Source organism: Canis aureus, chromosome 27, assembly GCF_053574225.1.
Source record: "Canis aureus isolate CA01 chromosome 27, VMU_Caureus_v.1.0, whole genome shotgun sequence".
In the NCBI taxonomy this organism is placed as follows: Eukaryota; Metazoa; Chordata; class Mammalia; order Carnivora; family Canidae; genus Canis; species Canis aureus.
This window is the reverse complement of record NC_135637.1, coordinates 17326227-18479659: the sequence shown is the minus strand read 5'-3', so window position 1 is coordinate 18479659 and position 1153433 is coordinate 17326227. Positions and strand designations below refer to the sequence as shown.

Here is a 1153433-nt window from a genome sequence, read left to right as displayed (position 1 = left end):
TTAGAACAGTGCCTGACACACAGTAAGCACTAAATACATATTAGAAGGGCCTATGAAATTCATGGTGAATCACAAAGGGGACAAGAAAAATATTTTCCCCATTGAATGGTTATACATCTGTTAAGAATAGGTTTATCTCTGATCTTACCTCTGATTCTTGATCTCTGGTTAAGAATGAATTAGTTCATTAGTTCAGGGTTCAAATGTGAGCTCTATGATATGCTGGCTTCACGACCATGGAAGAGACTAAAACTCTCCAGACACCAGTTTCCTCAGCTGTGAAATGATGACAGTAATATTCCCCACCTCACAGGGAGGTATAAGGAATTAGTTTAAAGTCCTTAGTTCAGAGTCTGGCGTATAGCAAGTGCTCAGTAAGTGGCAATTATTAAGAGTTGGCAATTGTTAAGAGTTGCGGTATCCCCCTTGCTCTGCAGCCAATGACCTCCCCTTGCCCATTCGCAACCCTCTTCTCTATTTGGCTTTTAACCCTTTTCACTCCCCATTCACACACAAAACTAGGGAAGTTCATAAGAGCATCTATTCAATGCTGTATCTGTCATTTGTTGCTGTCTAACAAAACATCCCAAACCTGAGTGCCTAAAACAACCACAACCATTTATTTTGCTCACAAATCTGAAATTTGGATAGGGCTTGGCAGAAATGATTATTCTCTGCTCCAAGCAGCATTAGGTAAGACAGCTCTACTGGGAGCTGGACGATCTATTTTCAAGATGGCTCTTTCACAGGTGGGCTCATGGTGCTGGTTTTAAGTAGGGAATTCAGCTAAACCTATGGACTGAAGAGTTTGGTTCCCCTCCATAGGCTCCTTGAGCTTCCTCACAATATGGCGCCCACATCCCAAAAGTGCACATCCTAAGAGAACAAGGAGGAGGAGCATAGCATTTTTGTGAACTAGCCTGGGACGTCATAAAACACCATTTCCATGATATTCTATTGATCAAAGTTGGAGGGGAAGTGACATGGACTCTTGATGGGGAGTAACAAGGCTCTAAACCATGTGGGATCAGAGATAGTGTTGTGGCCACTTTTGGAAAATACAATCTGCCATACTTAGGTACTTTATACATCACACCCCACCCCCAGCTTCCACCCTTCAAGGAAAACTTTCTAACCTTAGTTATCTTCCTTTCAGCAGATTAGAGCTAAAGAAAGCCAAGCCAAGGACCCCATATTAAGACATTGAACTGATTTCATCTCCACTTTGAACTTATTTGGATTTTCTGTGTGAATCTGCTGGCTTGGGCAGCATTGACTGTTTTCTTCATGTGGTCATTCACAGGAGGTGGTTCTGAGAGAGGAGAGGTGGGTGGGGGCAGCAGCATAGAATACCACAAACACTGTGGTCAAATTCAACCACTCATTCAAAACTGTAAAAATTCCTTAGGCAATAAGTTTCTATGTGATGCAATATGAGCCCACCCTTTCAAGGACAGCTGATTGGCTTAGGTTTAATCACCTGACCTAAAGGCAGCCATCCCAAGTCCTAGGACATAAAGATAAGCTGAACCAAACAGATCCTGTCTCACAGGAATGCGAACGAATTAAAAGGAGGCATCTGTTCATGGGAATGGAAGGTGAAAGTTCATAAGGCAGAGTAAGTATGGAGCCACCTTAAAAAGTCTTGTATCAGCTGATATATTGGTAAGCAGAAACTGAATTACAGATAAGGTAGGTGTATGGAAAGGAGAGTAGAACAGTCTCAAAGTAAAGATAGAGACCGCTGAATTAGTAAAAAAAAGAGATCATTAGAGATTTTTTTTTTATTTTAATTTTTTTTTATTTTTTATACTTTATTTAAATTCAATTTGCCAACACACAGTCTAACACCCAGAACTATTTTAGATTCTGGTGACTTTCCATTCTAGTTCCAGGGACTTTATGATTAAGTCCCTTTCATTCCCAGAGTAGGAATGCCAAATCATATATGATTATTTTATTTATTTTATTTTATTTTATTTTATTTTATTTTATTTTATTTTATTTTATTTTATTTTATTTTTTGAGGAACCTCCATACTGTTTTCCAGAGTAGCTATACCATTTTACATTTCCATCAACAACACACAAGGGTTTCCTTTTCTCCACATCCTTATCAACATCTGGTATCTTTTGTCTTTCTGATAGTAGCCATCCTGACAGGTGTGAGGTGAAATGTCACTGTGGTTTTGTTTTGCTTTTCCCTGGTGATTAGTGATGATGAGAATCTTTTAATATTCTGGATGGCCATTTATATGTTTTCTTTGGAGAAATGTCTATCTAAGTCCTTTGCCCATCTTTCAATCAGGGTTTTTTGGTTTTGGTTTGAGGTTTTTGTTTTGTTTTGTTTGCTATGAATAAAAAAAAATGTGAGATAGATATAGATATAGATAGATAGATATAGATATAGATATAGATATAGATATAGATATAGATATAGATATAGATATAGATATAGAGAGAGTATTATTCAGCCTTTTAAAGGAAGGAAATCTTGCTATATGCAAGAACATGGAGAACCCATAGGACGTTATGCTAAGTGAAAGAAGCCAGTCACAGAGGACAAATACTGCATGATGTCACTTATATGAAGTATGAAAATAGTCAAACTAATAGAAACAAAAAGTCGAATGGTAGTTGCCATGGCCTGGGGGAGTGGGAAAGAAATTAGGAGTTGCTGCTGTTCACTGAGGATAAAGTTTCAGTTATGCAAGATAAGAACAAGCTCGAGAAATCTGCTGTACACTATTCCTACAGTGAATGATACTGTAGTGTGCACATAAGAACTTATGAGAGTATCTCTCATGTTAAGTGTTCTTATCACAATTTTGTTAAAGTCTCTTTTTATTTACACTGGCCTGTGTTCACTCCCAGTTCTCCCACTGCCTTATCTCACTAAAACATGTAGAATGTATTCACCCATTTCAGGGATATGGAAACTGAGGCTCAGAGAGGTAGCCAACTTACCCAAGGTGGCACAACCTTTGAGCAACAGGGGGGCCTGGAGTGTGAGCATCTGGGATGGCAAGTCCTTTCTTTCAAGTATTTTTGAAAGGTCATCTCTCTCGGACCTGGCCCTTTCGTTAACCCTACCCTCTCTGAAACCTGTTCCTTGGAGGCTGCTATGAAGAGATTTCTGCAATAACCCTGCCCTTGAAAGATGAGTTTTGCCTTGAGATTCCATCTTCCTGATGGAATTCTTTGATTCTATCCCTTCCTCGAGCTAATTGCCAAGACTGGGGAAATCTCACCAGCTCCTCAGTTCAGCCAGCAGGACCCCCATCCTTAACAATGCAACTTTCTGACAAGGTATGATAGATGGCCTCAGACAAAACTTTCCTAGCAGGGGATTAGAAAGGAAAAATAATTAAAAGCACAATGGAAGGGAGGGGGGAGAGATTTCTTTCCATTGATTTCTTTGCCAATGAGAAGTCTTTAAAAATCACTTTTTAGCTGTAGCCCTTAGATGCGTGAGCTGTTATGCTGAGAGGGAGAGAGAGAAAAATCAAACTCTGAACCAGATCAAACTGTGATCTTTCATTCTCCTGAACAGATGGCCATCTTGGTAAAGAGCAAATTAGAAATCCAAACAAAAGAAAGAGGGAATGTCTGGGGTAGGCTCAGCTTTGGGCAAAATGCGAGTTGGCAAAGTCTGACCTTAGAACCATGCGGTGCCCCCATTCTTCCTGTGATACCCGCCAGAGACAGAATCTGCCTTGAGCTAGGTGAGAAGAGGACGAATTTGGCTTTGCCTTCCCCTTCTACTTCCTGTAGACCTCCTGTCACTGGTTCCACCCACTATAGGTGTGACCTGTCCCTTCAGTGTTCTCTGATGCTAGTAACAGACCCCCAGGAGGGGATGCTAGTTAAGCCAACTGTTGATTCTGTTGATTAGTTCATAATAAAATCTAAACTGTAGCTACCCCCTCCCCACCAATCTCAAAGGATATTTGAGATTTGATACAGTGAGCTCTTCAAGGCACACTCTCTGATGAAGGAATAGCAGGCAGTGTATTGACTGAGGAACGCAGTGGATGCTGCCAAGATCCCCCTTCAGAAACGAAGGATGTAACAGCTCAACTCCTGAAGTGCTCTTAGGAGAGCCCTTTGCAATCAGCCCCTTTCAGGGATTGCCTCAGCTGGAGAGAGCTACCTCATCTAAGGTCATGCCCAAGGTCATGCTGCCTTTCCCAGGCAACCTGCACCAAATTACTAATTAATAGAGGGTATACAGGCCCAGACTTCTTGCTGAGACAATCTCAGAGACAAATTGGGAAGATCACCCCCTCTTCAGAACTCTCCCTTAGGTTTTCTGAGGTTTCTGTTGAATTACAGCTCGATTTCCTACTCTTTTCAATCCTGCTTCCTTCTCTCCCATAAGTATTGATCCCAAGAGCTCTCCCTAACAAACCCCCTGCATGCCGATACCCATCTTGAAGTCTGCTTGCCTAAGGAATCTAACCCATGACAGTGCAGTAGAAGGACCTTTCTGGCAGAGCCAACATGTTGCCTAACTCCAGGGTACCACATTTCCAATTGTACTGTTTGGAAATGGTATTCCCTAGAGTTCAGTGATCCTAAAACGTGCTTCCTGTCAGTGCCTCAAATCACACTGTCCAATCATAAGCATGAATTCATGTGCACCCAGCTAGTCACTTGACCAGCCTCTATGACTGGCTCTTCCAAGTACCTGAGTCTTTCACTGTGGCCTGTTTTTGCCACTCTGTAGTGTGCTTTCTCTGGACCACTACCTCACCTGCTAAGCTATTTCCTCACACCCTGACACTTCTCCCACATCTAGCCTTCCTCAAAATGTGCACTCTCTGTTTTTGCCACTGTGTGGTACTGGGCAAATATTTACCCTTCCGAGCCTCCACTTCCTCACTTATACTGTGACACAGACTGCCAGTTGGCCCCCAATTTCCATATTCCCTTCTTCCCCTCCCTGAGCATATGGCCACCCATCTAGATGCTTCCCAGCCTGCCTTGCAGCTAATGACATGCAACCACATTCTGACCAATGAAATGTAAGTAGGAGAAACTGCATGGTATGTGGAAGCTCTATATTGCACCCCTAAAAGCAAGCTGTTTTCCCTCCACATCCCCTTTCTTTTTTCTTATGGCTAAGAAATTACACGTGGAACAGTTACCTTGAATCCAATAATGGAAGCCAGCTTCAAACCACCAAACTCCACCAGTACATAAGGGAGAATAAACTTCTATCATGTTTAAACCACTCTATATGGGGGCCTCTTGGATATAGCATTTGAGCATGTAACATAACCAATACACGTGAAACGAGGTAATGACCCTTACCTCACAGACTACCTAACATCTGGCCACCCTCAATGAGTTTTCCTCATCCTGTTTTTGTTGAATCTCACCTCTAGAATGAGGAATTTAAAAAGACTGATCTTAGAGTGCCTGAGTGGCACAATCGGTTAAGCATCCAACTCGGTTTCAGTTCAAAGTGTGATCTCGGGGTCTTGAGATTGAGCCCTACGTTGGGCTCCATGCTCATCATGGAGTCAGCTTAGAACTCTCTCTTCCTCTCCCTCTGCCCCTCCCCCCCACCTCTCTCTCTCTCAAATAAATAAATGAATCTTAAAAAGACTGATCTCAAGAAATAGAGATCAACACAAGCAAAGATCCTGAGTTCAGGGCCCAGATAAACTGGAGTTCACACTATACAAACTAATCCAGAGCCAACTCACTTAACCATTCCATGCTTTGTTTCTTTCACTGTAAAATGAGGATAAGAATTATAGTTAAATCACTGGGTTGTTGTGAAAGTCAAATGAGAAAGCATATGTAACATGCTTACATAAATGTATGCTATATCATAGATGCAAAAAACAGACTCTCAACCAAGGACAGCTATTATTACCAGAGAGGCCACTCTGTCCAAGGAATATGAGCAAATGCTCTGGAGTTTATTTATAAACTTCACTGGGGTACTAAATCTCTCTGGGTCATAATCCCTCTATGAACTAGGGATTGTAATAGTATCTACCTCATAGGTTCATCACAAGGATGAAATGAATTGATAATTTTAAAGTCCCAGTAGAGTGCCTAGCAGGTGGTGAGTATTCAAAAATTCTACCTATTGGTTATCATTATCAAGACTTCCTCCAGGGCTGATATATTAGGACTCTCCTCACAAAACTGAAAGGCAGCAAAAGTCCTAACCAAGCACACTCCAATGCTCTATGAAAATGAGATTTGCCCTTGCTGACCTGCTCTTAGCTGAAATTCTCATTATTAGAATCACATCTTCAAATTGTGGTGTGTTTTCATAAAAATCCTAGCCCCAAACCAAAATATATTAACAGAAAATGAGACTACTTGGCCTGTTTTATAATTCAGCAGAAATATACTAGTCATTTATCCATTTAAACATTTTCTAAGAAGCTATAAGCACAGTTCAAGATTCTTAAGGTATAAAAACATAATAGAAATCAGTTTCCCGGGATCCCTGGGTGGTGCAGCGGTTTAGCGCCTGCCTTTGGCCCAGGGCGCGATCCTGGAGACCCGGGATCGAATCCCACATCGGGCTCCCAGTGCATGGAGCCTGCTTCTCCCTCTGCCTGTGTCTCTGCCTCTGTGTGTGTGTGTGTGTGTGTGACTATCATAAATAAGTAAAAATTAAAAAAAAAAGAAATCAGTTTCCCTGGACCACTAGCTCAAATTGTAAAGAAAAGGGACAATGGAAGACACTGTTCATTGCCTCAGCAATATCTACTCCCCTCTTTGATAATGAAACCAAATTTCATTTGGAAAAATAAAGCACTAAGTTCAGGCAATGGGTTGTCATTGGTCTACACTGATTATGACCATCTTGTTCCCTCTTCCCAGCCTCTCTTGCAGCTAAGGATGGTTAGTTAGGTGACCCAGGTACAGGAAACAAATGGGAATAAAATCTACTAATGGAGCAGTTCTGAGAAAGCATTTGCTTTCTACAAATGGAAGCAAAATCTACTGACAGAAGTAATAGTGTAGTGCCTTTGCCTTTTCAACCTTTCCCATCTTCTTCCTATCTTGAACACATATGTGATGTCTGAAACTAAAGCAGCTATCACATGGTTTTAAGATAACGAGCATAAAAAAAAAAAAAGATAATGAGCATAAAGGAAAGGCTGAAGGAAGAACAGATACACTGGCCCTGGCATTCCCAAGCCACTCCCTGAACCAACACCAGTAACCACTTACTTCCTAACCTCTTGTTATACACTACTGCAGGTGAGTTTCACCTGCAGCTAAATATATTCTTATTTATACAGGTCCTTCCACGGAATATGGAGCTATAGCAGGCAGGTCCAGATAGCAGTTTCCAGGGCATGGGGATATGTTCTTGTATCTAAGTCATGGGGATGATATGAAGGATGTGAAGAAGGTACTAAAACTAAACCATTCAAACTTCATTATTTTACCTGTAATTATCATCTAATTCAACCCAGTCCTTGGTGAATTTCCCAAGCACAGATACAAGTAGCTTACTAATAATACTAAGGGGGCACAATTCACCCAACAGCATACAGAATATGTGGTCTGCTGTCCTCAATAGCGCAGCTCAGTTTGGGCAGCCACCCTTCCCAGCCCACAGCATCTTTCCTTTCCTAACATTTCTCTTCTAGCACATAGCAATTCTGTCTCAAAGGCTTCCTGTGCCTTTTTGACTCTGCAATCACCCAGCAGTTGGTAAGACCTATTAATATTTCAGTTCATTTTTCAATTGCAGGGCCATTATACTCATTGAACACAGACCATCTATTCATCTGCCACAAAACACACCCAAGTGTCTCAAAATGCCCTTCTGGTTACAAATGAGATAGTTAACAAATACCCTTCAGGACCTCAGAGAGCACCCTTCCAATGACATTCCAGGTCAATGCAAGGTCAATTTTTCCAGGACTTCTTCCACAATCCAAGGCATGACATTGTCTTTTCTTGGCATTATTAACCAGGAAAAACAAAAACAAAACACTGGGTGGAGTAAGACAGCCATTTCTTTAAAACAAAATGTGGCAATCTGCCTCACGATGACCCTCATTATGGGTAATAATAAATGCAGCTAAAATATATGGAGTACATACTATGTTTCATGTGGCAATCCTCATGATGACCCTCATTATGGGTAATAATAAATGCAGCTAAAATATATGGAGTACATACTTTGTTTCAGGAATGGGGATAAATGTTTTAAATCCATTATTTAATTTTATTATTTCATTGAGATCCATATAGCTAGAGTGACCATATATTCTGGTTTACACAGGTCCACCCTGATATACACTTGCTATTCTAGCCTTATTATTAATAGCACCCATTTCACCCACAAAAGAATGATACTTTACAGTTATAAAATAAATTAAGTCACAGGGATGTCATGTACAGCCTGGGGAATATAGTCAATAATATTGTATTAACTTTATAAGGTGACAGATGGTAACTAGACTTATCATGGTGGTCAGTCCACAGCGTATAGCAAATGTCAAATCACTATGTTGTACACACGAAACTGATTCCTCAATAAAAGCAGCTTTTTAGACAGTAAATTATATGGCCATCTTTTTTTTTTTTAATTTTTATTTATTTATGATAGTCACAGAGAGAGAGAGAGGCAGAGACACAGGCAGAGGGAGAAGCAGGCTCCATGCACCGGGAGCCCGACGTGGGATTCGATCCCGGGTCTCCAGGATTGCGCCCTGGGCCAAAGGCAGGCGCCAAACCGCTGCGCCACCCAGGGATCCCTTATATGGCCATCTTAAGTATGGTCAGACCACCTGGGTTAAAGTCTAGTACTCTATTAAGAGCTATGTACTACTTGCCTCAGTTTCATCACATAAAATGAGACTAATAATAGAAGTATCTCTCACTATCTAAATTATTTTAATCCAAACTCAAGAACATGGGGTGCCTGGGTGGCTCAGTTAAGTGTCTGCCTTTGGCTCAGGTCATGATCCTAGGGTCCTGGGATTGTTGCCCTGCATTGGGTTCCCTGCTCCATGGGGAGCGTGCTTCTTCCTCTCCCTCTGCCTGCAGCTTCCCCACGTGTGTTCTCACTCTCCTTGTCAAATAAATAAATACAAATCTTTAAAAATTTTAATTTAATTTAAAAATCCAAATTCAAGAGCATACAACATAGTAAAATATATCAGTAGGAATTATACGATTGTGTGTGTGTGTGTGTGTGTGTGTGTGTGTTTGGGAAACATATATTTAAGGTACATATAAGCTTAGTAGACTATTGACATTTAGTAAGTGTTCCACAGTGTGGTAGCTGTTTACTCCTGTTTCTCCATCTGTAAAATGGCAATAACATCTTATGTTTCTGGCACATATCTGGCATTTGGTGAATGGTTCATATTATTATCTTAATCTTGGTCAATAGCTCCCTCTGAGATGGAAGGCATAAAGTGATCTAGAGATACATAGTGGGGATCCCTGGGTGGCGCAGCGGTTTGGCACCTGCCTTTGGCCCAGGGCGCAATCCTGGAGACCCAGGATCAAGTCCCACATCGGGCTCCCGGTGCATGGAGCCTGCTTCTCCCTTTGCCTATGTTTCTGCCTCTCTCTCTCTCTCTCTCTCTCTGTGACTATCATAATTAAAAAAAAAAATTAAAAAAAAATAGAGATACATAGTATTATTAAGGGTTTGCTTAACAGGCCTCTTCCATCCTGCCATCTTCCTTTGGAAGGAAGCATCAATTCTGGCACATGACATCTGTCCTATGTAAGCAGTGCAGGGCCAGAACACGAGATGACTCAAAGCCCACCTGCCACAGGTTGATGGATGGCAAACCAGTGAACTGCTGAGACTGGCTCAAACTCCCATCTGCCGCATGCCAGGAAAGAAGCTAGGGCTTCTAGCACAATCATTGATGTCTGTCCAGGTATCTGATATTTTAGTTAAATTTAGACTGGCAATCAATAGAGACCTCTCCGGAGGCCTCATTTTCACAGGTTCTTACTCACCTCACCAGCGTGTCATTTTGCAGTGGTGAAACCTGCATTCAGGGCTGCTGCCTCTGTTCTTAAGCAATTGTCTGAAGTTCCCCAGTCCTATCTCCACTTTCCTCCATATCTTAAATCACTTCATCTTGCAACAAGGAAACCGTGTGACTGATGGCCACTCTCCTCTAGGTAAATTTACAGATTATCAAATCGCACAATCATGGAAAATCTACATAGAGCCAGATTGCTTTCAAAGTCTCTAGTCTGATGCACTCAATTTACAGATCAAGAAACTGAGATTCAACTAAGAGAAGAGACTTGCCCAATGTAATATACAAATTATTTTAGCATTAGAAATAGGTTGGGGGCAGGACACTGGAGTCAGATTGCCTGGCTTCAGATTTTATCTCCACCGTATTCAAGTTACTTATCTCTCTGTGACTCAGTTTTCTCAGCTATAAGATGAGACTAATCATACCTACCTCCTTTATTGTGGTGAAGATTAAACGAGACATAAATCCCTTAGCACAGCTTCCTCGGGCTTAAAATTAGCATTAGATCACATTGCTTTTTATTATTTTTAATATTGATGGAGCTGGTACAGGATTCCACATCTCTTAGTAGGAAAAACTGAACTTGTCGGATTTTGGGTGCATCCTCATAAAAAGGAATTTTTTTAAGGTTTTAGTTTTTTAATGTTTTTCCTTTATAGTATTTAATGTCCCCAAGGCTAATAAACTTGACTAGTATTTCTTAAACTGCATTCCTCAAATGACTAGTCTTCTTCAAAGCTAGGAATTCCTTGAAATTCCTAGTTTGGTGGTCAGACAAGTTTAAGAAATATTGGATCTTTGGCTTCCTCCTCCCCTGCAGATTAAGAATGCACACGAACATATTAAAGATCTAGGAAGTCCTGCAGGAAAAAAGTTCCAATGTTGCTATTTAAGCTGTTACTTCCCAAATATACTTGACCATAAAATCCTTTTGAATATCCCCACTGACACCGGTTATCACACAAACACAAATTGAGAAATTTTGAATTAGATCAAAGCTTCTTGAAGTCTCCCACTCAAAATCAGAAGCCAAGCCACATCACCTGACATTCCACAGCTTCCTAACCTGAACAAAATCTTCCTAGCAAATAACCTATACTTGACACCTACTCCTGAGCCCAAGACTCCCACAAGGCATAAAGTCGTGACAATCATGTTTGTAGAACTTTGCCACCCCACCCTTAACCACAGCTGATTGGCCCAGAGGTGGACATCTGACTGAGGATGAACCAATAAGACCCTCTCCGTATAGAGTCTAGTGTAAGGAGGTGTCCCTGCCCTTAGGTTAAAGACTCCTTTACAGACCAAACTCCTACTGCTAGAGATCCAGCTGCTATTCTACTGATAGTTTCTTTCCCAACTCTCCCCATATACTGGTAGAGATAATGAGTAGCATCTTCAGCCCACATCCTATTCTTCCTTCTCCACAATTAACTGAGTTTTGTTGGCCCTGACTGGCCCTACATAGGTCACTGACTCATCCTGAACCAATCACAAGGGACGTGGGCTTCTGATTGGCGGGGCCTGAATCACATGACCATTTCTGGAGCTAAGATTGACAAAATTCATCTGATACTCACAGGTGGGAGAATATGGGAGGAGTAGTTTCCCACAGGAAAACTAAGGTTCTGTGACCAGAAGAGGAGGGACTAGATGGTGAGCAGATAAAATAAAGATGTTCACGATACCCAGGGCCACATAATGAGTTTTAAGGATTTCAGGCACTTTTAACTTTAGAATCCCTTCCTCCATAAAAATATATAGATTTATATTTTATGACTATCTCGGTATAAAGACAAATAAATGCTGGCTAGATTATATTCATGGGTTTTTTTTTCTGATTTTAAAAGAAATTAAAATATTTTGGCGCATCTGGGTGCCTCAGTAGGTTAAGGGTCTGCCATTGGCTCTGGTCAAGATCTCAGGGTCCTGGGATCAAGCCCCACATTGGGCTTTCTGCTCAGCAGAGTCTGCTTCTCCCCTCCACTCTCCCTCTGTGCTCTTGCTCTCTCTCTCTCTCTCTCTCTCACATAAATAAATGAAATCTTTTTAAAAGAGAAATTAAAACATTTGTGTAGACTCTACACACTGCACCTACTGTGCCAATGGATTAATGAGCCCTGACTGCACCTGCTCTCAGATGCACCCTTTTCAGCAGAAACTTGTGCCCACTGATGAGCAAGTATTCTTATGCCTGCCTTCCACACCACCCTCCAAGCTCAACCTGAGAGCTCATGAGTAGAGGCAGCCAATTTTCCTGAAGAGCCAACCTGGAGAAAAGAGAAGCCAAGAAAATTATGGGCTTCTTAATCAGTATAATCTCCCTGCTAAAAGGCTTATCTGCCAGAGCACCTTAATCTGCTTCCAAAGTTCACATTAACTGCCCAGTCTTGGAAAGGTGCTGATAGGCTCCTTCACAAATCTCTCACTTGCCATAACTGACATTATATTCATGGCTATTATTTTTAGGATTATGTGAAGTCAGTGACCTTCTACTTTCTTCCACCACAGTTTGAAGAAAGATGAACTAAGAGAATATTTTCATGGAGAGGAAACCAAAGAACAGAACAAGGTGAAAAGAAGCCCTAAGTACTTTGGAACCAGAAGTCCTGAAAGGGACTTTCTGAGGTTAATTGGAGTATCTCTTGTCCCTAACTAATTTACCCTAAAGAATTCTGAGCAGCATGGTGTGGTGCATGCATTTCCATCTGTCATTCACTTTCTCAATGTTGGTGGGTTTTTGCCATACTTGTGTATCAACTATAGTATTATTAAATCTTTGTTTAAACCAACTCACTTTTCCCCCACATAACCTCATTCTAAACAATACCATCCAGGAGATCAAAAGTTTGATGAACCACTTATATTTTTCCTGATACATTTAATTAAATGTTAAGTATTCAAATAAAAACTATTCGTAGATGTACCTCCTAAAACCTTCATGAATACCCCCAATGACATGCACACTGCAGGTAGGATACCTGCCACTAATTAGCTGTGTGCCTTTAGCAAGTCACTTACCCTTTCTGATCTTCAGTGTCTGGGCCCAGCTGACCTCTAGAGGTCTATGATTCTGCAGTTCCAGAGAGGGAGTTAGGCAGTTGAATTCTGTGTGATTGTGTTCCACTTTCCACCCTCCCCTTAACCTTACTATCTTTTAATTTTCTGAATAGTAATTTTTAAATGAGGAAAAGCCTATATAAGCTTTAAAAATAAAATATATCTTATTTATAAAAAATACATATATTCTAAATCCACTGGATTTTTTTCCCTTCAGATGTCTTTCACTTGATGTCTGTCCATCAAGTGCCTTCAAAATTTCAGAGGTTTTGTACATGCTTTTCTCTCTGGAAACAATCCTCTTCCTATAAGCTTTTGTATCTACTCATCCCTCATATCTCAGCTCAAATGTTCCTTGCTCAGGGGAGCCTTTCCAACCTATTACCACCATTTCCACTATAAGTCACATTCCTCCTATTAAATGCCTCCATATTATTGTTTCTCCAGATATAATTTTATTTAAATTTGGGGGGTCATTTCATTAATGTCTGACCTCCTCTCTAGACTATACATTTCATGAGGGTAGGAAGAGTGTTTGATTTCCTTGCCACTGTGTTTCCAGAAATTTCTTTTTAAAAAAAAAAGATTTTATTTATTTATTTTTTTAAAATATATTTTTTTAAAGATTTTATTTATTTATTCATAGAGACACAGAGAGAGAGAGAGAGGCAGAGACACAGGCAGGGGGAGAAACAGGCTCCATGCAGGGAGCCCGACGTGACACTTGATCCTGGGTCTCCAGGATCAGGCCGTGGGCTGAAGGTGGTGCTAAACCGCTGAGCCACCCCGGCTGCCCTATTTCCAGAAATTTCTATAGCGACTGGCACACAGTGGGTGCCCAATTTGTTGAACAAATGACATTTCCAAGAGGAGGTGGTTTTGAAATTTCATAGCAACTAACATTTCTTTTGGTAACTTGTTCTAGGGTGCCTCAACCTCTTCAGTCACAAAATCATCCCTAATGTCTAGCCTAAGTTCCTCCTCACTCTTGGCAGAGAAAACATTTTACAAATGGAGTTATACCTGAATGCAGTAATCTTTTGAGGACCAAGGAGACAAATTACAAGCTACTTCTCTGACGGAGCCCTGGGAATTTCCTCCCACTCCCCAGCCAAAGCAAAATCCAAATGTTCTTGATGTGTGTTAATTGCGAATGAAGCCTACTGTTACCTGGTTCAACGCAATTATCTACAAAGCTGGTCAGAAATGCTCAGATGGAGGTGGTTTAAGAACAAAGACGAAGGGAGAACATTATTTGAGCAGCAAGTAGGCAAGCAAAATCCATCATGGTTAATTATTTGCTCTTAATTGTCAGGAAATGAAGGATGGATGGAAGAGGGTTTAAATGGAATAATACTAAAAGTGTTCTTCTACCCAAATGCTGTAGCCAAATTTGCAAGTGAGACTTTTCATAATCCACGGGTTGTTAATTATCTAAACACGGGTCCCTTGGAGCTGCCTGAGTGAAGATTAATTAGTTTTTGAAATAATAGCTAAATTGATGCGTGGAAGGCGTTCAGACTCCAAAATAATGGCTGAAAATTAGCCATCCTATTTCTTCATTTCTCTTTGCTGGGTTCCTGGAGGACATTTATCTCTGTTGCTTTTGCAGAGAGCGCTCATTAATCAAACAGGCAGATGGGCCTTCCCAAATTTGTGACGTGGGATGAAAAAGCAGCCCCACAAAGTGCACAGGAAAAGAAAAGCTGATGATTTTCTGTACAGACTTCCTTCCAAACTCAGTCATGGCTAGATACTTCCTTGTCAATATAAGCAAGACAAGGCATAAACTTCAAAACTCAATTCTTTTCTCCTGGACTGGAAAATGGGTCTGTGGACAGAAGAAGGTTTTCATGGTCCCAAATGTCCAATCCGAAGACTGAACTTCTAACTCAGAGAAGGACTTAGTTTCATATAGTCTTTTTTTTTTAATCTATATAAGTAAAATTAAGAGGGTTTTTTTCCTATTTACTTACCACATTATATTTAAAAAAAAGCAGAGCAGGTTTTCACTAAATTTGGAAAGTATGTTTAGGTTGATCAACTAAAAAACAGAAATTAGTTAGAGGTGCCTGGGTGATGCAGTCAGTTGAGCATCTGACCTCAGGGTGGTGAGATCAAGCCCCATGTTGGGCTCTGAACTCAGCATGGAGTCTGCTTAAGTTTCTCTCTCCCCCCTCCCTCTCTGCCCTTTCCCCCACCACACATTCTCTCTCTTTCTCTAAAATAAATAAATCTTTTTTAAAAATTGAGATTATGTGAGGTTGATGAATTTACACATAAGCAGTTGTCTGACTTTAGGTTCCCCCAAAATCAGATGGTGGACCTGGATGCAGGTAGTTTAAATGGGAGATGAACCCAGGAGGCACAAGTGAGGAAGTGTGAAATGTGAGCCAGAGAAGGGTAAGAGCTAACAAAGCATGCTGATGAACTGAATACCACCATGGGCAATAAGGACTCATTCTCTTTAGAAGTCTCATGAGGGGTGCCGGGGTGGCTCAGTTGGTTAAGTGTCTGACTTTGGCTCAGGTCGTGGTCTCAAGGTCCTGGGATTGAGCCCCATGTCTGGCTTCCCACTCAATGGGGAGTCTGCTTCTCCCTCTCCCTCTGCCATTCCCCCTGCTCATGCTCTCTCTCTCTCAAATAAGTAAGTAAAATCTTTAATAGAAAAAAAGAGGGACACCTGTGTGGGTCAGTGTTAGAGTGCCTGCCTTTGGCCCAGGGCATGATCCTGGAGTCCCAGGATCGAGTCCCACATCAGGCTCCCTGCATGGAGCCAGCTTCTCTCTCTGCCTCTCTCTGTGTGTCTCTCATGAATAAATAAGTAAAATCTTAAAAAAAAAAAAGTCATATGAAAAATCATGTGAAATACAGCTCTACATGGTCTCTCTGGAGGATGAGGACGATGGACTATTCAATGATTATCATGCCCCAGTATACTGTTGAGGGTTTCACCTACGGCATTAAGATCTGACACCATTCTCCCTGGTACCAAGGAAACCCAAGGGCAGAAGATGGAGATGCAGGTGGAAACTGTCCATTGCTGCATATGAGTCCAGATGGATTGAGGGGGATAAGTAGTGGGGCATCAGGAGCCATTGCAGTAGCCTTGCCCCAGAGTAGGTGACACTGGAGTGCAAGAAGTTAGTGACTATCCAGATATGCTATATTACAAAACTGTGGACAGAGAAAACATACAGTGGTTTCAAAGATGAACCCCTAAATGAAAGTCTTAAGTGTAGATACTACAAAACACAGCATTATAGCTTCCCACAGGGGTAACTCTACATACTTTAGTGTACTTTAGAGAAGATGCAGAGAGGTTTATTTATGTACAAATGGTGAGAGATTCCAACAACCAAGTCTAGGGGGAAATAGTTGATACAAAGTTTGTGTTGATATCCAAAGAAATACCCCCTGTCCTTACTCATTTTCTTCCAAAACCACTGGGGTTTCATGTCTTTTCCCTTCTGCCCTGGAACTCAGACTGAACCAACTTTATTTACCCAGCTTATTAGCAAGATCTAGTATTGTCTTGGGTTTGGTTCTCCCAGAAAAAGCCAGAAGGACAATTATTCAAGGAGTCTGGGAGGTGATTCCAGGAAAGTTGGTGTCACTGGTTGAGTTCCCCAGAAAGTGGACTTGGTGAAGGAGTTAGCATGTAGGATGTTTATTAAAGAATGCCCTTAAAATCAACACCTATAAAAGTAAGGGGAAATAATCAGGGATGGAAAGCAGGGGGAGATGAGCCAGCATGCAGGCCCAGCCATACCTGACCCGACATTACAGAGAGCTCTGAAACTCAAATGACCCTGTAAGTAGTTCAAAACTTGGCTAGGATTGATAAGCCTTATAACCATACACACACAAGTTGTTAGGTGTGGGCTTCCCCCAGAATGAGATTTGTCTTTGGGCAAGGCATTTGTCTGCAGCTAGATGATCCCTAGAGGGCTGACAGTTGAAAATCATCTGCCAACAGCACTCCCAGCATCTGGGGCAACAAGTCATTCAATGAAGGGACATCTGCATGTTGTATCCCACTATACAGTAGGGGGTGGAGTAAGTGAGACAATGAAAGGAAGGAAGTCAATCAACAGTATGTTATTGGAGAGGTTACCACTGAGCAATCAGATTATCCCACCTAGGGTGGCAAGGGAGCTCAGGTATTTCTCTACCAACCCATGTCAGTCATGGGTTGAGAGCTAATCCTGTGGACCATTAATGTCCTGGACACAGGCTCATGGGGTTCCAGTTACCAGAGAGAGCCATCAAGCAGAGTCACTGTGAAGCTCCCTAGGAGCCTTGAGCTGAGTATGTATAAAGTGGTGCCACAGGTATATGAGCAGACACCAAGATTATCTGCCAAAGTACCAAATTGTTAACCAAGAGCAATCCAAAGAGGGTTTTTCTATCACAAAAAACAGCTCTGACTCCTCTTCTCAACTGCCCAATTATCACAGAATCATCCTTTTGCCAAACTGCAATTAGAGTGATCTCCTTAAAGTACAAAATCAAATATGTCACTCCCTCTGCTTAAAAGCCCATCCTGCCTCCCTCTCTGTTACAAGAAAAAGTCCAAATTTCTCATTCTGGCTTAAAAGGTCCACCTCTAAAGCATGACCTTACCTCACTTTATCTTCCACGACCTCCCCAGTTAAACTACACTTATTTATGTCCCTCAAATTCATCATGTTCTCTCCCTTTCAGGCCTTTGCATGTGGTGTTTCCCTTGCTTTTAATATTCTTCTTCATTTTTCTCCACTCCTGTAGCTCAGGTCTGAGCTTCAGGTCTCAGTCTGGTGGTGCTTCCTCCAGGAAGCCTTCCTTCCACCACAAAGTGGGTAGATGCTCCCTCCTTACCATCCCCTAGCATGCTGAACTTCTCCATTGGTAATGTTTTATATACTGCTTTGTATTTTTTGGTTGATGGATCTGTCTCCCTCACTAGGCTAAGCTTTGTAAGGGTGGAGACCATGATTTGCTCACCAATATGCTGTCAGTACCCAGCACAAATGCATGGGACAAGGCAGTTACTCAATAAATTGTGGGGGAATAAATGTGGAGACAAATTTACCCCAAATCCACAATGTATGATGCTCTATATCTTTTCCAATGTGGTCCAGCTCCAACAACAACTTTTTTGTTTGTTTGTTTGTTTTAATTTTTTTGAGAGAGCATGAGGAGGGGGAAGAGTAGAGGGAGGGTTAGAGAAAGAGAATCTTAAGCAGGCTTCACACTCAGCATGGAGCACCACATGGGGCTGGATCTCACAACCCTGAGATAATGACTTGAGCCAAAATCAAGAGGTGGACACTTAACTGAGAAACCCAGGCACTCCCCAGTAATCACTTTGAAGCAATACAGACAACGTCTTCACCAAGGAAATCTTTGCTGTCTGATCTACTCTTTTGTCGATGGGATGATGACTTTTCATGCCTCAGTGTTGTGAGAAAACTGACATTTAGCATCAGAAGAAGAAGGACTCAATGATTCAAGTAAGGAAAGGCTTTTAAAACTTCCAATTATGAAGTGTGGTGTGTGAAGGAACAGAAGTTCCTACAAATAAGAATGGTTTGGTTAATCAACAGGAGAAATATGGATTTAATGAGGACTCTTCTGTGGCTGAGGTACAGACCTAATCTTTTACAACTGCCCTCAGTAAGAAAAAAGCAGATGATAAATCAGAAATCCAGAATCATTTCCAAGCTGCAAATATCCAGTCCCCACACTAATTGACCTCCAGAAATGACACTGGAGTTTTGGAATCTAAATACATCTAGATGTTGGGCAGCCCAGGTGGCTCAGCGGTTTAGTGCCACCTTCAGCCCAGGGTGTGATCCTGGAGACCAGGGATCGAGTCCCACGTCAGGCTCCCTGCATGGAGCCTGCTTCTCCCTCTGCCTGTGTCTCTGCCTCTTTCTCTCTCTCCATGTCTCTCATGAATGAATAAACAAAATCAAAAATAAATAAATAAATAAATAAATAAATAAATAAATAAATAAATAAATCTAGATGTCCAAGCAATCAATAATCCCCAGGGAAGGTTCCTGGCCTAAGCTTGAGTCCTGGCCTCCCGAGTCACCCTCTTGCTCTCCGAACAGCATGAGCTTCACCACCTGCTCCACCTTCTCTTCCAACTACCAGTCCCTGGGCTCCATGCAGTCGCCCAGTCACCAGGACCGGCCGATCAGCAGCAGCGCGGCCAGCATCTATACAGGCATGGGGAGCTCGGGCTCCCGGATCTCTGGATTTCTGTATCCCACTCCACCAGCTTCCGGGGCAGCTGGGGGTCCGGGGGCCCAGCCACGGGGATGGCCGGGGCTCTGGCAAGCATAGAGCACATCCAGAGCGAGAAGGAGACTATGCAAGACCTGAATGACCACCTGGCCTCCTACCTGGAGAAGGTGAGGAGCCTGGAGGCTGATAATCAGAGACTAGAGATGAAAATCCGGGAACACCTGGAGAAGAAGGGACCCCAGGTCAGAGACTGGGGGCATTACTTCAAGACCATCGAGGACCTGAGGGCTCAGATCTTTGCAAGTGCTGTGGACAATGCCTGAATCGTTCTGCAGATTGACAATGCCTGGCTTGCTGCTGACGACTTCTAAGTCAAGTATGAGATGGAGCTGGCCATGCGCCAGTCTGTGGAGAGTGACATCCATGGGCTCCGCAAGGTCATTGATGATACCAATGTCACTCGACTGCAGCTAGAGACAGAGATTGAGGCTCTCAAGGAGGAGCTGCTCTTCATGAAGAAGAACCATGAGGAGGAAGTAAAGGGTCTACAAAACCAAATTGCCAACTCTGGGGTGATGGTGGAGTTAGATATGCCCCCAAATCTCAGGACCTGAGCAAAATCATGGCAGATATCCAGGTCCAGTATGACAAGCTGGCTCAGAAGAACTAGGAGAAGCTGGACAAGTACTGGTCCCAGCAGATCAAGGAGAGCACCACAGTGGTCACCACACAGACCGCTGAGATAGGAGAAGCTGAGATGACCCTCATGGAGCTGAGATGTACTGCCCAGTCCTTGGAGATCAACCTGGACTCAATGAGAAACCTGAAGGCCAGCTTGGAGAACAGGCTGAGGGAGGTCGAGACCCACTACACGATGCAGATGGAGCAGCTCAACAGGGTCCTGCTGCACCTGGAGTCAGAGCTGTCCCAAATCCAGGCAGAGGGGCAGCACCAGGCCCAGGAGTATGAGGCCCTGCTGAATGTCAAGGTCAAGCTAGAGGCTAAGATTGCCACCTACCATCACCTATTGGAAGACAGGGAGGACTTCAGTGTTACTGATGCTCTGGACAACAGCAACTCCTTGCAGACCATCCAGAAGACCACCACCCACAAGATTGTAGACAGCAAGGTGGTGTCTGACACTAACGACACCAAAATTCTGAGGTGTTGAGGCACCAAAACAGGCCAATAAAATGTTCAGACGTCAAATAATCATCATCGCCATTATCATCATCATCATCATCATCATCATCATCATCATCCCCAGGGAAGCTAATCGAGTTAGCTGGGGCCCAGCAGACATGGCCTGAAAGAAATTGGACAGAACCTAAAGGAAATCCATCTGTAGGCCAGAAATGGAACTGAAACTGGAAAATAAGGAATTGGTACTACAATTCTGACAATGGATGCTTCTTCTTCCAATACATGATAAACTCCATGAAGACAGGAATTCTATCCATCCTTTTATAGATGTCCATCCTTTTATAGAGTCTAGCATAGCACCAGATATGTAGCAAGTCTTCATCACATATTTGTTGAAAGAGGGAATGAATAAATAATGAAATGCTCTAACACTTTCTCTTAAAATCTTGCAAAATCATATTCCTGACAATTTCTCCAGTTGTATGTCTCTCCATTCTCCACAATGCAAATGAGTCTCTAGCCAAGGCAAAAATGTGGAGGAGCTGAAGCTCTCATCCATTGATGGTAGAAATATAAATTTGTACAAGTGCTTTGAAAAACTATTTGGTGGTGTCTACTAACATTGAATGCATACTACATGACAACCTAAAAATCCCATTCCTAGGTATATGCTCAGTAGAAATATGCACATATATTCACTAAAAGACATACATTAAAGGTTCATAGCATCACTATTCACAATGGCCCCAAACTGGAAACTCTTGAGATGCCCATCAATGCTAGAATGGATAGAATGAATAAATATGTTGGGGTATGATCACACAATGGAGTGTGGTAATGAGAATGAAGAAACTATAGACAGCAATGTGGATGAATATGGTAAATACAGTGCTGAGCTAAATAAACCAGACACAGGATACTAGTGTATGATTCAATCTATATAAAATTCAAAAACAAGCAAAATAATGTATTCGGTTAGAATACAGGAAGTAGATAACCTTGGGGATGATAGTGATCAAAAGGGGTTATGGTGGATATTGACAAGCGCTTGCAATAATCCATCTCTTGATCTAGGTTCTGGTTACATAGATAAGTTCAGATCACAACGATTCATTGCACTGCATGTTCTTATGATTTGTGATTTTGCTATATTTGGGTTATATTTAAATTTTTAATTTTAATTAAAAATAATTCAAATAAATAAACAAACAATTCTAGCCAATGACTTGCAAACCCAAATACCTGTGTATTTAATGTATGTGAGAGACATGGGTCATAGGGCCAGCTATGAGGATAGTAAGGAAATGGTAAGGACTAAGTGAATAGGGAGTCAAGCCCCTCTAAAGACACTTAAATTCAGATTTTGAAAAATCTGTGCTCACTCAACCAAACATGACCAGTGGCCCAGTTCAGCCCATGGTGTGACCAATTATTAGTCTTTTCAGGTCTGCCCATGCTCAACCACCCACAGTCTGTAGATACACCTGACAACCTGCCTCTAAGCCTTTGCTCCCACCCTGTCTTCTGCCACCTTCTCCCATGGCAATGCCTTCATCATTGTCGAAGATCTAGCTCAAATGTTTACCTGGTGGAAAGCCTTGCTGACCCCTCCTCTCTCAAGCACTAACAATCACTTTCACCTTTGTGCTGCCATAAAATTATGGTCACCCCATAGAGTATAAGCTCCAAGAGGCCCGGATTCGTCTTGTTCCCAGCTTTACTGCCAACACCTAGGACAGCACCCTGAACATGGGAAATGCCCAATATAGATGTTGAAATATAGCTGGGGAAAAATATTTACTATAGCTCTGTAACTATGCTCTTTATCCAGAAGGGTGTGGTTACAAAGCTCATAAACAAACATGCATAGCCTGTCAGTCCTCCATATCAAATCCAGAAGACTATAAACAGTTCCTTATTGGGATTTGGGTGGTATATTCCAATCCCTATAGACTCCAAAGAGGATTAAGATTTTGAAACTGTTCCCCTGTTCTAACACTCTGCCAATGCCAACAAGTCAATTTCTTCCCCCTCAGGAATTATACCCCATGAGGAATTATCCATTTGGAAGCCTCCTCCACTCGGACTCTCATTCTCTACCTCCCCTTTCTCCCAGACCCTTAGCTTATTCAAGCCATTGCTCAATCTTCTTACGCTTAGTTTCTAGTGCAATTTTTCAGCCATGTGAATCCTCCTTTTGTTTAATGATTGGGCTGGAGATTGTGGCATGAAGAAGGAGCCCAGATCCTTTAAGGAGAAGAGGAAGTGTACTCAGCCTGGCTTCCCTCACAGTGGATTATCAAAAAGTAATCAGACTTATACTGCCAAGATTAAAATCTTCCACTACCTCATCCTCTAGTCATTATTAGGCTTAAAATTATCTATCTCCTTGGTATTTACCACAGAAAGATGGGAGTGGAGGGAGAAAAATATGTTCCCTCCACTCTGCTGTCATAATAATCATCACACTGTATTTTGACTAGATGTATATAATCTGCTTCCTTTAGGAGACTAAGCTCCCTGAGGGCGTGAACTATGTTTTATTTTTCTATACATCCTCAGGGCACTCACAGAGGGATGGAAGTGGGTGCCATATGGTGATATGCTCCATTGGGTAGCAGTTGAAAGAAAAGCTGCTGCCACTGGCGAAAAAGGAGCATTTTAAACCAAATTCATGTTTGCCTCCAACAGATTGCATCTGTCCAAAGTTCTGTACTTATGCTACAGAAGACAAAAGGCATCAAGTGGGAGTTTGGGCAACTGAAAGCTTGGCCATTCAGAATGATGCGTCTACATATAGCTCTCTCTACTGGAAGCTTCGGGTGCCTGCCTTGACTTCAGTGTTCAGAATACTGCATGCAGGGTAGAGGATTTAAGATGCTATAAATACATTCTCTAGACTGTAAGAGCATTCACTGGCACCATAAGGTGCCAGGACCATACACATGGTGGAGATGGGGCGAGGGAGATTCTTGTTTAATTAAAAATAACTTTTTTCTTAATATAAGCATCATATATGTGAATTGTGGAAGATTTCAAAAGTACAGGGAAGCATGATTTTTTAAATACATGTGATACAAGTACCTAGGAATAAACATCATAACTCCTTCCAGGCTTTTATATACCAATCCTGGCACTGGTCTCAGAGAGTGCTTGGCTCTATCTTCATGTGAATTCAACTCTGCTACACATGGTTTCTGCCAGGTGTAATCCTTTCCTCTGTGCCTCATCTATGCCCACTGCCATGTCCAGTTCCCTCCAGCATGGTAACTCTCATCTCTGGTGGACACTATGCATCCTTTGCAGCTCATTCTCCATTCTATGTCACATGTGCAGTTATGACATAAACTCTGTGCCCTGCTCCTCTCTTCCCTCTGGACTATCAAAAGCCTATTTGTAAACCAAAAAAAAAAAAAAAGTGTGATTATGTTCCTCCTATATCCACCCTAATTCCTGTCAAAGTGAGATAGATGCCTTGGACTAATTAAAAAAGCATACATACTAGGAAAATGAGAAAATACTATACACACACCCCAACATTTCTGCATTTCATCAAATCCAAGATGCTAGAAATTATAAGACACCATTTTTAAAAATCTTATTGAAGCATAGCAAACAGAGAGAAAAGTGTATAGACGCAAATGCATAGCTCAATGAATAATCACAAAGCAAACACCTGTGTGACCACCAGCTGGGTCAAGAAATAGGAGGATGCCAGCCTTTCAGAAGTCCTCCCTTCACCCCCGCCCCCACACTGTTATGTTCCCTGTATCCTCTCAAAGGTAACAACTGCCTTGACTTATAACACTATATCTTGGTTTTGCCTGGTTTTTTTGAACTTTATGTAAGTAGTATCATACATTATATATTCTTTTGTTTATGACTTCTATCATTCAACATTATATTTGTGAGACTCATCCTTGACTCACCACTATTTTATGTAGCCCTAAGAAAGAAAAAACACTACCAATTAAACTAGGGCACAAAGCTTTCTTATCACTTAAAATTTTTATTTCATACCTACTTAAAGAGCTATTTTAGATTTATTTGTTCAGACTTTTATCACATATTATTTTTATGCATTCATAAAAAAGGGAAAATATAAGCAAAAGATATTGGTAGGGTGTTCCTAAAATTCCTATGTGTTCAGAATCCAATTCTTCTGGGGGTCTGGGGGCACCTGGGTGGCTGAGTTGGTTAAGTGTCCAATTCTTGGTTTTGGCTCAGGTCATGATCTCAGGGTCCTGGCATTGAGCCCCACATCAAGCCCCCAATTGGCTTCATGCTCAGTAGGGAGTCTGCTTGAGGATTTTCTCCCTCTCTCCCTGCCCCTGCCTCTGTGCTTGCTCATACTCTCTCTCTCTCTCAAATAAATAAATAAATCTTTTTTTTTAAATAAATAAATCTTTAAAAAAAAAGAATCCAGTTCTTCTGAATCACTTTTGACTAACAATCAAAAATGTCCATTTCTTTTTTCACACAATGACATTCATCATATTATTGCATTGGTGATTTGTTTTTTCTTCAGAGTATACCACTATGGTCTCCAGAGTTTTCTCCAAGCTGATGACCCCAGGCTGAAGAGTTGGATGCTGGAAGTTTCTTAACAGAAGCAGCAATAGAAGGTTTTTAGACAATAACCAGAATTCACAGTCCTTCCTTCAATGGTCCTTAATGGCTGGGCGACTAAAAGCATTCTGGAGCCAAGTGATCCATTTAGGCCACCAGGAATATGAGCCTAGTGTGCAAATACTCAAGACAATGACAACCACATAAAAATGGCTGTCCAGCTGGCAGGGATTGTAAGATGCCACTGATGCCTAGATGCATACAATTTCTGAGCTGACACAATGCTATTTAATGTGTATTTTAGAAACGGCAAAATGCAATAATATTTTAATGTATTTATCTTGCTTTTTCATACAGTAAAAATGGCCATGTGGTAGGACTATACTTTCTTAAGACTAGGAAGAGAAAAGCATACAACCAGAGAGGAACAATCCAAAATGTAAAGAACATATTTTGGTGGGAAAAAAAACTGAGAGGCTTATTCCAGTTTAAATATAAAATGAAGTATAAGATGGATTGGGCTGAATTTATTTAAATTTTCACTAAAGAAATTATTTGATGCTTATGTTTTATTTCTCTAATGATTTCACAGTAGCTAGGTTCACCATCACACAGAATACCACCACCATCTTCCACCCAACTTCCCAAGCCATAAACTTAAGAGATATCTCCCTTGCTCATGACCCTTACAACCAATCTGTGTCTAAATGGCATCTCTCTACTCACCTGAAAATCTCTCTGATCTGCCTACCCCCCTTCCCTTCATCACAAACATTCCAGCTCAAACCACCATGACCACTCACTTTGATGACTATAAATGTATCCTTACAGGTCTATCCCAGTCTCTTCTAGACCCATGGCCATCCATCTTCCACCTAGCAAAGAAAGGATCCTTCTCAAATGTAAGTCGGGTCAGGCCATCCCATCGCTCTAACAAATAATGTCGTTACCACAGCTCCTAAGTTCCTGTGTTTTCTGGTGGGGAAATACTATATAGAGCCATCCTGAATGACTATAGGGCACATGATTCTCTAGATTCTGATCTACTGTGCTGCGGAGATGTGTCCTATACAATTTATCTAACCACACACAGCAGCCATCATCTCTCAACCTCTCCAGCCTCATTTGTACCACATTACCTTTGCTCCCCACATTGGACCCACATGGACCTTCTTTTAGCCCCCAAACATGCCAAATTCCTTCCCAACCTTGTCTATGCTATTCTTTCAGGCACACTTACCCTCAATTCTCACTCAAGTAATACTACTAATCTCCCATGTCTGTTTGAATAATACTTCTTCAAGAAAGCCTTCCCTGAGTGTCCAGGCTTTCTGTACAACCTGTCATAGACTTGGTTAAAACTGTTAACAGATACTTTTTCATGTGCTTTATGACTGAAAACTCTGTATTCTCATCTGGCATATAAACTGCCCAAGAGAAGAAACTATCTCCTCATTAATATATTCCCAATGCCCAACATAATACCAGGCACAGAGAGGGTGTTCAGTAAGTAGGGGATAAATGAATGAAGGATGGATGCAGGAAGGATGGATAGAAAGACAACTGAATTAAAAAACGGAATGGATCCCTTTAACACAAGCAGAAGCAGCATTACTCCATTGATTTGGTATCTTCACATTCTTCTCTCCCTCTTCTTCCTAACCTGTCACCTACTTCATTTGGTCTGAGAACCAGGACCCTCCAGTGGGTACAAAATTACCTTTAACCTAGGATAATCAAACGCAGTGCATAAAACACAAGATAACCTAGGGTAACAAAATGCAGTAAATAAAACACAAAAATAAAACCACATTGCTCAATGGTTAAGCATATGCCTTTGGCTCAGGTCATGATCCTGGGGTTCTGGGATCGAGTCCTGCATCAGGCTCCCCACAGGGAGCCTGCTTCTCTCCTTCTTCCTGTGTCTCTGCCTCTCTCTGTGGGTCTCTCACAAATAAATAAATAAAATCTTTAAAAAAAGATATACAGTTACATATGAAATCAGATAAGCAATGAAATTTTTTAGTATGTCAAAATGAACAATAACAATTTCATTTTGGCATACTTATTCTAAAAAAAAATCACTGTCAATTTGAAATTCAAATTTAACTGGGAATCTTGTGTTTTATCTCGTAACCATACTTCAACCTCTTCAAACCTGGGTCTATTTGTCCCAGCCCCAGCCCCTGCCTTTTGCTCACCTCTCTATCACTGGTGGCTGACATCTGTGGACTACATTTCCCAGGGACCATTGCTAGCTGGCTTCTAGGACTGGCCAGTGAAAGGCCCAGGTAAGATAGTGGTGGGGGACAGTAAGAGAGGAGTCAATCTTTCCCCCTCTTCTTATTAGCCTCAGGCAGCATCTCTAGTAGCAGACATGTCACTTCTGTAAGTCCAGCTCCTGTTAAAAGATTCTCTGTGGTTCCAGCTTCCATAGGGTGACCTCGGCTCCTGTTCACACCATCCTATCTTTGTCTCTTGGGCCTGAGCCAGAAGGAGCTTCCTGCAATTGCCAATCACTGAGCTACCTCACCATTTCACTTTCTTAAGCTTCTCTGTTCTTTGCTCATCTGTGTAATCTATTCCCCACATTAAACTCCTTTGGTACCAACACCTCAGAAGGTTTCTGTTCTCCTGTTTTGAACTCTGACTCATACACCTAAGTCTCTAACTTCTTGCATGGCCTGCTGACCTGGTTGTTGAGCATAACTCTTCCTCCAAGATTATAAGCCAAGGGTACCATCTACAGTCCATCCTCAATTTCAATGCTTCCCTTGGTCTACTTTTGGGGAAATGGTTTCATCATTATTTTTATGAGTAATAATAATAGAGCTAATATTTATTGAGTAGTTACTATGTGCAAAGCACTACATCCATTTCATCTCATTTACTTTCCAATGCAACTTTATGACTTGATACTATTATCCCTATTTGCCAGATAAGGAATTTGAGGCTCAGAGACCAAGGTGATACATTTAGGAAAAGCAAACCCTCAGCATGTGTGACTCCATGCTCTTAATCATCCCCCTCTGCCTGGGACTCCAGTCCCATCCCCCTCTCACACCTTCTATAGGGCATACTCTTAGAGCCAATGTCAGTTCTCTTGGGAGGTTTGGGTATCTTTAGAAGCTGTTGTGTAGGCTATTTCTGGAGGGGCCTTTTGAGTTTTTCAGCCAGCAGGCTGTATCTTGAGGCTGCTTCAAATGAACCATTCTCAGTGGTATATGTATGTGTGTGGCGGGGGTGTGGGTAGGTAGGGGTAACCAAGAGGGAGTGACCTTGAATTTTGAAATGAAGTCATTCTGTGTCAGCTGTCAAAGTGGTGAGAAGCCAGCCAGGCAGCTCCACAGGGGACCCAGGGAGACATGAAAGGCACACAGAGTCAGGTTGAAGGAGATGTTAAAAATCAGGCAGAGGGACTTTTGGCACCAAGAGAGTATCTGCTCAACAAAATATGAAGTGTCACCCAAGCAGCAGTGTGATAAGGCCACTTGATGTATGTTACCTGAGAATGGCCCATTTTATAGCAAAAATAAATAATGAAATGAGATTGACACCTATCCCTCCATCACTCTTTCATGTTTCTGGAGAAATTGCAGCTAATAGAGCACTGCATGGCTCTGTGCTTCACAATGAGGAGCCCACAGAATTACCCCCAAAGGGATTCAAGTCCCCAGGGGCAACTCAAATGCTACAGACCTCAGCCCTGTTAGCCACCAGCTGCCAGCCTCACACAGAGCCAGCTGTTTAACGTTTACCAACCGATATCTATTTTTAACATGGCACAGGTGTCAGAAAGTGGGCAGAAAACCAGGCAGGGATGAAGTTAGCACATTTTGATTTGGCCAAGTTCTCTGATCTGGAGAGTGGTGCAGTAGAAAAGGCAAGGTATGGTCTGGTAGAAATGGGAAGCAGACTATTTGTCTGGCAGTTTCCTTCCAAAGATTCCCCACATGAAACACCCAGTGCTCTCCAAAATCATATTCATTCAGTGTTTAACAAGTAATTATTGAGCATCTACTATGCCCTTGGCATTGTGCAGGGGGCCCTTCCAGACTCCCTCCATTAGGGAGGACTTTTCCCATCTTCTGCCCCATTTGCAGCAAGGTCTTGCTTTCAGGTTCTTTGTTTCATTCTATTCACAAAGTATTAATTAAGCACCTACTTCATGTTAGGCACTATAGTTAAATATACAGCCGTGAATAAGCCAGACCTAGCCAGTTACATATGATAGCAAGAGTAACAGATCTGAAGGCAAAAGATAGACTTGGGGCGGGGGGAGATTGAGTTTGGACAAGTTGGTTAACCCCTTAGAACATCAGTCTTCTTGTTGATAAAATGAGGATGATCCTACCCATTTCAGAACCTCAGAAATAAAAGATGTAAAAATTACTAATTATATCTAAAAGACCCTATTTCTAAATAAGGTCACATTATGAGGCTCTGAGTAGACATAATTCTGGGGGAACACTAACTCACTACAATTATATTAGGTTATCAACTAATTCATATTTTTTTAGGATTGACTCTATGTTTATGTCCCTTAATACCCACCCCATACTCTCTCTCCTTGAGATCAGGAAATGTGCATAGTATTTTTTTGGATCCCCATTTTCACTAACATCTAAATATATATTGAATGAACAAATGGACTAAGGGATAATAATAGGAGAATGAAAACTCAAGGGCCAGGCTGGTAACAAAAATGAGGGCAAGAGTGGGTCTGCTAGAGTGACCTGGAGGAGGGCATTGCCACTCAATTCCAGCCAACTCCCTTCATGCCAGAAGCAAGCCCAGAGTTGTGTGACCTTATGTTTTTTTCAATAGAAGCAGAAAATGTAGCTTTTTATATGAAATCTCCCCAGTTTAAAATGTTGGTCATAAATTAAACTTTTAAAACACAGCACAGAATAAACAAAATACATTGATGAGCTGGATTTGGTACAGGGACCACCACCTTATCACTTCTACTCACAACTCAAGGAGTGACTCTGAAATTATCATTTCAGACAGGCCAGTGCTAAAGACATCTTTGAGATGGTTGGCCTTGTGGTGTTTCTTCTCTGCCTACCTGTGCGTGTTTATGGAGCCCTGCAAAGATTTACAAGTAGAGGATTCATATCCTTATCAATTCATGCATTCAAGTATTTACTGAACCATCATTATTTGTGATGCTTTGTGCTAAGCTGGGCACACAGACAAAAATCAAACATCACACCTACCTTCAAGGAGCATGGAAAGGGAAAGAGAGACCAAATCGATCATTATTCCAAATAACTATTTAATCACAACTATGGCGAACTAAAAACAAGACAGGAGCAAATTTTTCCTCGCTCAGGTTTTTGGTATTTTTTTGTTTAGTTTACTTGAAGAGAGAGCTAGAAGGGGGTCACTATTTTGGGGAACCCAATGTGGAACCTGAATATTCTCATCTGGATTCTCAGCCTCAGTGCAACTTGGTCAGTACTTTCCTCTTCTCTTCCTTTACTTTCATTTCAGGGACTTTTCAAGGAATACAGTCTTATTGGAACATTCTGATGCCAACTGCTCAGGCTGCAATTCCCTAGCCCATGGCTACTCTACAGGGAGGAATAAAAGCCTGCCTTTGGCTGGAAACTTGTACCCTGGCTGGAATGGTAATAAGACCCTGGAGTGCCTGGGTGGCTCAGATGGTTGGGCATCTACCTTTGGCTCAGGTCATGGTCCCAGGGCCCTATGGTCGAGTCCCATGTTGGGTTCCCCACTCAGTGGGGAGTCAGCTTCTCTCTCTCCCTGTGCCCCTCCCTGGTCCCCACACTCATGCTCGCTCTCTCGCTCTCTCTCAAATCAATAAAATCTAAAAAGAAAAAAAAAGACCCAGAAATTCTTTTTAAAAGATTTTATTTATTTATTCATGAGAGACACGGGGGGGGGGGGGGCGGGGGGAAGTCAGAGACACAAGCAAAGGGAGAAGCAGCCTCCATGCAGGGAGCCCAACGTGGGATTTGATCCCAGGACTCCAGGATCATGCCCTGAGCCAAAGGCAGACACTCAACTGCTGAGCCACCCAGGTGTCCCAAAGACACAGAAACTTGATGCCCTTTCTTCATTTTTGTCCTTATACAAAGCTGGCTATCCTAGACATGGGACACCCACCTAAGTTACCAGGACAGCTGTCAATCTTAAGACTCCTGTGTTAGGTTTCTTTGTCATTGGTCTAATGTGATCTCCTCCATATCTCTGGTCTAGCCACTTCTAGCCATAAAGCCTCTGCTTGGAGCTAGTGGAAACCAGTACCCGACTGAATTAAAACCCAACAGGGACCCTTTCCTAGGGAAGGCAGCTGTAAAAGACTACATGTGTTAGAATGTCACTTAGACCAGGATGGATTTCTAAGTTTACTACTCTTTGTCAACATCTCCTACTACTTAAATTACAACATGGAGTAATTTCCCCTTGTAAAACTTTTCTAGTGTTTTCCCTGGATTAAAAATGGCATGTTCGGCATGGCATGGTATATCAGTCCATTCACTGGCACCCATTTGTAGTCTAGAATGCAATGGAGAAGCAGGGCAGGAGGGGAACGGGGGGCAATCCCTACTACAGGGCAAGGTAGTGTTCACAGCAATTTCATTTGAGGGACACCTCCATTTGTTTGGACACTAGGAACTTCTGACACATCCTACGAGGGACACCACTCAATAGTTGGGGGGGGGGCGGATTTTTTTTGTAATGGACCTTCTCTACTTTTCTAGGAGCATGGGATCTCCTTCTCTCAGCCCCCAAGGAATGTCCCTTGGATGCCTTTTAACCTACTGTAAATGATTTGGATTGCAAGATTTAAGAAAAGGCTGATCTTCTGTAACACTGAATGGCCTCAGTACTCTTAGGAGTTGAGGAAAAATGACCCATTAATGGGACATTAAGCTTCAATATGTTTTATCAGATCTCTTCTGCAGGGCAAATGGATGGAGGTACCTGTGTTCAGGCATTCAGGACCCTAAATTAGGCCCAACCTAAGGGCCTCTTGCAGAATGTGTCTGGCCACTAACCAGGCTAGTGAGCCCCCCTCCTGATATACTGGATGATAATTGTCTAAACAGGTGTCCTCCTAATAAACTCAGGTTGCTGGAGGAAACACAGGTCATCCCTGATGAAGGGGGTGCTGACTCTCTCTCACTGTTACTTCTCCTAATAGACCCAGGTTATCCTCATTGTCTGTGGGGGCTTCTTCATTCATTTCCTCGGTTAATGGCTATGCTAAGGAAAGCCAATTGTCTCTGGTTAGTCTGCCTCAGGACAGGGACTTTAAGGAATGTTTCCGAGCAGCTGCCGGAACACCTTCTGTTTCCAGGAAGTTCCCAGTCTTCTCTGGCCCAACATGGACCTGCCTATTTTTATTTGTTGATGCAAAAAAAAAAAAAGCAAAACATGCATCTGTTCATCTGTCCAAGCTGATGAGCTTTAGAACTGGGAGTCCTCTTTCTCTGCCCTCTGTACTTTTATCCACCCTCCAGTCTTGCTGGTGGCACCTCACCTTTTCTGCCTTCCCCCTCTCCCTAGTCCTGTTTCTGCACCACCTCAAGTGTGGCCTGCATAACTGGCTCCTATACCATCCTGGATGCCTTCAGCACCATTGGCTCCTGCTCCTCCTATCCTCACTATCATTGAGCCCATCCAGGAGAATAGAATTCTTTAAAAAGTGATTGGAGGGGCACCTGGTGGCTCAGTCAGTTAAGTGTCCAACTCTTGATTTCAGCTCAGGTCATGATCTTATAGTCCTGGGATTGAGCCGTGTGTCGGGCTCAGCTTGTCTCCCTCTCCCACTGCCCCTCGCCCTGCTCATACTCTCTCTTTCCCTCTCTCTCTCTCTCTCTTAAATAAAAATAAATAAATATATATTTTTAAAGTGATTGGAAAAGTCAATAACAACAGCTTCCACTGAATCAGCACCTACTATGTGCCCATCGCTGTGCCAGACACCTTAAATATGATTTCTTTAACTTCCAAACCAAGCCTGCAGGGGAAATATTATTGTAATTTGCTAAAGGCAAAACACTAAGTTGATAGAGATTGAGCTGCCCAAGGTCAAACAACTGAGTGAATGGCAGAGGCAAAGCTTTATGCCACATGTGTCTCATTTTACAGCTTATAGTCTTTCAGCGACCCAATGCTATCTCACAGCAACACTAGAACCAATCACTACCAAGTGAAAACTCCCTATCCAGACTTCCAGCCATGACAGCAAACTACACCCAACAGGTGTGTTGACTCAAAAGTGATAGAAATTTATGTTTTTCACATGTGTGACATTCCAAAGCAGTTTTCCCAAACAGCAGGGTAGCTCTTACCAAACAGTAACTCAAGAACCCAGAACTTTATATCTTCTGGTTTCACCATCTTCAAAAACGGAATGGCCTCCAAGATTAACAAGGTGGGAAAAGAACAAGGAGGATTGTGGGTGGGAGGTTTTTATGGGCAGCATAGGGGGCAGGCCACATCATTTCTGTTTACATTCCATTGGCTACACCTCAGTCACATGGTGATGCCTAGTGCAAGGGAGGCTGGGAAATGTGGTCTGTGAGCCTAGAAAGAAAGGAAACAAATTTGGTGATCAGCCAATACTCCTGCCATACTGCTTCCCAATAAATCCAATAATTCTGGCTGTATCTTTTGAGTACTTGCAAAAGTTCACTGAAGCTTACCTTCCCTTCTGGAGCATTCAAAGAGCTTTTATTCATGTGCCTTACAGTTTTATATTTACATTGATAGCTATTTAAAGTCTGTATAAGTGTTTGACACTATCATTATCTTGCATGCTTCACAGAGGTTGGAGTCTCAGGGAGAGACCTGCTTTCTTTTCCATGGATTAGAAATGAATACAGCCCCCTATGCAATCTTGCCAAGGACTAAGAAAACGATATAAAGAATGAAAAGCTTTCAAAAGGAAGATATTACTCATGTAGTCATCCAGGACTAGGTCTGCAAAGGAGATATGAAAATACCATAAGCCAATTTCAAGCAAATGTCATCCAAGACTCTTAAGAGGTTCCCTCTTGTCAAGTTTCCCTTTATGACACATTGAAAATTTTAGGGTACATTAATAAATCATGATTTGCCATTTCCTTCCAAAGGCCTCCCTATTGTGAAATTCCAAGTAGCTAATCCCTAGAACAATATCTTTTAGAAGATTTTCCTAAGTATGTCTGCATTTATTTTATGTTGCCCTTTATTTAAAGAAAGAACTTTTGCCCTATTCCTTACCAGCAAAGGATGCACGATGAAATGGGGTAGTTCAGGGTTTTTTGGTTTTGGTTTTTTAGGGTTGTTGGGGTTTTTTTTTTTTACTCATTTGGGGAATAAATTACACACAGACTTAAATGCTTCTCCTACAAGGGGAATTACTCCAACTGTGTTTCATGGAATACTCTTCCTATGGATGTTAATGTATGTTCTGAAAGAAAATAGGAAGCAAAGAAAGGATTCTGGAGAAAAAAATAGGGCAGGACAAACTGGGTTAAAGAAAGATAAAGAGGTTTCTTTACTGCAGGACTTGTAGAACCTTTTGTATGATAATGGTGGACTGAATATTGAAGAGAGGGCACAGGTTGACTCTGAAGATGGAAACAGTTGTTATCCTTTCAAATAGAAGATACCTCTAAATGCTTTGCATTTATCTTTATATCATCCTTCTGAGTTTGAAAAACAAAGGTCTCAGCTCTGCTCAAAATACTCCCAGATGGGATATTGGATACATTTCCTGATCACCGACTATAAGTCATGGATCAGAAAAAAAAACTCTTCATTCTATTAAGTTAAGAACAGCAACTTTGGAGTTGAAAGACCTGGGTTCAAAGCCTTGTTCTTCCACTTGCCTTTTTTGTAAAACTAGTCTTAGTATCACTTCTCCATGCTTCATTTCCTCACAGGTGAAATGGGGATTATAATAGTACCTACTTTATGAAGACATAGAAAGAATTAAGTGAGACAAACTCTGTAAAATATTTAGTAGGGTTCCTGGCATACATGAGTTACCTCCTCTCCAGATATATAAGCCATTTGTCATCACCACTATAGCATGTATTTCCCAGATTTATATGGCACAGGTACCTTTTAACACAAAATGTGCATTAGCATCTCAAGGAACTCTGCAGATCCAAGTCTGGGGAATGGCTAAGTAAGAGGGCATCCTATGAAAATGACATCCTGTGATGTCATCCTGTGATGATGACAGACCACAGGGGAGTCTGAGGGATCCAGAGGAGATGCACCCAAGACCTCAACATCATGCATGTGAGCTCTCTATCCACCTTTCAGAATCCAAAATGGTACATCTGGAGATGGTGCCAACTTCACGGGTCCACCTGCAAAGTCCTGGTGTTGGGGGCCTTCTGCTCACCACATTCCAATCCCATCCAGGAACTACAAAGTTTGGAAATGACCGTTCTTTGTTCAAAATGAGGATCTTCTGGCTGAAGATCACATGGGACTGTCAGAGCCCACAAACCACCATTATATCTAGCACTGAAGTCAATGCTTCTCTGTCAACTCCTAGAGCTTACTCTGCTCCAGTGGTGGAGGGCACTCTTCCCCTTTGAGCCTGATCCAGTTTGTCTGCTCCAGGTTCTCTGAGTGATGAACTCCCACCAAAGGCAGTTATAGCAATTTGAGTTTCAATGCATGTCCAGAGTAAAATTATAGTCATCTCACTCTTGAACACTTCTGATATGCCAGGCAGTGTACAAAGCACCTGAAATGCACCAATCTCATTTAATCCTTACAAGAACTCTATAAGATAGGGTCTATTATTGTGTCCATGTCACAGATAAAGAGAGAGGTTTGAGTTTTTTTAAGATTCTTAATTTATTTATTCATGAGAGACACAGACAGAGAAGCAGAGACATAGGCAGAGGGGGAAGTAGGCTTCCTGCAGGGAGCCCAATGTGGGACTCAATCCCAGGACCCTGGGATCATGACCTGAGCTGAAGGCAGACACTCAACCACTGAGCCATCCAGGCACCCCAAGAGAGAGAGGTTCTAAGAGATAAAACGACTTCCTCAAGTTCTCAGGGTAAGTTATGATCTGAACTCAGGCTAGGTCTCCTGAATTTGGTTCATCTACTTCCCACCATCGCCTTTGTCTCATAGTTTCCCTCTGTCTCCTGCCTGTTCTCTGCCGTGATCTCCAAGAAAGAATTGGATGGATTTAGGCAAGCAGAAAGAATGCCAATTGGACATACTGGATTTCAGAAAAATAGCTTTCTGTTCACTGATGTTCAACAAACTGGCTTACTTCCAGCATCAGAAATGGTACTTGGTGGGTTATTCAAGAAAGCCAAAGTTAAGAATCATAAAACATAATGCATTCATAGCTTATGTGTTTTAGTTTAACCTCAAACAAAGCAATGTCATTTGTTCGCCAATCTTTTGAAGTAGGAGAGGTCTTGTCTTGGAGCGCTGGAGTCTTAATGGAATTCCCTTCCCTTTTTTTGCCATAAATCACAACTGTAATATATTACTTCTGATAGCCAATTTCAATCTGTTTGGAGTGGTGGACTTTAAAGAAGGCACATGTGAAAAGTAAACTGCTGCATGCTTCTAGATTTTTGTGATTTTCTTTTTTTTTTCTTTCTTTTTTTTTTTTAGTTTTCCTAATCTCTTAGTTTTCATCCCCTGGTTTCACAGCATTTCTTTGCAACTCAACTTTTCAAGCCTTTTCAAAGCATTTAACATAATGTTCATGGAAACAACTCCTCTCTTTTAACTCCTGTATTCATCTGTGATTTGTAATATTTAATCAAACTACACTTAGAACAGAACAAAATGTAGGAACAACGATTTTCCCCCAGATATCTGCCCAGTTCATTCCCTTGCTCAAATGTTATCTTCTCAGTAAAATAAAATTGCAACACTCCCTTCCCTGTTTACTTTTCCCTCTGGCACTCATAATCATCCAAGATACAGAACAGCTTATTTCTTGTGTTTATTGTTGTCTAACCTTATTAGAAAGTAAGTGCCATGAAGACAAAGATTTCAGTCTATTTTGTTTGCTAATGTGTGTCTAGGGCCTCGCACATAGTAGGTCCTCCATAAATATATACTGAATGAATAAATGAATGAACAAAATGGCAGCCATGATTTCAGCAGATACCAAAGAAATCTTGAGAACCTCATGTTTTAAGACGAGCCACTGAACTCTGAGGTCAGACACCCACCTCAGAGGCTCACTGAGAGAAGTACAACCTGACCCCACAACCCCCCAACTCTCCCAGTCTATAAAAGAAGACAGACCTACAGCATGGTGAGTAATGACAGGTGACCCCTAACCCTCCCTACAGTGTGAGATGATGGGGGGGTACTTTTTGCCCATCCTGAGGTCAGAGATTTTCTCTGTGCTTTGGTTTCCTATAAATTTTCTAGAATGTGCCTCGGTATTGATTTTTTTTTTTTTTATATTTATCCTGCGTAGGGTCTGTAGGGCATCTTATGATGGCTTGATACCTTTCATCAGTTTTGGGGAAGGTCTTTGTCACTATCTCAACAAATATCTCCTTCTGCCACATTCTCTTTCTCTGTCCTTGGGACTCCAGTTCGATCTTCTCATCTTCCTTCTCTCCCGAACACACCATCCTTTTGTCTTCCTATTCTTGATTCACAGTATTTTCTTCTGACTCGTCACATGCATAGTAAGCAGAGCTATTCTCAAGTGTGTCTGATAACTTCAATATTTGGAGGTTCTGGGGGTCTGTTTCATTTGCTGTTTCCGCTAGTTGTTATTTAGTTTGCTCATCTCTTCATGTGCCTGATTATGGTTTTATTGGATGCCAGAAACTGCATTTGTAAACCTGTTTGTGAAAATAATCTGAGGCCTTAGGATGATGTTATTTTTCTCCAAGGATAATTTATATTTGCTTCTTCCAGTTTTCCGTAGGAACCAGCAGTCTGGGGTCACCTCGATACAAATGCAGGGATTGAGATGAGCAGTTGCTGAACTACCATCCCTGCAAGAGCCTGTCTATTTTCATTTCACCTTTACTACTAGGGTGCAGCCCTTTGGGATTCTGTTCAAAATTAAGGAGGGTTCACCAAGGCTCTCTTCCCCGGACAAGTACAGAATTCCAATCCCTGTGCCCTGACCCTACGAGGCTGCTAAAATTCACACAGAGCCTCTTTGCTGCTTATCACACCTGGAATTGCCAGATACTGGTCATCTCCCTAGAACTCCAGCCTCCCCAGATTCTGGTCTATTTTTACTATGTCTTAGCCCTATAATGTCTTGAAGCACTGTGTGTGTGTATGTATACATATATATATTATACATATATAAATTATATATTTATCTGCCTAGTGGGGGGACTGGTCTAAATTACCTTGTCTGCCATTATCAGAAGCAGAAATGTCCTCCTTACCTATGTCAGGGTCTGGCTAGGGTGAGGCAAGTGAGGCACTAGAGTGTGCCATTTGAGGATACACTCACTCTCAGGTCCATGAAATGCAGACCTGAGAGTGAGCACATCCTTATACTGTGCACCCCAATACCTTGCTTGCCTTAGCCTCAACCCAGTCCTGATCTACGTATGTCTGCAGAGGTTTAAATACCTAGACAGACACTGCTAGGTGAATTTACATCTGGAAAGTGGGCTGGGAGATACAGACTTGACTTGCTCTTTATTCACTTCTAAATTGTTTGGCTGTTGGGGATGACTGGGTGGCTCAGTGGTTTACCGTCTGCCTTTGGCCCAGTGCTTGATCCTGGAATCCCGGGATCAATTCGCACATCAGGCTCGCTGCATGGAGCTTGCCTGTGTCTCTGCCTCTCTCTCTCTGTGTCTCTCATGAATAAATAAATAAAATCTTAAAATTGTTTGGCTGTTCTTACAAACCCAGACATTACTGTTTACTGTATGCTAAGTGCCTGACATGCCTCGTGCCATCTTTATCCCTGGTTTGCCTATGAGGAAACAAAAGCACACAGAGATTAAATGACTTGTCCATGTTCTCCAAACTGAATGACGATGGAGTCAGGTTTTGAACCCAGCCAAGTTCCTAAGTCTCTATGTCCAATACACACATAGCTACCCATTATGGGTCCTGTTAAAAGTGCCAAATTACTTTTGCAATTTAAAAATATAGTGTAATATAAAATAGTATCTTAATTAATAGTATATAAATATATTTTATACATCAAAATATATATTAAAAGGCATTCTTATGTCCAAAATTGCAGGACTTCCAGCCCATCCTGCAACAGTGAAAATCGGGAGTCCACAGCCCCTCTACACTTCCCATCCCTGGCCTTTTCACGCTCCCCAGCACAGAGGAAAAATGGCCCAGGGCCTGTTCTCAGACATGTCCAGGGCCCCGACTACTGCCCAGGCCACATCGGTCTGCCTGTTGTTACCATGTCAACTCAGGCCTTTGTCCACGACACGGTGCCCGACTCCCATTACTCACTCTGTCCTTTCCTGTCCAGCTGTGCCAATAAAATGATTTATCAGCAGGAGCTCAGGACAGGCTGCCAGGTTCTGGGCAGAGGAAGGAGGCATGGGAACTGCTTTATGAAATAAAGGGCTGGCACCCAAAGGACACACTTCACAATTTCAAATCCTTTCCCACAAGTACTGAAAGTTGTATTCATTCATTCATTCACCCATTCATTCAACAAGTATTTACTGAGGACCTAGAGCTGACCTAGGCCTGTGGAATAGGGTGGTATGTGAGGAGGTGAGCTCTCTGCCCTCTTGGGAGTTCACAGACCTATGGGAAGGCAGGCGAAGATCAAGTCACTTATGGGTACATTCAAATAAGCAAGTGGTGTTACTAAGGCAAGAAGCAGAGCCTCCACTAGCCCAGGAGTCAAGAAGGCCTCTCTAAGGAGGTGATTATTCTTGAGCTGTGATCTGAAGGCAGAATAGGAGTCAACTCCACCAAGACAGAGGGGAAAGCGTGCCAGGTGGATGAACATAGCACAAGCAAAGTCCCTGAGGTCAGAAGGAGCTTGGAATTCATGAGATCTATAAAAGGAAGCATGGCCAGCAAGCAGAGAAGGGTGTGGGAGCAGAGAGGAGGAGGCTAGGGAGGCAAGCAGGGATCCAGTGATGCACAGCTTCACAGGCTTTGTAAAGAAGCTGGTCTTTATGCAAAAGAGCTTGCAAAAAATCATTGGAAGATTGTAGACAAAGGCACGTCAGGATCCTGTTTGCATTCTAGGAAGAACACTGAGGAAAACAGATTAGGAAGGGACCTATGTGAAATGAGAAAAGCCATTTAGGAACCTCGAACAGTGCTTTGCAGATGATCTGCAGGGAACAACTACTTTTCCTTCAATCCATCATAAATCTATGCTTTTGTAAAATACAACAAAAATTCGCTTGGATGTCACAGCAGCATCAAATTGCTATAGAAGTCATAAACCACTTCTGATTTCTTGACTTATTGTGAACCAGTAAGAGTTTGCTGACTGTCACTAGTACCTAGATGACAGTTTTGAGTGGCACTGGTGTAGCATGAACGAGGTCCCCAAAACAGGCTCAATTGTCCACCGAGAGAACAACTCTATTTTCTAGAACCTGGCTCAGTTTGACACCTGGTCTCTGTTCAACCTCATGTAGGAAACAGTCTCAGGCCTTCCGAGTAAACCTGCAGGTTACTACTCCTACATAGTTGAGTGTTTACTCTCCTCCCTCCCTCCTCACCCTCCTCCATCCTGGCACATGTCAGGGAGCTCATACACACTGCAGCCCTGGTGGTCTTGGTAAAGAAGAGGCTGCTCCATTTGATCTGTATTTGCCTCTGCCCAGTACCCATTTCTGTCCTAGATATAACTTGCCACTTCTGTTCTTGAACTCGTCTTCCCTCCTGCACTGACCTTTGGTCTTGCAGCCTCTTCTGGTCCTCAGCTATTTAGTTCATCAATGCATCCTCTGCTGCACAAGTTACATCATCTTGGGCCCAGCCCTTCCTCCCTCCATCCCTCCTCTGGGCTGACTCCCTTACCATCCCCCTTTCCTGGGGCCACACACAATCCCCTGCTTTTGTCAAGCTTCCCTCTGCCCAGCACTCCTCCCAGCCACCCCTGACCTTTAGCTCTCTTGCCACTGAACAAAACACAGCTGCTGATTATCAGAGTCGCAGCAGGCACAAACAAGACACAGGTGTCTCTTCACCCTCAGATCCCTGTACTTAGAGTGTTACCCCAAGAATTCAACCCAAGGAGGTAGAGTGAGCACACTTATGTAAAATTCTCTCTCTTCCTCCTCTTCAAACTCACCCTTAGATAGAAGGAGGGGAACTGGATCTGGTTAACGCTGATTTCCTGAATCCTTCTGCCTCACAGCTAGGTCCAAATTTGGATTCAAGAGGTGATAAACCATCACCCTTATTATCAGCTCCGATTCCACAACCCACTCCCTGGGGTAAGGATGGGAGTGCTGCTTGCAGATATTTCCAGTTCTGCTTCTTTCATTGTTCCTTTGCTCCTGTGAATTAAATGTGACTCTACAACTACCTAGGGCCGGTAAGATGGGAGCGGGAGTGACACCTGGCACTCCTGAGAAAGCATGTTTTTGCTACAGAGGAATCTCCTCCTGCAGCAGTTATAGAAGCATGTTTTCTTGTGCTTGATATGAAAGATTCATAAGATCAAAGCCGCCAGGAGGACAGCAGCCCCAGAGCATCACCATGACTGCAGCCAACTTTGCATGAGTGCAAAGTAGGTCTCTGTTTTGAACCCACTGGTCTTCTGTTATAGCAGCAGAGCATTGCCTATCTTGACTAACACACCACAGTTCTGGTTCAAACAGAGGATGGCAAAGTTGAATAGAAAAGTAGTCCCTAGCTAATGTCTCAGCAAGTCACCCACCTTGTGGTAGTTGTGGCCATTCCCCAGGCTAAAATAATGGTGGCCCGGCTTGTAAAAGTGGCGGCAGCAAAGATGACAGAAGTGAATAGATTGGACAAGTCCTGTCAGGTCAGACTGAGGGGGATGACAAGAGGGATATGTCAGGTCATATCTTGGGTTCTGGCTTGGGAAATTGGGGAAGTGGCAGAGCCATTAAGTGACATATGAAACATTGAAAAATGAGCTGACTGCATGTCTCTGTCCCAGAGTTCTGAACATGGCAGGTCACAACAGTTGGGATGAATAGTCTTTATTGGGGTGCTCTCCTGACCCCAGTTTGCAAGCTTGAGCATGAGTTTTCTCAATTATGTGGCAGACAGACGCTCAGTGGAACAGCCAACAGGACTCTGCTGTAATCAATCCCATTTATAATCATCAGGAAAATAGCAAACTACAAGGAAGAATGCTGTACTCCAGAAACCACTGGCATTTGAGCACCTGACAGAGCTGCCTGTGCTGAGGGTTTGATGGATGAAGAAGACTGAGAAGAATGTCTGATTTAATTGTTTATTGTATCAACTAATTACATGGTATTCATTCATCAACACAGGATGGTGAGAGGGTCCCCTAAGCTTGAGACCCAGACAACTAGGTCTTGGTTCCAACTCTATCATTCATGATCCCCGGCAAGGTAATTCCTTGCCCTGGGTCTCCCTAACCCTATAACCCCAAGGTCCTTCACAGGGGTCCTATGCATGCCTTAGAGACTCATTAATGGGATGGAAGGATCCCCAGAAATTATAGTCAGCATATTGTTTGAATGTGCAGATGTCTACATACTAGAGAAGTGGGTCTATGACCTTCATCAGGGCTTGCAAAAAATTAAAAACCACTGAAAGTGGAAATGGACACACCCGAGGATTGTGAGGAATGAGGGAGAATACGCAGGAGGAGATTTGCTTCTAGTTCTCTTTTCCAAGGTGTCTTTAGGCCAGCCCAAATGCCAAATACCAAAATACTCAGGAACGGGGTAAGAAGAGAATAATGGAATCATTTGTGCACTATTCATCCAACAGCCATTTGTTGCAGGACCAGAAACTAGGGGTGTTGCAACAAAGAAACAATGAATGGAAGCATGGCAGAGGGGTGTGTGTGTCTGTGTGTGTGTGTGTGTGTGTGTGTGTGCCTGCATGTGTTTGTGCATGTGTGTATGCCCTGGTGTGTGTGTGAATGTATGTCTGTGTGTGTGTGTCTCTGTGTCTGTATGAATATATGTATGTGTCTATGTGTGTCTCTGAATAGGCCTGTGTGAATGTGCCTGGTGTGTATCCATGTTGTGTCTCTGTGTATGTCTCTGTGTGTTGGCGTATATGTACATCTGTGAAGGTATATCTCTGTGTGTCTGGGTCTGTCTGTATGTGTGTGTCTGTGAAGGTATATCTCCGTGTGTGTCTGCAAATGTGTGCCTCTGAAGGTGTCTCTGTGTGTCTATGTGTATGGATCTCTGTATGTGTGTGCTGGCCCTCGGGGCAGCTGTGGGCTGGGAGCCCATCACATGCTCTTCTCCACAAGAGTCCAAATCTGAAAAGCTTGGGGGCATCATGCATGTCACCGTTAAGAACAACTCACCCTGGAGCTGCAGGGCAGAGAAAGGGAGGCCAGGGAGTCAGAAAAGCCTTCAGGGTCTTCAGATGCAAACCTGGTTTACTGGGAGGGGCTGTCCCACCCCCTCCTCAGGAGGCTCCTCCCTCCACTCCTGCAGGGAGCCAGTGCTGCATTCCCAGGACCTGAAAGCCTGCTAGAAGTGGAATGCCACCATTTTTCCACACCTGCCCCGACCCTCTGTGACTACCTAAAATCTGACCTGCAGAAATTCAGAGTGATTGGTACATCTATTCACTGCAAACTGAAAAGACCAAATACGATCTTCCTGGACATACTATGGGATTACATCCTAATAAACCATCATAAGTTGAAACTATTTTCAGCCAGAAATTTAATATTCTTAACCTACTGAGCATCACAGCTTAGCCTCGCCTCCCTTACACATGCTCAGAATGCTCACATTAGTCTGTAGTTGGGCAAAATCATCTAACACAAACCCTGTTTTACAATAAAGTGTTGACTAGCTCATGTAATTTACTGAACACTGTACTGAAAGCGAGACACAGAATAGCTTTAAGTGTCATGGGCCGTTTGCCCTCCTGATCATGTGGCTGCCTGGGAGCCGTGGCTGCCTGCTGCTGCCCCACAGCACAAGAGTATACAGTCCCACAGATCGCCAGCCTGGGAAAAGATCCAAGTCCAAAATTCAAAGTACAATTTCAACTGAATGTGTATCGCTTTTGTGCCATCATAAAGTTGAAAAATCCTAAGTTGAGCCATGGAAAGTGAGGGAGTGTCTGTACTAGGGGCTTTCCCCAGTGCAAAGAACCATGACACTGCCTCTATTTGAGACTTGCGAGGCTGGCTTGGCACAGCACACAGAAATGGTGGGAGTGGTCAGAAGCAAGGCTCTGAAGTCAGAATGGACAAGTCTGAACCAGTGACCAGTGTGTGCCTCAGTCCCCTCATCTGTCCAATGGGATGAATGCAAGTACCTACCTCCTTGGGGTGTGTTAAGAGTCAAATGAGTTAAGACCTATAAGGGTTTGCAGTACTACTGGCACATAGAATTAAATAAATACCTATTATTATTACTGTTATTCATGAAAAATAGTTTCCTCATAGTCATTTGAAACTGTGCACTGCTGGAAGAGAAAGAGAGAGAGATGGCAAGAAAATAAGATGTTACACATCTACCCATTAATGATACCAGGCAAGAGAGGGTGAATCAATTTTTATGACACATTAGTATAAATATTTTATCATATTAAACTAGCTTGGACTTTTTCTCAACTGAAAGGCATTTCTTTCTCTCTTCTAAATTAACTATGCCATGTTTCACTTGAAAGGAAGAAAGGAAGGAGGGAGGGAGGAGGAGGTGAGAAAGGAGGGAAGGAGGGAAGGGAGGAAGGAGGGACAGACAAGGGAGGGAGGAAGGGAGGAGCTTTGCAGAAACTGCTCCCCCACAGTGACTGCTGTGTCAGTGCATCACCTGTATAGTGTCTTATAGGTTCCTAAGAATCTGCAGTTTACTAGCTTCCTCTGGCTGCCCGCAAACAGCCCCATGAAGCTTATATTCTCAGCTCCACTTTCCAGATGACAAGACTAAAGTTTAGACAGGCTGAGTAAAGTAGCTCATGGTTACCCTTAGGCAACCAAACCCCCAGCTCCTCTGATCCCTTGCCCAGGAGCACTGGGTCCTCCTCCCACTGCCTCTAGAAGTTCTTTACTTATTCATTCCACAGTCCTCAGAGTCTGTCCCTGTGAGCTGTGCTGCAGATACCAACATGAATGCACTGCTGTGGCTTCATGGAGGCAGCGTACAGTCCGGTTACAGGAGGCATTTCACGGGGCTATCCTCTGGAGTGGCCTTCTCCAATGTGAGGAATCCCAGAGCCATGGGAACGTGCACTCCCCTGGTCAAGTCCTGACTCCTCCACATACTGTTGTATGATTTTATGACCCAAATGACCTCTCTGGGAGCCACTTTCCCCAGATGACAAATGATGATAGTACCTACTTCCCAGGGTGGTGGTGCATCTTCCACAAAGCAATTCCTGCAGAAACACTCAGCCTGATCTGGGAGAGACTCCTTCTGAAAGGGAAACTTGAGATAGCCTCCCTGATGGGTCTGAATACCTTGAAAGGAGATTTAGACAACTGGCAAAGAGCTGGGGATTGAGTCTGGGGCAAGCGCGCAGATCACAAAGCCAAGGGGAAAACAGGCAATTATTAACTTGAGGGAAAAGGGAAGGTGTTGCAAAAGGGGAAAGCAATCTGAATCAACTGCAGAGTCAGCAATGCACCCCATTTACAGTTAGGGTAATACAAACACTGAATATTGATCCAACAGAAATTACAAAGGATCTGGGGGAGGGGGAGGGTGTCATGTTTAAAGGCAGAAGCCGTGGGGATGCAGAAAGGAAAGAAAGCTAAGTCCTCACTTTCCCGTGGAGAGAGGCCAAGGGATAGAGTCTGGAATGGAGTCATCAAAAAGGTACAATATCACCAGGCTATTTCGAGACCTGTAGGTAAACAAAATAACCCACCCTAAGGGCAAAGGTGGTGGCTTCCGGGGAGGGAGAGAGGGAGAGAGGGGCAGAGGAACTACTGTTTTGTATTACATGCTTTGCAAAACTAATTGAATCTAAACCAGGTATTCTCAACCTCAGCACCACTGACATTTAGGACCAGATAATGCTTTGTGCTAGGAGGTGTTTCGTGTACTGTAGGATATTTTAGCAGCATCCCTGGCCCCTACCTACCAGATGTCAGTAGCAAACTTATCACCCCCACTACTAACACCAATTGTGACAACCAAAAATGTCTCCAGACACTTCCAAATATTTGCTTGGGGCCAAATCACCTCCCTTCTTTCACTGAGAAACACTGACCTAAATTAAGTACATGTATAGCTTTAATTTTTTTAAAAAAATATTTTATGAAATGCTTACATAGTGACCAGTGCATGGTTAGCATTTTATAAATGCTAGCAAGGACTGTTATTTCCCTGACCTTGCCAGGACTGCTTTCTCAACCCACCCGTAGATATTTCCTGCCATACCCCAGTGAGCTCCTAGTCCTTCATATTTGAAGACAATACCACTGCTACTAATCATGTTAACAGAGATAGCAATAACAGTATACCATGTCTGGGATTAGCACAGTGGGGATCCCAGAAGAGAATAAGTACATTCACAGTAATACCTTGTTGCCAGGTTATTGTACATGATTAGTGGTAATTTCATCCTCATAAAAACCCAGAGAGGGAGGAGAGAGGATTCTTCCTCTCATGTTACAATGAAGAAACTGAGAATCAGAGAAGTTAAGCAACCTGCCTGAGGTCACACCTAGGAAGTGGAAAGGCCTTAGTTTCAAACTTAATTCTGTCTAATTCCAAAGCAAGTCATCCCCCACCACACTAGGGAGTCCCAACTTTTGCTATGTATGCATTAGAGTCAACTGAGAGATTTTTAAAAATAATGATGCCATGGGACATCTGGGTGGCTCAGTTGGTTAAGCACTAGTTCCTGGTTTGGGCTCAGGTCATGATCTGGCAGTTATGGGACTGAGCTCCAGATCAGGCTCCACACTCAGCAGGGAGTCTGTGTCAAATTCTCTCCCTCCCCTGCTGCTTCTATCCCTGCTCATGCGCTCTCTCTCTCTCTTTCTCTCTCTCTCTCTCAAATAAAGAAATAAAATCTTTAAAATATAAAATAACTAAAATAAAATAAAATAATGATGCCCAAAGGAGATAAAGAGGTCTAAACTTCCAGTTACAAAATAGGCAGCCTGGGTGGCTCAGCAGTTTAGTGCCGCCCTCAGCCCAGGGCATGATCCTGGAGACCCGGGATCGAGTCCCACGTCGGGCTTCCTGCATGGAGCCTGCTTCTCCCTTTGCCTGTGTCTCTGCCTCTCTCTCTGTCTCTCATGAAAAAATAAATAAAATCTTTAAAATAAATAAATAAATAAGTCACGGAGATGAAAAGTACAATATAGGGAATATAGTAAGTAAGATTGCAATAACATTGTTTGGTGACAGATGGTACCTACACTTACTGTGGTGAACACTGAGTAATGTATAGAACTGTTGAATCATTATATTGTACACCTGAAACTAATATAACACCGTATGTTAATTATACTTCAATAAAAGAAAAAAAGGCTTCATATTCCTCCCACTGAGATGATACAATTAATATCTTGCCATATGGCAAATATATAAGTTTTTGTACCATTTGACAGAAAGTTGCAGAATGAGTACTTTATTTTCAAATAACATGTTTTTCTGATCATATAAATAATATATGCTCAGTATGTAACTCTTGTAAACTAGAAAAAGAAAATGATCCTTCTCCAAAAGAAAAAAAAAGAAAAAGAAAACAAAGTTCACTCCCAACCCTGTCCCCAGCCAAAAAGGGATACCCAGACTCTAGACCAAACCAATGAACCAAAATCTGTGGGGGAGGGGCCCACACATCTCAATTTTTTGAAAACTCCCCCAGGTGACCCTGATGCATAGGGCAAGTTGAGAAGACCAGCTCTAGATCTAGATATGCACGTAAGGCACACATGGTTCCTCAAGGTATCTTTTTAAGATGTGGGTTCTAGTTCAGCAGGTCTGGGGAGGACCTGGGACTGCATTTCTAAAAAGCTCCCAGTAGTGGTTTGCAGACCACACTTGGAGCACCAAGAAATGAACCTGTTGCTTGTCCTGTCTTGTTAACCCTACCTGCCAAACTTACCTTAGACATTTCCTAAGGTAAGAGGAAAACTAGATTTTTTTCTCCAGGGAAAAGAAATAGTAACAACCCCACTTACTGAACAGCTACCATGTGCCAAAGTCTGTGCTGAATATGCTTTCAAAATATCAGCTCTTTTAATCTCCATAATAATCCTGTGTCATAGCAACTTCTGTTTCTCTTATTTCATGGATGATGCAAGAGGTGCAAAAAAATTAAGTCCTTTTTTCAAGAGTAATACTTAGTAGTTAGCAAAGTAATCAAAATTCATACCCGAATCTCTCTTGGAACTCTTGATCCCTGCTTATCCTGCCCACCTTAATTCAAAGCCCATGCTCCATCTATAACTTTAGACATGTCACTTGACCTCTCTGAGCTTCATATTTCCCAACTGAAATCTGAGCATAAAGATTGTCCCTAGATACCTCACATTGAGAGAATACATTTTGACATCCAACAAGACCATATCCCTATAGACACAGCACATTACAAATGCCTACTCAAAGGGTGGTGGGGTACTGGTTTTTTTTTTATCTCAAGTAGGTGGGTGGAATCGTGGCCTCCAGAGAACACAGCTGTGCAAGGGGCTGGGAAGCAGGTAGGCACATCTGCAGAAGGAGATAAGGTTTGCTCCATCTCCAATGACTAGAAGCTTATTACGGAGAAATAGCTAGAGAGATGATATCTCCCCAAATGAAATATCGGCCGGCTTATCTCTGACAGTAACTCAGCCTGGGCAGGGGAGCAAAGGCAACAGGGTGATCACTTACAATGCTTCCTGCTCTCCAAGGATGCTAGAGGCACCCCCAGCCCATGACTGGTGGGGCTGAGCACCTGCTCAGGTGTGGATGAGCAGTCCAGCCCCTCAGAAAAATGAGGTGAGTTGCAGGTTCAAATTCTTTCTCAGGGTACAATATATATCCAATTTGGAAAATGATGGAAGCTAGAGATAGAACCAGAAGACTTATTCCAGCATGTTCTGGCTGTGGGAGCCTGGGCTCTGAGACTGAGAGAAGACCACAGTGATGGAAGCCCAGGGAGAGGAAGAATGGTTCCAGAAAAATCAGGAATAACAAGTAGGAGCAGATCATGTAGCATTTTTACATGCCAGAATAGAGAGCCTGGGGTTTGTTCTAAGTGCACTGGAAGCCTTTGGAGGCTTAACTAGTTGGGTTACACAATCTTATTTAAGATCACTCTGTTCTATAGAGTATAGATTAAACAGGGGAACAGTGGAAGCTGGGTTATTAGTAATGAGACTCCTGTAGTTTTTAATTAAAGAAATGATTGTAGACATAAGGGCTCATGTCCACCAAAAGAGGTATATAGGAATGCCCATAGCAGCATTACCCATAATAGCCACAAACTGGACACAAGCCACATGCCCAACCACAGAAGAACATATGAAAAATGTGGGACATTTATACAGTGGAGTACTACACAGTAATGAAAAAGGAGGACCTAGTGCTACCCACAAGAACATGCATGAACCTCTCAAATGTGCTGGGAAGCCCACAGAATTGTACATTCTGTTTTATTTCATTTATAGGAAGTCAATACAGGCAGAATTAACCTGTAGTAAAGGTGACTGGGGAGGGGTCAACCCTGGGGTGATACTGACTGGGAGGGAGCATGAGACAGCCAGCTGGGGTGGCTATATAAATACACATTTATTCCTATGTAAAATCCATCAAGCTGTGCACTTTGATCTATGCTCCCTATTGTGTAGGTGTTATATCTCAATTTTAAAAGAAGACATTTAGGGGCACTCAGGTGGCACTGCCAGTTAAGTGTTCCACTCTTGGTTTCTGCTCAGGTTCTGATCTCAGAGTCATGGGATCAAGCCCACACATCAGGCTCAGCAATGAGTCTGCTTGGGACTCTTTCTCCCTCTCCCTCTGTCTCTCCCCTACACCCCACCACCACTTCGTGCTCTCTCTCACTCATGCTCTCTCTAAAATGGATAAATAAGTCTCAAAAAAAAAAAAAGCATTTAAAAGTAAAAACAAAACAAACCAAAATGTTCCTCAACTATACAGAGCAGAATCCAGGTCTCCTAACTCCCAGTTCTGTTCTATTCTCTCCAAGCCACAAAACCACATGAAATATTTCAGTAATGCCCTCAATTTAGCCTTAATCAATATATATCCCCCCCCCCCCCCATACACACACACAAAGGAAAAACTGAGAATGGCTCATCCCGGCAGCAGAGAATGAACACAACAGGTATTCTAGAAGTGAAACTGGCCTCTTGGGGCCACTGACAGCTCTGTCTCATGACTTGTGAGCAGCCCTCTCTCCCGGAGCAGAAGCTGTCTGCCAAACCAGGGGTGACTCTGCGGCACCCACAGCCCCAAGGGACAGGATTCCCCGAAGAATACTGGAAATGTCTGGCAAGAGGTCCAGAATGGTGAGCTCCAGCTCCCCTACGCCTGCCAGCTGAACCGAGAAGTCTCAAGCTGCTGGAGGAATAAAAGCCCTGCCTGGTTTTAAGCAACATTTGATCTCTGTCAACCACAGAGCTGCATCAGAACTGTTAGAGCTGGAGCAGCAGAGGCAGACTCAACTCCTTCTGCCTATTTTTAGACCCAGCAGCCTGCACTGCGCTCCTTCTGTGTCACAGCAAAAGGACTTCAGGTTGGAGCCCTGCTGCTTGGGGAAGCCTCCAGAAAGGGTTCCCACGTGCTGGTGGATGATGGGCTGGGAGGTGCTTTGCTTTCTTGCAGTCAGACATGTGACTTTGATGTCTCTTTCAAAACTTTAGGAAACCTCATAAAAGCAACAAGAAAAAATATAGAGATATCTTTATAAATAAATAAATTATACACATACACACACAGTACAAATGGAGTCTCTTCCTAATGGCTTCTTCACTCAATAACTGATCTTAACTATCTTCCAGTGTCATTTACTAGACCTCAAGTACATCTGTTTTATTAGCTCCATAATAACATAATAATCGATAACACTAGAATTCATTCACTGCACACCGTCCTAAGTGCTTCTCATGTTTTTGAGCCTTTAATCCTCCTCTAAGAGGTAAGTTCTATTATCATCACCCCCATTTTACACACAAGGAAACCGAAGCTTAGGCCAAGGTTGGGATACAGCCTTGGCTTCAATGCAGTTGCATCTGACATCCAGGGGGTCTGCCCTTTACCAGCACATCTGCCGGCCTTGGGATCCCACCTGATGAAAGTGCTGTTGTGTCTTGAGTTGAGGGCTCCCTCATCATAAATCCAGATTGATTCTGTGTTTTGCCATTTGTTATACAGCGGGGCTGAAGAACATCCCTGTGAATAGCTAGCTAAGTGGGGGTCACCATGACCATTTCTTGGGATAAATGCCTGGTTGTGAGACAGCTGGGTGGAAAGGTAATGCCCCTTACCAAGTTAACTGTCCCCTGAAAAGGCTGTAGCATTTACTATCCCAACAGCAGTGTGAAAACTGCCTTTTACAACTTCTCCTGCTTTCAAAATCTCAGCCAGGAGTGACTCTCCAGCCACCTTTTGAACATATGGATGCACCACTGATTGAGAGTGACCTGGGAGAATGGGTGTATGTGTTTTATCCTCTCTGCCAGAACACAAGCTCCTGGAAAGCACAGACCAAAACTTATTCATCTTTAGGACACTCCCTGCCCCAGGGGCAGCCATCTGTGCAGGAAGAGGTCATATCCCCAAAGTAAAGGACAGTCTTACCTCCCAGGTTTTGCATGTGCTACTTCCTCTGCCTGGGTCACTCTCATTCCACTTCCCTATCTATCCTCACAGGCTTGGCACTGGCACTGCCACCATCACCACCTGCAGGAGGCCTTCCCTGGTCCCCAGGCTGGAGCCAGCTGTACATCCACAGCCCCATCTTTACCCCTGACATAATACTGATCACATTACTTTATACCAAATTTCTTCAAATTCAAGCCACCACCACAATTGTGTGCAACCCTAAGAAAGACTCTGGCACAATGCTTCTCCCTTTTTAACTAAACATCTTTACGAAGATATAATTCACAAACCATACAAGTTGCCCACTGAAAGCATGCATTTCAATGCATTTTAGTATATTTACAGACTTGTGCAACCATCACCACCACTGTCCATTTTAGATGGGTCTCATCACCTCTAAAGGAAACCCTATATCTGTTAGCTAGCAACCCCTTGCCCCTACCCCTTCATCCCTACCCAGTCGTAAGCGACCACTCATCTACTTTCTTTCTCCAGATTTCTCTACTCCAGATTTTTTGATATGAGAAGAATCGTAGAATATGTGAGCTTATGTGGCTAGTTTCTTTCACTTAGCATAACATTTTTGAGGTTCACCCACATTGTAGTATGTATCAGTACTTTATGCTTTCTTATGGGTGAAATAACATTCCACTGTAGGGAGAGAACACATTTTCTTTACCTATTCATCAGTGGATGGACATCTGGGTTGTTTCCATCTTTGAGCAATTGAGAATAATGCTGCTATAAGCATTTGTGTACGTGTTTCTATGAAGACATAGTTTTTCATTTCTCTTGGGTATATGCCTAGGAGTCATGGTGCTTCCTTATCACTGAGAATGTTTATTTCTACTTATTTAAAAAGTGCTTTTAGACTTAATTTAGACATCAATGTTTTATCACATATCATGCTGACACATACTTTAAAAAAAAGAAGCAAAATATATTGGCTAAGATATTCCAAAAAAACATCTACACTGCAAAGTCCAGGCCTTCTAAATCATTTTTAAAGTCATGAGTGCCCACTGTCCAGGTTTTTGTACAAGAGGTCATCCTCTATGCCATTTAGAGCATTAGAGATATAAGAATTCTTAAAAGATATAGGCCCACTCCAAGCAAGGCGCACCTCACCCTGACTGTTGCTGGTCAATGGTGATTTTACACCATTGATTAGAAGATCCATCCAGATCTCAGAGAGGCTCATATGAGGGGAAATGTGCATCTTAGAATTCATGAAATAAAGTCATCTCCTGTCTACTTGCCTATACCTCACACAAAAGATTTTAAGTGTCTCAAGGACAGGAACCAAGCTTACCCACCCTTGCATTCATTCATTCATGCTCATAAGTCAACAGAAATATATGAAGTGCCTAGCCCACACACGATGCACTAATGAATGAACGCTGACCTCCTTTGGAAAATAAAACTCACTCACCTCCTACTTGGGGACCACTGTCAATTAGTTCATCTCTCTGAGCTGTTTCTCCAACTGTGAGATGAGGGTAGGGTAGTGCTGAGATTGAAAATAAGCTCATGTGTGCAGGGTACCTAGGAGAGTTCCCACATACAGTGGGCTACTTAAAAATACTTGTGGAACGAAAGGAGTGAATGACAAAAGAGTTACCATCACAGCTAAAATTTGTTGCACATTTGTCTGTTGGCCAGACCCTGCTCTATGCACTTTATGTGTGACAACTCGTTTTGCTCATCCCTCATTTAATCTTTACAATGACACCACAAGGTAAGTATTAATATTCTCCCCAGCTGACAAATGAGGTACAGAGAGGTGAATGAATGAATGAACACAGGAATGAATGAATGAATGCTGACTTATGTTAAAATCCCAGACATCCAATTTCTAGAGGGTAAACCTAGTCAGTCCAATGAGAAAGTAAAATGGAGAAGTAGATCACTTGTATCTCACAGGTGGGTGCTGCAGAGGGTGTGAATCTATGTGTGTGCAGTACCTGATGCAAACAGACAAAATGAAGGCTGACCCATTTGCTATGAGGAGGCTTTCACTGCTTGAACAGGTGACCTTGGGCAAGTCTCATAACTTCTCTGACTTCATTTTCTCATCTGTAAAGCACCCTACATCCCCAAGGTGGAGGTGAGGAGGCTTGAGATTGCCTCCGACAAAGCCCCTAACTCAGCCAGCCATTGCCTTAGAGGAAGCTTCACACTGATTAGTGGTCCTTACCCAGCCAGGTCTGCTTTCTGGGAAAGCCAAACAGCCCACAACAGCTCCTCTTTCTCAAGCCAAATCTAACATGTGCCTGTAGCGCCAACCCTTCGAGCTGTCAGACAGGCTGGGCAGAACCCAGTGGGTGCACTCTGCTTCCCCCAGATGAATAAATCATTACAGGAGAGCGCTATGCATCCCACCAGCATCCATAAAGACCTGAATTATATATAACGAAGCAGCAAAAGCAATTTATCCCAGGCACGTGCAAGTCATAAAATGGGAGTTCTCGGGTGCCGGAGACAATTTTCAGATATTGCGGTTTTTATCAAAGCAATAAGGCCCACCAAAGGAGCACCCTGCCCCACGGGTGTGGGGATGCCTTAATCGGGTTTATTTATTATCAGAGGAGAGAAATCTAACTCTCTCTCTCTCTCTCCCTCTCTGCCACCTCCCCCACTCACCGCCCCGGTGTGGCTGTTTCTCAGCTCAGGGGTTCTGAGATCTAGGGATGAGCTGCCAAGAGCAGTCGCCCATCTAGTAGGAACCATCTGTTGAGAAGCTGGAGGTGGGACCAGGTGTGCTCCAAATCCCTAGAGGAAGAGGGGAGAGGGAGATTGGGATCAAAAGAAGAGAAGATGGTATGGTAACAAAATCTCTAAATCAGAGCTCAAGGGCCCCACCTTTGCCACTGATTACAGGCAGGGAAACTGAGGCACTGAAAGGTTAAATAACTACTTGTCTAAGGCCACACGTGGAGAGAGGAGAGGAGCTAGAATAACAAGGAAGTTAGTTTAATAGACATTCAGGCTACTACATGCCGGCAGTTGGGATTTGAAGGAGAGCTGTCCTGGCATGTGGGACAGCTGACTCCTCTCCATCTGCATTCAGCCCACAAGCCTGCCTTGCTGATGATGCTCGAATGTGCCAAGTACACTCCTATCTCAGGGCTTTTGTACCTGCTATTCCTTCTGCCTGTGAACACTGTTCCTCCAGATCTTTACATAGCTGACCCCTCACCTCCTGGCCTCTGCTCAAATGTCACCTTCCCAGGCAGGACTTCCCCAACCACCTCATCCAAATTTGCAAGCGTCTCCATGCCACGATGCTCCATCACCTTGCCACGTGTTGGATTTTCCTAAAGCAAACACAGAGATGGCGTGTGGTGTGTTGAGGGGAAAGCAAGTGTGGACAAAAGATGGATGATAAACTATGACATCCGTTCAACATAGCTCCATCCACCCCAGCAACAAGCTCTTCAAGCAAGTATACACCACAGGCATGTCCGGAGTCAGGCTGAAATGGCCAGGCTTTCATACCCAGCCTCACGTTGGCACTGGATACAGGTTGCCCCGGGAAAGGTGTGAGCTTGGGCAAGGTGGCTCTCTGCCACTCAAGCAAACCCTGAGGAGGAACAGGGGGGCTATCTGCTGACCACCCTCCCCGCAGCTGAACAGCAAATCCTACTTTGAAGGGGGATGTGGGTGGCACATCTTCATACCTACTTACACCCTTTATCCTGCTCTATATTTTCTCCCAGTGCTTTACCACCACTCAACATTGTATGTAGCTACGTATTTCCTTGTTTGTTGTCTTTCATGCAACTTCCCATGAGGTTCTCAAGGATATAGGTAATAGCTGTCTTGTTCTCATTTCTTGGAGCAGTAGTTGGTGCATAGCAGATACCCAATAAATATTTGCTCAATTAATTAATAAATGAATGAATGCCCTCCATTGCTCCCAATTTAACAGAAGAGACTGACAAGTGAACAATTACATTTCAGTGGTGAGCACAGCTGGAATCCCAGGGCAGTGGGTGTTCTCTAACCCAGCCTGGGATGGGGAGTGTCCAGGAAGGGCTGTCTAACTTCAAGTCCAATGCTATTCCCACTATACCAGGACAGGATGCACGAGACAGAGTCAGCCCTTACTGCACTCGGGGCTACCCCTCATCTTGATATGCTGCTTGCAGTTCCTTAACCATTTCATGATTTTATATATTGCCTCTCCAACCACAATAGAACTTCTCTGAGCCTAAGGAGCACATCTTGCATTTCTTCTCTTTATCGTACTCAATGCAATGGTGGTGGTTTGGGCACCACTGTCATTCCCTGAACCACTACTGGGTATATGAAAAGGGCCTTTAGAGATGTAGACAGCACAGGTGCAGGTGACCAGGTTTTCTAACCTCCAGTTCAGACATAAGGTCTATAGAGATAAAAACAGCCACTGTTCAGTGAGTACCATGTCCAGCCAGATACTCTGCCAAGCACTATGCATACATCACACCTGTCAATTCTTATAGCCACCTTGCAAGGCTGAATGTTGTCTCCATTTTACAAATGAATAAACTGAGGCTCACAGAGGAGAAAACATCTGCCCAAGGTCACACAGTCAGTATGCAGTAGAGCCAACAGGCACATGTGAGCTGATGTTGCTCTTAACCATTACACTGACTTTCAAGGTTAATGAGACAGACTGTTTTAGCTCACGATAGAATCATAAAGTCTGAGTGGTGAGCTCAACATCTCCATCAACCTGAAATCACCATGGTTTCTGAATTCCTTCAGGGAACAGAACAAATGGCCACTCAGCCTTATTCAATCTCATCTCTGTAGTAATTCCAGATGTCTTTGCTCAGCTGTCAGTTGTGTCTCCATCAGAAGAAGGAACCAGCAAGCTGTCTCCCAAAGAGATTCATATGATAGTATGAAGGTTGGGTGATTATACCCAGATCCTTACAAACAATGGAAACCTGGCTCTCTCAACACACTGACAGGGGTATCATCCCTCAGGGTTAGACTCACATTAGCCACACTTTGAGACTGATGTATAAACCAGATGGCTACTTTACTTATTTGCAAAGAGAGATTACTATCACAGAGATTGATTCAGAAAATCTATACAACCAGTACTTTATCTCCTGGTAAGAAGACTAGCCTGATAAAATGAATAATAATATTGTTTCTTGATGTATAAAATTGGGACAAGAAATGGATGCATTCATTTAATGTCTAGTGGCAACAGACAGAAATGGTTGGGAATGAGCTTTTTTTTTTCCAGATGGAATTATAACTATCATAAGTCAACTGGCAACTGGCAATATCTGCATCTATCTTGTGGCAGATATTTTTTTGTTGCTGCCAAAAGGCCACTGTCAACCTCCTTTCTCATGGCCACTTCATACTGTAGCGATTAGATAAGCATATATTCACTCTCCTTGGAAAGAAGGGTGGTCATCTCTGGCCAATGAGACCTAATGGAAGTCACCTGAGGGGCTTCCAGCAAAAGGTACAGGAGGCAAGAGAACAGCTCACAGGTACTCTTTTCCTTTCTTTTTGCTTTAAAAGTTGATGTGATACTTGAAGCAGCAGCAGCCATCTTGCAACCATGAGGAAAATGAAAAGCCAATTTCCTAAGAACTATGGAATAGAAAGGAAGAAAGAACATGGGATCACTGATAACATTGTTGACATACTGCTCCAGAACTGGACCTTCCTACATCCAGAATTTCCATCTGAGAAGTTCATTAAATGCTTTTATTGCTTAAACCATTACTGTTTCAGTTATCTGTTGCACTATTACAAATGACCCCCAAAACTTAGTGACTTAAAACAAACACCATTTAACACCTCTCATGAGTCTGTGAGTTGACCGGGCTCAGTGGGATGGTTATTCTGCCCATTTGGGGTTGGGTGGGACTGCAATCATCTGGAGGTTCAACTGGCAGGAATGCTCAAAGCAGTGCATCTGCATGACTGGCAGCTGGCTGACAGCTCAGCCTTTCTCCAAATGGCCTGGATTTCTCACAGCAGCTGGGTTCCAAAAGGAAATCTTCCAGGCATGCAACAGTAGAAGTTGCAGACTTTTTGCAGCTTGGAAATGACACAGCCCCACTTCTTCATTCTCTTTATTTGAGATGAGTCACAGGGTGAGCCTTGATTCAGGAGGAAGGGAAAGAGATCCTGCCTTTTAATGGGAGGATGGCAAGAAAGTCTCAGCCACCTTTAATTGACCATAGTTATCAATCTGCTTTTCCATGGCTTGTAGTTGAAAGCAGTTCTCTACATCGAGCCTTGCTGCTAGAACAAGAAATATTCAAAAATCAAGACCCCTTCTCCATTGAAACAAACTGTAGTGGCTGCAGTCAAGGTTGGCATTTGCAACTCTCTGTCCTCCAGGCTTCTGTGGCAGATCGTGATGGATACAGTATTTCTTTAAATATGTTAATAAGTTCAATCACATGACAGACAAGTCTTGCAGGGCTCGCCATCCTGTCTCTTTAAGGTGACTTTGCATTGCTCTGCTTTGATCTATAATATATTGACTTCATGGTGTAACTCTCAGAAGGCAATCTTCACTCCCTGTGCTTTCCAAGGACTTGATAAAACACTGCTGTAGCTCCCTGGACCTGGCAGCAACCTTCATGAAGATCCTTACCCTGTGCATCATAGGGCTGTTGAAAGCATCTGATGAGATGACAGCTACAAAAGTGCCTCAAAATGGTTAAGAGGGATTATTGTTATCCTAATCAAATAAGCATTTGTGTCAGGTACGGCTCTTTTGGTAACAAGTGACATAAAACCCAATTTGAACTAACTTAGCAAACAGGAGAAATGCTGGCCGGGAGTCTGAGACTCCTTCCAGTTTCAGGCATGGCAGGATCCAGCATCATCATCAGCAGGACCTATTTTCTCTCTGCCTCTTGGTCCTGATCTCCTGCAGGTTGCTTCATTTCTCAACAAGATGGCTGCAAGCAGCTTCAGGTGTACCCCCTGCTGGGTTTGCTCTTCCTAACTCTTGAAACAAAGGTCCTTCTCCTGATTGTTACTGGCCCAAGTTGAGCAATATGTCCATCCTTTAACCAATTCTTATGGCCAAGGGGATAATGAGCTGACTGGCTGGGCCTGGGTCACATAATGACTTTGGATCTGATAGGGTTGGCTTCACTCAAATCTTATGGATTGAGAAAATCTAGGGTACTATCAAGGATGAGTATGTGGCCACTGTACATGACACAGTAGAAAAGGATTAGGTAAAGGACTCTGGAGCCTGTGACTATCTTGGTCCTACTGGATTACTGACTCTTGCTCCCAAAGCTTTCATTTGGCCCAACATGACCTCAGGGACTCTCTATGTTGTGTTGATTTACTATCAGGTCATCATGGTATCCTACTAAATCTAACTCTAGTCCTTAGAGACTCTTGAGAGTGAATGCAATTAGTGCATCTCGTGTCCTTTTTATAAAGTCTAGGCCTTGGCCAGGCTATAGAATAGCTGCTATTGTATCATGGGCTACCACTGGTCTAAGAAGGTATGGCTGGGGAGGAAAGACACATGGTATACAACATGGGTAACTTACCAGGTACACCATGAGTGAGGAGGCACACAGATGTGACGACAAGCAGGGAAATGGAACCAGTGTAGCAAGAAGTAGAAGGGAACACTATGCAGCCCCATGAGAAAAGGCAGGAAGGACTCCCCCATCCTCACCTCCCCGAGAGAAAAATCCATTCAGTAGAAAACATTTAGAATGACTCACATAATACTGAGCCCAAATTTTCAGAGCAAATCATGGAAGAGAAAAGGGGTTTGATTTGGAACTTTATCTTGAAAAATGAAACTGAGCTTATCAACATAACAAAATTCAGGTTACCATTTCAACTATGCATGAGTTCTTACGAAGAACGAAAAATGAATTAAGCAGTGAATTTTTTTTTTTTTGGTGTAATTTTTGTGACAAAATCCTTCACTTCAGGTTTGGTTTTCACAGCATGATAGCAAAAAGGTCATTTAAAAAATATTCAAGGGCTTCACCAATTTTTCCTAAGGCCGGTTAGAATCTTTTGATATTTAAATCTTTCTCTTTTGATGTGTTCACCATGTCACTTTCCTTGTCATTTTTTTCTTCAACTGTTAACTCTTTTTTGCATTGATATGATATTCAAAATATTTAATAATCAGTGTGAGACAAGTATCAATTGACCAGAGCAATGACCACAACAGCCAGTGTGGCTGACCCTGTGATGTTGTTCAAAGGCCACCTGATTCTCTTGGATTGTCTGTGATTTTTCTGTTCTTTAGGCATGTTTCAACACCACTTTCATCAGCTTCATGGAACCTTACATCTTGGGCAAGATTTTCTTTTCTTTTTTTTAAGATCTTATTTATTTTCATGAGAGACAGAGAGAAGCAGAGACACAGGTAGAGGGAGAAGCAGGCTCCATGCAGGGAGCCAGACGTGGGACTCGATCCTAGGTCTCCAGGATCACGCCCTAGGCTGAAGGCAGAGCAAGATTTTCTTTCTTTCTTTTTTAAAGATGTTATTTATTTATTCACGAGAGACACAGAGAGAGAGGCAGAGACACAGGCAGAGGGAGAAACAGGCTCCATGCAAGGAGCCCGCGGGACTCCATACCAGGTCTCCAGGATCACGCCCTGGGCTGAAGGCGGCGCTAAAACGCTGAGCCACCCGGGCTGCCCTGGGCAAGATTTTCAATTGACCATTTGCAGTTGGATTACATTGCATAAGCACCAGGGTCAGACAGTGAAAGACTGATTTTCTTTGACAGGATTTGTTGGTTGGAAGAACCAGCAATCCATTCCAGGACATATGATAGGCATTCACAATTCAGGGGGTCCTTCAGAGAAATTGAGCTACAAGAGAGTGAACACGGCAGAAAAGGATTCATGCTAGGGGTGCCTGGGTGGTTTAGTTGATTAATCATCTGCCTTCAGCTCAGGTCATGATCTCAGGGTCCTGGAATAGAGCCCCACATCCAGCCCCCTGTTCAGTGCGAGTCTGCTTCTCCCTCTCCATGGGCCCCTCCCCCATCACTGGTGTGTATGCTCTCTCTCTCTTTCTCTCTCTCTCTCTCTTTCTCAAATAAATAAATAAATAAATTCTTTTTTAAAAAAGGATTCATGCTAGGGAACATAATATAATCAGTAAAAGCTTTAATAACTGAAGTTGTATAATTATTGAAAAAAAAATTTAATGACAAATTTTTGCTTTTCTGTACAACTTCACCAGGTCATGGACTCAGATGATAAATACTCAGTAACAAAGACCCTGAATCCTGTTTGTGAACTGGCTTGCATGGATTGGCCTTTCTTGCTACCACTGAGTCCTAACAAAGACCAGCTGGATTTACAAGTTAGGGTCACCAGATGATTTCAACAGAAGTATCAGAACAACTTGGAAAAAGTACGATGACCATGTATCAGTCTGACAGCCTCTGAATTTGTTTCCTAGTAAAACATTCAAATATCAGCCTGCATTTCAAACTAGAAATCCTATTTATAAAATTCAGGACAGATCTCTTTCTTAGCTGTAGACTTTACGCCCCCAGTTCAGACAGGGACGGGGCTTGCCTAGCTAATCACAGAACAGAACACACTGTAAACACACAGGACTGGAAGGAGCAGATGAACTGAGGAGTTTCTCCATTGGGTCTTCTTGCTGAGGCTTTGGTGTTCCAATCCTTAGCCTCAGGAGTCAGGGTTGGGGTGGGTTGGGCTACTGGGTATTTTCCTGCCCCCAGTTTTGAGGAACAACAGCAATTACTTCATGTTCTGCAATGTTCATTAACTTGACTGGGTCAAAGGCTCTCCCAGATCAGAAATAGTTCTGAAAATGGACTCACGAATTCTGCAGACTGTGAATTTTCCCTAATTAACATATTAACATACTTCCTTCCCCTGCCTCAAGTCAGAGCTTTTCAATCTTGGAGTAGGAAAGCAGCAGAATCTAGCTGTCACTGGCTCTCCAAAGAGCACAGTGATAAAAAGCTAAGGTTTTGCAGCCAGACAGGTGTGGATATCAATCTTGATTCTACTACTTGCTGATTGCACGTTCCTGAGTAATTCACTTAATCTGTGTGAGACTCAGTTTCCTCATCTGTAAAATTAGGACAATAATTGTATCTACCTCATGGGGTTGTTAAGCATTTCAATAAGGTGTTTCTAAGCCTAATGCATCACGAATGTCCAAAAATTATGATGAATCTGACCAGTGGTAGATGATCCATCTCTTTTTTTTTTCCTACCAAGAGTTCATTATTCTTCCCTATGGTAACAGCTCCTTGGGTTTCCTTTGACTAATTACTCCTGCTCTCTAGGGTGGTTCAAGGGGTACTAAATAAATCCACCCCAATTTAAAGGAAGGAAACTGTGTACTATTTTGCTAAGGCTGCATAGAGTGGGTGGCTTAAACAACAGAAATTTTCTCACAGTTCTGGAGGCCAGAAGTCTGAGGACGAGGCATTGGCAGAGCTCATTTCTCCTGACACCTCTCTCCCTGACACAGATATCCTTCCTCTCCCTGTGTCTTCACATGGTCTTCCCTCTCTGTGTCTGTCTCCTAATTTCCTCTTCTTATGAGGATGCCAGTCGTGCTGGATTAAGGTCCACCCCTATGACCTCACTGAACCTTAATTACCTCTGTAAAGGCCCTATCTCCAAATACACTCACATTATGAGGTCCTACGGGTTAGGATTTCCACAAAGGAATCTGAGGAAGTCACAATTCAGCCCATAACAACCTGACCTAGATTTGGCCAAAACACTCCCTTCCCCCTAGTCAGAGTGATTGATTCAATGCTAGACTTTTTTAAAGTTAAGTACAGGGAATTTCTTCATCTGTAAGATGTGTGTTGCAAAGGTAACATGGAATGGAGCTGTTGTTGTCACCATGTGGGAAAGGTCAATACATAAGACAATATAAAAGAGAAATGGAAAAAGAAAGACTTAGTCCTGAAATCATCAGCTGAGCCCCTGGATCCATCTGAGCCTGAAGCTCCATTTGACAGTTCACTCAGAGAATCCACTAAAATCCCCTTTGGTGGCTTATGCCAGTTGGGAGTTTCTGTCACTTGCAACCAAACAAGTCTTGACAGAGATAGCCCCTATTTAATTATTAAGGAGCTTGTAGATCCCAAGGAATAGAAAGGGAAAGGATTGAGAAACAGAGCTGGAAAGTGGAAGAACCATTTACAAAACAAATTAGGCAGGTAACCTAAACCATACTATGCAGGAATCAGGGTGGATTCAATAACAGATGTGTATTCCTTTAACTGAACCTAATGTAAGACAGTTTGACTCTGCACAGTAGTGAAGGCAAGGAGTTCTTCACTAAACCATAGGCTTCTCGAAGGCAGCAATATTGTTTTGTTAGGTGCAATGTAGCCCTAGTGCCCAGCATGAAATAGGCACTCAAAAGATATTTGTGGACTTGGACAGGCTTACTAAGGAATCTTTTGCATTTTATGGTTCAATATAGATATCTTTTGCCATAGTATTATATTTGCACTCACTGTTAAAGAGTTACATTGATAATCATATAGCAGCCAAGTATTAATGTTAACAATGTTTGATAACTCAAAGAAAAAACCTTCAAGTGTATCCTCTCACCATTAGTGGACCTGTGACTTCCTTTAGTCATCAACTGCATTATGATTCTCTGCTGGAATGTGGAACTGCTCTGCTTGGCACCCATTACAGCCCCCTGTAAAAGTGGTTTGGATGGGGAAACAGAAGAATGTGTATATACGAAACTGGATAATGGCATGGAGTGAGCAGAGCGTGACCTTGCTCTACATGGATTACTGCACCACTGGAGAACCCTGAACTTAGAGGAGACTCTGAGTTTCTACCAAGCTACTGGTTACCTGCCTGTCCTTCCCTCTGGAGAGAGAGAACTCCTTACCCTGGAAAGGAAGTACATGTCTCTGGGATATGGGGGTTATCTCTAGGTTTACTGCCTCTGAACATAAGCCAATATCCTCTAGGAAGAGAAAAGAACTTCATCACCCTGGAATGTCTCCAGGGAGAGAGAGGGTCTCTACCTTCAGTCTGCTATTCAATCATCCCTAAACAAAGACCATACAAGAACCCATGAAATCCAGGGAATATGGTCTCCAAAAAAAACCTCTGTTGAGATGACAAATGGAAGGAATCTAGATTCCTGAGTCAACAAATAGAGGAGAGCCTTTGACAACCTTTGCATAGCCACGAAATATACTTTTGAGATGCTCAACTCCTGAGATTTCAGGTCTTGTCTACCACGGTAGCTAGCATCAACTATCCTGATCAATAAAGAGAATTGTAATGTGCACCAGACAAATCATACTTGCATGAGAAATAAGAGAACTACACAACATGTAGTGAGTGCCAAATGATAAGGATCAGGATGAGATTTGGGAGTGGGCAAAAGATTATGAAGAAGTCATCACCTTACTAGTGACAGAGTAAAAGGACACAGAATTTGAGAGACCAGCTGCAGCTGTCCAGGGACACATCCCCCGAGGTTCAGCACATCCAAGTGTCATCAGTACCCCACACCCACTCTCGTTCACAAATATTACAGTGAGCCAAAGCTGTGAATGACTTTCACACAGTTTAGAGATTTTCAGATCATCTTAAGCTCAATTACTGCTAAACCAATAATATACCCCAAACATCATTATTGGAAAATCACCAACCAGGCCCACTAATTGTATTTGCAGCTTCTTCATCATATTAGTAAAGTCATAAGTGCAGCATGCTCTTCCCAGGGGAGAGCTGTTCACAAGGCCAATTTCCTTAGGATGAGACTTTCATATCACATCAGTTTGAACTAATGCGTCTCGGGAAATAAACTGTCAGATCAATAACATTTGCAACCAGAAAATATTTGGAGCAAATAGCAGAATACAGCCTGTGGTTGAGACTAATATAATCCTTACCTGACACTTGGAAGCTGTCATGACTCCAAACCTTTGGAGCTTTCCATGGGGTCAATTTGGAGATACTGTAGAAACACAAAGAGCCTTCGTTCAATACATTGTGACCTTTTTCTAGGAAGCTCATCATACCATCACTAATCTGGAAAAAGCAAACAACAATTATTAAGCTCCTTCTATTGGCTTGATGCCTTGATCAGTATATGTAATGATAAGCAGCAGTCTTTATAGTAGTCCATAAAGGAGTTCAAATTCTAGATCTAGGGATGCCTGGGTCGCTCAGTGGTTGAGCATCCACCTTTGGCTCAGGTCATGATCCCAGGGTCCTGGGACCAAGTTCCACATAAGGCTCCCTGAGAGGGGCCTGCTTCTCCCTCTGCCGATGTGCCTGCCTTTCTCTGTGTGTCTCTCATGAGTAAATAAATAAAACCTTAAAAAAAAAATTCTAGATCTAAAACTTCCTAAGGCAAGTTTCTTTACTTCTCTGAGTCTTAGTTTCCAAATCTGTTCAATGGAAATAATAATGGATACTCTCCAGGGGCATTTGGTGACTGAAGAGAAGGTACGGATCCTGCCTATTTTAGTGCCTGGCACACTGTAGGTGCTCAATAAATAATAGTTATTGCTATGATTCTAGGTACCTCTGTAACTGAAGTTAAACAAATTAATGTTTCCCCCTCAACTAGGCCATTTGAGGGGAGTAAGTTTACGTGCCAATCTGGGTTAACCCCCTTAATCTTTCTGTGGAAGTATAAAAGGCACACCATCTGTTTTTGAAGTAACAGAAAGAAATTGTCTGCATCTCTGCTTTAATTTTTCCTATATTCTCAAGTAAAGCCCTTGACCATAACCTAGTATTCTAGGAGTACCAGATAAAGATTGAAAAGCCAGTAAAGAAATACAAAAAGGATGGAATGCTGAGAAGTATTTAACAACCCAGAGTTGAGGTTCCCTTTGAACTGGTGAGGCCTGGGACTGATTTCTAGATCAGGCACTTAGCAAAGATGTGACCTTAGGAAAATAACAGGATTTCTCTGAGCCATGGTTTACTCTATGCAAAACAGCAACACTGTCTGCCTCCAGGAGGTAAGGTCAAACTAAATAAGATAAATAGCAAAATTGTAACAAATGTTAGTTCCCCCAACCTGGTTCTCATCTCCTATCATTATAAGCCTCAAATTAATTCAGTAAACATGTATTGGGCACTGTGGTGGATACTGGGGATATCAATAAATGAGACTGACAAGGTCACTGTTTTCATGGCCCAGATGACATTCTGGAGGGAAAAAGATAAATTACTGAGCCAATTCCACAAATAAGTCGCAAATTACATTTGTGAAAAGAGCTAGAAAGAAATGATGCAGGGCGTTAATGAGAGTTCGCTAAAACCACCAAGCTGAGGCGTTAAGAAAGGCCTCCATGAAGATCCAACTCACCTACCCATTCTGGGTTGTAAGCTTACTTCTTAATGGTGAAAGGATAGGAAGTGGCACTGGGAGAGTAAGCCAGGGCCCATATCATGCTGGGCTTCACAGGGTGGACTGTGGGGCCACCACGTTCCACAACCACAGGAGACGTCAATTATGCTAAAGCACAGCCTGTGTTGCAGAACCAGCAGCCCTGGGAGACAACAAGCAGAAAACAGAAGTCGCAAGGGACCAGAAACATAAATAAAAGGCAAAGTGTGTCAGAGAAAGCATTCAGAAGCAGAAACAAATGATGGAACTTCCAAGTATGGCTATGATAGAGTAATTGAGGCAGACCAACGTTCTTACCACGTGTAACTAGAAAAACCAGACAGGACACAAGCACAAAAAAAATTGTGTGTGAAATCCCTGGGGTGCCTCAAGTATTTGCAGGACAAAAATCCTGCAAAAAAGGTAAGTTTCAGGAGCCCCTGAGTGGGCCAGTCAATTAAGCATCTGGCTTCAGCTAAGGTCATGATCCCTGGGATCAAGCCCGGTGACAGGTTCCCCGCTCAGCGGAGAGTCTGCCTCTCCCTCTCCTTCTGCCTCTGCCTGCTGCTCCCCCTACTGTGATTTCTCTTTCTCTCTCTCTGTCTCAAATAAATAAAATCTTTTTTTTTAATGTGCATGCATTAAAAAAAAAAAAAGGAAGAAGGAATTTCAGTGAGATGAGCCTGACATTGTGCACATCACTTTTTCCCTTAGGACATTGATGACTCTCAAGCATCATGGGGGGAGGCTCTGAGGCAGGGCAGAGGGTCACTGTTCAAAGGCAGAGAAGCTGGGGAGCCTGGGTGGCTCACTCAGCTAAGTGCCCAACTCTTGATTTTGGCTTAAGTCATGATCTCAGGTTGTGAGATCAAGTCCCACATCAGGCTCAGTGCTGGCTGTAGAGTCTGCTTAAGATTCTCTTTCCTTCCTTCTGCCCACCCACCCAGGTCACACACATGTATGCATACACACGTGTGTGTTCTCTCTCACTCAAAAAAAATAAAATAAAAGTAAAATGCAGAGAAGCTATCAAAGTGGTTAGGATGCTTCATGAGGGCGAGAGACAAAAATTAGTATTTGGGAATGTCAAAACAGGTAGGAGTTGAAGGCCCAAATTATTCTTCCCAAGGCAAGGATGTAATGAGAAGTGATCCAAAAACACTGTAGCTATTTCCCCCCATTTGTGCTGTATAAGGCAGGCAGTTTAGAATCAAAGCAACTATGTGAGAGCTGACCTCTCACCAGATGTGATGGGAGTGAAAAGGCAATGAAAGGAGATGATGTCCAAGTTAGAATTCTACACATACTGAAAATAACCTTCAAGGATGAAAGTAAAATAAAGTTATTTTTCAAACAAATTAAAACTGAGAGAATCTGTCACCAGCAGATCCAACTAAAATAAATACTAAAGGGGGTTCTAAAGGCAAAAGGAAATGATCCCAGACAGAAATGCAGGAAAGACTTGAAGAGCAATAGAAAAAAAAAAGTATGACTAAATCTAAATGAATATTGAAAACATGAGCAATGATTTCCTGTGGGGTTTTAAATACATGTACATTTAAGTAAATACAATTAAAAGCATAAAAGGCATAAGGAAAATAAAGTGTAACAGGCCCTAGAATTGTCTGGAAAGTGGTATAAATACTGATTTATATCAGACTCTAATAAACAAAGGAGGTATGTCTTAATTTCCAGGGGAACTACAAAAAGAAGGCATAAGTAACAAGTTAATAAAAGAAAAACTGGTTCAATTAAAAATTTTTTTTGATTGGCCCACATTAAGGCAAGAAAGGAGAGGAGGGGAATAGAACAAATAGAAAGAATAGCAATATTATGGATATAAAACCAAACATATCAGTAATTACATGTAAATAGACCAAATACTCTAATTAACAGACCTAGCTTGTCAGATTATATCAGAATCAGTCATATGCTGCTCATATGAGATACACCCTAAACATAAGGACACAAAAAGGTTGAAAGTAAAAGGAAGGAAAAAAATAAAACAATAACCAAAAGAAAGGTAATAGTTATACTAATATCAAACCAAGCAAACTTGAAGACAAGACATATAACTTGATATAAAGAGAAAAATTCTAATAAAAAGGTTAATCCACCAGGAAGATACAACAATTTTATATTCATAAGCACATAATGTCATACTTTTAAAATATACAAATTAAAAATCCAAAAAGAAAAGTAGACAAATCCATAATGGTAGTGGAATATTTTAACAGCCTCTCTCAGGAGCTAATAAAAGGAGACAAAAAAGTGGTAGGAGTATAAAGATCTAAACAACATGATTAATGAATTTGACTTGTTTGACATTGGACTCTAGCAAGAGATTGGACACAGCTTAAAAAAAAAAAAGAAAGATTAATGAAACGGAATAAATCAGTGGGAAACATCCACAGCACCCAATGATACCAGAATACACATATTTTCAAGTGTACATGGAGCACTGACCCAAAATGATTGGAACACTGGGTCATAAAATAAATGTTAACAAAGTGCAAAGATGAATATTACGTAGAATATATATTCTTACTACAGTGCAATTATGGCAGGAATCAATAATAACAACTTAAAAATCTCTTAAAACCTGATTGGAAATTAGGGAAAAAAAGTCACAGGGGTGCCTGGGTGGCTCAGTTGGTTAAGCATCTGACTCTTGATTTTGGCTTAAGTCATGATCTCAGGGTCGTGACATTAAGACCCAAGCTGAGCTCCATGCTCAGCAGGGAGTATGTTGGAGGTTCTCTCCCTCTCTCTGCTCCTCCCCTCAGCTCATGCTCCCTCTCTCTCTTTCTCTCTCTAAAATAAATAAATAACCTTTTTTTCTAATCACCAAAAAAGAAAAAATCACAAAGGATATTAGGAATATTTTAAACTGAATGATAATACAAATAAGACAGGAGAAAGTATGGTAAGTAGCTACCACTCTTGTTAAACAAAAAGTTACAGCTCTAAATGGATATGCCTGAGAAGAAACGAAGATGGGAATCAATAATATAAGTATCCATCTCAAGAAGTTAATAAAAGAACAACAAATCAAACTCAAAGAAACTAGAAGGAAGGAAACAACAGACATAAAAACAAAAATCAATGAAATAAAAAGGAAACTTATAATAGAGATAATCAACAAAACTCAAAACTGGTTCTCTGAAAAGGCTAATAAAAATTGGTAAGTGCCACGCAAGATCCTACAGGCATAGTAAAAAATAATATTATCCTAAACAGTGAGACAGAATATTATAAACAAGGTTATGCCAAAAGAACTTGACGATGTATTTATTTTTTAAAAGATTTATTTATTTATTTATTTATTTATTTATTTATTTATTTATTTATTTATTTTAGAAAGAGAGACCACAAGTACAAGTGGGTGGGAGGGGAAGAAGGAAAGGGAGTGAGAGAATCCACAAGCAGACTCCCCACTGAGTGCTGAGCTCAAAGGAGGGTTCAATCCCAGGACCCCGAGATCATGACCTGAGCTGAAACCAAGAGTTGGCTGCTTAACCAACTGAACCACCCAGGTGCCCCAGAATTCAATAATTTATATAAAACTATACAATCTAGAAGAACACTCCTTACCAAAATTGACACAAGGAGAAATAAAACATCTGAATACTTCTGTATCTATTAAAGAAATTGAATCTGTAATTAACATTCCCTCAGAGAAATCTCCAAGCCCAGATACCTTCACTGGTAAATTCTTCCAAGCATTTTAAAAAGATGTAATACTGACCTCACCAAACCACTACTAGAAAATATAAAAAGATGAAACATTTCTCAACTCATTTTTTGAGGTCAGCATGACCTTGATACAATCACCCAGATACCAAAACTTGACAAGTAAATTGCAAAAAAAGAAAATTACAGTCCAATCTCCTTCATAGACCCAGATACAAAACTCCCAAACAAAATATTATGAAATCAAATGCAGTACTTCCATAAAAAGGATGCTATATCATGACCAACTCTGGTTTATTCTAAGAGTACAAAGTTTCAGGTCTGCAAAGAAATCACTAAAAAATTCTCCATATTAAACAAAGGACCAAAAAAAAAAAAAAAAAAAAAAGGATTCATCTCAATGATGAGGAAAAGCATTTGAGAAGAGTTAAATACTCTTAATCTTAGCACACTAAGACAGTTTTGATAAAGGGTAGCTAAAATAACTAGAGCCATCATACATAGTGGTGACATATTGAACATTTCCTCTCAGGCTGGGAATGAGTTAAGAATGTCCATTATCACCACTTCTACCTCTACATCAGAAGTCCTGTAGACCAGCTGTTCAGCCCATGTCCTCCTTCCTCCTCCTTCCTTCTATCCAGTAAGACCAGTCCTGCAGGTCAGTTGTCACCCACACCTTCCTGTTCTCCATCACTAGTGGACTGGATGTTTCTATGGCAGCCACACCTCCAATCAGGTCTGAATCTCAGTCTAGCAATGAGGAGAGGGTCCTTCTAAGTATCTTCACTTATTCACTGCTTTCTCCAGTTACTCCTCTGCACCCCTTAGAATCATGTTCTACCCTTTGAAATAACTATCCACCTTTTTACTAGTTGTACTAGCTAACACACTTTCATGTGAAATTATCCTTGTTCAAGTAACTGGTCTGGTTTCTGTCTCTTCACTGAACCCTGACTGGTACAAGACCTAAAGAAATGCAGTAATAAATAATGTTCATGGACTGAAAGACTCAATATTGTAAAGTCATTTTCCCTAAATTAAGATACAGATTTAACAAAACCCCAATCAAAATCCCAACGGGTTTCTCTTTTTTGTTGGAATTGATATGCTAATTCTATAATTTATATGGAAATAACAAGGGCCAAGAATATCCATGACAATCTTGATGATGTCAAGATTGGAAGATTCACACTTCCAGATGTTAAGAATTATGATAGGGGCACCTGGCCAGCTCAGCTGGAAGAGCATTTGACTCTTGATCTCGGGGTTGTGAGTTTGAGCCCCATAGTGGGTATAGAGAGTAGTTAAATAAATAAAAACTTAGAAAAAAAGAATTACGATAAAGCTACAATAATTAAGACAGTGGGGTAATGGTTCAAAGTGAGACAAATGGATCAGTGGAAGAGAATACAAGAGTCCAGAAACAAGCCTACAATATATTGTTACTTGATTTATGACAGACACTATTGGAAGTAAGGTAAGACAATATTTTTGAAACCTGGGGCTTAGTCCCCAGTTCTACTTGGTGAAAGTTCACATGGAAAAAAAAGGAACTTTCTTCACACTATAAACAAAATAATAAAAATAAGTTCCAGGTGGATGATAGACTTAAATGTAGATGTACAACAATAAAGCTTCTGAAAGACAAACCTAGAATGGGCCAAGATTTTTTTCCCTCAGACCTATAAAGCACTTTCCAATTTAAATGATTTATACATTGGACTTGTGGCTCAGTCGGTTAAGCATCCAACTCAATTCTGGCTCAGGTCATGATCTCAGGGTCCTGAGATCAAGCTCTGCATTGGGCTCCATGCTCACTGGGGAGCCTGCTGGTCTTTCTCCTTCTGCTCCTTCACACAGACACACACACACACACACACTCTCTCTCTCTCTCTCTCTCTCTCTCTCTCTCTCGTTCAAATAAATAAATAAATAAATGAGAATCTTTTTAAAAAATTAAATAAATTAGAACTTATTAAAATTAAGAACTTCTGTTCATTAAACTCATCAACAAGATAGTAAGGAACTGCCAAACTGGTTTCCACAGTGGCTGTACCATATTACTTTCCCACCAGCAGTGTATAAAGTCTCCAATCTCTCCACATCCTTGCCAGCACTTGTTTTTTCATTGCATTTTTGTTTTTCTTTCTTTCTATTATGGTCATCCAAGTGGATGTGATATGGTATCTCCTTATGGCTTTGATTTGCATTTCCCCAATGACTCACAAAAGAATTGAGTATTGATCCATGCTACAACTTAGATAAACCTAAAAAACAGTATGTGAAGTAAAAGAAGCCAGACACAGTAGGCCACATATTATATGATTCTATTTATAGGAAATGTCCGGAATAGACTAATCTATGCAGACAGAAAGTAGATTAGTGATTGCCAGGGGCTGGGGGAGAAAAGAATGGGGAGTGAGTGCTTAGTCAGTTTCCTCCTTGGAGTGATGAAAAAGTTCTGGAACCTGACAGGGGGGATGTGCTTATACAACATTGTAAATGTACACAAAGCCACTGAATTGTACTATAAAAAGGTAAAAATAATAAGTTGTATGTGTTTATATTTTACTACAATTTAAAAATAAAAAACCAAACACCTCATAAGAGGTGAAAGGGCAAACCACAGGGTAGAGAAAGATATTTGCAATACACATAACTAAGAAAAGCCTCATAGCTGGAATATACACCATCAAATATACAAATCAATAGAAAAGAGATAGACCATTCATTTTTTATTTTTTTATTTTTTTAAGATTTTATTTATTGATTGATGAGAGACACAGAGACAGAGAAAGAGGCAGAGACACAGGCAGAGGGAGAAGCAGGCTCCATGCAGGGAGCCCGATGTGGGACTGGATCCCAGGTCTCCAGGATCACGCCCCTGGCTGAAGATAGCGCTAAACCCCTGAGCCACTGGGGCTGCCCGACGATTCATTTTTTAAATGGGCAAAAGACTTGAACAGGCACCTCACAAAGAATATATAAATAATCAGGAAACATAAAATATTCAATATCATTCATCATTAGGGAAATGCAAACTAAAATTTCAGTGAGACACCACTGTACACATGCCAAAAGAGCTTAATCCTTTTAAAATGACAATACCAAGTGTCGTTAAAGAAACAGAGTGACTAGAACTCTCACTAGTGGCTAGTACAATGAAAATTGATACATTCACTTTGGAAAAGGTGTTTGGCATTATCTAATATAGTTGAACATACATACACCCTATCATCCAGCAACTCCACTCCTGAAAACAGCCCCAAACCAGAAACAACTCAAATGTCCATCAGCAGCAACATGAAGAAATACATTGTGATATATTTTTAAATGGAATATTATAGGGCAATAAGAATAAATTACAGCTACATGAATATATTTGCAACCATAATATTGGCCAAAAGAACCCAGATAGAAGAACAAATTTCATATGAGCCCATATCTATAAAGTTCAAAAATAGGCCACAGTAGCCTATGGAGAGAGAAGTAAAAACAGAAGTAAGGTTACCTGGAAGAGGGCATAAAGGCACTGGCAAGATTCTAGTTATTAGTCTGGGAGGTGCTTACATGGTTTGTTCATGAACTCACCAGTCGGTGTCCATATATTTGTGCACTTTCTGCTTGAAATGTTATGCCTCAATTAACATGTCTTTCTTATTTAAGTGGCTGGATAAACTAATTGTAGCACAGCCATACAATTGAATCCTACTCAGCAATCAAAAGGAATGAACTATTATCATCTGTAACAACTTGCACCAATCTAAAAGCCATTTTGTTGGGCAGCCTGGGTGGCTCAGTGGTTTAGCGCTGCCTTCAGCCCAGGGCGTGATCCTGGAGACCAGGGATTGAGTCCCATGTCGGGCGCCCTGCATGGAGCCTGCTTCTCCTTCTGCCTCTCTCTCTCTCTCTCTCTTGAATAAATAAATAAATAATTTTTTAAAAGGCATTATGTTGCCTGAAATAAGCCAGTCTCAATAGTTACCTACTACATGATTCCATTCACATGACAGTCTCTGTAAAAAAAAAAAAAAAAAAAAAACCACAAAACTATAGGATGGAGAATAGGTCAGTGGTCACCAATGGGGTTAGTTTGGGCTTGCAAACTGGTCCTTGGACTCTTGGGGCAAGGGGAAGTTGAAGAAAGGTGGGTCACTCCAGATTGGTAGGTGGCAGATTTAATAAACAAGGGAACTTACTTAAGAGGCTTGTTTCAGGTGGCCAAAAGCCAAGTAGATTCCTACACAACCCACCAAAACCTTAAAAGTTTATCTAGGAGCCTTAACTATAAGATTCCATGACAGACCTGGTCTACATAGTCTTAACATCTTAAGTGGGTAAGATCTACATTCCAAGGATGGAGGAAGAGTAGTGAACTTCCAATTGCCCAGATCTAGTTCCCCGGTTAACTGGTGGTGTCATCATCCAAAAGTTAAGATGGGTCAAGATGGGACACAAAAGAGTATTTTGGGATTATGGAAGAGTTCTGTATCTGATGGTGGTGGTAGTGGTTATACAAATATATATGTGTTAACATTCATAGAACTGTATGCTTCTCTTTCCCCAAAAGTCAGTTCTTTATTTTTTTTATTTTATTATTTTTTTTATATTATTTATTTATGATAGTCACACAGAGAGAGAGAAAGAGGCAGAGACACAGGTAGAGGGAGAAGCAGGCTCCATGCACCGGGAGCCCCATGTGGGATTTGATCCCGGGTCTCCAGGATCGCGCCCTGGGCCAAAGGCAGGCGCCAAACCGCTGCGCCACCCAGGGATCCCAAGTCAGTTCTTTATATTATAATTTTGTAAATGAAAAATAAAGTGCAGGCTTTGCAGTCAGTCTTCCTCGGTTTGAATAACATACTAGCTATTTATCTTGTGATAAGTAACTTAATATTCCCATTTCCCAGTTTCCCCATAAGAATAAGAATTATTTCCCCAAAAGAATAACAGGGCACCTAGGTGGCTCAGGGGTTGAGTGCCTTTGGCTCAGGTGGTGATCCCAGGATCCTAGGATCAAGTCCCAAATCAGGCTCCCCGCAAGGTGCCTGCTTCTCCCTCTGCCTATGTCTCTGCCTCTCTCTGTGTCTCTCATAAATAAATAAATAAATAAAATCTTAAAAAAAAAAAAAAAAGAAGGATGGAGGTCATGGTGACCACCCCCCCCCATAGGGTTGTGAATATTATAAATATGCTAAAACATACAAGCATTTAGAATACCTAGTAAGAAATAAGTGCTCAACAAATATTCATGGTCATTATTAGAACACATATACATCATGTGAAATTTGTTATAAAGCATGTAATTTTTATAATGTATTACTTTTCCGTAACCCAAATGTTCATTAGCTGATGAGCAGATAAACAAATGTGATATATCCACACAATGAAATATTATTCAGAAATAAAAAGGGGTGCCTGAGTGACTCAGTCAGTTAAGCCTCGGACTCTTGATTTTGCCTCAAGTTATGTCTTTGGGGTCCTGGGATCCAGCCCTGTATCAGGCTCTGCACTGAGCATGGAGCCTGCTTAAGATTCTTTCTCTCTCTGTCTCTTTCTCTCTCTCCCTGTACTCCTTTCTCTTTGCCCCTTCCCCCACCCCCACACAGCTCTATTTAAAAAAAAAAAAAGGAAATACTGACCCATGCTACAACATTATACATTATGCCAGGTAAAGAAGCCAAATAGTCACATATTGTCTACTGCCACCTATATGAAATGTCCAGAATAGGCAAATCCATAGGCACAGAAAGTCAACTAGTGGTTGCTGGGGCATGGAGAGATATGAGAATTAGGACTTTCTGCTAATAAGTAAGGGATTTCCTGTTTGGAATGAAAGAAATGTTCTAGAATTTAAAATGGTAATCTTTGCATAACTCTGTAATATACCAAAAACCACTGAATTAATATTGGCTCAGGTCATGATCTCATAGGTTATGAGATCCAGCCCCACATTGGGCTTCAAGCTTACTGCAGAGTTGGCTTGGGATTCTCTGCCTCTCTCTCTGCCTCTGTCCCTCCCACACCTGTCCCCTCTCTCTCTAATAAATAAACAAATAATCTTTTTTAAAAAGGGTGCTCAAGAAAACTATTATTTAAAAAATACTAATACTTAAATATGAGCTCACTGCCCAGTCAACTCTGTCAACTTCCTGGTCACCTTATATTGTCTAGAGAAGCTTCACATGTATTTTAGTTAATTTTGCTTCTTAGTAAATTATATCTTCTACATTCTTCTATAATAAATCGGGTTACAAATGACCAGAGAGATTTTTTAAAAAAAAACAGATCATCTTGACTTTAAAAGATTTAAGTGTCCATGGATGTGAAATGATGTTTTAAATAACTGCAAATAGTTTTAAATAGTATTAACTAAAAAGAGGTGTGATAAAAACCATTTAATGGTTGTTAATCTGAATAAATAGGTTTTAAATCATAAAGTGGCACTTAATTGACCTGCAATAACTGGCTTGTTAAATCTAAATTAAATCATTATCTGAGGCACTTTAAAAAAAAAGTAGAATTCTTAAAGATTTGCAGAAAAAAATTAGTTAAGTGTGAAAAATAGCAATGCTAGTTGTATACTGAAGCAATTGTTGAAGCAGCTTCTATGTCTTTTAACTAGGACTCTTGGTATCAATTCCATTGTGTGTCTAGGGAGGCATCCCTCCCCCCCCCTCACAAATCCAACAACACATCCAATAATTCAACTCAATTCTGACACTATCTACCTGGAGATAATAATTGGTTTCACAGGTTAAGGGTTCACTGCCCCCAACCACTTCTGACACCAGTCGCTAGTGTAGATTGTTACCTGTACTTCCCACCCACTGGCTATAAATCAGAAGTTCAACTAATTTGCCATAGCAGCTCACAGAACTCAGAGAAAAATTTTACTTACTGGATCACTAGCTTATTATAAAAGGCTATAACTCGGGAAGAGCCAGATGGAAGAAATGCATAGGGCAAGGTATGGGAAGAGGCCTCAGAGCTCCCATGCCCTCTCAAAGGGCACCGTTCTCCACAAATATCCATGTTGTTCACCAACCCAGAAATTCTCTGAGCCCTGTCCTTTTGAGTCTTTAAAGGAGGCTTAATTACATAGGCATGATTGATTAAATCATTGCTATTGGCAATTGATTCAACCTCTGGCCCCTCTCCTCTCCCAAGCCCAGAGGTGGAGGTGGGAGGGGGGCTGGTATTGAAAGTTCTGACCCTCTAAATCATCTGGTTGGTTCTCCAGGCAACCAGCCCCTATCTTGAGGTTGAGTCCAAAAGTCACTTATTAAGATAACAAAAGAAAACCTTAATGGCTCTCCTCACTTAGGAACTAAGGGTTTTTAGGAGCTCAGTGCTGGGAACAGGACTAAGGCGGAGCATATATTTGCTATTATAAATCACAATATCACACCACTGCATCACTCACATGTGGTTTAATAAAAGCTTACTGACCACTTGCTATGTCCAAGTATTGTGCTAGATGCTGGAAACACAGTGGTAAAACAAGAAGACAAGCTATCTATCCTTTGGGGCCCTACAGTCTAGCTATTAGTACTGTTCAATAGAAAGAAAATGTGAGCCACATCCATAATTTTAAATTTTCTCCTGGCCATGTTAAAGAAGTAAAAAATAAATAGTTGAGAGTCATTTTAATATTATATTTCATTTACCCCAATACATACCATATATAATAATTATAACATGTTACAATACAGAGAAGTATAAACAAGATATCTTAGATCTTTTATTCATACTGCCTTTAAAAACCAGTATGCAATATACATTCAGGGCACATCTCCATTAAGACTAGTTGTATTTCATGTGTTCAACTGCCACATGCAACTAGTGGCTACCATATTGGACAGTATAGGCCTAGCTGTACCACCATTTCATTTTTTGTTTGTCTTTCTTTTTTCTTTCTATTTCCCCTAACATTCTCAATATGTCACTTGGACCCTGGCTTTACGGTTAGAATTAATATGGACAACAGAGTCTGCACAGGAAAAGGTACACATTACCATACAAGTTTTATAATAAAATATATAAGCACCATCACACAACATACTTGTTAAATTGCCCAATATTTGGCATCTTGTTTGGCTATGACATTCTTGATACCAGGCACACTGTAGGTATCCAAAAAATGCTTACTGAATGAGTGCTAGCCCAGTAAGTGCTGTGAGTTTCCAGATGGGAGGAGTCCCTATAATTGAAAGGGGCTGAGATGAGTCCTTCAAGAAGGACTCATTTATTCATTCAACAAATATTTACTGAACAACTACTATAATGGGTTTGGAGTGGGCCTAGAAACATCAACAGGACTAGAACAATGAAAGTAATATCACTTGGTTGGTTCCTCATGTTGATCCAACCATTGCTTCACAAAGTTCAGTTTTTTTATCACCTTAACAGTTTTCTTCAAAACCATAGGCACTATTATAGTATTTCTTTAAATTGACTCATATCTTTTTAGTAAAATTCTAACTTACAAATTCTAGCATATCAACATTAAAAAAAAAACACTATTCCTTGCCATTCTTAGAAGTTAACTGCAAAAAAATAAATAGAATGCACCCAATTCTACTAAATTCTCTATAGCTACAGTTGCCCCTGGAGACTCTCAGGCTATGCCCTGCTTTCTTTTCTTGTTCAAAGGTAGACTAGTCAATGTTAGAGAGGTGTTAGAAACATATTAGCACTGTGTTAATACTTTTTCACCTCTATAATCAGTAGGCAAATCATTTGAAAGGAAAATATGTTATTCAACTGTATGTAGTGTTCAGTGATATCAAGTTACCCTGTGCATACCCAGTGGTACACATATCATACTTTGTTCAAAGAACCTGAGTGGACTCCCAGGAAACAAAACAGGGGGCCTGTTTTATAAGTGAGCAAGAACACCACACTTGCCTCTAAACCAGATTCTCAAAGACATTATGAACCTCAAGTTCAAGGCACATGCTGTTTCCAAAGCAAGCACACTCTCTTCTCTTCCTCTGCAGTGGGAGGGTACCCCAATGTTCATGCCTCAGAATGTCCATAAACTATATTCCTAATGTGAAATCTGGCTAGAATTGGTTTTTAAGGGAAGTAGTATAGTTCGATGGTTTAAAGCCCAGGCTTTGGAGTCAGACAAACCCAGATTAACATCAGGCTCTGCCACTCTGTAGCTCTATGATGGCAGTTAAGTACTTAACTTTGCTAAATCCATGCTATTTGCATGTAAAATGGGAATGATAGCCCTCGCTTCTAGAATTACTGTGAGGATTAAATAAAACAATATACATAAAGTACCCTGCACAGTCTTGACACTTAAAAAACACTCCATTAGTGTTTCTTGTTGTAGTTCCTGTTGTTATTCTGATGGAAATACTTCTGTATCAACCAGGGTTCAACCAGAAAAGCAAAACCACTATGAGATGATAGATAAATTTTCACATGTTAAAAAAATATGTAGATATACACATACGTTTTAAATATACATAATGATATAGATTTTGTATGTGTAGATATTATATATAAATATATGTAAAACAAAAGGGATTTGTTGCAAGGAATTAGCTTCATGCAATTGTGAGGGCTGATTAGGCAGTTGCTGTAAGGCTATTGTCTTCGTATCTCATGCTGGACCTTGAAGTCCTCAGGCAGGCAGTCAGAAAGAGAAGAGGGATCTAAGAACATGCTGGAACACCATGAAGGCAGATTGAAACCAGGCTCCTGGTGCCTCTGGTATTAGTGGTGTGAGTATCCTGAGGAAGCAGAGCCCTTAGTCATAGAGCTGAACACACACACACCTGCACACCTAAACACACACACCTGGCCCAGGAGTGGCAGGTGCTGAAGGTAAAGCAGTTTGCAGGCCCAGATGCTGCTCATCATGCCCCGCCCCCCCGCCGCCCCCGCATGATTAAGCAGATCAGCAGGAACAAGTATGAGCTCCCCTATATCCTCCCCCAAGAATCTACCTGAAGGCTCACCCGATTTTGAAACAAACAGGAAAAGGATTCTGGGGCAAGTAGTTCATATTAACCAAGTTGACGGACAAAGCCACCACCCCATCTAAAAACAAAAGAATTCCCATGAAGGGATTTTCACACTGGAGGGCCAAGGAATGTTCCTTTCATGGCTGTGGTAAGGATCAGCATTTTCATTCTCTCTTTTTTAAAGATTTTATGTATTTATTTGAGAGAGAGACAGTGAGAGAGAGATCATGAGCAGGGGGAAGGCAGAGGGAGAAGCAGACTCGATCCCAAGACCCTGGGATCATGATCTGAGCCAAACAAAGGCAGATGCTCAGACCATGTTTTCTAAACAGTCATACTTGACATGAATCTTTCTCTCTCTCATGTATCATTCACAAATCTATGCACTCACATGGAAGGATCTCTAAGACCTCTTGTTAAGTGAAAAGAGTTTGCCTTAAAGCAATATACATAATAAAATCCCCTTGAGGTTAAACATATGTGCACCACACACATACCAAAAACTGTATACATGTACAGAGAGAGACAGAGAGAACACAAGCAGGGGGAGCAGTAGACAGAGGAAGATGCAGACTCTCCACTGAGCCCAACAGGGGGCTTGATCCCAGGACCCCTGGCTAAAAGCAGATGCTTAACTCACTGAGCCACCCAAGCCCCCCTAAAAAAAATTTTTTTTAATTAAAAAAAAAAAAAAGAAAGATCCAGAATGATACATACAATGCTAACAGTGTTCATTTCTGGAGACAGGGAGAAAATTGGCATGATGAAGGAGATCTTTCCCTTTAGAATCTGTACATGTCTGACCCATAAACATTTTATTTGAATGAAAGTTTTTTTTTAATTTAAATTAGTTGCCAACATTTAGAAATCCTAAGATTTCACATAAAATATCCTAGGGGCACCTGGCTGGCTTAATCTGTTAAGGTCCAACTCTTGATTTCAGCTCAGGTCATGATCTTGGAGTCCTGGGATCAAGCCCTGAATCAGGCTCCACACTCAGCAGGGAGTCTGCTTGAGGATTCTCTCCCTCTCCCTCTGCCTTTCCTCCCTGCCAAAATAAATCATCTTTTTTTAAAAAATCTCGAGTTCTGGATTTTTTTTTTAATTATAATGTCTGGCAACACTAGGTCCTCACCCTTATGGCAACATTGGGCTGGACCCAGTGGTAGCAGAGACCCTGGACAGAGCACAGGTGCTCCAGGTCTCCATGGTGGCCAAAAATTGGCTGCCTGACCCACTGCCCTCCCATTCTTGTTAAAGACCTTGATTTTGCTCCTTAATTGAGCAGTTGCATGTCCCTCCTCAGTCCTGGGTGCAGATGTAAGTCTTGCTTGACCTAAGTCAGTTATGGTGGGCACTTGTCCCTTTCCAGGAACTTGCTTAGGCTTAGACATGTGACACAGGCCTAGCCAATGGGACTTGGGACAGGCCTTCTGGAAAATATTTCCCTCACTGATTAAAAACAGAGATTCAAATCAACAGAGAAGAACATAGCCTCAAATTCATTCACTGGAATGACAATGTAGGAATGTGGGAATATAGGAAAAGTGACTCCTTGGTGACACTGAGCTGCCAAATTAGTCATCTGGAATCACTTCCCTCCTAACTTCTTGAGATGCAACACAATTTTTTCCTGATATTTGAACCACTTCTGGTAGGGCTTTATTTTACTCAAAGGTCAAAGCATCCCAACTAATACAGACTTAGGCTCAACCCTGTATGCATACAAATCACTGGTCCCCAAATGTGCCACCCACATTCTCATCTTCATGTTTTTATTCTGCCCTGGGATCCTCCCTCAACTCCCCCATCCTTAGATTCCTGGCAGGCAAATTCTTAGTCACCTCTGAAAGTCCAGGTTAAGTATCAGTTATTTTCCTATAGTTTCTTTAATCTCTAGCTCTGGGCTAACTTAATTGCTCTCTCTTCCATGTTCCCATAAAATCTCCATTCCAGCACTCTCTTTCTTGAACTTTATGAGTCTATCCCATGCAAGAGCAATGCTCCTGGTTTTTAGTTCTAGATTCTTGGGAATCTTTGAATTCCCAGCATTTTGCAGAACTGAATCAACATCTTAGGCATTGTCCATGACCTCCAGGCTCACTCAGCTATTCATTCATCTCAATAAAGATTTCTTGTGCATTTAGTACTCAATGTCATAAGGGTTATAATGGGAAACAAGACAACTGGCCAAGGCTTCATGAAACTCAACCCTTACTGGGAAAGAGACACAAATAAAAATATCATGTGATAAATGCTATGAAAAGCTAGAGTCATACCCAGAAGTGGGACTCCTGGGTGGTAAAATAGTTCTATTTTTTATTTTTTGAGGAATCTCCATACTGTTTCCCATAGTGGCTGCACCAATGTGCATTCCATACCAACACTATACCAAAAAAAGATTCCTTTTTCTCCACATGCTCCCCAACACCTTGTCATCTTTGGTCTTTTTTTTTTAAGATTTTATTTATTTATTCATGAGAGACACACAGAGAAGCAGAGACATAGGCAGAGAGAGAAGCAGGCTCTCTGTAGGGAGCCTGATGTGGTACTCGATCTCAGGACCCGAGGATCATGACCTGACCCAAAGGCAGACACTCAACCAATGAGCCACCCAGATGTCCCATCTTTGGTCTTCATTTAAGAAATATCTATCAAGATCCTCTGCCCATTTTTTAATCAGGTTACTTGGTTGTTTGCTACTGAGTTGTAGGAGTTCCTCATATATGTTGGAATATGAAACCCTTACCAGACATATGGTTTGCAAATATTTTCTCCTATTCCATAGGCTGGCTTTTCATGCTGCTGTGTTCTTTGCCATTCAGGTGCTTTCTAGCTTGATGCAATCCCACTTGTCTATTTTGGCTCTTGTTGCCTGTGCTTTTCTGCATTGTGCCTTTGTTTCAGTGACATCCAAAATATCAGTGGCTAGACATTGAGCTTCATTGTACTGATTATTTCACAACATATATGTATACCAAAACATCAAGTTGTACATCTTAAATATATAAAATTTCTCTTCGTCGATTATGCCTCAATAAAGCTCAAGAGGGGGACCTAGGGGGGACAATGAGCAAAAAGAAGAAATGTTGAACCCAAGCATGAGAAGGCAGGAGATAGCTCCTAGAGGGGTGCTATCCAAGATAATACCCAAAGGTTGAGTAAAAGGAGCTTGGAGAGTATTCCAGATAGATGCAAGAGCATGTGTAAAAGCACAGAGATGAGAGACAGCAAGGAAGCGTTTAAAAGTTCAGCTTAGCTAAAGTAAAAAGGCAGCTGGGAAGATAAGCAGAAGGTCCTATTACAAAGCATGAGGAAAAACCATAGTAAAGGATTTGGTACAGAGTAACATTCAAATGCCTTATCATGGCTACAGGGCATTGCGTGATCTGGCCCCTGTCTACCTCATGCCTTCTCCCCCTCTTTATCCACTCTGAGCCACATTCTGTCCTATACTGTTCCTTAAACCCACCAAACTCATTCAGATGTCAGGGTTCCATACTTACTGTTCCCTCTCTCACCACCTCTATTTCTCAAGATCTACACACGACTTGCTTTTTCTCATCATTCAGGTCATCATGGATCAAGGGACTTTACCAAGGGACACCTGTGTGGCTCAGTGGTTGAGCCTCCTCTGCCTTTGGCTCTAGTAGTGATCCTGGGGTCCAGAATTGAGTTCTGCATCGGGCTCCCTACGGGGAGACTGCTTCTCCCTCTGCCTATGTCTCTGCCTCTGTGTGTGTGTGTGTCTCTCATGAATAAATAAATAAAATCTTTAAAAAATAAAATTAAGGGGCAGCTGGGTGGCTCAGCAGTTTAGCACCGCCTTTAGTCCAGGGCCTGATCCTGGAGACCCGGGATCGAGTCCCATGTTGGCCTCCCTACATGGAGCCTGTTTCTCCCTCTCCCTCTGCCTGTGTCTCTGCCTCTCTCTTTCTGTGTCTCTCACTGAATAAATAAATAAAATTAAAAATAAATAAATAAATAAAATTAAGGGACTTTACTTCATTTTATAATATATCTCTATCACCTAGAACAGTGCCAGGCACATGGCAGGAGCTCAAAAAGCACTGAATGAGTGAACTTATGTTTGAATAGCATGACACCAAATGACTCACTAGTCTGGAGCACACTGGGCTGGATGAATGTGATAATATTTCTTTCCTCTTACCACTTTCCAGATGAGGGAGAAAAAAAAAACCTCCAAATAAATAAATAAATAAACCAGTCACCATTCTTCCCTTTGGTGTGCTGAAACTATTTTCTCACATCAGCTTCAGTTCATTTTACAGGGAGAAAAAAAGCAAAACCCACCTTCTGCTGGTTAATTCAAAGCTCCAACATTGGCTGACAAATGATAGATGCTACATAACAGCCCTTGTCTGTCTTATGTCTTCAGCACAGACCTCAAAAAATATTGGAGAGAAGGAAGGAAGAACTGATCAGGTCAAAAAGTCTTGCTTCTTAATGCCTGGGAAGTCCACTCCTTAGCCCTATTTGCTCCATAACTTTAAATATTCTGCAGGTACCTTCAAGAGTCCAGCACTGTGCTAAGCTCAGAGAAACACAGAAGACAGAGACAGGATCTTCAAAGAACAAACAAGTTGGATCCTGCATAAGCCAGAGGTTGGAATAAAAATTCAAATCCTGACAGAGTCTAATCCTAATCTAAGCACACTCACATTTCCTCTGTGGATGATCTCTTGCCAGTTCAGAAGACTTGAGAAGATTACATACTTTTTGAGACTCAGTTTGTTCATCTATAAAAGAAAGATATTATTAATCCCTGCTTCAAAGAGCCATTGCAAGAATTTAAAAAGACACATACACATCAATGTGCTCATCACAGAGTCTGGAACATCCTAAGTACCAAAATGGTCAGCTATGAACATTATTATTACGAATGGCCTTCCCCTAATGCCCCAAGCCTCAGTTTCCACACCTTTAACGTGGTGGTGGTGGGGCTGGGGAAACGGGTGGTTCATGTTTTGTGTGTGTGTGTTTGTGTGTGTTTAATGAAAATTAGACAAATAGTTCTGTCTTTTCAGCATCTTAGAATCACCTGGGGGGATTCAAAATCTGTCCCCTCAACAGTTACTCCCAATTACATCATAATCTATGAGGATGGGGACTAGGCATAAGTATTTTTTAGTTCCTTAGGTGATTCCAATGAATAAATGAATTTGTAGGCACATAGTAGATGTTCAATAAATGTCCCTACCTTCTACCTCTCAAAGGACTCAGGGGAAATGAGTTCCTTGTAGGGTCTGAAATCTTTGCCACTTTTAAGATCTCATGAATAGAAATGACGAAGCTTTTAGAAATCAAATAAGATATAACTTCACAGACCCGAGAGGTTATTCAAGTTGTATGCAAATCATCAATTAGTAATGCAAATGCTCTTGTGGCCCTTTAACTATTTTATAGGGCCCAGATGAGGCCCCGAGAAGACTTCATTTGGACATACCCGCATGAAATGATAGCCACAAGAGAGAAAGTTACTATCTCAACAACAGATGTTCCCCAAACAAGGCAGCTCACCTGAGTATGACAAAAAATGGAGAGACTCTGCAAAGAGGAAAAAGGGCTTGTTTTGGCTCTAATAAAAGAGTAGCTAATCTTTATCTAGGGTTTAATCATCCCCAAACTAGGCCCTACCTCTTCCTGTCTCAAGAAAAATATCGAAAAGGCCTGGTGCAGGGGGACAGTAAATTATTAATACCAATCGCACAAGGTGTTTTTACCTTGCTTTTATCTGTGGCGTTGGAGGCAGTTTATAAATATTAGCTAATTAAGCCACCCAACAGCTTTGCAAGGAATATATTATTATCCTGATCCTTCAGATGGATGAAATCACCTTTATTAGAAGACAGTACTAATCCATTATCCCAGAATTAGCCATGGCAGTTGTAGTGGAATCGATGACTGTATTAAGAAGGCAGGACTCCCTTGCTCTCTGCATTCATTCATTCATGTAGTCATTCATTCATTCATGTAGTCATTCATTCAGCAGCCATTTCTTGAGGGCCTACTAGAGGCTCTGGGCTTGGTAGGGAAATGCTTAACCCTAAGGATTATGACTTAGTCTTAGCTGCATGCTCAGAGCCTAGAACAGTGCCTGGCAAGTAGTAAGTTCTCACTGCAAATTGATTTTAAAATGAAATGAACATTAATGAGTGAGACCCCATCCCTGCTAAACCCACCGAGCCTGCTTCAGGCTTCATACCCCTGCCTGAATAACAATCACTGCTAGTTACTGTGTGCCAGACCCGATACTACAGGCTTTAGGCACACTAACTCATTTCACCCTAAAATCAACCCTAAGAGGCTGGGGATGGGACTTCCATTGGAGAGAGGAGAAGCTGAGCCTGCTGGAGTCCACATGCCCTGGTAGAAATCCCAGCGCTGCCCCTTACTAGCTCATGACATGGCGCATGCTTCTTAATCTGTCTTAAGCCTCCAGCAACCTCATGTGTGAGGAGACCTACCCCATGAGAGTCATTTTCAGGGTTAAATGAGATCATGGCCCAGCACTAGCAGCAGTACCCAACATACATCAAGTGCAGAATAAATGTCACTACAGCATCTACTCAAGGCCATGCCTGGTGGTGAAACTGGCATTGAAGCCCAGTCTGCTAGCTACTATGATCGTCCTGCCGCAGCCTGCTACTCAGCTGCTTCTCTTCTTGTCAAATGATCCCATATCCCAGGATTGTCCATGTTAGCCCATTGTCCTGTAGCCTGCCATCCTTCCTTCTGGCCATCCTGTTCTGCAGGTCTTGTTCTCACACCATGATGGTCTAGACATCAGCACCATTTTCCCCTAAGCACATGGGGCATTCACAATCTGCCAGGCTGCCACTCTCCTACCCAACTCACACTGTCCATGAAAATGTGGATCTGGGTTCAAAACCAAATCCCTCTACTTATTTGCTGGGGGCAATTATAACACCTATTTCTCAGGGTTGTTTCGAGGAGTAAATGTAACGTATGAACATGGCTTAGCACAGTGGTGGGCATAGAGAAGCACTCAGTGAATGTGAATTTGTAATGCCAGTCCTCAATTCATTGTTCTAAACCAGGGGTAATTTTTCTCCCTAGGTAGGGTTACCTGACTTGGTGGTGGGGTTGGAGGGTATGGGTAGAACAGGATGCCCAGTGTAAACAATAATAATTTTTTTTTCTTTTTTAGAGAGGGAGTGGGGAGGGGCAGAGGGAGAAAGAGAATGGTAAACAAGCTCCTGAGCACAGAACCTGATGAGGGATTTGATTTCATGACCCTGAAATCAGGACCTGAACCAAAATCAAGAGTTAGACGTTTAACCAACTGAGCCCCCCAGGCGTTCTAACAATAATACTCTTTTATTTATTTTTAAAGATTTTATTTATTTATTCATGAGAGACACAAAGAGAGAGAGAGAGGCAGAGACACAGGCAGAGGAGGAAGCAGGCTCCATGTAGGGAGCCCAATGTGGGACTCGATCCCAGGACTCCAGGACGCCCTGGGCTGAAGGCAGGCACCAAGCCACTGAGCCACCCAGGGATCCCCTCTTTTAATATAAGTATGTCCCATGAAATATTTGGGATATGCTTATACTAAACTTTATTGTTTATCTGAAATTCATATTTAACTGGGGCCCTGAGTTTTATTTTACAATGTTTACACCCAGGAAACATTTAGCAATGAATGTCTAGAGCTACAATTGGCACCTAATGGGTAGAGGAAAAGGATGCTACTGAACATCCCTCAAGGCACAGAACCACCACCACCACCCCACGGCTTTTCTAACCCAAATGTTAACAGTGCTCAGATTGAAATAAGCAATATCATAATAATAATATTCAAGGGGAAAGGATTGAATGGGCAGGGCTTTACACCCCTATAATGGGTTGAATTTGTCCCCCCAAAAGATATGCCCAAGTCCTAGTCCCTGATACCTGTGAATTTATTTCGAGGTAGGGTCTCTGCAGAACTGAGTTAACGTTCTCCAGATGAGATCATCCTGCATTTACAGTGAGCCCTAAATCCAATGACTGATATTCTGCATCTGGCACTCTTGGTTTCAGCTCAGGTCATGACCTCATGGTCCTGGGATCAAGCCTCCTGTCTGGCTCCCATGCTCAGCAGGGAATCTGCTTGAGACTCTCTTTCTCTCCTTCTGCTCCTCCTCTGCACACATATGTGTGCACATGCTCACTTACTGTCTCTTTTTAAAATAAATAAATAAATCTTTTAAAAAGAGAAAAGAGAAGGAAATATGAGATATACAGAGAAGGCCATATGAAGTCAGAGACAAACAGTATAGAAAGGAGGCCCCACACCAAAGGCATGCCAAGAGTTGCCAGTGGTTATCAAGAGCTAGAACAGGGGCACGGAACATATTCTCCCTTAGAGCCCCCAGAGAGAACAAACCCTATGTTGGTTTCAGACTTCTGGTCTTCAGAACTGTGCAAGAATAAATTTCTGTGGTTTGGGGCCACCGACTTTTAAATAATTTGTTATGGAAGCTCTAGGAAACTAATACAAGCCCCTATGAATGAATTTAAACTCAAGCACCCCCCTCTTTTCTTTTTCTTTCTTTTTAAAAATTTTAATTATTATGGAATGCCTCAAGCCTGTAAAAAAAAAAAAAAAAAAAAAAAAGGAGAGACTAATATAATGAGCACCATAGACTCATCACCCATCTTGGGAAATGAAGCTTTACATATACTAATGAAGCCCCAAAGGCACCCCATCCCTGCCCGCTCTCTCCCCCAAGAGGCAATCACTCTCTGCTGAATTTGGTGTTAATCATTCCCTTATGAGCTTTTATACCTTTATTACATATGTATGAATTCCTAAATAACAAATAGAATTATTTTGCCTGTTTCTAAACTACATAAAAAAATGGCATCCTAGAACATGTGTCTGCCTTCAGCTTGTATTTTTACTGGACTTTTGGTTTTGAGATACATGCTAATGCACGTGATTCAAATTCACTTATTTTTCACGGTTCCACTATGTGCATATTATCACAAATGTCCTGATAAATTCTCTTGTGGATAGAACTTTCAGGTTGTTGGGTTTTTTTTTCTTTTCTTTTCTTTTGTTTTTTCCCCCAATTTTTTGTGATTGTTATTATAGACAATGCATCAGCAAGCCTTCCTGTTTCCTGGTCTGCATGTGTAAGAATTTCTCTAGGGTTCTGTTTCTCAAAATGTGGCATGAGACCAGCTGGTGAATAATGAAATCATTTCAGTGGCTCTGTGGTCAATGCGGTGGGTTTTTTTGTTTTTGTTTTTGACAAAAGAGAAGAGAAAAGACTAAGGGTGCATCATATAGCAAGGGTAAGTATTGCTTCATAAAACTTTTGTTTCAATTATAGATAAGTGCATTGTAGGTTGCCATCTAGAATTTATTTCTTACTGGCAGTCAGAACCCAAAGAAGTTTAAGAAACAGTTCCCTTGGGCCTTGCTAGTCAAACTGTGGTCCAAGCATCACTGGGGAGCTAACCAGAAATACAAATCTCAGGCCCCCATAGGACCTACTGCATCAGAATCTGCATTTTAATAAGGTTCCCAGTGCTTTGTCTGCCCACTAAAGTTTGCAGACTGGTTCTCTAGGGATACCAACAAGTGGATTGCTGGGTCACAGAATGTGCCCATGCTTATGGAGCTTTACTAAATATTGCAAAAAATGCTATCCAGAGTGTTTACACTAAGGGTCTCCTTGACACACCTACTCTCCATGTTAGAGGTCACAGTAAGATTCCATTAGACCAAAGCATCCTGCAGCCCCCAATTTTTATTTTCATTTTTTAAATGAAAAATGGGTGGGTAGCTCAGTGGGTTAAGCTCAGTGGGTTAAGCGCCTGCCTTTGGCTCAGGTCATGATCTCAGGGTCCTGAGACTGAGCTTCTAGTCAGGCTCCCTGCTCAGCGGGGAATTTGCTTCTCCCTCTCCCTCTGCCTCTGCTCCTCCTCCGCCCTGCTCATGTTTTCTCTCTCTCTCAAATAAATAAATAAAATCTTAAAAAAAAAATCACAACCCTTCTTTGCCGCTTTCCTGAGACTCCCTCCTCCTCCATCCCTCCTGGCTTTCTCTGGGGAGTGAGAGAAGCCTGGTATAAACAAAGCCCCCTTCTGGGAGAAGGGGCTTCACCCAGAGAGGAAACAGGGACAGCTGCTCTCAGGGAACCACCTGAGATGTTGAAACACCTCGTCCTGGAGAGAGACCAACCCCAGGAGAATGTAACAGGCTGGCTCTCTGGCAGCTCCTGGCTTTCCTCAGGCTAAAAGAGCCACAGTCCTTTTCAGCAAAGCTGACATTGTTTCCTGGCTACAGCAGCCCTACTCCCGGATGCAAAGTTTAATTTGATTTTTTCACTTGAGTAACCAAAGCATTTCTGATGCATTGCTTTTCATGAGGTCCTGGCACTGCACCAGCTGAGCCATTTCCTCGAGCCTCCCCTCTCTGCTCTGGTTTGAATTTTCTTTTCCTGGTGCCTGACTTACTTCCTTATGCAGTATCCACTTCCTTATGCAGAATCAATGCAATAATACACCCTTGCCCTGAGAGCCAACACCTACTGACAGTCTACAGTGGGCCTGGCGCTGCCCTGGGGACTTCCACACACCACAGATACACACCATTATCCTCATTTTGTGGCTGAGGTCATCATTCCAAGTTGCACATCAACACATTGATTAAATGGGAATAGGTCGATCAGAATATTCCACCCCCAACCACAGTGATTGGTTCAGAAATTAATATAAGATCCAACTTGGTCTAATGACACACCATTATGGTATGAACCACTGGAAAAGAGACCCACTCTTCCCACTAGGTTTGCTGAGCTGGTTACTGGCACCCCTATTACTGCGAGAGGCCAACTTGCCATCACAGAACAGAGGGGCTGCCTGAGAGTGAAGCCAGCATGGAAGAAGGCACAGTGGCATGATGGAAAGAGACTGGTGATACTATTTAAACTCCTGAATCCAGCTGTGCCTAATTCCCCTCAACTCTGCCATTTTGCAAGCCAAAAGGTTTTTCTCCCCTCGAGCCAGATTAGCCTGGGTTTCTATCACTCATAACCAGGAGAGTCCCTATATGACAGTTCCTATGGCTATTGGGTGTGATGACATGAGATCATGCTGTGGGGCACTTAGCACAGAACCTGGCACATAGGAAGTGCTCAGTAAATGACTCACTTTGTCATCCCCAGCCTGAACCACCTCATCAGCTTCAAAATAATTAGCAGAGCAGTGGCCACGACCCTGAGGATGAAGCTGCTGACTTGGCCTGGCACACCCACTTACTTCTCCCTCACTGCCTCTCGGCTCCCTCTGCAGAAAGCTCCAGTGCCAGATGGCTTGGGGAGGAAGGTGACAGCTGAAAGCTGGTACAGTGAGGGTGGTATCTGCTCCCGATATACAGAGAGGACTTTGGAGGGGTGAGAGGAGACAGTTAAAGGCTAAATGAGCCCAAAGGACTTCTGGACCTCCAGACCTCCAGCTGCCGGAGGTTCAGGCCTTGGCATGGGCAGGTACCCCAGGCTCCCTGGGCCCAACGACCTCATGCCAACCTCATCCATCTAGCAGGGGACTGAGACAACCCCTCTGGCTTCTCAGCTGCCTGCATCCTTTGCTGAATCACATCCTCGCTTATTTCTGCACTGTGAGTTCTCGGCACTTTGCTGAGGACGGTCAGGGACACTGTGAGGATGGCTATTGCCAGTGATGGTGTGCCAGAAAGACAGAGGAGCCAGGAGGCTGCTTTTTGGTTTCTCTTCGACTCAGAAGAGGATGAGAGACCTTCTCATATTCCCCATCACCTCACTGATGCCCATTCCTCCCCTTGCCTCCCCTCCTTCGCTCCTCCTTCATCTCCCTCCATTGCAGACAGCTGTGGATTGTCCCCACCATCGTGGACACCAGACCCCCTTTTATAACTTCAAGCTTCTGTATACATTGCTGCCAAAGCCTTGCACCTGTGACCTTCTTCAAAGCAGTGTCTTTGAAGTCCTGGAGCCGCGTCCCCCACTGGGAGAGACCCAGGAGTCCCTGTGAATTCATACACCCAAGGAAGCCCATTGCTAATTACTGGTTCATGGGTACATTTGGCCAGCTGTGCCTTAAAGTGAGACATATTCTTGAGGCATAAATTACATTCCAGAGCTCCTGATAGGATCTGGCCAAGGCTGGGACTTTACCTGAAGTCACACCCTACCTAGACTCCCTCGCCTTTTGTTAGCCTGCTTCCCCCACTCACCAGTTTCTCCCATATGCATTTCCTAATCATTTACATGCACACAAATCTCTGGTCTTCTCCTGAGAGAACCCAACTGAACACACCTGTTCAGCACCCATTCCCTTAGAAGAACTGTCCTCTCCCACTCTTAGTCCCTGTGGTTTGTTTAAAGCTGATGACCCTACCTGCCAGTGTGATCAAGGGACATGCCCCAGACGTAACATTCAACTTACTTTGTCCACCATAACCTCAGTGATTGGTTCAGAATGGGACATGACCCAAGATGATCCAATAGGACTCAAGGCCATAGACTTTGCTATAGCTATATGGAAAAAGATCTTGTTCTGCTGGGTTTATGGGTAGCACATAAATCTTGAGCTACTGGGGATCAACTTGCCACCAGGAGGAGAGGAACTTCCTGGGAGCAAGGCCAACACGAATGAAAGCAGAGCTGAGGGTGTATGGAATGGGACCAGGGCATGACATCATAAGAGTACCTGGATCCAGCTATACCTGAAGATCTAATCCACAGATTTTAAGTTCTTTGATACTGCAGAAACTCAATCAGCACCTACAAATATTAGTAATAACATCTATTTACTGGGCACCAATAGGTGCCAGGCACTATGCTAACTGCTTTCTACAAATCATTTCTTTTTTAAAAACTTTTTAAAAGATTTTTATTTATTTATTTGAGAGAGAAAAGGTGAGCAAGAGCATGAGCAGGGAAGGGGCAGAGGGAGAAGCAGACTCCCTGATGAGCAGGGAGCCCGAGTGGGACTCGATCCCAGGACTCCAGGATCAGGACCTGAGCCGAAGCCAGATGCTTAACTGACTGAGCCACCCAGGCACCCTCTACAAATCATTTCTAATCCTCACAAGAAACCTGCATACATTATCATTTCCCATTTATAGAAGCAGAAACTAAAGTCCAGAGAGATGCATCAGCTGTCCCAAAATCATACAACTGTCATATGGCAGAGCTGGGGACTTGAATCCAATTCCTCACAGCCCCTCTACCAAGTAAGTATTCAATCAATGCTTTTTGGTTTGAATAAACTTGGCTTTCCAGCCTCCCCCGAACAGCCAATGTGTGGCACCTAGATATACTAAGTTTGGGCTGCCTAACAGTGGAGGTCACCATACTCATAAGTTCATGCCCACAACATCTTTCTGTCCCAAAAACAACTCCCCAAATACTCTACTCTGGGCCCACATGTCCACCCAGGAGGCTAAGCCACTCCTTGACTCTCAAATGCTACTGGCTCCCTACACAGCCCCTATGAAATAAGAACCATTATATCCCCATTCTTCAGATGAGGGGCTCAGGGAGATGCAGTCACTTGTTCCAGATCACACAGGGGCTTTAGCAGAAATCAAGACCTTTGGGAAAAGAGACTCCATGGGACTGTATCTCATCCTATCCATGGTCAAACAAAAGGAAATAGCAAATGCTTGCTGCATGCATGAATGAATGAGTGAATGAATGAGGATGGAAGGAGAAACAAACATGTACTTTTCTACTTTCAATATTTTTAAGAAGGTGAGAGATGGTTGTGACTGATAAGAAATAATCCTTCCAACCTATAATTTCCTCACTTGAAACTCTGAGGAAAGGGCCAGGGGTTAGCTTGGTGTAGGAGCCAAGAGAATTAAGATCTGACTGTGCTTTTATTTCCACAGCATCAGTGATGCAGTGGAAAAGCCAAACACCTTGGAGGTAAATCTGGGGTTAAATCCATCATCTGCCAATTATTAGCTGTGTGACCTTGAGCAAGTCACTCGCCTCTCTGAGCCATTTTTCTCATCCATAAAAATAGGCAATTCAAAGATGCATCTCCCAGGGTTGATAAGATAAATCGCATACAGGAGGCATTCATTAAACAGCAGCCTCCTTTAGCATTTTCCTTACTCCCCCGGGAATTTAAGACAGCGATGACTAGAACCCTTTCCAGACGAAAAGAACTGAGCATTGCCAAAGCTGTTTCACGTAATAGCCTCCAGCTGCCTCACTGGGGAACTGGCGGCTTAAATGGGACACTACCTATGAAACGCTTTGAGGGACTTGGAAGAAAAGGGGTGAGAGATCCGGAGGGTTATTATTACACACGGAAACGAGAGAGCCGGAGCCCACACACGCCTCTCATATAATCAAACTGACATTGAGGTTTACAGTGCATTGAACACTGCGTTCCAGTCCAGGGAGCTAAAAATGGAAATCTGTGAAAACAGCAGCTGGGTTAAAAAGAGAGCAGGCCTGGTTTGCGATGAGCGGGCTCCTTCAGGCTGAGAGCAGAAAGGACGTCAGGCCCTCGCCTCCTGAGCTGGGGTGGCCCCGGGTCTCCTGCAAGCTGGGACACACGCTCCACGTGCCACAGAGCCCCAGATGGGCCTGAGAGCCTGTGGCCTTGCAGGACTCTTGTAAACAAACAAGCCAGGGCCACAGCCTATTCTTGTGCAAAATACTTCACCAGTCTGGGCCTCAGTTTCCCCATCTGCAAAGTGGAGATATTCTGAGGACTGTTATTAGGATTTAATTAGCTCATAAATGAAAGTGCCTCGCTTGAGTGTCTCACGTATAGTAAGCTTTAATAGATGTGAGGTTATGCTGCTGTGGGCCTTGCTCATCCTCCTAGACCCACCTGGATCATTCCCTCCCTCCAGTTTCACTTATTTCTTCCTAACTAAATCCTATCCATCCTATAAGCCAAAGTTCAAATTCCATGTTCTGATAAAACCATACATGTGCTGGGAGAGTCATTCATTCATTCATTAGGTACCAACTATGTGCCGAAGCTGTCCCAGATCCTGAGTCTACAGCTATGAACAAACTAGACAAAAGTCTCTGCCCTCTTGAACTTCTATTTTAGTGCCTTGTTATATTTTTCTAATTATATTAATATAATTACATAACAATGAACATTTTTCAGCGTGTCCTCCTACCTCTTAGAATCAGCTCATACACTGAGAATCCCTGCGTTGATGCTTCAGATATGCAAATCTTCCTGCAAAACAGGCTGCTGAACTGCTGCAGGGCAGGAGGGGCCCTATCCCTCTTCCCAAAAGACTCAACTGGTCCCTGTTCTGGAGGGAGAAGAAATCTGACTGCCTTGAGTTGAGAAACCAGGCCATTTGTATCTCACAGTTCTCTCCCCACTTACCCTAAGAACACCACCTTCTGCTAAAACAATCCTTCCTACAGCTTGCCTCTCTGCTTGCATGTCCCTCATCACTCTGCACCTCAGATGACATTTCGGCAGCCTGATCAGCCCTGCCTAGATCTCTCCCCAGAGGAAAGAGGCTGATTTCGGTGTCTGGCAGTGCCTGGCACAGGTGTATATCCTTTGATAGACTTGGCCTTGGGGACCTGAGGGCAGATGTTCTAAATGAACAGCACCCAACTGCCAGTAATCATGTTGGCCTTTTTGCTTGCAGCTCCCAAAGCCCCCTGGGAAATGGAGTCTACACTCTGCTCACACAGGATAAGAGGCTGGGAGGCCCAAAATCTGCTGACAGATGCAAAGGAGTGTCAGAGCCAATGAACCTCAAGCCTCTAAAAAGGGGGTATTCTTCATCCTCACATGCATCACAGAAGCCATGCAACAGACTGGGGATCAGAAGATCAGACCTCCCATCTAACATCTAACCTGTGGAGTGTCATTACCCTCCGTGAAACTCATTTTCTCTGTCTGCAAAGTGGAACCAAATAGCTTGTCCTGAGAAGAAGTGAAATACTGGTCAGGGTGGTATTTTGTAGCCATCATCCGCTAACTATATGACGAATACTCTCTGTGCCTCAGTATCTTCATCTGTAACATGGGTTTAACAGTAGAACTTTCCTCAGAGATTTGTTGTGAAGTAAGTGAATGAGGTCAGTAAGAAATGTGGGTTTTGAGAAGGATTAAATAGGGTGACCAAGCCTCCTGGTTTGCTCACATCCTATGGGTAGGGGCTCTTGGGATGGAAAATCACCAGCAAATCAGGACGAGCTGATCACTCAAGGCTTCAATGAGTGAGTACAGTGGCTGGCACCTAGTAAGATCTGATAGGCATTAATTAGCTCAGTGAGTCATGCTCAAACCAATGGGCTCAGACTCTAGAAGCTTCCAGATGATTCTACTGTGCAGCCGAGGTTCAGAATCATGCGTGGAGGAAGATGAAATCCCTCTACTCCATGCTTCTCAACCTTACCTGCAGATTGGAATCTCAACTCTACCTGTAGAGAACTTCAAAAATTCCCCATGCAGGGCCCCCAGCCCACACTAAAGAAATGAGAAGCCCTGGTGTGGAGCTGAGCATCATCATTTCTCACAAGTTCCCTGCCTGAACCCATCTCAGCCATTGAAAAGAATGAAATCTCGCCATTTACAATGATGTGAATGGAGCTAGAGTGTATTATGCTAAGTGAAGTCAGAGAAAGACAGATACCATATGATTTCACTCATATGTGGAACTTAAGAAACAAAACCAGATGAACAGAAGGGAAAGGAAGGAAAAATAAGATAAAAACAGAGAGGGAGACAAACCATAAGAAACCATTGTTTCTCAACTATAGGAAACAAACTGAGGGTGGCTGCAGGGAAGGTAGGGAGAATGGGGTAATTGGGTGATGGGCATTATAGAAGGCACTTGATGTAATGAATGCTGGGTGTTATATGCAACTGATGAATCACTAAATTCTACACCTGAAACTAATAATACACTATTTATTAACTAAATTGAATTTAAATAAAAATTATTTTAAAAAATCCTTCCTTCATGGAGTTATGAGTTTTAAAGGCATGAAGGTGGATGGACACCAAATAAGAACCAAATCGGTACCTGGGGCACCTGGGTGGCTCACTCAGTTAAAGGTCTGACTCTTGATTTTAGCTCAGGTTGTGATCTCAGGGTCCTTGGATTGAGCCCCACATCAGGCTTCATGCTCAGTGTGAGTCTGCTTGGGATTCTCTCCCTTTCTCCCTCTGCCCCAATCCCTGCTTGCATTCACTCTCTCTCTCTCTCTCTCTCTCTCTAAATAAAATCTTAAAAAAAAAGAACTGAATCAGTGAGATAAGGTGTGTTATTATTCTTTATCACACATAAATGAACCCATTTTGCAGATGAGAAAAGTTGAGGCTTAACTAGCTTGCCCAAATCCACCCATCTATGAAGCACTGGAGCCAGCAGCTGTCAGGTCTAGATGGCTTGCTTCTTCTCACCGTGTTCCAACCCCTGGCCTCACACCTTCCCTCTCCCTGGTCCCGTGTCTGTCCCCCATGCTCTTCCCACCAATCTCAAAATTTCAAGTTCTGGGCCCTGCAGTGATAAGGAGACACACCATGTCAATCACAAAAATAAATTCTAAGTTGAAGATGCAAATGAAAACAGGGTCCCTGCAGCCAGGTGGGTTTTCCAGGTGAGAGGCTCAGAGCCTATCTCACCACCTTGCCCTTCTCTGTGGAGAATCCAGACCCTGTGGATACCTGAGGACCATACATGCCAGGCCTGGTGTAAGGGCTTCACGCATATTATTCATTTAATCCCCACAGCAACCCAATAAGGTAGGTTGCAGTAGTAGCCACATTTCACAGGTGAGCATACTGAGACTCACGGAGAATTAAGAAGCCTGCTTCAAGAGTTCACGAGCTCTGACTCTGGAGCTGTGTTCTTAACCTTATCCTGCCTCCAAAGGCAGGCAAGGATCAGTCCTCGATGGAGAGGGAGGCAAGGATGCAAGTCAGAGAGTGGATGTCAGGTCAGTGGACTGTTTGGGTTTTTGTTTATTTGTTTTTGTTTTGTCTTTTTGTTTCTTTTGTTTGGCTTTTACTAGCTCCATAGAAAAATCCCTGAGGCCAAGAGTGAAAGGGACAAGAAGCAGTTTTCAACAGAAAACAGAGAAGAGCTTTCCAATCTTTAGGACAGCCCTTAAAAAGAAAGGTTGCCTTGGCCTTTAGAAAGCATGTTGGAATAATTACGTGTAGTTAGCCCCAGGGAGGTGGTGGCAGAGCTGGGAGCAATAGCCTTAAAAGCCAGCTTAAAACTTCTAAAAACCCTGAGCTCTGGTAAAATTATATAATTCTATTTCTAAAAATCCAGAAAACAAGCATAAAGAAGGCCAACACATGCTTTCTTTGAAATATCAAATTATCTGTGTCTCAACAACAAGAAAAATGAGAGGACCTCCCACACCTACCCCTTTATACTACTATTTGGATAATCCAATTGGAGGAAGTGGAGACACCTTTATTTCCTATTCCGCAGACTTCCCCACTGGTTGACTTTTGGACAATGAACATGTGCTACTTTTACAGATAAAATAATGTAAAAATGATCTTAAATGGTTCTAAAGGGTATTTATGATAGGGGAATATTTATGATGTCATGGTAAGTGAAAAATGGCAAATCACAATGTAACCTTTTTTCTTTATTTTTACTTTTATATACCTAAACATTAATAGTAGTTGGTCGGTGATGCTATTATGGGTGGTTTTTATTTCTTTTATGCTTTCCAATATTATTTTCCCCTATAATCCACATGTATCAGCTGTGTAATAAAAAATTAGGGTGATGGGCAGCCTGGGTGGCTCAGCAGTTTAGCGCCGCCTTCAGCCCAGGTTGTGATCCTGGAGACCTGGGATCATCAAGTCCCGCGTCGGGCTCCCTGTATGGAGCCTGCTTCTCCCTCTGCCTGTGTCTCTGCCTCTCTCTCTTTCTCTCTCTCTCTCTCTCTCAGTGTCTCAGTGTCTCTCATGAATAAATAAATAAAATCTTAAAAAAAAATTAGGGTGTTTTTGAAAAGGTGATGATCCTAGCCAAAGACTGAGCTCCCTCCCATGACCAGAGAGAGTCACACAGAGGCAGGGAGAGAGAGTGAGGGAGATCTGCCTGGGGAGAGGTTAGAGATTTGAACTCACAGAATCTCTGTTACTGAGGTTTATAGAACCCAAACAGCCACACCAATGGTGGGTGTGCCAATCAAAAAATGGAATGACAGAAGAGGAATCTGGAAAATGAAAAAGATACTGAGTTTGAGATGATCTAACACATCCATATAATTGGAGGCTATAGACCTAGGAATCAGGGGGCACGTGGGTGGCTCAGTCGGTGAAGCATCTGCCTTCAGCTCCACTCATGATCCCAGGGTCCTGAGATCAAGTCCCACATTGGGACTTGTGAGCAGTGAAGAGTCTGCTTCTCCCTCTGCCTCTGCCCCTCCCCCCTGCTCATGTGTGCTCTCTCTCTCTCAAATAAAATCTTGAAAAAAAAAAAAAGATCTAGGAATCAGGGAAAAGAGCAGGAGTTGGAAAGTTAGATTTGGACATTTCCTTAAAGTGATCAGTAAAGCTATATAGAAAAATCCTCAGGAAGAGAATCCTGCCTGGCATTTCTCAACCTTGCATCTTAGCATGGATTGTGTCAAGTAATTAAAAATTTCTGGTCATAGGGCCTGTGCATCAGCATTTTTAAAATAATAGACTTTTTCAAAGAAGTTTCAGTTCAAGTGAAATTGAGCAAAAAGTACAGAGAGTTTCCACTTACCTCCCGGCCACACACACACACACACACACAGACCCATCATTATCATCCCCCACCAGAGTGGTACATTTGTGACAGTTGATGAAGCAACACTGACATATCATTATCACCCAAAGTACACAGTTTCCATTAGGGTTCACTCTTGGTATTGCACATTCTATGGTTTTGACAAATGTAAAGACATGTACCTCAGATTCAGTGTAATCCCTATGGAAATACCAATAGCATTTTTCAAAGAACTAAAACAAATAATACTAAAATTTGTATGGAACCACAAAGGGCCCCAGTTAGCCAAAGCAATCCTGAGAAAGAACAAAGCTGAAGGTATCACACTCCCAGATTTCAAACTATACTACAAAACTATGATAATCAAAATAGTATGGTCCTAAACAAAAATACAAACAAAAAACCAGTACGATACTGGCACAATAGCTGACATACAGATCAATGGAACAGGAGAGAGAGCCCAGAAATAAACCCAGGCATATATGGTCAATTAATCTACAACTAGGGAGACAAGAACATACAGTGGGGAAAAGACAATCTAGTCTCTTCAACAAATGGTGTTGGGAAAACTGGTCAGCTACATGCAAAAGAATGAAACTGACCACTTTCTGACACCATACACAGAAATAAACCCAAAATGGATTAAAGACCTAAATGTGAGACCTGAAAGTACAAAATTCCTAGAAGAAAACATAGGCAGTAAGCTCTTTGACATCAGTCTTAGTAATATTTTTTTAGATCTAATTCTGCACGCAAGACAACAAAAGTAAAAATTGTTTATTTTTTTAATTTTAAAATTTTTTTTTCAAAAGTAAAAATTTTTTTAAATGGGACTACATCAGGGCAACTGGCTGGCTCACTCCATAAAGCGCTTGATTCTTAGTCTCTAAGTTGTGAGTTCAAGCCCCACATCAGGTGTGGAGTGTACTTTTAAAAATTAATTAATTAATAACTAAGAAGAAGAAATGGGACTACATCAAACTAAAATGTTTTTGCACAAAAAAGGAAACCATAAACAAAATGGAAAAGCAACCTACTGAAATCAGAGAAGATATTTGTAAATGAGATATCCAGTAAAGGGTTAACATCCAAAATATATAAAGAAGTCATACAACTCAATATCAGAAAACAAAAACCAAAAAAATCCAATTAAAAATGGGCAGAGGACCTCAACAGATATTTTTTCAAAGACAACATATAGATGGCCAACACAAACACATGAAAAGATGCTCATCATAACTTACCATCAGGGAAATACAAACCAAACCCACAATGAGATATCACCTCACACATGTCAGCATGGCTATTATTAAAAGGTAAGAAATAGCGAGTATTGGCGAGGATGTGGGGAAAAGGGAACCCTCATGCACTGTCTGTAAGAATGTGAATTGGTGCAGCCACTATGGAAAACAGTATGGAGTTTCCTTTAAAAATTAAAAATAGAATTTCCGTATAACCCAGCAATTTTGCTTCTTGGGATTCATCTGAAGAAAAAGAAAACACCAACTTGAAAAGACATATGCACCCCTATGTTCATCACAGCATTATTCACAATAGCCAAGATATGAAAGTAATTTAAGTGTCCCATTGATAGATGAATGGATAAAGAAGATGCAGTATGTATATACATATATACACACAGTGGAATATTACTGAGCCATAAAATGAGTGATATGGATGGATATGGCTGGTATTACGCTAAGTGAAATCAGACAGAAAAAGACAATTACTGTATGATTTCACTTACATGTGGAATCTAAAAAAGCAAAACAAAGGAACAAACAAAACAAAACATAAACAGATTCACAGATACAGAGAACAAAGTGATGGCTGCCAGAGGGGAGCAGGGATGGAAGGGTGGACAAATAGTTGAAAGAAATTAGAAGTACGACCTTCCAGTTATAAAGTAAATAAGACACGGGGATGTAATGTGTAGTGTAGGGAACAAAGCAATGTTGTAAAAACTTTATTAAGGTGACAGATGGCAACTGCTCTTATAATTGTGATCTTTTCATAATGCATATAAATATCAAATCACTATGTTGTACACCTGAAACTAATATAATATTATATGTCAATTATACTTCAATAAAAAAAAGAAAGATGTGTATCCACATCGCAGTATCACACAGAATAGTTGCTCTGCCCTAAAACTATGGGGATTGGTATTTTTTGAAAAAAGGTGATTCTAAGGTACAGCTAGGCTTGGGAAGCACAGGTGTAGCCATCAAGAAGAACAATAAGCATGAAACCTTGAAGAGCACTTGCTCTTGGCAGAGAGGAAGAAGTGAATTTTGAAGGAGAAAGATGAGTAAAAGGTTACAGAGACGGCAGAACAGCATCATGAAAACCAGGGAAAGAATTTTGCAAAGGAAAAACAGAACGAGGGATCCCTGGGTGGCGCAGCGGTTTGGCGCCTGCCTTTGGCCCAGGGCGCGATCCTGGAGACCAGGGATCGAATCCCACGTTGGGCTCCCGGTGCATGGAGCCTGCTTCTCCCTCTGCCTGTGTCTCTGCCTCTCTCTCTCTCTCTCTCTCTCTCTGTGTGACTATCATAAATAAATAAAAAAAATAAAAAAGAAAAAGAAAAACAGAACGAGCTATAGGAGTGAAGAAAATTGCGAAACAAAGAGAAGGAGAATGGAGAGTGGAGCGTTTCATTTCCAAGATCTCCGGTGGCCTCTGAAAGTTTGGAAGCAACAGAATATGTGGGTGAGGTGGGGTGTAGGTGCAAATTTACCTGGGGGTGGGGTTGAGTGGGCAGTGAAATGGAGGCTGCAAATATTTTTTAAGAAGAAGAAAAGAAATATGGGAATAAAGTAGCCAAAAAGAAAAGCAAATTTCACGAAAAAGATCTTTCTTTTTTAAAGGATATTCATTATATATATCCCTTAAATATTTCACACACACACACACACACACACACACACACACACACATGAACAAGATTGTAGGCAAAGAATCTGTGAACAGGAGCCAGAGCACAGGATAGATTCCGGGATGAGACCTTGGAAGGCAGTGCCTAGAGGTGTGTTGAAGAACACAGGTGGGTTCACTTGTAGGAAAAAACCCTATTCATCTACAAATGAAAAAGACCTTCATCTAGATGGTTAGGAGAGCCTGGGACCAAATGTCCCTACAAACCCCATCGCCCAGCACAGCTACCCATAATCAGGAGGGAACTCAAAACCCAGAGCTGCTCCAGGAGAAGAGAAGGGTTTCAAGCCCATGTTGGGCACCCCAACTTTGTAGACCTGCAGTTGAGAGACAAGCCCCCCAAACATCTAGCTTTGAAAGCTGACATCTCTTAGACCCACAGGACTACAGGGATCTGAGAACAGGCTGGTGGACCCACTGCCCCAGGTCCAGCACACAGGAAGCCAAGACTTTTGTGAATGAGGCTCATTTGTGAATGAGGCTCATTTGCTCATCTCAAAGTGGTGGCCTGAGGGGCAGGCATCTAATTTTGCACATACCTAGGGGCCTGCTGGCTGGCGGGTGCCATCTTTGGCTCTGCCTCTGCCACACTCCAGAGCACCAATAGCTCCCAGAAGGAGCTTTTATGTGCATACAGTGCTTTGGTATTTGTGCCTGCCCAAGGGACACCCCTTTATCACTTGACTCTGGAGGCCAAAGAAGCTTGCCAGCCTACCTCCCACAGGATTGTAACAATCAGAGACACTCCTTGACAGGCTACCTCCCCCAGAATACTGCAGAGAAAGCAGACAAGCATACCCCCATCTTCCTGAGGAAGAAGCCTATGCTTGTGCAGAAGTTTCTGCCTGATGGGTGGGCTACTGGTCTAGCACACAGCTAGGAGCCTATGGAGAGGCTCTCAGGAAACAGAAGCTGATGGGCACAAACTTTGTGCTCTCACTCTCTGTCTGCCTCTCTCCACTAGCTGGTTATCTCCTGGAAAGGCATTTTATACCCTTGTCTGGTATCCCAATTTTCCCATCTATTGTTAGAGAACACCTCTACATCACCTGGTTCTGGTGGCTCATGGGGTTTACCAGGACTGTATATATTTATATACCTTAAGAGCTGCTGCCTGTAGGTCTGACTTCTTGTCATCAGCCTGATTCTAGGTGCAGAGACTGAGATCCTGTCCTTTGGGACAATGACATGTCTTGGCACACCCTTGACTACTGGGAGCCATAAAAATAAAACAGGCTACTTGGACAATCACAAAAGTTTGAGAGATAACCAAGAGCTAAGGCAGGGTTGAATGAGAAGGCTCATACCCTACAGAAGGCCACTCCTTCAAGACTGGGAGAGGTGGCTGTTTTAGGATATGGATATCCTTGGGTGGGGGTGAGGGTGGGGGTGGGGGTGGAAGGTCATTATTCTACCTACCACAAGGGACAAGTAAGGAGTCTGCTGTTATAAACAGATAGCCACAGCTAATCATAATACTGGGAACACTCAGCAGACTTGAGGGCTAGAAGTAACTTTAGATGGTCCAGCAGTATACTGAGCAATTACCACATGCCAGCCCCTCAAGTGGGGCCCTAGAGATGGCTAAAGAAGATGGAAAGATGTAGAGGTGAGGTTTAGGGATCCTTCCCAGGTTAGCAACCTCTCCTACTTGTTTTACATATTGGATTGTATTTTTTTTTAATATTCTACTACATTAAAATATTTTTTTGAAAAGCTCTGATCTAGTCAAATGTTCTCATTTCCATGATGAACTGAGGTCTGAGAGCTTCTGATAATTTATACCCCTGAAGTCACTGAGAACTGAGCTCAATTGGTCAGTCACCAGGCAATCCTTCTGGAGGGAGTGGCACATAGTGGTAAAGAGCATGAACTTCAGGTGAGTTCAAGTCCCACCCAGACACTTGCTGTGCAGTGTGTTTCTAAACCTATTGTAAGGGTGGATTAAGAGAGATAGTACACAGAAAGCACTTAACACAGCACATGCCCAACCATGTAGGCTACCATTGGTGGCTGGTATTATCATCATTTCTAAATATCTCTTATCTCCAAACTATACTGCAAGTTCTTTGAGAGTAGAACCTGAAGGGATCTGTCTTTGTGAGACGGCTGGGTGCCTCACTCCCTCTGACTGGCTCCTACTCACCTTTCAGGTCTCAGCTGAAACATCCCTTCCCTGGGGGAAGTCATCCCAGACCACCTAGAAGGCATGAGGTCTCCTATTTTATACTCTTGTAGCATCCCAAATTCTCCTTTGTAGCTTTCACCCCACCTACTGTTAAACAATTATTTATGCAATAATTTGTTTCTCCGACAATGCAAGCTACAACACAAGCTCTCTAAGGAAAGTTAAGCACACCAAATATTCCATGTGCTCCCTCCACATTTCCCAGCCTCCTTTACAGTAAACTGGGGCCATGTGACTAATTTTGGCTCATGGGTTGAGTACAGAAGTGATACATGTCACTTCTGAGCTGACATAAAGAAAAACTGGCACAGTAACTCTCCAGCTGTCAATTTCCCTAGGCAGTGATTGGCAAGATTCCAACAGCCTGGGTCCCTGAGTGACTACATGGAGGATTGTCTTCTGTTGATCCACACTGGATGATATGTAGCATGAATGAGGAAAAAACATCTTTGTCATTTTAAGCTTCTGGTATTTCAAAGTTAACTTGTTACAAGAGTACAACCTCATCTATCCTGACCAACACACCACTATATTCCCAGCATTTACACATAGTGTGGGGCACACAGAAAGTGCTCCACAAATACATATTTGTTGAATGAATAAGTGAGCCTCTGAAACAACAGATAGAAGTTAGAATACATGATATTTCTTAAGTGGAAAAGGATAGCTTTACACCATGAAACACACACCCATACACACACATGCATATACATGTGCACAAAAGATTAGACTACTAAAAATTCAAATACCAGGATCCCTGTCACTTAGGACAGAAGCTAGAAAAGCAATCTCTTTGACCTTGGAGCTGCTGGACTCTGAGTCATTGTCGTGTTACAGCAGGTCACAAAAACATTCAGTGATGCTGAGGACAATTAGGTACCCAACAAAGTGATAAAATCCACTACAACCAGAGCCATTAGTCACAGGGCATTATTTAGAAATTGTTGCAATTTATAATATTTATGAATTGATTTGCAGGAACCCATAAACATTGCTCATCAATGTAACTAATTGGCATTTATGAGCTCGTTTGGTTGGCTGATACATTCCGGCTGGTGTCATCATGGTCTTGAAGAAAAAAGGAACCCACACATGCTGGGGCCTTCGGCTGTGGTGTCAGCATTCTGACGATTCCATTGGATTGGACAAGGAATTGAGTGAAAGTGGTACATTTATGAATTGGAGGAAGCACCAGTAGAGAAGTGAGGAAACAGCAGCTACCACAGAGGACAAGAGGAACCTAATCCCATTGTTTCCCCATGAGGACAGGTGCAAAACATATCTTTTCCCTCCTACTCATCATTCAGGTCTCAGATGAAATAATCCACCCAAGGAGAGAGAGAGCTGGGATATTTATATATCAACTCCCAAGAGTCACTGGTCAAAGACTGCTCTTGAAGCAGAAGGTGTTAATTTCTTGACAGTCTGGCCTGCCTCTCATGGGCAGTTTGAATTCTGGAAGTTCCAGCACATACATGGATCCTGGCAGTCGACAACTGGCTAGAATACACTGAAAGGTAGGAGGCCTATGGATCTCTGCTGCATCCTCTTCTCTTCCTTTGATCAAAACAAAGAAACTCACATAAGCCCATGGTTGCTGAGTGCCTTCACTGTACCAAGCACTGTGTGGGGGGTTGGGGATAAAGTCTTGAGTTTGAAAGGCATGACCCTATCACTGCAGACTCAGAGTCTACAATATAGAGGAGACCCAGTCAATCTCAGTAGAGTGATAGGGTTATAACAGGAGTGATCATATGCAGTGGAGAGGTTTCTTGCTCAGTCTGGCTGGAAGAGCATAGTTGGGAAGTCTTCCTAAAAGTATAGAAGGCCACACGGGTTATAAAATGAGTCTGAGTTGGCCACATAGAAAAGGTGGTTATGGGAAGAGTGTTCCAGATGGAAGGAACAGCATGGGCAAAGGTACAGAGGCATGAGGGAACATCTAGTGCTCAAGGAACTGTAAGTTCCTCGGGAGGGTGGAAAGGTGTGCTGGGAAGTGATGGGAGAGGTGGTTGGAGGGGTATGGAAATTGTGAGGGGTATGGAAATTGTGCCCAATTTGAAAAGTTTGAGATTCTGATTTGCTAACTGGCTTAGGCAAAAGTAGTCCAAAGTAGAAGTACCTGGGATTACCATAAACTACCCAGCATCCAAATATCTGAGAGAAGGGCAGTTTAGAAGAGCAAATGCAGGACTGGAATTGGGAGAGCAAATTAACCATGTAAACTTGGCCGGGCCCTTCCCCAAACTGGGCCTCAGTTTCTCATGTGTCATCTGCAAGGTTCCATCTTTTCATTCATTCATTCATTCATTCATTCATTTATATTTCAACAAATATTGGTTGAGTTCCTAGTATGTGCCAAGTACAGAGGATACAGCAGTGAAAAAAATTCCACCTATCACAGAATTTACCTTCTAGAAAGAAAAAAAAAACAAGAAGAGGCAAACACATAAGTAATACAACATGACTTATGGAAAATCCTATGAAGAAGAATACAGCAAGGTCAGGAGTAAAGGATAAGCAGGACTCTCTGAGGAAGTGATATCTTATTAGAGATATCAGCAAAGTAAAGGAGAGAGTCCTGGGAATACCTGGGGAGAGAAGATTCCCATCTTGGTGTGTCCAAGGAATAGCAAAGAGAAGAGAGGAGTCAGAGAGGGAGGTATGAGCCAGATGAGGTAGAACCCCCAGCTCATGGTGAGAGTTTGTGAGTTTATTCTGAGCTTAGAAGACATGAAGGAGTCAGCATAGGAGTGACATGCTCTGACCTACTATATAAGTGTCCATAGCAGCACTAGTCACAATAACCAAAAAGTAGAGGCAACTCAGACGTCCATCATCTTATGAATGGATAAACAAAACGTGGTCTACCTATTCAATGGAGTAATACTCAGCCATAAATGGAACAAAGCACTGACATGTGCTCTAACAGAGATAAACCTTGAACATATGATGCTAAGGGAAAGAAGGCAGGCACACAAGGCTACATAGTGTACAATTCCATTTATAAATACCCAGAGTAGGCAAATCTACACATGTAGGGAGTAGATGAGTGGTTACCAGAGCCTGGGGCGGGCATGTTCCAGGGAGGAGTGGGGAATAGCTGCTCATGGGCACAGGGTCTCTTTCCAGGGTGAATAAAAATTTCCAGGATCAGGAGTTAAGACAAAATTCCTCTTTAACCCTTTAAAGGGGTCCAAAATGTTGCCAGTCTGTGGGCAGAGATATTTTCTCCCCCTCTCATCCACATAAAAGACACTCGTCTTAACCAAGCATAAGTAAAAAGGGCAAGTTTATTATAAGAATATTGGCGAATTTCATGGAGCTGAAAGAATAGGAAATACCTGGACTAGGAAGAATCAGCAATCTGTCGGTCTCCTCTCTCTCTTCCTCTCCCCCTCTTCCTACACCTCCCCTGGAAACAGATTTCTCTCTTTCCCAGTCTTCTGGGGCAAAAAACAAAACAACCATCCACCATTTTCCATTCATTACAGTTTCAGGTAAGAAGGACTGCCTTTCCTTTAGTCTCAGACCAGACCCCAGGGGACTATTCTAACAGGTCCAGGGCCCAGCATGGGTCTGGGGTCTATTCATCTAAGGCCAAAGGTGAGGCTCATTGCAGTAACAACAGCTCTCTTGGTGCTCTTGTGATTAGAGTACTAAATTGGGGTGGGGGGGGGCTTTACTTGGAAGAAAAGAGAAATTTTCCAGAAATAAAGACTTGTTAAATGAATGACCCTTAAGATCCCTTTAAATCAGAAAAATCTTAAGATAAAGTGTTTATGGTCAAATGGTATGGTAATCAAGTGATTTTTAATGAGGCTATGTTTGGCCAGGGCTGGCACCATTCTAGAGCTGCAAGAACAACAGTATGGCAGCATTTTGTGCCCAGCAAGGCCTGCGGAGAGGAGCTTGGGTTTGGGCACAAAGCAGATCTCTATACCCCTCATCCCAGCCCCACACTCCGAGAACACAGTGACCCCACAGGATACCCACATGAGCCTAGAGATGATGTCCCCTTGCCAACTCAGCTGAAATGCATTTCTCCAGATCACACAGAGATGGTCCTGGATCTCATCGATATGGCTCTCACTTGAGCCACAGATGGCAAATGGAATGCTCATCCCCGCCCCTTGCTCCCTGGCCCGGCTGCTTCCACATTCCTTGACAATAATGCTGGTTCAGAAGCTGGCACTGGAGCCAATCCTTACTAGGCACAGCAGGGTGGGAGAGGCAGAAGGAAAGCTGGCAAGGTGGGAAATAGGGGCTTTTGATTTTATGCTGGCCCTAGCAGCCTGGAAAGTGCTGTGAAAAGTGGGCAGCAGGACTGCAGCAGATGACAAAGCTTTATCAGGTAAGGGGTGGAGCTGGGGGTGGGGGGCAGGGGGCAGGCACGGAGAAATTATAGCCCCACTTGCCAAGTCTCAGAGACACCTGTGTCTAATTTAGCATAAGGAAGATATTATGGAAAAGGGGCTGCCACCTTCCTCAGATGACTCTCACTCAATCTGGTCTATTCCAGCTCCTAAATCTCTCTAGCCCCACCCCACCTGCTCTAAGCCATCACCATCTCTTGCATAGAGAGCTGTGACTGCTGCCTAAATTCTCTATTTGCTCCTTGGCCACAACAGCTCATTCTCCACCCAAGGACCAGAGTGATCTAAGTTGCAGGTCTGATTAAGCCTCACTTCAGCTTAAAAGCCAACAGTGGCTCCCCAGAGGATAGAGTCCAAAATCTTTCACAGCAGTTCAAAAGGGCCTTCGCGTGCTGTTCCTGGCTGACTCCAAAGCTTCAAGCATCAAAGGGGCTTGAGGTATGTAGCAGAGGCTCTGGTTCCCTGCTGGGTCGTCTCGCCTTTACCATACTGGCCCAACTTCCAATATAGCCAGCACCTGCTCTCATTTGCTTGACAGCTTTCTCTGGTGCCTAGAAGCCACTTTTGCTCACATGCATGACAGGAGAGAAGTGCCAGGGAATTAACATCTTCCCCTGCCCCAACTGACTGCAGCCCTCCAACAATGACTAATGGAAGATGGTGTATAAATACCCCAGCTCCATCATCCATTGGGTGGAATAACTGAGATACATGTCTGACTCAAGCCCCCACAGTTCCCCACTTGCCCATAGTAGTAACTTGTTTGATTATGCATCCTTTCCCAGCTTCTTCCTTCCCCCGTCTCACCTCCCCATTCCTCAACTGGTATTCAGAATCACCTCCCAGATGAAGCTCTTATGTTCAAATCTTTATCTCTGGGTGTTCTTTGGGGAAGATCCCTGAAAAAAAAAAAATTGTTTTCCATAACCAGGTTTTCCAGCTATGTACTTATTTGCACATGTTGGTAATGAATGTTCCATGTCTCTGCAGCCTCAGGACCTTTGCATAAGCTGTTCCCTCTACTTAGCATACTCTCTTCTTGCCCCGCCCCACCCCTACAGTGCCTTCTATCTCCCGGGTGGATCTTTAGCTCTATCTTCAGCTTAGATCTACATTCCTGGGTAGAACTTCTTTGACCCAAGCTCCCACACAGACAGGGAAGTTTTCATTCACCTGGAATTTATTCTCCCCGCACACTATTTCTATTTCATTTCACTCATCTCACCTATAATTATTTGTTCAAAGCCTGTATTCCCTGCTGATATGTAAGCCCTATGAGAACAGGTACTGTATATGTGGGATCATTTCTGGATGCTCAGAATCAAACATGATATAGATGCTCAAAGTGGAGTCAAAGAAATAGTGCTTTGACTTCAAAAAAATTGGAAGAGAAGGTGTAAAACTCACTCAGAAAGGGAAATGTCAACACATATGTATTGGATAATCACAGCCACCATGGCTCAGCACATAGTTGGCCAGACACTTACCAATTGTTTCACAAACATCACTTTTTAAATTTGTTTAATTCAATTTGCCAACATACAGTCTAACACCCAGTGCTCAACTCATCATGTGCCCTCCTTAATGCTCATCACCCAGTTACCCATCCCCCAGCCCACCTCCCCTTCTGCAACCCTTTGTTTGTTTCCCAGAGTCAAGAATCTCTCATGCTTTGTCTTCTCTCTAATTTTTCCTCACTTAGTTTACCTTGCTTCCCTTATGGACTTTTTCACTATTTCTTATATTCCACATGTGAGTGAAACTATATGATAATTGTATTTCTCCAATTGACTTATTTCACTTAGCATAATACCCTCCAGTTCCATCCACGTCGATATAAATGGTAGGTATTTATCCTTTCTGATGGCTGAGTAATATTCCATTGTGTGTGTGTGTGTGTGTGTGTGTGTGTGTGTGTGTGTACCGAATCTTTATCCATTCATCTGTCGAAGGACATCTGGGCTTTTTCTGCACTTTGGCTATTGTGGGCATTGACACTATGAACATTTGCCTTTTTGGATCACTATATTTGTGTCTTTGGGGTAAATATCTAGTGGTGCAATTGTTGGATTGTAGGATAGCTCTATTTTTAACTTCTTGAGAAACCTCCACGCTGTTTTCCCGAGTGGCTATACTAGCTTGCATTCCTACCAACAGTGTACAAGAGTTCCCCTTGCTCCACATCCTTGCCAAAACTTGTTGTTTCCTGTCTTAATTTTAGCCATTCTCACTGGTTCACAAACACCACCTTAGATTATAATATTATTCCTATTTGCCAAAGGGGGAAGCTGAGTCAAAGAGAGGCCAAGTAACTTGCTAAAGGGTACACAGGTAATAGGAGGCAGAGCTGGAATTTGAACCCAGAAGATATGGCATCAGAGTGCACATATTTAACCACTAAGCTCTCCTGCCTCTTACCACATGGAGTGAGATGCCAATTATTAAGCAGTCCACAGCATCTATATACAGAGCTTCTTCCCCTCAGAAGGCGTGACCTGAAGAAAGACAAACAGAATCACTGGCCTGATGGCATTCATTCACCAGACCAGATATTATAAAGTACCTACTATGTGTGAAGTACAAGGACAGAGTGGTAAACAAGACAGACACAGTCCTTGCACTCTCTACAGTACAGTAGGAAGGACAGTGCTGCATGAATAAACACACAAATGGTTTTGTCATTACCAGTTGTAAACACTGTAGAGACAAAGGGGATGAGAAGCACCTAACTTAAACAGGTCAGAGACAACGCTGAAATGAAGACCGGAAAATGAGAAAAATTCAGCCACCCTAAGGGGGTGGGTAGAGAACATTTTCCACCAGACCGTGGGAAATGTTGGCTGTTATTCTAGGTGCAGTGGGAGGCCACTGGAGGGTATTAAGGATTGGAGATGTGTTCTGATTTACATTTTCAAACCTCCCCTCCAGCTGCTGCGGGGAGAGTGGGTGGCAGGGAGACAGGAGCGGGAGCAGAGACCAGCAAAGAAAGCTGCTACCAGGTTTTAGGTAAGAGAGCATGGTGGCTCCAGCAGGGCTGAGAACAGGGGAGATGGAGAAACAGGCTCCATTCAGGATACATTTGGGGGAAAACCAACAGCAGAACTTAGTGATGGCCTGAGTGTAAAGGCCAAGGAGGTGGAAGGAACTGAGTTGGTTTTCAGGAGTGGGTGATGAAATGTGGTAAGCCTGGCCCAAACCTGGCAGCTTTCACAGTTTTATCCAGAGAGTGTCCTCAAGGTGACATCTTTTCCAGTCCCTCCCCTCTTCACTCTACAACCACATTCCATAATAAGTCCTTGAGGCATTTTAGGAAAGCTGGAAGAAGCAAACCTCCAAATAATAAAAGTAAAAACCAAAGCAGGTGAATTTTGCACACTCCTCATGGACTAGGCATATATTTCGTGCAATTATCTCAAATACACTATGATGAAAGGCCTATTATTATCACCATTCTACTGATGTAGCTTAGAGAGGTTAACTAATTTTCCCAAGGCTTACACAGTGGATCAAACTCAGGACTGGCAGATGATAAAGACAAATCCCACCCCTTTGCTCCCCATTTGGAGGACCAGTTGGTAATATTTTCTCCTTCTTCTCTTTCTTCTCCTTCTGATCCCCTGAGGACCCCAGGACTACCAGTAGCTGTTTGTGAAGCCTGGAAAGATGCCTAGAGATGTTGGCTCTCAACCATTGCCTAAAGCCTTGTCTTCACCAATATCCTGCGAACACCCCCCACTTCCATACCTTCCACTAATCTCAATCCAGACTAAGGAAACTTCAACCACAATCAAACAATGGATAGATACCACCAAAGAGAAGGGGAGAAGAATGTGGGCCTGAAGTATCCACTGATCACACCCCTATTCTGTTCAAGCAGCTCTCCTCTGATCTCCTGCCTCATTAAACTCTTTCACGAACATTATCTCATTCAATCAATGGGTACATACCACTCTACCCATTCCCACAGGTGAGTAAACTGAGGATCAGCAAAATGAAATGACTTGCAAGCTCAGAGCCAAATTCTGAAACCAGGGCCTCTCAGCCTAAGTCCACTAGCCTTTCCAACATCACTCAATAGCTTACCATGAAAACCTTCTTGGAAGTGTTCTTTTTATGGATTTTGTTCTATGTGCATTTTTACCACCTCAGGAGCAGCCAAGAATTGGAGAGGGAGGAGGGGAAATGGGGTGTGGAGAGGAAACAAGGGAGGCTTGAAAGCAGTAAGGGCGTGATCTCAAGAGGAACTGTGATTTGAATTGAGTAGAAATTGGTTTCCTGTTATCTTTGTAGCCACTATGTTTGCAATTCGGGACCTGATGCCCATGTATACAGGCCAAACACTGCCACCGTTTTCTGATCAAATCGCCTTCCTAGGAAGACACCGTTAAAAAATTCTCTGTAACCTATCAGGCAGCCTAAGCTCCTCTAAAAGACTCATATTGCTGAACAAGTTCACAGAGGACTCCCTCTGCAATAGAGCCAGAAAAGAAGCCATGTACTGCCACATTGCAAGGGGCCAGGTGGTAAAAGATAAATTCTCCCAGGCCTGTAAGGAGCCAAAAGGAAACATGGCGATACTAAGATACCAGTGACAGCCCCTGCTGTCCTGTGTGCCATATGACTGATATCCAGCCATCACACACAAATACAGGCATACTAAAGGTTATCATGTTGAAATCCTGTGCACCCTGACAAATTACCCTTTTGCATATCCCTGACAAAGTCTATCTAAAACAATAAGGAAACGTGTCATCTTATGCAACAGGAAGTCCATATGTAAGGAGGGTTTCAGGTCTGGTTGATTTGACTGCTCAAAGAAGTATTGGATTCTTGCTGTCCCTAAGCTCTGCCAAACACAGACTCCATCCAGAGTGTAATGCCTGCCATGGTTGTAAGACGGTTGTGGGTAGCACTTGATGCTGATGCTTTCTTGTGTAAGTCTAAGGGGAGGGACAGAGCCTCTCTCCAAATCATGGACTATAACCCCTTTACCATTAGTCCATTTGGACTAGCTCAAATTCATATGACTACCCTAGACCAATAACAGTCACCAGAGAAATGACCCCAGTGACATTTGATAATGGTCTGAAACATTTTTAGCTGTCACACTGGGGATGAGTTGCTGCTGGCATCTACTGGGTAGAGGCTGGGGTGCTATTAAACATACTATAATGCACAAAACAGTCCCCCACAACAAAGAATTATCTGGTCCAAAATGTCAATGGTGCTGAGATTGAGAAACCCTGCCTTAGAGTAATCTAGATCAGGGTTGGCAAACTACCACCTGCAGGCCACAATTTGGCTCATTGACTGATTTTATAAATAAAGTTTTATTGGAGCACAGCCACATTCATTAATTTACATATTATGGTTGCTTTTACACTACAACAGAGAGTTGTCACACAACTAGTTGTGCCAGAGCCCATATTCAAACCCCCTCACCACTAAAAGCTTAAAGTATTTACTCTCTGGCCTTTTTCTGGAAAAGTTTGCTGATCCCTGATCTAGGTCTATCCATAAAGCTGTCATTGGAAGACTATATAATAAGATTAGGGTTCTATTAAGGAGAAACATTCATATTGAGAAGAAATAAATAGTAACCACTACCAAGATAAGTCTGTTCTCAGAGGACACGCCATAGGGCATAGCTCTCAGCAGGGGCTTTCCCAACAAAAATTTATTTCCACATACAAGATTGATTATAAAAACTAGGAATTTAGGTCTTAAATAATCTTTAAGTTGGTGAGAGGTGGTGAAATATCCAATTCTCATCACCCCCACCAAAAAAAAAAAAAAAATCAAGATTTTCCTTCATTCAACTCCTACCACAAAAAGAACTGATCTTCAAAGGCTGGTATGTTCTGAGTCCATAAAACCTGAGTCAGGCCTGGTGTGGGCTCTATGGCAGGCCAAGGCCACACTGAAATCGAGGGAGAAGAAAATGCAGGAGAGGAAATTACTGAGTTAAACAGACCACTCCTGGGAGAGGAAATTACTCAGCAGGAAGGATCATAGGACAGATGAAAGAATCATCTCCAGCAAAATGGTGACCTGACAACAATCCTGCCCCATAATGCCCTGGGGTCCTACAAGATTTCTCAGTGTCCAATAACTCCTTTTCCTTCAACAAATCTAGTTGGGTTTCTGATCCTTGGAAACAAAGGATTCCTGAAAATACAAGACTCCTTGAGTCACTGGATACTGTTTCCAGGGCCTGCCCCTCATTGCCTCAGGGGGAGGGTAAATATTTGCCCATTGGGTTGACTGGTTTCTCCTCTCTCCTTCCAGTCCAGTTACCCAGAGACTCCTGACCCACTTAGCAGGAAATTGGGTAGACCCAGAGGGCTGCCAGAGAGTTAGGAATTAAAAACTATGAGACCCAGGAGGGAAAATGGTATCTGACTTTTCATAGTTATTTTATTATTTTTAAAAAAGATTTTATTTATTTATTCATGAGAGACACAAAGAGAGAGAGGCAGAGACATAGGCAGAGGGAGAAGCAAGCTCCCTCCAGGGAGCCTGATGCAGGACCCGATCCCAGGACCATGCCATGGGCCAAAGGCAGATGCCCACGGTTGAGCCACCCAGAGATCCCTTCATAGTTATTTTAAAGGTTTCTTATTTTAATAGCAACTATGAATAGTTACTAGACTTGTCAAATAAAAGTCAATATCAACTCCTACAAAAGACAAAGAAGGGAAAAAAACTTTTTTAAGTGGGAAAAAAAATTCATGGCCATGTCTTTCCCACATGAGATAATAATGTTACTTTGATCTTCTGCTCAGTCTGGTCCTTATCTGAAGCCCACCACTACACACCCTGTTCCTATTACTTTCCCATTTGATATTTTAATTGAATGAGAACCGTCATATCATTTCCCATCTGCTGCTTCTCCAGTTTCTCCTGGGAGCGCCTGGGGCAACACTTCTCCCTGGAACAAATTCTACTCTCTGAGTTTCTTTGGAATAGATTATTTCTCCTGAAGCCAGACCACTCACCTTTGGGATGCAGATCTGTCCTGGAGGTGTCCCTCTGGGGACCACCATCTTGGTTTTTGGACTGCCCTTATTGGGTGGAGGGTGGTGGTGCCAAATTTTTGCCTCTGCTGTTTCCAACCCACTCTCCCCAAGCTGAGGCTCGGGAAAAGGAGTCCCCCCATTTGAACCGCAATCAAGACAAAAATCAATCAAATCGTGATTCTGAGTTAAACAAACTGCAAGCAAGATAGCAGTGAAGTCAAACATTTCATCAAGAACATATTCAGCACACATGTCCCACCTAAGTGCTAGATTGTTCAGAGATGAGGAAAGTACAGTTTGTATGCTCAAAGCAACCAGTCTTGAACAACACTGTCCAGTGTAACTGGAGGAAAAGCCACACTTGCAATTTGGAAGTTTCTAGTAGCCACATTAAAATAAGTACAAAGAAACAAGTACTACCAGGCACTTCAGACACATTATTTTCTAATTTAATCTTCACAGTGAGCATATGAACCAAGAACTTTTATTTCCTCATTTTACAGATAGCAACACTGAGGAACACAGAGTAGTTAAAACCGTGCTCAGGGTCTCACACTGGTAAGCAGCACAAAGGGAATTTAAACTAGACAATTTAGTTACAAAAGCTATACTCTCGCTTGTTGTAGGGAAGTGGTTATTTAGAAAGGTCAAGAAGCCTTTTTCCTTTCATCCTCTAATCTATTCCAGGCTTCCAAATTCAGATTCTGAAAAAATCTGGGTTTTTTTCCTGTGGCAAACATATCAAGCCAGGACATTAAATTCAGACCTAAATAAATATGCTTTTATCAATGCTACAAACAGGTTCTTTGTTTGGCCTTGTTTGTCTGCAAAATACTTCCCTACCAACCTTGTATCTGTTTGTACCATCCAGCAGGGGCAAATGGAGGTTAAGTAGCTGAATCACCCTTTCCTGGGGTTTCTGATCCATATACGGGGTCCCAGACGATTCTTGTCCGAGATATACAACCTCTCAGAAAGGGAGCCTTTCCCCCAGAGAGACAAGGGATTAAAATGGGGGTTCATACCTATCATGTGCCCACCATTGAACTGGATGCTGGGGTTAAAGAGAAAAAGTCAAGACCTCTCTGCCCCTCGTAGAACTCACATTCTCTCATAGGCTACAGACACAGAATGAGTGGCTACAGTGCCATGTGATAAGAACTATAGGAGAAGGGTGGCACCACATGGACGGCTCCAGGGAATGGGGAAAATCATGGTCAGTGCAAACTTCCCAAACTGATGCCTGAATTGAGCTTTGAAGAATGAGTGTAAAAAGGCAGAAAGACAACAAGGTCAGCCAGACATGAGGCCCGAGAGACAGGTAGGGCCAGATCACAAAAGGCCTTGAGTATCCAAATGAGGAGTTTGGACATTTCCTTGAAAACAACAAGAAATTGTGCCTCAATTTCCACATCTAATATAAGAAAAATAATCATATTTACCTCATAGGCTTGTTGTGAGATTAAAGTGCTTAGCATAATAGTTCATATTAAATGCTTGATGATCATAGTTCGTATTGAAAAGTTTTGGAGAGGGACACCTTCATGGCTCAGTTGGTTAAGCATCTGCCTTTGGTTCAGGTCATGACCTCAGGATCCTGGGATCGAGCCCCATATCAGGCTCCTGCTCAGTGGAGAGTCTGCTTCTTCCTCTCCATCTGCAGCTCCCCCTGTTCATCTCACTCTCTCTCTCTGTCAAATAAATGAATGGGGTCTTTTTAAAAAAAAAAAAAAAAAAAGGCTTTAGAGAGACTAATAATATTAATAACTGGTGATATGATGACTACCATTAACATCAATATGTGCTAGACAGTGTACTAAGCCCTTCATGTACATCACTGTTTTTCTTCTAAACATGTGTCACTAACTGAAATCGCATCATGCATTATGTGGTTACCACCTGTCTCTCTCCTGCTAGAATGAAAGCTCCATGGGAGCAAGACCTGTTTGTCTGTTTGCTGCTATCTCCCCAGTGACTATCATGGAGACTGATGCATGAAGTAGAAGCTCAATACATCATTGTTGGATGAGTAAATGATGATCTCATGTATGATAATCCAGAGAAACAAATATTATCTCCTTGATTTTACAAATGAGGAAAATGAAGGGTAGAGAAATCATTCAAGCTGCAATGTGGACAAAAGATGCAAGATGGGAAAGGCTAGAGGAAAGGAGACCAGGGAGGAGGCTACTGCAGACATGCAGGGAAGGAAACTGGGATGGAAAGAAGTTACTAGATCAGAAAAATATTAGAAGGTGGGTGGATATGTGGCTGATGGATGGACAGATGGGCATGTGGATGGACAGGCAAGTGGGTAGATGGGTAGATGAGTAGATATGTGGGTGAATGGACGGGTGGGTGAATTGATGGATTGATGGGCTGGTTATGAATGGGAAGATAAACAGATCTTCAGAGGTTTCTAATATACTTGCATGAAGCATTTTACACATAGAACAAAAATTTTCACTAAGAGTAACCAGAATGAATATTAAAATATTTTCCAGGTAGGAGCACCTAAGTGGCTCAGTCGCTTAAGTGTCAGACTCTTGATTTCGGCTAAGGTCATGATCTCAGGGTTGGTGAGATTGAGCCCCATGTCTGGCTCTCTGCTGGGCATGGAGCCTGCTTGGGATGTTCTCTTTCCCTCTCCCTGTGCCCCTCGCTCATCCTTACTCTCCCTCTCTTAAAAAAAATAAATAAATAAAAAGTAAAAGTAAATAAATAAAATATTGTCCAGGTAATGAAGGCACAGTCTGTAACATCATGAGATTCATGAGATTCAGGAAATATAGCAATCCTCTCCAATATGCCTTTATACCAATTTTGTCCAAGACTCATGTGCTCAATTATTCTTTCCTTTACCCCTTTCAAGACAAATAAGGCATAAATCAGCCCTTAACCTGTCATTCCTTCAGCTGATTTCCAAATCCAGAATGCTGAGGCTTAAATTATTCTGTATCTAACTTGGTTAGCAGTACCTGGGTCTTCATAGGATGATCTTATTGTCAAGGAAACAGAGTTGGTCTGACCTGCAAAAGCTCCTGCTGATGTGGTTGCTATTCCAGAGAGAGAGTTAAAGTCAACTCAGAATGGCTTTGAAAGATGATTCCTGTCCAGTTGAGTTCAAACAGACATTCAGTCATAAAAAATCCCAGTTGGGTCACTCTTCCTTATGAAAGGCAACTGTGGACAGAAGAGTCTGGTCTGTTCTTTCTCTTTCTTCAGCCCCTCCTTTCCCTGTGTCTTGAAAATACACACACACACACACATACACCCACACACACACAGACTCATATATGCATGACAATGTTCAGGGCCAGAGTAGGTGAAATATGGTAATATAATTTAAAAGAAAGCCCTACCTAAATCAGTACCTTCCTGATCTTTCCTTGAAATTCTCCCATGAGCAACATACTCTTTTGGGATAAATATTACCCACTTGAGACCTGATGATCTCTTTTTAAATAATATTCAAGAATTCTACAGGCTTGACTAGGAAGAGTCAGTATGTCCCTACAGAAGCTTCCTTTAGCCTGTAAATTATTTAAGTTACTCAGCATATTGGTTTGCTAGGGTTACTGTCACAAAGCACCACAGACTGGGTGGCTTAAACAATGGAAATTTATTTTTTCACAGTTCTAGAGGCTAAAAGTCAAAAATCAAGGTCTTCCCTTTATGCCTGTGTCCTAATCTCTTCTTATAAACAAACACACGAATCACTTTGGCTTAGGGCCCACCCCAATGACCTCACTTAACCTCAATTATCTCCTGAAAGATCCTATCTCTAAACACAGTCATATTCTGAAAGACTGGGAGTTACAACTTCAACCTATAAATTTGGAGACATGGGGGGGAGGTCATAATTCAGCCCATAACACCCAGACATAAAGCAGCCCAGGAAAGCATCTTGTCTAACATTCACATCTCAATGTGGGGGTAGTGGTAGGAGAGGAGGCTGTTCTTCAGTAGGATGGGTGTTGGTTGACTCTGTTGCTTGACATCCCAAGGAGAAAATGGAATATCATGCTATGACTGGCAATATTGGGTCACTCTGCAATGGTCTCTTGTTGGGCCAGATCCTGGACATGGCTACTATCTCTCTTATAAGGAAAATAGCATCATTCCATCATGCCAATCTGGCTGATCATACTGCTCTTAGGTTCCCTCTTTACTTACTCACCTAATCTCAAACCAGTATTTTCTAGAGATAGTAAGATATGTAAGTCAAGAGCAAATTTTTTTTTTATCATGGTAAAATATATATATCACAAAATTTGACATTTTAACCATTTTCATTTACCATTTTAACCATGGTAAAATATATATATCACAAAATTTGACATTTTAACCATACCCCTTTACTGTACAGTTAGGTGGCATTCGGTGCACTCACAGGCTGTGTAACTAATTCCACTGTCTTAATTCATTCAGGCTGCTGCTATAACAAGATAAGGTGGCTTATAAACAACATAAAGTTATTTCGCACAGTTCTAAGGCTGGGAAGTCCATGATCAAGGCACAGGCATAGTTATGTTCTGGTAAGTAAATCTCTTCCAGGTTTCAGCCTCATCATGGTGTCCTCACTTGGTGAAGGAGGCTAGCAAGATCTCTGGGATGTCTTTTTTAAGGCCATTAATCCCAGTCAGAAAGCTCAACCCTCATGACCCAGTTACCTCCCAAAGGCCCCACCTCCTCATACCATCACACTGGGCATTAGGATTTTAACATATGGATTTGGGGGAATGGGTAAACACAAGCATACCATCCATCTCGAAAACTAGTAATTTATTAGCCCAAACAGAAACTCTGTATTTGGGGATCCCTGGGTGGCTCAGCGGTTTAGCGACTGCCTTTAGCCCAGGGCGCGATCCTGGAGACCTGGGATCGAGTCCCACGTCGGGCTCCCGGTGCATGGAGCCTGCTTCTCCCTCTGCCTGTGTCTCTGCCTCTCTCTCTCTCTCTCTCTGTGTGTGTGACTATCATAAATAATAAATAAAAATTAAAAAAACAAAAAACAAAACCATAATCCTGCACAAGTAAGCCACCAAACAAATATTTATTGAACAGCTATAGAACAGGATATTAAAATAATTTCCACTCTTGGAGTTGAACCAACACCCTGACATCCTAAATTAAGGTACCATCCTACTTGCATAGGACATGCCAAGGGCCTATTAAACTGGATTGGCAGGCATTCACCCTGCCACATTTCCAGGCTACAACTATGAGGTTGAGGTTTGAAGGAGCTGGAATGGGGATTTTGTGATGGGTATTTGTTGGAGGGCTATACTTCTTCCTGCCCCTTGGCCACTTCACAACAAGGGCTAAGGAGTATGTCCTCTCATCTCATCTCAAGCCAAACATTGGAGGCCTGAGAGAGCTGGTATGTACTTCCTGGAGTCTGGTGAACTCAGGGTGTTGGGTCCTCAACAAAAGTGCAACAAGACAAAAGGCTGTGTCTGGAGTTTTCCATGCTAGGGAGTGGAATAAAGCTTCCCCACCACTGGCAGGATGGGGAAGCTCAAAGGAATGAGCTTCCTGGACATTAATATGGTTCCCACAGAAGGAAGCTGGTTGGCATCAGTCTAAAGTGTATCCTGCCCAAGAGAACCATTTGGAGATACTCAGGGACCAATGCACAGCTAGAGGGTTGAAAACAGAGTCTATAGTCAGAGACCCAGGGAACAGGCTTTCCTGGGAACCCACAAAAGCACCTCATAGGAGAATCAGCTTTGACTTCCATTCTGCCCAGGTATAGCAATCTCAGATTGCAACAGCATCAGCTGCATGATCAGCTGCAACTTTTTCTCTGCCATCCCATCCCCTAAACCAATCTCTCCTTCCACCCACTCTCCTCCAACTGGGGGTGAGGGAAGCAGAAATCACAGACTGCCAAAGAGAAGAAAAGAAACTATAGAACCAGTGAAGTCAGCCCATGTGCCCTCCCCCAGCTCTGCTCTTTCAAAGGGAGGAGGAGGAGGAAGAGATTTAAATTAGAAAAGAGAGAAGGCTTTGGAGTCACTACAAGGAGCCTGTCCTTGTAACTGAATGGTTCCCCAAAGCTGTGAGCCCTGCCGGAGGTTTCTTCCAAGGTCAAGAAAGAACGAGTCCACCGGCAATGTACTTCTTTCCTCTACGTACACCCTACCACGTCAAACTCATCTAAGGAACTCATAATACCCGCTATATGCACTTTGCAAGGCACTAGGGATTCAGAACTAAAAAGACATAAAGTCTTGCCTCAGAGAAATCTTTATATAATCCTTAATTTATTATTGGAGGATTGTTTCTTGCAGACAGGAGCTCTGTGTAAAGAAGGGATCAGGTGCTTGCTGGAGAAGGAAAGACTACATATATAAAGGATAACTCAGATTCTAGGAAGGTGACAAAGACAGTGACATGGTTTTAGAACTGCCCCAAGTGCCCCCATAAAAACAAAGACTAGCTGGGAGAGTGTAGTGGATGCTAATGGTACCCGCCCCCCATACCCCTTTACTGGGATGATGTACCCATCTCCCACTTTAACAGCTCACAGCTGCGCCCTTCTCTGGAGAATTGCTCTCAATCCAATGGGAGCCCTTTGTCCAGGAATTTACACCTTTCGAGGCAACCCACAGCCAATAACTGGGTGACAAGGGGGGTAGAAATGTGACCCCCTCCTTAAGGCAGCACAATTCTGTTGTGTAAGTCATACCCCAGAACATCCTGTGGGATCAGGCTAATGCTCTTCTTCATCTGAGATCCCATCTTCACTTAACTCCTTTTTATGCTGCCTCATGCTTTTCTCCTTACTTTTCTTGGAGAGCACTTCCCCCAATTAACCAATCACATGTACTAGAGTCCCTATCTCAGGCTCTGCCTCTAGGGATGATCCAAAATAGCAAAACAAGACAAGATCTACAGCAAAACTAGGTGATAGTTATCCCCACAAATCCCAAAATATGAGTGGGTAGGGACAATACATCAGTAGCTATTGGACCCACATGATTTCAGCATCTTTGCAAGATGGGACAGAGGGAAGAAAAAGGGGTCTTCTGAGACCCCAAAACCAACTGATGATCACAGCGAAGCAAGGCAGGCTGACCTGAGAACAACAGCTGGAACTGGGAAGGAGTCTGCAGGTTCTACTTCAAGTGAGTGCAAGGATCAACATAAGATTAAGAAGGTCTAGATACTGGTCTCAAAGCAAACTAACACCCTTCCAGGACAAAGCCCTGGAAATCACTAAAAGTAGATTCCAAAAAGGGCAGGGACAACAGGAGCAAAGGAAAGACAATGCCCAGTATAAGCAGAAATGGAGGGTAGAAAAAGCACACAGCTGAAAGTATGGGGCCACATTTTTATCACATAGTGAAAACAACTAAAGATGGGAACTCTAGAAACAGGAAGCTTGAAAAGCTATCTTAGCTTAATTTTCTAAATAGAAATATCGGAAAACTTACTTCACTTAAAAAGTGAGTAACAAACTCTGGGAAACAAACTAGGGGTGGTGGGTAGGGGTGGGGGTGACTGGATGACTGGCACTGAGGGGGGCACTTGATGGGATGAGCACTGGGTGTTATTCTGTATGTTGGCAAATTGAACACCAATAAAAATAAATTTATATATATATAAAAAAAAGTGAGTAACAAAAAAGGATCACTGTCAAATACCATTAAAAATTATAAAAAAAACAGAGACAAGGAAAACATGGCAGAAATATATGCCCACCAAAAATGGAAGAAAGAAAACTACATTATAACCTGATGCGGCAAAATGGGCTAAAAGAAATTAAGAAAGTAATAGCTATAGAATATTCATACAGGGGCAGCCCTTGTGGCCCAGCGGTTTAGCACCGCCTTCAGCCCAAGGCGTGATCCTGGAGATCCAGGTTCGAGTCCCATGTCAGGCTCCCTGCATGGAGCCTGCTTCTCCCTCTGCCTATGTCTCTGCCTCTCTCTCTCTCTCTCTCTCTCTCTGTCTCTCATGAATAAAAAAAATTAAAAAAAAGAATATTCATACAAGTCCCTTGAAAGAAATCCAAAACAACAAAACAGAAAAAACAGAATCATAATTCAAGAAAATCAACCCAAAATGCCTAACACTGAAACAGATCCAAGAAAATTACTGGACTTAAAAGAGAAAGGGGGGAAAAAAAGATTATACTCTGGGCACCAAGCCTAAAAGATCAAGTCACTTATAGGATAAATAAAATCAGATTATCATTAGTCTTTTTAATAGCACTTTATGCTAAAAGAAACATAGAATCATATTTAAAATCTTCAAGTAAAAAAAAAGTGGGCCGAGAATTTCTATCCTGAACTGACCTTCAAACAAAATTAAATTTAAAAGTAATTCCTAAAAATTCAAAGTAAAATAAAATAAATGAAACTAAATATGTATTCACTCAGTATTATATAACCACACAGGGAAGAATTTTTTCAAGTAACTTTAAAATATAAAATCTGACTAGATACCCCTCATGGAGTATATCCCAAGAATAAAAAAAGGAATGCAAAAAGCAACATACCCACAAGAATTGAAGACAAAATATTCAAACAAAACATGTACAAGAATGTTCATAGGATGGGATGCCTGGGTGGCTCAGTGGTTAAGCATCTGCCTTTGGCTCAGGTCGTGATCCTGGGGTCCTGGGATTGAGTCCTGCATCGGGGTCCCCTTGAGGAGCCTGCTTCTCTGTCTATGTCTCTGCCTCTCTCTCTCTCTGTGTGTCTCTCATGAATAAAATCTTTTAAAAAATGTTCACAGCAGCATCATTCATAATAGCCAAATATGGAAACAACCCAAGTGTCCATCAATGAATGAGCAGATAAACAAATGTAATCTGTCCATGCAATGGAATATTACTCAGCCATTAAAATGAATCCAGTACTGATATATCCTACAACATAAATGAGCTTGAAAATACACTAAAAGAAAGAAGCTTGGCACAAAAGACCACATAATGCATGATTCCTTTTATAGGAAATGTCCAGAAGAGGCAATTCCATAGAGACAGGAAGTGGATTAGTGATTGCTGGAGGAGGGGAGGGGGCCTGGGGATGGGCAGAGGAGAGAATAGGGAGTCCCTGCTGAATAGGTACTCGATTTCTTACTGGGATGATGAAGGTGCTTTGCAATTAAATAGTGATGATAGTTGTACCACATTGTGAGTATACTTAAATCCACTGAATCACATATTTTAAAGTGGGTAAAAAAGAAATGCAAAAAAATTTTTAAATGCATAAAAACGTGATTTTTTATGTTATGTGTTTCACTTCAATTTTAAAAAGTCCTCAACTATTTGTATTAATCAAATTGATGGTATAAATGATGATATTGCTATTTCTAGACTGGTGTGTGTATTGAGGGATTTTTGAAGCAAAAAAATAATTATCATAATATCTTTGGGAATCAAGATTCTCACCACTAGGGGAAGGAAATACAGAGTTCAGAGTGTTGAAGTTAAATAAAAAGCCCTATTTCTTACAAAACTAAACATGCTCTTACCATACAATTCAGCAATCACAGTCCTTGGTATTTACCCAAAGGAGCCACCATTACCCCATGTAGCCACTCTCCATCATCCCATGTAGCCACTCTGAATCATCCCATGTAGCCATCCTCCAAATGTACAAAACCCACTCACTTTTTCCCTATCCTACACAAGTCTGAATTTTCCACACTAAGGCTCAAGGTTATGTGCCTAGGTAAGACCAAAGTGTCAGAATTCTGTAGTTTTTGCCAACTTGAATCCATTCACTCTTCTCTTGACAAAGTATCCTGAATTGTCTCTGGGGAATGCCACCTTTCCAGTCTCATCCAATGTGCTACAGGTGGGGCTCCATCCCCAGCCCACGGTCAGAACACAGGACCCAGGTCCAACTGAATTAGCGCATTAAACATTAAATCCTGGGGCACCTGGGTGGCTCAGTTGGTTAAACATCTGACTTCAACTCAGGTCATGGTCTCAGGGTCCTGGGATCGAGGCCTGTGTGGGGCTCTGTTCTCAGCAGAGTCTGCTTATCCCTCTTCCTCTCCCTTTGCTCCTCCCCCGGCTCATGCGTGTACTCTCTCTCTCAAATAAATAAATAAAGTCTTTAAAAAATAAAAATAAATTTAAAAATGAACATTAAATCCTCTGGTTAAAATGACTGGTTCAGGGATAATCATGAGAGCCTATGAGATTTAATAGGACGTTTGCTGGAAAGGTGGCACAAAGACTGTCTTATTTTTCCCATTGTGTGTACATAGGGAAGGATGTATTCCTGGAGCTTCTGGCAGACATTATAAGACCATAAAGGGAAAACTTGCCTATGAATGGAATCAACTCAAAGAAAGCAGAGATGGAGAAAAAGAAGAGACGCACCCTGCTATCATTTAGGCTCCAGATCCTGACTTGCCCTGACCTACCTCTGGACTTTTCAGTTACTTGAGGTGATAAAGTCCCTTCTTTTCTTAAGAACTTTTTAAAAGAACAATGGGAAGCCCTCAACAGGCACTAATAAGGAGAATAATTTGTTTCGAAAAAAAAAAATCACTTTGGTGGTTGTGTAGAGAACAACATAATAGTTGGAGAGAACAACACAACAGTTGGAGGAGATTTGGAAGAAGACAAGAGTAAAAGCAGAGAGGTCTGTTAGGAGGGGCTTTAGAAGTCTACGGAGATGATGGTGGCTTGAACTGTAATAACATTTATCCAATGTCAACTACCAAACACCAGTGGCAACATGGCAATTGCCAAAATTGCCAAAATCCCCATATACTATCTCTGACTTTTTGCTCTGTTATTTTCACATAAATGAATTTTGTCCTTAAATAAATTCTTCCTGACCTTTAAACAATAATATTCATGAAATCACAAGGTTGATTTACAAGATATATGATATAATACATATCACATATTGGTATATTATGTATTATATGTTATATATGTTTCTAAGCCACATTAAAATAAGTACATAACTATTAATCTTTTAAATGTTCACATACAAGTCCCTGAAGCTCAACTTGAATACCACCAATAGGAGACAATAAACCATCCAAAAGACTGTAGGAGGTACAGGGAACAGAAAGAAGTATTTCTTTTTGTAATGCAGAGGAAAAGTGCTACTTGGGATGAAATAAGGTAGTTTAAGGTTAGTAGGGAAATTTTTACCTGTAGATGGACTTTAAGAGAGAACCCAATTTAAAAAAAAATAAAAATAAAAACTCAGCTGAACAGAGAAATAAGAGGGTGGTTATTTGAATGACATCCTTCCCTTTTACAAAATGGCTCACCACAGAGACCCTTTAAACTGAGAGCTCCCCTACCTAGTACCATCATTAACTACTTGACAGAGAACCTGGGGGCAGCTAGGGGAGGAAGGAGGAGGTGGAGAGGAATTTTAAAGCCAAGCTCTGGCCCATTTAAGACCAATTTGAAACGAAGATTTCAGAAAGTCTGAAAGTATAATTTAAGTGAATGCACTAAGTAGGCTTCTGTGAATAACTCTTCGGGGGGGGGGGGTGGGAGTGAATGGGTGACGGGCACTGGGTATTATTCTGTATGTTAGTAAATTGAACACCAATAAAAAAAAATAAAAAAAAAATAAAAAAAAAAAAAAAAAAAAAGAACACCCTACTCTGTAGCCATTAAACAGTGTGTTTTAGGAGAATATTTAATGACATTGGAAACATCTCAAAAGCAGGTGGCAAATCAGCATGTACAGCATGATTCCAATTTCAGATTTAAAAAAGAAATTCTATACATGGGTGAAAAAAAAAAAGACTAGGAGTCTACATTAAAATGTTAACAGTGGTTATATTTAGATGGTGGGTTAGGTGGAAGATATATATTTTCTTCTTTGTTCTTGCCTGTATTTACCCAAGTTTCTGATAATTTTATAAGCAGGGAAGGACAAATAAAGGGTGTTTTTAAAAATAAGAATCCATTGATGGGATACTACAAATTGTATCAATGCTTATTGACTGAAAACATAAAACAGGAAATCTCTTTCTAGAAGGGCCAAATCTCTTATTTCATCTATGATGATAAAATGATAGCTAACATTGGTAACCACTTATTATGTGTCAGGCTCTGTGTTCATGACCTTATATAATCATGTCTTTGACAATGACTCTTCACAACCACCTATGAGATGGGTATTTTTATGCATGCCCCCCACCTCAGTTTTCCAAATGAAGAAACTGGAGCTCAGAGCAATGCCATAAACTGTTCAAGGTCACTAACTGGCAGGTGGCAGAGGATCCAGGTCTCCTGATTTTTAATTCAGGGCCCTTTCTCCTCCATAGTATTGGGTTTCTACAGATGCCCTAGTTTATGGGCTGAAAATATCTCATAATTACCCCATAAATAAGCCATCGAACTTATTTATTCCTTGCATTTAAGTTATTATTTAGCATTTAAAGGACACATTACATTGAGCAAGAACCATCAATCTTTCACATAATGCTCTGGTTAATAACTTGGTAATTATAATCCACAGTCACAAACCTGAGCATGCTTGTCATTTCCATGGTGCCAGATTCTCTTTTAAAGAAGAGAACTCATCAATTATCTCTGACCTGCTTGCTCTGTGAATTTACATCCTTCCAAAGAACCAGCATTTACCCTGGTAGTCGGAGTGTTTAAGAGTTAACCACAGAGCTTCTAAACCTAAGGATTTGAAAACTGTGTGTTTATAATCCCCTCTAACATGGTATCAGAGTATCATTTAGCCATCCTTTGATGCTAATAGAGCTCCTAGTTATAAAGCATTCACAGGTGTATGCAAAGACCTGAACTAACTGCTTTGCTTACAGAAGGAATATCAGAATGCACTGCTTACCAATCTTATCAGAACCAACATCTCCTTGTATCAGTCAGTTTCTGCTGTGTAACATACAATTTCAAAATCTCAGTGGGTTACAAGAAAAAGAATACTTATTATTTTATTTATGAGTCTGTGGTTATATATTTTACTTATTCACTCTGTGGTTTTGCTGAGCTCATCTGGGATTCCATGAGCCTGGGTCCAGGCTTTAGGTTAGGGTCATACCCATTCTAAAGGTCTCCCCACTCTCTGTGGAGCAGTGGCCATCCAAAGCATGATTTTCTCATAGAAAATAGCAGGAAAACAAGAGAACAACTGAAAACAGATGATGTCTTTGAGGACCAGACTCAACACTTACACATTTGCATTTCTGTTCACATTTCATTGGTCAAAGCAAGTCTCATGGCTAAGCCTCAAATTAATGAGGCACAGAATATTCTCCATTTACACTAGTGGGAGGTACTACAAAGTCACATGGTAAAAGGTACTGATGTGTAATGCCATTTAGAAAGAGAATGAAGTGGGAGCAATGATCCATTCTACCCACCCTTTTGTAACAAATATATTGTAATGTGCCCTTTATCATCCTGAAATGAAATTCTGAGATAATGCAACCTATACATGTATAATTTTCAAAAATCAATTTCATGTGTGAATTCTAGAAGACACAGTAAGGTAGTCCGATGTTGGCACATAAACCAAGAACCACTGTATGCATAAGTGCTACAAATGCAAGCTGAATCAGAGGTGTGGTGTGAGCACCTCAAATAATTTGAACAGCTTTTCCATTGTTTATATGATTTTTCTGAACTGCTGTACAACTATGAATAAAGTTTTCGGCAAAATAAACTACAACCATCCCTTGATGCACACTGTAAACTACATTCCTAGAAGAATCAGAGTGTGCTAAAACCATGCAAAATAGGGGTGGCTCAGTTGGTGGAGCATGTGACTCTTCATCTCAGGGTCATGAGTTTGAGTCCCATGTGTGGTACAGAGGTTACTTAAAATTTTTTTAAGATGCAAAATATATTCTATGTTCATATGTAAAACAGGCTCAGATGACAACATATTTTAGTATATGTGCTGCTGAAGCGAGCACTCAGATGACAATATATGAGTTTTTCACCCACAAGAAGATCTGGCAGGACAAAGGACAGGTCCTCTACATTGTTGAACATCTGCTCACCTGGTCCCCTAAAGCAAATCATGTCTTCATGATTTTGTAACTCCCCATAAGTGTAACTACCAAAAGTGAGCCCACTAACTTCTGGAGAGAGTTCTAGAGGGTAGTATTGCCTCTGTGAGAACCACTGATGTTGTATTAGAGTTAAATCTTTAATATTCTACAGCCTGACTTTGAATCCAGGCTCTACTTCCTACTCATTAGCTTTGTAACTCTGGACAAGTTACTGAACTGCTCTGGGCCTGCCCCATTCATAATGTGGCTTTAAGGATTAAATGAGCATGCCGGCACCTGGGTGGCTCAGTGGTTGAGCATCTGCCTTTGGCTCAGGTCATGATCCCAGGGTCCTGGGATCAAGTCCCACATTGGGTTCCCCTCAGGGAGTCTGCTTTTTCCCGCCAACTATGCCTCTGCATCTCTCTCTGCGTCTCTCATGAATAAATAAAATCTTTTTTTAAAAATTAATTAAAATTAAAAATAAATGAGTGTGCAAATGGCAAAGCATTTAGCACAATGTTTATACATACTAAGTGTTCAATAAAAGTCAGAGCCTAATGTCACACTATTCATTTAACTTATTTCCATTTCACAGATGAAGAGATTGAGGCTTAAATGAGTTGCCTTTCTTCCTCCTCTCCCTGCTGTCTTCTATTCTGAAGATAGGCACTAACTGATGTTCTGCTGAAGGTCAGTTTGAGACGAAAGGTTGGACTGGAAAGATCGTGGGATTGATAGATGAGTCTAAGAATGGAGGGGATCTGGATTCACATTGTAGGCTGAAATATATAGGATGTTCACTCTGAAAGAAGCACTGTCTCACATCTCTACTGGCATCACTATTTGGCATGTTCAAGAATGGTGGCACTGCAAACCCACCCAATAGTGGTCCAGAGGAGGATACACCCTTCAGTGGTAATGCCAGTAGAGGTTTTAGAGAGGCAATATGGAAGACAGACTCTGGATCTAGAGGTCAGAGCTCTGTCACTTACCATTCATGCATCCAGGTAAACATCCCCACCCCGTGCCTCAGTTTAATCATCTATAAAAGAAGAATACCAGTGCATACCTTACAGGGTTGTTGTGGAGACCAAACAAATATAGAAAGTATTTAGAACTATGTTAACATATAAGAAGCTCTATGTAATTGTGCACCACTGTACAACTGATGTCCACCCATAGGTTCAGTTCAGTCATATAGAGCCTGACCTGGTGGTTGATAAAAAAAAAATGGCAAAAAGAATGGATGAATGGATGGACAATGGTTGGAAATAACTATCAGCTTCAGAAACATGTCATTTCTGGCTTCCAATTGGGGGGATCTGGAAAGCTGCAATGGAGTATTTGTGCTTATCAGCATGCTCTCAACCACTATACTGCATGGACTTTCAAAACCACAAAATAAAACAAAACAAAACTGAGGTATGTCAAGGAGTGCTCACAGCAGTTAACACTTCAACTGAACTAAAGCCAACAGCATCAATCTTATACACACTTGCCCTAATAAGTAAGGCATTTTTTATCCATTGTCGTCAACATTTATAGAGGAGAATGAATGAAGAGGCACTGATGAGAAAAAGAATGGGACAAAGGGAGAAAGGAAAGCAGATGGAAGCAGAGTGCTTAGTACAGTGTCTGATGTACAGAAGGCCCTCAAGAGTTATTTGTTGAATGAGTGGATGGATGGATGGATGGATGGACAGACGGACAGATGGGAGGGTGGAGGTATATATGGATAGATGGGTAAATGGATGGATAGGTTGATGTCTAATCTTTTCTGCCCCAACTTCAAGCTTCAAATCAAGACAGAAGCTTTCCAGAGATAAAGTCATCATCACTGTTCATTTTTTAAAGCCAACAGTTTCCTCAGGAGGAAATATGAAAATGCCATGTTATCCCATGTTAGGCAAATCATAAATATCTCAAATTCTGGTGAAAGTTCTGCCACTAACTAGCTATGTGACCTGGATTAAGTCATTTTGATTCTCTAAGCCTCATTTTTCTCAGAGGTGGTCTCTAAGAATTCACTCAGAGCAGACATCATATAATATCATGAATGATTTATGTGCATAAGTATGTACTCATATTTGTAGTTTATACTCAGCACCCAATTTGTTAGCTTTATTCATTCCAAACCTCTTATCACTATTATTACACAGCATGTTATTGTATATTGGTAATTCTTTACTTCCACATAATACTTAAGAGTTTGTAAAGCACTATAATACCTTGGCTACAAGTCATTTAGCACTATGTACTTTCTCATAGGTCCTCACAACTCAGTAAGTAGATGTTACTAATTCTGTATCAGTCATATATTCTCCCACTATTGCTACATAACAACCAACCAAAAAAACTCCAGGGCACCTATGGCACCTATAATAAACATTTATATGCAGTTCAGGTGACCTGGGCTGGGCTCATCTGATTTTTCTGCCTTGCTCACATGTCTATAGTTAATTGCTGGTTACCTAAGTGCCCTGTTGATTTTGGCAGGACTTACTCACATGTCTGGGATTTGGCTGGCTGTTATCTGATCTAATACGGCCTCAGCTGAAATGCCTGCTCCATGACACAGCAGGCTAGCTTAGAAATTTTCTCATGGTAGTCGTAGAAAAACTAGCTCTGCTTGTGTCACCTCTGATAATATCCCATTAGCCAGTTTAAGGCATGTGGCTAGCATAGATTCAAAGGACAGGTAAATGGACCCCACCTCTTTTATGAGAGGACCAGGTAAGGCTGTGGTATTTTGAGTTGAACTACCTGCCCAAGATATGTATGTTGAAGTCCTAATCCCCACTATCTCAGAATGTGATGCTATTTAGAGATAGGGTGTTTATAAAGGTAATCAAGTTAAAACGAGGTCATTAGAGTGGGTCCTAATCCAATCTGACTAGTGTCTTCCTAAGAAGAAGAAATCTGGACACAGAAAACCAGAGGGAAGACAATGTGAAGACACGGGAAAAACAGCCATCTACAAGCCAAGGAGAGAAGCATGGAATACATTCCCCAGCCCCCTACTCCCCGCTACCCACTAGCCCTCAGAAAAAGCCAATACTACCGACACCTTGATCTTGGACTTCTAGCTTCCAGATCTAAAGACAGTAGATTGCAGCTGTTTAAGCTGCCCAGTGTGTGGCATTTTGTTAAGGCAGCCCTAGGAACCTAACAGAAGGGGTGAAGAATTAAGGTGTTAATGAAATCAGTCCTTAATACTCTATTTTACAGGAAAGGAAACAGAGGCTCTCAGAATTCAATTTATGTATCACCCAAGGAGCATCAGAGTTGTGAGTAGAACCTGGGTCTTCCTTATCAGATTTCCTTATACCTCTAAGACATTTCTGTTCACAATCTTTTGTCTTTTCCTAGGTGGCTTCCAAAAGGGAGGCACTGGCATGTGCAGGACTCTGTTCATGCCCAACTAGGCAATTCTGTGCATGTTGCTTCAAAGCTTCTGTTTTACAATCCTTAATGATCTAGTAATTGTGTTTATGCCTTTCCAATGAAGTGTGCAGAGCTCTGATAGCCATGACTGGTTTCTTGAGGGCCTTTATTTGATCTGAGACTGTGTAGAGCTTCTGATAGACTAAAAAAGGTGTGAGAGGGAAAGAGGAGAAAATTTGGGTCAAATATTTTACAGAATGGTTTTCAGCTAACCACTCCACACATTTGAGCCACCAACTACATTTTCATCAAACATACTCAATTATTTGGGAAAACTCTGAAGCCACTGGAATGATTTCTCCCACAGAATGAAATAAATGGAAAAGAATTAGGCCTTTAACCCATATTTTAGTCAGGGTTCTCCAGACAAACAGAACCAATAAGACATACAAATCTCTTCTACATAAAGAGATTTATTATAAGCTATTGGCTCCTGTAATTATCAAGGCTGAGGAGTCCCACAACCTGGCTTCTATAAAGTGGAGACCCAGGAAAGTCTTCCATGTAGTTCAAGACCCCAGAGCCAAAGAGTTAATGGTGTCAATTCCAGTCTAGGTCTGAAGGCTGGAAACCAGGAGTGCTGAGGGCAGAAGCAGCTCAGTCAGACAGAGTTCATTTAAACTTCTTCCACCTTTTTGTTCTATTTAGGTCCTCAACAAATTAGGGCCATCTGCTTTACTGAGTTCACCAATTCAAATGCTAACCTCTTCCAGAAACATCCTCACAGATATACCCAGAAATAATATTTAATCAATTATCTGGGCAAGCTGACAAAAATTTATTGAGTGCCTACTACTTGCCAAGCACTGTTATAGGCTTTGGGATACAGAGATGGGTGAGGTACAATACACACACACACACAAGAAGCTCACTGTCTCATATTTATCCAATATTCACTCATCAAATACTAGTTTTGAGTACCTACTGAGTGTAGTCGCTCTCTGAGTCACTGAGGTTACTGAGATAAACAAGATAGACATGATCTCTACTCTTGGCAGTGTCCAGAGGTGAGCTCGTGACACTGTTATTGAATAATTCGTGGCACAATTAAGCAGTGACATTTGTGAGGAGTGCTGCAAAGGAGAAGCATACATTGCTGAGGCTAGTATAACAAGAAGACCTGATCTATTCACTTTCAGGAGGTGAATCAGAAAAGACTATCCTTAGGAAATGAGTTCTAAGCTGAGATCTGAAGGATGAGGAGGGATTAGCCAAGCAAAGAGAGCAGAAACTTCCTCCTGACAGAAAAAAAAAAAAAAAAGAAGCCACCCTGACCATCGATAAACTGGCCTGGTACGACTCTGGTACTCACTATCAGCATGGCCTTGGTCTTGCTGTGAGCTGATCTCCTGGCACTCACAACTAGGGCTTGGTGTTCTTCTTTTTTCTTTTTTAAAAGGTTTTATTTATTTGAGTGAGGGTGAGTGAAAGAGAGAGAGCACAAGCAAGGGGAGGGGCAGAGGAAGAAGCAGACTCCCTGCTGAGCAGGAAGCCCAATACTCCCGCATCCCAGGACTCTGGGATCATGACCTGAGCTGAAGGCAGATGGTCAATGGACTGAACTACCCAGGCGGCCCCTTGGTTTTCTCCTTTAAAAAGAAACAACTGCACAGGACACCAACAGCAGACAAAGCCACTCTGAGACCACAATAGAGCAAGACTATGTAACTGAGACCAAACACAAAGAAAAATCACCAAAATTCCCCCATCCTGTCTAACACGAGGGACTGCTATCTCTTTACCAATTTATCAAGTTGCCTGGAATGTCACTGTAGTCTTTTCTCCTTTCTGACTTATTAACATGCCCAAACACAGAATCACTCTCACTTCGGGTCAGTACCCAACCCAGAGCAAAGCCCCATTTTCTTAAACACTCCCTAAATTGTCCAACCTGGGTCCACATCCTAGACTAAGTCTCTCCTAACTCCCTCCTACCAAGATACCCACAGGTCCCACTGTACATTTCTCCCCAGTGCTACAATGAAGGATAATCCCAGCTTGTTCAACTTTGAGTATGTTTCTAGTGGTCTTTAGCTGAAGGGCATTGACATTTGGTGAATGTTTTTTTTTAATATTTTATTTATTTATTCATGAAAGACACACACACAGAGAGAGAGAGAGAGAGAGAGAGAGAGAGAGGCAGAGACACAGGCAGAGGGAGAAGAAGGCTCCATGCAGGGAGCCTGATGTGGGACTCGATCCTGGGACTCAATCCTGGGACTCGATCCTGGGACTCGATCCTGGGACTCCAGGATCATGCCCTGGGCTGAAGGCAGGCACTAAACCACTGAGCCACCCGGGGATCCCCCTGGTGAATGTCTTTTAAGAGATCTGAGGGATCCAAACCATCCTCTTCCAAAAGAACTGCTAATTTATATAAAGGAGCAAGAAAGATCATCATTTGGATGTTTAATTAACATTTACCATAGCTAATGTCTTAGTTTTATGGTGAATTTAAGATGGAATCATGTTTTCTTATGCTGTATATACACTTTGACAATACATTGAGAACCTTTTTATAATTAATGTGTCTAGTATATACTTAGATTTGAAGCACAGTTTTTTTTTTATTTTTATTTATTTATGATAGTCATACAGAAAGAGAGAGAGGCAGAGACATAGGCAGAGGGAGAAGCAGGCTCCATGCACCGGGAGCCCGACGTGGGATTCGATCCCGGGTCTCCAGGATCGCGCCCTGGGCCAAAGGCAGGCACCAAACCGCTGCGCCACCCAGGGATCCCTGAAGCACAGTTTATTATCTTATATCACTAGGAGGGCTTAGAATTCTCATAGCTCTGCCTTTGGCCTATCTCTAGTTGTCGGTTTTGTTCAGAGTCCTAACCTGGATTACTAATGATTTGGGGGCATCCACGGTGCTTTTGGCCAAAAAACTTGACCAAACCAAAACTCATTAACTTTTCCTAAAAGCCTGGATACCTGGCAATTTAAAATAATTTATCAAAATTTTAAATGTGCTCAACTTCTGACCCAGCAATTCTGTGAAAAATGTATTGTATAAATCCACTGGACAAAAATTCAAAGATATACAAAGACATCCATTGCTTTGTTGGTAATAGCAAACATATGAATAAACAGAAAATTGGAAATTACCCAAATTTCCCATCAATAGTCAGTTGGCTAAATGAATCTTAATATACCCAGGGAGTGGAATATTATGTAGCCATTAATAATAGTGTTATAAGCATATATGAACTGGTTTGGAAAGAAGCACATAATATATTGTAGGGAAAAATGCAGAATAATGTAATCCAGGATTAATACACACACATATGCACAAACATAACAACATATTTTATACCATAATAAAAGTGAATTATATCTAGGGGTTAGGATTAGAGAATTTTACTCTTTATACCATGTTCAAAAATCACATTATGTGATGCCTGGGTGGCTCAGTGGTTAAGTATCTACCTTTGGCTCAGGGCATGATCCCAGGATCTGGAATTAAGTCCTGCATCAGGCTCCCTGCAGAAGCCTGCTTCTCCCTTTGCCTGTGTCTCTGCCTCTCTCTGTGTGTGTGTGTGTGTGTGTCTTTCATGAATAAATAAATAAAATCTTTTTTAAAAAGTCACATTCTATTGCTTTTACTTTTTCTTTTAAGATTTTATTTTTAAGTAATCTCTATGCCCAACATGAGACTCAAACTCATAACCCTGAGATCAAGAATCACATGCTCTATCAACTGAGCCAGCCAGGTGCCCAGTATTGCTTTTACTTTTAAAAAATACATTTTTGGGTCCCATTTGCTATATTCCTTTTCCAGATTCACCAACCACCAAATCCCCACCTAGGATCTTACTGTCATTTTTACCTCCTCTCTCTCTCAGCCCTATATTCAGCCATATGCTGAGTCAAACCTTTCTACCCCTGAACTGTTTCTCATATCCTCACCATGCCCTTCCTGTGGTGAAGGTCAGTCTCATGTCGCAGGCCTCCCTGATTCTACTTCCTTACTGTTCCAGTGTATGCTCTGTACTGCCACAGGGGACTCTTTCTAATTTATCTAATCATAATCATTCCTTTGCCCCAAACCTTTGGCTCTTCTGGACTAACTGACTAAGCCTCAAACTTTCACCATAGACTTCAATTCACTTTAGGGGGATCCCTGGGTGGCGCAGCGGTTTAGCGCCTGCCTTTGGCCCAGGGCGCGATCCTGAAGATCCAGGATCAAATCCCACATCGGGCTCCCGGTGCATGGAGCCTGCTTCTTCCTCTGCCTGTGTCTCTGCCTCTCTCTCTCTCTCTGTGTGACTATCATAAATAAATAAAAATTTTTAAAAAATTCACTTTAGGTTCATTTTGCATCAGTCTTAAGTCAAGCCTCTGAAGCATCCATGCCAGTCCCCCATCGCAGTCAAGGCAGCATTAAGGCCCCCTTGAATGTCAATCTGCATTTTCATACCTACAAATCTCAACTCACATTGTTCTCTCCTTCCCTATGCCCCTCCTTTTAATTTGCATCTTTAAAAATACAAAGGCCTTGACTTATGTTTGATACTGTAAATGTTTCTTTTTGCTTGTACTGAAAAATAGCCTTGTATGTTGGAAAATGCGCAGATTTTTGAGCCAGATCATCTGGGATGGAATTTTAGCTGCTATTTATTAGCTCTGTGACATTTACTTCACTACACCATACCATGGTTTCCTCATCTGTAAAATAATAATAAAAGCAGCCTCATAAGCCAATATTTGCAAAGCAGAGAAGTACTGAACACAGTAAACACTTGAAAATGTTCATTATTATGATTACTGGACTCCCAAATGGTATTCTCTTCTGTTGCTATTGAGCATGTTGGATTTTTGCTCCTAAATTAAATGCTCCCCTCTCAAAGCTCCTGAGCCTTTTGAGTTCCTGTGGCTGCTTTTTATAGCTTTTTGGCCTTAGTCTCTATGCATAATAATTAAGAGCCTAAGTCCTGAAGACAAGTTTTCTGGATTCATGACCTTGACTCTTGTCTTGGGCAAGTTAACTGAGTTAAGCCTCAGTTTCTCCATCTATAAAATGAATTAATAATGAGTTTCTGCCTCATAAGGTTGGTTTGGGAGACTGAATGAGTGAAACTCTAGAAAGTGCTTAACCTGAGACTAGCACATATTAAGCACTCAAACATTAGCTAGCATTATTATCAGTGAGACAGAAGTGAGGGAGGAAAAAAATATATTCGAAGAGTTTAAATAAGGTGGAATTTATTTTAAGGGCCCAGAAAAAAAAAGATACTACCACCAAAGGGCATTATTGACATTTGGGGTTAGATCATTCTTTGTTGTGGGGGCTGTTGTGGGCATTACAGAATATTTAAGCAGTATCCCTGTAGCCCCTACCCACTAAATGCCAACCACATTCCACTCACCCATTCGTGTCTATTAAAAATGTCTCCAAATAAAAGGTAAATAAATAAAATAAAAATAAAAATGTCTCCAGGCACTGCTTAATACCCCCGTGGAGGAGAGGGATGCTGGGTACAAAAATCACTTTCTGTTGAGAACCACTGTGCTACCCTTACATGACCCAGAAAGTTGCTGGCCCACAGGACTCTAGCCTCTTGGCTTCTTTCTACTTCTTAAATTGCTCTACAAATCTGCTTCCTCTCTCAGTTTCACCTTCCTGCTCCTCTAACTTAAGTCTAGCTGGTCTTTAGCTTGCCATGACCCAGCCCTGGCTCTCATGCATACCCACACCATTTAACAGCTCCACCACCCAACATGGTTGATATCTAGTTCTCTTTATGCAAATTCTCAAGAAACAAAGATTCCGATTGGTTGAACTACAGTCAAGTGACCACCTTCAGTCTAATCAGCTGTGACCACGAGAGAAGAGGCAACCTGGAGAATGACCACATCTTGTGCAGGTGCCTTGGGATGCCTCCAAAGAGGTGGGTGTGGTCAAGTCAGGTGTAGTCTGTCTCTGTAGCATCTGTATTCTCCCTTTACCTCAGACGGTCCTCAAACTTGTCTCCCACTGCCAGGGAGACTGCCGCCACCAGTTTTTGCTTCTGGTCAGTCAGAGGCTTTTTAGCACAGCTTTCAAAGGATGAACAGGCTTCAGTTATGGGTCCCAGGCAGTGTCCAGACATTTATTTTGCATCTTCAGAGACTTTTCTGAACTCCCTTTGGATTCCCAGGATTGATTCAGATAATTAAGATTGCAAGATGAGTGAGCTATCTCTATATGTATTGAAGGGGATCAGAATATGCTACCCCACAATATGCTACTTTCTCATGAGGCTTGTTTGGAGGTAAAAGTAATTAAGGAGGAGCAAATACAAAGCGCTCTTTTTTTTTCTCCCTCTTTCTACCTCAGAATAGGACATACATTTCCCCATGTGAGGGTCTTCCCCTCCCTTCTGCACCAGGAGAGAAAACAACCATTAACACTGGAGACAGAGTGTGAGCACCAAAATGGGCCTTCAGTACAAACTTCACTAAAATAAGTCCTATCTTCCCTTAGTTTCCCCCATATATTTGCCTTTCCACAATTTACTATACCTAAAAGACCAACCCCTTCTCCTATGCCTTGTAGCTTCTCCACAAATGTACTTTCTTTTGTTATGATAGTATATAAGCCCCTCAAGTCTAATCACCTCTTTGGATCTACATTTCTTTTCTAAGAAGGCCTCAGGCCTCTGTGCATGCTTAAAATATATAAATAATATAATATAAAAATGTATTAATTCACCTCTTCTCCTGGTAATCTGCTTTTTGTCTAATTTGCAGGCCCCATCTGCAGAACCTAGAAGGTAGAGGAAAGTCTACCTCACATTATTATAAGCACACTAGACCAATGTGTTTTCTTAGGTTTTGTTGGAACAAAGACCCTTTGCAAGACAAGATGCAACATTTCTAAGTTGCATAGAGTTTCAGGGTGGTTCATGGTCCTCATCCCAAGGCCATTTCTTGGATCCTAGAAGACTTTACTTTATATAGGAGAATAAGATATATGTAAATCAATTGAACATCTATTGTATCCAGGGTGTTGGCAACACACACATTTACCTTATCTGAATTCAATTATGAGAAAGAGAGAAAAATTTATCCTGCGGCTCTTAAAACCAATCACACTAGAATTTGGCTCCAGTGCCCCAGAGAAAGGAAGGTCACAATCAAAATGCAAAGAGAAACAAGATAAGTTAATTCTTGCCTTTTGCCCTTGTAAAGACCCAGGGCAATTTAAGGTAATTTGGGCCACACAAGATTTTTGCCTTCAGCACTAACACTAGAACCTACACCTTTAACCTCCATTCAATTCGTAACCCCACATGCTTTCCATATCAGTGGTTTTCAAACTGCAGGCCTCCACCCACAGGTGGTCATAAAATCGATTTAGTGGGTCATGACCAGCAGTTTTTAAAAAATTGAATAGAATGGAATAAAAAATAGAGTGCTAGTTTCATAGTGTGATTGAGTATTATTTCATAAAAGTTTTGCTTCATTTGTGTGTGTGTATGTGTGTGTTTCTTCATCTGGTCAAAAACATTTGAAAGTCATTGTTCTATATTCTGTGCTGCCCAGTACTGGTAGCCATTACCACATGTGGCTATTGAGCATTTGAAATGTGGTTGGTCGGGATCCCTGGGTGGCGCAGCGGTTTGGCGCCTGCCTTTGGCCCAGGGTGCGATCCTGGAGACCCGGGATCAAATCCCACATCGGGCTCCCGGTGCATGGAGCCTGCTTCTCCTTCTGCCTGTGTCTCTGCCTCTCTCTCTTTCTCTCTGTGTGACTATCATAAATAAATAAAAATTAAAAAAAAAAAAAGAAATGTGGTTGGTCAAAACAGATACGTGCTATTAAGTATAAAATGCACACTGAATTTCAAATTAAAGATGAAAAAAGAATGTAGAATATCTAACAGATAATTGTTATATTGATTACATGTTGAAATAATAACATTTGCCTTTGGATATAGTATGTTAAATAAGATACTAAAATTAATTTCACATGTTTCTTTTTACCGGCTTACTAGAAAAATGTTAATCATATATTTGGTTGTTATTATATGCCTGTTGGACAGTGCTACACTGTATGTTTTAGCAAAATATACAAGTACATACATATGACATGCTTATAACCTGGCTTATAATATAGCATCTTTAAAAAAATGTTTACATTTATTTATTTCTCAGAAAGAGAGAGAGTGGGGGCGGGGGCAGAGGGAGAAGGAAAGAGAGACTCTTAAGCAGACTCCATGCTGAGCGTGGTCCCAGTGAGGGGCTTGATTTCACAATCCTGAGATTAGGACCTGAGCCGAAATCAAGAGATGGAGGCTTAATTGACTGAGCCACCCAGGTGCCCCAAAATAGCACCTTTATTTTTTAAATTTTTTAAATATTTATTTATTTATTTACTCATGAGAGACAGAGAGAGAGAGAGAGGCAGAGACACAAGCAGAGGGAGAAACAGGCTCCATGCAGGGAGCCAGATGTGGGACTTGATCCCCGGTCTCCAGGATCATGCCCTGGGCTGAAGGTGGCGGCTAAACTGTTGAGCCACCTGGGCTGCCCAAAATAGCACCTTTAAATAGCATCTATCACCTATTATTACATAGCACTTAGAAAGATTCATTCAGTGTCAAAATGGCTGCCCCATTATCTAACACCCTTACTTCCAATGCAGAGAGTGCCTTTTGACTCAGTCTTAGCCTGACTTAGTTTAATGTTGCAGGGCCTTAGTAGAGGTGACAGATGCCTTGGAAATGTTCTATTTATTCTCTTAATTTATTCAGAAAGGATTATGGTCATCCTGTCAATGGTTATGCATTCCAAATGACCACACATCCTGAATTAGGCAGGAAATGATTGCATATCTATTTCCTGTGTTCTCTATAAATCTCTCTGTGCATCAGCTTTACCTCTCAACCTCATTCCCCATATTCTCCTTTCCTCTCCTAACTCAGGGAAGGTTCTATTACCAATCATAATCTGAATATTCTACTTGTCAAAGGCATGCTACAATGACCCTCCCAACATGCATGCACAGGCAGGCATATGTATATGCACACACAAGCATGCACACACAAACACACACACACACACACACCTGCCCATCCTAATTAGTTCTAGCCTCTCTGGAGCCACTCATTTTTCTCTGGCTGACCCCTCTACATCCAATACCTCTCATCATATTGATCTTAGGAATTCTTCCCTTCCTTGAGGTAAGTAATAATAAGAATAGTAATAACAGTAAGGAGCTGTCTTTTATAGACCACTTGTCTTCCAGACATTATGCTAAGCACTTTCTCTCATGTAAAAATCATTAACAATCTTGTTGTGATGCAAATACTTTCCCATTTTAGAAAAAAAGAAACTTTGCTATATGAGGTTATCTAAACTGTAAGATCCATAATGCCTTGCTCACTATACACCCAATGTGTACAAAAAGTGCCTGGCACATATATGTGTAAGGGCTCAGTAGATGTCTGTTGAATAAATAAGTAAATGGATGGATGATGACATACCGCTGTCTACTTTTTTTTTTTAAGATTTTATTTATTTATTCATAGAGACACAGAGAGAGAGAGAGGGGCAGAGGCACAGGCAGAGGGAGAAGCAGGCTCCATGCAGGGAGCCTGACTTTGGACTTCATCCAGGGTCCCCAGGATCACACCCTGGGCTGCAGGCAGCGCTAAACCGCTGCGCCACCAGGGCTGCCCCCACTGTCTACTTTTACTTATAGTTATGTCTATGTATCATCAATCTTATTAAGTTAAGCTAATTGATGATTAAATGATTTAAAAAATAAGTGATTGGGATGCCTGGGTGGGTCAGTGGCTAACTGTCTGCCTTTGGCTCAGGGCATGATCCTGGGGTCCTGGGATCGAGTCCCACATTGAACTCCTTACATGGAGCCTGCTTAACCCTCTGGCTATGTCTCTGCCTCTCTCTGTGTCTCTCAGGAATAAATAAAATCTCTAAAAAAAAAAAAAAACAAAAATAAAATAAAATAAATGATTAAATGTCACTTTCCCACAACTTCAAAATATGACCATATCTTACCAAGAATCATTCAATGGCTTCCTATTACCTTTGGGCTAAAGCCCAAATTATTCTTTATGGTCTATAAAGATTCCCTCACCACTTGAGCCTCATGTCTTGCTACTGAGAGCTCCAGCTATACTGAAATTCTTTCAGCTCCTCAACTTAGTTGGGGTTAGGGTCAGAGTTCTACTTCCCTACTTGGAGCCTTTCACCTGACCATTCTCACCTGTTCCTAGCCCCAGTGCTATGCCCTTGACCTAGCCAAGTTTTTCTCACCTCTTAGTGAAGCCTTTCCTGACCCTCGTCTAGATTAATTCCCCTCAGAGAGTTCTCACTTTACCTCATACTTCTCCTTTAGTGCTTATCACAAGGACCACTCAATAATTATTTTTACTTTTTTTTTTTTTTTTTGGCTAGCATTTAAGCCCTATAAGGTAAGGAGCATGTCTGCTTTGTATACCATGATGTACCTTATGTCTTGCCTAGAGGTTGGAAACCAATGGTCCACACATGTTTTTTGGCCCACCTTCTGAATGTTGTCTATATAGAGAGAGACAAATTATATATATATATAATTATATATAATATTATATAGTTATTAATATACAGCTATATAATATATGTGTATATATTAACTATATAACTATATATAACTATACTATATATAATTATATATAATAACTATATTATACAGTTATATATAGCTATATATTATATATAATTATATATATAGTTGCCATATATATGGCATATATGTATATATGTTATATATGTTATGTTATATATAATTATAAAATTTTAAATATACATATTTCACACACAAAATATCTGGATTTATGGCTACTCTCAGTTGTGGGGGGAAGCATCTGAAGGTCTGGAATACTACATATATAGTCAGGATAAGCGAGCAATGCTATAGATAACAAGGCCAAAATCTCAGACTGGTTTCTCACTCACTACATGTCCATTGTGGGTAGTCGTGGCTCTGCTCCCCATCTCTCTGAGTTCCATGTGGAACACTGACAGTCACCATGGTGGAAGGAAAAAGAAACACAACAAACCAAGTTTACTGTTTTCACCCAGAAATGACACAAGCCTCTTCCACCCACATTTCATTGGCCAAAGCCAGTCAACGGTGAGGGGATATAATCCCTTTACAGAAAGTCCACTGCAAGGAGGGAAATGGGATGCCTAGAAAGCACTATTACAAATCTATCCCAGGGAAACAACCTGCCTCCTTTAGATGGGAGGACATACATTTCTCTTCATTCATAACTCATCATACATCACATTCATTCTTTGTTGGAAGTTAGCCTTGCAATCACTATAGTAAAGAGTAAATATGTGAATAAATGAACAAAACTTTCTATATATTATGGCACAAATGAAAACTAGCTCCTTGGAAAGCAAACTTTCATGCCAAGCTCTGGCTACTCAGTCACTGCCTTTCTTGGGACACCTTGCATGGACTAGCTCCACCTCCTATGACTACTTCATTGGCTGGCTGGAGGTGAATAACACCTCCATGCAGACTCCCCATCATTGCAACACAAATGGAACATCTGTCCCCTAAATGACTGAGCAGCCATTACTCATGGCAGGCTGGCCAACATTTATGAAACAGATGGGACTTGGTAGGGTGAGAAGCTAGGGTCTATGGCAGGTAGGAAGCACTGACAGGTGGAAAAACACTTTGGGGTGCAGCCTCATTATTATGTTTCTAATGATAGGACTGAACATTAATCTTGAATGCCTTGCTTCCCAATAGTGACAAGAAAGGATTCTCTTTGCTCTGTTAATGGGCTTATGGGCATAGAGGGCAGATTTCCCACACTTAATTTCTTTCACACTGTAACGGTAAAGGCGATCCAAGTTTTCTCTAGACTTTCATTTTTTTGTTTTAAAGATCATTTATTTATTTTTAAATTTTTTTATTATTTATTTATGATAGTCACAGAGAGAGAGAGAGAGAGGCAGAGACACAGGCAGAGGGAGAAGCAGGCTCCATGCACCAGGAGCCCGACATGGGATTCGATCCCAGGTCTCCAGGATCGCGCCCCAGGCCAAAGGCAGGCGCTAAACCGCTGCGCCACCCAGGGATCCCGATTTATTTTTAAAGAGAGCAGAGAGAGCAAGCATGCAGGCGGGGGGGGGGGGGGGGGGTGGGCAGAGGGAGAAGGAGAGAGAGAATCTCAAGCAGATTCCCTGCTGAGCACACAGCCCACGGGGCTCCATCTTACGACCCTGAGGCCATGACCTGAGCCAAAACCAAGAGTTGGACCCTGAACCAACTGAGCCACCCAGACACCCCACTGGATTTTTATTTCTAAGAGGCCTTAAGATGCCATGATAATACCACCTGCAATATGAATTATTATTAAAACAATCTCCTGCCCCAATCTGTATCAGCTCTGTTAACTTCCTTTCACCAGGCTACTAGATTTTGAGTTATCTACACACAAGCACCAGTGTTCCTATTTGCACACTTATGGTGACATCATTACATTTTTAGCCATATTCCAAATTGTCCCCTGATTCCCATCTGTTCCCTCTCTCATACTTGCATGTGTGAGCAAACATATATACACATACACATTTATGAATGTATATGTAAACTTTATTATTTCTTCCAATGTACATTTAGTACCAGGCTAGGCAGTTGGGGTAAAATGTGAGCAATACAAGCAGGGATGCTAACTCTTCTGGAACTCAGAGTCCTAGCAGAAAAATAGAAATAATAAGAAATTGTTATAAGTTCTACCATAAAAGAAGTTCAAAGAACTACAGGAAGCCTAGACCAGGAAGGTTCATGGACCACTTCCCAGAAGAAATGACATTTTAACCTAAGACCTAAAGGTTGGCAGTAATTAGTGAGGCAACTCCAGACAGAGGGAACTATGAGAAGACCCAGAAGCTAAAAAGATGGGATCTTTAAAGAACAAGTGGGTTCATTTGAGCTAGGATGTGAGGAGCAGGAGACAGAACAGGAAACAGGTGGGGAAACCCTAAGAGCAGCAGCTAATGAGGAAAGCCAGGGCCAGACCTTATAATGCCTGCATGCCCTGTGAAGCAGCTAGAATTTAATTTCCAGTGAAACGGGGAGTCAATGAAGGGTTTTTTTTTTTTTAAAGGTTTTATTTTATTTTTTTATGATAGTCACACAGAGAGAGAGAGAGAGAGAGAGAGAGAGGCAGAAGGAGAAGCAGGCTCCATGCACCGGGAGCCCAACGTGGGATTCGATCCCGGGTCTCCAGGATCGCGACCTGGGCCAAAGGCAGGCGCTAAACCGCTGCGCCACCCAGGGATCCCTCAATGAAGGGTTTTAAGTAGGAAGGTGATATGATCCAATTTGTATTTTCTCCATGGGAATATTCAAAACAGGCTGGAAGTCTTGGTACTGAACCCATCACAATGGATTTAGTCAGGGTCCTGAAGGTGCCCTGCTCTTCTGGGCATTCACTCACTGACTACTGAAGGTCTTAAGTGTTCTGGGGGAGGGGCTGGACTGCCTGGGGGCCAGGGGACTCAGGTAAGTGGCTATTTATCACTGTATGGTATTAATTTATCACCACATTAATTCATAAAGATCTAAAAGTATACATAGGAGAAACATGAAGAAAATATACACCAGCAAAACTTGTCTTGTAGGATGATGGGATTAGTGGTATAGGTCAGAAGTATCTTAATGTTTCAACCACCAGTATGGCCCTCCTGGGGCATAACAGCTAAATACACATGCTAATGTCTGCACAGAACAAATATACCAGGATAATATTTTGAAAGATTAACTGATGTTCTTTTCTCCTACTACCAGTATGTCTTGTTATCCCATGACCATTCTCTATTCAAGGGGTCAGACCATGGTTAGATCATGAAAACAGAAAAAAAAAAGCTTTAAAATTTCAAAAGCCTGAATTTTGAAGGGACTTGGACCAATGGAAAAATAAACTCAAAGAGGCAGACTAGGATTTCCTGCCTCTAAGACAAGATAAAAAGAGAAAGCAGAGGAGTTTGGGCACTGGGGAGCACTTGCCCCCCAGTCCACTAGCGAGCCCTATAAGAGAGACCACAGTAGGAATCAGAGTACTAGGGATATGTGCTCTTAGTGGTTCGCCCAAGAAACCAGCGAGAGCCCAAAAGGGGAAATGGCTAGGATCCAGGTACATGAAACAGTCTTACTGAGTTCCTCCCAGAGGACTGCATGCCTCAGCCCCTGATAACCTCCAATACTCAGATATTATTTAAGTCTCCAGAAACTTAAGAAAGAAAGATGATCTCAGAACCCAGCTATGTGAGACATTCTTGGGACAACTGGGGATTTATGAATATGGACTAGATTTTAGATATTATGAAATTATTTTTATTTTCTTAACTGTGATGATGGTATTCCAATTACATCACAAAAGTCCTTTTACTTAGGAAAATGCATGCTGAACTACTAAGAGATGGAATACTCGAACTTCTGCAACTTATTTTCAAATAATTCAACTGACAAAACATACAGGTACACGAGAGAGAAAGCAAATCCAGCAAAATGTTAACAATCCAGAAAGGGGGGAGGGGATATGGGTGTTTAAGATACTGTTATTTCATTTTGTCTATAGCTTTAATTTTTTAATAATGTATAAACATTTAAAATACTTTTTTATAATAGAACTCATAAATGCTAGAAATCATGAGGAAAAATGTTGATCTGATAATATTCATTTAAAATGTTTTAAGCAGGGGATCCCTGGGTGGCGCAGCGGTTTGGCGCCTGCCTTTGGCCTGGGGCGCGATCCTGGAGACCTGGGATCGAATCCCACGTCAGGCTCCCGGTGCATGGAGCCTGCTTCTCCCTCTGCCTGTGTCTCTGCCTCTCTCTCTCTCTCTGTGACTATCATAAATAAAAAAAAAAAAAAAAATTAAAAAAAAAATGTTTTAAGCAGCATAGAGAATGGTTTGTATTATTACACATAAAGAAGATGAAAGTGCAAGTAACAGTTGTTGAATAGAGTAGTTGGGATTATCTGTGGCATTTTTCTCTATTTTTCATCTTTCTGTGCTTTTATAATATTAAAAATCACTTTTAGATGTTATCTTAAAGAAAGATGGGTGGGGAGAAGAGATCCTGAATTAACTAAGATTAAGTATCTGCCACCCAAGATAATGGGGAGTTCAGAATAAAAATTAGAGTGAATTATGGAGAAGTGAGGAAGTTACTGCTGCTTCTGGGTTAGTGGACAAGTCAAGTTTCCTAGGTGTAAGCAACAGAAACCAACTCTGGCTCCTTAAAGCATTCTGGGGATAGTGGGGAGCTCACAGAACCACCAAGAAGGCTGGAGAGCCAGGCCTGGGAAGTGGACAAAAAGAAAGAGAGGCTGGCCAACAGCCACAGTCACTGCCAGATCTAGGTGACAAGAGCCAATCAGAAAGGACAGGACAGTAGCAGCCACTGAACTGGGGTGGGCTACAGCTCAGACCTCTGCTCCTCCTGTCCTGAGCACTGAGTGTGGACACTGGCACCATCACTGGCCTCTAGAAGCCTACTGCTGCTCCTACAAAATCCTCTACTGGCCCTTTTTTTGCATAACACTGCTCCCATTTCTAAGTCTTGCATGTATGCATCTGATGGGCCAAGTCTGAGTCACATCTCATACGTGAGCTGCAAAGGACACTGGGACAGCCATGACCTCATCTTCGGAGCTCCTCTAGTGGGAGGAGGGCCCTGCCTCCCACTAAGACTCATATAATGGGAAATTTTCCAGAAAGGTTGGAGATTCTGACACTGGGCACCAAAAAATGACAAACGTCACCATGTAGTGAACCAGGCATCCCATAAGAGAAAACAAGACCAAGATTTGGCCCTTGCCCTCAAGGAGCAACTTTGAGAGTGGATATTATATCTTATTATTCTTTGTTAACCCACAGTGCTTAGTGCAGAGTAAACACTCAATGCACAATTACTAAATAAGTAAAAATAAATGAACAGTCTGCCCTGGACAAATCAAAAGACCTTTTGTCGGCAGAAGACTGAATAAAAGAATTTTCTAGAACCTTCTAGCAAGATGATTCTTAGAATTTATGGCCTTACCTGAGAATGCCTGAGAGTCTTAGTGATGTGACATTCCAGAGACTGGGAACCAGATGCTAGAGGAAAACTGTACTGATGCACTAAACCTTACCAAATATTAAAATTTTTAAATGGATCCACCTGGAAAACCAATTCAAATATAGTCTAAATCCAAATAGCTGAAACAATTGAACAAGAAAGAAATTTGTTCTGAGTCCTTCCTCAAGACTGAATTTTCTTATCTTTTAAGCAAAAAGCCCAATGTCATTAGTTTTGGTCATATGTTGGTCTGTGGTGTCATGCTAGGCTTTGTCACAGCACACATCAGCAATAATTTTATAAATGTGTTCTCCCCAACTGCCTACCTCTGAGCTTGAATCGATTTCCAGCCACAGTTTGCACATTTCATGCCAAAAGGCTGCAGTGGGGGGTGGCAAGGGCTGGTGTGAAATCACTTGTTCTGCACATCTTTAAACATGGATAAGAATCATCTCTCTTTTCAATGGTTTTGGTCTCGGTTTAACTAAACACAAACTTGCTACATCCTGTGCAGTCTCTAGACTTATCATTAATTCACTCATTTAGCAAATTCACACTGACTGCTCACTATGAGCCAAGAACTGTGCTAGACACTGGGGATATAGCAGTGGCCAGAAAAGATATGGACCTTGAATTCATGGCACCTAAATTCTAGGTGAAGACCCATATGTGAATATGCAATTACAAAATGGAATGATTAAAGGAGAAAAACAATCAAACTGGGTGCTTTATACAAGAATAATAAGATACCTAATTTGGATTGGAGTTCCTCAGGAAGTGACATTTAACCTCCAACCTAAACACTGAGAATAGTTATGGGCTGAATTGTGTCTCCAAAACTCACATTTTGAAGCCCTAACCCCCAGGACTTCAGAATGTGACTGCAGGGTCTTAAAAGAGGTAGTTAAGTTAAAAAGAGGTCATTAGGATGGCCCCTAATCCAACAGGGCTGGTGTCCTTATAATAGGAAATTTAGATACAGACACACCAACACAGAGAAACCCACACCAGGACACTTGGAGAAAACCATCTACAAGCCAAGGATAGAGGCCTCAAAAGAAACCAACCCTGATGCAACCTTGATCTCAGACTTCTAGAACTGTAAGAAAATTGTTTTTTAAGTCACCCAAGCTGTGGTACTTTGTCATGGCAGCCCTAACAAACTAATACAAGGGTTAACCAGGTAAAGGATCAAGGTAAAGAAGAGAGAGGTCCAGGCAGAGGGATCAGAAAGAGCAAAGACCAGAAGCAGAAAAGAGTCTTGCCCCATCAAAGAATTGAAAACCCAAAGACTTAAGTGTTTGGAGCTGAATAAAGGCAAGGAAGGATGGGACAAAGTAGGACCAGAGAGAGAGAGAGGCAGAAGCCAGAACATATAGGACCCAACAGGCCATGTTAAGGATCTTGACATTTAATAATTTTGGAGAAGGGGGAGGAGGCAGTGATATGGTTTGTTTGACACATGGTTAAATATTGTATTGTCCGATGAATGGAAGGGCACTGCAGCAGGGGAGTCAGCTAGGCCAGTGATGATGGTCTTTGGACAGGTGGTAGCAGTAGAGAACTAGTAACAGACACATATTTAGAAGGTAGAACTGATAGGCTTTGCTATCCTTTGGGTGTGGGGGCTGAAGGAGGTGGATGGCAAGAAAGGTACACTGCTTTCTGGCTTGAGTACCTGGGAGTGTTAAATAAAACACATTTTCCTATGTGTAGAGAAGCTTTGGAAGCCATCTTTTGGCTGAGACACTAGACAAAGAGGTACAATCTCTTTAGGCAAAGGTCAAGGCACTCAGCCTGAAAAACAAGGTTCTTCTAAATCGACCCCCTCTCTGCCTTCTCAGCTGCCTCTTCCATTACCTGCCCTCCTCCCCCACATTTCATGCTCTAGACACACCAGATTTCTCAGTGACCATCCTTGCTCCCCCTACATAGAACATACATACTCTACACCCCTGGGAACCCCTACCCATCATTCCATATTCTGTGCAAATAACCTCTCCCAAACCTTCCTTGATTCCTGTGTCCACCTGGACCTCACCTCTCCCTCTAGTGATGGTTCTTTATATCTCAGTTTGACCAAAGCACTAATTATATGCATGCTATTCCCTCACATCGCACTTTTCTTTTTTTTCCAATCCCTATTCCAATTTGTAAATATATATTCATTTATGAATTTCCTTCTAGAATTTAAATGCCATGAATGCAAGGTTACGTCCATGTGGTTAAATTCAAGGGGTACTTTTCCCTTTTTATGTTTCCTGACCACTCCACAAAACTCATTATGTATTCTACTTCTTTCTTTTTTTACATTTTAATTTGAAATGTTTCTATAGAAAAGTTGTAAAAATAATATATTGAATACCCATGTCATACTCTAATCTTCACCCAGATTCTCCAATTAATCTTTTTTGCATTATGTGTTTATCTGTTTTTGTTTGTTTTCTGGGCCATGGAAATGTAAGTTGCAGGTATCACAATGCTTTACTCCTAAATACTTCAAGTTTCCTAAGAACAAAGATCTGTTACATCATCATAGCACAATTATCAGATTCTACAAAAATAACATTGATGCAATACTACTGTCTTAGTCTGTTCAGGCTGTTCTAACAGAATACCATAGACCAGGTGGCTTGTAAACAATAGAAATGTATTCCTCATAGTTCTGGATGCTGGGAAGTACAAGATAACGGTGCCTGCAAATCCAGTGTCTGGAAAGAGCCACTTCCTGGTTCTTAGATTGCTGTCTTTTTACCATGTCCTCACATGAGGGATGGGGGCAAGGGAGGTCTCTGGAGTCTCTTTCATAAGGACACAAATCTCATTCATGAGGGCTCCACTTTCATGACCTAATCACCTCCCCAAGGCCCTGCCTCCAAATACCATCACACTGGGTGTTAGGACTTAACATGTAAATTTAGGAGGGACACATTCAGTCCACAGAAACTCCTATCTAAAAGCCCATTTTAAATTTTGTAAATTGGGGCACCAAGGTAGCTCAGTCGGTTAACCATCTGACTCTTGGTTTCGGCCCAGGTCATCATCTCATGGGTCATGAGACTGAGCCCCACATCAGGTTCTGTGCTCAGTGGGGTGTCTGCTTGAAGATTCTCTCCCTCTGCCCCTCCCCCAACATGTGTCTTCATGCATGCTCTCACTCTAAAATAAATAAATCTTTAAAAATGCAATTAAATTTTATAAGTTGTTCCTATAATTTCTTTTATAGTGACTTTTCTGATCTAAGATCAAATCTAAAACCACATATTGCATTTAGTTGTCTTGTCTTTTAGTCTCCTTTTATCTGGAACAATTCCTTAGTCTGCCTTCATCTTCCAAGATGCAAATATTTGTGTGTAAAGTACAGCTCAGTTTTGTAGAATGGCCCTCAATCTGGGTTTGTCTGGTGTTTCCTCATGACTGGATTCTGGATATGCATTTTGGGGTAGGAATATCACAGAAGAGATGTTGTGTCCTCCTCAGTACATGACATCAGGACACACATGATACTGGCTCATCCCATCATCAGTGACAAACCACTTCCTTGAAGGTCTCTCTCTTCCCTTGGCTTCTGTGCCTTCCTCCTACCTCCCTGGTAGATGCTTCTTGTCTTTTTCATGGGCTCCTCTTCCTCTGCCAACCCATAACTGCTGGCCAGACAGATTCCTAGGCTAGGAGCCTGTTCTAGACTCTTCACTCTAAATTCTTCTCCATCACATTCTTCTGTATCCTGACTCTAATCTTCTGTAACTTCAATTACCACCTTTGTCCTGCCAGCTCTCCAACTTTCAACTCTCCTCACTCTGGATATCCCTCCTAAACTCCAGACCCAGAAGTGCCTACCAGACAGCTACACCAGGATAGCACAATGTCCAAGAAAGAATACATCATCTTCCCCTGCCCCTAGACTATTTCTCCTCCTCCTGTGATAAATGACAACACCCAGAGCTCAAGTCATTCATCCATCTTACAAACATTCATTGAGGACTCAGAACTTTTCAAATTTAATTATGCAGTCAGTCTTCCTTCATGGAGTTTCAATTTCTTTAAATAAGAGCTGTATCTGTTTTCTTTGTTACTGTTTCCCTAGAAATGTCTCACCTTTGAAAATGGTAGCTGTTTCTAATCAAACTCTCAGTTTCCTCATCTCAAAGGTAGAAATAATGATGGATACCTCACAGGGCTTGGGTTAGGAGCAAATTAGATTGCATATGAGCAAGTCTTTTATAAATCTAACATTGTATCTATCCCTTGGCTACTCAAAATGTCCAAGATCAGCAGCAGCAAGCAACACCTGGGAACTGGTTAGAAATATGAGTGTGGGCTCCATCCTGGCTTCACCCAACTGCTGAATCAGAATACCTATTTTAACAAGATTCCTAATGATTTATGTATACACAGTGAAGTTTGAGAAGGACTGCTCAATCCCAAGTGAATTACAGATAGACACATCCACTAAATATATCACCCCATTTGTTAACATTCAGTTCATGGTGTTTCTCACACAACAAGTCTTTCCTGGTCAAATGAAGAAACGCTAGGTTCACATGAAGGGCACAGCATCAGAGAAAAAGCAGGCTTTGACATCCTAACTTCTCAGTTCTCTCACAGAACTATGTTCTCTTAACAGTTTTGAGAGTACAAAGGTCCGGGATCACTGTGATGCCTAGTGAAGATAATATACATGAAGGATCACATACAGAACATGGAATGTGATACTCAGAAAATTATATTTGGTTTTGTTTTTAAGTATGGAAACTCACATTCAGATGGCTTCCCATTTGCCACGCATGTGTAATCTTTGAGCTTGTCCATGGGCTCTACCTAGGTTATAAGAGAACAGGAATCTCTCCTTATTCTATGTCTCAAACAAATTACCATTTCACAGAGATCTGGATGGGTGTGTGTTTTTTAAGCTACCATTTGCTGAATTCCTACTGTGTGCCAGACACAAGCTGAATAAAGTGAAAATGTCTGTTCTTTCCATTCTCCATGTTGGTTCCAGGCCTATAGCACATAAGGTGGGCAGGGGCTAGAGCAGCAGAACAGAAGGTGGGGAAGGAACAGGAAGGAGGAATTGATGGTTAAAAGAGTAGATTGGTGTCCTTAGGCTCCTTTTGCCAAAGTTTATTTCAATCTGGCTGGGTGTTTTTTTTCAAGCTTCAAATTTAACAAGCTCAAGATAATCCCCACTGCTGCTTTCTGCATCTAGTCCCTTACCTAAATAAAGGTGCTTCTTAAATATCAAGTACCACTCATACCTAAGATGATTGTGGCTCTTCAAAAAGAAAGATGTGCCAGGCTCAGACATCGCAAAATTACAAACTGACATTTTCCAAAACCCCCAATGAGATTCTAATGAATGCTATATTGTGCACCCTGCAAAAAGATAATCATACCACAGACACAAAGTTTTGCATACAATGTCAGGGAAAGAAGGGTTGCAAGCTTTAAAGGAGACTCAAAAATTTTCCACTTAAAATCTCCAGATTTGTGCAGCCCTGGTGGCTCAGCAGTTTAGCACCTGCCTTCAGCCCAGTGCGTGATCCCGAAGACCCAGGATCAAGTCCCACATCAAGCTCCCTGCATGGAGCCTGCTTCTCCCTCTGCCTGTGTCTCTGCCTCTCTTTCTCTCTCTGTCTCTCATGAATTAATAAATAAAAAATCTTAAAAACAATCTCCAGATTTAAGGTTCACTTGCTTCTCTTCACACAAATCTTTTTGTACCAACACACATGTGCTTCCAGACATACACACAGAGTGCATTTTCACTTACTTCATTTACCTCTCTAGATCCAGAAGCAGAATAAATTAATATTTTCCTGGCAGGCAAGTGGAGACATGTTTTGTCTAGAGATTACATAGATTAAGCCATCAAGTGCCATAATCTACCCTCAATAAGGCAGAAAGACAGTAAGACAGGAAAATGTAGACGTAGCCATCTAAAGTCCAGGAGGAAACAGTAACTTCGCAGCTCATGAGTGCCCCAGCCCACTCACTGGAAAGCCCACATAAAAAAAAAAAAGAAAAGAAAAAAGAAAGCCCACATGTTTGGGCATCCCACCTGGTCTAACAGACATTGCTCAGAGGAAAACACATCTCTGTAGAACATGATTCAAAAAATAAATAAAACAAAACCATGAAGTCAGAAAGACCACAGTTGCTTGGAAGCCACTAACAGATTCATTATACTCAAAATGGGCTTTTAAATCCAAAGGAGACATTTGGGCAGCAGAAAGGACAGTCCAGTGGCTAAATGCATGGGACTCATATGGTCCCAACTCCCTGGTTTTGTGTAAATACTTGCTCCACCCCTTCTTCTGAGCCTCAGTTTATTCGCACAGAGAATGGGGCAATATTAACATCTACTTTGTGGAGCCATCCCAAGAGTTCAATAAGGTGAGCTGTGTGAAGACCTTTGTATGGCACCTGGTATGTAGCAAGTTCTTGACAGAGCCTCCAAACTATGGCATGGATGTCTCGGAAGTCCACAGAGTCTAGTCTTAATGGCCAGAACATGGCAGGAGCCCTCAAGTCCCAGCTACTCCTTCCCCTCAAATGTTCTATCATGTACCAGGGCATTTTGGTGATGCACTACACCAACCACTACAGGACTTAACAAAAGTTGATGACTTTAACGCACTGGGTTTTTTTGTTAAAAGATTTTATTTATTTATTTGAGAGAGAGAGAGATAGAGAGTATGAGCAGAGAGAAGGAGAGGCAGACTTCCCAGTGAGCGGGGGAGCAGGATCGGGGTGGGGGAGTGGGGTGGGCGGCTCTATCCAGGATCCCAGGATCCCAGCCTGGGCCGAAGGCAGATGCCCAACCGAGCTACCCAGGGTCCCCATCATTTTTTTTTTAAATTTTATTGTAGGAATGCATTATAATTGTATTTATTAAATAAAAACAAATTTTAATAGATATTTATATTTATATATGTGTATTTTATAAAACACATACATATAGAAAACATAAAATTTGCTATTGTAACCAGATTTAAGCATGAAATCTGATGGCATTAATTAAATTCACAATGTTGTGCAACCAACACCATTACCTATTTTCAAAATTTTTCATCACCCCAAATAGAATCTCTGTACTTATTAAGCAATAACTCCATATTCTCCTTTCTCCCAGCCCCTGGTAACCCTTTTTTTTTTTTTAATTTATTCATGAGAGACAGAGAGAGAGACAGAGAGAGAGAGGCAGAGACACAGGCAGGGGGAGAAGCAGGCTCTATGCAGGGAGCCCGATGAATGACTTGATCCCAGACCCGGGGATCACACCCTGAGCCAAAGGCAGACGCCCAACTGCTGAGCCACCCAGGCATCCCCCACCCCACCCCCGCCGGTAACCTTTACATCACTTTGTTTCCATGAACTTGCCTGTTCTAGATATTTTATGTACTGTAAATCTCCCTTTATCCATGCAGAATATGTTCCAAGAGCCCCAGCAGATGCCTGAAACCACAGAGATTACCAGACCCTAGTTATGTTTTTTCCTATATGTACATACCTGTGATAAAGTTTAATTTATAAATTTGACATAGTGAGAGATTAACAACAATAACTGATAAAATAGAATTATAACAATATGCTGTAATAAAGAGTTATGTGAATGTGATCTCTATCTCTTGAAATATGTGACTATACTGAACTCATCCTTCTTCCTGGAGTGGTGTGAGAGGATAACATGCCTGCATGACAAGATGGAGTAGGTGTATGACGTAGATGTGATGACTTAGCATCAGACTACACTGACCTTCTGACAATATATGAGGAGGATCACCGGCTTCCAGGCCGCAGTTGGCCACAGGTAACTGAAACCACAGAAAGCAAAACGGCAGATGAGGGGAGGCTGCTGTAAGTGGAATCATGTAATATTCGTCCTTTTGTGTCTGGCTTCTTTCACTTAGCGTCATGTTTTCAAGGTTCATATTGAAATTCACATATTGTATATAGCCTGTACCAGAACTTCAGCCCTTTTTATACCTGAGTAATATTCTATTGTATGAATATGCCACATTTTGCTTATCCATTCATCTGTCCCTGGACACTTGGGTACCTTCCACGTTTTACTTACAGCAAGGAATGCTATGAACATTAGAACAGAAGGATCTGTTTGAGTCTCTGCTTTCATCTCTTTGGGGGACATACCTAGGAATGGAAATGCTGAATCATAGGGTAATTCTATGTTTAACTTTATTTTTTTAAAGAATTTTAGGAACACCTGGGTGGCTCAGCGGTTGAGCGTCTGCCTTTGGCTCAGAGAGTGATCCCAGGATCCAGGATCAAGTCCCACATCACATTCCTTGCAAGGAGCCTGCTTCTCCTTCTGCCCGTGTCTCTGCCTCTCTCTCTCTCTCACATGAATAAAATAAAATCTTTAAAAAAAAGTTTTTTTTAAATTTGAGAATGAGAGAGAGAGAGAGAGAAAATGCACAGAGGGAGAAGCAGCAGACTCCCCACTGAGCAGGGAGTCCGATGTGGGGCTTGATCCTAGGACCCTAAGATCATGACCTGAGCTGAAGGCAGACACTTAATTAACCAACTGAGCCACCCAGGCACCCTTCTATGTTTAACTTCGTAAAGAAATATCATACTGTCTTCCACAGTGGCTGCAATATGTTTTACTCCCAGCAGCTGCTGACAACAGCTCCAGTTTCTCCACATCCTGTTATCTTCCATAACTCTTTATTTTTAAGAACATCTCAAGACTATCCCAACAAGATAGCAAACTTACTGTTCTAAAATAGCTAAGAAGCGGGATCCCTGGGTGGCGCAGCGGTTTAGCGCCTGCCTTTGGCCCAGGGCGCGATCCTGGAGACCCGGGATCAAATCCCACATCGGGCTCCCGGTGTTTGGAGCTTGCTTCTCCCTCTGCCTATGTCTCTGCCTCTCTCTCTCTCTGTGACTATCATAAATAAATAAAAATTAAAAAAAATAAAATAAAATAGCTAAGAAGCAAGTAACTCTAGCAGTTCTCACTCATTTCACTAGGGACAGCTTTGCCAGTCTAAGGAACATTTGACAATGTCTAGAAACATATTTAGTTGTCATAACTCCCCATAAAATTATTTTACATACTGGTCTTCCCTGTAAGATTTCATTCAAAGTTCTCACTTCTCTTTTATACTTAAAAATATATTTTAAAAACTCTTATTTCCATCAAATTGGTTTGGCTCCAAGTAACAATGGCAAATGGAGAGTAGCTAAAAAATAAAACATCTCAAGCTTTTTTTTTTTTTTAAGATTTTATTTATTTATTCATGAGAGAGACACAGAGAGAGAGAGAGAGAGAGAGAGAGAGAGGCAGACACAGGCAGAGGGAGAAGCAGGCTCCATGCAGGGAGCCTGACGTGGGACTCAACCCTGGGTCTCCAGGATCACACCCTGGGCTGAAGGGAGCACTAAACCACTGAGCCACCCGGGCTGCCCACATCTCAAGCTTTTAAAAGTCTGGAACTATTGAAGTTTAGTAGTTCAATAATACCACCAAGGACGCAGGCTTTTTTCATCTCTCTGCTTTACCACCCTTGACATTCCAGCTCCTATCCTCAGATTTGTCTCCTCGTGGCTTCAAGCTGATTGCTGCAGATCCAGGCATCACTTCCCCACACAGCCATGTACAAAGGCAAGAAACAGACATTTATTTACCTCTTTGCACCCTAGAGGAAAACCTATCTCAGCATCCAGATAGCAAACTTCCCCCTGGGTCTCATTCACCAGTGTTTCAATCACTTGTTCATGCCTAAAATGGTCACTGGCCAAAAACTAAAATCACTATATTAATTTTAGGCTAATCAAAGTTTATCCCATAAAGCTGGAGAGAGATCACCTCCCTGAGCTTATTATAGGAGAGTGAAGGCCCAAACACTAGGAGATATTGAAAGTATTAACCAATCTATAGGTTGTTTCTTTTTTTTTTTTTTTTTAATTTTTTTTATTTATTTATGATAGGCACACAGTGAGAGAGAGAGGCAGAGACACAGGCAGAGGGAGAAGCAGGCTCCATGCACCGGGAGCCCGATGTGGGATTCGATCCCGGGTCTCCAGGATCGCGCCCTGGGCCAAAGGCAGGCGCCAAACCGCTGCGCCACCCAGGGATCCCCAGGTTGTTTCATTAGTACTTCAAAACTACTTTACTTGTCATTTGGTTTCAGATGCAAAAGACAAAAACTTGTTTGTTTGTTTGTTTGTTTGTTTGTTTGTTTGTTTGTTTTTTAAAGAAGGGATGGACCCTGGCTTCAGATACACATGGATACTGGTGGTTAAATGCCATCACCAAAACTTAAGTGTTGCTCTCTCCAGCTCCCAATTTCCTCTGTATGGGCTTCATGCTCAAGCTGGCTTTCCCCTCTTAATGAAAGGCCAAAACAAAGTCCCAGAACTGAGTTCTAATCAGCTATGATTGGTCTGGCTTGGATCACACGGCTCCACCAGCACAGCGGACAGAGGTACTATAAGCAGGATGGGTAATGGATGCTAGTTTTGTGAACATCAGCAAATATGCACTACACAGATACATGGGGAAACAAATGTATATATTTTTGGCCTCCAGTAATCTGGATATTATAAAAATGCACTAATTCATTCCACAAACATTTGTTGCACTGGAGAGGTAAATAAGACACAGTGTCTTCACAAGGAAGCTAATCCTCTGCTATTTAACCTGTATGACCCTGAGGAAGCTTCTCAACTTCTCAGTTTCTCCTATTCATCATCTGTAACAGGAAATGGCTGGAATGCATGACTTTTCCAATTCTGTATTCAATCAATTCCATGACTTCCTTCCTGCAAATTGCTTTGACTTTTTTTTTTTCCTAAATGCTACCAATCAGATCAACTGGACTCTGTTTGCATGGCTTGTTGCCCACAGAGGAACAAATGAAAGAGGACTGAAATCAACCCAGCGCCCCTCTGTGACTGAGCAACTGATTTTGGCATCTAGAATTCACGGACTTTTGCAGCCAGACAACTTGTGGGTGACCAAAGTGAGGAAGCCCAACAGAAGGGAGGTCTGGGCAAGAGGGAGTGGAGAAGCCTACCACTGGGAAGGAAGCTTCAGGCCACAGACTTTGCTCTTTACCACCTCCCATACCCAGTCTGGGCTATTTACTTCCAAATCGTATCTGTAAAGGTGCTTGGCAAAGAGACTCATTGGTACCTCTGCAGACTGCATGCTAAAATTAGCAGTGGGTGTGAAGCTGACTCCTTCAGAGTGATTGCAGGGCTCTGGGGGTTCTGGCTTCTGCTGATTAGTCATGATGCTCGCTTGTAAGGAAATAGTGTCAGGTGCTTGAAATGTTTAGTGACCCTTAAATGACAGAATATTGTAGCTAAGCTCAAGTGAATATGTCTGCTCTAAGAATTGTAAATTCTTTTCCCCAAAGTGATGAGCATACTAATGGTCAAGAGGTAACAGGCTCGGGCAGCCCAGGTGGCTCAGTGGTTTAGCCTTCAGCTCAGGGTGTGGTCCTTGAGTCCTGGGATGGAATCCCATATCAGGCTCCTTGCATGGGCCCTGCTTCTCCTTCTGTCTGTGTCTCTGCCCCCCCACCTCATGAATAAAAATTTTAAAAATCATATAAAATAAAGAGGTAACAGGCTGACAGCCCTCACATGAGGAGTTATACAAATTGGGCACTGCACAACTTTAGGGGTGCCACTGCAGTCTATGGAAGCCTAGGTGAGTGGTGCCCCCTAGAGTTATGCAGTGCTCAATCTATACAACCACATGACTGTCCTTAGTGCCAACAGCAAAGCCAAGGTGAAAAGGCTGCCATGGTCAGAATCCAGAGATTTTCAATCAGTCAACACATAATATTTTGCACTGATGATAAACTGAAATGCTATTTTGGACACACTGGGTTAAGTGAAATGTATTAATTTCATCAGTTTCTCTTTTTAACATGTCTGCTAGAAAATTAAAAGTTATACATGTGGCTGGCATTTGTGGCTTGCATTATATTTCTACTGGACCATACTATCTTAGAAGCTCCACAGAGGGATGGTGTAATTGCCCAGTGGGGTAACCCATTCTCTGCCACACCCTTTTGCCTTTCTTCCTTGCCTATCTCATTTTCCTATTCTTTCACCTACTTACAACGGATCACCTCACAAATAAACTAGACCCAAATTTGTCTCAAAGCATGCTTCAGGGGTAAAGTAAGAAACAGATTTGCTATGCACAGGGAACCACACTAATATGTACATTTCGTTATACCTGATTTGCATATGATCAGAAAAGAGGTAAAGAAACCAACACAAGAAAGGTTAAATACAGATTTTAAATAACAGAATACCTGCCAAGTGAGTAGTAGAGAGTAAGTGCTAAGAGCTTGAAGGAGGAATGATATTAATATGGAGTATTGTGGTTGGGAAGATTTCTGCTTGGCCCCAGAAGATCTAAGTACTGCCAGTTTACTGCCAAAGAATGAGTTGTGAAATGTGAAGTCTCAGCAAGGACCTAGACTCAAGGAATGGCTTTGGTGCTGATGACATGTGCCACCTATTTTGTGGGAAGTACACTTTGAACTGCAGTACGTGCGTGTGTGTGTTGGGAGTGAGACAGGATGCTACGATTTGATTCTCTTCTATCACTCATTCTTGTGAACAAAGCTGGCAGGGGGAAGTAATGCAGTCTATTTCAGAAAGCACAAACAAAACATGCTTTCCAGAAAGGGATCAAACACTCTACCTCTTTCCCATTAGCGCCATGCTTTTTGTGACTGAGATGAGCAACTATAAATGTCACCATAGGAGAAGGACACATTCATTCTATGAGCACTATTGACCACTCACTATGTTCCAGGCACTACTGAAAGAGCAGTGCAGAAAGCAAAAGCAAATGCTTTATAACTTTCAAGATGGAAGAAAAAAAAACCTGCCACCATTCAGTCCTTTAAGCAGTGAATAAGTCAAAAAAGTACAGAAAGGAAATAATTAAACTGTCCTGAAGAATAGATGTTTTGGTAGTTACCCATTCTCTTATTTATTGTTTTCTTTTATAGAAGTAACAAGCATTTAAAAAGTAAGAGCCCAGAGTTAGTCGGAATTTAAGAGTGAGCTAAGTACAGTGTTTCCTCTGCAGAATGAACTTGTGCCAAAGAAGCAGAATGGTGCTGCCCAAGGTACTGGTGGCTTCTCAGTACACCTCACTGGGATGTGAACACAATTATGATTCTCCCATAACTTTACAAAGATAATATTTTGCCCTTAATAAGTAGGTGGACATCATAATCTATAGTTACATGTATAGATTAAAAATAGCTTTCCTTTCATCTATTATTTTAAATGTCCCATTCAGATTTAAAGATAAATTCCATCAAAATACATAGAGTCAGAGTGAAGGTTTTCTATTGATTCAGTTCAGTCGAGGTTCTAAAACACATTTCCCCTTGTAGTCGATATTCTTGCCTATACCCAGCTGAAATCTCTTCTGCTTGATTGAATGAAGTTACAAATTCAACAGTCTACAAAGATCGGAAGGCAAAGCAAATGATTAAAATGGGACTTTTTAAAAAAAGATTTTTAATTTATTAATTTATTTTAGAGAGAGAAAGAAAGTGCATAAACAGGGAGAAAGGGGGAGAGCGGTAGGGAGAGGGACAAGCAGACTCTACACTGAGCCCGACATGGGGCTTGATCTAACAACCCTGAGATCATGACCTGATCTGAAGTCAAGAGTTGGATGCTTAACTGAGCCACCCAGGTGTCCCTAAAATGTGACATTTTAAATAATAACTGACATGCCTTCAGTGTTGGGAGAACAATAGTATGATGGGACTGTTTACTAGGACAGCATGTGTTCTGTCTAAAGGGAGAAGCTTCTACTCAGCTCCAGCCATGTATCCATGTGGGACAACAAACTCTGTCTTGCAGTTATCTCATTATTTAGAAAAGCTCAAAAATCTCTTAATCTAATCTAAAAATGTCTTAATTGACTCAATTTCTTACAATTCACTGGGTGAAAGCCAAAAGGCTGGATTCTATCTTTGCCATCTCTTTTCTTTTTTTTTTTTAATTTTATTTATTTATTCATCAGAGACACAGAAAGAGAGAAATGCAGAGACACAGATAAGAGGGAGAAGCAGGCTCCATGCAGGAAGCCCGACATGGGACTCGATCCCAGGTCTTCAGGATCATGCCCTGGGCCGAAGGTGGCACTAAACCGCTGAGCCACCCAGGCTGTCCTGCCATCTCTCTTTTTTTTTTTTTTTTTAAATTTTTATTTATTTATGATAGTCACAGAGAGAGAGGCAGAGACATAGGCAGAGGGAGAAGCAGGCTCCATGCACCGAGAGCCCGACGTGGGATTCGATCCCGGGTCTCCAGGATCGTGCCCTGGGCCAAAGGCAGGCGCCAAACCGCTGCGCCACCCAGGGATCCCTCTTTTTTTCTTTTTTTAAGATTTTATTTATTTATTCATGAGAGACACACGGGGAGAGAGAGAGAGAGAGAGAGAGAGGCAGAGAGACACAGGCAGAGGGAGAAGCAGGCTCCACACAGGGACTCCACACAGACGTGGGACTCGATCCCAGGTCTCCAGGATCAGGCCCTGGGCTGAAGGCGGCGCTAAACTGCTGAGCCCCCAGGGCTGCCCTGCCATCTCTTTTCAATGCCAACTCTCTTGCTGGCAATGTTAGAGACTTGAAATCATAAGATGTAAAAAAACAGATATTTTCTTTCCCATTTCACAGATGGGGAAATCAAAGTACAAAAAAAATATCTCAGATTTCAATTCATTTTAGAAGAGTTGAGAATGCAACCCCAAATACGTTCAAGTACTCTAAATTAAAAACAAACATTAGACAATTAGTTTGTGAGCAGTTAGAAGAATTCACTGCAGAAAAAAAAAATATACTATTGGTTGAGCACAATACCCAGTTTGGAGTGAGTGCTCTATAAATATGTTTTGTAGAGACTGCCCCATACGTCAGCTTAGCCCCATACCGTGGTTGTGTATCACAGCAGTGTGGTGTAAAAGATCTTGATTCATACTAATTTAGAACTGTACCAACAGACAGCTTACTATCTGTAGGACATTCTCTCAGACTCAGCTTCTGTAAAATAGGAATAATATCCAATTTGCCTATTAGGAGGATCTGAGATAATACACTACATCATCCATGTCTACACATTTTATATACATAGTGCCCATTATTCCAATTGCTTGACAGATTACCAGACTGGCAAGTCAGGAAAATGTAGTAGAAAGGGATAACAAGGTTTAGTGGAAAGGTCAATCAGTCCAAATTGAGTTGGATTCTAGGGTCTGCCACTTGCCAGCCTGGCTACCCTGAGTAATCTACTCTTTAGTAATACCTTCACTGGGCTGTTGTAAAAAAATTAAAAATAATTGAGCACCTATCCTATGCAATGCAATTGATATGGAATGCTTAGCACTGCCTGGGCTATAGTAAGTGCTCAACTAAGAGTAGGAAGTGTTATTATCAGCATATCTGAATAGCAGTGAGCACTTAACACCATTCAGGAGAGCCTTGGGAGCATAATGATAAATGTGGGCTGGATGGAACCATAATTAAGTGGGTTTGTGAAAGAGGTGAATACACCACAGAGAAAATATTAGATAATAGTTGAGAGCCAAAAGAAGCCCGCATGATCATTTAGAACCAGGTCAGGGAAGTTTCTTTGTAAAAGGCAAGGTAGTAAATATTTTTGGCTTTGTGGGTCAGTCACTGCAGCAACTACTCAAATTTGCCCTTTTAGTGTGAAAGGAGTCATGGATAGGACTTAAACCTACAAGTGTGGCTGTGTTCCAAACAAAATTTATTTACAAAAATAGGTAGCAGGCTGGATTTGGCCTATTGGTCGTGGTTTGCTAACTTTTGGTTTAAAGTAAAAACATGACGGCATGTGATAAGATAAAGTGCGCTGTTCAGATGAAGAAATCAAGTGCATAAGCACTTAAACCTTTGGAATTTAAATCAAAACTCAGGATGATCATGGTAGGTGAGATCCCAAAAAACAAAAATGAAATTGCTAACATGATTTTAGCCCACAAAAGAGAAAATTCTATCCCAGTCTGCTCTGGAGGGACCATGCCCATGTTGATTCTGGATAAAGTAAGGTGAACTACAGCATGTTCAACTGAGATTGGTGATAAAAAACCAGCCAGAAATGGCTTACATGTTTCATCTGGCGAGCCCACCACTACACCTCATTCCCAGTCAATTGCTAGTAGCTGTAAGGAGCACTGTGTAGACAGATTTCTGAATCCTCACATCTGGGCCTAAGGAGAATGAGAGCCAAGACTGATTAGTAAGGTCTTCCCTGGGTACAAGGGGAAAGCCATGATACGTATGCTATGTAAATGCCACCTTGAAAACCCTATCTTATGAGGAATGACCCAAATAAGTTATATAACCCAAAATATAATCATCTTCAAGCTGGCAAGATAGTACTACACTCTAAATATTAATCTGATCTTGCTAATAATGGACATATTCAAGAGTTTTTATTACAGTGGGCAGCAGGGGACTGGACTAGTCACCTGAATATTCTTCCCAGCCCTGCATGACACTATGTGATTTTTCAAGATGCCTTATTGTACTATCACAGCTGTGTTCCAGGTGGCTTAGTCTTTCCTAACAGCTTTGCTTTGAAGACGTCATGAATATTTAAATATACTTTAGGCTAAACATTTTTCATGCTTCTCAAATCACCCAGAGTCTGAAGGTGGGTTTTGGATGGCAAGGAGGCTCATTTTCAAGATGTGTTGTTTATGCACATATATGCATATAAACCCAGAGGCATTATTTTATATACACACATTCAGACCTTCAAGGTGCATGTTATGTAAATTCTTCTTCTTAAATCTGGACACTCAGTTTTGAAGTCAAAGTCTGCAGTAAAAGGCTACTGACAGGTCTTCAGACACAAACTAGCAACTCTGCAATAAATAAGAATGTTCTGATTATTTGGAAATGACCTACTAAAGTTCTCACTGCAGTTGTTCATCGATTGTGACCTAAGAACCACAGTGACTGTGAGCTAGCCAGTATCCCCTTCACTGTTTCGAGGATGCTGAATAAATCACAGAAGGTCCTGGAGACAGGGAGGTTAGGTAGGTGGGCAAGGCATGAGGGCTGAGGTAAAGAGAATTGGAGATAGATAGATAGATAGATAGATAGATAGATAGATAGATAGATCTGTTCTTTTTTCCATGAAATCCCACTGAAACAACTATAAAAGTGTTTTGTTTTACTCTGTTTTAAGGACTTAAATCCACCAGAATGGAGACAATAGGTGAGGGGAAAAAAAACATATTGTAGAATCTGAATGTAGATTTAAAAAAAAGCACAACAAAATCTTAAGTTAACAGTGGAGAAAGCTGAGACTCCTAGATTAGCAGCACCCAATCAGAATTGAAGAACTCTCTAGAAATGAGGGTTAAGGCAGTGAGAACTGAAATTCAGTTTAAGAAGCTGTCAGTTTCCAGCAAATGCACTACTAGGTATTTACCCAAAGAAGACGGAAATACCAATCCAAAGGGAATGTGCACCTGGATGTTTAGAGCAGCATTATCTACAATAGCCAAACTATGGAAACAGCCCAAGTGTCCACCGACTGACAAATAAAAAAGATATAGTATACAGATACAATGGCATATTACTCAGCCATCAAAAGATTGAAATCGTGCCATCTGCAATGACATGGATAGAGGTAGAGCATATTATGCTAAGCAAAGTAAGTCAGAGAGAGACAAATACCATATGGTTTCACTCATATGTGGAATTTAAGAAACAAAACAAATGAGCATGGGGAAGAATGGGGGACAACCAAGAAACAGAGTCTCAACTATAGAGAACAAACTGATGGTTACCAGAGGGGAGTTGAGTAATGGGATGGAGGAACTAGGCAACGGAGATGAAGGGGGGGCAGTTGCTGCAATAAGCACTGGGAGATATAAGAAGTGCTGAATTACTAAATTGTACACCTGAAACTAATATTATACTGTATGAACTAACTAGAATTTAAGTGAACACTTAAAAAAAAGCAGCTGTCAGTTCCTGAGCTCTGCTTCCCTACTTCATGCAGCAAGATTGCCGAGAGACTAACCTGGCCACAGACCCAAGGTTTCTTCTCTAAAGAAGATAAAACAAAAGGTCTCTGGATGAAAGGACTCTGAAATGGGTACCACTCTTTAAAAAGAAGAGAGGATTTAAAATCAGAAAACTAAAATAGTTTTTAGAATTTTTTTTTAATGAAAAAGCAAAGTCAAACTCAATGTAAAGTTCTGAAAATAAGGTGAAGGAAATCTCCCAGAACAGAAAATAAAAAGATGAAGAGAAAACAAGAAACACTAGGAAATAAAAGCTGAAGACTATTATAGAAGTCTATTATCCAAGTAACAGGAATCCCTGACTGTAAGACTAGAGAAAATGGAGGGGGGAAAAAGCATCCATTATATTAGTTATCTGTTACTATATAACAAATTACCCCAAATACTCAGTAGCTTCTGACATTTATTCTCTCACCTGGTTTCTGAAGGCCAGGAATCCCTGGGAGCCGCTTAGTTGGGTGGTTCTGGGTCAGGGTCTCCCATGAGGTTGCAGTCTCATTTGAAGGCTAGACTGGGGCTGGAAGATTTCTTCCAAAGTGATTCACTCACATGGCTATTGGCAGAAGTCTCAGTGCCTACCTGGCTGTTGGCAGGAGGCCTCAGATCCTTGCCACATGGACCTTCCCATATGGCTGTTTACATGGTAGTTGGCTTGCCCCAAAGCAAGTGATCCAAGAGAAAGAGAGAGGCACAACCAAACACAAGTCACCGTGTCTTTTATACTTCAATCTCAGAACTGAATTGCTGTCACTTCTGCTGTATGCTACTGGTCATGGAGACTAACCTTGGTCCAATAATGACAGTGAACTCTACAGGGGCTATGACTATCAAGAGGCAAGGATCAGGGCACCATCTCAGAGGCTGGTTGCTATATCCATGAACTCTGTGTGTGTGTGTGTGTGTGTGTGTGTGTGTGTTAAAAAGTGTGTTAAAAAGTGTTAAAAAAACACCTCCCAAATCCTGCAGGAAAATGATTTCCAAGCTAGAATTAAACCCACCAGAATGGAAAACACTGGAGAGGAAAACAACCAAACTTTAGAAGCTGCAAAGCAAATTAAAACAAAACCTGAATCTTAAAACTGACAGCAGAGAAACCTGAGAATAATGAATTTAGCAGCACATGGAAGCTCTCAAAACGAAGGTTGAGGGAGGAAGGGGCTGGCTGAAATATAGGTAAGTGCTAAGTGCTTTGTGGGCCTTTTCAATTCTGGAAATGGTCTTAAATTCTGGGAATTAAAAATGTAGTTATACCAGCCAAACCATCAATGAAGAGAGCAGAATGAAAGTGTTTTTAATCATGCTTGGTAAGTTATTGCAAGATGCATTCTGCCAAAATGGGAGGAGTGAAGCAGAGAAAAAAAGAAGACAAAGGAAATGAGTGAGAGATCCAAACCCAAAGAATGACAAAGGGGGGACCCAGGATGGTGGTAAAGGAAGACTCCAGAGGGATAGCTATGTGCCAGATGGGGTGGAGGGGACCAGTCCAGAATGGGCAACCAGGTCAGAAATCCTCAGGGCGGGGGAGGAGCTTTTTCAGGGTAGATGAAATCTACCTAGCGCATCTGAGTGTCTTAAAGGGAATGTAAACACTTGGTGAAGGCTTTGAGATTGAATTCCTAATAAGCACCTAGGAAACCAAGCATACAACAAAATACAAGACAATTATTAACTCCTGGGGGGGAACGCTGTCAAGGAAAAAAAAAAAGGCAATCATACTTTACAACAGGGCTCAGCTGTGACTAGCGTTTACATAGTCATAATGTAAACACTGAATATTGACCTAATCAAAATTATGAAGTAACTATATTGGGGGAGGACTGCCATGGCCAGAATTTAGTAGAGAATGCATAGAACTGAAATATCTAGCATTAGTAATAAGCAGAGATAGAAGTGAAATACCAAAAAAATCAGCTGAAAGGTGCAATGGTTGCTTCTGAGAGGGGAAATGAGGCAGAAAATAAGAGACTATTGTATTTTATGGCCAACTTTGTAGAATCCTTTAATTTCTAACTGCATATGTCATTAGTTTGATCTTAGAGATTAATATGCTACACTAAGAAATGAGGAGACAACAGCCAATCATTCATTCAGTAAGCATTTAAAGAGTGCCTACAGCGAGCAAATCCCTGAGGATTAAGGGGCTAGAAGACCCAGTCCCTGTCCTCCCTCACAGGTCAGTAGGTTTCTCAAACAGCCTGTGGGGTGGGGGTGCGGGGCAGAATTTCAAACTCTTCTCTAGTGAGGCGTTAATAAGGTGGAGAACAGATCCCTGGACATCTGCTTATCTTGAATTTCAAGGTTCCTGGCTAGTGGCAGGGGTACCCTTGGAAGGTTGCTGTAGGCTTAGCTTCAAAGCATGCTGGGACAAGGAACAGGTGGGACTGACAACTCCTGAAATTACAACAGCCCCTAACATGGGCAGCTGGCAACAGAGGATGTATTCTCTAAAGCGCTAGAGTGACCCAGGCTAGTTTCAAGCAGGAGGGTTATTGTCGTGGCTGCTTAGCTTGCAGGACCTCATTTAATCCCCACAATGAACTGCTGAGGTGGCTGTCATTAACATCCCCACTTTCTAGATGGGAGCTCAGACAGGTTATGTGACTTGCCTAAGATCACAAAGCTTGTAAAACCACGGAGCTAAAATTCAAACCCAAATCTTAAGTCCATAGCCTTCAGGCTCAGCCTGGGTCTTCCCTCAACTGTTGTGATAAGGGGTTGCCAAGACCTGAATTTAGTTTCTCCCCTACCATTAATCACGGTGTGATCTTAGGCAAGTTGCTTCCCTTCTCAGTGTCTGTTTCCAGGTGTGGAACATAGAGGGGGTTGGCTCAGATGATGACTAAGCGTCCTTTACACATGGGCAGTTTATGGTAGGAGGGGGTAAGTTAAAAGAAGAAATGTATAAATATGGTGCAGAGGTGAAGCTTTTTCTCCTCCAAGCCTCAATTTCCTCATCTGTTAAAATAGGAATCAAGACATACCTCACATGGGTGTTGCGTGTGTTAAAAAAGATAACGTAGGGGATCCGTGGGTGGCTCAGTGGTTTAGCACCTGCCTTTGGCTCAGGGCCTGATCCTGGAGTCCCAGGATCAAGTCCCACATCAGGTTCCCTGCAGGGAGCCTGCTTCTCCCTCTGCCTGTGTCTCTGCCTCTCCTTCTCTCTCTCTCTCTCTCTCTCTCTTTCATGAATAAATAAAAATCTTTAAAAAAAAAAAGATAATGTAAAGTACTTGGCACTTGTGCAGGCAGGCACACAGTAAGTGCTCAATAAGCACAAGTTCTTATGTATTCCTATCACTCATGTACTGACAGGTGCTCCACCATGCTTGGATTCCTGAAACTTCCACCTGTGGTAAGGTCAAAGCACCATGTTTGCAGGAAGATGAGTGATCAAAACAGAAGAAAGGGAGTCAAACAAAATTACTGTCTAACAGGAATGTGTGCTGTTGCCCTTTATTGGTTTTACATACGAGTTAGTTTACGAATACTTTCAGGAGCATGTAAGTGTGAAATTGGAAAGCGTCACTCCAAGACTGCCACGAGCCACCGCACTGGCGATATATAAGGGGGAGGAGGGGGGGAACAAGGTGGGCCAGGGAAGGGAGAAAAGGAGACACACAGGAAAGGAAGGTGAACCCAAAGTGTGGAAGGACAAAGAGATATAGAGCAAACGGATTTTAAAGTTCAAAGCTCATTCATCCAGATTTATTGTTGAGCACACACACTCTTATTTAACTTTTTAGACACATTCCACCCCCCACCTCTGCTTTTACTCCAGCCTTTTCCTCCCTGTGCAATTCCTGCTCCCAGCCATGGACCCTGCTCCAACCTGCCTCGGCATTCAGGCCAAGTTTGAATTTTATTTTCTTTCAGAAGACACTGTAAAGCACTCTTGGTTCAGGAGAATGTAGACTTTGGATCAGCATCAACCTGCTCTGGAATCAAACTGGGAGAACTTGAGACAAGTTTAATTGTTTCAAACCTCAGTGTCCCAGGCTGTAAATCCCAGATGTATAACAACAAATTCAGAGGGCACAACAAACTATTAATGAGATAATGCATATGAAGCACTTAACCACCTGCTCCATAACTTTCTCTATGCCTCAAGTGTATCCCCTATTCGGTGGAACTAGGAACACTGACAAGCATGGCTGTCCATCCTCAGTGTCCCAGAGAAAAGGAACCATGCTTTTACTTCTGAATCCTCCATAAGAACCTAGACTTCTACTCAATAAATGTCACATGGATTGACTGCAGGAACTATGTCAATCCTCAGGCTTGTGATTATTTACTATTTCAAGTAGAAGATGAAACATCCCAAATAATTGACTCCACGTGACCAGATGATCATGCTGAGGTCTCCTGTCTTGCTTGGGATGACACTGTAGTTCCCCAGGAATCCATTCCATGGCAGGAATCCTTTGTTCCAATGATAATGAAAACAAGAATAATAAACCAACTTATATTAAGGATTTACTGTCCCAAACACTCCTTGCGAGTACTTTAGCTGTTAAGAAATCAGTTAATCCATGGAATCAGCAACTCCATGGCAAAAGGCCAATTCTCATCCCCACTTTACAAAGAAGGAAACTGAGGGGGGGTGACCAAATATCTCAGTTTGCCTGGGTCTAAGACACTTGCTGGGATGCAAGACTATCAAAGCTAAAACCAGAAAAGTCCCAGGTACATTGGGATGTGTGCGCCCAAACACTGACGCACATAGGCATTAAGTAAATATCCCTAAGTTAAGGAGCAGCCAGGCCAGGCTTATGAATAGAGGACACCCATCGCCTCTCTACCTACAGCTAGCCATATTAACTTAGGCACATCATTTACCATCTTTGGGTCTCAGCTGTTTTCATGTTCAAAACTAAGGGGTCAAGCTAAATCAACAATGGCAAATCAATGGGCTCCCTTGCCCATGGCAGACAAAGTTAATTGACTAAGCCACTCCTCCATTTTACCCAACTTGGGCTTCAGAATCCTTCTCAACTCAATGCACTGGGCACTCCCATTTGTAGGAACGGATGCTTAGCATGGTCTCCAAAGCTGGCAGGTTTACCTTCACAGTTTGTTGGCACTAAATCAGCTTCCTGAAATCATTCTAGTCTTGTAGAATTTGGGAGATTAGCATCCAAAGACAGAGAACAGATAGATGGCAGCAGCACTAACAACAGAAGGGACAGTCTCCAGAGATGGGGCACTCCCTCAGTGTTACATATCCCTCAAAGCACAGTATGGTGAATGAGAGCAGGGACTCTAGAGAAACTGGGCTCAGAATCCTGGCTCACCATTTACCTGCTGTGAGATTTGGGACAAGTTATTTAACCTGTTTCTCGATTCCCTCAACTACAAAGTGAGAATTATAATAGGAGCTACCTAGCAAGGTCATTATAAGGATTCATTAAATTAATATGGGTAAAATGCGTAAGTGTTCTATGCGTTAATATCAGAATTCTCAAAATCATGCTCTGGGGTGGATATTAGTATCTAACAGATGAGGGAACTGAGGTTGAGAGATTAAAGTCACATAGCAGCTAGTTAATTTAAGTAGCAAAGCTGGATTCAAATACTGATTCCAAAGCCTCTGCTTTGCCACACTGCTACTACGCTTCACTGCATCTCAGGAAAAACTCAAAAACTTATTAAAAGAATGCTGGAAAAAAAAATGTTGAAATAAAAGTGATTCTTGACTATCTGTAGGGACTTGCCAACCTAGCCACTGTCGTCCTACCTTCAGTACCTGTTTATCCCCCATTGGTAGTGCTTTCCTAGAAGGCTCCGAAATATTGCCTACTATGACCCCACACCCATTCACACCATCAGCAGGCAGAGATGGTGCCAACAGATGGGCAGCATCTGCTGAGTCTCCAACTTCTGAGAAACACGTATCAGTAAAGTGAATTTTGTTATTTTATAGATCTGTATTTTTTAGGGAATTGAACAAACACAGATTAGGGAAAATGGATAAAGGGATTAAGTATCTAGGTACCTATGCTGTATCTTATCTTCCTTGCTCCCATAGAGATCTTCCTAAACATGTATATTTTGGTCTTAATAATCATATTCACAAAAATATCTACTCTGGTAAAAACTAAAATTCCTAAAGCTAATATATTTCTCACCATGTCATTATGTCCAAAGAGAGTAAGCTGGTACCCACATTTCTAGTGCATTCCATCTACTATATTCCTTTTAAAAGCAGGAAAGGTGCTCAGCTTTACAGAAGATGGATTTGGGCCATCTCTAACACTAGTCAAAGAGACCAGAAATTGCATTCGTTCCTGCCTCTCTCCAAATACTCAAACCCTGGGTTTGGTTGTTATGCGGTTTGTTGGTTGAGCTGAGCAGGCAGTTTAAAGCAGGTGACATTGAACTGGTGTGCTCTTTCATTCAGTGACTCTACTAGCAGGACATGACATGACAACGTCCACTAACATCCAGAGAGCAGCCAGATGTAGGATGTCCTGCTGTCTACATTTTTAGAAATCAGTTCAACGGCTCCTCCTCCTCTTACTTCAGAGGTGACAAGAAAGGCAAGCAGGGGACACCTGGGTGGCTCAGTGGTTGGGCAGCTGCCTTTGGCTCAGGGTATGATCCTGGGTCTGGGGATCAAGTCCCACATCAGGCTTCCTGTGGGAAGCCTGCTTCTCCCTCTGCCTATGTCTCTCCTCCTCTCCATGTCTCTCATGAATAAATAAAATCTTTTAAAAAAATAAAAAGGACAAGCAGGAAGAAAGTGATCTGGTGGGGAGTGGGGGAGGGGAAGACACATGTTTTCCTCCAAAGGCTCTCATGTTGCTTATTAGATAAAGTCGGCTCCATCAAGACTACTCAGTCTTTACATTCTAAATGGTTCCTTGTTTTTAGAACTCTGACACTCCTACCCATGCTGTTAACAGAGGAAAGCAACCTCTTGGCTAGTAACTGTGGCTCTCTCAGCTCGATTACCAAGGGAGAAGCCTGGAGTTATTCCGCAGGGGAAAGGGTCCTAGAAAATAATAGTGTTTCTGCCTCTAAAATCTGCTAACTCTTGTGTGTAAGAGGTGAGAGCAGATAAAAACAAATTCCCAGGGAAGGGCTGGAGAAAGGTGGAAATGCTGAATGTAATTTTAACAAAGGGAACTAGGAACAGACTGACTGCACAGTGCAGTGGTTAGGAACCCTGGCTTGGAATCTGAAAGATCTGGGACTCTGCAACTCAGCGTGTGACCTTGAAGAAATTACTGAACCATCTCCTGGGACTAAAGGAATGTGTTTCCTCCTCTGAAAACTGGTAGTAACAACAGTGTCTTTTCTCCGGGGTTGTTATGACGCTTCGATGAGACACAGTGAAGGGCACAGCACCTAGGGCTGGCGTTCTTATTATTCACCAGTCTGCCTGTCTCTGCACATCATTTTACACTAACGTTATTGGACAACATTTACTGAGCGCTTACTACGAAAAGGGACAGTGCTGAGCTCTGGGTTTGACAGGAGAATTAAGTCTCAGACTGACTAGGTTAATGAATATATCAACAATGTAGCATATATAAACAAATTACATTAAAAAATATGTTGTGAGTATTAGTACTCAGATCATTACAAGGGCTAAGTGAGAGAACACCTGCCCTGAAGGGGTTTAGTATAGTGCCTGACATATACAAAGAACTCAAGTGAAGGTGGATATTCACATCAAGGGCAAGTCCCACTGGCCTTGGCGACAAGTGGGAGGGAACAGGAGTAACCTGGAGGGTTTTCACCTCCCCCATTTCGCCACATCCCCATCCTCTAACATCCTTGGCTGGACCCTAGCCTCCACCAGGCACTTGGCTCTTCAAAACAACTATGAAGAACCCAGCAGCTCAAGAGCTTGAAGATTAAGGTGATTAAAATACAGAAAACCGGTCAGGCTAACCATTACCCTTTGAGTAGCAGCAAGCTGAAGAAAGTCTGCTCAGGGCTGTGAGTGCTGGCTGTACTCTTTTCTAGTCTATGTGGACTAGGTTATGTGGACGCATTCACTTTGAAGAAACTCAACTGCTACAATGAAGATTTGCGCTCTTTTCTGTACAAACGGTATGTTACAATAAAAAATGTTAAAAATAGCCACTGCCTTTTTCCAATACCCAAAGCACAGAGCAGCCCTTCCTGATGGCATGCCACACTTGGGTCGTGAGCACTCCAGGTCAATCACCTGTGGCAGCCAGCAGCCACCTCGATCTAGTCACCAGGGAGCTGTAGAAATACCAGTAAAATTGAGAAATATTGCACTAGAGTACCAAATGACAACATCCTCCTCAATCACAAGAGTCTACCTGAAGGTTTTCCCTATCTAAGGTCAATTTTATTGACTCAGTTTTTAATGAGATTGTTTTATCATCTCCAACAAGGAGAGAATACACCACATTTATGGGTCAACACTCCTAGACTGCTCTTTACAAAACTGAGAGCTTGTCTTTGACATCATTCCATATCTTACTCTTCATAACAAACAAATATCTAGCATATCCCTCCCTCTTTCCCGATTTCCTTTCTCCACAATCACTGGGGGGAGGGGCGGAGGAGGAACATAAAATAAATTTCAATCATTTATCAAGTCAATGGATATAACACAGACTACATGCTGGTTTTCTCTTTGAAAGTTTATTGTTATTAAAAAAAAAAAAAACAACCCTATACTTTTTACATTTTACATTCACCTCTCAGAACATTTAATGATACCAGTTAATGATGATATATAAAAAGCCCACCAGCTGCTTGAAATGGCTGCAAATTTTTACCATGTACTGGTATTAAAGTGGTTTGAACTCTTTGGAAAAATTGGTGTAACATTAAGTACCGAGATTTCAACTTCCCAGATTAGAAGATTTTTAAGTCAGGAGGAAATTTAGTAAAAATTCAAGGCCTTAAAAGGAAATGTTAATAGAAAAACAAAAACAAAAAAACTGTAAAAAATAGGATTTCCCCCCACCCCCAAGTTAGGTTAAGAAAAAAAAAATGCAACCAACCCCAACCCATCCCCAATATTTCTCTTAGAAAAGTCACCCAATCCTGAACACAGGGTCTCACACACAAATACAAGTAGCTTCATTTGCAGATCAGCCTCTGGGATCTTACACTGGCCCCAGTTCAAAGTTTAAAAAAAAATTAAGTTAGGTAGTTAGATATCCATAAATACTGGTATTCAAATGAATGAAAACATCCTAGCTTTGGTATGGCTACGAAAATCTGGAAATTGTTCAAGAGGACACTGGCTTTGGAAGAGGAGTCAGAGGGTGGGGAAGGCAACACAAACCCCCAAGCAGAGGTAAAATAAATATTGGGATACATCCACAGCAAACACAGTGTGTAATACTGAGGCAAGTGCCTCAAACAAAACACACATAGAGGTTCTTGATCAAAATAACACAAGTGCAGGTTCTTGACCAGATTCACACATATACAGGTTCTTCCTAAAAGCTGTCTAGACCAACCTTTATCAAAGTATTATTTGCAAGAAACAGTTTGAATCTGGGAATGCAGGTGGTATCAGGAATTCAGTCTGGTTTTGCCCATCACAAAAGCACCTCCAACTCCTAACAAGGGGGCTCGACCACCCCTGATCACCACAGGGGCCTGTCCAAGGGGCTGAACTGCTCAGCTCATCTCTGCAGTGATGAAAAAACTCAACCTTCTGGGATTAAGAGTACAATTTACTATGCTGTGTCACAAGTCTACTTCCCACTTGCCCTCATTCCCACAGTCTTGATTACGGATTGTGAGGATATTGAGAAGCAGAAGGCAGTGATGTGGCTGAGGCCGGAGCATGACCTCATCACCCTAAAATTTATAGAAGAGTCCAACTTGCCCATACCCTGGTCTTCAGATGAATAGTTACTTCACAAGAGCACAAAGGTGCTACCAGAGAAGGCGAGAAAAAAAGGCAACTTGTTGCTTTGATGCTTAAATCCCCAGTAGTTATCAACACAAGCCTTTCTAAAAATAATAACAACAACAAACTTTGGTGTACTGCTAGGAAGCCAGTAAGACAATCATCCAAAAAACAACTTAGATGACCACACATGCTGTATCTAAATAAATTTCCATTGCAGGGCACTAGTAGAGAACAGACAGACAGCCACCTATGATGGGATGTTACACACACCACAGTGACAATTCAAGTGACAGAGGCCCTCTCTTGGAGCAAAGGCTATCAAGAAGAAATGAAAGATGAAGGCCCTGTTTACTGTGGACTTGGTTCACTCCAGTAATCATAATGGGGGCTGCGGGCAGAGGAGAAGCACAGAACATCCAGGCAACTCTAAATAAACAAGCATCATTTACCCTGTTCTCTAAAGGAGACTCCAACACCAGAAAAAAGAGAGAGAGGAAAAAACAACAAATGGGTTATAAATTAAAAACCAATCTGTACAAGTCTTTACTCTGAGTCAGTAAGGTTTGGTCTCTGTTGAAGCCAGGACTTAGAGGAAGGTGATTCGCTTCTCATCATGTACCCCCCAACTTGCTTTGGGGTGTATACATTAAGAGACAACACGGAGAGAATCACCGGAGTCCGAGGGTACGGCATACAAATATTTCCTAGAAAGTGTAAGGTCTACTGACTACCCACAGAAGTGCTAACAGTTGCTCTAACCCCAAATTCTCTAAATATCCTAAGGTGGCAGCTACAATACAGAAAACTCCATCTGCCAGCAAATCATTTCTCCAGTGCTGGGAATGAGGGGCAGGAGGCAGGGAGAGTGGGGAAGCTGTTTCACCAGGACTCCTTCGGTTAGTGGCAGCCACAGCAGAGCTTTCCTTTGTCTTCAGCCTGGGCCAGACTCCTGGGAGGCTGGGGGCACTGACAACCAGGCTCCACGGGCTCAAGACAGTCCGTGTGCAGTAACAGCATCAGCAACAAGAATGTGAGTGGAGTTATGAGAGTCTCTAGATCACTGACAACTGCCCTATCATCCTCCCTCCCCACCTACAAGAGACAACCCAGGCAATGCACCCACGCCACCAGGTACCACTTCATCTCCTTAGGAGCAAAGAACGGAAGTGAATTAGAAATAAAAACTTCTGAAATGACTATTTGTTCTGGTTCAGGCTAGATCAAATGTGCCTGAATCAAATACTCACATTAAGTAACATTTACACTGCAGTACCTTCAGTACTTGAGGAGCATGAGACACCCCCTCCCCCAACCCCATTACTTCAGCACACGTAGCCACCCAGGCAAATTTTTCTGTCACTCAGCCAGTGGAATGGATGGCATACGCCAGATGTTACACAAGGCATTTATTTCTCAGAGAAAGCTGAGAGCCAGGAGAATTAATCTCCTTCTGCTAGGACCTCTGCCCCAAGCTTCTGGAGAAACAGTGAATTGGGCTCGACAAGGGAAAGAGCTACGTGATCCACTAATCAGATTCAAACCATGAAAATGCAATGCAAAGTATATCCCTTCCTGGTAGAAAGACCTAAAGACCAAAAAAAAAAAAAAAAAAAAGATGTCCCTTTAAACTCAAAGGAGGCTTTAAAAAAAATAAAATAAAAAGGCAAAGTATAAGCAAAAAAACAAAGAAATTAGTAAATCGAACTCGCAACACTCCCAAAAATAAAAGTTCGTGGTGACTGCCGGCTGGAAGAGGTCGAGGCAGGAAGGAGTAATGCAAACACTGGAGTGGCTGCCACCAAAAGCGCCTTGCAGAATCCACAACAGCTCTCCCTGTTTTCCAAGGCCAAGGAGCAATTCCCGAGTTAAAAACTTTCTATTTGGAAGAAAACAAAACCAAAAACCACTCCAGAAAAATGGTCAAGGGAAGAAGAACACTGTAGAAAGTCAAGCCGCTGACCTCCGGCGGATCACAAAGAGCCCGCGCTGAAGCTGGCCCAAGTAGATCCTCATCTTGGTGCTGTCACTGGTCTTCCTCACCCAGATCTGCAGGGGAGAAGGAGAGGGAACAAGATGAGAGGGTCCAAGAGTGAATTCTGAGTAGTGAATCTTTCAGAGCATCAAAATATCTGCACGAGTGAGGTGTGGGCGGAAAACTGGCAACCTCTTCCCAGCAGGTTTCCCCCTCCAGGAAACCTCTAGCGCAGAGTCAAACATCACCCTAGGACCTCCTTTCTCCTTTTTTCTCCCTTGCTCACACCTCTCATTAAGAAAATGTAAAGCACAGTGATCTCAGGTTCTATTTTTGCCTTGATCTTAAGGACTTTTTTTTGATTTGGTTTGATTACAGCATTATCAACATTCAAAATACATATATTCATGAATATAAACTTTCAATCAAATTTGGAAATATTTTCCTTGCCCCAAGGGACTTCTATATTACAGTTTTTCACTCCTCTGGGTTCCTGGCAATCAAGGCTACCAGTCATGGCAGAAAAACTAAAAAATAACAAGGAAAAAAAGAAAAACCCCATGAGTTGAGTTAAGGCCCAATTAGGATCATCAGAAGGCTAAATTAGCTTAAGACAGCCCTTCCCTCCTAACCATATCCTTTTCCCACAGATAGTATCAGAGGTCTGACATTTCACAGGGCAGATGCATTCGTGCATAGAATGGAAAATGAACTCTTGGCAGCAGGGTGACCGCCAGAGCAGACAAGGGCACTGTCATCCCTGTGGCCAGGACTGGGAAGAAAGCCACCTCCTCAGTCACCTGATACACCTGAGCTTTTTCATCTTCAGAAGAACCCTATAAAAGTAAGATCCTCACCCCATTTTATAGAAAAGGAAGGGCAGGTCAAACCCATCCAGTGTGAATCCTGGTGTCTGCTCTCAAAACCCTTTGCTTTCTCTTGTCTACTAATCAGCTGACTCTTCTTCTCACCTGTTCCTCATCCCTTTGGTTAAAATGCCATCAGATGGGGCCAAAAGCTGGATTAAGTTCCACGTCTCGCCCACATATGCAAGTACAAGTCTACAGAACAAACTATCTTCTCCCTCCCCCGTTCAGCTCTCAGGTTTTAAGCGTGTCCTCAGTCTCATTTCCTTTGATGTGATTATTTGGCAAGAGACTTTAAAGTCAAATACACCGGTTTGAAAATAAAGTTAAAGGCCTCACAGGAAGCTGAGCCTCTAAGGACCTTGCAGAAGCACTTTACGTCAAAAAATGACCCCACAAAGGGCTGATGTGTGTTTGCAGGGGCTCACCACCAAGCACAGATCCACTCAACAAATGTGCCTGGAGTCAAGTTATGCCTAGGCCAACTAGCTCCAGGGTCACTTAGGAAGTGACCTGAATAATCAGCCAGAATACTTCCGAGAAGTGAGAAATGTTTCCCTCTGTTGCAAGCCTCTGATGCACTGAGGCTTCCTCCCTCCAGGTGACAGGGCTCAGTGTCATCATTTTCTTGTCAGACCTCTTTGACACTCTATTATGTCAAAGGATGACAATCTTCAACAGAGAGAGAAAAAAATGTAACTTGCATTTTCTCTTTTCCTGAAAAATCTTGAGGTGTCATGGGGAAGATGAGACACTGGTTCTGATGTTAGGCTTGGGTCCTAGGAGGGCCACATAGCCGGGCACAAGGACTCTGCTGTGAAGTCACAACACCTCTTGCTGACAAACAGCAGGTCTCTCCATCAGATCCCATGTTCTGACTTGGATGACTCACAGACACCCCCTACCCCCAAGCCCAGAGAGAAAAGATGTTCATTCATCTGGGAGGCTCTCCCTAACTTCTGAGGAAACAATCATTTTGCAAACTAGTCACATTTGAGGGCATTTTCAATTCCGGAAGCTAGGAGAATGGAAGAAGCTTAAGTTATTTCATAATCCAGTTTCATTAGATTTCCTGTGCACTGACACGAATAAGTTATAGAGGGTAGGCACATAAAAATCAATTTCTTTGCAGACATTTTGTGGACTGATAAAAGATCAAGCCAATTGAGCTATTAAAGTTTTAAAAACTTTTAAAAAACTACTAACAATACAAGTTACACATTGCTGACATCCCCCTAATGAAGGGCCAGAGAACTCACTCGCCAGTCATCCCATCCTTGAGCATAACCCCTCTGAACTGACTTAGAACCAGTCTCTAGCCTACAGGAGAGACCCAAGGAAACCAATACCAGGGGAGCAAGAGCCTGGCAGCTCACCGTTGAGAGGCACAACAGGACGTGTCAGATCATAAAGACAGCAGGCAAGGAGGAGTGTGTAGCTCAGATCAGGCCAACATCCATTTACTGAGCACTTACTATGTGCCAGACCCTGTGCCAGGTTAAAACCTCAAAGCATAAAACAAATCTCTTAATAGACATGAAAGCTCTAGAGAAAGAACATAGATGGAGTACGCTCCACAAGCAAGTTCCATTGTTGGTACACAGTTACCTTACAAAGCAGCAGGACTTGGAACACATAGAGATCGCACAGACTCGCGTTCTATTCTTTCCTGTAGTCTAAGTGGCTCCCAACTCAATTACTGTATGTGGAGCTCACCAGTACCATTAGGAATATACAAATCCACGTTATGTTGGTAATCAAGGAAAGTAAGGGATTTTCAGGGATCCTTTTATCTACATGCAATTTCTGCCAGGAAGTGCTTACTTAGATCCTAACCCACATATAACACACAATTCCTGTACTTCTGTGGTGGCACCTGCACTGCAGGTTGGTCACACTGTGCTCTCCTGAGGGGGGAGGGAGTTCAGTCCCTACCTCATTGGCTCCAACAGAGCTGATCACACAGCTCAGTTTCTGGTTGTCCTTTGACTCTAAATAGATGGCCTGGCTCTTGTGGTACCTGTCAAAAACAAGAAACAGTTTATTTATATTTTTAGCCATTTTATCAAGGTAAGACTGACATGTAAAAAAAAAAAAAAAAAAAAGCCATACAGATTTACTGTTTATAACTCAACGAGTCTGGGAATAAGTATACACACCCGTGAAATCATCACTACCACGAACATATCCAACTGCTCCCAAAGTCTTCTCCTTCCCACTTCATCATTATATATATATATAATATATATATAATATATTATATATATATATATATATTTTTTTTTTGGTAAAAAGAACACTTCACATTCACATAAGGGCTATACTTTTAACAAACTTTAAGTCAGTAGTACAGTACCGTTGAAGGCACAAATTTTAAAGAAGAAAGAAAAACACCCAAAATATAATTAAAAGAATCTCGGGGCAGCTGGGTGGCTCAGTTGGTTAAGCATCTGCCTTTGACTCAGGTCATGCTCCTGGAGTCTGGAATTGAGTCCTGCATGGCTTTGCACTCAGCAGGGAGTCTGCTTCTCCCTCTCTCTCTCTCAAATAAATAAAATCTTTTTTTAAAAAAGATAAATAAAACAAGAGTCTTAGTTTACATTTGAGGAAAATTCTGGATTTCAGGTTTAATTTGAAGGCCTCCATCCTTTGATTAGATCACATGGCCTCCTAATCTTCTCCTAAATCTAAAACATATTCCCTGGTCCTTCTGCAGAGGGGAAAAAGGAAGTGGAGGAAAGTCTGGAAAGCTAACTTATATTTACTTTCTACTTGGACTATATACCCAATTTAATCAAAAAGTATATTATAATTTTTCAAATAAAACCTGTTGCTGCTTTCCGCCCATTCCCAAAACACTAAAGACAGCTGGATGGACAAAATAAATAGAAGGGTCTGAACAACTGATTATTTATTTTCAATGCATCCAAATAGGTCATCCACAAGAAGGTAGGCCAAATTCAATTCTTACTATGGTCACTCATTCAACAAATGCTCATTCATCACTTATTGTGTACCACACCACTGAGTATGTTGGAGGTTGGTGGTGGATAGTGAACAGGTCCCTGCTATCACACAGCTTCAAATCCAGTAGCTGTGAAGAATACGGAGTAATCCCACCTGGTAAGTACTAACCAGGCGAAGTTCTGAGTGTCAGGGTGTACCACAGGGATCTGATTTGGCCCGGTTAGTCAGGAGAGCTGCCTTGCATGGAGCAGACCAGACAGACACTCCATTTCAGCTCTGGTAGCTATCCCTCTTGGCCTGTAGCACAGGATCACCTTCAACTTCTACAAGTTCATGGATAAGGCCAAGGATGAAAGTGAGGAAGCCAGGGCCAAAGCCCAAATGAGATAGCAGCTGCCACAGGATGAAGGAGCAGCTGCTGGATTGCAAAAGTTGGAAATATCAGCTGAGCTATGGCTGGCAGCCCTGGCCGGGGCCAACCCCAGTCAGTCAAGAACATAACCTCTGGTTAATTCTGGCTGCACAGATCTGGCTCAACAGACTCACTAACTCACGTAAATTCTACCAAAATGCATCTCCCAGGAAAGCACGGCATTTTATCATTATTTCTGTTGGGGAAAAAGGCACACTGTTTTGCTGGTTTAATGAAATAATCTATTGCCCGGATATCACGGTAAGAGATATACTTCACTTCCAAAATGAGCTTTTTCCAATCTAGGTTCTAAGTACTCTTCAACTTGTTACTTAGGAGCTGAAAACTCAGGTTTCCAACTCAATTTACTTCCTGAAAACACTGTTAAAAGAAATCGAATCATAAATGCAATTAGAACAGCAAGATTGGTTTAGACTCAGCTTTAAAGTTGCTTTTGGCCAGAGATCAGTTGGTAAACTGGGTCAGGGGACCTTCATTATGCTAAATATGTAATATCCACAAGGCCTGAAGTATACAGTGCGTGAGACAAGGCTGAATTAGTTCACAGCATGACTCAAAACCTCCAGTTTCCCTCCTCCATCTAAGCCAACTCTCCTATGTAAATAGTAACATCTCGAGTGATGGTTAAAATAAAAATACAGAGCGGGAGAGCATTCACAGTTATTCTATGGGGATTGTGAGTTATTAAAGAAATAAACACAAAACAACATGCACCTGGCCTCAAGTCATTCTGATACTGTTTTCTAAATACTTTAATAAAGAAAGGTCACAGTGAAGTGAAGGAGTATGTTACTAGTGTGGAAACATGCTCAATATACTGCTATGTGGAGGGGGAGAGGAATCTATGTCCATTACCTTCCTGTGCTTATTAAAAAAAAAAAAAAGAAAAGAAAAGAAAAATGCATGTCACCTGTGTATCATACATACAAAAAACTGGGTAAAGTTATATAGCTAAGATGCATAATAAAACGTGTATTACAACTTTATAGAAATAAAAAGTGTATATTAAGAATGGTGTTCTTTTTATTCCATGGCTTTCTTTTTACTGAAATAAACAGATACTACTCATATTAAAAATTAAATAAGTCATGGTTCTAGAAAATACCTAAATAACAAAGACGGGTAAAAACAAAACTTGATGATACAATTAACATCTTAATGTCTGTTAAGGACAACAGCTAACTCTGGGAGGCTAGTCAAACAATTCTCATGAGATGTGCTTCATTTTCCTTCAGATGTGTGTAGAACCCAAACCCCAACACCTATGATTGGCTTTTATATGAATACCGGAAGTAAACAATGAGATCGATCTATTACCCTCACACTACCCCCCCAAGAAGTGGTCTGGGACTTGAGTATCTGGCCACCTCCCAAATCTGCCTGCTTTGGGGTCACCAAATGGTGGCGACTTGAATGTCCACCATTGGTCACCATCTGCTCCACAGCAGAGCTGTGGAGTTCCCAAAGCAACCCACTTCCAAGACTTCCAAGCCAACAGATTCCCAGATCTTCCTGAACCAGAGTCTCACACTATACAACAGTCTTGGAGAACCATTATCCCTAGATATCAAATCTATTCAATTATCCGAATTCCCTAGAAGAAAAAAACCTTTAGCAATTAGCATTCATATTTTCAAGATGAAACTAAAAATTCTATGACAACCTTACCATACAAATTTACTTTTTAATTTCTAAAGACTAATAAAAGAGAGGGAAAGAATTCAAAATAAATAGACATAAAAACTGTTAAAAAGCAGCAACAATGGAGCTAATTAATAAAAATGTACATTATCACCTTTTTGCCAATTAACCCATTTTACAAGCTGCAACTTATCTGAGATGAAAAAAAATATTTTCAATAGCCTCAGAGAACAAGCCCCAAAAGTCAAATCGATTTTATTGCTTTATTACTAATGGAAATCCTGACCTGGGAATCCCAACAAATGAGCTCTTAGAGCTTTGCTTCTACTATTAAATCCAATGAACTAGAATCAACACTACTATTATAGAAGAAAGCAATTTCTCCAAAAGGTGGGTCAAAAAGGAGGGGGGTAGAATTAATTTAATTTTATATCCTACTGGGAATCCTGATATTAACGTTTCATTTCCCCAAAAAAATGAATACTATGTTACAACTCTGGAACCTGAGTCCCAATGCCAGTTGTAAATATTCACCGCCTTAATAGTCTGTCAGTTGATGGCTGGAGGAAGCAGGGGACTTCATCCCTGATTCACATTAGCTGCCCCACATTTAAAGTGAGAAATAAACCAGTCCACCAGCACCATCAGTTAGTTATTTTAAAATATCAGCTACTTTCATGGTACTTTCTAAGAAGGGTCATCAGTCCAAATCAAAATGTGAGGAAAACTTACAGCAGGACATAAAATGCCTTAAAAGCACTACCAGAACAAGGCAAAGTGAAGATGCTTATCTTTCAAAATGAAATGTAGCTTGATAAGTGTTCGTGCCAAGATGGGAAGCCTGAATCATACTCAGTTTGCTGAAGTCATTTAAAACTCAATGAAACATGTTTTGCCAGAAATAACATTGCACCAAAATACTCCATACCCCTGGAACGAGCATAAATCGGTTCACTTGCCTGTTTAGCCACAGGCCATGACTAGTGAAAAAAGAGGAAGAATGAAAGCCTCCCAACTGAAAGGGCACAAAGGCCAAATATCAGGTTCAGCCTGCTGAGAGATGAGGCCAGCTATGCACTAGTCAGTGCTCACCGAGACCCCCATGAACACCTTCCAAATGTAGCAGGGAAAGGAGACCCAGCTTCCCACAAATATGTCATCAACTCTGACTGCCAAGGCCAAAAGAAAAAACACAGAACAGATGAAAAATCAAGAGTCTCCATATTCAACAATAAGCAACTTTAAATTCACTGAAAAAGGAAAACGCTCCGAGAGACCTTCTTTTAAAAATTTCAAAAAAAAAAAAAAAATTCTGCAGCCCCTATGAGAAAGACAGTGAAATTCATTCAAAATGCTTAGGAGGTCTAGCACAACAAATGCAACCACTCTGTTTATGTTATGAAACATCAGGCACCATGTATCCCTTCTTTAGAAAAACAAGAACTTTACCTTACTGCATTTTCACCCTCACGTCTCATAAAGTCTGAAAATTAAGCCTTAGAAAGATCTGAAGCAACGCAATTACAAAATGAACATCATTTGAAATATCACATAGCTTTAAGACTCATAGATCCGTAAAAATGTTAGTGATAAATCTCATCATTTTTGAAGACGGCTGTTATGTGCGGGCTTGATCTTTAAAGGTTATTTGGTTTTCATTATTAGAAACATTTTTCATCTTACTGTGCCCCTCAGTGTGATGAGCTGTTAGGGCCTGCCACCCAGTGGCGATACGTTCTGATAAGCAATTTTAGGATACACTAACTGGCCTCTTTGAAGAAAACCAAATAGAGGGGCAGAAGTCACTCAGATCAGGCTCCCAGAACAGAGGCGGCCTTCAGCATTTACCAGGTAAAAAATTCACTGTAACCTAATATTTTGGGAGATAGATTTAGTTCAGGCATGACTAGAGGACTAGATTTCTAAGCACTTCTGCCAACTTCAGAAGTGTATTATTTTAAGGTAATCAACTAACAATCTTGGGGTTTTTCTTCTTTAACAAAGCTCAAACAACTCAAAATAATCATTACTCTAAGTTTAGAACTTTGGGTTAACATACTGAAACTCAAAAGATCATTATAAATGATAGCCGTCATAAATGATCATTACAGAGCATAAAATAACACCAGATAAACATTTTCCAAACAAACAAGTGGAAATTCAGAATGCAAATATGTGTCTACCATGACTTAAAGTGAGTATATCTGCATATGGACAATGAATAAAGTGATATATCAGAATTAAAGAGCTGTGACAAGGTAGTAAGACCTGGAGTGGCTTAACACCTAGCACAATCCCTAGCTACAGAGCCGATAGTAATGTTTGTTGAATAAGTGAATGAGTTTGTAAACCCTCTCATATTGCTTTACAATTTCCTCCTGATGGAAACACTGGTGGTCTCAAGCTTTTAAACTGTCTTTATTCACAAGTATTTCTGGCATATTAAAAAAAGTAATGTAACATACCTTATATTCACATGTAGCTATGAAATAATAATACACAAAAAGCAGTTAAAAAAACTATTTTTAATATAAACTGGTAACATTTTAGGATTCAATTCCCCCAAGTATGTTTCTCATAACACTCCTATAATAGGATGATGCATACAAAAAGGGTAACCTGGATCAAATCAGTAATACCTGTTAACATCTCAGAAATTCACGGCGCGCACAAGTGTATCAGAGAACCCAAAGGGCACCTACAGTGAAGAAACGCATTTAATTTAATTAACATGGTCATCCCCCAGACTCACATGACCACAAAATCTTTTTTTCCACAGAACAGCTATTAATTTTAGTGCACAAGGGCAGAGTTAAGAAAAGGCAGAGAGGGACATAAACCCTGGCCTCCGTCTACAGGGCACCACTAAAGAATGGATGCCAGCAAATTCTAGTCTGATGCCAGTGGCACAGAGAAAAAGGACAGCTCCCATCAGAACACATTTTTGGGAAGCACTGCCTTCAGAGATCAAATGAGCAGTATCAATCAAATGACTCCTGAAAAAAAAAAAAATTTTTTTTGAGCCCCAACATGGGGCTCAAACTCATGACTCTGAGATCAACAGTCACTTGCTCCACTGCCTAAGCCAGCCAGCCTCCCCAGTCCTGATGTACTTTTAAATGTTATTCTGCTTCAGTACTACATAAGCTATGCGGCAGCCATGCTCAGAAACAATGAGAACAAGCCGCAGCCCTCTTTCCAAGGGGTTCTTTTGAGACTCTTAACGAATAATCTTGTGTTTATAACATACCATCTTTTATCATAGTACAGCTTCCCGTCTTCTATCCGAGCTTCAAATCTCTGGGCTGGAGACTCTGCCGGTGTGGCAGGCAAGTGTTCAGGAGAGGATGGGGATGCTGGAGGAACCAAAGATATTTCAATGACTAAGCATGTAACAAGAATGTGGTCCAACTGCTAACATGCTTTAACTGCAATGCCATTAAAAAGTGGTAATAATCAGGATTGCTAAGTCCTCAGGGGTATAAAAATGAGAATTCAACAAAATTCTTGTATATTATATCTAACTTGCTCCTCAAAGCAACCCTGTGAGGTAGGCAAGGCAAAGATTAACCTCACTGCACAGAGAAGAAACCGGGGATGCAGGCAGGCTGTGATTTACCCAAGTGTCCATCAGAAGCCCAAAGAGGCAGCAATTAGGAATATCTTTTTAAAATTTTAAAACACCTGGGTGGCTCAGCAGTTCAGCATCTGCCTTCGGCCCAGGGCATAATCCTGGGGTCTAGGATCAAGTCCCACTTCGGGGTCCCTGCATGCAGCCTGCTTCTCCCTCTGCCTGTGTCTCTGCCCCTCTCTCTCTCTCTCTCTCTCTGGCTTTCATGAATAAATAAGTAAAATCCAAAATAAATAAATTAAAATAAAATAAAATAAATAAAATAAAACTAAATAAACAAAATACAATACAATAAAATACAATAAAAATTTAAAACTAAAGTCATTTCTAGATCTATTTATTACTAGACAGAGCAGGCTTGTAGTTATGAGCTAATACAGTGTCAAAGGATCTAAATTCACAGTCACATAATCCCCTCCCCATCATGCCTTCAGAAACACAGAACCTCTCTGTGGACCACAGTGGCTCTCAGAAGCAAACTGCTTAGAGAAGAAGAAAAAAAAAATCTTGTTTCCTTCCACAAGACTTGGTGAGTGGATAGACATGTGAGTAATCATGGTGCTTAAACCATAACAATGCCTTGCCTCCAGAATTCTATTTTGCAGCCTAGCACTTGAGTGCCACTCTGGAAGGAACCACCTCGAATACTGGGCTGGCCCCTTCTGTAAGCTAGGACTGTCAGTCCCTCAGCAGACTCAGGACATGAAAAGCCACTGAACAGCAGTGCTTAGCACTCAAGTCCACAAAGCAAGTAATACTGAAAAATCCTTCAGGTTTCATTTCCACAAACGGGGGTGTACTTAAATCTTATGCCTGATGCCTACACAGAAGGAAACTTTTACCAAAACGGGGGGTGGGGGGGCACATAAGGTTCCCTTCAGTTTTCACAATGACTACTCTGAGGCAAACGATGAACATTTTATTTTTGAAAACTGCAACAATTCCCTGTCAGGTATAAGCATGCTTCCCCCACAACATGATAAAAGAGACTGCACAAATGCCAGCAACACTGTGCACTTACCTGGTCTCTTGGGTGACTTAAGCTGTAGGAAAAACAACAAGAAATCTTAGAGCAGATCATTTCAGATGCAACGAAAGGTATCAATAGGTATCAAAACGATTTAACAAGTAACACGTGAATGACAGCGCAGAGACCTATCAATCAAACCTAAGCTGTCAAATAAATCAGAAAATCAGACTGTACCTTATTCAATGTTCTCAGATCCTCCATGATCTGTTCATCTGTTAACAAATAGTTTAGCTGGGGTGTTGAGAGTTAAAGGAATGTGTCCAAGAAGCATGGGTTTTGAGCAAGCAGAAATCAACAGCACAGTACCAGGATTTTAGGATTTACGGAGTGACTCTGCCAGATGCTGCTTCTACAACCTTTTGCCCCTCACAAGTTGCTGGTTCTACTCAATGTAGAAGCACATGCTTGTAGTGCCCAGGTACGTAAAAGAACTCACAAATTTCTTTCAAAGGCCTCTAAGTTGTTTGTAACTTCAAGAATGAGAGCACAGGACACAATACAAGGAGAACTTCCTTCTTGATTTATGAAGTGCTTTTGTTTCAAAGATCTGAAGACTTGCACATATGTGTGCAAGCCACACAGATGTGGGCTTATTCTTCCTCCAATAACTTAAACCCTCAGTTGTGAAGACAAAGGAATCTGAAGTTAAGCCCTTTTTCGGCGGCAGACAACTGAATCATTTTATATAAATGTCCTCTTCTCAAGAGAACAGAAACAGACCTTTGCCGTGTGTGCCCTCTTCCCACTCCTCTATTTTTATGATTAAAGGGCTTTTTTATGTGACTGAAATCTCATTTGCTTTAACATAACAACTTGAGTTCTACTGTTTACAGGATATAGATAATAGAGGTACAAAATCTTTGACCTCATTTTACAGGTAGAAAAATTAAAGCATGTGAAATCTGAGGTCGCCCTTGAATCTCCAGATGTTAAAAACAGGTTGAATTTTCAACACAAAGTACCTTTCCAAATAACTGCTCTCTACAAATTCCTTCCACTAGAAATAGTAACAATTGGGGACTCGATAATAAAATGGCCATTCCCAGGTGCTTGGGTGGCTCAGGGGGTTAAGAGCTTGACTCTTGGTTCAGACTCAGGTCTGATCTCAGATCTCTCAGAGTCATGAGTTTGAGCCCCACACTGGGCTCTGTGCTTAGCATGGAGCCTACTTGGGATTCTCTCTCCCTTACTCTCTTTCCCTCCTGTGTGTGCACACCCTAATAAATAAATCTTTGAAAGAAAAAAAGGCTATTCCCTAGCCCAGGGATAAATACACATGCTTGCCAATCACATTCAATTTCTGTAGGACAATGGCCATGTATATTCTAGCAAACAGATAAGCAAAGGATTCAATAATCTCAAGAAAAAAAAAACGATTAAAGTTTGATGCAAATGGATATCAGGAGCAGGTTTTCTCCTCTTGTCTGGGATGGGGACAGGATCATTTGGTCGCCTCCGCAACTTTCTGGTCATGATGGGTTTCACTTCCATAGAATCTGTGGCAAGAATTGAATGGGTAAATCTATCCAACTCCCACTTGAAGTCAGTAAGAATCACTGTGCTATAAGAACATCTGCCCCACAGCCACCCAATCAGAACTATTTTACTGGGGACATTTGGTTCACACATGGCCCAAGCCAGACACCTGTATCAAACTTGAGAAAGAGTGCTGTGTTAGAAGTTTCAGACTAGCTGGCCTCAGCACACGCCCCTCTCAAAAATGTAGCCCAGCCATGCAATCTTACTTGGGGAAACATCTCTCCAGCATCCCAAAAACTAGGATTTTCCTCCTCTTCCCTCAAATTAAGAAGCCACAGAGTGGTAGGCTCCTGGGATCAGAAATCCTTGGATCACCTAGGTCAACTAATTCCTGCTGTTCCCACCAAGGGAGGAAGGAGAGCTGAAGTGTGCTTGTGCACAAGGCTCCATGAGAGGCCATGGCCTCAGTGCCACCATCTTTATAGTACATGTTCATTTACAAACTGGGCCACTATTTAATTTAAAAACCTCTTACAGCTATTTGACTATCAAGAATGATCTAATGAAGGCTTATAATAAAAGCTCTTGACTTCTCTCTGCAGTCAGACTTTGTTGCTGACTCTTCCCCTTGCCTTAAAATCTCTCCTCCCCTACCCACCGTTGCACAGATCTCTCCTCTCCTGATCTGCCTCCTTAGCTCCTTTCTGCTGGTGACCACTGGAGTCCAGTCAGTTCTCAGCCTGTGTCCCAGTGAGCCTCCATCGCCAATGCCAGCTCCCTCAACCTTGTGAATGGCAACCTATGCCCACCGACACCATCCACTCTCATCCCCTTGTCCCATCCTCATTGCCCTCAGAGCAATCTTCCAAAGACACCGATCAGGTCATTTTACACATCCCCCTTCTTATTCAATACTTGCATGGCTCACCACGCTTTACCAAAAAAAGGCCAAGTCTCTTTTCTGGTCTTGCTTTTTTCATTTACACACACCATGTGAGAACTTCTGGCTAAATCTCTTACCCAAGGGCGCATGCCTTACCACACCCTAAAGCCTTTACACACTCTCCCCTCTGCCTGGTCTTCTCTTTTCTGTTCAGGATACTCCTATCCAACATCCCTTAAGAACCAGCTCAAGGCTCCCCGTTTCAAGATAGCTTCCAGAATCACACATCTTCTAAGTAACCAGAGCAAACCTCTGTACCAAGCACCAAACTGTAGGGGACATTTTCCCCAGAGACACCTGAATTCCGATCCAGCACCTAGCAATAGTTTGGGCATGCAGTAGGCACTTCACAGAAGAGTTTCCTGCAGAATGACTAGATGAGGTCAAGCCTGGTAAGATCATCCATTCATGACCATGCAAACTTATCAGCAGAGCAGACAGGACAGCCTTTCAAAATTCTAGTGTAGCCCTTCCACCACAGCAATGCACAGGATCTGCAAGTATATAATAATATGTAGAAAAATACTTCAAAAAATACTTCTGTGTGTTGCTCTTAAGGAGGAAAATGAGCAAAACTGATCTCTCCCCCAAATATGGAGGGAAAACAATGAGAGCCACAGACCTAATGAGGATTTGTAAAGATGTGCATGAGAGTGGGGGCAGGAGGGAGGAAGACAAACATACTCGCCCCTGAGAAAAAGTGAGGAGAGAAATTGTCCTCTCTACGAGAACTCTCTACCTTCTCCTGAGCTGGCAATCCTAATCCAGTTATTTACTGGCCAGTGGGTGTAAATCCCTGCTGCAGCTGTGTGACTCAAGGTGCACTATGTAAGCACTGTCTCAACTTTCTTCATCTATAAAATGGAATCATCAGTAATATTTCCCCCATAGGATGCTGTGAGGGTTATAGGAAAAGATACCAGTAAGGCCCTAAACACAGTGCGTGGCACAGCAACGCTAATTCGATACTAGTTTTTGTTATTGTATCTGCATCCAGGAGAACACTATACAAAATCTTAAAAAAAAAAAAAAAAAAAAAGTCAAGATGCCAAAGAGCTGAATGAAATTACTTGAAGACAACTGATGTCAGCTGCAACGCTTTGCAACATTCACGCCTTATTAGGAAAATAAGGTGTAAAGGGAGCTTACCCAACCCAAAGCCACTAGAGAAAAAGCACCTAGTACATGAACAGCATGGAATGTTCTGTCCACTGAAGACAATGGCCCAGTGTACCCTGCCCTCTGGGCTGCCGAGTCTTGGGGGGTGGGGAGGGTAGGCAAAACACGGACAGAAGTAAGCCAAGTAAAGGCATAGCTGAGAGAATACAGGAATAACCCAGTCCAATCATGGCCAATAAGCTCAGAAAGTTGTAACTGCATCACTCACAGATCAGAAAACATAATCAAATTCTTCTTATGGAATAATGAAAATCATCCATTTTATTAGCCTAGCCACCACAATAACCTAATCAGTTGTCATCCAAAAGACAACTTCAGCAGAAGGAAGGTGCTCTGAAAACACCTCTGAAATGTACTGGCCTGTCCCCACCACCATCTAGGAAAGAGGGAGTGGGGGAGCAGATCCTGCCAGTGGTCCAGGTGAAAGATGGGATTCACAGGAAGACCAACATATAAGTATCACAGCCCCAAAACTACACAGCAGATTACCTACTCCACCCTCTTTGCTCCAGACTGCCTTAGATTTTTCACGGAGGTAAGGGACAGCTGACTACCTGGAACTTCTATTTCTCAAGGGAAGCAAGAGGCTGGCATTCTGAGTCTATGACATCAGGATCCTTGGAGTTTTGCCAGCAAGAGTCCCAAGGAGTTCACTCTGAATCCACCACAAAAATCAAACCTCTGGAAGTGACACTCAGACCCTGGAGGGTGGCCCCCCTGGAGATAGCAGTTGAGCAGAGTATCAGTCTTCCTCGCAGACAAGCCCAACACAACTCTAACTGGCTTAAATCAGAAAGCCTCCCAGAAAACCTAGGGCCCTTCATGATTTTGTTCTCTTGGGGATACTCTCTGTGATCTTACTGAACACCACACACACCAGAGATGGGGGGGGGGGGAGGGTGCCGGTGTGCGGGGCAGACAAGAGACAGAGACACTGAGCAAGTGCTCCCCGCAAACCACCTTGTCTATGTGATATTTAATAGCGCAAATTCTTCTGCTCTGTTTACCAGCAAGGACAGAAGGAATGGTCACACCCGAGAGAGGCACACTGGGCATCCTGGCTAAGAAATGGGAATGCAGGCTGAATCAGTGCTGGGCAGAGCCATTACAGCACCATCCCTAGGGAGATATATTCCCAGTAACATTAATTACCTGCAATTACTATACAATTAGCACTTCCCTGCTGGCCTTGGGTTCCACACTTCTCTGGGCCTTGTCTTTCACTCCAACAGCTCACCTATCTATAGCTCATGTGTGCAGTAAAAGCTTGATGTTATTAAAACAAACCCATGCTGGTTCAGCTACTGAAAAATAACAGTTGCAGTGATTCAAAGCAGCAGCCTTAAGGAAAAGAATGTAGGGGCACTTGGGTGGCTCAATCAGTTGAGCATCTGACTCTTAGTTTCAGCTTAGGTCATGATCTATGGGTTGTGAGATCAGAGCCCTGCACTCTGGCTCTGCACTCAGCAGGGAGTCTGAGTTTCTTTCCCTCTGCTCCCCCCCTCCTCCCCTCTCCTTCCCCCACCACGCTGGCTCATGCTCTCTCACAAATACAAAATTAAAAACAAATCAAAACAAAAGCCACTGTGGAGTAACCACTGTAGCAGATCGTCAATTACCCTCAAAGCAGGAGCAGTGCAACATGGCATGGGCCTAGAGGCCCAGAGCAAAACCCAGCACATCCAGGCCCCTCTCTAAGAGGTTGGCAGACTCATTAGCATCACAAATGGATGCTGTGCCTGTGGGAAGTGAGAGAAGAATCAAGGTTAGTTGTTTAGTGACCAACCAGGTTAAGAAGGAAGGGCCCAATCTCCCTCAGGCCAAAGCTGTCCAGAGAACAGGAATGGTGTTAAGAGAGTGAACCAGTCAAGCCTTCTCACGTCTGCACCCTGAGACACCTAGATTCCACGATGGCAGCACCAGCAAAGAGTATCTTGGTGACAAGCCTGCTCTGCCCAAAATCCAGTCATCTCTTCCATTCTCCCCGCCTAGATATCTGTGTGGGGCTTCTTCTCACCTGGACTTCCAAGGTCCCCCCTCTCTCTGGCATCTGTTCCTCATTGTGTGAAACTGTGCCTGCATCAGTACAACCAGAGAGACCTCTACAAGGTTTTACAATCAGTAAAAACAAGCCCGAGAGATCTTCACCTTCATTAGGAGCATGCTTTCTGGACACTGCCTTATGCTGGGCAAGACAAACAAGCTATGTCAGCCTTGTAACTATCAGAACCCAGGCTCCTTGAGGACACAGACCTCACCTATTAGCCTCATTTTATGAATCACTCAGCACCACATGAAGCCACAATACTTCCGTGGTAGAAAGTCAGTATACTGTGGTGGTTAAAGACCAATTCTGGGGATCCCTGGGTGGCGCAGCGGTTTAGCGCCTGCCTTTGTTCGGCCCAGAGCGCGATCCTGGAGACCCGGGATCGAATCCCACGTCGGGCTCCTGGTGCATGGAGCCTGCTTCTCCCTCTGCCTATGTCTCTGCCTCTCTCTCTCTGTGTGTGACTATCATAAATAAATAAAAATTAAAAAAAAAAAAAAAGACCAATTCTGGCTTAAGCCCTCTCACATTGGGGCACTTTGAGCCAACACTCTGTTCCTTTGAGGTTGCTCTGTCATGTCAAGTCAAAGGGAGTGGCAGGAACCGAGGGATAGTACAACTTTCCAAAACTTGTGTGATTATTACTAACTGCACCAGCTGCTCTTGGAAGCACTTTATAGGTACCATCTCACCCGATCTGCACACACTAAACCTCCGAGGTAGATCTGACCATCGCCTTCCTAAATGAGAAAACCCCACCACAAAAGCAAGCTCAAGACAGGCTGGGATTCATCCACATGTCAGCCTAATGATAATGAGGCAGTGCTAACATTTTTATGTAACACCTGGCTCAATGTAAGTACTTTTAGCGTTATGTTTTGATATTATAATTTTGATTTTAATATTATCAATACTCATAACTCTAGCTAGAAATCCAGTTATCTCCTAAAGGAAACTCACAGGCTAAATGAGGTCATGAGTAGCTTCCACAGGGGCCAGAGGGTTGAACGATGCCCCAGTGAGGCAAAAATTTACAAAGGAAAATGATGTAGTGGTTGCTGGGCTCGTGAGAGAAAGAAGAAAAGGCAACCATCCTCAAGACAGGAAGAGGATAACTTGACAAAAAATAATAAGACTCCCCACACTTGAAAAATCACTGAGTTCTCACTGATTATTTGGGTTACTTATAACCTTCGCCTGAATTGCAGGGAAAACTCACACTCAAGTAATTCCACCTACACCCTGACTACTCAAAGCATGGTCCAGCCAACAGCATCAGCAGCCCCTGGGATGTGGTTAGAAATGCAGGATTATAGGCTCCACCCCAGGCCAGCTGAAGCAGCAACTGCACATCATCAAGACCCCCAGCTGACTCATGCACACACCCAAGCGGGGGGAGCATGAATAATTCATCCCAGTCTCCTCACCGACAGTACACCTTTCCACCAGCACAACCTGTTGTCCTTAAGTTCTTCTCAAGCAGTGTGCACAGTGAGAGAACCTCCCACTAATTCCCACAGAGTCTGCAAATGCTTTTGGTCCTGTCTGAACAAAGCAGGTCACTTGATCTCCCTGTTCTCAATGGCTTAATTTGGTCTAAGTTTCCCATCAGTCTATAATTCAAACTTTGTTTTTCGAGAGATCTTCATATTGAACCAGAAGAGGAGATTTTAAGAGGTATCTTTCCTGGGCAGAGCTGGGCAACGCTGATATTGGGCATCAATCCACAAAGGTGAAATAAGTCACTCAATGAGAGGAATGAAATCAGGCCTTTAATCCAGCACCATAGCAGCACCATCTGTGGAAATGCTAATTATCCTTCTAGCTCCACTGCCTTTTCTTCTGACACTCTATCATTACCTTGGCAGAGCTTTCCATACCAAGGGTACCAAATGGCTTGAGGAAGGACATCAGTACCTTTAATGCCCATGGCTAGCTTTAAGCACTTGTGTAATCTATTTTACTGCGTTACAAATGACTTCCCTGCATTTATTTGTCTTTTCTACCCTGGCAGGATCAGCCTCAAGTCACTGGGGATGCCTCCTATCCCAGTTAAGATTCTGGCTGCAAATGGCCTGGCCAAACAATGTCTATTGCTTGTCAATAATCAGTATGCCAAATCACAGGTAAGTTGATGATATCCTTCCCTGCAGATGGAAAGGGAGCAGCTATAAACTGACAGTATTTCCCACTAGCCTAATGAAGACTCCTGAACATCTGGTGGCTCTAGCAGAGAGCGATGAGGCATCAGTGCCAGAAACAGCCACCGTCAAAGAAAATGGTGTACAGTTCAGAAAACAGGCAGAGAGACTGGTATCAAACAAGGTAGCACAGTGCTAATGGTCTAGTCAACAAAGCATGGCCACAAGAACAAGACAGTGCTGTCTAAAGATGCTATTTTTAGCGTCCATTCCTTCCCCCCCCAAAAAAAATTTCTGAGCCTCTTTCAGAGGCCTTCAAGGAATTCCTTCTGCCAAGTCTTTCAAGGAGAAAGCTACCAGAAGAGACTTTCAAAAATGAGACCTCCCACTTCAGACACACCACATTCTCATAGGTGTATCTTGGGGGTTGGGGCCAAAAGTTTATGTCAACTGAATGGCCATGCTGGGTCACAGCAACAGAAATACAGAAAAGGAAGTACTACTTAACTGTTACTTTTAAAGTCCGTCCCCAAGGACTTAACATGAAAACAAAGCATTTCTTATGGACCCCTACCAAAATCACACATGCCAGACCACCTTCAGTACATGATAAGAGTCAAATCTGGGCTGTGCAGAAGGCCTACACTTACATGTCCAGGTGACAAACTTCGTCACTGTCTTGCAGTATTCACTGATAGAAATGTTGCCAAGTTCCAAAATATCCAGTTCAAGCCACTTCCTGCCCTGTATCCTTCTAGGATTCATCAGTCTACATATAGCAACAGAACAATCAAACCCATATTGCTTCTCCCTTAAACTTGCCTACAACCTGCTGAGTTCTGTATGCAGATGACTAAAACCTAGAAGGCAAGGGAGGGATTGGCACAGAGTCTAATGTAACTTTACTACCTTTACAGGAAGCTAGTTCAGTTTAGCTACTCCTGCCAAATTTGTACCAACTCTGTCTGAAATGTTCACAGTAACACCTGGGGAAGGGATCTAAGAGCATAGATGATATAGTCAAACGCCTTTGTTCTCACATCTAGGTCAAAGGAAGACAATGCTTTTTCTGTAATTAAGGCAGACTGGAAAAAAAAAAAACAAACAAACAAAGCAGATTCCCACCACCACAGAGGGACTTGGATAAAGAATCTGTGAATATAAGCAAGATGAGAGTGGCAGCTGACCTGGAATTAAATAAAGCACAAGCCAGAAGTTGCAGCCACTCCTAAGGGTCTCCCATTTCCCGAACACCTGGTACGCATAGGGCACTATGCTAGGCACTCACATTTCTAAGCACAATCCTGTGAGATGAGGTCTGATCAGCCCCATTTTGTAGAGAGGGAAATAAGCTCAGAGACATTCAGTGGCTTGACCAAAGTCACACAGCCAATACCCAACAGAGTTGGAACTCTGAGCTGTCATATCAAAGTCCTATCAAAGCCCTCCTTTGGGCTCCCTCCACTCGGAGGAGGAACTAAGACAGAGGAGTGATTGTCACACCCCTCTGGGCTCTACCCAGGGCTCCTGGGACCCTGCTCTGGGGTGCTTTCATACCTCCAGTCAGCTCCATCGTCAGCTTTTCATTTTCAATCATTTTCTTCTTCTCTTCTAGCTCAGCAATCAAGTTCTCTTTCAGCTCCACCTTCTTGTCTTCAAATTCTTTCACCGCTGCTTTCTTTTCTTTAATGTAGTTTCTCTCCACCTGTTCTGTCTGAGCAAAAGATAAAGCACAGGCTAGGCTTCCATGGGGCCCTCACAGCCAGGGCTCCAAGTCTGGCTCTGCACTCCGGAGCCCAGAAAACACTTTGACGAGAAACACAGGAAAGCTGAACTCACACGTGCACTGGCAGAACAGGATGTCTGGGAGCAAGTTTTCCAAGAATGCATAAAATGAACCCTATGACTTCTACTTGCCTTTACGAGTATCCCCTGCTTGCTACTCATATTTCCCCTCCTCCACATCTTACATTGCACAGCAATGTTGAAATAAAACTTAAGATTCTCAAAAACAATAATCTCTTTTATAGACAATAATTTTAAAGGAAAATAGTACATCCTGGATGAAATACCTACATTCAAAATTATGATTACAAAATACTGAATCAGGGCAGCAGGGGTGGCTCAGCAGTTTAGCCGTCACCTTCGGCCAGAGCATGATCCTGGAGACCCAGGATCAAGTCCCGCATCAGGCTCCCTGCATGGAGCCTGCTTCTCCCTCTGCCTGTGTCTCTGCCTCTCTTTCTGTCTCTCTCTACGTCTCTCATGAATTAAAAAAAAAAAAAAAACCTGAATTAAGATGGCCCAAGTTACTATAATTGTTGACATTTATGCCAAGATAAAGATCAACTAGAGTAGATCTGTTAGATACCTGAACACTCAAGTACACAAACACTGAAATAATACTAAATAAAAAAGTTTTCATTTTTTAAATCTCACCATTGTATTAAGTGAAGAACAAGGGAGCTTATGGTGGGCTATGGCTGCAGATCACACAATCTTGCTTACAGTGATTATGTGTGTTGCGCTGACTTCAGTAGTAAAATGGTTTCCGATTATGTGCTCTATTAAAATGTGACCTCCTCATACTTGTGTGTGGTTCTGATAAAGTCAGGACTCCCCCCACACATACATTCTAGCACCCCAGGAACAGATCATCATTCAAGATTCAGGCTCTCATCTCTGTACTACCACTGTGCCTCCAAAGAACCAACATTCAGATGTCTGCTGTAGGAAAGGAAAAATGTTAAATCCGTCCTTCCTACTGACCCAGACTGCTTCAGCTGTAAAACCACTGAGCCAATTCAGAGACTGGGCTACATCAAGGACTAATATTTATTAGACCATTAGAATTCAGACATACTCCTAGGTGGCTTTAACATGAGATAAAAGTTAACAAGAAAGCAGTGAGGGGGGTGTATCCCCTAGCCCCCCTGTGATAAGCAGAGGCTGCCCACCCTATAAATGAATAGATGGTAATTTCAAATTGAGACCCAAAATATCCCTTAGTGAAACAGAACACTGATGAAGGCTTTGCAGCTGGGGGCTTCTTAACTGTCCCTTTGGTGACAGAAGGAAAGGTTCTCCGGATTAGGAGAGCAAGATTCCTGTCTCTGAAAGAGACTGCAAAACCAGAAGATCCAAGGTACTTACCTCCAGCTGGAGGAAGAGTTCTGAAAGAGATAAAACGTGCAATTAGACTCGCTAGGCTGTGTCACCTTTCTAGACAGTGATGGTACGATTCATTTAGAAGCAGTAATTGCTTTCTGAAAGCACAGTTACACAGAGCAAATGTTTCCATCAGTAGAGCGTTGATATACACGAAGGGGAAGGATGCAAGAAGCACTCATGTCTAGTTAAAATTTGGCCCTGAACAGAATCACTTCTGGCAGTTCTGCCCAAGGGCAAAAACAAGCAACAGGAAACAAACTACCCTGGCAAAATAAAAGCGAAAGGCATCCCTTCTTTCACTCAGTACATGCCGTCCAACAGTCCTACAGGGTAGGGTGGGTCAGGAAGGAACAATGCAATTACTCCAGGAGCAGAGTCAACAGGGATGTTTTTAAAGCATGTATGAAGGGCTATGTGTAGCAAGGATGAATACTGCTGGAGAACTCAGAGCACAGAAGCTCTGAGCCCTCCTGGGGCTTTCTTTACAGGCCACCAAGCCTCTGCATACGGCTGCACGTGTACAGCCACGCCCTCACGGTCCGAGTGTAATTCCAAGCTTCAGATCTAACGTAGCCCTTCCTGAGGAAGATTCTCATTCACAAATGTGGTAAATCCTATGATTCTACTGTCTCCTACAAAAGCATATATATGCACATCCACATGTAATTTCATAGAATTTTGAGTTTCAGGACTCCAGATTAAGAACTTAGATCTCAATTAATAGATGTTGAATAAGAAACTTAACTGAGGAACAGCACTTGACTGGCTCAGTGAAGCATACAACTCTTCTTTGGGACTGTGAGTTCAAGCCCCACTCTAGGCGTAGAGCCTACTTAGAAAAAAAGATGCCTCAGGAACTGACTGCAGTGGGGGTGACCTCAGGGGCAAGCAGGATGCGGGTAGGCAGAAGGCTATATTTCCATTTCCCCAGCACCTCCCACGCCCTCCAGCTCCCCTTCTCTCTGTTGGTATACACAGGACATCTACACCCTGGAGGAAAGGAAGCTGGGGAAACACTGGATCAGAAAGCAAGAGGACAGCAGCCTGAGGAACGGCACCCAGACCTCATCTGAAAACCCAGCGTTACTTTTACCACTACAGGAGCAAGCACCACGCTTGCACTCAAAATGCTGGCTGACAACGAGCTCCCAAATGGGACCATTGTGTTCCTGTGAGCCCGGGAACCTGTGTTTATACCCTGAATGGTCATCACATTTACTTTTTGCGTGATTATTTACCTCAGAATGTCCCTTAACTTTTCCCACGTTGTATGTCTTGTCAATAAAATCCCACACTTCCTCGAGTCAAGGACAATGTACCCCACCCATTTCATTTTGTTCAAAGCTTGGATGTAGCAGGTGCTCAAATTCTTACTGAATGAATACATTTACTATGTACAACAAACCAAAGCATACTCTTCCCCTAATGCTTATAATGCTTGAGAGAAAAAACAACAGAGCACCCCTTCCTCCCAGAGCAGAGAATACTAGAAGAAACAAACTTCCAGTTAAGAGTGAAAAAAGCTCCAGTTCTTTCCCATGTAGCTCCTCTGATAGTCCATTTAGCCAGCCATGGGTAAATGTGGGAACATAATAGCATGGAGACATCAATAGCATGGTTAAAATAAGCTCAACCACAGGCCATTCATTAGCCACTGGAAAAAAGATGAACCAGTTTTACACAACTGCAGCTTTGAAGTCTTTCTGCATCAAACTCTCCCCTCCACCTCTCTGAGAACATATGCCATGCATTCTCAACAACAGCTTTTATGGCCATGCTATATCGCTGATTAGCAAAAAGCAAGAACACCTGAAGATGATTTACTTCCACCTAAGAGCCTCACCTGCATTTCGGATCCTCTCTTTATACTGCTGATCTAGTTTTTTCATCCTCTTCTGATATTCCTGTAAGGTACCTGATTTAGAGATTTATAAAATAAAATGTTACTTACTTTAGGATCAATCTGCTCTATATTTCAGTTCCTAAAATTATCTAACACCAGCAGTGATTGTTTTAATAATGTCAGAGTAAATAAAACACAAACCAAAGAAACGCACGTGCAAACAAAGCTAACTGGACTCTGGTTCTCAACCAAGGCCCAGAGCAGAAATCACCCCACCTAGTGGATTAAGACTCTCTAGCAAGTGATGGGGAGTAGAAAGGCACAGGCTTTCTCAAGTGATTGGGATCACCTGCTGCTACAATTTGAGCCAATGGGCCTCCTTTCCCAATTTCCTTCAGTAAGGCCCAGATTAGTGCAAGTAGAACTCTCTTTGTAATGGCAGAAATGTCCTATGTTGCACTGTCCAATATGGGAGCCACTAGTTATACGTAGCTGCTGAGCACCTGAAACAGCAAGTGCAACTGAGGAACTAAATTATTAATTTTATTCAATTAAATAGCTACACACGGCCAGTTACAATTCTGGCCAGCTCAGGTACAGACCTTCACCAAATGTCTACACATGTCATTGTTTTACCCAAAAGCAGCGAATGACAAGGGTCACAATTAGTGCGGGAAGTGTTTTCTGATCATAATGTAGTAGGGTATCTTTTTCAAAATCTGTCACTCAACCGTGCCAGGTATGCCTCACAGACTTGCTGGAGTGGAATGTATTTCTTTCTCTGGTAGTAGTTCTATTATCGTGGAAAGGTTAAAACAAAAAAACCCACAAAGATGTGTAAATGCAACTCATGGGAACATTTTTTCACTATTAAGCAAAAATCAATGTCCAATGGGCTAGTCCAAGCAATGTAAGTACCTACTGGAAAGTTGCTTCACTGATGTGAGGGTTCCACAGAAATAAGCCAAAGAGCTGCTGTCCACAGCTGTCCCTGAATTCCCAGTGCACCACCCCACAGTGCTAAACACCTGTCATAGGTAGTCACATCTGCTTCTGCTTTCCGAAGTTCAAAGGTCAGAAAACAAATTTAAGCAAAAGTAAGTGATGTGCCCAAGGTCAAATTTCCAGAAAGTGGTAAAGTTAGAATTCAAGCCTATGATGGCTCTTAACCTGATGCTGAACTGTCTTTAGCAGGAAATAGCATTGGATAAGACAAATTCACTTTTAACTTACCAAGCAAACGACACAGAACATCATGAGGATAACCCAGAGTTCATCAGTATTTAGTTTAGAAAGAATGGTAAAATTTCATGTATTCTTTGAAAACAAGATCCTTCCTAAAAAGGTCAAGCTTTAGGCTCACAGTTGTTTTCAGCTCATGCTTTTCAGAAGGCCCTAGGTTAGAGTTCAAAAATGTTTGAAAGCCACCACTTTACTGACAGCAGAGGATAGCAAAATGCATACTGGACAACTAAAAACAGCCGCTCAAATTTCCCACAGGGGAGTGAAATACATAGATTTCAAAGGCTTGCAATACTATGTATATTTAGAAATGAAGGGTTAAACCACACACCAACCTTCCTGCAGTTGTTGCAACTGCCTCTTGAGAGAAGCCAGTTTATCCTGATACATCCTGAAAAGAAAAAAAAACGAAAACCATGTTGAAAGACAAAAACGTTCAATACTCAATTCCAAAATAATCTACACACAGGAATTACCTCGGTTGTTACAGGAATGTCATTGATGTCCTTTAGGAGACAGGGAAAACTGAAATCTGCCAGCTGGTTTAAAATGTACCAGCAGCTAAAGGGATCAGAAAGGGACAAGGATTCTGTGTTCTTGAATCATATCCCAATTCTGTAGATTCTCCTGTGTTATCCCACCTTTAGAGAATCAGTCTGAAATCTACAAATATGAAGACACGCAGATTTTAATAAATAAATGACAATGATAAACAGGCAAGAAGATACAAAGAAAAACTGAAAGCGTGATGCCATTTTCTTAGGGGTTTAAAAGTATAAACAATGCACACGAAAATGTAACAAAGGCATTAAGCTCATATCAACTCTACAATTAGATTATAAATTCCAAAGGAATAAGATTATGTCTTTGGCATGTTTTTCTATATAGACAGCATAGCTGTGTAAGCATCAAATTAATAAACCTTTATGTCATTTTTAAAAGCATTATTCTTTTAGGATCAGAGAAATAATAGTAATTCAGTACCAAAAGTTAAAATGCAGGATTTATTTGCAGCCCCAGCTGGATAAGAACACATAGCACACACAAAGCACAAGAGCCTAGCGTGTTATTCTCCACCCCCCACCCCGCCCCAACCTCGAATGGATTATAAGCAATTATATACTCTGGCAAGTCTGTTTGAATGGCGGATTCCACAAGCAAATCTTATTTCAACAATATTTTTGCTTCTACCTGAAAAACACCCTCAATTTTACAGTGACAAAAACAAGATTTGCAACCTGAATGCGCACTGCCCAACAGGTAACAAGCAGGATAGCTTTCTGACTGCTCAACTAAGGGCTGTAAATACAACCCAACTATCTACACAGACAGGAAACACTGGGCAGAATCTGGGGGTCACATAGGAGCTCTGATCAAGACATCAGTGACAACTGAGATGTGCTCTCAATACCCACCGTGAGTCACACAAGGCATTCAATTTTGATCAAAAGTTTTTCTGTATCCAACATTAAGAGGCACATTCAATTAAAATATGGTCTCAAGAGAAGGCTTAAATATGTCGAGTAAGAGGAGGGGAAACAATGTGTAAACTACACAGTTAAGTATTTGGAGCCCAGCATGTTCAGTTTTCTGCCACATCGAGTGCAGGAAACAACACCTTTGACTTCTGAGTCTGTCTCTGAAAGGGAATATTAACAGAAGAAAAAAAGAAACAAGCGAAACAAATTTAGATTTGGGGAAAGGAAAGGTATGTGGAAATGGTTCAAGGTAAATCAGTAAAAAACCTGAAGAGAATAAAAAGCAAGCACAGTTTCAGGAATGAAGCTATGAGAAAAATCACATGAATTATTAAAGTAATCCTTTATTCAGCACTGGTGGATTTTAGGTGAATTGCCCTTTTGGGTTCCAAGCCTGAAAAGAATAACAGAATCCAGAGGATGTTCACGAACCATTTGCAAATAGGACCTATAAAAAAAAGGAATGTGGATCATCTAGTTTAAAGTAAAAGAATTTAAAGTTAAATCAAGATCCTCAAAATACATTAATCAAATACTTATGGAATATGTTTTATAAAGTCTTCCATCTGTGTTTATTACAAAAGTGAGTGGTTTTCGTTTCTCTGGGCGCATTTAGAGAAGGCTTGAGCCTGGATGTGTGACAAGTGGAAAGAGTACTGGAGCAGGAGTCGGGAGTCTTGCTCTCCAGTCCAGGACTCCCTGAGCTCTCCGGGCATCCTGCACACCGTCAGCTCTCAGCAGGGTCACCCCCATCTGAGAACCAAATAGCTATGACACATCCTTTACTCTGAGTAATGGTTTTCACATATAGAAAAGAAAAGAAAAAAAAAAAAAAAACCTCAAAGGAGTGGGAAACAGTTCTCTCCTGATGGTTTTATTTCCCTGGGGTCATCTCCCTCAAGGTTCTTCCTAGCCAACCCTCAAAAGATTGTTTTAACAGGAAGATCGATTAAACAGGACAAATTTAAGGGGGAAACTGTACACATACACATGATCTCTGGAAGCTCTATGGTCAAAATCATAAATACAAGGTCACTGTCATGACTTCCCTGTCAACTGTAGATTCCAAACAAGAAATTTAAGACTCATACTCACTGTTCCTTCATTTCTACATAGTCCTCTTCATCATGCTTTGCCAGGTCAGTTTCACTAGCATCTTCTGTGTCTAAAAAATCAGGGAAGAAAGGTTAAAATCATAATTCATAAAGTTGGTATCACCTGACACAGTGACACTTAAACTTCTGTCAAATGAATGCAGGCCTGCATGAAGCCATCAGTGAAAAATATTACAGTTACTTCAGGAAAGAAAATGCCCTTTCCAGTTTAGACATGACCAGATTTATGCAACGAGCTGCCTTCACCTGAAGTGCAGCCAGAGCACAGGGTGCGGTGCCTCAGAGGTAGGCAGTCATGGTCAAGGCTGCAACTTCACGAGAGAAGTCATGCTGGCAGTTCAGTATCTGGAGCTGCGAATGTCAGGACAACTACAGGCGGACAGGCCTTGCTTGTTACTCCAAAATGACCTAATGAGTCCATTCTCTTCTGGTCTACCCCCAGTTTGGAACTTTCAGCAGATTTGACAACCCTATATACACAAAGAAGAATCCAAACCAATGAACCCTAACAAACTAAAATGTTTTCAAAGTTACAATAAGGGGATTCCTGGGTGGCTCAGCGGTTTAGCGCCTGCTTTTGACCCAGGGCGTGATCCTGGAGTCCTGGGATGGAGCCTGCTTCTCCCTCTGCCTGTGTCTCTGCCTCCGTGTGTCTATCATGAATAAATAAAACTTAAAAAAAAAAAAAGTTACAATGAAAGGGGGAAGATGATCGAAGAGAAAGTGTTTCAGAACTTTTCAAACGCTGTTCTTAGACTATGTCAATAGTGAAGGGTCTACATTATTTCAACAGCCCTACTCCAGGCCGGGAATAAAAATCAATTTCGGCTTCTCGGCTCCCCCTAGTGGGCATTTAGAGCGGTCCCAAGTGTTTCACTTTCAAAACCCCTAGTGAAGCCCCGTCCTCGAATGTAATTCAATCAAACGCAATTAGTTCCTTGGACTTGGATCATGTGCACACGTCTCTGCCTCCTTAAAGGCTGCTGCAGCTCCGAGTCTCCACAGAGCCCTGGCCTCTCTCTCAGTCAGGAGGCCTTCGCTGAACTCCTGTCATCGGCCGGCCACCGTGGGGAACTGAGAGGAACCAAGCATGTTCCTTGTTCCAGGCAGCTAGCCCAACCTTTTGCTCCACAGCCAGAATATTCTACCCACATGCTGGTCTCTATCTCCTCTCTTCTCCCGTCTTTTTTTTTTTTTTTTCCCCTCACCTTTCTCCGTCTCCAGTAAGCTCCTTCCTCAATCCCTCCAAAACAGTCTTCCTCACACTTGCCAAACCGAAAAGCCCAGTCTGAAGAGCCAGGCTCTGAGAAGGCAGCAATGATAACACGAAGAACGTGGGGCTGAAGACACAACACCCGGGCACCATTAGGCAAATCCCGATCTTCGCCTGGGCCTGCTTCCCCGGCGCGGTGGAGACCTCCTCGGCCGACCGGGCCCAGCGCGGCCCGCACGCCCCCTCTAACCCCCACACGCCTGCGCTAGGAAGCCCCGCTCCGGGCTGAGGAAACTGAGGCTCGCAAGCTCAAGTAATAAGCGGCCTAAGGTCACGAAGCTGGGTTCGGCGGGGCAAACCGAGACCCTGACCTGGCTGGTCCCAGCGCCTTCTCAGCAACCCGAACTCTCCACCTGCACCGGGCTGGCCGCACGGTCGGGGCGAGCAAGCTGGGGACCTGGAGGCCAAACTGGCCTTCACCCGGAGCCTCTCCGGACCTAAAAGGGGGAGGGGGCGGGGGCGGGGGCGGGTCCTCAAGGTACTCTGAGGAAAGCTTCCTCATCCCGACCAGCAAAGCCCGGAGCGCAGGCTCGCCAGAGGCGCTTGCGGGGGAAAGGAGCCTTAAAGGGCCCTCCGGCTCCGACAGCAGCTCCCCCAGGCCCTCCTTCCCGCGACCGTGAGGGCACGACGTCCCCCCCGGACCCCCCGCGGCCCCGGCCCCAGAGCCCGTGGGGGTCACTTCCTGCAGCCGCGCTCCTCCCAGCGGCCCCGTCAGCTTCCCCCGGGCCCGGACTGCGCTCCGGGCAGCGCCCTCACTCCCGCGGCGGCGGCGGCGGCCCCGGCCCCGCCCCCGCCCCCGGCGGCCGCAGGACGCACCTTCGTCCGACTCGCGGCCCCGGCAGCTGCGCTCGTCGTCCTCGGCGCTCTCCAGCTCCTCGTCCTCCTCTGGGTAGAACTCCGGAGCCGGCGGCGCTCCAGCCGGGGCCGGGGCCGGGGCCAACAGCCCTGCAGCGCTCATGTCGCCTCTGGCCGCGGCTGAGCGTCCCACCCAGCGGCCGCGGCCGCGCGCCCTGCGGACTCGACGCCCGCCTCGCAGCCCCCGGGGGAGCCGCCGAGCCGACGAGCGGGAGCCGCGGCCGCCGCGGGAACCCCTTCCCCGTCTCCGCCAAGCCCCGCCCCGCGCGCCCGCGCTCGGCAACGGGGGCCTCGCGCCGGCGGCGACTTCCGGGTCGTGGGCTGCCCGGGGACCGCCCGACTCCGTCATCCCTGGGGAGGAGACGCCGCCCGACGCCCCCTTCGTTTTAACCTCAGCGACTTCATCGCAGTCTTAAAAGTCCTCGACGGGCGGTGGGAGGGGCAGAGACAACGTTCTCTAGAGTTAGGCAAATCCTTGGACGTCCCTGGCCGCGGCTAGGACCCCCGAAGCTCGCTGGCCACTTCTGGAAATGGCCGCCAGGCGGCGCAAGGAGCCAGAACTAAAGCGAGGAGCCTTAGCGACCTGAGAGGCAGAGGGGTTGAAGGGTCCTGGGAGGTGGAGGTGACCTCCTTCCATTGAAACGGCTGAACGGCTTGAACCACCCCCTTTATAGGTTGGGAAACGCTGACATCTAGAGTTTTTGTGATCATCTCCCAGAGCCTGGCTCCTCCCCTAATTGGAGCTTTATTGAAAACGAAAAGGCAAAGATGCTGATATTCCATCCGTGGGTCAGCAAAAGGATGTTTTTCCCCGTCCGTGGGAGTCCTTTCTGTTTGTCTAGGTGAACTCAATAAGGTATTTCTCCAATTTTACAGATGAAAACGTTTACCTAAAAAATGGTAGCGTCCCGGCTGCCTTGTTTACATGATCACACCCAAGCGCCGTACATTACTGCCGCCTCTTATTTCTTAGAATATTAATTTTTTAAAAGGTGCTCTTCCCCACCCAATAACTTGCTAACAACTCCGAACTGAGCAAGCAGAACATTTTGCCTGCAGGAAGTTAATTACGCCGACATAAGGAAGGTGCTGTGTGGAAACTTAGAAAGGGAGAGAACTGGGGGAACTTGGGTGGTTCAGCGGTTGAGTGTCTGCCTTTGGCTCAGAGTGTGATCCTGGGGTCCTGGGATCGAGTCCCACATCCGGCTCCCCATAGCGAACCTGTTTCTCCCTCCACCTATGTCTCTGCTTCTCTCTGTGTCTCTCATGAATAAATAAAATCTTAAAAAAAAAGAGAGAGAGAGAACTGAATACCCACATAAATTAATGCATATGATTCCATCTGAGTAGGAGACACTGTTATTAATGAACAAATTTAGGATGTCCCTTGTCTAGCTGTGGGTAACAAGAAAAGGGATGTTTATTTGTTTAAAGTACCCCTGCCCCCTTCATGTTGCTCCCAAGACTCCATAAAATAAGTAATTTATGAGTAGTAAGGCTGAACACAGATGTAAAAGCTAGGGTGGACCCCAGTATCCTGATTCTCAGATCCTTTGTGCTCAAATTCGTCTCTGAAGGGGACCCTGCAGAGTCTTCTCAAAGTGAAAAAAATTTATTCTCATCCCATTTATTTCAACATTTATTTTCTACCTTGTCTTAATGAAAATCTTGGTTCTGTTTGTGGGAGATTTTTTTTCCTCCCAGCAAAACAACAATTTGCAAACTGGACTGCTGCAATATCTTTCCATGAGTTCTGAGGTCTTCTGAAGCTCCTTCTAAGTAAGAGTCATTCTTCAGGCTCACTGTAGAGCCACCGTCTGTATTGAAACTAGGATTTTAGAACTGCCTCTTGCCCGAAGGATGAAGTCATTTCTATTTTTATATTAGATCACAGCTAACTTATTTGGAATCAGCTATATTGAGCAACTTGGGTTTCCATCAGAAGCAATAATCATAGACCAGAAAAAGCACCATTTTAGAAATTAGAGTTCATTGATATAATGAATCCAAAAAAAAAAATTTGGCTTCGTTGCTAATTGGTTTCTTCAAGATATGGAATTTTCATCTTGCTTATGTTTTCTTTCTATCTTCTGATTGCAAATAACATCTGTTAATGGTCATGCATTTTTTTATATGAATAGACACAACTGAACACTGGTAGTGAAAACTTACATTTCTTCAACCCATATTCCCAACTGCAGAATTGCTAGGATGAGCTCTTAATATATGTTCTTTAAAAGAAGGAGGACCTAGTCAAAAAAGTTCTGTCATGACTTCAGCCTTACCTGACCTTTATAATTGTTGAATATAATAATTTTCAGGGCTCCTGGGTGGCTCAGTCGGTTGAGCATCCAACTCTTGTTTTCAGCTCAGGTCGTGATATGGGCTGATAGGCTCTGACCCAGCCTCGGGTTCCACACACAATGGGGAGTCTGCTTGGGATTCTCTCTCTCCCTCTGCCCCTTCCCCACCTCCTCTAAAATAAATAAAATCTTAAAATATATATATACGTACATATATAAAATAATCTTGGATAGTCTCCCTGGACCTATAAAAAAATCAAGTTCCCCTAGAACTACCTTGAAATCTCTCCTCATCCCTTTCCAAAATGCCAGTCAACACTGCCCTGGGGCACCTGGGTGGCTCAGTGGTTGAGCATCTGGCTTGGGCTCAGGTCATGATCACCACAGTGTCCTGGGATCCAGTCCCACCTCAGGTCCCCTGCAGGGAGCCTGCTTCTCTCTCTGCCTGTGTCTCTGCCTCTTAGTGTCTCTCGTGAATAAATAATAAAATCTTTAAAATAACTAACACTGCTCTGGAAGCATCCACTTCAGAACTCACCCCAAATGAAGTCCTGCCAGCTTCATTTCCACAGGCTCTCTCTGCATACCCTATACCCAAATTCAAAGGGGAGCATTGTAATTTTAAAACACTAGGGAAAACACGTAGTGTTTAGAAAACAAATTTTGCCAGCAGGAGTTACACACAGGAGTTCATGATGGGAGAGTTTCCAGAGAGCAAATCTAACAAAGGCTTAGGATCGAATAGTGTGCCTGAAAGGAAACAATTTCTTCAAAAAATGCTGAATTGTCGAAGTCCATAAACTTTGGGGCTTATGAATAAGGACAGCAGATTTCGATTTTTGGTATTGACTTAACATATCCAGTTTCAAAAAAAAAAAATATATATATATATATATATATATATATGTATAAAAGGGCTGAGTGACCCATGCCCTTTTACCCCTGGCAGACGAGTCTCTCTGATCATCACAGGTTGCCCTTTGGCCATCAGTTCACACAGAATCATGACAACATTAGCCCTAAAAACGAATACGCTGACTAATCTCGCTGAAGCCTACCACACAGTTCCTGTTCCTACGGTCGAAATGATTATCAAAACCCACAAACTGATCATTTCTCAAGTTTGGTCCTTGTTCCTCCCCAAAATGAGCCCCAACGGTGCTGAAGGCTTTCCTGGCGCAGAGTACAGACCTCGTATAAAGATCTTCCCCTCCTCCAACAGCATTAAACTGACGTGTGTCCAACGCAATGCAAGGGCACCTCCCTTGCCAAAGATCTACAAGAACTGAAATCCAGGAACTATTTACAAGGCCGGAGTAAATGCACGCTGTATTAGTTGACGGCGCAACTACTTAGGGGACTAAGCCAGGACGGAAGAATGGAGACCCCCTCCAAGACTCCCCACACGGTGGGGGGGCCCCGCCCCCGCCCCCACCCCACCCCGGAGTCCCAGGGCTCGGCCTCTGGGAGGCTCCCAAGAAAAGTGAAGGCTCAGAGGAGTGCCATGAACTTTGACCCCAGCGCCGCGCAAACAAGGCGGACCGCACCCCAGGCGGGCCCGCGGGGTAACTGAAGCTGCCAGATCTTCCGCGTCTGAGAAAACCCCGCCCCGTCTCGTCCCGCCCACCGTCAACTCCGCCAATCCTCAGGCGCCATCGGCGGCTCGGCTTCCCAGGCGCTTCCAATCGAGTACCTATGCCAGGCCCCAGGCCCGTGCCCCGCGGTCAGGGGAGGTCAGTAGAGAGCCTATTGGAGCCGAGCTGGGGGCGTGGTCGGGGGCAGGGGGCGGGCGAACTGAGACCGTGGGGCGGAGCGCGCTCGGCGCAGTCGGGTGCGATTGGCCACCCCTGGCAGGAGCCGCACCTCGGACAGCAGCAGCGGCGGCTGCGGGAGGGTCCGTGTGGCGCCCGGCGGCGACGGCGGCGGGGTCCTGCCTGAAAGAGTGGGACCCGACCCCGAGACCGCGGGCGGAGGCTCTGCGTGGCCGGACCCGGCACTCAACGACCCGACCCGGGCATCCTCCGGGGGACCAGCGGCAGAAGAGCGACTCGGGAACAAGTGTGGGAGAGGAAGCGGCGGAGGCGGCGGCGACGCCGGGCCCGGGGGTGGTGACAGCAGGTCTGAGGTGAGAGCACTGGGGCGCGGGACGGTGACAGAGTGAGCCGAGGCAAGGGGACCCTGGGCGGAGTGAGGTCCGGGAGGACTCGAGCGGCGGGAGTTCGGGAGAGGGTTTGTCGGGACTGGGGAGAGGAGACCCCGAGAGCTGCTGAGGTAGCGGGTCTGAGCGGGAAACGCGAGAGGGCTCGGGACGCGCTCTGAGGAGGGGGGACCCCAGAGGGCTCGGGACAGCGCCCTGAGGGGAGGGGACCCCAGAGGGTTGGGGCAGGGGGTCTGAAGAGAGGGGACCCCGAGAGGGCTTGGGACAGCGCTCTGAGGAGAGGGGACCCCAGAGGGCTCGGGACGCGCTCTGAGGAAGGGGGACCCCAGAGGGTTGGGGCAGGGGGTCTGAAGAGAGGGGACCCCGAGAGGGCTTGGGACAGCGCTCTGAGGAGAGGGGACCCCAGAGGGCTCGGGACGCGCTCTGAGGAGGGGGGACCCCAGAGGGTTGGGGCAGGGGGTCTGAAGAGAGGGGACCCCGAGAGGGCTTGGGACAGCGCTCTGAGGAGAGGGGACCCCAGAGGGCTCGGGACGCGCTCTGAGGAGGGGGGACCCCAGAGGGTTGGGGCAGGGGGTCTGAAGAGAGGGGACCCCGAGAGGGCTTGGGACAGCGCTCTGAGGAGAGGGGACCCCAGAGGGCTCGGGACGCGCTCTGAGGAAGGGGGACCCCAGAGGGCTGGGGCAGAGGGTCTGAAGGGAGGGGACCCAGAGGGTTGGGCAGGGGGTCTGAAGGGAGGGAACCCCAGAGGGGCCGGGACAGCAGATCTGATAGGGGGACGCCAAGAGGAGCCAGAACGGAGGGTTTAGGAGTCGCAGAGAGCACTTGGGACAGGGGGTCTGGAGAGAGAGGACCCCGAGAGGGCTCGGGACAGCAGGTCTGACGGGGAGGACTCCCCTCCTCGAGAGGGGTCTGACAGCGAGTGTGAGGGGGACCCAGAGACCGGGTCAGAGCGCGCGAGCGGAAGTGGAAGAGGGGAGCATGCCTGGATTGGGGTCGCTGCGCCGGGCGATCCGAAGGCTGGCGGCGCGCAGTGAGGGGACGCGTGCTGCCCCCAGGGTCCGCAGCCAGCGGATCTCCCCGACCGTGCTGCGTGAGACGCGGGACAGCCCGAGCGCCGGTGACTCTGTGGGCGAGTCTGGAGCAGGGATTATGTAATGAAACCTCCCCTGAGTAGAACTCAAGGGCTGGAGGGTCTGGCAGAAGCGCCGAGGTCTCGGCAAGAGCGAGAGACGCACTGCCCGACCTCTCTCCTCACTGGCCCCCTGGCTTCCGAGGTGTTCCTCAGAGTTTGGCGCGGATGCCTTGAAAGTGAGGGGCTTCGTCGACCTTGATACCTTCTCCAGAACCTGAAAACTTGGACAGGGCTTCTCCAGGCCACCACAAGCCAGTTGAAAGGGAAGGACCCATGTTTGGGATTTATTGGGATGTTGGTGGTGATAGACTCAGGTATTTTTTATTCCAGCTCAAGGAACTAAGATAGGTTTTAGGATTTGGCAGCGCTTTGGTATCAGTATTTACAATGCAGATTCAAAGGAGCTATATACACTAAGTTTGACTGTTTAACTTTGATGTGTTGGAGATACTTGGGAGGTCAAACTAAATTTTGAAAGGAGGTATTGGAGTGCCTAAACTGACAGCTCTTTCCAATTAAATTTCCCATCCTAAACGCTACCAGGATTGAGCTTTAGGCGTAATTCCAGGACAAGTGAAGGAGAGAGATAAGCCTGTTTAAACCAGACATTGTGCCCTGGTAGGAGGCAAGTGTGCATCTATTAAAATGCTGAAACAAAATAGTGGAAAGCCAGAGGGGGTGGGAATTGGGGGGCAGCTTCCTACTTTGATGGATGTGAAAATTAAACTAATGACCAGGCTAGTTGTTCATAGTAGTTAGGATATGTTAATACTGCCCTGACTACCTCCCAGATGTTCTCTTGACTGCACAAGCTTTGTCACAGTTGTACCAAGCAGTTTTGCACTTGAATCTTTTTACCTTTTTCTCTATGTGTTGCTCCTCCTCACCCCTTCTCTTTGTGACTGGTTTCTTTTCTATAGAAGCAGACTTAGAAAATGATGGTTTGGGGAAAATAAAGAGGAATGTCATTATCATTTCACAGTTACTTAGATATCTTCTTTGTTTCCGGTTTAGAATGTGTCTTATTAGAAGCTTTTTACCCTTATGTAGTAATGGGCAGCTTTAACGAAGGGAAAGAAAGAAATGCTGCTTTATTTCCCCAAGACATAATGGAGAAAGCTTACATAGAACTGCCTATTTAAATCCAAGACAAACATTACTGAAGTCATTTTCATCAGGGTGATAATAAGTAGAGGACATGTGTCATTTGGGGATTTTATTTGATATTACCTGATACAGAGCAGTTCTTATATGACTGCAGAGAGTGTGTAGCTGGATATGGTTATGAAAATTCCACCAACTAGAAGTCCTCCCCTAAGAAATAACAGGGACATAAGAAGAGCAACAACAACAAATACAAATTTAAAATATGACACTATGATTTATTTAAGATGTATTATGATTTTTTACAGTAAATATATTTTTCCAGAACTCTAGGTCAAATTCAAGTAAAAAAAATAAAGTTGGTTCATTCAAGGGGTTATTTACACAGTGCATAGATTCATTATGTAGTGCTTATAACTTATGAAACGGTCTGTGGAAGGATTGGGAATCTCAGTACCAGTAATTCTGCAAAGTAATAGAAATGTTTGAGCAGATGAGCTTTTTGATCATACTTGTTAGATCATTTCTGACTGGTACAGTGGTAGTTTCTTAAGACAGAACTAAATTAATTCCTTTTAAGAAAAGAAAATGTTCTGGTACTCCCTAGAGTGATGACTAAAGCAGTCATTTCAACCACATTACATTATGGTATTGATCCAGAGATGATGAAGAGAGATTCTTCATAATAGAATTTTTAGTGATAGAAAAGGCCTATAGTGACTTTTTTTATTCCTTGGGGTGATGAGTGGGTAAATAGGAGGGTAGGAATTGTATGGGAATTTATTTTCATTTATTTCACAAAATAGAAGGACACCATGAGAAACTATAAATATGTGAAGTCATTGAACCTGTGCTCATTTAAACGCTTTCTTTTCAATTAAAAAAATATACTGAAAAGAAATTAAGAAGGAGCTTCCCACTTCTAAGGGAATGATTGTAGCAACCACAGAATGCAAGTCCTTTTGATTTGTTGGAGTTCTTAAACTATTCTTACTCTTGGTTTAGCGGGATGCAAGTACTACCCAGTAGATACAATAACCCATTTTACACTTTCTTTACCACTTGAGTCATACACAATCAAACCATTGTCATCACAGAATCTACCTTTTGATAGCTGCTTTGGTTCAATATTTAAGGAACCAGAATAAATGTTCTCATTGCTTGACAGTATGCATATTTGTTGTTTTCAGTAGTATAGAGATGAATGAAAACTATTGATACTTTCATTTTAGAGTTTCCTTTGAAAGCATCTTTCTTTAATAATCTTTTCTTCTAGCCTTTGTTTCCTCCCTGCCCCCCAAAAGAAAATACACTGACAGACAGACAGAAAGCTTCTACCCAAAAGTGTTTTATGACTCTGCTAGGGGAAGACTTCTTTTCAGTCTTCAATGAGATTCAATGAGCTCATCTTCAATGATTCTGTCAACCAGTGAGTTTTGAATAAATAGTTTTGAGTTGTGAGATATTATGCAGTTGTAGTTCAGAATAGGAGCTTTAGATTGTGATTATTTAGCTTTATCATTCATTTAATTGGTTGCTTTGTTATTTATGAGGATATATTAAAAGTTTCTTACTGTTTCTTAAACTCAGACTGAGTAAAAACGAAACATAAGTGGCATCTATCAGTCTAGCTGTCCTTATAGATAGGTATATTGAGTTTATGGACCAAAATGTGATCTAATTCATTTCTAAACTACAGACATCAAATTAAAAACAACAACTATTTAGAATTTTTAGGATAACTAGCAGGAATTAACTTGATCATTACAGCTATATGTTATATTAAATCTACCTAAATATTTTATAAATCAACCTAATGCGATTTTTTTTTTCTGTCTGACCTGAGATTTGTTAGAGACATTGAATCTAAATTATTTCTATTTTGTAATAGAATGACTTAGGGGTCAGTTTCTTGGTTTGTTTACACAGATCAGCCTCCTAACCATTGTCAGCTATCCCATACATACACATTTTTCATGTAGAATGAGTGAGAAAGAGAATTGGCCTTGGAATACTTTATATCTAGGAAGAATATTTTATGCCTAGGAAAACCACTCCCATTAAACAAAGAGGTGTGGCCCATGTGGCTTTAGGTACTAACATGAGAATTTACATGCTGGAGCCTAGTCTTTGGGGCCCTTCCACTTAGCCTCAGTGAAATGATGGATAGCAAATTCAACCCCACAATATACATTTTGTTATTCTTAATATTTTAGTCAATTATTGAAGTACCAATTAGAAGACTTCAGTTTTACTTCCATCCACTATTTCTGATGGACAATGGGATAACCCTTTATTTCCAGATTAAGCAAGGACTCTGGGCACCATGTTTATTTTTATGTTTCAGCTCTGTCTCATGACATACATAGGCTTATGTCCACGACAATCAAGGCTTATGACAATTCAAATAGATTTTATTTACCCGTTACAATAGATGGCACTAATTAAGGCAGAATGCTTTCTTACATAAACTAATAACCTAATAAGTGTTGGCAGTAGACACACAGAACAAAGTCGTAGTTTGTGTCCAATTTTCCATTCTGTTGTGGACATTAGCCTTTCTTTTTTTTTTTTTTTTAAGATTTTATTTATTCATGACAGAGAGAAAGGCAGACACAGGCAGAGAGAGAAGCAGGCTCCATGCCGGGAGCCTGACATGGGACTCGATCCCGGGACTCCAGGATCACACCCCGGGCCGAAGGTGGCGCTAAACCACTGGGCCACTGGGGCTGCCCTAGCCTTTATTTCTTGAAGAGAGTGTGTGTGTAAATATACAAATATTTCCAAAAAACACATACAGTTTTTAAATGATTTAGGTCAAGAATTAATGGCAGAGATAAAAAATTAACAATATTATGTTTCATTACCTTTATGTTTCTATTGTCTCTTGTGCAAAACTTCTCTTCTGTCATTGTATACCAGTTCCTTTTTTGCATGCATTTGTCTTTTACTAGCCTGTGAGCACTTCAAGGCAGAGCTGAGTAGTATTCATCTTTGCATCCCCCATGCCAAGTTTAATACCAGGCAGAAAGTATGAAGGATGCTCCATAAATGTGAATTGAATGAGTGAATTAATTAATGATGAGCAAATTATTAGATCATATTTACATTCACACTTTGTTTCTTATACACGAAAGAGACAGGGATTCTGTTGGAGCACATGAGTGAATGTTAGCATTATTCATCTGTTGTCTAAGAAACAGCATGATACGTTGGAAGGAGAAAGGACCTTTCACTCAGAGAGACCTAGGCATCTACTTTGGCTTTGTCATTATGCCAGCTGGCTTTCCCTGGGTAAATAACTTAAGTCTTAAGGCTCTCCATTAAAAACGACAAATACCCACCATTTGCTTCGACGTGGATGGAACTGGAGGGTATTATACTGAGTGAAATAAGTCAATCGGAGAAGGACAAACATTATATGGTCTCATTCATTTGGGGCATATGAAAAATAGTGACAGGGAATAAAGGGGAAAGGAGGAAAAAATGAGTGGGAAATATCAGAAAGGGAGACAGAACATGAGAGACTCCTAACTCTGGGAAACGAACTAGAGGTGGGGGAATGGGGGGGGGGACAACTGGGTGACGGGCACTGAGGTGGGCACTTGATGGGATGAGCACTGGGTGTTATTCTATATGTTGGCAAATTGAACACCAATAAAAAATAAATTTACAAAAAAAAAGTCTTAAGGCTCTCCATTCTCTCATCCATCAAATATGAATACATACTTCACAGGATTCTTATAAGGAATAAATGAAGTTTATATAAAGTGCTGAGCACAATGACAAGCACATGAAAGTGTTTAATAAATGGTAGCTGCTTATTATTTTAATCACTTGAAACAACTTTTTATTGTTGTTTTCTATTGTTTTTGCTCTATTCCCATTATCTAATCAGTTGATAAATCCCATGGCCCCTGACTCCAAAAAGAATAATTAATAGATTCACATATGAGGAAATAGAGACAGTAAGAGTAAGTGACTTCCCAAGATCAGACAGTGGTAAACTTGACCCCTGTGACATAGATTTGGTTTTCCAACTCACTACAGTTTCCACTTCATACCTCTCAGTGGTCTAAGAAGGAGCTAAAGGACTACTGTGATGATCTTGCAGTCTCTTTTATACGGTTGCTCTTACTCTACCTAAAGTACAGCTCTGATTTTGTCACTCACATGTTCAAAACTTTAATAATTCCCTATGGTCTACTGAATTTGTCCAGATTTATCAGATCTGTTTCTATTGCTCCTAATCTCTGTGTGTGTGTGTGTGTGTCCTGCACCCCAACCAGATGGGCCTACATACTGGTTGATTGCTTACTGATTTACCATCTCCAGGTCTTTGTTCCTGCCATTTCTTTTCCCTAGCATGCCTTCTGTTTCTTCTTTTTCAGACCTACTTTCATGCCGTCTTCCCTGAAGCCTTTTTTGATCATCCTCCTTGCTTCTCTTGCCTTGAATTCCTTAAGTACTTTGTATGTTTTCTTATTACATTAGTATTCCCTCTGATTTTACATTATAAGGTTTGTACTTGTCTTTCCTAGATGTCCGTCTTCTTGGTTTTAAAAGGATGGTGTCATACACATCTAACTAAGTATCTTGCACCTATTATCTGCTCAGTAAATATTTGTTGAATTGTATTAAATTTAAATACTTATTTTAGGTTCAAAAATAATATTTAAATATAACTGTTGCTCCCAGTGAAGATAACAGAGAGAATTCTTAAATGAAACATTCCCTCCTGACCCTGGCAGTTGGTAAATTCAATGCCAATGCTACCAAGGACTGGAAAGTTGTATGCTCATATTTGGCTTGATAATATTCCCGAAAGTGAATTTTGACTCTTGAGTGTTTGGGATTTGTTATTTTTGTTTCCTTACGTGTTGTTTTTATCTGTAAGGAATAGGTTCTAGCTTCAGGTCTTCGGAAGTTTCCAAACTTTCTCTGGGTATTAGCAACAAATAAAATAAGATTTCCTTTCATTTGCAACAGAAGATGGTCACTTGAGTCAAAGGTAGAGTCTGGGAGAGATCTAACAGTTTGCTCTTCCAGAGAAAATTCCTTACTTTGTGACATAAACAATTTGCAACTATTAACAGATAAAATTATTATTATCTCTAACTTCCATATTGTATTCTTCTCCACAGTGCTTACTACCTTCTAACATACCAAATATTTTATTTATTTATCTTATATATTTACACTAGAATGTAAGTATGAAAGCAGAGAGTTTTGTTCTATTCATTGCTGTATCCCAATTCATAAAACAGTGCCTACCATGTAGAAGGTATTCAATAAACACTGAATGACTAACTAGCTCAATTTGTCTTTGGGAATTCCTCCAATTTGTTGGCTAAAAAGACGGTTTTGTTATTTTAAACATGCAAAGTAAAATCCTAAGGAAGTAAGATATAGCTTAGAAGAGTAGTTTATCTGTATATCTTACTCTCTCTGGATTTTACATTTATCTTTGAGCTGCCTTGAATTTACTATATTTTTGTTTTATTGATTTCAAACAAATGCCATTCTTGCTACCACACCATACATCCAAGACGACTGTGTCTCAGTCTGGCTAAAATCGAAGAAAACTGTTCATTGTAACAAAACCCACTGGACACTTGCTAGCACAGCTCTTAGGCATTAAAGAATAGTAAAACCAAAATTATAATAAAATTCAGTATAGAGGCATTATCCCCTTAAAATCACTTCAGCTGTTTTTCTTAGGTGGTAATATTAACCCTGAAAATTGGTCAGTCAAGCTTCTGATATTATCAGTTATCAGTTTTCTGCATATATAAGTGATTGGGGTTGAAATGTGCTTTAAGCCTGAATTAAAAGAACTTAGTCACTGGTGACTCATGATGAGTTTTCCCTTTTCCCTGCTGGAACATATGCTATTGCCTCCAACTTGGCTTTTTTGAAACATTGAAAACATAAAGAATCCTGCTTTTGTGTACTATGTTCTGGAAAAGTTCTTTTAGGTTTAAGGTGAGGGCCTTAATTACGATGTTGTATAGTAATGAGCTCTACATTTGACTTTTCAAATTCCCATACAATTTTTTTTAGTCACTGACTTTATGGAAGTTTTCTCATCATATATGAAATAATCAAAAGTCTACTAGATAGTGTGTGAATGACCACAAGGACTTTGTCTGTTTTGTTCATTACTATATTCCTGGTGCCTAGAACAGTGCTTTGTACAGAGAGAGGATTTTCATTTTTGAGTGAAGTCACATACATTCTTAAAAACAGTGCATCTTAAAAAAGTAATGAAAGTCTGTTGAAATGAATTTTCTCCAGCCCTGTTGAATTAAATAATCGTCAATTCAAAATCAAGCTATTGGGGGAAGCTCTGGAATTAGCCCAATGTAGTTCTACCCTAATAGTTCTTAGCATTGATTGTGCCAACCTGAAATCTTCAGTGGTTCACTTAGAAAAGGAAGAGTTAAATCGGCAACACCCAAAGGCACTTGCACCTGTGGGAACCAATGGGCGTCCTAACAGGAAATACTTTTAGCTTGCAATACCCATAGTAGTGTGCAGCGCCCAGGACATGCTGTTTTATCTGCAGTTCCTTATTAGGATTGTACATTTCTTCAAGGTTTACATATATATGTATATATGTTTAAAAGAGAATGCACTTTAAATTTGAAAACTAAATTGTGGATGGTTATTTCCATTTTCTTCATTGTCAAGGAATTGGTGAGTTGTCTTCCTTTAAGTAAGTTCTTTCTTTACCTTCTAATGTTCTGTCCCCTGAAACTTGACGGTAGCATACAGGGAGGGGGGGAAATGGAGGGTACGTCAGTGTAAAATAATTAAAACTTAAACTGATATTATTGTCAATAGGAATAAGCAGTTCTAATATTTACATGATACCGTGTCAGTAGCTATTGGTAGAATTTCATAGATCTTTACATAAGATGTGTTTAGCTCGACCAAGTTTTTCTCTTTTGTAAGGACCGGGGGCGGGGGGGGGGGGGGCGGAATTCAGTGAAAGTTTTTAGAAAGTTCTTTCCAAAATGTCAAAATGTAAAGCTGTATACGTTAATGTAGAGCTGTTAACGTTAACTCTCTGACCAGGAAGTACTCTCTTGAAGCCTCATTTATAAAACTGTGTCTATAATAACTTCCTTTCTCGGAATGAAGGTGCTGATAGCGTGGTGTTGTTCTTACAACTTAAGCTGAGCTTAGTTTTATCTTTCCTAATGAACAAGAGGCGGCTTTTTAAAGAAAGTCATCTCTGGGGCAATCTTACTTATTGCTGGAGCTAAATAAAGAATTTTTAAGGTTTTTAGTATGTTGGATTGGAGATGTAGGACATGCATTTGAGAAGATCTGTGAGTAAGCTTACTTTTTGTTTTACATTTAGCATTTTATTATAAATATGGTTTGTGTCTAAGCATTGCTAATAAACTTTGTTGAATTTCATGTGAATATTTATGGCTTTAGCTCAAAGTCCAGCTGAGAGTAATCAACCTCAAAAATCACTGGATTCCTATGTTCTATTTATTTTAGTTTGTAGTTTCATATTATACAAATAAATATGAGTGAGAACTTTTTTCAGAAATTGATTTTTTCCCTTTTTCTGCATAAGTAAGGTAAATACTCAGCTGCAAATAAAATATTAAAATCTTGTCAGAAGAGTCTCTTAAACAAAAATTTTAGATATACTGAAGGCTATTTTTATTAAATGAATAGTTTGTGTTTATGATTGATATTCCTGTAAAACAGTATTTCAAAATGAATCTGCTCAAAATGGCACACTATTCATCCTAGAGATCTTAAATAATATCAAGGCCACGTCCTATTTTTCTTCTTTTCCAGAAGGGAAATAGAATAGAACACAGAGCAGTTTCTTGAACATAATGCCAAATTTAGAGACAGAAAAGTCAGAAGATAGGATCATGTTTATCTTGTTCTGTAACTTTTTTGTTTTAATACATAAGATTAGTTACTTATTAAAATATAAAAATAAGATATCTTAGCCATGAGGTAATAATTTATGGCACTACTCTAGTCCATAAAATGAAATTAGATGAAGTAGAAAAGTAAATAATTTAACAGTTTGTATGTTGAAAAAGTAATGCAAAATATTTCATTAGCAAAGAAAGCTGCCTTAATAGTTTCTTTACTAATTTCTCTAGGCTCTTTAAAACAAGGTTGAAATGAAATGTATATAATCCTGACTTCCAAACTCCTGATACTTTACGTGTTAGATGTGTAAATCAAAGCCTTACAACCGTAGGTAGGATGAATTTTCATTTCAGAACATCGCAGTAGGGATACCTGGGTGGCTCAGTGGTTGAGCGTATGCCTTCGGCTTAGGCCATGATCCCAGGATCCGGTATCCAGTCCTGTGTCAGGCTCCCTGCGTGGAGCCTGCTTCTCCCTCTGCTTATGTCTCTGCTTCTCTCTCTGTGTGTATCTCTCATGAATAAATAGAATTAAAAAAAAAAAAGAACATTGCAGTAGATATTACTGATTTGGGAACTATTCCTCTGATATGTAAGAAAATTAAAACTTTCAAATAATCTTTGAAATGTGATATTTTACAATGTGTTTTTTAAGATTTATGAATATAAAACACTTAACATAAGTTGTACTTTAACTTCAATTTTCATGGTTCAGGAGGCCTTTTTTGATTGTTCTATCAGCACCACAAGTAACCCAATCATAGCTGGGGTGAGGGTGGGGCAGAGGAAGTAGATGGAGCTTCACAGCAGTGACAAGATTATTGCAGATTATATGGCTGCCTGCCAAAAGGCCACTAGTTGGAAAAGTGGAAGTTACTAACTGCATCCTATTAATTTGTACATATTTATTTGTAACCATTTTTAACTGTTTGCTGGTTTCACACTGATGATGAGTATTAAACTTCTGACTCACTTAATATGTGCTTAATGTTCTGTTCTTTAGTTGGTCATATTCCTTGCGTACTCTGCAAAGATCACACTATTTTGTGGAAGACTGTGTGTTAGCAGAAAAAAAGGGGGGGAGGGGTGCACAGAACTTTAAACCTTAACTGTTTTGCTTTCTAGTTAAAAGTGTTACAGAGTTAGGGATGCTTGAGTAGCTCAGTGATTGAGCATCTGCCTGCGGCTCAGGGTGTGATCCCGGGTTCCTAGGATCAAGTCCCACATTAGGCTCCCCTATAGGGAGCCTACTTCTCCCTCTGCCTGTGTCTATACCTCTCTCTCTGTGTCTCTCATGAATAAATAAAAATCATTAAAAAAAAGTGTTAGAATTAAAATGTAAGGCATCCCATCAGATTTGGCAATTTCTGTAAAAATACAAATAAAAATAATGTCTTGTGAAGGAAATTGTAGTTCTCAATTATATTGGTTCAGTTTGAAATTGAGATTCCTACTGTTTTCAACATACAAGAAAGCTTTGTAGAGGAAATATGACATCTCTGCCCTGATGCATAAAGAGGGAATTACAGTGGAGAGTTATTTTTAGAGGTGTCTTCTTATGAATATATTTTATGTGATGAGAAGTATCTCAAAGTTTAGTTTCTGTTTCAGGGTCGCTGGCAGAAGTTAAAAAGGCTGTTCAGGTCACTGGATATTCTATTAAGAAAATACTTTTAAAAGCATTCTGATGTCACCAGCAAGCAGCCTAGTTAGTCTTGAGCTGGCTGATCTCAGTGATAGCATTTTTCAAAAATGTAACCAAACTGAGAAGATATTGAGATGCTATCAGTACCATCAAGTAGTAATATAAGTGTCCTACTAAAAGAGGGGACAATTAATTTCCATTTCATAGCAGTGTCCTACTCCTTCAAGAAAAGAGTGCACTGTTTTTAGTATAAAGAAAGATTATAAGTGATTCGAGAAATCTGTTCATTGGTCTCTGACAGCTCTTAGATGTCCCTCCCTAATTCTTGTACAGTGAATAACATGTCCAGGTTTTATTACTTTTGGTCCCATATGTTTTGAGGCTGGCAGTTAATTTTTTTTAATTTTTTTAATTTATGATAGTCACAGAGAGAGAGAGAGAGAGGGGCAGAGAGAGAAGCAGGCTCCATGCACCGGGAGCCCGTCGTGGGACTCGATCCCGGGTCTCCAGGATCGCGCCCTGGGCCAAAGGCAGGCGCCAAACCGCTGCGCCACCCAGGGATCCCCGAGGCTGGCAGTTAATTAACAGAGCATATCAGCTGAACATGTCTGCCTCTTACACCTCACCAGCTTTGTGACCTTATACAAATCCTTTAACTCTTGAAGCCTTGGTTTCTTCAACTCTAAAATGGACACAATCATAGCACCTACCTTATGGATTATTGTGAGGATCAAGTGAGATTACATATTAAAGGAACAAGTTTGGCTGCACATTATAAAGGGAGATCTCAGTGAGTGATAGTAGCTATGGTTATTTTTGCTGTTTTTTTGGACATTTCAGTTCTTATTCACAGTCTACCCGAAGATGATTCATGGGAAGAGATATAAAACAATACATGCAATCATGTATAGATAATAGAATCAGCCTTACTGGGATCCCTGGGTGGCGCAGCGGTTTGGCTCCTGCCTTTGGCCCAGGGTGCGATCCTGGAGACCGGGGATCGAATCCCATGTCGGGCTCCCAGTGCATGGAGCCTGCTTCTCCCACTGCCTATGTCTCTGCCAATCTCTCTCTCTCTGTGTGACTATCATAAATAAATAAAAATTAAAAAAAAAAAAGAATCAGTCTTATTATGGTAGAAGTATGTAAAAATACCATGGGAGGGGGCACCTGGGTGGCTCAGTCAGTTCAGTGTCTGCCTTTGGCTCTGGTCATGATCTCAGGGTTCTGGGATGGAGCCTCTGCATTGGGTTCCCTGCTCAGTGGGAAGATGGCTTCTCCTTCTGCCCCTCCACCCCAAATAAATAAATAAATCTTTAAAAAAAAATAAAAAGCACCATGGGAGCACTTGAATGAAATCTATAGGTCTTATTTATTTATTTCACTCTTACCACATTATATACTTCCTATCCTCAGGGGAGAGGGGAAACAAGGGAAGAGTCAACTGTAGATTTAATTCATTAGTATAAAAAGTTAATGTGCCAAATTCAGCTTTAGCAACATTTTGTTGCTGTTTTTCACTTCAGAGAAATTTCCTCCCAATAGGATATAGCACAGCTTAGGAAAGCAACATGGCTAAGTGTTGATTTTGTCATTAATTTTCTCAACAGTTTGTTTTCTTCTAACTGGATCACCATCAGATAAAGTTAGGACCATGTCTAAAGATTCTAGGTCAGCTCAAAAAAAAAAAAAAAAGGTTGGGTTTTTTTAGGAATGTTGTTCTAGTTTGGTTTGGTTTTACTTGGGTAAAACCACACAATAAAGAATATGCATTTGAGTATAAAGAAGAGTGTTTTCTGGTTTTGTCTTAACATCAGGGGTTGATACCAATAGTGGGTCAGTTAACTTTATGTATTGAAAAACAACGAATTTTTACATTAGCAGATTTTCATGGGGGCTGTGTTAACAAAGCAGATGTGAGATTGGGGTGGGCACCTGCAGTAAAGAAAGCAATGAAACTACTTATAGGGTATTTGAAAAACATTTAAGGTTTGTGAGTATATTTTTAGTGTTGGAAATTTCCAGATTTTTTTTTAAAGATTTATTTATTTATTCATGAGAGAGAGAGAGAGAGAGAGGCAGAGGCACAGGCAGAGGGAGAAGCAGGCTCCATGCAGGGAGCCCGATGTGGGACTCCATGACCACGCCCTGGGCCGAAGGCAGGTGCTAAACCACTAAGCCACCCAGGGATCCCCATCCAGATTTTAATCTATAGCGCAACCCCTTTACCTGGTTGGCAGCCTTTGCATTAGTCTGTATCTCATTCTTGTTTCTGATACCCCCTAATTTTATAGTCTGAAGGCCCAGCATGTTGCTGCTAGAAAACACAGTTTCTCTGTGCAACTGTCTTACTTAGACCGTTAGGCCCTCATCTCTGGATTACCACAGTTGCCTTCCTCAATTTCTGTCTGTTTTTTTCCAATTCATCCTGATTAACCTTCTTTAAATGCTACTCCTCCCCTTTTCAGAAAGCTTCACTGGTTCTATGTTTCTGCTACATTAAATCTAACCTCTTCTGCTTGACTTTCAGCGTCCTTTCTAATCTGTCCCACACTACTCATCCAGCTTTATTTCCTATGTTCTTTGGCCTCTTCTTTCTGCTCTATTGAAGTCAGTCTGTTTCTGCAACACACCATACAAGTTTAAATCTGCACCTCTGGTTCTCTCCTTCATTCAAAAAGCCCTCCTTCCTGGGGGGACACCTCGGTGGTTCAGTCAGTAAAATATACAACTCTTGATTTTGGCTTAGGTTATGATCTCAGGGTTGTGAGATCGTGCCCTGCATTGGACTCTATGCTCGGTGTGGAACCTGCTTAAGATTCTTGGTCACCCTCTGCCACTCCCTGACTCAAAAAAAAAAAAAAAAAAAAAAAAGGCCCTCCTCTGCTCTCTCTGCCTATTCAAATTTTACCTTTTCTTCAAGATCCTGTGTAAAGTTCACTTCCTGTTTGAAGTAAAATCAATTTTGCTGCAAAATCCCAGATTTTTAAATTAGCAAACCATCGAACACAAATGTGCATAGTATCTTAAATCATCCAGTTTTATCTTCACTAATGATGTGAACACTTTGAGTACAAGGACCATGTCTTACACTTAAATCTTTCAGAGTTCCTAGCAGAATGCTGAGGTACCTGACCTTCATTTGAAGAAAAAGAAAAGAAAGTAAATCTATTTCATCCTGCCTATCTAAAGTCGAGTCAACAATCCTAGTATTGAAGAGACCTGAATGTTTCTCCAATTTGAGTCAGGTCTGTCACTTCATTGACAAAAAAATGTGAGGCAAATGAAGACAATTTTGTAACTGATTATAGATTGACATGTTTGCTTTTCTTTATAAGAAATTATGTGTATATATAGATATTCATATATATGTGTGATTTTGTTTCCTTTATTAAGGAATGAGATAGCCAGCTACTCTCAGAGAAGTTTAGTTTTGGTATTAACAACTTTCCATGCTGTCACTATAGATTAAATATGATCAATAAATTTTATGTAATCAAGGAGTATTCCTACCCAATTCTTTAAGTGACATAAGTGTAAATGTCTAATTTTAGGCTGTGTGAAGGGATGTTGAAGTTAATTACATATGATCCCTTCCCTCATAAAACTGTTAATTCTATTAGGGAAAAATATATATATACTCAAAAGCTTAAACATAAGAATACTTGTTAGTTCAAGTGGATGCCTATTGCTTTAATTTTTAGTCAGTCTCTTGTCTTTTGAAATGATACATGCTGGGCATCCCCAGTGGCGCAGCGGTTTAGCGCCGCCTGCAGCCCGGGGTCTGATCCTGGAGACCTAAGATCAAGTTCCGCGTCGGGCTCCCTGCATGGAGCCCGCTTCTCCCTCTGCCTGTGTCTCTGCCTCTCAGTCTCTCTCTCACTCTCTCTGAATAAATAAATTTTTTAAAAAAGCTTAAAAAAAAAAAAAGAAATGATACATGCCTTCTTGTATTGATGCCAGAGACCATATAGGACGAAGAAATGAAAGAAAATTTTAAGAAATTCCCCCATCATTATTTTTCCAGTTTATTGAGGTATAATTGACATGTTAGTTCAAGGTGTACAACATAACTTATGTATGTATAGTGAAATGATCACAATAAATTTAGTTGACACCAATCACCTCACATAGTTACAAATTTTTTCCATCACGAGAATTTTTAAAATTTACTCTCTTAGCATCTTTCAAATATACAATACAATGTTAATTATTATCACCATGCTGTACATTACATCCCTAGAACTTATTTATCCTATAACTGTAAGTTTTTACCTTTTGATCACCTTCACTTAATTTCCCCCTATCTTCCACTCACTGCCTCTGACAACTACCAATCTGTCTCCAGTATCTATGAGTTCAGTTTTTTTAGATTCCACATACATACAGTATTTTGTTTCTCCTTCTGACTTATTTCACTTATCATACTGCACTAAAAGTTCATCCATGTTACACAAATAGCAGGATTTCCTTTTTTTTTTTTTTTGGCTAATAATCCATTGTATACAGATACTACCTTTTCTTTATCCATTCATTCATTGATGAACACATATTATTTCCATGTCTTGGCTATTATAAATAATGCTGCAGTGAACATGGGAATACAGATATCTTTTCAAGATAGTGATTTCATTTCCTTTGAGTATATATCCAGGGGTGGAATTGCTGAGTCATATGGTGGCTCTGTCTTTAATCTTTTGAGGAGCCTCCATGTTTCCATAATGGCTGCACCAATTTACATTCCCACTTGTTTTTAATGTATGCTTTCCTTTGTATTGATGCTAAAGAGCATAAGGGACACCCAAATGAAAACTTTTAAAATACAAAATGTTTTACATATGTAAAAGTATGGATATTTGGAAATGTCTAGTTAATGCTTTATTTTTTAAAATACTTTATTTAAATATTTTACTTATTTATTCATGAGAGAGGCAGAGATATAGGCAGAGGGAGAAGCAGGGTCCTTGCAGGGAGTCCGATGCAGGACTCATCCCAGACTAGGATCACACCCTGTGCCAAAGGCAGACACTCAACCACTGAGCCACCCAGGTGTCCCAAGTTGATGCTTTAGAATTTGTTTTGATGCTTGGTTTTAGATACTACCTTTCATTTCAAAGATTAAGGTTCAATAACTCTGTGAAGTATTGTACTGTTAGTGCCCACAGAATAAGTGCTATAAGTCCAAGATGCCATTCAAATATAACAATAAAAGCTGGTTATCTAACTTACCAATGATAAAAAGCTAAAATTATGGGCTATTCAATACAGTTTATTATTTTAAAAAACTATTTTACAAAATAACAAGGTTTTTCATTTATAAAGGGCTTTAGAATTTATATAATGATTTCACATTATTTCATGAGTCTCACAACTTTGTGAGGTATTATTCTCACTTTATAGATGAGGATTGAGGCTGAAAAAAGTGATGTACTTAAGATCACACAGCTAGTCAGCTAGTAAGTAAGTGGCAGAGTTAACTTAAACCCAGATTTGCTGATTTAAAGGTTAGACTTCTTTTCCTTTAAACCACAAATCCAAATTGAGTTATTTGGGAGATAAAACTCAGTTTTTTCCTTTTTCTAGTTAAGATAAAGTTCACATAACATAAAATTTGTCATTTTAAAGTTTATAATTCAAGTTTTTAGCATATCCACAATGTTATGCAACCATCACCACTGTCTAATTCCAGAACATTTCCATCACTCCAAAAAGAACCCCTGTACCTGTTAGCATCCCATCTCAATTACCCCCATCCCTTGGCAACCACTGATTTTCTATCTCAATGGATTTTCCTACTCTGGATACCTAATATAAATGGAATCATAAAATATGTGAATTGTCTGACTTCTCCACTTAGCATGATGTTTTCAAGGGTCATCTGTGCTATGGCATGTGTCAGTGCCTCATTCCTTTTTATGGATGAATAATACTCCATTAGATGGATAGGTCACAGTGTATTCATTCATCAGTTGATGGACATTTGAGTTATTTCCATTTTTTAGCTATTATGAATAATGCTACTCTGAACATTCATATGCAAGTTTTTGTGTTAATATGTTTCAGTTCTTTTGGATATATACCTGGGAGTAGAATTTCTCATAATTATTCTTGTAAAATAATTCAAATGGAAGTGCTTTGAAGTTATTTCTTTTGAGTTCTTTATTCACAATTGTCACACACATATGCACAGAATGGTTTATTTCGCTAATTTGTTTCCCACATCTGTTCTTCAGAAGTAAGGCAGAGGCAAACTCTAGCTTAGATTTTGGACAAGAAGTCTCTAATTCTAAGTGAGTGTAGCCTGAGTTCAACACTGCCTGCTACATTCAAGATACTGTGGAGTTCAAATAATTCAATAGTATTTCTTTTGCTAGTCATATTCAATTAATGGAATTAAGAAATGTCCGTGTTCTTTCAAAGTAAGGCAGAATGGCATCAATGCCACAAGAAGTACTTTCTATATATGAGAAACAAAGAGATTACTTCCGCACTAGGGTGATGGAGTAACTTGGAGATAGAATTTGAGCTGAGTCTTTAACATTGGGTAGTTTTTCAGCAGGTGCAGTAGAGCATAATCTGTGTATTTCTTAGCCTAGTTCAGACATTGTGAATAAAATATAGGATACTTAGGGACGGTGGCAAATCAAAGGCCCTTGAATCCTGTACAAAGAGATTTGAACTTTGAACATTCAGTAGTGGAGAGCCATTTAAGGTGCTTGAATAGAAGATACTGATGCAATCAGAGCCTCTGAAAGATGACTCCTTCAATAGTTGGTAAAGCAACCAAAAGATAGAAAGGGATTTGGGATGAGGACTTGGACTGGTAATGAGGTTCTGGAATTAGGACAGCCTCAATGCAAAGAAGAAAAGCAGCTTGTGAGAGATTTAGTGAGGACATTGGCAGCTTGAGTGAGATAGCTGAAAGCATAAGAGTGAATCAGATCAATAAGAGAAAGTGCAGTGAGAAGAGAAGGGGCCCAGTATAGACCTTTGTGTTAAGATGTGAGCAAAAGAGGACAAGCCAAGAAGGTGGGTTGGAAAGAAACTTCTAAGAGGAAAGTGCCACACAAGCCAAGAAATAAGATATTTTTCATAAAGGTTATGAAAGGGTACGACCTGAGAAGGATCCTGTTGGAGACTAGGAAGTTAGAGCTAGTGAGTCCTAGGGAAATAAATAATAAATAGAATCTTCAAAAAAGAGAAATAGAAAATATCTTGAATTACCTCAAGCTTATGTAGAAAGATCAAATTCTGTCTTTCCATCTTATATTAATATTCACTTTTTTATCTGTGTACTGAACATCTTTGCCAATTCTTTTAAATGTGCTTTCCTCTCCAAAACATAGGAGACCCAATATATAGACTACCAGTTATGCTTGTTGAGTCCATTTTTCTACTAATTTTTCAAGATGTGTATTTTAGTGTTAATATTGGCAACTCAAGTACAGTATTTAAAAGTTCATAGTCCTCAGTTTGAATTTTTTTTACATATTTTTTTCTAAAAAATGCCCCAAACTAATATTATTGTGCTTTCTGTAGAATAGAAACTTGTTAGTGATCCATTATAGTGTAGCAAGCACTGTGGAAACATTGTAATCTGTACAATATTTTTTTGGTTAACAGTAATATTGATGAAAAAAACAGTAATAATCATGAATAGTCATTCCTATTGTAAGATGTTGCAGAATTAGTTCCTTATGAGTCCTGAAGTTTGGAGTTCCCAGCAAGAACACTTGTTGGTAAATGAGTAGAAATGGAAGCAGGTATCTATCTCCCTTGTTCCCATTAATATTTTCTCCTATTCTCTACAAAATGGTGGGAAGTCCTTGACCCAAGATAGCTCTTAGGTAATTTTTAACAACTATATAAATAACATATGCTTTTCATTTTAACAAATAGAAAATATAGATGAGTAATTAGAAAGTAAAAGTTATCTTCTATACTCAAATATATTTTGACATATAACTTCCCAGACTTATTTTAAAATATACTTTTTTTAATGTAGTGATTAAGGGGACACCTGGCTGGCTCAGTTAGAAGAACATGTGACTTTGAACGTGTGAGTTCGAGCCCCACATTGGGTATAGAGATTACTCCAAAATAAAATCATTTAAAAAATAATGATTAAGAAGGTTATATTGCATTATTTTATGGTTTTATAAGCTGTTTTTTAACTTCAACAGCAGTATATCATTATACCACATAAATAATCATATTTCTATGCCCAAATGTATTGTTTCCATATAATTTCCTTTTTTTTTAAGATTTTATTTATTTATTCATGAGAGACAGAGAGAGAAAGAGAGAGAGAGAGACATAGAGGAAGAAGCAGACTCCCTGCCAGGATCCTGATGTGGGACTCCATTCCAGGATCCTGGGATCACAACTTGAGCTGAAGGCAGAGGCTTAACCACTGAGCCACCCAGGCATCCTGCTTCCATATTTTTATTTATTTATTTTAAATTTTTTATTTATTTATGATAGTCACACAGAAAGAGAGAGAGAGAGGCAGAGACATAGGCAGAGGGAGAAGCAGGCTCCATGCACTGGGAGCCCGACATGGGATTCGATCCCGGGTCTCCAGGATTGCATCCTGGGCCAAAGGCAGGCGCTAAACCGCTGCGCCACCCAGGGATTCCCCATATTTTTTTTTAAACCAGTATTACTTTATGGATATTCAAGGTGAATTTTTTTGGTTAGTTTTTATTCTTAGAATTTATCCTAAATAGCTCCTTAGTTTTTCATCTCCATTAAAACTCTAGATTTCTTTACAGTCATAGAAGATTCTACAGCAGATGGACCATAAGAACCTGATTTCCAAGATCATGGTTTTTGTTTTGTTTTTTTTAGAGTTTCTTAAGATTTTATTTTATTCATGAGAGACACACAGAGAGAGGTAGAGACACAGGCAGAGGGAGAAGCAGGCTCCATGCAGGGAGCCTGATGTGGGACTCGATCCTAGGACCCCGGGATCACACCCTGACTCAACCACTGAGCCACCCAGGCGTCCCTCAAGATGATGTTTTATTTTGTTTTCTAAAAAGGGGAATAGCATTATTATACTGTGTGTTCCAACAAAGGCTCCCAATGCTTAAGAACTGTCCTCTTTCCCCACCTGCTAGAAGCACAAGCTAATAGCGTATAACAGTTCTGTCGACCAAAAAGGGTTTGAAAGGATGCATACTTATCTCCCTAAACACATGGCTTTTTCCTTGGCCTTCATCTCCTCCAGAGGAACTCCAGCTCCCCTTCTTCCTTTAGACTATCACCAGCCTTCCTTCCTCTTATATTCCTGCCTATTCAGGATTTTTTTGTTTAATTTTTGCATTCAAACTTCTTGGTTAAAAGCCAAGATCATCATTAAGAGGGGGAGGGGAGACTTTGGATTTGTATAAAGTAACCAATTACTACAGTTATTTAATTAGTGAATATTTTATGCCCATTATTATAAAGGCTATATTTCAGCCTCCTTAATTTATTCTATTTTGTATTTTTTTAAAAAACTGTTTCCTGAGCTGACTGTAAAATATAGATATTTTCATTCTCATCATACTAAAACTTTTACTTTAAATTTATATTACTACAGTAAATATGAATATAAGTGTAGAAGGTGTTCAGTAGGTTCAGTAGGCTTAGTTTTTAACATTTTATTTAATGGCTAGGTGATTGAGTAGACTAAGCTTATAAAATTTGCTAAGTGATCCTTAACTGGCTAGCATCGTAGGAAAACAAATTAAAGTTGTAATTGTCCTTGACAAGGTGAAGGGGTACCTCAGTATTAACAAGAAGTTAACTAGAGGACTTGAAGTTAACCAAGCGATTCAATGAATGACTTAAAAAAAAAAAAAAAAGAACTGCAGCAGGGGACATCAGACTTTCAAAAAGCATGGCAGAAAAAGAAATAGTCTTGCTAGTTAGAGTCCTGTTAATTATGGGAGAGTAAACTACCATTGTCATTTAAAAAGCTGTAATACTGTAAATAGTATTTTTTTTTAATTTATTTTATTTTTTTTTAATTTTTATTTATTTATGATAGTCACACAGGGAGAGAGAGAGAGAGAGGCAGAGACACAGGCAGAGGGAGAAGCAGGCTCCATGCACCGGGAGCCCGATGTGGGATTCGATCCCGGATCTCCAGGATCACGCCCTGGGCCAAAGACAGGCGCCAAACCGCTGTGCCACCCAGGGATCCCTGTAAATAGTATTATTAATAGAGCTTGATTTCTGTTGCAGTTAAGGAGACTTCAGCTGAATTCCACTAGTTTCTAATATGTATTGACAGAGAAGAGATGTATGCAAGTGATTAAAAAAAAAAAAAAAACAGAGGTGAGATCAAAACATTCTAATTGCCACATATCTTTCATTTTACTGAACGTATCATAAAGCGATAGTTGCTGATACCACATTTCTTAGATGGAAGTTCCATCACTGTCAGTGTATGAATAGGTATTGTTGATGTGAAAGCTCTTCTTGTGAGCCAGGTAAGATGAATGGTTCGGTCAGAATGTGGCGTTCTGTGTGCTGTATATATCAACAGAAATTTACACCTGCACTTTTATCTAACAGAACAAATCAGCTCTGTAATTGCCTTATTTGAACCTAGTGGATTATATGTACTGTGACACCTGCTTTCACTTTGCTTTAAAAGAATCAAGACCGGGATCCCTGGGTGGCGCAGCAGTTTGGCGCCTGCCTTTTTGGCCCAGGGCGCGATCCTGGAGACCCGGAATCGAGTCCCACATCGGGCTCCCGGTGCGTGGAGCCTGCTTCTCCCTCTGCCTGTGTCTCTGCCTCTCTCTCTCTCTCTCTCTCTCTCTGTTGACTATCATAAAAAAAAAAAAAAAGAATCAAGACCTTGAGTTTTAGTATTTTGCCAAATCAGAAAAAAAAATTAAAGATGTATGCAGGATAAAGGGCAATTAGTACATTAGAGACTCTGGGGGGAAATGAGTGAAGTCAATATAAAAAACAAAAATGAACAGGATCAGAAGTCAGTCCATTGTCACTGTTCTAAATTTGTAAGTGTATACAGGATTTCTTATGTTGCAGAACTTGGAAAAATTAAGTTCTAGGGAATTTTTAAAGAATCTCTAGGTTTTGGGTTTTTTTTTTTTTTTAATTTATTTATTCATGAGACACAGAGAGAGAGAAGCAGGTTCCCTGTGGGGAGCCCAATGCGGGATTGGATCACGCCCTGAGCCAAAGGCAGATGCTCAACCACTGGGCCACCCAGGTATCCCAAAGAATCTCTAGGTTTAAAAGAAAACCTAGTCTCCAAAATTCCCATCTCTGAATTGCTGTCTTTAAGTACTTCTTTAAGTTTAAATGTATTGATGGTTTAATTTGGTATCATTCTGACACTTTATTTTACAGTTTGCTAATGCACCTAATGCAGTTCCTTGTACATATCAAACACTCAGTATTTCAAATTTTTTTACTGGGTATTATAAGTCCTAGGTTTAATATAAAGTGTCACATATATGGAATGTACAGAGACTCCTGAAATTCCATGACAAATTTTTGCTGTTAATTAATGAATTTACCCCACAATGTAGTGCTATCTAGATTCTACCAACATATGTGGAAGGGACCTGTGTGTGTGTGTGTGTGTGTGTGTGTATAACCTGAGAGATATGAATAGAACCTGACGTGTGTGTATATATATAGATATATATATTTATTATATATGTACATAACCTGAGAAATATGAATAGAACCTGATATCCAAATTTTTGAAGACTTTAATAGGTCTTTTAGTTAAGGGTTACAATGGGTTTGTAAACTCTACAAAGTAGGGTTTACAATTTTTAGTTAGGGTTTACAATGTCTCACAACCAACCGAGTATCATCCATTTATATTGTATTATATATTTTATTTATTGATAGCACACGAGTTTATAACTCTTTGTTATTTTACCTGGGTGAAGAGTCTGACATTTACTTGTTGATTTCTTCAGGCTTCTGGGGATGATAAGTTTCTAACCATTATTTTTGTTTGTTTCTAACCATTATTATTTCAAATCTTGAACTAAATGTACTTCCTTCCTACTTGTATAACAAGATCTTTTAAACATGTTGGAGAAAATATTCTTTACCAAGCTTTTAAAAAGGGTAAAATTCAAAGTTAGTTTATTTTGTACTAATAAAACTTTTACTGATCATATTTACATAGTAGGCTCTGTTAACATAGTCTATAGCTATCAGCAAATTGATTTCTTAACCTAGCTTTTCACTGGAAGCACCAATAATATAATAACATCAAAGCTGACTGATACGAGGAAGCCACATGGTCCCTCCCAACTCTGAAATCCTGTGATTTCAAGCTAATTTCAAATAAAGAAGGAAGCTTTGGCTAAAGTAAGACAGTGAAAATATTAAAACAAGCAAGTGAGGGATTATAAGTTTTTTAGCAGGGTTTAGTGAACTTCCTTGATAAAAATCTTATTAAAACTATTATAATAGGCAGTTTTATAGTTAAAACTGTGAACAAAGAAGGAAATGTTTTGAAAACAGGCAAAAATGAAATCAGCGCTTCCCCTTACTTTTCTTCTAAGTTTGCTTAGTTTAACTACACACCCATACATTTGTAGCACGCATGTTAACAGAGTGACAATCTGGTTACTCCTTTTATATTAGATTTAATTATTTAAATTAGTTAAAACTTCTGGTTAATTAAAAATTTTAAGATGTATTATTGCTATTAAAATAAAATTTGGCCAGATCAACTAACCAAAATATTTATACCTAATTTAGACTCATATAAAGACAGTAAGATAAAAAAAAAAAGAGAGAGAGACAATCTGGGAAATTTAAAAATTTGACCTTATATTTGATGACATTAAAATTTTGTTAAATTTTAGGTATACTGATGGAATAGTTATTATGTTTTTTAAAGTAGGTTTTTTTATTTTAAGATTTTATTTGAGAGAGAAATAGATATATAGTGAGAGAGAGCACAAGCAGGGAGGAGAGGGAGAAGCAGACATCCCAATGAGCAGGGAGCCTGACATGGGGCTCAATCTCAGGACCCTGATATCATGACCTGAGCCAAAGGCAGATGCTTAGCTGATTGAGCCATCCAGGAATCCCAAAAGTAGAGTTTTTTAGATGTGCAGTCTGAAATGTTTATGGTTGAAATGGCGTATCCAGGGTTTGTTTCAAATAATGCGAGTAGATACAGTGGCGAAGTCATGAGTTGATAATTTAAAGCTGGGCATGACACAGTTCAACTTTTCTTTACATTTGACATTTTCTATAATAAAAAAATTTCAAAAAATAACATTTAATACCCATTCTATGAAGTTTTACTACAAAACTATTTGAAATGCCTTTTTATTCCTTGTACAACGGAAGAAAAGCAGTACCTACAATAAATTCAACACCTTGCCATTTTCTCCTCATAGTCCATGTTCCTGATCCACTCTTTGGTGTTGACAAAGAGCTGTTAAAATTGCCACATGGTAGAAAAAGAGCAGGGGGGAGAAAGTCACTTCATTGTGCCCAGAAGGAATTATATTTAGCTCCTTTGCTTTTCTTCCCTCTCCAACCTAGTGGAGAGTTTTCTCCTTTTTTGGGAGTAGGGATGGAGGCAGCCAAGTTATCATTAGGTAATAATAACAAATATATATATGCACAGAAATGTATGGAAAATACTTATAGTTATCTCCACAATTCAAATTTATAATTTATTCTCTACAAAGATCAATATTTTAGTTATCAAAGCTCTAACTTGTTGCTAAAATAGTCACTTTGTGTTTTAAGAGAAATAAGTGTCATTTCTCACTAGCATGAATAGTTGTAGAAATGGTCATTTTTGATGATCAAAATAAGCTAACCACAATATGCAAGATTTTGTGAAATATGAAGAATAGCTTATTATTTCAAAATTTTAGAAATTGAGAAAAAGGAGAATTTCAAATAAACTAAACAGCATGTTTGTATTAGAAGAATCTGTAGAAAAGAACAACTAAAATTCTCAATAAATGTCTCCACTTCACAGCCCTATGATATGATTCATTACACAGATTTAGAGATAACAATGTTAGATTCAGGCCAATAATTTACAAAGAATTAACTTCACAAATGCAGTACAATTGACTTTTGGTAAATTGAATATTATGAAGAACTGAGACTTCATTCACTTCAAGCCCTTGTCTTGGTTTCTCAGCCTCTCTCTCTCCTCTTGCTGCTGTGTGCATCCTGCTCACTGCCATCAGAGTTAACTTTCTAAAAGGCAAATCTGACCATCATTCACTGGCTTCAGAAACTCTACTGTCACCCACATTGTTCATGCAAAAGTCCATATTGCCTTAGTGTAGCATCCAGAGTCAGGCCACTAACTTCATCCTTTTTTTGGCCTCTCCTAGGAGAGAACGCTAAGCTCAAGCACAACAAAGTCTTTGTTGCTGCTAGGGAATCCTATGCTTTTCTGATATGATTGTGCTTTTGAATGCCCTGTTCCCTCAGCTTAAAATGGTTTCAACACTTCTTACTGCCTCCTCTGTTTTCATAAGCACTTTTCATTATGTCACTATTTTTTTGTACTATATTCTAACCACTTGGTGGTGTTTATCACCCTTTCTATTGATTTATTATTTCATTCAGTCATTTGTTCAAGTATTAAGTGAGAAGTTACTATGTTCCAGACACTGTTGTAGCATTGGAGGTAGAGTGGTAATTAAAATTGTCATGGTCTCGGGGATCCCTGGGTGGCTCAGCGGTTTAGCGCCTGCCTTCGGCCCAGGGCGTGATCCTGGAAACTCAAGATCGAGTCCCACGTCGGGCTCCCTGTGTGGAGTCTGCTTCTCCCTCTGCCTGGGTCTCTGCCCACCCCCCTTTCTCTCTCTTTCTCTCTCTCTTTCTCTGTGTGTGTGTGTGTCTCATGAATAAATAAAATATTTTTTTAAAAATTGTCATGGTCTCTAGTGGAGGACGCATATATTTGTAGATTGCCCACTCTGTCTTCCCACCTCCACCCACCAGCACAGAAGCTAACCCCTCACACTAAAGAATTGGCTCAGTAAATGCTTAATAAAATGAGTGATGTGGGCAGCCCAAGCGCTGCCTTCAGCCCAGGGTGTGATCCTGGAGACCCAGGATCAAGTACGGCACCCGGCTCCTTGCATGGAGCCTGCTTCTCCCTCTGCCTGTGTCTCTGCCTCTCTCTCTCTCCCTCTCTCTCTGAGAATTAAAAAAAAAAAATGAGTGATGCATGTATAACTATACGGATTTGTTAGGTTAAAGTTTATTTTGAGATTTTTGTGGATTGACACAGTTGTAAAAAATAAAGATATTTCACATACTCTTTACTTATTAGTCTCCTGCAAAGATAATGTCTTACAAAACTGTAGTATAGTACCACAACTAGGATATTGATGTTGTCCCAAGATTTCCCTGTACACTGGTACATGTCTACCTATATATATTTGTGTGTGTGTCTTTAGATCTGTGCAACTTTTCACATGTGTAGGTTTGTGTATTACACCACCACAGTCAAGATAAAAAAAACAGTTCTACCACCACAAGGCTACATCACCACTCCATCCCCATCTCTCCAGCCCCTATCCTTAAACCCTGGCAACCACTAATCTGTTTTGCATCATTTCAAGAAAGTACACAAATGAAATCCTATAGTAGGTAACCTTTGTTGATTGGGCCTTTTTTCCCCACTCAGTATATTTCTCCAGGGATTCTTGAAGTTGTTGCATGTATCACTGGTTCATCCCTTTTATTGCTAAATAGTATTCCATGGTATGGATGTATAACAGTTTATCATTTATCTGTTGAAGGACAACTGCATTGTTTCCAGTTTTGGGCTATTACAAATAATGCTGCTGTGAACATTTGTGTATAAATCCCACTCAAATTTCCATTTCTCTTGGATAAATACCCAGGAATACAATTAATTGCTGGGTCATCTGGTAATGTTTAGTTTTATAAGAAAGTGCCACAGTTTTCCAGAGGATTGTAACATTGTATATGTAAGAGAGCAATATAGGGGAGATTCAGTTTCTCCGTATTCTCACTAGCATTTGGTTATATCACTTTTTTTTAATTTTAGTCATTATGGTAGGTATGTAATAAAACCTCATTGTGGTTTTATTTGCATTTCCCTAATAGCTGATAAAGTTGAATATCTTTTCATTTGCTTGTTTGCCATTTGTATATTCTCTTCAGTGGAATTTCTTTTTCTTTTGCCCATTTTCTAATTGCATTTTTGGCTTTTTTTTTTTAAACTGTTGAGTTTTGAGTTTTCCATATATTCTACATATTACTCTTGTTGGATATGTGGTTTGCAAATATTTTCTCTCACTCTATAGCTTGTCTTTTCATCCTTTTAATGAGATCTTTTGCAAAAGAAAGGTTTTAAATTTTGAGTAGGTACAATTTATCAAATTTTCTATTTATGGGTCATGCTTTTGGGGTAAAATCTATGAACTCTGTCTATTGCTAGATCCCAGAGATTTTCACCTATGCTTTATATCTAAACATTTTATAGTTTAATGTTTACATTTAAGTCTGTAATCCATTTTGAGTTAACTTTATATAAGGTATGAGATTTAGCCTATGGATGTCCAGTTGCTTCAGCACCATTTGTTGAAAAAGGTATTCCTCCTCCATTGAATTACTTTTGCACCTTTGCCAAAAATCAGTTGACCATATTTGTATGTGTATTTTTCTGGGTTTTCTAATTCTGCTCAATTGATGGATGTATCTATCTCCCCACCAGTACCAAATTGTCTTGATTACTATAGTTATATACTAAGCTGTAATATTGGAGAAAGTGATATTTATTCTTCCAGGTTGTTTAGCTATTCTAGTTCTTTTCCCTTTTCATAAACGTTTTAGAGTAAGTTTGCATATGCCTACAAAAAAAACTGCTGGAGTTCTGATAGAAGTTGCTTTAAAACTATACATCGGTTTGGAAAGAATTGACATCTTTTCTATGTTGTCTTCTGATCTGTGAACACATTACATCTCCTTTTTTATTTAGATCTTTGATTTCTTTTATCAGCATTTTGTAATTGTGAGCATGCAGATTCTGTCCATGTTGTGCCAAGTTTTTTCTCAAGTATTTCATTTTCTTTGGAGTGATTATAAATGATGCTGGTTTTAATGTCAGTTTCCCCATGTTTAATGTTAGTATATAGAAATTTATTTTTATGGTATGATCTCATATTCATATCTTTGTGACCTGGCTCAACTTACTTATTAGTTTTTTATTTTTGAGATTCCTTGGGATTTTCCATATTGACAAGCATGTTTCTGCAGTTACACTGTTATTTCTTCCTTTCCAATCTGTAGGCCTTTCTAGTATATGTGCTGCCGAAGCAAGCACTCTGTAGGCCTTTCTTTTTCTTGTCTAGCCACCTTAGCTAGAACCTACAGTACAATGTTGAATAGAAGTGGCAAGAGCAGACATCCTTGTCTTGTTCCTGATCCTAGGGAGAGGACATCCAGTCTTTTACCATTAAGTATAATGAGATATATGTATGTATGTATGTTTTGGTAGATGTTCTTTACCAAGTTAAAGTAGTTCTCTATTCCTAACTTTCTAAGTGTTGGGTTTTTTGAAAAAGTCATAAATAGGGACGCCTGGTTGGCTAAGTGATTAAGCTTCTGCCTTCAGCTCAGGGCATGATCCTGGAGTCCCAGGATCGAGTCCCACATTGAGCTCCCTGCATGGAGCCTGCTTCTCCCTCTGCTTATGTCTCTGCCTCTCTCTCTGTGTGTGTCTCTCATGAATAAATAAATTTTAAAAAAATAAAAAAACATTAAAAAAATAAAGTCATAAATAAGTGTTGGGTATTGACACATGCTTTTTCTTTTTCTTCAGCAATTGATATGATCATAGGATTTTTCTTTTTTTTTTTCATAGGATTCTTCTTTAGCTTGTTGATGAGGTAGAGTATATTCAAATGTTGCATCAGCTTTGAATATCTTAAATGTCTTTTTTTTTAATTTTTATTTATTTTATGATAGTCACAGATTGAGAGAGAGAGAGGCAGAGACACAGGCAGAGGGAGAAGCAGGCTCATGCAGGGAGCCCGACGTGGGACTCGATCCCGGGTCTCCAGGATCGCGCCCTGGGCCAAAGGCAGGCGCCAAACCGCTGCGCCACCCAGGGATCCCAGCTTTGAATATCTTAAATAAATTATGCTTGTTTATAGTCTATAATTCTTTTTATACATTGTTAGACTTAATTTGATAATATTTTGTTGAGGATTTTAAAAATTTTATGAATATATTTAATAATTTTATTAGACCTTTTTTTAAAGTAATCTCTGCACTGAGCATGGGGCTTAAATTTACAACCCCACAACTCTTACCGACTGAACCAGCCGGGTGCCCCTGCTTTGCTGAGAGTTTTTGTGTCTAAGTTCATAAGAGATACTGGCTTGTAGTTTCTTTTTTTGTACTGCCTTTGTCTGGTTTTGGTGATATGATGACAATGCCTCGTAAAATGAGTTGGGAAGAATTCTCTCTTCTACTTTCTGGAAGAGATTATATAAAATGTGGTAATTCCTCTTTAAATATTTGGCAAATTGAGATCCCTGGGTGGCACAGCAGTTTGGCGCCTGCCTTTGGCCCAGGGCGCGATCCTGGAGACCCAGGATCGAATCCCACGTTGGGCTCCCGGTGCATGGAGCCTGCTTCTCCCTCTGCCTATCTCTCTCTCTCTCTCTCTCTCTCTCTCTCTATGTGACTATCATAAATAAATAAAAATTTAAAAAATTATATTTGGCAAATTTTTCCAATTCAGCCATCTGCGGGCCAGGGATTTCTTTTTCAGGAGGCTTGACATTACAAAGTCCTTTTTTTTTTTTTTTTTTCATGGTTATAGGACTATTCAAATTATAGTTTAATGTTGGTGGATTTTTAGTGGTTTGTGGTTTTGGAGAAATTGGTCCATTTCTTCTAAGTTGTCAATTTGTGAATATAAAGTTGTTCAGAGTATTCCCTTATTATCCTTTTAATGACTGTAGTGATCTGTTGTAATAGCTCCTGTCTCATGGATAATTATTAGTAATTTATCTGTCCTCTCTTTTTATTTTTATTAGTCTTGCTGGAGATTTATCAGTCTTACTGATTTTTTCCAAAAATTCATCTTTAAATTTCATTGATTTTTATTTTTCCCATTTTCAGTTTCACAGATTTCTGCTCTTATTTCCTTCTTTCTGCCTACTTAAGGTTTATTTTACTAATATTTTCTTAAGTTCTTAAGGTAGAAACTTGGATCACTACTTCCAGACCTTTCGTCTCTGCTAATATAAGCATTAATATTATAAGTTTCTGTCAAGGACACATGGATGGCTCAGTTGGTTAAGTGTCTGATTGTTGATCACAGCTCAGGTTTTGATCTCTGGGTCCTGAGTTCAAGCCCTGCATTGGGCTCCATGCTGGATATGGAGCCTACTTCTAAAAAAAGTTTCCCACAAAGTACTCCTTTAGTTGCAGCCCACAAATTTTGATATGCTGTGTTTTTATTTTCATTCAGGTCTATGTATTTTTCATTTCCTTTGAGAAATAAAAAGCCATGCATGGTTTAGAATGTGGTGTTGATTTCTAAATGTTTGAAGATTTCCCTGTTGTGTTCCCATTATTAATTTCTAGTTTGATTTCATTATGGTCAATAAACATACTCTATATGATTTCAGTTATTTTAGATTTATTACAGTTTGTTTTGTTGTCCCAGGATATGGTGAATGCTCCATGAGCACTTAAAAAGAATGTGTATTCTGCTATTGTTGGGTAGAGTGTTCTATAAATGTCAATTACGTTGGTTAATGGTATTCTCCAATTCTTTTATATCTTTGCTAATTTTCTGTTCAGTAGTTTTATCAATTGCTGAGAGTAAAGGTGTTAAAGTCCTCAATTATAACTGTAGGTTTATCTGTTTCTTCTTGTAGCTTTTATAGCTTTGTCAGTTTTTGTTTTGTATATTTTAAAGCTGTTGTTTGGTGAAGCACATTTAGGATTGTTGTCTTTTTGGTGGATTCATCCTTGTATTCCTGTGTAATGTCCTTCTTTGTCCCTAGTAATTTTCTTTTCTCTGAAGTCTGCATTATCTGATGTTACTATAACTACTTCTGCCTTTTTTGATTCAAGATAGTATATCTTTTTCTGCGCTTTTACTTTCATCCTACCTATGATGTGATATTTGAATTGAGTTTCTTATAATCATCATATTGTTAGGTCATGTGTTTTTATCCATTCTGTCAATCTCTGTCTTTTATGGTGGCTACTTTAAAATCTTTGTCAAATAATTCCAACTTCTGATTCATCTTAGTATTGGCATTAGTTGATTGTCTTTTCCCATTGAAGTTGTGATTTTCATGGCTCTTGGTATAACAAGTGATTTTTTTTTTTTTTTTTTTTGGTATGCTGAACATTGTAAGTATTATGTTTGGAACTACAGATCCTATTTAAATCTTCTATTTCACCAGGCAGTTGCCCTGTTTAGATTCAATGTGTAGGTTCTATCCTACTTTTGTGGGTGGTAGTTTCTTTTTTTAATTTTAATTCCACTGTAGGGGCGCCTGGGTAGCTCAGTCAGTTAATCATCTGACTCTTGATTTTGGCTCAGGCCATGATCTTAGGGTCGTGAGATTGAGCACTGTATGGAGCTCCATGCTCAGCTTAGAGTCTGCTTGAGATTCTCTCTCTGCCTCTGCCCCTCCTCATGCTTACTTACATGAGCACATGTACTCTCTCTCTAAAAATATAAATAAAATTTGATTCCAGTGTAGTTAACATACAGTGTTATATTTATCTCAGGTGTGCAATATAGTGTTTCAACAATTCTATATGTAACTCAGTGCTCATCAAGATAAATATATTCTTAATCTCCTTCACCTATTTCACCCATTCCCCCTACCATGTGGGTGGTAGTTTCAGTGATAATTTACTTGTTGTCCTTTCAGTGCTATCTTGGTCTTACTTCCTTCTTCTGGTTCCACTTGAGCTCCCCACTGGGATCCCTGCTGGTACCACCTATGAGGATTGATGACACTTCCCTGGACCTCCCTGGGCTTCCCATTGTCATTAGGTAGGGGGTGTAAGATGCTGGATTTCCCCCTTTTACTTCCACTCTGTCTCTGATGGTGCTTCTGGGAGAAGAAAGCATCTACCCTGGGCCACCTGCTGCTGCTGATGGAAGGTCAGGAGCCAAGGGATTTAGGTGGCTCTCTGCTACTTGATACAGTATATGAGACCAGGCCTGGTTCGCTTTGGGCTGTTGGGTAAAGGGCTGGGAGACACCTGGCCTGAATTGGCTTTTGCCACTGAGTGACTGGCCAGGAGCCACCAGTGTTGGGTGGTTCTCTGCCAATGGGTAGAGGCGGAGAGACATCAGCCCTCTTGGGGTCACTAGAGTGGATAGAGGTGCACACCTGCTGCCATCTGTTGTGAGACAAGAATTGATCAGCCTGCTTGAGTTCCACTGTTGCCACTAATGTGGCAAAATGGGTCCCACTGCTGCCACTAGATATGAACCTTCCTGTGAAGTCCCTGATATGCTTCCTCTTTCCCAATCCTTTGGCCAGTGAGAACAGGGGTTTTTGTTTGGTTTGTTTGGTTTTGATTTTATATGTCTGTTGCTGGTTCAGTGTAGACATTTCCCAGGCTCAGATTGGGATATAAGGGAGATAAAACGTAACCTCAGGGAAACAGTCAAGGTGCTCTTTAAGTCCTGAAATCCCTAGCCAGTCTGCACTCTTGTTTCTACTGTTTAGGGTCCTTTATGATCGTGTCTACTGAATCATTTCCAGATTGTATAGTTGTATTTAGAGGGGGAAGAATAGGGAGAAATGCATCATCTCTTGTCCCAGATTCAGAAACCTACATGGATTTTTAAAGAGAAATACTGTACAAACAGCACTAAAACAATACTGGACATAACTGAATTTTTGATGATGTATCTGTTGCAAAGTATAAGTTGTGTGTGTGTGTGTGTGTGTGTGCGTGTGTGTGTGTTTAAACAGCATAGAAGATGGTGAGTTTACTAAACATTTCCTTATCCTAAGAGAACCACGATTTTCCAGTTTTTATTATGACAAACCTGAGGTTCTTCAGGTCTTTCTCTTCTTTCTCCTTAAGCTGGAGTGGAGCAAGCTGGCCAGCATCATGAGTGTCACAAAAGTTGGAGATGTTTCCTGGACACAGGCATGAAGCTCCTGAATATCATTTTTAATGCACAGTAAAGAATAGGATCTTGAGTTAAATTTGTGGTGATTAAGTGACATAATCTGTAAGTGTGTAATATTAGTTTATTTAGTATTTGTCTCTATTTTATAAAAGTAGAGTTCAATTTTTAAAAAATCTTATTTTGGGTGAGGATAAATGAGAATTTAATCTACTTTTACATGATTTCAAATGTTTAATTTAAATTTAAAAACTGCTTGGTGATTGCATGATCTAATTCTACCACCTACCCACACCACTGTGTTAGAGACTGTGCAGTTCTCCTTATGGAAAATGATATCACCAAGCAGTGGAGAATGACTAACTGATTTAATGACAGGACAACAGCATAGCTTCTTTCTGTGTATTCTAAGGAAGGAATGCAGTAAAAAAAAAAAAACAAAAAAAAAAGTGAAGGCACTTCTTTATTCTGATCTAAACTGTAGACTTATACTGGAAAAGAAGTACAAGATATATAGGTGCTGCTGAGATGTTAGTTGGCTTGCAAATAGAGGAGAAACATTTCTGTAGTGGTATTTTTTAAAAATAATTAATTTCAAGAAAACAAGGAGAAGAGAATCCTACAAGATAGGTCTACTAATAGAGAAAAAAGGGGGGAGCAAAGGAAGAATACCTTAGAAAAAATAGCTTTGTATATAACCCAAGTGTGAGAAAATAAAGTCATATGATAGAAACCGAAGACTGGATAGTAGGGGGAAGGGGCAGTAGATGACAAGAAGAAAATACATAAGGAAAGACTATCCTTAGTTCCTAAAAGTAATTAGTGTAAACACATATTTTTCCCTAATTTTTTATCCTATTCACGGTATCAAAGGTGTTAAAAATAAATTTATTTGTAATGTGATAATAATCATACTTTACTTTCTTAAGTTTTAAAAGGTTTTTGCTTACTAGTAGTATATAATATTTATAGCAATTTATAATATACCTTTACATGCATTATTTTATTTGACCCCCAAGACTGTCATAAGATTTGAGGTTATTATACTTATTTTGGAGTGAACCACTGACCCAAAGTCACAAAGCAAGCAAATGGTGTGGCCAGGACAAAACTAAGCTCTTTGCTTTCTAATTTAATGAGGTACAATGTATCTTCATTCCCTCTTTACATCAATTCAAAACTCAAAGGTTAAATGTTATTATAGACTTTGTTCTAGAGAAAATGGAACTGAATTCCAAGTCACATTTCTATTCTTTAATAACTACTCCCTCATAAAAAATACTAATTATCTGTATGCATGTTTCAAGAAATCTTCCCCCTCAATAAAACATGAGACTATGACCTGTGTGTACCATAACTACAGTTTTATATTGCTTATTTGACTTTTGATTGTTTTTGGTAGGTGGCAGTTAGTCACAGATAAGTTCCATATTCTTGTTCTTCACACCAAAGGAAACAGATGTCTCACATTTTCATGAGGTTTATGGCAGTTTCAGACTTATGAACCTCATAAAGACAAATGAGTACTGTCAAACCAAAGGCTCTTTGTTCACCCAGATTGCCTTCTGCACCTTTCTACCCATTTCTGGGTCTTTCTTACTTACTTTTCCCTATGTTTTTCTCTCTCTTCTTTTTCTACCTTCTTCTTTCCTTTCCTTATTCCCTCTTTGCTTGTTTTGACCTCCTATCCCCCCCCCTTGATTTCTTTTTCTTTTTTTGCTTATTATCAATGAACACATTTAAAGTTTAATTAGCAACTGCCTTCTTTTGTAATCATAAGGAGCTGCAGTGCAGTATACTTCCTCTTTGTGATAGGTTCCTCTTTGCCCTACTATCAACCGGGACCAGATATACACAAACATGGTATCTTAACTATCTGGAGGGTGCCTAGGGCCTGAGTTATGATAATTGAGTTGGGTCAAGAATGTGAACAATACCTAAAATTACACAGAGCTACTTTGGCATAATTTAAAATTCATTCAGCAATGGAACTTTTTTCTCTACCACCAATAGATACGTTTATATTGGCTTTGTAAAAATACGTATAGCTATTCTTTGCCCACAAGGGAAGTTGATAAAGACTTATCAGACCTCACTATTCTACTATAACTCAAGCAATCCACTTTGAAACAATTTCATTCATAGACTTGAATATAATCTTTACATTTACTTTCTCAACTTTCATTTTTACTTTTTATAGTGAGGGCTTTGTTTTTTGTTTCCCATCCTGACGTCTCTAGACATAATTCTCTTAAAAGAAAAAAGACAGGAAATGAGAGTTCAGGTTTTATTTTAGGACTTCTGTCATTTTGTAGGAAGCACATGCCATTGAATCCCCTAATGTATTTTTCCCACTAAATATTGACAATCTCCAAATATTTTTTTGTGCTGTTGAGAACAAACAGTTCTAACTTAATGGCAAACATTGACAGTGTCTTACTATTCTTCTGTCATTGCTTAAAGAATTAAAAAGCTCATAATCTATTGTTCTGTCTTTCTGATCAGCTACATACCAGAGTTGCATTTTCAAGTCACAGCAGCAGTAGCTTTATATAGCCACTTCATTCAAATTCTGATTGTTTTTACCAATATCATGTCAGAGAAGTCATCTTGGATTCATATGGAAGACATCAAAATTGAGGAGATATTTGTGTTTACATGTCCTTTGGTTTTTATTTAGTTCTACAGTGGTGGCTAAGTGAACACTACTCACATTTAAAATGGGAAGAGAGGGGTGCCTGGGTGGCTCAGTTGGTTAAGCATACCCCTTTGGCTCAGGTCATGATCTCAGATTCCTGGGATAGAGCCCTGTATCAGGGCTCCCTGTTCAATGCTTCTCCCTCTCTCTCGTCCCTCTGTCCCCCACTTGTGTGCTCTCTCTCTCTTAAATAAATAAAATCATTAAAAATTATAATAATAAAAGAAAATGGGTAGAGAATGATCTTTTTCCTAGTGTAAGCCGAAGTCATGGGATATAGCTAGCTTTTTATCTTGATATAAAAGTCTTGTTCCTCCAATCCCTGTAAGTATGGAACATACAGAAAAATAACTCATGGTATAGAATATAGTCTTTTTGCTACTTATGGTTCTGGCCAATATTTATTCTTAGTACATTATCTTCTTTTTCTCCATTTTACTTTTCCTAATTATACTCTGAAAGAAATGATGTATAGTATTTTTGGTATTTTGCTGGGTTTTATTTTTTTTATTTATTTATTTTTTTTTTTTTTTTGCTGGGTTTTAAAACATTGAAAGTTTTGAGTTGCTCTGGAATTCAAGTCTTTCAGGACACAGAGTCCTGGTGTATTCCCATGTTCTTCTGGAGAAAATAATCCAAATCCCAAGAAACAAACCAACCTTCTTAGTAGAAGGGACTACCACATAATTTCTTTTAGGAAATATCACGTAGTGTTTAAAGGAGGTTTAAAGGCCCAAACATCTATATTCTGTTATCCAATCTATTGATTGTGTTCATTAGTTATTAACTCTGTCATGCTGTCTTGCCTCCAGGCTTTTGTGTTAACTACTCCCACCTCAAACACTTTTTGGTTTCTCTGGGACTCCTTTACCCCCTTTCTCAAGAGACTAGATTAGATATCCTTTATCTGTGCTACACTATTCTGTTACTGTCTATACTTCAGGCCTTGCTTTTCATCAAATGTCATCTCCTTGAGGACAGAGATTTTTAACATGTTCATGATTATATCTTTGCTACCTGGCATGAAAACTGGCATATAATAGATATTAAATAAGTATTAGCTGAATAAATGAATAAAATTACAGGAAAAAAATAATTTTCATATTTTCTTTCATATTTAAAAACCTTTACAAATCCCTTATACCAAGGTGTTTGTTATCTTGATTAGTACTACACTTCATTATACAAATGGAAAGTTTTGATTATTTGGTTACATTTTATTTATTTTTTAAAGATTTTCTTTATTTTGGGGGGCACTTGGCGGGATGAGCACTGGGTGTTATGCTATATGTTGGAAAATTGAACTCCAATAAAAAAAATTTTTTTAAACCCTCTAAACACTTAAAAAAAAGATTTTCTTTATTTTTTATTTGAGAGAGAGAGTGGTAGGGGAGGAGCGGGCAGGAGTTGAACAAGCACATGCCATGCTGAGCTTGGAACCCAATGCAGGGCTTAATCTCACCATCCTGAAATTGTGACCTGAGTCAAAATCCAGAATTGGATGCTTAATGCACTGAGCCATCCAGGTATCCCTATTTCGTTACATTTTAAATTAGGGACTGGCAAAACGGATTCCTTGGTAAGAGATCTTCAGTTTTCCTTGAAGAAAAAAACGTTTTAGGTCATCTACCCAGAGGAAATAATTAATATAACCTGTTACCCCTTAATGTGATTTTTCTGAAATAGCTAGATTTTGTGTTTGTTTTATTTTATTTTTTGTGTGTGTGTTTGTTTTAAATAGCCTGCTTCTCCCTCTGCCTGTGTCTCTGCTTCTCTCTCTGGTCTCTTATGAATAAATAAATGAAATCTTAAAAAAAAGATAAATAAATCATTTAAAATTCATCTTAGTTCTTTGTGTGAACTCTGTGATAGAGTGTAAATGGCCAATATATAGAGTAAACTCACTGTTTAAATATAATATACTTTCTGAAAATAATCCAAATCTGTTTAGATTATGAAAATCACAAATTTGCAGTCAGTTTTATATAATATGGTCACTCTATCAGGAAAAGTCGGTCTAAAATTAATCCAAAAAGAGCAAATGGACTTTTCAAATTTTATCTAGCAATAGAAGTTGAGAAGGATAGTGTTTGTGGTCACTAAGTAGATCTTTATTCAGGGAGACATAAAATGGAAACTCTAAATGCCAATAATCCTGAGGTTTATTTGTGAACATTATGGTTTAGGGTTTTTATAAAAGTTCATCTTCTGCCAGAAAGGAAACTGGAGTTTAAGAACTAGTCTCCAAGGAGTTGATAATATTGAATGAACTTAACTCTTTGTCTGACACAGATTGATTTTATTATTTTTGGCACAAAGTCAAAATAGCTTCAACATAGCTTTTATATGAATGTTTGGAACATATTCCTTTGGTATTTCTCAACATACGTGAGTGCTTTTCTTTCCAAGTGTTATATGCTCACCTTCTATGAACAAGTGCCTCAAACTTGTTTAGACTTGAGCTTTCGTGCTGTGATTAGAAAATCATCAAATGAACTTTCTCTAGTTCTGGTTCTTAACCTTTCCAGAACTTCAGCTTCCTCATCTGTGAAATTGAGTTAATAGTGCCTACCAATTAGGATTCTTCTGGGAATTAATTAATATAATATACATAAAACCTCTTGCACTAAATATGCATGTTGTAGATAGATGAGTGATAAGGTAGAATCAATACTTTGCGTCATTAAAGCCAGATGTTGGGATCGAGTTAGGTATTATGCTTGCCTGTTTGTGTTTGATCATTGTGTCTTTTAAATATGAAATACCAGTAAGGAATACTTTGCAGTTACCATGTAGTAATTTAGGCTGATATGTGAAGATGTACATCAGCAAGTTGCAGTTGGTATTATAGTATGACTCCATTTGTGTAATAAAAAGGGTATGATCACTATATGTCCTTACAGATAAATTTTTAAAGAATACACAAGGGGCACCTGGGTGGTTCAGTCAGTTAAGTGTCTGACTCTTGGTTTCAGCGTAGGTCATGATCTCAGAATCATGAGATCCAGCCCCACATTGGGCTCTGTGCTCAGCATGCAGTCTAGTTGAGACTCTCCCTCCCTTTCCCTCTGTCCCTCGTGCTCTCTCTCTCCAAAATGAATAAATCAGGGCACCTGGGTGGTTCAGTGGTTGAGCATCTGCCTTTGGCTCAGGTTGTGATCCCAGGGTCCTAGAATCGAGTTCTGCATCGGGCTCCATGCAAGAAGCCTGCTTCTCCCTCTGCCTGTGTCTCTGCTTCTCTCTCTGTGTCTCTCATGAATAAATAAATGAAATCTTAAAAAAAAGATAAAATAAATAAATCATTAAAGAAATACACAATAGTTTCTTAGGAGTAATTACCTTTGGGAAGTGAGAATAGGGAGGCTATCCCTTCTCCACCCCTTTGTACTTCTGGAATGTTGTTGGAGATATATTACTCTTATAATAAAGACTGTTAAATGTTTTGGCAGCAGTTGGTGGAATGAAGACTGTAAGTAGAACCAATAAACTGCCTAAGTGAAACCTAGTGAAATCTAAGTGTGATTTTTTTATCATAACTAATAATTTTGGTAGTTATATCCATAATTATGAAAATGAAGTGATATGGATAGTTTGCTGCTCAAATTATAATGAATCCAAACTGACAGTGCTGTATGTTCTGTTAAAAATGAGCACAACAAAAAAAAAATGAGCACAACAAAAATTGAAAATGAAATTCCTCCCTAATGACACCACCATTGACATTTACTTATTGATAGTGATCTGGTATATTTTTCTGGAATTTTTCCTGTGGACATTCATAAGCACTCACATAATTATAAGCATGTATTTCTTTTTTTTTTAAAGATTTATTTATTCATGAGAGACACAGACTGAGAGAGAGAGGCAGAGACACAGGCAGAGGAAGAAGCAGGCTCCTCGCAGGGAGCCTGATGTGGGACTCGATCCCAGATCCCGGGACCACGACCTGAGCCGAAGGCAGGCGCCCAACCGCTGAGCCACCCAGGCGTCCCATAAGCATGTATTTCTTAAAGTGGGATTTTATTATACGTACCATTATGTAACATGCTTTTCTCACTTAATATATTTATATAAGATCAGTACATATGTACTTATCTTCTTTCAATCACTAACCTGTAGTACCTTCATTTATCTAATGTTACTGATGAAAGTAAAAGTTGTTTGCATTACTTTACTACATTGAACATTACTATTTCTCTTGTGTATTTCAGTAGAGCAAATGTCTAGAAGCAGAATTGCTGGGATGACAAGCTATCCCTGTTCTAAAATTTGGTAGACATTGCCAGCTTGGCCACCAGTGAAGCTCTCTTGTTATACAGACTTGCACAACCGCCCACCCACAGGGTCTGATACGTTGCCTCTTTACCCCTTCTAACACAGTACTGCCCTGGTATGAATAAATTAATATGATATAATTTAATTTACATTTATTTGATTATCAATGTGATTAAAAAAAACTCTTCACATGTTCATTAGCTATCTATAGTTCTGTAAATTAGCTAGTCACCTTCTTTTGCCCATTCCCCCTTTATATTGGTAGTTGCTCTTTATACATTTTGGAAAATGGTTATCTCTGTAGTATATGAGACAAGTATTTTCCCCATTTATTGTCTATCTCTTACTAGTATTTTATGCCAAAGGAGCATCAATTTTTATTTTTACTTTTATTTTTATCAATATTATACATTTATACAGTTTAAAAAGTAAAAATTTTCTTCAGATTGAAATGAAAAATTATTGTGTCCTGCCTCATATCTCTACTCCCATTTCTAAATCCTGCACTTCTTTAAAGCAACCACTTTGAGGGTTCATAGGGGTTTTCTCTGATTTTCTTCTCCATATTTCTGAAGACTATATTTATTCTGCCATCTCAGAATTTTAGTTTTAGGTGAACGGTGAGAATTTCACTTTCTTACACATAGGTTTTGCCCTCATCTTCTAGATATAGTTATATCATAATTTTTGGTTAGCTCAATATATGATATTTCCATTACCGTGTATATTATTCATGGCTATGATTTTTTTTAAGTAATCTTTCTGCCCAACTTGAAGCTCAAACTCATGACCCCGAGATAAAAAAATCTCATGCTCTACTGATTGAACCAGCCAGGTGCCCCTGCTGCTGTTTTTTTTAATGTATTCTGAATAAATTTACCTTTTTTGCATAACATTTTGTTTTCCCTAGGGTAAATAATTGTTTTACTTTCTTTTGTTAATATGGATTAATTAATTCCCATATTTTATGCCAAATGATAAATAACCCCTCAATATATCCATTCAATATATTTGGTAACTATCTATTTCATCTTTTTCTTAAAGATTTCCATACAGGATCCCTGTATCCTTTCACTCCAGTCTGGCCTTGTGGTTCCTAGAACACAATTATCCTGAAATTTCCCTTCAGCATCATCTTAGAGATTTACATTTTTATTTAGCAAAAATAATTAGTGTTTCTCTGAGTTTCTATATTTTGTGTCACACTTAAAATCTGAGATCATACAAATATTCATCCATATTTTAGCTGTTTAATGGTTTTATTTTTTCCATGTATGTTCCTAAATTATCTTGGTGTAATGAATGAGGTAGAGGTTTATTTTTATTTTTATTTTTATTTTTTTACACTTTGAATGATTAGTCACTTTTCCTTACATCATTTTATTGAATTAGTAATTCATCTTTACACACTGATTTGAAATGCTACCTGTATCACATATTATTAAAAACCCATTTGTATTTGGTTCTATTTTTGCGGCCTTCCTTCAGTTACATTGACCTTTCTGTTCTATTCCAATGCCGGATCTCAATATTTGATTTGTTGTAGTTTTATAATTTGTTTTAATATCTGATAGAATAAGTCTTCCTTCATTACTCTTTTTTCTTCCTAAATTTCCCTGGCAATTTGTTAGATGTTTATTTTCTAGATTAGAAGTTTGCAAATGATAGCCCATAGACTGTATCTGTCCTGCTGCTTGTTTTTGTATAAACTGAGAACTAAGAATGGTTTTTAAATTTTTTAATGGTTAGGGGGAAAATGAAAATAAAATTTCTTGACATGAAATTAAAATCTCAGTGTCCAGTAAAGTTTTATTGGAACATGTGCTCATTTATTACTTATTATCCATGGTTGCTTTCACACTACAACACAGAATTGAGTAATTATATCAGAGACGGTATGATCCACAAAACCTAAATTATTACAGATACTTTATAGAAAAAGTTGGCTGACCTCTGTTCTAGATCAAATTTTAAACCATTAAAAGGAAATCTATTAGAATTTCATGTAATATATAGATTAATTTAAGGAGAAATAATCTCTTCAATGCTAAATTTTACCATCAAAGAAAAAAACACTTCTTTCATTTATTTAGATTTATTATTATATCTCTTAGTAGGAATTTATGATATTTGTTCCATCTGGTTCCTGTACATTATTTACAACTGGATTCCTTTTTAAAGATTTTATGTATTTATTCATGAAAGACACAGAGAGAGAGAGAGGCAGAGACACAGACAGAGGGAGAAGCAGGCTCCATGCCGGGAGGCTGATGTGGGACTCAATCCCAGGTCTCCAGGATCACGCCCTGGACCAAAGGAAGGCCCCAAACTGCTGAGCCACACAGGGATCCCCCTTGGATTTTTTTTTTAAGATTTTATTTATTTATTCATGAGAGACACAGAGAAAGAGAGGCGAGAGAGAAGCAGGCTCCATGCTGGGAGCCTGATGTGGGACTCAATTCCAGGACTCCAGGACCACGCCCCGGGCCGAAGGCAGACACTAAACCATTGAGCCACCCAGGGATCCCATATAACTGGATTTTTTTGGATTGCTGTAAATACAATTGTGAATGAGATATTTTCTTCCATTCTATTTTCTTTATAAAAAATTAGAAACATATACTCATTATAAAATTGTGAAGATGTATCATAAGGTCATCACTGAGTAGGAGCAATCTTGCTGGGCGCATGGGTGGCTCAGTCAGTTAAACATCTGCTTTCAACTTGGGGCATGATAGCAGGGTCCTAGGATTGAGCCCCTCATCAGCTTTCCTACTCAGTGAGAAGCCTGCTTCTCCCTCTTCCTCTGCCACTACCCCTGCTTGTGCTCTTTCGTGTTTTCTGTCAAATAAATAAAATATTAATTTAAAAAAAGCAATCTTGCTATCTCAATCAGGTAAGTGAAACAACAAAGAAGAAAGAAATTGGTACAAATATAGGTATTGGTAAAAAATTATTTACCTGGAATTTTACATTATCATTTTTTGGAAATGTCTTGTGATCTTAGTTTTTTTTTTAAAATAAGATTTATTTATTTATTTTAGAAAGAGAACGCAAGAGCATGGGAGGGAAGGGGCAGAGGAAGAAGGAGAGAAAGTCCTCAAGCAGACTCCCCATTGAGCATTGAGCCCCACTTGGGGCTGGATCTCAGGACCCTGAGATCATGACCTGAGCCAAAATTAAGAGGCAGATACTTAACCACCTGAGCCACCTAGGCACCCCCTTAGTTTCTGTAGTACATGTTTTAATTGTGAGTCAAAGACAAAATTACTCTAAAATTATTATTTAGTTTAAAATTATAATTTATAGTTGAAATTATTTTAAATTAAAAATATACTTCTATTTTATTGTTTTAAGATTTTAGTTATTTATTCACAAGAGACACACAGAGAAGCAGGCAGAGACATAGGCAGAGAGAGAAGCAGGCTCCATGTGGGGAGCCTGATGTGGGACTTGATCCCAGGACTCCAGGATCACACCCTGGGCCAAAGGCAGATAGATGCTCAATGGCTGAGCCACCCAGGCATCCCAATATACTCCTATTTTAAATACCATAATGCACAATATATAAAGTAGATGACCCCAGTCAAGTAAAAATCCCCAATCATACCAGCCTTTCCCACAACAGATAGTCACTATAGACAGTTTGAGAATATTCTTCTATATTTCTCCTTTATGCTTCTTAACATTGTTCATATTATTAATGCTACTTTTAAAAACATATCATATTACTATTTACTTGATATTTTAGTATATAAATCTGCTTCTGGTTTTATTAGCTACATAGTAGTCAAGTGTGTAATTGTTCCAGTTCCTCTTTGATGGGCATTTGGGTTTTTCCAAATGTTTTCTATTACAAACCATGCTGTAATTATCATTATAAATAGCAGCATGATTCATTTTCAGTTCATCTACTCTGACTTCAGAATATTCCAGTTTAGGGACCCTCTTTCTTCATGAACTCCCATTAGGATAAGGGCCCCTTTACTTTAAAGCAGTGTGCTAACCAGCAGTCCTTTCTGTCTTTTGTTTCTTTAAGAATAAAATAGCCCTTTTAACAGTGAACTTACAGTCTAGTATGGTTGGCCAGGGATACCCAGTTGATCATAACTATGACTAATTAATGTTGTTTGTAAAATGTCAATCATTACTATGAGCCAATAAACTTAACTTGCTTTGGGCTTCCAACAGATTGTGGGAGAGTGGGTTGATTAATCCAGTATAGGAAACAGTATATATGAAATGGTAGCAAAATGCTGTTTATTGACGGGCTTGTGCCAAAACGTATCTCTCATCTAGTAGGCTAAAACTACATATTTTAACAAGGGGGGAAGAAAAGGGGGAAAAGAAAAAAAGGATGTAAATCCTATCCTGGCATTCCAGGATATGCTATCGTGTTTCATTATTCAATATGTGCTAGCAGCATCAGCTTCAAGAAGTAATGGTTGGGGACGCCTGGGTGGCTCAGCCATTGAAAGTCTGCCTTTGGTTCAGGGCATGATCCTAGTCAAATCCCGCATCCGGCTCCCCGCATGGAGCCTACTTCTGTCTCTGCCTCTCTCTCTCTCTCTCTCTCGAATAAAACCTTAAAAGAAAAAAAAAGAAGTAATGGTTGAAATACATGTAAACCTATTTTTCAAAATATAATTAAGTCACTTAACCTTTATTAAATCTCAAAATTTCACTAGACCTCTAATCCTATGTTTACTAGGACATGTGATTATAAGAGTACAAATGATTCATATGAAGTGAAAAAAATTATTAACTTTATTAATAATATAGAAATGTAAATTAGAGGGGCATCTGAGTGTCTCAGTTGGTTAAGCATCTACCTTCAGCTCATGTCATGATCTCGAGGTCCTTGGATCTAGCCCCATATCTGGGTCTGGCTCGGCAGGGAGTCCGCTATGCCCTCCCCTTCGGCCCCTCCCTCCTGTTCATGTTCTCTCTCTCTCTCAAATAAATAAATCTTAAAAAAAGAAATGTAAATTAGAGTTAATGTTAAGTGTCTTAATTATTATATGCCTTTTGACAAATCAATTGCATTTGTAGAAATTTATCCTAAGGAAATAATCATGGGTACATCACCACATGTATTTCCAGAACTTTTTTGTTATCCCGGACAGAAACTCCGTACCTGTTAAGCACTAATCTCCATTCCGCTGTCTTTGCCCAGCACCTAGTGACCTCTTACCTACTTTGTCTCTATGAATTTGCCTATTCTAGATATTTTATACAAGTGGAACATATAAAATTTGTCCTATTTTGTCTGGCTTATTTCAATTAACATAAGATCTTCTTATCATGCTGTAGCATATACCAGAACTTCATTCCTTTTTATGGCTGAATAATGTTCCATTGTATGTATACCATCATATTTTGTTTATCCACTCATCTCTTGATAGACACTTAGATTGTTTCCACGTTTTGGCTATTATCAATAATACTGTTATAAACATTGGTATACAAGTATCTCTTTGGTCCTTGTTTTTGATTCTTTTGGTTCACCCAACTCTACTTATGCATAGAGTTGCTGGAATAAATGGTGATTCTGTTTAACTTTATAAGGAACCACCAAATTGTTTTCCATGTTCCTGTACCATTTAACATTACCACCAGCAATGTAAGGGAGTTCCAAAGTCTTCACGGTTTCAACAACACTTGTTATTTCCCATTTTTAAAGTAATGGTTATCCTAATGGTTGTGAAGTGGTATCTTAATTATCAGGGAAACGTGATTGTTAATAATTAAGAGTGTGGAGCATTTTTTTCAAGTGTTTATTGGCCATTTTTATGTCATTTTTGGACAATTGTCTCTTCTAGTCCTTTGCCCATTTTTAAATTAGGTTGTTTTATTGTGTTGTTCAGATGTAGGGATTATTTATATTCTAGACGTTAAACCTTTATCAGATATATAACTATAAATTATATAATTTTCTTCCATTCTCTGGATCATCTTTTCAATATTGTATCCTTTGCACATACATTTTTAATTTTAATAAAGTCCATTTTATTTGTTTTTACATTTCATTGCATGTGCTTTGAATGTTATATTTAAGAAAACTTTGCCAAATCCAAGGTAATACAGATTGCCCCTATATTTTCTTTAAGAGTATTATAGTTTTAGCTCTTAAATTTAAAGCTTGGATCTATTTTGGGTTCATCTTTGTATGTGGTATAAGATAAGGGTCCAGCTTCATTCTTTAGCAAATGGATATACAGCTATTTAACAAAAACAAAAACAAAAATTGCCTTTCCTCCATTGTATTGTTTTGGTACTTTTGTTGAAAATCAGGGATAGATAGATCGATCGATCAATGTAAGAGGCTTTATTTCCATGCTCTCAAATCTGTAGCGTTGGCTTGTATATGTCTGTCATTAGGCCAGTAACACACTAGTTTCATTACTGTAGCTTTGTAGTAAATTTTAAAGTCAGGAAATGTAAGTCTTCCAACTATGTTCTTTTTCTTCAAGGAAATGCTATTCTGTCTGGGTCCCTTGAAATTCCATAGAAGTTTTACAATGGGCTTTCCCACTTTTGCACAAAATACCATTGGGATTTTGGTAGGAATTGCATTGAATTTGTGTATTGCTTTGGATAGCATGGTCATCTTGACAATATTAAACCTTCCGGTTCTTGAACACAGGGTGCTTTTCCATTTATTTAGGCCTCCTTAAATTTCTTTCAACGCTGTTTTGTAGCTTTCGGTATACAAGTCTTCCATCTACTCAATCAAATTTATTCCTAAGTATTTTAGTCTTTTTGATGGTACTGTAAATGTAATTGCTTTCTTAATTTCCTTTTCATATTATCCATTGCTAGTTCATAGAAATAACAACTGATTTTGTGTGTTTATTTGTATCCTCCAGATTTGCTGCATCTGTTTATTAGCACTAACAGATTTTTTCGTGTTCCTTGGGGTTTTCTAGAATGAAAATCATGTCATCAAGGCAGAATGGGTTGATGCATGGGTTGCAACCAAGAGTCAGACGCTTAACTAACTGAGCCACTCAGGTACCCTGAAGCAGAATTTTTTTAACATCATATCTTCTCTGAGTAAGAAAAAAAAACAAAAACAAACAAACAAAAAAAACAAGAAACAATTTATGTCAAATAAGTAGAAGCTCTTCAGTTTTATGGTTTTTGTTTTTTTTTTGTTTTTTTTTGGTTTTGTTTTTTCAGTTGGGGAACCATTTCTAAATGGTTTCTAAAAAGGAACACTTGTAATAAACATAAAATTTCTGAAGGAAAACTAGTGCATTTAACCCAATTCTTTCGAATAATAGGTATGCCATAGTTAAAGGGGAAATTATAAGAGAAGTTGAAATGATAAGATTTATATAGACAGATTCATGATCAGCCTTTGTTCAGACTCCTTTAATTGAACATTTTAATTTAAAACATTATACTGCATATAAATATATTAAGAAGGCAGAATCATCTGCAGATCACCCATGTAGAATGCCTATTCTGTAATAGGCAAAAGTGGAAACAACCTGAATGTCTACATGTCTACTGTTGGATGAATGGATAAAGAAAATGTTAGACAGACACACACATACACACAGATGTTAGCTGTAAAAAAAAGAAAGAAAGAAATCCTGCCATTTGCAACAACACGGATGGACCTTGAGGGCATTATTCTTAGTGAAAAGAGAAAGACAAACACTCATCTCACTGTGGAATCTAAAAAAAAGCGAAACTCATAGAAACAGTAAAATGATGCTAAGCAGGCACTAGGAAATAAGGGAGATTGGGAGATGTTCGTCAAAGGGTACAAACTTGTAGTTATAAGATGAATAAATTCTGGGACTCTAATATTCAACATGGCAACTATAGTCAATAATCCTGAATTATATACTTGAAAATTGTGAAGAGAATAAATCTTAAATGTTCATAACACACACAGGTGAGGTGATGGATCTATGATTAACTAATCTTATTGTGGTAATTCTTTTGCAACCTATACATGTATCAAATCATCACGATGTACACCTTAAACTTTTACAATGTTATGTCAGTTATGTTTCAAGGAGGAAAAAAGGAAAGCAGAGTCAGTCATCCATTAGCATTAGGAATAATTTGAGGAGATATCTAAGAAGTCAAATAAGATTAAGTTTCTAAGTTATATATATGTGATATCCCATCCCCTGTGCAATCTTTCTTGATATCAAAACCTCATAATAACCTGCCTTTCACTGCACCATCCTGAAAATATCCTAGCAGCAACCTGTTTTTATCAATACCACCAGCTCATGGTGAACTTGGAGAATTATCTAGTCCAGAATTCACAATCTCCTTTTATTTACTTAATTTCTTCTATCAATTTTGCGTTGTGATTTACACTTAAAATTTAGTTCAATTTTACCCCAAACAAGTTTTTTCTCTTACATGTATATGCATATTACAAGTCACTCTTTCCCCAGACTCTCAAATAAACTATTCAATCTAGTTTCCTCCCTGTTTAGATCTGCACTGGGGGAGGAAGGCAGGGGAGGAGGATTATTTTCTTTTTTAAAAAGGTGAAATATTTCAAAAATGGAAAATGTAATATCTATGAACCTCTCAATTTTTTAAAGAAATACAGTGTTATATAATTGAATTATCCTTTGTACCACTTCCTAGTCCCATTCCTACAATCTGTCCCAGATCCATTTACTCTTCTGAGGTTAGTGTTTATTCCTGCCCTTCCATTTGTACTTATATGTGTGCTTCTACAAATAATATGAATGTTTTTGTGTTGAAATTCGAAATAAATTTCAATATATCCTACATGTGATTCTTCAGTTTGCTTTTTCCTCCATTATGTGTTTGACATTTATCTATATTAACCAATTTAGATTAAGCTCATTGCCTTAAACTATGATATGGCATTTATACGAGGTGATTATACCACAACTATCTTTTTCCCTATTGATAGATGTTTAAGTTGTCATTTTTTACCATTACAATGCCTTAATGAATATTTATGTGCCTATGTGGGGGTTATGTAGTGTACATGTCTCCAAACTTACTAGATATTGCTAAATTTCATTGATAAAATGATTATGGTAATTTTTTAAATTTTATTTGTGAGCAAAATATGGTGTTGATCATGACTGATAAGCCTTGTTATAATGGAAAAGACACTGGATGAGAATTAGGATGGGGTTTCAGCTCCAGAACTAATTGGTTGGATACCTTGTATTTTTTCCATCTGTCTGAGTCTCAGTTTCTCCATCTCCAAATTAAGATCAGATTGAATATGATCTCTGAAGTCTTTTCCAACTAGATGTTCTGTGGTTTTCGTGCTGATGATATATTGTATGTCGAAAGACAGAAGAGCCATACATTTTTAAACGAAAGTGGATCCAATAAAGAACTAATGTCAGCAGTCCCTAACATCCTTATTAAATAATCCAAAAGTTCAATTCAGAATGTCTTCAAGTCTGTCATTTTTATGTACTCATTCTTTTTGTTTTGTTTTGTTTTTTGTTTTGTTTTTTAAGATTTATTTATTTATTTATTCATGATAGAGAATGAGAGAGAGAGAGAGAGAGAGAGAGAGGCAGAGAGAGAAGCAGGCTCCATGCCGGGAGCCCGACACGGGACTTGATCCCGGGACTCGGATCCCTGGACTCCAGGATCGTGCCCTGGGCCAAAGGCAGGTGCCAAACTGCTGAGCCACCCAGGGATCCCCTATGTACTCATTCTTAATTCAAGATATAATTTTTAAATTACTCAATTAAATGTTTTCTGATTTGCATAATTAGTTGTATTTCAGCAGTACTTTTTTGCTGTTGTTGTTGATCTCATTAACTTTATTGTAGGGTAACATTGAACATGTTACAGAGGCAGGATGTTTGACTTGCGACATAGGTAACCCTAATTTTAATCTGTGCTCTTAGCAGTACTTTTTAAAGGTATTTTAAGTGCAAAATAAATTACTAGGTTTGATTATAGTTAATATACTCTGTGGACTAACCTCAAAACCTAAATTCTATATGAAACATTGATTTGTGGATAAAAACATACACAGTTATAGATAGATAACTAACTTGGAAGTGCACATTTGGAACCCAACCCTTTTGCAAGTTGGAGACTTCCTGTAACATTAATCTCAGGAAATCCTAGGCAAATATACAATTATTACTCCAGAAGATATATAGATGATATGTACTGTGATGGAAATTAAAATGTCACTGCTAAAAGATTTGCATTTTGTGGGCTTGGAAGGCTCTGGACTTCCATGTTAGGCTTTGTTTTCTCTACTAGCAATATCATTCATTTTACTACTCCATGAAAAAGCAGGCAAACATAAAGGCATGGAAAGGAGAAAGTTTTATCAAATAGTTTGCAAAAGGCCAAAGAGACAGATTTAAGGGCAATGATAGTAAATAACTTTTTTAACTTAGTCACCAAATAAGATAGATAAGATAGAGCTGCAATTACTTATTCCAGTTTGAGTTCTTCATAAGAAGTTTTTCTGGATTTCCTTTAATGTAAAAGGTTTGGTTTTCATTTCTCTAAATTTTAAGCATCAGATTACTGGGCAGTTTAGACATTGCTGTTATGTATAAGTTTACTATTGAAATATCAGAGGGATGCCTGCATGGCTTAGCAGTTAAGAGTCTGCCTTCAGCTCAGGGCGTAATCCTGGAGTCCTGGGAACGAATGAGTCCCACGTCCCCACATCGGGCTCCCCGCGTGGAGCCTGCTTCTCCCTCTGCCTGTGTCTCTGCCTCTTGTCTCTCATGAATAAATAAATAAAATTAAAACAAAAAGAAATATCTGACACAACCTTATGGGTTACTATTGACAATAATCTTTGAAATATTAGAGTGCCTAAGTCTTATGTGAAGTTCTAAGAGACGGCCTTTTGTTCTTTGTAATACAGCTGAAAACACCTTTTTTGCATAATGTCTTGCCTAATCTTTCTGCTGGGATCCAGTATTACCTAGAGTTGGTCGGCTATCTTTTTATATAGTTTTTAAGCTCATTTTTTACAGATTTCATTTTGTTTGCTTTTAATTCTTTTTCAATAGCTGTTCAGCCTCTTTTCTGCATTTTTTCCTCTCTTTAATGATAGGGATTTTTTTTTTGTCAGTTTCATTTTCATTCCAGTTTTTAATACAAGGCTCAGCAGAAAAGAGCCTCAGCAGATAAGCACTTTTGATTGACGGAATTCACATCTGTTGTGTTTCCCCAAATGTATTTTTTTCCTCCACAGTCTTTCAACACTCTCATTATGATTTTGTTGTGCTAGATCATGATACTACAGGCCTCTGGTTAAGATCAGTGTTACTCAGTAGCCAAAAATAATGTGAGAGTGCAAGGTTGTAACAAAAGCTGTGAGAGAAAAACAAAAAATCCGAGCAGAGTGATACTCTTCTTCTGTTGACTCAATATGCAACTTTGGGCAATTCATTTCCCTTAGCTTTGCTTTCATTTCTTCATCTGTAAAATGACACAGAAGTTGTCTTGTGGATTTCTTAAATAATTTGATTATCAAACATTTATAAATTGTGATGCCTACAAATTGGCTAATAATAACCTATAACAAATAAATTATTTTAAGAAGCTAGTCCTTCAGTACTGTCCAATTTCCTACTCCCAAGAAAAATACCTTTATTTATCTGCCCATGGAACACCTGGGTGGCTCAGTGGTTGAGCATCTTGGCTTGGGTCGCGATCCCAGGGTCCAAGGATCAAGTCCCGCATCAGGCTCCCCGCAGGGAGACTGCTTCTCCTTCTGCCTATGTCTCTGCCTTTCTCTGTGTGTCTCTCATAAATAAACAAATAAAGTCTTAAAAAAAAGAAAAGAAAGAAAGAAAAAGAAACTGTCCAAGGCATGACTAGTTGCAGATTCTGGAAACATGGGCAATTTTATCAACCATAATCCATAATTATGGTTGGTGGTGGTGTTTATTTTAAAAGTCACAGTTGTTTATATATTTCTTCAATGGATTTTTAATTATTCCTAATAAATGTTAAATTACAAACTAGATACTAGATTTTCTTAAAATTTTAATCCTTAAAGGGATTAAAATCTGTCTTAAATTTTCATAGCTATGATTTTTGTCTTTCTGGTATAAAATAATTAATACACACAAAACCTGTTTTGTTGATTACTTAATTTTTAAGTCAGTAACTCAAGTAGAAGAATATTGGAGTGACAGTAGTCTCCAGGTAGAAAATATTCTCAGATTTGTTCTTGAGCCTTTTTTGCCTGATTGCCCGAAGACTATTTTTAATTTTTGGAATTTAGTAGCTTAATTATGACTTGTCTTGGTATTTAATTATTCTATGATCATTTTCTCTGGTATACTGTGTGTCCTTTCAAACTGTAGCTTTTTTTAATTCCTAGAAAGTTTATCATATTAATTTTCAAATTTTATATTTCCATTCTCTTCTTCAAGGATGCTTATCATGAATATGTTCGTTTGTATCTATAATTTTCCCTAATTTTTTTTTTATTGGTGTTCAATTTACTAACATACAGAATAACACCCAGTGCCCGTCACCCATTCACTCCCACCCCCTGCCCTCCTCCCCTTCTACCACCCCTAGTTCGTTTCCCAGAGTTAGCAGTCTTTACGTTCTGTCTCCCTTTCTGATATTTCCCACACATTTCTTCTCCCTTCCCTTATTAATTTTCCCTAATTTTTAAAAAACTTATTTACAGCCCTTTTGTTATTTTTCTCAATTCTGTATTCCATGTCTGTGACCGTGCTTTCTTCAACACTACAGGTTCTTCTTTGTCCTGCTTCCAGTGGAGGCTTTATTTTGGTAGTGGTTTGATCTTTACCCACATCTCTCTTGACTTCTGCCAACTCATGTTTCATTCCCTTTTGGCTCATGATATCTTCCATTAACTCTTCTATCCCTGCTATGAGCTCCTGCTTCACATATCAACTACTTCATCGAGGTTTTTTTTTCTTTTTCTAATTCATTGTCAGTATGTTCTGACATAACTTCCATCCAATGTATGACTTTTTTTTTTTCTTTTTTTTTTCTGAAGAGAGTTCTTCACCTTCCATTTCTTTTCCCTATTTCCCTTTGGTTTTCTTTTTGTTTTCGTTTTCACAAATCTTTAGGTAGACCCGATACAGTTTCCTTTTTATAATTATTCATCTCTAAATGAGATGAATTCTCCTTGGTCTTGTGGTATTCCCATGGGGAAGAGTCCAAAGCCATGTTTTAGGCCAGCAAGTGTTTTCCCTATTTAATGATGAAATCCTTATAACAAACTTATTTGTGAGTTTTTCAGTCTTTACTTTTACTGAGACCATGGATTTGCAGTTTCATTGCATTAATTTGAAGAAAGGGCCAATACAAATCTCTTCTGGACACAGTTCATTTATTGTACTTAAAAAGTTCTGCATAAATATCCATGAAACATTTATAAGAAAAAGTAAGGTTATAGACTGTGAATATCTATACACATTTTGTGGATATAGCCATTAGCTATTATTTACAGATGGACCAAGGAAATAATGTAGCTGTGAAATGTCCTATGAATGCAATTAGTTTTCCCACTGCCCTACAACTCTAGATTCAGCACATATTAAGATGATACTCATTGTAAAGTTTACACATTCTTGACTCCTTTCTGTCCCATACTTTAAATCCCTCCTCCATACTCTCCTATAATAGAAGAAAAGACCTACCAACTTCACTAAGCAGATGTGGTAAATCTATTTATATGACTAGTAACAATTCAATAGAAAGGTGATTATAAACATTGAACAAATTATATCAAATGGATATATGTTAAATATACAATAGAAATCCGAGCAAAACAATGGATAACTTTCATATTTCTATTTTAAAACAATATACAAAGAAAGGAAAGGAAAAGTTTCAGGAATTAAATTTGAGAGCTCAATTAATAACGTGAATATCATAAGGAAGTAGATTATAGGCATTTTTTACAGTGTGCACTTTTCCCAGAGCCATTTTTTGGGTAGCATTCTTGCCTTGTAGAGGTATTGGTATACTAGAAAACATGAAAAATCAGATACTAATAAAAAAATCAGAATAATAACAATTGATCTTTCTATACTACTAGGATGTTAACATTATTAAATGTGATTAGGTATGCTTTATACAAATGTAAGCTTTTAATGTTGTTTGTTAAAATATAGAGGAGACCGAACTTGATTCTAGCAGTCTCTTTTAGTCTCTCCTGTAGTGACAAACTCTTTTATACTATGACCTGTAAAGATGGTAACAAGTCTTAAAACTACTCACTGGAGCAATACGCAACCTAACATTTGTAGTATTTGAGTAATAAGGTATCGTTTCCTTGGGTAGAGAGTTCAGCATTTTGGAAATCCTTTAAGGCAAGAACTCCCTGAACTTCGTTAACAGTTTAGGGAGGACACCATTACCTCTAGCTATTGGTGAGACTATACTATCAAGTACTTGGAAACTTCTCTAACAGGAAGAAGGAAGGAGAAGCTATAGCTGCTCTTCTAGACCGTGAAAACACGTATTCATACATACTCTCATCCTTCCAATTGCTATGTGATAACTAAATGCCATAGTTCCTGTTTCCTATTGTGGTTCTCTTTCATTCCTGTTTAAAACAAAGACAGCTGGTCTCAGAGCTAACTAAATGTAAGCAGCCTGAGAAGATATTAGAGAAAGACAAGGCATCAGTGGCAATATCTCCATCCCTCAGAGGTTAGGCCACCAAAAACAACTAAATTCCCTTAGGAGCCTCCTTAGAGTTAGACTACTGGTTAGAATTTTAGATCTTAGCTTTTTGTTTTACAAATGATTTCAATGAAAGCGTATGAGGCCACTAATGAAAGCAGGAAGGGGGAGGGAGAGGCTGGTAAAAGGTTGATTCTTAAAGTGGTAAAACAGTGTGAAACCTCAGTACTCTGGGAAACGAACTAGGGGTGGTGGAAGGGGAGGAGGAGCGCGAGGGGTGGGGGTGAATGGGTGACGGGCACTGAGGGGGGCACTTGACGGGATGAGCACTGGGTGTTATTCTGTATGTTGGCAAATTGAACACCAATAAAAATTAATTTATTATTAAAAAAATAAAAACCTCAGTACTTCTTGCTCAATTAGTCAAGAGCTGTGTCAACAATTCCTGAGGCAATGATACAACTTTTATAGCTAGTTATAAGAATCATTATTATTCATTTTCATCATAATTACCAATGTTTTTAAAAACTATCTAGAACTGTGCTTTCCAACATAGTAGTTGTTAGGCATATACTACTTAAAACTTAACAAAATTGGAAATTCAGTTCCTCAATCACACTAGTCACATTTCAAATGCTTAATAGCCACATGTGGTTAGTGGCTACCCTGTTGGACAAATGCAAAGATACACTATTTCCATCATGATGAAACATTCTATTTGAAAGCACTGATCTAGAACAAACTGAGAACAAACGTATAATGTTAAGCATATCTAGTTTACAAGCAAATGACTGAAGTCCAAAGTACAGTATGTAAAATGATGACCTTTTAGAGATGGAGTCTACCATTGTGGCTTGGTTATTCTAGGCATAAATAATACTTCTAAAATGAATCAGTGTCCACTAAAAAGGACAAATAGATGTTAATTTTAGGCTTGAGGGAAACATGTAAGATAATGAAAAATGTCTTTCTATTCACAATCCTTCAGGATAAGTCAAAATGAAGAATTTAGAGAAAGTATTCATATAATTAAAGTTATTGGTAGAAAATAAAACATGAAAAATCTAATTCAAACAATGACACAGGGTACTTATAAAGTATGCAATATTATTTTATGAAAATATGTCCTCTTGAATATATCTTAAAAGTGGTTTCTATAATAAAATTTAAGCATCAGTAAAGAAAGAAGGTTTATCTAATTCTTAGTTCTAATACAGTAATGAATGTTATTACTGTATCCAGAGCAATAGGGGAGAATAATTGAATGCCAATTGAGCTCATTTTTTGAGCTATTTACTATTCATAAATAGAATAGTAAAAAAATAACAGCCAAATACTTTGTAATTTATAGATAGGCACTATACAGATTTCACATTTAAGTATTTCATTTATTAATAGTAATAGATGAAATTTACTGAATGTGTGCTCTGTGCCAACCACCCTATCACTTCACATGCACTATCTTATTAAATTCCCCCAGGAAACAATTCTATAAGTTAAATACATTGGTTGTATTCATTTTACAGATGAGGAAACTAAACCTTGGAGTTTTGATACTTGCCCATGCTACTTAGGGACAGACTGGAACTTGAATGTAGTTCTGCTCCAGTCCAATTCCCATAATCTTAACTGTGATTGCCTTTCTAAGTAGCAGGCTAAAGATCATAGTAGTAAGCAGAAGAGTCGTATTTAACAAGAGAGCTTTGAGGGTTCTAGTGTTCAGTATGAGAAATATCACAAAACGTGAAATATCTAGAGAGTAAAAATCAGAAGTTCTCTTTAGTAGAATATCCCCTGAAGTGAATGAAATGTAATTCAGCCAGTTGAATCACTGAACTATTTTATTGCATTGGAACTCATAAAAGAATTTTGTTTGAAAAACACTGCTTGCTGTTTCAACAACTTAAAACAGCAGTCTATTCAATCATCTCATAACAAAGTAGTGTGGAGAATGACTTCACTGAAATAGGGCCAAACTCTCTTGAGCAAAGTGGAGTTGGTATGAGGCACAAAAAAGGAAGGGCCAGGGATGTAAAGAAGAGTTAACAATACTTTTTTATTATTAGCTAGCGTTAAAATATGAAAGCAATAAAGAAATAATATGTGGAACATCTTCCAGAAAGTTATTCTAATTGAGAGAAACCAATTCATATGAAACAATATGAGATTTGTAAAGTGACTAACATAGGAAAATGATACATCGTTAAAAGTCAGTGCAAAAATATTTTACATCATTTTGTAATAGAATTGATTGATTCAGTCTTTCATCAACTATTTTTTGCAGAATTATCAATTATAGTCAAATATTGTTTCAAGCATTGGAAATGCAGTAGTTAACAAAACAAACTAGAAAACCTGCCCTTAATAGAGTTTACATTCTAGATGGGGAGACAGAAAATATACATATTATGCAAAGTACATAGTATTTTAGAAGCTGATAAGTGCTATGGAAGAAAAAGCAGAGAAGATGGACAGGCAACAGGATGGGGGAGGAGGTTGCCATTTTAAGAAAGGTAGGTAGGGGCTGTGATATATCTTTTATTAAACTTGTATTAGTCTGTAGAAACTGAAGTTGAAGCAGAGCCAACGCTCTTCTCCTTAGTGAAGTAAGAAGTGAAAGGAATTTAGTGAAGGGAATGAGAATGGTGTCAGGTACTTTGTTGATCCCTTTCCTGATTCTGGATGTGTTCTTTTATTTGTTTGGGTGGGGTTTGAGAAGTACATACGGCTTTTTGGTGGGTCAGTTGGCCATTTAGATAAAATTGGGTGATGGTTGTAAGATATTATCCCTGATAGTACAGCACAGTTCCACTCATCTTCCCCTGAACTCTGCAAACAGTTACATTCCATTACTATGGAATGATATTTCTGATAATGGCATTTTCACTTTTTTTGCTCTGTCCACTTAAAATCTTGAGAAGTAATCATAGTTAAGAAAACTCTGCCTACCTCTTACCAAACCCCTCTAAAACAAAGTTGATCAAGGGTTTGGCATTGAATTATTGGCATTGTCCATTCATTGAGTGACTAATGTGCAGATGTTTGCTTTTTCAAGTGTATTTAAACATTTCCTACTTTGCCATGTTTTTTTTTTTAAAGATTTTATTTATTTATTCATGAGATACAGAGAGAGAGAGAGAGAGAGAGAGAGGCAGAACATAGAGGGAGAAGCAGGCTCCATGCAGAGAGCCTGAGTGGGACTCCATCCCCAGACTCTGGGATCACGCACCCTGAGCCAAAGGCAGACCCTCAACCACTGAGCCACCCAGGCATCCCTGCCATGATTTTTTTTTAAAAAAATTTTTAAATGACTAAGTATTAGCTGTCCTTGTCTCTTCCTCTCCACCGACCCCTTCCCTCTTATCTGTAGGCAAGCATAGATCTCTACTTATCTATAAAAACCTGTTCTTGACCCTGCTACTTTATTTTGTTTTACTCTGGTGTGCCTATAAAAATATTCCCCCTGCCTTCATTTCCTTCACTTTCTACCACAGTCCCAACCCAACCCCATTCCAGCTAACTGAAACAGTTTTCTCAAAGATCATCAGGAGTTCCATTTTGCCAGCTTTAATGATCTTTTCTAAATCTTTATTTAACACTTAATCCTTTTTCCCAGTTGTATGCTAATGGCATTGAAATGGATGCCTGTAAGAATTGGTGTTCTATCCTATTTCTCTGGACTTTCTTACTGTCTTACAATTCAAACTGTTTAAAACATATTTCATCAATATAACTTCAGATGGTACTGCCTTCTAGTGATTTAGTCAATGACATTCTCATCATCCTAATCACTCAGACTTGAAACCATCCTTAACTTCTCTTTTCCATTTCCCTATCCTAATTCACATCAGCTGATACCGTGTTATTCCCAAGGGCTACACAAATACATGACTAATCCTTATGTGTCTGATACAGATAGTAAAGTCAATCTGAGAAGTGTCTTCATTACTTCCCTTTGGTTAAAAACTTATTATTGTTCTCTGTCATTTTAGAAACATACAGTGAAAAAAACTAAGAGCTGTTGGAAATTTTATATTTATTGGAAACTTTTTTTCCAGTATCTTACATAACTGGAAAAATGACACATGTCACTCTAGATTGTTTCCTTGATCTGTACAGAAAGCCATGTTTTCTTTTTTTGTATTTTCCCCACTTAGATATGAGTAAATTGAGACATAGTGACCAAAGACATCCACTAGAAAAACATCAGAAAGCACACAAAAATTCTAAAAGAAGCACTTTGTCCATATATAATGTAATTCTATGAAAGTTAAAGGGAATTAGTCTGAGAAGAAATAAATATCCATTCTTTCTCACTTTTGATGCACTCATTCTTGTCATGCTTTGAACTCTAACATAATTCTGACCACAGCTTCAGGCTTTAATAACTGTAAATCAAAGTGAAAAAGAAAGCATTTTTGCTGAATCATGAAGAATTTCATGAATTCTTGCTTTGGGGAGGAGTCTTAGTTACAAAGTACAAGATTAGTTGTGATGAGAAAGTTCTTTAAAACTTCAAGAAAACACTTAAGCAAATGTATTACTGAGTTCCTTCTATACCAGGCAGTCAGCTAAGTGCTAGGATATTTTTTCAGCTTCTATCAGCTATTTTGCTTTGATGTCTCCACCTCTTTGCTATTGTAATCAAGCCTTCCGGATGATGACATCTGCTTCTACCTGTGCATTATACTATGTATCTAACTTTGTCAAGTGCCAAGAGAACCCAGGCCCAGGATAGGAGTACTACTGAAGAAGAAACAAAAATGTGAAACTCACTAAAATATCCATACTGGAAGGAGAACTGGATTTGGTCATTTTTGGCTGTAGGAAGGAGGTAAAAAAGAGGATGGGAGAGATCCTTAAAAAGGCATAAAATGATCAGAGAATGAGAACACATATAATTGTTGAGGAACAAAGAATAACAGAAATTTAGAAAGAAAAAGCACTTGGCAAAATATCCTTCAGTATACTAAAGATTTTTCTTTTTTCTTTTCTTTCTTTCTTTTCTTTCTTTTTTTTTTTTTTACTAAAGATTTTTCAGTGTGTGTACATTTAATATAATGAGGTTGTTTAGAAAACCGGCTCTGGGCTCATCTTTACTTAGAGTGAATCTTAGGTTTGAAAGCTGGCTTCTCTATGATTAATCCTTGCCTCTTTGGTACTCAGTCCCCACCCGACACACAAACGCAGAGTCTCTGAGAATTATCTCTTTTATCACTTGAAATTCAGCTCGCATTTACTTACTCAGACTTTTGGAAGTTACCACTCAGACAGATGCAAATTCAGTATTATGCCTGCCAAAATGTGCAGAAAAGAGACTTTCTTTTACACCTTCCATCTTTTGAGCTTTTGGTCCTGCTCTTTCAATCCTTGCTAAATAGTAAATGGGGAGATTGTTGTTCAGATGAACACGAGTGCATTTGCATTACTGAGCTTGCTGTTTCTAGTTCTAAAGAGATTCTTTACAATTTCCTTATCAGCAAAGGAATCGCCTTGATTTCCTTTGATGATGTTTCCCGGCTGATATTCTAGAACTAACTAGCAGTTCATACTCTCGTGAAATAGCTCTTGCTGGGTAATCCTGCTTAAATTGTACATATTAGGTTTTAATTTACAAGGTTAAGAGGATGGATAGAGAAGAAAGTAAAAAATACCCACTGCCCCCAAACAGAGCTCTATCAAATCAGCTTGACTCCCTCAACAGAGACTTGCAGAAAGAATACATTTATATCATAACTGTTTTTAGCCCTAGTTGCCAGCCATGAAGAATAAACACTTAAGACTAGTAATTCAACCTGAACACAGATTGTGTTAATAATAGTTCACAAAATTGTGAGAAACCCTGAATACCTTAGACTTATAAAAAGCATCTCAAAACACATTTGTGCCTTTTTTGATATGCTATTAAGAGCTATTTTTTTTCATGGGTACCATATTCTGATCTCAAGATAGCTGTGAAGGTCATATGAGTCTAAGTGTTTGTATTAAGTTGAGAGAAGTTTACCTATGGGAAGTAGAAAACCAGTGCTGAAATAAATGAATATTCTTCAAAGGTTTTGGAAGATTTTAATATTTTATATATTTGAGGAACTCTATTTTTTTCTTTTTAAAGCATAATTATCCTTTTAATTTATTCTTACATTTCTAACTACTTAGTCTTTTTCTTTTTTTTTTTTTTAAGATTTTATTTATTTATGAGAGACACACAGAGAGAGGCAGAGACACAAGGAGAGGGAGAACCAGTCTCTTTGCAGGGAGCCTGATGCCAGGCTGCATCCCAGGACCCCAAGATCAGGACCTGAGCCAAAGGCAGATGCTCAACCACTGAGCCACCCAGGTGCCCCTAACTACTTGGTCTTTAAAACAAAAGCTAGGGCCAGTGTAACTGAAGTATTTAAAAGTTGTCATATGGGTTAATGACCTACTGAGAAATGGCAAGGTTTTAAAACAAGAGAAAACCATTTTTGACTAGTAAAATTATCCAAATTAAACTACCAAAATTAATGCTCCCTTTCTAACTTTAACACTTCCATAAATACTGATTAAAATGAAATTTTTTAGAGCATTGGAAAGTAGAAAAAAATGGAGCTTTTAAATGTACTTTTCCTTTTTTATTTAATTAAGTTTAAATAGTTGATTAGTTGAATAATTCTGATTAAAGGGCTTGCCTTGAAAAAAATAATCCAGTTTTGTAAAAATGGGCTTGCGTTTATGGGGACATGGAGTGGGTGAAGGGAAATTAATAGGCACAGCTGTATGGAAAACTGACATCCCCTTTGTAGCTTTCAGCTGCCTAGCATGGTCTTCTCCTTTCCAGTGAATAGAAATATACATTTTTAAATCATAAAAATATAATGACAGAAGAGCATTGTTTTTACAACTTTATTTTGTGCCTTATAATTCAAAGGTTAGTCCATGGACCAGCTATAAGGGCCTGGAGCTTGTTAGAAATACAGATTCTTTGGCCTCAATCCTACTGATACTCAGAATCTGCATTTTAACAAGATACTCAGATGGTGGATGTCCATCAAAGTTTGAGAAATACTGATCCAAGACTTGCAGTTTGAGACTAAAAATCTTAGGAATAGTAGCTAAATTTCCCTTTTATTTTTAGTGACCTCTGTAAGCATGTAAAAGTAGCATTAATTGAGTCATTTCAGACTAATATGTCTTTCCCAATTAATATCTTACTGTGAAAAAGAAATTGTGAGAGTACTTTGGAATTTGAGAGGCTTGTAAGGATGGATTGAAATATGGAGTTATTCCCAGTTTCTGAGAAATAGTTTGGGTTAAAATAAAAACTACCTTATATTTGGGCATATACCCTGGCATTACCAACTGTGTTATCCACATTCCCAAATATTATTATATTTTTGTTATACTTTAAACAGTATGCTATATCTGAATAAACACTAGTTCTTTTGGATTTTCAGTAGGATTTAACAGATCACTTTTTACCATGTGATTGATTCCAGTATAAAAATATAATTTGAAGGTCACCTGGGTTCCTATATGGAACTCAGTCGGTTAAGCCACTGACTCTTAATTTCAGCTCAGGTCATAATCATGGAGTCGTTAGATCGAGCCCCACATGTGGGACTCTGCTCAGTGAGGAGAGATTGTCTCTCTCTCCCTCTGTCCCTTCCCCATTCTCTCTCTCTCTCTCTCTCTCAATAAAAAAATCTTTAAAAAAAAAAAGGATATACTTTGGGTATCTCCTTTTATTCTTCTAACAAACATTTGTTGAGTGTCTATTATGTGTAAGAAAGTATGAGAGAATGTAGCAGTGAACCGAACAGACAGCAAAGAAACAATAACAATGTAAACAAAATAATTTCAGATAAGTTTAAGTGCTATGATGTAAAGAAAACAGAATGATGATAATCACTGAGAGGTAGAAAAAGCACTTTAATAAGGGTGCTTTGGGAGAGGGCCCTCTGAAGTGGCCACATCTGAGCAGAGATCTTAAAGCCATACCCCTGCCTGGCCTTCCTGATTCCCATCCTGCTCTACTTTTTTCTTCCAAAGCACTCATCATTTTTTTTTAAGATTTTATTTATTTATTCATGAGAGAGAGAGGCAGAGAAAAGGGAGAAGCAGGCTCCCCTCAGAGCAGGGAGTCCAATATGGAACTCAATCTCAGGACCCTGAGGCAGACACTTAACTGACTGAGCCACCCAGGTGCCCTCATCATTCTTTAATACATAATTTACTTTATTATGTTTATGGTTAATTATCTGTTTCTCTCCACTAACATTTAAGCTCCACAAGTTAGGAAGCTTTGTTTTGTTTCTCGAAGTACTTAGACTGGCACATGGTCAGGCATTAAATAAATATTGTTTAGTGGATTATGAATTAAATTGAAAGTGCTGCTCAAGTCAGCCTATCTAAATCACATATTTAAAAATGACACTGTGCTCCAAAAGAGCACAGGAAGAGAAGAATCACTTTTATGTGGAGGAAAAGATCAAGGATCCTACTTTCTAGTTGAGAAAACAAGTATGTTCACAGTAAACTGTTCTTTTAATATCAGCTGTAGATGATATATATTATAATAAGGTTACAAATAAAGTACCATGGTAATTTTGAATTTTAGCTGTCAGAGGTAAGGAAGAGGTGTGGAATTTAACTAGGTCGGATTAGCAGTAGGATTTTTTGACTTGTAAAGAAACAAGATATTCCACTCTAAGTAAAAGGTGCAAGCAGTGAAAAGTATGTAGCACATTTAAGGAATAACTAGATAGCTGGTAAACCTGGATTGGAACCATATCTTAGCAGCCTTGAGTATCTTTCTGTGGAGTTTGGATGTCTTCATCAAAGATATTTGAATAGCCGAGTGATACTATTAGAGCTCACTGTCTCAGGAAAATGACATTTCAGACCAGGTATGGGAGAGGTTGAAAGCAAGAAAACTTAGGAGACAATTGAATTTACTATAGTAAATAGTGTCATTCTTTGCTTATGTGACTCATCTCTTCTTCTTCATATAAAATAGCTAAAGGATAAAACTTGACTGTGTAACATTCTTCTGCATATTAAGTCCGGTTCCTGTTACACTTTACCCCTTCAAAGTTAAGGACTTTGGAATACCCCAAGTCTTAAGGACTTAAGGACTTTGAGAATACCCCAAGTCAGTTGTTGTAGGAATGTTTACTTTTAAAAAGCAATTTAATATTGGATTTCAGTGTTTGCTTGAAGAGATAGTCGTACTTTTTTGAAGGCAGTCCTATAGGAGAGAACTGCTGAAGCAGGATAAGGCAACTCTCAACAGGAGCAAACTGCTCTAACATGTATTCTGCCAACATGTATGGGTGCTTGCCCTACCTGCCAGTGGCAAAGCAAAATTAAAAGTGACTAAGAACACTGAGCTACCCTTTCAACATGGGAAATTAGGCAAGAGTTTCAAGTTTTAAATGCTTTTAGCATATAAGTGCATCTCTGAAAGTCCCAGGACAGAATTACCTTAGAAGATTTTAGATACTCGGGCTTCTTTTGCCTTTAAAAGGCACATTACTTTTTACTGAACAGAAATTCTCAGGGATGACTTTAACTTTTTTAAAAGCACAAAGTGAAAAGAAAGTTTTAGATGGAAGGATCTTAATCTTCTGGTTTGGCCTTAGGTAAAGCAAATCACAATAATTAAGCAGTTAACATTCAGGAATATTTTAGACTAGATGGAATCCTTTTTATTTATCAAGGCATTAATTTCTGAAATCTCTGATACAGTGATTTAACCGAAAACTGCTGTAGTGTTAACAAGAGTAGCCTTGAGATTAAACAGGCTAGCTTTGAATCCCAGCTCTACCACAGAGGAGGTCTGTGAAGTTTGACCTCAGATTTTTATCTGTGAAATGAGATAAATAATAGTAACTCTTTTGTAGTGTTGTATTAAAGCTTAAATGAGGTAATGTACAGTGCCTGGCATATACTGAGCATTGAATAAATGTTACTATGTTGATGATGCTGTTGATTACATTAAACTACGCCCTACTAACAAAAGTAACTCCTCTTTCGGATCCCTGGGTGGCTCAGCGGTGTAACACCTGCCTTCAGCCCAGGGCGTGATCCTGGAGTCCCGAGATCAAGTCCCACATTGGGCTCCCTACATGGAGCCTGCTTCTCTCTCTCTGCCTTTCTCTCTCTCTCTCTCTCCTGTCTTTCATGAATAAATAAATAAAATCTTTAAAAAAAAAAAAAGTAACTCCTTTCTACCTTTAGTGCCTGTGGTAGTCTAAAATAAATGACTTCTTTCTATTAGTTCTAAAATTAATTCATTTATCAAAGGTAACAATGAAGGAATATTAAAAAATCCTAATAAAATACTGAATGATGTCCTATAAACCAATATAACTGATATTTTGGACTTGGTGACTAAAAGCAGGCCTAAGTAATGGATTCTAAACTACTTGGGTAAGAATATCATGTATTATAACTGTGCATAAGGAAAAAATATTACATAGCAGGATTGAGTTTTTGTTTAATGTTAGTTTAACTTTTTTAAAATGAATACATATAGACTTGAACTCCAAAGGTTTTTCTAGATGTTAAAATAGGATAATATCAACTGCCAGTTTTTTAAGATAACCACTAAAACAGATCGGTTCTTAATAATTCTGATATTAATATTTGGGTACCATGTGGTTCAATAAAATACCAAATTTCCATAATAAAGATCAGGTTCATTTTAGGTAAAGCAAGCTGTAGATATATTAATTTAAAAGACACATTAAGGGGTGATGGTTACTTGCTTAACAAAAATGTTTGCTCTAGTAGTCCTTAAAATCAAAATGTTTTAATATATTTGATATATGAATTACTATAATTCAAGAGCATATTTTGGCCACATTTAGTAGGACAGCCAGCATGTTAGATACTGGTGATATAAATGTGATCCAGGCCCTCTAACAGTTTATGGTTCTGATCAGAGACATTTACCTAAGATAATCTAAATCTTGTGTCTATATGATGTATATGAGAAATGTTGCAACATTCTTCTCTGGGGAAAAAAACCCACCCCAACTTAGGGGAGAATCAGGAAAGTTTCCCTGAAGTGATAGTATCTGAACAGATTCTTGGATGAATTCTAATTATCTAGAAAAAAGGAAAAGAAACAGAATGCCAACAGGTACTTCTTGATATTCCAAGGTAGTGGTTTGAAGTCTCCAGGGCATCCAGGGTGAGGCCCTGGCATTACTAAGGACAAGGTTCAAGAACAGACAAGGAACAGATCACAGAGGGTTTTGTTTGCCATCTACCTACGGACAGCTTGAATTTTATATCCTGTACGTGATGGGATTCAAGGCTTTTAAAACATGGAGAAATGGCATTGTCATATTGTCCTTTCAGGTTGATGATGCCTGGCAAGTAGTTTAGGAGATGAATTCCATTCACAAACAGCTTTAAAGAGTTTTTAAGATCAGGTGGTATATAGAGAACTGATAGAGTTCATTCAGTTTCCAAATTTCAAGTAAATCACTCAATCATGAAGAAATTGTTTTAAATACCTAAACAAGAAAGTACTTGTAATCACTTCTATCTTGTAGAAATTACACATTTGACATTCATATTCAGAGGCAGTATTGTTGAAAGATCAAATAAATGTGAAGAGTCTTTGGAAACAGATTTTAGGTCAGGATTTTATACTTAATCAAGCATATGTATTCTGCATTTGTGTTTTTATGTTATTATTATTATTATTATTATTAAATCATCATAAACTTTTTCTTGTAATTCAGAGTATTTCCCCTCAGTTCTTTGAAGTATCAAGATATATATTTTTTAAAGAAATGTTTTTATCTTTTCCCTCTGCTTTTAGGCAGCTTTAAAAAAAAAAGATTTTACTTATTTATTTGAGAGAGAGAGAATGCACGTGCACAAGCAGGGGGAGCAGCAGAGAGAGGGAGAAGCAGGATCCCCCCTGAACAGGGAGCCAGATGTGCTGCGAGCTCCATCCAGGACCCTGGGATCATGACTCAAGCCAAAGGCAGATGCTTAATGGACTGAGCCACTCCCAAGGTGCCCCAAGATACATTTTTGAAAGGAAAAGGATTATCAAAGGATCAGTTTGTCTAGCTACCTGAGAAAGAATATATTTTCACTCTTAATTTAGTAACTATTCAAATATTGCCCAAATCTTAGTCCAGAAATTCCCTGAGGAGGCTCAGGCTGCTATAACAAAATACCACAGACTGAGTAGCTTAAACAATAGAAATTAATTTTCTCTCAGTTCTGGGAAGTCTAAGATCAAGGTGCCAACAGATTAAGTTTCTGGTGAAATCTCTCTTCCTGATTGCAGAATGACCACCTTCTGGAGTTGTATTCAAATGGCCTTTTCTCTTTGTCAGTGTAAGAGAGGAAGAGAAAGTGGAGGGAGTGAGAGACAGAGAAAGAGAGGAATGGAGAGAGGGAGAGGAGGAGGAGGAGGGGGAAAAAAGAGAGACAGAGAAATGAGATCAAAATCTTTCTTGTTTCTTTAAAAGCCACCAGTCCTGTCGAATTAGGGTCTCACCCTTCTAACTTCATCTAACCTTAATTACCTCCCAAAAGCCCTATCTCCATATACAGTCATTTTAGAGGTTGGAATTTCAAAATATGAATTTGGGGGTGGGAGAAAGATACAATTTAGTTGATAGCAGAGGCTAAATAGACCTTTTCCAAAAAAGTAAATATAAATATATACAATTTAATTTTGGAGTTTTGGGGTCCCTAAATCTGATTGTGCTAATGAAAACTTTTATTTTCAGGGCAATGAAGTGGAGATAGGAGAAAAATAGTTCCAAACAAACACAAAAAGAACTTGCTAATAGCTGTGACATTTTAGAGAAATTGCATGCTAGATAATCCTTCATTAGTTGTAAGAAGGTTTATTTTCAAAGCTCTTATTTCTACATGTTCTATTATCTCCAGTGTCTGGCATTGTAATCCTGTAGCAGGGAGTCAAAAGTTATAAATACAGGACTCTCACTGTGCCTTCATGTATTTGGTGATCAGTGGCAGGTAAAATTTGCAGAGACTAAAGGTGTTTACATCTTGGGTTTTTCTTTTGTTTGACTTGGGAACAATTAAAGATTGCTGGGAATTTTGGTTATAGAGAACTCAGGGCATTTGTGTGTATGTGAATCTGAATACAAGATTTTAAATCGAGCAACTTGCCAAAAATCATAGAATTTTAGGGTTGGAATAGAACTTAGAAATTGTCTCAGCCCCAAGACCAGGAAACTGAGGTTTAGAGAAATTAAATAACTTGATCAATGCCACAAAGCCATTTAGGGACCAATATGGGACTAGGATCTATGATTTCTGTCTTCCAGTTCAGAGTCCTTCCACTGCACCATAATGGTGTTCCCCATTATGATTGGCAAGTATTCTTTGATCATGAATTCAATCTAGACTATAGTACTAAGTCATTAATATTAAACTACTTAAAAGAGAGCCTCCTTGAGCCCATCTTCAATACATTCTAAATCTGAAATTCTGATTACAAGATGAATGTAAAAAACATTTTAAAATATATTAATAATGAAAAGATCAGTTGGTTCACTTTATTGCTATACTGCACATATTTTCTTTTTTAAAAAATACATTTTTTCCATAATTGATATGAAGTAAAAATTTAGATTCATATAAAAATCTAAATTTTATTTCTTATAGTATTCTTTTGACTATTCATCTCAATTTGTTAGACTTAGGGAAGTAATTTTGAACCTTTTGATTGAATGGAGTAAAATGAAGAGAATGCCTAATTATAGAAATATAATATTAGTTTAGCATTTGTGTAGCATTCACTAAGAATTCAACTACAAGATATTTCCCCAAGATTTTATTCTCAGCCTTCTCTTTTCTCTCTATTCTTTACCTGAATTACTATAGTTCCTTCTTGAATTTCTTATCTACCTTATACAAATAATTCCACATCTGAATGTCTAGCTGCCATTTCCCCTGAATTCCAACTTCATTTCTTACTACTTGCTGTATATCTCTCCCTGGATGCCTATCTAGCGCTTAAAAGTCAATTTGGCAAGAAAGCACTCATCATTCTTCTACCATTGAACTTGTTCCTTCTACTAAATTCCCTATTTTTGTTCACAGAACAATGATCTCTTTTGTCACTTGTTCTTACAGCTTCAGAGCTAACTTTGACTCCCATGTCTTTTCCAGGCTATTCAGCGTCAGTTGCTGACTTTAAGCTGTGTTATTGTGTTATTCTTGCATCCAGAGTCATGGTATCTGCCTCCTGATTTCAGTTTTATTGCCAACGTTCTAGGATATGACTATTATTCTTTCTAGTTCCGTAGCCTTAACCTGACCTCCCTGATCTAGTCTCCTTTAATTCCAATTCAGTCTTTTAAAAATATTTTTTTACTTACTTTTTTCACTGGAGAAAATATAGAAAATACATAAAGATAAAAAGAAAACAAAATGCCTATGTTCCCAATACTCAAAGATAACCACTATTAACATTTTGGCCTATAGTCTATCAGTTTTTTCCTATAGTATTTTTAAACAAAATCTTCCCAATTCAGCCTGTATATTACTGCCAGAGAATTAGAGTATTATTCTTGAAGCCTGATTCTAATTTAAAATATTTTTTCATCATTTTCAAAAAAAGCTTAAAATTATTTGCGTGATATTCAAGATCCTTGAAAATCTAGACCCAATAGACTCTTCTATGTCTTTTTCCAAAGGATTCTTGTCCCTAATCTGCAGAACGAAGTTACTTGCCATTTCTTAAAATGCTGCAACCTCCCATCATATGCTCAGAGCATTTCCTAAAAATTCTACCTGTTCTCTGCAGAGCAATCTAAATGTCATCTCTTCCATGAACCCATCAATCACCTGCCCATCCCCATCCCCTATTCTTTATAGAGTTGGAAGTTCTCTTTCCCTAATTTGGACTTCCATAGTACTTACAACATTCGCTGGTTCTAAGTAATTAGTTTCTGTGTTACATATTTTTCTTAACACTTAGCACAATGTCTTAAGCATAATGGATATCTAGTAAATGTTGAATGAATAAGTGAATGAATGAATAGTTGAGCACTACTTCAAGGTCACTTTACCTCTTACTAAACTCATGAAAATAAGATTTTATAGATACAGAAGAAGCTTAAACAAATAAAACTTAGGTTAGAAGGAATTGATTAAAGAGACAGAATTAGATAGTGGAATGCTACAAATCCAAGTTTATCACTTAGCTTCTGGGTTGTGATATGGCTTTTGATCATTAATGAGTAGATACTTATAGTATGGGTTGCCCACTGCTTAATTATCCTGTTTTGAATAGAAGGGAAGCCATGTTACTCCTTCTGCTATGGATATGGAAGAAGAACAGGTAGATATTTCTATCTCAGTTGCCTGGCAGCTGACATGTGGACATGTGACCTTGGTAAATCAGATGTTCCCACCCAGGGCTATGAATCTTGATAGCTCAGGGCACAACAGAGACAGGTTTTGGCAGTTGTGAAGGGGTTAAGAGTTCAGTAGAACAAAAGCAAGTAGCAGTGGCAGCTCAGACATTTACTGTAGAATGATCTTGAATGTGCATTCGCCCTTTTAGGGCTCATTTTCTGAGCTTTCTGGTTCATTCTGTGAGATAGCGTATTCTAATGTGTGTTTTCGAAAACCAACAAACAATTCAATTCTGACACTATGTGTCTGGAGCTCATGTCAGACCCCATAGGTTAAGGGCTCTGTCCCACAGAACTACCCCCCAGACCCCCCACTTAAGATGCCTGCCAAGTCCAGGTTGTTACCTTTGCTTCAGACTGACCAGCTACATATTGGAGGTTCTCATAACACTGTCTTCGGGTTCAGTTAATTTGCTAGAGTAGCTCACAGAACTCATAGAAACATTTACTCGTTTACCAATTTATTGTAAAGAATATTATAAAAGATACAGATGAAGAGGTACAATGGGTGAGGTCTGGAAGAGTCCCCTGCGCAGGAACTTCTGTCCCTGTGGAAATGGAATATGTCACTCCCTTAGATGCAGATGCATTCACCAACCTAGAAGCCCTCCAGACGCCATCCTTTTAGGCTTTTATGGAGGCTTCATTATATAAGCATGATTGATTAAATCACATGCCATTGGTGATTGAATTCTTTATCTCCAGCCTCCCTCTCCTCCCAGAGGTCAGGAGGTATGGCTGAACATTTCCACCCTCTAATCAGGGTTGGTTCCCCTAGTAATCAGCCCTCCATCTATAGGGGCTTTCCAAAAGTCACCTCATTAACAGAAACTCTGGAGTAAAAAAAAAAAAAAAAAAAGAAACTCTGGAGTAATTGAAAAAGGACTTCTTATGAATAGCAAGACTCTCTACGTTATTGCTCTTATCACTTAGGAAATTCTAAGGTTCTTAGAGTTTCTCTACCAGATGAAGACCAAATATATATTTCTTATTCCAAATCACAAATTCACACCTATAAAAAAAGTCTGGCCTTGGTTAGCCAGAGTTGGTGTCTATCACTTGCAACCAAGGACATCATAACAACTGTTATCTTTGGTATATGCAATGGAGCAACATCATACATGGATTTCACCTATTTCCCAAAACAAAAGGTGAAATTCTACAGAAATGAGACCACCAAAGCCAAAAGGTATAGGAGTGAGAGCTATTCAGTGGAACCACAGTGGAAAATGCTAAGTTATTCTCTACAATTTTTAAAATAACAGTGTATGCTATATGAATGTGATCAAGGAAGAATTACATTCACATCTAGCAAATCTTCCTGAATCTACTAACATGCGTGGCATGTTATTTAATCCTCACAATATTCTATTAATTTCTATTAATAGAACTTATAGAAGCTTGACAGGAAACAGAATGAATTAAACTCTATAAACAGGCAGGAACTCTTTAGAATTCCTCACTAATATCCACTTATACTGGTTATCTTGAAGAGAGAATGGTTTGAATGCCCAAATTTCTGTAGATGAAGAAAGGTGTTAGAAAACATTGTTTTGTTTTTAGTAATTCTAATATATTAACGTTGGCAACAAACCACACAAGTATAACAATATCTGAGACTTTGTCACCAGTCACCAATAGATATTTTACAATATAGTTATAGAAATCTCAAAATATTATTTATGTTCATTGCTCTTTGAAATTATTGTAGTTATTAGACTCCCTACTAGCTCTCATTACTAAATGAATAAAGCAGCATATATATTACTATATCACAAATTTTAAAAAATATTTTGGGGATCCCTGGGTGGCTCAGTGGTTTAGCACCTGCCTTTGGCCCAGGGCGTGATCCTGGAGACCCAGGATCGAGTCCCATGTCAGGCTCCCTGCATGGAGCCTGCTTCTGCCTCTGCCTGTGTCTCTGCTTCTCTCTCTCTCTGTATCTCTCATGAATAAATAAATAAAATCTTCAAAAAAAATAAAATAAAATAAAAAATATTTTGGTAACTTTATTTCAGCATAACTGCTTTCCTTTGTAATTCCAAATGGTTAATTTTTTTCTGTTAAAACATTATCGAAGAAGGACGTGGACTTCACTAGGCTGCCAAAGAGATCAATGTCCTGGAAAAGGTTAAGAATTATTTTTATACTGAAATTAATATAACACCATATGTTAACTATACCGGAATTAAATTAAAAATCAAACATTTAGAAAAAATTGAAAACGTTTTTTAAGAATTACTTTTATAGTTTTCTTTTTCTCCATTAGACTAGCTCAATGGCTTCAACACTTAACTATGCATGAGAATTAATTTAAAGGATTTCACAAACAGAGCCATGTATAGTTGACCCTCGAACAACATAGGGTTTGAACTGCATGGATCTATTTATATGCATGTTTTTTTCAATAAATGTAGCAGAATATGATAAATGTCTTTTCTCCTTATGATTTTCCTAATATTTTCTTTTAACTTTATTGTAAGAATACAGTATATAGTACATATACATACAAAATTGACTGTTTTGTTATCAGTAAAGCTTCCACTCAACAGTAGACTATCAGTAGAAGTTTTGGGGGAGTCAAATCTATATGCAGATTTTTTACTACACTGGGTGTCAGTGCCTCTAACTCCTGTGTTGTTCAAGAGTCAACTGTATACTGGATTCCCAAAGATAATCTGCACTGTATGAAGTTTTGGCCTTAAGTGTCGACCTTTGTACCTAACCACCTTGGGTAATATATGATTACAGTCTAAAGTGTTTTCAAGTAGATCCACAGACTCCCGGAAATTTAAATACATGAAAATAGCTCTAAAAGTTCTCTGTGAGATTTTTTACATGTCATATCTATTTTGATGATTATCTCCTTAAAAAATGCATAGTGAGTCATGTGGATAACCACTTTATTACCATACTTCTGTGATTTGCTATTATTTCAGGGCAGGAGTTTGTGTTTGCCGTAGCCCCAGTGCCAAGTGGTACTACTCTGTCTCAGAGTAATAAGACAAGTATAGAAGTGATATTAATGCACAGATGTTGGGTTCTTGCCTTGTGAAGACCAGATGATGTCAAGTCAGGCTGTATAAATGAATTTTCTCCAGCAGTACAGTTAGAGAAAAGTGGTGGGAGAATTAAGCCATCACATGGTGAGTAAACATAGGGCCATGTTTGTTTTGGGGTTACTATATCAACATAATAATACATCTATTATATTAAATCAGTGTTGTTAACTTGGATTTGAGGAGGTTTGTAAATTTGTTATATGTTGTATAAAAGCTTAAATAAGAAATTTATCATAGTTTTATAAATAGGTAGTTTTAGTAGTTCAGGCCACAGACTTTTGAGTCCTCTCTTCTTTACTCCCCTCTTTCTTACTCAGTAAAAGCAGCAAAGCCCATTGTCTGTTCCTTCTCAGTCATTCCAGAATTAATCCATTTCTCACTAGCTCCACCACTACCTTCACCTTGGTATTGACTACCATCATTTCTTGCCTGGACTTTTGTAACAGCTCTTTACAGGTCTCCCTGTTTTTGGTTTTTAAGATTTGTCTATTTATTTTAGAGAGAGTGAGAGTGAAAGAACATGCCAGAACACACAGGGGGAGAGGCAGAGAATCTTAAGCAGAATCAGTGCTCAGTGTGAGCCTGAGCCTGAGCCTGAGGCAGGCTCAGTCTTACAACCCTGAGCTTACAACTTGAGCCAAAACCAAGAGTCAGGCACTTAACCAACTGCACCACCCAGGCACCCCAGGTCTCTTTGTTTTTAACTGTGTTCCCATATAAACTGCACACAGTTGTCAGAGTGGTCCTTCATTTATTTTTTTTTTTTGAGTGGTCCTTTAAAATATATGTCACCGCTCTCCTAAAATGCTTCATTGGCTTCCCATCTCACCATAAAATCCAAGGTCTTAATCATGTTATGAATACCTTATCTCTTCCCCTGCCACACTCCCCATTGCTCACTCTGTTTTAGCCATACTGGCCTGAATTTTCTTTTTTTTTTTTTTTTTTTTTTTTTTTAATTTTTATTTATTTATGATAGTCACAGAGCGAGAAAGAGAGGCAGAGACACAGGCAGAGAGAAGCAGGCTCCATGCACCGGGAGCCCGACGTGGGAATCGATCCCGGGTCTCCAGGATCGCGCCCTAGGCCAAAGGCAGGCGCCAAACCGCTGCGCCACCCAGGGATCCCGGCCTGAATTTTCTTGAAATACATCAGGCAATCTTGCTAGGCTCTCTGCCTGGATTGCTCTTCCTGGCTAGGTATCTTTAGAACTTCTACTTTACTTCCTTTAGCCTTTAAGCCTCTGTCAGTTTTTATCAGAGAGATCTATCCTGACCACTAACTTTGTTTTATTTTATTTTTCTTTATAATATTTATTAGTACTTGACATGTCCATATTCACATGTTTCTCTCCACTAAAATATAAGCTCTATGAGAAGAGGGAAGAACCTAAAGCCTTGTTCAGTACTGGACATATGTTAGGCCCTTAATAAATATTTGCTGAATGAATGAATAAGTAAATAAAGTGAATAACTAAAAATAAGAAAATTTTGGGATCTGTGAGAATTTTTCATGAGGGATTTGAATATTAATCAAGTTTAAGAAACTGAAAGAGTAAATTATCATTATGTATTACAGTTATTTAAAGTTTTCATACCATACACATGGCTAAGTGCAAAGTGAAGACTTCAAAGCCTGGTCAAATCTTTTAGAATAGTTTAGGATTTATGTAGACATGCCAGCACCATTTTTGTACTGGTTTTGACTTACATTAACTATCACTTTTTCCCCAACTTGATTCATCATAGATTTTAAGTTGCTAGCTTCATATCAAGATATCAGAACAAAAATTTCAGTGTTAAATTTATGAAATCCAAAGGAGCTTCTCCTTTCCCATCTTTCTCTCAATCTAAATGTATTTTTTTATGGAGGGGGAAAATGATATTCATTAATAAAACAATATATTTACTTTTTAGCACACATAAAGGTTTTTTTTAAGATTTTATTTATTTTGAGAGAGAGTATGCACATGAGTTGGGGGGAGAGGTAGAGGCAGAGAGAGAGGGAGAGAGAGAGAATCTCAAGCAGACTCCACACTGAGCGGGAAGCCTGACATGGGGCTCAGTCTCACGACACTGAGATCATGACCTGAGCAGAAATCAGGAGCCAAATGATTAACCTTGAGCCACCCAGGCAGGTGCTCCACACATAAAGTCTTAAAGGGTGACTCATAAGAGTCCTCTTCAAAATATTTAACATCAGTTGACCCAGAAGTAGACTAACAGTTATCATTGTTATGATAATCAATAAACCCCAGCCACTTCTGCATTATTTGCTGAGTAGAAATCAGATGACTTTAAGGTCCCTTTCCAGTTATCAAGTGCTATGACATATCATCACAGTGGGCTACATGATCATAATGGCGTAAAAAGCAACTAGCATCTAGTTTTATTTTCAAAGTGAAAGTACCATGAAAATGGTTTACTTCAGAATAACGATTACATATTAGTGGCAGAGAGTAGCAGCAACAGTTTTCTTTCTTTAAAAACAATTCTCTTCAAGTCTGTGTGGGTAGTTTATTATAGGAGGGAGAATAGCGGGACTAGTTTTGACTTTGAAAAAGTCCTATCACCTGTTTGTACTTCATTTTTCATTGCTGTAAAATGAAGATTTTACCTGCTTCTACCCTCTGGGAGCAAGATAGTGAATAAAATAATAGGAATTTACAAGCTAATTTAGAGTAAGGTTTAAGTTTCAGAGCCCCTTGTTTGTACCAGCCCCTTCTGAGGCCCTAACGCTTATTTTTGTGTGGGAATTAAAAAAAAAATTATCTTAAATAGATACCCGAATTTTTTTATACTTCAGCCTACATAACTGAATCTACACTACTTACTCAAGTGTTATGAAATATTTTGGAGCAAAAAAAAAAAAAGAAAAAAGAAAAATATTTTGGAGCAATAATAACACAGAAGGCCGATTTTATGTTTAATTAAACTTTTCTTGACCACCCTCTCCAATCTATAGCAAAATAAAAAACTTTTAACTGTTTTGAAGTCTGACTTAGACAGCTTGATTCAGAAGGAGGTTTTCTGGAGTGGGGATCAGAAGACCTAGATTTTAATTTGAGGTAACTCCACTACATAGGTGTGATTTGACACTTAAGTTTCCTGAGATTCAGTTTAAAAAAAAAAGAGTTGAAATGTCTGATCTCTCAAATCTTTCCAATATGAAACATTCATTCTTACTTCCTAATGCTGAAGTGTTGTGGGTTTTTCAAACTAGTTGGCTTCAGGTTTATTATTGAAGTAGTTGTGACTACAACATTGAAAGTCGACTAAGATCTTCCATGAATCATCTTTCTTGAAAGTTTCTGGGAAAAGGGAAATAATGAAAATTATTTATATTTTACTCTGTATCAAGTAGTCTTCCTTATATTAAATTAGGATATCTGTGAAAAATAATGTACTTGATTATCATTGTTGAAAGATTTCCATTTCTTAGAATAAAGAGTGAAGAAAATTATTCCAGTTACACTTCTCTGATGAAATCCACTACTCTAAGCTGGCTGGGTTGTTCAGTTGGCCCAAGGGCCTAAGACCAGAAATACTGCATTCTTGGCAGAGTTCTCAGTTCTCACTATAAATGCAGTATCTGAGGTTGCAGAGGTCAAGGAAGAGGGAAAAAATAATTCCATGCATGTCATTTCATCTTCAGTTAATTCTTAAAATGCACTCAATCCTCTTAAAGGAAAAATGTCCTTGTTCATATTTTGAGGAAAGGATGAATTTATAGATCACTTTGAGAGTAAGATTGGAATAGAAACAGGAAAGAGATTTCAGCAGATTTTTATAGAGTACCTGCTATGTAAAGATGTCACAGGGCCCAGCAATTCAACTCTTAGGTATATAATCAAGAGAAATGAAAATATATGTCCACACAAAAAAATTGTGCACAAGCAATTATAACAGCATTATTCATAGTAGCCGAAAGGTCGAAACAGCCCCAAATGTTCATCAGCTTATAAGTGGATATACAACATGTGATATATTTATATAAGGAAATATTATTCAGCAATAAAAGAAATTAAATACTGATTCATGCTACCACATGGACAAATCTTCAAAACAGCATGCCAAATGAAAGAAGCCAGTCACAAAAGACCATTCAAAGGAAATGTCCAGAACAGGGATATCTATAAAGACAGAAAGTAGACCAGAGATTGCTTAGGAATCAAGGGGTGGTAGGGTAAGAGCTAAAGAGTATAGGGTATCTTTTTTTGTGGTGATTAAAATATTCTAGAATTGACCATGATGATGATTGCAAGTACCAGTGAATATGCTAAAAACCATTGAACTGTACCCTTTAAATAAATAGGTGAGTTGTATGGTATGTGAATTAGATCCCTCCCAAAAAAATGGCTTTTTAGAAAAGATGTCATGGGAAACAATGATTAACCAAAACATAGGTTTAGAAATGTATCCTCCTCTAAAGAAGCCCTTGTCATCCAGTTAAAGTATTAATATATATGTATTTAAACTAAAGGGAGAAAATGGCAGGTCTCTTACCAGAGGTTATGTTCACCTGGACTGTGAGAGTGGTTGGGATTTGGATATTCTAGTCAGAGGGAACAGCATAAACAAAGACAAAGCTATGAAAATGTAGCTTCATTTTTTTTCCTGATTATAGAGTTGAAGAGTTTTAGTTAAAGTAGTGGTTTAAGGCCAGTTTTGAATGTTAATTAGGTAAAGTTATGCTTTATACCATAGACCATAGGGAGACACTGAAGGATTTTGAGCAGAGATGTGATATTATCTGACCTTTGCTTCAGGAAGATGATTATGATAATAGTGTTTTCAAGATGAATTCCAGAAAAGATAGACTAGAGTTTGACCAAGTAGAAGCAGAGGAAAGAGATAACAGAACTGGAAAGCAAAGATACAGATACAAAGAAATACTTAAAACAGAATTGTGAATTAACAGAGACAAGGGCAAGGGAAAGGTTAAAGTTAACTTAAGGTATATATGAGAGGAAAAACCAAAAAGATATCTGAAAATATAGGTCTGGGGCTTGAAAAGGAGGTCCGCACCATGTAATGCCATAATATTACTGGAAACCGTTGAATGGACAAAAATTAGGATAGCAGCTCACAGTCCCAGAGCTTCTGGCAAATACTTGGAGGAACTTTCATTTAGAGATCAGAGAGAAGAGAAATTGTAGAAGGAACAATTTGGAAAAACAAGAAAGAATAGTTTTATGGAACTCAAGAGACCTTTATAAAGAAAGAAGGGAGCTTGTAGAATGAAAGAAAGCTGAGAACATCCCTTAGGTGTAATGGGCAAACTTCACAGTATAGCTTTCAGTATCAATGGCATGTGCAGTCTTCCAACAGAGAAAAAGAAAGATAAAACCAAGAAAGTGTAATTCCTAGAAGTTGTAGGCTTTATTTTAGAATATTTAAAGAGCTATGCAACTGAAGATAGAGAATACATGTTAAGAAAATTATGTAAGAATGAGGAAGTATTTAGAGAAAGAAAAATACTGAGCGTATGTGTCCATAGCATGTCCAAATGAAGTGAATAGTTCATCCTGCATTTGAAATTAGGAAATGAGAATGTTAGTAAATGCCTTATTTTAAGTTGCTTTCTTAGAAATCTTCCAACTAGTGTTCCTCTAATAACCTAAGGAATATTTTATTGAAGCTATAGTCAGATTAGATTAGCAGGATAGATATGCAGACATGGCAATTATCAATTGGTTTGATGGTTAGTTAAAATGTGGTACAGAATTCAGTTTTTAGCTGCCACTTAATCTAACATTCCACAGCCAGAGAATCAGAGTGAATAATAAAAATAATGAGAAAGATTAGTTTATAAGTATAAACTTGAGAGGAGTTTGGGATATTCCTCATTCCTCAACAGGAAAAATGTGAAAGTGGAAGTCATTATCTTTTTTCTAGTTTTCCCCCCCTCTATAAGGCCTTCATCTCCAAAGCCAGTCAGATTACTTAAAAAGTATTTCAATATGCATATTATATGTTTTAAATTGTTATATTCTTTGACTGAATAACTCTAGTTCTAGAAATCCATTCCAAAGAAAACCCTAAAACGTAAATAATGTACACAAAGATCTTCAAAACACAGTAATGTTTAATAGTTCAACAAAGAGTTGAATATAGCCTTGGTTTCTAATTGTGGAGAAGGAGCTGTTGAAGGAACCCCCAAGATATACGTTGGGAGATACACACTGAGCAGTCATTAAAAATGAGCTTAGTAAATAGTGATAACATGGCAAAAATGTTTGTAATCTAGAATTAGATAAAAGAGGTAGATTGTGGAATTATATGTACAAATGATCTCAACTGTATATAACAAAATAAGTATGAACATGAAGAAATAAATATGAGCATAGAGAAAAGTATGCCAAATTGTTGATGGATTTTGTCCTCGGTAGGATTATAGATTTTTCTTCATAACAATATTTAGTTCCCAGATTTTCTATATTGGGCATATACTTCTTTAATAGATAATAAAGAATAAACATTATGCCCCAAATGAAGAAGACTAGTTACAGGGGAGCCTATGAACAGGGAGATAGATGAACCGATGTAAATCATCATGCTGATTGGAAAAGCAATTCAGAATATAAGCTTTACTGACAATCAGCAGCATCACTACATGCTATCAGATTAGTCCTGTCTACTGGTAGACTCTATTGAGTTTCCCTGGACCCAAACAAACCAAAGGAAGTCTTAATGTAGATTCTGAAATATAAGGACACTTTCAGTTTCCTGATATTTCCTGTGAAAATGTAGCCCAAGTCGTTGATATGAAAATCTTATATTTTGCATTTGTCATTCACAAACATATGAAGATAAAAGTTTTAAGTTTGTAATATTACATGTGTAAATTTGTAAAGCTACCATATGATCAATTATTGCTTCTTTAATTTTGGTATTATAATTATGTTTTATTCTTCTTTTTCCATAGGTACACCATAAATACAAAAGACTAAAGTTTTAAAAGAGGACAAAGAGTTTGCTGCTAAGATGAATCTGAGCAATACAGTGTATTTTGTGCCATTCACAAAAAGGTATTGTCCATAGATTAATGACATAGCTTTCTCCTATAAAGTGGAAAGATATAGTATCTTCTAGTTTTTCAATAATTAATTTTTACTGTATTTGTAAGAAAAAATAGGAAGTAAAATATTAATAAAATCAGGATAAAATATTCTTTTATAAAAATATTTTAGTTTTAAATTCTTTCCTTACAGATTTTCATTATTCTCAGTCATAGCTTACAATTTAGAGAAATACTTGGTTAAAAGAAATGAGCTTACCTCAGGTTTTTTGTTTTGTTTTGTTTTGTTTTTTAAAGATTTCATTTATTTGAGAGAGAGAGAATAAGCAGGAGTGGCAGGGATGGAGTAGAGGGAGAGGGAGAAGCAGACTCCCTCCTGAGCAGGGAGCTCAACACCAGGCTTGATTCCAAGGGCCTGGGATCATAACCTGAGCCAAAGGCAGATGCTTAACTCACTGAGCCACCCAGGTGCTCCTTACCTAAAGTTTCTTGCCTCCTATTATCAAATTATTTTCTGGAAATATATATTGGCTTTTTTGTTGTAGTGCTTTATAATTAGACTTTGAAGTAACAAAATTTTTCACATCACTTTTCCTCTGATTATAGAAGTAATAGACTTTGCAGAAAATATAGAAAATATATATAAGCAAAAAAGAAAGAAATATAAAATTACCTGAAATCACAACACCTATTTCAGATAAAACAAGCCTGTAAAGAAATCCAAAGTTGGAGATGAAAGAAGCCATTATTTCCCATCTTCATGGTCTCATCCTTCTTTATGCTCTTTTTACTTATATCCTAACTTTTTTGCTAAAACAAAACAAAAAAGACATTGCCTTATATAAATTCCTAGAAGAATATTACCTGGTCAAAAAATGTATCCATTTGGGCAGCCCGGGTGGCTCAGCGGTTTAGCACTGCTTTTGGCCCAGGGTCTGATCCTGGAGACCCTGGATCAAGTCCCACGTCAGGCTCCCTGCGTGGAGCCTGCTTCTCCTCCCACCCCCCACCCCGCCGTCGCTCATGAATAAATAAGTAAAATCTTTTAAAAAATGTATCCATTCTGTTCTTCCAATAATATATAAAAATGACTGTTTCCTTATGCCCTCACCAAAAACAGTATCTTTTCTCTATACTTAGTCAGTTTGGTAGGTGAAATGAGGTGTCTTATTATTTTAGTTTTTTACTTCTTTGATTGCCAGTGAAACTGTGTATGTTTCATATCATTAATAGCCACTGCTATTTCTTTTTAAAATTTCTTATATATGACCTTTGTGTAGGTATATGTATATGTAGGGGTTCACCTGTCTGACATGTTTCTATTGAAGTATAATACAGTATTAGTTTCATGGGTATGATATAATGATTCAACAATTCTATATATCACTCAGTGTTTTTCAAGATAACTGTACTCTCAAACCCCTCCCATTATCTACTTCACCCCTGCACCCACCCACCTCCCCTATCACAACAACTACTGGTTTGTTCTTTGTATTTAAGAATTTTTTTGTCTCTTTTTTTCTTTATTTGTTCATTTTTCCTAAATTCTACATATGAGCAAAATCATATGGTATTTTTTGTCTTTCTCTGACTTACTTCATTTAGCATTATACCCCTTAGGTCCGTCCATCCATGTTGTTGGGAATGGCAAGATCTCATTCTTTTTTATGGCTGAGTTAACATTCCATCATGTGTCTGTGCATGGGCATGGGTTTGTATACCACATCTCCTCTATTCATTCGTCCATGAATGGACCCTTCAGTTGCTTTCCTATCTTGGCTATCGTAAATAACATTACAATAAACATAAAAGTGCCTATATCTTTTCAAATTAGTGTTTTCATTTTCCCTGGGTAATGGAGAATATACTGAATAATGGAATTGCTGGCATATATGGTAATTCTATTTTTAGTTTCTTGAGGAACCTCTGTACTGTTTTCCACAGTGGCTGCACCAATTTGCTTTCTTACCAACAGTGCATGAGTGTTCCTTTCTATCTGCATCCTCACCAATACTTATTATTTCTCATGTTTCTTATTTTAGCCATTCTGACAGGTGTAAGGTGATATCTTCTTGTGTTTTTGATTTGTGTTTCTCTGATGATGAATGATATTGAGCATCTTTTCATATATCTGTTGGCCATCTACATGTCTTCTTTGGAAAAATGTTGATTCAGGTTCTCTGCTCATTTTTAATCAGATTGGGCTTTAGGGGTGTTGAATCCTGTAAGTTCTTTATATATTTTGGATATTATCCCCTTATCAGATGTATCATTCCCAAATATCTTCTCCCATCCAATAGGCTGCCTTGTTGTTTTGTTGTTGGTTTCCTTCTCTATGCAAAGCTTTTTATTTTGGTATAGTCCCAATAGTTTAATTTTGCTTTTGTTTTTCTTATCTGTGGAGACATATTTAGAAAAATGTTTTTATGGCCAATGTCAAAGGAAGTATTGCATGTGTTTCCTTCTTAGGAGTTTTATGGTTTGGGGTCTTAAATTTAGGCCTTTAATCCATTTTGAGTTTATTTCTATGTATGATATAAGAAAGTGATCCAGTTTCATTCTTTTGCATGTAGCTGTCCAGTTTTCCCAGCACCATTTGTTAAAGAGACTGTCTTTTCCCCATTGCATATTCTTGCCTCTTTTGTTGTAGGTTAGTTGGCCCTATAAGCATGGGTTTATTCCTGGGTTCTCTATCATGTTTTTTGATCTATGTGTCTCTTTTCATGCCAGTACTATTCTGTTTTGCTTACTAAAGCTTTGTCGTGTATCTGGAAATCTGAGATTTTGATACCTCCAGATTTGTTCTTTCTCAAGATTGCTTTGGCTACTCAGGGTTTTTTTGGTTCCCCAGAAATTTTAGTATTCTTAGTTCTGGTTCTGTAAAAAATGTTGGTATTTTGATAGGGATTGCATTAAATCTGTAGATTGCTTTGGGTAGTATGGACTTTTAACAATATTGATTCTTTCAACCCATGAGCATGGAATGTCTTTCCATTTTTTTTTGTGTCATCTTCAGTATGTTTCATCAGTCTTTTATAGTCACCTGTCTGATATTAAGAATAACTTTTAACCAGCACATATTTTGCAACATTCCTACTTTATTTGCCTTTCAGTTTTGTTTATTGCATTGTTTTAAAACAACCTTCTTGGCTTATAACTAACATACAATAACCTGAACATATTGAATGAATATGTTATGCCATCATATATATCTGTGAAGATAGTAAATATATCCAACACTCCCAAAAGCTCCTTTTTAATCCCTCCATCCCACCTCTTCTCACTCAGCCAATTCCTAGGCAACCACTGATGTGCTTTCTGTTACTTTGGATTAGTTTGCATTTTCTAAAATTTTATAGAAATGCAATCATAAAGTACATACTTTTTTTGGTGGGGGTCTATCTTCTTTTCACTCAACATAATTATTTTAAGATTCATCCATGTTGTAGCATGTGTCAATAGTTCATTTTATTGCTAAGATGCATTCCATTGTCTGCATGTATGACAGATTGTTTATCTCTTCCTTTGTTTTTGTTTTTTTTTTTTAAAGATTTTATTTATTTATTCATGAGAGACACACAGAAAGAGGCAGAGACACAGGCAGAGGGAGAAGCAGGCTCCATGCAGGGAGCCTGATGTGGGACTCAATCCCAGGACTCCAGGATCACGTGCTGAGCTGAAGGCAGACACTTAACCACTGAGCCACCCAGGCGTCCTGCATCTGTTCCTTTGTTGATGGGGTTTTGGGTTGCTTCCAGTTTGGGCTATTAAAAATAAAGCTGCCACAAACATTTGTGTACAGGGCTTTGAATGGACATATGCTTTCATTTTTCTTCCATAAATACTTAGGACTAGAAGGGCTACATCATATGATAGATACATGTTTAACTTTTTAAGAAACTGCCAAACTGTTTCCAAACTACCATTTTTACATTCCCACCAGTAGTATATGTAAAATACAGTTACTTCACATCCTTGCCAACATCTGGTATGCTCAGTCTTTTTAAGGTTAACCATTCTAATAGGTGTGTGTAGAATTTTAGTAAGATTTTAGTTTGTTTCTCCCTAGTGAATAGTGATATTAAGCATCTTTTGTTTAGTTGCCATCCACATATCTTCCTTGGTGAAGTGTCTGTTCTAATCTTTTTTCCATTTTTATTATTTTTTTTAAGATTTTGTTTATTTATTCATGAGAGACACACACAGAGAGAAAGAGGCAGAGATACAGGCAGAGGGAGAAGCCGGCTTCATGCAGGAAGCCCTATGTGGGACTTGATCCCGGGACTCCAGGATCACACCCTGGGGCCAAAGGCAGGCACTAAACTGCTGAGCCACCCAGGGTTCCCCTCTTTTTTTCCATTTTTAAAATTGGGTTATTTTCTTTTATTGAATTTTGAGGATTCTTTATGTTTTCTGGATACAAAAGTGAGATTATGAGATATATTTTGCAAACATTTCTTCCAATCTGCGGTTTGGCTTTTCATTCTCTGAACAGTCTTTCAAAAAGTGTATATTTTTCATCTTGATAAGCCTAATTTATCAATTACTTCCTTTATAGATAATGCTTCTGTTCTTTTATCTAAGAAATCTTTGTCTAACCCAACCTCAGAAAGATTTTTTTTTCTTGGATTTTTTTCAAGGATTTTTTTTAATTGTATGTTTTATATTTAGTTCCATGATCCATTTGAAGTTAATTTTTGTATATGGTGTACTTAGGTATGGATCAAAAAAGATCCTTTTTTTTTGTATATATTTATACAGTTATTCTAGTACCATTCATTGAAGACTTTTTTCACTGAATTACCTTTGCACCTTTATCCAAGTTCAGTTGTCCACAAATGTGAGGGTCTCCTCTGGACTTCCTATTTTGTTGCATTTATTTGTTTGCCTATATATGCTAGTTTCACACTATCTTGATAACTGTAGCCCTATGATAAATCTTGCAATTAGATTATGTCAGCCTCTCAACTTTGTCTTCCTTTTCTCAAAGTTGTTTTGGTTATTTTAGGTCCTTTAGCATTTTCATATGCATTTTAGAATCAGCTTCTCAATTTCTTTTTCTTTCTTTTTTTTTAAGATTTTTATTTATTTATTCATGAGAGACAGAGGGTGAGAGAGGCAGAGACATAGGCAGAGGGAGAAGTAGGTTCCCTGCAGGGAGCCCGATGTGGGACTTGATCCTAGATCTGGGATCACATCCTGAGCCAAAGGCAGATAGATGCTCAACCGCTGAGCCCCCCAGGCATCGCCCAATTTATTTTTCTAAAGAAAAATCAATATTGATTCTTCTGACCTATAGCCACAGTTACCTCTCTTCATTCTGTCTTTAAGTCCTTTCACCATTATTTTATAATTTTCAATATATAGGTCTTGCACATTCTTTGTCAGATTTATCCCTAGGTATTTCATATTTTTATGCTATTATGATGTTTTAAAGTTTTGATTTCCATTTGTTCATACATAAAAGTATAATTAAGGTTTATATATTGATCTTGAGCTTGTATTTTGCCACTTTGGTTAACTCAGTTATTAATTCTAGTAGCTTTTGGTAGATTGCATTGAATTTTCTACTTAGGTGGGTTTGTTCTTTGTCAGTAAAAGTATAACTCCTTCCTTTCCAATCTTGATGTCTTTCATTTCATTTTTTTCTTGCCATATTGCACTTTATAGACCATCCAGCACAATGTTGAAGAGAAATGCTAAGAGCAGACTTCATTGCCTCATTCCTGATCTTAGGAGGAAATAATTAGGTATTTGACCATTACATTTGATATTAGCTATAAATGCTTCCTATATTTCCTTTATCAGGTAGGGGATATTACCTTCTATTCTGAGTTGGCTCAGAGTTTTTTATCAGGTTTGAATTTTGGATTTTGTCAAATGATTTTTTTTGAAATCTTTAGAGATGGTCATTTGGCTTTTTATCAAATTGTTGATTGGGGGAATTACATTGCTTAATTTTTGAGTATTAAACCAACATTGCATTCCTGAGATAAATCCCATCTACTTATGATATATTATCCATTTTAAATATTATTGAGTTTTATTTGCTATAATTTTGTTATCAGTTTTTGCATCTGTATTTATAAAGAATTTTGGTCTGTTTTCTTTCTTGTAATGTTAGTTGTTTCTGGTGGCAGATAATAAATCCAGTCACTGTTACTCCATCTTGGCTGGAAACAGAAGTCCATTCATTATATTTTTCAAGATAAAGAAGTTATAATTGTATATAATCAAACTTACTGATTTTAGTTTATGACTTTTGCCTCTGGTGTCTTGCTTAGTGATTAAAGATTCACCTGAAATTTATTTTAGAAGTTTTTGTGGTCTCTTTTTTATATTTAAATATCTGTCTCTTTTGAGAATCATTTTAGTCTAGAGTATGACATCTGTGTGTTTCCTCCTAATGATTATCCATAGTACTTAGCTTTATTCACACTAAAGCCAAAATATTTAAAAGTTTGGAATACATTTTGATGATTGGAAAGGTCACAGATTTTTTTTGTTTTTCCTAAAGACAAGCTCATAATTTGCTTTTTTTTTTTTTTTTTGGCATAGTTTCCAAAAGGCATATCTTTGATTTAATGCATAGTTTCCCTTTTCTGTTCTCAAACATAAGCAATAAAAGCAATAGCACTTTTTGAATGTTAGTTGTGTACTTTTCGTCACTTGACTGACTAGATTTTTGTTACTTTTTCAAGAGTATCGATATATTGACTTTACGTTTGGTTATGTCGGCACTTATGGATTGTCAGGATTAGTGCCCAGGATTATAGGTGTAGTATTGCAGGGGAATCCTTTTTTCCTATTTAAAATCTTTTATGGGGAAGCCCCGGTGGCGCAGCGGTTTAGCGCCGCCTGCAGCCCAGGGCGTGATCCTGGAGACCCTGGATCGAGTCCCACATCAGGCTCTCTCTCTGTATGATGCCTGCTTCTCCCTCTGCCTGTGTCTCTGCCTCTCTCTCTCTCTGTCTCTATGAATAAATAAATAAAATATTTAAAAAAATATTTAATGGTTCCCCACTACCCTCAGGATAAAGTCCAAATTTCTTAATATGGTCTAAAAGGCCTGTTGTGATTTTCCTTGGCTTAACACCAGCTTTATATTTTCTCCTTCCACCTGTTACATACGTCCATATTGAATGATCTACTTTGATTTTTCCTAAAAAGGCATGCTTTTTTATATCCAAGAAAAAATAGACTGGGTCACCCTATTATATCTTCTATTAAATTTTTTGCCCTTTCATCATAATAATCATTTATAACCATTTTGTTATTTGTATCATGATATTGTACTGTTTATTCCTCCATAAGACTCTAAACCCTTTAAGGACAGGGACCATATCCCATTGTACATGGGACCAACATCCAGTACATGCCTGGAGAATAGTAGGGACTCAATAAATATTTGTTGAGTCAGGGAAAGAGTTGCCTGGCTAGATGGATAATTAGGTTGATGACCTGCATATGCTAATTATTTAAATAGACTAACCATATGAAGTAATGTACATGGTCACCTAAGGCTTTCATGCATGTCACAAGAGAAAAATGCTTCTTAGCACTGACTACTGATACTTCTGTATTAACGACACTCATTTTCTCCTCTCCTTGAATGAAGCTTGTTGGCTCACATTTTTAAAAATGTAATTTTATTGACCAATAACTAAATGTCTAGCGTATTTATCTAGTGGGTCAAGGAAGAAACACAAACTGTCTGGTGATAAGTTCTGTGTTGGAGTGATTGATTGATGGTGGCAAAGTATTTATGATAACAGAGGAAAGTTAATATTTCAGTTTTTTTTCCAAAAATAAAAAAGGATCTATACCAACTAAATGTAACTATTAACAACTAATATATGTCAAAATATGTCATTTTATAAAAATGTTTTTATGTATTTTTTTCATGAGAGACACAGAGAGAGGCAGAGACCTAGGCAGAGGAAGAAGCAGGCTCCCTGCAGGGAAGCTGATGTAAGACTCAATCCTAGGACCCTGAAATCATGACCTGAGCTGAAGGCAGACACTCAACCACTGAGTTACCCAGGCATCCCAAAATATGACCTTTTTTTAATATAAACTATAAAATCAGAATATTTTGTGTAGCAGCAGAATAACCTTCTTCTTTAAGTGAATATTTAGCATAATCTTCAAATTAGAGCAGTTTGTTACTTAATTACCTATTCTATATGTCTGTATTGTATATTAATTAAGATCCTGGGCTTTACAGTTAGATCTGGGGTTGGGCCCCAGTTCTGACAAATACTAGCTGCCTGATTATGGGGGAGTAGTTTTGCCTCTCAGTTGTAGTTTGTTGTATAAAATCAAAGTAATGAAGTCCTACATTATGAAGCTGCAGTAGGGATTAAAGAAGATAATATATACATATATGGAATTTAGTGTTGCCTGACATGTGCTTAATAAATCTTAGCTTTTATTATTTCAATATTAATTAGACCAAAATACTTTTAAAAACAGATTTATTGAGGGATGCCTGGGTGACTCAGTGGTTGAGTGTTTGCCTTTGGCCCAGGGCTTGATCCTGGAGTCCCGGAACCAAGGCCTACATTGAGATTCCTGCATGGAGCCTGCTTCTTCCTCTGCCTGTGTCTCTGCCTCTGTGTGTGTGTGTCTGTGTGTCTTTCATGAATAAATAAATAAAATCTTAAAAAAAAAAACAGATTTCTTGAGATATAGCTCATTTAAAGTATACAATTCAGTGGATTTTGGTATATTAACCATTGAGCAACCATCACCACAATCAATTTTAGAACATTTTCATCACTCTAAAAAGAAAGCCCATACATTTTAGCTATCACTCCCAAACTCTACTTCCTCTAGCCGTAGGCAACCAATAATCTGCTTTCTGTGTCTATATATTTAGTTATTTTGGGTATATTCTATAAATGGAGTTATTTACTATGTCATCTTTTGTGACTGGCTTCTTTAACTTCACATTATGTTTACAAGTTTTATGCATCTTGTAGCATATATTGCCGGAATAATATTCCATTGTACAGATGTACCACATTTTGTTTGTTCATTCATCAAATGGACATTTGGGTTGTATCTAGCTCTGGCTACTATGAATCATGCTGTGGTCAATATCCGCCCATATAAGTATTTATGTGGACATATGTTTTTATTCCTCTTGGGCCTATACCAACGAGTAGAATTTCTGATTCAAATGGTAACTTAATTTTTAAGTTTTTGACGAACTGCCAATCTGTTTCCCACAATGATACACAATTTACATTCCCACCAGCAGGTTTAGAGGGTTCCAATTTCTCCACGTCCTTACCAATATTTATTTGACTTTTTGATAGTAGTATTCCTAGTGGATTTAAATGGTATATTACTATGACTTTAATTTTTATTTCTCTAATGACTAATAATGTGGAGCATCTTTTCATGTGTATCTTTGGATAAATGTCTATTCAGATCCTTTGCCCATTTTTCTTTCGAGTTGTTTTTTTATTATGAAGTTGTAAGACCAAGGTATTTTTTAATGTTAATTTATATTGCCACCAACCAAGATGTTTTAGAAATAAGTGAATGTCAAACCTTATTTTTCTACAGGTACTAAAAACTTACCTCCCCCTCCAAATATTTATAAATGAGAGATAAGGCTGACTGGGATATCAAAAGCAAGACGTTTGCAGATATTGGTCATCATGCGTAAAGGGGTGCCAAAGGACCCAGAGATTGCTGATCTCTTCTACAAAGACGACCCTGAAGAACTTTTTATTGATTTGCATGAAATTGGACATGGAAGTTTTGGAGCAGTTTATTTTGTAAGTAATTTTAGAATTGTTTAGAGAGATTAAGTTAGAGAAGTTTGAATTCTGTACATTCCATTACTTGTAAAATATTGGTTTTAATGTTTATTCTGCAAATTAAATGTCTACACTAGAGGCAAATACTCATTGCTGAAAAAAACAGTCCTAGAGTTCTAGGCATTATTAAAGTCAGTGGTATCTCTATCACCACCTGACTCTGCTATCAAGGAAGTCCAAAAAATGTTATAAGCCTGAATTTTGGCCCTATGCATTTCTTCTATATGCCAAGCTATTTTTCTGCCTCAGGGCCTTTATACATTCTCTTCCTCTCACCTGGAAAACTCTGCACATTGCATCCCCATCCCTACCTAACTCCTGCTTATCCTACAGATTTCAGCTTAAGTACATCCACAAAATTGCCTTTCCTGTTCAACTGTCCAGCACTAAATTAAGACTTTCTTTATGATCTCATAGTAGACTGTGCTTGCATATTGTTGCATTTATCATGGTTATAATTAAATAATTATGTGTAAGACTTTTTGACTCATGTATGTCCCTCCTCCTACATAAGTGCCATGAGGGTAAGGATTATGTCTATCTTATCATTGCTATATCCCCAGTAACCTATATAGTGTCTGATAATAGTAGGAACTCAATAAATGATGGATGGATGGATGGATGGATGGATGGATAGATGGCTACTCAGAAAGATGGACCAACAAAGATTTTTAGTAATATCCATGTCAAGTCATAATTTTAAGTTAAAGGATATAAGGTTTATACCCTAAAGTCAATTTGAATTCTAAGACTGTGATTATCTTCTGATGAGGAGAATGGGAAGTGACTGAAATGTTAGCATATCTCATTCACTTGAAATTCATTACAGAAAATGTACTTTTTAATTTATTTATATAACCTTAGAAGTTTGCCTCATCAAAGTCATAAATATTTTTAAGAGGCCTAGTCCATTAAAGCAAGTAATGTTTAAATACTACTTATTACTTATTTCTCCTCTAAACCTGTTATAGAATAGGTTTTTTTCTTAAATGGTATTTGACTTTTAGGTGATCCTTTATGTTTTGGCATCTGGGTAGGGCTTATCTTCAGTTGTCCTTACAGATAAGATTTTATTAATTGCTTTTTTAGCTCATCTTTTTGTTTCTAGCCAAATCTTCAGCCTGGATTTTCCCTGAACTTTCTCATGCTTTTGTGTCTGTGCTCAGCATTACCATCACTTCTCCTTTGCCCCCATCTAATATTTGACTTCTATTCAAGTATATTTTATCATTAAGTGGCCTTCCAGGGCTGAAAAGAGTGCTGATTTTCTAGTCAACAGTGCTATATTAGTCTTTGAGTTTAGAATCCTATTTAAGGCCCAACCGAAGTCCTGTCTTCTTCATTCAAAGGGATGCTTTTTTTTTCCCCTTAAGTTTATTTGTTTGTTTGTTTATAGTAATCTCTGCCCCCAACATGGAGCTCAAACTCACAACCTTGAGATCAAGAGTCACATGCTCTGCCAATTGAGTCAGCCAGGTACCCTAGGGATGCTTTTTTAAAAAGAGGATTTTTAAATTATAAATATACATACAGAAGTGTGCACAAATACATACCCATATATTTTATTTTATTTATTTATTTGTTTGTTTGTTTATGATAGACAGAGGGGGGGGGCGCAGAAACATAGGAGGAGGGAGAAGCAGGCTCCATGCGGGGAGCCTGACGCGGGACTTGATCCCGGGACTCCAGGATCACGTCCTGGGCCAAAGGCAGGCGCCAAACCACTGAGCCACCCAGGGATCCCCCCCATATATTTTAATATGTAACTTAAAGAACAATTAAAAGGTAAATCCCTTTATAAACACCTGCCAGGCCAAGAAATAGAATATTGCCAGCACCTTGGAAGCCCCTCTTAAGTTTTGTCTATTTTGAATTTTATGGTGATGATTTTCTAGCCTTTCTTTGTATGGAGCCCACTTTCTTCTGCATCTTAACAATATAATTTGGTTTTGCCTGGTTTCGAACTTTTAAAAAATAGAAATATCCTGTATGTATTTATTTATGACCTATTTGTTTTGCTCCAAGATACTTTCCTCAGTCATATTTTCTTACTTTCCTTATATTTACAACTCCATTCATCCTCTCAGAATCTTTCTTGGCCAGAGTCAGAGTAGTTCCAATCTCTATTTGACTTTAATATTTTACAAAGCAGCTAGATGTAATGAGCACTGGATGTTATATGCAACTAATGAATCACTAAATTCTACCCTTGCAACCAAAAAGACCCAATACATTAACTAACTTGAATTTAAATTTTTAAAAAGTAAATTTTTTAAAAAAGCAGCTAGAGCCCTCTCAAAATTCACCTTTGACTACAAAAAAACCAAGCATGTTTTGAAACTTACCTGCAAGCCTTTGTACTAAGGACTAAATGAGACCTACTTTGTAGTAGGCTGCAGAAGACCTAGTGATCTATTTGCTGTTTGGGCTAAGTCCTGTCTATTTAGCGAGAGTATATGCCTTTTGAAAATGAGGACTGTTTCTTTTTTTTTTAATTTTTTATTTATTTATGATAGTCACAGAGAGAGAGAGGGAGAGGCAGAGACACAGGCAGAGGGAGAAGCAGGCTCCATGCACCAGGAGCCCGACGTGGGACTTGATCCCGGGTCTCCAGGATTGCGCCCTGGGCCAAAGGCAGGTGCCAAACCACTGCGCCACCCAGGGATCCCATGAGGACCGTTTCTAATATTTCTTTATAACTCTAAAGGCTAGCCCAGTGCCTTGTTTACAGCAGACACTAAATATATGTTATTTGTTGATATGATAGACTAGAGAAATCATAAGCATAACTGAGTGGTTTTGAAAATGTAATCATTAACTATATAGTATCACCCGTATGCAAAATGAATAATACAGGCTCATAGAAACCCATAAAGCTGTAAAAAACAGATTAAAGAAGAATTAACTTATACTTTACAGTAAGACTTAGAAAAGCTTAAACCTTTCATTCATAAGGGTCACATAGGTAATACCTTAAAAATGGAGTTCTCACTGGCCACAGTAATATTTATGTATAATTCCTCCCTCAGGATTAATAGATTCTTCCTCTAGTTACTCATACCATGAGAACCCAGAAGACTATCGTCTTTTCCTTGGACAACTGCAATATCCTCCCATCTTTGTGTGTCCATTCTAGGTCTGTCTTTAGTCTGTTGTCTGCACTACAGTGAGCTTGGGAGAAAAAGAAGTAAATCCGATCACATCACCTTTATCTATAAAGCCTTCAGGAGCTCTCCGTTCTTAGGCTGAGATCAAAACCCTTACTGTACCCAGCCTAAAAGGTCTTCCACGATGTGTCCCTGTTTGTACTGAAGCTATATCTTGTTCTCATTGCCTTAGCTATATAATATTATAGCTTTCTTTTGACCATCATCATAGGATCTTTGCATAAACCATTCTCTCTGGAATGTGTTTCCCCTTTTACCTCACCTTCTTAACTCCTGTTTCTCTTTAAGCTCTCAGCTGAAGCCTCATTTCCTCAAGGACCTCTTGTCTGACATGCCCAAGTCACATCCCCCGGTTTTTTTTCTCAGAGTAACACATACTCTTGTTTACAGCACCTGTCACAATTGCAATTTTATATTTGTTGGTTATAATGTTTTTGTTACTGTCTATGCTGCTACATGAGAGATAGATAGTAGACACATTTACTCATAATTCTTAGCCCAATACCTGACAATTTTTGAATACCTAATAAGTATTTGTTGAATGAAGGAATGAATTATAGAGAGCTCAGAGAAATTGGGAGCACTGCTAATTAGTACTTTTCATGAATCCTGGTCGTGCTAGCAAGCCATTAAGACCAGATTCTAGCAACCAACATTTTTATACCTAAACACTATAATTCTGTTAGATTTTTGTAGTTTATAGCTTTTACACAGAATGATGCCAGGAAGTATGTTCAACGTGAATTATAAGCTAGCTCAGCTCTTATAGGATCAATCAGCTGAGAGTATATTTAGAAAAAATGGAAGCTGTTAACTTGATGAAATATCACTGTGTGTCTGGATTTACATAATTCAGAAATTAGCAGCATGAACAGATGAGATAGTAAGAAATCATATTAAAGGAAAATAGAAAAGGGCCAAGCATGCTCATTTTTGTATTCACTTAACACGACTATGTAGGTTCTTCATTTCTAGTGTTGCTTTGTTGAACTTAGTGTATCTTCTATAATCCATCTAAGGCTAATAATTTAGTTCTGTTCTTCTGGATATAATTACCTTTTAGTTTTAGTTGAGACTTAATAACAGCAAAAAGAAAAGCTTATTTTTAATTTTTTAATTTTTTTTATAAATCAGCAACAAGTGGATGAGAATCAAATATAGCTGGAAATGGTTAAGAAAATATCAAACACATAGGAATCTAAATATTTTTTGAGTTAATGATCTTGCTTAAAGTTACTGAGATCAGTGAGACTATTGGAAGTGTTAAGTATGAATGTAAGCTTCAACACAACACTTGAAACGTGTAGAGGTTGTAATCATAATATTGTTTGAAGTACTGGAAAGCTGAGACCCCACTGATAGTTAGCTTTCTCTGTATTAAAACATTGATTTTTTTTTTAAGTTTCTGAATTTTAACCACTATAAAATTATATTAAAAATTTCAGGGCAGCCCGGTGGCTCAGCGGTTTAGCGCCGCCTTCAGCCCAGGGTGTGATCCTGGAGACCTGGGATTGAGTCCCATCTCAGGCTTCCTGCATGGAGCCTGCTTCTCCCTCTGCCTCTGTCTCTGCCTCTCTCTCTCTCTCTCTCTCTGTGTGTGTCGCTCATGAATAAATAAATAAAATCTTTTTTTAAAATTCATATCTAAATAGACTCTTTAGAGAACACACTAATGGTTAGCAGAGGGGAGAAGAAGGGGATGGGTGAAACAGGTGATAGAGATTAAGGAATGCACTTGTGACAAGCAGTGGATGATGTATGCAAGTGTTGAATCACTAAATTCTACACCTGAAACTAATATTACACTGTATGTTAACTAACTGGAATTTAAAAACTTAAAAAAATAAATTTCACATCTAAGAAAAATCAACATGGAAATGTTTTTCAAATATTGAGTCAGTGCTCCAGTAGACAGGTTCTGTAAGCAAGTGTACTTACCAAGTCCTAAGTAATGATTACTCTGTAAATGTAAGGAAAAATATATATGCTTTTTAAAGATTTATTTATTTATTTTTGGAGAGAGTGTATCCGAAGGAGTGGGCAGAGGAAGAGGGGGAGAGAGAATCTTAAGCAAACTTCCCTCCCTGAGTACAGAGTCAGATTGGGGATTATATCTCACAACCCTAAGCCAAAAATCAAGAGTCAGATGCTTAACCGACTGAGTCACCCAGGCACCCCAAGAAATATCTTTTTATTCTAGGGTGATTTATTTTCAAGTCTCTGGTACCAAACAAGCACTGATTATAAATAACCTTAATAAGCAATTAGATAATACCTTCTGATTCCATTTGTGTGGGTCTTTTCTTTTCTTTTCTTTTTATAAAGGTTAAGGATTTGTTTTTTAAAACCCCATTACAGGTTAAAATTCCTCATTGCTTGAGCATTTCCTTACGCACCTTTCCCAGGGTGCGTAAGCTGCACAGTACATAGATTCATCCCCCAAAAATCTACTTTTCAGATATAATCACTCTAACCTTGCTTGATTGTAATACTGAATTCACATCAGCTTGTCTTTGCTGCTGTCATATAAGCAGTCTTAGCATTAAATTTTAAAAGCCAGCAAAATGTGAGAGACTTTTGTTGTTAGCAAAAATCTATCTGTACCTTCTAAATGAGCAATATACCTAAAAAATGCCTTTGTATAGACCTACTGATTTGAAAACTCTTAACTAGGAGATACTTTATTTTTATAATAGGTACTTTTTCTTTAGTGCTTGTAGAAAAATTTTTTTTCATTAAGGGTTCATTTGCTCAGTATTTTATCAGTAAGAGTCTGGGGTTGAATTTTTTATATCAAGTTATTGTTCATTTTTAATTTTAAAATATTTGAGGCAGACTGGGTGGCTCAAAGGTTTAGCACCGCCTTCAACTCAGGGCCTCATCCCAAAGACCTGGGATCGAGTCCCATGTCAGGCTCCCTGCATGGAGCCTGCTTCTCCCTCTGCCTATGTCTCTGCTTTTCTCTGTATGTGTCTCTCATGAATAAATAAAGAAAATCTTTAAAAATGTATATATTTTTTAAGTTAGAAATAAAAATTTTTAAATTAGAAATTCATAGTTTTACCTGAGGAGCTTCTTTAAGAGTATTTAAGAAAGTGATTATGCATTTTTCTCTAAAATCAGTGACCTGATAGAATTTTATCAGTGAGTGAATTCCAGTCTTTTACCTCAGAACCATTGCTATAGCTTTACTAGTTTACAATAATAATATCTTAGAACCAAAATAGCTTACTGACATCAGGAGTGTGGCACTGATACAGAACCCTGTTATTAAAAGAAAGCCAAAATTAGATAATCTTTTAATGTCTTATATTTATTTTTCTGAAATTTTTTAGAAAAATATCTAGTTTTAAATCTCTTATGTAAATTTGGAGGAAGACTGTTATTTGAGTTATTTGTTATTTTCATGTGTGCTCTCAGTGAACTATTATATTTTGGGTAGCAAAAGATATAGAGATAATTATGAAAGAAGGCAGTCTTTGTAGATGACTACACACATGTATGTATATATGCAACACATTCTTATTTAAAACATAAGTACTTTTGGAAGTGAAAGCCCCTCTTAAAATTTTACCTTCTGCTGCATTGTTCAGTGCAGTAGCCACTATTTAGGTTTAAATTAATTAAAATATAAACTCCATTTCCTCAGTCACTGTAACCACGTTTCACATGTTATCATATATAATGTAGATATAAAAAATGTCCCTCAAGACAGAAAGTTCTGTTGGACAGCACTGCTCTAGGAATTATCACTGATAGATACTCTGGTATAAATTCTTTCACATTGTTTCCACACATACACTCACATTAGTGCTGTTTTGCAAAAGTAAGATAATATGCAGCTTGTTTTTGTCATATTTTTATATCTTTCCATAATACTGTATATTCATATAGGTTACTTCATTCTTCAACTATTTATTTCATCATATGATTGTACTACATTACCTAACTGGTTCTCCAATGATGGACATTTTACATGGTGAAGCCAATATGGATATTTTGGAAATTTGACTTATTTTTGTTTGATTGGGTGTATTTTTTTAAACTCCAGTCCTTTGTAGTATTATAGTCTTTGCACATATATGGATAGGGATCAAGAGAAGCTATACATTACAGTGGGGTAGAAATGTCTATCTAGCCTATGAGAAGTTTCAGCATCTTTAAACTGTGATAATGAAGTGTGAGAATATTATTTAAAGTCTCTAGTCAAATATTTACATTAAAGTGGCTGAAACATCATTCATTCTTTTTATTTTTTTTCTTCTGCTCTCTCAACACAGGCCACAAATGCTCACACCAATGAAGTGGTGGCAGTTAAAAAAATGTCCTATAGTGGGAAACAGACACATGAGGTATGTTAAAGACAGTTGTATACCTAAACTGACATGAGCCAGTTAGTATGAAACTGACAGTAGAAACAAAGTTCTTTAAACATTTCTTTATCATAGTTCTTTTTATTCTTTTTTGTGAAGTGTATAATAAATATTCTTAATATTCTATCTCAATCATATGGATTTCTGTGGAATAGAACATAAGGTAGTATGATAGATTTGCTAAATATTTGGTAATAGATTTACATTTACATATACTAAAATTAAAGAAATAACACAAATTTAAACAGCTTCTTCACTTAATTAAACCTTTACCTTGTCCATTTAAAATAATGAAAAGGATACTATATATGTATACTTGATAATAAAATACTATTTCCAGCCTAAAAATCATACCAGTTTCTTTATTACTTCAATAGAAATGGCAAGATATTCTCAAGGAAGTCAAGTTTTTACAACAATTAAAGCATCCTAATACCATTGAGTATAAAGGTTGTTACTTGAAAGAGCACACTGCTTGGGTAAGTCAAAGGACCTGTATTATCACTTATTTCCTATTAAAATTTTTTCTGTTTTTTGTTATCTCTTTGATCTGCAGAATTATCAGTCCCATTTCTGTCCCATTTGACTTTTGTTATCAGTATCTAACATTTGTTAGTGTGTGATATGGTAAACATTCTATAAGATTAAATATGATATCTAGCCTATCAGAAATTTTATTCTATAAACAATCAACAAACAGTAAAAAGTTAATATTGTTTTATAATGATTTATTTGCAGAAGTAAAAGGCAGAGTCTTTTATTCTCATCCTAGAATTTTCATCATTGCCATTTCTCATTCCTCATTCCAATTCCCCCCAAATTTAGAATTATGTTTAGTATTACTGTCATGGTCCAAGTTTTATCAGAAGGGCCTAGCATATGATTAAAATGACAGTCTTGGGTGCCTGGGTGGCTCAGTCAGGTAAGCATCTGACTCTTGATTTCAGCTCAGGTCATGAGATCAAGCCCTGCATTATGCTCTGCACTGGCTGTGGAGCCTGCTTGGGATTCTCTCTCTACCTCTCCTTCTGCCCCCTCCCCCACTCCCCAAAAAGTCTTTTGTTTCACTCTATCTTTTTTTAGTATGTTTTCACATGATTGTATTTTTTAGGTTAGCACCTTAGGCACTATTTAGTACATGAAAATGCTATACTTTGTGCTGTATCAAATCTTAAATTCCAGTTTAAAGTCCAATCTATCATTTATTGAAATTCATTTATTGAGAATTACCAGTATAAGTGCTTTCCTATACATGATCTCCAGTTAGGGAATATAATTTTTGTTCCCAGATAGACAACCAAACAATATACTTAAACATTTCTTTTCAAGCATCTTTTAAGATATCTAGAGCCATCACTTCTGTTCTGAGCCAAAGTAATTAATCAGAGGAGTATCTCATTATCCGGCAGTCAGTTCTCCTGAGGAGAGTCAGCCACCTTAAAGGAGTCAAGAAAGGGATTTTAAGCAGGCAGGATAAATGTTACACAATCAAGTGCTAAATATCGTGTTTGGAGTCTTCAGAAATTCCTCTGAGCTCTTATTTAAAGCTTATTTACTCTTAGGTTACATAGAGTGCTAATAAGCTTGGTTAACGGGTCTCTGCCCACAACAGATTTGATAGGCTAAATAGAAGATGCTCATAGGAACTAAACTGCCAGAGACATGCATACAAATAGCCACAAGACTGATTTGACCAGAAAGAAGAAACCAGGGAAGTTAAAAAGCAGACTTCTAATTTAGAAATAGAGGGATGCCTGGGTGGCACAGTCAGTTGAAAGTCTAACTCTTGATTATGACTCAGGTCATGATCTCAGGGTTGTGAGACTGAGCCCCATGTCAGGCTCCACCCTTAGTATGGAATCTGCATGAGTTTCTCTCTCCCTCCCCCTGCTGGCTCAGTCTCTCTCTCTCTCTCTCTCTCTCTCTCTCTCTCTCAAATAAATAAATATTAAAAAAAAAAAAAGGTAGAGCAACTAGAGCTATTAACAACTGGCCTCAGCTCAGGTGTCCATATGTTATGGAATAATAAGAAAAAATATCCATGACAAAAATATACATTAACATATAATTTTTAAAAATATAACCATAACTGTAAACATATTCTCTCCATTTGGTTTTAAAGTTCTATGTTCATATTCCATATACTCAGTTAAAGGAAGTTATATGTGCATATTAATTTACTTACTTTAGGAAATCTTTCCATCAAAATTGGTTAAACAAAGAAATAGTGTATGTCAATTATACCTCAATAAAGAAGAAACAAAATAGTGCGCCTAAAAAGCTAATGTTTATTATAATATTGATTTAATGTGGAATCTTTCATTTCACAATAAGAAATAAAATTATACTTCACATCAATTAGAATGGCTAGTATCAAAAAGACAAGAAAAAAACAATTATTGGCAAGGATATGGAGAAAAGGAACCCTTGTGCATTGTTGGTATGAATGTAAATTGGTACAGCCACTGTGGAAAACAGTATGGAAGTTCCTCAGAAAATTAAGAATAGAAATACCATACAATCTAGTAATTCTACTACTTGGTATTTACTCAAAGAGAACAAATGGCACATTTGAAAAGCTGTATGTACCCCTATGTTTATTGTAGCATATTTATAATAGTCAAGGTATGGAAGCAACCTAAGTGATACTGACAGATGAATGGATAAAGATGTGGTGTACATATACAACGTAATATTACTTAGTCATAAGAAAGAATGAAATCTTGCCATTTGTGACAACATGGATGGACCTAGCAGGTATTATGCTGAGTGAAATAAGTTGGACAGAGAAAGACAAAAGCTATATGATGCCACTTATATGTGGAATCTAAAAAAACAAATGAACAAACAAAAAACCAGGAACAAACTCATATACACAGAGAACAAACTGTTAGTTGCCAGACAAGAGAGGTGGGGGAATGGGTGAAATAGGTAAAGGAGATTAAGAAGTGCAAACTTCCAGTTAAAATAAAGAAGGTGAAAAAAGTACATGGGGAATATAGTCAGTAATATTTTAATAACTTCCTACAGTGACAGATGGTAACTACAATTAGGGTAGTGAGCATTTCATAACAGATAATTGTTGAATCACTATGAAGTATACCTGAAACTAACATAATATTGTATGTCAACCATACTTCTATTAATAAATAAATAAAATTAATGTTTCTGAATCTGCTTATTTTAATGTCAAGCAGAAAACTATAATAAAATTTCAAAACTTTAAACTTCTATGTTTCTCATGTTTTAAATTATTCTGGTAATGAAATAATTTTAACATATATAGTTATATATTTAGTTACCTATATAAATACGTAACAAATTTAATAGTTTAGATGTAAATATGTCTCTATTATACATAATAATATGATATATAATATGTATTATGTACCTGGCATTATTAGATTTATATAGAAGAATATGATACTATAAATTAATCTTATATAATGCATTATTATGTATAATAATATATAATATTATGATCATAACATTATGTATCATGTATTATATAATTTTATCTCATATTCTTCTAAATTATTCCAGTAATACAACATACATAATACATAAACATCTATTTTTGCATCAATTATTTTAAATGAAAAGAGCTAATATGTTAATAGTGATTATGTGTAGATGATGTTAGGAAATTTATATTTCAAAAGGAACATAATGATGTTTTTTAGAATAAGAAAATAGTATGTAGAGTGTATGTGTGTGGAGATTGGTCACTGAGAACTCGTGGTTCTGACCTTGTCTATAAATCAGTAGTCTGGGATACCTAAAAAAAAAAATCTAAGATGAGAGTAAAAGAATTTTCTCCTTTTTGCTTTTGAAAAGCTTCCCAAGATTGCAAACCCAGGAAATAACAATAGTATGTTAATAAGATTGTTCTAGAAATATTTTAATATAAAAATTTAAATATCCCATTTCAGAGATGCAAGATAATGTAAGGCTACATAGCAAGGTACATCTTCAGATTGAGTTCCAAATAATATTTTCTTGTTTGGAAGTGTTTTAAATGTGAAAATAAGGGATTTACTACTTACTGGTTTATTTTATTTAGTTTTCCCAGTATAGATTATATTAGTATTGTATTTGGTTGCCACTTTCCAAGGTACAAAATTTAACTTAAAGTGTAACCTAACTACCTTAAATCTTTTTGAAACAAGATGGTGTAGAACCTAGTAAATAAGTAGCAATCTCAGCTTGACCATTTCATATCAGTACCCTTATAGTCTTAGAACATTCCAGTTCCAAGGAGGAAATGGCAAAACCATATGATAAGTTATAAAAATCAATTAGTGTCGGATGACCAAAATTTAATCCAGATTCAAGTAGGTCAGAATACTTACTCTCCTAGCGTCCTTAGTTCCTTGGTTACTTGGTTGGTTTTAGCAGTTTCTTATTAACTGTGATTATTTTGGTTATTATTTTAATCTATTACAGTTGGTGATGGAATATTGCTTAGGCTCAGCCTCCGATTTGTTAGAAGGTAAGAATAAAAGCACTATCCCCTCCTTTCTGTTATGCCTTGACCAGAATATTATCTACTCCTATATTAAAATGAAGTTTATTTGTTTATTTATTTATTTGGGCAAAGCAAATGGATGATGACTTAGACCTAATGGTTGTGTGGATGAGCTGTGCAAACTTTATCTCTACAGTGGCTGAAAGTGAATTAGTAGCCTTCCTGTTGTTGAATACATGGCCCATCCAGGGCAAGTACTTACAAAAATGTTTGGCTAATGTGATCTAATGTATGTAGCCAAAAACGTCAAATTCACGTGTATGTATGAAAGAGAGGTAGACGGTATCAAATTATATTGATATTTAACTCTTTCAAATATCTTGACTGACCCAGTTCTCTTCTCCAAATGCTATTATAAACAGAGATTGAGTTAAAAATTTACATTAAAAAAAAACCTTTTTTATATCATCCTTGATCTCTGAATAGAAATTGCTTATTAGCTGCTTTCACAAATAATGAAAACCTGTAGTTAGAAGAGGTAATTATAGATGCGCTGTGGAGAGGAGAATAATACAACCTAAAACACTCTAGGCATTTAAAATGTCACAAAGGACTGGTAAATTTGGGCCTGGCCAATTGGAATCAGTGGAGGCATTGACTTGCAACTGACAAGTCAATTAACAATTCATTACAGTGAATATCAGGCTTCGTTTTATTTTGTTTTAAGGAATTTGTTTGTTTTTGTACTTGGGTTTCCTGTTAACTGATTATTTATTGCAATTCTATAGGAAATATGATGAATCTATTCTCAAATTGTCATTTGAGAGTATGTAATTCAGTATGATACAATTGTATAAGATATTAAAAAGAATGCAATTGATTACTATTTCTGAATTTTTTTTCCCTTTCTCAGTTCACAAGAAACCACTTCAAGAAGTGGAAATTGCTGCCATTACTCACGGTGCCTTGCAGGGGCTGGCCTACCTGCATTCTCATGCACTGATTCATAGGTAAGATTAGAGACCAGTTACATATTAGTAACAGGGCTCTCCAAGGAATCTTGAAAATTAGTGCATGCTCCACTTTTTAGGGTGCCTGTAGATTTATAGGGAGCAAAGAGATTGCTGCTCCTGCTGCTGCTGCAGCTGGATATAAGAAATAAGGTTGTCAGAATGTAGCTCCTGTCTCTTGGTCTGTCCCAGATGTACACAAAGATTTTCTACACCTCTGTTCTGTCAGGAACTGTTCTCCAAGCTGGCTGTTGCAGGGAATTTTGAGGAAGGGCCCAACAGCCTTTTGATACAATGCCAAGAAGAAAAAAATTAGCCTTCCTTGCATATGTTTATTTTCTAGCTGAGTTTCTTCTCCTTTTCCTATTTCGAATAACAAGTCAATCCTCTATAAATATATGCTGTTTTATCACTTTAAAACATTGTGCATTTCTATAGTCTACATAGATATTTAGGAAGATATTATTGTATTTATCTTGGCAGATGAAGAAACTGGGACTCTGAAAGATTTAAATAATTGCCCGTAGTTTCACGGGTTTTACAGAATAAAGATTGAAGATCAGATTTCTTAACTCCTAATCCAAGGTTTTCCTCTACCTTTTATTTTCTCTACCACAACTCCACTGTCCTTCCTCCAATCTACTTCCTACCACTAACTTGTCTTAAATAAAAATGTTGTTCTTAATCTTTCCTTCTCTCAGTAAAGAACTTCTAGCATAGTTACCTTAATGAATGGGGGTAGAAGTAGTGGAATATGAGGTAGATATAAAGGATCTCAGATGACTCAAAAACAAAAGAAAAAACTTTTATATTTACTAGGAAGAAATGAAACTATTACATTGTAGGTTCCCCTTTTGCTTCTGCTTTAATCACCATAGAATAGCCATTACCAGTTACTGGTATGACAAAAACAGAACTTCCTCAAGATAGGCAGACCAAAATTCCTGCCATGAATTTGGCTTACTTATAAATACATAGAATGAACCTAACCATATCTAATAAATGTTGATAAAATGGATTTAACCATAATGTCTATGGATTTGACAAAAAATATTTTAGTACATATTTTTGATACCAAAATGTCATTACCAAATGCCAACTTGTTTATATGTGATTTTGCCAGTTCCTATTTAATTCCATGGTTCATTTTTTTGTGGCTTTGTTACCAAAATCTGCACATTAATTTAATGTTTTATATTCTCTATTATACTTTATCTTCTTTGCTATATAAAAGAAGTTGGAAAAAAAACTTTTAAAATTTGCTCCCTATTTAAAAATAAACACCACATCTCAGATTCATTATTTTGATATGACAAGTCAATGTTCTAATTGAAGGTAATAGAGAAAAGATATTTTTCTGTTATTAGAGAAATGAATGTTTTTTTAGTTCTCTCTGACAATACCTAATGTCATCTTGAGTAAAGAAACTGAATTTTCAAGAGAAGATTTTTGGAGACTTTGTTTTGGAAGCATTTGAACCTTCTCATCTTCAATTTAAATTTTCCTCATTCTCTCTTTGTCTTTCCACGGCCCATCAATTTATAAATCTTGATTCCTAGTATTCATTACATCTCATGCTTTTTTGGAAGAGAATCAAGAGTACATCCACATCTTTTCATTCTAAATTATCATCCTTAACAACGAGTATTTTTAAATCATTTTAAAAACTTTCTGCTGCATACAATATCTAATAGCTTTAGTAGTAACCACTTGCGATTCTTTGTCTATACAATAGAAATGCAATTTCCTAATCCCTAATCCTTGTTTGTTTTGATCTTTCAGGGTCTTCTTTTTACTGTACAGTGTTATTTTTAAAATAACACCTTCTATATAACATGTGCCCTCAAATGCCTTAGAGTTGGCAGTTACAATTAAAGCAGAGAGAAAGGGTCACAGGCAAGAAAGAAAAGGTATGTGTGTAGTTGAGGTTTATTGGTAGGTAGACAATATAGAGTTATTGAAAGTTGGTTTAGACTCCAAAAATGTTTTGTAATTTTGGGGGAAAAAAAAAAGGCAATTACAAATGGCACCGGTTTTCCCAGCATAAAGAATACTGTTGATGACTGGATTTAGCATCTGAGAATATGCTTTTTTAAGTGTAGCAACTGAATAGGGTTTCCTGTCTGCCATGTCTGCCTTTTTTCTCATTGCATTCTCTCCCTCTAAAGAAAGCTCTACCTTTTAGTAATTACTTTGACCTACCTGTAAGTATACCCAGGAATCCGGGCCCCCTTATAACATGCAGTAATTACTAAATCCCCTTCTGGCTAACTGAACAAGATTCTTTTTAATAAACTTTTTGTCTTATTAATTGCATGCTCTGACCTATTCCATAATCAAAGATGAAAAGTAATTTTCTAACCCTCTTATTTTGTCCTATAGGGATATTAAAGCAGGAAATATTCTTCTAACAGAGCCAGGTCAGGTGAAACTAGCTGATTTTGGATCTGCCTCAATGGCTTCTCCTGCCAACTCCTTCGTGGGCACACCTTACTGGTATGTAGAATTTAAAAACTAGAATTTTAAATGAGCATACATGAACAAGATGAGCTCATGGCACCGCTTTTGTTTTGTTTTTTGACAGTGTCTCACCATGTTCCTCAAATGAGATTTCATTAAAGGATAAAATCTTACTCCAAAAAAAAGAAACAGTATAAAATTTCCAGTGACTTTAAATTGTTCAAATAAGGTTGATGTCACTGCGTGTAAACCGAATAGGATTATCAACTCACTGACCAAGCTCAGGTTTTAGATTTCATTTGAAGTTTCTTTTGAAACTTTCTCTTGATGCAGGATCTCTAGGCAAAGACAAGGCAGTTTCTTTAACCTTCTCTAACTAGTCAAAAGCATAAATATTACCTTTCAATGAAAGAAATCCAGGTTCCCATGTTTGTTGAGTTCTCTGTTACTATAGTTTGTCACTAACTTAAAATTTCACCCCATCTATTTAAGATGCCTTTCCTTCTTTTCATAGATAAACTGGAATTTCATTGTACCTTGGAGAATGACTTATATCCCTGGTTAATTACTTACCTACAAAAAAATATATATATCAGCTACTATATTGAATTTTTTTGTTCACGATCATCAGAAAGTATTTACTAAGCAGTCACACATAGTAACAGGAAAAAAAAACATATTAAACTGATAAGGCCCCTTCTCTCCTATGGAAAGCCATTCTGGACAAACAATATCAATTACCGTAGTCTGTTTGTTTGTTTGTTTGTTTTACGTTGTAATATTTTTTAATATCTTTGAAATATCTGATTATATTGTTTTTAAAAATTCCGTAAGTATGGCAGCCCGGGTGGCTCAGCGGTTTAGCGCCACGTTCAGCCCAGGATGTGGTCCTGTGGACCCGAGATCAAGTCCCACATCCGGCTCCCTGCATGGAGCCTGCTTCTGCCTCTACCTGTGTCTCTGCCTCTCTCTCTCTTTCTGTGTCTCTCATGAATGAATAAATAAAATCCTTTAAAAAAAAATCCGTAAGTATTTTTCATGTTGTCTATAGTTACTTGTTTAAGTGTTTCATACATATTCATCCTTTAGAAATCTCTTGGAGGTATCTACTAGAATTCTCTCCACATTACAGTTGGAAAAACTGATGTACACAGAGGTTAAATAATTTATTCAAGGTAAAACTGATAGATAATGATGGAACTAGGACTTATTGAAAATAATGTGTTTCATATAAATACTTGAATATCATATTGCAGTGTCTCTCCAAATTACTTGGATAAGGGAATAATATCTTTATTAGACAAAATTTCAGACTGTGCACAAAAAGCTATTTCACTGAATTGCTTTATGAGATGAATTTTAATTTGCAACTCAAGTTTTGCCCATTATGTTTGGCAGGATGGCTCCAGAGGTGATCTTAGCTATGGACGAAGGACAGTATGATGGGAAAGTTGATATTTGGTCACTTGGAATCACCTGTATTGAAATGGGTGCGTAAAAGAGTTGTTTTTATTATACTTTTGAGAATCACTCCTTACTATGATTGTTAATTCATTCATCCTGCTATTATTTAATGGGTCACTGCTATATGTGAGCCAGGCAGCATGAATTTATTATATTTTTTTCTATGCTTTTGTATAACATCAGAAGATTACTTTCTCTTTGCTACATTTTCATGTCATTAGTTTAAAAGAGTTTGAGCAGGGACACCTGGGTGGCTCAGTGGTTAAGCATCTGCCTTTGTCTCAGGTCATGATCCCAGGATCCTGGGATTGAGTCCTGCATCAGGCTCCCCGCATCAGGCTCTTCCCTCTGCCTACGTCTTTGCCTCTTTCTGTGTCTCTCATGAATAAATAAATAAAATCTTTTAAAAAACTTTTTTTGAGCAGATAGAGCAAATATCAAATGTGGGAATACATAATAGTAAATATTAATATTTGAAAAATACCCATTCTCCATATCATGAATGATAACTTATGTCCTTCCTTCCCAGTATTAATTTAATTTCCACATGTACAAGGAAAATCTGAAAAAGTAACAGCAGGCTTATCTAAGATTTGACTGTAAAAACTGTATTTGACCCATTTACAGAGCAACCTTCAAGAAAACTTTGTGTTAGAAGATACCCTCTGCTTTAAAGTTGTTCCCCAAGTGTTGTTGTATTTACGTAAAATTGTCTAAAACACCGCAGATTCTTGATTCTGGTTGTATATTTGGAACTTTAATGTATCTGAAAGTTACCTTTATCCAGGGCTATCTTGACAGATTTAACCAATAATTCTTAGGTGGTGGAGAGATAGGATTACTATGGAGTTGAAGAAAGGGATGCACAATTGACCTTTCAAAGCCACTGAGAGCCGGCTTTGGCACAACACTGCCTTTATCTAGATTTGTTATTTAAAATTTATATAAATATATTTAATTTTCTAAAACAGTTTTAAAAAATTTCTTCATCTAGTTTTTTTGGCTAATGTCCTCTATTCTGGTATCCAAATTTATCCTATAAGAATTTCTGAGCTTCAGTTTGATTCTAAGACTATAGTTTTCTTTTTTCTAAAACTAAACAGGTAAACTTTACCAGTTTACCTGTTTAACTGGTAAAGACAACTTGGTATACTTTGTATTGCATTTCCAATTGCTTCACTTGAACTAAGTGAATTTCCAATTCCCCTTCCTTGAACTAAGAAACACATGATATACATGACTTCTTTTTTGTTTTGTTTTTTTTTAACTTGAAGAGATACTAATTTTTTAAAAAACTGAGTTCAGGGAGGAGAGTTAGAATATTTAAATATTTGATTTTTAAAAATAAGTAATATTCATATGGTTTATAAATCAAAAAGCTAAAAAGACATGCAGCAAAAGAACTTCTTAGACCTCTGGCCCTATTTATCCATTTCCTTTCCCACCCCTGCCAGTACACACAGGGCACCACTGTTACTAATTTCTTGTATATCCTTCCAGAGTTTCTTTGCAAATATATAAACAAATATGAGTATACATGTATTATATTCCTTTTCTCACCCACGTTAACATATACAAGTGGTTCTGTTCATTGATTTTTCACTTAACAACATCTTAGAGATCTGTTTTATATTGGTAGCTTAGACCTCTTTATCATTATTTTTTACTGGCATCTTCTTACTCCTCCAGTATTATGGATATACCATAATTTATTTGGTCCTCTGTTAAAGGATATTGAAGCGGTAGATTTCTTTTTTACAGTCTAATATTGTGTTATTCTCTCACTGCAAAGGAAATTAATCTAATTTATTCATACTGATTGGGATGGGGAGACCCAGCAGAAATAATGGCATACTTTTCAAAGGACATATGAGGGGTGGCTCAGTGGTTGAGCATCTGCCTTTAGCTCAGGTTGTGATCCCAGATTCCTGGGATCCAGTCTCACATTAGGCTCCTGAGGGAAGCCTGCTTCTTCTGCCTATGTCTCTGCCCCTCTCTGTGTCTCTCTCATTAATAAAATCTTAAAAAATAAATATATAAAAATAAAATAAAAAGGACATATGATGCACTTCCAACAATACCATATAGAACTTGACAGGGTAGTTTTAAAAGTCAGAGGGCCAAAACTACTCCAGACAATTTTGAAGAAGTAGAATTTGAACAGAAAACTCATGGTAAAAAAAAAACAAAAATTCATGGTACCAAAACCCATACCATCATAATTAAATCAATACACAATTGATATAGGGAAAAACTAATATCCAATAGAACAAACTATAAAACCTAGAAATGGGGGGCGCCTGGGTGGCTGAGTGGTTGAGTGTCTACCTTTAGCTCAGGGCACGATCCCGGGGTCCTAGGACTGAGTCCCACATCAAGCTCCTCACATGGAGCCTGCTTCTCCCTCTGCCTATGTCTCTGCCTCCCTCTCACTGTGTCTCTCATGAATAAATAAATAAAATATTTTTTTAAAAAACCACACTAGAAATGGACTCATGTGTACGTCAGATTTTGGTGTAAGACAGGAAAACAGTACAAATCAGTGGGGGAAGGATCGCCCATTTGATAAGTAATAGGCAACTTGTTAATTATATGAGAAAAACTATAATTAGACCCAAGCTTATGCCATGCACAAAAATAAAATTCCAGATTGGCTAAATACCCACAAGTGAAAAGTAAAACTTTAAAACTTTTAGGAGAAGTCCTCTTGTGACTCAGTTTCCTCATCAGCAAAGAAGAGATAATAATGCTACAAAGTAGGTGCTATTATTATGAAAATTGATGAATAATATATAAAAAAATTATTGATGGGTAGTCAGGCTGCTTCTGTATCTTGGCTATTGTAAATAATGCTTCAATAAACATGGGAGTGTGTATGTCTTTTTGAATTAGTGTTTTCATTTTCTTCGGGTAAATACCAATAGTGGAATTATTGGATCATATGGTCTTGTCTATCTATTTTTAATTTTTTGAGGAACCTCTATATTCTTTTCCACAGTGGCTATACCAGTTTACATTCCCACCAAAAGTAATGAGTAGAGAAGATGTGGTATGTGCGTGCGCACGCACACACACACACACACACACACATACACACAAAGAGAAATATTACTTAGCCATAAAAAAGAAATCTTGCCATTTGTGACAACATGGATGCACCTAGTGGGTATTATTCTACGTGAAATTAGTGAGACAGAGAAAGATAAATACTATATGATTTCACTTATATGTGGAATCTAAAAAATAAAATAAATTAATAAACAAATGGCAGAATCAGACCCATAAATACAACGAACAAACTGATGATTGCCAGACGGGACGGAGTAGGGGATGGGCAAAATGAGTGAAGGGGAGTGGGAGTTATAGGCTTTCAGTTATGGAATGACTAAGTCACAGGAATAAAAGTCAGAGGCATGAGGAATATAGTCAATGGTATTGTAATAGCATTGCATGGGGACAGATAGTAGCTACACTTACAGTGAGCATATCATAATGTATAGAGTTGTTGAATCATTGTGTTGTACTCCTGAAACTAATGTAAAATCCTATATCAACTATACTTCATATATATATAATTATATTATATATATATGACTTCATATATAATATATAATAATAGCATAATATAATTATATATATATGAAGTATAGTTGATATAGTTGATATATGAAGTCATATATGTATATAATTATATATATGAAATAAAATATGGTAGCCATATAATAGGCACTAAATAAATGTAATTATTGTTACTGTTATTACTATAGGAGTACATACCTTTATGGATATTGGAAGAATTTTCCTAAAAATATTTTGAAAGCATTGACAAATGTAATTTTTTGTACTTTAAAATATAAAGCTATGTAAAATGCAAAAATTAAAAGATGAGCCAGAGGCTAACAGAAAGTAGTTGCAACATATCTAACCAACAGAGTATTGGCCCAGAATTTTGAAAGGCCTCGTATGTATCACATTTCTTTATTAAAAATAAAAAGACAAACAGCCATTAGAAAAATGAGTCAAGAATGATCAACAAGGGATCCCTGGGTGGCGCAGCGGTTTGGCGCCTGCCTTTGGCCCAGGGCGCGATCCTGGAGATCCGGGATCGAATCCCACGTTGGGCTCCCGGTGCATGGAGTTTGCTTCTCCCTCTGCCTATGTCTCTGCCTCTCTCTCTCTCTCTCTCTCTCTCTGTGACTATCATAAATAAATAAAATTAAAAAAAAAAAAAGAATGATCAACAAGTTCATTGAGAAAGAAACCTAAATGGACATCAAACATTCATAGATACTAGGCTCATTAGTAATAAAGGAAGTGCAAGTTAAAACTTTTTCACATTGGGGCACCTGGGTACCTCAGTCAGTCAAACATCTGACTCTTGATCCCAGCTCAGGTCTTGATCTAAGGGTCATGAGTTCAAGCCCTGAATTGGGTTCCATGCTGGGCTTGAAGCCTACTTTAAAAAACAACAATAAAAACAGAAACCTTTCACATTTATCAGACAGCAAAAGTTCTTCAGTCTGAGGATAATAAATAAATTTTGGGAGGCTACTAAAGAAACAGGAACTCATTGACTATAGGTAGAAATGTAAATTGACCTAACAACTTTGGAGTATAAATTGGAAATATCTAGTAAAGTTGATGACGAGTAGTCTCAGTGACCCAAAATTTCACTTCAAAATATATTCCTTAAATAAATATTTATGCATGTACACTGGAAATGTGTACAAGAATGCAACCTTGTGTAGAAGCTAGAAAAAAATTGAAAAAAACTAAATTCTTATCCAAGGAGGAATGACTAAATCAATTATGGAATACTGTATCTCTGTTAACTGCATGTATCATCATGGACAAATCTCAAAAATTGTAACATTGATGAAGAAAAAGCATTTAACAAAATACAACATACTTTCTTGATTAAGAAACTTCAACAAAGTAGGAATAGATGGAACATACCTCAACGTCATAAAGGCTATATATGGAAGACCTACAGTTGATATCCTTCTCAATAGGGAAAAACTGACAGCCTATCCCCTACACTCAGGAACAAGACAGGGATGTCCATTACTATTTAACATATGATGCACTATTTAACATAGTACTGGAAATCTTAACCTTAGCAGTCAAACAACAAAAAGAAACAAAAGGCATCCAAATCAGCAAAGAAGAAGTCAAACTTTCACTATTTGCAGACGAATAATAATCTATGTAGGAAACCTGAAAGACTCCACCAAATACTTGCTAGAACTAATTCATGAATTCAGCAAAGTTGTGGGATATAAAATCAACATGCAAAAATCTGTTTCATTTCTATACACCAATAATGAATCAGTGGGAAAAAAAAATCAAGGAATAGATCCCATTTGCAGTTGCACCAAAAAGAGTAAGATACCTAGGAATAAACCTAACTGAAGAAGTAAAATATCTGTACTCTGAAAACTATAGAACACTTATGAAAGAATCTGAAGATGACACAAAGAAATGTAAAAGCATTCCATGCTCATGGATTTGAGGAACAAACATCTTTAAAATGTCTGTGCTACCAAAGCTTTCTACACATTTAATGCAATCCCTATCAAAATAAAACCAGCATTCTTCACAGAGCTAGAACAAACAATCTTAAAATTTGTATGGAACCACAAAAGACCCCGAATAGCCAAAGAAATCCTGAAAGAAAAAAAACTAGAAGCATCACAAGTCTAGATTTCAAGCTATATTACAAAGCTGTAGTCATCAATACAGTATGGTACTGGCTCAAAAATAGACACAGAGATCAATGGGACAGAATAGGGAATCCAGAATTGGGCTCACAACTATATGGTCAACTAATCTTCACCAAAGCAGAAAAGACTACCAATGGAAAAAAGACCATCTCTTCAACAAGTGGTATTGGGAAAACTGGACAGCAACACACAAAAGAAAGAAACTAGACCACTTGCTTATACCATACACAAAAATAAATTCAAAAGAATGAAAGACTTAAATGTGAGACTGGAAACCATCAAAATCGTAGAGAAGAACACAGGAAGTAACCTCTTTGATCTTGGCTATAGCATCTTCTTACTAGATACATCACTGGAGACAAGGGAAACAAAAGCAAAAATGAACTCTTGGTACTTCATCAAGATGAAAAACTTCTGCACAGTGAAGGAAACAACCAACAAAACTACGGAATGGGAGAAGGTATTTGCAAACCTCATATCAGATAAAAGGTTAATATCCAAAATCTAGAAAGCTTATTAGCTTATCAGACTCAACACCCCAAAAATAAATCAGTTAAGAAATGGGCAGAAGACATGAGCACTTTTCCAAAGAAGACATCCAGATGGCCAACAGATACATGCAAAGATGTTCAACATCACTCATTCTCAGGGAAATACAAATCAAAACCACAATGAGATACCACCTTATACCTATCAGAATGACTAAAATTAATAACACAAGAAACAACTGGTGTTAGTAGGGATATGGAAAAAGAGAAACCCTCTTGCATTGTTGGTGGGAATGAAAACTGGTGTAGCCACTCTGACAAATAATATGGAGGTTCCTCAAAAAGTTAAAAATAAAACTACCCTATGACCTAGCAATTGCACTACTAGGTATTTACCCAAAGGATACAAAAGTACAGATTTGAAAGAGTATGTGCACCCCGATGTTTATAGTAGCATTATCAACAATAACCAATCTATGGAGAGAGCCCAAATGTCCATTGACTAATGAATGGACAAAGAAGAGTGATCTATATATACAATGGAATATTACTCAGCCATCAAAAGAATGGTATCTTGCCATTTACAATGATGTAGATGGAGCTAGAGTGTACTATGCTAAGTGAAATAAGTCAGAGAAGGACAAATACCATATATCTCAGTCAAGTGGTATTTAAGAAAGAAAACAGATGAGCATATGGGAAGGGGAGGGTGGAAAGAGGGAGAGAGGGAAATAAACCATAAGAGATTCTTAACTTTTTTTTTTTTAAGATTTTATTTATTTATTTATGAGAGACCCCAGAAAGAGAGGCAGAGACACAGGCAGAGGGAGGAGAAGCAGGCTCCATGCAAGGAGCCTGACGTGGGACTTGATCCCGGGTCTTCAGGATCACGCCCTGAGCCAAAGGCAGACACACCCAACCACTGAGCCACCCAGGCATCCTGAGATTCTTAATGATACAGAACAAACTGAGGTTTGATGGAGTTGGGTGGATGAGGGCATGGACTACATGGATGAAGGGATTTGAGGAGGGCACTTTTTGTGATGAGCACTAGGTGTTGTATGTAAGTGATAAATCACTGAATTCTACGGAAATCAATATTTCATTGTATGTTGACTAATTTAACATTAAATTTAAATTTAAATTAAAAAATCATAATGTTGAGTATTTAATAAAGAAAGTTGTAAAAGTATAGGTGCTTTTAAATTATGAAAGTTTTATAAACACTTCTCTATATTTGAGTGTATGTTAATATATATATTAGTACATACATATGTATTAATAAAGCATAAGAACAGAGATGTAAAAGATGTAATTTCAGAATAGAACACTCTCTGCAGGGAGGAAGAATAAAGTTATACCTACTTTATTACTTTGGGAAGAAAAAACTTCTGAAACAAATATCACAAAATACTGATTAAATGGTAGGTATCATCTGCAAATTTTTACATATGAAATATTGAAGAATTTAACTTTTTTCAAATATTTTATTTATTTATTTGAGAGGGGGAGGGGCAATGGAAGAGGGAAAGGCAAAGAATTTCAAGTAGACTCTGCACCTAGCGTGGAGCCCATCATGGGGCTCAATCCCATGACCACTAAGATCATGACTCCAGCCAAAACCAAGAGTTAGATGCTTAACCAGCTGAGCCACCCAGGTACCACAAAGAATTTAACTTTTTAAAAATGAGAAATAAATGTACATTCCTGAGGTTTAAAAAAAAAAAAAAAACACTGTCCTCTGCCTAACATAGAGTTAGCAATTTATTTTTTTTAATTTATTTTTTATTGGTGTTTAATTTGCCAACATACAGAATAACACCCAGTGCTCATCCCATCAAGTGCCCCCCTCAGTGCCCATCACCCATTCACCCCCACCCCCCGCCCTCCTCCCCTTCTACCACCCCTAGTTCGTTTCCCAGAGTTAGGAGTCTTTTAGAATAAATTTTAAAATGAGTTACCCTGGATTTGAATTTTGGCTTTACCAACACTTAGCTGGCAGGACATCGTATTCACATAGTCTAGGATGTGAATGACACCTTTCAGAGTTGTGTAGCATGTTCATCCTGACTGTGAGAGTTTGGACAACTCTCTCAAATTGCTTGAGCCTCAGTTCTCTCACCTAGGTCAAAATAACAATACACATGCCCTAGATATTGTCAGACTTCAATAAGATAACATATGTATTTAACATAATGCCTAGCACATAGCAAAGGCTCAATAACAGCTAATTGCATTTATATGTAGGATTATTCCTTATGTTTGCCATTTATATTCTAAAAAGAACAAAAATTATACTTGTAACACTGAAGCCGTAGCAACTCGTCTGTTATGAAAATTTAAGAGGATGTACTACCTAAGTTGAACTTTATAGCTAATTAGTGTCCACCCATTGTTTTAACAAATTTTTTTCTTACCATACATAGTCTTTCTAAATGTAATATGAATTCTACCCTTTCCAACCTTCTTAAATAGAGCAAACAACATGTATCTTATGATGATTCATATAGATATCATATCACTTTTTGAACTGTGTAGATGTAGTAATGACTGAAGTTTCAAATAGCAGTTCACACTGGGTGAAATATAGGTACTTATCCCAGAGATATTTTTAAAACTTCCTTTCTTGAGAGATCCCCTGCTATGTGCTTAATTTCTGATTTTATTTTTTACAAAAATGAATTAAAGTATGTATGAAAACATGATGTCAGTATCAGACTTTGATTGCCTTTTGTAAAATTTTTGAAATAAAGAACAAAGTAGCCACCTCCTGAATTGCCTTATCCTCCACAATGGCTATTCCTGCAAATTGATAGATGATACTATTGAATTATACTTGAAAACATAAACTCTGTGGTCAAACTTGAGTTCTAATACCAGCTCTGCCATTTCTCTCTGTCTCTCTCTCTTTTTTTTTTTTTAAGATTTTATTTATTTATTCATGAGAGACACAGAGAGAGAGGCAGAGACACAGAAGGAGAAGAAGGCTCCTTGCAGGGAGCCCAATGCAGGACATGATCCCCAGACCCTGGGATCACGCCCTGAAACCAAAGGCAGACACTCAACCACTGAGCCAACCAGGCGTCCCTCTGACATTTCTTAGTTGCGTGACTTTCATCAAATTATTTGAATTCTATAAAATTTGCATAATAAGAACCCCTAGTTTACCAAGATTGTCTGGATTAAATGAAAATATGGATTTAAAGTGCTTATCATTACAATCCCTACATAGTATACTTAATAAATGTTAGCCACTAACAACACAATCCTGATATATATCATATTATATCCAAATTTTTATTTTATTTACTTATTTTTTAAGATTTTATTTATTTATTCATGAGAGACAGAGAGAGAGAGAGAGAGAGAGAGAGGTAGAGACACAGGCAAAGGGAGAAGCAGGCTCCACGCAGGGAGCCTGATATGGGATTCGATCCCGGGACTCTAGGACCACGCCCTGGGCCGAAGGCAGGCGCTAAACCGCTGAGCCACCCAGGGATCCCCTATCCAAAATGTTAATTTACCTTTTAACATCTCTTCCAAACTGGGAGATATTTGACAGGCAACAGCATTTTATCATTGGTAGCATTTTCCCCCCAAGTTATACATAAAATAGTAGTGCATTTTAATAGTGGAATATTTTATAGTCAGTGGCATCTTAGAATCAGAGAAAGATGGTAGTAGATGCTCAGTTAATATTCATTAAGTAAAATTGTTTACCAAGGACATTTAACTTATCAAGAATTTTTTAAAATGTACTATATTGCTAATGCAATAGACCATACAAGTATCTTTTTGACAGCTTTTCTTCTATATCTATATATCTATATATTTTCTATATCTATATCTGTCTCCCTAGCATTAGTCTTGTTAATGGACATATAAAAGAAGGGTATTTTTTTACATGAAAAAAGAATAAACTGTTGCATATAAAACCCTAAACAATGATTTTTCTAAGTTTTCTATATGTTTGAAATACTTGAAGTTGTTGTACTTTTAATGTTGAAATTACTTTGAAAGTTGCTTTCCTTGTGACATTTCTTCTATAATACTGTATATTTTTTTAAAAGCTCCCTAATCTGTAATTTAAATTGCTAAAGTCATATCACAAAGGAGGAAGATGATAATGTTACTGGCACTGTGCTTCTTTCCTGCAGGAATCTCTATAGTTCCTAAGTGGTGAAGCCTGTTCCACAAATTATCTTTTGCTAAATTAATTTTCCGCTGAAAGAACTAGTTAAATGCAAGAATCCTCAAATCTTTGAACGCTAAAACTGTCCAGTCAGCAAATATTTTATTTTTCAAGATTATTTCAAAAGAAGTTAATATGATGTTCATTTGTTTAACCTGCAGACACTTAGTTCACCTGCAAAGGTCACTAAAGAAGCTACAAATGGTCCATTAGCATTGAATTTACTGTGCTCAAAAATGAATTCTCCAGGGAAAAAAAAAGAAATCTCACACACACACACACACACACACACACACACACACACATTGTCATGTAGGTTTTTTGCCTGGTATTTTCATCTTCCACATTAGCCACTCATTGTTTATTGTTAATAAATGAATGTTGTGATGGCTGTTGGGGAGAGGCAGGCATATTTACTCTTCTTAAAGCTGCTGATGCTGCTGATGCTGCTGCTTTTTTTTTTTTTTTAAGTTTATTTAGTTTTTTAGTGATCTCCACACACAGTGTGGGGCTCAAACCACCCTGAGATGAAGTGTCACACCCTCTACCAATTGAGCCGGCCAGGCATCCTCCCCCCTTTTATTTTAAATACCTGTACAATCTCTCATAAAATGGCACAGGGTTGTTGAAGATGCACTGAGACCTTGTGAAAAGAACACATTTCTTGAATTCTTACATGATGGGTTGAGATCCCAGTTTAGCTACTTACCATGTGACTTAGTTCCATTATTTAGGCTAGCTGAACCTCCGTTTCTTCAGCTGGGCAATAATGCTTATAATAATTACACTTATCCTGTCAAGCTAGTCTGAGAATCGTGAATGACATGTAACATGTGGTGAGTGCCTAACCTACGGTAGGAATTCAGTACATGGTTCTAATTATTGTTATTGCTAATTATTATGGTTTTCAGCCACATTTGTTCATAAGAAATCTGTTGCCACAAAAACTTGGTCATTGTCTTTATTTTTTTTTTTTTTAAATTTTATTTATTTATTTGTGATAGTCACAGAGAGAGAGAGGCAGAGACACAGGCAGAGGGAGAAGCAGGCTCCATGCACCGGGAGCCCGACGTGGGATTCGATCCCGGGTCTCCAGGATCGCGCCCTGGGCCAAAGGCAGGCGCCAAACCGCTGCGCCACCCAGGGATCCCGGTCATTGTCTTTAAAGAGAAATCTTTATTTTCTTTTACTTAACTCAGCTTTTTTATGCTCCCACCCTTTTCCTTTATTTTGAGAAATTATGAATTATATATCATAAGGTAGCTCCTAGTTCCTATTTTGCTGCTTCTGTGGAAGATTGTATGCAGACTATTACATTCCAAAGTAAGGGTTGACAAACTTCCTGTAAAGGACCAGATAAGTGTTTCAGGCCATACATTCTCTGTCATAACTACTCAACTCTGCTGTTCGACCATGAAAACAGCCATAGAAAATATGTTAATAAATAAATGTGGCTGTAATTCAACAAAACTTAACAAAAACGGGTTTCTAGGTAAATTTGGCCTACAGACCATAGTTTCCCAACCCTTGCTCTATGGTGTTCTGGCTTAGCAATGAGTCCTGTCCCCATGACTCAGAGGATTATGTAGCACATCTAGCAAAGGATTTGAACGTAGCTGAAGCCATCTGAAACTAATATTTAGCAAATGCTGCCGAGACCATAAAGCTGTTTAGAATACCTTTAGTCGTGTACTTCTCTGCTATAGCTCTTCTATCATCATGTGGCTGGTTGTAATCTTGTCTCGTTCACAGCAGAATGTTGGCTACTTACAACCTCACCATTCCTGTTTCAAATCTGAGCTATTGCCTTTCTTGTCACTACTGAATTGAGTTTTGTTGTTGCCTTTTTTTCCTTCATCCTCATACCAAATTTGTTTTTCTTCTTCCTTTAGTCCTCCTTCCTGGCTGTTTCTCTCAGGCAATTCAGTGTTCTTCTGAGCAGTTTGAATTTTTTACCTTTTGCCAGTGAGGGTTCCTGTCCTTCTGGCAAGGAATGAAGCCGTCACATAGCATCTGATGTAAGCCCCAAGACTTAGTCCCTCCTTAGTCATTTTTGTGACTTCTTGCTGCACAAGATTCTTTGTTGACAAAGTTTCTTCTTTCCTTTAATTTGCCTTACCTTAATTTATTTATTTTATAGTTATTTTTGGACCACCAAAAATATATACCAGGTGCTATGCTTAGCAGTGGGAATGCAAAGATGAACATAATAGACACTGTCTTTGCCCTCATGAAGTTTAGCAAAGAGGACACACATTAGACACACATAATGTAAAGAATTACACAAATAATTATGGTTGCAATAGATAGTGGAAAGGGAAAACATAATTTGCAGTCACAAAATCTTTTTTTTTAAGATTTTATTTATTTATTTATTTATTTATTTATTTATTCATTCATTCATTCATTCATTCATGAAAGACACAGAGAGAGGCAGAGACACAGGCAGAGGGAGAAGCAGGCTCCATGCAGGGAGCCCGATGTGGGACTCCATCCCGGGTCCCCAGGATCACGCCCTGGGCTGAAGGCAGGCGCTGAACTGCTGGGCCACCCCGGGATCCCATGCAGTGACAAAAATCTAATAGGACCTAGTAAGTGTATAATAAGCCTTGAATAAATATTTATGAAATGAATGCAAAAATGCAATTATATTTAAGGTGAAACCTGAAAGGTTTGCAAGAATTAACCAGATAAAGTTTAGGGAATCAGAGTGAGAGGCAAGTCCAGACAGAAGAAGCAGTATATGTGAAAGGCTCTGAAGCTGGTTCTCTCGGTGAAGCAAAAGATGATTTGAGAAGACAGGGGAAGCATTGCTTCTCAGAATGAAATGCTAGAGGTCACCAGGATCATGTTAATAAAGGCAAATAGGCTATGTGTAAGGATCTGGACTTGGTCCTAATAATGGGAAATTGTTGATGGTGACATGAGTTCCTAGTTCCACATGTCAGAAGGCCAAGCTCTAGAAACTCTCCAGAGTGTACCTCATGAAAAATAAACTTGAACCTAAACTTGAACTCTTCTACATTTGAAATAGATATAAATCCATTTGTCTACACTACAACTTTCAAATTTCTACTTGTGGACAGTCCATGCCCCTATAATAGTGGTAACTATTACATGAGTTTATAGTATCCTGTTGAGAGGCTAATAAAAAATATTTGTAGAATGGTAGACTATGTGTTTTAAAAGTATCAGGGAACGTTTAGTCAGGACTATAAGAGGCCCCTCCAAAGTATCATGGAAAAATAACCATTGTTGTCTTCTGCTGGGATACTGCCAGTGCCTTAAAGTTCACTACTTTTAAAATTATTCATTCCAAGTGTTTTTTTTTGGGGGGGGGGTTCTTTTGTTTTCTCACCCTGGCTTTTCACAAGTTCATCCTTCTGTGAATGAAAATGTGTTTTGTGTTACTTCTGCTCTTAGTTCTTATTTCTTAGAATTGCATAGAATAAGCCCATTTTACCATTTTAAAAGTGCTTAAAAACCAAAATGTTTTGATAAAATCTGAGAATTAAATTATAAATTACAAGATGGAAGTGTGTAAAGAATCCATTAAGATAAGCATGGTAGAATGAGATAGTGATTAATCTTCTAAGGCATACTAACTAGTAAATAATATAAAATTAACTGTATTCAGAACTAAAACCTGTTTCTTTCCTTTGGTCAACAAATTGAGCACTTAATATGTGAATAATATTATATATTGCTTGAGGAATAAAAGCATAAGAGTATTAAGGTTGTAAGTCTTACTCATAGAGCTAATGATTTCTTTTGAGAGAAAAGATTTGTATGTTTATGTAAGTGCAGTAGGAGAGCACATGCCAAATAAACAGTATACTAAAATAGAGCTATAGAATTTCCAAAAAAAGAGACAATGATGGGCTGAGATGGAATAAATCTATTAAAAAGTACCTAATTTCACTGAGTTTCTCCTTAAAGATTTTATTTATTTGTGAGAGACACACAGAGACATAGGCAGAGGGAGAAGCAGGCTCCCCCCTGGGAGCCAGATGCAGGACTCAATCCTAGGATCATGCCTTGAGTGTAAAGTAGACGCTCAACCACTAAGCCACCCAGGCATCCCTGAGTTTCCCTTAAAAAGGGGCTGGATCAAGTCTTGATTATGATTTATCCTCCACTTCCACCCATTTCCCCTCCACTATCACCTGTACCATTTATTTGGCCTGAATGAGCCTTCAGACAGTGTTTATTCAATTGAGTACTTAATCTTCCTTGCTATATTAGTAATGTTGAAGATGTTCCATTCTATAATAATTTTTCTTATTCTATTCTGTACCTTATGGATTTTTTTCAATGAATACAATACATAGGTTTAAATTAAAACACATACACTTATTGTGTGAACACAAGACCAGCCATTTGAAGATATGTGGAAAAAAATAATTTTTTCTGAATCTTTTGAAATGGTTCTGTTAGGAGCTTTGCCAATGTACATTAAGATGACCAGCAGCTTCTTCTGAATGGCTATCCTGGGCTGACCTTAGAGATTAAAATAAGTGGATTATGTGGCATGAGGACAGTAACGAGCCATGATTTAGCAGCAAAGCTTTGATCACAGATCCTTATTTCTCTATCTGCCTGATTTCTTTCAAGAACACTTAATCATGTTTCTTTTCCTTCAGCGGAACGGAAGCCACCCCTTTTCAACATGAATGCAATGAGTGCCTTATACCACATTGCCCAGAATGACTCCCCAACGCTACAGTCTAATGAATGGTAAGACTCTGCTCTCATTTTAAATCTCTTAAGGGAATCACCATATGGTTTTAGGCACTTTCATTAAATCACATTTTAAATATCTGACCTAGAAACCATACATTCTTTCATTGCATGTTATAGTGACAGTGGTGCTTTATAGGTGTGAACTGGCTATGCACACACACACATTTTTATTTCTGCCCTCACTGTCATTTGTACTGTGTTCTTAATGTGTGTGTAGGAACTGAAATTCTACAGGGAACACACCCTGCTATCTTCCTAATAAGTCTCTTCTCTTATATCCTGACAGTCTTGTATTGATCATCTCAGCTTTTATCACTTCTTGGCAGAGATAAAGTACCTTCTCTGATGTCATTATTTTTCCAGTTGTCATTTCTTTTATTACATGTATATTTAAATATGTTGACACAGAACATACACTATCTATTTAGAAGACATATCATTCCTTACAGAGAATTATGACATTTTGATAACTGTTTGGGCCACATGAGTAATAGAAGAAGGGCAATTTTAAAGAAGAGTGGACAAAATGGAATTCTTAAGAGAAAGACATTTTTTCATCCAGAAACCGTATTCCTAAATTCTCTTCCCTTATGCTTCAGATTTTACTACCTGGTTATGGTGGTAGGTGATGGAGAAGTTACCAACTGGCAGTGAAGAATATAGGCTTGAGACTTATAAGAGTTGTTATCTTTGGAAAGAAAAATATATATAAAACTATTACATATATAAATATAGTATTTTTCATTTTCTGACATAAATTATGATTTAACCGTGCTTGTATGTTAAGATATGTTTAGGTGTTGACCAATTTGAAACTCTCTACATTCATTATCCAAATATTAATTTTTAGCAACACCTGGGTGGCTCAGCAGTTGAGCGTCTACCTTCGGCTCGGGGCGTGATCCCAGAGTCCGGGGATCAAGTCCCACATCAGGCTCCTTGCATGGAGCCTGCTTCTCCCTCTACCTATGTCTCTGCCACTCTCTCTCTGTGTCTCTCATGAAGAAATAAATAAGGTCTTTTAAAAAACAAATATTAATTTTTAGATACCATAAACTTGAAAATTGTCCACTTCTAATATTCCATATATTTTATTAAAAATCTCTTAAAATGTAAAACTTTCCCATGAATGAGAATTATTTTAAGTACTCAGTGTATTCCAGAGACCTGATTTTATTTTCTTTCGATGTATTTGCACATACAGGACAGACTCCTTTCGGAGATTTGTAGATTACTGCTTGCAGAAAATACCTCAGGAAAGGCCAACGTCAGCGGAGCTATTACGGGTAATTTTTCAAATTTATATTTGAGGAGGGGGATTTAAAGTCATGTTGTAGTAGAGTATAGTAAATCATTTCTGTGGCAGCTTATCATAACAAACTGGATTAGAATGTGTTGCCTTGTCATTTATCCAGAGATAATAGCTAGGCATAAAAATAGCAAGATTATCACAATGGATGGTGCTATATATTCCATTTGGACAGTTTTTTCCTCATCTTTTCTATCTTTTCTTTTTTCTCTACCCTCTTTTCTGCCTTATGACAACAAGTATTTCTCTTTGCTCTGGTCAGGGTGTTCCATTGACTAATATCTGCATGAACTTCAATACAGTGCTTTCAGGACAGTCTGCCAATGGTTCACATGCCAACTCAGGGATTTTCAGTTAGGTTGTTGCCAAATCATCAAGCAGTGAAGATGTACCATAAATATACAAAACATGCGTCTACATGACATTACATCATACATGTTGGTGACAAGAGTATCATGTTAACTTCATTTATTTAAACATCTTATTTTGGGGCATCCCTTCATGTAACATTTTATTATAAACTTTATATGTAGGCTCCATCAATATCAATGAGGTATGTGGAGACTTCTACAATGTAAATGTCTTTTATTTGGCACAAACTAATCCAGATTTATTTAACCTCTTTCTATATATATTTTTTCAACTCTTTTTTGTTGGTTGGTTGGTTTTAAGAAAAACTCAGAAAGATTATATTGCCTAAATTTGAAAGCTTAAAACTGTCAGCTACCTTTATAATTGAAGAACACCTTGTCTAGGCTGCACATTTTTGGTTTACATTTTCTTTTCCTGAGAACTCTGTAAATATTATTCTATTTTCTGGAAGAGAGAGCTAGGTCTGAAGCCAACTAGTTTTTCCTTGGAAAATTAAGTTATTTCTTCTTGTAGAGAGCAGCCCACAGGAATATGGTGGCAGAAGCAACAGGGCAAAGGACTCTGTTTAATATCCTTTTGGCATAGGGCTATCGTATGTTCTAAACATGAACTCTACTCTGTATGCCTTAGCAACAGCTCTACATATCTGCAGGGAAAATGACAACCAGAACAAAAGCACCAGGTAACCCAAGATAAAATAATATCTTTATTACTTTGAAGTAGGTGAAGATTTTTTTTTTAATTAGAAAGTACTACCATAAAGGGAAAGAAAGATAATTTGGGGGATGGTATTAAAATCAAACGGGAAAAGCATTTCAAAGAAAAAGGTACTACAAGGATTCAGAAATGAATTTTTGGGCACAGACACCAAAGAGGTATGAAAAGCAAGTGGGCAGAGGTAAGAAAAGAAATGGAAGAGAAAAATTTAAACACAGAATCATAGACAACAAACTAATGTAGTAAACTAACCCATGTAGAGTATTTCCAGTGACAGAAAGTTGTAGGGAAATAAAGTTAATTGCAAGAGGAAAAATTGTAAAGATGATCATAATGAAGATGACACATAGGGAAGACAGGAGTTCTCATATACCCCACCTATTATTCCCGAAGAAGAAAACAAAGCACATCTAGCAGAAGATATTTAAAGATGTAACTGAAGAAAACTTTATTGGAAATAAATGTTGATTTTTATTTGACTTGATTTAGTCTTAATTTGATTTGATGGACAAAATCACCTGAGACTACCATTTACTCAACAAATATTTACTGTCTACAGTGTGCCAAACATTGTTCCAAGCACTAAACACACAAGTAAATATTTATCAGTTCATAGTAAATTCTTTGCAGAAAAATAAAGCAGGGACAGGGATGAAGAGTGACAGGATCTGGCATCCTTTTTTAAAGTAAACTCTGCCCCCAACATGGGGCTCAAATTCACGATCCTGAGATCAAAAGTTGCACATTCTCCTGACTAAGCCAGCCGGGTGCCCCAGGATCTGATGTTTTAAGTGAGGAGTTAGGGAAGGCCTTTCTTGGGAGATGACTTTTAAGCAGAGCCCTGAAGAGAGATACCATGGAACCAGTCATCAGTAACTCTCTTTCAGTGTTCTTTCTGCTGGGCTTCCTTTGAGAGGTCATGCAAAAAATTGTTATAAAGGAAGCTAACTTGTTTCTTCCCAGTTGGCTATCTTGTTCCCAAATATTTTTAGTTAATTCATCTTTTCTTCACATTTCCTTCCTGACATTTTAAAATGTCACCTTCACATTGAATCCATTTAAATATAAAGCCAAAGTAAAATAATGTATATGGCTAAAGAGCAGAATGTAAATGCTGTAAACATTGACGATGTAAAAATACTAATGTAGAACAAGTTATGGGTAGGAAAGAAAGATAAGTGTACTAATTTTCCTATTTTTCAGAGTAGATGGTCAATAATAATTCCTAAGTTGAAATGGCATAGTTTAAAAAAAAAGTAACTCTAATCTCTGTCATTTTTTGTTGTTGTTCATTTTAGAGGGTCTTTTAAGAACTGGTATCTCTTGGTGAAGAAATTATAATTAAAGTTAAGCTTAACTTCATTGTCTTCTAATTCCGCTGTATTTAAGTATACCCTGATTTAACAGATTTTCTTAAATTTAGCATGTATAATCTTTCCACGTAAAATTGTTTCTAGATATCTATTATCCTGAAAGAGAACGTCTGAAATGATATTCTTTAATTTAACAATATTTATTTCTGGATGGTGAAATTTGGAATAATTTACTTTCTTTTATGCATTTTTCTGTATTATTTAAACATTTCAAAGAAATATACTTTCAAGAACAATAAAACCATTATTTTATAAGGATCTGGGGACATTTTAGTTGTAGGGGTTTCGAGAATAATGAGCTTTGGAGAAGAGAGAGGAGATGGGACTGAATCTTTCTGCAGGCATAAAGAACATAAGCAAAGGCATGTAGGTGTGAAACACATGGCATGAGTCCAAAACTATATAGAATGTACTATATGTATTAGATGGGAAAAAGGACTAGGAGTGACTAGGTTTGAACCTAGAAATAGAACCATGAACCTGGCTGTAAAAGGCCAGATTTCATCATGGAAGCATGTGTTTAAGATGTTGAGTGTATCAGTTTTAAAAGGCTTAAACAGGGAAGGGTTTAATTATCTTGTGAAATAAGTCGAGGGCATTGAGAAAGGAGATGTCATAAACAGTCCAGAACTATAAGCAGCTCAACAGTGTCATCATGGATCCAAGCTCCTTCCATTTTCCTACTTTATTATTTTTGGTATGTGGCTTTTATCTTCTTAGTCACAAAATGGCTCCTGCATCTCCAGGATTCGCGTCTTTATCCCAAGAGGGAAAAAGGAGGAAAGGCAGAGTGGAAAACCTCTTATCTTCAGATGCTTTGCCTTTTTTATTCTAGAAAACAAAACTTTCCTCAGGGACTTTTCTGCCTCTACAGTACAGCTTAATTTACAGTATCTCATTCACCAGATTTTAGTCATATTGTTATCTCTAACTACAAAAAAGGCTGGAGTTCAACTCTTTTTACTTTCTAGTGCTTACAATAAATGAAGGCAAGGAAAAGAGTTGGAATGGGGGACACCAGTGTCTGTCACAATGAGTGACACAATCAAATCTATGTCTTAGAAAGATAACAGCAGTGGTAGACCACCAGAAACAAACACCAAATGAGGAAATGTAAGTTGCATGCCTAACTCTTAGTTGTGTAAATCATTTAACCCCTCCATGGCTGAATTTCCACACCTTGAAAACAAAAGAATTTCTAAGAGCTATTCCTGCTCTAAATTTCACTGATCCTGTTATAGCTTGAAATTCACTGTAAACCAGTTTGCTCTTATATAATCACAAGCACTAGAGGAGCAAAATAATTTACTTTCTTCTTTTCATGCTCATCTGGAAATATGCAGGCTGTACTCACTTCCGGGAATAGTGTTTCATTTTCAGAAAGGATTCTTTGCAGAGGAAGAGATATTTTATAAAAGCAGGAGCAAAAGCCACAATTCCCCTGATAGCAAAGTCAGGGTGAAGAACCACAAGACATGTACATATTTTTCTCACAGTGGCCCTACTCTTCTTTTATGGCTATTTAACTTATGAAGAGATGAAATCTATTGTATCATCTAAGGCTTACCACATTATATCCCATTTTCCCAATGTCTTAAAATTATAATTTCACAGAAGTGAATTTTCCACATAACAAACTTTTCCTTTAAAAAAACAAGACTTCTTCCTCCCACTTTTGATCATTTTCTGCGTAATCTTGTCAAAATACACGATGTACTTCTCTGCCTTCTTAAAGAAAGCATAATGAACATAATTTCACTTCTTGATGGCTCAGAAGCAGTAGTATTTCATCAACTCTTGGAGTATAAAAGGACTACATGAGGAGTATCTTCCTCTTTGCAAAATAGTCCACAAACCTTTGTTCATTTTTATGTGATTGGTTAGTAGATGTCTTAGTCATGGATTTTTCTCTCTTTTTCTTTACTGTCAGGCTGCCTAAGAACTTTCAAAAGATAGTTCTTTTTACAACAAATAACCTTAGTTCTAATAGCTCTCAGTCCTCTATTCTCCCACTTTTATTCCTTTCTTCTAAACTGATAGAGGCTGAGAAACCAAGAAACCAGAATATGTGTAAAGATCACTGATAATGTTGAAAGTAAGAGCCGTTTGTACCATAAAAGTTTATGAACTTTGGGGCAGTTACTTTCACTCCTCAAAGTCCCTTGACCCTTATTTCTGGTTGTACAGCTCTGTAGAGGCAAATGGAGTTATCCAAATTATGATCTCTATATAAATTGATTAGTTGCCATATTTTCAAGTGTACACTAGATATGACCCCAAGAAAACAAAATATTCAGAAGTCTGTTTCAACAGGGTAGTGTAGGGTAGGTAGGAGGATTGAAGCAGATTATAACAATAGTACCTATGACTCTACATTACTTCTACTTATATATATTCAAATCTTTCAGATTTGAAAGTAACAAGCCTCTAAGGTGCTAGTCATTATTACTTATGTGTTAAAGTAAACCTCAAGAATTCTCAAGTAAACTCTGGACAAAGTCCACAAAATGGGGTTTAAGGAAGAAGAGAAGAGCGTAGTTATCTCTTTATAAGATTTATACAAAATGAAAGGCTATATGAAATGAATCATATCTTACTATTTCTTAAAATCAATAGACTTACTTTATATCTATTTACTTTTATAATGTAAATCTTGCCCCCCAAAATCTGTTTTCTCATTTTCAATTTCTGTTTTTTCTCTTCCCTCAACTAGCACGATTTTGTTCGACGAGACCGGCCACTACGTGTCCTAATTGACCTCATACAGAGGACAAAAGATGCTGTTCGTGAATTAGATAACCTACAGTACCGAAAAATGAAAAAAATCCTTTTCCAAGAGACACGAAATGGACCCTTAAATGAATCACAGGAGGATGAAGAAGTAGGTTCAGTTTATTTGAGTAGGCACTGATAGAATGCCTACTACATGGGAAGGTTCTGGATAGGGCACTATGAAAACCACTTTTGGTGATAAAAATGTAATTGGTGCTCTGTGCTTCAACATGTAGAGTTGCAAAAGAGACATTCATAAAATTACTCTTATATAAGACAAAATATAAAAAATACTATCGAGATATGTCACCATGCAGCGGTCCATAGTGTGGATAAAATTAGCCTGCTGGGGGGCATTAGTAAGTTTGTGTAGAGGACATGATGTGGGTGGTTTCTAAGAGACAGGCATAGGGCATTTTAGACTCAGGAAAGTATTGTGCTTTAGGAAGATTATTCTGGCAACAGAATGTATTACAGCAGACTTGAATGTGTCACATTCTGTATAATAGTCCATGCAAGAGGTAATAAGGGCAATGTCAATGGAGATGGGGGGGGAAGGAACACTTTTGAGAAACACTGTAGAGGTAGATGTGATAATACAGTGCTTCTCATTAAAAGTGGTAGTGACAGATGAGGAGGAATTTAAAATGATTCTGAGCATTTTAGCCCAGGTGACTGTACAATACCAAGAACAGAGAAAAAGAACCAAGGAGAAAGAGTAGGTTTAGGATGATTTCAGTTTGGTGCCTGTTGAGTTTAAAGTCCTGGCATCCTATGCTGCTGACATAGTATGCAGATGGAGTTTTCAAAGGAGAGGTGACTTTCTGGTTTCTCATTCAAATAACTTAAGAAGGATTGGTTGAGACAAGGGTAATGACAGTCAAGACACCTGACTGGTGATGTCTGGCAGTTGGTTAGGAAATTCAAACCCAGAACATAAGAAAGAGGTCTGGGTAGATGGTTGGCTGGGGGTCAAGAGCATTAAAATGATTATAAATCAGGAGTTGAATGTAGTATGGGAAGAGGGCAGTGCCATATGAGGGACCCTAGGAAACAAACATCAGAGGTGTTTGAGAGTCCACGACTTCAAGGATGGAACAACCAGTATCATCAGATGCCATAGACAAGTCAAGTTACACAAAGACCAAAAAAAGAAAAAAAAAAAAACAGAAGTTTTTTTTGTAGAATTTAAACTGGGTTTTACAAGCAGGGCATTCTTGATGACCTTCGTAAAAGCAGTTTTACAGGAGTAGTTACAATAAATAATAGATAACTGTGGGTTTATAGAATAAATGAAAAGTGAAAAAATAGAGACAGTGAAAGTTAGTTATTTTAAGATTCATAAATTTAGCTAAGAAGGAAAAGGGACAAAGGGCAGTATGTAGAGAGGTATGTAAGTATGGGGGAGGTCTCTTCATATTCATAGGCAGAGTGGCAGAAGCTGAGACAAAAGCTTTGAATTTAGAGACAAGACAGATGTAGCTAAAGAAGTAGGATCTCTGGAAGTACATGAGCTAGGAGTAAGAGTACTAGAACCTTGAACGAGAGAAAAGACTCCACTTCCTCTGAAACTAGATTAAAAAAGAGGAAAAGAATGAACAATGAATTTTATTTTACCTTTTTAACATAAAAGAAAAATTATCAATAATTATAAAAATGAAATTCAGAAAACTGAATTGGACTTTAAAATCTCTTGATTGCAAATATACAAATGATCCCCTTTAATTGGGAAAACAAATCTGTTAAAAATATTAATGTATTATCTACCATTTAATTTTTTTTTTTATGATAGTCACACAGAGAGAGAGAGAGAGAGAGAGGCAGAGACATAGGCAGAGGGAGAAGCAGGCTCCATGCACCAGGAGCCCGACGTGGGATTCGATCCCAGGTCTCCAGGATCGCGCCCTGGGCCAAAGGCAGGCGCTAAACCGCTGTGCCACCCAGGGATCCCAATTTTTTATTTTTTTAAAAGATTTATTTATTCATGAGAGACACAGAGAGAGAGAGAGAGAGAGAGAGAGGCAGAGACATGGGCAGACGGAGAAGCGGGCTCCATGCAGGGAACCTGATGCAGGACTCGATCCTGGAACTCCAGGATCATGCCTAGGCCAAAAGCAGGCGCTCAATCACTGAGCCCCCCAGACATCCCTATCTACCATTTTAAATTACCCAAATTATCTATGTCAGTGATTCCTTATAGTGCCATGACTAAGTAACAATTCATAAAGTTATATACATACAGTATAGTTCTCTGAAAATAGGATTTTGGGGGAACTAAGTTGCTTTAATTATATTATTTAATCTTATATCAAAAGATATCCCACTGTGATGGGTAAATTACATATTCTGATTATTTTACCACTTCTCAAATAGTAGTCTTTGGACTAGCAGTGATGAATACCAGTATTATTTAACAGATACATTTAATAAGATTACAGAGGTAAGCATGATAGAATTGCTTGAGGGAGGCAGAATTTAATTACCTGTCCAGGACAGTAGAATTAATATCCCTGCTTAGACATGAAGTTACTCAATAATGATTTGTGAAGGAACACATTGCTTGTCAAATCTCTGAATACTCTTTTCACTCTATTTTAGTTTCAAAGACAACTGCCCTATTTGTAAATATACCAGAAGTTACCTGTTCAGTTGCCTACAGTCTTTCTTTAGCACCTTGATGTTCCTGAAAGTCTCTTACACACCTGGCCTGATTTCTGCTTACTGAATAGCAAAACAATAATATGATAGTTGCATATGACAGAGGAAAGCCCTGGGATAGCCGCATTTGGAGCCTTATGACCCATATCCAGAATGGCCCCAGAGGAAGGCAGAGAAGTGAATTTGAGATGTCTGAAAATGATGAGGGAGTATTGGAGTCACTACATAAAAAGTTTATCTTTGCAGATTTGGCAGAAAAGCAACTTGGCACTGCAGAATTGAGTGTGCTTAATAGCTCAGTCAATGGATTGGCACTTTATCTCCAGTCATTTTTTTTTTAACCCCCATGCCCCATTTTTATAGGACACTGAACATGGAACCAGCCTGATCAGGGAAATGGACAGCCTGGGCAGCAACCATTCCATCCCAAGCATGTCTGTGAGCACAGGCAGCCAGAGCAGCAGTGTGAACAGCATGCAGGAGGTCATGGATGAGAATAGCTCTGAACCTGTCCTGATGCACGATGATGAAAGCACTCTAAATTCCAGTTCCTCTGTTGTGCCCAAGAAGGTAGGTTCCATTGTCCCCTTTGTAGCTCTAGGTTTTGTCAATTGTCGTGAAATCACCTCAGGCCACTTGGTATCCAGACATTTCAGTGTGCCTTTCTACAACTGAAATATGGGACTAAACTTAGCACTTGATAGTTCTCTTACAGTATAAAGATAGTAAAATACTGTGTAAAGCTATAGCTGGACCTATTTCTTCATCTTCCTCTCCTGCTACTCTGATGTCTTCCATCATCAGTAAATAAAAATAAATCCATAAATCTCCAAGTCAAAGAAATTAATAAAATCCTCTCTAAACCAATAACTTTAATACCATAAATCTTAACAGCTTCCCTAGTATAGGCTGTTGGTTGTGCCCTTTTAGAAGTATGCCCTCAGAAGTATGTTTCTTTTTTTTCAGAAGTATGTTTCTTAATGTATATTCCCAAGATACCATTTGTTTTATAAACAGTTTCTACTCTTTTCTATTGCTCTTATATTTATTTCTAATTCTAAAACTAGCTCTGTCTTGTTAAATATTCTGACTTTTGAATAAATGATTCTGTTTTTTATTTTTAATTTACTTTTCCAATTAAAGATCCACCTGGGGGTGGCTCTGTCAGTTAAGAGTATGACTCTTGGTTTTGGCTCAGGTTGTAATCCCAGGGTCATGGGATCAAACCCTGCATCCAGCTCTGTGCTCAATGCAGCATCTGCTTAAGACTCTCTCTTCCCCTCCCTCTGCCCCTCCCCTGTTCTCTCACTCTCTCTCTCCCTCCCTCTCTCTAATAAACAAATCTTAAAAAAAAAAAAAAAAGATCTTCCTTTCATACAGGCCTACCATGGTTCATAAGTTGAAGTACTTCATGAAAAAAATGAAAAAAAGTTTTAAGGATTCTTCAGAGTATTTTTCTATGAGTATTTTACAGGATTACCAATAATTCTTTGGAATAAGTCCCAAAAATGTTTTGAGTGACTTTAGGTACGCAGTCTACAGTGTAGAATTATATGAAAAAATCCCTTTTTCTTTTTCCTTATAAGGTAAATATGTACTTATTTTGATAAATGCCAATGATTGCATTCTAATTTCAGTGACAGAGCATGTTTAAGAATTTTTTTTCACTTAGACTTCAACTGGTGCATTTTCCTTTGGGCAAAAAGGAAATTGAACAGATAAGGATGAAGGGCAGGAGAAAATATATTGGTCCCTGGTCATAAGTAGTGGAAGTATACACATTTATCTTCTGAATGAATTAACTTATTCATTTATTCAACAAAAATTGGTGAGGACTTCTACTACATACCAGAAACTATGGTTAGGCCCTGTGGATGCGTAGGAAACAAAACAGACATACTGCTTCATGAAACTTATTATCTGTGGGGGAAATCAGGAAAATAATTGTACAAATAATAATATAATCATGTAATTATATCATGTAATTATGAAACTTCTGCTCTGGGTAAAAGGATTTAATCTATCAGGGACTAGTGGAAAACATACTCAATGAAGTGACATTTAAGCTAAAACTACAAAGATATGTTGAAGTTAGCTAAGTTGGAGTGAGAGATGGGGATGAGTCAGAAAGCAACAAGCACAAAGGCCCTGAGACAAAAAGAACTTTGTATGTTCAAGGAAGAGGTGAAAGGTCAGAGAGGTTAGAGCTTGGTGAGCAGTATGAAAAGTGAATGAAGTCTAGAGAGACAGCAAGGACCAGGTTATCAGAAAGCCATGTAAGCATTTTGAGTAAAGGAGTGATATCAGAGAGATGCAGAAATCTGCTAAGAACTCAGCATTGGCAGCCAGGCTTCTCTAAACATGGGCAAGTGATCTTATATATAAAGAGTAGAAAAGAAGGTTTTTGCTGGGCTCTTTTTTTGGAAGGAGCTATCATGGATCCTGACGAATGTGGCTCTTTCCTTTCTGTTACCTCTGAGCCTACATGGGAATAGAGACCAAAAGAAAAGGAATTCCACTGGATCTTTTTACTCCAGGACTCCTCAAATGAGAACAGAATTAGAAGAAAGATACTACTGGCATATCAACAAGAAAGAAAAGCCTAGTCTTGAACTCATTGGAGATTTTAGTTCTAATTTTGCTATGTGATAGTACAGACCTATCTTGTGATAATATAGATTTTTCAATACTTTTTTCTCTTGCATGGTGTAATTACTTAAGAATAGATAGTAATTTATGGGGCACCTGGGTGGCACAGTTGGTTAAGTGGTTGATTCTTGGTTTTGGCTCAAGTTGTGATCTCAGGGTCATGGGATTGAACCCCACATCAGGCTCCCTGCTTAGTGATGAAGTTTCTCTCTCCCTCTGCCCCTCCCCACCCACATTGAGTCTCTCTCTCTTCCTATCCCTCTCTCAAGTAAAATAAACAAATCTTTAAAAAAGGATATTAATTTATATTCTGAAATAGAAGGTAATTGTATTTGATCCGTGCAAAATGTTTGTTAAGAAGAACGTAAATTAAAAAAAAAGAACTTAAATTATGTAATGTATTTCTGTTTTATTATGAAATAAATATATAGAGAAAATGAGATTAAAAAATTGAAAAACATATGCAAATGAAACTAAATAAATTAACTGAAAATATAAGCAGGCTAACCAAAAGACAGTTTCAACAGAGCAAAAAAGCAGCCTACAGAATGGGACAAAATATTTGCAGATCATACTTTGCATATCTAATATTTGCATATCTAAGAAGGGACCAATATCCAGTTAGAGAAAGAGCTCCTAAAACTCAACAACCAAAAAACAACCCAAATAAAAAATGGGCAAAGGATTGAATAGGCATTTTTTTTGAATAGACTTTTTTTTAAAGATAAATAACCAATAGGCACATAAAAAGAGGCTCAATATCATTAATCATTAGGGAAATGCAAATCAGAACTACAATAAGAAAATGTCAATGTTACCCAGGGCAATATACACGTTTAATGCAATCCCTATCAAAATACCATGGACTTTCTTCAGAGAGTTAGAACAAATTATTTTAAGATTTGTGTGGAATCAGAAAAGACCCGAATAGCCAGGGGAATTTTAAAAAAGAAAACCATATCTGGGGGCATCACAATGCCAGATTTCAGGTTGTACTACAAAGCTGTGGTCATCAAGACAGTGTGGTACTGGCACAAAAACAGACACATAGATCAGTGGAACAGAATAGAGAATCCAGAAGTGGACCCTGAACTTTATGGGCAACTAATATTCGATAAAGGAGGAAAGACTATCCATTGGAAGAAAGACAGTCTCTTCAATAAATGGTGCTGGGAAAATTGGACATCCACATGCAGAAGAATGAAACTAGACCACTCTCTTTCACCATACACAAAGATAAACTCAAAATGGATGAAAGATCTAAATGTGAGACAAGATTCCATCAAAATCCTAGAGAAGAACACAGGCAACACCCTTTTTGAACTCGGCCATAGTAACTTCTTGCAAGATACATCCACGAAGGCAAAAGAAACAAAAGCAAAAATGAACTATTGGGACTTCATCAAGATAAGAAGCTTTTGCACAGCAAAGGATACAGTCAACAAAACTCAAAGACAACCTACAGAATGGGAGAAGATATTTGCAAATGACATATCAGATAAAGGGCTAGTTTCCAAGATCTATAAAGAACTTATTAAACTCAACACCAAAGAAACAAACAATCCAATCATGAAATGGGCAAAAGACATGAACAGAAATCTCACAGAGGAAGACATAGACATGGCCAACATGCATATGAGAAAATGCTCTGCATCACTTGCCATCAGGGAAATACAAATCAAAACTACAATGAGATACCACCTCACACCAGTGAGAATGGGGAAAATTAACAAGGCAGGAAACAACAAATGTTGGAGAGGATGCGGAGAAAAGGGAACCCTCTTACACTGTTGGTGGGAATGTGAACTGGTGCAGCCACTCTGGAAAACTGTGTGGAGGTTCCTCAAACAGTTAAAAATATACCTGCCCTACGACCCAGCAATTGCACTGTTGGGGATTTACCCCAAAGATACAGATGCAATGAAACGCCGGGACACCTGCACCCCGATGTTTCTAGCAGCAATGGCCACGATAGCCAAACTGTGGAAGGAGCCTCGGTGTCCAACGAAAGATGAATGGATAAAGAAGATGTGGTTTATGTATACAATGGAATATTACTCAGCTATTAGAAATGACAAATACCCACCATTTGCTTCAACGTGGATGGAACTGGAGGGTATTATGCTGAGTGAAGTAAGTCAGTCGGAGAAGGACAAACATTATATGTTCTCATTCATTTGGGGAATATAAATAATAGTGAAAGGGAAAATAAGGGAAGGGAGAAGAAATGTGTGGGAAATATCAGAAAGGGAGACAGAACGTAAAGACTGCTAACTCTGGGAAACGAACTAGGGGTGGTAGAAGGGGAGGAGGGCGGGGGGTGGGAGTGAATGGGTGACGGGCACTGGGTGTTACTCTGTATGTTAGTAAATTGAACACCAATAAAAAAAAAAAAAAAAAAAGAACTACAATAAGATACCACCTTATGCCCAGTAGGATGGCTACTTTCAAAAAATACAGAAAATGACAAGAATTGGAAAGGATGTGGAAAAACTGGAATCCTTGTGTGTTGTTGGTAGGAATGTAAAATGGTATATAGATGCTGTGGAAAACAGTGTGGTGACTCCTCAAAAAGTTAAAAATAGCATTACCAAATGATCCATCAATTCTGCTTCTGGACATATACCCCAGAAATCAAAAATAGGGTCTCAAAGAAATATTTGTACAACCATGTTCATAATAGCATTATTCATAATAGCTAAAATGTGGAACCAACCGAAATGTCCATTGATGGATGAATGGATAAGCAAAATATTTAATTTTTTTTAAGATTTTATTTATTTATTCATAGAGATGCAGAGAGAGAGAGAGAGAGAGGCAGAGACACAGGCAGAGGGAGAAGGAGGCTCCATGCAGAGAGCCTGACGTGGGACTCGATCCCAGGACTCCAGGATCATGCCCTGGGCTGCAGGCGGTGCTAAACCGCTATGCCACCGGGGTTGCCCATGGATAAGCAAAATACTGTATTTACAAACAATGGAATGTTTATTCAGCCGTAAAAAGGAAAAGAAATTCTGATATACACTATGACATGGATGAACCATGAGGACATTATACTAAGTGAAATATGCCAGTAACCAAAAGACAAGTAGTGTATGATTCCACTTAAATGAGGAATTTAGAGTAGCTAAAATCATAAAGTAGAATGGTGGTTGCCAGAGGGTGGGGAGAAGAAAGAAATGAAGAGTTGTTTAATGGGCACAAGTTTCAGTTTTATAAGATGAAAGAGTTATGGGGATAGATGGGGGTGATGGTTGCACAACATAGTGTATTTAATAGTACTGAACTGTATACTTAAAAATAATTAAGATGGTTAATTTATATATTAAATTATATATATTTTCCTTCCACAATAAAAAGGGGGAAAATTTAAGCAGGCAGGAAAAGTAGAATATGTTATCTATGAAAACTGGAATGTTAAATATGATATATCTTCATGAGACCCGTTTAAATCCTATACCTGGGCTTAAAAATGTATCATTTTAAACACAACAGAAAATTTTTAAAAATTATTCAAGAACTTTATATTTGTTGGGGTACTTGACTTCCCAAAAGTTTTCCACTTGGGAACATAAATGAAATAAGATCTTAAGCTCTCAATAGAAAATTTTATATAATCATAGGAATGAGGAAACTAGTTTATAGTTCTGTCTGCCACACTGTTGTGTTCATTTACTTTAGACAAGTCACAAACCTCTCTGGGCCTCAGTTTTTCTATCTGTAAAATTAGGAGTTGTTCTGTATGGTTTCAGAGATCCCTTCCAGCTCAAATTCTGCCTTTCTATTCCTGTAATCTTTGAGCAGCAGATCTTTGTGACTTTCAAACTGTTTTGTAGAGAGGTACCTCAGGAACAGGCCTCATCCATACCTCCTCCAGGATAAGACTGGCTTTTATCTCTTAGGTTATATGATTGGATTTCACTTAAGATTTCACTTAAAAAGGGCATTTTTCTAAAAGCCACTGTTCTGATCAGTCCCTCCTTTTTCACACAGATGGCATAGCAGTGACACTGTATTAAATGTAGGAACAGCTAACTTTTACGTCATGGGTTGGATTCTCTGGGAAGCAAAGCTGAGACGGTTTCAAGCAGCAATTTGCTTATTAGGAGTTTCCTTTGGGATCAACCCCTGTGGAAGAGAGAAGGAAGCAGCACTGAGCAGAGGGCAAAGTTGAAGTGAGATGCAGACCTAACAGCAGCCTCAGCCTTAGCAGTCTAAGGGAGCTGTGGGGCTCTAATGACACTTCAGAGTTGTCCAGACTGAGTCAGAATGGCTGGGCCTTGTTACCCTCACCCAGACCAGTCATTGAATATGAATAACCTGGGAAGAGTGTGAACTTGCTCACAGCTGCTCCCTGCAGCCAAGGCAGCCCCTAAATGGACCAACAGCCCCTTCTGACTGCCAGGATTCTGGCAGCAATCTTTTCTTAGAGGCGGATCTAGGTGGAGCATTTCTGAGCCTACCATAATTTGTGACCACAAAGATTATTTTTGAAAGAAAGCAATCAGTATTATTTTTTAAAACATTTACTAGTTTTGCATGGGTTTGTGACCAAAATCTTAGAAAAGCCTATATATCACTAAATTATCATATTACAACCTATATTCTACTCATTATCCTATTTTATTTTCTTTTTAATACTTGTCACTATCTAATATTATATATTAATTAGTTTATTATTTCATTAGTAGAATGTAAATGTTATTAAGGCAAAGATTATGCCTACCTTGTTCCACACTGTATCTCAACACCTAGAACGGTGCCTGGCATAGCACAGGCATTCAGTAAATAAGTATGCAATGAGTGAATGAACGAACAAACAAAAAACACAAGGACTGAATTAATGGCCAGATAGAAAACATCATTGCTATTTTGGTTCATTAAACATATAGATTAAAAGAATTAAATAATCTTATCTTTATGGTTTGAAAGACTTAAATAGCATTTCTCCAACAATTACACCCAGACAGTAAGAACATGCTTAATAAATATCAAAATATAAGAATAAGGGTGGGGGATCTTTTTGCCCCCACACACACATCTTGATTATTACAATCAAGCAGACATTATCTTAAATTAGTCAAATCATAGATATGAAACAGATGACCATTTTATATAAGAAGTAAAGGCCATGTGTAACCAGTAAGAATGTGACTTGCAATTAACTGCTCTGCGTCCAGAATAAAGATGCCCTGATTTTAGCAGGACAGTTCTATCACAGATCAAGCCCCCAAAAATGTAAAGTGGGACACAGAAAATTTTCCTTTGACATCAGAATTTCAGGTTATTTCTTTTTCTCCAGTCCTGACCTCTGCTCTGAATGGACCCTAATCTAATCTTCCTTGTGAGCAAAAATGACTTGATAAGTCTAAAAGTATATTCTGACAAACTTTAAGTACTTTTCCACTTCCTAATGTTGCCACACTGCTTTTTCGAGTAACAAGAATATCTCTAGACTGTTACCTCCTCAAAGACATCTCTCTTCTGCTACCACCCAGCACAGTGTCTGTCACATTGTAAGCACCCAATAAATGTTTTGTGAACTAAAATGAAGGTGAACTTTTATAGGACACAATTCTACATGTGCCTCAATTCTCATTTTTTTCCAAATGACTCCAGAGCAAACTCCAAATCCAGATTAGGTCTTTTGCCACTACCTAGCCTCCTTCTGAGCCTCCACCCTACTACTTAAAATCACTGTGGATGTAGCAGCAGCAAACAGATTTTTTTTTTTAATTTTTATTTATTTATGATAGTCACAGAGAGAGAGAGAGAGGCAGAGACACAGGCAGAGGGAGAAGCAGACTCCATGCACCAGGAGCCTGACGTGGGATTCGATCCCGGGTCTCCAGGATCGCGCCCTGGGCCAAAGGCAGGCGCTAAACCGCTGCGCCACCCAGGGATCCCAGCAAACAGATTTTAATAGCATTGTAACCAACAAAATCTATTCTTTTAATTTGCCAATTAAAAGGTACACTTTTATCTTGTTTAAGTCTAAAATCAGTTATCTTTGCCTGCTACTGCCTTATATTAATATAGATCATAAGACTTTAATATATTAAAGCGTTTGGTCATTAATCACTGTTATTTTAGGTATGCCTAATGAACTTTAGTCATCGTGACCCCTTTTTAGAGATTATTTTTGAAAATCACTCTATCCTAACTTCTAAAACTTTATTTGGCCTTTTTCTTATTCATCAATGTTCTTTTCCACCCTCTTCTTTGAAAAAAGAATGTCTTTCACCATTTTTGTGGGGAAAAAAAAAAGAGAGATGTCCTTGAGGGGATAGGATGTTCTACTTTAATTTTAGCTTTCTTTCAGGGGCCTTTCCTATCATTTTTTGCTGAAGAGAGGGGTGGGTTCTTTGACTCTTCAACTCACATTGGCCAAAGTAAAAGTAAATTAACATATGAATGTAATGTCTTTTAAACAGAGCAGTCATACAAGCCACCTCTCTATAGTAGCATCATTATCCTCTGCATTCTAGTCATTTTTTTCTCCCTAGTAGCTATCCTACCCTGTAAAGATAGCCTATCCATCTTCTTCCCTTCCTCTAGCCCTAGCTTTTGATAGCTATAATGGCTTATACAATAATTTAATACTTCTAAAATGAGGAAAAACAAAGGAGAGATGGTGGGTTTGTTGATCCTTTCTCTACACCATAAAAAGTGTAGGAGTAATAAAAAGACTTCTCATCATCCAATAAAAGCCGTTTTTAGATCCTCTTCCTGCCCCCAAGTAAAAGTGTGCTTGTCACTATTTTACAACTTTCTTAGAGTACAGATTGGCAGGTTTTTTATGAAATACAAATTTGAATTCTGTTAAATAATATAAGAGAAAATGTCATTGTCTCAATCTTCTCACACCTATATTCTTTTTTTAAGATTTATTTATTTATTTATTTATTTATTTATTTATTTATTTATTTATTGTTTATGATAGACACAGAGAGAGAGAGAGGCAGAGACACAGGAGGAGGGAGAAGCAGGCTCCATGTCAGGAGCCGGACACGGGACTTGATCCCAGGATCGCGCCCTGGGCCAAAGGCAGGTGCCAAACCGCCGAGCCACCCAGGGATCCCCCTCAGACCTATATTCTTGAACTTATTTATTCAGGAAACATTTACTGAATGCCTACTAAGTATCAAGCACTAGATGGGGGTCCTAGGGAGACAGATTTTTCAAGCCACATTTACTCTATTTTCGGAAAGCTCACAGTCTCATGGACAGACACATAAGGAAATATGTGATAGTATGGTAAAGGTAAACCCAAAGTATAACAGGGTCCAGAGAAGTAGTTTCTAGGGTTAATTTCAAGTTAATCTGGAAACTAAACAAGCAGCTATACCATGAATCTTAATTTGAGAATCTTAATAGATACTTAGAGAAAAACTTTTTAATAAAAGTAAAGCTTCCTGTTCAGGGTATAAATAGTAAAGTTGGTGCTTCATGTTTCATGTACTTCAGTATATTATATAAAAGTTCAATTATTTTTTGCTAAAATCTGAACAAAATTTACAACAGCTTTTTTTAATCTGAAGAAGTTTTATTTTTTTACAATGAAAGAACATTATAAATTTACCTGCTTAACATAGAATTACTTAAAACTGGTCCTCAACCATATTGGTGTTTCAAAGAGCTATTTTGTTTATTCCCAGATGATAATGTTTTAAAGATAAATTAAAACAAGACCTATATTTTGTCTTGGTAAAGTAGAACATGATATTTGTTCTTTAAAAAAAAATTGTTTTTGTAGGTATTCTCTACCTTCAACATAGGTTCAAACTTAGAACCCCAAGATCAAGAATCACATGCTCTACCAACTAAGTCAGCCAGGCACCCCAATATTCTTCATCTTCTAAAATCATTCTTTAACATCAAATATGCTGACCCTCACATCATTTGTAAATAATCTGCATCAATGCCTAACTGCATAAAATAGCAAATTGACTCTTTCCACTATTAGTCTTAAAATGTGTTCAGTTCAGAAAGTCTGGGAGCCAAATATGGTGGTCATTTTCAAAAGGACTGCTATTTTGAAGGGGCAGTATAACCAACAGACAATATACCCAGTAAAGTCAATAGTTTCATTTGTTTGTACTTCTCAAGTCAACTTTCCCTCATTTTAAAATTGCTTCATTGTTTAAGTTGTCTTCAGAGTTTTAAACTTGCTTTATGCAATGGAATTGAATATTTTAAAATTCATTTTCCTATGCATTTGAAATGGATATTCACTGTTTTTTACCTCATTTTGTGATCTCTTGCATAATGTTTGAAGACTTTTAGTGTAGGGATAGGTTATGAAGCTGTTGTGGAAAACTAAGAATTCTTTTGTAAAATGAAAAAATTTTTAAGCTGAAATAAAGAATTATACTGTTAACATTATTTACTGTATTTGAAGTAGATTAAAATCTTGGGCCTATTCTTCAGATTAACTTTTAAAAAATAGCATTATTTTAGGGGGATGGCAAAAAATAATAAAATAGCATTATTTTAAATATATACCTTAGTGGATTATTGAATTAGCTATGTGTTAACTAAAATCACTGTGATTTCGAATTTTAACTTTCCCAGTGTATTCCAATATCCTTGGTTTAAAAACTTAGCAAATAAATGTGACTTTTAATTTGCTAAGCAAGGTCCTAGCCCATAATTTTTATCTGAGAGAGAACACACTAATAATATTAAAATTATACATATTTGTACATGAATATGTTTCACTTTATTCTGTTAATAGATTCTAGTGTCACTAGTTATCTTTGTAAATCAAGTTATTACAATTTAAAACTGAGCTGCTACCTCTCAGTGTCAATGTACTTAATGTTAGCTAATTAATAATCACCAAACTGACTTCTTAAGGCCTTCAATGAAACCACAGGGCTCTACTTAGTCTGTCTCATCTGATTGTTGGCATTTAGAAGCTTCTTCTTTTTCTGGAACTGTAATATTAGGTAAGATCAATTTTTTAGGTAAGGTCAATAAATGTGACTTATTAATAAATACTCAGCAATGTGAATGGCAGTAGATCCCAGTGCCTTCCTCTCAGAACCTTAAACCTAGTGCATAAATTCTAGTCCCATACTTGATCTCTCTTTGCCCTAAAAAATAAGAGGTTAGATTTCCTGGGAAATAGTATAGAAGTTTTAATTGGCCTATCAAGGTTTTTTTAAAATAAATCTCAAAAATATGGGTTGAGGCACATTTTTAACCTGTAGTACTGTCTAATGGAACTGCTTGCAGTGATGGAAAGGATCTTATCTGCAGTGTTCGGTATGGTAGCCATAGTTAGTGGCTACCTTAAACATAGCTGGTGTGACTTAGGAACTGAATTTTATATTGCATTTAATTTAAATATCCATGTGGCTATGGTTGTCATATAGGACAGCACAGTAATAGAACATCCTTGAATTTGATGTATATGTCCTCAGTGGCATTAAAGGTCCCTTCATTATTTAAAAACAAAATAGACCTCAATACAGTATATTGAAAAAAATCTCTAAATATAGATGTAATGGTAGATACCTTCCCAACATTCTAGAGCATTCTAAATTTATAAATGGAAAAAGAAAATCAGCCCAATGGTAAATTTAATCTTGCCTCTTGGCTTTTACCTAAAAACCTGGATATAAAATTTAATTTCCCTCAAGAATATATGTGTCTTGAGTTTTCAAAATTTTAGACTATGTAATAAAATTTTGTGTTTTCTGAACCTCGACAATTTTTGTTTTCTGCTAAAAGAAAGAGCAATTTTTTAAAAAAATTTTCAAATAGTCATAGACAAAATGCAAAACTGACTTCTCACAAATGGTTTCTCCTAAAACCCAAGAGCAATTAGGAAATTAATTCCTTCTTCCCCATCCTGAACATGTACTGTTTAAAAATCCCCCATGGTTGTACATGTTTTTGAGCTATTATTATAGTGTCTTTTTTTCCTGAAGGGTTAGAGCTACTTACTGACTGACCACTCCATCTTTTATAGAGAAAAGCATCACCCTTTGAAAGCATTTTCCCCTTTAAAACTCATTTAAATTGCATTTAAGAAACATCCATTATTACCCTTCCAGGGAGTGTTATTTTTCACTGGGCATTACAACAAGATTAATCATCTCTGCCTATCAAGAAGCACAGATTTGATTAAATCAGCCAAAGACATTAAATCCCAGCCTTACTCACTCTAGTGACCATATCGAGACTGAGTTGAGGGAGAATTTGTGAAAGTATCATTTGGTTAAAAATTGTATGCCTGTCTCTTTAAATCTAAAAAAAAATCCTTTCAGAAGCTGTAGAGAGAAGGTGCTAGAACTGTGTACGATCATGACTGGAAAGCAGGATCCCTCAGTGACTGCCGAATCTTCCCAGCACAAGACAGAGAGGCAGCTCAGCACAAGCCTACACTGGTTCTAGGCAGAACGATGATCCTACCGAACAGATCTCAAATAAAATTAAATTGAGAAAGCAGATCTTTCAAGGGAATGAGGCGGAGGCTCGCTTTTATGTTAAAAGCAACCAGCATCCTCCTTGCTAGACATGGACATGACATTTTTAAAGGAATTATTTGGTTACAGCGTTTTAAGCAAACTGTTCTAAGGAGTCTGTACATTGCATTGTTTTTTCTATTCTTTTTTTCTTTTGCATATATGTAATTCTGGAGGTAAAGAAAAAGCCTGCCAGGGATTCAGAAGGCATCCCACTAGCGATCAGCTGACATTCCTAACTGAAGGCTGCAATGTGTTGCTTATTCATTTTGTACCGTGGGAGCTGCGGGGACTAGCAGAGAGCTAAACTATGCATTTCAAACAGCAGTGCTTGTGCAGAAAGAGGGGTGAGAGAGAGGCAGCCGGCGAGGAAAGAGCACAGCTGGACTTTCTCCTTGTTTTTATCCATTTCTGCAGGATCATGTATTCATAAGGGATGAGGCGGGCCACGGCGATCCCAGGCCTGAGCCGCGGCCTACCCAGTCAGTTCAGAGCCAGGCCCTCCACTACCGGAACAGAGAGCGCTTTGCCACGATCAAATCAGCATCTTTGGTAAGCAAACACCCCTCTACCCACCTTCCCTTCCTTCCCCTCCTCCCCATCTGGCAGCCTCTCGCCCTCCCTGAGCCTCTCTCGGCTTCATGGATGGGAGGAAAGGAGTCAAGAATGTTTTCTCCCTCCTAATAATTTTATTCATTTTAGAAAAAAATCTGTTGGCATGGCAACCTGATTCTCAGATATTTTAGCATTGTCTTCGGCATGGAAAAAAACCTTGTGTGTGTGTGTGTGTGTGTGTGTGTATTTATATATGCTATATGTGCAAAATAAAAGGCCTTTAAGATGAAGTTGCTAACCTATCCAATATTTTAAAAGCTATGTGTCTTTTCATTGAAATAATAATGCTAAAAAAATTTTAAAGGTATTTGATGTATGTGTATGCAGGGCACTAGGCTTCTTTTTGTATAGATGCATGTGTATTTGTAATGTATACACACATATCAAAAGATAAAAGAATTTTTTAAAATGTATCACTGCTGGCTAATGTATATAATTGTAGAAAATAAGATACTAGCTTCCTAGGGATGAATTGCTGGTTCGTTCTGGTTCATTCATTTATTTATTGCAACAATGGTAGTGGCTGCACTTCCCCATTTAACCCCTGAAGAATTTCCTGGCACCAATAAAGCAAGAAGAAGGGCTTTGTAGGAGAGGATAGGGATGGTTGTGGAAGAAAAGATACTGTAGGATCCTTCAGCATTTTTACTATTGCAAATGTGATTGCTGGATGCCCTTGTAGTAGCAAAAGGGGTGTGTGCTGGAAGAGTTAGTTTTCATGCCTCCTCCCCTTGGCCCCCCACGCGTGCGCGTGCGCGCTCACATACTCACACACACACACACTCACATCGTTTCATCCTTGGTACTCTAAACTCTCTTTAATCTTTTGCTTCTGAATCTCACTTCTCAGCCAAAAAATTATTGAAATATTCATTGTTTTGCCCAGATTGATGTTAGAGGTCACATGGGCAGGAAGAGTTAGTGTACACTGCCTGGCTATTACATTTAGATCCTATGATGACATCATCCAAGGCCGACCCAGAAATTATTTTTCTTGTCCTATTTTTTAAACCTGATTTCCACTTTTATCTCTCAAGTCTTTGAAAGGCTTCAATTATCTTTGGAATCAATAATGGATTATGATCCTTAAAAACCCAAATATAAGGAAAATGGAAGTTAAAGCACCTACATATATTGCTATACCTGCTGCTATATAAAAGCAAGCAATTTAATTGAAACTGCTTATCAGTAAGCCTACCTTTAAGTTCCTTTGTATAGAAGTTTCTTGTTATCTCTTTAATGTACAATTTTTCACTTTACATGAATGTTATACTGTGTAATGGAGATATAAAAATGTCCACTATGTATTTGCTAATGATTGCTAAGCAAGTAAAAAAAAAAAATGCTTTGAGTCTAAATAAAGCATCATGAAATTATTAATAAATATTTTCATGTCATGATACCTGACCAAAAAAATATGGTATTTATGTAATATGATTACTTACCACCGACTCTTGTGAGACTTGTATCTTTATCCAGACATGTTCATGTTGAAATGAGAGGAAAAATAGTGAGCAGCCACTGAGACTCAGAGCACCAGAAGCAGGTTTTGAATGTGAAACAAACATTATACCCAAGTGGATTTTCCCCATCTGGAACAGGTTTCCTTCTTTTGTCACTTGCCACACCCTCATTCCCACATCATATATTCATGACCTCTCCTACCTCCTAGTAAGATGTTACTACTGCTATACCACAATGATCTCATGCTCACGTTTATATACTCACCCAGGGCTACTCTGTGCGCCTATCAGCCATCACAATCCTCTCTGTGGTTGATGAAAGCTGATTCCCTACTAGGCCACCTCAGGACTATAGGCAAAGTCCTTAGGAGCCCCTCTGAATCATATAGGCTTTCTAGTGCCCAGCCAGAGAATAGCTGAGATCAGTCTCTGATGGACGGTTGATTTGCTAAAAAGGCTCCCTGTCCCTATACTAAGTTAAAAACTGAGTAGCTAATAGGCTGTTGCAGTAGCCACTATAAAGTAAGTTGTTTAATGTGGATAACCTTCTCTCCAAATGTAATGCTTTGGGAGTCATGGTGGGATTGATGGAAGTTTATCAAAGGTCAGTGGTTTTTAAAGAAGAAAAAAGAATTAATAGAAGGGAAAAGTGATATGATTCTATATGGTCTCATTTTGGACAATCTAATTATTAGTGTGAATATTTTAAAGTACTACAGTTCTACTGCCTATGCTGTTTTAAAGGCTAACTCCAATTTATAAATCAGGACACTGGAATATCAAAAAGAAGTATCTAAATTTTAAAAGTATATCATGAATCTTACTGCTTTTCATGGATCTCTGCTCAAAGGAAAAGGACTAAGTTACTTAAATGACATAAAAGTAGGAGCAAGATCATGGGAAAATGAAAGTCTAGTATAAAGAAAAATCAAGTCATTGTTGAAACCTCTCTTCACTTCCTATAGGTGGTAATAATACTGTATTGATTTCTTTAGTTTAGTTTTAGTCTTTACAATCCTCAAATAGAAATGCTAAGAAGCCACAGAGTGATTCAAAGTGAACAGTGAAAAGAAAAAAGAATGTAGAAATTATTTTTAAATTATTAGATAAATAAGTAATGAGTGTATATTTTTTAAATGAGTGTACATTTTAAATAGACTTGCAAACTGACAAAAAAAAACTTATAGTTTCTTAAATATGTTTTATCAGCCTACCTCTTCTACATAAACCTAAAAGAGGCCTAAATCTGTGGGATTTGCCCTTGGCATTTTTTCTACATTGTGCTTTTGAATGGGTCATTGACCAGTGTATGTATGTAGCCCATGGGCTACAGGCTTTTACTGCTCGATGTTTTTACCATTTTGACACCTTAAAACTGAGATTTTTATGTTACTATGGACTACTGCACAATTACATTTGTAACAAAGGAAAAGCAAGGACTATGAACCTTGATATCAGAGTTAACTCCGAGGAAACTTTAGAATTATGTATTTTTTTATTATAATTATTGAAGGCAGCAATTATTGACCATATTTTGAAAAACTAGGAAAAGGAAGGGCATTTTATAGAACTTTCTTTGTTTTATCCTTTCTTTTTCTTCTTCTGTAAGAAAATTCATAATGGACTGATTCATGATCTGGAGAAAGGAGTTGTTTATATAATTCTTCAGAATTACTCATCTGCCTTATTGGGCCTTTGAGATGTCCTGCCTTAAGTTTTTATTGTTGGTAAATGGAAATCCTAATATTTTAATTGGATTAGTGACCCATGAGAGTGTTTTCAGCTGTTGTTACATCTGATATCATTTCTTAAAATTTCATAATGTTCTGGATCATATGGTAGTTCTCATAGTAGATGTTACTATAAAGAGCACAAGTCCATATCTGTCCGACAATTCAGCTTTTGGTCTTATGAAGGAATTCTCACTGGAATGAGTGGTCTTACTATAACAAGTGAATTTATGTTAAAATACATATTGGTCCAGGGAGCAGGAAGCACGTGGAAGGCTGAGTTGGTAGAGCATGCAACTCTTGATCTTAGGGTTGTGAATTCAAGAGCCATGTTGAGTATAGGGCCTACTTAAAAAAAAAAAAAAAAAAAAAAAAAAAAAAAAAAACACACACACATTAGGAACAGGGGCATAAAACTCTTAGTTTCTAATCTCTAGTAAAGCATGTAGACAAAAATGATGTTCTTTCCATACAAATACGGATTTTTAAAATTTTTTTTTTACATTCAGTAGGAAATGTAAAGACTCTATAAAAATGGAGTCTTCATTTCAGTTTTAAAAATGCAACCTAAGTTTCAGCTAATCGTGAAATTGGATATCTGAAGAGTTTGATAGACAAGCATAAAAATATTAGAGCCTCTGTAGTAAATGCTGTTTCACCCCTCATGAGCCCCTCTGTTCTATTTCTAAAGGCTTAAAGATGTGTTCTCTTCCTGGATAGTGTACCAAAGGATGCTTGTCAGAATATTTTATAGCTCTTCTTTCCTTTTCCTTGGCTTCTTAATCTCACTAAGATCATTACTGAGAGCATTTTTCATTTATGCTGCCCAGTCAATCTGCCCCAACCCGCATGACCGAACTCTCTCCATAAACATGTTGAATCAGTGAATGAACAAATGAATGAGTGAAGTCTCTTCTAGCCCTGCTAGCACATGAGAATTTGGATTTGCAAGTATACATTTCTAAGTGCTTTGTTCAGTGTTTCTGTATGAGACAGAATTGCCTGTTATCCATCATTACTTTTGCTATGAACTTAAAACATTTTTCCCTAGGTGTTCTAAAGAGTGGAATATGAAATTTCTAATGTCAAACTGTGACCCAGTGTATTCTTTTTAAGAACTTGCTATAAATTTCATTTATTCTAAGAGCCGAGGTAGGCAGTTTTATCATATGCATTATTTTGATTCTTACTCATAATTAATCTTGTAAGTTGGCTTTGATCTCTTAAGAGGGTAACATTATCAGCTGCTATGCTCCTCTTTTATGTTCAGTAAGTTGCTTATTAGCCCTCTAGTGCAGTGTTCTTCACTTGGTAGGCAGATAGTACACTTTGGATGTAGTAGTGTTTTAGGTCCAAATTTTTGCCAAAATTAAATAAGATGAGATGAAATAGCTATAGAAACTTTTTGGGAAAAAAAAAAAAAAAGAAACTTTTTGGGAAAAGTTCAGTCCCTTATGGCTCTTAACTTTTATATATTACTCCAGGTATGTGAAATGGTTAATAATTCAGAGTCAGAGATTATGCATACTTATTTTATAAGCCATGACCTGGGTACAATTAAGTTTTATTTTTAAACTTGCCCTTTTTCTTGGATCCACTCCTTCTGATCTATGTCCGTATCACTAGAAATGCTTGGTGGAGGGAAAAAGAGACATACTACTCAGACCCTGGCAGGACAAGGAAGGAAATCAACATATATCAAACATCTCTTATGTGTCAGACATCTTGCTGGACATAAGTGTTATCCATCAGTGATCTCATTGTAGCAGTGGCTCCTCTTTGAGAACCTTCAAGAAGTTAAGTAATTTGCCCAAGGTCAGTAATACAGTAAGGGACAGAATGGTATTGTGTTCAAGCAACCTACTAGGTGTGGCAAGATGCTACTGCCCACTTTCAACTAATCACATTTTTGAGACTACCATTGTGAATACTACAGTCACTACATTTCTGTAACTTCCTTTCATTTTTAGACTTATTCGGTTTGTAGTTTAGACTTGCCATTCTGTCCAGCTTTGACTTTTTGGGGTGTTGATTCCTTCCATTACTTAATAATAGAAAGTTTCACTCTGCCTTAATGGGGTAAATTTCCTCAGGCAATTCAAGAACCATAGGACCTCAGTTCAAATCCCAGGGTTTATAAAAATTAGAGGTAAATTGCATGTGAAAGTATATTGTAAACCATAAAACATGGTAAAATTTAAAATTATGAGCTATTTTTTAATTCTGTTGACCAAATAGTGTATTTGGAAGACATGCAGTATAAACTTAAAACCTGCAGGTGTACATAACTGTAGATAATAATTTTATATGTTTCTAGTTAGACTTCATACATGAAGCATCTGGCCAGACTTGTATTTAAATTTGTCTACTTTGCTTGAGTATGGGATTGTAAAACTCAGTATCTCCATTTGTGTCCAACAAGGTAATTAATGTTGAAACATAGAAAGTTTCATTGCAACATATTGAAGGTGATATTAGGAGTTTAAGAAGGTGATTATCCAAATTATGGAAAGCATTAGAAGCAAAGTGTTTCTCCTAGAATTCAGTGATAAACAATGATAGCACATTGAGCTTTGTAAATTTGTCTTAGCCACACAGTTGTGTGATCTGGTATGCAGTAGGACCACCCTTTTCACAGGGACTCACCCACCAGTTAGGATAGAAAATGTTCTTGAGGGACGCCTGGGTGGCTCAATGGTTGAGCATCTGTCTTTGGCTCAGGGCATGATCCTGGAGTCCCAGGATCAAGTCCCACATCGGGCTCCCTGTATGGAGCCTGTTTATCCCTCTGTCTATGTCTCTGCCCTCTGTCTGCCTCTCTCTCTCTCTCATAAATAAATAAAATCTTTTAAAAAAATGTTCTTGACACAATTCATTTTCACTTTAGATTTAGGTACGTAGTTTAGGGAAATGGCCATCCTGAGAATATTGACCACAAGCTAGTCAGACCTTCTGTTGTCACATTTTAAATGTGTCATGATAGCTTTAAGGTGTACCATATCTCAGTTTGGGGAATTTGATTAAAGAAGGAATACTAACATAAGAAAAAATAAGTTTAGAGATAAAACATATCTCAAATGCATTACCCTAGAATGGACACTTTACTGACATATTTGTATGAAAAACAAGTGAATTTAGTAAGGACTAGATGGTAGTCCCCTATAGTTGAACTTTAGAAAGGTGTAAGCATGAGGAAGGTGTAAGCATGAGGAAGTAAAATATACAAATATATTTCAAATGACTTCTTTCTTTCCTTTTGTCATGAAGTAAGTCCATTAAAAAGAAACATGATATTGTGATGACAAAATAGATTTCCTTTAGAGTGTTAGGTGCCCCTTTGGTGATGCTGTCCTTCTTTTGGTCTTGAAATATCTTCTGCTCTTATTCTTCACACTTTAAAGAGGATTGTCCTTTAGAAAAGAGAAATGAATATGAAACCTAGTGTTAGTTTCAGTTGGAAAGGTTTCAAAGTTCGGCTAATGTTTAATGGTGTACTTTGATAATACTATCCAGTTACAGAACAGCACTCTCTTGATAGTAAGGACTCAGTCTGGTATGCAGGGACACCTTCTAAAAGGAGCAAAGAAACAAACTGTTCTTTGTACAAAATGCACTTTGACCCATAAACTGAAAATAGTAAAGAGAATTAATAGCAGCATGGAAATTTCTAGTAAAACTTGTTTGAGGGTGAGGTTAGGGAGAATTGGCTTATGGTAGATAGTAATGACTAAATTGCTTAGCGATAAACAAAGCTGAAGTTATAATTTTGTAATTTTTTTTCTAAAAAAGGAAAGATGAAAATGAAGTGAGCAGAGAAAATAAAGGGAAAATAAAAAGAGGGGTGATAAACTGAAGGAAGGAGTAGAAAATCAGAAAAGGCGTAATAGAAAGAAACAAGAGATGCCAGAATTCATATTTGCAATCTTGAATTTGTTGGATATTCACCTGAGAATGGGTTAAGGAAAAATTACTAAGAAAAGCCATCTAAAAATCATAGAAATGCTTTCTCTTTAGGAGAGCAAGTAAATGTATTATAATTTGTTGACATCTCTTCTGTGGGGAAGGGGAGGTGGGAGAGGGAGATTTTAAAGAAGAGAATGCTGTTTCTCCTCTCTCCCTCTTCCTCCTTTCACCCCCACAGCCCCCACCTTTCATATTAAGAATCAGAAATAAATCTTGTTCAAACAACTTTAGGAATATAATCAAAATTCCTGTGACTGTTAGAAATATCTTTAAAAACAAGCGGTGTAATATAATGCAGTGGTTCTCAACCAGAGGGATTTTGCCCCCCAAGGGACATTTGCCAATGTCTAAAGACATTTTTGATTGCCTTGACTTGAGAGGTATACTGGCATCTAGTGGGTAGGCCAGGGATGCTGCTAAATATCCTGCAATGCAAGGACAGCCCTTCAAAACAAAGAATTACCTGGTTCATTGTCAATAGTGTTGACATTGAGAAATCCTGGTGTAAGGGAAATAGCATGGCTCTGGAACCAGACAGAAATGGGTCTGAATCTCAGCTCTACCATTTATTAGCTATGTGACCTTGAAGAGAGATGCAATAATATGTCAAAAATATGTAAATTCAATTTGGCTGAATGAATAAGTTAATTGCCTCAAGTCTCAGTTTCTTCATCTATAAAATGGAGGTGGTAACAACTAACCTCATTAATGACTAAAATGAATGAGTGAATGAGTTGGTTTTTAGGATTAGAGATAAAGAATATAAAGAGGACAAAGCATAGTGCCTGATACAGGTGAGCATTCAACAAATAGGTAAATTGATGGTGGCAGTGATAGATAGAATTCTGCCAGAGGGCTCCTCTACTTTCCTTGAAAGTTTGTCTTCCATGAATCTGGTTACCTGAGTTCTGTTCACCACCCCAAATCAGGTTACACGACAGATCCATGAGCATGAGCAGGAGAACGAGTTGCGGGAACAGATGTCAGGTTATAAGCGGATGCGGCGCCAGCACCAGAAGCAGCTGATCGCCCTGGAGAACAAGCTGAAGGCTGAGATGGACGAGCACCGCCTCAAGCTACAGAAGGAGGTGGAGACGCATGCCAACAACTCGTCCATAGAGCTGGAGAAGCTGGCCAAGAAGCAAGTGGCTATCATAGAGAAGGAGGTCAGTGTGCACACACATGCCTTTGTGTTGTAACCAAGCCAGGACTAATCGCTTCTCGGCCTTTTGGCTAAGATCAAGTGAAGCCAGGACTATTTCAGTCAGTGGCATCACATGAGCAAAAGGCAGGATGGGTGTGCTTTTTGGTGATAGAGGAACAATGTTGCCTTGGTGGTGGTAGTTGAGAGGAGTTAGATTTTGTGGGGCTACTTAAAATTGCCATTAAAATAGTTACTGCAGGCGTATATTACATTCTTGTCTATTCAAATATATTCTGAGAGTCAGTTCCTTGAGGGGGTCTGGTGCATATAAAAAGAAACAAGACGCTTCTATCCTGTGGAAACTTGCACAGTTCAGACCTGTTATCATGCCTGCCACACCCACAGTCCTCTTCAAAAGAATACTGCTCTACAGATTGTCCCTTTCAGTGGTGATAATCCCTGCCTACACCTATTGGACTAGGAATGGGCACCTGACCAGTGGCAACAAGTAATTAATCCTCTATTGCTTGGGTCTTCTAGAAGACATCTCTCTTCCCTATCTATGTTCTAAACAAAGAAGAGGCTAAGGCAGACAGTGAGTCAAAATATTACCTTTATTACTAATAAGTGTTAGATGGGAGAAGTGATTTATGTCTGAAGGGAAATGCACTAATAATACCGTACAAAACTGAACAGACTTGCCTATCTAGGCACTGGCCCTGTGCTAAACCAGTCACCTTCCCTGCTGCCCTGCCTCACCCATAAGACTTACATAGCGTGGGAAAGCAGGGGTGAACATATGCTCCTTGGGGATGAAGTGACTGGAGACAGAGTGCCAGGGGTGTTTTGGTAATTAAGCTTTCTCTCCACGTGGAAGGGAACATCAGAACTGCAGATGAAGCATTCCCCCAACAGCCATCAAGCTGTAAAGCAGCCTGCCATGAAAACCTCTGCCCAAACAGGGATGATATTGATTAAATAAGCCAATCAGATTCTTTCTTGGGGATTTTATTTGGTAAATATGTAGAGAAAATTGTTCATGATGGAAAAATTATTGATAATAGAAGTTAAAGGTGAAAAGATAACATAGAACCATGAAGCATAATTCCCTCCCTGTCTCCGAAGCATCTCATCTTACATATGTGTTGCATCTAATGGTCCCAGAAACTTAGATTGGTCACTTTCAGGAGCCAGTGTTTATTGGGTTATCTTTATTTGGTCTGTGTTCTATCCATTTTGGGATCCCTCGATATGTCCCAGTGTCTGACTATTGTGGATTGTAGCAGGTGCCTAAGAAAACAAAATGTTATTCATCAATTAGAGTGAGTTTCTTGAAATAAAACTGGCCCGTCATGGTTATTTAACCATTTTTATAATTTAATCTGTGGGCTACCAACATTATGAAAAAAATCTTTTATTAGAATCCTTAGTTCACTTTTCATCCCTTGTATATTTTGTATGTTCAATAAAACATGTTTATGGCTTGCTTTCATATTTTTCCCATAATTGGGATTGTATTTTTCAATGGTAAAAATTCCACATTTTTTTAAGATACAAGAGAATCAGAGCAAATATTTATTTTGTTTTTTATTAAGTGTTCAAAAAACACCACATTATTCAGCACTTACGGACTCTTTCATGCATTGGAAGATATAGACAGCTGAATTCTGTGTGAAAAACAAATTATCCTAGATTGTATGTCATTTTATCAGGCAAAGGTAGCTGCAGCAGATGAGAAGAAGTTCCAGCAACAGATCTTGGCCCAGCAGAAGAAAGACTTGACAACTTTCTTGGAAAGTCAGAAGAAGCAGTATAAGATTTGTAAGGAAAAAATAAAAGAGGTAAGAGTACCAATATTTGTTGTCATCAAGTTGCCATTAGAATGGCTAGAGCTTAAGGGGAACCTGGCTGGCTTAGTTGGTGGAGCATGTAATTTTTGATATTGGGTTGTAAGTTTGAGCCCCATGTTGGGTGTAGAGATTACTTTAAAATAAAATCTTAAAAAAAAAAGAATGGTTGAAACTTAAAATTGATTAATCTTATGTTGTCATCAATAGTCTAAACCATTTATTCTCAAACTTTATATCACCTGAAGCACTTATTAAAGTGGATTGCCAACTCACTAGAGTTAGTTTTCTGATTTTCTGATTCAGTGGGTCTGGGTGGAATTTGAAATGTGCATTTCTAACAAGTTCCCAAGTGATGCCAATGCTGCTGATCCAGGCATCAGATTTGAAGAACCATTGATTTAACTCTAAACCATTCTTGCCTACTTCCAGTTTATTCTTCAGCCACTTTAGCCAGAGTGATCTTTTCAAACCATAAGTCTTGGGGCATCTGGGTGGCTCAATCAGTGGGCATCCATCCTTGTTTTGGCTCTGGTCATGTCTCAGGGTCCTGGGATTGAGCCCCCGTCAGGCTCTGTGCTAGTCAGGGAGTCTGCTTGAGGATTCTATCTTCCTCTGCTCCTCCCCCTGCTTTCTCTCTCTCTCTGTCTCTTTGTCTCTGTCTCTCTCTCTCACTCACACACACACACAAAATAAAGCTTAAAAAAAAAAAAAAAAACCCTAAGTCTTATATCTCCTCATGATTTTAACATTTGTTGGCTTCCCATTGCTCTTAGAATAGATCAAAATACTAGAAGTCCCTAAGTAATCTGCTATCAGCCTCCCCTCTAGTCTCACCTCACACCACTGTACCCCCACCTGCTTACCCCACACCTGACTCTTTGCTGCTCCTGCCACAGTGGTAACCTTTTGGTTCTTCAAATGCATCAAGTTTCACTTTTCTCCAAGGCCTTTGGAGAAGAGTGTTTCTTTATACTGTTTCTTCCACTAGGATGCTCTCCCAGCCCCCACCTCTCCCTCTGCTGTTAATTCTTACTCCCTCCTCTTGTGAGATTTAGGATTATTTATTAATACCCTACCTTGGACCACCTGGCTGGCTCAATCTGTAGAACATCTGATTCTTGATCTCAGGGTCATGAGTTCAAGCCCCACATTGAGCATGGAGCCTACTTAAAAAAAAAAAAAAAAAAAAAAAATCATTTCCTAAGGGAAGCCTTTCCTGCTTCCTCAACCAAGACAGGTGCCTCTGGTTTCATAACACTAGTTTTCAAGTATTCCCCCCCCTTCATTTTTTTTAGTTTACAGGTGTTTGTTTTGTTTTGTTTTGTTTTAGTTACTTACCCTACTAGCCAGTAAGTGATAAGAGCAGAGACCATGTCTCTCTCTCTTCCCCCTCCCCCCCGCCCCCGTGACTGTATCCCTGCCTGGTACATGTCTTTATCAGAGGATAAATTATTGAATGGTTCTTAAAACTTGGATTGAAGTCCACCGATAGAAATGAAGAGCCCTCTGATGAACTGCAGTTTGATCTGAAAGCTCAGGTTTCTAAAGTTCTCCCGCCAGTGCTTATAGTGAATGGCCTGCATGCAGTTCCCTAAGCTTTGCTCCTCGTAAGACTTAGCATTTCTTATTTGTAGATTACTGGTGTGTTAAGATTTTTAAAAATTCAATATGGGGCATGGTTTCAGTATGTGAAATCATTTATTTGAGCTCTTATTCTAGGTTAACAAATGGAACTTATCAAGGTTCCTCTCCAATTCTGTTTTACTTAGGAAGTGAAAGCAAGTGGGTTGGGGTGAGCCTCAGGACTAAAGTCCTGCCCAGATGAGCCATGGTGATTGTTGAGACTGACAGAAATTTGTATTTAACCCACACTGCCTAAATGGGAAAATCTCTGACGCTATAAAGGTCTAGAAAACCAGGCTGTAGGGAGAAATAGCCCAACTAAGAAAGTTCATGTTCTATCCATTTTCTCTGAGTTATTGCTTGAGCCTAATTATTATATCATAATAGAAAGATATTGCTGGATCACAGAGATAACATTGATTTTTCTATAAGAAATTTTGAAAAAAAAAAGAAATTTTGAAATATTCTCAATTACACTTACATTCTTATTTCTAACACCATGTGTTTACTCATGCTCTATAGGCCACACTTTGTGACTGAAGCCACCATTTTGAACTTTTCTAGCACTGAGGTATTTGGAGATTGCATGAACTCAACCTGTAGAAGATTCTCCCACAGAACAGCATTCGAGAATCCCCACTTAATCCTCAGACATCTTTGTTACTCAGATTTATGAGTGCAGGAAACCACAGGCCTAAACTTACAAGTCTTTCAACACTCTCATGAGGAAAAACAAGCCTAAACTCAGTTTGAGATAGCCTCCGTAAGCCTTTCTATGCAAAGCTAATACTACTGCTTATGAAGTAAAGTTCAGTTCTGATTATTTAAGGTGCCATGTATATTTAGACATTGATATATTTATTTTTTTTTAATTTTATTTATTTATGATAGTCACAGAGAGAGAGAGAGAGAGAGAGAGGCAGAGACACAGGCAGAGGGAGAAGCAGGCTCCATGCACCGGGAGCCCGATGTGGGATTCGCTCCTGGGTCTCCAGGATCGCGCCCTAGGCCAAAGGCAGGCGCCAAACCGCTGCGCCACCTAGGGATCCCGACATTGATATATTTAAAGGTATTGCCCTGGGGGTAGCAAAACAAACTCCATTATTTCCACTGTTTGATAGACAATGGGGATGTGAGCAATATGGATGATGGGTGGTCCAGAAATAATTTATTCTTGATTTTGGAGTGACTTTACATGGTCACATTTGAACTTGGGTGTGCAATGTAGTGGTTAATGCCAAACATAGTAGTGAAGTCAACATCAAGAGATGAGTCACCAAGCCTTCCTGTTGTGATTCCAGCTTACTCCATACTCAAAACAGCTTTCTCCCTTGTTGATTCTGATATTTCACTTAAGACTTCACTGGAATAGGAAAGTTGAAAGTTGATTTACCAGGGCTTCTTGACTAAGTGCAAAAATAATCTAAATAGTATGTAATATCTGCATCACAAAACATTAAGTAAAATAAGTATTAACAAGATTAGTATTAATTAGTATTAATAAGATTTTCACTGAGTAGTTAACCAAATATTATACATCAAGCTTGTCAGTATGAACAAAAAAGAGTGCACTGTGCTTTCTCTAAAAATGCTCTTCTTTCTCCGTAAAGTTAACATCATCTTAAGTGTTCTGATTCTCTGCTTTCTTTTCTTTATCCATATAGTCTGGAAAAATTGTGAATTTTGTCTTTTTGGAAATATAGGTAGTTCATTTACTCTCTAATAGCAAATAAAGAATGTTTTTTCCTGAAATTAAAACTAATGACATTTACTGAGTTACCTCTTATTTGTGAAATCTGTCCACTTTTCCCGGTCTTGTCTCCTCCACTCTGTTCTTCACAAGGCAGCAAGAGTCTTCTTTTTGAGATGCATCTCATTCTGTCATTCCAACATGTATAAAATCCTTGTCTCCTATGCTACAGATCAGTGTCTTTAATTTGGCCAGTAAGACTTCTGATGGTCCTACTTCATTTCATGTCACACTGCACCCACCACCCTGGCCTGCTCTCTGTTTCTTGATTGTACCATGTTTCAGTTAACATACCTTCTACCCAGAGTATTCTCCCCTCCTCCTTTTCAGTGGTTAGCTCCTACAGGTTTTTCAAATTTCAACTTAGTTTTACCAAAACCAAGTATGTTCTTTTAAGCATCCTTGTAAAATGAAGTACTTCACCTTCACAGCAGCTATCACAGTCATTTTCAGTTCATTTCCTCTGTTCTTTAATTTTTGCTTCTAGACTGTGAAGCCCCATGATAGTGGTAATCATGTTCTTTTGTTCATCACTGTATCCTTGTGCCTTGCACAGTGCCTGTCACATGTTAAGAACTCAGTAAGTGTATATTGATTGAATGAGTGAACCAATTATTTCAGAGGAAGAAGCCAGAGACATGGGAACTAATAAGCCTTCCTCTCACTTAATACTCAGTTAATCAATAAACAAAAGTTGGGGGGGGGGGTGGATATGCAGTGCCAAGTCTTTCTGTCTTTACATTCTCAGTTGCTCTCCAAATAATTTAATCTGCCATTGCAATGAACTATTAGTTCCTTTTACTTGATGAGACCAGCATGCTGATTTTGTTTGTTTTTGTTTTTGTTTTGTTTTGTGAAGGAGATGAATGAGGACCATAGCACACCCAAGAAAGAAAAGCAAGAGCGGATATCCAAGCATAAAGAGAACTTGCAGCACACACAGGCTGAAGAGGAAGCCCACCTTCTCACCCAGCAGAGACTGTACTACGACAAAAACTGTCGTTTCTTTAAGCGGAAAATAATGATCAAGCGGCATGAGGTGGAGCAGCAGAACATTCGGGAGGTATTTATTATATTCATTACTATCATTACTGACTTCTGAGACAAGAAGTTTTGTGAAGATCATGACTGTTGTGTCCATTCTTACATCCTGAACCTTTACAGTCTTTAGTATAGTGCCTGACACAAAGTAGGTGTACAAAAGTAGTCAGGGAACAAATTCACTACTGAGACGAAAGAGAAAGCCCATTTACAGAGTAAGGAATCAACATTTTCCAAATAAACGTAATAGGGTTTTATTGAGCACCCATTATAAGCCATATTATGCGGTGGAGAATCAAAAGGTATAAAGAATTTCTGCTTTCAGCCTGCTTGTCAAACACTGGGGTTTTGCTCCACATAAAATGCTAAGTAATAGAATGATGCTCCACAATTAAGCCATCTAGTCATCCAGTGCCCCTTAGTGCTAGGCACTGTGCTGGAGATGCCAGGGCTCAGGAGGAGCTATACTTCCTGCCTTCAAGTAACCCTAAATCTAAAAGGAGAAACAGACATGTAACAGATTAGTTACAATGTAACACATCAGATACAATAGACATATAAATAAAATGTCCTGGGCATGGGGTCCTGAGAAAATTTGGAGGACTCAGGGACTGATGAGAAATTGAGCTTTCCACAAAGTGGAATGTCAGAACAAGGGTAATTAGAACCAGAAGGCAGAGAACCTTTTTTGTTAAGACACGTTATTTCAATTTTAGCCTGAAGGCAGTTGCATGGCCATTTGAGATTTTTAAGCAGGAGGTCAAAGAGAGTTTTCTTTGAAAGAAGTAGTGAATCAGTGTGAGAGTAGGCTACAGCAGCAAGAAGCAAAGTACAATGAGATCAGCTAGGACATTCTTTCTCTAGCTTGACCTGGAAGAGACAATGGGGAGAGATTAGATCTGAAGCAGAACTGACAGTAATTCCAACCAAATGGCATCAGAATTTCAGAAGAGAGAGGAGTCAAAAATGACTTCAAAGTTTCTAATTTGGGAAACTGGATGAATAAGACATTATTCACTGAGATGAGGAGCACAGAATGTGATTCAGTTGTAGATACAAAGTTCCATAGGAAAACATCTTGACCTGGAGTAATCAGAGAAACCCTCATAAATGAACTAAGTAAGACATTGGTAAAAATATGAAAGTTTGCAAAAACAAACAAACAAACAAACAAAAAACGTGTTAGCCCACATAAGAGAAACAAGCACTGAAGGCATATATAATGGGAATGTGCATTGGTACAGTGTAATAAGCTCTTTGGAGAGCAGTATTCAACTGGGAAGGAGAAGGAATGGAATAAACTAAAATTTGTCAAACATGTGTGATGAGTCAGGCTCAGGTCCTTTATCTGTATTGTCTCATCTCACTGAAAGAGGGAGAAACTGCTGACCATTTATTTTTGAGCCAGGCAATGAGTGATATGGCTAAAATTTTACTTCTTTTTTTTTTTTTTTAAAGATTTCATTCATTTATTTGACAGAGAGAGCACAAGTAGGCAGAGCGGCAGGCAGCAGGAGAGGGAGGAGCAGTCTCCTCACTGAGCAGAGAGCCCAATGCAGAGCTCAATCCCAGGACCCTGGGATCATGACCCAAGCTGAAGGCAGACATTTAACTTACTGAGCCACCAAGACACCCTTAAAATCTTACTTTAAAGAGAACAGCCCGGTTTGGGTGGGTGATGGACAGATTGATTCAAGCATACATTCTGAGTAGAGGTGATACTGTCCCTAAGGGAGTGAAAATGGGTTCTTGCAGGGGAAGGGTCGTAGATACTACAAGACTCAGGCCCTCTCAAGTGCCACAGTACATAAACAGATAATACAGTGTATCGGTGGTATTCACATTTCATAGATGGAATTGATCAGGGGAGGAGAAAGTCTAGAAAGGCTCTTTATGATTAAAAAAAGAAAATGAATGATAATGGGGGGAAAAAGGTTGAGAAACATTGAGTTAGGGGTTAGAAATAAGAAGCAAAGTACTCAGGTGGTAAGAAATAGGGTATAGACAAAGATGGTCATGGCAGCTATAAAAAGAGAGGCAAATTGGAAGCATATCTTGAATATAAAACAAACAGGACTTGGCATACCATAGAATATGAAAGAAAAGACAAAGGTAGAATCAAAGTTATTTCTGTTGTTCAGGACTTGGTTACATGTAAATTTGGGCAGAAACCAAGAAGCTTAGAGAGAGGTGTTGATAAGAAACTGATTGATTCTGTATTAGACATGCTGTCATTTGTTAGAAGGCAAAAAAATCCTAATGAAAAAAGTCCAAAAGCCATTTGAAAATAAGATATTTGGGATTCTTTTCATCTGGCTATTATTATTGTTCTGATAGCACATATATGGAAGAAGTCTAAGGCCAAAGAAACAATTAGTGCCAATAAAAACTGCAGAAGACAGTTATTCCCCAAAAGTGATAGAAACTATATTTGTGACTTCATTGGTGTCAGGTTCTAACCAACTGACAAAGTTCTAGCCCTCTTACAAGAGTAGTTTTCTTACAAGAGTATTTTTCTTAAGAGTCTAAGTTTTTATTTATGAGAACATAAAAAAAAAAAGAAAAACATAATTGAGTAGTGAAAGTTGATAATCCCATTCCACTCAGTCTCTGACCTGACTACCATTAACTTGGTATCCAGATTTCCAAATTTCCTTTTCTTTATATATATGTATACATACATTCAGCTTATATATAACTTTAACTTTGCAAAAGTAAGATTACATTAGTATCAGTGGGTTTTTTTGGCTTGCAAGCCATAGGAACAAACACTGGCTGCCCAAGACTGGAAAGGAATTTATTGAAAGGATATGAGTTAGATGACAGAGCTGAAGAACCAAGCCAGAGAAGATGATGACCTAAGCTGGAAAAGTAAATTCCATGACCTAGAGAGTAAGAGCTAATGGACATTCCTCAGAACATTGCCATATGGATGTATTTCCTCCTACCATGTTTAATCTTTGTATCATTTCTGCTTAAGATTCACATTTCTCGGGGAGTGAGACCTTGATTGGGCAATGCACTTAGTCCCTTACTCAATACTCTGATTACAGATAGGGTGGAGGAGTTTCTCAAGCAAAAACAGGAGCCTGTTAATAAAAGAAGGGGAAATGGATACTGAACCTACAAAAATGTCCACCGTACTGTTTTGTAACTCTTCTCTTTTTCTCATTCACTGTCCAGGACATACAGCTCTTTCTGTTTTTTTTTTTTAACCATTAATAATGAATTTTAAGGGTATGGCTATAAAAATATTTATTTAATGAAGTACTTCTCAGTGGATATTTTGTTGAAGTTTTACAGTATTACTAACAGTGCCACAGAGAGCATCTTTTTATGCAGATCTTTTTACACATATGCAAATATTTTGTAGGATATATTCTCAGAAGTGGAATTTTGGGGTCACCATGTATATGTGTAAATTTTCGATAGACATAGCCAGATTGCCCTTGAGGGGTTTATACTCCCACCAACAAAGACCACCTGTTTTTCTGTGTCTGCGAAAACTGAGTATGAGCGATCCTTTTGGTTAATGAAAACATTGAAAAGGCTCACCACAGACTGTACACAGTCTTCCCCTATCATCACTGTACACAGATGCTGGCTATTTTCTTACCACTTATGAAACCAAGAACTGAAACTAAGAAAGCATTGAATGTGATAGGCTAACAACATCTCCATTTAAAAGTTTAAGTTCTAGTTCTTAACTCAACCTCACTAGGCATGAGGACACAATTTTTTACTTGAGTGAGAGCAACTGCTTTTAAAGTAGTAGCACTTGGGTCATGGTTGGGAAAGGTTTGTCATGGGACACACCCTGATCCACATCTTACACAGGAGGTAAATTCATAAAATACAGTCATTTGTTCAAGGGCCATAGCATAAGAAAAGTACATGTGTTTCGACACTAAGCTCCCTCTCAGCTTTGGGGAAGGTGCACACAGCATGTGATGTGAGCTGAGGGAAGGGGAGCCCACATGTCTCTCATTTTCTGCTGCCTCCAGGGCATATAGATGTGGAGAGCAATGGTGGGCAAAATCACCTATACCATTACATTTGCTTTTGTTTTTGCTCAGCTCATTTTATGTAATTGGTATAAGCTGAAGGTGACTGCACATTGTGCCATTTGTACAGACAAAGCAACCACTGCATCATGTCTAGCCAGAGCAGAGGGATTCTTCAGAATGTTGTGTCACAGGCTAAAAAAAAAAAAAAAAGCATAAAACAGGAAAATATAAACCATTTGTTGGGACATCTTTTAATGGAAACTGTTGAAAACTCCCAAAACTGAGTTTTAGACTCAGTTCTGCTTTATAGAAGTTGTATGATCTTATGTTAGTCTCTCAATTCCCAAATGTCTTACCATCCTATGGAAAAGGGGTAAGCCCTTGCAGTCTTACCACCTCATAGGGGTGCAAGTGGGACTGAGTGATATATAAGAAATCACTTTTAAAAATTTAAAGTAGGGCAGCCTGCGTGGCTCAGCAGTTTAGCACTGACTTCAGCCCAGGGTGTGATCCTGGAGACCTGGGATCAAGTCCCCACGTCGGGCTCCCTGCATGGAGCCTGCTTCTCCCTCTGCCTGTGTCTCTGTGTCTCTCATAAATAAATAAAATATTTTAAAAATAATAATAATAAAAATAAATAAAAATTTAAAGCACATTACACATCTTTATGTAGGCACAGCAATAGACTCATAGGGAGTCAATAATAATAATAATAATAATAATGTAGACAGTTTATCAACTTACACCCCAGCAACTTAGATGTGTGAATTAAAGGTAAAGGGAGCAACTTAACAATTGTAACAGAAAAGCAATTTCATTATCCTGCTTATCTCCCTTTTTAAATCATTTATTAAAAACTAGATTTAAGGTATTATATGCCAGATTCTCACTTCTGAATACAGAAAAATAATAATAATATGTTGATATGTTCTGAAGCCTTTCTGAAGATTGTTCCTGGCCTTTCACCTCATCTTCACAAGAATGATTGTCCATGGTATAGGTACTGTTATCCTCACTTTACACCTGAGGAAACTAAAATGCATGTTAAAAGACTTGTCCAACATCATACATGATTGACTCATACCCTGAATATTTTTCTATTGATTCTCAAACTTTAGTAAGTATCAGAATTAGCTGGGTGGCATGTTATTACAACCAATCACATGTAGCCCAGGTGATTCTGATGCAGGTATTTTGTGGGTGGCATCCTGAAGCATCCTATGAAACATAAAGCAAAGTATTTGATTTCTTCTGAAAATGTTTGCTTTGTGTCTTTTTTTCCCCCAGAAGTTTTAGGGCTCTTGGCAGCCCAGACTCAATATTGAGAGACCTGGTACTCAAAAGTTAAAAAAGATATAGTAATCTAGGAACAGGATCTTTACCTATTTAAAGGCTTTCCTTGGCTTTTTTCTTGGTCATTGGTCTAGAATAGCTTTAGTTCTGAGAAGACTTCACCATCCTTTGGTGCCACCTAGGGGCCAGTTAGTGACTTTTAAAAGAATACATTCAATGGCCTAGGCAGAGTAAAAGTAAAATAAGGGAAAGCAAAATGCAAGAAGGGGCGAGGTGAGGTGCTCTAGGTTATCTTTTGTCCTTAAGACAAGTGTAAATTGCATTTATACTTTGTTTCTCCACTAGAAAATAAGCTCCATGAGGGGATGTACTTGTTCATGGCTGTATCTCTACTGTCTACAACAGTGCCTAACACATGTGAAGTGTGCAACAAATATTTGTTGAATAAATGAATGAATGACTAGTGACTTTGCTCCAGGTACAGATGCTGTGCCGCTTAAAGGACTTCTATAAATAAATAAATAAATAAATAAATAAATAAATAAATAAATAACGGGCTTCTCTTCGAGTGGTTAAAAGAGCCAAGTGTGCAAGATATTCTCAACAACCAATATGCAGATGTTATTGATATTAACGTATCTGAAAATAAATGACTTACACTTTGTCCCACAGTGGATGTCATCAGAGAAGAGAGTCACTCTTGTTCTCACTGAAAGTCCAGCTCACAAACTTTCTTTTCCTTTGACCTTTTTTCTAAAAAGAAGAAGAAGAAGAAGAAGAAGAAGAAGAAGAAGAAGAAGAAGAAGAAGAAGAAGAAGATTTTATTAATTTATTAGAGAGAAAGAGAACACAAGCAGGGAGGGGCAGAGAGAGAAACGGACTCCCTGCTGAGCAAGGAGCCCAATGTGGGGCTCGATTCCAGGACCCTGGGATCATGACCTGAGCCCAAGGCAGATGCTTCACTAACTGAGCCAGCCAGCCACCCCTTTTCTTGACTGTTTTAACTAGTAGTAATACCACCCTTTCAGAAATCTTATGGCAGAAGTTTTTACCTTTTTTTATAGCATTTATCATTTTTAACCTTGTTCTCTTTTTTAAAATTTACACATATAACTTATTTCTTTGTGTTAATTAAGGTTCTTTTGTTTACATGTTACTAAAATTTATTTGAGCGAGTTTAAGCCAAAACCAGGGAATTTATTACAGAACTAGAGGAATATTTCACAAAATCCAGTAGCAGTAATACAGCTGGGCCTACGAGAGAGCTATGAATACAGCATCATCCCCAGTTATGAACATGGGCACCAGCATATTCCCTGCACGTCTGTCTTTCCCTCCTTCATTCTTCATGTTCTAAGCCCAGATTTCTCTAATCCTCAGCCCACCTAGTAGCAGTGGATGGCTACCACATATGTAGTTTTTATATGCCCCTCAGTTCCAGCCACAAACAGAGACTTACTGTCTCTGAATCCCAATTCCATATTCCCAGGAGAGAGAATAGATTCAGTCAGCTGTGAGCTAAGCATATAGTACTTCAATAAATGTGTAGTACAGTTCCCTATTAGAGTGTTAGCCAGTTGAGAACAGAATCCTGGCTGAGTAAACATCTTTATATACCCAGAGCACATGGTTCAGATCTTGGATGTGGTGCCATAAAGGAAATATTCTTGAACTGGCGAATGAAAAAATTTTGCCTAACTACCTCTTTTTTTTTTCTAGTTTTCTTTCTTTCCCCCTTAAAGACAGACCAGACAAGACAGAGAAAGAAAAGACAGACATGAATAAAACTAGAAAGAACAGAATGATTCGACCTAGAAATGATCAAACTAACTAATGGAAAAAATGGAAGGAGAGAGCTCTCATCTGCTTTTTCCCCAGCCTGCCCTTACTCTGAGATTTTAAAAAGCAGATAATTGGTCTACTTCTAACACATGCAAAAACAGGGTTTTTCCCAGAAAACTAAGAACATTGCAGACATTGCCAATTTAAGTCATTGATTTTCAACTCTGACCACATGTTAGATTCACCTGAAGAACTCTAAAAAATAGTGATGTCAGAGTCATCCCCTCTTTCAAACATAAAGGTTAAAACAAACCTTTAAGTCTGAAAAGGTTCCTCACATGATTTTTAATGGGCAACCCATATTGAGAGCCACTGTCTTGACTAAAGAAACATTTATTCACACCTGTGCGGAAGGCATCACCTATGTAGAGTTCATAGCAGCTCTGAGGTAAGAAGGGGTCAAATAGAATTAATCCCATTCTATGGATAGTGTGGTTGTGATGCCTGCAAAATCGCGTTTTACAGATAGTGTAGTTGCCCATCTTATAAATGATGGACCCACAAACAGAACCTAAACCTCCAGGGATTGTTAATCTAATCTCATTAAGTCATGCTGCCAAGCACTAATGGGTTTAATTAAGAGACAGTTAGTAGTACCATTCCTTGCCATCTCTCACTTTGTTGTGAATTCCTTCCAGATCACCTCCAGTCATCTCTCTCCATTTATCTTTTGTTCCTGAATGCAGGAACTAAATAAAAAGAGAACCCAGAAGGAGATGGAGCATGCCATGCTAATCCGGCACGACGAGTCCACCCGAGAGCTAGAGTACAGGCAGCTGCACACATTACAGAAGCTACGCATGGATCTGATCCGTCTACAGCACCAGACTGAACTGGAAAACCAGCTGGAGTACAATAAGAGGCGAGAAAGGGAACTGCACAGAAAGCATGTCATGGAACTTCGGCAACAGCCAAAAAACTTAAAGGTAAGAGGAAATTCAAGTGTCCCCTTATGTGTGCTCCAGGATACAGTTAGACTGGATCAGTAGTTCCTGCATCTGGATGACTGTCAGATTTCCCTGGGCAACTCTTCAAAAATTACAAATTTCTGGGCCCTGCATCTATTGAATCAGAATCTCTGGAAGTGAAGCACAAGAGTGTATATAACAAACTCTTGAACAGATGCGACTCTGGAAACCATTGTACTGGATGATCTCCATTTTTCTTTGTATCCATCATACAGTTTCTCTGATGCCTTCATGACCTGCCCTCTTTAAAATAGTAATTTATGGACAAACAGCAGCCCATAGTTCTAATCTCAGGAAATAAGAAAGTTACCTAACAGGTATAAGGCAGATAAATTTTATCTGTCATGCCATTTATTAGTAGTAACTACTTTGAGTGCTGCTATATTGAGAAAGACTAAATAAAGCCACATCCAAGCTGAGTAGGAAAGAGTATGATTTATTAGTGACATCTGTGATGGACATGGGACTCAGGAGTGAATCTACATGTACCAGACATTTAGTATCCCTGCATTAGAGATTTGGAATTCCTTTGGCCTTTACTGCCTCAGATAATTTTAGCTGACTGCTAATTCACAAGCTCTATGGACTAAGCCATTGCTGTATTTCAAGGAGGTCGTTGTTGTTATTTTTTTTTATTTTATTTATTCATGAGAGACAGAGACATAGGCAGAGGGAGAAGCAGGCTCCATGCAGGGAGCCCGATGTGGGACTCGATCCCGGGTCTCCAGGATCATGCCCTGGGCTGGAGGCAGCACTAAACCACTGCGCCACCCAGGCTACCCGGTCGTTGTTGTTATTAACACAGATAGGAGGTCCACCTCAAATGCACTGGCCGTGTTCCTGTCTAGCCAAATCCTAACCCGTCTAATTAGTGTTCTGTGTCATCACAACTTCAAGCACTCATGAAATGCACATGCAACTCTGAGGCAACCTGATGGGTGCCTTCTGGACTTAAATAAAACAGCCAAAATGCATATTTGATGTTGCTACATGAAAGTATAACCTCTTCATGGGGAAGAAATCTAAAATCACATTTTCCCTTTCCATTTATGCTGAAATCCAGTGGAAATAGGTCATGATGTGAGGTATTATCCAGATGTTCTTATTTATTTATTTATTTTAGATGTTCTCCTTTATTGATTTGCCAAGGAAACGCAGAGCTGTGAGAGCCAGTTTATACATTGCCATCCCCTTTCTCACTTAGAAATGGGTAGGGGAGGACATGACAAAAAAAAAAAAAAAATGGGGGGAAAAAACAACAAACAATAGACGACACTGAAGATTTTGACTAGGAAGCCATTAAAATAATGAACAACCCTTAACAAACTAAGCTTCATATCATTCTACAATCTGTTAGGAGTTGTGATCCCCTTGTAATAATTCATTTCTTAAAATTCATTCATAAGTTCAAAATTACTTTTACTCATTTAACAGAAGGCCAAAAGTATTGGTAAATAACTTTTGTCTGTGTCATATGTATTATTTTTTCATTATTACTGACTAGTAATATAGGCCACTGCACCAAAAGACAATTGGTCCCGGCACTGTGTTGTACTATTAAAATGGAAGGGATTCTGTTTTTAGTAATGTGTCTTTATTTTCCTTTTGTCACTTCTACACAGGCCATGGAAATGCAAATTAAAAAACAGTTTCAGGACACTTGCAAAGTACAGACCAAACAGTATAAAGCACTCAAGAATCACCAGTTGGAAGTTACTCCAAAGAATGAGCACAAAACAATCTTAAAGACACTGAAAGATGAGCAGACAAGAAAACTTGCCATTTTGGCAGAGCAGTATGAACAGAGTATAAATGAAATGATGGCCTCTCAAGCGGTAAGTGGTTAGGTTCAGTGCCACAGCTTCAAGAGCTTTGGGAATCAAGAAAATTCAAGATCCAGCCTTTTGTTCCCAAGATGATTCTTGCACAAATTTAGGATACTGGTGTTTTTTCTGCCCAAAGAACTAAGGAAGTGACGACGCTGAATAAAGCCAAGCCAATGTGGATACTTGCTGGAGTATGTCTTATGAGATGGAACTCAAGGAGTAACATGCTCAATCAGACCCGTGGCACATAGGGACTTTGAGGGCAATATATAATAGATACCTCATATAATATGTTTTCATTCATCAAAACTGGCGCAACTAACATCAGGCACAAATGAATAAGACACACAGACACATTCATTCAATAAACTTTTACTAAGCATCTGTGTTCAGCACTCTGCTGGGCTTAGAGAGAGAGTGATAAGCTAGAGAGACAACAATTGGTCCCTGTCTTCACACTTTTTGTTAGTCAAGCAAGGAGGTCATATAATTAAGCAATTTTTAAAAAAGCATAATAAATGCTTTGAAGTGGGAAGTGCAGGAAGCTATGGAGGATAACTAAGAATAACTATCTGGTCTAGGAAAAGCTTCCCAGCAAGAGCCAAGAAGCTTGAAGGAATGTATTAAAGTAAGCAGGCCCTATGGGAAGGGTCCTACATGGGCAAAGGTCCAAACACTGCAAAGTGTGTATTTGGGGCCTGAAAGAACTTTGGTGTGAGTCCAGAATTTAAGGAGGATTTATGGGAACCCAAAATGGAAAGGTTGTAAAGGTCTTGATAACCCAGGGATGGGAGCTTTCCTGTGATTCAGTGCAGCTTTCACCAGGAGATGAGTCTTAAAGAGTAATAGTTTGTCAAACAGACAGAAGAGGAAAAAGTTATTCCCAGCAGAGTACCCAGTGAGTGCAAAGATATGAGGCCTGAAAGAGGATAGTGTATTTGAGGAACAATGAGTAGTTGATATGGCAGGAGTATAGAGGGAAGCATGTGGATGGTTGGGGATCAGATCCTCAAAAAGTCAGGAGTTTGGACATCATTCTATAAGCAATGGGTAGCCTGCTGAAGCCTATTTTAAGAAAGAGAGTGATGAGATCAGATTTGTCATCTAGAAAAATACTGGCAGTAATGTGGCAACTGTAGGTAAAGAGACCTGTTAGGAGACTATTTTATAACCTAGGGGAAAAAGTAATGAAACCCTGAACTGAGAACATGCTCCTGGAGATGGTGAGGTGGGAGAATGATTTGAGAAATATTTAGGAGTTAGGATAGATGGAGCTCAGTGACCAATTTGGGAAGTAGGTTTGATGACAGTAGAATGGGTTATCATTTTACCAATACAAAAAAAAAGAAGAAGAAGAAGTTTGGATGCCTGGAAGAAATTGACTAAGTTGTGACATGTTACCTGAGCTATGTGGGTATCCAGGTAGAGAGGTACAGAAATGGAAATCTATATCTCAAAAGAGTGTTGGAACACAAGACGAATAGCTAGGCATCCATGTTAGAGGAGGGAAGTTGTAGCTGTTGGGAATACTTGAGGCCTTCTAGGGACAGGAGATTTTATCAGGAAGAGGACAAGGGGCAGAGCTGTAGACATCACCATTTGAGAGTGGAGGAGGAGCAGATCAAAGAAGATGAATAATCAGTGCAGGAGGGGAACTGGAGAGAGCACATCACAAATGCCAAAACAAAAGCTTCTAGCTGATCATTTCAGATGTGGCAGAGAGACCAATTGGATCTAGCAGTGCTTTTTTAAAAAAGCATAATAAATGCTTTGAAGTGGGAAGTGCAGGAAGCTATGGAGGATAACTAAGAATAACTATCTGGTCTAGGAAAAGCTTCCCAGCAAGAGCCAAGAAGCTTGAAGGAATGTATTAAAGTAAGCAGGCCCTATGGGAAGGGTCCTACATGGGCAAAGGTCCAATGACTGTCCAATGACTGTCACAGTCAATCAGTGGAGTAGTAGGAGCAAAATATATTGTGGTGCATACTACTATACGTTATAAAGTGAGGTAGAAACTGTACGCAAGATTACTTTTCCCAGCTGCTCATCAGTGAAGGGAAGGAGAAAGAACTAGCTAGAGGAGGAGACAGTTGAAGGAGGAATTCTGTTTTTTTGGAAGGGCTTAAAGGTGTTCTTTAAACGTGAGGTTGAGGGTATGAATCCATATACCATTCATTCATCCATTCATCCAGTAAGTATTTCTTGAGCACTCTATTGTGCCCCAGGCACCCTGGGATACTGTGGGGAATGATAGTCATGTATCATGTCTTCATGGAATTTATGGAAAGGTGAGGAAATGCATTGAAAAAATCTACTCCATGTAATGGCAGAGCCAAGTGCAAGCTTGCCAACTGATTGTAACCAGGAGAGGAGGCTGGTCTGGAGAGTCAGGAAAGGCCTAACACAATAAGTATTGAAGCTGAGGTGTAGAGAGCACATTCTAGGCAAAGGAACTGCATTGGTAAAGATGGGAAATAATGGCACTTTGACAAATTCAGAGTCCATTATATTTGGAATATAGAGAACAAGACAGAGACCAAATGAGAATAAGACTAGGGTAAATGGGCCAGATCATGGAGGGGCTTGTAAGCTTTCTTAAGGATTTTGCTCTGGATCCTAAAAGCAATGGGAGGCCATTGAAAAGCATTAAGGAAGGGGACCGACATCAGATTTGCATTTCTGAATGATCACTCTGGTGACAGGCAGAGAATGGCCTGGGAGATGGTCAGATGGATCTCAGGAGATCATATATAAAGTTGCTGCTTTTACCTGAGCACAAGCAAGTGGCTAGACCAGAAGGGGGGAGATCAGATGAAGGAGAAAGTGATGAAATTTGAGAGATAGACAGGAGATAGAAGTGAAAACGTTTAGTTCCAGAGTAAAGTGGAGCATGAGGGACTAAGGACGACTCCCAGTCTTTAGTTTGAACAAAACTGTAGATGACGGTGCTACTTAGCTTTATGATAAAGAAGGAAATGGAGCAGCTTGGGGAAGAGGGAAGGGAATGATGATAACCTAGTAGTCATGCTGAGCTTGAGGGGCCTGGGCACCTTCTAGGTGAAGGTGTCTCTAGCAGACTGGGGAAGCTAGCCTGGGCGTCAGAAGAGAAGTCTGAAATAGAGGTGAAGAGGTGGGAATCATCCACATCTAGATGATAGATAAGATTCCTTAGGAAGAGAAGTTAGAAGAAGTGAGCCCATATTTAGTGGCTGGAAAGGAGAGGAGGGAGGGAACAACCAAGAGAATATCTCAGAAGACTAGAGAAAAATTTCCAGAAGGGAAGGGGGAAATCCACAGTATTAAATGCTGCTGGGAGTTAGATAAGATAAAGACCTCTTGCCACCTAAGTAAAGGGTAGGATGGGAATGGGAGTGCAGGGAGAGCTTAAGAGTGAGGAGGGGGAAAGAGAGTTGGTTGAGACACCAAGGCTGATAGGATTTTTGTCTTGTTCATCTTTGTGTCATTGGCCTCTGCAACAATTCTTGGTGCACAGCAAGTGTTCAATAAGTGCCTGTTATATAAGATGGACAGAATGGGATCAGGTATAGAGGTTCACTATTGACCTTGAATAAAAAGAGAGAAATTCCCATTTTCCTGAGGCAGGGAGAAGATAAAAGTAGGTATGATAAATGCTACTATCCTTAGTGACTCCTTACCATGGGCCAGCCACCACTAGGGGTATGTTTTAAGTGTTATTTCATTCTTGTGCAACCCCTTTGACCTTTGAAGTGTTTACTGTTTTAACTCTACCTGCAAGGTATGGTTCATTGAAGTAAAGCCACACAGCAAGATTTGGCAAACTTTCTGTAGAGGGACAGGTAGTAAATCTTAGGTTTGGTGGACCCCAGGGTCACTATCACCACTTACTCAACTCTGCTTTTGTTGTGCAAAAGCAGCCCTAGGTAGTACGTAAATGAATGAACACATCTGTATTCCAATAAAACCTTACTGACAAAAAATAGGCAGCAAGCCAGATTTGGCCCTTGGGCCAGAACGTGCCCACTCCTGGCTTAGGGGCTCACATAGTGGTAATTAGCTAAGTAGTGATGAAGCTGGGATTTGACCCCATTTCATGGGGGAGCCAGTAAGTCTGGTCATACTACATTATGTGGCTGCCATCACATCCTTTTATTCATGTTAATCCACTTAAGGAAACAGACACTATTTCTGTATTTCTACCTGCTATTGCTATTTACCTATATTTCTATAAAACATTTTAATGGGTTTGATATGTGCAGCTTTGGGGTGATGAATATTAGATAACGGAATATCCTCTCTGATTTCTAGACTGGCACTTCTACAGAGTCAGAGCTAGTACAAAATAACATAGTTATGGACCTTAGTAATAGAATGCCAGAAATAAGAGAATATAGAGATGTTTAAGAGAAGATAGAGATGGTCTAAGCTGCTGAGGAAGAGCCTCTCACCCATTTGACCAGGACTCATAACAGTTAACAAAGATGAGTAGAAAAGAACACACTATCATTCCCTTTGTTGGTAAGGAAACTCCCATGTCAAGAGGGAATTGGTAAATCTTACTGGGAGCCAGTAAACCCTTTGGCATTTATCTGTAAGGCTGTGGAGTGGCTGTTTTATCTTGTGTCTCCTCTCCCTTCATTTCTCATTGGGAAAATAAGAGGTATCCTCTTCAGTAGATTTTAGTGAAAGCTGGGTAAGATTACTAGAAAATACTTTGGAAATATGATTACATTATTTCATGTTCATATGATATATTTCTCCAAAAGTGCTAAAGAATACACCATGCAGATAACTTGCTAAAACTAGTGTAAAAAGATTTCCAAAAGTTTTTTAATCAATATATTGGGATATATTGTTAAATGTCACAAATTGTACAGATTAGGGGGGAAGAGTATAAAATGGAGAATAAGTGTCTGTATGGAAACATGTGGATAAGCTCAGAGTTGACAGAACTGTCTAATTCAAGGATTTTTATCTCATGGTTTCAGCTGAACTGAGGGCCTGATAAATTTAAACAAAACCAAGCCTGGGACAGGAGGATCATCAATCCCAAAACATAAGTCCTACTAATGGCCCCAAACCTCCAATTATGCTCATTGAAAGAAGAATGGCTGGCTTTGCCCATTCCTCATACAGAATCAGTACTGTGGTGTGTAATACAAAGTTCAGGTGCTATTGGGAGCAAGAGGACTCTATCAGCCTACTTTATAATCTGGACTTTACTGCTTCAAACCAGAACATGCCCCATAAGATCATCCAAGCTATCTTCTGCGGAGAAGAGATTTTTGAACAGCTTGAGTTTTAGATTGGCTGGCCTGTAGGGTAATGTGTATAGCCAACAATAGGGACTGACATTACTTGCTAGGAACTATAGGATGTCCCCAAGTGTAAATGGAGATTGGGCTCATTTTTTTAGAGTTAAGGATATCTAAATGTATGATGGTTTAAGGGTTAAAGATATATAAATATGGAAATGGTTAGTCAAAGCAAAAATAATGATAACAGCTACTATTTACTGAACACTTGGTATACATCTAGAACTATGCCTAGGAATTCATATGAATTTTTTTGTTTAATCCTCATACCAGTCTTAGACAGTAGGAACTATTACAGTTACTGTTTGAGAGAAAAAAAAGTGAGACTTGGAGGGGTAACTTCTCAAGGCGACATACCTGAGTGAATCGTGGAGCTAGATTTCAAGCTCAGGAGTCTGCCTCCAAAACCCACAGGCTTAATCACCGGAGCATGTAGCCATCCTGACTCCTGCTAGTGTGGTTTTAAGAAAACCAGTTTTTCTTAAGAATGTTTTGTTTTCTTAAGAAAGAATCTTTAAAGAACGTATTCAAAGAACCTTGTAGCCCATGGGGCAGAATGTACTATTTTTTATTCCTCACTCTGAATGTACTTGGGGCATCTGTTTTTCTGAGGGGACCTGTTTCAGTCCAAACAAGGAAACCTCTTCCAGCAGTCACCAGGTGCCATAAACTAGCAGTGAATTACAGTGTGTGTCTTTTGTGCCCGCAGTTACGGCTAGATGAGGCTCAAGAAGCAGAATGCCAGGCCTTGAGGCTACAGCTCCAGCAGGAAATGGAGCTGCTCAACGCCTACCAGAGCAAAATCAAGATGCAAACAGAGGCACAACATGAACGTGAGCTCCAGAAGCTAGAGCAGAGGGTGTCTCTACGCAGAGCACATCTTGAGCAGAAGGTATGAGAGTGTTACTCTGGGTCCCATACAGTTGGATGGAGGATGGACCGTGGGCTAGGGAACTGCCTTTTATGAAGCCCTGCCTGTATACCTGAACTAGGCACTGTTCACTTCCTATCTGGTTTTATCCTCCTAGTACTCCCTGAGAGATACGAATCATCTCCACTCGACAGGCAGGATTCTAAGGCTCCAAATGGTTAAGTTACTTGCATAAATCTGACCCCACAGCCTAAGCTCTTTCTATTACTCTGCTAGGAAGCCCTACACCTTCACAGCCAGAAGCATAGTATGATAAGACGTTTGTGAAAGGTGTTATGAGCTGATATAGCATGACTGCTTAAACGGTATAAGGAAGCGAAATGCAGATTGGATTTTTATTTTCAGCTATTTCTAAACCAAAGAAATCACCAGCAGGGCTCCATAAAAAAAATTAAAATGAAGAGAGGCTGATATTGCCATGCATAATAAATGTTATCAGAATGGAAATATACATTGCTTTAAATATTGCTGAAGAATATGAAGTAGAAAAGATTTCATAAAGTATCTCAAAGCTGTTAAGCATTTATTTACTTAACCAGTTATTTGTACTTTCTTCTGGTACTTCCCTGAGACCAATGTAAGAGACTATTTTCACAGCTCCTGTTCTAGAACTAAATTGCTAATGACCCAGGGGGCATTTGGCTCTCTATGGGAAAGCAGCACAATCTAATTGTGCTTGAGTATCTTTTAGCTTCTCCTGAGCCATCTCCTGCTGAGACAGGACACTGACCTAGATCAGCCCAGCTGCTTGGTTTGCTAGAATGGTAGTGCTAGCCCCAGGTGGGCCCCAAACATTTTAATTCTTGTGAGCAAATTTTAAATATAATGGATTAGATACAAGACATTTATCCCAGGATTCTCCCAGCCTTCCCCAGTCTAGTTTACACTTAGTTCCTGTGTGCTTGTGTGTTATGTGTGTGCATGTATGTGAACATGTGTGTTTGTGGGTGCCTGCAGGGAGATCCTTTCCATTAAGAATTGCTCATTGTGCTTATTTCAGATTGAAGAAGAGCTGGCTGCCCTTCAGAAGGAACGCAGCGAGAGAATAAAGTACCTATTGGAAAGGCAAGAGCGAGAGATTGAAACTTTTGACATGGAGAGCCTCAGAATGGGATTTGGGAATTTGGTTACATTAGATTTTCCTAAGGAGGACTATAGATGAGATTAAATTTTTTTGCCATTTACAAAAAAAAAAAGAAAAAAAAAGAAAAAAAAGAAAACAGAAAAAAATTCAGACCCTGCAAAACCACATTCCCCATTTTAACGGGCGTTGCTCTCACTCTCTCTCTCTCTCTTACTCTTACTGACATCGTGTCGGACTAGTGCCTGTTTATTCTTACTCCATCAGGGGCCCCTTCCTCCCCCCGTGTCAACTTTCAGTGCTGGCCAAAACCTGGCCATCTCTTCTATTCATAGTACACGTCACAGTATTGATGTGATTCAAAATGTTTCAGTGAAAACTTTGGAGACAGTTTTAACAAAACAATAAACCAACAACAACAACAAAAAGTGGATGTATATTGCTTTAAGCAATCACTCATTACCACCAATCTGTGAAAGTAAAGCAAAAAAATAAATAAATAAATAATAATAATAATAATAAATGCCAAGGGGGAGAGAGACACAATATCCGCAGCCTTACACCTTAACTAGCTGCTGCATTATTTTATTTTATTTTATTTTTTTGGTATTTATTCATCAGGAATAAAAAAAACAAAGTTTTATTAAAGATTGAAAATTTGATACATTTTACAGAAACTAATTGTGATGTACATATCAGTGGTGACATATTATTACTTTTTTGGGGATGGGGGGTGGGTGGGGTGAAGAGATCTTGTGATTTTTAAGAACCTGCTGGCAAGAGTTTAACTTGTCTTCAGCATATTCTGATTGTATCATAATCATTTTCTGCTGTTGCAGAGGATGTGAATACACTTAAGGAGCTCACAGAATCCCAGTAGCACAAATTGGGCTTTGGCAAATCGTGTATTTTGTGTATAGAAGGAATTTAAGGAGAGGTATTACTTATTTTCATATTGTATTTTAACTGTTTCTCTGATCAAATTTTTTTACTTCCTCCTCCTATTCCTCCCGACCTCCCTCCTTTTCCAATTCAGTATTTGGAGTTCAACACTGTCTCTCAATCAGATCATCTTGATCTTTTTCTTTATGTCCCTTCCCCTCCCTGAGTCCCATATCTTGGTCATAAATATTGCATTATTCACACTTTCAAACTGTGTATTTTCTTACAATAAAAAATGATGAAAAAAAAAAGGCTTTACTTCTTTTGCATGCACTTTAAAAAAAAAAAAAAACATTTTTCAGGTTCCAAGGAAGAGCATGATAACTGTCAGAGCTTTTAATTATATTTGTAAATAAAATGTTCATTACATCGCCTTGCTGTGTTATTGTAGCAGGAAGTTTCCCTTCTAGGTTCAGCAGTTCATGATTCAGAGGGAGACCTGCCCTCCAGAAACCATTTTCCACAGCCCTGGTTGTTCCAAGAAGAGCCATCTCTGTTCCAAGAGATTTTCAGGTAAAGCTATGTCTTCCAAGTTCTTCTACGGAGCTGAAGATAATGTTGCACTGTTTCAAGTGGTAAGTTGCACCTGTTTGCCCTTTAGAAAAAGGCACATGTGCATGCATGTGTGCCAGTCATATATAGGCACATGCACTGCTAAAAAGTTATACACTCTTACAGGAAAAGCAAGCTATTAGAGATTATGACCAAATATTTGAAATAGTCCCACTATAATAGATCCTCTCATATTCTGCTTCTCTTAGAATAATTTTATGTGCATAACAATGAGGTAGTAATATATATAACTTCTAAGATATGTTTTTAGGGTCAAGACCATTTCAGTAAGATCTCCTATTTTTAGGGTTCTAAGTCCTGGACAATGAAAATTTATGTTTAGCATGATGACCTGAAAATCATTCTTTTATCCTACAGGCTGTTCAGTCATCCTAGATAATATGACCAGCCGTGTTCACTATGATAGACTAAAGCAGAAAGATATACTTAAAAGATTATACAATAATTATCAACAGAATAATTATTGAGTATCCAAAATAAGTTTCCTAAGCAGCTTAGTTCACTGACATTTCTGTATTAGATCCATCCAAAAATTACACTGGAAAAGGCTAGAATACTCATAATTGTCCATTAAAAACATAACCTGTATTGCATGCTTATGCTTACTATTTGATGGGATACAACATTAAGCATTTTACAGATGAGGAAATAAACTCAGACCAGGGTAAGTGGTAGAAGTGGAGTCTGAATCAAGACCTATCTTGGGCAGCCCGGGTGGCTCAGCGGTTTAGCACCGCCTTTGGCCCAGGGCGTGATCCTGGAGACCCAGGATCAAGTCCCACGTCGGGCTCCCTGCATGGAGCCTGCTTCTCCCTCTGCCTTTGTCTCTGCCTCTCTCTCTCTCTCTCTCTCTCTCTCTCTCTCTCGTGTGTGTGTGTGTGTGTGTGTGTGTGTGTGTGTGTGTCTCTCACGAAAAATAAAATCTTAAAAAAAAAAAGACCTATCTGGTTTCAGAACCCACACTCCTAAGCATGGGTCACACAGCCACTCAGACTAAATCATTAATAAGGCAGAAAAACTTCCTATAGTTTGTTTCATTTCTCACTAGCAAAAAACATCTAGCTAACTTGTGAAAAAGCTTTATTTCTGTGAAATTATAGTGCTAATCTCTAGAAAAAGTTCCCCTCCACAAGTTTGTCAATGATGTGCCGCAAGGTAAAGTTACTGGAAAGAAGGAATGTAAGTCCCTGCTCCTAACACCTGAGTCTTCCAACTCCTAGTACCTGCCTAGGACCAGAATGGCAGCAAAAGAACTGGTACAAAAGAGATACTAAGGGTGGAAGCAGAGAGCCTGTGTCCTGTATTCTCCAGTATATACTTTTTTTTTTTTAAAGGATGGAATTCTTTTTTTTTTTTTTTTAATTTTTATTTATTTATTTATGATAGGCACACAGTGAGAGAGAGAAAGGCAGAGACACAGGCAGAGGGAGAAGCAGGCTCCATGCACCAGGAGCCCGACGTGGGATTCGATCCCGGGTCTCTAGGATCGCGCCCTGGGCCAAAGGCAGGCGCTAAACCGCTGCGCCACCCAGGGATCCCTCTCCAGTATATACTAATCTCCCCTGAGTTTAAAAAGGAAAGAATTATTACAGGTTTGTCATATGTATTGGTAAGGGCTGCTTATATTTTATTTGTAACTATTTATTCAGTGAGTACCTTGTAAGTCTGCCGCAATGCCAGATGTTTAAGATACATCAGTATATCTTAAAGAGGTAAAGATCCTTGCCCTATGACAAAACATAAGAGACACCTAACTCTGGGAAATAAACAAGGGGTACTGGAAGAGGAGGTGGGCGGGGGTTGGGGTGACTGGGTGATGGGCACTGAGGGTGGGGGCACTTGGCGGGATGAGCACTGGGTGTTATGCTGTATGTTGGCAAATTGAACTCCAATAAAAAAAAACTAAAAAAAAAAAAAAAAGATCCTTGCCCTACCGGGGCTTACATTAGGAGTAGGAGGAAAATGATGACACAATTTAAAAAAATAAATGATCTTACGTGGTCATACATGCTATAAATAAAAAAGCAGAGGAGATATCCAAAGTGCCAAGATCAGCTCATTCATTCAAAAAATGTTTATTGAGCATCTATTGTGTGCCGGGGTGGGGAGATACAGCCGTAAATAGGGTGGATGGGGGTCACTACTCTGCTGGAGCTCATGGTTTAAATCTCCACAGAAATAAGGCACTAAGTTAAGCAACAGTGGACAAGCCATGACAATGCAAGTTGGGTACTACCAGGAGTTCAAAGGAACTGAAACAATTACAATCATAGGAAATATCAGCGAACACTTACCAGTGATATATAATTGAGTAAAAAAAAAAAAAATATTTCTTGAATTTACCACCATCTGAAATTATTATGTATCTGTTGAAAAACCATATTTTGGGGCATCTGGAAACATGCCCATGTATGAACTCCATATACCCCTGTGATTTTAATTTAGTAACCTACTTTGCCATAGAAATGGTATAAAAGATATATTTTTATTCTAGTTTGGCATAGCAGTATGTTTTTCCCTCTGATTACAACTAAAAACTAGACCAAATGCAAAAGCAACTATCTGAGGACACTGAAAAAAATAAAAGCAGGTGAATTATGGAAAAGCCACCTACACAGAAGAATGAGGTAAAAAAAAAATCCTCAGATGAAGAAAAATTAAAAGAAGTTACTGTCAGCCGAAGTATTCTACAAGAAATGCCAAAGGGAGTTCTTCATACTGAAGGGAAATGATACCAGAACGAAACCTGGATCTCTGGGAATGAAAAAACAACAAACAGTAAATACCTAGATAAATATAAAAGTTTTTCCCCTCCTATAATCCTTAAAGTATATAAAAATATATAGTCTTTTCATTGAAAGCAAAAATTGTTGTCTGGGGAGGGTTTTGATGTATCTAAATGCAATCCATAATAATATAACAATGGCTGGGGGTTAAAGGATGCATATGGTTTCCATGCTTCTACATTTTACATGAAGAATTTACCATTCTAATTCTCAGCAGACTATGAAAAATTAGTTATGTATATTGTAACTCCCAGAGTTAACTACAAAAACAAAAAGAAAACCCAAAGAGGTATAATAGCCAAAAGGCCAATAGATAAATTAAAATATTCAATAAATCCAAAAGAAGGTAGGACAAGGGAAAACAGCCATAAAAAGAGGAGCAAAAAGAACACATAAGATGGTAGACTTAAATTTAAATAACTTATATTAAATATGGTTTCCAAACAGTCCAGCTAAAACTGACAGAGTGAATTTAAAAAAAGACTGTTTGCTGATTATAAGAGACAAACTAAATAAAAAGACACAAATTGAAAGTAAATGAATGGGGAGGGGAGTACCATGCAAATAGGCATAAGGCGACTATCAACTAAAATAGACTTCAAGACTAAGAGCATTATCAAAGATAGACATCCATAATGAGCAAAGGAGTACCAAGAAGATATAATTTTAAATGTTGAAAAAAATCAATTATAGGGGCGTCTGGATGCTCAGTTAAGCAGCCAGCTCTTGGTTTCAGCTCAAGTCACAATCAGGCCATGAGATTGAGCCTCGCATGGGGCTCTGTGCTCAGCATGGGGTCTGCTTGAGACTCTTGCTCTTTCCCTCTCTGCCATCCCACCACCACCCTGCTCTAAAATAAATACAATCTTAAAAAAAATAAATAAAAGATACAGATTCCTGAGTAGAGGGAACACCAGACTAAGATCAGCTTTCTGATATTTATGGTCAGAATTAGAGAGTTGATAAATGGGCTTTAGAGAGCTCTGTAAAACTGTTTTTTGTGAATTTTTGTAGAAGTATACATTTGGGAAGAGGAGAATGAACCTTTAGGATATGGCATATGAATATAAAGAAGTCCATACTCCCTAACTGAAGAACCTCTTTACAATGATTCCTTCAACTGATGGTCATTAGATTTCTTATGTCCAATGCTGGAAATACTAAGCAGGACATTAGTTATCCTTGCCTTCAAGAAGGCTCCAGGCTAATGGAGAAGATGAACATTAAACAAAAAATGACACGTTTACTATTTTAAAATTACAACAGTAAAATGTTACAATGCAGTGGTACAGGAGAATCCAGCCTAGTCAGGATTTCCTGAAGGTCAGTTAAGGGATACTTAAAGGATAAATGGGATAATGTCAAAGAAAGTGGAAGAGGAAGATTCCAGGCAATGTTTGTAAGGGACCAGTCTGGCTTGCCAAGGAACTGAGAGGCAGCTGGCAAGTTTGGAGCTTAGTGAGAAGACAACCACAGGAAGCTAGAGGCAAATGGGGGGGGAGGGGTCACATCATATAGACTCTCATAGGCCATTTAAGGATCTGGTCTACATCACAGATCAACTCAAACAGCTGCCAGGTTTTAAGTGGATGCTGAGGCTCTTTGACATAGCACCAATTTAAGAATAGAAGTCCTTTGCTCCCTGACCCAGGAGAGGATATAGGCCATGGGCTGCCATGCCTAAGTATTAGATAGATACCAACCTTGTGTTCCCAAGATCTGATCTCATCTGTTGATCCGGTTTAATTTAGGGTTTCCAGAGTAATGACCACATCTGACACATTTGGCCATGAAATCAGAATGAGCACCAGTTCCCGAGATTCCAGGGTTGTTAGAATACTGGCCTCTGGCAGGGCTGCTCCAGCTGTACTGTAATGCAGAGTAAAGACTCCCGTATCTCTTCATTCTAAACCCTTTATATAGAGACACATTTTTGGCAAACATTCTAAACAGGAAAGCGCCTTGAAGAAAGCTGGTCATTTGTGAACTTTGTTCCTACGTGTGAATCAGGTCAACCTCATCATTTCCACATACTCACTTCATCTCAACAAAAGACCATTTTGTTCTCCAACAACCCTGGAGGTAAATATGGAGACTGATGATCCCCTGCCTTTGCCTGCCCTGCCACCACTCCTTTTCCACAGGAGGCTGAGCCTCAAAGGGAACTTGTGGGTTTGTGGTTATGAGCTGGGCTCTGAGACCAGAGCTAGGTTCAGAATCCAGATCACCCACTTCCCAACTAGGTGCCCTTGGGCAAGTTCACTTCACCTTCCAAGTTTAAAAGGGGAGACAGGCTATCCCCTTGCTTCTATGCCTCCCAATATAGCTTTTCCTATGTATTCTTTTCATGTGAACGTCTTCCGCATACACTTCACCTTTTTTGGTTGGGTTGTTTGCCTTTTTTCTGAATCATTTTTTGAGTCTATACCTATTTTAGATAAGAAAACTAACATACCACCATAATTCCTAATTGATTTTTCAGTCTCTGTTATTGACACTGGGTGTTATATGTTGGTAAATTGAATTTAAATATTTATTTTTTTAAAGATTTATTTATTTATGTATTCATGAGAGACAGAGAGAGAGAGGCAGAGACACAGGCAGAGGAAGAAGCAGGCTCCATGCCAGGAACTCGACGCAGGACTCAATCCCGGGTCTCCAGGATCACACCCTGGGCCGAAGGCAGGCACTAAACCGCTAGGCCACCCAGGGATTCCGAACTTAAATATTTAAAAAAATAAAGTCAAAAGGGCAAGGGGCAGTAGGTAGAACATACGACTTGATCTCAGGGTTGTAGGTTCAAGCCCCACGTTGGGTGTGGAGCCCACTTAAAATATAAAGTCAGCGGGGTAGTTGTTTTCTTTACATAATTTTTGTCTTGCAAATTATTTAAAAATTGAATTTTAAAACCCTGAAGTTAGAAAATAATTATTCTCTATCTTCCCCCTATAAAGATTACACAAAGCAACATTTTGGAGAAGGAACTGCAGCAAAAGGTTGGGAGAAAAACCCAGCCTCGCTTAATTAGCACAGGCCCATCCATGATCCCTTCTCTGACACAAACCAGGTCAGTGATATGAACTTTCAAATACTTTCAAATCCTTTCCTTTCTTTTTGGTACATCAAAAGGTATGAAGGTACAGTGGACCCTTGAACAACGGGTTTCCACTGCGAGGGTCCACTTTTATGTGGAGTTTTTTCAGTATAAGACTGTAAATGTGTTTTCTCTCTTCCTTATAATTTTCTTAGTGACATTTTCTTTCCTCTAGATTACTTCATTGTAAGAATACAGTATATGATACATATAATATGCAAAATGTGTTAATCAACTATTTATGTTATCAGTAAGGCTTCTGGTCAACACTAGACTATTAGCAGTTTAAGTTTGAGGGGAATGAAAAGTTACACAGACTTTCAACTGCACAGGCAGTGGGTGCCCATAATCCCCATGCTGTTTAAGAATCAGCTGTAATCTCCCCCCACCCACCCTTTCACCTTTTGGGTGTAGATTCTATATGGATAACAAGTCAGAACAGTGAGAGGTGTGGCCTATTTCTAAGTCACTATTCCTGTGAGCAGCACCACCAAGGGGAAAGGCTTCCCACTGGTTTCACACTCTGGTGGAAAGGACCGCTTAAGAAAAGCAAAGGTACTTTTTGAGCAAGAGGAGCTGGCCTAAAGCTTTGTGATTTTTTTTTTTTTTAAACCCTCAAGCTAGAATGGTTGCTTCTGCTGTAGTTTGATGGCATGTATACAAACATGGATCCTCTGTTTTGGTCCCTGAGTGAAGTCCCAGTCATCACTAATGGTCGAAAGGGACCACTCACCCTTAGAGGTTGTCTCTTGACTTCCCACATTTATGAGGCCCCCATAGCCAAAAAGGGCAAAATACCTGGAGACTGGGTTTATCCACACAATGTTTTTATTTTTATTCACTATAAGCAAACAGCAGAATTAACACAACATTCCGCAACTCCAGATCAGCTTTTCTATAGACGAAGAGTGACTGGTTCAACAGGCAGAGGCTAAAGGATTTTGACAACCCGCTCAATCAGCCCTGCAGCTCATCCAGATGGCTGTGCCTCAACTGCAAAGCAACTCTCCCTATTGCTTTTTTCCAGTACTACCCTTGAGAGAAACCAGAGCAGGACACTGACCCCTAGAGTAAACAGTCTGAGATGTACCACGCTGGGGGTTAGTGGACACACCAGCCTGTGGCTGTCATGGTGAGAGACACGGCCATGAAAACATGACCCAGAAGTGCCATCGGGCACAATTCCGGACTCAGGCTGACAAAAGCAGAGGCAATGAATCTTTTTTTTTAAACCTCCCTTAAAGATTCTTTGATGCTTGGCCCTATTAACTATAGACCTGGTCTTTCACCTCAATTTTCCTTTCTTTAAATTCTGGGTTGCTCTTCTTATATTAACAATTTGATAACCCCAACATAGTACCAAAATATCCTCCAAAATGGAGTTCAGTTTTGATCAAAACATAAACCCGAGATGTGACTCTCTAGAATTATAAAGGATAGGCAGGAGGAAAAGTCACTCTAAACCACTATCTGATTGCTCAGGCCTCACCTGTGAGAACGGGGACAGGGAAAGTGGAGAAATCTACATGCATCACTGAACTTGAGAACACTGCTTGAGACTTCTGGGACAGCTACTGTCTCCCAGCACTGCCCTACTTCCCAGACAGCTGTTCACAGAGTTTGGGCACATAGTCATCCCACTCCGCCTGGTAACACGTGCCAGCCACCGGGGGCCCAAGCTCGTACTTTTTGCGAAAAGATGCCACTTTGAATTTGCCACGGTGGTCTCCAGATCGGTTGCTGAGAATGGGCTCATCACACTTCAGTGGCCCACTCTGCTCGTATACCAGCCAGACGTATCGATGAAGGCCTGGAGAGGGAGGCAGGAAGATGTATGCATGGTAACACATCAGGGATGGAGACGTCCCCCATTTTCACAAAACATGCCAATGTGGAGGGCCCCAGCCACTCCATCTACAAGAGGAACACTAAGCACCCACAGAGGTAGGAATCAGATCATTCAGCTCCTGACAATCACCCAATAGCTTCCCACTGCAATGGGTGTCAGGTCCACACCCAGCCTTACAACCTCTGAGGCTGCTGCCCACCCCTCCTACCTAGCCTTCAATGCTTACTCACAGTGCTCTAGGCTCCCAGCCCATCTCCACTGGGACCCAATTGCTAGCCACTACCCCCATGTGAACACCCCTTTCACTTCTGTGATGGTAACACTTCTCTAAAAGTCTGACTTTTTCTCACTAGAAAGAGAACTCTAGCATAAAGCAATGGTGTTTGTCTTGTTGACCGTTCTCACCCCAGAACCTACCCTAGTGCCTGATAAGACTCACTTTAACCAACTAAGTAGCAAAGATGCTGAGAAACATCTTGTTTTCAAAGATGCTTACATGGGTCACCATCTATCAGTCAATATTCACAGACTAAAACTATGCTTTGGGCATTTTATTCTCTGTAAATTATTCTAAAAGGATATTTTTTAAAAAGCAAGAGGGAAGGGAAAAAAGTCGTCAAGGCTTTTTTTGTTAATGAGAACAAAGCTCCTACTTGAGAGAATTGCTTTATTCTCATGTGTGCACTTCCCATAATTAAACTGCCTAATTGTATAACTGCCCTTGAGAACTTAATAGATTCCTGGGAAAGATGTACCTTTACCTTCCTCTTAGGAACACAAGAGAGGGCCTGAAGCCATCAGAAGCTTTGAGGTCTACAGATAAAGAATGAGTCTAGGGCCAACTGTTCCTGTCAGGGACCTTCTTATACCTCCTCAGACTAGACAACATGTCTCCCCATCGCCACTCCTTCCTTGTTCCAGCAAATGAAAGCATCCTGTAACGCACAGTAAAGCATTAACAGAGCAGCTTCCACTATCATTAGCTTATCCGACTTGGAGAGTTTCAATGCAATATTCTCTTTGTATATAGAATTATGATATATAACACAACACAATACCATGTGTGTATCTTTAGTATACTTCTTAAAGCCTTCCAAATCTTTTCAAGATGATACCACCCTAGATTTTTGACACAACGGAACTACAAAGAGATAAAGAAGCCAATGTCTTATAATTAGGAAACTATGATCATTTCTGAGATCTTTTGTGGGAAGTGGAAACTCAAAGATCCCACAGGTCAAAGGCTGAATACAGAACTTAGATGGGTTAACTGCATTCAATCCATGTGCAGCAGCACATCCTACCCCCCACCCCCCAGCCCCCACCTCTCCTGAAAGTTGTTCCAAGCTTTCTGCAACACTGCTTCCTTAGAATCCTCTCTCAGACTTTCCTGCATATAAAGACCTAGTGGCTGAGAGGCAGTACTAATGGACAATCCACCTGACCACAACCCAAGATTCTAGCCACCCGATGCTACTGTAGGTGTCAATGTCTCTGGCAGGCCACTGCCCGGAAAGTGAACTACACTGTCTGAAAGCTCCGCTAGGCTAAGGGATTGGGAGAACCAGACTAAACTTTGCAGCCCTTTGGGCCAATCCTAATGTGTACACACTGCCACTCCCACCTCCCCCACAAAGCAACCTTTACTGACCTGTGCCCTTGGGAGGCCCAGAGCCGACATAATCGGAAAGGACTGTGCCACTGCTAATGTCGTTGCCCTTCATGTTGACCACCAGAAAATGGTGCCATTCCCTAGGACGAGGAACACAAGACAGCACCACAGGAAGTAAGTACACACTCACTGCACAGCCAGCATGCTGTGAAACATGCAATGAAACACATGCTCTGAACTAGGCTGCAGTGATGAACGAGACTGAGAGTCCTGCCCTCGTAGGCACAAACCTCACTTGGTATGTAGAAGAGAGGGCCCCGTACCCCCCTCCCTCCTTCTCTCCCTCCAAGATGCTCTAAGCAGTATCAAGCAAATTTTTTTCCACAGGACCAGACAATAAACGTTTTAGTCTTTGCCATGCACACTGAAATTTGAATTTCATGTAATTTTCACACGTTAACAAAGTATTATTCTTTCAATTTCAATCACTTAAAAATGTAAAAACCATTCTTAGCCCATGAGGCTATACAAAAACAGGTGTTGGGCCGATGTAGCTCTCCACTATAGTTTCCAGACTCCTGCTCTAGGGACTGAAGGAGGAGGAAATGGCTTAAGCGTGGGTGCAACCATCCCAAACGGGGTCTAATTCTGCTGGCACAGCATGTCCAGCAAGGGTTTTACACACTGCCAGGAAGCACCAGATCATACTTGGATGACCTGGTGCTTCCCAATCTTTCCTCAACTTGCCTGTATTTGGGGTCCTTCCTGCTGGGAGCGTCTGGATCTGTCAGGACCAAGGTGTAGAGTTTACCTGGATCAAGACCATCCCATGCAATACTGGTGGGCCGGTTCTTAACCTGTAGGAAGGAACCACTTTGGAGTTAAAAAGAAAAATGCTGAAGAAGCCAATGCTAGGGATCCCTGGGTGGCGCAGCGGTTTGGCGCCTGCCTTTGGCCCAGGGCGCAATCCTGGAGACCCGGGATTGAATCCCACATCGGGCTCCCGGTGCATAGAGCCTGCTTCTCCCTCTGCCTATGTCTCTGCCTCTCTCTCTCTCTGTGACTATCATAAAAAAAAAAAAAAAAAAAAAAAAAAAAAAACTCCTTAAAAAAAAAAAAGAAGCCAACGCTATTTGATTTCAGGTTCTTCAGAGGTAAAACACAGTAGATTATTAATAAACGCTAAAGTATTGACTCTGCTAAAAGCCAGGAGCTTAAATTCAATATACATTAATTTATTTTAGTTGCAACAACAGTATAGGGCTGGCATATTATTAACAGAAAGGATCTCAACCCTGGTGGTGATGGAGTCTTCCAAACTACAACCTCATATGGTATGGAATGACCGAGTTTCTAGATCTGGTGACCAGCAGCTGAGCTAGGGCCTGCTAAAGTGAAATCTGAATTAACTGGACACTTAAAAGTGCACAGAAAATGAGAAAGTCGAGGTGGCCAGACTGGACAGTGCGTCCGGGAAAATGGCAGGCTGCCAGAGGGGCACTTTATATTTAAACATCTAAAGCAATAAGCTGTGTAAATATCCAAAGCAATAAACTGTCAGCGCAGTTGATTCACATCATTGTCCCGGAGTTTCACGACCAACAACTGGCAAGTACTGGACGCTTTAGTTTTCCTACTTGCGGTCGCCAGAACCTGACCTGGTCGCGCGCCAAACGGCAGAACAAGGCCGTTGCCCTAGAGCCTTCCAGCTGCACAAGGCTTGCTTAGCTTTGGGTGGCTTCGTGCCCTAGCCCGCTAAGACAAAAGGAAGAATCGCTGAGCGATGCTGGTCACCGGTTACATAATGCGTCACATGCCTTCGGATGGGGCTTTTGCTCCCCAAACTGAGGCCTAAAATCCTGAGACCTGAGGGGAGGTCTGGAGCCCAAGGGGTGGCCACGACCCAGCACTTCTCGGGCACCGCCGCCTCCTCGCCCCCGCGCCAGGCCCCCTGCCCGTGGCCCCGAGCTGTTTCTGGGCCTACGCCCCAGCCTACGCCTTGAAGTGCCCGGGAAGTAGATCACTGTCTCCTGCAGGCCGAGCCCGCCCGCCACGTGCGGGTGCCCGCAGGTGCCCGCAGGTGCCCGCAGGTGCCCGCAGGTGTCCTTAGGCCTGCGGGGTGGGCACCGCGACGCCCTCCCCTCGCAGGAGCCGGCGCGCGCAGGCCGGACCCTCCTCCCCACCTCCGCCGGCCCCCCGCCCCGCCGGCTCCACACCTCGAGCAGCTGCACCCCCTGCGCCCTTGGGTACCTGGGTGGGCGTCAGCACTTTGCCCAGCTCGTCGACCTCCGTCCCGGTGTATTTGACATGCAGCGCATGCTGCGGCCGCTCCTCCACTTCCTGCAGGCTCAAAGGCCCGGACCACTTGCCGAGGTCCACCGGCATCACGGAGCCGAGCTGAGCAGATGAGAGGGAAGAGTTTCTGCAGACGGGACACAGGCACGCAGCACCTACTGCCAGCAGTCAGCAAACTGGCCGGAGGAGGCGCGGGCCCAGCGCTGGGGAGGCGCAGGCGCGGGGCCCCAGTCCCGCCCCACCGGCTGCTGCAATCACAGGTGAGGCCCGACCCACTCTGCTCTCTAATTGGTTAAAGCGGGTAGCGCGAGGCGTCTCGTGCTCCGGGTCAACGCGTAGGTTTTGCCTTTCTGTTCGCAGCGTGAGTAATTTGCTACCCGCCGCCGCCGGGGCCCATGGGAGCTGTGGCTCGGTTTGCAAGGCCCCTTGTTTCAAGAAATGAAACAAAAATTGCTTTGAATTTTGTTTTGTTTTGTTTTACCACTTTGCAGGATTCTTTGTCTATTTTTTAAGTGCAGAAAAAGCCTTGCTATTCTCCCCACTTCTCACAGCCAGCTTGTTTGCTCTCGCCTCTCTGTACTTTTGCGCATGCTCACTGTTTTGGTAACTGCTGCATGAGAGGGCCTGTGTCGAACTTTTGAGCATTCTTCTCAACGCGCAAATATATTTACACATATATTTGATCTCCTTGCCCCTGCTTGGTGCAAACAAGATTCCTGGGAAGTGATTTTTTTTTTTTTAATTAAATTTTCGAACCATTCTTAACTCCTGTTTTGCTGACAAGGGGCTCTACCTCTGCCAAAACTACTCTCCCGGTGGCCAACAAATGCTTTCTTTTTACTAAATATAATGGGTACTATTTAATAGTCCTTATCCTGTTGATGTTAGGACAGCTATTGACAGTGATAACCTCTCCTGCCTAGGGAATTAAAAAATTCTCTTGTTTTTAGTGTTTATATACAAGTTCATTGTAGAAAATTCAGAGGAAAAAACCTAAAAGTAAAAATTTTTATTCCACTATTTGGATATAAACATCAGTAACAATAATTTCATTCCATTTATTCACCAAAAAATTGCATTAAACTCCGTTATAGAGAACCCTGGGTGGCTCAGTTGGCTAAGCCTCATACTCAGTTTCTGCTGAGGTCATGATCTAAAGATCATAGGATCCTGTGGCTGGTGCTGGATGTGGATCCTGCTTAAGATTCTATCTCTCTCCCTGTAAGCCTCCTTCTAAAAAATAAATTCTACCATTATAGACTATATAAAAAAATAGATCATTATTTTAATGACTTCTAAATGCACCACAATTTATTAAACAATTCTCTTGATGTTGGACATTCATGCTTTTTGTTGATTTTTCCTTTTTATAAATATCAAGGAAATGAACATCGTTATACACGTATATTAGAAACACTTGGTAGATAGTTTCAGGAAAATCTTATTAGGGATAATCTAGGCCAGAGAGTACTCCAATCAGGACCACTGCCATTTATTGCCCATCACCACTGCCATGTGGGGGCCCTGGCCCAAGGAAAGCCTTGAAACTCCACGCCTCATTTCATCCTCACACCAACCCAATGTGGGAGGCACTGCTGTTACCTCATTCCATAGATTAATAAACTGAGTCTTGGAAAGGTGTCAGTGACAAAACCAGATGAAAGTCTGCCCGGCTGGCTGCAAAGGCCAGACACAAAGCCCTTAGACACACTCCACCTGGGAGTGTGGAGGAAATCACAGAGGAGGCAGTCATGATCTGGCCTCTAGAAAGCTTCCTCTAGTAAAGGTGTCACCATGAAGACCCCACATGGCAACCATGAGAATGTGCCTCTTACTTGCACAGCCATTTCCCCTAATAAGTTCTTTGCACAGCTTCTTAGATGACCAAGAATGATGCTCCCAAGTTTAATAGTATGAAAACAAGCTAAAGTGGAGGCAAGCTTGGGGTGTTGGACCTTGGAACAGTGCAATGGACAGGTTTTATTAGAATAGGGCACTTAGGTAGGGGCAGATGGGTGGCATAGCAATAAGGCTGAATAAGGCTAAAGAGAAAGGAAAAGGAATATCCTTTTATTTTTTTAATCTATAAAAAGTTTAAATTTTTTTCTCAATACACAGATAATCAGTTACATAGCATAATTTAAGGGCATGGGTATGGGAAACAGAACACGTTCATATTCTAAATCTCTCACCCATTACCTATGAAATCTTCCATGTGAGAGGCAGAAGAATGACCTCCCAAAGATGTCCATATCCTAACCCCAGAGTCTGTGAATATTGCATAACAAAGAGAAATTATGGTTGCAGATGGAATTAAGGTTGCTAATCAGATGCCCTTAAAGTTGGGAGATTATTCTGGATTATCTGGGTGCCCAAGGTAATTTAAAAGTCCTCAATGGGAGGAGGAAGGCAAGATTGTCAAAACCAGAGTGATTCCGTGTGAGAAAGCCATTGTAGCTTTGAAGAGGGAGGAAGGGGCCATGAGTCAAGGAGTGCAGGTGGCCTCTAGATGCTAGAGAAGACAAATAAACAGATTCTCCCCTAGAGCCTCCAGAATGAATGTAGCTGTACTGACATGTTGATTTTAGCTCAGTGAGACTTCAGACTTCTACTGTCCAGAGCTGTAAAATAACAAATCTGTGTTGTCAGGGAACCTGGGTGGCTCAATGGGTTAAGCTTCTGCTCAGGTTGTGATCCTGGAGTCCTGAGATCAAGCCCTTAATCAGCTCCTTGCTTAGTGGGGAGTCTGCTTCTCCCTCTCCCTCTGCCCCTTCCCCAGCTCATGTGCATGCACACACTCTCCCTTTCTCAAATGAATAAATAAAATCTTTAAAAAAATAATAAAATACAAAATACTTCTGTGTTATCATAAGCCACTGAGCTTGTGATCATTTATTACAGCAGCCACAGGAAACTCATAGAGCATATGACTTATCCTCACTAAGCCTCAGTTTCTCCCTTTCTAAAATGGGTTTCCCAACATCCCTGAAATGATCATTGTGAGGATTGAGTGAAACTCATACAGGAACGCCTGGGTGGCTCAGCGGTTGAGCATCTGCCTTCGGCCCATGGTGTGATCCTGGAGTCCGAGGATCGAGTCCCACATCAGGCTCCCTACATGGAGCCTGCTTCTCTCTCTGCCTATGTCTCTGCCTCTCTCTCTCTATGTCTCTCATGAATAAATAAATAAAATCCTTAAAAAAAAAAACATATGATGTGCTTCACACGCAGCCTGGCACATCCAAGTAGGAAACTATTACTTTATTACATGTTCATTATATAAAACTCATAAATAAGCAAACATAACATTAAGCCCATTAGTAGTCCTACCACCCAAGGCAATGAACATCTTGCTGCATTTACTTCCCGACTTCTTTCCTCTTTTCTTTTCTCTTTCTTTCTTTCTTTCTTTCTTTCTTTCTTTCTTTCTTTCTTTCTTTCTTTCCTTCCTTCCTTCCTTCCTTCCGAGAGCAAGGGAGACAATCTCAAATTGAAATTGACAATCTCAAATGCCCAGTGCAGAGCCCAATGCAGGCCTCAACCTCACAACCCAGAGATCACCACCCAAACCAAAATCAAGAGTCAGATGCCAAACCAACTGAGCCACACAGGCACCCTCTTCCAGACTTCTTCTTCTTTTTTTTTTTTTTTTTTTTGGTATATAAATAAGAATATGCGTATATGAAAGTATGATTTCAATATAACATACATACTGTTGAGTAATTTGCCTCTGTTCACTTTTTCCAATCATGTCTATAAATAAATACAGCAACATTTGTTAAAGATTATATTTATTTATTTTAAAGACAGAGAGAGCATGAGCAAGGAAAGGAGCAGAGGGAGAAAGAGAGAATCTCTAACAGACTCTGATCTGAGTGCTGAGGGCAGAGTCCAACAGGGGGCTCGATCCCACAACCCTGAGATCATGATCTGAGCTGAAACTAAGAGACTCTTAACTGATTGAGCCACCCAAGTGCCCCAATACAGAAACATTTTAAGAGCTGAACTGGATTCTATTGTGTGGATTGTCCCTTGTTTATAAATGAAAACCCCCCTTTGGGAACATGTAAGGCATTCTCACTATTATGCTCTAGAAACATCTGTGCAATGCTTATCCTTTTGTGTGTACCAGAGCACTTATTTGGTTGGTTTGTTTTCTCTTGAGGATAAAATCCTAAAAGTGGGTCATGGGTCAAAGAGACTGTGTTCCAACCTGGTTAGGGCGTCTGTGATTGGTTGATTTTTAAGTTGAAAGGGAAATTAGTGATCAACCAGGTCTACTCTGTTATTTATTTCAAATACTTCAAGTTCCACAAAGTTTTATTTTCATGTTTTTGACTATATATATCTATATAGATATATAGAGTATATTATCCACATAAGAATACATACATAATTCTGCATTATCTCCCATTTAATATTTTAAATGTGTTCTTTCTTTCTCCCTTTCTTTCTTTCTTTCTTTCTTTCGGGAGAGAGAAAGAGAGAGTGACCACGAGCAAGGGTAGAGGCCGAGGGAGAAGTAGGTTCCCACTGAGCAGGGAGCCCAACATGGGACTCGAGCCCAGGACCGCAGGATCAGTATCCAAGCCAAAAGCAGATACTTAACAGACTGAGCCACCCAGGTGCCCCCACTTAACATTTCATTTTGAACATTTTCTGATGTTAAATACATTTCAGATAAAGATATTTTTTAAAAAATAAAAATATGATGGTGTTGTGAATTATCTAATTATGCATTTGTTACTAGATATTGAGGCTGTTTCTCATTTCCCCCCTCATTTGATGGCTGAGGAAAGAGAAGTGCAAGAAATTCAGAAATTTCAGGGACTTGCCAAAAAGGCTGACATCCAGCTGAGAGGAGAACCATCTGGTCTCTGGTGAGTGCTCTGCAGAGTCCAGAGCAGGTCTGGACAGAGAGGCAGGGGCACCCGAGAGAGAGAGCTTCTGCCAGCCAGAGTGGGAGAACCGAATGCTCCTGCAAATGCCTAAGGAAAGCCTTATTTTCACCCAGAAACCAAGCAGTGCCCTAGAAATCCAGGTTAAAAATCCAACCCTGGGGGAGTTAGGAGGCTCCTAGCATATAGCAAATGCCCTAAATTACTGACTACTCAGAGCACTGTTCTCATATTAAAAGAGGTGAGGAAAGCAATTTCTTAAAAAGAAAGCAGAGAAAAAGAAATGTTATATTTATTGACACATACTCGCTATATACTTGCCTTTCCTGGATTGTAATTCGTCTGTGTGTGTGTCTCCTGTAGGTGTTGCCCTTGGGTCGACTCAAATGAATGAGTCTGAAAAACCGCAGCTTGTTTTTGTTTGTTGAGTGAGGAGAGGAAATTCACTGATGTGGTTATTTGGTGGAATGGCTTCATTCCAGTTTTGCTCCTTGTGCTTCTACTAGAGAAAGTGTTTCACCAGAGAGGTCTAGACTAAAATAAAGCTCTGTCCTGTGGCTACAGTTTAGAAATTGTTGCTGAGACCATACTTGATTTGGAAGTGTGACTCCGGGGGATCCAGAAGCTGGCTGTTGGCCATGGAATCTGGACCAAGATACTATTCTGGAAGTTGACCAGGATCTTGTTCTCCAGGATTCCCCTTGTTAGGTTTTTTTCTATTGAGATTTTTGCTTTTCTGCTATGGGAATTTCAAAGCTTTTTTTTTTTAAGATTTTATTTATTTATTCATGAGAGACACAGAGAGAGGCAGAGACACAGGCAGAGGGAGAAGCAGGCTTCCTGCAGGGATCCTGATGCAGGAGTCCATTCCGGACACCAGGATCACAACCTGAGCCAAAGGCAGATGCTCAACCACTGAGCCACCCAGGTGCCCCAGCACTTTATTTTATATTTAAAGATTATATTTTTAGGTAATCTCTACAACCAGTGTGAGACTCAAACTTAACAACCCCAAGATCAAGAGTCTCGTGCTCTACTGACTGAGCCAACCAGCCTCCCCTCTACATATTTTACAACACCCTTGACATTCTCACTGCCATCTTCTGCATAAATTACCTGTAGAAAAAAATAGAAAATTAATTTTTTTTTTGAAAATTAATTTTTAAAATGAGCAGATTCTCTTTCCTCAAAAAATTTAAGATAGAATCACCATGGTCCAGCAATCCCACTTTTGAGTATATATCCAAAAGAATTGAAAGTAGAATCTCAAAGAGATATTTGCACATCATATTCAAAGCAGTTTTATTCACAATAGCAAAGAGATGGGAACACGCCATGTGAACTAATGGAGGAATGGATAAACAAAATGTGGTCTATCCAGACACAGAATATTATTTAACCTTTTAAAAGAAGGAAAACCCAGGGGTGCCTGTGTAGTACAGTCAATGAAGCCTCTAACTCTTGGTTTTGGCTCAGGTCTTGGGATCTTGGGGTCATGAGATTGAGCCCCATGTCAGGCTCTGCACTCAGCCAGGAGTCTCCTTGTGTTTCTCTCTCCCTCTCCCTCTGCTCCTCCCTTCTATGTTCTCTCTCTCTCTCTCTCTCTCTCACAAGTAAATAAATAAATCTTAAAAAAAAAAAAAAAGAAGAAGAAGGAAACCCTGTCACACACCACAACATGGATGAACCTTGAGGATATTAAGCTAAATGAAATAAGTCAGTCACAAAAGGACAAATACTGTATATGAAACATACATGAAATATTTAAAGTAGTCAAATTCCTAGAGACAGAAAGTAGAATGGTGCTGCCCATGGGTGGAGGAAGGGGTAGGAGATGGAATGAGGGGTTGTTTAATGAGTATAGTTTCAGTTTTGCCAGATGAAAAAGTTCTGGAGATGGATGGTGGCTATGCTTACACAACAATGCAAATGTATTTAATGCCACAGAGCTGTGCTTAAAAATGAGTAAGATGGTAGGGGTACCTGGGTGGCTCAGTGGGTTAAGCGGCCGACTCTTGATTTCAGTTCAGGTCATGATCTCAGGGTCATGAGATTGAGCGCTGCCTCGGGCTCTGCACTGAACATGGCGCCTACTTAGGATTCTCTCTCTCCCTCTCCCTCTCCCTCTGCCCCCACCCCACACTTGCACTCTCTCTCTCTCTCAAAAAAAAAAAAAAAATAGTAATGGTTTAGATGGTAAAATTTGTGTTACCTATATTTTACCACAATTAAACAAAAAATAAAATAAGAAGCAAGCTAATCTGGTATACACACACATGGAATATTAGCCCATAAAAAGGAATGAAGCACCCATACTTACTACAATGTGGATGAATCCTGAAAGCATAATGCTAAGTCAAAAAAGAATGTATAGGGATCTCTGGGTGGCGCAGTGGTTTAGCGCCTGCCTTTGACCCAGGGTGCGATCCTGGAGACCCGGGATCGAATCCCATGTCTGGCTCCCAGTGCATGGAGCCTGCTTCTCCCTCTGCCTATGTCTCTGCCTCTCTCTCTCTCTCTCTGTGACTATCATAAATAAATTTAAAAAAAAAATTTTTTTTTAAAAAGAATGTATAGGGATCCCTGGGTGGCGCAGCGGTTTAGCGCCTGCCTTTGGCCCCGGGTGCGATCCTGGAAACCCGGGATCGAATCTCACGTTGGGCTCCTGGTGCGTGGAGCCTGCTTCTCCCTCTGCCTGTGTCTCTGCCTCCCTTTCTCTCTCTGACTATCATAAATAATTAAAAATTAAAAAAAAAAGAATGTATATATGACTCCATATATATGAAATATCCAGCAAACTAAGTAAGTCCATGGACACAATGCAGAATGGTGGTCACTAGGAATACAAGGAGCAAGGACTGAGGAGCAACTGTCTAATGGGCGTGGGGCTCTATTTTGAGGGGATGAAAATGTTCTGGAACTAGATAGAGGTGGTAGTTGCATACCATTGTGAATATACTGAATGCCACTGCTTTGTTCACTTTAAAATGATTAGGTTTATGTTATGGGAATCTCACTTCAAATTAAAAAAAAAAAAAAAAAAGCAAATTCTAGAAGTCCCCTGCAAATGTGTTGGTAGGCTCAGAAGTTGTTTGCAGGATTATTCCACAAATAGTACATGCTTTTAGAGACTGGCAAACAGAAACGGACAGATTAACAAGTGTAGACACTAGTGGCGTTTTGCCAGCATTCATTTCTCTTTCAAGTAAGAGCACCCCACTTTTCCTTTGGGGAAATCACTCTTCTGTCACTCTCAGGGCATATGGTTTAGGTGGGCCTCCAAGAATGGTCATGTGACAAGATGCTGGCCAGCCAGAAAGCATTGCATCTCTCTGGCTGAGCCATTGGTTCAAGGATGCATAGGTGACCAAACCAGACCACTGAGACTCTGCTTGGGGACGTTGGGTAGGACCACTGGGAAGAGGTCCTTCTAGCCAGTGCTGCAGTGGAGCAAGGATGTCATCCTGGAGCTATAGGTGATCATCTTGTCACCAAGACAAAAGAGGCCACTTGAGAACAAGTCAACACAGAGGGAAGGTAGCACCAAGAGAGTCTTCATGCCATGACGACATTGACACTGACCTCTGGATGGAGCCAAGCATGAAGCAAGAACTACCCTGGGACTTTGCAGATACATGAGCCAGCATATTCCATATTGGACCTGTGCCTGTTTAAATTGGATGTCGTTCAGTTGCGACAGAAAGAGTCCTTAGTTAATGCAGATGATCCCCTCATTTAAAAGGAGCTAGAAATAGAAACCAGTTCTCACAAATTGTGCAAAAATTTGGTAAAGCTTCATTCATTCAGACTTTAGCTATCACATTAGTGTTATTCAAACTGGAATCTTGACCACCTTCATGAAAATGGCTTGCTTCATGTCTTTTTGCCTGCCATGCCCAGGGCAACTAGGAAGCCCTAATGAGTCCACGCCCAACCCACCTGACCACCAATCCACAAACATGTCAAACCGCCTATAAAACAGACACCAGCTAGAGCTCAAGAGATTGACCCAGCTCAATCAGACTTGACCTCTGGAATCTGCGCTGGTGTATAAGGAGAGACAGGCAGGTATGAAGCGCAGGTGCTAATCCAGAATGGAGAAGATGCTCAGAGGGTGCAGAGGGGCCATTGAGAGTCTTGCATAAGCTGGAAACCAGAGGCAACAGGGAGTTTGGGTAGAAGTATATATAGGATAGAAGAAAAATGGCCCAACAGCCATGTGAAAACAACAGATTCCCAGAGAGAAGTAAGCACTTGGAGAGAGATCTCTGACCTTTTCCACAACAGGGCTCCAGGTGGGTGCCAGACCACCAGTATCCTTTCAGCAAATACCTTGTCCTTGATGTGACCTCAGCACCTCTCTATCTCTGGAAACCCAAAGATTCTGGCCAACTGATTTTTATGTTAATCAGGATTCTTTCAGTTTCAAGTGACTAAACCCCAATGCAAATCAGAATCTTAAAAAAAAAAAAAAAAGGAATTGTTTAGGTCTTGGAACACTAATAGGTGGTTGGCTTCAGAAGTATCTGGGTCTGGGGGCTTCAGTGGTACCATAAATATGGGTCTCTGTTCTATTTCTCAGCCTTGCTGGCCTCTGACCTGGTTTCTTTTTCTTTTTCTTTTTTTTTAATTTATTTTTTATTGGTGTACAATTTACCAACATACAGAATAACACCCAGTGCTCATCCCGTCAAGTGCCCCCTCAGTGCCCGTCACCCATTCACCCCCACCCCCCGCCCTCCTCCCCTTCCACCACCCCTAGTTCATTTCCCAGAGTTAGGAAATATGTTTATAAATATGTTTATGTTCTGTCTCCCTTTCTGATATTTCTCACACATTTCTTCTCCCTTCCCTTATATTCCCTTTCACTATTATTTATATTCCCCAAATGAATGAGAACATACAATGTTTGTCTGACCTGGTTTCAATCTCTGGTAGACTCTCCTTTTATGTTGCCAGAAAGCCACTGGGGTAGCAGTTTCTAAGAAGGCCCTGGTGATCCCCACCTCCTGGTATTCATGGCCTTGTATAATCCCTTCCCCTGGAGTAATCCAATTTTAGCCAATAGCATACCACAGTGCTAAAGGAATGTCACTTCTGTGATTAGGTTACGTGAAATTGTGCCTTACGGCTTGCTAGCACACACTCTCTACAGCCTTTTCGATTTGCATGCTTTCATGAAATGAGCTGCCACGTGGAAAGGCATATGGCAAGGAATTGGCCTCTGGCCAAGAGCCAGTGAGGATCTGAGGGCCACTGTCCAATAACCCACAAGGAACTGAATCCTACCAACAACCATCAAGAGAGGTTGGAAGCCATTGATTCCCCAGTCAGGGCTTCTGATGATGAAGTGTCAGGCTCCTGATTTAAAACCTACGTGTGACTCCCCCAGGCCAGCCCATAGGCGATGAATGATAAAGGTGTTAAGACCTGGTGGGCCTCAGAGGGGAAAGCTGGCCTCCCCACACTGGCCTGGTGCACAGCAGGCAGGGGACAGTTTCTGAAGGGAGATGCATCAAGGACTCACACCCCTCTGACCAGTCATGCTCTTGTGTGTGTTTGTATTCTGAGCCCTGGCACTTTTACGCCTAGGTCTCTTTATCTGAAGTCTTGGCCAGAGGTCCTTTTCAGATGCCTGTGCCAAGGCCACCTTCTGGAGAAAGGATAGGACCTTGAAGACACTTCCTCCACTCTGACTCAGCACCAGTGATTTTCCACTCCAAGCCCTGCTCCCTCATCTTCTGCACCCCAGCCCGCAAACTCTAGGATCCAAAAAACTACCAGAGTCTTTTTTCGGGGTGCTTTCAACAGCGAGGTGATCCCCATGTCTGTGCTAATTGCCCTGTGCCATTTTATGGGGGGGGGAGAGGGAATACAACAGGGAGATGAGGTGCTTTCACCCGGTTCTTAACTGACTGAGCCACCTGGGCACCCCAGCCCCCAGACTATTTAATTTGGTATAAATTTAAATTTAAAAAGCACATTTCTTTTTAAGTCAACTTAAATTTCTCTCTCTCTTCTAAGTGAATATATTGGCATTCACATAAATTATATATGTAGATAATGTACCTCCATTGCACAGTAAAAAATATCACAAATAGGGGCACCTGGCTAGCACAGTCATTAGAGTGTGGGACTCTTGATCTCAGGGTTGTAAGTTCGAGCTCCACATTGGGTGTAGGGATGACATACAAATATAAAAAAAATATTTTAAAAAATATCCGAAGTAGTCTACAGATGGGAAAGGGTGAGCATATGGAACATCTCTTTATACACAGGCAAAGAAAGGTCTCCTCTCTCTAATTTGAAAACTCCGATATCTCAGATATTAAAAATCCCATTTAGAATCAGATCAGCCTCATGGCTACACTGGCTAATGATGCAGGCCTCCTTCTGCTTCAAATAGATAGAAATACTAAAAAATAATAATAATAAATTAAATTTAAAAACTATAAAATAAACTAACTGGTTAAAAAAAACACATAACATAAAATTTACCATCTTAACTGTGTACAGTTTAGTGTATAGTTCAGTAGTGTGAAGTGTATTCACATTGGGGTCACCTGGCTGGCTCACTTGGAAGAGTGCGCAGTTCTTTATCCTGGGATTGTGAGTTCAAGCCCCATGTTGGGTGTAGAGATTGCTTAAAAAAACAAATGTATATTCACATTGTTCAACCAATTTCTAGAACTATTTCATCTTGCAAAACTAAAACTCCATACCCATTAACCACTAACTCCCCATTTCCCTCTCCCTCCAGCCCCTGGTAACCACCATTCTGCATTCTGTTTATATGAATCTGATTGCTTTAGATACCCCATATTAGTGGAATCATACAGTATTTGTCTTTTTGCAACTGGCATATTTTACTTAGCATCATGTCCTCAAGGTTCACCTATATTGTAGCCTGTGATAGAATTTCCTTCCTTTCTAATGCTGAATGATATTCCACTGTCTGTATATACTGCATTTTGTTTGCCATTCATCTGTCAGCGGACATTGGAGTGCTTCCACCTCTTGGTTACTGTGAATAAAGTTTCTATGAATGTGGATGTGCAAATATCTTTTTGAGATGCTGCTTTCAATTATTTTGGATATATACCCAAAAGTAGGGTTCCTAGTTCATGTGGTAGTTGGACTATTTGTAATTTCTTGAGGAACTACCATACTGTTTTTCATAGCAATTGCATCCTTTTACAGGTCCCAAGAACAGTGCATGAGTGTTCCAATTTCTCCACATCATCTCTAATACTTTATATTTTTCTGGGGGGAGGTTTAGAATAGCCTCCTAATGAGCTAAGTGATATCTAATTGTGGTTTCTTTAAAAAGATTGTATTTTACTTGAGAGAGAGAGAGAGCACAGCCAAGGTGAGAGAGAAAGGAAGAAGCAGACTCCCTGCTGAGCAGGGAACCCCATGCTGGGCTGAATCCAGGTCCTCCAGGATCACACCTGAGTCAAAGCAGATGCCTAACCAACTGAGCCACCAGGGTGCCCATCATTATGATTTTGAGTTACATTGCTCTAATGATTTGTGATGGTAAGATTGTTTTGATGTACACAACAATGTGAATATGTCTAACGCTACTGAAGTGTACACTTAAAAATAGTTACGATAGTAAATTTTATGTTTTGTTTTTTACTACAATTTAAAAACATTAAAAAAAGACTTTATTTATTTATTTTAAAAAGGGAGAGAGAGCATATGTGAGTGGGGATAGGGGGAGAGGGAGAGGGAAAGATTCTCAGGCAGACTCACGTTGACCGTGGAGCCTATGTGGAGCTGGATTCCAGGTCCCTGGGATCATGAAATCAAGAGTCCGATGCTTAATGGACACTGAGCTCCCCAGTTGCCTTTATTTTTTTATTTTATTTTATTTTTTTTCCCAGTTGCCTTTAAAAAACATCTTTAGGGGTGTGATCCTGGGGTCCTGGGATCCAGTTGCACATCACGGTCCCCACAGGGAGCTTGCTTCTCCCTTTGCCTATGTCTCTGCCTCTCTCTCTGTTTCTCTCATGAATAGATAAATAAAATCTTTTTTAAAAATTTAAAAACACTTTTTTTTTAAGATTATTTATTCGTGAGAGACACACAGAGAGAGGCAGAGACACAGGCAGAGAGAGAAGCAGGCTCCATGCAGGGACCCCAAAGTGGGACTTGATCCCAGGACCCTGTGATTGTGCCCTGGGCCGAAGGCAGGTGCTCAGCAGCTGACCCACCCAGGCATCCCTAAAAACTTTTAAATGAACAACAAAAAAGGAATGAAGTGGATGAATCTTGAAAAAGTTAACTGAAAGAAGCCAGACACAAAAGGACAATGTTGTATGATTCCATTTATAGGAAACAGCCAGAAGAGGCAAATCCATTGAGACAGAGGCTAGATTAGTGGTTGCCAGGGGTTGGGCTGTATGAGAGGAGGACTGCCAATGGCCATGGGGTTCTTTTTGAGGTGATAAAAATGATCTGGAAGTAGTGGTGGTTGCACAACCTTGTGAATACACAAAAACGCACTGTATTGTATACTTGATGCAAAATGGTTTTTAAAAAAGCAAGTGTCAGGTTGCTTGGGTGGCTCAGTGGGTTAAGCACCTGCCTTCTGCTCAGGTCATGATCCTAGGGTCCTGGGATTGAGTCCCGAGTCAGGCTCCCTGCTCATCGGGGAGCCTACTTTTGCTTCTGCCCCTCCCCAGCTGGTGCATGCTCTCTCAAATAAATAAATAAGATCTTTAAAAAAATCTTAAAAATATATAGTGTATGATCTTATCTAGATTTTTTAAAAAGCTGTATCTTTATATGTCATCTATAATGCATATATATGTAAATACGTAACTGGAAGGATAAACAACAAATGGCTAACCGTGGTTTCCCTTTAGAGAAGAATACAGAATTTAAAATTTGTTACAGAGACTTTCACTTCTCACAATTGGACTCAATTGTTTTAAATTATATTTTTGCTTCTGACTTGCTAGCACAAAGGGATTTAAAAGCTAGGAAACTAAAGTAAGCCAAATAATTAGTATGACAACATTGATTATTTGAGATACAAAATGTAGAGAAATAATAATTTTTATCATTATAAAAGACTGTAAGTTATGAGCCATAATATAATTTTATAATACAATTATTGCATTATATTTTATTGATATGTTTTCATATGATTAAAATACAATAAATTAAAATAAAATAATATATACATATTATTCGTGTCCCAGATGGCATGATGATATTTATGCAGCTCTCATCTTTGCCAGGTTCCATGGTAACAGGTAAGGGCAATAGTTATCATTCTCATTTTAAAATTTTTTTCTAAGATTTTATTTATTTATTCATAAGAGACACAGAGAGAGGGAGAGTCAGAGACATAGGCAGAGGGAGAAGCAGGCTACCTGCAGGGAGCTGGACTCGGAACTTGATCCTGGGACTCTGGAATCATGACCTGAGCCAAAGGCAGATGCTCAACCCCTGAGCCACCCAGGTGCCCCTCATTCCCATTTTATAAAGGAGGAAACTGAGGCTCAGATCTTGTAGCTTAGAAGCAATGGGCTAGACATAAATCCAAGTGTGTTTGATACCAGAATCCAGGGCCTTATCCGTAGTCGGTTAGAAAAGACTGAAATGCAGGCTGGAAAAGAGTGCATAAGAAAATGAAGAAGTCACTAAGGAGGTAGATGTTGAGGACATGAGCAATGAACCCATGACCTGCTATATACTTAGATGAGGATGCCCAGGAAGGATGGCCCCCAAACACAGGCTGTACCCTGAAGCAGAGAAGATAAGCAATTAAAAGGAGGGATGCAATTGGGTAAGCCTCCAACTCTTGGTCTCAGCTCAGGTCCTAATCTCATGGGTTGTGGGACCAAGTTCTGCATCGGGTTCTGTGCTCAGAGCAGAGTCAATTTGAGATTCTTTTCTCTCTTTCTTGGCCCTCCTGCTTGTGCTCTCTCTGTCTCTCTAAGATAAAAACATCTTAAAAAAAAAAAAAAAGCAACTGAAGGGAGATCAGATGTCTCCTGGAAAGAGAAAGCAAACTGATGGTCAAGAAGATAATTTCTGGCAAACAAGAATCATCTGTAAGATTGTAGAGTTTTGTGAGCAAGAGTGCCAAAGTAAATCCTCTCCCAAGGACTACATTCAGGTCCACTTTGGCTAGAGCAACACTCTTATTGGTTTACTTGCTATTTACTGAACATCTGTTATGTGCCGAGTCTTGTGCTAGACCCTGGGGACCCATAAATAGACGAGACACTATCCATACCTTCAAGGAGGTTCCAGCCTAGAGCAGGAAAGACAGACATGGAAAGCAGTGATTACAACTCAGAGTGGCAAGGCTTATGATACAAATTTCTGCAGGGTGCTAGTGGAATGCAGAGGAAGGGCACATGCACCTCCTATATGCACCATAGAAGACTTCCTGGAAGAGATGACCACTTGAGCTTGAAGAGTTCCAGATGAAGAAGGGCACCCTTGTAGTAGAAAGAGCAAGAACATGGTTGGGGAACAGGGGCATGTAGTGAAAACATGGCTTGATTGAAACAGCTGTTGTCTGATGTGACTGGAGCTTTGGGGATAGGGATGAGTTCCTTGAGACAGAGGCCACACCGTGTCTGTTCCCTGGTATCTAGCACTGTGCCTTGTCAGAACTCCAGTAAAGACAGGGAACAGAGGGGAGGGGCTGGCCTCTAGGCCTGCAGTGTGTGAGTGTCTGAAGGCTGTGCATCTTTATTTTTACTTTATTTTATTTATTTATTCATGAGAGACACACAGAGAGAGGCAGAGACATAGGCAGAGGGAGAAGCAGGCTCCCTGCGGGGAGCCCCATGTGGGACTCAATCCTGGGACTCTGGGATAGATCATGCGCTGAGCCAAAGGCAAATGCTCAACCACTGAGCCACCTAGGTGTCCCGGGTGTGCATCTTTAAAAGAATTAACAAATCTGCTATAAGGTGAAATTTCACACTCCTTGGGGTTTTGCCTTCTAGGGGTCTCATAGTTGTAAAAATACAATTTCACTGCTATTTTACCTTTGGAATGGTCAGAAATACATGCTGAAAAGAAAAAGGAGATCTAGGGATATTGAACCTCAGGGCAACTTACTTTTCCAGGGTCTAATCTTCCATTTCCCTCCTGTTCCCACACATGCTCTCTAACCTATGAAAGCACCCAGCTGGCACTCAGCCTCTCCAGCACCCAGCTAGGAGCTGGGACTGCCAAGCCACAAAACCTCTGTCACAGAGTCCCTAAAGGAACAGGAACTTTTCTTCTTCAGTGCCTATGTATTCTTATTTTCCATAGTGTTCTTTAAAAAAAAAAAAAAAAAAAAAAAAAAAAAGATTTTATTTCTTTATTTGAGAGGGAGAAAGAATGAACACAGAGAGGGACAAAGGGAGAGGGAGAAGCAGACTCCCTGCTGAGCAGGGAGCCCTATGTGGGCTCAATCTCAGGACCCTGATATCAGGACCTGAGCCAAAGGTAGACTCTTAACCAACTGAGCCACCCATGAACCCCTTTCAGATTGTTCTAATAAGCTTAGTCATGTAGGTTCCAAGGAAGAGTGTACATAAGTAGCAGTTAAAGTAGCAAATTAAAGTAGCATATTGACAGTAGCAAGAACTCCAGCTATATTATAATAATATAACTATATTAATAGTTACCAATTAATTGGGTATCTACTACCTGTTGGGCACTTTACTGGCACATGCCTCTTGAAATCCACTCAAAAACACCCAAAAATTGGGATCCCTGGGTGGCGCAGCGGTTTGGCGCCTGCCTTTGGCCCAGGGTGCGATCCTGGAGACCCGGGATCGAATCCCACGTCGGGCTCCCAGTGCATGGAGCCTGCTTCTCCCTCTGCCTGTGTCTCTGCCTCTCTCTCTCTGTGACTATCATAAAAAACAAAAACAAACAAAAAAAAAACACCCAGAAACTGAGGCTCAGAAAGAAGATAACATTCCTAAGGACACATAGACACATAAGTAAACCTGACGCACAGGAGGACCAACACCTGTGTTCAGTGCCTCACGCAAGAGTGGAATTAACAGAGAAACAGCAGTCTAGGACCATTTTGTGTGGGCGATAAATCCCCCTAGTTTTGTACAGATAGCACAGCACAGGAGTTAATGTTCACAATGTACACACACACAAAAGCTCATTGCTTGAATTGTCATGAGAAAATACCGCATTGTGTCCATTGTGTTCTGTTCAGAGTAAGGGAATTATGTGATACATTTCAGAAATATGTGAACAAAGATAAGTGGGTGAGTCCTGGCTTTGTCCGTGAGCTGTGACCTTGAGCAAACTCCTTAGCAACTCTGCGCCTCCTCTCCTCCTCTACATGGTGAGGGTTACTGTTTGAACCAATAATCTCTGAAATTCTTTTGAGTTCCATGCAGCTTGGACCAACTCATATCTCTTAGAAGACCTTGGCCTTGGGGACCCAAGTCCTTTCAGGGCTGAGAGCTCCACCTGCTGATTCAAGCTTGTATGTGAGCTTTTTACCTACCTCTTGGGCCCTGCCAAAAGTTTAGACCTACAGACTTAACCCAGTCTGTTATTTTCCTAACTCCTTTAAGTTACTTTTATTTTTTTTATTTTTTTTTAATTTTTATTTATTTATGATAGTCACACACACACACACAGAGAGAGAGAGAGAGAGAGAGAGAGAGGCAGAGAGACACAGGCAGAGGGAGAAGCAGGCTCCATGCACCGGGAGCCTGACATGGGACTCGATCCTGGGTCTCCAGGATGGCGCCCTGGGCCAAAGGCAGGTGCCAAACCGCTGCGCCACCCAGGGATCTCTACTTTTATTTTTTTAATTGCTTTTAAAATGCTGGGAATAGGTGCACCTAAGTGGCCCAGTCGGTTAAGCATCAGCCTTTGGCTCATGATCATGATCCCAGGGTCCCTGCTCAGTGGAGAGTCTCCCTCTCCCTCCCTCCACCCTGCCCATGCATGCTCTTGCTCTTTCTAACTCTCAAATAAATAAATCTTTTAAAAAATGTTGGGAATATGTGCATCTTCCTAGAGAGAGGGTACAAAGTTTTCATCAGCAGGTTTCTTTTTTCTTTTTCTTTTTCTTTTTTTCTTTCTTTCTTTTTTTTTTTTTTATTTTAGTTTTGTTTTTAAATCATCTCTACTCCCAACATGGAGCTTGAGCTCACAACCCTGAAATCAAGAATCACATGCTCCACAAACTGAGCCAGCCAGATGCCCCTCATCACAAGGTTCTGAATCCTTGAAGTGTCCCCCTAACCCAAGTGTTTACTCCTCTGAGTAAATGTGAGGCCTAGAGCAGGAGTGATTCATTTTATAAACATGGGCCTGAGGCTGTGACTTCATTAGGAAAGTTCTTCTACCTCTCCAAGCCTCAGCTTCCTTATGAGTAAAATGTAGGTAAAAAATAGTACCTACTTCAGAAGTTTGCTCAGAGGATGGGAGGAGACATTCCATGGAGAGCGGGCCTGGCAAGAGCAAATAGTGTACGTTCTGAGGGAATTTTCTGGAGCTCTTACAGGAACTCAGCCATCCAAAGAGACAGGAGGCAAATGGTTGCCATGTCTCTACCAGTTTAGCAAGACTAAGTTCTCCTGGACAAGGAATGCAAAAATCTTAAAGTTGACTTAAGTTTGGCTTTGAGAAATAGGATGGAACTTTTGCAGGTTTGGGAGAAAGAATTAAAGCAAGCGATGATCAGATGCTGGAACCCTAAAAAGTTGAGAATTCTTGGCTGTGTATCTCCAAAGGAGTAGGGAAAAAGGAAAAATAATGGCATAAAATGCTACTTGATTGAATCCCTGTTCAGGTGCTTTGGAATATACAGAGCTCAAGCCAGGTAAAGAGAGGCAGGCTTTTGTAAATGCCAGCCTGCTCGTGGTAGAGCAGCAAGGGCAGCAAGAATGCTTTCTTTCCAGAAGACACACATAGAGTGATGGGTAAGTAAGGCAGAGAAAAAACTAGCAAAAAGGTGCCCTGAGTTCTCTGGGTCACATAGTGGCTTGAATGTTTATTGACTATCACCTGATGAATGGATAAATAAACATGTGGTATCTCCGTACTATGGAATATAATTTGGCCACAACCAGGAATGAAGTGCTGATAGATGCCACAACATTGGTGACCCTTGAGAACATTACGCTGAGTGACAGCAGCCAGACACAACACACACTGTTTGATTCTGTTTCTGTGAAATGTCCAGAATAGGCAAATCCACAGAGATGGGAAGTAGATTCATGGTTGCCAGGGGCTGGGAGTGGGGAGCATGGGAGGTGATAGCTAAAGGGTGAGGTGTTTCTTTTGGGGTGGCAAAAGTAAGAACTTGTTTGTGGTCACGACTGGACTGCTCTGACAACTAGAAGCCAAGTTTGTTTGTTTGTTTGTTTGTTTATTTTTAAAGATTTATTTATTTATTTATTTATTTTGGAGAGAGAGAATATGCAGAGGGGAGAGGGAGAGAGAGAGAGCATCCCCAGCAGATTCCCTGCTGAGTGGGGAACCCGACGAGAGGCTTGACCCCACAACCCTGAGATCATGACCAGAGTGGAAATCAAGAGTGGGAAGCCCAGGGCAGCCCAGGTGGCTCAGCGGTTTAGCGCTGCCTTCAGCTCAGGGTGTGATCCTGGGGCCCTGGGATCGAGTCCCACAGGGAGCCTGCTTCTCCCTCTGCCTGTGTCTCTGCCTCTCTCTCTGTGTCTCTCATGAGTAAATAAAATCTTAAAAAAAAAAAAAAAAAAAGAGTAGGAAGCCCAACCAACTGAGCCACCCAGGTGCCCCTGAACCAAACACTTTAATTGAGTGAATTCAGGGATGCCTGAGTGTCTCAGTCAGTTAAGTGTCCAACCCTTGATCTCTGCTCAGGTCTTGATCTTAGGATCCTGAGATCAAACCCCATGAAGAGCCTATTTAAAAAAAATAAATAAATAGATGAATGAATTCATAGTATATAAAGCTGTTGGGGAAAAAAACCCTCATTGAACTTTACACATCTGGGTAATCATAATAGCCAAATCTTCTATCATTACATAAACTTTGAAAATACAACTGTTGATGGCTGTATAATATTCCAACAGGTACATGTTAGGTAACCAGGAAAAACTGTAGTTTCCAGAAGTTGGCAAGACTGGGTGTTACTGGGAAGACGACTGGGACCAGGGGGAGGTGGGCAGAAGACTTACCTTTCAGATATAATTGCTTGGATTTTTTTTGGTATGACTCACTTTCTTTCTTTTTTTTCTTTTTTTTAAGATTTTTTTATTTATTTATTCATGAAAGACACAGAATGAGAGAGAGAGAGAGGCAGAGACACAGGCAGAGAGAGAAGCAGGCTCCATGCAGGGAGCCCGATGCAGGACTCAATCCCAGGACTCCAGGATCCACGCCCTGGGCTGAAGGCAGACTGTAAACCCGAGCCACCCAGGCGTCCCTGATTCACTTTCAATTCACAAATACAGAGTAAAGTATCTCTGTTCTCTGTCCCATGTATGTATTATTTTTTTCTCATCGTTCTCCCACTTCCCCATTTTCTTCTGCATTTAAAAAATTTTTTAAATTGTGGTAAAATATACATAACATAAAATTTACCATCTTAATCTATTTCAGCATACAGTTCAGAGGCATTAAGTACATTCATATTGTTGTGCAACTGACACACCATCTGCTTCCAGAACCTCTCCATCTTGCAAAACTGAAACTCCATACCCATTAAACACTAACCCCCATTTCTCTCCCCTCAGTCCATGGCAACCACCCTTCTAATTCTGTCTTAGGAGTTTGACTACCCTAGGGGCCTCAAATAAATGGAATCACACAGTACTTGTCTTTTTTTCTGACTGGCTTATTTCACTTAGCACAATGTTTGCAAGGTTCATTTGAATTTTTTTATCATAATTTTTAAAATATTTTATTTATTTATTCATGCTAGACATAGAGAGAGAGAGGCAGAGACACAGGCAGAGGGAGGAGCAGGGAGCCCGACGTGGGACTTGATCCCAGGTCTCTAGGATTACGCCCCGGGCCAAAGGCGGCACTAAACTGCTGAGCCACCCAGGGATCCCCCATAAAAATTTTTTAAAGTTTTCTATGGGTATTTTATTTTTTAAAAAAGATTTTATTTATTTATTTGAAAGAGAGAGAGCACAAGTAGGGGAAGTAGGGGAGTGGCAGAGGGAGAGAGAGAGAAGCAGGCTCCCCACCCAGCAGGGAGCCCAATATAGGGCTTGATCCCAGGACCCTGGTATCATGACCTGAGCTGAAGGAAGACTCTCCACTGACTGAGCCACCTAGGTGCCCTTTTACCATTAATGTTTTATTACTTTTCCAGTTTAAAAGACTAGTTACTTGTAAAAAAAAAAAAAAATTACAACAATACTTAAAAAGCTAAAGAAACAAGCAGGAGTCAAAACTTTGGGTGAAATGTCATTACAACTTTGTAAAAACAAAACCACACACATTGGAGCTCAGCAGAAATGACTAGAAGGTTCTAATGATGTTAGTGACTATTTCTAGTTGGGTTATGGTTACACTTTATTTCCTATTTTTCATTATTTTAGAGTGAGATTGGTATGCTTATAATCAGGAAAAAGCAAATGCCATCTAAGAAATAGGTTTGTCAACTTTGGAAAAATGTTTCATCCAAGTTTTCTCTGGAAATCCTGAGTTTACTAAGGTCTTCTCTTGCTGTAAATTAAATATACTTGCTGTTATCAAGCCGTATGTTTCAATTTGAAGGTAGGAAAATCACATTTATTTTGGCCAACAAATGGCATTCAATAGATGAGTGGTGAGATAAAAAAAAAACAGGACACTGATCAAAGAATGTTTTCTACCTGAGTCATCTGTTTGGTTCCTGGGACATCTGGTCAAAAGTTTCCCACCTTGGAGTTGTCTCACTGGGGGAAAGTGATGTATTCCAGGGGTGCTGGCTTGGGAGAACTGATTGTACATACTGTGAGGTCACTTCACAGTGATAGCCTGGAATTGGTTATGGTGGAAGTATTTATACCAGAGAAATTGGCAATCAGTACAAATCAACTCTTACCCCTGCCCCCCGCCCCCCCCCCCCCCATCACCACCAGCAGGGGAGTCTCTGGTTAAACATTTACCAGGTTACCTGCTGGGTTGCATTCATCTCTCCGGGTGGGTGAGCCATCCTCAGCCCCCTAGCTGCCAGTTTCTCAAGGAACTGGCTGGTCATTTCCTTCATCTGTCTGTGGCACCATTTTGCTTTCTGGGTTTGGGTCCACCTTCCACTTTCTGTGGTTCTTTGTCACTCAGAGATACTAAACTTCACCCTCCTGGTCTCCAGTCCAGAGAGGAGAGGCTGGGCTCTGGTCAAAAATAGTAGACTCATTTGACAACTTTCCATTTTTCCATTTTCCTATCTCATCCTGCCAGCCTCTTCTTAGAACTTTGCCTGATTTCAGGAGCTTTCCTGGTATGGCCTCTGCATGCCAGTTCTTTTCTTCTGGGAAGAAGGCGGAGAAGTGGTATTTTGGGAAAATTTAGCATGCATTCTTTTCCAGAGAAAGGCCAGGTTGGTTCTGTTGTCCCTGTTCCTTGAGATGCCAGCCTGTGGGTCCCAGGCCTTTCCACAGTGTATAGGTAGGACTGCCATCCACCTCTTTATGCCTCTTGAAGTGAGGGGGTTGCAGAGCTTACTGAGTAGCCAGGCTGCTACCCCAGCTGTTCCCAACTGGCCTGCTCTTTCTGAAGCCCTCAGGAGAATATCTCTAGGTTGAACAGAGAAGCAGGTTGTTGCTAAGAAACCTTTCAGCATTACCTCTAGGGAAAGGACAGGAGAGGAAGAGTACTGGGGTAGAAATAATAAGTAGCTTGATGGCCTCAGAGACCCAGGCTGTAGAGGGCTGGCTACAGAGTCAGGCGGGAGCCCCGTGCTGTCCCTCCCTCTGAGAGTGAAGAAGACAACTGTGCCTTAGATCTGGGTTCAGATCAGCCACTGCCTCCCACCCCACTCCTCCCCACCCCCATTCACTTGCTATGCCACCTGGCCTTTCTGAGCCATCTGTAAATCCAGAGTGATAATCCCTACCTCTCAGGGTTGTGTTGAGGAGTGAGTGAATTAATGTAAAAGCTCTTAGTGGAGGGGAGTTTTTTTTTTAATTCATCAGAGGTGAACACAAAATGAAATAAAAACAGCCTTGTGTGGCAGCCTGAGCAGAGAGGTGTTTGCACCTCGTGTTTAACATGTGACTGTTGGATTCAGGATTTATATATGACTGTAGATGGGGGTTGATGCCTTAACAACATTTTTTTGAGTCCTTTCCTGCAGGTCAACTCACTTTATCTTTCCAACAGCCCATCATAAAACTAAGGCTTTGAAAGTCCCTGTCTTGTTAGGAACCCCATGGTGAACCCCCATCTCACTGGTCACTGTTTTAGACAGGATGCTTTCTACTGTTCAGAGCAGCCTGACACACTACGGGCATTTCCTGAAGGTTCCTGTCTCAGGGTTAGCCACATCCTGGACCCAGACCAAAGAGGGTGGATGTTTCCTGGGCCACACAGCTGTTCTTGGAGCCCTGCTTAGGGACATGCCCATGTCTGCTGGCCCAGTGACACCCAAAGCATTCAGCCCAGGGTAGCCTTTATATAAGGAAATAATTTTGTTTGGCAAGAGTTGGTGTGGGACAGAGATGGGCTCCAGTCCTGGCTTTATCAACCAGCTTTGTAACTTGGAGCTTACCCTCCTGGAGCACCAGGTATCTCATTCATTAAGTGGGATTGCATGATTTCTTAGGTACAAGGGTTGTAGGGAGGGCCCAATGAGATTAAGTTTCTACAGTGGCTTTGGAAAAAAGCCCCAGCCATGCACACTAATTAGCATTGTAAACCATCCCAAAAGAAGTTGATCCTTCTGGGGTGGAGAACTGGTCATAAGCACTTCACAATTTGACTCAGTAAATATATCGGAAGGGCCTGCTCTGTGCAATTCCACACTTAAGGTACCACCAGGGTCACAAGTTTCTAGATCCTCTGCTGGAAACCAGCCAGTTATTGATTTGACTTCTATCTTATGCACTTCAGGATGAAGAATGTGAGGTAAGGAGCTTGTCGAGAAGCTACAGTATCAAAACTGGTGAACTCTCCTTTGTTTACTTAACAAATACTTAGTGGGCGGGTTATAAGCTGCCAGGCACTGAAAAAACAGGAAGAGCTCATCTGGGATGGAGTTTACCTTCCATCACAAAGTAAAAGCTGAAAACAGGAAAGTGAAGGGAAAGTAGGAAAGTTGTCAGGAACTGGCTGAAGAGTTAAATCCTTTCGCAAAAGACAGTAAAGGGAAGAACCCTGCAATTTTATGGCTCAGCTCATCAGGCAAAACATACTTTTTTTATTAGTTTCAAGAGGATTTCATCATGGAAGAAGTATTTCAATAAGGGGCCTGTGGGCAACAGAACAGATGATGTTTCTTAATAGTAATTTTTGGGTTTTGCTCCAAGATTTTTTTTTTTAATTTTTTATTGATTTATGATAGTCACAGAGAGAGAGAGAGAGAGAGGCAGAGACATAGGCAGAGGGAGAAGCAGGCTCCATGCACCGGGATCCTATCCCGGGTCTCCAGGATCGCGCCCTGGGCCAAAGGCAGGCGCCAAACCGCTGCGCCACCCAGGGATCCTGCTCCAAGATTTTATGATGAACATTTTCAAACATATGGAAAAGCTGAAAGAAGGCAAACACCCAATACACCTACCTCCTAGAGTCCACCCCTAATATGTTACTGTACTAACTGCGATTTTTTTTTTTTTTTAAAGGAAGTTCCACCTAGGGCAGTTTCAAGTGTCAGCTTTTCCTGAGGATATGGTAACCTTGTTTTTCCTAGGACAGGATGGGGTGAGGATGTGGCAGGGAAGAGGGATTTCAGCTCTCTGGGAATCAGACTGTATGGGGTTTCGGTTGGGGGCGGGGGTGCAGAGAGCTCCCGAGAACCAAGTTCTGCTGACCCCTGGCTTCTCCATCTTGCTGTGTGGTCTCAGCTAATTCACAGGAAAACGGGAGTCTCGTGGCTGCTTTTGGCTGGAGGTCTAAGGGATCATCTTTCTCCTGCTCCAGACTTGCCTTAGTCCTGCAAAGGGTAGAAGACTGCCATGGCGGCCCTGGCGTCCGTCCTGAGCACAGGCAAGCACAGGAGAGCCCCAGCAGAGCCAAGCGGGGACGCCGGGGGGACCCTGGATTCGGCAGCTCGGCAGCTCGCCCCGGCTGCGGCAGGGGGAGCGCCGGGGAGGGGAAGCGGCCGGCGGGCCGGGGCCGGGGCCGGGGCCGGGGCCGGGGGGCCGTCCTGCGGCAGCTGCACGGCTTTGCCGGGCCCGGCTGTCCACGACTCCGGGCTGCCGTCCCGGGCGGAGGGGGCTTGGCGAGGGACCGGCCTCCGCGCCCCACCCCCGGCCGGGCCGGCCTCGGCTCCGCGCGCCCGGGCGCGCGCCCTTTGCATAAAGCCCTCCTCCCCGGCCAAGGTAGAGGAAGTTGGGCTCCCGCCTGGATGGGAGGCGGGAGGGAGTCCCGCTCCTGTTGTTTTCGGCGAGCGGAGTGGGTGGCGGGCGCGGAGGGCGGGGTGCGCCCTCCCACCCCGGGCCGGGCGCTCCGGGAGCCCCGCGCGGCTCGCAGCTCGGGACCTCGGGCTCAGCCCTGCGTCTTGGTGGGCTCTAGGGGAGCGGGCTCCTCTGCGCTGCTGCGGGCCGGGGAGCCGCGCTCAGTACCCCGGCGGCCCGAGCCCTGGGGCGAGATGGCCGCGGGCGCCCGGGCGTGCCCGCCGCGGGTCCTCGTCTGCCTCGGGGTGCTGCTGGCCCGCTGGGTCGCCGCAGGTAAGGGGCCGCGATCCCGAGCGAGGAGTGGAGTGTGGCCCGGCAGAGGCAGGCGGGGGAGAGCGGGGACTCGGCGGTGGCGGTGGCGGTGGCGGTGGCCGCGGCCCCGGCCCCGGCCCCGGCCCCCGCCCCGGCCCCGACCCCCGCCCCGGCCCCCGCCCCGCAGCCGCCCCGGGAGGGTCTGGAGTTTCCTGCCGCTGCTCGGCTCCCGGCGCAGGAAGGAATATCCGCGGGCGCCTGATGGAGGGCAACAGAGCCCCGGGCTCTCGGATTGGGCAGCGGGCGAGGCTGCAGAGGGCTGCGGAGAGGTGATGGGAGACCTGGGGAATTTGAAGATGGGAAAATTGAAGAGGCACGTGTAGGGGGGGAACGTGGTGTTTTGTTGCTGTTTTTTTTTTTTTCTCCCTTTTAGCGTCGGATTTAAATTTGCGTTCTGGTTTTACCTGCTGCGCTGGGGCTCAAACTCGAGGCTCCTTTATTTTTCTCTCCTTCCTCTGCCCACGGTTGAACTCGCCTTACACCGGTAACCTGTGGATTTCCCTACACACCCCTGCAAGCCGACCTGTGCAGACTAGCACATTCAAAACCGTGCCTTCCTCCTTCGCCTAAACAAACAAAAAAGCCAAAGCCTTTTTATTTTGAAGTGATTTCAGACTTTCAGAAAACTTGCTCTTACGCTTGACATGACCTCCTCCACTTGACACTGCCGGTAGAAGGTCTTAAATGCTTCATCTAGGCTCTCTCTCGTGACAGTAAGTTTACGGAGTTGCTTACAAAAATATATAGGATGTAAAAATATTGAACAAGCATTTTTGAATTTAATTCACCAGCGAATGCCGTCCTTTTGTGTGCAGGGCAGGGTGACAGCAGTGAGAGGGAGGACTCAGGTAGAGGGAAAGGAGATGGGGCCAGGAAGTGATGCAGTTCACTTGGAAGAATACTTGGGAGTGTTATTTTCTGTTTAGCCGTCGCCCGCACACACTGCTGATGGATTCTCATACGTTCCTGAAGGAATTCCCCCCTGAGCTTCCTAGCAGCAAGTGCCAAAAGTCCCTAAGCCTTAGGCTCTCATAGCCTTCTATTTTGTTTTGTTTTCAGTAATCATTTACAAGTAGTACAATTTCCCATAGTCTAGGTTTCCAGTTTATCTGGAAAAATCTGATGACATGGCAGCACAGGGCTTTTCCAGCTGGACCTGAGCAGTGGTCACCCCTTCTATCCTGGGCACGGGACCCCAAATGTGCTCCACCTGTCCTGTTGTACTTACCCCACCCTCTCCAGTTAGGGACCTTACCTGCTGCCCCCCTGCAGGCATTTGACTTGTGGTCACCCAGAGCTTCCTGGAGAGGAGGACAGAGAGTCTCCAATTGGATCTCTGGAAATTAAAGGTGATTCCCTTCTCCGTGCTGTCTGCAGTGTTTACTGAGCTGTGAACATCAGGGGCCTTGGGACATCAGAACCCTGGGTTGAAATCATCATTCTGGAATGAACCAGCTTTAGTCTGGTGGCAGTGCACACGCAGGGACTCTTCCTCTACTGCCCAGCTGCTTTTCACACCGAGGCCAAGTTCACCTTCGTGGGCTTCCTTCAACCGGTGAATTTTTGTTGTTTGTTTTTCAAATTGAGAGTTATCCTGGGGGGGATGATTGTCAACCTCGCTCCAGACAATTTTCATGCCTGCACTGTCACCTCAGATTGTAAATCTTTTGTCATTCTTGGGGAAAAGTTGGTAGGAGAAAAGTGGGTACAATCTCAACTCTGTAAATGATAACATGAGGGCAGCACTGGGAAATGGTTGTTTATATTGCTCCCTCCTTAGGTCCGTATTCTGAATTTAAGGTGGTGTGGGGGTGCGGAGGCATCCCTGGACCCTCCGGATACCATGTAGACAACTTCTAGGAACACAGACTGCTATGATGTCTTATTGTCTCATCCTGTCTGATCGGAAGAACAGAATAAAGCCCTGTGACCCGAAGGATTGAAGACCTCAGTGTCAGTCCCAGCTCTCCCAGACTTGTGTGGGCCCTTTTGGAAATCCCTTAAGCTTTCTGAACCTGTTTTCTCATCTGTAAAATGAAGGGGCATGGAACCAGTGCACCCTCAAGGACCGCCCCGCGTGTCTATCATTAACTGAGAGGGGGCTCAGCCTGCCTCATCTTGAGCCCAGCCCTCGGGACTGCCACATCTCAGGAATAAATGACCTCCAAGGTCACCTTCAGCTTCAATGGCTAAAAAGAATGGAGTGAGCAGAGCCAGGAGGAGTGAAATGCCTTAAATGGTTTCTTTTGTGATTGTGTCACTCTCCTTGCAGGAGGAGACAACTCCTCAAGTTCTAGGACTCGACTTTTGCCAAGGGCTTTTCCAAATTCATTCTTTATTCCTTCACCAAATTGCTGGGAAGGAGCAGGTCTGTAGGTCTCATGAACACATGCCGCATCTGTAATATACTGCAGTTCATCTCTCCTCTGTGGGCATTGCCACCGATAGCTTGGGTTCTCAGGCCTAATTGTTCAAGAATAATTTCTCACCTGCTTTTCTTTTCTTTTCTTTTCTTTTTTTTTTTTTAAAGATTTTATTTATTCATGAGAGGACACAGAGAGAGGCAGAAACACAGGTGGAGGAAGAGGCAGGCTCCCTCCAGGAAGCCCCATACGGGACTTGATCCCAGGACTCCGGGATCATGACCCAAGCCGAAGGCAGATGTTCAACCACTGAGCCACCCAGGTGCCCCTCTCACCTGCTTTTCAAAGTAATTATTCAGAAGCCTTTCTTGCTGGGTTGGAATCTCTAGCATTAGAAGACATTCTCTGCCTTCCAGTGAGTTGCTTAGAGGGTTTTTTTTTTTCTTTCCATGTTGTCCTGGCATTTGGGAGTGGTGTGGTTAAGATGTGAGAGAGTTGGAAAGTCCACTGGCTCCAGGCTGCCTTCTAATCTTTCAAATGGAGCCCCTTCTAACCAGACAAAAGGCCAAAGACAGATCACTGTTACTCTTTCTTTTATAACAGGGAAGAATTTTCAGAGGCAGGTGGCAGTTTATTTATTTATTTTTTTACTGCTTTACTGAGATATAATTTACGTACCATAAAATTCACTCTTTTAAAGTATATAATTCAGTGGGTTTTAGTATATTCACAAGATTGTGCACCATCACCACTGAGTCCAGAATGTTTTCATTACTCCAAAAAATAGAAAAAGCTATATGCTTAACTATTAGCAGTCACCCCTCATTACCTCCTTCCCTGCAGATAAGCCCCCCTCCCCCCACTCTAAACAACTGCTAATCTAGGTTCTATCTCCATAGATTTGCCTGTTTGGACATTTCATATAAATGGAATCACACAGGATGTAGTCCCTTTGGAGTGCCTTCTTTCACTGACTGTAATGCCAGGATTCATCTTGCTATAGTATGCACTTCATTCCTTTTGATGGCCAAATAATATTCCACGGATATGGATATACCACATTTCATTTATCCATTGATCAGCTGGTGGGCATTTGGGTTGTTTCCATCTTTTGCAATTGTGAATAGTTCTGCTGTGAAGCATGTGCATGTGAAGTCTGTAGACATAGGTTTTCATTTCTCCTGGATCTACACTACGCCTCAGAGTAGAATTGCTGAGCCATACCGTAACTTTAACCTTGGGAGGAAACAACCCGCTCTTTTCCAAAGTAGCTGCACCATTTGCAGATCCAAGGATGCATAAGGATTCCAGTTTCTCCGAATCTTTGGTAGTATTTACTAATAATAAATTAGTCTTTGATTATAGCCATTCTAGTGGATGTGAAGCGATAGGTGTCTTATTGTGGGTTTGATTTGCATTGCCCTAGTGACTAATGATGAACATCTCCTCCTGCGCTTATTGGCCTTTTGTATGTCTTTCTGAAGAAACTCTATTCAGATCCTTTGCCCATTTTTAAATGGTATTTATTTTTTTATTGTTGAGTTGTGAGAGTTTTTTATATTCTCTGAATACAAACTTATCATCAGGTGGCTTGCAAACATTTTTCTCACAGTCTGTGGATTGTCTTGTCACTTTCTTCATGGTGTCCTTTACCTGTCATAAAGGAAAGAGTAACAGTGATCTGTCTTTGGCCTTTTGTCTGGTTAGAAGGGGCTCCATTTGAAAGATTGGAAGGCAGCCTGGAGCCACAGGACATTCCAACTCTCTTCCCGCCTTAGCCACACCACCCCCAAATGCCAGGACAACATGAAAAAAAAAAAAGTTTTTATTTTGACAAAGTCCAACATACCCATTTTTCTTTTGACACTTGTGCTTTTAGTATCCTGAGAAACCATTGTTTAACTCAGAGTGATTTATTCTTTTTTTTTCTAAGTATTTATAGTTTTAGCTCTTACATTTAGGTCTATGGTCCATTTTGAGTTAATTTTTATATATGATGTGAGGTAAGGGGTCCACCCTCATTCTTTTGTACATGGATGCCCATTTGTCCCTCTACTGTTGTTGAAGGCAATTTATTTTGTAATGAAATACTACCTTTTGCAAACCCCAGTGTATTCACATACTTTGAAAACTTCAGGGACACCTGGGTGGTTCAGTGGTTGAGCGTCTGCCTTAGGCTTGGGTCATGATCCTGGAGTCCTGGGATCAAGTCCCACATTGGGCTCCCCACAGGGAGCCTGCTTCTCCCTCTGCCTATGTTTCTGCCTCTCTCTGTGTCTCTCATGAATAAATAAATAAAATCTTAAAAAAAAAATAAAAAAGGAAAATTTCTCTTGTGGTAGAAAGAGAACATTCTGGAAGATAGCAAGAAGTCTAGTTTCTGGTCCAACTTTGCTACCTTTTCACTGGAGGATTTGGATTTAGCCTGCTTTCCTTCTTGGCATCACACTTTTCTCATCTACTGACTGTGACAGCATGAGTGGAAGACTCCTCACAGGGTCTTCCAGGCTTGTGGCCTTTTTGTATTTGGGCATTGATTATGGAAAAGGGGCCGGAAAGTTTCAACACTTCTCAGAAAACGGGCTGCATTTGTGTCTTGTTACCTGGTGGCAGTCTGTACTAGATCAGTCACTCTTCGCACCTGTCAGTCATGGCTGAGCATCAGAATCACCTGGAGGGCTTGTTAAAATGCAGCGCTACTTCCACTCCACCCCTAGATAGGTTATTTATGTGATTTAAGTGCTCCAGGATAGGACCTGATAATTTGCATTTCTAATTGCGCTACTGCTGCTGTTAATGCTGATCTGGACTTTTGAACATGCTGTTCTGCCTGGGAACCCCGTCTTCTTGTCTACCTGGCTAATTCCTACTTGTCCATCAGATCTCAGTGTGGCCTCCTGGAGGAAGCCTTCCTGGCAGTCACCCTAGCTGGACTTAGGAGCCCCTTCTCTGAGGCCCTGTCATGGTATTAATCACACTGTATTATAATTGCCAGTTTATTGTCTGTTTTCCACATTAGACAATGAGATCCTAGAGGTCTCTCTCTGTTTTTGCCCATCCTTGTTTCCCTGGTGCCTAGCACAGGGCACGCCCAAAAGTGGAGTGGCAAGAGAGCTTTGACTTCCAGGATCATTTGCGGCTGAGAGGTGGCGAGAGCCAGCAATAGGAAAGTGGGAACAGAGCCCAGGCCCTCTTCCTTCCATCCCTTCTGGATTTCCAGGCAAACAAAACCACTTGGGTTCCATATCGATTATTTATTGCCACGGTAGTGCTGCAGACCAATCACAAAATGACCAGAAGTGCTTATTGCTCAGAGGTTGGAGTCAGCTCTGCTGATCTTGTCTGGGTACCCGCACATGGCACTGTGTCCATTCTGTAACTGAGGACGAATCTGGAATGGCCTCAGCTCAGATGATTGAGACACCTGGGGTCCATATCTGTAGCTTTCATCCTCCTCCTGAGACCTAACTTGGGCGTGTCCTTCTCCAGGTGATGGCAGGAGGTGAGAGTGTACAAGCCCAGTTACATGAGTGCTTCTTCAGCCTCTGCGTGCATCACATTTGCTAACATCTCACTGGCCAGAGCAAGCCACGTGACCCCACTGGGAGTCAGGACAGGATGGGAGAGCAGTCATGCAGTGAAGGACATGGATAGTGGGGGAGGGGGATACTTGGGGCTGTTTCTGCGATTGCCATTTACTGCAGATTCATCGACATCAGCACTGGCCAATAATCCTCACAGGGTGCCTCTTAAAAACACACACCTGCTTTTTGTTTTTTTTTGTTTTTTTTTTAATCCTAAAGTAGAGGGACTGTGCACAAGGGAGGGTGCTCAGAAATGAAGAAATGTAGTAACAGCCTGACCTTTCCTCATACAGGGTTTGAGGCTCTGGTCATCGGAGAGGTTCATGAGAACATTACTCTGCGCTGTGGCAACGTCTCGGGACCAAGGGGCCCAGTAACCTGGTACCGGAATGACTCGGAGCCTGTCTTCCTCCTGTCTTCCAATTCTAGCATCCCACCAGCTGAGCCACGCTTCTCTCTGGCAAATGCCAGCTCGCTGCACATCAAGGTGCTCAGGCCTCAGGATGAGGGGAACTACACCTGTCGGGAGGTCCTGAACGAGACTCGGTGGTTCCGAGTGTGGCTACAGATGGCCCGTAAGTGCAGTGGCAGGGCACTGAGGCTGGCTGGCCAGACACTCGGAGCCTTGGGCGGGAGGAGGGCTTTGGGAGTCAGGGCTGGCTTTCATCCTGGGTTCTGCAAGCCCAGTGGCCTCTCACACCTGGATTTTCTCATCTGTGATATGGGGATGAAAAGAATTCTTGGGTTCTAGGATGGCTGTGAAGACTAGATTCTGGTTTATGTAGATAAGGAGCTGCTAATGGCTCCTGGCATATTAGTTAGCGACTACTTACAGCTTGTTAGCATCAACCTTGCTGTGAATACCATTTTATTATGCACCTGAGTCAGAGTATATAACACGATGGGGTCAGACTGCCTGAGTTCCAACACTTAGGCTGTGTCACCTCAAGTAAGTTGCTTAATATCTCTGAGCATTAATTTTCCTTATTTGTTAATTGGGGATAATATATCACAGACCTCGGTAGATACAGTGCTCTTATGCTACAATGCTCACTACAGGGCTTACTTGGCATGAGCTATTCTTAGATTACATGCTGCACTTCCTTAAAACAGTATCTTACCTGTTGATATACACATATGAATTTAGAATAGGGGTTGGCAAACTATAGCCGTATCTGTGGGCCATATCTGTCCTGCAGGCTATGAATGTTTTTTACATATTAAAATTTTTTTTTGATTTTTACTTATTTATGATAGTCACTATTTATGATAGAGAGAGAGAGAGAGGGAGAGAGAGGAGAGGCAGAGACATAGGCAGAGGGAGAAGCAGGCTCCATGCACCGGGAGCCCGATGTGAGATTCGATCCCGGGTCTCCAGGATCACGCCCTGGGCCAAAGGCAGGCGCCAAACCGCTGTGCCACCCAGGGATCCCTGTTTTTTACATTTTTAAATGGTTGCAAAAACCCCTAAAGATGAATGATATTTGTGACATGTAAAAATGATATGAAATTCCAGTGCCCGTGAAGAAGTCTTTATTGAGACACAGCCACACTTATCCATTTACATCTTAACCTCTGACTGCATTTGGTGCCACCACAGCAGAGTTGAGTGGCAGTGATGCAGATCATATGGCTTGCAAAGCCTAAAATTTTTACTCTACAGCCCTTTACAAAGAAAGCATGCTGTTTACTGGCTTAAAAAGATAACAGTGTTCTAGATCCAGAGTGTGTAATTTGGTAGAAATATACATGTGATCCCTACTGCTCCCTAGTTTCCTCATCTGTAAAATAATTTACTTATTTTTTTATTCAACATCTATCCATTGAAAGCCTGGTGCCAGGCACTTATTCAAGGCACTGGGCCCCAGGAGCAAATAGGACAGACAAGGCCTCTGCCTGCATGGGGATGGCATCCTAGTGGTAGAAGACAGACAGTAAGGAAGTACATGAATGCATCAGGCACTATCAGAGTGATGAGTGCTATGCAGAGAATGGAGGTGGGGTGATTCTCTGAAACACTTTAAAGTAGGGAGGGCAGAGAGAACCTTTGGGAGGAAGTAACAACAGAGCTGAACGATGAGTAGGAGCCAGTTATGCAAAGGTAAGAGTAGTCCAGGGAGAACTAGATCCAGTGCAAGATGAGTTGGGTGTGGCGTGTGTACAGGTGGGGAGAAGGCTGATGTGGTGGGAGGTCAGTGGGTGAGAGGGTGGGACTTGTGTTATGGGTTGAAATATATCCCCCCAAAATATTGAAGTCCTGACTCCTGGTATTTGTGAATGTGACTTTATTAGGAAATCAGGTCTTTGCAGATGCATTCAAGTTCAGATAAGGTTATCAGGGTGGGCCCTAATTCAAACTGACTGGCATCCTCCTAAGAAGAGGAAAATGCATGTATACACAGAGACACACAATGAGAATATTGTATAACAACAGAAGCAGAAAGTGGAGGGGTGCAGCTAGAAGCCAAGGAATGCCAGGGACTGATGGCCACCCCCAGAAGCTAGGGAAGAAGTAAGGAAGGATTCTCCCCTGCCCTCCTGATGTGTTGGTTTCAGACTTCTGGCCTCCAAAATTGTGAGAGAATCCATTTCTGTTGTTTTAAGCCACTTCATTTGTAAAGTGAAGAGGTTTCCATCATACGAATGATGGACTTTGTAAAGGCAACCTCAAGAAATGAATGTACCTGGCAAGGAATTGAGCTTGTTGTTGTTGTGGGTGCCAGAGGAAACTCCTGGAGCTTTAAGCATGTGTGGCATTATTTCAGTTACACACACAGAACGTATGTGTGTAATCTCAAGGACTGTTAAAAATAGGTAGGCCAATTGGAGCCACAAGATGTTGGTGGCCAGAACCAGGGTAGTAGCAATGGCCTTGGTGAAAAGGCACAGCTTCAGAAATGATTTTGGAGGTAGACCAGTAAGACCTGCTGGCGGATTAGACGTGGAGGATGAAGAAAAGCAAGTTTCAAGGACACTTGTAGGTTTTTGGATGGTCTCTAAGGTTTCTGCCAACCTGTAAGGCTTATAGAATTTGGGAGTGCAGTGTTTTTGTGTTTGGAAAGGCCACAGTTGAATTACTGAATTGCCAAGAATGAATGTGGGTGCATTAAAAATGTCAGCCATCTTGGCCCAACTCTGTCTAGTTCTCACTATGAGCCCATACAGCTTACTCCAATGCCAGTCATTAATAATTCCTTATGTCCGTCTCCTCAATAAATGCTTGCTCTTTTGACCACAGAGTAAGATAGCATTACAACTTGTTGCCTTTTTTTTTTTTAAATCATCATTCTTGGGGATCCCTGGGTGGCTCAGCGGTTTGGCGCCTGCCTTTGGCCCAAGGCGTGATCCTGGAGTCCCGGGATCGAGTCCCATGTTGGGCTCCCGGCATGGAGCCTGCTTCTCCCTCTGGCTGTGTCTCTGCCTCTCTCTCTCTCTGTCTATCATGAATAAATTAAAAAAAAAATTAATTCATCATTCTCTTCAGTTTATGATGACTTTATCAGACATTGATTAATCATTGGCTAAGTTTATTGGAGGGTAGATTAATTTCATTATTGCCCTGGAGGGAGATAAATGCAAGGCCTCTTTATGATGAACATAAACTTAAAAGAATCTTAAAAGAAACTTAAAAGATTCTTAAAAGAATCACTAAACTTAAATGGCTCTTGGGGCTCCTGAGTTATTATGATTTGATTCACATAATGGAAGCTTCTTCATTTGGAAACATACGGTGTCCCCGACTGGTGTGGGCTTGTTTGTGAAAACAAGACGCTGACTGTCTTAGTTTGGGCTGCTGTAACAAAAGTAACATAGGCTGGGTAGTTTCAACAACAAACACTTCTGGCAGTTCTGGAGGCTGGGAAGTCTAAGATCAAGGTACTGGCAGATCCAGTGTCTGGGGAGGCTCGCTTCCTGGTTTGTAGATAAATCTTCTCATTGTGTCCTTACTCGGTGGAGGGCAGAGAGAGGAACCAAGTCCTGGGGTCTCTCCTTAGATGGGCACCAGTGCCATTCATGAGGACTCTACTCTACTCTCATGACCTCATCAAAGGCCGCCCCACCTCCAAATACTATCATATTCATGATTAGGTTTCAGCATGAATTTTGGAGGGGATACAAGCATTCACTCCGTAGCACAGATGTCCTCTGTTTTCACATGTACCAGAGCCCTCCAGAATCTCAGATCTTGTTCCCATTCTAGGACAAACTCTGGCAAGCACAGACACCCCTGGGCATCAGGGAGCCCCTTGCTGCTCCTTCTCAGACAGTGGCTGAAGGGGAGGCCTTGACATCACAGATCAGACTCTGCTTTCATTTTGTGCAGAAGATTTTGGAATATGGATTAGGTCTGATCCAACCACTATTTCTGGGAGGGGAAGGCCACAATACTGCTGAGTAGCTAAGAGCATACACTGAGGACCAGCTGCCTGAGTTCAAATCCAAATGCTGCTGGCTGTTGTCCTTGTGACATTGAGGAAGTCCCTTGAACTACTCTCACTTCAGTTTTATCGTCCATGAATCAGGGGTAGCAGTAGAACCCAGGAACAGATTCACTGTGTGCATTCTGTGTGCATTCACGAGATTAACATGCTCAGAGCTGGGCACATGGTATGCACTTGGTTCATGTTACCTCGACCAACTGGTTAAGCAGGTGATGGGGTTCCTGTGGGAAAAATGCATCTCAGGTTCCCAGCAATCAGTTAACATCCAAGCCTTTTGAACAGTACCTCCTGTGGGTCAGGGATTCTGTGTGTCCAGATCTTGCTTTTCCTGTCTTTTCACTGACGTGTTTGATAACTTAGTCTCATAGGGAGAAAAGTTTGGAAACATTCTAATGTGGCCTTGGAAGCAAGGGGAAAAAATTCTGAGATGTGACAAATTATTATCTGTAAGTAACTCTGAGTGTGTAAGTGGACAGAGGTGCTGTAGAGACACAAAGCTGGCTGTATAAGGGCCAGTAGCTTCTCCCTTCTTACCATTTGGATCTCTGCCTATTGATCAGGGGGCATTTGGTGGCTCTGCCTTCCAGGGCATCAGGTTTTCTGTAGGCTGGGATGATTTAATATTCCTGGAATGGGTACTGCAAACTGATTTTGTTATTTGTCTCAGGACAAAAGACTGTACTATTACTTGTTGACTTAATGGTGCAGTTGAGGAGTCTTGCCCTCTAGATTGGGACTGGTGCTCCTGAGAATACAGAAATCCTTTAGACCAGAGCAGTTCAGGGCTGCCAAGGCTATTTATTTCATTGACTTACCCATTCTCTTCTGCCTCCAAATTGGAGTGGGCATGAGGTTAGACCTGCTGTGTGTTTACTTGTAGGAAGGCTGGAGGGATCGGCAAGGTGTGACCTTAACGCATTCCACTAGACTTTGTTCTTTAAAGATATCAGCCTCGTGCATTGGGGAGCTGAGTGATCAGATGAACCCGTGAAAGCCCACAGTCAGACCTCGTGTGCATGATGACAGACTCTCCCTGTGTCTGTTTTTCTTAGACCAAGCAACTATTAAGGGGGGCATTTGAACTGGATGGCATATGGACTGTGATGAAGCTGGTTTGTGTCAACCTCCAAGAATCTCTTTGGAGTCAGCTGGGGTTTGGGGAATGGGGAATGCTCCCATTTAGCAAGTGATGTACCTTTCACATCAGGAAAGGCCAGAAAAGGGGCCTAAAGAAAGTCCCATGTTTCCTATTTGTGTTCATCTTTTTTTTTTTAAGACTTTATTTATTTATTTGACAGAGAGAGCACGCGAACACAAGCAGAGGGAGCCACAGGCAGAGGGAGAGGGAGAAGCAGGCTCCCCACTGAGCAGGGAACCTGATGCAGGGCTTGATCCCAGGACCCTGGGATCACAATCTGAGCTGAAGGCAGATGCCTAACCAACTGAGCCACCCAGGTGCCCCTAATTGTGTTTATCTATTTGATCTATGATGCTGATGGTGATGCTGTGCCTCATCACAACATAAGGTCCTAGGGACAGAGTGTGTTGGGTGCACTGAAGAAAGATTGTTGGTCCCCTTCAGAAAATGGAGGACGTTGTCTGGAGATTGAGTCTTGCCAAGCTGATCTGAAACAGAGATGGGTGTTTATAAGAAGCTGAAGACCTCTGTGGTCCAGCTTTTTGTACAGATCAATAGTCACTCAGGAAATCCGGAGGCAATGGGGTTGTTGCATGTATCTCTATGTTTGTCCCTAAAGGTAATATCAAAACAGTCTCTGTGAGTTTCCCCAAGGATCTCATCCCACTCTAGAACTACAGGTATGCCCACTGATTAGCAGAAACTACCTGATATATTCTTAGGTCATTTTTCAAATCAAAATGCTAGTATGAAGAACAAATGCCTGACAACAGCTCTTCCTGTTGGCAGAGAACCCAACACACTGTGGTGAGAATCTTCCATTTTATGGAGTTCTAAGTCAATGCTTTGAGACTCTTGACAGGCCAAACTATGGTTTTGGAGGGGAAGGAAAGAAGTGAGTTCCTTTGTCAAGAATATCTGCAGAGACGAGGAAGGGCAGTGGCAGTGGTAGATCATTCTAGACCAGGAATCAAACTTTTTCTGTAGAGGGCCAGATGATAAATATTTTAGATATTATGGCCCAACTTGTAAAGTCAAGGATGTTGTATAAAAACTTAACAAGAGCAAAAACACATTTCCACATTTTTTTGTTGACAAAAATTCAGAGTATAATCATAATCATAAATGCTTTCTTTGTAGTGTAGTATAGTGAGAAAAATGGAATTCCTTTTTGTGGGGGATAACATTTCACTTAATGATGAAAAAAAACAGATGGTGGGCCACCATTTGCTGATGCCTACTGAGTCAATCTACAAGTATATTACTGATAATACCAGATCAGATTTTTAAAACATTGACCACATGTCAAACACTAGGCCAAGTGTTCTGCTTATATTTTCTCATTGGGTCCTTCAGTACCCCCAGTGATAGGTGTTATTTCATTTTGTTTTGTTGGGTTTTTTTTCCAAGATTTTATTTATTTGAGAGAGTACATGAGCAGGGGAAGACGGAGAGGGAGAAGCAGACTCCCCACAGAGCAAGGAGTCTTATGTGGGGATCGATCCCAGGATGCTGAGATCATGACCTGAGCCGAAGGCAGACCCTTAGCTGAGCCACTCAGTCTCCTGTATTTCTGTTCTTTTCATTTCATAGGAAAGATGAGAGAGAATGAGAGTGATGGGCACTTGCCCAAGGTTGTTTGTCTATAAGTGGCAATAGGATTTACACCCAGGCCTATGAATTCAGAGTACAAGTGCATGACCACTAGGCTAAGGCATCAATCCAAGAAAAAGCTGAGAACTCAAACTGTAATAAACAAGGCCTCAGTAAGACATCAAACCTTTGTAACTACTCTATATTTTTATTAATTTGTGTCTTACTCTTGTCTCCTCTCCCATCTATCTGTCTGAGTGATTGCCACCATTACTCTGGAAGCAAAACTGGGCTGCTGAGTTTCTGTTTGGGAATAAATATCACATGGGTGGAGAGAGCCATGGAAAGGAAGGAAATGGGTACCTCCTTCTTTGTAGTAAAGTTAGAGCAGGGGAGGAGGCCCAGGGAATCAAGAAATTGGTGTCAGCTTTAATTAAGAAAGCAGACTCAACCCAAGGGGTTTATAGATGAGCTGTAACCTCTGAACACTTAATTCAAGAGGCCTTTCAAGTTCTCTCATTTGATTTATTTTTCTAATCCTTCCACCTGGTCTTTCTCATCCATGCCCTGTATCCAGTGCTGTTTCTTGCTGAGAATTGTGGTGGTCAAAAGTCCCTCCCTGCCAGTTTCTGGGGCTCCACACTGTCCATGCCAGGTCACTGTGGCCCTCCAGACCACAATTCAGAAGACCTAGGCTGTCTAATCTAACGTACTACTTTGCCACCTGAGGCTTTGGCTGTTAGTACTATAGAGATACCCTCTGCTTCATTGGGTGCCTGCCAACTGCCAACGCCCTGCTACCTGTTGGTCTGCATACCTAACCAACTAGCCAGCAACAGTAAATGGTGCCTCCCAAACTAATGGCATAATTTTATCCACAGACCCTCTATGTGAGGTGACAGGATTCCAGGAGGTCTAGACAACCATTAGGAGCCAGCTCCGACCTGAGAAGCATACTGTTAAGAATATTGTCCTGGGAAACCTACCATTTCTATAGTTATATGATGGCCTCAGGCATAGGTGAAGTAGATGCTGTACTTTGAGGGGCTCTGGGAGAGCCTTTGCCTCCCCGGAATAATTTTTCTCACTACTGTATTTCTGTTCAAATTCTATAGTCATAGATGTATTCCTTTGTTCAAGCATTGCCCTTCCTAGAGTCATTTTTTTTTACTTAAAGATTTTATTTATTTACTTGACAGAGAGCACAAGCTGGGGGAGGGGGGGCAGCAGGCAGAGGGAGAGGGAGAAGCAGACTCCTTGCTGAGCAAGGAGCCCCACATGGGGCCCAGTCCCAGGACTCTGAGATCATAACCTGAGCCAAAAGCAGAGGCTTAACTGACTGAGCCATGCAGGCACCCTCTGGATTCTTCTTTCTTCTTCTTCTTCTTCTTCTTCTTCTTCTTCTTCTTCTTCTTCTTCTTCTTCTTCTTTTCTTCTTCTTCTTCTTCTCTCTCTCTTTTTATTAAGATTTTATTTATTTATGAGAAACACAGAGAGAGAGAGAGAGGCAGAGACACAGGTCCATGCAGGGAGCCCGATGCGGGACTCGACCCCGGGGCTCTAGGATCACGTCCTGGGCCAAAGGCAGGTGCCAAACCACTGAGCCACCCAGGGATCCCCCGGATTCTTCTTTTTAAAAGAGGGAAGTCTTGGAGCACCTGGGTGGCTCAGTTGGTTAGGATTGAGCCTCTGCATTGAGTTCCCTGCTCAGTAGGGAGCCTCCTTCTCCTTCTTCCTCTGCCCCTCCTCCCCTGTTCATGCGTGCTCTCTCTCTCTCAAATAAATAAAATCTTTAAAAAAAAATAAAAGGGGTAGTCTTGAGAGAGGTAACACATTCAAAGGCTTTAGTCCAAATAGGTGTTATATTCCTTTGATCAAAAGAGATGCATCAGGGTACGCTGGGTACCAGCCATTGGAGAGCATTTCTGGGGATGAGAAAGAAGTTCAGAAATGTTAGGGGGATCCAGAGAAGACCCAGCACTTACCCAGTGCTTCCAACATGACTGGCATTGTTCTGAGTGCTCTACTGTACTCACTGAACCCCCTGCAGTGGGTTCTAGCATTGCTCCCATTTTACAGATGTGGAAATGGAGGCTCAGAGAGGTTAAGTAATCTGCCCAAGGTCACACAACTAGTGAGTGGAGTCCATAGTTCGGCCTGGAGCCAGTGTTTTTGTCTTTCAGAGTGAAATTGTGCTAGGAGTCCTCAAGCCCACCCCCAGGCTCAGTGATTCTCTAGGGGAACCTATAGGACTCAGCATGTAATTTATTATAGTGAAAGGCTACAAAACAAAATCAGTAAAGGGAAAAAGCACATGGATTTAAGTCCAAGGAAAACCAGGAGCAAGCCTCTAAGAGTCCTTTCCCAGGGGTGTCACATGGGACATGCTTAATTCCTCTGGGAGCAAGTTATGGCAACACGTGTGAAATGTTATCTGCCTGGGAAGCCCCTTAGACACCCAGCACCCTGGATTTGCCTTGGGGGCTAGTCACATAGTTACCCTCTGCCTAGGACACACCAAAATTACAGATTCCCAGAGGGGAGGCAGGTGTTCAGCATAACCACAGTTTGTACAAATGGTTCAGGCCCAGTGAGCCTCACTCTCGTCAGTTGGGGTGAATGACAGAAACCCTCCTGACATCAGGTTGTGGTTGCCAGCCAAGCCCAGCCACGCAAGTAGGCCTTTTGAAGGAAAGCTGACTCAGGCCTGCTATGTTAACTCTGTTAATGCACAGGTAGCCCATCCATTCACCAGTGTTTCTGAAAAGGTATGATTTGCATTTTTCCCTTTTCTATAAGGATTGAGCCCCAATAAATCTACATTTATCTCAGGATTAGAATGCATAATGGCATTTAGCAGAGCATTTGTCATATAGTGAGTATTTGGTAGATATCGTCATCCTCACTGATGATTTCTGTGTCTCCTAGATCTGGTAAGGAGCTCAAGTTCACTCTTAAGTAATTAATACTTTCCCCATTCCCCTTGTCATTCCCAGGAGGCCCCTATGAGGTTGAAGTCAATATCTCCAGCACTGGTGCACTCCCCAATGGCACCCTCTATGCAGCGAAGGGCTCCCAGGTAGACTTCAGCTGTAACAGTAGCTCTCGGCCTCCACCGATGGTTGAATGGCAGTTCCAGGCCCCAGATTCCAGCACCGAGACCTTTGGAAACAATCTGACTGCCAGCTGCTTCTCTCTGCTGCTGATGTCACAGAACCTCCAAGGGAACTACACTTGTTTGGCCACGAACATGCGTAGCAGGAGACAGCGAAAGGTGACCACCGAGCTGCTGGTCTACTGTGCGTAAGAAGCGCTCCCCTCTCCCATGTGTCCTCACTTTGACCCTTGATGAACTAACTGCATGTTTGTGCCTCTTCCTTCTGTCTATAAAGGCATGCCTGCTGCACGGGTCCTAACGTGTTTCTGTGGCTCCCTCAGCACATGTACACACCCAGGGCTGTGTGTCAGAGAGGGAGTCGCTTCTAGAAACTAGCTGCTAAGTAAGGATACAGGAGAGTCCCTGTGAGCCACAGAGAGAAGTTAGTGCCAAGTCTCATGCTTGCTTTTTTTTTTTTTTTAAATTGAGGTGAAAGTACATAACAACCATTTAAAAATGTACAACTCCGTGGCATTTAGTATATTCACAGTGTTGTGCAACTGCCACCTCTGTCTAGTTCCAGAACATTCTCATCACTCCAAATGGAAATCCTGTCGCCACTGAGCGGTTACTACCTCTTCTCTTCGTCATTCCCTGGCAACCGCCTATCTGTGTTCTGTCTCCCTCCATTTGCCTCTTCTGGATGTGTTGTCTCATTGGACGCATACAGCATGTGGTCTTTTGTGACTGACTTCTTTTACTTAGCATCATGTTTTCAAGGTTCGTCTATGTTGTAGCAGGTGTCCGTCCCCCTTTCCTTTCTGTGATTGAGTTAATATCCCATTGTATGGAAAGCTCACGGTTTATTTATCTATGCGGCCGTCCCCCTTCTGTCCGTGAACTCAGGGCCTCTAGCGCTGTCAGGACAGGCAGTTCATGAACTTTTATTTTAGGGGCAAAACACGTTCCTTGGATGACAAGCATTGTCAATGTGTAGAGCAGACTCATCAGAATCCATGCTAATGAAAGGGAGCTTTAGAACAACAAATTAGCAAACAGGATAATAACACCTTTCTTAATTCATACGTTGTCTGGAACCTTTATAAGTGTCTGTGTTCTCTGTCATAAATGACAGCCATTGTAAATGAAGTCATAGGTGCTTGTTAGAGGAAACAGATGAGCATAAAGAAGAAAAGGATATTCTAACCATCATTTTGGTGTCTTATCAATAATTTATTTTGTAGATGATATGTGTCTATCCATCCATGTAAGATCCAAATTTATTTCTATTTATGTGTATTACATAAAATATATAAAACATAGTATACATATATAATACATACATAATATACATAGATACACATAATATACACATATAATGTGTGTGATTTTTCATATATAGTTTTTTTTTTTAAGATTTTATTCATTTATTCATGAGAGAGGCAGAGACACAGGCAGAGGGAGAAGCAGTCTCCCTGCAGGGAGCCTGATGTGGGACTCGATCCTGGGTCTCCAGGATCAGGCCCTGGGCTGAAGGCAGCGCCAAACCGCCAAGCCACCTGGGGGCCCATTCATATATAGTTATTAACACATGGGTTACATTGGATTTCTAACTTTATAACTTGTTAAATTTTTATGTGTTTAGTAATATATGCACATAATAAAAAGGTATATGTTAATAAAAAGGAAATATATGTTAAGTAATATATGCATATAATAAAAAGGAGGTATATGTTAATAAGAGGTGGGAGTGAATCCCACCTGTAACTCCCCCTGGGGACCAGCACTGTTCAGTAGGACTTTTTTGATGATGGAGATGTTCTATTCTGTGTGGTTCCATACAGTGGCCACCCACCACATCTGGTTCTGGAGCCCTTGAAATGTGTGTGGTATGATGGAAGAACTAAGTTTGTAATGGAATACAATTAATTTAAATGCAAATAGCCACACTTAAAGGCCATTGTGGCTAGTGAGAAATGCAAAGATGAATGAGGCCCACATCCTTGGAGATGTAACACTTAGCCCAGGAGATAAGTTGTGACACAACTAGTTTGTGCTAAGGATCTATTTCGGGGTATGCTCACTGGGCATGATGTTTCTCTGATACCCTGGTTCTGTAATCCCTAGAGCCAGCTCAAGGGCTGATCTTAGAGCCTGTGACTAAGTCCACATCCTCTGGTGTTTTTCAGTTCCCCCTCCATCAGCCCCTCAGTGTTGGGCAGAGATGTCACAAGGATCGCTCATGCTGCAGCTCACCTGTCGCTGGGACGGGGGATACCCAGACCCAGACTTCCTGTGGACAGAAGAGCCAGGAGGTGTGGTCGTGGGGATGTCAAAGCTGGGGGTAAAGATGCTGAACCAGTCCCAGCTGTCAGATGGCAAGAAGTTCAAGTGTGTTGGGAGCCACATAGTGGGGCCGGAGTTGGGAGCCAGCTGCGTGGTACAGATCAGTGAGTCTGGATTGCCTTGTCTTGGGTTGGGGTCCACCCATCTTTATTCTGAGAAAACCATCTGCAAGGTCTGGGAGAGAAATCCCAAGATGTCACAGTGAATTGAATGTTTCTTCTTTTCTTTTATGTTTCCTTCCTTTCAAACTTTAAAGATGCTTAACCAAGCTTTCTTGATTCTCATCCAAACTGTTTTCCACTTGACAAATACTAATTAAGCGCTTGCTACATGCCAGATACAATTTCTAGGTATTGGAGATGGAGCCTGAATGATATGGGTGTGGTTCACTTATTAGCTATCTCCTATTATGTAACAAACACCCCCAGACTTAATGGCTTAAAACAACAAATCATTTGTTTATCCTATGATTTCTGTGGGCCAGGAATTCAGACAAGGTACAGTGAGGATGGTTTGCCGTGGCTCTATGATTCCTGGGTTTTAGCTGCAAGACCTAGTTGGGAGGGTTGAAATTGTCTGAAGGACCTATTTCCAAGGTGCTCACCCACACGCCTGGCAGGTGGCTTCTTTTCCACATGGGCCTCTCCACAAGGCCCCTTGTCTGTCTTTACAACATGGTGCTGGCTTTCCCCAGAGCAAGTGATGCAAGAGGGAGCAAGCCAGGCAGACACTAGCTATCTTTTCTCTGAACCACCCAGCTTCAGTAGTCACAAGGCATCCCCACTGCCTATTCTGTTCATTAGAAATGAGTCACTCATTCTGGCTCCACTTTCAAGGGGAATGGATGGAATTGGGCTCCACTTCTTTTTAAGATTTTATTTATTTATTTGAGAGACAGAGAGTGAGAGAGAGAACATGAGCAGGGGGAGCAGCAGAGGGAGAAGCAGGCTCCCTTCTGAGCAGGGAGTACCCCGGGATCATCATCTGAGCCAAAGGCAGATGCTTAACTGACTGAGCCACCCAGGCACCCCTGGGCTCCACCTTTTTGGAGGGAAGAGTGTCAAATAATTTTTGGATATGTTTTTGTTTTAAAGATTTTATTTATTTATTCATGAGAGGCAGAGGCACAGGCAGAGGAAGAAGCAGGCTCCCTGCATGGAGCCCGATGTGGGACTTGATCCTGGGACTCCAGGATCACACCATGGGCCAAAGGCAGGCACTCAACCGCTGAGTCACCCAGGCATCCCTTGAAAGTGTTTTTGAAACCACGACCATTCCTCTTTCATAGAGCTCAAATTCTTTTGTGTGGGGTGGGGGGTGAAAAGAAGGCAAAAAGTCCAAACACAAGTGAGGTAGGTTCAGATAGTGATAATAATTGTGAGGAGGATAAAGTGGGGTGTGTTAAAGACTCTTCCTAGGGGGCAGGGAGATCTCCTTGTGGCAGTGGTATTTTGAGCAGAGGCCTGAAGGATGAGAAGGATCTGACCAGGTGGACCGAGTATTCCTGGCAGAAGGAATAGCAAATGCTAAGGCCCTGAGTTGGAAATGTACATGGCACTTGAGGAACTGAGTGAAGGCCAGTGTAGCCAGAGTATTATACATGAGGTACCCATAAGGCTAGATGGCTGTTGTGTATTGAATTGTGTCTCCCTAAAAAGATCTGTTCAAGTCCTAGTCCTGGGTACCTGCAGATGTGGCCATATTTGGAATAAGAGTCTTTGCAGATTTCATTAAGTTGAGGTCCTACTAGGTTAGGATGGTCTCTATTCCCCTGACTGGGATCCTTACAAGAAGAGGGACATTTGGACACAGACACATGGGGACAGTGCCGCATGGTGTTGGAGGTAGGGACTGTAGTGCTGTGTCTATAAGCCCGAAATGCCCATGATTGCTGGTGATGACTGGAAGCTAAGACGGGGCATGGGATGGTGTCTCCCTCAGGAACCTCCAAAGGAATCAAGCCTGCTGACACACTGATTTCAGACTTTTGAGTTTCTGAGCTGTGAGAGGATGGATTTCTGTAGTCTTATGATGCCGAGTTTGTGGTACTTTGGTATAGCAGCCCCAGGAATCTAACACAATAGTAAGCAAGGACAGAGAGTGTTGGGTTTTGTTGGCCATGCTGAGGGTTTTCCTCACAGTTTATCAGGATAATCCTCAGAGATGTGGCCATGGAGAGCTGGCCTGCTGAGAAGTAAGCCTTGCTATATTCCAGGACATGCTGGTTTTCTCAGGCAAGTGGCATTCCCATGGTTGACACTCCCCCACTGACTCATTCAGCAAACATGCCCCGAGTGTCTCATCTGTGTCTGGTACCTGGCTGGTCTTGGGCAACATAAGAGACCAAGATTCACTTTCTGCATTAGAATAGGGCTTGGCAAACTGTGGCCCATGGGCCAAATCCAGCCCAACTGATACTTTGCAATTTTAGTTTGAATGAGATATAATTCCCATAACCTCAACTTCACTATTTCAAAGTGTCTAAGGTGGTAGTTTTTAGTACATTTACAATGCTATATTACCATCACCACTATTTACTTCCAGAACATTTCCATTACCTCACAAAGAAGCCCTCTACCCACTGGCAGTGACTCCCTTCTAGAAAGACCATGTGAGAGTACTTAGTTCCCTGTGTTTCCACTGACCTTGAGTGTTATCATTAATTTTTTAGACTTTTTTCCTATTTGCTCATTAAGACATGGCGTAACTATTTCGATTTGGGTTTCTTTGATCCTAGCAGAGTTGACAATATTTTATGCTTACTGGTTCCCTATATCTCATCTATGAATTATCTCTTCATGTCTTGTCTATTTTTCTATTAGGTTCATCTTTTCCTATTATTCCCTAGGAGTACTTTTTCTTTTTTTTAAAGATTTTATTTTTTTTTATTTTTATTTTTTTTAAATTTTTATTTATTTATGATAGTCACACACAGAGAGAGAGAGAGAGGCAGAGACACAGGCAGAGGGAGAAGCAGGCTCCCTGAAGGGAGCTCCATGTGGGACTCGATCCTAGGACCCTGGGATCATGCCCTGAGCCAAAGGCAGACGCTCAACCGCTGAGTCACCCAGGTGACCCCCTAGGAGTACTTTATATTAACTTTGTCAGTTAATTTCATAGAACTATCATGCGTGTCATAGGTATTTTTCTGTCCTCCTTGGCTCCTAAACTACATTTATGCCTCATTTCTGCTGGTGTTCAGCAATTTCTGATTTTGAAGGTCACCTCTGTCATAACCTGCTTTTTTTAGGTTTCTGGGCTCTGAAGTTCTTTTCCTGTTTCCAAATCATTAACATGTTGTTTTCCACCCTCCCAATAACCTGCAGGTTAGGACAGTTTCTAAGTTGCAGATGTGACATGATATGAATGGACTCACCCAAGATCACCCAGCTTTGGGTGACTGGGCCAGCACTTAGCCCAGGGTGGTCTGACTCCAGAACCCTTGCCTCCCTTGCGAACCCCCTTCCTTGGGACCTAATCCAGCAAATCTTCCTGGGCAAGAGTTATGTACTCAGCATGGCACTGGGCACTGTGGAGGAATACCGAGTCCTGACCTTTGAAGGACGTGAAATTTACTTGGAGAGAGAAGTCTGAGAAACATGAAATAGGGAAGTGGCTGTATCACAAGGATAGTGACATCAACAGTTATTGAGTGCAAGGTGCTGCGCTCAGTATTTGCCACACAGTATCTTGCTTGTGCTCACAACCACCCTGTGAGCTGAGTGTTCCTATTATCTTTGCATAGTAGTTTCCTGGGGCTGTTGTAACAAAGCACCACAAACATGGTGGCTTAAAACAACAGACATTTATGCTGACCTAGCTCTGGAGGCTAGAAGTCTGAATCTGAGGTATTGGCAAGGTCGTGTGGTCATTGAAGGCTCCAGGGTAGAACCCTTCCATGTCTCTCCTGGCTTCTTATGCCACCAGGTGTTCTTGGCTGGTGGCTGCCATCCCTCTCATCTCTGCCTTTGTCTCCATGTGGCTTTCTCTATGTGCTTGTCTCTCTCTCTGTCTTCTTCTATTGTAATATGATGTCAGTCACTGGGCTTAGGGCTCACACTAAACCCAGGATGTAATATGATGTCAGTCACTGGGCTTAGGGCTCACACTAAACCCAGGATTTCATCTTGAGATCCTTATCCAGTTACATCTGCAAAGACCCTGTTTCCAAATAAGGTCGCATCCTGGGATTCCAGGTGGATGTGAATTTGTGGCAGACGCTGTGTGTTCCCTTTTACGGATGATGGAGCAGAGGCAATGGGCTTGACCTAACCTCTGCAGCAGGAAGGAGGACACACGCTCACTGTGGTGTCTGATGAAGACTTCTGAAATGGGCCATGGACAGGAAGTCCCAGGACATGACTAAGTAAGCGACTGACCTTGAGAGAGGGGGAGATGGCAGAGGTAGGTGACAGGTTTGGTGTTATTTCCTCCATCCCTTAGTTTTTTCTGCAGATCCTGAGTCGCCATTCCTGTGGCTTCTGAGACTTGGCCAGTAATTTGAATCTAAATATGTGCTCAGAATTAAGAAATATGTCTGGAGGAAAGAGCTGACTAGAAAGGAAACAGGCACAAGAGCCTAGAACCTTCCTGACTCTGACGTTGTCCAGTTATCCCCTGTCCCTTCTTGGTCACATGGGCCCAGAGCATTTCAGCCTTGCTGTCCATCCAGGTCACCTGGGGGTCTGGTTAAAAGGCAGATTCTAACTCTCTATGTTTGGGATGGGCCTGAGATTCTGCATTTCTAACCAGCTACCAGGAAGTGCTGATGCTGCTGGTCCAGGTACCGTACTTTGAACAGCAGAGCCCTTGGGGAAGAAGGAGTCTCTAGATCATTTCACTTGGGAGGACCAGTAAGTCATTGAAAAGTAATGTTAGTGCCTGGCTGGCTTAGTCTGTAGACCATGTGACTCTTGATCTTGGGGTCGTGAGTTCAGACCCCACATTGGGCATAGAGCTTACTTTAAAAAAAAAAAAAAAGGAAACGTGATATTAATGCCCACCTTTGGGATGCAGAACAGTGTAGTCCCCAAAATGATGAAAAGGGATGCTTTTGGGGATTCGTGCTGCCTACACCTTTCTTTGAATTGTTGGTAGCCTCTATGCTGAAGAAAACCACTCACACCTTGGTAAGCGGAAGCACTAACCAGCCCCTGATGTAAAGGCCCTTGTTTTGTCCATCTCTTACAGATGTAAGGGCCCTGCATGCCACCCACCTCCACCTTTTTTTTTTTTTAAGATTTTATTTATTTATTCATGAGAGACACATTGAGAGGGAGAGGCAGAGACATAAGCAGAGGTAGAAGCAGGCTCCCCGCAAGGAGTCCAATGCGGGACTCAATCCTGAATCCTGGGATCACCCCTTGAGCTGAAGGCAGCCGCTCAACTGCTGAGCCACTCAGGCATCCCCCCACAACCTCCACCCTTGACTCCACCCCTGCACGCAGCATCCCACCCTTGACTCCATCCCTGCACGCAGCATTGTCTTAAGTGAAAGAAACTCTTTGAATTTCTAGATGCCATACCAGCCATTTGGGTGATTTGGCTTTTTGAGGGTGAAAGCTCAAAAGGGGCCACCAGGTGGATAGTTTGTTTTGCTTTTTATACAGGGCGAGGAGGCCATTTCTCAAACTTTGGTTTGGGGGCCCCTGAATTCCAACATACTGATGAAGCTTGTCACTGCTTCAGGCTTTGTGACCCCAAAGGAGATAGGAAGAGGGGAAGGTATGATTTAGCAACATTGGAGGACCTGATGGTTGATCCAGAAAGGGGCGTAACACATGAGTTTCCTGAGCAAACCTAGGTTAAGAGGACTCTCTTGCTGACCTGATTTAGGGGGAGAGGCTCTGAGCTGTTCCACACTCCCAGCTTGCCCTCCACATGCATTCATTGCCCCTTCTCTCCTCCCAGGGTGCCAGCAGTGAAACCCTAGATTGTCTCTTGGAACAACTGCTGGTAGGAAGCGTGGGGTTTCATTCTCCCAGGCAGGAGCTCAACATGCCACTTGGTATCCTTCAGCTGCCAAAAATATAGGCTTAATATATCACCCAAGATGAATTTTAGACCGTTCCCAGGAGGGCGTATGTTTTGGGAAAAGGCTTCTGCCATAAAGAGAATAAATGGATCGCTGGAGGAGACGTTACAGTTCCCTGTGTCCCACTCGGATCAGACCCCAAGACCATGGGGATGCTTCGCTGTCTAGGACAGACTTGTGATAGACAGACTAATGCTACCCACACAAAGATGTCCATGTCCTAATCCCTGTGACTGTTTTACCTCACATGGCAAAAGAGACTTTGCAGCTGCGATTAAGATCTCGAGATGAGAGATTATCCTGGATTATGAGGGTGGGCCCCACGTCATTACAAGGGTCCTTCTAAAAGGGAGGCAGGAGGGTCAGAGTCAGTAGCAGGAGACATGATGACAGATTGAGGTTGGAGCTATGCAGGGAGGGGCCAGGAGCCAGGGAATGCAGGTAGTTTTGGAAAGCTGAGAGAGCAAGGAAATGGACCCCTCCCTGGAGCCTCCAGAAGGAATGAGCTTTGGCAACACCTTGACTCAAGCCCCATAAGATCATTTCCAGCTTCTGGCCTCCACAACTATGAAAGAATAAAAATGTTTGTTGTTTTAAATCACTCAGTTTGTGGGAATTTGTTACAGAAGCACTAGGAAGTGAATACAGCTGCCTTACTGTCCCCTCGAGTGCTCTTGGCAGGCTCTGCACCCATTTTTTTTTTGTATGAGCGATGTGGCTATGGAAGCCTATAGCATAGACGTGAGGGGTGTGGGCTACAAAAGCCTGGTATAGTCTGGGCTTATAAGAGTAACCAACTCTGAGCACCTGGGTGGCTCAGTTGATTGAGAGTCCAACTCTTGATTTCAGCTCAGCTCATGATCTCAGGGTTGTGAGACTGAGCCCCACACCTGGCTCTGCCCTCAGCTGGGAGTCTGCTTGGGATTCTTCCTCTCCTTCTCCCTCTGCCCTTCCCTCCCTGCATACCCCCCCACCCCCGCTGTTTGCATACTCTCTGAAATAAATAAAATCTTTAAAAAAAAAAAAAAGTAACCAACTCATCCTGGTTTGCCCAAGACTTCTCTGAAAGCACCATATCTCAGGAACCCCCTCAGGCTTCAGCAAACTAGAACAGTTGGTTACCCCAGATCCTCAGTGCATACTTACCTGGTTATATGACTTGAGCAAGTTATATAACTGTCTGTGGGTCTCAGTTTCCTCACCTGCAAAATGGGGTCAATAAGTTTAATAGTGCCTAGCCCATAGTAGATGCTAAATAAATGTTAGCTGTTATTATTAAATGACACCAAGCACAGTACAGAAATTCCTGGAGCTGCTTCATTAAATATTCTTTTTCTTAATTAATTAATTGAGAGAAAGAGAATGAGTGGGGGAAGAGGCAGAGGGAGAAGCTGACTCATAGCTGAGCAGAGAGCCTGTTGTGGGGCTTGATCCCAGGACCCTGGGATCATGACCTGAGCTGAAGGCAGACCCTTAAATGACTGAACCACCCAGGTGCTGGGAAGGTAATAATAATCTTTTTTTTTTTTTTTAAGATTTTATTTTTTTATTCATGAGAGACACACACAGAGAGAAAGAGGCAGAGACATAGGCAGAGGGAGAAGCAGGCTCCATGCAGGGAGCCCGACATGGGACTCGATCCCAGGTCTCCAGGATCAAACCTGGGGTGAAGGTGGTGTTAAACCACTGAGCCACCCGGGCTGCCCAGGTAATAATATTCTTGAAAATTTCAGGCCACAGCTTGAATCTCCCTGAACATTTGTCTTTCTTTACCTTCTGATCACCAGGGAGCCCCTCCCTTCTCTCTGAGCCCATGAAGACTTGCTTCGTGGGGGGCAATGTGACACTCACCTGCCAAGTGTCTGGAGCCTACCCCCTTGCCAAGATCCTGTGGCTGAGGAACCTCACCCAGCCTGAGGTGGTCATCCGGCCCAATGGCCACTATCTCATCACGCAGGATGGGCAGAGCTCTACTCTCACCATCCGCAACTGTTCCCAGGTTGTGGATGAGGGCTACTACGTCTGTCGGGCTGAGAACCCCGTGGGGGTGCGAGAGGTGGACATCTGGCTGAGTGTGAAAGGTGAGTGAGGGAAGTGGCCCCAAAGTAAGATGTTTGAGAGCTTCAGAGGACCTGGCACTGGCATAGGGAGGGATGGTTTGGTTCTTCCCTATACTCAGGTCACTGCCATCGGGAAGCAGGTATATCTGCTTGAGTGTGACTTGATGGGGTGGAAAAATTATTATCCAGTCCTAAATCTCTAACACTGCATAGGGATAAAGAAATAATTTGAGCAGCCCCGGTGGCTCAGTGGTTTAGCACCGCCTTTGGCCTGGGGTATGGTCCTGGACACCCAGGATCGAGTCCCATGTCAGGCTCCCTGCAAGGAGCCTGCTTCTCCCTCTGCCTGTGTCTCTGCCTCTCTCTCTGTCTCTCATGAATAAATAAATAAAATCTTTAAAAAAAAAAAAAAAAGAATTTTTGTTGGGGTACCTACCTAGCTCAGTTGGAAGAGCATGCAACTCTTGATCCCAGGGTGGTGAATTTGAACCCCACATCGGGTGTAGAGATTACTAAAAAAATGATAAAATAAAACTTAAAAAACAATAACTTGTTACATGCCAAAGAGTATGTATCAAAAATGTATTTTAAAAATATTAAAAATGTGAGTCATGAAGCCTGATAGTAAGGATATCTGAGAAATGCCATCCTGCTTAACATACAGAGCAGTGCCCACAATGCTGCAGTTATTTGTAGGTAGCATGGCCAGATTTAGAAAATGACAACAAAGCTAAAACAATGCCCACTTGATTTGCATTTCAGAAAAAACAAAGACTTTTTTTTTAGTCTAAATATATCCCACATTTTACATGGGACATACTTATGCTAAGACATGATTCATTGTTTATCTGAGATGTAAATTAAATGGTCATACCATATTTTTTCAGGCAACCCTACCTCTAGACCCCTTTCTAGTCTCATCCTGGGCCTCCTGAAAAAAGATAAGTACTATCCTGAATTTTTTTTTAAAAAAGATTTTATTTATTTATTCATGAGAGACACAGAGAGAGAATCAAAGACACAGGCAGAGGGAGAAGCAGGCTCCCCGCAGGGAGCCCAATGCGGGACTAGATCCCTGAACCTCGGGATCACGACCTGAGCCAAGGGCAGACACTCAAGGCGTCCCTGAATTTTTTTAATTCAAGAAGCTTTACTACATATGTGAAATGCTTGCTGCTTCCACTCCAGACTTTGTTCCCAGGATTTACTCATGCCACTGTGTAAATTATACTTACCTCTTCACTACTGTAGGATTATCTACTGTGTTGTGATTCCACAACTAAGTTACTAATTTTCCTGCTGATGGACCTTTGTATCGTTTCTGATTTTGTTGTGATGAACAAAAGTGATGCTATGAAAATCTTCTACCCAGCTCCTTGTGTACATATACAGTAGGTTCCCAGGCCAGTATTTCTCTAGGATATATGCAGAAGGAAGAGAAAGGAAGGATTATGCACATTTGTATCTTCATGGGATAATACCAAATTATTTTCCAAAGTGGTTGTACCAATTTCTGTTCAGAACATCAGCATTCAAGAGTGTTGAGTTTCTCCATATTTTGGCTTTGAGGTTTTGTGATTTAAGTGGAATCTTACTGTTCTGATTGGCCCTTCTATGGTTACTAAGAAGATTAAGCATTATTTCATGTTTATTTGCTATTTGTGTTTCTTCTGTGAAATAACACATTTATGTCTTTTGACATCTTCCCCTTTCTTACAGATATGTAGGAGTTCTTTAGAAATTCTGCATACTAATTCCTTATAGTTTTACATGTTAGAAATATCTCCTTTTAGTTTGTTCATCTTTTTTTTTTTTTTTTTTTTTTGCTTTCTTTCTGGTATCCTTTGATTAGCATTCTTTTATGTAGTTGATTTTATGAATCTGACCTCATTAGTTTTTTTTATGTCTCAAGAAATCTTATCTCTGCCACACCATAAAGATACTATCCTATACTTCTAAAAAGTTTTAATATTTTGCCTTTCATAGTTAAATCTTTGATCTGTCTAGAATTGATTTTTGTGAATGGTATGAGGATCAAGTTTCTCCCTGGCCCAATTTTGGATAGCCATTTATTACAGTACCATTCTTGAATAATTCCTCTTTTATTGACTAATCTGTTATATATCAAATTTTCTTTTATGTGTAGACTGTTCTTGGATTCTTTGTTCTGTTCCCATTCATCACTGTTTCTCATAGCCCCAATAGCCCCCATTTTTATTTCTGTGGCCTTATAAAGTCTTGATGTCTGACAAACACATGGAGATTTTAACTTTCCTTTTTTTTTTTTTTTTTAATTTATGATAGTCACAGAGAGAGAGAGAGAGGTAGAGACACAGGCAGAGGAGAAGCAGGCTCCATGCACCGGGAGCCCGACGTGGGATTTGATCCCGGGTCTCCAGGATCGCGCCCTGGGCCAAAGGCAGGCGCTAAACCGCTGCGCCACCCAGGGATCCCAGATTTTAACTTTCCAATGTTCTTTTGCATCACATGCTTCATTTGCTACCCACAAACTGTCAGAGGGAGGGAAATGAGATATTTATCTTGCTTTATGGAGAGGTCATATGCCTTGCTGAAGATCATGGAACCAAAATAGGACTAAGATCCAGGCAGAGGAAGGGAGGGAGGTGTTGCTCTTTTACCAGCATGTGTATCAGGTGGAAGAACCAGTAGTGTGATTTGTCTTTGCAGAACCTTTAAATATCGGGGGAATTGTGGGAACCATCGTGAGCCTCCTGCTGCTGGGACTGGCCATTATCTCAGGGCTTCTGTTGTATTATAGCCCTGTGTTCTGCTGGAAAGGTAAGGATTTCTTGGGTCCCCCCTTCGTTTACCTTTTAGGCTTCTTGAAAGGGAGTGGGTGGGGGAAGGAGGCCCCTGTTGTGCTCCCACCTCACATCCCGTTCCATAGGCTTCTTCACTGGGTCCTGGTGTGCAATAATGAATAACTTAAGTATCATTCCTGAACACCCTGTCTGTCACCTATCACATTGGGTCAATTTTTCTCAGTTGTCAGTTCTTTTGTAAATGTTACATTAAAAACTTTTGTGAGGCTGAAATGGATGTTACTGGATATTAATTTTTTTTCCTTTCTCCCTTCAGTAGGAAACACTTTCAGGTGAGTGTTCCTAGAGTCAAGTCAAAAACCCATTTCCATGATCTGTCTTCACTGCCATTTTTGTTTTCTTTCATAAAAGCAATAACAGCAGCCACTGTTAAAGACCTGGCATGAGCCAGACACTGGTGCAGAGGCTTCACTGGGCATTATTAGAAACTCTTTTGTAATTTCTTCAGCCTGGTGGTGGCACCTGCATTTTCCCAATAAGGAGATGGACGCTCAGGGAAGTAAAGTAATTTCTGCAAGCTCACCCAGGAAATGAATGGCAGTGCCTGTGTTTGGATCCAGGTCTAAGTGATTCCAAAGTCTATATGTTCTTTTTTCAATGCCAGACCTCAGGGCAGGGCACCTTGCTGGGCTCTCATTGAAGCATAAAGACAGTGTGTATGCCGTGAGCCCAGTCATTTGTGCCTTTATTTAATTTTCTAAAAAGGAGCTGAAAAGAATAAGTCATAGTCTTATAGCATGTTTTAGAAGATTAGTCTGAGCATGCCCAGAAGCCCCTTCCAAAAGGAAATCTCAGAATGGGTATGTGGGTGGCTCAGTTGGATAAGCGTCCAACTCTTAATTTTGGCTCAGGTCATGATCTCAGGGTCGTGGGATTGAGACCTCAGACTCAGTGCTCAGTGTGCTCAATGTGCTCAGTGTGGAATCTGCTTGTCCATCTCCCTCAGCTCCTCCCCCTCCCTCAGCTCCTCCCTCAGCTCCTCCCTGTGCTTGTGCACTCTAGCTCTAAAATAAATAAATAAAAACTTAAAAAAACAACAACGGGGGAACCAGCCCCCTAGGGGCAAGGTAACTAAATGGAATTTGTGTATTTTTTTTAAGATATTATTTATTTATTCATGAGAGACATGCAGAGAGAGGCAGAGACACAGGCAGAGGGAGAAGCAGGCTCCATGCAGGAAGCCCGATATGGGACTCGATCCCAGGACTCCAGGATCACACCCTAGGCCAAAGGCAGGCGCTAAACCTCTGGGCCACCCAGGGATCCCCAGGAACTTGTGTATTTCATTTCCTAAGGAGATCCTGGGTTAGAGCAAAGAACTCTTCTCTTTGTTTCTCTTAACCAGTTTATAAAGGGATATTACAGTTCTGGGGTCATCTTTCATGGGAATATGTTACCTTTACTGCCCTGTATTTGAGGGCCATCTTCCCAGGGAATCTTTCATTCCCCAGGCTTATTTCTCACAGGAGAAGGCAGCAAGGCATAGTGGAAAAACACTTTGGAACTAGTGGACCTGGATTCAGATTGCGCCTCTGCCGTTCCCAAGCCCTATGTTCATGGAAAATCCCTGACCCTGTCTGAGCCTCTGTCTCCTCATTGGTTTTCCAGAAGGAGACTGTGAAGATTACAGGAAAATTTAATGCTCCTAGCATTGTGACTGGCCCATCACATGTGTAAGAAATGTACAGGTTGATTGGGTAGGCAGAGCCAGCAATGAACTGGAGAAGAATTAAATGCTAACCCCCTGGGCATGGACTCCCAAGTGCAATCATAGTTCATGGCTTGCGGGGAGGAAGAGGACCTTACCTGGGCCTTGAATAAAGAGTAGGAGGTGAAATTTCAGTAAGTAGAGAAGTAAGGGGCATTTTAGGAAAAGAACACAGCATTCGTGTACGAGCTGCGGGGGGAACTAAAATGGTAGGTCCCTGAAACAAAAAGTCCTACTTGCCCAAGGAGCAGGGGGGAGTAATGAAACCCACCTAGGATGATATGTGATTTCTGTAGGGATCTGTGGCAGCATCTCTTTGAGAGATTATAGCCACAATGTTCTCTCTTAACCGAGCTGAATGCACAAGAATTTTCCATGTTACAAAAGAGGTTGCCATAAATCTAGTGTTTTCTATTTGGCGAGGGCTGATGTTAGAGAAAAATGGAGTACCGTCTTGATTATTTCTCTCCCTTTGGAAATTAGGGGGCAAGACATGGGTGATGTCATGGTTTTGGTGGATTCAGAAGAAGAGGAGGAGGTAGAGGAGGAAAATGCTGCAGAAGAGGAGGAGGAAGAAGAGGAAGAAGCAAACGAGGGGGAGGAGTCACCAGAAGAAATCCCTAAGCATGGTCACATTCATAGAGTGACTGCACTGGTGAACGGGAATGTTGACTGGATGGCCAATGGTCTCCAGGCTTTGCAAGGTAAGCTCTTTTTCTTTCAAAGCACTCTGCTGGGTTGCAGTGGGATTCCCAGTGAGCATCTCTCTATGAGGTGTGTTTCATTTTTGTTGTGTTTTGTTTAAGATTTTATTTATTCACAAGAGACACAGAGAGACAGAGACATAGGCAAAGGGAGAAGTAGGCTTCCTACGGGGAAGCCTGATATGGGATTTGATCCTGGGACTCCAGGATCATGACCTGACCAAAGGCAAATACTCAACCACTGAGCCACCCGGGTGCTCTGAGTTTCCTTTTTTTTTTTTAAAGGGTGGGGAAGTTAGTTAACGTTTAATCTAGGATCTACTGTCAACTCCGGACACTACAATTAAACTGGCAAACATTTATCAAGGCCTTGCTCCAGGAAGGGCACAATATTGGCATTGTTAGGAGAATATAAAAAGACCGATCGTAATTGTACACAGAGAGCTTTACAAGATCAGTTAGAGTGTACCGAGGAACACTTGGGGAAAATTAAAGTGGAAGCAAGATTTAACCGTCACTGTGAGAGAACATAGAGAAACCGTCACAAGGAGGAATCTGATTATTGCCAGATGAATGATCGGCTTAAAAATAACAGGACCTCAGAGAGGTGAATGCCTTGAGGGGCTCTGCCTTGGTCGGGAGAAGCTAAATGGCGGAAGGAGGAGATGAGGCAAGTCTTTCAGGACAGTTGAGTTTGAAGAAGCAGAAAGGCAAGAGAGTATTCCAGATGAGGGGAACGGCACACACCAGGTTTATGCAGGGTAGATAGCATCAAGCACGTCTAGAGGATTCTGAGTGAAAGAACAGGAGAAAAGGGGAACATGCATCTGCCCCACCTGCTCCCCCATGACTTCCAGTTCTGAGGCCGACCAGTAAAGAACTGGCAGGTGCAGTGATTGCAAACTGAGGGTGTAGATAGAATGACCTCTCGCTGAGCTCCCTCAGATGCGGATCTGCTTTTCCCTCCTCTCCAGACAACAGCAGTGAGGAGCAGAGTGATATCATTCAGGAAGAAGACAGGCCTGTTTGAACAAGAGAACTGTCCTCCACGATCCTGTCCTAAAAGCTTGGAAAGCAATGTCGAAGATGAGCTTTTCATTCTGCTTTGACTTGACTTGTGCCCCTGCCTGAAGGCTTAAAATGGTTTGGGACTCTCAGCAAAACAAAAAACAAAAAAACATGGATTTTCTTCCCCCCCCCCGGCCCCCCGCAAATTGGCTTGATTTGCTGTAAGTTTTCTCATGGATGTTAACAAGTGTTGGGGATGGGTAGCCAATAGGGGAAAGATGCATTTGCCCCCTGAGGTGCCTGTTCCACTGTGACTTCTGGCTTCATCTTGGTTGATGCTGATGCGGAGGTAGCAGGAGCAGGAGGAAGCACTTGACTTCCAGGCTCTCAGTGCACTATTTGTGGTCTGGGAGTAGCTTGCCCCAATACACAAGGGAATAGCATGCAGTGATAGAGACGCCTCCTTTGTCACTGCGCAGGGAAGCTGGAAAACCAGACATCCCCTGGAAAAGGTTAAGGAGGTGTCAGCCACTGATGCTAGTCAGAGGGAGGCACTTTGGCTCAGGTTCTGGAGCTGGAAACACCTAGGCTTGAGAGTAGGCCTTGTCACTTGCTTGTTCCTGGGCTCCGGCACGTTGCTTTACCCCTCCCTGGGCCTCTGTTTCCTCATCTGTAAAACAGGTGAAGTGATTACCTGCCTTATGGCACAGTGGGGACTGAATGAGGTATCTGTGGATGTGAAAGTGTCCAGGAGGTATTCAGTAGACAATTTCTTACCCTCTGGACTTTGCCCTCTCTAGTGGAAGAAACAATGTCAACTGTAAATTAGAAGCTGTTGCCTGGGTCTCTTGTTCTTTATAGAATGGTTTCAGAGGAGAGCATTATCAGAGCTCTCCTGACCATATTTGCTTCCCTGGAGGTATATAATTCTTTTCAAAAGAGGTAGGGGCCCCTAAGAGGAAGTGCCTTTCATTAGAACCTCTCATTTTGCAGAGCTTCATACTAATACAAAAGCCTCTTAGGTGATACCCTGGTAGCTTTCAGACTCTCCCATTCTCCTCTTTTTTCCTGTGGCTCCGAAAGAAGGCAGGAGAAATGTTTTGCAATGGAGTATCTGGTGATAAGTACTCCCTGGGCAGACTAGTTCATCTGGCCTCAGTTTCTCCATCTTGGAAATAGGAATGGGAAAAGTTGCTTCCTTCCTACTGCTTCTCTACACCTTATGAGGATGCATTGATCAATAATACTAAGTTTTGAATTAAATCAAATAACATCTGATGAGTTTAAGCTGTTTCCAGATCCCTATACAGCCCAGAGATTTTTCTTCTCTGATTTCATCCAAGCCTCTTAAATGTCAGAAACCTAATAAGGGTGCAAAAGACGTATGCTGAACATGAAAATCTGACTTGACTTTGCACTTTTTAATGCTCATATCCTGCTTAATAGGCAAGACCTAGGGCTTCAGAGAGAGCTTCCTTTCTCCAAATAACAGGGACTGGGATTCAGGTAAGATAAGAAACTGGTTATCTGCAGCCTTCCCCTGCAGCTGTGGTGTAGAGGGGGTCTATTTTCTTGGATGGATGAAAAGGCTGTACTGAGCAAATCTCTAGAAGTGAGCCCTGTCCCCAGCTTGGAGCCCTGTGGATCGCAGGAGCTGACTGCACTTTCCACCCCTCAGGAATAGGTGCGAACTGCAATTCTTGCGTGCTCAGGCTTCTGTTGCCTAGTACTTCCTGTACTTCATCCCTCTGGATGGCTAAATTAGTGTTTTAGAACAGGAGACTTGAGTTGCTTCTAAAGTCACTGAACTCTGAGCTCATGTCCCTTTAGAATCTTCTGTGATTCTGTGAATTTGAGAGTTCACTCTACAGAGTCAACCATATTTAAAAAAAAAGAAACAGGAAAAGAAGTCCCTAGATACGAACCCAGAGAATGATTTGAAAGATGACTGAGATGCTTTCCATAACTACTTCTTCTCTTGCATATGCACCTGATGATGGGAAATCTCTGGAGAAGGATTTTTCCACTAGCAGTTGGGGGCTTCCAGGTCTTATTGCCAAACACTATAAACCCTAGGTTAGCTGAGCCACAACTTCTGTCGCTTGTTTCTGAGCCCTGTGTGTACATCGATATAGCTGGGCCAGTTAAGAGCACAGGTACTGGCGGTCTTCAAGTTTTAAGGATTTTTAAAGAATTAGGGCTTTCTTTTAAGATGATCCAACCCCAAACTACAAACATGTTGATAGTGGGTTACAAACTGTGTGGCAAAGTCCAAGTTGTTACATTGTGCTGTTACACAATCTTATCTGAATGTATTGTGAACTCCAAGATCTGTTTATCAGGACCAGGAAGATAAATACTTAAGGGCTATCACAACTGACATTTCAGAAGGCAATCCTGTGGCTTTGAAATTAGTTCTAATTCTCACAAGCACATACAGGCCCTATTCCTGCAGATAGCCCATGATGAAAAACTTCCATAATGCATGCACCGAAATCTGCAAAATCATCCCTGCCAGGTAAAATTTATTGTGATGCAGGAAGTACCAACTGGTAATTCTCACCACGGACTGACCAGGAACTGTTGCGAAGAAGAATGAGCAGATCCCTCTGCATTATTTACATTTTAATATTTGGTGTGTGATGGGGGTGGGGGGAATGGGCAAGAGAAATTTATTCTGAGGTATAATATGGATTTTTTAAAAAAGATTATGGAATAAAGTTATTTTTAAATAAATGCTTTCATGATCTTGATTTAGATTTGATTAGTAAACAAAGATTTGGAGAAATGGATTTGCCTCCCCTTGTTGTTGTTTTTCTTTTTTTCCTACCTTTACTACCAATACTTACCTGTATTGGTGATGATAGCATTCTCATTGCCATTTTATTGTTTGTACATACTCTCACACTCACTGAGACACCTGCACCTTTCCTGATCTGAGAAACTTGTTCTTCCATTTTTAAAAAAATTATTTATGAATGAGAGACACAGAGAGACTCAATCCCAGGACCCCGGGGATAACGACCTGAGCCAGACCTGAGCCAGGCCTGACTGAGCACAAGGCAAATAAATGCTCAAACACTGAGCCACCCAGGTGCCTCTTCTCCATTTCTTTCCCCCCCCCCCTGCATACGCATGGTTTTGGTCAGACTGCATGCTTTCTAACATGAAAGGACTAGGGTAGCAGTCTTCAGGGAGAAAGAACATGGATCTGCTTGGACTGTCTGAAATGATGAATGCTATCAGCTGTCCTGTAGCTCTGAGCGGCCTTGGAGTTCTTCACCGCACTCAGCTAACTGCAGCCCCTATAACATCTACACATCCCTCCAGATTTCCTGCTCTAGACCTCAGTGCTTAGAGGAAGCTTTCAGTCCCCCTCTTAGGTCATTCCTCCTCCCACCAAACCCGCTTTCTTTACTGCGCTCCAGGTTGCCTCTGCTGCCCCCCACTTTGCTCCCCAGCTCTTCTTATTCCCTAACAAAACCCTTAACCTCAGTATCCCAGGTTCCTTTCAACCCAGCCCCTCCCTTTGAGTATGTGTGGGGTTTTTTTTTGTTTTTTGTTTTTTTTTTAATTTTATTGATTCATGAGAGACAGAGACACAGGCAGAGGGAGAAGCAGGTTCCCTGTGGGGAGGCCGATGGGGGACTAGATCTCAGGACCCCGGGATCACGACCTGAGCCAAAGGCAGATGCTCAACCACTAAGCCACTCAGGTGCCCCTATGTGTGGGTTTAATCCCCCCAAGAAGGTTCCTGAGCCCCCACCGTGCCCCTGTTTCACTTCTCTCCGTGCAGTCCCCCAACACCTCTTTCCGCGACCTCCAGCCCTCCCGGGTCACACCCATGTTTACCCAGCTTCTCCATTTTTGGACCCCCGCTCTTCTGGGATCCCCCCCTCTTTTGGTCCGGCCCGCTGCCTCTTTCCTCACCGCCCATTTTAACCCGGACACGCTCGTTTTCACCCTCCATTTCCCGCTGGGCTGGTCTTTTTCTGGTTCCCACGCTTTAGAAGCCGGGGCGCACCCCCTCCTCTGGTCCTCGTTCATTCCCAGCCCCGGAGCTAGGCTCCTCCGCCACGGCTCCCGTGTAACCTCCGAGTCCCCGGCCCCAGCGCCCCCATTTATTCCGCAGTCTCGTTCCTTCCCTACCCCCGTCTCAGCGGCTCCAGGGGGTTCCCGGGCCCCCCTCCCCAGTTCTCTCCTCGCCCTCCGCCACCCCCAGCTCCCCCGATCCCTGGCGTCTTCAGGTCTTCGCTCTCCAGCCGCAGTCTCCGTCCTGCTCGCCGCCCCCCTCCCCGGTTCTCTTCTCAGCCCTGCCCCCCACCCCGGACTCCCTGCCGCACCCCGTCTTCTGCCTTCAACTCCTGCGCCTACTCCCCCCCCGCCGTTGTCGCCGCGTTCCTTCCGCTCCCGGCTTGCCCCCACCCGGCTTTCACCCCTCCCCGGCTTCTCAGTCCCCGCAGCCCCCGGCTTTGAGCCGGCCCCGCTCACCTGCATCCCCCACCGCCTTCCCTCAGCCCCGCCCCCGGATGCATCCCGTCCGCAGTCACCTGCCCGCCCCCCCCTCCCCCGGCCCCGCCCCCCGCGTTCCTCCCAGCCGTCTGCCGTACCTCCCCATCCCGGTCTTATTCGGCCCCCCCGCCCTCCCACCCCGTTCCCCCGAGGCCCCGCCCCTTCGCCCCGTGCCCCGCCCCCCGCGCATCCCCGCCCGCTCCCGCCGCCATGTGACGGGAAGCAGCTGATGGCCTCTCCGGGCGGCGGCGGGCGCGGCGGCGGGGCCGGGGCCGGGGCCGGGGCGGGGGCCGGGGCGGGGGCCGGGGTGGGGGCCGGGGCGGGGGCGGGCTGTTTGGGGGCGGCATGAGGGCGGGCGGCCCGGGGGGCTGAGGCGCCCGCCGCCTGCCGCGGGGCCGCGCGCGTCCTCCATGGAGGCCGGAGGTGAGCGGGGCCGGGGCGCGCGGGTTCCCGCCGGGCGGGGCCGGGCCCCTTCCCCCCGGGGCGAGCGGGGGCGCGGGCGCGGGCGCGGCCGTGGGAGGGGCGCGGGGCGAGCGCAGGCCGGGGCTGTCCGCGCGGGCCGGCGGCTGGGGGCGCGCCGGGCGCTCAGCTTTGTTTCACTTTCGCTGTCAGAGGCCGCCACCCGGTCTCCCGCCCGCTGCGGACTGGACCCGAGGAGCTGGAGCCACTGCGTGCCGGGGGTCCGCATCCCCCAGGACCGTGGGAGGCTCCGAGGCCCGACGCCTACGCCCAGGGGGACTGCGGGGGCCGCCGGGCCCGCAGGGGGTGATAACCCCGGGGGTGGGTGCCCAGGTGCCGGGTGACGCACTTGCAGGTGTGGGTGGGAGTCCGCTCCGTCCCTTGCGAGCGGTGTGATCGCGCACCGGCCGCTCAGGTCGGTTTTGTATCTGCAAAATGGGATAATAATAGGACTTGCCCGGGTGGGTGGTCGGGGGCTTCCCAAACTTGCCTGTTCGTAAGAATGGGGTTTGGGTCCCTATTTAAAAATATCTATTGCGAGTCTCTCCCAAGAGGAGACTTATTCTAGAGGTGGGGTGGGGCTGGGGATGCTGATCCTTGCTGGCATGTTTGATCGGGCAAGTTTAGGATACATTGATGGGTGAGGTGCATGCCTTGTTAACAGCTGTCATCAGAAAACAGTGTCGAAGTCAGAGCTCCAGACTATCCCTCTGTCTTCTCGCTTCCAACCACTTTGCCTCTAAACTCTCCCTGTACAGAAATTTGGGGTGGGCTTGGGATGTATTCTGGGAGTTCCAACTCTTGAATATACCCCCGTGCTTAAAGGCAGTTTCTTTAGAGAAAATTCTCAGAAGGGGTCAAGGCCTGAGGTTTAGAATTGTTGCAGAATGTCTTGGTACTCTTCCAGTGAAGTTCAAGCCTCGTCTTGCTCTGAAGGATTCTGGTTGTTGATGTTTGCGTTTCCCTGGCTAGTTTGATGGAGCTGGGGATTGTGGGTGGGTAGGTTCAAATCAGGGTATTCCCTGGGGTGGTGTAACTTTTTAATTTGGGAAATGACATTTCTTTGTTTACTGTAGTCAGGCATTCAGTAAAAGGTGTAGAGGCAGCTCTCTCTGCCTTCCCATCTAGATAAGGGCTTTCTTTTCAGTGAGTGTTACCACTTTTTAAATGGCCCCTACTGTTTGTCTGAATCTTATGTGAATCTTTTTATAGCTTCCGCTGTTGTTTCCATTGACTCCTTATAGTTAAAACTGAAAGCGATCTGTAGCTAGTCTCCCTTTTTAGCTGGAATCTGTTTCCAGTTCTGAGTTTTTCCTAAAGATTGACGACTGTGTTTTGGGGTGTGAGCAGAGCTGTTGAGAGCTGCCAAGTTGCTGTAAAAAAAAAAAAAAAAAAAGGCTAGAGACTTTTATGTTCTTTTGAAACTGAATAAAGCCCATTGTAATGGGATTACAATGGACAACAGTAGATATTCTTCAGAGCACTGGTTAGAATTCATTTATTCTTTCGACAAATATTTATTGAGTATCTACTGTGTGCCAGGCACTCTCTAGGCCAGTGCTGACCAATAGAACTAGAATGCCACAACTGTTATTTAAAATGTTGTAGTGGCAGCATTAAACAACTGAAACAGGTGAAACCAGTTTTAAAATTGTATCTGTCAATCCAACACATCTAAAATATTACCATTTCAGCATGTAATCACAATTATTGATATATTAGGTTTTTTTGGTACTAAGTTCTAAGCATGACGTGTGTTATATACTTAAGAGCCCGCCTCAGTTTGGACTTGGCATATTGCAAATGGTCAGTGGTCAAGTGTGGCTAGCGGTTACTGTATCGGACAGCTGCAGCAAGCAGATAGGCAAGTTTGGGGGTGGGTGGGGAAGAGATAGACAGTAAATATATAAAAACAAGCAATCAAGGCAAGATGAGCGAGTACCTATAAAGAAAATTGAACGGAAGGAAAGGAAAGTGACTGAGCCACTTCAGATAGTGAGGCCAGGAAGGTCTCTAAGAAGGTGACATCAACACTAAGCCCTGAATGGAGTCCTCAGACAAAGATCTGGGCCCACCATTTTCCGGGTCAGATGAAACAGCTAATGTCAAGATGCTAAGGCAGGAAAAATCAAGCTTCTTGCTGGCTGGAGTGAGCCATTGCTTCCATCTCTATGTTCAGGTGAATGTCCTTGCGTGGAAGAAGCCAATAATAAATATATTTTCCATTCAGCCTGGTTGTCCAAATACAGCCCAATGTTTAACTAGAAGACCCTGATCCGTGGGCCTTTTCACCATGAAGGACCATGGCATGTTCAGTCCCAGATGAAAGCTGAATCCTCTCTGCTCTGTTTTTTTTTTTTTTAAGTTCTGCACTAATTATGGCTTTTCGCCCCCAGCAGCCAAGTTTAGTTTGGGCCCAGACTCCACTTCAGAATTTCCTTAGTTCTAGAAATGAAGAGACAGGAGTCCCTGAGTTTTTTTCTTCTTTTAGCTCCTGGATTCCTGAGCCTGAAATAGCAGGAGATTAAATCTCCAAATCACAGAAATAGAGTGTGAAATCTGGGTATGGCTCTTGTTTAAGAAGCATTTCATATGAAATGTTTGGCATAGGCATCATAATACTTTAAGGGGCTTCATTTTGTTTATATTTAAAGAGGTGTACCATGTTTATTTATTCAACAAATACTGCCTGCCTGCTCTCTGCCAGGAACTCTGTTCAGCACTGAGGATAAACATACGAGGTCCTTGCTTCTCTGGATTTGTCCTGGTTGGGGGGAGATAGATAACTAGTCATAATGGTGACTGTGTTGTAAATAACATGACGTGAGGAGTTGTGAAGGAGATTGACTCGAAGGAGTTATTTGAGCCAAGACCGAATGAAGAGAAGGTGCCAGTCATGGAAGGGTATGCCAGGTGAAGAGACTAGCTTGTCCGGAGGCCCTCAGGTGGTAACTAATTGAGCACAGTCAGGGGGTGAGGAAGGCTGGAGCCTGGGGCAGAGAGGGGAGAGTTATAGGCCCAGATAGGAGATGAAAGCCTGGGGTGAGGTTATACAAGGCTTCAGGGGCATGGTAAGGAGCTTGAATTTTATTCTAAGAATGGTTGAAACCGATCACTTGAGAATGGATGGGGAGGAGCAGAATGGAAGCTAGAACAGTTGGAAGGCTGCTTAGTGAGAGATGACATTGATGAGATGGTTTGCATAGATTAGAATAGTAGCCATGGAGATGGAGAGAGGTTAGGTTTGCCAAGCCTTTTGGAAACAGCCTTGATAAAACTTGTTAATGGATTTGGTTTGGGAAGTAAGGAAAAGAAAACAAGGAGGACCCCTTTTTGTATCGGCCAAGCCTTCTTGGTGTCAAGAGGATAGATAGTTTCTACAGCCTGTTGTGGAGGAGGTGAACCAAGTGTGAATATTATCAGGGTGGAATAGATATCTATCCTCCAATAGATAAAAATGTTCCTCCAGATCAATCGATGTCATTTAATATTTGACTACATCTGAGTTTCTCAACCTTAGCACTATCGATGTTTTGAGCAAGATAATCCTTTGTTAGGGAGGGCTGTCCTGTGTACTCTAGGATGCTTAGTAGGATCCATGACGTTTTTTCATTAGATACCAGTAGCTCCACCCCCAATTATGACAACCAAAAATGTCTCCAGACATGTCGGCGTGTCCCCAGGGGGCACCATCCCTTCAGAACCACTGGATTGCATGAAGGAGGTATTGACAGTTTAGGGCTAGATCACCATAAGAAAATGTCTAGGAATAATGAGAATGAAGACAATGCAACAGAGTTGCTTGGTAATATTGAGAGACCTGTTTTGGATTGAAAATGTAAAATAACTTTTTAACATGCATATATTCCCACCTAAAGGAATATGCTCATACAGACAGTAATTGTGTAAATGAAAAGATGCCATGTACAAACGTACAGATTTCAGGAGAAATCCTTTGTTTAGGCCTAAACAAATGCCAGTTTAGATAGACTTAATGTATTAAAACCTAGATTTATACATAGAACCTCGAAATGAATATTCTCTTTGCAAGGAAACTTAATTTTTCTTTAAATGGCAAAACCACCAAAGGTCTCATAGATTAAAATTCTATTTAAAGACAGAATCTTCAGCAACACATTTATTTTATAAAATGAGGTAGTTACCTACATTATCTTCTATATTATATATACCAGGAAGTATTATATATATACATATATAAATATCATATACAGATATGCTTCTCACTACATATGCATGTTTACCATCTGTTTCGTTGAACCCAAGATACCATGGTTTATATGTATCACTGAGAAAAAAATACTGCCTATTTAACTATAAAAATTCATCATGTGTAAGACACATCCTGATTTCAGTGAGGTCAAAGTGTGAGAAGACCTCTAAAGGTGTATCCTAAAATATATGAAATAGGGGCTGTTTAAATTAGTATCTATCTGGTGACAGGCATAAAAGGGTCAAGGTCTCAAAACTACTGAAGTGGAATGTAGCCATCAGGAAGTGACCTCATTCGGAATGGAAGCCAGTTTTTATAGGAGTATGTATCATAATCATAATTAGTGATCAAAAAAATTCTGAATGCCTTTATTTTTTAATTTTTTTTCCAAAGATTTTATTCATTGGGCAGGCCCGGTGGCGCAGTGGTTTAGCGCCACCTGCAGCCTGGGGTGTGATCCTGGAGATCTAGGATCGAGTCCCACATCAGGCTCCCTGCATGGAGCCTGCTTCTCCCTCTGCCTGTGTCTCTGCCTCTCTGTCTCTCTGAATAAATAAATAAATCTTAAAAAAAAAAGATTTTATTCATTTATTCATGAGAGACAGAGGCAGGGACACAGGCAGAGGGAGAAGCAGGCTCCATGCAAGGAGCCTGATGTGGGACTCCATCCCAGGATTCCAGGATCACACCCTGGGCCGAAGGCAAGCACCAAACCTCTGAGCCACCCAGGGATCCCCCTGAATGCCTTTAACTTATGATCTGCATCAGCCATTTGAGAACCTTCTGTTAGAGTAGAGACTTGACCTAGAAACTGCCCTCCAGGTGGCTGAAGAAGCGCCAATGCAGCACCCGCTCTTCACAAGGCACCATGCACAGCCCCGAGGGAAAGGAAAATGAAATCATTTTGGTGTTCGAACAGGGTGCTTAAATTCTGGTAGAGGGTAATTTGTAACTATAGGAGATAATGAAGTAAGCAGGATGGGACTGATTTCTGCCTGGGTAGAGATCAGGATATGTGCTTGGGATTCTCATCAGTTCAGGTGTGAACCTGAGTGAGCTGCTTGGGGTGTGGCCAGAGTGTGGCAGGTGGCCAGAGGTCACAGGAAGGAGGCGGGCCTGGGCTCCGCTGCCCTCACTGTGTACCCAGGTGGGAGCCTTGGAATGTGAGGGAAAGGTGATGTGTGTTCCAGCTTTAGCAGAGTTCCTGGGCCCAGGAAAATCAGGGCTGTCTTATAAAAGTTCTGGGCGAGATTGGGATGAAGTTTAAACTAGAGCAGAGATGGAAATGGGAGGCCAGATCAAGGGGTCTGAACGACAGGAAGCATGGCGGGTGCTGCACATTTTCGCCTTGATGAGGAGGAGGATGCTGGTGAGTGACCGGGAGCCTTTGAGTTTCAGACATTCCTTCTTGCACTGGCTCCCCAGCTGGCAGGTTCTTTTGGGGAGACCTTAAATCCATTGGAAGGCTTCCTAATCTGTACCATCTAGCCTGGTCCCAGCCTGACCGGCTCTCCTTTCTTCCTCTTCAGGCATTCATAGGAAAATGAGGCCCCCATTCACCCGGGTCACTCGTACAAAGGTTACTCTGAGTCATGGTTAACCGGCAGTGGCCAGTGCCAGGGCTGAGTAACTGCGCTGGAATGTGGCCTATGGCTCCTGTGATTGCCGCAGGTCATTTAAATGACAACTCCCTCCCGGAATCCAAACTATCACCCATTGCCGTGGGGAGATGGTGGCTTTCCTGGGTCTGAGTCAGCAAGGTGGTCCGGAGCCTGGCTCCCTACTTCCCTCGCCCCTGGAAGTGAGAGTGTTTATTTGAAGCATGCTGTCTCCTGTCTCAGAGGAACCGCTGCTGCTTGCTGAGCTCAAGCCCGGGCGCCCCCATCAGTTTGATTGGAAGTCGAGCTGTGAGACCTGGAGTGTCGCCTTCTCCCCAGATGGTTCCTGGTTCGCTTGGTCTCAAGGACACTGCATCGTCAAGCTGATCCCCTGGCCGCTGGAGGAGCAGTTGTAAGTTCTCACACCCCCAAACCCAGAGGAATGGGGAAGTTCTCATGGCGGGGAACCAGAGTGGGTTCCCACTTTACTCCCTGCCCTTTGGGGTCTCCCTGCCTGAGCACAGGAAGGGGGGGATGGCTGCCAGCAGCTCAGAAATTGATCATTGGGGTTTCCAGAGTCCCACGGTCAGTTCGTGTGAAAATTAATTCTGTGGAGATCATGTTAGCCCTGCTGTTATTTTTTAACAGCTTTAATGAGATATAATTTACATACCATACAATCTGCACATTTAAAGCACACAGTTCAGTGGCTTTTAGTATATGCAGGGAGTTGTGCAACTCTCACCATGATTAATCTCAAAACCATTATCATTGCCACAGAAAGCAGCCCCACATCCCTCACTTGTCATCCTCCAATCTCCAGCCCTGAGCGGCCTCAAATCCCCTTTCTGTCTTTGTTGACTTGCTTATTCTGGACTTCTGTACATTGAATCTTACACCGTATAGTCTTCTGTGATAGGTTTCTTGCACTGAGGATAAGGTTTCCAGTCATCCCTCTTATGGTATCAGCATTTCCTCTTACTGCCCAATAATCCTCCATTGTATGGAGACAGCTCACCTTATGTATACATTTATCAGTTGCTGGACGCTAAGGTGGTTTTCCCTTTTTGGCTGTTTGCATAATCCTGCTGTGCACATGTATGGATGGCATTCTTTTGCATGGACACGTGCTTGCAGTATTCCACCACTTGGAAAACAGACTGCTGCTGAAGGTGGCTGTGCCATTTTGCAGTCCCACCAGTGATGTGTGGGATTTCCATATCCTCCACACCTGTTCCATATCCTCAACACTTTAATTATTTTCTGTCTTTTCCATTTTATTTTTTTTTAAAGATTTTATTCATTTATTCGTGAGAGACACACAGAGAGAGACAGAGAGAGGCACAGGGAGGAGAAGCAAGCTCTGTGCAAAGAGCCCGATGCAGGACTTAATACCGGAACTATGGGATCACGTCCTGAGCCAAAGGCAGACACTCAACCACTGAGCCACTCAGGCGTCCCTGTCTTTTCCATTCTAGCAGAGCCATCCTAGTAGAATGGGAAATGGCATCTCATTGTTTGGATTTGCATTTCCTGATGGTTTCTGACTTGGAGCACCTTGTGGTATATCTTCTTTGAAGAAACATCCATTGCACATCCTTTGCCCACTTTTAAATTTGTTTTTTGTTTTGTTTTTTTTTTTATCAGCCAAATTGTTTCTGGTATTCACTGGTTTCTTTCTTTGGGCTGGACAGGGCCCAGCGTCTGCATGGTGTGAGCTCCAGGTCAGATGGCCCAACCAGGGACAGGGCAACTCCACATGGGTCTGTGTTTATTCAGGCAGCATTTGTTGGAAATCTTTGCCTGACGTTGAGCTAGGGGCTGGGAATCTTGAAATAAACCCACTGTGGCCTCTCCCCTTGAGGGTCCCATTTATTTTGCTTTAGGCATTTCTTATAAATTACACATTAGATTAAAGTGTTTTGTAAGTTCAGTCTGGAACTTGTGGCCTTGGTGACAGGTCCCACCGACAAGAGCTTGCTAAGACAAGTATTCTGGGCACCACTAGGATTGAGGGGTGTATATCTGGCTTTTCGGCATTCTGCATCAAGGACCTTGAAGATGTTTTTCCTGCTACTAGGAATCTCAGAAATGGGGTCATCTATTTCTATACACTGACTTTCATCACGGAATTAGTTCTATAGTAGGGAAAAATCAGAAATCACTTAAAACCTGGTAGTGAAAGGATGGTAAAGGAAATCATGGCATTGTCATAGAATATTTTTGCAGCCTTCAGAGACTTTTTTTTTAATCATGATTTTCAGTTCCTTCTGTGGTCAGTTTAATGAGAATGCTGAGGTCTTTCAATTTTTTTATTGATATCTTACCCTAAATGCAAGAAACTCAACTTTATATCCAGTCTGGTATAAATTTAGAGTCTGAAAAAGAATTTTTTTTAAAAGTGTACAAATGAAAACTCTGTTTTCCTGAAAATCATTCTTATATTCAAACATATATGTCACTACAGGTAAATATATCTATCTGTCCAGTATAAACTCAGGGAACTTGAGTATTAATCCATTTTGTGTATCTGTTGCTTAAAATAATAAGAGAAATGTTATTGTTTAATATGTTAAGTGAGAAGTTACTTGTTTTAGGGAAAAATCACACATTTTGAAGAATAATAACTTAGGAAAATGTTTATAAGACTTAATAAAAAAGTAAGCTATAAAACCATATGTGTAATATCCAAATTTGTCTTTTTTTAATGATTTTATTTATTCATGAGAGACACACAGAGAGAGAGGGGCAGAGACACAGGCAGAGGGAGAAGCAGGCTTCACACAGGGAGCCCGATGTGGGACTCGATCCCAGGACTCCAGGATCACACACCCTGGGCATGAAATGAAGGCAGGCGCTAAACCACTGAGCCACCCAGGGATTCCCCCCAAATTTGTCTTTGAAAAACTTAGGTACATATGCATAAATAAAAACTCAAAAGTGAAATGTTTACTCTGGCTAGAGTAGTGTTAGGATTATGGGTAATTTTTATTTTATTACTTGTCTCACTTCCAAATTTTCCCCACATCTTTATTACTTTTATAATTTAAAATAATTGTTATTTTAAAAGTCCTTTAAAAGGGGCAATCAGAAGTTTTTAGATTCTTGTTTGAAGTGCTGCACACTTTTAAAAAAATAGTGCTTTTGGTATTGAGGAAATAGTTGGTACTAACCAAATAATTGTACTACCTTGTGCAGCTTTTAGAAACTTGAATTTCAGTAAAGTTAAATTCCCCCAGTGACTCTGCCTTGCCCTGAGCCATCCCTTTCCTGTGCATGCACCCCCCACGTAACTCATCCCTTGATTCATTGGCAAACTCTGAAGTCCAGGGGATCTGTTAAGTAGTAGGCTTGGATACCCAGGACTTAAGTTCTTGTTCCAGTTCTGCCCCTGATTTTGTGAGCCTAGGAAAATTAACTCTACACCTAAAATGGAGGTTTTAGTATCTCTTTCTAGAGAAATTAAATCTATGATGTTAAGATGAATTAATATGCAGATGTGCCTTAATTCCTTTTCAATAAAGTAGCTACAGATTTTTCCTTAATCAAATGCAGAAATTAGGATTTTATAAAAAAATAAATGTAGGTTTGGTGGTACCAAACTGTCCTAACAGAGCTTTCCCTGTGGCTTGCCTTTTCCACACGGCTTCCCTGGATAGCAGACCTAGGCCACTGTGCCAGGCCTAGGCAGCTCTGGGAGGCATGTGGATTGAGCAGGGTCAGTCAAAAAGACATTCATTATCACATTCAGATGTTTGTCAGGACAAAGTTTTCAAGCTACATTTGACCTTTGAGACCTGGGATCAGCAAACTTGTCCTTTGAAGGCTCAGGTGGGAAATATTTTTGGCTTTGGGAGTCATATAGTCTTGATTGAGACTTCTCAGCTCTGCTGTTACAGTGTGAAAGCAGCCATTGACAGCATGTGAACAAATGAACGTGGTGGTGTTCAAATAAAACCTTATCTATAAAAACAGATTGCTGGCCTGGGCGTAGCTTGCCAACCTGTGATTTCGACTAACAGAGTTTTAGAGCTGATGGAGCCTGTTTGCCTCAATTATTCCCTTCTAATTTTATTGGTGAGCTTGGTTAAAATTCTTTTTAAAAGAATGTTAAATTTAATATGAAGTATTAAAATATTTCAACCACACACTTGGCAAAAATATGACTCACAACTTTGGGGCAAGTCTAATGCATAAAGAGGTCTTAGTTACATATACATTGAATATAGGATTTTTCATGGAACTGGGTTCCAGCTTCGTCATCTTCATTTCCCTAGTTTAATACACCCCAGAGTGTGTTCAGGGTCACACAGAAAAGGAGGACTTACTACTTGTACTGATAAAGTATACTGCAGACAATAAACTTCGATTTTGAGCCTCAGGGCTAACCAACTGCTCAAGCCTGTTAGATTTGGTCTGCTGTGAGGGTGATGGGCAGGGTCTAGATCTTAGGGAATTAATCTCATGCAGCTCATCTGGGCCTGTGTTTCACCATAAGTAGAACATAAAAGGAGCGGTTCAGGCCATGGGATCTTTGAGGTCAGTGTAGCTCGCCACAGTTCTGTGGGCTCTTTCCCCCTGCTGGTTGGTTCCTGTGCTGGATGTACCCAGAGAAGTAAGTGAAAGAACCTCACTAATTGGTTAGAACATAGTGGAGGTAGAAACCAACTTGTACCAAGCAAACTGTGTGAGCCAAAAAAGGCTTTATTTTCTTGCTCCTTGGGGCTTTCTAAGCTAGAGATAAAAGGACTCGTCAGGCAGGGAGCAGCAGATGGCTATTCAAGTTCTAAGATCTGTCCTAGTTCCAAACCTACAGCATGCTTTCTTCCTCATGGGAAAAACTGTGTGCATCTTTCCTTCCGTGCACCAAACCTGAGAGAACTTTCTGAGGAAGCGTATGGCTCCCTGGAGCTCCTGTGATCTAGTTATCCCACAAGGCAGGTCATCCCATTGCAGGACTATCACAAACGGTATGAACTAAGGCTAGTGAAGTCTTTGTTATGGGAATTCTAAAAAGAAATGAAAAGTCATGCCAGAATTCACCGAAGACCAATTTGTTTCTAGAACCTTAATGTCTCAGCATGCCAATATCATGGCAGGAAAAGTTGGTTGACTCAGTGGCAATTTTTGACTTACGAAGAAATCTCTGCTTCCTGCAGCATCCCTAAAGGGTTTGAAGCCAAAAGCCGAAGCAGCAAAAATGATACAAAAGGACGAGGCAGCCCGAAGGAGAAGACTTTGGATTGTGGGCAGATTGTCTGGGGTTTGGCCTTTAGCCCGTGGCCTTCTCCACCTAGCAGGAAGCTTTGGGCACGCCACCATCCCCAAGTGCCGGACATCTCTTGCCTAATCCTTGCTACAGGCCTCAATGATGGGCAGATCAAGATTTGGGAGGTGCAGACAGGTAGGTCTTTTCTGGCGGGACAAGGTCCCAGGGTGCATGTTCTCCGGGACCAGAGAGGCTGCCAGCCTCCTCGTTGGTTGAGGGGCGTAGTCATGACCAGCAGACTGCCTGCTGCCTCTCCCACTGACTGAGTGCTCCTGCTCCCATGCCAGGGCTCCTGCTTTTGAATCTTTCTGGCCACCAAGATGTTGTGAGAGATCTGAGCTTCACACCCAGTGGCAGTTTGATTTTGGTCTCGGCATCTCGGGATAAGACTCTTCGCATCTGGGACCTGAATAAACATGGTATGGAAGTGATGGAACTACTTGGTAGCTCTAAAAATACTATATTTGCCCTTTCTCTACTTTACCAATATCATTTTTATCTAGAATAGTGTTTCTCAACTGAATTTCCTAAGGACTCTTTTAAGACCTTTTTTCCTAATCACACACCTGCCTCGTCCCCATGAGAACATCAATACCAAAAATACACTGTTTATGCACTGAATGCATATGTATACTTTGTACATGATTACTAGGAATCAGTTTTCACCCCTGTCGAAAATAGATGATGTCACATAAGTTTTCTCAACCATGGCACTATTGACATTTTGGGCACACTAATTCTTTGTTACAGGCTGTCTGTGCATTCTAGGATGTTGAGCAGCATCCCTGGGCTCTCCCTACCAGATGCTAGAAGCACTTCCTGTAGTTGTGACAGCCAAAACGTCTCCATACATTGCTCCCTGTCCATGTGGAGGCATAGTCTCCCTAGGTTGAGGACCACTGATCTAGAGGAAGTCGTCCATGTTGGGTACTTCCTATTAGAAATGAAGTTTCTTTGTGAAGTGTAATCTTTGCCCAGAATCCTCTTAGCTAGAGAGGGTCAACTTTGGTGGAATTTTGCTTTGGGCAGAACTGTATAGAGAGGTGGCCCATACATCTTCAACTGGAAAGGTGACATAGGGAAGGGGAATTTATTGCCAGGCCCTTTATTCCCCATGTGGGCAGGACGCAGGGGCTGGAGGGCGGTGGAAGGAGGAAATGGCAACATGAACAGGTAAAACAGAGGCACACCCACCCCCAATAATACCAAGGCGCCGGTACTCTTGCCCCAGCCATGACTGCTAGCTTTCCACAACCATGAGGGGACCTACTCCTGCCCTCTTAGAATCACGCCTGATGACTTGTCAGACTGCCAAGTTGGTGCTTGTGGTATCCTCATCTGATAGGATCTGGTCACCAAGAGAACTCTGGGTAGTCTCTGCCCTCAGCTGTGGAACTTGAAGTCACAAGATAGATCTGCTGATGGGAAGGCTTCTCCAAGGCAGTACCATTTTTAACGTGTATCCAGAGGCAGCTTGTCACCATCTAAAGAAGATCCTTGAAGTGACTTTAAATCTTTCCGTGGTTGGGAAGGGAAGACTAGCTGAAGGGGACTGGGAGCTGGCAAGCGCACTAGGACTTTCTCAGGAGGGGAGGGGGCTAAGTAGTGTTTGTAGGTATGGAGCCCTGCCCAAATTTGTTCAGCATTCACAACCACCCCGGGGGTTGGGGGTGGGTGTTGGTACTACTATTCTTATTTGATGGCTGAAGAAACCATGACTTATTAGTAATAACACTATATACACCCATACACACACACACACACACACACACACACACACACACTCTTAAAGGCATATGCATAACTATTATGTTCATAAAAGTTTTTTCCCTTTTTTGTTTTGGTTTTCATCCTCTCCATGTCTTTCCCTATTTTGTCCACCCCACCACTGCCTTCCCTGTAATCACCCTGTAATCATGACCCATGCTAAGAACCTTTTGTATTTCCCTCTATACTTGCATGATCCTTCTTAGACACTTAAGACACTTATATTTGTGGGCTTTGGGATATTGTTCCACAAAAATGGGTTCCTCACATTTTCCCCATAAAACGGAAAATCTAGATCCTTAGTGCCATCTGAATTAATGGGGTAGATGTATTCCATATATCCACATGGTCTCTTATGCTTATGGATGGGCATTTAATTTTTTCCCAAAACTCAGAACTGGAGCAATTATGTGAGTGGGCCTGGGGTATGTGCTGAGTAATCAGTGGAGTCAGGGTTCAAACACAAGTTCTCCTGACTGCAGAGCACATGGCCCTCGTTATTCTGCACCGTCACTATCCAGACACTCTGGTGAGGGTGAGAGAGAGAGCAGTGGGACCCTTGGGAGAGGGCGAGACCATTAGAGTGTAAACTACAGAAGTGAAGATAGAACATTCTTAACATTTGAAAGGATGCTTCAAAGTACTAGAGGTAGTCGGGTGGGGGTGGGCGGTGGGTAGTCTGAAAAGAATGTTTTCTACTATCAAAGGGGTTGGATCTGATCTATGTACAGCCTTTATCCTACTGATCTTGTGGATTTTGGTGAAACGGGAGGTAATGATTTCCTTGGGGATTAAAATATTGTATTAATAGATATCAGGTGTTTAAATGACAAATCATGGTGTATTTCTTTCTCTGCATTAAAGAAAGTGGGCCTTTGGGCTCAGTTGATAGAGAACCAGGTGAATATATTGGGTAGGTGGGCCATTACTACCAGTCCTGTCCCCTAGCTGTATGGTTATGGGAATTGGTTCACCGTTTGCTCCTTTTCTGTGCCAGGTAAACAGATTCAGGTGTTATCGGGCCACCTGCAGTGGGTTTACTGCTGCTCCATCTCCCCCGACTGCAGCATGCTGTGCTCTGCAGCTGGAGAGAAGTCGGTAAGGCTCGGACATTGGGTGCCATTTCCTCTGTTGCCAGAGTCTAGCAAGACCTGGAGGTCTGAACGGGCCTTATGTGTGAGAGGGCAAATAAGCCCAGTGCCTCAAAATCCATCTGCAAACCAGCTCTAACAGAAGGCATGCTTATGGGCCAGCACCTCCTCCTGCTCTCTTTTGATTTGCATTTTGACATAAACCAAAAGAGAGGAGGTGTTTAAGTAGATGGATTACTCTCATCACTGGAGATGGGCTGTTTGTTTGCCTTTACAAAATAATAAAACTGTGCTTTTTAAATTTCTTTTCCCCTTGGAGTCTCAGCTTTTTAAAAAAATTTTTGGAGTCTCAGATTCTAGAAGTTGTAACCCATTTCTCTGTTCAGATTTCCCTCTGAACAATTTAATTAGAATCTGTGTAATTTGGATTTCCATTTCAAATCAAAATGGATGGTTACTTAGTTGAACGGTGTTCTGACGTCTGTTATTTAAGAAAGTATTAGAAACTCAAGAACAATTTGGAAACAGTTTGTAAATTTTACATCTGTATTGAACTGTTTGCTGTGACTACCTCGGGAAAAGTTGAGTTCACTATGTGGTACAGGCCAGGTGGTTAATCATTTATTTAGGGTTTGGAATGATGTGGAATCGAGTTTAAAGGGAAGAAAATAAGATCTCATTTTTAATGATTCTCAAAGACCTTTCAAGTGATGAACCCCATCAGATCATATGTACAGTTGTAGGGCAGATTCCCAACATTCTGTAAACACATGGTGTAAAATGTACTGGCAAGGTGCCACTGCTTTGTTGGGAGCCCTGGAGCTCACCTGACCCCTGTTTTTGGTTTTAACTGAAAAGACAAGATAGTTCTTGGCTTGAGTCTTCATCAGAACACACTGTGATTTTGCAAACAGGGCTCAGAAGCAAAACTCAGAAATCTAATGGTACATTTTGGCAGGTGGTCTTCCCAAGGTTGGCTGGGTTTATTCTCCCTCAGAGCAGGCCCCTTGAACATGTGTACTGGTTGGGTGTCTCAAGAATTCAGACCTATTCCTTTACCTTAACCGCTGTGATGCATTCTGGGAGAGCTATACAAAAGTGGAGAGCTTGGCTTCACCTGGCCGTGGGGTTTGACGTAGGCATTGCTATGTCATTTCACTCACTGTTCACATTCTAAGCACTTTATTGCCACCCTTAACCAGGCACCTATTCCTTTCCACAGGTGTTTCTATGGAGCATGCGATCCTACACATTAATCCGGAAGCTAGAGGGCCACCAAAGCAGTGTTGTGTCTTGTGACTTCTCCCCTGACTCCGCCTTGCTTGTCACCGCTTCTTATGATACCAATGTGATCATGTGGGACCCCTATACTGGCGAGAGGCTGAGGTTACTCCAGTAAGGATGGAATCCCTGCTGATGACTTTCGTGGGCAGGGGGTCGGGGTGACTGATGAGAAAGCTGCCTTGGGTTAGGCACGGCCCTCGTAGAGTCCGGGGCAGGGAAGGGGACAGCCTGGGTAAGAAGCACTGTGCATTCAGTGCTGCTTCTGAGACAGTGGCATGCAGTGGCACTCCATTGTCACTTATGTTCTCAAATCAGACCCAAGTGCCTTCGAGGCTACCAGTATAGGAGGCTCTGTGTACTTCTCTGGATTCAGTGATAATGAAACCTCAAAATGACTGTTTCTTTCCATTTACTAATAACTGTAGTAGCAAGTTCAGAATGATCCTCTTACTGAAACTGGTATTTCCAAAATGAATTTTCATGTTCTCTCAAACTTGGGTCTTTTTCCTCTCTGTTGTTTTCTGAAGCAAATAATAGGTAGTCCTATAATTATCATGTATCTTAGCTGAAAAAAGACTTTCAGTTTGTACTGTGGCATTAAAGTGAGGGCTGACCTACTTTGCGTAAGGAAATTAGTACAGGGAGTGTGACTAACTCTTTAGCCCCTTCCATGAGACACTTAGGAAATACGCTTCTTTTTCCAGTCTGCTTTTCCCAAGGTTTTCCATATGGGGTAAGACTAGGTCTTTGAGCCTATCATATAGCCACAGCATTTGGGCCACCTGCCCAGGAATGAAGGTGAAGGGTGGAAAGTGGCTGTCACCCCAGGCCTACTGTCCTGTTTCTTTCTCCTCAGCCACACGCAACTTGACCCCCCCATGGATGACAGCGACGTCCACATTAGCTCCCTGAGATCTGTGTGCTTCTCTCCTGAAGGCTTGTACCTCGCCACAGTGGCAGATGACAGGTAATGAAGAGAAATTCTGTGTGTGGCCTCAGAGCAAATCTCTGCAAGTCACTGTAGCATCACCCTCCGGGTCTGGCCCCAGGTCTACTAATGTGTGAGCATTTCTTTTCTCTATTTCTTGTCCAGACTCCTCAGGATCTGGGCCCTGGAACTGAAAACTCCAATTGCATTTGCTCCTATGACCAATGGTCTTTGCTGCACATTTTTTCCACATGGTGGAGTTATTGCCACAGGGTATGTATGTGTCTGATAGCTGAACAGATGGAGAACAGTTTCTGCTGAGTGTACCATGTAGCTTTTTAAGGAAAGAAAGAATCTAGAATGTTCTTGCCTATGATGAAGGCTTTAAGGAAATCCAAGATGACACAAAATTCTAATATTCTTTTCTGCCATTATAGGCTATCATTTACTCTTAGTATTTAATCTAAATGTAACTAAAAAACTATGATTCGTGCCACTTAATGGGCCAAGTCCACAAGGAGGCGTAAGTTGAGATGATGCAGAATCGCTGGAAAACCATTTAGGGCAGAGACCACCTTATAGGGAGCATCTATAATTCAGGAGGCAGCACTCTTCCCTCTGATACATTGGAACTCACAATGTGATTGAGAAGGGGCCGTTGCTCACAGATAGCACTTTGGTAACAAAGGTGTCTCGAGTTCTTACGATCCTCTCAGTGGCCTTAATTATTCAGCATTACAGCCTTAACGTTGATTTCAACCATCAGGGTTGCATTTAAGGGCTGCATTGCACTCCCTGGGTGTCTCCTGCTAATGCAAGTCAGAGTAGAAACAGTAATATCCATCACAGTGAAAACATGGATTTCTAAGGTCTGTCTTAAAGCGCTGGTTTCTCTTTGGTTTCAGGACAAGGGATGGCCACGTCCAGTTCTGGACAGCTCCTCGGGTCCTGTCCTCACTGAAGCACTTATGCCGAAAAGCCCTTCGAAGTTTCCTGACCACCTACCAAGTGCTAGCACTGCCGATCCCCAAGAAAATGAAAGAGTTCCTCACATACAGGACTTTTTAAGCCACGCGCCATAGTCTTGTTTTCTTGTAGCAAGATAAGCCTTCCTGGCAGAGGAGTAGCTGGAACGATGGGCCAAACGTCTGGTCTTGGATTGAAATAGAATTTCTCTTTGAGATAGTGAACAGAGTGTAGCAAAAGCAGATTTTGGTGGACTAGTCATCCGTTTCTCTCCGTGACCTGTGGGACTCAGCCACGGAGAGGATTCCTCTTCCATGGCAGCAGAGCCTCACCTGAAATCCTCAGCCCACTTAGAGACGGCAGTATCCAACGCTTTTCCAGGTCATTTTGATTCAGAGCGCAGTTACTCCTGTTGATTTGATAAGCAGAGTAACAAGGCCTTGAGAGCCTCTCTGTAGTGGCAGATTATTCCCTTGACTGGCAAGTACTGGCAAAGTATGGCTTCTGCCTCATACATGTCACTATCACATCTAGGTGCAGTGGTGACATTGTTTAAAGTTCTCTCCTGCTGTGTCAGAGTGGCTTTGATGTTGGCAAGTGCTTTCCTTCCTCCAGCTCCCTCTGACCAGCAGGACCAAGTTTTCGTGGAGCCGTCTGCTGTGAGGTATTAACTAAATTACAGGTGACTCAGAGGCCGTACTCCTGACTGATACACTATAAATGGCTTTTTTTTTTTTTTTTTATAAACAGTGGTGTGCATGTGCAGGAGATGACAAATGTGTATGTCCGATTACACAAGGATGTGTTCCTAAACTGCATGACTGTTCAAATGGCTACTGAGTTGTCAGTGGTTTGCCATTTGTAGCATATTTATTTGTATTTTCTCAACAGATGTTAAGGTACAACTGTGTTTTCCTCCGTGGTATCTAAAAACCATAGTTCTTAAGTCGAACAGTTGTGAAGATGTCTCTTCTTCATTGTGTAGAGAATTGTTGTCACCCCTTTGGCTGATTTTCACGTACGGTCTGACTTGCTGCTTCACCTCAGCAGACTAATCAGCCAGTTTCAACTCTACCCCTTAACAAAAATAGCTCCTTGAAAGTACTGTTCTCCTTCAGTGGTGTGTAGTTATCGATCAAGACACCTCATTCAAATGAAATCTGCCTTTGGAAAATTTAATATATTTTAAATTATTTTAAAAGAAATGCAACATCTTATCCTTTGGCTTTCTTACTAGGTGCTTTATGAAGGCCAGTGTTAACATTATAAAACTTGTTGCAAAAGTACAAGAGTCTCCTCTACCACCTTTGTTGCTGAAGAAAAACATTTCTTTTCAAGATGAGAGGCTTTCATTGAAGGAAAAGTTAAAAAGCTCTTGGCTCACTGTTTCATTTTTTCCACTAAGAAAAAAAAATCACCTTTTAAAACAAGTGAGTACAACAGGACAGTGGGGAACGGCTTGGGCAAATTCTTAATTTTGTGGTTATCTTGAAATATCAGTGTAGTCTGAGAGGTTCTGGGTGGCTCCCCAGAGGTCCCACTTGGCCAGGGGCTTCAAACTTTGGTATCTTTGGGGAGTGAGTTGTATGTGGATGATGGAAATAACCAACCTCTCCCTTTTGATAGTATAAGAACCTACCACCTTTATAAAGAACAGCCTCCTGAGTAAGCTGATTCTATGATATCAGATGGGGGAGGCCTTTTCACATAAACGCAAGTTTAATAAAGTCCGTGTCTTTATAACTGGTGAAGAAAAGAGTCACTTGTAAGACAGCCAACATGCCAGCTTCTTTATTTTTATTGAGAAGAACACTATCATAAAGGCAGTCTGTTTGCTATAAAATAAACTGCTACACTGGACACTGGGCCTACCCTTTCAGCACTTGGAGGTTTAGAGTCTGGCCCGAGCCCATCAGCTCTCCATACGTTAACAAGGGAGTACTATACAGCCTTGCCCCCACAGCCATACAGTGACACACTGTCCACACCACAATTAGGAACCTGCTAGCACTGGAGAAATTAAAAGACGTTTTTAAAGTAAGAGAACTGAGCACATTTATAAGAGTACAATAGTTTGGGCCAGAAATCTATTAATACCTATTTAGAACAGACAGACTGACGCAGATTGAGGTTTAGACGCAGATTAAGGTTTATACCCTGAATTGTGGAGATGCTTTGTTTACCTGGAGTTAGGAGGCAATGGCACCATGGGGGGGTTTGGAAGCCTTTTAAGTTCTAGACCAAAATAAGGGAGGGCAATTTCCTGCCACCCAACCAACTGAATGGTTAAAAGCCTTAAGGCTTAACAACAACAACAACAAAACCCACACACAACTTTTTGCACTTTCTTTTTCCCTGTAAAAAACACAAACAGGCAGCACAGTAAGACAGCTGTCTGTTCCAATGGTTTTGTACCTGCTCCAAATAGCCACAGACACGGTACTTTTTCAACCTTTGCCCGCCGGTGTCAGGGACAGAGGTTTCCACAATTCGGGGCGACTGGCTTCACTATCCAGCCTGGGCAGCATATCATCCTGTGACTCAGTTTCCTGTTCTTCAGTCACCGCGGGGCCTGCGAACCGCAGTGAACGGGCTTCAGCCTCTAGGCCTCTGTAACAATCAGGTCCCTGGTGACCTGGAAAGCGGCAATGAGAGAGCTCAGCTGAATCTTCTCATTGGTGCCAACAGAAAGTCTGTACCTAAGAGAAAGCAAACGAAAGGTAAGAATATGGAATATTATGGACAGCTACCTTTTGACAACAGAATGATAGAGTTTGAAGGTGGAACAGTTTGCTAGAGAAAAGCAGGTAATAAAGCTTCATCCCAGACAGTCATCTTCAGTATGTGCCCTAACGTTTTCTTCTCATTTATACATTCGATTCAAACTGGTAAGGGGAGGGCAGCCTGGGTGGCTCAAGCAGTTTAGCACAGCCTTCAGCCCAGGGCGTGACCTAGGATGGAGCCTGCTTCTCTCTCTGCCTGTGTTTCTGCCTCTCTCTCTCTCTCTCTCTCTCTCTCTCTCTCTCATGAATAAATAAAATCTTTTAAAAAATGGTAAGGGGAAATTAAAAATTGATAGTTATCAATGACAGTGTTCTGAACTAAACTTCATGCTGGCTCTATAGACATACACAGAATTTACATGATCAGGATTTACTTCACTCACAAAATGCATTCAGAGAAATTGTTCCTCTTTTTTATAAGTTTTAAAAACTTATATATTTTTAAATTAATTCATGAGAGACACAGATAGATAGAGGGAGGAGCAGGCTCCCTTCAGGAAGCCTGATATGGGACTCGATCCCAGGATCCTGGGATCACGCCCTTGAGCTGAAGGCAGATACTCAACCACTGAGCCACCCAGGCATCCCCATCTTGCCACCTTTCAAGTGCCTAGTCAGTGGAGGCAAAATCATGACACTCATTACATAGAAGTGGTGACCTAATGTGTGCATGTGAAGGCCAATGACAGCAAATTAGAGTTGATTCTCTGTTGGTGTCTGTTTCAAACCCAGTGCTCCTCTCCACCTAAATACTAGCTGCCAGCTTCACTGGGGCAAATACCTGCATTTATGGAACCAGGCAAAGTGGAAAACAGAATTTATGTTTACTCTCCCCCCAGTATGGTTTGCTATGCCAAAATGCTTTCATAACAGCTGGATGGCTGGTTGTCCCTGAATAACCGAGATGTTGTAACAGCTGCGGGCCTCCCACAAGTGGCTCTTCTAGAACCAACGTGGACTCTAAGCCTTTGAGGTGTAAGGAGAGGCCTTTATCTACAATATGTAACTGAGCTGAACCTGTCCTTGTATTTATTCATGTTCTTTAAGCAAATCCTACCGTTCCTGTTTCTTTCAGTGATCCCACCAAAAACTAGATTGTACCACAGGGGATTGATGTAGACAAGCAAGTTGGAACCAACCAGGCAGAAAAAAAAAAAAAAAACAAAAAACACAACAGGGTAAAAAAGGGAAAAGAATCAAAATTGGGGTTTACTCACTCTATGTCTGCCATTTTGGTCAGTAAATGTACTCGAACCGAAGATGGAAAGTCAACTAGGGAAAAACAAAACTGAGTGAACAAGGGTCTGCCATCCCCTACTACTAAAACAAAACCAAACACACAATTATGAACTTAAACAGCAGGAGACACTAAACTTGTCTAGAGGGGGATCCCTGGGTGGCACAGCGGTTTGGCGCCTGCCTTTGGCCCAGGGCGCGATCCTGGAGACCTGGGATTGAATCCCACGTCGGGCTCCCGGTGCATGAAGCCTGCTTCTCTCTCTCTCTGTGACTATCATAAATAAATTTTAAAAAAATTAAAAAAAAAAAAAAACTTGTCTAGAGGCCTGAGGTCACTAGGTGCCATACCTCTAAGGAAGTGATCGCTGCAGGAGTTTTCAGTTTTTACCTATTTGGTGAACAGGTTCCAAAGCAATCACAAGAGCACAGGGAAGAGTCAACCACGCTGCTTTAGCAGCAGGGTAGGTTTTAAAAACAAATCCATCGATCTGTAAGTATTCATTTTCCACAATCAAAGTGCAGAGCTGGGCTTGAGCCGACCATGTTCTTGGGCAGCGATCAACCTGCTGCTTGGCCCTGGGGAGGCCCACGGAGGCACTGGCAGAACAAGCCATGGACCTGTCGGCAGTTGGCTGTGGCGGAGGAAAGAGCCTGATGGAAGAGGCCTCGGAACAGACCACCCGGAGAGCCTGAGGAAATCCTGATGCTTGCTTGGTTCCCCCCAAAAGGCCAAGTGACTTGGTCTGGGATGACTACTATGTGCTGCCAAGGTGGAGAACCAGTTCTCTGTATGGTAGATACGGCCAAGTGTGCAACTTAAGATGGTTTAGTTAAGACTGCTCTGGTTTACATTGAAGATAGTTCCTTCTCTTTCTCTCCTTTTGAGGGAAAATACCTTTAGAAATGTGAATGAAATGTACTATTTACTGCTGTAAAATTTAAACCCTTGGAGGAAATAAAGTCAGCCCTCTGGAGCTTCTTCCCCCAGGAGCTTTAGAGGTTAAGAGTAGTTTTGGAACAGTTTTATTTATTTATTTATTTATTTATTTATTTATTTTTAATTTTTTATTTATTTATGATAGTCACAGAGAGAGAGAGAGAGGTGCAGAGACACAGGCAGAGGGAGAAGCAGGCTCCATGCACCGGGAGCCCGATGTGGGATTCGATCCCGGGTCTCCAGGATCGCGCCCTGGGCCAAAGGCAGGCGCCAAACCGCTGCGCCACCCAGGGATCCCGGAACAGTTTTAAATACTAAAGAAAATTGACTGCAGGGCCAGGGTTTATACTTCATTCTCATCTCTTTGCTTCAAAAGCGAAGCCTCATGTTCCCTCCCTCCCACCCTTAACTCCACTCGCCTCCTCTCCCATCTCAACTAGGGAAGAAAGAGAGTTACCTCTGTGCACAAACAAGTGTATCTCTGTCAGGATATCATGGAGCGCCAAGCCCTTCAGCGTTTTCAACTCCATTATATCTAGAGGAACAGTTAAGGCAGAGGGCACAGGTTCCAGAACAAACACACAACATGGAATTCTGAACCCAGATTCCGGTGAGTGGGAAGGAGGGCTTTTAGCCCCAACCAACAGAGTGGTTTCTCTCAATCTGAAGTTGCATGAAGTGGACTCCACTTGTTACCTTTTCCATGTTTCCCATTTTCCACAAGGGCTTTCTGGCAGAACTGTGTCTCTGCCTAGTAGAGAACAGAGCCCACCCATTCCCCTGAAGGCTTCCTATCACTGCCCCTGGCTTTTAATTTCACAGCAAAACAAGAGTAACACCTGCCACCCCAAGATCTGACTGCTGCTCTCCTCTGTGAGGAAGGTGGCTTCAAGACAGACCTATGTCACACTCCTTCAGGAAGAACTTCAGGGCATTAAAGACAGGACCCACTTCACCCACAGACACCGTTCATCCACAGCAAGCCGACCAGCCTCTGGAGCAGCCGTGTTTGGCCAGCAGGGTGCAGGCACTGGCTGCACCCTGGGCTCCCAGGTCACACTTGGGCCTGAGATACAGCACCTACTGTCAGCAGGACACAAGGAAGGATACTCCTGTAGGCTGTGGTGAAGTCTTGATTCAACATCCAGTCCAGAATGTTAGCAATGTCTGACTTGAGGGGGTGCCCGGTACAGGTGTAGACCGTTTCCTCTGTCACCTTCCCGAAGGCCATATTGGTGCTCTGTGCAAAGAGGGAGTATCGTGGCTGTCACGGCAGCCACCACGGTGCAGGCGGATCAGGAGGAAGCTGAGCAGCACTGCACATGCGCAGTAAAGTGACTGGGCACAGGTCAGCTCGAACGCTGCACAGTTTACCTGGTAAGACTTGGCCTCAGCTGGAAGCATGAGAAGATGCCGCTGCTGTGTGCCAGCCAGAGTCCTGCCCTAGCTTTCCCTCACTGGCAGCACGTTATTCTTTCAATTATTTAAAACCCAAAGGTGGGGGGGGGGATTGTTGGTACATGATGAAATTGAGAACTTACCGCTCTCTAGATTTCTGAATTTGTAGGTTGGCTGTGCTGCTGCCTACCTAGAACTCTTCCAAAGCAGCAGCTTGAGATCTGCTACGAGTAGTACTGTACCTGCAAAATGTTCAGAGCCCTCCGCATATCTCCGCTGGAAAGGGTCACGAGCGCTTTCATCCCGTCCTCACTTAGGTCCACTCTGAAAGAGGCAGGAGGAATTCAGAGGCCCCGAGAGCACCAGCACTCACCCAGGGAACGAGATGCCCCCCAGAACAACGAAGGCTTCCAGTAACAAACGAGAGGGGACGGATGGAGTTCACAGGACTCTCCGGATCTACCGCCGGGGCCGGATCCAGAATTCACTTTGGCTTTTAGGGCTGTGGGCTGCACGCTGGCAGTCATGGCCACTGCAGGTTGGGAAAGGCCCTCACCCAGGACCAGGCACTGAGGACCAGGTGAGCAAGCGGCTTTGCATGCTGTTCTGCGAGGCCCGGCCCGGCGAGGCCCCGGTCACGGAGCCAGAGCGCCCCCTTTCAGAAAGCGGCAGCTCGGGCGCCACTGGCGAGGCAGCTGAGTACACAGAAGGTAACGTCTCAGCACCTTCCCTTCTGGCCCGAAAAGGCTGGAGGCGTCGGCAGAAGGGGCGCTGGCAGCCTGCAGTCTCCAGTGACAAAAGAAGAGTAGGAGGAAATCGGGACAGCTTCCAGGGGGAGGATGGATCAGGAGAGGAGCCCAGGGCCCTTATGAAGGCTGCCCAGGAGATGCCAGAGGGCGGCGGCGGCGGCGAGGGGGCTGCCCACCGACCCGGCGGCCTCCCGGGGTCCCCCTCCCCGCCCACCGCACGCAGCACGCAGCGCCTTCCGCTCCGGCCCGGCCGCGCTTGCTTCTCCCCACGGCTTCTCCTCACACGTACTTCTCCTCTCCTACGACGTGCTCCAGGCGGGGAACCATGAGCTCGGGGGTCAGGGGGCCGAATCGGAACCTCGTACACCGGGACTGCAAGGCCGGGATGATCTTTGACAGATAGTTACAGATGAGGCAGAACCGGGTGTTCTCGGTGAACTTCTCGATCACTGGCAGGGGAGAGGAAACGGGCGCTGAGGGCGGCGCGGGGCGCCCGGAAGGCACAGCGGCCGGCTCCTCGCGGAGCTGCGTCCGCGCCGCCCGCCGCCATCTTAGGAGCGGTTCCTTGCAACGCGCCCCGATTCTGGACTCTGGCGTTCGAGCTGCGCCGTTGCATCAGGCTACGAAACGCGGGGCCCCTGTCCTTTGGCCTAGAATCCCGCTCGGCAGGTTGATGAAGCGGCGGAGGGGGTGGCCGTCCGCGGCCTTCCCAGGGGACTCGGTCTCGGAGCCTCGGAAGCCCCAGAGCGCTGGGCGTAGGGAGAACTCGAATTCAGAAAGCTGAGGGAACACCGGGCGCGCTCTTGCTCGGGGATCTGCCCAGACAGTCCTTCTGCAGAACAAATGCTGAAGAAAGGCTGCCAAAGCTTTTAAGATCAGAAGATGCTCTAACTGTCCTCCCCCGCTCTTAAACCCGGCCTGCACTCCACTCGTCTCGCCAGAACTCCGACAGATCACCCCGCTCTCCTAGCTCATCACCTCTGAATCTTAATGCGAGAGGTGACCGATGTCCTTTCACAGAAATCCCCTGCACCAGGTCCCTGAAGACAGACAACTCACATGATACTCCCTCGGCAAACAGAGGCGCCATGTCAGCTCTGAGTGCTGCCCCATTTCCTGGATTATTCTCCCGGCTACTGTGTGTCTCCGGGTACCAAGAGCAGAAGGGTCTACCCAGCAGCCGCTTAGGAACCACGGGCTTTCCCTACCCCATCCTCTCCCTCACCTAAGAATACAAATTCCCAGCCCCAAATTGAACCCCGTGGAAGAGGAGGATGGGACACCAGTGTCTGGTCAGACTTAAAAGTCCCATCAGGTGAGGCCCTTATCTTTAAGCTGCTGAAAGAGGGAAACCCCAACATTAGAGATTTGGTCTAGATTGACAGCAAAAGGTCAACCGATTTCTCTGGGCCGGAAGATAAATGAAAACTGTCAACCATCCATGCTGTTACCTCACATCCAAAGTTCCTAATTCTCTTTCGAATGCACTCAGGAGCCAACACACTACATCTGGGAGCTCTTCTTACCTCTCCTCAAGGCATTCTGGGCGTCTTGAGTCATGGCGTCAGCTTCATCCAGGATCACTAGTTTGAAGCCTTTCCTAGGAAAACAAATGGTACCATCTGCATATCTCTTCGACCTCATCTCAACTTCCAGGCCCAACCTACATTAGTGCCGCGAGGCCCTGCTGGGACAGTCCCTTCCTCCTTGACCTCCGAGCGAAGCAGACATCTGTGCTCACACGGGACACGCCCATTACTCTCCGCTCTTAAAGGAACTAAGGTCTGACTTCGGCATGTTTGCTGCATCGTTTCCTCTGGCAAATGCACCTTTGTTCTGCGCACGCAAGGTATCCTGCTACTCGGGGGCCTTGCTTTTTTCTATCACCTTCACCCTTCACTCATGCCTGTCTTTTCATCTTTTCCTTTGTTTACCATCATCCCGGTTATCCATCCTGATGTCAATTCATTTTGGTTTAAATTCAAACCACCTCATCCGGTCTCAGGATGTTATCAGTCTTCAGTTAACTAAAAAAATGAAGTTAATGCTTCCCAAAGAATGTGCTGATACATATATATAGACTTACATAATATTTTGATACTTGCATTCTTTCCTACTCCTGTCCTTGTACTTTCTTTCTGATGCCTACTTTTTACAAAGTCATTTTTAACCTTTACAGACTGGCAAAGGGGAGGATTGAAAAAACTAAACTCTGTCATCCCACTGATCAAAATCTCCAGGGAGAGAAATTATGCCAATAATTCTTACTTAAATATTGTCCTTGTGCTAGCGAAGCTCAGGATTGGTCCCCGAACAATATCTATTCCTCGGTCGTCTGAAGCGTTCAGCTAAATGTGGGAGAGAGAAGTCGGAGTAAATTAGAAATATGCCGGTGTGCTACCTATGAATTAATTCATCTCTTCATCAGTCCCACTAGGCAGGCTAGGTCTAGGTCTCTCAGTCTAACAGCCAAGAGATAAACACCTATTAAAAAACCACGATCACAATTGTATTTAAAACTCATAACTCACTAGATCGTTACATTACATTCTGAAAGGCAGATGAATGTGTTTCCTTCCCCTTTCAAAGACAATCAATGACATACTCTGGAGGAATAATTAATTGGCCCGGTCACAGTGAAGAGCACCTCTGGCATGAGCAGAATCATGCTAATTTTAGCTACCACAACCCACCCAGAGTGATCCAGAAGTTACCAAGTCTTTAATACATTGAGGTAAGAATACTGGTGGCAGCCAGGTTCTAAGATCTCTAAAAAAAAAAGAAGTTAAACATTTTTTTCCCCCGGCAATAGATGATATTTAGAATTTTGTAAATCTAAGTGTATCAGTCAAATCTCAGTGGCAAACAGATGGCATACTCAAATTCAGTGATTTGAAGAGAATTACATGAAGCAGTATTTTAAAAGGTGTTGGTGGGGTGTGGGGAAACCGCAAGGGCTTTGCGATACCTCTGCAACGACTAGGGCCCATTACCGACCCCAGGTCTTAGGTGAGTGGGGGAGCGGTGTGGGCACCTAGAGAAGGCTATGTGATTTGCCCTGCAGGCGGGGATGCTGTCAGCCGGTGGTGACCCCCAAGACAGGACGAGGCATCCTTCCTCTTCCCCTGACTCCAGTCAGGGCCACTATTGGCCAAACCTAACCAGGAGCCAAAGAACAAGGCAGCCTGCAGTCAATACAGCACAGCCTTCCAGCGCAAGAACAGGGTGGAGCCACGTGGAGGAGAAATCTGGACAGGCACATGGGAGACAGCAAGCTACTTAGCAACCACTCACTGAGTGACCACTGAGTGCTTGAGTATGAGTTGGCAAAGGCAAAGAAAAATACCTAGCCCTACAACTGCCCTCTAGCTGATGCCAACCAAGACCAAAATGTCTATTCTAGATAAAAAGTGACTGGAAATATTCTAGGTCTGTTCCTTTCCCCCACCTCCAGTACAGCAACTTAACTTGTAAAGTAAATCGAAGAGTACTAAAAGTAAGAGACTCGAGTTCTTTGCTGAGTAAGAATAATCCTCCTGTTTACCTCCAAGACCATGGAGCCAAATTCCTTATCTTTGTATAGCTGTTTTGCACAGGCCAGGATGGTGGAAGTCTTTCCTGTCCCTGGAGGACCATAGAGGAGCAGGTGGGGCAAACGGTCTTCACTGATAAATTTTTGAACTGAGGAAGAATGAGAGAGCCCATCAGTTTCAAGAGTTACCTGATTTACCTTGGGCCCTTGGGGTTGGCCTGAATGCACTTCAATCCCATGTTCAAATCAGAGACAGATGCAGGAAAGAAAAATCCGAAGGACCTAGCTCACAGAGCAACATTCCATACAGCTCAGTCAGATACTTCGAGGTTATTACTCAGCAGAGACATAACCAAGAAATTTATACAAGTCTTCCAACTAGAATGACAGCAACTGACACATGGATGCTTACTGGTACTCAAAATGTCCTGATGAGAAATCAGATCATTCAGCGTCTGTGGCCGGTATTTTTCAACCCTGAAAGACAATTTAGCAGGGATTACAATATATACCAATGCAAGAACACACTGTTATGTGCAAAAGAATTCTTTCCTACCCTAATGAAAAGAGGAAGAGAAACAAAATCCTCTAAGTTTGAATACAGACCATTGGTTCTCAACCAGAGGTAATTCTGTCCTCCAGGAAACACTCAGTGATATCTGGAGACATTTTCAGCTGTCACAATTGGGTGGAGGTGCTACAGGCCTCCAGTGGATAGGCACCAGGGATGTCACTAAACCCTACAATGCACAGGACAGTCACCATGCCCGCCTCCACCAAGCGTCTAGCCCAAAATGCCAATAGTGCTGCTCTAATTTCACTTTCCCAGCTGTCTGCCTATAAATAATCTCAACCTGGATGGGCACCTATTATTTCAAAATAAATTAAAAACTGAACTCATTGGGACTCCTGGGTGTCTCAGTCGGTTAACCATCTGCCTTCAGCTCAGGTCCTGATCTCAGGGTCCTAGGATCCCACTCTGCATCAGGCTCCTTGCTCAGCAGGGAGTCTGCTTTTCACTCGCCCTCTGCTCCTCCCCCACACTCACGTTCTCAAGTAAATAAAATCTTTGTTAAAAAAAATTGAACTCGTACCCAACTATACATCAAAAGATGAATGGATAAATAAATGGTGGTCTATCCATACAATGGAATATTATTCACCCATAAAAAGCAATGAAGCCATGACACCTGCAACAGTACAGGTGGACCCAGAAAACATGATGCTGTGAAAGCAGCCCAGTCACAAAAGGCCACATACTGATTCTATCCATGTAAATATCCACGGTAGTCACTCCAGAGGCAGAAAGCAGATTAACGGTTTCAGCAAGTGGAGTCTGGGGGTGAGGGGGGAGATGGCGAATAACTGCCAATAGGTGTGAAGTTTCCATTGGGGTAAAATGAAAAATTTTGGAACTAGACAGTGACCTGGTAGCACAACATTCTCAATGTACTTAAAGTCATTGAATTACACACTTTACAATGTTTACAACTGTAAATTGGATGTTATGTGTTCTTTCCATGAGAAAAGCAAACTGAACTCAAGAGACAAGACCGACCAACTTGGAGCTTTCAGAAGAACTCAAGCTGAATCCCATCAGTTTCTAAAACACCATCCAGATGCAGCCGTGGAAGTAGGATGCTCAAGAGGGCAAGCTCTGATTTCACCTGGATGCAAATCCCAACCTATTTTCCTGCTCTGGACCTCAGGTAAGTCATTTAACCTTTTTGTTTTCCAACGGGAATAACGACCTACCTCCTAGGGTGTTTGTCAAGATCAAGCATCTAACAGGGTCCCCGCTAATCTAACAGGAAGCCATTTAAATACAACTCGACTGGGGAGCATTATTAGGACCGTTGTCCTTTCCGTTGAGAATTTGAGCAACATTGCCTGAGGATTCCGGCAAGAGTGGAGAGACTACTTTGGCCCGAGGCCGATGCAAAGTCAGAAGAGGAGGGACTGAAACCTCTACGCTGTCACCCAGCGAATACCAGGAATGGGGGCGGTGGGGGTGGGGCAGCGGGAAGACCTGGAAAAGGCCTAAAAGAACGGAGGGCGCTGGGGGTGTCAAGGCGAAATTCTGGGGCTCCGGCCGGCCGCAGGTCGGGGGCGGTCGGGCGAGGTCACCGGTCCCCTTTCCCGCGGCTGCCGGGCCTCCTCCTACCAGGGCAGGTTTCTGATCTTGGCCGCCGCGGGCTGCTGCTCCTGCTGCGCTGAGGTCTCCATGGCGCGGTGAGAGAGGCGTCCGGGCCTGCCCGCGTCGTCGCGGCCCCCGCGGACCCGCACAGCTACCGGCCGCGAGCCGACCCCGGCCGGGACCCTGGCTCTCAGAGTTCGCGCGCAAAAGCAACTCTCGCGAGATGTAGCCTCCTGCTTCCGACTTCCTCCCTGGGTCCCGCCCCCTCTCTGTTGCCAAGGGGTCGGTTACCAGGTTACCGGGAGGCGCCGGCCGCACGCCTCCCTCCGGGTCCGCCCTTCCAGCCCCCGCTGCCCTCCCGCGCGGGCGACGGAGCTTCCCGGGCCCCGGGAACCCGGGAAGCTAGAGAGGCGAAGCCACCCCCTGCAGCCGCCAGTCGTCTTTACAAACTAAGTGTCACGGCCAGAGCCAATGCCAGCTACCAGCAAAGTTCAAACCCTCACCGTTCAGAGGAACAGAGAGCGTCCAGCCCTAAAAAACAAAAGACAGACAAACCCGAGGATAAAACAACCGCGATTCCCTAGGAAAAAAGACTCCAAAAAACCTTTTGGCCCCAAAGCTGGGAGGTGAGTACTTCGAATTGATGAACAACTCCAAACACACACAACTCCAATTTACCTCCCAAATCCATGCCCCTCGCCCAACAAAATCTAGAGAACCAAGTTCCGGAAGCAACCCCAGTGAAAAACAAAAAATAAACTTCCAGTTAGGTTAATGTGTGTGACTGGAAAGTGCTAGTTACCAAACATGGAGGACAGGGACCCTGTGATCTGAAGATAGGAGAACCAGTATTGAAATTTTTTCTGCAATGAGGTGATTATGGAGCACTTTTATTTTCTTCTATTTTGCTGATCTGTATTTCCCAGCAATATGTATTACATATTACAGATCACATGCTTTATCCATAATAAAGTTGTTTGTTGTTATTTTTTTAACATGTTGAGAAGGACATGAGGAAGAGAAGGGAGAAGACATGAGGCTGGCCTGAGTCAGGAGTGTACAGATGCCAGAAGTAGCTACTCCTAGGCCACCTGGGTGGCTCAGCCAGTTAAGCACCATCTGCTTTCACCTCAGGTCCTGATAATTGAGCCCTGCGTCATTTACCTGCTCATCAGGGAGTCTGCTTTTCCTTCTCCCTTAAATTAAAAAAAAATTTTTTTTAAGTAGCCGCTCCTTGCATCTTATTACATCACTGGCACCTGCCCCAGGAACAGAGTAGAGGGACAGTTGGGCAAATACATGATGGTGACTATGCTTCACACTAGCCCCTGCCTATAGACTCAGAAGAAGGTGGGGGGGGCGGTCAGATGTGGTTTGTAGTATGACTGTGGCTAACTCTAACTCTGGTTGTTGAGGCCCTTAGTGTGCCACTTTGCTGCTTAGCTTTGGGCAGCTTGCCTCTCTTCTAGTCTAATAACCTCTACTCCAAAGGTGTCTCGAGAATCAAGTAACACATGTGTGGCATCTGGTACATGGCCACTTTACTCTCTTCTTCCCTTCTAGCACTTTCCACCCACCCTATTTGTGTTTCAAATGTTTCCTCTCAAGCAAAAGCCTACTCAAGAATTGGCTGGTGTGACGATGCCCACCAGGGTCGGTTTTATGTGTTGACGTGACTGGACTCTGGACGCCCAGGAAGCTGGTAGAATATTTGGAGGCTGTGTCTCTGAGGGTGTTTCTGAAAGAATTTGGCATTTGAATCGGTGGCCTGAGTAAAGATTATCTCACCAGTTCTGGGGGAATCAAAATCCACTGAGGGCCTGAATAGAATGGAAAGGCAGAGCAAGGGTGAATTTGCTCTTTTTGAGCTGGGATATCCATCTTCTGTTGCCCTCAGGCATCAGCACTCTTGATTCTCAGGCCTTTGGGTTCAGACTGAATGACACCGCTTGGCTCTCCTGAGTCTTCAGTTTGCAGACAGCAGGTCTTGGGACTTCTGGGCCTCCCACATCATGTCAGCCAATTCCTAGGATATAAAAAAGATGAATATATATGTGAATATAAAATGAATATATATGAATATAAAAATATAAAATATTTTAAAATACAAAATATAATATGAATTATGTTATTGATGTAATGTATAAAACTAAATCATATATCATATATAATGTAAAAATATTTTAAAGCCTACATAAATACAAATATAATTGACATATAGATAGCCATTCTGCTAAGGGGTCTTTGCAATAGAAAGAAACATACCACTACCTCCTTGAGCTGGAAGATATGAGTGAGACTGAACAAAGTTCTTATAAAACTCTGTGTGTGCACCTGCTTGTTCAGTCAGCTTGGGATGTAGAATTCTTCTGTGTGACATATTTTATATTTACAAAGTCCTGTATTGTGTGCCTCCCCAATGGATTGTAAGCTCACTGGGAGGCAAGGCTTTGACTTATTCACCTCTGTACACCTGGTGCCTGGAACAGTGCCTGGCTCAAAGGAAACACTTAGTTAATAATTGTTCCATGAATAAATGAATGAATGAATGATAATAGCTAATATTCATTAGGCAGTTATGATGGGCCAGACACTATTCTAAGTGCTTTGCTTTACATTTATTGTACTCACTCAGTTGTCAAGATAAGCCTAAGCCACTGTCATTAATCCCATTTCATAGACATGTTAGGTCACTTGCCCAAAAATTTAGTAGGTTTTGTGACTTGATGTAAGGGGTACAACCGGATCTTTTGTGTGATCCTATAGCCCAGACTGATAGCCACTAAGCTAGTGTGGTCCCTGGCCTAGCAGCAGCAGGTGTATCCCCTGGGAACTTGTTAGAAATGTTAATTATTCTTCTCCTCACCCCAAACCCACTGAATCTGAAACTCTGGGGGTGGGCCCAGCCATCTGTGCTGTAACAGGCCCTCCAGGGGATTCTGATGCACTCAAGTTTGAGAACCACTGCCCTCCCCTCTACTGTTTCTCAGTCCTTGAGATCTACTGTTTCTCAGTCCTTGAGGTCCCCATCACTTCACTTTCTAAGAATGAGAATGGGTGCTCACATGCATACTCTGGAAAAACAGAGGTGTCCATTTAATGTGTGTGTGTATGGTTTTGTTTGTTTCTGTTATTAATTGAATTAATCGGAGGTATAGTCCTTTGGGCAAGTTACTTAATACGTCTTTGGACCTCAGTATTGGCATTTGTAAAATGGGCGTGGGTAGGAGGCTGGCCTAGACTGAGAGATGACATTAAGAGCACCTGAGGATTTTACAAAATTCCAATACCTGAGATCCAGTCTGACCCATTAAACTTGGCCTCTGGGAGTGGGACCAAGCCTTGGCAGTTTAAAAAAGCTTCCCAGGTGATGAGAGTCAACCCAAGTCGAACTAGGGCCCATCCTGAGCCAATCACAGCAATCCTAGTCCCCTGATTTGCATAAAGGTGAGCATGTGACCCAGTTCTGCCCAATGAGATGGAAGGGGAGGAGGGGGCGGGCCCTCTGGGAAACTTATTCTTACGAACTTTGTGGATGCTTGTTCTGAGTGGTCTCGCCTTTCTCCCAGGAGAAAGATTTTGTCACTTTAAAGAGAAAGAGGTAAGAGACCAAAATTACAAGCTCACCTGTGTCTAAGCAGCCTGGGAGTTAGTATCTAAACCAAGAGGGATGGGTGGAAGATTTAAGCAGAAAAGGAATGCTATAACAAAATATTGGCTGGCTCACTATCCATCAGAAGGCTGGAGACCCCGACTTGGAAAATGGGACAAAGACAGGCCAAGGAACTGAAACCATAGTCCAAATTACACCACGGAACCAACCAGTAAGGAAAGTGTAGCTGCTTCCGACCTTCAGAGGCCCCTGCCCCCTCGCTGCCCCTGGAAACTGGATGTTGCTTTCACCATTTCCACTGTCGGAAAGAATTCACCCATTCCTTCCCTGGATGCTAACTGAAACTAGCACCCCATTTCGAGTCTGGGAAGATATGCCTGCTTGTCCAGGCTGGGGCTGCATGCTAGCAAGTCCCTGATACAGAGCTTGAATGGCAAGGACTAATGTCTGCCTCCCACCAAGACTTGTGAACTGAGGACATTCTTGAATATAGGAGAGGGGTCAGATGCTGGCGACAAAGGATCACAAACATCCACTTTGCCAGTATCCAGCTATGAGGGATGGCTGCCAAATGTTGCCAGAATTTAGGATTTTTTATTTTATTTTATTTTTTTCAGAATTTAGGATTTTTAAAGGCAAATCATAAATTTAGATTTTTTTCTGTGAAATTACTGTATTTTTTTAAAAGATTTTATTTATTTATTCATGAGAGACACAGGGAGAGAGAGAGAGAGAGAGAGGCAGAGACACAGGCAGAGGGAGAAGCAGGGAGACCGACGTGGGGCTCAATCCGGGGTCTCCAGGATCACACCCCAGGCTGCAGGCAGCACTAAACCGCTGCACCACCAGGGCTGCCCCTACTGTATGTTAAATATTGACAACTAATTAAAAAAAAAATCTGGTCAGGAACAAATGTTGGATCACTTTGTGACTTTTTCTTTCTCAAGTACAGATGACCAGGCAAAAGATGGAATTATCCCTTCTTACCCTCTGCCTAGATTAAGGGTAAGAATCTGGGCAAGAATCTGGGGGAATTAAGGGTAAATCAAGCTGGTATCTCCATGCGAATTGTGACATTCATGAGCATAGGCACAAACTTTTCTTATGTAATCAGAACCAGATTTGGAAATGCTTTAATAAAACAGCAGGTCCTAGAGATGGCAGGATCAGAAGTTACAAACAAAATTACCAACGAAAGACATTTGCTCTTAAATTGAATTAGGGAAAGGGAGCCCTGGATTTTATTACTCTCAGCTTTGGAACAAACTTGGCTTTAGACACAGCACTTACTGCCTTAGTTTATTTTTAAGATTTGTTCTTATGAGAGAAAGGGATGCGAGGCTATCTTTGGAAGATGCTGGCAGAAGAAAATCAAAGTGGGTCTTTCTCCTGAGCATGTTTATACTGGTGAAATCATGTTTAAATGAAGAACAAGGACTTGAAGAAGGAAAAAAAAAATCCCAAAGGGCAATTTGAAGAGTTTGTGTAGAGGAAGGGCCATCTTCTTTGGTGACCACAGCAAAATCAAAGACTGATAAGGGACATAAATCCTTGGGGACATGTTTCCCCTTCAGTGACTTTCTCTTGTCAGAAGCCTCAAAATGCCCCATGTCAGAGTTTAGGGAAATCCATTCATCATCCCCTAATGTGTGTTATCGAATAACTAAGAAATGGTTATTTTTTTAATTCCTGAATCTGATATGCTTTAAGTTTGAGACTGAGAGTGTGATTCATATCAATTTTCTCCAGGGGCTCAAAAAAATTCACATTTTTAAATTTTTCTAAATTAAATATGTGGCTCCAAGTCCTCCACTGTCTCTTCCTCAAGCCAAGGGAGTTTGGAAATTCATTCTGTGGGAGTTGGGTCCCTTCCCTTGCCTGGCATCATCCAAGAAGGCTGAGAGGTTGTGGGGAAATGGGCCGGAACATTTGAGGAAGGGCTTTTAGTCTTCAGTTTTTCCTGTAGTCTGTTGGAATAGACGCTCTTTGTCCTAAAGTTAGAGGTTTAGACTTCCCTGTGCCCCTCCTCTGAAATTCTTCCACCTTCTCCTCCTCGCCTGCTTACTAACTCAAAGTGAGGTTCCAGAACCAATAGTATAAGCACTCCTTGGGAGCCTGTTAGAAATGCAGAATCTCTGGACCCAATCCAGGACTCCTGAATCAGAATTGCATTTTAACAAGGTCTCCAAGCAGCTGGTGTGCAGATTTCAGCCGAGAAGCCCCAGATACCACATAATGTATCTCTCTCCCACCATCTTGCTCCTCACCGCTGTTCTGCATCTTTAGGGTGAGATTCTTCAGAGAGTAGGGCCACTGGTCTCTCCAGTACACTCCCACCTCTCCTCTGCTAAGCGCCTAGCATTTTGATAATTCAACTCCAAGTCCCAAAGTTTCAAGGCACCTAAGCTCCCCTGAGCTGGGCAAACCCAATGCTCCAGGATTCAGAGGCTTAATTGCTTGGGGAAAAGAAAAGAAAACAAAACAAAAAACCTGAGTTTTTTTGTGATGAGTCTGCAGTAGAAAGTAAGTCCAGCTAATTTCTCAGTCATACTAATAATAGGCCCTCTGGGCTGATGAAATTTTAAAAATATTTCTTCTAGAGTCTTCCTGATTCCTTCCAGTTTGAGTCCAGCATAATTGCCCTGGGCTAGAATCTCTAGGGCCATCTTGATTAAAAAAGAGGAAAAGGGGGATCCCTGGGTGGCGCAGCGGTTTGGCGCCTGCCTTTGGCCCAGGGCGCGATCCTGGAGATCCGGTATTGAGTCCCACGTCGGGCTCCGGGTGCATGGAGCCTGCTTCTCCCTCTGCCTGTGTCTCTGCCTCTCTCTCTCTCACTGTGTGCCTATCATGAATAAATAAAAAAAATTAAAAAAAAAAAAAAGAGGAAAAGGTGTTCATAAGCAGTGGATGGAAGTGTAGTTACATTATCCTGGCTCTGTCTAGTAGGTCCAGCCATAGACCACACTGCCTTTGGGTCTATGCAACAGAATCACGAGGCAAAAAGCAGTTGGTGTGTACCTGTTGTACAGTCTGTGTTGCAAAACAAGGGGACTGTTTCTCTCCCCTCTCTCATCATAGCAGGGACCCCGGGGGGGGATGTAGTGAAGTAAGAAATAGACCTTAATATTGGCAAAAGACTGCAGATTCAATTCAAGGACGAATAGTAATAAGAAAATGCAAATTACTATCATTATTTACGTTGCATGGCAGAGTTACACAACACTTTATTATACAGTAGATGCTATACAAAGAACTGCTATTTATAGACATTTCGTCCTGTTCCTCCAATCTCCCTAAACTCACTCTTTCAAAGCATCTGGCCCAAGTTCAATGGCAATGTGATAAAAAAAAAATACATATTTTATTTATTTGTTTTTTAAAGATTTTATTTATTTATTCATGAGAGACACACAGAGAGAGAGGCAGAGACCTAGGCAGAAAGAGAAGCAGGCTCCCTGTGGGGAGGCTGATGCAGGACTCCATCCCAGAACCCCGGGATCATGACCTGAGCCAAAGGCAGACGTTCAACCACTGAGCCACCCAGGTGCCCCAAAATACATTTATTTTAAATAAATGCAATACTGAAAAATAAAACAAGAGAGCAATACTGAAAATTGAAGAACCAAGGGTTCCCCAAGTCAATGTGAAGAATTTTTAAACTTGAAGATATTTTAAGTGTTCCAAAGATCTAGATGTTCAAAATATATTTTAAAAATTCTTGGGCAGCCCAGGTGGCTCAGCGGTTTGGCACTGCCTTCAGCCCAGAGCCTGATCCCGGAGACCTGGGATCGAGTCCCACGTCGGGCTCCCTGCATGGAGCCTGCTTCTCCCTCTGCCTGTGTCTCTGGCATTCTCTCTCTCTCTCTCTCTGTGTGTGTGTGTGTCTCTCATGAATAAATAAATAAAATCTTTTAAATAAATAAATAAAAATTTAAAAAAATCATTTCAACTTAAGAGAAAGTTTTGTTGTTGTTGTTTTTAAAGCGAGGCAGCTTAGAAATCAATCTTATTCCAAACTGAAGATACTTGGCAAATGTGCAGGAAATTAGAATATCTGGCATGTTCATTAATATGAAGATTGGACAATTGTGTCTTGAAAAAGTCTTAAAATTTAAAGGTCATTTAAAGTACAGATTTTTAAAAAATTAATGAAAGCAAATTTCCTGTCTTAAAGGGGTATCTAATTAAAGTTTCCTGAATTTCATGGGAGTAAATTATTTTGTACCCTCTGCTTTAATTTTTTTCTTAAATTTTTAAGGGATATTGGACAAAAACAACATATTCAGTATGTCATATTTTGGCAAATGTCAACTAGAACTGGCTCGTTAAATGTGGGTTATCTTCAGTTTATGCCAATTAATTAATTTAAAATGCTTTCTTTAAAAAAAATTTTTTTAAGATTTTATTTTATTTTATTTTATTTTTTTGAGAGAGAGACAGAGAGCACACAAATGGGAGAGGCAGAGGGAGAAGGAGAAGCAGACTGCTGAACAGGGAGCCAGAAGTGTTTCTTGATCCAGGGACTCTGGGATCATGACCTGAGCCAAAGGCAGACACTTAACAGAATGAGCCACCCAGACATCCCTAAAATGTTTTCTTAATGCTAAATTCAAATAAGCTCTTGGTTTTGCTACAGCTTCTAATTTTCTTTTGTTGTTCAGGTGATTTGAAATTATAATTGAGAATAAATTTTGCTAAATTAACACATAAAAAGGCATCACTAGAAACGTTTTCCATTGCATAATTCCAAATGCCATGGAAATAGTTGGCATATTTGGATAATCATGTAACTTAATTCCATACGTACATATTTCAAAATTATCCATCTGCTTAACACCAGGAAGGGTTTCAATGGTAAGATCTTGGTGTACCCGATTGTGGAGAACTTGGTGTGATAAAATTTGCAAAATCAAAATCGTGTTGTTTCTTTAAAAAAACAATTAGTGGGATTAGAAAGTTGGTCCAAGCCTGCAATATGTTATGAGAACAAGAAAACAAGATCATGTATTCATGTGTCCCTGTACTCCTCCTATGTGACCACCAGGGAGAAGACACACACAGAGGTAATGAACTAAAGATCCTCCTAGGTCTTAAGGACTAGGCGACTTTAGCTTAAGCTTTACTGTTTTTAACCAAGCAAGACCATCTCACTTGAAATTATAAGTGCTGAAAAACTACAGTGACATTCAAACCCCGCCTTAAGTATATTTTATTGGGAAAATACCTTGACATCTTTAATCCCAACTACTACAAACTATCCCAATACTAGTACTAAGCTATGGTAGATAAACTTCTCCTTTGATTTGTAACAACTTTATAAACAGAATGGGTACCAGTTATTTATAAATACATAAATAAAGGGACACCTGAGTGGCTCAGCAGTTGAGCATCTGCCTTCGGCCTAGGCTGTGATCCCAGGGTCCTGGGATCAAGTCCCACGTTAGGCTCCCTGCATGGAGCTTGCTTCTCCCTCTGCCTATGTCTCTGCCTCTCTCTGTGTGTCTTTCATGAATAAATAAATAAAATCTTTAAAAAAAAAAAAAAGAAAAATACAAAGATACATAAATAAGGTGACCGTGGTAGATTGTCTGCAAAGATGGTTGCTGCCCATTCCTTCTGTCCCAATGGGCTGCATGCAGCTCCTGCTCTCAACACCTGGATTCTATTTCCTCACTCCTTGAAGGCTGGTTTTGACTTGCTTTGACCAAGAGAATGTGGTGACAGTGCCATTCCAGAACTTCCAAGCTGAGGCCTGGAAGTTTACCCTTTAGCTAGAAGGAATACCATCTGCTGTGTCAAGAAGTCCAGGCTTTTCTGCTGGAGAAAGAAGCCAAGGCAGGGGGACTCCAGGAACTCAGATGATAGCCAGAAGGCCCCAGAGACATGAGGGAGTCCAGCTAACACCACAAGGAAAGAAGCCCAGCTGTCCTATGCGGTCCTCAGTTGTTCAAGCCATTCTAGCTGAAGCCCTATGAGTGAGGCCATCTTAGGTCCTCCAGCCCCACAGGGAGCCACCCCAGCTAACACCATGGGAAACACACATGAACTGTCCCTTTGAGCCCTGCCCTAGTTCCTAGTCCACAGATTCATGAGCAAATAAAATGGTTGTTATTTTTCACCATTACATTTGGATGTGGTCTATTATATAGCAGCAATAGATAACATCACAGTGACAATTTTCTATTAAAATTGGGACTTACCAACTCTTTTTCTTTTTTGAGATTACTTATTTATTTATTCATGAGAGACATAGAGACAGAGACATAGGCAAGAGGAAGAAGCAGGCTCCCCCAAGGAGCCTGATGCGGAACTTGGTCCCGGAACCCGGGATCACACCCTGAGTCAAAGGCAGATGCTCAATTTCTGAGCCACCCAGGCGTCCCAGGACTTACTAACTCTTGAAACATTTTGGAGGTTGAAAGGAAAAGACAAGTAGAATATTCATTAACCAATGCTGTCATAATGACGGGAAATTTTAAAGTCCTTTTGAAAAAGTTTTGTGGCTATGCTTATAGACAATCTTATTTGCTAATAATTCTGTCACGGGGAGTGATTTATTTATAAGTTAGCTAATATGTAACCTTGACTATAGCAATGACAAAAGTAGTTTTTTCAATACTTATCTCATTTTCACTTGGTTATGATGTAAATGAGAAATTTCAAGGAAGCTGTAAGGAAGAACAGCCTTACAAACCAGACCCTCTGCTAAGCACTCCTAGGCTGCTAATATAATCTGTATAAAGTACACTTGATATACTTGTATATCAATAGAAATGCTTGTCTGCATGTATTCCTAGACCTAAGGCCAAAAGAAATTTATCTAGGCCTAAAACATGTTTTAAGTAAGTTAGAATTTTTATTCAAATTATAAATATGACTTGCAATACTAGTACTGAATTTTTAAAAACTTGGCCACCTCATGTTACCAAATTTGCCAGCATTTTGACAATGGTATGTATGGAAACATTGCTAGCAGTTTTGTCGACCTCAGGATTTTTTTTTTTATCTGCAAAATTGGGATAGATTTTTTTTAAGAAAAGAACATTTAAATTAGCAGGTGACATATGGATCAGATACTAGCTATATTTGGTGCCTGTTCACTAGAAAATTACATAAAAGGATAGTTAGGAAAGGAGGTGAAAAAGAACCAGTAATAGGAGCCAAATACTAAGGGAAGAAAAGTCTAGTTTATACATAAGACATTATTAGCCTAAGGCATTTTGTTCTGTAATGTAACTGTTGTAAATGTAGGAAGAGAATAGGAGAAAAGTGGTAAATATACAGAAAATAACAGGAGAACAAAGTGACTTACAAAAACAGGTTCGTGCACATATACTGAGGGAAAGAATATAAACTAGTCTACTGGGTTTCCATTTGGGGACATTATTTTGGACTAGATAATGTAAAAACTTTCCCCACAGTTAATAATCATCTAGATAATGCTGGATAAAATATAACACCACCAGAAAACAGGAATAATCTTTAGGAGTCAGAAAAACAGAAGGTGAAAACCAAACTGGTAAGGATTGTCTACATGCATCAGGGGAGGGGTTTCAGTTGTAAAAGTCCCAAAGACAGGGGACAAAATTTGGGGGGAAGGGAATTGTGGCCTCCACCCAAAGACCCTCAAAGAGCTACACCCTTATAGAGAAAAGGATGGAGGGACTAGAAAATTTCATCTAGCCAACATAGGGAGATAACAAGGAAGCTTATTTCTTTTATTCTGGACCCAGAGTGGGAAAGAAATACCCCCTTAGGGCAGCCCTGGTGGCGCAGCGGTTTAGCACCACCTGCAGCCCAGGGTGTGATCCTGGAGACTCGGATCGAGTCTCACATCAGGCTCCTTGCATGGAGCCTGCTTCTCCCTGTGCCTGTGTCTCTGCCTCTCTCTCTCTCTCTCTGTGCTTCTCATGAATGAATAAATAAATAAATAAATCTTAAAAAAAAAAAAAAAAGAAATACCCCCTTAGAATTTGTCACAATAGGACTATACTAATTTAGGCTTGGGGTTCAAATTCACACTATGAGGAACCCTCAAACCAAGAAATGAGGTAAACAAACTCTGGAAGGACAAACCTTCAGTCTAGATGTACTGGATTCCCACAAATAAAGATCTATGTGTTTGAAATTACAAAACACACAAGGAAAGAATTCACCATGAGCAAGAGTCAACAGAAACAACAAACAACAAGATTAGATCCCAAATGCTTCAGATAATTGGTTTACTAAAGACCCATTTAAAATAAATTGGTTTCCAATGATTAAAGCCACACATAAACTAATAAACACAAGAAAAGGACAACTCTTAAAATAGATGAAGTACTTTTGAAAAAGAAACTAGGATGTCTTCATCTTGGTAAGTGATTTTTCTCTTTATCGTTGTCAGTGGAACCAAATATTCAACATGAGACTGCACCTACGCATTGTATATTAACCAGAAGCGGTAAAATTTCCCCATGAGTCATTCATTATCACTCATTTAGCAAACATTTATCAACACCTGCAATGTGCCATCAACTGTGCTATGCCTGGAATGAGGTCATGGGGGAGGCGTTCAGCAGGTGAAGGAGACAGACCCTCCAGTGGGGCAGAGAGAATTGCAGGCAAGACAGACGTGGAGTTCATTTCTAGCATGATGCAGGTAACCCAGGATGAAGGAAATAAAACAAAGACCCAGGCTAGGAGGGGCCTAGAAAAAACCTAAGGAAGTGATGCTTTAGCAGAGACTCCAAGAGTGATTAGAATTCAGGAGATAGAGAGGCAGGGAAGAGGGATGTTGGAAGGCCTAGATTCAAGGCAGACTGTGCATTTAGTCTGCAAGAAGACCACTAAGAATGAAGAAAGCCAGTGGGGGGGGGGGGGGACGGGGAGGGCATGGGTTGTACGTGTAGGTCTACCATGGGAGGCTGAATAGCTCTAGGGGCCAGATTTTTTTTTTTTTTAAGATTTTATTTATTTATTCATGGGGGGCGGGGACACAGAGAAAGAGAGGCAGAGACATAGGTAGACAGAAGGAGAAGCAGGTTCCCTGTGGGAAGCCTGATGTGGGACTCGATCCTGGGGCTCTGGGATCACGCCCTAAGCTGAAGGCAGATGCCCAACCACTAAGCCACCCAGGCATCCCTGGGGGCCAGATTCTGAAAATCACTTTCTGCAAGACCAACGGGCACAGATTTGGATTTATCCTGTAGGTATTGGGGACATTTTGGAGAGAAGAGACCTTCAAATTTAAGCTTTGGTAAAACCGTTCTGGGGACAAGGCACCAGATGGTTTAGTAAAAGGTAGATCTCAAGGTTGTTGTAGCCACAAAGAAAAGGAAGTTCTTATCCTGGCAGTTTTTGGGGAAAACACTCAAAACTATTTTGATAAATATCAATAGGGAAATGAAACAGTTAAGAGAAAGCAAGCTTAGAAATGCATCCACTGTGCATTCCTAAGTAGAAAAACAAGCATAAGAATAATATATAGAACATACTTCCATTTTTAAAAATGGAAACAAAAACCTAAAATCACCCCTACCTACATGTGTGTGCATGGTAAATATATATATATTAATATGAAAAAAAAAGCTCCAAAGAACTTCTAGCCTCCTTTTCTTGTTCCTCAGGTTCCAATTGTAGATAATTGTCCAAAAACAATAACAATGACGCTTCCTGTTTTCAAATTCATCGCTGATTGTGCAAAAGAATAAAAAAAGAGGGAAATTAAAAATTACTCTGAGGTCAAAATCATGACTCCCTCCCTGAAAAGTGAGCTCCCTGGAAATGAGCCACATGTTTTATTCATTGTTGAATTTCTCCAGCGCCAGGCACATAAATGCCCAATAAAAGTTTATTGGATGTGAGAATAAGAATATGGGAATTTGGGAATGGCCTAATGGTTGTGTGAAACTGGCAGGGGATTACATTTTTCAGAGTTCGATCCAACAAATATTTATAGAGCCCTTATACTGTGCTACCCCGAGCTGGCATGTAGGGTGAAGGATGGTGGCTGTGGCTGGCAATTTAAAGACCCAACCTGGGCAGCCTGGGTGGCTGAGCGGTTTAGTGCCACCTTCATCTGTGATCCTGGAGATCCGGGATGGAGTCCCACGTCAGGCTCCTTGCATGGAGCCTACTTCTCCCTCTGCTTGTGTCTCTGCCTCTCTCTCTCTCTCTCTGTCATAAATAAAATCTTTTTTTTAAAATTTTTATTTATTTATGATAGTCACACAGAGAGAGAGAGAGGCAGAGACACAGGCAGAGGGAGAAGCAGGCTCCATGCACCAGGAGCCCGACGTGGGACTCGATCCCGGGTCCCCAGGACCACGCCCTGGGCCAAAGGCAGGTGCCAAACCGCTGCCCCACCCAGGGATCCCCATGTCATAAATAAAATCTTAAAAAAAAAAAAAAAAAAAAGACCCAACCTTAGCAAAAAGCAAAGGAGGATTAGAAAGACGTGATCAAGGGTACCAGTTTTGGAGTCAGGCTGACCAGGATTTAAATCAGGATTCTTCCATTTACCGAGGGTTTGACCAAATGCAAATAGCTTAACTTCTTTGGGTCTCTACTTCCTCATCTGCAAAATAAAGATTATAATAATAGTGCCTATCTCAGAATTGTTGAGAGAAATAAATGAGGTATTCGTGTTGAGCACTTAGCACAGTACTTGAGTCAGAATAAACTCTGGATTCACATGAGATATGATTGCAGACAAATGTAGGGATCACATTAATGTACCTGGTTGGTGCTACTCTTACCAGCTGCTCTAAAATATCTCTTTGGTAACTTTGGTAGGCAGAATAATGGTCCCCCAAAGATATCCATATTCTAATCCCTGGAACCTGTGAAGATGGTACCTTACATGACAAAAGGGATTTTGCAGATGAGATTAAGTTAAGGATCTTGAAATGCAGAGATTATCCTAGATTATCCTAGTGGGCCCCTGGTCATCATGAGTCTTTATAAATGAAAGAAGGAGGCAGGGGAATCAGTAAAGGTGTGACTGTGGAAACAGAGGTTGGAGTAATGTGTTGCTAGCTAGGGGTCACAAGCCAAGAATTGTGAACAGTCTTTAGAAAATGGGAAAGGCAAAGCCATGGATTCTCCCCTAGAGGCAACCAACACCTTGCCTTTAGCCCAACGAGATGATCCAGGATTGTAAAATAATAAATGTATGTTGTTTTGTTTTTGCTAATTTGTTACAGCAGCTGTAGGAGACTCAGACTGTAATGATGGACAGTGAGATGGGCTGCCCAGATCCTATGCAAGGAAAGACTACTATCCCATTGCCAGGAGAATCATCAAGAGATGGGCTCCGCTGTTAGCTCCTTTGGCTTCAAGCCTCAGCTGGGGAAAGCTGCTCATCTAAGGTCGTGTCCTTTCTGGGGAAGCTCATACCGATTGGCTGAGGGAGGCAGGAGTGGGATGGAACCTGTTACTTCGGCCTCCAGGAACTTGTTACTTCGGCCCAAGTCCAACAACTCCCACAGGCAATCATTGCTGCAGAGCCTCCTGTGGTTTGGGTGGAGGCTTTGTTAGGTGCCCACTATAGCTGGACTTTTCTCTCTGCTCAATTCTGCTTTGTTTAGAAAAAACCCCAGTTCTCCCTCCTGTGTTTTTCCTTTACTTTCACAGGACTACCACATTCACAACACTTCTGACAACAGATATGTGGGGGTTTTCCCTGCAGCAAGCAATTCTGCAATACCAGCTGGGTGTCCTACAATTCAACTCAATTTTGACACTATCTATCTGTAGGTAGCATCAGATACGACAAGACTGTCTCCTCAACCCCCACTTCAGATGCCTGTTGCAATAACCAGGCTCAGCAACTGTACTTCTGACCCATTGGCTATAAATCAGACTTCCCACAATCCCCTCCTCAGATTCAATTAATTAGCCAGAGCATCTCACAGAACTCAGGAAAACAGTGACTTACTATTACCAACTTATGAAAGGACACGATAAAAGATATAGATGAGGAACCAGATGAAGAGATACACAGGGAGAGGGTCTGGGAGGGTCCGGAGTGCAGGAGCCTCTGTCCTCGAGGAGTATGGGGTATGTCACTCTCCCAGTATGTGGATGTTTTCTCCAACCTGGAAGCTCTCCAAATCCCAGAGCATTGGGATTTTATGGAAGCTTCTTCGTGTGGCATGATCAATTAACTCCATTTCCAGCCCCTCTGCCCTCTCCAAAGAATAGGGAGTGAGGCTGAAAATTCCAAGCTTCTAATCCTGGCTTGGTCTTTCTAGTGGCTAGCCTGCATCCAGGAGCTCATCCAGGAGGCCAGAGAGAGTCACCTCTTTGATCAAAAAATTGTCCAAGAGTTCTTATCACTTAGGAAATCACAAGGGTTTCAGGAGCCCTCTGCCAGGAGCTGGAGGGAGAGATAAGCATGTATATTTTCTATTATCTCACATGCTTTTTCCTGCTTCTTTTCACAAATGTTGAGTGCTAACTTTTATACTTCAAACTGTTTCAGTATTCTTTCAGTATTCTTTCAGAAAAATCAACCTGTAGCAGAAACCCATTTGAGAGTAAAGGACAGTGCCTTTGAGATTGTAGACCACTATTTAACTGTCTGGGTTTTTTTTCCCTTTTCCTTTTCTTTCTTTCTTTCTTTCTTTCTTTCTTTCTTTCTTTCTTTCTTTCTTTCTTTCTTTCTAAGATTTTGTTTGTTTATTCATGAGAGACACAGAGAGATAGAGGCAGAGACAGGCAGAGGGAGAAGCAGGCTCCTTGCAGGGTGCCTGATGGGGGACTCCATCCCAGGACCCCAGGATCATCCCTGAGCTGAAGGCAAACACTCAACCACTGAGCCACTCTGGCATCTCTAACTGTCTGGGTTTTTTAAAGCTTTTAAATTTCTCTAAAAATACAGAATATAATGGAAATCTGGGTGGCTCAGTCGGTTAAGCCTCCAACTCCCAGTTTTGGCTCTGGTTTGAGTTAATAGGTTGAAGGATCAAGTTCTGTGTTGGGCTCTATGCTCAGCAGGTAGTCACCTTGAAGATTCTGCCACTTTGCCTCTCACCCCAACGTGTGCCATCTCTCTCACAAATAAATAAATCTTTAAAAATTAATTAATTAATTAAAATATGGAATACTAGTATTTTAATCATAAACCCTTCACCAATGTATTTAATTACTTTTCTGTCCCCTTCTTAAAAATAAAAAAAGATCGAGATAAAAGCAAAAATCTGATTTAGACCTGGAGATCACATATCCTGCTTATTTTTTTATACTTTGTTTATAAATAGGAAAACCAAGTCTGATTGCATTTGTAATTTATGTGCACAGGAAGCAATTTGCCTTGTTTAGGTGTTAGCCAAGTTGAGCTGAGGAGTATAAATCTCACAAGAGAGTATAAGGTTATCTTCTCTCCTCAGACAAAGAGAAAAGAGGGCAGAAAATCCATCCCCTGGAAGGCTCACCTCTGTTCATATGCATGGATATTTTATTATATGATTCAAGGTATTTGAGTTTTATTTAATAAACCATTGTGGAATTTCCAATTAAAACTAGCATATTGGGAGACATCTTTATTTCTTCTTCTTCCCAAAATCTGGCTAAAATATAATAAAGGGATGAAAATGTACTAACTTACAAGGACAAAGAGAATGGGTGGAGAGACAATAACAGATAAAAGATTTCAACAAATATTGAGAGACAAAAGGTTGTTGGAGGGATTTCCAGTTGAACATGAAAGAGCAAATACTTTACATTTGTCTTTGTGCCTCTTCTAAAAACCTCACTGAAACAACATTAAGGAGTGGAACCTGGCTGGCTCAATCCATAGAGCATGTAGTTCTTGATCTTGGGGCCATGAGTTCAAGCCCTGTATTGGGCATAGAGTCTGACAAAAAAATGTTGAAGCTCCTGGCTGGCTTCATCAGTAGAGCATGCAACTCTTGATCTTGGGAATGTAAGTTCGAGCCCCACATTGGGTGCAGAGATTACTTTTAAAAATATTTAAAAAAATAAAACAACATTATGGAATAATAATTTTAAAAAGTATGTATTAGACATAGATGTACCATACCTGAGGGGAGAGTAGTCACCAGCTTTCCAACCTAGAATTCTATACCCAGCCAAACTATAACTGAAGAGTGACATTAGAACAAAGGTATTTTCAGGGAGGCAGGGACACAAACTACCTCTTTTTTTAAAAGGTTTATTTATTTATTTATTTATTTATTTATTTATTTATTTATTTATTCTTGAGTGGTCAAGAGAGGCAGAGACACAGGCAGAGGGAGAAGTAGGCTCCTCGCAAGAAGCCCGATGTGGAACTTGGTCCCTGGAACGGATCACGCCCTGCGCCAAAGGCAGATGCTCAACTGCTAAGCCCCTCAGGCATCCCTGAACTACCTCTTTCAATAAGCTTTTGGAAATGTACTCCAACAAAATGAGAGCAAAATAAGAAATAGTGAGAGAAGACTTCAAGGAAGAGGAGATTCAAAATGGACAAAAGGCAAAGGAAATTCAGAGGATGGTGGCAACGAGGTGATTCAAAATGACAGCTATGCAGCAGGCCCTAGAGAACAACTTATCCTGATTGGAGCAAGAAAACAGTCTCTGGGATGAAATAATCCAGGAAAAATATGAAACTGATTCTTTGAAACGTGGAAAACATATTGTAGACAGACCTATGGCAGAGATGTTGGAGCCCTTAGAAAATACTTAGAAACAAACCACCTTTACTAAGGTTTGGTAGAAAACAAAATTTATATGGTCATAATATAAACCTTTACTCAAAATAATACAGTTGAGGGCAGCCCAGATGGCTCAGCGGTTTAGCACTGCCTTCAGCCCAGGGCCTGATCCTGGAGACCCGGGATTGAGTCCCATGTCAGGCTGTCTGCATGGAGCCTGCTTCTCCTCTGCCTGCGTCTCTGCCTCTCTCTCTCTCTCCGTGTGTCTCTCATGAATAAATAAATAAAATCTTAAAACAAAACAAAAAAACAAAATAATATAGTTGAAAAGCACATAACTTAAAAGAGCTTTCTTCTTATGAAATTGAAGACTTGACAAAATATTCTCAGCATAGTGGGTGGGCAATAACTCTGGAGTTCAATGATCTGTTTTTTAGCTTTAACTCTGCCATGTACCTTGGATAAATCACTTAACTTCTCTGAACCTTGATTTTTCTTGCCTATATGGAGGGGGATATCAATAATACCTATGTCATAGGAATGATTTCAGAATTAAATGAGATAAAAATAACAATAACAACTAAGGAACTGTGCTAAGCTCTTTGTACATGTTATCTTATTGAATCTTCACAATCTGTCAGTTTTATGAAGAGCAAACTTATCACAATGCCTAACTGTTTGATTATTAATTATTTAACAAACATTAGCAGTTTTCTGTCAGTAGTTTTATAGGAATGAAGACAAATAGAAACAGAATGAAAAAATAAAAGATAAACTCAGTGACATTCTGCTTATTTTGAGACCAGATTTGTGATGTCCTCTGTCCCCCTATTACACATAGTCTTGAATATGAAATAAGAAGAAAAAAGTCACCAGGGTATCAAAGTTCTGCTCAAAAGTGACAGTTTTTGGCTTAGCTCTGCACTCTTTTTTAAAAAAAATTGTGGTGGGGCGTCTAGCTGGCTTCGTCGGTAGAGCATACAACTCTTGATCTTTGGGTTGTGAGTTTGAGCCCCACATTGGGCATAGAGATTACTTTAAAAAATAAATAAAATTGTGATAAAATATACTTAACATAAGATCTACCATTTTAACCATGTTTAGTTTAGTACCATTAAGGACATTCACATTGTTGTGCAGCCATGACCACCATCTGTCTCCAGAATTTTTCATCTTTGCAAACTGACACGCTGTCCCCATTAAGCACTAACTCCCCACTGCCCCCTGCCCCAGCCCTGGGAAACCATAATTCTATTTTGTGCCCCCATGGATTTGATTATGCTGGGTATGTCATGTAAGTGGTATTTGTCCTTCTACGTCTAAGTTAAATAAACTTAGCATAATGTTTTCTTTTCTTTTTTAAGATTTTATTTATTTATTTATAGAGACACAGAGAGAGAACGAGAGGCAGAGACACAGGCAGAGGGAGAAGCAGGCTCCATGCAGGGAGCCCGACATGGGACTCGATCCAGGGTCTCCAGGATCACGCCCGGGGCTGCAGGCGGCGCTAAACCGCTGTGCCACCGGGGCTGCCCAGCATAATGTTTTCAAGGGCTATCCATGTTGTAGTATCTCTCACTACTTTGTTCTTTTTTTTTTTTTTTTACTTTGTTCTTTTTCATGACTGAATCATACTTCTTTGCATGTATATTCCACATTTTGTTATTTATCTGTCAATGGACACTTGGGTTGGTTCCACTCTTGGCTATGATGAGTAATGTTGCTGTGAACATGCAGGTGCAGATATCTGTTTGAATCCTTGCTTTCAGTTCCTTTGAGTATATGACCAAAAGTGGAATTGCTGGATCACATGGTAATTTTTTGAGGAGGTACCATACTGTTTTCTGCAGTGACACACAAGGGTTCTAACTTCTCCACCTCCTTACCAGTACTTGGGGCTCTGCACATACTATTCTGTGCCCATGAGGAAGAGATTCTCTTGCATGGATTTTTAGGAGTAGAATTGCTAGGTCAAAGAGTATAGGTCCCCCAGAGGAGTTGTACCCATTTACACTACCATTCTTATCTGCTATATTCTTAGATAATATTGCACTCTTTAATATTTGCAATGCTGATGGACCAATGATACTTCACTGCATGAACTTGTATTTTTTCTTTTTTTTTTTTTAAGATTTTACCTATATATTTGAGAGAGAGAGAGATTGAGAGAGCACACGAATGAGCAAAAGTGGGGGTGGGGGAAGGGGCAGGGCAGAGGGAGAGAGAGAAGCAAGCTCCCTGCTGAGCAAGGAGTCTGATATGGGACTTGATCCCAGGCCCCTGGGATCATGACCTGAGCTGAAGGCAGATACTTAACTGAGCCACCCAGGCTCTGAGCACCCCTGTATTTTCTTGATTACTATTAGAGAATTTTTTTTTTGCATTTTTATTGGATGCCCATGTAATTTTGCTGTGTTTTAATCAGTTCTCTATCGGTGGACATTTGTCTTGGTTATTAGCCCACTTCATATGTGGAATGGCCAAAGAAGAAGGTGAATATGGGAAGGTGTTAGAAATGTGTCCAATGACAATAAAATTACTGCAGAGACATTCAAAATAATAACCTTGAGTCATCAAGCTTCACTGTATTTAGGAAACAGAATAGTGTTCTACAAAGAGTTCTATCAAAAATGGTTAAAAATATGAAGTCTTGGTAATTTTTAAAAGCTACCATTTATTGGGATCCCTGGGTGGCTTAGTGGTTTAGTGCCTGCCTTTGGCCCAGGGTGCAATCCTGGAGTCCCGTGATCGAGTCCCATGTCGGGCTCCCGGCATGGAGCCTGCTTCTCCTTCTGCCTGTCTCTCTCTCTCTCTCTCTCTCTCTTTCTTTGTCTATCATAAATAAATTTAAAAATCTTTTTTAAAAAGCTACCATTTATTGAACATCAACCACTAATCATCCTCTGTGTTAAGGCTTTTCAAACATCATTTGATTTCATCTTGGCTTAAACAAGTATGTCATTTTATGTTGTAGCAAAGAAGGTTTCTGGAGACTTGCCCAAGGTTACAAACCACAGTTGAGTGGGTAGTTGGAGCCTAATCCAGATCTGTGACACCCTTGCCCTTTGAGAGTGACATCTGAGGGAGGTCCTGGAGACTCATGGACCACAGGTCCTGTACTTATCAGCATCTCGAATGGCCCAGGCCATTGTTTTTGTTTTTGTTCTTATTCTTGCAAGTCCAGAGTCAGTAGACTTTCAGGCAAAGATTTTATTGTAGTCCTGCACAAAGCGTGCACCTTGACTCACTAGGAAATGACTTTAGGTGGTGCTTAGACACAACATTCAATGACACTGAATCACCCAGCGAGGAAGCTATTCTCCCTTCAGTCCCTCTCAATCATGTCATCAAGGAGAAAGTCTCCACTCGGTGGTACCAAATCTGTAACACCTCTCTGACACTTGCTGATTTTTTTTTCTATTTAACAAATGCTGCTGCAGATTCAGAGCTTCAGCCAGTAACAGTGTCTATATGGAATTTAATCACATTATTTTTTTAAAATGATATTTACTTTTACAGCTATCATCTAGTTGTGACAAGATGTCTATTTTTCATTTGCACTAATGAAATAAATTTCCCTTTTTTAATTATTTTTGAAAAGATTTTATTTATTTGACAGATTGCGCAAGTAGGTAGAGCTGCAGGCAGAGGGAGAAGGAAAAGCAGGCTCCCTGCTGAGCAGAGAGACCAATGCAGGGCTCCATCCCAGGACCCTGGGATCAATGACTTGAGCCCAAGGCAGATGCTTGTTTGTGAATAAAGGTAACACTTGAATGATGTTTGGGAGACACTACTTTCCTGGATTCATAAGAGTAGTCTCTAGGCTCCATGGATATCACTCTTTGTTAATTCTAATCATACTTTCCCGACTTGAGGGTACATTATATCACATGAGATGCTTGTTAAAAATTCAGATGCCCAGACCTTTAACCCCAAAGAGCCTCAGTAGGTCTGAAGACAGGGTCTGAGTTTTGCAATTTTGATTAAGCAACCCAAGTGGTTCTGATATGAGCTGGTCAGCACATGGCATTTGAAGAAATTCTGAACTGGATCTTCCCATTTGAACCCAATATAGAATAAAAAAAAAAAAAAGAGGGGATCCCTGGGTGGCGCAGCGGTTTGGCGCCTGCCTTTGGCCCAGGGCACGATCCTGGAGACCCGGGATCGAATCCCATATCAGGCTCCCGGTGCATGGAGCCTGCTTCTCCCTCTGCCTGTGTCTCTGCCTCTCTCTCTCTCTCTCTCTCTGTGACTATCATAAATAAATAAAAAAATTTAAAAAAAAAATAAAAATTAAAAAAAAAAAAGATTTATTTACATATTTTGGGGAAGGCAGAGGGAGAGAGAGTCCTCAAGCAGATACCCTGTTGAGCGCAGAGCCCGACATGGGGCTCAATCCCAGGACCCTGAGATCATGATCTGAGCCTAAACCAAGAGTGTGTTACTTAACCCATGGAGCCACCCAGGCCCCTGGTGATTTAGATTTCTTTGGAAATAGATGGGGGCAGAATGCTGCATGCATGTAAATCTGGCAGGATGCGGGCATGCTTCTGCCTTTGTATTATTCTACTGGGTTCTGTTTCTGGGGCAGGAGCAGTCACCTCTAATTTTCAGGCAGCACTGTAAGCACTTTACACACTTTGAGTCATTTCATCCCCAGCACAACCTGGGGAGGCAAATACTATTATTACCTTCATTTTACAGGTGGGGAAACCTGGACACAGAAAGGTAAAATCACTCACCTAAGGTCATGGGGCTGGGAGGTACCAGAGCTGGGATTTGAACGTGGCCATCAGATCAGACTCAGAGCCAAGACTCTTACCCGCAGTGGTCGGCTACCTCACCTGGACTTGTCTCTATTTGTGATGATAAAGGTCCATCACCCCCTCTAATTCTGTAGATTCTTGTTGTCCTATCAGGAGATCAGACTCTCTACTTATAATCAGAAATTAATTGATAATTGAATTAAATGAATGAACGAATCTGGACTAGGTAAACATCCCAGGGCTGAGGACTGCTAACCTTCCAGCTCAGTTGAAACCATGGATTAGGCCTGTCTTTAAAAACTAAAAGCCAGGGGATCCCTGGGTGGCTCAGCGGCTCAGCGCCTGCCTTCGGCCCAGGGCGTGATCCTGGAATCCCAGGATCGAGTCCCACGTTGGGCTCCCTGCATGGAGCCTGCTTCTCCCTCCTCCTGTGTCTCTGCCTCTCTCTCTCTCTCTCTCTATGTCTATCATAAATAAATAAATCTTTAAAAAAAAAAAGAAAAAAAAAACTAAAAGCCAACATTTGTACTTCCTATGACAAAAATAAAAAGTATTCTTAATTTACCAGGTGAACCAAACCAGTACTGATTTATCTGATTCTGTGCACAAAAGCTCAAGATAGGGGAAAACCTGTGATCTGTCCCACTCAGCATTTCTAATTTTTTCCCCATTTCCTCAAAGAAGAAGAAAGTCTAAAAGTCACAGAAGAGACTTATAAAAGACCATCAGTTCAATTTTTCAGACTGAAATACAAGAAGAGTTCCAATAAACCCAGGGTCTGTATCTTTCAGAGGGCAAATCAAATTGTGGATGATTTGAAGCTCATCCAGGACAACGTGGGCAATTTGGTTCATCTACCACATACATTTCTTTTTTCTTTTTTCTTCCTCCCCCTACCCCCCACCCCCAAGTCAGAGATGGGGGTGCTGGAAGCTGAGCTAATACTGCCACGAGTTGCAGACAGCTGTGGTGGGGTGGGAAGAGGAGGCACATTCTGCTTTTACTGACCAGACAAATGGCCCACAGGTGAGCTGGAAGGCAGGCGTGGGCTTCATTTCTGACCTGGGCATTGCTGACTGCGGGAAAGGTGTGTGCAAGGGGAGGTAACATGCCTTGAATATGTCCAGACTATGGAACAGGTTTTGTTTTTCCTGCCAGCAGATGCTTTTTTATACTGTTGGAGAGCTTGGTGGAGGAGTTCACCAGCAGAAGCACATGGAAAATGCATGGCCAGGATGTCAGCAATTGCGTCACGGTTGCACTCTGGAAAGGGGTGATCACTTTGAACAATGCACACGTGTTCACATGACAAACCATTAAGACTCCAGCCTGGGTAAACAGCACATGTTCTTTATCAGATTGCTTCCTTAGTCTCTAGCACAGCATAGGTTAGAGCCCTTCATGCTAATTAAACAAATGCAGGGTTAAGTTCCAGGTTTTTATGAGGTACATTCAATGCTGTTTTTTGATAATGAAGCCACAGGGTCCCCTACAAAAAATAGACTATTTATTCCTATGTTTCTTGTATCTGTCAAGATAACTGTCGAGCAGCTGAAGATGGCATATGTTTGTAGGGGTAGCTATCCAGAACAACAAAAGATATTTACTTTAAAGTCAAAGCTTTAAAGATTCTCAACGCATGTGTAGTTTGATCTGTGACATCTGAGGCTAGAAAAGGTGCAATTCTCTAAAAGGAAGATGTAAAACAGTACTTCTCAACTTTGGCTCCATATCAGAATTCCCCGGGGAGCTTCTGAAACTCCCTGCCGGGATCACACCCCAGACCGAATTTTTTTTGGGGGGGAGGCGGGGGGTGCAGGCACCAACATTTTTAAGTTTCCCAGGTGATTCCCGTGTGCAGCGAAGGTTACAAATCATTGCTTTAAGGGGAAATTTCCTCACCTTTTTGAAAGTCGTGTGTAACACTTTTGGGGAAATGAATCCACTGACAGCTCATTGATGGATGAATGAAAATGGAAATCACCATATCGATTGCCTGATTTCCATATTTGATTATCTGCCTCTCTTCTAATTGTTTTGTGAAAGTATTGGAAATCTGCACTTTAGCGCCCCTGGGACCAAGCAGATAGAGCAGATAAGGATCCCAGGGGAAAGAAGGCAGAAGAGGATCCGAGAAGCTCAGCTCCAAAGCTGAGTAGCTGTTCTGCCTTCCTCATGATGCTGCTGGGGGCAGACGGAGCTCAAGTGGGGCCTGGGTTTTGGATTTTTCCAACTAAATTGCTCATCAGAATTTTTGTATGTAAAATATCCCATTTTAGAAGCGTTAGCCACAAATTAAAGACTATTTATTTATTTATTTATTTATTTATTTATTTATTAAATTAAAGACTTTTTATAAAAAATCTCCATGCAGCCAAATGAAACTCGTCTGCCGGCCAAATTTGGTCTTGTGGGCTGCCTTTTAGATCACCTGATTTTTACACCTTTTGGGAAGCAGGGATTCTTTTTCTTCTTTTTTAAAAAAATTATTATTGTGGTAAAATACACTTTCCATAAAATTTATCATTTTAACATGTTCAATTCAGTGGCATTAAGCACATTCATGGTGTTGTGCACCCATCACCTCTGTCCAGTTCTAGAACTTTCTCATTACCTCAAAGAGAAAACCCATACCTGTGAATCCCCTTCTCCAGCCCCCTCACAACCACCAACCTGCTTCTCTATGGATTTGCCTATTCTGGATATTTCTTATCAATGGAATCGTTCAGGCCGTGGCCTTTTGTGTCTGGCTTCTTTCCCTTTGCATAATGTTTTCAAGTTCATCCATGTTGTAACATGCCTCAGTGCCTCATTCCTATTTACAGCTGAATACAATCCCATTGTATGGATATGCCACATTTTGTTTACCCACTCATTAGATGATGGTTTGTTGGGTGTTTTCCACCTTTTGGCTGTTGTGAATAGTGCTGCTGTGAACATTTGTGAGCTTGTTTTGTTTCAATAGAGGGATCATCCTCACATAACAGATACCCCCATAGCACTAATCTCAACTCTGAGCACACTAACAGGTGCTCGAGAGTCGGGGACTTCACTATAGGACCAAATTGTCCCACTTTGCCTTGGATTGTCCCGGTTTTACCATTGAAGGCCCCACATCCAGTAAACCATTAGAGGGAAGTCTGGCAGTGCCACATTCCATCCACCAGCAAAAGCCTTCTCAAGGCAAGGCTAATGGTTTTAGTATTTTGATTGTGACAAACATGTTTCTTGCAGTTGTCTGTAATCACCAGTGATTTCGGGGTGCTGTGCTTTGGCACAACCAGTCCCTCCGTGTTGTTTAAGCTTTCAGAATCACGTCCTCAACAGAACCTTCCAAGAGACCTCCCTTGTATAGGGTAAAGGACTCCTCTCCTTTATTCCCAGAGCATAGAATAGTTATAGGATGCACTTGCATGGGTTTCCCCCCTTAGACCATGACTCCCTCAAGGACAGTGGAATATGACTGTTGTTTTGGTCTGTCCAACATCCATCCCCTCTTCTGACAATAGCATTTCCCCCTTTCCTTTGGAGGGACCAGCTCTCCCCTAATCTCATACAGCACAATAACACTTTCGCTCAATGTCTCCACACTGCATTTGGGTAATTCTTGCAACATTTCAAACTTTTTCATTATTATTATATTTGTTATGGTGATCTGTGATCAGTGATTACACCTCACTGAAAGCTCAGATAATGGCTAGCATTTTTTGCAATAAAGTATTTTTTAAAGATTTATTTATTTATTTGGGATAGAGAAGGAGCATGTGTGCACATGCGGAAGTGGGGGAGAAGGGCAGGGGGAGATAATCTTTAAGCAGATTCCCTGCTGAGCACGGTCCTGATGTGGGTTTGATCACATGACTCATGAGATCATAATCTGAGCTGAGACCAAGAGTCAGATGCTTAACCAACTGAGCTGCTAAGGTGCCCCAGGAATAAAGTATTTTTATTTCATTTATTTTTTATTTTATTATTATTTTTAAGATTTTATTTATTTATTCATGAGAGAGGCAGAGACATAGGCAGAGGGAGAAGCAGGCTCCCTGCAGGGAGCCCAATAGCGGGATTCAATCCTAGGTCCCCAGGATCACACCCTGTGCAGAAGGCAGATGCTTAACCACTGAGCCACCCAGGTGACCCAATAAAGTATTTTTAAATGAAGCTATGTACATTGCTTTTTTTTAGACATAATGCTATGGCATACTTAATAAACTGCAATCCAATGTAAAGGTAACTTTTATATGCATTGGGAAACCAAAAAATTCATTTGACCTGCATTATTATAATATTTGCTATATTTATCATGGTGGTCTGGAACCAAATTCATCTCCAAGGGATTCTCATATGCCCAACAGAATGGATGACAGGTGTTCAAACAACTGGTACACAAATGTTCACAGAAGTGCTACTCACAATAGCCAAAAGGTGCAAAAACCCAAATATGCACCAACAGATGAACAGGCAAACAATGCAGTCTATCCGTATGATGGAATATTACTCAGCTGTAAAAAGGAATGAACTACTGATCCAGATTACAACATGGATGAACCTAAACATTATGCAAAGAAGCCAGACATAGGAGGTCTGATACTGTAAGATCCCACTTCTCTGAAATATCTAGAATAGGAAATCCGTAGAGACAAAAAATAGAATTGTGATTGCCAGAGGCCCGGAAAAAGGAGGGAATGCTGAGTGACTGCTAAATGCATATGGGACTTTCCTCTGGGGTGATGAAAACATTCTGGAAGTACAGAGTTGTGATGATGGTTGTACAGCGCTGAGTGTCATAAACGTCACCCACGGTAAATTTTAGGTTATGTATACTTTACCACAATAAAAACAAAACAAAAGAATCAGGAACTTAACCAGGGCTGCTGCAGATGGATGCCATGCAGGTTGTTTCCTTCATCAGGTGCCCAGACCTGGGAGGAGAGGGGCATGTCCTAAATCCAGACTGTGTTCTGCCCCCAAGCTGCGACCCCTGGTACCTGAGCAGAGCACCTGCTTGCTTCAGATTCACCCTTTAGGAAAATGCAGAGCTTCGCAGACAAGATGGTGTAAAAAGTAAGCAAGTTTGGTCGATGGCATCACTTTCAGGTAATTGTCAATGATACTCCTTCACTGTGTTCTAAGTGGTCGGCAAGTGCCACAGTACACATCGTCTCCCATCCTGAGGGTGCTGTCTGAAAATTCACAATGCATTGTTGAGTGCCTAATTTGTAAAGCTAGCATAAATCACTGGACTAAATTGTCCACTACTGTGAGCTCAAGTTATCTGGCCATCAAGAGAGTGATCTGGTTGCTTTGTTTGCACTGGAAAATTAAGAGACAAAGAGGCAAAAGGCCAAAAGGGAAAGAACTCTAGAAAAAGTCAGTTTTCTGATGTTGGAAAGACTTCACAAGGTTAAAGATAGGAGCATTCTGTCTGCACTCATCAAAGGTATTTTTTTAAAGCCATTTATGGGGATCCCTGGGTGGCGCAGCGGTTTGGCGCCTGCCTTTGGCCCGGGGCACGATCCTGGAGACCCGGGATCGAATCCCACGTCGGGCTCCCGGTGCATGGAGCCTGCTTCTCCCTCTGCCTGTGTCTCTGCCTCTCTCTCTCTCTCTGTGACTATCATAAATAAATAAAAAAAAATAAAAAAAAAATAAAGCCATTTATGTTTTGGGGATCAATGAGTTAGAACAGAATAATAATAGTCCCCTTGCAGCTAAGGAGAACTTGGTTGTGTCCTGAGGGCTGGCATTCTGAGATTGCTGCCCACCTCCCCCCACCCCCCGCTCCACTCCCACGCCCCCTCCAAAGAATCAGTAGAAAAAAGGGAAAAGGGGGGAAAATGCCCTGGGAAAGCAGTATGTCAAACCCTTCAAGGAGAAGTCAGTGTTAGTTTTGTTCAGTTCCAGGAGCATTGGCCACCCTGCTACTTCCTAATGTGCCACTTTCCCATTTGGGTCCCTATTCACAATGTAACTTAGAAAATATCGGGGACAGCTTATCACTAATATAACAAAATGTGGGATGGGATTTTTTTCCTGTTGACCCAGAACTTCACCTGAAGCTTCAAAGCTGAGGGCAATGGGCAACCACACTTCCTCCTGTCCAGAGGCAGTCAGATTGGTCCCTTGACCATCAATAACCATCAGCCTCCAGCCTATATAAAACAAGGTCAGATTCTCTGCAGAGGACGTTTCTCTGACAGGTCTTTGTAGGGAATTTTCTTCTCCCCTCTGATCGCCAAGCCAAGAGAGGAGAGCTCAAAGAAGAATCACTCGTAAGACTGGGGGCACCAAGACGGGGTGTGGCTGGCATCTCCCTGCCAGCACATGGGCTGCCCATGACAGCGGAGCAAGAAATGAGGGCAGAGGGCAAAGGTGCATCCTATTTCCCACGGGCCAGACTATGTATGTAGGTCTGAGTCATCCTGAAAAGACTCACCCAGAACCTCAGAAAAAGAATTTGGGGGTACTTCCTGGGGTATGAATGGAAAAGAGGAGTGCAGGAAGTCACCCAGCATGTGCACTGAATCCCTACAAAGTTCCCACAGAGTTCTCCAAACATTTCCCCAGTGCGCCTCATGTAAAAGATAGACGTGAGCGCTTGCCAGCACATGGCAGGGGGTGGGGGGCATGTGACACTTGAGAGAACTATACCTGTTCTCAGCAAAGGGTCCCTTTCTGCTTGTTCCTCTTCTCCCATACTTCAGCAAGGCAACCCAGGAAGGGGCAGGAGAGGACACACCTGCCCTAGTCTCCATGCAGATTCCTGAGCCATCTGTGGGTCAGACCAGAGTGGGTGGGGGAGAGGTATTAAACTGCATATAAGAGTAGAATTTTGATTGGACTGGATTTCTAATATGAGACTGTTCTTATAGTTGAAACTAAAAGCTGTAGGATCTGATGTGATATTTCCAAGCTCAGCTCATTCCATAGCCCAGTAAGAATAATTTATTCCCACCATTGATAAAGGCACTGTGAGACATGGAGCATCCAGAGTGCTATGCAGTTTCCAGAACAAAGTCCCAACAACCACAGCACAACGCTGAGCAGTCAGCTCCAGTTCTCCAAGCTGGTGATTGGTGAGATTTCTATTGATCTGAGGTGCAAACTACCTTAAGTTGTACCAGGGGCAGCAAATCTAAATAATCAATGAAGGGTGTTAGGTGGGGGCCCTGGGGAACTGGAGAGCCTGTGTCCCATCTGAAAGGGACAGCTGTCTCTCAAATCTAGCCAATTGTTGCCAATGAAGCCAGATCTTCCTGTTTTCCCAGAAATGCCAGAAATCTCCATTTTTGGTAGTGTCTCCTGATTTCAGAATTGTTGGTAAGAATATCAGTTAGGGTCCTTTGTGGCAGAGACACAATGTACTCCAGGTGGGTCAAGTAAAAGTGCTTTTACAGGGTGGTACTATGGACTGAAATGGGTCCCGTCCACATTCATATGTTTAAGCCCTAACCCCCTTAATGTACCTTTACAATGCTTAGGAGGTAATTAGGGTTAGGTGAAGCCAAAGGGTAGGCTCTAATTCAAAAGGCAATGAATGGCCTTATAAGAAAAGGAAGCCATGTGAGTCATGCCTGCCATGTGAAGACACATCAAGAAGATGCCCTCTGACATTCAGAAAGAGGGCTCTCACCAGAACCCAAATATGCTGGCACCAACATCTCCAGCCTCCAGAACTGTGAGAAAAATAAATTTCTCTTGTTTAAGCCATCCATCAATGGTATTTTGTTAGGTTAGCCAAGGCAGACTAAGACAGGTGGTTAGAAAGTCTGTAGAATCTCCAGGAGGACAAGAGTGCTAGTTTCAGACTGTACAGCTGGGAATGATGCTCACACTGCACAATCGGACACTCCTGTGAATACCATGCCATGCCTCTCGGCACAGACCCCATGCTTACACAGGGGCGGTCCACCTGGAAGCAGGTGCATTGGGTGCTGTGCTTACTATCAGATAGACTCCTCTTTGTTGCTCACTTCCAAGTATAAATCTCATGTGACATGTGTAATGGTAGAGCCCAGATCACATGAAACTTGCTTGCGAAGGAAGGTTCTGGAGGAGTGCTTTGGTTTCTCTTATGGAGAGATGTGACTCATAATGTAGGTATTTTCCAAACATAGGAAAGGTATTCAAAGGGGGCTGGATGCAAAGCATAACAAATATCCACTATAGCAATTAATTGAAAAGATGTGGTAGTGGTTACGCGGGGGTGGGGGCAAACAATGCCTTTGTGTGCTTGCTTACAACCCTGCCAGTTGATGACTTCCGAACTATGGGCTAATTTTTTAAATGTCTGTTTCCTCTGAGAACAACTAGAAAAGCCAAATCAAATCATCATCATCATCGTCACCATCATCACCATCATCATCTACTTAAAGGCATTCAGAAAGCTGCTGAATCAACCAGAACTAGAGGGGCCAAAATTCTGAAACAATGTTGAGGTGAGTTGACAAACTGCAGCCACTTTTTCCCTGGGGCATTTGCAATTTTGGACACTTAGAAATCTAGAGTTTTCCTGGGCAAGGATACTGCTGCTGGGGGACAGAGAAACCAGCAGAATTTCAGCAGTGTCTTAGGACTGGAGAGACTATCCTAGAGAGAAGGGAGGGATAGAAAAGTGAGCTTGATGTTGGCATTTTCCCCCTTAAGATATTTGGTAAATTCTGAAGCAGTGCAGGCCAAGGGGCTAGAAGCCAAACAGAAAGCCCCTGAAAAACAGAGCAGAGTGTCCAGCAGTCTTGCCATGTTATGGCTACAGAATTAGAGCACAGGACCAGGGGGAGGTGCCTCGGTGAACATCTGAAGTTCTCAGTTGGACTCTCTGAAAGGCAGGGCCTTAGAGGGGGGAGCCAAAGTCAGATGGTCTCTTATTAAAACTGCAACCCAGCCTCTACCCAGCTCAGCCCCTGATTGGATTAAGATGCTTAGTACCCCTGCCACCTGCATGCAGAGAAAGGGCGAGCCCTCCCCAGAGTTAGATATTACCTGGAGACTTTATATATATTTTTTTCGTACACAGATGTTATATGCATTCAATAAAAATCACAAGGCCTGCCAAGAGACAGGACCAAATCCCTGAAAACAAATAGAAAAACAGGCAATAGAAACAGACTCTGCAGGTGACTGAAGTACTGGAATAAAACCAAGGTGTTAAAATAAATCATGATTAATATGTTCAAGAGAAACAAAGCAAAAGAAGGGGAAAATAGAGGAAAAGATAATTTTATCAGAGAATTGGAATCCAGGAACTTCACAGTCCAAAAGAATGAGGACACAGAGAACTTGCTTGAGTACCTCATCCACAGATAGATTTTGAAAATGCTGAGTCAGCTCTGTATGAGCCATAAAACCTCATGGCCCACAGTCCAAAAAAAAAAAAAAAAAAAAAAAGTTTCCATCACTGTCATTCTCTCTACTTCTCAAGTGGCTTCCTCTAAGGGATACATATTGTACCATGTGTTCTGAGTCACTCTGCTCTATAAACCCAGTTGCCTGCCATGGAGCTCTGTTTACCTGGAGAAAGAGGAGCCTTTTGCTAATTATCCTAAATACATCTTTTGAGCAATGTGTTGGGAGTACTAGTAGTTAAGATGACCATCAGGAAGATGAAGCCTCTCTGGGATGATATTTGAGTCGACACCAAGTGACAAGGAACCAACCAGGGGAGAATTAGAGGGAAATGTGGTCTGCACAGAGGTGATATGGAGAGCAAAGAACTGAAGCAAGAATATGTTTGCTGATTTAGTCAGGGGTGGGCAGACTTTCCTGGAAAGGGCTCGATAGCACGTATTTTAGGCTTTACAAGTCATACAGTGCCTGTTGCAACTACTCACTTCTGCTGTTAAAACACAGCAGTAAATGCAGACATAAAACGAATAGGTGGCAGTGGTCCAATAAAACTTTATTTATGGACACTGAAATTAGAATTTCTTATAATTTTCACGTCACAAAATCTTTTGATTTCCCCCCCCAACCACTTAAAAATATAATAACCATTCCTAGCTCTGGGGCCAGAGTTTGCTGGTGTAAGGTCGTTTAGGTAGGCTGGGCTCAGATCGTACATAGGACCTGGTAACAATCAGATTAAGGCAAAGCCCCTTTCGCCGTCCGAATGGAAAGCTACCCGTCAAGGTAACTGCAGGCCAGGGTACCAATTCCAGGGGTGGGCAGCTTCCTAGAGCTCATGGAAGACGATCAGGTTTGCATTACTCTTCCCCAGTAGCAAGAAAGGACAAACGAACGCACACGCACACGCACACGCACGCACTCTGGGAGGCAGCTTCCCACAGCTCATGGAAGATGATCATGTTTGTTTTCTTTTCCCCAGTAACAAGAAAGAACAAACGAACAAAAAGACAAACAGATGCGCACACACACAGGGCTCATGGAAGATGATCAGGTTTGTTTCGTTTTACACACACACGCCCCGAGCCAGAGAGCCAGAGAGGACGTGCCCAGGTTCACGCGGCCGCTTCTCCAGCACGCACTAAGGGGCTGAAAGTTGGGTGCACACCTGCTCCCAGCCCGAGCGCACCTGCTGAGCGGTCCTCCGGCCTCGTCTCGCGAGAGCGTGCCGTAGTAGTGGCCCCCGCCCCCGCCCCCGCCCCCGCCCGCGCCCAGCCCCCGCGCCCAGCCCCCGCGCCCGGGCGCTCTCCCCGCAGGCCCCCCGCCCGCCGGCTCGCACGCACGCACGCCCGGTAGTAACTGCACTCCGCCACGCGAGCTCCGCGGCCCCGCGAAGCCCGTCCCCGCCCCCCGCGCCCGAGCCCCGGGCCCCGGGCCCCGGGCCCCGGGCCGCGCCGGAGCCGCAGCCGCAGCCGCAGCCGCAGCCCGAGCCGGCTCCTCCGCGGGCAGGTGCGCGAGCCTGCGCGCGCCGCGGCCGCCTCCTCCGGCGGGTCCCTGGCGCGCCGGGCCGGGGCGGCTGCGCGCACGGCGCCGCTCCACCAACCCGCTCCCCGCAGGTCCCTCGCTCGCTCTCCATCCCTCGCCGGCGCTCCCCCCCCGCCCGCGCTTTGATTGACAGGCAAGATGTCGGTGCGGAGCGAGGCAGGAGCGAATGCAGCAGCCGTCACCCCCGGAGCCCGGCGGCGGCAGCAGCAGCAGCAGCAGCAGCGCGAGGAGGAGACAGCAGCCAGCCGCAGTCGCCGCCGCAGCCGCGCGAGCCATGCAGACCGCATCTTGAGGACGCGCTAAAGCACCCCAAACGGCGGACAATGCCGTGTCACTGCAACTGGGAGGGGGGCAAAGCAGAATTTTTTTGACATAAAAGCCAGCCAGCCAAAAATATATACATTTGTCCTTCACGGAGCCGGTGTGTAAAGAGTGAGCGCTGTTTTCCTTCGCCTCCTCCTCTCCTCCTCCTCCTCTTCCCCCCTCCTCCTCTTTTCCTCCTCCTCCTCCTCCTCCTCCTCCTCCTCCTCCTCCTCCTCCTCCTCCTCCTCCTCCTCCTCCCTAAGTGTACAGACAGCATCACATCACCTGGTTTGCTTCTGAGAAACAGCATCTCTCCTTTTCAGGGACCAGAGACTCAGAGAGAGAGGAGACATTCTAATGGAGTCTGCCTGATACCCCAAAATAAAATAATAAATTTTGGCTCTCGTCCCCTCCTCCCACCCCACCCCCTCAACCCTGTGTGAGATGTTGGGTTTCTTCTACATGAGACATTGTTGAGAAGTCGCAGTGGTTGGAGAGCGTAGGGGGTAGACTACCTCTACTCCCCCCCCCTTTTTTCTCTCTGGGAGGAGGAGGAGGGGAAGGGGGCTTGCCGAGCAAGCGATGGATGAGGAAAACATGACGAAAAGCGAGGAGCAGCAGCCTCTGAGTTTGCAAAAAGCCTTACAGCAGTGCGAGTTGGTCCAAAACATGATAGACCTGAGCATCTCCAACCTGGAAGGGCTTAGGACCAAATGTGCCACCTCCAACGACCTCACACAAAAAGAGATCCGGACCCTGGAGGTAGGTGTTGCCTATGGAAAAAAAGCAATCTTTCCTTACCTCTCCCTGCTCCCCACCACCCCCTTTCCTTGGATTCTGTTGGTTGGGGGGGGGGAGGGCAGGAGGGTGTGGAAGGGCAGCAAGGTGGGCACGATTTGATTTTCTGTGATTTATCCTCTTTGCAAAGCCTGCACTGGATGTCCCTTTACTGTACCGCTGTCGTCTACGCTTGGCTGGGTGGTGGTAGTAGTAGTAGTAATTGTGATTCCTTCTGTATTATTATTCTTGCGGCTGTTATTATCATTCGCTTCCTTTCCGAGGAGTGAGTTCTCTCTTTTTTCCGCTTGTGGATTTGTTTCTATGCCACGGGGGCTTGTGTGCTGGGTAAGACATCAAGGCGCTGCAGAGAACCCACGTGACCTTGCGCATTCTGCAGGTGGTCAAAAGGTGGTTTTTGCTCGCGGAATGGGGCTGCCTATAAATATAGACCTCTTCTGCTCTCGGCCTCCTTCCCAGCCCCGATTTTGCCCCTTGGATTTTGCTTTTTGTTTTTGTTTTTGTTTTATTTCAGTGGTATACATGTCAGGAGGCAAGATGAAAAAAAAAAAGGAAAAAAAGAAAAAGAAAAGCAAAAAGGAAAGAAAAAATTCCCATTGAGCTCCCCATTTCCAATCAAATCATTTGATGCAGGGAACTGTTGCAGGCCTGAAACGCATAAAAAGAACATAAAATATGCCTGGATCAGCACACCCGAGTGGTGTGGGAAAATACTCTTGAATCTTGGTGGGACGGTTCAGGAGAGGGGTCGGAGGAGGAGTTACCTCTGTCGAGTTGTAATGTTGTCTCCCACGGAACTTGAGGGGGAGTTTGAAGCAGTTTGGGGGGATGGAGTTGGATTCAAAGTTACTCTGAACGAAGATGATAGAAATTATTTCTTCCCAAGGCCATTTGGTCAAAGGAGGAAGGTTTCCAGAGCCTTAGAAAATGTCTGGCGTGCACGTAATCATTGGGCATCCACGTTGTTGGAGACATCTGAAGGGTTCCACTCACTTCTCCCTCAAACCAGCTGTACACATAGCTTGATTAAATTTGGGAACTCCCATTAGCTGGCATTTGCTGAGGGTGGTGGCTGTGGGGCTGGGAGCAAAGGAAAGTTCTCCCTCTGGCGAAGTGGGCATGTGCAGTGCTGGGAGGTTCCCTCTTTACAGCCCATGAGTGTCTAAGGCCTGAACTCTTCTGTCCCTGATGAATCTTTGAGCCCTGTTCTGGCCTAGGATAAGCCCCCCTCTCTGATTCACTTTAAAATCTTTTTTTTTTTTTTTCCCTTTCCATGATTTTAACTTCAGCTGGTTGTCAGCACACAGGAAAGGTCATCGATTTGAAAGTGGAGTGTGTGTGCGTGTAATATGCTGTTTGCTACCTTAGAATACATGTCTGTGTGCACCTGTCATCTGGGAAGATGATCCTCAGAAATGAAATAAAATAAGTGTCAAGAGATATCAGAGGAGTGGAAATTCAGTTGGGAGGCCAGGTATTTTCTTTCTCAGAGCTTCGGGAGAATAGTCTAGGCTAGGACTTTGTTGCTGGAAGAAAAAGTGTGGGATGCCCTGGCCCAGCCTTCTATTGTGTGTGTGAGCAGTGCTCAAGGTAAGATTCTGTTCAGAGCTGCAGGCAGTGAATAAATAACCCGAAAAGTCGTCTTCTGGTCCTTTGTGCCAGGAGTCCCAAGTGCTAGTTCTGGTATCACTAAGTTCCTTCAATTTTCTTTACCTCTTTTCAAAGCATGCTTCATCCTCTGATAGCTCCTTGAGTGATGGTGATGGTCACAGTGGACCCTGGTCCCTGTGGCTTCTTCCCTGCACAGTAGTTTTCTTTGAAAACCAGGGGATGGAGTTGAAAAAGGTAGCAATTACTCAGAGTGCATCTGATTGTTAGTTTCCTGGTCCCAGGATGCCACAGAGCAACCTCACAATCACTTTCCCCATATTGCATAGGGAAGGGTCTCCAGCATTCAGGCCAGTCTGTGCTTCTCAGGTCCTTGGGGCAAGGGTGGGGCCACTGAGGAAGGGTGGTGACTCCAGGTACAGCCAGGTCCCTAGGAGCCTCTCCCAGGTGTTGGACCAGACAGAGGTCCTTTATTCCCCCAAACCTTCACCAGAACCCTGAGGGAGCTTATTTAAAATGCACATTCTCAGCCTCTTACCCCAGAGGTTCTAATTCAGATGGGACTGGGGGGGGGGGGGGGGCGGAGAGGGGGGGAAGGCCCAGAAATCTGCATTTAAGAAACAGTCCAGGTGTTTCTGATGCATGCTTTCACATCGACACTCTGAGAAATACCCACCTATTAGGAGGTAGATGGTGTATTTCTGCTATTTGATGGTGAGCACTTCCTGCTCACAAACACTAAAGTAAGTGGTGAATTGAACAGACCATCCCTGAAAACCGTAATAATAGGCACAATTTAGTAGCATGCATATGACCCTATGGGAACAAAAATATACAGCGTGGAGTGAGCCTTCCCGAAGTGTCCTGCATGATTAGGGAGACAAGGCTAATAATATACATGTGAAATAATGATCAAGTCCAAACAGCAAATAATATGGGAGGGCAGCATGTGGGTCCATGAGGAATGTGTTCAAGCCGCATGAACTGGAAAATCCAACCACAGTGTTCAAGTGAACAGTGGCTGCTTTTTCTCATGGAGCAAGAAGTCTGGAGGTATATGGCTGCTTGAGTTGGCTCAAGTAAGTTAATAACATCAGGGCCGATGTCTCTTTGAGTTCTCAATGGCCTCTTTCTTATGGTTGCAAGATGGCTCTTGAAGCTTTAGCCATCACACCCAGGTGAGGCGTGTGCAGGGATAAAGGGTTCATCATGTCTTTATATCACTTCCCCAGGATACCTGCAGTTACCTACCCCGCAGATGATGTTTAATTATGTCTTCTCGGCCAGACTCAGTCAGATGGCTAGTCCCAGCTGCAAGGCTGGGAGGTGGGGAAGCGAGAACACCATCGTGAGTGGTTTATATGAGTCGTGGTCCATTGCCTCAGTTGATCTGTTGCCACTCCATACAAAATCAGGGTTCTGCTGGCATGGACGAAATCACGAAGGGATATTGGGTGGATAGCCAGTAACATTGGCCTTGGCATGTTACCAGGAGGTATTCTGGGAGAGAAGAAAGATCATGAGCTTTGGAGTTAGACCAATAAAGTTTTAAATTGTAGTTTTTCTACTTTATCTTGGGCTAGTGATTTAAGTTTTCTGGACCCATGGTTTAATTTTTTGGCAAAATGGCAAGAAAAAAATAGCATTACCTACTTTGGTGGTTATGAGGATTAAAAGAGAAGATATTTTCTTTTTTTTTTTTTAAATTTTTTTTTAAGTTTTATTTATTTATGATAGTCACACACAGAGAGAGAGAGGCAGAGACACAGGCAGAGGGAGAAGCAGGCTCCATGCACCAGGAGCCCGACGTGGGATTCGATCCCGGGTCTCCAGGATCGCGCCCTGGGCCAAAGGCAGGCGCTAAACCACTGCGCCACCCAGGGATCCCCAAGAGAAGATATTTTCAAAGTTCTAGGACTATGTGTAGCAGAGCCCTCAGGGGCCAAATAAATGATAGTTCAGATGATGATATGATTAGCATTACGTGGTGTGGGGTAGATAACATGGAAGGAACAGCTCAGATCTGAGGGAGAAAGGGAAGAGTTTGAGCAGCATTTCCAAAATATGTTCTGTGGAACCCTAGTTCTGTGGGCTCTTGGCATTTTTTTTTTTCTCTTGGCATTTTTTATTCTTCCAACAAGTACTTGAAATCCATGGACTGTATTAGATGCTGGTAATTAACAAGTACTCTGTAAACAAAATGAATTCCTTGGTTCAAACGTCTGGGAAAGGTTGAGTTAAATAAACAAGGGGAAACAGACTTCTCAGAGCCTTTACTCTATCAGGTATGTGTGTCTGGTGACTCCAAGAGAGGATAGAGTCTGCTGCGTTTCCTTTCTCCAAGGATATCCCTTGGGACTGATGTTCCATAGAATACACCCAGGGAAACATTTGGCAAAGCAGTTAGGGTAGCTTTCTTGGTTGGGGACCTGGGGACCCTGAGTGGAGAGAAGGATGGGGAAGGTTGAGATCACAGCAGGTTGGTAGAACCTGCTCGGCAAGAACAGCCAACCAGATGAAGGCATATCGTGTCCATTCATGCCTTCATGGGGCAGCCTCGAGACCAGTTGGTCCAGAATGGAGAATACTGGAAGAATGTCATAGAAAATGAATTTAGGTCACAGACTCTTGAGATCTGACTAAGGACAAGGGAGTCAGACTGACCAAATTTCATTCCTTTGAGGAAGGAGATTGAAGTCTTCAAAGGTTTTGGAGTGACTACGATAAAACGTTGTTTAAAGGTTAGTCTGATAGCCCTGCAGCAGGGGCCAGCAAACTTTTTCTGTAAAGGGGCAGGTAGTGAATAGTTTAGGCTTCGTGGGTTACACAGCTTCCATCACAGCCACTGAGCTCTGCTGTTGTACTGTGCAGCAGCCGTGGACGAACTATCTCCACAAATGAACGTTTTCCAATGCAGCTTTATTTATGGATCCTGAAATTCAAATTTGATATAATTTTCACATGCCAGAGAGACATTATTTTCCTATTGATTTTTTTTGACATTTAAAAATGTAAAAACTATTCTTAGGTTTTGCCCCTTACAAAAACAGGCAGTGGGTCAGTTTTGGCCTGCAGGTTACAGCTAGTTTGCTGGTCTCTGATCTGTAGGGTGATGATCTAGTTCTGCTGATGTTGCCTGGGTCACTCATGTGGTTGTCATCATCGGATGGCTCAGCTGGGCTGGATGGTCCAAGATGGCCTTGCTCACGTGGCTGGTGGTTGGTTAGGGTACCTTGGTTTTCCTCCACATGGCCTTTCCAGTGGGACAGCCAGATTTCTTACCTGGTGGAAGCATCAGTGTTCCAAGAGAACAAGCCCCATTGCACAGCCCCTCTTAGGCCTTGGCTTCCGTAATGTTTGCCAATGTCCCATTTGCCAAAGCAAATGGATAAGCACAGAGTCAATGTAGAAATTACTATCTAAGGGTATGTAATCTAGGAAGTGTGGTTCACTGGGGGCCAATGAACAATTTAATGTAACAATGTACTGCAGCTATGGGAAGAACCCAAAATCCAAAATAAAACCAAAATAGCATGGGAAAGAGGGAGGGTCATGGAATGATCAGCAAAGGTACCCTCAAGCAAGCCAAAACATATCTTTGGAATGCACTAGGCAGAGGAAGCAGCAGATGCAAATTTCTTGGGTGGGAATGAACTTGGCATGTTATTAGAACAGCAAGGAGACCACTGTGGTTGGAGTGGAGTGGGTGGGTAGGGAAGGGGTGAGGGACACAAGGGAGGCAGAAGCAGAGTCCTGGTCATAGAGGGCTTTGATAAGATACTTGGATTTTGTTCTAAGTGTGAACAAGGAGGTGACTGATTTATGTTTTTAGAAGGTCCTTCTGGTTGCTGCAGGGAGAATAGACCATAGAGGGTAAGAATGGGAGCAGAGAGACAATTTGGGAGATCATGGAAAAACCAAAGCCAGAAGTGACTGTTATGCTGGTTGGGGGAATGGGGCAGGTGGCTGGATTCAGAAGGTCAGGTGCACAGGAGGTGCTCACAAATCAGATATAGGGAAAATAAAGGATGGAGGATTACTTCTAGGTGTTTGGCTTAAGAACTGAGTGAAAAAGAAAAAAAAAACGAAGTGAGTGAATGGTGGTGTCTTTATTTGAAATGTGAGAACTGGAGGTGGAATAGGTTGAGCTTGACAGACAAGTCTGGTTTGGACACGTTCCGTTTGTCAAGTGGATAGTTGAATATTCGAACCTACAGCTCTGAGGAAGGCTAGAGACTTAACATTATAAATAATACCTTAGTAGACATTCTTGTGATTTGTAACTGTCCTTTAATTCCAGGGGAATTGCTAAATCCCAGGGTATGCAAAGTTTCAGGACTTATGATAGGTTTTGCCAGATTACCCTTCACCACGCATGTGAAAAGGGCCTGTTTTCCCCTTTCCTCAGTGTAAGTTCAGGCTTTTTTTTTTTTTTTTTAAAGATTTATCTACTTATTTTTATTTATTTAAAATAAATAAATTCACTTATTTGAGAAGGAAAGAGAGAGCGCACGAGCAGAAGAGGGAAGGAAAGGCAAAGGGGGAGGGAGAGAGAATCTTAAGCAGGCTCCCACTGAGTGTGGAGCCTGATGTGGGGCTTGGTCTCCCGACCCATGAGACCAGAAGGCAAGCTAAAACCAAGAGTCAGATGCCTCACCAACTGAGCCACCCAGGTGCCCCTGAATTTATGGTTTATCTTTTGGTTGCCTATGTTTTGATGACTGAGAGCTCAAGGTTAAGGAGGCAGCTGCCTCAGGTTAGAATCTCATCTTTCCTGTTTCTAGTTGAGAAGGACCTAGGGACTTGTAGATATAAGAGGAGTACTTGGTTTTCCATACAAAGTGACCAGCCTGTAAAGACCTAAGCCTCGTCCTTCTTCTTATTCTTATAAAGATATGGGGAGAGGGGTGGTCTCACAACTCCGAGTCAGTGGCAGAAGTTATTTCTGAAGGGTTCTCTCTCCCCCCTGGGTATTTGGATTGGATTCTGTTAGGGAGCTTGGTATCCTTCTTCCTCCAATGGGCAGAAAACTGGGGAGTCTTCTTCCTCCCCCAGAGTATCAGTCATTTTCTGGGCTCCCACCCACTGGGCTCCAACTGTTGGGACCTGGCCTTCCTCCTCGCCCCCAGAGTGCTGCTTTGGAGCTGGGGAGTGGGGAGGTGTTCAGAAGCTGAAGAAGACAAGGGACACATGGCAGCTGGGACGGAGGATGGAGAAGCCAAAGAATGGGGAGGAGAAAGTCAAAGCAGAGAATAACTGTCTGTAGGGTTTCCATGACCCTTGCAACATCTCTCCAGTGGGCAGGTTGCTGTTTCACAAGTGAGTTTACTAAGGTTTAGAGTCACTGATTTGACCCAAACTGGAGGCTGAGAAGAGGTTTACTGTTCTGCTGTGGGCTCCCCAAAGGTGGCGTGGCCTGGAAGAGAAGAACGGAAGAGTGAATAGAAGGCAAAGGGGAGGTGCAGGCGATCATGCTGAGGTGGTCAGAGGTGATAGCTATCAGGTTAGTGAAAATCATCATGGTGCAATACTCTCAGATACTTTCATTTCATGGTGACTTTTATTTATTTTATTATTATTTTTAAAGATTTTTATTCATGAGAGATACAGAGAGAGGGGCAGAGACATAGGCAGAGGAAGAAGTGGGCTCCCTGTGCAGAGCCTCGATCCCAGGATCCCAGGATCACAACCTGAGCCGAAGGCAGATGCTCAACCACTGAGCCACCCAGGTGTCTCTGATAGTGACTTTTATAGGTGAAAGCTATTGGGGAGAAAAATAGAACCAATGGAGACAAAGTAGGGCATCCACAGAGGCAAGTAAGGATGAGACAAAGAGAAGGAAACAGATTCAGGATGTCCAGTATGGCAACCACTTGCCACCTTGGCTCTTGACCAGTTGAAATGTGGTGACTTCTGACTGAAATGTGTCATTGGTATAAAATACACACCAAGTTCTGAACCTTTAGCATGAAGAAGAGAATATAAAATATCTTATTAATAATGTTTTATATTGACAACATGCTGCCATGATATTTTGGACAGATTGGGTTAAATGAAATCTGTTAAAATTACTTTCACCTGTATCTTATTATTCTTTTTCTGGAGGCTACTAGAAAGTTTTAAATTACACAGGTGGCTCACTGTGTATTTCAGCTGGATAGTGCTGCTTTTGGCCATTGAGATGATTTGTCTATTTTTCCATAATAGAAATCTTGTTCTTGGTAAAGACTGAGATTGTTACTAGGGGTTACTAGGCAGCCATTGTCCTGAGTTTGCTTGGACCAGTAGAAAAGTGAGATGAAGACTCAGAAATAATAATTGAGTCTTTAGGAATTTTTGTGGATCCTTAAAGCAGTATAACCTAGTGCAAGCCTTGGGGTCCACCATAAGATTGCTTGGATTCCAGTCTGAGTTCAAGATAAACTAGCTAAGTAACTGGGGGAAATGAGCTCTCCTTTCTGAGCTTTAGTTTCCTTGCTTTTAAAATTAGGATCATGGTTATTAGGATTGTTATGCTGATTACAATGGAATCATGCATTAAATTGTTGAGCAAGGTGCTTGGCACATGGCAAGTACTTAACAGCATTCCCTCCAATAGATGGGCATGGGAGGGGGAGGTTAGGGTATCTCAGCCTTCCAGAGGTTCCATCTTTGGTTGTATCATTCATTTATTCAGTGAATCTAACTGAGCTCCCAATGTGTGTGAGCAAGGTGTGAGAAGAAGAAACCCATAGAAGCCTTCGATGGGATAATGGCACACCTGCTGGGCTGCAGGTGACGTAAGTGAACAAGATTCTGATACTAGGTCTGGGTCTTTGAATTCGCCCACAGATGACTCACTTCCCATCAGTGCCTGGCAGGCTTTAGTCTTTAAACCATGTGCTCATCACAACGCTAAGTTGGATAACAGTTATGGGGTTGGGCCTCATAGCTCCTGAACTTCCCTTAAGCTTATTGTGATAGAAAGAACTGTGGTATCTAATTGCTTGAAAATTGTATCCTCTCAAGGTAGGAGGACCCTTAAGAGGTTGGCTAGGCTTACCTCTTAGCCAGTGTCCAGCTTTGGCGTGGTGATTTGGGGTGAGCACTATCTCCCAAGGCAGCCTTTAAAAAAAAATCTTTTTTATGGTGGTAAGTATATATCCCATAAATTTACCATTATAACCTTTTTAAAGTATGCAGCTCAGTGGCATGAAATAACATTCATAGCATTGTGCAACCATCATCGCTATCTATCTGCTGAACCTTTTCATCATCCCAGATAGGAATTCTGTACTGATTAAGTAGTAACTCTCCCCAGCTGCAGGGTCACCTCCATTTCCTATCTATATGAATTTGACTATTTGAAGTATCTCATAGAAGTTGAGTTGTACACCATGTGCCTTTTGTGTCTGGCTTCTTTTGCTTAGCACTGTATTTCTAAGGTTCATCCAAGTTGTGTCAATGCTTCATTCCTTTTTAATGGTTGACTAATATTCCATTGTAGGCATAGACCACACACATTTTGTGTATCCAGTCATCTGTTGATAGATACTCGAGTCATTTCCAGCCTTTGACTATGGTGAATAATGCTGCTTATAAACATTGATGTACAAGTATCTGTTTGAGTCCCCGCTTTGAATTCTTTTGGGTATATGTCTAGGAGTGGAATTGCTGGGTCATATCATGAGTGTCTGTTTGATTTTTAAAAAATATTATTTTCAAGAGAGAGCATGTGCACACATGTACTAGTGTAGGGGGGATGGGCAGAGGGAGAGAGAATCTCTAGCAGACACCTGCTGAGCACACAGCCCAATGTCAGGCTTGACCTCACGACCCTGAGATCATGACCCGAGCTGAAACCAAGAGTCAGATACTCAAAGTGACTGTGCCACCCAGGCACCCCTCCATGTTTAATTTTTTGAGGAACTGCTATACTATGTTCCACAGTGGCTGCACCATTTTATATTTCCACTGGTAATGTACCAGGGTTCCAATTTCCCTACATCCTTGCCTATATCTCCTATTTTCTTAAATTAAAAAAAGTTTTTTTTTTTTTAATTGTAGCTATCCTACTGGGTATGAAGTGGTATCATTGTGGTTTTGATTTATAGTGCCCTAGTGACTAATGATATTAGGCATCTTTTCATGTGCATATTGGCCATTTCTATTTCTTCTTTGGAAAAATGTCTATTCAAGTTCTTTCACAAGGCAACCCTTTGATCTGGGCAAGTTATAATGGTTAGAATTAATCTCCTTCTGTTGAGTTTGATCTGTTCTCTGATGACTTCTAGCCTTTGACTCTACTCTCTGGAACAGAGAGAATGAGGCCACTCCTTATTCTGGCTGAAAAAAATAGTCTCAAGAAGAGTCTGTATCTAGATTTGGAAACTACCAGGTATAGACAAGAGATAGCCAGGCCCACAGACTCCTGACAAGTCTCTGACCCAAATTTTGCAGCCACCACCTCCATATTCTGTCCTGTGTTAGTTCCATTCCAGAATTCCAGAATCTGGGGTCACAGGCAATGGTGAATTTCCCCTTTCCTGTGCACCTCTTAGTCATAGTATCATGCCACTCAGACGTAGTCATGAATGTTTCTCTGTGAGCTCAGCCCCAAAGGCACTAGGATGGTGCTTAGGTAGGATTGAGTGGCTTGGACTCAAGCAATGAGGCAAATAGGTATGAAAAAGAACTCATCAGTCAAGTAGGGAATCCAGGGGCTTTGTTTTTATTAATAGGTGGCAGAGCAAGTTTATTTTATTTTAGTTTCATTTTTAAAGATGATATTTGTTTGAGAGAGAGAGAGAGAGGGAGAGGGCAAGAGAGGGCAAGAGATAAAGAGAGCACATAAGAGAGCTGGAGGAGGGGCAGAGGGAGAGGGAGGGAGAGAAGCCCAAGCAGACTCCACACCGAGTACAGAGCCTCATGCAGGGCTGACTCTCACAACCCTGAGATCATGACCTGAGCCAAAACCAAGAGTCGGACACTCAACCGACTGAGCCACCCAGGCAGCCCAGGAGGCAGAACAAGTTTAGATGTCACTTTTTGTATTTTTACCTTTATCTGGCTTAGACAAAAGTGCTTTGTGATAAATCCTAAAAGCAATATTATTCTCTTCATATATTGCTAGATTTAATCCATTAATATTTTGTTAAGGATTTTGAGTCTGTTCATGAAGGATGTTGCCTATAGTTTCATTTCTTGTACCATCTTTGTTCAGTTTCAGTATCAGGGCCTCATTAAACGAGTTGGGAAGCACTCCCTCCACTTCTGTTTTCTGGAAGACATAGTACACACACAATTGGCGTTATATCATCTTTACATGTGTTAAATGCTGGTAGAATTGAGCAGTAAAACTATCCAGACCTCGAGATTGTTATTGCTTTTTTTTTGCACATGGAAGTTTTTATTTATTTATTTATTTTTAATTTTTTAAAGATTTTATTTATTTATTCATGAAAGACACAGAGGAGAGAGAGAGGCAGAGACACAGGCAGAGGAAGAAGCAGGCTCCATGCAGGGAGCCCGACGTGGGACTCGATCCCAGGTCTCCAGAATCAGGCCCTGGGCTGAAGGCAGGCGCTAAACTGCTGAGCCACCCAGGGATTCCCACACATGGAAGTTTTTAAACTAAAAATTCAATTTTAAAAGTTTGTTCTTGGGTGAATTTTAGCAGTTTGTGGCTTTTAAGGAATTGGTACATTTTATCTGAATTGTTGAATTTACATGCCCAGAGTTGCTCATGGTATTCCCTTACTATCCTTTCACTGTCTGCAGGATCCTTCATCCCTGATGTTGGTAATACGTATTCTTTTCTCTTTGATTCTCTGCCAGTCTGGCTAGAGGTTTATCAATTTTATTCTTCTTTTCAGAAAACCAGATTTAGGCTTCATTTATTTTCTGTTTTATTTTTTCAATTTGATTTTTTTTTAAATTTAGTTATTCATGAGAGACACAGAGACATAGGCAGAGGGAGAAACAGGCTCCCCGCGGTAGCGGGTGGGGGGAGTGGGGGATAGCAATGCGGGACTTGATCCCGGGAATCCAGGATCATGCCCTGAGCTGAAGGCAGACGCTCAACTGCTGAGCCACCTAGGCGTTCCAATTTGATTGTTTTTTGTTTTCATTATTATTCCCTTCTGCTTTGGGTTTATTTTGCTCTTCTTTTTCTGTTTTCTTAAGATAGATGTTTAGATTGTTGATTTGAGACCTTTCTCTTTTTCTTAGTGTTTATCACCACAGATTTCCCTTGAAGGACTACTTTAACTACTTTAACTGCATCCCACAAATTTTGATGTTATATTTTCATTTCTTCCATTTCTTCCTGTTTGATACCTGTGTTCTTTATTTATTTATTTATTTATTTTTTATTTTTTATTTTTTTGCCTGCGTTCTTTACATGAGTGTTTTTTAATTCCTGAGTGTTGTGGTTATTTTCTGGTTTAATTCATTTAGGGTCCATGAGCACATTTTGTATGGTTTCAACTATTTTAAAGTGCTTAAAGGTTTATTTTATGACCCAGAATATCTTCCCTCTTGGTGAACATAACATGTGTCCTTGAAAAGAATGTGTATTCTGCTGTTGACAGGTGCAGTCATATAGCCATCATTTAGATCCAATTGGTTGATAATATTGTTGAGACCCTCTATATCCTTGTTGATTCTCTCTCAAATTGTCTTATATTGATTACACAGAGAGGAGTGTTTTTTTTTTTTTTTTTTAATTTATTTATGATAGTCACAGAGAGAGAGAGAGAGAGAGGGGCAGAGACACAGGCAGAGGGAGAAGCAGGCTCCATGCACCGGAAGCCCGACGTGGGATTCGATCCCGGGTCTCCGGGATCGCGCCCTGGGCCAAAGGCAGGCGCCAAACCGCTGCGCCACCCAGGGATCCCAGAGAGGAGTGTTGATAGCTACAGCTGTCATTGTGGATTTGTCCCATTCTCCTTACAGATCCATCAGTTTTTGCTTCATGTACTATAAGTTACTATTCATTCCTGGAACTTTATCCTTGCTCTGAAAACTATTTTCTCTGATATTAATATAGCCACTCCAGCTGTTACTTCTTTAGGTTTTTAAAAATTGAAGTAAAATTCACATAACATAAAACTCACCACATGGACTACTTTACAGTCTGCAATGGAATGGCTTTTGGTATATGCTTCATGTTGCCCAGCCATCACCCTTATCTAATTCTAGAACATTTATTTAATTCTGGCCATCATCACAACCACAAAACACACAAATACCTTGCACAGGCACACCTTGGAGATACTGCGGGTTCAGTTCCAGACTGTTGCAATAAAGTGAATATCACAATAAAATGGGTCAAATGATTTTTTGGGTTTCCCAGTGCACATAAAAGTTAGTTTATACTATAGTCTGTTAAGTGTACAATAGCATTATGTCTAAAAGAGCAATGTGAATATCTTAATTAAAAAATCCTTTATTACTAAAAAATGCTAACCATCGGGACACCTGGGTGGCTCAGTGGTTGAGCATCTGCCTTTGGCTCAGGTCGTGGTTCCAGGGTCCTGGAATCGAATCCCATGTCGGGCTCCTTCTGGGGAGCCTGCCTCTCCCTCTGCCTGTGTCTCTGCCTCTCTATCTGTTTTTCTCATGAATAAATAAATAAAATCTTAAAAAAAAATGCTAACCATCATCTAAGCTTTCAGGGAGGCATTATCTTTTTGCTGGTGGAGGGTCTTGCCTCTATGCTGATGGCTGCTAACTGATCAGGCTGGTGGTCACTGAAGGCTGGGGAGGCCGTGGCAGTTTCTTAAAATAAGGCAGTGATGGAGTTTGCTGCATTGATTGACTCATCCTTTCAAGAATGATTTTTTTTAGTAGCAAGTGATGGTGTTTGATAGCATTTTACCTACAGTAGAACTTTTTTCAAAATTGGAGTCCATCCTCTCAAACCCTGCTGCTGCTTGATTGACTAAGTGTATGGAACATTCTGAATGCTTTGTTGTTATATCAACAGTCCTCACAGCATTCTTACCAGGAGTAGATTCCATCTCAAGGAACCACCTTCTTTGCTCATCCGTGAGAATCAACTCCTCTCATCAATTCAAGTTTTTTCAGGAGTTCTAGCAACAAGAATCAACTTCTTGATATTTTGACCTCTTCACATGAACTGCAAATGTTCTTTTTTTTTTTTTTTAATTTTTTTAATTTTATTTATTTATGATAGTCACATAGAGAGAGAGAGAGAGGCAGAGACACAGGCAGAGGGAGAAGCAGGCTCCATGCACCGGGAGCCCGACGTGGGACTCGATCCCGGGTCTCCAGGATCGCGCCCTGGGCCAAAGGCAGGCGCCAAACCGCTGCGCCACCCAGGGATCCCTGCAAATGTTCTTGATGGCATCTAGAATGGCGAATTCCTTGCAGAAGGTTTTTGATATTTTTTTTCCTAGATCTATCCGAGGAATCACTGTCTACAGCAGCTATAGCCTTAGAAAATGTATTTCTTTTTTTCCTCCCTTACTCCTCTCTTCCTTCCTTCCTCCCTCTCTTCCTCCCTTCCTCCCCCCCCCCCCCACCTGGCCCATCTTTCTTTTCTTTCTTAGTTGGCTCCATGCCCAGCATGGAGCCCAGGATGGGGCTTGAACTCATGACTGTGAGATCAAGGCTCGAGCCAAGATCAAGACTCCAGACGCTCAACTGACTGAGGACCCAGGTGCCCCACAAAATGTATTTCCTAGATAATAAGACTTGAAAGTTGAAATTACTCCTTGCCCCATGGGCTGCAGAATGGATGTTATGTTAGCAGGCATGAAAATAACTTTATCTCGTTGTACATCTCCACTTCATTAGAGCTCTTAGGTGACCAGGTACATTGTCAATGAGCAGTAATAGTTTGAAAGTTATCTTTTTTTTCTAAGTAGCAAGTCTCAACAGCTGGCTTGAATTATTCAGGCAGTCTTGTTGTAAATACATGTGCTGACATCCGGGCTTTGTTGTTCCATTTACAGAGCATGGGCAGAGTAGAGTTAGCATACTGCTTTAGGGCCCTGGGACTTTCAGAATGGTAAATGAGCCACTGGCTTCCACTCAGAGATACCAGCCTCATAAGCCGCTCACAAGAGTCAGCCTGTCCTTGGAAGCTCTGAAGCCAGGCACTGACTTCTCTCTAGCTATGAAAGTCCTAGATGGCATTTTCTTCCAGTGTAGGCTTGTTTCATCTACATTGAAAATCATTGTTTAGGGGGCACCTGAGTGGTGCGGTTGGTTAAATGTCTCAGGTCATGATCAGGTCCTGGGATCAGCCCTGTGTTGGGCTCCATGCTCAGCATGAAGTCTACTTGGGATTCTCTCTCTTCCCCTCCCTCTGTCCCTTCCACTTGTCTGTCTCTGTCTCCCTTTCTTTCTCTCTCAAATAAATAAAATCTTTAAAAAAAATTATTATTTAGTGTGACCACCTTCATGAATGATCTTAACTGGATCTTCTGCAGAACTTGCTGCAGCTACTCCATGAGCACCTGCTGCTTCACCTTGCACTTCTGTGTTATGGAGATGGCTTGTTTCCTTAAACCTCATGAGCCAACCTCTGCTAGCCTCAGATGTTTCTTCTGCAGCCTCCTCACCTCTCTCAGCCTCCACAGAACTGAAGGGAGTTAGGGCCTTGCTCTGGGTTAGGCTTTGGATTAGGGTAGTGTTGCACCAGGTTTGAGCTTCCCTCCAGATCACTCACACTTTCTCCAGATCAGCAATTAGGCTGTTTTCTTTCCTTATCATTTCTGTGTTCCCTGGAGTAGCACTTGTCACATCCTTCAAGATCTTTTCCTTTGTATCCACAACTAGGCAGATGGTTGGTGCAGGAGGCCCAACTTTCAGCCTTTGTCAGTTTTTGACGTTCCTTCCTCACTAAGCTTAATAATTTTTAGCTTTTGATTTAAAATGATGAGATATGCAACTCTTCCTTCTACTTGAGCACTTGGAGGCCACTGTAAGGTTATTAACTGGTTTAATGTCAACATTGTTGTGTCTTAGGGAATGGGGAGCTCTGAGGAGAGGACAAGACACAGGATAACAGCTGTTGGTAGAGCAATCAGAACACACACATTTACCAATTAAGTTTGCCATCTTAGGACACCTGGGTGGCTCAATCGTTTAGCATCTGCCTTTGGCTCACGTTGTGATCTGGAGGTCCTAGGATCAAGTCCCATATCAGGCTCCCTGGAGGGAGCCTGCTTCTCCCTCTGCCTATGTCTCTGCCTCTCTCGATGACTCATGAATAAATAAATAAAATCTTTTTAAAAAGTTTGCCATCTTATATGGGCATGTTTTGTGGCACCCCAAAACAATTACAGTAGTAATATCAAAGATTACTAATCACAGATCCCCATAACAAATATAACGATAATGAAAGTGTTTGAAATATTGTGAGAATCACCAAAATGTGACACAAAGACCCCCAAGTGAGCAAATGCTGTGGAAAAATGGGGCTGGTAGACTTGCTTGACACAGGGTTGCTACAAACTGTTAATTTATGAAAAACACAACATCTGTGACCACGATAGAATGAGGTGTGTTCCTACCTACTTGTTATCATCAATCCCAATTTCCCTGCCCTCCATCCCCTGGCAAGCATTAATCAGTTTTCTGTGGCTACATTTTTCTTCTATTCTGGGTATTTCACATAGATGAAATTATACAATCTGTGACCTTCCTTGTCTGGCTTTTTTCACTTAGCATAATATCTTCAAAGTTCATCCATTCATAGCATCATATGAGTACTTCATTCCTTTTTATGGCTGAATTGGATTCCATCGTGTGGGTTTATCTGTCCATCAGTGGATGATTGGGTTGTGTCCTCCTCGTGGCTATTGTGAATAGCTGTGGACATTTGTTTGGCTAGGGCAGCAGGGGCACTTTGGGAGTAAACCATTTTTCCTTGGCCAGAAACTAAAGAAACGTTCAGGCTGGAACATGGTAAGGAACCCTAGAGTCAGAGGTTCCTTGCCTACGTTTGGTAATTGTATGTGGTGGTCTCTATGATGCTTTCTGGGAGCTCTTAAGGGTGCTTAGTTGGCTAGTCCAGTTATCTATGCCTGGTTATGAATTGTTCATGCAGATCTCAGAAATAGAAGTCATTAAATAAAAATGTCATTGTAAAGACAGACATTTATAGACATCAAAGCAAACCGTATTCATCATAAGGAAAATAGAATATATGCAGAATTAAAAATGCACACACTTCTCCTGCCACCCACAGATGAACACTCTTCATACCTTGTTACAGAGTCTTCTAGGCTTCCCCTCATACAAATCTGTGTTTTTATGTGACTTTTAAGAATAACTGTATTTTATATATTTTGTAGTCTCTTTTCATCTTAAAAGTTGATTTAAGATGTGAATGTCTGTCCCTGTCAAAAGCATTTCAAATGACTAGTAACATTCCAGGCTAAAGAGAGAGCATAATTGAGTTGACCGCCCACCTTCAGTGAGTTATTTGTTTTTTTCCTTACTCTCAGAAACACAGCCTTAATGACTACTTTTGAAGCGAAATCTTTGTGAAGTGCTTCTATTTGTTTCTTTAAGAAACTTCCCGAGAAGTAGAATTCCTACGTGCTTATGAGGCTTTTCCTCCTCTCTGGCCCAACAGTCCTTTCGGAAGATCCCCACTTATAGCCTTTGTAGAGTTTACAAGAGTGTGTCGCCTTGTGTTTTTCAGGAATGACAACGGTAAGAGGGAAATGTTCCAATAAATCTGTGGCTTAATAAAAAATATATAAAGTCTCTTTACTGCATCTGTGAATCAACTTGTAATGAGTTGAGAAACTTGACGCAGGTCTGGTTTTTAACAATGCACACTTTCTGTTGAATTATTACTTATTTTTAAAGATTTTATTTATGCATGAGAGACACAGAGAGGCAGAGACATAGGCAGAGGGAGAAGCAGGCTCCCTGTGGGGAACCCGATGCAGAACTTGATCCCAGGACTCTGGGATCATGACCTGAGCCAAGGGCAAGATGCTCAACCACTGAGCCACCCAGGTGTCCCAACCAGATGACTGTTACTGCACCAATAATTACTTAGATATTTCCCTAAATCACAAATCAAAATACCTATACACAAAAGAGAATTTTTATTTTATTTTTATTTTTATTTTTTTTAATTTTTATTTATTTATTTATGATAGTCACAGAGAGAGAGAGAGGCAGAGACACAGGCAGAGGGAGAAGCAGGCTCCATGCACCGGGAGCCTGATGTGTGATTCGATCCCGGGTCTCCAGGATCGCGCCCTGGGCCAAAGGCAGGTGCCAAACCGCTGCGCCACCCAGGGATCCCACAAAAGAGAATTGTACTTTTGAAGCAGCCACAATGGCAGGCCTTTGCCTTGCCCTAGTTCTGCTGGCATTACGTAGGACGTTCTTGAAAACTGTCTTTAGAGTCACTTTACGAGAAAACAAGTCTCTTTATTTTTTGTCTTTATCCCAAATGGTAAAGCCTTCATGATGGCTCTTTGAGTCCCAATGATTTTTGTCTATTTAGAACATAGAAATATTCAAGTCTGCTCTCAACGAACAGGATGTGTTGCCACTGAAGAGGATCACAACAGAGTTCTGGGCACAGTGTCTGAAAGGAAACTCAAAGAGAAGAGTCATAGCTCTGGTGTTGGGCTATGTCTTCAGCTACTTCCAGTGTCTGCTCTGAGAGGGCAACTAGTTGGTTAGCTTCAGCATGTACCCGCCCCCTATCCCTCCCGCTTGGTGTTAAATGCATTAGCTATACTGAGGCATCTTGCCCCCATGGGCAAGTACTGAGTGCCAAGTACTAGGTACTGTGTTAGGTCCTGGGACACAGTATTTGCTTGTGTTCTAGTGATGTGATATTCAAGATAAGACTTGAAAGATGGGATTATCAGAGGTGAGGAAAGGCTGTTCCAGGTAGAAGGATGGTGTGTGCAAATGCCTAGAGGTAGAGAGATCATGGGGTGTTTGAGGGGCCAAGTACATCCAATGTGGCTGGAGTATAGAGGATCTCAGGACCATTTGAAGGCGAGGTAATGGGATAACCCTTTCTCCTTTGTCTAAACGGGGTTCCTTTGCATCCTTTTCCTGCCTCATCTCCTCCTCATTATAGAAAAATGAGGCGGTCTCATTTGCCAAATTGAATAAAAGTCTAATCTATGATCTCCATTTCTGAAATACGATTTGAAAGCATAACATGAATTTATTGGTCCCCCAAGGTGGAAGCTGGCCCTTCCACACCACCACAAACACAGGCCATCCCATTATAATAATACACGGGCAAGACCTCCAGAGGGGTCGGTGAGGGGCAGGGGGTGCAGGGGAGACAGAATCAGGCCAGGAGGAAAGAGGCGGCGAAATGGAAATACATTTCAAATCCCATGCTTTGTGGTTTATTATTAACAGCAGTGCAGAAAATGTCTCTACAGAGTTATGAAAAATTCATTAGGAGCGTGCTACAGGTCTGAGAAGCTGGTCATTGTTTGATCAGATTAACGATAATGAGAGCAGTCTTAAATTAACTCAGATTAAGAGGAGGACTCTCCCCCTTACTGTTCAGTCATACGTGTATAATCACATTTCCTCACAGCCAGTCGCCCTTAGTTGTCTGCTGAGATGGGAACGAGGGGCTTTTTGCAAAGGTGAAACCAGGCTGGCAGACGGTGGGCTGAACCCAGATGCCACATTGAAACTGGGGTCTGATGGAGCAAGAGTCCCTGGACACTCCCTCCCGTGTCCTCCAGCCTCTGTCTCGTCTCCCTGACACTGCTCTTCTGTTTTCCAGACCTGTTTCCTTCTTCCTGGGTCACGATTTCCCAGCATATAATGTCTACAAAATGCCATGCAGTATTCTGGGGCGGGGGCTGGGGGTGGAGGAATACATCCGTTGAGTAAAATAGGCAGAGTCCTGCTGTTGTGCCTAGTCAGAGGAGACAATACATAAACATAAGAATAATCAAGAGTGGTGAGTATAGCAAAAAAAAAAAAAAAAAAAGTAGAGTGAACTTCATGGAAAAGGTGACATTTGGGCAATGATTTAAAGGAAGTGAGCGAGTGAAGATATCCAAGGCAGGCAGAAGAACAATTATGGTGATGCAACAGCTTGTGCAAAGGTCCTGAGGTCTTGGAGGAACAGCCGGGACGCTTGTGTGACTGGACTGGAGTGTTGAGGATTGTGACAGAGCAGCGAAACAAGACCAGTCTAAAGACTTTTACTAAGTGAAGTGAGGTGCACTGGAGGTCTTTGAGCAGAGGTTAACATGATCTGACTTGAGTTTTAAAATTATCCTTCTAGCTGACGGTTGAGAACAGACTATAGGGTAGAAGCAGAGGAGTTAGAAGACTATTTAGGTGAGAGACGAAGGTGGCTCACGTCAGACTGGTGAGCCATGGATGGACTTTGGATATATTTAGAAATTACAGCCAACAAGATTTCCAGATTAAGTTTTTTTTATTTGAGTATCATTGACACACAATATTACATTAGTTTCAGGTGTACAATAGAGCACTCGACAATTCTGTACGTTATGCTGTGCTCACTGCAAGGGTAGCTATCATCTGTCACCAAACAACACTATTAGAATACCTTGACTATAGTCCCTATGCTGTCAGGATTTCCAGATATATATATATTTTTTACCTTGCCTGTTGAGTGATGTGAAAAATGATAGCATTTACTGGTTATGTTAGCCTGAACATTTTGGTTGCAAGTGACAGTCATGTACCTCAAATTTCTTATGCAAAAAATAGGAATTCTGTTTCTACAACTTGGAAGTTTCTAGGATAACACTAGCTTCAGCATGGCTGTACCCAGGTACTTGACGAATGTAGTTAGGGACCCTTCCCTCTGTCCCTGAGCTCTGCTTTCTTGCTGTATTGCTTTCATTCAGACATCTTCCTCGTGGTGCTGGGATGGCCATCAGAAGTGCCACTCCTCCATGTGGAGAAAGAGCATGATTATCTACCGGTGACTCTGACAGATGTCCTTTTTGCTGGTCACACTTGATTCATTTCTCCAACTCTGGGGTCAGGAGGGTTCTGCATTCTCCTAGTTTGGTTCTGGAGGGAGGTCAGCTCTTCCCAAGTTCCCGTGGACCAAGAATGAAGGTTCTTCAAAGGAAAGCTGGGATGTTAAATCCAGAAAGTAGTAAGCTCAGGAGGAAACAATAGATTCTATCATCCCAACATAGCTGAAATTCTTAATCTAGAATTCTAGCAAATGCAGGAAGTTCTAAGCAGGGTGTAGGAATCTAAAGTGTAAAGCATACCCTGGGAGTGTCTGGATGTTCAGAGTGGAACATTTCAGAGACCTTTAAACTCCGTACTCATGAAGTCAGCTGGGTTTTACATAATAGCCCCACTCCACTAGTACATTCTGGGACCAAGAAACCTTTGCTTCCAGCATATTCTCATGTCTGGCCTCCCAAGATGGACCATATGTCTTTGTTGGGACAGAAATTAGATGGAGGACCAGGACAAGGTGCCTATTTCCAGCTCTGCCACCCTCTTGCCACTGTCTGACTTGGACAAGTTACATAACTGCACTGAACCACAGAGGGTACAGGGGGAATCCAGGGAAAGGAGTTTTAGTATTGCTTCTGGTTAAGCGGTGCTTAACATTCGCTCATCATTGAGTTGCCAGGTAGGAAGATACAGGATGCTCAGTTAAACTTGAATTTCAGATAAATAATGAATGCTTTTCAATATAAGTATGCCCAAATATTGCATAGCACATATTCATGCTAAAATGTTATTTTTGTTTATCTGAAATTCACATCTAACTGAATACCCTTTTATTTGCTAAATCTGGTAGCACTAAGCGATCGTAACAAGGCAAGTGTGTTGTTATTGTTCCTGACCACTCATGACTACCCCGAGACAACCACTTCATGTTAGGATTAGGAACAACAGTACTCTGGAGTGTAGACATCATTCATGTTTTCAGATTGGATGCGAATGAACATTTTGTTCTGTCTTTTGACTTTTTTTTTTTTTTTTTTTTAAGATTTACTTGTTTGAGAGAGGGAGAGCATGAGCAGGAGTGACAGAGGGAGAGAGAATCTGAGGTAGAGTCCCTGCTGAGTGCAGAGCCCAACACAGGGCTCAATCTCACAACCCTGCGATCACGACCTGAGCTGAAACCAGGAGTGGGACTCTTAATTGACTGTGCTACCCAGGCACCTCTTGAGTATAGGTTTATGCTAATTTTTATTTCTCGAATTTGACTGTATACCTATGTCAATCCTTTCTTTTTTTTTATGTCAATCCTTTAACACCACATTAAAAGATGTTCATTTTGAGATATCTCAGGTTTGAGTTTTGGGTAACAGTGTTGGCTAATCCAGTTTTGTGCCATAACATTGGACTTCATCTTCTCAGCATCTCAGTTTCCCCATTTGTCCACATAGAAAAGTGACATGCCTGCCCGTAATGTGGTTATAAGGGTTAGCTAAAACGTGCAAAGTGCTTAGCTCAGCATCTGGCCTGTGACGAGTGCTCTTAAGTGTTAGCTGCTGTAGGTATAGTAAATCTATAGAGATTAATCTGGCTGGTCTAGAATAACCCGCGTTTGCTTTTCCAGATTAATTTCTCAGCTCTATTTTAAAGTTTTCTGGTTGAATATTTCTTCTGGTTTGGGCTCACACTTAGCAGGTCATACCCCTGAAGCAGAATGACAGGATGCAGTGTTGCACGTGTCACGTATGAGAAACTTTCAGCTCCAAGTTGGGGGAGGAAAGGAGGAAGGAGAGGATTGTTATTTCTAGGTTTAATGGGCATGATTTTGACAGTCTTGACTCTACATTCTACCCTGAGTCCAAGCAGGCATGCCCTGGTTTGCAAGGGGGATGGACATAGGAGTGTACCTTGAATCCAAGCCATGGACATGTGTCATTTTTTGAGTAGCCCTGGTCTGTAGCCCTGGTCCCTAACTCTTTCCATCTATTTCTTACTTGTAGGCCCTGAGCAGATGCTGGGGACAGGTGGAAATGAACTCTGGTGTCTTCAGAAGTTTTTTGGGGCTGCCCAAGGACAGGGGGTAGACAGGGCTAGCCCGAGGTTCACCCTGGTGTGTTATGCATGCTTCTTTTTGCTTGAGATCATTTAAAATGGAAATGTTTTTCAAGCTTGGTGTTTTTATCCATATGCTGCTTAGAGAGAAATGTTTTTAGATGACTGTGGGAGACACAGCCGCTGAAGTCTCTGTTCTGCAAGGCTCTTGTAGCTTCTGTAAAAAGAATGTGCTTGGGGGTTATGAAATTTCAGAGGCAGATCAAAATGTGCTTCTTTCTTCTTGAAATGAGCATTTTACCAGTGAAAGACAAAGTTGTTGGAAAAGTCTGTATCAACTTCAGTGTTTATCTTGTAACCATAGCTAGCATTTGCCTGGCTCTGACTGAATCCTGGGCACTCGCCTGAGCTTCTTGTGCATGGCTGCCCAAAGTGTGGTCCATGGGTTGGGTGGCATCGGTGCCACCTGGGACCTGGTGAGAAACGCAGAACCTCATACCCTAGTTCAGACTCACTGAATTGCGTTTTAACCCAACCAGGTGATCTGTGTGCACATTAAAGTTTAAGAAGCACCAATTTAATCCTCAGAACACACTGTTATTAATTCCATTAAAATTTGTATGGTGGCAAAACATACATGGCATTTATCATCTTAACCGTTTAAGTGTATGATTCAGTGATGTTAGGTGCATTGACAATGTGGTGTAGTCATCACTACTAGCTTTGCCCAAAACGTTTTTATCATCCCTGGCCAAAACTCTGTACTCATGAAATAGCACCCTCCTCTTCCCTCTCCCAGCACCTGGTAACCTCCACTTTCTGTATTTATGAACTTGCATGTTCTAGGTACATTGCATAAGGGGAATCATACCTTATCGGTGTTTTTGTCTGTCTTATTTTACTTAGCATTCACTCTTGAGGTTCATCCGTATTGTAGTGTGTATTGGCACCCCATTCCTTTTCACAACCAAATAATATTCCATTGTATGAATAGACCCCATTTTGTTTAGCCACTCATCTGTTGATGGGTATTTGGGCTGGTTCTGTTTTCTGGCTCTGGGAGGAATGCTGTTATGAGCATGAGGGTACATATGTCTGTCTGAGTCCCTGCTTTCAGTACTTTTGGGTATATTCCTAGGGGTTTTATCTCCCTTTACATATGACAAGAGCAAGATGCAGAAATGACAAGGACTTCCCTGAAATAACACAGCTGTTCAGGAGTGGTGCTAAGTTTCTGGATTTACGTGGTCCCTTCCCTTGACCCCCAAGGCCACATGCATATATACCTTAAAGAGAAGGATGGATGTTTTTCTTCCTTTCTAGAGGTGACAACACAGCTGGTGGGAAATCTTGGGCTTCAGAGTCTTTTAGATCTGAGTTCAAATCCTAGCATTTTCCCTTGCTAAGCTGGGTGTCTTGGACACATTACCTACCCAATTTCAAGTATGTCCCAAGGTCTATTTTCTCATCTGTAAAATTGAGGTGATGATGTCCAAAGCAGTGGTTGGGAGGATTAAATGAAGAAAAAAAAAGAAGAAAAAAAATAATCCAAGTGCCTGGTGTATAAATATTCGACAAGTAGAATAATTCTGCTTGCTAGTAGAAATAAGGAGGTTCCTCAAAAAAAATTTAACATAGAATTACCATATGATCTAGCAATTTTACTTCTGGGTATATACCAAAAAGGATTGAAAGCAAGGGCCTGAACAGATATTTGTACACAGTTGTTCATAGCAGCATTATTCACAGTAGCAAAAAGGTGAAAACAACCCGAATGTCCATTGATGGATGAATGGATAAGCCAAAGGTGGTAGATACACACAGTGGAATAGTAATCAGCCACGAACAGGAGAATACCACAACGTGAATGACCCAAGAAAACATTAAAGCTAAGTTAAATAGGTTGGGCACCAAAAGACAAATACAGGTGACCCTTGAACAATGCAGGGGTTAAGAAGACTGACCCCCCCATGTGGTTGAAAATCCACATATAACTTTTGACTCCCCTCAAACTGAGCTACTGATAGCCTACTGTTGAGTGGGAGCCTTACCAGCAACACCAAAACTCAATTAACACCTATTTTTATGTTGTATGTATTATATACTGTATTCTTACAACAAAGTAAATTAAAGAAAACATTGTTGCAAAAATCATAAGGGAAGAGAAAAACATTTACAGTACTGTACTATATTTCTCGAAAAAAAAAAAAATCTACATGGGAGTGGGCCCACACAGTTCAAACCCAGTTGTTACAGGGTCAGCTGTACTGTAGTATTTCATTTATATGAGATACCTGGCATGGTCAAATCCACAGAGGCAGAATTGTAGGAGCCTGGGGCTGGGGGAGGGGCAACGGGGAGTTAATGTTTCATGGGGACAGAGTTTCAGGTTGGGGAGATGGAAAGTTCTGGAGATGGATGGTGTCACGTGATGGTTGCACAACAATGTGAATGTACTTAATGCCACTGAACTGTACACTTACGGTTAGAATTGAAAATTTTATGTACGCATCTTTTACTACAATAAAAAAAATAGGAGGAAGAAGAAGGGAATAATGGATTCTAGGTACCGATATTGTAGTGGAATGCATCAATTACCTTGTTTGCCCGTAGCAGTGTCTGATTAGTGCCTGGGAAAGGCCTGGTTCTTTTTCTTCTTTTTCCTTTTTACATAAAATGATGATGATAAAAAATCATTACTTGTAAATGATCGGTGTCAGATACTGGGCAAAGTACTTCCTATATGTTATCCTGTTTTCACCCACACGGCAACCTGAGAGGTGGGTGCCATCACATTTGACACCCGACAACTGAGAGATGAAATGTTTTCTGAGAGACACAGCTAGCCATTGGTGGAAGCAGGATTTTAGAGCCTTGCGATGTGATATTCTACAGGCCACGCTGTGTTGCCTCCCAGGCTGCCTGCCCAAAGGCAGTTGACCAGGGGGCACTCTTAATTCTGCCTCCATGTTGCAGGGAGAGGCTGGGTGCTGTGAAGGTCGCCAGGCCACCTCTGCCAAAAGCAAGGCCATCTGTGACTCTCACCGCCGGTGGCTGCTGAGTGATTTTTCTCCTCTGGGTTGGTGTAAACACATGATGAGGAGAATGGATGTTCAGGGAAACTTCCTCAGTGCCAGAAAGTGCTCTTGGAAACAGCACCATGAGAGTCCCTTCTGGGAGAGACCAACCAATTTCCTCCATCTGAAGCAGCCCTGACATATGCAAATCAAACTCGTAATTCACCTCCAAAGCAGCAGCTTCCAGATTCCTAATTGAGAGATGCTAATTAGGAATTATGGAGTGTTTGTCATCCTTGGGGGTGCTTTGCACATGATGTTCAGTGCTCATAGCATCCCTGTCAACAAGTTATCAAGACTCCTGTTTTTGTTCCAGAAAATATGATGGGCTAGTGAAGCTTTGCATAGTTCCCTCAGGAGCAAAATCAAGGCTAGGATGGGGAGACAGCTGGTTTTTCTTCTCTTTTCTCTGTTGTTCAATTCCACATGTACATGAGGAAGATCAGTAGGCAGCCATTACTTGGTCTCTGAAAAGGCTACATTGCACCATAGATAAGCACACACTTTGGAATCGGTCCTTTGTTCAAATCTCAGATTTGCTGTTTATTAGCACTGTGTCTCTGAACTGCTCTGTGTCTCAGTTTTTCCATCTGTAGAATACAGATAATCACAGGACTTTCCTCTCAGGGCTAGGATTTCTTTCTTTCTTTCTTTCTTTCTTTCTTTCTTTCTTTCTTTTTCTTTCTTTCTTTCTTTCTTTCTTTCTTTCTTTCTTTCTTTCTTTCTTTCTTTTCTTTCTTTTCTTTCTAAGATTTATTTATTTATTTATGATAGACATAGAGAGAGAGAGAGGCAGAAACACAGGCAGAGGGAGAAGCAGGCTCCATGCCGGGAGCCCGACGTGGGACTGGATCCCGGGACTCCAGGATCGTGCCCTGGGCCAAAGGCAGGCGCTAAACCGCTGAGCCACCCAGGGATCCCCCCAGGATTTATTTTTTAAGGATTTTATTTATTAAAAAAAAAAAAGAAAAAAAAAAGGATTTTATTTATTTATTCACAAGAGACACAGAGAGAGAGACAGACAGACAGGGACAGAGACATAGGTAGAGGGAGAAGTAAGCTCCCTGCGGGAAGACCCATCCTAGACGGGACTTGATCCTAGGCCCTGGGGATCACCACCTGAGCCAAAGGCAGATGTTCAACCACTGAACCACCCAGGTGTCCCAGGGCTAGAATTTAATAAATAACACCTGTAAAATGCTTAGCCTTATATCAGGCATGCAGGAAGTAATAATATGAATAGCCTATGGCTTCTGCCATTATTCTATAATTATTATGTAAAATACCACCACCTGTTAAAAATGATCAGCATGAACTCTCCTTTAAGGAGTAAGGTTAATAGGAGACAATTTATTATTTTTCAAGTCCTTTTTAACAAAATTTTAACACCCAAGAAAAAAAATGGGAGAATGAGCTTTTGTGTCTCTATCACCCAGATTTAACAATAATCAACACTGGCAATCTTGTTTCATATGTCTTCATCCCACTGTGTTGTGTGTGTATGTGTGTGTGTGAGAGAGAGAATTTTAAAGCAAATCTCGATTATAGACTTATATCTTTTATAGACTTTTATCATGTATCTTGAACAGATAAGGACATTTATATAAACACAAAGCTCTTACCGCAGCTTACAAAATTTTAAAAAACCCCTAATTTCTTAATATAATTTAATACACAGTCCTTGTCCAAATTTCTCTGGAGGTTTTGAAAATGTCTTTTTGCAGCTGATTGGTTTGAATGAGGATTCATAAGAGGATGTCACATTGCATTTGGTTGCTTAGTCTCTTAAGTTCTAAATCTCTATAGTTCGCCCTCTCTTCTCCCCACATCCCTTATTTGCTGAGGAAATGGAGTCATTTGTTCTGTAGGTTTTGTGCTTCCTTGGTGTATGATTTACTGTGTTCCTATATCCCTCTATTTCCTGTCAGATGATAGCTAAATCTAGAGATGGTCAATTAGATTCAGGTTTATTTATTTAGTTTTCTTTTGCAAGAATACCTCACCTGTATTTGTCATGCTTACACAGGAAGGCACACAGTACCAGGGTATGGTGCTTTTAGTGATGCCAAGATTAATCCAGTAGGATCAGGTGTTGTCAGTCTTATCTACCCCTTATAATGCGTCCCTACGGTCTTTTACCCAATGACTGGCATCTGCTGACAACTATAGCTAGCTCTCTTACTCTGTTAGGGGTTGCAGTATAAGGCTTTTCAAATTCTATCATTCCTCTTGCATTTGAAGCTAGAATTACTTTATAAATAACTTTTGTTTATCACCTATATGGTTACCTTGAAGTCCAGTTTATATGGAAAGGCAGGATAAATGCCTGTTCTTTCCCTTTACTTACCAATTTTTCAAATATAGAGTTGGTACACTGGCACATCCAAAGATGACCAGTGATTTTTAAGAATGTTATTATAAGTTAATGGATTAAAAAATTTACTTGATTTGTTTCAACCCATTGTGGCCATTATTCTTTTTGAAGCTCAAAATGTCCAATTTTTGGCCAATGGGAGCCACTTTATGTTGCCTCACAGGTTCTCTGGATATGATCTCAGTTGTCTAAAATGGTTTCCATGCCTTTTGGTACAATAAGTTGTCCCAAGATTATTTTGTTTCCCCTTATCTCTGGGACCAGCTGTTTCCCAAAAGAAGCCCTGATTCCAGGGCAGCTGGATGGCTTAGTGGGTTCACTAAGCCACACTAAGTGTTCAATTCTTGATTTTGACTCAGGTCATAGTCTTAGGGTTGTGGGATCGAGCCCCTGATGACTCAGCAGGGAATCTGCTTGAAATTCTGTCTCCCTCTCCTACCCCTTACTAGCATGCACACTCTCCCTCTCTCAAATAAATGAATAAATATTAAAAAGAAAGAAGCCCTGACTTCTTTTAGAGAGAATGATATTTAGAAACCACAGTTGGGCACCAGTGGTGCTCATTGCTACTGGGTTATCATTTTAGTAGATAGAGTTGGAAAATACATATTTTTTAGAAAGGGAAAAATGAATTCAAGATGTTATTTTCAACTGAAATGTAAGATTATATAATTTTATCTAACTATTGATTTTCTATTTGTATCTTATTTCTTTTAAGCTAAGAATCTTGGCTTCTAACTACATTGACCTGGATACCTATTGTATATGTTTCAAAATAGTGATATTTATACTGTTATTTTTAAATAAGAATACTTTTTAAAAAAAGATTTTATTTATTCATGAGAGACACACTCAGAGAGAGAGAGAGAGAGAGAGAGAGAGAGAATGGCAGAGACACAGGCAGAGGGAGAAGCAGGCTCCATGCAGGGAGCCTGACGTGGGATTTGATCCTGGGTCTCCAGGATCAGGCCCTGGACTGAAGGCAGTGCTAAACTGCTGAGCCACCCGGGCTGCCCTTAAATAAGAATACATAATATAATTTAGATAATACTATAATTGTATATGTCTCAAAATCATATTTATATTGTTACTATTAAATAAGGAAATAATTAAAATAGTACTTAATACAATTAATAATTTTGAAGTTCTTTTTGTCATTGGGATACATCCTGCTAGGTACATATATACTCAAAACACTGTTTTATAAGAAACATCTGTATAGTTACCAAGGTGACATGCAGATAACTTCCTTTGTTGAGTTTTTATTTTATTTATTTATTTAAAAAGATTTTTTATTTATTTATTCATGAGAGAGAGAGAGGCAGAGGGAGAAGCAGGCTCCATGCAGGGAGCCCGATGTGGGACTCGATCCCAGGTCTCCAGGATCAGGCTCTGGGCTGAAGGTGGCATTAAACCACTAAGCCACCTGGGCTGCCCCCTTTGTTGAGTTTTTAAAGTTAATTTTAGTTTTAGCCTTCATCAACAAAACAAATATGCATGTATATATTAAAACATATTAATTAGGGTATTACCTGGGTAGCTCAGTGGTTGAGCATCTGCCTTTAGCTCAGGATGTGATCCCGGGGTCCTGAGATCAAGTCCTGCATCGGGCTCCCCGCAGGGAGCCTGCTTCTCCCTCTGCCTGTATCTCTACCTCTCTCTCTGGGTCTCATGAATACAATAAAATTTAAGAAAAAAAACATCAATTAATACTACCTCTTTCTTACACAAATCTGGACTACCATGAACACTACATACTCTAATAATCTAAAGTACGGCACTCCCTGTTTAGTTCAATTTCAGCTTAGTTGTTTGCTTCATTGCATTTATAGATTTGAATTCCAGTCGATTCTTATTATTCACAGTAGTTATATTCTATAAAGTCATCACTGAATTAATGAGCAACTGAACCATTGTTCCAGGGGAGACAGGGTTGGGTTCCTGCAACCGTCTGGTCACGTTTCCACCGACTGATCAATACATAACCTTGTTTTATATGTGTTTCTGTTCAAAAACACCTTATTTAGCGTACATTAATGTTGAACTTCTGGCCAACACTACTGCTACTCATGCTTAAATGAAGCTTCTCAAACACAAATTTTCTGTGTAAGGCACATCATAGCCTTCTTGTGGTTAGGAGCACTAGACCGTGTGTCACCACTATGCTTGGGGACCATTTGAAACAATGAAAATCACCAAAAAAAAAAAAAAAAAAAAAAAGAAGAAAAAAAATTTGGTTCTAAATAAACCATAGAAAGAGGGGAACAAGAGGCTAGAGTATCACTTTGTTTGACCTCAGTGGGTGACTCAAATGGTTTATTGCCCTGCGTTTGTCCCCAAATGCCTGAAAGCACCATGTGTATTGATTTCAGGGTTACAAATACATTTTAACAAGTAGGCAAATCTGCAATAGGAAATCCGTGAATAATGAGGATGGATTGTATTTTATTTGCCTGTATTCATTTTCTTTTTCCTCCATCTCTGCAAAGCTATAGGCCTCAAAGGGGGAGAGACCATGCTTGTGTGTGTCTTGTACCTGGGAGAAACTTAAAAATACAAATGAACGAATCCTCAAATGAGAATGGATAGTTTCTACTCTGGGTCTTACAGCTCTAAATATTTGTGTTTAATTTGGTTTAGATGTATTTCCACTCTTCTGCAATAGTAGTTTTTTGTCAATAACACTGGTCTGACACATCAGTCATCAAAGCTTTGAACTCTATTAATAAGTCTCGGTCTTTAGAAATGACTGAACCCAAAGTGAAGCTCATGTCAAATTCCCCAAGTCCTTTACTTTCGACTGTTGTTCACCCTACCAGATGATCTGCCTGGATTTTCTTTAACTAGGGAACTCTACTATTATGTGCAAACTGTGCTTTCATTTGCTGCAGGTTGACGGACATGTACTCTTTCACCCATACAGACTCTGACCAAGAAGCTCATTGTCCTGATAGCTGATATTTGAGCCATGAACTTTAGCCTGTTAGGGAGAATTTCTCATAGAATTTCTCTGAGCAGAAGTTAAAGCATTTGCATTAGATTGGCTGATGAGATTTTGTAGGATGTTGCTAATTTGAGACTCGCTGGGTTTGCCCTGTCTTCAGATAGGTGGGAACATTTCTGGGTGTGATTAGCAGCCTAAATATACCACATCAACATGCCTGCAGAGGAGCTAAGCTTCCAAAGAGCTTGGGAAGGAGCCCTGGCTTCTGTCTGGGGAGTGCTTCTATTAGAGTCTTCATCATACTTTGTTTACATTTAGTGCATCAAAATCTAGGCAAATAAAAGTATACAGCCTCCATAAATAGCTGTCACACAAACATACATTTGCAAAACTCTTCAGGGATTTGCATTCATATATGTAAGAAGAACATCTACTATTTACTGATTACTTCTTTTTCTTTTCAAAGGTTCAAACTACTTTACTAGCTATGCATTCTCTGTGGTTGCCATTATCACATTATTTGTTATGGAAAGCTGTTGGGTTAAGTGAGTCCAGTGTATTGACTTAGTTGTTAATAGTGTCATTTAATGAGCATATGTTATGTGCTGGGCGTGGTGCAAGGAGTTTAATGCTGATTGGATTTAGTTCTTAGAGCAGTTCTGAGTAGATCATATCAACATCTCCATTTTACAGATGACTAAATGAAGCTCAGAGAGATGAAGTAACCTACCCAGAGTCACACAGCCTGTTAGTGGCAGAGTCTAGGACTTCGTGACTCCAAAGCCTGTGTGCTAACCACCTCGATTAGAAGTGTCTCTAAAAGTTTCCTTGTGAAGAGGTCTTTCTTTGTGGTCTCAATGACAGCCTATTCAACTTGTTTAATATTTACTGGACAATTTATCATGTGCCAGACACCACAGGTGGCATTTGTGCAATTAAGAATCACAGCAACAGTGGCCAGCATTTATTTAGCATTTAATGTACCCAATGCTCTTCTGAGGCTTTTGCGTGTATTGGCTCATGTAATCATTTTAACAACCATTGGAGGTAGGTCTGATTATTGCACTCATTTTACAGATGAGGAAATTGAGTCCCAGAGAGGTTAAATGAGATGTTAAAATCACAGAGTGAGGGAATAGCAGCCAGGATGCAGACTCAGGCACCAGGGTGTCTGAGCTAGACTACTACAGTGCTAACTGCCTCTCAAAGATAAACAAAACTCCAGTTTCAGGAGTGAGAACAGGACCTAAGGAGCTGTAATTTAATGGGGGGAGGGTTGTATGTCCATCTATGGTGAGCCCACAGTTTCATAAGTTTGGCAACCCCTGCCCCAGAACTTTGCCACCTGTTGTCCACAAATCCATTTTGAAGCCAGGTGGGCCCTAAATTCAGAAATTCTGTTTCTCTGTGCTCCCTTCCACTCCATTCTGGGCTGTGCTTCAAGTTAATGCATATGAATAGCTGGTTTAGTTATTAGCCTACAGTAAGTGCTCAATAAATGGCCTCAATGCATTACTATTATTGATCTGTTTTATTTCAATATAGGTAATGGTCTTATTCTTCCTCTTTTCCAGGTTGAAGCCACTATCATAGGACCTCCTTTATTTTCTCTCATCTAAGTCTCTCATCTAATAAATCAAAAAATTATTGATGGGATACATGACTCATTTTCCTGGTTAAAAATTAGAGTATTACAGATAGCACTAAAATATTTTTGACCGCCCCTCCAGGTCTGGGGGCTTGTTCTCTGCTCCCCTGAACTAACTAGTATTGACAGTTTGCTGTGTATCTTTCTAGACTACATACACACCCTTGTTTTGTGTATAAATGAGTATTTTATACATTTACTATACACATCATTCAGTAATCCTCTTTTTTCACTTAGTAACATTTCCTGTTATTCCTTCTTTTTCAAGTCTTCTCTGTTCTTGCCTATTTTGTCTAGTTCTTCTATCATTTACTGAGAGTGGAATATTAAGATAAATTAAATATTAAAATACTGAAAGGATAAACAGTATTTATTGTTATTAAATTGTTTTTCCCATCAGTTCTGTGAGTTTTTATTTCATGTGTTTTGGGGGTGTGTCATTAGGTGCATATATGTTTATAGTTATTAGCTTCATCTTTTAGAGTACTGCATTATATTCTTTGGAACGTGTATCAGTCAGCATGGGCTAGGATATGATGCAGTAACAAACAGCCCTCGAGTTTCAGTGGCCCAACACAACAAAAGTGTGTTTTCCTCTCACATGTTCAGTGTCAGTCAGCAGGGGTCTTGGCTGATAGGGAGCTTTAATCTCCTAATCACTGAGGCAGAAACAGGAGAGGGAAAGACTCCCACCCTGACTCTTGAAGGTTTATGCTTAGACATGATACCCATTATTTTTGCTCACATTTCATTGGCTAGGATAGGTCATATGGCCATGCTTTACTTTAAAGGATATGGGGAGGAATAGCCTTTTATGAGAAATGAACAAGGAATTATGTAATAACCAGAATGTGGATGTTAGGTAGCTTATTTAACCGTTTTCCTGTTAAAAGTCTGGTAGGAGGGACACTTGGGTAGCTCAGTGGTTGAGCATCTGCCTTTGGCTCAGATAGTGATCCTGGGGTCCTGGGATCGAGTCCCATATCAGTCTTCCTGCAGGGAGCCTGCTTCTCCCTCTGCCTATGTCTCTGCCTCTCTCTCTCTGTCTCTCATGAATAAATAAATAAACTCTTTTAAAAAAATAAAAGTCATGTAGGAAATTTCTACTTATTTTGTTATTATACACAGTGCTGCAACAGGTAGCCTTGTACCTGTTCACTTGAGGATTTACCTTCCATCACATTGTGTTTAAAGCTGATGATACCCTGACCTATTCCCTGGAATGCTTCTCTTACCTCTTATTCTGTTCAAGGCAGTGGACAGCAACAAACAGACACAAAGGCTCTGCAAAGTAATCCTATGCTTAGGACCAAGATAGAAATCTCAACAGTCTCTTCATTGTTGGGGTCTGAGCAGCCTGGGGGCTCTGGGACTCGTTTAGCAATAATCTACAGTTAGAGCATAGGAATTGTTCAAAGCAGGGGCAAGAGCATGCCTAGTATGAAGGAATAGGAAAGGTTTATAAGAGACAATATTTGAAATGGGTATTGAAAGGTCAGTAGGACATGATAAGAGGGAAGGAAGGAATAACAAGTGAGAAACAGGGCAAGGAAGTGTATGTAAGGTTTGTAGCTGGAGTGTGTGGCAGTTGGCCATTGAGACTGGGACCATATTGTCAAGGGTTTTAAATACTCAGTAGAATGGCATTGGGAGCCAATGAAAGTTCATGAGCAGGAGAGTGGCATGATCACAGGTGTGTTTTAGGATGCTGCATGAGATACCATGTAGGGCTTTGGTTTGCACACTCAAATACTTGTAAGTGCCAAAGAGGCCATGATAATGAAAGAGGTAGAGTCCCCCTACAATAAACATACAGTCTAAGTAACATAGCTTGCTAGGACAGGGCAGCTCAAGTCAATGATCAGCCTCCTCTTTTGATCAGAAAGCCATCCTGGTGGAGTTGCCATTGACTGGGTGTAAGGTAGTAAGGAATGCAGGGGTAGGGAGGGGATGGGACACACTGGGAAGTTGGGGACAGCCACTACTGTGTGCCAGCTGATCTTTCCATGCAGGAATGCAGACTCAGAATTCTCAGATCTTCTGTTGTTTTTCAAGAGAAGCCAAACATTCAGATTTTATGTGATTTCTCCTCATTTTTAAAGGTTGGAAAACCAATGCAAAATTGGCAGATCACTTTTGTGGGCTGGACGTGGCCTGTAGTGGCCCATTTTCATCGTCTGCTGCTGGGGAGAGAATGGAACACAGGCCATATAGAGGAGGGATTTAGAATATTGATTATCATCCAATATACCCACAGATACATTCATCCATGGGTGCTGCTGTGTCAGTTGGGGTTTCTCCAACCCAAAGAATATTCCTCTTATAAAGGAAAAAAACTTTTATTTTTAAAAAACAAATGTATTTATTTATTTGACAGAGAGAGCACAAGCAAAGGGGAGAAGCAGGCTTCCCTCTGAGCAGGGAGCCTGATATGGGGCTTGATCCCAGGACCCTGGGCTTATAACCTGAGCCGAAGCAGATGCTTAACTGACTGAGCCACTCAGGCACCCCAAAAAGGCTTTCAGATATGTTATATAGACTTAATTATTTTAATGTGACTTAAAATCTCTACCAACACAAGACTAGTTATTTTTTTTATAATAAATTTATTTTTTATTGGTGTTCAATTTACCAACATACAGAATAACACCCAGTGCTCATCCCGTCAAGTGCCCCCCTCAGTGCTGTCACCCATTCACCCCCACTCCCTGCCTTCCTCCCCTTCCACCACTCCTAGTTCGTCTCCCAGAGTTAGGAGTCTTCATGTTCTGTCTCCCTTTCTGATATTTCCCACACATTTCTTCTCCCTTCCCTTATATTCCCTTTCACTATTATTTATATTCCCCAAATGAATGAGAACATACAATGTTTGTCCTTCTTCGATTGACTTACTTCACTCAGCATAATACCCTCCAGTTCCATCCACATCGAAGCAAATGGTGGGTCTTTGTCGTTTCTAATGGCTGAGGAATATTCCATCGTATACATAGACCACATCTTCTTTATCCATTCATCTTTCGATGGACACCAAGGCTCCTTCCACAGTTTGGCTATTGTGGACATTGCTGCTATAAACATTGGGGTGCAGGTGTCCCGGCGTTTCATTGCATCTGAATCTTTGGGGTAAATCCCCAACAGTGCAATTGCTGGGTCGTAGGGCAGGTCTATTTTTAACTCTTTGAGGAACCTCCACACAGTTTTCCAGAGTGGCTGCACCAGTTCACATTCCCACCAACGGTGTAAGAGGGTTCCCTTTTCTCCGCATCCTCTCCAACATTTGTGGTTTCCTGCCTTGTTAATTTTCCCCATTCTCACTGGTGTGAGGTGGTATCTCATTGTGGTTTTGATTTGTATTTCCCTGATGGCAAGTGATGCAGAGCATTTTCTTATGTGCATGTTGGCCATGTCTATGTCTTCCTCTGTGAGATTTCTCTTCATGTCTTTTGCCCATTTCATGATTGGGTTGTTTGTTTCTTTGGTGTTGAGTTTAATAAGTTCTTTATAGATCTTGGAAACTAGCCCTTTATCTGATACGCACAAGACTAGTTCTTAAACAGGGGTGATTTTGCCCCCTCCCAGAGGTCATTTGGCAATTTCTGGAGACATTTTTGGTGGTTATGATTTGGGGGAGCATAGTCTGCTATCAGCAACTAGTGAGTAGGGGCTGGGATGCTGACCAACATCCTATAATGCATAGAGTGGTCCCCACAAGAAAGAGTTGTCTGGCCCAAAATATCAACAACGCCCGTGTGGAGAACCCCTATAGAAACCTGGGTATGAAAGTCCTTTGCTTATAGATGTTGAACAATTAGGAAGACAAAGCAAACTTGTAAAAATTCAGCATAAATTATTTTGCAAGCCCAGTACATTCCAATAGATAACATCAGTGGGGCAAATGATATTTTGCTGAAAGTCATTGAAACTTATGTGGGACTCTACCTACTTTTGTACAGGTTGTCTTGTCTTTGGTGGCTTCGTTCATCTGTAATACAAGGAAGGAAGATGGCAGGTGTGACTTCATTTGGCCTTCACTGAGTGGGGGTTGGGGGGACTCATAATCTATTTTCATTAGCTTGTGATAATTAAAGCAAAACAGCTTGGCACCAAAAGGCTCATAAATTATAGGCATTAAAATTGCCAAGGAGAACTGGTTTATAAAGTGGGCATCCAGAGGCACCTGGGTGCCTCAGTGGTTGAGCATTTGCCTTGGGTTCAGGTTGTGATCCCTTGGTCCTGGGATTGGGTCCTGCATGGGGTTCCCTGCAGGGAGCCTGCTTCTTCCTCTGCCTGTGTCTCTCCCTCTCTCTCTGTGTCTCTCATGAATAAATAAATAAAAATCTCTAAAAAAAATAATAAATGGGCATCCAGATCATCCGGCAGGTGTATTGTATGCTCTGTGTTCCATTTAAAAAAATTACCTTTGAAGTGAAAACTCAAAATTTAAAAATTTGTGTAGGGAACTTGGAGACCCCTGAGAATTCACCTAAGACTCCTGAAACTTCTATGCATCCTAGCCAAAGGGGCACTAACATGGACCCTATCAGAAGACACTGGGTTGGTAAAAATAAAAGCAAGAAATGGTAGTGGAGTTATTTGCTAATCGTTCAGTTGGCGACTTGATATATTGGCCATTTCCTCAAGGTCTGCTTAGTGGTGGGGAAGGTTTTGGTAATTCTGGGTGTGGGGCAGATGGTGGGAGGGTGTTCTGGGTGTGTAGGTGAGATATTAATCTTCGAGTCATGGAGAAGCTTCAAGGAAGAAGAGATATTTGAATCAGGTCTTGAAAAAAAACCAGGAAAACTTTTTAGGCTATATCTCTGGCCAAAGCTTCTAAATTTGTCAGGTTCCATGGACACACAGATATGACAGTTTTCCTTGGCTTTCCGAGGTTAAGTTTAGCCTGTGGTCAGCCTCACAGCAGAAGTCAGAGCCATATCAGTGTTGGTTACTACTATTTCCTCACTGTCTGGTAGGTACATGTATGCAGTACCTACAAGTATGCAGTTGGATATTGGCTAAGAGAGTGATTGCATGGTCATCTCAGTTCAAAGTTCTCTGCCCTAATAGCTCCATAAGGAGCTTGTCAGATCCTGAATCTTGATTTTGGGGGAGGGAAAAATCCACTGCAGACACAGACTATTCCTGGGACAGAAATATGGCTTTGGATGACCCCAGCTGACTTGTGATGTCACTGATCCTCACTACATGAACTTGACTCTCTGAGATGCTCTGCTGACCCACAGCCCTCCACACTTGGAGATCCAGCCCTGACTTCACACTGGATTTAGCTTATGCATATGAAAATGGATTCCTTGCCACTTTCATCAAAGTAGTGTCAAAGCACTACTACAAGAAGCAAAGCACTTTTGCTATTGCCAGGTACTGAGACAGGCACGGGGATTGAAGGGGAAAGAAATCAGGGATCTTGTAATCTCTGTGATACAACAAATCTGATTCTTACGAAAGCAGAGAACGCACAATGAATGTTTGGTTGAATCTGAATTCAGCAATCTGAGCTTCTGTTTTTTTTTTTTTTTTTCTCTTTTCACCCATACAAGGGAAATAATGACTTCTTCGCTAAAGTTATTACGAGACTGGAACAGATCACAAAGTGGAAGGAGTTTGCAAACTCTAAAGGGGTAACATTTCTGGGATTGAGGATTTAGTAACTGCACATTTTTCTACACCATTCTTGGAAGCCCAGAATCCTTCACTCTTCTCTCAGCTCTGCTTTTGTCCAAGGCTGTGCAGATGGACCTAGCAGGCAGTGCCAACGAAAGGGGCATAAGCTGCTGAGTAAAAGCATTACTGATTACAAGAGATAAAGTCAGTTGGGTGTTTCCGAAGTGTCAGGTGTTGTGCTGAAGTGCTTTGCACGAGATTACTTCTCTGACCCCTGCAATAACAGTGTATGCCTGGAATACCATTAATGCCAGTCTGCAGATGGGAAGTCTCATGCACCGAGAGTCTGATGTGGTGTATTATCCAGTGCCACATAGCCAGCAAGGGGGCAGGACCCCCTTAGGGGTGGAAGAGGTGGGGGAGGGTAGGCATATTCATTTCATGGGGCTGCTGAAACCAAATTCCAGAGACCCAGTGGCTCACTACAATAGAAATGTATTCTTTTACTGTTCTGGAGGCCGGGAGACTGATGTCAAGGTGTTGGCAGGGCCAGTCTCCTTCCAGAAGCTGTAGAGGGAGGATCCTTTCTTGCCCCTTCTGGCTTTTGGGGGCTCCTTTGGCTTGTGGCCACCATCCCTCCAGTGTCCTCACATGGCCTTCTTCCCTCTGTATGTCCTATTTCTGTCTCTTATAAGGACATGCTTACGGGATTTAGGGCCCACCCCAATTTAATATGATCTCCTCTCAATTCGTATCTTAATTACATCTGCAAAGATCCTATTTCCAAATAAGGTCACATTCTGAGGTCCCAGGGGCACATGGATTTTGGGGAGACATTAAACCCAGTGTGGTAGGACAGACAGATTTAAGGGGAGGAGTGGCGTGGAAGGGGAGGGAGCCATGGTAGCTGGTAGTGGTGACTGCTTCCTTGTGTGTGTGTGGGGTGGTCTTTGAAGCTCCCCCAACCCCCTGACATTTGAGCAGCTCACAGCAGAAAGAAACCAGGTCCCCGCGTCCTGGTCTAGAAACTTACTGTTCAAATCCCAGGATGTTTCTCCTTTTGAGCCACCTGGGATCAAGCACTCTGCTTCTGAAGCCAACGCGGGGAGGGGTCAAGAGATGCCATTCATTTTCTAGTCGAAGATGTCACAGGCACCCCATCCTTATTCCGGGCTCCCCTGCCCCAGGTAGGGCCTCTCACCTCTGGGCCCTCAGGAGATTCTCATCAAAAGATTAATTTGGAACAAATTGTTTTCAGAACTGCTGGAAACAGTGTCTGCCCTGAGGGGACTGACTGCCAATGAATTTTTTTAAACTAGGTAAGCCTCCCTAGCTAGCATTTCACTGTCTTTCCAGGCCCTGGCTTGCTCTCCTCCTGAAATACAGCATTAAAAGAGCTGTGATCAGAGGAAGTTCTGTCCTCTGGGGTGCTGAGCCTCCCTTCTACTTTGTGTTTTAAAATCTGACTCCTTGTTGAACATTTAGACAGTATGCAGAAGTGGTAAGAATTTCAAAATGATTCCATAATCCCACCACCCAAAAGTCTGCGCTGAAACATTTTTGGTATTTTTTCCCCTTTTTATATTGGGGTCATCTAGATGCAATGCTTAGTGTTGGTTTTTCTGGCTTAACCTCACCTTATTAGCATTTTTGTATCATTTCAAAACTTTCAGACAACTCTAAAGCTCTCGTGGACCAACAGAATTATAGTTTTTCAGAAGGGCATTCATCAGGACACAATCCTTCTATACTGGCATGGATTTGCCATTTCCAGGGTTCCAGATGGTCAGGAGGTCACAGGCATATATTTTTGTGTTTCCCAGCACACTATAACATACCATTATTTGAATAATATTAATCTCTACTTTCATTTTTTTTTAAAGATTTTATTTATTTATTCATGAGAGACACACAGAGAGAGGCAGAGACACAGGCAAAGGGAGGAAGCAGGTTCCATGCAGGAAGCCCGATGTGGGACTCGATCTAGGGATTCCGGGATCAAGCCCTGAGCCAAAGGCAGACGCTCAACTGCTGAGCCACGCAGTGTCCCTCTACTTTCATTTAAACAAGGAGGCCAAGATACAGTACAAAGCAAGGTTCAAGATCCAAGCAGACAAAAGCAAACTAGCTTTTCCCGCTCAATGTGGCTACTTCGTTAGACCCTGGGAGAAGTTAACTTTCATATTTAGTACGTAATGGCATTGGAAATCTAAGATGCTTGTTTACTGCATCACCTCCTAGAGGTGGGGAGAGGCCCAGGCCACTTCTATTCTTTTCGTTTCCCATTCTTTTGGAAAGGAAAAAAAAGAAGATAAAAAAAAAAAAAAAAAAAAAAAAAGGAGGAAAGACCCAAACAGAATCCTGCAAGTTGGTGATATATTTTAAATGTTTTCACTTAGAAAATCAACATGTTAATCACACATAATACAGTGACTAATGATTCACATGGCCTTTTGAGATGGCATCAGATGTCTGAATTGCAGCTCCTTTCTGGCTTCAAAGCTCAGAACAAGTGGTCCTCTTGGTCGAAGAAGCATAAGCCCTGCCTTCTTGTCAAGCAATATGTTGGGGTGTTTTAAATTTTCCTGTGTTTGCTACTTCTGCCCATAGAGACTGAGAATTTGTGATCACTGTGAATCATAGTATTTGTCTGGTCAGTACTGCAATGTATTTTCAGCAAATGTATTGACTACCTATCTGCTTTATAAGAAAGTAGAGAGATATGGTTCCTGTTTTCAAGGAATTAAATATCTCATGAGGACATGGACTTATAAAGAAAAGAGTTTTAAGTATGATAAGTCCTTGATTGGAAATATCTTTATATACTCTCATAAACAGAAGAGGGAGGTCTTGTTTGGAGAACGTACTAGTCAGCTTTTGCTGCAGTAACAAATAGTCCCCAACTTCAGTGATAACTACAGCATTCTTATTTCTTGCTCATTGGTCTGTGAGTCACGGCAGCAGCTGTGCTGTAAAGCTGTGGTTAGGGTTGAAGTCTGCTCCACGGGACTCTCATTCTGAGACCCAGGCTACAGAAACACCAGCTACTGGGGCATCTTCTTATGAGAGATCACAGCAGTACAGGAGGTCAAACCAAAGCAGGTGTATGCTCAATGTGGCAAACATGTCACTTCATGTTCCATTGGCCAAAGCAAGTTACCTAACCAAGCCCATCATTAGTGCGGTGGGGGATTATTCTGTGTGTGTGTGTGTGTGTGTGTGTGTGTGTGTGAGAAAGAGAGAGAGAATGAATATTGGCCAATTAGTAATACAGTCTACCATAGAGAAGATTTAACAGAGGAGATAGCCTTCAATTGGGTTTTGAAGGATGCATAGAAGTTCATCAGGCATGAGTGATTCATGGAGGCATAGAAACATGTAGTATCTTAAAGGCAAAGTACTGAGTATTACAACCACTTGCTTGGGTGGGTGCTATATGGCTGATAGGGCAGGGGCCTCTGATAGTGAATTTCAAACATGATCAATTGTAGGAGATCATTGAGCTCTTTGGTCTTTGTGAATGATATCCTTCCCTTTGCCAGTGACAAAGCAGCATAGATGAGCACACAGATGCTCACCTGTTTTCTTAGGATCACACTATGGTATGCTTCCTGCTAGACTCATGCCTGCCTTTTAAACTGACATTTGAAGAAAAATTTCCCAAAGCAGCACACTCTAGAACCTCCTTTTAAGAATTTCATGATGCTATATAACGCTATGCCCCATAATAAGAGGATACAGGTGAAGATCTGGTGCTGCCTATTGTACTCAGAGCATTTTTCTAGTTGTCTACAAGAGATCTTGTGAAATACTAAAGCTTTTCTAAAGGCAAGTAAGTTTAAATTGTGATAACATTGGGGGGCATTCCCTTTGAGGGCGGGGGCATCATTCAACCCATCCTTTCTGAGCCTTATGCAAGAGTAAGTCCAAAGCAAAATCCCATTGGCCAGCATAGACTCTTCCATGTCAGGCACTGTATTGAGCACTTTTCATGCAGTATCTAATTTGAACCTCACAGCTCTCCTACAAGGCAAGTATTCTTATTTCAAATGAGGAAATCGAGGCTGTTCCTTGATTAGAAGGAGATTAGCAACCACTGGAGAGTTGTTAAGAATGTAATAGCACTAAATTGAGACTTTCTTGGTATGAACTTGATGTAAGTGCAAAAGAATTAGAAAAGAGAGAAACTGGGGTACCTGGGTGGCTCAGCGGTTGGGTGTCTGCCTTTGGTTCAGGGCGTGATCCTGGAGCCACGTGGGGCTCCCTGCATGGAGCCTGCTTTTCTCTCTGCCTATGTCTTTACCCCCCCCCCCCCGTGTCTCATGAATAAATAAATAAAATCTTAAAAAGAGAGCAATTTTTATACCATATGATTCAGGGTTTTATAATGCACATTCCAGCTTCTAATATTCCCTGATATTAACAGGTGTACACACACCACATTTGGGGAAATGGCATCTTAGGTAATTGGGGATGAGGATAGAGGATGAAGATAGTTAGAAGACATATGAGCTGTGGTTGGGAGCAGTGGAAGAGGAACTGGAGAGGCCTTGCCACCATCCTGGTAAACAATGTCAAGCAACTTAGACCTGGTAGAGAGGGAATTTGTTTTATAAAAGACGATAGGGGTAGTACAGACGTGGTAGAGAGGGAATTTGTTTTATGAAAGACAACAATAGGGGTAGTAAAGTGATGTCGAAATCTTGTTCAGGCTGTAGAGTCCCTCTTTCTTTCTTCTTCTTTTTTTTTTAATGTTTATTTATTTTTTTAATTTCTATTTATTTATGATAGTCACAGAGAGAGAGAGAGAGAGAAAGAGAGAGAGGCAGAGACATAGGCAGAGGGGGAAGCAGGCTCCATGCACCGGGAGCCCGACGTGGGATTCGATCCCGGGTCTCCAGGATCGCGCCCTGGGCCAAAGGCAGGCGCTAAACCGCTGCGCCACCCAGGGATCCCTGAGTCCCTCTTTCTAAGTGAAATCTTATCAAGACTCCAACTTTATATGTTTACATATACTTTATACTTTTTACATACTTTATATGTGTATATAAAGTTTACATATGTTTTATACTTTTTACATACTTTATATATATATAAAAGTTATATATACTTTACATATATGTAAAGTATAGCTGCTAGGTTAAAACTGTTGGGGTTCTTGGAATCCAGCCTGCTAAGACTCTGTGTGGAACCCTGAGGGATCCATGGAACCCAGTTCGAAAACCATGAGTGTAAGGCCATGCATATTTGTCTTGGGAATCAAAACCAAGGATGAATCTTGGTGCTGGGACAACAAACTTGCTTTTCGACTTTGTATGGCATGCCCCTCCTTTATGTCTTATTTTCCTTACCTGCAAAATTGGGTTGGCTCACTTTTAATTTCAATATTCTACATAGTGATAGACCACAGTGAATTAAATACTGGAACTGAATAGGACATTTCATTGCTCAGATACCTCATTGCCTGAACAGCTCAAATGAATAATACCCTGCAACTTGGGTTGGAAACCCAGGTGTGACTTATTCCAAGTGGATAGCTTTTCTCTGTAATGTGTTAGAAGGTTTGTTTGTTTACAGTAGTATGTGCCTTCATACACTATGCTCCCCCACTCATGTGTGAGTCAGAGCACACATGGAAGTCTCTTTGACCTCAGAATTCTATGGTTTCTCTATTCAGATCCCAAAGATTGAGTATTGTCTTTATGTATTTGCGTCATAGTGATTCTTAAGAGCTACACTGTAGACATCCTCCAGGTAGTAGGAAGGGCAGCTTTCACGAGTTGTGCCTCTGTTTACAGTTCTACTCCAAAGGCTGGTTGCTTAGGAATATTTTGCCTTGATGATGTCCCTTAAAGGTGAAGGTGGGTGTGCATTTCCACATTTATTCAGACTTTAGAAGTCTTGTTTTTCTCACAGAGCAGCCTCACTCAGCAAACATGCCAGTGGATTAGAAAATGTAATCCAGAAGAAAGCTTAAACTTCAGTAAATAATTAGTCTTGTAAAAAAGCATGCATGGAGCCAAAGTTAATGAGTTTTCTAGTTATTCGTGGCTGATGTTTACTTGGAAATGTATGTAAAATGGATATATGACAAGCTCATGTAAATCAATTCTGTGCTTTGCTTTTCCATTATGAATCACTTTCATTTCAACATGAAATACAAATTGATTGCTGTCAACCACTCTGTCTTACAAATACCCACCCCCAGTGGTTTTTTTTTTTCTTATTACCTTTTTCTTTCTTGGGAACTAATTATCACTTCACTTTTAGCCAACCTGAATCTTCCAGTATTTTCCAGCTCTCACCAGGAGCTTCCACTTGATTCTTTTCTTTCTAGAAGCCAAGTACTGTCATTGTATTGAATACCTTCTCAGCCAGTTGGCAGCTCCCAAAGAGGGTCAGTGGAGGGATGATTATGAAGCCAGTGTTATATAGCTTTACAGGAAGAAAAAAAGAAGACAAAAAAATGCAAGAAAGATGTGGCTAAAATTCCCCCCTCCAGATATTTCTGGAAAGCTATCATTAATTTCTCTTCATTTGCATTTCATGACTAAACAGTGTGAGGTCAACTTATGTTAACCTTGTACTCTTAGAGGTGGTTGGTTTGTGTGCAGATTTTTCCATTCACTTTTTTTCTGATATTTTTCTCCCTCTCCCTCCCTTGCTCCCCCCCCCCCCCGTGTTCTGTGTTCTCTTAATCTCTAAACAGGTCAGGGCAGGAGAGCAGTTTCCATTGGGGCTGACGTCAATCCAGCCCTGCAGATTAGTTAGCAGAGGGTGTTGGGAGAGAAGTGCAGCTGTTGTGCCTTCACCTGGAGACCAGATCTCACCTGAGGTGCCTGCCGAGTGTGTCGTCTTGGGCTCCCAGATCTGGCACATCCAACTTCACAGGATAGAAGACTCATTTCTTTGAATTTCATAAATTCTGGCTGAAAGAAAGTGCACCTGTTCCGTCTCTGCTGAATCAGCATTGGCAGAGCTCCCCATTCTAAACAAAGACAAATAGCAATGGCTAATTGCGTAGATGTCATCAGAAAGAACCAAGCATGAATCTTGGTGCTGTCACTTCCTGTGTTGATCTGAGGGAGTAATTTGATCTCTCTGAGCCTCAGTTTTCCTAACTGTCCAGTGAGGAAAAGAAAGTACCGACCTCATAGAATAGTTGAAGGGCGGTGGCTCTTGAAGTGGGGACCCGACCAGCAGTGTGAATAAGCATCACTTGTTAGAACTATAGATTTTCAGATCCTACCCCAGACCTACTGAATCAGCAAGTCTAGAGGGGGCACCCAGCAGTCTGTGTTTTATTTATTTATTTATTTATTTATTTATTTATTTATTTATTTACGATAGTCACAGAGAGAGAAAGAGAGAGAGAGAGAGAGGCAGAGACACAGGCAGAGGGAGAAGCAGGCTCCATGCAGGGAGCCCGACGTGGGACTTGATCCCGGGTCTCCAGGCTCGCGCCCTGGGCCAAAGGCAGGCGCCAAACCGCTGCGCCACCCAGGGATACCCACGGTCTGTGTTTTAACCAGTTTTCCAAGAGATGTGATTTGCTCTAAACTTTGAGAGCCACTGCTGTAAGGTGTCAGTGAGACAATCACAGACACATCCAAAGCTTATACTTGCCCAGGGTCACAGGTGTATGAAGACAAGTGATTTAAGAAATTAAAAAAATTTTAATTCCAATATAATTAACACACAGTATTATATTAGTTTAAGGTGTGGGGACACCTGGGTGGCTCAGCGGTTGAGCATCTGTCTTTGGCTTGGGGTGTGATCCTACACTCTTGGGATCGAGTCCCGCATGGGGCTCCCCACAGGGAATCTGCTTCTCCTTCTGTCTATGTCTTTGCCTCTCTCTGTGTGTCTCTCATGAATGGATAAATAAAATCTTTTTAAAAAATTTTAAAAAATAGTTTCAGGTGTGCAATATAGTGATTCAACACTTTTATACATTGAAGGAAATTCATTTTCATTTTTTAAAAGATTTTATGTATTTATTCGAGAGAGTGAGAGAGAGCAAGCATGAGCAGGGAGAGGGGCAGAGGGAGAAGCAAATTCCCTGCTGATCAGGGGGGTGCATGTGGGGCTTGATCCCAGGACCCTGAGATGATGACCTGAGCTGAAGGCAGATGCTTAACTGACTGAGCCATCGAGGCATCCTGGCAAGTGATTTTTAAATGTATATCATCCATGTATTCTCAGCATTTGGAACAGTGCCTGGTGCATTGTAAGTACTCAGTAAATATTTGTAGAATGAATGAATGTTAGCTATGATCGTGATCACCCTATTGCCATTCTTATTACTAATTATTACATACTATCTTCCTACTTTTTATTGATGTGTTGATTTTTCCCCCTACTTTTTAAATCATGGGATCAGATCAGAAAAAGGGGAACTTGGTATGTTTTAGTCCAAATCTCTTCAGGAAGATAAGGATACATGATTTCTACTTTGTGATGATTTTATTTAGTATTTTCCTTTTATTATGGCTCTGTGTCTCAGCCTCAGGCAGAAGGCAGAGCTGTGATTCCAACCCTCGTCACTTGGCTCTTCAGCATAATGTGTTTTTCTGCTATAAGTTGCTGTCTTTATTGGGAAGAGAATAGATTCACAGCAGTTCTTGGTTCTGTGTAATTTTTCATGGCTTGGGTACCATAACTATGGTACATAGCCTACAAAGTGCACCAGCTTCTTCTCCTTCTTCCTCTGATCACCTGCCCTCCTGCGTTGCTATTACTAGTTCTGGAGTTCCGAGCATCCCAGAGTCTGGTGCACTGATCACCAATGGACACATCGGGATTTGGGACTGAGGTGTGGCATGTGGGCATAACATTTTGCATTTTAATGTGGTCCATTTTATTTGTATTAGAAAATACGTAACTAGCATATCAAAATTATGGCTTTTCAGGTATTATATAGGATAAGGCTAACTAACATGAGTCATGATAGCAGGTCTGCATTAACTTGAATACAAGTTTTAAAGAAGTAACAATCACTGATTTCAAATAAACAGCAGTGGCTGAGGCAAAGGTTGTAAAGGTGGTGAGCAGGTGGCTAGGTTGGAAGAAACACTGACCCAGAGGCTTGAGAACATCAGCTTTAGGGTTCAACATAGCTGGGCTTGAGTTCAGAATCTGCCATTTACCAGCTCTGAGACCTTGGCTAAGCCATTAAACATCCTTAAACAATGTTTCCTCATTCATAATTGTGAATAATAATATTTCCCTCCTCCCAGTGTATGAGTCCCCTGTGTGTTTACTAGAGGAAGGGGGTTATAAAGCTACTGGAATCCGTTTTTTACTTTTTAAAAGACAGCCTAGCCTGCCTTTAAGCAGAGCGTTGAGGTGGAAAGCATGAATATGAATGGCATGGGCTGGACTTCTGAATTCTCCTATAATTTCAGTCTCTATGTGGCTGGTTGAGAACTGATGAGACTATGTGTATATATACTGGGCACCCACAATAATCCCATCCATTGAATTTCAATGTCAATCAATGTATTTAGAAACTGAATATAGCAGAAGCACCTTCCTCCAGTGGAGGAACTCCTCTGTGAGGCTGGTGTCCTGTGATGTGAACCCCCAGGGCCTGCGGAAGGGGGTTCCCTTTGAGTCATGTCAGGGATACTGTCCTATACCTTGCCAGCGATTTTTCCTGGCATGTGATGACTGCTCTATCAGGGGCTAGCATGCTAACCATTTTCAACAAAGCATTTCAAAGTGGTTTTTTTTTTTTTTTCCCTAGGTAGGGTTGCGAGGTACAATAAATAATGGACAATTACATTTGGATTTCAGGTGAACAATGAATAATTTTTTCTTGTTTTGTTTAAGGAGGTCCCGTGCAATCTTTGGGACATGTTAAAAAAACTATTCACTTACTTGAAATTCAAATTTAACTAGATGTCCTCTATTTTTATTTGCTAAATCTAGCAACTCTATAGCCTTACACTATTTGCTACTGCACTGTTTGATAGAAGGCACACTTTCCTGTACCAGGGCCAGCTGTTGACCCGTGCTGTTTTATGACCCCAGAGAATCATAAGATGTAAGTCAAACCCTTATTTTTAGATGTGCTGTATTTATAAATTGTAGCCTTTCTCAACCATGATTTTATCAAAACTGGCGACTAATGCAACTGAAAAGAAAATCAAAGGGAAATGTCTTTATAAATATGTATTAAGTATGAAAACCAAGCTCTTACCCTGATTCATATGGCTCACATTTGTCAACGGCTCACTCTGTTCAGAGTGCTTTAAATGTATCATTAAAAACCCTCACAACAACACTGTAAATAGAAAGCAGGATTTTCCTCTATTTTTTTTTAAGCTCAGAGAGGTTAAGGATCTTGCCCAAGGTCACACAGCTCATAAGTGGTAGCAGGATTTGAATCCAAGCAATCTGACTCCAGAGCCAGTGGTTGACCTCTCCGCAATGTTCAGTATATGTTTGTGATAAATCTGTAAATAAATGTGTGGAGGCTTTGGAGGAATTTTTCTATTAGGGCTGGCTTAGCAGAGACATAATAGGAGTCTCTTGATGTTTGTACTGAAGACTCCCTTTTTCCTTTTCTGGTAATTCACTTTTAGCAAGCAAGCATAGACATGCTTCGTTACACGCAGAATTTTCAAATTTTCAAACCAAGTTCAAAATTATGTTCCTTATATTTATCTATTGGGTGTTCATGAAGATAGGAATCTTTGACTGTGAAATGCTGGCCAGGGGCAGGGGCAGAGGGTAGTTTGGGCTGTTTCTCTTAGTGCTAAGCAGAGCCATATTAGGGCAGGAGGGAAGAGGAAAAATGTGTGCCCCTATGCACCTTTATCAAAACATCTTCCCATATCCTGAGCCAAGTGGGAGAGTTAGTAAAAGTTCTGCAATCAAAAAACATCACTATATGTAAAGCCCTGCATTGTCCAGTGTGTTTGCCAGCTGTGATTGTCAACCCTCATAAACCTACTAGAAGACATGATGACCTCGTGGCTTTAGGAGACCAACTAAAAGGGACAATTCCTATTGCACAATAATGCAGAATCTTAAAATGAACAGTCAACCACAGCCTATCTTTTAAACAAATTTAGATATTTTGTTCATCATGAATTGTTTTTGCATTGATTTGGATTTTGAGAAGCATTGCACTCAAATATTGTACATTTTATTTAGAATTTTGTATATATTTAGTGTTGCATTATACATTTAATGTGCATTTAATTATTTATTTATTGTATTCCTAAATGTTTTGGTACGCCTTAAACTTTGCACCCATGGTGAGTAACTCACTTGCCTCACCCCGAGCCCTGGTTCCCCACTTCAGTGACCCTATGGTGTGTTCTTTCCTTCTTGAGCATTTGTCCTGATGATAGTCTCTTCACAAGCTGACTTTTTTGGAAGAGCTCTTGATGTTTCTGAATTTATTATGCCAATAGGTTCTTTTCTGGGGAAGATGAAACCATCTTTTGGTCTTAATGATTTGATGCCTTGCCATGCTGTTCTAAGCACTTTGAAGAGAAAAGATGCCTTTGCCAGCATCACTGTTGGTTTGGAGGCATATGAATTTGCTGTGTCAGATCAAGCATCCATGCAGCCCAGAGCTTGTCCGCCTTACATGCTGGCCCATCACATTTGGTTTTCACAGTTAATGCTATGGTCTAATGCCAGTTGACTCAACAGCTTATAAGTGTTGGGTGCATTCTTTTTTTTTTTTTTTTTTTATAAGATTTCTTTATTTTACTGGAGGGGGGCAGAGGGAAAGAGAGAGGGAGAGAGAGTGAGAAAGAGAGAGAGAGATATCCAAGTAGACTCCCTGCTGAGCATGGAGCCCAAAGGGGGCTAGATCCCATGACCCTGAGATCATGACCTGAGCTAAAACTAAGAGTCAGATGCTTAACTGACTGAGCCACTCAGGTGCCCCAGTGTGGGGTGCATTCTTAAATATGGGTTTTGGTCATGATGCTGATGTTCTAATGATATGAGAGATAATAAAATGTAGTGGGTTACAAGTTGTAGGTTGAGTTTGCCTACCTGTGATATCTCAAAAGCCCAATTGGTAATAATAATGATAACCAGCTTATTATGCCTACCATGAAGATGAATTATATATGTATACAAAGTCCCAGCACTGTGGCTGGCACATGCTGGATTTTCAGTAAATGGTAGTCATTATTATTTTGAGTTTTATGTGTATTTCCTGTTTTTCTCGCCTTTCTCTTGATGCATCCATGAAGTGTTCTTTGAGTACCCACTGTGTGCTAAAGACTAATTATAGCACCTTTGCGTATAGTCAAAGAGTCTCTTTCTTATAGAGTCTGTTCCTGATGGGTATGTCTTTTTAGTATTATGTTTCTTATTCATTGTGTTCCACAAAAATATACACCTCAATTTAGGTCTTGAATAAGAGTCAATAAGCTTGTGTATTGGATATTAGGCAGGCGTCAGGAAATCTCTGAGTAAGTAGTTAAGGGCCTCTGTGTTAGTTTTATATTGCTGTCTACAAATCATTACAAACTTAGTGGCTTATTATGTTTATTATGTCACAGTTTCCATGGGCCATCAGTCCTGGCATGGTTTGGCTGAGTCCTGTGCTCAGAGTCTTTACAAGGTTGTAGTCAGGGTGTTAGCTGGGCCGCATCCTCCTCAGAAGGTTGGACTGGAGAAGAACCTGCTCCTGAGCTTGTTCACATTGTTGGCAGGTTTGTGATGGAGGGCCCCAACCTCTTGCTGACTGTCACCCGGGGGCCACCCTCACATCCTAGAGGTTACTTATAGTTCCTTGACCATATGGCCATCTCTGTAGGCAGTTCACAACATGGCTGTGTGCTTTTTCCAGACCAGCGGGGAAGCCTTTCTCTCCAATCTGCTAAGATGGAGTTTTATATAATGAGTCCTGATTATGGGAAGGACATCCCATTACCTTTGCCATATTCTTTTGGTTAGAAAGCCTGTCCCATGTTCTGCCAACATGTCAACCCACAAAGGGGAGGACTTGTACAAGGTCAAAACAGTTCATGAGGCCATCTCAAAATTCTGCCAACCACAGTCTCTTTGGGGAAAACACTTTGGTGTTAGTATATGGGCTTTGTTTAACTTCTCATAGGACTTCGTTTACATTTATTTTGTGATTGTGTCTCAAAGGGGAGGGGAGTTGGTGAACGTGAGGCCTAAGGATAAGCAGAGATTTTGATGTTTTTATCACATGCTAAGTGTCCATTATGTACTGATCATATTTATAAAACTGTTGAGATAATCTGCTTACAGGATGTTGGGATCCACAGGATCAAGGACCTGTGGAAGGGAGGGACTTTTTAAAAAAGTTTTTATTTAAATTCCAGTTAGTTAACATACAGTGTACTATTAGGTTCAGGTGTACAATATAATGATTCAGCACTTCCAGATGATCCCCAGTGCTTGTCACAAGTGCGCTCCTGCATCCCCAACGTTTCCCCCTTCCTACCTGGCCCCCCCACCCCACCTCTCCTCCGGTAACCATCAGGGTGTTCTCTGTAGTTCAGAGTCTGTTCCTTGGTTTGCCTCTGTCTTTTTTCCCTTTGCTTGTTTGTTTTGTTTCTTCAATTCCACATGTGAGTGAAATCGTATGGCATCTGTCTTTCCCTGATGTATTTCACTTAGCATTATACTCTCTAGCTCCATTGATGTCATTGCAAATGGCAAGCTTTTATTCTTTTTTTTATGGCTGAGTAATATTCTATTGTATATATAGACCGCATCTTCTTTATCCATTCATCTGTCGATGGACACTTGGGCTGCTGCCAAATCTTGGCTATTGTAAATGATGCTGCTCTAAACATTGGGGTGCATGTGTCCCTCTGAATTAGTGTTGTTGTATTCTTTGGGTAAATACCCAGAAGTGTGACTGCTGGATCATAGGTTAGCTCTACATTTAGCTTTTTGAGGCACCTGAAATGGAGGTACTTTTAACAAGAATTGACATAGAAGGAAGAGCCTGAGGTCATCTGATCCTGCTTCCCACCTCCAAGCAGGGATTTTACTTTAGATAGAACTTAGCCTTCCCAAACAAAAAGAATCCAAGAGACAAAACAGCCCCTTAAAAACCTCCTACAGTCTTCTTCAAGAAAGTGGAAAAAGAAAAGCTTCCCTAACCCCTTCTCAGGCTGGAGGACTTTTGAAGTGTGATTGCATTTGGCTCTGTGCTAAGACAGTTGTGGAGAGGTGCGGGTTTGGCCATCAGTGTCTGTGTTCAAACACCATCACCCTTTTGAAGTGCATTTGGCTCTCCTAACCCTCGAGCTTGGGGACTGGCTGCAGGCAGCTGATGTGCAGAAGGCTGGAGTTCGCAGGAAGCGACCCAGGAGAGGTGTCAGGTTGCTGAGCCGAGTGTAATATATGAGTGTTTGCATGCGTGAGCGCGCGCACACACACACACACACACACACACACACGGTGTGCACAACAACTGCCAACCCTTTTGTGTGGGTGGACATATTCTCAAGCCAACTGAAACTTCTGCGGGGGTGTTTTCATAGGAGACTGCAAAATAAAACTGTATTCCCAACAATTTGGGGACTTGAGCCCATTATATTTGTAGGGCATCTGCTCGGTGGTTTCTGCTGCATTAATGATCTGGCATCACTGGGTGTCTTTGCTCTGCACAAAGCTAGCACCCAAGTCACCTAGCTCACGTTAAAAAAATATATATATAGGAAAATTATCAACCCAGTGCTTATTTTTGTACCAAAGGGGATTTCCACGGGGTAGGGGGGCAGGTGGAGAATTTTCCTTTCCTCTGAAGGCCATTGCTACCTCAAAGGCATGTCTGTTCAGCCAGGTAATGGGGACGGCCCGAAGACAGGAGGAAGCCAGAACGCGGCCCCTTGCATGGGACTCACAGGAGGTGCTGGTGAGGCTTTGATTGTATTTTTGGACACTGCAAAGCTGGTGTGGTTTCCTAGTCAACCTTTCATGCTGCCTGATAATGGAAGCTGCTGGGCGGACTGGAGTGCTTTCTTTTTCTCTTAAAAGAAGCCGAGATCTCAGACTTGCTGGGTCAGGGAAAACAACCTCCTCACCTTTCTTCTGTACAGCATGCTGAGTGCCAAAGCTATTCTTAGTTCAAGTGCATTTCCTTGGCACCCATGCCTTGGGTATTTTTTTTCCCTCCAGATCGTTCCTGCTGTGCATAATGTAGCTTGAAACTGGCATTTGCCACAGCTTGGGAGATGGATACTAATGAAAGCATTAATTCCTGATAACAAAAGTGTGGGTGCTTCCTGCCCCCCCAACTGAGCACCAATCTCTGTTGACCTGGGCAAAGAGGAACAGGGCAAAGGGCAGGAAACCGCTCCCCTCTATCACCCACTGGTTGGTGGGGGAAGTGTCTCAGCCCTGCTTGGCACTGCACCTGCCCTGTCAAGCTCTCTGCATCTGAACCCTAGTGGAGCCTTGACCTTGCCGAGTGGGAGCCAACTACCAGTGTACCCATTTTTTAAAGGTGGAGACTGAGTTCCTTGGCTGCGTGTTTGAGTCACATGGGGAACTTTTTAACTGAGATGCAGTTCACATCCTATAAAATACCCCTCCCTATAAAGTGTACAGTTCAGTGGTTTTTGGTATATTCAGAGAGTTTTATAACCATCACCACAATTTCATTCCAGAAACTTTCCATCATCACCCCAGAAGAAATACCATGCCCATTGGCAGTTGCTCTTCTCTCTCCCTCCCACCAGCCTCTGGCAGCCACTAATCTACTTTCTGGAAGTTGCATCTAAATGGAATCATATAGTATGTGGCTTTTTGCATCTGGCTCCTCTCCCTGAGCATAACGTTTTCAAGTTTTACCCATGGCGTAGTAGGCGTCAGTGCTTTAGTCCTATTTTATGACCAAATAATACTCCATTGTATGGATGTGCACATTTTCATACATTTCTCAGTCGGTGGACATTTTGGCTCTTTCTACTTTTTTTTGGCAATTGTGAATAGTGCTACTGTGTTTAATCGTGTACTAGTTTTTGTATGAACATATGTTTTCAATTTCCTTGGCATATCCCCACGAGTGGAATTGCTGGGTCATGTGGTAACTCTATGTTTAGCTTTGGAGGAACTGCCAAGTTGTGTTCTACAGTGGCTACGCCATATTACATTCCCACCAGCAGGGTATGAGGGTTCCAATTCTCCACATCCTCGCCAGCACTTGTTACTGTCTCTCTTTTTGATTATAGACACCTTAGTGGGTGTGAAGTAGTCTGGAGAACTTTTTAAAAATACCAAGTGCCCACACCACCGCCTCTCTACTTCTGATTAATTGGTTTGGGCATAGATTTAGGCATTGCTTTTGTTATGATTGTATTTTGAATTCTCCTGGTTGAGTCTCATGTACAGCCAGGTTTGAGAACCACTGGGCCAGGAGAACTTTGTAGTGCAAATGAGATAGTTAGTAGGCCTCCACCCAGGGCTGGGACTAGGCACTCCCCTTGGGTGAAAAGTTGAAGGGGCAGAGAGCAAAAAAATAAAAATAAAAAATTCATGATAAATGAAACATCATCATTTTCTTTTCTTTCTTTTCTTCTCTTTTGTTCTCTTTTGTTCTCTTTTGTTCTCTTTTCTTCTCTTTTCTTCTCTTTTCTTCTCTTCTCTTCTCTTTTCTTTTCTTTTCTTTCTTTTTAGGTTCGAGAGTGCTTTAATTGGGAGCGCTCCTGGGCGAGGTTCCATGACTTGGAGAGGTGGCCCAAGTCAGGGAAGTCGCAAACATCATCATTTTCTATAAAGACAGCCTATGATGTAGTATCTGCATGATTTACCTCCCTCTGCTCACCGTAGACCTGGCACAGTTTAATCCTGTCTTTATTTAAAATGGTGAAAGTTTGTTCTTCATGGATTTTGGGGCGGAGTATTAATTTTATTTAAAAAACTAATTGCATTAAAATAGAACTCATCTTGACTGGTTCTTTTTTTGGGGGTGCCTCCTTCAATTTTGCACCTGGGGGTTCATGCCTCACTGTTCTTACCCTTCCCCCAGCCCTGCCTTTGCCTGCCGCCAGATACTTAATGAAGTACTCACTCTGTTTTGGGCATGTTTAGTTACTGAGTGTGATCTCATTGAATCACACCTCATTCTTGCAATAATCCATTAGAAGTAGGTGATAGAATCCTCAGTTGATAGGTGAAGATGTGAGGTTCAGAGAGATAATGTGATGTAACCCAAATTACACAGCTAGTATGTGGTCAATCTAGATTTGCACCCAGATTTTTGAGCCCAGAGATAATGCTTATTTTACAGCGCTGTGTTGCTGCCTGTGAGGGAATGTGACATGTTCAAGTTTATGAGCCTCAACCAGCCCTGCAAAGTACAAAGAATGGAAGGTGTTGGTCTCCATCTACAGATGAGAACACTGAACCCGAGTCACTAATTCACTGGACACTTCAATCACCTCTTTTTGGGAAAGGCTTTTTTTTAGCTTACATAGAATCTCATTCCAGTTTTTCCTTAAATTTCATTAGCACTTCATTAACTTGGCTAGCAAAAAATTCTTGAGCCTGGCTGTGTGTCCTGTCTTTGTTGATTATGGGGCAGGGACCAAACTGCTACAGTCCTACACGTGGAGTAAAGATGTAGTACTATTTGATAAAATTCACTTAGAAGCAACTTCTCAAAAAAACAAAACAAAACAAAAAAAAACCCAACTTCTCATGAAATTGACTTTTTTTTGGTATGTAGAGCAGGAGGCCCCAAACTTTTCTATAAAGAACGAGATAGTAAATATTTTAAGCTTTCCAGGTCATGTAGTCTCTATTGCAGTGATTCAACTCTGCAGTTGTAGCACAAAAGCAGCCACAGACAGTATGTGAACTAATAGATATATCTGTGTTCCAGTAAAACTTTATTTATAAAAATAAGTTGAGGGCCAGATTTGGCCTTCAGGCAGTAGTTTGCTGACTCCATGTATAGGGAAAGGTGTATCTTTGAACAGAAGCCAGTATAGAAGAAAATGGTCAAAAGAGTCTGAAATTGGCTGATGAAGAAGACTGAATCTTGACAGACAGTAAACAAAATAGGAAGAATCCTGAAGGGAAGAAATGGAAGAAGTGGAAATATTGTGTTGTGAGAGCCCCCAGACTGGGAGGCATGAGGAGGAGTGGGAAATTAAAAAGAAGCAGCAGCAGCAGCAGTCACCAATAGTTTTGTTTTTTTGGGGGGGTGGGAAGTTGCTTTTAATGTATCCTTGAATTTTAAATAGGAAAAAAGAACATAAGTTAGAACAGATATGTTTAAAAGGACATGGAAGCTGCTGCCTTCTTCCCCCTTTGATTTTCATCTTCCTATTTATTTATTTATTTATTTTTAAAGATTTTATTTATTTATTCATGAGAGACAGAGAGAGAGAAAGAGGCAGAGACACAGGCAGAGGGAGAAGCAGGCTGCAAGCAGGGAGCCTGATGTGGGACTCGATCCCGGGACCCCAGGATCACGCCCTGGGCTGAAGGCAGGCGCTAAACTGCTGAGCCAGCCAGGGATCCCCTCGTCTTCCTTTTTAAATTATTATTTTTAAATTTCATTATGGTAAGGACATTTGATATGAGATCCACCCTCTTTACAGATTTTAAGGGTACAACACAGTACCGTTAGATAGATATCTGTAGGTACAATGGTGTGTGGCAGATTCGAGGACGTATTCATCTTGTGTAACTGAGATCTTATACCTGTTGGTTAGCAACTTCTCATTTCCTTCCCCCCAACCAATGTTTTAAAAATCATTTTAGATGTAACAAGGCATTTGTAATTTAAAAAGTGAGCTCTAGCGATTGAGACTGTATGGCTAAGAATGTAGGAATCTCATGTCCTCTGCTCTGCACACTTCTTGTGTGACCTTTGAATGATTTAACTTTTCTCAAGCGAGAGATGACAGTGCTTTACCATGTAGCAAGGTGACCCAGTGGTAATTCCTCATCAACAAGGGAATCCAGTAGCCCTTCGAGGTAGAAGATGGGATGTTGCAATATTCCACTTTGAGACCTCCTTTTCCCATCTGTTGGAGCTTAAATCTCCTGGCTCCCAGTCCAGCATTATTTCCATTACACCATTCAAGTGTGATGCAAGGTTTGGCAGAAAAACGTCCCAGGGTGGATCCAAGTGGGAAGAGGAAAAAAAACCCCACTATGGTTTATGGATATATAAACAACTTTAAATGCAGTAAGATGGATCTGAATGAAGCATGAGGGAGGGGGTCTCCACATAAAGTTAATTGGGCATGAAACCATGGATAAAATAGTTCTTTTATAAAAAGTTTCTAGTACCTGCAAAGGGCTTTAACACAGAGAGGATCTTTTAAGTGGTGATCTGGTTTGAAAAGACTAGATTTACAAGCTGTGCTACCAGGAGAACGCGATGGTGGAATTCTGAGGTTGAGCCCCTTAGTCTGAAACTTGCAAGTTTCATTAACAGAGGATGATCATGATTGGAGAAAACCCATAGCAAAGGTGCCATCCTGGGCTCCTAGGACACTTGGCTGAACACTGTAGCCTATGGGCACCCAAAGTGGCTGGATACTGTACGGATCTGGGTTTGAGTACTGGTTCTGTTGATAATAGCTGGAGTGACTTTGGACAACACTTGACCCCCCTTGAAGCCTTAGATCTTGCATCTCTGCAATAGGAAGAACAGTGCCAATGCCAATGACTGTTATGAGGATAACCCAAGACAGTGCTTCTCACACTGTAGTCCCTGGTCCAGCAGCAGCAGCATCACCTAGGCACTTGTCAGAAATACAGAGTTGGGCATCTCCCCAGATCTGCCTGGTCCAACAATCTCATTTATTTTTTGAGGGAGAAGATTTTTTTTAAATTTAAGTATAGGGGCACCTGGGTGGCTCAGTGGTTGAGCATCTGCCTTTGGCTCAGGTTATGATCCCTGGGGCCTAGGATCGAGTCTTCCCGCAGGGAGCCTGCTTCTCCCTCTGCCTATGTCTCTTTCTCTCTGTGTCTCTCATGAATAAATAAATAAAATATTTTTTAAAATTTAAGTATAATTGACACACAATGTTACCTTAATTTCAGGTGTACAACATAGGGATTCAACAGGCCTATACATTATGCTGTGCTCACCACAAATGTCGCTACCATTTGTCACCATACAACACTATTACAATACCATTGACCATAGTTCCTATTCTATACCTTTCATCCACATGACTCACTCATTAGAGAACTGGAAGCCTGTACCTTCCACTCCCCTTCATCCATGTTGCCCATCCCCCCACTTCAGCAATCGGTCTTAACAAGCCCTCCAGGGAATTCTGATACACGGGCAAGGTGGAGAACCATTGGCCTAGGAGTGGGTTTCTCAATCTCATCACTATCAGTATTTGGGGCTGGATCATTCTTGGTTGCAGGGGAGGAGGTGCTGTCCTGTGCACTGTAGGGAGTTGATCAGCATGCCTGGCCACCACTCACCAGGTTCCAGTAGCCACCTCTCCCCTGCCTAGTTGTGACAACCAAAACTGTCTCCAGACATTGCCTATTGTCTCCTGGGGACCAAAAATCACCCCTCGTTGAGAACCAGTGGCTTAGGGTAAAGTGAGTTCCTGGCCTATGATAGGCTCAACGTCTTAATTATCTTTTACTTTCTTTTGCTGTTTGGCTATTTGAATTGTGTTAGGGAAAAAAAAAAAAAAGAGAACGAAGAGGCAAGATGTGAGCCTTTTTACCTTTGCGAGCATGCTGACACCGTGGCCTGATGTCTCATTTAAAAATAGTTGCACCCTTTAAACTTTCTAACAAAATTTTCCTCTGGGTTGAAGCTAAACATGGAAAATCTCAGCCCTAGGGACTTGCGTTAATTCTCCCCCAAGAGCTAAGTAGCTGCACATGGGGATTTTGGTGGAAAGTTTTAGGCCACCATGGCTGCAGAGCTTGCTGCCCAGATGTATGGGCACGAGGTCCCTCCACTTCATCTTGGGTTTCTCTCCTGTGAAAGCCACACAGCTGGTACCCTCCACAGCTGGCTGCCTCGCCCTGCTAATAATAACCAGAAGAGGTCTTCTTTGCTGGTGAACTCTCATGCCTGGATTTTCCTTCTACATGAGACCCAAGTTTGAACTAGCATCTGAGGCTGGGGACAGGGTGCATTGTCCCCATGTGGTGCCTTGGAGTTGGGTGAGTTGGGTTCCAGTTCTTCCTCTGCTGCTAAGTTGCACAGAAAATGCTGGGAAAGTCATCTAGGGCCCTGACTGTGTTTCTGTGTTTACATCTGTAAAATGGGCAGAACAATACATCCTTCTTAAAGTTATTATGGTAAAATATTATGTTTTATATAATAACATAAAATTTATCATTTTAGCCATTTTACATTCTGTGGAACATAAATTTGCAGTTCTGTGGAAGTAAGTAGATTCACATTGTTGTGCAACCATCACTACCCTCTGTTTCCAGAACTTTTACAACATCCTAACCTGAAACTCTGCACCCATTCACCAATAGCTCCCTATCAGCTCAGGCTGCCTTAACAAAACACCACAGGCTGGGAAGCTCAAACAACAGAGATTTATTTTGTCAAGGTTCTGGAAACTGGAAGTCTGAGATCAGGGAGCCAGCAGGAGTGAGTTCTGGTGAGAGCCCTCTTGCTGGCCTGCAGATGGCTGCCTTCTGCCTGTGTGCTCACATGGCAACAGAACATGCATAGATTTCTTCCTCTTTTTTTCCCTCTCTTTAGTTTCAGTGAGATAGAATCAGCATGCAGACCAAGTTTAATGGGTACAGCATAATGACTTGAACACAATAAGTTAACATCCATCATCTCATATAGATACAAAAGAAAACAATTTTTTTCTTTGTAATAAGAATGCATAGGGTTTACTTGGCAACTCCCCCCACCCTCGACCTCTGGTAACCACATATTTTATCTTTTCCTATCTATGAGGGTTTTTTTAAAAGATAATACAGATAAGTGAAATCATAGAGTATTCGACTCATTTCCCTTAGTATAACACCCTTGAGAGTCATCCATGCTGTTGCAAATGGCAGGATTTCCTTCTTTTTTATGGCTGCATAGTATTGCATTATGTATATGCCATATTTTCTTTATCCATTCAGTATCTGTCAATGGACACTTGGGTTGATTCCATATCTTGGCTATTGTGAGTGATTCTGCAGTGAACATGGGGGTACAGGTAACTCTTCAATATAGTGATTGCATTTCCTTCAGGTGCATACCCAAAAGTGGGATTGCTGGCTCATATGGTAGCTCTGTTTTTAATTTTTTCAGGAAACTCCATACTGTTTTCCACAGGGACTGCACCAATTTTCATTCCCACCAACAGTACATAAGGGTTCCCATTTCTTCACATCCTTGCCAGTATTTGTTGTCTCTTGTTTTTCTGAGGATAGCTGTTCCTTCTTTTTTTAAAATTTATTTTTTATTTTTTAAAGATTTATTATTTATTTTAGAGAAACACAGAGAGAGAGAATCCCAAGCAGACTCCCCTTTGAGCATAGAGCCTGACACGAAGCTTGATCTCACGACCCTGAGATTATGACCTGAGCCAAAATCAAGAGTTGGATGCTTAACCGACTGAGCCACCCAGGTGCCTCTCTTCCTCTTCTTATAAGGATGCTTATCCAATCATGGAGGCCTGACTCTCATAACCTCATCGAAATCTAATTACCTCCCAAAGGGTTCCCCTCCAGATACCATTGCACTGAGGATCAGGGCTTCAGCATATGAATTTAGGGGAGACACAAGCAGTCCCTAATACTTCCCACCTGCCACTCTCCTTGCCTGGCAACCTCTAAATTACTTTCTGCCTCTGGGAATTTGACTAGTCTAGGTACTTCATATTAACTGCAATCATACCATATCTGCCCTTTTGGAGAATATACTTTTGATATAGTGGAAGCTTTTATTTGTAGCATCGATCCCTTTTGAGTTTTCCCAGAAGCCTCGTCTGGGCTGAGTCTGACCTCTGGTGGAAAATTTGGAAGTGCCCCCGGGAAAAGCCAAAGGTCAAATATCTGAATAAAAACTAAAAAAAAATAAAAAATAAAAAATAAAAAAAATAAAATGCTGGTGGTTTTATGGTTATCCTCAATAGGGATTTAGGCCAGAAGTTATTTGGGGCTGGGAAAGAGGCTGCAAATCTTTAGAAATTTTATCTCAAACATTCAGCCTTTCTTGAGGCAAGCACCCAGTGTGGCAGACCCTCTGATTTGCCTTTCCAAAGCCATGAGCCTTCCTCCTTGCTTCCCGCATCCTATCCGGGTTTTATTCTCTCTCATCGAGTAGCATGCCCTGAAACAGCTCACTGAGGGACTGGTCTCAGCCAATGACATTCTCCTTGCAGTGATTGGTTGACCATAGCCAACTGACCCTCCTCATCCAGCAGAAGCCTTCTGGAAGAGGGCCCCTGGCAGAGGCTTGTCTCATTCAGAGATATATTGGAGAAAATGTTGTGCACGTCTTGGTCAAGACTTGGAGTTGCTGCAGCTACTTTGTGCCTGTAAGGAGAGAAATCATTGATATTATTGATGAGCCACTGGATGGACCAACCCTGGCAGCCGCTGTGCTTCTAGATTTCTTGCTTTGTAACTACAAGATAAATCTGTTGAAGCCACTTTTAATAAGGTCTTTAGTTCCCTAAAACAGAGCATCCCACTGATAGGTTGGATTCTTAGGAATTGGACACTGACCCTTGTACTCTGTGTCCTGTGTGTATTGGATTTTGAGCAGACTTTGGCCTGCATATAAACATCATAGGCACCGCCCTCCCCCGCCCCCAATCCCTGCCTCTTCTTAGAAGACAAGATATTCTTTCTCTTTTCTAGGGGATGACCCTATTTTTTTAATAGCCTGGGTAGTAGATGTTTATGATGTAAAATATATATAGTAAAGACAAGAGATATATATAATAATTACTTATACATAGCTATATGTGTGTGCATAATTATATATAATGTATGTATATTATATAAATGTATATATGTGTAACTATAATATGTATATATATTTTTAAAAATTTTACTTATTTGAGAGAGAGATAGCACATGAGCAGGAGGGAGGGGCAGAAGGAGAGGGAGAAGCAGACTCCCTGTTGAGCAGGGAGCCTGACTTGGGCCGATCCCAGGACCCTAGGATCATGATTGAGCCAAAGGCAGATGCTTAACCAACTGAGCCACCCAGGCACCCTGAGTATAATGTGCATGTTATTATTACCGGTATACATGCATGTGTGATTATAGGTATATTACGTATGTAATGCAACACATGTGCTTTTTTCTCTCAGAGATAACCCTGGCAGGGTATCCTAGTGGGTTGGGTGCCTGGGCCCTGAGCTAGACCTTCTATTTTCATTTCCTTGCTCCACCTTTTCTGGCTGTGTGATCTTGGGCTAAGTGCCTTACCTCTCTGTGTGCCAGTTTCCTCATCTGTCAGTTGTGATGAATAGTAATATCTACTTCATAAGGTTGTTGTGGATGTTGTATGAGATACACATGTAAAGTGCTTTGCATGATGCCCAGCATGTGGTAAACATTCATGAAAGAGGGGCAATGGTGACTTCTACAACCTTCTTTGGAAAGACCCAGATTCTAAGTCCAGCTGTGCCACCTCTTAGGTGTGTCAGCCCAAAGGAGTCATTTTGCCTCACTGAGCCTGCACTTCCCTGTCTGTACCCAACAGGCTGTGGTGATCATGCCCACCTCAGTGGAATCCAAAGCCTGCATATGTAATGTGCCCAAGGATGCCCAGCTGGGACTTGTCCTCCCTCCTCCGGGCAGGAGCATCCTTTGCCATTACCCACTGCACCTCGCAAAGGAAGACAGAGAGGCATTAGTTATGTGCAGTTTTTCTCCATGGCAGGTGCTGCAGCGGCCTTCGTTTAATGTAAAGAGAAGGCTTTAATGTAAAGAGAAGGACTAGAGCAGGTGGTAGAGAAGATGGTGACAGAGAAGGGAGGGGAGCTCTCGTGGCCCATTTTCTAAGCTGGGTTGTCTAGAGATCTATTTCATGCAGCCTTTTGACATTTCTCCTTGCTACTCAATCTACAAGAGCTACAGAGGCCACAGGCATATGATTTGAGTTTTTAAACTCAAATCATTCGGGGATCCCTGGGTGGCGCAGTGGTTTGGTGCCTGCCTTTGGCCCAGGGCGCGGTCCTGGAGACCCGGGATCGAATCCCACGTCGGGCTCCCGGTGCATGGAGCCTGCTTCTCCCTCTGCCTGTGTCTCTGCCTCTCTCTCTCTCTCACTGTGTGCCTATCATAAATAAATAAAAGTTTAAAAAAAATAAAAAAAAATAAACTCAAATCATTCATTCTTGCTAGATTATTTTTCCTAAAGAAACAACAAAGTGCACATCCATCAGAAATAGAAGACTGTGCTTCCTCAGCTGGAGGTGGCATTTTGGATGACATCTCTTCTGATAATCACCTTTTGGTGGAAATGGAAGATGTGGGCCTGGCCGGCAATCAGGATGCTGGGAGGGCTTCCCCCACCCCCACCCACCCCTCCAAGTGATAGAATTTCAGAAATTCCCCTTCTCAAAGGGAAATTATTAGTTCTAGTGGCACCTGGCGCTATGCAGGGGTGGAGGGCGGTGTGTGGCCTATCTGATAATGGAGCTCAAAATGTCCATCCCAGCCTAAGTCTGTGCTCATTAATGAACATTGTGCAGAGGTTTCACTGGAGACTGGGTTTCTCCTCATCCTTGGTCTCGTGCCTCCTTCTCTCTTTTGTTGCGTTATTTTGCTGTGGGATTGAGGATTGTCCAGAGGTGTCATCTGTAAGAGGGGTTTCACCATTTAGAGGCAGGAGGAGGCCCAGATAGCTAGCTGGGTGGGTTATAAAATTACAGGGCTTGAACAGATGGATCAATTGGTATCTCTCTTTCTCCCTTTGTAAAATGGACATGATGATGACGTTGGCTGGAAGCATCTCTCACAAAGTTGTTTTCGGGACAAATGAGAATTTTTTTTTTTTTTTTACCCATTTTATCGAATAATGTCATTCCACCCTTACAAAGTTTCTGCAGTTCCCCACTTTATAGGAGTGAAATACACCTCCTTGCCATGACTATAATAGGACATACATGAGCTGGCCCCTGCTTTTATCATTGACCTCATCTCCTCTTCCCTTCACCCAGAATATGCCAGCTCTCAGTTCTTGAAACATGCCAAGTGTTTTCCCACCTCAGGACCTTTGTACATGCTGCATGTGGCCACCTGGCCCTTTCTGTAGGGAGACTTCTTAGACTGGTCCAGCTAACAAACCATCCTTCCTTATTATGGGTTCTAAGCTCTTTATTGCAACCATAGCATTTATCACAACAATCTGTGGTTACCTTATTTATTGCTTATTTGGCATCTCTTTTTCCCACAAAAATGGAAGTTCTGTAAGAGCAGGGATCACGCCTGCCTTGTTGACCATTTTATCCCGGGCCTTAGCACAGTGCTTGATACTTACAGGAAATCAACTATTCATTCATTGTTGTCTATGTGCCAGGTAATAAGAGAAGCACCTGAAAGCATTATCCTATTTTATTATTTTATTCTGTGTATTTGGTTATAAATTAACCTTATTATTAACAATAGTAATAGGAATTTATATCACTTGGATGTAACCGCTACACATAGCATGACGTGCCCACTATGATGTCATTCACTTTCAAAATGGGAGTCAAGGGATCCCTGGGTGGCTTAGTGGTTAAGTTCTTGCCTTCAGCTCAGGGCATGATCCTGGAGTCCTGGGATCAAGTCCCGCATCGGGCTCCCTGCATGGAGCCTGCTTCTCCCTCTGCCATGTGTCTCTCATGATTAAATAAAATCTTTAAAAAAAACAAAAACAAAATGGGAGTCAATCGTGACTTCCCTGTGCTTTCACTATATGGTGCTAAGCAAGTACCATGAATGAAATGCTTATGTGATGGATAGATGGTTGCATGGATGCATAGATGGGTGGATGGGCAGATGGTGGATGGATAGTTGCATGGATAGATGGAAGGGTGGTTGGATGGGCAGATGGTGGATGAATGGTTGCATGGTTGGATAGTTGCATGGCTAGATGAATGGGTAGTTGGATGGGTGGATGGGCAGATGGTGGATGGATGGTTGCATAGCTGGATGGTTGCATGGCTAGATGAATGGGTAGTTGGATGGGTGGATGAGCAGATGGTGGATGATTGGTTGCATGGATGGATGAGTGGTTAGAAGAATAGTTAAACCCCAGATCTCTGAAATTAAGGATTCCAGGATTGAAAGGAATCTTAAGACTCACCTATCCACATGTGATTCCTGTATGCTCAAGTGGAAGCCAGTGTGGGTGTGTTTGTGGGTGTGTAGGGAGTAATGGAATGGTGATTTGGAACATAGGAAATGATAAGTATCTGTCAAGGTCTGTTCTGGATGTCATCTCCTCCAGGGAATTATCTCAGATTGTCCTTCCTGGACATCATCTCTCCTTCTTTGGAACACTTTGCTTCTGCCTCTACTGTAGTGCCCACTGCCCCCTGCAGTCACAGTCAGGTAAAGGAGCTCTGTGTGTACCTACTCACTCCCCTACATTCTGAGCTCCTTGAGAGGGGGGCCTTGTTGGGAGCTGCAAGGTGCTTTCCTCTTTTGGTGGTCTGGCCTGTTAGAGCTGCCTGGAGTTCTCCTGCTAAGGCCCATAGCTGCTTCTGGATTTCAGGGAAATGTGTGTTCTTAGTAAGTGTGCATAGAACACTACTGCATCCCCTTACAGGGATCCTGAATAGGATTGTGGTACAGAGGGTGGGGCCCCCTAAGCTATGCTATACAGGCTCCTGTTCTCTGTTCTCATGACCTTAAGTGATATGAATTGTTCTAAGATGCATAGTCACTAACCAAGCCTGCTGGGCTTGAATCCACAATGTTTGGCCTCTGGTTCCCTTACCAGCTTGACTGGCTGCCATAGCTTGTGAAAGGACTGCAGCTTCAGAGTTGGATGGCCCTGGGATCAGCTAGATTGTGCCAACAAGTTCATTGACCTATTCTTTTCCTCATGTTGACAGTGAGGCCAACCTTGTAGGTTTGAGAGAATATGCGTAAAGAGCCTGAAACATGGAGCTCTGCTGTTGCCATTTCTTAGCTGCTGAGACACTTGGGAGGGATGGTACAGCAGGGGCTATGGGGCAGTGGTGGTAGCACCAGCAAATAAAAGAGGCAGTGGTGGTAGCACCAGCAAATGAGAGGAAATGAATCTCGCTCCCTTTCTCAGTGGAAAGTAGCTTTTCACTTCTCCCTGCTGTCAACAACCTCATTGCTAGGTTAGTAGCAGATGGCTGGAGTTGCCAATCTGTTGTGTTTGTATCTCTTTTTCACCAAACCCCCTCCGTACCCCAAAACAAGCCAAAACAAACAAAACAAAAAAAGTCATTGGGAGTCCAGGCTGGGAATCCAAACCCAGGACTGATTGGGCAGCTGTGGGGTTTGTGCACGGTGAAGGCCTTTCATTTGTTCATTTGGGCCCATCCTTCATTCATTCATGAATCCATTGTATGGATTAAATGGCTTCCCAGGGGAAACCACTGTATTCATTGTTGGAGGAAGGCAGAGATAATAAAGACAAGGCCCCCTGCCTTTGGATATGTAAAATATGGTGGGGGAATTAGGACACGAACATAAATAATTCTGATACAAGGGAATATATTTCAGGTGGCAAGCATAAACGCTGTGGTTTAAGAGTTGAGGGAGGTGAATTGTACTTCTGGGTGGGAAAGAGATAGAGCTTCCAGGCAGAGTGAGCATTTGAGCTCAAACATGAAGGCTAGACTGGAGGTCAAAAGGCAAGGAGATCAGTTCAGAAGCACAGAAGGATCTAGCCTCAAGCCAGAACATGCATCGGAATCATCTTGTGAAAAACATGTGGCCGTGTCATTACTATGGTTTCATCCAGTGGGTCTTCTTATGGACTTGGGTCAGGTGTTGTGGGGTTCCAGATGGGGGAGAAGTATGCAGGGCCCTGCAGGCCAGGGTAAGGAAGGTCTTGGGTGACATTCTCAAGACTGTGGGCCTTTGTCCATGACTGCAACAAGATCTGAGAGGGAGAATGTCCCAAGCTTGGCTTGACAGAGCCATCTCACACCTTCTCTTAGCAAATCCTCAGCTCTCAGTAGTCATCCCTTTATTCAACCCTTACAAAATACCTGGAAAGTAGAAAGGAGTATGTGTGGGTTTTTGCTGAGGGGGAGGGAAATGGAGAGAAGAGATGTTATGGAGAAAAGATTACATCTTGCTTCCAAGATGGTAGCCACTGGCCAGTTGCATGTGGCTATTTATAGCTGAATTAATTAATGTTAAATACAACTTTGAATTCAACTCCTCAGTTACATGCAATAGCCACATTTCAAGTGCTCAACAGCCACATGTGACCCCTGGCTACCATCTTGGACAGCATAGAAATAGAACATCGCCACTATCACAGAAAGTTCTACTGGACAGCCCTGGCTTCAGTGATTTGCTGAGCATGGTTCTGATCAGCTTGTTCAGGAGAGAGCCAGATGGGAACATGGTCATCTGAACAACTCCCAGCTTGGAGCTCTTTTTTGCTCCATCATTTCACTTTGCTAATCCCATGGTAGCCATGTGTGCCAGAGTCTCCCTGCCTGGAGCTTTGTTTGGTTGCAATGCAAAACCAGAAGGCTCACACCCCCAACCCTGAGCCCCACCTGCCTGGCAAGTGTTCTTTTCTGAACACTGTTGCCAAGGTCCCCAGCGCAGCACAGAGACACACAAAAATGCTTTTCCTTGCCCAGCAAAGCTGAGACTAGTGTAAACCTACAAAGGATACTTTTGCCCTCCCCCACCTTGGTGTCACCTATAGGAATAATCCTGGGATTTTTGAACTTGGAGTCACTCTGGGAGAGCAACCATTTTTTAACCTCTCATTTAATGGAGAGAAAAATGAGTCTGTGAGAGGTCCCACAGCAACTTAATTGCACAGCAGGGAGTCGAATGCCGGACTCTCTGCCTTTTTTTTTTTTTTTTTAATAAATTAACTTTTTATTGGTGTTCAATTTACCAACATACAGAATAACACCCAGTGCTCATCCCGTCAAGTGCCCCCCTCAGTGCCCGTCACCCATTCACCCCCACCCCCCGCCCTCCTCCCCTTCCACCACCCCTAGTTCGTTTCCCCGAGTTAGGAGTCTTTTTCTTCTCCTTTCCCTTATATTCCCTTTCACTGTTATTTATATTCCCCAAATGAATGAAAACATACTCTCTGCCTGTGATTTTAGGCTTTCATCACCTGTGCATTCAAAAGACATAGTGATGTTGTATGGTTCATCTTGGCTGGACCATTTTCCAGCTAACTTGAAAATTTCCAGCTGTTTTTGGGGTCAGATTTTTTTTCCTGTGTATATGTGAAATTCACCAACTGGGGAAAAAAAAAATCAAAATCACTTAAACCACTACCTGATTTTCCATCCCAAGCTGCTCAGTATTGGGCAAGGGTCAAGATGACAGTAATACTGAGAATTTGGCAAAAATCCTTACAAAATAAAATGGAGAGGGGTTAGTGGATATGTTTATAGCCTCTGTGCTTCCTCCTAAAGGATTTTATGGATTCTCTTTGTTCTGGGGTAAATCTCACGGCCAGGATTCCCTGCTCTGTTCTCTACCTCTCCCACTCAGATCTGCTCTGTGTAGACCCATGCCTCCTGTCATTCAGGAGCTTGCGTTTTCCATTGAGACAATCTGCAAATCTTGGAGAGAGTAATATTGTGCATTTAGGGTAAAGGGCTTTGGGGTGTTCATTTCCTAAGAGATCTGCTACAATTGCATGTGTGGTTTAGAGGACCCCCCCCCCTTGAGATGGTGGATGTATTCTGTATCTGTGGGGTCGACACAACAGCCACTGGTCAAATGTGGCTACTGAGTGCTTGAAATGTGGTTGGTGCAACTGAAGAACTGAATGTTCACTTTTATGTAACTCTTCTTTGGTTTTAAAATTAATATTTAATTTATTAAATCCATACCCTTTACGGAAAAGTTCCATACCCTTATTTTCCTTATGCTCTTTAGGTAATATATTTTTAAAAGATTTTATTTATTTTTACTTTGTCTTTTAAAATATTTTATTTATTCATGAGAGATACACAAAGGCAGAGACATAGGCAGAGGGAGAAGCAGGCTCCCTGTGGGGAGCCCGATGCAGGACTCAATCCCAGGACCCTGGGATCACACCCTGAGCTAAAGGCAGATGCTCAACCACGGAGCCACCCAGGCATCCCCATTTATTTTTCTTATAGAGACAGAGTGTGTGAGAGAGAATGTGTGTGAACAGGGGAGGAGCAGAGGGAGATAATCTCCAGCAGACTCTGCACTGAACACAGAACCCCAGGATCCTGAGATCATGACCTGAGCCTAAACCAAGAGCTGCTCGCTCAACCGACTGAACAATCCAGGCACCCTTTTCCTTGTACTTTCAATCCAGTTTATATACAGTATTATTCTGTTCATGTGAGTCTAGTAAATTCCAGCAATCACATGTAGGGGGGATTTTGCATCATCTTTGCTTCCACCGACAACTGTAGTGAATTAAACATCGCCAAACAACTTAAACTATTTATAAATTTGATATACAGGAATTAAAAAAAAAACTGCTCTAATTATTGACAGGCAAGACTTGCCACCTGTTTACACAGCACACAGAAATCTAAAAAAATCAGACTTACAAATATGCTGGCCTTAAGCCCTTCCTAATAATGTACAGAAATTGTATACAATTTCAATGTCAAATTCATGGCTAAATTATTCAGTTACACGTTTCAAACCAGAAAAGTGAATTCTTGCTCTAAATGGCCAAATTATTTAAAATCTTAAGAGAATAGAAAATAGAAAATAAATACTCCAAAGGTATGGACTCTTTACTTTTTATTTTATTTTCTAAAGATTTATTTATTTGAGACAGAAAGAGAGAGAGAGAGAGAGAGAGAGAGCGCGCACGCACATACAGAAGGAGAAGCAGAGGGAGAAGCAGGCTCCCCGATGCGGGGCATGATTCCAGGACCCCGGGCTCATGATCTGAGCTGAAGGCAGATACTTAACCGACTGAGCCACTCGGGTGCCCCGGCATGGACTTTTCAATTCAAATATTAATACTATGGATTTAATTATCTTAAATATGTCTATTATTCATCCTAGATTTTCCCAGGACTTAAAGGTGCTAAGCCATTCTGGACACTAGCTTGTTTCACATAATTCTCAGCTCAGATTCTCATGACATTTTTTGGGAGTTGAATTCTCTAATTGCCTACATCCCATGATGATCATTAGGGATGCTTTCTGGATTTTTTTTCTCATTTTCTGGATTTTTGGTCAGTGGTGCCCATAAGATGCCCTATCCTTGTTTATTCTCTCTGTGAAATATTTATGTAATTTTAGTCCATTTTAATTTCTCTGTACATAGCCACATGTGCTGAGTGATTGGTCTGTCCAGCAGTGTGGCTCTGGACAGAACAGGCTTCCAGGGTCAATGTGAAGAAGTGCCCCCTCCCAAAGAGACTTTACTTTTAGTGCCTGTGTGTTTTATGTTTTTTCCCCTGATGCATCTAGTCTTTATTTCTGGGATCTTAGTTCTACTTTACCTATAATGGAGGCAGTGGATAATAAGGCAACATATTGCTTAGGGAAGACCCTCCACAGATGCTTTTGGCTACTAATTGCATCTAGCTTTGTCCCCCCCAGCTGTCCAGGGACCATAGTCATGGCATCCCAGAATTTCTGCCTAATTCCTCCCCAGCTCTGCTTCCTCTAGTGGAATACCTGTCCCTCCCTCCCTCCTTCCTTCCTTCTTTCTTTTCCATCTATCTTTGTTACTTGCCAGGAGGTCTCATGGTTCAAAATGCAGGTGCGAAGGATGGACCCCCACCCTATGAGCTTATATTTCTCTGCACAGCTTGGTCCCTGGTGAATAATTAAGGAGGGGACCAGGGAGGTGGGCAGAAGGTGACTTAGGCCTTGTGCCCCTAAAATCAGCCCTGGACAAAACACGTGTTATTATTCATTACTCTTCATGCAGGCCCTCCTTGTTCCAAAAAGGCTGGGAGTGGTTACACCTGTGGCCAACCGAAGTTTGCCTTAGGGAACCCTGCATCTTATTTTTCTCCTGCTCCTTCTTCTCCTTTTTAGGATTGTTGGTTCTACATACATCGCTTGAAACTGCCCTCTCTGGAATTTCAGCCCCTCAAGACTCATTAATTTAATCAGATCACCTAATTGGCACTGCACTGGTAATGAGTGATAAAAAAACCGAAAGGCGGTGGTTCTGGACTTTTTGCCTTTGTCAGAACTATCTGGGGACCTTGTTTAAAAGAAACGAGAAGCCCCCTGGCCCCGAGAGTATTTGATTCTGCATGTGTGGGTTGGGGGAAGCAGGGGCTCAGCCTGTGTATTTTTAACGCTGTCCTGAGGGGGTTCTGCTGCAGGCTAAGTTGGACCACTTTAAAGTGTGGTGTGGAAGGAAAGAATTGGGGGCGACTTCGAGCCCTGCTTGCTTTCCATGTGACTTTCAGGCAGGTTGTTATTCTGTGCCTTCAGTTTCTCATCTTTATAATGGGTGTAATTGGACTCTTAGCCTTCCGTGTGTGTATGCAGTAAAATATTAATGAAGCACTTATCACAATGCCTGGCATGTAGTAAGTGCTTAGTAAAACTTAGCTCTGATAATGTTTATGACTATAATATTCTATATTAGTGTGTTGATGACAGCATCGTTATTAACCTAATTGTGTAGTAAAATGGTAGACGCAGGCTGGCATATAAGAAGTATCAACAAATGTCAGTTTTATCATTAGGAATATATACTACATGCTATATAATATAAATAATCTTATATTTCTAGTTATGTATTATATGCCTATAAATTCCTACCTATGATTTACATATGAACATATATTATACAGTATATAGACATACTACTGTATTCTAGCATGTTTTGTTACAGCATAAATATTAAAATTATAATGATGACTATGTGAGAAAGTTACCAGTGGGTCTGGCATCTAGTAAGTGCTCATTAAATCAATGAAACCCCCCCCCATTGTTTGTAATATTCATTAGCAATAGTGATGTAAAGAAAAGCCACTAGCAACATCGAGGGCCTTACTCCCAAGTGGTGTGCAGTGGGCATTTTCTGGCATCCGTGGAGGACAGCCCAGACTGGTGGGTCCCACCTGCTTTGACCAGAGGGACACCGCCCAGATGGATCTGGAGAGGGAGGACAGAGAGGTGGAAGGTGCACCTCCCAGGCCTCCAGCCCTCAGCAGGGAATTTGCCTACGGATGCAAATCAGCTGGTTACTTGAGACGTTAGCGAGTCAAATAATTCTCTCCCCCGTCAGCTGGCCCCGTGGAGCACCAGGGATGTTATGACAATGGTTGCCCTGGCAACCGCGGGAAGGCGTCGGGCGGCTGGCTGGGCCCCCGCCACGCAGCCGGGAACGCAGAGCCTTGGCCGCAGAGCCAGGGCCCCGCTGCTGGATGAGCTTCGCTCCCACTGGAAAAGGGGTTGGGACTTCCTGGGAGAGGCCTGGCCCTCCCCACCCCACGCCCCCATGAACCACCAAGAAAATGTCCTGAGTACTGACTGTGCCAGGCGCGGCTCTGCAAGCTGGGGGCAAAGCCTGTGGTGCTCTTTTGAGCTGGCATTCTGATGGGTGTGTGTGTGTGTGTGTGTGTGTGTGTGTGTGTGAGAGAGAGAGATGGTGCTGATGGGGGCGTAACCATGGAAACCAATCAACAGGCTCATTTGTGGGCTAAGGATAAGTGCTAGTGAGGAAAAAAGCAGGGTGGTGTGATGGTGACACTGGGGGGTGGTTGGGAAGGGGTGGTGCCCGAAGGGTAGGAAAGTACCATTTGTGCCTGTAGTGGAGGAGAGAGCTCTGGGCAATGGGGAGAATCGCGGGGCGACCCCCCCCCCCCCCCCCCCCCCGTGGGTTCTCGGCGGCTTCCAGCTGTCTGCTGCTAGCCGGTGCCTGCCAGCCCCGAGGCAGCAAGAGTAGGGTGTTTGCTGACAGGCAGCCCGGAGAGGGCCAGCGCTGTGGAGTCCGCCTCTTCATCCGTCAGATTTTCAGGCCAGTTACGCCACATTTCTGAGCCTCAGTTCCTCCATGTGTAAAATCCGTGGGAGATGAGACCCTCCCCTTGGCATTGCCGTGGGATTTATAGCAGAGGTGATTTGTGAAAGATCACATAGAAGATGCTCAGTCTCCCTTCCAGCTTTCACACACTCTGCTTTAGGTTTTTGTTTTGTTTTTGTTTTTGTTTTGAATAGCACCTAAGGGGGACCTGGCCGCTCAGTCAGAAGAGCGCGTGACTCTTAATCTTGGGGTCGTGAGTTCGAGCCCCATGCTGGATGTAGAGATAACTTTAAAAAAATTAAACAAAACAAGATAGCATCCAAGCAGTGCTGGTCTGGGGCTCAGCAAACTGAACCCCAGGAGCTTAACCATGGGTCAGTCCCAGGGTTTACCTTGGTGTAGATTCTAAGTGCAAAGTTCCCCATTACACATTAAAGATTTCAGACAGGATTATTTATAGTTCTGTCACATGTCTTGACTTTAAACATTTTTTTTTCTTGTTGTTTATGCTACTAAATTTACCATCATGCTAATACGAAGTACAGTAATAAGGCACTGAGGATGCTCAGATCCAGGAGGGTCTGAAAAAATTTTTTTTTTCCAGTCTGCGGTGGAAAGTGCCAGGCTGCCCCCTGGTGTGGAGTTGGAGAACTACACCTCTGGGTGCCTTTCTCTGTCAGGACTCCAGGGGATCCTTCCGACTTCATCCAGGTCCGGAGACCTTGTTTTGCACCCGTGCAGGGCGAGGGCAGGTGGTGGGCTCAGCATGGATGTGCTCTTTCCAGGAGCCCTGTGTTTATCTTTACTTGAAGGTGGTACCTTTGGACCTTGGGCCGTTCAGCTCTGCATTGACTTGAATTGAGGGTGACCTAAAAATAAATTAGGACACCTGGCAGGGTGAGGACATACAAAGACCCATTTGCAACTGTGCTTCTCAACCTTGACCTCCAGGCCTCTCTGCAGAAGCAGAGGACTATTGGGAAGAGGGCCCGTGACTGGTAATCAGAGCCTGAGTTTGAGTCCTGATCGGGTGTTGGCTTTTGTTGTATGAGCTCGGGCAGGATTCCAATGGCCAGAGTCTTAGTCCCCTGTCTGTAACATGGCAATAACAATTGAACACCCACTTCAGCATTGCCATGGTGCTCTCCTAAGGCTGTATCCCTGAAGCCCTTGTGCAGAGTAATGTATTTAGTCATGAAGGGGGTTCAGCTTCATCACCGAAATTCCCTGAGTGTGGAGGACAGTGACTCTCACACCCCCTGGGTGTGAAGAATCAGCTTTTCTGTTCTCCCAGTACTTTGTAGCCAATGCTTTGGTAAAATATGATAAAATGATTTTGTAGAAAAATGAAGGGGACTGAAATATCCAAACAAAATACAAGCCTCACTTTGAAGACATTGGATTTAAGAACAGAAAAGCACTCTGTCAAATCGCTATCAAAGTAATGGAATGCTCTCAATTTCTGTGCTTATCTGAAGGAGGCTGGCCTTCATAGCCTTCAGAGCAGGCCACACCTAGAATAGCTGAACAGCCCTGCCCTGGGGCAGGGAGGATGGGTCATTGATTTTGTATCCCTCCCTCTTGGTATTTAGAAAGCCCCTTAAGACACACACTCAGTAAATGAATGAATGGCAGGCCTTCTCCTAGAATAAACATAGAACTCCCACCGGTATCCTGTGATCATGGCACATTGCTATCTACGAGACTGTTCTCTTAATTTTGCACCCTTGTCCCTGTACTGAAGCCTGGCTGCTCCTCTGTTCTGGCTCCTCTCACCTGGTCTTGTGATTTGTGTTTGCACATCCACATCTGTCTCGTCTGCCCCCCTGGGAGCCCCTTCAGGCCTGGACCAGTGCAGACTGCTCTTTGAATTCCCAGGGCCCTGGACAGGGTCTTTCCCTTAGAGCTGCTCGGTGAATGCCTACTACCCACAGGAGCCCACAGCCCCAGAAGCCACATGGACTTCCGGAATTGGGTTTCTGCCCCCGTTTTGTTGTCCAAGGATCCCGATGCTTTAGCTTGTCAGAGAAACAAACTGCTTTCATTACGTAATTCAGACAGTAGATGAATGTTTCTCCTGCTTGCCTGACCCTCAGAGTCATTGGGGTGCTTGTGTTTTTATGAATTCCTGGGCCTTCCCCAGATTTGGTGAATCAGGCTTCCTAGGGGATGGGCCTGGAAGGTTGATATTTGAACAGATACCTCTAGATGATTCTTATGGTCAGGGAATTGGGGAAAATGGATGCTTATATGTAAAATTATCTTCTACCTTGGAGAGCTGCTAAAGCTCTATGGCTCTCAGTCTCCTCATCTGTAAAGTGGGGACATCTCTGGGGTTATGAAGGTTAAATGAAATAAGGTAAATGAAATGTTTAGCTGAATACCTGTACTGTGTATAACATACAGTATATAATAGTTATATATGTAGTTTAGTTATATATAGTATAATTATCACATGCATAATATAGGGTTATATGTAAACTTTTTTTTCTTTAAAGATTTTATTTATTTATTCATGAGAGACACACAGAGACAGGCAGAGACATAGGCAGATGGAGAAGCAGGCTCTCTATGCGGAGCCCGATGGGGGACTCGATCCCAGGACCCCAGGATCATGACCTGAGCCAAAGGCAGATGCTCAACCACTGAGCCACCCAGGTGTCCCTATAAACTTTTATATATAAACTTATTTAATGAAATGGTGGACATTGCATGTATCATATATATGAGATATATGTATCATGTATTTATCAGATATTGTCTAAGGGCTTTATACATGATTTCATGTAATCTTCATATATATATATATGTATATATATGTGATGTATATATGAACTGTCACAGCTAGCATTGTTGCATGGATTAAGAACGAACTGCAGGAAAAATGGAGACCTTATTTAATGAGGTGGCTGACTTTGACTATGTCCCACATAGCTTTATTGTTGCTAAGTGTCAGATTTTCATGAGGTTTGTGATGAATGATCATATAAGTAATTCAAACTTATAGAAAAATTATAAGATATACATGCACAGAAATAAGCAAATAAATCCCACTGATGATAATCCAGAGATGCAGTTTAACTTTTTCTTAACTTTAAATGGGGGCAGTGATGGGATCTATATCACAATGTCACTGTGTGGAGTAAGTAGACAAGTCACAAAAAGTGTTTATCACACCATTTGGCTCAGAGAGAACCCCTGTTGGCTGACAGCTGCGATTATTCTATGCTATCAATCTTGGGGACCCGCTGGGGGAAACTGCTAATTCCCAGGGGATATGTTCCACTTGGGAAGTATTGTTTGTCCAGCCTCACACTTGGGGCAGGTTTCTGGGTTTTTCCCTGCTCAGATTAGCTGTTCTCTTGTCCTGAAAGGTGACTGGTTCCCCTTTGCTTCAAGGGGAAGCCTCGGTCCTGTGATTGCCCTCTCTGCCTTTCTTCCCTACTCCGCCTGCTTCTTAAACCCATCTATCTCCCCCTCATTCCTAATGCATCATAGTGGGGATGCCCCTTGATTCTTGGTCCTGGGCAGGTATAGAAGGTCCAGTCTCTGGGTGACTCTGGAAACATCTCCCAGAATTCAAGCATTCCTTCAACAGATAGTTAGGACACTATGTTCATGTCAGAGGAGGGCTCAGCTTGCTTTCTGCACAGACAGTATCTCATGTGATGCCTCAGCAGGCCTGTGAGGAAAGGTGGTATGTGCCCATTTTACAGATGAGAGAGTAGAGGCTCAGGGAACTAATGTGACTTGCCAAAGCCTCAGAACTAGAATTTAGAAACTCACTTCTCCCACAATACCTGGAAGCCTTCCCAAGATGAGTGAGGCCTGACTTTGGATTTCCAGTTCAGTGAGAAGGATCCGTGAGCAACTCATAGTGCAACATTCTGCAAAAGGGAGGGAACTTTGGGATCATGCTGTGGTTCCCCAACTTACATAGTTTTGTGGATCTGGGTAAGTGATTTAACCTCTTGACACCTCAGTTTTCTTGTTCACAGAATGGGCTCAGAATACCAGCCTCACAGCTAACATTGTTGCATGGATTAGAAATGAACAGACACATTCAAAGCACTTGTCCTACCGTGCCAGGCTCACTGCAAGTATTTAGTAAATGGTGGCTGCTCTCATGGCTGTTGTTCCTGAAAACGCTTTATCAGAGCCGACAAAGATGCCCCCAGCAGACATCACAGAACTGCTCACATCATGGGCTTTTGACCCTGGGATCAAAGGAATCCCTCATGCAGAAGATTAAAAAGAATGAGTTAGATCTGTATGAACTAACAGAGAAAGATGCTTGAGGCTTGCTACTGAGTGAAAAAAGTAAAGATATAATTTATGTGGAAAAAAATAACCCTACACATCCAACTGTGCTGTGGAGTTTATACACACACACACACACACACACACACGGACATGCATAGAGGCATAGAAAAAGGTCTGGAAATATGGACACCAACCTAGTCTCTGTTGTTACTTCCATTATGTCTAGGGAGAAGAAAGCCAGCATTAGTAGGAGTGGGCAAAGGGGGCTTTGGCCTCATCTGAAATAGTCCAACTTTTCCACAAGGAAAAGATACACATGTACTTGTTAAATAATTAACATTAAAATAAAGTTACCCTTTCTGCAATATTTTGGGCTTGGAATCAGATTGGGTTTGAATCTTTGCTCTCTACTTACTAGCTATGTGATCGTGAACAAATGGCTTAACTTCTCTATGCATAATTTCCCCATCCATAGAATGTAGATCTTAACAGCATCTAGCCTCTGGGAATGTGTAAATATATTGACATGATGTGTGTTAGTTCTTTAGCCTGGGCTTGGCTCATAGAAGTGCTCAATAATGGTACTTTTACTATTGTGCTTACTTCATTTATCCAAATGATAAATCCTTCCAAATCTAGAAAGGGCTTCTTAACCTTTTGAGAGATATCCAGTGTCTTCATTATTAGCTGATGATAATGCAAGGAAAACTGTGATAAATGTTATAAGAGAGCATGTAAAAATAAAATGCCGAGGACTTGCTGGAGAAGGTGACATTTGAGATGGACTTCAGAGAAAAATATTTCCATGAGTTGATGGGGTGGTGTATCAGCTATGTGCCCCCATAATGCTGCGTAACAAATGACCAGAAAACCTTAGTTGCATACAACATAAATGCTTGTTAGCCATGCATCTGGGGGTCAGTTGGAGATTCCTGGCTCTTCTGATCTTGACTGGGCTCACTCACAGCTAGGCAACAATTGGCTATTGTCTGAGTTGAGATGGTTTTGTCTGGGGTGTCTGGGAAGACTTGGCTTTACTCTACATGGTCTCTCATCCTTCAGTTGACTAATTAGCCTGGACACATTCTTACATAGATGGCAGATCCAAGGCAGCAAGAAGAACCATGCAAAGCCTTTTTATTTTGGCCAAGGCAAGAAGCTTCACCAACTGATTGCAGGGTTGTAGGCACAGACTCTGCCTTTCTTGTGAGTTAATTGTAAGGGCACATTGTGAAGGGTACAGGGCAGGAGGCATGAAGGATTCGGGGCATCTTTACAATCTACCCACAGGTGGGTATAGAAAGGACTTCTAGATGGGGGAGCCTGAGCAAAATCATGGAGGGGCAACATTTGAGGTGATGTGTTTAGGGAATTGCATGGAAACGAAAGAGGTAAGGAAGGAGAAATGGACTACAGTTGAACCCCGAATAATGTCTGAGTTTGAACGTTTTTCTGTAGAACAGTATTTCCCAAACTCATTAGTTTGATACCACCATTGTGCTTTTTGCCATATCTGTATATGTTCTTTAAACCAACTCAGTTTTTTTTAAAAAAAATATTTTATTTAAGAGAGTGAGAGAACACGAGTGAGGAGAGGGGCAGAGGGAGAGGGAGAAGCAGGCTCTCCACTGAGCAGGGAGCTGGATGCGGGGCTCAATCTCAGGACCCCAGGATCATGACCTGAGCAGCTGAAGGCAGATATTTAACTGACTGAGCCACCCAGGTGCCCCTAAACCAACTCAATTTTTGAAAACATACATATACTTATTTTTTTTAAGGTTTTACTTATTTATTCATGAAAGACACACAGAGAGAGAGAGGCAGAGACACAGGCAGAGGGAGAAGCAGGCTCCACGCAGGGAGCCTGATGTGGGACTTGATCCCGGGACCCCAGGATCACGCCCTGGGCTGAAGGCAGACACCAAACCGCTGAGCCACCCAGGGATCCCCCCATACATGTATTTAAAAATAAAACATTATTCAACTATTGTAACAGAAAACTAGTACCACTTGCCATAAATGGAAGCAACCAAGAAAATAAACACCATACAAACAGTAGTGTCATTATATCACAGTCACTATTGTTACCTGCCCAAGGCTGTGAGTCTGTGTCCTGCTGTCTCTTATAGAGATCAGCAAGTGTTAGGTGTTAAGGACGTAGCATCACTGAACAGAGACTGTCTCCTTGATATATGGTGAGATGGCTGAAGAGAGATTTGGAGAGAGGACATGTTTACTGTGGCACTCATTGTCACTTAATGCAATGCCTCAAGTTATCAGTGTTACCCAGACTTGGGAGATCTGCTACTTAAGAATGGGTTTTTGAGCAAGGTAGTGACATGGCTCCCTTGCTCCTGCCATTCGGTATCAACGCTTAGTCCAATTTTTCAATCTTCTGGGGCAATGAATGCTTAATTAAAAGTATGAGAGGGTAGCCTGGGTGGCTGAGCGACCTTTAGCCCAGGGCTTGATCCTGGAGACCCAGGATCCCTGCATGGAGCCTGCTTCTCCCTCTGCCTGTGTCTCTGCCTCACTCTCTCTCTCTCTCTGTCTCTGTGTCTCTCATGAATAAATAACTAAAATCTTTAAAAAATATTTAAAAGTATGAGAGACTGGGGCACTAGCTGTCTCAGTGGAGTGTGTGACTCTTGATCTTGGGTTTGTGAGTTCGAGACCCATGTTGGGTAGAGATAACTAAATAAAACTTAAAAAAAAATAACGGTATGGGAGACATGATGTCACTGGCTTTCTTTGTTTCTGTAAGTCAAGAAACCATATTGTGGGGCACCTGGGTGGCTGGGTTGGTTAAGTGTCTGCCTTTGGCTCAGGTCATGATCTCGGGGTCCTGGGTTGGAGCCCCATATCCGGGTCCCTGCTCAGCAGGAGCCTGCTTCTCCTTCTCCCTCTGCCACTTCCCCTGCTTGTGCTCTCTTTCTTTCTCGTCAAATAAATAAATAAATAAAATCTTTAAAAAACAAATGAAAGAAAGCATATTGTTTTTATTTATTCAAGAAAACACATTCTTATTTCTTTCATCATATTTGAAATCCAACATGGGCATATATAAACATAGAATAATAAACAGCAAAACTTTGTTTATTTAGGTGGAAAGTCTGAGGAAGGCCAGTAAGCAAAAATCCCAAATTTATAGATATTGTTAATAATAAAGTAAGCATATGTTACTTTTTAAGCAATTTCTATAAGTTGGTTGGATTTAAATCCTATGAATTTCAGAATCAGGATTTAAATAATGAATTGGGAGATAGTTTTCATTTTAATCCAACTAAAAGTACATTTCTTTGCAGTATAATGTACATTTTAAACATTGGAGAAAGGATATGTTTGATCTTTTTTTCATATGTTTGATCTTTAAAGAACATATATTTTGAAATAGATTAAGTTAATTTTATTTTTTTAAGATTTTATGTATTCATGAGAGAGAGAGAGAGGTAGAGACATAGGCAGAGGGAGAAGCATGCTCCCTATGGGGAGTCTGATGCAGGACTCAATCCCAGGACCCTGAGATCATGACCTGAGCCAAAGGCAGATGCTCAACCACTGAGCCACCCAGGCATCCCAAAACAGAATAATTTTAATTTATTAGAAAGACTTTTCCTGGTACTGAGAGTTAGTAAATTGGGGGCACAGCCCCTTTGAGGTAACTGTGGCAGATGCTTGTGAGTTTGGGTGGTACAAAATCAGCATTATTGGTGTGGCATTTGGAGTGGTTCTTCAGCACCACTTTGTGTGAAAAATCCCTTTTAACTCTCCTCACCATCTTGTGAAGTAGGTACGCTTGTTATAGCCTTCAGTTTCCAGGTGAGAAAACTGAGGTCAGGGCGGTTTTGAAACTTGCTTGAGGTGGTTCAGCTACTAAGGAGTGCAGTGCAATTGGAGCTTAAGTTAGCCTGACTCTGGTGCCCAAAGTTCTGGCTCCTTCCTGAGGCTTGCCTCTTATTCCAGCACACTGGCATGGAAAACAAAATTCAAGATTTGTACAGTATGGTCCTCTTTCTCTGGTACTATATTGTGCATTTCTATTTTTTCAATTACTAGGAAGCCCTCAGCTTAAAACCGTGCAAAGCAAGCAAGCTTGCTAGGCACACTTACTGCCAGTCAAAGATGGCATTTATCTGAGGGTCTGAGAGATCTATTTTGCTTTTAATTACTGGAGTTTCTTTTCTGCATGATGAAGAAAGTTGTAATCTGAGATCTCCTCTGTCCTGAAGCTTCCTCAAATGGATAGAGAGTGAGTGATAACTGCTGGAGACAGATTTCATATCTAAATCTTCAGAAGTTCAGAGCTGACTTTGATTCTCTGTACCAGAAATATCAGAAGGAAGGCAAATTTTTGGTTGATCATATTCGTTATTGAATTCCCAGAGCCCAACGAGGTGCCTGGTGCACTGGTGAATAGGGGGCACTTAGTAAATATTTTATGAATGAATGAGTGACCCAAAGGTTAGGTAGGTATATGCAAAGCATGGAGAAGATGCCTAAACTAAGTCTTAAATTAAAAAAAAAAAATCCTTCTGGGGCACCTGGGTGGCTCAAGCAGTTAAAATTCTGCCTTTGGCTCAGGTCATGATCCCAGGGTCCTGGGATTGAGCCCTGCATTGGGTTCCCTGCTCAGCGGGGAGTCTGCCTCTCCTTCTGCCCCTGCCCCTCCACTCATGCTCTCTCCCTTTCTCTCTCTCTTGCAAAGAAAATCTTAAAAAAAATTCTTTCAAATATCAAAAAAGCAAAGCCGTATGTACTTATTATAAACATCAAAATAGCATCTGTATACAGATGTATACTTTTTAAGTGAGTGCCCCTCCTCCCCCCATGCTTGTTTGCCATTGCAGTTCATTGTAATCTGCCCAATATCTTTCTATATAATTATATCATTGACATACCGAGATTTATTTATTTATATATTTGTTAAGATTTTATTTTATTTTTTATTTTTTTTAAGATTTTATTTATTTATTCATGAGAGACACAGAGAGAGAGAGGCAGAGACATAGGCAGAGGGAGAAGCAGGCTCCATGCAAGGAGCCTGACGTGGGACTTGATCCCAGGACTCCAAGATCACACCTTGGGCCGAAGGCAGGGACCAAACCGCTGAGCCATCCAGGGATCCCCTATTTTATTTTTTAAATGTTTTATTTATTTATTCATGAGAGACCCAGAGAAAGAGAGAGGCAGAGACACAGGCAGAGGGAGAAGCAGGCTCCTTGCAGGGAGTCCAACATGGGACTCAATCCCAGGACCCTGGGATCACACTCTGAGTCAAAGGCAGACACCCCACAGCCAAGCCACATAGGTGTCCCTAAGATTTTATTTTTAAGTAATCTTTACACCCAATGTGGGGCTCAAACCCACAACCCCGAGATCAAGAGCCTTGTGCTTCACTGAGCCAGCCAGGTGCCCCGACACACATAGAGTTTTAAAAATATAAATGTAATTATAGTATACGTATGTTGTCTTTGCAGATTGCTTTTTCACTGAAAATGAAAATCTTGGAGATTTTCCCAAGCCAATATGTATCAGTCTACCTTATTTTTGAAAGTTTATATAATATTCCATCCTATAGATGTGCTATAATTCATTCATACTTAGCTTTTTGGGTAATGTACCTTTTAATTATTTTATCATTTTAAAAAAAGACATAGTTTTTATTTTTTTAAAAGATCTTATTTATTTATTCATGAGAGACACAGAAAGAAGCAGAGACACAGACAGAGGGAGGAGCAGGCTCCATGCAGGGAGCCCAATGCGGGATTCAATCCCTGAACCCCAGGATCACACCCTGAGCCGAAGGCAGATGCTCAACTGCTGAGCCATCCAGGTGCCCCATTATTTTATCATTTTTTTAAAAAGAGTTTATTTATTTATTTATTTATTTATTTGAGAGAGAAATAGAGAGCTGAGGGGAGAGACAGAGGGAGAGAAATTCTTCAGCAGACTCCACACTGAGTGCAGAGCCCCACATGGTGCTCAATCTCATGACCCTGAGATCACTACCTGAGCTAAAACTAGGAGTCAGACACTTAACCAATTGTACCCCCCAGGTGCCCCTGGGTTCATGTACCTTTTTAAACATTATTTTCAAGTTTTAAAACTTAATTGTGCTGCAGTAATGAGCAAGCCTTTATCCCATGTACAAGCATATATAAGTATGCCTCTAGGGTGGAGTCCTAGAAGTGAAACTATTTAAATGTTGAGACTAAAATCCCTTGGCCCTCCAGTGGCATTCTCAATGGTGTCTCCCATTCTTCCTGACACTGGATAGTATCTTTGTAAAAGAAATGTTGCCAACTCATCTAAACATTTTTTCCATTTATAAGCAGGTAATACATATACATTGTATTTTCTAATTTTGCTGTAGAGAAGCAAATAGAAACAATCTCTATCGATAATCTGAATATTTAATAATAATCCCATCATTAATAATCTTAATAATCTTAGTTGTAATTATTATTAATCTTAGTAATCTTAATCACCCATAATCTTACTATCAGAGATAACTGCAGTTCACATTTTATAATATACCCTTCCACAGCTTTTCTATGTATATATACACAAATAGTTGTATACATTTTTATGATTATTTGTACATTATAAATATTATACATATTTTATACCTTATTTTTAATGATACACCATCATATAGATATATTGTAATCTTCCCCTCTTGGTGAAGAGTTTAATTGTTTCCGATCTTTCTTGGCTATTATCAACTTAAGCAAAGCTATGTGAATATTCTTAATTATTTATTTAGGATAAAACCCTACAGCAGCACTGTCCTTTAGAAATACATTGACAGTGGGACATCTGGGTGGCTCAGTGGTTGAGCGTCTGCCTTTGGCTCATGGCTTGATCCCGGGGTCCTGGGATCGAATCCCACAGCGGGCTCCCCGCAGGGAGCCTGCTTCTCTCTCTGCTCATGTCTCTGCCTCTCTCTGTGTTTCTAATGAATAAATAAATAAAATCTTTAAAAAAAAAAAAAAAAAAGGACGCCTTGGTGGCTCAGCGGTCAGGTGCCTGCCTTTGGCTCAGGTTGTGATCCCGGGATCTGGGATTGAGTCCCACATCAGGATCCCTGTGAGGAGCCTGCCTCTCTCCCTCAGTCTGTGTCTCTCATGAGTAAATAAATAAATATTTTTAAAAAATAAAAATAAATAAAAAAGAAACACATTGAAAGTGACAGATGTGTGCCAAATGTGTAATTTAAAATTTTCCAGTAGTCACATTAACAAAGAAATAAATTAAATTCATATTAATAATATATTTTATGTAATCCAGCATATTCAAAATATTATTTAAACATATAATCAGTGTAAAAATATTAAGGAGATACTTTATATTACTTTTTCCTACTAAGTCTTTGAAATCAGGTATGGATTTTATACTTAGAGCACCTCTCAATTGAGATGCTAAAATTTCAGTTTTGAAGTAAAGTGTAATTCTATCAAAGTAATAGTTACGTTTAACAGAAAAACATTTTACAAGGCTTCTATTTTTTTTTAAAGATTTATTTATTTGAGGGCAGCCTGGTGGCGCAGCGGTTTGGCGCCGCCTGCAGCCCAGGGCGTGATCCTGGAGATCCGGGATCGAGTCCCACATCGGGCTCCCTGCATGGAGCCTGTTTCTTCCTCTGCTGTGTCTCTGCCTCTCTCTCTCCTGCTCTGTATCTCTCATGATTAAATAAAATAAAATCTTAAAAAAAAAAGATTTATTTATTTGAGAGAGACAGCATGAGTGGGAGGGGCAGAGGAAGAGGGAGAGGGAGAGAATCCCAAGCAGGCTTCACACTGAGTGTGAGCCCCAACTGGGGGCTCGATATCATGACCCTGAAATCATGACCTGAGCCGAAAATCAAGAGTTGGATGCTTAACTGGCTCTGCCACCCAGGCACCCCTATGGCTTACATTTTTAAAATTTCAGTTAAGTAAGGTTAAAATTCCATTCTGTGGACAGACTGGCCATGCTTTGACTGCTTAGTTAGCCACACGTGGCTAGTGGACTACCATTTTGGACATTTCACGCAGACCTGAAATCAGTTTCATTCTCATAAACCAAAGCAGGGAAAGGAGTGTGTCTGCGAAGAGGATCTGAGCATCCCCTGGCATGTGCCAGCATCTGAAAAAACAATTTAACTCAGGATTCAAAAAACTCAAAAAGGAGGTAACAGAACTCAGGAAAGGAAGAGAAATAAAAGGGGAATGTCATTCATTAAGGTAAATAGGTGAAAAGTAAGAAAACTTTGTACAAATCAGACATACATGGAAATCTCCGTAAGACAGGCAGTGGTGCTAGGGTAAGAAGTCAGTGCAGCAGGGGTTGAGGCCCATGAGGAGAGCATCCAAGTAGGACAGTGGCCAATTAAATAAATCAGTAGACTGAACAAAAAAAAAGTATTGAAGATTGTTTTTCTCACTGAGATGAGTGATACAGATGTGGGAAATAAAAAAAGTTAGAATAAACCCTATGGTATTGGATTGTGACTGGAAGTATTGGTTATCAATACATATAAAAAAATCTAGGCATAAACTTGTGTATCTATGTATACATAGGTGCATTGCACAAGCATACATATATTGCCTAGGCTGTCCGCAGAGGGGACTGGAAACAATGACACCCCAAATTCAGTAAGCACTCGAATCTTGGCTTCTAAATACCATTTCCCGTTCAGAGAAAGCAGTGCTTCCTGGGTGAGAGGACTGATTCTAGAGCCGTGGCAGGGAAAGAACAAGATGAGCCTGGACAATTTTGTTATGTGGCAAAGAGAGGAATTGCTCAGAGAGTGACTGTGTATGCATCAAAGTATATTTCTTTCAAGTAGTTTTTTTTTTGTACCTGAGTCAAAAAAAAAAATGGTTAAAGCAAGTCAGAAAATAAAACAAAGGACAGACAGGAGAGGTCTGTAGGTATCTTAGTTGAAAGATCTGCTCTGGGGCTTCTGGGTGGCTCAGTTGGTGAAGCGTCTGCCTTCTGCTCAGGTCATGACCCCTGGGTCCTGGGATGGAACCCTGCATTGGGCTCCCTGCTCAGCGGGAAGTCTGCTTCTTCCTTTCCCTCTGCCCCTCCATCCTGCTTGTGTTCTCTCTTGCATACACACACTACTCTCTCTCAAACAAATAAATAAAATCTTTAAAAATTAAAAAAAAACTCTGCTCTATTAATAGGTCAGACCCTATTCATTCAGATTAGGGAATTAGAGAAAAAAAACATTCTTTTGGACATTTTCTATTTTAAAACTCTAGACTGAGATTCCGGATTACAAGTGTGGGAACATTAGCTTCATGTGATTTTTGTGCCACTATTGCAATGGAACTTAGGCTTTTTTTATCAAGAAGAATGACAACTTTCATTTTATTAGTAAGGTGAATAGAATTAATGTTAACTGAAAAATGAGTTTTCTGATTCCTTCCAATCAGCCTCAGGCTGGCTCCCATATGGCAGCAGGGCTGGCCTGGGCAGCTTCTGGCTCTTATGGTGTCCCCTCGTTCCCCAACAACTCTAGAGGGAAGTGAGGGCTGTCTCCTGAGCACCTGGGAAGGGTTGCTGGGGAGGGTCCTTGGGGGCTGGGTCTGGCTCACTTCTTGTCCTTGATCCAAATGCTGTGATCAGGCCTGGGTCATGTGCCCATCCTGCAGCCCGAGTGGAGTGGGTAGGTGAGACCGGCCTTACCAAAAACCATATGGACTGGGATCCCAAGAAGGAAGTTTCCCCCAAAGAAAATTGAAATATTCTTTTCAGCAAAAGGGGAAATGCAGATCAGCTGGACAGAAGCAACAGATGCCCACTACCATCATCTCACTGTTAATGTTAGTTTTCACATAACTAGTTTTCCTTTCTTGTGTCATGGAATCTCTCCATAGCATGAGTTCAAGTCCATCTCATTCTAAAAGTATTTGTGAATTTGTGAATATTTGCACATGAATTAAGATTCACAGAGTACAAAAGGATTTATTTATTTTTAAAGATTTTATTTATTTATTCATGAGAGACACAGAGAGAGAGGCAGAGACACAGGCAGGGGGAGAAGCAGTTTCCCTGCAGGGAGCCCGACGTGGGACTCGACCCCAGGACCCCGGGATCACGCCCTGAACTGAAGGCAGACTACTGAGCAGACCACTGAGCCACCCAGGTGCCCCAGTACAAAAGGATTTTTATTTTTATTTTTATTTATTTATTTATTTATTTATTTATTTATGATAGTCACAGAGAGAGAGAGAGAGAGAGAGAGGTAGAGACACAGGCAGAGGGAGAAGCAGGCTCCATGCACCGGGAGCCCGACGTGGGATTCGATCCCGGGTCTCCAGGATCACGCCCTGGGCCAAAGGCAGGCGCCAAACCGCTGCGCCACCCAGGGATCCCTACAAAAGGATTTAAGTGAAATGTTTCTCTGCCGTACTTTTCATATCTGTGACTTATTTATTTTCTAACTGGAAGTTTGTACCTCTTACTCTCCTGAAAGGTACAGCATTGGGAATATAGTCAATACTACTGTAATAACTTTATCTGGTGACAAATGTCACTACACCTATCTGCTTACCATAGAGAGCACCGCATAATGTATATAATTGTTGAGTCACTATGTTGTACACTTGACACTAATATAATATTGCATGTTGATTATACTTCAATTAACAATTAGAAAAAATAAAAACAAAAAATGTTTCTTCCACCTCTCTTCCCCACCACCCCCCCTTCCCTTCCATAGCATTTTGGAAATCCTCCCAGAGTGTCTGCATTTACAAAGCTATATAAATGTAAACAGTGCCCACATGCATGGAGAATATTTATTTTTATGTATCAACGTATCTTGGAGACTGTTCTGAATGACTACATAGCACACTTCCTCATTTTAGTTTATAGCTGCGTAGAATTCCCTTGTGTCATGTACCCGCATTTGTGTCTTCTGCTCATGGACCCTCAGGGTGTTTTCAATCTTTTGCCATTGCAAGTAGAACAGTAAGAGCTATTCTTTTATAGTCACCTTGCACAGGATGGCACCTCTAGGAGATTTCCTAGAAGTGCAATCATTGCATTGGGTCCGAGGACTTATGCAGTGGAAATGTACATGATTGCAGCCCCAAAGCCCCCTAATAAAGTGGTAACAACGTGTGCCCCTCCTTCCTACAGTGACACTGGTGTTTGAAATAGGGGTTGGATGGGGTTCAGGCAGGGAGGGGGGGTGGGGGGCGGGGAGATTCTTGCCTATTCTCCCATGGCAATGCCTGTGACCCATCCCCTGTCCTCATCTGTGTCTCCACAGAGCAAGCTGGTAAAGTACTTCAGCCGACAGCTGTCCTGCAAAAAGAAGGTGGCCCTGCAGGAGCGCAACGCCGAGCTGGATGGCTTCCCCCAGCTTCGACACTGGTTCCGGATCGTCGATGTGCGCAAGGAAGTCCTGGAGGTGACCAGAGACAGCCCCCCACTCCCTGCCCCTTCCTGGCCAGAAGCCAGCCCCTCCGACAGCAGGTTTTTGCCTGTGCCTGACGCAAATATGTGTTGGATGAAGGCGCAGAGGATCTCTGATGCTGTCCAAGTGGGTTGTTAAGAATATGGCTCTACATTCAGTTGGATCCTCTTTCAGCTCTGCCTATTTATTAGCTCAATCACCTTGGCCAAGTCACATTACCTTTTAGACCAGTGCTGCCCAGCAGAACTTCTGTTATGATGGAAATAATTTATATCCATGCTGTCCACGCTACTGCATCGGACAGCATGCCGTACATAGCTGTCGGGTGCTTGAATTGTGATGAGTGCATGTGACTGATAAGCTGGATTTTTAATTGTATTTAATGTTAATTAATGTGCCCAGTGGCCACCATATTGGATCCCACCATTAAATGGGGGTAAAGATTATCTCCTCTTCTGAAGTAGCTAGAATAAAATGAGAAGATCCATCTAAAATGTTCCACTCACAGTCTGGCATCTTACCATTGAAAACTTTGGAAGTAACGAGAGTGGACCACATCCTTAAAATCTCAAGGATAGTGAGATTTTTTTTCCTACCCTCTTGGATTCTAGGTCCCCACTGATTCCAGTGACTAGTCTGGCCCTTCCAAATAAAACTAGTTACTGAATGTTTGGGGCCAGGAGTTGTCCTAAGGGCTCTACACCCAGGATCTCAACTGTTGAGGCTTGCAATGACCTTTTGAGGTGGGGACAATTATCCCCATTGTGCAGAGCAGGAATATAAGGCTCAGAGATGAAGCAACTTCTCCTGTTAGAGTAGATGGGGCTGGCAGGAAAATGCAGCTCAGTAGGACTCTGGAGCCTGTGAGAAGCACTGTGCTTTCTCCTCCTTTTGATGTTGCTGGGGACTCCCTGAACTGGGCAGACAAGGGAGTGCCCCCCTTGCCTGCAGGACGAAGTGCCATTTCTCATGGTGCACCCTTCTTCTTGAAGAGGTCTTCCACCTTTTGTCTTTTCAGACGTTGACCTCTATGTGAGAGCTAGCATGAACCCACCTGATCCTGAGCTAGAGGAAGGGCCCACACATTCCTCAATCACACCCTACCCCAACCTCATGCATGCACACTGGCTGACGTATAATTTTATGTTCCTTTCATTCCCAGAATGGTAATTTCATGTGAATTTCCTTAAAATGAAAGGTCACGAGAAACTACAGACAGCACATTTTATTTGCATGGGCAAATCCACTTTTTAGAGGCTTTTGGGACCATTTATTTATCAAGCTGGATGAATACAGAGACAAAATCCTTTCAGCCAGGGATTGAAAACTGGTGGTTCCCACGCTGTTCTTCCTTGTATCTGATGCACAAACATTTTTTGTTTGTCTGGTATAGTGTTTGCAACAAATTTTTTGAGCCGATATTTAAAAGCTTAAAGAGTTTGCATTAAAAAACCCCAGATCTCTGGCTTCTCTTGAAAAAGCCCAATTGGGGAACTCACTGAACTGAATTCCTGTCTGGTGGCAGTGAATGACCTGATTTCTGCTGCCCCTTAGGATCCTGTAGGCTCCTGCTAGTGAGCGGTTTTGCTCATTTACATTTACCTGGCCTGCAGGTGCCCCAACTCTGGCTCTTACCTTAGTCTGTTAGAATCCTGAGTACACTAACCGGGAGATGGGGACGAGCTGGGGTTCCAGCTCTCTGTCTGTAGCTCCCATGTACGTCCACCAGAGGTCCCCTTTCTGAGGAGGAAAAGGCTCCCAAGTAACAGCCTAGGTTCAGACTTACTTGCTGTGCAACCCTGGGCAAGTGGTCTAATCTCTCTGAATTTTAGTGTCCTAATTACAGACCAATGATGATGATGATGATGAAAGTACTCCTTTATGTGGTCTTTGTGATAGTAAAAAAAAAAACCCCAGGGAAAGCCCTTAAAACAGTGCACCATCCATTTCATTTTTGTTTATTATTATCATTTTATTGGAAGGAAGTGCATCTGGTCTGTTAGTCCGCATTTCTTAAGGCTTTGTCCATTTTTAATGTCGTTATTACTTTTGTGTTTTTTTTCTATGACCCCAAATTTCAGTGAAAATTGAGTATTTGGGGGAGTAAATGATAGGATTAAAATGCACAAGTAAATCCTGCAGCAAAGAAGAGAATTATTTTATGCTGTCAGTGAGTCTCTCTAAATGTGATTTGTTTTGTACCTTCAGATCCTGGACCATCAGTTTTCTTAAAGTGGGCTTTACAAGCCATGTGTCTCTATTTGAGAAAAGCCCTAAATGACTCAAATATTGTTTTTTCCTGCTCCTTGCCCTAGTGAATTGGAAAGGCACTGATTTGTCTTTGTGGCCTTTGGCCTGCATCTGTTTTGAGGTGGGGAAAGAAACTTTCCTCTTTTTGGCTGCCAGTTTAATGCCTGTATGTGTGGTAGAGAGGCTGGTGTGGTGGTGGTGGTGGTCTGATTTTGTTGTAATACACAGATATTGCCACAAGAGGGCAGTAATATTCCACATTGTCCTAGAAACTCCATCTTTAGGTATCTCAAATTCTTACTTAAATAATATATGTAAAAACAATGGATACCATTAACTGCTATAAAATGAAGCCTCTTCGTTTCATATACATGTATAGCTATAGATGTACACAGATGCATAAATGCAAAAAGATGCATAAATATTGAAGTTTGACAAATTTCAAGGTGTATCCATATCATGGTGTTCAGGGACACATCATTTTGGGAAAGGGAGGGTGGTTGCTTTTGGTGGTGAAGGGAAATTTATATCTGGGAATCCTACCCTCTCCAGAGGTATCATGTCCCCATCCTATGCTATACCCCAGCCTTAGCACTTTGTCTTAGAATGCAAAATTGTGCCCTGTGGGCTGGGACACAAATCCAGTTCCATTTCCAGCACTGGACTACAGACAGGGTTCTGTTCTATGCTCAGGCTACTGCCTCTTAGGATTCCTAAGGCCCCAATCTAGACCCTTGAATGTGTAGCTTGGGAGGACAGCCATCAAGAGACTTGGGCTCTGCTCTGAGTTCACTCCTGTATTGGGGCCAAGCCAAGCCAAGCCAAGCAGGAGGCCCAGAGAGCCATCCAAAGATGATGAAAGTGGGATCTGCCCATAAGAAGTTCAGAGAGTACAGAGGAGGGCAGATAATTAACCACCACCATCTATGAAGCACTGACTGCGTGCTCACAATAGGTGCTACCTTACAAAGTAGGTGCCATTAAGACTCCCATTGTACAGGTGAATAAAATGAGGTTCAGAGAGTGTAAGTGACTTGCCCAAGGTAATGAGCGGCAAAGCTGAGATTCAAATCCAAGTCTGTCTGACCCTAGAGTCAGAGACCTCAGCTGCAGTTCACACAGGGTTGGGTGTTGCACGTAGGTACTGCTAGAGGGCAGTGTGGAGGCTCAGCCCACTACCCTTCCCTCTGGGCACCTGAGGTGTGTTTACCATCTTTCTTCCTTCCCTCTTCTAGGAAATCACCCCCGGCCAGCTGAGTCTGGAGGACCTCTTGGAGATGACAGATGAGCAGGTGTGTGAGACCGTGGAGAAATACGGAGCCAACCGGGAGGAGTGTGCCCGTCTCAATGCCTCCCTGTCCTGTCTCCGGAACGTCCATATGTCAGGTGAGCAGGCCTTGGGGATGGAGACTCGTCCCCAAAACATCTGCCTCAGTTCCTCTATATTTCTGTGCCTGAGCTGCAGGCCAGGATGAGACAGAGTCAGCTTTAAATACCACTCATGAGCAGAGAAAAGAGAGGCCTGGATTCGGAAGCCAGAGGTGGTGAGGGCAGCTCTTGGAAGCTCTTCCTTAAGGGAGAGCTCAGGTGTAGGGCATTTGGTTCTGGATAACACCAGCCAAAGGGTTATTAGTTCATCCACATAGTTGTTTCAGTTTCCACCACAAGGTGTCGCTGCAGAACCTCAGTCTGGACCCATCAGGCAGCTGGTTTTCTGCACAAGCCTTTACCGGGTTCAGCATGGGACATTCAACAAGTATTTACTGACTACTGTGTGCCAGCAGGCTGGGATACAGCAGGGAATGCAAGAGAACGTATTTGGAACAGGTCATTGGCCCAGATTCCCCTTGCATGCCCTTTGGTAGTCTTTCTTGCTAGCGTAGCCTTATCAAAGTTATCATCAAAAGGGACCCTGAATCAGGGGCTGTCCTGTCATTGAAGAATATATGGCAACAACCCTGGCCTCAGTTACAAGATGGCAGTAGCACCCTCTCAGTCCCGGTCATGACAAACAAAAATGTCTCCAGATAGTCTACGTGGCCAGGTAACCTTCCAGAAAGTTTGTATCAATTTATGCCTCTCCCCAGATCCTGCCCCCTACAATACACGAGGGTGAGCATTGATGTTAGGTTCTTAATTGCTTTTCTGAGTTCACAACTTCCATCAGAATTCTGCTACTGAGTTCAGTGAAGTCCTTATAAATGGAGCTGGCCTCCAGCTCTGCCTGAGATAGGTGTTTCACTCATCTGTGGTGACATCCTGGGCTGGACAAGACCATGAGAGGGCCTCTAATCTTGTGTTTTCCAGTTTTGATCAAGATGCCTAGAAATGAATCGGATTTACACTGCAACTCTGTACAGATACACACACACACACACACCCATACACATACATACCTGAAACGAGTCTCGTGAAATAAAGAATGGCCATCAAACACATTCTTACTATGCATGATATTTTGCATCCTTTCCTATTTTATCCTGTATTACTTACCAAATGCTGTTCATGACCCACCACTTTCATGTCACACCTCACTTATGGATTGTGAGCCATGGTTTGAAAGACAGCGATCTTTGTGGTCCTGGTGGGGAGAAAAATTTTTCTCTCTACTCTTCTGGGTCCTTGGCTGAAATGGCCCCTGTAATAAAAGACAGATTAACAGAAGAAAAAAAAGTTTTAAAGTTTAATAACATGGTTACTTCCTGTATGTGTGGAAGAGCCTTGGGGAAACTGAGGAACTCCTTAGAGTGACCCAAGACACCACTTTCAATTGCATCTCTAGTTAAAGACAAAGGAGGCAGTTGGGGGGTGGGGCAGTTGTGGGAGGTGACCGGGAAAAGCACAAATAACAAAGGGAAAGTGGGTGTGCAAAAGTCTCTGCCTTCTCCATTGAGAGGAAGAAGTTTCTAGAGTCACCCTTCTGATACTGAGTTGGAGACACCTTTATAAATGGAGGTTTCCTGTATAAATGTCAATGTCTTTTGCAAAAGTGCAACTTCTACTCATGTTTCAGAGCTTCACCCGTGTCTACTGTTTCTTCAAAATAATCAGCCTCAAATAGCTTTTATGCTAAAGGGACATATCTTGGGGTAGCAAATTCTGCTCCCTGTCATCCTTTTGCCTCTACAAAGTCTTCCCAGGCAGCTCAGATGCTATCTACAATGTCCTGCTTCTGATACCAACCTTATGGCCACTGGGACCTTGACAGCAGTGGCCAAGTGCTGCACGTTTGCCCAAATCCTATGGCACTTAGTGTTGAGGTCACCATGGGGAGCAGCGCAACTCAGTGCCATGTGGGGTGCATTCCATTGAACACAACCCAAGTAGGTGTTGGAAGTGAAGACCTTGTTATTACTTGTTATAAGGAAGGAGGCAGGGAGATAGCTCTCCAAGCAAGGCCTCTCCCAACAACAAAATCGGGAAGGGGTTTAAGCTGCAGGTTCATACGTATTCAGGGAGGAGCATGACAAAGGATGGTTCAGGCTAGAATTGGGGCAAAAGTCATCCTCAGGTGGCAGAGTCCAGGTCCTAGTTGACTGAAGTCACAGGCCAGCCAGGTTCAGCATCATCAGCGCTCTGGCTCCAGGTAGTCCAGTATTTGTGTGCTCAACAGGGTTTAAATCCTGCAGAAATGACACAAGAGTGGGCATTAGGTCAGTCTTTACTTTTGAAAAAGCACTGGGAGCTTTACCACTGATTTATTGTCTCTGCTGTGGTCAGACTATGTCCTGGCTTGGGAGTGGCTGTTTGTTTTTCACTTTCTTTTGTTCCCTTAAAATCATTAACTACCAAGATCTATTTTTTTTTTCCTGCAATTTTTATGCATCCCAAGAAGTTCTGCAAGAAATGTGCTTGTGCAAATAGTGCTGGTCTGGCATCGATCACAAAACGGCTGGGGTCCTAACATGACTTCTGTGATGTTAAGAAAGCTGTGTCTCATCTTTACTTTTCTGGGGACCCTTAGCTCTGTCTTGTCTACACACCCAGCTCTGAATTTCCTTGGTGTCATACTTCATGTCTGATCTTCCTGTATGCCACATAGTTGTTTGTCACATTTTAATTTAAATTTTAACCTTTTTTTTGGGGGGGGGTGTGATTTTTAAAAAAAGGATGCCTATCTCCCTACCAAACTGTAAGCTGCAGAAGGGCAGGGATCATACCTCTTTTGGCTCACCATTTTATTCCCAGCCAGAGATCAGTATGTGATACAATATTTGGCACACTCTAGGAACTTAGTAAATATTTTTGAATTAATGCACCTTTCCCCACATGTAGCCCACGCAAATCACCAATGGCTTAAAGTATATGGCCTTTCCATGGGTTGTAAAGAAAGCTCAGGATTTGGCTTCTATTTGGAGCCCCACCGTTCACATTTCCCCCTCAAGCCTTGACTATTGGCTAAATCTACTAGTTACTTAGAGTTTTCTAGACCAGGCATGGATTTCACATGGATTTCTTGCTCCCAGTGCCACTGCCTAGAATTCTCTTTCTCTTTGTTTTTCCAGGGAATCCCTGCTTATCCTCAAACCCAACTCCTGCCTCAAAGCCTCTGCACTTTGTTGAGCGAATGAATGAATGCTTCTGTCACCAACTGACCATGTCTTGCAGTGGTTGTTATTTTCCTGGCTCCCTCATCTAAATGTGACCACCCGCTGGGCAGGTGCAGGACAAACCTAGCTCCTGGCTGGGGTTGTCTCTGTTAAGGGAAGACCCAGGATGCTGTTGGATGTGCTTGCCACTAATCTCCACCAAGGGGAAGCAGTGAGCCATCCTGCACCCATCCTTCTTTTAAATCTTCCCTCAAAAATGATCATTGGTTCCTAGAAGCTTCTAACTATCTTGGGAGCTGGATGATTCCATCATTTCCTGCCCTTCGCTTTAACTAAAAATGTTATCCCAAACTAAGGAACAAACTAGTGTCTTTCCCACGAGACTCTTGTTCTTAAGCATCATGCCATATTTATGCACCCTGGTAACCCCAGCTCTCGGCTGGAGGGCTGGAGTCTTCTACGGCAGTGAAGTCAGATATTTTAAATTCTGGCTTATAAATGGTGACTCGATGCATGTTTGTTAAATGACTGAGGGAATGCAAGTTGTATTGAGAAACTCATGGAAGCAGATAGAGACAAGTAAGCTTTATGCCTGGCTGAGGATACTCTCTGCCTCTCTCTCTCTCTCTTAGGGGATCAGGCAACTTTATTTTAGACGTGTGACTCTAATCTTAGTTTTCTCCTTGGGTTGGGTATATTTTTGTTTTCCAGTGTCCAAGGAGCCCCTGAGTTAGGAAAAAAAAAAAATTAACCATTCTTGACTTTTCAGAGCTTGTTAGATCAGCCTCAGCCTGAAACTGAAGAAGCCTCAACAGGCTCGGGGGACCCCAAATCCATGATATCTTAACCTTTTCTTATCATATCAGATGTGGCCTGAAACCAAAAAAACATTCAGTCATTCAACAAAGTTTGTGGAATGCCTGCACTGTGTCAGGGACTGTTCTGATCTCTGAAAATGCAGGCTTGGATGTCAGTCCTCGGGGGTTTACGTTCTAGCAGGGGGAGACAGATGACACGTTATGATCATAATAAGCAAATGAATTGCAAAGTGTGTTAGAGTAAGTGCAGTGGGGGACAGAAGAAGAAAAGTGGAGCAGTCTCAGGGCGGTTGGCAGAGCCTTCTGGGAATGGTGGCCAGGTTGTCCTATTAAATAGTGTGGTCAGGGTGGGCCTTCCTCCTATTCAGTTTTCCTCTCTGCTCTCCTTTCCCAGGCTTTCACTGTCTGCTAACAGTGTGGAATCTGGACAAACCCAGCCTCTGCCAAATTCTGAGTCTACAACCTATCAACTATGTGATTTTCAGTATGGCCTCTCCAGATTCTGAGCTTAGTTTCTTAAGTAGTGGGATGAAGATGATGATCATTTCCACCCAGTGGTTGTTGGAAGGATTACATAAGATGGCATAGGCAAAGCATGGGGCCTGGCTCAGATTAGGTACATGATGAGTCCTCTTGTTACCATTACTGTCATTGTCCTCATTAGCACCATCCCTGCCCCTGTCCTACATCCATTACCACCATCTCTGCTGAAGTTCTACTACCATCACCACCCATCACCACCATTGTGTCATCACCATCATCACCACCAGCCACACCATCACCACCACCATCAGTGCCACCAACATCACCACCACCACTATCCACACCATCACCACACCATCAACCACACCATCATCATCACCATCACCACCAGCCCACCACCACCACCATTAGTGCCACCAACATCACTACCACCACTATCCACACCATCATCATCACCACCATCACTACTGTCAGCATCACCATCACCACCATCATCATCACCACCAACATCACCACCATCGCTATCTACACCATCACCATACCACCAACCACACTATCACCACCACCATTATCATCACCATCACTAACATTGTCATCACCACCATCACCACCACTATTACCATCACCAGGGTCCACTAGCCTTTCTCTGCCCCCAACTCTTTTCCCTCTACCTTTCTGCCATACTCCTCCCTTTTTTTTTCTCCAAAGGACCCCTGGCCTTCAGTTTTCTAATTATGCTTCTAATTCTGTGTTTCTCTGATTTCCCTTCCCCTGGAGCCACTGTCTCCCTCAACATTGCTGCTTCTTTAGAACCTATTCCCACCCCCCCCACCCCCCGTTTGACTTGATTGTTCTCTAGAGGTGGCCCACGTTTCCTCTGGCCAAAAGCATCAAACAGAAAAGCCCGAACAATTTTTTCATGGCACATGGCCCCATTTTCTCCATCATGGTCAGTACAGAGCCAAGGTCCTAGGGTTAAATTGATTTATTGCTGGAAGGGTGTATTCCTGCCATTTGCTCCCTCTCCCCTTCAGCCCCAGACTGGGCCTCAGGCCTGAAGACCACAGCCTCTCTCCTTGAACTCTCCTCTCTGGGTCACAGCTGCTTATCAGAGAAGAACTTGGAGGGGACAAGGCTCAGAGATCAGAATACAGATGCTGTGCTTTTCTTTCTCTTCTGCTTCATCTTTGTCTGTACTCTTGGTCTTTTGACTGTTTTCAGAGTAATAATGGGCAATCATTTGCATCTTTGCTTTCCCAAGGAAAGACCCAGGTCCCACATCATGGAAGACCTTGATTTTCTCCTTCCTTCCTTTCCTTCTTCCATACATGATTTATCAAGCACTCAGTATGTATCAGGCACTGTGCTAGATTCCAGGCTTGGGGACTCTTTTAGGGCTTCAGGGTGGAGAGCTGAGAACCAAAGCGCAAGGAGGAATTCTCCTAATGACTTGGGTGGGGGTGGGAGGGGGTAGCATGCAGAAGTGCCTTGTGGCAGGAGGCAGCATGTTACATTCCAAGCACAGACAGACCTGTGTGACTGGAAGTCTGGGCCGGCCTTCACAGTGGACCCTGGCACAGAGCTTGCATAATGGGATTTTGAGCAGAAGATGCTCAGATCATTGTTCACTTTTCAGACAAACACTCTGGTTTCAGAGGAGGGGAGTGGCTTAGAGTGAGTTGCTGGTAAGTGCAGCAGGAGGAGGCTCGAGGACTTCCAGGGTGTTGGAGGGTTGTGGAATGCAAAGGTCAAGAAAGAATTCTTGAGATTTTGTGTGGTGCAACTTAGTAAGTTTATTTAAGTAGCATGGAGACAGGGGCAGAAAAAATGGGCAGAAAAAGCTGAACTTTTGTTGTATGAAGCTGGTGGTTGTATGCTTTGTGCTCAAGGGGGAAGGGACATGTAGGGAGTAGATCATAAGTGTCTTCGGATTTCTACTCCTAAAACTACTTTCCCAAGATTTTTCTAGTGCTTATCATTGAGCTTGACATTAATTATTGGTGAGAAATACAGGCAGTCAAGAGGTCCTTGAAGAATGTAGAATGTAGAAGAATCAGCACATATTGATCCTTATCAGAACTCTGCAGGCTGTAGGCCAGCCTTCTGGGCTAAAGATGAACATTTTTTCTGCTTCCATCCCTTATCACAGGGAGAGAGAGAGGAGGCTGGGGTACAATTGGCCATTAGGTACCCCCAGACCCTAGCAGCCTCTCTGGAGCTTGTGCTGTGGGGCCCCCTCCAGCTCCTCCTCCTGCGTGTCCAGGGGGAGGACTGGGAGCCAGGAGAAAAACAGGACACAAAATGCCCTGAAATAGGACAGCCTCAGATGTTCTCTTGCTCCTTCCCGGTTTGGGCGTCGAATGAAGCCCACTAGAACCTTGCCTTCACTACAGCCTTCCTTAGACTGGCACAAAGAGTGAGAGCAGGATTGATTGCCCTATTGTTCCAGTTGCTTCTAACTTTGGGCTGACTGGGGAGGCTGAGGGAGAGTGGCCCCTCCCAAAGCCCACAGTGTCTGGTGTGTTCCAGAGCCCATGTCCTCTTTCCATCATCAAACCCTCTCCAGCTCTGGGCTATAGATCCTCAGGAACACCTTGCACACAAGTAGTGCCACTTGGGGTCTCTCAGTGGCGAGTGATAGAAACTTAATGCAGCCTTACTCACAAGTGGCTCATGCATTCATTCAATAAATACCAATCCAACTTCCTGGCTCAGTCACTGTTGGGGGCCAAGGGACATAGTGGTGGGTACAGCCCACCAGCTTCCTGCGCTCAGGGACCTTATATTCTAGACCCACACTGTCCAATCAAGCAGCCACTAGATTGTTGGGTGTGAGTTTAGTTCGGGCTGTGTGCTGGGGCACCCAAATATTGCCTTTCCATGTAACTTGGGTTTCTTATAGAATTAGTTCATAAGGGGAGACTGGAGATTCAGAGCAAGGTCTCTAACCTGTCCTGATGTGGGTAAGCCAGTCTGGGTTTTTGGAGACCTCTGGAAGCCAGCATGTCCATCTGTTGCAGGGAGACCAGGAAGAGGGACCAGTGTAGACGCCTATGGAAGGTTATGGTTCTTTGGAGCTGTTCCCTCTGGGAGTTTGCAGGAAAGTGTATGGTGTCAGATTTGAGGTCACTGTTGGTCACCAGGGCCCACTGTCAGGATGAAGGAGCAGGACCCGACGAAGGATAAACTAGACCGGCACCTCTACATCTGTCTCCTATTGTCCTGGGTCACAACACTCCAGGTGGACCCCACTGGAGTCTCCTGCTTCCTACACTTCTCACATTTTATATGACTTTGGCCAGCTCTAATCTGGGACCCAACAGAGAAGGAAATTCTGGAAACGTGGATGCCAGCATAGCCAAGTTGACAATACACTGGGGAAGTGCAGGGAGCAGGAAGAGAGGCGAGCAGCAGCATGGAAGGTACAGGGAGGGGAAGAGAGTCAGGTATCAGCTCCTCAGGAGCCTCAGAGCCACAGCAAGAATTGGGTTTCTTTGAAGCAGAATAGGAGGCTGTTGGAGGGTGTGTGTGTGTTTTTTTTTAAGATTTTATTTATTTATTAATGAGAGAGAAAAAGAGAAAGTGAGAGGCAGAGACACAGGCAGAGGGAGAAGCAGGCTCCATGCAGGGAGCCTGACGTGGAGCTGACGTGGCACTCGATCCCGGGTCTCCAGGATCACGCCCTGAGCTGAAGGCGGCGCTAAACCACTGAGCCACCTGGGCTGCCCTATTGGAGGGGTTTTAAGAAGGGAATTGTCTTGGTTTGATTTCATTCAAGTCATCAGGCAAGGGTGAATGGAACTGGTTTTAGGCAAGTTCCAATCCATTGGCCAATCTCTCTTCCTCCTTTTTCATCCCTTAGTTCTACTTCCCTTGGGCTTGGCCTCAGCTCCCCCTGCTTATTTATCTCTATCTTTCTTTCCTCATCTGTAAAATGGGGATGCTGGTAGTATTTTCCTTGTGGCACCGTTGCCACAAAATAAATGAATTAATACAAATAAACAGTCTGATGTCTGGCCAATTATATGCCTAATACATGGTCGGCTATGGTTATCTTCATTATTTTAAGTTGATCCCTCTACCCTCTGCCCTGCCCTGCCCCTGGCCTTTGTCTTATAGCCAGGGAAGGAGAACCCCTGCTGAGAAACCTCGTCCAGGGCTTCATCTGCCCTTCCCAATATAGCTGCTACTTTTACTTTCTTGCTTGCCACCTTTGGCCTGTCTCTTTAGACCCCCGCCACTTCATGCGGTCAGCCCTGGCTTTTGTAGGAGCCTCCCAGTGAGAACAAAGAGAATCTGGTTTCTGGCTTTCATGTCTGATCCAAGCCAAGGTTCCCCCCTCCCTGTATTCCTTGCATTCTGGATGTACAGAGTGAGAAGAATTAGGCTCCAAACTGAGACTGAACTTGGACCGTGGAATCTGCAGGGGCCGTATTGTTTGAGGCTCGTGGGTTCTATGTTTACTAACCAGCCGAGCTGAATCAGACTGAAACTGACCGTTCCATCTTAGAGTCAGACCCAAGCCCCTTCCCCCAGGCTCCCAGGTGGTCCATCTCCAGATGGCTTCATTAGCTTATCATACCAGCTACCCTGACCTCATTGCTTTTCTTTGAAAAGCCCACCTCAGGGCCTTTGCACAGGTCATCCTTTCTGCCTGGAGTGTTGTGGCCCCAATCTTCCCATGGCTGGTTCCTTGTCATTTTGGTGTCCGCTCAGATGCCACCTCCCCAGCGAGTCCCACGTCTGTCCCAGCCGTTCACAATCCCCTTACTCTATCGTGTTTTCTTCACTGTTCCTATGACATCTGAAATGATTCTGTTTATGTGTCTGTTTGTTTCTCTACGCCTCACTAGCACAGTGGTTCCCAGACCTGTGTGTGCATCAGCATCCCCAGTAGGGCTCCCGGATTTTCTGTTGTGGCTGTTCTAGAGAAGCACCTAGGCACCTGCATTTATAAGCAGTTCCCAGGTTCTGCTGTGGCTGGGGGTTTGGGGACACCACTTGGAGAACGGCTGTGCCAGAACCGTTCCAGAGCCTGGCTTTGAAGGGTTGAGTAAAAGGTAGTCACTGAGTGGTTAAGTGAATGAGGGTGGCCCATGATACTAGTAAAAGCAGAAATTGGTGGAGTTCTTACTGACAGAAGCAATGTGCTAGATCATCGACAGGCAGCACTAGCTCATTGAATCCTTTCGACAACCTCATGAGGTTTATACACTTAGTTTTTTTATTTACTGGTAAGAAAACGGAGGCCCAGAGAGGTAGACACTTTCACCAGGGTCACACAGCAGTGTGTTAGAGCCAGGGTTGGAACTCAGGTTGGTCTGACTCCTGTCAAGCCAAGCGTCCTCCCATAAGACAGAGGGTGGGGATGGCTTTCTCCTTAGCCCTGGAGTTGGGGGGGAGGGTCCATGTATTTCCATTTGCTCAGCTGGAGTGTGCACCCCTCTGGGGAGCTTATAGGGGTGTGGCAGCTTAAACCAGAAATGAGAGAAAAAGACATTATTTAGAGCATATATGTAAATACTGAATAACAACAACATTGCATATGCACAGAACACATTCAGTTTTAAGAAGCCCCTGCCTGCAGATGGTCTTATTTTCATCCTCACAGATGTATGAGTGGTGTGGGCAGACCAGGATAAGCACCCATTTCACAGGTGAGAAAACAGAGGCCAGCAGAAGGCTGCTCTGACTTACCATGGAGCTGGAATTGGAACGGCAGCACCTGTTCCTGCTGCTCAGCACAGAGCCCTTTCTACAGTGGGGTGTTTGGGGCTGCTGGCGGGGGCCGCCTTGCCCCTCCAGGTTGAATCCCAGAGCTGCGGAGCTGGGACCCTGCCCTGAGGTGGGTGTGGCTGGGAAGGTCAGCAGTCCCTGGCGCCTCCTCGGAGCCCTGGGAGGCTTCTCCCCCTTCCTCCAGCAAGGCTTAGTCTCCCTCAGTGAGTATTTCTGCCCTGTTCTTAGCAATGGTTCTGGAAGAGAGTGGGTCTCTGATCCTTGGGTATGTGATTCTATTTGAAAAGTTCAGTAAATGTGCCAGAGGAAGCAGGGAGGGTGGGGGGAGTGGAGAGAAGTGGTATTATTTGGAACCAAATTTGCCCCCTCTCCATGTCCCAACACTCTGATGTAGCATTGCTGGACACAAGGAGATGGCTCCAGCTCCTTATGTCATGCTTTGCACTCAGGTGGCCTTTTGTGTTAATTATTTTCCTGAATATCGACTGATAGTCTTGTATGATAAGTGCCCAAACTACTGTTCGGGGAAGGAGGAAGAAAAGGCACTGTTTTTTTTTTTTTTTTTTAAGATTTTATTTATTTATTTTGAAGGGGCGGGGGGGGGGGGAGGGCGGACAAAGGGAGAGCGAGAATCCACAAGCAGACTCCCTACTGAGCCCAGAGCCTGACAGGGCTGATCCTGGGACACTGAGATCCTGAGCCAAAACTAGGAGTCAGATATTTAACCTGCTGAGTTATCCAGGGGCCCTGGAAAGGCACTGTTCTGACCAAGTTTGAGGGTTATTTTTGTTTTCTAAATGAATACATAGCAAACAATTCTAGAAGGAGATACAGTTGGATATTTAGCATAGTTGTCTTGGATCAGGGGTGATTATTCTTTCTCTTTTGCTTGTCTGCATTTTCTGTCTTTCTGGGAAAGAAACAAGTAATTGTGTAACTTCAAAGAGAAAAATTTGAAGGAAAAAAACTCCACGTTGTTTACCTTGTTCTGTTCGCCTTATCCTGTGTTCCTCCCAGCTGCTGGTACCTGGTGGGCCTGGATGCTCAGACCCTGCAGACCTGGATGATTTCATATATTTATTAAATCCCCTCTTTGCATCTGTTCAAAAGAGAAAGCCTCCTGACTGCATGTTTTGAAGTAAACCTTCCCATGGCTTAGCAACTGCTGACAATGCCTCAAGACATAAATGCCCCCACTGCCAGGAAGCCTGCCTTGATTGCCGCTGCTCTCATCTTGGCAGTTATCTTATACTTGTTGTTTGGATATATAAATCTCCCCTACAAGATTATAAATTCCTAAGGTAGCAGGCACTATCAGTTAGTAGCAATAAAAATAACAACAACAAGTTATTGAAAGCATATTATGTATCAGGTATTATCCTAAGCTGATTTTAAAAAAACTTCAGTTACACTTCAGAACTTCCCCAGGAGAGAGACACCTGGGTGGCTCAGTCAGCTGGGTGTCTGACTCTTGGTTATGGCTTGAGTGGTGATCTTGGGGTTGTGATCTCAGGGTCATGGGGTGGAGCTTGGTGTAGGGCTCCATGCTTAGCAGGGAGTCTGCCTGGGATTCTCTCCCTCTCCCTCTGCCCTCTCCTTGCTTGCACGTGCAAGCTTTCTCTTTCTCACTCTCTCTCTCAAATAAATGAACAAATAAATCTTAAAAAAAAAGAACTTCCCCAGGAGATAGGGATTCATATTCTTTGGTTCTCAGATGATAGAACAAAGGTACAGAGAGGTGAACCGAGTGATCCAAGGTCATGTGGCCATTAAACTTGGGGCAGGAGGGCGCCAGTCAGCTTTGCTGCCCACACACTCAACGAACACAGGGTTTCTTTCTTTCTTTCTTCCTTTCTTTCTTTCTTTCTTTCTTTCTTTCTTTCTTTCTTTCTTTCTTTCTTTCTTTCTTTCTTTTCTTCTTTCTTTTTTAAAGATTTTATTTATTTATTCATGAGAGACAGAGAGAAAGAGAGAGAGATCGAGAGAGAGAGACATAGGCAGAGGGAAAAGCAGGCCCCACGCAGGGAGCCCAACGCTGAACTCGATCCCGGGTGTCCAGGATCACGCCCTGGGCTGAAGTCAGTGCTAAACCGCTGGGCCACCCGGGCTGCCCTCTTTTGTTTTCTATAAAGTACTCATCACAGTGGCAAAAAGTATCATTGAATGAATTAACAAACAAATGAACTGTCATAATTGAATCATGGAAATTGCGCCCTTGGAGCAGAAGGTTGAAGCATTTTTAGATTTGCCCCGGGAGAGAGAAATGAGTGGAAGACAGTTTCTGGCTATATGTCAGTGATGGGCTCATGGGGTAGAGATGAGGAGCAGATAATGAGAGAGAATTCTCTCTGAAACAGAGATGGGCAAGCAGCCCACAGGCAAGTTCTGCCCTCCGTCTGCTTTTGTAAGTAAAGCTTTATTGGAACACCACCATGCCCATTTGTTCACATGCTGTCTGTGGCCGTTTTCACACCACAACAGCAGAGCTGAGCGATATGACAGAGACAGAGCAAAATGGCTCAGAAAACCTAAAACACTCTCTTTTTGCAGAAACAGTTCGGTAACCCTTGCTATAAAAGGCCAGGCAGGAGATGAATGTCAGCTCAAACAAATGCATCCATGGTCGAAACCAGAAGAGACCTCAGTCCGATATAAAGAGGGAGGAGGGGAGTAAGTAAGGAACGGTGTCCTGGGGGAGGGGAGGGCATTACCTGTGGAGAACTCTATGGATGAGGGTGAGCTACTCTTCACACAGCAGGACAGCATTTATGTGGAGCTGTCATTTATTGATGCCTTACAATATTCTGTGCCTTGGGGAGGGAATAAAGGGCATGAAGGATGGGCATGCCCAGAGAGGCTAAGTAACTTGTCCAGGGTCACACAGCTAGGACACGATAGAGCCTGCCTGCATTCAAACCCGTGCCAGTCTCACCCAAAGGATGTCCTTTCATCAGACAGTGTCCTATGTGCTGACTTTTCTGATCTGTCCCCTCCAGACTGTGGATTCTCTGGGGTTGGGGACCATGGCTTATGATCTCTAGAGTGCTGTCCAACTAATGCCCTGCAAAGTGCCCCACTATCCCATTGGGATTCTGGGCATGCTGTGTCTCATGCTCCAGATCGCCTTCTTGACTTCAGCCTTCACTTGGAAAAGAAACCTGAAATGGCCTCCCTTCCCCCAGCTACCCAGAAGACCTGTTGCCACCTCCAGCCTCCACGTCAGCCCCGTCCTTGGGCACAGAGCTCAGTTTAGTTCTATCATCTGATCACTTTCTTTCTTTAGCGCTTTTGTTTTTTCCCTTCTCTGTCTGGTACTTTGTGGAAGAGAAATGAGGAGGACAGGCTTTGTAATCGGATACCAGGGTGCCCTTGGAGGCTGAGGCTGGTGCTCTCCCTTCTCAAGACCTTCTGCCTTCATGGTCGTGGAGGGCGGAGGAACCAGAGGCAGGGCTATCCAGAGCTTTCAACTCTAGGCTCCTTGCTTGAAGAAGTTAGCTCAAAGAGCTGGTCAGCTGCGAACACTGAGATACTTGGGGATACTTTTTTTTCCTCCCTGCATTTATCACTCTGGACACATCATCCCACCAGGGCCGCTTTGTGATGATTCCTGACGGCCACCAGGAGGTGCTCCCTGACAAAGGATTTGCTCAGGTGCCGCTGCGAAAGATTTATGTCAATGTGCCAACGGCAAGACACCTCAGTCTCATCCTCTTAACTTTCAAATAAGGAACAATGGAGTCCCAGAAAGGAGAAAGGCAGGGCCCAACCATGGCCGGGAAACAAGTGTGGGCTTGGCTTACACACTGGGTGTCATCCACAGAGCGTTCTGGGCAGGCTGAAAGCAGGTGGGTTGGGGGACCTTTGGTCTCCTTTTCCAGCTGCACAGACATCAGAGCAGGCTCGCGGTTCCTGCTTGCCTCCGGTTGGCTCAGAAGGGGTCTTGCTGTCACTAACCTCCCTGCAGGGCACTTGTCATTGTCGCTCTCTCTCGTTGGTCTCCCTGCCACGCTGCAAGGCCAATGGAGAGAAGAAGATGAGCAACCCTGAAAAGCAGGTTCCAAATAATAGTGAAAATGCAAAGGGAGCTCAAAGGGACAGGGGTCTCATTTCCTCAGGAGACATCTCAGAAGAGCTTGGGGGGCAGACTTGGGGTGCCTCCTGTGGTAGGAGCCCTCCTAGAGCCTGTTGATAGGCTCAGGGAAAAGCTGTCAGACTTAAAACCAGCATCTTCCCCTTTGCACATGCCCAGCATTGGGGGCACATACAGAAAAGGCAGAGCCATAATTGGCACAGGAGACCCCAGGCTGTAGAGAACCTGGTCCAGCCCCGTCTCCCACCAGAGCCTGTCTTTGAAACAGGCCTAAGAAATACCTAATCATTTGGTGTTGTTGCGAATAAGTGAGATGCTGTACGCTTTGCCTCAGTCTGGGGCTGCTTCCCCCTGTTGGAACAGAACCTTACTTTGGTTCTTTTGGCTGGAATGAATTGGAAATTGAACCACCCAAATGAATGGGCCGAGTCAAAGATTTCTTTCCCTGGTCTCCTGTTCTGCCTCCAGCCTCCTTCGGGAAGGCTGGGAAGGCTGAGAAGGCTGGGAAGGCCGGGAAGGCCAGTTCCTCTGGAGCTGAATGGCCACAGGCGCCAGAGCTGGTGCCACCTGCTGTGTGATGAGTGGGGCCACCTGAGGGTTTTGCCTCAGGGACTTTGTCTGGTGGAGCCCCTGAATTTGACAGAGCTGGTGCCCCATGCAGGACTGGGGGCTTTGCAACTATTTTAGTATTTGGGAGCAGGAAAAAAAGGTAGCGACCAATCACAGTCTTCCTTTAACACATTTGGGAGTTTGGAAAACCTCCCATAATCTTTTATAGAACCATGGGACTATATTTATCCCTCCGAAGTGAACAAGCTTCTAGACTAAGGGGCTTTTAGGCAGGGGGTCTGTGGGATTACATGTGGTCCTTTTTCGCTGAGCTCTGTCTCGAGGCTGTGCGGCGGGGGAGCCGTGCTTAAGAACGTAATGGTTGCCTGTTAATGCCATCAGACCTCACCAGATCATGGGTCCCCAATAGGGGATCTTGGGGATCATAGCATGTAAAGGGCTGGCCTGGGGTTTCAAACCTGGGCACCATTGACATTTGGGGATGGATGATTCTTCATGGTGGGGGCTGTCCTGTGCATTACAGGGTGTTTGGCAGCATCCCTGGCCTCTACCCACCAGATGTTAGTAGCATATCCTCCCCCCCTCCCCCATTGCCCCAACTCTTCAGCTGTAAAATCAAAAATGCCTCTAGACATTGTCGAAGGTTCCCGGTTGAGAGCTACTTCTTGACGATGCTCTGGCTCGGATGATGACAACTTAAGTATTCTGAGGCCAGACGAAAGCCAGGAGATTTTTGTGAACTGAGGCCCTGTAAAAGCACAGAAAACCATAATTGAGTTGGGAGTTGGACTTTGGCTTATCAAGCCCAGAGCAAGATTTTCCCAGGGGTCCTTAGTCACATTTACAGGAACCAGATGAAAGCTAGGAGCTTTGATGTGGCTCCCTCTCTCCCTCACACATAAACATACCACATGCAAGCATACACACCCTCGCATTCACAATCTCCCCCTCTCTTCCCAGGGACCTTGCTGCAACTTCAGGCTTACAGGCAAACAGCTTCCAATCATCCTTTTCCTTGAGGAAAGATTCCGTGAAAGGGGACAGTAGTGGACATTGCTCAGGGTGGGAGGCCAGATGCTTGGATTAGCCCTCCCCTGACTTCTCTGGCTATGGGAGTCTGGACGAGCCACATGGCCTGGCTGAGCCTGGTGTCCTGGTCTATAAAATACCCGGGGACAGGAAAGATAGTCAATAAATCCCCAGCAATTCCATGTCTGAAATTTGACGTTCACATCAGGCCAGTGAACTGACAGCAGGAATCATGTCCTCATCCTCATAGACAGCTCTTTGGCTCTCACCTTGGCTCCCAGTTGCTGTTGTTATTAATTATTATTGCATCGGGCCCCATATCAGCTCAGTGGCACCTTCTTTGGATGCTTTGAACATAGGAAACTACTCCCCATCTTTGTTCCTGTTTCTTCTGCCTGCAACAGAGGCCATGGGCTGGCTCCTTCTCATTAGTGCCAGCTCAAATGCCGTAGGAAGCATTCAATACACAGTAGTAGTATGATTACCTTTGCCACATTATTTGTTGTAGACACGGAAGCAAGGAGGCTGAGAGAGCCCAGGGGAAGGCGAGAATGCAGCCAAGCGAGTCAGGGGGCACTTTCTAGAGGGAAGACCTGCTACGTGTGGTTCCAAGGGTGACAGTCTGTGTTTGGGCTTCTTCTTGGGTTGGTTATTTTGTTTTATTGCCGGCCAAATGCCGTATCTCAAATCTGCTCAGGGTGGATGTGCTTTCTTTCAAATTATCATAGCTCAAAATTCTTTTTCTTTTTGGATCATTTTGTGTTAAAAGCTGTCTGTAGACTTTCAGTACTAAAGTCCGTAACATACACATTCTGGGGGAGACTATGCCTATCTCTCTCTCTCTCTTTTTTTAAATATTTTATTTATTTTTTTACTTGAGATATAGTGTGAGCGAGAACGCAAGAGAGAGCACAAATGGCAGGGAGCAGTAGGCAGAAGGAAAGGGAGAAACAAACAGTCTCCGCACTGAGCAAGGAGCCGAATTACGGGGCTCGATCCCAGGACCCTGAGATCTTGATCCAAGCTGAAGGCAGATACTTAGCCAACTGAGCCACCCAGGTGTCTCCCTCTTTTTCTTTCTTTCTTTCTTTCTTTCTTTCTTTCTTTCTTTCTTTCTTTCTTTCTTTCTTTCTTTCTTTCTTTCTTTCTTTCTTCCTTCCTTCCTTCCTTCCTTCCTTCCTTTTTTTTTTTTTGTTTTTAATTTTTTATTTATTTGTGATAGTCACAGAGAGAGAGAGAGAATGAGGCAGAGACACAGGCAGAGGGAGAAGCAGGCTCCATGCACCGGGAGCCCGACGTGGGATTCGATCCTGGGTCTCCAGGATCGTGCCCTGGGCCAAAGGCAGGCGCCAAACCGCTGCGCCACCCAGGGATCCCCCCCCCTTTTTTTTTTAAAGAAGGAGGTAGTATGTAGGAAAAATGCCTGAATCTTACCTAAATATATCCACTTTTCTTTGATCCTCATACCAAACTCCAGAAGGTAAAAGAGGAGTTTAAATGGAATTCCTTGAAAGCCTTGACCATGGGCTTTATTCAGGTTCCTGGCTTATGCCACTTCTCTGATGAGACGCTGAGATTTTGGCAAAGGGGCATGATGACATCAGTGTAGGGCCAAACATGTTGGAGAGGAGAAGATTGGAGGTTTCTGTATGAAGGAGGTGCTGGCGTCCAGTGGATTTTTCCAGATATTCTTGGTGCCACTGCATGTGGAAAGGAGGAGTTACCCTCTCTTGGCTCCCATCTTTTGTGGGTCTCTTTCTGCATGAAGGTTTGTTATTCCTGCTATGTACGAGGCATCGGTCCATGTGTATGATGTGCTAGGTGTGTTGCATGCAGGGACTTCCATGGATGGCCTCCTTTAGCCTTATCACAACTTTGTAGGATTAGGGCTGCCCCATTCTTGTAAAAAGGGAGGAGATGGTCTTCAGAGAGGTGGATGAATTTGGCTAAGGATGCACAGCTTTGACAAGGCATGAAGGCAGGCTCACACTTGGGGTTTTGGTGTGCGATCACTGCATTACGCCACACCCCGAAGCTCTGAAGGAGAGAAAGGAAGGGGGTGGCACTTACTGAGAACCCAGGTGCTCTACAGAAGTCACTCCAGTGAACTCAGATCTGCTGAAAGAAAGCCCGTGGGCTTTACCATTTAGACCCGACTTTGAGGAACATGAACCATGGGATGGTAGTGACTTGCTGGCCCTGGTCCAGGTAATACTGGAGGGTAGTTTGATGCCCTTTGAGTAGACTGGACCAGAGAAGCTCAGCAGGTGAGCCTGGAGGGAGAAGTAGGTGAGGAGGAGGGAGAGGCAAGGTGAGGTCAGGAGGAGGCTGGGACAGGCCTGGAGTCCGAAGGAGTATCCTGCTCTGTGATTTCAGGCAGCTGTGGGCCTGACCTTGTTGGATCTCTAATTGAAACAATAATGGTGCCCGTATCTTCCTTAAAAGGCAGGGTGGAGGATGCCATGAGGTGGTGCATGTGAGAGCTCATGGCTCAGCACGTGGCGTACAGTATGTGCTCAATAAACAACAGATGCTACTTTGGCTATATTATTTCCAGTGGCACAGTTCAAACGGAGCTTTCCAAGGGGCAAGTAAGAGTGGCCGCTGGGACTGTTTCTTTAGGTGAGGTGTCAAGTCAAGGGAAGGCCTGGGGGTCCATGTAGTGAAGGGGGCTGCCCAGGTCTGCCTGAGCATGATATTTTCCCTTCTCAGTGGGCTGAGTTGAATTCGCAGCCAGTTTTGAAGTCTCAGGGCTTTTGCTTTTGCTTCCGCGGTTTTGGCAAGCTGGGGTGAGCCCAGGGAACGGCTGAGAGCCTGGGCACCACCAGGTGGGAGAGTAGAAGGAAAAAAGTGTCAGATTGTCCCACAAAACAGGCATCATCCTCCTAAGCACCGGCTCAGCATTTAGGTCACGTGGTCCTGGTCTCAGACTCTGGGCTCTTGCAGCTTACCCGCTTGTAACCTTGGGAAGTCCGTTTGTTCCTTCGGACCTTGGTGTTCCCATCTGCTCGATGGGGATGAGGCCAACATCTGTGTGAGTCTGTGGAGCAAGGGCCGTGTGAGCAGGGAGCATCAGGAAAAGGCCCAGCAAACCAGGCAGGGGACACGGGTCACAGGGCCAGAAGTTCAAGGTGAGCAGGGACAGAGGTCGTGTGACTACCACTCACCACCTGCTCTGCATTTTGTACTTATCCTGCGGGTTCCATGGCTTCTCAGGGCCATAGAATGTCTTGGATTCTGCAGCCAGCAGCCGTTCTGTCTCTGACCTACGAGCCTCCTCGCAGACCTGGGCTGTGGGCACAGTTTCCCAGGACAGAAAAGCAGCCCAGGGAGGAGAGCCCCAGATTTGGACCTGAAATCTGCCTTGAATCCCTTGTACCCACTTCCTAGGTCACGAGAGGAAGTCACATCACCTGAGCTTTGGTTTTTCCCTTTAAAAGAGAGAATTGAAATTCTTGTTTTCCTTTCCTGCCAGGATCTTGGTGCGGACTGAACAAGGTGAGGTCCCAAACGTGCTTTTGCAAGCTGTCAAGTGGCGAGAATTGGAAGGAGCCATGATGGCTGGCTCTGAAGCCTCCGCTTCGTCTGGGGCCTTTAGCAAAGAAGGGCAGAGTCTCTGTGTTGAAATAAATTCCTTGGACCTCTGGTTGCCTCCCCCAAAACATGTACATGCGGACACGATACAGACTTTGTGGAAACACACTCGAGTGGCCTTAACAGCACGCCCTTGGAAAGAGAGCCAAGTTAGCCATCTAGAGAGGTTGTGGCAGTCAAGAGACAAGGATATTTTAGTGTGTAGTTCACTTGTATACTCAGCTTTAACCAGCATTTATTAAACACCTACTGTGTTCCTGGCCTTGTGTGAGAGAGCCCAGTTTTGTGGCCCTGGGCGAGTTCCTTCATCTCTCTGTGACACCATTCCAAGCATGAAAATTTGGTAGCAACCTGTTCCTACTTCTTGGCTTGTTGCGAGGACGAAATTAGATAAAAAATGCAAAGTGCACTGCCTGGCACAGAGTTACTGTGGCTGCCTGATATCTGGTCCTTGCTCTTATTATTAGGGAGCTATCGTTATTGTTACGTTTGGTTTCTTCACCCATCTGATCTCACTTCATGCTTCTGGGAGTCCCGCAAGGATGATTTGACTTCTCTTTCAATGCCACTTTATTTTTACATTCTGTCTTTTGTGTGAATTAAGTGCCTGGTGTTCACAGCTCCAATTTGTAGATGAATAAAGAAATACAAAGGCTGAAGCCACATGCCCTGATCTCAGCGCCGCAGAGAGAGGGGTCCCTCGCCTGCCTCCAGCAAGGTGTACCAGGTGGGAGGGTTCTGGTAGTGTGATGCTGGACACTTACTATCTAAGGAAAGGAATGGCTAAGTGCTGGTGGAGAGAGATTGTCAACCAAAAAGTAGAATGAAGGGGAAGGAGCTAAGAAATAACCCAAATTTTCTTTCCGAGTACATTTGTTGGGAAGGGAAAGAAAGAACAAAACAAAACCAGTTCTGTCTGGGCGGACGTGATTTAATGTGGCCAGGGCATATTGACAATAATATCAGGGAGTTTCTTGCTCTGGGACAAGTATTTGGATTTTTCATGCACTGCCAGTTCCCCTAGAGACGGGGGCAGGCATGGGAGGAAGTTGGATTTGGGGACATGTCACATCTCTTTTCTTTCACCGTCAAGAAATCTATTTATTTAATTAAATTTCCTTCGAGTTTGGTTTTTCCCTTGAGCTAATTTTCTCTTCTGTTTTCTTTCCTTCCTAAGACATTGGTCAGGGCAGAATTTATCAATGGAAATGACAGTATTAGTAATAACAGAAGAAAATGGTAATAAAACCCACTCGGCACCCACATCCTCTGTTATCTGAAGTCTGTGAAGTCACCTCTGTCTCTTCAGAGGAATCTGTCATTAGCTTGTAGCTTACTTAGATTTTATTTTCATGTCTGCCTGAAGGATTTGAAGCTTGAGGTCTAAGGGAGTTCTGAGAAAATCTTTTTAATCATCCAGAAATGATTCAGGCTTTCTTAGGAGCTGGCAAGTCTTCCTTCCCTCTCTCCTTCCTTCCCTCCCTCCCTCCCTCCCTTCCTCCTTCTATCCTTCCTGCCTTTCCCTGTTCTAGCCTGGCCAGATATCTTTGAAAGAGAAAATGACTTGCTAAGGATGAGCCTATCTCCTTTATGCCATTTTGAGACGTATTAAATAATCTAACTTGTTAAATGAGTAATCTAACCCAGGAGTTGACAGACTGTGTTCTACAGGCCAAGTCTGGTCAGCTGCCTGCTTTTTACAATAAACTTTTATTAGGACACAGCTATACCGACTCATTTATGTACTGTCCGTGGCTGCTTTTGCTCTATAATAGCAGAGTTGAGTTGCAACAGAGGCCATATTGCTCAAAAGTTGAAATGATTACTGTCTTGTCCTTTACAGAGAATGTTTGCCAGTCTCTGTTCAAGTCCTTGGCTGTGGTCTGCTATTATTTTTTCTGCTGCCTATGCTTGTAAACAAGTAGGCTCTTTCACTTATTCATTCATCAAGTATTTAGGAAACTCTTTCTTTCTGCCAAGCTCCATGTTTACATACAAGGAGTATTTCTTGTCTTTGAGGAATTATTGCAAAGCAGTAGGGCACAGAAGACCGTATTGCAGTGGTGGCACAGAGGAGGAGGCAGGTAGTATTTAGGAGGTTGAGTGCGGGAGAAAGCTGGGGAAGCATTCATAGAGGAGGAGACATTTGAGATGGCTATAAAAATGAGGTTGCCTAAAGGCTGGGGGGCCATGAGCTCCCAGGTATGAGAATGGCCTGTGGTGAGGTGTGTAGTTGTGATAAAGCAAGACCAGCTCAGGAAGTGGAAGTCAACCTGGAAGAGGGCTTGGGGGATGAGGGAAAGAAATGAGGTTGGCAACATAGGTGAAGGGCCACGTGAGGAGCATTCTATGAATAGGAATGATGACTTCTGTTTGTTAATTCCATGGTGATTAGCTCCAAGCCACAGTTTTGGGGCAGTGTGTAGTTGATGAGATTCGTTAGACTGGAGGGCACCCCAATGTCACTTCACCTGCAGGTAGCTTTGGAGCTGACTGATCTGGATTCATGTTGGCTTTCTACTTTTATACCTATCCCAAATGTCTCAGAGGTCTCCCAGACTCTTCAGAATGACTTTTTTTTTTTTTTTTTTTTTGGTTTTACTCCTTGCCTTCTGAAGCCAATAGAAATGTAAGCACTAGAATAATCCAAGGCACAGTTTCTCTTTTCTTTTTTCTTTTGAGATTTTATTTATTTATTCATGGGAGACACACACAGAGAGGCAGAGACACAGGCAGAAGGAGAAGCAGGCTCCTTGCAGTGAGCCTGATGTGGAACTCTATCCCCTGACCGGGACCATGCCCTGAGCTGAAGGCAGACACTCAACTGCTGAACCACCTAGGCATCCCCAGTTTCTCTTTTCATAACATAGTGCAGATGGCAGTGGGAGACTGGCCAGGAGAGAAGGACAGGGGGCTTCTGGGGACACACCTGCAGTCTGCTGTGTTCCATAGAATGTCTGGGCAAGTCCCAGAGGAACAGCCGTGTGGTCTGGATACTGGATGCCCTAGGCCTGAGGTCAGGGCTGAGAGGTCTGAGAGTTGGCAAGATTGGGATTGGTTGACTTTGAATGCTAGCTGTTCTTGTAACTCAGGACAGCTTGGCTCTAAGGGTGGGTGCACAGTTTATACATTCGCTTTGATAATGAGGTTTGGAGATCTGTGCTTCCTCATCTGTGAAATGGAGACAATTATAATACTTCTTGGGGTTCTTTTAAGAATTCAATGAATTACAATATATAAAGCAAGTACTTTGTAATAGTAAGCACTCAATAATATGGTTTAGTTATTAAATAACTGCTCAGGAAAGCATTTTCTAAATGATATTAGGAGTTCTAAAAAACAAATCAAACAGATTTCTTTTCTATAGGCTTCTTGGTTAGTTAGTATGATGCTATGCACTATGATTTTACTTATAACATCATGATTCCATTTGGACTTGGCTCTGGCTTCCTTGTTCCCTTGCACATATGTTGAGACAACAGTCTTATGAAGCAGGCTTTGGTAAATGCTGTTTAAGAAAACTGTTGGTTGAGGACTTCCTCTGTGCCAGGCACTGTGCTGGTGGGAACTGAGAACATTAGGGTGAACACAGGCCTACCCTCATGGACTTTGGTGATAGCCCCTAGAGTGAACACGAGAGTCCTGAGCTGCTCTACTCCTCAATGTTAGAGTCTATAAAATGGGAACAATATGAACCCTGCTGCATTTTATCTTACTAGGAGGTTGGAAAGATCATATAAGATACTGGCTTGGGAAGGGATTAATGGAACTGGGCTGTGGAAGGATCATACCTAGCATAATGCAGGAGTGAAGAGCATAGACCCTGAAATCAATTGGCTGAGGTTGGAGAGCTCTGCTACCTACCACCTGTGTGGCCTTGTGCAAGTACCTTAACCTCTCTGCGTCTCCATTTTTTCTTCTATCAAGTGAGGAGAGTACTACTAGTACCTCATAGGGTTGTTATGAGGATTTAAGGAGTTATAAAGGCACTGACATATATACAAAGTACTTGTTAGTGTTATGATAATGACAGCCAACATTGACCAACTATGGTACTTTACACGGATTGTCTAACTTACTGCTCACAGTGACTTTATGTGGTATTATTGTTATCCCCATTTAACAAATGAGAAAACTGAGACTTATAGTTAAGCCACTTCCAGGGGTACATAACTAAGAAACTAAGTATTAAAGTTGATTAACAGACTCCAGTGCCTGAGATCCTAATTACTGCTCCATCCCTGTGTGGTTGAGCTTATTTCGGAGGGAGGATGTGGCCACCAAGCAGAGATCCAGCTTGCAGGTGGGCATGGAGGGGAGAGCCCAGGAGCTGCTGAGGGGGCTGGCTGCATTCAGTTGAGCATTTCTGAGGTCACCCAGGTCCGGTGTTCAGACTTCTGGGAAGAGGTACACCTTCTCCTTGCTGTCTTTCAAAAATACAGACTTGATTCTCTTTCTTCCTCCTCTAGCCTTTGTAACAGCTTTTAGAAGTCAGAAGTAGAGTTCAGGGCTCCTGAGAACATATCTGTAAAAGAGAGAGCTACTTTCCGTAAGAAAATGTGAGCCCTAATACTTTAATCAGTTCTCTCTGTGTGTGTGTGTATGTGTGTGTGTATGTATTTTTAAAAAGATCTTGCCAAATGCTAATACCTGCTTCTGCTAATGTCAGGCAGTGATTCATGGAGGTCACCCTTTAGATTTTATGTGTCTCTCGCTTGTCATCTTCTGAATATTTTTGTGAGTGGGGTGCTTGACCCCCTCCCTAAGAACCAGTGTATTTTAAAAATGCTTTTATTGTTGTTGTTTGTTTGCTCATTAGAGTGGTTTTTTTCCCTCCTTGTCTCTTAAAACCTCCCTTTTTCTTCCTTCCCAGTGCCTGGGAGCCTGACCCTGCCTTGCTTATCTATGACAGTAAAACAGGAGTGAGCTAATGTCAACTCCCCAGGGGTAGGATGTTGTCGCAGCTCTGGCCAAGGCTACAGAGCAGAATTGCCCTGGCCTTTGCAGAGAGAGAATTTAAGTCCTTTAGCACCTGGAAGGGTTATCTATCTTCTCTGTGAGCACTGTGGGCTTTGTCAGCAGGTGGCTGAGCACAGGTAGAGCAAGACTAGGTTAAGGGGGCAGGTGTCCTGAGCCTAGGTTGGAAGGGAATAGGGTGCATTCATTCATTTACTCATTCATCCATTCTTCCTCCATCTCTCTCCCACCCTCCTTTCTTCTGTCCTCTCCTTTGCTCCATCCATCCATCTGTACATCCATATGTCTGTTCATCCATTCATCCATCCATCCATCCATCCATCCATATATCCATATATCTATCCATCCATACATCCATCCATACATACATATATCCATTCATCCATCTATCCATCCATCCACACACTCATCCACTCACCCACCCACCTGTCCTATCCACCTATCCATCCAAATGTTCATCCATCCATCCACACATCTCTCCATCCGTCCATTCATCCACCCATCCAGCCATCTATTTACTCTCTACCCATATTCCATCCACCCACTCATTTGTCTTTTTACCCACCTATGCATTCACCTGTTCATCCATTTGCCCACACTCATCTATTTTATGGGCATAGAGTCCCTTTTATGCACCAGGTGGTTTGCTGAGTCCTGGAGATGTAGAAATTGTGAACAAGGCCCCTGCCCTTGTGGACCAAACTGTCTAATGAGGGAGACAGACCATTAAACATAGAGATGAGATGATCTGAAAACCTGTTTAACATTTTGAAGAAAGTAGTGAGAGAGCCATGTTAGCTAAAGTAGTCAGAGAGAAGATTTCTATGAGGAAGTAACACTTGAACTGAGCTTTGAAGAATGTGAAGGTGAGAGCAAGTGACATAAAGAATTCTCTAGACTGAGGGAATGGTGCATGAAAGGGAGAAGGGGTTCCTGCTTGAGGAACTAACTAGAATTCTCTGTGTCTGAGGCTATTATGTCCATGCCCTATCCATGTACCCATTCATCCATGCATCCATACACACCCATGCATCTGTACATCCATCCATTTATTTATACACATATCCATCCATGTACCCAACCATCTATGCACCTGTCCATTCATCTATGTACACATTCATGCACCCATCCATCTATTCATCTGTCCATCCATGCACCCCCATCCATTTGTGCACAAATGCATGTACCCACATACCGATTTATGTATGCATCTATCCATCTATGTGCTCATCCTCCATCGATGCCTCTAACAGACACTCATTGACAACCTACTATATGTTAGACACATGTTTTAAAAAAATATTTATTTATTTATTTGAGAGAGAGGAGGGAAAGAGAGAGCAGGAGTGGAGGGAGAGGAAGAGGGAGAAGCAGATGCCCCGCTGAGCAAGGAGCCTGACTCAGGGCTCAATCCCAGGACCCTGGGATCATGACCTGAGCCAAAGGCAGATGCTTAACCAACTGAGCTACCCAAGTGCCTCACATCTGTTTCTCTTACTTGACCTCCTAGTAGCATAAACAACTAACCACTTTTTCCTTTTGGAAATTTTCTCATCTCTCGGCTACCAAAAAAAAAAAAAAAAAAAAAAAAAAAAAACAAACCCAAAAAACCCCCCATACTCTCCTGGATTTACTCCTGCCTTATCTAGGCCCTACATGCCTAAAATAGAATTGATTCATCTTCTAGGACCCAGAATTGCTCTTTCACTAGATTTCTTTCTTCTTAATAAAGGGCGGCACCATCTTTCTGGTTGTTTAGCTGCAGATCTGGGAGTCATTCTGATTCCAACCCTATTCCCTCTCCTCAGGAGCTGCATGTCCCCAGGTCATGTTAATTCTGTCTTTGAAATGTATGTCAAATCTGCCTACTTCTCACAGCCGGTCCTCTAGTCTTGCCTGGAAGACTTCAACAGCCTCCTATCTGGTTTCCTTGCTTTCATACTGGTTCCCCTCCACTGTCTTCTCCACTTGGAACCAGATTAATCCCCTAAAATCCTGAATTGAGTCATGTGATTTCCCTGCTTGAACTCTCCATCTACCTGCCTACCTCAATGGTCTCATCTCCTATTTTCTCTTTTACTCAAAACCATTCAGTCACACTGACCTTATTTTTCAGATCTTTGAATGCTTTTCTCCCCTTAGGGCCTTTGCTATGCTGTGCCTTCCATCTGGAGCATTCTCTCTCTTCCTTTTCCCTAGCTGACTCCTACTGAACTTCTACATTCTGGTTTACAAGTTCTTTCCTCTGGGGAATCTTTCTGTCTCTGCAACTCAAAAGGGCACCCCTCTACTTCCTCTTGGGTTACCCTGTTCCTTTTCTTTATAGCATATGTCCAAGTTTTTAATTTTATATATATATATATATATATTTGTAAACTTATTTGTTTAACCTCGGTTTCATAATACTGTAGCATTCCCTGAGGCCAAAAACTGTCTCTGCTTTGTTTACTACTGTATCCCTGTCACTTCTTCTGGAGAGTGGCTCTCAGTTAATATTTGTTAAAATAAAATGAATATGTTCTCAGGGAGCTTATATCATATGAGGATATGTTGTATGTTCACATAAGAATATACTAGGTAAGAAGTTATATAAAGATAATTCAGACAACAACAGTATCTAACAGATTCATTACTCCGTGTCAGGCGTGGTACAAGGTGCTTTCTATGTATTATCTCATTGAATCCCACAGCACTTACTATGAGGTAGGTGCTCTTGTTATCCCCATTTTACAGATGAGCTGACTGAGGCACAGGAACCTGAACTTATTCTAGCTCTCACACAGAGTTCATGGCCAAGCTGAGATCCAGACCCAGAAATGTCTGATTCTTGAATTCTTGCTCCTTCGTCTCAGTTCTATAGGGTTTTAGCATACAGAAGCTCAGTACATGTTTCCAGACTGGAAAAAAGATGGTCTTGGCTGAGAACTTGAAAGTTCTTTTGCTTTGAGGCAGGGAGGTATACCAGATGAACCACACCTGGAACTCCAGCCCTGGCATTCCTCAGAAGGTCTTGCCTTGTGGGTAGCACCATGATGTTTTTTCACACTTCCTCTGATGCCTGCTAAGTCTTTTTGTTTTGCAAAACTGAGGGCAGTTTGCAGCTGATAAACATCTGGTTTGGTGGGGGCAGTGGTGGTGTGCTTCTCTGCCTTCCGTTTTGGGTGGTCTTGGGTCGGAATGTGACCTTGCTCTCTGCCTGAGCCCTTCCATTTCTTCCCATTCCTCCTGCCCCTGGGATCTGGAGCTAGAGCCTGGTTTTCAAATTGCAAGATAACGATTTGATTTAGTGATTTATCAGATTAGACTTAAATGTATTTATTACATGCTTAAACATATTCCAGGGAGCTCTGAAAACGAACCGCAGGACTGTCCTGGGCTGAATTTCCGGGACCCACTGGAGCAAGTTCAAGAAAAGCGTAATCTACTTAGAGGGAAACAGAAGCAAGCCCTAATCCAATCGGCATCTGTGTCAGGCAGCACATCCCCTACCTCCTGCCCACAACCTCTGTGCCCCCTAAACCTCCGTCTGGAGATTGGAAGGGGCCGTAGGGGTTGGTCTTCAGGACGTTAGGGCTCCTCTGTATTCTCCCTCCCCAAGAACTGATATAAGGAGACTTTACCTACCTTTTATTTGTTGTTTTAAAGCGATATTTATTTCCCCTTTTTGATACTAAAACCATTTTTATTTGCAAAAATTCTAGAAAAGTAAAAAAAGAAAGCCTAAATCACTCATAATCTCGCTCAGATTCACATTTTCTGGTGGGTCCTTTCAATATTCAAAAATGCTTTTAAAATTACCCAAGTAACACAGGATTCCATTTTAACTGTGATAATTCCCAGGCTTTTTTTAAAATGTATTTTTAACAAAATAGGAAAAATATCAAATGATAGAGTCTCATATCCTTTTTCCTTCACTCTTTTTCTTTGAGGAGGGGTTATGCATCACATTTAATAGCCATACCCTATTTCTTCTTGTGGATATGGTGAGTTTGCATAACCATTGTTTTTTGGTTATGTTGCGCTTTCTGGTTATGTTCACCACCCTGACATCTTTGTATCGTGGTGTCCTTGTATCATTTACTGCCATTTCACTTTTTAAAAAGATGGTCTTTTTTTGTTTTGTTTTATTATTTATTTATTTTTTTAGAAATCTCTTCACCCAGTGTGGGGCTCAGACTCACCATCCTGAGATCAAAAGTCTCACGTTTTACCCACCCAGCCCGCCAGACATAAAAGATGGTCTGTTTTTTAAAGAGCTTCATTGAGATATGATCAGCATATAATGAACCACACAAAGTATACAATTTAATGAGTTTTGACATATGATACACAAGGGAAACCATCATGATGAATCAAGTTAGAAAATGTACCTGCCACCTCCAAACTGTGAGTCCCTTTGTCCTCATTGCATTTAAAATGACCTCCCGTGGTCTAGGATGTTCGCAGCAACTCTGGATCCCCATGTTCTGCACATAGGAGATGTCTTAGTGGGTGTTTTCTTCTGCTTGGTGTAGGCAGCTTCTTTCCGTGGATGCCTTTAGTGATGGGGAGCTCACTCCCAGATAAGTCAGCCTCCTTCCACGGCTGTTGTTGTGTACAGTCTACCCTGGAGCCATCTCAAACTGGCCTCCTAGCACATCTTTCACCCTCTGGTAATTCTGCACCCCAGACTCCACACAGTGTGCCACTTCTCTCACCCTCTTGATTGCTGCTCCTTTCCTGTTCATCTTTCCACTGGGCTGATGTGAAATAGTCTGACCACAGTGGTGAGTGGGACACACCTGATGCCTGCCTTCACAGAGCTCAGTTTGGTGGGGAAGATAGACTTGCAGCGACTAATTGTGTCAATAATGATTTAACCCCGGCGTGAGCTATGAGCGCTTATAATGGGGATCTGGCCTTTCTTGGGGCAGGTGGGGATGCCATGGTCAGGGAGGACCTCCATGGAAAGTGACGTTTAACGTGCTTTTTGCTGTTTGGAAGATAGCATCTTATCTGCTTCTTTTTATTTATTTTTAATTTTTAATTTTTTTGTTTTTTTTTTAATGGTTTTATTTATTTATCTGAGAGAGAGCACACTTGCAAGAGAGAGAGCACGAGCTGGAGGGAGGAGCAGAGGGAGAGGGAGAAGCAGATTCCCTGTTGAGCAGAGAGCCTGATATGGGGCTCAATCCCAGGACCCTGAGACTATGACCCCGAGCTGAAGGCAGCTGCTCAACTGACTGAGCCACCTAGGTGTCCTGTCTGCTTCTTTTCAGTTTCTTTCTCTAGACCAAGCATTTTCAGTTCGTTTGGCCATTCCTCAGTGGGCAGGACTTTAGGACCTCTCAATCTCCTACCTGCTCTTGGTTCTCTGTGTGCTCAGACAAGAGGACACTGAGAGCTCCGCCTTGGAGGACATGACTTGCCTAATCCTGCAGTCAGTCCTTGCTTTATCGTTTCCTCCTCCAGCCACAGGACATTTTCAGCAGGATCAAAAGCTGGCTCAGAAGCAACAGTAACCACAATGAAGCAACAACACTCAAATGCTTCTCTTCCCAGCACTAAGCACTTCCATGCACTCGTTCCCCTAGTTTTCCCACTAACAATATAAGAGCCAATCCTTTACAGCACGTGGGGTGTGAAGACTCTGGTATGAGTGATTTATGCATCTCAGCTCACTTAATTCTCTTAGCAACCTTCTCTGGTAGGCATTTTTATGATGAGGAAATTGAGGCAGACAGGTTAAGTCACTTGCTCCAGGCCACACAGCCAGGCTCAAACCCCCAAGGTCAGTGGTTGGAGCCACTGAAGCACTATACTGCCTGTGCAGTGGTTCCTGATTTTCAGGTGAGGATATTACGGTATAGAAGTTTCCTGAGGCCAAATGGTGACACTGGGATTTGGCTTCATCAATGTGGCTCCAGATCCTTATTCTGTTTTACCTTCTCTTTGAAAGAACAGCTGAAGGAAGGGAGGTTAGGTGGGTGAGGTCTCAGCAGGGAGAAGCGATCTTTCTTTATCCACTGCCACAGTCCCTGGCATCTACTCTGGGTGTCGTGAGCAGCATCAGTGTTGGCACGTGGACAAAGGAGATTGGGAGAGAGCCATTAATGAGGACCCCATCTCAGATCTGGAATGGGGCGCCTTTAAAGAGCAGTGAGTCTGCTGTCGGGAGGGAGACTCTTTAGGAGCTGAGATGTGTATCGATGATCTGGAGTGAGTGTCATGCCAACTTTTTCCCTTTTTCTCTATTTATTGAGTCATTAATTAGAGCTGTCTAATTTCCCATGCCGTTCTTATTTGGGAACGTGAGGAGGCTGCATGAGGGAGGGAGAAATCAGATCATTATCTCCCATGCCACGCTCAGAGTCTAATGAAGTTTTGCTAGAATGCTTTAGAAATTCAGACATGAGCCGACAGTAGATCTTAAGGGACTTCTCTTTGTCAGCAAACTTTCTCTTCTACAGAAAGAGAAACTTCTATGGAAAGACTCTGAGAGGTACTCTGAAAGGTCTTCCATGGCTTATCAAAATGTCCATGAGTAATTGTTGAACTTGGTTGAAAGCTGAGTTTGGGGATTCCTGGCAACATTTGGCAAAAGGGCATTGTGCCCTGTGGCCCATCCATCGGGGGCAGTGATGTATCCATCTGGCCATATGTTTTTCCAGAGGCTTCTTTATGGTGTGTTGTGTAATGGTTCATAATGCAAGTTACGCATCTATCCCAAGGGCTCTGGGTTGCCATTTCTGTTTCACCACTTAGGAGCTGACGAACCACAGGCACACTCACTTTACTTTTCTAAGCCTCATTGCCTTATCTGCAACATGGGTGGTCATCCCTATATCCCAGGCTGGTTGCATGAATTAAAGAAAATAGTGCAGCTCGCTCTGAGCTCAGTGCCTGGCCCCTTGTGAACACTCAGTCATGTGTTCCATTGGGTCCGTTTCTGCTCTGGGGACTGAGGATGCAGGAAGGTGTATGACATGGACTCACTTCTAAGGAGCAAGCAAGTTGCTAGAGGAGACAGATGTGTATGCTGATAAATAGAATGAGTTATACCTGTGTGGTCCAGGACTTGCCCCCTCAACCATCATGGTCTTCCAGAGGTTGCATGATGACTAAGGAAAGACAGGAGCAGCTATCAGACACTTGTAACATGTTATTATTGTTCCTGCTCTGTAACAAATTCTCCGAACTCGGTGTGAAACCATTTTATTGTGTGGATGGATTCTGAGGGTTGGGAAGTAGGACACGGTCCAGTGAGGATGGCTTGTCTCCATTCCATGGTGTCTGGGGCTGGAAACATCTAAAAGCTGACCTCCACTCTCATGTCTGGAGGTTGGTGCTAGCTATTGACTTAAAGCTCGGCTGCCCCCCCCACCCCCCCCGCCACACTAATGCAGTTTTGCATTTTCTAGAAGCCCCTTTAAAAAAAGGAAAAAAACAGCTAATAATTATTTTCCAGCTTTATTGACCTATAATTGCCCTGTGATACCATATAAGTTTAAGGTGTATGATGTGATGATTTAATTTGCAAATATATTATGAGACGCTGACCCCAGTAAGGCTAGTTAGCACTTCCCTTACCTCACAGTCACCGTTTGTTGTCATTTCTGTTGCTATGGTGAGAATATCACAGCTCTGCTCTCATAGCAGCTGTCAAGAATATAGTACGGCATTAACAGTAGTCACTATGCTGTCCATTAAATGTCTGAAACTTAGTCATTTATAACTGGAAGTTTGTACTCTTGACCAACCTTTCCTCATTGCACCCCCCACCCCCCAGCCTCTGACAACCACTATTTGAGTTCCTGAGTTTAATGTCTAGATTCCCCCTAAGAGTGAGATCACACGGTATTTAGTTTTTGTCTTTCCCTATCTGGCTTCTTTCACTTAGCGTAGCGCCCTTAAGGTTCATCAATGTTGTTGTGAATGACAGGATTTCCTTCTTTTTTTTTTTTTTTTTTGTGACTGAATAATATTCCATCTGTCTGTCTATCTATCTATCTATCTATCTATCTATCTATCTATCTATCTATCTATCACATTTCTTTATCCATTAATTGATGAACACTTAGGTTAGCTTGGCTATTGTGAAAAATGCTACAGTGAACATGAGGGTACAGGCATCTCTTTGAGATAGTGGTTTCATCTCCTTTAAATAAACTCCTAGAAGTAGATTTGCTGGCTCATATGGTAATTCTATTTTTAATTTTTTGAGGGTACCTTCGTACTGTTTTCCACAGTGGCTGCACCAATTTGCATTCCCGCTAACAGTGTACATGGGTCCCTTTTCTCTACATCCTTGCCAGTATTTGCTATCTTTTGTCCTTTTTTTTTTTTGGTAATACCCATTCTAATAGGTATGAAGTGATATCTTACTATCCTTTTGATTTGCATTTCCCAGATGATGAGTAATTGTTGCTCTGTCTGAGTCTGAGTGGGGCCGAGCAGAACACCCTTTCCTGTACCTATTGGCCAGCTGCATGTCATTGGAAAAATGCCTGTTGAAGTCCTCTGTCCATTTTTAAGTCAGATTGTTTACTTTTTTTGCTATTGAGTGATAGGAGTTCCTTGTATACTTTGGTTTGCAGATATTTTCTTCCATTCCGTAGGTTGCCTTTTCATTTAATTGATTGTTTCTTTTGCTGTATGGAAGATTTTTAGTTTCATGTAATCTTACTGTTTTTGTTGCTTGTAGTTTCAGTGCCATGTCAAAAAAATCATTGCCAAGACCAATGTCAAGGGGCTTTTTCCTTATGGTTTTCTTCTAGTTTTATGGTTTTGTGTCTAACATTTAAATCCTTCATCCATTTAGAGTTAATTTTTGTGATAGGTGTAAGATAGGAATCCAATTTTATTCTTTTGCTTGTGGATATTCTGTTTTCCCAATACCAGGTATTGAAGAGACTATCCTTTCTCTGTTGTGTGTTTTTGGTTGCTTTGTCAAATATTAGTTGACCATGTATGCATGGGTTTATTTCTGGGCTCTCAGTTCTGTTTCATTGGTCTATGGATCTGTTTTTAATGCCAATACAATACTCTTTTGATTGCTATCATTTTGTAGTATGATTTTGTAGTGTAATTTGAAATTGGGAAACATGACGCCTCCAGCTTTATTCTTTCTCAAGCCTGCTTTGGCTATTTGGGGTCTTTTGTGGTTTCATATACATTTTAGGATTTTTTTTCTATTTTTTTCATTAATTTTTAAAAATTGTTTAAGTTTTTTAGGGAGAGAGATTATGCGGGGGCAGGGAGAGGGGCAGAGGCAGAGGGAGAGAGAATCTTAAGCTGGCTGCATGCTCAGCATGGAGCCTAACATGAGGCTCAATCTCACAACCCTGAGATCATGACCTGAGCTGAAATCAAGAGCTAAATGCTTAATTGACTAACACACTTTGGCACCCCTTCTATTTAAAAAAAAAAAAATGTGTTCGAATTTTGATAGGGATTGCACTGAAAGTATAGACAGGTAACATTACGTGTTTTATTAACTCAGTACGTGCAAGGTATAATTATTGCAATATGTAATCAAGATGAAAAAAATGATTGAGACATTTTATATTCTTTTATTTCATGCTAAGTCTTTGCTGTGTGGTGTATACTTACGGCCCATCTCACTTCAGCCACATTTCATGTGCTCTGTGGCCACGTGTGGCTGGAGATTTCCCTGTATTTGCTAGGGCTCTAGGGCTCTCACAGGTACGGGTACGTAGTTTATGAACATGAACAAACCATTCCTCACACTTGGGACTTTAACCCATTCCAAACAGAATCCTGGCTGCTCCCTGGACCCTGGCTCAGTGGTCTGATGCCTGGCAGGAACTTCTGCGTGGCATTCCCAGCTGGCCTGCTGAGGAAGGAGACCAGGACAACCAGGCCCATTTCTCAGGTGGGGCTAAGAAATTCATGATGCTGCCCAGAAGACGCTCTGAGTTCCTGCAGAATCTCCAAAGTACCTCCTTTTTCTGAGCAGACAAACCTAAGGAGACCTCCACAAGATTAGGATCTGCCTTCTTTGTAGCTACCAAACCCTGTTGCAAACAGATTGTGATAATAGCAGTGATCAGAATTTTACCAACCTGCTTCCCAGGTGCCAGGCACCATGTTAACTTCATCATAGACCTTATCTCACCCATTCCTCACAGCCACCCTGTGGTGCGGATACTTCTCAGACCCCCCTCTTATAGACAGGAAATAGGCAGAGAGCAGTTAAAGTAACTTGCTAAGAGCTGTCTTAGTGTGAAACGGTGATTTTCAAGCTTGAGCAGAATCCTCAGGAGGGCCTATAAAAAGCACAGGTTGCTGGGCTGCGGGGCCTGGGATTTTGCATTTTTGACAAGTTCCCAGATAATGCCAATGCTGCTGGTCTGGGGGTTAGGGTGTGAGAAGCACCTAGCTACAGTTCCACCTTCCTCCGACTATTTCCCTTGCAGGAAGGTTGAAGGAGCTAAAGATATTTATTCTGGAGCAGAAGTGGGGAGGCACACAGTCACCCCTGTTGTCACATAGGAGAAGGGCTGTCATGGGGCAGAGGGGGCCGTGCTGTGTGTGTAGAGGGCACAGGAGGAGCAGGAGGGTGGAAGTCATCTTATCTGGAATTGGGCTCCGTAAAAGGAAGAGTTTTCTATTCATAGGCCTGCCCTCCATGCAAGAGACTTCTAAAGTACCAGTGGCCAAGAAGTTTGGAGTTGAGACCTGGTATTAGTTGGAGAGCAGGTGAAAAAAAATCCCTTCCTTGGTGGATTCTATCAGGACTCATCAATTTATCAAGTTTGACTCTCTTTAAAAAAAATCCCAGCACATTTTAATATTGATTTAATCTTATTCTGTTTCACAACATTATTCTCATTTATTCATTTATTTTTAGCTTCGTTCTCTTAAGCTCATTAACTTTACTTGTTTGGTTCTTCTTCTTTTTTTTTTTTTTTTTTCCTGTTTTCTCTTTTCTAAAAGCAACTGAAAATAATTCCTCATGAACAAAACAAAACCGAGATTAGCTGAAGGTTTGGGATGGTTAAGCATGGCTTACTCATCCACATAAGGCAGTGGCTGGCCTTCTATTCCTCTGCATATTAGCTGGGAATGTTAAGAGGAGGGCCAAGATGCAATTACTTGACTTGCCAGTCAGGTATCACATCCAAAATTGAGAGAGGATTCATTTTATATGAAACTAGTGTTTGATAGAGATACTGCAGCATCTGGTTTAATGGAGTCCCAGCTTGTGAATGATGTGGATTCTTTGTCATTCGACTGGCTTCAGGGAGGTGGAAAACAGGTGGGTTTGTTGGCTTCCATTGGCCAGCAGCTCACTGGTGGTCAGTCCCCAAGGGGTAGTAGCCTCATGTCTGTCTTTCCCATAGTACCTGTTGATGTGTTGTGGAGCAGTATTATCTGGCGGAATCCAGTTTGGGGAATGTTCTACAGTGACAGTGGTTTTATTGTGCATCTTCTCTCCCTGTCTCTCTTCTACATCATACTCAGGCCCTCCCTCACTGGTTTTCAGGTGGCGAGGGGACATCCTGGCGGTCAGGTGGAATTGAGAGGAGGGTTTCTATAATATAGTACAGCCGTGAGTTTCCCAAGAGACCCAGGAAACATCTGCTTCATTTTCTCCTCACTTTGTTTCTGGAACAGGCGTGTGAGAATGATCAGCTGTCAGGTTTCATCAGGGCCCCGAAGCCTCCCTGTGGCACCGCACATTCCCCACCATGAAAAGGAAGTGTCACAGTTGCTCTGTCTGAGTCTGAGTGGGGCCGAGCAGAACAGGTTCCCATGACCCGTGTCCCTCTGTAATGGATCCTGACAGGGCGGGGGTGCTGGGGGGAGGCTGGTGACAGGCGTGGGGGGCCAGTCCACTCTGTTCTTGAAGACCAGCCGATGTCTTTAAGCCTCCGCAGGGATTAATTTGAGTTTCGATTCACGGAACACTAGAGCCTGAATATGATTTAAAAGGAGCAGTGCTGACACCTGCTACAGTGTGGAGGAGCCTCCAACACACTAGCCGAGTGAACAAAGCCAGTCACAAAAGGCCACAGAGCATGTGATTCCATTTCTGTGGAAAGTCCAGAATAGATATACCCATAGAGGCAGAAAGCAGATCTGTGGTTGCCAGCGCCTGGGGACGGGAGTTGGGGAGTGCCTGCTGCTGGATACGGCGTGCCCTTTGGGGTGTTGGAAATATTTTGGGCCTGGATAGGGGTGTTGGTTGCCCAGCATTGTGAATATAAATACCACCAAAGTGTATATGTAAACATGGTGAATTTTATATTATGTGAATTTTACCTCAATTTTTTTTGTTTTAACATCCTTAGTCTGACGTCGTCAATGTAGAGGGTGGGACATGGACCCGACAAGGGGTTTTGGGATCCGTTTGAACTGAAATGGGGAGCCTCACCCCAGGCTCCAGTTGTAATGACCTGGGGAGCTTTTAAAACCCTGGCTGCCTGAGCTCCCCGACCAGAGGATCTTTGGTGGGATCTGTGGGGCAGGAAGTGAGGATCAGAAAAAGTGGCAGGTAAGCAGCAAAACCAGAGCCAGAGCAAGCATCTCCTGAATCCCACCCTCCCATCCTGTGTTCTTTCTTTATACCCATGTCCCTCCTGAGTCTCAACTATCAGGGAATGCCAGAAATTGGAAACAGTGCTCCTCATATTCTAATGTGCATGTACATCCTGTACGGGGAAGGAAGGGTCGGGTTCAGCAGGATCAGGATGGGTGTGAGAATCTGCACATGCAGTCAGCTCCTGAGTGATGCCTGCTGCTGCTGCTGCTTGTCCCAGCACCACACTTAGCCAGGGTCTGAAATGCAGAGAAATCAGCACAGTTACAATTTGGGTGCAGAGATCTTTTTTAAGCCCAGCTAGCACAAGGCAATGTGCTATCAATGACTATTGAGTGTCAGGCTCCCTTATGCCCTCTGGTCATTTAAACTCATTTAATCCTGACACCAGTTCTGTGAAATAACTATTTCAATAGTTCCTGTTTTGCAAATGAGGACGCTGAAGCTTAGAGGCAAGAGTAACTAGCCCACACTTGTACAGCTTGAAGTAGCAGAAATGGGAGTCTGTACTTTCAGCTTCTACCCTTCTCTGCTGGGAGGGAGAGGATCGGGGAGGGCTAGCCCTGCACGTCTTGGCCCAAGATGGTGCCAAGATGGTGCAAAGACAGCCCCCTGATATTCAGAGTCCAAACTGAGCACAGCTTAGTTAGGCCCTGCAAAGGTCCATGGATTACGATTCATTAAATAGGTCCCCTAAATGGAGAGCTTTGTGGTTGGCTTCTTCAGGGCTTCCCATCTGTTTCTGATGATGTGAACTCCCCATGTCTCATGCTGAGGATGACCAACTCATTCTTGTTTGTCTGAGACTTTCCTGGTTTTAGTGTAGAGAGTCCCATGTCCCTAGAGGTCTCCTCTCCCCCAGTTCTTGACTAACATCTCAGTTAGACTGAGCTCCAACTTAGAGTTCAGGAGTTCTTTTCCGGCTTTAGAGGATGCTAGGTTGGCCAAGGCCAGCAAGGCAAAATGTCTGAAGGTGCCTCTACTCTGGCTATTCCCACCTGTCCTACTTAAATAGCTTCCACCTTTTCCTACTATGTACCTTTGGACATCCCTGGCATTGGTCTGTGGTGGGAAGGAAAGCAACTTACATTTTTGGAAGAGCCTGTTGAAGGAACACAGCTGTGATTTGAGTTCCCAGTACGAACCCAGAAACAGTGAAAGCCTTAAAATATTACTGAATATGTGGAAGGATCTTGTGATCGACTGCAGGAAACACAACACTTATTATCTTGAAGTCTGGTTCCTTGATGGGCTGGTTGGAAAGATTTGTCTTTCTCAGGGAGGGAGAGATGGTAAGAGTGGCATAATGATGACAGTGATGATAAAACCACAACAGCAATAATGAGGATAAGGATGATTTTGGCCACCATTTACTGAGCGTGTAGTGTAGGGTCTCCAAACAGATTGTGTGCTGGCAAATGGGAGGGTAGCAGGTATCCATAAACTTTCTTAAAGAACCAGACAGGAAATAGTTTAGGTTGGGTAGGTTTAGCACCGCCTTCAGCCCAGGGTGTGATCCTGGAGATCCGGGATCGCATGAGAGGCTCCCTTCGTGGAGCCTGCTTCTTCCTCTGCCTGTGTCTCTGCCTCTCTCTGTGTGTCTCAATAAATAAATAAAATCTTTTTTTTTTTTTTTAAAAGGAAAAAGTTTAGGTTTCATTTCTTTTCTTTTTCTTTCTTTCTTGATTTTATTTATTCATGGGAGACACAGAGAGGCAGAGACACAGGCAGAGGGAGAAGCAGGCACCCAGCGGGTAACACGGGACTCGATCCTGGGATCACGACCTGAGCCAAAGGCAGAGGCTCAACCCCTGAGCCACCCCGGCGCCCCAGGTTTAGGTTTTCAAAGCTGGACAGTCTCTGTGGCCACTGCTCACCCCTGCCATTCTAGGGTGAAATCAGCCATAAACAATACATACACAAACGAATGTGGCCGTGTCCTGGAAACATCGATTCCACAGAAATAGCCCGCTGCTGGTTGTAGTGGAAAGAGCGCTGCCTTTGGGAGTCAAACCTAGGCTCCAGATACAGCTCTGCCACCTTCTAGCAGTGGGACCTTGTCTTTTCTGCGCCCTGCCGCACTCATCTGTGACATGGGGACAGGGACGGGTCCGATCTCCCAGATTTGCAGTGAGGACTAGTGCAGTGAGTACTCGCATGTGAGCTCCGCAGCGTGGGGCAGGGTGCACGGGAGGCAGCTGGCAGCTCTTTCGGAAACCGTGGCCACAGGACGATGAGCTCTGCTGTCCAGACTGTCCCCGGCCTGGCCTGCAGACTCTGCCTCTCGATGGCCGTGCGCCCCGGCTCTGGGGAGGAACGCCTCGTTCTTTCGCCCAGGTGTTGCTTAATGACGGAGAAGCAAGTCTTTCCCTCCTCAGTCTCACATCCCATAAATCACCTTGACAAGGGCTTGTGATTACTTAACTCTCTACATTGTTTGGGCAGTTGCTGGCAGGCGAGGGGCGGGGCGCCAAGAAAGGGCATCATTTTGCCCAGAATTGGTTCGGGAATGGAAATATTTTTTTTGTGAATTAATATTCATCACACAGATCAGGTAAACATCCAGTAATGACAATGCACAGGTGATTTATCAGTTCCAGCTTCGCGATGCAATTATCAATCAAATGGCACCAAAACACTGTAATGAAGCCTGCCTAGAAAATCCCATTTGCTCCCAGATGGGGGGGTGGGGTGGGGAGGTGGGTGTGAAGATGGCCCACTTTTATATGAAGAATGATACCTTTTTCACTTTTATATGAAGAGTGATACCTTCTTGTCAGAGCTGGGGCTGGAAGTCAAATGTTACTCTGTCCTGAGCCTCAGACCTGATTTCAGAGATGCAACAGGACTCCCAGGGTTTTCTGGGAAAGTGTGAGGAGAGTAAAGGTGGGGGAGGGAGCCCCAACTCACGCCTCCACCTGCTGCTTCACGTGCCGTGCTCAGAGGTTATCCCATGCCTGATGTCATCCTCACAGAAACCTAGGACATTGGTGCAATTATTACCATTATTATTTTCATCCCCATTTTACAGGTGAGAAAACAGAGGCTCAGTGTGGAGAAGGTGCTTGCTTGCTGTGGTAGCCAAATAAGGGCCCCCACAGATGTCCACACCCACATCCCGGGAGCCTGCGAATATGGTACATTACAGAGCAAAGGGTCCTAGCAGATGGGATTAAGTGAAGGATCCGGAGATGCAGAGATTATCCTGGGTTATCCAGTGGGCTCCGTGTCATCCCAGGGGCCCCCATAAGACGGATAGGAAGGCAGGAGGGTCAGAGTCAGAGAGCCAGATGGCAAGGTGGATGCTGTTTGCTTAGAATGTGAGGGAGGGGGTGGTGAGCCAAGGAATGCAGGGTCCTCGAGAAGCTGGAAAAGATATTGCATGTATGCTGCATCGAGCCACTGAGTGTATGGTGATTTGTTACAGCAGCAATTGGGGACTAATGTACCTGTCCAAGGTGACCTGGCGGGCTCCTCTCAACACCTCTTCTGCAAGCACATCCCACACCCCTTCTATTACCTTGTGTTACCCTTTCCTCCAGGGCAATGTCTATGTAAGAAACTCAGATGAGGTAAAATTCTTCAGCCTAGGGCCCCTTGGGAGCCCAACGCAGGTGTCTGATGGGCTTTCCTCAGCTAGAGGAGCTTTCTGCTTCCTGGATCCTTCCCACTCCTTCTCCGTCCGGTTGGATCTGCTTTTCTTCAGCTGAGTGGCAAGGGCTTGGCCTCCCCAGCTCTTCAAGGGACATGCACCCAGGCCTCTGTGACTCCTGGTGGTTTTATGCTTTGGTAATCAAGAATAGCAGATGAGGAAGCAAGCACCCATGGGAGCTCTACCCTCAGAGCTCCCTGACCCCCCGCCCCAGTGCTCCCTGACCTCCCGCCCCAGGGATGGGCACGGGGTGAGAGCCCTGTGATGCTACTAGAACAGCCATCTCGGCTCCTCGTCCCTTTGACACCTTTGAATGGTGTCCAGCAGGCAACTGGAGCTTCCATCCTGTTGTTATTTGTGCCTCTGCCCGAGGTGAACTATCAGCTCCTAGAGCTGTGTAATTGCAGGTGGTGCCTGAGGCCCTTCAGAAGGGCTGGTGCCCGCAGGTGCCTACGCTTGGGAGATGGATTCTGGATATTTCTCCTCTGTCTCCAAGTAGAGTCAGCTATGGGAGGTGGAGAAGAAGTTTGGTGCTACTTACGGGCTCCTCAGGTTCTTAACAATCATCACTATTTATTCAACACCAAGAGCCAGGCATGGTGGTTTGCATCCATGTTGACAACCACCTGCAGCCCCCAGGGTACCATTATAGGTTAGAAACCAGGCTCGGAGATGTCAAGTGCCTTGTCCAAGGTCACACTGCTTGGAGGTGGCTGTGCTAAGCAGCAAACACCGATCTGCTTGATTGCTGATACCAACCAACTCTCTGAATTTTGCTTTTAGGACAAATGAGGCCAACGACTGCTCATTGCCTATGATTTTTTTTTTAACATTTGTTTATTGTGGCAAAATATGCATTATGTAAAATTATCATCTTAGCCACTTTCAAGTGTACAGTTTGGTGGCATTAATAACATTCACAGTGTTGTACAACCATCACCACTGCTTTTCCCAAAACTTTATTATCACTTCAAACAGAAACTCTGTTACCCATTCAGGCAATAACTTCCCATTCTTTCTCTCCCAATCTCTGGCTAATCTTTTTTTTTTTTAAGGTTTTATTTTTTTGCTCATGAGAGACACACAGAGAGAGGCAGAGACTTAAGCAGAGGGAGAAGCAGGCTCCCTGCGGGGAGCCTGATGCAGGACTCCATCCCAGGACTCTGGGATCACGACCTGAGCCAAAGGCAGACGCTCAGCCACTGAGCTACCCAGGCGCCCCACCCCTGGCTAATGTATTCTACTTTCTGTGTTTATACATTTGCCTATCCTAGCTTCTTCATATGCCTTTTTGTGACTGACTTATCTCACTTAGCATCATGATTTCTAGGGTCATCATGTTGAGGTATGTGTCAATGATTCTTTTTTTTTTTTTTTGTGGCTTAGTAATAGTACATTTAAAAAAAGATTTTATTTATTCATGAAAGACAGAGAGAGAGAGAGAGAGACAGACAGACAGAGGCACAGGCAGAGGGAGAAGCAGGCTCCCTGCAGGGAGCTCGATGTGGGACCCGATCCCGGGACTCCAGGATCATGCCCTGAGCCCAAGGCAGGCGCTAAACCGCTGAGCCACCCAGGGATGCCCTGTGGCTGAGTAATAGTACATTATGTGAAAACCGCATGTTATTTATCTAGTCACCCATGGATGGAAATTTGAGTCCACTTTTTGGCTACTGTGAATACAGCCACGAGGAACAATGGCATGCTGCCTCATGCTGCCCATAGCACCTCATGCTTCCAAGCACTTACTCCGTTATACATAATGCAGTCTGTTTTTTAATCATTATTGAGGTGAAACTCACATAACATAAAATTAACCATTTAAAGCAAACGATTCAGTGGTATTCAGTACATTCACAATATTGTGCTGCTATCACCTTTATCTAGTTTCAGAACATTCTTATCACCCCATATAAAAACCCACACCCTTTAAACAGCCATTCCCTGCTTCCTTCCCCCCAACTCCCCAGCCCCTGGCAGCTACCAATCTGATTTATGTTTCTTAGAAAAAAAAGAAAGAAATCAAGAAATGAGGGGCACAGGCCTGGTGAATGGCAGGCCGGGGTCTGAACCCAAGTCTGTTGGATTCTGAAGGGTGCACTTTTTATCCAATACAATGTTCTCTTTTGGGTAAACAGCTTCCCTTTCAGGAATGTAACACAAGTCTAGAAATTTGCAGGGCAGCTTATATCCCTTACACATCTCATTAGAAGTGATCAGGGTGATGTCTTGGTCCTTACTATGTGGTCCTGAGTGATTTCCTTGCATTATATGATTGAGTTGTCACTCATCACCTTACTGGGTAGATACCATTCGCCCCTATTTACAGACAAGTAAACTGAGGGTCACACAATCCCTTGCTCACAAATACTAGCTAGCAAATAGGAGAGCTTGTTTTTAAACATGGGCTTCCAACCCTGACCTGCAGTCATCCTAAACCCACATTCTCCTGCCAGCAGGCTGGTGTGGCCTCTTTCCTGCATCTTGGAGGCTGGGGTTTTTCTCTAGGTACCAGGGGGCATCTGTGAAGATTCTGGATCACTCTCAAAGAGTTTCCATGTCCTGGCAATCCAAACCTTGTCACGTCTTCCCAGGTGTTCTAGTCTGTTTCACTTGGCATGCGGATTTCTATGTGAAAAGGTGGCATTCTCTTCTGGGGTGGGTGTCACCAGGAGGCAAGGGGGATGGGGTCGCTGGAAAGATGATACCCAGGCCTCAAGTTGGGCCTCATCTATTTTCTTAAAAACCTAGAGGTTTCAAAACCCTGTGCCAGTAGCCCCTGGAGTATACAGGAGAGAAGCAAACAGGCTTAGCCTCCCAGGCACTTTCAAAAGCAAGGGACAAATTTTCAGCCATTGAAGAATGATGAGCCAGTGTCCCTTTGCTGTGCAAGTCAGGGTGACATGTCCGGGGGGCATTTCTCTGCTAAAACAAGGAAGCATGACACCACCTTAGAATAAGGGACACTCTTGTGGCAAATGAAGTCCAGGGAGTTTGCTAGAGCTGGGAGTCAGTGCTTTGCTGCTGCCTGGGGACAGCTGTTTGCCACCGCTGCTCTCTGATCCTGTAGGTAGGCTGCTCATTCTGTCCCCGTCCGGCTGCCTCCTGACAAGAGCTGCTAGTAAAACGTCACCATCACCAACTCACAATGAGAATGATAAAGGAGGAGAGGACTTCTGCCCCTTGATTAAAGTTGGTGTGTTTTCCCATCCCATTTAAAGTGACTAGTGTGTGTGTGTGTGTGTCGTGTGTGTTGATGTGAGTGTGTGTGTTGGTGTGTGTGTTGATGTGAATGTGTGTGTCTGATGCAACCCCACATTTGCCATGGTGCCTTTACTTCCAAGACACCCGGTTATTTTTAGGGATGACGCACCCAACATCAAAATAACTGGTTATTTTTACTATTGGGTGCATCAATCACATTATGACATATCCCAGCTCTGGAGAAACAGTGGCCAACCAGCAGTGGAGACATGGGAAAGATGCAGAGTGAGTCAGACATGGGGACAAAGCCAGAGGGCCAGGGGCCGCGGGGCCACCAGAGGCAGCTGATTTGACTCAAGTGACCGGGATTCCTAACCAAAGCTCCCTTGCTGGAGGGCTTGCTCTGCACATGGCCCAGTGCCCAGCTCTCTGCATGTGGGGTCCCAAGGACTTGGTGCAGGTGTCCTCCAAGATGGGGGCTCCCATTCCCTCTGTTGCAGGTGTGGCCACTGGAGGCACAGAGTTAGGCAGCCTGTCGAGGGGTTGTCTGGAGTGTAACTGGCTTCATATGACTCCAGACCCCTCATTCTTTTTTTTTTTTAAAGATTTTATTTATTTATTCATGAAAGACATAGAGAGAAGGAGGCAGAGACATAGGCAGAGGGAGAAGCAGGCTCCCTGCGGGGAGCTGGATGCAGGACTCAATCCCAGGACTCCAGGATCACAACCTGAGCCAAAGGCAGAGGTTCAACCCTTGAGCCACCCAGATGCCCAGAGTCCCCGTTCTTAACCACTGCTTCTCCTCATGTCTTATTGTGGCAATGCTGATCCTTTCCCCTTGATAACATCCATGTGGTTACAAAACGGTCACTCACTGTGGATGCTGAGTGAGCTGTGCAACTTATCTCTTGGGGGTGGAGAGAGGTGCAGAGAGGGATGTGGAAAAGGTGTGTCTGGCTCATCTACAGGGAACGGTTTAGTGAGGAGACAAAATGCCGATGTGTGCTTGACACAGTTCGCCCTCTGGGCGGAGCAGTGGGATGGACTGCTGGTGTTTTGATGGGTTAGGCTCCTTTTCCTTTCTCCCCCTCATTCATTGGTCACACGTCTGTCCAGATGTCCCTTGAGTTGATGCGTGTTCCTCCTGTCCCTCTGGCCGCTCTGGTCTCTCTGCTGGATGCCCTGCCAGTCTCCAGAAGGATCTTCCTGCTGTCAAGTTGGCCCTACCTTCCCTCCTTCTGCCAACAATCCATTTGGACTAGATCTATGTTTCCCAAACTGTGTGCCATAGAATATGAGTCCTGAAAGTACATTTGGGAAAGACTCATGCTCCTCCCCACCCTCCATTATCAGCCCAGTTTCCCATCAGATGGACTTGCAGCATTTTTTGGCCTCTCACTCACTCATTCCATAGATATTTGAAGACTTATGTGCCAGGCTCAGCTCTAGGTGGAAGAACAGTAAACAAGATAAAGTTCCTGCTTTTATGGAGCTTACATTCCAGTGGGGGGAGACAGACAGTAAATGAATAAACTACAAAGTATCAGAGAATGACTCAGTGCTTTGAAGAAAATACAACTTTGATATACTAGGAAGTGAGTGGAAGGAGAGGGGAGGCTGCCCTGAGAAGGTGATGTGTAAGCTAATGACCTGCAGGACAGGGAGGCAGTTCCTGAAGGATTGAGGGGGAAGAGCTTTCCAAATAGGGACAAGCAAGTGCAGAGGTCCTGAGGTGAGTTGATATATTCGAAGAAAAGAAGGAAGGCCAGTGTGGCAGGAGGTGAGAGGGTTGGGGAGGAGGCAAGAATGAGGAAGGAGAGATGTAGGCTGTGCCCTGATGAAGGGTAGGCTTGTGGGTATGCCAGGAAGGAATTTGAATTCTAAGAGTAATAGAGAGCCATTGAGGTTTATAGTAGAGGAGTGAGGGTCCATTATAGGACCATGCCAGATGAGTTGTTGTTGCAGAGTGGGTTTTAGAGGAGCTGTAGGGGAGGTAGGGAGGCCAGCCAGGAGGCATGAGGTGATGGTACCTTGGACAGGGCAACAGCAGGAGTGACAGAATAGAATTCAGGGTGTGTATAGAGGTAGTGTGAGCTCTACAGAGGGGCAGAAGGGACAGAGATGCATCAAGATGACTCCTAGGTTTGGCCCCAAGAGCTGAGAGGATGGCATTGCTTTGTATGGAGTTGGGGGGCTAAGGGGGAATGGCAAGGGTCCAGGGGTGACAGTGGAGGGGTCCACCCAGGGCTCCTCTTGAAGAGCATACCCTGTTAACTCCCTCCTCTCCAAGATTCAGCTAAGATGCCATCTCCTCCCAGAAACCCTGTCTGAGCCACCAGATGTGCCACATATCTAAGTGTGGATGATGCATTGCACCCTTGGTGACAGTTGTCTCTCTGTGTGACTTTGACCCCAGCAGGGATCGGTGCCTTGTCTGTCTTCCCCACGGCTGTGTCTCCAGGTACCTGATGCTTAGTAGTTCTTCATGAAATTGAGCAGAATTGATTACAGGACAAGTCAGTAGAAGGGAGGGGGTTCTTCTAGAATATATTCCTGATATAAAGACAGAGATTGAAAGATAGGAAAGAGGAGGGTATCCTACTGGCAAGAAGAGAGTCATGCAGTAGGAAGAGTCCCAAACATGGTCTCAAATGATCTGGGTCCAAACTCCAGTTCCTCATCTTTTTACTGTGTGACCTTGGCCAACCACTCCACCTCTTGAACCTTAGTTTCACCTCCAATTAGAAGGGCATCATGGTAGTTGCTGGGATAAATGAGACTGCATGAGTGAAAGCATCCACACGGTATCTGGGAAAGAGTAGGGGTATGATTGCGTTAGACCCTGAGAGGTCTGAGCATGCGCTGGCTATGTTTGACATCCCCTAATAATGCCATCTGGGTTTTCTTTCTTTTATATATATATATATATATATATATATATATATATATATATATATATATATATATATATATATATCTTAAGATTTATTTATTTATTTATAGAGACAGAGAGAGAGGCAGAGACCCAGGCAGAGGGAGAAGCAGGCTCCCTGCAGGGAGCTTGACGTGGGACTCGATCCCGGGACTCCAGGATCACGCCCTGAGCCCTCCTGGGACTCCAGGATCACACCCTGAGCCCAAGGCAGGCGCTAAACCGCTGAGCCACCCAGGCCCCCATCTGGGTTTTCTCTGGCTGGAGAGAGCTTTGCAGACTGTTTACAAGCTTAAGGATCACATTCCTTTTTTGCCTTTCCTCTCGGCCTCACATGAAGGAATGAATTATAAAGGTTTGAAGACTAATTCCAGAATGAGATGTGTGAAGCTCTCTGACTTTGGGTTGGTTGAGACACTGAAAGGTCTTAATCTCAAAGTCTGGGTAAATGGTTTCCAGAGGAAAGTCCCTAGACCAGCAGCATTGGCACCATCTGGGAAAACCTCATTGGAGGTGGGAAACCTCAAACTGTACCCCAGACCAAAGGCATTAGAACCTTGGGGGTGGGCCCCACAATAGGTGTTTTAACAACCCTCCAGGGGACCCGATACATGCTGAAGCTTGAGATCCACTGGCCTAGAGCTTCCAGCCTCCAATACTACTTTCCCTTTAATGGAGAGAGGATCAGAATGTTCAACAACTTGAGATCAGAGTTATCTTCTAGTCCAGGTTATTTGAAATGTGTGCAGTAGAACATTAGTTTCACCCATGTGTGGTGGAAATGAGGTGATTTGGGTTCCATGATCAAATAAGTTTGAAAGATGCTGAGTGTCGTAGAACATAAGCCCTATTGTGCAGCACTTCTCAAAGCCTTTAATATGCTGATATGCATATTGTTGTGAATCTCCAGTGGAGGGGTATAGCACGCAATCTTTCTCCCATATACTTTGGGATTCATATTCCATTGCACACAGTTTGGGAAACATGGATCTAGTCCAATCTCTCATGGACAATCCTATCTCTAAATATGTGGTTATTCGATCTTTCCTCCAAGGCATCTAGATACAGGGAGTTGATAGTTTTTTTTTTTTTAAGAGGGACTGTTAGTAATTGTTAGTATTTGCCTTATACTAAGCCAAATCTGCCTGCCTTTAATTTCCTCCTGTGGGTTTTAGCACTGAGCCCTAGAACCACCTAGGATGGGCTAATTCCTCTTTTGTATGACAAAAGAAAGACACCTGTCTATCCACCATGTCTTCCTGAGACTCCTCTCTTCAGTTCCCATCCCCTAGACACGATCTGACTTTTGTAGCTAGTGAAGTGCTGGGAAATTGCTTCTTTCAAATGGCTTCTTGGCCACGTGTGGTTTCATAGAAGTGATTACAAAACACAAACATTTATCATTGAGCTGAGAGGTATTTTAAGAATCTTCTGTTGTAGTTTATCCCCATTCCATCTATTTGAGACAGATAATAAATAGTCCAGCCTATTACTAAAGATCTGGGGAGATCACAGCCTTTCTGATTATCAAGTCTAGAAGTTTTGCTTATCTTACAGCTCCTTAAGAGGAGAGAGAGGTAAGATAACCACGTGGTAAGATAGCCGCGTGGTTAACTTACCTTTCTATTTCTAAACTCTGCTCTTCACTCTAATGAACCAATTGATTTGATTGACTTCCTTTTTTTAATTTGCCCATTTATTCATTCATGCGAGCATCTTTGAGTGTCCACTCTGTGTCAGGCATCTATTAGGTGCTTCAGAGCCAAAGCTGAATGAGACCAATTTGATGGGCATGGACCTCATAGTCTATAGGGAGAAGAGCAATGGTAAAGTTAAAAAAAAAAACAACAACAAACCAACCCATAAATAACAACTTTTGAATTTGTGCTAAGTGGGAAGGCAGTAATGGAGAATCGCAAGGGGTGGAGACCAACCCAGAGAAGATGGTTTGGGAAGGATGCTTGATGTTGGAACTGACAGCTGATAATCATTGTAACCCATTGCTTTTGGTTTCTTAGTTCTATTTGATCACATCATTATAATCGGGCTTAGATTATAAGGACCCAGGGAGTAGGGGCTGGTTTTTCATATTGTGCTTGGTATAAAGACAGTCATTGTGGTTCTCATTCTCCCTCCTTCATGTTAGAGCTGCCGTATGCGTTCTGTCAATAAATGTCAGAGTAGCTTGGGAGTACCTCCTGGACATTTGGAGTATCTGTCGCGAGATTCTGAGTTTCTTCCGGAGAATATTGATTTGTTTGTTTTACTTTTCTTTTCTTAAGCAGGCTTCTGTTTTGCCTTCTGTGGCTGGTGGTTCGGGGCCAGATCGTTCTCAGAGTTTCTGTGATGCTTCTTTGCATTCGTTCTAATCACGTGGCGAGTTTTACACAGAGAGTTAGGGAGCTCTTTCAGCTCTTGGGCTCTTTCCCTTTGGAGATCTCTTCCACACTCTCTGGCCCCCAGGGGCTTCTTTCTCCAGTTCTTTTGGCCAAAAGTTTTAGCCTCCTGCCCTGTTGCGTGGTTCTGGATGTCTGATCATGTCCTCACAGGGAAATGGTAAGAGAAGATGGCGAGAGAAAAGCCCATGGACTCTCCCTCGACTCTATTCACAAAACTTTGGTCCCCACTCCTGGTTTCTCTTTCCCCGAAGGGATGGGTTTTCTCCTGGGGGTTTAGGTACCTGTGCTGTGTCTGTGTCAGTCAAGTCAATGCTATTGTATGGCTAAGTTGAACTGGGGGCAGGGCTGAGAGAGGAAAAAGAAAAAAAAAAAACAAACACATGCACATTCTTGTGCATGCAGGGCCTCATTTTTTGGTCCTCTGCTCAGAAATCTAGGCTGCCCTGGATGTTGACTCTCACACCCACCCAGCACACAGTTCCGAGATTCTCCTCACTTTCAAGGAAGAGCTAGGAATTGGTGGGACATGCACCATGGCCATATTATTGGTCATTCTTCACATTTTGACGTCCTCCCCTATTCTTCTGCTGTTATTTACATTCTTTGAACCCTCAGGCAGCTGCTTTTGTGTTTTGTTTTGTTTTTTTTCCCAGAGTTTTTGGCTGTCACCAGTGGGGAAGACAGTCTGCTTGGGTGGGCCTACTCCACCAATGCCAGAACCAGAACTGGGGTGGGTATTTAATAAACGTTGGCTCGCTAGATGCTCAGAACAATCCTAGGAGGTAGGTGATACTATTCCCATTTTATAGGGGAAAAATCAGAGGCCAAGAAAAGTGAAGTCAGGATCCAGACCATCGTCATGCTTGCCTAAAGCATCTACGTGGCATTGAAGCTGCTTCCCTGGGTACCTTGCCTCCCCTCCCCTGCTAGGGGACCCTTGGGGCTGGGGGCCCCATCCCCCCTGTCCTTCATCTATGGAATGGGGGAAATCTTAATATCTCTCTTGTGGCACATTGGATTGGGTTCAGAAATCTAAACATTGGAAGCAGCATCTGGCACACAGTAGTAAACTCTGTGCAGGGTAGCTGTGGTCATTGTCACTGTTATCACTTGGTCCCGTATAGTGAGCACTGAGCAGCGCAGCACCCAGCATACCCATCCTGAGTGGCGCTCAGGAAATATGTATTGAAATACCTGTTGAGTTCAATCTTTTGTGAAACCATTTTGCCCTTAAATGCGGTGGATTGTACTTTGTTGTTTTTATTTCATAAATACATTAGCATTTTTTGGCCATTTCACTGCCTCAACTGCTGACACTGCTCATAGTGGGCTGGGGCCTGGTTCCCATTCCTGCTCTTTCCCCGGTTTCCTTTTTTTGTGTGTGGGGGGCAGTTGAACTTCTCCTTCTCCTTCCTTATGCTCCTCCACCACAAGAGGGGTAAGGAGGAGCTCTGGGTCCATATTTTGGCTTTTTCACTTAACAGCCATATAAAACTGCAATACTCCCCACCCCACCCCCAATCTTATCTATACCTTGTGAATGATTGTTTCTGCCTCACTATGTTGCTATGAGAAGTCAAGTGAGATAGTATGGGCAAGGTGCCAGCCTACTTCCTGGTGCATAGTAGGTCCTTAAAAACTGTTGGGTTCCAGATGCCTGGGTAACTCAGTGGTTGATCGGCTGCCTTTGGCTCAGGTTGTGATCCCAGGGTTCCTGGGATTGAGTTCCTCGTTGGGCTCCCTGTGGGGAGCCTGCTTCTCCCTCTGCCTATGTCTCTGCTTCTCTTTGTGTCTCTCATGAATAAACAAATAAAATCTTTTATAAAAATGTTAGTTTCCTTATGAACCATATTAACGATAACCAGAAGTTTCTGCTGCCGTGGGAGAGCAGCTGTTCCAGGCCTGACACAAGAGCTCTGGTTCAGATACAGCTGGCCGAGACTTCCAGCACCTTCCCCTATGCTCGCTCTCTCCGCTCCCTAGTAAGTGCCCCAGAAATGTTTGTGGGATGAATGAGCAACTGGAAGGCTCAAGCTTGGCAACTTATCTATCAACATCAGACTCCCCACCCTGGGGTTAGTAACTGGGGGTAGGATGCTGTTAACCATGAGCATCCGCATTGCTAATATCTAGCCATGCTTGTTTTCATCTTGGTCTGTGATTTTTATCAGCGTAGAAGGTTTAATTATTGTTTAGACCTGGGGGGAACATTTTTAGTTTTGCATTTGTTCTTCATCTCTGGGCTTGGCAGCATCTGCTTTCAGAAATGTCCTTTGGAAGCATCGTCAACATGGTGTTTGGGTTCCAGTGGCAGGCTGGGTGCAGGGAATGGTTAGGTGCAAGGGGGACGGACCCACTTGTGTTTGTCTCTTCCAGATCAAGCTTGCAGACATTTACGGGTGCCAGTGTTGTGCCAGGGGCTGAGATGGAAGGTGCCAGGATGTGGCCTCCTGCAGTTCATGGTCAAACTGCAGACATGGATCTGCTACTTAAGTGCAGTGGGCTCCTGATGGTGGTTAGCAGGGCTGTGGGAGCACAGATGGCACTGTCCTCTGGATAAATGCTCAGATCCCCACCTTGGCCCGGGGTCCCTGCCCAGTTCCCCCAGCTCAGTTCCCACCCACTTGGCCCTACTGGCCCCTTTCATTTCCTCCAGTGGGTCCCATCCTGGCACACCTGCTGGTCCCACCTGGGATGATTGCCCTATTCCTTTGCCTGCTTTGCCCCTGCTCATCTGCCAGACCCCAGCTCAAATATTACTCCTTAGACACCTCTCCCCAAACCTCAGCTCCTTCTGTTCTGTCATAGCTAAATGACTAAAGTGTGTTCCTGTGTTTAGCACCCGCCTCCTCTCCTAGACCCGTGTGGGACATTGTATATCTCAAGGGAAGACAATGCAAGGCATGTCTGTAATTTAACATTTTCTGGTTACCATATTAAAAAACATACATGGAGAGGTGCCTGGGTGGCTCAGTCAGTGAAGCATCTGCCTTCGGCTCAGGTTGTGACCTCAGGGTCCTGGGATCAAATCCTGCATCAGACTCTCTGCTCAGCAGGGAGTCTTCTTCTCCCTCTCCCTCTGTGTTCTCTCTCTCTCAAATAAATAAATAGAAATATTTAAAAAATAAAAAAACACATGCAAAGAAACAAGTGACATTATTTTTCTTATTGTGGTAAATGTACACAACAGAAAATTTACTACTTTAAGTGTACATTCGGTGACTTTAAGTACATTCTATATTTAAGTGTTTTATAATCACCAGCATTCTCCCTCCCTAGCTCTCGTTTCAATCATCTCAGATTGAAACTTGACCCCTGAAGCCACCTCTACCCCTGGTAACCTCCTTTCTGCTTCTGAAGTTAGCTACTCTGGATCCCACATTGAAGTGAAAAATATTAACAATAGGTATTCTTTTTGCTCCTGGCTGGTTTCACTTAGCAGAATGTTCAATGTTCATGAATGTTGTGTCTGTCTTTTAGGTATTGTGATGAATGCTGCCGTGAACACAGGTGTACAAATGTCTGTCTGAGTCTCTGCTTTCTGTTTTCATGGGTCTATTCTTTGACTGGAATCACTGGATCATGGGCTAATTCTATCTTTAACCTTTTGAGGAATGATATTAAATTTTATATGTTTTATGTAACCCAGTATTTCCAAAAAGAGACCACTTCAATATGTAATCAATATAATGAGCAATTATTAACGAGCAATCTCACTTTATTTTCCTGTGAAGTCTTCATTAATGTGGTTTGCAGGGTGTGTAAGTATTGTGTGGCTGGAGAAGCTATCCATCTTGTGCATCCAAGTGCCTTGTCCATAGTAGGTGTCCAACCCAAAGATGGATAGACATAGCTGCCTGCTGCTGGGAACAGAATTCCTGCTAACAGTAGCAATGATAGTAACAGTGATGGCAGACTGACTGTTTGCAAGGCACTTCATTTTCATGAATTCTCAGAACAACCCTGCAAAGTGGGTACTTTTATCATTCAGTTGTAGATGTACAAACTGCAGCTCAGAGAGGTCAAGCAGCATACCTCAGGTCACACAGCTAGTGAGTGCTGGAGCTGGGATTCACACCCAGCTGGGTTCTGTTGTCCTTTGGCCAGGAGTTATCTCAGGAAATGCTAAACCTAGATGTCTTGGAGAAGCCCATGGAGATGTCTGCCTTTGTTAACAGGGGTGAAGAAAGATAATAAAAGTTTACCCAACACCTTTTCTCCTGGAGGCATATGCATTTCTCTCTGCCTCTGGGTCAAGACTGTGAGTATAACCTCAAAAAAATTGACCTCCTGCTGCACTGGGCTGCAAACCTTCACAAGCATTGTCCTTGGAGAGGGAAATTGGGAGAGAGAGCAAGGCAGATGCTGGTCCTGCTCAATCCACATGGCGAGGGAGAAGACAGAAGGATTGAGAAAAGCTACTTCAGTTGTCTGGAGATAAAAATAAGGTGCTTTGCAACACATGAGGTGATCTAATGCTGCTTTCAGTGTTCATGAATTCGCCAACACAAGAGGTTAGAAAACTAATATCATGCCTGTCACTCAAAGGGTGGTGAGTTCTGGAATGAGAAGAGTCTCAGAGGTCATCTTTTCAAATGTGGCTTCTCCTGGTGTAGACTCTCTCCTGCCATACCCCTCAGAGTTGATTGGGGCCAGATGGGCCTCCCCAGCCTCTGCCTCCTTCTCCTTCCTCAGAGGCCCATGGGTGGGGCATCGTGTTCTTCTGCAGGGAAGCTGAAGGCGGGGAGTGGTAGGGAAGGCATGCTATTTCTCAGAGGATGTAGAGGCAAAGGGAGACAAGATTGAGATAAGGACATCTTCCTACCTGGTTTCTTTGGTCACCAGACCTTTATTTCTCAAGACTTCATCCACCCAGGACAATCCCAGGCATGAATGGAATTTTGGTTATGGTAAGGCATTTCCCACCTCATTTCTTAATTGACAAATAACATTGTATAGGTTTAAAGTGTACCATGTGATGATTTGATATACACATATGTTATAAAAAAAACAACTAAAAAAAAAAAAAAAACAACTGTGCTTGGTGCCGAGCAACACAGTGGTAAGAGAGGCTGGGCCCCTGCCTTCTGAGACCTTGTATTTTAGTAGGGAAGAGAAACAAATAAATGACAAGTCCAGTCAGTCTTCATCATTCATGAATTCCATATTTGTAGATTCTCCTACTTGCTAAAATGTATTTGTACCCCCCCCCCATCAATACTTGCTTGTGCAGAGTAGTGAAATATTTGAGTCATCTGATGCTTACATCCTCAGCTGAGGTCCAGCGTGGTGACATTTGGACTTCTTGTTTAAGCTCTCATAGTACGAACATAGTACAAATTTGGTGGTCTTGAATTTAGGCCGTGTTTTTCACAGCTTTTGTGTGTTTTGGTTGGTGATTTACTGTTCAAGACGACCCCTGAACATGGTGGTGAGGTGCTATCTCCAGGTCCTGAGCACAAGAAGGCTGCCATGTGCCTTATGGAGAAAAACACATTGTTACATAAGTTTAGTTCCAGCTTCATATCACAAGTGGTAGAGCGTTGGCCATGAGTTTGCTGTTAATGAGTCGACTATCTATATTAAACAAAGTGCCTTTAAACAAAAACCCACGTAAAACAGGATGACATATGGAACTGTTGACAAAAATGTGACAGAGGTGAGGTGCCTGGATGGCTCAGTTGGTGAAGTGTCTGCCTTTGGCTCAGGTCCTGATCCCGGTGTTCTGGGATAGAGCCCCACGCGAGGCTCCCTGCTCAGCAGGAAGCTTGCTTCTCCTTCTCCCCCTTGCTGGTGCCCATTCTTTCTATCTCTGCCTGTTTCTCTCAAATAAATAAATACAATCTTTAAAAAAAAATATGACATAGGTCTGTAGGAACCTAACCCTGTATTTCCATGAGGGATGAGTGTTCAGTGTTTGCAGCATCTTTTCAGCAGGTAATGACTGCGAATAACAAGAATTGATTGTATGACAAAATAATCCCACTGAGTGGGGAGGGTGTGAGGGCATGAAAGGGGAGGGGGGGGACAAAGGGGAGGAGAGTAGAGGTGATGACTCATGGTGATGAGCGCTCAGCATTGTGGTAAGGGGGCCAGGGCCATGCCCAAGGCCACGTGGATCCTGGGAACCCTGATGTTAGTCTAGTGCCCTGTGCAGTCTACTCTGCTCGCCGTCCACGTGGGGCTGCCTACAGCTGCCTTGTGATGCTGATGGTCACTAGGTTCAGAACCATGGTTCCAACAAGACTGCGGCATCCAATGTCAAACCCCATTACTATCAACAATGTGGGTGTTGAAGATGCCACCCTGAACAGTACCTCTACCCTTGTGTCCATAAATCTGGACTTGTATGAACTGGGGCTTCGGTCAGCACTTGCAGCATTTGCTGCTCACTGCTGTATCAACTGCCCTAGCTACAAGATTCTCTGGGATGTGTGTGTGGTTTTTTTTTTTTAAGATTTTATTTATTTATTCATGAGAGACACATAGAGACAGAAGCAGAGACACAGGCAGAGGGAGAAGCAGGCTCCACACAGGAAGCCCAATGTGGGACTTGATCCCGGGTCGCTAGGATCACGCCCTGGGCAGAAGGTGGTGCTAAACCGCTGAGCCCTGGGCTGCCCTGGGATGTGTTTTATTGCAGAATTCCCTATATAGAATCTAACTGTGATATTAACCAGGAAAGCTTGTTTTCAGTTTAAAATGCCCAACAGATGGTCCCCGTTGCTCTCTTCATTCTGGAGACAGGAAGGAGCCCAGTCACAATTTGAATTGTTCTTGACAATAAAAACACTGAATATTGTCAGAGTATTTATACAGTGAAGGCAAAACACCACGCGGTTTGGAGTGGGATAGACCTGGAACTTTTTACATGGGTGGGTATTGGGAAAGTCCCTGCTCTTCTCTGAGACTCAGTTTCTCCATCTGAAAAATGGGGCTGATAATATGGCTCCCCTTAGGTGGCTGTGAGGATTAATTCAGATGTGCTGTGTGTCATGTGACAGCCAAGAGAATGTGCTTTAGGATCGGATGGCTGGAGTTTAGATCTTGGCCTTGGGCAAGTGTTTCAACTTTTCCAAGCTCTGATTTCCTCACTAACCTCACAGAGTTGTTAAAGAGAATTAAATGTAATAAGGCACATGAGGATGAGAAAGAATGTGGCCCCAGTAAGCACTCGTGAGCATCAGCTATGGCCATTATTATAAGTGATTTGGTAAATGCCATTGGGATGGCAGTCATCATTATCATCATCATCATCAAAGAAAAATAACAGGAGCTGGCTAGGATGTGTAGATACAGAACGCTTGCACATTATTGGTGGGGATGCAAAATGGTGTAGCTCCTGTAGAAAAGTTCAGTGGTTTCTCAGAAGGTTAAACACAGAACTGCCTCGGGACCCAGCAATTCCACTCCTGGGGATATCCCTCAAAGAACTGAAAAGCAGTTGTTCAGACAAATAACTTATATGCAAATGTTCGTGGCAGCACTGTTCATCATAGCCAAAAGCCAATAAATGACCATCAGCTGATGATCAGCTAAACGATATGTGGTATAGACCTATGATGGAATCTGATTCAGCCACAAAAAGGAGTAAGGTTCTTATATATGCAATACCATTGATGAACCTTGAAAACAGTACGCGAAGTGAAAGAAGCCAGTCACACACGGCCATGTATTGTATGATGCCATTTATATGAAATATCCAGAATAGGTCAATCCAAAGAGACAGAAAATTAGTGGTTGTCCGGGGCCAGGAGAAGGGGGGCTGGGGAGGAGGAGTGGCTGCTTCATGGGCATGGAATTCTCTTTTGGGGTGATGACAAATTTTTGGAATTCATAGAGGCAACATTGTGAATGTACCAAATGGCACTGAATTCTGTGCCTTAAAATGGTTAATGTGAAGTGCACCCTAGTTTTCTTTTTTTTTTTCAAAAAACTTTTAAAAATGATTTTTAATTTATTCATGAGAAACACACAGAGAGAGGCAGAGACATAGGCAGGGGGAGAAGCAGGCCCTGCGGGGAGCCCGGTGCAGGACTCAATCCCAGGACCCCGGGTTTACAACCTGAGCCAAAGGCAGATGCTCAACCACTGAGCCACCCAGGTGCCCCATGCACTCCAGTTTTTTTTAAAGAACTTTGTTAGAACAGGAAAGCTCCCCTGAAATTAGTGACTGGAGGTTGACCTCACGGGATCTTTTGGTGGGTAATAAGCTTGCAAATGCTGTATAGAACAGAGCCTGAGAGGCATTACTGGGTCAGAGCCCAAGCTCCCTGCCCCATCCATTCTCCCAGATGACCTCCACAGACCGGGGTCGGTGCATTTGTTTGGTTCTGCCTGGGGACGCCAGGGTTGGGGAGAGCAGTGCCCAGCGGGACCCACGGCTCGGCCGGATGCCAAGCTCATTAATGAGGTCTTAGATTAAGATTCTTGCCAGCGTTGAAATGCTTTGGCAACTGTGTTTTTCATTTGTCCTTATTTGCTTCTTTTTTTTGCAAGTACTACTAGAAAGTTGAAATTCTTCCTGGGGTTCAGGTTTCACTCTTTCAGAAATTGTGGCTAAAACGAGTGTCATATTTGACTTTTGGAGAATTGGACAGCATTGCTCCCGGTGCTGATCTAGAAGGTCTGTGTAAAATGATTTAGCCTTTTGAGGGCTTTCTGGATGGTTTTCTCATTTCTGGAGGGTGTCGGGAGGCTCCCCGGAAAGTCATGATGGTGAGGGATACAGACCTGGACTGGAGACCCCAATCTACCACTTACTAGCTGTGTGATCTTGGGCAACTCAGTTTCTCTGATAATCTTCCACTTTCTCCACTGCAAAATGGAGACAAGAACAACATTTTCTTCCCTGGGTCTTATGAGGATAATGTGAAGTTATGCATCTAAAATACTTAGGACACTAACTGACACAAAGTGCTCAATAAATAGTCATTAGTGGTAATAATAATTGTTACTGTTACTTTTCTTCTTTTACCAATGACTCCAGCAGAACGTTTCAACCAACATCTAAAAGTTTCATTTCTTGATGCAAACTTAGGAAGTTGAAAGTAAAAAACTTATTTTGTTGTTCCCCCAATGACTTCAATCTAATATATTCAGTCACCATCTAAAAGTTGTGTTTCTCCTTAGAAAGTTGTAAGGATTAAACTAACAAGGGTTTTGAAATAGTCCCGAAAATTACAAGCAGTGGTGATGCTGGAATTGCAGACTTTTCCCTCTGCCTCTGAAGAGCTAATGCATCTATGCCTTCTGATGCTGGCTCTGAAATTCAGACAAGTTCGAAGTCACCCGTTTGCCTGTTTATAAAATTTTAATGGGAAGGGACAAAGAAGTTAGACACTTGCCTAGACTTTCTGAAATCATTTTCTCCCCTGAGAATGGCTTTTATTTCTCTTAGTCCCTTATCGGAGAATGTCAAAAGAAAAACCCTACACCTTGAAACGTCTTTAATCAATCCTCAGACCTTTCATTTCTTCAAACCTATTCCCTTCTCCCCGCCCATTTCGAGACTTGAAATAAAATGATTTTCCAGAAACGGATGACAAGATAGCAAGAGCCACGATTAATAACCCCCAGAGCACCTTGGTACCACACCTTCCCTATTTAAAATGAAAAATTACCCTTTTCCCTCAGACTTTATTAAAAAGAGGATCAAAAGAGAGAGGAGAAGAGTTGATATAATACAGCCCATCAGTGAAAGCACTTCTGAAGCCTCAGCAGAGAGAAGCCGAATCCCTGTCAATTGAGCAGCTGGCAATTTGGATAATGAAATGAGGCACTTGGCTTCTTCATTCCCAAACTTCTGATTTTGAAATGTAGAGGTGGAGAGGAAGAGTAATTGATGGAGCGGGGAATTTGGCAGGGGTAAAGCTGTGCTTGCTCTCTTTTCATCTCTCAGACTTAAAACCACTTTAGGGCAGGGGTTCTTGGGGCAATGTGGTGCTTTCTTGAACCTGGTACAGGTGTGTGTGTGTGTTTGGAGGGACTTGTAGGCTTCAGAAAGGTGGGGCAGTAGGTCCCAGCTCAATTGCAGAATGCCATGTGGCAAAAAAGGAAGAGAACTGTGTAGATTTATTACCTACTATGGGACATTAGCCACGTCCTATCACTCAGCCAGAGCTCATTTATAAAATGGGTCAATAACACCTATCTTGCAGGGCAGGTAAGATGAGCGCTGAATCCCCTGAGTCCGGCAGGTGCCCTCCAAATGTTAACTTTTATGTCATGACCCGTCAGTCTGTAGTCAGTAAGTGTCCTTGGCTCCTGGCTGAGGAGTGTCTTCATTTCCTAGGGCTGCTACTACAATGCCACGACAAAGTAGTGGTTTTAAATAGCAGAAATGTGTTTTCTTACAGTTCTGGGGGCTCCAAGTTTCAAGCCAAGATACCGGCAAGACCATGCTCCCTCAGAAGGCTCTGGGGGAGAGCCTGCCCTGTGCCTCTCTCCTAGCTCCTGGGGGCTGCTGGTAATCTTTGGCATTCCTTGTTAGCATTTACATCTCTTTGATATCTGCCTCTGTCTTCATATGTTCTTTCCTTTGGGGTCCTCCTTTTCTTATAAGGACACTGATCATTGCATTTAGCTGTCCCCTCCCCCATCCCCTGCAATCCAGTGTTCCATCATCTTAATTTGATTACATCCAAAAAGAACCTATTAGCAAATAAGGCCCCACTCATGGATACCGAGGGTTCAGACTGCAACATGTCTTTTTGATGGATACAGTTTAACTGTAATAAATACTCATTGGCTTTTGCTTCATGGGTTTGCTTTCTATAGGACAAGGTCAGGGATATAGTCACTTGAATGCAAGTTGATTTATGTGCTTATCTCATTTTTTTTGGTATTTTTTTTTATTGGAGTTCGATTTGCCAACATATAGTATAACACCGAGTGCTCATCCTGTCAAGTGCCCCCCTCAGTGCCTGTCACCCAGTCACCCCCCCCCCCCGCCCACCTCCCTTCCACTACCCCTAGTCCATTTAATCCTCCCCATTATCATATGAAATAGATGTTTTACTCCCATTTTACATGAACATTTATACTACAGCGGCTGGATGCCAGAAATTATGCCAACTGCTCTACTTGCATTGTCTTATTTAATCTTCACAACAATCCTAGGGGGGAAGCTCTACTGTGATTCTTAGTCTACATTTGGAGCAGCTAAGTCACAGTGAGGCAAGGTTAGAGCAAGTTAAGTACTAAGCTTCATGTTGCAAAGTTCAGGTGTTCGGTGCATATAAAAATTCCTGCTTCCTTGCTCGGTGTTTGTTTAGAATTGATTCTTACTCTTGCAGTTCAGAAAGCAAGTCTTCTAAACACGGAGCTGTCTCTCTTCCTTCTGAGGGAGACAGGCAGTGGGTGGTGTGCTCATTCCCTCCCCATCCTGACCTGTCAGTTAGGGCCATGGGACAGATGTCTGCTTTGGAGACTCAGGGATCCAATGGGAGAGGAGACAGAGATGAACATCATGTCTTTGTCAAAGAAAAAAAAAATCTAAGCTGAGCCTGACTCTTGGATAGACTTGGGAGATTTTAGAATCTCATGATCCATTTTCTCAGCCTGGAAAAATAACTTCTTCCTAAGGAGTGATCTCAGAACTCCTGGGGAGAGGCAGGGGGTGCAGGGGAGGTTCTACTGCATCCCGGGCATCTCCTGCTTGATGTCCTGCAGGAGCCCCAGGCTCAGCCTATGTGACCCTAAGTTTACCTCCTCCTTTGTGCTCTGTTTCCTTGTCCTGTGTCTCCTATCACTGTGATCAGTGCCACAAGCCACCATGTGACCCAGGCTGGGAGTCAGAAGGTCAACCTTGGTTTAGTGTCAGGCTTAAGGATGGGGACTGCAGCCCCAGCTGTCCTCCTCCCAGCTGTGTGGTCTTGAACAAGTCATTTAACCTCATGCCTCGATTTCCTCATCTAGAAAATAGAGTGATGTTTGCCTAGTACTAGGATTGTTGTGTAGCTCTATAATTTTGTACATGTAAATTATACGACAGTGTTAGGAGCATGGTAAGTTCTCAGTAAATGTTAGCTGTTTTTTTTTTTGTTTTTTCCTCCTCTACTTGTGCCCAGTCAATGCACTTCTCTCCATCTTTGCTGCCACAACCCTGCCCCAGGTCCTCATCATCTCCCATTCACATGTTTTCAGTGGCCTCAGGCTGATCTTGCTGCTACCTTTGATCTATTTGATCCCTTTCCCATGCTCTGGCTAGATACAACTTTCCTCAATGCTCATCTGATCATGACTCTTCCCTACACGCAGTGGGTCCTGTTGAGCGAGAATAGATGCCTACACATGCGAAGATCCTTATCATCACTTATTATCAGGAAAATGAAAACCAAAACTATCACCTCACACCTGCCAGAATGGCTAAATCAACAACCATAAGAAATAACAGGTGTTGGCAAGGATGTTGAGAAAAAGGAACCCTCTTGCACTGTTGGTGGGAATGCAAACTTGTTCAACCACTGTGGAAAATAGGATGGAGGTTCCTCAAAAAGTTAAAAAATAGAGCCACCCTGTGATCCAGCAATCGCACTACTGGATATTCACCCAAAGAATACAAAAGCACTAGTTCAGAGAGATACATGCATCCCTATGTTTATAGCAGCACTGTCTGCAATCCCCAAGATAGGCAAGCAGCCCAAGTGTCCATTGAGTGATGAATGGATAAAGATGTGGTGTGTGTGTGTGTGTGTTTGTGTATATATATATAACAAAATATTAGGCATAACAAAGAATGAAATCTTGCCAATTGCAACAACATGGTTGGAGCTAGAGAGTATAATGCTAAGTGAAATAAATCAATCAGAGAAAGAAAAATACCATATGATTTCCCTCATATGTGGACTTGAAGAAACAAACAAAAAATGAGCAAGGGAAATGAGAGAGAGACAGAGAGAAAGAGGCTCTCAACTATAGAGACAGACAGAAACAGGCTTTCAATTATAGAGAACACAGTGATGATTACCAGAGGAGAGGTGGGTGAGTGGATGGAGGAAATAGGTGATGGGGATGGAGGAGGGCACTTGTGATGAGCGCTGGGTGATATATGGGAGTGTTGAATCACTATATTGTACACCTGAGCCTGGTATAATGCTGTAGGTTAATTATACTGGAATAAAAAAAAAAAAACCCATGCCCCAGGGTCTCTGGAACAGCTTTAACCACAAAAAGGGCCAGGGCCAGAATACTGGACTCCAGCAGGACTTGCTGGCAAAGAGATCCCAATGGGCTATGTGATTTTTAAGCCACATGATTAGGGACATACCAGCCCCTGCCCTGGTGTGACCAGGGGCTGGGATATAACAGTGATATCATGGGCAGATCCTTGGCCTCCACACCCACACCACTTCTCAGCATTCGCCTGTTGGGAGAGCCAGCCCTTGGAGTGAACAGGGGTTTGGGGGCCCAAGTCTTGTGGATATGGCCGTATGGCCAGGCAGGAACTTGGCTGCAATCATTTATGGTTGGGGCAGTGCCAAGTGCTCCCTTGGCAGGACCAGAGGGCTGGGGCCCAAGCCTTGAGCTTACAGCTGCACGATGTGGCAGACAGAGCTTCGGCCTTGCCCATTCCCTGGTCTATGGCCAGGCGCCCTTGGCTCCTGCAGGTTTGAAGGGGCTCTGTGGGAGACCACCTCTCTTTGCGAGGCCAGCAGCACGGGACCAGTTGAGTTGAACCCTCCCTCTCTATATCCCCCTGCTCTTAGGAGAGCAAGTCCCTGGATGGTCCTCCTTAGTCCTTCTTTCTGGCCTCAGCTTGAATGTCTTTCTCCCTCCAGGTAGCCCCTGCCACCTGAGCCACTTGTAGTCCTCCATACTCATCATGTTGGGTCATCTTCTGGCCTTGACTCTGTTGTCCTATCTCTACCCTTCCCCCCTCCACTCTGGATTCCATTCCTCTCCTAGCGAGTTCTCCTTCAACCTCAAGCTCTGGGTGTAGGCACCACCTCCTCCAGGACGCCTTTCCCTACCCTTTCACCAGGAGCCGGGTTGCTCGGCTCTGCTCTCACACACCTGCCCTTTCTCTGACATCGGATACCCTGTTCCACATGGTGGGGACTTAACTTATTTCCTTCATCGAAGTGAAGCTCACAGAACAATGGCCATTTTAAAGGGAACAGTTCTGTGACGTTTCATGCATTCACAATGTGGTGTAACCACTGCCTCTGTTAAGTTCCCCAATGTTTTTATCACCCCCAAAGAAATCCCTGTACCCATTGAACAACTGCTCCCTGTCCCCCCTCCACCCCCAGTGTCTGGCAGCCATGAATCCATATTCTGTCTCTAGATTTGCCTGTCCTGGACACTTCACAAATGGGATCTTATACAATGTGGCTTTTCAGGTGTGGCTTCTTTGACTTAATGTAGTATGTTTGAGGTTCATCCAAATTGTAGCACACGGCAGCACTTCGTTCCCTTTTACAGGATAATAATATTCCACTATAGGGACATGCCACATTTTGTTTATCCATTTGTCAGATCAGTGGACATTGGGGCTGTTTCTACCTCCTGCCTGTTGTGCCTGCTGCTGCTGGGAACAGTCACATCCAAGCATTCAAGTGCCTGTGTTCACTTCCTTTGGGTCTCCACCCGGGAGTGGAATTGTAGTGAATGCTGATTTCCTTGTCAGTCCTCCTGCCAGACTGCAAGCACCTTGCAGGCAGAGGAAGGACAACCAATCCCAGGGGCTGGCATGGAGCGAGTTCCTGAGGAGCAAAGTGGATGAGTCCTGGGCATCCAGAATAGATGCCTTCCTTACCCTCCATCATCTGCCCATCAGTCTGTGCAATGTGGTAATCCAGACTCTGTGCCAATTATGTGACTCATTTTTTAAAAAAAAAATTTATTTATTTATTCATGAGAGACACAGAGAGAGGCAGAAACACAGGCAGAGGGAGAAGCGGGTTCCCCTGTGAGGAGCCTGATGTGGGGCTCCATCCCGGGACTCTAGGATCACGCCCTGAGCCAAAGGCAGATGCTCAACCACTGAGCCACATCCAGGCATCCCGATGGCATGATTCATTTGATCTCATTAGCTCACCCCTCACTGGCTCTGATATTTGCTTGTGTCCACTGTCACCTCCTCACCCTTGTCTGACTGAAGTAGCCTGCCAGCACCTGTGCTGCCCACTTTCTTTTCCTCCATGGCACTTACTACCACTGACTATTATAGACAATGCATTTTAAATGGCATATAATGGATAATATATATGTCACTTGTTTGTTCATTCCCCTTTTACTCTTTTTCTGCACTAAAGACATATGCTCTGTGAGGATGGGGGCCTTGGTCTTTTTGGTATTCATTGTTCTCTCCTGGTGTCTAGAGCAGTGCCTGGCCTATGAGAGGCATTCAGATATTTGTGAAATACTCAGGTGAATGAATGCATTTAATCCTCTTTGTACCCCCCAACCAAGGGGGCCATGATTATTCTCATTTTACAGATCCCCAAACTGAGGCTCAGAGAGATCAAGTAACTTACCCAAAGTCACACATCTCATCAATGGTAGAATCAGAGTTTTAAGCCAGATCTCTCAGAGTCACAAATCCCACATTTTTTTCCAGTTCCCAAGGGGTGGGGGTGAGAGCCATAGCGATAACCTCCATAGTGCTTCTCTGTGGCCTTGGACTGCAGTGTATGATTAAGATAACTTAAAAAAATAGATTTACTCTCTTAAACATGTTTTATTTAGGTTATTTGATGATGAGTTTGTATATCCTGAGCAAATACACCAATCCAAAGTTTGCTGGGTGATGGAGAAGCTGACCTGGGCTTGATTTTCTCTGCTCCCAGTAATCAGAGCTCTTCAGCCCCTCTGAGCATGAGCTTCTGGGAGGTGCAAGGGTGATGGTAGCATCTGCTACATGTACACTTCTTAGTACAAGTGCACACTCTTTAAAGGGGAGATAATGCCATATCTCAACCTCAGTGCTGAGAATCACAATATGCATAGCTAACATTCATGGAGTTCCTGCAGGTGTCAGGTGCTGGGCTAAGTAAGCACATCAGTTGTGTTGTTGCATTTATCTTCATACTGTTCTCCTGAGGCAGGTCCTATTGTTGTCCCTGTTGTTATTGCACGGGTGATAAAGCTGACTCAGAGAGATCAGATAAGTGCCTAAGGCCACATAGCCAGTAAGCGGGTAGCCAGACATAGGGCCAAGTCACAAGACTCCAGAGCTGGCTCTTAGTCATGGGATTCACAATGTGTAACTCTAAATTTGAAGATTTACACACTACCATAGTGATGGTGACTTTGGTAGAATGTTCTGGCAAAGTCTGGGAGAAGGGAAGAGGGAGACCAGTGTCAGAAATGAGCCCTCACTCCAGTTTCTATTTCCATTTGGCTCATCTATGATGTCCCAGGATCCTTGATAAAGTCCCAGCCCTCTGTTTCAGATGCCCCTGGGGCATGGTTGTTGGGGTGGCCTAGGTCCTGGGTTTGAATCCCAGCTCCAGTCCCCCATCTTCATCCGGTGTGACCTTGAGCCCATCTTCATCTCTGCACATCTACGTCCTTATTTACAAAGTAGAGATCAATATGGCCCTTTGCACACAGTTACAAAAATTAAATAAGATGTAAAGCGGTCCAAATATAACAAGTGAAGAAAGCAGATGACAAATCATTAAGATCTTATGGCATTTCTTAAAAAAATATGTACAGAAAACCATCTGGCAGGCTCCACTGCCAAACATTAATAGGGATGGTGGTTAGGCTGTGGAGCTACATTGCCTTTTTCCTTATCCGAATTTTCTAATTTTTCTATAATGAATATATAATAACCAAATGAGTAGTTTTAATTAAAAATGGGGCAGTGAGTCAGTGTTCATGAAAGCACTTTGCAAACTGTCAAATGTTCTATAAATTAGCTCTTGTTATGGTCCTTATAGTAATTATTATGTTTATTGCTAGTCGACCATGAGCTGGAATTTGTTTCTGCCCCTCTTCTCTTCTTTGGCCTGTGATGGGAGGGCCCTTCCACCAGGTCCTGCTTTGTCGTGCAGTGATTCCCCAACTACTTCTCTCCATCTTTGCTGCCACTCCCCACGCGGGGACCAGCATCATCTCTTGCCTGGCACACTGCAAAACCCTTCACGGGCTCTCCTTGTCCAAACAGGATCTTTGAGAAAGGAGCTTTCTATCAAAACTCTCACTGGCTTCTGATTGAATGTGGCATGAAATCCACACTGCAGTTTGGCCTGTGGTCCTGGTGGTCTGTCCCTCACCTGTCCTTTCACGCTCTCCTTGGGCCACTCATCTCATTATCACCATGCCTTGGGCTTACTGCTTTGGAGAAGGCACCCCTAAAAGGTCCCCAAAAAGGGACCTAAGAAAGTGCCTGCCCTAACCTAGATGGGTTTGGAGTCTGTCTACCTGGTCTTCTTTGATCCTCATGCTTTTGTATCTCTTAGCATGGAGTTTGTGCAGAGACCACATTGGTATTTACCACTCCAATATGGCAAATGAGTAAAAAAAAATTAATGCACAATTGGATTTTTAATATTTTTTTTTTTTGGTTTAACTTAAACCGGGGCCTTCCTACCTGTGTGCTTTTGTCCTTTGACATCGTCCTCCCCTCACCCCACACCTGCCATGCTCTTTCCTTGGTTCTTGGCAATCCCCTTCTTGTTCTCAATGCCAGCTTACATGTCACTTCCTTAGTGTCAGCCCCACCTCCAACATTTTTATTTTTAATTTTTTCATTTGAAATTTTTATTGACCTAATTATACATTGATATCCAGTCATAAGAAATAATGCAGAGTGATTCTGTTACAGTCTGTTCAGGCTACTGTAACACATACCACAGACTGGGGGGTGGGGCTTACCCAACAGACATTACTTCTCCCAGTTCTGGAGGGGAAGTCCAAGATCAGGGTACTGGTGGATTTGGTTCTTGTTGGGGATCTTCTTCCTGGCCTCTAGACAACCACCTTTGAGATTTCACATGGCCTTTCTTTCCTTGGACCACCTGTGTCTTCATCTCCTTGTAAGAGCACGAATCCCATCCCGAGGGCTCCACCTGTACCACCTCATCGTAACCCAGTCACCTCCCCAAGGTCCCACCTCCAAGTACCATCACCTGGGGGTTAGGATTTCAACGTCAGAATTTAGGAAGGAATCAAACACTCAGCCCATAACAGATCCCTTATACCATTTGCACAATTTCTCCTAATTGGTAACTTTTGGTGAAACTGTAGTACAACATCGCAACCAGATTATTGACTTCGTTGCAACCTCCTGATCCTTTGGATTTGTTCAGGTTTCCACAGTTTTACTTATACTTGTGTGTGTGTGTGTGTGTGTGTGTGTATTTACTTCTATGCAATTTCATTACTGGGTAGGTTCACATATCCTCCACCCCAGTGAAGACAGCAGACAGTTCCAGCAGTGCACATGTCCCTTGCTTTTGTCCTCTTATGGCCACACCCATCTGCCTCCTGCCTGTGTCCTCCATCCCTAAACCCCAGCAACCATCAATCTATCCTCCCCTTCTAAAACATGGTCACTTCAAAAACGGAACATGAATAGGATCTTCCAATATGGAATCTGGGGTTGTCTTTCTCTACTCAGCACAGTTTTCTGGAAAGTTACCCAGGTTACTATGTGTTCAATAGTTCATTGTTTTTCATGGCTGCATAGCGGTCTGTGACTGACATGCCCCACAGCTTGGTGACCATCCACCAATTCTTATCATATCTTGCCAGTTCTCTTATCACATCTATTCTGGTCCCCACCCCACCCCCAACTCCCTACTTGGCACTAATCCTCCTCTGAAATCCTTTCATGGGTGTCTTTTCTTGTCTGTCGTGTCTTTCCTTCACAGAACTTTTAAGTCTAGGGTACCAGGGAGCCTGGACTGGGTGTGATCTATTACACCTTTCTCAAGCATAGTGCCTGGCACATTCAGAAAGTGTTGGGTGAAGGTGTTCCTGAGCTCATGGCAAGAGCAGAGTTGGGAGAAGTGTGCAGTGGCCGAATAAGTGGGCAGGGAGTGACTGGGGACGAACTTGACCTCTGCAGAATTCATGTATCTCATTTGGGGCTAGCTAGTAAAATTGCTTTGGAAGGGAAAAGTTATCCTTGAAAATTCTTTAAATCACCTTGAAATTGCTGGAAGTAGGACCCTTGGAAGCTCAAAAGGCGAGAATTAACTCCTTTGCTTGTCTGGACATTTGAATTGTGGGTTCCACAGCCACAGGAGAGAGGGGGGCAGGGCTGTTGAATGAAGATTATGGGGAGAAGGATTTCATTCTCTTTTTGGAGGGGCTGAGGGGAGATGAATTTATGTAAATGGGTAGCAGTATAGTGAGCACACAGTGTAATGTGCACACACAGTGCAGTGTGTATAGGATGTCATGTGCATATGGTGTAAGATGCAGAGCTATAAGACATGTATGCTGTAAGGGGCATAAGGGTAGCATGTATGCACAGTGTGGTATATATAGGATGTGACGTGCACAGGCCATAAGGTACATTCACTGTAACATGCATACATGGTAGGGTGCGTACAGTATAACTGGCCAGGCTTTCTCATGGCTTATCTGTTGTCTCTCTGCTCCTTTGTTCCAACTCAGGAGGCAACCTTTCCAAACAAGACTGGACCATCCAGTGGCCCACCACGGAAACGGGGAAGGAGAACAACCCTGTGTGCCCCCCGGAGCCCACCCCGTGGATCCGCACCCACCTCTCCCAGAGCCCCAGGGTCCAGACCAAGTGTGTCCAGCACTACTGTCATGCCAGCCCCTCACCCGGGGCCCCCGTGTACACTCACATGGACAGGCTAACTGTGGATGCCTACCCGGGTCTGTGCCCGCCACCACCACTGGAATCAGGCCACCGCTCCCTGCCCCCGTCGCCCCGGCAGCGGCACGCGGTCCGCACCCCGCCACGCACCCCCAATATCGTCACCACCGTGACCCCACCTGGCACACCACCCATGAGGAGGAAGAACAAGCTGAAGCCCCCAGGGACCCCACCGCCCTCCTCCCGGAAGCTGATCCACCTGATTCCAGGTTTCACTGCCCTGCATCGAAGCAAGTCTCACGAATTCCAGCTGGGTCACCGTGTAGATGAGGTCCACACTCCCAAGTAAGTGTGTTTGGTGGGTGCCCTGGGGCTCCTGAACCCCGGGGCCGTCAGGGGCTGCCCCATGGCCTCAGGACCACCCCTTGTGCACTTGCATTTCCTCTCTTCAGTGGAATGAAAGGTGGCTTTTCCTGGAGGGCCCATGAGGAAATGAATAGCATTTCCCAGAAACAATCCTTTTTATAACTATGGATTCTCTCACGTAGGGGGTGGTAAACCATCGCCTAGTGGCCAGATCTGCATTTATTGACACAGCCAGGTTCATTTCTGTGCGTGTTGTCCCATGCGTGCTTTTCATGCTGCTTGGCTGAGATGGGGATGGCCCGCAAAGCCGAAAATATTTGCCATTTGGGTCCTTGACAGGGAAGGCTCACTGGCTCCTGCGGAGCTGGAGCTGTTGGTGCCTGGAGAAATAGGCTGTGAGCTGCATATCTAGCCTTATATTTTCTTAAAAAGAGTAAAAAGGAACAAGTGATATCTTTATAATATGTGTCATTTAATCCAATATATCAAAAGATTACCACTGCAACATAGAATTGATATAAAATATTAACACCGAAGTGTCTTGCATTCTTTTTCCCATATGAAGGCTTGGAGATCCAGTGTGTATTTTACACCTACAGCTCATCTCAATTCAGATTCCCTGCATTCTAAGTGTGCAGTAGCCCCATGGGGGCAAGTGGCTGCTGTACTGGGCAGCATGTATGTGGGACATGCTCAATGTTTCTAAAGAGAAGGCATGGTCAGGTCTGCTTGGGGTCAGGGGTGGGTCAGAGAGTGGAGAATTAGACTATCAGAGCAAAGGACTTCATACAGAAGCTTAGGGTGGACCTGTAGGCACCCAGCGGAGACAGTCATCAAAGTGGGTGCAATATATACATGGCTGTGCTTTGGGGGGTGGATCTTGCTGCCAGCAGAGGGTGATGTGGTATCTGTAGCTACATACTGGCTAGCAGGATGGACAGGGAAGCCCTCTGCAGGGTCCCTCGGAGGCAGGCTGTGGCCTGGGTCCCTTACATTGTTTTGAGGTTCTCAGTATATTAAAAATGGAAGGAAGGCTATAAACAGGTTTACGAAAGTGGGTAGGATGTATTAAATATTTACACTTGAGCAAAATTGCCATTGAGGTATAGAACAGAAAAATGATAATTTATAATCTTTAGGAGATACCATAAGGCTTCTAAGTCTGGCACCTGTCACATATGAGTCCTGGATCTCTGCTCTGGGATCCTTGCAGCTAGGATGTGGGGGATCAGTGCACAGAGTTCCATTGCACGCCAAGGCCCATGTGGGGGCTGAGGCCAGCTAGAGACAAAGTGTCTGGCCCAGGCTTCTGTAGGAAACAAAATGGAGAGGCACTGGCTGGCTGCACCTGACCTTCACTTGGCTTCTTGTGATATTGCAAAGGCTCTCAGGGATTTTCAGACCCCCCACCCCTTAGCTGTACCCATTCCTCTTTGACTCAGGCTGACTCTCTGTCTCAGCAGATATGCAGAGGGAGTCAGGGGGCTTGCCCCAATCTCAGACCTTCTCCCTTCCTCCTGTCTCAAGCAATAGAAAGCCGTGATGTGGCTGTCATCTGTTACTTTTGCAACATGGTCCCAGGATCCTCTGGGACTCACACCTGACCCCTTCTATTGCCCTCGATCACCCCTCAGGGGTTTCAGAGTAGTCCCTGCCTGTGAGGGTCTTCACTGTTTGAGCCAGTGTCTTATGAGCTCTCATCACCACATGCAGGTGGATCTAATACATTGATTGTTAAGTTGCATCCTGAGATAAATGTAAAATTTGTATGTCTTAGAATTGATGAAATGTGGTTTATTCTCATCTCTGGGCTAGTTGGTGGGGGTATGATGGGAAGCAAAAAAAGACATAGCCTTGATCTTGTGAAGTCTGACATTAATCAAATAACCACACATGAATATTGTAAAATTGTGTCCAGTAATTACAAACAGTGTTACAGGCTATAAAGATGCAGTGCAGGGCACCATCAGAGCTTATGACCAGATGGAGCTGATCGAGTTTGGGCTGGCAAGAAGGTGAGTGAGGGGCTTGGGGAGAGTCTGGTTACACAGAGTTCCCAGAAGTGATGTTTAGGCTGAAGGCTAGGGAGCAGTTAAGATGGAAAAGGGGTGGAGGTGGAGGGCGTGGGAGGTCTTCCCACCAAGAGGTGTTAAGGGGTCATGATACATTTGAGGAATCGACAGGAGGTGATGGAAGGCCTCTGTGGCTACAGGACCAAGGTGTGTGATGCAGGAGGAGACTCCAGAGTTAGGCAGGAGGCAGTGCTATTCACCGCAGCCCCAGAGTGGAAACAGCCCAAGTGTCTATCAGCGGGTGAATGGATAAACAGTATGTGGCCTCTGTATCCAGTGGAGTATTATTTAGCCATCAAAAGAAACGAAATTCTGACACATGCTTCAACATGGATGAATCATAAAGACAGTATGCTAAGTAGAAGAAGCCAGTCACAAAAGGACAGCTATTGTGTAAATACACAAAACAGGCAAATTCATAGAAACAGAGAGTAGAAGGGTGGGTGCCAGGGGCTGGGGGAGGGGAAATGGGGATTACTGTCTATTGGGCACAGAGTTTCTGTTTCAGAAATGAAAAAGTTCTGGAGACGGGTGGTGATGATGGTTGTACAATATGGGAAAGTACTTAATGCCACCAACACTGTACCCTTAAAAATGGCTAAAATGGTAAACTTTATGTTGTATATATTTACAATACTTGACAAACTTTTTCTGTAGAGGGCCAGATAGTGAATATTTCAGGCTTTGCGGGCCATGTAGTCTGCACCTCTGCCATTATAGCAGAAGCAGCCAGAGTTAATAGGTAAATAAATGGACATGGGAATGTTCCAATAAAACTTTACTTGTGCAAAAATAGGTGCCTGGCTGGGTTTGGTGCCACAGGCTATAGTTTGTGCTATCAGAAGCCGTGCTATCGAAAGTGATTTTTCCTTATAAGGCGCTGGGAAGGTCTTCAGGGTGGAAGGCATGATCCCATATGATGGTCACTCATGGTCTGAGGCTGTGGTTTCTCCCAGCGGTGCATCTCCCTCATACCTCCCTGTGCTGACTACCAGGTGTCATGAAACTTAAAAGAAGGTAGAACTCATCTCTGTAGACACATGATCTTTGCTCTATAAGGAAGGGCTGACCTTTGGGGGCTTTCTCTAGCTTTACTGACATATAATATTATGTACATTTAAGGTGTGCAAGCTGATGATTTAACACACAGAGGTATTGTTGTAAAATGATTACTACAATGACATAGTTTTTTTGTGGTGTGCGTATTTAAGATTTATTCTTTTAGTAACTTTCAAGTATATAATACAGGGTTGTTAACTGTAGTCACTAGGCTGTACATTAGATCCCCAAAACTTATTCATTGTGTAACTAGAAGTTTTCATCCTTTGGCCAACATATCCTCGTTTCCCTCAACCCCTGGCAATGACATTTGACTCTGTTTCTATGTTTGATGTTTTTAGATTCCATATACAAGTGAGATCATGTAGTGTCTTTCTCTGTCTGACTGATTTCACTCAGCATAATGACCCTCAAAGTCTATCCATATAGTTGCAAATGTTAGGATTTCCTTCTTTTTTATAGCTAAATAATATTCCAGTGCATGTGTGTGGGGGTGTGTGTGTATGTGTGTGTGTAACATTTTCTTTATCCATTCATCTGTCGATAGACATGTAGTTTGCTTCCGTGTCTTGACTACTATGAATAATGTTACTATAAACAGAGATTGCAAATATCTCTTCAAAATGGAAATTTCATCTCCTTTGGATATATACCCAGAAATAGAATTGCTGAATCATATGGCAATTCTATTTTAATTTTTTTTTGATGAACCTTTGTACTGTTTTCCATAGTGGTTGCACCAATTTACATTCCCACCAATGGTGCATGATGGTTCCCTTTTCTCCACATCCCTACCGGAACTTGTCATCTCTTGTCTTTTTGATAATAGCCATTCTAATGGGTGTGAGGTGATGTCTCATTGTGGTTTTGATTTGCATGTCATCAATGAGGAGTGGTGTTGAGCAGCTTTTTGTTTATCTGTTGGGCATTTGTATGTTTTCTTTGGAAAGAATGTCTATTCAGGTTTTCTGCCTATTTAAAAATCAGATGATGATTATTTTTTGCTATTGAGTTGTAAGAGTTTTTTTATATAATTTGGTTATTAATGCCTCATCAGATTTGCAAATATTTTCTCCCATTCTACAGATTGCTTTTTTGTTTTTTGATTGTTTCTTTTGCTATGCAGAAGCTTTTTAGTTTGATATCATTCCGTCTGTTGATTTTTGCTTCTGTTGTTTGTACTTTTGGTAACATATCCAAAGGAGTCATCAAGGAGCTTTCCCCTGTTTTCTTCTAGGAGCTATAGTTTTGGGACTTATCTTTAAGTCTTCAATTCATTTTGAGTTAATTTTTGTGAATGGTATAAGATAGGGATTCAGTTTCCTCCTTCTGCATGTGAATATTCAGTTTTCCCAATGCCACTTATCCTTCCTTATTGAGTGTTTTTGCCTCCCTTGTCAAATATTAGTTGACCATATATACTTGAGTTTATTTCCGGGCCTTTGATTCTGTTCCATCGGCCTATATGTCTATTTTTATGCCAGTACCGCACTTTAAATGTGAGCCTTTCCCCAGACCCCTGAGGGATTTACTTTGTCTGAATAGGGTTGAATCATCTACTTTTTCAAGGCCTTTTCAAATTGACCCGTCCACCATAGCTGTTTTAGAAATTGTCTATCAGGTTTCAGGCCAAGTTCAGATTGGCCCATCAGAGTTCTTCTGTCTAGTTTAGCAAGTTCAACACTTCCTTGAAGAAAATACTTCTCCTGGCTCACCTCATGAGATGCTGAGATTTATGGCATGGAAGCAGTAGAGTGGTCAGTTTCATGACGTAGAGATGCAGTGTGACCACTTGGCCTTGGACCAAGCCATTAGATCCACAGGGCTATTAGGGTACCTGGCCTTTGGGAGTAAAAAAAATCGAAGACCGAGACAATGGCACTTTGGACTGTGTGGGCAGGGGGAGCAGGGGAAGAGATTAAATCTAATCAGGGAGCTTTAGGAAAGGTTTTTACAGAGACATTAGTTGAGTTCCAATACGTAGACTGTTAACAGCCAATATTTGCTTTGGTTTGAGCTAGTCCTGGTTCTGCAGGGGAGTAGCCTTGTGACCTTGGGCTTAGCCTGAGTGTTAGTTTTCTCATCTTTGAACCAGAGGGGTTGGAATACGTGTATGCTATTGAATCTGTGGTCATGACCCATTTGTGGATGGTGGCACCAGTTTAATGGGCTGTGACCAGCATTAAGGAAATGAAATAGAATAGCCTAGGCTAGATATTGGGATGTGGTGAGGCTATTACTGTTGTTTTGTGAAACACACATACATATATTTGTGTGTGTGTGTTTATATATCTTTCTTACTCTGGAGGTTCTTTCTACTCTGGGCAGCTTTGATGCTAGAATAAACCCATCAGGGATTAGATGAGAAGGTTTGAGAAGCCAGCCCTTTATCCTGAAATTACTCAACTCATTCTGTTTTTTTTTTTTTAAGAGATTATTTATTTATTTATTCATGAGAGACACAGAGAGAGATGCAGAGACATAGGCAGAGGGAGAAGCAGACTCCATATAGGGAGCCTGATGTGGGACTCCATCCCAGGATCCTGGGATCATGACTTGAGCCAAAGGCAGACAGACACTCAACCAGTAAGCCACCCAGGCGCCCTTCATTCTGGTGTCAGTTGTCTGTTTCATGTCTGCTTTTTTCCCTCCTCCAACCTTGTACCCCTGCTGGGCATGGTTCTTTTTTGCCATCTTGACTGTCGCAAGTCTACCTTTATTTGCCCTTAATGGATGAAACAGTTTCAGAAGTCACAGGTTTTTCTGAACAGATCTGAGTCTTGCACGACCGTTGATTTTTGTGAATTTTCAAGCCCCAACACCCTGGTAGGTTTCGGGTTGGTGGAAGGCTAGATTTTAGACTCTTTACCCACAGCATATCCGTGGTGGTGTGTATCAGATGGTGTGTTTGAGTTCCATTCCTGTCCCCAATAATATACCATGGGCATTTGCAGAAAAAAAGCATGGCAAGAAAAGAAAATACTAGCCATAGCACATCTCTCACCTCCATTGGGAGCTGTGGTATGCTGGAAAATACCAGAACTACTATAAGTCATCTTATCAAAACCATTTTTCCTGCCTAGTGTTCATTCTCAAAGTCCTATTTACTCTTTTCTTTCTTTCTTTTCTTTCTTTCTTTCTTTCTTTCTTTCTTTCTTTCTTTCTTTCTTCTTTCTTCTTTTTTCTTTCTTTCTTTCTTTCTTCTTTCTTTTTTATCTGAATTAAGTGTGTGGTTTTTCTTTTTTTTTTTTTTTAAGATTTATTTATTTATTCATGAGAAACACAGTAGAGAGACAGAGACATAGGCAGAGAGAGAAGAAAGCTCCCTGAGGGGAACCTGATGGGGGGTTTGATCCCAGGACCCTGGGATCACCTGAGCTGAAGGCAGATGCTCAACCACTGAGCCACACAGGCATCCCTGTGGCTTTATCTGTATGGTATTAGTAAAAGGCACACACACACACACATGCGTGTGTGTGTGGGGGGGTGGCGGGGAGAAGAGACTACTCTTTTTTCCCCTTGGTAAAAGCAATACTTGATTATTGTGGAAATTGAGACAACACAGGCAATTTGATGAAGAAAGTGGAAAGTATATGCCAGTCCTTTGTTTTCTATGCAGGTGTGTGTACATGTGTGTATAGAATGTATATACACATATATACACATACATAGTGTTTTTTCAACAGGGCTGAAATCATCCCCAGGGGAGCAAAAGTCAGTTCTTGGTGGAGGAAAGCAAAACAAAAAAACCCCCAAAAAACAAAAAACAAAAAACAAAAAAACACCCAAACCCAAACCCACCTGATATTACAATAGTTTGTGGCCCTCCAAAAAGCCACTTACAGAAACAGATATATGGTATATTTGTGGTATTAAAATTTCCTTGGGGGTTAGGGGTGACAGAACAAAAATCCAAAAAGTTTCCTTACAGGGTCATAATGAAAAAAAAAAAAAAAGATTGAAAAACACTAACATGACCCTCTGGCTATATTCCTGTAAATACAGGTAGACTTAGACATTGGAGGTTATCAGGAGTCTCTCCAGTGTTCCTCTTGGTCTTTCTCCCTCTGGCTTTGTGGCCACACTTACATGGTTCAGTTGGCGCCAATGCCTTATGGTCAGTCATTTGGAAAATTAAGTCCATACAATCTCAGGGACTCTGGTCATCTTACCTTCCGTCCAGGGATCCCATGGCCACGCAAATGGAAAAAGGAAAAACCTAACAATTCCAATGCCGGAGTAGTTGTATGTCTTTACGTTCTTCTATCTGCCTGTGATACAAATGACTTGCTTTCTCTTGTCAGGGCATCTGAAAGGGTAAATTGGCTTTCTAAAAACTAATCCCATTGTAAATGCATGGGAGACACTCAGTATTCAAGAGGAATTCCACTGTGAGCCCCGCCCTTTCTTGCAAATCTTTTCTTAAAGGTGATTGTCAATTACAGTTTTAATTATGAAAGGCATTCCCAGACACATCTTTATTTTGAAAATACAAGCAATATAAAGTGTAAGCCATCCAAGGTCAAAGTCCCCTTTCCCCTTGCTGTAGAGAGAGGGGCTGTGACTGCTGGAATACTTTGATGGGAATCCTTGCATAAACACACATACTGTGTTTGTATGTGCATATATTACATATTTAGCTTACTTTCTTCATAATCAGAACCACACTCTATACATTTACTAAGGTGCCTTCTCTTGGTCAGTCCTATATAAATATGAATATTCCATTTATAACCTTCTCACACTTTTAGAAATTCTCTTGTTTTCCCCAGACCACATCTGGAAGGGGTCTTTGTACATGCCTCTGCTCTCAGACCTCTATACTGTATACGTAGACACATTTCACCCCTACCCTTTTGGGAGAGCGCATGGAAACCCTCAGGTGGCCAGCAAGTAAGGGAACTGGGCTGGATGAGACCCACCCTCATCCTCATTCTGGTTCCAGCGAATTCAGATTCTGTCCATGGCCTGGGCTTTATCATTAGTAGGAGCAGGTTAATTATGTACATAAGATTTCAGGAGGGATCTTTTTGTCTTAGAAAACTAATTAGAAAACACTCAAACTCACTGACACATTCCTATAGATCATTGTGCTGATTATTACAACAAACTCTACTGTATTTGTAAGGGCAAGAGTGGAGTGATTAGTTTGTATATAATAGTATATTCATTTAAAAAGGGAAGGCTTTTGCCATGGTCATGCAAGGGGTCCTTTTAGGTCTAATTAAATATTCAGACATATGATACAAGTCACACCTGGCATGAGTTTGACCTTGGAGGATGCAGAGCAGCCTCGAGTGTCTTTTCTGCAGGTCCTCAGGGGCTACTTTTCCTTGTCCCCAGCTCTAAGTGGCAGTTCAAGGGTAAAGTGATGAGACCCAGGTTAAGGAGGTATGGGAGCCATCCTGACTCAAGGGGTAGTAGCTCTTGTAACAGCTCCATCCATGTGGCTCCCAGGGAGCCCTGCAGGGAACATGCATAGTTAGGAGAGTCCTACAACTCAAGGGTCCCAATGGCTCTGGATCCGTCCTCAGGTATTTCAAGCTCATGGCAAGCGCTCCCAGTCCATAAGCAATCTACCAACCAGAGGCAGTTCAACCACAAGCAGTGCAGTCTGCTAAAACAGTTGACATTTCCACTTTAGGGGGTATTCAGAGGATCAGACCTAAAGAATCAGCTCAAGGTCAAATTTCCTTTTGCGGAAGATGAAAAGGCTGTGTTCACTCTTTCCCATAGTTTCTCTTTAAAAATCTTGTAAGGTGGAATTGTCACCAATTCACACTGCATTTCTTATTTTGAATCAGTGAGGTATTTAATGAAATCTTTTGTAATTTGTATACTATTACATAATATGTATATTATATATAATGTAATTTATAAATATTTCCAGGAGAATCCATGCTTATCAAGTTTTTAAGGTATTGTTACTATTTTGCATAAGAAAGTTCTGTTGACAGCCCCATCTTCCTGGCCAGCATTGACCTAATGTCCCCTCTCCCAGATTCCAGGTTCCCTTTCCTAGGTCTGGAGCAAGAATAGGTTCCTACCCTCATTGAGACCTTTCTTTTCTCCTCAAGCTGCTGAATCTGTCAGTCCTGTGATGAGGCCATGAGACTCATTTAAAATAAGTCTGGTTTTCTAAATATCATCAGAATCATCTCCTTGTATTTGCCCCAGAGGCTTATAAAAACACCAGTGAGGCATCGTTCATCACCACATTTCTACTGACATAGCAGCTTATAAGTTCCACCATGAAAAATTAGCTCAGCAGTGTGCTTATTTTATCAGAAATTATTGTGGTCAGGTGCGCTGTGGGCTAGGTAACATGGTATTTCGTTGGGAGTATCTTGTTATTTACAAGGAATAACTGAAGATACTATTCTGGTGAGATTTGGTCTGATTATATGTGGAGAAGTTTTACTTATCTGGCACCTGCCTCTGTTTTGTGTTCTACACACTTTCTTGGAGGGTTCCCAGAGGGACCGAGCCCTAAGGGTCAGCCCCGTGATGGCAGAGCCTGCACCCCTACCTCATGCCCCATATTGCATCCTTTATGGGCTTTCCTTCCTTTCCTGCCTCCCCTCTCCACTTCATCATACTTCCTGGGATCACCTCCCAAATATACTGCTTGCACCTCCAAAATTTCTCTTAAGGTCTGATATTTTGGGGAACCCAAACTAAGACAGGTAATTGAGTTGCATTAAGCTCGATACCCTGCACATTTTCACTAAATTAAAAGGTTTGTTGATTGCATGATAACCCTAGTAATACGCACAATGGCCATCTCTGATTGAACACTTACTGTATGCTGGCGCTTTACCTGGTTTATTTTATTTAATACTATTTTGCAAGAGAGAAATAGGCTTTAGGAAAGAACATGGTTTGTCCAAGCTCATTCAGATGAATGAAGTACTAGAGTTGCAGCTTGTTCTCACCTAAAGTCCACGGGGACCCTGGAGGATAGAGAGGGTAAGGGCATGGGCTCTGGAGCCAGATGGCCTGGGTTTGTGTCCTAACTTCACCACTTCCCAGTTGTGTAAGTTTATTCAGCTTTCAGGTGTTCTAATGCAGAAGAAAAATACAGATCATGTGCTGAATCATACTATCGTGACGCCTTAGTTTCTTTAGATGGGGAAGCATCCCTGAGACGAGCTCTATTTTATAGACCATCTCTCAATTTGGGTTTGTCTCTTGTTTCTTTATGATTGGATTCGGGTTAACAATTTTAGCAGAGATGTGATGGTATCCTCAGTGCATTGGAGCGGGAAACGCGTGTCAATTTGGCCAATCACTGGTGGCGCTAATTATGACCATTTGGTGGAGGCCTGATTTCTGCACCGTGCAGTTGCTATTCTACCCATTGAAGTTAGTATGTATCTTATGGGGAGATACTTGGAAACCTCACAGATGTTTTGTTACTCCTCAGAATTCCACTACTGATTTTCACATCCTCTGACAATTCTGGACTTGAATCAAGTATTATTATGATGGTTTCCAAAGGGTCGTTTCTAATTTCATCATTTCTTCCATATTTGCTAGTCAGCATTTTTTTAAAAGATTTTATTTATTTATTCATGAGAGACAGAGAGAGAGAGAGAGACAGAGAGAGAGAAAGAGAGAGAGAGGCAGAGACACAGGCAGAGGGAGAAGTAGGCTCCATGCAGGGAGCCCGACCCGGGATTGGATCCCGGATCTCCAGGATCAGGCCCTGGGCTGAAGGCAGCGCTAAACCACTGAGCCACCCAGGCTGCACCCTGCTAGTCAGCTTTCTACTGAAAGGAAAATACTTTCCCTTCTTTGTTTATATTCATGTGGTCTCATGGATTCCTACTTTACTCAGTGGGTTATAGTCCTTTACTGTCATTATTTATTTTGACGCTCAGTTGTCTTTGACGTGGCCAGTGGAACCCCTTCAAGCTGGTTCCTGCATCCTTTAGACATGTTCTTGTCTTTCTTTTAGTACTAACTTATTTTCTGGTGCAAGAAGATGTGGAATCTCCATCTGAAGGCAGGTGTCCTTTTTTTTTTTTTTTTTTTTTTCTTCTTCTTCTTCTTCTTCTTGTGTATAAGATACTATTTGTAGAGAGCTTAGTGCTGTGCCTGGTGCAAAGTAAGTGTTGGCTCTGATTGGAATCATTTGCTATTATGATGATGTGCTAGCCCTTGACAGGCCCTCAGACCTCTTGATCTTTTTCTAGTAGTAGTGGACAGGCAGGTCTGCTAGAACACAACTGGCTGTCACAAAGGCATGCAGTATCTCTTCTTTTCTGGTACCCAGACCCTTACCTCACAGTGATACAGTCTTCAGAGGTTGTCCCTTGAGGGGTGTAATTTTCTGAGAAATTATAAAGTATATCAAAAAATGCAATGACTAATAGAATGGAGCTTTAGGTCTACTACTCAGAATAAATGCACATGAACATTTTTTCCTCTTTGCTTTGCCATTTTTCCCTCCTAACAACAACAATTAACAGGTGAGGTAAGGATCCATCTGAAAACTCAACCCCGTTTCTGCTACTTCTTCCCAGAGGCAGCAACAAACCCACTTTAGAGTGTGTCCTTTTCAGTGTATGCATAGGCATTATTTTGTACACTTTAATCTTTTCTCATAACTGGTATGTAAATACAAATATATCATTGTTATTTGCCTTGCTTCACTCAGCATAGCTTCTTGTCACTTACTTTCATCTGCTGTATAATATTCCATTGTATGAACATGCCATTGTTTACTGATTCCCCCTTTGGTGGACATCTCAGTTGCTTCCACACCTTTACTATTGGAACTGAAACTGCAATAGCAATTCTTGTATGTGTTTCCTTGTGCACAGACTTAGTTTCTTTAAAAGGCACCCTTCAAAGTGAAATTGCTGGGCCAATGTATTTAATACATTAAAATTGCATTTGGGGGGAGGAGGATCTCTTTGAGATTGCAGTGCTTTCAAGGATCAAAGGAAGGCTCAGGCACTAAGGCTGGGGATGGGGGTTTTTTCTGGAGTCTTTTAAACTAAATGTCTTAGAAGGCTGGTGCTGCCACCTGTTTGCCTTTTGCTCTTGGCCATCACATAAGTATTCAGAGCCACAGGGGGAAAGCCGTGTCCTTCTCTCTCCTCACTACTTTCTCTTTATCCTAGATGGATGACAAGACTGGAGGTTCTTCTAGAGGGGCTGCCCCATGGGCATATTTGCTTAGGTCCAGCTTGATGGGAGACTATTTGCACTGGGCAAATATTATTGTCTTTCTGATCCTTTTTTATCACTTTCATTATTACCTGGTTGGAATATGCCAGGTTTTAATAAAAATAGTCAGATCCCAAATATGGCAGTCTAACCACGTGCCACAGCTACCTCCTGGGGCTCTTCCTTGATCCTGTGCTCTGAGCAGGGTTGAGGGCTTATGTTGGCTCCCAGCTTCCCAGTGGTGGCTCCCCATGGTGCACCTCGCCTGATCTCCAGCCACCTTCTATAGTTGTTTCCCATCTGTCTCATTGCCTAGAATGTCTTTGCCACTTCTCTTAGCTCTGTGAGGGCCCTCCCAGTCTTTCTCAGCACTAGTTTCTTAGTGAAAATTCAGCAGACCCTTGGTATGCATTTGTTGAATGATTGGGTCTTGATAGTATCAGTGTCAAGCTCACTTGACACTGGTTCACTTGGTTGAGTGTCTGACTCTTGATTTTGGCTCAGGTCATGATCTTAGGGTCCTGGGATCGAGCCCTGAGTTGGGCTCTGTGCTCAACGGGGAGTTTGCTTGAGGATTCTCTCTCCCTCTGCCCTTACCCCACTCACACGCCAATGTCCTTTCTCTAAAGTAAATAAATCTTCAAAAAATAATAATATTATCAGCATCAGTGATTTATTGAGTGCCAGTGATGCCTCAGGCATTTTCTTGTTTTATCCCCACAGCACCCCATGTGAGGTGGGTATTGTCATTATCTCCATCTTAGAGATAGAGAAGCTGAGGCTCAGAGAGAATGAAGAAATTGTTTAGGGTCGCAGCTACTAAGTGGGAGCCAGAGTTCAGATGCCGCGCCCTGACTCTAAATTGCTTAGCTGCTGTACCCTACTGCTTCCCGGATAGTGCTGACTTCTGCCCAAGAGAGCCTTGGGTTTGAATCCCTGGTGACGATAGATAGCCCTGGGAGAAGGCACAGGTTGCTACCTTGCTATATCTATGTGTTTCTGGAGCAATCTGTGAGGGCTATTATTGGGACACTCTGGGACTCCGAGCACTGAGGCAGGCAAGATGACTTTAGGAGGCACATGGGACTGCTTGAAACCTTTCAGATTATGCCAGCATTTAAGTGCTATTCAAAAAAAAGTGTGGCTGACACATCAGATCCAGGATTCATTAGAAGTTGTTGCTTAAGATGAGACTAGCTAATAATAATAATAATAATAATAAATTTAAACCATCAGTAAGCAAATAAGACAGAGCTTCAGGAAGTGGTTCAGAAAAGGAATAAAGTTTGGGAAATACCACCTCAAAGTTATCTTCCTACCACAAAAGATCAGATTTAACTTTCAAAAATGGATGAAAGACACAAGTTCACAGAGGTAGGAGGAGGAAGAGTTGTAGATGGAAGAGTTTGGATCACAGATGGGGGAAGCATCAGGTTCCCCCTGTGGCTCTCTGCTCTGTGAACTTCTGTGCTTCGCTCTGAGCTGTGGAGCCTAGTTCTTGGAGAAGGAAAGCCCTCCTGCTCTGGAATAAGCTTGTTGGAATCTCCTCTTTGTGGAAGTATATCCATACCCCTTATTAGTTTTAAAAATTCTCAGGATGAGATGAGGATGTGATGGAATTTGTTCACATGGAACACGAACCCAACAAATATTTGCCAGGCCCCTACCATGGACCAGGCACTGGGGTAAGAACAGGGATATAGAAGGGCACTTGGGTGGCTCAGTGGTTGAGCATCCGCCTTCAACTCAGGTCTTGATCGCAGGGTCCTGGGGTCGAGTCTCGCATCGGGCTCCCCACAGGGAGCCCGCTTCTCCCTCTGCCTCTGTCTCTGCCTTTTTCTGTGTCTTTCATGAATAAATAAATAAAATCTTAAAAAAAAAAGAATAGGGATATAGAGATGAATGTGGAGGCAGATTCCCCAGGTCAGTATTAGAAGAGCTAGAGAAGAGCAGATGTGGAGTTTACAGATTTGATCACTTTACATGTTTGAACAAGGGGGTGTTTATTTTCCCTGAGCAGAAGGGAACTATGCCAAGGAAAGCAGAAGTGAGTAAGTGACATTTTAATGGGACCTCATGGGGAGGTATTAGAGTTGGCTGGGTACGGAAATGGGGAGACATTTCAGGACCCGTTTTGACCTGGTTCAACTATGGTCAGATGGCCAAAGGGAGGGTTGGTGTTTCTGGTAAGTCTAAGGCTGGCCATTGTCTGTCCAGTTCCATGGGCAGGCATTTTTCACAGACCCCAGTATGACTTCAGAATCCTTCTCAACACAGCATCCTAGGCAAGTGGCTGCCAGTCAGTCAAATGTGGAATGTTTGATGAATATCTGATTTCTGTCTTTTCCCAGGGCCCTTCATTCTATAGGGTAGGGAAAATGGTTCTTCTCTTGATGGGGATGTGACTTAGAATGCAAAACCAAGCTAGAGGTAAGAAGGAAGGAGGGAGAGGGAAAGTGTCATCCTTAAACTGGTAAACATATTTTTTAGCTACTATTTAGGGCACCCTGTGGTTTTATGGTGCTGTGATTATCTCATAGATGCACTTTCCCAAATCATCCAGAAGCATCATCCTACAGGCCTGTTGTTTATGCAAACCATAGGCTGCTTCACCACAAGTGAAATGATACAGTTTGCTTGGTGCTGGTATCTTGAATGCATAATTATAGTTATTGTTATTGCCCTGATAAAAGGAAAAGCGTGAGAATTAGATTCGGTTTGAGGTGCCCTGGAATAAACACCCATCTCGTGTACAGGACGCTGCAAGGCTTCCCGAGAGACTTCATTCATCACGTAGGATTTATGGTTTCTTTTTATCTATCCTTGTGGTAATCATGTTGAGTTTTTGCTTCTCCTGCTTCCCTCTCTTTGCTCTGCTCTGGTAGGCGCCAGGTTTCTGGGAGGGAATGTCACTTGGTTGCCAAATTAAATGCCCAAATCTACTCACTCTAGAGAGTGATGCCATTTCTGGAAAGAGAAGGCCCTGCTCTCTATCTTGATATTTGACCTAGTTGATAGAATTTGAAATGAGCCTTTTAGTGTGATAAATGGGGAGACACACAAATTCTTTGCAGGACCACTTTCTCCACTGTGCTTTGGCTCCTGGATGGCAGCTTGGGTCACAGAGGGCAGCTGCCCAGTGCTTTGATTTAAGATAATGGGTGCTCGTCTGGGGGCATGATACTAGAACCACGTGGAGTGGTCACACTGAGGCAGGCAATTACGTGAGACCTTTGAAAGCCAAGGTAGAGGTTAGGAGCAAGGCTGAGGACAGCTGAGACCCCAGAAAGGCCTCCAGAACCTGGAGGCTATGATGGAGAAGCTATTCAAAGCCAAATGTGTGGCCTCAGCATGCCAGTTGGAAGGTAGCCACGCAACAGTCATGAACACCCTCAACAGTCGTGACCACAAGTCCTCTGTGTTCTTTATTGGGTCAGCGGCCAGTCCTGGGTCCACCTGTAACTCTGTACCACTATAAGCCAGATGGAAGACTTTGATGATTGAGTTTTATTTCATTCATTCATTCATTCCTTTATTCATTGATCATACATTTTTGCCCACACGATGCCAAGTCCTGAAGAGATTCCCTGGTGAGCAAATGACCCCTGCTGTTCAGGAGGTTACAACTGAGCAGAAAAGAGAGATTAATTAGCAGATTAAAATAGTAATATGTGTTGAGCAGGACACAGAAGGCCAGTGGGGCTAGCTTGGAAGCAGTGATAGGGTTTAGAGTTTGAGTCCCAACTTGGAATAATAGTCTACGCCCACCTGTTCATGAACCTTCCCTCTCTCTTCCCTTCTGTTGCTCCAGGAACAGTTCTCTAGGAGATACTTTGGGGCCTTTTTTTGTTCTAAAGGATGAGCTTCTCCTTTTTTTCTGGTTCTTTCTGAAGAAATACTGCTGCCATGTGGTCTTCTGATCAGGGCATCAGCAGTGAACATTAGCTGTACGCTCTTTCATGGTGTCACTGGGCTCTCTGGCACTGCATCAGAACCCTTACTTGTTTGCTCATTCATTCCACAAATTTATTTTTCAGGGCTTACGATGTGTGAGAGATCTGGGCTGCCAGAGTTGCAAAAAATCCAGCTTTCCTCTTGTGGAGCTCAGGGTTCAGAGGAGACAGACAGACTAGAAGCATCGATTTATTTATTATTTTTTTAAGTTTTAATTTTAATTCCAGTTGGTTAATGTATGGTGTAATATCAATATTAGGTGTACAATTTAGTGATTTGACACTTCCATACAATACCTGGTGCTCATCACAACAGGTGCACTCTTTAATCCCCATCATCTATTTTACCCATCCCCCCACTGACCTCCCCTCCAGTAACCATCAGTTTGTTCTCTAAAGTTAAGAGTGTTTCTTGGTTTGCTTCTCACTCTCTCTATTTCTCTTTGTTCATTTGTTTTGTTTCTTTGATTCCACATGAGTGAAATCAAATGGTATTTGTCTTCTGTGACTGACTTATTTTGCTTAACGTTACACTCTTTAGCTCCATCCACCTCATTGCAAAAGGCAAGATTTCATTCATTTTAATGGTTGAGTAATATTCCATTATATATATATCTTCCACATTTTCTTTATCCATTCATTAATCGATGGACACTTGGGCTATTTCCATAATTTGGTTGTTGTAGGTATGCTGCTATAAACATTGGGGTACATGTATCCCTTTGAATTAGTATTTTTATATCCTTTGGGTAAATACCCAGTAGTGCAATTTGCTGGATTGTTGGGTAGTTCTATTTTTAACTTTTTGAGCAAACTCCATACTGTTTTCCACAGTGGCTGCACCAGTTTGCATTTCCACCAACAGTGCAAGAGAGTTCCCCTTTCTCCACATTCTCACCAACATCTGTTGTTTCTTGTGGTTGTTGATTTTCGCCATTCTGATAGGCATGAGGTGATACCTCATGGTAGGCTTGATTTGCATTTCCCTGATGGTAAGTGGTATTGAACCAAATCTTTTCATGTGTCTGTATATATTCTTTCTAAAATTGTCTGTTCATTTCTTCTGGCCATTTTTTAGTTGGATTATTCATTTTTCTGGGGGGGGTATTGAGCATTATAAGTTCTTTGTATTTTGGATACTAACCCTTTATCAGATATGTCATTTGCAAATATCTTCTCCCATTCTTTTGGCTGCCTTTTGGTTTTTTTGATTGTTTCCTTTGCTGTGCAGAGGCCTTTTCACTTTGATGAAGTCCCAGTAGTTGATTTTTGCTTTTGTTTCCCTTTGCCTCAGGAGACAGATCTAGAAGGAAGTTGCTACAGCTGATATCAAAGAGGTTACCACCTGTGTTCTCTAGGATTCTAAGGGTTTCAGGTCTCACATTTAGGTCTTTCATCCATTTTGAATTTATTCCTGTGTATAATGTAAGGAAGTGGTCTAGTTTCATTCTTCTGCATCTTGCTGTCCAGTTTTCCCAGCATCATTTGTTGAAGAGACTGTCTTTTTCCCACTGGGTATTCTTTCCTGCTTTGTCAAAGATTAGTTGACCATGCAGTTGTGGATTCATTTCTGGGTTTTCTATTCTATTCCATTGATATATGTGTCTGGTTTTGTGCCAGTATCATATTTTTTTGATCAATGCAACTTTGAATATAGCTTGAAGTCCAGAATTGTGATGCCTCCAGCTTTGCTTTGCTTTTTCAAGGTTGCTTTGGTGGTTCGAGGTCTTTTTTGGTTCCAGACCAATTTTAGGATTGTTTGTTCTAGCTCTGTTAGAAATTCTGGTGGTATTTTGATAGGGATTGCATTAAATTTATAGATCACTTTGGGCAATATAGACATTTTATTTTATTTATTTTATTATTTTTTATTTTAAATTCAATTTAGTTAACATATATTAGGTATATTATTAGTTTGGGGGTAAAATTTAGTGATTCATCAGTTGCATATAATATCCAGCACTCATCCCATCACATGCCCTCTTTACTGTCCATCATCCAGTTAACCCTATCCCCTCATCCTTCTCCCCTCCAGCGACCCTCAGTTTGTTCCCTACAGTTGAGTCTCTTATGGTTTGCCTCCCTCTCTGATTTTGTCTTATTTTGTTTTTCCTTCCCTTCCTCTGTGTTCATTTGTTTTGTTCCTTAAATTGCACATATGAGTGAAATCATATAGTATTTGTCTTTTTCTGACTGACTTATTTCACTTAGCCTAACATCCTATAGTTTCATCCACATCACTGCAAGAGGCAAGATTTCATTCTTTTTGATGGCTGAGTAATATTCCATTGTATATATATACCACGTCTTCTTTATCCATTCCTCTGTTAATGGACATCTGGGCTCTTTCCATAGTTTGGCTATTATGCACATTAATGCTATAGACATTGAGGTGCATGTGCCCCTTCAAATCACAGTTTTTGTATCCTTTGGATAAATGCCTAGTAGTGCAATTGCTGAGTTGTAGGGTAGCTCTATTTTTAATTTTTTGAGGAACTTCCATACTGTTTCCCTTCAGTAGACTTCTTAACAATATTTGTTCTTCCAATCCAGGAAAGTGGAATGTCTTTCCATTTTTTTGTGTGTGTTATGTTCGATTTCTTTCATCAGTGTTTTATAGTTTTCAGAGTACAGGTCTTGCACCTTTTGGGTTAGGTTTATTCCCGGGTATTTGATTGTTTTTGTTGCAATTGTACATGAGATTGATTCCTTAATTTATTGTTATGCTGCTTCATTATTTATAGAAATGCAACAGATTTCTGTACATTGGTTTTGTATGTTTTGTATCATGTGACTTTACTGAATTCATTGATCAGTTCTAGCAGTTTTTTGGTTGAGTCTGTAGGGATGGGTTTTCTATATAGAGTATCATGTTATCTGCTAGTAGTGAAAATTTTGCTTCCTCCTTGATGATTTGGATGCCTTTTGGTTCTTTCTGTTGTTGTCTGATTGCTGTGGCTAGGATGGAAACATCAGTTTATAATTCAGTGGGGAAATGTCTAGGGGAGAGGAAGTAATACTAGGGCTGAGGGAGCCCCAGTGAAGAGCTCCTAAAACATCCAACAGAGCCAGAGTCAGCTTCCTGGGAGAACTGTCATCTAAGACAGGGGTTGGAACACTTTCCATATAAGGGCTCAAGTAGTAGATACATCAGACTGCAGCCCTATGGTCTCCCTTGCATCCACCCAACTCTGCAGTAGTAAAGCAGAAGCAGCCATAGGTGGTTTGCCAGTGGCTAGGCGTGGGGATGTCCCAATAAAACCTTATTTACAAAAACAAGTGTTGGGCCGAATTTGGCCCTCAGGGTATACTTTGCCAACTTCTGACTAAGATAAGACCTGAAGAGTGAGTGAGAGTTGGCCAGGTGAAGAGAAGGCAAGTGTCCAGGTAGGACATTAGCTGGTGGCAAGGCCTGGGAGCCAGGACTGGTTGGGAGATTGAAAATAATTGTGGGGCTAGACTTTGTGGATGTGCGTGTGTGTGTATATGTGTGTGTCTGGCATGGTGTGGGTAAGAGGGGAGGGTTAGGGAAGTGCTCTTGGGCAGTTTGGAGTTTATCCAGGAGGCAGGCAATAAGGAGCCTCTGGAAGGGCTCTCAGTGTGGAGGGGCATGACTTCCTGTGCATCATTTTCAGAGCGGTGCGTTTTGGCCTCAAGGCCTCAGTCCAGTTGCTCTGAGACCTTTTCTTCCTGTTTCTCATTAATTAATTCTTTCAGGTATGCAATGTGCCTTCCAGGACACAGGAGAGTGTGGCTCTGGTGACACGGGTGAGCAGAAGTCAATGGGAGGCTGTGCCATCTGCTCCTGGTGGCTGGTGGCAGAGAAGGGAGCCCCTGGCCCCCCTTTAGTGGTGCTCGCTTCTCCACGTGCGTCACCTCCGATGGCCTCCTGGCCTCTGGCTCCTGACGGTCCCCGTTGGGACTCTGTAATTTGAAATGAATGTGGCCAGGGGCTGTCTGGTCGCTTGCAGTGAGCTCTTCACCCCCTCCCCCTGCTCCCCTTGGACTGGCGGTATTTATTAACTGGAATTAATAGAGGAAGAATAAAAACATTAACAACTCTCTAGGCCTCCAGCTGGGGCCCCCTCCACCACGGCTGGGCTTCTGGAAGCTACAAGGAGAGCAGATGAGGTTAATTTTCTAGAGTGGTGCTTAATGATTTTTAGGAGATAGTTGCTGGGTCCTTCCTTCCAGCCTGGCCGTGCTTCAGGATCATGAAGTGTACATTAGGGGGGTGGCCTTTCTGTGTCCAGCAATTGAATTGGTCACAGGTTTAGCGGTTACAGCCTCAGCGACTTGGGCTTTAATCGCTGAGAGGGTGTGGGATGCATCTGGGGGTGGAGATGGAGCTGTGGTGGATGTCATCTCATGGGACCTGCGGTTGGCACCTGCTTGGATTTCACTCTCCAAGAGGTTGAGACTTAAAACATTTTGTTTTCAGTGAAGATGAGGAGGATTATCCAAGAGACATGTTCTTTGCTCTGGGAGGGTACAGATTCATTTTCTTATATCCTTTGTGTCACAGAAACACTGTGTGCAAGAACCTGAGGGTTTTCTGGTCTTCAGAAAGCATTGTGGGGGAAGAAAAAAGAAAGAAAGCATTGTGGACAGCAACCCAGCCCTGCGGGGAAGTTAGTTAGGCTTTGATGTTGTTCTAATAGGTAAATGTAGAGGGGCTCGGGGCCACACTGTTAGATATGGTTTTCTCACATGGAGCTGACCTTGCCTCTGTGTGTACACTTCTATTATTATACTATAGTGCAATTAATAATAATAATAGAGTTAACATCGACTTCATCCTTACCAGGTTTATGGGCCGTTATCACCATTTCTCTTATGTAGTAAAGGAGACTGAGATATAAGGAGATTATATAACTCACCTAAGAGCACACCTTCTCTCTCAGGGATTGGTAAACAACCACCTGAGAGCCCAATCTGGCCCTCCACCTATGTTTGTAAATAAAGCTTTATTGGAACATAGTTGTACCCATCCATTGACATGTTATCTATGGCTGCTTTCATACTGCTATGCCAGAGTTGAGTAGTTGCAACTGAGACTATGCTCTGTAGAGCCTAAAATATATACTGTTTGGCCCTTCCAGAAAATATTTGCAGACGCCTGGCCTTAGCTGGAGTGGCAGATGTAATACAAATCTGACCCAGAGGTTGAACTCATGACTATGCACATATGGTAGGCTGTCTTTATAGTTGCTATGCCCATCCCTATCATTTGTTCATCCAGCAGGTTTTAAGTATCGTTTTCCAGACTCATAGCCTGTGAGATCCTGTCTTACTCATTTCTTTCACTTCTCTACTTAATGCAGCATTGGGTACAAATTCTCAATGAATGTTTTTTGGATAGATGGATGGGTGGGTGGATGGATGGATGGAATGGTAAGGGGATGGATGAATGAATGGATGGATAGATGAATGGATAGAAGGATGAATGATGGATGGCTGAGTAGGTGGATAGATGGGTGGACCAATGGATGGATAGGTAAGTGGATGGATGGATGGATGGATAGATAGATGGATGGATGGGTGGTTGGGTGGATGGATGGATGGATGACTTTCCCAACCCCCTACATCATTGGAGGCCATCCATCCCGACCCTTGGTCCAGTGCTTTCCCTATTATACAGTGAATATGAGAGAAGCTACACAGGATGGCCCTTTTTCAGCTATTTCCCTTAAAGGCAAGAATGGGGGTGAGAAACTTTGGCCCTGCTGAAGACACCTGCTTCATCATTTCCAGCCCTGGTCCTGCCAGGCAAAGTAACGTGGAAGCACCTGCCCAGTGCCAGAGGAAGCATTCTTTACTGTTCTTTTTGACAAACCTCTTAGAGTTGTCCTTGCTTGGAACTCAATTTCTGAACACTACTAAAATGCCATTGTATTCAAGCAACACTTATTGGCTTGAATGGCAAGCATAGCCCTGAGTGTGAACTCATGGGGATCCTTCCCTAGAGCTGCTACAAAACATCTGCACAAGAGCCAGCTGGAAACGAAGTCTAGGGAGATGGGAAGCAGCATCACCCTTCTGAAAGGGCTGCTCTGAGGCCAGACTCAGTGATGTGCCTAGAAGTGTTTTGTCAAATGCCAAGGCTACAGAAAAGGAAGTCTCTGGCAGGGTACACTTTTATAAGCAAGGGATATAATTCATTGGGTATCTACAACATAATTTAAGGCTGCTTCTAACTGCATTTACTAAAAGAAACCAGCATTTATTGAGCACTCATCCCTGACATGCATGCATGGTTTAATGTTTTTCCAGTTTCCTAGATGAGGAATTGATGGCATAAGGAGCCCTGAGAAGAAGCAGTGCCTGCACTTGACTCTGGACTATCCAGATTTTGGCCTCTCCCCACATTTGCAGTGAGCTCCTGGCATGGCTTGGCTATGAGTAGGGGCAGCATAGGAGACTTTGGCCTCTGGCTGCTACTTCCTTACGCGAATCCTAATAACGTCTGCAGCTCACTCCGTCCAGGTCTGCAGCATTGCATGAAATGAGAGCCTGGTGCCATCCCAGGGGTGAGGGCTGCAGGACTGTCATCCTACTAGGAGTGTTTCATGGCCCTGCCAATGCACATGGGTTGCTCATCAGGCACTGTGTTCCCAGTTGTTCTCAGTTGTCCAAGAATTTCCAAGAATACTCCTGAAGTGTGGGGTGTCTAGGGGCTCTGTGGGAGCCAGAGGGGCCTCTCAGAAGTTAATGTTCTGTTCCGGGTCATAATGGACAGCAGCTGGGATGTCTGCCTGGGCCAATTTGTTATGAGTGGCTGGGCACACTTGGCCTCTAGTGGAGAATTTGTGAGTTTATTTAACCATGGTGGCGAGTGCAGGTGTAATAAAATGACAAAACTTGCTGGAAGTGTTCAGACAAAGTTGCTGGTGTTCCCCAGTTGGTCTTTTTCTCATGTGACCCCTTGCATTCTCCCTTTCTTTTCTTCATCTGCCCTTTCTCGTTGTGAAAGGGTCACATGGTCCCCAGGTTTTTCCCCCCTTCTGTAGCCTCTTGATTTACAGTTTCTATAATTGAGTCTTAATTTCTATACAAATAAAAACACAAGTTTTAAATTAAATGAGTTTTTAAAAAGATTTTATTTATTTATTCATGAGAGACACAGAGAGAGAGGCAGACACAGGCAGAGGGAGAAGCAGGCTCCCTGTGGGGATCCCAATGTGGGACTCGATCCCAGAACCCTGGGGTCACAGCCTGAGCCAAAGGCAGATGCTCAACCGCTGAACCACCCAGATGTCCCGAGTTTTGGTCAATGTATATACCCACCACCCCAGTCAACTCAGAACATTTCTCATGCACTCTGGAAAGTTCCCTTATGCCTCTCCTCTCCAATAATCTCCCCCTCCTTGAAGGCAACCACTGTTCTGATCTTTATCACATAGTTTAGATCTTGTACAGAACTTCATATAAAAGGAATCATGCATTACAAATACCTTTGTGTCTGGCTTCTTTCACTCCACATAATCTTTTTGAGATTAATCCATATTATATGTATTAGTTCATTCCTTTGTATTACTTTATTCCTCTATATTAATAATATTTCATTGTGTGAAAACACCACAGTTTATTTAGCCATCCTCCCTGTGTTAGTTTCCTGGGGCCACTGTAACAAAGTATCACAAACTTGGTGGCTTAAAAACCCAGAAATTTATTATGCCACTGTTCTGGAGGCTGGAGGTGCAAGACCAAGGTGCCAGTTAGATCTAGAAAAGATTTCTTCCTTGCCTTTTTCAGCTTCTGGGGGCTCCCAGCAACCCTTGGTGTTTTTGCTTAGAGCTACATCGTTCCAGTCTCTGCCTCTGTCTACCTGTGTCTCTTTCCCTCTGTATGTTCTCTCCTCTTCTTATAAGGATGCCAGTCATTAGTTTCCATAGTTCCAATATGATCTTCCTGGAACTTGATTATATCTGCAAAGACCCTGTTTGCAAATAAGGTCACATTCACAGGTATTGGAAGTTAGGACTTCAGGATATCTTTTGAGGACACACTACAGCCCATTACACACACACACTGATGGACACTGGAGTGGTTCCAGTCTGGGGGTATTGAGAAGGAATCTGTTAGGAACATTCTTTTTTTTTTTTAAGATTTTATTTATTTATGAGAGACACACACAGAGAGAGAGATAGACAGAGACAGAGAGAGAGACAGAGAGAGACAGAGACACAGGCAGAAGCAGACTCCTCTCAGAGAACCCGATGTGGAACTCGATCCTGGGACTCCAGGATCATGCCCTGGGCTGAAGGTGGCGCTAAACCACTGAGCCACCGGGCTGCCCTGTTAGGAACATTCTATACAGGTTTTTTTGTTTTTCTCTTTTTGGTCAACATATGTTTTCATTTCTCTTGGGTAAATACCTGCCAGTAGAATTCCTAGGACATAGTGAATGTATTTATCTTTCTAAGAAACTGCCAAACTGTTTTCCAGAGTGCTTGTGGGTTTTACTACTCCACCATAAAAGTCCGTGGCTCTATGTCTGTGTTTCTCAGCATGGGGCAATTTTGTCTCTTGGATCACATTTGGCAGTGTCTGGAGACATGTTTGGTTGTCTTGACTTGAGAGGAGGGTGCTGTTAGCATCTAGCACCTGGGGTAGAGACCAAGGATGCTGAGAGCTATTCTACATTGCACAGAATCACCCCCACCTTTACCCTCCAGGAAAGAATTACTCAACCTGAAATATCAATGGAAAGTGGTATTTCATTGTGTTTTCATTTGCATTAATTAATTCATTAATTTGCACTTCCCTGATGACTAAAGATGGTGAACGTCTTTTTGTGGACTTAACTAGCCATTTCTCTCTCTCTATCGAATTATCTGCTCATATCTTTTGCCTGCTTTTAAATTGGGTTGCTTATGTTTCCATTACTGTGTTGTAGGTTCTTTGTCAGGATATGTATTGTGCCTATTTCCTCGCAGTCTGGAGCTTCCTTTATCACTCTCTTAGGGTAGTCTTTCAAAGAGCCAAAGTTTTCCATAAATGGGAGTGCCATTTATCACATTTTTTCCTTTTATGCTCAGTGCTTTTTCTATCCTAAGAAATCTTTGCAAATCCCAAAGACACTGATGTAGTCTCCTGTTTTCTTCTAGAAGCTTTATAATTTTTGCATTTATGGTAGGCATATTATCTGTATCACGTTAGTTTTTGCATATGGTGTGAGTTAAGGGTCAAGGCTCATTATTTTCCATATGACCATCCACTTGTTCCCACACTGTTTGTTGAAAAGAGCACCCACTTCCCACTGAGTCCCCTGGCACCTTTGTTGGATATAAACTAGCCATTTATATGTGAGGCTACTTTAGGACTCTCTATTCTGTTCTATTCTTATGCCAGTACCACACACTCTGGTCCTTCTCTCCTTGTCCCCTCGTTCTGTTTCTTCCTCTCTCAACTTCCCATCTTTTGCTGAGTAGTTGGGAGAGAAAAACAAAGTGAATTTCTTCTTCTTTCCTGCCTCTTTGCAGTCTATGTCCCTTGCCATTTTCTCCGTGTGTGTGTGTGTGTGTGTGTGTATGAAAATTAAGCCAAGAGTAATAAAATTAAATGGCTTTACCCAGCATCCCTGTTCTTATTAACCAGTTTTCTTATTTTTCAGTCAACACCTTTGTTCTCACTGTCCCAAGAACATCCTATCTAAACAGATTGGCCAAGTCTGATTCTTCCCCTTATCTTTGACTCTATTGACTTCTTGAAATCTCTTCCCCCACCCACCCATGAGTCTTCCTGGAATCGGTAGGAAAAGGTCATGTTTCTTCTTTCCTAATGAGTGACTCATCAAGCCAGGGCTGCATACTCACAGCCATCTCTACAAGGGATCGAAAATGTTTCTTGTCTCTGTTGACTCTCCCATTTATTCTTGGCATGTTCTCTTGCATCTGGGATGATGCCATTGGCTATGTCATGGCAGTGCAGACCCCCTGCCTGTTTGATGTGGATCATGGAGCACCTAACAGCCCAAAACTGCATAGAAGGAACGTAGGGGGCCAAGACTATTTTTTGCTAATGATCCAGAGAGATGATGCTTGTTGGGTAGCTATCAGCAGCATAACCACAAAGAGTCTCATGACTCCATTCAGGACTGAATGGAAAGGTTATATTGCTCATTGCATCACAATTCAGGAAACGTCCAGTTTTTGTATAAGCAAATGACAGGTCAGAACCTGTATTGATTCCTTAGTATCTGAGAGGTGTTGGTGCTTATGTCCAGGTAGAGTCTAAAAGGTGCACATTAAATCTGATCCCCCAAATATATTATGTTTTAAAGAGTAAACTGAAATAAATAGTAAGAGCAGGCTTTGAAGACAGCTTTGAGTCTAAAATACTTAGATTAAAAAAATTTAGAATTTCGTGGATCTGGAAATGATTAGCTTACTTAAAGCATATACTTAGTACTTCTATGCCAGAAATATGTAATCATTCTTTTGCACAACTAGGAAATGAGATAGCAGTTTCTCTTTCTTGCAGGCATTTCTGGAGAACAGGAATGCGCTCTCTTTGTGAATCCTATGCCCTCACAATTGGAAGACCAAAACCAAACCTATCCCCCTGCCTCCTCTTCCATAGCCTAGGGCGGAGGGGCAGTGAGAGTCAGGGTATGGGGCTGACTCTGCCTTCTCTTTGTTACCCTTGTGGGAAGGAGCCTGGTCCCAACTCTGGCTCATGGGCAACTCTCTTTAAAGAGTGAAGTCATTTATGTCTTCTATTTTTAGCTTTGGGCATTAACCATAATTCTTATTAATAGGAGAAACCTGATATCTTATTACACTGTTACTATGAATAGTATCATTCTGACTGTATAACCTTCTAGACTTACCTACAAGTATGGATGTATACGACCTTCCATTTCTTGTCTACATTCCTATATAGCTGTTCATTTATCATCAGCATTTCCCCCAAATTTCTACTTTGACTAGAATTTCCATTTTTTTAAATTGGCACATAGTATTGCATCATATTGAAGCCCATGGTTCTTGAGTGGTTCCTCTTTTAGTTGGAGATTTCCATTATTTCCAGAGCTTTAATGTTATGGAGAGCACCGTTGTGAGTGTCTTGGTGTATCTAGCTCCTTGCTTTTGGTGATTTCTTTCCTTTGGAGAAGTTTTCCCATAAGTGGGAAGTGGGATTGAATTTACAAACCTCTTAACTCTGTGTCAGAGCTTAAATTAGCACTCCCTGCCACCCAAAACACACACTAATTGTGGGTCTGATGGCTGAATGGGACCTAGAGGGGTTATCTGGTCAACGCTACTACATGTGTTGTGTACCACCTACACATCTTTTCTTTCCAGTTCCGTCTCATGCCCCTTTGCTTTCCCACCGGTTTAGGGACTTTGCCTGTGCCCTTCCCTCTGTCTGAATGCTTTTCCTCTCTTCCTTCCCCCTCTTTCATTAATTCCTATATACTCTTAGATCTCAGATCTGCGCTGAAATGTTATTTTCTTTGAGAAATCTTTCCTTACTTCACTACCGTCAAATGTCAGACTCCCTTGTCAAGAAGAGTTCTTTTCCATGATAGCATTGATCATGATGTGCTTCGACATTTATTTGTGTAATAAGTGCTCTGATGTTTAAGTCCCTTGTTAGGATTAATGGTGGTGCTCATCAATGCATGCCCACTGAGTGTCTGGCACATAGGCATTTAGAGTTTGTTGAATGAATAAATCCGTCTGATGCTGCAGAGTGAAGAGGATGCCAGTCAGGATGTCAGGGCTTTTATCAGTCTATCCTCTGTCTCATCTCACTTTGAATGACTCGTTTTTGGGGATGGAAACGAATCAGGGATTAAAAAAAGCCTGGAGCTTCTGAATGGGCTTCAGGGGTCTGTGAACACCCTGATATTCAATCTGGAGATGTGGTGTAAATAGGTACATTCAAGAGGGGGAGGCAGTAGAGGGGCAACAACCTTCATTGGATTTAGCAAGGGGTAATGAACCCTTAAAATGATAAGAACTGTCGGCCTGGATGATTGTTGGGGTTTTTGGGACCTTCAGTAACTAGCCCTCCTTCCCTCACTCTCTGCATGAGCTCTGAATCAGTTAAGAAATATGACTTAGATAATGATGCAGATGGGAATCAAAATATACTCTTTGCTACTCAGAGATATTGGAGAATGTGACTTCCATCTGTGGACAAGAAACTACCCTCCCCACCCCACCCCCAACATCAATCAAGGCCACCTAGTCCCTGTCCGTGCCTGATCAGGGCAGGCCTCCCTCCCTCAGCAGGGGTGAACCTGGTGCTTGTAGAACTTCAGGCCTGGAGGGAAGATGGGAATCTGTCCTTTCTGCAGGTGGTTCACCCCTGCAGGTGCTCCTGGTCTGAAGAACGTAGACGGAGAGAAGTTACATTGCCAGCTCCTCTACCAAACTGGTGTCATGGAGTCACCCTCTATTCAAGGGAGGGAGTGATTGAGGGTGCAGAGGGACCCCAAAGGGGATGCTGGTAGAGCTCCTTGCACATGGGAAGAAACATTAAGGGTGGGAGACACACCTGTTCCTCATGCTTCTCAGCAGTGGCCTAAACATCTTATTTCACCTACTTGCTTGTTTAGATTTTACCTCAACAATTTACTGTGCAGTTAATTCATGTATGTTTTGCAAAGCTTACAAACCCCAATACTTAGTGGGACCTGTCAGGAGATTCAAATGGATGAAGAGGCCCTGGTGTAAGATGATGAATGGTAGTTGACATTCTGCTTCTAACTCAAGGAGTAGCAGGAGGGCATGGTGGAGAGTGGGGCATACAGGCAAGCCCCTGCCCCATCTACAGAGAGGGCAGCCACTACTCATCTCCTGCTCACTTTTGCCATGTAGGATGCAGGTCCTGAATTATTTCAACTTAGAAGTGAATAGAGAAACCAGAAGTGTGGAATTTCTAATGTGAAATTTCTCTATTAAAAAAAATGTTGCCAACAAAATCCATATGTAGACCTCATGAGAGCCAGCTAACATTTGTCTACTGTCCAGATGTTACTCTGTAGGTCACCACTTTGCATACAAAATTTAGATCCCTGCAAACCCATTTAATAAATGCTTTCCTTGAAGTCCACCAAAGTAGAAAGCCTGCTGGGGTCCATTGCTGGGCAATTGGTCAGGAGGTTAGAAGTCCTCTCTTTTAGGGAGATGGTGACCCTATGTCATTATGTTGGACCTTGTCAGTATCTCCATAGTCAAATTATATATGGCAGAGGGAACATAGCAGAGATCAGGACACAGCTGAAAGGCCATGCTCTGCCAAGGGTGCTGTCGGCATATGGATTCAAGCCCCATGCAGCAGAGGCTGAAAATAGTCTCAGGTGTATGGGTGGTTGTTTTGTTTTAACCACCAGGCCCTTGACAACTGTCACCTCATTAATCTTCATGACAGGGAGCCTGACTTGGAGGGTAAAGCTGGACTTTGAAATTCACACACTTACTTCTGGCTGGGCATGTGTGACTCTCAGTTTCCCCATCTGCATCTGTCCATGAGGCACCTACCTAGTCTCATGGGCTGGCTGACAAGGTGACCTGAGGCCAAGATTTCAAGGTAAAGGTGGGGTTTTTCCAGGCAGCATTCTAACAGGAGGTTTGTCTCAAGAAACAAGAATAAAACCCTGAGGACCACATTAATTTAAAGTATGGTTTTGCCCAGCACAGTTTTTCTTCCATGGATAGTGAACAATGAGATTTTAGTAAAATAGTCAGAGAAAGTACCCTTCTTGTGGACCTCTGTGCATTTCCAGTGACCTTGGAAGAGCTTCTTTATACTTAATTCATAACCTGGTTATAAAAGATTCTTAGCAACTCCTCTAGACAACACTCAGTTAATCCAGAGGGAGTTACTACATTAATTAAAAGTCATAAAAGTAAATTTATTTTAAAATGTATTGTACTTGAACTCTCTTTGCATTAGACAGGATTTTTTTTGGTTGCAAGTGATTAAGTCTCAAACTGGCTTTTCCCACAAAATGTATTTGTTGGCTTTTGTGACTGTGAAGTTCAGAGGGATGGCTAGCATCAGGTATAGTTAGATCTAGGTGCTTAAACAACGTTGAATAGGACTCCCTCTTGATTCTTTCTCCATGATAGCTTTGCTTTCTTGTGGTTGTCTGGTTCCTCCAACTCCATGTCTCAAGTAGTTCCAGGCTTCCAGCCTCAGTGGTAAAAGCAAGGTTCTTGAAGGTTCCTGTAAAGTTCTGGAATTAGCCCTCACTAAGTCAGCTTGGGTTTTATGTCCATCTTTGAAACCATTGCTGTGTCCAGGGAGGTAGAATAAGCTGGTTGGCACAGGTATACACACACCTGTCTGCTCTACACAAACCATGTGGGTGTAGACTCAGGCAGGAGTGGGTCCTCAAAAGCAAAATGATTTGCATTTATGGGAACCAAAGGAGATGTGTGGCAGGAAGACTAGACCAATATATCTCATCTATATTTTAAAAACAATCAAAACCTCAGCCCCTGGGCAGCCTAAATATATAGGGCTCTCTGGAAGGTATAGTTAAGAGTGTGCAGCTGTAATGTAAGAGGAGGTTGTTTCTGATTGATCACATTTTTCCATGGCACCATCATTACTTGAAAGATCACCCAAAGAGGGGCGGGAAAGTAGATGATGACTTTGGTGAACTTGAAGAGTCTGACAGTGGGCTTGTCTTGCCAAACTCTTCAGCTCTGAAATCCCATCCGTTGGGCTGGATAGGACAGAGCAATGTGTCACTTGAGAGGAAGAACCAATACTGACTCCAGAAGTCAGACCATGAGGATCAGAAGATGGGAAAGATAGAAGCGAGGCCATATCCAAGAGCCAGTGAGGGAGGGAAGAACACACTAGGGGATTTGGAGAGAGTCAGAAAAATCTCATTACAGAAGAGCTTGTATTAGTATAGATTTTCTTCTGGGCACTTTCATACCCATTATCTCATTTGAGCTGTGCCACAACCCATGTGGTTGGCAAGTCAGATATTCTTATATTCATTTGTTGCATAAAGAAACCAAGATCTATTGAGGTTAATTGACTGAATCAACATCAGAAAGCTAATTACAAAGAAGTCTGGGAATAGAATTGGGGAGGTTCTAGACCAGTGCCACTCAATAGACACATTATGCAAACCACATATGTAACTGAAAAAGAACTTTAGCAGCCACATTTTAAAAAGGTAGAAAGAAACAGGTGAAATTTATTGTAATCATTTATTTCATTTTACCCACTAAATCCAAAACACCATTTCAACCTATAATCAGTATAAAAACCTGAGGTATTTTACTTTTTTTTTTTTTTCTGTGTGAAGTCTTCAAAATCTGTGTGTGCTCTGTCGTTATGGCACATCTCAATTCAGACTAGCCATATTTTAGTTGCTCAGTAGCCAGATGTGACCAGTGGCTTCCCTGTTGGGTGCTATAATCTGAGCTGTGCTAGATGGAATAGGTGGAAGCCATACTTTGGAACCAACTTTTCTGAGTTTAAATTCATTAGTTTAGTTCAGTAACTACGTGTTGGAATATACATTATGTGCCAGATGCTGAAGTTATAATGACAAACGAGAAAGACTTGATGTCCACCTTCATGGAATCCCTATTCTAATGAGGGAGGCTGCCACAAAACAAATTCAAAATGAAATACATAAAATATTTCAAATTGTCCCAAGGACTATGAAAGAAACACAAACGGTAGTGGGATTGAGAGTGATAGAGGGGTCAGGTCCTCTGTGCAACTGAAGCTAAGATCAGAAGAATTATAGGAGTGGCCACACAAAGAGTTGTGGGGGATGCAGATGGAAGAGGGTGTTTTAGTAAGAGAGAAGACATATTCAAAGGCCTTGAGGTAGGAAAGCACCTGCATGTTCCAGGAACTGAATGAAGACCAGTATGGCCAAAGCCATCTGGGGAATGGTTTAGAGAAGACTTGTTTGCTCTGATATCCAAAGTGCTTGATGCTTGGTAGATTCTCAATGAATATTTGTTGGTTGGATGGGATGGATGATTGAATGGATGGTTGGATGAATGGGGATGGGTGGATGGATGGATGGATGGATGTTTGGACATTTGGATGGTTGGATAGGTAGATGTGTGGATAGTTGGATGGACAGAAGGGTACATTCCTTATATGTTGTCTGCAGCTGCCTTGGTGCTAAAATGGCAGAGCTAAGTAGTTGCAACAGAGATTCTATAGCCTACAAAGCCAAAAATATCTATATCTGGCCCTTTACTGAAAAAAGTGTGTTGACTTCTTATTTATAAAATGGGGACAACACTAAGATTAACTTCATTTAACAGTTGTGAGGATTCAATCAGAGGAGGATGTCCCTTGTCTGTCCCAGACACTAATCTCTATATACACTCAAAAGAGCTGCATTTCCCCTACTGAATTCTCTCAAATCCTTCTCTGAGCCCTTGTCCCAGCCTTCTGTGGACCTTTCCTGTTCTGAGGCAGCTGAAATGGGAGATTGAATTTCCTCTTTGGGTCCCCGCCCCTCTCTTCTGAATGTTATATTTTATTTGCAAGGGTGGGGGCAGGGCTAGGATGGGGTCCTCATGGCTCCCAGACCTGCCTGTGATAATCCTCGAGTGTTGATGTGTTGGCTGGTGGGCTGACTTTGGGCTTTCGTTAACGTTAATTACGGCCACGCTTCATTTCAAAGGAGCCCAGATTCTTACTGCTGTAGGCAGAGAGAAACTTAGACTATGCCCCTTAATGAAAAAGTTGTGCCTCTCTTGCCACCGTGAAATTGTGAGCGTGAGCATGAATTTAGATGAGAATTTATGTATCCAGGGGCAACGCAGAGAGGCAAGAATTCCCCAAATACCTGCTCACGACCAGGTGAGTTTAAGTCCTGGGCACTGGGCAAAAATAGAAGAGTGCCGGGTGGAGTTTCTAGATTCCCAGGATGAAAGCCAGAAGCCAGGGTGATTGTGAATGCCTGCCACATAGCTCAGTTTCTCTGCCTCAACACTGTTGGCATTTGGTGCTACATAATTCTTGTGTGGTGGGTGTTTAAGTTTCCCCAGCATCTACGCACTGGATGCCAGTAGCGTGCCCCTCCCCAAGTTGTGACAACCACAGAGGTCACCTGACACTGCCCACTGTCCCCTGGAGGTCAAAGCCATCCCTGGGTGAGAAGCACTGGTAAAGTGGGGCCCATCAGATGTCTGTGTGAATCTGGAGGCAGCTGCTGTTGGGCACAGGGCTTAGAGGTCAGGTTGACTGGATTCAAATCCCTGGGGTGTGCTCGGCTAGCTGTGTGACCTTGGGCAGGTCACTTAACCTCTCGGAACAGATTCCTGCTTCAAAGGTTGTTGTAGAGTTGAAATGGGATGATTAAAAAAAAAAAGAAAGAAAGAAATGGCATGATTTCATTCTCTCCTGGCTGTTCTCTCCTCCCCCTTCCCTCACCCCGCTCCTTCTCCTCCTCTTCCTCCTTTTCTTCTTCCTCCCTTGTCCCCAGATTCTGAGAATCCTTTTCCCTCTTAGCTGATCTCTAGGGGCAAATGGGCACGGGCCGCCCTCCTAAATTTCTCCCTGCTCCCTCTCTTGCCATTCTTCATGAGATTCAGCACAGGAGGTCACATGTTGGGGGTGAAGAAAAAGTTGCATTTGATTACTTAAAGCTCCCTTCAAAGAATGGCGCAGGTCTTATAATTTGCAGCTGCATGAAAGAGTTCCACCTGGAGCTCTAAAAAGAATAATAGATCAGTGAGATTCGAACCTTAAATCCACTCATCCTCCTGGAACGGTGACAGGCATTTGAATGAATATTTAACGATCCGGGCTTTGATAATGAAGAGCTGCTGCCTCTCCCGGACCTGCCCCCAAATCAGGCAAGAAAATTCCTCTTCTTCATTCTGACCTCTTCGATGAATGCGAAAAGGATGAAGTAAAAGATTGGGGAATAATTTGCCCTCCCCAGCCCCCAAACATCACAAGTAATGCTGTGCTGAACTCATTTAATTCCGACTTAGAAGCAGTGGGTTGCTGGCATCTGGGGAGCTCAAGCACTTGAAATTGAGTCAGCCTCCGGGAGTAATTTGTGTTTTTGCCTCATTCCCTGGGGAGCAGCCCCATCTCACCTCACTCTGGAAGCCCTTTCTCTAGGACCTGCTCATCAGGCCTGATAGAACTTGGGAAGGAAGAGAGGGCAGAGGATGGAACTGTGGAGGCTGGACAGACTTTCCTCTTCTTGTCCTGTCCTGTCCCCCCATTCCCATCTCTCACCTTCCCCTATTTTAAACTGTAAAGGTAATTAATCTGGTGGTGTAATAGATAAAAATGATGCAAAAGTGCACAGCAGTCTATTTACTAATCAGTGAAAGTCTCCCCCCCCCCCAACTGTAGACCCTAAGCAACTGCTTCTAACCCTTTGCTGTGCATCTTTTTGGAGAGTGATAGCTAACATACCAAACTCAACAGGCAGGGCTCTCTAGGGAAACAGACCCATAGGGAGTGTGTGTGTGTGTGTGTGTGTGTGTGTGTGTGTGTGTAGATCTCTTTATCTCTACCTCTCTAGCTATATTTTCTCTAGCTCTGCTTGAGAGATTTTAAGGAATTGACTCATGCAGTTGTGGGGGCTGGCGAGTTGCAAAGCTGCAAGGCAAGCCAGCAGGTGGGCAGTCTTGGCCGGAGTTGATGTTGCAATTTTGAGTCTGGAGGTAGAAGTTTCTCCTGTGTGGCAGGTGCCGTGTTCAGCCCTTTAACAGCACTGTAGCACTTACTCTAGAGGGTAGAGACTCAACACATTGCCACGTTTTACAGGTGGAAGGAAGGAAGCCCAGGTGGGAGCTGGAGAGAGTGTTCCCCCTACAGGGCAGGGAGGAGCAGCTCCGTGTCCTGACTCCCACCAGTGGTGTTTCTGAGGGTCTCCACTGCTGAGCTGCTGTGGTCTCTGTGGCTCCTCCTCCCTCCCCAGTCCCAGTCTGAGACCCTGTCCCCAGACTTCATCCTTTTTTAGGAAGAGTTGCTATCACCTCCCAAGGCCTATCCCCTGGAAAAGAGCTTGGGAGTGTCTTGTTAGTGAAGATGAGGATAAAGAAAGCTTGTGAACCTTGGTCTTCTACCCCACCTGAAGAGAATGAGGATCTAGAGTCCTGGTCACTGCCAATGTGGGGATAAGACATGCACGAGCTCGCCAGCAGCCTTCTTCCGGGCCTGGGAGGGTTGGTGTGGGTGACTCACACCTGGGTCCTGTGGGCCTCATGCCCTGGCAAGCCTCACATGTATGCCTGCAGCCTGCATGGAAAGGGAGATGGCCGTGAGCTCAGCTCTGCCTCCTCCAAGCAGGGCAGGCCTTGGGAGGAGCAGGGAAAGGGGGTGGGCTAGTCAGTCTCCCTCATCCCCATGCCACTGGGCCAACTCCTCCTGGGCACACAGCAGGCCTGTCTTGACTCCGTCTACCCTTCCCACTGGCATGTCCGTTGGCTGGCTGTGACTGCCTCCCAATCATGATTGTCGTCCTCCAAGCCATTCTCCGGAGAGCTCCAGCCACAGTGATGCCCAGTGAGCTCCCAGAACATGCAAACACTTCCTGCCTCAGGGCCTTTGCACATGCCTTCCTGGGACATTTCCCTGGAACACCGTCCCCATCTCCACCTCTATTATTTTCATGGCTGACTCCTTCTAATCCTCCTTCCTATCTCAGCTTCAGCTGCTCAGAGAGGGTTTCCTGACCACCTTGTCATCCTCAATCTCAGCACCCTGTGTGTTTTCTTCGTAGCACATGGGACACTTCAAAATGATTTTATGTATTTGATTGTGAGCCTGTAGGCCAACCCATGTCACTGCTCTTGTAGTACATAGAGGCAACAATAGTAGGTAAGCAGGTTAATTACAAACAGAATTATACAAACCCTAAAGTTGTGATAAGAGATAGGAAGGAAAATAAAGGGCCCAATGAGGAATAAGGCCAGGAGGATCTGGCTTAGGCTGGACAGTTGAAGAAAGTGTCTCCGACTGGGTGACATTTAAGACCAGCTCTCAAGGACATGTAGATATTGGCCAAGTGCAGAGTGGAACGAGACTGCCCTACCCAGAGGGGATAACGTGTGCAAAGGTCCTGAGGCAGGAGCAATATTAGTGTGTTCACAGGAGGAAGGTTGGTGTGGATGAGCATGGTGAATGAGGAGAGGAGACTGTGCTAGGGAGTAGGCAGGGGACAGAGCTGCATCTGCTGAAAAACTACCAGCTAATGGTACTTCACATTTTTTTTCTCATCCCTAGTATGTGTGAGGCCCTGAGCTAAAAGCTCTGTATAGCTCCTTTAATTCTTCCAACCATGGGTATGATTATTCTCAGGGTTTAGATGAAGAAACCAAGTCCTCCAGAGGTGAAGGTAATGTGCCGAAAGCCCACCCTGCAACCTGCAGGGGCAGATCAGATTTGAACCTGGGATTCCAAGCTTTTAAACTTGCTTCTGTCTACACTGGGTTCCTGTATCAGATTCCTCTGCCCCAGTGTCCTAGGGCACTTGGGGTGTGGGGAGGTACGAGCACCCCAGGCTCCCCGTAACCCACCCCAGCCCTCATACAGTCTTCACAATGTGCTTAAATGCTCCATTCTTTCCATTTCCCCAAATGCCTGGAAACATTCCCATTTCCTTGTTAAATAAAAGATGAGAGGCAGATAATGAAATCCAGATGCCCCCAAGGCCTTTGATGTCACCTGCCAATTTTTCTGTTGGTCATTTTTTTTTTTTTCTTTAAACAAAACAGAAGCGATGGTTTGATGGTTCGGAGCAAGAGGCCGTATTCAAATAGCATCATTACCTGTCGGGTCTCGCTATGTTTTATTCACTTGTTTCTCTTTTTAGATTCGGGGCTTGGATTCAATATTCTAAGCTGTCTTGCAGTTGATTTTTCAAGCACCTCTGAGATGCCCAGGTTCCTATGCAGATCCACCCCCTTGAGAGCTGGGGGCAAACCCACTCTGTGACCTTTTTTCTTTTCCCTAGGATAAGAACTGGGTATGAATCTAGTCTTTTACAATCAAGTATATTTAGAATCTGTCTCTCTATAGGCCAGCGGTTCTCAATCTGGTTGATTTTACTCCCTCCCCAGGAGTCATGGGGCAATGCCTGCAGTCAATTTTGGTTGTCACAATTGGGAAGGGGAATGCTACTGGCATCTTACAGATAGAGACCAGAGATGCTGCTTGATAACCTACCATACACAGAATAGCCCCTCACAATGAAGAGTTATTTCTCCCCAAATATCAACAGTGCTGAGTCTGAAGAACTGTCATTTAGATTGTGATTCCTGTGGGAAGCTATCTCGTCTATGGCCATGTCCCCAGCCTGGGTTCCTGCACTCAGTAGAAGCCCAATAAATGTTAGCTGAGTGAATGATCTATTTGGCTGCCCTCAGCCAGGAGTTTGGGGAGCACCACGTCTGCCTCTCCATCCTCATGTCCCATCCTTCCATGATCCTCTCCAGCAACCCTCAGCCATGTATATTTCCTTTACTTGGTCCTTTCTCCATGTTCTTTATTGTCTTTTCCCCTGGCTAACTGCCATGTATTCTTTAACACTCAAGTCAGGTGTCACCTCCTCCAGGAAGCCCTCCTTGACTCCCTCTCCCCAGGGTGTGCCAGTGTCCCTCCTCCTCTGAACCCTATCACACTTTCCACCCACCCATTGTGGATAGGCACACAACTCCCTGCCTCACAAGTGGCCCATCTGTACTGTAACCTGCCCCCTCCTGACCTAGCCTTCTATTCCTGCTGACTGCCATCCCCTGACATTCCCTCAGAGTTCTCTCTCAGGGAAGAAAAAAAATCACTTAGAGGTTAAGAACTGACATTCTAGGAGTTGGAGGCTGTATTAGTCTCCCAGGACTGCTGTAACAAATGACAACAAAATGCATGGTTTAAATAACAGAAATGTATTTTCTCACAGTTGGGGAGGCCAGAAGTCTGAAATCAAGATGGTGTCATGGTTACTTCCTTCTGGAGGCTCTGAGTGAGAATCCGTCACATGCCTCTCCCCTAGCTTCTGGTGGTTGCCAGCAATCCTTGACATTCCTAGGCTTGTAAACAACTCACTCAAATCTTTGCCTCCACCTTCCCCTGGCTGTCCCCTCTGTGTGTCTCAGATCTTCCTCTTCTTCCTCTTTTAAGATGCCAGTCAGTCATTGGATTTGGGGCCCACCCTAAATCCAGAATGACCTCATTTTGAGATCCTTAACTTAATCAGATCTGCAGAAACCTTATTTCCCAATAAGGTCCCCTTCACAGGTACTGGGGCCTGGCACCTAGATGTATCTTGTTGAGGGACACAGTTCAACTCACTACAGATGCTTGAGGTCAAGCCAACTTGCTACCAATTAGCCTGATGACCTTAGATGAGATACTTGACCTGTTGGAGTCCCCACTGGGTCACTGAAGTTGATAAAACATAAAGAGCATGTAGCCATTGGGTCAGGATCATTGGGTGAGGTTCCTTGAGAAGCAGCCTCTCAGCTCAAAAATAGTGAACAGGGCATTTTTAAGGAAGTGCTCTTGGTACCAACATGTGGGGAAGAAAAGATCAGAGGCAAGATGGGCAGGGGAGTGAGAATAATGCCCTTCCCCCGCAGAAGTCCACATCCCGGAACTTGCAGATACGCTACTGTACGTGGTAAAAGGATTTTTGCAGATGTGCTTAAGAATCTTGTAATGGAGATTATAAGAATATGGGTCCTTGTAAGAGGGAGGCAGGGGGATGAGAATCAGAAGTGTGACAACAGAAGCTGATGCTGGAATCTGAAGGTGGAGGGAGGGGGTCATAAGCCAAGGAATGCAGGCAGCTCCAGAGGCCAGAAAAGGTAACTTGGCTTTTCCCCCAGAGCCCCTGCTGACACCTTGATTTAGTTCTGCAAAACCCATCGACCTTCCGACTTTGGGGACTGTACAGTAGCACAGCTGTGTTGTGTAAAGCCTATCAGGTTGTGGTCATTGTTACAGCAACAGTGGGAGACTCGCGCAATTGAGGAGCAGGAGGTGGTGGACAGGAGAGGACAGGAGTCTCTGTGGAGACCTTAGTGGCCCTACAGGGTGGTCGATGCTGCTGTGACCTTGTTGCATATGGAGCAATCCATCTTCAGGTGCAGCTCCACCCCTGATGGAAGTTCTAGTTTCAACACAACTGCTCATTCGCTGAGCAAGCCCCTTTATCACTAGAGAGGAGGGGAGGTTCTAGCCTCTACCTCCCTGTTCTCAAGAGGATCCCACAAAATAAGGCGCAGAGAGCCTGGCACTGGAATCAGTGGGAGGATGGAGTCCTGATTTGAGTTTTCAGGTGTCACTCTCTGACTTAATATCCAACAGTAGATTCTCGGAGTGGGGGGGTTGATTGAAGCCCTAGATCTCTGTTTAAAGATTTTATTTATCTATTCATGAGAGGCACAGAGAGAGAGGCAGAGACACAGGCAGAGGGAGAAACAGGCTCCCTGCGGGGAGCCAGATGCAGGACTCCATCCCAGGACCCTGGGATCATAACCTGACACCCAACCACTGACCCACCCAAGTATTCCCTAAGGGATTCTTTTGTTTGTATTTTGTTTATTTTGTTTTGTTTTGTTTTGCCAAAATGTAGTACCACCAGAAGCTCTCAAAATTGGTTTGTGACCAAGTTAGCTTTGAAAATTCTGGGTGCTGTCTCCTTATATAGCTTTGAGCCCTGTTTGTCCAAGATTACAACTAACTCTCCTATATTTTGTTTTGTCTTTTAAAAGCTTTATTGAAATAAAATCTTTATGCCGTACAGTTTGCCTGTTTAAAGTGTACAATTCAGTGGTTTTTAGTATCATCATAGAGTCATTAGACCATTATCGCCATCCAATTTTAGGACATTTTTGTCATCCTGGAAAGAAACCCTGTGCCCATGAGAAATCACTCCGTCCTGTGCCTGCAAACTCACTGCCGACCACCACTAATCTCCTTTCTGTGTTTCTAGATTTGCCTATTCTGGTCATTTCATGTAAATTGAATCATATACTCTGTGACCCTTCATGTCTGGCGTCTTTCGGTTCTTTCCTATTTCATGGCTGAATAATACTCCCTTGTGTGAATAGAACACATTTTGCTTATCCATTTATCAGTTGATGGACATTTGGCTGTTTCTACCTTTTGGATGTTGTGAATAATGCTGCTATGAACATCGATGCTCAAGATTTTGTATGGACATGTTTTCCTATGCATTTTAACCCTCTTATTGATTATAATGTCTATTTTATTTCTATAGCCATTATGTTGACCAGGCTACTTTTAAAAACCATAATCATGTGTTAATTTGCATACCATGAAACGCACTCATTTTAAGTACAACTCAATGCATTTTAGTAAATTTACAAGATATGCAACCTTCACTATACCCTAGTTTTAGAACATGTCCATCACCCCTCAAAAGACCTTTTGGGCCTGTTTGCCATTAATCCTTGTTTCTGTCCCAGCTGCACACAACTGCTGATCTGTTTTCTGTCCCTACCTATGCCACTAGGATACTTTTAAATTGGTTTTCCAAGCAGAATGACTAATACCGAAAAAGAAGAGGCTGCCCTTTCTAAATGTCTGTCCCTTATGGGCATGTGGATAGGTGATGTCACCTCTTTGAGTCTCACCTCTTTATCTAGGGGCTTGATCACTGTAGATGGTTTTACAGGACTGGAAGTTGTCATCGGCAAATAGACTTGAAACACTCAGCTTAATGTTCAGCACATGGTAGGCACTCAGTGAGATGAAGACACTAGGGTCATGTCTCACTTTGTCCTACCAGCTCTGTGAGGCAAGCGTCATCACCCCATTTTACAGATGAACACACTGAGGCTCAGAGAAGTGGGCGGAGGTGCTGGGAATGAATTCCAGATAGGCAGATTCCTGAGCCTGGGCCCTCCTACCTCGCCAGCAGGCTAGATTTCCCGGCAAGAATTCCCACAGAGGGGGGCAACCCCTGGCCCCAAGCCTGCCTGGTGGGTTCTAAGTGCTTTGTTATGGCCCAATCTGTCAGGAACCAATTACAGCTGAGAGCACTTAGCTGCAAATGTGGTTTCTGAGTATTGATGGTAATGAAGCAGTTGGAAACTGTCACCCAGCAGCAAAAGGCACATGCAGCTGTTTGCCATAAGTCAAGGCCATGCTTGAGGCTGTGGCTTAGGATCCTAAGTTATCAGGATAAAGACTGGGTTAGGGACCTCTGGTTGGTGTCTCCAGGGGCCCCATCAGAGCACCTGCCACTGTGCATAGAGGAGCTAGGAAAGGGTGTCTATGAACCACAGTGTCCTGTGTCCCATGTCCCTGAGTCTTGATACATAAGTGAGCCTTTCATATACCTGGAAGAACATTGAAGCAAATGGACAAAGCTGACATTTTTCAGTGCAGGGGAGAAATGACACATGTGTCTCCCCCTCGGGGAATGTCCTTTGTCTGACTTGTCTCTGCGCCCTACCACTGGCCTTAGCTTCCTCAGGGAGTCTTTTTTTTTTTTTTTTTTTTCTCAGGGAGTCTTCCAGGCTTTCTTCACTAGGCTTCATGGCTCTGATCTGCTCTCAGAGCACCCAGGACTGCCCTTCTGTAGCACTTTCCATAGTTGGAATTAAACATCCTTAAATGAACTCTAAGCAGCCTGGGGGCAGAGCCTGAGTGCTCCAGTTCACAGTCATATTACCAGTGTCTAGCCCAGGGCTGGGCATAGAGAAGGCCCTTAATAAGGAACAGTTATGGGACACACCACTAAATGACACGTGAGCCCTTCTGACTGTGCCCTCCTCTCTAATCTTAGACTAAATTTGTAGACTTAGCTTCTAATTAAAAATCATTCCAGCTTGAGATTCTTTACCATTGTATCTTGAGCTTGGTGTAATGCAGAGATCAGCAAACTTTTTTCTGTAAAGAGCCAGATAGTACTTTAGGCTTTGCAAGTTCCTGTTGCAACTATGTCCATGCTTACCATACAAGAGAAGTCCTAGACAATATGTCAGTGAGTGGATGTGCTGTGTACCAATAGAACTTTATTTATAAAAACAAGTGATGGGCCACATCTGGTGGGAGGGCATAGTTTGCTGACCTCAGATGTAGAGAACTGTAGGTGAAAAATAGGAAGATCTGGCATTATAAAGCCTGAGAGAGGAAGGTGATCTCCTCTCTGCTCCTCTATTGACCCCCTGTCCTTTTGCGGGTCAGCCTCCTCGACTCTGTGCACACAGCAGGAGGTGGGCACCCAGTGTGGCAGCCTCACCCCCAAGCTCACATGTCCTCACAGTGCAATGTCTGCAGCTAACCAACCAGATACACTGGGTTCCAGCTCCAAAAATCCCAAGAGAGAGAATCTGATTGGCCCATCCTAGGTCAGGAGTCCACCCTCATCAAATCACTTGTGGCTGCGGGGGAAGGAGAGGTGGGTCCATGTCATGCAAACTCAGCTGCTGGTGGTGGGAGTCTTCAGACCAGGTTAGTGTGGGCTGTGGGCATCTGAAAGATGTCTGCTGAAAGAAGGCACTGGGGTCTCCTTTCTGGTGAATTTCAGGATTAGAGAGAGCATCAGGGGTGAATGGGTTGAGTAGTATCTCCCCACAACGGTGTCCATCTGGACCATATTTGGAATAAGAGTCTTTGCAGATGTAATCAAGTGAAGACGAGGTCATTCTGGATTAGGGGGAGCCCTAAGTCTGCTGACTGGTGCCCTTAGAAAACGAGGTGAGAGACACTCAGACACAGAGACACACAGAGAAGAAGGCCATGTGAAGATGGAGAGAGAAACAAATGGGAGTGAGCAGCTACAAGCCGAGAAACCCCAAGGCTCACCAGGAGCCACTGGAGGATGATCGAGGCAGGGAGGGATCTTTTGGAAGGAGTGTGGCTCTATCAACACCTTGATTTTCAATGTCCAGCTTCCAGAGATGTGAGAAAATAAATTTCTGTGATTTTAAGCCACCCACTTTGGGGGGGGGGGTTGGTTACAGCAGCTGAGAAAACTAATGCAGGTGGTGGGGGTGTCTGTCTTGCTTGGAACCGCTGATGGCCAACGTGGCCAATATACGGGAGCTGTTCATGGTTGCTCATGAAGTCTTCACAATGGCCCCGTGAGAGAGACACCACTGTCATTCCCATCCTACAGATGAGGAAATTAAGGTCTATGAGGACTATTTTGTTTAACTGAGTACAGAATGGGCCAGGGATTTGGACCCAGGAGTATGATTCAGGATCTCATGCTTTTTGACATTCTTGCTTCGTGGATTTCCAGGGGCCCAATCCAGTGCTCTTTGGGGATTCCCTCTCTCCCCAGTGGTCTGGGCTACGTTGCTGGGTTATTGAAGAGATGCCGAAGTCAGATCCCAGATCAGTAGCCAGTTGGATTCCTTTGGCTGTACCCGTGACCTGTTTCCCTTTCCATGCTGGAAACGTGCTTTTCTACTTGTCCACTTGGCGGGAGGTGGCTGTGGGTGGGGTCTGGTGTTAGTTGTTTTCATGACTTGAAGACAATTGATGCCAAAGATCTTTCCAGGTGCACATGCAGCCCAGGAACCATTCACTGCAAAGGTATGAGTATAAATTTCCTCCATCCATGAATATGAAATGTCCTCCTCAAAATCCAGATAATCCCATTGATTATAAATTCTTCTGTAGCAACCCCATAAGAAGCAGTGGTCAGACTGAATCGTGCCCTAAAACAAGACTCAGCTTTTACCCAGAAATTGCCCAAACTCTTCTGTTTATGTGAATACCTCTCAATTGTAGCAATGTGCTGTTTTGTCCTTTTTTCCCATGGTTTCCATGCAAAGTAAAGAGACTCGCTGATTTCAGCCTATTTACACCGCATGGAGTGGAGGTAATTTCAGCGCTGACGGTCTAGACCACCCGTGTGGTTGGGAGGACATACACTCCAGCAGAGTAGAGTTGGGAGAGCCGGATGGATCTTGATGGGGTTTGTTTGCATTCATTTCCTTCGGCCTCTAATCCTGCTCTCTGGGAAGATTGCTGGGTAGCTGTGTGTGTTTGATAAATTCAGCCTGGCCTGGGACTCACAAGTGGTTTTTCAGCGGGAGGTGGAATTACCTTTTAAGAACTTCAAGGTGCCATTTTTTTGCTGTTTCTGTTGTGGCCAGGGGTTTAGGGTCACGAGGTGTAGGCAAGTTCCCTCCCCTTCTGCATGTAGACTTGAAGCAAAACAGCAAAATGGTCTTGGTGGTATTTGTCAGGGGGACCCCAGCAGCTAGCACCAGGGCCAAAGTGAGCCAGGCACATGAAGATCAAGGGGAACGATGTTCAGGGTGTGCACTGCGGGGTTGAGCATGTGCCTGAGGGAAGAGGCCCCTTAATTCTGCTGCGCTATGGCACCCACTCCCCTCCCTTGGGGCCTGGCCCCGCCCAGCACCCTGCTGGCCCTCCCTAAGGGTCTGTTGAATGGACAAATTAAACCCTGCTCTCTAAATGAGGAAACGAGAATCAAAGAGGTGAAATAACTTGCTGAGGATTTGGCACCTGGCAGATTTTGAGTTTGGGATTTGACCCAGGCCTGAGTCCAGAGCCATCTGTCTCTCTCTCCCTGACTTCAACTCTATCCTGGCTTTCTTCTGTTCCCCTTCATTTCTGGGTTGGCTTTTCCTAGGGAGTGGATGAGTGTGAGTCTGGAGAGGATGAGAAGGAAACAAGTCTGTTGCTGAAAAATGGTCCTTCCTCACTGTTTCTGCCTGAGTCCCCCAGAGAGCTGGCCGGCTTCCCCTCCAGTTGAGTGTCCAGCCATGAACAGAGAAAAATGGCCCCAAACGTGTGCTAATGGAGCTCTGGAAGTTCTCATTTCGAGCTGAACATCCCATTAGCCAGAAAGGAGCTTTTAACAGGGCCACAGTGTGCTGGCCACTCACTTCACCGAATTTTTATCTTTCTGCAAGTGGCTGGAGCCTTTGACTTGTACTCTGGGAATATTCCAGTTCAGTGGGGGCAGGGCTAAAAATGGTCCTTAATGAGGAAATTAGTTCTGCTAACTCTGGGGGAATCTAGAAGACAAGGAGTCCTGAGTTGACACCATCCATAGGCTCTGGAAGTTGTTTTTTTTTGAAAACTTTGATGTGGTTTTGGGAAAACAAGTTGGGCTAAATTGCCTGCTCACCCCAGAGACCTTTTTTTGGTTTGTGTTTCCCTTTATAGCTTGATGGGTTTATTTGATATCTGGCTATAGCTTCTGTTTTTGAGATACTCTAAATTGCTCTTCCCTTCACTCATTCAAATATTTGGGGGTCTATTATGTATCGAGCACTGTATGCATAGTTCCAGAGACAGGAGTGAAAGAGATAGATGTGACCCCCACCCTTGCAGACAAGTTCTGATGAGAGAGGTGACTGAGTCCCACACCTTTGCTGTATTAAGTGGAGGGAGCTACTTGATGTTGGGAGGGTCTCTAATGGGGAAGGGAATCAAACAGGGAATGTTTGGCCAATGACATCAGAAAAGGCTTCCTGAGGAGAATGATAATTGCGCTGCTATCTGAAGGTGAAGAAGTTAACCAGGAGCTGACAGCGGCAATAGCATGTGCAAAGGCCCTGGGGTGTCCAAGAAGCATGTTGCATTTGAGTAAGTGAAGAAGGGCAGGGTGGCAGGGGAGAGAGCAAGTGTGAGGGGCCAGATCCCATGGAGACTTTGGAGGCTGTGTTACCTTCCTGCACTGCTGTACCAAATTACCCCAAACCAGGTGGCTTCAAACAGTAGAAATTCATTCTCCATAGAGCAGAAGTCTGAACAAAGTATCATCAAGGCCCTGCTCCCTCCAAAGGTTCTTGGGGAGCATCCTTCCTTGTCTCTCCCAGCTTTGGGTGGCTCCACATGTCACCAGCTTGTGGCTGCATCACCCCAGTCTCTCTTCCCTGTTACACAGCCTTCCCCTCTGTGTCTTCTCCTCTTCTTTTTCAAAGTTCCCTCTGCTTTTCTCTTATAAGGACACTTGTCATTAGATTTAGGGCCCAGCTGGATAACCAGGATAATTTCACCTAAAGATCCTTAACTTAACTCCATCTCCAAGGACCCTTTTTTCCCAAACTGGGCAAGATTCACAGGTCCCTGCAGATATGTATTTGGGGGGGGGGGGTTGTGTGTGTACCACTCAACCCACTACAGAGGCAGTGGCGAGGAACTTGGTATTTATCTTGTGAGCCTTGGGAAATCACTGAGGGATTTTAAGCAGGCATGTGGCATGATCAGATTTAAACTTTTAAAGTTTTCTCTTCTTAGTTTGGAGAGAGGATTGGTGGGCATTCAGGTGCAGCGACCAGAGGTTTTTCTCCATCACCTGGTGAGAGGCGATGGTTGTGAGTCCTGGAAACAGTGGGGGGAGGGATGTTGAGAAGCAGATAGAAGTAACTGGAAGTTTGTCCTTATCAGCTTGAATCACTTCTTTGGTGTGTCACCCTGCACGATAGCCCTGATGTTGAGGATCATACAAAGACCTGGAAAGAGGATGTTTTTACTGTTTGAATGAGCCATTCTCCCTTATCTGAGAGATGCCGACATTTGCTCCTGCGTCGACGATTCCCTCATTATGTGGCTTTTTCATGAATAAATGTTTTCTTCAGAGCAGTTAATAGCATTCTCATCTAGTTAAGTGCACACGGTGGCAGGAAGCCAATTAAAGCACGGGCAGGCTTTATATATCTCCATATATCTCCATGGCATCCGTGCAGCATCATTATTTTTCAGTGGCTTATTATTTTTTTTTTTAAATAACAACCAGGACAGTCCTGTGCAGGAAAAAATAAATAAGAAAGGCAATTTGGTGCTTGTTGGTTGCACTTAATTTGCATTTCATGAAGGACCTCACTCTGCTCTGATGCTCAGGTCAGATCATGGCTGAGGAGGCAAAGTAGTAGGTAGACAGTGACAGTCATGGTCACATGGAATGCATAGGAGGTGGGCAGAGGGAGCAAGGCAGATGGTCCAGCCTGTGGGCTCTGGGATGTGACATCTCATGGTCCACTCCTACCTCTGGCAGCCTGTAGCTGGCTGGCTTTGGGTGGGTCACTGAGCCACTCTGTACCCCACCTATAAAATGGGAGAAGAATACCTACTTTATTGGGCTCCTGGGACAAGGCATCAAGAAATACTCCGTAAAAGGGTAGTGATCATTATCCCTGACATTTTACACAGAAGCTCTAATAGTTATTTGTTGAATGCCTAGCGCATGCCATGTGCTGCCTTAGGAGTTGGGCTGCAAGTGTAACATGGCATTTAACGGCCCTGTGCTCATGTAGCTTGGTGAGGGGGCTAGACAGTAGGTGCATAAATCAATCGATGTGCATGATGTCAGGTGATGATAACTGCCGTTAGGGAAATAGCCAAGGTAAGGAGGCAGAGAACGTTGGAGAACAAACTGCTATTTTAGATGAGGTGGTTGGGGTGGCTTCTCTGATGAGAGTGCACTGGGGCACAGAGATGAATGAAATAATGGAGCAAGCTGTATGGATTTCTGTAGCAAGAGTATTTCGGGCTAAGGAAACGGTATGTGCCAAGGCCCTGAGGTAGCCAGTAAGCACTGTGACGGCTCCAGTCAGGAGATGGGTAGGAGATCATTAAACAAGAGGTACCATAATGTCAGCTGGTGATAGGATAACCAAGGAGAAAAATGAGGTGAGCAAGGGGTTCAGAACATAACATGGGAGGCTACTAGAAACTTTGGGGTAAGTGGTTATGGAACGTCTCCCTGAGGATCTTGTTATCAGGGCTATGTACATTCTAGACTGCTAGCTTTGGGGAGCTACTCTGCAGCATCCTTTTTGCTCTTTGGTGTTGAGGGTGACGGCGATCTCAACTGGGGTGGGGAGCTGGCTGGAGGGACGCTGCTCTTAGCTGTGGGTTGGTGTCCCAAAGTCTCCACCAGGCGCCACTCTGTGAATCCACCGAATCCTCCACACCGAATCAAGGTGTACATAAACGCTCCCAGCCTAGCTGTGGACAAAGCTAGGAAGGGTTGACAGATGCAATGATTAAAACAAATGACACAGGAGGTCATTACTGTGGGAGCCTCTCAGGAGCTTGACTTGGGATTCGAGGAAGGGACAGAGGGAATGTATTAGTTTCCTCAGGCTTCCTGAGCAAGAACTGCAGACAGGGTGGGCTTAAACAAAGAAAAATGGATAGTTGCACAGTTCTAGAGGCAAAAAGCCCCAAATCGAGGTGTCAGCCCTTAAGGTTCCTTCTATGAGGAAGAGAAGACCTGTTCTATGCCTTTAAGGTTCCTTCTATGAGGAAGAGAAGACCTGTTCTATGCCTCTCACCTAGCTTCTTGTGGTTTGCTGGCCATCCTGGGTATTCCCCAGCCTGTGGGAGCATCACCCCAATCTTTGCCTCCTCTCCCCATATCTCCTCATGTCATCCTCCCTCTGTGTGTCTGTGTCCAAGTTTCCTTTTCTTCATAAAGGACAAAAATCCCATAGGATTTTGGGATCTGCCCTACTCTGGTATGAGTGCATCTGAATTTAACTAATTTAGTTAATTACATTTGCAATGACTTTCTTTCCAAATAAGGCCCCATTCTGAGGTATTGGGTTTAAAGACTTCAACCTCGGACCCTGGGTGGCTCAGCAGTTGAGCATCTGCCTTTGGATTGAGTCCCACATCAGGATCCCTACGTAGAACCTGCTTATCCCTCTGCCTCTGCCCTCTCTGTGTCTCTCATGAATTAAAAAAAAAAAGACTTCAACTTTATTTTTTTTGGGGGGGGATACAATACAACCCCTAACAGGGGCACTTAAAAATCTTTTTATTGAAATCTCACATGTGTACACAAACATACACACTAGTAAGTGTATAACAGCCTGAATTCTCATCAGATGACTGTACCCAGGTAATCGGCATCCACATCAAGAATCCCCAGAAGCCTTCCAGAGGGGGGCTTCTATTTTTTACTGTGTACCTTTCTATACTGTTTTTGATATTTGAAAACTATGTGGACTTACTTTTACAATAAAACCAAACTAAACTTAAAAATAAAGAGCTTTAGCCACTCAAGGAGAAAGAGCTGATATAGATTGCTCCAGTGCCGGGGAAGGAGAGCCAGCTTTGCTCTCATGCTGGATGCTTCTCAGTGAGCTTCCCAACCGCTTGTCCTGCAGAAGGGTTTAAAGGTACATCCAAGTATCGATCATCTCGGGCCCCTGACTCCCTGGGACAGCTGGGGACAGCTCCTCATCTGTTTCCCCTGGTGTACGCCTTGTGTCACTTTCTGTGTCAGGAGGCTAAAAAGGTCGAGGAATCCAGCTTGCCATGTACCATCTCAGGAAACCCTCCCCGCCACCCAGGGAAGCAGGAACTATACTGAGTTCCATTAGGCAGGTGTGAAGGCAGAGGCTCTGTAAGGTGACTTCTGGGTACAATTTCTTAGGGGCTGTCTCGACATTACCTAGATGTGGCAAGGGGGAGGTCATGGATGTCTTTGGATGTCTGGAATCACTCATTAGTTGACATACTAGTGAGTCTCCGGGAGGATTAGAGCAAGAAGGGTCTTTTTTGGGGAATGGCACTGTCTAACCCAAGGCAGTCCCTTTACAAGGGAGATTAAACAGCCTCACTTAAATTGTGTAGCTGGTTGGCTGCAGAGGTGGGTTCTGTTTCCTATTCCAACTCCTGAGTCCAAATCCCAGATGACTTCATGATACTACCTCCAAAAGCATTAAAGTGTAGGTCCTCCCTTCTTTAAAAAAAATTTTTTTTTGTTTATTTATGAGAGATACAGAGAGAGAAGCAGAGATATAGACATAGGGAGAAGCAGGCTCCCTTGGGGAGCCTGATGCGAGACTCAATCTCAGGACCCCAGGATCATGAAGATGTAGGTCCTCCCTTCTTACAGAAGAGAAATCCAGCATGCAGAGAAGCAAATTCCAGGTTTGCCTGAGTCCAGATCCACATTTTTCTTGGCGTCCACCATGAAACTTAGCTGTAAGGATAGCTCAGGTTATTCTAGGACAATTACTGCCATGATCACTTCTGGAAGTCTGTACAAGTTGTGCATCTGGGAAATCCACTCTCATTTGGGGTTCACTGTCCACTGGTTTTCTTATGATGCAGATAATATGTTAATCATGGGTGCTGTGGGACCCCAAAGAAACCCAAGCTGGGGCCCGGCAACCTGCCCAGGGTGGCAGGTGGCAGGTGGCGCTGCACTGTCCTCCGCCGGCCTGGGTTTTACAGCTCCTTTGTTAATGGTCATAAACCTGGCATTCGCTTCTGGTACTTGGGGAGCCCTGACCCTCTAATTAAATTGGATCTGAGCAGGTGGAGAGCACTCAGCTACAGAAGACACTTAACAGCTGGAGAGAAGGTGTAAGGGAACCAGACTCAGCTGGCTGTGCTGGCTGTCAGCGTTCACTTGCACAGGTTCAGCCTCTTTTTCCCAAGGGATGGCACCTTGTCCCTTCTGTGAGTCTTGTGACCTCCATTTGGTCCTCTTAAACAAAAGCAATTCCCTCTCCAAGTGTCTCTCTCTCTCTTCCCCCCCTCAGGACCCTCCTCCCCCATTTCAGCTTTCCATGATCAGAAGATGGGTTATCCACTTGTCAACACATCTTTTTTATTGTGATAAAATGTATACAGTTTAACAGTTGTCATTATAACCATTTTAGGTGTACAGTTCAGAGGCATTAAGTACATTCACGTTATTCTGAAGCCCTCCCTACCTTACTGTCTCCAGAACTGTTTCATCTTCTCAAATTGAAACTCTACAGCCATGAACACTAACTCCCCACTGTCTCTCCCTCCAACCCCCCTGCACCCACCATTCTACTTTCTGTCCCTACAATTTGGATTTACTCTAAGTACCTCATTGAAGTGGCCTCCCACAAGATTTATCCTTTTGTGACTTTCTGATTTCACTTGACATAATAGCTTTAAGGTTCATCCACGTTATCTCAGGAACCAGAATTCCCTTCCTTTTGAAGGCTGAATAATATTCCACACTATGGATAGACCACATGTTGTGTTATCCACCCGTTCGTGGGTGGATACTTAGGTTGCTTCTACCCTTTCACTGTTGTGAATAATGCTGCTGTGATCACTGGTGTATATAAGTATCTCTTTGAGATCTTGCTTTCAGTTCTTTGGGGTATATACCCAGAAGGGGAATTGCTGGATCGTATGGTAATTCTGTGTTTAATGTTTTTGAGAGATTGCTGTAAGTGTTTTTTTGCAAAACAGCTGCAGTATTTTATACTTCCACTAGCAATGCACGAGGGCTCTGGTTTCTGCCTATCCTCCATGCAGGTTTAGGTCCCTCCCTGCAGACAAAGTTCAAGGGTCAAGTGATGACCCTTCAGCCAGTGTAGCTTAAGGAATGTGGAATTGGGAATAGTAATTTATTTGAGAAGGAAGAGTGGAGTGGTTTGGCCCAAAGGCATAGGAGTCAGAAATGGTTTCATTGCAGCCTGAGTGTATTACTCATGGGGTAGATGACTTGAACACATGATGCTCCCCTTTAAGCCTCAGGTGTCACTTGTCAATGGGGATAGTAGTAGGACCTCCTTCCTGGAATAGGGAGGATTCCATGAGCTTGTACCTATAAAGCATCTAGCCTGGGGTTTCACAGGAGATAAGCACTCTGGGAATATCACTGTGGGTGGAGGGTATTTATCCACCCAGGATTTATCAACCACCTGCTGGTGTTAGGTGTGGGGGGATCCACAGAGCCACATATTGTCGGTTGTGATTGTTGCTTTTCAAAACCCAGTCCTTGAGGAACTGGGGTCCATAGAAGTGTCCATTCATCTTCAGTGACCAGAGCAGAGATGGGATTAGGGGAGGAAGTCTAGTTTTTGAACATTGAGCTTCTTCCTTCAATTCAAGAGTGTTCTAGAAAGTCAGCTCCATTCTCTGGGCTTTCATAGAGCATGGATTGGGAGTAATTCGCTGCCCACAGGTGGTTCATTTCATGTTGATTCTTAGTCTATAGCATCTCCTGTATTCTTCCTTGATTAACCAAACCCAGCAGGCACTGGGCATTTATATAACACTGTGTGTTCCTCTTTGTCATTATTTATTTGTTTTGTGTAACTTCTTGGTGGGGGGAGTGGATCTGTCTTGGCTCCTCAAATAGATTGTTAGCAGCTTGAAGGCAAGTGCCTTGATATGTTACTCCATGTCCCTGTACATGTATTCTGCTCTATTGTTCAGTAAATATTTGTTCAGAGAGTGAATAGAAGACTAGATAGTGCCTCAGTTTCCTTATCTGTAAAATGGATTCAACAGCGACAGTACTTACCTCCCGGGAGTGGTTGGGAGAATCAGTCAAGAGTCCACATTAAATTTTTTTCAGGATGGTGCCTGGCAAATAGGAAGCCCTGAGTAAATGTTATTTTACAGAGATTATAGTGCTGTTTGCAGTAGGATATGGGGCTCCAGGGACTGGTGATGTTTCACCAACAGGAATAACATGAAACACTTAGGAAGCGTTAATTAAGTGCTGGGCTCATGCTCTTTACACACATCACCTCATTTAATCCTCAGCCTTGGAGATAGGCGCTATTTCTAACCCCATTGTAGAGACGAGGAAGTGGAGGCTTGGTGTACTCGGAGTGACTCACCCAAGCACGCAGCTTCGTAAGTGGCAGAGTGGCATCTGGCTGCCTCCTGCATCTGGTGATCTGCTTGGTTTGCCCTTTCCTTTCCTACTGCTTCCTGTCCCCCTGCACTACATATCCCATTCACTCAACTCACACTTTCCCTTGCAGTCGGTCACACAAGCAGCAGGTGGCCTGTGTGAAGTTATTTCCTGCCTGCCCGAGACCTGGGACCAGTGGGTGTTTGCAAGGCTGTCTGATGTGGCTGGTCTCTGTTGGCAAAGCCAAGCCGAAAGAGCCCCTGAGTGCAGGCTGAGAAATAATAAATGTTGTCTCTGCTCCTAGGATTACTTGGGCCTGAATGCAATTCGGCAGAAGCCACACGACCCTCGTGCACATGGCTCTCTCCTAGGGGAAAGGTCTTTTTGTGTGTCAGGGGCACCATCGAGCCCTCTGCTTGTTGGCTTAATCAGCAGAGTCAACTCGTACACCCCCTCTCACCTTTCTCCACATCCTCACAAACCCTTCTTCTTTACCATTTAAAATTTTTTTTAAAGATTTTATTTATTTATTCATGAGAGACAGAGAGAGAGAGGCAGAGACACAGGCAGAGGGAGAAGCAGGCTCCATGCAGGGAGCCCGATGTGGGATTCGATCCTGGTCTCCAGGATCCCGCACTGGGCTGAAGGCAGGGCTGAACTGCTAAGCCACCCAGGCTGCCCTCTTTACCATTTTTTAAAAAAGATTTTATTTATCTATTCATGAGACACACACACACAGAGGCAGAGACACAGGCAAAGGGAGAAGCAGGCTCCCTGCAGGTAGCCTAATGCAGGACTCGATCCCAGGACCCCAGGATCATGCCCTGAGCCAAAGGCAGACGATCAACCACTGAGCCACCCAGGTGCCCCTGTTCTTTACCATCTTTTAAAAAATTATAGCCACCTTATAGTGGATGTGAAGGGACATCCCATTGTGGCTTTCATTTGCATTAATGATGTGGAACGTCTTTTTGTGAGCTTGTTGGCCACTGTTTGCCTGTCTTCTTTGTGGAAATGTCTATTCATGTCTTTTGTACGTTTTTGTTTTCCACTGGGTTGGTTGTTTGTTCCATACTCTCCTTTGACTCACATCCATCATCCCTCCTTCCCTTGAGCCCCAGTGGCCTGGTTGTTCCAGGGACATCTGCAGAGAGGAGTGAGGATAGACACTGGGTGGAAGGCCACCTCTGTGGGCCCTGGGGCAAGCAGTGTTCACTCTCCGTGCCTCATTCCCCCATCTGTACAATGGGGACATGGTGCTCTGCCTCCCACATTGGGCTCTGAAGATCGGAGGTCACAAGGGGGACATGTTCATCCTGGCATCCAGCATGAGGAGACCCTCACCCCCCTCCCACGGGGTGGCAAAATTTCTTAGTAGCCTGATATTTACTCCTGCTTCTCGATTTCACTTGTGGCTCCTGGCCTGGCCATGACATGTACTCCCTTCCTAGATGCTTTTGAGTCCACCAGAGATCTGGGGTGAGCACTAGAGAGTGCAAGAGACAGCCATACAGCATAGGGATTCTGCAACACCTTGATGTGATGGCTGTCTTTGCACCCAGCATGGCCTTGGGTGGGCAGCCGTCTGTCTCTGTCAGCCATCTAAACCTCTCTGATGCATAATTCATCTTTATGCCAGAGTCACAGGGAAGGCAGCAGCCCCAGAAGAGCAGGCGACTTTGCATATTCAGGAGGAAGAGGGGAGTCTCCTCTCCAGCTTCCCAGAGCCCTGTGGCTCAAGGTGAGGACCAATGACTCCATGGCCATGGCTAGAGTCTTTCTTTATGTTGGGAAGCCTTCAGGTTGTGTCATTTTCCAATGACTCCAAGATGGCATTTGACATTGCCTCCCTGATTAACCAGTGGAGACACCAATTGCCCTTGATTCCAGGGCCTCCGTGGAACAAAGTGTCTAAAAGTGCAGCAATTTTCTTTTTCTACTTTAAAAAGCCACTTACACAGCTTCTTCCCTCCTGTCCCCTCGAAAATACAGCCCTGATTCTTTTGAAAGTCACCCCTGCAGCATTGCCAAACCATCTCAGGTCCTCCCTGAAGCCCTGTTTTCCAGAGAAGGTTTGCAGATTTTCCTCCAAATCAGAATCTGTTTGCCTGTGGTTGGAAAACACTGTGTGGCATTTAGAGATGCGGTTTCCTTGGAGATAGAAACATCTGCCTGCAGATCTGGGAACCTGCATGACCACAGACCAGCTTTTGAGCCTGGTGGGATCTGGAAAGCAGATCTCTAGATGCTGAGCAGAATCCATTGCCCTGGTTTTCTTTTTCTAAGCCAGCAAAGTGCCACAGAATGAGACCCCTTTGATGTGATAATGTGAGTATGAGAAATGAAATTTTTTTTTTTGAGATCACTGCCATTTAATTAACCTGTGTGCTGGCAGCAATTAGTTCAAGATGTTTAAATAAGTAACACACAGCCAAATTCCCTTTATACATGCTTGTGTCAGGGGCTTAAGATAATAGTTGAATTGTTCATTTTCCAGGTCAATAGAGGGAGATGAACAAAAGTGCCATGACTCTGCCTTCTTGGAGTTGATAGTCTAGACCAGATGTCAAAAACTATGGCCCATGGGCCAACTGTGGCCTCCTGTCTGTTTTTGTAAATAAAGTTTTATTGGAACACAACCTTCCTTCTTACCTTCCTTCCCTCCTTCTTTCCTCCTCTCCTCAATTCATTCTTCTTTTCCATCTTCTCTAGCTGCTTCTTTTTCCTTCTTTGCAAGCTACACACAATTATACTCATGGTAGGCATTTTTTTGGTAAAAATTCACACACACAGTCCAATGTGGAAGTTCCCCAGCCCCCCTCTTCCCACTGTTTTTCCCAGTAGAAACCCTTCCAGTTCTTTTTTTGTGGCCTTTGTCAAACAAAAAAAGGAGGCAGAACCGAAATAAAACAAAAGCACTTATTTGGAGTCTTAGAATTGCAATTCAGGGAGCCACGGTTCAGGTAGCAACCGAATTTGTATCCCACTAGGGAGCACAAGTCAAGGGCTTTTAAAGGCAGAAAAGAACACTTGTGTTCGTTGTTTACCAAGAATTTTGATTGGTGTTGGTGGCAGAAGACTAATTTTGGCTGAACATAATTGGTTGCTAAGGCTTTCACTAAGCAAAGTCTCTTACTGTAGCAGGTTGCAAGTGCTCCAGCTGAGTCCTCGGACTATTTGCCATTTGGGCTGGTTCAGAAGTTCATGGTTCTACTTGGTGAGGATGCCACCTCCTTAATGGACTCCTGGGTTCTTTTTAAAACCCCCTGATGTTAATGGCCCTATTTTATGTCACCTTCAATACATCATATGACTATATAGGAAATACATTAAAACAATTTTGCAAATGTATTTATCACGTTTATGTTTATTTATTTGTATTTGTACAAATGAGATCATACTATATGTGTTGCTTTCTTCAAAAGTCATCGTGTCTTGAAGTTTGATATATCTGCTTGTGGAGAGCAGAGTTGGTAAACTATGGCCTTTGAGCCAAATCTGGCCCGTCCCTTGTTTCTTCAAATAAAGTTTTATTGGGACATAGCCATGCCCATGTGTTGATGTATTGCCTAGGATGGCTTTGTGTTTCAATGGCAAAACTGAGTAGTTGTGATGGAGACTTTATGGACGAGACAAAGTCCACAATATGAACTATCTGGCTCTTTACAGAAGTTTGCTGACCCCAGCCATAGAGCCTCCTCATTCTTCTTAATGACTGCATAGTAATCTGAACTATAGATCCATCATGTTTTATTAAATCCATCTCATGTTAAGATGTCTCTGGTCTTGCTCTCTCTACATACTCCAGTGGGGATCTGCTAAGTGGGGCTGTCTCTGGGGAGCCTGGGATGATCATAACTACTATGGGCTTTTCTGATGCAGAGCGGGGTGGAGCTTGGGTTTCCAATGTACAGGACAGGGTTTATGTCCCTGTGAGTGTCCCAGAGAATGTCCTTTGCTGCTACGTTACCTCTTTTCTTCTGGCATGACCTCAACTCTCAGCCTTGTCATCTGGTCTGTGGAGAGCCCGAGCAGATGCTAGCGATGGGAATGGTATTTTATTCCAGAGCATCAGCTTTTGCCAGACCCACTGGTATCAATGAAGGCAGGTGTCATTGATGTAGACTTCCCAAGTGAGCAGTGGTTCTCAGGAGTGGGGAGGGGTTCCTACAGAGCTTGTTAAAATGCAGAGATCAGGGCCCTACCGAACATCAAAAGACTTGAGAAACTCTGGAGTCAAGGATACTTATCTGACTTAGAGAAAAATTGAGCTGTAGACTTTTTTTTAAAAGAGAAATTCAGCTTTAGTGGTTTCAAGAATGCATTAGGGGTCTTTGGCTGCAAACAACAGAAGCCATCTCTGGTTGGTGTAATTAAAGGATGAACTTATATGGAAGATTCTAGTTCTAGGGTAACTCTTAGGATAGACAGGAAAGCCCAGAAAGGAACAGGATCCAGAGCATTCCGGGAGGACTCTCAGTAGCGGGAAGGACTTGATAGGTTTTGGAGGGAGCCACCAGTAGGTTAACTGAGATTCAAAGATTTTTTCCCATCATTGTCATGCCACTCATGATTCATGTTTTCCAGAGAGATTCTGACTGGTCTGACTTGGCATCTGGTGACATGGGGAGGGTGGCATCTGTTCTCCTGGTCAATACCCCCAATGAGATTGTGCTCAAAGGAAAGAGAATTCTCTCAAATTGGGATTGGAGCTGAATGCTAGATGGTCACAAACAACCCACTGCAAAGAAGCATTACAGGTCATAGGCTAAATACATGACAAGCCTTTGTGGCCAGAGTAAGTCCTCGCCATGGAACATCAAGTTGCAATTCCCCAAAGGCCCATCCATCCTCTATATTATTTCATCTCCAAATAAACAAATTTTATATCCTAACAAGTCACTGTTGGATGCAAAAGTTGAAAGCAGGTCAGAGGCCTTGGTTTGAAAAGAAAAAAACCCAGTGTTTTCAGGCAATAATTCTTCAAACTTATCTGGAAAAAGAGGTTCAGACTTACTTCTTGGAGTCACCGTAGGATAGTCAAAAATGATTTATTGGAAATCCCACACTGCTGGGATCACACCGGCTGAGATTTTGCTGTGTTCTCCATTTAGCTCATGCTGACTCATTTGCCCCCCTTTGAAGCAAGGGGCAGACGGAGGGTCTGGAGAGGTTATCCCACCGTATAAATAAGAAGACTAGAAGCCTCATAGCTTCTGACCTGCCCAAGGTCACGCTGTTAGTCTGGAGGAAAGGGAGCCTCACGGCAGAATCATCACAGGGAGGATGGATGAGCTTTTAAGGATGGCCTGCTCTTGGCCTTGTTTTACAAGTAAGGATGCCGAGATCACACTGGGTTGAGCGGCCGGCCTGGGGCACCAGCTAGCCCCCAGTATTGTGAATCCTTCCCATCAACAGCTGGTAGCTGCTACTGTCTGTCTCACGGGCTGTGATGGAAGTTTTTCGGTGTGGATTTCATAGAACTACCAGGTTGACAGATTTGCCTCTTAAGGCATGTCCACAAAGATTCTCTCTCAGTTAATTCTCCTTAGGGTAAAGGAAGCTTCTTTGAAGTATTCCATAGGTGGCAAAATACTGTTTCCCTGAATAAATATTTCGAGCCAACCCCAGCTCACGAGAGAAGACCCTTTGCTGGCTTAACATTTGATCTGACATTTGTCAATTTCTGCCTTTGCTGAGGATGCTGACCCTGGATGATTTTATCTGGAGGTGCCCGGGGTGTTGAGAATCTGAATGGCAGCATGCTTCCTTGCCACCGTGTGCCAAGGAAATCCAGGCCCTAAGGAGGCTGGAATATGTCTTAGGACTGCGAGCATTGGGGTCAGACAGGACCAAGTTCAAGTCCTGGCTCTCTGCTTTTTAAAATACCTATTTTTTTAAAAAGAATTTTATTTATTTATTTATTCATGAGAGACATACAGAGAGAGGCAGACACAGGCAGAGGGAGAAGCAGGCTCCCTGTGGGGAGCCTGATGCAGAACCGGATCCCAGGACCCTGGGATCACAGCCTGAGCCAAAGGCAGACCCTCAACCACTGAGCCACCCAGGTGTGCCTGGCTCTCTGCTTTTTTATAGGCTGTGTGACTTTGGGTAAGCTGCTTAGCCTTTCTGTTTCTTCACTCACAGATGATTTTGCCATCTTAAAAAATAAAATGAGCTAATGCTTATGAAAATGCTTAACACATGGCCAGGCACATAGTAAGGGCTCAATGAATGGCAGCTGTCACAATTAGAGCCAAGACACCTTGAGCAGAAAGGGACAGAGACCACTCAACAAATCCCTGCTTTAGATGGGAGAGGAAACCAGCCTCAAAGCCCACAGTGACTTACTAATAATGACAGAGCCAGGTCAGGAACTCAGCCTCCTTCTTTCTCTACCCAGTCATCTTATCAACCCAATACATGGCCTCCCTCAGGGTTACCCAGTAGGGTGGGTGTCATGGGCGGAGGGCAACCGTGTTGCTGATTCACCCTTCCTGGCCCCTCTCCTCTCAGTCTCCTTTAGAGGCTCTGATTTTAGGGGAGGTTTATGAGTCAAATGACTCCCTGCCCATGGGAAGGCCAAGAAAAGCGGGAGGAAGCCAGTTCTGGTCATCACTTATTGGGCTGATGGAGGCCGCCCATGTCCCACTGGCCCCAGGGAAACAGCAAGAGCAGACCTCTATGCCAATTTATCTTGGAAATTGTCTTTTCTTCAGGCAAGGGGAGGGGAAGGAAGCCTAAAAGAAAACATCCAGCCACATGCCTGTGAAATCTCTGCCCAAAATCAGTCATCCTTTTTAATAATGAGGGCTGTCAGAGCCCTGGTTCAGTCGGAAATGATGGCCTGTGTAAATATTTGGTCTGTAACTGATTTATGGGTTGGGGAACAAAAAAATAAGATTAGTCGCTAATCATAGGGATGCAGGAAAATCAGCGGGCCTGGAAGGCAGAAGTGAGGTTGGCTGTCTGGGTGAGCTCACATAGGGTCGGGGTAGGCTAGGCTGGGCTGTGCAGTGGTATTCACTTGGGAGGGGGGCCATGGGCTTCTGGATTATTCCAGAATAATCCAGAATGGGCAGAGGCAGCGTTATCCATGTGCAGGTCAAGAACTGGGTGAGACCAGCTTTGTGGCAAGATGCCCGGTTCGCAAGAGCAAGATTGGCTCTTCGCAGTGAACCCTGAAATCAACAATCTACACAACCCCAAGTGTGCACAGGCACCCCTAATAAAATGGGAATATATGCAATCAGCTCTTTCAGTGGAATGAACGGCGCCATTAAGAACAGGCTTTGAAGTCAGTTAAATATGTGTTCACACCCCAGGCCTTTATTGAATTGTGACCTGAGTACATTAACTGTTGAGAACCCCAGTTACCTTAACTGCAAAATAGGGGTTGTAATTGTTCTATCTCAAATGAGATAGCAGTCCCAAGCACATCACTTACTCCTGGCATCTCAGCCAGGCAGATCTTAATGCCGACGCCAGCAGCCCTGTGAGTTCTGGAATTCACAATCCCAGGTGGGCTAATATAGGTGCTTACCTCCTGCAGATTAACCCCCCACCACGGCCACCAGATGCACATGCCTCCTATTAGAAGTAAATGTATAGGGTGGGGTGCTGGCCTGGCCCCTCCTAATACAGCTTAGAGGCAAAGCGGATGCATTGGAGGACCACCTTCTCCTCCTCAACCCACCTGAACCAGGAGCCCATCAGCAATCGTGTGCTGGTGCAGTAGAAGCACACAGACTTCCATGTGTTCATTTAGTTCATTGAACTCTCACTATGCCCCAGGTCCTGTGCTGGAGGCTGTGCTGAGAACAGGTCACACATGATCCCTACATGAGTGGGAGGAGCCCCCACTCATCAGATCATCAGAATTGCAGGGATGTACTCTAGAAGGGGGCCAGAGCTTGAAGAAACGAATAGGTGCTATGAGAAGGCCAAGTCTATGGGGAGGATGAGGAAAGACCCAGGTGGCAGGAGCTGCAGCTCTTGGGGTGAGCCAGGTGATGGGGAGGGGGATGCAGCATGGTTTAGGTGGTTTGCTTCACTTTTCCTACTTTTAGGAAAGTCCAGACCCTACTAGAACAAGGGCAGGCAGGCTACAGCCCAAGGAACAAATTCAGCCCACTGTCTAGTTCTGTAGATAGTTTTATCTACAGATAAACTAGTTCTGTAGATAGTTTTTACATTCATGCACATGTTGTCCAGGCTGATCTTGTGCCACACCAGCAGAGCTGGGTAGCTGAGACAGAGGACATATGGCTTGCAGACGCCTTTTACAGAAAAAAAATTCACCGACCTTTGCGCTAGAACACTTTTCCTGTCCTCTCTCTTTCCTTCTTCCTCTCTCATTCACCCTGGGAGGATCTGAAGTGGTGTCTTAGCGGACAAGAGAGGAAAATATATATATATATATATTTTTTTTTTTTGGTTTAGATATACATGTAAAACAATTTGCTTCTCCTGATCAAGTCTTACTAGAAAGTCTGTTTGATATTGAGAGCTAATATGTTACTGAGCAAAATTTAATCTTAAAAAAGATACTGTGTATCTATTCTTAGGATATTTTACATGTTTTTCAAGTATATATATTTGTATATAACATATATTTAACCAATCACTATAATACGTATATAAATGTATATACATAAATATATAATATGCTATATTGTATATTATACTATTATATAATATATAAATATATAAATTTGTACACATAATATATACTATATTATATATTATGCTTGAATATATTATATATAAATTTACATACATAATACTATACTGTAATATACTATATTATATACACTATATGCTATGTACTATAAATATGTAAGTTTATATATAATACATAACTATATATATATATATAATGAAACGTATGTATATGTTCAATTCCTAGGAATCTATAAACAACCACATTTGTATATCTGTCAACTAAATCTGAGATACCAGTTACCCAGTGACAGAAGCCATTTGGGAAACAAAATCCATCTCAAATTTGATCTTCAATTTAAAACTTATTGAAAAAATAATGAAACATCATTGAAATATTAAATAAAGATTGACCACATTATTTCATGTCTGTACCTTTGTTTTCTAGAAGTAGAGTTTTTTTGTTTGTTTTCTTTTAATAAAATAAAGAAAAATTCAAGCCAAAAATACTTCTGTCATTTTACAATTATGTTTTATTATTATCATCAAAGAATACTCCTGGTACTAAGTTCCAATGGTTACTAAGTTCAAAGCCTAAAAAAAGTACTTACTTCCCAGATCCCAAGCCCCCTCACCAGCCTGCCAATTGCCTCTGTGTATCCTTCCAGAAAATGTTTCTATACATGGGACCGTATCCAGCTAAGACTGGGCTCCTACATAACGCAATGATTTAGGATGTCAGATGACTCTTCCTCTGACCCCACTACACTGTTGGCCAACAAGTCCTAGAAGAGCTGTGTTCCAGATGCTTCCTTTCCCTTCCCTTCTGATGCCTAGAACTTGGTCCACACCACTGCCATCACCTTTTGTCTGGGTGACTGCCACAGCCTCCTCTACAGAATCCCATTCTTGGCTGCACCATGGTCAACTCTACACATTGGCAGAGTGGTCTTTCGAGAACAGAATTAGGTTTTGTCACCTTCCTTCTTAAAACCTGCGGCAGGTATCCATGGCTCTCAAAACCCCACCTCCCTCCAGGGCAAGCATCCAACCAGCAAGCACCATTTGATCGCACTAATCCAGTCTCATCTTCCCTGATCCTGCCTTCCCTCTCTCCTCCTCCCTTCGCTCACTATGAGTTGACTTGCCCTGGTCTTGGACTCCCTAGCATTGACTTTGCCTCACTGCCTGGTCCCCTTTCCCTCCAGATCTTTGCAAATCTGACTTCTTTTGACAACCAGTTCTCAGCCTAAATACCATTTGTCCACAAAGGCCTTACTACCCACTCACTACTGCATCACCTGATTTTAATTCTCCATGAAGCTCCTATTATTACTCAGTATTTTCTTACTATTTTATGCGTTTTTCTGTTTCTGTTCTGTTCAGTTTTCTATTTCTGTTCCAGGATACCAGCCCAGGCAGGGCATGGCTCTCATCTACATCCTACACTACTAGAGTCCAAGCACCTTAGTGTTCTGGTGATATTTATTGGATTAATTTTTGGAATTAATCCCATTTTTATTTTGTTGCATTTTTCTTGTCCTAGGGAGACACAGGGGAGGGGTGGTTTGAGCAAGCATTCTTTGCCAAGCCTTTTCTCTGGATAACTTTGAAAATCCTGTTGTGATTTTTCTTCTTCCAGGAAGGCTTCACGGCTGCCTGGCCTGGTCATCACCTCATCCCAGTGATGGGAATCCTCCTTCCCCAGTCGATGTGGTCTGTGGACTTTTGTGTATTTCCCCTGAGGCAAGAGGTCCAGGGTGAAGGGGAATTCTTTGGTCCTCTTCATGGATACTTGTCCATTTTCCTTTGATTTTGAGCCTGACTTTTACATCATCTTTGCCCATAAAGAACTTCAGTCTATCTAGAGGAAAGAAAGTATCTAGACAAGGGACCAGTGCTAGAAAGACTATCACCTAACAGGTGCCAGACACTCTCTCAGGTACTCAAAGCACATTATTTCATTGGATCTTCATAGAATCTTGTGAAGTAGAGGAATTATTATGCATTTTTACAGGACATTGAGGTTCAGAGAGGTTAAATGACGTCATGAACTTCATCCAGCTAGTAAGAAGGAGAGATCTAGTTCCTATGTTACTATTATATATTTTCCTAATTGTAGTAAAATACCTATAGCATAACATTGACCATTTTAACCATTTTAAAGTGTATGAGTTAGTGGCATTAAGTACATTCATAGCCTTGTGCAACTCACCACTATCCAGTTCTAGAACTTTCTCATCACCCTAGATGGGAACCGCAAGCTCATTAAACAGTCACTTCTTATTCCCCCTCTTGCCCCTAGACCTGAACAACCACTGATCTGTTTTCTGCCTCTGTGCTTTTGCCTATTTTTGATATTTCACCTAAACGGAATCATCATGTGTGGTTTTGTGTGTGTGTATGTGTGTTTTCCACTTAGCTAATATTTTTGAGGTTCATCCATATCATAGCATGAATTAGTACTTCATAATTCTGAATCATATTCCATTGTATGGATAGACCATAATTCGTTTATCCATTCATGTGTTGATGGGCATTTGGGTTGTTTTCACCTTTTGACTCTTGTGCATAATGCTGCTATCAACATCGTGTAAAGTTTTTGTTTGAACACCTGGTTTCAGTTCTTCTGGGTATATATCTAGGAGTGGAATTTCTGGGTCTTATGCTGATTTTTCTACAATGGGTGCACCACTTTACAAGCCCACCAGCAATGGACAAGGTTCTGGTTTCTCCACATCCTTGTCAACACTTGTTCCTTTTTTGACTTCTTGATCATGCCATCCTAGTGGGTGTGAAGTGGTATCTCACTGTGGTTTTTGATTTGCATTTTCCTAATGACTAATGATGTGGAGCATCTTTTCATGTAGGCTTGGCCAGTTGTATATCTTCTTTGGAGAATGTCTATTCTAGTCCTTTGCCTATATATGTGTGTGTGTGTGTGTGTGTGTGTGTGTGTGTATATATATATATATATATATATATATATATATATAGTGTGTGTGTGTGTGTGTGTGTATGTTTTAGTATTGTTTCCTTGAAGATTTTATTTATTTATTTGAGAGAGAGAGACACACAGCACGAGTGGGGGGAGGGCAAGAGAGAAACAGACTCCATGAGCAGGGAGCCCAATATGAGGCTCGCTCCCAGGACCCTGGGATCATGACCTGAGCTGAAGGCAGACGCTTAACTAATTGAGCCACCCAGGTACCCCTATTTTAGTATTGTTTTAAGAAACTTTTTGTAAAGCATAACTTTCATTCAAAAGTAAAGTGCACAGTTTTTAGGTACAGTTTGATAAATTTGTATATATTGTGATACCCATGTACTCACCACTCACTCAAGACTGAAGATATGTCCAGCCCCCAGAAGGCTTCTTGAGTCTCATTCTAGTCAATAACCTACTCAAAGAAAATCACCCTTCTGCCCTTTCTAGCATAGATTATAATTTTGCCTGTTTTTGAACTTAGTGGAAACAGAATCCTGATGGAGTCATACAGTACAAGCTCTTTTGTTGCTGATTTCTCTTACCCAATGCACTATCATTGAGATTAAGCCATGTTTATAGTCTAGCCAGAGTTTTCTCTTTTTTTGTTACCATGCAGTAATCAATCATATGAGCACACTATGTTTTATTTATCCTATTATTATTTTTTTTAATTTTTTTTATTTATTTATTTATGATAGTCACAGAGAGAGAGAGAGGCAGAGACACAGGCAGAGGGAGAAGCAGGCTCCATGCACCGGGAGCCCGACGTGGGATTCGATCCCGGGTCTCCAGGATCGCGCCCTGGGCCAAAGGCAGGCGCCAAACCGCTGCGCCACCCAGGGATCCCTATTTATCCTATTATTGACAGACATTGAGACTATTCTCAGTGTTTGGCCATATGAGTAACGTTGCCAGGAACATTCTTGCATGGGTTGTTTCATGGACATGGGCACACTCATTTGGGCTGGGTACATACCGAGGGGTGAAATTTTGGGGTCAGAGGGTATGTTCACTTTAGTAGATATAATCAGATAGCTTTTCAAAATGGTTGTACTAGTGTATAATGTCACCAGGATTGGGGGGAGGGGTGGATTCTGGTCACACTCTTCTTGCCAACATTTGGTACTGTCAACTCCATTTTTAGCCAGTTTGGTGGGACCTGCACTGGTGTTAAACATGTTTTTCAATCAATGTCTCTTCCTCTCCCCCATCTTCCTCTTTCTTCTCTTTCTCTTCTTAGTATATTTCACATAAAACTGTATATGAGGAAGTCATTGCTGTGGGATTATGGAGTTGATATGCAAGTTCATTTTTCAAATTTTACCTATTAAAATACAAAGAGTTTCACCTGTGTCTTGTCTGAAAGCATTAAATATTCATCCACACCTGGGGAAGTGCGACTTAGGTGTTTGACTCACTCATGCTTCCTTTTTCCCAGAGGTCCAGTGGATTAATGCCCTGTTTGGAATGTGTTCAACCCGGAAATGAAGGGTGTAGCCTGTGGTCAAGGAGCAGAGCAGATTCTACTAAACAGTCTCCTGATGTTAGACTTACCAGGCCTTTGCTTTTCCAAACCTTCTCCTTCCCTGAGTTCTGTGTGTATCCCCTGCCTCCTCCCCACCCAAGAATGTTCTTTGGTCTTGAAAGGGTCTTGCCTGGAGGCCTCAGTTTGGGTAATTAGATCAGGTCAAATGCAAAGGATTTAACTGGCCCCATTTGAGAGGGAGTGAGCTGTCTCTCCTGTGTAAGGCCAGTGGGCATTTTTTCCTGTTTGGGAAAATGATTGATGGATGAGTGCTTTGCTCCACTGAGCGATTGTGAGAATGTGTGCTGTGCCTGTCCTCCAGCCATGCTTGCGAGGAGCTTGTCTGCCCCCAGCTCTGCCATTTCCTCCCAATTGGCTGGGCCAGATGCTCCAGACACCGTTAATGAGATGCTGAAGTTTATGGCCGGGTGAAGGCATTTGAGTTCAAGGGGACACAACCCCACACACGAGAAAGCTGAGGGTAAAGAGGCCATGTGAGTCAGCAGCTCTACTTGACTCAATGCGCAGCAAAGTTTTGGAATAGGAAGTGGTGCAGAGACTAATCATTAGTTTGGGAACCCCCTCAGTGATCTTTGCAATTGAAGCTCTCAAGGGCAGGTGACAAATGGGCTTTGATCAAGAGCCTTTGGAGTGCAGAGCTGTGTCTGCCAGACCTAGGCCAGGGGTGGCCAGGGGCTGGCAGAAGAAATCAGGTGTGTCTCTGCCCTCAAGGAGTCCATAGCTGGAATTAGCTGAGAAGATGTTGCCAAACCAGGTCTCTTGACTTGCAAGTCAAAACTGGGCTACATTCCTTTAAAACGTTCCCAAGACAGAAGATTCCAGGTTGTCTTTGTTTGAGTTGGGGCACATGGGCTTGGGTGGGAGTCTATAGACCTAGCTTCTGGTCTTGGCTCTGCAACTGTGGGTTGCCTGCTTTGTGTTAGCTGCTGGGATGCAGGCTCATCCCGTGTGTGTTGGTCACAAGCCATGAAGGGGGTGGGGGGGTGGGGATAGACATTCATACAGCAACCACATAAGTAAAAGCAGAATTCCAACTGGGATGCATTCTGTGAAGGAAAAGCAGATAGTGCTAGGAGCATATGTAATCTGGAGATCTGACTAGTTCTGAGGGTTGAGGACTGTGTCTCTAAATAAGTGATGCCTAAGGTAGTTCTTCACTAACAGGATGGGGAATGGTGTTCCTGGCAGAGGGAACAGCCTGTGCAAAGATCCCGAGGTACCCGAGAATTTGGTATCAGAAAGATAGAGTCTGAACATGACAAGGCAATGATAATACAAGAAGTTCTCCAGAGAGAGAGATCCTTGAGGGTCCCTTGAAGCTTTTATAAGAAGACCTTTGGAAGTTTTAAAGCAGGAGAGTGACATGATACAGCGTATACTTTTTAAAACTTCACTTTGGTGCCTGGGTGGAGAATGGATTATGAAGAATCAAAAGTGGGATGGGATGGGATTATTCAGCCATAAAAAGGAGTGAAGTTTTGCTACATTGTTACCACATGGATGAACCAAAAAGACATTAGATTCAGCCAAAGAAGCCAGACGCAGAAGTTCACATATTGTCTAATTCCGTTTAAATGAAATATCCAGAATAGACAAATCCATAGAGATAGAAAACAGGTTGATAGTTGCCAGGGTCTGGAAGGAAGAACATGGAAAGGAATTGCTTAGTAGGTACAGGATTTTGTTTTGGGGTGATGAAATATTTTGGAACTGGATAGGGATAGTGTTTGCACAACATTGTGAATGTACTTAATGCCACTGAATTGTTCACTTTAAAGTGGTTAATATAATGTGAATTTTACCTCAGTATAAATAAAAAGTAAAGAAAATCAAAAATAAAGAAAAAATTCAAAAGCTGAATTGGGGGTCTGATTCACACACAGCAGCAGCAGCCGCTGAAGTGAGGTGAGGGAGGAAGGTGGCTCGGACCAGAGCTTTAAGGCTGGAGATGGAGAGTAAGGAAACCATTGAAGAAGTAAGGATTCTCAGGATCCCTTTAGTTCAGATATATTCTGTGCAAATTAAGCTTCGGGAAGGTCAGAAGAACTTTGCTAGATTCCACCACTGGAATGAATAATCCTTTGCTCTACCTGGTAAAACAAGTGCATTTTCCCTAAGCACAGATTACGAAGCTGGGTGTCTTCCCTCCATAGATGTGCCGCCTCAGCTGAGCCCGGCTCTGGGGCTGCTGTCAGCACCGCCTGCTGTCAGGGAGCTCGGACTGGCCCGCAGACAGCAGCACGGTCCACCCTTGGCTCGTACGGCCCCAAAGGATGGAGCTGCCCTCACCGATGCTTTGTGCCACCTCGTTTTGCTGCTTTCCCCAGAACTGGCCCTGATTCCAGGGAAGACATTTATGTAATAGATTTCTAATATCCTGCGATCATGGGGAGATGTTCTTTTTAATTACACCTGCAGGTCATACTGCAAAATATGCACCAAATCTTACACAGTCACAGTCATTGGACAGTCATTTTTGTTTGTTTTCTCCTCTGAGCGTGCTGGGTAATGAGGGCAGATGGTAAAGGTGAATCCCACATCTGTCCATGAAGACTTCCTTGGTGGGCAGGAAGTGATATGATTCCCTTCTATCTATCCTCATCAAATAGCCATTCATTCTCCACTTTCTCTTTCTCCTGCCCTCGTTTCCTCCTATTCGTCTTTCCATCCTCCCATCCTCTTTTCCTTCATTACATCTACTTCTCCATCCATCCATCCATCCATCCATCCATCCATCATCCTCCTGTCCTTCAGCTTTTTCATCCATCTACCCCTGCATCCATCCATCCATCTATTCACCCATCCATCCTTCTATCCATCTCTTTTCCATTCATCTATCTATCCTTTGTCCTTTTCCTCATCCATCCACTCATCTGTCCATTCATCCTTCTACCCTTCTTACCTTCATTTTTCCCTTCTTTCTTTCCTTCTTTCCATCTATCCACCCAGCCAGCCAGCCAGCCAGCCAGCCAGCTTTTTATCCATCCATCTGTCCAACTAACATTTATTTATATATTCCCCTTCTCTTCTCCATCTGTGGTCCTGAGTTAGTAAAGCAAATTGACTTTGTAGTAGTTACTGAACTACTGTTAAACTTATGCTGTGTTGGGCTTGGTTATCCTTATACAAGGGATCTGGCCTTGTCATTTGGTGGCCCAGTGCCTCAAGGCTCCTGTCAGTGTTTTGGAAATAATGATGATATCTATTGCCAGAGGGTATGACTGCATCCTATTCATCTGCCAGGGGTAGTGGTGGGTTGAGAGCTGCTGGATGTTTCAGATGAAAAACATGGCTCAGCTTTAACTTTTGGCTTCTTCCAGGTTAACTCCATACCAAAGAGACACCCAGTTTAACCTGGTCATAGTGATATTAATAACAGGTAACCTGAACCCTCACTCTGTGCCGGGCTCTGTGCCAAGTACGTTATTTCGTATCTCATCGAATTGTCACAACATCCATCTTATAGGTAGATACTATTATTTTCCTCATTGTCCAGGTGAGAAAACTGAGGCACAAAGAGATGAGATCACTTTCCTGAGGTCACAACCAGGACCCGAGAGCTGGTTTCCCTGACCGCAAAGTTTGCGAGTCCAACTTCAAAATTATACTACCTCGGTGTAGATGCCTCTTTAAATCTCCACCATTGGAGATTCTTGTGGAATGAAATAACACTCCCTTGTTTCTCTTCTCCACCCATGGGCAGGGAGAGCCAGCCACTGTGCCCTGCTATAACGGGAAGTACCTTCCTGGGCCTTGTTGCAGACCCCTAGGGAAATAATAAGCAAGGCTGCCAGCCCAAGCACTGTGAGGAAGCGACTCTGCAGGTGCACTTGGATTCCTTATAGCTGATGAGCAGCGGGCCTCCTGGAGAGGATGACTTTTAGGCTGCCTGTGTGGGAGGCCTCCAGTCTTTCATTAAGGCACCTTCCTGGGCTCTCCATCTAGGAGAACACATGCAAGGATGGTTCACTTTGGCCACAAGATGGCACCCAACTCCGAGCTAGACCTGAATGGGGCTTGGGGGGGGGGTGGAGATGGGGGATGAGGGAGGGTGGGGGGGGTAGAATGGTTACTTTGGGGTGCTGTTCTAAATCACACTCTGTTAAACTGATCAGCCAAGCTCCTTGGGAAGGGGAGAAACGTTTCCAAACCAGCTCCAGAGGTTCATTCCATTCAGCTGGTGCCAAGCCAGAGGCTGAAAGATCCAGGAAGGAAAACCACAGGGTTCCTGCCCTCAAGGAATTAGAATGCAGCATGATTAAATTCCAGTCATAATCCAGATTGATCATTTAATAGGCTTTTAATGACCACCTACTGTGTGCCAGGTTCTGTGCTAATGGTTGAGGACAGAGAAATGAACAATACGGAATCATTGCCCTCGAAGACCCACAGTTCACTTGGGAGACAAAAACTAAAAGAACAGGTTGGGGAAAATAAGAAAGTATAGCCACAGGGATACACACAGAATATCATAGAATTGAAGTCCAGGCAAGGAGGGAAGGGAATATCAAGGAAAGCTTCCTGGAGGAGAGGACACCAGAGTGGAGTCAGAGAAGACTGATGGAGATTAAGCATCCAGGGATGGGGAGGCTATTCTGGGCTGTGGGGACAGCGCCAGCAAAGGGTTGTAGGTGAGAAACAGCACAGAACCAAACTGAAGGGGAGACGGAGCAGCCCCAACAGACCAGCTCAGTTTGGGGAGTGGACATTGGTGCCATGTTTTTTTTTTTTTTTTTTTTTTTAAGATTTTCTTTATTTATTCATGAGAGACACACAGAGAGAGGCAGAGACACAGGCAGAGGGAGAAACAGGCTCCCCGCAGGGAACCTGATGTGGGACTCCATCCCGGGATCCCAGGATCATGCCCTGAGCTGAAGGCGGATGCTCAACTGAGCCACCCAGGTGCCCCATTGGTGCCATGTTAGAGAGACTGGGTCTGCCTGTGTGCACTTATGGATATGTTGTCCTCTCTTCTTCTGTCTCTCTTTCAGAGCCAAGAAGAAAAGCAAACCATTGAACCTCAAGATTCACAGCAGCGTGGGCAGCTGTGAGAACATTCCTTCTCAGCAGCGCTCCCCACTCCTGTCCGAGCGCTCCCTCCGCTCCTTCTTTGTGGGACATGCACCTTTCCTGCCCTCCACCCCTCCTGTCCACACCGAGGCCAACTTCTCTGCAAGTAAGTCACCCACCCGCCCGCCTGGGGTTGTTGTACCTTCTTGTCTGCCAGGTGCACACTCTGTGTTCTCTGCAGAGAAACGCTCCTGAAACACTTTGAACGTGGCTCAATCACCTCCCACCTGCGCCGCTCACGCCCCTTGGGATGGTTTCGAAGGGAAGGGGCGTAATTAGTACTCAGGAGGCTGACTGGCTGTTGTCATTGGTCCTCCGTTCCTACTCTTTTTGCCTGCAGGTGTGGAGGGATGACAGAGGGGAAGCAAGCATGCAGGGCATGAAAGGAAACATCAGCTTTTTCTCTCTGCTTCTCGGCCTGCCGGGTCACAGGATTTTTCTCGGGCTGCTGTGGATAAGGCATCTATGATTAAATTTTGTAATTTTTTTTTTGCCCCACTCAGGTCAACACATATAACCTTTCATTTCAAAGATGTATTTGGGTTCAAACTGAGTTGAGCGTGGCCTGAGGTGTTTTACATTCTGCTCCCGCGAATTTCTGCTGGAGACAAAGTGGTTATTACTCGGAACGGAAATGGAACTTTCTGGTGATCCAGGGCTGAGGTTTCAGAAGACGTTTAATCTTTTCTGCCCAGAGGCCCATTTTGCTGAACAGGCACAGATGTGGTCAGAGGGGAGCCCCTGAAAAAAAAAAGCCCAACCCGTCCTCTAGCTCAGATAACGACTTTTATGGACTGGGAATTCAGGAGGAGGAGGAGGGGCTGCTAGAGCAGGAAGGGAGGAACCCTGGGTCCCCAGTACAGCCATGGGGTGATCATGCTGCTGCTCTGATAAATGAGAAGCAATGTTCACTGAGCACCTGTACATGCTCATAACCCCCACGCATGACCTCATTTGGTTCTTGCAACAAGCCATTGTGCAGACGAGTTGTTCTCATTGTGTAGATGAGGAAACAGAGGCTCGGGAACATTGAATAACTTGACAAAGTCACACAGCTGTTGAGTCATTGAGGCAAGCTTGGAAGCTGGCTCTTCCTAATTCCAGAATGGATAAGCTTTACCACCACATGTGATTTGATCCAAGATCCCTCAAATATTCAGCTGGGGGCCTTTCTCTAAATGTGGGATTCTCTTCTTTACCTATGCATAAGGGTCTTTGAACTTTTTTTAGGGAAGCTATGGACCCTCCACCATGAATTTCATGAAATCTGTTATTCTTCTTCCTTGGAAAATTGCACACTGTACCTCCACCATGGTGTCCAGTATCAAGACTGTTGAGCTCAGATGCTCTGCTTTAGCCCCACTGGATGGTAGGCCTGGGCAGAATGGTGAACTGTTTACAGTCCACACATGTGCATTGTGCATCCACGGCAGGGACCAGAAGAAACAGAAGTGACCAATGTGGACATCAATTAGGAGAACTTCTAGCTAGTCTGGCTTGTGTCTGTGCCCGGGGGGCACAGGTCCTGAATCAAGCAAACTAAAATAGACTCATGACACATATCAACACCAGAAGGCCAATTTATTAATTTGTCGAGAGAAATCACTGTCAGACCAGAAATACTCTGTGGGGGTAGGCCCGTGTGGCAGTCAGAGGGTGGCCTGGGAGCCCAGACAAGGAAAAGGGGTGATGACGTATCAAATGTGTCATAGCAGCAGGGTGAGGCAGGATTTCATGGCCCCGGAGGGTGATGCCAGGTACCAGTGCCAAGCTCTGTTTCTTTTTGAGCCATGTGCCTGACCTCGAGCAAGTACAGAGCCTTTCTAAGCCTCAGTTTCTTCATCTGTAAAATGGGGCTAACTGTAGATGCATTCTATCGGTGGTTGTGAGGATTAGATCGGCTCCTGCCTGTCGAGTCAGCTGCACAGGGCCTGGTACACGGTAAGTGCTTATTAATACATGGTAGCTGTTGTTATGATGTTTATGAGGTCCTTTTCCCTGGCAGCATTTACATCCTCTGACTTTATGATTAATTAGGGGGCTGTGGGAAAATGTCTTTCAGTTCACCCCCCCTCAGCATACACACATACTTCCCCATGGCCCTAAGGGTGCTTGGAATTTACCTTGGCATGACGCCGGGTGGCTGCCTCCAGCAGCCATCTGTCTCTGGGCATCACTGTCCTATGAGTGATATTACCATGGCCCTCTCTGGGGGCTTGACCACAGCTCTGCACTTTAGCTCTGTCCAGAACAGAAACATCTTCAGCCTGCTTAAAAAACCACATACTTATTCATTTAGACCCCTCCTCTCCTGCCAGAAAGTCTTGGGAAGATTCACCATGGCTCCCGACTTTTCATGCCTGCCCTGGTCTCCATGTAAGAGGAGAGACTGCTCCACTTGCCTGTGAGTAGGAGCAAAGTCCTTAATTAAAATCAGCCCTTAGCATTAAGAGGCTACAGAAGCACAGTTTACTGTTTGGACGGCCCCAGTCCTTGTATGAAGAGAGGTCTGATCTTCTGTAAAGGAGAAAAGTAACATTTGGATCTTAGCAGGAGAATGAGTGTGTATCCCAAATATTACCTGGAATCCCGTGGGCCAGTCCCACTTCCGCTGATCCTAACGAAGGATGGAAACAGAGGTAGCCCAATAGAATAGGCTCCAGGTTAGGCAATGAGAAGCTCTCTGTTAGAGTTTCCATGATGCCACCAATTGCTTGTGTGACCTCTGTCTCTTCCTCACCACGGTTCAAACTCACCACAAACTTTGAGACATGCATTATAATTCCCATTCTATAGATAAGGTAACTGAGACTCAAAAGAACAAATGATCTTGCCCGCCTTGTGGGTTTTGAATCCAGTTTCAACTCTAGTCTGTATCCTTGTTCTTTGGTGAAGCGAATTCCTTTCTCTGTCTGGGTCTCAGTTTCCCTCGTTGTATAATAAATGACTCCACAGGGGTCCAGTCCTTAGAAACTCTGTGATTCCAAGGCTAACCCAGTGGGCTTTTCCTGGGTTACTAAATCTTTTGATCACTTAGAATGCTGGTCTGAGGACTCTGGGCTGGGACAGTTGGGAGGATGCGTGGGTCAGGCACTGGGTCACCCTTGTTTGTTCTCCCCTTACTATGAGCTTCAGAAGAGACCTTTCTGCCTCTGGGTCCCAGTGCCAGCCTTCCTCCCTCTGACCCAGTGGAGGGAGCTGCTGAAGCTGTGTCCCTGCCAGGCTGAGTCTGTCTGTCCTTTTGTCACTGTCAGATCTGGCTGTGGCTGCACTGTGATCCACCATCTTGTTACCCCTGCTGGAGACACCTGGGGACAGCATTAGAGCATTAGACAGATCTGCCTGTAGAGTGGCAGAGACTCAGACCCTCAGGGTGCCCTGCTTCCTCCGATGGGTCATGAGAAGGACTTCCCCTCCTTGGGCTTACCCTGTGTTCCTGGTCTGGGAGTGACGAGCAGGGTAGAGAAGGGAGTGTCGGAGCCCCAGCTTTCAGAGGAACCTTTCTCTGAGGCTAACTGTGGTCAAAACACAAGTTACTAAACCCTACCACTCAGTGGAAGATGGTGACTCAGGAGTGAACCTACCTCCCAAAGAGGCAGAGAACAATGGACTTATCTTCCCATCCTCGAGGCATTTCTTCTGCGTTTTGTTTGGGCATGTCGTGTGGCCCAGATAGTGTCTGATCGGATGCCCCCTACCCACCGACCAGTTTTGGTCCAACAAGCTGTGTGCTGGTGGCTCCTTGTAGGGTATCAGGCTGCCACTATAATCCCCAATAAAAGTCTTCTTCAGAATGCAGAAAATACTGTCTAGATGGGAGAGAGTGATGACTCATCATCATTCATTACCAGTTGGTGGAAGTGATTTTGGGAGTATAGCAACTAAGTGGTTGCTGACATGTCGTTGGGCACTCACTGAGCCCCCTGAGTCTGTTTTAACCTGGCAAGGAGGTAGTGAGGACAAAATGAGGAATGGGTGTAAGTTTCCCAGCACAGGGGCTGGTGCTTAGAGCACGAAGTGTCATAAAGGGTAGGTTTGGCAGCGATTGCTGCCTGTCCTATGATGGGATAACTTGTAACAATGATGAAAATGATGATAATAATAGCAATTGGCCTTTACTGTGCATTGACGATGTTGCAGGCACCGTTAATTCAGGCAAAGCAATTTACTTGCATTATATAAGCTTCCCAGTTCTCCATCAGGTAGTTTCTATTCTTATGCCTATTTTCCAGATGAAAAACTGAGGCTGGGAGGGTTTGAGTAGCTGGCCCAAGATCACAAGGGCAGGTAGGAGTTTGCCTTCATTCTCAAGTCCCCATTCGATGGTGCTGAGGAACACAACTGCCATGCTGTCTTCGTTGAGACCTGGTTGCTTATCCTGGAGGGACCTTAACTTGTGCCAGTTTCCCTTCTGGCATCCTTGCCTCTTTGGGGAATTGTGTTGTGGGGTTCCACCTTGCCCCAAGGATGCCTCTCGTTTATCAGCATGCTGTGCTCACTCAGAGAGCAGCACCCATGCTGGCTGACAAATTGTTACCCTGCCAGACTCCGGTGTCGATATTCAGGGGCCATTGTCCCAGGTGGTGGCTGTGCCTGTAGGGGCCAGGCAGCTGCAGAACACAGCCAAAAGAATGAGTTGCAAATACCTTCTGCAACTCGTTTATCCTGGACATCTTTAGTAGAAGATGAGGAATGATGCTCTACTTTTCCCACCTGCAGTTTTCTGGGTGTTTCTTCGTTAGCTGCCTATGGGGTCTAGGACTTCAGGGCAGTAGCTCCCAAAGGGAACAGATGACTAATGATTTCCAGATTTCCCCTTCTTGGTCCTAATGGCACCAGCTGGGGTTTTATACACGGCCCCCATCCTATAAAATATAGTCCTTCGCAGGTGTCTTGAATGATGGTGTGCCCTCCCCTTGTCCTGTCTCACCAGACGTGCTCTCCTCATCTCTTTGCTGAGCATTTCCTGTGCTTTTTCATGGACACAAGGCGACAGAGTTGACCCTCAGCTGAGGGCTTGGTCCCCGTGTGCCTTGAGGCTGAGTCAGAAGCCTGATTTGTTGAGGGAGGCAGCAGGTAGCAATAAAGACTGATGAAGCTGAACTACATGGTCCCAAGAAACCAGCCACTGGAGGGTTATAAAGAGACTCGGGATGGGGGTGATTATATAATGGGGTTTAATGAGGCTTGAGGCCAAGGTTCATTACCCCTTGAAGAGGACGACGAGAAGTGCATGTCTTGACAGAACTTTGCTGCCTGAACCATGTTCTCATCTCAGAATTTTGAGATTTTTGAGAAATCTCTGTCTGGCCAGACTCAATGGTGGCAGTTTCAAGGGGGAACCCATCTATCACATAGGAGGGTCCCAGAGAATGTTTCTCAAATGAGCAGGTTAAAAGTGCTGTTCCTCATCTCGCCTCCCCCCAGCAGATACAAGGCAGCACCCCTGTTGCCTGGCATCTTTGCTGTATTTTAGAAATTTTGCTATAATTTAGCAGGTCCTTAACCCATACTGACCATGTGCCGCTTGCCGGACAGGTGCTGGTCTAGGGCGCTTATAGCCATTAAGATATGTGTACCTGGACACCAGTAGAATCCACAAAGGTTCGTAATGCAGAATACTAGTCCCCTGTGCCATCTCTCTGTCAATCCTGCTTTAAAAAAACTCATCCTGCGTCTTGTTCTTTTGATAATCACTTCCACCGTTTAAGCTAGATTGTACCCGGGCTTCTCAAAGCGTGTCCCAGGCCAACAGCGTCTGCATCACCTGAAAGCTTGTTAGAAATGCAAATTCTTACTTTCCCCCTTCCAGACCTGCTGAATCAGAAGCTCTGAGGAGAGAGTCCAGCAATCTGAATATTCACCAAAACTCTAGGGGATTCCGCACACTAACATTTGAGAATCATTTGGTTATATGACAACTTAAAAAAATTGTTTATTTTGAGATAATTTCAAACTTACAGAAAAGCTGCAAAAACACTACAAAGGATTCCTGTACCCCCTTTACTGGGATTCATCCATTTTTAACATCTCCTTACATTTGCTTCCTCTGTAATCCCCCACCTTGTTTTCTCTCTCATTTTTGTCAACCATTTGGGACTGGATCATCTACACTCTTATGTAAGAGGTACACAGAGGCACCAGGTTCAGTAACCTTGACACTGATTCAAGACTTTCATCTAACCATATTCCTATTTTGGCAATTGTCTCAATAGCATCCTTCATTGCAATTTATTTTTCTGGCACAGGATCCAATCCAGGATTCATATTGCATTAAGTCCTTGTGTCAGGCTTGAATAGTTCCTCAGCATTTCTTCGTTGTTTGTGACTTTGACATCTTTGAGGAGCGAGGACCAGCTTCTTCACAGAATGTTTCTCAATTTGGGTTTGTCTGCATTTCTCCATGTTAGATACAGGCTGTGCGGTTTGGGCAGGATTTCTACTTATGTGGTGGTGTGTGCTTTTCAGGGCAGTCCCTCTTTATGGACTAGGTGTTTAAATTTTTCCAAAGAAGTCAGAGACTGTGACTTTTCTTTTTAAGGTTTTATTTATTTATTAGAGAGAGAGAGAGAGAGAGCACGAACAGGGGGTATAATGGTGGGGAAGCTGCGGGGCAAGGGGAGAGAGAGAGAAGCAGGCTACTCACTGAGCAAGGAGTTCTACTTGGGGCTCCATCCCAGGACCCTGAGATCATGACCCAAGCCGAGGGCAGACACTTAACCCACTGAGCCCCCCAGGTGTCCTGAGACTGTGACTTTTATGAGAAATCTCCCAATTTTAAAATGCTAACACCCAATGAAAAGTCTTTTAACACTGTTTGAGGTGGTATTAATCCCACAGATTTGTGGGCTGTATTTGGTCTTGGGGCTCTCAATTTTTAACCTCTGTTCTAAAATCATAGAGCTCAGGCCTAATAGGGAACTGAGAAATCACTGAGTCTAAGCCCTTATTTTACAGATGGAGAAACTGAAGCCAGAGAGTAGAGGGAACTTGCCTAGGGTTTCAGAGCTGAGATTTGAACCTGGATCTCCTTATGCCTAACTAATAGTTTTCTCCATTATGCCAAGATGATTGTAAAATTATAGAGTCTGCTGCTACTGAATGTGCTCTAGAGGAAGGAAACAGTACCTTTCTTTAAAAGGTGACACCATTTGTGTGTACAGAGGGCTGGTAATTGTGTGTGAGCATGCATGTGTGTGTGTGCGTGGTGCATGCATATAGTTAGTTATGAATGTTCTAGGTGAGGCAGCTTCTGGGTTTTTATCATCAACCCTTTCTTCTCTGTAATTTTGCAGTTCTTGCCCTAGCACAAACAGTTTGGGCTCAGCATGCAATAGACAACCTTAGACCTTTTGTTATGATTGCTCCCATCAGGAATTGTGGCAGCAAAAACTGGTTGGTAAGTGGTTGGCATTAGCAGCCAGGGGATCATTTATATCTATTGGAATGAGTCCTGATTCTTAGTCAGGTACACATTGTTGGCATGGGCAGACCCATTCCCTGTCATCAGGAGTGTGTCTGATTGTACCTTTGTCCCAGTAATATCCCCCAACCCCTGGCTGAGTACTTCAACCAATTTTATAGCAACGAGAAAAGAAGTAACAAGTAATGTGGCTGTAGAACTACGCGATGTACACCCAGTATTCATTTTCCTCACCCATGTTCCCGCATCCCCATTCTGTAAATGAAGAAACAGATATTCCAAGAGGGGAAATCCATGCTTGGCTTCAGTTTATACAACTCATCAGAGCCGAGACTAGAAACCATGGTACCTTTAGACTCTAAGTCGCATGTGTTCTCTGCACATAATTTGGTCGGACTTCATTTCCAGGAGACACCAGTTGGGGCATGGTGGCTTTTTTTTTTTTTAAGATTTACTTATTCATGAGAGACATATGAAGAGAGGTGGAGACATAGGCAGAAGGAGAAGCAGACTCCCTGCAGGGAGCCTGGTGTGGGACTTGATCCCAAGACCCCAGGATCACGATCTGAGCCAAAGGCAGACACTCAACCACTGAGCCACCCAGGTTACCCATCCTGGGTTGCTTTTATCAAATTTGTTTTCCTCCCCAAGAAAAAAAATTCATCTCTAGTGGCCTCATCTTTTATATCTACCCAACTGAGCAAGTCTGTATTTTATCTAGGTGTGATCTTTGGCCCTTCCTCTCCATGATGCCCCATATCCAAGTCTTGTTGAGTTGACCTTCTAAATAACGGTTGACAAACTTTCTGTAAAGGCCCGGGTAGTAAATACTTTCAGATCTGCAGGCCATATGGTCTCTATTATAACTACTTAGTTTTGCCATGAAGCATGAAGCAGCCATAGACTGTCTTCTAATAAAGTGGGTGTGGATGTGTGTTCCAATAAAACTTTATTTACAAAGCCTGGCAAGGGGCCAGATTTGGCTCAGGGGTTATATATTGTGAGTTCTCTTCTTCCAGTTCTTTCCATCTCCCCCTCTATCACCACCACCCTGCTCCAGACTATTCAGTAGTCTCCAAATGGATCTTTCTATATCCATTTTAGTCCCATATCCAGTCCACCAAAGTGATCTGGCCCTCATGGTTTCTACCATGATCTTAAGTGAACTGCGTCCTCTCCTGTTTTGAATGCATGGGCTACTGGATACCCTGTCATTGTTGTCACTTCATCTCAATCACTACTTCCTTGGGAAAGCATTTCCTAACTCCCCGAGTTATGTCAGTTACATCTTCTCTTGTCTCTTGTGCTTTCCTTCTGAAGCACTTATCATAATCCACAGCCATCTGTTTGTTTATATGAGTATTTGTTTAGTGTCCTGTTCCCCATTATCAGTTTCTCAAGAGCTGTGACCACTTTGCTCTTGCTTGTTACTGTATCCACAGTGCCTTGCATGGAGCTGGAACATGTAAATGTTTTTGAACGGACAACAACATTTTTGAACATTCACTCTGTAGCTGGCACTGTGAGCCTTCAGTTACTCAGGGTCTAGAGGACAAAAGAGAAAGGATTCTGTTATCATCCAGAGCTGTGGTGCTGGCTGAATTTGGCATTACTAAGGCAGGGGCTGAAGTTGTTGGACTTTGATGCAGTCTTTGGGATGTTATGGGTAGTCTCCTGCCTTACCTGACCAAAGAAACAGGCACTCAAGCAAAACTGCTAAAAACCATTTTGTTAATTGGAAACAGGGTAGTCTTTATCACTGCATGGTGGTGGTAGTACTAATATAGAGCTTAACACTCACAAGTGACAAACAATCCAAGTTGTGCGTTTGTTATTTTGTTTTTGTTTTTTGTTTTTTAGTAATAAGGTCATGTATTGACACATGTAACTGAAAAGTCCAGGGGTTGTGTAGGCTGCAGGTATGGCTGGATCAGGGTGGCTCAGTTCATGTCAGGACTCAGTCTCTCTGTATCTCTTGACTAGCCTCTTCCCCAGGATGGTTTCACTTTTAGGATCCATGTGGTAGTAAGATGATCCTGGAGGTCCCTTCCCTACTCTGGTACAGAATGGGAGAGTGAGATTGTTTAGGTCTGAAATGCACTGATTCAAATCAACATGGCCATGTGCTCTCCTCTAAACCAATCAGTGGGGTCAGACTTGTGGGATGTTAACTTATTGGCTTAATCCTAGGCTTTGATCTTTTCTTTTGGTCTTAGGAATTGTGGGTTTTATCTAAGAATGGAGAATGAATGCCAGGGAAGCTGATAACCAGTGTCCACTAGAGTAACAATGAATAATGGGATCCCTATCCTAGAGGTTTTGAGGAACATCCACATGACCAAGTCAGTTCATTATCCAAATTAGTGGGGCCATGTCTCCATGCTATGCAGAAAACCCTTTCAGTTCTCCAACATCTCCCTTGGACTGTGTTTCTCTGTGATCCCTGGCAAGGAGTTTCTTTACTATCCCTCTGACATTCCCTGGGAGTCTCTAGGACGCACACAGCCTCCCAGAGAAGGTTAACCCATGGTGCTGGGGAGAGGCTCAGGGCCATTCCCAAGACCAATAGCACCCCACTATTGGCCAGGCACCAAGCTGAGAGTTGGACAAGCTTGGGTTTGAATCTTATCTCTGTTTACCTAACGTCTATGAGCCTCAGTTTCCCCATCTTTAAAATAGGCATAATATGCCTTTCTTGTGGAATGGTTTCTAAGCTGAAGTGAGAGGGTGCTGAGCATGGTGCCTAGTGTGTAAAAAGCACTACCTAAGTGTTGTAGTCATCAACACTCCTGTATGGTCTTTGGGTTTTGGTCAATTTTGATCCTTGTCGGTTTCTGCTGGACATCACTCCTCCCACCGCCATGTCTGAATGGGGTAGTCAGTACTGATTGAATTCCTGATATGTTAAGGGTCTTAGTCCATTAGGGCTGCTGTAACAAAACACCACAGACTGGGTGGCTGATAAATACCGGGCATTGATTTCTCATAGTTCTAGAGGCCGGGAAGTCCAAGATCAAGGTGTTAGCATGGTAGTGTTCTGGTGGGGACCCTCTCCTGGCCAGTGTTTTCTTACTGTCTTCTCACATGGTGGAAGGGGGCCTGTAAGCCCTTTGGGTCCTCTTTTTTATACATCCAATTCCACTCATGAGAGTCCACCCTCATGACTGAAGTACCTCCCAAAGACCCCACTTCCTAAGACCATCACATTGAGGGTTAGGATTTCAACATTCGAAATTTGGAGGCCACAGACATTCAGATCATAGCACTGAGTATCATGGAGGCATCAAATAAATGTTTGCTACCGTCCCTGACCTCAGAGTACTTGCAGTCTGGTTGGTTAGAAGCCACATGAGACACAGCCAAAACCGCTAGGCCAGGAGTTGGGAGATCTGGGTTCTCCTCGCAGGGCTGCTACCCCTGGCCATGTGGCCCTTGCTAGATTGCTCAACATTTCTGAGCCCTGGTTTCTTTATCTGGCCAATGGGCATGCCAGTGATTATCTGCCCATCTCACGGGAATGTTCATTGTTGGGAGGTCTGTGACCACCGTCTGAAAACTAGAAATTGTTTAGATGGACAAAATGTCATTATCTCTGCCCAGTAAAAAGCAATACAGACAGGCGGTGCAGACGTTGGGCTGTTATGCATTTGTAACGCTATTTAATCTGATTGGCTGGGCTTGTGTTCTGACTGGCTGAGCATATCTCCTGATTAGCTGGGCCTGTGTTCTGATTGGTTGGACGTGTGTTCTGATTGGTCAGTGCCCATCCCATAACGATTGTTAAATATTCTCAGACATCCCTAAATGTAGATGCCTACTTCTCTAAACATAAGAAAATTCTCAAGCCTCAGTTTCCTGGTATGTAAAGTGAGTGTAACCATATTGTCATCATATGGTTGTTGTATAGACTATAGGAGATGAAGTGTTAGTTGGATTAAGGTCAGCTTTCTTCACCAAGTGGTGTGCTCCAGAAAGGCGATGTTTTGTCTGTCTTGTTCATGGCTACATCCTCAAGGCCTGGCACTTCGTGGATGCTGAGAAGTATGTTTTGAATGAATAAATAAAGCCCAGTGCCTCCTGCTAGGGACATGCTCATTACTCAGTAAATCTGCATTTGGGACATGGTGGGGGTGAAGGATGCCCTTGGTGTCAGGCAGTAGGGAGAGGTGAGGACTGTGGAAAAACACAGAGCACCCACCCCTTCTAAAGAAGGCAGTCACCACTCATAGCCAATTGCTGCTCTATGGGAAGTGGACAAAGTGTCACCAGATCATCCAATTTTTCCAAGAGAAGCCAGACTTCTGTGGGCAATTACACAACTTTTAACATATTGGCAACGGAGGAAATGCTTTACAAATTCTGTCATAGGTTAAGCAACATTTGCATGGGGGGGCCACCAACTAGTGACCAGACCCACCATACCTGGGATGTCCTTTGCTAATTCTTGTAACAGGAACTTTTTTAAGAGGTGGAGTCAGCCTTCCTTTCCACCCTCAGGACTGTGTCCTGGGGCCCCCCTCTTGACCTCCACTGTCACTCATGTGCCACAGAGACTATCCTCCCTGATATACATCTGCTCCTAGGGTGTAGCTTTCAAAACTGATTTTTCACCCTGGGCATTTTGCTTATTTGTTTCTCCTTTTGAATGGGGAGAGTCCTTTTTCTCCAAATAACAGGCTGCCTTCTGCTTCCTAGCCCTCAGACAGCCTCGTCCCAGCAGCCCACCAGCGGTGGCTGGGGCCCCGGGCTGATTACCAGCACACATCCTTGCTCTGATATCCAGGCCTCACCAGCTGCTGGGCAGGATCTGAGAACCTGCTCTTCATCTCAGGCCACATTCCTCTTGGCCAGAGATGAAAGTGGCAAGCATCTCACCAGGCCCCATGCTGCTGTTTGAGGCTGTTAAAGCAGTTAAAGCAGTTCTTTCCTCTGCTGAAAGCCAGGGCATCGCCAGGCAGGCACGGGTGGGCACTTGGCACCCGCATCCATTTCCCCCTCCTGCTTTCTGCCAATCTGCCTTTCTGTCTCTCATCTCTTCTCTCCATTTGCCTCTCACCATCCCTTTCTCTCTCTCCTCTCCCTCCTGTCCTAGTGACCCATCTTCTCCAGCCTCCTGAGCACTGCTGGCCACTCTGTGCCACATTCCTTGGTAGAGAGAGTCTGGACATGGTAGGGGGTGCTGGAGGGAGGGAAGACTACTCCTCACCCACAGAAACCAGAGCACCTGTCCCATGGGAGGAAGGCCTAGCATTTGGTGCTAAGTGCTGCAGAGAAGGAGTCAGGGGCAGATGGCAGAGATGTCTTGTCTGGGGCAGGGGATGGCATGCTCCTTTGGATGAACACCCTTACCGATCCCATCATGAAAGACCCTTGGCTCCTAGGGCCTTAGCCGTTCATTGGCACACCCAGCTTGCTGCCCCATTATTTTCTGTTTCCCAGCAGCATTTGGTCTCACTGTTGTCTGGAAGCCCCAGGAGCCGGGCTCTCCCTGGGAGGCTAACCAAGTTTAGTCACCCAAACAGGGGCTGAGCAGGACCTTCTGGGGTAGAGGGTAGCATGCTGCAATTGAAAAAGCACAGAGGCTGTGCCTCTGCCAGCACCAGGGGTTGGCTACTTTCTCACTAAGGGGCAGCCTTACATAATTGAGTGGGCAGGGCTGTTTCAATAAAGCTTTATTTATAAATGTGGGTGGTAGGCCAGATTTGGCTTAAGCTTCAGAGCTGAACAAGACCTTGTTTCAGATCCCGGCTCTGCCCCCTGCAGGCTAGGGGGCCTTAGGTAAGTGATGTCTCTGAGCCTCAGTTTCTCACCTGTAAAGTTAGAATAGTCAGATCTCAGAGGGTGATGGCTAGATTAGATCAGAGAATGTGTATGCACTTCTAACACAGTGCCAGGCATCTAGTGAGTTGGTAATAAATATCAGTAATTGTTATTAACATAATGTTACTAACATATGTATATATTAGATATATGCACACACACACACACACACACACACACACACACATCCATTCTAAGAGGTGCAGTTTTTTTCAGTGCTAGATTTGGAATTGCAAGAAGAGCCAAGAGTGTGGGTTTTGGTGAGGCTTTTTGCTCCACTGTATTTAATGAGACTACTTCACCTTTGACCCTCATGAGGATGGATTTAGCCAAGGCCCTGTTTCTTCTGTCAGGGACCACCATGCGCACGGCTCAGCCTATCCACACTGAGGTGACTGCTCCATTACAGCCTCTTCCCAGTAGTCTGGGATTCTGTTTTTAGGGATGATGGGTGGAGAGGTAGACAATGAAATAGAGATTCTCCCAAGAAACAGTATGGTCTCTGCATATATGTAAATATAATTCTGAAAGCAGATGTATGGGATGGGGGGTTCAGGAGTCTAGAGAGAGGAGGCAGTCTGCCCTTACCCAGTTTCTCTCCCTCTTGGAAATCCCACAGAACCTGGACTGAGGAGTGGGGGGATTATTGGCAAAAGAGGGGTACCTGACTTAGAGACCTTCAAGATTGCATTTGACAGGGCTTTTTGTGGTGGAGGTAATAGACACCCATCATATAATTGGCTTCAGCAAATAAAAGGGAACTTGCTGGTTTGTGTACTGAAAAAAAAATCTAGATACAAACAGGGTGTCAGGAATGGCTGGATCCAGGAGCTCAGTATCAACAGGGCATGTTCTTTCTCTATTTCTTTCTCTGTCCTGCTTTCTTCCTAGTGGGTTTCATTTTCAGTTAGGCTCCCCATTCCTAGTGGCCCTTGGTTGTTCCAGGCTTCCATTTTTATAGATCTAAGTGCATCAGGAGAAAGAGTTTCAGTATTAGCTCTGATTGGTCTGACAAAAGCACACACATGTCTATCCTGAACTGATCTTTCTAGTCAGTTAGATGGAATTCACTTATGTGGCCCTAGTCACTGGCCCATTCTTGAGTCCATGGAGTGGAGTCCAGTTGGGTGGCAATTAAGGGGGAATGGACCTCTGAGGAATCCTGGGGGGATATAACTCCCAGCATAGGGATACTGAGCAGGCAAGATCAACAAGTGCCCCTCATAAAATCCCACTGGTCTGTGGGTAGGACACCCGTGATGCATGCTCCCATCTGCTTCTCTCATTGAGCAGCCAGAGGGAAATATGAATGATTGTTAATTCAGAAGAGGAGCATAAACCTATTTGATAAGTATTGCCCTTTCTGCTTCTTTGAGATTCCCATTTTGGAGGGTGTCAGGAATCTTTTTCCCCTTCATCATTGCTTTTCAGCTGGCCATGAAGTAAGAAGAAACCTCTTCTAGCCTGGTGGTTCCAGCCTTGGTTGTACATTCAGACCATTGGGGGGTGGGGCAGGGAGTTGGAGAGGTTGGCAGGATGGGGGTGCTTTTCAAAATTCTGATTCCCAAGCTGCACCCCAGTCTAATGAATCAAACCCCATGGAGGGTGGGGCCCAGGCTTCAGTACTTTTTTAAACTCTGGGGGTGATTGCAACATGGCAGCCAAGGTCAAGACCACTGGTCCAGCTGGAGTAGCCAGTGTATTCAGGAACTCTTCTACATGGGTAAAGCTAAGCTTTTGCAGGATTTTCTGAACACCTACGACTTCCATGTAGGTACTGCGAACTTTCTTTTCTCATCTCGAGCCCCAGAAATAAATAGGAGACAGGCTTTGGACTGTGAGGTGATGCCATGTGATTTACAGGTGCTGGAGCCCCGCTGGGGCAGTATTCCATCGGCACCGTTCCTGCTTATTAACCCGCTGATGACTGTCAGATTATCTGGTCCCCTTGCTGCATCCTCGCCTGCTCTGGCACCGAGGCATCTGCTCAGGTCCCAGAATGCACATTTGCAGAGGTGGAGGAAGCGGGTGGGCAGGCAGGTGTGAGATGCAGACAGAGCTGCGGTTCCTGGGGCAGATGACAGACGGATCAGGCTGTGGGGACAGGACCAATGAGGAGACTTCAACAGCTGTCCAGAGTGCCTAAGATACCCGCCGCCCCCCACCCCGGGGTCATTCATTCGCTCAGCAGATGCTCATGGGGGACCTGCAAAGTCAGGCGCTGTGTGTTGGTGTCAGAATAAAATTGTTAATGCCATACCTAAGGTTTAGAACAAAAGACACAGGTAGTTCTAAGTGCTGGCTCTCTGCATCAGCTGCGTCTGAACCTCATTCCTACCCCATTCTCTGGGTGGAGATTTAACAAAAAGCTTCCATGGATTTAGGGTACAGAGACCAGCCCCTTAGACCAGGCTTGTGACCTGGTGATGTTTTCAACCAGCTGCCAGCCGGGTGAGAAAAATAAAACAAGAAACAGTGTTTCCATCATCCATGTTTGTGAACTAAATACATAGCCCTTTGGTTGGAGAGAATATCCTTCATATCTTTCTGGTGTTAAATGTCCTTTTTAAAATAGAATGATGGGTAATTATATAGATGGTGATTGTTTTTTATGTAGTTTCTTTCCTTGGAAATAAACATTGGCAACTCTAGTCCTTTATTTATTACATTTACTGGTCCATAAAATGCAAGTCAGAGATTGGCGTTCCAAAGGTTGATGATTAATCTTATTTAGAAACAAGCCCCTTCTTCTAAAAGCATCTTACATAAACCTCCAACATATGAATCAGCAGATAAAAGAGGAGTTGTTCTGAGTTGCAGCAGGGACCTGGTGTCCCATCCCCATCCCTTCCTCCTGTCCCCTGACAGTAGAGACCCTGAGACACTTCTGTGAAACTCAGTTTGGAAACTGCTACCCTAGGCATTTCTATAAATGTTATGAATGAATGGGGAAATGCAGGGCCCTTAGGAGGGAAGGGTATATTCCAAAAGTCCTGATTCCTAACTGAGTTTAGTTATTCCAAGGCTGACTTTCACTGACAAATTAGAGACCCTTGCCACTCCCCATATGGATTTAGCACCTGTATGTGCCAAGCAGTGCAGTCCCCATCATAATAGTCCTGGGAGGAGGTAGGGTCTGATTTTCTTACTTTGAAAAAGAGGAAACATGGTCCAGGGAAATTACGTGGCTCTCTCAGCATCACCAAGAGGGAGGAAGGGCCTGGGGTCACATATGATTGCTTAAGATCCAGGGCTTTTGTCCACTTTTCTTTATGCTACAGAGCCAGCTCTGGAGTCTTGGAGGGGCTTTGGAATTATGAGCTCCCCTGCTATCCAAAACTAGGACAGTCTTCTGAAACATTTTTTGAGCCAAAATGGTGTGAAGCAAAGAAGTAATGACATTTTGTAAAAATGAAAGTCCTCTTTGGATTTCTTTCGCTTAGCGAACACAGGTCCTAATGCGGGTCTTTTGTAAAAGCAAGGTGGCATACAGTGAACTTGCGGAGAGCAGGAAAACCTGTATCCAGGAACTGTGGCTTTCCGAACAATGTAACTCTTGAGTTGATGACTTCAAAAGCCATCCCTCCATCTGTCCATCCAACCAGAAATATTTTTGAATGCCTACTCTCTGGGTGGGTACCAGGGATATGGGGATGACTAGACATTCAAGATCTCCATTCTCATGGAGCATCCAGACAGCTAGGGGAGACAGATGTAACAGAACCAGTTATAGTGGCAATGAGTGGATGTCTAGGATGCTATGAAAACTAAAAGAGAGGAGCAGGGATGGTAGGGGAGCAGGGATACCTAACCTAGCCACTTCACAGAGAGGCTTGAATGGTTAGCCAGATGACAGGTGCGGGGGTGGGGGATGTGCATTTAAGGCAGAAGGAACCCCTGTGCTGAATGCATTGGACATGTTTCAGGAGCACAAGAGTCTATGGATGGAGCAGGAGGGAGAGGGAGAGGTGAGCAGGAGCCCCATCAGGGGTTATAGTTTGGTATTGGGGGTTTATTTTTTTTTTTTTTTAAGATTTTATTTATTTATTCATGAGAGACACAGAGAGAGACAGAGACAAGGCAGAGGGAGAAGTGGGCTCCCTGTGGGGAGCCCAATGCGAGACTTGATCCCAGGACCCCGGGATCACGCCCTGAGCCAGGCAGACGCTCAACCACTGAGCCACCCAGGAGCCCTAGTATCTGGGGTTTAATCTCAGTGCTGGGGGAAACTTTCCAGCCTCCGGCTCAGGTGCTGTACCTTACCTGTGCGGTTTCTGCATCCCCTTCAGTGGCAGTTTCTGCTACCTGACAGGTGTGCCTGTTACAGGTTGGAATGAATCCCCCTCACAGATATGTGGAGGCCCCAACCCCCAGGACTGCAGCGTGTGACCTTATTTGGAACTGGGGTTGTCGCAGATGTAATTAATGAAGTGAAGATGGGGTCTTGCAGGAGAAGCGCGGGTCCCTGCTCCAACACAACTAGTGTCCTTGTAAGAACAGGGAAATTTGGGCAGAGAGACAGAAACACGCAAGGAGAATACAATCCGACCATGGAGGCAGAGACTGGGGGAGGCGGCTGCAGGCCCAGGAGCCCGAGAACTGACTGAGGCCCAGACGCTGGGGGAGGCCGCGGAGGAGTCGGGTCTCCGAGGGGGCCTGGCCCCGCTGACACCCTGATGCCGGACTTCCAGCCTCTGAAAGGGCGAGGATGCCTTTGTGCCCTGTGAGGCCACCCAGATCGTGGCGCTTGGCGACGGCAGCCCCTAGCCAGGGTCTCTCAGAGGTACATCTTCAGCCCCGACATGCTGGTGAGTCAGTCTCCCGGCGACTGCATAATCAGTCTGGGAGTAAACGGGGTGCTTTTTGTGAAAACACGGTGAGCTCTTCTCAGCTGTGAAATTGCTCATCAGTCAGTGCGTTCCTGTGATCACCCCGCAGATGGCCTCCTAGTGACCATAAAGAGTTAAGTGCTGCTTCCCCAATGCCCCACTGGCTCCCTGGGTGGCTGTTTGCCTTGGAAGAGTCTCTTGACAGGCAGCCCATGGGGACCCTTGGTGGAGGAGGGGGTGGGAGCCCATTAGACACAGCTGCTGCCACCCACCCTCAGGCACACGGGTCCAGGCCTCCTGCGACACGGTGGCAACAGGCTCTTCGGATTAAACCGTTCGCGTAGCCCAAAGAGCTTCACTGGAACTCCCTTTGCTTACTGGCATCACCCCACTTTCTGATTTCATGGTAAACCAGGCAAGGCAGTTCTTAACCCAGAAAGGCCACCAGTCAACTGGCATAGGACAGAATGAGTGTTGAATGGATTCCAAACCCCCTGGATGAGCCAGGCTCTGCCATCCATTATTGGGTAACGTTGGCCAGGTTAATTAACCTTGCCGAGACTCAGTTTCCCCATCTGGAAATTGGGGCTTCCTCTGCCTCCCTCACAGCAGTAAGATAAAGATTACATTTAAAAACAGATGGCAAAAAGGCTTCTGAACTGGAGAATGCTGTCCCCCAGGGGAAGGCTGACTGAGAAGGTTCCTTGGTGCAGCCGGCAGAGCCTTGAGTGAAGCCCCTTACCCTCTGCTTGGGGTTTGCAGTGGGAAATAGCACTTGATCTTCCTGGTAATGACCAATAGAACTATCTCAGCCCATTGTTGCTTTGGGTGTGGATGTTCTTCTCACTGGCTTTTCTCTTTCTGCAAAATATTTTTAAAAAAATATATCACAGGAGTGCCTGGGTGGTTCAGTTGGTTAAATGTCCGACTCTGGATTTCAGCTCAGGTCATGATCTCAGGGTCATGGGATTGAGCCTCGTGTCAGACTCTGTGCTCAGCGAGGAGGCTGCCTGAGATTCTCTCTCTCCACCCCCCTCTGCCTCTCCCCTCCCTACGGCACTTCTCCCCTCCTCCCTAAAATAAATAAGTAAAATCTTAAACAAAAAAACATGTCACAAATAAAAAATAGTGCATTTGCATATATCCATATGTATGTAGATGTGCTGCTTGTATGTTTATAATCTACAGACACTTTGAAGAATAATAAAATTTTAATGTAATGCTTTAAAAAATCAAATGACAAACTGTGGCCTGTGCACTGGCTGCCTATTTTTGTTGATAAAGTTTTATTTGTACCAGATCTGGGATTAGGGAATGGCTAGCAAGGCAAGGTCATATAAGAGCAGGGTGGAGGGCAGCCCGGGTGGCTCAGCGGTTTAGTGCTGCTTTTGGCTCAGGGTGTGATCCTGGAGTCCTGGGATTGAGTCCCAAGTTGGGCTCCCTGTGTGGAGCCTGCTTCTCCCTTTGCCTGTGTCTCTGCCTCTCTTTCTCTGTGTCTCTCATGAATAAATAAAATCTTTAACAACAACAACAACAAAGAGCAGGGTGGAATCCTGTCCTTCTATAAATGTTTGATACTTAGTTCATGAATTTTTTGCATTCATTTAAAAAACATTGCATTACAATATTTTTACCTTGGGCACCTGGGTGGCTCAGTGGTCGAGCATCTGCCTTTGGCTCAGGTCGTGATCCCGGGGTCCTGGGATCGAGTTCTGCATTGGGCTCCCCGTGGGGAGCCTGCTTCTCCCTCTACCTATGTCTCTGCCTCTCTCTGTGTGTCTCTCATGAATAAATACATAAAATCTTTAAAAACATATATTTTTACCTTGATACCCAAGTGTCTTGGCCACTCCCTTGAATTTTGTGCTCAAAGCTTGTGCCTTGCTTGCCCTTCCCCCTGATAAAAATATTCAGAAACTGGCTTCCAACTTGAGAAATAGATATCACAAGTTCCTGGAAGCCCTTTCTGTGCATCTCCTGATCCTGTTTCTCTTCCTCTCCCCCCAGAGATGACGCTGTCTCGAACTTGTTTTACCATGACTTCTTTTTTTCTTTGTTCAGCACCTCACGTATATGTGTCCGCAAACAACATATAGTTTGGTTTTGCATGTTTTTGAACTTCATAAAAATGGGATCATACTGCACGTATTCTCCTTCCAATGAATATTCTGGTGCTGAGATTCATTCAAGTCTATGGGAATAATTGTAGTTCATTCATGTTTATGCCGTCTCATACTGTTGCGCCAACTCTGTAACGCCTACACCTCCCCCCAGATTAGCATCTCTGAGATTGGGCTGTGCTTTGCAGTCTCTGGCACCTCATAGTCACCGTCTGTCTGGCAGGGTCGGCTATAGTGGTCATTGCTTGCCCGTCCAGCACATAGAGATGCGGCTCTTCCTTTTGTCGTCACTTCTGAGGCATTGTGCATTATTGATCTTACATGAGTTGAATTTAATTGGAGTTTGAAAGGTCTTCAAAAATATTACACTTTCACTTGGCCTTGAAACAAGAAACTCTCTATGCATCTTGTCTATGCAGAAAGGCTTGGGCACAGAGCAGTGTGATACATGGTCAAATATGTCTAAATCAATCTAAGAGAGATTGAAAAATAACACTAAATTAAAAATTTTAACTATAAAAAAGCACTGTGCCAAAGATTAATCGGCAGCCTCTTTCTTTCTTAGTGGCTCATAAATTAATGACCTTACACTCAGTAGCTTCTTAAAAGTCAATGAAATATGGTAATAGTCCATTGTATGAACAGACCACAACTAATGCATGCATTCCTCTGTTGATGGACATTTGGATTCTCTCCCAGTTTTTCACTCTGAAGTATTCTTGGACATTCTCCCCATGTACTTGAGCATCTAGAACAGTTTCCCAAACTTCTCTGGCGGTACCAGTTATTTGGGGAGCATTTGTTTAAAAAATACTGATTTGGAGGGTCCCTGGGTGGCTCAGCGGTTGGGCACCTGCCTTCCGCCCAGGGCATGATCCTGGAGACCCGGGATCGAGTCCCACATCGGGCTTCCTGCACGGAGACTGCTTCCCCCTCTGCCTGTGTCTCTGTCTTTCTCTCTCTTTCTCTGTCGCTCATGAATAAATAAATAAAATATTTTTAAAAATACTGATTTGTGGGTCTCATCCTGAGTCTTTTTTTAATAAATTAATTTTTTATTCGTGTTCAATTTACCAACATACAGAATAACACCCAGTGCTCATCCCGCCATGTGCCCCCCTCAGTGCCCATCACCCAGTCACATGTTGGCCATGTCTATGTCTTCCTCTGTGAGATTTCTCTTCATGTCTTTTGCCCATTTAATGATTGGGTTGTTTGTTTCTTTGGTGTTGAGTTTAATAAGTTCTTTATAGATCTTGGATCATCCTGAGTCTTTTGAATCTCTGGGGCAAAGCCTGGGATTTAGTTCCTTGAGATAAGTGCCTTTCTTAATTTCTATCAGGGAAGTGTTGGAAAATCTGATCACAGAAATATTCCTGGGAGAACATCTGCTGGGTCTGAGTCTATATGTCTTCACTTGACAAGATCAGAGTTTGTCAACTTCAGCACTGTTGACCCTTGAGGATGAATGATTCTTTGTGGTGGGGACTTCCCTGCGCAACGGAGGATGTACAGTAGCATCTGTGGCCTCTACCCCCCGAGATGTCATTGGCACCTCCCCCAACCCCAGAGAAACCAGAATATCTCCAGATATTGCCACATGTCCCCCTGGGGACAAAATGAGCCCTGGCTGAGAACCACTGGACTGAGATGATGTTTAGTCAGTTGTCAAAATGGTTGTGTCAATTTCTATGCTCACCAGCAATGCGTAGGTATTCCCATTGCTCCATATTTTTTGCCAGCTTTCCTATGGCCAGATCATTTGCCTATTTTGCCCATCTGGTGAAAATAAAGTGGCATCTCAGCTTAGGTTCAGTTATTATTTGCCCAATGGCTGAGAAAGTTGTAGATCTTGCCACAAGTATGTTGGTCTCTCATGCTTCATCCTCGGTGAAATGTCTAGGTCTTTCGCCTTTTTTTTTTTTTCTTTCCGTAGAATTGTCTGTCTCTCTTTTTCTTATTGATATTTGGGAACTGAAAAAAAAATTCTAGATTCTAAATCTTTGTTATGTGTGTGGCAAATATCTTCTTCTGATATGTGGTGAGTGTCTCTTTTGATGAATAGAAGTTTTTAGCATTAATGTAGTTAAATATATCATTCCTCCCTTTATGGTTTTTGCTTTTAAAAAATTGTATTTAATCAGTTCTTTCTGCCCTGAGGTCATAAACATATTGTCCTAGATATTCCTCTAAAAGTTGTGAAGTCTTGCCTTTCATATTTAAGTCCTTAATCCACCTGGAATTGACTTTGCTATATGGAATAAGGCAGGGTCTTATTTTCTTTTCTCCCTAAATGGATAACCGGTTTCCCAACACCATTTATCAAATAGCATTCCCTTGCCCCCACTGTTCTGCTGTGCCAACTGGTCATTGATCAGGTGGTCTGAGTTCACTCAGGAACATTCCTCTGCCTTTTATTCTGTTCCACTAGCTGTCACTCATTTCTGTGCTTTGTATTTCCTTTTGTGTAGGTATCTGGATCATTTTTCAAATTTTGCACTGATTTTCTTTTAAAAATAGTTCTTCTTAAATCCACTGTGGTATCCCAGAACAGAAGGATGTTAGCAAAAAGACTAGTGAAATCCAAATGAAGTCTGGTGTTGACTTAATAGTAATGTACCAATGCTGGGTTCTTGGCTTTGACAGCTGTGCTATGTTTATAGAAGATGCCAATATGAGCAGGAGCTGGGTGCAAGGTAGATGGGAACTCTCCAGACACTCTTTGTGGCCAGTTGAAAAGTATTCCAAAATAAAAACTTTTTAAAAAAGATTTTATTTATTTATTTATTTATTTATTTATTTATTTATTTATTTGTTTGTTTGCTTATTTATTTATTTATTTATGAGAGACACAGAGAGAAAGGCAGACATAGGTAGAGGGAGGAGCAGGCTCCCTGTGGGGAGCCCGATGTGGGACTGGATCCCAGGACCCAGGGATCACGACCTGAGCCAAAGGCAGACGCTCAACCACTGAGCCCCCCAGAAGCCTCTCTAAAATAAAAATTTGATGTAAAAAGTTTTTCTCATTTTTTTCTTTCCTTCCTTCCTTGTAGCCTCCATGCCCAGCATGGACCCCACAGTAGGGCTTGAACTCATGATCTTGAGATCAAGACCTGAGCTGAGATCAAGAGTCAGGTGCACAATCAACTAGCCACCTAGGTGCCCCTGATTTCTCCCATGTCTTAAAAAAAAACAAAAAAACTTTTTTTGCCTTTTTTGTAATCAATGCCTTCTCTTAAATCCTTAAATTCGTATTTACTTTTACATTGTTAATTTAGTATCTCTGGGGTTTAAACCATTTATCTTCTGTTTCTTTGGTCTACCATCTTTTACATCTTTGTCTCATTGCCTGGCAATTTGTAAAAAGAATCTCCTCTCTTTTATCTCACTGTTTAAGGTAAAAATTCTTAATGTCTCCTACATATTGAAATTGTAACTCATTTTTAAGGTTTTTTTTTTTAGGTTATTCATCTCTCCTCATTTGCTCTCGGCTTTAATCTCTTCATAATCATCTACTTTCCATTACTTATGATGTGTAAAAAGTCACAGGGCTATAGTGTATGGCTCAGGGGACATAGTCGATAGAAGTGGATGCTAACTAGACTTATCATAGGGATCATTTCCTAATATATAAATTTACCAAATCACTATGATGTATGCCTTAAACTAATAGGCTATTATATGTCAGTTATACTTATTAAAAAAGATCTATCACTCTTCCCTCCTTCTTCTTTGTGAATATGTTATAAAATTTTTGGTTATGTTTATAAGAGTAGAAAAACTTGGTCATGGGGAGACATTAAGAAGCAAACCCCATGAATGGGGGACATAAGAGGCTTGCTTCCTTCCACTCTTGAGTTTTAGCAGCAGATTCTGCTAAAGGAGGAAGCCCCTAGTCCCCTACCGAGACAGGCTGTGAGATAACCTTCTTTCTGCAGGCTGTAGTTCTCTGTGTGCAGATGATGTTTGATTTGCTAGAGCAGTCACTTCCATGATGCCTGGGACAGGCCATGTGTGTGATGTCACCTCCTGAAAATCCATGGCCTGGGTATCTGGAGTTATTGCATTTGAGCTCACTGCTCTCACATCTCCTACTTCAGGATGGCTGGAGGGTCTGCTTCTGGGTCCCACTCAAGTTATCTAGGAAGATGGATATGATTTGTCTCCACACTCACAAATACCATCTACTCAGAGGTAACCCTGGTTGATCACAGATTTCTCAGGGCAGGCAGATCATTTCTGGGGTGTTAGGCACTAGGCATGGCTGGTCTAAGGGGATGCAGCCCTGAGTTCCTGCCTTCCCTATGGCTAATTCATAGGGTAACTGATGTTTGACTTGAAATAGAAATTCCTTCTTGCTGGTGCCTTTGAACAGTAGCCTTTGGGAGAGGTAACTCCCATCTAACTTTATTCTTGGGGACATCTCCCAGTAGCACCCCTTTCTGCTTGGAGTGAAATTTCTATTCTTGTAATCATGGCCTGGCAACTCTCTGAGTTCATGTTTGGCCTGTGCAGGTTTGGTGGCTAAGGAGCACCTGCTGGATACAGGGGTCTCAGGCTCTCCAGGGAACCTGAGGCATGTGAGGGCCTTTAAAGCTCCATCTTGAACATCCTGCCTTTCTCCTTCCATCAGAATAAATAAATGTTTTATGAGGGCTTTAATGATTTCCTTTTTTACTTTGGAATTTTGTTTAATGAGTGATAATAACAGCTCACATTTTGTATAGTGCTTTTTGGCTTAAAAGTACTTTTTTGTGTATTATCTCATCTGATAAATCAAGATAATTATCCCCATCCTACCCCCAAGTAACTTGATTCATCTTATTTGTGAGTACATAGAAAACACTGAAGTTTCATTTGGTTTCCGGGCATTAATGAACACTTAGTATGCTTAGAAAAGGAGCTGGCCAAAGATTATCTAGATTTATTATCGCAATATTTAGCATATTGGAATATAGATGAAGAAAAATAATCAGGCATGAGAGATGTAGATAAAAGTTAAGATTTTTTTTTCTGATGGAGAATTGACAGACCTAGATTCCTTTTTTTCTGACTTACATTGTTTCTTTTCTTTTTTGTATATTTTTTTTATTGGAGTTTGATTTGCCAACATATAACATAACACCCAGTGCTCATCCTGTCAAGTGCCTGCCTCCCTCAGTGCAGACCTAGATTCCTAATCACTACAAAGAAGATTGACAAAGTTTTTTTTTTTTTTTTTTTTTTTAATTTATGATAGTCACAGAGAGAGAGAGAGAGAGAGAAAGAGAGAGGCAGAGACATAGGCAGAGGGAGAAGCAGGCTCCATGCACCGGGAGCCCGACGTGGGATTCGATCCCGGGTCTCCAGGATCGTGCCCTGGGCCAAAGGCAGGCGCCAAACTGCTGCACCACCCAGGGATCCCAAAGTTGGTTTTTGATCGTAAAATAAGAGTCTAAAATTTTTTTCAAACACAGTCATAGCAATAGGAGGGCAGGCCATCACCTAGGCTTACAGCTTTAAAGTGGCAGCTCCAGACTCAGTTTTGCTTTTATTCATTCAACAAACATTTGGGACACCTAGGTGACTCAGTGGTTAAGTGTCCACCTTCAGCTCAGGACGTGATCCTGGAGTTTGGGATTGAGTCCTGCATCGGGCTCCCTGCATGGAGCCTACTTCTCCCTCTGCCTATGTCTCTGCCTCTCTCTGTGTCTCTCATGAATAAATAAATAAAAGTAAAAAAAAAGTTATTGAGGGGCTTGCTCTAGTGTCAGGCTCCTGTCAGCCTGGGAAGCATTCTCACCTCTCATGGAGCCCTTTGGCCTGGGTTGTAAATCCCCAGGTCTTTGGGGGAATTGAATCTAACAGGAAACCGTACCGTGGTCCTTTATTGTGGGATTTCTGCTTTTTACAGAAGCATAATCTTGACCTTCACTTTTGCCAGGTGTCAGTACCTCCCTCTGTACTACCCATTAGCGCCATTCTCCTTCTCCCATCCAATGACCACAGCTCCCAGAAAACCTTATGTCCCCAGTGCCTGCCAATTTTCACTCGTCTGCTAATTCCCAAATTCTCCTTTCCATCCATATTCCCACTGCTACGTCAAAGCCATGACCACCACAGCCACAGCCTCCCTGCTTGCCTTTTTCCAGGTCGTTCCCTACACTGCGACCAAGGGGATCTGTGCAAAAGAGAGGACCTTATCAGCTCCTCCCTGCCTATAACCCTTCTGTGACTCCCCAAAGACAAAACTCCTTAATATGGCCACCACGCTCTGGGTGCCCTGTGTTTCCTTTTGCTCTGTACCTCCCACAACCCCAACCCACCAACTCCTTCTCCTATACACACACACACACACACACACACACACACACTCTCTCTCTCTCTCTCTCTTCCTTTCCCTTACCTCCCCTCTCTTCCAGCCACACTCATTTCTTCCAGCCCCTCATACCCCTATATTCTCTCCTACCTCAGGACTTTTGCACATGCCCTTCTCTCAGCCTGGGATGCAAGTGAGCACAGATCATCTTTGTTGCCCTTCTGCCTGAGTATGGCAGATTAGTGTTTCCACAAGGGGAGACTGAGAGACATTACTCATGGGCGTACATTAGACATTATAGCACCACTGCCTTAGAACTTTGGGGTTTTCCTTGCTTCTTCCCCTGTACACTTGGAGGAACCCAAAACTGCTTGATCTCCATGGGATCTCCTTGGCCTGCCCATGAGCACTTGCATGATCCCCTTCTGTGTGGGCCCAGGGAGCTGAAGGTGAAGTGAAGGGCTGCTCCACGAAGCTGTGGACAGTTCAGTTGGTAGGGGTTCAGTTTCTTACTTTGGAAAAGGTTGGTTGAAAAGGTAGAGTTTATGGAGGATGCACATAGCTCTTCTTGATATGCCAAAATACACCTCTGTGGTGATGCCCAGGCTGCATCTATATGACTCCCCATAGCATTGCCTTCACTACTTATATTTTGGTTCCTATATGTCTTCACTTTAACTGAGGGACAATTCAGGAGAGTTCCAAGGGGGTATCGCTGAGGATGTTGATTGCTGTAATAACTGTCAAGGACCTTGAGAGGTAATTTATTTCTTGTGTCAGGAACAGGAAGAGTCTTGATTGTCACCTGCTCTTATTTCGTTTTTTATATGATGGAGCCAGTGACTGGTCAGGTGACCTATTTATGTTTTCCTCTTTCCTCTGTCCACGAACAGATTCAAAACTAAATCTTTGGCCAGCTTCTTGCAGTTGCCAGCATAGGTGTTATGTCTGTTTTCCTTCTTAGTTTCACATTTGTTTCCCGGTTCTATTTCCTTCTGGCTCAGCTTTTTTTATTAGCTTGTTCAAAAAACTTTTCTTCCTCTCTAATGAGTGTGATCCTTTTAATCCTTTTCAGAATGAAGGAAGGCATAAATAAACATGCAAATGTTAAGTTTTGTTACATGGTTTAACTACTGTTCACCCCTGAGGGCACATGGGGCATCTGCCGGGTGCCAGGCCTTGGGCTATGTGACTACATTTACATGATGGAATTCAAAGAAAAGGAAAAGGAGCTGCAAAGAGGTAGCTTGCAGACTAGCAATTGGCAGAGTCCAGTTTTTTTTTTTTAAGATTTTATTTATTTATTCATGAGAGACACAGAGAGGCAGAAATATAAGCAGAGGGAGAAGCAGGTTCCCTGCAGGGAACCTGATACAGGACTCAATCCCAGGACCCCAGGATCACGACCTGAGCCAAAGGCAGACACTCAACCACTGAGCCATCCAGGTGCCCAGCAGAGTCCAGTTTTAAGGTCAACTCTGTTCTTTAAAATCCGTGCTTTGAATCACTACCTTCAATTTCCTCCACTGGAGCACTTGCCTACCTCACTGCACTGTAATTATTTTGCTGCTTATCTTTCTCTGAGACCTGACTGTGAGTTCCAGGAGGGCAGTATTCCTGTCTTGCCTCTTGTATTTCTGGCATTTGGCATCATGCTTGAGATATAATAGTCTAGGTTCAAGAAATATTTGTGGAGTAGGTATCAGCTTGGTCTGGGTTTGGCTAACAATTTTCTCTTATTCCAAAAAGTGGAGTAAAGAGCATTTCTAAACAATTCAAGATTCTAAACATTCTATCGAATCGAAGCTTTTCGGTATATAATGTCCTAGACATTTTCTGTGGTGGTAAGATAACCTCTCCAACCAGTGCGAGTTAGACATGGTGTTACTTCTTTTTAAAGCAGGGGAAGGTAAGGTATTAACAGGAGTTTAATCCTGTTTGACCTTTTCTGTTAGGGACAGGGAGAAAGAATCTTGGTAACTAAATTGTACAACCCTCAAATTACACAAATAGACTCATTCCGAAGGAGATGCTAGTTGAATAAAGTAACTTTTGTTGTTTTATCAAAGAGGCTTTCTGCAAGAGAATCTTTTGCTTTGCAGATGTTTTGGGTGCAGAGGCTGGGAAGGCTGATTGTAAATCTCAACAGTGTTGGCTCTCTGAGCTCTTGAATTACACATGTAAAATTAGATGCAGGAAATGATGATTTAATCTTGAGCAAATCACATCCCAAATCCTGGATTCCCAGAGGACTGGGTTCTTTTTCTATCCCCCACCCCATCCCATTTTTAAATCAGAAGTGCAGAGAGATATGGGGACATGCCTCAGGTTGTATTGGGAATCATTGTTGGGAGTGATCTTGGACTCTCCCATCAAGATGGGCTTGAGTTTAGCAACTGGCACCATCTTGCTTGTGAGGCCAAAGCTGTTATATAACTTTCATGTGCTGAATGAGATCATCATCCCTTAGTTCCCTAAATTGATAGAATAGGATGCAGATACCTCCCCAAGATGTGCGCAGAATGTCTGTGGTCCCTTTATCCATCTCCCTTTGCAAATTTGCATTGTGGAGGCTAAAGCATAGAGATGTAGGTGATGGGGGTAGAAGGTAGAGGCTAATGAATAGGGAGAAGGTCTGCATTGTGATTATTATTTCATATTTGACTTTGGAATTTTAGAAAAAAGCTTTTTCTGTATTTTAACATAACTTCAGACTTGTGAGAAGATGCAAAAATGTTGCAGAGTTCCATGGACCCTTCACCCAACTTCTCCCAGTGACATTTTCTGGAACTGTAGTGCATCATCAAAGCCAGGGAAATGATACTGGCAGGATATAATCAGCCAAATGACAAAAGAAGGTCTGCAGTGCTTATGTGCTCATATATGTGGATGCAGTAACTGAATTCTTGCTCTGTGCCCACCCCTTTATGCACTGATATCATTTAAATCCCTTTAAGAACACTTTTAGGTGGATCCTGTCTTTATCCCCATTTTAGAGATAGGGAGAATGAGACGGAGAGAGGGTTAATAATCTGCCTAAGAGTATGCTGCTAGTAGGTGGTACAGCCATGAGACAAACCTGGAATGTAACTCTGGAGCCTGTGCTCTGAATGACTTCTTCTGTACTGCCTCCCAATTCAGTAATACAATTCCTTGGAAGTAGGGATTTGGATCATACATACTAATCTTGCAGCAGTTTGCCGATGGTAGGGGATCACTACATATTTAGGTTTGGTTTTGAGTGCTCATAGGTTGGGATGATGCAGTATGACAAGACTGGCTCCTCCTGCTCTTCCAGAATTTGCTGGTGAGTCTAAGTCACAAGAACTAGGAAGGAAACAATCTGGGGGGAAAAAAGGATGGGAAATACCTACACATTGTCATAGCCCACAGAGAAGTGCCTCAACCTGATACCAGCATCCTGAGCCATGTAGGCAGAGAATGGTCCACCTTTCTGACCTTTGCTGCCCATAATGGAGGTGGGTCCCCCATGATAGACCCAACTTATCTCTTATCAGGACACAGATATCTGCTCGCCAGCAGCTCTGGAGTGTGTAAGCTTCAGCAGCATTTAGCCCACAAACTCTTTGTTCTGGGTGTACTTCCATAATTTCTTCCTTTATTTTCCTTTGGTTAGCCATAACACAAATATGTGGTCCCTAGCTAAATATCAACGAGTGGTGGGTGACATGAAGTTGCACAAAATGGTACCTGGAGATAGTGAATGAGGGTGGGGGCAGGGGCCAAGTAAGATTTAATTGATTTCAGTTCAAAAAAAAATTACTGTGCACCCATGATAGGCAAAGAAAGTGTGCTCACTACTCAGGATCGAGGGGAACGTATCTCTGGCTCAGAGGTAGCTTGTGGGTGATGGCTACAGTGTTGTAGAGGGACAGAGCTCTCAGACATGAGTTTGAGTCCCAGCGTCTGTGTCATTGACCAGCTGATCAACTTTGGGCAAGTGTCTTAACCTCTCTGACCCTCAATTTTCTCACCTACAAAGTGAGGATAATACCTTCATTGAAAGTCAGCTGTGATAAATGAAAGAAGACAGATGTAAGACACCATATACCGCACAATTTCATCTGTATGAAGTGCCCAGGAAAGGTAAATATAGAGATGCAGAAAGTAGTAGATTAATAGTTGCCTGGGGCAAGGGATGGGAATGGGGAGATAGGCAGAAGGTGTCTTCTGGTATGATGGAAATGTTCCAGAATTGGATTGTGACGATGATCCCAACTCTAAATTTACTAAAAGTCACTGAACTATACACTTAAACTGAGTGAATTTTACAATATGTAAATTCTACCTCAATAAAGCTGTTTAAAAAAAGTATCAATTGTGAGGCTCAAGTGAGATGATGAATTGGCATCACTTAAGACATTATGACATGCTGTACACGTGTGCATTATCATTAGCATTTTCAAAATTGGAAGTAGACTGTTCTGTGCAGCTGACTGCACACAGGAAATGTTGCTGGGGGAGAGCAATCACACCAGCTTGGTCGTCTGGCAGGCTAGCATACATCATTGTAGTAACTCAATGAAAATTGGAAGTTGTAAGTTTCTTGAAGGTAGGGGCTGGTTTTGAATCTGCCTCCCCAGGGTCCAGCAGAAATTTCTGACTTTCAGCCATGGTGCACTTTTCTTACGTGGACCAACTCTCTCAATCAGAATAACTAGAGAAATTGGACAAAAATATTTTTTAAGATTTATTTGAAGGCATCAGCAAGCTACTGAAATAGGGTTTCAGGAAGAAAAGAGGCACAGAGAAGTGAGCCCAGCATTCAGTATTGCTTTGCCCCTCAAAGAATGGCTAATTCCAAAATGGTGGTTGAGAGACTGAGAAGCTGGGAACTTCCTGCATCTCCCAAAGCTGAGGAACAAACATTGGAGCTTAAGATAAACAGAAGGGATGCTGGTAAATACCAGTGTGTCCAGTAAAAACCCCAAGGGGCTATACTGTAGGAGGAAGGGTAAACTAGAAATAGAAATAAACCAGTGCTTATAAAAATGAAGCCGAGCTTCAACTCTGCTCAATCCCTGATTGGATTAATATGATTTGCCCTCTCTTAACTGCCTGCCGAAAGCAAAATTTCAATTCTCTCTGGAGAAAAATAACATCATCCAGAAACTCAAATTATCTCAATTTTCATACACAATTTTATGAATTCAATAAAAAAATAAATTACCAGGCATATTAGGAGGCAAAACCACATGACTTAAAACCAGAAGCAAAAGGCAGACCCAGAGGAGATCCAGATATGTGAGTTATCAAACATGGACTTTATCTTGTATTTTGAATGATCTAATTTTTTAAGTCATGTGTTTTGGGATTTGCCAGAATTAGAAGCTGTCTCCCCAATTGGTCTAGGTCTAATTTAGGTTTTCTAAAACCAACACTATTGAGTTATAATAACTTGTTCCCATTCAAATTTACTGTTGGATGGGTTTTGACAAGTATATATACCTCTCTAAGCTCTGTTACAATGAAGATACAGAACATTTTCATCACCCCAAAAAGTTCTCTCATATTCCTTTTCAGTCAATCCCTCCATTCCTCATGTCCCATCAACCACTTATCTTCCCTCTGTCACTATACATTATTTTACATTTTCAAGTTTCACACACATTGATTTATACAGTATGTGCTCTTTTGTGTTTGGCTTCTTTCACTCAGCATAATGTTTTTGAAATTCATCTGTGTGGTGCAGTTATCAGTGGTTTGTTACTTGCTTTTGCTTATATTTCATGGTAAGACATGGACTTTAAATAACTATAATTAAGATAGGTAAGAAATTAGATGATGAGTTAGAGAACTTCAGCAGAGATCTGGAAACTATAAAGAAATCATATGTACATTCTAGAACTCAAAAGCATTATAACTGAAATTAATAATTCAATATGTGGAATTAACAGCAAGTCAGACACATTTGAAGAGAGAATTAATGAACTGGAAGATGAGTCAGAAGAAAATATGGATATTGAGGCACAAAGGGAAATCAAGGATAGAAAATACTGAAAAGAATGGATGTGAGACCTATGGACATGTCAAAATGGTCTAATATATTTGTAATTGGGATTCCGGAAGGTGAAGAGATAAAGAAGTGGATGAAAACAAAATTTGAAGAGATAATGACATAATTTTCCTAAAATGACAAAGGGCATCTAGCTACAGCTTCTAGAAGTGTCTTGAACCCCAAACAGAACAAATACAATGAAAACTACACCCAAGAACATCTTGTAAAACTGCTAAGCCCAGTGAGCTACATAATCAAATCTTGGTTCATAGAGGGCTCTCAGCCATTGCCAATGTGCATGGGGGAAAGAAGGGAGGGAAGAAAGGAAGAAAAGGAGGGATGGAGGGAGGGAGGGAAGGAAGGAGGTGTGTCATAGAGTCTAGCTTTCTTTCCCTGGTTTGCCATGTGTTGCAGGTTGTTTCCTAGGAAGCAGAATCTAGGATGGAAATTATCATGTAGGAAGTTTATTAAGGAAGCCTCTTGAAATCAACAGCAGTGAGGGGATAAAGGATGCAAAATTGAACAGAAGGAGAAGTTGGGCTGTGATATGGTCTCAGTGAAGACCTCTTTGGACTTCAGAGTGATCAGGAGTTGGGCTAACAATGCAGACTTGTTCAGAATTGGGCTGAAGGACTCCAGGTCTCTATATTGATGCCACTGAGCAGCCGTTGGGCTGTCCCTGGGGATGGGGTATGACTTTGGGCAAGGCTGCTTTCTTTAGGCAAGGCAGGTGCTGGAAGTGGGCATCTAGGTGGTACACCACAGTATCCATTAGCTCTCTGGTATCTCTTCCATTCCTTTTTTGCCATAGACCTCTGGCATGGGAACTCAGAACCCTAAGTTGTAAGAACCCAGTTTCTTACACCCATATACAATAACCTAAGTCCTTACATTATGTGAATGAAGACAGTGCATTTCTCTTATCAGGCATAGGGGTGAGAGGGACACTTATTACCTATTCTGGTTTTTGCTGACTATTTTCTTCCCTTTTCTTCAAAATTCACTCATTTCATGATTCATCAGTATTAAAATATTTATAAAAATATTTTTATACTTGGCCCGAAGTTCTTTCTCCTTAAAATCTTTATGTGTTATCTGTTACTGCATGACAATTATCTCAGGACTTAGAAGCTTGAAACAGAACATATTTATTCTCATATAAGGAATTCTGTAAGGAATTTTGGAGCAGCTGAGCTATGCAGTCTGGGATAAGGGTCTTTCATGAAAGTGAATTCAAGATGTTGTTGGGATTGTGGACTCATCTGAAGTCTCGACCTAAAAAGTCTTCATCCACTGGGGCTGCTATGAAAAAATGCCTCAGACTTGGTAGTTTATAAATGAAAGATATTTATCTCTCACAGTTCTGGAGGCTGGAAGTCCTGGATCATGGTGCCAGCATGGATAGATGAAGACCTTTTTTTTTTTTGAAGACCTTCTTCTTGAGCCAGTACCCTCTTGCTATGTCCTCACATGGTGGGAGGAGCTAGGGAGATTTCCAGAGCCACTTTTTATAAGGCATTAATCCCATTTATGAGGGCTCCATCCTCATGCTTGAGCACCTCCCAAAGGCCCCACTTACTAATACCATCACCTTCAGAGGTTAGGATCTCAACGTATGATCAGGGCAGAAGTTGGAGGGTCTACTTCCAAGATGGTGGACTTATATGGCTGGCAAATTGGTGCCTACTTTTAGCAGGAGGACTTTGTTGCTCTATGGGAATCTTTCTTTAGGGCTGCTTGAGTGTCCTTGTGACATGGCAGCACTAGTTTCACACAGGCTAGTCTTGACCTTGCATTGGTCTCTCCAGTCTGCTTTTTCACAAGGAGGACATAGCCATAAATTGGCATTTTCCTAAGGACTAAAGGCGTGGTGGTGAGCAGGTAATGAGGGGAGGGAGAGTAGCAAAGAAGAGCAATGCATTTAATGTTGGTTAGTAGATATCCCTGAATCATTGGACAGGATGTAACCCCCTTATCTGAGTTACCCCAAAACCTTTAAAGTATGAGTTTTTATAGACCAAAATGGAATATGATGCCCGTGTGGGTGTGTGTAACTGGAGAGAAGGGGAACATGCTTCTCGCATGTTCTCATGCACTCTGGGTATGTCTCATCAGGAGAAGACAGAGTGGGAGGGGTCACCTCTGCTATTACCCCAAGATTCATCCTCCAATCACAGGTAGACTGAAGTGGGGAACAGCCCAAGCAGCACAGGTACTCTGGGTATCCCCATTGTATGTTTTGGGTGGGAGGAGAAGAGACCTAAATAGTTTTTCTCTTAAGATAAATTCTATCTTAACTGCCACCATTACTATCAAATTCAGGCCAAGTCCTAGCACATCAGAAAAGATGTCAGGACAGGAAACAGAGAGCAAGTCTATCCATGCTCACATATTAATAGAGAGATAACACTCAGAGAATATCAAAGTAAATTCCAGTGGCAGTGGTGACATTTCCAGAATAAACATTAGTTAAACACTTATGAACGACCATCAGAATTATTTCATGGGTGTAAATTAAAAGTCAGCCCTGCAATGTTGATTCATTTTCCTCTCCCCAAGTTCCTACAGTTAAATGCAAAAAAGGGTGGAAGAAAGATATTAAGAGGCCTTTCTCCACATGGAGATGTCAACAGCCTCCCCTTTTATCTTCTGTTAATTCCCCTTTGCAACAGGATCAATCATTTGCTCCTAATAGCATGATTACATTCACATTTTATCAGATAAGGAACCAGAATTCTGAGCAGCCCACCCAGGAAGCTGTGTTCCAGAGTTTCAGAGCATTTATTATTATTATTATTATTATTATTATTATTATTATTATTGAGGCTGACCAAGTACAGTCAATTCTCAGTTACCCATTTGTGTACTTCCTTCTGTGTGTCTTTTCCTTAGAACAAGTTTTCTCTAAATTTTTACAGCTTACTTATTTCAATTGCAAAAGATTGTTTATGCTTATTTCAAGACATTTAAACAATAAACAAGCATACCAAGTAAACAGATCAAATTCCATTATCAGAATGTGTCCATTTAAACTAGTTTGAGGGTATCCTTCTTGAATTTTTTTTCTGTATATAGCAGTGTTCTACTCTTCCATCCAAGTACTAACCAGGCCCGATCCTGCTTAGCTTCCGAGATCAGATGAGATCGGGCACGTTCAGGGTGGTATGGCCATAGACACAGTGTTCTACTCTTAAGATGGAATTAAATATGTGTTATTCTATACCTTGTGTATTTTCACTTAATATATGAGGGGCATCTTTTCATATCAATACATACATGTTTATGGCATTAATAACACAATATTTCATAGTTTTGATGCACCATAATTTATCTATTTGCTCACCTATTTTACTAAGTTTTTCACTGTTTCAGGGCCACAGTGTCTTGTTTTAGGTCTCTGAGCACAGTGCTAGTTGTGTTACCCTACCTCTGAACACAGAGCCTGAGGCAAGGATTAAGTACTAATAGTTTATTTGGGAGGTGCAGTTCCAGGATATTGAGAATAAGGGATATGAGAAGTCAGAAAAGGCAGAAGGAGAAGCAAGGCAAGGTAATGCATTATCTCCTTCCCCCAAGCCAGCTAATTCATTGTGAGCCAGAAAGAGACACAGCCATCTTTTAGCAGGTGCATCTGCTCTTCCACGTGGGATGTCTAGGATAGGCTTCACAAAGAAACCATGCCTCAAGAACAGTCCACTGAAGAAGGGAAGGGAGAGAAAATGGATCTGCCTAGTTGCTTGGCAGTCTGTCTTCAGGGGTCGTGGTTCAACCACAGTACATTAACCCTCCTGTATCTCTAGGTTGGATCATCCAATCCATTTAACAGCTGCTCAGAGAGGCCAGGTCCCATGCTTTGTGGCTTGGTGTCTCCTGTGAGTCCAGAGTGGGAGACTCCACAGAGGCTCTGAATGTGCAGTTAATCCGCCTTACCTGGCTAAACCATACCTAACAGACGGAATCAGCTTAGGGGGTGGCAGCTGAGGAAGAGTGAACAGGTGAGGGTCTGAGAGGCATGAGGTTGGGAGAATCTGGCCAGTGCTGTGTCTGACAAACAACAGTCTCTGCTGAAGGAGAATTGTTAGGTGAAAGTGTGTGCACATGGAATTTTGACAGATTCCAACAGATTGCTTTCCAATAAGGTCATACTGATGTACAGCCCCACCAAGAGAGCATGAGAGAGTCATTTCCTACCCTTCCGCCAATGCTGGGTATTATCAATCTTCATCAACATTTTCCAACTTGATAGGTGGAAACAGTTTTAATGGGCAATTATTTAATGATGAGCGAGGTTCAGCATTTTTCATAAATAACGTGGCTGTTGGATTTTCTTCTGTGAATTTCCCCACTCATAGATCTTAGAACTAGCTAAAATTTCTATGTCCTCAAGAGCTTCTAGGATGCTTTGACAATGAAGTACAAAGACATTGAAGTAGTTTCCTGATTTAACCTAAAGAAAGGACTCTTTCTACTGAAAAGAATTGTATTATTCCTTCCAAAGAACTCCACACTCAAACCATATATGACCTTTTTTTCCAAAAATTTTTATTGTGATAAATTATTCATAAAATAAAATGTGCCATTTTAACCATTTTTAAGTGTGCAGTTCTGTGGTATTGAATACCTGCTTAGACACAGAAGGTTGTCTCTAAGAATTTGACTACTCTGAATATTTCATATCAGTGGAATCACATAAGACTCAACCTTTTTTTTTTTTTTAAAGAGAGAGAGAGAGAGAAAGAGATTGAGAGTGGAGGGTGGACGCAGAGGGAAGGGGAGAGAGAAAATCTTAAGCAGGCTCCATGACCAGTGCAGAGCTCAATGCAGGGCTCAGTCTCACAACTCTGAAATCATGGCCTGAGCTGAAATTAAGAATTAGACATTCAACCAACTAAGCCACCAGTCGCCCCCAAGGCTTATCGTTTTGTGACTGGCTTCTTTCACTCAGCGTAATGTACTCAGTTTAATCCATTTAGTCGCATGTGTTAGAATTTCTTTCCTTTTTAAGGCTGAACACACATGTGATTTTGAATTATTATTGATTAGAATTACATATGGTTCTCCAGTAGACTATAGGTTTCGTTTCGGAAATGATTATTAGAAGAGGCTCCAGTTTGCTCTTTGACCACTGGTTCATCTGTCACTCCTGCTCAGGACCTGCTCCTGGCCAGATCAAGTGCCCTCTCCCCTCCCCATATCCCTTCCCATGAACATATGCTCGGTCAATGCCTTCCTATGCCATGACCCAGCCACTCACCAACCTGCTTGCTGATAGCAGGGAGTCTGCAGTGAATACACACTTTGTGTGTGTGTGTGTGTGTGTGTGTGTGTGTGTGTGTTTTCAACTATTGACAGATTTCGTTTTTTTTAATTTATTTATTTATTTTAGAGGTGGGGAAGGACAGAGGGAGAGGGAGAGAGAGCCTCAAGCAGATTCCACACTGAGCTGGAGTCTGACATGGGGTTCAATCCAACAACCTGAAGATCACACTAAAATCACAACGTGAGCCAAAACTAAGAGTTGGATGCCCAATCAACTGTGCCATCTAGGCACCCCAAGTATTGATAGATCTGTGTCAAGCTCAGGGGCATACCTTGATTTGACTGGTTTAGAGACCATATGTGAACCCTGGCCTTACCAGACCCTGGTAAGCTTTCTTTTGTACATGAGAACCAAGTCATAGTGGCTCAGGCTTCCTTTTGGGACCTCCCCTCCCCCTTCAAGGGCTTATACTTCCCTAGGCTTCATTTCAATCCTCTACAGGGTGCTGAGGGTACCAGGAGGGAAGAGAAGAGAGATGATTTTCAGGTTCTTTGAAAATTTATAATCAACAACACTAACTCATTCTTTACATAATAGTGTAGAAGTGACCTCACTACTTAGAGTTCTTTTTTCAAATTTTTAAAAAATTTTATTTTAGAGAGATAAGGATAGTGGCAGAGATAGTGAGAGAGAGCATGAGTCGGGAGAGAGAGAGAGGGAAGCAGACTTCCTGCTGAGCAGGAAGCCCAGCATGGGGCTCAATCCCAGGACTCCAGGATCATAACCTGAGCTGAAAGCAGATGCTTAACCAACTGGGCCACCCAGACGCCCCTAGAGTTCTTATTAAATATTTTGAAATGTGTATGTCTCCTGTATTTCTCTCTCCCCAAATATATAAATATATTTGTGTGTATTTTTCTAATTGGGATAAATTTTAATGACTGCATAATGTCATAGCAAAATATGTCCTGTGTTTTATTTACTCATTTTCTTATTGTTTCACGTTCACGTTGTTTTCTAATTTGGGGACATTCTAAATAATTCTGCAATTTCAAGACAATCTACATGACTATTGAGCTTTGTGTGCATGCATGATCGTTTCCTTAGGTGGCATTTTTAGAAGAATAATTTCTTTGTCACAGAGTGTGCATATTTATAAGGCTATTGAATTATATTGCCAAATTACCCTACAAAAATTGTATGATTTATACTCTCTGAAAGCTAAAAATCTTCCCGCCTAGGAGGCTGGGTAATATAGTAGAAGGAACGCTCAGAAAAAATATAAAAATAAGAAAGCCAGTCAGTCCTGGCTCTGCTGCTCTCCAGCTGGGTATGTCTGGGCATGGAGTGCTTCCCCACCCACTGCCCCCACACCGCCTCCCACCCCCACCTCCCAACCCCCCACTCACCATAGCTGTTTTCTGTTTTGTGCAACAGGAAAGTTGGGTTAGCTCAGGAATTGGTAAACTTTTTCCATAAAAGGCCAGATAGTAAATAGTTTAGGTTTTGTGGGCCATATGGCAGTAGTTTTCAACTGAGGGGGGGATTTTTCTGCTCCCAGTGTCTGGAGACATCTTTGGTTGTCAGAACTGGGGAAGGAATGCCATGAGCATCTCCTGGTACAGGCCAAGGATGCTGCTCAGCATCCTACAATGCACAGAGTGGCCGTCACCACAAAGATTTATCCAGCCCCAAATGTCAGTGGTGCCACAGTTGAGAAACACTGCCATCTGGTCTCTGTCACAACTTCTCAACTGTGGCACTGTAGTACAAAGGCAGCTACAGACAATACAGAGGTGAGGAGGTATGGCTGTGTTCCAATAAAACTTTATTTGTGGGCACCAAAATGTGAATTTCGTATAATTTGTCACATGTCACACAATCTTCTTTAAAAAATTTGTGTTCAATCATTTAAAAGTGGAAAGGCCATTCTTAGATGGAGACTATACAGACACAGATGGCAGGCTTTCAAGCCAGTTTGCCAACCACTGGGTTTGAAGATTCTTGTCAGACGGAGGCGATGGGTATTACTGATTGAGAGTTTATTATATGCCAGCCACTGCACCTGGATCATCATCGTGTTCACTCTCATATCACCCCTGTGGGAGGGTCCTATCCCCTTTTAGAGATGAGGAACTTGAGGTGAGTGGGGGGCAGAGAGATGAAATCACTTATCCAGGACGTCTCAGTGACAAGTGGTAGAGCTGGGATTTGAACTCTTTTGGAGCAAGGCATGAAATCAGCAGGCCACCTGCCTCCAAAGTCACATGCGCCTTCCCCAGGCCTCAGTGTGTCTGTCTGAGCTTGGGACCAACGTGAGAAGTGGGGATAAGAGGTGGGGAGACAGGTGGGTAGGAAGTCGTGGGGAAATGCAGCATGTCAGGGAAAAGGTCAGGGAAAACACTGCTTCCTGTTGTCAGAAGGTAGGAAGGAGGCTCCCAGAATTCCCTGTGCACCCCAGTCTGAGGTTCTGATCCCCAACTGTATCCATCGCAGGCCTCACAGTGCTTAGCTCCATGCGGTTTCCCAGTATAGACAGATTCGTACTGTCCAGGGTGGGTCTGAGCCACTTTTGCACCTTCCTCCATTTAAAAAAAAATGTTTTTAATTATATTTTGTGACTATATTGGCATCAAGACAGCTATGATCTATGCTGGATTCATTATTCTATACTCATTATTAGTACATTCATTTATTTTCTAACTTAAAAAGAAATGAAAGCGAAAGCATTTTTGAGGGTCCCCAGCAATGTCTTTCCTGTAATGGGCAGAGTGGTTGCTCCAATGCTGCTTCCTCAGGGTTCTGGGATCAAGTCACACCTGCGAGGCTCTACATTCTTGAGCAGGTTTCCTTATTCTCTGAGCTGAGATGTCCTTGTTTTTAAAATTGTAACAATGACACCTTCTATCAGGAGGTGATGATAAAATGATCTGAAGTTTCCTTGGTTTGTTTGCTCATTCCTTTATTAAGCAGATTTTTTTTTTTTTTTGCCTTCAATTGAGCAGCTACTATGTGCCTGATACCTTTAGGCACCAAGTAAGACACAGCCACATCTTTGAGGAGCTTGTGGTCCAGGTGAGCTCGTCCTACAGCACTGGGAAGTGTGAGCCACCATTAGGCACTTGGTAGGTAGTTTGTCATTTAACGAGGCACTATTTTCAGCTGCATTGTACATCTGAAGAAACTGAGGCTCAGGGAGATTAGATAACAATCCCTGGGGGATGCTCCCCTTGCAGAGTCGAGCTGGCCCCCCTTGGTATAGTGGTCCCTGTGGGCTGGTTGTCCATGTTGAGGAGCCATTGCTCATGCTTCAGTGGCCTCGGGGACAACCCAGTCTCACATGTGGCAGCCACTGTGCCCAGACTCGGCTCCACTCTCTCCAGAGGGGCACCCATGGTGTCAGAAACTCTTTATCCGGCTGTCATACCTGTCTGTTGGCCTCAGATCCACAGAACCCCCGGGTTAATCTCCTGTCAACTGAATGGCCTGACACTGTCACCCTCTGCCCATCAAGCCTGCCCATTGCTTCTTCAAAGTTTCCTTTCCAGGGAGGTCTGCTGATGTAAGGTGGGTGGTGGAGCATGAGGCCAGGCAGCTTTGAGCTTTGCCCGATTCCCCCTTAGAGAATAGGAGAAGAGACTTGTGGTGGGGGGCTTGCAGAGGCGAGAAAAACCCAGAGAATCTCAGCTCCTCATGCCAGGAGGGGGCACAAGCCTTGGAGGCTGGTGTAGAGACCGCACAATATGGAGCCTTCTGAGGCTGCCCATCCTGAATCTGGTGCTGGCTTTGCCTCCTATCAGCTGTGCCTCTCTCTGGGCTCAGTTTCATTATCCACAAAAGGGGGATATGCATGCCCCCTTCCCCTCCGCCATTGGGAAGACTTCATGGGGTCATGCATACCAAGCTCTTAGTATGGTGAACACATCTCAGTTATGTCATTAGTTAATATTAGGGGGATTTCCTCTGTGCAAACTAGCCTAACCCGACTTTAATTTAATGCAACTAGACCTTCAGTCGAGACCATTCGGAGCCACACAGATCCTGGGCCAGCACCTGGGAGGCTGAGATGAGCCAGACACATCCCTTATCGAGGAGATTGTTGTCATTGGGCATAGTGACACAGGACACATCAGCCTGCAGGTATCACCACCACCCCACCAACCCAGGACGGGCCTGGCTGTGTCCAGGGTCCTGCCACCTACATGCCTGCCCATGGACTTCAGGCTGGTCAGAAGTCTGGGAAGCAGGCAGGGAAGCTGAGTGGCCAGAGAGGAGCTTGCAGGACCCTCTCCCTCTCAAGCGGGGAACTCCGTCCACCCTGTCCCCATCCCTATGTTCATCACTGCATTCTTCACTTTCTTCCTCGTTTCCTAGTCTTTAAGACACACATTCGGAAGGGACTGTTTGCTTCTTAAGGAAAGTGACCTCATGTTCCCAGAGCCAAGCTCAGTGTCTGAGCCATGAGTCAGCAAGTGCTCACCAGCAGAAGAAGAGAGGGAGACAGACAAGCAGTTTGAATATCAGCAGAAGTCACCAAGAAGTTGGTCTTAGTCCGTTCTGGCTGCTGTAACAAAATACCATCGACTGGGTGGCTTGAAAGACAGAAGTGTATTCCTCACAGCTCTGGAGGCTGAGAGTTCAAGGTTAAGATGCTGGCAGACCTGGGGACTGGTGAGAACCTATTTCCTGGTTTTCAGATGACCGCCTTCTCCTTGTGTCCTCACCTGGCAGACAGCAGACAATGTAAGCATGTTCTCTTCTGTCTTTTTATAAGGATATTAATCCCATTCCTGAGGGCTCCACCCTCATGACCTCATCACCTCCCAGAGGTCCTGCCTCAAACTCATCACATACTGGGTTAGGATTTCAACATGTGAATTTGTAGGTGGGGCACAAACATCCAGCCCATAGCAGAGACTATTTATATTTTGTTTGGATACCAAGGCTTTGCTGCTTTATTTAAAGTTTTGTAACTGTTCAGCTTTTATCTGTTCAGCTCTCCTGTACACTAGGCTCTGTCCTGACACTTTACGTGTATAGTTATATCACAGCATTGCACATCAGCCATGCCCCCCAACCTTGGGGTACAGACATTACCATCCACAATAAGAAAACAGAGAGAAGCAACTTGCTCATCATGCCCCCGCGACATATGAGCTCTTGATGTCACCCTCATTAGTGGGTAGATTTGGAGGATTTTTCTCATCCTGACCTTCCTTAGAAGGAGCCACTGTGACCCTTCCTCTTTTTCCAGAGGTGAGGGTCATGGCTGGAGAAGGAATCCAGGAGTTGGAGATAAAAGATTGAAGTCAGCACAGGGCACATGGAAGCTGTTAAGAAGCTTCCAGGGGCCATAGGCTAGGTGGACTAGCCACAAACAAGAAGTGGTAATCCTGAGCCTCCATTGTGTCAGTTAAATAGTAGTTACGTGGGATGTTTCTAGGCATCATGGGGAGAAGAAAGAATTCCAGGCTCAAACAAATTTGAAAATTCTGGGTTCCAACAAGTTAAATGAGGTCTCTTACTACAGGATTTTTCAAAGCTTATAATATTCTTTTTTTTAAGATTTATTGATTTATTCATGAGAGAGAGAGAGAGAGAGAGAGAGAGAGAGAGAGAGAGGCAGAGATATAGTCAGAGGGAGAAGCAGGCTCCATGCTGGGAGCCTGACGGGGGACTCGATCCCAGGACTCCAGGATCATGCCCTGGGCCAAAGGCAGTTGCTGAACCGCTGAGCCACCCAGGGATCCCCCAGCTTATAATATTCTTAATGTTCATTGTGACTTTTCAAAATTCAATGATCATGGAATCATAACTGTCTTCATGGAGCATCTCTCAGGGATAGCGTGGTCTATGTGAGAAATACTGGAAGAGGCTGAATTATATCTGCCAACCCCAAATGCTTTTAACTTGCAGGTCAGAGAAGCAGGGAGAATGCTTACCATGGTCTCCATCTAACGGCTTAGGAAACCAAGGCACAGAGAGGTGATGTGACTGGCTCTAGTTAGTAGAAGAGCACCCCTCAAAACCAGCCTAAACCCCAGCCCTGTGCTCTTGCCAACAGGCAAAGCTTCTTTGCAGAGCTCCCAGTTCCCTGCCCTAACATTAAAGAGCCCTTCTTTTAATGGATGAACCTTCTTCACTTTGGGCCTCATTGTTCTTTCTTTAGTTTCTTTTGCTTATTTCTGGAATCCACATGAGGCATAAAATAAACCCACTGTAATTTAGTCCAGCGGACGCCCTGCCCTCGAGTGATGGGGTAAACAAGTCTGGGATCCTTGTCAGCACCAGAAGAACTTTATGGATGTTGGACCCTGGTTGGCTTGCAGACAGAGTGTCCTGAAAGCCCAAATCAACCAGATCGCCAGAGTAACACTTACTCCAAGTTAGGGTGTATGTGTCTGTCCATTGACAGACTCTTGGGAGAACCTCAGAACATGCAAAGCTACGGAGGCCCCAGTGAGTCTGTTTGACTTCTTCTCTAGAAGCTGCCATCAATATTAGAAGAAAACATGAGAGATCAGAAGTCTTGAACATGGCCTGCAAATACATTTTGCTTGGTCCAAGCAAATGAGTTAATTTTCCCCCTGGATTAATTAAAAATTAGGAAATGTCATATTAAAGTCTGAATTTCTGGTTTCTCTTGGAAGAACCAGAAAACCCAGTAACACTGGATGCACATTCCTGCTTGTCCACAAAGGACCAGAGCTGAGTAGTGGTCACCCTCCTTATTTATTTATTTATTTATTTATTTATTTATTTATTTAGTCATCTCCTTTAGATTGGTCCACGATCTCCAACTTGCTACAGTTCCCCCCATTCCTGGTGTGTCCCCATTAACAAGGCAGATGCCAGCCGCCACCTAGCATTACAGACACACCATTGTAATATACATAATATATAATTATGTATGCTGATAGTAAATATATCAGTTGTATTCATGTTCATGAACAATTTCCCTCATCCATTTGTCTATGCAGGTTAGGAAAACAAGGGAAAAATCGAGAGGGCTCCTGTTTTATTTTTCTGACTTGTCTCTCATTTGTGTAACTTGTAGGCATTGAGGTTTCATGTCCTCACTCTGGATCAAGGACTGGCAAACCAATTTGGCTTGCCAATAAAATCTGGCCCACTGAAAACCACATGGTGCAGCCACTGTGGAAAACAGTTTGGCATTTTATGTTAGAGCTACCATACAAAAGTTAGACATTAGAACTACAATACAGCCCAGTAATTCCACCCTTAGCTATACACCCAGGAGAACTGAAAACAGATTTTTTAAACAAATGCTTGTATACAAATGTTTGTAGAAGCACCATTCACAGGAGTCAAAAGGTGGAAACCACCCAAATGTCCATCAGTGGATGGATAAACAAAATGTAGTCTCTCCATACAATGGAATATTATTCAGCCATAAAAAGGAACAAAGCACTGACACCTTCTACAACATGGATGAGCTTCAAAAACACTGTGCTCACTTAAAGAAGCCAGACACAGAAGTCTACACAGCAATGATTCCATTTACGCGAAACGTCCTGAAAATGTAAATCCGTAGAGACAGAAGGCAGATTGGTGGTGGCCAGGGGCTGGGAGAAGCAAATGAGGAGTGGCTGCCCAATCAGTCTCCTTTGAGGGGTTTTGATTCTGGTTTGGAAGTTCGACAGAGGCTGACATTTGCACAACACGGACAGTATACTAAATGCCACTGAATTGTACATATTAAAAGTGTTTTATGTTACTCGAATCTCACCTCAATTAAAACAGAAAAATCTGGCCCACTGCCTGTTTTCTTGCCTGGCCGAAAAGCTAAGAATGTAGTTTTACATTTTTAAATACGTATAAAAATCAAAAGAAGGATCATATGTAATGACATGTGAACATTATGTGAAATTAATTTTAGTGTCCAGAAACAGTTTTATTGGAGAAAAGCCATACATGTGGTCTGTGGCTGCTCCTGCACTACAGTGGCAGAGTTAAGTAGTTGTGACAGAGACGGTGTTGCCCACAACATCTAAAATATTTATTCCTGGTACTTTACTGACCGAGGTTGCTGACCTCTGCTCTGGGTCCTTCTCAACCAGGTGAGGGAAGTCAGGTAGAAGCCAGATACGAGAATCGAGAGACGGGAGGGTCAGTGGGCTTGTGCCTGGAGGCAGAGGGGTGAACAAACAGGCCGCTCTCCATACCAGGTGTTGTACTTTCCTGTGGCTGCTCTAACAAAGGACCACACACTGGGTGGCTGAAGACAAAAGACAATTATTTTCTCCTAGCTCTGGGGCTTGAGGTCTTGAAGTCAAGTCATTGACAAGGCCAGACTCTCTCTAATGGGTCCAGGGCAGGAGCCTCCATTGCCTCTTGCTGACTTTTGATGCTTGCCAGCCATCCTTGGCATTCCTTGGTTTGTAGATGCCCTGTTCTAATTTCTGTCTGTCCTTACACAGCAATTTCTCTCTGTGTGATGTCACCTCCTCCTCCCTCTGTGTGTTATTGTGCTCTGAGTGGACATACATTTTGGGGGGACACTTCAAGCCAGTACATCAGACACCCCCAAGACTTTTGATTCTAAATAATGAGCCCAGGCTCTTCATGCCTTATCTGCTGCACTCTGAAGCTGAGTAGAATAAGCAGAGAGGGATATTAATTAAGTGCTAAATTAAATATTAATTAAGCACCTTCTAAGTGCTAAGCATCGTTCTAAGTGCTTGGTTAATCCTCCGAGGAACTGGTGAGGCACAAAGAGATTAAGCAAGAATCTGCCCAAAGTTTTAGTTGACATGTAGCAGAGCCAGGATGCCAACCCCAGGCAGCACAACTGACTCCAGAACTTTTATTAACTCTGGCAGCCACCTTGCAGGGTTGCTGTTTAAATTCTTATATTGTAAGTAAATAAGGGAATGATCTCAGCGATGGTTGAGAGGCTCGGCCAGGGTAAAGCTGAGATGGGAACTCAGGAAGCAGGACCTGGCTCTTACCAGCATAGGGGGGCAGCCCCTCCCTGAAACCCCCATGCCTTTAACACTCCCATTTCTTCCTTAGGTGGGTGGAGAAAATCTTTTTTTCCTGCCCTTACTCGAGGGTGATATCTAGGGATGAAGGGAGCCAGCAGATGCAAAACAAGTCACCTGGAGGCTTTGAGTGGGGCTCTGAAAACCCTGAGCTGGCTCCAGGCATTCACTTATGAAAACCCCTTTCAGACTTTAGAGAATCAAGGTCCTATTGACAAATGCAAAGATGTTGACATGTGCTTGGAGGCTGCGCTGCCTGTTCCAAGGTAAAAGGCGTCCATCAGGCCGGTGAATGTGCTTCCTCAGAGTTCATCAATCTTGCCTTTGTTTGGTACATAAGCGAGAATGATCACACTGAACACATCCATCATTAGGTTGTGTTCCTTTCCACAAGAATAGGAGCACCAGGTAGAGGAGATGAGGGTGTGGCCCAGGGGTGCATTCAGAGCCCAGCTCCATGGAGAATGGGGGCAGGTGTCAGAGCGAAGGCGCTCTGAAAGTGCATCTGATTGCATCCACACCCATCCATCAGGCCTGGATTCGGCACCTCTTCCTTTCCACACCGACTATCAGTCACGTGGCTTTTGAAAATCCTGAAAAGATTGCACCTTTGGATTTGGTTTGCTGAGCTTGAGAATTGGGAACTGGGGCCGCTTTGTGCATTTATGTTTTCCTCTTTGATATTTGCAGTCAGACCGTCTTTGAGCATTGGCCCTGGGTGTTTTCAGTGGCTCAGACTCATTCCTTAGTTATTGGCCAAGATTGGCTGTTCCGTCCTTAGTGACTGGGCTGAGTCAGTCACTTGGGAGCAGTGGCTTTTCTGAGCACTTGGGGAAACTTTGAGAAGTCAATGAGCCACTTGGCTAGTAGAACCTATGGCTGCTTTCTTGACCTCATGATGTCTGCAGGAGTGACAGACTTAGGCAACTTGTCCCCTCCACCCCCTGCCCCATGCTCACCATTCAGCCCACGCCCTTGATAAACAGTTGAGACTATGGTCAAGAACCTCAACACGTTTGAGGGTCACCTTCAGTGACTTCCTTCCTCTTGTGCATTCTTGGTATCTCTGATCTAGAGCAGTGGTTCTCAACTAGGGGCAGTTTTGCCCTTCTACCCCTTGAGGACACTTGACAATATCGGGAGACATTTTTGTTTGTCACAGTGGGGGAGCAGGGTGCTGCTGGCATCTGGTGGGTAGAGGCCAAAGAAGCCATTCGACATCCTGTGATGCTCAGGACAACCCCCACAACAAAGAATTATCCAGTCCCGAATGTCAACCATACCAAGGTCAAGGAACCCTGATCTAGGACATTTGTTCTCAAAGTGCAGTCCTTTGCAGCATCAGTTCACCCTGGAACTGGTTAGAAATGCAAATTCTGCTCCCTACCCCAGACTCAGTGAATCAGCGACTCTGGGATAAAGTACTGGTATTTCACCTAGTCCTGACCAATGCAAGAAGTTTGAGAAGCACTGATCTAGAGCAATCTGTGGTCTAAAAGGCCTGGAGAAGCAATAGGTCTGGTTTACATGGTCAGGATGTGACTCTGACTTCAGAGTATCTCAGTTGCATTTGAAGTTGCATCATTTTACAAATCGCTACCTCTCTACCTCAGGGCTCAGTGTCAGTCTGAGAGGCCAAGCACTTTCTAGGTAAATTAAGACCTGCTAAGTGACTGTAGAGAGAGTAGACCTTGGGCTTCTTTGGATGGTGCCTTCTCTTATGGGCTTGGTAGATGAAACTGCTTCCAGAAAGGGTGGGGCTTTGACTTTTATGGGATCTTGTTCACAGATATTACCACCATACCAGTTCCATTGCTTCAGGCCACTAGGCAAATAAACAGATTTGCGGGTTTCTTTCCTATGAAAAATTCCTGATAAAAGAACTGGCAAGAAGTCCCCCACTCCTCAATTCACTGGCTGTGTTGGGCAAATTACTGAACTTCTCTGATCTGCAGTTTTCTCTTCCGTGAAGTGGGATGTGATCTTGGTCTTTCTGGTTGCTAGGAGAGTCCTGTACGTAAGACCCCAGACCTGGAGCAGGTTCATAAATGCCCATTTACACTTGTCCTTTGAAGGAAGAGCTGGGAGACACATGGCAGTATTAGTTTCTTATGGTTGCAGTTTACTATAACACAATATCATAAATGTAGTGGCTCAAAACCACAGACTTATTCTCTTGCAGTTCTGCAGGACAGAAGTCCAAAATGAGTCCACTGGGACCAAAATCAAGGTGTCAGCAGGACTGGTTTTCCACGTCCTTCACAAGACTCCAGAGAAGATCTGTTTCCTTTCTTTTTCTGGCTTCTAGAAGCAAACAGCCCTCATTCCTTGGCTCACAGCCAGCCTCACATCATCTTTTCTCCCCCGGGGGTCAGTGAGGTCATAGAGCCTTCCTCCTGGGACTTTCTTTACTCCCTTTTATAAGGATACTTGTGATTACATGTAGGGCCCACTCGGATAATCTCCTCATCTCACTCTCCTTAATTTAATCCCATCTGCAAAGTCCTTTTTGCCATATGCAGTCCATTCACTGGTTCTGGGCATCAGGACATGGATAACTTCGGGCAGGGGGCATTACTCAGCCTAGCACAATCTTAGCTCTTCCAGGCTGCCATAACAAAAACACTATGGATGGAGTGGCTTAAACAACAAACATTTTATTTCCCACAGTTCTGGAGATTGGGAAGTCTGAGATTCAAGTGCCAGCAGATTTGGTGGCTGATGACAGCCTGCCACCTGATTTGTAGCTGGCCTTCTTGCTTTGTCTTCATATGGCAGAAGGGGCAAGGGAGCTTTCTGGGGTCTCTTCTATTAGGGCACTAATCTCATTAATGAGGGCTTCACCCTCTTGACCTAATCACCTCCCCAAGGCCATACCTTCTAATACCATTGTTTTGGGGGTTGGGATTTCAACATGTGAATTTTGGAGGTACCCAGACATTCAGTGCATAACACACATTGTCTAAAGTCATTGGCAACTCTAAACACATTCTGCTGTAGGAGACCCAAGAGTGAAAAGACCCTTGCACTAAGGTATGGTTGCAGGGTGGTGTCTAGGTACCACTGCTTTTTTAGTGCTGCTCCTCACTTTATGGCTGATGAAGAGCAGCACACACCACCCTGTGAGTCTCAGCCTCCGGCGGCATCACATCCCCTGGGAACTCATTAAGATGCAGATCCTCAGGCCCTGCTCCAGCTTTAACTGAATCTGATCTCCTGGCAGTAGAGCCCAGTGATCTGTATTTTAACAAACTCCAGGTGATTCTGATACCTGCTTCAGATTTTTAAAATAAAGCTGTTAAAAAAAAAAAAAAGTTTAAGCAGGCACCAGAATCCCTGGAGCTTGTTCACCTACTGCAAAGTTTACCCTTTTCAAACAAGTCAGTGAGTTTTAGTGTATTCCCAGAGCTGTGCCACCATCGCCACTATCTAATTCCAGAATGTTTTTATCACTCCTCCAAAGAAACCGCATACTCATTAACTGTCACTCCCTACTGTCCCTCCGTCAAGACCCTGGCAACCATTAATCTACTTTCCATCTTTATGGGTTTACCTATCCTGGACATCCATATAAATGGAATCTTAAAATATGTGGCCTTTTGTGTCTGGCTTCTTTCACTTAGCACAATGCTTTCAAGACTCATTTACGTTGTAGCATGAATCAGTACTTCATTCTTTTTTATGGCCAAATAATATTCCATTGTAGGGACGTGCCACATTTTGCTTCTCCATTCATCAGTTGATGGCCATTGGGTTGTTTCTGCTTTTTGACTCTTATAAATAATGCTGCCATGAATGCTCAAGTTTGAGAACCACTGCTATAGACAATCCATCAGAATTCAAAAATCTGGATCTTACTTTGCCCGTTCAGAAGACAGATTCTCCTAGAGTCTGATTCACATTAACCAGACTTTGGAGACTGATGTATAAAACTGGAATATCTGTGTATTAAGGTACAATGAGAACTTGCTATTACAGGCACTGCCTTTCTCAAGTATCAGGTGATTATCCTATTTCCTCTCTGTAGTCTGCCCTTCCTGGATGCCAGATTTTCTTCAGCAGGTTTCCTGGTGAATGTGGAATAGGGAGAAGGGAAGTTTGTTGCAGGGAATATTTGAAGGCCTCAGGCTGGGGCGGCCTGCTGTCTCTGAGTAGGGTTAACTGAGAGTTCAGGCGAATGGCCCAGGTTTAGATCCGGGCTCCACCACTTGTTAGCTGTGTGACCTAAATCGAGTTGTTCAACCTCTCTGAACTACTTCCCTCTTTGAGATAATAATAATGAGGATGTCATAGGATTATTGTGCAGAATAAATGAGATAATACCCATAAAGTGTTTGGTACTCGTGCCTAGTACCTGGCCTGTAAGTGGTGTGCTGCACCACCTCTGTGGCAATTAGCCATCTTGTGGTTGGGGTGGGGCTGCCCTAGGGACTGTAGCTGTCAGAAATCTGCTAGTCCCATCTGTCTCCATGACCTTGCATCAGGTCGGCTTTCTTCTGCTTATAAGTGAAACAACTCAAACTACGTTAAATGTTCAAATATGAGGACTTGACAATAACTGGAGAAGATCCAGGGGCACCAGTAACAGACATACGAGCCTTTGGGTTGTCTCCGTCTTTCTGCTCTGCTTTTGAAGTGTGATGGCTTCCTTCTCAGGTGGGCCCTTCCAGCAGGTAAGGCCTGGGCCTCAGGTGTGCAGACCCACCTGCTTAATTAAACTACTCCAAGGGCTAGAGGACCTCTTAACCAAAAAAGGCGGGGGGGTGGGGGGTGGTCCCAGGGCATTTCATGGACTCTGATTGGCCCATCTTGGGTCACATGCCTACCCTTGGACCAATCACCTCTGTCCCCCCAGGTGGGCTGGGAAGGTCAAGCCAACACCCATCCCTGCAGCTCCCTGCAGCTTTCTTTGCTCATCCTTTCATAGTTGGCTGAGCCCCTCTTCCAGTCTGTATATTTAATCCAGTTGTATCAGGCTCTGGACCTAGATCCCTTCGACTCTTTGGGCAGGGATTCTCAACTGCAAAACAATTGCCATTTGGAGCTGGATAGTTCTTGTGCTGGGGGCCATTTGCATACTGCAGGATGTTTTATAGCATCTCTGGCATCCACCCATTAGATGCCAGTAGCATCATCCCTTCTGAGCACTTACCCCCTTAAATGTCTCCAGATATTGCCAAATGTCCCGGGGGGAGGGGCAACAACACCCACTGCTGAGAACCACGGTTAATGTTTCTCTGTCCAATGATCCATTAGGAGTTGGGCTAGTTTCACTCTTGAAGGGTCAACTTCTTTGCTTATCTTCAAGGTTTTGGGGAGTGAAGTTTCTCTGTACCTCCTCAGGTCCCCCTCCCAAACTGACAACACTTCTCACTGAGAAACTGTGGCCCCATGGCAGCTGAGGTCCCCTCTCTCAGGGGCCTCCCTTCCACAGCTGCCACATCAGGGCCAGGGCCAGTCACATCTCCAGCACTTCAGTCCCATTTTGGGATGCTTTGGGGCATGGACACCCTGCCCTGCCGCTGGAATGTGATCCATTACAAGACCGTCTCCACCACAGTCTGCAAGCCACAGACAGTGTGACCCGTCTCTGGTTGGTGCTTTGAGCGTCAGGGAGCTGAAAGAGGGAGAGGATCTATTATGTGAAGTTCAGACCGAGGATGTCTTGGGTTTCTTGAAGCTAGACCAGGGTCTCTCACAGCAAGCTCTCCTGGTCCATCCTTGCTGAGCCCAGTCAGGCAGTAAATCCCAAGGAACGACTCTGTGTGGGGAACTTCTCAGCAGCCCTTTGTTCTACGGACAATTAAGTTCCACTGAACATTAGCTACCGGGCGGCTGCATAATTAAAAAGCATCACATTTCCACTGGGGGAGAATTTCAGCTCAAGCGACTCAGAATGGCTCTGATTTAAGATCCATAAACTCAGTTCAAGGCAATAAATATGTAAGTAATTGATGATGTAGTGTGCAAGGAACGTAAGACCCATCCATCACACATCCATCCATAGGGAGGGCTATGGACACGCTCTGAGAACAGGACAAGAAGAGGGGAATAAATGGCCAGAGGGACCTAGACAGTTCCACCCTCCCCATAACTCACTGCTGTTCTCCGCTGAGTTGTGGCCTCGTTCCCTACAAAGCCTCATCCCCAGGTTTTGTCTTCTCAGGCCAGAGAGAAGGGCCACTGGGCAAAGCTGCCAACAAACCGCCACCTTTTAATGCCTACCTACTATGTGCCCAGCACTTGCTTCATCCATATCCATGGATGGTCCTTAGGGAAACTGCAAGATGGGTGCTATGACTCCTGTTTTACAGAGGAGGAGGTCCAGAGGGGGGAAGACGAGACAAAGCAACACAAGGGATACAGATGCAGTGAAATGCTGGAACACCTGCACCCCAACGTTTATAGCAGAATCTGGATTTCAATTCAGGTCTGCCCCTGTGGATTAATTCCATTTTGTCCCTCTGCTTCTTGGGCAAAAGAGGGGGCTTGGGCGCCTGGGTTGCCTGCATTCATTGCGATCCACAAACGGGTCCTGTCACCCGTTTCTGGGTCCAGATGTCAAGCCCAACTTGTAGATTCCAGCCTGTGGTCTGCATGTCCCCCACCGCTGCCCGCCCCCCCCCCATGCCTGTCACTGATACTGCTGTTTCTGTTGGTTTGTTTCAACGTGAGACCATTTACAATTGAAATTGATGGAGCACAGGGCTGGCTGTTTTTCTCCCTTCACAGGGACATTGTGGTGATGGCAGCGTGGGGCCTCTGTCTGTCAACTCTTGTTTTGTCCTCATGTAAGCCTGAGCCTGGCACAGTAAGCCAGCCTCTTCCAATTAGCATTTTCCTTTGGGTCAAGGAGACAGATCCTTTATCTGTGTGGTCTGAGATGGCTCTGCAGTGCTCCCCGGGTTTCCAGCTGCCTCTCCTCAGGGCTTCTCTCCCAGGAGGAGTGCACAAGAAGACTCCCTTACCGACTCTGCTAATGGGCTCTCTTCCTCATTAGCTGGAGAGACAGTGATGCTCATAAGTGTTAGGACTCCCCAGTGAAGGACAGCTAGGTTCCAATCCCAGGAGAACACTTTTCCTTAGCTGACTCCCAGACTCAGTTTCCCCATTTGCAAAATGAGATCATTAGTACTTAACTTATGGGGCAGGTCATTCACTCATTCATTCATTCATTCATTCATTCATTCATTCATTATCTATGGAAGTGCCACTCTGTGCCCATCACTGTGCTTGCTGTGGAGGATGCAGGAGGGAATGAAGGACACATGATTATTACAGCCAGTGAGCAAACACGTGCCAAACACTTAGGCCAGGGGGCCCGCAAACGTGACTGCACATTAGTATCACCTGGAGATCTTCTAAAATTTTCAAAGCCAGGCCAGAGCTCACACTGTTAAATCAAGGGTCAGCCAATGTGACGGTAGAGCCAGATACAGGCTCTATATCTCTGTCCTGGCTCCTCAGTTCTGCTCTTCCAGTGCAAAGGCAGCCGTAGACACTGGGCGTGGCTGTGTGCCAATAAAACTTTATTTATAAAACAGGCCATGGGCTGGATGCATGGCCCAGGGGTCAGCAAACCCTGGGTTCAGGGGTCAGGGATCAGGGTTTGCCAACCCTTACATTAAACCACAGTATGGGGCAGGAGTGCAGGCAGGCATCAGATGATTCCAGTATGCTGACAGTTTTGGGAAGTGACCTGGGCAATGCCTGGTCTGCATTAGCCCTTATTCGTTTTACTAATGTGGCTCAGAGAAGCAGTTAGGGCCAAAAAGAGGACAATAACCCTGACTCCAAATCCCATTCTTTTGATCACTCTGCTTCTCTGTTTGATAGCTCTCAGAGCCTCGGTTTCTCCATCTGTAAAATGGGATCAATGTGCAAATTAACTTAAATGCTAGGTCTGCCCTCTGGAGGGGCTCTGTCAGTGGTACCCATTATAGGCAGGAGTCAAGAGGAGCTGAAAATGGTCCAGGGGCCCCAACTCTGAGGGAGCTGAGGAAACTCTGGAGCCCTGGACAGACAGGCAAGTGGGGAAAGGTTTGGGAGAGGAAGTGCTTGGGCTCCATTTTGGGGCAGATGGGCTAAAGTTTGGTCTGCTGCCCAGTTGTGGTCCCAGCCCTGGTCAGAGCTTGAGGGTTGGGGCTGGAGGTGTAGATGGGTGGTCAGGGCAGAGTGGGGCCCGTGTGAAGAAGTAAAGCCTCATTCAGAGGGTTGGGCTGCTGGCTTATTTTTGCTGGAGTTAACAAGGAGAACGTTCACCTCTCAGCTCTAAGCCAAACTCTACAGGGGACACTGGACACATAAGGATGAATCATTAACTGCTCCTACTCTCTAGGAACTCATGGTCAGGGGTGGTGGGGAGAACAGATTCCTAAGCAGAGGCTGTCCATGTAGGGAGGCAACTGGCCTGGAGGGGTAAGCACGGTATGCTACATGAGGGGCATGGCAGAGGTGCATTCAGGGAGGGCTTCCTGGAGGAGCCACACCTGGGCTGGATCTTGGAAGAGGAGTTGGATGGGTCAGGCTAAGAGAACTGGGGGAGGGGGTAGAGAAGCATGTTCTAGAAAGAGAGAACAGCATCTTTGAAGGTAAGAGGTGCAAAATAGCAGATCCATGGTGTGAATGTGACTTGAGGAGGGCTGGGCGCGGGCTGGAGACAGCTGTGGGGCCATGAGCACCATGACTGGCCCTTTCCTCTGTACTGCTGCCTTCCAGATGCACGGAGCATTTTTGTCCTTTTTGGCCAGCTTCGGCCTATTCTTTCTCCCTCTCTGACCTTTCCCTGTCACTTGAGTGGTAGATATGACCTATAACAAAGGTCCTTGAGACAACAATTGTGGATACACCAAGCCCACTCAAAGGATCAGATTTAAGGAACCCACATGCCCCCCATACACACACACCAAACTCCAACAGCACGTATTTCCTTATTGATAATTTATTTCCCAAATAAACCAAGGTGGGTCCATTATCTTCATGAGATTCTTCTGGATTTTGAGATACCATTTTCTTCCCTTTTTTGTATTTTAATTTTATTATCTTATTACATAAGCCTCTTTTGACATTTCAGGATGATCCCCCCCCCTCCTCTTTCCACACCACAGCAGAAAAATTATACCAAGAGGACATTTGTGGGGAGGGTTTGGGGTAAGAATACGAGAAGAAAAGAGAGGTTTCCCCGATACATCTTATTTTTAGGATCGAGGGAAGCTTGATCATTAATGCCACTCCCCACTCCAATCTGTGGGGTGGTGGCTTATGGACTTAGAGGCCCATTGCCTCACTTTTCCTGTTATGCTCCCCATGAGCCCCCGCGTCTCCCAACCTCCCTCCCCTCCCTGCATGCACCCCTCCTCCCTGCCTCTCACTGTTAACATCTTGGATTCTCCATCCATCATCCCCACAAGGAAGATAATTACTCATATGGCACCCAGGTCTCCCATTGTTTGGTTACGAGGTTAAAAATCCCTGATACACTTTAATAAATTCAGCAGTGAGCACATTATAAAATGTAATTAAATCCCTCAGCCATCCTCTCTTTCTTTACCGGCCGTGAAATTTAATTGAGGCCACCTGAGGGGGCTGAGATAAATCACAGGTGATGACTCTGGGATTCACGTCCCTCATCGGGAGAGGGAGTGATGGCCTCACCGTCCCCACGCTGATTAGTGGGCAACGCAGGGGATCCCAGTTCTGCCGGGACCTGCCAAGACTCAGACACAGGTGGCAATGGGCTTCTTAAAGGGGGAGAATGATGTTAGTTTGTCCCCTAATCTCGAAGGTGCTTCCAGTTTGTCTTCAATATTAAAAAAAAAAAAAAAAAATTGTGACCTGGAGCCAGAAAGAATGGGTGTGGAGAACTTTGTGATTCCCTGTCATGTCTTCCCTTCCCACCCTGTGTCCGCACCTTCCTGCCTATTGCCCCCACCAGCGCTTTGTCTGCTGCGCTACCATTTATTTGCTCAGTGCCCTGACTGCTCATCTGTCCTTCCGAGGTAGGCTTCTGCCTTGGGACACTCTCAAGAAGGCACTTTCTCCGTCTCTCCCCGTTGGCCATGACCAGCACCACCACCCCTCCAACTGTAACTTATACGTCCTCAAGGTCTTCTCTCTGCCTGATAAAGTGACAACTGGATAATCATATTAATTAGCCCCGTCAGAAGTGGCAAGAAGAGAGAGTTAATTTGCCTTCCCCTCTGCTTTCACAAGCTGACATGGATTTCAGCAGTGGCAGGTAATCAGAGACACTGCCTCCTCTTGGATTATTCTATCAGGAGTGAGGGAGGGCTAGGAAGTCAGTCTCGGGGCGAGACTGGTATGGGTCAGAATCTTAGCTGGAGGGGCACCTGGGGGGCTCAGTGGTTGAGCATCTGCCTTCCGCTCAGGTCGTAGATCCTGGGATCGAGTCCCACATCAGGCTCCCCACAGGGAGCCTGCTTCTCCCTCTGCCTATGTCTCTGCCTTTCTCTCTGTGTCTCTCATGAATAAATAAAGTCTTAAAAAAAAAAAAAAGGATCATCGCTGGACTGCTTACTGGTGCTACCGTGACTCGCTCCTCTCTTCTGTAATATAGGCGTTAACATGACACAGCCCATAGGCTGCTAGGATGAGGTGAGTGGAAGGATGCACACTTTGGCTTGGAGAGTGCAGGGCATTTGTCCAAGGATTGTCACACCATGTAAGTGGCGGAAGTGGATCTACAATCCAGGTCTTCTGGCTTCAGAGAAAAGAATCCTTTACAATGGATACGTACATTGAATAGTCACATGGTAGACTTTAAATATCTTATAATTTTATTATTTGTCAGGTGTGCTTCAGTAAAACTGGAGGGGAAAAAAAAGGTGGGGAGGGAATCTCTCCCCCCCAAGGAAATGAGTTACACAGCCTTAAACCAGGGGTTGACACATTTTTCCTATAAAGAGCCGGGTAATAATTATTTTTGGCTTTGTGGGCCATACCATGTCTGTCACAGTCACTTAACTCTGCTGTCCTGGTGTAGAAGTAGTCACAGATGATGCGCAAATGAATGGGTGTGATAGTGTGCCAATTGAGCTTTACCTACAAAAGCAGGTGCAGGGCTGGATTTGGCCTGCAGGTAGTAGTTGGCCCGGCCAGCCAGTCAGCCAGTCTTTGGAGAACTTTGTCCTGTTCTAACTGGTGTGTTAATCCTCGAAGAAATAATATTAATAATGTTATTATTAGTTTCTGGTAATAATAATGTAGTGCCAACTACATTAGTTGGCACTCAGCTGAGCCCCTTGCTGACTACATGACCCCTCCTCGTCCCCCTAAGATCTTATGACTCCCTTTTCCCAGGAGGCAAAACAGAGGTCAAAGTGCCTCAAGCCTCCTCTCTAGTAAATGGCAGAGTTGACACAGGATCTGCTTACGGCCAAGTCCCACACTCTCTCCCACACTCCACTGGGCAAGTTGATGACCTGGAAGCCCTTCTTGTAAATAGGCTCCCCTGTCTCTAAAGGAGGTCCACATTCAGGGCCTTGTCACTAGTTTAAACGCCCTACACAGGTGGATTGGTGTGGTCCTGATGCCTCCATTCCTGCAGTTTTCATATTTCTAGACAGATCGCTTCCCCATGCTCTTTGCTTTGACTCAATACCATGGGAATCCCTGACTCTCCTCCCAATGGTCTCTTCCATCAGGAGCAAGCAGCACTGTCCTTGCTCACTCCTCACATCTCTTACCCAAGTCAGCCCCCTCTGCCCGAGTCTTCCCCCGTGACGTGGCCCTCAGGCAGTCTTAGGGATGTATGCATTGACCAGTACCAGGTGGCTCCGTGGGTGCCTCCATAGCCACTGACAGCCCTAGATAATGAAATCTGGATATTGGGAAGGGGGTTTAGATGTCTCAGGGAGGAAATGATGTCCAAAGACACAAAGAAAAACCCATTTTGGCTTCAAAGAACCATGGAACCGTAACCTTTAGAGACAGTACATAATTAAAAAACTTTGAGATCTGACATATTTGAATTGGATATTAAAGCAAATAGAGTTATTCCCTGTTATGTGAGTCATATCATGAGCAGCTTTAGCTGAGGATTGTTTGGCCCATTGGATAAATTGGGGGGGGGGGGGGATTTTAGCTGGCGACTGGCCTATGACCCCAAAAGACAAGTTCCATGGTCTAAGTTTTATTAGTTTCTGGTATCTCCTATCATGTCCCTGGGTTGGAAGCTTATGGGCAGCTGGAAAAACTTCCATTTTATTTGTGGTGTTTCTGAGGATGAGCTCTCTGGGTTTGACTGCCCTGGCTCAAGCCCCAGCTCAGTGAAGATGGAGTTATGGAGATTAAATGAAATAAATACATCTAAAGCACTTAATCTGAGTCCTGCCATGCAGTAGGTGCTCAATTAATGTTAGCTGTGATTATTAATAGTTTTCTGTGCTCAGAGGTCTTTATCTCCATGGAAACATGTAAGGCTAGCATAGCTTCTATCCGAGAGGGTTGAGAGGCTCAGAGGCTGCAGCAGAGAGCTTCTTTCGGTCTCTTCTAGCTCCAGAACTATATCATTTAAACAATAATTCTTACGCTTGCCTCAGAAAAAGACATGCTATGGGAAGATAGTGTGGTGTAGGGATGCAAGGAAACTGAGTTCAATCCCCAAAGTGTGCCAATACCCGCTGTGGGACTCTGAATAATTCACATTTTCATTTTCCTTACGTTTAAACTAGGAATACAACCTCATAGGATTGTTTGGATTAAGTGAAGAAATGGCTTCCAGAGGCATATCCCCGCTTGGGAGTCATACCGATAAATAAAACCGAGCTCATTGCTCCCCTGCTTGCCAGGCAGCCGACTGATGACTCTGGGGTGTGGATTTTTTATTGGGGCCTGCAGCTAGCATCATGACAGCTCAAGTGGGAAAGCCCTGGGCTGGGAAGAGAATGGCCTTGTAAGGGTCAGGGCTGATGCTTTGGACCACTGTGGATGGGGAGTTGGAGGATGGGGAGGAGGGTTTGGTGGGGGAATGGGGGTGCTCAACCACAGCTTGACGGGCTATTCTCCCCTTGGCCACCAGAGGGAGCTCTTCAATGAGTGAGACCACCCCCACCCCCCAAACACACACCTCTACCCCCAGCATCAGGCCTCTGTTTTGTTTTGTTTTGTTTAAGATTTTGTGCATTTATTTGAGAGCCAGCGAGAGAGCACAAGCAGGGGAAGTGACAGAAGAAGAAGAAGATGTGGGGCTCCATTCCAGGACCCTGGGTTCATGACCTGAGCCTAAGGCAGATGCTTAACTGACTGAGCCACCCAGACCTACTTCGGGGTTCCCATCGCCCTAAAACAAATGCCAAAGTCCGTACTGTTTTATTTCCCTTATGAAATGTATCACTGTTTGAAATTACCTTGGGCTTTTGTTTACTCACTATCTGACTCCCTCACTAGACTCTAGGCTCAGAAAATTTAATTATCCTGTTCACCATACACCCACCTCCTAAAACTGTCACCCGCACAACAAAGGTGCTGTATTGGTTTCCTATGGCTGCCATAACAAATGACCACAAACCTGATGGCTTGGAACAACACCAATTTATTACCTTAGTTTTGCAGATTAGACATCGAAAATTCGTCTCACGGGGCTGAAGTCAAGGTGTGTCGGCAGGACTGCTTCCTTCTGGAAGCTCCAGGGGAAAATCATTCTCTTGCCTTTTTCTAGCTCCCTTGGTTCTTAGCTCTCTCCATCCTCACAGCCAGCAACTGTCATGTTGCCTTCCTGAACACAGACCCTCCTGCCACTCCCCCTTTCATACATGAGGACTCATGCTTACTTTGGGCCCATCTGGATAATCCTTAATTTAATCACATCTGCAAACTCTCTTCTGCCTGTTAGGTGACTTACCTAGAGGTTCCAGGGATTAGGACATCCTGGGGAGGGGTGTGGGCATTATTCTGCTCATCAAAATATTGTTGGCTAACTGCAGGGGTGAAATGAACAGCATCCTACTACATCACCTGCAGGCCTCTGCAGCCCTTCCCTGAGCTTAAAAGGGTCAATGTTCAGCATTTCCTTTGTTCCTCCCAGACAGAGGTAGGAGGCGTGGACACTCTAGAATGGTTTGAGCTCCGTGTATCTGGAGAGCAGTCTCGACTAGAAGCATCCGGTTCGTTCTTCCTTTCTGTGGTTCCAGTCCCAACTCAATCACTAGCTATGGACGATTGAGTATTGCTTCTAAGCCTCAGTGTTCCCATCTGTGAAATGGGGAAAAAAGTAGCCGTCACTTATCAAACCCAAATTCCGTGACCTGAATTAAAAACCCCACTGCTGGCCTTTATTTGCTGTGTAACTTCGGGCAAATGGTGTAACTTCCTGATTTATTTGTTGGGGTGATGGGGTGATGGGGTAATAATCATAGCAGCTGCTATGTTCCATCCAACATGCAGTGGATGGATTACATGAGGTAATGTACGTAAAGGGTTTATTTGGCAATAGTCCTTGGCACACCGTAGTGCTCAACAAAAAGCATATCTATTTTTTTTTCCTCATTTCTCCTCTTCTTCTTTGTCTTCAGCATTTTTTTTCTCTCTTACTTTTGCCCCTCCTCTTCCTTGGCTTTATCATCCCGTTTTTACCTGGTGTCTCTGGGTTAAATGTTTCTAGATATTTTTCGCACATCTGGCTCTTCTGTTAGCCTGAGCTTCTTCCCACCAGGTCAGAGCCCAAGCTTCTCATTTCAAAGCTCTATGTAATGCACATGCTTTATTAATGTTGGTTCCTTGTGTCAAGGCGTCTGTCTATCCGTCTGGCCTCTTGAGGGGGTTTCGAAGACTGAGGCCCCTTTCTGTATGGGAGAGAGCTGCTGAGAAGGCATAGACAGGGAACTGCAGAAGGAGAAAAGAACCCTCCCTCCCTCCAGCACTCCCTCTCTGTGGAGCACTGGAAATGAAAACATCTGAGAACAGATTTCTATTATTCTACCCCTGGGACTGAAGGCACCAGGGACGCACACAATTCTGCCTCCGTGTCTGCATGACTTGTTATCAGAAAATTAGAGTAGAAAAGAAGCTTTTGTTCAGCTATGGAGACATCTTAATAGGCGCTTTGATTGTTAAACAGAAGTTTCTGTATCAGTTTAATTGCTGTAAATGCTGTTTGCCTTCTCTGTTATGATAAGGCCTGGATTTTCATAGATCCCCCCCCCCCCATTCCCTTTAAACAGTTTTCCTTTGCTTTAAGGCTTGAGTTGGCAAGTTTAATGAAATCCACACGAAGGAAGTGAAGAGAGGATCTCTAAGTTCAGATCTGCACACCCACGTCCGAAGCCGTGTGCTGGTTATTATTGCTTGAGACTAATGATGCTGTAGCTGTGCTGTGTCATTGACGGAATTCACCCCTCCAACCAGATACCGGGAAATGAAACCAAACGACTCAACTTAATTACTTCTACTTCTCGAGAAGGGGCTGTAATTGAGAATAACAGCATAACCGGGATATGAATCTAAACGTGAGATGTGCTTATAATAAAAGAGGATTTGTTCTTTGCGGACTTGAGCCTCAGAAATACCGTCTTGGCTTCTTGGGGTGGAGGGCGAGTGGCTAGGGAAGTGGAAAACATCTCGGTGGGGGATTCTCAACCTTGGCACTTTTGACATTCGGGGCTGGTTAACTCTTTGATGTAGGGGCCAGCCTGCGCATAGTAGGATGTTGAGCTGCATCCCTGGCCTCTACCTGCTGGGTGCCAGCAGCACTTCCCCACTCCACTGTGACAACCAGAATTATCTCCAGATATTGCCCAATGTCCCCTGGGGGCCAAAAGTCACCTTGGTTGAAAACACTGAACTTAGGAGCAATTGCAGAATTACCCCTCGAGGTTCTGTGGCTGCCTAGTGTGTGACCTGTAGGGTGTCACTGCATTTCTCTGAGTGCCCTGAGCGTCTTCCTGTGTAGGGAATAATGAGAACACTGCGAGAGGCATAGTTTCCAGGTCTAAACTGTGCAGCATAATGCCTAACACATACTGAGCGATCAATTAACTCAGTGCTTCTATCATAATACGCTTGGGCTCAGCAAACATATAGGAAGTACTTTGCTTCTGGTGGTGCAAAGATGAGGATGAGGTCCCAGTCCTTGCAGAAGGGGCCCATTTATGCACACTTGTTGGTACCGCTTTATTCTTCACCCGTGGCAGACATTGCTAATCAATCTTGGTGTTCTTTTCTATTGGGTCTCAGAATCATTGTCAACACGCTTTTCTAGACAGCTACTACGAATGTCCCATGAGATGAAGCCCATTCGGCACTCCTAGCTTTGTAGATTCCCCATGACGAGGCTGTGTATCTGAGCTAACTACCACTTTCTCTTCAGCCCAGCTGTCCCATCTGCACCTGCCCCAGCGCTGGAGAAAGCATTTTAAGGAATTAGCAAGTAGCATCCGTCTTCCCAAATCAGACTTAAGTCCCCAAATGAGATAGGAATGGAAAGAAGACTCTTTTTTGAAAATTGGGTTTTTTTTTTCTTTCTTGTCTTTCTTGTTTCCCTCAGAAACTGGAAAAAGTGGCAAAATGGCTTGGACTTCCTTTTAGTTATACTAAAGGAAATTCCACTGGCTATGATGCTGATTGATATATCACGCTGTCTCTCTCGTAGCTTTTCTCTGCCCTTTGGGCTTGGAAAATCACTAGCTCTCCCAGAAAGGGTCCCAGCCTTACAAGGGCAGAATTGGAGTTTCTGGAAACAGCTCTCAGGTGGCTGTCGACAGCGTCATTAGAAGAGAGGAGTGAATGGGTTGGGGGTCAAATATTCCCTGACATCCCCAGTTCCCGGTGAACACACCACTCCATAACAATGGCTGTGAAAAATGAGGTAGGTATTTGTAGCCCCAAAAACAGGGAGCTGGCTCCATCTACCTGGCCTAAGAAAGGAGAGCTGGTGTGTGGATCAGCCACTCGCTTCCTCTCTCCCTCGCTGGTGGAGATTTCACACACAGCACAGCTTCATTTCTGCTGTTGTTTCACACCTCCCCAGGGCCTTTGAGGTCTGAGAGGAGGGATGTGAGGGTGGCTGGCTGGTGGAGTGAAGGCCGGGGCTGGTGCTCAGCATCTGCGGAAGAAGTCCCAGAACTCAGTCAGAGGTGGAGTGATAGCAGAAGTCCCTGGGATTTAGCCTCAGGCATGAAAGGAAAGACCAGAGCCAGGCATCCAGTCTGAATGAAATCTGTGTGATTTTTTTGTTTCTTCCTCATTCCCATTCATCCATCAGCCTATCTATCTATCTATCTATCTATCTATAGATACATACATCTACCCACCCACCAATTCACCCATCCATCCATCCATCCATCCATCCACCCACCTACCCACCCATCCATCTACCTATTCATCTGTCTTTCCACCTACCTATCCAATCACTTGTCCACCCAATTATCGAAATATTCATCCATCCATCCACCTACCAATCCATGTATCCATTCATCCACCCATCCATCCATTCATTCATCCAACCACCCACCTACCCATCTGTCCATCTACCCACTCATCTGACCATCCACCCACCTATCTAAACATTCATCCACCCATCCCTCTATCCACTCACTTACCAATCCATCTACTCATCCATCTATCCACCCACCCTTCCTTTTACTCCTCAATCCATCCACTTGTTTCTTTACTTTTTTTTAGAGAGAAGTGGGGGGAGGAGCAGAAGAAGAGGGGAGAGAGAAATTTATGCAGGCTCCACATCTGGCATGGAGCCTGACTCAGGGCTCGATCTCACAACTCTGAGATCATGACCTAAGCCAAAATCAAGAATTGGACAAATCAAGAATCTTGACCAACTGAGCCACCCACCCCTCCATCCACTTATTTTAATGAGTTTAGATGGTACATAGTTGGACATAGTTACTGACAATATACAGAGAGTGATATCAGATTTCTATATAGAGTGTGCTTTTAAAATAAATGTATTTAAACAAAGAGTTAACTAAAAATAGGAAGTAAATAATTTTATGGACTGTACGGGACACGACAAAACTGGGAAAGTGGTCCGTGCATGATTGGTGTCTGGAGTCTACCTCGTTAGAACTTTGCACACAAGGGCATATGCTCAAGGGGCTCTCAAAAATCTAGATTCACAGCTGCTATGCAGCCTCCAAGGTGTATGACCTTGTAGCAATGACTTCCTCTCTCCAAGCCTCAGTTTCATTGTCTGGAGGGTGGGGATGCTAACAAACCCTTTCTTTGGGGTTGTTTGGAGGATGTAATGAGCTAAAGCATGTGAGTCACTTACCACATGCCAGGCACACATTAACCACTCCATAAATGGAAACAATGCTCATTTTTATGCCTTCCACAGCTGGCTTCTTTCAAGGCACTCCCTGGCTGCCCTGCCCAGGGGAACTTGCTTGAGTCCAAGGAACACATGTTAAACCAATGTTCCATTTAGCTTTGGTTTAGCAAGTGATGGTAGTGGTCACTGACGCTGGTGAGCTTCCCTCTTCCTTCCAGGGGGTTTGGCTGGATCCTGCCCCATCCTCTGACCCTCTGTGTAATCGGCTCTTCTCCTCTCTTCTGTCCCTGCAGACACACTGTCCGTGCCGCGCTGGTCCCCGCAGATCCCTCGCAGAGACCTCGGCAACTCCATCAAGCACAGGTAGGCTGGATGCCTGTGGGCGCTGGTGCCCACCTCCGGCACAGTGAAGGCTGGCATCTCTGGCTGCCAGAGTGGGCAAAGGCTGGGCAGATATTTTGCTCTAGCTCCTGTGTCACCATGCCCCTCTCTCCTCTGCCAACTGAAACCTCATCATCAAGGCATCTTATTAACCTGGCCCTTATAAAATCAGCACATAATGGTTAAAAGCCAGGGCTTTGGAGTCTGACTGTCTTGTCTTCCAGTCCCAGCTAGCAAAGTGTTGCAACCTTGAGGAAGTTACTTAACCTCTCTGAGGTTCAGTATTCTCATCAGATAATTCTGCCTACGTATGGGGTGTCATGAGGATCAAATGCGATAATATACATAATGTGCTAAGCAAAGGGCACAAAATAATCATTCAGTAAATGGTATCATTGTCAAGACAAACGCTTTACATCCTAATTTTGGGCCTCCCTACTTAGAAAGCAAGATTGCATACTGAACTCAGAGACGCTCGCTCTCTGCTGAACGTAGGTCAGCCCAGAGCTCCAGCCCTGATGGGTCTGTGGAAATAATCTCACCTGGGGTACACCTGTCCTTTCTGGAAGAAGACTTGTATCTACTAGACATCCCTTATAAGAAGTTCTTTAACTTTCCAGATTTAACTTTCTACATTTTATGTCATTATCTTCACAGCCTCCTCACAAACTTAGTGGGGTAAGTAGCACAGGTGTGGTCATGTCCAGGTGATAGGGAAACTGAGGCCCTGCACGATTTAAGTGACAGGCCTACAGTCTAACTGACCTCAGTCCTCTGTGTTCTTTGGACACTGCTGCTCAGAGTTTTCTTTGTACCGAGGCCTCTGGGAACTAGTGGACGGGGCTGTTTACTCATTCATGGATTCTTTGTGCTAGTATTCGCGGAGAATTTCTGTGCCTGGGCAGCAGCACGGCACAAGACGTAGGGCCTGTGCCCTTGGGGAGCTTGCGGTCCTGTGGAGGGTTAGGCGGCTAACAGCCCATGACAGTCTGTGGGATCGGGGCTGCAAGGCCGGGGACAGTATCAGGGGCAGACACATCGCCACAGGGTGGGGGGCTGGGGGGCGAGGCCCGAATGAGCACACTCTCCCGGAATTGCACCTCGTCAACAGTTTTTGGAAGAAACATGTTGACAGGCTAGTTGTTAGGACTCAAATGAAGAACCAGTGGAGGAAGCAGTGAGAAACATGTGATAGACGCCTCGATGGTCAGCAGGGAGATGCAGGGAGATGCAGGGAGATGCAGGGAGAAAGGCATCACAAAGAAGGGCCTTTTCTAACAGCTTCCCCACTGCCCTCCCTCAGTTCCCTACTTGAATCCATCCCACCTCGGGATTGGCCACACCCCTGGCTCAGCTCCTCCCCCGGGTTGGCCACACCCCTGGCTCGGCTCCACCCCTGGATTGAAGCTGCCCCCCTCCCCCCGCACCTTGCAACCCCCCTCTCCCCAACCTTCTGGCTCAGCCTCATCCCCCAGCTCTAGCAACCTACTGTTAGATCTGGTGTCACCTCAGATTCAAACACTGATTCCCAGGGGAAGGATGATGATCTTGGGCATCAGGAATGTCTTCTTAGAGGAGCCGGGACTTGGAATGCCCTGTTACTCTTTAGTCTCACCCTGTTTCTCCCCAGGGCTCCATGCCAGAAGGGGGAAACCTAGACTCACCCAGTCTTGGTAAAGAAATTAAAATCCCATTCCATCTGTTGTCCTCAGAGTCCCCTCAGCCAGAGCTCAGGAGAGAGCGCTGATCCCAGAGATAGGAGACGACTGGAAAGGAAAGAGAACGCAGCACTAGGAGGCTCACGCTGCCTGCCCTCCATCCCCACGCTGCTGGCTGGGGGGTGAACACAAGCCTATTCTGTTCATTCCTAAGGGCTGCCAAATCCCACAAGGTAGACCCTGCCAAACTCGCTGGCCCCGTGGAAGGGGCAGAAAAAGTCTGGACCACCCCCCAGTCCAGGACTGGAGGGGGTTTCCTTAGCCACAAGAGTCTCTGTTCTGAATATTGCTATTTGGCTTCGGTATGCAGGTTTGGGCTGCAGCTCATTCCACTTGGAGGGTGACTGACCCAAATCAAGCAAGTTGGTAGAGCACAGGGATGCAAACTTGCCCTCGAAATTCTCAAGCACCAACTTACATAATCACTTCTGATTTTCATTTTGACACTCGGAGGCAGTCGAGATTAGATACAACTCCAGCTGAAGGTGGCAAAAATTGAAAATGAAAATTAACTCTGACCCGGCAACCTTCAATACTTTTCTGTGGCCTGCCCCCGCTGCCGCCTGGTATCTCTTGGGGGAAGAAAGCACCCCAGCAGCTGCAGGATCCTCGGGAGTTAATCTAAGGCACCTCTGTTCCTGTGGGTGCCTGGTTCCTAGCTGTGTATCGGAGGCCTCTGAACTGCCTTATGTTTGCAGCAAGTGGTGCTGGTGGCAGAGGAGGATGAGCTCACGATCTGCAAGGGCTTTCACTTTCGGGACTCTGCTTCTCCGGTTTGTAGCCTGAGATCTTCTGGGGGAGGTCCTTGTCAAAGCTCCCCAGGTGATGTGCTGGGCAGTGAGGGGCGATGGGTCTCCTGGACTCTTGAGAGGCTCCACCTTGCTTGTGGTTCTCTGAGGACATTCTAGCTCCATCCATCACTCTGTCCCAGAACTGAACTTGGCCTATAGCCAGCCACCAGGCAAGACTTGCTGAACTAATGAAGGACTGTCACAAACGTCCAGGTAACAATATAGTCACAACCCCACTGGGTGAGTGCTGAGTATGCACCAGGCACTGTGTGAGGCTCTTGACATACCTGGCCCATTGGTCCTCCCAGCAACCTCCCATGATAGAGGTTGGCTATCATCTTCACTTTACAGATAGGGAGACTGAGGCTCGAGTGGTCTAAACAAATTGATGAAGTCACCCATCTCAGAAGCAGCGTGACTAGAATCCAGGGCCTGTGGCTTACCCTTTAAGCAGCTCATCCTTCCAGAGAGCAGCTCGGTCACCACCACCTTGCCCTTGAATGTTTTCTATCTCTTTTCCACAGGTTTTCCACCAAGTACTGGATGTCTCAGACATGCACAGTCTGTGGGAAAGGAATGCTTTTTGGCCTCAAGTGTAAAAATTGCAAGTAAGTGGCTGTACCTGGAAGCATGTTTTCACAGTACCTGGTGTCAGCGAGAGCCATGCTGGGCTTTGAAATAGTTTACCAGAGTTTGGTGTCTTGGCTTTCAGGAGGATCGCTTGCTCCATTTTTCAGAACTGTGTCTTGAGTGAACCTCTACCCTTGGCCATGGGGTCAAGGAGAATAATTCCGAATAAGAACCAGAGCTGATGGAAGGTGCTGGAAATAACACTGTCTGCTGACGCCCAGTCGATGTTCCTAGCATCTAAGATTAGGGGTTGGCACACTTTTTGTCTAATTGACCAAGATAGTGAATACTTTAGGCTTTGTGGAGCTGAGGATCTCTGTTACAACTACTCAACTCTGCCAAGTGACCATAAAGCAACCAAAGACAATATATAAACAAATGGGTGTGACAAATTTCTTTATTCCAAAAGCATCTTATTTGCAAAAATATGCTGCGGGCTGGCTTTGGCTCCTCAGCGATAGTTTGCCAATTCCTGAGTGAGAGTTTGTGAAGTCGTTTCCCCTCTGAGGGGGTATTTGATTCTCCCCATCTTACAGATGTGAAAGCTGAGTCTCGGCAAGGATCAGCCACCTGCCCGAGGTCACAGCCCTGACCCCTAACTCCTCTCCCTTCCGTAGCAGCATGTTGGCCTCCAGTTCTGGTTTAGAAGTCTCGACCACACAAACCTCCCCCACTTCCACCCCCCGTGCCAGGTCATGGCTGGCAAAAGACAGGGCGGTAGGAGAGAAAATTGTGATGTCCAACGTGGGCTCTGGAGTCAGAATAAAATGGGTTCACACCCTGGCTCTGTTCCTTTCTGGCTGTGACCTAGGGCAAGTCACCTCACATTTCTGTTCTGCATTTTTTGTTTTATCTGCACGAAAGGAATTATCATCATCCCTGGTGGATGTGGTAGTAAGCACCCAGTAAATCAGTACTCCAGGACACAGCACGGTGCCAGGCACAGAGTTCTGGCCTCTGTCGGAGGTCTCGAATGCCTTTCTGCCTGGCCTCTCTCTCTCCTTCCATAAATATGTGTGAAATATCTCTCTAGTCCAAATCCTATAAGATTGTCAATAACATTTAACTATTTCTAAGGGTGACAAATGGAAATGCCTCTGTCTGCTTTATAGGAGCCATTTAGTTTAAAAGAATGTAGGAATTGTTCTTTCCTTGTCCAGCCTAGGCTGGCAAACTCCTGTTTGGGCTCCTTCCAGCCTCCCCACGTCCCTGCCCCTTGATGGAGGGGAAACAGCAGCGGTGGCGGGCGCCCACTCTCCCCCATCCCCAGCCTGGGTGTCTCACCTGAGGCATGGAGGTGAGGCTGAGCTCCCTTCCCTCCTGGAGTCACGGAGGATTCATTAGTTCCAACCCTAAAGAGCCATAGGCTCCCAGGAAGAAGAGGAGGTGGGGAAAAATGACCAAGCATTACTGTTTAGAGACCGGCATCCCCACCTTGGTCTCCCACTGACCCTGGCTCTCAGGTGAGCCCTCAGCATGGTGATCCCTGGTCTTTCTGACTCGGAGAGGCACGAGGCCGGGTCCTCCGGTCCACCTTGAGGGCTGTCTGATAGCCCCCCACCACCACCAGCGGCTCTGGGGGCCTGCCTCGTCCACGTGTAGTCACACCGTGTTCTGAGAAGCTGCAGCTCTCACATCCTCACACCTGCCGAGTGGAGGCTTTGAAGTCAGGTAATTAGGTGACAGGGACGCAGCCAGGAGTCAGTGAGGCTGAACACCTTCTGAGCCGTTTTAATTTTCAGCCCTAGAGGCAGAACTCATGAGGTGGCCTTTGCTCCTGCTCTCTGTTCTAGAAGTAATGAACAAAGACTCAGACCCTGCCAGGGGTTGGGGGAGGAGGCTGGGGAAGGGATGGGGACCGGGGCGAGAAGCGCAGGCTTCGGAAGCAGCCAGAACCGAGTGTGAGGCCCAGCTCCACTGCTGCATTCTCTGTATGAGCTTGAGCCAGTGACTTCTCAGTCATCTCGGCACTCAGTTTTCTGATCTGCAAAGTGGGTGTGATGCTGGCATCCTCCACAGGACCGTTGGAAGGAGCCGGTGAAATGTTCTTGCCCCAGATGACAATGTTCTGCCAAAGAACATTCTTCCTCACTCCATCTGGCGCAGAAATGGCTCCTGGTGTGTAAGAAGCAGAATTCAAGCCATGGTTGGATTGCACTGTTGATCTCACCAGCTTGCTCAGCTGGTAGAGAAGCTGCCAGAACAGTGAAAGCGGAGTCTGTATTGCTCTGAAGGTCCGGCATGCTTCCGGTTTTTTGACACTCGTGTGACTACAATTTTGTGTTTTTGTAGCTACAACCGAGCTTAGAGTTTTCTCCGGGACATAATGAGCGTGCTTTACTGCTATCACCAGCTGAAGTGTGGATTCACTCTTTCATGAACCAGATCCTGCATTTTTTACATGAATTATGCCTTTTACTTTTACTTTTTTAAGGATTTTATTTATTTACTTGAGAGAGAGAGCAAGCGAGAGAGGGAGCACAAGCATGGGGATGGGCAGAGGCAGAGGGAGAAGCAGAGTCTCCACTGAGCAGGGAGCCTGGATGTAGGGCTCGATCCCAGGACTGCAGGGTTGTGACCTGAGCCAAAGGCAGACGCTTAACCGACTGAGCCACCAGGGACCCCTGAACTGTCTTTTATATGTGTTTTCAAACATTGGCAAGATTTTGGACATACTAATGGGCTGGCAGGTGGGTGGGGGACAGAAATAGGTAACACACAGAGGCCATTGTCAAGGAGCTTAGGGGAAGGCACACAGAGAGAGAATGAATTTCGGTGGAACCGAAGCGCTTGCATGAAGAGCCGTGACAGTAACATTGCAGAGAGGTGGTACCAAGAGTGAGGAGGCAGCTTTTCAAAAAAAAAAATGGGCAGAACGGTTTGTTCATTTACTCGGCTGTGTATTGAGCACCGACTCTGTGCCAGGCACTGTTCTGGGCAGAAGCGAAATCACAGTGACTAACCCACACAAAGCCCCTGCCCTCATGGAACTCACAGGCCAGGGGAGGGGAGCGACAGGAAACCAACCAGTGAAATAGAGCATCTGTTCAGGGGATGCTAAGTGCTAAACAAAAGAACAAAGCAGGGAAAGGAGAGAGGAAGGGCCAGGGCAAGGGCTAAGATTTTAATTAAAGGGCTCAGGGAAGTTCTCATGCTTGAATGGGAATTTAGGAAAAGTAGTGGTCTGTGACACAGGTCATTTCCTGTCGTCCCAAAGCATCCCAGAGGCATGAGTTTGAATTTGAATCTGCCCTAAAGGCAATGGCTTTTTTTTTTTTTTTTTTAAACCTAGAGCATTGCTGGTTCTGTTAATGCCAGAAACTCCCTGGGTGAAAAGGATTGGCTTGAACCCATGGACTCCACGTGTGGTCCCCTGAATCAGCAGCATCAGCTTCACTTGGGAGCTGGTTAGAAATGTAGACTCTCAGACCCTGCCCACACCTGCTGTATCAGAATCTGCATTTTAAGATTGTCCTGGTGATTTTTGTACACAGTAAGGTTTGAGGAGCATTTCTCTGAGTGGTCTCCAAATTCCCCTTTAGAGCTGATTTTCTTTCTCTAGATCAGGGGTCTCAAACTCGAATATGCATCAGAATCCCCTGGAAGGTTTGTTAACACACAGATTCCTGGGTCTGCCCTGGAGTCCCTCATGCAGCAGGTTTGGGGTGGAGCCCAGAATTTGTTGGCTGGTAAGTTACCTGGTGACGCTGATGCTACTGGTCGTGGCATCACATTTTGAGAACCACTGCTCTACATAAAAGTAGTAATTTGACAAAATCAAACTTTATTTTCCAGCCTGACATTTCAGCATGTGTGGTTTGTTTTTTGGATTTTTTGTTGTTTTGTTTGTTTGTTTGTTTGTTTTTTATTGGTTTTTATTTTTAGATTTTTTGTTTGGTTTTGGTTTTGTTTTTTTATAGAGTGGTCAATCTTTGCTAACTATTTTTTAGGCTTTTATATTATTACATCTCTTGGCCTCCTGTAAACTTGAGTCTTGTTCAGCATTATCTCTCCAGTACATTCATCTAGTAAATATTTGTGTGATAAATCAAAAAGATAAGGCATGATTGGAACCCAGAATTGTAGGTCAGACACACACACACACACACACACACACACACACACACACCCCTGCATTTGAATCCTGACTCTGCCACTAACAGCTGTGTGACCACTTCTGAACACCATTTCTTCTTCTGTCAAAAGAGAAAAAAATATCTACTCCACTAGATTGTTAAAAAACAAAAAACCAAAACCAAAACCACATACAAACAAATAAAAAAACCCTAAGTGAGGTAAAATAAGGTAAAATGCTCAGCCCAGTACCTGGCACATTATGAGGACATCATACACGAAAGCTAATATTGTTACTAACTTTATGGATTAATTTTGGGGTACCCCCCCCAGGAAGCCAGAATACTCACAAACGTCTAACCCCCTTTCCTCCTGCTTCGTCTTAATGGCCACTTCCTCCGGAATTATCATCAGCTGTCTTGTTGGCGTTCTGAATAGAGAGATTAGTGAACTAATAGGAAATTATGCTCAGAAAGCAATTTGCAGTTATCTAAATTGAGGACTTTTCATCTAATAGGTTCATGAGCGCGGAATGGAGTTTCGTTCTAAGTGGTCGGATGTCAGCACAATCCACGTATTGTCTGATGACTGTGGATTCAGCTGCAGGAGGATGCTGATGGATTTCCCAGCTCTTAAGCATGTGTTATCTGCATCTTTCCTCCTTCTTGGGGTCTTTCCACAGGTTTCTGCAAAGCTGAGGTTTGGGTCCCTGGAAACCTGTCCACTCCTATTTTAAGATTTTATTTATTCATTCATGAGAGAGAGAGAGAGAGAGAGAGAGAGAGGCAGAGACACAGGCAGAAGGAGAAGCAGACTCCACGGAGGGAGCCTGACGCGAGACTCAATCCCGAGTCTCCAGGATCACGCCCTGGGCTGAAGGCAGCACTAAACCTCTGAGCCACCCGGGCTGCCCCCTATCTGCATTTCTTGCAGGAAAGTTGCACTGTGGTAAATTTGGGTGGCTTATGCTCTAGGAAACAAGAGTTTGAACCAAAGTCCCCCCCCACCCCTTTTTTTAAACTGCAGGGACTGGGTGTGGAAGGGAGGGAATGTCTTTCAAAACTGCCAGTGGGGAAGCATCTGAATTGTTGGTCTCTCATGCATCCCCCTCCACCCACTCTCTTTTTAGAGTGTGCTGTGGTTCTGGTCAGGTCAGCATCCCCCTGGCTGAGTGTCTGCCCTGGGGGAGGTTCTGTGCTACCTCTTGGGGTGTGAGGGTGAGAGAGTCACAGTTGCTGTCCTCCAGATACTCAAAGTCACTGCCAGTGATGTAAAGCTTAAACTTGTCCTGTCTGAGCCCCTCCCAAGACTTCCTGGCCCAGTCACTGGGGATAGGGCCTAGAAACTCGCATTTTTAAGAAACCTCCCAGAGCATTCGGATTTGCACTGAAGCATAAATAAGGAGCATGGATCTGGAAGGAGAGATGAACCAGGTAAGTAATTATTACTGTAGGGGGAGGTACCCAGGCTGCCTCTGGCTGGGAGAGATGCACATCAGGGGAGGCTGTCCCGGAGGCCTCTGAAGTCTTGAGGGAGGAGTGGGAATTAGCTCAGTGGAGCAGAGGAAAGGATGTTCTGGGTGAGGACAGGGCATGGGCAAAGCTTGGGTCAGGACTTAGAGGGACTTGAGGATATTTTGCCATTGTTGGTACCAGGCAGGGCCTGGGATCCGGAGAACACCAGTTCTGCTTTGCAGCCACAGTACCAAGCCCTGCCGCTCTGACTTGTGGCTCCAGGCTTGGGTAGGGACCACTCACTCCCATCCAGCCCCATTCCTTGGACTCTGGAGCTGTCATCTTGCTAGAGGGAGTCGCTTGCCAAGGATAAGGCCTTGGGGAGGACAGTGTTGGTCAGGGTGGCCTTTTCTCCTGGCAGTAGAGTGGGAGGCAGAAGCCAGGAGTCTTGATGTTCTTCAGGTCACTTGCTCTTACAGCCTGAGATGGGAAGGGTTTGAGTGTCTGAATGCCTTGCAGATGCTAAGACTCATTTTTCTCTAAGACCAAGGAGGAGGACTTACTCCTCCACTTTGAAGACAGGATGATGAAGTTAGTGGCCACAGAGCACAGCCTTCCCCCATCCATATATGTCTTGATGTCCTGCTTATATTCCCAAGTGACCTCATTTACCAGTTGCTGTGGGCACCGCTGCCAACAGCCTGTACCTGAGACCTCCCCTGGAGGTTTGCCCTTGGGTGATTGCAGCTGCCTTGCCCCTATGTGCCTGGAGGAAGCCTTCCCCTCTCCTCCCCCACTAGCTCAGAGTCAGGCACTAACTGGGGTAGGAGTACAGAAGGCCAGCTTGCTTGCTCAGGGCAGATGCCCTCAGTGGTGCAGTTCACAGTCCAGAGCCTTGGAGGGATCAGACTGAGACTTGTCACCTGAAGCCACATCTTTGCTTAGCTTCTCCATCTCCTATCCTGCTCCCCGCACAATGGAGTTCTCTTAGAGAACTCCCTCCATATATCACTCACTAGAACATACATCTCAGGATCTGTTTCTGGGGAACCCAGCTCTGTTGCTTTATGCTAAAACAATAGCAGGATCCGGACCCTGGGGCCAGAGAGAGCTGAGTTTGGGTCCTGCCTGGCTTTGCCACTTCCCAGCTGTGTGATTCTGGGGAAGTTTCCAAACCTCTCTGAAGCAAAATGAGGCTGAGCCATTCATTTGATGTATTAAGACGTATGAGTGCATCAGTCACATTAATGGCTCAGGGATTCCCTCAAATCAGAATCTTTAAATAAGTTGTTCAGCACTTATTTACTGTAGAAACTGATTTTCTGTTAATGCAAAGTAGGAAGAGAAACCTACTTGCTAAATCACCTCCATGGGTTGAAATGAGTTTGAAGTTCTGGAAAATTTAGCACCTTTCCTCCTTTTCTGTAATGCTTGTTCCCCATTCATCTTTTGGACTTTTCTGAATCATCTAGCTTCTTGGGAGACATGTTTAAGCATTTATACCAGGGTTTCTTGACTTTGGCACTATTGAAATTTGGGGCCAGATAATTCTTTGTCTAGGTGGCCATCCTGGGCATTGCAGGACCCCAGATGCCAGGAGCACCCTCAAAACGCATGCACACAGACACACACTCCATCCCCAGTTGTGACAACCAAAACTGCCTCCAGACATTGCCAGATCTTCCCAGGGGGCGCATGGTTGCCCTTGGTAGAGCACGGCTGGTTTATATAACAGATCAGTCATTGCCAACCAGTAGGACTGTGGTATACATTATTCAGTTCTAGAGTGCCAGCGTTAGGGTGCCATTACTAAAATATTCAACAGAGTGATCAAACATTTCAGTTTGCCTGAGACTTTCTGGTGTTTAGCGCTGAAAGTCCCACGTCCCAGGTGACCCATGTTGGTTGGGGTCAGATCTATGCACGTAGGAACGTTTCATACTCCACTTCTGTAGGAGTGAGGCCCATAATTATTTACTTGGAAATGTAAAGAATGAGCTTGGAAAACTGAGTTAACCAGCACAAATTTTCCAGTTTATCCCAGTGCTTCCATGCCCTTTATACACATCCTGTCTCCTACCTTCAGTAGCCTGGCCACTGGACATGCTTGCACTTAGGTCATTTTTTTTTTAAAGATTTTATTTATCCATTCATGAGACACAGAGAGAGAGAGAGAGAGAGAGAGAGAGAGAGAGGCAGAGACACAGGCAGAGGGAGAAGCAGGCTCCATGCAGAGGACCTGATGCGGGATTTGATCCCGGGACTCCAGGGTCACGCTCAGGGCCGAAGGTGGCGCTAAACCACAGAGCCACCCAGGGATCCCCCAGGACTTAGGTCTTTTTATGTAAGCTGTCACTTTAATAATTTTCATTTGAGTGAGCCTTGCACTCTTTTGTCCAGCTTTGCTCTATTGTTGGATCTTTTCCTTTGGATTTTCTGTGCTTCTTGGTTCCTTTCTTGCCCTATATATATTCTCCTCACCTGTGTTTCTGCATCAAAATGCAGTGTTTTATCTGAAAATTTCCTGGTTTTGTACAGTGACTCCAACCATAGGCGATGAGCTAGCTAGAGGTGTGAAGTAAGCCATGGTTGGTTTGAGCCAGTGGGTGCACTAATTTTCCCAACCCAGGAAAACCTGGAGAGATGATCAGCACTGGTGTCACAGCTGCTGCAAAGCTCCTGGAAGCTTCAGGAATTTGTATAACACACAGGATATTGGCAGGATATAATTATGAGCATGCATTTCAGGGATCACCAGCTTAAAGCCTGAACTACTTTTCCATTAATAGAAACATTTCTGTTTTTGCAACGATCATAATGGGAATATGTGGTACCTTATGTGAGTGTTGCTGGACATTTTGCCAAACACCTTTCATGCTTGATCTCATATAATCCTTGCAACAACTGTGGAAGGTAGGGTCTGTTCACCCCCATTTTACAGATGAGGAAATAGAGGCCTTCAGGAGTAAATCCCACATCTCCCAGCGGGTAGATCTGCTCAAACAACTGGTCTCTCTGATTCAAGATCTGAGACTCTTAACCACTTTACATGGGTAAAGGGCCAGCTACACAGTCCACCAGCAACAAATGCTAACCCTCACTCCGCTTCTCCTTGAATTAAACAGGCGGAATGGAAGATGAGGATCTGATCTCAACCTGCCCCTGGACCAGAGCAGTCATCTTTCCCTCCTCCTTCCCCCAGCCTACTACCCTGGCCCAATTTCTTGAATTGAGAGAGGGCAAACTGGTTTTTGTGTTTTGCTGAGTGCCTCCAGGCCCTGGGAGCCAAGAAGACTCTGTGGTCACTCTGTCCTCTCTTGCGGGGTACAAGGGGGACATCTCCAGCTAAGAAATGCACAGCTGTCCTGCAGTATATCCCCTTATGGAGAGAAGTGCCGAGTTTTCCTGATCATTGTTCATTATTTTGCTGGAGCTTATTAACATATAACCATATGTTAACACATACAAATCATATGTTATATGTAAACACTCCCCACCGACCCTGTTTGTGTTGTTGGGTTGTTTTTTTCTCTTGAACCCAGACATGGGCCAAAGAGCTCAGCCTCACTGAGTGGTCAGCAGGGAGGGAAAGAAACGTTTGATATTTGATATCCTCCACTGACAGCATATGGGGGCATTTCTAGAAGCCTTGGCTCAAAGGAGAGACCACAGGGAAACCAAGATGAGACGAAACTGCTCAGTTGGGATATTCAATGAAACAAGTCCCATTGGAAAGGGGGCAATGATTTGGTTTAGTGATTTTGCAAGAAGCCTTGAGGAGTACTTAATGCAGTGACTTGGGAAAAAGAAAGCAGAGGCAGGAAGTCAGATAATGAATGAGGGATGCCTTTTAATTGTAGACATTTACTGCGGTGGGGGGGTGGGGGGGCTTTCCAAAATGCTAATCTAGCCTTCGCCTCCTTGTTTAAAATCCTCCCTTGGTTCTCCCTTGCTCTCAGGGTAAATCCAGGCTCACGATGATACACCGCACTGTCTCTTGCTCAGCTGTCCCTTTGCCCGTCTCACTACCTCTCTCCTCACACCCAGAGCTCTACAGCTTCATTGAACTGTTGACCCCTGTGGCAGGCCACATGCCTACCTACCAATCAATACAGCTTTGAAATGCTTTTTTTGCTCCTGCCCAGCTCTCTCTTGCACACATTAGCTAGCTCCTGTTTATCTTTCGGGCTCATCTCAGTCACCACTTCTTGCAGGAAGCCCTCCTGGACTTCCCACAGGTCTGAAGTGCCACCCCCTGCCCTTCACCATCGCTCTGTATAATATAACCACGTTGTGTTGGCCTCCAAATCCTGCCTGTCTCTCTGACTGGACTTTAAACTAGATGAGGGTAGAGCTGTGTCTGTGTTGTTCACTCTTTGTACCTCCAGGGCTAACATGGTACTTGGCACACAGAAAGTGCTTAGTAAATATTTGTTGGTGGAATAGATCTCCAAAGGAACCTCCACAGGGAAAGTGGTTCTTGCCAACCCAAGGCCCCAGTAACCTAGTAGGGGATCCTTTCTAGGAGGCAACTCTGAGGCAGTGGGATGAGTGGAGAGATGTTCATGTTTGAAATAGAAAGAGATAGGTTCACATACCTGGAAGGTGGACTCCATGCTAGACGTTTGCAAGGGGGATGATTAAAGAAAGAATTCCTGCCCTGTTATTACACACACCCAGGACCTCACACAGCACCTGGCACAGAGGAGGAAGGCAATCCTGTTTTGAGGTGTGTAAATGAACGAGTGACCCTCACTCTGCCCTTTACTGTCTTTATGATTGGGCCACTTACCAAGCCTCAGTCTTCTTGACTTTGAAATGGGTGTGATGGTATCCACCCTTCATGGCGTTGCTGTTCAGAACAACCAGGTTATGTAAGAGCACCTGGCCCAAAGGTAGTGTTTCTTTAACATTTCCTCCATCAGATGTTGGGAACCAGGGTTTCAAAACACACCATGTGCACCCGGAGTGGAAAGGCTATGCCCTGCTCAGATGGGTTGCAAAGCAAGCTGGTGTGGATGAGAGAAAGGCAGGCTTAGAGAGTTGGGCTGCTTGGAGCCAGCTTCTTGTAAATTGATCACAGTAGCTCAATGAACCACTTGAAATGGGCGGGACTGTGTTCACCAGCAAAAATCATGCCCACCTCTCTTCGGGGAAGACTAGTGTTCTGATCCTTGTGCCATACCAGGCTCTGGGCTCACATCTGCCCCATGGGGCTGCTAGGGGTCATGACAGATCCATTAGGGGGACAGCAGAGCTGCTTAGGAAGGTGCCATGTGTCCCCCCACAGTTCCCAGGCAAGGTCCATGCAAGTTTGCTGTGCTTCTGGCCCAACACCTGTCCTGCTCTCACGCTGGAGGTCGTGAGAAGGGAATGCAGACAGGAACACTCCTGCATTTCACAAACTTCAAGAGATACCATTTGTAAGAAATAGGAATCATTTCAAGAAGCCTTTAGATAGAGACTATTTGCTCCCATACACCAGTGGTGTGAGATGGCTTTCCCTTCTGCCCTTCCTTCCTTTTCTGTCCCTCCTTGTCCGTAGTGTTTATTCAGCATTTTTACACACCAGCCACCAGGCCAGGCACTGAAGGGGGGTGGGCGTAGGAACAGGATTTACAAAAATGAAGAAGACCCAGATCATGCCCCCAAGATGAACTCATTTATTTAATTTTCAGATGGAGAGGATGTCTCATTTAGCTAGCAGCTCCTTTGGGGAACGAGATAGTCCATGTAAGCAACTTTTCTCAATAACTGAAGCTTATCCTCTTAGCTTTGAAAGTTAAAAAAAAAAAATGAACCCCCTTTGATGAAAAGTTTTTAAATATGTCCTTTCCAAGGTTCCAGGCTACATGAGGTTTGCATGCATTCTCTTTGTCCGCTCAAGTGGGTTTTAGCCCTGCCTGCACAAATGTTGACCTGTTTGCTGTCTGAATGGACCCTACTTGGGCATTTTCTTGTTAGATCCTCATCACAGTTTTGGAGATGAGGAACATGTTGCTTAGAGAGGCAGATGGATGTCCCCTTGGTGTGGGAAGAAGAGAACTGGGATTCAGGCTCAGGTTAGCTTGACTCAGAAGCCCAAGCTTCTCACCATTTCTAGAACCACATCCGACCTTGTCCTGGTGCCTGGCATTGTTCCGAGCCACCACATTAATTCACGGTGCTCCTCTTGGCCACATTTGATGGGGAGCTTTGTCCTGGGAAGTCAGCTGTGTCCTCCCCAACCCCTCTCTTTCCTCTGCATGGAACGGAGCATCTGGAAAACCAAATTCATTGAGGACCAAGTGCTGAGGACACACGAGGGACAAGGAGCAGAGGGCTTGGTCTTGGTGTGAGAGCTTGGGACAGGCCACATTGGATTTTGAACCTCTTTTAACCATCATGGTGTCCTGATTGGACTCCCTTCTTTCTAAAGACCTCAAAACAAGGATTTGAGGGTGAATGGTTTGTTTGAGAGGTGATCCAGGTCACACCAGCAGGGGAGCAGGGGAGCAAGGCAGGGAATAGAGAACAGCCAGTACTGAGCACCTTGTAGGGGAGGTAAGGGCTCTAGGCTGCTGGGGTCCAATCCCATGTCTACACACCTCTGAGTTGTCCCACCCAAGGGAGAAGGGACTGGGATTGTCCCCAACCAGCTCCCACCCATGGGTGTTTCAAAGCTCTAGGCATTGTAGCCAGCCCACATTTCAGCAAGAGGAAGGATCTCAGGGGCTGAGAGGAAAGCTATTGCACAAACTTGGAACAGTAACAACCTACCCTGATAAACTTGCTACTTCAAGTAATTGTCCTCAGCACCCTGCTCATGTCATATCATTAGGGTTCTCTGCAACTGCAGATACTACATTTCTCTATAACTATAGATACTATGATTGTCCACATTTTACAGATAAAGAAACTGTAGCTCGGAGCAGATCAGCAACTTCCCCAAATTGTCACAGCCAAGTAGGCTGTGTACCCAGATTCCTTCTCCGTACTCTCCTGACCCCATTTTCCTTTTGGAGGAGAGGTGCTGGATTCCAGCAAATCTGGGTTTCTAGATATCTCTCATTTGGGAAGTAGAAGGTGTCCTCCTCACGTAGCACTTCTGGAATACTGGCATGTGCTTGCTGAGAACCCACATTCCCAGCACAGACCGAATCAGAACCTTGGAAGGTGAGCCTGGGGGATCTGATGGGGAAGCAGGTGGTCGATCTTTGCAGTGTGTGGTGCGAGCTTTCTTTTCTATGGGCGGTGAAAGAAAAAGTCTAATTTGAGTGGAATCCTGTGTGGATTCCTGCTGGAAAAACGATTCTTCGTAAGTGTGTCTGCATCGTGTGAAAGCCTCCTCTCCATCCCTCTTCCCCTCCCCTCCAGGGTCTGTGTAATTTCAGCCCTGGGCTAATCCTGCCAACTCAATTAGCAGATCCTGGACACGCGGGCGCTAGTTCTTGACGGATGAGCCTCTGTGCAAAGGGTTAAGTGTCTTAGTGTGAAAGCCAGTTCTCTGGGCTTTTCTCCGTGAGCAGTGGCTGTGCCTCTGTCCCCAGTGCTGCCCTTTGAAGTGCTGGCTGGAAGGACAAGTGTTTCATCTCCCACCCTTTGGCCAGAGATGAAGGAAGGCTTTTCCCTAAGTGCAAAAGACAAGCAACAAGGGACACTAGAGAGGAAAATGCCAGGGGGAGGCAGGAGATGACCGAGATCATAGGAGAGGCCACACCTGCCCCGACCTGGTTCGGGCATGGTCCAGAGGTTGTGTGAAATTGCCTGTCCCTGCTTGAGAATGCTGCCCACGAGAGCGAACAGGCTTCCTCACATCTGCACGTCACCATTCCAGCTGGGCTTGTTTGGGAAGACTCGTAGGCGGGAGAGGCAGAAAGGAAACATTTCTTTCTGGAAGCTTCCAGGGTGGAATCAAGCCATTTCAAACAAGAATGAGTGCAGAAACTTCTTGGTTCCTTCTCAGTTTGACATCAGCAGATTCCCCAACTCAGGGCTTCCCAAACATCAGTCTGACCTGTCACAGTTGTCACAAGCCTCCAGTGGCTTCTTAGGGTGTGCACGATCAAATACAGGCTCCTTGCCAGGGTTGCCGGGGCCCTGTCCGTGCCTCCTCCCCTCCCTTGTGTCTTTATTCACCCTTTACCCTCTGACCCCTGAATCCACCAAGCTCGTTCCTGTCCCCAAACTTTTGCACTGGCTGGAAGCCCTTCCCTTCTCACTCTCCTACTCTCCATCCTGTTTCCCTTATGATTTTTTCCCTCCAATTTGCCACACCTGCAATGATCTGATCTTTGTTTAGGTGTGTTTTATCCCTCCCCATAAAGATAGCGGCTTTGTCTGCCCTGTCCCTTGCCTGTGTGTCCCCAGGACCTGGAGCCCAGTAGGTGCAATTAAGTATTTGCAGAATGAGAGGCTGGTTGTTCATTCAGCAGAGCTTCCTGTTAGGGTTTGGATGCAATACCCATGACCTCCCTGGGGACTGGGACCTTCCCTGTAGGTCTGAGAGTCTGGGAGCTTTATATATGAAAAAGACAGAGATGCCTGGGTAGCTCAGTCAGTTGAGCGTCTACCTACACTCAGGTCATGAGCCCAGGGTCCAGAGATCAAGCCCCTACATCAAGCCCCTGCATCAGGCTCCCTCCTCAGTGGGGAGTCTGCTTCTCCCCCTCCCCCACCTTTTGCTGCCCCTGTTCCTGCTCTCCTCTCTCTCTCAAATAAAATCTTAGAAAAAAGAAAAAGACAAATCGACAGTAAGGTTGGACTTTTACTATCCTTGTGGAGTCAGGCTGCTGTAGGGGGAAGAGCAAGATGACATCTTCGGCTTATCTCAAAGGAGGCCCTTTTGATTTTGCTGGTTACAGATCCCAGGAAGCTTCCTGTTTATGGAGGTTTTGGAGGCATTTGCATGCTGGTTAGAGCTGGGCTTGGCATCTCTCTCTCTTCCTGGCTATTTGACCTTTGGCAAGTTATCCAAATTTGCTGAGCCTCAGTTTTTCACTCTGTAAAATGGGGATAATGATAGTTGCTGCTTTTTAGGATTGTTACAAGGATGATATAAATTGTGTAAAGCCCTGGGGGCATTGCCTGGTATTTCACAAGCACTGGGCAAATGATAGCTCTTCTTCTTCTCTGAGTCACAGCATCTTTGTGACATTCGTGACCGATAGTACCCCCTAATGTTTTTCAACCACCTTAGGCTTTTGAGTGCCAAGCGCTGCCCCCTCTTTCTGATAGTTACAAATTATGTAAGCCAACTTGTCCCAATCTAGTTCAATCATTCACACACCACCCTGTCGTGATTTTGTTATATTTGTGTAGCAGTCTCATTTTTATTTATTTACCATTTATGGCCTTTTTAGCTTACATAAATTTATTTAAAGATGAAAATGCATTTTATGACCATGAGTGGAAAATCCATTAATATAAGGCAACCAGGGGGAAAAAAAGACATCAAGTGGAAAGATACATTTAAATTTTCTGTTGATACTGTCACCCATCTGAATCTAGGACTGTGGTTAGCATGTGGTAGAGAAATGTAAAGATGTGTTAGCAGCAGAAACCTTCTCCCGGCTGCAGTCAAAGTGAAGGGGATTTGGAGACTGGCTAATAATGTTTTTGCCATATGATTCATGCTAGCACTGTTCCATGCTGCCCGCGTCCCTCCTTGATGCCCCTCTGCACTCCTGGGGGTCTCACGTCTAATTTTTCCACCGTGGAGAGGAATCCAGTGAGTACCCAGTTAGGGCCACAAAAGACTGAAGACAAGAAAAATTGGAGAAACGTGCATAGGCTTTCCAAAACAATCAACTAGACCAATGGTTCTCACACCTCAGCATGTATCAGACTCAGGTGGAGGACTTTTTATTAAAACAGGTTACTGCATTTCAGCTTCAAGTCTTGGTTTCATCACATCTGGGGTGGGGGCCCAGGAGTTGCATTCCTGGAAAGTCCCCAGACCACCAGTGCTGATGTTGCTGGTCCTGGGGCTCCACTTTGAGAACTACTGAGCTAGATGAGTGAAAGTTGAGTCTATGACTGGGTGTTCGGATCATTCTGTTAGAGAGAACTATCAGATTTCTAGAGGGCAAGAAGGTGAGAGCAAATCTCAAGCTCCCACCTCTCTGTAGAGAGTTTTTAAATATGAAACCTCTAAGCAGGCTGAAGGTGCCTTCTGGCAGAGATGCTGGCTGCTGCAAGTTAGGCTGGTGTGCACAAAAATTGTAAGGGAATTCAAAGGGATGCAGGCACCGATAGCATATGCCACAGTGTGTATTCCTCCTACTGACAAAAACTCTAAAGACAAAGCCAGATCACAATTAGTTGGGGTTTTTATTATCCTTTGGAAGCCTGGCAACTCTTTAGGGAAGAGCAAGGTGGCATTGTCTCAAAGGAGGACATTGTGACTCTAAACTCTTCCTACCTCTAAAACGGAATACCTGTCACTAATCTCATCCTAAATGGAAGCCTTGGTTAGCTGGTTCCTGTTGCTTGAGCCTTTCAGAAAAAGGAGAGACCACCATTGGCACCACTCACCCATGTTTTCTGCCAGGAAAGCTCAGTTAATCTGTGTTTCCATCTGTAAAATGGGAATGATAATAGTATCCATTGTGTAAGGCTATTGTACAGATCCAATAACATAGTATATGTAATACATTTAGTTCAATGGCTGGCAGATGAGTCTATAAGTAAACAGTGGATGATTATTAGGATTGGATGATTAAAAAAAAAAGACTGGATGAGGGCGTGGGTGGCTCAGTTGGTTAAGCACCCAGCTCTTCATTTCGGCACAGGTCATGATTTCAGGGGTATAAGGTTGAGCCCTGTGTTGGGCTCCAAGCTGGGCCTGGAACCTGCTTAAGATTCTCTCTCTCTCTCCCTCTGTCCCTCACCCCACCCCCCTGCTCTCAGCTCTCTCTCTCTCTAAAACAAAAAAGGAAAAAAAAATACAGACTGAAAGGGGAAAATATCTTTCAAAGCATAAAACCTAAGTGGACACTGCTGGTGAAAGAGTTGCTATACATCTTGGACCACTTGGGTCTGACCTGTGAGAATGGAATGACAATAGACTTTCTCCAGAGTTAATTTCCTAGGTGCCAAGGAGGTGTTTTAGCTACCCCATTTCATCTCCACAGCTTCCAGAGCTTTCTGAACCACCAGGGCATCCCATCCATGCATCCATCCATCCACCCACCCACCCACCCATCCCTCCACTCACCTGTCCATTCTTCCATCCCTCTATCCATCCACCGACCTATCCATCTATCCACCCACTCATTCCTCCACTCATCCATCCACCCACCCACCCATCCATCCACTCATCCATCCATCCATCCATCCATCCATCCATCCATCCTTCCTTCCTTCCTTCCTTCTTGGTCTTTCCCGCAGGTTAAAGTGCCACAACAAATGCACCAAAGAAGCCCCTCCCTGTCATCTCCTGATCATCCACCGAGGAGGTAAGTATTTAACACTTGCTGCCCTAGGGGTAAGTAGGGTGGAGCAGGGGCTCCCCCTCTGATATAGCTGTCCCATCCAGGCCATTTCTGGGTACCTCTTAATCCCCTGATACTTGCCTAATTGTTTTCCCTTTGACACTCTTCTTCCTGACTTCTGTCTCCTTCCTCCATCTCCTGACCCCATTCTCCCTATTCCTTGCCCCTCTGCTGGTCTCACTGATACTTTAGCCCCCAGACTCGTCTCCCCCTTCCTAAGTCTTTTACTCTCATTCTTGTCTACTCTCCTAATTTCCACTCTCCTCTCTTTCCCCCAATCTCATTGCTGTTACTTCACATTTAAAAAGAGTCCTGGCTGAGTGTTCCCCATGATGGGCTCATCAGACTCAATCACCGGGCCTTGTGGAGGTGGGCATGGGGAGGAGTCGGGCTTGGGTCTGTGAGTTTGGGCCATCTGTGTTCTGTCCCTGGGGGCTCTGGGAGTGTCAGGGCCAAACTGTCCAAGCAGGGAACTAACAGCTACCCTTGGGAGACTCAAGGACTCAATGGGAAGCCTTTCTTCATGAAACCTGGCAGTTCAGCTTTCAAAATAGTTCCCCTGACTCTTGTCTCATGGGGTGTTTATCTCTGACCTTATTGTCTACATTGCAATTCATTTACCACAGGACTCTCAAGGCCTGTGCTCTTTAATACAGTAGCTGCTAGCCACATCTGACTATTTAAACTTAGCTTGATTTAAATGAAATTAAAGCAAAAATTCAATTACTCTGTCACATCAGCCACATTTCAAGGGCACAGTAGCCACAGGTGGCTACCATATTGGGTAGTGCAGATAACAAACACTTTCCTCATGGCAGAAAGTTCTATTGGGTATCACTGGTCCCAACCTTTGCTATTCAAAGTGCAGTCTGTGGATTGGCAACATGGGAATCCCCTGGGAGCACTTTAGAAATGCAGTTTCTGGCCCAACCTCAGACCTACTGAAGCAGAATCTGCATATTTTTAACTGCCTCTGAGAATGGTTCCCTTGCCCCTTAAAGTTAAGAAGCAAAGCTCTAGAGTAGAAGTTGCAAACTCGGATGCCTACCAGGGCTAAGCAAGGATCCGAAATGAGAGAAGGGGGCCAGATGGGGCCATGGAAAGTGGAGAGGGAACCCAGGCACTGTCTAGAGAGGACAGTCACTCCAGCAACGATGGAAGCCATCTGCACCTACTCTGCATTTTTCTCATGGTTCAAAGGAAAGCCCAGATAGTTGTATTAAGATGCTAACAACTTATTAAAAGTTTTAAAATTTTTGCTGGCCAATTCCCCGTCACCCCATCTGTAGGTTAGATGGAGCCATGGAGTCGATGTTGCAATATGCAACCTGCTGATCTGAGACAGAGTCCCTCCTCATCCCTGCTGTGTCCCTCGCAGCTCCCCTGGCCTAGGCTCTGAGGAATCTGCCCTGTTTTAGAATGAACCCAAGGGAAATGTAAAGACTTTTTGCCAATTGGTGCCAAAAGTCCTAGGATATGTTCCGAAGCCGATGGGCCATTGGTTTTCAATGATCTTTGCATTGCTTATCTCCACAAGGAGAGGAAATTGCAAATAAGGAAAAGTCATCGGCCCTCTTGCCCCTTCCCACCCACATCCTTAATTAAGAACCATCTGTTCCTTGCACAACTTTATACAGTCAACGAGGCCATTTTAAAACCTGAATTCTCACAACTCTTGAACCCTTGAGTCAGGTTCATTGGGGAAATTCCTCTCCATAGTGGACTCTGCTGGAGCCCAACTCCCATGTGGAGACCAGAACCAACCTGCTGCAAGGTGACCCACTTTCAGAGGCTGACATCTAAAGAGGGGCTCCCTCTGCTTGTCCACCCACCTTCCTGGACATGTCCCCTTCGCCCAAAGGCAGCAGGTGCCTGTACAGGCGAAAACAATGGCTCTTTCCAGAAGTCCACCAGCTTCTTGCTTCCCCTTCACCCTCCACCCTTGTTGATAGGAAGTTTAAAATATAGTTGGTTTCCATGGAGATGGTAACTCAGGCTAAACAGAGAAAGCAAATCCCTGGGTCAGTGCAAAGCTTTAACTTTTCCACTAACACCCCAGTCCTGCTCTCCCCGCAAAAAAAAAAAGCTAATGAGTAACACTGCCAGGCATTGAATTTGAATTTGAGCTTCTCAATGTGCCCCTCCCTGTGATCCTGATAAGATAATAACAGAGGAGTAACAGGAAGAGGAGCTTGGATGATGTGGTTTGGATCAGGAAGCATTTATTTAGCATTAGCTATGAGCCCAGCTTTTTGTGTGGCTTCAGGGATGGCACTGAGAGGAGGTCTGGGAATACTAAGCCTTCCCTTCAGGAGCCCAGTGGTTGGACAGCCTGAAAAATCCCACAAGCAGTGAAGGAGGATCCCAACACAAGAGTTCGATGGGGGCTGGGGAAAGGTGGTCATTCTGAACTTGTCCATTGACTGCAGACCTTAAGGAATCAAGAGGAACCTCTTGTATTTCAATGGAGAGTCAAGTCTGAAATGAATGCCAGTGTGAAACAATTATGGTATTGAAAACAGCCGGATAGCTTCAGTGTTATGATGAAAATTTCTAATTGACGAGTCATTTGTTGAGAATATAAAAATTTTAGAACCCACGGAGAACACTGGATCTTACTACCATGACACAAGGGCTATCATTTTTAGAGAATTCCCTTTCTGTCCTGGGATGGGGTGGGGAGACCATCGGGGTAGGGTCCCAGCTCTGTTCTCCTGGCATAACCGTATAAAATCAAAGTAGTACTTAAACTCCCAAATTGCTGTTTTTACCCCTACGGATCCAGCAAGGTTAGTCCGAACAGAGTCCGTCCCATGTGACATCAACAACCCTCTACGAAAGCCACCCCGGTATTCGGACCTGCACATCAGTCAGACGCTCCCCAAAACCAACAAAATCAGCAAGGTGAGGCTGGGGTCCTGCTGGGTTGGGGCATGCTGGGGCTGGGGCTGCCCACTGCCTGGGAGGGGCAGGAAGACAGGGTGGGGGAGCTTGCATGGCTGGCTCTGGGATCCTTTGCCTCCCAGTCCACTTGGGGTGTCCTAGTTCTGTGTTGTTTGTGTCAAGCTAAGCTTGGGGGACATCCAGCCATCACAGGAAGAGTCAATGTGCCAGAAATCTGTCTAATTTAGAGAGAGGACACATAAAAGTGAGAATGAATGAGTCTTTCATGGAGGGGCAGTGGGGATATAGCAGGAGAGCCTGAGTAGATTCCTTAGTGGACCAGATCTGCCCTCTTTGCCCTATGAGATGTTTTGCCATCTGCCATGATGAACTTCGCAGATGGTTCTGGGCTGACACATCTTTTGAATTGGACCACCGAGGGATGGGGCATCTATTTCTGAGCTCCTGCTGGAGGCTCAGTGATCGATATGGGCTGGAGGGGGGCCCAAAGCTCTGAGCCTCAGCCAGTTTGGTTGGCTTGTGGCTGGTCCTCACATGGTGGTCAGCAGTGAGCTTCTCTGTGCATCTTTCTCTCCACCATGGCGTGGAAATTTCCAGGGTGATTTCCACATCCTGTGTTTGGTCTGTTGGTCAGACAGCACCAGAACTATCCCAGGGAGACTTGCAGCCTACTGTGACAGTAGGAGGCAAAGGCTGCACATGCCAACAGGTGATTTCTCAAAGTCTCCAGTGCTTTCATGTATTGTGTTGAAGGTGGGTAAAGTGTCGATCAACTCAAGCATGTGGGAAGTCACCACCTGTGTTCAGGACCCAGGTGAGCATCACAATGGCTGAGTGACCTCTCCCTGGCAAGGCTCAATCTTGCTTCTCTGCATAAGGCTGGAGAGAGCATTGCCCCCTCCCCAACCCACCCTCCACATAGTAGCCAGAGTGATTCCTAATGAACATTATTTGAATCCCATCCCCCTCTTCTTTAAAACCATCCAGTGGCTTTCTACTGCATTTGGAAAACAGATCAACCTCCTTACTGCAGCCTGCAAGGCCCTGCGTAATTTGGTCCCTCCCTCCATCCCTGATCACTCTTTGCATGCCTCCTCACCAAAGCACATATGTTCTTTCTCTCATGCACTATCACCCACCGTTTTTACTACTGGCTCTCAGCCATTCACCATCTGGCTCCTTGTGGCATCATCTCAGCAGTAGAGAGCTTGGCCTCTGCAGTCAGGCAAACCTTGCCATCAACCTTGGCTTTTCCTACTTATTAGCAGTGAGACTCTGGGCAAGCCATTCATCTTTCTTGGCTTCAGTTTCCTGTATGTGAAATGGGTATGTTCTGGTTATCCACCACTGCACGACAAAGTACCTCAAACTTTCTGGTATGCCACAGCCTTTTCATTATGCTCATGGAGTCTGTGGGTCAGGAATTAGGACAGGGTACAGTGGGTCTGGTTGAGCTCTGCTCCATGATGTTCAGGGACTCAACAGGGAAAACTCACACCTCTGGGAGCTAGATTCTTCTAGAACAGAGATTGGCAAACTGTGGCTTATAGGCCTGACCAGTTCAGCACCTGCACCCACTTTTGTGAATAAAGTTATATTGGAATGAGCCACACCCATATTGTCTATGGCTGCTTTCACACTACAATTGGGAATTGAGTGGTTCTAATAGAGACACATGGTTCACAAAGCCTAAAATATTTACTATTTGGTCATGTCAAGAAATAGTTTGCCAACCCCTGATCTAGAGCCTTCTTCACTCACCTGTGTGGTGTCTGGACTGGGAGTGCACGGGGCAGGGTTCAGCAGAGACTCAGTGGGAGCATCTACACGTGGACTTGCCTTATGGTTTGGGCTTCCTCAGAATATAGCAGTTTCAGGGTAGTTGGGTCTCTTACAAGGTCAGTCAGGGCTCAAAGAGCAAGTGTTTTAGCCAACAAGGTGAAAGTTGCATGGGCTTTTATAACCTAGCATTATAAAAGCCAGTGCATTGTCTTGATTTGTCACTAGCCAAGGGTTGGTATATGTATACTGTACTGATAGAGGCTCTCATGCTCCTACTCAGATTCAAGGGGAAGAGGCAGGCATAGATCCCACCTGTCAATGGGAGGAGTCCAAGGAGTTTGAGGCCCTGTTTTAAAGTGCCCATGGCGGGGGCACCTGGGTGGCTCAGTTGGTTAAGCATCTGCCCTTTTAGCTCAGGTCCTGATCCCAGGGTCCTGGGATCAAGCCCCACATCAAGCTTCCTCCTCATCGGAAAGTCTGCTTATTTCTCCCTCTGTCTCCCTCTGTCTTTCCCCTGCTTGTAGTCTCTCTCTCTTTCTCTCTCATAAATAAATAAAATCATTAAAAAATAAAAAATAAAGTATTCATGGTGGCTAATAAGAGCATCAACCTCAGAGAGTTGTTTTGGGAATGAAATGTGATAATTAACGTAAAAGCACTTAATATGGTTCCTGGCACATGGTAAGTGCCCAGGAAATTCTAGATACCACTATCAGATTCAATGTTGGGCTTCCAATCCAAATGTCAGGCTGGGTCCACTTTTTCTTTGTTATTTGCAAAAGATACATAGATGTCTCTAGAAGAAGGGATCCCCACCTCTGGGTGTGCTTAGGGGGCTCAAATGGTACAGCTCCTGAGAAGTAACTGTGTGTGTCTATAACCCATTCTTTTCTTTGTGACATCTTAGCGGGTGGGTTGCTCAGAGCCATCTCGAGACCTTCCCCTCTGGCTTTGCTGGCACAGTGAGCCTCTCAATCAGATGGGACAGAAACACAGGTCAGATAGATCAGTGACTATGACATGGTTCTGCTTGTCTGCCAGCAGGAGAATTTGATAAGAGAAATAAATTAACCTCTATTTAGAAAGCAGCTTTGACTTGAAGGTGGACAGGATCTATCACAGGGCTGGGTTATTTTTTCCTCTCTTTCTCTTCTCACTGGCTTCACACAGATTCTTTTTGTCAGGCAATGATGTGGTTAGTGCAATAGATTTCTGAGCCAATTTGGTCTGAAGACTTCCTTTTCATTGCTCTGTCTCCTCTCCTGTCTGGCTCAGTCAATCCAGGTTTACGAAAAGCCTTAGCTTTTCTCCCAACAGAATAGTTAAAGAGGGTGCATTTGGGAGTTAGAAGGCCTGGGCTTGGAACTTTGTTCCTTCACCTGAGTGGTCACAGCAAGCTCTCTCTGCCTTGGTATCCCCCCCTTCCCAACCCAATCCCCATAAAAGGGACAGTAAGATAGCAGACGTGATTGGGATTGTGGAAAGGATTAGATGCAATGACACGTGTGAAGGGTTTAGTCCGCCACTGGATACTCAGTAACAAAGAGACAGAATGGGGAGGGGAAGAGGAACGGGGGCGGGGGAACAGCAGCATCTGCCAGCAACTCAGGGGCCAGTCTACAACACTTATGCTTCCACATCAAGGCATCAAAACCCCATGTGCAGTGGTGTCCAAGGCTGAAGACCTGCCTGCTCCGGTGCTGCTATTTGAGACAGCTGCATGCAGGCATGCCCTTTCCAACTGGTCTTGCGCTGGGGCCAGCTCCCTGGACCTGCCACAAGACCATGGATCATTATCCTGTTCTTCCATCAGAACCATGACTCAGCTACTCTTTGTGGGTCTGCTCTAAGCTGTTACTGTTGACTGGTTTCCTCATCCTCTACCTCCCTCTCTCCATGCCATTGCTTCTGCCGCCATATAGTTCCTATTCTTCATCACCTTGGCTTATTTGTTTTCTGGCCTGTTGTAGCTCTTTCTGTTGTCTTTGAACCTCATTTCCTCTCTGCTGTGCTCCTAATGCTGTTTGCCCTTTTTCCTGTTGGCCAGTTCATCTTTTCATTCCATGTCATAGTCATGGGCCAGCTGCAATCTCATTCTGACCTGTGGTCCTGTGTTGGGTATGAGCTGTGGAAGTCACAAGACAAATGTGATTGTTTAGGACTACCTGTTCAGCACAATCTATTGGGTTGGAGGGTAGAGACAGTTTCCTCAGGAAAAGTCCATGAGAGAGGCAGTTATCATCACCACCACATCCAGACCAGTACACAACTGAGTGGAGTGGGGACCTGGGAGATGAGCATGCTTCTGTTTCCTTCCCAGAGTCAGATGTGGATTTCTTGTGACTTGGCACTATCTTGTGTTTCTGCTGCTGGGCTGGAGGTTAGGACCTGGGTCACAACTCTCTATATGACTCTAGCAAGTCATTCCCTGCTCTCCAAGTCTCAGTCTCCCTGTTTACAGAAAAAGGGGTTGGACTGGGAGGTCTCTGAAGGATACTTCTGCATCTCAGCTGGGCTCAGAAAGAGGATTTATGCCACTAGCCCTTCCTGGAATGATCTGATAGAGGGTGAGTTTCCTCTCAATGGAATGCAACATCCAGTTGCTGGTCCCATTGGGCTGTAGCTCTGGGTCTGACCTGCAGAAGGAATTTCCCCTCCTGTTGTAGCAATTCGGCCAAGGAATGTAGGTACCTATGCAGTGCTCTCTTGGGATGATTCTGTATATTTACAGCAGCCCTGAGCTAAACAGATGAGAAAGACCTAATTCCTACCCTCAAAGAGGTAGAGATCATTCCTTCCTCTAAAAACACAATTCCCTCCCTTTCCTCCCTTTCCCTCTCCTTCCAGTTCTCCTTCTTTTCCATTAATTCACTCATTCATATAGCACTTACTACCTTTTACATTTTTATTTCTGTGCTAAGTTCTGCAGATTCCTAGATGAATGGGACACAGTCTAGTAGGAGGAGATAGATCTTTTCAAACCTCCCTCCCTCTCTCCTTCTCTTCATCCATCCAACTCTTTCTTTCCCTTCTTTCTTGTTTTCCTTAATTTAGCACATATTTATGGAAGGACCACACTGTGGCATATTTCTAAGTGCTGAGAATAGGGAGCGCCCAGCCTAGAGAATGAGAATGAGACAAACAAGTAGACTGAGAAGTGACGAGGTAGAAGCAATAGCTGAAGCTGAGGGAGTAATGCAGAGGTAGCTTTCAGAGCGAATGATGTGCTTTACTGGGTGGATCAGGGGTCAGGGGAGCTTCTCAGAAGAAGGGAAGGTAAGCTATGTCTTCTAGGCAGACTAGGACTAGACAGATATTCCTAGTAGGAATAAGAGCATGTCCCAAGTCTTGAAGATGTGAAGTAGCCTGGTTTGTGTTGAGGACTGTGAGCCCCCTCATCCAGCAGTAATGCAGCACCCCCACCTGATGAGGTAGGGTCAGCCGAGGCCTGATGGAGAGTCAGGACATTTACTACCACCCACCTTTAGTGAAGCTATTCCCCATCCCTGGTATCAGTGGAGGCTCCATGGGGAGTAGTAATGAGGCACTCCTACTTCTCCCAACAAGAGTGTATCAGTGGAGGCCTATGAAGGAGCTGGAATTCCCACCCCCACCCAGCAACAATTAGAAATCCTCCTGCCCTCAGTGGCCAGGCCAATAGAGGCAGAGAGCCTAGGCATCTGCCCTTACCCCGCAATAACAAGACAGCACACACCCTCTTCCCTGCTAGGGCAGTGTCACAGGAAGCCAGCTAAAGCCGAAGATTTATTTATTTTTAAGATTTTATTTATTTATTCACAAGAGACACACAGAGAGAGGCAGAGACATAGGCAGAGGGAGAAGCAGGATCCCTGTGAGGAGCCTGATGTGGAACTCAATCCCAGTATCCCAAGATCATAAACTAAGCCACAGGCAGATGCTCAACCACTGAGCCACCCAGGTGCCCCTAAAGCCGAAGGTTTGAATAAGACTCAGAGTCTCACACCCTAACACCCAGATGTCCAGGCTTCAGTGAAAAATCACTCATCACACCAAGATCCAGAAAGATCTCAAACTGAATGAAAAAAGACAATCAATAGATGAGATGAGTAAGATTTTGGAATTCTCTGACAAAGATTGTTAGAGCAGTCATCATAAAAATGTTTCAATAAGTAATTATGAACAGTCTTGAAACAAATGAAAAAATAGATCACTGCAAAGAAGTCGAAAGTCTCAGCAGATAAAAAGAAGATATAAAGGAGAACCATATGAAAATTTTAGAACATATAACTAGGAAATGCAGTAATTAAAATTAAATAGTGGAGAGACTCGATGACAGAATGGAGGGGCAGAGGAAAGAATATGTGGGATTGAAGATAGAGCAGTAGAAAGTACACCGTCTGGTAACAGAAAGGAAGTAGACTGAAAAAAAATGAGTGGAGCCTCAGGGATCTTTGGGACAACAATAAAAGGCATGGTGTTGGTGTCATTAGAGTCCTGTGAGGAGAGAAAGAGGGCAGAGCTAAAAAGTTCTGCAAGAAATAATGGGCAAAAACGTCTCAAAATTGGCAAAAGACATAAACCGCTGTTCCTATTTTCTAATTTGGAAGCAAATAAACATACCATATTCATGGATTGGAAGATGCAACGTAGTTAAGATGTCAGCTCTGCCAAAAATTGATACCTAATTCCTATCAAAATCCCAGCAAGACTTTTTTTTCCAGCAAGATTTTTTTTATAGATAAAGACAAGATCATTCTAAATGTTATATGAAAAGGCAAAGGAACTTGAATAGCTAAAAACAATTTTGGAAAAGAATGAAGTGGGAGGAATCAGTTTGCCCAATTTCAAAGCTTATTATATAGTTAACAGTAATCAAGACCAAAAAGGATATACAGATGGCAAGTAAACACATGAAAAGATGTTCAATATCATTCACCATTAGGAAAATGCAAATTGAAACCACAGTGAAATATCACTACATTCCTATCAGAATGGCTAAAATAAACCACAGTGACAACTCCAAATACTGGCTAGGATGCAGAGAAAATCAATCACTCATACAGTGTTGTATAAAATGGCATAGTCACTCCAAAGAACAATTCTTGCATTTTCTTTAAAAATTAAATATGCAGTTCAATTACCATGCTGTTCAGAAACTGCACTCCTGGGTATTTATCCTGGAGAAATAAACACTATTGTTCATATGAAACCTGTACAAGAATGTTCACAGAGCAACTTTATCCACAGTAGCCACGAAGGGAAAACAACCTAGCTGTCCTCCAATGAGTGAATAGTCAGACGCACGGTGGTACATCCATGTCATGGAATACTACTCGACGATCAAAAGGCAGAAACTTGGGGTACCTGGGTGGCTCAGTGGCTGAGTGTCTGCCTTTGGTTCAGATCATGATCCCAGGGTCCTGGGATCGAATCCCACATCAGGTTCCCCATGGGGAGCCTGCTTCTCCCTCTGCCTATATCTCTGCCTCTATCTAGGTTTCTCTCATGTATAAATAAATGAAATCTTTAAAAATAAAGTGATACACACAAGTGTACACTTGATACACACAACAGCTTGGATGTATCTCCAGCGAATTCTTCTGGGGGGAAAAAAAGCCAATCCAGAAAGTTACCTACTGTATGATTCCATTTGTGTAGCTTTCTTGAAATGACAGAATTATAGAAGTGGAGAATAGATTAGTAGTGTCTAGTGTTAAAGATGGGAGGGAGAGATGCAAGGAAAGAGAGGGAAATGGGATAGCTATAAAAGGGCCACGTGCAGGATCCCTGTGGTGGTAGAAATGTTCTGTATCTTGACTGTGTCAACTCAATGTCTGCATTGTGATACTGTGCTATAATTTTGCAAGATGTAATCATCACAGAAAACTGGCTAAGTATGCACAAGACCTCTGTTACTTCCTAAAACTCATGTGAATCTGCACTTACCTCAAATAAAAACCTGAATGGCAAATTATGTCATCAACGTAATTGCTACCATTTATTGACAGCAAAGTGCCTCGGCCCAACGCGAGGGCTATAGGTGCATCCGTAACCTCATCTAAACTTCACAGCAGACCCAGCACATGGATGTTCTTAGCCCCCATGAGGGACTAGGAGAGACTGAAACTCACAGAAGTGAAGTGGCTTACTTGGAGGCAGTGGGGGTGAGCGGGTCCTGGGAGGGTGATACGTGTAGCACAGGCACCCTTTGGGCATCTAGATGGAAAATGTCCATTTCCCATTCCCCCTTGCCCTCCTATGCTGGTTGGTGTTTTTATGCTGACTCTGGAATTTGGCAGGTAAATACACCTGTTGTTAAATAATGGAGTCCTCAGGCACCCGGAGCAGGTCAGAGTGATGGACCTCTGAGTAATGTGGGGACCAAGGGACCGCTGTCTTGTGTGTGGACAGATTAAGTTGCCTCTGAAAACACTTAGTTCTGTTGGCTTAGAGAGGCAGGAATCCCTCTTATAGGATGTGGAGGTTTGCTGGTATTATTCTCATTTTACAGTGAGCAAAACTGAAGGATGGAGAGGTTAGGCATTTTGTCCAGGACATAGAGGGAGGAGGTGGTTGCGGGATTTGAATCTGTGCTTGCCTGACTCAGGTTGCTGCTGGTATGAGTTTCCTGGGGCTGCCGTGACAAATGACCACGAACTGGGTAGCTAAAGTAGCAGATATTATTTCTCTCAAAGTTCTGGAGACCAGGAGTTTGAAATCAAGGTGTCAGTGGGGTGGGTTCCTTGTGGGGCTCTGAGAGAGTATCAGCTCCATGCGTCTTTCCAAACCTCTGGTGGCTCTGGCCATCCTAGTCATTCCTTGGTTTATAGATGCAGCAGTCTAATCTCTACCTCTGTCTTCACATAGCCTTTTCCTCTGTGTGTGTCTCTCATTTCCCATTTCTTGTAGGGATACTTGATATTGGATTTAGGGCCCACCTTAATCCAGAATGATCTCCTGAGATCTTTATTTCCATCTGCAAGGACCTCTTTCCAAATAAGGTCATTCTGAGTTTCCCAATGGGCAGATCCTTTAGGGAACTCTATTCAAGCCACAACACTGCTCCTGATGCCACCGCCACCGGGTCTGTCCTGAGGGTGCACACATGGATCTGTCTTCCTGTTTGCTTAGAGCAGGTTTGAGGTCCAGGTGAGGCAGGGCTCACTCCAAATGATATGTGAGGGAAGAAGCCAAAGGCTCACACTCTCTCTCTTGAGCTGTCAGGCTGTCGATTCTTTAATAAACACTCGGGAGGAGAAGTGCTATGATGGGAAGAGCACTCTGGGCACCTCGGCGTGGGACTTTCCAAAATCAAAAGGCACAGGGAGCATGGCTGTCACCTATGTGGCTTTTCATTATGTGGTAACCTTTTGCTCTGGAGTCCAGACAGTGGACAGGAAATTGATGCCAGAAACTGTTCCTTCCACAGCTGGATGCAAACCAGCTGGCAGGTGGGGATGATGAAACAGGTGGGACATGGGAAGGGTCGTGGCTGAGGGGAGGGGGTCTAAGGATGCTGGGCAGGGGGTTCCTTCCTCCTTGCTCTCTCTCACTGCTGTGTCTCTGCTTCTCTGCCTACCCCTGGCTCCTGCCCTGTTTTCTTTCTGCAGGACCACATCCCTGTCCCTTACCAGCCAGACTCTAGCAGCAATCCCTCATCCACCACGTCCTCCACACCCTCCTCGCCAGCACCGCCGCTCCCTCCCAGCGCCACACCGCCTTCTCCCCTGCACCCTTCCCCGCAGTGCATGAGGCAGCAGAAGAACTTCAACCTGCCAGGTACCTCTGCACTGGGGAGTCGCCGAAGCGGGAGGGATTGGGTTCAAATCAGAGCCGTGTCCAGGGCAGTCAACGGGTTGAAGACATGCAGTTGAGCCTTCCCATGTGCAGGGAATCACCACATATTACCATATTTGATCTTTAGTTTAGCCACAAAATAAGTCTTCTCCACTCCATTTTACAGATGAGGACACTGAGGCTCAGAGAGGTAGGGACTTTTGGTCAATAGCAACTCAGTGTCTCCAACTAAGCGTTGGACATGTATTCGAGCTGGCAGTGGTCTCATGAGCTAAATAGCTTGAAATTGGCATCAGGATCCTGATGCAGGGCTGCATTTAGACAGAGTCTTACTCCAGATGTCAGGATAGGGCCCTGAATGAGCAGCTGGAGTCCTGGATTCAGTATCCAGTTCTGTCCTGTTCATGCCACCTGACCTCTGACTTCAGCTTCCCCACCTCAGAAAGGGTACAAATGAATGAGAGGATCCAAAAGGTTCTCCTGGCTCACAAATTGCAGGGCATCTGGCTGCTAACCTGCAACCATGCACGGGGCTATGCAATGCTGGAGAAGCCACTCACGAGATGTTTGGCTGCTGAGCCTCCTTAGTCATTAGACTTAGATCTTCCTCTGCTCAGGTGAACTGGATCTAAGAGTGTTCCCATCTCTTCTGAGGTCTAGCCCAGTCCACTTCCTCTTCTAGAACTCTAAGGACTTTCCATCTTGGCCATATTTTCAGCCCCACAGCTGATGTCAGGAAGGAGACTGGTGGAATGAGGTCTGGCTTGGTCAATGGGAACCAGAATCTAGAGCTGTGTCACTCAATATGGTGCCCATAGCACATGTTGCTATGTAAATTTAAATGAATTAAATTTAAATATAATTAAAATGTTAATTCCTCAGTCACATTAGCCACATTTTGATTACTCAGTAGCCACTTATGGCTGATGGCTGCTATATTGGACGGTGTGGCTATAGAACATTTTTTTCATGACAGAAAATTCCACTGAATGGTGCTGATCTGGGGGCTGATTTCACCTGAGCCAGGGAGCTTCATGCAGGGGGAGGAATTCCTGGTCCTTAGTCACAGGTCACACTTCCAAGCCTAATCAGCCATGGGGGCATGGCTGGTAGGCAGGTGGAAGCCCACTCCCACACCGAGGCAACATCCCGATACAGCTACTGGATTTAAGGACAAGCTGTCACCTGCCCACACTGTTTTGATCTGGGCTATGTCCATAGGAGTAGGGCACATTTTGAAGTCTTGGCAAAACTGAGATTTTTTTGTTAAGTTCAAGCTTAAGACAGTCTTGTATCTGTTTGGTGTGAAGGCCACTCACTTGGCAGCCACCAAGGACCATAACATGAGTCAGCAGCTGGAAGCATCTCTGTGTGTGCTTCCCTGAGTCAATTAGGCCAAAATTGTCCTCTATGTCCACAGATAGAGAGCTCCCAGTGCCACCCCAGGGTGGTCCATTTCTACTTCACTGGAAGGGGGTGAATGGAAGAAAGACCAGTTGGTACTTCATGACCCCCCAAACCTGGAGGGTAGTGGGTCTGGGTGCTTTCTTAGAGCTACTCCACCACACCCCCAGACACTGACTTCAGGGTATTTTCCCTGAAATTGTTTGCTGCTTGCATAAGGGCTAGGGGCTGAGAAAGGATCTCTTAAGGGAGAACCAGAAAGAGCTGTGGCTCTTTCTGTCCCTAAAAAACTCTGCTGGCATCTGTAGACAAGAGACCCAGCTAACCAGGAGTGATCACTGTTTCCCTGAGCTTCTTCATTCCTTCGGTCCGGTCTCTGAGGAGTCCTTGCTGATTTGCTGGTAGCCTGCCAGTGGATCTGCATCTACTCCAGAGCATCTCATGACTGTGACATTTGGGGAGTGGGCCAAGGGATCCTCTGAGGGAGGGCACTTTAAAACAGTATTAAGAGTATCCGCTCTGGACCTGGGCTGCTTGGGTTCAAATTCCAGCCCTACTACTTAATACCTGCATCATACTGAGCCAATCTGTTACCACTCTGTGCCTCTGCTTCCTCATCTGTAAAATGGAAATAATAATAGTATCTACTTCATAGAATCATTGAAGGACTAAACCTCATCATACATGTACAGAGCTGAGCAGAGTGCCTGTCTCATTGAAGATCTTAACAAATGCTGAGGCGCCTGGGTGGCTCAGTTGGTTGAGCATTCAACTCTTGATTTCCATTCAGGTCATGATCTCAGAGTCGTAAGACTGAGCCCCACATCAGGCTCCATGCTAGGTGTGGAGCCTGCTTGAGATTCTCTCTCTCTCCCTCTCCCTCTGCCCCTCACCCTCTCTCTCTCTCTCTCTCAAAAACAAAAACAAAAACAAAAACAAAAACAAAACTACCATGGCTACCATTTTTGGCATTTTCTCCATCACTGCTGGTTAATATGGGCCTAATCAGAATTATGGAAATAAAGATGAAATCCTCATATACTCTGGTATTGGGAGTAGGAATTGAATCACCCATTGAGAAGGTAATTTTGCATTGTCTGTCAAAGTTTTATATGTACATTCCTTAGACCAGCAATATCACTTCTAAGACTTTATATACAGATATGCTTGCGTAGGGCGCAGGGATCTGTATGTAAGGATTTCATTGCAATAGTGGAAAATCTGGACTCAACCCAAGTGGGGAATGGTTGGCAATCAAGAGGCCCTGATACACTGTAATATATCTGCATAATCAAATATTCAGCCTCCCTTAAAAAGAATGGGGTGACTTCTCGTAGCTATCCTGACATGAAAGATATCCACAATGTCATTTAAGTGGGAAAGTAAGTGATTTGCAAAGCTGTTGGTATAACATCCTACTATTCTAAAATAATTATATATAGTTGTATGTTTATATGTGTGTATATATAAACTTGTGTATTTATACACGCACAAAAAAAGTCTGCAAGAACTTCATGGCAGGTGTTTCTAAGAAGAATAATTTTATTTTATGCATTGCTACAATGTATAGAATACCAAGGAGCATGCACCAGTTTTATAATTGAATAATAATGGTAAAATGAAATATTGAAATGGAAAGCAAAATAGGACCATCCCAAAGAGCTGCCAAATCTTCTCTCCTGACTTAGAAGATTTTAGCAAAATTCTCTCAGGATGACAAGTGCCTGTCCTGTTCACATAAAGTCCTAGTCACTTGTCACACTCCTGACTGTGAGCCTTTGCTGATGGGAGAGGCAGCTCTGACCATGGTTCCCTGCCAGATATTGAGTTTTCTAAAGACTGTTCCAGCTAATGCCTAGGTATAACAATGTCTCCAACATGGACTGATCTAGAACATTCTTTTGCAAAAGGGTTTGTAGGGGAAACAGACATTTGACTCACTTGTTAACCTCATGACATAGGAAAGGAGGGTTTTTAGTTGGAAAACCAAGTGCATCAGACACAGGCTTGGTAGGGTTTGTGATTGACCTCCTTGTTCTCTGCTACTCACTTCCAAATCATGTGGGTGTGTTTGACATGGTGAGTGGCAAGTGGGTGTTTCCTCCTTTCAAAACCTTCAACCTCCCCTCACTCTGCCCTGATTCCCTCTTAATGCTCAACAGTGCTCCTCCTTCCCTGCCATGAACTTGTTCATTTATTAACTTTAGTGTTCATGTCCTCATGACAATAAGAATTGTCAGCTCCATGAGACAAAGAAACATGTCTGCTTCATTCATGCCTCTATACCTGAAACCCAGAATGTTGCCTACTGCCAAAGGCACTAATGAAATGTTTTTTTTTTTTTTAAATAAGGGAGTAATTGAATGAATCAACGAATGACTTGAGATTCTTGAACTGCCCAGGGCTGCAGTTTTCTGTCTTCAAGTCATCCCCTAGCCCTCAGACTGCATTCCTCCATCTATTTCCATAGCACATATTTACTGAGCATCTACTTTGTACCATTACTACACGAGGCAGTAGGGATGGAGCAGTACACAAACCAGGAGTGCCCAGTATGAGTTTCCAGTGGCTGCTGTAACAAATCACCACAAGCTTATTGGCTTTAAACAGCCCCAGTTTATTATCTTACGGTGATGGAGGTCACAAGTCCAAAGTCAGTTTCACCAGGCTAAACATCAAGGTGTCCGCAGAGCTGTTTCTCTGGGAAGTGCTAGGAAAGAATCCACTTCCTCGCCTTTTCCCAGCCTCTCGTGGCTTTCTGCATCCATTTGCACAGAGCTCCACACCACTCTCAACCCTATTTCTATCACTGATTTCACATATCTGATTCTCTCCCTGACTCTGAGCCATCCTCCTCCCTCTCATAAGGACTTATGTGATTACATTTGGGGCCCACCCAGAGGATCCAGGATAACCTCCCTGTCTCATGACCCTTAACTGAATCATACCTGCAAAGGCCCTTTTGTCATGGAAGGGGACGTAGTCACAGTGTCCAGGGATTAAGATGTGGACCTCTTGGGCAGAGTGATATTATTCTACCTGCCACCGTCCCTGTTCTCATGGAGTCTATGGCTTAGTGAGAGAGATGGGTTAGCCACACAGACATACACCTCAAATAAGTTACGACAAGTGCTTTGACGGGAAAAGCATAGCATTAGAGCAGCCCTACAGCAAATTCGAGAGGAGAGCAAGTTTAGGTTGAAGGGTCAGAGTGGCTGAGTTCCAAAGATGGGGGAGAGTTGACCAGTAGAGGGAGCAGAGCATGTGCAAAGTCCCTGCCCCAGGAAACAGCAGAAAAAATGTCCCTGTGACCTGAGTGCCATGAATAAGGGGAAACAGCACCAGGCAAGACTCAGAGTTGCAGGGAGGAGGCCTGGAAGGGCCTTGCAAGGCATGACAGCAATCTGGATTTTATCTAAGAGGTGAGGGCAAGAGATGACTTCTCCTCCATTCTTCCTTCTAGATCCTTCCTTCCAGAAAACCATCCAGGCTGCTTTGGAGGAAGGCCTTGGGGAAGGAGGGGAGGAAGAAGGGCTTCAGAGTAGAAGTGCCTTCAAAGTGGTCTGCTTATCTCTCTGGCCTCTGGCCACCTGCAGCCTCTCAGTTCCCAAGTCCTCTTGAGTTCCAGAGAGCGGGGAGCCACTCAGCTTTCCTGAACAGGCCACTCAGGTTCATTGGCTTCCCGTTGGAGCGGCTCCTTGCTGGTGTCTGTTGGCAGCAAGGACAGGGCTCACAGTGACGCCTTGACTCCTCTCTGGCCACTCTCTCCCTTGCAGTCATCAAGAGTGAGCCATTCTCCAGCACGCAGAGCAGTCGAAGAGGGAGGGGGGCTCTGTGCGTGGAGACGTTTGCCACTGTCCCTGTGCCTGACACCTGTCCATTTTCAGAGTAGTGCTTGCTCCCTCCCCCAGCTGCTGCTCTGTATAAGAATATCACTGCCAGCTAGCCTTTTCTGCAGACACCGAATCCCGTCCCAGTTGGGGAGGGAAGAGATCAGCTAAGCCTCTTGAGAACCCCGGGTGGTTCTTCCTTTTTAATTTTAGACCCTTGTTGACTGTGTGCAATGAAAAAAACCTAAGTTATCTAACAGAAGAAGGTCCTTGAAATCTTGGGGGTTGGTTTTCTTTTAAAGCTCTGCCCTGGACTTCGAATGAATTGCTTCTCATCCCCGGCACCTCATTTTGCCGAATCAGAAAATGCATCCGTTTGGATTCCAACTGTCTGGGATATCTGGGGACCGCTGTGCTAGAAGAGAGTAGATTAACTCCACAAACATGAGTTGTGCACCCACTGGTCCAAGGGCCCTTGGGATCCTGAGATACCAAGGTTTGTTCTCTGTCCTGGGGGAGTTTATAAATCAGTTCCAACCTCAGAGGCAGCTAATGACTTCGCTCTTTGAAATTGATTTTCTCTTAATTATAAGTCATTCTTGTCTGGTTATTAACAGAGCTTAGAAAGATACTGGCTTATTCGTTGAGGCTAATGCTTATTCAGCGTTTCTACGCACTGTGATCTCATGTAATGATAATCTCAGCCCTGGTTGGGAGAGACTGTTATTATCTCCGTTTTACACACATGGAAACTGAGACTCAGGAGACAGTTGCCGAAGCTTTTACAAGCAGCCAAAGGAAGAGCAAGGATTCGACCCTCTAGGATCAGCCTCCTACTCCTGTGCAGCTCCTCTTTGCTTTAACCCTGAAGTCACCAGACTTTCTATAACGGGCCTGATAGTAACATTTTAGACTTTGTGGGCCGTATCCCCTCCATTGTGGCAAATACCTCTGACGTTGTAGCACAACGGCAGCCAAAGACAGCATGCCACTGAATGAATGTGAGCCTGTCTTCCAATAAAACTTTATGTACAAAAACAGCTGATGGTACGGATTTGGCCCGTGGGCCATGGTTTGTCAACCACTGTGTGAATTCTTGGTGAGTCAACGTGCGGTTGTAGGTTGTCCCTGGAGGTAACAAAATTGTTTCTAGAAGCATAGTCACCAATTCAGACTCCTATCTGACCCCACTCCTGCTCACTTCCTCTGTCCAGGGAGATGAAGCTCTGTGTGACCTCCCCCACTGCCCATGATACCTCTTGACCCCACTGGAGGAACTGGTAACATTAGAAATCTCGGGGATGTCCGGAGCAGTTGGCCTCTTTTGAGTGGACTGAAAGTTAAATGAATTGTAGGGAAAGCAGCATCAAGTTGAGGACATTTCTTTTGTCCCTAAATATAGAGACCAACTCATGCTCGTGGTAGGCAGGATCACGGTACCCCAAAGATGGCTAGGCTCTAATCCCAGAATCTGTGAATATGTTACTTTATCTGTGACTTTACTTTGCAGATGTGATTAAGTTAAGGATCCTTAGGTGGGGAGATTCCCCTGGATTATCCAGATGGATCCTAAATGTAACCATAGGGGTCCTTACAAGAGGGAGCCAAGAAGGCCAGAGACAGCAGGAGGTGATGTCAGGACGAAAGCAGGGACTGGAGTGATGGACTCTGGGCCAAGAAATGTAGGCTTTAGCAGCTGGAAAAGACAAGGAGCAGATTCTCCTCTGGAGCTTCCAGGAAGAACAAGCCCTGCTGACACCTTGATTTTAGCCCCTTGTGACTTATTCCATACTTGTGATCTCTAGAACTATAAGAAGTTGTTTTAAGCTACCAAGTATGTGGCAATTCGTTACACCAGCAGCAGGAAAGCTAATATGATGCTCAAGGCAGAAAATTTGGAAGACACAGGAAATGCATATTTTTTCTAATTTTATTGAAATATACTTGACATATAACATTGTATAAGTTTAAGGCACACAACACATAATGATTTTAATTGTTTGAGGACCCTCCAAACTGTTCTCCACAGTGGCTGTACCGGTTTGCATTCCCACCAACCATGCCCTACACACTTTCTCCACACTCGCTGGCACTTCTCTCTTGTCTTTTTGATAGTAGACATCTTCACAGACATGAGAATATTTCATTGTGTTAGAAAGGATTTTTTGAAAGCCTCTGTAATCACTCTGGCAAATCACAGACTTTTTCTGTGTGTGTGTGTGTGTGTGTGTGTGTGTGTGTGTGTGTCCCTATGCAGTTAACAAAAATGGGACTGTGCTCTGGGTGACCCTCCGAGTTGAGATGCTCTGTTTTCAGGGGGCTTCAAGTGGGAGGGTTGGCATTGGATGTATAGAGCTCTGGTTCCTTTATACATCCTCCCAGTCCCTTGTCATTTAGGGTGTCTGCAGAGATCTGGAAACCCTCAAGGGTGGGCAGGGAACTCACATGATTGCTGTGGGACCAGATTTGTTATTTGAAGGGACAGCCCCCAGGGCAGCGCTGACTTTGCTGTTTTCATTGTTTTGCAAGCATCCCACTACTACAAATACAAGCAGCAGTTCATCTTCCCAGGTGAGTCCTGAGCAAGCCTGCTGAGGGACATGTGTTGCTGGAATGGATGAAGGCAAGGCTCTCGGGGTGGTCAAGCTCAGAGAGAGGGTGGCAGTGGAACCACCAGATCCCCAGGATCATAGTGGGACGTGGAGGTGAAAGAGGAGAGGTTGGGAGATCCCAAGGCAAACAGAAAGGCCTGAGAAGGTGGTCAGCAGTAGAGGGACGGGCCAGGGTGAGGAGGGGTGCAGAGGGAGAGAGGGGGTAAGGGAGAGGTAGTCAGAGGGCCTGAGTGGGGCACCGGGGGCCATAAAACCAAGTGGCCTCACCATCCTGAAGAGAACTCAGGAGTAGGGGGTGATTTGGAGGTGACCAGGGTGCTTCCGGTCAGAGGCTGAGGGTGCTGGCCACCCTGTAGTCAACAGGGGGGTGTTTTGTGTCATCTTAGAACCCTGCTGTGTCTGAGCAGGAAAAGTTCAAGCGATGGAGGAAGGGAAAGGGGATGGCCAGCCCCAAGGACCTGTGATGTTTTGCAAAATTACTAGCTACTCCGTCTCCCAGGAACCAGGTTCTTGGGGGATGCTGTGGACCCCACGTTGGGTTTCTGACTGACTCATGTCTGCCTCTCAGATGTTGTGCCGGTGCCAGAGACGCCGACCCGGGCACCCCAGGTCATCCTGCATCCAGTGACCTCGAATCCAATGTAAGTGGAATGGAGACCTCCCTCCCCTGTCCTGGGCCTTCAGCCCAGTCAGGGTCACTGTCTTCTGTCTTTCTTTTCCTGAAATTGATGGGTGGGATACTGGGGTAAGTCAGCTCTGCTTCATGTCCTGGCCCTGCTTGTCAAGTCTGATTTCCAGGGGCTGGACATTTCCTTAGGATGCCCAGGCTCTTCTATAATCAGGAAGATAATTTTCTGCAATAGTTAGAGCTTAATGAAAGAACAGTTATTCTACATCATTGCCCCCCCCACTTTAAAAAGCATAATTGGGGTTCATCTTGCACAAATTGTGCAAGCATAAAAAGCATGATTTAGGATTATGCTAGGGATCAGCAAACTATAGACTATGGGACAAATCCAGTTTGCCACCTGTTTTTTATTAAATAAAGTTTTATTGGAACACAGCCATGTGCATTTGCTACGACATACTGTCTATCATGGGTTTCAAAGTCCACAATATCCAAACTATGGAAGGAGCCTCGGTGTCCATCGAAAGATGACTGGATAAGGAAGCTGTGGTCTATGTATACGATGGAGTATTCCTCAGCCATTAGAAACGACAAATACCCAGCATTTGCTTTGATGTGGATGGAACTAGAGGGTATTATGCTGAGTGAAATAAGTCAATCAGAGAAGGACAAACATTATATGGTCTCATTCATTTGGGGAATATAAAAAATAGTGAAAGGCAATAAAGGGGAAAGGAGAGAAAATGAGTGGGAAATATCAGAGAGGGAGACAGAACATGAGAGACTCCTAACTCTAGGAAACGAACAAGGGGTGGTAGAAAGCTAGGTGGTGGGGGGTGGGGGTGACTGGGTGACGGGCACTGAGGGGGGCACTTGATGGGATGAGCACTGGGTGTTATGCTATATGTTGGCAAATTGAACTTCAATAAAAAAAATAAAAATAAAAATAAAACAAAGTACAACAGCAGAACTGAGTAGTGGCAACAGAGACCAGATGGCCTGCAAAGTCCAGAATGTTTCCTATCTGTTTACAGACCAAGGTTGCTGACCTCTGGTTTATACCATGATAAGAATAATATAAGCTAATTTTGGAAAATGTGGACTCTTCTAGAAAAAAAAAAGAAGGGAAAAATAATCACTCACAATTGTACCACTCTTAGAACTTTGATGTGTGCTCTTTCTATTCCTGTTTTACATACATATGATTCATGATCTATGCAGTTTCCAGCCTGCCTTGTTATCCTGGAAAGCTATAACATCTCATTTTTTTGTATTATTCCAGACCCTTTATAGATATTGTTTTTAATGGCTGTAAAATATCATTATTGATGTAGAAAACTGTCCTTAACATTTCCTTATTGCCAGATCTCATATCTTCCCATATTTCACTGTCATAAATAACACTGCAACGAGTGTCTTAGGATGTGGCATTGTTAGCATCCTCTCTTTTCAGGTGGTCTGTTCTCTGCACCCAAGTGAAACCACTTTCCTTGACTTAACTTCTTTGGTTGTGGCCAGAGTGTGAGGCATGCTAGGGACTTGATTTCGATTCAACCAGTTTCCCAACTCTTCCCATTTTTGCCTACTTGGTTATTCTTTGGGCTTCCCTAACTACTCCATCCTTTCTGACCCGTGTTATGGATTTTGTTAAAGACCCAAATGGTACATCTGTGAAATCAAAAGAGCAGCAATTTGCTGGGGATATTGTGCCGACATCTAGCTCCGGATCATTTCTTGGCTGCACATAAACCAATTCTACAATTTGTGTAAGACGAACCCCAGGTTATTAAATGGCAGTCGGGGAGTGCCAGCAAAATGCCTGCGATCTGCTTAAACATGCACAAAGTGATGGGCACTAACTCTTCGCAGAAGGAAATAATTTCATCGCCAGGCTACCATCATCACGCCTTGATGCAAGCAGAGGAGGGCTCCCTGTTCTGTTGTTGGGCGTGAGGAGGGACTCCAGCTGCATTATTCCACCCAGATCTCCCCAAGTCATCAGGTTCCCAGCATTTCAGCTGTCACTGTGTGGTTGCATTCTGCCTCCCCAGCCGTACTGTAAATAACTCATTTGTATGAAAGCAAACAGCACTTTGCGGTCCACCCTTCTTTCCTTTTCTTTTAATTCTTACAGCCTCTCAGGATCCCTGTCTGCAGGAGCCTCTCCAGCAAGTGGACTGGCTCTTTCTGCAGGGTAGGCAGTTTTTTTGGGTTTCAGATTCAGGAGAGCAGTGGCCCTTCAAATGAGGGGTGGGAAGGGGATCTGCCGAGCTTGCCCAGGGGAAATAGGAAGGGGGCAGGTGTGGTTCTTTTCTGCCCCTGGGTCCAGCTTTTCTTTGCCTTTAGCAGCCCAGTTACTGTCTCCCCACTGCACTACACACACACACACACACACTCTCTCTCTCTCTCTCTCTCCTCTGAAAGCACACCCCCAGAAACACCTCTAACACACACTGTACCCCACATGCCCATCACATACCATGTGTTCCCATACTCCCTTCATACCCCAGTACATAGCCAGCTACACTGTCAACATATGGCATGCCTCCAACATCCCCAGGAGGTACACCCAACTCACATGCACCCAGAACAACCCCTGCACAGAGCATATCCCATCATACCCACATGGTACTCAACATATACTTAGTACTCACACACACAAACACATTGTGTCCCCCAGCACCCACACCTGGCTTGTGCCCACGCTTAGCACAGCTGCAGCTCGCAAGCTCATGACTGCCTCACATTCGTGCATGGACACATATGTGCGTGTGCACACATGCACACCCATGCATGCACATACACACCTGTCTAATGCAGTTTTGCTTCGTTCTCATTCTACACATCCTGATTCCATGTGATTGGCAACAGCCAACTAGCTCAAACACGGAGAATTTTCAAAACACATCCAGTAATCTCTCCGGGGCATTTCCATCAGACTCCATTTACTCAATTTGTACCTAACTTTTGGCCCTTGTCATTTTTAGCCTTTCTGCACAATATCTCTGCACTTGCTCTAGTCCCTTCAGTAGTGATATATAGTATTCTTCAAAGTTAGGATCCATGCCAGTTTCAAACTCTGTGTCCCCTCTGATGGCCTCACCCCATTCCTGTCTCATGCAGTTTTCCCCCGCTATCTGAAAGTAGAGCATTCCTATGAAAACTTTCACGAGCCAAAATGGCGTGATGCAAAGAAGCAATTATTACTCATTTATATGAAAAAATTGAGGAGTTTCCCCCGACCCCCCCCAAAAAAATACCTCTCTTGGCTTTTCTGATACCTGAGGACACACCTTGCTAATGGATGCACAGAATAAATGGAGATGAAACAGATGCTTATAGACACAAGTAAAAGCTCTGATGGCTGGATGCTGAGATGCTGAGGGTCGCTCCTAGGGAAGGAGCTTGGATGCACCCACTCAGGCTGCCCTGGATGCACGCTGCCTCTGTAACGACTCGCTGTAAAACATAAGCTGAATGCAATTTCACTTTTTACCCTTTTTCATAAAAGCAAAATCCTCTTCAAATTTCTTTTGGTTAGCAAAACAGACACCAATGTAGATCTTTCCTAAGAGCAAAGTGGCGCGATGCCAGCTTTCAGAAAGCAGGAGGTACCTGTAATCCTGAACACTAAGATTCTTCCATAGGATTCCGAACCCAAGCGAACTTTAGCAATCTCATTAATTCTTTCCTAGCAAACACCCAGAGCTGAGGATTCTTCTGCCCATGGCATTTAGGCCAATTTCTAAGGAAGCTGCTAGATTAGTGGAAACCAAAGCAATAAAAATGAACCCTGAGCAGTCCAGAAAATCTTTTTAAAGCAGTGTCCTTGTCATTGCTTCTTCATGGTGAGGTTATGGATTATTTTAGATGCAAGTGTTGAAGTGAATTTTGAGATAAAGCCTTGATGGTGAGGGCTTCTCATTCAGACTCTTCATACATGGATAAACAATACACAGACCTACCTTTTCACCTGAGGGTCACATTTATTTTTCTTTCTTTAAAGCTTGGAAGGAAATCCATTACTTCAAATTGAAGTGGAGCCAACCTCAGAGGTGAGATTCGGAGAGGGAAAAACACCTTTTTCCTGGGGCTGCCCAGGACTTGGAGAGCTAACAGCCGACTTTAATGATGCAGAGGGTTGGGGGCAGGTGGAGGTGGGGGGACCCTGTTTGGTGGGTGTTCTAACTCCAGGACAGCTAACGAGTGGGGGGCTCCTCCCAGCACCAAGCCTAATGGGGTATTATATGGTGTGCATCATGGAAAAGCTAGTTGTGCAGAAGTTGGCAAGAGATTTGCATTCTTCATTGAAAAATCAGCTTAGGGCCAGGTGAATACCAAGGGGGATGTGCCCCCAATGCCTTCCAAAGAATACACTGGAGGAGGTAGAATCTCCGGGAACACTGAGCTTGGCAGGCTTTTGAGAATGTTCTAGGACTTCTTCCCATGTGCCAAAACTACTAGAGGAATAAATGGAGTGTCCTGGGAAAGAACCATGGACTCCTCAGCCCTAATGGTGTGTCCTGAAGCGAAGGGAGTAGAACCAGTGTTTCCAGAAAAAAATCAAGTCCTTTCTGCAGTTACTGCGCTAGTTGAAAAATTATCCTGGGGGAAGCCAACGGAAACTGTGTCATTTCTCCAGAGTGTGCCATGAGGGACAGGTTGCTCAGGTTTGGGGTCAGGAAGATCTGTGGCCAGCCAAGAGGCCACCTTCTCAGGCTGCTGTCAGGACTCACGCCTCTGGGAATCCCACTGGCTGGGGCTCCTGCTGTTCCCTCACTCAAGCCAAAGAACCCAAGGGGCAGAGCATTTGCAACCACCGCTCTGGGAAGACAGGCCCCTGGACCGTGCAGGAGTGTGGGACAAAAATGCAGAGTTCTGACCCTGGCCTTACTTTTTTTCTGATTCAGTAGCTCTGGGGAGGGCCCAGGAATCTGCATTTTCTCAGGAAGCCCAGTGGCTGTTGGATACAGGTGGTCAGATGTGTGCAAGGGATTTATGAGGCTTTCATTTCATTGCAAACCTCACACCGTCCCCGGGGGCAAATTTTATTAGCTCTACTTTATGATGAGAGAAGGCAATCTCAGAGAAGTCAAGCAGTTTGCCCAAGGTCACACAGAGGCCAGATTCCAGCTCATTTTGTCTGATTGTTAAGCCCATCCAATGAGCCTCCCTCCCACCCTTTGCCCTCATAGCTTTGGAGGAAGCCTGGTCATCTGGCCTGTGCAGAGTAGCTCTGACCTGTTCCCGTTTCTGATTCATCAGTTCCAATTTTCTTGGGGGAAGCAAAAGGCACTGCATATTGAGGGTTGTCACATGTCCATGCAGACACCTGATGCACCCATAGTTCAGCCTGTTGTCTTCACTACACATGCATGAGTAGGCAGGTCAAAACATCATGGTAGAATAGGAAAGCATTGGATATTAGGAGTTGAGACACTTGTATCTTAACCCGAGCTCTGTCTGGCTGTGCGATGCAGAGCTGGGCAACCTCCCTGGATGACCAACCATCCCTGTTTGCCAGGACCGAGGGGCTTCTAGAGGGAACTTTCATTTTTCATTACTTTCTACACTCAGTATAGGGGTCAGACTTACAACCCCGAGATCAAGAGTCATATGCTGTCCTGACTGAGCCAGCTAGGTGTCCCCTCCCCCAGGAGACATTCAGTGCCCAAACCAGGAAAGTCCAGCAAACCAGCATGGGTGGTCCTCTAGCATTTCTTCTCTGGGAGCCTCAGTTTCTCGCCTAGCAAAAGGGCATTGGATAACCATGATCTCCCTTTCAGCTCCACCTTATATGATTCTGGACAAGAGTGACCTGGGCAAATAGATATATGTCCACACTGGCCAAAAACGCACATAGAGACGTGTCCAGATCTGGGGGACCTTGTGGGAAGGCAGGGCAGGAGCCACTCTGATCACTCTCCCCTTCCGGCCACAGAATGAAGAGGGCCACGATGAGGCCGAGGAGTCGGAGGATGAATTTGAGGAGATGAACCTGTCCCTGCTCTCAGCCAGGAGCTTCCCACGCAAGGCCAGCCAGACCAGCATCTTCCTGCAGGAGTGGGACATCCCTTTTGAGCAGCTGGAGATCGGCGAGCTCATTGGCAAGGGCCGCTTTGGGCAGGTATACCATGGCCGCTGGCATGGCGAGGTGGCCATCCGGCTGATCGACATCGAGAGGGACAACGAGGAACAGCTAAAGGCCTTCAAGCGAGAGGTGATGGCCTACAGGCAGACGCGGCATGAGAACGTGGTGCTCTTCATGGGCGCCTGCATGAGCCCACCTCACCTGGCCATCATCACCAGGTCAGTCCTTCCCAGGCTTCCCACCCATGGATCCATTCCCAGAGCTCTGCCTCTGGTGGCCTTGAGAAGCAGGGGTTCTGGTTAATGCCTTGTTCTGGTAAATGGCGCTTCTTCTGGCTCTACCATTTACAATGGTGTGGTTTTAAGATTTGACATTCCAGAAAATACTTTTGATGCCAAAATCCTTTGGCAGAGTGGTGCCACGGGAAGGGCACCATAAAAGGGAGGTTAGGAAAGTTGGTTCTGGTCCCCATGTACTCCAAGGATTTGTGAAACAACATCACTGAGATTCACTGTCTCCGTATTTAAATTGAGCTGAATGGATCCAATCAGGAATTGGCTGATTTTTTCTGTAAGGGGCCCAGGAATGAATATTTTAGCTTTATGGGCCATACAGTTTCTGTACCAACTGCTCAACTCTGTCCTGTGATGTGAAAGCAGCCACAGACAAGATGTAAATGATTGTATGTGGCTGAGTGCCAATAAAACTTTATTTATAAAAGCAGGTGATGGGGATCCCTGGGTGGCGCAGCGGTTTGGCACCTGCCTTTGGCCCAGGGCGCGATCCTGGAGACCCGGGATCGAATCCCACATCGGGCTCCCGGTGCATGGAGCCTGCTTCTCCCTCTGCCTGTGTCTCTGCCTCTCTCTCTCTCTCTCTCTCTCTCTCTCTCTCTCTGTGACTATCATAAATAAAAATAAAAATTAAAAAAAAAAAAAAAGCAGGTGATGTGCTGGATCTGGCCCTTGGGCCCTAGTTTGGCCAACCCTGGGCTGAGATCATGATGACTTCTTTCATTCAAGAAGCAGAAAACATTTGCAGCACTTTACCATTGCTATCTTAAATATCCAACAACCATGATCTATAGCTGCACAAGAGACATAGTGACATTAAGAAAATGTCAGGTGATAGCAACTTTCCAGAACTTGATCTCTAGCCTCACTCAGTGACATGGGGCATTGAAAAAAAAATAGCTTTGGTTTCAATTATTTGGTGTGTTTTTAAACTCTGGCTGTTGCTCTCCTGTTGCATTAGGGCTAGCCATACTCATGCCATTCTTGGTGTGGCCTGTGATGCCAAGAGTCAGCTAGGATCTCTCTCCTTCTCATTCTCAACTCCAGTGAGAAGATTCCAAATACACAAGCCTCTCATCTTGACAGGTGTCATAGCAGGAGCTGTGAGCTCAGGAAGAGCCAGTGGGTCTTTGGTTCCCTTGTGATACAAAGCATCTTTGAGCCCACTTATAAGATCTCAGGGGTCAGAAGAAGGTGTGTTATTGTCTGTCAGCATTGACTGTGCAGATGATGAATTGACTGGAATCCATGTGTCAGATGGTGAGTGTTTTCAAAGGATTGGAGATTGAGAAGTGGCCCTTCAGTCCTTCCCAAACGAGGGTAAACATGTTAGTTCTCAACCCTGAACAGAAAAGAAGAGGCTCTCAAATAACCAGCTCAGATGGTATGCAGGGGCTGAGCTGTTCTCATGAGGTGAGTGTATCAATAAGCTTGTGCTGAGTAACAAGCTACCCCCAATGCTTGAGAGTTTTCCTCTCTTCTGTGGACAGTTCTGTGCTGAGCCAGGCCCAGTAGCTGGGCTCATGGATGTGTCTGTGGTTAGCTGGCAGGTCAGACTAGGAGCTGGTCATTCTTGGATGTCCCTACTCCTGTGTCCACAGGTTGGCAGGTTGGCAGCTGGGGTGCCCTGATTCTCCTCTTCATGGCCTTGTATCCCCCAGCAGCCTAGCTTGGGCTCATTCTTGTGGTGGTCTCAGGATTCCAAGTGCTGCAAGAGGTTGAGCCCTGATGGGCAAGTGCCTTTCACACCTCTGTCATGTTGTGTTGATCAATGAACGTTGGCCAAACCAACTCACATGGTCAACTTAGATTTGAGGCATGGAGAAACAGACCTTACCTCAGCATGGGAGGATTTGTGCTGTCATGTGGCAGGAGCATAGATGCAGGGAGAGGGACAACCTGTGGCTACTTCTACAACCTGCCACAGCTCCTTTCCTCCTCTCTTCATTATCCAGAATGTATCATCCTCCTGCATAGCCTTTTATTTTGGGATGTGTACATCTGGTTGGAAGGCGGTCTTTCCCCTCCCCTCACTGGCCTTCTTTCTACTGCTTCCACCAGACTGTCACCCCAAATTTCTCTCCGGTCAGCTTCTCACCTTCCAGTTACCCCTCTTTTTGACATCCCCAAACTAGAACTTTGAATCCCATCATCTCCTGTCCTTTGCCTGGCCCGTCTAAGGACCTCTCGCCTCCCGCCCTCTGACTTTCTCAGTGTTACTGATGGATCCCAGTACCCCAAGCCTCCCTCACCCCTTTCCCAAGGGCTGGGTAATTAGAAGTGGACAGATTCAGTTAGCAGCCACCCTTGAGAAATAAGTGGTCATTATGAAAATGTGTCACTCATCCTGTAAGCCAGCTGCATTTGAGGCCTGAAATTTCTATTATGTACAAACTCTGCCCCCCTACTCCCCGAGCACCGTAACTGCCTGCAGATTTCACAAATAGCACAGCCTTTTCCTGGCACCGTGATAAAGACTCTGCAGCTTTGGGACATGTAATTGGTGTATGAAGTGTTTTGGTATTTTGTGTGAAGAAGCCAGATGAGCCCCAAAGAAGTGGCATTTATTCCATATTATTGTATCATTATTTATTTTTTTATCTTGGGGGATGCTCTGTGAACCCCATTCTCCCATGTAGCACCATCCACTTGTTGACCATCAGGCCTTTTATCTGAACATTCAGTTTGAAACCTGATATTTGAGTAATTTGATTAATCACCTGCATCCACATAATTGGCTGGCTGAGGTCGATGGTTGGACAATAGCCAACCAACTGGAACAATTTTGGGACCCTGGATTTATTTTACAGGGAACATAAGACCAGATAATTACCTGGCATATTCCAACTAAATTCACAATGGCGTGTTCTAGCCAATTACTTAGTAATTATCATCGGAGTTAACAAGTATTTCTAAGATTAGCTTCCTTGTAATACGATGTGTATGGCTCTTGGGGAATGAGTAATAACCAACTAGTTACCCAATTGCTATATCCACAAATACAATTAGCAGCAGGATTGCTAAATCGTTTCACGATTGGGTCATTATGAGATTATTGCAAAGCTATTGGCAGTCTGCACAATCGTTCATTTTAAAAACTCCAAGTGGAATTTGAAAGCCGACAGAGCTGAATGAAAACATCTCTCATCCTTCTGCCTTGCTGCAGAGTTCCCAAGGCCTCAGTGTCCCCATCTGCAAAATGAGGCAGAAGTGGGTGCTTGTGGCAGGGTCCCTCCAACTCTGACAAAAAGCTCTGGGAATGGGCTGGTTTGAAAAGCAGCCTGGAACAGCTCTGGAGTGGTACTCCCTGAAATATAGTCCACCTGGATCTCCTGCATCAGAGCCAGCAAAGGGAGGAAGGTCGTTCAAATGCAGGCACCTGGGTGCTCCTGTATTGGTTTCCTAGGGATGTTGTGATGGGCACACACTTGGGTGGTAATATGACACACATTTATTGTTCTGCAGTGCTAGAGGTTGGAAGTCTGGAGTAGGTCTCACTGGGCTACAGCCAAGGGCTGCTCTCCTTTATGAATCAGAACATTTCCTTGTCTTTTCAGCTTCCAGAACATTCCTTGCATTCTTTGGCTTGTGGCCCCTTAATCCTATCTTCAAGGCTAGCGGCATACCCTCTTGCTTCCATGATCACATAGCCTCCTTCTGTGGTCAGATCTCACTCTTACAAGGATACTTGTGATTGCATCTTGGACCTATCCATCTGGAAACCTCTCCCATTTCAACATGCTCAACTTCAATCACATCTACAGAGTCCCTTTGGCAATATATGTATATATATATATTTTATTCAGAGGCAGAGAGGTAGAGACACAGGCAGAGCGAGAAGCAGGCTCCACGCAGGGAACCCAATGTGGGACTCGATACCGGGTCTCCAGGATCACACCCCAGGTTGCAGGCGGCACTAAAACGCTGCGCCACCGGGGCTGCCCCCTTTGGCAATATTGAGATAACTTTTGTGGTTTTCAGGGATTAGAACCTGGATATCTTTGGGCTTCAGTTTTTAGTTTATCACATCACCTTGGACCTAATGATTTAAGCCTGTTTGTAGGTTAAGACTTTCTAACCAAGCTCCCCAGCCCATTCTAATCTGATTAATATCTGGGAACCATACCCTGGGGCATATTACCAGTGAGTACCTACTGTGTGCTTAGCACAGATGCCAGCTAGTGCAGAGGGAAATGGAAACAGGAAAGTTTTTGGGAAAAAAAAAAAAGACCAGACAAAATTACAAAATAATTAGGATCTCAGTGGGAAGAAATTTGTTATTAATCTGGTGACAGGAGCCAGGACCAACCTACCTTAGCTAGGTGCCATGGAGACCAGACCAAAGCAAAACACTACCACTGATGTCTCCAGGAGGGCTTCATTAGCAGGAGCCTGATCCCATTGAACTCATCTGGGCCATATTACAGATATGGAGACTGAGGCCAGGAGAAGAAAGTGGGGCTGGGACAGGAACACAAGGTCTCTAGCAATGCACTTGATCCTCCAACAGCTTGAAAACCCTAGCCTCCCCCAATCCTTGTCCATTCATTAATTCAGTCATCAGATACTTAGTAAACACGTTGAGTACCAGGCACTTTGCTGGATGCCAGGGGATGACGGTGAGCAAGACAGACATAGACCCTGTTCTCAGAATGCTGTCATTGTAGTGGGGGAGACAGACTAGTGCTAAGTAATAATGAGACCATTTGAATAGGTCCCAGCATATTGAAGGAACCAAGCCAGAGCAGTGCTATAGAGAGACTTGGGGATGGAGTTATTTTAGGTGTGCACTATGGGAGGGAGGATCCAGGCAGCCTCTCTGAAGAAGTGGCATTCGTGCAGAGACCTGAGTGCAAAGAGCCAGCTGTGAAGACATGGGGCAGGGCACACCTAGCAGAGGGAGTAGCACATGCAAAGGCCCGGGGGTAGGAATGAGCAGGGTGTGCTTTGGACCAGAAGGAAGACTGTGGTAGAACATGGTCAGTGAGGACGAGAGGGTGGGAGGTGAGGAAAGAAGCCAGCAGGGGCCAGACTGGGGAGGGGAGTGGTGCTCGAGCCTGGTTGACTTGGGCACTGATGCCTATAGCAGCCCATCAGCTTGGCACCAGCTCATTTGGGGCAAGATTGTTCATCTATAGGAGTCTGGCCCATGCATTGTAGGATGGTTAGCAGGATCCCTGCCCCCTACCCACCAGATGCCAATAGTACCAAGTCCTTAGTTGTGAGAACCAAAAATGTCTTCAGAGATGGCCAAATATCCCCTGGGGCAAAGTCACCCCCAGTCAAGAACCACTCCTTGGGAGTCTCTGGTTTAATTAGTCTGTAGAGGCCACAGGTTTCAGTACAAAACTTCCCCCACATGACTCTACGAGGCACCTGGGAGACCCTCTGCTGTAGGACCTGGAAGCCTGGTGAGAGGTCTGGATCTTATTATGCTCAGGGTAGCCCTTGGAGGGTTTGTGAGCAGGGTCAGGAACTGATGTCTTAAAGGACAAAAAAAAAAAAAAAAAAAAAAAAGAAAAGAAAAACCCAAAATAGAGGGTGGTGGCCCAGGAAGAGTATTTTGACAACTGCCGAGGCAGTTTATCTGGAGGAGGGAGGTGGGAGCTTGTGGGAAATGCCAGTGTATCTGCCCTGACTTCCCATTCTGGTCGGCGCCGATGACTTCACCAGGCGCCAGTGCCTGGTCCCTCATCCCGGCCCGATGCCCTTGGCCAGCCCGGGAAGCACTGCGTTATGACGGCCCTGCGCCGTCGCCCTTCTGCCGGGGGTGCGTCTGTACCAGCAGCTCCACCCTCATTGTCACTAAGGGTGGGTCAAGGGAGGGAGAAGCCGCCCCATTCTTCCCGAAAGGTTTATCACCATGTCCCAGTGCACTTATTAGCTCCCGCCCCAGCCCTGTCCCTGGAAAGGAAGATGCAGTGTGCTCATGGGCCAGGCGGAGACGACCGGGTCCATCGCGGGGCTCCCTTCCTGGAAGCTAAACGGGGCACAGCTGATCCTCATGTCTGAAACCATCTCCCTGCCTTGAGAGGTATTTATTTAATGTTGATAAAGGCAGAGCCCCCCCAAAGACACCAAAACAGCAACAGGTTCCACCAGCCTTCAGCAAGTGCCTTGCTTCGGGCCGGGCATGGTGATGTTATTCCTTTTGTGACTGTGCCCATATTACAAGTGGGAAAACTGGGGTCAGACAGGGAAGGGAAGCCCTTGAACAAGACTGGCAGGACCTGGAATTGAGCAGACATGGATCTGATGTTAGCCCAGCGGCTTCCTTCTTTGCCTCGGGCTGCATCCGCCAGGGCGAGGTGGGTAGGCAAGACTACTACATTGCAGGATTTCCCGGATCACACCAGACTCACCTGCGGGACTTGGTAACAATGCAAGAGCTAGGCTCCCTCCTAGATCAATGAGCCAAAGCCTCTGTCTTTTTAATTAAGTTTTGGAGGATTTGGTACACTGCGTTTTGAGAGCCACTGGCTTATTAAACCGGTTTCATTTTTTTTTTTTTGTAGCTTTGATTCTGTTTATGTACTAACATATCCTGTAAGTTGCTATGGGCCAGCACACACATACACACACACACATGCCTCTTCCATATACACTACATCACACACTCTCTCTTCTCTTTGTCTTGCTCTTTATCTTATAAAACACACACTCACTTTCTCTCTCCCAGCAAAAGACTTGTAGTATTAACAATAACAATTGACGAAGATCCCATAGCCCACAAGCCCCCACCTCCCTCCTCCAATCTTTTCCTAGAATCTCCAGATTATTTAAAGCCATGCTTCAGGGCAGCCCGGGTGGCTCAGCGGTTTAGCGACGCCTTCAGCCCAGGACCTCATCCAAGAGACCCGGGATCGAGTCCCGTGTTGGGCTCCCAGCGTGGCGCCTGCTTCTCCCTCTGCCTGTGTTTCTGCCTCTCTCTCTGTGTCTCTCATGAATAAATAAATAAAATCTTAAATAAAGCCATGCTTCATAGCGTGGACCCCTGGCTAGCATCACCTCGGAGCTTTTTAGAAAGACAAATATAGGATAAAGAATTCCCTCTCTCCTAATCAGAAGGTCTGGGGGTGGGCCCACTCTCTGAGTTTAAGAAGCCTTCCAGGAAGTCTCTATGTGCTCAAGATCAGAGCCATCGCTCTAAAGAGACCGGCTCCCACTTCCTACCCTGAGTGATCAGGCTTTTCTGCTGCCAAGAGCTGCACACCCTTGAAACCTCCTGCGGCCTCAACGAACCATTTTGCCAGGCGGCACGGATTGGTGAGTGGCTGGGCCCAGGAAGAAGGAGGGCCCAAAATGTCCCAAAGTGAAGACCAGCAGGGGCCTGAGAGCCACCCGTTAGCTTCAGTGCTAACGCGTGTTCACAGATGTGCATGGGACCCTGGCTGAGTGCCTGGCTGCCTGCTAGGTTCTCAGAACACCGTTCCTATTGTCCTACAAAGACTTTCCATTCCAGCAGAAAAGACGGTCAGTAACAAATTAGACAAGTAAGATAACTACAGCATTGCCTTAAGAGCTGTGAAGACCACAAATGGAGGATGGGTCAGAGTGACAGGAGGGCTACTTTGAGGAGGGGTTGAGAAGAGGTGTCTGGGGGAACTGACATTTGCACTGAGACCTAATGAAGAGGAGCAGCAGGGAAAGAGTGGTCCAGGCGGTGGTACAGCAGGTGCAAAGGCCCTGAGGTGGGAATGAGACAGGCACATTTGAAGACCAGAAGGAAGTATGTGAATGACTACGGGGAGGCAGGAAGGAGGCTGCAGGGCTTCAAAGGTGTGAATAAAGGTGTAGAATTTATTCTATTGCAGGGGGAAGCCAATGAAAGATTTTAAACAGGAGCTAACTCACAGCACTCTGCAAGTTTCCTGATGGCCTGGCTGCCTGCTGCCTCCTCTTACACTCTGCTAATTCGTCAATTCAGTGTGTCAAAACTCATTTGGTTGAGAGCAGTGAAAGCACCAACCTAGCCCAGCCCCAAAGAATGCAAGCAGAGGAAATGGGATTCTGGGGTGCCCTGGACATCGCTGTGGTGTTTCCACCTGAGTGGGGCTTCAGAATAGGTGCCTGAGTGGTTCCTCTGTGTTTGGGAACACCAAAAACTTAAGAGGCTTTTTCAGGGGTGGGAATAGGAGGGATCAGGACAATAAGGGGCATTCCAGAGACATCTTGTCGTGAGAGAGGGGTTTGGGATATACACCCCAGGAAAGAGAAGGACTTCCCCACTGCTTTCAGGAAGATTTTTAAAAATTTCTCATTGGGCAAGTGTCCTCAGTCGCTGGGTGCCCAGAGTCTGAATGCAGTTGTGATGTCATGTGAGGTTGGCTGGATTTCACCCACCCCCCTACTCCAACAACCCCTTGGGGCAAGGTAGTAATGAAATGCCGTGGGGCCTCATTTGCACAGCACTCTAAGTCTGGTAAATATCAGGAGCTTTTTAATAGACCACGTCCAGCTCCGAATCAGTTCTTGTTTTTTGTGCTTTCAAATATAACAGCGCCAAGCTGCAATATTTGACAGACAAATAGAGGACCCTGCCTTCTAAGACAGTAGTAACTCCATCCCCGAATGAGATTTTGACTTCCTTTTCCAGTAACTCTGTACTTGTGGGCTTTCTGATTTCTTCCCCCCTTTGGGCCAGTTTGATTGTCCTAAATATAACATACAAGAGTGGGGGTGGGGGGGCGCTGAGCACATGAAGATTCCGCCCCCCCCCCCCCATCATCTAGTGGAATCGTCTTCCTTTTATGTTCAAAAAGCTGAATTGCTTTTCCTTTATAAAGCACAGCTGAAAAGGTTTTTTGTCTGTGGCTGCCTTTAATTGTGCTGGAATGTGAAGCACCCCGGGACTTTTGTGAAGGAAGCGCTATAAATGCACTGCATCATTATCATCATTATTATTAACATCATCTCATGTACATTGCATATGCCTGTTGGTAAATGACCATATGACCAGCAGAGGAGTTGCCTGGGTGAAGGCTTCGCCACTGGCCACCACATTCCTAAAATCTCAAAGATTCTAAATTACTGTGTGGGCCATCTGTTATCACTTAAAAAGTCACTTGGGCGTCTTATTAGGCAAGTGATAGCTTATGGAAAATACAGAGCAGCAAAAAGAAAATGAAATTCACCTGTAAGGTCTACAGCCAGAGGCAATCACATTAACATTTTGGTATATATCTTTGCAGGCAGGTTTCTCAATATATATATGCAGTTTCCATATATATATATATGTGTGTGTGTGTGTGTGTGTATATATGTGTATATATATATGTGTGTGTGTATGTATATATATACAAACTGATGGTTTGTATTTGTCAGGGTAACAGTAGCTGCTGTAACAAATAAGTTGTAAAGCATTAGATGGCTCTACACAATGGAAGTCCATTTTTTGCTCACATGGTAAGTCCAAGATGGGTGTTCCTGGAATGTAGGTGGCTTTTCCTCAGGTGTGGAGGGATCTAAGGCCAATCTCAACTTTTGGATCCAACCCTAGGGCTCAGAGTGCTCTGCATCTAGCTGGGGAAAGAAGAAAGTACATAGAAGTTGTGTGGGATGTTTTCCATGAGCCATACTTACGAGTGATGCACATCATTCTACCTGTGTTATGGGCTGGCACATTTCCTTGACCACACCAGGCTGTAAGGGAAGCTGAGGAAGAGCCAATTGTACTCCCAGGAGGAAACTGACATGGGTTTTGGTGAAGAGCCAGCAGATCTTTGACTACGCACACTTTTATGGATAGATCTTCTATCCCATGAAGATAGACTCATCTGGCAATCCTGTTCTATGACTTTGTTACTTTCACCAAATATATGTATGAATGCTCCATTTTTTGGATTTTGGTTTCTTGCAAATTTCTTTACTGTTGTGTGCTTCTGTTTCCTCACCTATAAAATGGGATGACCCTTTTCCCTCCTGCAAGGTAGAAATAAGAATTAGAGATCAAGCTATAGCTTAATGCCTCCAATAGCCAGAGGTGCTCAATACCTTGTATCTCCCAGTTGCTATGATAATAATGATGCTACTCTAATGATGATAGCAATAATGATAGTGATAGCAATTAACAGTAGAGGTGTATTTCCTCCCGGGTGCCAAGGCATCCCTGGCACTACAAGCAGCAGGTGTTTTATGTTTATTATAACATCAAATGATACAAGGTGATGGCTATAGGTTGACCCCTTGGACTCATGGTCCAGTGCTGCTCCTGTCTTGTACCTTGGCCATGTTACTTAACCTCTCTGAGCTTTGACCTATCCACAGGGAGATGTTGACAAAGGAGCTGGATATCCTGGTCTCTAGCTCAGAGAAAGGTTGAGGCTGGAAATAACCATGTGTGAGTCATCTGCAAAGAAGTGGTGATTGAAGCTGTGGGCTTCTGTGGAAGCTGCGGTCACCCAAGGACAGAGCCTAGAGCACCTCCACCCGCACAGGGTGCCTTGGTGGGGAAGGGTCACCATGCACAGGGGACTGAGAAGAAGCTGGCAGGACTAGAGGAGCCTAGAAGAGCATGAGGCCCTGGAGTCAATCCAAAGTGGTATTGCATTGCCCACCTCCCCCCCTCCCCATTCCCTGGTACGCCATCGCTGTTTTGTTTTCATTAGAGCACTTCTCACCATAAGATATCTTCCTCAGTTTGCTTGCTTTTTGTCTCTTTTCCCTACATCCTTTCCCCCACCCTAGAACATAAGCCCTAGGAAAGCTGGACCTCAGCTATTTGGCTCACCTCTGCATCCCCAGTCTCTAAAACACTGGGTCCTCCTTAAATACTTGTTGAATGAGTGAATAACTATTTCCAAAAATATATTCACACACATTATCACAGCCTGCTCCTCTAGGCAAGTGTAGCAGCAAACAATGAATGGTACTGTTTACTCGGAATCACTGAGAAATGAGTGGGACATAAGTAAAATGTAGTACAAACTGGTGGGGGGGGTGGCTATAGGATGTGGGGGAATTAACAGGGACCAAAAGCAAAAGATGCCAACTATGTGATGTAAGTGAGAATACAAAAAGAGACTGGGTATAATGGTGGAAATGAGGAAGGGAAGGCATGGCCCCTGCACCCTGATGCTCACAGACAGGTAACTGGATGATTCTCAGTGTCACAATCTCTGCAATAGGATCCTGGGGAGCTGTGAGGACCTGGAGCTGGCCCCTTTTCCAACCAAGGAACTGGCCAGAGGGACAAGAAGGTATTGGCATTCCTAACAGCCAAGAACTGTAATGCAGAGGGCTGGCGTTGGGAGGGAACAAGACAGGGAAGAGGCAGCAGAGTCAGCAGCTGGAGTATAGGACCCATTTGGGTACTAGCAAGAGATAAGAAGCTGGAGATAGTCTGAAAGGACCTCATGGGCCAAGCTAAGGAATCTGGACTTTTCTCCCAGAGGCAGGGAGTACTACCCAGAGTTTTAGCCAGAGGAGTAACACAGTCCAGTTCACATTTTAGAAAGACCACTTTGGGGTGATCCCTGGTGATCCCTTTCCTTAGAGGAGCTTGCAGCAGGACTGTCCATCTGTTCCCCGTCCCCCCTCCAAAAATGGTGTGGACAGCATTAATCCTCCTCGGACATCAGCGGGAACAAATGTGGGTTTTAATGCCCTAGGTTCTAAAAGATACTTGGCATGACTCCCTGAGGGGAGAGAGCAACAGCAAGCTGGCAGTCCTCTGGAAACAAAGGCATTTTCAACAGCTTTCACTATTTACCCAAGTTAAAAATAGCCAGCTGTGCTCCCATGTTTTGAAGGCAAGTGTGGGCAACATCAGGTCCTTAACATGTGTTCCAGAAACCAGAGGGACGGTTTCCTCAGCTTTGCTGGCAGGCCATGGTTAAACAGACTCAGGAGCATGGGGGCAGCTTTGCGGAGTAAATCAGGGTTGTAATTAAAAGCTGGTTTTCTGCGATCTGATCGGCCTGCGTGCAAATACTGGATTTTCTGTCTTTTGAATGGGTTTAGTGACTGTCTGAAGTAGGTACATTCAATTCCCCCATTTATGGATGAGGAAGCAGATGAAGCAAGGTGGCTACGGTTACATAATGCTGGGGATGGTCAGGATTCGAACTCAGGATTGTCTAATTCAGACCAGAGTTCATAACAAACCACTCCCTCCTGTTCTTTCCCTTCCCAACTCTAAGTCCATTCTTCTTTCTAATGCCCCTTGGGCCTCTGAGAACCTTGATCTGCTGGTCCTCACCCCTGGGCAGGGGGAAAAAGCTGACCTACCTCCAGGTCCTGTTCATTTGTCTGAACCACCAAACTTACCTGGCTTATGACTTGTTGAGTGGCCAGGTGCAAATTGTAACCCTGGCATGTGTCCGTCCCCTCCCCTCTCCTTGTGGTGGCCTCCAGGGTGGTGTGGGTGGGTGGAGAGTGGGAAGTGTCAGATCAGTATGTTTTCACTGCTCTGGGAACTTGCTGGGCCCTGGGCTTTGCTTTGATGTATTCCCAAACTGGTTATGGTTGCTTGAGCACTTCTCAGCTTCTGCATTGTCCCTGCCTGGTCATGTTTAAGATAATTAAGCCCATAAATCAAATAATAAATAGATATTGACTCTTTGTCATGGACTATATCAGGATTGATTGACCAGTGGGAATACTGCTTTCCTCAATCAATGGGGAGCCAGGGGGATAAATAAATCTTGATAATGACTGGCAAGAGGAAAATCAATAGGTATATTAATATATGCATTGGGAGCCTATATCTTTGAATGTGAAATAAGAGTTTGTTTTGGCAGAAGAGGGAGAACCCGGGAGACGGAGCAGGACGAGACAGACAAACAGTATCCCTAGATGCAGGCATGGTACCTGGCACACCTTGGGTACTTTTTTTTTTTTTTTTTTGGTGAACTACAGAGATCCAAGGAAAGGTCTGCTTTAAAGAGAAATGGTATTTAGTATTTTTTTTCCATTCTCTGAATGTTGAGTGCTCAGAAATCTCGTCTGCCTGTGGGCTGCACCCTCCTCTGGAAGAAAAGAGAGGATGGAAAGCCTGGATGTGATGGGGAACGGAGACCAGGCTGCTTAGTGGCTGGCAACCCCCACCAAGGAAGAGATTGCTGAACTCAGTCAGGGACAGGGAGCAAAATCAAAAGTCTGGTTGGCACATTGAGCATAAGGTACCTCTGAGCCTTTCAAGAGGTGACGTCAGGTAGGCATTTAGATAAATGGCTGTTCAGAGTGCAATTCTGGACGTGAGGCCCAGAGCTGGCAGTCATCTGTGCTATGAGAAACGAGGAACCAAGGGCCTGGAGCAGCACTTCTCCAAGTGGAACTCCTGGGTGGGGCCTGAGAATTTGCATTTTTAACTGGTTCCCAAGTGATGCTGACATTGTAGGTGTAGGAACCCCACTTTGAGAACCAGTGAGGGCAGTGGGGAAAGATGTAGGTGAGAAGAAGGTAGAGTGTGCCTATAAGGAAGCCTGATCAGGAGGGGCCAGAGAAACGAGGAGAACCAGGAGGGTGTTATCGTAGAAGCCCAGGGCAGACAGTATTTCAGCAACGGAGAGTGGTCAGCAGTCTCAGATGCTGCTATAGAAAGACCAGGCGAGATGCAGCTGGAAAAGTGTTCCCTGGAACTCCTGCAGCCTCAATATTTTGTTGGGTTGTGGCTTTCCACCCATTGGCAGACTTCCCTGTTTACATGTCCAGGGATGTTTGACTGCCCCTCCTAGGTGTACACCATGTGAACTTCCAGGTTAGGGCCGAGGTTCACGTGGGAATGGAGCTCTTTACCCTCTGAACTGGAAGGATGGTGACGATTTTAGTGATGCTAGTAATAGTTTCAGAGGGGGCTGAGGCACACAGCTGGACGATCCATTCCCAGGAACAACAGGAAAGAGCTGAAATTCATCAGAATGGCTGTACGGATTCACCGAGGCTGGAAGTGAGTCCGCTCCGGGGAGTGTTCTTTCTGGGCACGGCACAGCATTGTTTTCAAAACCAATCCTTGATGTTCAGCATAACTAAAAGGAAGGAAGGGAAGTTGGTTGCCTGGTTGAATCCTTGCCCATATAAGAGAGGGCTTTGTTGTGAAGTGGCACTCTCGATGTCAAGGGGAACTTGTTTGTTGAGCTTCTACTGCATGCTGAGTTCTCTGCTAGGTACTTTAGAGCTATTGCTTCATATAATTGTTGTCCACATTTTACAGATGAGGAGGCTGGGACTTTGGGAGATGAGGTGGCTCATCCAAAGACCTACAGCTGGTGTGAGTCTGAATCAGGCAATACCATTGACCTCTCTGATCCTTAAGGCTCTCTTGAGCCTTAACACTACCAGGCTCTACTGTGTCATCTTAAGAACAGACATAATTTTGTGTTCGAATATTCCTTGTGACTGTTCTCCAAGGCTCTCTGAATGAGTTTCATAGATCACTGTCATGCTCTGGTCGCTTCTCTCATCCTTGGGTATGGAGTAAAATTTTTTTAAAGATTTTATTTATTTATTCATGAGAGAGAGAGAGAGAGAGAGAGAGGCAGAGACACAGGCAGAGACACAGGCAGAGGGAGAAGCAGGTTCCACACAGGGAGCCTGATGCGGCACTCAATCCCCGGTCTCTAGGATCACACCCTGGGCCAAAGGTGATGCTAAACCGCTGAGCCACCTGGGCTGCCCAAGTATGGAGTAAAATTTATGGGGATTTTCCCTATATAGAAAATTTAACTGGGGTGGGGAAGCATTCTTGCATGTTAAAGTCAAGAATCTGTATATCTCCCAGTGCCCAGCCGCGTGCGTCATCAGAAAGTACAAGCCGACAGTCACCAAAATAAGCTCCCAAAACTCTCGGTTTACTAGTTGTCTGGATCTGAGTAATTAGACTTTAATACAGGTTTGTCAATGTAAGTTTTTCATTTGGACTGGTAATTTTTAAGCCTTTCTGAGCCTCACTTTTCTGTATCTGTGCAATGGAGATTATAGGCCCCTACCTTGTGGGTAGGGATTGTTGAGGATTAAGTGGGTTTCTACATATAAGGCACTAAGCCTGTTACACCTTGTAGAAATTGGTAATGGAAAGCCTCACTAAAGTGGACTCAGGATGCTGGCAGGGAAGGCTGGAAGGGGGAGCTGTGCCACTCAATGTCAGTGGCAGGAAGAATCATCAATTTACAGACCCCTAACAAAAGAATCTCCACAGGAAAGAATCATCAATCCAGACCCCAGCAGGGAGAGATGTACATTGCTTCTCCTACAAGGATCGACTAGCCCTGGAACTCAGCTGATGAGCAACTCCTCACCCTGAACCCTTGCTTCTCTCCTCTGGACTTTCCTTTCAAAACAACCCCTCCCAGCTTCCGCTTCCTTCTCCATAAAATAACGTCCTCTTTGTTTGTTGGACTTGCCTATGGCTTTGCCGTAGCTTGCTTATCCTGGGTTGCAATTCTCTGCTATTTTGCTGTTATAAAATAATGGGTGTTTTATTTTTAAGGCTAATAACATGAAGTTCTATGTAAGTATTGGCAATTCTCGTTGCCGCAGTGATTATTACTAGTAGCCCTGCATCGTGAGTATGCAAGGGGGCAATGCAAATACCACTCTTGTCATATGCTACAAGAGGAAGAACTTTGGACATGGAGTTATGAGTCCTGGTTTTGTCACATGCTGGCTGTGTGACCTTGATCAAATCACTCCCCCTCTCTTAGCCTCCGTGTTTTCATCTATAAAGTGGAGATAACCATGTATGTTTCCCTGGGTGGCTAGGAGGAGCATATGGAATGGCAAGACTGAAAACTTGGCATGAAATGGCCAGAATTAGAGAAATGTGCACTAGTTTTTAAAATTGTCTAATAATAACAGTTTATGAAGCATTGACTACATGTCTGGTGGTGATCTAAGCACTTTGACTTTTCCCAGCTACCAGGTGAGGTTGGTACTTCTGTACTGGTGGAGCTGGGATCAGGGCTCCTGTCTGCTGTTGTCAAAGTGGGTATACATAAGCACTTTACTGGGGAGGAGGATTTTCTTCTTGAACTGGCAGGTGGCAGTGACCCAAGTTTCAAGCTGGGGCTGCAGCTGAGGGGAGCGGCAATCAGTGTCCCCTTCCTGGGGTCCAGTACTTCAGTGGTCTCCCGGGCAGACCATCCCTCTACCATGACTGACAGATGAGAAATAGGGCCACGGGTCTCAGCTGTCCTCTCCTTTTGACAGAAACAGAGAGTCTTGGGGTTGGGAAGTTGTTCTTGCCTCTAATCAAAAGGCTCGTCTCTGAGTCCTCTTCAAAAGCAGATTCCGTTTCTTGTAGGTGTTCAAAAGACCCAAAGGAATGCCGAGCAGGAGCAGACCCAATATCTTCAAAGGCAAGGAAGGAGTCCCAGCCATCTTCAGACTTTCCCCAGCTGGAGCCAGTCCCTCCTAGGCAACTATTAGTACAGCCTTTTGGGACTGAGGCCCAGATCAAGGATTTTCAGTGGACTTGTCTGGAGTTTATGTAGACCACTGGGGCATGTCCCTGCATGTCTGGCACCCAGGTCCGATCTCTATCTGAGCAATAGAAGTGCTTCTGACAGGCTCTCAGGCAAAAGATGCTATACCTTAGCCCAATGGGCTATTATTATTCATCTTGTTAACTCACTGTTTCTTGGGCCCAGCCGGCCTTGCACGCGTTCCTCCTGTTGGAATTCTGCTTTCCCTGCCCCACCCTCTTCCTCTCCAGCTTTCAGCCTTGGTGCTGGGATATCCCTGGGGCTTATCTCACTCATCCAGTTACAGAATATGGAGGTGGAAAATGAGTGCTGTTGACATGGCATCTGGAGGGATGGGCCTTCCATTATGTGCTGTGTAGGGCAAGGGAAGGGCCGGAAGGGAGCCAAAAGTTCAAATACTACTTCTGCTGTGACCTCAGACAAACCTTTAACCTTTCCAGCTCTCAGTTTGTCTGTTTGTGAAATGATTAGAACATTACCTACTTCATCTTTATCTGGGTCATTTTCCTCCTTGACTGGGCCTGGTTTGCCTAAGTTGAACCCTTAGGAGTGAATGACCACTCATTTATCCATCTATCCATCCATCTATCCACCTTTCCACCCATCTACCCACCCATCTATCCATCCATCCATCCATCCATCCTCTCCTCAATTCATCCATCCATCCATCCATCCATCCATCCATCCACCCATCCACCTTCTCATCAATTCATCTACCCATATCATACCCCCACCCCTCTTTACAGATGTACCCATCCAACATCACCACCCTTCCTTCCCGCACCCATCCAGCATTTGCCCTGTCTTCCCCATCCATTCATCCATCCATCCATCCATCCATCCATCCAACATCCATCTGCTCAAGTACCCTTCTTCCTACCAACTCATCCTCCCATCTCCTGCCTAGATATTCATATGCTCATCCACCTACTCATAGCCCATCTACTCATATAGAATGATCTAGCCATCTAGCCATTCAGCAAATGGTTGTTGAGAACCCATTAGCACTGATAGGCACTGGGAATGAGAGTTTAGAGCTTTCCTTCTGAGACCTGTTGGAGTCAGACAGTGTGTCATAATTAAAGCCAGCTCCTTGGAGCAAAGCAAGGGTAGAGTAGGGAAACATCCATAGACGGTAATCGCAGCAGACTGCACGCCCATGGAAATGAACTGTGGGTGGCACATTCCCAGATATGAAAAGAAAACAGACCATCTAAACAAAAAACAGGCAGCAAGGCTGAAAGAATCATCTCTGCCTCCTGTTTCCTTGCCTTTGGTCTTATTTTTATGGGATTCTGTGCTGATGAGCATGGAAGCAGAGACCCTGGAAGTACCTGGAGGTCTTGGGCTGGTGGGGATGGGGAGAAAAGATGCCAATTTAGTAGGCTCCAATGTAGCTTAGCACATTTTCTGAAGGTTGGAGGTGGGGAGAGGGATGAGTGGCAGGGCTGTTCCCTGCCTACTTTACACCCCATTAACTCCCAACTTGTAATAATGTATCAGTGGCAGGCTGGAGTTGAGTTATTCATTATTTATAGAGAAAGAGTTTGCTAAGCAAATCAGCAGTTCAAACAAGATCACAGGGGAGTAGATTTAACCCACTCAAAAAAAAAAAAAAAAAAAAAACAACCAGAGTAGAGCCTCAGCACAATCACTGGCTGCAGGCAGATGGAACTGCTGGGGACAGACGGACACCCACTGGCCTTAATGGTTCCTGCCTTGTAATTCCAGAAACCTTCACTTTATTTCTAAGTGGTCTTTCTCTGAGGAACGCATCTCCTCCCCTTCTCTGCTCCATCTGGCCCGGTTTCGACAACTGGTTCTGTGTTGCCTTTCAATACTGCAGTAAAAGGCTCCAGTCAACCCTGGTAAGAATATCTTTGGGAGTCAAGTGTCAAAACCAGGTCTCTTGAACTCCTTCCCCTGTGTAAGATGAATGGCCATGGTTTTCTTTAAATGTCTTAAAGATCTCTGGTCCTTTCATCTAAGGACATCCTCTTGGACTTGAAGTTGGGACACCTGCTTTCCCATCTGGGTGCTGGATGATGCCAGGTCCTCCACTTCCTTATCTGTAGAATGGGCACACTACATGCATATGCTATACATACATCCCTATGCTATGGAGATATTTCAAGCAGGAGATTAAACCGGACAGTGTTTTGTAAACCAAAAAAATTTTTGAAACAGATGTGAGGGCAGATCATTTTTTAGATGGATGTCAATGAAAATGAGAGGCATTGTTTTTTGTTTTGTTTTGTTTTTCCTTTGAGTGAAAAATGAGTTGTTTCCATTTTTCTAGTAGTTCTGAACCTTGGCTTAACATTGGGATTATCTGGGGAGCTTTTTATTTATTTATTTTTTTAAATTTATTTATGATAGTCACACAGAGAGAGAGAGAGGCAGAGACACAGGCAGAGAGAGAAGCAGGCTCCATGCACCGGAAGCCCGACATGGGATTCGATCCCGGGTCTCCAGGATCGCGACCTGGGCCAAAGGCAGGCGCCAAACCGCTGCGCCACCCAGGGATCCCTGGGGAGCTTTTTAAAATTTAATTTTTAATGAATGATGTTGGGACTCCACCCCAAAAAAGGTCCTGATCCAAATGTTCTGGGGTGGGACCTGGATGTCCTTTCATTTAAGCTCTCCAGGTAATTCCATCATGGAACCAGGATTAGGAACCACTATACAATTCCCAGGTGAGCCATGTTCAACTTCTCCCCTGACCTGCGCCCAAATCCCTGTTCCATTGTAACAGGGACCCTGGAGTCTTAACCTCCTGGCTGCTATGTTCTTTAAAAAGGACAGATTATGTCTCAGTTATCAGAATTATTAAGAGGAATAAATCCGACAACATAGGTAAAGTATGTTTCTTTGATGCCAACAGCACAGCTTGGGCTTGACAACTGATAGCTAACATCACTGTTGTTACTTCTCACGGGTTGGCCAATAAAATACCAGTTTCAAGTAGCTTTTGGGCTTCCTTGGGACAAAGTTCAGAGATAAAATTCAGTTTCTAAAGAGCAGCAAAAGCTGTGTTAATAGATAGAAACAGTTCTCACCAGAAGACTCGGAATAGCAACAGTAAGGAGAATTACAGTTTGTTGGGTACTTACTAGGTATCAGGGCTCCTGCCAAAGCCTTTACTTGAATGATTTGGGGTCATCTTATAGCTACCCTCCTGAAGTAGGTACAACTATTATTCCCATTTGACAGATGAAAGACCTAAGGTTAGTGCCATCCAGGGAGGAGTCAGGGAAGCTGGGCATTGAGGCCAGTAGCCAAGCCCCAAGCCTCTGCACTGTGAGTTGGAGAGGAGAGAGATAACAACCATGGTGGTCCTGCCCGGGATGGTTAGGCGTGTGCCTGGGCTCATTTCGGTTCTGCCGAAGCGCGGAGACCATTCTCCCACCTTGTCTTTTCAAGAGAACTAGGGCCAAGTATGCTCAGGTAGTCCCCTCCCGTTTCCAAGCCTCCAACCACCACCACCCCTTTCCTGCCCCATAAAATGGAGATGATGAGAATACATGAGATTATGTAGAGGATCCAAGGTGATGCCAGTGAAGGGCTTGAAACAGTGCACATAAGGAGTGCTAGTGAAAGACAGTGATTAGTCCAGCTGTACTGTTTTTCTTGGGGATTTCACAGACCCCAAAACTTACCTCTACCACACTGCTGTGCATCCTTGGGCAAGCTACTTCCCCTCCCTGTGCCCCTACTTTCTTCTTCTGTACAATTAGGACAGCCTAATACCCTGTCCGGTATTAGGTATTAGGATCAGATGGCTGTGGAAAATTAAAGCAGTCTGAATATTCAGATGCTTAGAGTAGCACAGGGCATAGCTAAGTGTTAGCCATGCCACTGTTGTTCTCATTGATTTATTCCTAATTCATTTGTTTTCATTTTTTTCCATATGCTAAAATGTAGGTTCCATGAGGGCAGAGGCATTGCTTTTTAACCTATTACCTAAAACAGTAGCTGATACCATAGTAGGTGCTCAATAAATACTTGAAGGTGTGAATGAGGGAGGGAATGAACGTTAGTTCCCAGGTGGCTGATGTATCTCTTAGACTATGCTGGGGTTTGGCTGTACCACCGCTGTGAGCGTCTATTGGCTCTGACATGACATGATGTGATGTGGCTTGGGAGCTCAGCCTTGGCTGAGACTTTGCTCACCTGTCTGTCTGTCTTACCCCCTCCTTTAGAAGAGATGGCCATTCCCTGAGTCACCCAGACATGACACTTGGCAGTTACTTTCCCCTGGATTTAGACACTGCCCTGGTCCAACTTTACCTGTCACTCAGGTGATTACCTGTATGAAGGCAATTGCCCATTTGGGCTCTGGAAGTATGCAGAAGGAATAACTGCCTCCCTGCTCCCAGCAGCAGTCTCGGGCTCCCTTTGGCTGGTTACAAGGGACAAGGGTCACATGAAGAGGCCAGGGTAGTGGTAGGTGGAGTCGTGTTGCATGGGACAAGGTTTCATCATTCTGCTATGGAGGACTCTGGAAGGATTTGTATTGGCGCACCGGATGGGGCGCAAACATGGTTTCCTTTTTGAGTCACAAAGCTCATTTCCCTGCTGTGTGCAGAGCAGGTTAGAGGGAGGGAAGTGGAGGAGGAGGCAGGCCAGTGAGGGACCATTGGGTTCATCAACTGAGAAGGGCCCTTAGAACTTCCTGACAGCAGTGGGAGGTCTCCTTGGGCCCCAACACCCTGATGATATTGGGACGATGTCTTAATGATGGCAGATGCTCTCTCTTTGCCTTCTCTGCACCTTTGCCAGAAACCTTCCTCCACAGCCACCCTTCCCCCACGCAGCAGGCTCTGCTCCCTCTTCTGTGCCCATCCTCCCACATGTAGCCTGAGCCAGACAAGGGTCTTTTCACGCCTGCGTCCTCCCCTACACTAGAAGTTCCAGGAGGGCCTGGATTGTCTCTGTGAGCTATGTGACTGACCCCAGAGTCTAGCACTCAGCCTGAGACCCAGGAGTCACCTGTTTATTGTATGAATTTACACCCTGAGTGGTTACTTACAGGGAGACAGGAAATGAACACACTGTTAATTGTTTTTAATCCTTATAAGGAAGAGCAGTATTTTGTTTCTTTTTTTTTTTTTTTTTTTTTTTTTTTTTTTTTTTTATTGGTGTTCAATTTACTAACATACAGAATAACACCCAGTGCCCGTCACCCATTCACTCCCACCCCCCGCCCTCCTCCCCTTCTACCACCCCTAGTTCGTTTCCCAGAGTTAGCAGTCTTTATGTTCTGTCTCCCTTTCTGATATTTCCCACACATTTCTTCTCCCTTCCCTTATTTTCCCTTTCACTATTATTTATATTCCCCAAATGAATGAGAACATATAATGTTTGTCCTTCTCCGACTGACTTACTTCACTCAGCATAATACCCTCCAGTTCCATCCACGTTGAAGCAAATGGTGGGTATTTGTCATTTCTAATAGCTGAGTAATATTCCATTGTATACATAAACCACATCTTCTTTATCCATTCATCTTTCGTTGGACACCGAGGCTCCTTCCACAGTTTGGCTATCGTGGCCATTGCTGCTAGAAACATCGGGGTGCAGGTGTCCCAGCGTTTCATTGCATTTGTATCTTTGGGGTAAATCCCCAACAGGGAAGAGCAGTATTTTGGTTGGTACTCTCCATGTGCCAGGCACAGCAGTAAGCTCTTTAGATAAATTGTTTAATTTTCAGAACAGTGAATTTGGTTCATTAAATCCAGCTTATGGATGAAATAAATGGAGACTAAGAAAGATAAAGCAACATGTAGTGGTAGAGGCAGGGTTCACATCTAGGCATTTCCTTGACAATTCATGAGGATGGTCCCGTCACTCTTATTTTGCAGATAAGGAATCGAGGCTCAAAGGGGTTAAATCACGTGACTCTGTTCCTTGACTGGGAGGCACCAGAGCCTATCCATTCACTCTGAAGCCCGTGAGCTATCTCTGGGCCTCTGTCCAGCTGCTCCTCTTATAGGAGAGAGTCTAAGGTCTGCTTGTCTGCTTTTCTCCTGGAAAGGCCCCCACACCAGGCTTTCTTCTCCCATCTTCCATGTGATTTTTGAAGCTGCACTGGGAGGTGACAGTCAGCTTTGTGGACAACAGGGCTGTTCTGACACCAAGAGGATGGTAGCTCCGAAGCAAACAGACCCTCATTCACATGTGCCAAACAGGAATAGAAATTACAACCTGAAACTGACAACTCAGAAAAAAAAGAAAGAAAAAACAAAAACAAAAACAATGTTTTCTAAGTGGGAAAAGAGAGGATATTGGCCGGGAAGAGAAATGTCATTTTCAGGCTGCCAAAAAGAGTGTTCACATATGATCTCTCTAGAGATCTACCGATAAAATCCATAGACTAATTCTTCTGGGCTGCCTCATTGAAATAATTTTTGAAATCACATCTGAGAGCCTTGACATTTTGTTTCTAATTTTGATAGAAATGATGTTTTGTTGGCTCAATACGGTGGCATGTGTGTCAACTTTGAAGGTTCCTTCCTAGTTATGGACATTCCAAACCTGTGTCCCCAATCGAAATTTTCAAAAATGGCTTTGTTAATCATTAATGTATGTGTTCCTTCTCTTGGCCATCCATCCAGCCACCCAATCCAGCACAGACAAGAAATTCAGCATTATACCAGGGAGGAAGAGGGGAAACACGGGTATGGGCAGGGTATGATGAAAACTCACAGAGAGGAGCAATGGGCTATTTCCTGACAAATAAGACCTTTGAAAGAAGTGGGAGATGAAGGAAGGGTGTTCTTGGTGGAGGGGATTGTGTACTCGAAAGCAAGAAAGAAGGTGCCACATTTGGAAAAGTATCAGTTGTGCAGTTGGATTGAAATAAATGACGCTGGGGCACCTGGGTGGCTCAGCGGTTGAGTGTCTGTCTTCAGCTCAGGACGTGATCCTGGGGTCCTGGGATGGAGTCCCGCATTGGGCTCCCCACAGGGAGCCTGCTTCTCCCTCTGCCTGTGTCTCTGCCTCTCTCTGTGTCTCTCATGAATAAATAAATAAGATGTTAAAAAAAAAAAAAAGGAAAGTAATGGTGCCAATTTGGTGAGGGGTATGGTGGGTCCCAAAGTCTAAGGTATTTTGACCCGGAGGGACAAATAATCAGTAATAATAAGAGTAGATATCAAGCCTTAGAGTGTGCCAGGCACTGTGCTGAACAGACTGTTGAGTGCCACTTTGTGTTAATGAATGCTCACAGCCAATCATGGGGGTGACTATGATTATTTATCAGCTTTTTATAGATCAGGCTCAGTCTTTGTCCATTCAAGCTGCTATGACAAGACACCATAGAACGAGTGGCTTATAGACAGACATTTATTTCTCACACTTCTGGAGGCTGGGAAGTCTGAGATCAAAGTGCTGGCAGAGCCAATGTTTAGTGAGACTCTGCTTCTTGGTTCACGGATGACTGTCTTACCCTTGCCACCTCACCTGATAAAAAGAGGCAAGGGGGCCCTCTGGGGGTCTCCGTTACAAGGCACCAATCTCATTCATGAGAGCACCCCTCTTATGACTTCATCACCCCTTTGAGGGCCCACCTCCAAATACCATTGGCGTGGGGATGAGGTTTCAACAGGATTTTTGGCGTGGACAGGGACATCCAGTCTATAGCAAGCTCCAGGAAGTTTCGTTCCTTGTCCCAAGTTCCCCGGGGGTAAACCACAGGAGCATAAGTCTGCTCAGGCAGGAGTCTGGGGAGGGCTGATGAAACTCACAGAGATGAAGGAGTAGCACGTCTGGGCTCTGGTTTTAGAGGGTGAGCAGCATCTCCACATGCCAGCTCCAGGTTGGGGTTAAACCCTGAGCTTCCATTTCTTCACTATACAATGGGGCCGACTATACCCACCAACACTCAGCGCTTGCAGTGATGTGATTGATAGCTTCCACACTGGTGGGCAGGATGGTTAGAGACTGGCATGACATCTGAGCTCTGGCCTTGAGCTTGTGAGAGGTCTGGTTGGTCCTAACTCTTTATAAATATCCCAGCCCCCAGCCCGGACATCCCCTCTTACTGGCCTCCCCAGAGCATCCCAGTGTGCATGCCCCTTGCATGTTGAGGTGGCTGGACCCTTGTGCACTAGAATCTCTGCATCTTTGCCCTGGAAACTTTGTAGACAGGAGCGAGGGATTTAAGGAGGCCTGAGAGGGCAAGATTACCTGGTGAATGACGGGAAGGAATTCTCTTGGTGCCCTGGAGTCAAGAGCTTAAGCAGGGGGGGAAGAACCCCAAATGAACTTGAGTGACAATTTTTGCCCGTCTCTGAAAAATTGGCACAAACTTACATTTTGTTCGTGCACCTTCTAAATTGGGTTTTGGGGAATGACAGGGCTTTGAATTGAAACAGATTACCAAGGTGAGGCTTGGTGACTAATGGAAATATTTGTAATAGGATTACATGGAGTTTTCATCTTTCCCATGAAGATGCAACATTGTCACACGGCAACCTTTCAGGGCACGGAACCTGTGTTTTTAATCTCTCTGGACGTTTATTTTCTGTTTTTAAATGATTGAGAGGTGAGGTCACATCCCTGGGGTGACTTGCTTTCTATCTGTGAGAAGCAGGAGAAAGCTATTAACAAAAACATGAAATTGAATCTCACCGAGCAGATTCCCATTTGCCTCTGCTCTTTGAAACCACTGTGCTGCCCAGTTACGTACAAATGGAGGTGTCTGTGGGCATTTGGAAGAGAACTGTGCTTCTTCAACATCAAGGAAAATGCAGCTCCCATCACAGATCCTGGTTCCCCTGGTGATGTTTATTGTGCTAGTGTGACCCTGGCCAGAGTCTCCTGGTTGCATGTTGCTGTTGTCTCTTTCTCTTTCATGCTCATCTTATGCCCTCACTCATATTGTAACTATGTGATTCAGTGCTATTTGGGGCTGGTGGTACCTATCTTGTGTCCTGGGAAACCCTGATTCATCTAATCCCCAAACCTGCAAACCTCCTCCTCCTTCCTGCTTAGTATATTATTAACCGGGAGCTATGTCAGGATAGGATAGGTTCATGCAACAGTGACAATCAACTCTGAAATTTCCATGGCTCGCTCAGAAAGTTTACTTCTCACTCACATAGAATTTGCTGCAGTTTGGGCAATGCTCTGGGGGGTGGGGGTGGGGGTGGGGCTGCCTTCCACGCAGTCCCTCAGAGACCCAGGATATTCCAGTCTGCGGCTCTATCCTATCATCTAAAAAGAGATTATCGATGGGCTGCTCAGTATCCCAGCCAGGAAGTGGCAGGGGTCACCTTTTGTTGGCCAAAACCAGTCAGCCGGTGCTGCCTAACTGCAAAGAAACTGGGCAGCATGGTCTCCAGTGGCACTTGGAGGGAGCATCTCTGAAGCATCTCTGGAATTCAGAGACATGTGGCACTGTCTCTTCCACGCACATTTTCTAATCTAATCCCCCCAGACCTGTGAGGCAGGTTCTGGCTTGTCCATCTGCATTTATTTTAGGTGACTTGCCCAGAAGCTTAAGAGTGCCCAGACTAGGGGCACCTGGTGGCTCAGTCGGTTGAGCATCCAACTCTTGGTTTAGGCTCAGGTCATGATCTCAGGGTCATGAGATTGAGCTCTGTGTCTGGCTCCAAGTTCAGTGCAGAATCTGCTTGGGATTCTTTTTGTCTTCTTCCCTCTCTTCCCTCTCCCTCCCCCTCCCCTCCCCTCCCCTCCCCTTCCCTCCCCTCCCCTCCTTCTCCTCCTCCTCCTCCTCCTCCTCCTCCTCCTCCCCCTTCTCTCTCTTTCTCTCAAATAAATAAATAAAATCTTAAAAAAAAAAAAAAAAAAAAAAAAGAATACCCAGACTGGACCTGGAACTTCATTCTGCTCAACTGCAAGTTCTAAGCTCCTAGCCCTGAAGTGCTACTGCCTCCGTGATATTGTCTCTGTCCCCTCCATTCTCTTTCTCTGTTTCCGCCTATAAAAGGAACACTTACTCCCAGCACATTCCCCTGTCTCTAGATCTGTGTCCGTTTCTCCTGGGATAATGAAATGGTAGCTTAAATTCGTTTCTGTCCAAGTGGTCACCCCAGCAGTGCTGCCCGTCCAGCCTGCCTTAGCTCCCCTCAGCATTCTGGCTTTATCTAAAAAGCTTCCAGTGCAAAGGACACAGTGCTTTTTGTCATCAAGCTGGCAGAGACATGGGCTGTAGAAATGGGGCAAAATTCTTTCCCTGATTGACAAGTCTGCAAAATCAGGGGTTTTTCCTATTTCCCAGACCATGGCTCCTTTGTACCTCTGCCAATGCAACAGGAAGAAATGAGTGGGGATTTTTTGTCAACTTCTAATTTTCTTTCTTGAAAACTTTATTATTTTATTTATATATCTCCTAAAATTTGCTCATTTAAAGCATCCATACAGTTGAGTCGTTTCTAGTATGTATTCGCAAAGTTGGGCAACTATCACCAACTCTAATTCTAGAACATTTCACCACCTCAAAAAGAAAAACCTTGTATCCATTAATGGTCACTCTATACCACCACCCTCATCAACCCCCAACTCCTGGCAACCTGAACTCCCAGTTTTCAGACAAAGAATCCATGGTTTTATAGGAGTATGTCAAAGGCCAAGGGAAATGTGAACACAGAGAGCTTTCTGAGAGGTGAGAGGCTTTGGCACTTCTGCATGGTCATATCTCCCAGGCTCTCCCGACACCAGTCACAAAAACATACCCAGGGATAGACATAGATGAACACATAAATGCAAAGATGCCCCCACACATGTATGCATGGCTACACGAACATGCACGCATGCATGTCCTACCTCATTGCACCATATGCACACACAGATTCACTCACATGTGTACACATGTATTCATGAACACATAAACATGCACACAGAGAAGAGCATCCATAGAAGCAAGAATGTGTACATACATATGGGTACACACAGACATGTGTCATGCCTGTGGCTTTTGACTCAGCTACAGTGATCCATCGTGTGGCAGCAAAGGATCCGTGATTTCCTCTGCGGTGGCCCTGTGAGAGCCAGTGATCTGTAAGGAAGATATTCTAAAGCAATTTGGGATTTGCCTCACTTGGATGAACATTTGTCCTGCTCATCTACTGCCCAGGGGCCGCCAGGGAGGGCTCCAGTGGGGGAACAAGATGTCTCGTTAAGCTCTAATTCTAGTAGCCCTATTTCTGTTGACCCATCCCAGTTTCTTAGAGCAAGGCTGAGTACACATCTTCTGTAGAGTCAGACAGTAAATATTTTTTAAATTAAAAAAAATTTTACTTATCTTTTTCAGACAGTAAATATTCTTAGCTTTGCCAGAGTCTGTTACAAGTACTCAACTCTGCCATTACAGCAAGAAAGCCTCCATAGACAATGTGCAAACAAGGGTGTGGCAGTGTTCCAATAAAACAGTGTTTACTGGGTACTTGGTCTCTTAAGCCTGTGTATCTACACTTTTTCAAATTCTTTGTGAACTCCTAACCTAGAGCAGTGTCAACAACGAGCTTGTTGGATGTGTGCTGGGGTGTCCCATTCTCAAGGAAAGGGAGAAGCAGCAGAAAGGGAGCTTTGGGCAAGCCGATCCTGTTGCCACATCTTGGCCATGAAGGATCCTGGACAAGTCATTCATTCCCTTGAGCCTTTGCTTCCTCATTGGAAAAGTAGGAAGATGAACTGTTCCCCCACAGGGCTCTGGTGAGGCTTATGTTGGGAGCTTGAAAAATGTTGGCTCCCTCAGCCCTCAGCCCTACTCTTTCTATTCCCCAAAGAGGCCATGTAGCTTAGTGGCTGAGAACAAGACGCTGGTGTCAGACAGACAACGGGGGCGGGTAGCCAGTTCTGCTCCGTAGGTGTCCTCTACATGAGCTGAGCCAGAGACTTGACCTCTCTGGGTCTCAGTTTTCCCATCTGAAATAGCTATTGCACTTCCCTAATAAGGTTGAAGTCAGGAGTGCATCTGTTTGTGACCTTTGAACGACACAGGTTTGAACCACAGTTTCATTTATATACAGACTTGCTTCTAGAAATACAGTATAACAGAGGTATTTTCTTTATGGTTCTCTTGATACTTTCTGTCTAGCTCACCTTATTGTGAGAATACATATATAATGTATACAGCATACAAAATATGTGTTCGTCGACTTTATGTGATCTGTAAGGCATCTGGTCAGTTAAGTTTTGGGGGGGAGTCCAAAGTTACATGGGGTTTTCAACCATGTGGGGAGTTGGTGCCCCTGACTGCCGTGTCGTTCAAGGGTCAACTGTAAATAAGATCATTCATGTCAACCTCTTATCAGAGTGCTCGTGGGAAGGTTCTCAGTGAATGATATTGATGATTTTTTTTCACTTCTGTCTTTTTTTTTTTTTATTGGAGTTCTATTTGCCAATGTATAGCATAACACCCAGTGCTCATCCCATCAAGTGCCCCCCTCAGTGTCCGTCATATTGATGATTCTTAGGAGGCAGCATGGCTCTGAGGCTGCAAATGCAGAATTTAGCCTCAGGCAGATCTGGAGGTTCAAGCCTGGCTGTACCACTTGAAGCACCACCTTGGGAAATTCTACTTTCCTCTGCATTTTGGTATCCCCATTTCTTCCATGAAGGAGATGGACCCAGTGATCTATAACACTAGTTTATAGCCTGAATTCTAGAACTTTCTATACATGTTTTCTTACATCATGGCCAGGTAGGTGCCACATTGAGGTCCATCTCCTGGGAAGGTGGACTCTCCCGTCCCCCTGCTGCTACCCCTCCCCACCTCACCATCTCCCTCTACCCACTTGGGTGGTGGGCCCCATAGGCAGAAAGGACACAGCAGTTTGTGGGGTGATGCATATAACTCATTGTCTGCTCCTCCTCCTCCTACCAGACACACAGTTATTTTTAAAAATCAGGTCATTGACTCTGCCCTCTTCATTAAGAATTGAACTTTTCCAGGGAGAGAGCGCTGTTGGGGTTTTCAGGTAAGGACCAGTCACTTGCTGCATGCTCAGAATGTGCTAAGGCCTGTGCAGAGGACAAGGCGCAAAAAAATGCTTCCTGCCTTGAAAGAGTCACAGCTGGACAGCCTTCCGAGCAAGGCCAAGGCTGAGCTGCTTGGAGCATGGATGCAGTTCATGCATTCAGCTACCTGCCCCCATCCTCATTTTAGTCTGTGGCCAGCTCGGTATTTTCCAAACTGTCTATAGGATAAACATGCATGTGGTTTCATTGCAGTCTGACTCAGAGGTGCCTTTTTCCCCTTTTTCTCTCGTTTTACAAAAGTAACGTGTTTATTGGGAGAAAAAATGAGAAAAGAGAGATAAGCAGCAAAGGAAAAAAAAAAAACTTGTAAAGCTCTAAATCCCACTACCTGGAAATAACCCTGCTGACATCTTGGAGTCTGTCCTCTCTGGATTTTTAGTGTGTATAAATTAGGTGGTATGCATATACATTTTTTAAATGGTAGTTAAGTTTACTGTTCAGCTTTTAAAATATATATATGGTCTGGTCAGGGAGCAGCAAGAACTGATGTGTTATGCGATCCAGCTCTGGAAGGCAGGGCCAGCGGTCTGTGTGGTCTTTTGGTACCTTGCGCAGACAGGGAAGAGGCTGCATGCTTCATCAGTGACTTACCCTGGCTTGGCCCTGGGTCTGTTTCATGTGCTAAGCCAGGAAGAAGGATCTGCCCTGGCACTAAACACAGCTCTTCCAGCTACAGTGGGTGATGGGAAGAAGGAAGGTGGTAGGAACCATGTGTTGGTTCATTCACTTGTCCTAGGAGCATTTCTGGAATTCCTCCCCTGGGCCTGGCTCAGCTACATGCTGTAGGGGTGCATCCAAGAGCTCTAAAGACCCCCTCAAATGGTCCACCCCTATTCGGCCTGCCGTGATTATCTCCAGGTGGTGGCTAGAATTCACAAACAGAAACAGCAAGTGGACTGTCAGGCCAGACTTGGGCTGGCCCTGAATTTAGAGGGTTGAACGATGGTTGAGCTGGGGGGTTGAGGGGGAAAGGGTGTCTCAGCTGAGCTCAGTGGATGAAGTTTCTTAGAAGTTGGGCCATCCTGTGTGGGTTCAGCTCACTCCTCTTGGCCAAATCATTTTTTCCCAAGGGATCTTCTAAAATCCTGGAAAGGTGTGGTGCTTTCAGACCTGGACTCAAATCCAGAGCCTGTCACCTACTGAGTGTGGGACCTGGGGCTGGTGCCATAACCCTCCTGCACATGAATTGCCTTGTTTGTAATCTAGAGGCCTGAGAAGTGCTTAGCTCAGTGCCTTGTCACAGAGAGCCACGTAACAGAGACCATTGTTCCATCTTGTCTCATTTCCAAGCAGTGCCAGTTAGTTCCTTCTCAAACTAGGGGCAGAGGCCACACACATACTCACACGATGCATAAGCAACTCCTTTCCGTCCTCAGCCCACCTCACAGGTCACAGAGCACTGTGAGTTCCAGAGGTTTCCAGTAGCCTGCCTGAGATCACACAGCCAGGAAGGGGCAGACTTTTATCCCAAGCGGTTCTGATTCTGAAATGTGTTCTCCTATCCAAGCTGGCTTACTGCCTCTGTCTCCCATCCCTGCAATGCGAAGAACCCTACCCACTTTAGAGAGCTCTTTGAAGCATTGAATGCGAGGATCCCTGGAAACCTTTTGCCTCTGTCCTGGTCCCCTGGCCAGCCTTCAGGAGATGCTCATCATCCTGAACAAGATGGTGCCTGCCCTTCTTGGAGAGATGAGACTGGTTGGGGGGGTTGGGTGGGCACGTGGGGAAAAGTTGCCAGAAAGCCATGTAGTCTTTGCCATAAGACAGCATGATGTGGCAGGAAGGGGGGCACCCTTCTCAGGAGGGGTCCTGAGATGCCAGCCTGACCACTTATGAATGGAGGCACCCACCTCCCTCTTCTCCGTCTCTCTGACCCCATGTTAGTTTCTCCATTGTCCTACTTAGAATTATTCTATTTGCTACTGTCTGTTCCTCCATGAGCGTGTCAGTTTCCTGAAAACAAGGATATGACCCTTTTTGTCCTATCACTGTGCATAGGACAGGAGAGAGGGGTTTGCAGGTACAGGGATTACATGAGGTTTTCCCAGAGGGGAGGACAGGTACTGCTCGCCCCACATAGCATTGAATCATGGAGGGTGAGACCCCCCCCTTTTCTTCTTCTATTCTCTTTCCATCCTCCTGGTGACATAAAGGAGAAAGTTTCCACCCAATGCTAGCATCCAACACCTTCTTAACCTTGACTTGCTAAATTTCTTTTTTTAAAAATCCAAAAAACAAAAAAAAAACAAAGAAGGGGCCTCAAGATCAGACCATTTGGCAGGCCACAGTACCCAGCTAGGATTTCGTTTTGTTTAACGTGTTGGCTTTCACCATGCTTACTTTTACATTTATCTGAGGCTAGAGATACTGGCTTTCTACCTGGCAGTGATAGAAGATAATGATAAACATTTCTTTAAATACACATTTTTTTTTCTAGGAAGTGCACCAAAATGAAATTATTAGCAAGTGATAAATAATGCAAGGTGGCCCATCTGGCAGAAATCTTAAGGTGGTTCTGGAATGATCACCATGAGATACACGTCTGACACTTAGGAGATGATTTTTAAAAAACCAATATGCTTCAGAGTTAGGGAGGATCAGGTCCTGGAATGTTTTAGGACAAGGTCAAAAGGAACAGGTCTCAGATGGCAGCTGGACCACGCAATGTGACGCAATGTGACCGGAGAGAGGGGGACCATCTAGGCTACCATTTCCTGAAAGTGCTTCCTGTAGCGAGCTAAAGGCTCCAGCTTCCCCCACTGGCTGCCTGTGCCCTTGGAGCACTCCTACCCTTGTGAAGCCCAGAACCACCAAGAGCAGGATGTCACCAGATACCCAGAAGCCTGAGGTCACAGTCAGGGGCAGGAGGGCTCACTAATTGGCACAACCCTGTCTCCATACTGGAAGGACTCAGAGCAGCAGCCTCTGCACTTAGCAAAATTGGATCCAGCCCTGGAGAGAAAGATCCAGTAAGGTAGGGTCTAAGCTTCCTTTTTCCCTCCCTACTTCTCAAAGCTTTTCAGCAATATCAGAAGCTGGAAAGGGGGTGTGTGCATTAGTAAAAAGTAAGCCCCGCTTTCCTGGGCAGCTAGGCTCCTGCTCTACACGGTCCAGTATCTGGCAGGACACCATCCTCTTTCTGTCTGGCTGGGACACGAGCCTTCTGCCACCAACCCCTTACTAAATGGAACTCTATAACTCTTCATTTCCTGGACGCACGTCGGGTTAAGCAGGTGGCAAACAGCTGGCATTTCTCACTTGCTTTCTGGCATTTCCCATTTTTAATAGGAAGCTAACCTGGCATTTTTTATTAGAAAGCCCCAGAGTCCCAAGGTTTAATATCTTCAGTGTTAGATTCATGAACGACTTGGAAGTTAAAAGCTTGCCTGCGGCTGGAATTTGATGGAGGATGCAACTTGTCGCTTGAAATGTGATTTATTTGCTCAAGGGAAGGGGGGAGGAGACGGGCAGTTAAGTGGGTTTGGAGTTTTGAGTGGTGGGTGATGCTTAGAAGTAAGTGAACAAGCAAAGGGTTGTAAATCCCTTCTGACAGAATAGAGTGTTTTTAAAATAACAGCTGACTTTGAAACCCATTGCCTTAGGGACTCAAATCAGACAGAGCTAAGAAGGATGGTTTTCACCCAACTGTTTTTTGTTTTTTTTTTATTTGGAAGATCAGCACTTGAGGGGGGGCAGGCCCTGGGAGATGTTCTCTAGAGCCCAGCCATATGGCCTTTGCTGTAGTACTCAAGTGTACCCTACCTCAGGGCCTTTGCACTGGCTGGTGTCTGAGCCTGGAACTCTCTTCCTCAAGATCTTCATGTGGCTGGCTTCTTTCTTCGTTCAGCTCTTGGCATGAATATCACCTCCCCTGAGAGACTTACCCTGACCATCCTTGCTAAAGTAGCCCCCAGCTCCATCACTCTCTGTCCAGTAAATCTATTTATTCTCTCCTTAGCCCCTGTGCCTCTCTGAACATCTCATCTATCTGCTTGGTTTACTTATTTATTGCCCAATGTCTCCCCTGGCCAACCAGCCCCATGAGATTAAGGACTGGTCCTATCTTGCATACACCCACAACAGTGTCACCTACCCCTAGAATGCTACCGTGCCCACAATGGCACTCACTAAATGGGGGGTGAGTGTAGCTGATTATCTCTGGGCCTCAGTAAAATGAGATTGGTCTTGAGCAGTGGATCTCAAAGTGGGGTGTCTGGACCACTAGCATTTTAGCATTACCTGGGAACTTGTTCAAGATGCAAATTCTCTGCCCTAGAATCAGAATTTCTCAGGATGGGGCCATCTTTTTTTAACAAGCTCTTCCAGGGAATTCTGAGTACATTTAGGTTTGCCAGCCACTGGCCTCATGCTTAAACAACTATGAGGTCTAGACAGGTGTAACTTGTAGGAAGGGGAGCAGGTGTGGCAGAGGAGAACATGCATGCCAGGTCTAGGACATTCCAGTTTAAGACCAGGCATATCTGAAAGCCCAACAGCCCCCTCCAAAACCAACGGACCATCTGTTACCCTCAACTAGAGGCCCTTAGAGCTCACAAAATAAAGCCCACAAACAAATAAGCCCGGAGAGACGAAGACAGACCCTTGAGAAGTTTCTGTTTAATTGGATGTGATGTTCTGGTGGCGATCTCACTCCCTGGAATACTGAAAGAGGAGGTCTGGCCATGTGAGGCAGCCCGAGGCATTGCATGCATTCATTCCTTCAGAACCTTCTGTGTAGTGGGAGTACAGGTGCGGCCAGATTGACCTAGACCCTGCCTTCATGGAGCATAGTCTAGAGGAGGAGACAGCCTGTCATCAAAGATTCCATGCAACAAGCGTATGATTCCAACCAGGACAAGTGTTGCAGAGATGAAGTCCATGGTGCTGCAGGGACCTACTGGGGAGGAGGGAACTAGTTGGGGAGGCCAGGGGAGGCTTTCAAGGACGCATGGGGAGAGCTGAGGGAACAGCACATGCAAAGGCCTTGAGGTAAGCATGTGTGGCTGGAGCTCAGTGGGCAAAGGGAAAAATCCCAACAAGAAAGGGGTGGGGCCAGTCTGTGTAGCACCTGTGGGCACTGGTGGAGTTGGGTCTGTATCCAGAGAGCACTGCGGGGAGTGGGAACGGCGGGGGGGGGGGACGCAGAGTTGGGGGACACACACTGTAGCAGGGAATGGCCAGGTCTGCTTTGTATTTTGACACGGCCTCTCAGCATGCTGGATAAAGACCAAATCAGGGAAGCCAGAGAGGCAGTCAGGGGCAGTTGTGGCCACCTACGCAAGAAAGTAGTAGTATTTGCAATAATATCAGCAGTAATATTATTAGCAGCGATCTGAGCTGCTGTTGAAGGAGTACATGTTCCGGCCAGATGCTGGGCCAAGCGTTGTACCTGCATGACCTCATTTCAACCTCATGCCCTCCTGCCAGGCAGTATGGACGTGCTGCCCGCTGGATTTGTTTCCTATAGCTGCCATCTGTATCTTGCAGTTCTAGAGGTCAGCAGTCTAAAATGGGCCTCACAGGGCCAAAATCAAGGTGGCAGCTCTATTACATCCTGGAGGCTCCACAGCAGAATCTGTTCCTTTCTCTAGCTTTTAGAAGCGACCTTCATCCTTTGGCTTATGGACCTTCTCCATCTTCACAGCCAGCGATGGCTGGTTGAGTCCTTCCTCCGTACTCTAATCTCTCTCTGACTCTTTTTTGCCTCCTTCTTCACTTTAAGGGCCCTTGTGATGACACTGGACCAACCCAGAAAACCCAGGATAATCCCCCACCCACCCCCCACACTGAAAAAGTCTTAATTTAATCACCTCTGCAAAGTTCCTTTTGCCATGTAAGGGACAGAGTCACTGTTTCTGAGGATTAGGATGTAGACGTCTTTGGGGGATCACTGTTTGCCGACCACACTCACAGTTACAGATGGGGACACTGTGCCTGGATCAGTCTCCAAGGCCATGTGGACTTGGAGGTGGCAAAGCTGGACTGGGAGCCGATCTGTCAGTCGGAGGAGGAGGTAGCCCCCAGGCACATATCCCCCTGCCTGGTTCATTCACACAGGCCTGGGTCCCCAGATTTGGTGCTAAGGGGTTTGGAGGAGAGAAGTGAAGTGGCTGCCTCAACATCTTGATTTCTCTCCCAGTCACTGTTTTTGGTAGAAAGTAGCCAGTTTGGACAGAGGTCCTTGATAAGCCTTGTAGATGGTTTTATCTTATTGTTTCTAGCAATCCTCTTTTAGGCTGGTTTGTAACAAGCATCTCACACATGCAGTGCCATCCTGGCCAGAAGGCTCACTGTTACCTGGGACATGGGTTCAAAGGTCAGAACTGTGTGAATGAGTTACCTGGGGTCAAGGCTGGGGAGACCTATCAGCTTGCAGATAAAGTGGGAAATGTCCCATCCTTGTTTCTCTTTTTGGAGAAATGTGATCCTTGCGCAGAGAGATACTGAGAGGGGAATGTGTGTATGTGTGTATGTGTGTGTGTGTGTCCACATGTGCATGCTTACCGCCCCAGAACCTAGAGAGGTACTAACTACATCCTGAAGCCACTAAAACATCTTCTCCTGACCTCCAGACTGACTGCTACCAAGGCCAGCAGCCTCATTAATCTTTATTGCCTTAGTAGCAACATTATGGCTACTATTCACTGAGAGTGTACGACGTGCTAGAGTCTCAGAAAAAGTCATGGAGCAGAAGATGGGAGTCAAAGAGCGTAAGCTCTGGATCCAGGTTGCCTGGATTCAAATCCTAGCTCCACTTAAACTCTCTGAGCCTCAGTTTCCTTCTCTGTAAAACATGGCTGATCCAAGACTTCAATAAATCCAAGATGCCATCAGTCACAACATGGACCATGTATTCATGAACTATAAAGAATACAGTGAGAGCAAAACTGTTACCTGTTCGTGAATAAGATGCATTCTGATTTTAGAGATGTTAAGTTTCAAGGAAATGCACATCTTAGGATCCATGAAAAACAGAAAGAACACTCACCGTGTGGGTCTGTTGTGCGTAGACTGGCACCTGGCACATAGAAAGGGCTCATGCACGTTAGCTGGTGTTGTTACTATTACCCCCATTTTACAGATGAGGAAACTGAGATCAAAGTCACTTCCCAAGGTCACCCAGCAAGTAGTAAATGGTAGAGTCAGATTTGGATTCCCTTGCCTGCATGCCTCTTAAATGGTCCCAAAATCATATCCACACCACGCAGGAGATGAGAGAAAGATCAGGAAAAGGCTGACACCATCTCTGTATGTCTGTGAGCAGGTCTTCCACCCCTCTGGGTCTCCATATCCTCATCTGTGGGAATGGGCCAGTGGTGTCAACCCTGCAGCGTTGCTGGGAGGATTTGTGAAAGTGAATAGGTCCCACACACATGCTCAGTAAACCTTCATCCTTTATTCCGTTCCCTTCCCACCTCCTACCGTACAAGCAGCTTTTTGGGCACCGCCTTTAGCCACAGAAACCCCAAGCTCAGAGCAGTTGCCAAAGATACTTGGACTGACTTGCCTGGAGTATCCAAGCCTCAACCGCCCTGGACACCTGCCTGATGTCTGCTCCGGCTTAGAGCTCAGCCTTCTCCCTGCACCTGCTCTCCAGCTCAGCCCTGATGCACACCTGGCAGGCACAGCCAGGCCAGGAGCCCCTAACTCCTCTGCAGACACTGCCTCTCGGACTGTACTGCTTGGAAGCAGATACCTGGGGTATCCGTGTTGGTTTAGATCCTCTGGTAAATTTCTACACGGTGAATTGTTCATCCTTGCCTGTTTGTCGAAAGCAAGACTATCTGGCAAAGTGTCCAGATCCTAAGAGCACAACCTGCTGAATTTCCACTAAATTCACACTCCAGTACCGGTACCCAAATCAAAACAGAACATTGCCTGCGCCACCCCTCCCACCCCACACCCCCCTCATTCTCTCTCAAGCCTCCCAGTCCCCAACTGTCAGCACTGCACAGACTTCTAGCACTTGGATCAGTTTTGTCTGCTTTTGCACTTTATATACATGAAATCATTCAGTGTGAGTATTGTGTGCCTGGCTTCTCTGGTTCAATGTTGCATTTATGATTTTTGCCATTAGCAATAGTTTATGGTTATACAGTACAAATATATACATATTGTTATATGGCTACATCACAATCTATCCACCTTTGTTGATGAATACTTGGATTGGCTCCGGTGTGGGGCTGTAATGAATGGGCTGTTACTAATGTGGTAGTACATTCTGGTGTATCTGTGGGTGAATGTGAGTATGCATGCCTGTTGCCTATATACTTAGGGGAGGAATTGCTGATCGTGGGTTATTTGTATCTTTCACGTTGGTAGCCGTGCCAAGCTGTGATCGTGCAAATTTACATACCACCAGTCTGTGTTGGTTTCTCCAGCAGCCCCAGAAACCACAGGGTAGTGAGAGAAGCAAAGGTTTTAGCAGCTGCTCCTAGAGAGAAAGATGTGAGCAGGGAAAGATGGGATGGATATTTGAAGCCTGCGACTTGTATGCAGTTATTCTGGGAAGGAGAGTCTGGGAATCCGGGAGCCTATTGCAATGATTTGCTCTGTGGGGACAGTATTTTCTGGGCTCTGGCCTGTAATGAGTGTAGGTGGCTGTTCAAGAACTGAGTATCCAGGGGAGAGAATCCACCCACGGTCCCCACCATCCCCAATATTTAAATGTCAATATGGTTTAATTGGCTGCACAGCCCACTGTCTCCCCGTCTCCTGCAGCAGCCACAGCAAATGTACCCTAGGACAGCAACAACAGGGGACAGCCTTGAGTCACCGTTGCTGCCACCTGCCAGCTTACTGGGTGACCTTGGACAGGTTAATCAGACTCCCTGGGAGTCAGCTTCCCTAAGAATCTCACCTTAAGGAAGTAAAGAAACACATCTTAGTCAAAGATCATGGGTAGCATTTGGGATGGGTGGATGGGTGAATACGTAGCTGGGTAGATAGGTAGAAATATAATAGATGGACAAACAGATGTGATGCGTGTATAAATATACTACACATATTTGCACAAGGATGTGCGTGCATTTGCCATTTTATTGATCATTTGCCACCTCTCCTAACAGCCCGCATTTTGTGAGTACTTAATATGCGTCAAGCACGGAGAGATGCCTGTACTTTTACACACCTGATTTCATGTGATTCTCTTTAACAATCTCGTAAGGCAGGAACTATTTACCCCCTTTTACAGATAATGAAAATGAAGCTCAAAGAGGTTAACTCATCTGCCTGGGGTCACACAGCCACTAATGACAAACCAGGATTCTAAACCACAGAGTTTGACTAGACCTCGGTTCTAACTGCTTTGCTACACTTTCCACCACATGCCTTCTCTCATTCAGTTCTCACAGTGACTCTACAAGGGTAGGTATTCTCTTTGATAGCTAAGGAAACCGAGGTCCAGAGAAGTTAAGTAACCCATCCAAAGACACACAGTAAGAAGCTGAGCTGGGATCCAAACTGAGGTCCCTCTGCCACAGTTCTAGCTCCAACCACATTTTCTCAGCTAAGTCTTGCAGGTGACAAAGGCTCAAACAATACTAAAGGAGGGACTGAGAGTCTTTTAGCAATTAACTCCTAGATTAAAAGAAAAATTCAAGCCATTATTTTGACACAAGATGGAACGTGAACTTTCCTAATACCATCCCTCCCTCTTTCAGCCAACACAGGATACTATGAGCCAGACGTGGTGCTAAGGGCTGGGGATGAGGTGGGGAATCTAGAGTTCATTCATTCACTCACTCCTTCGGTGACCACGTACTGAGTGTCTGTTGTTGCGTGCCAGGAACTGAGCCCGCTGCAGAGAGGACAGACGGATGGGCATGCAGGCAACTAAATGAGGAGGTGTTACTGTCACTGCATTAATGTCCTTTGTCATCTTTTTATTTATCTTAAACATTGGTCCTCAAAATGAATTCAATGAGGCTGAAAAGGTTTGAAAAGCCCTCTGTGTAGAATGTAGACAGGCATCTGGTTTGGGGGGAAGAGCATTGATGTTGACAGGCCACCGTCTGAAGGCTTGAATGCATCATTGGCCAATGGTACTTGGTGGATGTGAGCCACCATTCTGCTGGTGTTTTATCACTGTCCCCCCACCTCAGCAGCTTCTGGAGAGTGGGAGCAGCTGGGACGAGTGGCTGGCAGAGTGATAAGTGGTGTCTGAGGACCCCAGAAGTTTCTGGTTTATGTGCAACTTTCCTTCTGTGCAACCCTAGGACAGATGGAACTCGGGCCTGGGTTAGATTCTGTAGGTATCCTATGATGCCGGGGTCGGGGGGGCGGTGTTGGTGATGAATCCAAAGAACTTGCCCCTGATCTGCATCCCAGAACCAGGTCTGAGGTCCAGTTACAGGCTCATTATCCAATAGGCAAACTAGGGGCACATCCAGTCTTATTTGTCACATCTAACAACTACCGTGGGTCACTCTCACCGGAACAACTGCCAATCATTTATTTTGTCCTTTTGCTTTCCAGCCTCTGTAAGGGACGGACGCTCTATTCTGTGGTGAGGGATGCCAAAATCGTCTTGGATGTCAACAAAACGAGGCAGATTGCCCAAGAAATTGTGAAGGTACCACAGGGTCTGGGGCTCCCTCCTGAGATGCATGGTTTATCTTCAGATCAACAGTCTGGATTAAAAAAAAAATTTAAATTTGACCTAAAAAATACCACACTGCAAGTGAAGAAGAGTTTTGCCCAGATGTCACCATTAGGGTTGGTCTCCTGATGTTTGACTTCCATCTGGTGCCTCATTGTCATGATAATTGGGCATGTACAGGGACCAGGAGAAGTTTGTGCTGCTAGATTCCCTTACCCCTCAGATGCTTGAATTCCTGTGAGTGCAAACCATCTCTCTCTCTCTCTGCAGCTGCTGGGGAAACATCCAATTGTTGCAAGTTGTTTGGGATTAAAACAAACTGGAACATCCTGTGTTTTCTGGCAGGTGCCTCGTTAGTCAGTTGACTGGGGCTTTTAGTTCCCATTTGGAAGTGTTAGGACTGAGCCGTTAGAAGAGATAAAATGTGACTGCTCATAAAGGCAAAACCCCAAAAATCTAGAGACTCACCCTTGAGTGAGACCTCCACTATACTCTCTGTGATCTTGATCATTGGCTCATGATCCATTCTGCACTGATATGAGTTAAGTAGATATAAAACAAATCTCCTGCAGAGGAGTTATTTTTTTAAAAGAGGAAGTGTGGGGAGGTGGTTGATGGGATTCCTTTCTCCGGGAACCTCTTCTTCGTTTTTGTCTTCATTTTTTTTTTCCCCACAAGGGACATCTTCCCTTGTTTGTTCTTCAGGAAGCAGACAAGCTAGGTAAGAATAGTGGTGGTCATCCGGGGGTGGTGGCAGACATGTGTCCTGGGGACCCTGCCTGTTCCCACTTGCCATGACTTCTCTCACCCTACCTCCAAGCCTCTGTGTTTGGGCTCCCAGTGCTGCAGCTGTCCAGGACACTCTTGTTGGAAGGGCAAGGAGGGTGAACCCAAGCCAGTGTAGCAGCGAGCACTCAGGTGTTCCCTGGAAATTCCTATTTCCTTGCTTCTTGCAGGGCATGGGCTACCTCCACGCAAAGGGGATCCTTCACAAGGACCTCAAGTCAAAGAATGTCTTCTATGACAATGGCAAAGTGGTGATCACAGACTTCGGGCTCTTCAGCATTTCTGGGGTGCTGCAGGCTGGCAGGTGAGTGGCAGTAGAAGGGCATAGTGGAGTTCTTGACAGATGACACTTAGGGGTGAGAAGTCACCCAAATGACCAGTGACCTAGACTGGGTCTTGGGCCAGAGGTCATTTAGCTGAGCAGCTAAGTAGGCTATTGCTGATGCTACAGTGCTGATGCCAGGTCAAGCCATGATTCCCTGGGAGCCTGTCTTGCAAGCAGTACTTTTGAGCCCACATGCGTGTTGTTGTTTTTTTTTTTCAAAGATTTTATTTATTCATGAGAGGCAGAGACACAGGCAGAGGGAGAAGCAGACTTCCTGTGGGGAGCCTGATGCAGTGCTCGATCCCAGGACCTCAGGATCACACTGAGCCAAAGGCAGATGCTCAACCACTGAGCCACCCAGGCACCCCTGAGCCCACATGCATTATTGAACACTGAGCATTCCTGAATCCTGAAAGACCTTGCCCTTGAATTTAGCTGGAAGACCCTTTGCCCTGAGTACCCACCTGGAAGTTGGAATCACCCAAGAGTCCTTGCTCAGAGTTTTCTTATGAACCAATCCATTTTAGTGCAGCAAGAGTACAGTTAAGAGATTTAAAATCTGACCCACCTGTGCCCCACCCCCACCACTTGGCTCTGCCACTTAATAAGTGTGACTTTAGTTACACAAATGGAACTTCCCTGACCTTTAGTTTCTGTGTCTGCCGGAAAAATGACAGTGTGATCATGCCTACCTCGTAGGATCATTGTGTGGATGAAATGTCACAATCAGGCGTCCAGCACAGTGCCCAGAGCATAGGAAGCACACTACACAGAGTAGTTGTTGAAATTACTATTAATTTGCATATACCTCCCCCAGTGTCACCCAGGAGAATCATTAACCATCCTTAAGTAATTAATTCTCAGGAGCCACTCACCCGAGGGCAAGCTGCCTTGAGTTGACCATGAGAAACAGCTTGATTCCAAATAAACAACCTATGATTCAGAAAGTCTGCCCTCAGTGACTTTTAATTTGAAGCTGCACGCATGCGTGCGCGCACTCACACAAACTTAAAAACCCTGTGGTTTTCTCTAATCGTGCCTTTTATAAGAGGTACCTGTCTCCTCTGGATGGCAGCCCCACACTCTTCTTTTACTTCAGTTTCAGCTGCTTTGAGGTACTGATCTCTTTGAGGTCCACCCCAGGGTCCCCCCCCTACCCAAAGTGAATTTCATTCAAGCTGTATAATATCTTAAATCTAAGAGCCTCCAAAAATCAGCAACGCTTGATCTAGCTGCTTCTATGTGATCTAGATACAGGAAGCATAACAAAAGCATAAGTTTGTCTTCAGCTTTTACTCCACCCAAAAAAGAGTCAGTGCGGTCTCCCAAACTATCTATGGCACCTCAGATGAGAAAAGACGTAGGTAAATGAACAAAGATATCAGTGGATAGATTGGTGGAGAGAGTCCATCGAGTCAGAACCCAACAAGCCAGGAAGGCTGAACCACATTCCTTCTTCCCCTGCTCTTCCCAGCAGCACTCACAAGTGGGTTTGCTGGCAGAGAATTTGCATGTGTACACATATGTGCGCACACATATAATTTGCAAGCATGCATGCACATGCATGCATGCTCACATACACATACACTCCATCCATCCATCTATCCATCCATCCGTCCATCTATCCATCCAACCCCCCGGGGTTAAGAGGAAGAGAAAGCAGTTGGCAACATTACTATGCACTCAAGTATTTGTGTCCAGACAAAAAGAGGCCCAGCAGATGCTTTTGTGAACCTACTTCAAGGCTCTTTAAAAAAAAATCATCCAGTTGCTCCCTCCTGGAGGTGTGTCCACATACCTTCCCTTTCTCCTGGCTAGTGGATTCTCCTGAAGGTGGAGGATAAGAAGGCAGGACCTCTGATTTTCTCCCTTTTGGTTCTTGGTTTTCTAAAGCCTCAGGGTAAAGAGGAAGAAAGGAAATGGAATGACGTGAGCATCCTTTCCTTTACCTCACTCACAGGGGCCCAGTGTCAACCGGCAAGCAAGTTCAAGTCAAGGGCAAAGTGGCTGCTGGCCTTGTCCAGCCGGCACTCCCCCCACCCCCACCCCTGCCCAGCCTGGTCATCAAAACAAACCTGGGCAGTGTCAAGAGAGGCCAGGGAGTCCTCAGCGACCTCTCCCACAAAAATCCACATTTCTTGGCTGCCTACCCCCCATCAGGGATCTCCTGTGCTTGTTGTATGTTCCCTGCTACAGTTGTACATAGGACTTCAGTTTGCTCCCTAAGGGGGGCGTTTCTCTAGGAATTGCTGTAAAATTATGGTTGGGAGTCTCTGGAGTCACTTAGTACATCTACAGCTTCAGGCAGGTCACTTAAGTGTTTTGAAGCTCTGTATCCTCATCCACAGAACAGGGATTTTATCCATCTGATCGTCGGATTAGTGGGACTGAGTGAAATGGATAACCTGGCACACGTGAGACACTCAGCGGGGGCTGCTTGCCATCCTGCTCTGGCCTCAGTCGGGACTTAGGGCATTCACAGTGCTGGGTTCCCAGCAGGGGAAGATCTGCTGGGCCTGGACAGGGGTAGGGGTTACCCTGTGAAGGGAGAGTGCCCTGAACATCCAGATAGACCGCAGGGGCTTCCCTCGAGCCTGTCCCCAGCATTGCCAACATGCAGCTATTCTGCTATCGTCAGGAAAAGGTGTCATTTTTAATGCCAGCACCATCATGCCAGCCCCCTGCAGGCTGTTATTAATCATAATAATAACCATAATGAAGACTATTTGAGTTTGTCACTGATGGGCCCATCGCTATGGGAACGGGACATCCCGGAGTGTCTGGGTCAGGCCTGGCATTGAGCCCCCTCCCAGGCGTGTGTCCCCTCCCATCCTGGGTTGATGGTTAGGAAGGGGCCAGCACCCCTCCTTCTGGCCTATCTTGCAATTCCAAACCTGCACTGAGCCAGCAAGTCTAGAATAGGCAGCAGAAGCGGTCAGGAAGAGATCAGAACTGGGGTACTCTCCATTTGGGCCACAGCACCGCATCTCATCATACCCCCAATGGCCTGGCCATGCCTGGAGAGTGTTAGCTGGCTCAGGCCATGGCCCACCCTTCTTGAAGGATGCTCTTACTTTGGGCTCTAGGCTCAACTTCATCTCTGTGTCCTCGGGATGAAAATACATTTATAGGGCACAATTCTAATAATCATGTGGCCCCCACCAGAAAGGATTATCCAGCCCCAAAACTCCTAGAGGCTCTCTTATCAGGGTTCTATCCTTCCCCTACACATGGTCCACAAGATAACTTTAGGGATGGCATGAATAAGCATATTTCATCTTAATTTTAATAAAGATGAAAATTTAATTAAGATTAATTTAGTACTAAAAAAGTGCTAGTTCCCATATATGGTCATGTAAAGAAGTAAATGAAAAAACCCATTTGCAGTAAATAATAGTCAAGAGCAGCACTGTCCAATAGCTCTCAGCCATATAAGGCTATGTAGTTTTAACTTTAATTAAAATTAAATAAAATTAAATGTTTAATTCTTTAGCTGCACTAGCTGGGTTTCAAGTGCTCAGGTGTCGTGTTGGCTAGTGGCCGCCATATTGGATGGCACAGACAGAGAACATTTCCATCATCATGGAAAGTTCTATTGGATAGTGCTGCTCTAGAAGGTTTTCAGATAATCATCAGGGGAGCAGGGCATCACACCTGACATAGCTCAGAAGCCATCCTAGGAGAACTGTAGAATCTAGGCAGCCCCAGGTCCCCCACATTCAGGAGGCTCTGGACCATCACAATCTCACTCCTAATGGTTGGAGATATCTATCCCCCTCTCCCATAGCTGCCCCTTTTCCCTGAATTAACTGGCCCTTTCCTGGGAATCTTGAATCAGTGGGAACCTTATGGGAGATCTGCTCAGATTCCAGTCCCAGATGGAGAGCTCTGTACTTACAATAGTGAAAAAGGCAGCCAGCGTCTTTCCTCTTCCAGGAATTTATCCTAAGGAATAATCATAGATGTAGGTGCAAATATATTCACAGTGGCTACCAAATGATGTTCTTCCCAGCATTGTTTATACTGATGAAAGAGGGAGGCCCATCAACTAGGGATTGGTTGTATACATTTTAACAGATACATGGGATTGGCATGATATGTGCCAATGATGCTGGCTGCCTTTAGGTTTCTAGAACACCCCAAACAGGGCTTGCCTTACACCTTTATCCTAACTTCCCCTTCTGCCTAGAATAATATCCTTCTCCTTGTTCATATGGCTTGGTCCTTTATGTCCCGTCAATCTTAGCTCACATTTTATCTAAAGTGAGTTCACTCTTATCTTTAACACATTCCCCTGTTTAAATTATTTTGTATAATGCTTATCTCTCTCTGTATTTTTCCTATTAATTTAATTCATTTGTCATCCCCTTCCCCTCCCAAAGCACAGACTCCAGGAGGGCAGAGACCTTGCAGTGTCCTTCACTGCTATGTTCATGGTGCTTAGGCATAGTAGATTCTCCAAAAATACAGTGAATCCTCATTGCTCATGGATTCCATATTTGTGAATTTGCCTACTCAAATCTATTTGCACCTCCAATATCAATGCAGCACCTTTTCAGTCATTCACAGGCAAGCATAGGGTGGTGAAAATTTGAATCACCTGATGTAAGTGTTCCCAGCTGAGGTCAGACAAGGGGATGCTCTGCATCTCATACAGTGATGACCAGGGGACAGGAATGGGAGGGGGCCATGCAGTACAGGGCAGGAAGTCCTGGCCTCGGGACCAGTTGGACAGAGTTTCGCAACTCTGGCAAATGGTCATGGGGCAGCCTCAGACACATTATATGACACTTTGAGCCTTGTTTTCTCTTCTGTAAAATAATGAAAATAGAATGTACTAGGATGAGTTGTTTTTAGGATTTAAGATTATGATTTATGTGAGGTGTGTGTGTGAATACATATTTCCTCTAGGAGCAATTTTCTTTATTTGCTAATTCACTATTTGCAGAGACTTTATAAAACACGACTACCATGAATAAGAAGGCTCAGCTGTATTGGTTGAATGAATATGCAGAAGGGGGTGCCTCAGAGGCAGAGGGACCCAATGAGGGTTTGAGTGTTGAGTGTGTCTCTCCAGATCAGTCTTCTCTGCCCCTTTCACTGGGTTTCAGCCTCAAGTACAAGGTCAGGCAGTGCCCATTGGGGGAGATACAAGAAAGCCAGCAAAGGGGGTCCAGAGACTTACGGTCACTGCTGGGGAATTAGTCCTCCCTGGGCTGTGAAATGGGGCTCACTCTGTGTTTTGCTTCTCTAGGAGGGAGGACAAGCTGCGCATCCAGAATGGCTGGCTGTGCCACCTGGCACCAGAGATCATCCGCCAGCTGTCTCCTGACACGGAAGAGGACAAGCTCCCCTTCTCCAAGCATTCAGATGTCTTTGCACTCGGGTAGGTGGCCCACACTGGCTGTGGAGAGCCCCAGCCCAGGTAGAGGGACATTGCCCAAGCCTTTCTTCCATACTTTTGGAAGAGATGGGGTACCCATCTGCTGGGGCCGAGGTGGTTACGTTTCTGGGTGAGATTGGGGGTATCCAAATGGAGTGTAATAGAAAGGGTGACCTTAGCAAGCCTTCATGCCTGGCTTCTAACTTGTTATGGACTTTAACAAGTTACTTGACCCATTCATTCATTTGGTTAAGCAATAACTATCTATGGAATGCCTACTGTTAACAAATTATCTAAAACTTAAGGGCTTGAAGCAATATTTATTATCTCAAGTTTCTGTAATCGGAATTTGGGGGGTGACTTAGCTGAATGGTTCTGAGCTGGTTCAGGATCACTCATGGGGTTGTCTGGGGCTGCGGTCTCGTCTGAAAGTTTGATGGGCTGAGGATCCACTTCCAAGGTGGCACACTCACACGGCTATTGCCAGGAGGCCTTGGTTCCTTGCCATGAGGGCATTTTCATAGGCTGCTACAGTGACCTCATGATATGGTGCCTAGAAGCCTCATTGCCTTTATGAACTGGTCTCAGAAATTACAAATCCTCACTTCTAGCATATTCTGTGTGTTAGAAACAAGTCACTAAGTCAAGGGGAGGTTCTGAATGAAGCTGTAGATTTTGCAAGAAGGAATATCAAAGAATTGGTAGATCTATTTTTAAACCACCAAAGGCCGCTACTCTATCTTATCTAGTAGAAGACCAACAGGGAAACAGTCCGTTTTAGCAGAGGGTGATAAATGCTATGCTAAGGATAAACACAGGACTGTGAGAGTAGAGGAGGAACTAAATCCAGCCTGGGAGACCAGAGAGAACTTCTTGGAGAAGGTTACTCTTGAGCCTAAGTTAGAGGTTGAATATAAGTGGGCCAGATGAGGGTAGGGTGAGGTGTCTAGATAGAAGGAACATGTGAAGAGGCCTAAGGTAATAGAAAACAAATTGCCCACAATGGAGGAACATGTGGGGAGGGGGTGGGGGAAGGGGCAGAGGAAGGAGCTGAGAGATGGAAAATCAGGATAAAATGAGCTTGGGGTGGTGATATAAGAGACTAGAGAGGGAATCAGGGTCAATCCTACAGGGACTAAGAGGCTGAGTTGAGTTTTCACTTCATCTTCACAGCACTGGGGAGCCATTGATAGTTATTAAGCAGAGGAGTGATGTGATCATATTTTGAGTTTTAGAACAATCACTCTGCTGTTCAGAGAATGGAAAGGAAAAGGGCAAGATTGGAAGGCTGGGTGACCAATCCAGGGGGAGATGCTGAACATAAACATCTCCACTAAATCAGTGCCAGTGGGTTTGGAACCTGGGAATGGACATAAGCATTTAGGGGGTGGCTAGGATGGGGTTTGATGATGGGTTGAATGCAGGTGGTACCCAGATACCTACCTTAAGCAACTGAGTGGAAACTAGTGTCATTCCCAAGGTAGAGACCCTGGAGGGGATGCCTGGGCTATGCTAGGAAGGCAAGAAGAGCAGATTTGGACACAGTGAGTCTGGACTACCTTGGAGATGACCAATGGAACCAACCAGAAGGCAGCTGTATCTACACATCTAGAGTTTTGGGAAAGAGTTTAGGGCTTTTCAGTAAAGAGAGAGAAACTGTACCTGTAAGAGAGAATGGGATGTCTTTGCAAGTGTAGAGAAGAACAGGATGCAGCCCCAAGTTGTGGGACAGAGCACTCTGAGAAGGTACTTATGGGAAGACTTCTGAGCTCCCATTCTTCAAATAGCCATGCTAATCCTTGCCTTAGCCTGTCTACTGCGGTGGTTGCAAAGATTGGTGGCTGCAAACAGAGACGACGCTGGGGAAGCTGTTTGGGCAAGTTGCAGCCCTGCAGATGTGTGCAATTAGATTTAGCACCACAAGAGATGGTAGAGAAACTGTCTCCCATGGAAAAGTACCCCTACTGTGTCTTCTCTGTAAATCTTGGGGAGGAGGGGTGGAGGGGGTACATTTGCTGGCACATCAGGATTCTCAGCGTCTGTCATTTGGACCCCTTTAAGCATTGTCATTTGCCTTGATTAGTTGATGTCCAGAACTTTATCTAGTTAGATACTGTTATCTGAAATCAAACTACAATAATTAAGTTGGTATATTTTCATATAAATTTAGCAAAAGAAAAAAGAATGTAATTAACAAATGTACCAAAGTAAGTAATCGGTTTTCCACTGGAGTTTTAATCTTTAGCAATTTATTTTTTTTCTTAGTGTGAGTTTCTCTTGGAAGTTGGGTTTGAAAGGAAGTTTTAATGAGGCTTTTATTCCTGACACTGCTGAATTCCGAGGGACCTGGCACTCTTGGTTTCCTGCCAATTAGGTGCATCTTGTTGCTTGGGAACATCATGCTCAGACATGGTTTAGAACAAAACTAGACTTTTAAAAGCATATTGAGCTCCGTGTTAAGGTTTTTGTGGGTGCTGTCTCCTGGAATCTTCACAGGCATCTTTTGTGGCAGGTACCATTGCTGTTTCTCCAAATGACAGGTGAGGAAACAGGCTCAGTGACTTGCCTTATGGTATTCGGAGGTAGATCTGGGAGTCACTCTTGGGACATCCTACCTCCAGAGTTGGAGCATTTGGCATCAGACCTTCAGAGTCATTTCACCACAAAAAACCCCTATTGTCCTCAACCGTAATTAAACATAATAAACCCACTCTGAGGATTAAATGCAAAAACACCTATAAAGCCCTTGCACCAAAGCTCCTGCTGGGCTCCCTTCCCCCTCCCCCGTGAGCCCTTGCCTTTCTGTGCCTCCTTCCCCAGGCCCCAAACATCAGCTATAGGGTTCTCTCCCGTTCCCCTAAATCCTTCACTGCCCCAATTATAAAGGACTCTGGAATAGGATGGAGTGTGGGTTTCTTGTAGCATAATGGCCAGTGGTGCAATTCTGCAGTCAGAACAACTGGATTCAGCTTCTGGCTGTATCTCTCATTTGCTGTGTGACCCTGGGTAAGATATATAACTTTCTAGAGTCTCAGTTTCCTCTTCTGTAAAATGGGGATGATGATCGTGCCTCCTGTTTGAAAATGTAGGTCTTATTTTTATTCAGGTATGATGATAGGCAATAGATCAGGAGGCAAGAGTCATTGGAAAGATGATTTGTTGTTTGTGGTTTCCAAAAGGAGGGGCACATCATACCACACAGGGAAGCACCAGCGTCAAGAGGCAGAGGGAGTGGGAAGAAAATGCAGGCAAGAGCCTTTAATGTAGTTTACTTGGGAGGAACTGATGAGGCAGGGTAAGCAGGCTAAGATTGGCTAGTTTGACTAATTTGTGTGTGTGTGGGGGGGGGTTGTCCTGAGTGGAAGCCTGCTGGAGGTGGGGGTAGGGTTTTGGATTGCTTAGTTTGCATTATGAAGTGCAAACTCACAGGAGAGTCCTTTACTATCTCTAGGAATAGGCTGGCCCCAGAGAGAAAGGCAATCCCTCCAGGGTCAGGGAGGCCCCCAGATGTCAAATCATCAAAATAAGAAGGCCTGCTTCATATAGCTCCCCCATAATCATAATAAATGCAAAGGGCTTCGAGCACCTACCGCAGAGTAAAAACTCAGTAAGTGTTACTGATTATTACAATGACAACAGCCATCATCTAGCGCCTTAATGTGACAGCTTCCTGACCATCTAACTCAACACTTCAATACCTGAGCATCACCACTCCTCAACCCAGAGGGATGACGGTGGCAGGGGAGAGAATATGCTGAGAAGGGGGACCCTAGAAATAGCTGGTTTGACAGAGTCCTCTGATCAGTAAAGATAACAGAGCACTTCATGTTCTTTAAAGCAAATTTGCATAAATTATCTTAGATTAGAGGAAAGATCATTTCCTAGGATTGTTTCAGATATTTCCTGAGTTGGGGAATTTTGTTCCCAGTGAGCTGAGACCTCGTCCCATGGTACAGCTCAGCAGTTCCCCAGCATCCTGTGAGCACTGCATGGCATCTGCCAAGGCCCTCACTGTCACCCACAGCCCCAGCACTTTTTTCCCTACTATTCCATGGGATGGTTTATATTTAGAAAACAAAACTATAAAAAAAATCCTATGCAGTCACCCAAGTTAGCCATTGTTAATATTTTGCTGTCCCTTTATTCTCTTGCCCATGCATATATGATTTTTAAGAGTAAGTATCACCTTATATACAGTCTTGTGTCCTGCTTTTTTCACTTAAAATTACATATTAAACATTTTTTCATGTCGCAAAATTTCATTGAAATGTTTCAATAATAATATCATATTCCATTTTGTTTTATGAATTTACCATAATATATACAACCTATTCCTTCTGTTGAAGAATAGTTTCATTTCTCCTTGTTTTGGTGTTATATATAATGCTGTAGAGAATATTCTTATAAGTGGTTTTTGTATCTCTAAGTATTTCCTTACAGTGGTTTCCTAGAATTACAAGTCTAGGGTCAGAAATCCTAGCTTCATTCTATTAAACTTTCCGGTTCTAGGTTTGACTCATTTTAATTCAGGTACCAGGGAAGGTATCCTGGAGTAACCATGACCTCTAAGACATCAAAAAAAGATTTAGGCACATCCCAGCTAGCAAAACACCAGGCCCATGAGGAAGAAACTAAAGAGTGAAGGGGTTAGCCAGGGGTCTGGCTCAGTGTGTGTGGGTGAGGGGATACAGGGTTGGAAGTGACACAGCACATCAACTCCTCTTTAACAACATCTGCCAACAGCACAATTTGGTATGAACTCCATGCCAGGGAGTGGCCTTTCAAGACCCAACCAGCAGAGGCAATAATCTGGCAAATGGGCACAGGCATGAAACCCAACCTCAGCCAGATCGGCATGGGAAAAGAAATCTCGGTAAGTCCTGGGACAGTGCCAGTTCTGGGGGACAAGGAAAAAGGTAGACACAGTTCTGGGCCTTCTTTCTCCTGTGTGTTAAGGCTATGAATGCTTCCCCAGAGGGTGGTACAAAAGCTTGCCCATAGCCTTGTCAGATAGTGATTTGGAGTTTAGGAGGTGAAGTTTCTGAACTGTGCCTGCAATTCAGGTTTGCGCCTCAAGGGTGCAGTAGCACTTGGCCAGATATTCCCTAGCAATGGTTGGTGCATCAAGTAGAAACAATGAATCCCTTTTTCTGTTACTTTTAAAAGATATTCACTAAAATATTACATATACTAATGATTCTAATTTCATTTGCATCTAGATAAAAACATTTTTAAGGCATACTCCAACTCAGAACAAGATATACACAAACAGAGAAGCCTGAGAATAAATTAATAATCACCCTCTAAAACACAGCAGGAAGAGTGCTGTCTTTTGATCAGAAGACAGATAAGTCAGGGAAGGAGTTATTATCTGGTATGTTTTCAAGCATTACCTGTGTCTAGGTTTCCTTTCTCGAGTGAGGTGATTATTAAAAGTAACTTTCCACTCTTTGACTTTGAAGAGCATTTGTGATATTGAGATGTGGATAGAGACCTCAGGATTTACTTTCCTTCCTCCCTTTGAGAAAAAAAAATGGCCAAAGAGCTCCTTGGGGAGCATTACTGATATCTGTGTATCCTAGACCTTCTAGAATAGGACATACCTAGTTTGCTATATGGGCTCATGAGTTGAATGCATGGAAGGATAGATGAATGGATGGAAAGAAAAAAGAAGATAGAAAGACAAGGATGAATGCATGAATCGAGATGATTCGATGGATGGATGGATGGATGGATGGATAAAAGATAAGGATGAATGCATGATTGGGATGGTTGGATAGATGGATGGATGATAGAGGAATATGCAAGTGGGGCAAATGGATAGACAAATGGACAGACCCAATGATGCACCAGAGAGTATCAAGACATCACCATTTATGTTAAATTACCACTTTTTGACTTCTTTTAGGACATTCTTCTCTTTTGCTGGGCCTTTGAACAAGAAGAAAGACCTACATTCACTAAGCTCATGGACATGCTGGAGAAACTGCCAAAGCGAAACCGCCGCCTTTCTCACCCTGGACATTTCTGGAAGTCTGCAGAGTAGGTGTTCTCCTTTAGTCTCTCTTCCTGCTGCCTTTGCTGCCTTTCTTGCTCCCCTCCCCAACATCTCTGTCAGCCGTCTCCTTTCCATCCACCTACCTCCGTCCCCCTGCCACCACCCTCCCTTACCAGGTTTCTGTCCAGGGGACTCTGCTCTGGGATTTGGGTCCTAGAGTCTACCATCTGTCCTTGGTCCCTGCTGCTACCATGGCTACCTCCTTGCCTATCCCTTCCTAATGAAGGTTAATTCCTTCATCATGTGAGTCTAAACATCAGGTGCAAGGTGATGCCTTGAACCAAGCAGTATATGCCTTCAGGAGGCCTGGCTTGCAGGAAATCTTCCCCCTGGGCCAGCAACCTCTCCCCATCATGGCATCTCGCAGCTTCCAGAACTCTCTGTCGCATGACCAGGGAAGGGAAGGTTCTCAGCTTCTCCTTGCTGTGTCTCTCTGGCTTTCTCATTGGAGGTGCTGTGCCCCTCCCCATCCTTGTTCTTGGACAGAGATCAGTGGTTCTGCGTGAAGTAATGTGTGGGGCGTCTCTCTGGGAGCCTCCCTCCTAGGCCTAGCCTCAGTGGTTTCTCCAGAAGGTGAGAGCCAGACTAGCCCAGATGAGGCTGCTGAGAGGTCCCTGCTACCCGCTGCCCTGCTGTTCCAGGCACATGTGGTTGTGTACACTCACAGACACAGCCAGGTGTACACACACACATACAAACACATACACACAGACACAGAAACTTAAGCTAAAAACATACCTCTATGCAAATGTACACACAAGAGCACTCAGATGTACGTGTGCACCGCACAAGAACGTTATAGGAACACACACCACTATACCCAAGCCCACACGTGCAGGTGGACTCAGATGTACATGCACACACTTTGCCTGACACATGCACGCACACACCTGCTCTTCACCACTACAAGCCTTTACACAGGCACGCAGATGTAGGTCCATGCTTGTGCAAACCCTCAGCTATGTGTGCAGGCACACCAGAGTAGTTGTCAGCATCTCACCACAGGACCCAGGAGGCCCTCAGCTGCCCCTCACCCCACCATTTGGGCTTGCTGAGCCAGGGAGGGCAGGATCTCTTCCTTAGAGCTTAGACTTCCCGGGTCAGACAGACATGGTTTGGAACCTCCGCTCCACCACTTCATAGCTGTGTAGCCTTGGGCAGGTTACCTGGCCTCTCTGAGCTGCAGTGTCAGCCTCCAAAGAAGGAAGGTGGTCATCGGCTCTAGCAGGAGGGCTGTGAGGGTGCCGTCAGGTCATGCACTAGGGCGCCTGGTACAGTGTTACCCCCGTGGCAGGTGTTTTGTGTCCTTGAGCAACCTTTGTCTGCCGAGAGGGAGGACAAGCTGTGTTCTGCTGGCCTTCCAGAACTGAGAATGGGTTGAATGTGAAAATGGAAGGAGGGAGGCTCTAACAAGGGGGGACTCTCTCCAGCTAACGGAGTGCAGGCAAGGTGGCCCATGAGTGTCAGAGCTCTGGGCAGGGTACCCAGTGTTACAAAACCTGAGTGTCATTTGGGCCATCACTCAGTGGCCTCTACTTTCCCCAGGGATCAAGGAGGAGAGGGCAGGAGTTAACTGAACAGAGGGTCTTAAAGCCCCTTGGTTGGAGGGAGAGCAGGGCACCTTCTCTTCTATATTTTTCTGTGCAGATGGGCTGAGGCACAGGGAACTGGAGACCCTGTGGTCCGGCGGAATGGGAGTGAAATTTCCTATCCACTCACTTTTTTCCTCCATCTGTGTGTAATGAATACCTGTCCTGTGCCAGTCTCGGTTCCTGGAGTGCAAATGCAGTGGTGACTCAAGTCAATCAGGTCCCTGAGCTCATAGGGCTCACATTCCAGAGCTGGTGCAATGAGCAGATAAACCTGTTTTAAAGGGGTCACCATTTCAGATGAAGTCGTATTGAAAAGATAATGAAACAAGTCGGTGATAGTGATGACTGGGAGCTTTGGGTAGAAGGGACGGGTCCGGGAACGGCCCTCGGAGGAGGGCATGTTAAAACGAAGCCCTTGAGAGGAAGCCAGCCCTCCAGGTGGGAGTGAGCGTACAGAGGTGGCACAAGAGGTAGGAAGTGGGTGTGACCAGGCCATGGAGACCAGGAGGGAGACATGGCAGGTGAGATCGCACAGGGGGCCAGAGGCCAGGTCGGCACGGTGGGAGTTAGGGTTTGTTCAGAGGATGACAGAGCATCACAGAAGTTTTTTCAGAACCAGAAGGCTCCCAGGAGGCCACATGGTCCCACACCTGCTCCTCCCAGGGTCATCCACGGTGTGAAGGTCATGGGGGGTGTGGAGGGCTTTTCCTTTGTGGACTAGCTGGCGGTGGGCTTGAGGGTACAGAGAGCTGAGGGCAGCTCCCACGTCTGTCCCTACCCACTTTGTCACATGGGGCCCTCTGTTTATTGCCTGGCACAGCTATTTTGTTGGCCACACCATAACCCCTCCCTCGGGGAGAGGGAATATGAAAAGACACTATGAACAGAAGGAGGGAACAGAAGTCCTCTTTGTTTCTCGGTGTCAAAGTAGAAGAGTCCTGGGGATTACCTGTCTGGTGGATACCCTATGCCTGCCCCTGTGGCCGACATGGTGGATCTCCCATGGCACATCCACCATCACGCAGCCCTCTTGCTAGCCACCACTGGTAACTCAGAATCAGTGCACGGAATGCCTCCATTGGCCCTTCCAGACTGACCCAACCTCCTTTTACATATGGAGGAACTATGGCCCAGAGACATTCAGAAACTCAACTGCATCTACAGGGGGTGTTGTTGACAAAGCTGGGAACACAGGTGAGGCTCAACTCCCTCACCTGAAATTTTCTCTCCCTACATCAGCCCCTAGGGTTCCCTTGGTCACGCTCACCTGGCTTTGAGATGGCTACTCTGGTGTTATGCTCAATGTTGGAGTTCTCTCAGAAGTCAGCAGGCAGAGGGCTTAGCTACACTCAGCCCAGGACCTGGGTCCTATCTAGGCCTTTGTAATCTGTGGAGGAGACCAACCAGGAGGTCTCAGCTGCAGCCACCATGTTGCAAGGACAGGAGTGGCAAACTCCAAACTTACCTCTGGGGTCTTGGGTATACCCTTCTAGTGGGTCACACTTGAGGAGCTGGGGTTTCCAGAATCCCAAGTATGCCTTAGCACATGGTAAACTGGAGGCAGGCGTGGGGCAAGCTTGCATTCCAGAGCAGTGCATCTTGAAATTTAATATACACCCCAAACATCTAGGGAACTGCAGATTCCCATTGTATATGTCTGGGGTGGGGCCCAAGATCTAGCATTTTCAAGCCCCAAGGCAATGCTGGTGCTGCTGGTCCACATCACCCTCTGAGTAGCGAGGGTCCAGACCTATGCTGCCCAATAGTGGCCACTCTCCACGTGTGGTTCTTGAACACTCAAAATGCAGTGAGATGAGATGTCCTGTGAGTATAAAATCCACCCAAGATTTTGAAGATGTAGGATAAAAAAAAAAAAAAGAACATAAAGTAATTTGTCCCATTACATAGGACAGTGATATGTTGAAATTCTGGTGTTTAGGGTGTATTGTGTTAAATAAAATATCCTATTAAAAAAATAATAATAATAATAAAAAATAAAATATCCTATTAAGTTTACCTTTTTAAAACCCTTTTAATATATGACTAGAAAATTTACGACTTCCATGGCATTTCTTTTTTAAAAAAATAGCCTTGTTGAGTTATTAGTTTACATATCTTTTAATCCTCCTGCTTAAAACATACAACTCAAAGGGCTTGGGCATATTATTGTTTTTTAAAATTGTGGTAGAGGGGTGCCTGGGTGGCTCAGTTGGTTAAGTGTCCAACTCTTGATCTCAGTTCAGGTCTTGATCTCAGGGTCATGAATTAAAGCCCCATTTTGGGCTTCACGTTGGGCATGGAGCCTACTTAGAAAAAATTGTGGTAGAACATATATAACATATAATTTGCCACTTTAGCCACTTTTAAGAACACAATTTGGTGGCATTGATCACATTCACAGTGTCGTGCAACCACCACCACCATTTCCAAAACCTTTCGTCCCCTCTGAGCAGAAACTGTACATACCCGCTAAGCAGTAACGCCCAGTCCCTCCTCCTTCCAGCCCCCCACGGAACCTCTCACCTACATCCTGCCCTTGTGAACTTGCCTATTCTAAATATTTCATAGTGGAGAATCCTACAGTATTTGTCCTTTTTGTGTCTGGGGTCTTCGCTTAGCGTGTCTGCAAGGTTCATCCACATGGCATGTATGAGAACCTTACTCCTTTTCACCACTAATATTCCATCGTATGTACGTACCATGTTTTGCTTGTCCTTCCATCCGTTGGTGGACACTTGGTTTGTTTGCACTCGGGCTGCTGTGAATAATGCTGCAGTAACAGTGGTGTACAAGTACCGGTTGGAGTCCCTGCTTCCAGTTCTTTTAAATAGCGCTGTATGTCCACTGCACGTCCTTGGTCTAAATCATTACCACAACCACCAGCATGATCACCATCATCTGGGTACCACTTATTAAACATGTGTAACAGGCACTCTGTCAAGCATTCCATCTGCATTGTCTTGCTGACTCCTCAGAGCTCCTCCTAAAAGCCAGGCACTGTTACTATTTTACTTAGAAGAAAACCAAAGCACAGAGAGGCTAAGTACCTTCCTAGAGGTCACACAGCTAAGGGATCAGGCCTTGGAACCCACGTTGGTCTGGGTTCAAGATCATGCTAAATCCATGATCTTGACGCCTCTACTCTGTTGTCTTCTGTACAAAGATTACCTGTGTACCTTCAGAATTCTTTCCAGAACCATGCTGGGAGAGTGGGCATGAACATCTGCCATGGATGCCCAGATCCCAGCTCAACAGTGGGTGGCAAAGCCTCTGCTCCTAGCAGGAGTGTACAGTGTGGATCCCGGTCTCACCTCCTCTTCTTGTATTTCTAGTCCTTATCTAGCATGCTCAGCTGCAACACGTGGCCTCAGCCCAGCCCACCTGCTAGCAACCATCCCTAGCCTAGAGCCTACCTGCTCAAATGGGAAGAGTTCTAGGTTCAAATCCAGACCTTGCTGCTTCCTGGCTGTGCACCCTTGGGCAAAACACTTAACCTCTCGAGCTTCCATTGTCTCATATGTAAAAAGGGTGCTTATCTCACAGGCTGCTCTCAGGTTTATATGAGATCGGGTACATGTGGCACTTGGCACAGAGCCTAGTATATAGTAGGACCTCAGTATAAATGGGTATCCCTTCCACTTTTTCTTTTTTTGTTTTATTTTTTTAAGATTTAATTTATTTATTCATGAGAGACACAGAGAGAGAGGCAGAGACACAGGCAGAGGGAGAAGCAGGCTCCATGCAGGGAGCCTGACGTGGGACTCGATCCCGGGTCTCCAGGATCAGGCCCTGGGCTGAAGGTGGCATTAAACCACTGAGCCAGCCGCCCTCCACCTTTTCTTATAGAGGACAGGAGCAGCTCATCTCAAACCTCCTAGGCCACCAAGAGGGTTCTCATTGACCAAAGATGCCATTGCTGTATCCAGTGACCTCTTGCCCCTCTTTTCTCTCCCCACTCCAGGCTGTGACCATTGGACAAAGGGACAGCACTCAGCTGCCTCAGCCCCCGAGCCACCTCTCCTTCCCTGCTCTGCCCTCTGCCAGCTCAGGAGACCAGAGGCTCACCATCAGAGGGTACCGACCCCGGCCGGCCTGGGAGCACTGCACGACCCCGCTCGGCAGCTTCCCCACGCCCCAGACCCGTGCCCTTTTGCCTGGGCAGGGTTGGGGACCCCTGAGCTAGGACTTACCGAGACCAGCCAGGGAGACGCGGGATTGATCCATGAGGTCCAGGGGCGGTGTAGAGAAGAGACCTGGAGGCTGCACGTAGAGCCCCTGGGCCACGGAGATGAGGGCAGGAGGCCCACGTGGGCAGGCTTGCAGGACCGGTCTGTGCGTGCCTACATGTGTGTGTCTGTGCGCGACATCGTCTGCTCTCTATCCCCCTTGACAAGCAAGAGCCAGGCTGCTCCAGTCCTGGAGTTCCCCTCGGCTGACTCGGTCCCTGGGTGGCGGGTTCCAGCTGTGCTCTGGAAAGATGGGGTGGGTGGGGAGCTGAGCTCTGACTTCATGGAGGCCACGGGGCCAAGACCTAGGTCGGAGGGGGGCTCAGCTGTTCCTTTGTAAACCTCTGCTCTCAGAAGTCCCCACCCAATCCTGTCATGGTCTGTGGTCCCTTTGCACATAGCTCCAAAGTGCACAAAACAGTCTTGCATGTCTTTGAATTCTGGGTCTCTCTGGGGTATGGTTCCCCATTTCTGCCACCTTCTCCTGTTCTGTAAGAGCACCGTCCCTTTTGGCTTCACTGCCCCCATGCTCCCCTGCCGTTCGAAAAGCACAGTGGCTTCCTGGCCAAGATGACTTCTGGGGGCTCCTTGCAGCTCACCTTCATCCTTGACACCCCCTGAAGTCTGGGCCATGAGAACTGGGAGGTCTGGGAAGTTCTAGAATGTTCCTTTTTCCTCTTCCTGCTCTAGCATCGACACCAGCTAAGTTTGTCCACCACAGCGATGGATGCGGGTCCCTGATATACATGTGTTGGATTATATGGCATATGTGCGGCATCTTGTTTGCAAAGGACCCCCAGCTCCTTTCACCCTTAATAAGTCCTGTTGGGGAGGTGAGGAGGGAAGCTGTAGAGGTTCACGCTCTCAGCTCCAGCCTGGTATGGAGTCCTGGAGTGGCTTTCCTGGGAGAGGTCTGTCTGTGCTTGCTCAGTGCCCATGCCTTCCATCCCTCCCTCTTGCTCCCTCCTGGGCTGGTGGCTTTTCCCAGCCACCTTGGGACCAAGTGTTGTGCACAAAGGATCTAGGAAGCAGGTCGAGCATGCAGAGTAGTGCAGTGAGCCTCTGTCTTATGTTCTTATGTTCCATCCCATATGAGGGTATGTCTTATGTTCCCAAAGTCCATCTGACTTGGCTCCAAAAGGAAACCTGTCCCCCAGCAGGGCAGTAGCAGAGCAGCTGGGTAGCAGCCAGGATGCCGAGGGTCAGCCCACAGCATCTCTGTCCTCCCTGGGCATTGCCCAGGCTTGGTTTTCTTCTGGTCACCACCTTATCCTGACATCCATCCCCCTCCCAGAAAGGGGACCTAAGACTTCAGAAATCCTACCTGAGCTCAGACTCAACATCCCACCTGATGTAAGGGATGTGAGGAGGTCTTCCCCATGTTGGGTGATCCCCTGACGAATTCATGCTCTGGGGGCCAAGCCACTTCCAAACTGGGAAAAATGATGAGATAGTCATGCTTTTGGAGACTCTGGCCAGGGGATACTCATGAGCCTCCCAGAGGACCCTCCTGAATGGGCTCCCTACCTGCACAGGACCAGAGACTAAAGGCCCCTGCGAGGGCTGTTCCTAAGTGGATGTACCTCTTCTGGGGACTCCTATAACTGGGGCTCTTGACTCAACATTCGTGTATCTTGGAGTCAACAGTGGGTTTTTTACACACCTGCACAAATCCTGGCAAGCCCCCTTGCGGACCAACCCCGAACATGGGCATGGGCCTGCCTAGCTGCTTCCCAGAGGCCTGAAATCCAATCCTGCCTTCCCTTTAATCCAACCAGGACTTCTGGGGTCTGCGGACCGCAGCCTTTGTTGTGGACCGGGGTGCAGGAAATGGGGAAACGGAAGGAGCAGACGGGACACAGGTACCCTGAAGCCGAAATGCTCACCAGGATAGCAACTTGCTCCATCCTGCGGCTCCCATTTCCATAATTCACTGACATGGCAACCCAGAGCCTTTGGCAAGACACGGGGTGGTGGGGGGTGGGGGTTGGGGGCTGGGTGGGGTCTCCAAAGGCTGATTTTTCCATCTGTTCATGAACAACAGCTTAAGAGTGAGCACAAAGTCTGAAGGATCCAGGGGGATACCCCAGCCTTCCCCGCTTCCTAAGAGCTTCTCTGCTTTGCCAAACAGGGTTCCTTGAGTCTGTCCTTGGCCCGACGTCACCTGCTCTTGACTTCTCCCCCTTCCCCCACGTTCTTACTTTGCCCGCATCTCCCTTGTCCTCCACAGAGCCAGGCTTCCAGCCCCTTCCTACCACCCTCCTCCTGGAGACACCACCCTGAATTGTTTAGAGGGCAGTTTTAATTTGCAGACATTTCAATTCAGGAAGAACCAAACCTCTGCTTTCCCTGCTGACCTCAATCTTATTCATGAGTCAAGTACTGGGAGGAGGTCATATTCATTAATCTTTTGCGAGAGCAAAAAAAAGGGAGGTGTGTGTATTTTTACATAGTAATTGCCAGGTTCGCCTGTGACTCATTCTATAGAATCCACACACAAAGACTGTGTGTGTGCATGCTTGTCCCTGTCACAGCTGTGTGCAGGTGCCCCATGCCCTACAGCGAGTTGCTTATCCCCATGCCCTGCTCTGAGCAAACCCTTACATACACCAGTGCACCAGTCCACAGGATGAAGATGCCCTGGGAAGCCTTGACCTTGCCTTCTTTGAAGGGCATGTGGATTTGCCTACTGAATGCCACCCAACTTCCCAGGCCACGTATAACTCCTACCATGGGGCCCCCTTTCCAGGGGCACCCCCTTGGCCATATGTAGGGATATCCCCAGGCACGAAGCTGGAGACTCAAAGTCCTTACTTAATTCTGTTTTGTCCTTGTTTTCCTTTTCTGGTTAAAGGGAAAAACCTCATCTGGCCACAGAGCCCCCACGCCCACCTCCTTTCTGGATTCTTGGTGCATAGAAGCCCTGGGTTGATCTCTGATGACTAGACTTTTTTTTTTTTTTTTTTTAAAGATTTTATTTATTCATGAGAGACACAGAGAGAGAGGCAGAGACATAGGCAGAGGGAGATGCAGGCTCTCCTGTGGGAGCCGGATGTGGGACTCAATGCCAGGACCCCAGAATCATGACCTGAGCCAAACGCAGACGCTTACTCACTGCCCCACCTAGGCGCCCCATGACTAGACTTTTGTATTCAGGGTCCCTGGTTCTGCCCCTTTCCCGCCCTGCCCCCACAGAATCAGACTTCATCGGCTCCCACAGTTTTTGCCTCCCCACCCCAATCCACTGCCAGTGGACTGTCGTCTGAGGAACACAAAGGAAATGGTACACCCTTGGCCCCAGCCCTATCCCTATCTTCAGAAATCTAGAACTGGGGTCCGCAAATGATGGCCCTGGGCCAAATCCAACCCACCAGATAGCTTTTACATTCTCTAGTTGGGGAAAATCCGGAAGAATATTTCCTAAGACATGAAAATGCGATAGAATTCAAGTGTCAATAAACAAAATTGCTATTGGCACACGACCACAAGCCATTCATTTACATATGAACCTCGGGGCTTGGTGTGGGGTTTTCGTGTGCTAGGGCGCCAGAGTGGACTACTTGTAACAGAGACCGTGTGGCCCACTAAGCTAAGAACATTTCTAACCTTGCCTTTATGGAAGACTTTTCCAACCTCTGATCTTGGGGACTGTCTTACTGAAGAAGCAGCCAACTTGCATATGGCTCCCGAGGGAGGAACATAAGTCAGGCTGGGAGTTACAGGGGCAGAGGACTCGTTTCAGTGAGGGAAGAACTTTCTGACAGCTTGCTTCAAGATGCAGTGGGCCACCTGGGGAGGTAGGAAGCTCCCTGTCCTTGGGGATGGCTGCTTGGTGGGCATGACAAAGAGGGAGCACCAGCTTTGGGGGATGCAAGGACAGTTCTATATAAAACTGTACTAAGCTCAGGCTGGAAGACAAAAAATACCATAGATAGGAGACTTCAGCAGCAGAAAGGGATTTCTCACAGTTCGGGGGGCTGGAAGTTCAAGACCAGGGTGTCGGCAGGAATGGTTTCTGCTAAGCCCTCCCTCCTTGGCTTCTAGGTCAGCCCTGCCTCCTGCTATACGCTCACATCCACGGGGTCTGTCTCTCTTATGGGCACTAGTCAGATTGGATGGGAGCTCATCTTCATGAGCTAATTTAATCTTAATTACCTCTCTGAAGGCCCTGTCTCCAATCCCAGTAATCATCTTGGCGGTTAGGGCTGCAACACAGGGATCTGGGGGGCTGGGGTGGGGTGTGTATTGTGGCCGGGGGCACAGTTCGGTTCCTTAACCAAGACCCTTGATATTCTTGAGACTGTGATTGTAGGGACCTTCTGGGCAACACTCCTATTCCTGCTGTTTGTTTCCACGCTGTTCTCAACCTTGAGTTCCCGGACTGGTCCTCCCTGTTCTCATCCCCCTCCAGCCTTCACTTCAGCGTCCCCCGCGCCCCCAAACACTGGTCTTATTTCAACTATTCCACCACCCAGGCCCCTCTTTTGTGTGTTTGTGGACCGGGGCCACTATAACAAAGTCCACAAGCTTGGCAGCTTTAAACGACTGGAATGGATTCTCACAGCTCTGGACGCTGGAAGCCTAAAATCAGGGTGTCAGCAGGGCTCCACTCTGATCCCCCACGTCCCCCATAAAGGAGTCCTTCCTTGGCCTCTTCCTCTTAACTTATGGTGGTTGGCTGGCCGTCTTTGGCAGCATTGGCATTCTTTGGCTGCAGGTGGATCTCTCCGCCCCTGATTCTATCACATGGCCTTCCTGCACGGCTGTCTTCACGGGGCCATCTTCATATAAGGACACTTCCCTACTCAAGTTTGGCCTTACCTTAATTAATTATATCTGCCATGACCCTGTATCCAAGTAAGGTCACATTCTGAGGGACTGGGGATTAGGACCTCAACATTTTTTTTTTTGGAGGGGACACGAGTCAACTCATAACATTCTCTAAGGAGCTTTTCTCTCCTGCCTTGACTGGTCACTGCGGTCCCTCCCCAGCAGACCTCCTGGGAGAATGGCCCCAGAGCCCCTGGGCCATGAGGGTCAGGACATTGATGTTGATCTTATCAAATTTGATGCCTTCATCACTGAGTCCAAAAGTGGTGAGGGTGAGGGTGGGTGGCGCGTCTGTGATGTGATGGTCACTTGACCGCTGAATGAATGTGCTTCAGCCCAGTCTGACATGGTTGATGGCATGACGTTTGCTTTTATTTGTGCTGCTCATGTTCAGCGGCAGAGGAGCAGACCGTGGTGAGCTGTGCACCTACTGGTGTCCTTTTCTGGTTGTGCTTGTGAATGAGGAAGTTTGGAGCAGGCTCAGGAAATCCTCCCCCCAGGTCCCAGCCTCCCCTAACTGCCCCCACCACAGCCATCAGCTGCACACACCTGTAAGGGCAAAGTCCTGACCTCTAAGGGGAAGGAGAAGCAAAATGAGGTCTGGGCTTCAGAACATGGGGACCAGGGTCTTGAAGGTTCTTGTTCTCCCTGAGTCTCTCCATGTCATGCCACGTGGGCCACGTTCCTCTCCAGTCACTGCTCCTGACGATCAATTCAAATGACTGGTTCCTATCTTGAGGCCCTGCCAGCCATGCTGCTCTAAACAGCTGGGGCAGAGAGTTGGGGGAGGTTTTTATCCTGAGCTCCTCGACTTATCTATGTGCTACCACCTGGTATACTTCCTGGCACATAGTAGGTGCTCAGTAAATGCTTACAGAATGCAGAGGGGGAGCAAGCACTAGCACAGGGGGCCAGATGCCCCTCCTTGCAGGGAAGGCAGAGGGACTCCACAGACAGGGCCAGGCACTAATGGGATTCCCAGGCTCTGTGCTATGGGTCCCACATCACCCCACATGAACTTGCCAGGTTCTGTGGATGTGACTCATAAAGAGACCCGTTGGCAGGTGTCCCAGAGCATCTGAGCCCTGTGAGGCCAGAGTAGTAATCCATCTCTTACAGCCTCTGTTCACTGAGCACTTCCTATGTGCCAACACCACTGAATCCTCATGATGGGACAGTCCTGGGAAGGAGGAACCATTCTCCCCATTTCACAGGTGACAAAACTGTGGGAAACGCAAGCCAGCCTACTAAGAGGTAGGGCCAACATTTTAAATAGGAGTCTTTGAACCCATGCGTTTTGAGGAACCCACCACCGTTTGAGTGGTTTACGCCCCAATGCCCACTGGGATGTTACTGTACCAGCCTCTGTCGTCATGTGTAGCTTGTAACCAGGAGAGAGGGAGAGAAAACAGGAAGTGGTTGAAGGAGGGTACAGGAGAGGGTGCGGACCCTTGGAGGGGTTTGCACGGAAGCTCTCACTTGCATTCCCAGACTGACAGGCTGCCAGCAACGGCCTGGGTTTCCGGAAAGTGTGCGTCTAGGTTGGCAAAGCTGCTCCCAGGTCCCTCCAGCTCCCCTGCTTCAAGCAGCTTGCACCGTCAGCCCAGCCCTCTGCCTCTCTCATACTGGACTGGATGTTTAACTGTGATCCCCTGTCCCAAGAAACTCAGCAGTGAGGGCCCCTCTCTCTCAGGAGTGGGAAGGGCTCCTTCCTTCCTGCTCACTGGGACCACACAGCCTAATTCCAAGAATACGAAGGATCCATCTCCATGGGGTTGAGATGGCTGCTCTCCTTCTGTTGAGGACTGAGCTGGAGGAAATGAGATTTGCCTGGAGCTTGCCTGATCCAGGTTAGACCCAGTTTACCAAGCATGTTCCATAGACCTTTAATATCATAGCAGACTAGATAGAAATAATGTTGCATTATTAGAAGGGTCCCGGGACAAATATGCATTGGAAATGTTTAAGCAAACCAAGATTAAATTTATTTCTTGGTTGCAGGACTTAGGAGAGCATTGAAGCACACCACTGTGTGGTTAAAATATTTAAAAGGCTGACAGCAGGCTGCTCTTCCCAAGCTTTCCCAGGCTGATTTCTGAATCTACAACAAAGATTAATCTCTGTGAATTTTACTTGATATCTTGCACGGTACTTTGAGAGCAAAGGCCAGTGTGCTGGCCCCCAGAAAAGAGCAGCTAATCACCAGGATTTACAGACCACTTGCTAAAAGTTGGCCTCCCTGGGAGGCTGGCACTGTGAATGATGAACCTGGGCAGAGAGATGAGGTGGGGGATGGCCACTGGCCACCAGTGCTCTTGCTTTTCCATTCCATACTGGTCGGAAACCCTGAGCCCCAGAAAAGTTTGCTCCTGCCACCTCACACATGCTGTGCAGGCCTGCTGGCGGTGGACCCGACCACATAGCCATGCATGTGGACAGTGTGGTTCCATGCACAAGGATGCCACGAACTAGAAAACTCTGGCTGATTGTGTCTTTCAGTGGAGGAGCCGAATCCGCTGCGTGTTGGTGACTGTCCCAACGTATCACAGCTTGGAGACCAATATGGAAATAATAGACATGTCCTGCCCTCGGGTGGGGGGGGTCAGCTAGGTCATCACCAGAATTTTTTTTAAGATTATTTATTTATTTATTTATTCATAGACACAGAGGCGGGGGGGGGGGTGGGCAGAGACATAGGCAGAAGGGAGAAGCAGGCTCCATGCAGGGAGCCCAACGTGAGACTCGATCCCGAGTCTCCAGGATCATGCTCAGTGGGCTGAAGGCAGCGCTAAACCGCTAAGCCACCCGGGCTGCCCCATCACCAGAATTTTTATCTCAACTAGGTTATTGGGATGAATATCTAGAAGATCTAATCCAAGGAGGGCAAATCTGTGCCATTTCTGCCACCGCTGCCCTATCCTGTACACTTGGCAGACATCGCTAATCAATCACAACACGCCTTTCTGCTGGGCCCAGATGCAGTCTCGGGGCATCAGAGTTGCCACTTGATGGGGGCACAGGTAACCATCCCTGATTCATCACACCCCTCCTTTCAGAGAAGAAAGAACTCCGGCCCAGTGGGGAAGGTAAACTCTCCCAAGTTAGATTCCTTTCTTAGAGACAGAGGTGAGTTTAGTCCTAAGGCCTTGGAAGCTTCCAAAAACCCAGTCATTTGAAGTCTTGGCTGTAGCTGGTGATTGTCTATAAGGCCCTTGCAGAGGTTTCCTTTTCAGGCAGGAAATTTAGAAAATGCAGAAAGATTCTGTTCTTAAGACCCAGGGTATGAGCCTGTTTGGTAATCTGCCTGCTTGGAGAAACACCATCCATCTTCCAAGGAACGGCTTCTCCTCGAGGCCAGAATGCTACCACCAACCACGTAACAGCTGGGCTGGAAGGCCCCGGGACCTTCAGGAAATATAGTGTGTGTGTGCATATGGTACTAGGCCGGGAAGCAGGAAGGGCTGTTCTTGGAGCAGTTTGTAAAACTTTCTGTGGTTCAATCTGGACATCTTGAAGTTACAGAATGTTGAATATGGAGGGAAGGAAAAGGAACCTGACTCCAGTTGCTTTGGATTTCTTCCCTGCAAAGAAGGCGCAAAATCAAATTTTCATCCAGATGGAATTCCCTGGGGTCCTAGTGGACCACCAGTTCTACTCCTGAGCTTTGAAATGCCCCTAGGAACCAGCTTGGTGGCTAAGAGTACCCTCCGTCTGCTGGCTCTTCACTTCCTTCCTCCCCTTATCCACCACCACCACCACCTCCTGCCAGATAACATCTCCCCCCCCACCCCCCACCCCGGCCGTGAGCTGAGGAGAAAATCACACAATAGTAGAGACGAAAAATAGCTGCCATGTATTCAGCTTAAATTAGCTCAGAAGAAAGGCTCCCTCCCTCCATTGAGCGGGCAGCAATTGTTTATGCCAACGTGCTATTTGCATCGTGCCTTCTTAGATTTGAAAGTCTAATGATTAAAAGCAAATCTTAGTTTTTCTTTTTCACCACTTAAGAGGGGAAAAAAAAAAAAAAACAACCCACCAGCTTGGCTAGTTCTTCTTGGTTAAAAATACCCCGACTTCCAGAGCTAGAGTGAGGATTTTGGAAAGCCTGGTGCTAGGATAGCAGGCAGACAATAGACAGAGAGGCCTTCCTGGAGTGGTAAGTGATGAGGTGCTGAAGGTGGGGGAGGGGCCTTTGCGTCCTCACTCAGATGCCGACGTCTATCTGTCTAGGTGGGTTCGGAATGCAGTGGGCTTATTTCATCATCAGCTGTATTTCATGGGTTATTTATTGAGCATCTACTATATCTTGGACACTGGGCATTCAGTGATGAGTGAAACAAAGTCATTTTGACCTTAGAGTCCAGCAGGGGAGATGGATAAGGAGCCACCCAGCAATATATGAATCACAACTCATGGAGCCCTGTGGATGGAAAACCAACAGGGGGCCAGTAACAGGAGATGGGGGGGGGCACCCACTGTGGAGGAAGCAGGTGCAAAAGTCTTTCTGAGGAGGTGACATTTGAGTTGAGATCTCAAGGAGGAGAAGGAGGAAGGGATGATCCTTCTAGGCCAGGGTCCCTCAAACATGGCACTGGTGATGCTTGGGACCATTTGTTGTGGTGGAGGGGCAGTCCTGTGCACTGCAGAATGTTGAGCAGCATCCCTGATCTCTACACATTAGATGCTGGTGGCACACTCCCTTTCTTTCACCCCCAAGTTGTGACAACCAAAGATGTTTCCAGACATTGCCATATGTCCTCCAGGTGGGGACGACTGAAGGGGGCACCAGGTGGGGAGGTATAGAATCACCACTATTCTAGACAATAGAAGCAGCAAACACAAAGACCCCAGGGGACCGGTGAGCAGGGTGGACAAGGGATGAGCTATGCACGGGGGCTGGAGAGTTGGAGCATCCGGGCTGGGGAAGGTCTCGAAGGTCTTCCGAGGGCAGTGGCAAAGCCCTGGGTGGGCAGGCGAGGAGGGGACAGTTTCAGGAATGCCGTGTCACTATCTGATCTTCACTGGTTTGAGCCAAGGCATGAGGTCTTGAGTAGGCTGTCTCCTGGCCAAATCACTAGGGTCCAGGTCCAGCCTGCTGCCATCTGCAGCCTTGCAGAGAAAAAGGAAATCAGACAGAGAGAGATGGGAAATCTCAAGAAGGAAGATTCTTGAGTGACAATAACACAGAAATTGGTATTAAAAGTAATATTTAGCATCTTTAGAGATTTGAAGGCTGCCTAGGGAAGGAGGACGTTGACTGGCCATTCTCCATCTATATAGACAAGGCGTGACACCGCAGCTCACGGGGGTAGGAAGTGACCCTCAGGCTCTCCTGGTCACATCCTCCCCTTCCTCCCATGGTGGTCCACTCCATCCTCCCATGGTCCTTCTAGGAAGCAGTTCCTCCCTCGACCTTGGCCTCAGGCAACCCTAACGCAGCTCTCTGGAGCCACTCAGGGAAGTCCCCTCTGTCTTCCTCAGAGGAGAGTCCCCAGGTACACCAAACTCCTTCCGATCCCCTACTTTACTATTGAGGAGAGAGTTAACAGGGCTGTCTCTGGTGGAGACGATATAGTAAAATGGATGGTATGGATGGGAGGTGGCAGTTGGATCCCATCCCACGTGGCTGATGTGGGCACAGTGGCAGGCAGTGGGTGTGGATGAGCTCTGTGGGGCCTATGGCTCTACCCCTAGAATCCGATCCCACGGACTCCAGCAGTCCCAGGACTGGGGGGCAGGGCAGCCAGGCATGCAAAGGATGGGGGCTGGGAAAGCCATTTTTGGAAGCTGGGGATACTCAGCCAAGCACCTTCCAAGAAGGATGCAGAATCAATTGGGGTCCTGTTCCTTGGGGGGGCCGACCTCTCCCCACCCCAGCCCTGCCCGACTTGGGGCAGCGGCAGCTTAAGTGTGTCTTGGACAATTAATGCAATGCATTGGTCATCCAAGATTGTAGCCATTTCCCTTTGTTTATTTTTCTATCTGTGTTGCTAATAATAATAATAATATTAATAATAAAATGGGTACTTATGAACTCGTGTAAGTTCAAGTAACTGCTATGTAGCTACAGTGTAGACACCAGGCTACCCTCATGGACTGGTCCAGCCGCAGCAGGGGCTCCCACCCTGGCCCGCTGGCTTTCCGACCAGCCTCCTAGGGAGCGCTGAGCAGCGCCCTGCAAACCCCGGGCAGCCAGCGGGGCAGTGCCTGGCGGGAGCGGGCAGTAACACGGGGCCCGGCCCCAGCACAACTGTGAGATGCACAAAGTCTTTTCTGGCTCCTTCCTCCCCCTGATAAAGCACCCCTTCCCTGGGGCCCCCGTGCTCCCTGCCCCAGGGAGTGCTGTGGGCTATTCCTCTCCCAGCCCATGCACACCTCCCAAGCTTGCTGTCAGAAATAAATCTGCAGACAGCCCAGGCCTTGGCGCACAGAGGCCACAAGCCCAAAGGGCAGAATGTTGGGCACGCGGTCATCTGAGCATGGTGGTGGCTTTGAGAGCCTGTGCTCCTCATGGGCCTCCCCACATCGGTCCCACGATCCACACAGTGCTGCTGCCATGCCATGGTCCTCTGGCACCACCGAAACTCCCAACTTTTTTGGCCTATGTGTGGATTTTAAGTGCCACCATTTGAGCTAATTGAAGGGTTCTAGAACAATCTTCCCCGTATTTCTAGCCACACTCACTACATCTTCTGCTGACCCCAGCATCAAACAACCCTTATGCCTTCTTTTCCTGAGACTGCAGGTCATATATTCATTCAACAAATATTTACTAATTGCCTCCTGCACCCCTGGGAAAATAGGAAAGAAGGGTGACACCTGCCTTCAAGGAAAACTGAGTCCAGGGGAAGGGACAGACAAGTCCTGAGAGAGGTCCTGAGGTCCCAGAGGAGCACCTGACCCTGGCAAGGCTTCTCAGAGGAGGGGACTTCTGAACATTGACTTGAGATTTGAGTAGAGAGTGGGAGTGGGAAGTAGGGAACAGTGTGCTGGGTAGAGGAACAGCCCATGTGTAGAGGCAAGATCATGATTTGTTGAAAGCCTGACACTGGGCATTTGTTCTGTTCCCAGTCCCCCAAACATGGCATCAGGTCCTGGGAGACCTCCCCATTCCCAAACAGGAGGTGTCCTGGCTCAGGCATAGAGACCTCAACGTCTCCCGCCATGTCTTGGTCCTGGCAGTTGGCCTTCAGGTCCTGGAGAAGATGATGTCCTGGGAGAGTTTTATACTTGCTAGAGTCAGTTCTTGCTTAGGCTGCCTGAGATCCTCTCTGCATCTCTCTCTGGCCCCGTGGGCCTCCCTCCGTGTCCCTGACTGCCTGCACCTGCTCTCTCTGGGTCTTAGTGCCTCTTCATCGGGTTCTTCAAACCATGGGCATCTCTGCCGTGGATGGGTTAGCAGTCAGCCCTCCCTCTAAAGCATTTTCTTCCCTGTCTTTGCTTCTGCTTCACAACCCTTTCTACCTCCTCTTGTGACCTGTGTCTCTGATCTCTCTGAGGCCCACACAACTGTCTTGCCAGAAAGATATCTCACCCTGGCCTCTTTCCTGGAGAGTCTATGTCACTCTGTGGCATAGGCCACTGGAGTGCTGAGGTCAAGGACATGGAAATTTACTGATGGAAAGACCCTACTCTAAGGGTTTCCAACTAACCATGACAGGTGTGATGGGCAAAATACTGGTTTGTTACAGTGTAGCTGAAGAAGACCTAGGGATCATAGTGGGCCACAAGCCAAGTCTGTAAAATAGCATAAAATGTGGGAATGTGTCAACCCTCTTGATGGGATGGTGTCCCACTGTCCTTATAAATGTATGTCAGGGTTTGAAGGATAGGAAACATAGTTCCTTTGCTGATCTCATGGTATGTGTCTGTGTGGTTGCTGTAAATTATCAGGGCTTGTTTTACCTGCTTCAACTTGACTCAACATGCATTTCTTAAGCCACTCCCTGTTGTGGATAATGACCTCACCATCAATTTCTCAGCGCCAGCAGTTCCCCCAAAGCCTTCCGTGGATTTTTCTTAGCTTCATGCAGCCTGCTAGCACTTAGTATATCCTTAACCCTCAAGATTATTGGAGGGAGTAAATGAAATAATGAATGTCAATAGAATTGCACAATACCTGGCACACAGTAGGTGCTCAGGAAACATGATTTCTTTTCTCAATAGCCCAACCAAAACATCCCCAGGAATTCCACCTCTAAGGAAATGTTCCTGAAAAACAAAATGGAGAATTGGAATAGAGAGGTGGTGGGTATCACCCATTTTCTTAGGTGCTGGTGCATTGGTAGACATGGGGAGGGGGACCCAAGACTCCTAAAGACACCCTCCAGCTGCTGTGGAATCAGCATGCATCAGGGCGAGGCTCAAACTTAGGAAGCTGGAGAGCCTCTGGAAGACCAGTTCCCTCCAAGGCCCCAAGATGGAGGCCAAGGGCATTCACTGAGGCCAGATGAGACTGGTCACACGTGATGAGCACCCTTGTCTGTGGCTGGGCCAGGCTGAGAACATCCAAAACTTGGGCCATAGAGTTCTACCCTGAGCTTGTTTCTCTCTCCCTGTGCTTTGATCTTGCACCAGGGTCCACTCCACGAACTTTACCGCATGATTCATTCGGTTGATTACTCTCAAAGTTAGGAAAATTCTCAATTGTAAAAAGGCTTTCTCTCTATGTAAATTATGCTGTTACCTTTTCTATACAAAAAGTATATATATCTATAAATATTATACATATATATTATATATATATATATATATAAAGATGAATTCTTGTACAGACCAAATGGACCAGTGGTCCAAATTGTTTTCTCTGTGTTTGTGCTGACTGTTGCAGAATGAGTTAATGTAAGAAGTTGGTTTCATGTTTTCCTTTTGGGGCCACTTCTTTTCTTCCCTTTTTATCTTTGTCTGTCTCGGTCTCTGTCTCTCTCTTACTCATTGCCAATGTCTCATTGCTGAGAAAGAACAGTCGATTCAGATGCCATCCAGGAAAAGAAGGCCAGATGGATGGAGGGTCCACTGTGTATATTTGTACAGAATCATTTATAAAGTTTTCTACACTTCTCAAAAAAGTATTTCTAACTTGGGCTGTTGGACAGGTTGTGAGCCTCTGAGCCGGCAAGCCTATTGTTTCTTGTGTTTAGTGCAATGTTTAGTGAGAATCCAATTGTCTGAATTATTTATGCCAATAAAGAATTTGAGAATTACTGCATCACACTGCCGCCAAAACAGGTGTGAATTCTGTTGTTGTTTGTTGTACAGAAGAAAGAAATCCTGAGATGTGACGGTGGCCAGTATATTAGCCAGTTCTTGCTGCAATAATGGGGTATAACAAATTTTCCCAAAACGCCATTGCTTACAACAACTAGCATTTATTCTCATGCTCCTGGGTCTGTAGGTTTTGACTTGCTTAACCAAGTCTCCTATTTAGGCTTCTGGTCAACTTCAAGTTTGCTTCACACGTCTCTCTGTTTCAGCACCCCTGCTGAAGGAAAACCTTCCTGGACCATGCTCGTCCTATAGCCGATCATCAGATCAGAAGAGCCAAGCCAAACTGCACGAATACATTCAAAGCATCTTCTCAGATTACATCCGCTAATATTTCAGTGGCCAAAGCAAATCATATGACCCAGCCTTTCTTTTTTTTTTTTTTTAATTTATTGAGAGAGAGAGAGAGGGAGAGCGAGAGCAGGCGTGCATGCATGCTCGAGCAGGGGGAGGGGCAGAAGGAGAAAGAGACTCTCAAGCAGGCTCTGCACTGAGCGCAGAGCCCAATGTGGGGCTCGATCTATGTCCCTGAGATTATGACCTGAGCTGAAATCAAGAGTCAGAAGCTTAACCTACTGAGCCACTCAAGTGTCCCTATCCAGCCTTTCAACAAGATGGGGCTGTAAACTTCACTCAGACCAGGAAGGAAAGGAAAGTGAGTGTTTGCTGAACAGTAATGTGGCTTATCACTGCCTGGCCAAGTATTGTTCCAGCCAGCCAGCCACAGGTGAGTTTTCTCCCTAGAGGTAATACGGTATGATTCATAAGTCCACACACATACACACACACACTCTACATACCCACACGCAGATACAGCTCTGCATATTGACCACCTGCTCTGTGCCCAAATCAGAAAATACTTAGCATTGTCTCACTAATCCTTACAACTATCCAATTCCACTTGACAGACAGGGAAGCTGGGTGCAAGGGGATGAAATAATTGGCCCAACCCAAGGCAAGAACCTGAAGCTCATGCTTTCTTGAGTATACACACAGCACAGCGGCTCCTAGGTACCTTGGATTGCTGAAGCCACTTTACAAAGTGCTTCTATGAAACAAGATCTCTTCTAATGTGGAAAATCAGTCAGGGAGGCAGGAAATATTCCACTTTCACGAGCACGATTTCTTCCCACTCACCATGATCAAATAGGGAGGTGGGTTTGAGGGGCCCCATTTTTATAGATGGAGAAACTGAGGTTCCATAAAGTGAAAGTCTCATGCAGCATCTGAACCTCAGTCCTGGGCTGCACTACCCAGGCCAGTGGTATGACCTGGCTGGATGGGGATGTCGACTTTCAGAGCTCTGATTTATTTGTGGAATTGAGATAATTGCTCTCACTTCAAAGAGCTGTACTCAGAATTGAAAGCAAGTAAAAAAAAAAAAAACTTAACACCATTCCTGGCATCACCAACCGATAGATATTACTTATTTCAAGCCCAGATCTGACATTTAGCTCCGGGTCAGTATTGACTTGGGGAGGAGGTGTGGGACAAAACCAGAATCTTCCATCCTCATTGCTCCTATTTCAAGCAAAGAGAAGGGGCCAGAGTCTTCCCTGGGGCCTGGAACTAATTGACTGTCCCGGTTCTGGCTTGTGGTCCTCTGTGGCCGCAGGGCCACCATTAATCAGGCACAGCAGGTGTTGAACTGAGGGAAGGAGGCCTTGCAAGTCAGCGGAACTGAACAGCTCATTAACCTCCGTGCATGAGCTGCAGGGGAAGTACCTGGGAGCCAGCAGCCAGGCACAGAGGAGGCCACCCAGTTGCCCAGGTGGCAGGGACAAGGGCTCTCAGTCCCTTCTGGCCCCTGGGTTCCTCCTCACGTTTGCCCCACTTGAGACCCTCCAGAGCCCACCCCCATCTCCCGCCTCCTATCAGCTTGTTCCCAGACACCATGCTAAGCAAGTTATATTTGTCATTGCATTTAATCATCACCATTGTCCTGTGAAGCAAATACTACATTGTCCCTCTCATACAGATGAAGCAAACTGAGGCTCAGAGAGGCTGACTTACCCTAAACAGTACGATGCTAAGCATGGAGCCAGGCTCCAAATCCTGACAATAGGAACCTGGGACCCACGTTCTGATTGGCAGTGCTGGATGGACTCCATGCAAGACAGTTTGCAATGAATTCAAGCAATTGCCATGAATCATTGGTTCTCACCCAGGGGCAGTGTGGCCCCCCGGGGCATTTGGCAGTGCCCCACTGGAGAATGCTACTGGCATCTAATGGCAAGAGACCAGGGATGCTGCTCAACATCCTGTAATGCACAGGACAGGCCCCCAGCCCCCCACCATCTCACATACACAGATAATGCAGAATTATCCAGCCCAAAAGGTCAGTGTTGCCAAAGTCAAGAAACCCTGCTACAAATAGTGCTAGGCTTAGAGCGGGGAGGGGAGCTCTGGCTGAGTCTAAGGAGGAGCAGTTAGGAAAGCTTTCCTGGAAAAAGGCAATTCAACTTTCATGTCATAGATGGGGCAAGAGAAGCCATATGAATTGCTAAGGAACAGATTCAAACTCAGGTATTAGTCACTAAACACCTTCCACATGGCGGGCATGGTGCCATGGAGGCCACCAATCCATGCATTAAAAACCATTCACTCAGGGGATCCCTGGGTGGCTCAACGGTTTGGCGCCTGCCTTTGGCCCATGGGAGTGATCCTGGAGTCCCGGGATCGAGTCCCGCATCGGGGTCCTTGCATGGAGCCTGCTTCTCCCTCCTCCTGTGTCTCTGCCTCTCTCTCTCTCTCTGTGTCTATCATGAGTAAATAAATCAATCAAAAAAATAAAAATAAAAGTCATTCATTCAGACATTAACCTGCTACATCAGAGTCCTTGGAGGTAGGAAGTCATCCCCGTGCTGTGTGGTGGACGCTGACCCCAGGAGGTGGCCGGTTGTGTATGTGCTCAGGGTTGTACAGCCAGAGGGGCCCAGCTGAGAGTGGAACCTGGTTCTCCGGTCATCTGCCATGAGAACAACAAACCAAGGATGTCGATGTCCGGTGTCTGTCACCCCCCAAGCAGGTGGGCCTACGCCCGGAGCACCCCGATGCACAGGCCGGTGGGTGACCCCAGGATCTGCACTTGAGTCTGGGTTGTAAACCACTTAGCAGCTCTGCGACCTTGGGGCAGTCACTTCGTTTCTTAGAGCCTCCACCGCTCATCTGTCAAATGGACCTGAGGACAGGGTCTCTGTCCTGAGATCATTATGAAGACTCGGTGACGTGGCATAAATTACTGAAAGTGTTTAGCACAGGGTAGGCCCTCGGGGCATGTTTTAGTTTGGGACATTCTGGAAAACAGGGTTGGGACTTGGATAGGGGACATGTGTGGAAGGCCTTGATTTGACAGGATGGGGTTTTGGGGGCTGGGCCTGATGAGCTGTGGGAATAAGGGGTCACCGGTCAGTTGATGTGAAGTGCTCGGACACGTGAATCTCACGGAGCACTGGGGTGAGCTTCCCTCCTTCCTGAAACAAACATCCTGGGGGAAGGATGCCCCTTGACCTTTCCTACATCTTCCAAGATGCTCCAAGAGGTCCAGGCAGCACTGAATTGGGGATGAAGAAGGTATGGCCTGTGCAGGTGGCTCAGGCTCCAGTAGGAGTGGAGTTGGGCAAAGGAGGGGCTCTGGCCCCTGGCTTGCATTCCCTTCTCATCAGCCTACAGGTCCCAGGGGTGTACCGCCCTCAAGCCCCTGCTTTACCTTCCAGAGCTGACCTCCCCACGTTCACATGAGCGTGCACACACACATTCACACATTCTTGCACTCCCCCACTTGCAGACTGTTCAAATTCCCACTGCTCGTCCACACGCGCACACACACCCCTTGATCCCCACACCCCCCCCCCCACTCCCTCACCCCACTCTTTCCCACTGGTTGCAGTTGGGTACCTGCAAGCCTTATTTGACTTCCGCATTTGTGTTGCTAAGACATGCCTGAAGGTCACTGCTTGTCTGAACAATCCACGATCATTGCTCCAGGAGTGGGCTGCTGGTTCTGGGGCTACAGGCAGGCAGGCTGGCACTTGCCTGCCTCCAGCTCTATGCCATGTCATAAATGTCCCTGCCTTCCAAGGGCTCTAAATCACCACAATGTCTGGCAATTGGGTCATTGTTTCCCCTGCACCATTTATAACTCAGGAGGCTCTCCTGGGGCTTTACGCACAAGTGAAACGCCACCTCAGCCACTAATGAGCCAAACAAGGAAAAACACATTCTTGGGCCCCAGAAAGAGTGACTCTAGCCAATATATGGAATTTTCCTGAAATATGTTCATGGCAGGTTAATGAGTGTGATCAAACGGCAAAAGCACATTGGGTGAAACTAAGTTAAGTACACTTCTTTGCTACAGGACTTGTCAGAGTCTTTACTATGCTCATGTACCTTATAAACTCTCCCAGAGGGAGTTAGAGTATATAAGTTTCCCAACTTAGTTGTCCCCAGAGCCTTTTATTCACTGTATCTTAGAGGATTCGTGTTGCATGGAATGCTTTGAGAAACATTGCTCTCAGCCGTGGAAAAAAATCAAAGTATATTCTTAGACCTTGATGGTTCACATGTCCTGGACCATTAAATGAAAAGGAAAAGAAAAAAACTTATGGAAGCTGATATATTGTCTTAGCTTTTTATTTTACCAAGTAGAAACATTAAAAAAAAAAAAAGCAAAACCCAGATAGGATCTCTGCAACTTACTATCATCATTGTATTATAAAAGAAAACCTAGCTTATTACCAAAAAAACATTTTTTAAAATTGAGTGACCAGAATTTGAGGAATAAAAATGCAAATACACTAGTATATTTCCTCGTTTCTCCAAAGCCTGGTGAGTACTTTGACATGGACCAGCAGGAGTCCATATATAAGTGTTTGGAAGAGGTGTGGCTGGGCGGGGCACCAGCTTCAAGTTAAAGCTCCAGGCTCTGGAGTTGGAAGCCAGGGCTTTGAACCCAGATCTTCCACTCAAGGATCTTGGCCCTGAGTCGTTGCCTTTATGTGTGTCCCTTGGCCTCCTCTGTGTGTCTTTGCTCCTGTGACTTCTTGGGAAGACTGTCCTTGGGGTGCTGGAGGTGCTTCCAAATGCCTCCAGGGCAGCCCTTAGTGGTGACTGACGAACCCTTGAAGGGGGGTGACCCCTAGATGCACCTAACACTCCAAGCCCCTTCCCTGCCCTCCCTGCAGTGTCACACTAAGGCTAGGACCTCCCCTGATATAGCTCTTCGCTTGCCCCCCTCCCTTACCCATCTCCCCTGGGAACACTTCCTTAATAAATGGGCTGCACCTGGCTCCTCATCTTAGGCTCTGGGAGAACCCAGACTAAGACCTTATGCAATTTCCGAGCTTCGGTGTCCTCGGGCGCCATGTGGGGATATGCACCCTAATAATCTCACCTACCTTCCTAGCTGGGAGTGAAGACTACAGGCAGAGATCTATGTGAATCATTTAGCAGGGAGCCTAGCTCCTAATCAAGAAAGGCTGACACTTGCCATTGTTCTTACATTTTATGGGAACCTATGTGCCTTTGGGGTTTGTAGCAGCTTCCCTAGTCTAGAAAACCAAGAGATCAGTTTGGTACAAGAATGACCTACCTGGGATCCCAGCTGGAAGCTGCAGATCCAGCCTCCCCAAGCCCCCCTTCCCCTACCCACCAGGGTGACAGGGCCTGGAGCTTGAAGCTCTGGCTCCAAGTCCCCTCTAGCACCCGGCTCCTTCCCCACTGACTTTTCATTCAGAAAGAGTGGAGCTTCGACACCTCCAACAAAACATCTGAGGATTTTGATCTTTTTTTAAATTTTTCTTCCTCTTTTTTTTTTTTTTTTTTTAAATATTAACATCTGATTCCAAACCAGCAGCGTGACTATGGCGTCGGGCTTGGTGGGGAGGAAGTGGGCAGCAGACCTGCGACGTTCTATCTAGTCCAGCTCTATTCTGGTTCTTTGTTTTGTGTGACACTCTTCAATCCCAATGAGGTAGGGGGTTTTTGAAGGGGTGTTTTTTGTTGTTGTTTTTTTTTGTTTGTTTTTTAAGAAAGGAAAGTCAGATCTTAAGGGACAACGGCTAGAAGTTCTTCAGGAAACCAGAATCTGCTAATTGCTGATGCCACTTTGACAAGGAGGCAGATGTGAAACACAGCAGGGTGAAATCCCCTGGACACTGACAGGGAAAGGGGTAGATTGATCCGTATCACTCACTGACGCCGTTTGCAATTACTTTATTAAATATGAAATTAAGTCCTTTTAAGGCCCACTTAGCTTTCATTTTTCATTTATAACATATTTGAAATGGTATGCGCCTCTATTGCTGATTTCTCTATCTCAAAGTAAAAATTCAGATCAACGGACTTAATGTTGTTTTTCATTACAGCAGGAGTTGGAAAACTACAGCCCCTTAAGCCTCGTCTGACCTGCCACTTATTTCTGTACAGACTGATCCTTGTATTTTAAGTGGTTGGGAAAAATCAGAAGAATACTCCATGGTATATGGAAATTATATGGAATTCAAATTTCAGCATCCATAAATAACATTTTATTGGAACACAGCCATGCCCAAGGTATGGTCTGCGAAGCCAAAAATATTTACTGTCTGTCCCTTTACAGAAATTGTTTGCTGACTCTTGCATTTACAGACGTGTCAGCACTCTCTAGGGAAGGAGGAGACAAGCCTGTTCAGGATGGGACAATGGAAGGTCATCCAGCCACAGTGGATTGGGTTTGGGAAGGTTCTCTCTTTGGCTCTGGTTGCCGGGTGGCTCACCTTCTCTCCTCCCCGCAGGTGCGGGCGTCCCCAGCAGCCCTGTCTAGGACAGCACTGCATGAATCTGCCTGCCCACCACAGCTGATTGGGCCAGGGGGTAGGCATGTGACCCAAGCTGGGCCAATCAGATTTATTTTCCTGGGACTTTAGAATTCTGACCTGGGATTTGCAGGGGCTATTGGGTAGTATTAGGAGCTAAGTCTGTTGTTCAAAGAAGGTCTGAGAACTTTTGCTTGCTGACACCCCCTGAGGAGATGTTTTCTGCTTTTCCTTGATTCCTTGGATTTACCAGATGTTCAATATTCTAATCAATTCTGCCCCTTCCTCTTCTTTTCCTCCAAAGCTCAACTGGAATCTTTTTCAGTCACTTGCAAACCAAGCAAACCAGAGGGACCTGGTCTCTAGCCCAGAGCTCTGCTCTAGATCCGTATGATACCAAGTCAGGTCAAAATGTCATTTCTCCTTGCAAAGAGGTATTTATTGTGAAACATCCAGAGCCAAGAAGATGGAGACAATTACCCCCTAAGTAAATTAGAAAGATCTGAACAGAGCAAAATATGACTGAGGATTTATTTTTAAATATAAAAGAAAACTGTACAAAATGATTTCTGAGACAATTTCATTAAAGATGCCCTTAAACTAATATTCTATTAGGTAAGTTGTTGAGCCTATTGGTGGCCCAATTTTTTCATCGTTGCCAAATGGGGATATAACATGATCTTAAAGGATGAATGTCAAGATTGATGCAAAATTGCTGAGGAGCTATAGAAACATAAAGAGGGTTGGACAGGGGAACAGTATCACACTGTGGAGAAAGAGCAAGGCTTCACAGTCAGCCAGACTTAACGGGGGAATCCCAGCTCTGTTGCTCACTAGCTGTGTGACTTTAGGCCAGTTGCTTGACCTCTCTGAGCCTCGGTTTCACCATTCATTCATATCATGGAGACAATAGTAGTCTCTATGCCATAGGGTCATTGTGAGCATCAAGTGAGATGATACATGTAAACCACTTACCACAGAGCCAGGCACATAGTAAACTGGATAAATGATAGCTATGGTGAGCAATTTTATAAGCCACTAGTCAAAGGTCGGTGCTATTTCCAAGTCATCGCTTTGTCTCCATTTGTCACAGTGTAAACAGTCCGGCAGCCTCCACCTCCCCCAAGTCTGCGAGCTACCTGGTCCATCTTTCTTTTCTCATTGCCTCATCAAAAGTTGACTTTTCAGACTCGAGGCTTTTGCTGGAAGGAATCTGCCGCCTCCCAACATGTCTGGAGGAGGAGGCTTTTCTGAGAGTTGAGGGGGTTTTGCACCTTCTGCATCTTTAACCCCCTTGATACTTCTTTCCCAGCCTTGGGTGATTTCCTTACACTCACCATCAGGATTCGTGATTACTTGGGAGGAGCTGCTACAATCTTTGTAGACACACCAGCCAGGTAAACGAGGCAGCAGGTGAAGTTCTGCTCTGTGCTCGGGAATTTATCCTCAATCCTCCCATGACATTGGGAAGCTGTGCTCTCTGATACAGTAGCCAATAGCCACCATATGCTATTTAAATGTAAATTTAATTAGTCAAGTAAAATCTGAAAATCTGTTCCTCCATCATGTCAGGCACATTTCAAGTGCTTGAGAACCACCTGTGGGTAGAGGCTACCACCTTAGTGTCCACATGTCCATCCTTGCAGAAAGTCCTTCTGAACAGCAATGCATCAGATAAAAGTGGTATCATCCCCACTTTACAGATGATGTGGGGAAATTGAGGCTCAGACCACACCACCTCTTCTACTGGGTGACCCAGTATCAGTAGTAAGAGAATATTCGGTAAGAAGCAGTAAACAATCATTAAGCAGACTGCCTTATGAGTGAATGAGCTCCCTGTCAGTCTAAGTGTTCCAGCAGCATGTTGTAAGGGGCCTCCAGAAATTGGGAAAGAGTTCTGGAAAAGCTGGTCCATATCCAGTTCAGCACTGGGCTGGGCTTTAAGGACAGAAAGAACAGAGAGGAGTCCTCAGCCAAGCAAAAGAGAGAGATGAATAATGAAAAAATAATAGCATGGCAACCCACAGGATCTGTGGGTTCAGGGACACCTTTCCCACTGATCTGAGAATATCCTACCCCCTATCCTCATTCTCTTAGTCAACAAAACTTTTTGGGCCTGCCTGATGCAGGAACCACTAGTCACATGTGGATATCAAGACCTTGAAATGTGGCAAGTCTAAATTGAGATGTTTGAAATACCCACCACATTTCTAAGATGTTCAAAAGATCAGAAAGAATGTAAAATATCTCATTAGTAATTTTTTAGATAGATTACACATGGACATGATCATTTTTAACCCTATGGGGTTAAGTAAAGTACCTTTTTTTTTTTTAAGATTTATTTATTTTTAGAGAGCAAGTGGAGGAATGGGTATAAGGAGAGAATCTCAAGCAAACTCCCCAGTGAGCACGGGAGCCTGACTCGGGGCTCCATCTCAGGACCCTGAGATCATGACCTGAGCCCAAATCAAGAGACACTCAACCGACTGAGCCACCCACATGCCCCTAAGTAAAGTACTTTAGAATCCATTTCACCTGTTTCTTTTTAGCTTCTTAATGTGGCCACTAGAAAACTTATAGCTAGGTCCGTGGCTCACAGTGTGTTTCTACGGGGTGGCGCTGCTCTGTTGACCTACTGAGTGCCAGTCCCTGAGTCTGCAGGAAGGCACAGAGCAGGACCAGAGAGCCCACACAGGGGACAAGCTGCTCAGTGCATGGGCGGTGTGTAATGGTGTGTATGGGACCAAGAAGCTGGAGCTCAGTCTTATGGCTTAACCAGGCACATGAACAGGCAGTTTCGGCTGTGTGGGGGAGGGGAGGCCCAGAACATGGGAGTGCCAAGGCAGGGGGAGGCCCAGAACATGGGAGCTCAGAGAAAGCACCTGCCTAGGTGGGGGATGATCTCAGGAAGAGCTTCCAGGGGAAGGTGATGTCCGAAATTAGGCCTGAAGGTGGCATAGAAATCAACTAGCTTTTCTAGAACTCTCTCCCAATTTCTGGAGTCCCCTTTTCAACATCCCGCTGGAACCCTCTGGCTGACACTCACTTACAAGGCAGGCTGCTCCATGATTTCTCAGTACATTGTACCAGAATATTCTCTTTACTAGTGACACGCACTGCTGGGAGCTGGGGTGCAGTCACCTGAGCTCAGAGCCCTTCTCTTGCCATCCTAAGAGTCCGGTCCAGTCTGTACCCTGGGCACCTGCCCCACGTCTGGCTCATGAAGGCCTCATGGCTGGCAACCCGGCCAGCTGCCTGCGCCCTTCTCAGCTTGACAAGCCAGGCAGGCTGAGTCATGGGCTCAGCTCCTCCCCACCCACGTGGGGTCTGGGTCTGGGCCAGGGGGATGAGCTGCCTGCCAGGGTGCCCAGAAGTCAGACCAAAAGGAGCCCATGAGCCTCAGTGAGGATTAGACCTAGGAATGTTCTGGAATCCCACACTGTACCTTGGAGCTCCCCAAGGGACAGACCTAGCAAACAGTCATGTTATTCTGTGCCCCCAAGAACACAGGGCAGGGGAGTCCTGTCCTGCCTGAGAACTCTATTATAATAATTATTATTGCTACATATTATCACGGTTAATTTTTAGAAAATGCCGGCTTCTTGTGTACAGGAACCCGTCTGCAGTGCTCACTGCTACATGTCCAGTGTCCATCACGGTATCCGGCACATAGTAGACATACGAGTGCTCTTATTGACTAAGTGCATAAACAACAATAGCTTCCTCTATTTCTCAAGGATGTGCTACAAGGAATTACATATTTATTTGTGTGTTCTTTTATTATCTGTTTATTGTTATTACTATTCTCTTTTATTTATTATCCACCACCAGGGCATAGACTGACTCTATTTTGCCCACCGTTATGTCTTCAGCACAGTGACCTACACATAGTAGATGCTCAATAAACATTATTGAATAAAGAGATAGGTGCTGTGCAGTTTCTCATTTGTCCTCACACAGCCCAGGTGGGGAGGCAGGGCTCCTGAGCACCTTATGGAGACCCCGGAGAAGTGAAGTGACCTCTGAAGGCCAAGTGGCCTGTGAAGACCAGAGCCAGGATCTGGACCCATGTCTATTATTACAGACACTGTGTGCTTTTAACTGCTGGGTCTTACAGCCTCTGGTGGTAAAGGGAGAAACCAGGGAGGGGAGGTCCCTGGGAAAGGCTACTGAGGCAGACTAGAGACCACCTCAGCACTCCCCGACCCTGCCCAGTGAGTCCCAGTCACAAAGCCCCTTCCACGTGGCGTCCTATTTGGCGCTCACCACAGCTGCACAAAGCCCAGAGAGGTAGAGTAACTTGCTCAAAGTCACACAGTCAGAAACATAGGTCTTCTGACTCCACCTCTGATGTTCTTTCTCCTAAACCCCAGCCTTGCTCACTTGAAGACCTAATATAAGCAGGGATGCACGTAGGTCAGGAGAGAAGGCCTATGTTTCAGCCCCGGACTTGGCTTTTCTGGGCAGCCTGGCTCCACACATCTGGTGCCGAATCCAAACTCCACACTCTGCTGTGTGACCTTGAGAACTGGCCTCCCCAATTATCTGAAAGAGGGTGCCCTAGTCTGCAGGTGGGGGCTAAAATCCCTGACTAGGTGTCTCTCTGGCTGTGTGACTTAGGGCAGAAGCTTGGCTTCTCTGAGCCTCGGTCTCTCCACCGACAAAGTGGAGTTCATAACCACCCACCTCTCCGAGCACCGCACAGGCACCATGCGGGGCCCAGCATGTAGTAAGTGATCAATAAAAGAGGGTTTGGGGACTCCTCTGCGGCCACAATGGGTGGCCCTCCTGAGCATCCCGCTGGCCGGGCCTGGCCACCGCAGACCTAGTGCATGCACTCCCTGCTGCCCCTGGCCAGCCAGGCAGAAACCTGAGCCACCCTCCTCCTGGGCAGACGCTGTCACTGTCCCTGCTGTCTCTGAAATGAAAGAAAGGTCAGAGCCTAGGGAAGCGGGGCTGGGGCGTGCTATGGAGGCAGCAGGCAGGAGAGGACGGGAGGAGTGGCCCGCAGCTGCCTGACCGCCCTCGTCTCCCCAGGGGAGGCCCGAACCGGCCGGGCCTGGGTGCAGCCCCCCTGCCCTGCCCGGGGCCTGGCCTCCCTGCTGGGCAGAGCCGCCTCCCAGCCTGCCCCTGGGGAGGGGCCACCTGGTGTCAATTAAACCCCAGCCACTCGGCCGCACCACGCCAGGCGGCTGATTAGTGCCGCTGGCCTCTCCAGATGGGGAGCACCGCCTGACAGGGGGCGGCTGCCACCACGCCGGGGGAGGCCTCTGCGGAGCCGGTGAGTACCGGGCGGGGGGCCCTGCTCCCCCGGGGGGCCAGTGGGCAGGCGGGGCCAACCCGGCTTGGGCATCTCGGGAAGGGCCCCCGGGTGCTCTGTTCTCCTGGGGCCTTCTGGGGCCTCCCAGCATCCCCGACCTCCTTCGCCTCCGCCCAACCCGAAGGGAACCCAAGGGGACCTGATGCCAGCCCAGCGTCCGCCCTGGGGCCATGCGGCTGCAGGGGCAACCCCAGACCATGGCTAGGGGGAACCTGATGGCTGAATGAAGGGCCTGAGTGTGCCCAGCTGCCTCCTCATCATCGCCGGAGGAGCTGGTTCTTTGTGCTGCTTGTCTGGGCATCGAAGGCCGTGTCCCTCCACCCCGCCAGCTCGTGCCATGGGGTAGCCCCACTTGCTTGGCTGGCCGGAGACCCCTGCAGGAAGCAGGCATGGGGAGGCTGCTGTACTGCAAGCCCGAGGTCGGGAGGAGGCCTCTGGCTTCACAGCACCACACGTCCTGGAGCCCGGCGGGGGGCCAAGTAGGGCCCTGGCCCAGGATCCACATAGTTCTGGGGACACCAGTCCAGCCCACAGGCCAGGCAATCCTATAGGGGCTGAGCCACCTCCTGATTCCCGGGGTGGGCGGGGAGAATCAACGCCAGTAGTGGCAAAGGAAGGAGCAACTGCCTGCCCGTGGCACAGACCAGAGGGTTAGAGAGGGACAGCTCTGGTACCTCCAGGAAATGAGGTGACACATGACTTGTTTCTGGTTCTGCACTATGAACTCTGAGCCTCAGCTCCTGGCTGATAGGGGTTCTGTGATCCATGAAAGGGGTCCCTCATGACAGGTGGTGTTATCTCCTGGTGGGACCACAGGGTGGTCCGTGGCCACCGTCTGCCTGGGGGTAGAGGCAAGGTGTGTTTGGATGGGATGACAGGCCGGGGGGGGAGGAGGTTGGAGGAGTGATGGGTGCAGGGGCAATGATGGGTGTGTATCCACATGCTTGTGCCACCTGGGGTGCATCTGGAAGATGAATAGGATCACTTGTGTGGATCTCTGGAGCCTTTCTGGACAGTGGCTCCGACATGTAGACTGGGGAGGAAGGATGGGTCACAGGAGAGCACTCTGTGCCCAGTGGAGCATGGCCACATGTCCCCATCTGTGTGTGCATGTGTGGTAATATCGATGCCAATGCCAAGCAAGCAAGGGCTCCTTGGAAGCATCCCCGGGTCACTGTGCTCTGCTCTTTCCAGCACAGTCCATGGTGGTGGTGGTGGGCGGTGGTGAGTATTTCCCAAGGGAATAACCTATGAGCATACCGGCAAGACAGTGTCCCAGTTATGCGCCTTGGGGGGCTTCCCTTGCTCTGTTTTCCAGATCTGGCTGGAAAACATTCTACCCGGCTGAGGCCAAGCTGGGCTGGTGGCTGGACTCAGGGGCTCAATTCCTAGAACCCACATCTGTGACGCTGGGGCAAGTGGGAAGATAGAATAACAGCTGAAGTCCAGTTATGATCCAGGGAAACACTGGATCTGGTTCATTTCCTCCATAAATATTCATCACCCGCCTGTGTGCTGGGATGTGGGCTCAGAACTGAGAACAGGGCAGCGAAACTAGAATTCATTCATTCACTCCAAAACATTTATTGAGAGACACCTATCCTCAGTGCTGAGCTCACATGGCAGAGCTCAAATTCGCTCCTTCCTTTGTGCCTGCATTCACTCCGCGATGCTCACTGAGCAAACACTGTGCACGAGCTCGGCAAGCTGCTGCAGATGCACCAGCGAATCTGGGAAATGAGAATCCACCTTCTCTTCCAACTTTTCCTTGTGTCTAAACACAACGAGCCTGGGTCTGGGAGAAAGCCAGATGCTTAAGAAGCAGAAGAACATTAGGGTTCCTTCTCTGGTCCCTTTGCAGCAAGGGATGAGGGCTCTATTTAGCCATGCAGCTGCCACCTGGAATGTCCCCAGTGTCCACCTGGGATGGGTGGCTTTTGCCAGAGCCCAGTGATCATGGCCGTGATACACCATGTTGGGGCTCTGGAACAGGACAAGATGAGCTTCACACACACCCATGGTTGCCACCCTTGCCAAAGTAAAGTATGATACTTTTGACAGTTAATTTCTAAGCATGCCCAGAGCACTGCTTGGCTAATGAAAAAATACTAGAAGGTACCACTTATTATTTTTGAACAATGGCTTGTTCATTCTGTAATTGCTCATGTCCCCCAAATGCCAGGAGCCAGGCGCTGGCTTAGCACATCACGTGATCCATTTTGTTGAATTCTTGTCCAGGCTTCAGGTGGTAGCTCTGCTATTTTCCCATTTCATAGATACAGAAACTGAGGCTAGGAGGGAATAAATAAATTGGCCCAGGGCCTTTCTGATTCCAAAACCTGTGCTTTCAACCTAGAGTCCTCGATTAGATGGGGACACAAGAGGACGTCAATACACAGCGTTTGGACAGGGCAGCATGAGGGAGGGTGTGCCCCAGGTCAAGAGGCATGGGAGTTGGAAGCAGATAGAAAATGCAAGACAGCAGAGGGGCTTCTTAGTCTTTGAAGCCACCAAGCACTTTCGTCCAAACAAAACCTAATGGATATAGGCCAAACATCTGTTCTGTGTGAAACACTGATCCCTAGGCCCCCTCTGATCCCTTGCCCTCGGGGGACACCTGAGGACCCTAGGTGAACCTCTGAGGTATGCAGGCAGCTAGCAAAGTGCTTTGGTATGAAGTCAAAGCCAGCCAGGGTGAACATGGCAGGTGAGGATACCCGAAAGGTGATGGTAGAGGTGGCCTTGAAGGGCTGAAGAGAATAGGAATTCGGAAAAGCAGATGGTCATTCATGTCAATATTCATTCATTCAGCAAATGCTCACTAAGCTCCTACTCTGTGCCAGGCATTGGTCTAGGCCCCAGTGTTGCAGTGGGGACCACAGAAAATCAAGCTCCTCCCTTTGGCCAAGAGCTGATTCTCTGCATGGCCTGACCGAGGAGGCCCATGTGATTGGAGCAGAGACTTTGCACAGAAGGTAGGAGAAATGGCTTGTTCATTCAATAAATGCTTGTGACTCCCAAATGCCTTGACACTGGGGTCTCAATGATTATCAGGCTGTCCTGGCCTCTCCCGGCTCTGAAGCAGGGCCTGAGACATGATATCCTGTGCACATATTTTCTGGAAGGAGAGTTTTCTAGAAAGAGTGAGTGAGGAAAGGAGGAGAGGGCAGAAGGGGCTGAGCAAGGCTGGGGTCTCAGCTGGAGATGCCGCAGCTGGATCCCGCGAGGAACTCTAGAGCGTGATCCCACCTTGAGACAAGGGGGGCAGGCCTTTGGTGTATATCCCCATGCCCTCCAGTCCCTGGTTCAGGCTGTCGCCAGTTGGGGTGAGGGGTGTCATCATCTCCCCAGCAAGAGAGCTTTCTTATATAAGGCAATACTCCAGAATAAAAGTCAGCAGCTGGGGAATGGGTGCATTGGCCTGGTAAAGGGGACCGGGACAAGGCACCAGAGTCGTCCACCTCACTGCCCCCGGGTCGCTCCTGGCCCAGTGTGGGAGATGGGCAGTGAGCATAGGAGGACGTGGAAGGTGCATTGCCCCAGTGGAGAAGCGCAGAAGCTGAGGGAAGGGGGCGCAGACCCGGTGTGGGCAGTCAGGGAAATGCAGCATTGAAGAATTTGAGATCAGAGTTCAAATCCTAGGACTGCCACCTGCCAGCTTATGCCGTTGGGCCAATTGCTTCCCTGCTGGAGGCTGGGTTTGCTCAGTTCTGGGATGTAAAGACTACCTGGCAGCATTTGTGTGAGAATGGAGCAGCCCCGTCTGGCAGTGGTAACCTACTGGGACCGTGCAGGTGGCAGTGCCGGTGAGCCTGTGAGCATGTGTACGGAGGTCAGGTGAGACAGCAAAGAACCTGTGTTCCCTCGGAGCCTGGGCCCTTCCTGCAAACTCCGGGGGCACCTGGGAGGCCCTGGGACATGAGCCAGGAATGGCTACCAGGGGCAGGTCCCAAATATTACTGGCACTTTGGGTCCCTCGGGAGGAGGAGGCAAAGGTGGGATGTGCACAGATGGAGCAGAGTTGGCTCAGAGCTTGACTGAGCTCCAGAGAGAGCAGAGCACTGAGACTGACCAAAGGGCAGGCCCTGTCCCCTCCCCAGGCCTACTCCAAAGCCCAGAGCCCTGGTCTGAGGACACCACGTCCTTCCCTAGGTCTCTTTCATTCATTCAACCATACTTCTTACACCCAGTATGTCCCTGGCTCTGAGGATGCACTCGTGTATAAGGCAGAAAAGATCCCTATACTATGAAGCTCAAAGTTCACAGTGGGAAGAAGGAGGGGTCACCAAATGCCAAGGATAGAGGACAAAAGGAGGGATGTTGCCAAGGATATGAAAGCATTGAGCAGTTTCTGGGGATCGTGGGGCAGAACCTGGTGGCGAGACGGTGAGGACATGGGCTCAGCACAGGGGACAGGCTTTGCTTTCAACCCAAGTTCAGCTGGAAAGGGGCAGAGGAGACATGGAACTCTGGCAGGGACTGTCTAATTTGAAGAACACGTGTGTGTGTGTGTGTGTGTGTGTGTGTGTGTGTGTGTGTGTAGAGCTGTGTATGGAGGATTCAGGTGGGGGTACAGTGGATACGTGGGTGTGAGGGTGCACATAAGGGGGTGTTGGGGGGACATGTGTGATGGTGTAGGGGTGTTATCTATGAGAGGGTCTGTATGTGAGGGATTGTGGGGAGCTATGTGTAAAAATGTGTGTGTGCATATAAGTGTGTAAGCATATAAGTGTGTGCGCAGGGAATGGGGGTATATGTGTGAGGCGGTGTGTATTTAATGGTGTATATATGGGTGTGTGAGGGTATATATGAATTAGCTTGCATGTGTGTGAGAATGAGTGTGCGAGGGGGTGTGTGTATAGATCTATGTGTGAGTATGCATCTGTATCTGAACATGTGTGTGTACCTGTGTGTACTGTGTCAGTGCATTTTCATCAAAATCTGGATTCTTAGAGCTAGAAAGAGTCTTGAAGCTTGCTCAATACGACCTTCCCCTGGACCCCACTGCCCAAATAACCACTCACCTCACATGTGCACTGCACCCTATAGCTTGCATGTTCCCACTCATTCTTCTCTGGGACCCTCACCACAGCCCTCTGAAGACAGCTTCATCCCATTCCACAGATGGGGAAACTGAGACCCGGGGACCCACAAGGGGATGGCAGTGCCTCTAAGTCATGGGAACTGGTCTTTGGCCAGATGTCAGCTCTGACTACTCATTTCCGTATCTCCTCTAACTCAAGTGCTTATGCACGTAACAAGATGCCTATGCAGAGCCCACGTGCATTCATTATATTATTTCTTTTCTCCGTTGATTCTATTACCTTCTTTTTTTATCTGATTTCTCCCCTGGGTTCCACTTTGCTTCCACTCCACCAAGAATAAATGAGACTGTAACTTTAACGTCCCTCACCCCCCGCTCTGCCAAATGCATTTTAGAAATCACTTTTCAATTAAGAGGAAAATTCTGGTAAAAATGTTTAACCCAAAGTGGAGTTCATTATTCAAGAAAATACGGTTAGGGAAAAAAATTGGTTTGCAATGCTCCCCATGATTCCCTGAGAACAATGCATTATAAAGGAGACATTTAATGCTTACGAAGAAAAACAAATGATCTCAAATGAAGACCAAATATTTTCACAGAGTCAAGCCCCAAAGCAGAGAAAACAAATTCAGTCTTAAGCAAGCTGGCAGTGCTGTTGGTCAGCGATTCCCACGGATGAGGGGAATCTCTTTCTCTCTCTCCCTCTCTCTGTCTTCTCATTCCTCACTGGCTCCTGAGCATCTCTCCCACTCTGCCTTGCACTGTCCCTCTTACAACAATAATGGCAGCCCTTGGTCCTCCCACCAGCTCCTGGAAGTAGGCAAGGCTGGAATGGTTCCTTGTCCTCATTAACATATTGAGAGCCAGAGGCTCAGAGAGGTTATTTAACTTGTCCAAGGTCACACAGAGCTGGGCCTTACCCTCAAGACTGTGTGTTTTCCAGTCCAGAATGCTCCTTCTGATGGCATCACAGAGTCCCCGGGTCTCCTTCCCAGGTGTTTCTCCACTCTGACTGACACCTTTATCTCCATTTCCCTTCTACTTTCTTGACCAGGATGTAAGAGATGGACACAGGAACACCAAAAGAGGGTATTTTTATACTATTAGACATCTCTTCCCTAAGCCCCAGGAGATAGAGGAATACTTGAGTAGTCATCAGGCACTGATCAGAGTTTAGGTGCTCGCATGAGCCACTGGCGCACCCCAGCCTTACCTACCACGGCTGGGAACTAGCACCAACTAGTTGAAGGGTATTAAATTGACCTGTTGGCTGGTGTGGAGGGCCTGCCCATGTTGACCAGCAGGATACAGGGACCGGGGCTAAGCATTTGGAATATTAATTCAAAATGGGCAACAATTTTTGAGCAAGGGGTATGGCCTGCAAAACAGCATGGTGGCTCAGTATCTTTCAAACACAGAATATTCTCTCAGATACTTCCCTCCCAACATTACCATGAAATATTGGTATTATGATGTGGCTTCAGTGCTTATGGCAAAGCCGCAGGTATGAGTTCGTCACCCTAATATCGCAGTAAAACCAAAACGAATCCACAAATTAAATGCAATCACAATGCAAAACAAATCCAATTTGAATTCAAAGCCTGTGTGCCATGGGCAGAGTGATGTTTTGCTCAGCATGTGAGTGTAGGACATGCTGCCCAGAGGTCTGTTTAGATTTCTCGGGCCTGGAGGTGGGCCCCACGATGACTCAATCTCCTGCCATTTCTTTGCTCCGTGCATTGCTGCGGATCCTCTGTCCCTACAATGTGGCGTTCTGGCCTCTGGCCTTCACCAGGCATGGAGAGAATCGTTCTTGTATCACATCTGCAGCCTTTTCTTATTATTGTGCTGTGATTAAAGCAGCAGTTACCGTCATAATAGAGCAGTCACTGGGCACTGAATTGCCCAGGTGGTAATTCTTAGTGATAAGATGGTTATCAGTGAGTCCAGGAAAGGCTGGTGGTAATGTCCTACGGACCACAGCACAGTTATAACTCTTCTAACACAATCACAGTAGTATACAACCCCCCAAGGAACCCCGATTTCAGGAACTCAAGTGCAGGTGCATGGAGCAGTCATGGGCAGTGTGCACCAAAGTTGGGGAACCTAATTAGGAGGCTATGGTGGCATGAAGATGTTATGCCGGGAGGGCTCCAAAGGCTAGAATGGGAAGGAAGATTTGAATCGTGTGCCAACGGAAGGTAGGCAGGATGTGAGTCTTCCTGGTCCAGATGCCCAGGGAACTGGCATGGGTCCCTGAGCTTCCCAGAGCCCTAGCGAACCATGAGGCATGAAGAAGGAATAAACAAGCAGCTGGGCAAGGGAAAAACAGCTGGGTTGTTCCCAAGAACACTAGGATCCTGGGCTTGGCTGCACTTGATTTGTCTCATCTTCAATTTCTTTATCAGTTACACGAGAGCAAGACTTTCCTTTATACTGGACAGTGTAGGTGACTACTTAAGGGCACAGGCTGGGGAGTCCAGCCAGCCAAAGTCTGAATTCTATTCTACGCCTTACCAGCTATGGGGCCTTAGGCTAGTCCTTAAACACATCTGGGGATGTGTATCCTAGGCTGTAAAAGGGAAATTGCATTTTTGTCTTCCTACAATTATTTTCACGGTTGAACCCAATATTGTTTGCAAAGGGCTTAGGGCAGTGTCCAGAACCTGTGAGCTCAGTAAATTAGAGTTATTGATGTCTTTACATGCTTGTACCGTTGTGCCATCAGCTGTAATCCTTCATGCACCTGCTATCTGCCTCTCCATCAGCCTGGATCCTAGCTTCCCTCAATATATGGGTCCTGCTCTCTGCTTCCAAGACTTTATTAAATGCCTTACTTGGCATTTCTCCTCTTGGGAAAAGAGGTTCTCAACCTATTTCATGCCATACACTCCGTGGCAGTTTGGTGAAGCCCATGGACTCCTTCTCTGAAGAATGTTTTTCAGTGCAAAAACAAAATAAAAACAAAAAATGCTCAGGATTGGGAAGAACAAATCATATTTAACTATAGTTATGAAAAATGTACTTTAAAGAAACAAATGTCATATGATGAAAGTGTGCTTCTCCATCGATGCATTAAAGGGAAGCTGTGAGGGCAACAAATACTCTCATTTTGAAGTAGTGATGAGCATAAATATCTCGAGATATCTGCAACAATTATAAGGCTATATGAAAATACCTATGATTTTCATTGGTGAGAGAGTCACAGGTTTGGTAGTACCACCGTGCCTTTTTGTCTGTGTTCGTAATCAAAGCAAGTATTGAGTTTCAGTGAGGGGTTAGGAAAATAGAGATGTAATTATTTTTCCTATCCAAGTTCATGACCTCTCTGAATTGTACCCATAGACCCTTTGCTCCAAATCCAGTGGTGTTAACTGCCTGTGCCATGCATTTGGCTTTTGGCCACTGACTCTATTAAGCGACAATTTATGTCTCTTTGAATGTTCAAAATCTTTTCTCTAAGCACACACACATGGTTAAAAAAAATACTCAAGTGAAAGAGTAAGCCTTACCTTGGGGAGCAGTTGCCCACCCCACCTCTTTCCACTCTGCCTGCTTCCTAGGAGCTACTGTCCTTACGTTTCCTAGCTATCCCTTCTGTGCTTATCTGCAAATCTCTGATATTTATTGATTGACAGACCTTAGACCTTATCTATCAACATTTCCCACCCTGTCCTCTTAATAGAGGTCTATCACTATTTTTAGGTCCACACCGGTTACCTTGGCAACTTTAAGAAATGCCTTCACTCTATTCCTTCTTATTCCATCAACTACAGGCGGTGGATTTTGACTCCACACTATTTCAGATGAGAGGTTGGTAGTCTACCTTCCTTTCCTCTCCCCCTTTTCCCTCCGCTGGCAACATTGATAACCCACTCTTTTTAACGTTAGGACCTGTCTACCTAATGTCATTTCAAGCTTCTGCAAAGCAAGGATCTGGCTTGCTTTCTCCTGTATCCCAGCACAGTGCTTGGGATGCATAAGTCTGTGCACTGCCCCTTGGCAGTTGTATGCACCCCAAAACCTGGCCACCTGTGTGGGCAATGAGCCCCCAGCCACCACCATGACCAGGGGACAGAGCAGGACTGATGCAATGTAAGCTTCTCCCTCTCAACCGGCCAAAAAACATCATTGCCCATAATTATGCACTACAGGAATCCTCTCCTGGTCTTGGGTCTGAAGTTCCCTCTAGAGCTTCAAGGAAGCTTCTTCGGGGAGACTATTAATGACTGTCTGAATCATTAGTTTCCCTCCTGCCAGTGTCACTAGATTTTTCAGCCAGGCATAAAATGGCTCTGGGAGAGGAGACAGCAAGACCAAATTTCAGAAGGAAGGAGTCTTTTCAGATCTTTTGTAAATTTGATGACTTGCCTCCCACGTAGTGTTCCTGTTCAAAAGGGAATCTATTTCCTGTGATAGAGACCTTTCTTGACCCTGCTCTCTTCACTCAGGCTTCTCTAACATCCACCCAAAGACTTCCCAGTGTCTCAGGACCAAGTCCAAACTCAAACTCAACCCGAGGGCCTGGACTCTAGACAACTCTCTCATTTCTTCCATGTTTACTTCCCATGATTTGACCCTACAGAGCACCTCACAGTTCCCCAACCTGGCATACTTTCTCTTGCTTCTGTCTGTGCACAAGCTTTTCCTTCTGCCTGGAAGGCCCTTCTCCCCATACAGTGTCCTCTCCTGGACCTCCCTGCCTCAGCTCAGACATTACCTCTGCCAGAAAGTCTTGCAGATTTGTGGAAGACACAGCCTCCATATGCATCCCTATCATAACCCACAGCCATCGAATCAAGATAACCTATTTGTGTCTCCTCCTCTAGAATGTCAATTCCTTGAAAGTGGAATCCGTATGTCATTTAGTGTTAGATCACAACAGTGCCTAGTACAGTGCCTGGAAGGTAGAAAGTGTTTGGTACATATGTTCACCATGGGCTATGGGTGGATAGATGATCTAATAGATAGATGGATAGATAGTTGGAGGAATGGAGGAATAGATGGACAAGGGGATGACTGGGTGGATATTCAGACAGATGAAGGATGGATGGATGGATGGATGCACGGATGCATGGATGCATGGATGCATGGATGGATGGATGGATATGCAGGTGAGTGAAAAGGTTAGGAGTTGAAAGGACAGATAGTAGATGACCTTTTGGTCCCTGCTAAGGATTCATATAATAAGAAATGCCACAGGGAACAAACTTCATATTTCTGTCATCCTAAAACTCTGTCATTGATGGAGACATCAAAACATATGCCCTATTGTGTGACCTTATTTCATGTAGCTCTGAGTTTAAGTTCATTTTTCAACTTCTCCCAGCCCTGCAGTAATGCATGAGGGATCTTTCATTCAAAAATGTCTCTCAACCTTCCTGGAACCTATATTTTTATGGGGTGCCTTTGGAGCTCTAAATTTTAGATGTCTATTATCAATGGTGTACACAGGACTTTCTTTGAATTTATTATTCAGCAACAAACATCTCCTAGGGATATATTATGCTCCAGCAACTATTGTAAGTGCCAGGATGTGGAGGGGACCATCACTGCCTCCCTGGAGCTTCCAGTGTGGGAGACGTGGCAAACGTAAATATGCACTCAGCTAATGATGACACTGACATTGGCAGTCAATGTTCCTGCCACTGGCTGAGGTCTTACTAGAAGGAGAAGAGAACACAGATGGAGAAAGAAAGAAGTGAGAGTGTCCCTGGTGGGAGAAAGCACAAGAAAAATATAATATCCTCTCATGTGAGGGAGGTGCTATGAACTTCACTGTGTAAATGTAGAAAGTGAGGTGCAGAAGGGTTAGTGGAATAATTCAAGGGCAGGGAGCTGCTAAGTGGCAGAGCCAGAACTCTCCCTGCTTCCAGGACCAGGCTTCAAACAACTGCACGGCCCCTGCCACAGCATGCAGCAGAGCACGAGGAGGGGACCAAGAGCGCTCTAAGCCAGGTACCGAACTCCTCCTAGACGAGTGGCAGAGACTTCACTCAGGATGGTGGGTTCTCTGTGGACTTGAGGGGTGTCGTTCACAGAGTTGGAGAGGGGTTGTCCCATGATCCCTGATACCTCAGTGCCTGGTGAGCTCCATGGTGTGAAGCTTGAGCTAAGCCTCTGACCAAGGGCAGGGCATGCACACCCCGGTTAGGATACCTCACTCCATTTCCCCAGACACAGCATGGTGCCAAGGATGTGGGGCCCAGCTTGGGGTCAGATTGGCCTGAGCTGGAATCCCCGGCCTGTGCCAGCCATGGGACAGGTGAGTGACTGAGCCCAGTGTCTGTCTTCCAGTCTGAGCTCTCAGAGCCTCTGTTTCCTCATCTGGAAAGTGGAAATGATGGTGTCTACTTTGCCCAATTGTCTGTATGGGGATGATGTATGTCAGCCTGGCACATAGTAGGGCTCAGTAAACGGTGGGTCCTTCTCCTGACTCTTGGGCACAAGCAACCTCCTCAGATCATTCTCAGAGATGTTCCCTTTGTAGACATAGAACCCCTTTGAGTATCTGATAACAGCCAGAAATTTTTTCTAAAATAAAAAAAAATGTATATATACCTTGAATTGGGTAGGTATGCCATCTTAGGAGGTTGGCACACCAGTGCAGGTGCAAAGTCAGACCTCCTGGTCTTAGCACTAAGGTGTAAGTCATATAGTTACTCACGTTAGCATTTTGGTGATTTTGGATTTTGGAAACCCAACGGACCATGGATGACCTAGTTTGAAAGTCTCCCTAGAGATAAGCAAGGAAATGCTCTGAAGCATCTATGAATTGATAAAAATCACCACCACCACCATCAATGCTTGAACATTTTCCCACAGTCTAAGTGTGACACAAAGACTCTTAGTCTCATTAGCATTTTCTGAACAGAATCATCTCAGTTCATCCCCATTTTATGGATGAAGACATGGAGGCTCAGAGAGGTGAAGTTACTCGCCCAGGATCATTCAAGAAGTGGCAGAGCCAGGATTCGAATGTGGATGCCTTTAATTCTAATTGTCGTGTTTCTGTAAGATGATTAGTGTGACTTAGGGCCAGTGGTTGCTCACACCCCAAAGATCAACATGGTAAGTCGTTGTCCCTGTTGGACCAGAGCTCACAGGGCGAGAGCAGAAGCAGAGGTGGATGCAGCGAGAACCCCCACCCCTCTGGTAAGACCTCAGAGGTGGCCATAGTGACCTTCACCCAAGTGTGCTCTGCCCCCTGCCCTGGGACCCACTGTGTGGGCTGCCCACTGACCCGAAGCTCCCTAAGCCCATTTCTTCCAAAGCCCTCTGAGGTTCCCAGGCTGGTGATACATGGGCTGCTCTTCTGACAGCGGCAGAGAACAGCGGAGGACAGTTTAATGACAGCACATGGGCATCCTTTCATCAAATGGCCAGTCTCATTCCTCGAATTCTGGAACTGTCTAATAATAGGAGAAAGCACTGGGCCGTGCAGTCATCGGAAATCAGTTGCCCAGTTGTCTCCTGGAAGGGATGCTGTAGTGGGTTTTTCTCCACCATGACATTGAGAGGCAGAGAAGCACCAGGCTGTCCGCCCGAGGGGGGTGTCCTCCCACACACAAGGCGGAGAGACCCAGTGAAGGGACGGCCTCAGTCCCTGGGTGGGCTTGGCCGCCGTCCACAGGGGGTGCGCCTGAACCACCAGCTTATGCCAATTAGAGCCCTTGCATGGAGGCTTTGTCTCCCTCTGTCACCTGCACCCCAGGAAAGTGGGCGATGCATCACCACAGAAAGGAGGACAGAGGCAGCCCAGAAATATACCAAGCCCATCCCTCGCTCAGGCCCGGAAGTGTTGGGGGAGGCCAAGCACATTATTGACATCTCTGGGTACCACGGCCCCACTTGCGAAATGTGAGGGGCAGTGCCTACTTTGCGGTTGGCCTGTGGGATATTAACCATCTTGAATAAGAGATGTGTAAGTTTGCTAGGGCTGCCATAACAAGCTCCTATGGATGGCTAGGCATAAACGATAGAAATTTCTGGAGGCTGGAAGTCCAAGGGAAAGGTGCCAGCAGGAATGGGTCCTTCCAAGGGCTGTGGGAAAGAATCTGCTGCCTGCCTCCCTCCTGGCCCTGCGGGCTGCAGGTGTTCCTTGACTTAAAAGTGGCGTCGTCCCTAACTTGACTGCATATCATCTTCCTCTCTGTGTGTCTGGCTCCTCATGTGTGCTCTCTCTGTAAGGACACCAGTCCTATCTAATTGTCCCCCCACACCTAGGGGTTAAGATAGGACCTCATCTTAAGTAGTTACACCTGCAGTGATTTTATTTCCAAATAAAGTCACCTTCTGAGTTACTAGAGTAAGGACTCTATGTGAATTCTATATGTGAATTAATTAGAAGTTGGGGGGGGATGGTCACAATTCAGCCACAAGACAGGATGCCACGGCAACTTAGGAAGAACACTTGAGGACTGGTCATCCCTTCTGTAAGCAGTCAACCAACAGATAAATGGATGAGGAGAAAGAGGATGGTGGGGAGGGAGAATGTGGTCACGAATGAATGTGCAGAGCCTGAGTGTAAAGGACACAGGCTTGTCTCCAGAACTGGGTTATAGTTTTCTGCCTCCCTCCTTCCCCCTCCTCTCTCGCCCCTCCCTCCTACTCTCATAAAGCGAGTGAGGTGCTTGTGCATTTTGAGAATGATTCCTTTATATGAAAGAAGACACCACTACAGACAAGGGAATTGAGTGGCCAAAGATGGTGGACAAAGAAGCTCTGGGGGTTTATTTTTTTTATTTTTTTTAATTATGATAGTCGCACAGAGAGAGAGAGAGAGAGGCAGAGACACAGGCAGAGGGAGAAGCAGGCTCCATGCACCGGGAGCCCGACGTGGGACTCGATCCCGGGTCCCCAGGATCGCGCCCTGGGCCAAAGGCAGGTGCTAAACCGCTGCGCCACCCAGGGATCCCCATGCTCTGGGGGTTTAAAAACAGAAATGGCATTCAATTCTTTTGCCTTTTTATTTTTTTAAAGATTTATTTATTTATTCATGAGAGACACAGACTGAGAGAGAGAGGCAGAGGGAGAAGCAGGCTCTGCAGTGAGCCTGATATGGGACTTGATCCTGGATCCTGGGATCACGACCTGAGCCAAAGACAGGTGCCCAACCACTGAACCACCCAGGCATCTTGCTTTTGCCTTTTTAAATGAGAGGATTCTGAAACTGTCCCCCTACTTTCAGGTGTGTACGTGCATGCGCACACACACACACACACACACACACACTTACTTCAGGACCCTAGAGCTACAGGTCTTCAACTTCAGCATAAATCTGATCCACCTGCAGACCTGGTAAAACAAGGAGAAGGAGACTTCCAGGCTCCACTTCTGGAGATTCTGACCAGGACGGACTATATGATTCGTGGGGCCCCTCGTTCAAAAGTTAATAGAATTTCAAGACAGCAACAGCAAAGCACAGCAGACGCACAGGGCCCTTCTAAGTGTGAAGCGCTATGTAGCTACACAGGTTACTTGCCCATGACTCTGACTCAGAAAGTCTGGGTGGGGCCCTGGAATCTGCCTTTTACTGAGTCCTTGTGATTATGGTGCAAGTAGCTACAGACCATCCTTGGAGATACCTGGCCCAGAGAGGGGAAGCTGCAGGAGCTTTCTGGACATGCAGGTTTGGGCTGCATGACCATCCTACTCCTCACCAATCTCTTAAAGATGGTTCTATACATGTTACCTGGCAGGAAAGGTGTAAGAGTAACCTTCAGACTGTTGAAAGGCTGCCTTGTGGAAGATCCCTCCTTCCACGCTCCCTCGAGGCAGGTGGAGAAGGGGTAACCCCTGGGACTTGGCCCCTGTCTCTCCCACTGCTGGAGAGGACTTTGGTAGAGTCTAAAGGACAATCTTTGGGTCCTCGGCTCTCAGCTACTCACGACTCACAAGCCCCAACACAATCCGTGGGTGACTTTGACCAAGGCTCACCCCAAAGAGATGTCAGGAAGGTGGAACTTGACTGAACAATGTACCTTTCCGGTGCTAAAAAGAAGTCAACAGCCAGGATCCCCCGCAAAGTCAGGGCAAGCAGTGTTCCAGGCGGCATCCTCAGCACCATGTTCAAGGGACCCCACACCAGAGAGCTCCAAGGAGAGAACACCCTGGGATTTCAAGAGAAGCCATGCCCAAGAGAGGGTCTGACCTTTCCAGTCCTCTCGCTGAGCCTGTGATTGGGGTCAGATCTATCCCAATGCCTGGCGTGTTGAGGGGATGGATAATTAGTTAACATGAAACATAAAAGAATAAAGAAAAAGTAAAGACTGACAAGGAATGCTTACGTAGGATCTTCCAGGGCTAAAAGTAGCCAGCATGTCCCCACCCAGTGCCGAAAGATGAGGGACTTTTCTCAGGTCTGTGAGGACCTTTGAGCAATGGTCAACCAGCTAATCTCTCCACATCCCAACTGCCAACCCTCCAGGTGGGCACACCTTTGACACTCCCCAAGTAGGAAGAGATGTTGGGCCCCCCTACCCTAGCCCAAGCCCTGATCCCAGCACCACTGGGATGGGTTTCTCATCACATGACTAGACCCACAGGGATTGATTTGGCTCTGCCTGACCTGGTTATGGAAGCAGAGAAGTTCTAGGTGAAAAATCACATCATTCCAGAGGCCGAGGATCCACAACTTGGGAGCTGGGAGTCCAGTCAGCGATTTTAGATTCTGTGGAAAAAGATTATATTCTGTAGAATGAGACAATGTAATCAGTCCTGAGGGTTCAGGAGGAGAGAGGGAAGGTTGCTGTGACCTGGACCCATCCTGGGGAGCCTCCTGCAGAAGGTAGTGGTCGATTTAGGCACCTCAAGCCACAGCTCACTGCAGCAGCCCATCAATAGGATTAGTATCCAGTTGGATGCTTTTAATTCTCCTTCTTATCTTTATCTCTTGCTAAGGGTTGAACAGTGTCCCCCCCCCCCCAAGAAAAAGGATATATCCAAGTCCTAGCCCCCCATACCTGTGAAAGGGATCTTTTTTAAAGATTTTTTTTTATGATAGTCACACAGAGAGAGAGAGAGGCAGAGACATAGGCAGAGGGAGAAGCAGGTTCCATGCAGGGAGCCCGACGTGGGACTCGATCCTGGGAATCCAGGATCAGGCCCTGGGTTGAAGGCGGCCCTAAACCACTGAGCCACTGGGCTGCCTTTGTGAAAGGGATCTTATTTGGAAATAGGGCCTTTGCAGATGTGATTAAGTTAAGGGTTTCATGATGAGATCATCCTAGATATAGGGTGAGCCCCAAATGTAATGACTGAGGTCCTTATAGAAGAAAGGAACGCAGGGAGCACCAAGGATAGCCAGCAAACACAGGAAGGGTGAGCGTACCCAGGATCCCCCCTTCCCTGTACAATTGTTGCAACTTCCTATGAATTTGTAATTATTTCCAAATAAGAAGGTTTTTTTTTTTTTTTTTTTAAGGAAAAGGAATGAATATATTTCTAAAGGAAGAAGAAGAAACTAAAAGACAGGGAATGAATTCTCCTCTAGAACCTTCAGAGGCTATGTGGCCCTGCAGGCACCTTGATGGAGGACTCCCAGCCTCCAGAGCTGTGGGACAATAAGTGGCTGTTGTCTTAAGCCTCCAAGTTTGTGGCTAATTGTTGTGGCAGCCTCAGGAAACCAGTACAGACATAATGGGCCCAAGCCTCGCCTGGCTGGATTTGGCACATAGTAAGTGCTCAATAAATAACGGGTTGATTTTAGGGAGTTGCTTTTTTGCTTCACAGACTTTTAAATAAGTTTAAACTTTTAAACTTTCTACCAGGGATCTTAAGATTGACATAACAGGCATTCCTCAGGAACATAAGGGCACAAGCCCACATTTGGGAAAAGAGGTTTTGTTGTTACATTTGAAAAGTGCCTTATCGAATACCTCGTTGCCCAAAGTGTGGTCCACCTGAGAGCCGGTTAGATGTGCAGCACCTTGTGATGAGAGTCCACAGGACTGTATTATAACCTTCGAAGTTGCTAAGAGACAAGATCACGCTCGCTCCCACCACAAACAAGAAACGATAATCATGCAACGTGGTAGAGGTGTTAACTGATCGTATTGCAATATCGAAGCTATCCTCAAACTTACACAGTGTCTGTGGCATGTCAGTCACAGCTGGAGAGTAATAAATAAATAAGAAGGAAATGCAGAATCTCAGGCCTTGTCTTGGACTTGCCGAATCAGGATCGGCATTTTAACAAGAGCCCCAGGTGAACTTTGTGTACCTCAGAGTTCAAGAAGCCTCAAGCAAGGGCACCTTGGCCCCACTCCAGCTTTTTGGTTGTTGGTGTTTTGTTTTTATCAGAAGTTACTTTTTAATTTTCAAGAAGCAGGGGCAGATTCATTAAAAATGTATTTAAAATTATTAAAAATTGGTGGAAGGGAAATCTCATGATGAAGCTGAAAGATGGAAAATATTTAAAACCCCCAGTTTATAATGTTTTACCCTTTTGTTTAAAAAGTTAGATAAAAAAAAAAAAAGTTAGATATAACTGAAACCATTTCCAGAAATAAGATTCTTCACCCTTAGAATCTAGAGTCCAGATAAAAAGACACAAACTTTACCTGAAGTGGGCCGGGTGCAGGGGCTGGAGGCTCTGAAGGGGGGAGCCTGTCTACAGGGCCGGTCCTGCTGTGGACTCCCCACCCGGGGCCCGTGGGCTCCCCGCGGCTGCTGGAGCCTGGAGCCAGAGTTCCAGACGGGCAGCTGTGCCAGGTGGGGGGGCAGCCGCTGGCCCCCACTGCCCCTGGACACCCACAGAGCGAGGCAAAGCGGTGGGGGAGTGGTTCGCCACCGGATTCCTCATGTCCCCTCTGTAGGCTGGAGGCCGAGCGTGCATCTGGGTGAGAGGCCCAGCCTGCGTGTTTGTGGGCTCGGGCAGGTCCCTGGGGTGGAGAGGCCCAAGGGCATCCGCTGAGGCTGCCCGCATGGGGCCCAGGGTGTGGTCGCTCTGCAAGCACCTGCAGCTGGAGCCCCGTCTCACCTTTGGTCACTGCTGGTCGGTACCACTGCCATCACATGAGGCCACACGGCGTATCACCCACATGGAGGATTCACCACCTGTATGATCATCCTTCCACGGCAGGACCCGCCGTTCTGACACCTGCCTCTGCAGGTAGTGGGGTGGCCAGAGCTGGCCCAGGTGTGAGATGAGGCCCCACTTCCAGCTCCAGGCCCACATCAGGCAGAGTGGCTCCCAGGGTATCTAGAGTGACAATTCCCCACTGCCTGCGAAGAACAGACCCTTCTCCAGGGGGCCCGAGAAGCATGGCGTTGGGGGCCCCAGAAGCCACCTGTCCAGCCTCAGTCTCCTCACACAGCCACTGAATCCAGAATTGCCGATGGCCACTGGAAGCCTAGGGCTGACACCACTGGCAGGGAGGCCCCCCAGAGAGTCTGGGACTGGGGGCTCCTGCCTCCCGGAGCTGCTAGCCAGGCCCCTCCTCACCCTGGCCCCAGACCCCATCTGTCACCAGCTGGATCTGAGTCTTTTCCCATCACACAGACACCATGTGCCAGCAACCAGCCCATGAACACTGGCTGTCCTGGAGGCAGAGCTAGGCCCCAGGGCCTTCTGTCTGAGTGATGAGGTGTCCATGGCTCAGAGGAGAACCAAAGAGGGGCTGCTGGCCATGAGGCTGCACCAATCCCATCTTTTTCTATTTCCTGAGTCTCTGATGCTTCATCTATAAAATGGGACCAGACTACTTATCTTATAGGCTGTTCTAAGGATCCACTGAGCCAAGTCCTAGACTGGACACTTTCCTGCCTGGTCCTCTCTCTGTCCCTCTGGTGGGTGTCTTCCTCCCAGCATCTGGCAAATAAAGCATTGATTTTTTTCTCCCTTGCAGATCTCTTCCAGAGCAGCTCCTGGGGGATCCCCACGCAGGCACAGAAGAAATCCGTGTCTGTGGGGTGGCATCCAGCCTCACAGCCAGGGCCACCTTGGCTTTTCTCTCCCTCCTATGCCGCTGCTGCTCTATGTTCCCCTGACTAAGACAAGCCACTAGGGTGGAGAGTCAGTTGATACCAAACCCCAGATCAGGGCTGCAGCTTGATAACAGGGGCCAGACCTTCCTTCCAGTGAGAAACTCAGCAGCTTATATGGGACAGATCTGAAGATTGAGTCAGCAGAGGAAGGGAGAGGGGGAATGTGCTCCAGGTGGATGGAGCAGCATGTGCAAAGTCCCTGGGGTGAGGAAGAGGGAGGTGCAACCAATCTCAGAACTGAAGGCACCCAGGTGTGGCTGGAACATAGAGCCGGGGATGGGGGTGGCAGGTGGTAAAGAGAGTGAGCCTGGGACAAAGGCAGGTCTGGGTCAAGGAGGCGCCGTCAGACATCTTAGGGAGTTTGGTGTCAGTGGGGAGTCAAGGGGAGGATTAGAGCTACAGAAGGAGAGAGATGAAGTCAGATTGGCACTTTAGAACCACCTCCCTGGCTAAATGGGAGTGAAGAGTGGGCAAGACACCGGTTAGCAGGTGTTCACAGCAATCCTGGTGAGAGATGGTGGGAGCCTAAGGCTTTCTAATATGGCTAAGGAATTGAGGATAAAATTATGCCTGTCTTACCTCTGGGCTTCGAAACTCAACCTAGTCAGATGGCAGGGGGTAGAGAGTATCCCCAGTGGAGGTCAGGTACATCCCTGTTCAGATCCTGGTCACAGAGGAAGTTGCTATGTGGCCTTAGGCAGCCCACTTAAGCTCTCTGAGCCTTGGTTTTCTCAACCATAAAATAAGGATAATTACCTACCTCCCAGGAAACATAACAGCATCTATTCTTATGGCTGTGTGAGGATTAGATGAGAAAATATACATGAAGAATGATGCCCAATAGACCAAGGACCCCACACAGAGTCACTGTACTCAATTCACTCATCAATTGTTAATTCTCCAGTGATTCAGCACCTATTTTGTGCCGCATCTGGGGACCCAGTGAACAAGACACTGTCCCTACTCTCAAGGATGTCACAGGCTAGTGGGGGGGGGGGGGGAGACATGTATATAAAGGGAAGAGAAGAGTGAATCACATCTAGTGTACCTCGTAGGCATGGGCAATGGCCAGGGGAGTATTTGGGGGAAGAGAAAGAAGCTACGGGTGTAGACGAGCAATGAGAACAGCCCCTGGGATCCCCAGCACCAGCTGCCAGCCCAGGACGCAGACAGAGCAGAGAAACATGATCGGGCCTGGAAATCTCTCATTGGCACGGAGAGACCAACGGATGGTGTGTGTGTGTGTGTGTGTGTGTGTGTGTGTGTGTGTGTGTGCGTGTCGAGCACGCTGGGATAGATGAGGTTGCCTAAATAGCCCAGATCACGAGGCTCATGGTGCAGGGTTTGTGACAGCCACAGGATCACGGGATCTGAGCAGGAGGGACCATCTTAGATGAGAAAGGCATTCTGAGCCTTGCCTGGCCCTGGGCCGTCCGGAGAAAAGGGCAAGGGTGCAAATAGCCCTGGACCGTCAGAAGTCACAGGCTGGAACAGCCTCCAGGAAGGCACCTGATGGGACCTGTTAACCTGAGAACTCCTCCTGCCTCTGACCTTGCCAGGTCTAGAGCAACAGCAGCCAAGGGGCATGTTGTCCATAATAGTAAAAAAAAGAAAGAAAAACTAGAAACAGTCCAAATGCCCATCAGGAGAGGAGTGAATAAGTAAAATATGGTTTCTTTCCTGGATATAGCAATTTAAAAAGAAAGAAATCAATCTGTAAGCATTCACATGATGAGATCTCAGACACATCCTCTGCCTCTCTCTGTGTGTCTCTCATAAATAAATAAATAAATAAATAAATAAATAAATAAATAATCTTTAAAAATATTTAGAAAATTCACAGCATAGAGAGATTCTGGGAAGTAGTTAATCTTAGAAGATATCTGATATACAGATCATTTTTAACGCTCCTCTCCTCTCTATGACAAGATTATTTGCTGTAGTAATTCTATACTAATAATTATTTTTTCCATGGTTTGGTCTTTGATTTTAAACCAGTAATTTTAAAAGAATAAAAAATCTCAATGTCAGAGATATATTCAAATTCACTAAAATAGATCGTGAATGAACTAAACATTTGTGCTTCACAAAAAAACAAAAAATATTACGCCTAGCGTTTTATACTCCACTTTACTCTTAAATTTTAAATAGATACATTTTAAATACCACTCCAGGTAGTGACAAAGAATGACTGAAGTAACTCAAGTGCTATTTCTTTGTGTCTATAACCACTGTTTATTTTGAATCTGCTGTTTAAATATAGGAATATATGTTATCCAAGAGGCAGGAGATACAAATCGAGCCCAAAGTGACTTCGAACAACTTCAAGCTGTTAGGAACTTCCTAAATGATCACGTGTAGCTGAGTCCACCTATGTCAGGAGCCAGTGTATACCAGGGGGTTCTCTGAAATCGCTCTCAGATAGAATATCACATTCATTAAACGATAAGTAATAAAATTGGGCTAATTTTAAGCCTATTCGTAAAGCTTAGCAGCAGTGGCTAATAGCTTAGACAAACAAAATACTTTCTCAGGGGGGAGTATTCATTTGATCACTACCTTTGGTTAGAATAGATGATGCTCAGTGATAATAAAAAGCAGATCGACTTCAGTCTGTTTTATTATTACTGTAAACTTTTCTACAGGCAGCTCATTATTGCCTGCTCTCAGAGTAGGCCACCCCCTCAGCCCTGCCCTTGGTACCCCATTGCTAGGAAGGCTGGGACGGACCAGGATCTAGGCTAGGGGTCAAAGGAGACTTTGGCTTTTCCATAATTTTCTAATTTTTCCCAGGACAGTGACTAAGAGCATAGGCTCCAAAGTCAGACTTCTGAGGTTCTCATCTTGGCCCCATGGGTGTGTGACCCTGGGCTAGTAACTTAATTCCTTCTGGTCCTGCTTTCCTTTTCCTGTAGCATGGAGCTAATAATGCCTATATCAAAGAGTGGCTGTGAGGATGACATGGGATAATGTGGGGGATTTTTTGTCTGTTTGTTTGTTTGTTTTAGATTTTATTTATCTATTCATGAGAGATACACAGAGGCAGAGACACAGGCAGAGGGAGAAGACCCTCCCTGTGGGGAGCCCGATGTGGGGCTTGATCCCAGGATTGAGGACTCCTGGATCATACCCTGAGCTGAAGGCAGACGCTCAACCACTGCGCCACCCAGGTGCCCCGAGATGATTTGTATACAATGCACCGAAACACCTCCTGGCGTACACTAGGCACTCAATGCTGTGAGGATAAGGTGAGATAACTCGTATAAAATGCATAGAAACCCCTCCTGGTGTATGTGAGGTGCTCAATAACATCAGCCACGTTTTTAGAAGGACAATGTATATACATATTAAGAATGTCATTTTTTTTAAATACACACCTAAGTCTACTCCTATCATGAGATCTAGCAATCACATTCTTTGGTATTTACTCAAAGGAGTCGAAAACTTTTGTCCCTACTAAAACCCCACAAAAGCAGTCAAATTTTTATAGCAGCCTTACTCATAATTACCAAGATTTGGAAACAACTGAAATACCCATGGGTGGGTGCATGGATAAATAAACTGTGGTCTGTCCACAGGATGGAATAGTACTTTGCACTGAGGAAAAATGAGCCACGAAAGATATGGATATGCCATAAGTGAAAGAAGCCCATCTAAAAAGGCCACAGAACATGTGATTCCAACTATAGGACATTCTAGAAAAGACAAAACTAGAGGGAAAGTAAAAAGATCAGTGGTTGCCAAGGGTTAGTGGGGAGGGAGGGATGAATAGACAGGGGATTTTTAGGGCAGGGAAAGTATCCATTATGATACCCTGAGGGTGGATACATGTTATTATACGTTTACCCAAACCCATGCACACCACCAAGAGTGAGCCTGAATGTAAACTATGAACTTGGTGATGAGGATGTGTCAGTGTTGGTTCATCAGTTATAACAAGTGTCCCACTCTGGTGTGGGATGTTGACTTGGGGGAAGGTCGGTGGGGAGCAAGAGGTTGTAGGAACTCTGTACTTTCCATTCAACTTGGCTATGAACCTGTGGTTTATGTATACAATGGAATATTACTCAGCTATTAGAAATGACAAATACCCACCATTTGCTTCAACGTGGATGGAACTGGAGGGTATTATGCTGAGTGAAGTAAGTCAGTCGGAGAAGGACAAACATTATATGTTCTCATTCATTTGGGGAATATAAATAATAGTGAAAGGGAAAATAAGGGAAGGGAGAAGAAATGTGTGGGAAATATCAGAAAGGGAGACAGAACGTAAAGACTGCTAACTCTGGGAAACGAACTAGGGGTGGTAGAAGGGGAGGAGGGCGGGGGGTGGGAGTGAATGGGTGACGGGCACTGGGTATTATTCTGTATGTTAGTAAATTGAACACCAATAAAAAATAAATAAATAAATAAAATAAAACCACCCTAAAAAATAAAATTTATTTTTTAAAGGAGGATATGTCTAGAAAAAAATGCTAGAATGCCTTTTTTCTGTTAATCAAGGTTCATGCAGCATAGCAGGAATATGTGGGATGGCTATTTTATTATCTGTGCTTTCTTAAATGTACCACACACACACACACACCCATCTTGATGTTGGAAGGCAGTGAGGTAGTGTCCTGGGGGCCTTAGCTGCAGAATCAGAGCCCTGCCCTCAGCACACCCTTCAGCTTTGGGTCTGATGCTTCGAGATCTGTTCAGGACAGCTATGGCCTGGCCTGTGGAACTCTCTGACATGATCCAGGAGGCACCTTCTCTCTCTGAGTAGATATTCTTTGTCTGAAGTGGACACACGGAGAAGCTGAGCTGCCAAGGAAGTGGGAGGATCTTGGGCCAGGTTGATAAAGAAAGTGGGAGCTACCTCAAGGTTTGGGGGCCTTCTTAAGATGGAGAGATAAGGCAGAGGACTGGACAGGAGCCCACCTGGAGCACTAGTCCTGGTGCTTATCCGTCCACCTGTCCATTTACCTTTCCATCCCTCTGCCCATCTGCCCATCCATCCATCCATCCATCCATCCACCCACCTGCCTTTCTGTCTGCCTATCAGTCCTTCTTCTCATGCATCCATTTCATTAATTCATTCATTTATTCCACAAATAGTAATTGAGCACATACTATGTGCCAGGAACTGGGATAGGCCTGGGACATTGCTGTGAACAGGGCGGACACAGTTCCTGCCCTCCTAGGGCTAACATTCTAGTGCAAGACACAGCAATAATAAGTAAACAAACACACAATTATATAATCACAAGTTGGGCAAAGATTCAGGCTGCTGCCTATCTGTCCATCTAGCTGGCCATCCATCCATTAGTGTTCCTACCTCTCCTGAGATTTCTGTCTGTCCTGATAACAGCTGGGAGCAGCCCCCAGAATCCTGCTCCCCCAGAGGCTCCTTCCCATAACTTGTCTTCACTCTTGCCCCAACTCACCCAACTGTGAGACCTTCCGGTGCACCTGTTAAAAATACAGATTTCTAGAACCCTCCTGGAGATACCCATGAAGGTACCCTGAGTGTAACAAGTTCCCCATTCTGACCCCAGGGGTGTTTAGGTGTGTGCTGCCCAGGGGTGGGTGAGCCTCCAGCTCCACCTTCTTCCCCTACCCTCAGCTGAAGCCCTGAATCCTCAGGTACAGCTCCAGGATCATGGGGACAGCTGGGCCCCGGGTGACAGGGCCCCAGGGGACACACCTGGGCTGGTTCTCACAGCCTGGAGCCCTGGGAGGGAGGGCTTACTGGGGTCAGGGTTTAGTCCTGTTCAGTGCCAGGCTTCCAGGAGGCAAGGAGAGAAGTGCCCACAGGATCCGCCCGCCCAGCTCCTAACCAGAAGGAGGAGGAAGAGGAGGAGCCTTGAAGGGTCTCAGCAGGTAGGAGGCCTGGGCAGGGAAGAGCACAGCCCTCCTGCCTTGTAGGGAGGGGCCCTCTGCCAAGACTCCGTACCCACCACCCACCCAAGGGGCCTGGGTAGGGTCTGAATTTGGTTAAGGAAATTGCCCATCGTGGGTATGGGAGGGGTCAGGGCAGGTTTGGTGGCAGAAGGGAATCAGTAAGGTGTTCCTAGAGGGAGCAACAGTGGGAGCCAAGAACAGGACAGCTCAGCACTCATTAGAGAGATCAGACTTCCCGAGACTTCCAGTAGACTGAAAAATGAGGAAATTTCTAAACAGGGTGTTGAAAACTTGCCATGGTACTTTAAACACTTGCAGGGAACTAATGGGAGGACATTTAACACCCACCCACAACAGGGCAATGCCAGTATGCTGGTCACAGGAAAACAGGAGGACTTGTTTTACATATCGGTTCATAGCCCAGAGCTGGGTAGAAGTTAAAAGCTAATGAATGTCTCTGCTTGGGACCCTATCACTGTATCTCGGTGACTATGAGTGACCACAGTCACTTCAGTTCAGAGATAAGGTCAGGTATGTGGGTTTGAGGTCACTGTCTTCCTGCAGAGCAAGGCCTCCAGGCAGGTGATTAGGGAGACGTGGAATTTCTGTGAGTGGACGTAGGAGAGGTGGTTGTGTTGCAGGGCTGCGGAGCACGGGAAAGAATTCTCGAGACCTTGTATGGGGCAACTTAGTAAGTTTATTTGAGTAGCACGGGGACAGGACTTGTGGGCAGAAAGGGCTGCACTTTTGCTGTATGAAGCTGGTGGTTCTATGCTTAGAGCTCAAGGGGCAAGGGACATGCAGAGGGACATGTAGATCATAAATGTATTCTTCCAATATCTCCTTATAAACTGCTTTTGCAAGATTGGTGCTTATCATTCAGTTGGACAAACTATCTGTGAGATGTACAGGCAGTCATGAGCCCCTTGAAGAATGTAGCAACCAACACGTATCTGATCTTTATCGGAACTCTGCAGGCTGTAGGCCAGCCTTCTGGTCTGAAGGTAAATTTTCTGTTTTGTATCCCTCATCCATGGAATGAGGCAGTGTACCATGGGAGCATGAAGGAAACATCTCACCCAAGCTGGGAAAACCAGGGGGCCATGTGGTGGGTCTAATTTGGGACCTGGAAGATGAACAAGCATGAGCCGTGTAAAGAAGGGTACAAAGAGGACTCCCAGAGGAAGGAAGAGCACGAACTGGCCAGAGAGGCCTGGAGCCCTTGGTAGTACTGCTGAGGATGGAGAGGTGCATCGGCAGACACAGAGACGGAGTCCTCTTGGGTATATTCAGGAATTTGGTCTTTAATTCCCAAAGTCAATTCAGCCAGACTTGCTTTACTTACAGATAATGCCAATGTGGGGCTTTTTTTTTTTTTTTTTTGGCATGTTTTTGTGTCCTTTGTTAGCAAAGTGGAAAATACAGTAAAGCAAAATGATTGGGTTGCTTGTCATGAGAAGTGTGAAAGGACACAGGGGTCGAGCATTGCATGGGCAGCCTGTGGCTTCTCTTTCCCGTCCAAAATAATAATGTGAAAAATAATGACTCCCCTTCCTGGAGAGCCCAGCAGGTGGGTGCCAGGCATCAGAACTATATAGATAAGAGATAGATCAATAAATAATATATATATTAACTATTAAAAACATTAGCAATTAACATACATAATTATCTCTTTTATATATATATATATTAGTTATCTACTGCTGCATAAAAAAATCACCACAAACCTAATGGCTTAAAACAACAAACAACACACAGATATGGTCTCAGTTTCCACAGATCAGGGATCTGAGTATGGCTCAGCTGGTTCCTCTGCTTCATGATCCCTTATGAGGCTGCACTCAGAGTATCAGCCAGCAAACAGATCTCATCTGAAGGCTCGACTGAGGACAGCTGTTTCTAAGCTCCAGTGCCAACGGCTAAAGGATAACTCAAGGTTAGGAGGACCCACCACTGTCTTCTGAGCATCTCTGGGCTCTGGCACCTCTGACTGCTTCCTTATCCCAGCTCCTCCCTGTCTGATACAGAACTTTTTGCTGACTGTTTGGGGGCTTTAGTACCCAAGGGAGAGATCTGGTTGCCTGACTAATTTTGAGTGCCAGTCTTCATCATAAGTCCAGGCTTTCCCAGGATTTTTGTTGTCCCCACATGGGTCCCTGACCACATAATGTAGACATGAACCCTTACCTTGGCCCTTATTAGCATGTGATTCGCCACTAGGCCAATCTGCTGGACCCAAGGGAGAATGTGTTCTCTTACACTCATTCAGTCTTTCATTCATTCATTTACTCCACACATATTGGGTACACACCTACTGTACTTCTAGGCACTGTGTTACTCAAGAAATATTTCATTCCTATCTCCTAGAGTTAAATATGGGGAAAAGAGAAGGGTATAAAAGTCAAGTAAGTAGCAGATTACAATAATGGGAGTTATATTCTGTTTTAGAGGTGTTGGGAACTTGCCTGACTCTGTCTTGTGTAGGTCTAGAGGAATTTGCAATGAGTTGCTTCTCTTGGAATGAGTAGAGGCTAAACCAGAGGGGAAAGGTGAGGGAGGGCACTCCACACACAGGGAACAACAAAGACACAGATTTGCAAAATGGCAACGATATATTTGATTTGAGGCAGGCTGGAAAGTTGGTCCTGTGTACAGTTTTGGTGGAAGAAGGTAATAGGAATGGGGAGTAAATAGAAGAAAACTAGAAGAGGAAAAGACTTAAAAAAAAAAAGGATAGGATACTGTAAAGTAAAGGATAGCATTATAGTCTCACCATTTCCATGGTCCTTCTGTCCTCAATCAAATAGGCCAGTTGTCACACACGAACGGCTCTCAGGTGGGCACATTTTGTTTAGTCTGCAGTGTTATATCTTGTTAGATTTGCTTTTGGGATGAGTCGCCAGATTTAAAATTCAGGATATTTTATAATAAAAGTACAAAACTCTAGCTTTCTACCTTCTTGTGAAAGATCAGATAATCTGGCCACTCTAAAGGCCCCACATTCCTACCCCATATGATTGACCAGAGCTGAGGGGCAGCCATGGGTATGCTAGTAGACAGCAGAATAGGCTCTCCAGTTCAATCTGCCCCTCACTCTCAGCCCATTTTCTCATTTATATGTACACAGCCTGGCCCCAGGAGGCCTTGAGGGCTGGGGTCCCTACCTTGGGACCCTCCATGTCAAGGTTCCAACATACCCCACAAGTCACCCTATTTCCTGCTACCACACATATTTGATCAGCACCCCTTTGGTGCAATGAGGTATCTATGGTGATTGTGTGGGGGATTCTAAGCTCTCAACCACCCCTTCTAGCCCCACCTGGAGGGGCTGCTCTCCAGAGGCCAGGTTGGCTGAGTCAGGTTCAAAGGACTGTAATCTGTCCAGACAAAGGGAAGCAAGGGAATGAGGGAAGGGATTGGAAAGAGAAGGCTGGAACTCCAACCCCAGCACTTCCTTCTGTCTCATCCAAAGCAATTCTCTCAGTTCCACTTATTCACCTCTGCCCCTACTTGCCTTTCCCATAATCACAGCTCAGAATTTGGTGCTAGGAAATGCTGAGTTCCCTTCTTCCCCTTAAGCAGGAGCAATAATGATGCCACCTCATGGGGATGGGACAGGGCCATTTCATAAAGGAATGGGCACAGTACCTGGCACTTTATTCCAAAAAAGACAAATGCATCTGTGCATTATTATTTCTTCAGTCTAGTTCTTTCTCTAAGTGTCTATAGCAGATGCAATCCCACAAAGATTTCTTTACCATGTTTCTGCATGCTAGCTCTCCATGTGCATTTGCTCCCAACAGCCAGAACCTGCTATGCCTGGGAGAGAACCCAAGTGTCTGGGAATTTACATCCTCCTGGGGGTGATCCCTACCCAGTGGTTGAGGAGTGCTGTCTCCTCATGCCCTAATGGGGACAACTCTGGGGTCTTGTCTACACTGTCTACAGCTCTTCCCTATGAGACCAGGCTCTGGGGACTTTACTGATACCACATCCTCTTGGTCACCTTCCCTCCCTGCTCCTACTTCCCTCTCTCCCCTACCATTTTTCATGGAGACATGTCCCAATCAATCACTGCCAGGCATATCCTCATCTCAGGGTCTGCTTCTGGGGAACACAACCAAGGCAGTATCTCTTTCCATCTCAGCCTTGCAAATGCCCCTCCCTCTCAACCTGGTTCCATTGCTTCCTTGCTCTCCCCACCTCCTCCCTACTCTGCCTTCCCCTCCCAGCTGGCTCACTCAGGCACCTCCACCACCAACTTGGAAGCAGATGGCATCATCTGGGCGAGAGAGCTCCCTTTGCGGTGATTTATGATCCTTGATTGGGCAGCGCTATTTTTAGCTGCCTCTCTCCACCTTCTGCTGTCCTCCGCAATGGAGGAACTTCTGCCCTGGTTTGTGGGCATCAGACAGTGGCTATGTCTGTGGTTTTCAACTAGAGACAAATTTATCCCCCCTCTCTCCCACTGAAGATATTTGGCAATGCCTGGAGACATTTTTGGCAGTCACAGCTGAGGTAGAGGGTGCTATTTGTATCCAGTGGGTAGACTAGAGATGCTGGAAAACATCCTACAAGGCACAGGACAGCCCTCCCCCACTCACAAAGAATTATCTGGTCCCAAATGTCAACAGCTCTGAGGTTAAGAGCCCCTGGGCTATGTGTCTCACCACTTCTTTTATTTTGTCACCGTGTGAGGATGTCGCATTCTCTTCCTGGAAACATAGGAAAGAGAAGTCAAGATGCTGCTGTGGGCTGCTGTTGGGAGCCCACAATGAGAGAGAGGCCCAGAAGTGCTAACACCTAATGCATGTTGGCATTTACTCTGTGCTAGGCCTGTAGTGAGCAGTTTATGTGATTAGATTATTGCTTTCTCACAGATACCCTATAAGGTGGGGAATCTTAATACTCTCCATTTTGCAGGTAAAAAAAAAAGTGAGGCTTGGAGAGGTAGTGTTATTGATCATCACATTTGAGACTGAACTCTTGAACACTACACTAGAGACGCCTGGGTGGCTCAGTGGTTGAACATCTGCCTTTGGCTCAGGTCATGATCCTGCGGTCCTGGGATCAAGTCCCACATCAGGTTCCCCACGGGGAGCCTGCTTCTCCCTCTGCCTATGTCTCTGCCTCTCTCTATGTTTCTCATAAATAATAAATAAAATCATTTTTTAAAAAACCCATACTATACTAGATTAGTCAACCAATGAACAGCTTTTAGAATGCTTACTCCAAACAAGATACAAGTATACCTGTTCATTGCCTAAGAGGCATCTGTGGTCCCAACTTGAAATCAGGCTGGGTGGAGACCCAAGAGAACTGTCTATCAGACAGCAATTACCAAGGCCTTGGCCTCGGATGGGGTAAGGTCCTATTGCTATGGATGCTCCAAGTTCGGACAGAGGTAGGGTCAGTGATGGCCCTTTGAGGTAGTCTCTCCTCAAGATGTATCCGTCAATTTTTGCCGTGTAACAATCCACCCCAAAATGTAAAGGCTTATTATTTTAAGTCGCTATTGAAGTTTGTAATTCTACAAATTGGCAGTGTAGGCTGGGTCAGGTGAGTGGTACTTCTGGTTTCAGGTGGGCTCATTGATGCCCTGTGATCAGCTAACCATTTTAAGAGTGTTTAAGAATGTGAACAGTTCAGTCTCAAATGTGATGATCAAGGATGGCTTATCTCTGCCCCACCTGCTCTCTCATCCTCCAGCAGGTGAGTCTGCACTTGTAAACATGCAGGGCAGGATTTGAAGAGCAGGTTAGCAGCTACAAAGGACTCTTGAGACCTACACTGGGTACTGAGAAATGTCACTTCTGCTGCCTTCTATTGGTCAAAGCGAGTTACATGACCAGCCCAGATTGAAGAAGTGGGGAAATAAATGCAACTTCTTAGCAGGAAGAGTCACACAATGTTGCCGTCATTTTTGTGATCTGCCACAGTGACATTTTCCTTCCAGGCCCAGGTCAGGTATTTAGTTGGAATCTTCATGGTTGGTGGCACCAGCACTTAACCTGGCTCTAAGAAGTTGTCAATTACTTAGCTATGTAGCCTTGGGAAGTCCAGAGAAACTAAACCTCAGTGGTTGGGGTTTTTTTTCCCCCATTTATATTAAAGGTAAAATATAACCATCCTGCCAGTCTCATAGAGTGTCATAAAGCTCAAATAAGATAGTGGAGAACGAAAGGCCTATTATTTCATTATCTGTCCTTGAAACAGAAGGAGGGCCGGCTGTTCACGCTGGGCACGTGCATCTCTCCCCCTGAGCTGAGTCTCCTGTAATTCATCAGTAGCCAAAGCTTGACAAGCCTCCAGTGGTTCTCCATCAATCCTCCTGTCTGTTTTCCCAGGGAAAACCCAAGTGGTTTTGTCAGAAAATCTCAAGACCTTTTTTCTCAAGTTTGAATGTTAAGCATTGGCCAAGAGCCCCTCTTATGGTTTTGTTATTTGGTCTGAAAACAAACTTTTAAGATTCCTTGGCCTGAACTTGTCTCAATGAACCCTTCTCACTGGCAAAGGCTCTCATTTAATAAACATAGCCTGTGTGCTCTGGGACATCTTGTAGGCTGCAAGTCCTGAGAGGGCACGAAAGAGCTGGGTCCTCCTGGATGGGAGTATCAGGCTGGCTCAAGGCATGTTGACCCTCATGCAAGGGACCCCAGGGATCATCCAGCAAGCCTCCCACAAGCCTGGGGACACTGAAGCCAGAGGTGCTAAAAGAAGAGCATGATTATCCCCATCGGAGTAATGGGTCTTTGGATTATTTGGAGCAGAGGAGAGAGAATGAACACTGTCATTTAGTTATTAAATGCTCATTCTGTGACAGTGTTCCCTGGTCAAGGCTGGGGACTATTCCTGACCCATTCGCTGTTGTACCACTATGCTTGCCATGGGGTCCAGTCTAGGAGGCTCAGGGAGGTGTGGAATGGTCTCAGTTAATAGTGCAACAATCTATCCAAGTGAGTGCCATTATTACCATCCCATTATGCAGATAACAAAGCTGAGGCCCAGGGCAGGGAGAAGATTTGTCCAAGTCACACAGCTGGGAGGTGACAGCATCAAGATTCAGACCAAGCATGTCTGGCTCTAAAGTTCATACTCTCCTGGCTACACCATGTCCCTTCAACTCTGCTGTCTCCATGATAGTCCAGGACATTGGACAGGGTGTGGGAGGGGTACAAACAAAAACATGCACACCAGATAGATGAGCCAGAGGGTTCTTCCTGGGGAGGGGGAGACAAAACCACTGTTCCCTCTGGCCTCCTCCAGATCAAATGCACCCTGCCCTCTTTTCTGGTGTCAGCGTGGCATGTAGCAACAGGGACCAATTTGGACCTTTTGTACTGATTTCACACTTATTATATACTTCCTTGTACCAGGCACTGCTCAGAGCTTAGCAGAAACCAGAGCCACAGGAGCAAAGCACAACATGTCCATTGGGCCTTGCAAACAGTCACTGCATAGCTGGAGCCCTCCGGAAGAGGCATGATTAGAAAAACAAGGCACCAAATAGACATTTAAAGTGCCTCCTCTTTTCCCATTCCTTACTACAAAAGGAATCCTGCTTCCTCCTGTGTACAAGGGAAGTAAGGTTTAAAAAATTATTAAGTGTGCCTGTGTGTCATGTGTGTTCCCTATGACCCTGGTTGTCGATTATATTCTTATAGTGCCCCTACGTTTATTCTCCCACATAGAGGGATTCTATTAAAATAGGAGTCAAATGACATCACTGCTTGCTCAATGCCTTCCAGTGATGTCCAAGAAAACTCAGAGTGAGGTTCAAGGTCCTTGCCATGGTCCATTAGGTCCCCATTATCTCTAGGGTCTTTTCCTATCACATCTCCTTTCTTGTTGACTTGTCTCAAATCACACTGCTGTTTCTCCAGTTCACTGAACATGCTTATGCCTCAGGGCCTTTGCACTGGTTCTTCCCTCTAGCTAGGACCCTATTCCCCCAAGTGTCCACTTGTCTCATTCCCTCATCTACATACATGATCATGAAGAAGTGATTCCTGGGCAGCCCTGGTGGCGCAGCAGTTTGGCGCCGCCTGCAGCCCGGGGTGTGATCCTGGAGACCCGGGATCGAGTCCCACATCGGGCTTCCTGCATGGAGCCTGCTTGCTTCTCCCTCTGCCTGTGTCTCTGCCTCTCTCTTCGCTCTCTCTGAATGAATAAATAAATAAATCTTTAAAAAAAAAAAAAGAAGTGATTCCTCATCAAGAGGCCTCTACTAACCACCCAGCATCCGCTGTCCCTACCAGGTCCCTGCCCTGCCCTAGTTCTCTCCAGAGCACCATCACCTCCCGACACACTAAAGTGTCAGATGTCAGCTTCACAAGTGCAAGTACCTGGTGTGTCCACTTTGTGTCCCTGGGAACTAGCACAGTCCCTGGCACTTAGTAAATGCTCAAAAAATATTTGTTGAATGAATGAACAATTGATTGATGATGAATGACCCTGTTAGATTGGAATGAATGATCGTATTGTACAGACAAGAAATCTAAGACTCAAAGGTAAAGGGACTCACATGAAGCTTCCCAACCTGTAAGAGGATAAGAGGACATAGTTTTATGAACATAATATTCCACCATCCAGTCCTCTATTGTCAAACACATTGTTTCCTCTCTCTGGTCAATAACTTGATCCTCCTTATACATTCACCCTTTGTCCTGTGTCTGTTTATTTTCTTGAGATTTTATTTCTTCCCTTGATTCCCCTGTTTCTAGGGAGCTTAGATTCAAATTATAATTAAATAGTTTCATAGACTGGATCTTGCTTTAGATAATTATTTTGTCTTTGCATTGTCAATAACCACTGACAAAAAAAATAGATTTATCTTTTCATTTTCCTGTTTATCACTCAGTGTCAGTGCTTAAAACCACAGTCCCATCCATTCTTGGGTTATTTATTTTGATTCATTATTGGGTCAACTGGGGCTTATATTTGAGTACTTTTTTTAAGGACACATAGATGGCAAACTTTTCAAATCTGTGCATGTGCAAGAATGTATTTCTGATGCCTTAACACATAAAGGCGATTTGAAGGGTTCAGAATTCTTGGACTAGAATTCATGCCCAGAACTATGTGTGCATGTGTGCATGCACACATGCATGGATGTGTGTGAAAGTACTGTATTCAGTTATCATAAACATACAGTAAAACAGAAATCTTTAGTGCACAATTCAATAAAATGTTGGCAAATACTTTAACCATGTAACCATCAACTAGATCAAATATAAAATATTTCCACCACCACTGCATAATGTTCCCCTGTGGTCTTTGTATTTGTACTTCAACCCACCACATGATGTGGTCCGATAGTACCATAGTCTCATGTTGTCTGTTCTTGAACTTCACATAAATGAAATCATACAGTATGGTCCCTTATGTCTGGCTTTGTTCACTCAACACAATGTCTCTGAGATTCATCCACATTGTTATGTGTATCACTGGTTTATTCCTTTTATTTTTTCCTTCTGAGTAGTGTTCCATTGAATTAATAGACCAGTTTGCTTTTCCATTCTCCTATAGATGGACACTTGAGTGGTTTCCAGTTTGAGACTACTATGCTCATGTAGGTCTTTTTGTGGACATGGGGTACCCATGTGGGAACAGGATTGCTGGATCATAGGCACACTAATGTTTATCTTTGTAAGAACCTGTCAAACACTTTTCCAATGTGGTTAGACCATTTTACATTTTGTTCCATATCCTGAACAATTCTTATAATTGCTGGGGGGCAGGAGTTAAAAATTGCTGCTTTGTGGTTTTTGCTTTGTTCCAACCATTCTGCTAGGTGTGGTTTTAACCTGTATTTCTTTGCTGATCAGTATTGAACACCTTTTCATGTGCTTATTGCTTGTCCTTTATTCTCTGATTTAGTTCTTGGCAATACTTCATCTTCTGTTCCCTGTTTCCCGTGTAGCTTTTAATTTAGCAATCATGTTTGCCTCTCCCCAGTCTTCCTTAATCTCAGAAATGCCTCTTTCAAGAATGCTTCCTATGGGTTCTCAGACATAACATTCCTTAGAGTAGTTTCAAGAACACAAATTAGAAATTTGACAGTTTTCCCTGATTGCTTTTGATCCTTCCATTACATAAGAATATGCTGTCCCATTCTTTTGGGTCCACCATCTTTTCCTGCTTACTCATTCTTCCTACAGGAGCTTTCTGGGGATACAGTGTAGTAGGGAGTTGAATGTGGTTTTTCTAAGATTATGCAACCTGTTGATACTTTGGGGCCTAGTATAAACAAGAAGGGGAAAATTGAAGTTGTTACAGTGGAACATTTCTGCTTTGGGATTCCAGCCACCTGGGAGCACAAGGTAGAGAGTTGTACCATGGGCAACCTCATTGGGAAGCTCAGCTTTGGGTTAAATAGTGTCTTTTCTCTAGTAATAGTGGAATCAAGGAAAGAGTTGAGGCAATGCCCTTAGTCTCTTGCCAAGCCTGGCTTTCCTCAGTGGCAGCCAGCCATGCAGTGCCCACTTGGGATTCTCCATAACATGGCGACCTATATTGTACCCTTCCCATAGGTACCAGCTGGACTTACTTGAGCTGCTTGTTACTCCCCATTCCTGACAGTGGTATGCTCTGGGGTCTCTTTTGCTCACTCGACACTGACTTATTCTTTCACATATGACCTTCCATGGATGTTTAGACCTCCCTCCAATTTAATCCCATCTATACTCTATGTTGCATAATTTATCTGAAGTTTAGGTGATGTGGATGCCATGCTTCCCTAGCTTACAACCTGATAAAGTCTTCCCCTTCATTTTTATATTTCATTGCTAATTTCAACAGATAACCTGAAGAGGAACACAGACCCTGCTGCAAAAGCTATCATCCAGCCCAGAAGTCCTTTGCCATCCCCCGAAGCCACAGGAAGCTGGCATCTAATTAAATAGAGATCAGACCTCACCTGATAACCCACTCATTGTATTTTATTAAACAATCCAGGAACCCTCTTATTAAATCTAAATTGCTCACATAACTAAGTGTACTGTAGATGTTTCATCATGGCCCACGGCCTGTTTTTCTGCTGGAATTGAGGTACTTCCAGGTTTGGAGACAAGGGAAGAGGAGTTACACTAAAGCCTCCGAAGCTTTGGAAGGGCTTTCATTTTTAAATGAGGGGTAGGGGCACCCAGGGGGGCTCGGTCAGTTAAGCAGTTGACTCTTGGTTTCAGCTCAGGTCATGGTCTCAGGGTCCTGGGATCGAGCTCTACATCAGGCTCTGTGTTCAATGGAGAATCTGCTTGAGATTCTCTCCCTCTCCTTCTGCCCCTCCCCTGAGTCGTGCACTCTCTCACTCTCTGTCAAATAAATAAATAAACAAACAAACAAATAAATCTTTTTTTTAAATGAGGGGCAGTCTGGGGCTGGCCCCTACCTTGTAAAATAGCTGCCTCCTTCCCCAAATACCTTGAAGTTAATGCCAAGTCTACCCCAACTAAGCCAACAGCCCCGGCTTCAGCAAAATCATAGATAACAAAGTCCAGCCAACACTTATCTCCCTCCAGGCACTAAGAAGGGCTCCCAACAGCTCCACTGAGTGTATGCATTTAATATGAAGAAACTCAGGCTCAGAATGGTCCAGCGGGGGGTCACACAGGCACTGTGCGGCACAATGAGGATCGGAATCCATATTTTAGCTCCATTACTTTTCAGAGCAGACTGATGAGGTAGCATCACTATTTCTACTCTAAGGTGAAGCAATTGACACCCAGGGAATAAAATTAAGTGCCAGGCTCCCCTGTTTTGGGTGCAGTGAAGCTGAGGCTCAGCCCGGGCAGGGGTCTAGGGACATGTTGGTAGCTCAGGACAGAGGTGTGGCCCGATGGGATAGTCTGGGGACATGACAGTGGGTTTATGATGGCTAAAGTTCGGGGGGCGGGCAGAAGGGAGAAAATCAGGGTGATGGAGAGGAAACTGTGAACAAAGAAACATGTATGGAATGACACGGGAAGAGGTGTCCACAGGACAGGGAGAGGCCAGGATAGGGCAGCTGTGAAAATCAGAGGAGAAAGGTCTCTCATGTGGCTGGAGGTCATCAGAGCCTAAGCTTCCCCTGAGAGGGGCTTGGTGTAAGGTGGGCTAATCTGAGATCAGATCCAGCAAGTTGAGCCAGCCCAGGAATGTGCATTTCTAACACGTTCCTACTTGACATTCATCCAATGCACCTGCTCCTGCTCCATAACCACCTTCAGAGCCTAGTTGTGTCATCGAGGGGTGGCTCTGGTAAGAGGAGGAAGCATCAGTATGGCTGGAGTCAAAGGTGCTCAGCCAGGTCCCTGAGCTTTTCCTCCTTTCTCCTCTATCCTGGCCCTTTCTGCAGTCTCCTCCAGACTCTCTATTTATTTCCTGCTCTCTCTTTTGAATGGAGGTATAGTGCAGGCCCGGTAAGGCATACCAATCTTAGAGCCACAGGACTGGGGGGCTTTTACATGGATACACATCTGTTTTCCCACCACCTAGATCAGGATGCAGAACATTTCCAGCACTCTACAGTCTACCTCACGAGCCCCCATAATCAATAACCCATCCCTTGAGGTAACTACTATTCTGGAAGGAATGGGGTCCTTCTTCTTGAACTTGACAAGGCGGAAACACACAGGATGTTGTCTTTGTGCCATAGGTTCCTTCTTGATAGTTGGACTGTGTATTTTTTATTTCTCATTCATTCCAAAAAAACTCCCTCCAGAGAACACAGGTAACTATACCCATTGACAGCTCCCTGTGCCTCTTCCTCTCTATAAGATGCATAAGTAAGATCCTCTTACTGCTCTTTGTCCTGGGCCAGACACAGGTTTCTGTATCATCTATTTCAATTCTCAAAACAGCCCTGTAAGGAAGGTGTTTATATTTCTGCCATTTTACAGATGAGGCTCAGAGAGGTTAAGACATTGGCTCCAAAACACACAGCCTATAGGAAGCAGCCTCTGGCAGTTTGAATCCAAAGCCTGTCCTTAACCACTGGACTATCCTGCCTTCCCTCCCAATGGAGCCTTGCGACCCACTAGATGTGCCATCAATGTTTGCTAACTGGCTAGGTGAAGTTAACCCCCTTAAAGTAGCTGTCTTCCTGGTCTTTGGAGTTGCCACAAGTGAAAGCACCTAGGGTTACTTCCCAGGTGGTAGGTGACTCAAAGTCAGGCCAGCTTTGCTCCTGGGGTGAGCACTGGACTCATGTCCCCAGAAATCCAGCCTCAGCTTGACTTGCTCCTCAGCTGGCCAGTTTGGGAAACTGAATCCAGAGGCCTGGAGGTCAGGCTCACTGATAGATGCCCCCAGGAGCCATCAAAGGGCAGAGTCAAGTGCACTGCTTTCCCAGACATTCTGGAGGCTTCCTGGATCCCCAGATGTGATCTATGTAGTATTTAAACCAGCCAATGCACAAGGCTGCCTAGGTAGGCCACAGAAGGGACCAGTGAGACAACCGAACAGCCAACAGCATTTATGCTAGCAAAAGAGATGTTTTAAAAAAGGATGTCAAAAAGAATAATTTTTTTCTTCCCTGGTTTTTTGAAGCAGAAAAAAAGAGAGAGAGATAGGAAGAGCGGGGAAATGGGCCTAATTATAAATGAAGAGCGGCGTGAAGTTCATGATGACTCATTTTTTAAATTGGTGTTTGACAAGAACAAGAAAGAACTGAAATCAGGACAATTAGGAAGTAATGAAGAGCTTAAAAAACAGAGAGAAAAGCAGGTAAGAGAATGAGTCTGGGAGGCCAGGCCTGGAAATGACTAAGTGTGTCTCGGGAGCAGACTAGGAATGGGTATCCCATAGAGGATCTGTCTAGAGACAGACTGACTGCCATTCCCTTGTTCCAGATCTTTCTGGAGCTTCTCAGTGCACACCAGAGAAAATCTCAATGCTTCATCTTGACCTCTAAGTTCTAGTCTAAGTGATGATCTAAGTGACGAGCTCGTGTCTACCTGTCCAGCCTCATCCCGAGCCATGAGGGCCCTCACCCTCTGTCCACATCAGGATTTTGGCATCCTCAAACATACCAAGTTTGTCCTAACCTCAGGGCCTTTGCACATGCCCTGTCCTCTACCTGGAATATTCCATCCTCACCTGAGGGGCAGGGGAGCTCATTCTTGGCCTTCAAGTTTACATTTCAAGTCGGAGTAAATGTTCCAGAATACCTGGCTGAAGTAAGTCTCCCTGGTCATCCTTGTTCACTGCACCCTGTGGTATTTCTTCATAGCCCTTATTGTGGATTGTAATTATACCTTTTGTTCATTTGCTTGCATGTACACTGTCTAGTTCCTACTCTGAACTATGGAAATAGGGACCATGGGTGTTTTATTTACCAACATGTTACCCAGCACAATGAATTATACACATAATAGAGTGAGAAAAACGGCCACCTATGCTGTAGTTCCAAGCTGGGGCTTCAGGCACAGTTGGATCCAGGTGGTTTTGTCATCAGGGATCTTTCTCCGTTCACTTAGATCTGCTTTCCTCTGTGCCTTCTTCATCCCCATGGAGGCATTCTCTTCTGTTTCAAGGTAGGCTCTTGTGGTACCAGTATAGCAACTCCAGTGGAAAAAGAGGCTCTCTTTCCTCATCACTTGAGCCACAGTTGAGTCACCATTTACTCCTGGACAAATCTTTATTGAGCACTTACTATGTTCTGGGCACTGTTCTAAGAATTGAGGAGCCATCAGTAAACAAAATGGACAGAGCTCTTGCCCTCTTGGAGCTTACATTCTAGTGGAAGAGACAGACAATAAATAACTTAGGATAATAAACTCTCTAAAATAATTGCAATGGGAGGGTGTTGGGGAGTCCTGAGCAGGAAGCAGTTGATGTGTGCTTGATCCTCTGATTGCCCTGGCTGGAGCCACTTGCTTCTCAAGATCCTCTGATTGCCCTGGCTGGAGCCACTTGCTTCTCAACCAATCTCATGGCAATGAAAGGAAGGGGGGAATATTGTTCCCCAAAGGAAAGCAGGGTGCTATTCCCAGAAAAGGGCGGGATGGTGACAGTTGGGCAGATCCAGGAGATGCTCTCCTCCAGTGGTGCAGGAGAGAGGCTCAGGATTTGGGATTGCACTCCTCAGCAAGTACACATGGTATATACTTGTCTGTACCAGCTACTGGGGAAGAGACTCAGGGCCCTGGATGAGAGAGGTCATTTCTGGCCTCATGGCTGAGGGTGATGGTTCTCCCCTCCAAGGTGGGGTGGTGGTGTGTCAGGACCCACCAAGAGACGCTAGAGCACCTGAGTGTATAAAGACCTGATTCAAGACAAGTCAGAGCAGATTCTAGGAGGTCCCCACAAAAATGTCCCTTTCAGTAACTGGGAAACTTTCATGAGCAGGCGAGAAGGACCTAGAGTCTCCATAGGTACATGAGGGTCTACACCCACCAATCTGCCCTCTTTCGGTCACACTGTGCCTGACACTGTGAAGGGACTGCTGGGAGGTGGCAGTCCTGGTGATCACCAGCTATCACGCTGCTTTATTTCTCTGCAAAATATTTTCACAGCCTTAAAATCAGGCACGCCCATGAAGGTAGATTGCCTTATCTGTTTTGTACGTCTTAGAAGAGGGAGAGCCAAGAATTGCAATTTAGGGATATTAAGCAAATATTGCTCCAGAAAGGTCAATTCCCAGAAACAGTTGTGTTTGGGGAGGCAGCCAAGCTTTGGGTGGGGTTTGTTTTCAGCAGTTTTAGAAGGGTTTGGGGGTTCCCTCATGTCATTGGGAAATCATCTGAGGTCATGAAATTAGTGACCAAGGGCTTAGAAATGTCTTCTCCTCAAGATGGCCCTCGGGGGCAGGAATAACACCTGATTTTCATCTCAAATGTCATCCCACAGGGTTTGGAAAGGACTGCCTGGACCATCATGTTGAGCACAGATATAGGCTTAGTAAGAAAGTGTGCTGTGATCTACTAGTAATGTCTTCTGGGGACAAGGAAAGAGTGGGTTGTGTGCACATGCCAAATATTTACCAGATATTTACCTGGTCAAATGGATAACATGATGCATCCTGGTGAAAAGTGCCTAGCTAGAAATAGATGCATGGCAATAACAGAGGGATGTCCCGAGGCCCCATGTCATAATGAAGAGCAGACACTGAGTTCAGACCACTCCTGGCCCCCTCCACCACTTGTGTCCTGGGTGACCTTAGGCAAGTCACCTACCTTCCATAGCTTTGGTTTCCCCATCTCATTAGTACAGCTATAACATCATTCCTATCAGGTAGGGTTTTCATAAAGATTAAATGAGATCATATATGCAAAATGATTCAATAACCCCTACTTCTCTTCTTCTTTCCACCCTCTCCCCTACCTATAGCCATCCACTCTGAGGAGGTGAGAAGTCAGGAAGAGGAGGGTGAAGAGCCTGGAATAACTGGATAAGGAATGTACAGAGAGGCTGATCTAGATAGTAACTGAAATAGCAACAACTGGAAAAGAACAGGAAGTATAGAAAAACCAACCCCAGAGCTTCCATTAGCAATACGAGCTCATCCAGCTGGCACATCGCCTCCTGGAGAGCCCGTGGTTGACAGCATGCATTCTGGAGCCAGACTGCATAGGGTAGAAGCCCAGCTCCATCTCATACTGGCTGTGTGCCATACCTCTCCGGGTCTCGGTTTTCTCATCTGTAGAATGGGAGCTGTAAGGGTACCTTCCTCACGAGGGTGTTGGGATAATTAAATGAGACCTATGGAAAGCACCGGCACAGTCCTTGGCACATAGTAAATACTGTGATCATCGTGGTCATAATTATCGTTCTCATCATGATCTAGCAAACATTCATTTTTCCATGCCTAGATGTCCACCATCAAGCTCCTTTCTTTCTGCCACAACATCACCACATGAACATGAGGACGTAGAAAAAATGACCATAGAGAAGAATTCCTCCCACAGCATCCAGGAGATGCGCCGCTCCTGTGATCTGGGGCTGGAGGGTGTCCGAGGCCCCTGGGTGACCACACCACGCGGAGGCTTCTGAGTCCCATCCGGGCAGATGGCGTGCCCCGGGTTCTTCATTAATTATCACACAACAGAACCTTGCTGCTTCCAACTCTGATGCCCTGTAATCAGCCAAGAAACCTCACAATTTGATATTTGGAAACAATTAGCTCAGTTCACGGCCTCTGCAGCATCAATTAATGTGGACTCAAACACAAATTATGGGGAAGCGGGGACAGACACAGGGGGATGAGGTCACAGCAGCCATGAACCTCTGGCTCAGATGAGATTCCCCCAGAACAGGGCTGACAGCGAGGTTGTTCTCCCCTCAATCCCATAGGCAGGGCCTCTCTCCAGCAGGGGCCTCCTCCAGGGGCCCAGAGCCAGAAGCCTGTGGCCAGGGCCTCAGAGCTCAGGTCCAGGAGGATGTGGGAGGGGCCCAGGTCGCCCTGTGCTCAGACAGGCCACCTCATCCATCCCCCTGCCTCCACACAGACTGCTCTTCCACGTAGAGAAAGATGCCACAAACCCACATATCCTTTGGATATCCCTCTGGGCAAGACAACACTGACGCCCTTCTCTTGCCCTGGCACAGGCTAAGGGTGCTTCCTGGAGCAAGGGATGGGCTCCTCAGCACCCATTTCCCGGAAGGTCCAACCCAATCTGTTGGGAAGCAAAGGCTCCGAGGCCAGGCCTCTCTGGCTTGAGCTGTGTGACCATGCACAGGTGTCTTAACCTCCCCAAGCCTCAGTTTTCACATCTGGAAAATGGGGATTTCAAAAAGGGAGTAGACAGATGGGCTTCCCACGGTGTCTGGCATACAGAGAGTACTAGGTCAGCGGGGGCTGCTGTTGGCAGTTGCCAGAGTAACAGTTAACAGATAAATAGCAAATATCTTAGAAGGCTTCAGGGCTTACAGAACCCTTGACCACCACAGTCCCCCTGGATCCCCCTAAAGACCAGGAAAGGGAGGCAGACCGGAGGTGATCTAAAGGTGTGACTGGGGAGGGATCTACCTCCAGGCTCGTTCACATGGCTCTTGGCAGGTCTCGGGGCCTCACCAGCCATCCCACAGAGACCTCAGCTCCTCCCCACCTGGGCCTCTCCATGGGGCCACTCGCAAGTTCCCCCAGGGCAAGGGCTCCAGTGGACTGGCAGGGACTGGGCTGTCCACTTTGCAGCCATCGTCCTAGTTCACTAAGGCAAGTGCAGGAGAAGGCAAGTAGACAGAGCCTCTGTCTTTTTGGAAGCTAATCTCAGAAGTGACGTCCATCACTTTAGCTGTATTATTAGAAACAAGTCACACTCAAAGGGGGAGCCTTCACGGGGATGCGGATGTGACTACCAGGAGGCAGGGATCCCTGGGGGGCTCTGCGGGGGCCACCTGGCCCCAAGGGCCAGGTAGCCAGGCACCAGGTTGAATGCTTTGCTGGCATCATCCTATACAATCCCTATTTACGGGCGGGGGAAAAGTCTGCCAACTACTGTTACTATCCTTGTTTTATAGGTGAGAAAGCTGAAGCTCAGAGGAGTTAGGTAACTGACCCAGAAATTGGGAAGAGGTGTTGGAATTTGAACTGTGTTTTCATCGTTGGCATTTCGCTCCACAAAGGTCAGGCCACTGTCCTTTGGGACCCAGCCACAGACCGTCTGGACTGCCCTGAACTTAGGAAGTTGAATATCTGACTAATAGGGTCAGGAAGCCAGCTTCCCGGCTGATCAGGGGAACCTTGCAACAAACCATAATTTAGTAGTGCAATTTTTTTTGGCCAGGGAAGACTGGGTATTGTGGGCCGGCAGGAGCAAATCTTGTGCCCTGTCTGGCTTGGTCTCATTGGAGACTTGAAAGTTCCTGAAGAATTGTAGGCAGCCAGCACTGTCTGCTCAGGTGAAAGTCACGAGACCAGAACTGGTCTCATTGGGAGGAAATTGCTTTGAACCCCCAAAGGTGGCAAAGCACAGTGGTATAGCCAAGAAGGGATGGGGACTCACACCCCAACCAGTCTGGTACACCGTCCCATCTCTGCCACCATCTGATGGTAGACCTGTAAGCAATCCAGGGGGCCCCTTAAAGCCCCAGTTTCCAGACCTGCAAAATGGAGGAGATGGTCATCTAACCTCGCAGGATCACCATGAGGGCCTGCACAGCACCCCACAGATAGTGGGTGCCCAGCAAACAGTGGCTCTTCTCGGCATGGGGGACATGCCAGGCAGAGCTATGCCACCACTATGCTTGTCTCTCTCGTGCCTGCTACAGACTTGGCGCTTAGTCACATTGGGTTAGTCGATTAGGGAATTAAGGAAAAATGTCATCTCTGGACTGGATGAAGGTCAGTAGATGCACATTCTGGAGTTGAGACCTTTCTCAGCTGCAGAGTTGACATGAAATGGGTCACAGCTCTATTGCACAGAGAGCTGTAGCCAAATGAGTCAGTGATGTTAACTCCCCCTGCGTGGCAATCAGGTGTCTTTCAACCACCTCAAAAGATCAGATTTCCCGCAACACCTGAGCTGTAAGCAAGTGCAAGGCTGGTTAGGAACAGCTCTCATCCATTCTTGAGAGGGCTCCCTAAGACTCCAAGGGGACAGGGATTAATCTGGGGTGCCTGCCGTATGTCCACTCTACCCTGGACCTTTCGGTATGATCTGTGGCAATTCTTAACTTACTAGAAAACCCTGAAATAATGCACTTGCTCTGTGACCTTTGGAGGAAGATTTGACCTCTCTGAGCTTCAGAAAATGGGATTCATCTGGGCACCTCCAGAGCTGTAATAAGGACTTGAAGGTGACACATGAATCGCAGTGCCTGGTGCCTGATATAAATCCTCAATTACTGGTGGCTCCCCGTTGCTATGTGCTTCTTTAGAATGATTCTACAACCCTAAGACCCCGTTGGGTCCCAAGGAATAAAGCTAGATGTATTTCCTTGGAAGTGGATCAAGGAGGAGCAGAGCACTGGCAGGCATGCTCGCATGAGGGAAAGGGGACCGGGGTCTTTCTGAAGGCTTACGGTGAGAGATCTGAAGGCCACCTTCCACCTCCAAATGTCTGCCCTGGATGCATCGTGCCTCTGCTCACAGAAATTTTGGTGTCAGCACAGGGGACAAAGGGAATGTCCATCATAGCTCAGTATCCTAAGGAGAAGCACTGACAGAGGAGCAAGCATATGACAGAGAGATGGACACTTTCAATGTCCATAGAGCTTTTGGCACCTGGGGGATGGAGGCCATGCAGGTGTGCATATGCGTGTGTGAGGGAGTGTCTATGGTGGTGGACATGCTTCAGCAGTCGGGTCTTCACCAGCAGTGAATCGAACGCGCTGGGTTGCAGGGAGAGTTTTCTCATCCGCCAGGAGTGCTGCCTGCCGAGTTTGGGGGCTGCTGGCTGCAGATGGTCAGATATTAAATTTTACTCTGCCTCCCATCTGGTGGCTGCTCTGGCTGGCCGAGAGAATTCCCCACAGGCCAGCTCTGGGTTCTGGACAAGCCACTCTGCCCTGACCCGACCCTCGAGTGACCCTTCAGACAGGGCTGTGCTCAGCTAATCAGGAGGGTCCTCCCCTTCCTGCCAAGCACCCCCCTCTTGCCTTGCTAAGGCAGTCACCTCTGCTCTCCCCTCTGAATCTGCTCCCCCACAGCAGAGGCTAAAAGAGCACAGGTTTGGCATCAGATCCACCAGGTTTTGATCATGTCCTGGCTCTACTGGACCTCTCTGAGCCTCTGCTTCCTCTTCCATGATCCCTACATCACAGGGCCATTGGAGAGACGAAATGGGGTCTCTCAACCTTGATGCTGCTTATCTATTGGTCTGGATGGTTCTTTGCGATGAGGGGCTACCCTGTGCTTTGTAGGGTGTCTAGCACCATCCTTGGCCCATCCTTGACCTCAACCCACTAGATGCCTGTGGCACCCCACCCCCATTTGCAACAACCAAAAATGACTCCAGACATTGTCAAATGTCCCCTGAGGGTCAATATTGTCCCCACCAAAAAAATCATAGCAGTGGAGTGTTTTGTACTCTGCCTGTTACCTGGTGAACACTCGGTACACAGAGGCTACACCAGCAGCCACGGCGCTCAGAACGTAGCAGGGCATGCGGTAAATGCTCGACAGATGTTCGCTGTGACTGTTGTCTTGCCAAAGGACCTTTTGAGCCCTTTGAAAGAGGTTTTAAAGTTTGGGGTTTGATGTTCATACATCAAACATGTATGGAGAGCTATAGGCCAGCCTGAGATGGATACACATGGGTGCTCCGATTCAGTATTTAAGAGAAAAGGGAGCAGGGGATGGTGGGGCATGGGCATGGGGCACACAGCAGAAACACAACCTGATTATCTCACCATCACTGAGTATTTTTCTGTTGCCACTATTGTCCTTATTATGATCCCTAGCATTTGTTCGCCACTTACTCTGTTCCAGGCAGTGTTCTAAGAACTTGAAACATTATCTCCTGTAATCACCCAGATGACTGTAGCAGGAAACACCTCCGATTATTTCTTGTACAGACAAAGAGATGAAGGGATTTCAGTAATCTGCCCGAGGGCCCTGGCTCTGATAGAGGCCTTTCCGCAGGGTTCCTGGGGTGCGGTGCCGAGAAGGGTCACCCAGCTGGAGGGTCAGGAGAGCAGGCTGACACCTGAGCTGGGTCCTGAGTCCTTAGTAGGATTGCTTTTAAGAAAAGGCGGGGAGAGGGGTGGTCCAGGCAGCAGGGAGAGCCCGGATAAGGCTCTGAGGCCAGAAAAGTCAGCTTTATTTCACAGGGTGGCTAACTTTTAAGGGCAGGATGTACAGAAAGAGAAATGGTGGTAGCCCTCCCTCTGCCTCTCCCTGGGTCTTTGCCCAACACCAGCGGTGCCAGGTGGGTGGGGCACCCCTCCTGGGCCTCCAGGATCCTAATATTTCCATGCATAAGGAGACTTATATGTTCCCTTCTCAGCCTCCTTATGCATGGAAATATTAGGATCCTGGTCAGGGGACCTCTCCTGTGCTAGGGTGCCTGATGGTCCTGGGTTGCCCAGTACTGAAGGATTCCCAGGATATGGAACTTTCTGTGCTAAACCCAGAACAATTCTGGGCAAACCAGAAAGATCTGACTGTGGCCCCTTTACACACACCACCCTGGGCTTTTATGGGCAAACCACCCCCATATTCCTCCCAGCCAGCCTTCTAAAGCCCCCCAAAAAGGTAGGCATGGGCCAGACGGTCCAACAGCTGTTTCCCAGCTGCTTGGCAAAATCCACCTTCCCCAGGGTGAGAGAATCTGAGACCCACCAAGGAGGGGGAGGCCCAGAGAAGGGAAAGGACTCACTCAGAGCCACCCAAGGGTCAGCAGCAGAGCTGGGACCGGAGGCCAGGTCTTCTGGAGAAGCAGAATCATTTCCATTTAAATTTAAAGGAGAATAAGGGTGATAACTTGAGGTTTCTCAAGCTCATCCTACAGCCCAGCCCCACACTGAACACTGAATACCTGTCCTGACCCCAGAAGTAAGCACTTTTATCATCAAAATCATTTTACAAAAGGAGAAACTGAGGCACATATAAGTTAAATGATTTGGACCAGATTCCATCCAAGGAAGCCAGACAGTACAGCTGGGGAAGGTAACCATTGTACCACCCAGCCTCGTAGAAACAGCATCTTACCTGGCCCCTGGTGGCTTTGCTGTGTGCAGGTCTGAGTCTGAGACCCTTGCAAAGTATAGCAGTGTGGAAAACACACACACACACACACACACACACACATATATATATGTGTGTGTGTGTGTGTGTGTGTGTGTGTGTGCCTCTGTCCCATGGGACACTTCCCTGACACCAGAACTATCACATACTTAATGTGGGGGCTTGACTTAAGGATCCCTTAAAAGGAAGCAACACTGACCTTCAATAAGGACTTGCTAATGGTGGTGTTGCCAGCACTGTGGTAGGTTAGAACAATGGTGGACAGGGACAGGGACATGGTTCTCTCAACCTAGTGGAGAACCAGTCACTTGCTTGATAATTACAGGGCCGTGGCAAATCGTGGTAGGGCACAGGAGGTAGAGGTGAAAGGAGAGACGGTATTCATTCAAAACTCTTTATTGCAACTCCCTTAGGCATTGGAGAGCCAGCCAATCATAAACATGACACAAAGAGAGAGAAGCAGCCGGGAAGCCAAGGGGAGTGTGGTCTATGCCAGGTGGGAGGTGAGCTCAGAGGACTCAGGAAACACAGAGGAGGCACTTGCCCAGTCTCTGGAGGTAGGAGAAGTCTTCTAAAGGAAGTGACATCTCAGCTGAGATCTCAAGGAGAAGTAAGGTTTAGCCAGATAAAGAAGGTCAGGCAGGTATTGCAAGCATTAAAGAAGAGCTTGTGCAAAGGCCCAGGAGTGGAAGACAATGGCCCATGCTAGCAGTTGTCAGGCACTTAATTCTCTATTTGGCCAGAGCCCGGGTCATGGAGTGGAGGAGGGGAGAGGAGAGGCTTGAGAAGTGGCCAGGGACCAGATCGGATAGGGATCTGTAGTTCATCCTATCTTGAGGACAATGGAAGACCATTGATGGGCTTGAAGTGAAGGAGTGACAGGTTTGATTATATCTGTGCTTTAGAATGCCACTGTCATTGGGAGTGTGAATGAATGGAGAAAGAATTGGAGAGATGGGGTGAAGCTAGTATGAACGTGGGACGACATCCTCTTGATTGATCACCTTCAATACTTATTAAGTGGATGGATGGAAGGGAGGGAGGCAGGGATGGAGGAAGGGAGAGAGGAATGGAACCCATAAAACAAATGAAGACAAATTCAAGAAAATTGAACTTGTATTCATTTCTACTTGAAATATTTCAACTTGGAATATGAGAGAATTCTATAACAATCAGAAGGGCCCAAAGATGGAAAGACCTGCCTTGAGGGGCAGTAAGTTGTGGGATATTGCGTGGGGGGATATTGTAGCACAGACTGGGATAGGATTCAGTACCACAGGGTAAACAAGAGCCTTGGTAACTCACTTCTGTATAGGACTTCACTTCTCTAAAACAGTTGCATAAACTTTGTCCCTTTTAATTGTCATAATATCCATGCATCTTGACTATTATCCTAAGTATCATCTCCTTTTCACAGATGAGGAAATTCAAATTCACAGAAGTTACGTGCCTTTTCCGGCTAGTAAGAAACAGAACTTGCCCTGGAAGCCTTCTGACTCCAAGTCCCCTGCTCTTTCCAGAGAGCCCCAGTTGACTTCCAAAGTTGCTTCTAACCCTGAAATGATGGATTTCTTAGTAGAAGAGGTTTCTGCCCTGTAGGGGATTATACTAACAATTAAAATACTGTGGAAGCTCCAACTCAGAGAGCTGTTTCCTCAGGATAGGCAGAGTAGCATGGTGGAAAGAGGGCAGATTGGGAGTTATTCAAAACTGCCTCCTACTAGCTCTGTGGCTTTGGACAAGCCACCTTACTTCTCTGAGCCTCGGCTTCTTCATCTATAAAGTAAGGGTTATTAATACCATCTCACAGGGTTATTGAGAGAGACAAAGTATATGAGGGGCTGTATTGGTCAGGATTATTTTGGTTGTAAGTGATGGGAACCCAGCTCCAAACAGACAAAAAAGGAATGTATCACATCCCTAGTTCTCTCTGTCCTCTGCTTGTCTCTTCTTCTCTTGCAATGGAACCCTCTGTCTCTCCCCTTACAGATGAGCCTCTTCCAAACGGCATGAACAGGACCACCCACAGCCTCAGTAGAGAGAGAGCTTCCTTCACCTATAACAGTATATCCATCCCAGGGAAGACCCTTGATTGGTCCTATTTGAGTCACATGCTCACTCCTCAGACCAATTACTTTGGGAGAAGGGTAGGAGGTATTAGGGTTGGCCACACCTCAGTCTTGTACTCACCACCATGGCCAAGGGAGTAGGATACATTATGAAAGGAAAGATGATTTTAAAAGATTAACTAAAACCCATTACAAGCACCTAGGACAGCGTCTGGCATGTAGTAGCTGCTCATTAAATAGGAACACTGTTGGTGCCATTGTCTGGGGGAGTCAGTGACAGTTTTGTTTGCAGAGAAGTCTAGAGGTGTGTCTTCTCGGGAAAGTTCTAGAGGGGAGAGAAGGTGAGCGACATAGATCTTGTTAATACTAAGTTCATGTTCATCTCCATGGAGACCACCATATGTTGCACCTGCATCCTGTAGGTGTCCTCTATAGAGAATAACTTACATGTAGCAGATCTAAAATGGGGGGAGGGGTTTGGGGTATAGGTGAGCCACTCACTAAGGGTTCCCATGCTCTGAAATAGGCAAACTTGCTTCTGGGGTTGTTCCTCTTTTATTTGCCAGTCCCTTTCATTCATTACTTTATTCAGCACTATTTCTGTGCACTTTTCTCAGGCCTGAGGATTCAACAGTGAATAAGACACACAGCCTTCATGCTCAAGGTCTAGCTGGCTCCCAGTCATAGTTTATCTCTACTTCTTTCCCTCACGTGTTGATAAGCTTTAAATGTTTACCTCATCAAAGAGGGGAGAAAAAGAACCATGAATTATGGTTCACAATTTACGTGGCTGAGTCAAAGAACTCGTGTTGGTTCAGTAACAATTCCAAAATGATTCCATCTCTTCCCCCTCGGGCAATTTCCATAACTCCCTGAGGCTTCCAAGCTGGTTCCAAGCCAGGCATCATATGCACCATGCACATGTTCTTTGGCCCACAGAACACTTTAAGTGCAGTTTGTTGCCAGCATTTAAAACTCAGTAGGTTTCTAAAATCTGAACTGGATGCTTCTCTTAGGAAGCCTAAAGACCTGGTGAAAATGGACCAGTGTTCCACACTGGCAATGATCGGCTGGAGCCACATTGTGTCCACCCCTTTAGACAGGACCTGTGCTCCCTGATTCTTCAAGGCTCCCACATGATGCATTTTTCTAAGTCATTAACTGACTGGTCCCTGCAGGCATTTGCGTTTGCTACCCTGGAAGTAGAGGACATTTGGTGAAAATGTTATCTTTGCCAAGCGTCTCTGCCTAGTCAAACTGCCTCCAAGGCTGCCCAGAAGCCCTTTCCTCTGCAGCAGCTCCTCCAAAACCCCCATGGTGTAAAAAACGTGTAGCCCAGGGAGAAAAACAAGTGGCCTCATCCAGAGGCAGGTGAAGCCCAGACTTGCCTTTTTTTACACTCTGTTTTCAAAACCCAGCCTATTAGGTGAAGCCACTTGAGGGAATAAAAGGCAGAGATTCAAGTGGTTTTCATTGCATCAAAGATGAGTGAGTGTTTTACCCAACGTGTCAGGAAGGCAGTTTAAATCATCAGAATTACCTTCATTCAGCCTTTGAATGGCTGGATTCTCTGGCTTCTCTGAGCTCAGAGAGGCTCTTGTTCAATGGGCATATGAGAGCAGGGCAAGGAATGGATGGTTCTTTGGCTTGCTCTCAGGTTAGGGAAGGGGACTAATCATTTTTGGCTGATTTGTGCTCACGGACTGTCAAACACCAAGTAGAAATAGGAAGAAATGATTCACATTCTGATTCAGAGAGTGTTTATTAAGTACATACTATGCACTTCAAATGCTGTCGACAAGACAAATCCCTAAACTACGTCACCAGCTCAGACCTCTTTTGAATCCTTATATCTTTCTACTTGACACTGCCATTTGAATGTCTCCTAGATTGCAAACATCTATGTTCTAAATCCAACTCTTTACCGCACCCCCCCTCACAAAAGACTCTCTTACATCTTCCCCAGCTCAAGAAATATCAACTTTATCTCCACAGTTGCTTAAACTAAAACTTAGAAGTTCTTTTTTTTTTAAGACAGAGAGAGTGCAGAGGGAGAGAAAGAATCTTAAGCAGGCTCCACCCCAAATGTGGAGCCCCATGTGGGGCTGGATCTCACAACCCTGAGATCATGACCTGAGCCAAAATCAAGAGTTGGATGCTCAACCACCTGAGCCACCCAGGTATCCCTAGAAATTGTTCTTGATCCCCTTCTCACTTATCCACAATAGCCACTCATCACTAAGTCCTGCTGGTTCTTTCTCTTAACTCATTTGTTCATTGGTTAGTTAAGGTAGTACTAGCTGCTATAACAGATAGACCCCCTCAGTGGTTCAATAAAATAGAAATGTATAATTAGGTCAAATAAAGTCTAATTAAGGATCCAGATGATGATTTGGGGACCCAGGGATCTCCCACCTTGTGACTCTACCATTCCTTAAGGCCTGTGCTTCTAACCACTAGACTAGAAAAGAGAAGGCAGGGAAGACACACCTACTCTTAGCCACTTGAGCCCAGAAGTGACACCATCACTTCTCCTATTGCATTGGTAAGAACCAGCCACATGACCTCATCTAGATGCAAAGGGCACTGGGAAATGTAGTCTCTGGCTGGGCAGCTGCTTCCCAGCCTCATCTATACACTATGGAAATGGATAGGCAACCATGTCTGCCTCAGTTCATTTCCTCTACCTTCACTGCCACTTCCCCAGTCTAAGCCACCATCCTGTATCACTTGGGTGACAGTCCTCTTCTGGTCTCCCTGACTCCATCCTGTCTCTTCTCTAGTCTGTTCTTCACATATCAGCCACAGGATTGCTTTAAACCATGTATCAGACCATATATGTCGCTCCTCACACTGAGAATAAAACAAGCACCCTCACTGAGGCACATGAAGCTTGATTAGCCTGGTCCCACTTCATCTTCTCCTTCCCCCATCACTCATGGTTCCTCCAGCAACCACCTTCATCATCACCTGTTCTGTTATCTACACTTGGATCACCTTTCCAACCAGCTGATCTTCCTCATCCTCCAAGACTCAGCACAGACATTAGTCATTTTCTCAGAGAGGACTTTTTCATCCAAGTAGTACCCCTCATAGGGGAGCTCTTCACAGTGAGTAGTTGGGTATTTCTTTGTGTGGCTCCTTTTCCCCACATAGGCTGTAAGTCCCCCGAGGATAACAGCAGTTATCTGTTATCTTTACCACAGCACCAGTTCTCTTTGTCCCCAGCACCAAGCACTTTACCAGGTACAGAGTAGGAGTCCAGTCCATTTGTTGAATGAATGAATGAATGAATGAATGAATGAATAACATGATGTCACTGATTTCCTGGCACAACTTAATGTGGTGGGTTCTATTACCATTCCCATTTCACAGATGAGAAGATGAGGCTCAGAGACAGGAAGTGGTTTTTCCTAAGGGCGCACAGCAAGGAAGTGGTAAACCTATAGCTCAGAGCTCTTTCTAGCTAAGTCTCTTCTTAGCAATCCTATTTGGAAATACTTTGAGAAACTTCTATATGCCTTCTCCCAGATTTCCCATCCTCTTCCCAGCTCCTAAGACCCTGAGAAACTCATCACTTCTTCCCACCTCCTCTGGAACCTAAGCAGGCACAGATCATGGCAGACACTACCCCTTATATCAAACAGGGCCCTGACAAGAAAGGGATGTACACTCAAACTGTGTAATCAAGGAGAGATTAATGAAGAGTGTGTTTACAAAGATGTGGCCATGGTCAAGAGATACCAACAAGGGGTACAGGACCCAGGACCATCAGGATCCTCATAGAACAAGACGAGGGAGCAGCTAGCAGCACCTGGAGAGTGAGCTGTGTGGGAAGGACTGCCTTTAACAGAGGAACATAGACACTGCTCCTTAGCCTACAGGGATGGGGGCCCAGAAGGGAATAAACCCAACCTTGCTGTCTTCCCAATTCCCACTGTTCTGCCCAAGCTTTCCATTGGCTGAATCCAACCAGAAGCTAGAGGCAAGGGACTTTGCTAATTGGATCAGCCTCCACAGAACCAATAGAGGTACAGAAGGGGGGTGAGTAGACCTGAAGAGGCAAACAGCTAGCCCATGGGACTTTCAGATTGAAAGATGAGAGGTGGCTCCCATCCATTAGGGTTTCTTCGGTTCCAAGCACCAAACTGACTCGGGCAAAACTCCAGCAAAACAAGGGATATATTGGAGGGATTCAGTTAACTCTAAGATTTCAAGGAAATCTTAGACCCCAGAAAGATACGTTTTATCATGCAAGTTACTCAGACTCAGGACTCAGACTCAGGAGTAAAAAACAACACTCTAGGACTGCATGTGAAGGGAAAGGGGAGCTCCCCAAAGAAAATTAAGGTGCAATTGTCAAAAGAAAGGATGCAAATGCTGAGCCTACAGAAAATGAGAGATGTCCTCACAAGATTCACTGCTACAAAAAAGAAAATAAAACCAAGTCAGTTGAGAAGTTAATACCTTTTCAAACCTCAGAAGGATCACTCATTGGTGCTCAATCAACGTTTGTAGGTTGGAAGAATAAATGGACCAAGGAATGCTAGAGAATTTGGGCCTTATTCAGAGGGCATTGGGGACATTGAAGTGTTTCAAGCTCAGGAGGTGACATAGTCAGATTTGCATTTTGGAAAGGCGTCCCTGACTTGGGTAGGGAGACTGGACTGCAGCAGGGAAGCCTGTTGGGGCTGATGGGATGCCCTAGGTGAGGATTGTGGTGGCTCAGAGTGGTCATAGAGAAGGAAAGATAGAGTTACATCAAGCAATTCAGTGCCTGGGGGGTACAGTCAGAGTCTTTGAGACTATATACATGAGATGTTGATCAAGCTGCTAAATGCAGCTCAGAGCTCCATTGGTGGGCCTGAATTTGGGCATCTGCAGCCTGGGTGAGGGAATGAGGTATTCTTGATGCCAATAGCTGCAGCAGTATGTGCCAGCAACTCGTCAGATGCTATGGTCACCCCTAACCCACCATAGCTGTTGACTCCCCAGTCCAATCCCATGAACCAATATGAATATCCCTCTATCTGCCAAGATGATGGAGACCCAGTCACTGGCCCTGAGTATCTTCCATTCTGTTGGCACAGAGAGATGGAAGATAACATTTCCATCCAAAGACTAGGGGATCACCCAGAATCACTTGGCGGGTGCCCACACCCTGCTTACAGCATTTCCAGGGAGTATGGTGCAGCCAGAACTAAACTATGGCTCCAGGGTTTAGCTGGTTTGCATCCAGCTAAACCCTGAGCCACACTAAATTAGGCAAGAGGTTAGCTCTGCCTTTGACACGATACAACGTCCCAGGGGTTCCTGAATATGCCATCACTTCCTGGTCTTCACGGGTCTTCGTGTATCTCGAGTTCCTCCCCCCTCCTCTCTTCCTCCCTCTCTTGGGCCAATCTTCACCAGACATCAGCTTAAAGTTTTATCCACTGGGTAGGAGTTTCTTTGCCCCAGGCTGGGTAGGCTTCCAGCGTGCTCCCATCATCTCCTCCCTTTATGGTCCTTGATACACTGCATTGTCATTGTATGTCTTTGAGCAATGACTTAGTCTTCTCTGAGACTCCCTTTCCTCCCCTAGGAAACAGGGTCATAATAGTAACTCCTAACTCGGTCGTTGTTAAATGGTATGGCCCTTAGAATGCACACAGGATGGTGCCTAGAGCAGAGTAAGCAGACAGTGAGTATTAGCTGTTGCTTGCCTAGCCACTTGTTGGCCGTGAGACTTACTGCAGAATCTGCTACAGACCTTGGTTTTCCAGAGCCATGTGATTTCCCAAGACCTCAAGCAGCCCCTCATTGATCCTCAATGATTCTGGCAGCACTCCTACTAGTATTGATCAAATACCAAGACCAAGGCTGCCTTCCTGTCCAGGGTGTTAATTGGCCCAAGAACTGTGTGCATGGGGAACCTAGCAGATTTCTGAATGAAATCACTGATACCATTCCCATCACATCAACTCAGAGAAAGGGGGGTTAGTGATCTTTGGCGTGCTTGGAAAAGCCTTCTTTTGTGAGGTGCTCTCCTCATCTGTGTTATTATTCATTGGCTGGACAACTAAATGTCTTACTCTCTGTATGCATCAACCCTTTATTAAACACCCACTATATACATATCCTCCAAGAGGTCTTCTCTGCCACAATACCTAAAATTACCCCCAGCCCAGTCCCCCCTCTGCCCCCTTACCCTGCTGCTTTTGCCATAGTACATGTCATACTTTGACATTTATAGTACTTGTTTACTTGTGGGTGAGTATGCTATTTGTGTCTTTACTTGTTTTATGGTCAATCTCCCTGACCAGAATGTCAGCTTCCTGAGGGCCAAGGCTGGGTCTGCTTTGCTCACTGCTGTGTCACCACAGCCTAGAACATATAGTCAGAGACCCTTGAATATTTATCAGATGAATGCATGCAAAGCACCAGACCAGGGACTTTGCCAGGGGAAAAAAATTGAACAATAAGATGTGGATTCTAGCTTCAAAATGTTTATTTGTTGGGTAGTCAAGCAAAAATAATTATAATTCTAGACAGAATTGGTGGGTTCTAAGAGAGGGACCTTACCATTCTCTGAGGGTAAGGGAAGAGAGAAGGGGAAGAGGTCTTGTATACTGGCTGTAGTTCACTTTTTACTCTCTGTTTCCTCTCTTGGCCTGACCACAGATTATAGGCTGACAGCAGGGATCATGTCTATCCAGTTAATCATTAATCTAGGTGCAGGATGGAGTGTGGCAACTAGTAGTCCCATCAATGTCTTATTTTAGTTTTAGCTGGGAGATTGAGATGAGGGTTGGAGTGCAAGGAATTTCTTTGGGAGGTGACCCCAGAAAGATACGTTTTATCATGCAAGTTACCATGGTGGGAAACCAGAGCTAAATCTTGCACAGGAGCCTTGGGAGCCAGTGTAGACCGCATATCTCAGATTATCCCACTCCAAGGGAAGATAGACTAATCCCCCAATGTTTCTTCTGCAAAAGAGTGCAGTTGCTACCAGTTGGAAGTTGGATCAGCATGTATGAGAATTGTAGATGCCAAGGGGATACGGGTAGGGCACTCTCAGAAGGTGCTACAGTAAATATTTATTGAATGAATCAATAAGTGGAATGAATGGACATTGGTCAGATGCCTACTACATACCAGATGCCTTGTGGCTGTTTGTTAATGTGATTTTCAAAGCTTTTGAAAGACAGGTAGATACTGGGGCTCAAAGAGGTTAGGTAACTTACTCAAGGTCACACAACAAGCAAGAGACAGAGCTTAGATTCAGCCCAGGCCCAGTCTTTCATATATATTTTATTTTATTTTATTTTATTTTTATTGTATTGTATTTTTTGACAGATAGATAGAGCTAGAGAGCAGGGGACGTGGCAGGCAGAGGGAAAGGGAGAAGCAGGCTCCCCACTGAGCAGGGAGTCTGATGTGGGGCTCAATCCCAGGACTCTGGGATCATGATCTGAGCCCAAGGCAGACACTTAACCAACTGAGCCACCCAGGTGCCCCCAGGCCCAGGCTTGTCTGGTTCCATGCCCCTCCTCTTTCATAATGTCAATTGGTGGGATAAACTGCGATGTGGATACCCTGGACTGAAAATTTCAGGAAGGGTCCTCATTGTCTCATTCATCTTGCCTATCTGTCTTCTATTTGGCTCCAGGTGTGAGTCAGCCCAGCCTTGTCCCAGGGTCCAGTCAATGGATCCCCTTGCCCTGAGGTCACTACAACTTTCTAGGGCTTCACTTCAGCCAGAATTCCCCCCTTAGGATTTGTGGGCTTTGGATTCCAATAGTTCAAGTTCCAGAGCTGCCACCACTTAGATGTGAGTTCTGAAGCAAATCATTCTACCTCTGTGCCTCTGTCTCCCCACAAAGAAGGCCAATAATACCTAACTTACAAGGTGAAAATTAAAAAGATTAGCACAGCCCATAGTGAGTGTGCAAGAAATGGTAACCATGGTGATCTCAAAGCAGTGATGCTTAGCTTATTTGTCACTTGTTACCCCATCTTTCTGTACCCCAAACCACTTCTTCTACTCACTTCCTCCTCAATATCAGCAATCGGTATGTAGTATTAAATTGCATAGACCCTCGAGCCAGTCATCTTGGGTTCAAATCCTGGTTCTGCCTCTTACCAAGTGAGTGAGAGCTAATGAATAGAAAGAGCCCGCCATGTTATGGGTGCTCACATGCTACCAAGTATTTCCTATCATCATATTTCTTGTTATTGTAATCATTAATATTACCTAAAAGTCCTCTTGTAAATCAGCAAAACTTTATTAAACACCTACTGTGTGCCTAACACTAGGTGGAGCACTGGGGCCGGTGAAGAAAACAGGGTCCCTGCCCCAAGGACCACTGGGTCAGATGGAGAAATAAAGCCAGAGGACAATGAATACAGAGTTCACTAGGTGACTAGTGAACTGATCACTGTCCTAGTGACCGATCATCACTAGGAGAGTGGGAAGGCCAGAAGAGCATTGACATCACATCCAGTGAAGAAGCCAAAGCATCCAGACCCTTCCCTGATAACCCCCATACATAGCTTTATCTGAACACCCTGCTATCCCCTCTGTCCATACTTCTCTTTCTGCCCCAAAGCTCCCACTTCCTGCCCTATGGCATAACTAGAGTGGTCAGTAGATCTCTACGCTTCCCTTTGACAACCAACTGTAAACTCTTCGAGGCTGGGGCAGTATCTTAAGTTCTTTTCCATGCCACAGAGTAGCCAACACACAATGCTGCCACAGTTTTATGGATGCTGGCAGGAGACACAAGACTCCTGGGTCAGAGATGCAGGTTATTACAGCAATAGTAGTAACCAGAATATCAATATTTGTGCCAGTAGCCCAAAACCCAATTTCCACAGAAACTTCCACAGAGCAACACAAATAGGACTGGGTCTTGTGGTTTGGATTACAGGAGAGGAATCCCAAATTTAGAGAAGCTGAATCTTTTATAATGGGAGTAAGCAAACCTGCCCTTTGCTCTGGAGAAAGTCAGTATCTTTATTATACAGGACAGTAGGCATGCCTTCCTTTTGCTCTTGAAGGGAGGTACTATTTCTATCTTGCAAAGCTGTTACACAAACATCTTGAAAAGATAGTCTGGAAAAAAGGCAATCAGTGCCTCTGCTGGCAAGACATGCAGAAACGAAAAAGATACGTGGTCTCCCAACAAATATAGATGGATGGATTGGTGGATGGATGGATGGATGGATGGATGGATGGATGGATGGATGGGTGGGTGGATGTATGTATGGGTGGGTGGGTAGGTGGTGGATAGATGGACAGGAGGACCAAGAATTGAAAGGCAATGATTTTTAACCTGTGTTTCTAGAAATCATAAGAACTTGAGGGGTTCCCTGGAGGAGGTAGGGCAGCCAGCAGTCTTGCCCCCTCCCCAATGATTTCTCATACCTCCTCCTTCACTTTTTTTATATATTGGCTCATGCATACAATTCCACTTGGAAATTTAAAAAATATATATACATTGCCACAGCTACAACAAGTTTGGAAATCATTGATGTAGGAATGTGATTCTCCAACTTAAAAAAGTGTCAGAATCACTGGAGGTTTGTTGAAACCCAGATTGCCAGTCTGAGGTGGGTTTTAAAAAATCTGCATTTCTAACAAATTCCCAGGTGGTGCTGCTGCTGCTGCTCTGGAGACCACACTTTGAGAACCACAGTTGTAGAGAAACTGTCCTGATTCTTCCATACAATAGAATTCAATTACTGAGTGCCTAGGATGTACTCGCAAACTGCTAGGCATATTGAAGTTCATAAAAATGGATTCAGGCGTGGCCCATACTTCTCAAAGGTCTTCTCATATCAAAACAGAGACAAGAGCCACATGTACATTAATAAATAATAAAAGGAGGAGGAGCTATCATTGACTGACCATGTAAATGTGCCAAAGACCATACTAAGGGCCTCCTATGCATGATCTCTGTGAATCAGCACAATCCTGGGAGATAGGGATGATCATCAACCCCATTTTGACAGATGAAAAAGGTGAAGTTCAGAATGGGTAATTAACTTGCCTAAGGTCACACAGCTAGGAAGTGGCAAAATCCAAGACAGACTCCAAAGCTTTTGAATCACACCATATCCTTGCACACTCCTCTCTTCCACACTATTAGAGAAGAGTATAAGACAGTTTGCTTGAGTGTCAGATTAAATAAATCAAATGCCAAAATATATGAATTTAATGGTGCTCTAGGCTGTCAGGCTGAGAAGAAGAAAGTGGGTTCTCTCATTAAGGCTTTAAACATCAGGGTGCAGCCAGCTGAATCGTTTCTGGGGTCCAGGGAAGTGTAGATTGCAAAGTGTCGCATGCTAGCAGCCTGGGCTATGAGCTTGTCTGACTTGCTCTTTGCATTTAGTCCTTTAGGAGTGAGAAATCCTGCCTGGGGGTAGTTGCCCCAGTCGCTGGCACAGTGCCTAGTACATAGCCTATCAAAAAAGAGGGGATGGCCACGGATGGTTAAATGCACGGTACAAGATGCCATGGAGAGTTCCCAGACTCTCAAGTTTGTTTTTCAAATGAAAACTGAATGAGGAAGCCAGATACATAGACAAAGAAGAGATCAACCCAGAATGGAGGGGGAATTTAGGGGGCCCAGGGCACACTTCCCCAGCCTACTCCCTCTACCTGCAGCCTCCGAGACATGGCCGCAGGACCCAAGGGGGTCCTAGAACAGAGAAGGAAGCTAGGCTCCAGTCCAACCCCCTTAATTTTATAGATGGGAAAATAGAGACCCAGAGAGGGGAGGGGGGTGGCCCAGGTTGCACAGTGGAGGACTGAGTCAGATGAAAACCCAAACACTATGGCCTGGGGTTGGTAGCTTTCCAGAATACTGAGCTGGGATTTCATCTGCTCCTCTGTCTACTGCCTCCCCATGACCCTCTCCCAAGGATCGGTGTCAGAATCTTTTTCCTAACTCTTAGAAATAAGTTCTAGTGTGTCGTCTTTTCTGTGCATGTCTCTGGTATGGTGGGGCCTGGGGCAGTGCAGAATGGCCAGAGATTGCTGCTCAATGAGGGGAGGGAGCTGCCATTGTTGCTGAGGAGTTGTGTCATTGAACTCCAAGTATCTGCAAGCTGAGAGTGAGGACCTGACCCAGCTCACCAGGGTGGTCTTACTGGCACTGAGAAGCCAACCTGAGACCTGCCTCAGTTTCCCCTGAGGAGCTTACCAAAAATACAGCCTCTTGGGTCCTCTCCCCTCACCGAGACCTACAGATTTAAATTCTATCTAGGCATAGTCCAGGCACATATGGACAATTAAGGCAATTCTTAAGCACCTAGAATTTTAAGGACCACTACTTTATGTGCTGATTAAGACCTCCCTTGCACTCACAATCACTTCCACTCCCGGGTGCTGAAATCCATTTCCTTGGTCAGGGTTCTTACACTGGTGGCTGAAACCTGCTTCATTCTAAGTGAATGCGTTTAGGTGGACCATGCCCTCCAGTTAGCCACAAGCCCCTCTACTCCCTGATGTCTCAGAGCCAGCCCACTTCATCTGTCCCCTGGAAGCACTGGCTTCTCCCTGCCATTGCCTTCAGAATGAAATACTTTGATTCCCCTTCACAGCCCAGTGTGACAGGCCATCAAACACTCTAGGTTTAGAGAATTTTGAGATATAACACCTGGAGTTGAGATGGGGGAGTTGTATGTGTGTGTGTGGGGGGGGGGGGGGTCATCCTGTATTGGGGTTGCAGGAGAGAACGAAAGGACTGATTTGGGAGTATGAACAGAAAACTTGGGCCTCCTGCTGAGTTTTTGGTTGATTCTCTGGGGTGCTCAAGGCCCCACACCTTATTGCCCCCACCCTCATTTGATGCTTCCTCTATGGACGGACACTGCAAGACTGGGTGGCGACCGGAAGATACAGACAGTCCCCAGAGCAGCCCAACACTCTCATCCCGTTCAAGTCAGGTCAACATAGAGGGGACTCAGGCCCAGAGGTCCCCAAAGCTGAGTAAAGAGGAGCAGGAGATACCTGACAAGTGGTAGGAAACAGGAAGGCTACAGTGAAGGTTTAGCGCGCCATCTGTCGGTCGTTCGGGGAACTGTCTCTGCCAAACGGGCTGCGTAGCGCAGGGGGCACCAGCAAACCTGCCCTGAGCGGTTTCTCAGGCAAGAGGTTGCCTCCTTTTTGTCCATTAAAGCACCCTGAAAGGCCACTGGTTCGGTTGCTCCTGGTCTTTTCAAGGTCCCAGACTCTTTTAAAAAGGCTACTGGCTACTGCAAACCCTCTCCCCAAGCACACTTAGACTTGATTTTGCCTGTAACTCCGGGGGCTGTCTTCTGGTTGGGATCACTTCCTGAGACCCTTGCCGAAGGGTTTGTCCAAGCTCACACAGCCCATTCGTGGCAGAACCAAGTCTAGAAGCCAGATGTTCCAGCTTCAAATCTAGTGCTTCCTGTACCCAGGCTGCCCCTTTAAGCCTTAAAGGGCTCCTCTCTCTTTCTTCCCTGCAGGAATCCTATGAATGTCTGCCAGGGGTGTTGGACAAGTCAGTAACCATCCCAGGGACTGTGGCTCCCCCACCCCTCCCAGGGGTTCTAGGCTCTCAGACAACACTTTTCCTTGCTTCTTGGCCCTGCTGGCCTACTCCCCAAGGTGCCCCCAAGGGCCACTATATAGACTCACACTCCTTAGGGTCCCCAGAACCAGCATCTTGAGCTTCTTAGAAGCCAGGTGAGGGATCTGATAGGTCACTGGCAGGCTGTGAATCACCTTGGATCAACCACCAAACCTCCCTGGACCTTGGCCTCCCCATGTGTAAAAAGCCATAGTTGGGGACAGCCATCTCCAGGGCCCCTCCCACGGTGCTGCCCCTCTCACTCTGGGCAAGACTGACCCACAGGCATGATCCTTCATAAGCATATCTAAGTGACTTCCCCAACCACGTATCCAGGGACAGGGTTGAATTCTATTCTAGAATTAGAGGCGCTGAGTGGGTGGGGTGGGATGGAACACTACTTACGTGAGAGGGGATTTATGTGCAATGGGAGCAGGGAGGGGGGCAGCAGGACACAGAGGAGGGTGCCCCTGGGTCTTTCAATACATAGCATGGACCTTCCACTCAGGGCAGAGAGGCAGAGCAAGGGGCAGTGCTGGCTGATGGAGGAGAGAGGGGTATGACGAGTGGCTGGGAAGGGCACAGGGTTTGGTATACAGTCGATGGCTAATTAAGGAGCTATTGTCACTACATAGTGGGATCCCAGCAAGCTCTTCATTCATTTATTCAACAAGCATTAATTTGGTTTTTGATTGAAGCAGACGCTCTCCAACTTGAGTGTGGACCAGGATCTCCTGGAGAACTTGTATAAAACACAGATTCCTGGGCCCCCACAGCAGCGTCTGGTTCAGCAAGTCTGGGGTAGCCCCAGAACTGATATTGCTAGTAAGATTGGAGGGGCTGCCGAAGCCTCTGGTCCGGGGAACATGCTTTGAGAAGCAGTGATTTTGAGTTGACAGATGAGACAGACCCCATCCCCCACCCCCCACTGCCTGGTGGTGCTCCTAAGGGTGCAGCATTAAATGATTAAATATCCTAAAGTGTGTTGCCTTAAGAAAGGGGAAGGGCAGGGCATTCAGGGAGCTCAGAGCAGGGGTCTCCCCAAAGAGGGGATGTCTACACTGAGACCCGAAGGCTGAGTAGAAGTGGCCCAGCAAAGCCACAGAAGGGGGAAATTTTCCTGAGACACTTACTTAGAATCCACCTGAACCCCTCTCACAGTCCTCATCTATTTTTCCTGGTCAATGGGAGGGAGGCAGCATTGATCCCATTTTACAGATGAGGAAGCTAAGGCTCAGAGAGGCAGAGGACTAGCTCAAGATCATGTATGGAGAAAGTAGCCCCAGTGTCTGGCATAGGACACCTCTCAGCTGCTGCCTCTGTGCTGCTTCTCCCCAGCACCCCCATTCCCATCCCTGGGGGAGCCACCACCTAGACACAGCTGCAGGGTAGCCAGCCACACTCTGCTGCCTTCCCCCGCTCCCTGCCCTAAGCCCTTCAAGTGTTTTCGCTGCCGGGTGAATTCAACAGATGCCTTTCGATCGCAGCCTATTAAATTAGCCCCTCTCTGCAGCCAAAAGAAGATAATTATGTTTTCATTAGCCCTGGATAATGTATTACCCCCCTCAGTGGCAGCCACATCGGCAAACCTCCTCCTTCCCCCTCCTCTGCTCGGTTCCACCGGAGCACTGTTGCTCCCCTCAGCCCACCTCTAAGCCACTGGGTGGGGACTGATTAGGGTCCCCCCCAGGGTGGTGGTGGGGGTGCAGGAGGCAGCCTCCCTTTGGCTGGGAGAGGGCTTTTACACAGCCGCCATCCACCCAGGAGTGGAGGGTGTGGGCCCAAAGAAGATTCAAGAATAATTGTCCTCATAGTGACCATTGCTGGGGAGCTGACTCCTGGATGTGTCTCAGCAGCTTGAATCCTAGAGCAGGTGGGGAGCAGGGTGGCTTTACAACATCCCCCACCCCAGAACACCATGGGGGTCCTGCTGGGATCAGCCTAGAGCGACTCACTGTCCGACTGTCCGACTGTCCGAGAAGCCTCTGGAGAGAGGGCCCCACAACTGAGGAGCTTTGGGGGACCATCACTCTGCACGGGAAAGACGGCACTGACATAGTCCCTCTGTTTCTCCACAAAGTGGCAGGCAGGCAGGCAGGGAAGACCTCACTTTGGGGTCGGTAGGACCTGAGTTCTAATAGATGCTTTTATCACCAATTCACTGGGTGACCTGGAGCAAGTCACTTTGCCCCTCAGAGCCTCTACATTCCCCCCTGTACAATGGGAATAAGAAAAAGAGTCATCTCTTATGATTTGAGGATTCAATGAGTTATCTATAAAACGCTCCTTTGGGACTGACAAAATAATTAAATGCTCAATACAACGTAGCCATTGTTCTTTCTACTGTGATTAGTACTGTCCTAGTCACCTAACCTGATGGAAACAAGCAGAGTTAGAGAAGGGAAGTCTCTGTCTCTATCTCTTTCTCCTTTTACTCTCTCTTTTGCACCCACACGCAGGACCCTTCATGGTGACAAGCTCCTCCTTTAGGCTCAGAGGCCCCATCCCCCCAGATCTCTGTCTGGACAGCTACACTTATCAAGCTTTGCCCTCAACTGCACCAGGACACGTGGTGAATGGGGTTTCTGTGTCCCTCTTCCCAAACCCAGGCCAACTCTGCCTTTTGCAGGCACAGTTCAGCCTTGGCCCTGACCCCACCATCTTGTGGCTGCCTCTTCCCTACCAACCACCCTTCTCCCAAGATCAGAACAGCAGGTGCTCCAGGAGAGGAGGGGCCCCGCCTTAGGCCTATTCTGGTCCCAGCATGCACACAGGCAGGCGAGGTAGCTGTTTTGAGCAGGTGAACGGCCAGCCCAGTAGAAAAGTGGCTTCCCTTCCCCGGGCTTCCTGCTTTTCCCCAGTTGCCATGGTAATTGAGGGGAGCAGCATTCTGAGTCTGACACCACTGAAACCCAGTGCTCAACTTTGAAATGGTTCAGACGAGGGAAGCTACAAGGACTCAGCCCCTGGATGCCCCATCCAACCTTTATGTCACTATTATTCTCCACGTTGGTATTTTTTCTGGCTACTGTTTACTGAGCACTTACTATATGTTGGGCACTATGCCAAGAGCTTCACCAGCATCATCCCATCGTAGGCATCTTCCCAATGAACCCAGACCCATTTCACCACTGGGGAAACTGAGGCTCTGGAACTTGCCCCGTGCAGCACAGTTAGAAAGTGGCAGAAGAGCCCTGGGGCCCAGAGGGAATTTCTGGTGTCTTCCTTCCAGTGTGCTGAAAAAAACAAAACAAAACAAAACACAGAGTTCCATGCTCCTGCCAGCTTACTCTTTACTCCCTCCTCCCATCCTCATCCCCCCACACCTCTCTTCCTGCCCCCAAAGTCATACCCCCTTCTCCCATGCCTGATGTGCAAGATGATCTGAAAAGCACTTATTAGTGACAAAGGGGCTGTAGGGGGGCGGGGGGGGTTCCTCTTTGCCTCTTCTCTGTACAACTCAGAAGCTGAACAGGCTTGTTTCCCTCCACAAGGCTGAGGTGGAAATCAGATCAAGCCAACCTGCAACCAGGTGCTCAGTGTGTGTGTGTGTGTGTGTGTGTGTGTGTGTGAAGTCTCTCTCTTTCCTTGATTTTCCCATTTGCCCAAGTGTGTGTGAGCAGCAGTAACAGTGAAATGCAAAATCCTTTGCAATCTGCCCAGGAAAAGACAGCTTTTGAGATGGGTTTATATGGTTACCCATATGTTAGAGCCCCTAAGAAAGGAAGGAAAGCTTGGATCTCTGTCTTCTCCTCCCGCTCCCCCCCCAGCCCAGCCCCAGGCCTCTCCCCACCTGCAGGATGGGGCCACAGGTGAGCCAGGCCCTCAGCAGCTGCCAGGCCTAAGTGCTGCTCCAGGGAAGACCAGAATAAGGCAACATTTCCAGAACTGGCTGCCCGTCTCCCAGTCTGCCCACCCAAGAGCCAGGGCCAGCACACCTGGCTGCAACCTCCTGAGGGCCCCCCAGGGGGTTCTATCCCTGCCCAGCGTGGGGGGCTGTGGGGCCCACTGTCCCGTTAAGGAATCGCATCCCAACACTGATGTAGAGACAGAAAGAACCATCCCTGCCTCCCATGGGGCCTCCTCTGCCCAGAGAGCGGCCCTGTGGCCACTACCGTCAGCCCCCTCCAGGCTCCCAGAAACTGTCGTGGGGTGTGTGTGTGTGTGTGTGTGTGTATTTCCTGATAGGAAAAAAAAATGGAAATTAGGTTATATAAAAGATGTATGCTTCGGAGCCCAGAGTGGCTCTTTTAATGAGGGTTGCGACGTCTCCCTCCCCACACCCATAAACCAGCCGGGTTGGACGTCACCGCTAATTCGTTTCAGCGACGATAGGATAAAGGAGGGACATTAAGAAATAAATTCCCCCTCGCGACCCTCGCGGAGCTCGCGGCTCGGTCCCTACAGTTTCTGCCGCGTTTGCAGCCGCCGGGCGGGAGCCGCGTCGCGCCGGGCCCTGGGCTGCAGCTCGGAGGGCGGCCGGGGCGCGGGGGCCGGCGCCGCGGGTGAGCGGGGGGCGCGGGGAAGCCCCAGCCTGTCCCGAACTGGGGACCGGCGGGGCGGAGGGAGGGGAGGGGCTCGGAGGGCGGGGGCGCGGCGAGAGGGGGCGGGGAGGGAGGGATCCGGGAGGCACAAAGCGGCGGGGAAGGGGAGGGACTCGCGCGGCTCCTCTCGGAGGTGAGCGGTGCGCCCGGCGCCCTGCAGCCGCGCGGGGCGGCGGGCCCGGGCCCCGGGAGCGGGAGCGGGAGCGGGAGCGGGAGCCGGAGCCGGAGCCGGAGCCGGAGCCGGAGCGGGAGCGCGGCGGCCGCGGGCACCCGGGAGGAGGCGGAGGCGGAGGCGGAGGCGGAGGCGGAGGCGGAGGCGGGCGGGCAGCGGACCGGCGGGCGGGTGCGCAGCGCGAGGCGGCAGGCTCGGCGCCGCCGGACTGGGGCAGGTGAGTTCTCGGCCCCGCCGGCCCGCCCCCCCCCGCGCCCCGGGCTCCCCGCTCCCGCGCCGGCCCCGGGTGCGCACCGGCGGCGCTGGGCTCGCCGCGCGCCCCAACTTGCTTCGAGCGACCCGGTTCTCCGCCGCGGCGGCCCCGGGCTGGGGGCTCCGGGCCGGGTGGCCGCGCCCGCCGCGCTCCAACTTTGCAGGGACCCGCGTCGCTGTCGGGCTGCGCGCTCGGCTCCGGGCTGCGCGCCCGCGGTCACGGCGGACCCTCGGCCCCGCTGGCAGCCCGCGGCGGGGTCCGCCCGCCCCCGAGCGGAGCCGCACCTGCCCGGCCTCAACTCCAGGCTTTCCTGCGCGCCCGCGGCCACGGCGCGCCCCGGGCCTCGCGAGCCGCCCCCGCGGGCGCCCGAGGCCGGGGGCTCTGCCCCGGGGAAGCGCGGCTCCTCCTGGCTCCCAACTTCGCGAGCATCCTCGTGGCGCTCCCGCGGTCGCGGCGCGGCCGCCCGCACCTCTCGCTCCTTCGGGCCGGGCGGCTGGGGCCGTAAGAGCGCGGCTGCCAGACCCGGGAAAGTTGTGCCTCCCGCCCCGAGAGGCTCCAGGGCTCCCGGCGCGTCCGCCCGACCCGAGCAGGGCGCGCTGCGCCGGGATTTGGCGGCCGGCGGTGCGCTGCGCGCCAGGGCTTTGCTGCCAGGTGACCAGGGGTCAGGGCAGGGCCCCGTGAGATCCAGCTCCCCGGGCCCCCCGAAGGACCCCCGGGCCCGAGGCCCCGGATAGGGCTGCCCGGACTGCGCCCCAGACACCGGGAGCCCCCGCCTGCACCCCAGGGGCACCGCGGCCCGAGCGCCTCCCGCTCCGGCTCCCCGCGGGCTGGAGACCGCGCTGCCTGGGGTGGGCGCCCGCAGACGAGAGGCCCGCGCTGACAGGGCTGTAGAGCGAGGGCAGGGAGCTTCGAGTGACCCCTTGGGTTCTAATCCTAGATTCACGCTTCACGGGGTGTGTGGCCTCAGTTCTCTTGCCTGTAAAATGGGAAAAACGATTTCTTTCCCGTGGACTGTTGTGAGCACATTAAAATCATCAAAGTGTAGGGCAGGTGCTCAGTGTACAGAGAGTGTGGCTGACATTTTATTATTATAACGCCCCTGGACCGCATCCGGGAGGCTCTAGGGTCAGATGTTTCCTGCCACTGGAACTGGGGAATCCCTCAAGGTCCCCAGGCTGTAGTCTGTTGCACTTCCTCTAGTGCAACCCAGTAGCCCAGGAAAAGATGCATAGGGTTCGTCCTCGCAGATGAGACCCTCTCTAATCCCATAGTTTAGTTCAAACCCTTGGTTGAGACCCCTGAAAAATGTACAAGGGGCAGGAGAGGGAGCACCCCCAGGAGGGTCCCTTAGCAGAGATGTGGTGCTGGTGAGACAGCCCAGGGCACACAGTCTGGCCTCCAAGGGACTGGGATCTTGGCAGAGAGCAAGAAGGAAATAGCCCCTCAGTCCAGTCAACCAGAGAAATGAGGGGGATTTTCTCCTTCTACCCCTTTCTTCTTCTACCCCTTTCTCTAATTGATGTTGGGGCAAATGTTGCTCGTTCACAGACCCAAGGGAGCACTGATTTTCCCCATCGTTATTTTGAACTTAAAACAGGGAAGGGGCCTTTTGTGCCCCCTAGCAGAGTGGCGTCCATTCTTCTCTGCCCCTGGGCATCTCAGCAGATGGACTGGAAAAGCCTTGGCAAGAATCCTAGGAGAGGCATTCTGCCCCCAACACTTCCACTGCCACCACCCCAATCCTTACGACCAATCCAGGTTCCAGAAGCCCCTGAAAGAGTACACAGCTTTGTGCCATCTTCAAGGCCCAGTCACATACAAGATACCCCTGGAATACGCCAAGAATACTCCCCAAAACTACCCCCCAGGTCACCAGTGCAGCGATCCGAATCCCATTTTGCAGATATGGAAACTGAGGCAGGTTAAGCCAAGAAACCTGCCCATAGTCACCTAGTTGGTAAGTGGGACAACTGGTGACCAAAGTCCCGGCTTTTGGATTTTTTAACTTGAAGGGGTTTTGCCCACATCTGGACACCAAAGCAGTCTAACAAGTACATGCTCCTGCCTTAGCACCCACAACCTCATTTCCTGATACATCTGCTCAGCCAGAGGCCACCCCAGTGGTCAGGGGCAGGACTGTGTCTCCAGAAATTGTCATTTTCCCAAAGTCTTTGACCACGTAGGGAAAGAGCAAGCAACACAGTAGAGAGATCTGGTAAGGATCTTTGCTTGAGGCCATGCCACTTAACCTCTCAGCTTTAGTTTCATTATCCACAAAATGAGAACATAACTCCCCCAGGGTTGTTTTGAAGATTTTCTTCATAATGTATGTGAAAGATAGTCTGGAAACCATAGGTCTGTGCCAAGATTGGTGGCTGTAGGAGAAGGAAGGAACCCCAGAAGGAAGTCTCCTGTGCACCATTTGGGGCTAGTAGCGTCGATGTGGTTTCCAGACCGGTCTTCCCTGTGATTTTCCTGCCTCTTCTTTATTTTCCCCACATGGTCAAAGCAAGCTGTCTGGGAGGCTGTCATCCACAGAAAAGGAGCTTGCCGGAAAAGATGAGAGGCTTGGAATGGTGTGGTGGGGTAGTGTGCTCCCTGAGGGTCTCTGCTTTTGAGTCTCAAGACGCTGTCCAAGGTACCAACTGGACAGTTGTCCCAAAACTTTCCTACTGATGGGAATGCCAGTTTCCTGGGACATAGAGGACCTGCGGGTCAGTTCACCTGGGTATTGTGAGCACACACAGGTCTGGCTGTGCTGCCTTCTCCGGTGTATGTTTTAGAGCGTCTTAGGACAAGACTCCGTATACTGCCCATCATTCAGTTTCTGTGGCTCTGAGCTTTGGAATGTGGTTGAGAACCACTGACAACAATCTGTGCACATTACAACTGAGGGCCTTCTCCTATTAGAAACTGGAATGTGCAGAAGTTTAATTTGGCATTTTAGGACCAATTTTCACCTGGCCTGTTTGAACAAAGGGGCATGCTTCCCACCACAGGCCAGTGTGGGTTTGTGTGTTTAACCATACTGTGGCTGCAATGACTGGAGACATGACCATTTTTCTCATTCTCATACATGATAGCATTTAGACATTATCTAATCCAGCAGATGCCAAACAGCTGCCCAGTGCACTATCACCATCAGAATCTATCAAGATGCTGCTTAAAAGCAGAGATGCCAGATATCATCCCAGATCTAACAAGTCAGTGTTTTCAAGGGAGACCTGAAGTTTCTGTATTTTTAACAAGACTTCTCCAGCAGATTCCAATGCCCTCAGCTCTCGTCCATCACCCTCATTTGACAGATAGAGAAACCGAATTCAGAAAAGTTACGTGATTTGCTGAAAGTCACACAGCACTGTATTGACAAAGCTGGGATAGAACCTCAGTGTCTTGAATCTTTGTCCAGTGCTCCACTATGATAACATCATGTTTAGTCCAAGATAGAGAAGCCTCGTAGATTCCGAACTTAAAGGAATTTAATTACCTCTCTCTTACTCTTCCTCTCTCTCTCTCTCTCTCTTTCTCTCCCTCCCTCCCCGCCTCTCCCAGTTGTTGTCAGATTGTTCAGGAGAGACTGAGCAGAATTTCTTCCACTTTGACCTTGCTAAGCATCAGCCCTGTGTCCCCATCTAATGTTGGATGTTAGCCCCCGTGGCTGATCTATCTATCCTTTGAGAGCGAATTTCATTTAAAAGTGGTCTATTGGATGAAACTCTAGGAACCAAGTAATCACAGATGCTAATAAACCCTGTATAACTACCATTAACTTCACCAGAACCATTGATTTGAGCTCTTCGACAGCTGAGTCAGCCCTCCCAACCCAACCTTTGCAAGTCCGACATGTTTATGTCACTCACATGCTTGTACCTCTGAGCAGCACCAGTAATGCAGGAAAATTGAGTCTACTGGAATCTGTTAAATAAAAATGATCTATCAACAGAGAATGCCCCTAAGTCCCCAGTGCAGGGTGCAGCAGGCATGGATCACGGCAGAGGCATATTCAGTGACGATAAGCCGATGATGAGCAGCAGTTACGGGTGGCTCTGCGGCAGACGTCAGCACATTTGTCAAATGTGTGATGATGAGTGTCAAATGGCAGGCTCAGGGCCGGACCCCAAGGGCAGACACCCAGATTAGGGTGGTGTAAGACCTGCTCCGATGAAGCCTGCAGTCCGGCCAGGCAGTGGGTACCAAACAAACCGTGTACCAAGTGTGATGGTTGGGTGGGACAGGTAGCGGTAAAATGCGGCAGCAGTACCCAGGATGGATGATTGGGGGCATCAGTGCAGGGCTTCTCGGAGGAGGCGGCGTCGGTGCCGGGAGCCTGCTGATTTGTAGCATCTCCTCAGTGACGGGGTCTCCAGTGCCAAACTGGGTCAACTGCAACCAGGTTGAAAGGCAGAGCACCACACTGAGAATCACGAGAGGATGTCATCTGGGGAAGCATCTGACACCAGGCCCTAGCACTTGTGGATTCCGTGACTCGGGGTGAGTGAGTTAACCTCTCCAAACCTCAGGTATCATTATCCATAAAATGGGGATTATAGCTACTGCATGGGGCTGGTAGGGGGATGCAGCGTGAGATAGTATGTGTGAAACTCTGGAATGGGGAGAGCATCAGGCTCATGCTCATGATCAGTACAAAGCAAAGAAATGCAAAAAAAAAAAAAAAAGACATCCCCCCACTTCCAGTTAGCCAGCTGATGTCGACCATGCCTGTTCCCATCCCCCGGCCCCAATTTTTTCATCTGTGAAATGATCGTTAGGATTCAAAGGCAGCTCCATTTGGAAACCTGCAGATACGTTCTGTCTGGCTGGGGCTGGTACAGGGTTTGCATCTTGGTCTGGTTTTCTTTTTTATTCTTTTTTTTTTTTTTTTTTAACCGTTAAGTCCCAAACCCCACCATTAAATATTGTTTATGTCGCTTGCCTGGCCCTTGAATATATTTTCCATTTACAACCCCTGAAAGACCTTTTCTACTTTAACATTCTGTGGCTTGCCGGAGACAAGCATTTGCCCAATTCTTGTCCATCAGTGGCATTCGTGATTTCTGCTGACATTCCCCGGAGAAAGCCTGCTCTGTTAGCCCTGGAAACAGGGGCCATCTGCAGGGGTGAAGTTCTTGTTTCCAGACGGGCTGATTTTCCATATTCTGTCCCCTACCCTCACAAGATCACCTCTTCTCAGTTGGGGTTCCCAGGAAATATAGGTCTTCTTTCTGGCCATTTGAGATGCTTTAGGAGTCTTGCTCTAAAGGCACCTTAAAAGAAATCCCACAGATTATCACAATGGTGTCCTGAAAAGTGTCTTTGCTTCTGCTGGGAAACTTGGCTCACTGGCGTTAAATAATACTCAGGAATCCCTTCCTTATTCAAACCTAGCAGCTAAATTGGCTACTGTGGGGACCTGAATGGTGGGCCTATCTGGAACCTGTTTACAGGTTGAAATGAAGAAGGGAGAGTGGCAACTTTCAGATGCTGCAGACGAGCAGCTAGTGCTTCTCAGCTAGACGATTTCTTGTCACAGATGAGAGTCTGGGCAGCTGCTTCTTCATCTATCTAACGAGCCCCAGCCCTGTTCCAGAACCCATGGGAGAAGCTGGGGCATAAAGAAGCAGACGACACTATCCCTACCTTTGAGTAGCTTGGGTGTCCAAGAAAAAGACCAACTTGTCAACAACTAGAATGCAATGGGATACATAATATGGGCAGTCCATCCTACTTGGTCATTAAAATAGGCATATGGATCTCACTGTGCTATATTTCATTACAAGAATTTTAGGCATAAAAATGGAACCCAGAGGGATAAATCTAAATACTACTCGATAGCAAGTGACATATTTTGGGCATGTTTTTTTCCTTTGGATTTTAAGGCACTCTCGTGGCTCTGAATATTCAATATCCAATAAGGAAAATGAAAAATAATTATGTTCATGTAACCAGAATGCAGGTAATGAAAAGAGTCAATAACATCTATGTGCTAGTTTATTAAGATAAGTCTTAGCTGGAAAAACCTTCATTTGTCATTTCTTTCCTGGTATCACCGTAGTCACTGAAATAAAATCCTTTTATTTCTCACCAGGCAGGGTATAAAATAATGAGACAGGATGGATGTTTTGGGTTGATATGTTTATTGGGTTTGATTATTTTTTAACAAGGATGCAAAACTCCTACGTGTAGTAAATGTTTCCTTAACTGCTGTCTTCAATGCACAGGATTTCTTGGAGGGTACCTCCTTCAAGACTTGCCTTCCAAAATTATATATTTCTTTCTGACTTTCCTGAATGACAGCTCATTGGGCTTTTAAGGGATCATTTGCATTTCAGAAATAACACAAAGTCACTGGAAGCCACATTTTGTGGTTAAAATGGGTGATTACATGGGTTGAACTCGTGTGGAGATTTTGTTTTGAGGAGGGGCTCTTTTCCAAAACAATGTAGTATAAACAGACAAGCTTTTTTGTCTGGTTGCAAACTGATGTCTAAGCCAAGCATTGTGCCCTGTGCACTTCATCTTGAGACTCTGATGACGAGAACCAGCCCCATGAAGCCAAAAATCTTCCCGCTCAAGAACCTCTTGACAGCCTCTTTCCATGTGGCAGATTGGCTTCTCTCTCCTGAGCAGTAGGGATTAGATTTACTACCTCGATTGCCATTGTTTAACACACAACCTTAACTGAATATTTTGGGACATTTTATAAGGATAGTTAATTTTCTTCGGTGTAATAATGATACTGTGGATTTTGTGGGAGACTGTCTTTTTTTTTTTTAAGATTTTATTTATTTATTCGTGAGAGACACACAGAGAGAGAGGCAGAGACACAGGCAGAGGGAGAAGCAGGCTCCATGCAGGGAGCCTGATGTTGGACTCAATCCTGGGACTCCAGGATCATGCCCTGGGCCGAAGGCAGATGCTTAACTGCTGAGCCACACAGGGATCCCTGGGAGACTGTCTTTATTCTAAGATATGCATGTTTAAGAATTTAGGGCTGGAGCATCATGACATTGGCAACTTATTTTCAAATGGTTCAGCAAAAGAGAGCTGCAGACAGATGATAGATAGTAGCATAGATAGGTGAAGTCAGAGAGAGATGGATGGATAGATGGATATACAGACAGACAGGGCAAATAGGACCAATGGTAAGTTGGAAGTTTATAGTTGGTATTGTACTATTCTTTTCAATTCTCTGTGCTTAAATATCTCATAATAAGAAGTTGGGTGGCAAGAATAGCTTTAGGCTTTCCTCCGTGTTAAATTTTCCCAAGTTTCTTACGAGAATAACATTCAGCCTCCTCATCTCCGTCCCCCTCCCCACACACAGAGAGACACACACTCATGAGCGCTGCTTTTCCTGGAAGAAATAATCCTGCAGTTTAGCAGAATGTCACTGTTTTCCATGGCAGCCTTTCTTTACATTTTTCTCTCAGCATTTTAATTAGGGCTGTGAGTCACTGTGCTTTATGAAGGCTGGTGACAATGTCATTTACGGCTGTTTAGCATCCCAATCGAGCTCTCTTCTGCGGCGCTCATTACATCAGGGGCATTGAGCAGTGAGCAGGCGACACTTCTCTCTGTCAGCAGCAGAACAGGCTCCGGGCCTCTTGAGGAATTCAGAAATGAGCTTGAGGTTTGTCCCTGGAATATCTTCCTGAGTCCCCTATTCCATTGCTGGGCTTTATAGTTCTGGTGTGGTTTTGAATGCATTTCAGCTCCAGAAGGTGATCCAAAACTGAGCACTTGACATCCTTCTTGGAGACAGCAGGCTTTTCTCCCAGGCACTGGGGTCTGACTTGCCCTGACATCAGCTCTTGGATGCACGAGACACCTCTGGATATGAAGTGACAGCAGGAGGCAGGATTCTGGAGCCCTTCCAAGCCAGATTCGAATCCAGCCACTGCTACTTATTCATCCTGTGACCTGGGGCAGGCTATTTTATCTCTTTTTAAACCTCTGTTTCCTCTTCTGTAAACGTGAGGGTAACTCCACTTCATTGGGTTATCAGGACCATTAAATATCTGGTGCCTGTTGGGTGCTCCATATGTTTGTTCATGACAATGAGGATCGCCTTAGGATCATCTGATGTAGACATGCTACTCCCTTGACCATTGGGGTCACTGCTGATAGTCCTTATCCCTAGATCCAAGATGCAGTGGAGGTGAAGGTTTGTCAGCCAGGGTCCAAGCAGAACACAGAAGACACCTATAACTGTGCTACTTTGACTCCAAGATAATGTAATGAAAGTGTTATTTATGGATACAGTTTAAGATACTGACAAGGGAGAGTGAAGCATCCAGGAACCAGCAAGGAGGAGGAGAAGGTGATGGCCACCACAGGACTGATGGAGCAGGGGGAAGGAGCATGTTACTGAAGCCCTTTGGGCCATAGAATGAGGTGGGAAGCTCTCAGCAGAAGCTGTGCCCAGAGAGGAATGCAGACCTCTCCAGACCACAGCACTGGGATGGCATAGATCCCCCTCTCTTTCCTCCTTTGCATCTCCTTTGTGCCAAACCCAATTCGAAGCCAGAGGACATGGAGCCTATTGATAGCCATAGAGGTCAGCCCCCTCCTGGGACCCAGATAAGTTAGGAGAAGGGCAGAGGATGGATCAGGGGACAGAGGATGAAGAACAAGTATCCTCACACAGACATGGAAAAGAAGAAGGCCTCTCTGATAATCAGGAAGAAGAGCAAGCCCAACTCATCAGCTCTGAGCAGAAACATGCTTTCCTCATCTGGGATGTGCTAGAGTGTCTCCAGTTTTCAGTAGGATCCCCCATGAAATTCTCAAAACAAATCAGGTGTTTGCTTTCATTTCAAACATCAAAATGCATCCCAAGGTGCTTTGAGAAAATAGGAGTGAGCATTATAAAATCAAATAAACAATTTCAAGGCATTACAGCCTAACCAGCAAATTTTAGGGTAGCATCTCAGGTAAATAAAGCCTCTGGTCTACTGAGGAGGTAAGACTTATTGGAGAAGCTGCTGATATACGTTTGGTGTTCAGTCAACAAGTAACCAGTGTGGTATCTGTTAAATGTCCACTCTGTGTGGCTCTGAGCACATAGCTGGAGATGATGGCCAGGTGTGACATACCTGCCAGGTGTGCACCTTGTGAAGCAAGAGATCTTGAATGCCAAAGCAAGGCATTCTAGTGGTGGTATCCTAGTGACCCTGAAATTTCATTGCTGATCTTCAAAGAAAGTAGTAGATCAAACTTGAGGGAATTTTCTTGGTGAAAGCCACAGGATGGTGTAGAAAGAACCACAGAATGGTAGCCAAGAGGCTGGTAGGGGTCTAGCACCAATGATAACACAGACCAGCATTCTTCATACACCTGCTGAGGGCTAGGTACTGTGCTAAGTTCTGGGCTCACCAAAGCACAGCTTTTCCAAAATGGTAAATTATGGTAAAATTCACATAACATGAAATTTCTCATTTTAAAGTATACAATTTAGTGGCATTGAAGACATCCACCAGGTTTTACAGCCATCACTTCTATCCAGCTCCAAAGCATTACATCACCCCAGTGGAAAGCGTTATCCCCACTAAAAATTGAAAACAAGTGTTCAGGCAAAAACTTGTACATGAATGTTCACAGCAGCATAACTCGTCATAGTCAACAGGTGGAAACAACCCAAATGTCCATCAACAGATAAACACAGTGTGGCCCAAATATCCATACAATGGAATAATACTCAGCTATAAAAAGGAATGACTTACTGATGCGTACTACAATGTAGATGATCCTTGAACACAGTATGCTAAGTGAGAGAAACCAGGCACAATAGGCCACATATTCTAGGATTCCATTTATATGAAATGCTTGGAATAGGCAAATCCACAGAATCAAAAAGGGATTGCCAGGCGCTGGAGGGAGATGGGGAGAGACTGCTTATCTTCTACTCGTGTTTTAAATTTTTTAACTTTGAAATAATTTTAGACTTACAGAAATATTGCCAAATAGTGCAACAAGTCTCATTATACCCCTTTATCCAGCTCCCCCTAATGTTAACGTCATACATAGTTTTAGTACAATTATTAACTAAACTACAGACCTTATTTGAATTTCACTTTTCCCATGAATGGCCATTTTCTGTTCCTGAAGTTTGTCCAGAATCCCATATACTTTTAGTGGTCATTTTCCTTTAGTTTCTTCTGACCTGTGACAGGTTGTCACACAGGCTGTCTCTCCTGACTTTGACACTTGTGAAGATTACTGGTGGGTTTCTTTGGAGAATATCCCTCACTTTGAGTTTGTTCAATGCTTTTCTCATGTTTGGAACAAGATAGTATCCACTTTTTTTTTATTTGCATGTTAAATCTTTGTTTGGATCAATAATAGAAAAACGTAGCTGCCCCTTTGTACAATGATTTCATGGATGTTGTTCCTTTGGATGAGGCTTTAGTAAGTATTTAAGGTAGAAAGTGAGTCCGCTCTAAGGAAAAATTGTAAGCAGATGATAGCATAGGATGAGATACAGGTAATGGCACAAAGATATGACGGTGGCAAGACCAGCTGGGGAACCATGACGTCATTTTATGTAATCTTCCTAAGAGCCTTCCAGAGTAACTACTATTATTTGCCATTTTACAGCTGAGGAACCAGAGACATAGAGTTGCTAAATGTCTTACCCAAGGCTAGTCAGTCAGTAAATGGCAGAGTCAGCATTTGAACCCAGGACCTACCATCTTAACCATGACAATCCCCCATAAGCCTTCCTTCCCACTTCTGTGATGTCAGCTTAGATGCTACTTATGGTGGCATCATTCTCTTTTCTCTATGATTTTACTGCAGGGGGAGGTTTGCAGAGCTCTATTCAGTGAGGCCAAATCAGGTGAGAATGTATCACTCAGGGCTGAGGGAGGGGTGTCTTCTAGGGGCTTACCATACTGGCACAATAGGAGTTGAAGAGCCAGCAGGTTCATGTCACCCCAAAGTAGAGTCCCTAAGGAAAATGAATGGGGTCTTGGATGGCGTGTTCCCTGTAAATGAAGAAGGGAAGCTGGTTACCATTCAGCTCTTGTTGGAATAAGTAGGCAGACTGGTTTGACATCCAAAGTAAAAGCTCCATTTACAGAGAAGGGCGTCACTCCGGGAAGGGGTTTTTATAAACCAAGTTGAGAGAAGAAGCAGCTATGGAATTAAGGATGACTATTATGTGAATTGCTCTACCACTCTCAGTAGCTTTAACCCAAGGAAAATGAGGGCAGAGTCAGCATCAGCCATAGGGCAAAGGCTGGAACAGATGCTCTCAGGAAGGTGGGCATCAGTTGAACACCCGGATCAGCCAAGGGCATCTATGGCAGGACCCAAGTCACTAAGCACATCTGTCCTTCCACTGAGCAGCTTCTAAAGATGACCTTCCTTGTTTTCCTTTAAAATTCACTACATAACAAGGGTCCTCATAGTCAAATAAACACCTACGGGGTCCTGGCAAGAAACAAATGAGTGAAGGAAGCTACATGGGGGCCAAGAGGAACTGGAGAGCCCATTCCCTATCTAAAGGGGCCACACCATCTACTACTCCAGCTGTTTGCTGACTTTCTGGAATACAGAGTCAGTCTTTTTTTTTTTTTTATGATAGTCATCAGAGAGAGAGAGAGAGGCAGAGACACAGGAGGAGGGAGAAGCAGGCTCCATGCACTGGGAGCCCGACGTGGGATTCGATCCCAGGTCTCCAGGATCGCGCCCTGGGCCAAAGGCAGGCGCCAAACCACTGCGCCACCCAGGGATCCCCAGAGCCAGTCTTAATGTGCCTTCCAGTGTTCCAAGAAAACCAAAATTTGCATTTCACATGAAATTTCCAGTTTTTACGTGGTGGTAAACAACATGAAAAAAATTTTTTTAGCTGTATTAACCAAACAAAACTCCTGTGTCATGCCTACGGGCTGTTGTTCATAGCATCTGACTGGAGACTTTTTGAAACAGTGATATCCTGAATCTAAAGCACTTTTGTGCAGAACAGTTTATAGTTTAGGTGGAAATGAAATTTCGTTTGCGACTGCCATTTTTGCAGGTCACAAAATCATTGGATATCTGCAATTTTACTTCGTTCAACCTAATATTATTGCTCCCTTGACTCACGTGTTCTGCTTGAAGCTTCATGGACTGCAAAAAAGTAACATAGGCATTCAGAGGCAAACTTGACCAATGTTTCTCAAGCCATAATGTGTACACTAATCCCCTGGGGTTTTTCTGAAAATGCAGAGTCAGATTCATAGGGCTGGGGCTCTGTATTCCTAACCAGCTCCCAGGTTATGACTGCTGGTCCATGGACCACACCTTGTATAACAGGCACTAGACCATGTCCGTCACGGGTGATTTTACAAACTACATCGAGACACGCCCCCCTCTTTTACCTCTCCTTTTTCTGAATCCAGGTGTTTTTACCTGAGTGTGTGAAGTTTCATTTATTTGTTCTTTAATTTGTAATGGGCCATCTTATCACAGCTGCTTGACAGGAAGTGAGCCAATACTCGCCTTGCCAATAGTGCTCTGGATGTGGCACGATGGTCCAGTTCTCTACTGGTCCCCACTGCTCCCTCTCACCTCCCATCTGGGCTACTTCATTCAATAGCTGTGGACTCAAGAGATTGAGACTCTGATTTACTGATTTACTGAGCACCTATTATGTGCCAACCAACCTGCTGTGCACCAGGGGTACAACAGTAAACCAGAAAGCCATGATCCCTATCTTCAAAGAGCATACAATTTCATAGTTCATTTAGGATGATATGTTTTTGGAACAAAGTCGTTACTCGGTAAAAGCTGAGAAAAATGAAGGAGTTGTGGCCAGGATCTGTTATACTATGATCCTTACTTTTATTTTATTTTAAAAAGTACATTGTTTTTATAGCTCTGTTAATCAGTACTAAAAAACATATAATCAGGTTTTTATCCTAATTATAAATTTGATCTTTTAAACATTTACTTTGACAAGCAACTAATATGGGGTCTGTGGGCCCCTACAGGGCTCTAGGAAACCTGAAAAACTGGAATTGCATGCACAGCTTTTGTGATGATTTTCCCCCTCCCTTCACCTGTTGTGATATCTTTACACCCCATGTTATCAGTCCTGGATAGGCAGATGATAATTGGTGGTAGTTCACCAGGAAGGGATGAATGTGGACATACTTGATGGCTTGGGCTTATTTTGAACAATCAAGAAACAGTATAATAGACGTAAAGGGCATCTACAAAGAAGGCTGCATCTTACATCCTAAGATTAGCATTACTGTCAAATATAGGACCCTGAGTAAATTTCCTAATTTCATGGAAGAAACAAAGAAAATGAGCCTGTAACTTGAATTTGAGAAGAAATCACGCAAGAGAACAGGATCCTGGCTCTGACTCAATCTGTAAGAACCTTTGGCAAACCCTTCCCTATCTGTAAGCCTTGAACTTCTCATCTGTAAAATGTAGAGTTAATCTAGTGACTTCTACTCTTACTGGTTACTGAGTCATGGAGTGCTTAGAAAATCATATTATGGACTATCTCCTCATATAAAACATGCATATGCACAGACACAAAAGTTGTGCACACAATTCCAGAATTGTCAGGAATCCCCAATCCCTGCTGCAGGTCCATAGATGCCGTATTATGAGCAATTGAAATAGAAAGCCCTACAGTCCATGTCAGCCACCAATTACTAACATTATAAGTGGTGATTCCAGCCAAATGAAATAAAAATACATATTAGTATTTGGAAAATGGCAACAGCAAAGACTTTGAACTATCATTATTTATAGATGATATAATTATCTGCTTAGAAAAGATGAGGCTAAAATTTACTGGAGATAGTAAAAGAGTTTAGTAAGTAAAAAATAAAAAGCGGAGACTTTGAGCTCAAACTTGGTTTGAATCCCTGTCACTGACACTAGCTGGATAAACTTCTATGATGTAATTAACCTCTTTGAGCCTCAGTTTCAACATCAATAAAATGGGAATAGCAAAATCATGACCTTCATATAGATGTTGCAAGGATGAAATTAGATAATTCAATGAAGTGTTTACATATATAAATATTCAAAATATGAGGTTGAACTATAAGACAATGGTGAATTTGGTCATTTGCAAAACTGCTAGTTTAGTATAGTTCAACCTGATTAATAAAAATTAAATGAAAGAAATTGCTGTGGATAACTGATCATTTATTCAGTAAATATTTATTTTGTCCTGATCAGGTGCTAACATATTTTAAGAAGAGAGTGAATTATATCTTTCAAATCAAAGCAGACCTATGCTCCCTATGCAAATGTACATCAAACCCATACCTGCCTTTGCAAGCTGTTTTTCCTCCTGTCCTTCACCCTTGTCCCCACATCCATGCTGATATAAAGCAACTGAAAATGCATTTAGTCAACCTGAGAGTCTTGATCTTTTATTCAAGTTTAACCCGTTTACATTTATTGTTTTTGCTGATCCATCTTGTGGTGTTATTCTCAGCATTGTAGTTTGTGTTTTCTATTTAATGTATTTTCTCTTTGCTGAAATTCATCTGTAACTGATTGGGATCTACATGGATACTGTGATCTATATGCAGGGAATTTCCAAGTTAAAGGAGCAGATATTATCACTCGTCCCTTAAAAATAACCATTCTTACTTCTTTTTCCTTCTATGGGTACCTTTTGCCTAACCCAGTTTCCCTGCACCAGGGACACCCAAGTATGCCAAGCATGAGAGGAGAAACTTGGTTGAGTCTCAAGTTAACACTGAGCAGCAATCTGAAGGGTATCATTCTTGATGTCCCCCTTGAAATACAGACTTATTGCTACAACAGTTGACAGTCATGGTTTATAAAGTGCTCTTCACAGCACCTGTCTTATTGAATCTTCACAAAACCCCTATAAGTGGTTGTTATTACGTTTTCAATTTTGCAAAAGAAATTAACATTTAAAGTGCTTAATGACTTGCCCCAAATCAAATAGCTGGGGAATGAGCCAAATCAAGTGTATATTTTCTGTAACCCCTCCCTTCATTCTCAGAATTATGGAAATAATGCTATCAGGAAATGTTGACTCTTGCAGTATACTAGACCGCAGTTAAATTATTTATTATTACTCAGGAAGGACAGTTTTATCAAATTAGTCTCATTCATTCTTATCCTTTCTTTTGCCCTATTTTTACCCTGCCCTCCTGTGCTCTCTTAGCCAGGAAATGGCATCATGATCCATCTACTTGTGGAAGCCAGAAGCTGGGAAGTCACCATGGACACCTCTCTCTCCTTTGCCCCCTCCATGCACTCAGTTACCACATCCTGTTGACCCAACCTCCTAAATATCTCTTAAACCTACCCACTTCCCCCCTTCCTCCCTTCACTATGCTAACCATGGTCATTTCTCATCTCTGGCCTGCAACAGCCTCCTAACTGGGCTCCCCATAGCCAGCCTTGCCTCCTCCCCACCCATTCTCCATGCTGCAGCTGGAGTGATCTTTCTAAATCTAAATCTGACCACAGAACTTCTCTCCTCAAAACTCTCCAGTGCTTGTCATCACTGTAAGGATAAGGTCCAAAATCTTTAACTTGGCTCTCAAAAGAGCTGCATGATCCAGCTTCTGAAGATCTCTCCAGCTTTATAAGACATTGGCTTGCTTCTCCTGCCACAGTGGAGAGGGCATAGGGGAGTCCCTCAGATGCCTGTTCTCTCCCTTCTGACTGCCTTCTCTCCTCCACCCCTCCCTTCAACCACTCTCCCCTTTAATCTGGCTAACTCTGCATGCTGACTCTTCCTCCAGGAAGCCTTCCCTGCCCACCTACCACTGAGACTGTTAGATGTCCTATCCATGCCCCTGTTAACACCCTATATTTCCACTTTGTTCTACTCACTGCATTTGTCACTAATATCTCTCTCCACCACCTTCTTTCTCCCTTCCCCCGGCAGTATGCTCCGAGGGCAGGAAAGCTGTCTGTCTTATCTATCCCTCCATTTCCAGTGTCCAGCTTCTTGTTGGCCCAGGTGGGAGCTGTATAAGCATTTATAAGGAGCAAATGGACAGTATGAATGGGGGTGAAAATGAAGGAAGAGAGGAAGGGAAGGAGAGAAAGGGAGGGGAGAAAGAAAGAGGAAAAGAGGGGAAGGTTAATTGGCATATGAAATATGCACTGACTTTTTGCAATGATTCCTAATAAGTGTTTCAGAGACCAATGGCAGTGTTTCATTTTTACAGTAATGAGGCCATCCTCTTGGCTGTGATGATGTTCACATATCTGGCCCAGGATAATTCATTTTCCTTGATACAATCTAAAGAGACTCTAAAAAGAGAAGTTTAGCAGTGCCACACATTTTGCATAGATTAACCCATCAAATGTACTCCCATTGAATTCTCCCATGTAATATATTGGTTTCTACCTTAAAGGTTGTTCCTGTTTTCCCATTGTTCCCATTTTATAGATGACTAATCTGAGGCTAAGAGGTGGTAGACGTGGGTTGCAAACCCTTGTCTTGTGGCTCTAATGCTCATGCCTTTGACCACTACGTGACACCTCCAGCAGTGGAGGATGTCTGGTGCACAGGGGGAAGGGGGAGAGGAGACGTGCATCTCTGTGAATTTTTGTGCCACTGAGGGGTGATGGGAGGAATTTAATTACCTTAGCCCCAAACTCTGGAGTATTCTGTCTCAATGATGGATATAGTGCTCTACAGATGGCTGAACTCACTCATAAAAATGAGCCTTGCAAAATGAAGATAAAATAAAAACTCTATAATACCCCAGACCTGTTCCAACATGGGGATAACAGCCCTGTGGCTCTCTACTGATGATGGACTGGACCCATGACATCCCTGTCCTGCCCCAGTGGTGTTGACTCACCACCAGGGTCCAGGGCCTGAGTTTCTGGCTGCTTCTCTTGAGTTCCATGCCCTAACATGCCGAATCCTGCTCCTTTGGTGTTCCAAGGACACGGTGACAGGCACCTACTCTGCTGAAAAAGTAAGACCAATCTATGTGTCTGCAGCTTTCTCTTGGTTCTTCAGCAGAGTGCTTTAAGCAACATATGTCCACTTGACAGCATAGAAGACCAATAGGATAATGGCTGCTTGTGTGAGAGTTATTCATAATTGTAGTGGGAAGAGGGTTCATCTGTTGGGCACTTACCATAGTGTATGGCATATTGTAAGAACTCAGTTAATATCAACTATTGTTCCATCTTCAAAGATACCCTGAAGAGATGCTATTATCATTCCCATTTTATAGATTCAGGAACTATGGCTCAGAGCGGGTAAGCACCTTGCCCACCCACCACCACAAAGCCAAGTGGAGAAGCTAGAGTACACATTTAAGACAGTCTGACTTCAAAGACTGTGATCTTTTTTAATATATGATACATAAACATAGTAAAAGATGAATAAATAAGTACAAAGGAACATACCAAAAAAAAGAATATACAATAAAAAGTAAGCTTTCCTCCCATCCCACCCCAGGCCTTCCGGTCCCCTCTCCAGAACCAGGCACTGTTACCAGTATCTTGGATGTTTTTCCAGAGATTCTCAATGCATCTCTGAACTTATATGGAAGTGGGAATGAACACATAGGATGGATGTGTAAATATATTTATATGCCAATGCTCTCCACTTTGTAAGGTATAACAGTGTATCTTGAAGACCATTCCCCATTGGTCCTTTTAGATCTAATCCCCTCTTATGTCCTGCCTGCACAGGCTCCCATTGTAGATACGTGCCATTGTTTATTTACTCTGTTGATATTCTGAACAGCCCTGCAAGGAAGAGGCATGTGTATATCTGTGTGTGTGCAAGTAAGGATGTTCCTTCTAGTTTATCTGCAGGAGAAAGTCCTAAAAATTGAATTGCTGGGACAAGTATCTGTGTATTTTAAATATTAGGGTAGATACTGTCAAACTGCCGCTCAAAGAGGTAGTACAAAACAGCAGTGTGAGAGAGGGAGGCTTTCCCAAAGCCTCACGACAAGGTATACTGTCAAACTGGAAATACCCATGAATACTCATTCTACTAACTCTGAATTATGCTCATGGGGTGTGGGCATTAGATCTAGAAAGATCAAGGTATCATCAGCAAACCATACCCATGAAAGTGGGGGAGTTACATGTCTGGGGTACCCGGTGGGGCCAGGGTGCCCCTGTATCTGGGATCCCCCAAACACAGAACACCAACTGACCCCCCTGATGTGCAGAGGTTGGCAAGTTTGTAGCTATGATTTGCCAGCGTGGGAGAAAGCTCGTCAGCTTGATTCCCGGGTGGTGTTCTCTCTGGGGAAAGACTGCAAATTAGCAGTTTGGGAGATGTAAAGAAGTTGGTTGCTTTGTCGTGTTTTGTTTTGTTTTTTTTTTAAAGAACACAGTTGGGTTACGGTGTGGGTCTTTTGTTTGTGTTGAGGGTGGCGGTATTTTGTTTTGTTTTTGAGACACCAAGACTTGGAATTTGTTTCTAAATGAGATAGGAGGGAGATGGGAAATGGAGCTGTAACTCCATCAGAGATTTTGTGAGTGTGCAAACAGAAAACACCCAGGAGTTCACAGGCTGAGTGTTGTTTTCTTCAATATTATTCATTTAAAAGGTAATACACATGTAATTAAAAACATCATTTAAGTGATATTCAAATAGAAAAATAAGGTAGACAGTGCAAAGTATGTTTTTCTCCTACTTGTGATTTCTCATATTCCTTGTAAATTGCAACCAATGATACCCATTCCTTCCAGAGTATTCTCTGCATTTACATGTGCAGAATTTACATGTATTTTTGTATCTTGGAACTCATATCGTACCTATAAATAGAGATCTGCCTCATTCTTTTTAACTAAACATTCATTATATACATAGGTTAGACTTCAAATGACCTTCGGACAACAGGATATTGCACACTCTACTATTAGCCCAAGGGACATCCTATTACCTCTCCCTTCACGTAGTTCTAGGTGGATTCTCTCCCTTACCCCATCCCCATCACACGTATTCTCAGAGGTCAACCTCAAAAAGTGGCAAGATCTTTGCTAACCCTGTGTCATTTTTCTGGTTTCTTTAGAAAGAAGTATTATCTTCTCTGGTGAAGTTACCAGTATATTCTCAAGGGGGCCCAAGGGACAGTGGGATACAGAGAGGAGGTCAGACTCCAGACCTGCACCGCCCAATGGCAATACAATGTGGTCCAGAAGTGTGATTTTTTTTTTTACTGTACAGTAGTCACTTTTAAAAAGAGTTTAAAATGCCACAGGTGACATTAATTTTCATAATAATTTTATTTAACCCAGTAGATCCCAAACATTACCAGTTCAACATGTAACCGATATTGAAAAATTATTGAGCTATTCTATGTTCTTTTTTTCAAACTAGCCTTTGAAACCCAATGTGTTTGCTCTTACAGCAGATCTTAATGGAACCAGACACAGTTAAGGAGTTCAGTAGCCACATGTAGCTAGTGGCTGCCCTACTAGAGAGCATAGCCCTAGATTCCCGCCCCCCCCCCGGCCCCCAGCTATCGCTGATCATGTTGAATGAACCCCTTGGCTCTCTAGGCCTCTGCTTCCTCATTTTTTAAAAAGATTTTTTGTTTATTCATTTAAGAAAGAGAGAGCACAAGCCATGGGAGAGGCAGAGGGAGAGGGAGAAGCAGACTCCCCGCTGAGCAGGGAACCTGACGTGGGGTTCGATCCCAGGACCTGGAGATCATGACCTGAGCCAAAGGGCAGACACCCAACCATCTGAGCCACCCAGGCACCCCTGTTTCCTCATTTTTTAATGGAAGTTGAGTTGGATGATCTCAGCAGCTCCCCTCCCCTAATGTCCTCTGACTTTCAGTACTAAAAATGGACAGTCATGGACAAAAAGCAGCTTAATCTCACCATCTATACAATGGGGACCATCAAATGTGACCCTAATCAGAGTGAGGATGAAAAATATGGAGCCAATGAGGATGTGCTTTGGGGAGGAAAAGAAATGAGGCAGGTTGTGGGTATTAGGATTGGTCGACCCCGTTATGAGGACTCAGAATCCACTTGATAGACCCACCAGGTTCACTTCTCTGAACCCCACTCACCTCGCCCATGGGTAAGGTGGGGCTAGGAGTTTCTCCATACAGTCTCTGCCACAATCAAATAAGACAGCCATGCAGAGGGCTCGGCGCCATGCTCGGCACTCTGGAAACTCTCCATTACCAGAAACTGCTGCCATCCCCACCGCTCTGGTTGCACAAAGGCGGCCCAGAATAGGAAGTGGCTTGCCCAAGGTCGCACGGTGAGATAGTAGTAGCAGACGCTGGCCTATTTTGGCTCCCTCCTTGTCTCTGGCAATTGTCCCGAAAGTCAGCCACTAATTTCCTCGCAGCAAGGTAAATGAAATAAATACACCCGAAACCACTGAACTACTCAAATGAGGCCCAGGTCCAAGTATTGTTTCCATGGTATGTACGCTGGAGTGCATGCATGTGATTTGTTTAAAATCACAGCTCCACAGGGCGGGGGCTGGCTTGGCAGGACGCGCTGCCCTGCACCCGGCTCCCTGTGCTCAGAGCCCCATTCCACGACCCGTGCCAGACTCCACCAGATTTCCAGCAAAGGGCCCCCTCTAGATGGCACATGAACTACCTTTTGGTGAAACTGTGATGGTATAGAAAATTAACATTAAAAGCCAAGAAGCCTGAATTGTTATATATTATATAACAATAACAGGAAGCCATTTCTTCTGGGCATTTGCTGTGTGACATTGCTGGGTACCCTGCATTCACCATTGTAATTAATCCTTTTGGTTACCCAGGGTAGAGGTAACCACTTAACAACTCCATTTTACAGCTGAGGAGATAGAAATTCCAAGAAAATAAGGAACTCACCCAGAAACACACAGAGCCAGAAGGGGCCTTAAAAATCTTCCCTGGGGCAGAGGCATTGTCAGCCACCCCACTGATCCAGGAGCCTACTGGACACTAGACATTCACCAGCTAGGACAAGCGGGTCTTCCTAGAGCACCTTAATTTATTTATCTGTAAAATGGGGATATTTGAACTTGACTTTGGTGAGAGTGAGGATAAAAACATGGCAGCAGATGAGGATGTGCTCTGGGAAGGAAAAGGAGGGAGACAAAGTGTTGTGGAATGGTTATTAAGATTAAGGTAGAGCCTGGCAAGTGCTCAGAATCTGCTGGCTGAGACACAGGGCTTGTTGTGCGCTCTCTTCTCTCTCTCTCCCTCTCTCTCTCTCTCTCTCTCTCTCTCTCTGCTGGCAGACACTGAATATCCCTGTTTCCCCCAAGCCTAGCCTCTTTCCAGTTCCTTCCAAAGATCAAGTTCCCTTTCTAAGGCCAAAGTCTGAGAAACATCACCCCAATTTCCCAAGCACCAGCCAACAGCCCTCCTTGATTTGGAAACCAACTGAGAAAGAGAAAAAGCTGAGCAAGGCTGGGAAGGTTTATGGATCACTTCATTCTTTTTCTTTTTCCTTAAGCCAAGCCCAGGCTCTGTCCTCTTTAGGGTTTGGCCCAAGCCAGAAGTGTAAGAAAAGCACTTGGAAGCTTTGCCTTCCCAGAAGCTCACCTACAAGTCCCTTCCTTAATTAAAAAACAGAGTCCACTGCCAAACTTGGACACCTAAGAGCTCTGGAGGTCCCAGCTATCTCTGCCTCCAGCTCAACAATGAACATCGTGGATTCAGTACCCAGAAGAAATGAGGCTTGGGGAGAGTTAAGGAAGTAAGGGAGTGAGGGGAGGACCGATCTTGCCCTGTGAGGAAAGACACAGAGATTCTGGATGGTTTTCTCTGCAAATCAGAACCCCAGCAGCAAGATGCTGAAAGACATTCAGCCGGTCGACGTTCAAGAAACACACGCTCACACACACAGCAGAGAAATGACACAGCATGAGGGCAATGCATGAATACACAGAGAGAAACACACACATACAGCGACGCCAGATGGAGAACGCAGCCTGGGCTGGGCCTGGGTATTCATTATTCCCTCACCCACACAGGGGCTGGCAGAGTTACATAATACAAGCTGCAAAAGGGGAGGCTGACTTACTAACCGCCCCGCCTTGAGGGGATCCAGGAAGTGGCACCTCCTTCTTGGGGGGAGGGGATGTCTCTACCCATCTCCTGCTCACAGAGGCAGTGGGAGCTTGTCAGCTGCCTCAGCCCCCGGATGACCCCGAGAATTCACTAAAAGGGAAATGAGGGAGTGAGTGTCACTTTGTTAGTAGTGGCAGATGGGGGCTCCCTCCTTGCGCTAAGCATGGTGAGGATGCCAGCAGGGAAGGGAAGGGGTAGAGCTGGAACCAGGACTTGAACTGGGGGACAGAGAAAGATGGAGGGGTTCTTTGCTGCTCCCACCTGCCCCTGACTCCACCCATAATCCACAGATCACCTGCTCCAACCCAGACCTGTAGGACACACTTACATAGCTGCCTGCTGTGTGCTTGCTACAGATGCATGCACCTCCCCTGGGCTGCAGCATGCCCAACGGGGCCCCCTGTTGCCCTTTGGTACCCCAAGCATACCCTGTTTCTCCGAGCCTGGGGAAGCTGGTGGAAGTTGAGAAAATAACCAGAATATGAAGTTTCTTCAATTAGACTGTAAGTTTAAAAGCTCGGCTCAGGAGTGGGGCAGACCTGAGTTCAAAGCCTCTCTTAACCATCATTTCTGTGTGATTTTGGACAACTAACTAAGCCCCTTCCCAAGCTTCTCATCTATTGAAGGGTAACCATGAGGATCAAAGGAGGAAGAAAGATATATACGTTAGGAGCCTACATGTTCAATAAGTGTCGGCTGTGTTTAATCATTTGGGATTTTTCTTCATTCAACAAATACTCATTGAGCACCTGCTGTACACTTGTGCTAATCCTAGGGGTACACAGTCTGCTCTCCTTAGTATTTCCCCGTTAGGGTTTCAGGTTGTAGAGTACAGATGTTCTCTAAAGTTTTGTGTGGAATCCATGTCTTTGGTGTTTATTACATCAGATTGGCTTTATGATGGTTTGTAATGTGGCCACATCTGTCCTCTTGAGCCTGGAACAGGTCGATATTTACAAAAATGGTCAGAAAGGCCAGTTGACCCCATTGTCAGGATTCCCCTTCCAGTGGGTTTGTTGTGAGGACTTTGGGAGTGGCCAGGACAGAGAGTTCAAAGGTCTGTGCTGGCTGAGCTCCTGACCTGTTAGTGGAAAATGTTCGTAAAATGCCGAGAGCCAAAGGCCACATGACAAGCTGGAATGGTGGCCTCTCAGGACGGGAAAGAGATGAGATGAGATTGTGATTCTTGCCTTTTGATTTCTAGGCTGTCAGTGGTTCCCTTGGTTTCAGAGGCCTTTGATCATGGGAGGTGAAACCAGGCAATTTGCAGCTAACAGGGAAGGTGCCCCCTCCCCTTGAGGAGGAAGGATTTCATTTCGAGGTTGGCTTCCAAACTCCAGGGTCTCATGGCTAGACTTCTCAGTTGGCTGCATTTCCCATCTCGGTTTTGACGGTGGCATTGGGCATCCACATCAATCTCTCTTTTTGTAACTTCACCCCCTCCCTTTTCCTTCTCTCCAGCACAGGTCTGACGAGCTGGTGATGCCCAGAGAATAGTGCATGGTAGCTTGCGTCACCTCGAGACACATCTAGACACAGCCACCAGACGCTTCTCCTCCCCAGTCTGCCTGACCTGTTGCTTAGGGACACGTCCCACGGCTTCTCCTGACGCCTGCCTGATCAACCATCACTTCCTAGAGAACAAGGAGGAAGGCCAACACAGGAAATCATGCCACCGACGGCCGGACAGCAATGAGTGGGTGACGCCAAGTTGACGTCAAAGACAGAGAAGACAAAGCCCAAGAGCAGCTCAAAGTTGAGACTCTTTGCGGCACCAGCTCTTCCTCTCAGTGTGGCATTAAGCCTGGCTCCTCCTGGTGAAGTCATCTTGGCTTGATACAGTGTAAGTCTTCAGACCCTTGGACCCTAGACACCATGGAGAGTCAGGTGTTCAGTGTTCAGCAAATCCAACCCAACGTCATTTCTGTCCGCCTCTTCAAGCGCAAGGTGGGGGGTCTGGGCTTCCTGGTGAAGGAGCGAGTGAGCAAGCCGCCCGTGATCATCTCTGACCTGATTCGGGGGGGTGCTGCGGAGCAGAGCGGCCTCATCCAGGCCGGCGACATCATCCTCGCAGTCAACGGCCAGCCCTTGGTGGACCTGAACTATGACAGTGCCCTGGAGGTGCTCAGGGGCATTGCCTCTGAGACACATGTAGTCCTCATTCTGAGGGGCCCTGAAGGCTTCACCACTCACCTGGAGACCACTTTCACTGGGGATGGGACCCCCAAGACCATCCGGGTAACACGGCCCCTGGGTCCCCCCACCACAGCTGTGGATCTGTCTCACCAGTCATCCGCCAGCAAAGAGCACACACCGGACGGGGCCACAGGTCCTGGCAATGGGCCACAGCATATCCAAGACAGTGGCCAGCAAGCCAGCTCACTCTTGAATACCAACAGCCTGGCTCCCAGACCCCCGAGCCAGGACTCTACCAAGAAGAGTACCGGGGTTGCTCTCCAGGACAGCCAGAACAATGAATTGCTCAAAGAGATAGAGCCTGTGCTGAGTCTTCTCACCAGTGGAAACAAAGGGATCAATGGAGTGGGACCTTCCAAAGCAGAGACAAAAGATGCAGAAGTCCAGGTGGACAGGTAAGCTCTACAGGTGTGTGCGTGCATGTGGGCAGTTATGTGGTGTATGGAAGCATGTACTGCAACTCAGATCAGAGCCCAGAAGCCAACCCGAGCTATTCCAGACACCTGCACAGACATATCCACTCGGCCACTCTTGCCTCTTTCCCTTAAAACTGTAGTTTTAAGATTGGAATGGGCATAACTTCTAGCCTGTATCTTTTGCCGTGAGACCCAGTGCTGAGAGTCATGGTAGCTGATGTCATGTCTTCCAGCAACCCCTCAAGGTGGGTATTTTTGCAGTCTACAATTCATGGGGCAGAAGACTGAGACTTAGAGGGAAGGGACTCTCCTAAATCACCTAGTGAGCGAGAGGTATGTCCATGGCAGCCTCAGCATAGAGTGAATGCCAGGGTCCTGGGAAGAGAGAGAGGATGAGCAGAAGCCTGGGTAACCCTCAGCCTAAACCAGCTCTTGCCTTGTGACAGCCACTTGGGAGCAAGGGAGATTCTAAAGGAACAGAATGGAATCAAAGTAGAGAACTGGCCCCAACTCCCCAAAACAGTGGTTGTGCTCATATTATGTAGGATCCAAGGCTAGAACATGAAGACCCGGGTCCCAGCCCCTCTGTATTTGCCAGATTGAAATTTTTTTTTGCTTCTGGGGAGGAAGAAAACAGGTGACACAGTGGGTGATTCTAGCTCCTTCTTTGGAAGAAATTGGTAGCTAAGCCCGGGTGTCAGAAAGTAGCGGGTCCAGAGACATAAGAGAGACATTCCTTTCCACTCTCATCTTCGATTAGCACTAACCCTATAGCTGCTACTTCTTATCCATGCCCCACTACAGAGGAGGCACAGGTGTGGGGCCAGAAACCCAGGCCAAGATTTCCCAACCCCCTCCCCAAGGACCCCTGAGGGTCCAGAGAGCATGTAGAGGTGCCCAGGATGCCCCTCAGGAGCCTGGATTGAAGCAACCCTCCAGGCCCCTGCACTGATTCATTTAACAGATGTTCATTGGAGACCTCCCGTGGCCAGACACTGCTCTGGGCGCCAGGGATGAAGCAATGAATGGAACAGACAAACCCTCTGACCTTGTGAATGAATGATATAGACGCGCCCCTTGACCTTGGGGAGCCAATTACAGTGTAGTGGGGACAATGAAGAATAAATGAGACAAAGATGTTAAAATACACCAGCCATCAGTGATATGTGCTAACGAGAGAGATGTTACAGGGAAGGAGTCAGGAAGTATTGCAGAGGGTGAATTTTAGAGGGAGAGGCTGGGTAGGCCTCAAGGAAGGTGATGTTGGAAGACCCAGAGGAAAGGAAAGAAGGGCACCTTCAAGCTTAATAGAGGAGAGACATTCTGGACAAAGGGAAAGGCAGGTGCCAAGGTCTGGAGGTAGGAGTGAGCCTGAAGTGGTGGAGGAACCACATGGGATCCAGTCTTCCTTCCTAATAGGTCAGCCCCCATTTTGTGGGGTCTGTGGCATCCCACCTCAGCCAAGTATTGCATCCTGAAGCTTTTCTAACTTCTCACACCTGGGCAAAAACCAAGCGAATTTCAGCAAGACCCCAAGAGAAAAGGTAGAGGCTCTGTCAGAAGCCCCCAAAGGGCCCTCCACTGCCCTTTTTTTAAAGATTTTATTTATTTATTCATGAAAGAGAGAGGCAGAGACACAGGCAGAGGGAGAAGCTGGCTTCATGCAGGGAGCCCAATGTGGGACTCGATCCCAGAACTCCGGGATCACACCCTGAGCCAAAGGCAGGTGCTCAACTGCTGAGCCACCCAGGCGTCCCCCCACCCCACTGCCCTTTGAGAGTGGGAGCCCCTATTGTCTTGACGTTCCTTTCCAGAGCTGGGGGCCTGGATCAGTCCTCGAGTCTGTCCCAGCTTGCAGAGATCCGGGGTCTGGTTAGCCCATGACTAGCATGGAGACCCCCCACCGGCTACAGCCCAGTCCGCAGGAGAGCTGCCACCTCCCGGGGGCCCCTACAGTGGCACACACATAGAGATGACATGGTCTTGACATAGCTTCCAGGAAGCCAGCAGCCCCCAAATCCACTCAATGGACTTAAATCCTAAAGCAGCTGTAAAATCCAGAATCAATCATTGGCCTGGTTTTCTGGGAGGCACCAGAAGTGCCTCCTCCTCTCCAAGGCTCAAGAGCAGCATGACCGTGAATAAGCGTGGCCTTCCCCCTTGGGGGCTATATTCCATACACTTGGTTCTGATTCTTGGCTGGGCACGGGACGGGCATGGAGTCATGAGCATCGGAATTCCCTGGGGCTATATTTCTGCCTCCCAGACCCAGGAGCCTGAATCTCCATGTGTGACATGGAGGCGTCCCCTGGAAGGTCCCTCCCCCCACTCTGAAAAGCCGGTATGACCCTTTCCGAGGACACGAAAGCCCGGTGCAGGACTCTAGGCTTGGAGGAGGTCATCAGATATGAAGGGCTTTAACAGGAGACCTGAGGGGCCTCTCCAAATACCAACACAGAAAAGCAGCCTTCATTTCCCCAAGGATGGGGGAAGGGCATACCTGTCTGGCACGGGGTTTCCTCCAGCAGATTTTTTTTCCCAAATTGGGAGGCTGCACCTGAGCTCTCAACCTGTCACCATCCATCACAGTCTTCCTTCTAGTGACCAAAAGGAGCAGAAAGCACTGCTTTGGAGAAGGTGCAATTTGGAAGACAGTGGCCCAGGGCAGGACAGGCCTCCATGAACCCCATTAAGGTAAATGGTTCTATGGATGAGTATTAGCTAAATCTAGTGCATGTTCCCCTGACTCTGTGGCTTACACCTGTGCTGGACTCAGAAACCCACCCCTTCACCCCGCCACTTGAACACAGATTTTTAAATGCCCCCTTTACTAACCAGGAGCTAGTTCATGTATCATATAACCTACTCACAATTTATATTTTTTTAATAAATATCATGCCCTAACTATGAAGTAAAGGAGACTATAAAAGTAATTCATAGTAGGGGCACCTGGGGAGCACAGTCGGTAGGGTATCTGACTCTTGGTTTCAGCTCAGCGTCATGGGATCGAGCCCCACGTCAAGCTCCATGGTCAGCAGAGAGTGCTTGAGTTGCTCTCTCCCTCTCCCTCTGCTGCAACCCCCTGTGCTCACTCTCTTTCTCTCTCAAATAAATAAATCTTTAAAAGAAAAAAGTAATTTATAGTAACGGGAGCTATAATTCAATATATCAGTGCTCAGATATTTGCCCCTAAACACAGAATTAGTCCACACATGACAGTGTCAAATGCAGATTGACACAAGTGTGTTATTTTGGCAACTCAGATGTCACCAGCGGTGTTGCCTTAGTGATAGGATGGTGTGATTGTCCAAAATGGTGACAGACTCCCAATAAAATGATGTCCTGTCTTGTTTGTTTGTTTGTTTGTTTGTTTGTTTGTTTTTGATGTCCTGTCTTTAATTTATCCAGTGGCAGCATGCACAGAAAACTCAACATATTTTTTTCTTTTTTTTTCAACATATTTTAAAGCCATGTTTATGTGTAAGACCAAATTGGGATCTTGGCCCAGGAATTTCAGCTTGCTTTTTTATCTGTGTGGATGTCCAAAAGTTTTGTGGCAGCCAGGACCCTTCTTCCTGGTGTTGCTTTGTCCCTTGCACTGCAGGATATCTACCCTCCCTGATGCCACCTCCTTCCCGCTGTGATGCCAGGGGCCCTCACCATTGTTGGAACAACCAAAACTTTGGTTATTGCAAAAGTGCCCTCAGAAATTACCAAACTGCCTCCTTGGGGCTGAGATAAGTGTTGTGCTAAGTGTCAGCATCCCAAGTCAGGAAATGGAAGCCCAGGAACAGAATGGCCTTCGGGGTCACTCTTGGGGCTAGCAGGCCAGGGAGCATTCAAGCTCCTTGGAGCATGTGGCTGCCTGGAAATTACTCATTACTCATCCTTCCAGTGGCTTCCCCATCCAGGCTGGGGATCGGAAATGGCAACCTGGCTTCTCTATGGCCAGGTGACAGTGAGGCCGGCTGCCCACCAGGCCTGGAGCCCCACATCCCAGTCAGTTCAGCAGTCTGTGGCTTCTGGGGGCCAAGCATAGGCTGAGGCTATTCCTGGTTCTAGCAGTGCCCTTGACTCTCCTGCTGTCTCAGCCTCCTTTCCTTTCTTCCCTGTTTCTTCTTGGATACAGGCCTATTCTCCTGCTTCATCTAGTTCTTCTCCCTCACGGGGCATCCCTGGTCCTGTAATTTGGGGATGCTGGCCCTTTGTTGGTGGGGAGAAGTGATGCTTTCTTAGTCTAGACGCAGTGTCACCCTTGATCCCAGGGGGAAGGTGGGCCTGGCAGGTGGTAGCTGCGTGTAGGGAGCATAGGAAAGGGAAATCTGGGGGCTTCTGGGACCTTCTGCACTTGGGAGCTGTCACTTTAAAATGCTGCATATCGGAGGATATCCAGATTGTTCAGCTTGCTGCCCTGAAGGAGGGTTCTAAAGAGGCCAAGGTCCCTGGCCCAGCATCCATCTGGACCAGCCGGTCAGCCTCACCCTGCACTCTGATGACTTCCTCTCCACTTGCAGGGCAGCCGGTTACTGACAGAGTACCTTCCCAACAGCCATCTCTTCAGAGCTTGGGTGAATTCAGCTCCCTAAGTGGGTTGTGTGGTCTGGGCTCCCCATAGAGACCAGGAAACTGAAACTCCAAGAGGGGGAGCAGTTTGCCCAGGGTCACGTGGCACTGGCCACAGGGTGCTATCTTGGTTCTACCTAGAAATCTCACTATGGATGTCTACTGTTAAAGAGAAACTAGGCAAGACAATGTGGCTGGAGGCACAGAAGTCAATTTTGACCCCAGAGAATGAGCTTAATTAGGGAAAGGTGGTCTCCTGTAGCAAGCCTGTGTTTTGTGACCATTATGCAGGTCAACATATACTGAGCACTCCAGGTGGGCCTGACTCCAAGCTAAGGTCTTTACATCAGTTAATTCATTTGTTCCTCATAGCACCTCATTTTTCTAATAAGAAAACCAAGGCTCAGAGATGTGCAGTCACTTGTGCCAGGTCACATAGCTAGCAAGCAACAAAGCCAGGACTTGACCCGAAGCCCATGCTCTTGGCTTCTACTGGCATAGATGGCACTGTTGGCCACTAGCCATCAAGTGTACTCAACCACTAGCCATCAAGTTGCTGGGATCATTGGAGCATTTTCTCCATCTGGAAGGGAAACTGAGGCCCTAAGGTGCTATCTAAGAGAGATAGCACCCCTGGAGAACTGATCTCAGACCAACCAATGACAGCAGTGACCTCAGGACCATCTGCATTAGAGGATCTCCTCCCTGGCTGGACTGGACATGCCTTGTGGCTTTGGATCACTCTGTTGGCATTGACTCCAGTGACTGCCTTCACACTGAAAATCAGTGTAAATTTTCATTCTCACCTTAACTGTTTGAACACAAGGGGCTTCCCCAGTGCATCCTTTCCTGGGAAGGGAGAGAAGTCCTATTTATAGAGCTACTACTCTTGCTTTGCACTCTCTTCCATCTGTGTCCCCACCATCTTATTAGATAGGCACCTAGCCCCTCATTTTGGGGAAGAGCTATGGAATAAGCCCACCTAGCCACCACTCACCCCAGATTGCATGTAACTAGAGGTTGTCTTACCATCTTTCATTCAACAGATATTTATTGAGCATCTGTTCTGCTCCAGATACTGTCCTTAGAACTGAGGATCCACTGATGAGCTTTGACCATTCATAGGCAAGAAATGAATAATAAACAGGTAGATTCAGGCAGTCGTTTTAGATAGTGACGCATGCATGAAAGAAATGAAATAGTGATTTGAAGAAACATGGCTTGGGGTTAGGTTAAAAAAAAAAACAAAAATCTAGATCGGAGAGTCAGAGAAGGCCTCCCTAAGGAGGCAACATTTATACTGAGGCCAGAAGGTGTGAACCATGTGAAATCTAGGGAAGGGCATTCCTGGCAGAAGGTACAGCAGGAGAAAAGGCCCTGAGGCAGAAACAAGGTTGGGATGTTCAAGGAACATAAAGAAGGTCTGTGGGACGTGAGCGTAATGAGTATAAAGAAAGAGTGAGGCAGTGACATCGCACACATGGGCAGGGCCACCAATCCCTCCCCTTCACCCCCCGCACACCCTCCCTTCCTCTGCCACCAAATATTCACTGTATCCATTTCCCCTGGCTCTTTGCTACAGTAATGAAGTCCACAAACTGGCCTAAAACCACACGCATTCACTCTCTTACAGCCCTGGAGGTCTTATGTCTGAAGGCTCTAAAGGTGAATCTGCTTCCTTACCTTCTTCAGCTTCCAGAGCTGCATTCCTTGCCTTTCGTGGCTGGTGGCCCCTTCCTGCCCCTTCAAAGCCAGCATGAGGCATCTTATTTCCAGGGTCACATGGCCTTCTACTTTTATGGCCGATCTCGCTCTGCTTCCTTCTTATAAGGACATGTGTGATGGCATTTAGGGCACACCCAGTTAATCCAAGATAATCTCCCCACTTTCAAGATCCTCAACGTCATCACCCCTGCAAAGACCCTCTTTCCACATAAGGAACCATATATAGGCTCCAGGGGTGAGGACTTGATGTCTCTGGGGGCCATTTTCAGCCCACCACACCCATCCAACAAACTCCATTGAGCGATGCTGTGGCTAGGCCCTGGATGGGCCATTGCTATGAGGTCTCACTGGACTGGGATCAGGGACATTACTTCTAGTCCCCCTTGCGGCTCACCAGCTCCATAGATGAGCCATAAGATTCTTCCCGGAACTACCATTCAGGTTCCTCCCGAGGTAGGAGGTCAGTGGTGGGCATACTCATCACAGGCCAAGCAACTGATCAGTCCACCTCCTTGTCAAGCCCACCTGGAAGGTTAACTGCTTCCTTCGACCTCTCTCCAGGGGGAGGAACTCAAATATCCCTTTAGGTCAGAGGTCACAAACTGGGAGTTAAGGCTCATACCCAAATCTCCCTCCAGTTTTATTGGGCCTACAGAATTTTCTGGCAAAGTGATTTTTGTTGCAAAATAGAGAAATCAAGAGGTTTCACACTAAAACTGATTTCCAGCCTCTCAAAACTAGAGAGACTAGCTGAAGAGCTATTAGCACCAAACCTGTATCGTAGGGAGACAGCCAGCCTCGGGGACTGGGTGGGGCTAGCGTGGGCCCTCCAGTTCCCCAAGATCTAAAATCAGCCAGTCCGCTCAGTCTGGATGCTGTAAACACTGGAGTTTAAGGATCCTGCCCAGTTTTTGTAATGTTAACAATTATACTCATGATTACTGCTGAGCCCAGAGGCCCTCATCCCACCTCTCCAGCTAGAGCATTGTGGGAAAATTCCAGCTCTCAAGAGCCTACTCTTCTCTTTTGCCATCTTCCCCTACCCTAGCATGATGAGATCTAGAATGAAGCTTTGCAGAGACCCCAGACTCATTTCCCACAGCCCCCAAGTCTTCCTGCTTTAACTTAGCTCCCAGCATCCACAGCCAGGTGGATGGCGGACAGCAAGAAGGGTGAAGTGGTGAGGGCATAGTGTGGTATCTGAGGAGAGACGCAGCAGGCTTCTTGCCAGGACCAGCTGCTCCTCAGCGGCCTCCTCTCCTGGTTGGGGCAGAGCAGGTGGCTCCTACATCCCGACCATGCCCAACACACAGGCCTGGCCCACCTGCTCCCCATCCTGGGTACTCTCGGTTGGTTTGTGGTCAGCACTGGGCTGACCAGCACTTGTGCAAACTTCCCGTGGAGTGGGCCCAGGACCCCCACACCCTCTGCCTGAGAGCCTAAGATCTGGCCCCCAGGAAGCTTAAGTTGGAAGGAGCTGGCAAAGGTCTTCAGAAGGTCTAAAGAATGCCAGACTGACTGTGAGCTTGGATATGATTGTCCAGTTGGCAAAATGGAAGCAAAGGAGCTTGGGTTTGGTCCTTGCCAGGAAGCTCAGAAAATGCTCACCAAGTAGGAAGTAGAGCTCCAGGCCTGATCTTATTGTGGGGGAGGGGAAGCAGAAAGGGAGCTAGGGTGACATTGACGTTCCTAACCAGGAGGGAACCTTGCTGTTCATTGTTAGAGTCAGACCCGGAGGCCTCCCAGGAAGGGGGGTCTGCAAGGATGTCCATGGACCATGCTTCTGACAATGCAGATTCCACTGTCCCCACTTAGACCCACTACTTCGGACTCTCCAGGGGGCAAGTTCAGGGGAATTTTAACAGCCCCCTCAGTTGATTCCAGTAGCCCCTGGAGCATGAGAACCGCCATCATGGGATCATGATACTGGGGATACTGGTCCACCTGGAATGCAAGCCCACTGCAGGGTGGCTTCCTAGGGGGCTGAAGACACCTGAGAGAAGGTGGAAGCCACATGGCAAAGGCAACTTTTTCAATCCTATCTGGGAACAAGGGTGAACTAGTAAATAAATCCTCGTGGATGTAGAGATGGGCATAGAGCAAGGATGGGAAGCATGAGATTGGGGTCCTTAGCCACACCTAAGCCAGTGCTTCCCAATAAGGAGGAGTACATTTTGTTTCCTCCCGAAAGGGACATGGGGTAATGTCTGGAGACACTTTGGATTGTCACAACTGGCAGAGACTGTGGAGGGGAGAGGAGTATTCCTGGCATCTGATGGGTAGAAACCAGGGAGACTGTGAAACACCCTGCAGTGTACAGGATACCCCCACAACAAAGAATTATCCAGCTCCCAAAATATCAGTTGTTCCAGGTTCAGAAATTGTGATCTAAACTGAAACCACTCCAGGCAGCCAGGCAGGACCAACATTCATGAGGACTAGCAAAGGAGAGTCACCATCCAAGCTTCTAAGTAGTCAAGACAGGCCCCATCCACCTCCATCTATGGGTTCCCAGTATATTTATTTAAATGAAGAAATGATACATCAGAGCAACCAAAAACCTCATCCAATGGATAAATACATTCAACATCTCTACTGCATTTAGAGGGAAAGATCAATATCTAGATTTGAGGTTCTTCACCAGTATGAGATTGAACTACATAGATGACTCTCCCACCACCCCTTAAGCCCTGTTCTCAGTGATTCGCAGCTAGAGGAACAGCAAAAAAGGGGACATCTGACTTTCAGGCTTTCTCCACTGCTCATTAGTGGTGTGACCTTTGACAAGTTACCTAATCTTTCTGAGCTTCAATGACCTTAGTTGTCAGTGAAGATACACATGTTCGATCAGTTCTGACTATGTGTTAAGCATTCTACATGCATGGCTTCGTTTAACCCCCAGGAGTGGAGAGGTGTGAAGCGGGTGTTGAAGGTTGACTAGGAGTTGGTTCCCAGCAGAGGGAAGATGAAAGGGCATCCCAGGGAGGTCAAGTGTAAAGGTAGGAGTGGACAACACTCCCTCGGGAGGAGGGGAGAGTGGAGATCAGGACTGAGAATGATGGAAAGTGGGAGTCTAAAAGGGGAACAGAGGATTCTTGAAGTCCTGTGGTATGTGAATAAGACATGACAGTTTAGAAAGGGTCTGAGTATCCCTGCCTGTGCCCTCAAACCCACCCCCAGGAAACATGCTTTTTCTCAGCTTAGAGCTATATATGCCTTCATTTCCCAGTCTTCAGAGACATTAAGGCTTTGAGGGGCAGTTGTCCAATGCTACAACCATCAGCCACATTTAGCTACTTAATTAAAATTAGATAAAATTTCAGATTCAGTTTCTCATTGCCCATAGGAACATTGCAAGTACTCAATTGCCACATGTAACCAGTGGCCATAAAACTGGACAACACAGATGTAGGATGTTCCCATCATCGCAGAAAGTTCTACTAGACCCTGCTGGCATAGAGGAAACTTGGATGTTTTATACAGAACCAGTATTTTCCTTTTTCTGTTTCTGTCTAATCAGCCCATAACTACATTAGTAGGTGCTACACAGCTAATGGCTATAAGCTTTACCTTGTTTAACCACTGCTGCAACGCCACGAACTAGGTATTATTAACCCTGCTTTAGAGATGAATAAATGGAGGTTAAGAAGCATAAGTATCCAAAATATCCAAAGTTGCACAGCTTATAACCAGCAGAGCCAAGAGCTGAACCCAGGGCCACCCAGCCCATAGCCCACCCAAGCCATAGCTCTTAACCAGCAAGCTACTCTGCCCGTACAAACCCATCAAGCAGCTAGACCCCGGGGGGAACAGATTCGTGGCAATGAACCAGAGGTTCCCCTCAGACCTGGTAATCACTTTCAGGCTGGGAGCTGGGAATCTACTGAAATCTACTTCTGATTTTGCTCCTGGTTGAATGGAAGCAGAATAGCTCAACCCAGATGGTCCCTGGTTCCATATTAAAAATATTCTTGCCCTGCTCATCACACAGGACTCTTAAATAAGTTTGTGTTGACAAAATACTTCAAATGCATTATTTAAACAAAGGTGTTAAAGGCTTTTTTTAAAAAGGAGGGAGTGCAGGAGGGAATAAAAGCAGCTCTCCCTGAAGATTCACAACAGACAAGCCATGTGAGCCACTTCAGAGTTGCCTAGGTAATTGTCCCCTAGAATTTTTGCAGACTGGCCTCATTCAGCAAAGAAATGTTGGATTACTTACTCTTTAGCCTCTGGCTCAGAGTAACTACGTTTTCCTGTCTGCTTTAAAAAGGAAGGATCTGGGCCGAGCATCAATGAGACCTAGTTTCAAATCCCAGCCCTTCTGTGTGCTCACTGTGGGACCTTTGGAAACTTACATAACCTCTCCAGGCTCAGTTTTTGCATCTGTAAAATAGGGCTTTTAATGTCTGTTGCGAGTAAATGAAGTAACTTCCGTTCTAGCACCTGGCATGTTATAGACACTCGAACACTATTAACCTCTTGTCTCTGCTGAATCCCCATTTATAGTCATGTGATATCATAGGATCAGGAGTTTCAGAGTTGAGAGGGAGCTGAGTGACAGTGAGAGCTGCCATCTCAACAGACAATTCCTCTGTTTATCATCATGTAGGTAAACCATTGGCTTGTGAAATGTCTGTAATCAAGGACCACTCCCCGTGTGTTTTAGTGACATTTTAAAGAGGGTAAAACAGAATGTTCCCTCCAACGATTGCAGTCCTCTCTAAGCAGAAGAGGTGGCTCTGACGCAGGCCACCAGGACTTTGTAAAACACAGTGAGGAGGGAGGTCTGGCTGGCCCTGAGTGAGCAGCCAGAGGGACCACTCAGGGCCGTGCACTAGAGCTTGAGCCCTGACTTCCAATTGATCCCAAATGACTGTCAGTGCCAGACTAGGGGTTAAGGGAAACTATAAAACCAGGATTTTAAATCCCTAAAGCTGGAAATGTAGAACAGAGGACTAGGTAAGGGTTCTCCTTGACACCTGGGACCAAAACCAGGAGGGGCCCCAGAGCAAGCCACAGTGCCTAAAATTGGGGAACAGACAGATGCTATAGTCAAACTAAAAGTGGATGGGAGGGTTAAAAAGAGGCCAGTTGTCAGGAAGCAAGAGAGCAGAGCTGAGAGGGAGCAAGGACAGAAGGGAGATGGGGCTGGTCAGGAGGTCTGGATTTTGATGCAACATCAGTCTCATTGCAGCCATGATTTCTCTCCATGTTAGAGGATGACCAAGCTGTGGAACCTACCTGAGATTGTCTCCTCCTGAATCTGAGTTCAAGAGCAGAGAGCCAGGAAAGCTTTGCAGTTAAGAAGTCAGGATTTAGTCATAAACAAGTCTGGTTTTGAATCCCAACCCCACCATCTGTAACTGTGTGACTTTGTGATTTAACCTCTCTGAGCCTCATTCTCCTCATCTGATGAGGATTATGAGGATTATGATTATAGCAACGCAGATGCTAATGATGGTGATGATGAAAGGAGGATGGTGATGCTGGTAGTGATGGTGATGACGATGAATAGTATGATGTAATGAAAGTGATGATGGTAATGATGAGAGTGATTATGGCAATGGTGATGGTGATAATGGTGGTTATGCTGATGAGACACTGGATGGTGATGATCATGGAATGATGGTGGTGGTGGTGGTGATGGTGGTAGCAGTGGAAGTTTGGGTAGTGATGCTGATGGTGGTGATGGCGATGATGGCAATGATGGTGGTGATAGTGGCAGTGGTGATGGTGATGTGATGGTGATGCTGGCAACAGTATTGATACTAATCTTGGTGATGGTGATGATAGTGATGCTAGTGATTGTGATGATGGTGGTGGTGGTGATGGTGGCAGTGATGGTGATGATGATAATGATACTGATGAATGATGATAATGAGAGCCCCCACTTCAGAATGGCTGTGAAGAGTGGGCTGAAAAACTGTGGCCTTGAACATCTTAGTTTCTGTCTTGCTTACACCATCTATAAAATGTGGTTAATTTTCATTCATTGTCACAAGGATCAAATTAGAACACTTGAAAAGTGCTTGACACGTTATAAGTGCTTAATAAACACTAGCTATTGTTTTTAATAGTATTATTATTTTTGTTGCTCTGTTCCTCTCATTTTCAGAATCTTTTCTGTTTCTCTTGGGCTAGTATCATCAGTCTCCTTATCAGCGCTTATTCAGAAGTAGGATGACTTATCACCCTAGCCCCCAAGACTTGTTTTCTTCCCTGTCCATCCTGCTTCCTACATCTTAAGTTGTCCAGGGGATCTGCCAGGAGATGAGCCTTCTGTGTTCCTAGATCTTTGAGATGGGGAAGTGAGAAGGGAGGATCAAAGCCACATCATGGCTATCCTGAAGTGATGTCCACACTAGTTAGTGCTTGCCAACCATCAGTGCTGACGTCAATGAGCTCACCTTTGTGCTTGACCACAGGGCTGCCTTCCTCTGTGTTGCTGGCAATTCTGTCGAGCAGCAGGCTGGGCACCCACAGTTTGCTGGCTCCACATGTGGGTGAACCGTGGAGGTTCTATACAGACTCAGGACTTATAGACCAGGGCCATTAGCCTGCCACTCCTGATGTCATGCCTTTCTCACATCCCCTGCCTTGCCTTTCAGAGGTATGGACAGCAAGTCACACAAACCACTGCCCCTTGGCGTGGAGAATGACCGAGTCTTCAGTGACCTGTGGGGGAAGGGCCATGTGCCTGTCGTCCTCAACAACCCGTATTCAGAGAAGGAGCAGGTAAGTGGGTGGTGCCAGCTTGGCTCCCACATTCCACAGCTTGCTGAACCTTCTCCAGTGTGACGATGAGGGGAGGGAGGCCAAACAAATGTCAAACCATGTTGGGATGGAAATGAGCTACCATGGCTAGAGGGGTCAGGGATGCGGAGGCCAGGAGCATGTATCCTGGGATATAGGTTTGGCTCTGTTTTGCTTTGTTTGTGATCTTGCCATTTTTCAAATTTCAATTTTGTTTCCACCAGGAAAGGCACTCCCATGCCATTCACATTCCAAATTTAGAAGGTAAAGATACATGGTAAAAAGTGTTCCTCCCTCCCCTAATCCCAGCCACACCGTTGCCTTCCCTAGAGGCAAGCAACAGTTATCATTTCTATGGTCCTTTCAGCAAAACTTTATGTGTAGACTGACAAATACGCACACATTATTTTCACACAAATGAGAGCACATTATGCATTTGCCTCTTACTTTTTCGCTTATCAACATATGTTGGTGATTAGTCCCAATCGGTAGGTGAAGAGAGTCCTAGTTCTTTTTTCATGGATGTATAATATTCCATTCCATACCCCTGCTATACTTCTTGAGTCAGTCCTCCATGTGGACACCTAGGACATCGCCAGTATTTTGCTAGGATGTTGCTATAATGAGTGACATTGCATAAATGCCTCACATGGCTCACGGGCAGGCTTTTCAATAGCATAAATTCCTAGAAGTACAATTGCTGGATCGAAGATCATAGATATTTGTGATTGGGGCAGAAATTGAGAAATTGCTCACTGTAAAGTTTGCTCCAGTCCTGCCAGCTAAACAGGAGAGTAGTGGTATCCCCACAGCCTCGTCATCCTAATGGATTATCAGACTTTTTGGTCTCTGCCAATTTGCTGAGATGTGTTTTGACAGCTGTGTCAATATTGTTCCTGAGCATGGAGAGATTTGGCTAGAGACTTACAGTGCCTTTTTCTCACCTGCTTGGGCAGCTAATGGACCAGGCCACTGCAACCCTATTAAAATGTGTGAATTTCCCGCCCATCCTCTGTACTGCAGTGAAGTAGGAGGTCAGAACAGGGAGATGGCCTAAGTCACTCAGCAGGTCACCTTCTTCTCTCCACCTGCCCCAAGCCCTGTATGGCACAGGGCAGGTTGCCAGATTCTGTCTTCTGATGCATCCGTGTGGACAGCACCTTTTGCTACCAGCTCACTTGAGCAATGACATAGCCTCATGGGGGGAATGGGACATTCCAGAGCCTCAGGGGGGATTGCTTTCCTTAGCAGCTGATAGCTGGCCAAGAAGATAAGGATGTCCAGGATTCTGCACTAGGTCATCCCCATGCTCCCACTGCTAGTTTCTCTCCCTCTTCCAGTGACATCTAGGAATGCTGAGAGAAGCACCAATATAGACTTCTGTTATGCCATCCTCAAAAATCAGGGTCACTCTGTTAGCATGAGGGGACCAGTTTCCATTCATGATTAAATAAACAAATAAACTTAACACATTTTTCTTTCCTAACCGGAAATAAAGGGATATTACCATAATTCAAGTTCTCCCAAGACAAAAGAAAAAAAGAACAGAAAGAGACAGCCTCAGGCTAGATCCAGGCTCTGGACATGACTTGTTAGATCAGCACGTTCTTGCCCTAAGGGTCAATTTATATTTGTACTTTGAGTTTACTGCCAGTGTTTTGAAATTTTATATAAATATCATATTCACAATTTTTCTCTAAAAATGCAGACACTCTGACCACCTCGAGCCTATATTTTTTTTTAAGATTTTATTTATTTATTCATGAGAGACACGTGAAAGAGAGGTAGAGACAAAGGCAGAGGGAGAAGCAGGCTCCCTGTAGGGAGCCCAATGTGGAACTCAATCTCAGGACCCTGGGATCATGACCTGAGCTGAAGGCAGATGCTCAACCACTGAGCCACCCAGGTGCCCCTCGAGCCTATATTCTTATGGGACAATAATCTGTATGGACTGAGTAGCAGCTGCCCGTCTAGATAGACAGAACATGGGCTTTCCAATTTGCCACAAGCCTCACCACTCCCTATCATCTGTCCCCTTAAGGCCCTATTTTCACTTTTTATAACATTAATACTGTTGATTTTCTTAGGATGCAAGGGGAATATTTTTATATCCATGACTTTGTTATCAATGGCAGATAGAGACAGACCAAGAGGTTTGTATGTTTCAGGAAACATGAGAGAGATTTCATGTTTTATAAAAATGAAGAATATTCTTGTGTGTTTAATATGCAACCGAGTGTTCTGTCTTGAAATCAGCCAGCCTGCTTTGCTAATTTACCTTACCTACCTACCAGTCCTCTCCAGGTATCAGAGTTTGTAACTGCTGGTATACAGTAACCCCTGAGTCTCTGACTCACAGAGACAAAGCTGAGGATGCCTTGACCCCATTAGAAAGACCCTTAAAGTCACAGCTGAATTCTAAGCAGTGGCAGGATAATGGCCATTTCCTTTAATGCTGTCACTTCGGTTAGACAGTGACAGCTTGGAAACCATAACCTTGGACTTCAAGCCCTCAATGTTGAGAACAGGGCAGGAGTGATTAATAGGACCACTGACCCTCTTCTCAGAGCTCCGAGATGAAATGATCAGTGTCTGAGGTCAGGCAGGCTGCTATAATTCCAGAATTCTAGAAACTGAGTGGCTTACAAACAATAGACGTTTATGTCTCACAATTCTGGAGGCTGGGAAGTCCAAAATCAGGGCACTAGCAATTCAGTATCTGATGAGAAACTTCCTGGTCCATGGCAGGTATCTTCTCGCCATGGCCTCACATGGCAAAAGGGACATTTCTCTGGGGTCTATTTTACAAAGTGATCTAGTCCCTCCCCCAGAGCCCCACCTCCTAATACCTTCACCTGGGGGATCAGGCTTCAACATATGAATTTGGGGGGTGACTCAGATATTTAGTCTGCAGCCATCAGGGAGTGGTGCTGAGAATCTCCCCCTCAAAAATGGCAGTTCCCTTTGCTTAGAGAAGGAGAGAGGGTGCTGGGCAAAGGAGGAAAGACCACATCTTCCTGGGGTTAAGACAGCCAGATAGTTTTAAAATTGGGAGCTCCTGGACGCACGCCATACAGACAGCCCATGCTTGGGATGTATATTCACTCCTTTATCCTCAGCAAATCCTCACTGTCATCTATGACCCCAGAACCCCTGGCCAGCATGATCACCCTGGATCACTTGTCTGAGATAGTTTTCCAAATGCATCTCAAAAATACAGCTGCAAGAGGGTAGAGTTCCCAGTGCCCAGTTATATTTGAGTCCCAGCCCCTGAGCTACAGAAACAGCCCTGTTACCTCCTGCTAGACATCTCCAAAGCCACAGCGCCGAGAAATGTTTCCCAGGCTGAGCAAATTAATAGAAAACATAATGTTCTTCTTTCCATCCTGAAAGACCAGCATATATGCTTAGCCTCTTCTCTACCTGCTCAAAGCCACTTTACCTGGAGCTCCGGGGATCGGCTTCCTTCCTCTCAGTTGTAACCCACATTTGCTGCTTTTTTTGGCATCTGTGGGGGGTTGGCATTGTTAATAACACAAAGAGAGACCCAGCCACTACCTGCTTTCCTGAGTCGGGAAGAGACAGGCGGAGGTGGAAGCACAGCTGATCTGCCTTTTTTGCCCAGGACCAGGCAAAAGGCAACAGAGTCTAAGTGAAGCAGGGTGGAGACAAGCTAGACAAGAGAAAGAACTTCCTGATTCAGAAGCCTATCAGCTCCCTGACAGAATCATGAGATCTGCCCCATGCTTCTTGATTCCCTCCTCTAACCAAATTCAAGGAATATCAGCCATAGAAGCACCTTCTCTTAAATCAGCCACAGGAGACTGAGATGTTAATTTCTATCTAGTGGTGATTTCTCTTGCTGAAGGTCTGGTTCAGCAGTAGGTACAGCCTGTGAGACTCAAGTCCCTGGTCACTAGAACACAGTGTGTGGATGACTATAGTGCTCATCTTTAGCATCCCCTTGCAAACAGTATCTGGCCTGGGCTGGTATATAGAATAAATCATTTCACCCATCACCTGCCATGTGCATAGCTCTGGGGTGGAAGCAAAGGGGAGTAAACCTCGCCCTCCCTGCCCTTAAGACCTTCACAGATGCCTGTGGGGGGACAGACACAGGTACAGTGCAATTCATCCTAAAATACAAAGGGACACAAAACACTGTGAGACCACGAATACCTCAGCAGGTATCAGAAAAGGTTTAGCTGAAGAAGTAACATTTGAGCTGAGTTTTGAAGATCATGTAGGAATTTGCCTAATAGAAACTAGGAAAAGGTATTATAGTAAAAGGAACACCTGTGGCTGATACATGATATGCTCCATTTTTCTTTCTTGCTAAAGATCATTCTTGGACCTCTGGTGCTGATACCACCTGGGATGCATACTGAATTTTGGCAGCATTCTAAAGGCCCTTTACCTGATAATCCTCTTAAGTTAAAATGCTCTCCCACGTAAATGACTTGAAAAACTACTGTTGGTCTGTTCTCCCTATAAAACCTCAGGATTTGAGTCAAGCTCTTCTCTGTCCCCCCCCCTTTTTTTTTTTAAGATTTATTTATTTAGGGGCACCTGGGTGGCTCAGGCAGTTAAGCATCTGCCTTCAGCTCAGGTCATTATGTCATGATCCTGGGGTCCTGGGATGGAGCCCAGCAGGGAGCCTGCTTCTCTTTCTCTTTCTGCCCTCCTCCTGCTCATGTGCACGCTCTCTCTCTCTCAAATAAATAAATAACATCTTTTTAAAAATTTATTTATTTGAGGAGGGGAGATGCCAATGGAGAGGGAAGGAGAATCCTTTTTTTTTTTATTTTTTTATTGGAGTTCAATTTGCCAACATATAGCATAATACCCAGTGCTCATCCCGCCATGTGCCCCCCTCAGTGCCCATCACCCAGTCACCCCAATCCCCTGCCCACCTCCCTTTCCACTACCCCTTGTTTGTTTCCCAGAGTTAGGTGTCTCTCATGTTTTGTTACCATCACTGATATTTTCACTCATTTTCTCTCCTTTCCCTTTATTCTTTTCCACTAATTCTTATATTCCCCAAATGAATGAGACCATATAATGTTTGTCCTTCTCTGATTGACTTACTTCACTCAGCATAATACCCTCCAGGTCCATCCATGTCGAAGCAAATGGTGGGTATTTGTCGTTTCTAATGGCTGAGTAGTATTCCATTGCAGCCATAGACCGCAGCTTCTTTAGGGAAGGAGAATCTTAAGCAGACTGCACACCCAGCGCAGGGCCCGATGTGGGGCTCAATCTCACAACCCTAAGATCATGACCTGAGTTGAAATCGAGTCGGCTGCCTAACCAACTGAGCCACCCAGGTGCCCCTCTGCTTCCCTTCTCATTAAGCAACTATTTCCTTACCTGCCCGATTTGCTTTCCTAAGGGGGAAGGGGTGAATTGTCTCTTGCTTCGGGGCAGCATGTCTATTGTCAGATATTAATTAAGCATCAATCCAGTCCTTAGTGGATGTGAGGGAGGGTCTTGGGCCAGGGGGAGATGGGTTTTCCAGTTGGGGCTCCCCCCCATCTTATTCAGCTGGCTGCCCCTCTCCAGCCTCTTGCTGACACTGGCAATCAGGTAATCGTATAGATGACTGTGACATCAAAATCCCCATCCCCACCGTCACCACCTCCTCCAGAGCCTGGCATTTCCTCACCCCTGGGGACATGGGGCTTGCTGGCTGCTTTCAAAATGTCAAAATCTGTTGAGAAGCTTTTCTGTACTACAAAATAAGTGGCAGCATCATCCCAGTCTCTGGAGAGCCCCAAATTATGAGGTGTGGGGGGGGCATATTTGTGGGTCCCTAGCATCCAGAGGATCAGAGGGGGTCAGGACCCCTCTCCACACAGGCACACGCCCCTGCTGGCCATCACTGCCTTTGTGGAAAGCCGAGAGCGGGCAACCAGCCCCAGCAGGGCTGCGTCTGAATGAAGGCAAGCCAGTGACACTCTGCCTCTGAGCGACACCCCAGCCTGCTGCTGGGAAACCTGCACGTTAATGATGTCAGGATAAAAATAACAGTAATGCAGATCCCGGTACCACCGTGAGGGTATGGCCGCTCTAACTGTGGGATCCCCTGCCCCCAGCTCTGGGGTCCGCTGGCGTTGGGCCTCATCCTGCTGATGACCTTGGTCAGACGGCAAGTTAGCACCTGCGCTGAGGCTCCATTTCCTAATGGGCTCGTCCAGCTGGGGGGAGGTGAGGTGGGAAATGACAGCATCTCTAAATATCAGCTGATATGTATGTCGAGCAGTGTCGGCCACTATGCCGAGCACTTCAGGTCCGTGGTCTCAGTGAAACCCCACCCCAACTCAATAAAGTACTATCGCCCTCATTTTACAGATGGCTAAACTGAGGCACAGAGGGTTAGCTTGAGGAGGCCTAGGAGGAATGGTAGAGATGGGACTGGAACCCAGGCCGCGAAGCCCCAGAGCCTGCCCTTAATTCTTAAAGGCCCAGCACAGAATAAGTTCTCTGAAAATGTGCATCTTTATTATTATTGTTGGTATGGTTGCTGTTGCTTCATTTGGCTGATTTTTATATTGCTCATTTATTTTTTTTAATTTATTTTTTATTGGTGTTCAATTTACTAACATACAGAATAACCCCCAGTGCCCGTCACCCATTCACTCCCACCCCCCGCCCTCCTCCCCTTCTACCACCCCTAGTTCGTTTCCCAGAGTTAGCAGTCTTTACGTTCTGTCTCCCTTTCTGATATTTCCCTCAGCTATTAGAAATGACAAATACCCACCATTTGCTTCAACGTGGATGGAACTGGAGGGTATTATGCTGAGTGAAGTAAGCCAGCCGGAGAAGGACAAACATTATATGTTCTCATTCATTTGGGGAATATAAATAATAGTGAAAGGGAATACAAGGGAGGGGGGAGGAATGTGTGGGAAATATATTGCTCATTTAGATACAGTTTTCCTGCTAACTGTTAAATTGCTAATGTGAGGCAGACAGGGCAGGAAGCACCATCCCGGTTCTACAGATGATACCCTTGGGGTCTGGAAAGGGAATGTGAGCAAGCAGCCACTGAGTCTCGGTGACAGAGCCACACCTCTCTCCCTCGGTGACTCCGTCATCATCCTCATCGATCATTCCGATTGAGGCAGCATGTGTCCATCTGCTGCGGGGGGCCAGGCTCTCGGAGTCCACTGGGGCAAGTAGCCAGGTCTGCAGTGGAAAGGCCCAGCCTGTGAAAGCCTGAACCCCATGCCCAGCTCTGTTGCCTGTAAGCTGTGAACTTGAAGATAGTCATTTCACTTCTTAGAGCCTCTGTTTTCTCCTCTGAAAAATGGGTTGCCAGGAGGATTCCGTGAGCCAGTAGATGTATAATGGCCTAGCTTTGCTCAGCCTCTGAATAGGCATTTACTAAACGTTGCTTACTACATTAGGGAATCAGATGCAATCACTGCACTTAAGAAATTCACTGTCTGAGCATCGTCTCTTCATCAAAGCGTTGTCTGACTTCTAGAAACTTCTACTTCTAGGATGAGCTACAGGCCATATCGCACACACACACACAGCAGTTATCACAGTGTGATATTTGGGGTTTCATAGCATCACATCCAGACATTCTCCGGAGACCTGCCCTGCTGGCTTTGGTAGATTCAGTGGCTCCGTTTAGGGTGTCTGTTGATTACTCCCTTCCCTAAGCCTCTCTGAGCGCTTAAGGAAACTCCTGTCTTTTGAGATTAATCTCTTTCTGTGGGAGGGTCCCCCAAATCACTAGCCATAAACTCCTACTAAACTCATTACTGCCCCCCAGCTCAGTGGGACCAGCTTTCCCTCAGCTTGATCCAGCCCATGACCGGAATAAGACATACAGGTTGGAGTTTCCCAAAAGCACCTTCCATAGCTCGCTCTTTACAGGTCACCCAGTGTTCCAGGGATGCCCTCAAACAGGGGATAAAAAAAACCTCAACAAAGATACTTTCTGGGAATTTATGTGGAATGGATTCTCCCTCGGCCCCCAGTGGCAGCAGAATCCAAACCTCGCTGATGTTTTGCTTCCTCCCACCCATGCCGTCACCGGCTGGTTACCTCTAGGGTCTTTGTAGGCCACTTTGCCATGAGACCAGCCATCCCTGTCCTGCTTCTTCAGGTGGTCAGAGCCAGGGCAGAGCCAGGAAGCAGGGCCTGAATTAATGGGGGTTTGGGTTCAGCCCTGCAGGAATTTCCACATATTTTGTTAACTGTTTGTTAGCTGGTTGTTTTAATAATGAGTATATTCAGAGCAAGCCGTCCCAACTGTTTCCATTGAGACAATGATGTCTGGCTCAGGAAGCAGTGATACCGCTCTGCATGCTTAGTCATTGCAAACCCTATTCAAGTTCAAACTATATTCAAGTTTTTTTCCCAGATAAGCCAAGTCAAAGTGCTTTTTCCTCCCCTCTGCAGATTGATACCCCTCCAAACAGAGATTCTGAGAGGTCAATAGGGCTTTCAGTTTCTGAGGGTCACAATACCTTAAAGGTAAAAACTCCAAATCACAATTGCAAGGCTTGTTCATTTTAAATAGTTACCTTTAGCAAGTCAATGCTTTGAATAAACACACACACACACACATACACACACACACACACACAGAGTCCAAATGTAATAGAAAGGGGTTAGGGCACAAGATAATTATTACAGCATTTCTTTTAAAATTAATTCATGAGGCACATATTCATTGTGGTCTGGTAATGGGATGAAGTTTAAAGTTGTCTAATAACATCTGGCTACCTTGCAACATCAGTGCCACTAAACGTCTACTCAGCAATGTACCTTAAGGACCCCTTATCTTCACAGGCCCTTGTCTGTGGCTGCAAACTGTGATGGTCTGACTCTGGAGCATCTCCTTCTTTAATTATCCTCCACAGAAAATGGCCTGTTGAATCAGGATGGGGAAGGTGGGGGTAGAATCAATGATTTCAACCTTCCATGGAGTTATTATAAAGAATGAATCACTTTATAAATAATGCTTTGCATACACTACAAGGAAATTATACTCAAAGGTACTAAACACAGTTGGTTAAGTTTTATAAGTAGCAATTTTTTCACACAGCATACCTGCTGATTTGCGGGTCTGTGGTCCTGGACCCTGATCTGCCACAGCTCATAACCCAGTTACACCTGCTGCCCTGAGGAGGTGGTAGCCACAGGTTAGAGCAATGCTGCTTGGGGCTGCAGCAGAGGGCACGGTGTGTGGACCTGGCCTCTAGGGTGGCTGGCGTGGTGCCCAGCTCAGCCCCAGGATGCTGTCCTCATTTTAGGACAAGCCAAGCAGGGCAGGTTGCTGCAGGCCTAGGAGGGAAAAGCTGTCTCTGGGGCCAATAGTTAAAGAGTAAGAAACTACTTGCTTCCTACAGGTTCCGGCTTTAGCTCCTGGATTATTTCTTAGGGTTCTTGTAACAAAGCATCACAAACTGGGTGGTTTAAACAACAGAAACAGGGCACCTGGGTGGCTCAGTGGTTAAGCATCTGCCTTTGGCACAGGCTGTGATCCCAGGGTCCTGGGATCAAGTCCCACATTGGGCTCCCTGCATGGACCCTGCTTCGCCCTCTGCCTGTCTCTGCCTCTCTCTCTCTGTGTGTCTCTCATGAATAAATAAGTAAAACCTTTAAAAAATAAAAACAAAACAACAGAAACATTCTGGAGCCTGGAGAGCTCCTAAAATCAAGATGTTGGCAGGTTGGTTCCTTCTTAAGGCCGTGAGGGAGAATCCCCACAGGGCTCTCTCTGTGGCTTGTGGATGGCAGTGTGTATGGGTCTTGAAATTTCCCTTTTATAAGAGCACCAGTCATATTGGATTAGGGCCCACCCAAATGACCTCACTTTAACTTCATTACCTCATTAAAGACCCCAGGTAAGACCATATTCTGAGGTGCTGGGAGCTAGGACACCAGCATATGAATTTGAGAGGGACATAGCTCAGCCCTTAACAGTTCCTAGAATGTGGTGTCTCCCAGGGAGCTCCCTCGCTGCTGTCAAGCTTCTGGCCCTATTCCATGACGAGGCTCTTGGCTGGGAGGCCCCACAGTTGGGGAACAGCAAGGTACTTGGCTGCCGTGTCCAGATCTTCCAAATTCTGATGTCTTGTGTCTATGTTCCTGCCTTAAAAAGCCCCCCTCCACCACCTTCCTGTCACTGCTGCTCCTTACTCCCCAACGTCCTCCCACTCACGAGGAGGCCTCCGAGTCACTGTTGATTTTGTCCCTTGCCCCCTCCCACCCTCTCACACCTCCGAGCTGTCTGTTCTGCTTCTGGCACCCCACTCTCTGGCTCCTCCCACCCCACCACAGCTGCTGCAGCTGTGCTTTGCCCTCCCGGCTTCCCCCCTGCACCGAGGCAGCCCCGTGGTTCTCTCCGCACTCACCCTCTCCCTCCCACAGCCCTTGCAGCCACGTGGCATAAACCTTGGCTTTGAGAAGTGCCCCCCCAATCAGGCAGCTTCATGTTGGGGGACCATTCTCTGCTTAATCAAGACAAAAGCCTTTGGCTTAGCATTCAAGGGATTTTGAAATGCATTTAGACCTTGTGTTCCTTGGCTTGGGCTGCCATCACAAAATACACTGACTGGGGTGGCTTAGAAGTAGAAAGTTATTTCTCATAGCTCTGGAGGCTGCAGTCCACGGTCAGGGTGCCAGTGTGGTCGCACTGGGCAAGGGCTCCCTTCCTGGCTTGCAGACGGCCACCTTCACCATGTCCTTATTTTGGTTTTCTGTGTGTGTGCGTGGAGGGAAAGAGAGAACGGTCTCTTCTTCTCATAAGGTCACCAATCCTGTCAGATTAGGTCCTACTCATGACAATTTTTAAAAAATATTTTATTCATTTATTCATGAAAGACACAGAGAGAGAGAGGGAGGGAGGGAGGCAGAGACACGGGCAGAGGGAGAAGCAGGCTCCATGCAGGGAGCCCGACATGGGACTCGATCCCAAGTCTCCAGGATCACACCCCAGGCTGAAGGCGGCACTAAACCGCTGAGCCACCCTGGCTGCCCCATTTTTTAAAATTTAATTTATTTATTTGAGAGGGAGTGAGCAAGAAAGAGAGAGTGTGCAGGAGTGAGGGAGAGGTGAGCAGAGAGAAAGTGAGAAGCAGACTCCCTGCCGAGCAGCACGACATGATATGGGGCTGGAACCCAAGACCCTGAGATCATGACCTAGGCCAAGGGCAGATGCTTCACCCACTAAGCCACCCAGGTGCCCCTCTTATGGCCTCTTTTCATCTTAACTACTTCCTGTCTCCAACAGGTTAGGGCTTTAACATAGGAATTCAGAAGGGACAGTTCATCTGTGGCAGACCTCAGTTTGTTGAGCATGTACAATGTGCTGGACACTGGTCTAGGGGCTAGACACAGAGCAAAGTAGACAGTGGGTAAGCAGAAAACCATATCTGTATCTAAATATCTGTAGACATCATATATATGTATATATATGTATGTATTATGTCTAACCGGATCCATAAGACATAGAGACTTAGACATATATACATTCACATGCAAATACATATACACTCGCAAATTGCAGGCAGTGATAAATGCCTTGAAGAAAACTAAAGCATGATAAGGGAGCACAGAATACTGGGTGGGGCGCTGTTTTAAAGGACAATCAGGAAAGATCTCTAATGCAGTGCCATTTAAGCAAGTGGAGACACAGGTAAAAATAACTTAAGCGTTCCACCACTGGAAGTCGATTCTCTGGATCAAGAGTCTAGATTTTTCTGTAAGGGGAAAGGTAGGAAATAGTTTTAGCCTCTGTGGCCCTTATGACCTTGGTCTCTGTGACAACGACCCTGCTCTGCTGCCCTATCCCTAAAGCCTCCACAGATAATCTAAGAACAAATGAGGGTGGCCGTGTGCCAATAAAACTTTATTTATGGACACTGAAATTTGAACTTCATGTAACTTGTATGTATCATGAAACACGACTCTTCTTTTGATATTTTTATTCAACGGGCTAAAGATGGGGGAGGAAAAAAACCTTCCTAGCTTGTGGGCTGCATAAAAAGCAGGCAGCGGACCAGGTTTGTCCCCCGGGCCACAGTCTGAGACGGCGGCACGCAGCCAGATGAGGCTTCTCCTGGTTGCGGGATGAGAGTGGGGACCACCGTAGGGCCAAGAACACAAGTCCCAGGCACACAGTAGGTGCTCAGTGTGTATTTGTTGAGGGAGAGGGAGATGGAAGAGAAGGAGAGGGCAGAAGGAACCAGGGTGTCAGGGTGCCTACAAGGCTGAGTTCCTGGCTCCAGGCCCGGGGCTGGTATGACGTCCCCTCTCTATCTCCTCTTGGGCTGCAAGGCCACTACCTTCCATTTCACAGCCCCTGCAGGCTCCAGAAGCAAAGAGGTGTGGACAGAGCCTTTGAAATGCCCACTTAGGAGCGACGTCCCAGGCAGCCCTCCCACAAAGCCCACCAAGATCTAACTAGGATCTCCCACCACCTAAAAAGCATCCGCTGACCACACCAGGCACAACTCTAGTAAAGGACACGTGGAGCTGCTGCCCAAAGCCCACCTGTGCCCAGTCCCCAGCTTAATAACTCACAAGTGCCACTAATCTGCATTTTTAACGAGAACATTTCAGTCCCCACTCAGAAAAGTCATTTGCATGCCCCATGCAGGGCCCCTGACTGCTATATTAATCTCCCCATTTGTCCCCTCCTGAGTCATCTAATATTACTGCTGGCTAATTAAAACATCAAAGCCCCAAGTACAACAGCCCTGCCAGAGGCTTCCTAATGCCTGGTTTCAAGTGTGTGTGCAGTTCAGCACAGCCCGGGGCGGAGAGAGGCTCGGGCCTGAACCCCCCATTCCTTGGCTCGAAATGACCACCCCTCACACATCTGGAACCTCAACAGATGGCCTCTTTCGTTATGCCTGTTACTCCCTCCACACACTGCCGATGAAGGCTGCCGGCTGCCCACCCACCAGCCGTACCCCACCCCTCTTTCCCCTGCCTCACTCTGCTCCCCATCCACCTGCCCTCCCACCCCCTCCACGGGTCCTAGGCCTGACCCCAGCGCTAGCACTGTGTCTGTCCCATTATCCTCTCTCTGGGATTCCAACTGCTCCCCAGCCTCCAGGACGTCCATGTGGGTGGTTAAGAGAGTTTGCAAACTGGCTGAATGATGCGCAATATTTAGGGAGGATGGCTCAGGTGCCTCCCGCATGGGCAAGGTCAGATTTTTTTGGTTCTCATGTTGGCATGGTCGGAGGAATGTGTTGCTACAAAGTCTTGCCCAAAGATGTGACTTCCATCCCTTGCATGTCTGCTGGAAGAGACTGTAGTGAAGACAGATCTTAAAGAAGTGTTGGTGCTGTCTGGCCAGGCCTTCAAAGGAAATGGAACTGTCTGCATGTGGCTTCACAAGGCGACGTAGTAAAATAACTCAGAGCTCAGCAGGCAGAAAGTGCAAATGGGAGTGAAGGGAAGACTCCTACATCCTTCTCCTGTTCCTGGTGTGGCAGGACTATAGTAACACTTATGGCCGTGGCATTACTGATAGGACTAGCAGGGGTACTGACAGGAAGTGGTGGCTGACATTTAGGAGGTGATCACATTCATCCAAGTGAAAGATGATTTTGTCCGGCGAGGGTACTGGCTGGTTAGATGGGGAGAAAAAGGAAGGGGTGTATTCTAGAGCTATTTTGAAGCTAAAATGGGGGGGCTTGGGGGAGGATCAGGTGTGGGGGATAAAGAGTACTATGTCCAGGATAGCTCCCACCTGTGTCTTGCACAGGTGGATGGATGGTGATGCCCAGCACTGAGATGGGAACCACTGGAGATGACCGGATCTGGCCACAGCAGGGAGGTGTGGAAGATCATGAGTCATGGCACCTTCCTTTTGTTCTCTGCTACCACTTGGATGGTTCTGGAGCTGTCTTTAACGTGCTGTTCACCTATCCTCAGCTCCCCAGATACTAACATAGCAACATAGATGCTTAAGCACAGAGCTCTTATTCCACTGGCCAGAAAGGAGGCTATGATATGCCTGTCACCTCAGGACCTTTGCATAAGTTGTTCTTTCTGCCTGCAAGACCTTGCTCTTCTTTCTTTGCCTGATTAACACCTACTTCAGATCAGATCTCAACTTAGAAATCAAATGCTGTAGGTTAGGTGTCTCTCTTTGTGTTTCCACAGTCCTTTATACACCACCAACGTCCCATATTATAACACCCACTGTACTTGATTATAATGATCATACAACTGTCATCTCTCCCCTCACCCCAACATTGCACTAAGAACTCCATGAGGGCAGAGTTCTCATCTGTCTAGTTGTCACTATAGCTCTGGCCCTTGCTGCCTTGCTTGGAACATAGAACCTACTCAATAAACATATGTTGAATGAATGAATGAATGAATGACTTATGCATAATGGCGAAGAGGCAGGAGAGTCCAACAGTTAAGAACATGGTTTGAGGGGCTCCTGGTGGCTCAGTCAGTTAAGCGTCTGCCTTTGGCTCAGGTCATGATCCCAGGGTCCTGAGATCAAGCCCGGCCTCAGGCTCCCTGCTCAACTGAGAGCCTGCTTCTCCCTCTCCCTTTGCCTGCCACTCTACCTACTTGTGCCTTCTCTCTCTCTCTGTCTTTCTCTGTCAAATAAATAAATAAAATCTAAAAAAAGAAAAGAAAGAAAGAAAAAGAACATGGTTTGAAAGACAGACTTCCAGGATTTGACTCCTGGCTCCAGTGTACTAGCTCTGTGACCTTGGGCAACTTAACCTCTCTGTGCCTCCGTTTCCTCATCTGTAAAATGGGCATGATAAGCTCTTGCTTGGCATACAGTAAATGCTTCTTGAATGCCAGTTTTCAGTCTTAGCCCTTCAGCATGCTCTATGATTTCTTTCCTGGACTTAGCCCACTTAAGTGTAATTCACAGCTTCCTTACCCACCTGAGTTCCACCAACCCAGTTCCTCCTGCCTCCTGCCTGACTTCATCTCCTTGCCCTAATCACCCTCCTACACTCCAGCCACGGTGGCCTCCTTGCTGGTCCTTTGAACTTAACAAGCTTATCCTTACCTCAGGGCCTTTGCACTTGCCTTTCTCCCCTCCACTTAGTCATCATCATATATCCTTACCACCAGCTGATACTACATTGTTCACATATGGGTTTACTTGTGACTTATCTCCACTTCTCTCACATCAGTGTCCCAGAAGGGCCAGAGCACTCTCTGTCTTGCTCACCACAGTGCCCCCATTGCCTAACAGTGTCTAGCTCATAGTAGGTGCTCAATAAATACTAGTTGAGTGTGTGAATGTCCTCCCACAAGGTCTCTGTCCGGGGCTCCATTCTTTGGCATGAGTGTCACTCCACACTGGTTTGTCTTCTCCCTTCCCCCACCCAGCTGACACAGCAGGGCATACCTGCTGCTTCTCCCTTACAGTTGCTGACTGACGCTTGTCTGATGCATAGACAGGTAGACAATTACTCGGAAACACCCAAGACAGAACGTAATCCTTATTAAAGAGATCTAAAATGGATGGGCCAACTTTGGTCAGCCCAAGACTTATCGCCTAACACCAACTGGGCATTTTGTTTATAGAAGGGAAGACAGATGGGAGACTGAAGGTGTTCAACACAGAGGGAGCAGTCAGTGCAAAGGCCCAAAGGCAGGAACACATTTGGCATTTTCGAGAGGCAGAAGCCTAAAATTCAGGGGAAATATTCTATGCTTTGAAATTTTTTAACTTAATTTTTTCTGTTTTCCCAGTGCTCACCAGATGTAGTGAGTTTGGACTATAGCAGGGAAGCCCAGGAATCCAAGGAATTTGACCTAGCTTCAGCTTTGATTCCTCAGGCCTAAAAGCCAGCACCATTCAGAGAGGCAGACTCTGTCCCTTGGTCATTTACTCATTCAGCAGACATTCAGTGAGTCCCTGCTATCTGCAAGGACCTGTGCTAGACACCAGAGAGGCCACCTTTGAGTTCTTGACCCCTCCCCAAAGAATAGAACCCAAAAGGCTTTTCCACAGTGCCTCCTTTGGCATAGGTAGAGGGACCAGGTTCCCAACCACCTTGTAGGTGTCACATGGGAGAATGAGTCCTTCTCTCTGTGCAGGTGCTTGGTAACTCTGGCAGATTCCAGGAAGAGAAACTCACCTGCCTCCTGCCTGATTTCATCTCCTTGCCCTAATCACACTCCTACATTCCAGCCACGGTGGCCTCCTTGCTGGTCCTTTGAACTTAACAAGCTTATCCTTACCTCAGGGCCTTTGCACTTGCCTTTCTCCCCTCTACTTAGTCATCATCATATATCCTTATCACCAACTGATACTACATTGTTCACATACGGGTTTACTTGTGATTTATCTCCACAAGTGGAGACAGTTTTCCAGTGTCTGATGTCCCATACTTCCTTGTCTCCTCCAGCCCCCTGCCTCGGGAAAACAGTCTCCCACAAAGAATGGAAGCCCCTCCAAGTGCCCCCGCTTCCTCAAGGTCAAGAACTGGGAGACGGATGTGGTTCTCACTGACACCCTCCACCTTAAGAGCACATTGGTGAGTATCCCAGCAGGACAGAGACCAACTTCACATTTGGCGTTGGCTAAGTCTTTGTTGTGGGGCCTGCCCTGTGCCTGTAGAGTGGTTAGCATCATTTCTGGCTTATACTCATGAGATGTCAGTAGCCCCCCTGAATTTGTGATAACCAAAAATGTCTCCAGATATTACTCAGCGTCTCCTGGTAGGGAAATCCACTCCCATTTGAGAACCACTGGTGGATACTTACTCACTCATGGAAATACTTTTCATTTGTATACCTTGAACCCACAAGAATCCAAGTGGAGTTGCTGGTTCTGAACATATCTTCTTTGTCTCTCACAGTCTGACCACTGATAAGGTATTGAAAAAGCCCTTCCTTGGTGTCACTGGGTTTCTGCTAAACTTTTATTTATTATATTTTTTAAAGATTTTCTTTATTTATTCATGAGAGATACAGAGAGAGAGAGCAGAGACACAGGCAGAGGGAGAAGCAGGCTCCATGCAGGGAGCCTGACATGGGACTCAATTCCGTGTCTCCAGGACCACGCCCTGCACTGAAGGTGGCGCTAAACTGCTGAGCCACCCGGGCGGCCCTCTGCTAAACTTTTACATCATATTTTTAACAGTTAGCAATTCAACGCATTGCTTTACATTTTTGTTGAAAATGAGCCTCTTGGGAGAATAGTGTGTTGGTTAGCTTTTGCTGCATAACAAATATACCCAAAAGTCAGGGACTTAAAACAACAACAACTCATTATTTTCCAAAAGTCTACAGATTGCCTTGGTGGTCCTGCTGGTTTCAGTTGATTTCAAGCATCTGCAATCATCTGAGGGACACCAGGCAGGTCTAGGATGGCCTTGGTTAGGATAACTCTGATCCTCCAGCAAACTAACTTGGCCTTGTTCATATGGTGGTTGCAAGGTTTTCAGAGAGAATGAGCAGAAGCATACAAGATCTTTTGAGGCCTAGGCATGGGATGGGCACAACAGCACCTCTGCCATTTTCTATTGACCAAAACCAGCTCACATTCAAAGGGAGAGGGTATAGGCTCCACCTCTCGATGAGAATTGCTCTAGAGTCACATTGCAAAGGGTATGAATACAGGCAAGAGAAGAATTGGGGCCACTTTTTTGCAGTCAACTTCCCAGAGAGATGTTCAAGTGACCTATTGCAACCACTCTACAAGTTCCTTCTTGATCAACACAAGATCAAAAAATATTTGGGGATTCAGTACCAATGAGTCTGATTCTCAGGCAGTGCCAGTCAGAAAGCCTCTCTTCCCCTAGATGAGTAGAGCAAACACTTTCAGAACTTTAACACACTGCCTGTGGATTCTCACCTTTACTGGTAACCACATCCCACAATGATTTGAAGCTGGTACTTGAGAAATCCCATTTGGGTATTAAAGGCCAGGTAAACTCTACCATGAATGTCAGATCCACGTCCACAGCCCCACTTGTGCTACACTTGGGTAAGACCAAGTGATCATCCAAATCTCTCTTGTCCTTCCAGGAAACGGGATGCACCGAGCACATCTGTATGGGCTCCATCATGCTCCCTTCTCAGCAAATACGAAGGCCTGAAGACGTCCGCACAAAAGAACAGCTCTTTCCTCTCGCCAAAGAGTTCATTGATCAGTACTACTCGTCAATTAAAAGGCAAGTGTATGTTGACTCTGGGGACCCAGGGTGAATTACCAAGGACCAAGACAAAGACTTTAACTCCAACTCTGTGATGGTTGAACCAAGACCTGAGCATAAGGGCTCTGCCCTCCATACGCTCAGTTTGAAAACTGGTGGCCCAAGGGCCAAATCTGGTCCCCAGGAATGTCTTTGGCCTGCAAAGTTGCTTAAATCTGAAACATTTCAAGAAATTCTGTGTCTAGGCACACTACCCTAAAGAAACTCTCACACTTAACTTGTTCACCAGAAGACATACATAAAAATGTTCAATGAGACATTGTTATAATAGGAAAAAAATTAAAATCAAAGAGCTAACCCGAAACAACATCGACTCCCTCAGCAGAGAATGTGTAAGTAAGTGGTGGTATTTTCCAAATCATGGAATGTCATAACAGCTACAGAAAATGAGTGAGTTGGCACTCAGCATGTTCATGGGAATGAAACTTGCAAATAACTATGCAAAAGGAAGAAAGGATAACTTTGTAAAAGAAAACATTCAAGGTAGCACCATTTATATAAACTTTTTAAACGTACAGAGTAATACTGTACATGGTTTAGGGAATAGTTACATAAGTATATATATATATATAACATATATTTATGCAAATACTTATTATATATGTACTTATGTAAATATATACAATATATATACTTATGTAAGTATGTATACAATAAACATAAAAAAGAAAAGCATGAGAGGGGGCACCCTGGGTGGCTTGGTTAGGCAACTGACTCCTGATTTTGGCTCAGGTTGTGATCTCAGGGTCATGAGATGGAGCCTCATGTCAGTACAGAGTATGCTTGACATTCTCTCTCCCTCTGCCCCTCCCCCTATTTACTGTCACTCTCTTTCTCTCTCTCTCTCTCTCTGAAATAAATAAATCTTTAAAAAAAAAAAAAAGACAAATATGAGACACTTCCAGGAAGAAAGTGGGTTACAATGGGAACATAGTCCCCAAGGAACTATAATATCATTTTTCATTGATTATTTCTTAGGCGTGGGTGTTCATTATATTGTTCTGGATACCTTTTTGTAAGCCCAAAATTTTTCATAATATTTTCAACTTTCTAAAATTGAATTCCCTGTCATCATTTAAAAATAAAAAGACTTCTCTTTAAAAAAAAAATCAGATTTCCAGGAGTACCTGGCTGGCACAGCTGGTGGAGCACATGACTCTTGATCTCTAAGTTGTGAGTTCGAGGGATCCCTGGGTGGCGCAGCGGTTTGGTGCCTGCCTTTGGCCCAGGGCGCGATCCTGGAGACCCGGGATCGAATCCCACATCGGGCTCCCGGTGCATGGAGCCTGCTTCTCCCTCTGCCTGTGTCTCTGCCTCTCTCTCTCTCTCTCTCTCTGTGACTATCATAAATAAATAAAAATTAAAAAAAATTAAAAAAAAAAAAAAAAAAGTTGTGAGTTCGAGCCCCGCACTGGACGTAGAGATTACTTAAACATAAATAAATAGATGAATAAAATTAAAATAAAAATCAGATTTCCAGTTTCTCTTGAAAGGAGACCTGGCATCCCTGGCCCCCACTCCTCCCAGGTAACAACCATCAGGAGCAGAGTGGTAGCTGCCCCCTTTGAACCAGGCATAGACTCACCCATTGGGCACAGTCCCCACCCAGCCAGTTCAGTCACTACTGGGCCTTTGTGGGCTTTTGAGTTTGCAGTCTTCTTATGCTTGAACTGTTGTGTCCGCATGTCAACTCAGACTGGCTGTGGCTTCTGCCCTCATGGGACGGCTCGCCCCCTTCGCCAACCCCTAAATCAGGAGAGAAGGTGACACTCCCCTGTCCCTTCCTTCCTCACTCAGATCTGGCTCCAAAGCCCACACAGAGAGGCTGGAAGAGGTGAACAAAGAGATCGAAACCACAGGCACCTACCAGCTCAAAGACACGGAGCTCATCTATGGGGCAAAGCACGCCTGGCGGAATGCCTCCCGCTGCGTCGGCAGGATCCAGTGGTCCAAGCTGCAGGTAGGCGGTGCGGCTCTGGTGGGTGAGGACGGATGAGCTCCAGGGGCCCCTGGAAGGCAAGGTGAGATAGTAGATGGATGGTCATGGGACCCCAGATTCTCAGGTCGTGACTGAATCTGCCATATAGTCCTGTCTCATTGAACCAACATGGTGCTTTTTTTAAAAAGGAACATGCGTGTCTCTTGGTAAGGCTTACTCTCCAGTTTACCACAGACCCCACCATTCCTTTTTGTCTCCTACCTACTCTCTCTGCTTATTTATACTATCAACCTATTCCCTGAGGCATTAGATTCTGTGTCCCCTGATATGATTCCCCACCCCCACCACCCGGGGAATAGTTTGAAGTCTCAAATAGATTAGTTATTAAGTTCAGAGGGCTTTGTTTGATTTGTATTTATTTTGTTTTTAAATCCCTGATCCCTAGTGTTTCCTACCAGGAAATACATCTAGCCCACTAAGGTCTCTCCTTCACTCATCATCCTGTAACCACATGCCTGCTTTCAGGGAATTTTTCCTGGTTTGATTGACCATAGTTATTAGGATAGAAAACAAAACTTTAAAGCCCAGCCCAGGTCTCGTTAGTGGAGTGCTTCCTACTTGAGTGGGGCAGCAGGTGACATGGGCTCCAGGTTCTCCACCCACTGGGGGAGCCGAGGAGGGAAGGCAGAGGCACCCATTCTCACCATGTACCCCTTGCAGGTGTTCGATGCCCGTGACTGCACCACAGCTCATGGGATGTTCAACTACATCTGCAACCACATCAAGTATGCCACCAACAAAGGGAACCTCCGGTGAGCCTGCCAGCTTGGGGGAGGGGAGTCTGATGCCCCCAAAGCACTGACCCTGGGGTCTGGAGTTGACTGGCTCACCTGCAGAGAAAATGCTCCCCTTCTCCCCTCAGGGAGATGTGCTTAGCTGGAAGAGGTGGCCTGGCTGCTTTGTTCCACCTCCCATGCCCTGTCTATTCTGGAAGAAATAGACTCTTGCAACCAAAATCAGACTTGACCCACAGTTCAATATCACCCATGAAGGGGGAAGCAAGGGGTGTTTCCCATTCCCAGGACATGGAAAATCCCAGTGCCAATAGTGACCTGCTTGTACCATATCCTACTGTGTTGCTCGGAGCTACCTTAGAATTTCCCTGGGTTTAAAAGACCATGTCTCTTCCTGCCGCTGTGGGTGCAGCTCCCTCAGATGCTACCCAGCCAAGCCACACCTTGGACCCCTCTTGCCCCGGACAAAGAACAAAGCCCCAGGGGGCAGACCAAGGCAGAAGATCCCAGTACCAATGTGGGATGGCGGCTTCCACGCTGGCAAGTTGCAGCTGGAAGGGAACAGCTGGGACCCCACAGTTCTACTTGTCAATCTTGTAAATCAGTTCTGCCCCAGCATCTGGTCCCAGCTGCTGAGGACCAGCCCCACGGAGGAGCCATGAGGGCCACTGTAGGGAAATTCCCACAAGCCCCAGGCTGCACTGAGCTTATCCCCATGGTGGCTTGTTTGCATTAAGCAAGAGTTGTCTTGGCCACGTCCCTTCCTTGAGAAGGAAATTGTTGCTCCAGCTGAGCCCACCAGTAGGGAAGGGGCCTATAATATAAGCCCAGAGCCTGAGCTTGGGGAATTGGTTTTTCAATCTCTTCCTAAAAGACCTCATCCCTCAGAGGACATCATCAAAAACACTCCTGTGTATCCTGAGCATCAATGGAGGGCCCAGTCAAGGTCTCAGCCCTCAAGGAGCTTATGTGCTCTTCTCTAAATGGTGATATTACAAGGCAATATGGGGAAGGGGGGAATCACCAAAAGCCAAGCAATGCACCTCCACTTTTTACAGTTATCAACTTGGGAGGGCAGTTCTCAAGATCTTCTACTAAACAAAATATTCTGCTAGACATGATAAGAAAGCCATCAGAGAACATATACCATATATAGAAATCACCTAAACATAACAAAGGCAAGCAAGGGAGAAGGGAGAGGGAGAGCGAGATGTAAGGCATTCGATCTGCTGTTCAGTGAAATTATGTTTAGGAGACATAAGTGTGTTGTGTTTCTTCTGTTGGTCTCGGTTCCTGCACACAGAGTAAGCATTCCACCCGCTGTGTGTGATTCTGGTGTTTCTAAACATACTTTTTAAATATATATGTTACACAAACACCCTTTATCTGGTGCTCGACCAAAGCAACGTCCGTGTGTTTTACTGCTGGAGGGAAGGCTGACAGCTTGACTCATTCTGTGTTCATCTCCAGTATGGCACCTTTGCTAGGAGGTTGTTGAGAGCACTGTTGGCTCTGGGTGAGTCCTACCTTCAGCCCTCATTCTAGACTCGCCCCCCTTCCCCCCTCCCCCAGGTGCAGTGCACCAGCCCTGCAGTATTCAATGGCGTCTGGTCTTGTGCACACAGTAAGACCCTCATGTGCTCAGAAAGAAGGCATCCCTGGAAACATACAAGACAGGGGATGCTTTGTGGAGGAATGGAATCTGAGCCACTCCTTGAATGTGGGTACATGACAGCAGAGAGGGATTCCAGCCAAGATGGGCAGCAGGGCAAAGTTCCAGGGGCAGAATATGTAGAGAAGATCTGCAAGCAACGGACTGGACCTGCCATGTGATCCTCATGCTGACACAAGCCAGGGCGGTGGCTTCCACAGCCTGGGATGGAATCCACTGGTGGGACGGGTGAGCCAGGGTGGCAGGAGCTCCTGGTATGAGATCACATTAAACCATGTCCTTCCGATGATGCCAAAGACAAAGTCTCAGTTTGGTGTTAAGACATCCTTAACACTTCTCTAACGCTACTGATCACCCCTTTAGCAGCATGAGCGAGGCTCCAGCTAGGTGTCTTCAGCAAACAACATCTTCCTGCAATGTAATAACAGTATACAGTCTCATAGTTGCCTCTTTAGGTAGGCGAGGCCAGTGGCAATCTCCAGTTTTCTTCTAAAGTGAATAATGTGAGTACAAGGGAAGTACTAAGGTTTCTTCTTAGTTGTAAGTGTGTAGACTTTGGTATGATACAGGCGGTGGGCACATGGGGCGGGAAGTTAAGGATGGTGGTAAGTGCAAGACTGGAGCTGGGAATCAGTGGTGGGCTCTTAGAGGGAAGGAGGATCCCACATTGTTTCCCTGGAGATTACCTGCTGCAAAGGATCCCATGGGAAACTAGCCCAAGCCAAGAATGTTTAATGGTCTCTAAGCAGAGCAGGATTCTTTGTTCTCCAGTGGGCTGCCATAGGGCCTCCCATCCTCTATTCTTCAGACCAGTGATCCAGTAGAGGGACGAGGCATGGTCCCTCCCTTTCAACAGTGACCCCATTGTCCTTTGGGGACCTTGGCACAGAGGAAGTCCACCCTGAGCCTCACACACTTGGTGGCCTGGGTGATGCCCTTTCTGGTATGTCCATAAAGCACCAACCCTGCCCTGACACCACAGGTCCCCCTCTCCCCACCACAGGTCTGCCATCACCATATTTCCCCAGAGGACTGACGGCAAGCACGATTTCCGAGTCTGGAACTCTCAGCTCATCCGCTATGCCGGCTACAAGCAGCCCGACGGTTCCATCCTAGGGGACCCAGCCAACGTGGAATTCACAGAGGTGTGTGCCTCCCACCCCATCCCCTGCTTGGGCTCTCAGTCCCCTAAACTGTCTTTATCCACAGCCTTTTCTTACTTTAACGCTTATCATCACAGGGAAAGCAGCCAGTGGGGTACCGTTTACTCCTCTCCCAACCTCCTGCTCCTTTTAGGTGCCCCCAGTCCAGCTGATTCCCTTACAGCTGGTCATGTGGTCATTTTCATCCATCACCTTGTCTGGCCGTCATGATAGGAACTATCGTCCCACTTCACGGATGAGTAGACTGAGTCTCAACACGGCCGAATGAGTTCTCCAAGGCCACCAAATAAGCAGAGAGAGATCTCGAAGTACAGTCCAAAGTTCTCCTGCCTCCCACCAGCAGGAGAGGAGCTGACATACAGGGGCTATTGTCTAGTATGCACCTTTTCTGAATTGGGTAATATGTCAGACTCCTATCATTCATTCACTTCCACAATTTTGCCTACCCAGTCCTTCTTTGGATGAGCGCGTCTCTGCATAGTACCAATATGACCACAGTTTCTGGCAGCCCAAATCAATTCATAAAAGCCAGGAGGAAAACAGGCACCACCATCTCCCCATCCACTGGTGATGCAGACGGGTAGCAAAGGTAACGCACGATAGCTTACAGCACCTATGCCCCTAGAAGACACCATGGGCAGACCCATGCCTAGAATGATCTCAAGCACAAAGCCTGGCACCCTTCTTATTTATCACCTTAGTTAACACCATCCCCAGTTGAGATTCATCTCTATTCTTTCCACTGTCACCACCCCTCAGGACAGAGCTGGCAAAACCAAGCGCTGCTCCACTCTCTCATTGCTACTGACTTCATTTGCATGTGGCTTTTCTTATTAAAATGTTATTATCGAGAGAAGAAGGGGCTGTAACCAGGGCGACCAGGAGTTGCACCTGTGCCGATTTACACTCAGCCAGACTCTCGGCTCCACTTGGCTGAGCGCTAACTGCATAGTTGGCTGACCTTGTCTTCATGGCCACCAGAACATAAACGCCACAGCCTCTTCCTCCCCTTCTGTCTCCAGAAACCTTGCTGACAGCACATGTTCTTCTAAGCCCGTGATTTCGTGCTTTTCCTCTTCCTACCGACACAGCAGAAAGAATCGCTCCAGACATAACCACATAACCATAGCTTTTGAAACCCTCTGCTCGCGCTGTCCAGGGTGGCAGCCTCTGGCCACATGTGGCTAGTGAGCGCCTGAAATGTGGGAAGTCCAAGTTGAGGTGCCTCGAGAGTATGAAACACACACCGGATCTCAAAGACTGAGAACAAAACAGAGTGGAAAATATCTCATTTAATAGTTTTCATCTTGATAATGTTAGGCTAATCTATTATATTTATTAAAAATTAATATACCTATTGAGTTAGTTAATATATTAAAATTTATGTTAAATATATTATGGTAATATTAATAATGTATTCAATAATTTACCATTATCACACTAATGATGATTAATACATTTAATTATGTAATATATTATACATTTGGTATATTTATTGGATAACTATATTACATATTTTAATGTTAAGTATATTATTAAAATATATTGCTATCAATACTGTAATATATGAAGTTAATTTTGATATGATAAATATTATGATTATGATTAGTAACTAATAATCAAATATTATTGAAATTAAAATATATTATTTAAAATGAATGTATTATTTAAATTATTTCTCCTGCTTTTTTGTTTGGGCTTTTTTTTTTCCTTTTGAAATGTAGCTGCTAAAAAATTTTCAATTATTTATGTGGTTTGCTTTATATTTCGATTGGACAGCTGCTCTAACAGATGCATTTATGCACAAACTCTGATAATTCCGCCTTCATCAGATGTGGTAGGTTTTCTTTATATCTCAGGGTGCCTGATGCAAACAGTTCCAGAGCGAGTACCTAGCACATGCCAGACCCTGTGATCGAGGGTATTGTAGATACAACAGATTTGGCTCTTGCCTTCCGGGAGTTCCAGAGGAGGGTGCTGCTGGCTGGCTTGCATTGGGATCTCTGCCCCTCCCCCCCCACTGCCATAGTGTCTGGAGGGTCTGGGGCACAGCAGCAGTGGCGGTGGCATGACCTGACCACTTCTGGTTGCAGATCTGCACACAGCAGGGCTGGAAACCCCCAAGAGGCCGCTTCGATGTCCTGCCACTCCTGCTCCAGGCCAATGGCAACGACCCCGAGCTCTTCCAGATTCCTCCAGAGCTGGTGTTGGAAGTACCCATTAGGCACCCCAAGTAAGAGGAACTGGCATGGGGTGGGTGGCATGGAGGGTTTCACCCAGTGCCCCACTCTGCCAGTCCCTAACCCTCTGGCTCTCTCTGTTGCCCAGACAGAAGCTGAAAGGGGGTCTTGGTTCCTTGGTCACAGTGGGCCTGGGCAGAGTGGGTCCTCCCAACCCCCTTCCCCACACCCCCCTGCCTCCCCACCAGCAACAAGCAGTAAGTCCTCCTTGACCAGCCCGGGGATGAACATTTCTTCTGAACCATAATCACCCTCCTTACCCCACTCCTACACAATCAACCACACCTGCCCTTTTTCTAGCCTTTTTTCCAGCTTTCCAGAAAAGCAGAAGCACCTCCTGTCTTGTGGTGGGCACTAATTTTAAATAGAACTGTTTAAAACTGTGTGACCTGATGTGAGTCAAGTCCAAAAAGAATTTGGAGCCAGGAGAGAACTGCAAGTCCTGGCCAGGAGCACGAGCAGAGGTCACACTTTGAGAGTGAAGGAGATTCACAGTGAGACATTGGCCTTGGAGGCTAAATGAGGCAGGGGACCATGTGGGGGGGGTGGTGGCACCAAAAAGCTCAACAATCCAGACCAATATTATTTTAACACAATATTTTTATCAAAATTAATTTTTATCTCAAAAAAGTTTATCAAAATTTAATTTAAAATTGTATGAAAATTTTAAATAAAGACAGGATCCAGTTCAGGGCTGAGGTTGAGGTGAAGCAAGCCAGGTAAGTCATACACGTGCAAGGTGGGACCTGTCTTTATTTAAAGTTTTGATGTTTTGTTCATTGTGGATTTTCTTTTGCATCACTTGATTTGTTTGGAAAACGTAGAGTTAATTTAGAACATAACATAAATAAAAAATAGTCCTGGGCTTGATTACTGGGTTTGTGGGGGCCCTCTTACATTTTGTACCCAAGGCTAGTGCCTGACTTACTTCACCCTCGTCCCAGGCCTGGAGAGGGAGCAAGTGTCCTGAGGCCCCTGACACTGCTCAGTATCTGGGAACTCACCCAGTCTCCCTAGTGAAACCTGGCCTACATTCATTAATGCATTCCTACAACATGGTTTATTATCCCTGCCCTGGGCCAGGCATTGTGCAAGCCTTTGTAGGTGATATGGTCTCTGCCCCTATGGTGTTTTTGGTCCCAAGAAGGAGGACTTACACATACTATTACTCAAATAAATAACCACTTAGTTCCCAAAAAGTGCCACAAAAGAAATGTTATGGTTCCCAGAGGGATAAAGCCACCTGACCCAAGCTAAACCGAGTATCAGGGAAGATTTCTCAGAGTAAGCAACATTTTAGCTAAGAATTAAAGTTTGCATAAGGGCTGGACAGACACAGAAAGAAGAGAGAAGGTCCCAGGAAGAAGAAAGTGCCATGCAAAGGCCCTGAGGTAGGAAGGAATTTGGCAAGACTCCCTTTCTGCTGGATTAACTTTCAGAGTGGGCTCAGGAGATAAATAGCAGCCCAGCGCAGTGGTTCCTGGGCTTGGATGTTCATCCCCATCACCTGGGGAACTTGTTTCAAATGCTTATCATCAGCCCCGGCTGTGATCCCACAGGTCTGAAGCGGAGCCCAGGAGAAAGATTCTGACGTCCCAGAAGGTTGCTGGCATTTCCACATCCCCAGACTCAGGCTGCTCCGCCCACATGTCTGCCTGAGAGGCTCCTGCCCCGTGGTGAGCTGGGCTGTGTCACTCTCCGCAGGTTTGAGTGGTTCAAGGATCTGGGCCTGAAGTGGTACGGCCTCCCCGCTGTGTCCAACATGCTGCTGGAGATCGGCGGCCTGGAGTTCAGCGCCTGTCCCTTCAGCGGCTGGTACATGGGCACAGAGATTGGCGTCCGCGACTACTGTGACAACTCTCGATACAACATCCTGGAGGTGAGGTCCCTCCCTGACCATCACGATGGGCCAGCAGGAGGCAGAGGGGGTGGGGCCAACGGTCCTTCCCCCACAGCCGAGCTTTGGGTCATGGAAACTGGAAGAGGTTAGAACAGAACCTGCACCCTAGGTGGGGCCCCTGGCAAATCCCAGGGCTTCCACAGCAGGAACAGTGCATGTACTCTGGGCTAGGCACTGTTCCAAGCACTTTGTGTCTATTATGTGCTCATTTCATCCCCAGCACAACTTCCAGGTATGCTAATCCCCATTTCACAGATGTGGAAGCTGAGGCCTTTCAAAGGTTAAAGCGACAAGCTCAAGGTCACCCAGCTAGTGAGTGGCAGAGATGGGATGTGAACTCAGTCTGGCTTAATGGTCCAAGGTCCTAACCACCCAGCTACACTTGGCCTCCTATTAGGCCAGTTCGAAAATGATCCATAAAGGAGCACCTGGGTGGCTCAGTCAGTTAAGTATCTGCCTTCCGCTAGGGTCATGATCCCAGGACCTGGGATCCCAGAGTCCTTCATCCAGCTCCCTGCTCAGTGGGGAATCTGCTTCTCCCTCTCCCTCTGGCACACCCTCTGCTCGTGCTCTCTCTCTCTTTCTCAAATAAATAAATAAAACCTTAAAGAAAAAGAAAAGAAAATGACCCATGAACTCAAGACATTTCTTGCCTTTTTTCTGAAAAACAAAGGAGGAGGGTTGGCAGCAGTTGGCCAGCATATACATTTCTCTGCAGCGGGTCTGATTCCCTCCTTGACTGAGTCATCCTCCTCTACTAAACGCTGCTAGGGTGGAGTCTGGAGCTCAGACCTGGCAGATACATCAGGATAGCTGTGGTCTTGCCAGCGACTGTTATTCCTAACAACTGTCTGCTGTGGTGGGCTGTGTTTCAAAAGGAGGTGCTAAGAAACAGAGCAGTGGTGAGCTGGGCTGATGTCACACAGTAAATAAGGCAAGATTAGAACTGAGAGTTGAGCATTAGGTTTATGTTGTTAAAATCCATGGGTGTTCACATGGATGGGCCTTGAGACATTACGCTAAGTGAGATAAGTCGGAGAGAGAAAAAACAAATGATATGATATCACAGGTATATGGAATCTAAAAAAGCCAAACTCATAAAAAAAAAAAGAGAGGAAAATGCTGATTACCAGGGGCTGGTGGGTGGGGGAGTTAGGGAGATGTTTCAGGGTATAGACTTGCAGCAAAAAGATAAATAAGTTCTGGAAATCCAATGCATGGAAGAGTAATTATAGTCAACAATACTGAATTATAAACTTCAAAGTTGCTAAGAGACTAGATCTTAATTGTTCCACCACAGAAAAAGAAATAATAATTATGTGGCATGATACAGAGGTGTTAATTAACAGTGGTAATCATATTGCAATATATAAATGTGTCAAACAACATGTTAGATTTCTATACCTTAAACTCACACGATGTTATGCCAAGTAGGTCTCAAAGTTTTGGAAACAGAAGCCAGGGGTCCTCAGCCTTGCCACACGCTGGAATTACCTTGGGAACTTTTTTTTTTTTTTTTTTATGATAGTCATACAGAGAGAGAGAGAGAGAGAGAGAGAAGCAGAGACACAGGCAGAGGGAGAAGCAGGCTCCATGCACCAGGAGCCCGATGTGGGATTCGATCCCGGGTCTCCAGGATCGCGCCCTGGGCCAAAGGCAGGCGCTAAACTGCTGCGCCACCCAGGGATCCCCCTTGGGAACTTTATTATGCCCAAGTCCCACTCACCAGGATTTGGTTATAATTGCTCAGGGATAGAGCCTAGATACCAGCATTTTTCAAAGCTCCCCAAAAGAGTCTACCAGGCAGCCACTGATCTGTACGAACTTCCGGCAGGAAAGGAAAAGATGTTTCGGGCAATTTCTATAGATGTGGCTCAAGTCACATTTGGGGATTTTTTTTTTTAATAATACAGTCTTTTTTTTTTTTTTCCTGCAAGTGCTTTCCATTCTTTTAACCAAAGTAGTGGTGTAGAAATAACAGTAGCAGCATAATGGCTAGACACACTTTCCTCTCTCATAAAATAACTCAAGTTTTATATGTATTCATGTAAAGCAGCAAATTTCTTTCTGTGTGTCACCGCCAACGGACCACAGCAGAACCTCACACCTCAGCCTCAAAGAATGAATTAATATGAGATCTGCTTTCATGATCTTTGCTTACATTTCGATTGCAGGGAGTCATTCCCGAGTAACTTAAATGAGACTCGCTCCCACGCCTGCCCTCCCAGTCTGACTGCTGTTATGTACAAATGTTGACAGCTGGGCTGGGAAGCAGTTTACCCAAACCTGAGAGATTGTCGCCTCATAGCCCCATAATGAGACCTGGGCTCCCACAAGTGACTAGAATTGACAGAGGAAAGAAAAGCAAGGCTCTAATTAATGAATTTGCTATTGGGTCTTCCCGACTCCTGACATCAGCCCCTGGTTCAGCTTGAGCTGTAACATGTCAGGAGTTGGGTTTTTTCCAGTAGTTTTGCCAATGGAGTTGGCTGGCTAGGGAGCAGCAGATCTTGAACATTATGCATCTGCCTGGGCTCTAGCTCCGAGGCCAAATGGCTCTACGGACCTTGCTGAGCCTAGTTTCCTTATCTCTCAAATAGGAGTCAGGCAGGTGTCCCCCCTGAGCTCAAAGCATCCATGATCTGAATCCCAAGTATGGCTACTCCAAGCATGGAGCAGAATCAGTGGAGAGCTTTCCCTTCCAAAAAGCAGATCATGTCACTCCCAGACCCACACTTCTGCTTAAAACCCTCTAAAGACCCTCTCCATGATATTTGGAATGAAATTTCCACTCCTTAGGCTCATCCCAGGTCCTGCATGATCCAATCCTGCCTCTCTCCCACCAACTCCCCTGGCTCACTACCCATGCCCCTCAAATACACTGACCTTCTTTCTGTATCTCAGATGGTGCAAGCCTCACCCCACCTCAAGGCTTTTGCACCTGCTGTTCTCTCTGCCTAGAACCTTCCCTCAGTAGACCTCCAGATATCTTGCTTCTTCCCATCATTTTGGTCTTACCTGCTGTGCCACTTCCACGGTCGGCCTTCCCTGACTATCCCGGCCCAACCCAGCCCCCATATCCCTCTTCATCTCATTTCCTTGTCTTATTTTCTCCCTGGGAATTAGCACTCATCATAATATTAACTGTCTCTCTCCCCCACTAGAAGGTAAGCTCAAAAACAAAGGGGCCATCCAAGTCTTTCTAGTTTCCTGCTACCAGTAGGTACTCAACAGAAAAATCTTTTGGGTGAATTCATCTATCTGGCTATGAATTGACTATTCATTGGTGACACTAGCTAGCCCTGTCTCTCCAAAGGTGGCCCAGCCTGTGAGTCTGTGTTTTGTTCTTTTTTCAGGAAGTGGCCAAGAAGATGAACTTGGACATGAGGAAGACATCCTCCCTGTGGAAGGACCAGGCACTGGTGGAAATTAACATTGCTGTCCTCTATAGCTTCCAGGTAGCATAGGGCACACATCCTGGCTGTCCAGTCTCCAGGGGAAACTAAAACTTTCCAGAGGCTTGAAGCAGAATGTCAAGACACCTGGCTGCCAGGGGTGTATCTGTCCGTCAGCAAGGTCTACTTCCCAAAATACATGCCTTAGTCTCCATTTTGGATCTTGGGTGGAGACCATTTGAAGAAGAGATGAATAGATAGGGATGAGGGGCAGTGTGATTTATTGTTTAAGATTTATTAGAATTGAATGGCAGGCATCCTCTGTGTCTTGTCACCTCTTCAGGTTTCAGACTATCACAAAACAGACACAAATACCCCTCTTCATTATCAGAAGCATATAGGCCCCTCAATGCGTGAGGTCAATGAGTGGTATTACGTAGAATGGCTGTAGAATTTATTATCTAAACCACAGTACTTTTGAGTGCAAAAGGACGATGCTGCTAATAATTATGCCAGGGTGACAGCCATAAGCTGGCATTATCCTGGGCAGAAGTCTATAGAAGACTATAGAATAGAGATCACTCTCTGTAATAGAAACCAACTCTGTATCCTCTGGGGGCTGAGAGTCTGGGAAGCTAGGCCCTCTTAGACATACATGGAAGGCACAGACAGTAGAATGAAAGCATCAGGTCATGGATGGACATGAACATGAACTGTGGGTGTAGGGAGAATGGACACACTGGGGAGTATCCCAGGGAAGATACAGGTCGAGATGGGGTGATAGGGAAGGAAGCCCCCTCTTCTCCCTCAACCGTGGAGGAGTGAGGTTTTCAGGAGTCGTTGAGAAGGATACAGTGTAGTTCAGTGGACTGGGAGGACCAGTGAGCCAGAGATGGGAGAGATGGGAGCGGGTGAGTGATTGAGGAAAGAAAATGCAGAAAGGGGTAAGGTTTTGTGGGCAAAGAGGGAAAGCACTGTCTAGACAAGGTGTGAATCCAGGGCAGCCGACCAGAATGGGCCCCAGGGGCTGGTTACCCAGATATGCAGTCCCGCACCTTTACTGTGATTTCTGGGTTTTAATTTTAATCAACTCATCCTCAGTACTTTTTTTTATTTTAAGAGGCTTTTGTATAAGCACCATAAATGGAGAGTCAGTATCAGTTGCCATAAATAGAAGGTGATTATAATATTAATTAATAAGCAAATAAACACAAGGAAAACAATGCAAAGTTGTTAAATTCTAGCTCAGCCCTGTCTGAGGTTCCTCTCTCATGAAAAAGCCAGTGGGGTGGCGGGGGGGAGAGGAAACTTGGCAAGAGAGGCATTAGAGATGTGTTAGTACCAAAAGGAGACTCTCCTGTGGGTATAATTGAGAGAGAAATGTGGAGAGCCACTTCACATTGCCTAACATCACCTCCAGGACAATATTCTGGGAAACGCTGCTCTATGGGGAAGGGCATCCCAAAATACCCCAGCTGCCCTTTCTTCCTGACTCCTTGTCCCCTTTCTTTCTGCAGAGTGACAAAGTTACCATCGTTGACCACCACTCTGCCACCGAGTCCTTCATTAAGCACATGGAGAATGAATACCGCTGCCGAGGGGGCTGCCCTGCTGACTGGGTGTGGATTGTGCCCCCCATGTCTGGCAGCATCACCCCTGTCTTCCACCAGGAGATGCTCAACTACCGGCTTACCCCCTCCTTCGAATACCAGGTCCTGCCCCTCCCTGCCTCTTTTGTGCTAAGTTTTCAATATTTGGTATGCCTGTTTTGCTTCAAGCATGTCTGAATTCAGATTTGCTCTTTGGACATCTAAGTGCTCCACAGCCAACGTGGCTGATGGCTACCGTATTGTACAGTGTAGCTCTAGCTAAAAGACTAGTGGAGGCAAAGTGAATAGTCAGGGGTCCCCAGGGGAGTGTTTGAGTGGGACCAAGGGCTGAGTGGAAAGGTCTAGCAGGACAATGCAGGGAGACTGGACCAGCTACTCTGCACAAGGACCCCATGCTCATCACCAGCAGTCCCTTCAAGAGCTGAGGGTTGGACATAGCTGGGAGCCACGAGCACCCAGAAAGTCTTGAGCATCCCCCAGGAGGAGCTGGATTCCCTCACTGTGGTGACCATGGTCCTCTCTTCCCAGCCGGAGCCTTGGAACACCCATGTCTGGAAAGGTACCAATGGGACCCCCACAAAGCGGCGAGCCATCGGTTTCAAGAAGCTGGCAGAGTAAGTCTCCTGAAGTGGGTGGGAGATAGGAATGCCTCCAAAATCAGTGAGCCCCAGTAAAGGAGGCTGCGCTGATGCTTGGCCCTCTGACCCCTTTTGTGATGTGATTTCTCCATCTTCTCTGAACCCCTCATGCCTTCTTTGCCTCAGGATCTGAGATGCAGATGTTGCTTCAACTTTTTTCCTTCCCAGTCTCACATTCCTCACCTCCCATGTCCTAAATTCTTGTCTTGGAGGCAATAGCATGTTGATAAACCAGCTCTCCTAAAAATAATAACTGCACTAGTAATTATAATAAGGATGATAGATTTATAACATTTGCCAATTTCCATGGTATAAATACTCCCCCTCTGGCCAATTTCAAGCTACTAACATGAAGTCACTGCACCCAGAGGTGGGAGGAGCTGGAACAAGCCAACTCGCGAGGGCTCTCACCAAAGGCTGAGCTCTAAACACCACTCATTCATTCTTTCCTTCCTTCCTTCATTTGTCCAATAAATGAATACTGAGGGCCTACTCTGTGCCAGGCACTGTGCTAGGCTCCAGCCATGCCTGATGAGCCAGATAAATGTTGTTCCTGTCAAAGCTCACAGCCATTCGTTTCCCAAGAATCACACCAATACAGGAAACATTACAGGTGCCATTGAGGAATGATTCATGGTGCCATAAATAGAGTTAGCCGAGATTGGAAGGTCAGAGAGAGCTTCCTTCAGAAAATGACAATTGGGCTGAAGAATGAGATGAATAGACTTAACCGAGCAAAGGAGGGCAGGAAGGAGATGATGGGCCAGGCCACAGAAGAGTAATGATCCTAAAGAATGTGTGGCCAACCATGGGACCCACTGACAAGTTAGGTGGGGCTGACAGAGATGATCTAATGGGGATAGCAGCCTTCTCCTAAAGAGACCCACTCAGCAGAGACCCCTGTTTGGAGTTAACCTTTTGGCAGAGGAGCTGGATACACAGTGAGCAACTCTTCCATCAGCACCCTCAGGTCCAGAATTCTCTGGGTACAATCCCATGATGTGCAACAGATGCCATCCATGCCATGAACCCCAGAAGAAAGGCACTGGTGGGTCCTGCAGGGACTACAGACCTAGGTCCTGGCTCCAGTCACATGGCCCATGGCACCTCTGTCCCTCTATCTCCCACGCTTGTCTCTCTTTCCACCTAACCCCATCTTGCAGCCAAACACATCAGTGGCCATCCTTTCCCTAACAAGAGAATCATGGTTATTCTCAGGGAGGGCAGGCTTTGGCTTTAGTTCAGTAGAGCTGTTTTTGGGAGAAGAGGGAGTAAGAAATCTAAAACATTAATTGCACTATTAAGTGTGGGGTAGAAACAATGGTGGTTAATTATAGATGCTTTTTTATGCTCCAATCATGCAAAGGGAATCCTCCAGACACCTTTTATTCTTTTCTGTTTCTCCCTCTTAGCTCGGAGTGCTCCTGCAGTGTGGGTGGTTTCCCTTATTCTAAAAAAATGAATTTCCCACCAGTAATCCCCAGGTGGGGCTAATTAGCAATTTGTCTACTCTAAGGTTCCTTGTTGGAGCAGGGGTGCCAGCTCAGAAGGTGAGCCCAGGCATTCCTGAGCCTCTGCCTATCTGCCACCCCCACGCCCTCACTGGCAGGAGGGAAGGAACACTGGTTCTGAATCCTCCATTTAGCTAGAAAGAGCCTAGACTTAATAGTTAGACTCCCCAGGGATTCGGTGGTAGCAGTGTCTTTAAAATTCATTCCTTCCCTCTTTTGTTAGATATTTATTTAGTGCCTATTAGATATCAGGCTCTGTTGTGCAAGATCCTGTATATGAAGCCTGACTAAACTGGAGCAAGTCCTCCTTTTTGGATAAATAAGCCTCTAAAATCCCTTCTAATTCAATACCTGGTGATATATTATTTCTATCACACACACACATACACACATGCACATACAGACACACACTAGAATTAAGCTCCATGTCTATGTTCTTCAGCTCCTATAACTATGCCTGACGCATGATTTAGCACTCAACAAATGTTTGATGAATGAACAAATGAACGAATGAATGAATGAACTATCATCTTTGGGGGCCATGCTTGGCAAACCCAGGTTCTCAGACTAGGATTGGTCAGGCAAGCAACAAACTAACAAAACTAACAACCATGCTAGCTCATGACTAGTTGCTCTTTTTTTTTTTTTAAGATTTTATTTATTTATTCATGAGAGAGAGAGAGAGAGAGGCAGAGACACAGGCAGAGGGAAAAACAGGCTCCATGCAGCAAGCCTGTTGTGGGACTCCATCCTGGGTCTCCAGGATCACACCCTGGGCCGAAGGCAGCACTAAACCACTAAGCGACCTGGGCTGCCCTAACTAGTTTCTCTTGAGAGATTTAATAAAAGGGTTGATATGGTGCTAAACTTAGGCTTCTAGTGTCCCTGAAACCATCAGAGATCAAGAGAAGAGTAAGTTCTCTCCCGTTACATTCCAAGGATCATGATCCTTGCCACAAAGCCCCAGCCTAGCATCTTCCCTCTTTTCTACATTTCCCATTTTCTTCTCCATCCTCTTCTCCCCAGAGCCGTCAAGTTCTCGGCCAAGCTCATGGGGCAGGCAATGGCCAAGAGGGTCAAGGCGACCATCCTTTATGCCACTGAGACGGGCAAGTCACAGGCCTATGCTAAAACCTTGTGTGAGATCTTCAAACATGCTTTTGATGCCAAGGTGGGTAGTGGGCAGTGTCAGTTCCCTGGTTCCATGTGGTAAATACATAGTTGGGAAGGGGAGTGAAGGAAGTTAACAGAGAAAAAGAACCTTTGAGAATGGATGCACAAGCACATCGCAAGGTGCCCATCAGCATGTACAAGCATATTCGTATAAATTTCAGGGGACTTTGATGCCCCTCTTCCCGTGACCTTCCAGGAGTCCAGGAATCACAAAATTAAACCCCATCTCAAAGCAAAATCTTAGAGGGTTGATGAGAAAATATTCTGGGGTCAGTTTGGGAAGCTCTGCATTAAACCCATTTCAATGATATCACAGAGCCTTCAATTTGCAAGTCTGCACAGTTGACCCTTGTGCAACATGGGGGCCAGGGGTGCTGAACATCTGCATGTATCTCTTGACTCCCAAAAACTGAACTACAGATAGCCTATTGTTGACCAGCCTTACATGAACAGTTGATTGACACGTATTTTGTATGTTGTATGTATTATATACTGTATTCTTGTAGTAAAGTAAGCTACAGAAAGGAAAATGTTATTAACAAAACCAGAAGGAAGAGAAACTGCATTGACAATACTGTATTGTCCTTATTGGAAAAGAACCACATATAAGTGGACCCACGCAGTTCGAACCCATGTTGTTCAAGGTCAATTGTATTCTAATTTCCAAATGAGAAGGGGATAGAATATAAACGTATTTGTTCATGGCTCACTTATTTTCAAGGAGCCTCTCAGGAGACTGGGCTTCCCTAGAACCTACTTGGAGAAATGTTGCTCAAGAGATGCTAAGATATAGGGCAATATCTTCCCTACGGCAGGGATCTCAGAATTATTTCACCCAGGTCCCATGCTGCTGGAGGGAGGATTAGCAAGGAAGCTGAGCAGACTTGGGCAGATCCAGCTGGGCCATTCTCAGCCTATATGTGGTCAAGAAGATTCCACAACCAGTTGATTATAAGCCCAAGGATCTCCATCAAGATCTGTCTCTATTAGCAGCTAACCCCTTCCACCACTGCCCCAGGTTCTTTATGGTCCTTCAGGCCATTGTGACCACAGAAAGGTCCCACACTGCCAAAAATTTTAGGTCTACCAACTTGAGCCCATTGAAATAGTGACACTCAGAACTTTTAGTTCTCCTTCCAAAGGCAACAGCTCAAGATGACTTCTCTTGTTCCCTTGTCTCTCTTCTCCTTCCCCCATCACTTTTTGTTCTCTCTTATCTCTTCTCTTGCCACCTTCTCCTTTCCTCTCCCCCACCATTCCTTCACCCTTGCCCTCCTAGGTGATGTCCATGGAAGAATATGACATTGTACACCTGGAGCATGAAACTCTGGTCCTGGTGGTTACCAGCACTTTTGGCAATGGAGACCCACCTGAGAATGGGGAGGTAAGATGAGCTTTCACCTATTCTAGCATGTTCTCCATTGGGGAGGTGGGGGGGAGCAGTTATACCTGCCCGTCAGTAGCAAATCCTCCCAGAGCCTCAAAAGCCTGTGACTTTGATTTGGATCCAAGTTCCACAGAGATTGGACACTTCCCAGACCTCAATCTCTCAGTGTCCACTGACTAGCCAATTCCAGGTGAAAATGCTGTTGCCTGAGTGAGCTGTTGCTTTGGATTGGATGCTCCAATCAGGACCTTGGCATCCCCTGCTCTAGCTGAGAGAAGTGGGGACAATCTCTTTACAAAGAGAAAGCCACAATGGGGGTTTGTGAGCTGGGGGTAAAAGGTTCACACCTGTAGCCCCTTCATCAGCTGGCCCTTCCAAATGCACCTGCAGCTGGAGTACAGCTGCCCAGCCTGAACCCCAGACCATCTCTAGTATCCTGGCCCCTGGAGCCATTAGGCTCCTCTTGTGCCAGCCAGGACCCCAGACTCTCAATGCCCAACCCTATTCCGCGTTTCGAAATCCGTGCTTCACGTTTCAATCCTCTATTTTGGCTTCCAGAAATTCGGCTGTGCTTTGATGGAAATGAGGCATCCCAACTCTGTGCATGAGGAAAGGAAGTAAGTGAATGACCCTCCAGGGTCACATTACACACTCTGGAAGCAGCTGAAGATTATCTTTTGGCATCTGGGTTTCACATTTGAGTGCTGGCGGGTTTTTGTGACCTGAAGTCCATTTGTGAGCAGTTTTAGCTGGTGGGTGTCTGGGATCCACTGGGGCTGATATTTTGACTTCTCAGGTGACTGCACTGCCCCAAGTCCCAGTTTCTTTTTCCATCAAATAGGGCTTGTTATACCTGCCTTAACTTCTTAACTTGTAAGAATCAAAGGAGAAAATAGATGTAAGCATCTTGTGAAAGCTTAGGAGCCCCGTGTAAACACCAGTTCTTACTATTTTTCCTCTTTGGAAACCTAGCTTCAAAATTAATGAAAATGAGCTTCTTTCCCCACAACTGTTCCATCAGATGCTCTCGGTGGAGTTGCCGGCTAATGTAGAGGTTGAGTTCAGAAGATAAGATACCTCATAAGGCAAAAAAAAAAAAAAAAAAAAAAAAAAAATGCCTGTAGCCAAAAGATGTTCATAGTGAAATTGCATTCCAATGTGGTGTTGGGTTTGAAAGATATTTTGTAAGGTGACAAACACCTGTAATCCTGAGTACCCTTGCAAAGCCCAAAGTCCTGCATAAAGTAGAGAACATATGGCGTGTGCAAGCTGAGCTATCTTTCGGTGAGACCAACACAGTGTCCCCTCCAGCATGGAGCAGAGCAAATGCCATAGCTGACTGCTACTTAGAGGCCATAGTCTGCAGAAAACCTCTCCTGGTTTTCTCATAGCCAAGCACCTGTTGGCGAGTTCACATACATTCCACATCCAAGGGATAGCTGTGTCCCTCCTGCTCAGCCACCTTTGTCCCCACTCTCCCTGTCCCTCTCCTTCCTAGGTGATCACCACAGGCTCCCCCTCACCCCTCCTTCAGGGAGAGAGAGGGCACCATCCTTTCTCCCCTCTAGGTACCCGGAACCCTTGCGTTTCTTTCCCCGTAAAGGGCCTCCCCTCCCCCAAGGTGACACAGAAGTCCATGGTCTGGCTGCAGTTCGTGACAGCCAGCAGAGGTAGAGTGTGTGTGCGTGTGTGCATGTGCGTGTGTGCGTATGTGCATGTGCATGTGTGTGTGTGCCCATCTGTGTGTGCACACGTTGGTGCACATGTATGCACCATGTTCGTGTATGCGTGTGGGCATGTGTGTGCACATGTGCATGCATGCCCAGTGCCAAAGCATCCAAGGACACATGTGGGTCTCAAGGAGACCTGAGTTCTAACCCAGGCTGTGCCACTCACTCACTAAGTAACCTTGAGCAAGGCATTTGACCTCTCTGGGTCTCAGTCTTTCTCATCTGCCAAATGGGGAGAAATCGTCTCCGCCCTAACTACCTCTGGGAGTTGTTGAGAGGATCAAAGGATAAAAACAAAGAGGAAAGCGTTTGGAAAAACCTCAAACCTCATACAAATACATGTGCTATTATTTTTAACCCACAAGCATCAACCATCCCTCCCACACTAACAACACAGCCACCCCCTGATATGTTGCATGACTTATTTGCAGAAATGACTCAATGTGAGACTATTTTAGGGCAGAAAATACACTTACATATATTTAGAACTTTCCTGACGCTGGAACAAAAACTTTGAAGAACGTCCAGCTTACAAGCCCTGCTGCCAGAATGCGCAATGTCTTTTTTTGTCTTTTGCACTCAGATTTGTCTGTTGAGACGTTTTGTTTTGGTTTGGGTGTTGGTCTTTTGTTTTGGGAGGAGTCGTTTTGTTGTGTTTTTTGGTCTTTTATTGTGTTTTTATGTTTTGTTTTTGCCTCGTCTAAGAACAAAACTTCCCACTTTGGGAGAACAGGGAAACTGGATTTTTTTTTTTTTTTTGAAGTCTCAAGTCTCCTGAGCCTCTCGTACTGAGGTTTGAGTCCCAGTGACATCTTCCTTCTGCTTCAAAATAGTTTAATAAGAAGTTGAATCTCTTTTCATGCCATGTCTCAGTGCTGAACATTTTCCACGTTTACTTGAAACGGGAAAAGTGACAGATCCTTGAAGTGTACAAGAACCGTAACTTACTAGAAAGGGAATGTTGAATGGGAGCTGTCCAGCATAATCCAATAAAACTTTCTAGGATGGTGTAAATGTTCTATATCTGTGCCATCCAATACGGCAGCCACGCCACATGTGGCTCCTGAGCACTTGCTAGTGAGGAACAGATTTTTAACTGTATTTATTTCAAATCAATTTGACTTTGTTTTTTTAAGGTTTTATTTATTTATTCATGAGAGACACACAGAGAGAGGCAGAAACATAGGCAGACCGAGCACAGGGAGTCCAATGCGGGACTCTATCAGGATCCCAGGATCCCACCCTGAGCCAAAGGCAGGTGCTTAACCACTGAACCACGGAGGCATCCCTAACTTTATGTTTAGATAGACACACATGGCTACCGGGGCACCTGGGTGACTCAGACGGTTAAGTGTCTGCCTTTGGCTCAGGTCATGATCCCAGGGTCCTGGGGTCGAGCCCCGCATCAGGCTTCCTGTTCAGCAGGTTTCTGCTTCTCCCTCTCCCTCTGTGATCTCTCTCGCTCTCTCACTGTCTTTCAAATAAATGGATAAAACCTTAAAAAAAAAAAAAAAGACGCACATAGCTACTACATAGTGGACAGCACAGGTTAGTTCCTGGCTACCCAAAGTGAGTTCTGGGGACCACCAGCATTGGCATCCCTTGAGTGCTCATTAGAAATGCAGAAACTCAGGTCCTACCTGGATCTGCTGAATCAGAACCTGCACTTTAACAGCATCCCAGGATGATTCTTGTGCTTGTTAAAATTTGGGAAGCAAGGAAGCTTGGTCTCATAGTTAGGGGATGGTCTATTCTATTTGTGACTTTTTGCCAATTAAATCATCTTGACCGTTTCGTTCTCAAGATTCCTGAGTCGAGTGTGGTCAGGAACCTTTTAAATACATGTAGTGTCATGTGCCGATGGCTTCCTATCGTCGTGATGGATGAGGGTAAGTTGATCCATTCTGGAAGCATCCATAGAAGCATTATGGTCTCAACATGTAAGAGAAGGTCCTAGAAACAGGGCTTGTCATGTGAAGGTCCATTGTGACATTGACCCCAAAGGGAGTTCCAAGCCAGAACTCACAGGCTGTCTTCTGTTTTGGCAGGAGCTACAAAGTCCGGTTCAATAGTGTTTCCTCATATTCTGATTCTCATAAGTCATCGGGTGATGGGCCAGACCTCAGAGACAACTTTGAGAGTGCTGGACCCCTGGCAAATGTGAGGTGAGCAGGGGCCGTGGGCATCAGGGAAGATATCTTGGGGAACTGGATTCAGTTGCAAAGTGGGCTCTTTGTTTGGGGGGAGGGTCTCCCTTCTACTCCCATCCATCTCTTGAATAACCAGCTGCACGCTGGTTGTCTGGGGACTGTACCCGCCCTGGTAAAGCATGCTACCTGGGCTCTCCTGTGACCTCTTCCTGTACATACTCTCAGAGCTCCATTGCCCAATCTCAACCCATCATCAGCACATCATTTGTGCTGAAGGATGTTCTTCCCTAGAAATTTCTCACTGAACTGCCCTTCCTAGTGATACATTTTACACCAAACTTTTGGGGACACCCTGCCATGCCTCAGTCACTCTCAACCCTGGATACACATCAAAATTGTTTGGAGATGTTTGTAGTATACCAATAACCAAGCCCTATTTCCAGAGATTCCTGTGTAACTGGTCTAGAATTGGGCCCAAGCTTTGCTTTTTAGTTTCTTTATTACCCCAAGTGCCTCTAATGTGCAGTCAGAGTCAAAAAATATTGGCCCAACCCCCTACTTATCAGAGTACAGTGGTCACTTACCAAGAGATCACTTTAGGTAGATGGACAGATATTTTGTATTTCAACAATTGTGAATTAAGTTCAATGAGCATTTAGGAAGAAAGGAAACTAGATGTCAGGTCCTTGGTTTTGCCAATGTCCATAAACACAGCTAATCTAAGCCAAGTATCGGGCCTGGCCACAAATCTTCCTGACCTTTGCCAACCGAACCTTCTCATACCTGCTCAGGGCAATGCTTGCTAGATGATACACATCACAGGGGTCCTGGGTATTGAGGTATTATGTCCAGCAGGGCACTTTTTTAATAGACTTTATTTTTTTAAAGCATTTTTAGGTTCCCTGCAAAACTGAGAGGAAGATATAGAGATTTCCCATATTACTCCCTTCCCAGCCCCCAACAAAAACAGCCTCCTCCAGCACCACCATCTCCACCCAGGATGGTACATTTGTACAGTTGATGGACCTACACTGACACATCATTATCACACAAACTACATAATTTATATTAGGGTTCATTCTTGGTGTAATTCATTCTGTGACGTTTGACATCAGGGCATTGTTTTAGCTTGACATTGAACATCAGTTTTGTACATTGACAGTCAGACCCATTTTTTCCTTATGAAATCTATCATGGCTTAGAGCAGGCATTGGCAGGCTGCAGCCTGCAGGTGCAACACAGCCTGACCACTGTGTGCTCTTACACAGCCCGTGAGCTGGGAATGGTTTTTACAATAGAGCATTTGTAATTCACCTGATGAAAGAAAACATTACTGCTGAACTCCAATTAAGCAAAACTCTACCCCCCCCCAAAAAAAGGGACTTCTATCTTCATAAGTAGGCACAGTACTAAAACATTATCCTCAATAACTATAATAATAATAATTTTTAAAAACTTTTTTTGTTAATAAAAATGCACAGGCATTTGTTTTCCATCTCTTATGTAAGTATCTACAGAATAGCTTCGATTTTGCTTCTTGTCCTAGAAACCTAAAAGTATTTACTCTCTGGCCCCATGTTTAAGAAGTTTACGTTATTCTGTATGTTAACAAATTGAACACCAATAAAAAATAAATTTATTAAAATAAATATAAATAAAATAATAAAAATAAATAAATTTTTTAAAAAAGAAAATATCTCAATGACTTTCAAGCATCATTTATTATTATTCGTGCAGCACAATTTCCTTTAATTGTTGATTACCAATGTATTTTCTGCATTAATAAAATGCAATTTTAATAAAAAACAAAAAAAGAAGAAGTTTGCCAGTTCCTGGTTTGGAGACTTAAAATGGGAAGTTTGCAATCATAAGGTAAAGATAGGGACACCTCGATGGCTCAGCAGTTGAGCATCTGCCTTTGGCACAGGGCATGATCACAGGCTGAGATCCCAGGACTCAGTCCCACATCAGGCTCCTTGCATGGAGCCTGCTTCTCCCTCTGCCTGTGTCTCTGCCTCTTTCTCTCTTTGTCTCTCATGAATAAATAAATAAAATATTTAAAAAATATTTAAAAATAAGGGAAAGTTGTTGGTGGAAATGGGAGTCTAGGAAATAACTGGACTTCAGGTCTTCAGGTGTACCAGGAAACATATTAATGAATGAATCACCTGAGCCATCTGGTAGTGAACACAACTGAGTTTGATAAGCTAATGAGTACAAATTTAAAGCAAGTTAAACAGCAGTAATAAGGAAATAATAGTATCGGTGGAAGTCATGAATGGCAGATGCCATGAACATAAGTATTGCATATTTGAGGAACAACATCATAACTACAGTCATGACTGGTGCTAGGAATTTTCAGTCTCTGTGAGGCTGAGGCTAAGGGGCATGGCTTGGGGCAGAAATGCTCCTTCCGGGTCCCTTCCAAACAGTCCACTCCTGGTTACTAGCTGTCCTACCTGTCACACTACCATCCTTGAAGGAGAATGTGAGGAATCCAGCTCTAGGAAGATGACAGGTGAAGGAGTGATGGGAGGAAAACACTGCCTAATCCCACGTACTTTCCTTGGAAAGGCTCTACAAGCTCAGGGAAAGAAGGGCAGGAAAAGAGAAGAGGCTCAGTGAGGGAGCATGCATGTAATTTTCAGAGGACTGGATATTAACCTATGCTAATTCTCACTGGATCTGGGAGACACCTGGACCCATCTCCAGCGCATTCTCCAACGACAGAGAGAATGGGAATCCCTTCCTAGCTTCCCCTCCTCCTTCCCTACATCCCCCATCTTAATCTTTGGCCAACTTGACCCCTTCATCCTAAACAAGAAGTTTCAAAGGCCGAGCCAGAGCCAGCCTGGAATAGCTGACACAGCTCCACTCCTGGGCTTGTCTGAGATGACAGTCTACGGCAGAAAACTCCAACCCAGGAAAGAAGTGGGGTGGGGTGTTCTTGTCCCACTTGTCAACCTGTCCCTCTGGTCCCCTTGAGGTCGAGACACGCAGCTAGGACCAAGCCCTGGAAGTGTGACATAAAGGGTCTGTAGGACAGTCAATTAGCAAGAGTGGCCATCTGAGACACAGCCCTTCTCTTCTCGTACTCCAGTCAAGGCAGCCCATCTTAACAGAGAGGAAACTCTCATTAACTTGACCCCCTGCTGATTCAAACAGCCACCTTTTCTTGGTGGCACCTAGGCAAAGAGTGTTTGTGAAGCAAATTAATTTCATAGACATCACAAGGGGTGGAGTCAGCATATTTATAAATCTTTCATCCCCTTTTAGAATAACCTGTTTGCACACCAATATTTGATGTGGGGTTTTTTTAAGATTTTTGCTTTAATCCCAGTTGGTTAACATACAGTGAACATTTGATGTGTTAATGACGAGTCCTTCTGATCCCCTCATTAATACAGGTCCCTGAAGACCTCTGTATTGTGATTTTTTGTTATCTTTGTACTTAAAACTCATCTGGTTGTGTCCCTTATAGAATTCAAGCCTTCCCCAAAAAGTAGACTAATTTCTCCAGCTTAAAAAGGGACACATGAAAAGCAGCCAACGGTTCTGGGTCATTGCTATCCCTATCTAACTCATCCTCCTTGGGACCATTGGGAATTCTCGCCCAAGGATGGTCACACCTAACAGAGACCAGAAGGAAAGGAGGACAGGCCCCAAGGGCTCCCAGATTTTATTTTATTTTTTTAAAGATTTTATTTATTCATGAGACAGAGAGAGAGGCAGAGACACAGGCAGAAGGAGAAGCAGAGTCCATGCAGGGAGCCCATGCGGGACTCGATCCTGGATCCTGGAATCACGCCCTGAGCCGAAGGCAGACGCTCAACCGTTGAGCCACCCAGGCATCCCAGGGCTCCCGGATTTTAAAACAGCCTTCCCTGGGTGGGCTTGGGGCTGTCTGACCACCATGGGCTAAACACCGTCCTCATAGAGATACCAGATGTCTTGGTCTGCTCTGGCCGCCATAACAAAATACCAGAGTGGGTGACTTCAACAACAGGTATTTATTTCCTTGCAGTTCTAGAGGCTATAAGTCCAAGATGAAGGTGCCAGTAGGATTGGTTCCTGGTGAAGCCCCTCTTCCTGGCTTATAGATGGCCACCTTCTTGCCCTGCCCTCACATGGCCTCTCCTCTCTGCAGGGTCAGAGTGAGAGAGTGCTATTGGTGTCTCTTCTAAGGACACCAGTCCTGGGGCGCCTAGCTGGCTCAGGCAGTTAAGCATCTGCTTTTAGCCCAGGTCATGATCCCAGGGTCCTGGGATCAAGTCTCATGTCAGGCTCCCCACTCAGCAGGGAGTCTGCTTCTCCCTCTCCCTCTGCTACTCCCCCTGCTCATGCTCTCTCTCTCTCTCTCTCATAAATAAATAAATAAATAATTTTTTTAAAAAGACACCAGTCCTATTAGACTAGGGCCCAACCTTAGGAATCATTTACCACCTTAAAGGCCCCATCTCGAAATATGGTCGCATTGGGAGTGAGGATTTCAACATATGAATTTGGCAGCATGGGAGGGGAAGGGCATAGAGTCCATAATACCAGACTCCCCCTCATGCTCCACAGTCCTCTAGCACAGACCTTTTGTTGTCTCCTTGACAGGTTCTCTGTGTTTGGCCTTGGCTCCCGGGCTTACCCTCACTTTTGCGCCTTTGGACATGCTGTGGACACCCTCCTGGAGGAGCTGGGAGGAGAGAGAATCCTGAAGATGAGGGAAGGGGATGAGCTCTGTGGACAGGAAGAGGCTTTCAGGACTTGGGCCAAGAAGGTCTTCAAGGTAACCACCTGCCCAGATCTCAGAGACCCAGGGGGAGAAGTCATGCTCCAAAGACAGAGTACCCATTCCATTAGAAATAGAAGAAACTTGAGAGAACCCCTGGTATTTCCCCCGTGTGTCCAGCCAGGATATACCTTTAAACAACTCAGATGAGTTTGGGTGGTCTTAAAACAAACATTCTCCATCCAGAATCTAACCTCCTGCATTATGCATAGGGACTTGGTCTATTAAAAAAAATTATAGTCTTGGGACTTCAGAGCTGGGAGGAATTAATTGATCCCTCACTCACATCAAGTTGGTTAGCCAAACCAAAGGGCCATGCCTCACCCTAGAACTCAGATCTCTGATTTGTCTACTTTGACAAGCTTCTCCCTCCTGTGCTAGATCTCTGTTAACCAATACAGGGGCCACTAGTCCCATGTGCTATTTAAATGTAAATGTAAATGAATGCACATTTAATAGGATGAATGGATAAGTGAATATGTTATGTCTAGACAATGGAATATTACTCAGCCATGAAAAGGATGAAACAATGACACCAGCTACACCATGAATCAGCCTCACAAACATGAAGAACGAAAGAAGCCCGGCACAAAAGGTCTATGTTTCCATCTATAGGAAATGTCCAGAATAGGCAAATCCATACAGAGATTAGATTCGTGGTTGCCAGGGGTCTGGAGAAGTGGAAAATGGGAATGATTGCTAATGGATACAGGGTTACTTCTGGGGGAATGAGAATGTTCCAGAACTGGATAGCAGTGGTGGTTGCACAACTTTGTAAATACACTAAAAACCATGGAACTATACATTTTCAAATGATGAATTATATATTACATGGAAAATTTCTAGGGCACCTGGCTATTTCAATAGGTTAAGCCTCTGCCTTCCCCTCAGGTCATGATCCCAGAGTCCCAAGATTGAGCCCCACATTGGGCTCCCTGCTCAGCTTCTCCCTCTGCCCCTCACCCCACCCATGCTCTCTCTCTCTCTCTCTCAAATTAATAAAAATCTTTTAAAAAATAAAAGAAAATTTTCTGTGCATACATACATAGAAATAAGTAATATTAATTATTATTAAGATTAATAATTATTATGATTAGTAGTTAATGACAATAATTTATATATATTTTTAAAGATTTTATTTATGTATTCATGAGAATACACAGAGAGGAGAGAGAGAGGCAGAGACACAGGCAGAGGGAGAAGCAGGCTCCATGCAGGGAGCCTGACGTGGGACTCAATCCTGGGTCTCCAGGATCACACCCTGGGCTGAAGGCGGCGCTAAACTGCTGAGCCACCCGGGCTGCCCAATATCAATAATTTATATTACATAAAATTACTAAATATGTATTTAATATGCCACAAATAATATTAAAAATTTTAATAATTATATTTTTAATTCTATTTAATACCCATATTAATTAGATCCTATTTAAAAATCCCATTCCTTGGCTGTGAATTTCATGTACTCAGTAGCCACAAGTAGCTAGTGGTCACCACAGAAAACAGCACAGAATATTCCTATCATAGAAAATACTAATAATGACTTTCTATCTGTATGTGGGATATGATTCGATTAGCCATCCTAGGAGAAGCAAAAAGCCATGAGTGCTGATCCCTTACCTTTCCCTGCTTCTTCCTCCATGCCAGAATGCGTTCTCTTCAGCAGCCATAGGAGAAAGAGCACTTTACAACCTCCTATCACTCAGTTGGCACTTTCCATCCCTCATGCAAATGCAGATAAGGAAAAAAAAGGGGAAACTGAGGCCCTTGAGCTATACAGATATCTGTGGGGGAAGGCTGTGTCCACAAACCTGTTTCTGCATTTCTTCCTAGACAAGGTAAAATTGAGATGACTTGGCTTTTGTTATCTTGAGATCACTGTGGTTCTTGACTTCCATCAGCCAATTTAATTGAGTACCCCAGAAACAGGGCCTGTTACAAGCCACCATGCCCTTCAGCTATCACCAGCCCCCATTCTCCTACCAAACTCCCAGTCTTGGCAACCACTAATCTACTTTCTGTCTCTGTAAATTCATCTATTCTGGATATTTTGTATGAATGAAATCATAGTATGTGGTCTTTTGAAACTGGCTCATTTCACTTAGCATCTTGTTTTCAAGGTCATCCACATTATAGTATATATCAGCACTTCATTGCTTTTTATGGCCAAATAATATTCCACTGTATGTATATATCATATTTTGTTTAACCATCCATCAGTTGATGGACATTTAGATTGTTTGAAAATCAACATAAGGCCAAAGAAATGGTTAAAGCTACCCTTAAAAACCTCTTGAATTGAGGCACCTAGGTGGGTCAGTCAGTTAAGCATCCCACCCTTGGTTTTGGTTCAGGTCATGATCTTAGGGTTGTAGGATCGAGCCCCACATCAGGCTCCGTGCTCAGCACAGAGTCTGCTTGAGATTCTCTCGCTCCTTCTCCCTCTGCCCCTCCCCCCTTGTTCGTGTGCTCATTCTCTCTCTTGCTCTCTCTCTCTCAAATAAATAAATAATTTTTAAAACTCTTGAATTATCCATGGCTTTTATCCCAAAACTTGAATTCCAAATAATAATTCTTTGGACTATTAAAGTCAGAGAACTTATGCACTTGCAAAAGAAAAACATAAGAAAATTTCATAGGTGTTCAAACATTCAGTATGTTCTGCTTTTAAGGTAATTGGGTTGTAGAAGGGGAGGTGGGTAGGAGGATAGGGTAACTAGGTGACTAAGGAGGGCACACAATGAGATGAGCACTGGGTGTTATACTATATGTTGGCAAATTGAATTTATTAAAAAAATTTTTATTTTTTTTAAATAAAAAAAGTTTTTAAGTAATTGAATCTTTAGAGGAAGATAAGTTCTAAGGTGTTTCTTTTCTCTTTTTTAAGATTTTAATTTTTTTAAAAGATTTTATTTATTAATGAGAGACAGAGAGAGAGAGGCAGAAACACAGACAGAGGGCAAAGCAGGCTCCATGCAGGGAGCCCAACGCAGGACTCGATCTGGGGTCTCCAGGATCACGCCCTGGGCTGAAGGCGGTGCTAAACCGCTGAGCCACCAGGGCTGCCCAAGATTTTAATTTTTAAAACTTTTTATTTATTTCTTTGAGGGAGAGGGAGAGAGAAAAAGAGCATGAGCAGGAGGGAAGGGTAGGGGGAGAGAAAGAAGCCAACTCCCCAGTGAGCAGGGACCCCGATGTGGGAATTGATCCCAGGATCCTGAAATTACAACCTGACCTGAAGACAGACGCTTAACCAACTGAGCCACCCAGGTTCCCCTAAGGTATTTATTTTCTTGTTTAATATTAGACCTCTACAAATACTGGTTTTAGGAATAAATGACATAAAAGTTACATATTAAATAGAGGTTAAATCCTAAAGTCGTTAATTAGTAAATATGATATGTCCAGCACATCAAAGGCATTCAAAAAGCATAGGATGGATTAGTGGATAGACTGATGGATGAGAGGCAGGTAGGTAATGGGATGGATAGATGGGTGGATGAGTAGGCGAGTGGATATAAGTATGGAAGGAAAGAAAGAAGGAAGGATGGGTAGATGGGGAGAAGAAAGGATGGATGAACAGATGGAAGGAGGGATGAAGGAAGAAGGGAAGGAAAGAAAGAGGAAGAAAGGAAGAAGAGTTGGAGGGAAGGAAGAAGGCTAGGAGGGCAGGTAGGTGGAGGGTTGGAGGGATGAATGGACAGATGGGTGGATGAATGGATGGATGGAGGAATACATGCCATGACTTGAAGCTGTTGGTGGAAAGTCCCTCTTGACTGAAAGAGGTCACCCACTGAAAGCCCTGCGTGTGCCACAGGCAGCCTGTGATGTGTTCTGCGTGGGAGATGATGTCAACATTGAAAAGGCCAACAACTCCCTCATCAGCAATGACCGCAGCTGGAAGAGAAACAAGTTCCGCCTCACCTATGTGGCCGAAGCTCCAGAACTTACACAGGGTACCTCTCACCACCTTCCTGGGGAGGCATGCAGGATAGTGAAGGGGGTGGAGCTGGGAGGGGAAGGAAAGACAGGAGCCCTCACCTCCCTGACAGGTACTGAGAGAAGGTGGGTTTCATTGCTTATGTCTCCCTTGACCACAGTCTTCTGAAAATAAATATGCTTCCAGGGCCCTATGCCCCGTCCACCTGTGCCCAGATGTTTCTCCCTCCAGCAGGGTGGCATGTTACCCTGAAACTCTTCTTCTCAACTCAGCTTAATCAGCTTTGCTGCTGCTTCTGCATTATCCACAGCACCCCCCACCCCAATGTCTTTTCTTTCCTCTCCTCACTTCACTCCGGAGGACAGTGGAAGTGTGAAGACAGGGTCAGTAGAAGCTGGAAGGTTTGCACTGACCATGGTTTAACCCCATCTCAGGGAGCCTGTTGTGTTTCTCCCCGCAGGTCTATCCAACGTCCACAAAAAGCGGGTCTCAGCCGCTCGACTCCTCAGCCGTCAAAACCTTCAGAGTCCTAAATCCAGGTAGGAACACCTTGGTTGGCTCGGGGTTACTCCTCTGTTCTCCAGATGCCACCCACAATCAGGGAGGAGCCCTGGTTGACTCGCAGGACTGGCATCCCATTACCACTCCAAATGCCATTGAGCTCGCCTTGCTGCTTTGTAGCATGGAGGTTTTCCTGCTTCCTCTTTGCTGCTCTCTGACCTAGAGGGACCAAGAGAGGAGATGCTGATAATCATCATGGAAAGCAGAAAGGGAAGGGGTTTATAAGGAATTTTGAATATAGACCACCCCCTTGTCAAGTTGCTAATGTTCATCATACCAGAGCATGCTAGTCAGAGAACATTTCCTCCCTGTGGGTGATTCTACAGAATCTTGAAAACTAGCCACCCAGGCTCTGCTTAAATTCCTTTGGGATGATGGGAGGTTCATTACCTCACAGAACAACCCACTCTGTGTTTCAAAGTCCTAATTGTTATCTTATATTGCTACAACCAAAGGGCATCTTCCTAGCACCTCATATTGATCTCTGGTGACACTCAAAACAAACCCAGTTCTTCCAAATGAGAGACCTGCTGATAGCCAAGGATACTGACCAATGTCTCCTGGGTTTTGATCCCTTCAAATTGCTCTTCCTAAGACCCGGTTTCCCAAGCTCTTCACTTTAGTACAAGGACACACTCTGTCCTGCTGGAATTGTCATTCTCAGACCAGGTCACAGCACCGTGGAGGACCGGTCATAGCTGCCACATGCACTGAGGCTATTTTAGCCTCCCCCCAACCTAAGCAAGACACACTGATGCCACCAATATGGCAGGCATTGTCCTGGCAGCCATGCCACGCTCCCATTAAGCTTACACTCTTGCTGCTATTTTCAAGATGATTGAGCCAGGTCTGTCTATCCCTCAACTTGTGTAAATAGTATTTTTGGCTTTAATGAAGTCCTTTGCATTGGTCCCTATGGAATGGCATCTTTTTTTTTTTTTTTTTCACTTTTCAGCTACAGCCCACGACGATCTTTTGAAATTTCCATTTAGTACACAGAGTGGGCTCATGAACTGGACAGCTCTGGGTTCTGACCCCAGCTCTGCTGCATACCAGCTGTGTGACCATGGGCAAGTCACTCAGGTCCTCTGAGCCCTTGTCTCCTTATGTAAAATGAGAATAGTGGCTACACGGATTGCTGATGTTTATCTAGTGCTTTCTGTATGTCAAGTACTGTTTCAAATCCCCTCTGTGCAGGATCTCCCAGAACTCTTGACCAGCCCAGGAAGTAGATACCACTATCATCAACATTTTATTTATTTTTTTAAAGATTTATTTATGTATTTTAGGGGGGAGAGGCAGAGAGGGAGAGGGAAAGAGTCTCCATCAGACTCCCTACTGAGTGTGGAGCCCAGTGTAGGGCTTGATCCCACAACCCCTGAAATCATGACCTGAGCCAAAATCAAGAGTTGGATGCTTAACTGACTAAGCTATCCAGGTGCCCCATCATTGATGTTTTAAATATAAAAAATGACAATTAGAGAACGCAAGTGACTTTTTCAAGGTCACATAGACTCGGTTCTCCGACTCCAAAGTCAGTATGCTGAATGGCTACACAGGTGGCGTCAAAAGCATTGCGAGGCTGCTGTATTAAAGACGAGGTGCAAAAAAATAAATAAATAAAAAATAAAAAAAATAAAAAAAAAAGACGAGGTGCACAAAACTTTCTCGTTACTCTTCCTTATCCGTCCCAGCTTCAAACACCTGCAAATTTAGTATGCATGCTTTCTACGTGGACTTCAAACCTCTGATAGAATTATCAACAGGACGAAGCCCCCAGGCTCTCATGTACTCTCTTAGATCCCCAAACATTAAAGAAATGGATTAGGAAATTAATCCCTTTGAATAATTAGTTAAATGCAACATTCGGAGCATAGGGATCTCTGATAAAGAGAGGGACTCTGTGTCTGAAATATGCACCCCTACTTCCCATTTCTGCCCCATAGAAAGGGATGACTTCAGTAGCATGGAAGAAAAGAGATTAAGAATCCATTGGAAATTTCCTTTAGCAACAAACTGTGAAAGACCAAATCAGAGAAATTACTCCCTAAACCATAGTACATAAAAAGCAAGGTCCTCTGCAAATGTTCTGATGCTAAGTTGGACCAAATCCCAGAATAACCCCCACTCACCTCTGGAAATGGCAGCTGACTCTATATTGAGTGATTTACAAGAGAATATTTCAGCAAGGTTAGGAACTAGAACCTAGTATTAAAATCAGTCATGAATTAGCACAAAAAAGGATCAAATTGTATGCAGATCTCTTTCTCTCTCTTTAGAAGCACACTCTGTTTAGCACAACCTATTTTCAGGCTTACTACTGTCTCCAGCTTTATAAGTTGTTGGTTTGTTTTAAGGGATAATCAAGTAAAAAAAAAACAAAAACAAAAAAACCATGATACTCTCTCATTTTCCCCTGCCCAAGTCAGCCAAAAGTCAGGCTGTTTGGGCCAAGAGGCCATAAGTGAGATATCACAAAATACTCCCCACTTCCCAGACCCTTAATTGCAAGCAAAGTGCTTAAGAGGAAGTAAACAGCCTTCTGAGGGTGATCCTTGTACATCAAAGAGAAAAGTGACCACAGTTGCTGCCTGGCCAGGAAGTACATTTTCTAGGTACACCAATTCACAAACAATACAGACCAGAGTATAATGGAGTGGTAATGGGTAGTGGGTGTGGTGATCATAAGTCCTAGATGTCAGAAGGGGGAGGGGAAGCACAGGGCAAGCTTTGGAAAGGGAATGAGAACAGGGGAGGAACATGTAGACAGAGGCTGGCAGGAGCAAAGATGCAGAGGGGGACCCAAGTGCTGGGGCATCGTGGAGGTGGTGGGATATCACAATGGAAGGTTCTTGGTGGGGGGGCGGGAGGGGGGGCTCTTGATTCTCATTGCTCCTTGGATGAAGTTCCTTTTCTCCAGCCTTCCCCATTTCGACAGAGAACAGCAACATTTGGCTTAAGCCAAAAACTCAAGAGTCCTCTTTGCCTCCTCTCCCTCCCTTACACTGCACATCCAGCCCTCAGCTGGTCCTATGGGACTTGACTTTCAACTTCATCACAGACCTATAGCTACCATCTTGAGCAAAGCCATGTGCATCAACGGTATGAGTGGCTACAGTAGATGCTAACTTGTCTCCTTGTTTCCTGGCTTCTCTCTCAAAGATTCATTTCCAAACAGCAGCCAGAAATCTTTGAAAAACAGAAATTGAATCCTATCACTGCACAGCATCACACCCTTCAGTGGCTTCCCACTGGATTAAGGAGACCTCCAAATTTCTTGCTGTTACAGGTCATGATGAAGCCCTCATGATCTGGCCTCTTCCCAGCTCTCTGATCTCCTTCTCCTACCCCCACATCTATGTTGACCACTCTCCAAACACTCCAGCCTTCTTTCCCTTCTCCAAAAATGCCACACATTTTCCTACCCCAGGGCTTTTGCACATGCAAACACTCTTCCCAAACAGATCTTTGCATGTCCCCTTTCTCTCATTGTTCATGTCTCTGCTCAAGTATCACATCACCACAGAGGTCTCCTGGACCATCCTATCTGATGGTCACTCAGCCCACTGGCCCTAGCCCATCACCACCCACCCATCCACATCACCAACTCCTCTGGGACCTTTTAAGTTGCTTCTCAATGAGAATAGGACATTCAGTGAGAATGAGACCCCAGACCCACAGTGTCTCACCAGTGCCTAGAATAGTGCCCAACACTCAGTACAAATTTGCTGAATGAATGAAACTTACAATGTTTATTCTTTTCATTAAAGAATGAACATTAGCCTTTTTTTTATTATTTGATGCCAGACATTAGCAGACTGTTGTTTCATCTGTGAACCTGTCATTGAACCACTGCCAAGCATACATGCCTGTGTGTGTGTATGTGTCTGTGTGTGTGTGTTATGCTTCTGGAGTCTGGAGGAGGGGATGGAGAGGCCCCCAGATGACTGCCCTGGTCTCTAGGTTAGTGCTACCAAGAGAAGGTAGAGGGGAATTTGGTTTCCCCCACAAAGCTTCAAAGACCAGCCCATTAGGGTGTCCTGAGGCCACGAAGCCATTCAGCGCTGGGGTTCTCAGCAAACCATGTCTGATCAGAGGCTTGCAGAGTCCCCTTGGTTTAATTCCCAGCACGAGCAGAGCCTGGGCCACCTAGCTAACCTGCCAGCTGCCTCGTATTCCTGCCCCTTGTCTTCCTGACCACCTTGTGTCACATTCAAGAGGACTTGGGGGAAGTGCCTGTGAGCGTGAGCCAACTCAGCAAGTTCAGGTCCTCCGCATTTCTATTTTGTACCGGCCAGAAGAACGTAGGCAAATATACTTCTGAAAGAAATCGTGATGATCTGGGAGAAAGTGGGAATTGATTTGGGGGCCTTTGAAAGGCTTCCTGTGGTTGGTGCAGGAGGCTCCGAAATTAGCGGCCCCACAGCTCCCCCTGCTGGCTAGTTCCCATCCTGGAGCTGGCAGGAGGCGATGGTTGTCTTTGCTCTCCAGGAACCAGGAAACCAATGAGCTCAGAGCAGAATCAGTCATGCAAATCCGTAGAACTGACAAGATTAGTGGCCCAAGAGACAGCAAAATCTGTCCAGGAAAGGAGAATGGGGCCCCAGATCCTGACAACACCCTTCACAATCTCTGCCACCAATTTCCCGCCACTGTGCTAAGGACAGGGGTGCCTTGCTTCAAGAAAATACTTGCAAAAAATTAAATGTGCCAGCACAACTATTTTTAATAACGGTGGCTATTTGTAGCACAAAAGGGTTCTTGGGTGTGCCAGAGACTCCTTTATATAGCGAGTCCCATTGATCTATTCAAGTGTTGATTTACATACCATGGAGAATGTAGAAACTTTGTGTTGAATATGAAGTGTCTCTACTGAGAACCAATTGGCAATGAAGAAAAGCAGATCTGAAATGCAGATGGGGGGGGCACTTGGGTGGCTCAGTCAGCTAAGCATCTGCCTTTGGCTCAGGTCATGATATCAGGGTCCTAGGATCAAGCCCTACATCAGGCTCCCTGGTCAGCAAGGAGTCTGCTTCTCCCTCTCTCTGCCCCTCCTCCTGCTTGTATGAGCATGTGCGCATGTTCCCTCTCTCTCTCTCTCTCTCTCTCTCTCTCAAATAAATAAAATCTTTAAAAAAGAAAAGAAATGCATGGTACACCTGGGTGCCTCAGCGGTTGAGCATCTGCCCTCAGCTTAGGGCATAATCCCTGGGTCCTAGGATCATGTCCCACATGGGGCTCCTTGCATGGAGCCTGCTTCTCCCTCTGCCTGTGTCTCTGCCTCTCTGTCTGTATCTCTTATGAATAAATAAATCTTTTTTTAAAAATGAAGATGGAACCCAAAGAGGACAAAGAATCTGATTTACCAAAGTATAATCAGTCCCCAAGTTCTCAGGTATTGTGTAAAATGCAGTAGATCCATTCCATTTAAAGGACTAGAATGATCAGAGTCCAAGAATTCATTCTTGAAGGCTTCACTTAGCAAAGGCCTCTTGCCCTGAAAATACAATAACCAGTGGGAAAGAGGAGGACTTGGCAGGACATAAATAAGTTCCTGTGTGTTTTCTCCTTAGATCTTTCAAATTTATATTGGTATTTGTGCACAACCAATACCAAATGTGTTTCTCTTTACACAGTAATATGAGGACCCTTCCCCCACCCTACACACACACACTAGAGTGGGGTGGAGCTTGGGATTCCCAGGAGACATGGCATCACACAGACTGGGGACTCCACTACCTTGGCTCCAATTGGATAGTGATTCCTGGGAGAACCCCAGTTGGTACTGAGAACAGAGTTTGTTCTGGCAAGCAGTTAACCCTAGGAGTCTGATGTTCCTTCATCCAATAAATATTTCTTGAGTACCTGCTGTGTAGCATGCACTGTCCTACTTGCCAGAAATAGAGCAGTGGACAAAAGAGACAGATCCCTTGCCCTCTGGAGCATACATTGTCCTGGAAGCTTGGGTGGGGCTGGTAGGCGGGGAAGGGCAGACCATAAACCACATGATGATGTAAACTGTTCAAGAGGGCAGACGCCCATAAGTGCTATGGAGAAAGGCAGGTTCAGGAAAATAGAAAAGCAAGGAATCTGGGATGTCTGGGTGGCTCAGTGATTGAGTGTCTGCCTCTGGCCCAGGTCATGATCCCGGGGTACTGGGATTGAGTCCCACATCGGGCTCCCAGCAGGGAGCCTGCTTCTCCCATTGCCTACATCTCTGCCTATGTCTCTGCCTCTCTCTCTGTGGGTCTCTCATGAATAAATAAATAAAATCTTAAAAAAAAAAAAAAAGAAAGAAAAAAAGAAAAAAGGAATCTGAGGACTGAACCCTGAGTACTTTAATGCCCAGAGTCTGGGGAGATGGGAAGGGACCACCAAGAAATAGAAGATCAGGAGAGCCTGGGGTGCTAGAACCTGGGAGAAGAGAGTGGAGAAAGAGGAAGTGAGCATCTGTGTCCAGTGCTGCTTCCTTGACCAGGATGAGCACTTGGAACTTGCCATTGGATTTGCACTGAAGAGTTCATGGGTGATCATGCTAAAGGCCATGGTGTGGAACGATGGGGGCAGAGGTCTCATTGGCCAGGGTCCCACAGAGAATGAAAAGAGAGAAACGCAGCCACAAGGAGACACAGAAGAGCAAAGAGAGGAGGCAGTAGCTGGTGACTCTTAGCCAACTATCCCCCCTTCCCTCCAGCCGATCAACCATCTTCGTGCGTCTCCACACCAATGGGAATCAGGAGCTGCAGTACCAGCCTGGGGACCACCTGGGCGTCTTCCCTGGCAACCGCGAGGACCTTGTGAATGCCCTGATGGAGCGGCTAGAGGATGCACCCCCCGTCAACCAGCTGGTGAAGGTGGAGCTACTGGAGGAGCGCAACACGGCTCTGGGTAACTAACTACGGGCGGGTGGGTGGGCCAGGCACCCCACCTGGCCCCTCCCAAGAGCCCTCCCCTTCTCCAGGGAGTTCTGGAGGCAGTGGGTGTCTGCGGAAGAGGAGACCCATCCTTCTTCCCAATATCCAGTCCAGGCGAGAGAGTGGGTCTCTGTCACCTCCAACTTAGGAGACTGAAGACTCCTCCTTTCTCATGGCTTGACAACCTTGGCCCAACTGGCTGAGCCAGTGACCATGATGCCAGGACACCAAGAGCTCATCCTTGGGGGGAAGGGGACTCTGCCTTCCTTCATTGCCCCCACCTCACTGCCCACCGAATAAATAGCTGAAGCATATCTCTCCCTCCTCTTAAAATCAAGGGACACTATATGCAGCTCCGTGGCCCACTCAAGGTTGAACCCTGTTTCTGACCTCATTAGATCAGGCCCCAGTCTGTTTCAGTGACCATCCTTGACCTTTCTGTTCAAAAACTTTCAAACGCAAGTGGGTCTCAGCGCTTCGTTTCAGTCGGCACAGGTGAGCTCAGGGCTCAGGTACAAGAAACCACAGTGACCTTACCTGACCAGCCCATGATATGGTAACATGTCCCCTTTACAAAGGAGCTAGAGTACGGTCAGAGCAGAATGTGAAAATAGCACGTGGTCAAAGCCCTATTGAAAAGTCGTTTGGAACATACCACTTTGAATTAATAAATCTGACCCAGCCAGTTCTTCCTTCGTGTTGGAGCAGCACTTTTTCTCTTGAGTCGAGCCCCTGATAAAGTAGACACTGTATATCCGATGAAAATTACATCGAAGCAGTACAGTGTAGTAGTTAGAACGAGGTCTGGGGCAGGAATGCCTGACTTCACACTGTGAGCTGTGTGACCTTGGGCAATTTCCTTGACCTCTCTGTGCTTCCATTTCTCTCAGTTGCAAAATGGGGATAGTAATAGCACCACCACCTGAGATTGTTTGTGAGGACTAAGTGAGTTAATAATATAAAGTGCTGAGAATAGCACTTGGCATATAGAAAGTGGTAGCGAAGTGTTAGGCATGTTTGTAATTTTAAATGCCGGAATCCCACTTAGAGGTTGGAGAGGCCAACACCATTAGAGGGCAGACAGCCAAAATAGACTCATAGCTTATGCTCAGTGGGGGGGCTCACTGCATCGAATGCCAGAGGACTGACTGTCTCATGCTATTTTAATATTGCCTTATATTTTAATTTTTGAACTAATTTGTTCAGTTGATTTTGGATATGCTCCTTGCACTCGTGAGGTGATCACACGGTCCCCAGAACTCTGAGTCTGGAGGTGAAACATGGAAGGTGACAAGCCAAGGGATTGCTTGGCTCACCTGGCCCCATCCTTTGCCCTAGGCCACCCAATCTGGCCTTCCTGACTTGGACCCAAGCCCTGGGAGCTCATACTCTCCTTCCTCGACCCACCCCTCACCTCCATTGTACCTCCATAGGAGTTATCAGTAACTGGACGGATGAGCTCCGCCTCCCACCCTGCACCATCTTCCAGGCCTTCAAGTACTACCTGGACATCACCACGCCGCCAACGCCACTGCAGCTGCAACAGTTTGCCTCCCTGGCCACCAGCGAGAAAGAGAAGCAGCGTCTACTGGTCCTCAGCAAGGTGGGTGTCTGGCCTCCTACAGCCCCAGGGGCACCTTTCACCTCCCCGTCAGTGGAGAGCTGTACGGCTATTACAACAGTTGTCCAGCAGATGGCAGCGTTGAGCAAGAGTGGCCCATTTTCAGTTTCCAGCTGGTCACCACCCTACTGGCTAGTCCATTTTGGTTCATCCTCACCATCTCCCCTCATTCTAAGGTTTGGCACAACAAGGATAGCCCTGTTGAATCTCAGAGTTCTCTGGCCCAGTAGAAATTACTGTTCTAACTCTTGTTCCTCCTTCTTTTGGAACTCTTGAGCTTCCGTTAGCTCCAACTGAACCCATGCTTGGAGGGCAAAGAAATAAAGAATCCCACAGTGCCCTGTTTTAGAGGGAGGTCTTTCCCAATGCAGAAGAGCTCTTGGTGGGACTTGCAAGATATAGGAGGCCCTCTGATGGTAAAATAAATCACACATTTCTACCATCCATGCTTTGAAACCCAGGACTTGCTTGCCCCAAGCCACTACAAAATCTTGCTCAGTAAGAATCCTACCCAGGAGGACCACCCAGAGTTTTCCAAGTGGGGGCTCCTCTCCATTAAGCCACCCGCAAAGGATGGCTTAGCTTTTCTTCTGCTGTCCAGGAGAGGGACGAATGATGGGCAGAGAAGAAGACGCTAATTCAAAGAATGCCTATTACAGCTGGCCCCTGAACAATACAGGTGTTAGGGGTGCTGACCCCCCTGTGCAGCAGTAAATCCATATAACTTTTAACTCCCCCAGAACTTAACCGCTGATTTAGCCTACTGCTGACCGGGAGCCTTACAGATAATATAAACAATTGATTAACACATATTTTGTATGTTTTATTCTTACAATAAAATAAGTTAGAGAAAAGAAAACGTTAAGAAACTCATAAGGAAGAGAAATTTCATTTAGAGTCCTCTATTATATTTGTTGAAAGAAAATCTGCAAATAAGTGGACCTGCGCAGTTCAAATCCATGTTGTTCAAGGGTCAGCTGTATGTAGAAATGAGAAAACAAACATCAAAAGGAACATTTGAAGAGTTTTAAGTGGTTCATTCTGGGGAGTTGAAAAACAGATTGGAGAAGTGGAGCATTAATTTTCATTGTAAGCTTTGCATTACAAACAAAGCTTTGCATTGTTAAGCTTTGCTTAACTTGGTATACAATGTATATGTATAAATATAATTTAAAATTTAATTAATGAAAAAAATTTTAATTAATGGGGGCCTACTATGAAGAGGGATCCGAGACTGCAGTTTGCATGAGATGATTTCGAGTAGAATTTGATAAACTGTATGTGTTAGCCCGTTTCTTCTGAAGTGCGTGAACTACAAGGTGGGATTAAATGAGTGAAGATTTCTATTAAGGGAAACAGCCTGTGTGAGGGAAAAATGGGCAAGAGTCAGATAAGGCTGGGAGGACCATCAGACCTCCAACAAGTCTGACCCCAAGTGAAGGAGAGGGAAGGAAGTATGAATGGAAGCATCTGGAACTGCAGCCACAGCTATAGGAAGCACCAACATGGGTGAGACATGCCTGTTTTCCTGTGAATGCTCCTGAGGCTTTTGGCTAATTGCACACCTACAGCTAGAGGTCAGTGAGGCTGAGACCTGGGAGGCATGTTCTCAAGGATACCATGCCCTCAACAAAGCAAGGATGATCTTTAGGGACATGGGGGAAAGCTGTGTTATACAGTGCACATTTTTTTTCTTTAAATTCAATTTGCCAACATATAGTATAACACCCAGTGGCTTATCACATCCCATGCCTTCCTTAGTGCCCATCACCCAATCACCCCATCCCCCCACCCTCCTCCCCTTCTACAACCCTTTGTTTGTTTCCCAGAGTCAGAAGTCTCTCATGGTTTGTCTTCCTCTCTAATTTTTCCCCACTCAGTTTCCCTTCTTCCCTTAGGGTCCCTCTCACTATTTCTTATATTCCACATATGAGTGAAACCATATGAGAATTTTCTTTCTCTTATTGACCTATTTCATTCAGCACCCTCCAGTTCCATCCACGTTGATGTAAATGGTAGATATTCATCCTTTCTGATGGCTGGGTAATATTCCATTGTATATAGAGACCACATCTTCTTTATCCATTCATCTGTTGAAGAACACTTTTAATATGCTTTTCTCCTCAAAATCTGAGTCTCCTATAAGCAATCAGGGACTGCCCAGAACAGCTTCTGAGATGTAGAAAAAATAACTCCAGAGCCCCAGAGAGTTCCTCCATTCCCTGGTAACAGCTGGGCTTTGCTGTCCACAAGCCCCTGAACTTGGTCCTCCACACCCTAACCTGTTCCTTTGGGGCTGTCATTCACCATCCTGAACTTGACCTATGCTCTCTGCAGATGCATCTCCAGCCCTGCAAACTCACAGATCACAGGGCTGCATGCTATACCACCAAATCATGACTCCCACCATAGTGCTTCTCTCTTGACCTTTACATATGGCAGGACCTATGATGGTTAGGAGCACACATCCTAGGGCCACACTGCCTGGAGCAGGGGTCAGCAACTGTTTTCCATAAAGAGCCTGGTAGTAAATATTTTAGGCTCGTAGTCTATGAGGTCTGTATCACAACCATTAAATTCTACCATTATAAACCCACAGCATAGACAGTACCCGAGTAGTTGTGGCTGGGTTCCAATCAAATCTTACTTGTGGGCACAGAAATTCACATTTCATATCTCATTCTTTGCCGTGAAATAGTATCCTCCTTTGTATCCCTATCCCTCCCTCAACAATTTAAACTGTGTAAAAACAACTCTTAGCTAATGGGCCCTACAAAACAGGTAGTAAGCTACATTTACCTTTTGGGCTAAAAAGTTTGCCAGCCCCCAATCTAGATTCAAAACCCAGAATCACTGCCTCAAAGTCAAAGAGCCTCTGTATTTTCAGTTTCCTCAGCTATAAAATAGGGATAACAGTCATACTTATTTAATAAGGTCATTGTAAGAATTAAAACCCAACATGGAGTCATTACTGTGTAAGTGCTGGGTATCATCGTTACTACTTACCTTCATCCCTGGATGTTCTGATGCCCTCACTGGAAATGTACCAGGGGCGGGGTGCAAGTTCTGTGTCCCTCTTCTTGGACAGGGTTTACAGGAGTACGAGGAATGGAAATGGGGTAAGAACCCCACCATCGTGGAGGTGCTGGAGGAGTTCCCGTCCATCCAGATGCCTTCCACCCTGCTCCTAACCCAGCTGTCGCTGCTGCAGCCCCGCTACTACTCCATCAGCTCCTCCCCAGACATGTATCCAGATGAGGTGCACCTCACCGTGGCAATTGTCTCCTATCGCACCGGAGGTAGGCAGAGGCGCTGGGAGAGCCTTGGACATCTGCATTTGCCCCCAGGGACCTTTGCAGGACTGCCCAATCCCAAATTCCCAGGAGGTGACCCATCGCGAAGACAGGAACTAGGAGAAGAAGCAGGACAGGCAAACTGTCCCCTTTGGCAGAGCCAACCCTGTGCAGAATTAGGAAGGAGGGAGGATATGCCCTTGAAAGCCTCCTCTACTCCCAAAGCCTGAGAGCCCTTTTACTACCTTCATCCCCTCCTCAGCCCTCCACCCCTGCCAAAGCAGCAACTGGAACAAGCCATGCCTACGCATCCCTCGGAAGGCAGAGCTCTCTGCTGCCTGAAGTCCCGCTGGTTGTAGGATAGTCAGATACCCTACCCTTTCTCTCCCATATTTTCCCTCCCTGATAAAGCAATTAAGATGCACAGTGCCTGAGAGAGCTCTGAGACCGGGATCCTGGGAGGCCACCCAGACAGAGCACACTGACCTGGACCTTTTCAGTGAGCAGGGTCTGAATCCTACCCACTGGTACCCACAGGAACCCTGGGCAGTTTCACAGCTGTGAGCTCACCCCAACTATACCATTCCCTCTTCCCCTTCAGTGGAAGGGATCCAGACAAGGACTTCCAAGGCAGAAACTTGCGGCGTGCGGCTGTGAGCCTTCTGCCCTGGATGGGGGGTGGGGGGCAGTGACAGGGAGTCGGCACACCAGACCACCTCGGTTATTCTGCTAGATGGAGAAGGACCAATTCACCACGGCGTGTGCTCCTCCTGGCTCAACCGGATACAGGCTGACGAAGTGGTCCCATGTTTCGTGAGAGGGTGAGTGGCCAATGAAGAGAAATAAGCAGTTGTCCCAAATCTGCATACTGATGTCCTGAGTTGGACTGGGTGGACCAGCCTCCAGGGTTCTGGAGATATGGCTGAGTCAGACAGAAGCAAGATCAACACTCTGTATCCCTCCAAGCTGTTAAGTAAATGGGATCGTGGGATGGGCAACACAGCAGAAGCAAAGCAAGCCCGTTAGTCAAAGTCAGGTCAGTGCAATGAATATTTATCAAGTGCAAGCACTGTGCTAGATGCTGGGGCAACAGTAGCATCTACAATGGGCAAAAATGCCACATCAGCTTTCCCGAAATCTGCAGACTGGTGGAAATACTATCCACTGTCTACCAGCCACTCTGCTTCCACTTTCTTGGAGATGAGAAAGATCCAAACCCTCGTCCCCCATCCATCAGAGCTGTTCCTCCCAAGTTCAGTTGGTTGGATTTTTTTTTAAGATTTTATTTATTTATTTATTTATTTATTTATTTATGACAACATGCACGCACAAGCAGGAGCGGGGGGAGCGGCAGAGGAAGAGGGAGAAGCAGGCTCCCCACTGAGCAGGGAGCCCAACACGGGGTTCAATCCCAGGACCCTGAGATCATGACCTGAGCCAAAGGCAGATGCTTAACCGGCTAAGCCACCCCGGGGCCCCCCATACTCAGTTTTAAAGGACATTCCTATCTGTGATTACCAGCACTGTATCATGCACTTAAAAATTGTTGTTAAGAGGGTAGATTTCATTTAAGTGTTCTTACTGCCATCAAATAAAAATTACAACTCAAAAAACATTCACAATGAAGGGTATACCTGAGCTCATAGGCTCTGGAGATTCCTGCTTTGTCAACCATTGACTTCTGCACCAAACGGTGACCTTGACCAGTGATTTTTCTCAGCTATTGAGAGTGGAATCTTCATAGGATGGTCCATGTATCATGAGCATCAGAATCCCCAGTGGTGCTTCAAAAATATGGCATACTGAGCCCAGACTTGCTTCATGCCCAAGAATCTGCACTCTTAACACCACCCGGTGTACACTGAAGTCTGTTCCCTGATTTAGGAGATCTCATTGGTGGCCGAATCAGTGGTTTCTCAGCAGGAGGTGATTTTCCCCCTCAGAGCACTTGTGGCAAAGCCTGCAGAGATTATTGTTTGTCACGGCTGGAGGGTGCTCCTGGCATCTAGTAGTTAGAGACCAGGGGTGCTGCTCAATATCCTACAATGCACAGGACCCCCCCCCACAACAGAGAAGTATGTCAGTAGTGCTGACATTGGGAAACCCTGAGTTAAATCAATCCCACTGCCCTGTGTGGCTTAGCTCAGCAATGAGGAAAATTGGGAATTGGAGTGGTAGCGGGGCTCTGAGGAGCTCCTGTTTTGAGAAGTCCCCAAACCTGTGAGACCTCCCACTCTGATAAGGGGCACCTGATCCCCAGCTGAAGAACACCACCCCACCTTATCACCAAGACAGCCATCTGGTCTACCCAAGGCCTAACCACCCTTGATCAGATTTGAGCTCAGCAAGCCTTCTGATTCTCTCTTTCCTGTCCAGAGCACCCAGCTTCCACCTGCCCCGAAATCCCCAAGTGCCCTGTATCCTCATTGGCCCAGGCACTGGCATCGCCCCTTTCCGAAGCTTCTGGCAGCAGCGGCAATTTGATATCCAACACAAAGGTGGGTCACAGTTCAGCAGCTAGGTGATTTCCACCCTGCCTGAACCTGGAGAGACTGCCTGTGTCTCAACCTCCTGGAGGAATGATAGAGTTCCCCCTCCACTGCGTCACTGCCTGGGGGAGGTCAGGGAGATCATAATATGACCTGACCCAGAGGTGAGGTTCATGGTTATACTTCAAAGGACCTATCCAAACAAATCTCCTACACAGCTTGTTCTAAGGGCTTGAAATTCCATCCCCAGAAGACACTTCTTTCCTAAGATAGGACCCATCTGAAAATTCAGACAGCTCTAGAAGAGTAAACATTAAGCCTTATCAAATGTATGTACATTTAAGAGATTGTCACAAAGGTTGTTATATTCAAGAGCAGGCTTTGCTGTGAGAGACACAACAGATCAGTTTTGGGAGGGGAGAGAAAGAAACCCACAGTTGTGGCATCCATTAAGCAGGGATTTATTGAGTATCTAGTAAACACCAAATACTATTGTGGGTGCCAAGGGATAGTATTGAATAAGACAGAGAAACAACTTAAAAAAAAAAAACTGCCCCCATGGCCCAATCATTCTGGTGGAAGAGCTAACATTGATAAAGGATTCGCTGTATATATTCGCTGGGCTGTAATGTTTTACTTCTTGAAGTAACCCTAGGAGGTGGATGCTATTATTACTTCTATTTTGTACCTAGGGAAATACACGCATAGAAAGTCAAGTTGCTCATCATCACACAAAGCTGGAATTTGAACCCGGGTAGTATGGCCCCACAGACTGGGCTTTTAGCATTACCCAGTGGTAGGGGCTGCTAACTAGCCAGGACAGGGGAATGGGGAGCAGAAGGAAAGATTGAGATCCAGAGAAAGGGGGTCTGATAAAACCTGAACACCTACTTCTTTCACTGTGTGCAGGTGCGTGCATGTGTGCGTGTGTGTGTGTGTGTGTGTGTGTCTACACGGGTGTGTGTACAAGTACATACACCCACCTGTCCCAGTGTTCAGATGCCTCTATGTGGCACACACTCAGGTTCCCAGCACCCCTCCCCTGGCACCACCAGCCACCTCCCCCAAATCGGACATCAGAGCTGTCAGTGACATGAGATCTCCCTGGTCCCCAGGAATGAGTCCGTGCCCCATGGTCCTGGTGTTCGGGTGCCGGCAGTCCAAGATAGACCACATCTACAGGGAGGAGACTCTACAGGCCAAGAACAAGGGGGTCTTCAGAGAACTGTACACGGCCTACTCCCGGGAGCCAGACAAACCAAAGGTAACCCTTGGCCCATTCACAGCTCCTGCACCCCAGCCCAACACACACACACACACACACACACACACACACACACGTACACACATGCACCTCCCACCTCCAGACACCCCCACACGTATTCTGAATTCTCCTCTGGGACATTGCTCAAGCATAAAAATATTGATTTAAAATATCTAACAGCCCATGTTATATGATGCCACTTAGGTGAAATATCCAGAACAGCCAAATCTATAGGGACAGGAAGCGGATCTGTGGTTACCAGGGGCTTTGGGGACAGGAGAACAGGAAGTGACTGCTCGTGGGTACAGAGTTTCCTTTTGGGGTAATGAATGAGTTCTAGAAAGAGATAGGGTGATGGTTCCACAAGATAGTGGTGCACAAAGTGTTCACCTGAAAATGGTTACATGTTAAATGATACGCTACGCGTATTTTACCAAAAAATAAAATATGAATTAAAAAAAAAAACACTCAGCAGTCCACAAGAGGTACTCCGAGTCAGAATGGACACAGGCCATGGGACTGGAGCGTGCTCCTACTGGATGTTGCGGGGAGACCCAAGGGGTCCCAGGAAAGGGGCCTGGACAACTGGGGTGGGGCAGGAACTCAGCGGGTCTGGGCAATGGCTGTTTGATGACTGGTGTGCAAGTACACCAGTGTTTTAAGAAGCAAGACACCCGTGCTGGGACATCCCAGCTGCATGTCAACCTCACTCTGGGGCAGTTTCCTGGACAACTGAAAGGCATCCTCAACCTGGAGGCTTGGACTTCCCTGTGCCCGCCCCACGCTCTCTTAGCTCCCGTTTCACTTGCTGTGGCAGCTGGTTTTGTGCGGGTGTCAACAGGCAGCCCGTCCCCTCCCCCGTCTCTTGCTGCTTGCCCTGGGGATGCTCTGGCACCCCAGCATAGGATGCCTGCAGTAACGAACCCCACACCTGGCGGAGTACAGGTGTTCACACCCCGTGGGTGACCGCTGCCCACTGGCCAGGGGAGCAGGTCGATCGTGTCCCACTCTCTGCTTCTCCAGGTTCTGGCTCTGGGATGTGTTCCGCATGGCCCCCTGGAGGGTCCTCAGCACAGCTGAGCTCCAGCTCGGGGAGCAGCTCCTTCACACACCCTGGGATCGCCTTTCCCTCTCTTGCTCACTGTCCTCCCAGTCCCCCAGGGTCGCCTGTGTCGGGCTCTGCTCTCCTGGGGGAGTGTCTCCCCAGGACCCACCTCCTTCTCATGCATCTTCCTGCTCCCTGCAGAAGTATGTGCAGGACATCCTGCAGGAGCAGCTAGCAGAACCTGTGTACCGAGCCCTGAAGGAGCAAGGGGGCCACATCTATGTCTGCGGGGACGTCACCATGGCCGCCGATGTCCTCAAAGCCATCCAGCGCATCATGACCCAGCAGGGGAAACTCTCTGTAGAGGACGCGGGCGTGTTCATCAGCAGGCTGAGGGTGAGTGACAGGCTCAGCAGCCCATTCCTGTCGCCTCTTCCTCACCCCACCTGTCTGTGGTTAGAGGAACCATGATGACATCCCTGCCTGCTCCCAATTTCCCATTTATGGCTCAGGGTAGAGGATGCCTGTGGTCCCAAACCATAGTTAAGGGAGGAGGATGATTGGGTGCTGGGTAGGCAGGCACACGTATTAAATATGGGTGGGGCCTGTGGTGTGTGAAAATAACAAGCAGGTGGAAACCATCCTACCAACTTTTCCTGCCCCCAGAACCAAGCTGCAGCACTGTCCTGTGCAGTTGTACAGGCTGCACACTGCACAAAAAGTCTGTCCAAGGTTTGCCAGCTCAGATGTGAACTGAAATGTTCTTTGCCACTGGGGTGGAGAGACCCCATGCCCTAGAGAACACAGGGTTTTGTGAAGCACAGTCTAGGACGCCAGAGGTCCTCCAGGAGCCACTGGGTTACATATTGTTTGCTTAGAACTCATCTTCTTTAAGGACATTCCACTCCAGGGTGTCAGTATATCTGCCCCTCTCCTGCCTTTGGCTGGCATTTGAGGGCTGTTTCTGTCCTCCAGGATGACAACCGGTACCATGAGGATATTTTCGGAGTCACCCTCCGAACGTATGAAGTGACCAACCGCCTTAGATCTGAATCCATTGCCTTCATTGAAGAGAGCAAAAAAGACACCGATGAGTAAGCTGGCTCCATCCCCAAGGGGAGGGGTGGGTAGAGCCCTCTTTTCCCAGCCCTGATAGGGGTGTTGTGGAGGGCGGGGGGGGGGGGGGGGGGGGGGGGGGGGGGGGGGTTTGGTTTCATCTGCCCTGGCTTTCCCACAGTGGGGAGCAAACTACAAATGCAAATTCCCAGGCTACCCCAGACCTGCTGACTCTGAAACTCAAGTGAGAACCAAGGTTTATGTTTGGGTTTGTTTTTTTTTTTTTTAAGATTTTATTTATTTATTCATGAGAGACACACAGAGAGGCAGAGACACAGGCAGAGGGAGAAGCAGGCTCCCTGCCAGGAGCCTGATGGAGGACTCGATCCCAGGACCCCAGGATCATGACCTGAACCAAAGGCAGACACTCAACAACTGAGCCACCCAGGTGCCCTAGGTTTATGTTTTAAGGAGTCCTCCAGGGAATTCTGAGGCCCCTCCAAGTATGGGAACCCTGGCTTTGGATGCCTGCATCTGCCTGGGCCACCCCCTAGTGGAATGACAGCTCCAGCCTCCAGAAAGGTATATTCCTGGCCAGGGCTCCCAGCATTTACACCACCTCCCACACACCCCCAAATTGCCCCAAGCATTCTCATCCACGCAAATCCCAGTTGGTATTACTTTTACCGTCTCACTGGTCTTCTAGAAATTGCTGGAAACAGTCTGAGGTACCACAAGACTGGATTGAGTCTCACTTATTAAACCTCACCTTATTGCCCTGACCTCTGAACCACGATTGTAATGCCCCTCACTCCATGCCCGCCCCAGAGTGCCCCCAAACCACCACTGTGTGCCCCTTATGTTAAATTAGGTAGGAATTGGATTGTCTCATTTTCAGTAGCATAGGGAAGACACCCCATTTCTTTTTTTTTTTAAGATTTTATTTATTCATGAGAAACACACAGAGGCAGAGACATAGGCAGAGGGAGAAGCAGGCTCCCCATGGAAAGCCCAATGCGGGACTTGATCTCAGGACTCCAGGATCATACTCTGAGCCAAAGACAGATGTTCAAGCACTGAGCCACCCAGGTGCTCCCGACACCCCATCTCTTAAGCAGTTGCATTTTTACACCATATGATGACACAGCAGTCTTGAAAACATATTTTGGATCCAGTAGGCTGACTTTACTGCCTTTAAGATTCAACTCCTTTGGCTGTCATTGCCTCTCTTCCGGGTCACTTGTGCTGGTGAGCAAGCACTCATTCATTCATTCATTAGCTTGCCCATTCGTTCAAGACGAGCACCAGCTAGGGGTCAGGTGCTGTGCCAGGTGCAAGGCCTGCAGAGGAAGTGGCAGTGAAGCCCCTGTGCCCAGGGTTTAGTGGCTTCTCTGGGGCTCTGTAAGGACACAAAGCAGCTTTGCTTCCATGGCACTAACTCCCTCCCCCTCCCTGTCTTCCTGCAGGGTTTTCAGCTCCTAACTGGATCCTCTTGCCCAGACGACTGGCAGGGGGGCCGTCCCATGTGCCCCGGCGGGACGGCTGCAGGTTTTATAAGTGTGGACACTGCTGAACCTTCCCTATGGGACCCCATGTGGCCCCCAGCTGTCCTTCTCGTCCTGTCGCTGTGGTTTTTCCTCTTCTGGGTCCTCGCCCCTCAGTGATTTCCTTGGCCCCCTTGGGTTTTCTCCTTGAGTTTTCCTGCTGCAATGCAATGCCTTTATAATCCACAGTGGCTCTTACAAAACTAATTCCCCCTCACCCTCTTCCCAACAAGGGCAAATCACCGGTGCATGAAATCACTGGAACATGGCCGTTGCTCGTGTTAGGGCTTGTTTTCTGGGAGGAGGCTGCAGGGACTGGTCAGGAGAGTCTTCTGAGCCAGTCTATCTGCCGCTGAAGCCTCCCTTTATCCTTTTTTATGATGACGTCCTGATCGCGTGCACGCATGTGTGTGTGGGTGTGTGTGCACAGGTGTGCGTGCGTGTGACAGGCCTGGGCCTCCATCTGCCTGTGTAAGTGTGTTCCCTGCAGACTCTCAGTGCCAGGAACCGTGCCCTAGCTCTTCACGCGTCCATAATTAATATCTATGCTCGTCGTGTCCCTGAAACACTTGTCCTGGTTACAAAGGGCAGGGCAAGGCCAGCGTGATGATTAAGGAGGGAGCCTCCATCAAAAGGGGGCTCACAGAATTGCTTGCATTTAGATTCTGGCACCGGTTAGCAGAGCCGTCGCTGGGAAAGTAACCCGTCTGGTGGATTAAGCACACCTCCTCTGCAACCCTAACCCTGCCCCACATGGGATCACCTGATTTGGCCCTCCCCAGACAATCCCACCCAGAAAACCGGAGAAGTAATCTCCAAGAGAATATGTGGGAAATAAGAATTGTCCCATCTTTGCCACCAGGTGACTTAGGACAGGTTACTTTTCCCCAGTTTCCCCTCGTGATGTGATGAAGCTAAAACAGTAGGAAGAGATCAGATTTTTAAAGTGGTAGAGACTGGAAACAATATCAAGGAAGACTATCATTGCTATTTTTTTACTGCCCCAAATGCCCCAAAGACTCACCCTTCTACCTTAGGAAGGAAATAACAGAAGCCAGCTAATGCGGATAGGTTGGAGAAGGAAGCCACCATGAGGCACCAACAGGGCTTCTTTTACAGAACCACAACCCACGGTGGCCTGGTCCTCATGCCCTTGGCCTTCTAAAAGTGATCCCCCAAGTCTCTAGCCTGATCAAATAATTTTGACAAATAAATTGAGCCTTGACTCCCATCCAAAATGGGCATCACAGTCTTCAGCGAGAATCAGTCAGTTGCAGTTTGTCCTCAGCAGGTTGCCTGTCCGAATGAATGAGCTGGGAGGGTCTCTCTCTACCTGGAAGTGCTCAGAATCAGTGACAGGCCTGGAGGAGCCACGAAATTCCTGGAGGGGCCTGCCCTGCCCCCCCTCCACCCCCAGGGTAAAGGGGAAGCCTTCCTGGAGGGGAAGCCTGCCACCCTGTATGTTCTTCTGTTCTGTTGCATTATGTTTTGTCCTACAGAGAGACACATTGCCTTTCTATATGGCACAATGGGTATTTCCTGATGCTCCATTTAGGGGGCTGCCAAAGAGAAAGGGCACTGGCCCTCTCTGGAAGGGCCTTGGGACACAGGGTGCCAAAGAGGTGTCCCCAGGAGGAGACAACCTCCAAGATTCCTAAAGGCAAAGGACAAGCTAGACCTGGCCTTTCTTCTCCACCCTCTGGGGCAGCCCCCCTCCCTCTTGGGATCTTGGGATCCCATTCCCCACCCCCCAACGCTGAGCTGTTTTCCCTGTTACCACGTCTGCACTTCCTGTGTGCCAAGCACCTTCTTCATGCATCCCTGCCCCTAGTAGCAGGCTGGCGCTTGGAAACTCATCTTGTCTATCAGGGAGTCCGACACAGCGATTATAGAACCTGGATGCATCCTTCTTCCCGAGAAGGATTTTTTGTTTTTAAGGTAAACACCTTTCAACCCCCATCACAAGCCACTTCAGGACTCCCCGCTGGAAGATTCTGGTCTGATGTATTTCTCTCATTTGCCAGAATCCCTGTTATGAACAGCTTCCCTGTAAGGAGCCTATCAAAGGGGCAGAGTGTGAAATCTTGAATTAGGGGTTAGCTCTGATCCAGAGTGGGTCAATGCTGCCCTCTGGTGGTGGTTTTTTACGTCAGTTCCCAGTAGCCAAATCTGGCACAAAAATTGGTTTCACAACAAGTGGGCAGAAAAATAGGATTGATTGGGCATTTGGGGGTTACCTAGATTACAGACCTTTTTGTCCATCTTCCCCCAGGACTGGCCTGCAGTGGCTCCAACTCCATTTAACAAAAGTGAGTTTGGCCAGAAGGAAGGAGACATCCCCTAAAATGGGGAAAAGCTGAAATGGCCATGCCCCCCACCCCATCATCACTACGAATCCAATTGCCCCACCTTGTGTTACAAAAGGAGCAGAGGTCATTAAACTCCCTGGGAGGAGGAGGATTTTCCCGCTTGGTTTCTACGGAGGGAGATGGCCAGATATCCTTTCCATTCAGGGAAATGCTTCAGATCCACCAAAGTGGAGCTTTGGAAGCAGCCCTACATCCAAATGCTAACTCTTGCGCTCCCCACTTCCCATTTCTGCAGACAGCCCTGGGCTGGTGACTTAACCTTCCCATGTCTCTATATCCACTTATAGAACAAAGTGGGTTAAATGAGATAATGCCCAAAAAATAGCCAGGTCCTGGCCCACTGAAGCTTTCAAATTTTATTTTTGCATATCATCAATACCTGTATGCAGAAGTCTCAGTGAAGCGTACGGTTTGTAAAGATGATTGAAATCTCATGTGTAGACACACAATTATTAGAATTTCCATAAATGTCTGGGATTTGAGAAATGGGTGGATTCCACCTACAGGTTTAGGGAGATAGGATATCCAGGAAGTAGGAAGAGTGGGAGGAAAGGCGCAGATGGGAGTGTGTTGCAGTAAATCGAGGCTGGCTTCAGGCACAGCTTTGGAAGGCTGAGGATGATGAGCCAGATGCTGGGAAGGTGAGCAAGGACCAGGTGGTAGGGATAGGTGAGCGCATGTCAAGGAATTTGGACTATTTGGTAGGCAGCAGGGGATCCCTAGGAATGTTTTTCAAACAGGAAAAGTAAGGTAATTGGAGTTGTGCTTGGAAAAGAATATTCTGGCTGCAGCACAGAGCCTGGACAGCTGGTCTGCTGATCTGTAGACTATTGCAGTAACCAAAGCTGGAAGGAGGGAAAAGGCAGATGTAGTGATACAGTGACTCCAGGGGCTGATCAGCAAGACCTGGAGACCTGTCGTTGTGGAGAAGGAAACAAATGAAAAAGTCAAGAGTCTTACCTCTAAGGCAGAGAAAGGAGTCTCAGGAGAAAAAGCAGCCTCAGGGAAAGATGAGTTTGCAGTTGTTGACATGATAGCCAGCTTACCCACCAGCCAACAGGGCGCATCCTTCCAAGGTCCAGCCATGCCTAGATGCACAGAAAGAAAACCGACCCCAGGCCAATTAGACATTGGCCTTAGAATATAGGATTCTCTTGCCAAACACATTCTCAGCAGCCACCTGCTTTGGACTTCCAAAAGGAGGTCAGGTTTTGCCCTAAGTCCAAAACAAGTGAGATTTTCTGACCCAGATCACAGGCAAACTGTCTCTCTGCCAGGATGGGCAAGCCAGATGTCTGGGCCCCTCCACCGCTAGAGCACTGACCATTCATGCCTTCAGGAGAACTGTGGGGTTAAGATTTCGTGTTAAGCCCACCATTAACTTGTATATTTACATCTCCACTGCCCTGACCTCCAGCATGTCGCCACCTTACCAGCAAAGCCTTCTGTTTGAATTGGCAGGTTAATCTGAGACTGCCTGCAGGGGACAAGGAGAAAGAAATATTCATCCAGGCATCCTGTATGACTTGTGTGTACTCCTTGATGTCTCCCAGCCCTTGTCAAGTTTCCTGCATCCAAATGTCCTGTTTGGCTTAAGAATTATAGACCAGGGGCTGGGATGATGGAAGATAGATCTGAGAGTCCCTGCCCCCCAGAACTCAACACAGATGGTCCCCACGAACCTGAATCTGACCTTTTGAGGCTGACACCAGCCTGGTCTCTCCTATTTCTGTCATACGTACCTGTCCTCGATCCACCCCAGGTCTCCACCTAGTGGCCAAAGCTGCCTCTCCCCAAACCCTGAGGAGTCTCAAACCTACTTGAGGACCTAAGTAAACTCTCACCCCCGGACCATGGATGGGTCTTGTGTCAATTCTCTATTAATATCTGTCAAAACCACATGCAAGGGAGGAGGTCAGGGGTAAATATACCTTTGTTTGTTTATGAGTTTGTCTTGTCCTGGAAGATCTGAACGGTTCTGAAGAAGCAAAGCATGTCTGTCTGGTCCAGGACAGAGACTGTTCTGAAGGAGGTGGCCCTGGCATGCAGGAGCAAATCTGCCTTAAAATGCTGCTTTCCATAGTCTTCTAGAAAATGAGTCCAGGACATCCAAGTGCCCAGACTTGACTCTGGTCCAGGGTCAGCCAATCTTTGTACTATTGGCATTTGAGGCTGGAGAATTCTTTGTGGTGGAGGCTGCCCTGTGCATTGTATGCAGGATGTTGAATGGCATCCCTGGCGACCACTCACCAGAAGCCAGTAGCAGTCCCCCTACCCCCACCAAATGTGACACCCTCACCAAATGCGACAACCAAATAGGTCTTCAGGCATTGTCAGATGTCCCCAGGGGGCAAAAGAATCTCTCCTGGCTGCCCCAGACCTTTGCATCAGGGAACTTCTGGAGTCAGCAAAACAGCCCTCAGCCCGATGGCTTTGTTTCCATTATCTGAGACTCCAAGGATTGGTGGGGGATGGGGGGGTGGGGGGGGAGGGTGAAAAAGTGGTTTCACAAATTCCCTCCCAAGACAGAAGGATGACGGTTGGTTACATTTTGGCAAGATGCTGTGCCCTTGGCATCGCTTTAATTATGACCCAGAGAGGCCCGATGCCTTGCACCCTGCCTCCACCCTGTTTTCCTTATGTCGTGCTGTGTCTTGTGATCATAGGACCACTTAGGGCTCAGCAGTGGTTTCCTGGAAGGCAGAGAGAGAGAGAGAGAGATTGAGAGAGAGAGAGAGAGAGAGAGAGAGAGAGAACATGCAGGTGGCCACCCCTCCATGCTGTACCAGTAGGTTTCCATTCGGGGTTGAGGAGCCGGGGAGGTGGGCAGACCGGGTGTCGCATGTCACCACACACACGCTGTCAGAAACTCGGACGTCCCCCTACCTCTGAGCTCTCGATGCTGCTAATGTCTGCCTAGTGTCCCGTGCGCTCTGGCACCTTCCTCCGAGGACCGATGCCCGCCCCAACGCTCCTCGCGAGGTTGTCCAAGCTGTGTTCACCGCATGCTCTCCTTCTGCATTGTCCTCATCTTCTAACTTGATGGAATTCAACAAAAGTCTACTTATGCCTGTTTGCATTATGGTTACAATATTAAAAAGTGGAGTTGACTTCACTGGCTGTTGTCTATTGCTTGATTTGCTTAGAATTTCTCCCACCTTTGCCAGCCATTGCCAGCCAGGTGCCCCCAGGAAGCCTACCTTGAGACCTGAGACAAGTGGCAGAGGTTGATCTGGGATTGGTCTTGGGAGGGGAGGGGAGGGGAGGGGAGGGAAGGGAGAGCAGTCCAGCGAAAGCCTGAACCACAATATCGTTGCATCAGACATTTTGGCCAATCCTTGCAGGGAGTTCTGAAGGTGACCTTCCAGAGCTGTCTGTGATTTGGGGCCAGAAGGCTGGGTTTCATACCCTTCCATCAGTCAGGCCTGGACCAGCCTGCTCTCCGTAGCAGAAGCTACTCCCAAAGGGCCAATTGCTGAGAGCACTCCCAGCAGCCGGGGAAGGTTCTGGAGTCCTGACATAGATCCAGGTAGAGCATCTCAGCATCCTCTCCATCCTGCCTGCACCACCTTTGCTCCCATGATGGCTGCATCCATTGAATGGGCCCCAAAGAAATGGTACCACCTTCATCCCCAGCCCTACCTCCCTGTATACACAACTCTGAGAACCCTAAGATCTAATTCCTAGCTGGCTTCAGACCCAATTCCAAAAGGAAGGGACCTCAAAAGCACTAAAAGGACAGATAAAGAAGAGCTGACCCCAAATACTCTGACAGGGTGGTTGGTATGAAAGGATAAACGAGGGGGTGGGAGCCCCCAAGGCTTTGTCATACCCTTCTGGACAGGGCCATTTGGATGCTGTGACCATTTTGACCTTCACGCCTATTTCCTGGCCAAAAAGCACAAACCGCCAGATAGCCTTTTAAATTACAAAACAATTTACCCAATATCAGACATTCCCCACATACCATTCCTGCCTCCTCCACACCATCCCTGAGCCTCACGCCCAAGTTCAAATGTGAGAGGTGGGTCAGAGTTGGGGTAGGACCAGGGAACCCCTTCAGTGTCCGGCTCTAACCTACCCCACAAAACTTAATTAAAATAACGGCTAAGAGGTATTAAATGCTAGTCTTCACGGAAATACTTAGACATGTATCATTACTCTCTCCAATTTAAAACTTGGGGAGACCGAGGCACAAGGAGATCAGCCAATCTGTGCAAGGTCAACAGAACCAGTACAGGTTAGCAGTAGAATTCGAACCCGGACTGTCCAGCTCTAGAATCCGCATTCTTCACCACCTCCCAGCACTGCTGCTAAGAGACCCAGCCCGTGGAAGTCCAAATCCTGGCTCCTCCCCTTTCTAGCTGTGCAACTTTGGGTGAGTTACTCAACCTCTCTGTATTGTCCTTTCTTCACTGTCAAGTAGGCTGTGATTTTTTTCAACTTCATTGCGTTGCCATAGAATTAGATGAGTCAACATTCAACACGCATAGAACAGGATAGGATAGAATAGACTATTCCTATGTACGAGTAAATAAACAACATCTCAGCTTCCAATTTTCTCAGCTTTTTTCTCTTACTGAAGCTCAAAACAGCTCCCTCTTGATGTAATTTGCCATTTGCTATTCAGCCCTGGGATCCTTAGGTCCTCTCAGACCACCTGCCATCACAGAAGACACTAATTTTAAAAGCCAATTCCTGGGCTTCTCCCTCTACCAGCCCATTAATGCTCACTGGGGAGGAGGTCTGACTTACAAATTTTTAACCAGCATCCCCTCCCATCCCCCACGTGCCCTGGAGTTTTGACAGGCCCCGCCTCCAAAGTGGCTGGGAACAATTTAACATTTCTATGCATCCTGACTGGGGTGGCTGCTGTTGCCTGGCAACCAGGTGGAAAAAAAAAAAAAATCCCAGTTTACACCAAAACAGAACCTTCCCAACCACAAATCCAAAGGAGAAGGGGGTGGGAAAAGAATGGATTTTTGAGCGACTGCTAGTCTTTATAGAATATGGGCCTCACAGTCAGTTAAATATTAAAAAATGTACTTTTGTTTTGTTTCTGCTTTCATTGTACCCTTGGCAAAATCGCCAAGAGAACAAAACCAGGGAAAATATTTACAATCGGGGGATCGATACAGAGCTTGGAACCCACATCACTAAAAGGAAATCACTTTAGCAATACCCTCCGGAGGAAAATAAGATTAAATTAATCAAATAGCAAACAATTAGGCCTGAGTAATTAGTAAAGTGATTTTTTTTTTAATTGTTTTGGACTGCTAGACTTGAGGGTGGGGGACAGGGGTGGCTGGTCTCCTGGTCTTTCTGCATCTCAAGTTCTTTCCTCTGCAGGAACTCAGAGTTGATATTGGAAGCCTCCCTTAGCTGAAATCTTCAAGAGTTATAGGCCCTTCTCTCCTCTGCTCCCATTTCGGGTCTCACAGGGAAGCAGTGAGGAAGAGAAACTGAATGCAGGAAAGCCTCTGAGATTCATCATAAATTCAAGGTGTAGTATCTGTGGCCTCAATTGTATTGTATGTGGCCTCAATTGTATGCAGCAATTGAATCAGTTTTGGTTTGAAAGCTTTGAAGAGAGTCGCCAACAGAAATGCAGTTCTTAGCAGAAAAGCTACAGGCAAATCTGTGGGGAAAGAGACACCTGTTCCTTGTTCCTCCAAACTGGTGGCTTCACCTTCCTTGAAAAAAACACACTGCACTCATATAGCCCTCCTGAAACATTTATATTTTCTTTTTTAAAAATATTTTATTTATTTATTCGAGAGAGACACAGAGAGAGGCAGAGACAGAAGCAGGCTCCTCTAAGGGAGCCCCATGTGGGACTCGATCCCAGAACGCTGGGATCACAACCCTCTGAGCTAAAGGCAGACACTCAACCACTGAGCCACCCAGGCATCCCCTGAAATATCTCTTTTAGCCATCGGGCCTTTTCTATAAGGTATTCGGTGCCACCAGGGACAAGAGGAGGAGAGCCAACATTCATGCATGCTCTGGCCACAGGCAAGCAGGCTTCTCTCTTTTTTTTTTTTTCTTTTTTCTTTTTTTTATTTATTCATGAGATAGAGAGAGAGAGAGAGAGAGCGGCAGAGACTCAGGCAGAGGGAGGAGCAGGCTCCATGCAGGGAGCCCGACGTGGGACTCGATCCTGGGTCTCCAGGATCACACCCTGGGCTGAAGGCGGCGCTAAACCGCTAGCCACCGGGGCTGCCCAGGCAACCTACTCAATCAGAGTACTCCACGGCTCCACGCAAAGCTTCCCCTCCGTGGGTTCACCCCAGTGGTTCTAAAGGCAGCTTTTACTCTCCTTTGCCTAGCCTTTATTTCTGCTACTCCCCTTACCTGGAAAGCCCACCCCCCTCTTCCACCAATGCCAGTCTCACTTCTATTGCTGAAGGTTAGATTCAAAATTGCGCTTTCAGCTGTCTGTACCAATCGCTTGGCATACTGGCAGTACTGCTTTGCAACAATTGTGTGCGTCTGCACACTCGTGTTTTATCTGCCTCTATATATTTGTTACCTCTTGCCACTGAACTCTGAGTAACAAGTGACCACATAATCTCCCTGGCACACACTGCATTACTGCAGCAGAGGTTCAGGTCATGCAGCTGTGAGCAGCAGTTCTGCTGACCCCTTTATTTTAGCTTCGTAAAACCCATCAGAGACTTCTGATACCCAGAGCGGTGAGATCATAAATTTGCATTGTTTTAAGCCAGTAAGTTGTGGTAATTTGTTATAGCAGCAAAGGAAAACTAATACAAAATGTGCATTAAATATGCGCCACTGGGGCAGCCCAGGTGGCTCAATGGTTTAGCGCCGCCTTCAGCCCAGGGCATGATCCTGGAGACCCAGGATCCAGTCTCACGTCGGGCTCCCTGCACAAAGCCTGCTACTCCCTCTGCCTGTGTCTCTGCCTCTCTCTCTCTGTCTCTCATGAATAAATCAATAAAATTTAAAAAGTAAATTAAATAAATAAATAAATAAATAAGCGCCACTCTGCTAGAGAAGAATCCGTTTCCTTGCCTCTTCCAGCTTCTAGAGGCTGCCCACATTCTTTGGCTTACGACTAGCATCATTCCCACATCTGCCTTCTAAAGATTTTATTTATTTATTTATTCATGACAGACACAGAGACAGAGAGAGAGGCAGAGACACACAGGCAGAGGGAGAAGAAGGCTCCATTCAGGGAGACTGACGTGGTACTCAATCCTGGATTCCCAGGATCACACCCTGGGCTGAAGGCGGCGCTAAACTGCTGGGCCACCGGGGCTGCCCCCACATCTGTCTTCATTGTCAACCTATTCTCTCTTCCTCTGACCCTCCTGTCCCTGACCCTCCTCTTAGAAGGAGGGGGATTTGTGATGATGTTGGGCTCACCCAGGTTGTCCAGGAAAATCTCCCCATCTCAAGATTCCTAACCTAATTACCTAATACTGCAAAGTCCCTTTGGCATATAGGGTAACAGTGATACTGTGATGTATAATAGGAAACACATATTTGGTCTTCACTCCTGTTTCTGGCACAGAGTTCCTAAAATCCTTGGAATTTCCTAAGTGATAGGAGCAATAAAGTCTCATTATTCCTAACAAATCCCTTTCACCACACCGGAGTTTATGTGAATGAGTTGACTTACGGAAAGCATCTGAGGATGCAGACTGGTTGCCAGGGGTACCAACCACATGATCAAAGGTTTGGAATTTCCCATCACACCCATACTGACCTCCAAGAAGGGGAGAAGTGCTGGAGGTGGAATCAATTGCCAATGGCCTGTGAGTGAATCAATCATGCCTTTGTAATGAAGCCTCTATAAAAGCCCAAAAGGATGGGATTTGGAAGCTTCCAGGTTGGTGAATGAACAAGCGGAGATTTGGGGAGCATGGCATGCTCAAAAAGCATGGAAGCAAAAAATTAAAAAATAAAAAAAATAAAAAATAAAAAATAAAAAAAGCATGGAAGCTCAGAGCTCAGAGGCTTCTTCCCTAAACCTTGCCCTTTGCATCTCTTCCATCTGGCTGTTCCTGAGTTACATCCTTTTGTGATATGCCGGAGATTTAGGAAGTAAAATGTTTCTGAGTTCTATGAGTCATTCTAACAAATAAATCAAACTGGTGAACAGGTCATGGAAACCTCTGATACAGCCATCAGAAATACAGGTAACAAGCTCTGCTTGTTAAGGATCAGCTAGAGTGGGGGAGGGGGACAGTCTTATCTGTTTGAGCTCTGAACCTATAGGATCTGGTACTATCTCCAGGTAGACAGTGTCAGAATTGGGTTGAATTGTAGGACACCCAACTAGTGTCAGAGGATGGCTTGGTGGTGTTGGGAGAAAACACACATATCATAGTATAAGAGGTGCCAGGGATGTGAGAATGCGAATGTGTTTGGGGGCCATTTCTCAACCTGCCATCGTCTGCCCTCTGGCCCTAATGATTCATGTCCACCCCACCCCCACCCTCACCATGCAATTTACAACCAGTTCAATTGACTTGCACTTACAGGACTAATTACTTATTCACTAGAAATATAATGAGGACCTACTACGTGTTAGACCTAACACATAGACCTGGCGATCTTTTTTGTAGATATTGGAGATCTTAACCAAGAGGGCTCACAATCTGCTGGAAGGAGAGAGGCAGGGCCTCCAAACAGTATAAGCACCTGGCCCCACAGAACCTGGATCTGCCAGTGCTGGTGGGTGAACCCAGTAATCATGTCAGTGTGCACACGATGACAACTTGGGAATGTGTAATGAATGGAAGGAAGGAGACTCCGTGAGGGCACATTCCCCCAGTCTGTGGTCAGCAGATCTGTGTTTCTGCCGACACAGTGCTTGAGTTTGACATCTGGACTGTGAGCTAGGGACTAGAAAGCTGGCACTCCAGGAAAAAGAGAACTGAATTAGCAGAGGTCCTCCCCTGAGACAGAGTCTGGGGAGGTAGATCAGAAGAAAAAGATTTTGTATATTTATTTTGAGAACAAGGAAAGCCATTAAAGATGTTGAGGGCTGTGGAAGTGATCTCTCTAGTTAGGCTGTAGAGATCTCTTGGGAGGGGAATATTGAAACCCTCCAGCCAGAGATAATCAGACATACACCATATGCTGATAGTCCACAAAGATGGGTTTATTTGCTTGCTGAAACAGGGAGAGGGCACCCTGGGGGCAGGAGGGGGGTGTTCTGGGGGGCCAGGTAGGAGGGGCAGGAGATTAGTCTAAGATTTGGACTTATGTTAGGGAATTTTCAGCAGGAGCTAGGGTCATGGGGATCAGCTCTCCATTCAGTACAGTTAGCAGTTCAGCAAGAAGGTACTGTAGGATAAATTGTAAAATTTAGAGGTTTCTCTGTTGCCCAAACAGAAAGAGACTCATTCCCTTCTTCCCTTCTTAGAGCATTTTCTTGAGGAGCTGTGTGTATATAAATCTTTCCTCTGTCTCTTTGATATGCATGTAAATCTTTTGTGTCAGTGCTATTTTTTTATTATGGTAAACTATACGTAACAGAAAGTTTACCATTTAGCTATTTTTAAATATATGGTCCAACGGTATAAAGGGCCATGTTGGGAGCATGTGGGTGGCTCAGTCATTTGAGTGTCTGACTCTTGGTTTTGGTTCAGGTTAAGATCTCGATCTCAGGATCGTGAGATTGAGCCCCATGTCAGGCTCCACACTCAGTGCGGAGTCTGCTTGAAATTCTCCACCTCTGCCCCTCCTCCTTCTCTCTCCCTCTTTCTCTCTCAAAGAAATAATCTTTTAAAAAAATAAAGGACAAAGGTGTATAACTATCACCAGTATCTATTTCCGGAATATTTTCTCTCACCCTAAACAGAAACTCTAGAACCATTAAGCAATAACTCCCTATGGCCTCTATCCACCCAGCCCTCCCATTAATCTACTTTTCATCTCTATGAATTTGTCTACTCTAGATGTTTTGCATAAGTGGGATCATACAACATGTGTCCTTTTGTGACCAACTTCTTTCATTTAACATAATGTTTTCAGGGTTCATCCATGTTGTAGCGGATGTAGTGCTTCATTCCTTTTTACAGCTGCATAATAGTCCACTGCACATTTATACTCCATTTTGCAACTCTTTATTTTTTTAATTTTTATTTATTTTTTTAAAGATTTTATTCATTTATTCATGAGACACAGAGAGAAAGAGAGAGAGAGAGAGAGGCAGAGACACAGGCAGAGGGAGAAGCAGGCTCCACGCAGGGAGCCTGACTCGGACCGATCCCGGTTCTCCAGGATCACGCCCTGGGCCGAAGGTGGTGCCAAACCACTGAGCCACCCGGGCTGCCTAAAACTCTTTTTTAAAGGCTAAACAGGCCTTTTGCCAATAGTACAACCCAGGAATGTTTTTCCTAGGGGCCTCAGAAACATCTCTTTGAAATGTAAATATCAAGGAAGACAGTGTCCCTAACTCCCTGTGACCATGTGGGTTTAGCCTAAGCACCTTGTTCCAAGCTGTAACAACCTGCCTATCATAAAGATGAGAAGTTTTATTACTTCTTTGAGACAAAAGCAATTAGCTAGCACAATGCATACTCCAATTACCAAGGGAGTTTAGGATGAACTAGGAAAGATGCAGTCAGGTCTTTCTACCTGAGAACCAGGCAGCATTCATCTTGAGAGCATGTGTGGGATGCAGTACTCGGCTATCTATAATAAGGGGTGGGATTTCCCTCCATTTTTGTAATCTCATTAGCAGATTACCTGTGCTGTGCCTCAAGTCTAGTTTAATGAGTATTCACTATTAAAACTATTATTTTCTAGCATTGTAGGGAGGTTTTTCTGGATTGGCAGGAGATCTTAATTCTTTTTTTTTTTTTAAGATTTTATTTATTTATTCATGAGAGACACACAGAGAGAGGCAGGAGAAGCAGGCTCCATGCAGGGAGCCCGATGTGGGACTCGATCCTGGGACTCCAGAATCATGCCCTGGACTGAAGGTGGTGCTAAACCACCGAGCCACCCAGGAATCCCCCGAGATCTTAATTCTTTCCCCTGATAGTATCTTGATCATCTTTGATAAGAAATGGGAAAAGGGAGGGGTGCCTGTATGGCTCAGTCAGTTAAGCATCCAACTCTTGATCTCAGCTCAGGTCTTGATCTCAGGGTTGTGAGATCAAGCCCCACATTGGACTTGGTGCTAGCCATGGAGCATACTTTAAGAAATTGGAAGAAGAAGGGCCTGGATGGCATTGATAAGAAAATAATAGCTTTTCATAAGAACAACTAATCAATCACCTGTGCAGGTGTGGGGTCTGCCTTCCACCTAATGGACTGAAAACTTTGGTTACAAAATCTGAGTGTCATTGGGCTGATTTTCACACTCTTGGGGCCAGGGTGAAAGCCAGGGGAACATTTAGAAGCCATGCTGGGGACGTGGACAGGGACTGTAGCTAAGGAAACAGAGAAAAAGAGATTCACAACTATTAAGTGAGATCTTTTATTTATTTATTTAAGGTCTTATCCATTCATTCATGAGAGACACACAGAGAGAGGCAGAGACATAGACAGAAGGAGAAGCAGGCTCCCCCTGGGGAGCCTGATGCAGGACTTGATCCCAGAACCCTGGGATCATGACCTGAGCCAAAGGCAGATGCTCAACCACTGAGCGACCCAGGGTCCCCAGGAGAGATCTTTTAGAGAAGAAAACTGCTTCCTTATTTAAAAAAGAAAAAAGAAAAGGGCAGCCCCAGTGGCTGAGCGGTTTAGCACCGCCTTCAGCCCAGGGCCTGATCCTGGAGACCCAGGATCGAGTCCCACCGTCGGGCTCCCTGCATGGAGCCTGCTTCTCCCTCTGCCTGTGTCTCTGCCTCTCTCTCGCTATGTCTCTTATGCATAAATAAAAGTCTTAAAAAAAAAGATGAAAGAAAGAGTTTTCTCAAAGAAAAGGGAGGGGAGAGAGAAACTGAGGCAGAGAGAACATAAACTCTGGGTGTTTGAGTATGGAGAGTGCTTCCAGCACATTTAAGAATAAAGTCTCAACCCTCTTTCCAGGCCGTGTGGGATCTGACAGAGGTAAGTACGTGCAGTGTTTGAGAGCATGGAATCCAAAGCCATCGCCTCATTCCAGTTCAGAGCTGGCCAACTAAGCCCTTCTTCCCCTTCTGGTCCACAAAGTCAAGAGCAAAAGAACAAGAACAAAAAGAAGGTTGTTTTACATTGCTAAGTGTTGGGTTTGTTTGTTAAGCAGCAACAGTAACTGAGATATATGCATTGTTACATTTAATAGGAAGGTCTGTTGTCATCCCCATTTTAGGGAGCAGGAAACCAAGGCACGGAGAAGTTAACCTCTATGGGGCACTTGGATGTAGATGGTGAGGGAGAAAGAGGCCACAAGTTCTAGTTTTGGGGGAATGGATGGATGGGCAGCCTTCTCTACGGTGGGAACCATTTGGAGAGAACAAGGTGCAATTGCTGGAAGCAGTGTGTTTTCTCCTGGACATGCTGAGTTTTAGGAACCCAAGGGGAATGTTGGGTAAGCAGTTAGCTAAGTGAATCTAGATCTCAGAGGACCCAACTGGGCTGCAGAGAGAGTTGTAGACATTTAAAGTGAGTTTGGATGGTCACTCAAGCTGGAGACTGGGTGGGAGAGTGAAAGAAGGTGGTTATGGCTGAGCTCCCAAGGTATCCCCCATCCTTTCCCGAGCTGGGGGCAGCCCAGAGGGAGAACCAGGAGAAGGTGGGGCCCCAGAGGCCAGTGGGAATCAGCATTTCCAGAAGAGATGTGATAAACAGTGTCCCACACTGCCACTGGATTTAGAGGAGGGAAGGCCCAGACTCTGTTCCAGATTTGCCATACTCCAGGGGCTGCTCTAAACCTTTCTGTTTTCATGATAGTGGTAGCAGCAGCAACTGCACGTCCCCCACCTCCCAGGTTCCTATGCTGAAGCCCTAACCACCAAGACCTCAGAGTACGGCTGTATCTTTGAGGTACCTGG

At 43.8% G+C, this 1153433-nt stretch overlaps 8 protein-coding genes, 4 long non-coding RNA genes and 1 pseudogene across 47 annotated transcripts; 6 read left to right on the top strand and 7 right to left on the bottom strand.

Moving 5' to 3' along the window:
* The first annotated feature begins 19168 nt into the window (after window positions 1–19168).
* Window positions 19169–20474, top strand: LOC144299628 (keratin, type I cytoskeletal 18 pseudogene; annotated as a pseudogene).
* Window positions 20475–30920: 10446 nt separating this feature from the next.
* LOC144299500 (uncharacterized) lies at window positions 30921–84696 on the bottom strand. Its single transcript, XR_013366208.1, has 3 exons — window positions 84625–84696; window positions 64810–64874; window positions 30921–33580 (listed from the first exon to the last, which is right to left on the bottom strand). It is a non-coding gene; the product is annotated as an uncharacterized LOC144299500 (long non-coding RNA).
* A 91714-nt stretch (window positions 84697–176410) lies between these two features.
* Window positions 176411–209134, bottom strand: SUDS3 (SIN3A corepressor complex component SDS3). Its single transcript, XM_077875849.1, has 12 exons — window positions 208928–209134; window positions 206819–206888; window positions 204581–204636; window positions 203004–203075; window positions 201143–201162; window positions 199547–199703; window positions 191601–191696; window positions 190375–190436; window positions 190192–190213; window positions 188790–188895; window positions 182434–182518; window positions 176411–179706 (listed from the first exon to the last, which is right to left on the bottom strand). Exons 1-12 carry the CDS (start codon window positions 209067–209069, stop codon window positions 179608–179610), a joined length of 987 nt encoding a protein of 328 aa, XP_077731975.1. The 5' UTR covers window positions 209070–209134; the 3' UTR covers window positions 176411–179607.
* A 3972-nt stretch (window positions 209135–213106) lies between these two features.
* Window positions 213107–392327, top strand: TAOK3 (TAO kinase 3). Of its 5 annotated transcripts, none has more exons than XM_077875837.1 (21): window positions 213107–213394; window positions 294375–294477; window positions 304044–304258; window positions 311748–311819; window positions 312218–312319; window positions 316287–316332; window positions 317222–317318; window positions 319701–319814; window positions 321177–321268; window positions 336289–336382; window positions 337593–337674; window positions 342873–343040; window positions 345953–346159; window positions 359131–359265; window positions 367414–367650; window positions 369341–369469; window positions 373711–373914; window positions 381721–381960; window positions 383625–383837; window positions 389832–390014; window positions 391054–392327. In XM_077875837.1, the coding sequence occupies exons 3-21, from the start codon at window positions 304139–304141 to the stop codon at window positions 391213–391215; spliced, it is 2697 nt and encodes an 898-aa protein (XP_077731963.1). In that variant the 5' UTR covers window positions 213107–213394; window positions 294375–294477; window positions 304044–304138; the 3' UTR covers window positions 391216–392327. The 5 variants fall into 5 exon arrangements, with proteins under 5 accessions (XP_077731963.1, XP_077731964.1, XP_077731965.1 ...); XM_077875838.1 differs by lacking the exon at window positions 213107–213394 and adding an exon at window positions 222206–222362; XM_077875839.1 differs by lacking the exon at window positions 213107–213394 and adding an exon at window positions 222827–223000.
* Window positions 392328–399339: 7012 nt separating this feature from the next.
* PEBP1 (phosphatidylethanolamine binding protein 1) lies at window positions 399340–404500 on the bottom strand. The gene is made up of 4 exons (XM_077875848.1): window positions 404241–404500; window positions 402738–402847; window positions 402030–402130; window positions 399340–400339 (listed from the first exon to the last, which is right to left on the bottom strand). Exons 1-4 carry the CDS (start codon window positions 404373–404375, stop codon window positions 400122–400124), a joined length of 564 nt encoding a protein of 187 aa, XP_077731974.1. The 5' UTR covers window positions 404376–404500; the 3' UTR covers window positions 399340–400121.
* A 24583-nt stretch (window positions 404501–429083) lies between these two features.
* VSIG10 (V-set and immunoglobulin domain containing 10) lies at window positions 429084–465688 on the top strand. Of its 5 annotated transcripts, none has more exons than XM_077875844.1 (9): window positions 429084–429310; window positions 436273–436554; window positions 446149–446451; window positions 448439–448699; window positions 456417–456710; window positions 459378–459488; window positions 459789–459804; window positions 461724–461944; window positions 462919–465688. In XM_077875844.1, the coding sequence occupies exons 1-9, from the start codon at window positions 429280–429282 to the stop codon at window positions 462972–462974; spliced, it is 1575 nt and encodes a 524-aa protein (XP_077731970.1). In that variant the 5' UTR covers window positions 429084–429279; the 3' UTR covers window positions 462975–465688. The 5 variants fall into 5 exon arrangements, with proteins under 5 accessions (XP_077731970.1, XP_077731973.1, XP_077731972.1 ...); XM_077875842.1 differs by lacking the exon at window positions 429084–429310 and adding an exon at window positions 429673–429993; XM_077875847.1 differs by lacking the exons at window positions 429084–429310; window positions 446149–446451 and adding an exon at window positions 429669–429993.
* LOC144299943 (uncharacterized) lies at window positions 447607–461998 on the bottom strand. Its single transcript, XR_013366589.1, has 4 exons — window positions 457925–461998; window positions 457126–457201; window positions 455776–455831; window positions 447607–448769 (listed from the first exon to the last, which is right to left on the bottom strand). It is a non-coding gene; the product is annotated as an uncharacterized LOC144299943 (long non-coding RNA).
* A 2066-nt stretch (window positions 465689–467754) lies between the features above and the next one.
* On the top strand, window positions 467755–486009 carry WSB2 (WD repeat and SOCS box containing 2). 3 transcript variants are annotated; one of them, XM_077875834.1, is made up of 9 exons: window positions 467755–467887; window positions 473996–474164; window positions 478912–479156; window positions 479309–479440; window positions 481786–481886; window positions 483102–483274; window positions 484020–484130; window positions 484257–484364; window positions 484997–486009. In XM_077875834.1, the coding sequence occupies exons 1-9, from the start codon at window positions 467875–467877 to the stop codon at window positions 485157–485159; spliced, it is 1215 nt and encodes a 404-aa protein (XP_077731960.1). In that variant the 5' UTR covers window positions 467755–467874; the 3' UTR covers window positions 485160–486009. The 3 variants fall into 3 exon arrangements, with proteins under 3 accessions (XP_077731960.1, XP_077731959.1, XP_077731957.1); XM_077875833.1 differs by lacking the exon at window positions 467755–467887 and adding an exon at window positions 470767–470836; XM_077875831.1 differs by lacking the exon at window positions 467755–467887 and adding an exon at window positions 472913–473523.
* Window positions 486010–486837: 828 nt separating this feature from the next.
* Window positions 486838–498045, bottom strand: RFC5 (replication factor C subunit 5). Of its 3 annotated transcripts, none has more exons than XM_077875836.1 (11): window positions 497860–498042; window positions 496108–496172; window positions 495708–495844; window positions 494432–494511; window positions 493690–493763; window positions 492453–492612; window positions 491657–491738; window positions 491127–491256; window positions 490474–490551; window positions 489058–489112; window positions 486838–487756 (listed from the first exon to the last, which is right to left on the bottom strand). In XM_077875836.1, the coding sequence occupies exons 1-11, from the start codon at window positions 497919–497921 to the stop codon at window positions 487660–487662; spliced, it is 1020 nt and encodes a 339-aa protein (XP_077731962.1). In that variant the 5' UTR covers window positions 497922–498042; the 3' UTR covers window positions 486838–487659. The 3 variants fall into 3 exon arrangements, 2 of the variants coding, with proteins under 2 accessions (XP_077731962.1, XP_077731961.1); XR_013366587.1 differs by lacking the exon at window positions 486838–487756 and adding an exon at window positions 489468–489711 and having other exon boundaries at window positions 489060–489112; window positions 497860–498045; XM_077875835.1 differs by lacking the exon at window positions 490474–490551 and having other exon boundaries at window positions 491097–491256; window positions 497860–498045.
* Window positions 492376–939039, top strand: KSR2 (kinase suppressor of ras 2). Of its 22 annotated transcripts, none has more exons than XM_077875815.1 (31): window positions 492385–494897; window positions 495228–496320; window positions 497226–497404; window positions 497507–498458; window positions 499396–499534; window positions 521762–521876; window positions 522012–522183; window positions 525763–525947; window positions 527817–527926; window positions 529164–529288; window positions 531175–531246; window positions 531809–532802; window positions 621670–621810; window positions 625302–625452; window positions 694223–694736; window positions 765735–765919; window positions 831125–831194; window positions 834246–834329; window positions 851250–851317; window positions 854133–854257; window positions 863632–863800; window positions 871582–871623; window positions 872233–872305; window positions 876299–876347; window positions 878234–878601; window positions 918582–918678; window positions 919662–919795; window positions 925071–925202; window positions 929943–930072; window positions 931108–931241; window positions 936811–939039. In XM_077875815.1, the coding sequence occupies exons 12-31, from the start codon at window positions 532623–532625 to the stop codon at window positions 936815–936817; spliced, it is 2853 nt and encodes a 950-aa protein (XP_077731941.1). In that variant the 5' UTR covers window positions 492385–494897; window positions 495228–496320; window positions 497226–497404; window positions 497507–498458; window positions 499396–499534; window positions 521762–521876; window positions 522012–522183; window positions 525763–525947; window positions 527817–527926; window positions 529164–529288; window positions 531175–531246; window positions 531809–532622; the 3' UTR covers window positions 936818–939039. The 22 variants fall into 22 exon arrangements, 21 of the variants coding, with proteins under 21 accessions (XP_077731950.1, XP_077731951.1, XP_077731949.1 ...); XM_077875810.1 differs by having other exon boundaries at window positions 492385–496320; window positions 531809–532169; window positions 532364–532802; XM_077875814.1 differs by having other exon boundaries at window positions 492387–494012; window positions 494753–496320.
* On the bottom strand, window positions 499394–532410 carry LOC144299938 (uncharacterized). Its single transcript, XR_013366588.1, has 2 exons — window positions 532326–532410; window positions 499394–499858 (listed from the first exon to the last, which is right to left on the bottom strand). It is a non-coding gene; the product is annotated as an uncharacterized LOC144299938 (long non-coding RNA).
* Window positions 939040–1020214: 81175 nt separating the features above from the next.
* Window positions 1020215–1025769, bottom strand: LOC144299499 (uncharacterized). Of its 2 annotated transcripts, XR_013366207.1 has the most exons (3): window positions 1025530–1025769; window positions 1024876–1025048; window positions 1020215–1023323 (listed from the first exon to the last, which is right to left on the bottom strand). It is a non-coding gene; the product is annotated as an uncharacterized LOC144299499 (long non-coding RNA). The 2 variants fall into 2 exon arrangements; XR_013366206.1 differs by lacking the exon at window positions 1025530–1025769 and having other exon boundaries at window positions 1024876–1025517.
* A 4553-nt stretch (window positions 1025770–1030322) lies between these two features.
* Window positions 1030323–1143589, top strand: NOS1 (nitric oxide synthase 1). Of its 2 annotated transcripts, XM_077875806.1 has the most exons (30): window positions 1030323–1030394; window positions 1053920–1055049; window positions 1067967–1068093; window positions 1084485–1084613; window positions 1086109–1086254; window positions 1088094–1088256; window positions 1088956–1089047; window positions 1091705–1091846; window positions 1093958–1094097; window positions 1095809–1095983; window positions 1099361–1099462; window positions 1100917–1101111; window positions 1101538–1101623; window positions 1104185–1104329; window positions 1105611–1105715; window positions 1106277–1106335; window positions 1107287–1107388; window positions 1109497–1109613; window positions 1114201–1114375; window positions 1118196–1118334; window positions 1118779–1118857; window positions 1125574–1125767; window positions 1127227–1127396; window positions 1130503–1130713; window positions 1131441–1131528; window positions 1133084–1133205; window positions 1134312–1134460; window positions 1135707–1135901; window positions 1136481–1136599; window positions 1138028–1143589. In XM_077875806.1, exons 2-30 carry the CDS (start codon window positions 1054334–1054336, stop codon window positions 1138041–1138043), a joined length of 4398 nt encoding a protein of 1465 aa, XP_077731932.1. In that variant the 5' UTR covers window positions 1030323–1030394; window positions 1053920–1054333; the 3' UTR covers window positions 1138044–1143589. The 2 variants fall into 2 exon arrangements, with proteins under 2 accessions (XP_077731932.1, XP_077731934.1); XM_077875808.1 differs by lacking the exon at window positions 1107287–1107388.
* The last annotated feature ends 9844 nt before the right edge of the window (window positions 1143590–1153433 follow it).

Coding starts and splice junctions, on each gene's coding strand:
- RFC5 (XM_077875836.1), bottom strand. CDS start 497,921: ATGGAGACCTCAGCGCAGCAGGAGCAGCAGCCCGCGGCGGCCAAGATC. Junction 496,173..497,859: donor AAGATCAGAAACCTGCCCTG/GTAGGAGGAGGC, acceptor ATTGTCTTTCAG/GGTTGAAAAATACCGGCCAC. Junction 492,613..493,689: donor CCAGAATGCCTTGAGGAGAG/GTAAGAAGAGCT, acceptor CTCCCCTGCCAG/TGATCGAGAAGTTCACCGAG.
- KSR2 (XM_077875824.1), top strand. CDS start 532,623: ATGGATGAGGAAAACATGACGAAAAGCGAGGAGCAGCAGCCTCTGAGT. Junction 765,920..831,124: donor CGAGGCCAACTTCTCTGCAA/GTAAGTCACCCA, acceptor CTGTCCCTGCAG/ACACACTGTCCGTGCCGCGC. Junction 919,796..925,070: donor GGGGTGCTGCAGGCTGGCAG/GTGAGTGGCAGT, acceptor TTGCTTCTCTAG/GAGGGAGGACAAGCTGCGCA.
- SUDS3 (XM_077875849.1), bottom strand. CDS start 209,069: ATGAGCGCTGCAGGGCTGTTGGCCCCGGCCCCGGCCCCGGCTGGAGCG. Junction 201,163..203,003: donor AGAGAGGATCCGAAATGCAG/GTGAGGCTCTTA, acceptor TATCTCTTTCAG/AACTCTTCCTCCAGCTGGAG. Junction 188,896..190,191: donor TAAGTCACCCAAGAGACCAG/GTAAGTGCACAG, acceptor TGGTTCCTCCAG/CATCCCCATCCTCTCCTGAA.
- WSB2 (XM_077875831.1), top strand. CDS start 473,478: ATGGCGGGTGCTGCACATTTTCGCCTTGATGAGGAGGAGGATGCTG. Junction 484,131..484,256: donor GCCACAGTGGCAGATGACAG/GTAATGAAGAGA, acceptor TTTCTTGTCCAG/ACTCCTCAGGATCTGGGCCC. Junction 484,365..484,996: donor GGTGGAGTTATTGCCACAGG/GTATGTATGTGT, acceptor CTTTGGTTTCAG/GACAAGGGATGGCCACGTCC.
- VSIG10 (XM_077875843.1), top strand. CDS start 429,672: ATGGGAGGCGGGAGGGAGTCCCGCTCCTGTTGTTTTCGGCGAGCGGAG. Junction 436,555..446,148: donor AGTGTGGCTACAGATGGCCC/GTAAGTGCAGTG, acceptor TGTCATTCCCAG/GAGGCCCCTATGAGGTTGAA. Junction 456,711..459,377: donor CATCTGGCTGAGTGTGAAAG/GTGAGTGAGGGA, acceptor TTGTCTTTGCAG/AACCTTTAAATATCGGGGGA.
- TAOK3 (XM_077875837.1), top strand. CDS start 304,139: ATGCGTAAAGGGGTGCCAAAGGACCCAGAGATTGCTGATCTCTTCTAC. Junction 317,319..319,700: donor TCTCATGCACTGATTCATAG/GTAAGATTAGAG, acceptor TTTGTCCTATAG/GGATATTAAAGCAGGAAATA. Junction 383,838..389,831: donor AAATGATGGCCTCTCAAGCG/GTAAGTGGTTAG, acceptor TTGTGCCCGCAG/TTACGGCTAGATGAGGCTCA.
- PEBP1 (XM_077875848.1), bottom strand. CDS start 404,375: ATGCCGGTGGACCTCGGCAAGTGGTCCGGGCCTTTGAGCCTGCAGGAA. Junction 402,848..404,240: donor AAGTGCTGACGCCCACCCAG/GTACCCAAGGGC, acceptor TCCTTCCTACAG/GTTAAGAACCGGCCCACCAG. Junction 400,340..402,029: donor TGGGCCTCCCAAGGGCACAG/GTCAGTAAAGGT, acceptor CTCCCTCTCCAG/GCCTTCATCGATACGTCTGG.
- NOS1 (XM_077875806.1), top strand. CDS start 1,054,334: ATGGAGAGTCAGGTGTTCAGTGTTCAGCAAATCCAACCCAACGTCATT. Junction 1,099,463..1,100,916: donor CTGTCCTCTATAGCTTCCAG/GTAGCATAGGGC, acceptor TTCTTTCTGCAG/AGTGACAAAGTTACCATCGT. Junction 1,134,461..1,135,706: donor GGGAGCCAGACAAACCAAAG/GTAACCCTTGGC, acceptor TGCTCCCTGCAG/AAGTATGTGCAGGACATCCT.